A 1,138,959-nucleotide genomic window follows, 5' to 3' on the forward strand; every position below is an offset into this window, starting at 1 on the left:
ATAAACTTTTAGTAAATAATTTGATCCATTTCAATTCATGGAATTTTCTGTTTATACAAAAAATATAGTTTCTCTACATCTACGTCAGATATGATTAAAAATTTATTATTAGAAAAATTCTCTTTTCTTTTTTTTTGCGAAATATCCAGGATCGAAACTTAATTAATGTTTTTGTTTATTGCAGTGAAGCATCTTAAAAATTTACCGCGTGCTGTAAATGCCATGTTATTTGATATTATTTCACCAGTTTCACCAAAAAACGCATTTCAGAGAAATATTACATCGGCGCATTATTATATACTATTGTCGAGTATTATTGGATGCTGCACCATTTTGCAAACAACTGTGCGCGACATTTGCTCCGCGCTTCGTTATTCAAGTAACATTTAATAACGTTTGTACGCGCGAGCGATGTATGGGTGTCTAAATATATATATATATATATATATATATATATATATATATATATATATTTTAACGATCAATGGCCAATCAAATAGGAAAACATACATAGAATAACATTTCACACGAATACTTACGGAAATAATAAGCTCCTTTCGTGGCATCGCCTTTATTTCTAGTTTTGTGTGGAAAAAAGTCGCGTAGATATTCTGAAAGAACTCGCGTGACTATTTATGATAGTTGAGTACAGCGCGATTATGTTTCTGAACGAATAGAAATATTGTACGACAAAAACAGGAAGAAAAATACACGATTGTCATAGATTATTAGTTCATAATAAAAGATTTCAAAGGAGTATAGTATCTTTTATAAATATGTACATATATATTTACTTATACGCATATTGTATACATATATGTATACAATATGTATATAATATAATTTGAATCGAAGAAAGTCGCTATAAATTTCTCGTAAGTGTATGCTCGAAAGACTTTCATCGCCTTTAAGAGCGATCGCGATTCTGTTCTCAATTCTGTTACTTGCATCGTCTTGGATGTAAGTAAATATCCATAATATCACTTCAATAGTTTTCTGTCGCTTGTCGGAATGTCGTGTCGCGACACGTACAAAAGCCATGCTTCCTCTGCAATGGGAAATCTGGCAGAGAGCTTTGAACTTGTTCAGAAGCGCAAATCTGTTGCGCATGACATGATCAAATAAGGACAAAGGATTCAAAGAGCATGATCATGAAGAAAATAAGAGCGACAAACGGACATAGACACTGCTAAATATTCACTATAGAATTGATGGATACACCGGAGAGTTTAGATTAAACTTCTGATTATGAATATTTAAAATTTTTTTTATACATGGTTTGCGTTTTGTCGCCAATATCCAGGAATTTTGCACCAAAAATCGCGCAAGATCATTGAAATTCAAATTGCGCACTCGATTTTAGTCAATACGAAAGTAATGACCGGGAGGAAATTTAATTTTGTCATACATAATTTATAATTATCGCACATTCATCATGATTGGAAGGATCAATTTATGCGGATTCGAGAGGAAAATATAAACAAAGAGATATTTTCAACGTTGTTTTTTCAAGAAAAAAATTCTCTCACATTTTCATATATTCCAATTAATGGAAAAATTATGAATTTAAAATACAATGAGACGCAGAGAGTCTCGTGATTCAATTAGCAAGAATAATTAATTAATTGCAAAGCAATGTCACGCTCATTAAAGTTGGTTATTCAATAAGATGTGAGGCATAACTCGGAGAATTGCACGAAAGATCCTTAACAATATCTCAGTACGTGAGACACGCTAGTTACAGCGAAGCTGTTAATGCGATTTCCGACTGCTTTACAAGCTCGCGCCGTCGGTTTCTCGCGGTGACGACGAATCATTCCGACATGAAGCAACAATTTAAGCAGACAGCTATGTATCTCCCGTATGCACGACGGATTGCATAGACCCGGTAGACAGATGAGTCGCGCTAAAGTTCGTGGGCGTTGAAAGTTCCCGTCCTCTGCGCCCGTCCAGCGTTCGCAATCTGTCCAGCTGCGATTTCGCGCACGCAAGAAATTTGAACAGCAGATTGCAGTGGAACGGAAAGTGTAACATTCCTGCAGCATCCCTGCGGCCAGCCGGCCGCAACAACGGACCCGCCGATGTAAAACGGCACTAATGGCGCGAGAGAAATGCCAACTCTTTCTGCCCTTGTCCAGAGGTTTCGCAGAGTACAACGTGGCCATGTGCACGTCATTATTGCAATAAAATCGTTAAGTATAGAGAGTTCTTTTTATCAAAAGCGCGAGTGATCTTACATATTCCGAAGAAAACTTTGACCGCAGACTCTTCCAAGAAGATATATATATATATATATATATATATATATATATATATATAGCGTCGTTATATTAGATTAATATTGGATTAAAGTTTAGATCAAAAGTTGAATCGATCCAAAGTTTTGCGAGCGAGTGGAAGAAAAAAGGTGCGATGCGCGTTATTAAACTTATATTTAACTCTCGCTAGGAGTTTTTAATGTCTTGATATCTTGACGGTCGTTATTCTCGTCGGACACGCGTGTTTATTACGGCGATTTAGCATCGCAGCGCTATGAGAGTCGGTGACGGATGCCGCTTTCGCTGCTGTGTACCTATATATGGCTCCATTTCGGCACGAGCGAGCAATCATAAACTCTGGCGCGACGACGCTAAATCATAAAGTAAGAACGACAATGAGACTACCACATCATTCGCAGTAGTCGCGCGCTTGCATCTACACGGGCGAAACTTCGTTGTATGGGTCTGACAGATACATACGCGCAGCGACGATTCTGTGCGATTGTTTCCGGAGCATGGAGAGCGATCAATCTTATTTCGCTGATCCAGCTAATAAAGAACATATTCGGGAATCGAGCGACGCGTTAAAACTTGTGTCGTGTGATGGAATAGAAACTCGCGTCGCGATAGAAAGCTTCATAAACACGAGAATTGAAAATTCATTCATTCGGCAAACTTGCTATCACATCTCGCGCTCGTAGAATTAATATCTCTTGCGAGTTTATTATTCATCCGTTGCGCAATTCCAATCGACCATAAAGCTCGAGAATTTATATGAATATAACGGTATATGTGTATACGTTCCGTGCACTAAACTCAACTTGATCAAACAAAAATACATAGGTAGGAAGATCTCTGGGCTTATCTATGAAAGTAATATATCTTCCGCCCAAACTTCCGCCAAGAAAGTATCACGGAGAGAAACTAGCAGGATACGCGAGTTATTCGTGCAGTCATGTAGAGAACATCGGATTGATTCCGAAAACATCCGCGGCTAGTTTTCGCGTTTCGCAGTTACCTCTGCATCATACTGTAGGTCGGTCCAGAGCTGAATACGCAATGATTTTCCCTCAAAAGATCACTAGAGTTTGACGAACTCGATGCCAAGACGGATAATACAGCATTGAAAGTGGAAGAGGAAGAGAGGATGAGATGAAGGATAATAATACGGATAAAGAGAGGAAGAGTAGGGGCAGGTAAGATCAAAAAATAGAATCCTCGAGTTGAGCGACGGAATTGCCTGACGCCATCGGAATTAAAGATATAAGTGAGAGAAAAATAATTACGTTAGCGATGCTAGTGAGGACTTTTAATACCTCGGCAAGACTGAAATGCGAGTCCCGTGGTATCATCTTTCCAAGCTGCCCGCTTAGTTGATAGGACGGCAGCTAGAAAATAAAAAGGAAAGAAGGCTCGAGATAAGTATTTAAAAAGGAATTAAGTAGAATTATAAATTTTATAAAACAGAGAAAGATAATTTTATTTTAACGTTTTACGACTACCGTATAGGCTTAAAATGCTAAAAAGTGTACTTATTGTGTTAAAAAATGTTTATAAAACGTTGTTATTAAAACTATCTGAACGATTAAATATACGAATATTTCTGTATATATATTTGCGATAGATGTATTTAATTTTATGATGACGATATGCCATTCATGTCTCTTTTATCCTTTCTACGTGATGAATGACTGCACGAACAATCAACCCAGATAACTATAGTGCGCAACTTATGTCCTGTCCTTTCTTCATCTGTCAGTTTCAGCACGAAAAAATTTTAAGTTTTCTATTCACGATTTATGGTCGAATTGTATGAGAGAAAAAATTTAATGCATTTCTTTCTTGCTATTAATAGATTGTAATATTAAAAGTCGATAAAGTTCGATGTCTCTTAAATTTATATCTGTAGCAAAGTTATATGATAGAAGACAAAAATAAAAAGACGAAAAGTGACTTAAAGAGAATTATATAAGTTTCCCTATTCTTAAAAAAATTTTATGGAAATTTACTGTTGGATCTTTTTCAATAAATATTAGGGTACGTATTATATAGATAATTAAGAATAGAAAAATAAGTTTTGCTGAATAAAAATATAATTTAAAATTATTTGTAAGAATATGTGACTTATATTATGTATATACCGCTACAAAAAAAAAACACAGAAAACTACTTTTCAATTTCCATAAATTAATAAGTGCTTGCATATAATAGCTATGAGACTAGCGCAAAATCGAACACAGGATATCCTTTGCGCGGGGATACACTACATAATCCCCAGGATTATAATCCGAATGTAGGCAGACACGATATAACGATAAAAGGACTGCACCTGTCCGAAACCGAGGTTTGCGCGCTCGCAAAAGCCGTGAATTTTCGGCCAAAACCCGTGCGTTAATGAATATCCGCGAAATAATTCGCAGTTACCCGAATAATCGCGAGATGGTCTGAAATGGTATGGCCTAAATTATATATACTAGCGCACACCTGTGTGCAGCAATAATATCCGAAACATCGAACATCGTGCAGGAATGAAACATTCGCGCGCGACGAGAATCTCCGCTATCTCCGCTATTTCTATTTGACACATTCTGCGAGTATTTTATATTGTAGTTTATATCGAAATTACGCTCATATTGTCCCGTGATTTTCCTTTTCATCTTTAGTTTCTCGTGGAATTCGACGCGACAAATCTTCGACAAGTCTCAGCCGCTTATAAAACTGCAATCCATCGCGCTTGCTATGCCGCGCATCGATTATTCTTTTTATCGCGACTGAAAGTGCGATAGAAAATCGGGATAATACGAGATAAATTATCCGTGTGTTCAAAAAGAAGAAAGAAACGGGAGGCAAAAAAGAACAATATTGAATCACTGCGGATTTTCATACATTCGTTAAAAGGGAGAATATAGGCAGAAGAAATTCGATGTTTGTACCAAAACACTACGTTTCCTGGAGAATGGAAATGTAGCTCTGACTTCCGATTCATGTTTCTTTCTTTTTTTAGGAGCACTGTTCCAAATAAAGCCCGCTTTAGACTATCCATGATTCGCGATAGGATAGTAATTTATTTATAACATTTTGTTTATTGCATATAATTAACACATTTGAAAACATGAAGTAAAATATACATATATATACATATATATATAATAATGCATTTTAAGATATTTTTTTACATGTCACATAAATAATACATGGAGCAATTTAGAAGCTTAGCGAAGTTTAGCGTCAAATAAAATACAGTAAATATTACTTTCTTTGTTGTAATAAAAAAAATTATTTTTTTACTGAACTGCATTATTATCAATTTACTTTAATATGGATTTGATCAAAAATTAAACAAAACGGCAAATCTACTATGGATAGGCATAAGACACATCATATTTTTAGATAAAGTTAGCGCACACAAACTTGCTGGGGGTAATTGAGAGAATGCAATAGAGAAAGATTTTCCCTTTTTCAGTTATGCTACAATCCGCTTGCTTATTACATTATTTTGTTTGCGTTAAATAATTAAGAAATTTGCATTTATTTCTCTTTACAACACATTTGCATTGCAAGGAAATTTTGCATCGATATAAAGAGAGAACTTTATTTGAGAACGCAGTCGAGAAATAAAAACAGAGTAAAAGAAGGAAATCGACCATATATCAGGCATTTTGTGCAAAAGAAAGATAGTCATTTAGAAATTGTACAAATGAAGGAAGCTGCATAATTTCATCTCTAATAAAATAATAAAATAAGATATCTTTAGAGATATCTATGGATCTCCCGTGTAAAAATAGATTTAGAGCCCCAAGTATTTTATTTTATATGTACATGAGATGGCGGGATACATGCACATGAAGAGAGCCTCGTCCAGCTACCGCTGGTTGAAAACTACAAAAGCGGACGATGGAAACTTTAATGAAGGGCTCGGCTACTCTATGACGCGGAAACGAATGCGCACCGAAGGGAGGGAAAAAAGCACGAATTCGTGTCTGGCGTTGAAACTTCCACTTCTCTTTGCCGGAGGTGAGGACTTTACGAACTTCTGTTCGTGGTATCGCAACAATGGACGGGTGGCGCGACGGTATATTCCCGATTCCGTCTGGTATCGTATAACGAGCCTTGTACATTCCCATTTTACTCGCGCGGAGAAAGTGTAGCCTCCACTATGTCTAAAATTCGCTTACAACGTGCACAATCTTGAAAAAGAGTCTCAATTGTCCAATATGAGATATCGAAGCTGTGTACGAGATAGGCGACAATATTATCGGAAACGTCACGCGGAAAATCCTTCGAAGCCTTTAAATACAATGTAAATATTCTACGTGCGAAGCGCACATAAAATATATCCAGGATGAATCTTTAAAATAAATCGTATTCGCGACTGTTTTTTTTTTTTATTTCTTGTATTATTTAAATTCAAATACATTTTGCACACAGAGAAAGTCAAAAGAACAGTATACAAAAGGATGCGATGAGAATTATTAAAAAAGACGAATTCGCTTCTCTCCACGAGGATTCGAAAAATGGGACGGAAGTTAGAGAGATGGCGAGCGCCAGAACGGAGGACAGGACGTACAACACTTCCGTAACAATGCTGATCTCTACTACGAAATAAAACATGGTAGACGAGTTTAGGGGACGAGAATAAAGCGAAGCGCGGATAAAGGGAGAGCAGGAAAGAGAGGAAGAAAAAAGAAGCTAGCGTGCTGTTTGGCGAGGAACTAATAAGGCTCCGGGAGGCAAACGCGCCCCGGAAAATGGAAATCGATTTTCTCTCTCTCTCTCTCTCTGTCTCTCGCTTCACGGCGCTCCTCCCACGCATAGACAATTATTACGATGAGTAAGTTGCATCTCGCACGATTCCCGCTGTCGAACCTTTGATATCCTGATGTACAACATCATTAATCTACAGACAAATAGTGGCGTTTAATTTTTCGGCTACTCAATATCGGACCACGACTTCATAATCGTCGTTAAACTATACGAAGTATATTATAAGATAAGATGAAATATTTTTCACGCAAAATTGTATGAAAAAAGCCCGAAACGTAAAGAGATTAAGTCGAGAGAAGAGTTGATTCTGTTACACAAAAATGTCCGTCGAGAAGATATTAATAATTGAACGATCGGAAGTAGTAGATTCCCATCACGGATACCGTTCGCAGTCGATCGTGGAAAGGAGACGATGCTACTTGTCGATAATCTTCGTACTTTCGTACTTTGGGCAAGTAATCGTTTCTATCGCTCCGATGCTTTACGAGCTAACGGCTTTATCCGAGGTCATTGGAATCCAAGTTAGGATTAGATGCTGTTATCGACCCAAGAATACCAGTATATACGTATATACCAACCTGAATCCTCACCTTCATTATCCCTGGCGATTATATACATACACAACCTGAGCAATGTAATATCGAAATTTTTCTGTGCTTATTTCTCTGCTAAAATTGATTCTTAGAATTAAATTTTTAATTTAGAATTTCAACTTATTTAATTCTAACTTTTTGGATACTTAATTTTTTTTAATTTAAAAAAAAAATTTTTTAAGGATTATAAATCTCTCGATGTATTTTTATAAAACATATTTTCGTATTTTATGTTATCTATAATTAGCTAATTTCTAGTATTAGATAATAAATTAGCTAATCATACATAATTATGAAAGTGCAATGAATAGCAAATTTGTTGTGACTAGGTGCACTTGCTCATGAAATGAGCAAGCGCAAATAAACAACGAATACTCATGAACAGTAACATACTAAAATAGTATTTCGACTTTGTATAAACGATTATATATATATTACATTTATTATTACTCAAAAATATTCGATACCTACCTAGGTAAATAACAAGATTACCATACATAAACAACGATCTTGTTGTCGTACACGCGATCACATTCCAGCGAGCAGATCAGTGTTTACGTTTAAACACGTACACATACATTTGAGTCGGTAAAGCAATGTTATGTTCTTGGATATTATATTTTGCAAATATTTAATTTATCTTTAATTTTATCTCCAAATTTTACTTGTGTATTTATTGACTTATATGTCTATATAAAAATTCGTTAGTAACAGAAATGGCATTATGCAAAGTCGACCACTTGATTTTTCAGTGTTAACTGATTTATAATTTCGTGCAATAGTAAGTTTTGTATTTTCTCGTCGTAATTTAGAATTTCATGTATGTCGTGTATGATTAACGTCAGGAGTGCTATGTAAAAACTTGAATAATCGTCGTATTTTGGTAAATGGTGCGCGCGCGATCGTAATTAACGTTTTCGCGAGTAAGTGTCGTGTGAGTGCCATGATGGAATAGCAAGAAGCGTACATCAGAGATGGAGGAGGTTCGAAGACATCGAGTAATAGCGAAGTAAATAAATATAATTACGTTAATTTATTATTTGTTATTTATAAAATTAATTGTTCGCTTATCTTTGCGACTCACTTTACATCATTATGAATTATGACGCATATAAAATATTTTATTTTTTTATTAAAAAATGTTTATTTTAATATTTAATAAAATATCTATAAGTATCTATATAATATTTTAATAATTTTTTATATACATATATATTATGTGTATTTTATTACATATATATATAATATTTCATTCTTGTTTAAAAGATTTATAACTTTTTAGATTATTTATATACAAACTAAATTTCCATTTATTATAGAACAATAAATTAACATTTAATTATGTCAAATATTCGAATTTTATTTCTCATGATAGGGGAAAGAATGATAATTAATGAAGACCTTTATCCTTGTTTTTAATATTATTTCTTGTTCGCAACGTGAAGTTTATAAGTAACACGAATTTATAACATTAATCATGCGTGTGTTGTACATTTGCTAAGAATATAATGCAAAGTCAGTTATTGGTTTGGAAAAATACGAGTCATAAATAAGAGTCGCCGCAAGAGTTTACTTCCGCAGGCAAATGTATAGCGCAGTTAGTTTCCTGTAGATAAGTAGATACGCGGCGCACAAAATTGTGCGAGTGCAAAATAATATTCTAAAAACCAGTTAAAAAGTAAATGTTTTTAACAATTATATAATGTATATATATTTTTTTTTAATTTTGTATTTTATGTATTACTTTTAAATATTTTAATAGCATATAACACAACATATATCGCTTGCGTAATTTATGATTGTTTTAACATCTGATATTTACATATAAATTATTATATTGATTATGAACTCGGCAAGTTCAATCGATAATTGTTATACTTGTGCAGTAATTTTTTACATGCTCATTATTCTCTCAGCAGCTTCGTAAACTGCGAAAAAATTTAAAGGATATTTTTGTAGAGAGTAAATCTGTTTTTGATCAAGTACTGTAATAATGATTCATCGATATGCAACTCATTAATCATCCGATGTAAAATGCAGAAGACCGAATGCGCTTTAATGTTCGAGAATATTGCAAATTACATTTTATTATCTAATATTTCAAGTCATATTAGTCATATTTATATGAAGATTAATATGATGCCAAATAAATTTGTGTATATAGGTTGCTCGCATAAATATTAACATAATCTCTTCTGCAAGATATTATTCCTCGAATAACATTATTGCGCGATATATTTTGATAATGTATTATTGTACGAGAGATATATTTTCAGAATAAATAGATTGTGTGTATGTGTGTGTAATTAATTCACATCGTTTATGAAGCTTCTGAAAAACGTAGACAAAAATTAAAAGAGCGGTAAAGGGCTGCTGGCAAAGCTCGCTCCGGCGTGCTTCCTTAGGTTATCTAAAACGTCTCCGTGCGGCAGGAAAAAGGACGGGGCATATCCTTAAAACGCGTCTATTAAAGTTTCTCCTCCCTTATTACAGCGCGGTGGCTTAAAGTTTCACGTTAAAATGAATAGCTTCCTTACGTAGTAGAGACGGTAGAGGTACTAGCTAGGTGGTCCCAACGACTGAGACCTCGAGGTGCAACGACGTGGCAGACATTATATTATTATATCCACGAGAATAAAAGGAAACAATCTCTTCCTTTCTCTTCCTCTCTCTCTCTCTCTCCCCCCCCCCTCTCTCTTTCTTTATTTCTCGGGCCCATTATCACTCCGGCATAAAAGCGTAGCTTAACATTTTCCGCGGAAGAGTCTGCTCGTCCTAGTCGTCCTACAACAGCGAAATATGCCCGAGCTCGCTACGAAGTCAGTCTAAGCCGTCTTAAACTGCCCGAGTGCGCTGGGAAATGTATCCCTTAACTTAAGCGCGATGAATCTTTGATCGTAGAATGATGTCCCTCCTCTCTGCTCTTGCCCTCGCGCTGACAGGATCCGCGCGTAAATGCCAGTTATTAATTATTAAAGGTAGAGAAAATTTGTCGGCAAGAAATGTCGGTTTAGAATAATCTCGCGAGCTTTCGAGGAAGTCCGAGGAAGATTATCGCGTATATATTCCGAGTCGGTGTTAACGGACACGTGTATAAACTATGCGAATAAGTAACTAGATATCCAAGTATTCCAACGCATATTCTCCTGGCTATATTTTTATTTTCCACGTAACTTTGCAACGCTCATCTTCCATGGCAGGCTCTGCGCGAACTAATTATGATTCGCTATCGTGTACTTATGCAACTCATTTATATATTCTTCTTACGGAGAAAGAGAGAAAAAGAGAGAGAGAGGGGTAGAGAACGCAAGAGAGAGAAGATGACTACCATACGAATTAATATGAATGATGTTTAATACTTGGCATAATTTTTCTATTTCTTTCTCAAACATTAGTGAGACTGAAAGAGTTATTTTTGCAAATAATCTTTAATTGTTCTTTAATTATAATAACACGTCGTTAATAAGCTTTCTCGATTCTAGCAAAGCTTTATCGATGTTTGGCAATGAACAAGTTGTATCTATATATCTCAATATTTGATCTATGAGCATTCACGCGTATTCACGAAATTGCCAGACGGTCACGTTGTAAACAGCAATACGGCCGATCGAATTTTCGATGCCCGTTGTATTGCGCGATTATACAAACGGATTTAATGAATTCGCAAATGCACCCGCCGTCCATCGTGATTTCGAACTGTTTATTAACGGTACGGCGTGATGATTTTGTCGTTATTATTTTAATGACGAAAGTAGATATCAGCGATTATTATTAATGAACAAAACAGCCGACTATATAGATTATTCATTACGCAATTATGGAATCCGCGAATTAATTGCCACATAATTAAACTGAAATCCGATCTTTGATTTTCGACAAAATTGCTCCCTTTTCGATTCGAATGATTTTGATCATCGTAATCCCCGTTTCTTCCTCCGATTGATCCGCAAAACTCGAATTTACGCAGAATCGAACGCACACTGTCTCTGTCAGTCAGGTTACCGTACCGAGGTTCCGCTTGGACAAAGGTAAAATGCTTCAAAAGGAACCGTTTTGTCGGTCGCCTTGCATGGGGCGCTCACGTTAGAATCCTAAAATTTTCCTCAAAGGGATCGCCCATGGCCGGGAATTTCCGACGAGTTTCTCTACCCGTAGAGCAATTACGCTGATCGTACTGTTTCAACGAAGAGAATACGTCGTGAACTACTACCGATTTCTATCGTAGTATACAACAGAGAGCGGTAATAAGCTTCTTTCCCGATCGTAGCGAACCTTTGTCGATATTGTTCGGCAATGAACGATGAAATCTCGAGAGTATGAAACTGCCAGAAACTCTCTCTTTCTCTCTCTCTCTCTCTATTGGGAATTTTCATATAAAATTCGAAAGTTTTCCGAGAACCTTTGAAATATATAAGAGAATAATTATTGTCCATAAGGATCAAATCAAGTTGAAATTGATTGAGTATCGAAAAATGTCGGAAATAGTAACCGCTTCGAAGTTCACTTCGCAGCGATACATCAATTGATTAAAATTGTTTTGGTGAACTTAATACAGTCGTGGCATTATAGAAAGTTAACTTCGAAGCTACGTATCGTATTTCAAAACTGTTCATTTTTATGCTTGTAGTAATAACGAGCACGAAATACATGTACTTGTCAGAAAATCTTACGTAAATTTATTCTTTATTGGAGATTTAGACGATACGATATACATATATATATATATATATAGCGATCGAGAAGTCTCGTGATTTCAATTTACTCGGCGCAAAGAAGTTTGATAAAGTAGCTTAACTGACTTAAATGATGTCCTACTTGAATAAAACTTCAATCGTAACTAGGTTCACCTTATTATGGATTACGGTGATTCATTATTTGGGATTTAAATTTACAAGACATGAAAGTCGTTCTTCATGGAAGTCCGACACGGGATCGTCAATATATCAAGTATTTAGATAAATAATAAAGATATCAACTTAAACCAGTTTAAAAATACACCGTGTATGATATATCTAATACGTACATAACTTAATTTTGAAATGGCGTACAGCCACGAATGGGTTCGAATGAAAGTACGACATTAATTAATTCCTATTACACATGTCCATTAATTTTCTGCAATCAATTTCACAAATTGCTATCAACGTAACCACGAATACACCATCGTCCGTTTCCAAATTTATTCACTGGAATTGTATATTTTATAAATTTACTGCGTATATATACAATTGAATGATAAATACGCTTTGAATTAATGAAATAAATGTGTTTTCCATAGGAATGTAAGCTTAAATATATACTAGCAGTTGTTATAGCAAATGGAATTTATATATATCTTTTTACAATTAATAGATTTATACATATATTATGTACATATATATATATATATATATATATATATATATATATTAAAATTTGTATAATTTGATAATGTGTGTAAAATTCGATAAGTCATTACTGTAGATTTATGCGCTGTAATACTCATCCTCAAGCCGCAGGGATTACATGAACAAAAGCGAGTATTACGACACATGGATATTACGCATTGTTACTTCAAAATTCATATGGTCAGAAGGGTGATCCGATTAATAATTTCGTTGACGTTGTACGGCGCCGGCAAATTGCATTGCGAATTACGTGACATTTATGAGCATGTCCACTTACAATAATAATCCCGTTTCCGCGTTTAATAGTCATACATTTTATGCGATGCATCCGTTAACGTTGGTGCGAACATTGCAGACTACAATAAATATCGATCCGCGATGAACGCAGATAGAAAATCGGTCAAATTTCGCGTTTATGATATCTGGCAGTATCACTTTCACCCGCGATTGTCACGCGCATACAAGCACCCAAGCACATATATATATATATATATATATATATATATATATATATATATATGCAATTTTAAAATTGGCAATAAAGAGTAAAGAGTAAAGTTAAAAAAAAAATTTAGAAATAAACAGGAGCGACGTGTGTACTGATACGTAATGAATTATATCTGTATGCCTCCACGTGTATCATGCGTCATGTAAATCCTTCTTAATCGCGTATCATGTCGGTATAACGGACGCTCGACTCTATTTCGCTGATCCGTTTATCCGTCCTAGCGGGAGTTCGCCGGGAGGATGGAATTGTCACGCTCGCGATCTCCCGTAAAAGTTGAATTAACATCGTAAACCTGCGGATTTACGCGCAACGGGGTGAAATCGTCGCCGATAAAGCGCTATACGTGCCCGGTCCGTATGCTTTGAGCCTCGGGCCGAGATGGCCAGTTTTGCGACCGTTAACAGGGTAGTAGTTCGCAGAATACGGAATGCGGCCACGCATTTCTGCCAGTGCCGCGAGATTCGACGCTTCGGATTCTGGTTTACCGCGAACTTACGTGCGGCATATAATCGGTCGTACGTTCGCTCCGCGCGCGTACTAAGTGCTCTTGCTACCCTAAATGAGTCACATTTCCGCCTTAGACGAAATGCATTCCATAATTGTGGTACAAAAGCGGAAAGATGATGATTCCTTTCTATGCGAAAATAGAGAATGAATTTTATAGAAATAATTAAATTTCTTTCTTATAGGAGAAAGAGTTACGATATTGTAACAAAAGTAAAATTTAAAGGTTGAAAATTTAGTATTTTCTAAGCCTGTAGCATATATCGTCAAACTTATATATTTTGACGGCTATTATAAATTACATATTAATTTATAAATATGTATAATACAATTTTTTAACTTAAAGCTTTATACATATAACTAAAATATATAGGTAAAATTTGATATAATTTAAGTTGTCGGCAAAGTTATGTGCAAATTATCAACATTATTTCTGTAATAGAATATTATATCTTGTTATATAATTTTGACCGCTAGCATCGAGATAAATTTGATAATATATATAATGTCAGATCGTTTTCGTTTAAAATAGTAAAAGTATATTATTTCTTTAATTAATTTTGTAGAAAAAGAAGCTAGGCAAAAAAAAATCTTCTATTTTCTGACGCGCATTTTATGTTGCCACATAAATTTTGTTGATAATTATTATTAATTGCTTAAAAAACATATACAATTTTTGTCACATGCATAGTTTACTTTATATATTTAAAAAGCGATTAACTCAGAAATTAAACAAAAAGAATTTTGATTTCGATTACATTAAGAGTACTTTAATTGATATTATCCTGACACATTATCAGCCTCACACCTTATTAGAATGCGACGTGAGTTTCTTGTACGCCAAATCAAAGCAATTGTGATCGTTTAGAGTGGGTGAGCGTGTTTGCGAAACAGAAACGGTCGGGAATAGAACAATGCTGGCGGTAATTGGTATCACGGGTCTATTAAGTCGGAATCGCGTTAATTTGCATAAGACGTCGGGGCTGATCTTCCCCGAAACATAAAATTTGTACCGAAACAGCAGGCAGGAACGCGATTGTTATCATAACAATTATCGTAAAAGCGCTCCGCGTAAGCGATGCACGTTAATCGTTGCGGTCGTATTTGGCGAATGAGAAATATACGCTCTGTCTCTCTCTTTCTCTCTCTCTCTCTCTCTCGTCATATACATATATCCCGCAGCCCGAAGAAAATTATACAGCCACTGTATAAATACGTTGTAATACCGCTGCACACCAATGTCGTTCATTCTATCATGAATGTGATTACTATAAAAGAGCTTAAGCGGACATATATATATAGGCTTGAAGAATTATGCGTGTGCCATAAATCCTGGATCAATTAAATCGAGGGGATCACCGTATATCGCATAATCCAGTCAAACCAGTCGTATTGGACGGAAGGAGGGGAAAAAATGAGTGCGCCTCTATCTTGCGATCGGCCGCGTAGATCGCATCCGTGCGCGCGTCTTTCTTAAAGGGAAATCCCGCATACTTCGCTGAATTTCTCTTCGACAAGTTTTTAGACCAACGTTAGACCAATGACTTTGCTGAGGCGGACCAAAAACGAACGTGAAGTGGAAAACGCCTTGATCTTCTCATTCCGCGTATTCTGTGAGAACCATTATGTGTATCCAAGCGAGAATAAATTCGCAAAACATCGAGAAGAGAGACATTGAAATCGTATTCTCACCCCTGCAGGCATGCGTATACTTATTATTATAAAATTTCTGCGAAAGAGAAAAGAGATTCTCTCATTCTTTAGAAAAGAATCGATAAATCGATTTCTCTCCGTCACACAACCTATCTATGTGATATACTTTATATGTATTATAATGCATATTAATATTGTAATATAAAGTAATCTGCAAAAGGAGTAAAACCTCGAAGGAATCTTGCTTCTTTTATATTACTAGTATTAAAATCAGGTTTTATAAATCTCATAAATCATACACTATATAATTTATTACACTAATTCGAAAGATAAATATTATCTGACAATGAAATAATATCGCTTCCTCGAGGACTCTTATCTGCGAGATATTACCAATGATGAATGCATACACACAAATTTCTATCCATCATCGATCACAGCTGATTTATATACTGGACTATCACGCGTGTGTCAATCTACATGATACGATAAATGTATAGCACGTTACGTATATACGTTTCGCGACTCTCTGGCTCTTCGAAACACGGGGAGAAAAAGGAGCGTGAAACGCGATGGGCCTCGAACAAACATTCGATCATCCTTGGAAATTAGAAAAACTTGTTTTCAATTGATCCGCGTAAGCGGAAAGATCTCGTTCGTTCGATCTTCGGGTGGAGAAGAAAAAAAAAAACAAGAGAGAAAAATTTAATTGGACTGAAAACTTTCAACGTCCCGCCTCTTTCGAGTCGTTCCAATCGCTCGGTTCGTTCGCGAACTTCGTCGATATAACGTTATCTTTTCCACTTTGAGAGAGAGGAAAGCAGAACGCTAACTCTCGGCTGCGATATCGCCGAATGAAAAATTTCGAGCTTTTAGTGTCGTCATCGCTCTATTCGATTTCGCAGCTTTTCGCACAGGATTGATAAAAATTTTGTAAGATAAATTCTGTAACATTACAGGGGGCTTCTCTCTGTGTCCTATCAGGCAACAAATGCCTTTTATCCATCCTTCCCTCTCTTTCTCTTGTAGATTTGCAATTCGCGGCTTTATGACGTCAGATTTATACCAGATTTATTTAGCCTCTCGAACGCATTTTCCATTTCGCAAATCCGTGGGAATCCAATTTTGCCGTGGTTAATGGAAAATCTCGGAGTCGAGAACACGGTCCGCACATCCGGACACGCGGAAAAATTTGTTTTCCCGAGTCTCTCTCTCATATGTACGATATTAGCATATCGCATTTTGAGCGCAATGAATCTATCTGTGTTTGTAGAGAATTAACGAGACAAAAAAATATAAAATATATCCATCATTCAAGTAATCCAACACTTGTTGAAAATCTGTCCGATATTAACCAATCTGTATAATGAAAATATATATGATTTTAATTTGTACATTTATATTCTCCGCGGAAAGCGGAGCTCTTTATTTAAAAAGAAAACGTCTCTCTCTCTCTTTCTTTTTCCTCGTCTATAAAAGAAAGCAATTTTTTAATTCAAACATTGACCTCATAGCACGAACGTTTGCGGGTTAAAAGTCGCAAGATCGCTCGGTCTTCACCAATACGCGCGAAATGGAACGGTTCGCGAGGAGGAAGAAACTTGTGAACCTTAAACGGCGGGCCATAAATCTTCGCCCCGTCGTCCGGCTTCTTATTTCCGACGAAAACGAAGTGGCGAATTATCTTTCCCTATGTGTATCGCGTTTCACGAACGCGGCTCAGTCGTTCGAAGCTCGATAAGAGCGGTACACGATGTGTTTAATAAACGCTCCCGCGCGACACACGCGCGGGTCGATAGAGAGATAGCCAACCATTCGATAAATGCGTTCCCGTGCAATACGCATGGGAACAGAATTCGCAACATGCGACAGACCAACGAGAGAGATTTTGCCGAGATATTAGAAACACCGCGAATATCGATTTCCCATGAACTTATTAGAAATAGGATCGATACACACACACACACACACACACATATATATATATATATATATATATATATATATATATATGCATATTCCATAAATATTACAATACAGCCGAAAATAATAATTTTACACGAAACAATCAATGGAAAATATAAGATAAACTTTTTTCATGCAAATCTTCTTTTCGAGAGCAACTATATAAATCTAAAAATACAACATATATATTCCATTTATTAAAATAATTTAAAATAATTTCAGTTTTACTGATGAAAAATTGTATACATATAAAAGTATCCGAATAAATTTTATTTTTTTTTTAATAAAAAAATTTCAATTAAATGTAAAATTTTTATACATATTTTAATAGATGCAAAATAAACTCGATAATGTATATAACGCAAGATCGTTAGGAGTCATTTAAATTTGAAAAAATGTTTTAATTTCGCAATTTTCTCAGTAAATTTTTTCGAAAACTATTGTAAAAAAAATATGCTTTTTAATTTATTTTTTTTTTTGTATAGAATCATTACTTTTTTGATTGTATCAATTACGTGACACATTCGATTTAACATACTAAGCGCACGCGTAAATATACAGTGTGATTACGATTAATGAATAAATTTTGCATTATTTTATGAATAGAGACTAACGCGCGCGCGGAAAATAGGAATAGATTCTGTTAAAAGAATTCACTTTGCATATAATCAATTCGCTTGTACAAAAGCAAGATTATTCATTTTTTTTTTACAAACTGATAGAGTTACGAAAATCAAACAAGTTTCCCGTGTAATGTATGCGTGACTGTGTTTGAATGTTCAACCACCGAGCCAGCTTACTCGATAAACATCACGTCATTTGCAGTGATAGAGAAAATTGAGTTTTCACAGGGTGAAATACAGAATCATATAACGGGCTTTTAAAATCCATATGTTTCTTTTGGATTTTGGAAACCACGCTCTAACGAAAATTCCATTTTTCATGTTCCGCCTTAACGAGCGTTTTCACAGGATAGCTCGCTGATTGGAATTTCGCATGTAGATGCAAAAAGTAATTATCGCTGCGGTGGATTGGTGGGAACGTTGTAACCTGGATCGCATGGTGCTTTGCAATCAGGACTAACATGCCGCGAAGAGGTTAGCGTTGTCAGTTACTAGTAAACACGTTGTTTAGCCGGCCAGCCAAACGTGGCTACATCGGATATCCGGTCTTCGGAAGCGAATGTGTTCCCGATCGCAGTTGGATAATCTTGACATTCGTCGAGGTAAATTTCTGTTAAATTGTTTCGAAATCTATTCGAGATGATTGAAAGAATGTAGCGTGTAGCATTATAGAAAAATATATTTGTAAATATCACGGCAAATTGTTTCCGCGGATTCGCAAGTAATTTTCGCGCGCGTATTAAAATCGTCGCGTGTTGAGAGAGAAGGATTCTTTTCGAGCACACTCGAATTAATATTTTTCATGGAAGCTCGCGTGTGCATAACTCTTCAAGTCACTTAATTTGAAAGCGATCGATCCCGTCGTATCAAGAGCGCGATTATTTGCGTAAAAAGTAAACTATGATGCGCGCTCTCGATAACGCTAATAACGCATATTTTGTCATTGCTGAAACGGGCATTCTAGTCAAAACTTGGCGATGCGCCAAGTGGGCGGCGTTAGTGGGATTCGTGGCTTGAGCTAGACGCCAAATACATCGGGCCGCAAAAACGGTTGATTTATTATGACCAGTAGTAGTTCGGGGACGCGCGCGGTTTTGCAGGACCATCTCTCTCTCTCTCACGTAGAGAATCGCATTCGGCCCGATAATTTGCCTGCGGCGGAATATTTCGCGGTAACGAAAATGCGAACTAAATAAATAAAGAGGGATATTATTCTAACAGAGAGATATTAAAGCTTCATTCCATTCAAATCGTTTTTCCTCTAGAAATTCTCGACCTTCTCGTCGATTTGTCTGCGTGCTACTCAAAACGGATAATACTTGTAAATGGCTTAAACTTCTCTTGCTTTCATTTAAGAAAACACCGTAGGGACAATAAGTTAAACTTATATAGCGAGATAGTGAAGATCGCGTATGTTAGTTTGCCGGAAGCTCTTAGAATCTGCTATTACTCCTCCGGCTTGGAAGATACACCGAACTTGTCGAGCTTGTACCTACACCGGGTCTACCACGTTACCTCATTTGCATAATAGAGGTGCCCTATCGAAGGGATCGCCAGATTTGCGTAGACAACGCGCAACAAACGGAAACTGGATCCATTAAGAGATCCATCGAGTCCTGACACAATCCTCTGCCAGAGAGATCCAGTTCTGTCGACGTCTTTATTCGATGACGGCGTTTCGTCGCCCTCTTATGCCGTTCGACAGCTACCGAATATTCAAGGATGCCATTTTGCAAGGATGCCGACATATTGCGGTGTGATTTATGGCCGAGCTAGAAGGAGAGAAGGTGGCGATCGATTCGCTGCGAGTTTGGCCGGACCAGCTATACCGTGGAATCTCTCCACACTGTATCCCTCCGCGCGATACGGCCTTACTTCTTTCTTTTTCACATTCTTTCGCTCGTTATTCCACAACACAAGACATCCATTTACGACCGACATCTTTTCTGATCTCGGTCTGCCCGTCGTTCGCCCGTCCAGTAAGTAGCTCCGGCGATATTAAATCGTTCGTCATTATATTGTAACCTTGGCTATAAGACCTTGGATATAAGACGGATATTCGCCTTCGTGCGAATAAAGTTTCGATTCTTTTCAATCGAAGCAACTTCTTAATAACGATACTTCGTCTATATATACTTTTCTTATAATTCGACTGTTTATTTTTGAGATATATTTCATATTTTTTTTTTTTTTTTTTTGTATCCGCGTTTTAAGAGATTTAAGAGTATTAAAGAGATTTTCCTTTAGATTCTCTTGAAGAAGATTCTCTTTAAGATAAAAAGAAGAGATCGTAAGCTCAAGAATCACGTAAAGACGAACCTTTGAGCGGCGTTAATCCTTCGCAAATTAATGAATACACGACACTTCCGAAGCCCTTATCGGTCCGATCGCCGAAGCGTACTATCAAGTTATGCGAAATGGAACTAACGTCGTTGCACCGAGTAGAAGTACGGATAACGAGATTCGAAGATGCGCAGCATCGTCTCTCGTATAGTCGCATAGTTGAGGACAACTTTGGCATAACTGTGAAAGCATTCGTAAGGGAAGAACCCAAAGGTCATGCAATACAGTACATTCCCTCACGTTGAATACCGGTTTCTTCATATATAAGAAAAAGACATAATGTTCTCAATATTATGCGCGTAAAAAGAAATCGCAAAATCTCTTTAAATATGTATATCTATTTGTATATCATTTACGTATACTTATATATCATTTTAGTGTATTTATATAATATAAAATATACTGTGAGAAAAATATTTTATTATCGAGTATCCCAATGAAAAATTCGTGATAAATTTTGTACGCAAGAGTACGTAAGCGCTCTGATTGCACTTGCGCGTGCAACGATTGATGTGTAAATCTACCTTCTTTAACCGTTGAAAGCTATATAATATCGTCCTCGAGACAAGAGGTTGCTATTATTCTACGATGGTTTCATAGGCGTCCTTCATACGTGTTTGGTTCTGACACCGGTGACATAGCGCGAGGAAATTCCGTCTCTCTATACGTCATATGAATCTAGTCGCATGTGCACATATGTGCTATGCGAAATATACAAAAGACCGGAGACATAGCTTGAAAGAAATCAAGTTGGAGACGAAACAGTATAATATCTAAAGAAATATGCGGATGTAGTTTGTAGTTTACGATCGCGCTGACAAATATGTCGTGTGTCGAAAAATATTCATAATATATATATATTGTATAGATGTGAATATACATCATTTATTTTATACGTATATATAATATATAGGTTGCTTAGATCATAAACGTAGTAATATTCTCTTATAGCTTAAAATGTAGTTACATGTATGGCACGATAATTTCATGTACGTGTTTTGGGCATGTTAGTTTTGGCAGCAAGTGTAGCTTAGTGTAAGGAGATTTCACGCCGCTCCATAACGTTCCATATGCATACACGCGTCTTGAGGAAGGGTACATATACAGAGTCTGAGGATAGACTCTTGTAGCTCCTACCGTGTAATCTATACCGCTCTCACGAGCTATTGAGTGGAACGCTCGTATCTGTGATTCAAATGGAATAATCGCGGGGGGAAAATCACGACAGCGTAGAGATCGTATTCAAGGAGATCACATACAAAACCTTAATAGCTAATGAACGTACCCGTCCATATCACATATGTTACGCGTATAAAAGATATCAGATTAAAGAATCGTTTATATAATCATCATATATATTTTTATACACATCATATTTAACTCTGCGCTCGGTTACAATGGGTTAACTCTCGTAATTCGTACAATCGTAAGACGATTTATATTTGACTGAAATTGGCGGCTAATAATTTTTATATGACAAGACATTAATAAGTAATTTAAAAAATAAAGAAAATATTTTACGCGTATATGAAACGGCGACATCGTAAATTAAATAAATTCGAGATCGGAGCCGAATTTTCTTCTCTGCAATAGCATGATTCATCGGATTTTTATTGTTGCATAAAACATTGAACGATCGAACGGCCGGAAATAGCAACAGTGCAAATGCGTGACGTTACGAGCGTCGTATGCGAATTTAATGGATACTTGCGTGTATTATGCGAGCGTTTCTATGCATCTAAAAGAATATAGCGAGAGACTCTCCTTAAATCTTGCATGTACACCGTGTATGCGCTATTTTTTTCTCTCGTAAAAATATCTTTTGATGACTTCGTTTTGCCGAGGAAAATGTTCCGTGTAGAATAACAGCAGCGATCGCGCTTCCAGCAATAGATTGCCAATCATTTTTTAAACGAGTTAAAAGAAATATAAGATATGATATCTATATGTGTGTCTGTAAAGTCTGAAGATAATTTAGCGTCAAAGTGGAATTTTCTAGAAGCAAGTGCGTGTACAAGTCACGCCCTAGTGTCCTACATGCCAAGTCGCAATCCATATTTAGTTCAAACATAAATGTGTTTTTTTTTCGTGTTTTATGTTGCTGCTTTCTAGATACGCTGCACGCGACCGCAAAGTTCTAAAAGCATGTTTACGATCGTGAGCTTTCAGTACACGCTGACCACGACTTTTGATACGCTTTTACCGTATTAATAATATATAACCTTAACTATGAAATAAAGATAACATATGAGTACCACATAAAATGTTTTGTAGAGATGTAATTATCTTAAAATATCACGTTGTATACGGTAAAAATTATATTATTTACACTATTACAATGTTATTACATTAAAAATAATAATATTTTAAAATATACGATATCAGATTTATTTGAATTAATTAGACAAATAGAAAGCTTTTGTATATGAAAACGGAAAAGTTTCTTTTTTTCCTCACTCATGTTGACATCTCTACATATACCCGACAAATGTATTACACCACTACATATAATATACGTATAATGCTTCTTTTTACGTCCCGAGATTTACATACTAATGTAATTAAAAGTACCTCGTGCATTTTTAATTACAGACGAAATTATTCTCAAGAGAGGTGATAACATTATTAGATATCCTACAAGAATAAATATCCAATGGCACATTTACATCACAGAAAGATAGGATATGAATGATAAAAATGTCCAATGCGCACGTGAGTAGTATAGTGTCAAAAATATCGAAACATCTGTTGTCGTGAATGACATGTTGTTGTTCTGCATTCGTACGTATTACGTCAAACTGCCCCTACTCTTTCTCTTTTTCTCTCTCTTTCTCTCTCTCCAATTGTATTACATATTATTCTCATCTTCGGAACAATGTGCAATATGCACGATGCCACACGTGCGCAGAAAGTATATCGCGTTATACACGTTTTATTGGACACGAACGACATTTCGCTTCCGTCAATTATTTCACCAGTATCAATGGACTTGATGCAGTAATATCACGGATCGCCATTAAGCGGACACGGCCTCGCGAATTTACCTCACGGTTCTTGCAATTTTATACGAATTTCAAACGTACGCGTCACATATAACGTCGAGTTTTAATCGCTATCGAGTTAAAAATCGCAAGTAGCCGCAATGACGAACGAGCTCGCCGATTAAGCCGGAACGACGTGATAAGTGGAGCTAACAGCGGGCACGCACGCTCATGCACCATCTGTTAAGCTTATCGCGGCCCGTAACGCACAATTCGAAACAACACACGCGTCTTTCTTGCACGATAATTCGCAAATACGAAAAAAATAGCGCGTCCTATATCTAACACGCGTGCATGCCCGTTGGTCGTTCGGTCAACTCTCGTACAGTTTTAATTTATCGGACGCCGCCTGTAGGGGCCAAAAATTTTTTCACGTCTTGTAAGAAGTTTCGCACAACTATACGACGGCAATTTCGTTTTATTCTCTCGGTTATTTTTCTTTCAGACTCTATTCCCCGGCTTTGCCTCGGGCAGCGCGAGTTTCGCTCGTTCGCGCGCGTCCCGCATTTAGAATATAAAATCTAAGCCGTAGGGAAAGGCTGTTAGATATCGATCCTTTGGTTGTCGCGCGCTGCATTCTAGCCGTTACACCGCGGTAAATATTACATGCACCTGGGATAGTAGACGCGTTTGCTAGCGCGTATTTCCAGTATATATATATATATATATATATATATATATCCTTTGCGTCGATATAAACGGCGATTACTTTCGCGAGCTATTCATTTTCATATAGTTCGCGCAAATGGACTTTTCACATCTTTCATACTGCACTATCGAACGGGCGTTACCCGGCATTTTAACGTCTGAGTTACTGTCAGAAATCACGGAATCTTTATTGACTTCTTCCAACTTGAAAGATTATAGAATAGGTCAAAGAAGGAGATTTTAATTTCCTTTTACGTATTAAATGCTTCATTCCGCCGGACACAATCTGGATTTCGCATTGATCGAAAAAAATGTCAAGTTTTGTTTTACGATTCAAATGTCGCCGTAATGCCTGGAAGAGTCTAAATAATAAAATATTGCAGAGGCTACTTTCGATCGTCCAGCGGAAAATATCGAAGGATAACATTAACTTTATCATTCGAAGCAACAAATCGCATAATTTAAAAATTCATACTCGCCAAGAAAAATAATTTGCACTCGTAATTTCGTCGCGATGCTGATATCTTTCGTTAAATCGATATCGGAAGAATTTGATAATCTCTTCGCGTTATACACCGCTTGGGAACGACACGTCGCAATAGTTTTATCGAGAGTTCGCGCGCAAAACAAATTTAAAATATATGACTCATAAAATATCTCTCGGTGTGAATAAAAAAAAAGAAAAAACAAAAAATTCCATTCAAATCGCCGATTGGTACTCTGGCGGATATTTCACCGAGATTTTGTCATAGCGGATTGCTGGCTACGGTTAATTTACGGCTTCAAACTGAATCGCGCTAACATATGAACCAGCCGACGCTGGATTTCGAGAGTTTACCGATATGGCCTCGTGTACAACTGTGTATATCTAATTGCATAATGTCGTATCGCACGAGATATACGTGTCATCTCGGAACCTCTCTCAAGGGATCAATCGTCTAGATAGTGATCCCAAAGCAACTCGTTACCAAAACGATCCATCTTACATATAGATCCAGCTTTCAAGATATTGTTTTGCCACAATGCTAACAAAACTTAGCTCTTATAACACAATTTAACAGAAAAAAATTTTAAAAAGATTATTTTTTTTTTGCAATTTTTAGTACAATATAATTTTGGCTTCAAAAATGCTCTATTGCATTATAATTTAAAAAAAAATTAAAATTAAAATTGTAAAGAAAAACTATTTTAATATTATTCACTACTTATAGTTATAGTAAAGTTAATGGGATTTTTATAATCAAAAATATTGGACTTAATATTTTAAATACATTATAATTAATAATTTAAAGGTCATATAAAGGTCTTATATAGGATCCGTTATATTGTAACCGTTAATTTTGACATTGGATTTATATGTATCTTATTTGAGAAACTCGTACATATTTTTACAAATTTTTGCAAAAATTTAAAAATATTTGAATAATTGGACATCTCTCTGTCATATTAATCTCAATATTTAGAATTGATTTTCACACGAAAATTGTAGTCAGCATTTTGAACAATCTGTAAAGCTTAAATAAAAAAATGATAAATATTTAGTAAATTATTCATAATATTTAATATGTAATTTATAACTTTCCTCTAAAGTGGACTTTAATATTTTATTAAAAGTTTTATTGTGATTTTAATCTGTACAAATTCTTTACTAATCTTCTTCTAGAACTTTAAATTAAATTTATTAAAACTGTAACACACAATAGAGAATTTTAAAATCCAAAATTGCATTTAGCATAAAAAACATTATAAGACTTTTCTTAATCTTCTCTTTTTTTCTTGATTTAAAAACAAATTATTTTTTGTTATAAGTGTACAATTTGACAAGATGTTTCGGCAAATGCGGGAATAGATTTTTACAGCTACGAAGAGCCAACTCTCTCTCGGCTATAATTTATTTGATCTCTAACCGTGATGCTTCCTAGCTCTTCCATGTTACGCTTGCTTATTTATCGATCACTCGAAGTTCGAATTGGCAAGACGGAGAAGGTTTACGACTTCGTTCTACCTCATACGAATCAAGCTCATATCTCCGGGAAACAGTATATCCGCGAGCTCCGACGCCCGCGGCGCCTGCGACGGTCGTAAATGCACGTGCAACGTTCGGTACATGAACGCCAACGAAATCGGTTTACATGCGTCAGCGTGACTGATAATGCAATCTCTCCGTACGAGACTACGGAACCGCGCGCTCACGAAAGTGTAAATAAAATCTCGCGGTTTGTAAAAGTGACATTGCGAGTATGTCTTACTCATGCCTGTCATGCTTTTGCTCTCCTACTTTGCAAGGTCGGAGTTTGTACACATACGTATGCATTCGGATTGAAATGCGGCGGCTATGTCACACTCATGCATACATACACATATATCTAAATGAGATTAGTCGTGAGACATTTTAATGCCATTAGCTCGTAGCGGTTTATCTCGAACCGCTGCCATGCATATGCAGTACTATATGTGTATAAAGTCTAATATGTCACGTAACCTCCTCGTGGATACGAGACATTGGGGTAAATTGACACAGCTTTGCCTAACAAGCGGTTAAGATTGTTAAGCAATTTCTACACGTTTAATATTATGCTCGATCAAAAATTAAATGCATCTGTCACTAACTTTCTCTCTCTTTTCGAATCAAGAATCTTATTTGGATATTTTTTTTAAACTAATCTTCCTAAACGACACCTTGTGCGTATATAATAATGAAATATTTTAAATTTTCTATTTATAAATCTACAATCATGGAGAAATGAGCAGATTGTGAGATTAATTGAAATAAATAATTTGTAAAACTTTCAAAAAAAAAAAAAATGATTTGGATAATAGAAGCGCGCGAGAGTATATAAAGGAAAGTTATGTATCGGCAGATTATACATCTCATACTTTATACGTGCACTGTATTTAAAAAGGCAGCTGTACAACGAGTGTCGTGGCTTATGATGATCCCTGTCATGTGCTTGAACACGCATACGTTGCACGCATGTCGGATGCTGCACGAATGTCACCCGCTGTCATTCTATGAACATGGAATAAATCATTGCCGGCGAGAGATATCCTCTGTTTGCTCGACGGCCGAATCTCTTGCTTTTGAAAGCTTAAAACTTGCCGATTCAACGCCGCGTATTGCAATAAACTATGGAGAGTGACATTCCATTAAACCGTCCAGAAATAACAGAACTAAAGTAACTTTAATTATAAATTTAATTATAAGATTATAACGTGAACAGTAAAAATATCAAAGTTTTACTCTAAGAAATCATTAATTATAAATTTTCTTGCAAAGTAAAATTATTTGCTAATATAAATTTTCAAGGATCTAAGAAATTTTGTAAATAGATTGAACAAATATTGGGGAAGTAACAGTATAAATTACAATTGTAAATACAAAAAATGTGAACGTATCTCATTTATAAATAAAAAATTATTATTTTAATGTGTATTGTGTGGTTTATAAGCCCAATCGTAAATGTTAATTTTAATTCTATAATTAAAAATCTTTATGTGTATCTATAATGAAAAAATACTATTACTGTAAGCGCGATAAAATGGTTTATATGAAAGAACATAAGAATGATTATGCCATGCACGCATCACGTACGTACAATCGATCGAACAATTAGTTTGATCAGTCGACGACCGTCGGTTACTGCGTAACAATGTGTATGTAAAGTTGGAACGGAATAACATGGAATCTGAAATCGCGGGAACACTATTGTGTCGGTTATGTACATACTTAGGTATGTAGATTGCGCACCTCGACACGTGCCATTAATGGCTGATGGCTCCGAAACTCTGTCACGCCATTTTCCATCCTTCCGCGCTTCACTCCACAATGAAAGGTCAACTCCTTCGACGCGATAACAATTCCAATATTACGTAAATTGCGTACATAGCGCCTTCCTCTCTCTCTCTCTCTCTCTCTCTCTCTCGATCTATCCTCGGTTCTATCACGCGAGTTCGCACTTTGCGCAGCTTACGATTTTTCATTCGTCCGTGATCAATCCATCACGTACGCTATTCGGTATTCTTACACTTGAGAACGTTATTCATTTCGCAACAGTAACATTATTCGCAAAGCATCTAAATTATCTCGATTGTTTCAAAGCACAGGATATACCCTCTATTACGAGCGCGTTTCGATTTACGTTTATCCTGGCGGATGCCCCTTTGTTTTCACGAATTGTACGCATAACACGAGCTAATTCGAATACGGGAAATAATAGCATCGAGCTCACCATTACGTCAATGCTTTGGCGTCCCTCATGCTTTGGCGTCCGACGCGAACATTCCTTGACATACGGACGACTCGTTGTCGGTCGAATCAGCGTGCGCTCGCACGTCTCGTCGATTCATGATCGATGGATGCACTGTTCCTCTTTGGGAATACGTCACGCTTCCGCGCGGACGACCGGAAATGGGACGCGCTCGGGGATGAACGCTATTTCGACTGAATTCGCGCCCGCCAGTCACATTGAACGATTGCGTTCCTACGAAACGCGCGCGTTACGCTTGTGCACTCTCATTCGCGATCTCCCGGAAATCGATTATGCCAGTTTTCGATTGGCGAATTCCGATCAAGAAGCGTTCACCATTGTTGATCGTTTAGAACGTCGAATTGATTACGAGTTTCGCGACGCATACGTGTATTTCATATCGATGCGCGAAAAGGGTTTTTTTTTTTCCCCCGAGGAAAGAATCCCGTTGCACTAAGAAGTATAAACAACGTTTCGAGGGAGCGTTTAAGTCTCGCGCGGGATTGGCCGCGCTCCGAAAGTACTTTTTAATTCCGGTCTTAGCGTTGAGCGGCGAGATGAAACGTGGCGAAGCCACGCAAGAAAGGGGATTGTACAAGCTTGGCACAGAGAGGGTGCGATGCGCACGACTCTCCAGCGGCAGTTGACGCGACACTAGAGAAAATCCGAGTCCGCGCTTGCCGCCACAGGACTCCGGACGCCTGCGCTCTCGGCTCTCGCCGCCACGAGCCACAGAATTTCGCATAAACAGCATGTGTCCGCGACAAGCTGCTATTCCGAAAGACGAATGCATCGTCGAAAGTTCCTTACACGCTCTTCATCCCTTCATTCAGAGAGACGCAACGAATTATTTTTGTCGCCGATCGAAAGTGTTTACTCGGGTTCGTTTCTCGGGACAAACATTTTCGGAGCACACGCAGCTGTCGGACAAAAATATTCTGGCTATATACATTGGTAACTGAAAATTTATTTGTATTTCGATCGATAGAGCAAAGCAAGCAGAACGAAGGATATAGAACGAAGGATCAATGATAATATTCATATATATATGATAGCTAATACACTCCCGCGATTTCTATTACGGAAGATTATCGAGTTCTTTACCACGACGATAAAGGTAGATGCGCCTTGCTGCGTATAATGGAATCATAACATTATTCTAGATAGAGTGGTTTCGCGCCGTCGAGTGAAAATCAAGTGGGATAGATCAGATCTGATCCGCGTCGTCGTTATTAGAACTATAGTCACAATTAAATTTTAATAAACATAATAATTATTTGTAATCTTTAAATATCATTTGGCCGTCAAAAGTTTATATCGAGTACATATCATCAATACATATCGCGACATGATCATACAAACGTCTCGCATAGTTAGCAATAAAAGGAATATCCGCTTTAATACGATATAACGTCGCAGCCCATTAAACTTGGCCGTTCTTCATCATTTTATCGCCAAGAAACCTCGTGGGGACATTGGTCGCGCCGGCGAACGACGACTCCGAATGCTACTAAATAATGTCACTACGTGAACAAAATAATTGAATTCATTCGATTCACATACCGTAAAAAATATGTTTTTTTGCACGATCTTTTATAAACGTTTATTAAAAATAAAATCTCTTTTTCATATTATTTGTAATTCGCGATTAATTCAAAACAGAAATCTCTTTCTAATTTTATGTACTCTGCATATTTTTTCTATACATTTCGTATATGTGTATGTATTTCATTTCCTTATATATTTTACATAAAACATGACGTAGAATTATAAATATAATTGTATTTTGAAATTCATCACAAATTATACAATATTTAAAATATATATATATATATATATATATATATATATATATATGTTTTATTTATATATATAAATATTTATACATATTATTTACTTATATTATTTATATATAATATATATAAAAATATTAACAGGAATAAAATTTATTAACTATAATTGTATGTATATATTTATCACATAATATGTATATAATTAAATTGAAAAGCCAATTAAAAAAATATTTTCTGTTGCATGCAAACAAAAAAAGTGTATTATGCGCGAATATGACATGACTTATTTCAAGAGCCAGAGACTTTCTTCTCTTCGCGCTTTCTCCTCCAGCTGACTGTTCTAAAGTTTATTATGCGGCGTAATTCCTTTTTCTTTTCATGACAAAGTTCGTCTGACGTAACATGGAATGATGGTCTCGTTTAAGTTTGCAAAGCGCTACGCCACACAATGGTTTTAACTATAGAATTAGCTTTCCTGACGTCCGTGCGTTTAACAAAGATTGAGACGACGACCGAATGACGGGGATGAAGATAAAACAATTCCTTGATATTGAATATGCAAATCGTATCAATTGTTATAAAAATAAAAATGACAAAAATATATTTCAACAAAAATCTGACATAGTATCTTGCTTATTTTGCCGGTATGCTAATGAATATGCACCGTTGAGGAAAAACTCTCACGAAGAGGAAACGAGATGTAATAATGACGTTTGAAAAATGAGCGAAATGATATTCCTATGGAAACGCTTTTATATATCTATTTGCATCAGAAGCGTTTCTCCATCATCAATTATAACTGAAAAGCACAGATTCCAATATTTCTTTACCCATCCAATACACGTCTTAATATCAAACTATTTTGAGACTTTTGAAATTTTTTCTATTCTTGACGTAAATTACTTATCCGAGACATTTTTTACATAAAAGAATTCATTTCAATCATAATTACTGTAATAGTAGAATGATATAAATGTTCTATGTTATGTGTGAGAGGAAAAATTAGCGATAATTCATTTATCAATAAAAAAAAATAAAAACGTTGCGTATATTTTATCCATTATTTCACTTTCTCCGTTGTAATCGAACGCGAATAAAATTTTCTTCAAATGATAGAACGACACAATTCTCGAAAGATACGAGCAATCGAGAATCGTAAATAAGCTTCTGATGATTATTACCTGGCGCGATTCCAGTCTCTTATCACAGATCGTAAAGCAGATAAAGCAACGACACGCGCGTGCGAACACATCGTTTCTCACCGCATAGAGTTAAGGAATCGGCGGAAACTCGGGCAAATGATCCTTAATTTCGAATACAATCTCCAGCATTCGAGTTTTATACACGGGCATTGTCTCGCACTGATGTCGCACGATTTTCGCTCGCCCGTCACCATACAGGTTATGCTCAATTTCGTCGGCCTCGCAAAAATACCCTTCAGACAGCAGCATTACCTGAAGATTGAGCGCGGCGTAAACGAGTGCTACGTTACGCGCCTCCGCGTAACTCTCGCGAAACGCCATCCAAGGTAGATGATTGTCAATGTCGAGGCCTTCTTGTGCCAAATATTGTGCGAGCGAATCGTGATACACTTTAGCAAAAGTATCGAAATAACGATCCCTGATGGCACGATTGGTGTTGAGATATAGACAGCATGCAAAATCGATCGCTGGTGGACAATAACGGAGAAATTGCCAGTCTATAAGGTAACAGCCGTTTATATTGCCGGTCGGATCGTATCGGAACATCATATTATTCGTCCAGATGTCGCGATGACAGATGACATTTCTGTGTTTCTTGGACGGTGCCAATAATCGTGAAATCTTTCGCGACCACGCGACGAAACGGCGTTTAATGTCGTTCTTAGCATCTTCGTCGAGATCCTCGACGAAATCGAGAATCGCACAAAAACCCGTAATACTGGAAGCAAGGCTCTTCTCCGATCTGTCGTCCCCTTCGACGAAGAGAACCTCGTTCAGTAAGTGTCCGTAGAGATCGAGGATGGTCCGGCCGTTCTCTTCTCGGCGAAGTCTTTCGTCCAGTATCAGGGATCTTGAGTGGAACTTGGAAAGAGTTCTCAGTAACCAAACGTAGTGCTCCTCGTCGAACGACACGTATTTGTCCGGCGTAGCGTAACCGTCTAACGACGCGTCTTCCAAAACGATGATGACATTTCGTTTGCAGAGATAACACTTCACCATCCATCTCGGGGGTCCGCCCGCGCCCATCCGCTGCATTAGATCCGTATAAACGGCGATCTCTTTGTTGAACGAGTCGTAACGTTTCAGGAACTCGAACTGCGGACTATCGGACGGCGGTGGTGTTTTGGCGAAGAATTGCAAACTCTGCGTCCCGTCTCCGTCTGTGCCGCATCTTACCGCAATTTGCAAACGATAATATTGACCGAGGAAGCCTCCCGCGTCGCCGAGGCGCTCCAATTTCCAGTCAACGAGTCGGAAATTACCGCCGCCGAGTTTACGCTCTAATATTTTGTTAACGTCGCGATCAGTCAGGAGAGACATCTCCCGATGATCCTGCTGCGAAATCGGCAACGCGGAGCACGTCTTGTCGACGTTTATCGCCGCCATGTCGCACTGCATTAGATCGCGACGATGACGCTTACGCTAAATTTATAGGCGCCACGCGCACGTGACCGCAACAAAAAATACGATTGTTTCGATAACTTTGCCGCGAGTTTTATTTACGCAAATATTTGATACGATGAGCAGGCAGAATGTGAATAGATGGTTTGGCGAAGTGACGCGACAGTAAATATCTCGAAGCGGATTGACGTAATTTATAATCTCACCGTAAATCTATCTGATATATTTTTGCAATGTGATGAGGAAACGAATTTTGTGATATATATATATATATATATATATATATATATATATACAACATTTTCTCAGAGCAAAAAGAAAAGAAGAAAAAAGAGAAAAAAGAAAGCGTCATGTATCGCGATATCGTGTCTGCGTAACCGGAAATTTACTGGCAGAGCCGCATCGTGCGCGGTCGGCTCGAGAAAAATGTTGCGGGATGAAGCTGGAAATACTTGCGGCTTGCAGTATTTATCTTGTAGTATATATCTCGCCCCAGCGCTAGACGAACAGTTGTTGCGGCAATTATCGGTTTGCGGATTTTACGGAAATAGAATGCGCGAATCTAGAATCATCGGGAAACACTGTCGATTGCGCTCGCATCGGGTAACGAATTATAGTTGTAGTTCGATGAAACATCGGCAAACGGAACTTTAGATTCGCACACGTATATTGTTAACAATTAACCCACGCGACCATTAATTAACGTCAATGACGCGCCAACTAAATGTAGATTTAAAGGAAATAGATCGTTGACGTTAATTACTCGAGCGTGTTACGTAACGAAAGTACGCTGCTTAATAAGATCGCGCGCGCATACGTTCGTTTTCATCGTCGCGATCGCTGACGAATACTACTTGCGTGATTGCATCGGCAGACGTGAACGAAATGATATAATAATAAGCATAATCCTAGACAGAGAAACCATTAAAGCCCATCGGGTGCTGTAAAACAATTCGAGGGAGAAACTTTGCGATTCCCCTCGCAACCGCCAAAATTTATTCGCCCTCACTGCGCAAACGCATCTAACTTCTCGGGAGCAACTATTAATGGGGTCACACTCTATATGGCCCTTTCGGCTACGTTACTTTACGGTACCAAAGGTAATTCGATTAACTGCGTCCTGAAGCCGGGAACGGAGACGAGCTCGCTAATATCAATGTATACGACGTGGTAACCAATTTTAAATTATACTATAATTACTCCTAATAAGGTTTTAACCACAATGTTCATCTATTATAAAGCATTTTCCTTGGCTGTATAAAAGTAAAAAATTACCCTCATATATAATTTCAATATATATATTTAATTAGCAAACATAAAAATTATGATTTGATTTTTTTACAAGCATTCGATTACAAGCAGAGATCAAAAATTGTTGCCATGTATTTAAAAAAAAAAAAAAGAAAAAATATCAGAGTTATCTTAAAGCTTTATTTTGCAACATTTTTGTTGATGTTAAAAAAATAAAATTTAGTCTAAAAGCGAGAAAATGTGTATGCATCGTATAAATAACTAATGGCAAAAGGAAATGCGAAATTAGGAGTCCGTAATTGCTAGTCATCACGCAGTGCCAGAACCGACGAGAACATCGTCGATCTTTTCCTTTTTCTGTGCAAATGAGAAGCGGCCACGTGGAGCCCGACAAAAGTGGAATTCTCATTAATTGACGCGGTACTAATTAGACTTTTAATTAACGACTCGGAAATAAACAACAATTTGCGAACAGATGTCGCGTTTCTCGTATCTCTAATGATTTAACTACCGACAACTGGAGATAGTCATGTCAACCGCTTATTAAATGCACATAAATTTGCACACAGTCCTCAGCAGTGATTAGCAATTTGCAAAGAGCCTTGACGTTACGTGTCGCTATCATCTCCGATTTTAATAATAAATGCAAAGTACATAAGTCACATTATGATTTTTTCCCGAATGCATTGAGTAACGATATGCACACTTTCGTGGGAAAAATCTATCTCGAGACACCACGGGACTCTGCACATTCGTATTCAATTATAAATTTAAAACTCGCGTCGCGCCTCCGATTATAGTACCTCCGCCTGGATAAAGTCTCATCCTTCACTATCGGGGTCTAATAATGCAATCGTCTATTATTTATTCGATTGCGCGTCCTTCGCGTCACGTCTCCTTTTATACGTGAGCAACGTAACTCCGTTCTGTCGAAGAAACGCCTCCCTTAAAATATGCAACAACATTTCGAACGGTCGACCTACCGTCGCGATGAAACGCGATGCTAGATGGTTACGTCTTCGGGGACGTAATGCCTTTGTTTGAATGTCGAAAAGGTATGGCAACGATTATAATATCGTGGGACGCGTCATAAATCCCCGGATGTTATTTCCGTGACGTGTATATAATATCGGTGGTAAAAAGAGGAAAAAAAATAAAGAAAAAATTCCCTCTGACACAAACGTCGCCGCCTAAAGTCGGCACTTTCCGAGTCTTGAGTTTCAAGGATCTCACGTGAAACTTGATGCCGTGTTGCGAGCTGAAGGCGGAAATTCATATGTGTCTGTGTGCATACGCGCACTCTTCTTCCCTCTCTCTCTCTCTCTCTTTCTCTCTCTTTCCGTGGCATTTCCTTTTGAGTATTCGGAAGTAAAGCAATCCCGGTATCAACCTTGCTTCCGTGAAGCGGCGTAGAAGATGCCAGAGAAAATAGAAACACCTAGGGATGCGAGAGATGTCCGCGAATTGCTTTGAAAAATATGAAACAGAACTGTTTTGATCAAATACAAGAAAATTCGAATCGTTAAAAAATACTAATGCTATAAAAAGTATAATTCAAGACACGAAAATTGTTATGCATTTTGTCAAAAGCGTTTCCGATTACTTATCAATATCGATTATAATAATCGAAATGTTCATAAATTTGAAGATTTTTTTTCGCTTGTACGATTATTAAGAATGTATGATAAAAAGAGATTGCCCGTGAATAAGATAGCTAAGAATATCGAATTTAAAGCCGATCGATATGTATGCTTGAGAGTAACTGTATACGGCACTATCTACACTTCATCTTTATGTACATAAGATTCTTTCACTCTATCCGAAAGAAATAAATCCTGATAGCGAACTATACATTCAAACGCAATAATAGAGAAAGCGAAAGTTCAAAGAAGACCAGAATATCGTCTCGCGAAGGCTAAAAGTATTTTATTTTATAAGAAAGAGAGCTCTCGATATAGTAAAGATCGTTCATAACAGAACAAAATGGAGGCACGAATCGCGTACAAAATCTCATTGGATCCTAATTATAATATTATCGAACTGTCCTTTTAAATTTGCTGGCAACTCATCGAGAACAACGAGAGCGATTAAAGAGCGAGTGAAATGATATAATATCAAAAAGTTCCGAAGTCTCGGTTGCACGTATAAGTGAATCGCTTGATAAAACAAGCCTCGAGGTTCCGAGCTCACTCGAGTGGATGGGGGATACAAGGGGACACTTATCCGAGAAGAATATTTCTCTTAAAAGCGATCTTTACTATATACGAAGCGCACGAGGTATGCGCAGTGTTTAATAAGTTGCCTTATTGCAGTATCAAATTACTATATGTTACTATATGTGAGATAAAATACAGTGATAAAAAATTTCGCGGTAATTAAAGAGAAGATGAGTAATGACGATAAAAAATGTATGTAAGTTTACAAAAGGAAATTTTTGAAATTTTAATACGCATTTCCTGAAAATCATTTCCAATAAATCCATTTACGCATTGGATAATATAAAACTTGCACAACACCTCCTCCTCTTGTTGAGGTAGAAAAATATTGTGTATATATACATTTTATAGCGTGACAAAAATAATTCATTAATCAAAACCATGCGAGGCTATAAATCCAGGAGAGCGTAGTTTACGGGATATGATACTTTACCTGTTCTGCTTCTGAACAAATCCTATATATTGTCAATATTGTTACATGCTTACCCAATGTTTGAAAACACAACATGACGCATTAATATTAATTAGTAATCGCGTTGGCGTTCCCTGTCCTATATGTCAAATGTGCTCATTTATCATGTCGAAATAAATTTGTTCTATTTCTAGTCTGAAGCGCTAATAAAAATATTAATGATGGTGCATGTCACGTTTAAAAAAATTCTCACAAAAGCGACAAAATACCGAAAACAAGAAAAAAGAGTTGTATAGTTTTTGCACGAAATTAATTCAATATTATCAATTTGTGATAGCAATACTTGAATAAAATAAAAATAAAAAGTAACGTCTATAAAGCTTTTTTATAGTGTACAAATTCTAATTATCGATTTTTTGTTTTGCTTAACTGTATTTTATATCAAAATAAAAATTCAGACACGACAAAAGTCTCACTTTGAAAAGGCAACAAAAGATGTCCGAGTTAGGAAACGTTTCGTTCCGCTCTATCGGGTGTTAGATTGGGAATCCTATTCCGGCTATAGAAATCCCTGGTTTTGTTCGATCGAGCAAATCTCGGATCCGGATAATCGATTTGGTCTCTATTCGGTCGACTGTACCAGTGATTAGCAGTCATCGGCACGACGTGACGTTTGTTCTCCTCGTGTATCTCCGCCCAAATGAGACTTGGCTTGGTACGATCGCATCGCGGTTTACTCGGATCGAAGGGAGTTACATCGTGCAAACGATCGTACGCCGATCTCGCGTCAGCGATTCTCCTCTCACGTTTGCGATTGTCAAAATACGTCATCGCATATCGCTCGGCCCACGGTTCCGCCTAAAATATATCATCTCGCCGATAAATACATATGCTTATCATTTTTATTTAAAACTGTGCCTTCTTACAGTTTCGCTTATTTAATTATTTTAAACAAAATTAATAAGACTTATACTATCTTATGCAAATATGTTTTAGTATATTTAACGAAACACGAAGTGACAAATCCCAAGTAAATGTATATCTTTTTTTTTTACGATATGTAAGATTGTAATATTATAGTTTACGATGATACATTATCTTCTACGAGAATATTGGGAAAGAAATGTAACGAATAAAATTAGAGAATCGTACTCACTACACTTAAAATTTTTCTCTCGTTTCGTATATTAACTTCTTGCGCTCGCATCCGCACCCATGGCGTAAAAAATTCGATGCGTTGCATATTGTCAAATATTCATACTGTCGATTTGTTAAAATACACACAACTTACTTGTAAATAACCAAGTTTAAATAGGGTATAATTCTTGATACATACAAAATAAACGCGAAACGTGAATGGAAACGCAAGACGAAAGATACGCGCGAATTGTGCCGCGCTTTTAAAAGAAATGCGCCGAATAACAGCCAAGAAACGCCATCTCACGAAACGGGCGGCAAATGCTCGGAATGTTGGTCATTAGTTCAAAGAGTTTATGTCGCATGGCGCTGTCGGTACACTCTTGATGTAAAATCAGATGCGATATATATTAATTCGGGAATATAATAGACATATATAAGATTAATAAAAATTTATAAATTGAAATTAAATACAAATTTATTTCATATAGATATTTTACAGGACTTTATTGTTGTTCATTCATAATCAAATCTTGTGCTTATATTTGACAATAAGCGTCAGAATTAATATTTTCAATATAAATGTGTTAATTACATTATTATATGTTTAATTAATTGAAACAATATGTGTGTGCAAACGGCGATTTATTAACTGCTATTTGAGAACTGTGTCAGTTTGATGTATAAATTTTCCATGTATGTATATATTGTACATACAATATAATATTCGAATTGTAAGCTGATAAATAGCTGGCTTTTTTTTTATATTCAATAAAAAAATGTCAAACATAATTGCGATGGTAGAAATTGTACAATTAATTGTACAATAAAAATATTCAAAGAATGATTCTCAATCTAATCTTTCAATTTGATCAATATTTGATAAATAATATCAAAGAAAATTTTCGCAATCTCTTATTTCAGCGCGATTAAAATTAATTTATATAAAGTCTATGAAAATAAAGAGAAAACAATTTCCTTAAAAAATTTTTATTATTTATTTTTATACTGCAGAAATTAATAGAATTGAAATTTGTAAAAACGTGAAAAAAGTTGAAAAATAAATTTGTTCTAAATACGTTATAGAATTTCTGCTTAAATTATTATTTACGATGCATATAAAATTTGTATGATATAATCGTACTCTATTTCATCGTATTTGATCAATATTGTAAACTAGTATAACGATTGACCTAAGCAAAACAACTACGTGCAAGTGCAAGTTCGTATTATTTTTTCCCACATAAAAGAGATAGAATTTAAAAAAAATTCGACTCTCATTCAAATTTTCAAATCGAAAAAATCTATAGATGAAAACGAGAAAATTTTTTCTTATACTTTTGGCATTTTTCGTAATTTTATTTAAAAAGAAAAGACAATTATATAACTTAATATGATTTTTTTCTGCCTGAATATATAAAGTTTTATATACATGAGTCTACGATATGTTGTTTTACAGGTTAATTCCTGCGATTTAACGTAGACACATATCGTATGTTTTAAAGCCTTATCGCAAAAGGGCAGGTACTTGGGAAGTGCACAATGCACCTTTTTCGCTCGTTCTCATTTCCGAGTAAAATGGTATAACATCTATGGTAACGTCACCTGTACTTATGAATCTCACACAGTCAATTAGTTCATTTAGTTATTATTTTACTTTGTATAAAGTACTTTTTTTATAGTATTATTTTTAATTTAGCTCTCTCGTATTCAAGTCTGAGTTTTTTCAAAGAATTTTATTAAATTTCATAAATTATACACTTGTCAATTTTTTTCACAGATTTAATTTAGATGAAATAAGCGTTCAAAAAACTGCAAAAAGTAGAAAGGAATGAAACATCCGCAAAATTTTATATAAAATACTGAAGTTTTCCTTTTTTTTTTTCTAAATTCTCACGTAAGGATAGTGTTGGCGCTGCAGAAAATCAAACCAGCTTAGTTCGTCTTACGATCCTTCGAAAATATTCGCAGCTGGTGTCTCTCGCGATATTCTCTCCGACTAAATCGAATAAAAAGAATGCCCTTCCGTCCTTGACGTATTCAAAAGATGAATCGCTCGTTGCACCATATCGCGTTTCCACGAAGCAATTGCCTGGCTTCCACAGAATGCTAACCGAATAATTAACAATTGCCGTCCTTTCTACTAAAATGAAATTTCTGCTCTCGACGTCGATACGTTGAGAGCTCGAAAACTGGCCTGCTAATGAAGAACAGAAAATGATTGAATTAAAAAAAGAAAAGACTATTTTTCTCTTATTAAAATAACTAGGTGGCGAGAGTTTAAAAGCTTTTATTCAAAAGCTTTCAAAAGAAGGAACAACGCAGAAAGAGAGAGAAAGAATTTAACAATTTAGGCTTTTATAGATCATTTTATTACACGCCTTTTCTTTCTCGACAGAAATAATTGGGAAACGATCTCCTCTTACACTATTGAATAGGAATATAGCGTGTGCTCTCTTTATTGATTTTTCCATACCTTTCATTATTTCATTAACAAGAAATATATATAGTAGACGTGTAGGGAATATAGTACACAACAATCTACGTAATAGAATTGAATTTTCAAGTAAATTGTATTTTGTGGAGCTGTTAAAGCGACGCTTTGGGAAAAAATGCAATAACGTTAACGACGAAAATCGATCTCGTAAAGTCTGGGAGCGTCTGTTGTTACGTAAAAACTGCAACTACAGAAGCCTCGATTAAAGCGCATTTGCTTAATTTGCGTATACGAAGGCTGTTCTTTTTGTCACGTTCGTTACGTCGTCGACGTGCATCGGGACGAGGTAAATCTAGTCAAACCAAATTGAACGCTTGTGGTTAATTATCTAATGAAATTAGTATGAACAATCATCGGGATTGCCAGCTGAATTCCTGACATATTCACGAGTCACGTTCTGTCGTTTGCCAATTCCCGCTTTGAAGTTGATTTGTAGCATTTTTTTCTCAAAATTAATATCACATACGCGAAACTGTGCTGAAACCAGGTGACATCTGAAAAAAGTTCTTTGGATAGGGTCTCGCTTTTTAGAGAAGCTACTCATACTAGCAAAATTGGTGAAAAAAATTCTTTCCCTCTCTAAAATTGCTTCCTGCTTTATGCTACGTCCGAATTCGATTCAGACGTAGGAAAGCGTAGGAAAGAGAACGAGGGACGGCTATTTTGCATCCCCAAATCTCTCGCATTTTATCCTCGTCGTTGGAAGAGGAATCTGATCGAGGAAGCATATCGCTGCGCAAATCGCGCGATATCCCTTAAAAATTCTTGATCGAGAGACGATTTCGAACGGAGAAAGAAAGAGAGAGAGAGAGAGAGAACAAAGATATACGCTTTTATGGAATACCTGTATTCCACGCGATAAAATCCGCACGAGCCATGTTACCGTAATTCTACCAGAAAATATGCTTCAATCTAATTCCGAGATAATGAAGATCGAAAAGAAAGCTCGATAAACTTTGAAGGGAAAGAGTCCGCCGTTTCCTCGGCCGAAAGAATTGTTCGTGCTGAAAGGCGAAGGTGGGTAAGTTAAAGCGTATATACGGAGTTTATACGACACACGAGCTTAATCAGGTTCGACTAGTTGGCAGGTGCGAGCATCGCAGAAAGGAGCGACGAACTCCTGGTCTCTCTAAGAAACTGTGCGGTTTTGTTACCCGGTGCAACAAGTGTGGACCGATGTGTAACGAAATAAATGTCGCTCTGCGATAGCTCTCCGCTTTATACAATCTAGAGAGAGCTTTGTCTCCTATTTGATAAACGGAAAAACTTTTTTTAATAAACAGAACGCTTTTCCGCAGTTTCCTTGCTAGACTTCCTTTGTCCATCCATTTTGCGGTACGATCTTCCCGCGCACTCGTCTGTCATCTTCCTATTTATTAAACTTGCTAAATCAATTCCTGAGGTTGACTCTTAGTATTTCGAACTTACATGTCGGTATCCGTGCAGCTTCTCACGGAAAAATTCCGGCGACGCCCGACTAATATTCCCGACTCACGTAAGTAAACTAATCTTTTACTGTTATGCCAGACACGACAGGCATTTTTACCGCGTCTGTGCCGTGGCTGCGCCTATATTTACAGTGGTTCACGTTCCAGGGAGGCGTCTCTTTCCCACCTCTTTCTCTCTCTTTTTCTATCATGGAAAGTAGAGACGCCGCGGAATAAGCGCATAGAACTCGGATCCTCGTTACGACCGGCCTCTACACGACCGGCGTCGATTCGTCGAGGCGTTCGTGTTAATGGCAACGTGTCTCTCCGGTATACCGTTAAAGCCACCGCGATGCCCACTGAACCTAATTAATGGCGCGTTCGCGTTGCGCCGGATACACCATCGCTACGTCTATAAGTTGACCGGCCATTGAGGATGACGCTCTCGAGATGCTGCCGCTCGCGCGCACGCACGTGCTACCGCTCAACATCCGTCTTACTGGCTGTCACGCTATTACCCACCGCACTTCAACTACTTAGTAGATAGGCACGGCTGCGTGAATAGATAGACGGCAGACAGCCGGCACGTGCGAGCGCCCGTATCATATTCACACGCTCGCGTATATATATATATGTATATGTACACACGTATAATTATCTCCCCCTTTCTTACGTTATGAACCGAGATCTCGCTTCCGGATAATCGCGTTGCATTTCGCGGCGAGCCTTTTCCCGAGCAGCGTCCGATGCCTACGTAAATCAGACACCTTATGTGCCGATCGACTTGCAAATAACACGGAATAACGTGTAACCACCTGTAGTCTCTCTCACGTCGATTCCGTACTCGGGATATAAGATTAAGTATCTCCGTGTACTCGCATACTTAATTACGGGCGGAACATTGTAGCACTCATCGGTTCTGCTCAAGTAATGATTTATATTTCCCATGCATGTATACAGGATGTAATGCAAAAGTTGCTTATTACGTTCACGAAACGGAAGCGACGCATAAAAGAAAGTCGGCTAAAATCGACATACTATTCTGTTTTTCAATCTTTAATTTTCCTTCACATTTTATCATGGTTTTAATAATATTGTTTTAAAACTTTTAAGCAAATAATTTTTTTTTAAAGAGAATTAAAATCAAAATCTGAGAAAAATTGAACATAACTACCGAAAAATTATAATAAAAAAAAAAAAAAATATGTATTCTAGAAATATGCAGAATAACGTAATATTAAAGGACATTTCGCTCTATATAACCGTTATTTATATCATATAATTCACAGAAAATATATAGAAAAATCACTTTAAAATTTCAAGAACTCTCGATATAATCTGATTTAATGTAAACGACAAATATACAAACTATGGACTCGTGTTGAATAAATTAATGAAGTGGACCATGTCAGACAGCTCCGGTAAACTGCCGCACTTATCGTTATGAAACTCAAAAGATACTTATATGTATCTTTTAGTATCTTTCCTATACGCAAAAAGTACAACATGTAGTTATTCATGTAGAGAGAGCTACAGCGACACGTGTGTTGACTCTATCCAAAATACGCGCCGTAGACCTTTCAAGTACTAATTCATTTAGCACTCTATACAAAGAGCAAAGTAGATTCTGCTTGGGAGATGGTAGTCAACCAGAAGTCTGACACGGCATAATTGCCGGTGTACGTGCGCCTGAATGGCTTCTCTCGTAACGTCGAGATAATCGCGTTCTAGAGGAAACGCGGTGTCAAGGGTCCGGGTCGAGGCGTGGCACGGCGTATTCCGTGTAAGTCGCGTTGTAGAGAAGCCGTTACCTCGTCTCCTCGAGGAGACGAGGCCTTCTCCTTCGTCTTTTCTTTCGCGCAGGCTACAGCTCGCGTGACGATGATACAACAACAACGACAATCATTGGAGTCACTCACAGTTGATGCTTAGTTAAGTAATGGGCGACGCGAAAGCGGAGTCGCGAGCTGAACAAATAATAGACCAGCCACTCGACGTGATGGCAACGGCCATCGATTCGTCGTCCTTTTCTTCCTACCCACCTAGGTAACGGGGGCTACCTCGTCTCGGGACGGCTAATTCAGCTCTGCCTTGGAAATGGAGGATGCGTTTTACCCACTCGACGCCAAGTCGCGGACTACGTGTCCGCTGAATACCCCATACGGAATAGCGATCTTGTGTGTGTAGCGAAGACCCTTATTCTCTCTTTCTCTTTCTTACATCCCCGCGACGCACGCCGTTGTAAGTACGTGAAACTGCGGAAGGCAGTTTGTTCCAGGTAGCATTCAACATTGCGGATGAAAAGAAGCGCAGAATCGATGATCCTCCCGGATGGTTAACTGAAATTTGCTACTCGCCGATGTTTGCGTTCCTGTAGTAACGCATCGTGTTTTAATGATATTTTCTTAACGTAAATTATAACAAGATGTGAGAGAATGTACAAAAAGATAAACATGAAACAGGTCCTTAAACACAATTTGCGTACTTTCTCATCGCGGTATCTGTTAATAATAGTCATGAATTATTGTCATTTTTGTAGATAGGGACATCGCTCGTAAATATCTTGTTATTTAAAACGCAATTATCTGATATTTAAACCGCGGATACATGTATTCATAAACATTTATGAATATCATTAATAACACATGACATGATTATCATTCGAGTTTATTAATAGATGAAAGCGGGAAAGTAGCAATTACGAATTGTAGTACAAAATTGCTATCTTACGCATAAGAACGCGTTCAATTTACTGCACATCGTTCCACATATAGCCTTGCCAATTGCGTAGCATGCGTAGCATGCTTAACGTCCGGCTGTTCCTAAATCCTGATTTTGATTGTAAAACTATATAACGGGTACAACGCGTACATCAATCTCACTTGATTTGAGTGATTTGAGACACATGTATATCTCTTCAAAATTATTGCATCGTTTTACTAAGCTGCTTGCACGTAATATCAAATAGATTTAAAGTTGCAATCGTCCGATTTCTCTCATTTCCTTTATTGGTACACGCATGCTTTTGAAGATTTTTAAAAATATATAAAAATGGAATTAATCATAAGACAAGGACAGAAATATGTTCTCCGACAAAAATTTCTTGCGATTTACTTCGATATATTTATTTATCACGATAATGAATGTGTGTGGCTATTATCGTTTTTTACTTGGTGTAAGATTCGAGAAGGCACGACCTTGACACTGCATCTTCCGAGCAATTTCGGTCTCCTTTCTTTCCCTCTCTTTCTGTTTTTCTCGCTTTCTATCCGCCTTCGCTTCTTTTCTCGGAGCCTCGTTGATCTGCACCAATAATCGCAATATCCGTATGCGCGATATGACGCGTATCGCCGTATTCCCTCGGTTTCACCTGGAAACTAGCTAAAGAGCCCCAATACCTGAAATGAATGCAGCTCGCGTGTAAACACGTCAGCGCCGACATGAATGAACTCTGTGAGTAGTAATGACATTATTACCCTCTCCAGAGAAATATTTATACCTAACATTTTATCAATTTTTTGCAAGAGTCATTAATTGAAAGAGGATTCAACAAACTTAAGTTTTTGTCTCATCAACATTTTTATTCGTCTCAGAAGCATCGCAAAATCCATGAAGTATCAAAGTATTTACTTATCGTACGTATCTATTATAAATAGTTCTGAGAGTGTCTTAGGCTTAAACAATTAAAACTGCACGAAATTAATACTCTTTAAACGAACATCTCGGCAGAAAATTCGCTGGATATTTGCTTAAGCAAGTACCGGCGTGAGTGCCATTGCTAATCGTTTGGCTCTTCATGGACTCGACGCAAGGCAGCTCACGTCAGTCGGTAGTATCCACGACGTATATGCACCACTTTCGAACTTTTGACCTGAAAACGAAGAGTATAGTCGCATGGGGAGCACGTAGCCGTAAGTTAGCGCGAGACCTGTGGCAGAGAGATGCCACTAAATCTCGCTCAAAGTTCAAAGATACTCGCACGACCTCCGAGGCAAAGATACCGCATAAAGTATCTGCGTGTACCTGAAATTCAACGAGGTCTCTCAGCAAAACCTCGTTACTGAATTTTTTGCAAAAAATATCGCAGTATGAAGTTATTTAAATCTAAACTCAATTAAAGTTAATATTTCAACATAAAGATTTCAGAAAAGAATAGCCATGTAATTTTATTCGTGCTAATTTTGCTTTTATAAATATTCTCTATCGTTATAATTTTGAAAAGATTCAAGAAAAAGTATGTGTACCATAAATAGCTTGCATTAATTACTTGGCAAATAAAAATAAAATTATAATTAAAATAATTAAATGCATTCAAAAAAAAAAAAAAAGATTGTTCAAGAAGCTAAATGATTGTGTAATCATTAAAGCAAATGTTGATGAGACAAAAACAGTATTACAGTAAATGAACGAATAAATGCTAATAATACAGTAGTAGTAATAGAAACGTCTCTCTTCTTTTACATTCCAATTATAAATGTTTTGTACATGCTATATTTTGACATCTTTGTCGACTCATTCGCGCTGAGTTCTATCTAAGAGTGCCTGAGTAGATATTATCTCTCTTGAAATATATATATCAGACGATGACGAGTTTTTATACTCGAACAAATAGAATACTATATACTTGTCACTCCTGCAAGAAACGTCAATGAGGCCTCGATCGTTTATCGAATTGAAAATATCTAAACGTCGACACGATATTCATAGGTTCCACTGCTCTTGATCGGTATTTCGAATCGACATCAATTATAACTCAAGGCGACACCAATTATAACTAGTCGCATCTATCAGAGACATTGGAATCATGTCTACCCCTAAATACGAATAATCTAGAACAAGAAAAAACGGGACGTAAATTCTAAGCTTGGGACGTTTCAGGAATGATCGTCGGTCGCGTTGTTATTGAACGCAATTGATATACGATACGTCGCGCGACGTTAATTGCCTCGACGTTACCTCGTTACTTGATAGAACAGCTCGCCTTTTGATTGGCCGTGTTCATTGATATGCAGCCTGGCAGCCTTCGGGAGTACTCGTCGATACATGAGAACAAGACAATGGCCGGCGACGTGTGCGTATGACCCTGTTCCGCGGACGAAAATGCGCGTCACGTGCGCCCGGACGTGGTCTGTGACTACCAGCAGCGCGTCTGGAGATTCAGCGATTCGGATCAATGGTCCGCAGGATAGCAATATAAGATTGCTAAGAGAAAGGCTAAGGGCGCCCTTTTTTTGCATCAGGCCATTCCACTGCATTATTAATTGCATTATCTCGAATGATGGATGACCAAGATAAATAGATAAATTCGTGATTATACCGCGAAGAGACGAAGAGGTCTTCTCTCTTTGATGATCATTGACGCTCGTTCGATTGTTTATGCGCACCTTGCATCTCTTTAATATATTATCGATATTTATGGAGTATTTTTGTAAATAGCTGACAGTCCTGTTACATCTCGAAATAATCGATCGAATTATACCGTGTATACCTGGGACTCGCAATCGTGCGATCGCACATTGCGTGAGAGAACATCTCGCCCTGGGGCATTCTACTCCCAGAGACAAGAGTGACTAGAGATGGCAAAGAGAGAAGTGCTGCCTTTTAGGGCAGTTAGATGCACAACGACGACGATGCGACTCTTTGGCGTTTTCTCGTCTCTCCTCATCGCCTCTTCTTCGTTCGCCTTCCGTGGCCTCGCCTCAGATCGGATCGACCATCCGTCCCAGCATTCTGCTCTGCCTCTCGCACATGAACGCGTTTATGTGGACGATCCTGCGACCCCGATTTTTCTTAGAACGCGCGAAGAACTGCACCGCGAGTTTTTTAGCGCGGTCGTGAAAACGGAAATTGTTTTCCTTTTTCTTTGATCGCGAAGATGCTTGCCGTGAGTGGCGAAATAACGCTTACCAAGATAAGTTAGCTCTACTATAGGTAGTATCTTTATACATACATAACATATACATATATATAATATTTGAAAATAATATATAATCAAAAAAATATACATATATCGAACAAAAATAAAAATGAAGAAAAGTATAGAAGAATGATATTGAAGCGAACGATAATTAAAGATGAGGCGACACGATGGCTTCGATAAAGGAAAAAAATCTCTTATGAAGTGGCTTATTAAAATGTAGAAAAGTCGATTGAGAACAACAGCTGACGTCAATGATGATCTCAATTTCATAATTTCTAAATGGTCTCTACTTAAAAAAAATTTTGCTCCGAGAATATACTACATGGAAAGTCGCTTTAACGATGAAAGAATCTTTGATGGATGGTTTACTGCATCGGATGTCGAGACATATCTATATGTAAAGTTCAGATGATTCGAAATAAATTTCAATTACGGAGGATAAGTTTTTCTTCTCAGAATCTAGCAGACTCGCGAAAGAGATAACAGAAGCGAAGAGAGTAATGATAATTTTATTAAACGATAATGTATGACGAACGATGATAATTGATGCGATTTCGGCGTCTGATCCGATATTGGCGAAGGCGCGCCGTCGATCGATGAAAATTCTTGTCGGGGAGGCGATTGATCGATTTCGAAGGGATTCGAGGAATGCCGTGGAAAGGACAGTGGCGTAGTTTTCGGGTAAATGTGTCGGAGCCCGAGAGAAATGTCGTTGCCCTCTTCTTTTCGTCGTTGAGTGCCGCCGCCACCGCCGCCGCCACCACCGCCGTAGCTACCACCGTCTCTTTCTCTCTCTCTCTCTTTCTCCGTCACTTTTTCGCTCTCTTACGATACTGCCACCGCCGCCACCACCATCGTCGCCGCCGCTACCTCCACCGTTACGGAGGTACTATCCCTAGTCCCCTCCGCGGGACCATCCTCTTATTCCCACTCCTCCTGCGGAGCACCTGTCGTGCCAGGGAGTTCGGCGTGTTAGGGGCGCTCGACGGAGGTAAGTGGACGGTGGGTTATCAGTCGGCAGAACATCTTGGTCGTGAACGGAAACGCAAGTCCCGGGTCGTGGTAACGTGTAGATCGAGGAACACAGAAATCGGGAGTGAAAAAACGCTAATGTCTCTATGCTAGCTAATAGCTCACTCGCTCGCGGATCGCTTTTTCGTACAATCACCGGTAGTAGAAAGGTAAAGGAAAGTCGCGCGAAGAGGAAATAAATACGCACTCTTGAGACTTGGTGCGTTTCATCTATTTCTTTTTTATTTTTTAATCTAAAGATAATATCCGGAGGCGCACTCCGACGATACATAACATCCGCGAGACCTGGTAAGTTGCAATCGCACGATGACCGCGACCGCGCCAAGGTAAACGCCAGCAAGGAGGTCACGGCGCCGGTGAATTGTGTTAAGTGCGCCAAGGCGAACTTATCCGCCGTCGAGGTGGCCCATCTCGCGCCGTTACGGCAGTGCATTCGACGGCGAACGACGCACGCCCCGGCGGTATAGAATTTCTAACGGTCTCTCCCGATATCGAAAACCTGAGCAAGAGGAGTGCTACGAGTCCTCGTACGTCGTTAGAGTAATAAAACTTCCGAGACGAGAGAGAAAGAGAGAGGCGGGTAATAGGGCGCGATAGAAGGAGAGAACTGCCGGGATGCTGCACGAGGAGCTCCAACGGGGCTCCAGCTAACACGTGGCGATTACACACGCTACTCTGCAGTCGTGAGGTAAGTCTTACTCCTGCGAGCTGTTACTACTGCTTACTACGGGCGCGAATATGACAGAGACACTCGCTCGCATTTCTGTTCAAAGCGTCTTTAAAAGCATCTATATTTCTCTCTTCTTTTAAAAAAATAAATGTAATAATAATATATTGAAAGATATAATGACAAAATGAGTAATGCTAATCGATAATAAACTTTTAATGTATCAAAGTTAAGATGCAACATCGATTTTGGACGAAAATATATATATACCTGTGACAATTTCGAAATGTTTCTATGCGTGATGCTTCTCATTATAGATAGCGTTTCAATAACTAATTATTACATTCATCTTTATTAGTAATTTAATAAAGATAAATGTAAAAGATACTACATTCTACTGTTTAATTAATGACGCATGTAATAGACTATTAAACGAATTAAACTATTAAAATAGCCGATGTTATTCCGGGGCCTCTGCAAATGGAAGATGAACAATAGTGCATCGTAAAGACATTACGACGTCTGGCAATCCTCTAAAGGTTAATCGGGATCGGCGCTAATCTACGTCGATTGCAGAGGCGGTATTAACGTGTCGCCGATAGTACATTCCGTCTGGGATGATATAGAAGAGCGAGATATAATAAACGGGGACGAATTACGAAGCCGGCGATTCGCGCTTGCGTGATCTGCTTACCGATGTAAACGCGCGTGCGAATAGAACGTCCGCGCCGAAACAACCAGGCGGATAAGGTTCTTGTATGAGGAAATTGGGAGGGGAGGGAATGTGGTCGGTCGACAGGCAAGGAGGCCTCACCAAATTTTCGTGCCGCTGGTCCGGACGCAATGTGCCTGAGATCCCCACGTGCTTTCGGACCGCCTCTCTTTCTCTCTCTCTCTCTCTCTCTCTCTTTTTTTCTCTTTTTCTCTCTTTATTTCTCCGTCCCTCTTATGCTAACGTCTCTTCGTGTTCGTTCGTCTCTACCTCGATCATTCGTTGCATCCTTCTCTCGCACATACGGATAAAGACTTCGTTCCCGCGGATCACCGGCTTCACTCTCCTCTCTACACTCCTTTCTTTTTCCCTTTGTCTCTCCTTCTTTCTCGTCGCTCTTTATCTCTCTCCCGCTTCATCGGAGTCGAACTGATCGGCCGACCGGAGCCCCGAGACGGCGAGGAGTTAGCGCGCGCATTCCGGTTAGCGGTCCGGCGAATCGCATCGCCGTTGCTGCTTCTTTAGCTACCGCCGTCGTTGCCCTCGTGTCTGTCGCCATCGATCCACCGTGAATGTCGGTCAACCCTTACTTTCTCGGTGTGTCCAGGAAGGATGGGTCCACACAGCTGGGTTACATGTACGATTCAACAATCACATAAGAATTAGAATCGGTGAATGACATAACTTGCGATCTACCTTACCCGATCGAAGCTGATGAAAAAATTAATCGATTCTGATGAAAAGTATCACGAATTATCAATAGCTTAATGTAAACTTCCTTCTGCAATACGTGAAAGAATGCGTTTAGATTATAGCTCTCTTTTAAATCAGAAATTTTAGGAATTGGATGCTGCCCACTGTGCGGACGGATCGAAGCGAATGTTTCATTTTGCGGCATAAATGCGTGCACCGGATTCTGAATACAAGCGCGTGTGCACACGTGTATATGTCAATCCGGAAAAAAATTTTTCGGGGTGAATCACGCGCCCGTACGAAATTGTGTGCAGACTTTTTCTGCCCGCGCTACTCGCTCTTTATTCGACGCTTAGGAATAATATTCGTTTCAAAACGAACGCCGTAGCGGATCGCCCTTCATTCATCTCATTTTTATCCACACGCGAGAGATACCTGATGCGGCAAATCGTAATTTGAGTTTGCTACACACTCGCGCGTATCACGAGAACGAAGAAAGATATTAATCCACTATATCTCGTGTGCGGAAGGTTTAATATCCACAGTGATCAATCATGTCGAATCGGCGACGTGAAACGCGTCGTTACATTAGGCCGGGATCCTTCATTTCCGGGATGGATTGCACAGCGCATACCAGCCCCAATGCGCGCGCGCGGCGGGCATTCTTTCCGAAATTTGCATCGAAATAAGTCGCCGTCCGCTCGTCCTCCCCGCCTCGTCCCGCCGGGCAAAAGGAGTACGCTAACGGTTTTTCGAACAGGTGTCATCTCTTTTTTCCGCGCTTCATGAAATATTCACCAGGCATACGATTACGTTAGTACGGGGGCCGGACTAATCCGTCTGTCGACGGCGACGGCCGGGGCCATTCAACCTCCTCGCCGCAATACGTCTTGGAATCGCGCCCGACATAACTTCGTTTGCATTCGTTTGCCAATGTAATTCCTCGGTGAATTAACATTAACGTGCCGCGCGACTTTGCCTATTTGTACGGACGGTGTCGTGGGAATGACTATAGCCTAAGTATATTTCGCCGTGGCAGTAATTCTTGAAACTATCGTTCATTCACGAACGTCTTAATTCAGGGGGAGACGCGAGACGCAATTAGCGAGTCGATGATTCTCCGCATCTGTGTAAGGATCCAGCGGAGTATAGCGTTAAGTATCCTTTATCTTTTCGCATTCGCCGATTAAGGATGGACAAATTATGTAACATGATGTAATATGTAATTATGCAACTTAAGATATTCTTTTATAATTTTTATTTTAATTTGACTAGCATTATTCTGCCATTATTTGTTATTATTAGAACGACATGCTGCGACGTTGAGAATTGAATAGCAGCCTTATCTTTAGTCTTGGAAAGCTGTTGCACTTCTAATTAGGATATTATAATAATACAACTTTATGTATTAACGTATTATAACTTATAATCAATATATACGTATATACAAGCTCGTATAAATCCACGTGGCCGTAAGATATCGCAGTTACCTATTAACGGCGTATACTTTATCGCTTCCGGATGTTTACTTGAACACTATTAACGACTCAACGCATAAAAGTGTATAGATCGTATCGGTTTTCTGATTTTTTATCGTTTCACAAAATATCTTGGCGCATTTTATAATACTCGCGACTGCGGCAGTTTATAATATTTTCCGGAAATTTACAATATTTTATATACTTTATATACAAGTCGGTCGTGTGAATCGTAATCGCGCGATGAAGTTAAACCACAAATATAATTGGAATCATCACGCGCGTTCACATATATTATATTACACAACTAATCCCTCTGCATTTACTAATTGCCTACATCTGAGCCCATTAGTTGGTAACGTAAATTTGGGATAGAATATTTGGCAGTATCGAAAAAATTGCAATCAAGTGACAATAATAAGTGTACACATTTGCGAGATCGAAAACGCGCATAGCGAGAATGATTCGTGCGTTCCTCTCTTTGAGAACCGGTATCTCTAGAGAAAGAGAAAGAGAGAGACAGAAGAGAGGTCGGTATCCCATTATACATTATCTGTCGTAATATTATATTTATATTTATGCGACACGCTTATGGTATACAGTTACATATACTATTACGCTACCAAAGATACGGGTAAATTCTTAGAATACGAATAATAACCATATATACGACAATATGGTATACACACACACCCACACACACACATATATATATATATATATATATATATATATATATATATTTCTAATTATTTTTCAATTTTATATTTTTTATAAAAAGTCTTTGAAATTTTAAATTAAATAAATACTTTACAATCTATGTCCTTTTTTTATATCATTATAATAAAAAAGCTATAGTAAAAATATATGAGTATAGTTGAGTAAAAATATTACAAAATATATGTATATCAACATCGAGAGATAAAATTAAAAATGTATTTAAATTTATAGAAATAAAAAATTCTTTTTTTTTAAATTTAAGTAACTCAAATTTTTTTATTTTTTATTCTATTATATTGTATAAAATACATCAAATATTGTCGAAAAAAAATGAAATTCTGGCAAAAGCGGAAACATTAAAAAAGAGCACATCTATTCGTAAATACATAGTGTACGTACAATAATGAAACCATGTATGAGAAAAATATATCGCATTTATATAGCATAATTATCTAGATTTTTATCTAACTCACGGAAATAATGAGTATATAGTAAATTAGATAAAATATATGCAACGCACAAATAATTACGAAATCGACCGATTATGATCTTAATTAATTTCCAGTCAGTGCGAAGACGCATCTATCTCTCATCACAACCGCCATAAGATAATCGATAATGCTCGTTGATCACATAACATAGGCACAAGAGGCTTATACGAGCGGCTTTCGAAGAAACAATATTAACGAGGTCGAAGACTCGGAACTTTATAACGGGTGTCCATGCCTAAATTACATCCTGCGGAGCGTGACTCGTTAAGAATCGTGTGCTGGCGAATACACCGATTCTTCGTGCCTCTGTGCAATATGTGTTCGAGATAACTTTAGTTTTATATATAATTATTAGATTGATATATATTTATCTAACTAAGAATTTCGAACATTTGTTATTTTACCTTTAGTTATAACAAAAAAGATTAACATCATTATTTGAAAAAATAGATACATATCTGTGTATATGTTTGTATATGTTTGTATACATACAACGTATATAACGTATGACTTTCTTCTATATTTATGATAGGAAGCTCGTAGAAGAACATTTATCGCCGCGGTGTCGATAACTACACAGCTGCCAGCGACTGCAATTCTTACCCTATGTTTATCGGCATCTCGTGACGTATCGCGTATATGCGTGAGCGGGCACGCACTCTCTACAGACGCACTATTTCGGGTGGAGGACACGCGATAATTACAATCATGCCAATCGCCGCGACAAGGATTATCATCGAGACGTTAACCGTTAATGTTTACACAATCGATCTCGATCTCACAATGAATGGATCCTAAAGTCAATTACAATTGAGCGTTGCATCAACCAATTTCATTCTCCGCCTTCTTTCGCGATTTGCCGAGTAATAAATTCGCCGAGCACGGCGTGAAAGAAGAGAGGATCAAAGCGGATCGAATAATCTGAAGATTGTGCCGAGCGAATAAACGATAAATCTCGACTAATGTCTCGGTGTCATTGGCCGATCAATTGTGTCACGTTTATGTATTTCCTTATAATAATATAATTTTAATTGAATGCCACGCGCGCGCGCGCGCGCGCGCGTATGCTCGATATTATCAGAGGTTTCTATATTGTATCATCGTTACGCGCGCGAACGCTTGTACAATTTTATATAGAATGAATTCTGTAGATGAGATATAACGGTACATAGCCTAATCGAATCTTGTAAGAAATGAATTAATGATGCAATCTATTCTCATCGCGAGCGTCGATGCCGTCAATATTTTTCTTACCATCTCGGATTTATCGAGGTGCTCTGTATATATACCCTCGCATGGGATACATTATTATCCACGAGATTAATATATATATATATATATATATATATATATATATATATATATATGATTATTGCAACATCAACGTGACATGACATGCGCTTATTATATTAATTTTTACAACACGGATCGTGTCCAGATGTATTGTACCTGACTGACCGTCAGGTTCTACAATAACGATCGACAAGAGGAACATGACGATTTAATACGTAAGAATGAATACTTTGAAGGATATAGAATACCCCGAGTATTGCAAAGAAAGTATACATCAGCTGCAAGTAGTTTTCAAAGCAAGATATATACGCGATATATAAATATTTAGTATAAAATCTATTGTAGTCGAAATAAAAGAGTCTGTCTGTAAAGAGAAAGAATCTTTCTTTAATGTCGTTATCAGTCAATATATATTCTTAACAAATTTATACATTTTCCGAAACATAAAAAAACGATAAGGAGAACATTGATATACCTACTCAAGAGACTATATGAAGTTGATGTATGAAAAAAAAACCACGAATATGACAATTTCGAATAACGTGTAACGTAAATATGGTATCTTAGAAAATTTGGCAGTTGCATTTACTATATATTAATACCAGTCATTACCTCCGGCGCTAAGCGGTACGTTTGTCGGTACGTATTTTGCACGATCCGTACCCCGGGGAATTTATAAAGCTTATCTTTGCGCGGCTGTCGAGCATTAAACGGCCAGAAGAAGAGAAGCCGAAGCTGGTAACGCTATCTTGACCCGGTTCGCACCGACAAATGTTTCACCAAGTTCTTTTCGTACATGAATCCGCAATTAACACACTCTTCGCTTCGGTAATCGTTTCGATCATATCAATTTTAACAAATACCGGGATCAATCCAAAAATTATAGTCTTGCGAAAGATTTATGGCATTACATATGTTTAATACGCTATGTATCGACAAATTTGCTATAGAAACGAACATAATTGTGCGAACGCGAATGTTTCTAGTACAAATAGCGGTGAGACATTTCTATAGAGTTACCTTTCTCTTTTAGAGTTACATTTCTTTAAAATGTGTATGTGATTGCCAACTTCTTTAACAAAATTTGGCAATATAATGTATTGTATTAAAAAAAAAAAAGAAGATACGGGATATAACGCTTATGTCAGTCGCGAATAATTAGCACAATTTTGTCAGCGACGCCTGCGTTTGCGGATATGTTGCGGATAATTCTAGATAAATCGCGAAACGCATGTCGTCTGTCCGATGTATGGAATCACGATCGCCACCTCGGGGATCGACTGGAATTCCAGAACGGTCGACGCGAGACAGAGTCCTGTCGTCGCCTCGAATACCATAAACGACGCGGCAGTTGATTTGATATTGCGATGCACGTACGCGCAAAGACAAATCGCCGTATGCGCGTTCGCGCCGAGAAGAAGGTACTGTTGCCGATGCTGATGAAAGAGAGAGATAAAGAGAAAGAATGAGGGGGATTAAATTAATGCCTCTGGAAATGGTACCGTGAGAAATTAGCGTATCGAGAAACAATGAAAATACACTCGAAGAAATTTTAAATGCGCAAAGTTTCTTTATATTTTCAATTATTTATTGTTATCAGTTAACTATTTAATGTTATCAGCAACCAGAAAATTTGGATGCCCTAATGGAGATATCGTTAAAATTTTACGGCAAAAATTTTTGCTCAATAAATAGAAACGAAAAATAAAATATTCTTTAACTTTTTTCTTATCTTCTTGGGAAAATTAATAAATAGCTGCCTTAATGCTTAAAGAACCGCAATATTAAAAATAACTGTAATACAAATAACATAATTTATAATAAAAAAATTAAGGAAAAATAGTATTTAATGTATATAATAATATATATATATATTATATATTTTATATATAAAAAGACTTTCAATAATTTATCGTGCTATGACTATGATATATAGTGTGCCAAAAAAATTTTATTAAAAATTAAATATAGAAGTTAGAACTTTCAATTAAAAGGAATTTGTTATGAAGATTAAAATTAATAAGATATTTTGTGATCACACATTATATTTATTAGGAAAGTTACAATTAATTATCTAGGTATTCTGGAGCGTCATATTCGATTTATCATATACTGGAATTTTAACATTATAAAATTTGTATTTAATAACTTAAAAACATATATGAATATATATCTTAATTTATAATTATCCCATAATATATTCGATATATAATAATAAAAATTTAATTAACTTTAATCTTTATAAGAATTTTTTTTAGGAATTGAAAGATTTTTGACATTTTGCAACAAAAAATAAAATAGAATTTTTTATATTACATATATTGTTAACGTATTACATACCATAGTTATAACACGAAGAAGCATACAAATATATAAAAATAATTTTTTTTACAATATTAGTTCCGAATTTCTCACAAAATTATAATAGAATAAATGTGATAAAAAATTTCGAAAATTAGAATCGTATTCGGCATAGAAAAAAAAAAAAAACTACACGGAATGTGATTACTCTTATTCTCATATGAAAATAAGTTATTGTCTGTCGAACTGTGTAATTCGTCTTATTTGATGCACATACGACCTACGTCGTAGCTGGTCGGTCGAGAAAAGGAAAGGCGGTGAGACAACGTTGTCACATTAAAGCGTCTTGAAACGGTGCCGAGGGGAGAATTATTAGCGTGGGATCTATCGCACACACACACCGCGCGCGAACGGGAAACACCGTTACGAGACGCGCGTATAATCCAGCCGGTCCGATCGAAACATTCCAGGTATGTATTGTACGCGAGTCGTCCGCCTGCGGGCCCGTCCGTCTTTATTGGCAAGCGGAATTGGCAGGTGCGACACAATGCCTCATATCGGATCGAATATGCACTTTTCGGGTTTTTGAAGAGTCTTTGAAAAAACTGCGAAAGAATCGTAAGGGCGAAAATCTGCGCCATGCTAACAACTGCCACGAGAAAATTTCCCTTTCACAGCTATAGGAATACCTATCTTGCATATAGAGATCCTCCCGTTTGAATTACAAATTGGTTTATTACGGTCGCTTTACCTATTACACACCTTGGTTACTTGGATAATTAAGCGTGAGCGAGCGCACGTACATTAGCATCCGCGGATAAACGCGAGAAAATGATAGCGAGGCGATGAAATCCGTGTACTCGTGCGTCATGAGCGCGGCCCGGAGTCGGTTATGCGCAGCTAATTAATGCTTTCTGAGCCGGCATGCTCGAGGCGAACGAATCAAAAACACGCAAAGCATTCACGGTGCTCGTGTATCACGAAACAGCTCCTTGCTCCGATTAACCCTTCCATCATCAGGAGACCACCCGTTTCGGCCTGCTCTCTTCCTATTAACGTGTCGACCGCGTAACTTTTCGTGGAATAGCGAGCGCTTATCCTTCTTTTCTCTTTTTTGTTCTCGTTAATGATAAAGAGGGCATATCCAATGTAACTGTAAAATGAAAATGTTATATTAAATGCGAATGGTGTAATGCAAATTTTTCCCGTATGATTATTGGCATATATGACAACCCGATTGGAAATAATTAAAAATCGAGAATGCAAAAGGCGGACGTATAAGTTCAACCGTTAATAAAATCACGAATATCTATGAAAATTATGCTTGTACGCTTCGCAAAAACTTTAGATAGGATACGAATCGTAATCAGGATTGTTCATCGATAATAAAGTGTTCTAGTAAAATGCGGTAACGTTAGAATAAAATTTTACAGGATTACGAACGATAAAATTCTATACTGTTAATGCTCGATATTTAATATTGCATCAATTGCACTGTGCAAGTTACATACACAGCTAATAGCGCAGAACGGAAAGAGAGTTTCGCGAACGTGATACGTTTTTATTTGGATCAGTATCGCGTATATTGAATACGCGTCGCAATAACTTTGACTGTAGATTTCTTGGTAAAAATTTAAATATTTATTACAAATTTTTTCAAGTTATTTTAACGCCAAGTATTTTAACATTGCTTTGTTTGCATACTTGAAGAACATAATTTTATACACACAAAACATTGTATTTATTTTCTAATTATCTAATTATTTAATTATTAATAAAATCCTTATATAAAGCTTTCCTTACGGATGTTTCGATGACTTCTTTGGTGTGCTAATGTTACGATGCAATGTGAAAATACTTCTCGTACATTCTGTATATCCGGTTTCACGGTGTATGCCGATCTCGTCTAGAATCGTTCCGGTACGACAATCGCGGAATCATAACGAATCGCCGAAGGCCGCAAATCATTAAACAATCAGCGCTAATTGTTCTTCATTATAAATCAAGATTAAAGTAGATGTAGGCATTAACCTTTGCCGACGTCGGTCAACCACGATAATTATTGTGTTTATAATACAATGGCAACGGAGAACCGCAAGCAGCATCATGCACGGATATTCGTAAGCGTTTAAACATTGTCTGCAATGCACTTAAACGCGAGCAACATGCTAGTTAGATTTTAATTGAAGTTGTAACATGCCTCCTTCTTTCCGGTCGGACTTAATGACCGGCTTCTTTCTTCATCTCCCACGACCAGCGCCGGGATTACAATTGACATCGTGACAATGCGCGCTCGTTCCAAATTATGAGACTTAGGGACACGACGAACGTCCTCTTTCAAGCTCCAACGGGATTTCTCTTGGGATAGGTTCAGGTGGAATTTTTCTTAAACTCTAGTACACAATTTCTTTCTACATACGAATAGACACAGCGCATATGAAATGTCATTATCATTCATCCAATTTGAGAAGAATATTCGTTATTTAATTTTTATTTCTTTGATTTTATTGAAAATCTCAGACAGTGTGTCTACTTGAGCTGGCTGTTTCATAGTAAAACTAACATCGGAGATTGCTTGTCATTGAGATACCGGGACGCAGGAAATCATCTCTTCGAAACTACACGGGAACATTTTAATTTCAAAATTTCATTCGAAAGAGAAATATATAAATCCGCTGATCTATCCGACTGTCACGTTTGTCAGAAAGTTAACGTACAGTTTATTGCTCGAATAGTTACGGAAGCAGCCAACGGAATTCACCCAACAATCAATTTATTTATTGCAATCTGAAACTGGGAGCTGTCAACATGAGGACTGTTGGGAGCATCGGCGCGGCGATGCGTTTATAATCCGGCAAAAACGATCCGGCGGAGTTAATGGGCCGCGAACAGGCCTTGAAATTCGTATTGGATTTGTTCCCCGTCTTGTCGCACCATCACGCATGTATTTCAGTCTCAAACTCGAGTATCGATATAAATCTTTAATACGAAATATTCTTTTCTTTAGCATATCTTGAAGAGTTGATCTTAACGATTTGCAAAAACATAATAATAATAATTAACAATGAATGGAGGGGAAGGGAGAGCAAGAGAGTCGTATAAAATTCATTTTGTACTCCATTTATGGGTTAATTAATAAGTACTTGTATTATATGACATTGTTAACGAGTTTCTCATATTCGTCTTTTTCTCGCCAAAATGGGGATAAATTACACTGCAAACGAGTTACTTTATTACTAATCGGTTAGTTTATGATAATTTTTGGTCTTTTATTCTATTTCGGTCAAACGATACGGATCGTTCACCACGACATTGTTGTAAATGAAAATACTGGTTAGACTGGTCGTAAGTGTTTCTGCGCTTTCTCTCTCTCTCTCTCTCTCTCTCTCTCTCTTTCTCTCACGCGTCCGTATTATTAGAGCGACGAGGGAGTTAAGAAGCTCGGCATAGCCGGCAACATCACTCTTATAGATTCATTAGCGACTTCTCGGTGGTTCACGAAGATGATGAGTAATGGCTATCAAGTAGGTCGGAAAATGAAGGCATGACCTTATGTCTGCTTGTTTTCTTTCTATATTCTTGTCTGAGAGGAAAAAAATAAGCGTACAGAAACAAGAATATCACTCTTGTAGGCAACAGCGTTAAAAATATCGTAAAACAGTTAGCAAAATTCTTTTCTCGAAAGGACCAGTATCTTAAAATCTTCTTACGACAAATTTCTGTCTCAACATTCCTGTTACGGACGCTAATGAGGAGAAGCTAATGATCACGGAATGTAATATTTTATAATGAATTAAGATTGTTGTGTGGCAGATTAATTAACGACTGTGTATAGACGCGCGAATTGCGTGTAAAACAAGGAATTGGTATGTTACTGTCACTGCGCAAGCGACGTTTATCTTCCATTCATAACCACGGTTATCCTTAGGTCCGTTTTATATGGAAGGTGATACTCTCGATAGCGAAACACATTCACGATCTCGCGTCGTCGCATACCGCATGTCACCTGCGGGTCAATTATATAGATGTGCGATGCGGTTTTATGCTGACGCACCGTTATAACGGCTGGTATCCCTCGGTGACAACATTATTTCGATAATCGTGAAAACCGTAAAATCCCCAATAAGAAGATTTAATCACGAATGATTTATCTATCTCATTAAATATATCCAAGTACTTCGGACATAGTGACGAGCTTTTATTCTTCTCTCTATCTCTCTTCTCTTTTTATATATCAATATTTTTTTAATTTATTGTGCATATTTATGTAATAAATAAATAAATAAATAAATAAATAAGTAAATAAATAAATAAATAAATATAATGAAAAAAATAAAAAAAAATAATAAACAAATAAGGATTCTAATTTTTCCCAGAAAAAAAAAATAACAAATTGAAATGCTTGCGTAGATTTTCGAACTACAAACGTATGCGTGAGAAACGGCGGAAATTATGTCGGCGTTAACTCATGCCGGCATAATAGCGTCGCCACGGTTGTTACAGAGACGCGGCTGAGATTACAAGTTGTAAACGTTAATGAGAACAAACGCGCATGATAATAAAGTATCGTTTCGGTTTTTTACTTTCGCGTGATATCGTCGTACCTCATGCATGACGATAATTAACCGTATCGATGTAATTCTACGCACAAATGGATGCGGAAAAATCACGTTATACGATACTATATTTTATTCGCATACTATATTTTATTCCGTCATTTCCGGATTGAAAACACACGAACACTTTATATTCGTGCGGGATTAAGTTCTTCATCTTTACGAACTCATATTATGACTATCAATATCTGTTTTTACGTTTCGCGTTTCGCACGTACCGCATCATCACTATAATTATTCACTATAAATTAATCCAAAGCGAGAAAAGAGCGATAACAGACATGAAAAGCGTCGATAAAGAAAGCTTCGAGCTTGGAAGAAGGAAAGATAAGGGGACCAACAATAGAGAGAATATTTATATATATTATAATTAATATCCAATCAAAACACATCAATCTGTAAACCAATTTGAGACATTCTTTCTCAAGTTAAATACACATCTATAGATCGTTCGCTCCAATTTTTCATCGCTTCCTTACAATGCCAATTTCACGAACGCGCGTGCCATAAGTACTCGAAACTCCGTAACGATTTCTTCGCGGGCGGATCAATTTTGCGCCCGAGACCTCCTTGGGATCCGAAGCGCGACCTGCGCGAACGGCGGCCGGTTAATTTGCTCGCTAGACCATGGTGGTCGGATAAATTAAAATAGATCCGGCTTCGGGTGTGTAGCGTAAAATTTTTATGTGTGAACTCTAATGCGAAACTAATGTGTTTTTCTTTTTTTTGCAGGGCAAGACGGTGTTACGTCGTGAGAGGCTGGGACCTCCAGGATGCCAGGGGTGTGGAAGTTGCTACGTACGCTGATCTATATGGTGAGTTGCGAATGTGTAAGGCGTTGCAATTTGCAAAATTGGATATTGATGCGAATTGGGGATCAATTGCATCGATATTAATCGGGATATCCGACTCGTTAACAATTCTTGGAACCAGTCCGTATTATACACGAAACGATATTTCAATGGATTTTGAATTAGTGCCAAGCTGACGACACTTTCCCGTCTCCCTCATCCCCATTCTAGAAATTACAAGATAATTTATCGTCTAACGTTGTTCCCAAATTCTCGGAGATTAATTCTCGCATCGGAGAGATTAATGTAACGTTTAACACACTTTGAGTAAGATGTCTGTCTGCGATACCAATTTCGCGTAATTCCCATTGTTCAAGTCGGAGGTAATGCTAAATAATTACAGCGATGCTTCGTCTATGAGATATCGCCTTGTTCGTCCTCAATTAGAAAGGTTCATCAGCGCGGTGCTATCGACGTCAAGAAAATACGAGACTGTCTTAATAACGAGCGAGCGAGCTTGCGTTAAGCGGAGACGGGAGCACGGGAACAGCGGTGTATTGACTAGCGGTGGCGATGCTACAAGAACTCACACGAGAGACTCGTGACTTGCGTTACGTGCCGCGTGTGCCCGTCTTCTAGCGGTTTTCTTTTGTCGGTCAATTAGGCCCTAGAGCACGATGCACATAGTGCCCGCCGATCGACCCCACTCGCGTCCGATTCTGATAATGGATTGTAATTCCGCGTGTGTGTTTGGTCAATGGCGTGATCTACGCACTCTCTATGCCGCTTAGATCCTATATATAATTAATGAATAACGGTCCCCGTGGCGATATCTATCAGTCCTTCGTCACATAATAGTCACATTTGTGATCACCCGTAATAATAATTGCCTTTTTTGTTCCGCTGGAAATAAAAGGGGATCCCCGCGATAATTCGCGGGAATTCATCGGTCTCCGTTTAGGATGACAATGCGATGACGTGGCGGGAGCCGCCGCGACAGCTTGCAAGCGGATATTCGTGCCTACTCTAGGTACCGTTACCGCGTCTCGAGGTCCCCTTTCCCGTCGCCCCTCTACCCGCTTCCCCTCTCATTCCTTCTTCTCACGGGTTATTCAGAACTGTGCGTGCAAAAGTACGTATCGAGACGATACCGTGCGATGAAAGAAAGAAAGAGAAAGAGAGAGAGAAAAATCTATCTCTCCGCGACCTTGCTCGGGAAATAGACGCGCGTCTTGCCCATTCGATGATTATTATACACCAGACCGTTATAATTTCTTACAATGTAGACCGGGACAGACAAGACTAATATTAGAGAATATTATTGTAGTCTGAAATTCAGAGAATAGTGGTAAAATAGAATGTTAATCAGCCGTGAGTTTGAGAACGTACATTATGCCCTAACCGAGACCTCAGCTACTACCACAAACCCTCGCCCGGAGGATAACCCGATAATTTGACGCAAATTCCGTCAATGGTTATGTAATCGCGATGGGAGTTTTCAAAGGTCTAAGGAAGGTCAGTGGTAAAATCGGTATAAGCCTCTCCATATTCTCGTGTGTCGACCCCGATCCTCCCGATCGGCGCACGCGGGCCGCCGGCGAGGTGGCTATTTCCGCTGTCACGAGTACAATCGACTACCCGCAGACGGACATTAGTATTCGAACGCGAATACGATGCCGCGATGGGAAACTCGCCACCCAATGTGCCTCACGTCTCAAATAACTTGGAATACCGATGTATGCGCGAGAGGTCGTAACCAAGAGTCCCGACGAGTCGTAAAACTACAGTCTCGACGTGTATGCCAATATTACTTGTCATTTTTTGCCGCAAGAAGGAGAATATTCCAACGATGAGTCGACGTTCGCTTTTTTTAAACAGTGACGAATTCAACTGATGATAGAGAGAGAGTGCCATTCTATCGAGCACTCTTATAGGGGAAGGGTAATAGCTCTCCGAGTCAACGATCGCGCGTATATCGATACGCGGCGGCAAAAAGGGGTACGCGCGTCGGGCGTCCGCCAGGTGCGTAATCATTTCTAATGAAACGCTGTCATTTAACAGTGCGATTGTAGGAGAAACATGTTTTCACTTGCGCGAAAAACGGTGACCGTTAATGCAGCGGTAAAGACGCTTCTCCCGTTACGGTACGAGCGTGGAATACATAGGAAACACCTTGCTTGCTCCGACGACGACGCAACGCTCGCTCACTCTCGCATCTAGTATTTTCGCGGGGGCTAATACATTGCCGTATGTGCAACATCCCTTAATTTTTTTGAAAAATGTATATATAGCTAAACAGACACGCCTGATGATTTCGCGAAACTGTCAACGGTGTCCCGATCGCTACGTCCGTCTGTGTGTGATGATTTACCGTCTTTTGAGTAACGAAAATATGTGCTTGAATTTTTTTTATATAATTATATACACAGTTTAATAAAAAAAAATATTTAAAGAAAAATATAGAACTTGTTCAATTTTTAAAAGAAGGTTGCATTGAAATTAAAGTTAATAAAAACTTTTGGGCTAAAAATGTAAAATCTATTACAACGCGAGAAAAAAGTTATTTAATTTATGATTATTGTATTATACATATATTTTATATTACATATTTTTCAAATCTATTTGCTTTCAGTAATTTGGAAAAATAAGTCTGAGTATATGAATTATTGCAGAAATTCAAAAATCTTTTTTATTTGATGTGTGTATGCGTGTAATTCGACATGTTAATTTTGTTATTTATTCAACATTTTATCAATCAATACCTAATTTAAAAAAATAATTAATATTTTGCTAATGTTGCGAAAATAATTTATAGGCTAACTTGAATATAAAGCTAATATTATACTATATAATCGTAATTAAACACGTTTATTCGCATAAAGAGAGAGGTCGCATAAAATATTTCAATGCAATCATCACACAAGCGAGAGCAAAAAGTACTGAAAAGTGGAATCTAGATTGAATTTAATAGACCAGATATATCGAAGTGTTTAAAGTTTCATTGTGATGGTAATGTCATAAATGAATCTCGATAAAGCACATATAGTGCACAAAACCCAGAATGTATACATGCATCCTGCTACAGTAATATTTCCTCGCAACCAGATCGCAAACGCGTGCGGTTTTAATGGATTTATAAATCTTGCGTCTATTTTCGTCGAACGTTTTATCCTCTGCACTTTTTTTTATTATAAATTTAAAGAAAGAGCAAACGCTATGCATAAAAGAGGAAGTGATATCCATTTATCCCGGAAATATATTACCTCTTTTTTTTTATTTATCACTTTTATCTCTTCTTTATTGCAATTGTAATTCTACTTTCGAATTGAGCAAAGTTCCTTTCATCGGGAACAAACTTTCTCATAGCGTGCGGTATGTATATTGCATTATCAATCAATGCGGTATCATTACAAGAAAATAAATATCATCAATAACAGTGTCATATTATTATTAAGATAATAAATACGGCGAGATAATAAATTTAATTATCGCCGCGCCCCGGTTCGAGATTTATGATATACGTTACTGCCGTGAGAACCAGTCAAGCGAGGTATACAAAACAACATCATCGCCGTTAATACTTTTGTAATCTTGCTAACATTGCCGTAAATACACACACACACGTATACACATACACGTATATATTAATCAACAACACATTCACACACATATAGTGTGTATGGTGTGCGTATGTGTCTATATATATATATATATATATATATATATATATATATATATATATATATATATATATGACACACACACACACACACACACAGTATATATATATATATATATATATATATATATATACACTATATGTATGTGTATGTGTTGTTGATTAATTCGTGATGGACGTGTCGCGATGTGCACTTTTGTCGTGCGACTCGCGCCGTGATTATCTCACCATCAGCCTCGGTGGCGAGAAGCGAGAGAGCGAGATTGTCAGTTTCCGATTGAGCGTGAGAGGTATTTACGGTTAAATCGTATGGATTATCTTGGATCTAATGGACGGGCGGAGCGAAAACACACGGGTACTTAAGTTTTCATTACGGCCCCATCCTCGCGCGGTAGACCTTTCTAAGCGCGTCGCGCGCAAAAAAGAGGGACTCGATCCGCGAGTACGGTAATGAACTTGATTTATGGCTAATGATTTCCGACGTGGACGTATTAGGAGAGGGGAACGGATGTTTCAATTGAATTGTGAACTTTGTTTCTTGCCTTGTCGAGTGTAATTCAATTTGATACTATGTATTGCAAAATTTATTGACAATTTTACTCTGTATTTTTTAAACTCATATTACAAACAAATCAGAGAGGAAAAGAAAGAGAAAGAGAAACTCTGAGAATGTTTATTAAGTTATGATGATTGAAAATACATTTAAATTTAATACATGTAAATTTATGCGCATTATTATCTGCAACGATCGTGACTTACGCTACGTCTCGGTCGAATATTTTCGCCAGATATAGCAATCTTGGCATATGTTTCGACCCGATGACCCTTCTGTGCACCGTAGAGCAATCTTCTTACGCCGCGAGAGAAGTAGGATCGACAACCGATATTCTTACCGCTTTACGTACGTAACTTCAAAGCCGCGAGTCGTACGTGCGTGTCGGACAATAAGTTGGAAAGCGAAAGAATAAGGGAATAAAAAATGAAAAGAAGGACAAACGTATAATATTCTTTGAATGTGCAGGTGGTTGGCCTGAGGAGCGTCAGTAGCAACAGTGACATTTGGCCGCTGGAGAGACCGGAGGGGATGCCGGCCATCCAGTCCTTGGAAGTGATGTGCGGAAAAGATCACATGGACGTGCATCTCTCATTTTCGCAACCCTTCGAGGGTATCGTTTCGTCCAAGGGTCAGCACGCGGATCCGCGATGCATCTACGTTCCACCGTCTACCGGCCAGACGTTCTTCTCCTTCCGGATAGCTTATGCGAGGTAGTTTTCGATTCCATAGATAGTGCATGCGATTAGTCGAGAAAAATAATATAATCCTCTATCTCTGAGAAAATCTCAATTCAACTTTCGCGCACATTTATTATTATTTGCAATGCGACAATATAATGATAAGATGCGAGAATGTTTCGCTTTCTTGCGTCTTATTATATTTCGATGAGCCATGCTTATATATTTATCAGCCAATGCGGAGAATCTCTATTTCTTTATGTTCTTATTTTTCACTCATCAGATGCGGTACGAAACCGGATATGCACGGACAGTTTTACGAGAATACCGTGGTGGTCCAGTACGATAAGGACCTTCTCGAGGTTTGGGACGAGGCTAAACGATTACGGTGCGAATGGTTCAACGATTACGAAAAGACCGCGTCGAAACCGCCGATGGTTATCGCGGACCTTGACGTCATACAGCTGGACTTTAGAGGTACGAACACTTTTGTGAATATATTGCCATCAGATGGTTACTTCTTAATGGAGATGAATCATCGGCATACATTTCACGAGCTCTTACTGCGATCCTATCGAGTTTCACGCGACATCCGCGTGTGTGCACGAGAGAAGCATCTCGATTGCCATCTGTTGCTGTAAACATTCTTAAACAACGGAGAGGATCGCGGCTCTCTCTAAAGTTTTCTCAAGTCTTTCTAATATCGCGGTTAAATCCATTCCGTAATGCTTCACGATACGCATCCTGTATTAAAGCAGCACGGATACTCTTGCCTTTGTGCATGAGAGATAGACTATGCGTTTAATACGAGCGAATGAGATGACGAGACACACGCTGCAACTCGTGCACCCGTTCGCGGTTGACCGCAGGTGAAAACCGCAGAGTCACACATATCGGTTAATTTCAGTTTACTTTACGTATATAAATCGTAGCCGATATAAAGCGAGAGCACATTACAGTAATACGTGATATTTATATGCTAATATACACGCGCGCGCGATTTGCGTTTGGTGTTAAGTAATAATAAAATTTTCCGTGATTAAAGTATTGAATCTATCATTACATCACAGAAAGATTACAATTGATTTACTAATCATTTACTTTATCATTTACCATCATGATTTATTTTATTATTTACTAATTAAAATAATCGCTATCATATTGTTTTCGTTAATTTTAACATCGGATTCAGCAGCTTTAAAAGTTTTTTAATTTTAATATATCTATCATATTAATTTGATCATTTTTAATTTGATTGATATTGAATTTAATACGGGAAATTTTATATTTTAAGAAAAATAATTATTATTAACAATAAATATTATTATATTGTTAAAATTAAACATTTAAATTTAAATAAATATTTAAAAATATTCAATGTTTTCAGAATAATTTAATTTACAATTTTGCCTTAAACAGATTCGATATTTAATCACCCGAATCTTAATAATTTTGATCTTAAAATAAATTCTTTTCTTGAAAATCGAAAAGTCTAACGATGTATTCTATTTCAATTCAAAAGTAAAATTTCATTGACACATATGTATGCCATATGATAAGGTACATTAAAATTATCTTTTCTATAATTTTAACTTTAAATTTCTTGACATAATGATCTCATCGAGTCGAAATCATATTTAACAGCAAAAAATTACAGAAATGATTACTTTCTCGGATCTAAAAAAATTGTTTTTTTGATTTAAAGAAGATGCGTGATTATCAAATTAACTTTAATGCATATCGTTAATATTAATAATTTTACATCTTTATAAATTAAGTAACATTTAACGTGCGTAAATCTTAAATTTCCATCATGATCAACGTATCTTTTCCCATCATCTCGTTCGCAGGCGATAACGTGGACTGCTGGATGGAAATTCAGCATGGAAAGGGCCCGTGGGCGCCGCCTGTATCCGGAATTGTGCCTCTGGGCTCCACTCTCACTCTGGTCATCGCAATAAACGATTATCGAGGTAACGAGTTCTATAACAAGATGGAGCGTTTTCATAGCTCTCTCAGGTTTCACTCAGGACAAACGCTAACATAAAATTCTTTGTTATTAACCGGGTGTAGGTGAGTTCGACATGCGGGTCAAGTCGTGCGTTGCTTCGGACGGCGGCGGTCATACGATACAGCTCAGCGACGAGTTCGGCTGCGTGCTAAGACCGAAAATGATCAGCCGATTCTTGAAGGCCCGCGGCTCGGACGATCGCGCGACCGTCATCACTTATGCCTTCTTCCATGCGTTCAAGTTCCCGGACGCGTTAAGCGTTCACATCAAGTGCAAAGTATGTGTAAATATATTGCGAAAACTTGCAAGAAAAAATTTTTGTTAAAAATTCCTTCATGAAAAGATATCGCTCTTCTAATAAAATGAAAAATATTTTTTTGTAAAGGTGGAAATATGTCGACACGGTTGTCTGGATCATTGTCAATTAAGCGGTTCCGTGGCTCATTACATTCAGGAGAGGAAGGATCAGGTACGACCACAGTATGTAGACAGCACGTCGCCCTCGAACGACGATAATAGTAGCACGGATAAGGACAACCAGGACAACGCAGGTGGGGATCAGGGTGACAATTCTTTGTACGATGATGTCATACAGAACGGCGACGAGATGGCGTCGATCGGCGGGCATTTTCTGGACGTTGAGAAGTCTATTCCAACAGCTCAGGCACAGAAAAGCAATCGGTTACCACCGATTGTGACTGCCGAAACACAGCATGATGACGAGGTCTCTTTAGAGATCGATTCATCGAAGCCGCTTATGGTAAATGCTAGACAGGACACGTCGCATCCTCTTTAAAAAAAAAAAAAACACTCTCGCAAACAACCCGCTGCTTTTTTTTCCAGGAACCATCGCCGCCAGTGACCAAATATGATCAGAACGAGCAAGATCAATTCCCACACGGGCCGCGGAATCTCGAGGAGGATGGAGATGCGATATCAGCGACCCCGCTCATCGGAAGTTCTGTAACCGCTCGTCGGAAACGCTCGGTGACGGTGACGGACCGGAAGGCGCGCAGCGCTGACGTCGGTGTCAGCGGTATATACGAGGTCATCTCCGAGGCGGATCTCGCCTTCAGTCCGGATGCGCATGCCGAGGCGGTGACAGTTTTCCAGGGTAGGATACGCGAGGAGGTCGTATACGGGATCTGCTTGCCGATGCCGGGTTTCAGCGCGCTCTTCATCATCGTCGCGCTCTCGGCGGTCGTTTCCGCCCTCGTTGCCGGCGCGATGCTGCATCGGCTGCAAGTGCAGCGAGAAGCCACCGCCGGCAACAGGGAGAGCAATCAGACCGATGTGCACCCTAGCAATAACAACGGCTGGCTGTCGTACGGTCTGCTACGCGTACGTTGCACGGCGCGATCCGCTACTCCGCATAGTCCAGAGGAGCTGAAGCAGACGAACGTGGTAGCTTCGCAGGTCGTTGTTGATCAGTCGGTCGAGCGAGGCTGACGATCAGCTTTAAAGGTGCGTTTAAGGAGAGACAATGTGCAATAATACGCTGTACAAAGTATCGTAAATGAGTGCTCGATCATATTCTATCGAGCAGAACAATCGGGTGCAACATGCAGAGGTGGGGAGGAAGAAAACTATCGGCATTAATTGTTCGATTGTCTTCCTGCGATTCGCGCGATGACATCCAGCTTTCGCGAATCGCAGTCGCCGACGACCCCGTTTCTGATAAAATACGTAGCCTGATCTTAGCGAATCTATTAGTTTTTAGCATTAGCTTTCATAATATCGTGAATATCGTCTTTATTTTTTTTTTGTTTTTTTTTTTTGTTTCTTGATCATCATATTTTGAAATTTTCAATAATTAATTGAACAGTAATAATTATTGTTTATTTTGTCTAAACATTAATTAATTTTGTATTATAGTTTGTTTTATCTTTACACAAATTTATTTTTATGTAAATTTTTATTAACTTAATTATTTCAGACTATAGTATTCAAGAACAAAAGTACTCTGCTCTCTTTGAAAGATACATATATTACAGTTTATAATATATATATTAGGAAATTACATATAAAAGCAAACTAAGCATAAATAAAAACAAAAATCTAAAAAAAAAAAAATTGCATTAAACCGACGGAAAATTATAAGGGCGATTTATCATCGATACAGATGGGTTACATTCTTATAAAGATTTTTTTCGGTGCCTTGATAAATAATAAAATACCGTAGGTATATCGTGTGTGTGTGTGGAGAGAGTAAGAAAATTGAAAGTAATGATAATTATTGGAGTAAGTACATAATTATTGTATTAGTAATACATTTTTATAAAGATTAAATGTTTTGTCATACGAATAACGAAAACAATACACAGCTATGAATGCTCCGGCGCGTCAAATTGTCTTCCGGAGATGCGAATGTATTCGGGATTCTGTTGTTAACGAATGCAATGAATCACGAAGCGCATCGTTTACAGTTTAAAAAGTTTTTGTTTAGACACTATTAACACAAGTACTATTACATATATATATATATATATATATATATATATATATATATTATATATATATATATTGTTTATGAGCTGTAGGATACTAATTGTAAGTTGTCTGGTGCTACGACATTCTATTTACCTAGAGATAGAGATCGCGTTAATGATTTGCTCTAAGGAGGCTAAAAATAATATTTATCTCGGATATGGCAAATGTGTATAAAACATGCGTTAACAATTTTTGCGAAGTATGTGTGGCAGAGGAAGGAAATAAATATTTAATTTCCTAATACGCGTCCCTTCATCTTCTAAAACTTCCACGACTCTATGGACTTTTGTGCAAGAGATTTTGACGAGAGATTTTACAATTTGCTCTTTTTATTTTTTTTTTAAATTACATGTATAGATAGACTGTCGCAAATTGTAGCACATTATATAAACTGTCATCACGAACACATGATTCGTTACGACCGAGTTCTTTATACCTGAGTATACGTAAGTGAATGTATTACTAATATTCATACCGAAATGTCTTATACAAAGACAAATTTTTTAAAGATGTTTACGGTATGGACGATTTTCTTTTTTGTACGGCCCATTTCTGTTTTTATGCGAGAACAGGCCGATCCAAGCAGATTTTAATAATGGACGGATGATTTAAAGTTACATTTATTTTATTCGTCCAGATTAACTTGCGAGCTGCCAAGTATATAATATTTAAGATTAGATTCTAAGTTATTCATGCATGTATACATGTGTATAAATTCCCATATGCTTAGATTGAGCAAATTTAATTTAAGCGCGCATGATCAACATTAGGAAACTAGGTTTGAAGGCTGGCACTGCCTGACAAAGAATGGTATACCGTTTGGGCAAAAGTAAAAGGCGACAATATAATTATTTAGTTAAAAAGATTATGTTTTTATTTAATATATATATATAAATAAATAAATAATAGCAATAAATAAATATTTACAAAACTTTGAATATACACGATTGAATTTCAATTATTATTTATTTCGTATACAAAAATACATCAACTGTCCTTATTGGTTAATAAAATAACAAAATGGATGTATATGAAATTAAAAAAGAGAGAAAAATTAGATGATGCACGGAAATACACGACTCTTGAGACACCTTACATATTAATATATGTAGGTCTATCTTATACACTAGACAGATCACGCTGCAAATATAAACTAATGACTGCACAATTGCGTATATAACTTATCGAATTAATAACTTTCTTCACTTAATCGTTTTCGCATTTTTAACGCGAGTTTTCTTAGTAGTTTACTGCATTGATATTATAATAAGTAAACAGTACTCCTGATTGTAATAATAATATGTGATGCAAAAAGTATAAGTGAGAATTGAATGTCACGGTTATTTCATTAACCATATTATCTGGAGAGCATTGCTTGATATTCATACGGCACAACAAAACAAAATACTTTATCTTATAACTGGAATCGCGTAATTTATTATTTATCGATTTATATAATATTAATGTAACATTTTGGCACAACTTGTCATTTTAAGACGAGCAACTTAGGACGAGCTATTAGAGTTAACACTTAAATAATTAAATATTTTTATAATTGAAAATTTCTCATTGATGCGGTGTATTGTATATAAACGCGTTTATTGTTCATTACTTAATTTATTGTTTGCAAAGGAATGATATTGTATAACTTTTATATCTTATAACTTTATTTCATTTGTTTGCCACATATATATTAGAGTTTATTGAGAATCCTGCCTGTAAAAAATATTTTTAAGAAAAAATTTAGATAGGTAATAAATATAAATAATTATATAATATATTATTAACATTATTAACATTATTTAAACGCTGTGTTATAGGCTATTTTCGCGAAAATTCAGCCTTTTTGTTACCCAGTCACATTGTTGAGCAACGATTTATTAAATGATAGAGTCCCAAATACCGAGAAACAAAAGAAGAGACTAAATACACAAATACATACATAGGTAATAAACGCAGAAGTAGATTTGATTATCTTTGACTAAATTTTCGGCGTATATCGCCTATGTTTGCCTATATAGGCCTGAGCTTAAGTTTCATTATGACGAAGCATGACTCTACGTGGAGGCCGCGATACCGAATGATACGAGTACTTTAATGTAGCGTTATATTAAGACAATATCGTTTCTGATATCCCGTTCCGAAAAAAAAACTTCACGTAGAATCGTGCCTGCGACACTCAATAGCCTCTACGAAACCTGAAGATTCACGATTTCGAAGACCAGTTCATGCAAAGCTTTTCTTGCAGAAGAAAACCCGTTTTATTGAGAAATTCTGCGTACGAGTGTACATATGGAAAAATACTGTCAGTTAATGGCCAAAAGTATTAAAAAAAAAAAAGAGCACGAACGTGATTCTTCTACCCGTTTACCGCTAATTTATCAGCCTGGCGCGACGTGGCGACCGAGACCAATTTCCTTTTTCCTCCGCGCGACCGCATTCGTTCTACGGACGTACTGACCTCCAACGACGGTTTCAACGATATCGCGTAAACCGGTTCTTCCGAGAAGAGAGCCGTGCAATTTGACGGTCTTTCTTCCGGCGCGGATATCGGGATCGCGATAGAATTATTCAGGGTGAACACGCGGCAATTTCGTGAGGGTATCTCTATGAATAGAAGCACGTTCTCGAAGATTTCTTCGTTACGCCGTTGTTCTGCTCGGCGACGTTGGATTTCTTAGCCCTCGCTGAGAAGGGCCTGAGACGCATGAAAAGGTAGGCCGACAGCACGCACGAAGAAAGTAGAATAGCAAGTAATACGATGAGAGTAATCGCGAATCCGGGAGTGGTCATGCAGATCATGGTCGAGCTAGCTGAGTTCTCGTGAACACGTTGCGGAAATACCATCGTCGGCCCGCCGTTCAACAGCTGCTCGCCGCTGTTATTGCCCTCGTCGATGGAAAAGGTCAAGTCGCCGGTGGAGACTACCCGGATGATTCGATTCACACCGACAGCCTTCTGCGGATTATGCGAAATTTCGCGGGACTTCCTTCTTCTTTCGTCCCGAGGCTGTCCGGCCGCCGCCTGTAAATAGGCCTCCAATGGCAGCGGGATCGGAGGCGGTAAACCGTATCCAACATCGGGATGCCCGTTTATCGATGCGTGATGATGGGGATGATTCTCTAAAAGACCTTGACCGTCCAGGAACGGCGACGATTCCGAGCACTGTTCCGGGCACTGATATCGACAGATTTGTATGGTGCATTGGAAGTGAACTTCCATGGAATCCGGGAATTTAAACGCCTGAAAATGGGCATACGACAGCACCGACGCCGAGGCGCCAAAGTTCTTGATTTTGGTGAATCGGGACATAAGTTTAGGCCGCGTTATGCAACCGCGCTGATCCACTAGCTGTATCGGCGCGCGTTTACCGTCGTGCGCCATGCAGTTCCTCACGAGCATGTCAAACTTGGAATCATCGTCCTTGATCGCAAGCACCATCGTCATAGTCTGACCGATCTTGACAAGTCCCGAGACCTCAGAGGCCCACGGTCCCTTTCCCACCTGTATCTGCATCCAGCATCCCACGTTGTCACCGGCAAAGTCTGCGCGTACCACGTCCAGCATATCGACGGGGAACGGACGGAAGGTGACCGACTTCTCGTACAGATCGTGCCAGGTGCAGCGCAGCTTGCGCGCTTGATCCCAGACCTCCTGCACCTGGGGATCGTACTGCACTACTATGATGTTCTCGAAATACGTCCCGGAACCAGACTCGGCACCATATCCGTATAATCCGTTCTCCGTGTTACCGGCTGTGCCACGCGTGTATGCTGATTTCGAAGTTGACGGATGTGCGACCCAATCCTGCCGGCAGGTGAACGCAATTTACGTTGCTATAGTGACCCTTGCTGAAGACAATGCCGTAAAACGGCTTGTCGAAGCCCAAATAAACCTTCATCAGATTCTTCTCACACTTTACGTCCAGCGACACGATTTTCGGCATGTCAGGCGTTGCCACCGGCCAAGGTTCGACGCCAACCGCAGTGCTAATACCAGCGCCGGTCGTATAAATCTTATCCATTGCTTCCGGTTGCGCTTTGGAAGGTGGCAAGGGCGGCGGCGGACCGTGATAAGCAACGTTGTGATGCGGACGTGGCAGACTTAGCGCACCTCGGCCCGGTGGTAACAGAGGATGGCCCCGGAGAGCACCTGGCTTATAATGATTTCCTCCCGCATCCTTATCCGCTATCGAATCAAGTGCCAATTGATCGGAATTACTTAACTCGTTGTCCTGGCGATTCAGCGCCGAATTTTCACTCCGATTATCCTCCCCGGAAATCGCCTCAACGACCTCTACTTCTTCGGCTCGAGCCAGCTATAACAAGAATACGAGCAAGCATAATGTTGTGCGATAAATAAATTAGATCCTTATCTTTAACCCTCTAAAAAAAAGTACCGCAAGTTTAAAAAAAACGATCGAAGGAGCGGATCAATTAAAATACAACCGTGCTCAACACGAATATAAGAATTTATTAGATTCCTATAAAACTAGTCACGTATTTATGATACCACTTCTTTTCTATCTCCTCGCTTCTTTTCGTATCATTAATTATTTATATCGCATTCGATGTTTACGATCGATTCAATGAGGCTACATTATCATACCCGGGATCCATTCACGAATCTTATTTTTAGCATTAATCTCGCGCTCGTCGATGTATATTTACGGATATTGCTTTAGATATACGCTAATTTTTATACGCATATATATATATATATATATATATATATATATATATATATACCGAAAAGAAGAAGAAGAAAAAAACGACCATACAACGGTATCCGCTTCTCACGCGCTCAATGAAAGGCCTAAGTGTGTCAAGCTCGACGGAATCGCGCCGCGCGCCGAGAAATGCGGCGCGGGCTCGATTATCGGATCAGACAAATGGAGCGATCGTCGAAAGAGTTATTTCCGGTGGCGCGACAGCCGAAGGTGATACGGCGCGAGAGGACGAGGAGAAAGAAAGAAAGAAAAAAAAGCGAAAAACTTGTTCGTCGTTAGTACGAACGAATACGACATTCAATCGTGAGGAGAGAAGAAGAGATAAGAGAGGTCGGCGGTGGAGGGTAGGGGGGGCCCACGACGGAATAGGAGCAACGAGTCGGTTGCGTATAGAACTTGTGCGTTTTATAGTGGCCGATTGCGTCACGCGTGTGACCTTAGGGCATAACGGACCACCCGTGTCTTTAGCCGCGGGTCAATCGGCCAGTTCCGCGCGTGCACGTTCTTCGGTGCGGTTCACCTTCTCATCCCCCTATCCCCTTCTCCCCCTCCCCCCCAGCCGCTCGCTCTACCCTCCCGTCCACTTATCTCGTCTCATGGATTTTCAATGCGCGCGTCCCATAATTCGTGACAGAGGCCTACTGAGTCACTTGCGGCGGATCTCGACAGCGATGCCAGAGAAGCGTTACAGCTGATGGCGGTCCACCATGAATGGTGAATCACTCTACCATGTTATGTTACGTTAAATGCATTCCGATTATCTTCGTTTCGTCTCGGCAAACGTTATTCGAAATACTTTGTGTTTGACGAGTCGACACGATATTCTTTTCTATTCTGCAAATCGAAAACATTGGCAATGGCAAATGTAGATACGTTAGTATATAAATAACTATATTACATTTCCGTAGAAATTTTTTTATATAGTTTATCAGAGCGACACAATTTCTCGGGTATCCGCAATAAATTCTCAAATTCCGTCTAGAAACGTGTAATTAGATATTTCGATAAAAAAAACCGCCGTTATCTCGCACAATTCATAGAGATATCGGCGGTGGACAGATGGAAAACATGAGAAGACGGAAAGCGCGCACCGTTCACGTGGACGCGGTAACAACGCGCGCGTTTCATTCATATCCCGTTCTATCTCGCCATCATTCTCTTATAAGGCTAACGATAATCGTCGACCGTGAGGTTGAGATCGGGAAATAAAGAAGACGCGCGCCGATGAGCGCACATGTGCATCGAAAATTGTGTCGGGCCACAGGAATGCAGCAATGAAAAGGGTACACCGACCGCGCGCGCGTGCAAAGAAACCGGTCGTTCTGCGCGCGAGATTTTTGTGCACCACCTTGTAAGAGAGCGGACCCGATGAAACATTACTTGGGTCTCCTCCGCGGTAGACAGCAGCAGCGGATCAGAGCACCGCTCCGCGCACCATTTTGAGACATCGGGACAACCGAGTCGAACCGGGCAAGTTCTGCCCTTAGCTCTGGGTCAGAGCACTGGGTAACGGCATTGCCTGGTCACGTGTTTGTGTATCCGTCGCGATATGTCTGGGTTATAATGTAGTAATTACCTACGTGCAAAGGGAGAGAGAAAGAGAGAGATGCGTACCTATCCCCCCGTACCGGTCGCGTCCCCGGGTGGTCTCGCTCGAGATGAAACAGAGCCAATGGCAATATTTGCGACGTATGTGCCCGCGCGAATCTCGTTCGTCGTTTTCTTTCGCTCCCAGGAATGCGTTAGACGACGATGTTGTGCTGATCGTAATGATGATCGTACGTCTTTACGATGATCGAGCGGATGCAAGATCGTAATGATGATCGACGTCTTAACTCTCTCCGCTTAATGCGCATTTTCTCGGAAAAAGCTTTTGTGAGGAAAGTAAAAAATGTATTTTCGCTTACCCCCTTCAATAGGAGACAGGCTAGGATGTAAATGCGTAACTGCATGCCGCGTTGGCGTCCACGGTGGAACAGTATACTCGTATCACTGAAATGAGAAAATGTCATATATTGTATTGAATATTTTGACATACATTATAGTACAGAATGTATAATAACTCAATAAGAAAATTTTTTTTTTATCCAAGAAAGAGATCAATCATTTTTTAATGCTATACAAACTTTGGGAAGAAAGTATTTTATCATGTTAAGGTTAATCTGCAAGTTAATTTAATCTGCGGCATCTGTGATGCATTGAAGAAATTTTATGTTGTTCAAAATTAAGTATATAAAAGCTCTTCTCAAGAGAAATTTGTTATGAAGATTACAGGTAACAAGAAATCTGATGTCAAAATCAAGTTTAAAATGACAACATCATAAATGTTAAAATTAAGAAATTTAGATTTTTACAAAAATTCATATATGCTGGGATTTTTTAGATTATTAAATATATGTGAATCCAATATAAAATTTATAATATAATGTAGCCATTGTAAAGTAGTTGATTAATTATATTTTTTTTTTTTGCAGTACAATTGATCCAAGTTTTATTATATAAACTTAATATGTACAACAAATTACTTTCAAAACTCTAATAATATAAAAGTTCTAACACAATATACTTAATTTTTAGTAAAATAGAACTTTTCTAAACGTAAAAGCACATACTAAACTTTATTACAATGGGGTAAATTACATTAAAATAAGTGTTTTTACAAGTTTACCGCAATTATATTGTAAAATGTTAGAAAGACCAAAATTATATTAAGTCTAAAAAACTATTTTTCTTCTTGGATTTCTTTTCTCTTATTGAACTATGTAATTTCATCGTTAATTTTATGCATTAAACAAATTTTCACAAACTGAATAAATTTACGAAGAAGGAGCATTGCACGACTTCTGAAACGAACTGAACAAAAATGGCAACCAAAAAGCAGTTTAAAACTTATGTTAACCATGGAATAATTTACCTGTAATTATAATTGTGCGGCTAAATGTAGCCCTCTAAGCCGAGAGATCGTCTCTCACAGTGAATCGCAGTAAACGATCTTGAGCGATCTTTTCGTCGGCGTAACCTTCAATTGCTCGATGCAACCGCGGTCTGTAATTACAGTTTTTTAGCTAACGTAAAGAAATTCGTAATTAGGAAGATTTTGGGGAAGCGGAAAACATCGATTTTGTCAAATTATATAAATTGCTTTTTAATATCTCGAAATATAGGATAATAATTAGCAGAGTAATTAAATAAACGTAAGATATTTAAATGAAAAATATCTCAATAATTGAATTATGCTCAACACATTGACACATGTGTATTTTACTACCCAAAGCTTGTGATCGAAGCGAGCTTTAAAGCGATCGCAAAAAAGACGCCAAGATTATTGTTAATCGCTGTAGGACAGTCTGTTGTCGCTCATATTTGATCGCCAATTATCAGGCGATGTGTTCGCTTCACGAAACCACTAGGCCATCTGTCCCAAATTCCTTCCGAATGTCCTGGTTTTTGCTCCGTTATCTCGAAACCGCACTTTCTGTCTATTGGCGCGAATCAAATTTACAAGATTTGCAGAAACACGCGTAGAAACATCACTGGGAATAAGCACTGCTGTTCTCATGCGAGCTGCTAAATAAATTGTCCAACACAGATAATAGCTTGCACCTTTCAGTTCGAAATGATGATAAAATAACGGGTTACCGGAATATAATTTTGTCGCAGGTATCTTCAACAGCGGCAGTGAAAAAGAGACGCGACTAGAGTATGTCATGTGACTTGTCACACATACCGCTATTCTGCATACACATGCGGAACGGAAGTCAGATTCTTAATGCGCAACTTTCTTTTCTTTAAGCAAAGTACCTAATCAAGGCAAAAGAAGGAAGTACGTAAATGGAAAAAAGAAATGATTAATACACATAACGATGCTTGTTGAGACTTTTATTGCAGGGAGTAAATTAGAGAGACGGCAATAGAGAAGATAATCGGTCGTAAACGGTGGGTGAGTAAATTTATGTCGCGAATATAGATACTAATCTGTCTAATTGTCGCTCCCGGATTTTAACGTCGAAGAAACATTCCGCAGAGAATTCATCCGCATCCAGATATTCCTCTTTGATTTTATAATCTCGTTTTATCTATCTTTTCTAATTTTCGCTATATCTTGATCTCTCGATCGTTGAATCTTAAATTAAAAATTTGTCTATGAGAAGGAATATCAAAATCTCGTTTGTGTGTAAGACGGAGAACGACGCGACTGCTTTCGCGTGCGCGCACGAAAGAGAAAAGTCGAAGGAGAGATACGCGGAATACCTGCGCGCGTTAATGTGTGCATTCCCGATGTCCGAGTGGCATGTTTGACGCTCTATGAATGTAGGCAAGTAGGCTCCTGCCAGCCGTTCATCAACGTTCGGCCGTGCGCACGTGGAACCAAAGTCAAAAGGACCAACCGGTTAATCGGGCGCGGCCGCCGAGTGACGGCTGTTCGATCAATTTGCGAATACTCTACTGGTTTTGTACACTCTCGCGATAGATTGTAGCACGTTTAAAATTTGACCTACAAACCACACGCTTGGGTCATTCATGCCCGATCATTTCCGACTCGCCCTGATATCTTTAAACGCGTAGCTCGTTTCTAACGAGCTTAAATTGCTTAACGTATTTTTTAATTCCTATTTTATATATCACATCTTTGAATATTTATATATGTTTGTAATAAAATAGTAACAAATAAACTATTATATGTATAATAACTGTTATATTTCCGCACATATTTTTTTTTGTAAAAAAATTTTATTTCTGCATGCATAAAAAAATTTTTTAAAAGCTTTTCAGAAATTAAACTATTTTTTTTTATAAATTTTATTTCCAAGAAATAATATATTTGTTAATTATTTTTACTTGATCAATTCGTGTAAGAACTTGTGTTTCTGAAGCTACAATTATCAAAATGAGATGTAAAGAAAATTGTTTTGACACTTTTTAAAATTTTACGATTATTTTCTAGAAACGTCGTTGTTTACAAAAATTTATAGTTAATTTTTTTTATACAGATAATCATTAAAAGAAATTGTGATTATGATCAGACATGAATAACTTAAAGAGCAGAATTAAAGCAATTTTATATCGCAGTTACATTGAAATAATAATTTAATCGATTTTCATTAAAGGTTTCTTGTAATCTTTTTTCAGGCAAATTGTCACCAAAGAAGATACATAGATGCTAATATGGCTGTGTCCAATCGCAAAATCTAATCGATTCATCTAATCAGACTTATTTAACATAATAATCAATTAACAAAATATGAACAATGTCATAAATTTTAATTGTTAATGTATTTAGAACGTATGTAATTCACGAACACTCTTACAGCAAAGTTGTATATTAGCTGTTATTCTACTCTTACAATTTGTGTCACGATAACCGTGACACCTGTCCTTCCTCTTACAGGTTGTCCGCGTACTCGAATAAAAATCACCACGGTCTCGACTGTTTACACGTCTCCCGTTCCGCGTTAACCATGGTATCGGGTATGCCGAAGATGTGGCGTGGTGCCAAATACATATAACGGTTCCATCAGTGTGGTGATTCCAAAGTCGGGCGTTCGCATAATGAGCGCCTAATAGCGACCCATATAGAAAGAATGTAGCTTCTCCGTGTATTTTTTCGTCCCCTTCCCTCGTTATCTGCTCTCCCGCATAACGGACGTCACGTTATAAACAACATGTGTAACGCTAACATTCGGAAGTAAAAACGAATGCGCACACGTTCCGATAAATTTACATTATATATTAACTGCTTCCCGCTTTAATAGATTTATAAGCATCTGCCATCTAATGTATCCGTTCCACTTCTCTCCTCTTTTTTTTTTTTTTTTCAAGATTTTATCTCGGCCGGTTAACTCGCTTGAGTCTCGACAACGCTGCGCGCAATTTCTTGAGAATCACATGTTCGCGACGTAACTTAATCATCCGTTGAAGATAGTCAGTGTAATCTCGTCGATAAATTGAAATCGAACGAATCGCGCACGGTATATTCAAGTCGCGATTATTAGATGCGCCTATCAAGTATCGATAAGTGATAAATAGATGAGCGCGTGCCGTCTTTACTCGTCTTGCTTGTCCGCGATGCGGTAATTGCACGGTAATTGAGCGTAACGAAGAGTAGCCGGACGATTCGATTGCTTCTCCGTACATTTACGTTTCAAAGAAGCCGCGGCGTATCTATAAGATTACGAAGCACGTAACAAGATTTTTAATAAATATACAGAAATTTATACCAAATATAAAATAGAATTCTAACTCATGAATTTATTAATATACTCACGCGCAATTTACGAGCTTGATCATTGAATAAATCTCAGAGTTTTTAAACAACGATAGCTGCAAATTATTGTGTATGATACGTGTTTGTATTTTTAAAATAAAAAAAAACATTTATATATTTTAGAAAAATATATGTACGTCATGTATTTCATCAGCTTTTGATAAAAGTACCAGATCATAAAAAAATGCATGATCTACTTTTTTTAATATGTGCTCGACCTCATTAATTTACACACAATGGCACGCGAAATTAGACGCTTTTTAATTAACAATGCGAAATAATTAAATAGTTTTGTTATATTTTTTTCGGAAATGATTTATATCTATACGATTATGGTGATAAATAAAATAAATCACGATAATAATTTTGAAAATCTTTCAGACAATATGATAAAACAAGTTTGCACTGGGCCCATTGTACGTATGGTTCAATAAAACGGTAACGATTATCACGTGTGTGTGGCTGGCAATATCTTCTGCGGCGTGACGTATAATTTCTCTCACAAACCTTGCACTCCGGTCGTGCGTTATTAACACATTAGCGAAGTGTGAACGGTGACGTGAGATTTACTTCTAATAATTTAATCGGTGACATAGCGTTAATTGAATTACTACGTCCAATATATGATATTAACCACCGGATTTTCAAGACAAGAAATACGTTTAACAACGGCGAATTACCTATAACGATGCTCGCACACGTAGAATAGTCCGGGATTAAATCAGCGCTGTATTTCGCGCGCATTACAGTCAGCTGTCCACGTGTAGCGAAACGAACACGTGCTCGGAACGATGTGTGGATAATACTTTAGCCGTTGGTTCTCTTCATCGCAAAGAACGAATCTCTCTCTTTTTATTAATATATCGGGTGTTTATCGACGATAAGTTCTCTCTTATTGCTTGTCTAAAGCAGCTCAAAAGTGAATCGTGCAACTGAACTTATAAATAAGATAAAGAAATGATTGCATTTTCTAAATTGGCGCAATGATACCTTATTTTCTTGAGTCGATACCCAAGTGAATCCGGAAGTAGTTGTCAAGTTTACTTGGTCTTCCTTCGAGAGAGTGACAGATGAACGAAACGTTACCACATCGATCGGTCGGGATCGAACGTTTAAAGTCCCAGGCGCACAATTCCGGCCAATTCCGCGATTTGCGGACGCTGCTGTTGGCGAAGCGCCGAATTTCGCGTCCGCTCGAATGAGATTTATAAGAGCCCTCGGAAGCTTCGTGCGTGCGACTGATCACCTCTCTTCGTGGTGACGCGATACTCCGCGATGCCCGCAACAGCTAGAGAAAGAGACGCGAGCGGGGCGGCGTGTAGCCGGTCGCCGATCTCGGAGGTGCACGCGGGAATCCGAAGAGCCTCGGAATAGGGTACACCTGTCCGATATACGGAGTATACTACAAACGTAGCGGCCCGCCCCCTGACCCAGACAGCCGGTACAGTTATATAGGTCCCTCGTGCGGCGGAGCAAAGGATATCTCTCTCCACGCTACATTCGCTGTGAGTCTGCGACTCGATGAACGATGCCTCGTTTTCATGTTGTGTACGTGTTTGCGAAAAGAGAAAGAGAGAGAGAGAGAGAGAGAGAGAGAGAGAGAGAGAGAGACGCAGAGTGAAGGAGGAATCTGTGTGCATCTCACCGGGATGTCAATGATACTCTGTGCACACCGCCGAAAGCAGAAATAACGTGGGGGTGTTCGATTTAGTAATAAATTGACATCGAAGATCGAGTCCGATATCTCCCGATGATAACCAGAGGATTTCAATTAGAAACCTTGGCAACCTTTGACGACACATTCGCATGTCTTATTAATTTTTTAGTATACGTATACGTACATAGGAAAGGACTCGTTAAGGAGATTAGATTAATACGGAACATCATCGCGTTCTTTTTGCAATGTCCCGCATTTGCACGTCATCTTGTTGAATATGCGAATGTATGATAAAGCATTAATATGTTGCCGCTATACTTAAATTGATGATACTAAATATGCGATATATTACACATCGTGCACATATACCTGAATTGATATTTTAAATCTATACACTTGCCACAGCTCATCTTTGCCCTCAACTTGCCATTTATCACAGCGACTTTCGCATTCTCATAAGAATGGAGTACTCATTAAATGTTCAATGACACTTAACTGTTTTGCATTTCACCCACACTATTTGAACATGTCAGAATATATTTATTAATTAACGATTTGTGACATAGCTATGTACATAATGTCCCTAATCCGCTACATTACTACTTAACAATAGACGCTGGATATTAAAATTAGAAAAATGTATGTTTTAGAAAATATTGTTAGATTCAACAATTTTTTTGCACCGACAAATGATTATTTTTAACATGATAGATAAAACTATTATACACTATATACATAAGAATAAAGATTATATACATAATATAAATATAATAATATGTTTTTTGTTTTAATATTATTTAATTAAAAAGGAATACAAAAAGTTTTAGCTTCTTTAAAGGATTGCATATAAAGCACAATTACAAGCTCAATTTATTTATTATCAAATAATTTAATAACACTTTTTTTGTTCCATGCTAGTTAACTTATTTAATTTAAAAAAGAAACAGTTTTTATTATCAAATAATTTAATAAATTTTTTTTTTTGTTCCATGCTAGTTAACTTATTTAATTTAAAAAAGAAACAGTTTTTATTTTTAACAGTTTAACAGTTTTTATTTATAAATTATATTTAACTGAGAATGAACGAATGAATCTGATGACCAAGTAAGCTAAAATATGTTTAATTGATTATATTATATAAGTTAGCGGTCTTTGACGTTGCAGAAAACAGCAGTACACAATGAATGCTGATAATTTATCGATCAGCGGTTACGTAAGAAATACATTTATCAACTAAATTTATAATAACTTTTATTTCAAAAATATTTATTATGTATGTGCATATACTGAATGTATACATTTGAATATGCATCAAATTATTGATAAAATATTATTTGAAGATAATTCTTTCTAGAGAGAGAGACACACACAAAGGTGTGTCGATAAATTATCATGTCTATTGAATAAGTTGGAATATACTGTGAACAACCGATCGTCCATAATAAGATACGTACGAGTCTCGATTCAAATAGATTTACGCATTAAAAGTATAAATTTTTAAAAAATAGGCATATTATATCATATTAATTATTAAAAATAACAATATGTGTAAATATTACATTATTTAGATACCAAATAATGTAAAATAATATTATTGGTTACAATACCTAACATTTTTTAATATCTTCTTTGGCAATACTTATAGAAATCGATTTTTGAGATTCTATAATATGTTGATATAATATATTTCCTTGATTTTTATGTAAATAATTTTTAGAGTAAAAACACATTTTGATAATTTTAATATTTATATATTATTGTTATCTAATATTTTTTATAATAAAATAATTGAAAAAATTTTATTAAGTTAAAATAAAACAAATTTTCTTGTGGCAGCAAAGTGTATTTTTTGCGAAAGACTAATAAAATTTCTAGCAAAGATTCTTTTTCCATTTTGTTATATTACTCAATACATATTGCAAATGTTTGATAAAAATGAAAATATATGATATTATCGATATTAATGATACAATTTCTGCAATATGGATGACATAAAAAATGAGATATCTTGAAACGATGAATTTTCTCTTTTGTTATGTTAATAAGAAATACAATTATATTTATTTTTATTTTAGAAATATTCTATATATATATATATATATATATATATATATATATATAGTGTATATAAAGGGTGTGTACATATCAAATAAAAAATATCTTATTTACAATAAACTATTGCTGAAGATGTTGAAATCTCTTGAAATATTTTACAGCTTTGTGCGATAAAATTCTTGATACGTCGCTTATATGTCACATTATGATAGATTGATATGACATTTATGTAATCGTTCAGCCTTATACTCGACATTTATAATACGATTGTAGCGGAATTATGTGCTGCTATCAAACATCGAGCATAAACAGAAAATTCGTGTCTGTTGTATTAAGATTACTCTCTCAGTGATCTTAGTATTGCTTAACTAGAAACATCTTTCGAATTGGAAACTTGTTGCGCAAAAAGTATCTTGATAAAAACATGAATACTGGAAATATATTACTCGTTTTATTCGGTCTATTGCTTCTGCTAGTAAGTAATTTAAAATTATTGTGCGTAAGTAAAATATATCATATACTTGTTTTCCTACAAAATTTCTTATAAAAAAATTTTCTACTGCTGCAAACGCTTTAAATAATTTTAAAAACTGCGTTTTGGAGTACAAGAGAGACATCCAAAGTTTATATATTTTTATATTTATACGCATAATTTAATTATAGTACGGTAATAAAGAAGTCTCGATACATTATACAATATTCCGATTATTAAATCTTAAAAATATTGAACAAATAGACAAAAATTTTTCATTAATTAGCGCATTTATAAAATATTATATTCAATTTTATATGTTCGAGCACGAGCGGATATCAAACGAGAATGTCGGCAACAAACAAATGTTACTTGGGGTAATAATATTTTTTTATATTGCTCGCATATATTATTGAAAAGAATAAATTTTCTTAATTGGATTATTTAATTCAGAATCCTTAAAACGATTGAAAGCCGGCAATGTTGAGGAAAATGATATAAAATTGAAATGTTACTTGAGATGCTTTATGATAAAGAGTGGTATTCTCAACGAAAATAACAATGTAGATATTGAAAAAGCTCTGCGTCATCTTCCGCCTAGTATGCAAGAATCGTCGAGAGAAGTTCTTAATCGATGTAAATTGATTCGTAAGTCTTCTTGCTTTATCGTATAGTAAGAGTAATTTCTTTTTTTCATAATTAATATAAGTTATAAATGTACACAAGTTTGCAAATTGCATTGCATTGCATTGTTTTTTTTTTCTATATAAAATATATGGAATACGATAAGTTTGAAAAAGTAAAATTGATTATTAAATTAATTGAAAAATTAATTGAAAAATTAATTTTTAGCAGGGGAAAATGCTTGTGATAAAGCTTTTCAAATAGCCAAATGTTACGTTGAAGCACATCCGGAAGTAAGTATTATAAAATGTAAAGATTGTTTAATTAAAATATAGAATTTATAATTATAAGTTATATTTATAATTAAAATTCTTTTATATCCTGTACATTTTATTTGCAGATTTTAAATAATGTATCATTTATTTAAAAATGATTGCTTTGTGTTTAAACACATAAAGTACTGCAGGAAGATATAAATACGAATAGTAACATGAAGTAGCCCTGTTTACCTCCATATTTTATTAAAATTGTTATATTATTTAAAATATATAAAGAATTATTTTCCTATAGTTTGCAAATATATTTTTTATTGCCTTAAATGATATGTGTTTATATACAAATATACTTTCATGCATCAATAAAAATAATTCTCTTTTTAAATTTAGAAGTTCTTAATTACAATTTATTATATAATATATAAAAATATATGTACATTTATTCGAAATATTTTGAAAATAGATGCCGATAGAAATAGATGAATGACCATGGTAACGCATAATATTTATTTGTAATTCATGTAAAAATTTTTTTTTTTTTTTGCACTTAACACTACGTACTTTGCCAAAATTTCAAAATTTTTTTAGGATAAAAGAACTGATTGATTAAAACGCCCACTTTTCGTAACATCATAAAAGATCATCATGTGTGATCATTGTGCGTAAGTGATTTTTTATCCTTATATATCATATGAAACGATTTTAACCTCTCATGTCGTTCTTTGACATATAAAAGACAATAATATATATGACATTATATATGACATATATATAAGCAAAAATAAAATTAATTCTTTATTTATATATATATATGACACAATGCAAATTATCTTATGAATAATGTGATATCATTATGACTATACTTTTTGATATAACGTTACATGTATATGTATAAAATGTTAATGTGATCCTTTTTATAGCAAAGTTACTAGTCAAAAAGGATACACTGGTCAAGTGACTTGTCGATGCGACCAGTAAGTTCTCATACATATTTATGAATTTATAAATATATTTGTACAAAATTATTTTCTATAAAGCTACACATGTTGTCTGTTTGAACGATTAATACGGTTTTTTGAATGTTTATGTCTTGCTTAGCGTGTGCCGATAAAATAATTTCTTAAAAATTTAAAAACTAATATTAATTTATTCAAAATAACTCAAATTCAAAACTCTTAGTATGTATATATATATATATATATATATATATAACGCATTATGCTTGCAGGGACAAGAAAAATGATGTGGTTAAGGAGAGAGATTACGGCGGATGTTGCAGCAAAAGGTAAAGAGAATATAATAAAAACTTTAAAGTTAGAAAAAAGTCACACGTTTTTAGACACCTATATGGTCGCCTGATTACGCGATAACGGTTTCACGAACGTTGCGATGCGCAATTTCCTCTCAGGGACCTTGATAATTTAGTGATTGTAACTCGACTGAAAATGTGCAGAGAAAAAAAAGCGTACGGAGGTTGTTGCGGTGCCAAATGTTGCGCCGGTACGAAGGAAGAGCGAGGCGGATGCTGTAACGATGCCAGTACAGATCGTAAGAGCTGCTGTCCACCAGGAAAGTAATCTATCGACGGTCCTACTTGAGGTCTACAAGGTTAAAAAGGCGGCCATATATGGGCTATCGAATTAATTCGTGAATCTGCTTGTATTCATTGTTATGACTTTCGCTTAAATATTAAGCTCATCAGACACATCCGCTTTTCATCATTTTTATATATTGTATTTTATAAATCATTTAATATCTCATTATCATTATCATTTAATATTTCATTATCCTTATCACTCATTGTATTCTTTTTTCTCTTATTAGAGCGAGAGAAGTAGCCGGTGGTTGCTGCATGTCCGGATGTTGCAAACTAAACAAAGTCGAAAAGAACGAGAGAAATCCGGAATCCTCTAATTGTAATAAGCAGATGATGAAGGACGAGGGATGTTGTAACGAAAATTCTAAATAATTTTGAAAATATATTTATAAATGTATACATTCTAAAATCAATGTATACATTCTAATTCAAAAACATTTTTCTACAATTTCTGTTTTAAGTATATCTCATGAATCAATGATATATAATAAATACAAATAGTATTAAAATTTAAACTTATAATGTCGATTTATGATTTCTATATGAACGCTGCAAATTTTATAAAATATCCGAGCAATTCTGCTTTGTTTATATTTTACGCGAAATTATTGCGGAATAGCGTTGTTGCTCCGATAAATTACGTTGCAATTAATAAAACGTTCATCACATAATTACGAAATTACGATAAGATTGCCATTTTGGTTTTAAACGCGTATCGTTAACACTTGGAAATAAAAATCGAAGCGAAACGATACTTCAAATATAATAAGATTATAAATATATGCATACAATCAGGAAGTAATTAAAAACTGAGTAGGCGGGTGTGTATTATGACGTCATGTGTAAAGAAAATCCACGTCATATCCGTGTATATCCGCGACGATGACGTAAAGAAGCAGGGTGCCTTGAGCAAAAGTTGATAAGGGTAAAAATACATGTGTGTATGTCCGTGTATGTGTGTGTATCCGCGCGGGGATGATGCGGCTCGATGCGGCGCGCAAGCGCGACGAGTGCGGAGCTTTTCGAGCCACGCGATAGTAGCAGTCGGCCGTCTAAAACCGCGAAACACGTAACCCGCGTACTCGTTATAGGAAAAGTATCCCTCTCGTGAGGCTCTTCTCAGTCGAGCCACCCTTTCCCCGCTTTTAATCGCGTATGTATGTGCGGCGTTTAGAGGGAAAATTCGAGGACGTGTCACATACGTTTTTCCGTACCCTTCCTCGATCATGCTCCTTCCCGTTCGCTCGTGTCTAATACCGACATCCGACAACGCAAGCCAAATCACAGCTGATATCAACAGCATCGTCGCTGTCATCAACATCTGTGCCGCGAACATCGTGACAACGTGACATCAATCCCGGTGAATCGATTGAATCGAACCGGCGATCGAGGAAAGCCGTGACCTTGAGAATTCACGTTGCAAGCGGGACAGATTAGAGGGGGATGGAGGAGGGGGCAATTAACGTGCGTTATCCGACGATGATGCGCTAATGAAGAACAATCGCGGTACCCGCGTTATTATTCACGGAAGAAAGAACACATGATTGCTTTGCGATTCACGTAAGATACAATGGTGCGTACAATCCCTCCCCTTCACCCCTCTGCGCGCTTCTTTATTTAATAGCACTCTTTCTATCGTCTCGGAAACACTCTTTTTTAATTTAACTGATTGAATGAATCAAGTCACCGAATAAGTAGCTCTGTAATATCATTGATTGTTCAGTTCTCCACACATTTGTTGCACTAATATATGTGCGCTATCCATAAAGGATTCTATACTAGATCATACAAAAAATAGTTATAAATTCTGTGGCAGTTAGCTTTTTTTAATAATTTTTAAAAAACAATCTTCTTATGTGCGGATCAGTATTCGATTTTATTCTAATTTTTTATTATTTCTATTTCTTTTTTTTTAATTATTTTAAAAATTAAATATTTTAAAAATCTCAAAAATTAACGCAAGTACGGCTAAATATGCAAAATATTTGTTATGAAAGGTTGCATTCTAAATCCCATTTTATTGTCAATTGTTTTAAAAACTTTTAAGATTTATTATATTTGAGTAAAATAATTCGAATTTTCTTGTATAGGAAAATATTTTACATACCTGTATTTTTGAAATGAGATATATTATGCGAAGAGAATTAACACAGTTTTTATAATTTTATATATAATAGAATTAAATATTGGATAAAATTAATCTCGCTAATGAACATAACAAAGATTTCAATATTAAGGGCACTTTTACAATTATTACGTCTAATTATTAAATTTTTATTTTTCGAAGTTTTACATAATTTTTTTCAATATTCAAATAATGTTTTAACGCTTGATCAATTATTTCATTTAATACGCTCTGTATTAAATGAAATAATTGATCAAGCGTTAAAACATTATTCAAGAAAACTGCTCATTGTAATGTTCAGACGTCCAAGAGATAAAATTTACATCAAATCGTTCAACGAGAATAAGGAAAGACAGCGGCAAAAGAGATATCTACTCTATAACAAGACAGGATTACCAAAGATTGAAAACTTATCGAAAAAGTATTTGCTATTCGATCAAAGACTGCAAGGATCACTTAACATTACATGTCTCTAGATTGTTAGTCGAGCAGATTAATATTAACAAAAAATATTCTAACAATGTAAAATTTTCTGCACATATAGTGTTTTAATTTTGTGTTTATTTCTGCTTTTTTCCAAAAAATACGTTTGCATAAAAGTAAAATTATGTATTAATTAAGAATTTAGGAATTTAAAGGCCAAAAAAGAAAAGAATGATATCCAGCAGTATAGCATCAAGCTACACGTATGTAGCAGTTATACATGCTCATAAATTGCGCCGCGTAATTTCCAAGTTTAATCCTGCATCTCTAACCATGTGGAAACATTTAAAAAAAAAAAGCGGATTTAAATCATTCAATTATGTCAGCATGCAGATTCATATCTTATTATGAAATGAAACAATTAGGTAAATTTTTTGAAATATTTTTTTCTTAATTTATTACATCACATTAGTCATTCGTGTCTGATGCAAGAGTAAAAGATAAGAATCATAATTCAAAAATTATTAATGTGAAATATGAAGCTATCTTATTTAATTTGAGATCTCTCTGAAATCTGAAGAGAAAATTCGCGCGGGATATAACTGTACTTATTAATAGCGAACTATTTCGTATATCGATTCGATATTGGAGCCGTGCAGAATTCATTCTCATTCTCATTATTAAAATAATTCAGCGTTAATATAACCATTTATCTATCCATGCAAGTAGAAATTTTTTATCGAAGGCTAACTAAATCTTACACGTGTAAAATGAACAAATATGTCTGGAGAGTTACAAATGATAATAGACTATTGACACCCACTGACTTCCGGCTTACATGATTACCGTTTGGCCAATCTTATGTAATTTTGCAATTGGCCGCGACGGGTCATACAAACGGGAATGTGATATCAAGCCTTGTAAAATAGATTTCTCTTTCCTCTTTGACTTAGCAGATATTAATTTGTGCTATTGTTTCGTGTTATTTCATTTCGAGACAGAAAAGATTTTAGGAGATACAAAATTATATGATAAAGAATATTTGCCTTTAACAGTCATTACACATTCTCCATATTTTATCTTTGATTTACTTTACATGTGTAATTTTATCATATTTTGTCTGCTATAATCTTTATTATTGCTAATAAAAGAAAATATATATCTAATAATGAAAACGTTCTGCATTTAAATAATTATTTTAAACTTTATTAGATTATATAAATGATTTAGTTATTTCAAAACAATTTAAAACAATATTATATATTAACATACATATATTCTATCATGTTATACGTATTTAGTAAATTTCAAAAAATATTTATATTTTGTTCTCTCAAATTTTTTTTTCAATTTCTCGCTCCTCTACCCTTGATGTCTTTTCTTACTCTTTCTCGATCAGTTACGTAAATTTATCTCTACCTACTCTTGATCCTCCTATCGCAATTTCGTAAGTTCCTAAAGAAACAGGGGAAGAGATCGCATATAGGTATCTAACTTGATCCTTATCGAGAAACGAGCGATATAAGGATTTGTTCTTTGAAAGAAATATTTTTCATTACAAACATGGATTTAGAGTATTTCACTCCATATTTCAGATCCCAAAATTGTTTCCAAATTGTTTATGATTTATTTCAATTGTTTATAATCAATTATATATGTATATGTATGTACATATTTTGCATTTAAAAATTCGTAAATAATGTGTATATGTTTAAAAAATAATATAATTTCATAGTTATTTTGCAGATATTAAATGTTTCATGAAAAATATTAAATATATAAGCGTATTTATAATATATTTTTTTCATCATACAATGTTTGTAATGTAACCACAAATTATATTAAATATATATAGATAAACCACATATTAAAATATTTTTCTACCAGCTTAATTTGCTTTTTTATCGTATAATTTTATATAATTTTATCATCACGAGAAGCCTCTGATTCATTTTATTTTTGATAATGTCTTGCATTTAACGATAAAATTTAAAATATTATTAAAATTTAAATATAAAAATGAATTTTTAGAACATAAATTCTTGTGAAAATAGTTTAAAATTAATTTACTTTTTTGATTTGTACATGTATATTAAAAAAAAAAAGTTTTTAACACTTTCGAAGAAGCAGATATTTTTGATTATTCAGGAAAATGTGTTCTTCATTAATGAGCTGGCCGTTCTACGATAGAGAAGTTATTTTTTTATACTACTATGCATGTATATATATATATATATATATATATATCGATCGCCATTGGTACTATTCATCCGTAATGACCAAGTTCAACGGCGGCCTTCTTCAACGGCTATGTGTGTAAGATCGAGTATATATTGCATACTGTTAAAACGAGGGAGGCTACGAGGACGCGAGGGTGCGGGGTCAAAGATGATCGTGATAATCACTCAACGATGAAAATCCATAAATAGGCGTAATCGGGGAGTGGTTTATAATGCTGAAAGAGAGAGAAAGAGAATGTGCAAGCTTTTTGAAAGTGATTGTTTACATACGGCATGAATAGAATTAGTATACAAATCAGATTTGTTTGCGTGTTAATATTTATATTAAGATTAATTTAAATTAAAACAAAAAAACGAAAAAAGAATACTGATCAAAAGGAAATATATATTTTATGATTATGTAGTTATATCGATATGTATTGCATGAATCAATCCGGTATCGACAATTTTTTACCTGTAGAATATCTGCATTCGATATTCTGTGAGCGAAAACGATTTCCAGAGGAAGATCGGAGACCCATATGCAAAATAGGATGACGCGGCGCGATAGCTTTAATATCGCTTCGAAAGAGTTTGTCATGCCTCGAGGGAGATTCTTAGACGTCATGTCCCCGGCAGAAAATGGAGCCGTCAATATTGGTCAATAAAATTGTCGAGGCGAGAAGATTCACTTAAAGTTAGATTACGTTCGGATATGCGTTTGTCTTTCACTTTGATTGCTTTGCCATCAATACGTAACAACGAATGCGGTAAAACGCGTAAAAATGCTCAACTGATCTTAAAGACATTCATTAAATTGAATATTCTGTTATATATTTCTCACGAAATATATAACAGGAACAGGAATAAAGCAAAACTTGAGGAGCGAGAACATAAGCTATACGCAGATCCTGTTGATGTTTAATTTTACGAATACAACTATTTCGATTAAATATCTGTATGGATGAGAGACGAAGAAAAATAATTACGAATCTCTCTCTTCTTATCTTGCCGTATCTTACTCAACTTTGCGACTTTATTTCTCCAACTTATTGTTAGGCAAGAAGACAAAGTAAAATAAGATTTATCGTGCTCTTTTGAGCGTACAGGAAATCTCGGCTTGAAATCTGTTAGAATCAAAATGTTGATCTTGTTATGCACTAAAAACTGCTTAGTCTTTATACGTCTTATCTAAAAAATACCATCTTACGATATTTTATGCAAATTATAATTTTTCATACAGATTGCTGTTATTTGCAGAGGTGACTCGATAGTTTTGTTTCAGTAAAAATGATATTATCCTAGCCTGTTATTTTTGTACCATCGATACGACCTTTCGTGTATAGCCCGCTCAATGAATCGTAAACATAAACATATCATCGTTTTATAAAGATTCAATCAACAATAAAATATCTGGCCAAATGAGAAAATTTCAGATTAACTTTTTCTCATAGTAAGATTTATCAAGAATTTTTATAAGACTATATATAGGTTTAGAAAGAGAGACAGAGAAAAAAGGATTTGTAATGAACCTTTTTAAATAATTGATAGCGGATAAATTTGTATCCGCTATCAATTAGGAACTGCTATCAAATAGATTTCAAAAGAATGCTTATTTTATCAGAGAAAAAGGAAAGAAATTAATGTCAGATCTTTTCCAAGAAAAGAAAATATTTGCTCAATAAATTACAAGAACACTCAAGAAATAATAAAGAATAAAATCATCTGACTCGCGAGATTTTTCGTCTCATTTTCTTCTTTTTCAGAAAGCAAACTTAAACTTATTTATTTGTTTCAGGTATTCGAAAGACAGATAATTAGTAGAAGAAATCTGAACTTTTGACATCTCTCGATTATGCCATTTTGTGTGTCTATACTTAACATCTCAGTCGAAGAAATCTATCGTGCCAAACGTCATCAGACAGATACGCGACAAGTATGTTGAGATAGTCAGTCTTTATGAGGATATAATCTGATCATATATTGACAAAAGCTTGATGATCAATTGAATCAGGCTATCTCATCGGAGTGTATTTTATGTGTGATTAATTTAAATAAAAATATGTAAAAGAATATAGTAAAAAATATAGACAGTAATCTTAGAATTACAATGATTTTCCGAAGTGTCTCAATGAGGAAACAAAATGAAAAAACAAACGAGAAGGAGGGATCTCGTGAACGTAAATGCGACGCTGATACTTTGACGTTCAGCCGCCTCGAGAACGTCACGAGAATTATCATCTTGGACGATCGCATATCGGGGTGATTACGGTCGTCGTAGTGGCACGGATGCGCAAGGCAAAACATGAATGACAGCGAGATCTATTTATCGAGCTGGGAAGACGAGGCACACGCATTAAACGACAATCTGATCGGCAAGAGTTTTTACAACGCGAGCTATCCACCGCTCTTTAATAACACCTATGAGGATCTCTGGGGACTCGCCACGGATCGAATCGGTCTCGCGATAGTTCTGTTGCTCTTCTCCGTAGCTACCGTCTTCGGGAACTCGTTAGTGATTCTCGCGGTATTTCGCGAGAGGCATCTGCACACAGCGACGAATTACTTCGTGACCTCGTTGGCCTGCGCCGATTGCTTAGTAGGCCTAGTGGTGATGCCGATCAGTGCGATATACGAGGTACTAGAAAATCGTTGGCTCTTCACGACGGATTGGTGCGATGTCTGGCGATCATTGGACGTTCTCTTCTCCACGGCATCTATCCTGAATCTGTGCGTCATTAGCCTGGACCGCTACTGGGCGATCACCGATCCATTCACGTATCCGATGCGTATGAGCAGGAAACGCGCGGCGATTCTTATCGCTATTGTGTGGATCTGCTCGAGTGCTATCTCCTTCCCCGCGATAGCCTGGTGGCGCGCGGTACGGACCGAGCAAGTACCCGAAGACAAGTGTCCGTTCACGGAGAATCTCGGCTATTTGATATTTTCGTCAACAATTAGCTTTTACCTGCCGCTATTCGTGATGGTGTTCACGTATTACAGGATCTATCGCGCTGCCGTGATACAGACGAGGAGTCTGAAACTCGGCACGAAGCAAGTGATGATGGCTTCCGGTGAGCTCGAACTTACGCTTAGAATGCACCGGGGCGGTGTGTCCTCGAACACCGATGCCAGACATCTATTTCGCACCGCCTCGAGCACGCCCGAGGATCTTCAGGATCTCGAGGAACCGTTAACGGCACTCCACAATAATGGTCTTACCAGAGTGCCATCCGTGCGAATCAACAACAAGCACCATCTGGGCAAAAATTTTTCTTTGTCGCGGAAGCTTGCCAAGTTCGCCAAGGAGAAGAAAGCGGCGAAGACTCTTGGTATCGTTATGGGTGTCTTTATTATTTGTTGGCTACCGTTCTTCGTTGTGAATCTATGGTCAGGATTCTGCACGAGGTGCATATGGCAAGAGGAAATCGTGTCCGCTGCCGTCACCTGGCTCGGCTGGATTAACAGCGGAATGAATCCCGTAATCTACGCCTGCTGGAGTAGAGACTTTCGTAGGTGAGTCCTTATACGCACCGTTAATTGATTTTATCTTTTGGAAATCAGAATAACCGAAACAATTAGCCCATACATTTTACACGCTTTGTTCCATCTTTATATGTTTTGTATAATATCATATAACACACTTTTTGTACAAAAATATTATTCCCAATTGGATTCGTAGACATTTTTTTAATTGCACGAAAATAATAATTTTTATTTAATCGGTTATTATTTTGATATTTTACAAATAGATTATTAATTTATTTTACATATAGAAAAGAATGAAGAAGTAAACAATCAAGCATGAACATAAACATAAACATTTGAATGTAAATTCACTTAATACTTATATAAGTAAATTTTTAGTAAATTTTTTTACTATGTTAAGGAAGAGAGATAAAGTTGAACACTTTGAAGGCAATTCAAATATTTTATGTCTACGGGAAGAAACATCTAATTTAACACCTACTTTAAATTACTTGCATGCATAACTGTTTATTATATAAAAAGGTCTGTTGAAGAAAAATTGTTAATAAAAATTAAGAATAAGAATGTGATTATTATATACATTCTTTAAATTTTCTTAAGTATACGACTTTTGTCTAAAACATTTTTTCATATAAATTTACGAGTAATTTAAAGTGATCATAAGTTAGATGATTCATTCTATTTATGTCTAATATTATAATAATATTTTTAAATGTTTTTAAAATATTTTATATGTATTGTATAGAGAGAGAGAGAGAGAGAGAGAGAGAGAGAGAGACGAAGAGAAAATTAAACACAAAGTTTTTACGCATAAAACGCAATTATTCTACATACAAAAACCTTTATGTAATTAATACATAACTACTTTTGACATTCCTCACAACATTGTATTCTGCTTTCCACGATGTCATAAGAGAAATATTTTGCAATGATTATCAGCATTTTTAAGATTCCAGCTTTCACACAATGTCGCTACGTTAAATATATATCGTATGCGACTAGTGTTTCGCGTATGCCAGAAACATTCCGCTGCGAATAAGCAAATTCTATGACGTGTTGTACGGTACGCTTGTCTCTTTAGTAGCGAACGTTAATGTTCGGCTAGACATACACATTACCTTCATCCATACATCCCTTCCTCATATTATATGCATAATGCGAATAGTGATGCTAGAATATTAATGCGTTTATATATACATACATGTCACCAGGTGTACGAGCGCGAAATGTACATAGTTTACAATCTATCATCGTGAGTTGACATTACCCGCCTCACACCCAATTGTCAGCATTCTGCTAATGTGAATTTCAATATTATCCCCTCTCCCTTTATTCGCCAAGTAATAGTTATTGAACAGACCGAAGAAAACGATGAAGGTGGTAAACGCTTGTGGAAGAAAGGAAAAGAACCACCCGAAAAAGAATACTCGCGAGATTGTAGATCGATTTTAAACCAAAGCTCCAAGGAGCTATCCCCTTTTAAAACGTATATGCACGGTAGAAAACGCGTATATATATATATATATATATATATATATATATATATATGTTTGTGTGTGTGTGTGTGTGTATGTATATAGAGAAATACAGAGAGGAGGGGAGAGAGAGAGAGGAATAGCAGGGATTTTCCATAGACGGAAAAAGAGAATTTGGCTAGCGGGGATTGTGGGTGGATTAGGCAGAGACCCTTTAGCAAATTACTTTTATTCGTTCGCGTGAAATGAGCCCGAAGTTTCAGGACGCCCGCGCATCCGACATTTTCTTCCCTCGGAGCCTCAACGAACGCTACCGGGACGCTCAGCGTCCGTGAAAAACATTTATCATTTTAAATACCTTCTCGACTTGATAGTAGTTATGGAGAATTTTCTTTGCGCTTTTATGACGCGCGAGTTTCTATAATATATGTTTCACACGAGTTTTTAACGAAGCAAGAGATAATAATAGATCTATTAAACTGCTATTTAATTATCATTTAATCTATTTAATTATTATTTTAACGCAAATTAAATGGATTCTATAATTGCAATATGATCAAAACAGTATGATAAAGAAAGAAACAGATTGATAAATCACTGTATTATACAGAAAGTACTCAGCAATATTGTGCTAATCCCAATGTGATAATGGATGGCTAACAAAAAAAAAAGAAAAATAAATAAATAAATAAATAATTGAAAAGAAAAATGTGTATTGCGTGTGTGTGTGTAAAGTAATTTAGTTTCATGTTATTTTAGAAATAACTATTCTGGATTAATACTTCAAAATTACATTTTTGATCAATAAAAACTTCTCGCAATAATAATTGACAGCGTTTTCGAGAATCCAGCTTTCATAGTGTTATTTAATTATAAAAATATCAAGATCTCTTTATTATTTTTTAATTAAAATAATACCATAAAAGCATAGATTTTATAAGAATCACAAAGATTAGATGTAACGAGTTAAATTTAATAAAACTGTAAAAACATAAAATAAAAAATATCATATATTTAATCAAATAATTATTAACATATACATGACATTCGAATTTTCCGAATAAGAAATAAAAAATTTGAAGATAGCATTTGGTAAAACGTTGTGTGTACTTTGCTTTCACGAGCAATAAGCAATGGATCAACGCCACCGATCTGTCTCTGCCATGTGGACATGTTCGCATGTTAAATCACGAATCGCGTGGCAGAGCGAATTATGCTACATGATGGGGGGCGATGTAACGCTGACGTTGAATAGAGGAGCCGATATGGTTTGGCTGACGCCAAACGACGTTGTGTACAGCAATCCCACGTGTAACTATCACGCTTCACGGATATTTACTCCGTGCATACAGGTAAATGTAAAATCAATAGACCGCGTGCTTTCTTTATGGTATATATAGGGCTGTGAGGACCTATCTCCTAGGTTGTAAAACGTGGATAGTTCGATCGTTCCAAACGGGCGGATATTAATAAAAGGGAGGTAATTGCAACTTTGTATATGCGAAAAGAAGCCGGCGATTTGACACTATAACGAGAGAGTAGCGAAAAGAATAATTAATGCGATTCGATCGCTTATTCTCTGATAACGAGATAGCTTCGCAAGTGTAATTTTATACGAAAGAATCCGAGACACGCGAACCTTTGTATTGATCAATGTTCCAAGTTTCCTGAAACGCCTTCATGTCGAGTTAATTATAATCGAGTTGGGGTAACTGTGTAATGTAATTGGGTAATGGAATTCAGGTAATTCTTTTTTCAATATCTGATGTAAAACTTTACAAGTAAAAACAGCGCCGAGATAAAGAAAGCGGATCTTTATTAAACACGAGTTACTTATTCAGCTGATTTTATCGAAGCACAAACCAGAGACAATCATGATTGCATCTATAATAACGATTTTAATTAAATAAAGTAGTGTTAAACTCCCGATTAAATTTCGATTTTAATTGTAGAGTTGACAGCTTAAGCTTAATTATATTTGATCTAAAAGTCAAAATTAATGAATTTTACAACTTACCACGAATTTTAGAAGTTGTCGTTGTTTATATTGCGACGGAACATACGCGCGAGGGGATTCCTCACTTTACAAAGACTTTTCGAGTATGATGCAATTAAAAGTTTCTGCAAGTACAGTAGAGAACATGGATGTAGGTATGCGTTCCGTTCCGCTTCGGCTGAAATAGATGTGGATTCTTTTGAGACCCTTTTGAGATCCTTCAACATGAATGCAATGACAACGCACGAATGACAAAAAATAACGAGATAAATAAAATTAAAAGATCCTTATCGAGACGCAAATAGTGCGAGATTAATTTGTTAATGAATAAAAATAAAAATAAAATTTAAATTATGTAAAAACTTGGGAACAATTCCTCATATTGTATGTCATCTGAAATATCATAAGAACTTTGAAATATACGAATGGTATCGCACTCAAACAAAAGCCGTATTACTATAAAACCGGAAGATCTAATCTGCCTGCGCGAGTTCGTTAAAAAAAAATTTCGCATTTTAAACTTTCTACTTCATATTGCATCGCGTGGATTATTTCATCTCTCTGTCAACGTTACTTTATTCCTACACATTTTTCTGCGTATAAGCCGACATTAAAAAAAGGTCCGGTACATTTCAACAAGTAATCCATAAAACATAACAGCTACACCCACACAAAGTTATTGTACAAGTTGATAAAAATCTATTTTTGGCTGCGATATTATGTTTTAAATTACGTACTTGCTTATCTTCCCTAAAAAATTTATGCATCTCACGATTATATTTTTTTTTTCATATATAATATAGTATATATTGTTATAAGATAAATGTGCTTAATAAATTTTAACAAGAAAGCCCTCCAGCATACTATTATACTGGCATTGCTGCTATGCATTATCAAAATTACATATTTTGTGATACCTAGATTAGGGGAAAAGATATTTTTGTAATAAAAAGGAAGATACAAATCGGGATTTATATCTGAGGTTTGAAAAGAGAAAGAGGAGTGCGGACGAAGGAAGGAAAGCAGCCGATAACACTCTATTAGCTGGTGGACCGAGCAAAACCAGGTCACCGATCTCATAAAGAAACTCTGAATTCAAGGACGGCCGATTTTCCGTAGCTGTTTTGCGAATAATCACGAACACTCCGCGTTTCTCGTAAATAATATCTGTTTCGTCCCTCTTTTATCCGGCCATCTGATATGTAAATCGTGCGCGTGACAGAAATAAGATAATAGCTCGATCCTTAAACGGCAATGGGGACGATCTTGTCTCGCTGTTGATTATATTGATAACCGTGCTTCTTTGTCTTACCGGAGGGAAACGTATCACGCGGGATTCTTGCATGTTCTTAACAACAGGAAAGCAGACACGTGTTTTATGCACGTTCAGAAATGTGTAACGCACGACTCATATCAAATGAACATGACTGAGAAGAAGCAAAAACGCAACGTAGAGATCGATTTTTTTTTAAATGAATTTTTTTTTTAAATATTTTTGCTCGCGTCTTATACTTTATCGAATCTTTTACGTTATTGCTAGAAACACCATAATAACTGCATCACGATCAATAACGCGATAAAGATCTAGGTCGTTCATTAAGTTTAGCATAAGCTAAAGTGCAATTAAGAACGGAAGCATTACGTGGAGGAAAATAACGATACCACCTATGAAAACATTATAAAAAAAATAGATTAGAAAAGTGTCTAATGGTACAGACAAATCATACACACTTACATATTTTATTTTTTTAATAAATTTTTCGATACGATACTTCAATTTGAGTCCTCTGAGAGGTTCGATATTTTACTTTATCATATTTTGTACGTTTTTCCTTTTTGTTATTAATTGAATACAATGTGAATAATATCTAATTCATAAATTAAATAAAAAGATGAAACACCATGTACGATTAGTAATTTTAAATTAAATAAATACATATGAATTTCGTGTCACGTTATATTTCGATGTAGGTGCGAGGTGCAAAGTATGCCAAGGTCTGCCTAAGTAATTGACTTCCTCTAACAATTTTCTTTCGTGATCGACGATGCGGAACACACATTCATGTTGCGAGAAAAAAAAAAGAAAGATAAAAATGAAAGCGAGACCCATACGAGTGGCGCAGTGCATAGTCGCCAAAATCTGGATTCAACATCGTCGAGACGTCGCGTCGCCTTGTGTCCGGCGCCAAAACGTCTGTATGTATCTCGCTGTTACTACTCGTTACTAAAAATGTTGAAAGAGAAAGAGAAAGAGAGTGGAGGGGGGAAGGGGGGCGAGGGGGAGAGGAGTAATTCGCTTGACTAAGAGTAATAAGATGAAGAGGGAAAAAACAGAGAGAGGGTATAGAGTTAGAAGGTAAGATCGCACCAAGATCAAGCTCGGTAAGCCGTAGTCGTAAATCTACGGAGCTCTCCCTATAATATACTATGGCTCTCTCTCTCTCTTTAGTTTCTCTCTACCTTCCCCCTCTCCTTCTTAACTCTGTTATCTTTGTTTGCTCTACCATGAACTTTAGAGAGAAAAGAGAAAGGGTGAGAGAGAGAGAGAGAGAGAGAGAGAGAGAGAGAATTTAACTCTCGGATTACTTCGTCTCTGCGTAGCGCAGACCGGATTGACTTTTGGCCGCCTTTGCTAACGGATACCACAGATTGTGCCCATCCGTGCATATGTTTCGATTATATGTTTGTGAGTTAGCTTTCTTCTGTTGCTGATGCCGAATTATGCGAAATGAAATAAATCTTATCAGCTCGATTAATCTTTAAAGTTGCGCGGATAGCGCGTTGCCGTAGCTTCCGCTAGCTTTTTTCAGACTACGTTTCACTGATACTGCCTATAAATCAAATATCCTGTATGTTTTGAATTTATTATTCAAATGTCGTTTATCACGTTGTTCTATTTCCCCATTTACGTACTGTTACAAAATCGCTCTTGTAATTGTCAAAATAATACGATAGCTTTTATATGGGATATAATCGGAGTTTTCTCTAGAAGTTACCGCGTTAATGTTCATTATGATGCCGCGACATAGTCATCGATTTCCGGTTTGGTATGTCGCGCACTCCGCTCCGATTGCATTCCAGCAGAAATGCATTCGGTGCACGTTTCGTTGTCATTAGAACGTAAATTCAACGCCAATAGCTGATTACACGAGCGCCACACGCCAATTGGGACCTTACGTCCCGCAATTCGGTTCGTTTTGTCGTCAATAATTCGATGATCGGAAATCATGGCCAGATTCGTTTTGATTAACGATGTCATCTTGTTCTTTGACTTTTTCGTACTCGCACAAAAGTCCACGAAATGTGATCGTAATTCGATCGATGATGTATTGGATGTATATGATCGATCGTGTAATAATGCTACGATGCGAAAAAAGTAGAATGAACTCTTTTCCTGTGTTAATCGACAAAATTATATTTCCGTGCCATTAATCTACTAACGTATGAGAAAAGAAATAATACTTGGCTATACTTTAATCCTTTCTATTTTATTCATCAAAAATTATCAAAGTTACATATTCGTTTTTGTATACCTACTGTGTAATTTATATTAAATGTTTTATAATATTATTAATCATAAAATATAAGAAATGCAGAAAATTTTATTATATATTTAAATATGTAGTAAATATCTCAGGTTCTTAAACATGTTTTTAAAAATTATGTAAAATTGCATAAGGTTTTTCCCAATTAAAAAATTATACATATATAAGAACGACAATATATACTTATTTTGCATATGTATTTGTTTAAATATTGAATCAGCCAATAGTAAAAATATGCAATTAAAAATAAATAAATTTTTAATTTTTAAATAGAAATATATAACGTCAAAATATATAGTTAATAATTTTTAAACGATTTTGTTCCAAATATGAAATTGTAATATTAATATTTATATAATTTATACAACTTATGTTAGTAACTCAATTATCAATAAGTTGTATTGTTGCTAACATTTTTGTCAATCAAAAATGTACTTTATAAAAGTAAATATCAGAGTCCAAATATCTGGCAACGATCAATCGTGCACCAGGTTAAATAAGCTTTGCAATATCACATTCAATTTAATCAAACATGAAATTCGAGACAGCAAATAACAGAACAAAAAAAAAACGATATTGTTAAATTTTTTATGAAACATGAGCACAATTGTGAGAAAACAAATATTAAAAGAAAAACAAAACAAAACAAATAACAAGTATTGACGTTGTTATTGAGGCAGTACTAAGCGGCTATCAATGTATAGTAAAAATTTAAAACCATTATAATATATAATATAAAATATTTTTTAGCATTATAATGTAAAATATTTTTATTTTTTTTTTGTCATTTTCGTTCTTATAAACGTACATTCTTAAAAAATGATTGTAATATTTTAAATATTAAATTTCTAAGCGTTTTCTGAAATAAAATTTACTCGAAATAAAAATTTGATCTCTAACGTTTCTCAAAAAAACACATATTGCAAAATTTGATCTATAAATTACAATTATAGATATTTCTTTACAAATTATCAAAAAATGTTCAGGTTTTTTAAGCTTTTGTTTTTTTATTCAAAATTTTGGTTTTCTTTTTTATTCTTTTTTATATATTATTTATATATTTATGGCAAGAATCTAACAGTATGAGTTGGTAAAATGATTAATTATACATTAACGAAGACAGAGTAAGATAGATATATTTTATAATCATTTCATGTTTGCATGTAATATGTGTTACAAACAGATGCTTACAAAAGGCACAACGTGCGTAAATTGAATCGCAGTTAATAATATGGTATCGCAAATTTTAAAATTGGTATTTTACTGCAAGTTTTACCTCGTCCGATCGATGAGTTAAATAGAAAGGTTTAATGAAATTAGCTCTGAACTTTTCTAATTAACTCGCCATTGGACGAGTTCTCTATCTGAGAGGTGAAGTTAAATATTTCGCAGATCTTAATAGACTTATTATAAACGGTTAATGAGGCGGGATAGTTATCGCGTTGATGATTGAGAAAAATTTTTTTCACACAACAGGATATATATGACTAAGATATCTTCAAAAACTATCAAGCATCAGAGCAATATCGTCTCTTAACAATATTCAATTCAGACAAAATAAAACAGTTTTTTATTAGACATAAATGAATGAAATTGCGTTCTCTTTTTATCCTTAATTCGATCAAGGATTAATTTTTGCAGAACATTTATTGCACTTGAAACTATGTATCTGATATCAAATATTAAAATATTGAAAAATCATTTAAATAAAATTTTTATTAAAATCACTTTTTGTTTAAATAAAAGATAAATAAAAACAAGAAATATGCGCAGAGAGAGAGAGAGAGAGAAAACGACTAATAGAATACATCCAAATGTTTGGATTACAGCAAAAATTATCCATTTATATTATAATATAAAAGTGAATTTATAAGAGCAGTTTAGATGGATACAAGATAACTTCTATAATCATCAAGCAAAATCCACCGAAATATCCTATAATCAAAAGAAGAAAGGCCGGTGCAAGATCGTCTATGTCGATGTAATTATCGTCTTTGCTATCATTCATTGTGATATAACTTGTGTTCAATGCTGCCATGTTTGTCCAGAATTGAACGAGACCAGTTTGAACGAGCATTTGTATTTTAAAGTTAAATTCTTTCAAGTATGGGAATCCCTGCCAAGTGGCAATGGCTAACGGATAACTGCCCACGTTCTCTTTCATAATGTGAGCGTTTTCCAATTTGGACATACTTTGTATATCGGTCAGATTTAACATCACAAGTAGGGCTAGACTAGTATTACTTCCATCAATAATATCTGAAAACAAGTCGGTATAATCCTGCTGTGGGAAAACGATAAGATTTTCGCGAATCGTTTTTTCGATTTTGTTAATTTTGTCAGGCGTCTCCAACAATTGAGCTAATTGTCGAGTCCCACCTATCTGTAGCCCCGATTTAACTAACTCCTCCATGGTTTCTATCTGACTGTCCGACGCACTCTGGAGCTGATCGGCCAGCGATCCTAGATAAAGCTGCGTAAGAAAGAAACCGAATAGGCTGTAAGATATGAATAGAATTTTGCTGGAAATGTTGTCCGGTCGATTGGTGGACACGCCGAGAACCAGGGCCGCCATATCCAGGAATGAGATGTCATGTATTAAGAAGTGCTTTACGAGTCCGCTGAGGAACAATGTACTGATTATGGCATACCAAACGTTCGCGCTGAACGGCGTTATTAAACCACGAAAGGAAACGTTCGTTTTCATTGGTATTAACCACACAACCTGCACCATACCGTAAGAAGTCATGAAATCTATCTTTTCACTGGAATTCCACAGGCGACCACCAAATATCAAATCGTCGATTGTGTTTTTAAATCTTAGATACATCTGTGTATTGGTCGTAATGTTTTGTTGCCACGTAATCACACTTCTGTTCAATTTGAGATTCATGTTACTCGCGATCTCTTCCACCATCGAGCCCTCGATACCACCGAACCTCAAATTATTCTTGTCGCCAATCAAATACGCGTACGGAAACCTTATATATATCGCCGCGTTCACAGAGGCATTGATTGGCGATGATTTCTCGAAACGTTGCCATCGAATCGCAGTGCTACTCTGCCATTGGCATCTGCCTTGAAGCGCCGGTTCGGCAAACATATACGATTCGCCGATCCGAATCGGAATGCTACCGGCCAACAAAACTGATTCTTCAATTAACGCCAATATTGCGAGTTTGAAAATGTAGTGCAATGACATTTGTTCTATTATCTCGCCGGCCTCTATCAAGAAACTTTCTTCGTCGGCGAATAGATTCGTTAGCATTATTACAAAACTGCATTCGCGCTTGCAGTAATTGGCGAAATAGGTATAGTTTTTTTCGAGAGTGATTGCGCTCTTTGATAGAATAACGATGTTTTTAGAAACATCGTACGTTTCTAATTCGTCTGTTGGCTCTACGTATGATAGTGAATAGACAGTGCCGCTTACGGGTAATTTGGTCATCAATGGCTTTATGAGAGCGGAAGCGTCGTCTAGCAAGTCCGAGACCAAGAGCGATATTTGATCCGAATATTCGAAATATTCCTCGATAAACGGCATTGCACAGGATATTAATCTTGATGATTTTTCACGCTGATTCTGCTCTTCCACAAAATTTTTCCAGAGGATACGTTTATCGGTTGAACGTTGTAACGATGTCACAATAGCGGAAGTAGCTGATATTAATATAATAAGAAAGAAGAAACGACTTGGAAAGTTTTGTGGCTGATAAAAGTCAAATAAACCTAATCTGATATATATATTCATGTTGCCTCGATACGCTCACATCCATTTACACTATTGTCTCACGACGTTCACCGTATCTCAACTGCTTCAACGATTCTAAATGCAACAGTCGCGTAATATTCTATCCAAGTACTCGAGCCGTGAAAAGCTAAAAATATAATCTAAATGGATAATATCAAAAGAGTGTAAATATCATGTAATGTCATTCGTGCAGTTGCTAGAAAGATTATCTGTTTATCGTACATTTTGCATTGCACATTATTTGTATAATATACCGTAACAGTATGCATGTATAAACACGCGTATGTGTGTCATTTTTAAAACTATTTAATATTATCGGCGACAAACATTTATTATAAGTCAATTAGATACTAAAGAATTATTAGATTAAAAAAAATTTTCGATTCTTTGGTGATATCCAAATAATGCAATGCACGCACGTAAGCATCGATCGCGTGTCCATTTTCATTGCTGTGGCCTTTATGCAAATATTCGTACACACGATACTTGAAAAAAAAATATAACCGTCATGCAATCTTAGCGTTAAAATGTATTTGGTGTCACGATATTGCGTCGTGACATTGCACAAACGCACTTGTCTACGTCGCAATAGCGCAAATCTGATTAAAATATCAATTTATATGGTTGGGTCTCTTGGCCACATAATAAATAAAAAGGAGCCATTTTCATAGATATACAATTTTTTTTTGTTTTATGATCTCATAGTCTGACTAAGGTTGCAAGATATATTATATTTTCTTGTGTTTCAGAGCTTTTGTCAGGATTCTATGCTCCTGTTGTCCTAGAAAAATGAAACGGCGGTATCAACCGGCATTCAGATGTAAACCAAGTCAAGTAAGTTTAAATTAGGCATTATTTATCGTATCTTTCCAATAGATTTCTTTAACTTAAAACAGTATCATGATTGTTTAATAATCCCAAAACTAATTCCTGATTTTAATTCATCTTTAATTTAACATTAGAATAAATTTGCCTAAATGCATCTAGCATCTAGTGTCCCTCATAAGCTGCCCCTGTATCAAACTTTGTTTTTGTTAGAAGTAAAAGCATTTTATTCACAAAATAAAACAATGAATAAATTTATGCTGAAAAAATAGGAATCTAAATATCTTGATTTAAATAAAGAAAAAGTAAATACCTTGGATTTAAAAAGACTTTTTTTTTCTAGAAATCTAAATAATTTATGATATATGTTTAAAAGAGGAAAAGTATCAAAATCGATGTAAGTTTTTTAAATCGACATATTCAATATTTCTCAACAATTATTCAGTTTTATCAAAACTGAATTTAATCCGCTTGATTATTCATATTCATTATGATAACAATATTATCAAAACTATGATACAGTTTGATAAAAGAAGCTGTCTCCAATAAATATCAATAATATAAATCTTTATTTTAAACTTTTAGTTTGGGACAAGAGCTCAAGAGCAAAGTGGTACGTCAGTTTTGGCATTTTTCCTCGCGCTATGTTATGCGCTTGTCTTCACTAGGACGCCTTTATCGAATGTTAAACAAATGTGCACATTGAAAACTAAAAGCTCTCTTTGCTGCAATCAATACATTATTTTATCGAGAAGAAGTAGATTTGAAAGAAAGAAAAGAATTTTATATTTTGATTTAAGAGGGGATACCCTTTTGAAATCTTGATAAATGAGTACATTTTCTAGATTTTTTGTAGCGCAACTTGATAAGTTTTTAAAAATTTTTTTATAATATCAATACAATATTATTATCCACTTAAATAAAAATTTAAGCCTAAATTTCTTTTTTAAGTTATGGTAATATTTGTAGAGCTCGTCCAAATTTTAGATGGCTGCATAATGTGCATGAAAACATTCGTAGATTATATTTAAAATAAAAAATACAAATTTTTTTTATTAAACATATTAGTAGTTATCTGCTATCCAAGTGTTTTTTCAAAATTTTAAAAAATAGAAAAATGACGGCGTATTGAAAAAAATTTTGTTTTTTTAAAAAAAGTCCATTTTTTTTGTTTATAATAAAAAAATGAGGAATCAAATTTAAAAAGGCTTCATTAGCAGATACAGAACTTGCATGTAAAATTTGAAGTAAATCCGTCGCATGTAACTCAAGTTTTTGTGCACACCATGCATGAAAATATAAATTTGCAAATATTCGCATAACTTTAAAAAAAAAAAAATTGTTTTAAACTAAAAATTCTTATTTAAATACTTAATAATATTATTATAATATTGTAAAAAAAAATAAAGTTTTTATCAAGTTGTTGCGCTGCAAAAAAATTTAGAAAATGTACTCATTTTTGGAAAGTTTAAATGGTATGCCCCCTTAATAAAGGTAACAAATATTGGAATAAATAATTTATATTTTACGTGGGAAATCTAGATTAGAAAAATTTGTTAATACACACCGATAGATAGATATTTCTTTCATATAATTTTATAGAATGTTAATTAGCAATTTTTTGTTAAAATATTCAGCAGATACATGAGTCATCTTGACTATCGTCTTCAAATGTATCAATTGTATCAATAAACGCTGATGTAACGATATATCACATTTAATGAACGTGCATAAAAGGGAATACTAAAGGGAGCAATACGTTACACATATTACAATTTTATTAACAGGGTTGCTGACGCTAACTATTAGGTACGGGAACGTATCCATGTTGCTTTTTTCAGAAATTTGCATCCGGACGGTACTACTCCGCGTATTCGATTCATCACGTACGGAGAAGTCGAGAAAATTCCGGCGAGCAAACCTACATTTAACAACGGAATATCATCGCGAGCTGGCCGTCGATCGTTGATCGTAGAATTCCTCGAGACTTTTTCTTTCTCTTTCATTTACGTCGTTATTTTCTTCGTCCCTTTTTAATATAATATGAGTAAAGCAGTTTATACAGTTTAGCAATTAATTTCCAACTGTAATTCCCGTATCTATTTTCCAAACCCCATACGTATCAGAGATCGACGAACATCTCAACGAATATCGACGCATTCCCGTAGAATGTAAATTCTCGGTATGTTGACTAGTAAATGTGACACTCTCTTGATCTTAAACACGCACTTGCACATAGCACTGTGTTATTTAGTAGCACTTTCTTGATATAAATACTTGATATAATACTTGACTCATTAATTATCTTTTGATAGAATTTTTTAAAAGCCTTGACAGGTTTTCTTTTAATTAAGATATTTCCTGATTTATAAATATGTAAAATTTCATGTGTGCATATTTGTCGAGTAAATGAGCTCTAAAAGAGTTCGCGCGCCATCATGAAGTGCGCTTGAAAACATAAAAGCTTTGGTAATTCATAAAACATGAATGATTGTACAAGTGTTAGAAACAGTAATGATCTACATTAATAAAGCCTTCACATTTGGCATTTATGAGTTAGACGTATCGTATTTAAAATATATTATATTTGCGCATCATTGCTGTTAATTTTAAGAAGAGTCGACATTATCATCAAGCAGAAAATGAAAAGGATTATGTTGCGAATATGTTACGTACTCATATTAATGTAATATTTAATTCTAATAAATGAGATAAATTAAACATTAAAATTTATTTCGGAATTAACAATCATGATGTGTAATTATGTTACAAATAATATTATAATATGATAATATAAATATAATATTAATTAAGACACGATGCATCTGATCCGTGATTGTCGAATCTGGAAAAAAGGCATTATTAATGTTTTCTATACTTCTATGATGCACACACATTTTATATTTAATATTTCGTTTTTGAAATATGAAGATATTTCCGGATTTTTATATCATTTTCATGTTTTTTATCAATTTCTAATGTGCACCTAAATATTTTAGTTGCACTTTGTCAATGTTGAAAAAAAAAAGAATTCGAGTATAAAAGTGTGAAAATTAAAATTTTAAATGTTTCTGTAGAATATTTTTTATCGCAACGTGATATATCTCGCTCTAATTACGCTTATGCAAGGGGATTAATTGCGGTGATTGATACATGAGACATCGTATATAATTACACAATTTTGAAATATTAAAAGACTAGATATTATATCATAAAATAATAAATTAAACAAAATTGATAATTTAAACAAAATTGATATGTCCGTGTATGAAAAATCTAAAATAAACGCGCAATCTCTATGCTATTTTCAATAACCTAGATAGATACTTTTAGTTTCATGACCGTGTTACCAAAACGAGAGCCCCGTGAACATACGAGATGTCGGATCATAAAAGAGAGAGAGAGAGAGAGAAGACAAAAATAAGGAAAACCATTTGACCTTGGGGAATTCAACACTCGATAGGACAAACGAGAAAACTCTGATGCGGTCACTATCCCATGAGACACAGGATGACGAGAGATAAAGCGAGCGAAACTTTACGAAACTTTTCACAAGTCCTTCCTCTTGTTTCTGAGAATTATTGCACAAACTATACGTGATACTTTGAAAAATCCTTCGTCTTTCAAATCAACGTTAAATGTGAAAAAAATTTTTTTTTTTTTAAATTGTTAATTTAAAAACATATTGAGCATTAGTTACATATTGCTTTTTTTTTGTACGAGAAAGGTGAGAAATCCTTAAGCACAGGAGAACATCTGTTTTGTTCACTTTTTTGTTCGATCAGTAAACTATAGATTTGAAATCCTGACTTGTTCGCATTTGCGGTGACATTTTTTTCCACGGCCGGCCGAATATTGAATTATTTGCTTTACGGCCAGGAGCTATCGAAAAACCGTTTAACAACCTCTCCCTATTCAAGCCACGGGTTGTCTCTTCGACCGCACTGTTCGCACGATTCGGCGCAAAGCTATGTGTACATGGGATATGAGCGTGAAGTGTAAAGCTTGTCGCTGATCCGTGGCGACCTTTAAAGGGAAGGCAACAAGCGCGGAGAGACAGGTTGCGTTTGAAGCGAAACCGATGGATCGATTGTCCCTAGGACGACGACAGGAGAGCTCGACTATCGCGTCGAATAAACGTGCTCGACTTCTTTCCGAAGGAAAGCTAACACAGTTTAGCGGAAAGGCGTTTTAAGAAAACGCTCAACGTGCTGCGATCTAATAAATGATTTTGAAATTTGCGATAGAAGGAAAGCAAAATTGTACACAAAATGGAACTGTCGTCGCGGGTTGTCACGTGTTTAAAAAATAAATTAAGCAATTAAATCATTATAAATAGATCGTATTCCGGATATCATTGGTAATTCTTATCGCATTAAAAATTCGTAAAATACATTAATTCGAAAAATAAAAGACAAAAAATGTGTACTATCAGCACTATGAATATAACATAGTTGTGAGCATGCACAGATCAGAAAAGTACAAATCTATTTGTATAAATTTCTTAGTATGTTAATTACAAGCAGTTCAAGCATTAAAATACTATTTTTATCTAAACGAAAAATACGTACATGTTTCTAAAAAAAAAAAAAAAGATTGAAAGCATAGCAAGTTCATGCGCAAAATATTTGATACTACTACAATTTTTATTCTCCAACAAATTTTCTGATAATGTGAAATGCATGAGCATGAAAACAATAATCAAAATTATTCTGTTTCAGTATATTTCCGGAATGGCAACAGGAGGACAAGCGAGTAACGTAAGCTACAGTAGTGTCAGCCAAAGTAGCGATGGTGGCATATGCGCAACCGGAAGCGGTCCTTCCAGCGGCGGTATGTGACGTCACACGTCGGCCCGATCGGGGCCACGTCGAGAGCGAGCAATTCGATTCCGTGACGCGTGATTTAGTGACACGATCAAGATCGAGAAGACCTTCAAGAAACTAGAAGAATTTTTCTGTGCGATTTAATTTTATTGCGCTTGGAAAATGTCAAGAGGACGCGCTTTGGACGGTATTACAATTCATTATTGCGAGACGCCTCTGCAAAACGAAAAAATAGAAACGTGTTGTGGGTGGATGGGATAGAGACGGCTTGATGAGTGAAAATATAGACCGCGAAATACCTGAAGCTGCGAAACACGTACTTAACAATGGATCTTCAACGGCTTTCAAATTATCATGATTTAATTTAAAACGAGTCGTTGGATTTTCGCTTCTGTAATCGTATTAACGAGCGAGCAAATGCGTCGCGAATGTACTCTATCATCGTACGTGGGCTCTTGAAGGAAAGTAAAAACCAACCTGGTCAGCTCCGGGCGTAATGCGCCGCAAGAGACTAAATTTATAGATTCTCTATTCATGCTACAGAAAAAGATCTTATAAAAAAAGTATCCTTGTGGAATTTTAACACACGCTATTTCTCATCTAAGACGCTGATTGTACCAATTACCGATCAATGCTACCTCTGATTAGTCAACTTTCTGAAACTATTTGCATCGTTAATAGAATTGTAATGTGTAAAAGTGACAGTCAATATGAAAAATTGCACAATTGCTAGTCCAAGATTTAACCTAATACTATCGATGCAACCGAAGATAAGATATTGTATGAGACCAAACTATAGATATCTGTGACAATTAGATAAGCTCGCGATTACTCTCGACGGAACTTACTAACTTCGATGGCAAAAAAAAAAAAATACACGTATATAGATGCGAGTAGATGTAAATAACAAACAAAAGCAATATATACAAGTAAAAGAAGTCTCAAATAGAAAAGAAAATAAATATTTGAGCAATGTATATTTCACATCCTTTAAATATAACATACATATAAAGATAGTTTTGTAAAAAAAATTAGTCACATGTATATTGAATAGCCTTAAGGATAGAAAAAGAGTTAGAGGAAAAAATATTCTGTTCTTTTAACTTTAAATATAAATAAAAAGTAAGAATAAGTTGCGCTTTGTATGCGAGATTTTTCCGATGCAGCTGTTGAGTCTTTTTTACTTTATTAAATATTAATTCTTTTTTTATATTAGTATAATATTTTACTTATTGTATAATACTTATTCTATAATAGTTTTTGTTGCTTTCATTTTCTCGTTTGTTTTATTTGATTAAATACATGTCAATTAACGCATTATACAGTACAATGATTTTTTTTCAATAATTCTTGACAATAAAAATATCAGAAAAAAGGTTTAATACATAATAGATAAATGAAGAAGATGTAGATAAACGAAGAAAAAATCAACAAAATAAAAATATTCTGGTTACGCCTTATTACAATAAAAAAATTAATCATTCTTTATATATAATGAATACTTTAAATATTCACGTAAGTAATCAATTTTTATATATAAATAATATATACATATATTAAAGATTTTCTATAAAAATAATTTATAATTTCTTAAATTATAATTGAAAATATTTTTTGTTTAAACTTATTTTTTTAATGTATATTATAATAAATAAAATATTTCACAAATTTAAATTAAAAAATAATTTACATTTAAAAACATTTCTTTATCATCGAAAATAGCTTATTTGTCTTCTGTCTATATAGTGGTGACTATGGGACCAAAAGACATTGACCTCTAACTTTTCTTTTTTATCATTAATACTTTTCGACATACGTGACTTGTTTACTCTTTCCATGATGTCCTGTAGATATAAAATATCTCGGCAAAAATTCTGCACATGAAGCAGTGTTCATATTTACATGCGAACACTTCATGGTTGTATTGACACGATTATAAGACTCTAATAAATACCATTTAACACCTTAGCGAAACATGCTGCATTACGTTTGCATTATAGTAAATCAAATCGGATACAATTATAAGCGACGAATCGAAAAGTTTTAAACAGATATTTTAAAACGATAAAGTTTTGCGATGCGAGATTGCATCGCTATCGTCAACGAAAAGATATAGAAACAAGAATCTTTTCATTATTTTCTTGTAATGCGATCATTTCAGTGAGTCATATTAGAGACTTATTATTGAAGTCGATGATGTGATCTTACTGCAACTCTGACATATGTATTGTTTTGTCGTTTTGCTATATTTATTCAGTTGTCAAATACGAGTTATGTTATTCAAATATAACAAAAATATTAAAATTTTTTCTTTTTTGTTCTTAATATTTTTTTTATACATATCTGTTATTTTTAAAATCGTTTAATTCTGTTTTAAAATCCTTTTTAGCGTTCGGTATTTTTCAAAGAAAATTAACTAAAATTTAATGATAGAATATAACAACATAAAACGACAAATCGACACATAAAGAAATAAAATGTAAAAAAGAAGAACAAAATAACACAATCGCTCTTGTACATATACTTTTTCAGGGAACTAAAAACTCTTTCTCCTTGGCTGTAAATAATATTTAAGTATCGTAAATATAACAAATTAGAAAGAATATTACTTTTTAATGAATATAGTCTTGTATATACAGTGGTCTACAGAGTCTATTTAGAATCTTAAGACTGCACCTCTCTCAGTACTTCCAGAAACTGTGTCTATATATAACGTATTGTCCTTTATAATAAAATAATAATAATTATAAAAAAATAATATTTTTTATTACTGTATTCTTTACTTTTATCTCCCAATTTGCTTTGTTCTACTCCAAACAGAAATAAATTATTTAAAATAAATGTATGAAGGTATTTCGAAGGTATCGTTTTTTTTTTATATATATTATTCATATAATCGTAAACTAAATCTTAACAATAATTTAAAATATTAAAAACAATGATAGCTACATTGTAATAATTGCTATATCAAATGAAATAAATAATTTTATATTACTTGCGCATATATACGTAAAAATACTTCAATTTATTATTACCATCCATATACAAGAATGACAAAACATCACGCGTATCTAATAAAACATTAATTAATCCGTAATCTATTTTTCCGCACTTTTGACCCACAATTATGAATTTAGCATGGACATACACCAATCGATCGTTTTACCATGGCACTGAAAAGTAAATCTGGCCATGTAGTTCCACCAGCTCCTAAATGGATCCAGCTGACGCTATTGTATACTGCGCAACAATGATTTGCTCCAAACCTCTAGCGAGTAGGGAGATGAACGTAGGAGGGGATACTCATCGTAGGATAGATATCCCCACTCCTACATTTATTTTACTAGGGAAATGGAACAAATCATTGTCGGGCAGTGTACTAACTAGAAAAAGCGTCTTCAGAAAAAGAGCAGCGTGGCTTCTCTTAGGCTTTTCTCTGCTTAGAATTTTACCATTCATTTTCTGAAAAAAATTTATATTAAGTTGGCAAGCTTGTTGAGACTTTAGGTCACTTTCTCGGTTAAGTTAAGTTAGATTAAGTTAGGATAAGTTAGGTTTGATATGCAATCGTGCATATATTCGCATGATGCTTGTTCTGTTATTATACAAAAGTGAGATAGAAAGTGATTATCGTTGATTGATGAAAAACGGGAATTTCTGTAGTTAATCTATTTCTGTTAAACATATATCATATTTGTAAATGACACAATGTTGCAAAATTACAGAACAGTAATAAGAATGAGCGATAGATATCGTCATAAGCGGATCGCTTAAATTCCGTAATGTAAAAATGACGTATCCCGGGTTAGTACTTCTTGTTGGAGTTGGAATTGGACTAGCGACTTTCCTTTATTATGTGTTCAACGAAAATCGCGAGGAGGGACAGCATTCATATTCTAGAAATGGGAGACCACCAGAGGATCATTACGAAAATTGCTCTTGGTCGACACCGTCGCATAAAGAAAAGTATCCATCTTAATATGTACAAGCATATATCGTTACTCGTGCGCTATTATTATCTAGCTTTCTCTTAATATTTACTTTCTATTTCGTGTATACATATAATTATTTTTTGCTTGTATTGCTTTGAAATAAATTCATAAATATGAGAAAAGAATTATTATTTTTTTTTATCTATTACGAGTATTGGTAAAAGATTATGACATTAGAACATGCGTGTTACGATACATTCTTCTTTAAAATATTTATTTCTAGCACATTCAATAGAAGGAGCTCATCAAATTCTTTAAAAAGTAAAAACGGGAGGGAACCTACAACGAGTAAAGATGATATAACCTATTGTTCAATCTGCCAATATGCATTAATTGATTCGGATGTAATAAAATTGTATCCTTGTAAACATAATTTTCACAAAGATTGTATGAATGAATTGAGAAGATATGATCCTGGGGTAAAATGCTCTAACACTGGTATAATGCTTTAGAATATACACAGAGGTTTATAGTTATGTTCTTTGTTACAGGCTTCTTGTCCTAATTGCAGAAGAGAGATCAAGCAAGCAATATAAGCTCGTCACAAACGTACAATCGGCTTATATAGCCATTGCGTGATAAATATTAATTATTACATGGTTATTTTATCTTTATTATAATTATATAATATTATTGAAAATAACACATGAAATATTACACATATATTTATTTTTATTACATATCTTGATGATTTGATCAAGATACTTCCAAAATTCCAAGATTGTATATTTTACAAGAAAAAAAGTATATATAAGAGTTTTCTAAAGATTATATAATCATGTATGTAAGTGACTCCTGGTTGTAAGATTTTTAATTTATAAGCAAAGCAAGTCATCATCCGCCCAATTTTCGCCCAAAAAGCGAATAGATCTAAAGCTTTAGCTGATGCAAAAAGCCAAAGCTTCATTAGAAATCTATTGCTCTTACTCTTATCTCGTTCGATGAGCCGCTAAAGATTTATGATCTAGTTCTTTAAAAAAAAAATGCTTATGGACAAATAATTAGTCCCGAGCAACTTGTTTAAATGTATATAACCGGGAGTCTCTGATATTTTATTCAGGTTTCTTTTCTTATTAATATTATTTTACATTTATACAAAAATTGATTATATATTATTTGTCTGTTATATAAGGAACGAACAATTACAGGGTATGAACAAAAACTAGAACATTATTCTAACAGTGTCTTTCCAAAATGGAGTGTCAAATCAAACCGAAAAGTTTATTATTTTCTTCTTGATTAATAATTGAAGCTCTTTTTTAAGGTAATGATTTTTCGATAATTATTTGTTGAAGAAGAAAATGATAAAGAGATTTTAATATCAGGAATACGCTTAGAATAATGCTGCAATTTTTGTTTACATTCTGTACATAAATGCACAAATATATAGTCTACTATATAAGTAAAAGATTTGTAATTGCAAGATCTGAATATTTTCTAACAAATAACTATTTGAGTGTATTTTTTTTTCTATTTTTGTCGCTTTTAATTTAATAGAACGACCTTATTGCATTAAATTAAAATTCTTAATTATTTCTACTTAGCTTGACACTTGATGATACAAATTTCAATTACGTTTATATAAGAATCAGTAAATCATGCAAATGATATTGCAGTAGTCGGCAGCATTTTATGTGTAAGAAATTAATTTCATTTATCTTTAATAAAATAATATATATAATATAAATATATTGTACGAATATTTAAAAATGTTGTGTATGAATAATTAATATAATAATACACGCTACTCTCTCTTTCTTTTGTTCCACTTTCCCTTTCGTTTTCCATAACTTAATTTGGATCTCTCTCTTTCGTAATATTTCTCAAGCATCGCGCGCGCATTCGGTTACAAATGTGTACATCTCCTGCGATACGAGGTGGTACACTGGCGACTGTTACGTTTGTCTAGTGAGCGGCGCGGAAAACGCGAGGTAGTCGTGCTTTAGTCAGTTATCCAGGAAGTGTTTCGATGCCGAAGAGAATTACCTTTCTCCCCGCGTTATCGCTTCTCTCCGTATAGCTACTAATCGCGAATCACAGAAATGCGAAAGTAAGTGAAGAAGAACACGTGATTATGAATCGCGTTTCTTGTATCAAAATGCATCGATCGAACGAACATGACTGGATTATTGTTTGTTATACTTATCTTGACACGTGCAGTCGCAGGATTTCGACTACCCGCGGCCAATGAAAAACGAAGTATGTATTTGATTGCTTGAAATGTGCATGTATCGATATAAACTTTGAGTATATTTAAAATTTAAGCAATATTTTGTCTCTCTTTTTTTATATATATATATAAAAAATAATATATTTATTTGATAAATTTTTGTACATGTATTAAAATGTATCTTAATTGACTGAATAAATCGCGTGAATTATTAAAAATTATATAAATATCGATCTTTGATCTATTAAGTTATTTACTTCTTATAATCATATAGTATCATTAATCGCACTTGCAATTATATAAAAAGAAAAAAAAATGGCGTTCATTAAATTTATGTGAACAGCGGAAAATGTAATAATAATAATAAGTATTTGTACAATTATAATTCAGCCAGTTACAATAAAATCAGTATGAGATGTTAAATATAATATAAATTGACTATATTGTGTGCAAAGATTGCACAACACGATAAAATATAGCACGAAATTATAAACCTTTCTTGCTCAGTTAAAAGCCATTGTAATAATGAAATATGTCTGAAATTTTAAAAACGAATATGATAAACTTAATGTATAGAAAAGAGATGGTTATCTTATGCGAAACATTCACATTTGTTCCGCATACTCGAACAAACAGGTTGTACATTGTACAGAATTCAATATTGGTTGTCCCATTTCTGGACCGGTTCCACCATGGAAAGGAGCAAAATGAGTTAAAGCGAATTAAAACGGGTTGCACATTAATTTTTGATTTTGCTCGATATTTTTATAAAGATCGGCATCTCAAGAGCGCATATTAGAATGCTTAATACACTAAATAATATTTAATTAAACAGACTTGCTAATTATGTTTACGTTACCGTGATACATTTTAAGTAACTCATTAAAAGAATCTATGAAAGACTCCTCTATTTTCGTGAAACTGTCAATCATAGGCTGCCTGAGTCTGCGGTTAAATGCGATTTTATTATACATTTATTATACATTGTGCATTTCATTCATGCGTAATCTTTTTGCTTCTTCTATCTTTGTGTAAGATGAGTTATACAAGAATACATCAACGAGACTGTTTAACTGCTCTTAGAGATTCGCATAATGGGGTTACGAGAATTTCGCGCTGACCTACGTGCCCGTTTCTCGCGATATAGTGAAAATGAGTATGTAGACGAACCGAGACTCAGAGGTGCACTCGATCTCCGACATACCTATATGTGTGTGGTACATGTATACTTGCTCCAAGCAGATGATAACTGTTGTGTGTATCAGACGTATTCGGCAATAATTGATAAATATTCATAAAAGATATTTTACCAATAATCGTTATTTTAAGATATTTTGCAAAGTGGAATTCTGAATAATTTATACATGAATTTTCTGACCGATATTATATATTAAATATTTTTATCCAATAATTAAAGATTTTCTTGTTTGATCTTTTAGTGAGAAGACTGATACGTGATTGGGCGCCTCTAGTATGGCTCGCACCAGGAGAACGATTCTTACCCCTTGGTGTAACTGAATTTCTCGATAACGTACAGTCTGATCAATATTATCTTCGTACTAGAATAGACATAGGTAAATGTTCAAACTAGTTGTGACATATGGATAATGTGACGAGAAAGATATAAGATAAATAAAAACTGCTCGAATACGCATGGCATAAAGTGTAAATATATCTGAAAAAAATAGTGTTATAAAAATCGTTATTAATATTTTGAATTTTTTGATAGAATCTTTATTAAAGAATCAATCGTCTTTCTTATATGGTCGAAAACCCGCTGGAACTGTGCCCGTTTATGCTCTTGTGAAAAACTGCGTTTCCAGAGATGCCTGGTTACACATGAAGAAAACTAAACACACGTCAAAGAGCGAACGGAATATGCTGCTACAGGATTCTGGACTTTTATCTCAACGACAATCTAATGATGCCAATGATATAAGAATACATATTAAATTGCGAGAACGAATGCAACAGGTATACAATATAAGAATAAGTGCGACTTTCTTTCACATTGTCTTTTTGGAAATTTCCAAATATTAAATTTTAAATTGTATTTTTTTACCTTATAAAAAAAAAATATTCTAAAAAATTTGTTTTACCGTTTCTTATAAAGTTTTGTTCTCTTTTTCTTCCATGTAAAATTAATCTTAGATGAAATCAGAGGCGCAATTCGAAAAAGTCAGAGAGGAAAGTGGATGTCGAAAAGTGCACTTTCACGTGACCTATTGGATGTTCTATCCATTTAGCGAGGGAAAAACGATCTGCGTACTAGATCTTGGATTATTCGGCAGCTGGCCGATACCTACCATGGGTGGCGTATGCATAGGCACTCTCAAAGAATACGGCAGTCACATCGGAGATTGGGAACATATGAGTCTTTATTTTAAGGTAAACTCTACTTTTTTCAACAATTCTGCAAAACTGCAAAAGTAAACTATTCTGCTCTTTTATTTTTACCGTATAATTGAAATAAAATTTACAAAATATCCCACATATTGTGACTGTAATTTTATTGACATACTTCTGAGCTCAAATAATTCATGTGGCAAACTATAGTGATGTCAAATAAAAAATTTTAAATGTTGATATCTGATTGTTATCTAAATTTGTGTTTAAAAACAAATTAATGTACATAAAGCGTTACAATTATAAAAATATTATTAAAACTATATCTAATATAATGAGAGAAAGAAAGACAGAAATAATATCAGAATGATATCGCAAAAAAAAGTTTTAATACCGTTTATAATTATTTACCCAGATTTATATGTATGTATACATAAGTGGATATATATATATATATATATATATATATATATATATATACATTTACATATACACAAAGATATTCCATCATTTTTAGGATAACGAGTATCCTCTGGCGATGTATGTATCAGCCCATGATGCAGGTGCATTTTATCGATACGATCCACAAAATGGTACTTTTGTCTACGAACGTCAGGAGACAAGAAAAGGTCTTTTTCAGAAGCCAACGTTTCCTGAAAAAGTTTATACCGCCGATGGTACGCATCCGATTTTATTCAGTGCGCGCGGCTCTCATGGACTCTGGACAGCCCCGGGAAAGCACAAATTTGTTCGCGTACCACGTCTGTACGATGAAAGCGGATTCGGGATTGCCTGGCCGACGTGGAAAAAATTGGAATTGCTCTTGGAAGAGAACAACGAGCCTTTACCAGGCTGGATGACTTTCAAAGGCAAATGGGGTAATCCCAGCAGTAACTGTCATCCGCTAGCAAAATTAGGTTTTAATATTTGTGAATTTGTAGACGGCCCAACCGGAATCCCTATGAAAAAGTTCAATTTTCGATGTTAAGATTTAGTATCAATAAGAATACTTTTGATATATAAGAACCGACAAATCATGTTGGTTTTGTTGGATTAACTTTACAAATACGATATCGTATGTGTAAATAATAAAGTGGTGAAACTTTAACGAGGATGCCAAACGTTATTGATAAGCTACAGAAGAATTTTATCGTTTATTTATTCGAATAATTAATCTTAATTTTTATGACAAATACATTAATACAAAATAATTTAGTGTTGAACGTGTTCATTTAGCAAAAATTTCGTTGAAAATTGACAGTCGATATAAAGCGATAATAAAATATAATTTGCTCATTATAACTTGTAGATACATAATTAGCAGATGATAAGTGATATCATAGCTTTTGCAGGCATCTCGTGCATGACGTATGCTTAAGAATACCAAAAGTAGGCAGATTATTTTATCTTTTGCAACATTCCGTTGATCTTCCTATATAATTTTTACGATTGTGTTATTCGCTCTATTCTGGAATGCTATTTCTGCCGATTGTTTGTTTGTTTAAACTTTTAACATTTAACTCGGCAAAGCTCAACGCTTAAATATCTACCATCGAGAGCTCGATAGCAAGCAGATTTACTCAGAAACTTCGTCTTCGTCCGCTCCTTCTATACCAATGCTGCGTATGCCATTTCTTAACAATGGTGTACCCTTATCCTTTGCCAAAACACGTGCGTTTAATACAATTTTCAATGGCGTACCCGACGAACAACACATTATTTTGACTTCTTCCTTTAATATCTTTTCTTTGTATGCCAGCAACTCTATCTTCAATCTAATAAAAGAACCAATTATTTTAACATTTTATATATTAATTTGAAAAAAAATTAATTTAAAAATAGATATGGTGATTGCAAATGAAAAAAATACAATGTCTGAGTAATCATAAAAGAAGATATTTAAAAGCCGAATTTATGTTACTATAATCTAATAATTTATTTATAAAACACATTTAAACACATAAAATGACAATAAATAATTCATGTTAGAATCATCTTTAAGAATATTAACAGCAAAAAATAATTTGTCTCTAGTATTGCTGAAGATGAGCCTAAAGTAGATCGAAATGACAATTCATCGTCATTTTATGTGTTTAAATTTAATAAATTATATGCGACATAAATTTGCGCCTGTCTTTTATTTATTATTCATTTTAATTACTTAAATATTATCAGAGAATATTATTAGAGAATATTATCATTTCCACGCTATTAGTTTCGTTATAGTTTTGAAATTTTATTTTATGAAAAAAATATATATAACAAATTTTATACCTTAAACCGTCTTTATCTTGTGCGAGATCGATAATGTGACAATTTACATTGTGATTTTCTGCAATTATTGCTGGAGCTGTCAATTTTTTTTCCGGATGAACACATGTGTTCCACGGCACTGAGAATTCTATGTGATATCTGAAATAAATGTACATTTATATATATTCATGTTCAATATGTCGTGCATATTTATATAATTTATTTTACATATTTTTGTATATATTGATAAAAATGTTAATAAAAACTGTGCAAAATCATGAAAAATTTACTTAAAATCTCCATTCTTAGCATTCGAGATAATAAGACTGTTAGACTAAAAAAAAAAATATTAACTATAATTTATAAATTGTATACAGTAACCTATGATGCAATTGCAAGAACCCTAAGTGAGCATCAATGTGGCCATGTCTCTGTGGCTGTATCATAATATTATTATCTTTTCCGAGTCCACTTCCGCCGCTGAAGTGCACATGATGCTCTGAAAACATAAGAGCTAATTAATTACTAATAAAAAAGAAATTTTATAGACTAAATACATACATATATATATATATATATATATATATATATATATATATATATATATATGTAAAATATATGTAAAATATTAAAACTAATAACTTTTAAATAATTAGAAATTGGAAATAAACACTTTTACACAAACTAAACTTCAATATAAAAAATAAATAAAGTTAGTCAATAAAATTATTCTTTAATTAATTTCCAAACAGAGTTTACTTTTACAGAAAAATTAAATTTAAAACTTGATTTGTGTATGTGTGTATATATGTGAAAGATGTATAATTAAAAATTATAAAAAATGTTTCGAGTCACTTTCAATACAGATTGACACAAGAAAAAAATTAAAATAGAAAATTAATAACTAATATAAAAAAGAATAAAGTTATTATTAATTATTAGAGAGATTTGTTTTAACATTTTCTACATTATTATGAAATAAGAGATTATATATTCTTATTTTAAAAAATAAGATAATTTTTTCCTGTTTTTTTTTTCAAATTAGCATTCTTTAAAATTTTATTATTGAAGCTTGTGTCCATTAAAAATCATTAATTTTATAATAATAATATATATACATTTTTTTAGTTATGGTAAACTTTATCATCTACATTCAGTAATGACCAATAAATAAAAAATTAATATTTTTTATATAACATAATGTTTACGTATATGCACTACACAAGATACAATTTATTTTAAAGAAAAATATGTTAAATATATTATTAAATATGTTTTTAAATACTAAATATTTGTATATTGCTCCAAAATATTGAAAATAAAATAATATAATATTTTGTTGTGAGAAAAAAAAAACAATTAAATACCTTTATCTCCCATGTTTCATAAAATAGTCTATTAAGTTGGATAGCGGTACTTTCATACTGGTCGCGTAAACTATGTTATTAATAAAATCAACTCATAACAAATCTCAACTTAATGTTAGGTTCAAGTTTAGGTTAGACTTTGATGAGCTGATTAGAGTCTTGCGCCGATGCTCCGAATCGATTTTAAACACATCGTATGGGGTACCTATATGGTGAAACTACAAAGGCTCCGGCTTCATGGCTACCAACTCCAAGAAATAAATTCTCAGCTAATACGTGACTAAATCATAAACATAAAATATATAGACTTCTCGTAAAAGAGCTAAACACAACAAAAGAAATAGTGATATCTAGCAAGTTATAAACATAAACATTTTTTTTTCATTTTTCTTATTAGAAGTAAAGGAACAACTTCTCCCGCTGCAAAAAGAAACAAATCCTGAATTTTTGAAAATTTTTCTTGACAGCAATAATTTCGAGTAGTGAATCAATGTTAGTCAATATTTTTTAAATATTTGCATAATAAATTGCAAATATGTAATTATGCAATTCTCAAATATTTTTGCGATAATTTAATTAAAATTTATTTATTGATATTTATTTATTTATTTTCTCAATATATAAAATAAGAATTTGTAAAAGAAAACATATTTTTCCGTTGTTGGTAAAATATTTCTCTTTGTTGACAAACACGCTCACAAGTGACGGATAATGAGATATACATGCTTTATCGTTGTTATTAATATTGATAATAAAGAATAATAAAAAAATATTTAATAAAAAAAAATCTTAAATATTTACTATTCAATTAATTTCGTGATCTGACTTTAAATAACGTAATAATTATGTCAATATATTATCAAAATTATTACTTTTAAAAATCACAGAAAATTGGAAATTTAATTCAACAGGAATTCTCCAGTTTTTAATGCAACACCAAGTCATATATTACAAGAACCGACGAAAGATAACTCTCTGTCATGAAGATCTTTTCGATTCTGCAATGGTACAAACTACGCGCACATTTTCTAGCTTTTACCTGACACGAAGGACAGCGCCATAAAGATTGTTTGACAAGAAGGTAACAATTTTTAGAAATTTGTAATAACATTTAACAAATATTATTTTTAGGAGAATATAATTGATTTTTGTCATAAGTTCCGTTTAATGAATATTTAATGCAATACGGATTTCGTGAATACGTTTAATTAAAACAAATAATAAATAAATAAATAAATAAATAATGTTATTTTGCAAATCTTATTTTATTTCTAAAATGGGTCAATTATTACGCTTATGCGCAATTTATAACAACTAATATACGATTAATATATATTTTTTTAACATAAATTTAAGCTAAATATTTTCTGTTTTCTTGCATTTTAAATTAATTTTGATCATTAAGTCAACATTGTAAAATCTAATGTTTATTTAAAAATATAATTTATTTTAGTTTAATAAAAAAACAATTTGTGTTATTTAATTTATTATTATTATTCAATGCTAAATTTTTATGTTTTCAGAAAACATTTCTTTTCTTAAATATTTGAAATTTTTTAATTGCTTATTAAATAGTTTATAAAATAATATATAGCGTAAGGAAATAAATGGCGCGCGTATAGCAAATGATTTACAACATTTAGTCTCTCTACATTTAATACTATAAGTAGAAAATATTTTGTGTCTTGCTTCTATGGCAACTTAAATATTTGGGCTTATCCATACTTTGATAAACAGATATATTCATATATCTCTAGCAAAACAATTTTCGTTAATCTTCACACCTTCAATCACATCTTACCGATCAGTCAATAAGCTAAAATAGTTAAACAAATTATTTGAAAATGTAAAGCAAAGCTACGCAAATGTTACTGTTAACTTTATTATCTATTCCGGACTATAAATGGCACCTTTATGCGAAGTTCTTACATTCGGAAAATTAGATCTCATTTAGAGAAAAAATCAATATGCCCTTATGTGATAAAACTGAAAGAAGACGATGTTATAGCACTGATTACTGCGGTTAGTATATAAATCAAATATTTAAAATTATAAAAAAAATTTGGCAATATATATAAAATTACAATTTTCATTTTTTACACAAGTTATTATCGCGATAAAAATTAATTTGTAATATATGAATATATTGTACATCATTTAAAACGTGCACGTTTGCAATATTCTTTGGAGTTTCATCTTATAAGCAAATAAATATATTTGTTTTCATAATCATAAAGTACTGTAAATACTTAAAATCATTAAAAGAGTACAATTCAAATTTCTTTATCCAGAAATCTTTTAATCTTGTAAATTCGAGAAGGTGATTATCTTAGACTGCAATATTATCGCGTAGCAAACAGTCGTGCATCAGGCAGAGGCAGTTGTTCCGAGGCGCGCATACCTTCGTGTTGTCAAAGTAATGTAGGATGTCTGGATCACCGCAGTGATTGCGGTGGTTTGCGACCAAACGGGACAGCTGCGACGGGCGCGTGCCCTGGACCCTGTCAATGCGTTGAAGAGGAAATCTGGAATAGTAACGCGCCGCCTAAACCGAATTGCCAATGGCTGAGTAACTTTGCCGAGTTGCGCCGTCAATGGAGCGATTACGGTCGCCAGCAGACGTGTAAATGCTGCAACTGCAGTCGATCGTGGTAGGGTTAAATAACGATGATTAAGCAATGTCGGCGGTGTGAGAGAAAAGAAAATCAATGTCGCTTCTTGTGTACGATTTAATAGTGAAAAGTGTAAATGATGTATAATATAAATGATCTAAGTGTAAAAATATATTTTTTTTTTTCGTTTCATAGTAATAGCGACATCGATTGCTTTCGTTTCAAAGAATCGATATTCTTAAAATTCACCGTTTTTTATAAATTTATATATATATATATATATATATATATATATATATATATATATATTTGTATATTTCGAAAAAATATTATTTGTAATATTTTAGAAAAAGTATAATTGATTACTTAATTGATAAAAGAAGTTAAATTGATGTCTGATTCCATATCTGTAAAAACTATTCTATTTGAAGCACTGCTGTTTTTATAATTAAAAAAAAATCTTTGGGTGAAAAGATTTGAATGACAAGCAAATATTTTTTCGTAAAATATTGAAAGAATTATTGGATTTCCTTATTTTTCATTCCGTGTTGCGTTTTGTTCGCAGCAGAACTGTCGCTCCGGACCGACTGTGTCTTTCACCAGCACCGCCGTGTTCCGGTACCATTTTAACTGCGTCAGTCTGTCAGGTACACTGAAGCAGATTCCTTGCCAAGAATAGAAAGCGCTTGAGATTCCTCTAAGGTAGTAAATTTATATGTATTTACTATTTGAAGAAAGAGATGAAATTAAATTCCAACGCGAAGGGAGCAACGGATTTTCTTAATCCTGTGCAATTTAATTTATAAATATTTTATTCAATCTATTTTTGAGAATGTTTTAGCTCTTCTCACGTATTAATTCTAACTTTTCTTAACGTTATTATTTTTTATGAACTTTTTTACATTAAAAAATATTTATAAGAGAAATGAGAGGGAATAAATATGTGTATCTGAACGAAATTACATTAAAAGATATATATAAATGTCTATTTGAATTCAAATGCAAGATGTGTACAACGAACTAGCAGAGTAATATAAATAAGAGTAATATAGAATAAATATAATATGTACAATAAATATTTCTGACGTTTTCTACACGTTTTAATTAAATTTGATAGGAAGATTGCAACGCTTTAATTCAGGTACGATTAGTTTGTGCACTCAATTTATGTAAATTAGCATCGTATAGTTGAAAGTAAGCTAGAGAGTTCAAAGTTTCTTAATTATTCGGTAAAATCTCCGTAAAGTTGACTAAACTAATTTATATACAGACTTTAATGGCTTAGTAATTGAAATGTTTAAACCTCTAAAATGCGGTTAAAAAACTTAACTATTGTAATTTTTATGCACGGATTTTTCACATTTTTTTCGCAATACGATTTAAAGAATATTTATATATATATATCATATCATAATTTTTATAAACGGATAATATTTTAATCAATGATGAAATCTCAGCAAAAGTGATCTGAAAAATAAATCGTGTCCTATACTTTGTAACTGTCGTTAGATTTTTCTACTTTCGACAGAAATGCTGTGGGAGCCGTCGTTTAGCGGGTGGAGGAAGCAAATCGGAAATGGCATCGATAAATAAATCGACTTCGCCTGAACGACCCTTAAAACGGGAAACGGGCGGTGGTTGTCCGAGCTGTACTTATCCATCGACCTGCTGCTCTTCTAATGCAGATTGCTCGTCGACCGTTTCGTCTTGCTGCCCATCGCAATGCAGATATTCTCTTCCGTCACGACAGGCACCCGACTGTTATTCCTGCACCTCGCCTACCGCTCTGAAAACTACTTGCAAGAAGCGCACCTGCTGTCAGTATAACACGAGTTGTTGCCTGTGTCAACCGATACCACGCGACTGCAATTGCCCGCTGCCAGTCCAGGTGGATGTGCGCGCTAATGGCGAATGTTCTTGTGACTGCCCTTCCAGCCCGGAATGTGCATGTCCACCCAGCGAGCGAAGGTTTCCGAAAACGACAATCAAATGTCCCAACGCGCGTATCTGCTGTCCCTTCCCTCGATTACCACCAGCTCCCAAATGTTATTGCGCGCGATGTCAATCGTGTCTACCGCCAGTCTGCCATCCATGCTCAGCTACTAAGTGTCGGGGACCAATTCCACCGAAGAATTTTTGTTGCCCTGGCTTACCTACATCGTGCCAACCTTGTCGACCGACTTCATCTTGTCATCCTTCGACATCTCGTAAAAAATTAATGTTTTGCACCGAGCGGAATAGTCGACCCTGTACAGGAACAGGTCAGTCTTTGCATGGTTGCATAACTGCTGATAGAAACTTGGAAAATAGCGTTTATAACGAGGGAAATAACATTGACGAATGGAAAAAATATGATATAAAAGACTGCGATGATCCTTGCAATTGTTGCTGCGCGGCAGAATCCGAAAATAAATTTGAGCTTGTTGAGGAAAGTTATAATGTAGCATTGAACGAGAGATCTGAACTAAACAATTTAACTTCAAATGTGCTTATTAATTCATCGGAAATCACAAAGCCTTCGAAGTCTGTCGATCCGGATTTGCTCGACATGTCGGAAGAAAAAGATAATTCCGCTCTCAAAAATGCAACAAAATTTGTTGAAGAATATACGACCGAAAAAACTTCGAAGAATTCGTGACGTACTTTGCCCATCTACTTCGTTCCGTCCGATAACAATACAAGATCCGATTGTTACACATTCCGTTGGGGAACACGTTTGCACGTTGGTAAAAACGTCTCTGGAAATTCTGTGCTCGCGAGATTCTCGAATCACTTGAAATCACCTACTCGGATAAAAAGGCAGAATTTATCGACCTCTAATAAATTATTGTCTCGGCGAGCCGTTGCTTTTCGCGATGTTCCGCGGGCACATGTCGGGTCGTTGGTGGTTTTAGTAAGCACTTCGACAACACCAACATGCGGAATCGACAGACGACGTAGGGATGGTAAATCCTTAAAAGAAAACAATAGATTCTGGCTTTATTTCGAAAAGATCACATAATGGAAAATTTAAAAAAATATACGATTGCTTAATATCTGCTTCGATTAGAGCAGAAATGTTAATTTGTTACTTTATAAATCAAAGTCATCTTTTTCTGTTAATTTTTATAGTAATCAGAAATAATAGAAATAAGAAAATGTTTATAAAATTTATACACAAATTGATGAGAAAAGAATTAGCTCTAAATATTTGTAAAAAATCTAAATAATTAAAAAAATAATTAAAAAGTATAGATATTTTTTTTTATATTTTGATATAAATAATTTCTTTTTCTACAGATCTCTTATTTAAAAAGAATACATTTTTTCGTAGAATTATATATTCGTAGAATTAGACATAAATTATATTTTATATAAATTAGTTTACAGCTTGTTATTATATATCTTAAATATTAAAGAAATATTATATTTAAAATTATAAACATTTAGTTCTAATTCTCTATAGATGTTAAAATTTTGTACATGTTAGATGAACAGAAAAAAAATAAATTTCTGTACATGTTTAAAAATTTTAATTCAAATACTCAGACTGAAAATACTCAATTTGTTTTATCGGTTTGATTATTGCATTAGAGACTGATTGACTTTATTTGCATTCTTGTGTTATGTGTGACAAAAGGACCAATGTGACACATGGTGTGGTGCGTCCAGTAGGTGTCAGCTGTACGAAGGAAACATCAAGCACACACGCCCAAACACAAGAAGGGAATAAGGAGAGTACATGCTGCAACATGTTTTCTAATCTCGGTGGCATCGGCTATTCAATTCTCGTGCCAAGTCCATTGGCATTAATATCCTTCGCTCTACTGATCCTTATAGCCGTCACCTGGTCCTCCGGTGCAGCCTTTTATCATCGTTACTTATTACGCAAGAAAATCTGTTGGAAATATTTAAAAAGCTTATGACTATAATATAATAAAGTAAAATAAACATTGTTTAAAATTACTAAAATATACAAATACGCAGATAAATCAACATCAACTTGATAAAGACATAGTTTGTAAATTATGCATTTCAGGTACAATATTTGTAAAATGTTTTTGAAAAATAAAGCATTCACTACAAGTACATATTAAAATGTATGCAGAAATGTTAATCTCTTGGAAATATATAATAAATATATCATTTTATGTCATTATATAGTGTTTACAGTCAATTTTTATAAAATTAAAAAAGACCAGTGTTATTAAATATTGTAAAAGCATATATGGTGGTTATCTCTCTTGAGAGAATTTTTGTAATATACGCGGTGCGTGCATACGCCCCAATCTCCCTCTTCACATCGAGAGTGACATGGCGAATGACACTCGCGCTTTCTGTCAGTAGGCGAAATGACGCGCCGGAGAGCGTTTCCGTTCGCGTTTTTGTCAGCGTTGGTGTTCTGCCTGACACTTCAACAAGTCACTTCAACTGAAACTATTGAAAATAAGAGCGTTACTGAGAAAGAGCAACCACTGGGTTGCATCGAGTGTGGATATTACAGGTATAGATACAAGTATTTATATAGTTATAATTACGATCGAATATTATATCACATTATAATTTATATACAAAAAAATTTAATATTAAAAACATTTTATGTACAAAGCCTTTATTTTGTCTTAAATAGGTGTCCGGAGAACCCTGCAAAATGCTTGTTGGGATCGGTACCTGACCCTTGCGAATGCTGCCCGGATGGATTGTGCGCCCGTTTCCTTGGCGAACCATGCTGGAATTCGAGCATCCCTCTTCTGTCTCCAAAGAACCGTAACAATGGATACTGCGCAAGAAATTATCTGTGCGAGTTGCGATCTGACTTACAAGAAGAGGTACGTATGTAGTTCGTTTCCATAAGAAAGACATCTTCATACACTATTCAATGTTTAACGATTGAGAATCGAAATCTAACATGTTAAATTTAAAAAATTGTATGGATTAACATTACGATGATTTTATTGGCATTTTAAAATATCTTTAATTTTTTTATATTACATTAAAATTATTATTTACCATATTTTTTAAATCTCTTATATTCTACATATTATGCAACTTATACATTTTTGATATTCACAATAAACGATTCTTTTAAAAATTAAATATATGAATTACATGTTATTCTTACGTGTAATATTTATTGTACACTTTCGTAAGTAATAAATTCACTTTCTCAATTTAGTTCAAGGGATCACGTTCTAGATTTCTCAGTTTCAATGAGTTTAGCAATGAGATATTCCGCTTTCTGGGTTAGTTTGACACAAAAACAGGAATCATGCGTCATTGCGTAAAATTACGTCAATGCGATATCTAAAGTAGACCCGTACATTATCCACCTACTGACTTATGCTATCAATCAGATCTATCGCAATTTTAAGTTCGTAACCAATGACTTACGGTCGCTGACCCGCTCTGCTGGCCTTTTCGCATTTAATTTCATCTTGTCGTGCACTGTGGGTCGTAATCGCATTGTGAGAATATATGCGCATACACGTCATGCAATCAAACAATCAGGCAAGCCGTTTATGATATAGAGATGCGGGCTGAATAAGAATAATAATTCACTATATAATCTTAAGATAGAACCGTATTTAAATAGCCGAATCATTTTTCGAAGTTTCAATCAAATTCAATACATTAATTTTCTATATTGAATTATTTAAATTAATCACAAATTATTCGTAATTATTCGTAATTGAACAAACTAACAACACTAATACAACGATTATTAGCGTGAAGCGTTATGTTTATGTCAGTTCCGTAAAGACGCTCAGGATATAGCGAAGCCGTGTTGGCTCACAAAGTACCACATTACCAACTTTAAACAATTTAACTTCTCCAAAGTAGAAAATGACAGAATTATTTTGTCTCGGAATATATTCGTCGATAGTCACTGTGTCTATGAAGTAAAATGATAGTATCAAAATATGGACAAAACGATAAAGATGATTTAGAGTGATGATGAAGGGAGAGAAAGATCCTGTAATGTAATTAATAAATAGGATTGAACTTTTTACCCAGGATGCTCCTGAGGCAACCTGCGTCTGTATGGAACAAAGCCCTGCGTGTGGTAGCAATAACGAAACTTACGCGACGCCATGCGCGCTGCACGAGGAGGCGATGAAACTCAGAAACTCATCTTCCTTGAGGTTGCAACATCTCGGTCCTTGTGAGAGTAGACCTTGGATTCTGTCAACTCTGGAAGACGTTGCTTCGCCTTTCGGTCAACGTGTCGCACTAAATTGCGAGGCAAAGGGATTTCCAGTGCCAGATATTTTTTGGGAATTTCACTCAGCTGATGGGAGAAGAATATTGAAACTGCCGGGTAAATCGACACGATACATCAAGTATTGGGATAAAATATTTTCTGAATTCTTGCGCTCTCGAGCGAATCTCAATAATAAATACGATTGTTTTGGAACGAAGAATATAAGAAAAATATATGACTAGATAAATGATGTTATGTAAAAAAACTGATTTAACATTTTTATAATACTTAACAGCTGTCTTAATATTTGTACATGGTTTGCAAATTATACAAATGTAGAGTTCGATAAACAACTGTTTTATTCACAGGAAAGGAACATGAGGCAACGGTACATACGAGCGACGGTCCAGAACCGCTTATGCGAACATCTTGGATGCAATTGAGTCGGCTAAACAAAGAACATATTGGAATATATCATTGCATTGCTAACAATTCCATAGGCGAAGCAAGCGCGACTTCATTCGTGTCCATGTCATAAGATATTCATACGCTTGTATTTCGTGATAATGTTTTATATTGCACAGGAATATAATTTGTAAAAAAAAAAACTTACTTCTGGTATTCAGAAAGTATATTTTTTTAACAAACAGATATTTTTTTAACAAACAGATATATGAATAATTTTTTTTTATAGATAATTCTAAGATTGAATAGGTTTCATCAAAATAAACGGCAGTAGACTTTTTTAATGTAGAGAAATCTCTTTACGATAAATCAAACACAAGCAACATTTACGATTTATACTTTAAGCATTTTCAATTTTCTTGCCATATTCTTTACTATATTCTTGCCAACTTTGATGCCATATTAATATTTTTCTGCTTGCAATATGAAGTCTCGTTTTTCGTCATTATTACCAATCGCTTTGCGGCAGCGGCGGTGGACTGTAAAATATAATTTCAATTATAAATAGAATTCAATATCAATAATTTATAATCGCTTTATACACGCTTTTGATATTATATATTACAATACGTAATTTAAATATAAAATATTAAAATATATTATATATGTTTAATTATACTTACTCCGGCATTTGCCATGTTCTATCGTCATTCGTAGAGAGTTCAAGACTTACCCTAACAAAAAAGTATATTTTTATTTTTAATTTAAATCCTTTGAAATTGGATCTGAAATAATTTATAATGAGATATACTAACGATCTTGTTGGCAAGATAATATCTTCCGTGAAGTGAAATTGTTTCTTGTATAATAGTGATAAAATATGAGCTGTTGGTGTGCTGCCAATCATGACGACTGCACATACAAATATAGCGAACCAGAAACCGTTCTAAATATTAATCATATAAAAAGTTTTGTTAAACATGCGCTCAAGGTTTTATTGTAGTTGAATGTTTTATTAATTAATTATCATTTATTGTTAGATATTAGAATAGTTAATGGCTTTATTTTTAATTGTACATACGAAAGGACTTAAGATGTGACCACACAATAAGTATTTGATTCCTTCTAAAATGTCCCACAAAGGTCGACATTTAGATACTCCCGTGCCTATTTCCGAAAGAACATACATCCGCCATTGATCTAGATAACTCGCCATTCGATCTACGTACGACTTTGTCTTCTGTAAATGTAAAATTCGTTGAATTCGTATTTTTCATAATCTACGAATATTTTTTTAGCATGTTGCCCACCAATTGAGCTATCTTTTCTCCCTGATGATCTATGTAATATTGTATAGTTCTCAGATGGGAAATCGATTGATTAACTTGACGCCAAAGAGGTTGCACTTTCAACTCCAGAATTGCAAGGCGATACACTAAATCGTCTTGGAATTTCATTAGCGGCTTTACCCGTCTCAATGTCAAATCGCGCATTGTTATTCCAATGCTTTGCAGTTCCCTAGCAATACTTCGATCCTGCAGCTGACGGGATATATTGTCTAATTGATCTGACATTGTAGTCAAGTCTTTATTCAGAATTGGCCCTTGAATCTGCAAGAGAATAAAAAATATTAATAGAGATATCTGGAATTAATATTTATGGATAGTTATTTTTAACTTAGCTTTAAATTTCATTAATTAATATATTATTGCAAACTATGAAATAGCATTTATTAATTATATTTGAATGACGTATTATACATGCAAAATGAAGACATTAAAATAGATATACGCGCATTGTATATGCATTGTATACTTGATGAATTGACGTAGCTATACACGCAGCTAAATAGATTTTAATTAGCAGCGTCATTGAAGCATAATCACGGGAACAACTCGCTATGAAATGCGTGTCGTTTATCATATAATATTAGCCGTTTAGTATTATGTAGTTATACAGCTGTAATTTGTTACTTTCTTTTAATATGCTAGTGAATTTTTCCTTCAAGACAATTTTTCATAACTGTGCTGAGTAATTGCAAGCTTTAATCAAATTAGTAAAGTCCAGAAAATTTCTGCATTTATTCTTATACATAAAAACTACATATTTTGTTTTTATTTGAACAAAAATATGAAAATAAAAAATTAGAAAAATATAAATAATATAAAGTACTCTTAAATAAACGTAAGTACCATTATTCTGTGAGCTGTGAGGTTCAAACCATAAGCATATAAGAAATCCTGAAGGCTTTGCTGCAGATTCGGTGTTAATATTCGGAGACCTTTTAAATCGATTTTGATATTTGAGATTGCTCTAGACAAGCCTAGCCATGTCCAATGCGCAGTCAAACGTTCCAGTTTCATCGTGTTTTCTAGGCCGAAAGCGGGATAAGCTGCCTCGTTGTTTCGACATTTTCTGCAAATAAATATTACTGTTGAAAACTGTAACTCACATTGTGTAAATATCCGCTTTCTGTATTTGTCCCTTACAGCCTGAGGGATACCTAATAAAAAAATATAAATAAAAAATATAATTTATATATTGACTGTGTATAGTCTACAGTCAAATAACATAGAGCTACATTTATATTTAACGATGTATTAAAATATGTAATATTTTATTTTTGATAATAAAAATATGAAAAGTTTATTTTATTTTAATTACAATTAAAATGTGATTAAATTACGATATTAATTTAAAAATATTTTTTTCTTTTAATATATGTATAACGTATATTAGTATTATTATGTATGATCTCTCTATAAATTTTAGTTTAACCTACTTCTTTTAAGACGAGAGATAATATCTACGTAAAGCTTGATTGGCTTGATTAAAATAACATAGCTTACTCAAAGAGCTCCTTGAGGGGTACTGCAAGCCTTCTTCCTAAAAACGCTCGGGTTTCCAGCATGGCTTCTATAATACGATAGTCAGGATCATAGAGTGGTCGACATATCAACATTTCCGTATGGCTGGCGATGCCTAGAGCCACGATGAATACTATCCAGAGTGTAATCGAGACAAAACAACTCGTAACCACAGCACTGAAATTTGATCGACACACTCAGCTTGACGATCTGTCTTATTAAATCTAGGATTATCTACGATTAAGCTGTTTGCTATTAGATTTAATAATAATTTATAATATAAATATTTATTTATCTTCTAATATTGTCAATTTTATAATATCGATAAATGTTCTTCCTATAGTAAAATATTTATATAAAAAAACCAGAAGTTATTTTATTTATTTTAATTATATAAGTCATATTTGTAGGTATTATTTAATTAAATAAATAATTAATTATATTTAATATATTTATATTAATTTTGTTTTTTTGTTTTTTAATAGAATTATTTTAATAAATTTTGATTGAGATATATAATATTGTATACATATATATATATTTTTTTAAGACAATATTTTGTAATATTTAACATAAATATCTAATATATATATAATACAATAAACTAAACTTGATATGAATGAATCAAATAATTAAACAGATAATTAATCCCTGAATTGTGCACTACATACTATATAACAAAGTTATATACAAATTTCACATAAATTCTTATTCAATATAATACTTTATAACAATAAAAAAGAAAAAATGCAATGCAATAATATTATATAATACTTACCATAAAAGGGTTGGCCGTACTTTATTTTCGGATGATCTCCAACGACAGCACAAACCCCCAATCAATAGCAAAAAGACCAGTAGTATACATAGAATACTAGCTGCACATTTCATAAGCAAGAAAATATGTATCATTTTTCATCAATTATTTGCTCTAAATTGTAAGAGAAGCCTAATATAATAAAATTAGTATATTATAACTGATAGCAATAATTTTAATTATAAGTATAGCAGCTTTGTACTGCAATCTAACTAAATGTAAAAAGAATCAGTTAGTGGTAGTAGAGTTAATTTTTCGATCAAATTTTATTATCATTATTATAAGTAAATCATAAGACAAAAGAGTACAAAGTATGAGCACTTCCACTGAAAATCAGTGAAATACTCACTTAAATCTTATCACTGCTTTAATCAATGATATTGTCATTATACAGTTTATATAAAAAAGTATATATTAATGTTTTCTGCCATTTCTCTGTATAATAAATTTAGAATATATATATTTAATTTATCGTACATAAAAAATCTATTTTTATTTTCAACTTAAATTATTGCATAAGTAAATAATCCGTGCGCAAATAAGTATTGTATCAAAGCTTACTTAAAATTTTATTTTAATAAATGATAATGTATGCATTTATTTATGCATTTTTATAGGTATACATTTTATTACTGTTATTAAAAAAATATGAGAAAAAATTATTAGATTATTTTCTCGATTCTTAAAAGTATTATTTTAATTTACATTGAAGAAAAGAAACACAGAGAAATGTGTATAAAAATATGTCTGACTTTTGTCTAACAGAGTTATCTGCTTAAATCCTTCACTCACATGCAGATACTTGCCATGATCTCGCGACCGTTTTTTGAAATACCAGAGCGAACGCGGTGAATAACGGAAAAATATTCAATGTAATCTTGAAAAATTCTACGTACCTATACCGACAATCCACCTGATATGCTCGAAAGCGATGACACGAGGAATAGCGTAATCCGCGATGCTTCTCACAGAATCCAGCTGCTTTGAGAGTTCGAAACTATTCGTCTCTACATGGCGCGTTTGATCGACAATCCTGGCACGTGCTGCATTGATCTCGCGCCGAATCTCTACGGCAATATAGAATTTTTCTACGTTCCTGTCATCTCAATTTTTGGCTATTTGATGTTGGTCATGGGTATTTTGACAGAGAAGGAATAGAATTACAAAAAATATACATTTAATATATACTTAAAAATATACCCATAATGTTTTATTGTTTTTTTTCGGATTTCTAATGTCAATTCAATATTTAATTTTATTGTGTATATATATATATATATATATATATATATATATATATATATATATATATGTATATAGAAATATAAAATTTTCTATATATATATATTTTAATATGAATATAGCAGTTATAAATAACATGATTAACGCACCAAGATTCTTAAGATAACTCAATAATATTTAATATTTTATGAGATTATATTACACTGTTCAAACAAATCTCTCGAGTAATAATTTTTATACGTTAGCTAAAAAACAATTAAATGCAAAAGATGAATACATAAACGATGTGTAATTAACAATGTAATTAACAATGTTTTATTTTTTCTAACAAAAAGTTGCTTAAAAATGTTCAATATGGAATTTAATGCGAAAGTCAATCCTATATAACGTGCTAACAGACAGAATACTTTAACGGCAAACTTTTCTCGTAACAATCTAGTTTTCTTTGCGAACGTGCAGAAACGTTAAAACTGCTTGACAGCAATCTCCGATCGACAGACGTTGAACTTTATCACCCCGGCAATGGGGCAAACCTTTACAATTTTTTTGCGACTTTTTTTTCACAGAGTAATATTAATGTGATATGGATTTCGCATTAGATCCCGGCCGTCATCTCCCTATCGGATCTGTCTACCGATGGATGGTGCATGGACGGGCGACAAGCATTATTGGTCGATGGCGAGTTAAGAGAAGTCGACAGGAATACAAGCTCGCGTCGCTTCGGTTCATCGACATTCCCACGACATAACATCCATCATTTTTCGTTTAATCGGGGGATATTCTCAATTTTCTTTATTAATAATTTCTTTGAAATTTTTCCGTTTGATTAGCTGGAAAAGCAATATTCATTATTCAACAACAAGAATATTTTATAATGCTTATCTTAATGCTTATTTATATATCAGCACTATTATTTGAAAATATTTTTTAATATTAATTCGCAGAAGCAAATAAATTATATGCATGTTTTCTATTATATAAAATCAAAGATGTTTAATGCAGAAGCAATGATTATATATGACGATTTATAATAAAATAATTAAAGCCAGAATATTGTATACTAATAAAAACTGATTAAGACAAACAAAAATTGAACATTTAAAATAAAGAAATAAATTATTAATTTATAATTTTTGTATGCATCAAACATTGTTCTTTAAATTATTTTGGATTAGCATCTTAATATATTTCTGTAGAATTTTTTCTCATTTTATTTACTTATTAAGAATGACTTATATTTCAAATTTCAATACAAAAAACATGAAAATGAGTTGATAAATAATATTATTGTTACGTTCACAATAATGATACAATTTGTATTTCTAAATTGTTCTGCAAGCTTATCTCGTTAATGTTACAAAGCACACATATCGGTATTTAGCGAAATAGTAAGTAGAATAGGTCCGTGATATTGCCCGACACGACAGGCCGTCAAAGCGAGACTCTTCCAGCATCAATCATCGATCCCAGCGCGAAAGTTTATACGGGTGCCTTGGGAGAGATATATAACACGATCGTGGTATCTACCAAGATGTTTGCTCGAAGCATTTACCGCATTTCGTTTGTCTATTAAAGATAAAATCCCCTGACTCTCCCTTCTTCGCCGTCGATCTCGAGTTCATCGCATTTTGGGGTAGAAACGCTGACGCGTCTCCCGTGACGAAATATCGTTTATACAGTACTACATAGAAAAAGAGTAGAAAGAGTGCGCAAAAAAGCGTGCTATTGAGAAACGTGACGTTTCACGTTAAACTACTTGATCTAAAAAGTGGCAAGGAAGCAGGGAGGAATGGAGGTGTAATGGAATCCTTTTAACAAAGGGATTTAATGTGAATATCTTGTAAGCTTTTTTCCAATCGATTAATATTTTCCTCCGTGTCATTCTAAATGAATGTAATACGTGCACATAAACATATTGCATTTATAATATATGTATACATGCATAGAGAGAGATATTTGTAATCTTCAAATAAAATTATACACTATTATAATTTAAATTTATTATTTAATTTATTATTTAAAAACTTATAATATTTCTTATAAATATTAAAAAATAGAATATTTCAGTAACATGAATTCCATTTTAATTATCATTTTGATTATATGAACCTTTTTTTAAATAATTTTGCATTTGAAAATTACGCAAATATAATGTATTCGTAATATTTCACGCTGAAAATTGATATGCATTTTATATAATATCAGGAATTAATATATGCATTATATTTCTTGAAATTATATATCAATGTCCTGAAAGACTCTTACGATTTGAAAAAAAAAAATTTTTGAGATATAAAATATTATTAACAAAAGTTAGCAAAAATAGAACTGTGATCTTATTGTGATATTTTAAAGATAATTAAGAGATAATAGAAAAGAAATATCTAAAAAAGTTTAATTTTATCGTACATGTAACATTAAAGATGTAAAATTCTAAATATAATATTTAAAATTTTATTTATAAAAACATCAAAATGCATTTTTATAAAACAAATTTATATTTTTCCAGCGTTATTCATGATAAAATGTGATTTAACTTAGTCTGATTTGTTTATCTTTAAAGTTATAATATGCCTTAAACACATCACTGTTACTGAACGATATATAGATATAGATATGTAAAGTGTAAAGAGATAAGAGAAAACATGGAGAGCGAAAGAGTGAAGAAAAACACTCAGCGGAGATAATGTGCACGTTATGAATCTACAAAAAGAGTATCTTCTTCAAAACTTCACTTTTTCATTCCATCTTGCTCGATATTGGCTTTATGTCGAAATAATGTCTATGAAATATTGCATAGAGAGTCCAAAAAATTTTAAAAGTTTAATATTGTCGGCTTCTCGAAGTATGCAGCGTTCAAAACAAATTTTATATAATAGTTCTTCCTATATGATAGAAATCTATTTTTAACTCTTTCTTTATTCCCCAATTTACGGTCTAAGTCGGCTTTCTTTGATGTTCCTTCCGCAAAAGTTTTCAAGTTATAAGAAGTACTGATATCGGTGATTGTAATAGCAAGAGTTTCTTACATATTGTTAAAACAAATATATATATATATATATATATATATATATATATATATTTTGTAAATACAAGCATCGATGGAGATGGAAATTTTTTTTTCAAAATCCATATCTTTCTTTTTCAGATTAATTTTTTTTTAAATCTATAAGACTTTCTTGTGTTTGTTTACTTTAAATTAGTCAAAATATGCGGGACGTATTTGCGCAACATTAAACTACAGCTAGATTTCTCAACATTTGCTATGGTTTAATTGCGGCAAAAGTTCACCAAGGTTCAAACGTTTTTTTTATCTTTCTCTTACATTGTTTGCAGCAGTAGATTGCGTTCTTTCCGATTGCCACCTGAATTTTTGTGATGGAAATTATTTTATGAATGAGCAAACGCATCTATTCGTACAAAGCTTTGAAATTAATTAGACAAACTGTGCCAGATATTTTAGAACAACACACATACTGCGATTATTATTGCAAATGTAATTTAATTATTATCATATAATAATAAAAATATTAATATAAAAATATAATTATTTCTAAATTAATGTACAATTAAGATGAAACATTGACAAATTAGTGTCGAGTGCTCGAAAAGCTATCGATGCGCCTAAACTTTTATGGTAAAAAACTTTATCTCAGAGAGTAAATTAAACAGTACATAAATAAAAGAAGAATTAAGAAAAATCTTTGAAATGTATATACGTTGTGTATACAATTTTGTTTTTGTAAATTAGCGAGTTATATCGTGAAATGGCACTTATTCGTGTCATTTATTATTTCCCCAACAGAGCTGCATAAGCCATTTATTCAGCTTAACTCACGTCATTTTGCATAACATTTAGAGAAACCTGGCGTTGAAGGGACTAATTTAGCTTTCTTCGAGTACGCGAGATCTTTGGCGAAGTTTCTGCGCTGAAGTGTCATCGCGATCTCAACGTGTCGTCGCGCGTGCTATAACGTATCATAATACATGACATCAATGCCGGAAAGTTTTCTGACGCTATATAGCGCACATCGTTTTCTCTTCCCTTCCTGCCGCCTCCCATTTTGATTCTTCTTAGAACCAAATAGTTATACGCTCAACTAAATTCTGCAGAATCCATATTCGTGACCCTTCTCAGGCACGTTTGACTACGACTGACTTGTATTGAAAAAGGCTCCGTATTGAGAACACAGGTTTCGCGACTTTTTCCCATATAATATCAATTCGGAGAACGGAATCGTGAATTTTCTACCTACGGTTACGAGCATCCAATGTGGTCCGGGCGATGTGGTGCGGTACGTGGAGGTATTCTCCGCGAGCTCGCCGTCCTGCTTCCGTCAAATTTCCCTGACTGATGTTCCATAGACGTTGCAAACGATCGTCTTTCAATAGCTGCGACAAAAAGCATACACAGTGTCTCAAAACAAGCGAATTAAATTTCAATAGTAAAATTTTAAAAGTTTTTGATCGTTTTAACCTCTTTCCAAATCTCGAGACAATTAGTTTATATACGTATATGTGTAATTTTTCAATATTTTATTCTATAAAAAGAGATATTAACTTTTATTAATGAGATTTGATTTGTGTTTATTCAGAGTCAACCTGTACAAAGACAATATAACAATAGAACGATCATAGGAGAACGAAAAATGTATCGATACATATCAGAGATCAACAAGTTTGCTAAAATAGTAAATTTGATATTTTTTGCAAAGTAGCGATATTTTAATACACTTAATGTATGCGAGAAAATAAATTTTGAGAAAATAGAATGAAGGATAAATGAGATAGAAAAGCGGAAGTTGCGAAAGAATAATACCGCTATTATCATGTGGTTGAATTCATTCGCTAACGATGAGAAAAATGGGTGTACTTGAATCTGGAAGTGTTATGTGTATTCACATGTACATGCATGAGAGTATATGAAATTCCGTGACTGACGAAAGATAAAGAGAGATTCTTGAAAAATTTTCGCTACAGTACTCTTATGTACTGCAAAATTGTAGGTTGTCAATTTAAACAATCATTGTTTTTTATTTAAAATTTATATGAGCATTTTGAATATGAAAAGAGCAAAGTAAAACTGTTTTGCAGGAACTGTAAAAATGTAAAAGTTTTTATAATTACAATATTATGTTTTAGTAATTCAATATTATAAATAACAATAAAAATATAAAATAAATACGTGAAAAAGTGAAACATGTTATAAGACATGGATACAAAAAAAAAATACAAACATAAACATTAAGCACAATTATAATTAAAAGATAATAATAAACATTGCTATAGCTGATTCAAACAAATTTAAACTGCCATATGTAATTGTAACTACCAATTATAATTGTTAATTAAATCGACCGATTGTATTTTATCTATTTATATTTATTTAAATAAATTTTGCTGTAGATAAATAAAAATATTTACATACAAAAGCGTGATAAAAATCCGCCCGCAAATCAAATCGTTTATTCGATACGAACGCATTAGACCGAACCAACGTCAATCGTAAAGTTTATTCACCCGTTCTATCCGTAGATCCAAGCGAATCCCCGAAGAGTCAATGACAGCACAAAGAGAACGATCTGGACCCGAGCATGCTCTCACCGCACCTTCCAAGTCTCGTCGTATCTCGTCCGTTTCCCTACTCAATTCCAATCCGAGTTCGTGAGCTTTCTCACCCTCTCTGAGCAAAGATTCAGTTCTGGCAGATAACTCTTGCGTCGCTGAAACATGCGATACGATATCATTAACGGCGTATATATTCTGTATTCACTGTTCTTATGTTCGGTTACCTAACACCCTTAGAAATTGACACAGAGAAGTTACTCAAGTTTACAGTGTATAGTAAATCAAACCTACCGAAATAATATCTGCTTCTATTCAGAAGAACAGTTCTGAAGGAACATTATTAACATTGATATATGTCGAGCACACACATATAGTGTACGTTTATTAATAAAAGATAAACTTTGGATATAGATCATGAAAGTTACAAGCATGTATATCACTAATGTGAGATTTCTGTAATCTAATAACGAGCATTTATCTTTGTCCATTTGATAATAATCGAGATCCATAGCGTTAATAATTCTAGATCGAATTTTCAATATACCGTGTATTCAAATAGGTTATCAAACTATTAGCAGCAACTGAAAGTAATAACGCGCGGTGTAACGAAGCAATTTATAAGATGCTGCCACTCGCCTATTAATATATTAGACTTTGTCTACACTGATGGGAAATATAAGATAGCGATAGCGTGTCTCGTATCATGTCTTCGAACATTTGCTTCCACCGTAATAAGTTTTCATTACTTGAATTAATTCTACTACAAACATCGCACATCGTGAGAAACCCTTGAGTCATGCCCCATGGCTATGTCTCCAGACGAACTATACGGCGTGTGCTATGAATTTATTATTGCGCGCAACATAGTGTAACTAAAAAAAAATTGAACAAAAATTATATATATATATATATATATATACATATAGTGTGTGTGAAAAACGGATATAATATTTAATATTTACCATGCAAGGGTAAAATCTTTAAGAACTTCATCTCGCAGTTGAAATCTTCTCTAATTAAAACTTTCGGACGATGGTGCGCACAACTTTGCCTTTCTTATTTATGTTGGCTCAATATCGATAATCCGTTATTTACTCCGAATTTTACTTTGAGTGATTCATATATATTTCTCAAAAATTTTCTTAATTTTTTCAATCTAAATTTTCTAATGCTATATAATTTTTATATTTTCGAATAGATCGATAAAAACTATATAAGTAGAAAGCATCAATAGAAAAGAGAGGAAAAAAAGAAAAAGAGACACGTTTATTTTAAAATACAATTGCTCTATCGCTACTTTTCTTAACAATTCTTTTAAATAAATGCATTTTATGGAATAATTTTTTAGCACCCGGTAGAGAGCATCAAGCACAGCGTGTACGTATAGTACACGTGTAGTGATTACGCTAGGGGTTGCTTGAAAGGAGATAGCAAGAGGGATGTAGTTGTGGTAGTACCTGCTAATTTAGTTAGTATACTGTTAGTAACTTAGTATCCTGACTAAGTGACACTCTAGATCGAGGAGGTCATTTAACGACGGAATATTCTCTCGAAGACCGAATGATCTTAATAGAAACAACCTAAACTACCCTCGAGACATCGAATTAATTTGCGGCTCCAAAAATAGCGTTTACATATGTACAGATGTACTAATTAAACACGTTTGATTAATCAAATAATATCAGATATTTGAAATCGATAATATATGTTTATTGAAACGAAAGTTTTCGGTATGTATTTGACTTTCAAAGTAATTAAAATTAAAATAATGATTTCCATTTCTTGGACACATTCATTTATTTAATTTTATTTAGCGTTGATATAAACGAAATTATTGGCCTGCGTGACATGATGCCATACTTACTCTGTATTGAAACATTAAATCATTAGTGTTAAATGAATATTGTGGCATGATGCATCGCAGAATACAGTAAATCCACGGGAGTCATCAGATTTATTATGACCACGCGCAATTCGCGAGGCAACAACGAGTGAACGACGTGGTCGCTTCTCCATACGGAACGTGCAATTCGACGCATAAATTAATATACGTACGACGAACACGCACGTAGATATTGCAGTTATGAATATGCAAACATTCCGAAGTGCATCGCCACCTTCCGACAAACGAACTATAATATTAGCATGGAATATTCACAGTAATATCTATTGCACCAGATACATAATACTAAGAGTCACAAATATCTTAAGCTATAATTTTTTATGCTCGAAAGAGTACGTTTATCTATTTATAAATTACAGCTGTCGATTAATCGTTGTCGAAAACATAAAAATTTAATCTTGTCAGTATTTCCGATTCTACATCTCAAAATTTCAATAGAATAATTTGTGATGCAATGTATTTGGTACGATTTAGAAATTCAAGTATAGCTAGAAATTAAAAATAGCTTGAGAAATCTTGTCTGATATTACGTGATTTTACATATATATTATATATTTCTTTTTGTTGTTCTTTTATTTTTTTGTTTGTTTTGTTACAACTTACCGTTTGCCAAATCAACGAGTGCATCCAATGCCACATCCAGTCCAGTCTCGGTGGAGAGTTCCGTCTGAACAGGTTTGCCCAACAATTCCTCGACATCTGTAAAACACAAGCAAAATATTATTAAAGATACGTCTATTTTTACTTTACGGACATTTTTTATTAAACATTACATGTGCTTATACAAACACAGAGCACTTTTACTAGAGGACTTCAAATAATATATTGTCAAAGAATTGCTTGTCAATAGCACAGTTCTAAAAATTTCACAAAGAGAAATTGTTAAAATGTCATAACAATGTCAAAACAAATACAAAGAGCTGTAAAAGAGTAAAATGGGAAATAGATCTTTAAAAATTGTTAAAAATGAATCGCGATCGCCTCGGGCTATCAAATATACATACAATACATAGACGCGATATTGTAAATTCTGTCACGTCTATGCGTGACAGTAATAATTTATCCACTCTGTATCCATCAGTTATCGTTGTCTGATAGGTATCGGGTCAATGTGCAAGTGATTTGATAATGCAGATCTTTAACAGTATTACGCAAAATTCCTCTGATAACAATTAAAAATATATTTTTCATTAATACAAGGGAGTCTAGAAGTTTGTAGACAAAATAGATGATAGAAAATTTAATATAAACAATCTTATCACTATAAACATTGTGAAATACATTGAACAATACTTTGTAATCTCGAGTTTAATATCACGATATCAATTGCCGAAAATCTAATTCCTTATTATGATATATATGTTTAGTATATAGAATCCGAATGAAACGACACGTATAGTCAATTGCCGATAAACCGGTATCATTGTCGTTCCACTTGGCGCGCGGTACGTGATCTGAAATCAAGACGGGACGGCAATGTGTATACGCGCGAGCTTTGTGATAGCAAACACGCATAGTGTCCAGCAGTTGCATTGCACTAACGAGCTCAATTTGCTCAAGATTGTTAACGTGCAGGTGACAATGGACCCATTAAGTAATGATTATAGACTGTCGATAGCTTTCATTAGATGCATATGCATCTTTAGTTGAGGAAAATGTCATTAGATGATGGTGCCGGACATCTGCACTTTGCTTAGATAATTCATGTATTTGGCTGAAAATACAGACTGAACTTACTAAATTGCTTTTGCGACTATGCACAATATAGATTTATAAATATTTAAATTTATTTTTGATTTAATGTGTATGGACGAAATTAAATTTAGTATAATAATAAATTTAATACAATATTTTATTCCTGTAAAAATTAATAATTAATTTTTAAGTTTTAAATTGACATATCAATTTCTAAAAGACGGATCAAAACTTAATTATTTTAATTGTTTGTTTAACTAATTAAGAGTTTGGAGAATTTTAATTAATAATGCGTAAAAAAACAGATCAAATGTATATTTTAAAATTTTGCAAATATAAATTTTAAACTGCTATATATTTTGTATGTATACGTGTATATATAATTTTAAAATAAAATAAAATGTAAATAAATGGTAAAATAAATGGCAAAAAGAAATAGATAAACTCGTCAGGGAATTAAATATGTTCATACATAAAATGAATAAAAAATAATTGGACAAAACAAAAGTTTTTTAAAATTTAAATACTACACATAATTATAAATTTACCTTTGTTGCTAATGCATAAGACATAAATATTAAAAGTCCAGAGAGCTGATTATTGTTCTTCATTACATATATATATATATATATAATTTATTTTTTACTTCAAAAAAGTAATCATTATGTTATTTTTACTCTACGTCAGTTATTAAATAATTTTTGATTTAGTATAGTATAAGCTAAATTTAGATTTAAAATTCTTAAATTGTAATAAAATTTCTAACATTTGAATATTGACATTATAAATATTATTTTCAATGACTGCCCAGATTTCTTTTATTTATTATATTAAGCCATAAATTATTAAATCGTGCGATTTTGACTACGGTCAAGTTCATACATATGCAATAAAATTATTTAAATCTGACAAATCGTTTTAACATTAAGTTGAATTAGCCAGCTTTGTGGCTACGTTCAAGAATCAAGAACGGAGAGTTGCTTGTAACTATTAGCTTGCATCAAAGTAGCGGAGTTCTAGCAATCGAACCGCAAGCGGTTCTCCGCTTTCCACACGTAACCTCCTGCGGAAATTAGTTAATAGACCGTGAGCTGTATTTCTACTACCATTAGCAGTCACGTTACAAGCAATTATTTAATCTCTCAATAAGAGAAAAGAATTTTTTTAATTAAAAGTAAAAGAATGAAAACAACATACAAAAAGCAATTTCAAAAAATGCTCAAATAATTTTCAAAAATTTTGTTTTGCTCAATTTATTCTCTATTATGGCATATTTTTATATTTATAAGAAAATTGCGCATATTATAACATTTATATAAATAATAATTTTAATGATTCTTTTTATTTCTTAATTTCTCATACTCTATTCGATACTCTTCACATGTCATGCGTGACAAACACAAAGATAAAAAGTTTGGAAGCGCAATTAAGATAAGACGCAATTATGATAATTTGGATACATTTACGTTGATGGTATGTACATTGAATACAATAGAAGAGAATGTTCAGAGTAAACATCTCCAAAATCATTTCGCAATTCTTATTAAAAGTGATGTAGCATCTTGTTTTTATTAAGTATAATAACATATAGAGCGCATTATTTATACTCAAAATAAATTTTCCGCGACCAGTGTGTTTTGAATATCTTGAGAAAAAAAAAAATTTTACTCACTGTCCAGATCCGCAAGAATTGCTTCGCTAGCCACGTCCAAACTTCTCGTAAGGCATTTTCGTATTTGTGACGTAGTATCTGTGTGGTAGTCCTTTAAATCCTGCAACGCCGTCTCTACCGTTATAGGTAACTTCCCGATCCCAGCCGCCAACGCCTCGTTGCATATTATCATTGTCACCATGCAAGACCTGTGAATCACGCATCAAGGATTATGAATAACGTAGCGAGTGCTTGCTTTAGGTAAAAGGTTCTCCGTCATCATAGCGAAATGAATAGCTGGATATATATACTTACTTAGACCGCTCTTCCCTTTTTCCTATTTTCATTTATTTTCGTCATACTTCTTCATCTAATATTAATATAGCCACATTTTTTTTAATGTAATTATTTTATATATATATATAAGGAATAATTGGGCTATACCTTTGTATGTAAAATGTAATTATTGTGTATAAATATATATTTTATTTTTTTATCTTTACTATTAACGATTATTAAAAATAAATAATAAAAATAATTGTGCATTTATATCAAGCATAAAATAATAAAGAAATGTGTATCATTAATTCAATAAATCAATACAATCACGAGAATTTCATCGTCTTTTTAAATTTGCGACGATTACATACTCACGGAATGTAATCAAGAGGGACAGAAGAATCAGGGAACACGAGTAAGGTTGGAAGTGATGGTAATAAGTTCTCAGAGCGATATTTAAGAGCGGAGAAATCGTCATGGATCCTACCCGAGTATAAAGGCGAGAACGGCGAGGAGAAATGCGAGAACACCGGGATGCTGAGAGGGTTTATAATCCTGTCTGATTGGTCGACAGGCGAGCCAAAGTTCTGTGCCAGGAATTATGCAGGCCAGTACGCAGCACACGCCTGCTAAGCCCAGAAAAGCTGCTTCCACGTGCACAGACTGTAAAAGTTACGACAAGGCTTGTGAGAAACTTAACAGTAACGTCCGCATGACGTTAGATCGTAACGATTATGTATCGCAGACATCGCGCCGCGGAAAATTCTCTCTTTCCGAAATGAAGGAAAAAGCATCAAGAGGGCAGCGATGCTTTAATGAAGTCTTTCTTTAATGAACTACTTCATTGTTCGTCGGTAGTTAAATATCTCTAGCCTGATTTCGTCTTACCCCTGAAATCAATTTGATGGTGCTTATGCGGTTTTCCACAACGTCCGCTAGTAAATCTGTAAAGAGCGAGGAGAATTATAATTCTCTCTCTGCTAATTGGAAGGAAGGTGCTAATTGTTCGATAGTATCGAGAAATCTATTAAATTACTCGCTGAACCGAGAGCAATTAAACAGTAGGATAAAAATATTGAATGTCGCTTTCTATACAAAACAGATATCTTTTGATTATAATTCTTAATTACCTATAAAAATCAATTGATCATGAAATTAAAAACTATGAAAAATAAACGATTAAATGATAATAAATCGAGCTTTTATAACACAAGTTTGATATGTGTACATACACAAAACTTTTTTTTTATTTTTCCATTAAAATATGAATTATTGATACAACTAATATTTCACAAAGTGCTGATTATTGCTGATAATCTAAAACTCATCTGTCCAAGTATATGTATGTCTTTTAAAAGCATATACAAGCTTATTAAAATTTATAACAAGAATCATTTACGATCACCTTACCGATTGGTACGTCATAAGGTTGTACAAAGGACAGGAAGCCTCTGAGGTAATCGAAGGCGAACCATCCCTTATCGAGATGCAAATTTGCCATCTTGTAACGCTCCTCCGTGGCAAATTTCGGGAACTTTAGTTTCGGTTTCTCGTCCCAGTCTCTAGAGGAGGTCAACGTCCCCGGATGCGATATGTTCGAGTTGTTTCTCGTATCCTCAAGGAGCACGTTCGTCGCCATCGTGTCTATCTCGCTCTCCTGTGTTTCGTTTAAGGAACGAAAAATGAAGAAGCTGTCGGTGGTCGAGCAATTGTTACCACCCGGGATCGTATCAGTTGAGACTGATTCTTGAAGCGTGTATGCCCTCGAGGTAGCGATGACCAGAAGAAAGACTGTAAGTTTTAGAGAAGTGGATCTTACATGATGCTGTCGCAAATTGTTGCTTCCATGCAAATCAAAGCAATAATAATAATAATAATTTATTAAATTTTAAAAATTATAAATTATAGACATTATTTCAATAGTATTATTTAACATATAGGTATTATTTAGCATATAATTTAAAACTTTATAAGTACTTTATAAATATTTATATGTATTTATTTTTTATATTTTTTATAATTTTATAAAAGTATTTACAATATTATCTTTTTTTTACCTAGTAACAGTGAGATGTATTTTAATGCATTATATTTGATAAATATACAATATTTGTTAACAAAATTTTAACAAAGATTCATATAATTATATATATTTTATAGATACATTTATTTTAAAATATGACATTTTTTATTTATAAAAAAATAACTAAATAAAGATAATATTTACGTACATTTATAATTATTCGTGAAGCTTAACTGCTCTACTAACTATTCCTACTAGCGAGCGTAATAAGACAATGATTGTTTAATAGTATAATAATATTATTAACAATACAAAAAGTAAGTTTGTATAATGTTGAATTTGATATATGTACATATATTTTAGTTTAAACTATCTGCTAAGCTTGTCTGTTAAGAAGTAAGGAATTATAGAGAGATTATTATATCTATTCAGGATGTTAAATACGTTTCTCCACTATGACATAGACGACTTTGCCCTTTCCTCTTCCCTCTTTATTAATGTTATTCCATGATACGCGCTTGAAGTCAGATTGCACTGCTTCAACTTACGTTTAAATAGCACTGAAATTGAAATTCCAACTAATGCTCTCTGAAGATCAAACATCACAGCTTCTTAAGTCGTAAATAGGATTACATAACGTTGCAATGATATTAAAAAAATTTTCCTTTTAAAGATACTATTAAAAACTCTTTGATGCGTAACTGTTATCTTTATTTAATAATTTGACTGTTAGATTAAAATTAGTCATGTTTAAAAAGATCTCGTCAATAAATTATCCAGCAATTTCCTCATTTCAATTTTATTTTTATTTTGTGATAAATTAAATTTTCCTTTGCGTGACAATTGATTTTAACTCTCGGCAAATTCATCACAAGAAGTAATACTAAAAATTAGATAAAAAATATTATAACTACAGATTAGCACAAGTAGAAATAGATTTGCGATTTATTCAGTGTGAAATCACTTTTTGTCGGCAAAGCACTGTCAAAATAATATTATTTCTGTGTCATATCTTTTCGAGAACAACAATTTTAATACGTTTTATTAAAAGTATCTTTAGGCGGCAAAAAAAATACAAGCAATATGTAAAATGTTCATGCCTTGGATTACAATCATTTTCCAATTGAATGCCGTTTTCCGATATTTTCCTCCATACGATAATCAACACTAACAACAATTGTGTCTCTATCGACTCGCAGTTACTGGCAGACTGTCATTTACTAGTACTTGTAGAGGCTTCTATGAAATCCCGCAAGTGTCAATGTTGCCGGTTCTTAGAAGATAATGAATTAGATGAGGGTTGAACAAACGAGACCAGATGATATCGATAAAACTAAAAAATTGTATGAGAACGAGCGTAATGTAATTTAATATAATTAGTTTCGAAAATTTAGCAGAATATCAAAAATATCAAAATTAAAACGTGTTACAAAAATAAGAAATTGTAATAATATAATGTATTTAATATATATTTGATTAAATAATAGTTTTAATTTGTACGATAGATTAAACCAAGAAGATTAAATCAAGAAGATTAAATCAAATTAAGTTTTTGGCACTTTGTAATATATTATGCAAGTATTCGGATATAGATTAAAAAATGTTATACTATGTTTGAGTTTCCGTTAAATTAAGTGCATAATCGCTGACTCAGGCACCAACAGTTACTCGATAGTGATGAATACATTCCAAATAAGGTTTTTACGTAACAAACAAAAATTAGTTCTTGTTTAGTTTGTCTAACATTGACCATATAATCTTAACTTTCTAATTTGATGCAAATCGTAATTTTTGTATGATATATATTAAAGGAATGTTAATGTACTACTGGATACAATTTATATTTATATCGTTTCTAATAAAAGACAATTCTGCTCGAAAAAAGTTTGAAATGATAAATCAATTTTATCGAACAAAAATTGATGAAACTTATCAATAAAGTTTTTGCTTTAGCAATTTGTTACACAAGTTGTCTAGCAATAAAAAAATTAATGAGATCTTTATCTCTCAATTTAGAAACTTAAAACGATAAAATGCTGCACAACAATTTGTCGTTTTCATAACTAAAAAGTTTTTTTAAAAACTCTTTTATTATTTATTTATATTTATTCTAAAAATTAGGGAGAAACTCTTCCTTTCTCTTTCTTTAAAAGCTACAATCATTTTAACAAATTTTTTATTTTGTTGATTACTTTATTATTTAATCATATAAATAAATTGTTAGCAATACTTATATAAATGCTTTATATTATTTTAATAAACAATATTATTACGAATTAAAAAAACAAGCGCTAATAATAATCGTACATGGTACACTATACAGACATGTAATACATGATATACGCGGTGTGTATAGGATTTAATGCTGCAAATATTCTTATATACATGGAAGCAGGAATACCTTAACACATAAATTTAGACATGGAAAATATATATATATGCTCTAATAAATGCATAAATTCATATATTGAGGTAAACATTTCTGTTTTTATACGTACTAACATATGCAGAGCTTGCTAAATACTACTTAAATATTTCAGTCATTTTAATATTTTAAATATTAATTATTATTATTATAATTGTAATTTTATAATATTCCATATTTGAAATGTATAAATGTTATAATATTTTTTGAATAAAATAAATAAAGATATCTTGAAATTTTTAATTTATATTTTAAGTTAGAATAATAATTATTATAAAAATTTTATAATCTTAATTTTAGTTTATTTTCTCCGTAATTCTTTCCGCCTACTATATAACCAATGAGCTGCTAGGAAAAGATGAAACAATATAAATTTTAAATTTTCCGATATAAATATACATATTAGAAATATCACATCATTGTTTTAAATATAAATTTTACTTTAATTGAAATGTATGAAAGCACTTATGTAAAAGGTAAAAAGTTTAAAAGGTTGAATTTTGTTGCCCCGAGGGATTAAATATATCTTCTCAGATGTGATCCATTTACGTACATTCTTGTACGTACTGTACGTGGCTGTTCTACTGATAAGAACCTTGAGGCACGACAAAATGGTAGATATTTGCCTAAAGAAAATTCAGGAAAGAAATAAGAATAAAGTTCTTTCCATAACTTTAACATGCAAAACATGCAAAAAACTTTAAGATAATGTAAAATCGTATTGATCGTGTTGAGTAAATTTTTAGACGATTCAATGCTCTTTAATAAATATATTCTTTACAAACGCGCAAACTTTACCGCATTTTATGATCCCGACAATTTTGCTTCGCTCGCTATTTACTTGTAAAAATGAAGTGATAGATACTGGCTTATACTAAAGCGACTCTGTATAGCGATAATCCTCCGAAGATCAGTTGGAGATCAGTCGACTGTAATCTGTCTTATTGTTCACTTTTTTGTTGCAAAATCGTAGAATTGAATCTTTTCATGAATTACGAATAAACGACGGTAACTGATTTGCGAATTAAAATTTTTTTTCAAATCTCTTGCCGACGATTCGTGATCTATCAAATCTGTTCAACTATCGATGGATTTTATATTCGTGAAATATTTTCGTGGAATAACTTGGAAAGTATTCCGAGGGTACGTCAAAGAATATATTAATAGCTGGAATTTTCGTTTCCTCGCTGCCATTTTGCGCCTTATTAAATAGCGCTGATATTCACATCATGACTCTGATTCATACAATGTAGTGAAAAATATTGCAAGTATGCACTACTTAAAATGTAGTCAAAAGATGAGAAATAAATTGTTTCATTTGCATTGATGTTTCAATATTGAACGTAATTTTGCAAATCTTGTCTAGGAACTTTAGACATATTCTTATTTCAATATTTGCCCACTTATTACAAAAGTTTCTTGAACTGTGACATACTTGCAGTTACAGAAAATTGATATATATAAGATGATATAAGAAATGATTCATTATATTAATTTTAATATTTCCACATGTAAAATTTTGTGTATTTGCAAAAATTTTTTTTGTGTAATTGCAAAATTCTAATTTTTTTGTTTATTTGCTAAGTTTCGCAAATATGAACTTTAAGCGTTTTTAAATTTTTAATCTTTTTTCAATGTTGCTATCTTTTTTTATTCGAGATCACAAATTATTGTACAATGTCAAAAAAGAAAAGTAATGTATTAAAATACAAATGCGACAGATATTTGTCAAAAATTGTTATCATTGAAAATATTTAATAAACACGATTAAAGTAATTAAAAAATATTAATGCGGTAATTTAAAATATCATGCTATTGTATGCCTGCGTTCTGATATTAACCGCCAGTACTCAAAACGTTTATGTCATATAGATTTTCAGTACTGACAGTGAATATCGGAATGTAGTCTGTGTGTGCATTCAGTACTTCTATTTAAATTTTTTCCTTTCGCAAAATCTGATTCGCCGCGCAATTTGATCTTTTTTTCTTCGATCGATAGCTCCCGTTTCTGCACGGTTAGACTTGTGTGGACGAACGACGATTCTAAAGATTCGAATTCACTATAGTTGCTTCCAGTATGTGGTACTAGAATTGGGTTGGCTTCCTAACAGCGGTGCCCAACCGTGGCTAAATCATGGCGGACAAAGCGCGAGATTACTTTCGCCGATGGCAAATGACTGGGTGCTTGGCACTAGACCTCTTCCATCAGTGAATAGACTCTTTTACGGTTACATACACGAAGGTGTATACTTGGTCTCTTAATTGGCTGTACCGTAATGCGCGTTCCATTTCTCAAAGCAATTCTTTCAAAATACGGCTAATTGTATGATATGGCTGTGAGTAAATATTTTCAAACTTTAATGTTCCAATGCTGTAATATTCTGTATCAAATACGAATGCATCGTGAGGCTCAATTCAATATACGGAGAATCTTATGTAAACCAGTAAAATTAATACAGATGATGCATACATAATTTTTTTATATTCACATAATTTTTACTTATTGATATTTAAAAAAAAAAAAAAATTTTTCTCCAATTTATTATATGTATGCTCTTTAAATACTTATTAATATGTACATAATAAGGGATGGTAATAGTATTTTTTAAATATTGTACGCATCCTTTTTTTATATTCGTATTAATATCATGTCATAAATAAATAAATATAAATATTGTTCTATTATGATGATTATAGTTTGACTTTTTCTTTTTTAAGAGTTAATTTAACATTTGTAAAACAGTTTGCAAAGTGCGATATATTAAACAAAGTTTAAAATGGCTCATTTATTGCACGTAAAGTGGTCAGAAATATATCATAATGTCTACTCAGGGAAGTAAGTACTAGAGAGCAATTATTAATGTGTATGAGTATTATCATACGTTATTATAATATGTATCTCTCTGTAAACTTTATACATGTTGCAAAATTTCTATAAAATATCAGCTGTTACATATAATCTATTATTTCCACTATAAATCATTCTTTATAATTATGTAATTTTTAATAAAAATGCAGTGAAAAATGCTGGAAATTTTCGGGAATATTAAAAATAAGAAATATAAATTGCGAATATTTATGTATATGTATATCAAAAAAGAATGGACGATAGCACATGTTAATTAACTGATTGCATTATAAATTCAAAAGCAATCTAAAGCGATTAGAGTATTTTCCGGATATACGTCCAATTCCCTAAAATAAGCTTTGTTATCGCGCGTTCCGTCACCGCCGTGTTGTAATCGTCAAAAGTGTGTCGCATTTCTCTCTTGCACGTCGAAGATCGCGTGCGATCAACCGAGAACGAAGATACATAGAGGGTGTCCGCGAATGCGAGTGCGTGGGTGGATGGATTTTGGCACAGCGGGAGTGTGTCGGTACAGTTAGAAGATCGGGAGACTGGCTGCATTCTCTCGCCCTCTCTCTCTCTCTCTCTCTCTCTCTCTTTCGTTCTCTCCCTTCTCCCACCCTTCATCTCTGTCTCGTATTCTCTTTCTCTCTTACTCAGCGCGACTACTGTCGGGAGCACCCAGGCGGGCAGTCAGTGCGTCGTCAGCCTCCGCGTCGTCGCGACGCTCCTCTCTCTATTTCTCTTTCTCTCTCTTTCTCGTTCCTCTCAGCTCTTTCGGTGGCATTCGTAGCATCGCGATGCGTTCTTCCGTCGATTATTCCATCGAAAGAGAGACATCATTAATTTCCCTACGATAAATACAAACCATACGAACTTGATCATTGAAAACGACCGGCGGGTATATAACAAATAATAATAAAACAAGTTTTTATCGCCATTATTCGAAAGTGTTTCCTTCAATCTACACACCACGAGAAAAGGTATTGATAATCATAATGTCAATTTTAAAGGATAGAAAAATCTTTTATATTTTGTACTTTAATAAATTTTTTTTATCGTAGAAAAGTTTTTGTCAAAAATACATGAAAAGTTTTTAATGGTGTATAATAAATATCGGGATACTTGAAAATTTGAAATAATAATTTTTTATTTGCGATTAAATTGTTTTAAAAAATTATTATTATGCACGAGATTTTTGGAAAAGTTTTGTAGGAAAATTATAGTTTTGAGAAAATACACTGTAAATTATAATATTCACAGAAGATTGGAAGAACTATCTACTCATAAAAAATTTCTCTCTTCTTTCTTATTTTTCGTTGCATATTTTATATTGAAGGAAATGCAATTCGCAATTTATTACACCGGCAGAAAAAAAACTCTTTGTCTTAAACAAAAAGAGAAAGAGGAGAATGCGAGATTGAATGATGGTAGTACATGTATTTCCTACAGAGGAGTTATTAGAGGCGAAGGGGCGCCTTTTTTGTGTCAGAAGAGTGAAAAGGGAAACCAAATCGTGAAGTTTTACTAGACGTGATCCATCTTGGTGTTCCGATGAAGTGATCTATCGATTCTTGTCGTGGAACATATCAGTCCCTCAAGATTCTTCGCCTCTAAAAGTCACGCACGAGCGTTTTTTTTCATCCTTTGCCTTCCGAAGCGTGGCGCACTCACTCAAGCCTTATCGACATTCGTGGATTTACTACTGCCGAAGTACGTATCTAATTGCAACCATTGAAGCTGAATCCCTTTATTTTGCACACTTTTCGGAATAGGACAACAGAATAAAAGAGAGTGAAACATTTTTCTATTAGCTTTACAAAAAAAAGTAACGTCGTTTTTATTTTACCATAAAAAAATGCATTTTGTGTCCCATGATATATCGTAAAAAGAGAAAATAAATTGATTTTTGTGCCTCCTACGTATAGCCATGTATTTGTAAATATATCTAACAATCGTGTGTGCAAAAGTATCAAAAAATAAAAAAAATAAAATTGATATGTTTACAGTAAAATGCAGATGCGTTTACAGCTTATTAAGATCGAAAATTCCGGAATATAATTTCTATTAAAATTTGATATTTCTAAAACTTAATAATATCTGGTTGATATTGTTTTTAAAGCATTTATCATCATATTTTTTTATTTAATTGTAATTGTAATAGAGCGTCTTAAAATGTAATTAAAATAACAAATAACGAGCGCCGTATACATCGTTTGTAATGCATAATTTTAAGAAGAAATTACAGAAGCCAGAAATTTCTGTTTATATTCTTCTACGAGACAAGTTAATGGAGTAATTTTATATTAATATGTATTATGCTAATGGAGAAATTGTATGACTAATATATCCAAAATATTAATATAATATTAAGTTCATTGTCACTAATAAAACCTTTCTAATGATATTTAAATCAATCAGTATTTTCAATGGTTACAATAATAAGTTATATAAACTAACATTGATTTTATGCTATTTGGAAATTTCATCTATATTAGCCAATATTATTCCACTTAAAAGATATACACATGGTTTGGAAGATTGATACAACTACAGCTTGGCAGTCGAGCAATGCATTCGTATCACATTCATAATTACAAAATATGTGATTTGATTGAATAGCTACTTCATTAACCAAAACTTTCAAAACTTTAACAATAAGTTAAAATGCAGGAAATTTTTTGCTTGTTACCTTTAATGATGCATGCTTTTCATTTGATAATTGTTTAATCCCAATTATTTTTGGCAATAATTTAACAAATTAATAACTACTGTAATAACTTATATTTATCACTGTTTCATGCATAAATACTAATTACAAACGTGTAGATAAAACTTTGTACATAAAATTTTAATATAGTCTTTTCAAGACATTTTGCAGCGATTTTGATTGAAAAAAGTGAAGCAGAATTTCTGTATCAATGCGATATCGTTAGGTTGGAGTTTGCTGATCCTAAAAAGAAAATTTTACATTTATGTCGGCATTGCTAATCGAATTAGCACGGTGCGAATCTAATGACATGAGCAAATCCTTAATTGCCTTTACGACACAAAAATAAAGAAATATTTTTTTTTTAATATTTCTAACAGTGACGCGAATTATTGTCAGTATCAATAATACATATATTTTTGTATCAAATCAATTGAATTGGATAAAAAGGTCAATTCTTATGAAAAAGAATTCCCATTCTTGCTTAGTGACAAATTCAATATATGGAAATAATTGCATCCATCGAAAGCTGCACACTTCAATTTGTACTTGTAAATGCCTCACCTTAATGGTTTTTCAGCGGCATCGCTGCTGATGGCTGGTCGTTTTAAATTGATCGCAAACCCCGCGCGTGATATCCATTTTAGTGAGTCATGATGGAATTTATTACATTTTTCCAAGATCATCGATTACGATGGAGAAGTGGCTTGTCGGCAATATTAAGTATAATTTGAATGCGGAACGAAAAGAGTGGCATGAAAAAAAAATCGCTTTCTTCATTGTTTCCTTGCCAAATATATTCTGTCTTATTTTCTCTCATAGAAGCAGCGTCGTACATATGGTGACCATTTGCAAATCTTTCTATTATCACATTGCAAATGATACTTACATACGATAAATCTACTCGCATTCTCCGTTCTTCCGGGCGTTTTAATTAATGATTTTACTGTAAATGCTGGGATACATGAAATGGCTTCGCCTCTCGTCATTTCTCGGCAAAACTTGAAATGAGTCTCATTTCTCGGGATGCGAAATGTGTTTGAGTGAAACATTTCTCACTTCGTGTCTATTTCTTGAGGGAACTGCCAAGAATCTGTCTCATTGAGATTCGATAGCACATCCCTCTCCTGCTTTTGTGATATATTAGATAGAATTACAAAGAGATTCTGCATGGAAGAGACAAATTCATAAAATGACATTAACGAGAATATTATCTCAATGATGCTTTCAAAATTTCAATACAAATATATCTAACTTATATATATTTAATCAAAACATTTATCTTGTTTAATATTAGAATTATAATGTACATATATCAATAACGATTAAAATATTACAATTAAAAAATATATTTTAATTGACTAGCATGCTGAAATAATCAAACTATTAAAAAAACATTGAACAAATAATTAAAAAAATATTTTTTATTGAATTTTTAATTTACTTTAAATATAGAATAATTCTCTGAATTTTATGTAACAAGATTGTAAAAAAATATGAAAAATGATAATATTATATAGGACTTACAAAAGAGATATATAATTGTTTGCTGGTGATGCGTATGGCTTTTCCGGAATTTTCGAGTAGATATTCCACCGATAATTTTTATGACTGAACTGGCGACCAGCGCTTAAATAAAATTATTGCAATTTTTTCGGAATCATCGTGTGTGGTTGGCGATATATGACAATATAAATTGACTATGGCTTTTAATTGTGATACGCCTATTGGCGAACACTGAATGTAAATATTCAAGCTAACGACATTGTTATGTAAAACAAGGACCGCATTAATCCATTTGTTTGTCTTAAATTCTTGCTTTTGGGTATTTTCTCGCTTATCCTGCATTACAATATATGAATAGATATGAAAATGCTCCTAACACCAAGATTATACGTAATATTTCTATTGTTATCTAAAAAGATATTTATGGCTGAAAAAAATTGTTTTATTTTGCTTGTAAAATTATTTTTAAAATATTACAATATTTACATAAACAACAAGACTTTTTTACTTTTATTATAATTTTGATTTTACAAATTTAATTTTTCTTTGTACAAGAACAAGATTTTGCGATTTGCTTTATTTATATATATTATATACAAGATTATATATATATATATATATATATATATATATATATATATATTGTTCGGAAAGTCTGTTAGCGACAAGATGACTGACGTTGGAATTAAACTTTAGCTAGATATAGTTTGCAATATATCTTGCGGCACTATAACTGTAACCACGTCTTAATTTGATATCGACATTTAGACCATTTTAGGTTTCATTTGAAATTTACTATCTTGAATAATTACTTTGTAACATTAATTATTATATAAAATTGTTGCATTCAAAAGCTGCATTAATCATTCTATATATTAGTTTTTACACGATACTTATCGCTTAAATATTAAATTGATAAAAATAAAAGACAAAACTTCACTTTGCAAGCCCTCATTAATTGACTTGCTGAAAAAAAATCATCAAATTCCATATTCAATCAAACTGTAATCGTGAATTCGGCAGTTGCGTGGAAAAGAGCAAATTGCTTAATTATCGAGTACTTTGATGTTATATACGCTAGAAGGAGCGTAACTAACATAACGTAGAAAATTATGTGGTCTGCAGACATTCGTGCGATATAACTAGATAATCCGAGCTCATACACTAGAATTTCCGCTTTACATTCGACGATGCGTTCGAAACTATATAGAATTATTATTTTGTTTTTCCTGAGGAAGAAAGATTAGAATTATATTTTTAATATAGAATTATGTCTTGTAATGGTAATGCTTGTGAAAAATAATATTTTTTTTTATTATGAGTTAATAAAATTAATTAGTATTTATTTAAATACCTTATTAATTCAATAACTAAATTAAATAAAAACTGTATATAAATAATGACATTTTTATAATATAAATATAAATAGACAATATAATATAATATCTCGGGAAATGTCTAAATAAATATAATGCAAAAATATGCTTGACGGATATCCATCAAGATTACTTCAATATTTAAGAGTTTGAATAAACGACTTATTATTTCAGTGAACACTAATGAATCATAATTTGATTTCTATTGTGAATATAAAGCATTTTCTAAACTCAGAATTATTATAGACGATTATCATAGAATTTGTAATAAAAATCGTACTTTACATTCTATTTCACCACCACACCATCACTATTTAATTTTTTTTTTTTTTTTTGCAATTGAAACCTTACACGATCTTTTCCAATGAATACAAATATAAAATTGTTGTTACAACGCTACAATTTTATTTCCAATTTCCTCGTGTATGCAAACAGGATATATCCGGTGTAAATTCACTTCCGCGATAAGTTTTGCATAGTTTTGCACAAGAATATTCGTACATTTCATATTCATTGTATTCGCAGAACATTTCCTCTAAAAAAAAAATTGTATTGGGAAATGGAGAATATATCTTACGCAATAATACGCAATATCCATTTCTTCTGCAAGTTAGTATTTACGTTAATAATATCGATGATTCGTTTTAACCCATTGCTATTAACAATGATCTGAGAAATAACAAAAAAAAAACAGAGACTACATTTGGTAAAAAGAGATTGTCTATACTTTATCAGGCTCAGGATTATTCCCTTCTCTATTGTCCCCTTCGTATCCGACTAACGTTTTCTTCTTAGTCCATTTCGCGTTTTAGTATGCATGGCCGTTATCGCTACGAGAATTCTACACTTCGAGATTCCATGCTAACTAAGATAAGTGTATAAGCTAAGTGAAATTTCTTATTACAATTTCAAAATTATGTATAATAATAATTGATAACCAAAGTATTTAACAGTTTTGTTCAAATAATATAAAGCTAATGATTATTTCATCCGCTTTTTTTTAAGTTTCTATTTTTCTTTTATTTGTAACTAATAAATTTTTTTACAAATAATTATATGAATTATATTCAGAATAAGTATATTTTTAGATTAATTTTAAAGCAGTAAAACAAAAACAGTAGATGAATAAAAATGATTAATTTTTTGCTTCTTTAGGATTTATACATTTATTTGCGGTTTTCATTATTGATTAATAAGTATTTTGGCTCTAGCCAAAAGTTTAATTTAAATTATACATTAATTTTTTATTTATACAATATTACTTATGTATACATTATTCCTTCTATGCTCTATGATGATTAATCTTGTATCTATAATCTATATATTATTGATTATACTAGGATTTATTACGACATTGGATTGCTATTAAATGATATATCCATATTTCGCTCATCTCACGAAATTGCGATGGCCGCATGGTTTTTCATCATATCGGAAAATCATTACGCTATTCGATGACAGATGTTAGCAATTCGTGTATTATAGAATTGATCTGCCTTATTCGGATAAAATACTGAATGCTATCAACTCTTGTATATAATGTACAAGAATTATAGATATTCTGTTATATATAAGCTATTATATACACTTTACACGATATGTGTAATATAATACTAGATGCAAATGCTGTATCATTATTGCGCAGTAAAACATCGCTTACAATTAGGCAAGAAAAATTTCTGCTTGCAAATTTTTTTATTTTTATATCTGTGTTTTCATATTGTTGGTTTTTTGATTGCACTTGAATAAAAAGATACATAAGCACAAATAACAAATCTTTTTATAAAACTAAAAGGTAAAAAAGAATTGGCCTTGAGTGTGTTGAATCTTCGTGATACGTAGACGCCATATAGCGGAAAATTTAAAAAACATTTCAGAGTTTTACGAACTTTCTCTTTGTATCATAACGATATAAAATGTTAGAAATATCATGCCGATAGAAGAAAAATTTCTCCGATTTTTTTTTTCTCTTTGACAAAAACGATTCAGTTAAAAAAATTGTGTATCTAGCTTTATCAATATTTTAAAAATGATGTTATCGTGCAGATTTACAGTCTGCATTTTTCAATATAAAACTTTGCTAGATTGGAATCGAAGCGTAACTGTAAACCATTACATATCGCGTTTCGCTTTGCATGTGTCATATTACTCAAGTTGAAATTCAAATCTATTTTACACCTTGAATCGCACGTTGTTCTGCACAGACAATTAACAACTTACATAGACCATATTATATAAAATTTATATTTAAGGAAAGTTGCACACGCTTGAATCTCACCGGATCAACAGGTACAAGACTACTGCTATTTAGTCTGTAAGAAGAATTTAGTGCCGCCTCGCGCATATGCACGTGTAAGAAAAAAACGATAAGATTTTCAAAGTATAATGTTAGTAAAATATGTTTGTTAACATCTGGTTACAAACTCGCTTAAATTAAATAATTTATTATTTATCAAGGAAAACAAATTTTTTTAAATGTATTTAAAGTATTTATACAAGAAATTATATACACACATGAACACATTAAAAGAATTAAAGAAATGACTGTATTAAGAGAAAGTAAATATTGATATTTACATTATCACCGATCATGTCATTCAGTATACAAAAAATTAAAATCAAAATTTATTTAGAAAATTATCGACTGCATACTTTAATAATCACAAAACTGTAAATAGTGGAACGGAACAAGCGGGAAAATTATTTTGCTTCAAGTAAAATCCTATCCTTCATACAGAATGCGTGCTCATCGCCTTTCGTACTCTCACTTGCAGACTTTTTCAAGCGACCCCTACGAAAGTTTTAACATGCTCGACAACTTCGTTTCCGGCCGGAAAAAAACTTTCCTACGCATTAATTTCTACCGGGCTTATTTATATCCTTGGTTCTTCCTGCGTTACGAGGGTACAACGGAAGTCACGATGGAGAGAAACGCAGCGAATGGCGCGAGTGAAGAAGAAAAAACATAGAATTCTTTTATTCCCTTTTCGAATTCTTAACGAAAAGATGGGAAGAGAGAGAACAGAGAATAACGGCATCGCGACAAATTACATGGCGTAATCGCAATAATATCCGTTTTCGATTAAAGATATGCTTTTGTCTTGCCGTGACAAAAAGTCATAACAGTAATAGCTTTTTCAATAATAAATGGTTTCATTAATAAATCTGCTAAGTAGGTCGCGTAATTTCGGAGTTAATGGAATTAATGAGATAGAATTTATGGCGATTCCATGTTTAAAAATTCCCAAATGTAAATAATATTTTATTATTCTTTTTGCAAGATTCTCTTTGAAATTTTTGATTGCGCATATCTCTTTATTCCTTTGCCAAATATAATTTGAAGGCGAGTATCGTGGAATGATTTTTTTTATATTGTAAAAAAATTTTTGTATTATGAAATACATAAATTTATATGAAATACATATAGTTCAATAAAGGCTATTTCAAAAAGATAATAAAATTTATACATTTTATACAAACAGCAGTAATTAAACAGTTTTGCAAATTATGCAATAATGTAGAAATAATCAAACATTAATGTCTATCGTTTATAGCTTAGAAAACAATTACGCTCGTTGCTTAAAATGCAATTTTAACGTACGCTGAAACATGCGCCGAAAGCAAATCTATTTGGAATTGCGTTTTGCGTTCATTTGGAAATGGAAATAATGTCGTGGTCACTACATGCCGCTGCGATAGGTGATGCATGGTGCAATAGTTTACATAAATTTGAATCGTATATTTTCGAGCCGTAGATTCTGAATAAGATTTAGAAGTTCCTGTCATTTTTGTCGGCTTATTTGCGTTCTGAATAAAGTGCTGAAATATTGTAAATTTTAATCAATGTTAGATGTTTATCGTTACACATGGCATTGTTACATGAGCGATGCATATACGTTAGTATATTGAACATTTGCAACGTCTTTCTTTGTAAAAAAGACCTGACAAACTTTTTATTTGTCAATAGTAAATACCCTGAACAAATAGTAAGCATTAAAAGAGAAACAATTTAATTAACGCTACGATAATTGACTGACTGCATAGAAAATAAGATATGGCTTCGTTAAAACAAATGCGTTCTATAATGGCGTTCTTTGTATCACTACAAATTTATGCAACACATAAATGTAATTATTGTACAAATGAATTTATTATATGATTCAATCACGCAATACATACCAGACTGAATGATGAAATGATTGCAATAATATGCGCGATATATTTGCGTTAACTGAATACCACTAGATTCAATATCATGCATTGATCCCTTGGTGCAAACAAGGAAACATATTTCCTCTATTGATTCTCGCGTTATTATTATATCTGGATATAACATCAATATATATATTGATTATATCATGTTTTTTTTTCTATCATTTAGGAAAAAATAAAATAAATGTTATTAATTGAAATAAAACATAGCAACAATTAAGATACAAAGATTTAAAGCAGAGAATACATTCAGAAATTTGATGCCTCATAACACATTATGACTGGGATGTCAGCTCACGATTCATTCCGCTGACGTCTGTTTCATCCAAATAGCTAAAGTTGCTTGCACGAACGTATACGACAATGCGTGAACACGAGCGTGGAGAACAGTCCCATTATTTATCGGCGGAACTTCGCCCGAATACGACACCTTTGGGAAAGTCCGATCGAATCGCGTGTGCCCCATCTCTTCCTTTGAGTTTCTATTTTCCTGGCAGGATAAAAGTTGTCCGCCACAACCGTAAATTTTACACCAATGATACGACAACTTAAAATATGTTCTAATAATCTTACTGAATTGTCACATGCATCGTAAATTATTCACTTTTTATACGGCTTGCTTGTTATAGTATAAAAATATCAAATATAAATAGTATATTTTTCAAGAGAATGTAGTTCAGATAGAGACATCTCTGCCGTCACATCGTGTTTGTTATATCCGAACTTGACTTGAGTGTAGTTACGCGACTAAAATATTCCATCATTTTTTACGACTTGTACTTACGCCATAAAGATACATTGTAGAAAAGTTAGATCATTGTGCGTTTTATCGATATCATGGAAGTACGTCAGTACAACAGGAAAGCTCGAGCAAAGCTTTATACTTTTTACGAGCGACGCTTCGCTTACAGCTTCGCACCCGCGCAAACCGTCGCTTTCATTCTTTTACGTCCTTTACGATATTGCACGCACCCTCTCGTCAGCATCAGACTTTGGTCGTTACCATAGCCGCCGCTCGTCAATCCCTTCGTCGCGTATATTTCGTTTTCGTTCCGATCGTAACTGCAAGATTATATACCTACAAATTTTAGAAACAACAGCCGTTGAATACAGAAAAGAGACAGTTTCTGATAGAAATTGGTTATCCGCAAACGCGACTTATATTCGTGCGCGAGGGTTATAAAATGGAATGTTGATTTTATGCCTCGTAGGTGTTTATGGGGTGCTAAACCCTAAGAGGGATGAATCGTTTTCTATTTGAAGTTGGCCCCCAGAGCAAAACACCATTAAGTCAATCCAGTTAGCGTGCTTTCGTAACACGTATCAGGTGTGTCTGAAAGTTATGAGATACAAAGTGCTATGATATAAGTTATACTGTAGCATAGTATTATTTAGTATTATTTTTGCAATAATTCGCAATCTCAAGAAAATAAGTATGCAAAATTATATAAAATTTTATTTCAAAGCTTTTAATGGTTTTACTAAATATTTATTTGACCTGACAAAATAAAAAATCTTTAACTTCTTTCTACACAATAAACAACAAATTTTTAAGTTAATTTTTTAAAGTTATAGTTTTATAAATAATATAATGTTAAATTTATTACTTATATTATTTAAGTATTTTACTTGTCGCTGTGAATGAAAAATAAATTTTATTCAGATAGATTTTTTTATATTTTCTTAAATAAAACTGCAAATATTCTCTATTAATCCATATTATTGAGAAATGATAAAATAATAGCAAATGATGGTTTTATTAACACAATCAGTTCGGTTCTGCGTAGTGATGTATAAGAAAGAGAATTATTCATGCTTGGTTAAACTTCCGGCGGCTGACCCGAGTCATGCTTGTATTACTGCCGCTGTCGGAATATTATGACGTACTAAAAACTATTACCTTGCTTTTTTTCTTCGTTTTGTCTATTTACCTGTGCAACTTTGTTGACGCAATATCGTAATACAAGCTTATTAGATAAAGATAAAAATAAATAATAAAGAAAACAATACGAAATTGCGATAAAAATACTAAGATAAGTAATTGCATAGTTCTGCATAATTATATTTAAAGTATGCAATAAAAACAATCTTTGATTAGAATGCTTTATTCATATTTAAGTAGTCATCTAGATTTTTTATTAAAGATGAAAGAAGTCACAAAATGAAAAAAAATTAATCATGAATTGTGTGTTATTTGTACTTTTCAATCAGGATACTACTTTTATCTCGTATATGTTTGATTAATGTTTATGGCATTTGTACACAGGTTGATTCTTCGAATCGCCAAGATCAATTTACGCAATCCATTTTTCAATCGTTATAAATTTCTGTTGTCATGTTCTTGTTTTTGTATGTTGGCGAATTCACGTCGCGATTGACACGCATTCTCAATCATTTACTCTGTTTTTGCTGGCATTTTGAAATCGATTATATACCCTGTATATGTATTTCATATGCATATAATTGGCACTCTCCAGTTACCTCAGGCTAAATTGATGCTGATATTTGATACATGTAATTCCTATTTCTTTTTATAATTTTGTTTGCAACATGAATCGAAAACTGCATTAATAAGACAAGAAATACAACGCCGTCAAATATACTAGATAATACTTATTGACTGGCACACACATGAAAAACACATACATTTTATATATATATATATATATATATATATATATATATATATATATATACTAGTATATGTAAAACATATTTTTCTTAAATAATATATATTATATATAATGAAAATTATATAAAAACACTTTTATATAATTACTTTGGCGTGTTGAATTATCCATGTAATTGAACAAAACGCTCAACTTGTAATCTAGTTTAATTTATTAAGTATTCGAGTTCGATATCATAGCGCCTCGCCTGTACCATTCATCCTTGATTTATGTTCGATTCCAGGAACCCAGATACGTTTTACGGAGATAAATACGCGAGAATATAGCACACCAACGTGTTCGTCCGACATGACCTGCAAAAACTAACTCGAGTGTAATCCGCGCAGTATACACGATACAAATAATGCAAAATATTCATAGCTCCCTCTGAGCTCTCGTCGAAACATGAACGGGACAGTAATAAAATCTATGTTCCCACCAAAAAGATGCTCAACTATGGTAACCATCATTTATCGTTAACACTTCGTTAACGTGCGGCCCAATCCGTTTAGGCGCTTTTAAGCCATCAAGCGATGCATTTGCAGAACCGGCAAACGCCGGTGCACTCAAGAAAAGCAGATTGGATGTTCGTAAAATTTATGATGCTGACTCAACGTAAACGACATAAACGTTTTCCAGCGGGCTCGCTATCTCGCGATTCTACGCGGTCTCGGTTGCTCTTTCACCTTTTCACGGATGTGACGGTTCGCATCTCGTTCGCGGAAGCATCTGTGTTTCTCGAATTCAGGATATCCTGAACGCTCGCGGACTGAATAAACTTTTTTTTTTCTTCCCCCGCATATCGACAATATTAGCGCATGTCCCACTTAAATGAATATCGAACTGTATCCCTTTATTAGGAACTCCCCTTTTCATTTATAATTCACAATACTCTTTTTTTTTTTTAATATTGTAGGTCGTAATCATCAATATGTCGCAAATATCGACGTGTACCTTTCAATGATATTTTGCCAACTTGAATAAAAAGCGTGACGCAAAAACCTGTCGTAAACGCGATATGTTCGCATACGATATATATATATATATATATAAGTAATTTGCATGCGAAGCAATAGAATTCCATGGTACGTCCGCACTTTTCATAGAAAATGCGTTGGAAGAATGGAATGAGTTTGCTGAGTTAGGTCCCCGTATTGAAAGATGTTCCCAAAGCAGACGGCATGCTGCAAAATATCTCGCTATATTCTCCCTGTATTCTCCACGTAATACGATATATCCGCTTGAACTACTGAGAGAAATAGAAAATTCATCCGCTTGAAATTTGCCTGCTCTTATCTTTACATACCAGAATAAGGGTTCGTCAAATACTTCTGTTTCGTTCATCTTATTACATCTCGTAAAGTACTACACTTCGACAAAGAAGAAATTTTCTAGCCTCCTTTCCGTTTTTTTCTCGAGCGTCTTTGGGATCTAAAAGTGTGCATAAAAATGGAAATGACAAACGATCTGGACCATTTTAATTTCAGCTAACTTTTTTCAATCAATTGAAACTTTTCCCGATGCACATTGGCGACTCAAAATATTTTTTGATACCACTATTGCGTAGACGAATCGTGAATACGTGCTTTATGAAAGGATACGTTTATTCTCACTCGGTCTGAGAACTTCGCTCGTTTATCTGTCCGCTCGGCTCATTACTCAGTACGCCCGTAAATCTAGCGATTACGAATTGTCGACCGGCTTATATCATCACATGGCGCAGATTCTAAAAAATTTCGTTAGAATCGCCAGTTTACTGACAAAATTGCCCAATGCTTGTTTAATATAAGGAATATACGTACAATGTTATTTTAACAACGCACATTGTGATCATATAAGTGAAAAAGATATTTATAATGCAAACTATTCTATCCACATGTAAATTATTTGTTTTAATTGCATACGCAAGGTATTCTACAAAATCATAGACAATATTTTAGAAATAGATTTTTAGAAAGTTATTGTATTTTTCTACATAAATTTAATATATAATTTGATATAAAAAAATTCAATAAAAAATCAATAAGGCATCTTATCAATTAAAAATCGTCAAATGCATTATTCAACTAATCTGTGTGGTTAATAAAGAAGATATAAAAATTTAAAAAATAAAATTTTTTTTTCAGAAAGAGAACCACTAATAAATTATGTCAGATTATATTCATTCATCTGTATGCTCGCCTCGAATAATGGTTCTTCCCGGCAGCATGTCGAAAAATGTTTCCCGCGTTTGCGTACGTTTTAATTTAACTAGACTCAGTCAAGAGCGAACGCATACCGAAAAATTTCGACGGCGCATTCGCAGTTGGAAACAGTCTGCAATTGTATATATTATTCGTGAAAGCACAGAAACGTCAGCGTCGATTCCACGCATACGGTTTTCTGGACGCGCTGTTTAACCGCATAGCGGTAGCTGAAATTTTTCTTCCGCCACTGGTCCCTTCCGGAATAGAAGGAAGACAATTGGAAGACTGCCCTTTTTTCCCTTTCTCTCTGGCAATAAATGTTATTCTTGATCGTATGCTAGTAAAATCTATTCTTCCGACTATATAATTCTTATATGTAATTTGTACAATAATAAATTTTGATGATTGCGATTGTGCCAATATTTAATGTTACGTGATATGATACGAACGATTTAGAAAATAAGAAAAAACATAACTTATATAATGTTTTAAATTTAAATGTCAATGTAAAATAATTTATTTAATTTTTTCTTCAAATGTGTTTATTAGATAATTTTTAATAAAGACATAACTTTATTATTTGAATGATTTATTTGATTTTATAAGCAACTGATTTTTACTTCTTACATAACAACATGAAAAATTAACTCTATCCATTTTGTGGCATAATTCGAATTTTTACTTGAAGATATTTAATACAGGATAATGAAAAATAAATAATACCTTATGTATTTTTTATTATAAAATTTCTAATTTGTTTAAAGAATTTATTATACAAAATTGATATTGCGAAAGAATCTGTATTTTTTTCTGTCGAAAATAATTAATAACTATATTTTTATGTCAAAATAAAAAACCTATAAATATAAATACTAAATCTGTTATATGTTTAATTTGTTTGATTCGCTACCTGTGATACACCATTGCACAATAAAATGTATTTATCGCATGACAAAATATACGTATCAAAATATTATTCCTGTGGAAAAATCCATTTTAATGGCATTACGTTTTCAGTACACACTCTAGACAAATTTTCATTTCGCACTGAAATGCAACTATCGGGATAAATCCAATTGATGAATTATAAATAAATCATATGATCATGAAAGAAACATTTGAAACAGATCAATTACACGCTCTCATGATAACTCTCTTATGTTTTAACATCTGCAATGGATTTGATGGAGATAAATATATTTTGCGGTAGAAATGTTTAGACATGTGATAAAGATTTATACACACAGAGATTATTATAGTTGTATAAAAGAATTCTCTCTCGCGAGAGTTTACGCTAAAATGTTCCGGATCAATCGAACAATAGCTGCAGCTAGAATTATGAAAATATGCAACGGTACATGTGAAAGAGGGAGCGTAAACTATGCAATGCGCTAGTTAAAATAATGGGCTGACACAAGCACAAAGTTGAATTAATTGTGTTAGTAAGTCCCGATTTTTTCACATTAAATTATGACAAATATTTTTATTTGTACAATAATAACAGTACAGTAATAAACATTACCAGCACAATAAATATTTCATTTACGAGAGTATAGTATTTTGTCCATATAATAAAAATGCAGAGATGTTTTGCTCGTACATTATAGTGCTTCCTCTCGAATATTTTTCAAACGTTTCCAACAATACGCCATATCTAACGCAAATATTTCTCGTAGTTATATAATCCGATCCTATCATCGTCCTCGAATTCTGAAATCGTGTTGATCGTTTTCGTGAACATCATGCAGTTCGTATTTCGTTCTCCGTGTCTTCGAAGTTAATCGCAATTGTTTGTCAATTGTGTCGACATTGTATGCGTACTCAAAAATCTCTTTAAAACTTGTAGTTATAGTAACAATTGATAATCTAGCATGTTTTATTAAAATAAACTTTTACTAAAAAGTTAGAAAATTATTTAAATAGATATATTCTGTTAAAATAAGTTTTACAAATGCTATAAAAAATTTTGCACAATTATAATTCCAATTTCGATAAAAATAATGTGATACTCCAACCTCAAGAGAATATAATTCTTTCTTACACGAAGCTTTTATATAATTGAAAAGATTAATGCCTTACAATGTAATATTAGAAAAAAAATTAATTGTGCAATCTAAGTATATAATTTTCTGAATTAGAATTTAATCAAAATTATTATATAGGATTTCTCGGCATTACAGTTTGGTTTATCATCTCTGATACGATGCGGCACGGCATTTAAACTCGCTCGCGTCCCTACGAGACGACGCGCTAGTCCTTACGAACGTAAACACGTCAACAAGGAAGTCCGGATATGGTCGCGGGGCGAAACGAATGGAGATAACAAATGGTTATTTCGCACGGAACTAACGACTCTTCTTTTTGTCGCGCGGCCGCTCCTAACCGAGGATCGGCAAAAAGAAGGAGGGTGAAGCATTTTACGAAGCTGGATTCGGCGACACCACTTTTATGGATATCTCTTTTGCAGTGAGATTTTTTTTTTCCAGATTACTTCTTTTATGAAGAGAGATGTATGGGGTCAGCAAGTGCCTTACCGGCCGACAGTGACGAATTAACCGCGTGTTGTGCACAACACGTTTTTCCTTTAAAAGAAAAATTTTGCTATTAGACGAACATTTCTATTGTATCTTTACAGATGGTCACGAGATATATCTCTCACTTGAAAATGTTAGCGCATGATATTTGTCGATACGCTAGCAAAGCGTGAAAATTGATAGTTGCCGATACAATAATATTCGCGTATGATGTGCACATTTTCACGAATCTTGTTTTTTGTCTAAAAAGAGAGATGTATGTGAAACGATTTTAATTACATACGATATAAACTATCGCAATATACGGCTATCAAATGGCTGTTTGATGTATTCTGGCATCGGCTTCAGTCGCGAAATGCCATCGTGCAAAAATACGTATCGTGACGCAAATAATAGAGATGTCTTGCATCTCTATAGCAGTTGTGGGAGAAAGGTAGGATTGTACGGAAAAGATATCATCTTTCATCAGATAATTGGTACGTGCACAGAATGCTTGCGCGAATATACGAAGATTCTTTTACGATAATTAAAGCCGAGCATAATTATAAAGTCGTTTAAGATTGCAAATTAAAAGATTTGGAAATAAAACTGTAAGTGTATAAAAATTTTTTTATTTTTTTGTTAATTTCAAAATGATGACTTAGTCATGACTTCGCTGTAGTAAAACTTTAATTTAATATTAATTAGATACTTAACATATTGTTGAAAATAATTCTTAAAATATTAATCAAATTTAATTAAAATTCTATAAAAAACAAATATATTTAAATTTAGGAAAAAGCATTTTTTTTATATTTAACGAATTTGTTCAGAAAGTTCTTGAAAAGAGAGATGTCATTAAATGTGTCCATTAATTTTCTAAAATAAAGGCTTCAATATAAATTAATATAAATGTCTCATTAAGCAGAGAAGAGATGATATAATATTATGATTTATTTAATACGTCCGTGTACAATTGTATGTTTTGTCATATAAATATGCACGTAATATGTACGTTGAATGAAATAGAATTATTTCAATGAAATGTTTATCATAATTTAATAAAAAAGAGAAGAATCGTTAAAAAGCGGATAAGTTATTAATCAGCAATTAATTCCCAACATAGTTATAAATTAATAATATGATAAAAAGAATGGACGTTACGGAATACTAACGTAAAAGTATGGTCGCGAACGCGATATAATATATTCCGATTCAGTAGTTTCCCAAAAAAATGAGCGAAAGTATATATTCTTTAGAAATCCATAGACAATAATATATCCCCGGCTGTAGAAAAGCTACCACGAGAGATAGTAAAAAAAGACTTACTGCACGGTTCCGTCTTCCACCATTAGAGCTAACGACCATCGTAAGTCGTTACGAACGCCGATCGAACTATGGTAGAATGCACTTCGCGGAGCATATCCCATGTATAGCCAAACATTATTATGATTATATGGATTCAATACATGATGGACGCATTCAAGATGACATTCTGCGGATCGATAAAAGGGGAACGAGCGAGAAAAAATCTTAGCTTGGCCATTTAAATGCATCCGAAGTCGTTGAGACTAAATTATCGATACGCAATGGGTTTTATTAGGAATGGATGGTGGATTCTGACATAGTAAAGCCATTCCTGACTTAATCTTCTCACTCTCTTTCTGCATCTTACTTGTGTCGTGTTCTCGGCATTATACCTTGCTACTTGCATCGGCCAAGTGACTGCGAGAGCGAGCGTGTCTGAGTCGACAAAGTTCTTAGAGTGGAATGTCCGCGCTGTCATGCTACTGCTGCTGCTGTTCTCGCGATACGGATCGGTACAAACTTACGCGACTTATCAGTGTACGCTGCAGTTATCTGTTCCGTGTCGCTCAACTATAATGAACTTGAGTCCCGAACTCTCCAAGGAAAACGTCAAGTTACATTCCTTTTGAGATTTCTTCTCATAGCGTCAGCTGCACATGTTACATCTATATTGTGTTATCTCGTATAGGTGTAAACTTATTGCTCCTGTTGGAATTCTATACGATTGATTGCAATTCTTTTTCTGCCGTGTTTCAATAATAATATAAGAAAACAAAATATCAAAGAAAATTAAATTTTTTTTCTGGTAATGTCGATTATAATTCAGTTAGCATATTTAATTCGAATTTAAAAACATTAATATAGTAAATGTATTGAGGAATGTAAAAATAAAAATTTTTAAATCTGATGAAAGTCCAAAGCGATTAAAAAGTGGAACATAAAATTGAGCAGATTGTATTTGTTTTTGTTACAAAAATTTGTTGACAACATTAAAAAATTCATAAGTTTATACAGTGAGATGCGAATAACAGTAGAAGATTATGCCTGTGTTAGTACGTAAAGCGGAAAGCTGATATCGTTAGGAAGCTAGAACATTTTACTTTATCACTGGTGCTTAAATATTCTGTGGACTTCACGTAAGACCAATATTGTTTTCGCAAATTATATACTGTATATAATCCCACACGGAAAGAAAGAAGAACTTTTCAAAGCTTGAATGTATCTTAGAAAAGGAATGTATTACGCGCACTAAAAAACAATGAAACATTTGAGTTCATTCTGTAATAGTTTTATCTTTTCCTTTCGCGAACAGTTTATCGCATAAAGAACGCGTAATATCCGCGCTTGCCACGTTTATTGCGTTTATGGTTTCCATTATTGCGGAATAATAATAAAACGAAAAAAAGGTCGAGATCAGAAACAGATTGAAAAATAATGGCTCGTAACGAATAAAGTGAAAGACAAGTATGTATCAGATATTTCCATATCATTAATTAATCGATTTAATGACTTGTACATATTTATATGTGAACGGAAAATTTTCCACGATTTAAGCATTATCCTTGCTTACTCCGTGCATTTCTGAAATTCGCGATTATTGTGAGCTATATTGCAGATGATGCAGCACGATTCATTAAAATTTGCCGCATCATTGCGCACAAGTCTGTCAATTTAGCCAGATCGCAATCAACATATTGCAATATTGCATATATTATCGACATAAATTATTGTTACAAACGAAAAATATAAATATTATATATATTATATATATGTATGAACATTTAAACTAATGACATTGAGAAAATTAATAAATTATATAAAGCAGCTTTCTCTGCCCGGCATGTTATTTTAATAAAGTAACGATGTTTACTCGTGTAATTGCAAGAAACGAAACTGCTCACCTTTATTCGCCGATAGCTAACACGTGTGGGTAAAGTATATGACGTATCGATTGCGCGAAATCTACTTGTGGAAAATGCAAAAGCGTATGTTGTATCGGTTTATATACCTAAATGCCTATGTATGGGATACGAAACTGTTTCCATTCTATTCGCCTTTCTATTCAAGCGTGAGAATGAGACTAGCTGGTAAGTCAACATTATTTATCGATTGGACATCAAGTAAATGAAATTGAAGGCTTTAGTGCAACAACTACGCGAGCACATTTTTCTCAGTAAACGAATCAGTTGCCACATGTTTTGAATAAACAGTCTATTGTGTAAATACAAAAAAATATACATACTAACATATATATATATATATATATATATATATACATATATATATATATATATAACAAGTTGATAGCGCAGTAAAAGGAGTAGAGTAGATGAGTTTTGTGATAATCAGCGTAATTAAAAACATTTAAAACAACTGGTTTTTGTAATGATTGAGATACATTGCACAGAGATAAAGAAACATGAATTTCGCATATTTGTTTTATTTATTATTTTACTGAACTAAAGAAATATATGTGATCTTTTGAAATTTGATATTTTTGTAAAGCGCTTTATCAAACAAGCTATTATACAGAAGAGATTGTTGGCAGTGCACGTTATAAAAGCACACACGCCAGCCGCATTTTTATCTCGATAAATGCAAATCGAATAACGGGAGCAAAGCCTAAAGCGACAGTGCGAATAATAGCTATGAATACGTTCGTGAATAGAAAGGGCTATAACGGCAGAATGGTGTCTGTCGAATTATTACTGAAAAGAACGACGAGAATCCCCGCGAAGAAGCGAATGAAAGAAAGAAATATCCGAGTCGAGGATGAGTTCGAGAGACGTTTGTTTTTTAATTATATCAAATTTAATATTGCCAAAGACGCTTTCGTTGATTATCTCGTCGTTTTTTTTTTTCAACCCTCGCTATCGATTGCAGCATTTTGATAGTTTATCGGATTTTTCCATAATTTATATACCATTCAACATCGTCGATGTCATTTGTTAAGAAGTGTACTCATGAATAGATAATGAGCGCCAAAATGCATTGCCCTCTCAATTCAGAATGCAGAGAACAATAATATCGCGGGCTGTTGGCGAATTTGACTGCATTTTTTGGACTTTTTATTTTGAAAAGTGTTTTTATCAATAAAATGCTTACAGCCATATATTTGGAGAATAAATGTATTGTATAAACATATAACAGTTATTAAATATTTACATTATTGCAATATTTTTATTGCATATTATTAAAATATATATATTTTACAAATATTATATATTTAAAATTTGTATCGTAAAATACAAAAGTATTGACAAATAACAAATAAAATTTTTGTATAAATTAATGTAAATTGACTTATTCCCATAGAAAGAAAGAAAAAAACGGAATAATATTTTTTAAAATATATTATATTTTGCTTTTATAAAAAAATGTGTGTATTTTTATATAAAAGAGTTATTTTTACAAATAATATTATCCGTAATATATTCCTTCTTTACTTTTATTAGTTTTTGTATTTTAACTCTCGAATCTGAATTCTCAACATAATTATTTTTATATCTCGTGCTTTTAAAAAGTGTTATTACTGACCTGTAACTTATATCGATACGATATCATGAGATTAAGCAAATTATGTAGTTATTAATATATCGCTGATTGAAATGTTGCAAACAAGCTTCCGAACAATTAGCGCAATAGTAAATATTATAAACGATATAGTAAATGATTGATTTATTAAATCGCAACACACTGTTAAGCAAATAAAATCAAATCCGTTTAACAATTTAGGTTTTTAAACCATCTCGCTAAACCGCTTAATGCCACATTAATTTTGAATTATTTGCTCGCGGATTCGCAAGGGGCCAATACATTAATTATTATCTGAAAATCAGACGGATGATGTTAACTGGTACGGTGCTCTCTTTCAACTCGCGGTGAGCAGCAAAGCCTGATCCCTAGCTTGCTGAGATTCAATTAATTTTTCCATTTTCGCCACTTCGTACGCGTTACAAACAGATCCTTTTGAATTTTAATCAGACGCGAATGATCTGTATATCAGAGGAGAAAACGGACTTCCTACATCCAGCGGCCGTAAAGGGTTTATAATTACTTATTCACAATTTGCGAGGAGTTAAGCTTATTATACGGAAGAGCGTGATCCATATAAATTCGCAGACATCTATTCGGCGTGATATGTAACGCATCATCGATTTGTCGGCGGGAAAACGGAATTGACGCTTGCGATCGATCAACGTCGGATTCGCGGACGAACGACTCCGTTCGTTTACGCGATACAAATAAAATTTCCGGAAACGTGGCAGGATGCGCTCGTACGCTTGATTGTTGGAGATATTGCGGGTAAGAGTAAATAAAACGTTGCAAACTCGGAAACGTACGAGTTTGAAACATAGTCTGTGATTCCATAGAAAGCTCTCTACCGTATTGGATCACTGATGGGCACACAAAAGGAGTGATTAAAGGAGGATCGAACTTAGAGATTAATTATTGTTTAATGTAGACATAGAATAAAGTCGAACTTCCTTTTTTAGCTTTCGCTTACATTTTACATACGATATACCAGTAATTTACAAATTTATTACAAAATCTTTCTCTATACGTATCATTATACTGTTTATTCTAGTCCTCCTAGTTCTGAGTTAAAATGCGAAAGTATTGTTTTCTCTGCATATATGTATGCGTCACTCCCGAAAACTTCTTCCATAGCTGAGATTTACTTACTGAGAAATTTACCAGTTAGAGTACGCCTAAAATAAAGTTTCGTCTTATCTTATCATAAATTTTACTTGATATATAGACGGCAAAACAACCGCGACAGCTTGCAAACTGTCAAGTAGAACTTTTCTCCGGTTTGACTTTGTAACTTGCGCGTAGAGGAAGCGTAAATTCAGCCGGCGGCAAATTGAATTTTATAGTATTTTTATCCAGGACCGTCTCTTTTCTCTCTTTACAGAGCTTTTCGACTCGTCCGCACCTCTATATACGCAAGCTGCGATGCATCGCGCGGTAAGGGTGCATTACCAAAGGTCGAAGTCACGCATCGTTTTTCAGATGCGCATGAACGACTCGTGAGTCACGATTGGTCTTTCGAGTGCGTCATCAGACGCGCTCAAACGCTCGCAATCGTGCAGATCCTCGACGCTCTCGACGATGAAGAAGCAGTGCTTAAAAAAACTGGTTGGCCATCAGCGAGACAGGTTCTCAAAAACTCGCGATCGACAGGGATGAAAGGTTCGTTGCAATATTTGATCGTCGACGTCGGTCTCATCCCCCTTTTCTTTCCTTAAAACTCGTCAACCGTTGAATTTTATTGAGAGAAGAAATATTCGTCCTTAAAATAAGTTTGAGTTTTCTTTTTTCAATTATTTTAAGTAAAAAAACAAAATTGATAGTTTTAATATATATATATATACATAACAATTTAAAAAGAAAACTTTCTGTATATTACAATATAATTAAGTAAATATAATTAATTATAATATAATTAATTATAACTATAAATTAATATAATTAATTATAATTTTATGATAATCTGCAAAAATAATCAAATAAATATAACATTGTATTGAAAATTTATACATATGCGTCTACAATAATTAAACAAATATTAAATGTTTTTATGGGTAAATCTATAAAATGATAAATATCATAAAATTTTTTATTTGAAAGGTCATTCAGAAACCTTCAAAGTACGTGTGCCTCGAGCGAGACACGGGTGTCTCGTCTGGAGATTCAGCACCGTAGACACGAGGGGAAATAAGCGGTTAACCGATGACAATGGAACACAAACAGACAATCTTGCTGGCACCATCACTGAGCAACAGCAGCTGTTGGAGAGGCGGCACGTCCGAAGCTGCTTGGACAGGTCCAGGTCCTGGAGAACTGATACGAGCTACACTAATATTACTGCTAAGTCTTGGCATTCTGTGCGCCAATCTTCTGGTGATATGCGTTATCAATAACAGACGGTATAGCAAGTATATACATGCTCAGGTAAGTGGATTGTATTAGCACAGATTTACACGTAACTTTTTAATAATGAATGGATTAAACCCAATCCTTTTAACAAGATTTGTTGAATATGATTTAAAAGAAAATTTTAGAAATATTAATTCCAAAATATAATCTCTCAGAATCTTGTTAGAAAATATATTAGTAAAAGCAGCACAAATTTTTCTGAAAATTTTATTTTAAGAATCAATAACATTAAAGAGTATTCAATAAAATCAGCGTTTTGAAAAATAGCAAGAAATGATAACATTAATATTGTATTTATTTGGTATATATCTTATAAGAAAGATCACGGTGAGCGAAATATTATTTATGTGAATATGCGAAGATTTCGGTCAGCGCGATAATTCATAGTCCGTGATAGAAAGGTCCACAGTATTTTCTCCATTTCTCTCTTCTTGCTATGTAAATTAGTCTGAAATGGCTGCGGAAATTAGCTGCACGAAATACGGGATGGTCATGTTTCTGGATTCTAAATGAGTACCGTCGAATTGTAAAGACTAATGACAATGGTCGCAAAAAAATTAGACATTATTTGTGCGAATGTTCCGTCGACTCGATTAATTAAAGTTTTCCGATGGCCCGCGATGGTGCCGTAATATGTAAAATTGAGAATACAATTATTAGAGCAGTTTGTAATATGTTGTTCCATAGCATTTATCGCTTCTCTTCCTCATGAATATGTAAAGCTTTTTGGCGAGTTAAATATACAGACCGGTTACTTCTCGCTGTATTGTATTTGCAATATACATTTATTTCGTTGAATCTAAATGGTTTTTGAAAAATATTTATGCAGATAATTTATCAACTTTATTTTTGAAAGTTATATAATTTTCCATGCTGTAAATATAGTTGTCGATTTTTTTGCAATATTTTCTTTTTGATTACAAACTTCCCATTCATATCAGATCTATATAATTTATGCATGAATAAAAATGACATAGATTAATATGTACATGAAAGCAACTTTTGTAAATTTAAACAATTATTGGCGACAATAAAAAAAAGTGATATTGTAAAAGCTGAGTTAAAAATATATTTTTTATTTTATCTAAAAAATTAATTTTTTTATTATTACATACATATTATCCATTAAATTAGTAGAATTGAACCAAATAAAATTTAATTAATATTAATTTATACTTAAAAAGATAAATCACAAAGAATTAAATGAGTTTGGTTTTCGTTAAATCAATCAGAATTTTTTCTTATTATATGCTTTTTAATGGAGCTAATGTCGCGCGACGTTATACATCAATTTAACTGTTTATTAAAGATGTCCATTGACACTGACCAAGACGATCAACAGGTTCTCTTCAACTTTTTTTCAGCCCAGATATCTGCTGACGAGTTTAGCGAGTAATGACTTAGCGATTGGTCTTCTAGTGACGCCTTTCGGTTTCTTACCAGCTGTTTACGGATGCTGGCCATATGGCGAAGTTGTTTGTCAAATTCAGGTAATTATTATAATATATTATAGTTACATTTTTTAATGAAAATTTTATTATATATAAATCGTGTATATAATACGATTTATATATAGTACACTATTTTGTCATTGGAAATCTATAGTGTACGTGACGTAAAGTATAGATTTTTAATACTGGCAATGAATAGCGGAACGCAGCTTGCAGTCAAATAAAACAATCAATATTTGTTATTCTTGACTTTGAATATAAAAGTTTAATAGAAAATAAATATCACATAAACATAAAGTTGATAATTTATCGATTATATAGCAAGGCGGTTTACATTTTGCGGCATAATAAATAATCCCTTGATTACAATGTTAGAGTTATATCTTATAAAGTTATGCGCATTAAAAAGCCGTTCAATAACCTCGCATATCTCAACAGCTTTTCTTTGCTACAAATCGCGGAATTTATAGGAAATCTTGGAATGGTGTTCGCGATGCTTGGCAGGAAATTATTATCGTTTGAAACTCACGGTTGCGCTTCCGGCAGCCGGCACTTCTTCCGCTATTTCCTCCACCAGTCGGTGACTGCGACGTTATCGGAGTTCCTGGCGATAATCTTTACGCGTTGCACCTTCCCTCCTATCCCTTCCTCGTTCTCTACGCCATCTTCTGTGGTAACAGCCTGATTTGTGACCGTATATTTCTTCATTTCGCACGTGCTAAACTCCAAAGTGCGCCATTCCGTCCCGGTAGATCCCGAATATCATCGTATTTGCTTATCTAGCCGAAATAGGAAATTGTTGTAATGTTTCCGGAAAAAGAATTAGTGAACACAAAACTTTATGCAAATTAAAAATTAATATATATGTTAGAAAAAAGATTATTTATTTCTCTTTTCAATACTTGAAAACATATCAAATTTCGTAAAATATCCCTATCACACTCTGTTAATTATCTGAAATATAACAATAATATTTTTAATTTACTTTAAGATACACAATGAAGAAAATATTTTCATACTCCTTTGCAGAAATGTTGAGATAATTACATAAGTTTTAGCAATTAAATAATAAAATTTGGAAAAAGATTTAATGAGAAAATTATAATAGAAATTTCCGCATCATAAGCAGAAATATAGTGTAGTTTATCTTATCTATTATAATTTCATTTACATTAATTTCTTGAAAATCAATTAATTAACGTGGATTACATGTTTAATAAACATGAAACAAATATTTATGAATTCATTTGTGTTGATACAAGAGATTTATAACTAGCACTGAATGATTGAAGAAGTGATCGAAAAAATAAAAGTATATCATTGTTACTTAAGATAAAAAATAAACGATGACACTTCTACATGAATATTGTTTATAGCCGTGTCTGTAACAACATAAATGATTTTTGCCGATAAAACTACATGTAACATAAATATGTATGTCGCATTATATCGAAATACCTTTTCCATATCTAACATGTCGATGTCTTCCGATGTTTCGGCTTTGCATCTAGAGACCTGCATAATGTGCATGCTATCAAGATTCTTACGCTACGTCGCTTTCGTTAGTTATATACGTTGTAACTGCATATAAATGTAGTGTAAATAAGATATAGTTATCAACTCAAATGAGGGGAGTAAAGAAATGAGGCAATTTTCATGCAAATTGCGATTATAACGTTGTATAGAACAAGTCGATCAAGCATCTTAAAATAAGTAAAATACTATTTATGGCAAATAATTATTTTTTTAAGAGAAGACTTCCTTTCTAAAAAATATTTTAAATAAATTTTGAGAATTATAGTGGAGAATTATAGCGGATAATATATGAATATATTATATAGAATATAATGTGTGTATAATGTTATATAATATTAGAAAATAAAATCGTGGAAAACACATATTTTAATTAAAACTTATATAGATATAAATTATATAATTTGTAAATTTTTTTTCAAAATAAAAGGAATAGATGCTTTAAAACTAATAACAAGACAGTTTATTCAAAGTGTATAATAATAAATAGTTTTATTTTTAAAACATCCCTCGAAATTATTTTAATAAGCAGCATTGTATGTTTGAGGAGCAATAAAATGGTAAACAATCAAAAAGAATAAAAGTTGACGCGGTAGTAAATAGAAACTAAGCAAACAGAATTAACAAACGCGAGGAAAACAAGTTTCCCTGTAGCTGAAAATAGGTCGCAAATTCGGTGAAAATGTGGTGCAATTAATAAGATCGAGCTAAGAGGAAGCAGATGGCAGAAAATTAATAAACAGACTCGAGACGCAGATGTTGGATAATTAAGAAAAATTCTTGGATAATTAGAGAAGCAAAGTGAACATAATATCATCTAAATAACATACATTTGCAACGTGCATAAAATAATGCTTTTAATAAATATCTTAATCATCTTTATTGATACCTTTTTATACATAAAAATAATTTTTGCAATTTTTAATTAAATATATTTCAAATTATTTATATCATTGAAACATATATGTATAATAATATAAAGAAAAATAATATAAAATATAATTCTTTAAATGCATTGCTACAAACCTCCGTTTTTTACACATAAACAAAATATTCCAATATTGATAAGAGATATTTTTATTAAAGATCGTGTACGACATTGGAAACGTGTACAATGGAAATGTGTAACAGCTGCAGATTAGATTCAATTTCTTATCGGACGATCCTATAAAACTTTACGAGATCTCGGCATTTACACAACAGAAATTTCATAAAATCATAACGATGATATTCCTGTGTACTAACAGTCTCGTCTCGAAAACACACTGGTGCGCATTTATTATTTCCAGTCTTTTGAATCGTATATCTCTCAAATGGTATGGTAGAGGGTTAACATCTCTAGTTCGTAAGCGAAGTCTTTCGTGCTTTCAAATCGTTCTCACGTACAATACAGCATCCTATATGCACTATTACATCTCGACCTCTCTGCCATGTCCTTTCATATTTAATACGATAAAGTATATCTTTAAAGTCTCTTGAGAATTTCTAAATTTCTCCTCGCCCTAAAAGAGACAAATTATTGTAAATACGTGGTTATAGCCGCACGGTAATCATCATTTATTAACAATACTCGATAAACGGATGAAACGATTCGGGCACGGTAACCATTCACACAAAGAGAAGCTTGTGCGAATCTATCAAGTCTATAGAGTGCAACGATAGTATTGATGATGTGCCACGTCACTGGCAAACCAGAATGGGAACGTGCAAACAACTAAAGTTTAAAACATGTAAAACTTTACGTGATCGGCGAATAAAGGCAATACAACTAAACGGCGTGTTTGCAATTGCGGTCCCGCATCTTTTTCGTCGAATCGACGGCAGAAATTGTGAATCAGACTAAATGGAATTTACAAATGCAACCAACTAATAGCTTATATATGACCTCTGCAACGATTGGCATTCAATATTAATAGTGTTTAATATTCCATTGTGGTTGCGAGTAATCTATGATTAATTCGTTCAATTTAAATGACAAATGAGAGAGCAGCTATTTGTGGCTAACATGCAATAATTTCCGAGTTATTAAATAAAATGTCTCATTTATATCGATATTTAATTGCGTCGGCTGATGCATTTGTAATACATTATTGTTTGCACTGCTGGACTTTTTAACAAACGATAGTAAATACATATAGAGACAATACGTTACATTTATATCGTGGAAAATGTTTTAGCTCTGGTTTTATTCGGAAAATTCCAATACTTTTGGAATTAATGCTATAAAAAGTATAAAACGATTGTTTTTGATCCTACAATTAATACTTGTCATTAAATAGATGATTAATATAAACTTGTTTTTTGTAACTTTTTATAATTATCGGCAATTGTTATACACCATACATTATTATATATTATATTGATTAATTCTTAATTCTAAAATGTTAAAAATTATTAATTATTTTATGGCAAAACGTCGAGAATTTGATAAATCGAGACAATATTTTTCTTATCAAATATGTCCAAAAATAAACATAATATCCAAATATAAACATAAGCTGTTAATTGACGTTATATATTTTAGCTGCTAATTTTTTTTACCATTTCGGCTAATATTAATTATTACGTTTCTATTCATGAAATTTAATAGCTTGTTACTGCATCTTGGATATAACCCGTAGTTACAGAATTTTGAACGGATCGATTACAATGCGTTGTTCCATTGGAAAAAAGCATAAAAATGATACGCGAATCTTATTCCAGAATAGATCGTCTCTAGCCACTCGATATTCATAGAATCTATTCTTAGCGGCAACAAATATCTCATGTCTATGTGATAACCCCGGAATACAGACGGCTACGGCGGGTTTGCGTATCCGTTTGAAACCAAACCGTAAACTTCGATAAACTAACACACCGTTTGTTCTTGCTCAACCATGCACCGAGATGAGATCACTGGAGACAATCGTTACAATGTTACGATGTTATAACGTTACGATTGTTAACTCTATGCTCTTATAATACACATTTAAAATAGCCACATATATCTCTTAAATGGTATTTCAAATAAAATTAAAATGATATTTTTGTGTGTTTTATGTACGATTCTTAAAACATTTTTCGTAGTATAAAAATAAAAAACGAGCATTTTGTTTTAAAGATAATTGTCATAGAAAGTTTATATTGCTTAAATATATAAAAAAAATCCAATCTTTTCCTTTTAATATATTATCTCTAGAATAAACGATAGAATTCTGTCACAAATTCGTTCTCTAATTATAGCTTCATAAAACGAACTTTACATTCTCTATTGGTAAATTCCCGAGCGCTCGCTATCTGTATTTAGCTGCATAATGTCATTACTTGTCCGCAGAACGAACTACGATGTTGTCGAAGCTACGACGTTGCTGCTGCTCGTTTCTTCGTGGCAACACTTCCTTTTTTTTCGCGACATAAACGGACTTGAAAAATTTTTGCACCGCCGCGGCAGTAATGTAATTGCAAATTTAATATTCCACAAATCCCTTCGCATATACGCTCCACCCGCGCATTGCCAATAGTCGTTTCATTTTATTGGCGTTGAGTGTAGAAGAATTATTATTATATATATATATATATATATATATATATATATATATATATTGCATTGAGAGAAATGATCATGAATTTCTATGAGAGATACGGCACGTTTCATGCGCGTGATATGCCGATGATACATTTCAGATTCTGTTACATGCATGTACAGTAACGCAAGAGGAATAAATCTCTGAAATTTACCGTCTTCGAGCAAAAATTATCGTTGCTTGATTGTTAATTTTATTTCTCCGTTGCTCCTTGTTAACATCGTGAAATTTTTTTACAATTGAGCGCTCGCGCAAATTTTAATAGCACTGAATGTACCAAAACCAGGCTTCTCCGGATGTGCAATCAGCCCAAGATCATTCCGAGACAAATGCAATTTCGCAAAACTCCGACGTAGCGCTATCATTCCTTCGACAGTACATCTTACAAATGAAAAAAATCGAACTTGTTATACCGACGCAATTATTTTGGTCACGTTTCATTAAAGTCCCCGCTACAGGCCAACGATGACGACGACGACGGTTCCCACGATGGGTTAAGGTTGCTTGGGGGCGAAATCGGGTAAGTTAGTTTGTGGCGAAAATATTCGGTTAAGGTCTCCCGGGAGTGTTTCAAGCATGGCACGAAATGAGGCCAGGCCGATCCTGGCCTCTTCAGATAATCAGAGCTTTCTCTTGGCAGTACGCCAACAGTCACCATGACAACCATCTTAAACTATACTTGGTACATACTCGCGTATCTTTGCATTATCGTGATCATGTCTTATAGAAACACTGACATCACCGATTCATAGAATCGCACTGTCGCCTTCGGTAGATCGCGATTTGAGACTGTTTTCTTTCCCAAAGATCAAATCGTATACATCTTTCTCTATCTATCTATTTATCTCTTTCTCTCGCTTTTACCAAATAGAACGTGTTTGGAACGATAGTGTACATCTTGTTGTATCCTATCTGTTCTGCTGCTTCAAAACAGCCCGATGTATCGGGCCGGACATATCGGACCCGAAAATGACAACTGATAGGATTGATGTATATACAATAGGTAGATATGAAATTGTATTCCTCTAATATAGGATTGAACGTATATGTAAGCGGACATGTGTTGTAACGTGTGACATTTTTTTGAGAAAAAATGTATGCACTCTTTTTTCTTGCTACTAACTTTAGCGAGATCAAAATGGAAAAAGACAAATTTAGAGAACAATTTTTATACATATATTTGTATCGATTGTAACTTATATATAAATAATTCACAATAAATGAATTCTGTTAATTACTTTTTATTTATCTACGGTCTTGTTTTCAATAACCAAAAATAAACAAAGAAAATTTTTATATGCAGAAAAAAATCTAAGTTTATAAAATGTGAAAATATTTCTTGAATTATTTCAATATAACAATAAATTTAGTAGATACATGCAAAAAATAATATATATGTTCTAAATTTCTATTTATTTTATTGTTTGATTCATATTTTTCCATTTGTATTGCATTGCATATTCAAAATTATTGAACAATCTAATTATTTATAAAAAAATAATGTTTTATTAAAGAAGAAGATGATATATTTATATATTTTAAATTTCTTAGATAATACAATGTATGTTAATTCACAATTGTGTGATTATCCTGCCACAATCGCAGATGTCGATTTCAATTGGCTAGGAGAGTTGGCTATGTGCTAACCGTCAATTTGCTCACTTGACGTCTCACGGCTTGTTTCGCGTAAAGGCATAAAGCATATACGTTTGGAGCACGAATTAGCGACAGTATGAAGACCGGTTACGAGAAATTAACACAGTACGCGTTCTGTAATCGATACATTGTTACCTATATATTGATCAGCAACTTACGCAATATGAAGAAATAAATTATGTTTAATTGTTAAATAATCACATATTTTCAAGTGTTCTTTATATTCAATCTTTGATAAAAAATAATTTTTTAATACATATAAAAGGAATTTTCCTCTTTAATTTATTAAAAGAAAAAATAATTCATTATTATATCCAATTAAAATATATTTTAGTAATAAAAATTTATATATAATTTATATTTGATTTTACCTTAATTATTTTATTACATTTTATATTTTTGAGTTTTTTACAAAAACGGTAGAATTGTTATTAACGTTTGAAAGAATTTACAATTAAATTAAATAAATTAACTGTATTCTGCTGTTGATGATAATGTCTGTTATTAATTTTTGGGATCTGAGCGAGATTATGTTTCACTGATTTCGCTGCAATTAACATGCGTTAATTTAATTTTGCCTGTAGTGTCAACATGCGCGCAGGATTTAAAAAAAAAAAAAAAAAGACATCACACTGTTTAATCGTAGATTAAAATTTGCAGGCAGATGCAACGGTGCAAAAGCAACATTACGTCGTGATAAATGCGGTTCTTTTTTATTCGAGCGCGACATTTAATTACAGTACGGGAACTCTGCGCAAACTTTATATAATTCACAAACGATTTCTCATACAATTAATTGTGTAATATTTACACGAAAAGTGTAAATGTGTAATTGGTGATACTACAATGTTAATTAAATTTATTCCTCAATCGATAATTAATTAGATGATGAAATTCTACCTCTGTCTGCACTCAAATCAGAACAGTAACAACCTAGGCAAATTCTAATGGAAGCAAAATTGTACCACAAAGCGTTGCGATATCAGCGGTAGACCGCAAGCTCCCGTTCGGCATGTAACCACAAAATCCTGGTTATTTTGATAAATTCATGCAGAGAAAGGACATATGTCTCTCTTGTATAAAATAATTAATAAATAATCAACTCCAAAATTATTATCAGGAAAAATGTAGTACTATATATATATATATATATATATATATATATATATATATATATATATATAGCATTACATATATTAATAATTTTTTGTTAATAAATTAAATAAAAATATTGAAAAATATAGTAATTTGTGTAACTTCTGTTCTTGTTATTTTCTTTTTAACAAATCAAAAGAAAAAGTGTTTAATTGATTTATAATATAAATCTATAAAGAGAACATAATGAGAAATGTGTATTTTTTTATGCTTATTAATCTACAATTGATTTTCTCGATATTCTCTTGACTCATCAAAACTTGTCGTCTAACGACAATTTCTCATAACGTAACTCGTCGACCTATGCACTTTTCCAAGAAGTTATAAGTTATTTTATCTGAAAAGACTGAGAGAACGACACCCGAAGAATCTCGTTTGTTCTTTCGGAAACTTTTACTGTTCCAGGCACTTCTTAGAGGCGCTTTGACTCAACAGAGCGCTGTTATCCTCGTCTGTATGGCAATCGACCGTTACGTTTGCATGCTACATCCTCATCGCTATCACAAGCACTCTTCTAAAAGGGTGAGTTTATTATCTATATTCGCTCATCAACTCTATTAAATCAACATAATATCTCTGTTACACATTTATCTTTCGATAATATCTGTTCATATTAAGATTAATTTTTCTAAATATTTTAATATAAGTTATTTATGACTACAAATTGCTGCTATAGTAGGATCGAATGGAATTCTTTTGACTATTTCAAACAAAACTTTGTATTAAACGATATAACCTTTCAAACGTTTCTTCTGTTTAAAGAGAGATTTAGTCTCTCGATTCATCCGATCTATCGACAAATTTGCTCTTGTTAAATACGATATCTGATTGAAAGCAGATTGAACAATTGATTGTCTGCGGACAACTGTCGTTTCGCGTTAAAATAATTGCTATAAAAACGACATTTATTTGTAAAGCTTCGTTTGACGCTTTTAAATTTGCAAGAGAATAGAACTCACTTTCGATTCAGCTACAATAATTTCATATTTGATGCAGCCATTTTATTCATAAATATAATATGAAAACTTAAACGAGAAACACATGTGTATTGAATTTAAAGTTGAAAATATATTTCTTATTATTTGTTACAACCGGTTTATTCATAAAGTGGAATCTGATATCGTTTAGCGATTATATGAGAGTTTAAAAGATAAAAATGTTTCTCGTTATATGATGAAAAATTAATATCGATATAAATGAAATATTGATGATACTCTTAAGCTATGCTCGCAAAATTCATATATATCTTTGTTAATCCTACATTTATTATATATTAGGCAGTTATATGTATATAGTGCGTGTATGGTGGTATGTCAAATATATAGTGAGATACGAGCTCACGATTTATTGAAATAAAAAAAGATTGAAAGAGAGTTCAACAGAAAAGAATATGCCATTTCAAAAAATAATCTCTTAGTCTTTTTGGGATTTGGAATATCTCACGCTAGTCAACGACAAAATAAAAATAATAGATACCAACCGTTTTTGTTTTGGCAATATAACAAAAAAGTGTAAAAATTATATAAACACATACATTCGCTCTATTTCTGTTATAATAAAGAATAAAATAAAATTAAGTAGGTCGTTATTTACTTGCTTATACTAATTACATATACCATTAATCCACCCGTAACAATATTTTTTTACAGAAAATTTGAAAAAATATATTACAAGAGAGCAAGAAAGAGACAGAGAGAGAGAGAGAAACTTCGTACAAATTATAAGATATGTGGTTATATTTTTTTTCATATTTTCTTAGAATTTATTTAAAAATGAAACTCACGAAAACCAGTTTACCTGAACGTGCTGGGAAGTTCTTAATCCGTTAGATTAGCTCTGAAACTTATACTTGTCAATTACGACGGATCAAGTTATAGTCCAGTAATTGTGCATCACCTCCTGAGCGGCAACAAAAGCGATTTGGTTGGTCGCTTTAAAGGCAACTTTTGCGTCATTGCAAAGTTTGCGAACGATATTAGCGAGATCTTTTCTTGCGGCCCATAACATACCTGTGGTTTCACACTGCCGTTTGTCGAAGCTTGGATGCGCGTTGGTTTACCCTGGCTTAAGCGCCGAAATGAATTTCAGAGGAGATTTAAAAGCGCATCAGAATGCAAAGTGCCACCGCGGCCTCTCATTCACCTACGTATCTCTCTATTCCAACGTCCATAACAATGAATCACATAAATGGGATGAAATTTATGTGAGGATAGAGGTATATAAGATAATATAAAATTATCATATCACTAATATTCAACCACACAGTTAGAAATAAATAATTTAACTTAAATAATTTATCTTAAATAATTTAACTTAAATAAAGAAAGGATAAAATACAGATAAGTGTTGCTGACTCGAAATGTTTTGATTAATGAAAATATTTTGACTAATGGAGAAGCACATAAAAAATTATTTTAATTTAAAAGTAAAGATTGAATGGAAAATGATTCTGGATCATTCGATATATATATATATATTGTATTACTGACAGAATTACTGACAATATTTTAAAGACTGCGATTTGCCACACAATTTAATGATTATATCACTGTAATTTATTAAATGATCTTTTTTTTATTTTGCTGATATTTTTTTCTGTTTTTGCACATTCTGTTGATTGCCATTTTTTATACTAAAACTATAAATATCTAAAATAATATTTATCAAAAGTTTCGATTTACTTAAAATTTTACTTAAAAATTTAGAAATTTATATCAATGAAAATTTATATTGCTGCAATAAACATATGTATATTAGTTTACATTTACAAGAAAATGCATCTTTTGTAAATTATCACATTAATACTAACAGCATTGCTATGTCTCGATTTGTTCTTTTTTTCATTATAAATATATTGGACAATACAACAAAGCTGGAATAAAATTTTTATTTGCACATTCATTAAAATGAAAAACATGTAAGAATCGGAGATAAAAGGAAAAAGTACGATGAATCGCTGAATCGTATCTTCCATTCATTCTGTAATTTTCCGCCTATCGAACATTCAGTCACTCATCGAATTCTACCAGTCCTCACTTCAATCTTTTTTGCGTTTGATTGGTAGGAACTGTTGCTTCTTATCAATTTCGAGGTAGAGATTTCATGAATTTAATATTCTTTTCTTCCCTTTTTCTTTAATTATAATAGTTTTTTAATTCTTTGCCTGATTGTTTTTAATAATTTTGCAAATTAACATTGTGGCGATTTTTAAATCTTAATGTATTTTTTATTTTGACTTTTCTAAAAAAGAACCAATAATTCCTTTTTTCATTTATTAATATATTTTTAATATCTTTTATATTACATTATCATTTATATTTGCTGTTATTATACTATGTTAATTTGAAAATTGATCTCGTATTATATTAACTTTATCCATATATTTAATGCAATATTTAGTCATATTTAGTTCAATGTTTACAGCAAAACTTTGTCTTTATTTTTTTGTTATTTTTGTAATATAGCAATATATTCTGTAATACAGCAAATATCAGCTGTTATGGCATTAAAATGTGGATCGATAAGATATTCGATGATATTTTCAGAAATTTATAATTTATTGGTTAACAATTCAAAATGTATTTCATAATTCTTCTATGCATCTCATAAAATCACGATTTTGGTTTCCTTTTATAATATTAAACTGTAATTTAAATAATATTAAAGATATTCAATTCCTTGAAATAAAAATTTATTGAAATTTCCTTTTTTGAATTTTTATGCCCATGAATGAATTTTGTGTGTAATATTTCAGTAGCGTCTTTTAATAATGTTTTAATATTTTTGAGTTAACAGATCTGTTTTTTTTACATCTGACAACAAATAAAAATAGAAGATATTGAACAAGCGTCGATTTTTCCTGCTCAGGGAATAGTAGGGTCGAGTGTCATTCTCGCTGATCGTTCTTCGAGATCAGAACGAGCTTCACCTAATCTCGATAATACTTAACTGGGTTTGTGCCGTAAAAATGGACCGTCGATAAAACTGGTCTGTGGAGCTCTTTTTATTTTCTGAAAGATTTGATCAGGTGGAAAGTGAGTTCGTTAAAGATGCAATGTGTCTAAAAACATAAAGGAAATCGATATTATGCAAATCTATAATCAACTTTCAATATTAATAGAATTTTTTACAAGTTTTTTGCAAATTATTTCTACTTGGAAAAAGCAAAAAAAAAAAACTTGCAAAAATTTTAATGTTTATAACTGTATAACTTATAGTTTTTCTATTCTTCCTCTTCCGTCACTTTCTCTTTCTCTTTCATATTTTCTCTTCTCTCTCTCTCTCTCTCTCTCTTATATTTACCTTATTTTATCTTATTAAATTTATTTACTAAATAAATAAATTTAATAAGATAATCTTATAAAATATAAAAATATGTATTTTTAAACATATATTTAATTATAATAGGACGTATATACGAAGAACATGTTGAAAACTAAATTAGAATTGACAAATTTTGTAATATATTCCTTTTTTTCTTTACTTCAATATTTCCTTTACTTTATTTTAATATTTAAAATAATATATGTTTTTGAACGCAAGATTGTTTGCACACATTTTTGCTATGATCGAGAATAAAGTTGCGGCATATATTTATACGTTCGCGAGTATACATTTTGTCGTATATATTTGTTTATTTAATACGTATACTGACATTAGATTTTTGATCGAAACGTATGCCCCCGATTGGAGATTGAAATATTCGCTCTGAAAGTTTCAATAAAAATGGCAGACAGTAATCGTTTAAATAAACAGTCCACAGTATACACTATGTAGATGAAATGCGGAATGTGCTCAAACAAACTCTTGCATAAAGAGACATACAAATAGGCATATATATGTATACATTACACACACACACACACACACACACACACACACACACACACACACATGCAAATCTATAACGTGCTTGGCGTGTCGGTGAGAAAGAGTGATCGTTTTCTGTCTATGTTGACACAGTATTACATGCGGCAGGGTTGCGTGGCGGTGATGTCGACCACCTGGATAGCAAGCGTGGCGATCTTTGGGGTTCTCGTGCTCCCCAGAGGCGGTTACTACTTCAATGGGTCTGGCCTTCTTGCCTGCGATCCCTTCTTCGCTAGAGCGTCCTTTAGGTATCACCATTACGAACGCCGGTGATAAGAGTGATGTTTCACGATCTTGGCTCGTCGCGTTTGGTCGCCACACAAGTGATCAATCGCGGACAATTGCAATTTAATGTTGAGAGGATCGTCACGACTGATCGCCTTGAAGGATGCAGCCGAGGCGATCGACTGTGAAAGATAGTGATATCCGTGTCTAATAAATGTTATCTCTCTAAGCCGATTAAATTTGAAAACTCAGTCAAATCGCCGTAATTTTTATTGCACTGGTAACTTAGAAATTGCTCTCCGCTTCATATTAGTTTACATTATTCACTTATCAAAATTATTTATTTATATCACGGCTTTTTTTAAACATCGCTGTAGAAGACAAATAAGAATTCAGATGAATTCTAATGCATGTCCTACATAAATTAAAGATCAAAATATAATATTGTAAAGTATTTTAATTATATTAATTTATTAATAAGAGAGAGAGAAAGAATTGAAACAAATGCATCGCGAAATTGTTTCTATCGTATTACAGATACAAGCATTTTGATCTAGCATTAAATTTCGTGCACGTATTATCAGATTTCACGTAGTTTAGTTTTCTATGAATGTGACTTTATATTACGACTTTATATTATTCGCGTAATATTATCTTCGCTACATCATTTTATTTACTCGCGTACGCAAATTACCGCTCTTCTGAGCCGGAAAATGCTCTTTATTGTATCTCCTCTTTCAGGATCCTGGCGTGTTGCTGTTTTTATTTTCCAACGACGATGGTGCTGATGTACTGCTACGGTTCGGCCTTCCACGTTAACAAACTACGCTTGAAAAGAGTAGTCTGCGTCAACACGCCGGAAGTCGTTAGCGGCGGCCATATAGAGAGGGTAAGTCAAGTTTATTCCCTTTGTGAATAAGCTGCGAATCGACGAACAAGCTTGTTTAACAACAAAGCAGTCTCGTAAAACATCAAATAGAAATAACGTTATTATTGACAAACAATTGGATACGTATAAAAATTATTACGCAATTATACACGATTGAACTATACAAATTACGTACTGCCATTTTTATGCTTGGCAGATACAAAGAATTTAATACTGATACTAATACTATTTTTTGTTTAGCAAATGTTTTTACTTTTGCTGGATAGGAATTTCACATACATGTGCATTAAAACTTACAATTAGCGGAATAATATTAATTTTAAAATTAAATTTTAGAATTAATCTGCATTCTTACCAACGCTATCAATACCAAGTTGACTGCTGAAGAACGATAATAGAAAGATTATCTTCAGCAGGCACGTTTAAAACTTTCCACACAATTCACTATTCACTTAAAATTTGCAATTCTCCGGCGAATTATGCAATAAAATTATAAAGCTTATAAGCAAGTATACCGAACTTTACGCAAGAGTTTACGAAAGATTTCCCAGCGTGTTCTCGCGAAAAGGCAACAACTCGTAGACTACTTTCCAAATTTGTTAAATTTTGTTGAACAACACACACCTATACACATACACATACACATAAGGTTCAGATGAGAAGTATCTCGCAACAAACAAACTCGAGGATAGTTGACATAAAGAAAAATCGACTGATCGTGCCACCAGTATATATTTCTTAAAGCGAAGACGCCAAATAGCCGTTTTGAGGTCACAGAAACTGCGCTAAAGGCAATATTAGAATACCACAGGGCGATGATGTGAAAGTACTCTCAATGCTAAAAGTTGGAATACAGGCTGTTCGATTAAATTTCACGATTAATGAAAATTAGATATCTCAAGCTATCCAGTGAATATTAATCACTTTTATATACAATGAGTTATTTCATACTTTTATACAAGACATCAATTATAATATATTGACCGACACATTTTCAGCAGTAGATACATCTGTGTGATAAAATTTTTTTTTACGTGAAGAAACTTTTATATAAATTTTATATAAATTTTATATAAAGTTTAAAGTATCATATCTACATTGTAATCTTATCATTTAATATATTTAAATGTCTATTAGTCACAAAATTAGTAGTAGAATATCTAATATAAAGATATATTGCAGCCCGCAAAATATACTATTTTATTTCTCGAGTTTGATCTTTTCTATTGCGATAACTTATCATAATAATCTATCAAATTCATATCTTATCCAGTCTTATGCCTTATCGAAAGACTTGAATAAGCAAATGGTCCAATGTAATCAATCTATAATAACACTGCACTGTTAATCATTGAAGAAATGATCGTAAGTATTTGTAGTAACCGTAGAAAGACGCGCAACTTTTGTCGATAAAACCCGCATCGGTGCCTCTTTGGACCGATATCTTAGACATTACCGGGAGGACAAACGTCCGAAGCAAGATGGATGATCTGAACATGGCTAAGCCGCTTGAATTTGCTATCGCTCGATGTCGCCTGCGATGCATTGAATTCATCCACGATAACGAGCTCCTGAGGTTGTCCTCGTTGGCCTAAAGCTATGCGTCAGACATTGAGCGATCGTGGCGGCAACACTGACCCCGATCGTGGATCTGTCACTTTCCGGAAAAGTCGCGAAAGCTCAATATATATCAAATACAAACATAAAAATATTGGCTGTCTAGAGATCCCCGATAATAAATTGAATTCAAAAAACCACTGTGCTCAAAGGTGTTCGATGACGAGCAGTCACAAATATATCAAGATTAATTGCCCCGCGGTGAACATCATGAAGTAATAACGATCAGACTGCTTGCCTATTTACTTTTTTAAATTTGCATTTAACATTAACTACTGCGAGGTGAATTCAATGTTTATCAAGGATATAAAATTTTGAAAGTCGCAGCAACAAATTTTTTTCATACTTTTTACTTTCAATTTCTACTTACAATAAATAAAAAGTACTTTAAAGAATATTCTTCTGTCAGAATTATATTAGCTCGAAATTTAAAGAGAATAGTCGTACATATATATGATATTTTTCTTTGAATTCTTTATTAAATAATTGCTTTTAATTTTTATAGAAAAACAACGAGTGTGCAAACAAAATAATATTATCAATAAAATAAAAAAACAGCATACTCTTTTCTTGTAAAAATATTCGCAAATATGTACAATAGTAATGTCCGTTGTGTCCGGTGAAAATACATCGAGAAACGAATTAGAAACTATAGACTTCGCTGCGCTTTTCTTTCGAGTCATGCAAGAGAATCCTCATATGACCTGATTTAAGTAACCCTATTTTAAAAGCTTCCTCCGCTTAATTCCGCTCTAAAAACGAACCTTACGCCTTGGAAATTTTGGCAAGCTACTCCGACATGAGAGCCGATGAGCTTTTGGCTTCTTCCATCTCAACCCCCGCCACCCTGATCGAACCACTACCACAACGTCCTTCTTCAGGATGTGCGCCCCAGTTTTCGCGGCAAACAATATTTTTCTTCATGCGCCCCCACGTCGCCTCATGTGTCTTCCCCATTCCGTCTCCAGGAAATCGCATTTATCTTGACATTAGCCAGAGTCGTTCTGCAACGAGGCCAGAGAATTCCGACCTTGTTCCCACTAGGTGCACTTGCTTATTTCACTTTTTTTTTTCCATGTTATGTTCTGTCACTCGTATTTGTGTTGTATTAAGTGGTCTTATCTCATGACATCGACAAGGGGCACGGAGGAAGGATTAAAGGAGCTCTTACATACTATGTCGCAAGAGTATCTCCTTTAATATGTCTTTTATGTAAAAAGAAAAAATAGAATTTTCTTGTCTATATATTCTAAAAAAATTCTTTGCAAAAAACTACATTTGCAATAGTGGATATTATATTAATCAACTTATATTTTCATACTTATGCAAACCATTGCAATACATCTTTACAATTGAAAATCTTCTTAGAAATCATCAAAAGAAATAAAAATGAATATTCTTTAAGAGTTCCATATTAAGGTAATTCTAGTTTTGCAACTATAAGAATCTCTCGAAACTTTTCAACTAACTTCGAGTCCAATAATCCTATCTCCATCTATGTCTAAATTCTAGTTTCGACGCCGAGTAAGTCTCACCGATTCTCTAGAGTCATGAAGTCGAGCGTTTAAGATCTGAGTAAATCAAGAAAATTAAAGGCGCGCCGATTAAGTCAATCAGAACCTGATAGAAACGCTTTCCAAGAAATTCGTGCCATTCTTTCCTGACAAACGATGCGTTCATTAATAAATTTTTCTCTTAAGAATCAATTTAAAATGTGCATTTTATTTAACTAAATACAATTATTAATACATAATACTTTAAAGATTTCGAGTTTTAAAGAGATAACACAACAATTAATTGGGATTTGTCAACAATCTATTTTTCTTTTCAACTAAGATTTTATATTATTATATCACGATAATTCTACACAGATATTAAAATGTCTCGACAAATGATAATTTCCTGAAAATCTGTTTTATAAAAAATCGATTTTAAATTTATCAATCGAGATATCACGTTAGAATGAAAAGCGGCGGCAGTGTCAAGTCATCCTATAAACGTCCACACATACCACACAATTGCGCAATTTATGTCATGTCTTTAGAAATTTTAACACTTTAATGCAAGATAAAAGAAAATCAATATTAGAAATTATTGCTTCACCTAATCTATTATGCTCCAAACATTGAAAAATCACCTTCAAGTACCACAAATGCTCGCAACGGCTTAATCATTATAAATCATCTTGTCGCAATCATTAACCCAATTTAAATGATGGTCTCCGTAGCGATTGTGTCGCGCGCAATTTATGTCGCTAAGAAGATTTTTGTCGCGCGTCTCTTCCTAGGCGATTCCTCTCGCGCGCGCGAAATAATGGCCCATTAACAGCACGTCGATAAATTCCTGGCCCGTGCGACGTATCAGTATAACGAAACGATACGAGCAAGGTACTGTCCGGACCCAGGCACGTTCAAAAAAAAAAAAAATCGCCCCGATCTTCCATTCGCAGCGCATTATAACGCATATTAAAGCGCGTATCCGCTTCCGCACTCCAAAACGGTCTTTAATCGGTCGAGAGATCCGCGGATCGTTAAACTCCCCTCCGCCCGCTCGTATTTTCCAGGCAGGCAGAATCTCGAGACAAAATGGGTTAAGTGCACGATGCGAAGACAGAACAGGGAATTACAGAACAAAGGCGGGGAGTGAGAGAAACCCCCAACGACGATGTCTCGAACAGTCAGGAAATCACTTCTCGCGAGCGACGTTCATGCATTATGTCAGGGTCAATGTCCGTCGAGCTTAATCAAATGAGTTTATGATAATAATGAATCAACCCTTCATATCAATTATTTGAAGATATAATTATTAAGATAGGCCAAATGTGTTTATGCCTTTCGAATAAAGTATTACAATTTTTAACAAATATTTTAAAAACTATCGAGTAATAAGATTTATTCGACTTCTGATGAAATTTAAGAAAACACCGTGTTTATTGTATCTCGCATTGCATGTGCTGGTAAATTCGCATTACAAAGGCAGAAAGAAATTTAAAAGGATAAAGAGAAATATTACACCAGACACGTCTTTCACATAACGCACATTGTATATCAAACAGCGCAAACATTATTTTTTCTTTTTAGTTAATATTCCTAGATTTTGTTGTTATCGTGACATTGCAATAAAGTTGTTAGAAAAAAAATTTATTGCTTTGATAAATTCTGCTGTTATAAAAGAGTAAAATTAACAATGCTTTTATGTGTTCAAATTGAATGGTATATTGATTTTAATTATAGATTTGTTCAATTAAAATCTCTTTCATATATAATGTTATTTCATACAAAAAGTGCACAATGCATATTTCTGTAAAACAAATCAGATATTAAAATTTCAATTTTGTTTTATAATTTATATTTGCACACATGTAACTTTTTTTCTTATGTGTATTTAAATCTTATCTATCAATAATTTAATCTTACGTATATTATAGTTAATTATTTTCTTTGCTTTTAAAATTTTCATTAAAGTAATATAACATAATATCTAATTTGTAAATGTAAGAAACATTTCACATACAAATATTAATCAAATAAATAATTTATTTGAAATTTTGAATTTGAAATAAAAGAATATTCTAATATTTTAAAATAAAAAAATTTTATGTTAAAAAATCTATATTAAAATTTTATAAAAGCATAATATTTTTTGTGTAATTTTAAAAAAATAAACTCAAATTTTTTTTATACCACCAACGTGAATAAATCTTCATTAAAATGAAATAGAACTCGTGGCATACCCGTTTTTTTTTTTTTTTATTTTGCGCAGAACATCATTGCGACCCACTTCTCCTATGGCAACAACTTTTTAGTGGTTTTCAAACTTTTCGAATCAAGTACTTTATATCGCGACATCGTTAGGTCGCGCCATTTTATTTCACATAACTTGTTTTCTCTCGTCGATCAACCGATGGAGATGCTTGCATATAAAAAAAAAATTAGAAATCCGTTTTGCGTTTTTTAGGAAAAAACTTTCGTCGCCAATGGGCGGTATCGTTAATGGAAAACGTCGGGACCGGCTTATTTATAAGTAACTTGCCATCCGGTCGTGCTTATATCATTCTGTCTTCTTTTTTTATGGTCCGTGACCCTTATATAGGTCAATGGATGCGGTAATGACTTCTAAAGGCATCTTCCGCCAATGTGCGAGAAATCCTACACAAAAGAAAAGGAAGAAAAGCACCCTCTATTATTCGAAAAAAGCAAAAATGAAGGCCATTGTCCATTGTATTTAAATTTGTCAACAAATAAACTGAGATAAATATATGTAATCAATCAGTACGCTAATACTCTACTCTATATATACCAAATTATGTTATAATAATCTGATAATATTGGTTAAGTAAATTCATTTCTAGAAATTAACGATGTCACGTAAATTTTTTTAATTTGACATAAATATTCAAAATTTTAAAAATTGAAAGCTAGTCTTTCTAAAATGATAAAACTATTTATTGTATTTTGTTTAGCATGTTTTTTGCATATTATAACGAAATTGATGAGTGTCTGGTATTTGTCGAATATTTTGTACTATTCTTATTTGTGCGACAATAATATTTTCTGATAGGTCCTTGCGTCTTTACAATTTTCTTAGGTTCTTATATCTCAGACGTTATTGAATATTGTTCAGTTTTGAAATCCCTATTGCTTTCCTTTGGCTGCACGATAGTGGAAGGAAGAAATTTCGATAAATAAGTTACAAGCTAAAATCAAATAAAAACGTTATTGTTATGAAAACAAATTAATTTATCGCTTGTCAATGCGCTGCTGCGAAACTTTCCTCTAAATAAGATTTTCAGAAAATGCAAAAAAAAATAAAACACTCAGGAAATATCTAATTTGTTTTATAATCTATAAATAATTTACTAAATTTAATAAATTTTCAATTGTGCAGTGTTAATATATATTTTATATCTATCATATGAAATTACTGTTACTTTATAAATTTTTCTTAGAACTCTTTTAAGCACTATAGTAGGAGTAGCAATCATTTACTTCAATTGAATCATCGTGAGGCACTATGGTTGAGTGCAAAGTTACCGATCGTATATCAAAAAGAGTGTTCGATAGTTTCAAATGGCCACTTTGTTATAATAAAAACGTACACAATTGTAACAGCACACTATCATCACTACAGTGTTAAAGTAATATGATCAAGTCCACGAAGATAAACTAAAGATAAAAAACAATTTTTAATGCAAGAGATAGAATACGTGATGATGCTAATTTCGAAGTTCTGAAAAACCTAATCTGAGAATCAATATAATTTTAATATGATTTATATATGAAAAAAATTTGATCATAGAGCTAAATATAATGCTTAAATATAATTTAAACATTAATAATTAGTGTCAGTAATTGAAATCTTTGATTTTTAAACAAAAAAGTACACAAGAAATTAAAATGCGATGTTGGATAATGTCCAGGTCATGATGTCGAATCTAACAGGTCATTTGAAATTCACGGAGATATCATACGGTCACCGAGCAGCCAAAAGATTCTAAAACCGCCTTCAATTTCTTCATCCTATTTTGCTCGTTTTTCATCTCACGCTGCTCCTACTTATCACGGAATAACGAGGCAGAACGAATCAAATGAGAAATCAAATAAGTTCGAGACTTCATACTGAATTCGCGGATTTCCACATCAAGGATTATCCCGAAGATGATTCCTTCCCTCTCCGCCTGCCCTTTTACCTCATCTACTCTTTCTCGATTTTATTCATTAACGCTTCATTTTTCGTCAATACCTTTTTATCCATTTTACCTCTGTGGGTTTTCATGATATTATATATCTTACATATAAAAAGCACATCTTATATCATCAAATTCAAAAGTCAGAATAAAGAATTATATTATTATTATTTATTCTAAAAAGAAAAATGTAAAAAATGTAAAAATTAAAATTAATAAACAATTATTGTTTTTTAATTCTTTTAATTCATAATCAATTAAAAAATATTTTTTTAATTAATCATTGTTAGAACATAGATATTTAAAATAATTTTTTGTTATTAACAATATATTTCAATTACATTTTTTTGCACTTTTAAATTTTGAAAAGTATGCAATACTTTTATTCAAGATATATACGTAATTGTTTTATCCCGTGTAATATAGATAAAAGAACCGCTTAAGAGATTTCCGTTGGGAAAGAATCTATCTATGAATAAATTATGACGCCCGAAAGCACATTTTAATATACTAGAAAAAATGAGGTGCAACTTGTAACAGTAATTCAATTACATGAAACTCGAAACGCACAAGTTGAACTTATTTTTAAAAGCGCCCAATATATTGAAACTATTAATTAATTTAAATCATATATAAACGATATTAACATATATATTTTTATTTCAGAAATTATTAAAGATATAAAATACTTCTAGTAGCAGAACAACAATACAATTTTTAGTTTTGTTGAAATGAAAAATACCGAAAATCTTCTTTACATATTATGACACATATTTTTTGTGACGCAAAAAAGATAGATTTTGCAAGAAGATTACACCTGCGGGAGATGTTATAATCCTCCTTGTGACAGAAATGCCGGTTCCCGTATTCGCGGTGGAAAAGCATTTTCCACTTAAAATCTCTTTTCCTAGATGTGGTCTGCGCCGTAACTAACAGCTATGATGTCTTTCAGAGCGGCGTTTATGAAACTTTATTTATTTTTCCTCGCGAATTCAGTAAAAGGGAGAGAGAGAGAGGGGAGCCGGCGAAGAAAGGAGAGAGAGAAGGAGAAGAACTCTCAAGTAAGTTCACGTTACCACCTAGAGTCTAGTGATGCGATAAGAGCGGATGCATACGAGTCGCCGTTAGCTTACTTCCATCACAATGAAGCAAGAAAAAACGCCGGAGTGCTTTATTAATTCCATCTACTCTTCACATCACGATTCTCGTCGTTTACTTGTAATTTAAGCGCAATTTACGCGAAAGTATCTCATAAGTCTCGCCGGCACGAATATTAATCCGGAAATTTGTGGGAGATTTCAATGGAAATGCTTTTTGTCGAAAACAGGAAATAATCCATGATGTAGAGAAAAAAACTCGATAGAAGCAAATCATTCATGAAAAATTTTGAGAGAGAAAACGATATCTTGGGCAATATTTATCATATATTAATCAATTCTTTTTCAAAAATGTATCTATTATATTCACATAATTATATTATAAATATGTATGGCTGTTTAATACAAATATTTTTTTCATCAGTAAAACATTTATAATGAAGTTTTTGCTTATTTTTGCTTTTATCATTGAAATTATTTTATCAAAACAGATTTTATTTTTGCCAAAACATGTATACTTCTCCGCATAATAGAAATTCCAAATATAATAAACAGCAAAAAAAAAAAAAAGAATAAAATTGAAAAAGATAAGACAGAAATCATCGTAAATGCGTACAATCATAAGTTGTTTGCTATTGCTGAATTGTGCAAGATTAAACGCTCAAACTACTAATGATATAACCCGTTGTGGGGAGATTCACATTGAAGAGGAGATTGAATGTTACTCTCATTAAACATACGATCATCATTAACGTGAATTTAATTATCGACCATAATTATTTCCGTAGACATTCTCGATGGAACGATTGAACATCCTATATATAATGCAACTACATATAACTAAATGATACATCCGATAATTAGATTATATTTGTAAAATTTGTAAATGTATGTGATGTCAGCCTGATTAACGTAATTAAAGCTTTTTACATACAAGTATCATCTTCACTCATCAAGAATTTATTAAATAATATTTGTGTTAAAATAGATTGTTGATTTGAATTAATTGATTTGAATTAATGCTATATATATGTAGTACAATTGTATAATACACATTTTTAAAGATAATTTTTCCAGAATGGCTGTTTAAGAAATTTAGGTAATTGTGCAAATTCTTCCATATATAATCATTTTCATAGATAATCTCTTTAATGTGCATATTGTGTGAATTGCTATGAAATGGTGTAACACCATGCATAATTACGACAGAAACAATGTCCGCATTGTTGTAAATGCGCAAGTTCTGCGAATGGCACGTGGAGAGATATGTAAATTTTACGCTGCATTCTATGCCTCGCCATCTCCTGTGATAATAGGATTACTCGTAGAATCATGAACCATGTTAAAAGCTTGCTTACTTCGTAATTATTCTAGAGCTGTAAATCTTTATTACTGTTACATATGTTTCTTTATGTGCTACATTGTTGACATTGTATATAATTGATATATACATAATTACAAAAATATATAACATCTCTTATTTCTTACATAAATGTTTTAAAAAAGAATTAAAACATATTTTTATTTTCTAGAAACGTGAATTAATATATTTTATAGCATCTTCATTTGAACAACTTTGAACATTTTACGGTTTATTAATTTGAGAAAAGAAATAAAAGAATATCAATCACATTCCTTAATATCTTGTTACCTCTTTTGCATAATATCGTATTTGCATCGCTTTGAAATTGTTGCAATATATAGAAACTGTCATATTAACATAATCTTATAAATTATGTTACAGTAAACATCGTCAATTCTTTCCCTTCAATGGATTTCATTCTCTTTATATAAAATTCAAAATATCTTCCAACTTTTTTCCGGAACTGCTATGCAACGACGATAGATAATCTCAATGTCTCCAATGGAAACTCGTAAATTTAAAATTCCATAACATCGAAACACAGATCATCGATAAAGTAGCTCTACAACGATGGAATGAAAAACGCTTGATATGAAATACGCTATGTGATATTAGTATCAAGATCTTGAAATTTATGTTGTTTCGTAATCATATGTGTTCTGACGAAAATAGATGAAATCGCTCGCTTAAGTACGCGATCTAAAATAAAATTTCCAATAAAAAAGAAATATATTTTTGAAAATCTAACTTATTGAAAGTTTAACAAACTTTCAACTCGGCAAGAATAGTCTCAGCGACACATAGACGTTTAAAGAGAGCACCAGGATTTCCCACTCGCTAAAGTTAGGACGATAAATCGAACCGGAATGCTAATACTTCGATCGAATAGTTTACCTCACGCTTTGCCTTTCCGCCACCAGTATGATATGCTAATAGCTCGAACGGCATTTCCGTCTGAATTCTTGTCTTCTTCATCCCCGCCTTTCCTCCGAGATTCTGTATACCTTGTTCTCCTCTATTCTAATCCATTCAACCTTTTTCTAGATGGAGAAAACGCAGTATACTGGTAAAAAATAAGAAATTTTTCAAGCCACTTAAAATATTTCGTAATTATTATAGAATTTTTATATAATAAGCAAAATCTACATATTTAATAATATTATAATTTAATAATATTGTAAAATGTCTGCAATGAATGTGTCCAATATTATTTATACAATTTTTAAACAATTCAATATACATATACATAAGTCACATTATTATATTCTTTCAATATATAAAACATCTCGATTATGACTATTACTGATCGATTTTGCCGGAATTGGGAGAATCATATATTACTGATCTGAATCATACCTCTCTAAGCATTAACGTCATAATCCCGAAACTTGTTAAGAGAGCCAATACATAGTATCATACAGAAGGTAATGCGAAAGAGAACTGAGATGGAGAAAGCAAGAGAAAAACGAAGGAAGGAAGTGGAAATGGATGGATCCAGCTAAACGAGCAGATTCGTAATCCCTTTACTGCCGCCCGACGAGAGGCTTTGATGCTGACGAGCTTAGCGCTTAGCGACTTTCGTAATCGTGTCAAGCCGGGGCCTAAAAGACGAGTCAAGCCTGAGACGCGTTGGCAAGCCTTTTCTGCGTTAAGAGTCATCCGGATCTTTTTTGACATTACATCTGCCTTCGAGATTAATAATTCCGAGACTATGATATGACGCATTCATAACATATGTCCAAAAAGAAAATCACGCTTTATCTTAGATAATCCTCGTTATCGTCGATGCAACTTTTCAATTGTAAGTGTTCCTTCCATTCCTCAACACCTTTAACTTCTCCCTCTTTAAAAATATTATTTCATCTCATTATAAACAAAAATAATTAACCAATGACCAAAACGATCTCTTTACCTCGCATTAGAACGACACAAATTAATACAAAATTTTATTGTTTTTAAATGTTATTATCTGATTTGACTTTTATTGCAATAATCGGAGAAATTCCGCAAAAGTTTTCAAGACTAGTGTTAGCGGGCTTTTAAGAAAATATCGATAATGTCCGTCCGTTACTTTTCCGAACAATTGCATCGGGGAATATCGAAGAACAGATCGTTATAGATTTAGGACGTCGACAGTGACCGTAAAAGACGCATACTTAAAACTTATTTATGGGATGGACTTTGAACTTTAATAAGGTTATTTGCAAGGTCGTAACAATATTAAACTTCCTAATATTTTTATATTAGAAAGTAGAGGATTTAAAAGTTTTATTTTCTCATTTTCTGTGACGCTCAAAGTTTAATATGAAGAGAAAATAGTTTTGTTTAATCTTTCACTCAAATTTCGCTCACGGTATAATCATTGTAATTAAACATAAGCATCATACAAAGTCTGAAAGTTGACGGTAATCAAGTCAACGTTAAAACTCAACTTTCCGTTTTAAAATTTATTAGCCGAAAGAGTAATTAAGAAGATGAGTTCCATCATTTGAGAAGGATGTTTAATGAAGAATGAAACGGCGCTATCTCATTAAAAATAGATTTCTTCGTCTCATTTAACTTTGATATTTTATGACAAAACTTAAATCATTGTTATCATAACATAAATCAAAATTTATGTAAAATTTATTATGTTAAATGCTATTGTGTCTTCTAGATAAAAAGAAAGTAAAATAAGTTTTCTGCTCACGCAATACAAACTGCAAACAGCAGTCTCAAAGATATCTAAAGAATGTCTCGGAATCTTGGAACATATTTTAGATACTTCTTCACTTTTGCTATAGTCATTTGTATTGTCTGGGTATTCAGTACAAATAAAGAAAACGCTTGCTTATTCTCTTCTTTATCGTAAGAGTAGGTTTATCGAGAAGAGAACTGTATCTAAACGTCTATCTAAACGAGATGAGCACATTATGAAAAAAAAAAACGTCTTATATATTTCAGCTTGTTGCCCACGAAAGACGATTGTCAACTTCGGCCTCGCGAACAATGGCTGCAATGAGTTTAGGTTTCATCGTCATGGTCACACCGTGGACAATTCAGGAAGTCGTTGTAGCTTGCACCGGAAGCAAGCCACCACCGTTTCTCGACTTCTTGGCCACGTGGCTGGCTCTCTCCAACAGCTTTTGGAATCCTTTCCTCTACTGGCTGCTCAACAATCATTTCCGCCGAATTTCGCGGGAGCTTCTTTACACTAAGGTAAGCATAAACGCTTATACTTACATTATGGACCAATTATTATTATTTATAGTAATATCGTAGTATTTATTTTAATGATAAGGAAGAACACACACATAAAACAAATTTATATGTTTAAAAAAAATACAAATCTCAATAGGAAAATGAGTTAATATAGCTGTCTGATTTTAATTTTAAGAGAGGCAAAGTTTTAAATTAAATTAAATTTTAAAATTAAATTTCATTTATTTTCTAATAAAAAATAAAAATAAGCTTTATATTTCTCGTCGAATTTTAGAATAATTGAATTTATTTGGTTTCTCCTTTTTGTGCTTGTCTCGTCCTAAAAAGCTAGCTCGTCCGGTTTTTGCGAATTACACGCCAGACCATTATAGTCGTAGCAAACACTATTTTACACGTGTGAAAGTTCGCATAAATCTTGTTACAAGCGGGCGCATGTTTTCAAACATTCATTAAAAGCCAGTCCGATGCACTAGGCAAATGAGAAACAATTTTTTCTTTCTGCCTGATGCAATAAAAAATCACATCTTCAATAAAATAAATCACGAATTACAACAATAACTCAAATCTTTTTTGTACATCAAAATATATAGTTATCTTCATCGAAGATCATTAATAAACATATTATATATCATGAAAATGTAAAATTTCTTCTCATACATTCTATATTTCATAATCCAAATGAATTTGAATATATCTTAATGTGTAGTAAAAAAAAAATGCAAATATATAATGATATTCTGCTCTGTGCGAAAAACAGGAAATTTATACGATTAGGCAAGCTCGATAGATTCGCAAGGCAAACACGATATTTCCTTTTGTTTACCATTTCCTTTTCCTCCATTCGTTTTATCTTTTCATTACATCACGATTGCGCGTCTTCTCTCTTCCGATTTTACGCTCCACTCCCTTTATTCCGCGAAATCAATCGTATGCCCGGCGTTGCTACAGAATCAGTAAATTTCTCGAAGAGGATGGCGACTCTTCTCGCCGACAAACGAATGAAGACGAACGACTTAACATGATCCCTCTTAGCCTCACCGGAAAACACGGTACCTGTCGGGGAAACAAGATTTATCCGGTGCAAAACGCGTTACGCAACACGCCCGATGTTCTCTCCACGACGAATCCAGCATCGCGGTCGGCTGTCCCTTCTTCTTCGTTGAATTCTCTTTTCGGATTCAGCAAGAACGAGGAGAAAAGACCATACGTTGCGCGCACACAGCTCAGTCCGGCCACATAGATCTTGGCGTTTCGACTTTACAGGCCATGAATTTCGAAAAGCTCGTCGGCATGCAGTAAATCTTTAATCGCAGCGTGAAGTGCACCGTGGCATCCTCCCTCCTATGTTCGCCGGATGTGAAGCTACATGCTAGCAAAATGTACGCGTATAGGGTATTCCTTTACAACTGGCTCGCGCCACCATTCGATTGATAGCCGATAAACGAGTTTGAATCCGTACGAGATAAACGCTGCCACTGTTGGTGTATCAAGTGAAATAGACGTTCGCCCGCTGTTTTTGTGAAAAATGGAAACCGATTGGCGGATTATTGGAATTGCGCAATTGCGAGGTGGCAATTAAACTCATTTTCCAGTTTCAATTTTGAAATGGCTGCTTGTCAAACGCTAATTAATTTTTCGCACGTTACATTTTTTCGAATTCAACATTAAACTTTGTTAGAAATATATTCAAAATATATAGACTCGAAGTTAAGGAATTGAGTTAAGGAAAACAAAATTTAAATTCTCCGAAGAATCTATCGTTAATAATGGAAATGATTATATCAAAGAATATACGTTATAAAATAAAAATTTGCGAAGAATTCAAAGTTTACTTTTACGTCTATTTAATTTTTTAATAGCAGTTGATAATATTATGTATGCGTTAACGTTTTGATAAAGCGATGGATCAACCGGCTTATGGGAATCACTTTGCATAAATACGAATACGCTCTTAACAGCGCACTACCCCGGGGATCATATGCCGGATATTGCGCTTGAATCTTGGTTTTTACTGGTTTAGATATTGCCCATGAAATTTATATAAGACGATTTCACGTGAGGAATGTAGTCTAAAACGAATTGCGAATATCGTAAAATTTTTTACGTTGTATTTGGAATAATGGGACAAAGTCATCTTTGTTATTTGATAACTCATTTGACAATATATATAAATGCTTATAAATATACGTTAATCAATTAGCATATAGCCAATTAGACATAATAAAATGTTAAAAATGTTTTCCAATGGTTATTATAAATTTTATTGTTATTTGTAAAAATACTTTTGCTTATAGAAGAAGTTATAATGCAAACAGAATTTACGAAAAAAGATAATATTCCGTATCGTAATAAATTGAATAAAACGTAATTGTGATAATAACTGTTTAAATATAAGTTTTAAGTAAAATATTGTGATAGACATTAAATAAAGCTAAATGACTGACATTTTATTTTAATTGGCGGTACAATGTACTCTTTACTTCATGACAACTGTCTGAATAGACAAATATATATCTGGCAAATTGTATTCCTCGAGGACCGACGTTGCATTTCAAGTATTCTGTTTCGAAGCATCACATGCGCACAAAGTTTATGAAAGCGTACCGATATATACATCACTCACAATTAAAACTACTTTACATTTATATGATAAGCGAGCATATGAATATAAAGTGGTATACTGTATACTCGATTACAAGGAAGACTTCGAGATAATGTCGTGATTATTTATTACCCCGTTCTCATGGGAAATAATCTTGACTTCGTCGTATAGGTAATCAATAAAGCTTATAAAATCTGACCCTACTTGGATTGATTTATCGTTTGCAAGCTGACAGCCATTCTTCTATCATCGATGCGACGTGATCGTTATGATTGATACTTTAAACAAGTTTAACTTTCTTTTTAATATGCAGATTCTGTGCAGATCTAAGCCGTTAGGAACGAAACAACATTGCTGCGCGACCAGCACCGGTGGCTTGGATGTTTGCAGCATCGCCGGTGTCGACCTATCAGGTATGCTAAACAGATGTCATATCGCATTAAAAGCAAAGTCAGTCAATCGGGAACATTCCTCTACGTTAAATTCCGCATATATTGATATGCAGAACGAGCTCAATTGCGATTAGTATTTGAACGGCAGAGATGTATGTATTAAAGTTCAGAAACGCCTTTACGCAGCCAGAATTTCCAAATAAAGTCACAATTTACTCTCACACACATATATGATTTTTTTCTAACATGTAATCTAAATTAAAAAAATAATATATCTGAACCATATATGGATTTCCATCCATTTATTATGTTAATTATAATAAACTCAATCTATTTACATTGATTTTACACCGACAGCGATGGGATTAACGTAATCAGTATTTTGCATTAATTAAACGGAGGCAAATCAGCCTTTTGACAGCATCCATTATCAAAATTAACTGCTTTCTCGCGCTCTATGTGACATCCATAAACGGAAATTTAATGCAAGCGCTAGTAATAATCAATGTCATCACACACACGTAAATGCGAACTGTGCGTTAATCATGCTTGAAAGAGCATGTAACATAACAGATTTACAGCTGCTGCTATTGAGTACGCTATAACATTTTCCACATTTTGATCTATACGTATTGCAAAACATAGAAACTATCAATCGTTCTTTAGCATCTTTTAATTTTTATCACTACAATTAGGTAATGTTTCCGTGTATTCTTTTGCATATATATATATACACACACACATATTCTCTTTGGATGATTTAAAATTGAAAATAAATTGGTTAAAAAATCAGGAATACCAAAAATTTTATAGCCAAAAAATTAAAATCAGAATAAAAATAAAAATTAAAAGTTTTTTATCATAGTTCCGCATTTCGTAATTTTGAATATCGTAAAAGATATATTTTCAATCTTCAGCTGAGTAGAAAACAAAAAGAAAGAATAATATATTATATATATATAAAACAAATCATTTTAAAGTTCCTAATAAATTTTATTTTTTAATCAACATAAATGTATAAAATAAACACGATGTACTTTAACAAAATTTTATCTCGGAATATTTTTTCAGAATCATATCCCGACAATATTATAAAACTGTATCGGGGAATATGTCGCAATATTTAATTATCGGCCAATCAAAAGAAAATATAAAGGCCAAATAAAAAAGTAAATTAATTTATAATTACATACTTGTTTCCAAATCTATTGTTCAATGTAATGTAAACAAATGAATTTGACGCTGTGCGGAAGTAATTTAAAGTAGTTATATTTAGTAGTTAATATGTACGATCGTTAATGTTAACGTAAAAATTTTTTTCATAATTCATAAACTTATCTTTTCAGGTTTGGAGCGTTGCTCAATGGAACGATGCTCAATGGCGCGTTGTTCCTCATTATCATTAGCGAATACGCCACCGCCGCTCCCTTGGGAGACCGGACATATGGCACATAGCGACGCAGCATCCACGTGAGGTGCGCTACATAAATATATGCCTTTGTTATATTATTCATTATCGGTTTTGCTACCCTTTATTCTATATTATATGAAATCCGCCGCATTAAAATTAAAATTGAGAGACTCTGACTAATTTTTAAATAAGTTTTCATTAACGAAAATATGTGTACAAGCATCAAAAAGACATTCCTTAATAATTTAAATATGATATACTTTTGGTAAATTTTCCTATAATTCCAAAATTTTACAAGTCTTAACAAAACTGCATTTTCCTACATTTGCGAGAATTAAATCATTTATCTAATCATCTCTCATCCAATTAATTGCTGATATTAAATATCTATGGCGATTTCCAGCCAAAGATGCCGCCACGCAGACGGAGGATTACGGATCTTCAGACGACGCCAGTTAGTACAGCGTGGCGGCAAGCCGGCAACCGACTTTGCTCCAACAGTTACGGGCACAATATCAATCTTCTGTATCTCTACATCCGCGGGACAACGCTGCACCTTCGCTGGCACGAGGGAGATTTTCGCGCGTTGCGATGGTCGGGCCGGGCCAGTATCATCGATACGATCGACGGCATCATTTCGAGTACACGCGCTTCAGGAGCCTGCCAGATCTCGTTCGGGATCTAGAATCGCGGTAAAACACTAATTGCGAATCATATTATCGAATCAGGGTACTATCGCGCCGTTGTCGTATCGCGGTTCGCATAAGAAGGCTTGATCTCACCGCGCTCTCATCAGCACGTTATAATCGCGAATTCCATGCTCCGAAACGACATACGTGAGAGCATATACGTGAAGCGTGTGTCGACACACAGCGATTAGTTTTCGTCGCGCGACAAGATCGATTACGGAAATTAATTACGGCACCGACGGGGATACTAATCGCGCTGCTTTCGACGATGTACATGGAGATGTTTAATCACGGCGGAGCGCTCTGCGAGTGTTAACGTCATCCACGCCCGCATTTACCTCCTTCTCCACGATTAATTATTAACGCGTGAGTGTTTTCATACTACAAACGATGCGCTCAGGCGTATAATTGATCTTCCTTTTACGACTAACTTTTTCTTTACGATTTTTCAGAATATAAAATGATTGTTTGAAAGTACAGATCCAAAGTACTTCTTTCAGCAGTTCTTGATTAATTTAAAATTGAATCTTTCTAAAAGAAATTTTATTTTATTTTGAATATCTTATAATGCAATAGGCCTAGCGATACAGTCACAAGTTATAAATGACGTAAAATCATATGTCGAATAGATAAAATAAAATTCATGAAAAAGGAAGATATATTTTAACGTCTAATTATTTGCTCAAGAGCTCATTGGTATACGACCAATAATTCCTTACATACACATCATAGATATTGTTGTTATATATACTTCACAAAAAAAAGTCCGATAAAGGAATGCATGAAGGGAGTGCAAATATCCGAAATTACTCTTTTAATATCGCGGAGTTTTATACTATAAACGAGCAAAGGGAACGCGCAGAGAATAATGACACTGTTCCTGCATTTTCAGTAAAAATACATTTAATTCAATAATCTTACGCTTTCTGTAGAAAATCTTGTATCGCAACTAGGGACAAATTATCAATGTTTGCCAGGAAGTTCGTCCCAATAATGCTATTATAAAGCGATTTAATTACATTACTTTTGTTTAGCACAATGGAAATGAGACAATATGGAAACAGTCTGGTAATTTTAATTATGACAAACCAGAATTAATTATGATATGGCTTTCTACGCATTTGAATGGAAAATATAAGCCCCTGGGCTTTTGTTTGGATTATATAAAATATATGAAAGATATTAAGTTGATGCAAAAAGTTTGCAAAAAATTTGCGCAAAGTTTCTTTCATTTTCTTTTCACATTTTATATTAAATAAAATTCCGAGCTTCTTAAATAGAAAATCATTGAAAAATTTCTGTTGATATGAAAAAAAGTATATTAAAGCAAGTGATAACTATTTTTAAGCTTTGATTCTGTAATAGTTTTGTTTTTAACTTTGACAGATGTGACAATCCTTTTGCATCAGCGTAATATAATTGTAGAATTAAGAAATTTTTAAATACAAAAATATATAGAAGATTAATATAAAATTACATTTATAAAAAGATTCATCGGAATATCCAAGAAACGGCAATAGTATCTCTGCTTTAAACGAGAAATACAGAATCGATGCTGTACATGTTTTAGCGTTAAGCGGAATATAATCTTCTTGTATATAAGAAGAAATTATCTTCCACTGACATTTTGTCCAGAGTAAGAAAACGTCAAAAGAAACGATCAAAGTGGAACTTCTGACAAACCCAACTGACGCCGCCATACACATCATTCTTATAAGTAAAATCTGATTTCTTTCTTTTTAAATTTTAATATATGTAAAATAAAATTAAACTTTTAATTTATAATTAAAAATGTTACGCACATCTCTGATGCAAGACAATTCATATTCGTATAAAAAATATATTTTTACTAAAATTCTCAATTTTAAAACTATAAAGTATTTTAGTATTTTTTTTTTAGAAATCTTTTTTTTTTTATTTATCAGTTTTTATTCATTACTTAAATTACGTATTTGTGCCTCTATATCTCAGGAATACGTATTATATTTGCATAAATAAATTTATTTTATATGTTTTACAATGTCTTTTTTAAATACTGTAAATATTATATATAATTTTAATTTATGTTACATATTCAAATATTCTGTAATAATATGTGAATCTTTATATTAAATATGATAAATAGTAAATAAATTTTTCATAAACTTATGTGTCAAATTTTACGATACATTCTTGATAAAACAAAAATAAATGCTGTTGCTAAGCACTTATATGCATATATTCGCATATCTCTGAAATAATAAAATCTATCTTCTTTATTTGCTTAAATTAATATGTAGCTGCCTGATTCATTATTTATTTTCAAACTGTTGATAATTAAGTACATCGTGTGCCTCAGCACGGCAATACGAGACTCGTTAGAGTATTTGCTTTGAGAGTCCTACCTCGTTCAAAATCTCAATAAGATGTTTCTTATTAAGAATATTTTCTATATGTTTGTGTATGAGAAAAAATGATCGGAACATTTAATTGATTAAGGATACACATACATACACGAGCAATGAAGAAAGCGCAAGCGATATTATACTCTTTAAATGTGTCAAAAAAGAATTATGTTACCTCGTGAATAATATAATTAATATAACAAAAATAAAGTCTTGTAAAAAAAGTATTCATCTAAAAGATTATAACTCGGTATTCATCTAAAAGATTATAACTCGGGAATACTCAAATTTATTCCAAGTTCTTCCATGACTTTTTGACGGTATAAAAAAAATTAATATTTCCTCACTAACGCTTCTATAACTCTTTTCTTCACTCTTATTATGTTTATTTTATATTACATATGCAAAATTAATGCAGGAAACTTAAATTGTGTGCCAAATTAAATAAGAGAAATTAGTTTTATCGCAATAGCTATGTTTCATATAAAAGTTTTACAATCTGTAATTTGTAATATTCTTAAAATCAGAAACAAAATTCATTTTTTCATATTTTTTTTCGTTTTTAGAACTCGCTGAATTTCTTTGTGAACATTTTAATAAGTCGAAAAAAAAAACAGATTTCTAATGCAACTGTACATACATATATTTTCGAAATGTATCGTATTATTAAAATCGCACAAATTGTTTTTGCAATGTCGAGAATCGTCATTGAAATCTCTCAACGTGATAAAACTCAAATGCAAGTTTATCAATAGCGTTACAAAACGATATAAAATATTTAAGAGAAAGCATTATCTCGCTCTTCTAGGCATAGCAAGCCGATGTGAAGGCTCGATCTGAAAGGACAGTAAAAATAAAACACTGCCTGCAAATAATTCACTATTGATACAGGACGATTCATTGTCCGCGATGATGCCACGATCCACATTATTTGTATCGAATCGAATGCGAATCGTATTTGTATTCAATAATTCGATATATAGCACAATTATGCACATATAGATAGAATTTTAAAGTAAGAATATTAGTCGAAAAACGATGATTAGTTAGGTATTATTGAATAATGTCACGAGACTTTTAATAATCACACCACCGAACGAATGCCTTAATCGCGCGGGAAATCTTTTATAAATCGGCAGCATAGACTGAAAGGAAAAAGCAAATATTGTACATACTCTGCAAAAGGTAGCTAGTGTCAGTCAGTTTAATTTGGCTATTTCTTGCAGAGTAAATAGGAATTGAACGTCATAATTTATTTAAGTACAATAGTTGCACGTTTATCGGTATTTAAATTATCATTAGATCGTTTACTATTGCTATTGTAGATCATCGCAAAATAAAGTCTCAATTCTTTTTAGAGATGCGTTAAATTATTGTCCTGTAAATAATTTATTGGAAAATAGGGACATGATATATTACTCTCTATAATAAATCTTAATTACCAACTTAGCAATAATAAAAATTATTTAAAAAGATGTTTTCACAGGACAGTAATTATGATAAATTCTTTAGCGTAAAGAAACAGAAACGTGCAGGAACATGGGTATAATATATGTACATGAATGTAAATCGCACACAAAGCGATATTAGCCGTACGTATATTTGCAATAAAAATTTATTTATCTGCTATGTATTGTTTTCTATAACAATAAAATTATTGTTACTAATAAGCCAAGTGAAAATTAATCGTTGGTCGATAATTTTATTCTTAAATCAGCTAAAGTAAAAGAAAAATATTTTTTAAAATTTGATTACTTGATTAATTAATGATTTAATCAACGAAATTTTCAGATCATCGAATAAATTGTTATGTAAAAAAACAAAAACATTACGTTGCACAAATAAGAATTTTTACTTGTCGAAAATCCTTTTATTATGTGTATTTTAACAAAATTTTCCTTGGCATTTATATTAAAATATTTGATATGGTATACCTATTTCACATTATTGCAAATAATTGTAAATGTAACGCCAAATAGTGTATATATCTATAATATGACATATATTTGTCAATAAATAATTAATTCGTACGATAAAAATATCATTGTAATTTATTTTCAATGTAGTCTTGCCCGAATTGTCAAATAGAATGATTTAAATATAAACAAAAAAAGTCATAATATCAAATATATTTGCTAGTAATACACGTATGCTGCGCAATTTTCGAAATGTATTATATGTGTAATGTCGAATATTATTAAAGTTTGAAGTATTCATACAGTAAAATTTTCAAATTTGATAATGTTGAAAACTGCAGAAATGTCTATGTATGACACAATAATATTATAATATCTAAAATTTTTACGAAAAAAAAAAACAGCAATATGTGTTAAAAATAAAAATTACATTCCTCTTAAGATATGTATATTTTATGATCAAAAAATCAGATTTTAATAATTAAAATTTGAAAGGATTCTGTTCACAATATTCTTATACATGCATATATAAATTTAAAAATCTTTTACACTTGCATATTAAAAAATTCAAATACTGTAGCTTTTTTCAACATCTCTTATAAAGAAAAATATATTAAACGTATAGAGATAATTAATTTCATAAAAGTATTATATATAGCGCATAATAAATTAAATAAATTATAATAAATTTACTCACTTTCTAAGATTACCGTTGCCCGACTGAACCTCATTCTTCTCTTTTATTCATCCCTTGCTGCTTTTTGGCGCGCAATGTCCTTTGTCTGACGCTCAGGAAAACGAGATTAATTATGATCACATACGCATCAAATTAATTCGACGATTGTGCGGCATTTTAAATAGCATTCTCGACATTAATGAATAATTAATAATCATACACGATACGAGCCATTATTAATTCTAATAATCGCAGAAAAAAATAATCGCGTTTCAAAGTATAATTAATTGGAAAAGTTGCACGAATAAGATATTTCACACCATGAATCTTGTAACGCATTAAATGACACGTAACGTTCAAAACTACTTCGTAGCAGATAAACCATTGTATTGTATATTCGGTCTTCATATAGCGCGTTATTATTTACGGCCTTTTGGTATTTCGCCAAAGAATTTCGGTTAACGTGACGTATATACGCAGAAGCGCCAGCGCCGCGCCGCGGCCGTGGCCTTCAGCCCCACCGCGGGATGTCAAGGCCATAAACAATGACGTAGTATATGAAACACAAACACATAGCGTAATAGATCATTCACCCGCTATAGATGTATAATATATAGACCGCCTCTACATCTTTCGTAGTCAGAACGCGTTAAAAAATAGAAAGAGATAGCTGCTGTACGATCACTAATCTGTCTTTGTCTAACGACGTGATAGGATAAAGAAATCTTTGTTGATTGAAAAAGTAGAGGAAATAAAAAGAGAAAGATAGAATGTTGATACAAAGCATGCTATCTCTGTCTAATATTTGATTTACCGCTCACTCGCGAGAGCGCGCAACATAAAAGCGAACGATAAAATCGAATAATCGAAATAACGAAAATCGATACATGAAATTTATTAATAATTAAAAACTATACAAGTAAAGAGAGAGAATATTACACGCATAAATATATATTATATCGTAGTAAAATATTTCGTAGCGGCAATGAAAATATTCGACTGTATTCGACCTTCGCCTTGCGACGCTATTATTTACATACACGCAGGCTCATCGTGTTGTCATTCGCGCGACGAACTTCAAGCGAGTAAGTAACAGTCTATGTATCTTTCGAGAAACGCTACTTCGTTACTTAAAATAATTAAAATTAATCACAATTGTTAATTTCCGCGACTCGTAAGCATATTGAGACGACGTTATTCAATCGAGTATCACAGCAAATATTTCAAATCGAACCGAAGCGTAATAACATATATACGAATCGCAATATATTAATAATCCGTGAGATATTTAAAATAACGGCTATATTCTGTGGAAGATTTACTGTCTAATAATAATAGATATATTTCACGTTTAAAATATTTTGCGTCGTTCTTTCAATGTAATAAAGTCTACATTGCGATTAATGTCGATACATTCAATTAATATCGAGAGTGCCATTTAAATATGTTTTTGTGAGTAAGTGTCGCATAAATGCCAGTCAAAGGAAATATGAAAAGGACAAGTGATTGCTAAGAATCAGCAAACTACGACACCGTTATTGCTCATCTTGTGTACTGGTGAGTTTGACATTATTTTTTATTTTTTATTCTCTTCGTAAATAAAATATACGAAGTAAAATATGAATCTATGAGAGTTATATCACATATTAATATGTAACATCTCAAAGATTCACTGTTTTAAAATGGGCAAAAAATAAAATATATAATAGAGTTTCATATATATTACATTTTATTTCTTATATACCTCTTTAGTGGCAATTGCAATAAAATACAGATTGCTTAATGTAGTAGCCGAGGTAGTGAGCACTGTTTAATGTGTTACAATATAAAGAAGTGGCTTAAATACTTGGTGATTTAGTTTTGCATTTTTTTAGGTCAACTAATCAAAATACATTTCAATACGTAATAATTGTCTTATGTACTATTTACATTCCTTTTAATCCAACAAATAGAATCTAACATTAAAATTAATTATGTTTCATAAATTCTTCTTTGTAGCAACATTAATATTATTATGAAACGATTTTCCGTATTTCAATTATAAGCTCGTTTTTATAAAATCCGGTATATACAATGGAATGTTATTTTGAATTTTGACCAATCCAAGTGTATATTTTTATAATTAGCATTTTTAAAATCTCTAAAATTAATATTTGTAAGAAGACAAAACAAAATATTTTCTTACATTTTTTGTAGATTATAATATATAATCCATAAAAAAAAGAATTAAGTTAATCGATTTGATGACAAAAAGTCTAGCATTAAAAGCTTATTAATTATCGGTTATAATTTTTCATTATTAAACTGAAGTAGATCTATAAATTGATATATCTGCACTGTTGTATCAATACAGCAATTTGCAAAAATAATCTTACTTCTTGAATATATTCTTAGAGCTTAATAATATGTATGTAAACCTAATTTAACTATTCAATTTTTTATTAAATTTTCGCCAATATTATAATTTTATAACAATATTAATATTATTAGATTTTCGCCAATATTAATAATTTTGTCATTTCAAATAATAAAAAGATTTATTTGATTTATTATATTAAAATATATAGATCATTTTCATTCTTTATAATGACACAATTTAATTAAATGTAAAATAAAAATATTAATTATCTTCTGCTACATTATATTCATATTTCATAAGTGATTGTTTATTGAAGTTGTAATGAATATTCTATCATAATATCTATAACAAAAATAAAATAGAATTGTAAGTAATTTACCAGATTAAAATTAAATTAAAGATATATCTTTTTCTCATAAATTAAATTGAAAATATATCTTTTTCTAATATTTTATTTTTAAAAAACATAATTTTTGAAACTTATCATCATCTATTAATTTGTATATTTCTTCTAATATCTTCAAAATTTTTTATTAATTTATTACAAATATATATATATATATATATATATATATATATATATATATATATATATATTATTTGTGAAATAATATAATTCAATACTTTATATATGCGATTTTCCTGATCCGCGCAACAGTTTGATTATATAATGTAGCACTTTTATTAGTCTTAATTTTTTAAATCGTAATATATAATTTTTTCAATATCGTTATAACAAAGTGTGATACTGAAAGTTACAAGTAATTTAACAATTAAAGCATACATTCTAATAACTTTATACGAATTTCTAATCGTTCTCATAAAAATTCCACAGAACAATAACTTAGAATTTTAACAACTTAGAATTTTGAATACAATCTATGATATACATATTTAGATAGCCGCGCACATTTCTATATATACATATGTCTTCGATAAAGTCATAGATCTTTACAGCATTATTCAAATAATGTTTAACTTTTTATATTCATTTTTTGATATCTAATGCACCCATTATTAAAGTTCAATGAATGTAGCAAATAAAAAATCCATTTTAATATCAAGCATCAACATCGCAGGAATCCACGAGAAATGATCTCGAATATACATCTCAGTATTTAATGCACTACTATGATATTTTCAGTTCTTTGCAAATTATATGTTATACTAAATATTAATCATTTTGTAAAATTAGATTAAACGCTTGCATATATTTAAACTAAAATCTTTTAAATAACCAAAATTGAAATATTTATGTATAATTATATGTATATGTATTATATGTATAATTATTTATGTATAATTATAAAAATGGAATTAATATGCATTGCGTCATATGATCCATAAATATATGTCTTTAAAATATCTTATTTTGATATCAAAATTGCTATTTTCATGCAAATAATAGAGAATTATAAATATTCCATTGCTGTTTTTAGATACTTAAAAACAATTATTAAAGATTAAAACAATGTGAAGATATTGATTCATATTAAAACGATTTATTCTATTATCATCAATTTACAAATTTTAGTACAGTTACTAACTTAGTACAGTTAGTAACATGTTGTACATAAATTGTGCAGTTCATATACTTCCACATTTGCTTTTTTTCTATATAATATAATATAATAATATAATAATAATAATATTGAAAATAATATTCTATTTATGAATAACGTCAATTTTTATTTACATTCTTATTAAAACATACAAGAAATTATAAATAATGCGCACTTTAAAAAATAGTATTAAATAATACAGATACAATTATTTGTTACAAATTAAATCTTTGCAATGAAAATAGCTTTCTGTAAATATATTGAGACAATGCATATGATTCAAATAATGAAAAACTAGAAAAGTATTTTTTATAAAATATAGATAACTCAAATGCAATATATATTTATCGCATTAATATTTATCAAATAAAATTTATTAAGACATATCTGCAATTGTTAAAATTTTAATATTATGCTATGCGCAAAAGTTACCGTCGCAATTCTATTACATTATTATAGACTTCGTATTTTTCAAACTATATATACAAAGATTTATTTTCTACACCACATACATTCGCGATATTCATTCAGTTACACAACAATCGATAATTCTTGATAAACTGACTACTCGGACACGCTTTTGAATCGCTTCAGAGTTTACATACTTATTCATATATTGTTCGATATGATTTGCATATTTTCATATGAACATCTCTTTACATATATATCGCTAGGAATGTCACAGATTTATTAATAATACACAGACTGTGTGTGCCAAAGAAGGTATATATCAGCCGTTATATTATATTATATTCTTGATGAAATACAACATTTCTTAAATGTTGGACTCAAAGTTTAATTACTTATAATTTTTAATTTAAATATGATTCCGAGAGATGATTTTGAAAAGAAAAACTCGCTATACTTTGCTGACATAATTAATCGTGAATTATTATGAAGTGCAAATATTATATATATAATTTAGTGTGTATATATGTGTACAAGATTTTTTACAAATAAAAACAAAAATTCATATTGTTATCTTTAATAGTTTCTTAAAAAATGATATGTAACGCACAGTAAAACACCCTGTATATATACTTTCTTTTTCGACGGGTCTATAATATTTATCATTCATCGTCATGTCACAAAATATGTGTTTACATTGTTATTTGTCGGCAATGTATAGCGCAGTTTCTCTATTAAACTTATTAATTTTTACAACAAATTTGATATCATTTATAAAATTCTGATCTTATTCTTTACTTATTCTTTATATCGGCAGCATTTGCAGTCCATGTATGTGCATATCAGTCAAATAATGTTAGCAATTATCTATCGACCAAGGTAACTCATCTTGAATTGACCGAGATTATCTATCTAGCCTTAAACGCCTTTTTATTCAAAATACTGATCAAAACAAATTACGTCAAAGCTTATCATATATAGTACGGAATGTATACGTAATAATAAAATTAACAAGCCGGCTATAAATAACCCAAATATATGTATAATAAAATATGAGATTAGCACTAAAAATGCTTCGTCATATTATGTCTACAAATAGTTAAACCTAAACATAGTATCTATCACGCGCATAGTAAATCTGAAGCCTGATAATTTCTTTGTCCTTTGATAAAAAATCTATCATTTCTTTGTATAGATAACGAGTTTAATTACGATTGTCACCTCGGTCAATATCCATTACATTTTTATGATAGATAATAAAAACTTAAACAAATATTTTATATACTCGTGTATATATATATCACGAGAAATAAAATATTTTTAAACCGGGACTGCTGATAAATATGATACATACTTCATTAAATGATATTTATGGATCTAGATTTGGTAATGTTAAAACACATTAACTAAAGCAAACAACGTATCATCTAACAACGAAAGATAGCATTGCAATAATAAACGTTGGTACACTTAGGCCAAAACTATTTGCGGACGCACAGTAGAGAGAGTCTTTGTGATAAAATGTGGAAGGTGGATGTTCATCCCCTGGTTTGCACCATTCCCCTCGTGCTTTAAATTCCGCCTTAAAAAATAAAACAGATTTGATCATTAAATATCGTATATTTTATCGCGTTACATCTTCGCTCTATAAAATAAGTTATATATATATATATATATATATATTTATATATATATATATATATATATATATATTTATATAATATTCATACTTGACAAATATCTCGGCAGGGTGGACAGATTAGAGCACCTTTATGCAACCAACCGTTCTGCATAATTCTTATAGTAATTTCCTGTCCAGCATGGTAGCAAGTATAAGTATAATTGCCCACCTGAAAAAAGGCAAAATTTTCTCTTCATCTATTCATCACAATTACATTCGTGCCTAATTTATTCGTGTTTAATTTATATTTAATCTTTAAATATAAACGCGTTTATATCGCCACAATATAACAAACCATAATGTGCAGTCTGCCGACATCGCATTTATACAAGTAACAACCGGAGCCCCAATGTTGCCATTGTCGCGCTTGTTTGCAAGTTCTCTCTTCCCACATGTCATTAGTGTGGTCGAAACATCTCGAATGAGGGCCGTATTTTTCTAATGCAAAATTCTTGTCCGGATCTAAAAAAAGGATATATGTCAAAAGAGATCTATCATGCATTGCATGCGCGCGAAATATACATGGCATATATGGTAGGCACAACTTACGCGGATTATTCTCCTCGTAAAGACAATGAGAACCTCTGACTACTATATTCTTTGCTCTCCACGTGAATTCCTGTATATAAGGACAGTAATCTGCCAGAGATACCGAACCACCGTAATATTGTTCCTCTCCCGTTGGTACGTGAGGTATTTTATCGAAGTTCTGCAATAAAAGAAATTGTCAAATCAGATTCTTTACATATCGCAAATATTCTGTAACCATCGCTTACATAGACATTTCATTCTCTCTCTCTCTTTCTCTTATATATTTTTAAATATTCCAATAATTTATTATATATATTTTTTACTTGATATTTCTTGGGCAGCGGTTGCGGATGTTTTACTAGATTACACAAGGCCACTGAACTTCGATCGTCCGTACATTCGGTTTGCAAAGGATCCTGTTTCACTTTGTTGCAAAAAGGATGTATCGACTTTCCCCTAAAACATTGAAATGTTCTCAGATAGTCATTGCAATATACGGGGTTTTCTTTCCTGAATATGTCAGTATACATACGATAGCGGGGATGATTTGGAAGATATCCATTCCTTACAGGATCTCATAGCAAAGTTGCATCCTAGATTTCTTCCCCATCCTAGCTCTTGCGCCATCGAATAGTTGGCGCTATACCAACCAGTATCTTCCATAAGAGCGAGCGTTATTCTCGAATATACTGGATTTTGCGTGTGTGTGCCCGTCATCGCTTCGTTCTGAATAAATGGAAAAATCAATTTAGAATAGCAAACGTGTGTTGTTTATCTAAATTTTTTGTTGAAAAATATTCAAGAGCGCAAACTATAAGATATATAGATTCGCAAAAGTTTAATTTTTTTTTCAAATATTATTGTATTACATTGCAATATTGCATTACATATGAACAAAGAGTTAGATCGGGCATTCTAAGCATTAAGCACCTCAAACACACGCTTCTCCCAATGTGTGAGAGCCGTGCCATCCTCGCCTTGGTCTTCCAGTTCCGCACCCTCAAGTTCCGGGCAATTAAAGTGCGCTTGAACCTCGGCACGGACGCGAGGCGTGACTATCATTTGCATGGTCCTCTCCACGTAACCACCGTGTACTTGCCAACGAGGCCTGACCACAGTTTTGATCGTGTTCTCGCTCCATTGATGCGTTTGTAACCTATCCAAAACGAGTATCGAACATTATTAGCATATGCTGAATTCGATAATCGAAAGCTGCTATTGTTATCCAATATAATAATTTCACCGCTATCGTATGATATCGTAGATCACGCTGCGGATTATATTCGCGAATACTCAAAACTACTTCGAATTTTGAATAAACTAATATAGCTGCGATAAAATAAATAATGAAACAAAATAATCGAAATAATTTCTCATTCCATATCTGAATATTTAATTGAATCTGAATATTTATTCTACCGCTAAAATAGAAAATCAATAAAAGAAATTCTGTGCGCGAATCTTCTGTTGCGAGTCACATCAACACGTTTATTTTGACACAATTATTCATTTATTTCCATTTTTTAATTCACTTTCTCTTTATGATATTTTTTTTTCTTTATAATGTAATATCGTATGTTTTCTATATACTCTATATCTTTTTATATCTTTTTTCTCGATTTACATCGACAACATAGCGGAGGTTTTACTATAACATATTTATTATACGTCAAACATTGAATATCTCCGTAACTTCGTAAAGCTGAGCAGATAAATATAATTATATTTCAATCTCTCTTTCTCTCTCTCTCTCTCTCTCTCTTTCTCTTTCTTTCCTTCTCTCTCTCTCTCTCTCTCTGTCTATCTCTCGTATAAAATGATTGATGCGATACGTCGGCGAAACGCTGTTTTCGACAGCGAGCGGCCCCTTCTATATCCTATTTCGACATGACGGATGAATTCGCGAATGGCCATTTTGCCGGGAACGAGCACGAGGTGAAAAATATTATTACGCTTGAGCGTCAGCGCAAAATTGCTCGTCAACGTATCTCATATGCATAAATTGTTGGAAATATAATAGTGCAGAAATAGTGTATAACATGATATAAATCGATAGTATAGAAATCGAATGTACTATAATGCTGTTCGAGAGAAAAGAATTGTTTCAATTTTACGAAGCAATGAAAGTAATTAAACTCATGTAAATCTTCTCTGTTCCTGAAAACACTTTTGAATTTCATCGAAACGCTTTTTAAAGTTAATTCGAAGCAAATGAGTTATGAAAGTATATCGTCATATTCGAATATTGCTATGTTTCTTGTCAATTTGCTGTTATATAGTTTAAAACAATGATTTTACAATTAAGTTATTAAATTCGCATATTTGATTAATGCAGATAATTTACATTTATGTTAAATGATTAATTAGAATGGATACAGAGAAATACTGATGTAAAGGTGTAATTAATTGACGCTAAAAGTTTAATTAGCACTATTAATAAAAATAATTTTAGCAGCATTATTAATAAAAATAATATCGGAATGTTTATATAAAAAAATGAAGCAAACAGTTATAAAGCTAACAATTGGGAAACTAATGTATGACAGAATATAATTATTTATTCTAAAGATAAAAGTAGCTCATCATTTTACAAAGAATTACATCTAATATCATAGTATCGCATTGTAAAATATATATTTTATTAAAATCTAATATTATAAAGATCCTCCCTTTCTCTCTCTTTCTCTTTCTCTCTTCGCATGCGTTGTCGCGGATTAGCGTAAACCTTAAACGTAAAAAGATCTCCCTAGAGATATTCAGACGTGGTAGGGTGAGAACACTCGCGTTCATGAGCAAATGGATGGCAGGAAATGCAAGGAAACGCTGGAATTTGTAACGGAGAACGAAGATTGCGAAGCCGAGCGAAAACGGATGGAAAAGACGACTAGAAGTAAAACGAGGAGCAGTGAAGGGGAGGGTAAGAGGGTTTCCAGTGAGGTAGACGAAAGGAGGCAAGGAAATTAAAAGGACAAGCTGCTGCGAGGAACGAGAAGGAGAGAACGAGCAGCTATCTCCAACGAAAATCTCTCTGTCCCTCAATTTGAGTTCGGGGACATCCTTGAGAAAGAATCAGAACTTCCCGGCAAAAAGTTCGCGAAAGTTTAAGAAGTTCCGCATACATTACTAAGTGGCTTCATAATTCTCAAACCTTATGCAATGCAATGAGTGATGTTTTATTAGAGAGAGAAAATTTCTCTGTCATCATTCGAAATGTAAATCAATACGAGAATTCATGAGATAAGCTGAAAAAAACCAGTCACATTGAAATGTATTAGGAACATACTGGAAAATTATACGCCGGAATAAACTTTAAGAAGAATCAGAGAATGCCAGAGTCATTCCTGAAATCTATTATATTATATTATTATATCAATTCCCGAAACGCTATAGATCTTGTTGGAATTTCGCGATTCGAAGTCGAAAGGCGTCGATTTTCGGTACTTGGTAAAGAGGCGCGAGCAAGATAGTGAATAGAGAAAAGAACAAAGAAACAATGATAGAGAATAGAAGATGTAACTACGAGAGGAAAGCGAGAAATAAAACGGAAAGCAGATGGAAAGGCACGTGAAGAAAGATCGCGCGGAGAAGAACTTGCATCTGCCAACGCCGGAAGCCGGTTCGTTACGGTCCGTCGACTTGGATAGAACAGAGTACCAAGAATTTTCCAATTTTAAAGGCAGATGCACACCATCAGACGATTGATAAAGGAAAACGTCAATACATTCACAATAGAATAATAAATTGACAAAGAAGACAAGTTGCCAATCTCCGTCAATATACGAAAGCATTGATTGTGACAATAATGCTAGCAAAATTAAATACAAATTAGCTGGTCGAAAACTATATTATAAAAAATATCATACAAAAACTACATTATTAAATATTAAGATAAGAGGATTTGATTGATAATATTATGATATCATGTCTGTATAATCAATAATATCTGTTCAACGTTCTAATTTCGAAAAATCCTTAATGGTAACTTTATGCTAATGGTTTAAGCTTTATCTATCGATAGAAATCTACATAAAGGGAATCGATCGCAGATAGTGCGATATTTGGTATTCTAACTAGAGTATCAGACATTCCTTGAATACGTAACTGCATCGTATTTGCAATCGAATTTAAAATACATCTCTCGTGTTCAATAAACTATTAATTTTTATATATCTGATATAGATGTGATAATAATTTAATAGAGGGTAATCAATTTTGTTCTATATCTCTTTCTCCTTTCATAAAGGAACTTTAATATAAGACGTATAAGAGGCAGAACGTACTTTTCATTAAGAGGTGGTTTTCCAGTATCGCTTCTTCTGGGCGTTCTTGGCTCGCCATTCTCGTCCCTGTAGAAAGCGTATAAGCTTACAGAAAATCCTAAAGCGTGCAGGATCTCGTGTTTAACAGTGCTGAGCAACGTTTCCAACTCCTGCGGTTTCGTGCTGATGCTTCCTGGGCATAGGTTGGCATGGCCAGCTATCGGCCTGGAAGCAATTTAGTTCGCTTCAGCAGCTGCGAAATCTCCTTTCGTCTTTATTTTAATTACAGCAATGCAAATTTGTATTATCTCTTCCGATCGAAATAAATAATAATAATAACTTAAAAACTCTTCAGGATGCTTACAAAAATAGATACATATATGTAATATAAATTGAAACATGTAGAAAAAGTACAGTATAATTACCATGAAAGATACTTTAGTCGATATTAAAGGTCATACAAAACTACATATGCGTACATTATGTAAAATATATTTTTTTACATTCGAATTTTTTCAAGGATTTTCCCATAAGCATGCGGCAACGTGACGCACGCAAATATCGTCGATCTATCATGATCAGACGTCGTGCGAATAATAAAATTCGCACAACGCCATTTACATCGACGGTGGTACGACGTGCGCGAGGTATGTACCTGACAGATAAATTTAATCTACTCAATATGCGTTCACGTTTCGGCAGATTCATAAAGTTAAACGTCAAATCATACATAACGTTGAGCTATGCTTCTGCAATTTTCCATTACGCGAATTTGGCCCTATAAAAAATTTTCTAAATCACAAACTATTTTTTTCTCTCGTGCATTTTAAATAACCAATAATTTTAATAACTTAAAATTTATATACTCATAAATATAAATTATTTTTAGTCTAACATAATGATTAATACAATTGTAACAGCTATATAGCAACAAATTCAAACTAAAAATAAATTCAATAAGATCACGCTTAATGATTAGTTATTGAATAAATACTAAATAAAGATACTTTTTTTAAATTAAAGTCATTAATATGAATGTTTGTTCATTGTTGAATCGTTTGCACAAACAATTCCTCTACAAATCCTGTCAAATATTTAATCCGACGTTCTCATGAAATATATTCATGCCAGATGTTGTTTGCCTTCATTCTATCCTTGTGTTCATACAAACTGGAATTTCGCATGTTTTAATTATGTGACAGGCCACTTATTCAATATATTATTAATTATGTTCTCTCAAAATATCATGTTCTCTTAAATATAAAGTGAAAATTATATTTAATATGTAAAATTTTTATTAATAATATAAATTAATAGTTAAATTTATTATACATGTTATGGTTATATTAAATATTGCTTTCGCCGAACAACTTACCGGTCTAAAGCAGCTTCCTGTTGACAATGAGCAGCATAGGCTACTGTTAAGCCCTTGTGACATCTCTCAGTCTGCATAGCAGATACATAGAAGACAAAATCGGCACCGTCGATTCCAGGACCTGCTTTACTCCCCTCAGCAATTCCGCAATTATGTCCTGTCGCGTTACACGTTCTGCAGACCTGCATATACATACATGCGTATTCAAAAATATATGAAAGTCATTCAAGAAAACAATATTGATGTCTTATGTAATGAGATCAAACTTAATTTCGAAAAAATTATCCATTAAAGTAAAAAAAGAAAAAAATATATTTCTCACGTTTTTTTGATATTAAGAATTTTATAGCGATATTAAATGACACGGAGACAATCGTGTTCATCGCATAATAAGTGTCAGGCGCAAAGTACTGTAAAGAAGATTGTAGCCTGTAAACAACGAAGTATCCAGAAACATTAACGCTGATGAACGTGAGAGTGGAGAATCGCATTACCATCAAAACACCTTCGGTGAGGAGGTAAATAATTTTATGCCATCAGCGAATACTGTCAACAACAAGGACAATGATACCTTCGCTCTAATAAGTTATCCGACACCAATTCGCCTCTCAGGGCTACTCATCAATTAACGCCTCTCGTTTCCAGGCTGTTATCGTTAAAGCACATCCCTTCAGTACGAGCCTCGGCAATCGATCAAGATGAAGCATTAATGAAATATCGTGCCTCTTATTTCGATGAATATACGCTACATATATTATAAAATAATATGATGTACGTGAAAATATAGAGATCGTGCCATTTGTCACGATTACAAGTTATCATCTTTCATGAATGAAAAATTCTACAAGCTAAATTTTATTTTCATATATTATGAGTAATAAGCACATTTTTAAATGAAAATGTGAATAAAATTACGAAAATATATTAGATTCAATCGCGAGTAATATTTCAACTCTTAATATAAATTATTGGAAATCATAATATCTGATCATTAATTCTGTAATTATAAATTTAATAAATCGAGGTATATTCGAGAGATATATATAATAGTAAAACTTTTAATACTTTAACAATATTAGACAACATTAAAAATTCCGGACCATCATAAACGCTTATTTCGATCGAATATAAACACTTGTCGCTGTAATCATATATTCAATATCATAAAATAAAAATGTTTAATTTTCTAATCAGAATTTACTTAAGTATCGAGTAATGGACAAATTGTAATTCAATTAAAAGTTAAATTCAATAAGACAAAATATTGAAATTTTAGTTTTATCAATTTATATTTTAATTATACTCTTTTTAATATTGTAAAATATCTATAACACATAGAATTAATATATAATTTAATATATAAATTATTATTACTTTAAAAAAATAATTGCTAGAGATGCAAATAATAATAATAGTTATTCGCAACTTATATAATTTATTAATATTTATAATATATTTTATATGTTATAATATATTAATTTTTATCACGTGCTCTATATGTTAAAGTGGCATGTTAAATGGCAATTTAAAATTTATTTAAAAAAAATTCGCGTACTAAAAAAAATATGAATTTGTGATTATTATATGCTGTAACAAATAAGCAGGTTGTGAATTTCATAGTTTGCCATTACGCGAAATAGATCACTCGATCTACTCCTTTGACTAGCTTCGATATTTATTGCACGGTTTAACTCGACTTAGGCAACTTATCGGGTAATTACTTACGTCAAGATGGTCCTCTGGGACGACTACCTCGCCGCACATAGTAACAGGGCGACAAGTATCTATACAGTGTGTGTGGCGGTCCTTGACGAAAACTTGACTACTCTCGCATTTTCTGTAAGCACATAAAAACACCGGAAAATATAGATATAAGTTCATGAAAATTAGGTAGTGTAAAATATCGAATTTTCTAATAACACACCAAAACACTGAAACTGTATGGAAATAAAGTTAAAATCATAAAATTAAATTATAAAATGTCATGTTAAATTAAAGAAATTTTTTTCAATGTTATTTAATAAATTTATAATATAAATTAATATATACTTGGCTTTCCGCAGAATATTTATTCTACAGACTTATATAAATATGAAAGTTTCCCAATATGAATTCCCATAGCAATCGTGCTAAATTTTATAATAATTCAGACATTCAGCACGTTTTGTAACGTCACATAAATTTGTTGATAAATCAGCTTTTAAATAAGAAAATAAATCAAGAATCCTGCATTTTTCACTTACAAGTGAAAAATGCAGGATTCTATTTTTTTTTTTTTTTTTTATTGAACATGCACTTTGCAAGAATGTGCGGAAATACTAGTCTCACTTAAATGAAAGCACCTGAGGGAAACCCTCAGTTAAAATTACAAATATTAACAAAAAAAAACTTGAAAAAGAAGATCGCGTTAGATAGGAAAGGACATAAAATATTTACAAAGCCTTATTATATGGACGCATAGTCTTTTTTTATTTGGAAAAAACTAATGATAATATAATACCATTATAATTAAAGATGCTTCTATACATCAGACATTTTAATTTACGCTATAATATCATCGCAAATTATTCTTCAAACGTTTACTTCTAAATGAGCGATTTAATTAAATAATGTTATTGGAAATTTTCATATATGCACATATCAATTACAAGAAATTTTTTAAAACATATTAATATATTTTCCTTTTTAATAAATTTTTATGCATATCTAATATTTATCAATTTCTTATAACAGAAATATCTGGATATTTAAGTCTCGGATTAATATCTTATTATAAATTAAAATTTACTTAAAATTAATTATGTAAGTTAACGTGCTATTTAAATTAATACTGTGTCAACGATATTGACATAATATTTCAATGAAGCTGATTGTAGATTTCATACTCTCCTCTTTGCATGGAAAATGTTTTCCCAAAAAGCCACTTTCGCACGCGTTTTTGAAGAGTATTATTCACGAGTTAAAATATCGCAGCGATGCATGCTCGGTAACATCCCGATGGAACTGAAACTACTATCGCAGGACAACCATCTTCCACCGACATTGTGGACGATATCGACTCACTAGTATATACTTTTATAAGGTAAAAGTGGATACGACTATATCAGATACGATGGCGTTACCGGAAAGCAAGGATAAAGAGGACTCCAGGGAGAGGTGAGCACTAAAGAGAAGGTGCACTCCGCTAAATAAACGTCGTGACACAAGCGTGTTTGACATCCCCAACGAAGAAAATGTTTCCGCTTCATGTTGCACCAAAGTTGAAAAGAAAAACGACACACTATCTAAAGTGAAAAATCTCCACAGATATAAAAATTAATTAGTATTATATAAATCCCGGCAATATAGAAAATTGATTCTATACACAAATTAACTTGTTGTAAGCTTTATTAAAGAAAGAGTAATGCACTTTTTTTATCTAAGAGTAGAATTTTTATACGAATAATGTCATATATCTTTCAATCATTAAGTTCAATTCATCTGTTGATATGTATTACTTATATTATCTGACAACCTTATGCATGAAACATCAAAATACCGAAAATATTATCAATATTAAATTTATTCTAAATAATTATGATATATAATGTATATCTTACAAGCAATAAGAAAAATAACCAAATCGAATATTGGGTTTGTGTGTGTGTCTGTATATGTGCTGTTTGTGAACAAACCGACTAATTTTCATTGAATAATATGCGAATAATGACATTCAATATTATGCGACACTGATCATGCACATGGAAAAACTGAGCATAGCAAGGACTACCGGAATTAATTAATATCGCATCAATAATGATAATAAGAATAGATAATGAGAAAAATTTCTATTGTTTTCGTGATGTAATGTAAATTATGTATATTGATATTGAATACGTTGCACAATTCTTTACGATAACAAGGAAGGATAAATTAGTTCGTCGGCAAACCGATACGTCACATATAAATCCGAAAAAGTATAATCGTTCGCTAAATCTGACCTCTGCGGTTTCGAGAGATGTATGCCAAGTGTTTAAGTCGCTAATCGGATCACGTTCCGGTTGAGTTGATTTGCATAAAGTAGTTTTCCGGTTCCGTCGAGAAATTCTAGAACCGGATCGCCGGAAACGGACATCTGCCTATTTAAGAGATTTTCTTTCACAAAAAAGCTGCTTGCCATACTTATTCTGCGTCGTAGTGAAAATATTTCTCAACACGTCCTAAAATCCGCTAAAATCATGAAGAATAAATCTTTTAATTTCTTGGAATTTATGATTTTAATTTCGCGTAACGACGAGCTAAAAAATGCAAGTTTCGAAATCGACCATAAGAGGAAACGAAGCAGTTCGTAAATAGCGTAGCAGTTTCCAGGCAATTTACTATTCCGTTAAGAGTATCCTCCGACTTCTTCTCTTGCCTTCTTCGTTCAAAATCTTCACAAGGAGGTGCGACTTAAACCGCTTTTCCGTTGCCAACGCGAGATACATTCTTGTCAAGATAGAATCTTGCAATTTCGGTGACTTTGCGAAGTCGGCTCGATATCGCTACCGCTCTCCAAGAAAATTATGCGCATTTCCCTTTCTCAAAAGAAGCAAAATAATTTAAAGATTTTCTATCTATCTTCTTACAAATATAATGCACGTCCACGAATACATACATAATGTTAAGCTTATTTTTGTTTCTTGATTAATTTCAAATATGTTTTTTCGATTTTGAAAATCTTGAAAGATATCAGAATAATTTGTTTTAAGTAAAATAAAAAATTCGCAAATTAAATTTTAATAAAAAAATAAAAAAACAAAATTTTATTCTTTATTTAATTTTTATTCAGTTTTACTTTAACAAAATTCTAATTTGAAACTTAATTATCACACAATAATTTTGAAGATTAATAACAAAAAATAACGTACAATCAAATTTCTGCTAAAAAGATATTGATTTCAAATTAATCAAAAAATTTATAAAAATTTTCAAACATATATATATATATATATATATATATATATATATATATATATATTATATATTAGCCTATATGACCGACATTAGCTACAATAAACAAATACAAGTTGAATAAAACATAAGCATTTATAATTCAAAATGTTACAAATTGATATTGATTATATAATAATGATTTTATTTCTCGAAAGATCAAAAACGATAATAAGAAACAAAACAAACCTATCTGTTCTTCAATGATAAACATTTACTGATTATCACATGACATGAGTTAAATATTTAAAATTATTTTAATTCTTCGTATAAATGTGTATTTATTGTGTTCCCTCTCTCGTATACTCGAGACTATAGCAATTTATTTCAGAGTAATTGCTTCATATTTACTCAATGTGCAAATTTAATCCAATGCGAGAGCGCGAGCTTACAGAGTTAGCGCTTAATCCCTTTGGGATGACGATTGATCCTACCAAAATGACGTTCGATCCTATCTAAATGCACACATATGCGCAAACAATGAATAAACGAAAATCCTCTCTGTTACGGTAATCAGCGATCCCCATTGTATGGATAAATATATCAGTACATACATATATATGTACATCATAAATCATAATCGTTCTATTAAAATTCAAAATTTATATATTCTTTGTAAATATGTATATTATTAAAAATATTATATTATGTATATTATTAAAAATTTATATTAATATCGCGAATAAAATGTATGAAAATTTAAGCTACTAAAAGCACGTTAAACATACTTTTTAAAAATTTTAAATCTTTTGCACACTTTATTAGCAAGTTGAAAATTTTTTGAACTTAATTCACGATTTAAAAATATGACTTACATCGTTCATGTTTACATATTTTATAATTACCAGATTACAAGAATGTTTACAAAAATTATACACAAACGTGATCGTGAATTAAAAGCGCAAAGTCGTCCTCGAACTATCCGTAGTCTCATTGATATTGGAATTCTTGAAATTGGGAAATATTTTACAGCAAAAACGAAGATACTGATGGTGACTTCTAAAGAACTTTATCGTTCAGGTAACTTAAAAGAGTCCCGAGCACTTTGAAAGCACCACTCCGCCGCACTTACCCGGGACACGTAATGTCGGGAGTACGGATTTGTTGCAGTGACACGCTTTCTGCATTACCAAGAGCTCGTTGGGTACAGGTACCAGCCCAACATCCTTCGGTTCCTCTAAAGTCGTATAACAGCTGGTGAAAACCGCATGATTCACAGTTATCACGCAGTCGGGCAAAAAAATCCATTAAAAATGAATGTATACAAATTTTTAATGTACGGAGATGGTGTTGCTTCCATGTATACATATACATGTTAGAAAACTATTTCTAAATTTTTTTTTTTTTTTGTTTTCTTATCATTTGAAGAATTTTTCGCACAAAAATGATTTCAATATAATTAAAGATGTATTCATTTCTCAAAAGCAATATAAAAATTTCGGAAGATTATTTGACACCATTATACGATCGTAGAATTTTAGAGTATGCAAGTTATATTGTTCCTCACTTAGCTCGACTCATCTTTGCAGTGAGCATATAAAAGCAGAAGGCGTTTATATGCTTGCATATATGTAAAACTGTATATAAGCATATAACCGAGAATGCTCATTTTCCTTTGAACCTGAAATCTGTTATATTCGTCCTTTTCCTGCATCCTTTCGGCAATATTCTTGCATTTTCCTCGTTATAATAAGAAGTAATAACGCAGTTCTAAAACTAATCTGTTTTTCGTAGAAATTTAATGTATCTACGTTCGTTAAATTCATTTTACGTTATAGTGTTCTTGTATATTATTCGCATTACTATGCATCTATACATTAATTGATATAGTTATAGGATATCGGGCACGTAATAAATTTAAATGTACTTGTTTTATCGTTAGTGCAATTTTGTCTCGAGTCGTACTAAAGACTGAAATTGAAATTGGAACTTTGATCAAACTTGGAATAATATAATATAAACTATGCAGAAGAATGAATGCTTACTATAAGGCTGCTGCGTACGTATACTCGTAAATTTTGCACAGACATTAAATAAAGTAGCAAAGTAGTTAAGGACAAAAAGTATGTACACTTTAAGAAAAAACTTCTTTAGAAATGGCAGGGCAGTCACCATCGCTAAGTGACACATCTGGCACATCCGATGCATGCCTGCTACTTGCGTAGATTCTTCATTGACACTAAAGTAGATACGGCCGAGTATGCTCGGCCAAAGTCAACAGCGATGCGAACTACTGGTGGTTTACGAGTATCAAGTGGTAGATTCTTGTATGTGATCGGCCTATATCAATATTAGCAGATTCTACCGGTACTGCGGTAAGTAAATCCGCATTAAAGCATGATTATTAAAGAGTATACAGAATGAATTTATCAATAGGAATTGTAATCATGCTTATTTGAAATATATATTGCAATTAATATTTAGTAAAAGTATACTCTCTAATACCGATTGTCAAAATTTTGCTGTTTGAAAAATTAAATCGACAGCGAATGCAATTCCAAAAATGTCACAAAACTTATTTCGTTGAAAATGACTGGTGGTATAAAAGCCAATGATGATGATAAAGAATCGGGATAAATAATATAAATGCAAAGTCATCAAAACGAAGATTAATGCAATCTCGCAACTCTAATGCAACTGCCTTATACTTTTCTTCGAAACGATAGTAGTTTTCTCAATAATGAGCAAAGTTAAAAAATTAAGTTAAGATTGGGAAGAATCACGAAGAAGACAAAGAAAGAAAAGCGCAGGGACATTGTTGATTGATTTCATGCAACAGTGATAGATCTTCATATCTGCCATGTCTTTTTCTTTGTCAGCTGTATTATGTATAGAAAATAAAAAGAAGTTAATAGTGGATTGGCGTCAAGAGTTTCCTTGCTCGATGTAATTTGAATGCAATAACTATTCGCAATTTCTTTGTTGCTGGAATAAAAGAAGGACTGAAAAAAATGCACAAGAATAGTCAGTGTCTATTGTTCGCTTGAGATTTACTATCCTTTGTAATGGAGATACTAAAGCAGCGTAATAAAAAAGATCATGGATGTAACAAGCATTATGATCATGCTTATTTGAAATATCACAATTAATATTGACAAACAAAAGACTACAAGAGAATACATGATATACTCTTTGATTGAAACAAAGATAAAAATAAAAACAAAATCGATGAGAGAACGATTTGATTGTTGGATTTCTGACCTTTCTCCATCGAGAATGAGAGGTGTTAATTAAGAAGAAAGAGTATTAATTAAAAATAGAATGTTAATTAAAAACAGAATAATAGCCAATTTTGAAAGAACATCAGTAAAATCACATTTAAAGATTGCACATTTTATTTTTCAGTTATTAGATAAATCATTTCTATCTGCCATATTCATTGCAAAAATCAGAAATAAAAAATTTTTCGATTGAAAGATAACTTTAATATTTACATTGATAAATTAAGAGTTTCATATTTCTGATAGCAATTTTAAAAACCGATGAAAAAAAATTACTATTTACATTCAAATTTCATTTTATACATTCCTCTACATCATCTATTTCTGATTTTTATATATGATAAAACTTTCTTTTACATATATTTATATATCTACGAGTCGTGGTAATGTATGTACTGCGTAAAGAAACGAGATAAATAGATAATGTTAATAAGTCATCGTGGTTTGGGATTAAATTTAAAGAGCGCTGATGTTAATTAGAACAATATACGTCATTATCTCTTTTTACTAATTTGCATTTCTCGTTTCTTGCGTTCTATCACGTCGTGCTCCACATTACGAATAAGTAGAACGCTGCCAGTATATGAGATTGGAAAATAGATGAAGAGAATTGGTATCTTTTGACATAATTATATCTCTTTGATGTAATTATTTGATACATCTGGATAAGGCACATGCTTTGATTTCAGCGAAACACTTTTATCACACATTTTTAAAATTGCAGAAATTTTTCACTTTTCAGGCATAAGATTGAAAATAAAAAGCAACAAAACAAAATAAAAAAAATTTATTTTAATAATTTATTTCTTTCATTGTGAAATTTGTTTTTATTTCCAAGAGATACATTTTATAAAATTTTATATAGCAAATGGTAAATTTTTGAAAGAAATTGTTTTATTCATTCCAATCGATAAATAACGCCGATATGAATATTATTGGATAATAAAACTAAATTTTATAATTAATATACTGGGAAAAATTCATTCGCATTAATTAAAGTGCTTGAACGCTCAATATATACTTCCAATCGACGCTATAAAAATCTGCGATAAAAAGAAAATCAGCCGGTACGAATGAATAGTTAAGAAGATTCAAGCAGCGACTTGAATGCGCGGAATAACGGAGATCCAATTACAATGCGATCTGTTAACGCACTCAAAGTTCACTAATTATCCTTTGTAACCTGTAATCCTTTTGATACCGCATATTTAAAGCACAGCCAACGCTAAGAAAATTTTTCACAGCTGCCAACCGCTAATAATTAATTTTCGTGCAATGTCAGTATGGCAACGAAAAAAGCTCTTTCATGTAGCAACATGTCACAGGCACACTTTAAAAAAGACCGTGTCTTTTCTTGGATACCGAATACTCAGTATTTCGTTAATTAGCTGGTATTAAAGCGCTCCCCTTTCTTCAAGAACAATAGTATATTGTTTTCTTCGGCGTGAACATCTTATTGTAGAAGAGTTGAAAGTAAGAACGATCGTATTTACGAAGTATATAAGATGTCCTTTAGAAGCATTTTATAAAGGCTAGCTGAGCTCCATTCCTCTTCCATTCTTAATGTTTAAGCTTTTCACGACGATGTTGACAAGTCTCTTTGATTGCTTGTTAAATTTATCTTTGTCGATGTTAACTTTTGATTTTATTTGCTAAATAACTTGGATAAAACCATGCCTCGCGGTCATAATGATACATTCATTATTTGTTTGTAAATTAGTAGCAATTTCGCATCATTTTATTACTTAATATAGCGGGAATTAATTTAGCGACTTACCGCATCCGCCGTGAGAGAGAGAGAGAGAGAGAGAGAGAGAGAGAGAGAGAGAGAAAAAGAGATCCCGCGAATGAAAATATTAACTTCAACTTGCAGAACATCTTTTAATACGAATTCTACGAATGGAGAATCGGCTGCTTATGGCGCAACTTTCCAAGAGAGAGAGATAAAAACTTGTCTACCGTAACATTTTCCGGGAACTTTACTACCCTACCGAGAGGCGAAAGCAAAGTTTCCATATTACTTGCCGCTTCGAAGGGATTCTAGCAACGAAGTCGATCGATCTAAAATTTATTTGCGCCTAAGGAGCAATACACGAAAGCGTTTTACTGCCCATTTTCATTGAGTTGTATTAATGATTGCTCTCTATTACTTTACTAAAATAAAAATAAAATTAAAGTACGATCATCTATATATAATATTATGTCATATTTTATGAATTACCATAAAGAGAAATCTGAAATCAAAATTTATATTTTAAAAATTCATATTTTGTGGTTCGTATATTGGTAATATCTCTACATTGAACAATGAATGTATTTATAATTTATTTTACAATGCATTAAGACCTATCTGAATCTATAAAATTCCTAGCATATAAGTCTTTTAAATATATTATAATCAAATTAAAAACATGTATACTAAAAAAAAAAATATCCTATTCATTGATTATTTCTGCCATACAAAATTTAATATTATTTTTATTTGGTCAAGTACATGATACTATATAAAAAAAATCATTCAATCAGAAAAGATTAGATATGATTTAATATAGAATTTTGGAAAGTCAGATCGATCAAATTTGTATATCTAAACTGTTTGTTTAATATTAATTTACCTAATAATAAGCAAAATTATGACTTTACTTGGAATAGTAAAGTAAAATAATAATAGAGTAAAACAGTAAAATAAAATCGAAAATCGAAACAAAGTCGTGAGTTTATCTCGAGTACATTCACGTCTATCCCTCGTCAATTTTTTGAATGTTGTACAGAAAGAGAGATCATTGTTATCAGAACACAACGTGAAAGTAAATTTTGCGCTCGTCTGTTGCGGATAATGGATTCGCGAAAGCGGAGGGTTGCATCAACGGTGCTGGGAGCTTGTACCGATAGCGAGTATCGCGCAGATACTCACGGGAGCCTTTTCAGCGGGGTATTATAGCCGGGGGATATTTATGAATCGAAGGAAGAGGATCCTCCGGAAATCCTGCAGGAGATGCTATCCCATCCTATCCCGTGGCGCTATCCCATCCAGTCTCCCGTAATCCCTATTGAATCTGCCGAGGTTGATAAAGGAATACCGTATGGTAGAAGAGAAACCATGCCATACAGAATGCTGTCGTTCTACGTTCAAGCACTGGTTCCCTGGCCGTTTTATCGAATGCATATACTAAGCCTCTGTAAAGTTGAAGTGAAGTGTGCCTAAACGATCATCAAGAATGATCGTGAGATTTGTGATTAATCTTTAATCCGTCAAGCGTGATCGTGTAGTCAAGTAATTTTCAATAATATCTTTTGATTACATCACATGCAATATGTGTACGACTATTAAACTTATAAATCAAAAAACCTATAGATACTCTTTACTTCCATACATTGAAATATTGTTCCTATATTTCATATCTCGAATTTAATGAACATATACATTTTGCGCAACATCTGGAATATCCCTAGCACGATTATTAAAATGCAGAGCTTTAGATCGTCGAAGACGAATATTAGAAAAGAAAAAGTGCTGGAAGTAATCATTTGCCACGTGTCATTTTTTTTACAAGAACATAAAACGTCTCGTCACCACTACTCGCGCTACGGAAAATCTTCTGATAAAGGAATGCTCGATCGCAGTCGCGAAACTACGGAACGACGAATGCCAGACGCGAACATACACAGATTCGACTATACGACGCAAGCAGATTGCATGTCGATACAACGGCAAGGTTTCTCGACAATTCGTCGAGAAGCGCGCGCATTTTCTCCTTCTACGATTTCAGCCGTCGTCTCTCACGCCATTCATGCGAGAAAAGAAAGTTCGAGCACGGTTCCGTTTGACTCTGGCAAATTGGCAAGGGGACGTTCGTAGGAAAAAGCGATCCAGCGGTGAAAGGTGAGAACGGCGACGGGCAGAAACAACGGCGACGGGTGCGAGACGAGACGGGGCCGGGCCAGAGACGGAACAAAAATAAACGCCGAGAAGCGATCCGATTAAAAGTTTGAACGGGCACCCACTAGTCTTACGGCAGAACGGGACGCTTGCGCCGCGCGTTCTCGTAATGGATTTTAGAGTACCCAGCCGAGCGAACGTGGTACGAACCTTCGTGAATTTTTACGACAGTCTCCGCGTGCTCCGGATATCGTAGAAGCTACGTCTACGCGTGCGGATTCATCACGCGCGCTCTGATTTTGCAGGGAAAAGCGACGCAATATGGCCAGACATAAAAAATCTACGAATTAATACCCCTTTGCGTACGCTATAAAGATAATTACGTGTGATAAAAAAAAATACTTATATATAGTTGACTGATATTGAATTATAATTCACCATATTTTAGATAACAGTTTTTTTTTAATATTTTCAAATATATTGCATTATTATTCTTCCGATTCTGAACACTATTATCAAGAAAAATTGAAAAATCAATAGAATACAGAATATGATTCTATTTGGGATTTATTATTATGTTATTTCGGAATCAAGGGTTTGGCCAACACTGCACTGCACATCCTTCATTTTGTATCCCATTTTCCGCCTACTGTGTGGCAACGCAGCTGTTAGTTTCGCGGAACACGCCACAATTTTCAGACCCCCGCTGATTTTATTTCCGAAATGGACTAGAGCGATATGACCACGATAATGTGACCACCGCTGATGCTGCCATTAGTCTGTGGACTTTATCACTTCGTGACATCACGAGCAATGAAATTTTGTCCGTGGAGGAATAACATATAGATATCATATATCATTAATTAGGCGTGTTGACCTAATTAACATTTTTGTTATTCTCTTGTTATCACATTTTTGAAATTTAGTTCAAATTCAAAACATTGCATCCAAGATTTATACTTATCTTACCGATTTATACATATAATGCATATTATTATTTAAAAATATTTGGAGAAAAAGTTATATTAAAGTATATTTTGTTATTTTTTATGAGACGTTTAGACAATATAATTTATATTTTTTTTAATTTATCGTAAAAGATATTATAACATTTAGATAATTTAATATAATGCCTTGCTTTATTTAGAATATCTTTTAAAATTACACCGCGACACATATCATTATGTTATATACACATTGTACATATAACATAATGATTACAAGGACAATAAATTCTATGTAACAGTAACTAATCTTATACATAATTATCGAGAGTAATATATGTATGCAATATATGTAGTCGCGTTCTGTCACTATAAAATGTTTATCTGCTAAAGTACAACCACACATTTCAGGAACTCGTAAGTTATAATCTAGTAATTCTCGTTTAAATCTTCTGACTTTTGTCTGATATCTGACGTTATAATCTCCTCCATAAGAGAGATCGTAAAACTGACGGCTTGGTAATTTTTGTTATAACAGCGAACATAAAGCACAGTTTAGTGCGACGCGTTTGAAACAATCTACTACATACATCCGCGAAGCTATCAAAAATAGCTTTGCACAATACGCTTTATCTGATTACGTAATTCTGAAACACACATGCCGAGATGATGGCCCAGATCTGACATAATGCTTTATTGCTTATAATTTTATGCAAAATTGTAAAATATAAAGTCCAATAGTTACGTATCTTTTCTCACACTCTGCTATAATTTACAGTATAATTATAAATATCACTTAAATAAACATGTAGCATATATCTTTCTCGAAATTAAAATAATGCATTGCATTATGTCACAAATCTTATAACTTGACAAAAGGAATCCTCTTCCTTTCTTTGGTTCTTTTCGCTCTTAAAAAACGCAATATAATGTATAATCCCTGGCACACCGAGATAAAATTTATCAGAATTAATTTTATTTTTATAAGAATACAGTAACATCTCGGGAGTAAATAAAAGTTAGATACCTAGTGGTTTTAAATTGAAAACTTACCGATTCATTTCCGCTTACTTCAAGTTATTCAGCTAACTTTTTCGATTGCCAAAGAGTGGTAACTGTTATCCAGATATTATAATTTCCATGAATTTTAAAATTTTAAAGTGGTTTTTTCCCTCTCTCTCTCTCTCTCTCTCTCTCTCTCTCTCTCTTAATCGTATTTAACCATTATTATAATTACGCACTTTTATTTATACTCGAATCAATACGATGTTCTTATTAAATAATATTATTTGATATTCATAATGTTAAGGCTTTTATCTTTATCAAAACAGTTTTAATTTTCTTTTAATATAATAAATAATAATAAATTTCGCGAATTAAGTCTCAAATTTGCAGAATGTACAGTCCACATTGATCATCTTTTAAGAACAATGACTTTAAATCGTTATCTTTGCTCTTTCCCTTCTTTCTTGGATTTTCTTGACAAGACAATCCACGTCCATCCCTTTGTCCCGATTGGATTTTTCCTTCTTCCGGCACGCCTTGTTCCAATCTTTTTGCACCGGCACACGACCAGTATCTCTACAGTTTCTTTTTTTTTTTAAATGCGCCGTCACAACAAGCTCGTTCCTCTTCGTCATCCGGAGATGGATAGTAGTGGTGGTAACGACGGTGGTGGTTAGTCCTCGGTATACGAAAGATTCAAAAAGGAAAAGGTAAAGGATGGGTGGTGGCTGTGCAAGATCGATACCACGATACGAATTGGCGCGGGGGAAAATGTCACATCCGTTCGCTGTGCGGTAACGAATAGTCCGCACGGTCTCATAGTATCGAGATTAAGATTAATAACGGCGACCGATCCAAATGTCGGTAACTAATGTCAGGAACTGTTCGTCTCGCAGCCCAGAATTAATGCATCTCGCTGTCTCGCTCTTTCTTTCCTTCACTTCTGTCCTATCTCTACGTCTCTCTACGCTAATCTATTCGTCTTTAACAGAGATAGATCATGCTTGCCGACCGGATAACACGGAATACATATAACACGTGCCGATGTAGAATACATCGATACATCGCGCTTACCTATTTGCAAAACTGGATTAAATATTACGCATCAATGTATTTCATTAAAAGTATAATGAGAAAAAACTAAAAAATATAGATTTAAATTTTACTGAAATAAAGATTTAAAAATAATATTATTATCTATCGTTTGGATTACAACATATGTAACAGCAAATTGTATGTTGTTAAATTATTGGACAACAATAAGAGTGAAATGTCTGAATAAAATATAAATAATTAAATGTAAAAAGAAATTATATATAATAGCGCGCAATAATATTGCGTTTTATGCATTTATTATATGAATAATTGACAATATAAAAATTTAAAAGATTCCATCGCGTATAATAATTTTCACGATTAAATAAATTTATTATAATGTAATATTATTATATATATTATATAATTTATTATATAATTTATTATAATAATATAAAGAGAGAGAAATGCTGGCACTTTATTTTATATTTAACTACACACACATTAAAACGTAACTGAAAATTTTTTAATTTTATTGTCCGACTATATGATATACATTTAATAAAGTACATTGTTTGAAAAACATCTATCGTTTTAAAAATGTCTATCAATTTCGAGCATCACCATTAAATTAACGTTATTTAAAAGTTAGTTAAATATTCAATCTTAACATAAATATGACGTAGTATTTCATTATCATTATGCTTTGCTTTTCTCTTTTTATCATGTTTTCAGTAAGCTTTGATTTCTCATTTTGCATGCGTTTGATATCTCTTGTTTCCGGGAAACGCAATCCATGATGCAGAATTGAAAATACTCTTGCGCGACACGATATATGATACCTCATGTGATTTTCATACCCTTAATGTTACCTGTGATCACAGTAAAACCAGGAAGGTTGATATTCCGTGCACGCCAAGTTCGATTAAAAACGGTGGACATGGAGATGAACGACATCTGCGCACACTGTTTTTATGTCAGTTTCGAGAATGAATATTCGTGCTTTATCGGAGAAAACGATAAACATTTCTCATGCATTCATATCTTGATTTATTTTTAGTTGTTAGAAAAGAAAGAGAGGAATAATAAGTTTTAAATATATATATAATAAACCGTAAAAAAAAAGATTACACGGTTATTCAGATCATACCATAATTATAAATAATTACCACTGCTATAAAATAATTATCAGTTATATGCTTAAACAAAGTTAACAAAATTGTCAATTCAATCGCGAAAACAAATTTTCGGTATCGATATGACTAGTTTCGTTTTCAATACACCTATAGAAATGGCGTGTATTATTTTTCGATTCCATTCTATTTCTGATGTACAAGCCGGAGGCATAAAGCTTTTATTTTGACGAATTTTTAGAATGGACTTTGGAATGCTCTTCATTCCTGTTGATGAAAGTTGCAGGAAACTTGTCAATATTTTTTCACAAATTTTCATACATCGATATACATCAACATTGTCATGAAAACAATTTTTAACTTCATATTTATTAAAAATCTAATTATTTGCATTACAAAACTGTTATTTTTTTTAAATAAAATGCATTCTCGACGAAACGTTATATTTTTCATTTCGTATATTTAAAAGTGTCATTGTTAATAACATCGTGACTTTAATCAAACATTGAATATACAGTTAACTTGTAAACATTTCTCATAAAAAAACTTGAATCATATCATATATTTTCCCCCTGTTCGCGTCAACGGTCTTTTGATAGATTTAAAGCAAAGCGTTATTCGCCAATGCACGTCCCTTGCATTTTCCACTTCGCTTAATCTCTGTCGGATAGCTCGATCGATGTATACAGCCATACAGCTACACGACAAATTCGCACCGCCATGCCGGACTCCCGGGCAAGCAAAGTTTGTAAAAATAAGGAACGCTTCCCGTATCCGGTACGCTCGATATGCGCCCTTTGAATAATGCAACGGTTCTCTCTTTCGCGTCGCAAAGAGAAGGACGAGCGGTTGTCACTCGCTTCCTTCCTCGTGTCTTTTTTTTTTGTATCGCGTCAAGGATTACAGAGGAACACCAAAAGTCATGAAAGATCCCGAAAGTCTCATGCAAAATTGATTGACGCATATATATTTCGTTATAGCTCTCGGTCTGGATATTGCTCCGGTAAGCAGCAAGGGAATACATAAAAATGGAACTAAACTTGGCTTCCTCTGTCGTTGCGTCACAAGAACCGAGGAAGATGAAAAGAGGCGAGCAGGAAGAAGACGAGGCGAAGTAAATCCTATCGCGGGCGTCTCAAAAGGATCCAGGAATTATTAAATGTGTTTGAGAAGGAGTAGTTCTTGGCTGTACGCATTTTCCACGCCGTATTTATCCTTCGTTAATCGTTTTATTCGAAGGGAAAGATTATCATTAATATACTCCAATGAATAATGTGATAGTTAATAATCTGATTTGTATTTATGTATATGTATAGAGGATTCCAATATCATTGACATAGTTTTTATTAATACAAACTTTCTTTTGTTTAACATTTACGATTGCAAGTTTTTATTATCGAAATATTAGTAAAATCATCGGATAATTTTCATGCTATCATCGGATTCCACAATGACATTTAATGTCCATAAGAAATCAAGATTCGACAACTATACCTGATACCATTTGTACGATGAGACAGTATGAACCAAAATATAGATATAAAGATCACAAGCACTAGAGATAATTTTCTAGAGACATTTTTACATGTAAATCGTTAATTATATTATCCTGCGGTAGACAGTGTACGAAATTACGAATACGATATCTCTTTTCTACCAACGTTTTTTCCTTAGATTTATTGTTCCCAGAATAGCGCACGCTTTATTCTATGAAAAATTATGGACAGGTGACAGAGAAACAAATTGCGGCAACGAACCTTGAGCAAACAATTGCATCTTGAGACGTAGAGTTCCCGCTGTTATGCATTGCACAGTAGAAGATGAAGGAAAGGATAACACAGAGAATGTACTGTTTGCTCACGGCGGTACGACGGCAGCGTTTTGACACGATTCTCGTATAAAGTACGGTGGGAGAGTACGTTCAACTAGTGCCCATAACTTCATTTGCACATAAAGCAGCATTTATCAAAATCCGTGAGAGGCGACGTGTTGTAGTTTTAAAACTTTATATACACAAGATGTCATGCATTTTACAGCAAAGAGAAAAGCAACGCACAAGATTTTTATGTTGATAGGAGAATAAAAACCATAAGAAAACATTTAAACCTAAAAAATTTATTAAAGGATTATCACCGCAAATCAAAATCACTACGAAAGCGAAGATCTGTCAGAATCGGAAAAACGGCCCGACTCGAGAATCGACTATTTGCCAATTAATTAACGCGACGGCCGACGAAACTTTCGCTATTAGCCTAAATAATTGGAGCGAGATTACGAAGTTTTAACCCAAGAACCTACCCATCCCACTGAAGTATCGCCAGGCTTTCAAGTGGGAAAGCCTGCTTTCTTCCTTGCTCAAGAGAGCTTTGCCGAGCATATAGCGCCGCGCAAATTCTCGATAAAAAGTCCATTACGAATTTAGGGAAGCTGCAAGTAAGTCTTAGACTTAACCTTCGATGATTAATCCGCAGAATTACATAAATGCAATTTTTCATGTATTTAAATATAACAATATTTCTATAACATTGGTTATATTTATTACAGATCATATTCATATAAATATAAGTACTAATATACACGTATATATATATATATATATATATATATATATATATATATATATATATATGTGTGTGTGTGTATGTATGTATATATATATTAAATTTATATAATTTTTTTCTTTATTTAATGTTCTCGCAAGAGAAATATGTATACATTTAGAAATCGAGACATGGATAACTTAAAAACTTTGTATAAATTATAAATACTATAAATTATAAAATATTGGATATAATTAAAATCACTTTAAGACACGTCTGGTGCATGTCGCTCATTATTTGGCACAAATTGAATAATTGCAATCGAGTAACGAATTCATATGGAATTGCTATCTATTCCTCTTTCTCATGAAAACATATATGCATGCGATCTATACTCGGATTAAGAGTTTCATTTTGAATAATAAAGTGTCGCCAGCTGCTGGTTGATTGTACATGTATAACAGACAAAAGAATATGGAATATAGTTCAATGAAATAGGACACAGTCTCGTACATTTGACTTTTCAATGATAGTTATCCTGATTTTTCTAAGCATATATAATCGAATGTATAAAATTTCAAATGTAAAACATCAAAGTATAAAGAACTTTTGTACTTTAAGCTTACATTAGAATCATATTGCAATTGCTATCAAAATTTAAATCATAAACAAAACAATTTAAGGAATAAGTAGAATATGGCAAAAATGCAAAAAATCAAATTTCTGTATTTTAAAATTTATTCCCTTTTCTCTATTTCATAATTAATTTTATTTATCTATAAGATATTATTATTTTTTATTTATAATAAACATTATTCATACATTAAATGTACACACAAACACGCGTGTATATATGTCATTAAATAACTTCGATCCTCGATTGCTTAAAGATTTTCACTATCATGTCGGCTGAGAGAAGAATTCAGTATTCAATAATTTTGCGAACAATGTCGACTATGTTCGCAAATACCAATGTAAATCCCAACGGAGCGCTATTCGCTGTTCGTTAACGGGCAATCTAGGCAACCACATTGTGGTTATAATCCAAAATCCGCAAGATGAAATTCTATCGGAATATTTCAGTCTTTCAGGTCCCACTGATGTACAAGTTAGATATCGTTCTCTGCATACAAATCGAGATAGAAAGCAAAGTAATTTCGCTACAAAGTTCAAGATCGAGATCGAGCAAACATTTAATATATTATAAATGTAAAATAAATTGCATATATGTATTTGCTTTTAAAATAAATGTGAAAACTTTCTTGATATTTTCCTGTACAAAGTTTAGATAGAAAATACGTGCATTACGCATTATTGGACTATTAATATAAATTGTGTGAAACAATGCCTAAAATTTTTTTCAGAGAAAATACAATGGCTGTCTTTTATAAGCAAGTGATACAACGATTTACAAAATTAATTGCCCATATCCGATTTATCGTTGATGGGGGATATCTCGTATCCATTCCGTGTAACAATCGAGTTGTATAATAAATGGGCCAAATAAGCCAGAAGAGAAACATTTGCTATATGCAGCTAGTTATAACAGCGGAAACATAATTTCGAGAAACAAGCAACTAGTGCATATGATTTGCTCAGTTAAATGAATATCTCGTCAGTCTGTGATAGTTCGATGACCACTTGAATGATTTAGCATAGCTTTCACACGATAAAGCCATTGTATTATGAACGGTTAACAGAACATAACAATTATGTCAAAATCAAGTCAAGTTAATAATATAAATTCTTTCGTGTAAAATTATCTAACTTTTAATCCGCGATGTCAATCAATAGAACAATTTCAATAGAACAAAATAATTATGTGTGTATATGCTATTAGCATGCTACGTCGTATCATTTATTTTTTATACTTTTATTGCAAAGCTTTTTACATGTAAATTTTGTAGCTATTCTTATTCTCACTATGTATGTGAAAGCGGCGTGGAAAGTGATGCGCGCCAACGAAAATACACGTGAAAGACGAAAGGTTTATTATTATTCGATATATATATATATATATATATATATATATATATATATATATATATATATAGTAAATGTATGTATATAATAATCATCTGCCTATTCCTTTATCCTTATTGTTCTTGTCTATTTAAGAAAACTTTTATTGTTGAGAAGTGCTTCAATAGGGCCAGCTAAAGAAAAAAAGATCTTGAAATTCAAAGATGAAGAGAGAGAAAATAGACAGAAAGTAAGAAAAGAATGTAAGCAGTGTTCTCATTCTAGATTTGGTCAGAATATCAACGTCGAGAAAGTTTTGATGAAAAAGTTCCATCGCTCTCTTATTATGATGCGAGAACATAAATGAAATGATCGGAACGGAAAATAATGAAAACATAAAATCTACGTCACATCTAAATTAAACGGAACGTAATAAAAACTATCGGAAAATTTGTCATCGGATACGGAAATATATTAAAAGAAATTTTGTTTCAAGTTAAAAACAAAAATAACATACAAATAATTTATATTCATATTTATAAAATGTTAAATATATTTCGGGGCAACAAAGAATTCATTGTTTACCTTTGTTTTTCTTGATTTGTTGTTATTAAGATGCGCGGTTGTCTTGTCATTTGCGCGACGCGACTCGAACGGGAAGGATACAAGTGATGTCGTATGTCGTGTTATTATTTTTGGAGACGCGATCATGATGAGCATCAAGAGGAAAAATACGATTATTCTTTACAAATAGTTTTAACTCTTCGGTAAGTATTGAAGTAACGGATATTTAGCAATTATTTCGCGCAATTTCTTCATCTGTGAAACAAAAATAATGCATTGATTTTTTGGGCAAATTTATATATTCGAAATACAATACATTGAAATTACTTTTCGTATTATAAATATGAAAAAAACATAATTTTATACTTTATCAAATTTAGATTTAATATCAGATTCACCAATTCCTTTTAAGTGAAGTTATTATAATCTTACAACTATTCAATTTATATATAATTTATATGCATTAAATATACGTACAATAAATTTTTTGAAATATTAATTTTTTTGAACGCTGCTACAATTTGGATCTTTTATTTATGTTACAGATCAACATAGCTTTAATATAATCAACTCCGCTGTTGCGCATCGATCGGTGAGTGACAAAATTTTAATGATATATTTTGAGATAATGTATTTGTAGAGATTTGTAGATGTAAATCGTAGATTATAGATTGTAGATAGATCCGTTATTTAAAAATGGATGGACTAGAAAAAATTAAACTATATAATTTTTAAATCCTTCAATGTGTATTAAAGCATATTAAAAGCTAAATTAAAACATAAATATAAAAAAAAATTAATTCATATTTTATTTATTTATTTTATTTACAAAGAAAACGCCCTAATAATGTTATTAATCAAAAATTTTATTAATATTGATGTAATAATTTATTTTTATAACGCACACCAATTTTATTCTGATCTTATGTAGTCCATCCGTTTCTGAAATATCAAAAAACATTGCTTTAATTGATGTAAACCCAAGTTATCGATCATATATTCAAATATAAGAGAATGATGCAATGAAGTGAAAGTATGTATATAATATAAAATGTAATAAGTAAATGCTCCACCATTTTTATGTTATAAAAATGCTTATTATAAATATTATTATAAGTAATATTATACATATTATTATACATATTATATAAGAATATCACAAGAAACTCCATTTATTTTGATCGGTAACTTGACATTATATTAATTAAAACAAATAATGAGTATAATAAACGATCGTAACATTTTACGACGTAAATGGACATAAAATTACGTTCATATACCAGCGATAGTAATTAACTGGCAATAGAAGAAAATTCTTCCCTTCATTGATCTCTCTGATCGAGTCAGCGATAACAATTATGTCGCCGTCATTTAACGTATCCATAACATTTTTGACAAATCTGGGCTAAAATATCTTCGCGTCGCGCTCGTGAACTTTAAACAGATTACTTGGCCCTAACTTGGTCTGTGTTCACAAACAATGCTAGTTCTTATGATTGTTAGTATGTCGTATCGATTGTTAGTATTTCTGAAATCGTTATCGTAGACCTAATACGTAAATATCGCGTGTTGATTTTGTATTTAACAACATCCTGATTATCGATACATAAATTAAAACAAAACATTCATTATAATTTTTAAAGTTCGTAAATTTTTAAAGTTTGAAAAATACGCCGTGCATCTTGAAATTCAATTCGCACCTTCTTTCCGACCGAATTACAACAGGCGTGTTCTGGTACGGAGAAAACGGGGTAGATGAAAAGCATTGGGTGCCATTGTCGTGCTGGAAGATCATTAAAATTAATTACGGTCTTGCACGGCTAACTAAAGCCGGTCGTATATATGTATATATGTATATACTGACGTACACATACGCAGCGAATTTCCTGATATTAATAGATGACGTTGTGCTCATAATGTCCAAAATGTAAAAAAACATATTACATGATATACATATAATTTTTCAAAAAAAGAATATTCTTAAGTTTTTTGAGAGTTTATATTAACAAAACAACAAATGTTTTCTATTATAAAATAAAAAAGAGAAACTGAAAATATATATATTTAAGTGATTAAATTGATTAATCCTTTTAACTTTGGCATAAAAAGTTTTGAATGTATATAATTTCTGTTTATACATATTATTAATACGCACATTAAATTCAAAATATAAACGTATCAATGGACGTATCATAATAAAATTAAACACATAATTATATGGATTGAAAATGTTTGTTACAATACCTACTTTCTCCTTTATTCATATTCAGTTGAAGGAATAAAAATTATTTTATTTGATGAATATCGTAAGTAAATATAACTTGGTTAACATATGATCAGGAAATTGTACTGCCAATGTTTCCATAGAAATTTCAATGGTATATTATATCATTGAATGCGCAATTGTCAAAGCTGTTGATAATAATCGAATCAATACATATCAAAATGCATAATATCTTGTTTGCGGCGCGGCATCTGATAAACATATTTAAAAAAAAATTTCTTTACTTCTATTAAAATGCTAATATCTACATACAAAAAATGGCACATTTTTATGGATATACAGTAGTCCTAAATATATCAAATTTTGAAGCATTGCAGTGCAATATATGTATGTATATATTGATATCTTTTATTAATTATTGTACATAACAAATTCAACTATTATAATTTAATTATTAATACATTGTATAGTAAATTTTATCAATTGCACGCACATGCTATTTTAAACTGTCAGATTACATAAAACAAATAAATTATTCCCTATAAATAGTTTACTAATTATGGCTCATAATTGATTTAATTAATTAATTTATACCCGACAATATGAAAATGAAAGATAATAGATTGATTTGTCGGAATAAATACTTCCTGTAGGAAGGTGAGCAAATGATGAGGCAGTATGATAAAATAAATTATTAATTTAGTTAATAATCTACTATTATCCTTATTAGATATAATAAAGTGAGGAAATTATGATATAAGAACAGCATAATTAGTAGCAAAGGACGGTCAAAGGATAAAATGTATTTAAAAAATTGTCTTAATTGCAAGATATACAATTTGCGTTAGCGCGTATACCCGCAGAAGCATTCTAATTAATATTATTAGCGGAAACTAACACGTTTCAGCATTACTTGATATTACATCTTGCTACTAGGATTCAGTGTCTCTGGAGTCACTATTATTATCTCGAATGTGAAATTACTATCGTTGTTTTATCGTATTAGATAAACATAAATATGTGGTCAAAATCACATTTTTCTTTTTGCTTATTTCTATGAATAATTTTATGAATGTATCTATCTTATTAATGAATTAGATTTTTACATATTTATCTATAATTTATATGATTGTATTTGAATTCACACGAGTATCGATGCATCTGTAGAAATTAATAAGATTCATTATATTGCCAAATTAATTCTCAATGAAATTAATTGATACATTTTAATCAAATATCTCGTGAATCCGTACCTTAAAACAGAACATAATTTAAAAAATCAATTGACGTTGTAAAATGTGTAAACATAATTGTGTTATTTTTTATAAAATATTATATTAAAGTATCTTTGCTATTACAAAAATTCAGTATTTCTAAAAACCTACAATTAATCCACTGCATTCCAGTAATACTTTTCAATTAAGGTATTTTTTTGATGGTATGGCATTTTTTTAATTTAAAAATGTTTGAGATTTTTTAATATATCTAATATACTCTGACGCTTATTACATTTCATGTCTAGATACATAAGGTTAAATAGATACATATATGTGGAAACAATTTAGAAAAAATATGTAGATTGCATAGATACTGCGCAATGCGCAATAATAAACAAATTATTTCAAGAAACAATAAGTAATATCTATATGTTAAAAACTGTATTATGATACTCAGATTTATACGTATTGTTCAAACATGGAGGGTCGACTCCTCCTCATACAATTCAAAGCAGAATGAACACGGGCCAAACCGCTTCGTTGCGAATGGTAAGCGGCTAAAGGGGCTCTCGAAACATCTTCAATCGGTAACCCGATGCACGGGTCCCGAAGTGCATTAAAGCGTTACAGTCGTTATGCCGTAATATCGTGTTATGTAAACGACCCGCGAATCATCCCCCGCAACTCTCTTCCGCCCCTGACGTTCCTCTCGTGGCGCGCATTCGACCGATAAACGTTACACGCGTGCTCGCCCCGTTTAAACGCGGTCGGCTCTCTCTCTCAAATCGAATCTCCTTTGACGCGTGCCCGACGCAATTCTGCGCGCCTGTGCGCGGCGGCCATCCCCGCTCAGGTTTCATTTGATCCGATTTCACTCTGCATTCTGAGTGATAGACGTTACATTTACCTTTTGCAAAGACTGACGCGAATTAATGGTACCCGTTGATAATCCGGCGCGCATTGTACACGATAGTTCGCGATTAGTCCTTGAAATAAATAGGGCATACAATTTCCTTAATATCTTATGAAAAATTACGTGTCTGTTCCTATAAAAAAATATCTATTCAAAGATAATTCGTCATGAGAATCCTGCAGTGAGATGCTAGTACGAATTATTCAGATGAAATAATTAACGATGTGGTAGTTTCTCAATTAATCTTAAATCCCCATAGGGACTACTATCTTTAAAAGATTTTGTTATCAATGTGTAAAAAAATTGAAAAAAATTGACAAGACAATTTTTATCCGAAAAGAATTCTAAATCCATGGATAATAGCATCTCACTGTATGATTACAGCAAATTGTATCTTTTATGTGCAGTAGCTTATGAAAGTAAAAAAAAAAAAGAAAAAGACTTTCAAAGAATTTTCAATATTATCCACGAAAATAAAATGTTTTCAAATCCATTCTTTAATCCTCTTATCAATATACTTATCTATTATTTTGTTATACTTCTTATGGTATACAATAAGCTGCTTTTGTTATATCGAAAATCGTTATATTTTCTTGCTACAAATATATGCAAAAAACCGTTTCTCTTAGATTTTATATACACCACTACGTTCAAAATCGATATTTTCTTTTGTGACATAAAGTTAATCCAGCTTGAATAATTTTGCTCCAACTTAGTACAAATACAAAGCACTAAAACTCTCGAAGTACGCGACTAGCGTAAAATATACCTAATGATCGTTCGCACTTTCCAAAATCTGACGTCTCTATTCGCGCGAGGATTCGATCAGGTCCATTAAATATATTTTAATGGCGAACGGATACCGGCTTTATCTCCGAAGCACCGGAAAGGCTAGCGGCGCGACCGTGACGGGAAACGGTATATAATGATACATAGAAGATCGATAAATGTCGTGCAAAGTTTTTCGCCAGAAGGCAGCTGACGCGCGAAGATTACCGCCAGTTTCCCGCTTGGATTTTTATTGGCAGCGATAGGAATGAGAGCTGGCGAGAGATTGATGTATATGTCCTAGAATCGAGCCCGCGTTTCTTCTTGTTTTATTACTTCACGCGTTTCTTTATAGTATATCCTGCACTCCTTGCATCTCTACGTCTCTCTAGCTCTCCTCTTTTATCTACTGAACGCCAACATTCTATAGGCAGACGGAATATTCCCTTAAACACATTAAAGAAACTCACATTGTGCACATCCACCATGATTGATCGAATTTGCACTGACTGTGGCTTAAGCAAAGAGGGTGGTCATTTCTCGCGTAATTTTCACCCTTAACGTTCTTTGTGGCGCCCTTGCAAGAGTGGAAAATACCGGAAGCGTAGAGCTTCTTCTGTTGGGACTCGCAAACAGGGGATTTAAATAGCAGAGTAATCGTTCCATTATCAAGTATTGTGTATATAATGCGATGCCTATAGTGATATTTATGCATACGCAAGTTTTTAACTTTCTATCTTGTTACATTAAATAAGAAAATATAAAGAAAATAAAAATAGAAATGAATAGATAGACATAATAGATAGATATAATATATCTAATATAAGTGAGTAATAAGTATCAGCAAGTGCAATGGTACATGAATTTAGTATGTCGAAAATAAAATAAACGCAATAATAAATAAAGATAAAAACTATATATATATATATATATATATATATATATATATATATATATATAATCATATAAAGAAATAAGCTCTGATTTCTTGAACACAATTTTCTATCTGATCATGGCTTATAAATTGACATTATGTCTGAACAAGAAAATTATAACCTTAATTATTTTTCCAGATCGCTAAATTTAGAAAAATAATATTTTTCAAAAATTTAAGTTTTCAAAATATAAAAAACAATTAATAGATACTAATATATTATTAAAAAATATTTTGCAAGCTAAATATCTTTTCACTATTAAGTTCTAATAAAAATTGAAAAAAATCACAGAAATATAAAACTATTTCTTTTACTAATTATTATTTTTAGTTTGTGCATAATTATTATATGTACTTTATTATAGAAATGTTTGCTTGTCAAAGTGTGTGATATCTTATCAGTTTTTTGTGGAATAAAACTCGATATGTATTTCGAGTTACATCTTTGCACCAAGTCATCCTCACACATGTTGGGCTATAAATCCGTAATCACAGAAATCTCCCAGCTACATTGTTCTCGCGAATAGTTGTTCACGCAAGATAATTCACGCGTGATTTCGGAAATATAGTGCCAACGCGAGAAGTATCGCAGCGAAAAGTCATGCTCTGTTAGAAACACGGGAGGAATGTAGAGCTTGTTTACACGGTGCAGAAAGCCACATAACTATGCAGTTATGTGCACGCGGAACTTTATGTCCATGCACTTCCATGTGTTCTGTTTATCTGGTCAGCGGACACGGATGCATTAATTTAGGGTGCTAGCGTATCTGCGGCTAAACTAATGCCGGCTACTATGTCCGGAAAAAGGCCGAGAACGAACGGCGAACATTTATCTCTTCCAGATGCAACACAGCATACTAAATCCTGTGATAATTATAATAAAAAATTTCGGATAAATCAAAATTTCATATTTTCCATAAATCTTTGATACGATGAGTCTATTAATAATATGCATTGATAGCAGCATTTTTGGAGAATTAAAATCTTATTCTCGAAGTTATTTTCAAAATGTAACTGACAATAAAAACTGAATAAAAATTAATAAAAAAATTTTTGATCGCCCGATTGGCCAAATTTTCATCGCTATGTCGAACAATCTCTTCTTTAATGAACGTTAATTACAAGTAACAGCAACTATGTTATAATGCTATGTAGAATCACAACAATGCAGGTACGTGTTTCTACGACAGTAAATCAGATAAACGGCTGTGCGAATGTAAATACGTGCGATACATATTCACATGCTTTTAGCTTAGCATCTCGATCTCTATGCAAATAAACGCGACGACTGTGGCCGCATATGTACGCATGTTAAGACAGGATAATATGTGCTTTTCATGTGGATTATATTATCTAGCGTTAATATTCTCTTCCCGCATTTCTTTTCGCTGTTCCCATCTCTTAAAAAAGTTTTTTTTTTTAGTCATTAATTTCTATTGTCGACACTAAAATAAGAGACGTCTATAATTTTTGCTTGAATTTATTTGCCTAGAGTTTTTTTAAAATATATTCATAAGCTGATACGTTTTTGCAAATTGTCTCATAATGTCTAGGAGAGAAAAAAATTATTATTCTATTCTTTTTGTCTACTAGATAGATATTTCAAAAAAAGGAAAATTTGGTTTATATATATATATATATATATATATATATATATATATATATATATATGTGAATGGTTACATTGATAATTATTTATTACTATCAATTGTTTAATATCGTGTTAGAATAACACAATCATTCAAATCGGAATATCATTATAAATCGTTAAAAAATAAATCGTCTAAATTAAAGTTATCGGTCGCTAAAAAAAGGAAAGGAAAAAAATAACAAAGTAACGAATTAGATAAGCAAATCGAACGCTTACCTGTTCAACCTAATGGTACTCTTCGTCTCTCGCACCATCAACGCTCGTTCCCAAAAGTGCACGGCCTCGGGTAGAATGGTATTCTGAAATTGAATAATAGATAATTTTTTTTTTCTTTTTAATTCGATGCGAGAACACTGATCCATACGAATATGTGCGACACCTCATATGATGTTTCGCACATGCGGTGAACAGAATAATGCACAATATATTAATTGGAAATAAAAATGTATGTACGCAAATGAATTACGTGCAAGCAACCGAGTTTATTTGAAAACGCGTTTTCAAAAAATATATAGTGTAAGAAGAAAGTCCGACGATATTTAACGGGAAACATCCGTGGCGAGTCGCATTATCCCAACATAGTGAACGGAGATAATGCAATAATTACAACATTCTGCATTTAACATATTTTTCTTCTCCTCTCAGAGACATGCGCGCTACCAAGCAAGACACGGAAACATGACGCGTACGAAATCGCGTAGAGCGAATGAGCGAAGCAAAACGGACGGCGAACACCGAAAGAATGAAATAATGCAAGCTCGACAGATGGAAAAGAAAGCACTCGGTCTACTTTTATGAAGCTTCGCTGGCGTGTAACAACAAAATTACGCTCCTCTATAATGCAGCACAATCGCGATCTTGTGAAGATGCAATGCTTTTCGGGGTTAATCCTGGCTAACGGTGTTGGATTGTGTGCGATTTTTAATTCCTGTGTTCGCCGTACAATTTATATCAAACGTAAAAAGTCTAACATCATTTCCAGAAGGCCGTCTCTTTGTCCTGTGCATTTATCATGATTATGTATGCTGAGCAATCACAGTTCTTTACGTTGAATAAAATATTCAATGGAAATATCATAACGTTATTACAAGATATTTGAGGAGAAGAATATTTTTCTGTGCAAAGTATAAAAGATAAATAAAATATTAATAAAATCTGAACAATGTAAAGCGTGATTATGTAATTTTGTATAAATGTCGTTCAATAGATAAACGCAAATAGATAGACGCGACATATTTTTAATTTTTAATTTTTCAAAAATTTACACTATTCACAAAATAATAATTAAAAACATAGACACAAAGGAATTCTCTAAGAGTAGATACGAAACTAATATAAGAAAAGACAAGGAAAAATTGCCTTGCGTAATGTATTTTAAAATAATTATAAATGGCTGTGATCAACACACAAATTCTAAATACTTTTCATTGTATTTTTATTTCTTTTCGCGGTCGTTGCATAATTTTATACCTCTTGGTGAAAGAATAATAAATATCGTTATATAAAGAAAAAAATTTTAAATTAATTTCTAAAAAAAGGTCTAGATATATTTTAGTTATTATGGTTTCAAAATGTTAAAAGTAATGAAAGTCGCAGAGAATTCGCAAGTTTTGTATTTTCTCTCTTTCTCTCTCTCTCACTATATTTTCAAGTTATTTTCAAATTATATACAATATTATATATATATATATATATATATATATATATATATATGTATGTATGTATATACATATATATGTATATATGTATATAATTATAAAATAAATACATTGTGATTTTGCATTATTATTTTGCTGCCGCAAGACATAAAAGTTGCAAATTCTCTTATAAAGACAATAATGAACGTAAAAAATGCATTTTCCATGAATTGTGTAAAGGATCAGGAGATCTAGCAAACGCGAATATTCTTCTTTCTTCTCTTGGTTCCTTTTTTTATTTCACTAAACATGTCGAGAAAAAATAAAAGGAAAGAAATTGTGGGCATTACTTTTGGTTATCTTAAACAAATGATCGCTACTGGTCGAGAATGCGCTATTGAAATACGCACACAGAGAGAGAACTTTACGTTCGAACGGACGTACGTCATTAATATCGGCCTAGTGGCGAGCTCCTGATAATTAAAACGGATCCAAACGAATGGAATCTCGAACGCGCGAGCGCTTCATTTTCTTTGTCTGCAATTATTTTTCGCTGATTGCATGATGGAAGGAGGCGGCCGGCGAACGGAACCTCGCGCGCGCATTACGTTTTCTTCCTATTTACAGACATTGAAAAGAAATATAAACTGTCGCATTGTCAACAAATTATAGTTCGTGATCGATATTCCATTTGTGATAATAACCAAGACTGTTTCAGAAAATAATAGAATAATGGTATTATATAGTTACTATCGTGATGCGATCTTTTAACGCAAGAAATAGAGATCTTTATATTAAAAAATAATCATGAATAACTTTTTAATATCTTTCTTATTTATAATTAACATACAAAAAAATATGAAAAGAAAGTTTGTTTAATTAATTGCAATTCATTTAAAATTCATATTTATGTGATTTTATCGATCGTTGAAAAAATCGTGCTGTGATCTCTCTCTCTCTCTCTCTCTCTCTCTCTCTCTCTCTCTTTTCCACTGATTATTTTAAGCCTTTCAGAGAAGCTGATTTTAATAAAAAGTAAAACCTTTCGATAAATTAATTCTCGTCGCAAAGCGAGACGGTTAAATATAATTTTACGATAAATTAATCCTCGTCACGTTTATATATATATATATATATAGCAATTACGATATCCTGTTCGGGAAGCCTATTTAAACAGATAAACAACGAATGTGCAGAGAAAAGTTGAATTGTACCAAATAGATGAAACTGATGGTAACTTATTTATAAGGAAAAAGCAGGCAGAGAGGTGACCGCAAGTACGCGAAAAGGGTGGAATACAAAATTGAACGCGGACAGATACAGGGGCCAATGTTTGAAAGCATTTTGCGCCTCGTTACGCTCGATTTCCGCGATGAATAAATCGATACGCGCCGAGTAAAATATAAGAGAGGAAAACCGACCACGCTCGGTGGCATCGCTATTTTTTATATATATATTTTTTCCCTCTTTTTGCATCACATTCTCTCGTGACGCGGTTGCAGTTGCGGCTGCAGCGTGCTGCGAGAAGAGGCAGCGTGCAAGATGGAAAGAGGGATGCGCGACAACTGGCCGATTATTGTTGACAGAGACGACACGCGGGTGCTCTCGCAAAATTATTCACGAACCGTCGCGCGAGGCTGAATTCAATTTGGCGCTGCGTCAACGCTCACGAAAAAAAAAGAGAGAAAAGAGAACGACGAGAAGGACAAACGCTAAAAGGGTTGCGGAGGATGAGAGATCCAGCAGAGGGCTGATCTCTCTCTGTCTCGCTCCTCCCTTCTCTCTTTTCTTTCTCTCTCTCTCTCTCTCTCTCTCTCTTTTGATTTTTCACCAGATTTACCGGATTCCGCAGCCATGCTGGTGGATCGTAGCACCCCGATCCCTGGGAACGACCTATTTAGCGTATGCAACAGCCAGCCGGTTCCATTGTAGAATCGCGAGCGATTAATTCGGCCGCCCAAATTTTATTTTGCAAATTCCGCATGCTTAATACGGCGGATTTAAAAAAAAAATACAATTCTGAAAACGAGAACGCAGGGTCAACGACCATGATAATTATTAGCCAGCTCGCGATGCCAGTTCTCGATCTGTCTCATTTTGACGGCGGGAAAAATTTGGTCGGAAAATCCGCGCAATTTTGTACAGATGCGACGCGCGGTTATAGGTTACGGATGCACCTGAGAAGTTTCACATGCGTGGTACTGTACAGTGGTGACGGTAAGAGAGTATCTCAGAGCCAAGTGTATCAACGGATTGAAACGGAAAGAAAAATAATCCGCACTGAGATTGTATCTTCAGCAAAATCACTTGCAAGATTTTTATCCGCTATGGAACTGGATGGTAATGTAGATAAACACGGCAGGATACACCTGTCAAAACTCCCATAGATAGTAACACACAAAACACAATATTGTTTTATCCCTTAAAATACACAAAAATCTTTATCAAAATTCTATCGTCATATTCGATACTTCCAATCCGCGACTTTGTGCGCTCATAGCCGCGGCTAAAAATTTCACAATATTCTGTTGGACATATTTGTAACATGATTTGTAAAAGGGGAATCGATATATCATTGTTTTTAATAAACTTTATGTGTTCTATCTAAAGCATAAATTTAAACAAATATTTACGAAATTGCATTTAATCTAACAAGAATGACTTCGACAATTTTATGTTCGCAAAATTTCAAATTCGCGATCAATGACGTGTCATTTGTTTGAAAACTTCATTAATAAAAGTCAACGCCCTCAATTTGAAATTCCTTCCTGCCTGCTAACGAATCCACATTTTACCGGTCGCCGTGTATATATAGCACGGCGAGAACCGTAAGTCCCAACAAATTAATTTTCCGGTGGGAAAAACGTGGCGGCCGGCGGTGCCAGCGGCGGGTCCAATTTTTCTTACGGCCAGGCATGAATTTCAGCGCGCACTGTCCATTACGCCGTGCCCTTTATCCTCGTTAGTCGGCGTTCCTCTCTCCGGCGCCTCTCCATGTCCCGTCGAGTGTTCCTCGCATCGCGCAACGGGATGCTGAGGGGTCGCTTTTCCCCCGCGTCTGCCGCGCGCGTCTACGAGTTTCCGTGTCGCGTTTATCACCTCCATACAGGAGGGACGACGTTCGCCTTTATCACAATATTGCGTAACTCCCATGGCTCGCGGTTTATCAGTTCCTCGCCTTTTCTGCTATGAGGCAAAGGAGGGTAGCTTCCTGCAAGGGATACTATCTGCACTCGTAAGATTGCGACTTGCGCTATGACGGTGACGAAACGGAGTAAGATGGAATTAAACACCGCGTTCTAAAATGCTCCCTGGCACAAAATTAAGAACATTTTGCCGGTTGAAATTATCGGAGGGCAAATATGCCTAGCAGCAAGTTTAGTGATGAGTTTTTTAATCTCGTTTTAGTTAAAACTAAAAGATTAGAAGAACTGTCACATATTTTGTAGCAAAGAGAAATTTATCATGATATAGTGTAATGATCGTAACTTCATTAACATTTCTTGATAGTATCGTTTGTATTCTTCATTAATCATTAATAAAAATTTAGACAAGTTAATTTACTGTTCTGTGATATACAGTTAGAAAATATCATTTATCTTTGTCTATATATGTATTCTGTAACTGTGTGTATATACATGTATTCTGTAACCTTCTTAAATTTATTAATATCTTTGGTTCCAAAAGTTGAAGGAAATTTTCCAAGTTTTTTTTTTTATTATGTGCTATCTCTTTAAGCCACTCTAATTATAATGATAATCACTACTGATAATGCCGAATGGATGATATTAATAGATAATATAAAATTTGTAAATTTATAATTTGAAGAAAAATTTTTTTCTTTTTCTCTCTTTCTCCTTCTATAAGTAACCCTTCCTCGTTATCATGCTATCTTTTTATAAAAGATTCATATTCGTTTGATATTTTCAAAGAAAAAATAAGACCGTTATAAAAAATTATTTACATTTTTAGAACAATCTAGATATCTAAGAAAAAGTATGTTTTATAATGTTACTATAACTAATAAATTACTACATATAAGTAATAAATTTTGATAAAGATAAATGACTGTTTCACCTTTAATTTTCTAATATAATTTATTGGTAAAGCAATATAATCAACCGGGACAGTAACACACTTAATTAAATAATAAATACTTCTACTTTTGAGTTGTGTTTATTTCCTCCATAATACACGAATAAAATATTAATTAAGTTCAATCAATTGTGAAAAAAGATTATTTATATATACACACATATATGTATATAACAAATTTACATATATTAAATTATTCACTGAACTGATTACATATCATGTTGAATTATTCACTGATATCATTATTTCACAAGGGAAATATTGAGAGGAACAAAACCATACAGTGACAGTATCTCTCAAATTTTATTAGATTAAAATATTCATAGCTAAGTTATAATTTATTAAATTAAAACTATATATACGATAAATAAAGTTACACGGCATACGCCGCAATAATAAATGCATAAAAAATTACGTATACATTCGTTTAATTTTAATTAAAGAGATTTATATTTATTGTAGCAAAAAAATATATTATGCATATCTTTAAATATTCCTAGCGTTGCTAACTAATGGAGAAAATATTCTAACTTTGTTATTACCCTCGTTCTTGCATCGCGTGAGTTGGAGCAACTCTATTTTGGCGCTTTGACGCACTGTCATCGAAGCAATCAAAGTAGCCGTTCGTATTGGGACACTCGGTGACAGCTCCCGGGATAGACTCCAAAGCTATATGGAGACAGGTCAAAGTTCGATGTTACATCGTTGATGAAGTAATTCCTTTCGTGTCATGTTCAAAAGCGTATCTGTGTGCGAGCAATCAAGCGACAAGTTTCCAGTATAACCACGCTGTCCTAGACATCAACCCACATCGCAGCATGTTTAGAACTGTGCGCACGTTCACAGTTATAAATTTCACAGTAATAAATTTTCGTTCTTGATAAAAAAAAAAATTTCTCATTCTGACAAATATAAAGATCGAGTCTTTTCTTTCTGTCAAAATTGATTTTGAGATTATGCATGTTAGCAATAAATAAATGTGTAAAAATCTATTCTCATATAAATCTTCCACTATTACACGTAGATATAAAGATCTTTTTTTTTATATGCTTACAAACATCAAACTCATTAGCACAATAATCGATGTTACTATTTAGGCAAACGAAATAATAATAAAGATTGCCTTGCCAATTAACTTTACGATGTATTTTCAACGCTACCTGCAATCAGATGACACGTTACGGTATAATCGCGCAGCGAACACTTAACGGCCGCGCATCCTTACAAGAGCGTCTGTTTAAAGCGACGAATCTTGCGGCCACGTTAAGGGTGGGCGGCAGATCTTGTGGCTGGTCTCGCTTTATCGAGTTTTCGTATAGCTAGTTAGATGTCGGTATTAAATGCAAATGCCAGACGCCCATTTAAATTTTAGATGCAATTAGATTCATTTACTCTCCCCCCCTTCTGTCCCTCTCCCGCGGGAGGCGGCAATTATACGTCTTACCACGCAAAGCATCAGGAGAGAGGAGAGTCGAGAATCGTATCATGGTGAAAATTTTCTGAATAAATCAAGCGCTGGGCGATGCACGAATCTCACGGCTGACCTCGCGCGCTGTTTTCACTTGGATCTGCGGGTGAAAACGACTGCTTCTCGCGATTTATGATCTCGATAACTAGCGTTTTATTCATGGAGCGGGCGCTCGTCGCCTTTCTGGTGACTAAGTAACGGCCGGTAAAGAAAGAAAATAATGTATGTCGAAAGACGGGGGTTGTTCTGATCCATCGTCACCGACAATTGGTACGGATTCGCGAAAATGAAACGTGAAGAAAATATTAATTAAACATGGAAAGTTGTAAGCGCATTGAAACTTAAGAATAAAATTTCGTTTTACAACAATTTTTGATTTATTGCGAGAATATTTCTTATATATAAATAAATCTATTTCTCTCTCGATAAAATATGAATAATAATGTCGCTGAGAATTCTAATCTGAAGGAAATACTCGTGCATGTATATGACGAATAGTTGAATTTGGCGGAGATATTGCACGGAGAGTCGGTATATTATCGCAACTCTCTGGTCGGTGTTCCGGACTGTCACATCGTGACAGTCTGCAACCGCACATCATTAAACACATGCGAGATATTAAGATCTGGTTTCCCTCAACCGCCGATAGCTGTCCTAAGTTTTAACAGCATCATTTGTCTATCCAAGTTTCCGGGTGTACATGGATTAATAAACCTCGTATACGCAAACTTCAAGCATTATTCTATCGTGATAAATCTGTAGATTTAAATAAGACCACGCAATGTAAAATATAATTTCCGATATCGTGAAAGAAATGTTATTTTCTCAAAGACGAAAAAGAAGAATCGTGTTTTTATATAAAATATGAATATTTCTTATAAATATCGTCGCATCACCTATCGTTATTATAAGATTAATATTTAAGACAATCAAATTGAGCGTTCTAAAATAAATTACCCGATTTCTCTGTGTATGTGCATGAGTATGATCCTCTTAATAGTATCAGCTATCAAGACGGTAAAGAGCTTTAGAGAGGAGCACGACTTTGCTTGCCTTTGCGAAAACGGCTTTTCTTCCAAGATATCGGAAATTGTATTTGACGAGAAGAGCCTGCTTCTGCGGCATAGGAGTAAAGAGGTAAACGCGATCGATACTCTATACAAAGAGAATAGTGATATACATTAAATGTTTAATAAATATATTAATAAGATTATATATTATACTTTGATTATATAAAACAGTAAAAACATATTATTTAATAGTAGATATGTCCACAAATTCAATATGCATGAACAGAATGTAATTCTCTATGTGTTATAGATGAAATGAAATCGAAAAGTACGACAAAATAAGTGCATGGACAATGAAAAGACCGGATATATCCTGATTTTCATTCCTCTCCATTATCTACTTTATATATTCGTTCATTGCCATCAACAAATTGCAAACACGCAGTTGCAATCGCATCATGCAATTTACAAAATTTATTTTGGAATAAATTTATTGGCGAGTTTTCGTAAACTCAGGCAATTTACACAACGACTGGATCATCAAGTTACTGTTTTTATCCGGTTAATTATTTCCATTGATCAGACCAGTGCACGAGCAGGAGTGCACGTTTCACTCGTGTTATTTCATTCGCTACGCGTATTCTCGCAAATAAAATCATCAGGACAGGAATGAAGGTAAAAAGAGGAGTATGCACTTTTCGCGATACTGTACTATTGGGGATTTGTGAATGCGGGTATATTATATGCGATGCGCTTGCACACCGTGCACGTGCGTAACATATTCGCGACTTCGCCCGAGTTGCAAATTAATATTTAATTTTGTCTTGTTGCGGCTTAATCTATCTGCCATCATACCGAATACCGCTGCTGCGATTATATATGAAAAAGCGTCCACACATTCGCTGTCAAAACTCCCAGTCTGAATTCAATTATTGCTAGTGGGCGATGCGTGGGAGTTGAATAAAAATACAATTTTCCTCATCAATATACATATAATTAGCCTTCATTTTCCGTTACGTCTGTCATCTATTAAATGCCGTGGATAGCATGCTATTTATAGTAGATTGAAAAAAAAACACTTCAATTAATTCCAATTAATACAGGAAAAGAAATAATCAAAATATAATTTAGTTTGTCGAAATATTGACTCTGCACAAAATTCGCGTTCGTAATATATATATATATATATATATATATATATATATATATATATATATTTTGTATGAAATATATAGAATGCATGACATATGTCTCGATAGTATATGACGAATCGATACACCTGCTTGCAAATGTTTCAATTTGTTTACACGTTTCCGTTTCCGTTGGCCAAAATCCGAAACTCACTATTGTCAGCTATAAATCGCAACCGTGTGGAAATATATCATTCGCAATGTTTTGAGAGAAATTGCTTCTTCTCATAAAAATGTCTCATAATATATCTTTGATATTATATAGGGTGCATATAAAATCAGGTATTTTTTTCGACAAATATAAGAAATATATATATATATATATATATAAATACATATGTAACACAGAAAAAAATGAAAAAGTTTATTTAAAATAGAGATTTTTTTAAAATGATAACTCAGTATATTCTTTTTCAATTTTATTAGACAATACGATGAAAATATGAATTAATTTAACACCGCGCGCCACGCTTTTATCATTACATATGTATAATAAACCGAGAGATAAATGAAAACATAATCTACAAAATTTTCCACAATTTTTTTTAGAATCGTGCTACAGATGAATAACATTTCTATTAAATTTAACATCAAACTCGTACACGTGCGGCTTCATTCTGCGAATCTATTTCAAATCAAATCGAGAGACACCCACACGCTAAAAGATAAAGTGGGTGTACCAATTGCAATGTATAAAAATATTAGTTTTATACGCTTCATCACGCAAATGCAAATTAATATTTATTTTGATCCTATACCTGAAGCTTACAATAAATATCTCGTGAATGTATTGAATGTGCGACAAGAAATTGTAACGAATTGTTAAAGCAAAAATCATTTTAACATGCAAATATGCGACAGTATTTCTACAAAATGATATATGCATTTACTAGATATAAACGTATAAAAAGATATAAAAACGTAATTTACAATTTAATTTAAAAATGGATTTATTAGTTTGACAATTATGAGAAACAGCAATCCTTGCATATTAATATGAAAGTCACAATTCATTCATTTTCTTAATATTGAATAATTAAATTTGTCTTGTTAACGTAATAGTTATTTGCCATCAAATTTCTCTCCGAAATGATACCAGAAAGCGTAGTAAATCGTTCAGGAAAACAGTAGAATGTTTGATATGAAAATATAATAGCTTGCGTTATAAGCCACGTTGATGCGACACATAATACCAACGATTAACCGTTAATATCAAGACTGCGTATTATGAAAGTGTAACAATGATGCTAATTAGCATTATTGAGATGGAAGAAATATGAATATTCATCTGTCGGTGAAAACGAATATAATTCTTGCGCTAATATGAATCGCTTGAATCAGTTTTCGCTCTCAAACTTGCGAAATTTGTTTGTGTATAATTCACAGTTCTAACGTCAGAATTAAACTCGAGAAAAAGAGAGAGATAGAGAGAAAAGAGAGAAAGAGAACACAGTGCTACCTGTCGACTATATCTAACTGTACCTGACTCTACCTGACAACTGTTTTCAACACATTGTTTTGTTGTGTGGTATGTGCACGACAACGATTGCGGGGCAATAGGCGTAGAAGAACACACAAGGTGCGGTAGCCAGAAGTAGGCGGATATTTAACGCGGCGGAGGAATTAATTTAAACGGCACTATTAGAAAGTTCGTCGAGAGTTGCCGCGTTAAATGTCTCTTTTCCATCAGCAACCTCTAGAGTTAAGAAGTTTTCTGGTCCTAAATCGAATCGAAATCGAGGATGTCTACCGATGTATAAATAGATAAATTACAAATTGTATTTAAAATGTGAAATACAAAAATGTTTATAAATATATTTAATATTGAGACAACATTTAATTTATCGCGATGTGACAAGATTTTATCACATACACTTTTTATTTTTCACATAGATGAGATTTATTAAAAATTCACATACTAATAATTTTTTAATTAACTTTTAGAAAAATTAATAAATATATATTCTCATATCTCTTATATTAAAAATTAGTATACTTGCATAAAGATAATCTACTTATGTATAATATAATAATGTAATATCTTTATATCTATCTATGGCAAAACATGTCTGGGAAATGTTTGTTCCATAAAAGTTGAGCTTATTTATTGAATTTTGTTGTAAGGAAAAAACTCATGATAAATGTATCGTCGCATGTAAGTATATAACACTTGTTTGGAAAAATTTATATCACGACGAAACATATATAATAGAGCAGGCGACAAGATGATCGCGCCATCTTTCTTCATAATGTTCATCGATCTTGACGCGAAAGAAAGAACCGTAGCATTGTCTCACGAGTCGGGGGCAAAGATTCTCGTCGAGAACGGAACTTCTTCCTACTTTCTAAGAAAAAAGAAACATGCCATGAGGAAAGTATGGAACACGCCTTCTTTGTGCGCATATCCCTGGAAAAGTTTCCGTGATCAAACTCTTCGCACGAGAGGCAATCGTTATACTGGATTTTACCATTGTAAAATTCGCTATTGAATGTTCCGTCGCCATAAAGATAAACCTCCTCTTATCAGTGCGCCTCTTTGATGCCAGATAATGATTATAAATGGGTTGTCCGCTTGCCATTCATCTCCAAATAAATAACGTAATACAATGCTTTAATTTAAATTGCCTCGAGTAAATCACATTTAAGAGAGCTAAACTCATTAACAAGTTTCTCTATTCATGAAAGCTACTTTGCAAAATTGTCACCGGCAATAATAGCGATGTGAGAAGTGTTGCTATGAAATTATGTATTATTGTGTATTATAAAAAAAATAATTGAAGAAAGTTATAAGTATACATATTCGCATATGTTCGCATATGTGTGTAATCGATAGTTTCAAATTATATAATAATATATAATATTAATATTTATAACTATAATTAATTTATAATTATATAACATAATAATATAATAACTTAAAATTCACAATTATATACTTGCGTCAAATATTATAGTTTTAGAAATATAGTTTTCGTTATAAGCTCATAATATAAGTTAAATAAACATTTTCACATTAACTACAATCGTAGATACAAGAACGTCATACTTCGTGTTTAATTATATTAATATAACAATATTATTATACGTTATTGTTTATGACAAAAAAAAATTATCGCCACATTTAAAACATGTAATAATTGAAAAAATTATTCAGTTATAAAAATTGAAAAAGGCAAGGATTAAACTAAGAAACATCCATGAAAAATGCCATTTTTTCCATGAGAACAATCACGAATATCATTCTGCAATAATATGACATATGCGAAAGATTGTGTGGTGGACATTCCCTTGAGATTATCATCGCATACATTGCAAAATGATATGCAAATGAGAGGACTTGTGTTGCATGGCAGCATCTCAATGGAAAAATACATTTCATGCATTTTTAATAATAAAAATAAAGTATGTTAGTTGCTTAAATAAAATCTTACCTCTTCACCAAGAAGTGAAATCATTACAACTCTAAATTTTTCACACAAAAACATGCAGGAATCTAACATACACAGCAAAAGTGAATTGTATGATAATTACATAATAATTATTTTAAAATTATATAAGATGACTGTTAATGTATTACAAATCTGCTAACGTTGATTCGTTTGGCTCAAAAGTCGTTGAATTGCTCGAGAATTCACTTCGGTTGTTAAAGAACGTATGTCTGCTGATCAAGATAGTAAGGTTTCTGCAGAGCGAGGAGCACCCTCGGGAGATAGTGTCCGAGAAGAGAGTGCGATGAAAACAAGTGGCCGAGAAAAATCAAGAGAGCAGTTCGACAAGCGAGAGGAGAGTAGCTCGGCAATGAAACGTAAGCGGGAGATTGTGGAGTAAAGGCATTCTCTTGAGATTGCCGGTGCACATGCTCGATACTGATATCATAGAAGAGAAAGAAAGAGAAATAAAGAATATCTTGGCATCCACGAAAATTGCAAAATATGTAAATACTTTTTAGTCGATTTTTTATCATCGATTATATATTTATAAGATAATAAAAAAAAAAAAATTTTTTTTAAGAATTGTTTCTCTCTCTTTCCCTTCAAAAAATTAATTATTAATACATTAATATATTAATAATATTAATAATATATTAATTAATACATTAATTATATAGTATCTGTGTACCGTTAACATTTATATAAACAAATAATTAATTATAAAAAATAAAGAGAAATAGCTTCCGGATTTCAAAAAATTTATTTTTCACCTTTTTATAGATCACAAAATACTTGATAAAATCAAACAAAATGTTAAAACATATAATATTTTGGAGACATTTGATTTAAAGAAGGGGAGAGAGAGAGAGAGAGAGAAAGATAACACCATTTGCATACGTGTTTATACTAGAAAGCTATATATATATACAGTATCTCAACGTGGTTTGCTGAAACATTTGACCGCAGGGTAGACTTAATGAGCTGCACCCCTATCTCAAGCGAAGCGCAATTACCGCGTAGGGGTAAATGTAGGTGGTTTCACCAAATTCAAAGACGGTTGTTTTGCTACATTACACGTGAAGTATCGTAACTACCGCAATTGGAACATGTTGATAAATACATAGATGCACAATGGAGATAAATTTGCGGCATTACTACACGTATTCTATTCTGTCTAATTTAAGCGTGCAATTTCGTTTTAGTGGAACTGCATATAATACGATGTAGGATATACACAGAAAAATCATTTTCAATATATAGGATGATGATCGTATATGAAATCGTTTTTCATTGCATAAGTTTATTTCTTTTCCATTGCAATTTACACTCCATTTTATATTATTGAAGAAGACAAATTTCAAAATATTCCGCTTGTCATAATTGCAAATTCCGTAAAATTTTACCGCTAACGAAGTATTCATGCACAAATGTGTACGCCCAACATATTACATGCGTATTGATCATGAAATGTAAGAGTTAATAATAGAATTCTTCATAAGAAATTAAAATACTCTAACAATTTTCTGTTTCTGTCTAACGTTCTTGTAGCAAAAATTTAATTGGAGATCGATATTGATATACAGGATGGATCTAAAAGTAACTTGGTTCGTGATCTTTTTTTTTTTTTTTTAATACAACTTGAATTTAAAATCATTTTCTGTTATTTTGAACTTTTCGATCCACACTCGTATATGGCAGCGCTTTAAAAGTTCAACTTTAAGTATCTATTATAATCTTAATAATTATGAACATGTAAATTAATATCACTAAAAAATAAAATTAAAAAAAAAGAAAAAAGAGAAAATCGATGCCAAATTTATGAATAAATCTAATATTGGTTCTCATATTTTACGATATCTCCAGTATATATGTATATAAAAAGTATATATGTATATATGTATATAATCATATAATATACGGTATCTCCAGTATATATGTATATAATCATATAATATACACGAGTGATAAATGAGCGTCCCTTTCCATAGAATATAGAGATCATTTACTGTTTCACCGGAAAAGCGGTCCTCTAGAGAGAAACCGGCAATTCCCCGAGATTTCCCGGTTCGATTTGAGAGATTATCATACAAGCTAGGTGTCTATTTATGTGGAACAAACGATGGCCTATGCGACGGACGTTGCTGGACGGTTCTGATTGAAACGCGCCCAGTAATTTCCGGTTATTTGGCGCATATAGTTACGTTCGCGATGCGGTGCATTAGACCGCCATGACGCCGGCAACGTTTGATATGGTTCTACCATGGTTCATTTCCATCCATTGCATCCCATATATCGACGTCGATCAACGTCGACGAAATCGTACGGAGGCTTTCGCGATTACAGAGAGCTAATATCTCGCGGGGCTTTTAATCGATCCTTTAGTAAAGTGGACTAAGTTGTAAAATAATTACTTGAGAGTCAAACAATACAGGAGGCTCTCATTTTTTCTTATATATTGCCTTACAAAAATTAAATTCACATCTCTCTCTAGTGATAATAAATACCATCTATAATTAAATATTTCTATTATAATATATTTATGTTCCTTTGAAATTATATTATTTTTCTTTTAAATTTTTTTGTATTTAAAGTTAAATCACAAAATAATTAATTATTAATATCGCTCTTGCTTTTACTTGTTATTAGTTTTTGTATCATTATATATCACTATTTCTGCAATTGCATATTTTTTATCAATTTTAGAGAATTTCTCAGATAATATTCTGGATAAATATAATTTTTAATCTGTAAGTTTTTTGTAGCATTGTTATCTCATAAGCAAGACATTTAATTAAAGTTGTAGAAGATAATGCCCTATCTCGAAATTACTTACATTAATGAGATCCAGCTTCTCGTCATCTAACCTGCAACAAAAATGAAAGATAGCCCTTTAGATGGTTGTAACGGAAGGTAATAATTTCGCGACATTTCACTGACCGACGTAGAAATGCCGACTGGGATGAACTGTAATAACATTAGAACTCGACAATGTACGAGGTGACTCGTCGACGACAGAAAACTGTGCTCCTGGTCGTGCCCCAGTCCAACCTAGCAATTTCAAAAGTTCGTGGTAAACTGGTGGCCAAAACTAATTTTCCAACTAATTTCCGAAATAGGAATCCCGAACGAGAAACCGCTCTCGTAGATGACCGGGAAATTACGTTCACAGCACGTGATGCGTAGAAGTTTAGATAAAATCGTGCAAGGTGCGAAGAAGGGATGTACTCCATTCAATTGTATGCGCATTATTTTTGATGTTTTTTTACGCATCTCACAAACGCACATTTTCAATCCTTGGATTATAATGTATAACACAGGAAATATATAACAACACTATTCTCGCAATCTCATAAATTTCAAGTAATATAAAATACAAATTTTAATAATAATAAAGTTGCAACACAATTTCTCTTTCTCTCTTTCTTTTTCTTTAGTATTTAATTTATTACGATATTGCATTACATTTCGTATATAGACGTTGTATATATATTTAAAATAAAAAATAATTATTACCTCTTCATAATCATATCGAAATTTATTCCTCAGACAAGATTCTCACTAGTTCTCTTCATGCTTCGTTAATATTAAACCTGATCGAAGTTCGACTTTCGAGCTCCGTTAATCAAGACAGACGACGTGCAGGCGAAACCAAAGTATACCTCGGAACGAACCTTCTACTTAACTGGCTAATTCCTCGATTAACATTTTAATTACCCGGTGCACGAAGCGAAAGTTTGAGCGAGCTGCCCTAAGCTTCCACGAGAGAAGAAGATTAGAGTCTCGTTAGGGTGGCGCAGATCCTCTACCCTACCGTATCTACCCCCACATTTCATCCTCGAGTCTAATTTGACCCGATATGCGTTGAAGAAAATTATTCGTCAGCGTCTATCTTTTGCCCGTAACAAATTGCGAAAAATTAAGCGGAGAATAAGAAATATCAAATATTTTAGTGGACGACAGATTTTAATTTCGTGAGAGATAAAAAGATGCAATGTGTGCGATGATACGCGATTTCGCAGTGAGTATTCTCATGATGACGCTTTGTAATGAAAAGACAAACGGCCATTTTTTCTTGTCGCATATTTCGCGACTGACAGGCCTGAAAAGATTTAAAGCGTTGTAAGTAGTTTTTTATGGCAGTGCAGTTCTTATATTATTTTTATCGCTAATTCCATTTTCCGCGCGGCAAAACGAAACATCAACACAGTAAAATGTAAATCCTCATAAAAATAGGAATTAAAACAGGCAAATATGTGTATACTGTTTTAAATTTTTTTGATATTTTTTACGAAAAAAAAGTATACAGAAAAATTATGAAACTCAAACATAGTCTACAAATATAAAAAAAAATTTTTACGCTAATTATCGCGTATTTAAATTGTTATGAATAATTTTCATTTTTTCTTGCAATATTCAAAATCTCTCAAATTTATTTTGACTTTAATTCTTGGTAAATAAAAAAATATCAAATCGCTTTGTCTGTTTGTTGCATCATTTCATTGTTTACCTAGTGTTTGTAATTATCCGAACTTTGTTCATATTATTGTATCACATCTGTTTGCATATAACTTTGATTAAATTGATTTTTTTACTCGCAATGTTACTATACAAGAAATAAAACTCGATATATTATAATTCAAAATATTATTATTGTAATTATTATTTTTAATACGTCACGAGAGAATAAACAATGGAACGATTCATTGTTTCGAATGAATGAAACTGTATTATGAGAATAAATTTTACGCATTACGCATCATTGAGTGTTACGTTTCTCGCGAGAGAAGTGACATCTCTGTAAATAGGAATTTTCGTCAACACGATAATTATCAACGTTGACAATGAATGGTATATCAAGAAGTTAGTGAAAATAAAATTGTGGCCTATTTAATGAAAATGGCATGCACATCAAAATTATGAAATAAATTAATCTACTAGTGAATCAAATATATTTGCTTACTTCAATTACTTAAAATTATCCTCTTCAATTTATAAATTTATTAAAAACTCTATACAACCAAATGTAAGTTTTCAGATATATAATATTTTACGCAATGAAAAAAATAAGGAAATAAGGAAAAATAAGGAAAATACACGCAAAATTGTTTGTAACTCTCTTTCATATTTTGCTAAATAGTACTTAACATTTCTGCAAGTTTAATAAACATCAAGTTTTAAATTACAATGCTAAAATATGACTGCGGCAATAAAAGCCCGCGCTTGCAGAGAAAACGAAGTTTCCGTAGTAGAAAATTTTATTGCTAATGTAATCGCATAGTTTCGAAACAAGCTCGTTTTTAATCATAGCGCGTATGCTGCTGTTAAAACTACAGAACTGAGATTAAAACGGCGATGTATCATATCGTTGACAAAAAAAAAAAAAAAGAAAAAAAAACGAGTTCATCTGTATTCCTGCTAAGGTCGTTGTGTAGTAACTTATACCATTTCACTCGCGCAAAATGTCTCCAATTCACCAAGCATGTCTCCTGTGTCCTTTGCTCTTGGCTCTTTCTCTCTGACCATTCATCCATTTCTCTACGAGTTCCTATCTTTTCCTCGCTTATATTTCAAGTCCGTCGAACTTTTTGTTCCAAACGCGTCACACCTTCTCTTACATGCGAGCACGCGTATATTCGGTGCCGTTTTCATTTCACTCGAGTGCACAATTGCAAATTTGTAGTTTTGTTCGTAAGTGATTAAGATGCTTAATCTGTGTTGTGTGTGTGTGTGTGTGTAGGCAGTCTATTCCTTCGCTAAATCTCCCGTCCATCGCCCCTTTTCTTATACCAGCTAGTTTCAGCTAATCCATTCTCAACCCCTTCCAACCCTTCTTTTTCTTCCGTTTCTGTTCCATCGAAATCTTCCTAGTTTTTATTCTCTCATTCGCCTCGTATCGCGTTGTTCCTTTGTCTTTTTCTCCTTTCTTTTTTTCTTAATTTTCTCTCTGTTTTTATCTCTCTTTCATTTAACATATTGATTTCTATGTTTTTGGTATTTCAGCATCCTCTGATTCTTTTTTTCATTTTCTTCCTTTTACGTAGCTACATTTTTTCTCTTCCGTGTCTTTATCGTCACTATTTCCTTTACACATAGGATGCAATTTCCTATATATATATATCCCACGCTATCACATATATCCTTTACATCTCTTTCAGCTTTTACCTCTATTATATAAATTGATGTGCTGTGTAAAAGCTTCTCTTTTTTCGCATCCTCCATCACATCAGATTTTTATCATAACGTCACACAGCTATCAGCTGACAAATAATGAAAATTAACAGTATACTATACACTTGTACAAATTGTAATATTGCGCTTGTGTAATCGTTTATTCATGAGAAATATCAACTACGGTAAATTTAAGGCAAGAAGAAAGATTAATATTGCATCAAGTGCTTTTTCTCATAATCATGATTCGTTCGTATCGCGCGAATCTTCTGGCAACGATGGTCCAGAAGTTTGCATAGGAAGAGAAAAAGTTTAGACAAATGTGAAACTTGATTTAGCGAGTTACTCGAGACGAATTACGTAGCAGAATCAAACGAGATACCACTCTCGTGTTTTAGCGCCGCGGAGAACAGCGTGTTGATTTAGGACGGTAAGTTATGATCTCGTGTACGACTGCGGTGCCGTAGTAATATTGCATAGAATATGGAGGCGCCAGATAAATTTCAGTAGCAATTAGCGGCCGTCGCGATAAAATCCATAATGTCGCACCGTCGCGGAGTCACGCGCAACGCGCCGAGAAGCGCAAGTGTGTTAATTGAGTGTGAATCTGGCTATAATACCCATCCCCCCGCAATGCTTCGTAGTAGCAGAATTTTGATCAGGCTTTTACGATTAATTACTGTGTCTAGTTACATAACAGATAATGCCTACAAATATATAGTAAATCAAATTAATTATTACAATTTACGACGGAACATTGGCAAATGATGCGTTTTTATAACATAACTTTGAAACTTTTTAACTGATATTTAGAAAATGTTATGTTAAAAATTCGTAATAAATTTATTGTAAAAATAAAAAAAAACACGTTACAATAAATATTAAGTTTGAAAACTGGTATTTTTCAAATTTTACTGGTAATTTTAAATCTTGTTTTAAAAATTATTATACGGATAAAATACGATTTATGACTCAAGTTTCTATTCAAAAAATATGTTGAAGAATAATTGTAACGAAGAATACATAGGTAAAAATTTGCGATTGATCATAATTTTTAAGCTGCAAAGTTTCAATTTCTCTTGGATTCTATGAATGTTCCTCGTGACCAATTCCGAGTTAATAAAATAGAAAATGTGCGCGAAAACTCATATATCCTTTATCTTTGCGGTTAAATGTCATTTTAGATCGCGAAATCGTATTATTCGCGGTCTTACCTCTGGGCCATCTCGCAATTAAATATGAAAACCATGCACATATACTCGCTACATTAACGAAATCAGTCATCATTCGTAGCACAGAACACCGAAATCTGACCGCGGTGCTAATGTCCTGCAAATTGCAGACCGCGTTACGGTGTTGGATTATTGATGACACAGGATGACTACGACTATGCGTCTCTATTATCTTTACGATCTGCAAATGGGGCCGGCGGTCATTCGTTGCCTTGGATAAATATGGCAGTTCTACGCGATTGTTTCAAGCTTAACGCGTCCAAATATCTCTCATTTGCTACCTATTGCGAAAGATGCAAAAGCAAAATGTTGCCGACAATTAATAAATGTTGCGTTAATGAAAGATATATGAGATATTGAAAATAATGATTAGATAAAAGATACATTTTAAAATAGCGAAAGATTTAAGAGTTGATTACAAGTAAATGCATTCCTCCATTCTTACGCGTTTCATTATTGAGATATTATAAATTTTTTATTAATAACCATACTATAAAAATGATGTTATGTATGCATACGCTATTCATAATTTTTTATGCCTGTATGTTAGCTAGCATAAGTGTAGCGGAACGACTTTTAGAGAATAAAAATTCATGTTACCACTAAAAGAACGTTTCCTCGCGTAATCGCGCGCTCTATTCACGTAAATCCAAATCTGCTGAATTTCCGCCGTTATTCCCGGCATAAAATCCTTTTAAACGTACTCATTTTCCCTAAAAAACATACGCTTTATGTTGCAGTAAAAGTAGTCAGTCGTAGCAGCTTCGCACGTCGAAGAGAGAAAGAAAGAAAGAGAAAGAGAGAGAGAGAGAGAGAGAGGCAAGTCAACGTCCCGTCTAAAATCCTCATTAGAATGCAAGGAAGGTGCGTGAGATACAATACAGGAGGCTAAACGACAGTTACACTTCGCCGTCTCTTCAAAGTCTTTGAGCGCTCGTCGCTCGACAGCGCATGCACGAGTAGTAAGATTTTTCAAATGAGAGCACGTTGTCTACCCCGTTACCGTTGTCGTTACATCATAGTATCTCCGCTTTCAGACCGCCTATTGTCGCGTAAAAAACACCCTCACGTAGCGAAAGAGCTCTTTACGCGAGATAAAGTCTCCTCTGAAACACGCGACAAAATAGCAATATCAAGAATATATGAAAATATATCTAAAAGCTTCCACATTTTCACACACTTAAAAATATATTTCTTATAACATTTAGGATATGAACGGCTTACGATCAAATAATTATAAATTTGGCAAAAAAGTTCATGAAATTTTACGATAAGCTTTTATATGGATGGGGCAAGATGAGCTATTTTCTTGTCAAAGCTAATAGTAATAAAATAGAAAGGAAGAGATTTTGCTCAGCTTTTTCAAGCAACGATGCAAGTGAAAATAATTTTCGCAATTTTTTTCATAGATCGCTTCAACGCGTCCCACAGCACTACCTATTTAGAAAAATTCATCGTGAAACTTTAAAAACTTCCGTCTTAATCATTAAATTAACTGGCTTGCATTTTATCCCAAACCAATCTACGCATATTGCTAATTACCATGTATGCATAGATAAATAGTTAAATAAATACTAAAATTAAATTTTATACAATTTATACATTTTATTAATACTTATTAAGAAAAGCAAAATAAAATACTGAATTATTTTTTTTTTCATTAGACCTGTCATTTTTTTCAAACTCAGTATAATCGTTAGAAATGTGTAATTGAAGCAAAAATAATATTTTTGTATTAAAAAATATGCCATCTTTGTATGAAAAATATTGCGCTCATTATGTATTTTGTACAAATAGAATGTTTGAAATTGCATTTCTCTCTCTCTCTCTGTCTCTCTCTCTCTCTTTCAACCAACTACATACTGATACCATAGCGTGATTATTGCCAGACCACGAGTTAGAACATCCGTGGGCAAGAATTTACATACTCGGCGACATATGCGCGCGCACAATTTGCATTTATGTAAGTGCATAATTCGTTATGAAACGCGAACACAATGACTATTAGCTCCCAAGATTAGTCCACGTCGAGCGACGATGCGCAGCGCCCTGGAAATTCTATTGTTCGCAAGTGACTATTAGATTCGAGAATATAATACTATTCAGCCTTTATTCGAATTAACTCGGAGACGAATTGTATGTTGTCGTACGGTGTAGGAGCGCTCGTATAAATGCAGAATTTTCGTCATTTACATTATCGAGTTATGTGACCTACATATGCATAATATACGATCATGAAGGAAGAAAGAAATTTATGTTTAATAAAATATCTTTAAGCAATTAACAATTTTCTTGTTCAATTGTTATACCAAACTAGAGATAATATGTGATCTGTCTGATATCTGATGCAATCTATCATTCTCTAGATTTAACTACTAATTACGTATCTGTTTGGGATACTGATCTACATGACATTTACTGCCATATATCGCATTAGACAGTGCAAAGACAGATTAGATGTTTATACAGTTGCATATCGAATATCTCGGATAGATGTATCGGGAGATACATTTACAATATTAAACAGAGTGACATAACACATCGCGAATGCTTGGTCTAAGAAATAACACATTTATCGCATTTTCCTAAATTCTTAAATGCTCGTGTGACATGTATCGTTAAAATAGAATGCGATCAATTTGGGAAATCTCTCTACATTCTTCTTTGATCAAACGCATTTTTTCAGTAATAGTTGTAATAGCTTATATAAAGTAATAAAAAAAAATCAGAATTCGTGCGAACCTACCAATAGCGATGGAATAACTTTTTTACTTTCTTTCACATATCTTTTCAACATATTCTTCGTTTTGAGCGATCGTAACAGATTGCTGACTCGCGACCGTTTCATATTTAAGACGACAGCTCGCCGTGAATAAAGATCGCGAGACTTAATGCCGCGGCAGTTTAACGCGCGAAACGACATCGATCCTTTCACACTCGTTTCGCAGGCTATAAGATCGCTGATCCGCCACGCTAAACGCTTTACCACGTTGTTATCACCGTGCCGTTCCACGCGGAAGAGCACGCGCCATCTCGTCTTTTACGTTGCGGCAGCGTGACACCGTGAAAAAAAAGTCATTTCGCCGACCGTGCGTTACGGGCGTCCTGTAATCGCTTCGGCAACACTTCGCCGTTGCGAGATAACGAGTTAAATGAGATTTTCATTTCGCCAAGCAGAGACGGTGTTTCTGCCGTCGAAGAAATATCTTCCGAACTATGTCGCGGGATTGGTATTTGTCGTTAGAGGAGAAGCGTGCAATTATAATATATGCATTATGTATTTATTCGTCGGACGATTGAGCGCGCGCGTTTGATATCCGACTTTCAATCGACCTCATTAAACAAGGGCCGCTCGAGAATTTGTCGACGATGATGACGGGCCTTGCGACAGCTCATAAAAAATTCATAAGCACAGTAATTTACTTCCTTCGTCGCGCGCGACGCCGGCCCTTGATCTCTTTCACCCTTACATTTTCCACGGAAGAAAGCTCTACGTCGGATCGCGTCGACGTCGCTACGCTTTAACCTCTCTTGTCGGCGGAGATTTAGCGTCGCGATATGAGAGAGCGGGCGCTTTCCCGAGGACAGCTTAAGGAATCGGCAATGGCCGGGACGGGTTATACAGGCAGCCGAAACATCGTTTACCCGATACGAACATCATCCGTCATGGCAACGATAACGAAAACTATTTTCCACCATCCATTACCGAGATCGCTTAAGCTGCATCGCTCAAACCCAGTGTGATCTCGCTAAAGGGACTGCTCTTTTTCCATTAGAAAAAAAAAGACTCCTTTAAGATAACGACTGCGTCGTTAGCGCAGAAATCGGTTGCAAACGTGCGATAACTTCGATCGATCGCTTGTTGCTAAGGTATTTCTTTCTCGCGGCGGCCAACATAATGACGACGTTTCTTCAAAGTTTCTTTTATTGCGCGGCTGTATTATTTTCGCGTCCGTGGCGAATCGACTCGGCGAAATCACGAACTTCATTTGCTGGTGCATTAGAGCCGCCGTACCTTGATTGCATCCGCTAGACGTGTAACTCATAAGGTATTACCGCTCGACAAAACAAGCAAGTATCGTCAAACGATGCGATTTTATCTCGTATAAATAAATGCATTTGCATGTTCATAAAAGTTTAAAGCTATCCAACAAAATCGGATCATGCCGTGTAATAGAGAAAATGTGTAATAGAGTCGCGTAATTAATAAAAATAAAAACGGATTTAGACTTAAATCTTTGACTACTTTTTTATAGATTCGATCTCGATATTATATTTTCACATCACCCTTAAGCTAGTACCCCCTTTCTACAATATAATTTAACTTGCGAGTTTTGCAATCAATGTCTTTCTTATCTATGTAAAAACGGCAAAATATAAATTGTATATTAAAAAAAAAAAAAAGAGGAAAAAAAAGTAAAGATTATATCGTATGATATTGACGATATCGTATGCATGATAAACATGAGACAAAGAATATAAAATCGAGAGAAAGCACAAGCGTGCATAATAGATACCAACATGAAATTTCAGTATATGATTTTCTAGAAAGACGTAACACTATAAAAAAATAGGATTGTAAAAAAAGTCTCGTATACTAAATAATATCGTTACGTTTAACTTTATTCATAGATTATATCTCACTCGTGGCAGTGCATTTGTCGCGGTCTTAGAATATCATTCGATAGTCAATGTCTTGTAATTAAAGCTTATCATACCACGCGCGTATGAAGGAAGATAGAGCAAAAGGGTTATCAAAGTTTTTCAGTTCCAAATTCCTTTAGAGTTTCAGATTATCGCATGAAATATATATAAGCTTGAGAATCATTGACATAGAATATTATTTCGCTCACGCACTTGCGAGCTTTAAATCTTGAACAAGTATCACATTGTTACAGATACATATCCATATTACCACGAATACCTAGAGAGAGAGAGAGAGACAGAAAGAGAAAGAAGGAGAGAGAAAACATATCATGCCACCATCGATATGGAAAGTCAGCGAGTAATTTAATAATGCCTGAGGCAACGACGACTCCGTCGACCTTAACGACGAACTCTCTCTCTCTCTCTCTCTCTCTCTCTCTCTCTCTCTCTCTCTCTCTCTCTCTTTCTCTCTTTTCCGCCGGTTTAAACACGATAATAACGTGAATGGTCTCGCACCAATGCAGTCGTAACAGCCGATAACAATGACGATATGGTAACTACTCCGATGCTTTCATGAAACGATTCCGGATAGTCCGCTGGCAATACAGATCTCGTAAAACACTATGAGGCAATGAAAACGACAGCTAAATGATATCGCTTCGTCGATATTTCATATGAACATTTCATGCACTTTGCAGTAGCGAAATGTTTGTCGTCGTGCCTTATACAACACACACTTCGGTACATTGATTTGTTCGCTGTAAATAATAAATATAACAGAGTGATTTTCTCTCGTTCCTTCTCATTTGCAGTGCGAATGTATATTTTGTAATGCGTGACTTTTAGCATTAAAAAATATAACGCTAATTTTATTCTTAATTTTTTAATAGATGTTAAATCAACAGATTGAAATATATAAACTCAGATTAAAATATATAATAGCTTTAAGGTTCTATAATAACAATTTTATTTTCGTCAAAAAATATTAGACTATATATCGTTCGTACAGAGAGAAAATAAAAATTTATCGAGAAACTGTAAAAAATATCGAACTTATTCCAGTTCCTGTTGCAATGCATTATTTCACATATATTATAATATAAGTGACGGATTATAATTTTCAGCTTTATGAGTTGGCTGATCACCACATCGTTGATTCATTCTACTGAAATCGCGATTTTTATATTTTGGTTCTAATCATTGACTGATTACTTAAAAATTTTTATATGTAAAACATTCATGTAATTATTATTAGTAATTATAAAAATTTGCCTTTTTATTAATAGGTTTTAATAAAAGATAAATAAATGATATCGTATAAAATTTAAATCGTGATGTTTAGCTTTATGAATTGCCTCCGGACTACTATATCGTTGACTCATACTACTGAAATCGTGATTTTTATATTTTGGTGCGTTTTAATCATTGCTTGATTACTTAAAAATTTCTATATGTAAAACATTCATGTAATTATTATCAATAATTATAAAAATTTGCTCTTTTAAGTAAAAGATAAATAAATAATATTGTGATGTGAGATTTAAATATAGAGATGATAAAATAGATATGTTTCGATAATGCTTCAGTTACGTACGCGAATATTTATTATGCTTTGAAAACTTCATTTCTCTGATAATACATAAGCGATTTTGACAACAGTCATCCAAGCACATAAAAGTTACACTCGCGACTGTGTTTGCAGTTTCCTCTACAATGTTCCGTGGATCGCAGCTTTAAAGTAGCTTGCCGACCAGGAAGTAGAATGGTCGACGGCACGATAGTGTCACGCTTCATTCGGCTTCCCCTGGAGAGCTTCGCTTTACGCTCCGCAGTTCAATTACAATCGGAGAGTGCGTCCTGGCTCTCCTCAGGTTTTTCGATCGTTTCGCAGAGGGTCGAGAGATCCTTCCCCCGGTTCTCCGACACGCTTCGAAGACGATCGTCCGACCATTCCCGCGGTCTGACCGCATCTACCGCGCGTCGAATCGATACCCACCTACGGATGAGGTTGAGAGGCGAGCACGGAATAGGTACGTGTCGCGGACACTCGTATTTCTTTTTGCGGATATAGACGGGGTAACCCTGCGTTTTTCTGTACCGCGCGAGCGGTAAAATCGGCGGGATCGCGAGAGAATAGCGTATGTGTACACACATTCGTAGAAGCTTAGCCATGAGTAATGGCGTACGGCGCGGCGGCAGGGAGAACCCGGATGGTTGCCGGTGGTTAATTATACGGTGGGATTAGCTTGGCCGGCACCGCCGCAAACCCACCTCTATAATTTTCTCGAGGGTTCAAATTCGATCGTAAAGCGAGCTCCTCTACTCGAAGGTGGAAAACGGGGTGAGAAGGGGGATACGTAAGTGGAGGAAGCGGAGGAGGAGGCAGGGATGACCGGCGAGGCTTTGCATGAGATAGCGTATCCTGATTGCGTTCACGCTACAGCCACGTCTATGTTCTATTTACTATCTATTAGAATTCAGCTCTGGCGAATAAATATGGGTCTGTCGGAGCAAGAGAGAGAAAAAGAGATAAAAGAAAGAAAAAGAGCTTTCAATTGCAATGAATTACATGTCCGATGGTCATTCGACATAATAATTATTTTACGCATTCGGAATCAATAATGATATTAAGGATATCAAGAAAATGTAGTTTGTATATATGATATGCAATTTAGTTTATGTACAATTAAAATACAAAATATGAGAGATTTTATTATTAAAATTATATATGTATAATTTAATCGCTTAATATGAAAATGTGCATATCTCTTTTGTAAATAAAAAGAGTTATCGGATTTCTCATTCGTGTACGTTCCTTTTTTCTAAAATAATTTCGCTTATATTTAACAGAAATAAATTCATCAAATAATTATTGCGGACAAATTCTACATTTTTCTATTAACTATAGAAGAAAATTCTTTTTCTCCTCGCGCAAAAACATATAATAAAATGTATTTTTAATATACATATTTCTATATTATTAATAATATTTTAAGAACATAAAATTTCTTACATAGATATATGTATAATTATGTATGTAAAAATGTTACACATATATACACATTTGTGTATAAAAATTTTATATTTAAAAAAAAATATTATATAATTCCATATTAATATAAATATTAATTTTGATTGTACTTAGTTTACTGCAAATAATACGAAACGTATGTCTCTCGACAATCGTACAAAAAGTCGACGATTTATCGTCGCATCATCCGTTTTCTCCCTTGTACCAAAGTTTGCGACCACCTCCTACCAGCATTATCGATCGACATGCCCCCTATGCGAGGGATCAAGTTGGATAAAGAAAAAGAAAAGAGCTGTGGGAGGGCAAAAGATAGATAAACAGATATCAGGAGAAAGAAGAAAGGGGCTGTTATCGAAAATCGAGAAGGAAAGATCAAACGCAACTCGATGATAGTGATATTATCTCGAAAATCTTCCCTTGTTGATAAAGAAAAGCAAAAGGAATCATGTCGTTCGCGGATCATTAGGCTTGTCAATTACAAGTTCTTTATAACGAGCACATGAGTTATATCACTGACACAAAAATATTGCTAAAATGATTTCTTTAATTTATGATCTTAAATAATTCGCTCTCTGGTTCGATTACTAGCGACGTCAAGTATTTACAGAGTCTTTTCCGATTCACGGGTCATTTTCTTCGTCGGCGCTTTAATTCGTAAGTCTTGTGCCTAATTGTGGAAATTTTGGCGATTATGACTAAAATATAATAAAATAGCAATTTTAAAGTGAGAGGCTAGAATAAGAGCGAAAGCTAAAATAAACGGAGAGATAAGACGCTAAGATGAAATAAATCGGAAAATTTATATCATTCGATTTACTGACCGAAAATTTGATAATTTAAAGATACTATCGTTTTTTCTCATGTTATTCTCTCAATTCTCTTTTAACAAAACTTTCCCTAGCCAAGGGGATAATTAATTTATCTATACCGAATACAAATACGGAAAAATCCATTCATCAAGAAAAGTATGATAAGAATATCAATATGTTTTATGTTAATTTATGATTTCTCGTTAAGTAAAATAAATATTTCACAAAAAGCAAGGCATGTTTATTCGTGTATTTATTTCCAGCAGACAGAGATATGTGTTAGCATTTTCACAATAGGCAAATTGCGTGCAACAGATCTCATAATCAGAGGTAAAAATTATTAAAGTGATGTAGCTTTATAATTGATATTAAAGACGAGCACGCAAGCAAAATATATAAAACAAAGATAATAATAGTGAGGCTATGATAAAAAAATGCAACTGTAATACATCTAACACGAAAATACATCACAAATAGATCACAAAAACGTATATGTACATATTTTATAGTAGCACGATCACAAAATTTGATTTCTCAACCCAGAAAAATCATTTTTGATATATTTTTGTTGATATAAGATACTTTCTCAAATTCATGGTCCCTATCTTTGTGATGGGAATACGACTATTCCAATATCTAATATTTTCATATTTGCATCTTAAATCGAATAATCTTGATATTTCTGAAATATCACGAAAATATAAGCGACATGTCGCGCCAGTGTCATGCATCTTATATAAGTCAAATGCAAGAAATAACATATAGGTTTTCACGAATTTTTCGTAACGTTGAAAAAGATGTTCGATACATATCACATGAGGCTTGGCGATATATATCAAAAACTATAATGTACTGAACTAAAATTACAATTATAGAAAACAATAATATTTTTTTTTCAAAAAACCTATTATATTGACGTCTGAAAAAAATCCAATCATACATTATCATCCACGAATGTTGTCTCTTACATATGTTCGGAAATTACTGCATTACTTTATTATTGAAAGTCATAAAACTTTGCTTCGTTGCACGTAGCGCACGCTAATAATGGATTACACTTTAAATTGTTTTTCAATTGTCTGCATTCGTTTAATTCTACTTAGCCGTCATATTTAGAGACAGCTATGCGAATTAAACTCGTTTCTTCGCGCAACACATAGCGCGCGGGAGCGAAATTTGCGCAGGCGTGACGTGACGGGCAACACGTCCGAGATTGACGGTCGTACGATGAATCCGGTGGATTTGGAATAAAACCAGCGGGTTTACGAGGTCGACTCTGATTGCGCGACCGGTGCACGCTATTGCGACGCGAACGAACGAATAATCGAAGGGATTGCCAGGTGGTTGTCAGAACATTCGGCCGGGCCCCTCGACGCAGCAGCACGCCCCGGAGCGACAGATATTGCTTTTCCACGGCATCGTAAATTCACGGCAGCATGTATTAATGCCCGTCCCGTCACGGGGAGGAACGCACGAAATTTCCGTACTCCGTCTTTCTCCCACCCCGTCCGTCCTTCTTTTCGCGCCGTTATTCATCGCCATGCCGTCGCGCGTCTAGCGCCTTCGTATACTCTTACTCGTAATCGATGAGGTTGTTGCCTTGTGAAGAAGACGCTTGTAAAGTGAGTGCACGTGAGTGTACGTGACGATGGCACCATAAAAAAGACGAGACGTTACTAAAGGCGGCATCTATCGTGACGCCTTTTGCAGAGTATTTTTGCATCTGCATTTTATCACGCATAAAGAGAAAAGTGACATAGAAAATGAATTCAAAACACAAACATAAAGAAAACGCTGTACAAGAATGATAAAATTTAAAACATATATATATTTTTTTTTTAATTTCGTATTTTATTTATTAAAAAAAAAATGTATGGGGATAATTATATGATTCGCATTCTGTATCGATTTCTATTTAAAAAATTTTTCGTATATACACAAATAAGTCATATTTATCAGTTTTTAGATTATCTTGACAAAACTCTCTTTCTAAAATAAAACGCTCTTTCTAAAAATATGGCGCATAGTCTGTGTGTCATGTCTTCATCAACATAAATTTCTGACTTCTCCAAATAAAAGTTGTCAGTCTAATTCTTCTACTTCTCTTTTTTATAGACTTAATCGATTTAAGTGTTTAATTTTCTGACAAGCAAAATTAGTCAAATAACAGAGTAAATATAGAACAGAATTTGAATAACTATTTATGCATATAATATATGTTATGTGTGTATGTGTGTGTACGACTCCATTTAACATATTACATTTATAGCAAATTTTAATAAAATTTTATACCGCAGTCTAATAACATTTGACATTTGCAATATATAAATAATTGCATTACGTTTTGAAATTCTATCGCTAAATGTAGTAAGTCAAACAATTTTAAGCGTCAATTATATAAAATATAATAAAATATTCCAAAGGATTAACCAAACCGACAAAATTCCGTTCGTTGTTACAACGCAATATATCTCTCGTGTGAAGTTGATAATTTGATAAGCAACGTAGACGCGTCATATCGCGAGAGACCGAAGCAGCGAGGCAGGGGTGTCGGTAATGAGCTATCCGAGTTAATTAAGCACACCGGCGAGCGTATCTCGCGCATCTTGCGGCATCGCACAACCAGCCACTTGCGGTTGCACCTCCGGTGCAACCCTTCACGCGGAAGGATAGAAATTTGCTGTAACGTTGCTGATCGCGCTTTACATTCGTGTGAGCGAGCAACGGCGGGGTTCCTGCTTTATACTACGCGGTAAGGTATTAGCGTAGGAGCCGTGTCGCGATATAAACGGAAGAGTATGACCGGACTAACGAGCTAAGCCGGAATTTACGGTTTTGAGAAAATTGCGCGCGCGACGACATCCACGATGCGAAATTGCTACATTATAGTAGGTCGCCGTATATACGAAGGATGTCCTGGATATTCGCGTCCCAGGAGATCGTGGGAAAATACTCGTTGAAAGATATGCGACCTCCTCAAGAGTAGGATAGGTGATTTAACAAGCGCACGCATGCTCTCGTTTATTGATTTCATTATGATATTGAGATATTTGTTTGATTGGAAATTGTCGTGGATAATAATCGCGTGGCTCGCGCACGAAAATCTGATAAATACATATTTGCATAAATTCGTACGTTACATGCAGGATATTCTATATAAAGCTACCTAGTTTTATATATTGAAAGATATTAAAGAAAAAAAAAAACGTGCGAATTTTTTTTTTTCATTTTTGGCAAAATATGATCTATCTGATTCTTTATGAATAAATTATCATAGAAATATCTCAACAAAACATTTCTCAAAAAAATACCTTCAAAAATCTGGATCCTAGTAATTCCAAGCGATATCGTGACATCCTGCACATACGCGAGGGAAAAACAATATTTTCTCGCTGCGCCATACATACACATCCACGCGCATACATACTACATGCAATGACCACGTTCCGCATCATCATGAAATAACAGAATATACGAGTGCTGTGACCCGGAGAGTCGAAAAGTCACGGGATGCCGCGAGCGATTCCCAGCGGCGTCATTCCTTATGAGATACACGTATACGAAAAAATACACGCGCTCGTGGCGGAGACTCTTGCCTCGCGCGCATATCTACCCTTTTCCAATCTCGCCGATGTCACGTGTTGTTTTTGTTTCGCGACGAAAGGCTGACGCGCAAGTTGACAGATTTTCGCGGCAGGGATTGCGCCCCGGGATTACATCGAACGTGTACGGTACACCAACCCCCTCGCACTTCGCGTTCGCTCTTCGTATCCGGTATGGGGAGCAATCTCTGTGCGTCTGTCTCTCCTCTCGTTCTCCTCTCGTTCTGCGCTTATAACGCGACGGCATGCCACAGCATAGAGAGACGTCGACGATGAGAAGTTTCGGTGGCGGCAGACGTTTCAAGAACAGAATCGTAGGGAAGGAGAACGCACCGATGGCACTTGAAATACGCCCGCGAGATAACGGCTGGTCGTATAAGTTTAATCCTACGTGACGATATAACCTTCCCGAAGTTCTACCCGTATAATTCTCCTGTCTTCCGCCTTCTTATTCCCTTCTCCGAAAGAGTAAACGATAAAAGTGTAAGGATGGTATTCTTTCGCGCAATTCCGCCAATATTTTTTTTTGCAATTTATTATCCTTTAATTATTCTCATTTTAATTCCATAAATAATATAAATCGATTATGTACATAATAATCGCATCATGTAAATCTATGACTTTGCACCTATGAATCACCTCGAACACTTACAGTGTCGGGATTGGTGAGAACTAATTGAGTACGTTGCTAATCTCTGAGAGATGATTTAGGTATATATAATAACAAGAGTAGATACTTAACACTATATATACTCTCTACATAATACTGCTATTCAATTCGATTCAATATAACACTTAACCACTCAAGAGACAATAAGCTTCCATCACGATAAATTTTAAGCAATATGTTAAGTATTGAAAAATAACTAATAAGTGAAAATTATTTACAAATACTCCCAGAAATAATTTCATCAAAAATCTGATTTTAAGATTTTAAGTCAAAGAATCTATCAAAATTCTCTCCCTTGTATGTGTCAAAATATTCACTAAAGTGTAAAATTCACAAGTTTTTCGAGCAAAAAATATTCTTCGTTAAAAAACGCTCAGATAGAATTTTATTTTTCGTCAAAGATAACATTTTGAACGCGTTAGGATTATCATCGTTTTTCGATACACGACAAGTTCGCGTTGAATGCGGAAGTTGCGCGGCTCAAATGAGACGATTGCATATAGAAAGTGGTATTCAAAGTGTCCCGCTGAGCGGAAGATCGCGGCGACAAATCCATTCGGATTCGTGACACGCGCTAAACAGATATGACGGTGAACGAGAAGACGCATCGCGGGGGGTTTTCGCCACATTGGCGCCGGCACCGACTAGATGATACCTGTCCGTCGAGCGCAGCGTAATTTTGAAAAGTTACTTGGAGATACCCGCGCGCACACGCGACTTAGCCGTGTCTCTCGTCTAAACTCGTCGTAATAGTTTATCTCCAGTTTGATATTCCGCCGTCGTTTGTAATCGGTGATATAACCCGCCGCGTTATATTCGATTTAATCCTTCCCTAAATCCCATGTCTGGCTGATAGTTATAACGTCTCGGCGAAAGTCAGGAGTTTCCACCCTGACTTGTCTCGATGCGCCGCGATAGCGCATGAGATTCTTCTCGTGGTCCAATATCCAGTGTCTTTGCTCGAAACCATTATATCAGTAGATAAATGAACTCTTGGTTCTAATTTCTTTTTTCTAAATAATGTATATAATCGTAAAATAAAATCTTTTCGAACGTATCTTTCACATTATATAATTTTTTATATTAATTTATTAAAAATCATTTTTCAGAATGATAAAAATTCACGGTAAATATTTGATTGCTTCTCTCTCGCCATTATATCTCTTACAGAGAAATATCACAATGCCTATATGATTAAATTACAAAGTTCGGTCAAAGGAGAGTAACGAGAGATTCTATGATAAATAGGATTTGAACTTTCATCCTCTGAGCTTTGCATGGCTTAAGCAACGCACTAGCTATTCGAATCGTCTGAGTAGAATTTAATGTTTGGTGTGTCCGTGGCGTAACATAAATGTATCCCTTCCTCTCTAAAGTACTTACGTAGTATGCAACTTAATCCGCAGTCCCAAATCTCGTACCTCGCAATAACACCGGCACTTCGTCATAATTTCATGCTTAGTTTAACGTTGCGACTGTATTCGCGCCAGTGGTGCTGCTCTGCGCAGCGGAGACGAAATGCACTGTGATAAACAATTTGGTGCTTTCCGCTTTAACGATTCGCTGCATGATGTAGAGTAGAGGGAACGCGGGTCACATCCCCGCTATATTAAAATTTAAGACAATACAGCGAAATGCGCAAAATAATATTTTATTGTGCCTTTAATAGACAATATTTGCCTTTGCGCGCCGGCCTGCAGCATTGCACACGTTCCGCCAGGCGCAATGCAACGACAAAATCCACATTCTGAAATTCAATATTCTCTCCCGCATTACCTTTGATGTTACGCTAGGTCTCGAGACCGACTCCTTTCCGCGCATCTCATTTTTCTTCCATTTGCCGCTCAGCGAATAATACAAAATTTAATGACGCGCTCTCTAATCTTTCTGCCAGCGATTTAATCTTTTGGGATTTTTATTTATATGACAAACCTCGCGTAATATCTATGATTAAATATATAAATAAAATCGGATTTTATGAATAATAATAAATATAATCCTTTTTTATTCAAACCTTCATTAATGTACAAACATTTCTATGGAAATAAAAAAAATCCAATATCGATAAATGTGTTCAAAACCACAAAGAAATATGTGTACATTAAAAATAAGCTAATTAAAATATTATTAAATATAAATAAAGATAAAATTTAATGTAAATAAAATTATCATTATAAATTTAATTTGAAAAATATTATTTTTTTATATAAAATCAATTATTAAATAATCAATGTGTTAGAAAAAGATGATTTATTGTAAAGTAAAAACATCTCAGGGAAGATACAATTTCAACCAAACGAACATGATTTATTATTTATAATTAAAAAAAAAAAAAATAATGAAGAGAGAAAAAACACACGCGGCTTATTTAACATAATTACGAATTAAAGAGAGATATTAGTCCGGAAGGCCCCGGAAGCCGATAAAGCACGATTATAAGATTCTTTTAAAGTTGCATGCTTATTTCATTATTACTGTCCATTATCCTATAAACAATACAGTGAGACGATGTCGAAAAATCCGTAATGAAGCTAACGGGCGATAAAGCCACCCCTCTTGCGTCTCTCTCGGATCGCGCACAAATATTCAGCTTTTCTCCGCTCAGCGGCGTAGATCCGATTATAAACCGGCGAGCCTTTCCGCGGTCGTAATTTTCACATTAGCGCCGCTCGGCGGCCAACCTAATTCGATGATACTACTGTGAACCGCGGTCGCCGTTCGATCACCACAGGGCAGCAAACTCACTTTCTCGTCCCGCAACTCTTCGGAATATTTGCTGTGCCACCCATGAGGGATAACGAATATATCGTGCGTCCGTAACGACCTTTCAATAAATCGCATTCCCGTCCTCGCCCACATCAAATCAAATTTCCGGCTCGGCTCGGGGCTATCCGCCGTGTGAGAAATTCGACGATGATCCGGAACAAGGTTTACGCAGTTGGGAGATGGGTACAGGGGATGAGACGAAGCGAGGTGAAACGAGGTGAGACTCCTCGGCAGACTAGCTCTACCGACAGAAACGGATTGCTTTGCGCCGAATGAGATATGAGACGGGAACTGTCAGCTCTTCGATAGTTGTCTTCGAACAAGCAATGGTTCAACAAAATTGAATCTCGGTGTCGTGATATAGCTAGCATTTGTGAATGAGCAATCTTGCCAGCAATTTCATAAATATGTAATTATTCTAATATGCAAATCTTTTATATTGAATATATAAAATATAATAAATATATCGTTTTCTTGTTTCTTTTTTCAAAATAAATATATAAAAAAATATTGTTTTTAAAAATATTATTATTATTTTTATGATTAAATATAAATTAATATATGTTACACTTTTATTTAATCATGTATTTTTAAGAGTTGAGGCAAAACATTTAAAAAGTTTTTATATATCTTTGTCCTGGTATATGAAGGTGTAAAGGTACATGTCGACAGGTAACATAAAAGCATGACACGTACATCGAGTATCTGTGAAATTGCCGACGACATATCTTCGTGTTTTCAACGAGAATATTCAATATTTGATGTAGCACGATACGACACGCGTTAAAAGCTTCCGTACACAACGTAAGTGTAAAAGCCAAAAATATTACCAAATTTATAAGCTATTTCATGATTGTATATATAGATTTCATTTATTAGATGTTAAAACATTTTTAAATTGTATATATGTATTCAAGTTTAAAATTAATAAATGAAAAAAGGCTCAGGCCACATACAAATTTCCATACACAATTGATATCGTTTCATTTTTCACTTGTCTAGTATTTTCGTGTTAAAAGATAATCAAATTTTTCGCAATTAAAAATATTTCATGAAATTTTGATACTATATTTTCGATTATTATATCGTGGGAAACAAGGGACTACAGATTTGTTTTCACGCCCATCCAATCTCGACAGCCTCTCGCGCTCTAGTTGATCCCAAGTCGACCATCGAATATCCTTGTAATTTCCGGCGCGCAAGAATGACCACGGCGAATATATGAAACCGGAAATGAGTGTCGCTGCTGTTCGCCTCGCGACTCACTTCCGTAGAAGTTCGACCCTTTAACGACCGAGCCTTTTGTACAACGTGTGGCAAGTTTATTAGGTGACTAGGTACTCGTTATATTCGCCGACTTTGCCATTCTACCTTGACGTATATTCACACATATATATGTATCTTAAATATATATATATATATTTATATAGATAATGTCAATTAAGCGCAGTCACAATAAAACTTGAAGACGCAAATTTTGTAAGTAACTCGTCAACGGATTGTCTTGTCAACACATTGTGCTTGTACAGTTGATAAAAAAAAATTTCTATCTTTAATATTATCTAGATTACGAATTTTCAACGATTAATTTATCTCCGCATTATTTTAAGATTTAAATATAATTTATTGACGAAGCGTATCGTCATGTAATTGACATCGTGTTTTCTTCAATTAAATCACTTCGTTAATCTCAAAAAAATTTTTTAAAACTTTTGAAACATTGCAAAATCATTTGTATTAAAATGAATCGTGAAAGCAAAACTTTCATCTGCCGACGTTTCCCAATTAATGCCAGGACTACAGAAAATTGCAAATTTCTAGCTTTTCGATTAAAAATCAGAATGCAATTGTTCGAAACTCGTCTTTTAGATTTTAATTGCCAATCATGGTTTTTTTGAAAGCGTTGGTTTTGTTCTACTAGAATAATAAAAATAGAATCTTCGTCCAACATATATGTGGTTTTGTTTGGAATAAAAAAAAATAGTAGTTTTATATTTAAACGAAAAACTGAATGTTGTGACTATATTCGTGTTTTTTTTTTTTTTTATTATTTTAGAAACTATTTCATAAAAAAAAATACCAAATATAAATCTCTCACAATAGACCAAATTCAAACAAAAAAACTCCTTTTAAAATATAAACTTATTTTTACATATCCGTCTCGCACAGCTTCAAGCTTACTTGCAGTTATATTAACATTCAAATGCAGATTGGACACATGTGCGCGTATTTCCTTCCTATTTTTTGCCGAAGATAAGTTCAATTCCATAATACTTTGAAGCGATATAAACCTTATTTGCCACTGTATGGCTAGAAGCTATTTATCTGGCTGCTTCGTTTCGTAACAACAGTTGAACACAGATGAGTTTTGATGTAACTCTGCAAAGAGCATGTATAATAACAGTTCGTCTTTGCAGTCTTCTGCTTTGTAAAAAATTCCTGCAGAATCTTAGCGAAACCATAGTCCGTATCTCTGCAAAATCTACAGCTACCACGTTGACTGCATATGGAAACCGTATCAATAATATTTTCGTTCGTCGGAAAGCTGAATGTATATTTGCTGCACTGCAAATATTAAAATCGATTTGGCTGTCGAGAAACGTAGCGTGGTTACCAAACCTTATGCATATCATACGTTACTTGCAGAAACTGTGATTTAACTTAGAAACTATAACAGAAATCTTTGTATAAAGAACATGTATTAAATTTTTAAATATCACAACAATTTCAAAAAAAATAAAAATCCATAGGTAAAAAAAAAAGATATATATATATATATATATATATATATATATAAACTATAATAAAATAAATACTACAAAATAATTTTTGCTACTAGAGCACACAAAAGCTGTTTGATATAATTTCTAAACAATTTATATTTAGAAACGACATTTTATAAATTTCTCTTATGTCGTTTTGTATTTATAAAAACAAAACTTATAAATCGGAAATATGTCTTTCGCGTATGTTAAAAGTTTATCGAGTTTCTTCTATATTGGAAAAGCATCGAGATTTTTCAGCAATATGGCTTATTCGTTCGCAGATTAAAACGGTGGAAAATTGAATTGTTGTGAACCGAAGAATCTATACATTCAGTTGGAAAAATTCCAGCGGCTTTTCGAAGTCTTCGTTCGGTTGTTGAACACCATTTCATTTGCCAATGTTTTATAAGATTAGAGATATTCACTCCCGCGTATTAATTTATATTTGAATGTTTATCGTCGTCGTAAGCCGCGAAATTCGTCACTGTAACTTTCAGTAAACGCAAGCTGAACACGAAATAACTCTATCAGTGAAGAGTGATTAGTCGATGATTAAACGTACGGTAGAGAAAACGAGGCAGGCGTGCTGATCCGTCCAGACGCAAATCTAATCGCGTGCGACGCGCGACTCCTTTTTCTCTCGTCGATCGCTGAATCAGGTTCCAAACGCGATGTGGGCTTTGCAAGTCAAATACCAAGCTAGACAGCCTTACTACCTGCACCGCTAGGAAAACGTTCGATAAACGTGATTTATCGTAATAAGGTCTTTCCGCGTCGCAGGTTTTGCACAAGTTTGCGCCCCAGGAATGCACCTTTCGCCCCTTTGGATCATAGTGGTTTCCTGGGTCACGAACGGAAATTTCTCCTCACCCTACATGCTCGAACGAATGAAAAATGAAGGTTATTGAGTTATGTCTCCCCGTAGAAGGTAATAATTCGCCGACGATGATGAAGTATTAGTCTTATGCCCCGCTGGTGCTAGTTCGACGTGCCCAAGAGATAATTTTAGCGATCAGGTGACATTATTGGCAAAATTCAGTCGACCTTTAAGCCGCAAGAAAGAATGCATGGTTCAAAAAATTCCGCATGGTTCATGTGCGGACAGTTTAGAGATATTTTCGATCGATTAAACAAAACTTAAGACGCTCGTCGCAAATCTACACGTCGATAATGTGAAACTTTGCGCGAAACGTCAAACACAAAGTTTTTAATCGCGAGGTGACAGTTTCTTATAACGTTATGTCATGGTGCGGATGCATAACCGTATACTTGCCGTCGAAGTTTCTAATAAAGTTAGACAAGACACCGCAAAATAAATTCCTTGTCACGCAACTTTAATTCACTATCGACATTTGAGACGCGCGAGTTAGTGTATTTCCTACTATTTATCATGCATCGCTTCTTTATCGGTTTATAAATCTTTGAGGAGATTTCATAGATATCTTAAAATTGAATAATATTGTAATATTTTATATTTGGAAAATTAATCTCAAACTCATCTTGATAAATTAATAAAAGCTGTTCGTTTATTCCCATTTAAATATTTAGATTTAAATCAATTTCTTTTCATATGTCTGAAATTATTCAAATCGAGTAAAAAAATAAATGTCCAGATATTCATTTTCATTAAGCTGTCACATACATCACAACAAATTAAAATAAAACATATATCAAAATTAAGTGCTATTTAGATGCTAATTTGATGTTTTATTCCTGCTAAATGATTCAAGTACTAAAATCAGGAATAGAGCACCAAATCAGTACCTAAATAGCATTTAATTTTGGCATATGATTCATTAATTTATGGTGGGGGTGCTAGCTTAATAAAAGTCAGATATCCATTAAATCGCAGATTTATGGAAGGAAAGTTTTATACGTAGTTTTTTTAATTGCATCTTTATATCAGATTCAAAAAAAAAAAATGAATTTACAGAGATATCATTTAATCACATATAGATGATGGCATGGTATATTATTAGGCGAAAATACTGGCATTCTATATTTCTAAAATATTCTGTGCGAACATTATCGTATGTACATAAAAGAAAACTCTATGAATAAATTATCATAATTACAGCAGTGCGTTGATTATATCTTTATTTATATGTACATTCGCGAAATGAGATTATAATATCGTGTAATAATTTTCCACAGCGCTGACATCCCGTTATGCGAATGAAGATTATTAAGATACGTTTACGCTCTATCGGATTTTCACGCTCGATCCGATTTAATTCTGTCCATTTAGGCTCGCCAAACTAATAGCTTTCAAAGTTACTCCCCTTATGCGCTGATCGAATTTCAGAAGCGCCAGGCCGGTTCGATAAATTGGCAAATCCGTGGCAATGCTTCTGGAAGGGCGCCAATTATTGGACGGGATAACGAGGATCAGTGGCGACGAAGCGGAGCAAAGCGACGCCCGTGCTAGACCTAATTAGATAAACTGATCTTTGTGAGCGTCCAATTCCAACAAGCATATACGGCAACCCTTTAATGTATGCAACAATAAGTGTGTAAATACGTTCCGGCACGTATGATAGAGTTGCGATTAAACGGATGCTGGCTGTAATACGATTATTCGGATACCACTTATTTAAAGTATCCGAATACCGAAAACATATAATTATAGGAAGCGCATTTGGCAAAGTATGAAATTCTCTAGATATTACACGTCAATTACATATAAATTATGCAAGATCTCCGAGACGTTAAATTGTGGTTGACAAATCAAATTCTCCTCCAAGAGAAAATTTTTTTATTCTATATTAAACGTATGAACGTATTCTATCTTTCTTTGACCCGTCACTAACGTCTTTTCTGTCTCAAAAAAGTCTATTTCTTTGCAACTTTTTAGTTTAACTCGATAGCATACAGTATGAAATCATTTATTTTACGAACATTCCGGCGGGAAGTGTTCAGTGGGGCTCATGAGAAGATACGAGTTTTAATTAGTTTTAATTTCGGTTTCCTTTTTGCGCGCGCGCCGACAGAGCTTTCACACGGCTGCTGAACTGCGCGAGACGCAATTGTCCTAGGAGTTATAATAAGTGCAGGTAATCTCTCTCCAAAGAGATTTCCGCGGTTGGTAGCCAGATGGTAACAACTATAAAATTGATATACCGCGGTAAGGATCAAGTTGAAAGTACTCGGCTTGTAAGAAGATATGCTAGTGGTAAGGGGATTAAAGGAATGAAGTTTGAATAATTTACTCCATAATCGGCCCAATTCCATTTAAAATTCATGACGACATTGCTGGTCTTGCTCGCTGCATAAATCTTGCTTTAGAATTTACTATGTAATTTAATATTAAATATATATATATATATATATGCAAGTAATAATTACAAGGATACATGCTACATGAAGCTTTTAATTAACGACGTAAATATGTAAAAATGAAAAATGTCGGGCACTTTATTCTATTTAAACTTTCTGTGGTCAAATCTATAGAATTTTATAAATTAAATGAGATTAACTTTGAGAACCAGGGAATAAGATTAACTAAACGAAATTAACTGAACGAGATTAACTTTGCCACGGAAAAAAAAGAAGTAGAAATTTTAAATTGTATTAACAAGTAAAATATCAAACAGCAGTTTCGTTATACTTTCTATTAAATTTGCATTTTTCTTTCAATGTTGCGTACAGCATCGTGATAATTTTAATATAAAAGTTAAATTAAAACTGCAAAATTTAATCAAAATATTCTCACTGCTCGTTATAGTTACTTGCCTATAATATTAGGAGTAAAAATAATTAAATAATAACTCAAATTATATAAATTTCATTATTACAAGTAATTTATCCAGAATTAAAAAAGAAAAACTAATTTCGACGCGAAAAAGTATTTTGCTTCAGTTCTCAGAGATCTGTAAAAACAGGCGAGATAATCCGCATTACTAGTTGGAACTAAGTCGGAGCTGGGAATTTCAGCTGTAAAATACACGTGTGCACGCAGTCGAGTGAAAAAGAACGATATTCTACGAGAGATTTCAGCGTTATTCTGGCCGCCGTCGCCGCCGCCGTCGTCCAACGATGATAGGAACTGAACTCAAGAATCCAATAACCCGGGCAAAAATCCGTGGGACGAGGAATCACCGATGCCGTTTAACAATCGGGATTTCCCAAGCCAGATAGTATTTACCACCAACGTAGCCGCGGAATCGAAGTCAATTTAATCTGGTTGCCTGTCTGTCGAGTAAATTTATCCGCGATTTGCGGCGATTCTCTTGATTTCTACATCGTACGCCTTCCGGCGTTATTCGTCGTCCCGCGTCTTCCCTCGATTGCTATAATCCCAGAGATCGTGCGTATACATATACATACATACATACATACATATATATATATATATATATATATATATATATATATATATGTTTCACAATACATAAAATATTTCGGTAGTGAATTGTCAATAACATGATATTGTTAACTATATATATATATATATATATATATATATATATATATATATATAATAACATAGGTATTTGGCCTTGGCGTCGTAAACATTGGCCGCTATTACTTATGTCCTTCGCCTCTATTATCATTCGTGCGACAACGCTCGAGTAGGAAAGTAATCGTGCGAGACGCTCCGTCAAATTAATTCTTTAAACGCGATCGCGACTAATATTATGGAAATTATTATAATATAATTAATAATTACCTAACATTTATAAATAATATGTAACTACACACACACACACACACATACACACATATATATAATGTATGTATATATATATATATATATATATCGCGACGATAGACTTCGAATCGCATATTTCATAATTTATTCATTTAATCAAATAAAAATTAAAGTAACAGAAAACTTAACAAATTATAAATTATCGTTTTGTTGCGATTTTGACGGACCACAATTATTTCTTTAATAACACATAAAGTCAAATATATTTTGTTCACGATGTTATATCATTTAACTTTTCGACAATATAATTTGGATTAAAAAACGTTCTATAAAACAATCGAATTGCAAAATCAAATAATTAATGTAACAATAAGCTCCGTGATACATTAATCATTTAATAAATAATTGATTTATGATTTGAAATCTTTATATAATTTAATATTTCGCATATACATATATTTCATACAACGTAAAATATTTCGGCAGCGAATTAGCCTAATATGGTATTCGGCCTTGGCGGTGTAAACATTGGCGCGAAAATATATTGTTTACGAATCACGGCTTTGTTATCATTCATACGGCGACACTTGAATAGAATTGTTGTAGTGGGGCAAGACGCTCGAATTCCTTTCCTACGTGTTATCATTCGCACGACGACACTTAAACAGTAAAGTAGCGGTGCGAGACGCTCTGTTAAATTCATTTCGTAAACGCGATCGCGACAAGTATCGTGACATAATTTGATAAGATTAATAATTAGTTATCTTTTGTCTATCTTAAATAATAATTATAATTTAATATTTACTAAACGTAATTATATCGCTACGATAGATCTTTTAACGCGTATTTCGAGAGATGTATATACACATTTAATCAAGACCGGAATTAAAATTATGAATTATTGTTTTGTTGCAATTCTTATAAGCATTAATTATTTATAAATTATTTTTTCAAAAATATTTAAAGTCAAATATATTTTGTCCGATGCTTTATCCTTCGACTTTCGACGCATGATTCGGATTAAGATTATCCGCGCAATTAAACAACCGAATCAACCATAAAATGAGTAATTAACATAACGAAAGTAATTAACATCACTTCGTGATATATAAATCGTTCAATTAATAATTAATCATAATTTCAAATATATTTTATATACTTTAATATTCCGCGTATATTATAATACTTTAATATATATATATATATATATATATATATATATATATATATATATTAAATATATATTTAATATATATATATTAAAGTAATGAAGTAATGAAGTTCGAGTCGGTCCTCGATGAGGACAAGCGCGGATAAGAATTGAGCGTCGATTCCATCAATCGATTTCGTCTTCCTTTGCTCGCTTAATCTTTGTTTGAAATAATCGGTGAATTCCCGACTGTCGACTTGCAGTATGATTCTCGGGGTTCGATCGTGCCGAAATTCGAAAGTGCGGGAGTGCCGTTTAAAGTATCGCGCGCGTGATCAATTTGAGAGGAGGAGGAGGCCTAGGAGAGGTATCCTGCACCGGCGGAGCAACCCTAGGGTGAGTATTTATTATTTGCATAAATCAATCAATTTTTAAAATCACGTATCCACATTAATTCGGTCTCTTTTTAAATGAATTAAACATGAAAAAATTAGAAAAAAATATCTTTACATAAATCCTATAAAAGTTTCTATTTGAAAAAAGCCTTTATAATTTTTAAAATTGTTCCATATTTATATAGACCTTCGTATTTAATACATTTCGTACAAAATATTAATTATATTCAATTAATTCAATTCGGACGCTGCTATAATTTGAATTTTATATTTGTATATTACAGACAACGTAGCCTCAAGACCAACAACTCCGCTGTTGCGCATCAGTGCCGGTGAGTGATGAATGTGATTTTATTTTGAGGCAATGGATTCTCGTAGATGCAATTGTAGATTATAAATTAGATTCGTTGCCTCAAAATGGATGGGCTAAAATAGATTAAATTAAATTTAAATCAAATTAAATCAACTTTCAATAGATTTTTTAAATATACAGTAAAACATATAATTTAAAGTATAAATTAAAACAAAAATTTGAAAAGAAAAATTTGACAGTATTTTTTAATTAATAAATTTTATTTTATTTAATGAAAAAGACGCTAGAGTAATTTTATTAAATAAAATAGCAATAATTTATTTTATTGCGCTGATTTTATACTAATTTTGTATAGCCCATTCATCCATATTGTCCTATCAATTAAAGCTTTGCTTTAATTAATGACAAGTCAAATTATCGATCTATTAAATTATATAAAAAATAAATGTTTTATTTTTATTTTAATATAAATTACATATTATTATAAATAATATTATATTATTATAAAAATTCCCTTCAATCAGTTAATTTTAATTGATAATTTGGCATTATATTAATTAAAGTAAAATTATATTAAAACAATGCATGACAAGATCGTAATGTCCTACGACTGTGAATGAGCGTAAAATTACGCTCCTGCACCGGAGATAATCAGTCGGCAACGGAAGGAGTTTCTCTCCTTCATTGATTTCTGATAGAGATCGAAACTACTCTGTCTAAATGTAGAATGAATATATGGGCAGGATCAACGAAAGGTAGGTGCAACTGGCCCAACGGAAGCAACATACGGTGCATTCTATTTAGTTCGCACTAGTAGAATACGCGAGTAAGGCACGCGAGTAGAATACGCGTTTAGGACATACTCCTAGAAATTTCTGTGATCCAGGATTTCCGCTAGTTTAACCAGCAAAAGTAGGATTGTTAGGACTATTAAAACTGTCTGAACTTAAGATAATCATTTTTAATTCCTTAAGCATTTAATCTCTTAAGAGTCTTAAGAAATTTACTACAATTTAAATAAAAAATTAAAATTAATTATAAAAAATTTAAAAATGTATAAAGACATGGTACACCTTTTTAATAACATAAAAATTAATAATATTTTAAAAATTAATTTAATAATTCAAAACCTGTATATATATATTTATATGTATAAGAAGTGAATAGTAGGCATGCTAAAATGCAACTTTCTGCGAATAAACATGCTTTTCTATGCTCTTCGTGAATGGTTATTTGGGGTAATGTTTCGTATGATTGTTACAATTTGAGGGAGAAATTCAAGAATTTCACAACAACCCATTTCATTGAGAATACTCACGGATGCATAGAATTTTTTACTAGACGCGAAAGAAATTTTTATGTATCAACCGACGACAGAACGGAGATGAGTCACGGAAAAACTCGGAAAGAACGCGCGTAATTTACGCTCGAAAACTCGTTTACCGTTGATATTAATATTATCACGAAATGAAATCGCGCTTAAACGAGATTATTTTCGAAATTCGATAAACGCCAAAGATTTCATTTCGCGACAGCAAAGTTGCTGAGGCTACAGTTACTTTTAATGCGGTACGCCAGAAATTACATTTAAAGATAAAGTCTGGTTCCTATGAAATCGGCAGATAAAGTTAATAAATAATATATAAATTATATAAGAGAAATTTTTTTTCTGCAAATATGTACATATATATATATATATATATATATATATATATATATATATATTATATTAGACATGTATTTTATATTTCATGTTCATTAAGAAAATTACATTTTTCCAGTTTTATTAACTATTATATAAATTTTAGTATGAATATTAATATTCAAATACAAAAAATTAATTCATAATCATCAAAAACAAAATCATATTAAATTCTATGACTCGCATATATTTGTAATAATCATATAATTTTTAATAATTATATTAAATAAATAACGACGCGCGTATATACATGGACAAAATCGCTTGCTATCGACAGTCATGATATCGTTCACCATGCTCAATTAATCCGAAATAACAATGTGTCACGCGCATAAATTAACAAAGGAACAATCCCGCGAGACAACTGTTAAATTTAACAATCAAAACTGTATGACATTTTCATCGGCACATATTAAATTGACCAACTAAAGCTATTGATTTACACTTGATAATAATCATTCATCATTGTTATGTGTAATGACAATAATAATTATATTCATGAATATATTATAAACCTATATAAATCCTTAATTTAACATTACCAAAGTTTTAGGTTTTAAAGTAATCATTTTTTTTTTTTTTGTATCACAAGCACGCGTTTAAATTCTTTTTCGCAGTTTTATATACATAAGTAAAATATCAATACAATCTGTATAAAAAATATAAAAATTCTTGCATACACAAACACATTTAACTACTAAAATCAACCATTATCTCGAAATAACACGCAATAAATCGGTGTATAGATGTCTTTAAAACAAGGTAATATTTTTTAATCTGCCATTCAGAGAAGTGACGTGTATTAAGACTAAATAAACAAGCCATCTCACTTTGTTTACACACACCGCTCATGCATTATATATTTTACTAAAAGCGTCAGCGGAAAATAACGGCACCACTCTCTATGATGCATTTTCTCAATGAAGAGCATGGAAAAGCAGAAGTAGCGACAAAGAGATATACGAAAAAAGAAAGATCCCAGGGAATCCAAAGCCAGTCAAACACGATTTCGCGTTTGCATCCGCATTTGCATTGTCACTCTCGCTTTATATTTTGCATTCTCGTTAGATTCGTCTTGCAAAAGGCTCTAACTTCTTAAGTAATTTCAATTTTAGATTACTCGGAATTGTTCGAATATAGTTTTGTGTACGTTATCAGACTATGCTCTTGCATCTCCATGCTTTACATATCCAGTTCCCACATGATCGGCTATCACATCGGCTTTTTGATTGACAAGCAGGCAGCAGATACATTAATCATCTTGATGAATTGTCTGCAAATTTCCGTTTTCTATTTTAATCGATAAATCAAATAAATATACGCATAAGACATGTGCAATATTTTATATTTTCTGCACTCATGAATAATTTTGATTATATATAATATTATGGCATATTGAATTGGGAGAAGTAAAAAAACATAAAAAAGTTGGAAGCATATTTGATTATTAAATAATATATCTAAACACAAAATAAGTAAATCGCATATATCATTCGGAATTTATTTACAAAATAACATGAAAATGATTAAATTGTACATATTTACTATTGTTATCAACAATTTGCGTTTGCGTTGCTTGCCTACTTCAAATTGCAAATATCGAAAATTTTGATATTTCGGATATTTCAGTTTAGTGTATGTAGGATAATAAAAAAAAATGATGGCAATAACAGTTGCTTATAAAAATGAATAATGAGAAAATGTTCTGTAAAGGAAAATAAATAGTTAAAATTTGAATACTTCAATTATACGAAGAAATCGTGCAATTGCGTTACATTCGTGTGAGTTTATTGATATCAATGAAATTTTCATGATCATTAAATCCTGCTTCCTTTAATACCTATTTACATACAGACACGCGCGCATATATCGTCTTATCATCTATAATTCTAAACAGGCGAACCAATAGTAGAATGCTATACCGTTGGTTCTTTGCGATGCGTGATGTAGATAATTAACATTTCGGTCAATAAATTCCGCAGTTTGCACGCATCCTCACAGCTCTGTTAACCGGTTGCATTTCCGTTAACGTACGTTGGTGCTGCGGATTGCATCCCGCCATTAATTTTTCATTAATCTCTCACGCTTGGCGCCTTGTTGCTTTCCAGCGCAATCATTTCGCGGTCAAACGTTTATGATATCCGTGATGAAATGCGATTCCTGCTCTCGTCCGAGACAACGCTCTGACGGACGGGAGAGAGGAATCCGCGAATAGCAGCAATCGCGTGCAACAGGTTTATCGAGCGGAAAGAGAAGAAACGGCGCGCGCGAGCGGTGAGGAGTCATTTCCTCGATAAGTCGGAATCTCCGGTACGTCCGGAGCTCTTGAAAACTTAACGAAGAGTAATTACGCGCGCTCTTCTCGCGGAAGTTACCCGGAATGAATACCACGTCGTCGTCGTCGTCGTCGTCGTCCTCCTCCTCCTCCTCCTCCTCCTCCTCCTCCTCCTCCTCCTCCTCATTGCCGTCGTAGACGCCAGCACCGCTGCTATCGGCGAAACGATCGATCCTCGGCGAACGCAGGTACGCAACCTCGATCTGATTGCGCTCGTACGCACAGGATTTATTTTTTCAATTTATTGGACAATCGACGAGCGTGTTACTTCCGTTCCACTTCTAAATTTGCGAGTACCGGATGCTTCGTTAAAAAAGAGAATACTTTACGAGACTTTAATTGTCCGCTTATTGCAAACGTCTCAGTATCGCAGATAATATGAATAAATCTTTTATTGACCGAAATATTGCTAAAAAATTATATATCTGGAAACACAATTAAAATATATCTTTGGGTAAATTAATAAAATATTTAATAATTTCTTTTCGGTAATAGCAATATATATATATATATATATATATATATATATATATATATATATATATATAATCTAATATAGCATTATATATTCTCCAATAATATAAAATATGTAAAGTTAAGATATTCATATCATTATTATAAATAAAATATCTTAATAATTAAAAATTTGTTAAAATATTAATATCAAATATGTGTCAGATAAATCGTTTTCAATAAAAGTTATCATATATAATAATTTTAATAATAAGTAAAATAATATAACGTCATAGAGATTAAGATATATAAAATGATATAAAAGCATTGAGATCATATAATAGATGGAATAAAAAAATGTTATATATGTATATATATATATATATATATATATATATATATATATATATATCCACATTATGTCCAGTAATACAGTACCATTTATAAAAAACAAAAAATGCAAAAAAGTTTGGCATCAAACTGGCGTCAGAAGTATCGAAATAATCAAATTCGGATATTGGAAAATCATTATTTTCTTCAGCTTCATCACCAATATTCTACGCGCATGGCTTGCATGGAATAATTAAATTTGTAAACAATAATATGATAAAGTAGTTTCGCTGTTACGAAGTGTTATCGATATCCAGTACATCCAGTGCTGTTGTACATTAATGAGAAGAAAAACATTGCGACCAACGATAATGAAATTTTGCGGATTTGCCACGGTTTGCTATATGCAACAATGTTGATTCGCAATTATCGCCACCGAGAGGAACGCAGTTTAATCCATATTTGCAAAGCCGTTGATTCGCTACAACGTACGGTAGTCCTGTATTTCTGACCCGAATTAGGTTTTCCGGAAATCCTAGTTGACATCCCGCGTTTCAATGAAAGCTAGAATATCGCAGGTGGAAACGATTCGCGTATTCACAAGGTGAAATCCTCTGCGGTGATTACGTTTGCGCTCAGATCATTTTCCTACCGAAATGAGACGAGATTTGCCGCGAGAATTCGAGTTTGCGCACGCACCTATAATGAGAATGTTAATGGAAAGTTTGCCGATGTCGTAGACATCCGATAAATGTATATAATGCTTTCGTACGTTAATACAAGAATACTCACATAAAAATCTCTATAATTAATAGTTATATTGGCTTTCATTATCAACATTTAATCATAATCAAACTGATTCTTCCATCTTTATTCTCGGCGTGCATTTATCAAATGCGTATACTAGGCTCTCGTTTATGTCAACATAAACAAATGCGCACTCTTTTTATCAAACCCAAAATTCAACATTCATGTCCACATTAAGCGCTAAATGGATATACGAATGGAAAAATAATATATTTGATAGTCTCGTAATTTTTCCCATCAACTTAAATAAAAAGTTACGGTTATTTCTTTGAAACCGCTTGCTAAATTGTTTGATAGTCTTTTTATTAATAATAACAGATTTTTACATTTTTATAAAAAATATATACAATAACAAATATTATTTGACGCTGGAAAGGAAAAGATTTTGCGCAAGAGAAAAAAATCTTCGATAATAACACAATGATTACCGATATAGGAGCAATTATTCTTATATTGTATTTTGCGATAACAACATGACTCGAAGGAAACCAACGATTACTCGGGATTGCATGCAAATAAAAAAATAACAATTTTTATTTTTCCGACTCCTCGAATATGTCACTGGGTTAGTATGCGAATCGTGAAGAGCAACGCTCAACGTTCGATTCTCGAGGTCACGTGGATTCGTGGGATCCCGAGACTACGATCCGTCATTGTTCTCTCTCTCTCTCTTAGAGAGAGCATTTATGCGTGTAATTTCGCAAGTACTTAACGCTCTGTGTCGACGGTCATGAAGAGGAGAGAACAGCCTTGTAATACTTGCTGAAAGCTTACCTATTCTCATCTTCTGTTCAGCAACATGTACCACCTGTTCTATCTTCTTCTATACACTATACATGTCGAAACGCTCATTACGCACAGATGCTGTCTTTATAACGTGCTACATCATTTTCTCTATCGCGTAGGAAGGTAGATAGATTCCACATACTCAGCAATCATTTTAAAATAAAATTTCTATCGTTACGTTGTGACACAAAGAACAACGTGGGCTTAGAGCAAATAATAATACATAAAATAGTATATTTATATTAAAATATATTATATATATATTTATGTATTATATGTATTTATACAAACACATTAATTTCTTTTTCTTTAATGTGTGTAACAATATGTTACAATTGTCTCTTTAGACTGTTTCTTATTCTCTCTCTTGCATTCTTCATATTGCTTTGCCCTATGCTATATAAAACATCTCGGTGAGAAGATACCTTTCACTCTCAACCTCGTGAAGAAAATCTCTCAATTGCTGTCACGACAGCATCGATAATGAAACAGCGGCGGCGGTCGCGTGATCGCCGTTATGCTCGACTCGTAAGGCACGCGAATGCAATGTGCCCGAGAATGCATTCGCGAACGCCTTAAGGCCGCCGCACACCGGAAGCCATGCTAGCCGCGCTATGAACGCCGGTGACCTGTATTATGCGAACAGAGGATCGCATGGTGCGTGCATTCAACAGCGTTCGAGCCACCTCCCCCTCTCGTCTTGCGCATTCATTCTGAAAAAAAGTGCGACATATAAAGTTCAATCGGAATAGTTGAAGCGTTACTTAAATAAGAGAGCCAAGAGCGCAACAATTTCTTCCACTGCATACGTATTCATGAACCTGGTAAAATCCATTTGTAAGCAAATAAAATCGTCTCATTCATGTCCAATGCATACATTACGGTCGTTATCCTTCACTACCGACATGAACTCTCACCACCGAGACGTCCGCACTGAATGCTCGATTTTCCGATAATCTCCTGAACTATTTTTGAGCAAACGCAATTTTCCTTACCGTCTCTTCTGATCGTTCGCCGATCTACGGGAGCCAATATTGCAGGCCATTCGTTAAGCGTATAACTCTTTCGATGAGAATATAACGAGGAGAATTCTCTCCTTTTTATCCCGCCCCCCCCTCCTCTCGCTCTGATTGCGTTCGTCGAAGATATTAATGGATTCATAGATTGCTCGAATGTCGATAAGCGAATCAACGGTCGGACAAAATATAATTTCAAACGATGAAAAGATTTGCTAATTATTTTCTTTTAATATCCCTTGCTTTTAGAATATTCATTATTCCTCATTTTTTGCATGCATACACATATATATCTCAATCTTATTTTCTTTATATACATTACATATATATGTATACGAGAATTATATATTTAGATATTAATTAATATAGTTAATATATTATTGATTTGTTTTCTCTTTTTTCCTCGCCGTAAATGTAAAATCATAAAAAGTTCTAAAATAAAAAATATTGACGTTTTCAACTTTTGCAATCTTCTTTAATAAATATTTATTAAGATAATATAATCACAATTTTGTGATTTTATTCTTTTTATTCCTCGTTTTTTTTTTTCATTAATTAATACCGTAAATATTTACATTCTACAATCAAATCTCAATCGGCAGTATATTTTTATAACTTTATAATTATCTGTTCAACAATATAAATAAAAGATATAGAAATAAGCAAAATATTTTAAATATTTCAATTTGATGCTAACTTATAGTATAAATGCATAATGGAAGATTAAATCTAAATGTAGATCTTTTATAGAGGTAGAAATAAAAATAATGAATAGCTATTGATTGAATAATAAAAAGTTATCTTCATGGTGATAATTTATTTAATCCGTAATAGCCAGTAACCACGTGATTTAATGTACTAACGAGTCATGAGTATCGATTGGCAACAGAACGTGAATACGACATTTAATCATTTGATGTAAATATGTACGTATGTCGCGCGGCAACGTTTCATCCGTTAATGAAGCAGGTGGTCCTCGTCCTCCGTTAATACATAAATAAATTCAATTGCATAATTAATAGACCAACTTCATAAATATAGTATATTTCTTTAGCGACCGTAACTCGTCATTTAATTCAAAATATCGTCTATTAGTAATAATTAGTAATTATCTGCCATAAATAAATATATTGAAAATGTACAAACCGCGCAAATTAATGCATAAAATATTGATTATAAAATGCAATAAATAAATTATTTCAAAATGCGATTTTCCATGTGAAATCAGTAAGCATTCATTAATTATTTGGAGGACCGGGTATAAAATTCAAACGAAATGTTAAAAGCTACACAGAATATTGAACCGTAAACTCAAGCTGGTTATTAAAATTTTAATTTATTAAAAAAAATTATTTACATTACTTTTCTCGACTTTTTAACTGCACATTTGGATGTGACTCGCGTACAATAGACGTAGATCGTGAAGTGCCTCGATTACAAACGGAGACAGTGGGAATAGCCTGGGAACAGTACGCCCTTTGTACGCTAGCAACTTTTCGTGATTGTGAATCTGCTTATTCGTTTGGATTATCATTCTCAAGCAAACCAACTTACTTGGTAAAAAGATATTCAAATAATTTTAAGGCATTTTATTTGACTATCTTCTGCTCTTTAAAATGTAATAGAAATATAGCTCATACTTAAGATACACATTGATTTTTTTCTTGGAATTATGATTTAACACATATAAATTTTATTATAGAATTATATGTAAATTACAATAATTATTTAATGTGATTATTCAATGCTTATATTTTTTGTAACATTTTTTTTTCTGTCTAATTTTAAATGGTAAATCATGCCCTGCATAAAGTTAGGGCTGTCTCTTATATAACTAGAGAACGGCGTAAATTGTAGTTCCCAACGTATCTCATTATACTGGTAGCGGGAGAAAATTCGATTGCACTCCGAATGGATTAAAATTTCACAGCGTGAGGGTATGCGCGAGCATGGTAAAGTTCGAAGCCGAAAGAAATCAAAGGACGCGGAGTCTAATCGCCGGATTAAAGCGTTGGGATTCATCCAGGATTAAGGGATAACTGAGTCTTGCTGCTGACGACGAAGGGAATAACGAGTCCAGAATAACGAGTCCGATGCATGACCTATAAAGCGTGCTATCCGCGTTTGCAACTTTTAGATCCGATAAATCCGTCGCGTGAGATACCCTTTGACACACGTCGTGCACCCTCTTACTCTTTTCACGTTGTTTTCCATTGGCCTGAACATTATCGATTCCCGGCGTTAGTTGAGATTAAAGATCGTCATTCTCAAGTATTATCTTGTTTTAAAAAATATCATCCTCTGTATCGCTATCTTTAATCGTGCTACGTTTTATTTAGAAATTTAATATAAATTTATAAATCTTTTTCTCTATTTTGTCTATTTATTAATTTTCACGTCACGAAAGCAAAATGTACGGTTGTTTTGTCGTGAATAATTATGCTAATATTTTTAGATCGTAACAGTTAAAAGATTTAAATCACATTGCTCTTCATTTAGCTCAAAACAATCTCCAGTTTAAACATTTTCCTACAATTTTACTATACATTTTCGTGTAAATAAACGGCAGTATTTTTCGAGATGCACTCGTACGCATAGATATTACAAAATCTATTCTACGCATTTTCGAGTGCACATCTATGTATACATCCTAGACATACACACACCTTTGATTGCGTATGCAACAGGTTTCTCGCCAACGTGGCAAGGTCGACATCATCTTTGATACGCATAGCATCGCTAATGTCGTAAGGATTTTCGCAAAACGATCAGAGAAACAAATGTGCGGTCATCACAACGCACGATTTTAGTAAATTTATAAAGATCTTCGTGACAGAAAGCTTTGATCAGCCGCAATTATTAACGCAAACATCAAACGATACTTGAAAAAGAACGTAAATTTATGTATAAAAAATCTTCTGGAAAAAAGAGAAAAAAAAACCACAACGTTGTCCCAAGAGAGGTTCTTCGTCCGTAAGGAAGGATTAGTGTCCACGTGAGAGATAAATCGCTGGTTGGGATTTTCCGGGCTTCGTTAAAAGAGATGGAGCTATCCGACCTTGGCAAAGAGGAGGAGAAGAAGGTGGGATATAGCGTGAAATATGGGATTTTGAGTTACGCGCTGCCGGTGTGCACCGAGACGTTAAAAGAACGAGGTAGCGCAAGCATTGTCTTGCACAAGAGAAGGTATGCTAAATCTCAGATCGCACGGGTCGACAGGCATGCTTTTAATTTTGGCTTGCATCTCTCGAGAGAGCTATACATTTAATAAATTTTTTTTCAAGAGATTAGAATATATTAAACTAGAGATTATGATAAACGTAATAATGGAAAATAAGAGTAGTGATGTTTCAAAATTAATCGCATATTAAATATTAATATGCTCGTATAAATACATCCAAATACGTACATATATGTTGGATATTTGTCTAGCCATTATAAATTTATGGATGATTTATGTATCAATTGGATATTTTTACTGTACTTGTGGCACCTCTAATTGATGGTAATATAAGTGTTTTTAAAATAAATAAATTTTGTATCGTAATTATATGTACGTATATATATTCTTACGATTATTATCGTCGCTATTGCACAGTCAGAAATGTAACGTCGCGAGAAAAAGTCTTGGCAAGAAAACTCTCCTTTTTCATTTCGGTTGCGCGTAAAGCGTCGTTAATGAGGACGCGTATTTTTATGCAGACGCAAGCAATGTGCTAGTGGTTTCTGAGGAAAAGTGTACACGGAACTCTGTGGTGAAATAGCGTGTTTATCATACGCGCAGCATCATTAGTGGGACTTCAGAGTGTTCCTCAATGGGAACAAAAGGCCGCAGGAATTTTTTTACTCGCACTTTCATCATGTAATTCTTTGCGAAAAATAGCAGGACAATATTCCGCATTATCAAGATGCTCATTAAGAGTTCTTGCCATTCGGTACAGTTTAAATATGAAAACGAAAAGTGTATAAGTTTTCCTTTCATTTTCGAATGATATATTAGCATCGCATCCATCTAGATTTATTTGAAAACATTATCGCATACGTATATATATAATATATAACGTGCACTTAAAACTTATACTGTGATATCATTTAAATTGTGATATAAATATAAAATATCCACTGTCTCTCTACCTTTTTTTTATAATTATTTACCTTTTAAATTATATACTCTCTCTTTCTTAAAAAATCTATTAACAGAAATAATAATGACGAGACATTCTCTTTACGAAATGTCCAACAGGTGCCACGCATATATAATTAAAATAAACGTCATTCAATTTTCCATGTTTGTTTAATAAATACCCGCGACACAAAATTATCGACGCGCTTATTACTTCATAACCAGTGATTTTTCTTCAATAGAAAATAACGCGTTTTATTTCGTCGGTTCGTGACAACGGAGCGTGCACGAAACTCGCGGCTCGTTTTTTTCTCGTCAGTGTGTTTGCACATTGATACCGTCGATATTAATTGAACGACGTCACGTGGACGCCCGTCACGTCTGTGACGGCCGTCTCGTTGCAGCTTCACAAAAATTGGGCTGTCAAATCTACACCGACACAATGACTGAACGCGCACCCATTTTCTGCTGCAACTATGCTTCCGGTTCTCCGGATGAGAGAACTCGATCGACGTGCAATAATTATTTACGCCCAATCGTATTGCTCACATATCAACGCTTCCCGTGACTATTTTATTTCAATTATTCGAATTGATATTCACGTCATATATATATATATATATATATATATTAATAATTAATAACAAAGCATATCTACACTAGTTTCAAATATTACTATTATATAACTATTTATTATAATATAACTATTTTGTATATATGAGATTGATTCTTATAATTCGTAGGCATAGTAATGCATCAGTCGTCAAAATAATTATGCAAATTAATTCTCTCGTTAAAATAATATATGAAAGGCTCACATGTCAGGTTGGAAATTCGCATAATCAAATGTACATTTCGAAAACATGCTTCCTGTGCATAATATGACCTATAAGCGGCATTATGGCCAAATAATGTGATCCAACGCTAATTAAATAATCCATTAACGAATCATGCGTATTATTCAATATCACATATATATGCCGTCTGCGATATTCAATTTACCTTTTAATGCAATTTCTTCATAAATTTCACACACACGTCAAAGAATTTCTAATAATTGCTTATATCTCGTGAATATATCATCATTAAGATAACTTAATTATTTCATTTTTATAAACTATAAGTATTTTCATTTATAAAAGATTATAAATTTATCAAACTAAAATATCAGAGATATAGATATCTAATTTCTTATTTCGGTGTGATTGAACAAATCTAAAAACTTTTAATTTTCTTTCAAACTTGTACAAACTTTAATCCTACAATCGTCTTTTTTTGCTTCTCTAAAGTAAACACTGATCGTGAGCAATACGTCACGTCCGTAATACAGTACACTTTTTTTATATAAGTGTAACGCGCAAAAAGAAAAAAAAACGCGGTCAAAAAACGTACTCCCGGAGGATAAAGCCTGGAAAAACTATTTCAATTTAATTGATAGCTATCTCGTGAATAGACATGTACGTAATTATATTAAGAGAGCATCAAACACATAGTACAGATGTACTTTACGTATTTTTAAGAGCACTTTTTTATTTCATTCCAATTTAATCCCTACAGGCACAGGGTTGCCTTATTTAGCCATAAATCCATCACTAACTGATCCTACTCAATATTTCATGTTCCGGTACGGCGCCCGTTATTTTATACGAGTATTTTTCATGCTCACAGTCACGTCACGTGACTAAAAAAAAATCAAATTAATAGCCGAAAAACAGGCGTCCGCGATGAGATCCGTCGCCGGTTAATTGATGGCCGAGTCGTGAACGTGCGTGTACCAGACCGTTCTCGCTGTTAGCGTATAGCAGCGTGGCACAGTTGGAGTGGCCGAATCAATTTGTGCTGATGTATCATGGGGTCATTTGCTTGTACAATCGAGCGAATTACGAGCGTTTCGCCTTTGCTACTTCAACGCGGCTGCCCGATTCTGACGCACGTTTCGCCTCTCATCCTCTTCCGTTCTCTCTCTCTCTCTCTCTCTCTCTTTCTCTTTCTCTCGTGCGCTCATCTCACCTGCGCGCTTGTTATCCGGTCATCCAGTCGATGCGACGGCATTGTTTACGTTGACGCGTATAACGCATATAACGATAACGCTCGTCCGCGAACATCCAGCCCGATGTCGCTCTGAAACGTCGATAATGACGACGCGACCGTAATTCGCAGAACGGTCGATTGTTACCGCCAGCCCGGCCCGATCCGGTCTGGTCCAGACCGATCCGGGAATCATCGGACGAACCGACGTTGCATCCCGCAAGTGGACGCGATCGAGAATATGTACGATCGCTTCTATCAGCGCGCAGACACGAGCGGCGACATCAATAATCATGGTTGAAAAGTTAATTCGTATTATCATTCGCATGTAATTTGTCTATAAATTGGCGCGCATTTATTCACGCATAATAATCATTTATCTTTTGACGATATAATTAAAGTAATCGCAGTCGCATCTTTTTTTGTGATAAAGTTTGATTTTATAGTCAATTATTTTTAACGATGATACATAAATAATCATTTTATTCAATCGTTTTGAAATTTTAAAAGATATCAGTATCTTGAAAATTTTACTAAAATCGATAAAATACTGAAAATGCAATTAATATTGCCAAGGTAGTAATTCTATTATAACATCGCGTTATTTGTAACAAATCTCTTATTAAATTCCTCTTGGCTATCAATCATTTTCCTTACCAACAAAATTCACGTAGCTTACGTTACAAGCGTAATAAAATTAATGGCGGGTTCACAAACCATCCATGGCATTTATAAGGTTATTCAATAAGGCTTCATTTTCTATTTTCTTCGCTTATATTTATTAATGACTTTCCTCATTCTCTTTTTATCTCTCTATTCGTTTTTCTGAAAATTTTTACGTGAAATCGATCATAAGTTAAGAATCAATTGCACTTTTTCATTGCTACATTAAAGAATATTCTTGAATTATCAGAAATTGCTAAATAAAGCAAATAAAGTAACAGGTAGTACTTGCATACTATTCACAAGTATAATTATACATGCGCAACCTGTTATCGCATCAGGAGTACCGTCAAATAATGGATCCGTCGGCTTCTATTGTGTCGACAGTCTATTGTAATGAATTCAAATCAATAGAGAATAAAAGCTTTCCTACCAATGTCTGTACAATTTAGAGTTTCAGCATATTGTGCAAGTCAGCGTTCATAGAACTATTGATTAGTTATCCATCTAGTAAACAATAGCGTTTTACCATTAGAACATATTTACTAATTATACATATAAGACGATTTACGTGTGAATACAAAGTCACGGGATAATTTATTTAATTTAGAGAAAAAGAAAGAAATAGATGTAAATATAAATTTTAGGATTGTAAAATTTTGAAAAATTCCTTTTCCTGCGTGACACATTTGTGATATATGCAAGAAATATTGTGTAAATATTGTGTAAATAATGTATTTTAAACATTGAGAATACAGAATTACTGTTTTGACACTTTATCGATCGACCTCACGCTTAGGAAACAAATTAATGCTACGTCGCATAGATCGCTCCTAGGAGCGTTCATTTGCATGAAGCACTCAGCATTCCATCCGAGTTGGCCGACACTCGGCAACCGTTTCAAAGTCTCTAACACGAGAAAAGCTAAGCGGAATTATCTGCAAGGTCCCACGATCGACTTTTCTGTACTGGTGCTCGTATCTTTAAGTTTCGTCAGTAACTTTGCGTAAAGCGGCTACAGTCTGCAGTACGCTGAAAGACATCATAAAGCCTCTCGTCGAAAGCCACGTAATATATTCATATATTATACCGGAAAGATATAAAAATTATAATCTAACCGGAATTTTTGTAATGCGCAATAAATGGCATTAGTAAAATTAAAGTAAATAATTAAAATAGAAAAAGAATTTTTTTATAATGAGACAAGAGATTCAATAAACAATAGAAATAAGAAAATAATATCACTTAACGATTTAGTACAGCATGATGAACTAAAGTATATATAGCATAAATATAAATGAGAAATGTCACAGCTGTCTATTTTATTCGCAAAATAGCTACTGTCTCCGTGTTGGACGTAACTACAATTTCGCTCACGAACTTACGGAACAAGTTTATGATGCTTTGCTTTTTGTATGAATTTTCTTATTCAGCGATCGAGCATAATGCAATAGCAAAACGAATAGAACTACGAGAACCTTCTCGTTTTTGTCATGCATAAAGTGAGCGTACAGTCGTCTGACGCAAATACCTATCGATTATGTAGATATAGCGACAGAAAATGTCTTTCTCCATCCAGTATTTTTCATTTCGAAGCTTGAGAATATTCAATTGCATTTCCTAGAATAATTAATTTGTATAATATATTTTTCTCTATTTTAATATAGATTCATGAAAAATACAGATATTATGCGTTGAAATAATTTTAAGGATATAAGAAGAACTTTCTCCAATATATGTATATTAAAATATTAGTATGTAAGATATTATGTTATGCTCAGTAAAAAAATAGAAAATTTTGACCTTCAATTTTCAATGCAATCAGCTTTTATATAGTATTATATTATATTATTATATTACTATATTTGTTAATGTTAGCATTCCATCATATATAAAATGTAATAAAAATATAATGTCATATACATAGAATAAATTTTAAATATTGAAAAGAAGTGAATCAGCGATATATATCCATTACAAAAAATAATTTGTCATTTGCCCCGTAAAGCATTGTCAGATCTATAATTTCTGTTACAGCTCTATCATTAAATCTAAAGAAGTAGCATCGGGTAGATAGGAAGAGCTGCGCTTCTTAATTATACACGCTAATTATATACGCTATTAATTATACATGAATATCAATTCGATTTCATTTCAGATGCAATTCGAACTATGTAATTACGGCTATTTGCAAAGATAATGAGTAAGACATTTGTGCCGCGAGAATGCCGCTAGATCCTGCCAAATCGATCGTATAAGCAGTTTATGCTATTCCGATCGAAAATCCATATAGAGGGAATATCCAATGAATCAAGCATCCGGTAGTGATTTACAACCTTACGAGAATGGGGGGCGACGCGCGCTTCTCCCGTGAGGCTAAAAGGGGAGACCGTAAACCTTGCACTATACTGGAACTTTATGGACGTTATACGCAAATCTATCACGATCAACGGATTTCCGGAGACGTTTAGGAGCGATCACTGCCCTACGCTAAGCTCGACATGCGTTACAACTGGAGTATATATATGTGCTAGGAAGCTTTAGTTCAGGAGAGCCGTGAGCGTTTTCCTTATATCAAGAGTCCATTGAATTTCGACAACAATGACTCTTAGTAACATTATTCCATACGTCCAACAATGCAATTTGAAATAGAAATTCGATAACGCAGTACAACTTGTTGATATGATATGCGAGTAAAGAGACGAATAAAGAGGTGAGCAAAGAGAGAGAAAGAGAAAGAAAGAAGGCATTATCATTTAAAGAAATTTATATAATCACATATTTTAAATCTTTTTAAAACAAATGTGCGGAAATGTTAATTATGAAAATTAATAAAATTATACATTATATATATATATATATATATATATATATACTTATTTATTTTATGTTAAACATTTTGCAATTGCTTATATATTCTAAAGCTTGTAAAATTATGAGATAATTCTTATATTCATTTACATATTATTTTTTGGAGGAAAAAAATGTCTGTATATATAGTACATGTGCATAAATAAGAAGTTCTTATTTCAAAAAACAATTATGCAGGCATTTATGTGATTCTGCATTTCTTGAATGATCAATTAAGAAATTGATAAATATTAATCATTGATAAGAGAGTGCGAATATAAAATGATTAATTTACAATTTTTTTAAACTATATATTTGCACTCGTTATTAAAACAAGATTTTACCGCAAAGGAAATTTAAATCTGGATATACAGGAGCGAAGATTGGTATATTCAGACCTTACCTAAAGGAAGGAAAACGGAAGCTAAGAGGGAACACATGGATAAGCGCAAAGCCGGCAACTAAGCTGGAATATACAAGACATGTGGCGAGTATGTTCAAACATGATAATAATCATAATGTCTCTATTATCCTAGAAGATGAAGCTCCATATTGTCCATTGTAGCTTTACGAGGAAGCATTTATCGCTCATGGTAATAATATTATCACGTCGAGAACAGACATAACATGATTAACCGCATTGATAGAGTAGGTTATTCCAATTTCATACGCGAAATCTGTGGTACAAAATTTTCACACAATCTGTCAGTGAAATTAAAAAATCAGTAAATATATAATACAATAATCAAATAAATTAAACTATTAATTTCTCTAATTTATATTTTTCTCCTCTACTTTTGATGCAAGTATGAAACTTCACATTTTCACTCAAATTAAAAAAATAAATGAAGAATTGTCCGGCGGTTGGCGGGAGGTACTGTAAAGGCGTACTAAGGCGAAGATAGGAAAAACCAAGAGATAAAAAGCATGCCTGAGGATGTGCGGAAATACACGGCAATCAAGCTACAGCCTCGTCCCTTCCGCGTCGTTGAATTCGACTGCAGGTGTAGCTGCAGACACTTTAATTCTGGAGAGTGCATCATTTGCATCCTAGCCATGCGACCGTTACGCGCGAGTGAGCCCGGGATCAAATGGGCACCGGCGCGTTTCCCAACCGTCAGACAGATGCGGACAGCGTGCTCTGTCGTGCCCCTTTTTTCCTCCTTTTTCTCGCGTCGTCGCACGGCAGATACGGATAAAGGGAGAGAAAATCCGTGAGCAGATTCCGAAAACGGACGGTGAAAGATCAAAATCCTATGTTTCCCTTGCTACGAGACGCTTTTGCTGTCTGGGGTGAGTTTATTCACATGAAAAGGAAATAATGTCCTTCAAACAATGCTCGTTCGAGCGAAAGCTCGAACGTGCAATTCCCTTGTCGAAAGAAACGTATATGTATATAATAAAAATAAAACGCCGGTCAGTGTTTTGAGAATGATTCTAGTATAGTCTCAAGAGAATACGAATCATATAATAAAATGATGCATAACAAAAATTGTATACTTTTGATTCCCTTTACTTTCACTTTTTGAAAATGAAAACCGTTATCCTCGTAATATATTTATGAATTGATTGTTCATTTGGTAAAGAATTCTAAAATCTATTTTAAGCGCGATATAATTCTTTTTCGACAAAATTTATTCCGATGTCGCAAACGAATAATTGAGCGTGATAAAAAGCGGTAGAGACCAAGGCTACTTCATTATCGGGGAGGGAAAAGACGATGGTCGGGGCTTCACCGCAGATCCGGATATCGTTGCGATAAAAGGGAGATGGTTACGTATACTTGGCACTTGAGAGTCGGTATTAAGCGGGACGCGATGGTGGTGATGGGAAACGCGGTGAAATGGTTGCGCCAAGCTGCACACACACACAATCGTGGCTTCGAAACCGGTGGCGTTGTCGGGCGTGCGACCACGCTTTTATTGTCGGCATTCTAGACGAACAATAAAGCTCCTGTTCCACATTTCGCGCTTATCGTCACATTCATATCGACCCAGGGCGCCTCGTTTGTCGCTAATGGAGCGGCACGTCAACTCCCCCGGACTCACCGAATCCCACCGAAAACGGAGCAACTTAACGTTCTCGAGACGTTACCGCTCGTTATCGTTCGCCCGATGATACCGAGAAAAGCGGAATTCGAAGCTTTGACCTCTTTCGCGTCTCCCACGTCGTCGTTTCGCCGATCTCCCCACAGTCATTTAGCGGGTTCGAGTTACTTAATATGAAGGGCGATTCATTCCTTGATCAACGATTGCCCATCTAACCGGATGACGTACTTTAATGGCACATGCTAGATCGAGACGGGAGATAAAATGGAAATTTAACCCTCTCATGTGAGGTATCTTATACGTTTGCGGTTCTGCTTACATAATAAAAATGTATATAATGGATATAACATAGTTTGTGTAACAACAAAAATTGACACATATTTTTGTCGAAATGTTATAAACAAGTATAAAATTTTTAAAATATTTTTTATAAAAATATAATTTTTTCCTCGTAGGAAAAAGAAGATTTGTGTATGTACATATGATGAAGAAATAAAAGGAAAAGCAAGTCTATCTTTTTTTCTACCATTTTATGTCTCAAAATTATATCTATCTAACACACGCGCGCGCATTCATATTCTAGTCTAAATGGTTTTAGATGACTCAGTATTTTTAAAAAATAACTAATATTGATGATAAAGATAAAACTTTAGATAAAACTCACGCTTTTTTAACTTTTTTTTTTTTAAATAACAGCAGATAACATTTGCTAAATAATATTGTAATCTTTATCGAAATGATTTTTTAAACAATGAACAAACATTTGACTTCGTCAAATTCTGCATGTTATTTTAATACTTTTAAGTACGCATAACATTTACATTTTAATATAATAAAAAATTTTAATATACTAAAAATTTATTGAATTTAAATGTTTTGTATCTTCTAGAGATTTTATTTATCATATACATTCCTCTTAGATAGAGATCTTTCTAATTACACCGAGTCGCTTTAGCAGCATTTTTCTAGTCCGGATTAAGAATTATAAAAGCCGATGCTTCCGAGAAAGCACAGACTAATCACGTTGTAATATGAGATAAATTATTATTGATTTCGAGAATATATATTCCGTTATATCCTCTTCTCTTTATTCTGTTCCTATAAAGCAATACCTCAATATCGCTCGAATATATATATATATATATATATATATATATATATATATATATATATATATATATATACGCTTTTATCGACTACGTTTCCAATTTTATAATACAGTTTATTGCGAAATACGATACGCGCTCTTTAGCACATTTGAAAAAAAAAAGAGCGAATACTTTCTGCTACTTTATGTCGTCAGTGACGTATTCTCATTAACTTATATTTTTCGTATTACGGAAACGAAACGCCACAGCTTTGATTACGAATGAAAATATAGAAATTTCTGCACTTATTCGAAGAAACATGAAAAACGATTCAGCACGATGGACGTAATAACAGAGCGTACGCGAGACCGCTGTTTCTCATAAATATTAATTTCACGAAATGATCGTAGGAGTAAAATAACCGTCACATTATACGATACATGTACATACGTACGCCGGGTGTATATGTGCTCTTTCCGGGCTTTTAATTAGTTAATTAATTACGGGTGAAAAACTGTTTCGACGGGAATTAAAAATTCGGGCGCCCACGCAATAATTCATAACAGAGCGTACATCTCGCGACAGGTGGTAAAAACTCACGGGAATATAATGATATTCTCTCGATTTGTTTGACAATAAAAAGAAAATAGGATAAATATAACAACAGCCGAGAGAATTATCGTGCGGCCATCGCGCGCAAAAGTACGGTGAACCGAATGAACGGGCTAGGAATCTGCATTTTAATATTTTCCACGAGATCCCCGTTATAAATCAACGTACTAATTTATTCCTTTAATTAACCGCATTAATCGGGCTGGCGCGCGTTATTTAGCGCTCTGATTCCCCCGGTTAGATCCGCGCTGCATCACAAAGAATCGCGTAAAAGCACCGGAAACGCTACTAACGCAAACTTCATTCTTGCCCGCGTATAATAAAGAACAAATGTACAAAGAAAATGCACGCGATAAAAACAATTACCTTTGTGAAACGCCACTGCTGGCCGCTGCCACTCGCGCGCATTTTCAGGCCAGACGAGAAAAATCAAAGAAGCGAAGGTAAATTCAGCTTATCTCGAGCGAGCGATTACGCTGATGTCGGAAATATGACAAACGTAAACGATAAGAAATCTCTTCCACATTGTTCTTTTGTTCTATTATGCAGCTTAAAATGTCTTAAAATAAAGAAAGTTGTGTAAAAAAAGAAGATTGCAAAAGTACATATAGGAAGTGATACGTCACAGAATATTCGTTGAAAAAGAAGCTAGTTCAATTTCATCGATGAATCGCTGATTAAAAAATTGTTCTGTGTAAAGCTGTTAATACTTTCAATATCTGGACTCGATGTAACGAGTATCAATAATGAAAAACTGGATACACGTCGACGACGACGACACACGTACATGCGAAAAATTCAAATTAATCGAAGAGAATAGTCTAAATTATGGTCCATCGCATTAATAAATGAAAGAATTAGACGACATACTTAATTAATTAAATATGAGATAACGCGCTGTCCTCATCACCGCTAGATAATCTTTACACAGCAAGTATGATTCGTTTGCCGTACAGATTGGTGTCGATCGATCGTCATCTTCGAGCTCTTGGCGCGCGAATTCCGCATTCACCGCCGCAATCTTCCAAAATGATCGCGTTAATCGCAACGACTATTAATTACGGATCCCTGCTTGGAGAGCCGAGTAATCACGTTCTCGCTTTGTGCCGCACCGTTTGGCGTTCCGTCGGTGAGCTTAATTTCTTCGATGCTATCCCGAGTACGGACAGGATCTCCGACATCGAAACTACTGATCCGTTCCACAATTCCGTCATTATCGCTCGCTACTAATAGCCCCCGTTACGCTAATTGGACCTTCGGCGCGTCGACCGTGTTAATCGCCCCGGTAATGCCGTCATTAAAACAACGCGCTCGATGAAACGCAAATGTTTGAAAAATCAAAAGAAAACTCGTTTATTTTCCGCTTCTTATAGTTTGTGAGCGTTATCATCAAGTGAATTTATTAAATGTACATACTGACAATATGAATAAGATTATTCTATTTTCTATTGAAAATCCAAGAATACGATTAAGTGATTACATCGTGGCAATATTTATTTCATCATTAATGAAATTATAACTTAATCAGCCTGAATAAGACTGCTTACAAATGTGTAGAAAAAGAGATAACAAAGATGTAATTTATCTGCTTTTTATCGCGATATTGTAGTCATTAGATATACATCGTAATTATCTTTATGTCGTCCATGAAAATCTTCATGATGTAATACTGACGAATTTAAATGATTCTCTCTATTACGATATGCGTGTAAAAAAAAAGGAAAAGAAATACCAGCCACTTTGTTTCGATGCATTGCGCTTATAATTATTGCATAAAAAAATTCTAATTTTGCGAGAAAAGAAAAAGAAGACGATAGAAAATTTTGTGATCATACCAAGAATAAATATTATTATATGGAATATATCCGAACATAATGCAATTATTTGTGTATTATATATTGCATCCAACTCACCTTTATTAAATAAATAAATTAGCATCGTATGCAGGTCATGTAAGAATTTAGTTTTTATAATCTAAAGAAAAAATACTATTAAAATAACATTTTATATATTCATTGCATGAGTACTCGGGAATTTCTTCAGTATCGATTGACAGTTGCAATTAAAATTATCGAAAAGGATTAAGCAAAAGCTCCGAAGCGTAGTGGACGGAAGATGAGAATAAGATTTTGATCGATTCAGCGACGAGATTCGGGAACATCTAGAGACGGATTCAACTGTGAGGCTTTACCTCATCGCTTATCTTGCTAAATCTCCCAGGAAACTTTATCATTCCTAAGGCAACGTAATCTCTCTTTTTCTCATTCCCCGTCTTCCTCTTGATCGATCAGACACTGTGGCGATTTTCCACACGCCGGCACATTCAGCACATTCTCATTCTCATGATCATTTTTATTCGCCGGATTAAAGATTGCTAATGATTACTTATCGCGCGAAATTAAAGTGCAATCGATTGGAAATCGCGCAAAAAATTTTTAAAGAATAGTCATTTTTATAAAAAAACTTTTATTTATATTTTGTAAGTGTAATAAGGCAAATAAAAAAAATATATATATATATATTATTTACATTGCCTCTTTGCACTAGGATATTATATATATATATATATATATATATATATATATATATATATATTAAATCTGTACCTAAAAATTTCAGAAAAATGAATAATAAAAAATAATTCTAAATCTGGAATGCTACCCCTTTGCGATAAATTTAATTTTTAATCAAGTTATTCAATAGTAAAAAGTAGAACGTAACAAAAACTTCAAAATATTCCCTCTTGATGTACTGAAAATTCCCGGATTGACAGGACCTAATTAAAGATCTGCCATATTGCACAGAATTTTAACGATTTACATATCCAGGAATTTCTACATAATATATATAGTAGCCATAGTGATTAAATTAGTATCTGGACAGATATGTTAAACTTGATGAGCGCAAAACTTTCGCCGGTTTCGATGGCGTTAATGCAACTTTGCAGTACCGCGGATAAGTTCTGACCGATATAATCGAAAGTAAATCCCATTACGAAGCCTTCGGCGTCTCGTCGCCGCCGCGTTCATTCGGAATTCCGAACGGGGAAACCAGTTCGTTGACTTATTTAAATGTCTCTAGTAAAGTTTCGAACGGGGGATAAATGCCGCGGGATGAATATTCAAGAGCGGCTATGTATATCCGCGAGCGTTCGCCGCAGGTGTCTCCAGCTGTTCGTTGACGACTAGCTGTCCGCGATCGTATCCGTCTGCTACAACTTCCGCGATTTTTGCGAGCGTATATAAATCACGACGCGCATCCACGTTAATTTCTCCAACTGGCAACGCGCGTATATGCACCGGCCGCGCCGATATTTCACATCAGTTGTTACAGGGGTCAGCAATGTTAAAGAGAGGATCCGCGCCCGGCATTGATCGACGCTCGTCCATTATCGACGTTTACCGTACTTCCGCTGCGGAACTCGCCGTGCGTCGCCGGATATCGATGATGGAATACAGTAGCTTGTTTCAAAAATATTTTCGCTATTGTCGATAGCGAGAGAGCGGCATGTAATTCTAGGACGGATCGACAGTTTTGCTCTGTAAACAGAGTACGGCGCGGTAACTCGTTACGCAGTTTTTTCAACTATTCCGCGCATAGTAGCCGCTGTATCGTAGCACTAGGATCAAACGTCGAGCGGTAACGGGAGAATCGCGAAAAACCAATGACACGGATGTCCGATAAAATAACGCTGTTTATTAAAGAGAAGTGATCGATCTTATGCAAGCGCTGATCAAGCGCTTCGATATATACATTGCGAATTTTTTTTATTAAGAAGATTTAAATGCCAGTTTCTGCATGCTCATATCAATTTTTTAAAAGATTTTTTATGTAGAGTAACTTTACGCTTGATATTTAAAAGGCACATGACAATATATCGAAAATGACACAAAAATTATTTCAGCATTTCTTTCTAACTGCACGATAACGCTGTCAGTATTATATTTTATTTGAATAGTAATCTCGTGATTCTTTCTTTCTCTCTTTCTCTCTCTTTATTTCATGTAAAAAATAACATATTGGATGAACCTATTTAATAAAAATAAAATTTAATCAAAAGAGGCCATTTATTAATATCATGCATCTAAAATAACTGTAGACTTTCCATTTAATGATTATTAATAATTCCAACAGATAAAATTGTACGACGCATGTGATACTATTCAGGGCAACAAACATTTTTAACTTAGTAAACAAATGCAAGAAATTATAATAATCAGGTTGTCAATCATGGAAATATCAAATTCAGATTTATTTTATTGGCTAATTAAAGCTTTGTCGTATAAAATAAATTAAGATAAATTGCAATTTTATTATTTTCTATTTATTGATAAAATCCAATCGTGTAATTATTTATTAATATATAATTCGAAACTAACTTTTTTCATTTTGAAAATACGACGCTCAGCTTTGTTCAATCGATGATGACAGATTAGCAAAATTTATTTTTACTCATTGTCAGGATAAAATCTTTAGATAATAATAATCAAAAAAAATACCTCCTTCACTGAAACCTACAGCTTTGCAAGACGCGAGTTCGTCAGAAAAAAAACTACATCGAATGTGAGTATAAATAATCTGTTGGAGATTGTGACTGTACGTTCCCGTCTCTTTTTCTCTCACTTTGAAATTCCAATTCCCACGTGCAAACTTTTCGACATGTAACATCCCGTCTCGCATTTATCCGTCAGTCTGCTCTGACACGGGACAAGCGGACGGTAGTAACGGGGCCGTTGCGCCTGAAAGTTTTACGCGTAACGAAGCAACGCGGGATAGAGCTCTATGGAAAAAAATTGTTTTACACTCTCGCAGAGGCGCGCGAGCACAGAAGCACCCGCCATCGATTGTCGCGCGTTCCATCGTCGAGTAATTAATCCGTCCCGGCCGTGTGAAAGTTTGATAAAGCTCGCAAGGCGGCTTCACTGGCCGCGCCGTTAGCGAGCGCAAATCGCGAATAAATCGACGGTGCGAAATTAATGCAAAATGGAGCGGCGCTTGCGTGTTACAGGATATTAAATGCGCGCGACGAGATTTACGCGGCGTATCCGACCGAAACGCGTATTACAAAAAAGAGAGATAGAGAGAGAGAGAGAGAGAGAGAGAAAAGTACGCATGAGGCCCGCTCTTTTTTCACGTACTCGCCCGTCGTGCGTTTTCGCGGCTCGTTGTAACTCGCCGCGTGGATTCTGCCTGTTTGGCAAAACCGAGCGTGGCACGCGCGTGGTTACGGCTTTGCGAACTGTCACGAACGGTTGAATATAAATGCAAAATCGGGTCGTTGTCCCGTCGGACACAATGCGGCGAAAGGGAGAAGGCAGAGAGCGTAAAACGCCGGTATATACGTCGAGAGCGCGGGCCGGAACCGACGGCGGCGACGACGGCGAGAGGGAAGAAGAATGCGGTAGATTATGGATATATGTGGGGGAGAGAAGGATCGTCATTATCATAAATTTATATACGGACTCGTGTTCGAGCGATGATACTCCTCGTGTGTCGCGTGATCGCGCGGGCGTGGAGCGGGGGGGGGGCCGCTAACCTGGCATCGAGCCATCGCGATTCCCACGATTAAATAAACAACGGCCCGGAGGAGCACGCACTGAATGCAAAACATCGCTCGTAAAAACGTTTCAACTCTCTTATGCGCGTGCTATCGATCTATTCCAGGCTTTTTCGCTCGCGCCGATACTTGGCCCATTTGCCAAAATATATATAAGTGACTGGAACGTATGTAAATCGATGGACGCGATATTATAATTCAAAGGGGATATCTCTCACCAAAGGCAACTTATCCCTTCGGGTGTGCTTAACGTCGCAAAAGCGCAAGGCAATACCGTCATTCAAAATGTGTTCGATTTTTTCCATGTACGTATATACATTTGTAATATACATTGACTAGTTGTAAGAGAAGAGAAAAAGAGATTTCGAATTAAAATAATTAGAATTTATTCGTCGATTTAAGGAAATTATATCGCTGCGTTTTTGATACATTGATATAAGATTATTTCGATACAAATTATAAAAATATAGCAAAACAAAAAAGATAAAATACAAAAATTAATGAAACATTTCAACTATACATTAGCATGGACAAAGACAGCTTATAAATAAAAAAGCCACGTCGACATAATGATAATGCCTAAAACATAGCATATTCCAATTACAAGTTAATTAAATTGCAAAAAGCTTATTAATCTTGTGATTGAAGTACCGTCGTTCGTAAGTAACAGAGAACTTGGTATTACGCTGTATCCAAGTAGATATCCAATTACCCGAAACTTTCGGTTATCTCAGGATCGCAGCAATTCGTTATCGGATATCCTGCTTTTACGAGTTTGTAATCCGGTTATCGATCGTAGGCAGTTAATCTCGAAATATTAAGGACGCAAACCATTACGATATTATTCTGTGTACGTATGTACGCGTGTATCTCGCAATATTATTCATACAACTATCTGCGCAAGAAGCATTTCTCTCCAATTACCTTAATAGGTAGTTATATCGATTACATATGAAATAAAGTGGTTATATTTTTTTCCAAAATTTTCACAAATGATAAAATTTATGTCTGATACGTAAAATTGAAATTAAATAAAGTAATTTCTTTTAGCAAAATATAATCTCAGCTTATTCAATTTTTGCAGAAGTTTAATAAATATATACAATTTATTGAAGTTTAATTTTCTTTAAATGATTGAGATGATTGATATGCGTAACACAGAAATATAAATTACTATATATTATATTATATCAGTATATTTGTGTATTCAATATTCTCTCTTTAATATAATTATTTCGTACAAAAACGATATAAATCGAATATTTGTCGAGCAAAGATTATTTTGGAATTGCCTTAATTTTTTTTCAGTATAATATCACGATTCACTTAGCTAATTAATTTCTACGACAATACATTTATTTTCATTAAAATCGAATTAATGAGAGATATAACGATCCTTTAATACACATTCCGATCACCTGTTCATCGTCAAGTGTATCGATGCAAATAATTCGAGAATAAAATTGTTATCCAAATGTGCGTGGCCGAATAATTCGATACAGAAAATGAGAAATCAACGATATAATTGAAATATCATCATCACTCTCCATATTGATTTTAGCCATATTTTATGAATTTAAAATAAAAAGAATAAGGAACAATGATTGATTGAGATTATATGTATAATGAATTTTGTAGAAATGAGATCAATCTAAGTGATTCCATACTTTAAATTATATCGCACCTGGAATATAACAAATATTTAATAAAAATGTGACATAAAATTACATGTTTCTTTCAAATCATGGTTTTTCCGAGTAATATCTTCTCTTCGAAAGTCAACGGTAAGGATCTATAAACTTGCAAACGCGCAACATATTATTGCGTCCATACACGCTACCCTATAAGCGTGTACACACATCCTTTCAGCAACCTTACATTCCATTCTTTATTCTATCCTCTTGGTACGGTTTCTCTTTCCCCATTTCTTCTGCGCTTCATCGAGTTTTCCTTTCTCACCGATCTCTCTCCCATCATGGCCCGTTTTTCTTTTTTTTATGCGACCACCCTCACCGTTATACACGCCGGTATGCATATATTTTACAGCTCGTCGTAAAACACCGTGTCCCCTGCCCCTTCCCCTCTCTCTCTTCGGGGGACGACTACCACCCCCTTTGGGTATGAACGTTATCACGACCCCTGAGCCGGTCGTAGCCTGTACCGGCTGGCTATAAACCGTCGAAAGATAACGCGATAGAATCGCGATAGAAAATGCGTGTCCGCGCGTAAAAGTTGCGTACGAACGCGCTGGCACCTACGTATCGCGAGATTTATGTAATCGAGGTCCTTTTGTGTAAAATTCGCGCGGCCGAGCGCGACATGATATCGCTGAACCAATTGCTAGTGGAAGAAATGATTATTTCAATTCGAAATTGCATAATGTATATGAGAGAAATGTATAAGAGAGAAAAAGAGAGAGACAGAGATGGAGCAATTAAAATAACGAAATGCAAAATACGAATCAAAACGGAAATTAAAAAGAAAAGTTATATTAAAATTTATAGTCGTCTGTAATACAAATCTATGCGATGTGAGAGACACAAATATATATATATATATATATATATATATATATATATATATATATAAAACAAATCTCACAAGTTTAGGTACACCAGATAGATTTAAGAAATGCTAACTCAATATAGAGGAAAAGAATTTCTCAGTCCTCTTTTAAGTATAATAATAAAAAGATAAATTGGAAAAATAAATTAAAGAAATAAAAGTTTTAAGAAATAAAAATACAACTAAATAATATGCAAAAGATTTAAATAGTTTGATAATAAATTGTAACATATAAATGCATAAAAGAAAAAAAGAAGCGAGAAAAAATATCATTACTGTATGAATTGTCATTTTGGAAAATATTTGTCCACACATTTTTATCTTAAAAACATTTTCCAATTTCTTGAAGAATATTTTTCAATTTCTAATGTATCTTATGAAGGATAGAAGGGTATACTTTCCCTTTAAAGCCTCTCCTCTTTATGATTCCGCTGGGAGCCAGCAAAAATGATTAATTTCAGGCTTCGAAACCACATCACTAGTCACTTTTGCCACAAAGAATTTCGTTCGGACAAAGATGGAATTTTCGGATATAATTAATGTTTTTCTTCTGAAGACTGTAGTATAAATAAGATCTTCGCCATCTCTTTGCAACGTTATATCTTGCTTTGCTATGCGTAAATATTATAAGGGCCCTGGTTGGCTTCACGGCGCTTTAGGCGCAAAGGGCGAAAGTACTTCGCGCGGAAACAGGGCTCAGTCTTGCAGAAGCCAAAAGCTATGCGGTGATGGTCGTTGTCGTTGCGGAATTATACATCGCCGGCGCGAGAATGGGAAATCTCTCGAAATACGGTTCCACCAGAGCGAGGAATAATGGGTGGAGGAGGGTGTCACGGATTTCGCGCTGGGCGAAAGAGAAATTCTGGTGGAGAATAACGACGGGGTCGATAAGAGTAATAAGAAGAGTTGGTGTCTGCTCGAGACAAGGTTAATGACAGGCTCAGCTGACGAGCGATGCAATCTCGCGAGTGAAAGAGAAGTGTCGTCATTGCGTAGATAGAATGATATTTTTTTCCCACTGACGTTCAAATCTTTCAATCGCGCAACATGTTGATATATAGATGCATTAAGCAAGAATAATAAAAAAAATATATTCTTTTTGTTATTCATGAAAAGCGACGATAATAAAAATCTGGTATAGAACGAAATTAACATGTTAGCTGTACGAATAAAATTTTAAACTATTTTTTACAGAATGCAGCAATTACATACATTATCCGCGTGACTAAAATATTTTCTTCGATTATGAGTTTCCATAGATATGTATTGGAAATTATTCAGTATGCTATAAACAGTCTCCATATGAATAAACATATTTTAATGTCAGTGTGTCTAGTCGATCAAATTTTCATATCAAATCTACTTTACTAAAATCGCGCGTAGACGAAAATTGAAAATAAATTATTACAATCAAATTTACCCAGGTGTTATATTTATGTCGTGATTTAACAATTCGACCTGCTCGTTAACAAAACTCAAAACAATTGTTGATAAGTTGAACAGATTACTTGTGTTTAATATCGCGCTTCGACGTGTTAACTATGCGTTGAACGACTGCAAAATAAAAGCGTAATGCACATCAAACTGTCTATTGTCCGGCGGCCTGACGGTTCTGGGAGCTACGATTAATAATTCCATTCGATAATTTTGACAGCTCGCACGATTCGCATCGTTCGTTATGCATGCCGGCGATGGGCGATCGCGTCCGTACTTGCGTAAATCGTCGACGAGGGAATCACAGCGCGCCATTTATCACGCGTCGCTACGATTAACACCGTCGCGTATGACGCCAACGAATTGCAGATGACGGTATTATCTTTGGACGTCCGACAAACTGGCGCGGGGTGTTGAATAAAATTGTCTGTCAGATTAAACGAAACGAATGTCTGTTAGACCGCGCCTGCCGCTTGCTAAAAAATAATGTCGCTGCATATTTTAAGCAACAATGTCCCAAGGTGAATTTTTGTCGAAAACATCGCGTTTACGATTATTTCATACCTATTCTTTTAACCTATTCTTTAAATATATGAGTTCCAATATCTGATCTATATATATATATATATATAGCTTCGTATAAAATTCTTGCAATCGATTTTCATCCACATATCTTTCATTTTTTATACTTCTATCTATGCATATTAGAATTTTCGTATTCGCATTCCTTCCACATTTTCGATATTTTTTTTGTGAAGTATCCCGAAGGCTCGATAGACAAACATCGTGGAGTCACGCATGACTTTGAAGACGAGTTCGTCGATTTAGGTCAAACGTGACGGTACTTTAAGAACGATCGACGATTTAAGGAATGATGTTGAATATAGACGCTTGTCGTTCCATCTTTTTGAACGCAGGTGAAAAAAAATATTCTCATACTAGTATAACAAAAATATCGCAAAATATTTATCGATATTTATTTTATACACACACGAGTGTAATTCTGACACTATAATAAATATAATTGATCACATCAATTAATTTTAATTTACTTATTGGATATATAACTGTTATTAGATTTTCGTTATTAAACACTGTTCGATTAATAATACTTATCCAATATATTTATTTCTATGTTATAATTTGAATTGTTTATATTAAATAAGATCAAAAATATGATTGCAAGTTTACAATCAGAATTACGATGAAAATCTATGTATATCAAAAATCATTCTTGTAAAGAAGTTTGTTCATAAATAATGTGACAATGCAAGTAAAAAGATAATTATTTGCATCTTTCTTTTACAATTCTACCTAATCCCTCTGTTTACTCGGAAAATACTAGCATATTTTTACCGTCCTTCGTTATCCGAATAGCAGTCGCCAGTAATACAAGAACATGGAGCTTATTGCAGATTGCTTTACAGTCTCGTTAAAACAGTGAGCAGCATTATTATACTGCGTTAAAAGGGGAAAATGCTCGTCCCGATTCTTTTGTACCATTATGAAGGCAAATGAACTATGTGGAAAAGAGATGGAAGAAAGAACGGGAATGCAACAGAGTCGCGGAAAATCGGCAAAATCGTTCAAAAAACAAAGGCGACAGTAAAGTGTTTTTAAAACGTGTCTTCCGTCGCGCGAATTATTCTCTCCCTTTTTATCGTCGTGTCTCTTGCTGGCTGGCAATCGTATTAAGAACACGTTAACGAAACAGAACCTCATTTACCGCTCGATCAACCGCGGTTAAAGCTGCGAAAAATATTTCCACCTAGTATACCATTTCTCTCTCGGCCACGTGGAGTCGAAGTCCTTAGTCGGCGGTTTTTCCTAGATTTCTCTTTTGCGCGAGAGTGCTTCAGAAGGGGCGAAGAGAGCGAGCGCGCAGAAAGTTTTTCCGCTCAATTACTTTTCGGCGGGAGTCTCTAGTAGTTGGCTCTCTCGGAGAAGTTTGCTCTCCCATTCGTGAACAGACTACATATGATGAACGATTAAAAAAGGTATCGAAAGTATGAAAGTGCTCTTTCAGCCAGGTATACGTGCGCCAACAAAAAGTTTCGTCCGCCAACCGTTCGCCGTTTGATATCAATTCGGTACTTTGCGGTAAGATAATATTGAGCTCGTGGGAAAATGAGTCTCGTAAAAAATCCTTAAAAGAAAATAGAAAAAAAACGAGATTACCAATAATTGCGTATTGTTATATACGTAGATATTTTTATAGTTACACGGAATATAGATTCGCTTTTTTATTAAAAAAAAGAAAAAAAGAGAGTTAGAGATTATATGAGAGATATTCAAATTTAACAAATATTAAATTATATCTCTTTTACACATATGAATCATACATTTTATATGGAAAAAAAAAACTTTAACCGTTTAAATTAAATTAAGCAAAAAGTTGTAATTAATCGAAAAATTGACAAAGAAATTAATTTGAGTAACATTGATATGTATTATTAAATATTCATACAGCAAATTACGATATATATGTAAGTTTCCATAATACTTTTATATTTGTCGTGTGTTTATAAGATTGTTGATTTTTAAAATAACGTAGATACTGCGTTATACTAGCATGTAACGTACGCATAATAAAAATATTGTAATTGACATTATATAATTTTATATATAAAATGCAGCAGTCATATAACGCATATAAAATGCAATCTTTATATTCTTTATAATTCGCTCCTATCATAATAATTAATAATTATATAAAAAAAATAATGTAAAATCTCAGAAATACTTTTCAATTTGTGACAAGATTCTTGAGAATATATTTATTATTTTATCGTAGAATACACAAAAAAATGCAACAAACATGAACTTATTTACAAAACAGCTTTTGATATTTCTATCTATGTATTTTACATTATTTCAAAGTATAAATTCAAGGGTAAACACGAATTCAGTCCTGCATTTAAAATACCCGCTACAATATCCCAGAACCCGTATACCAATATTTCTGCGTGTCATTATTTCAATTATATTCTTCCTCAGTATCAATCATCAATTTTACATATTTACTGCACGAATCGCGGTTTCGGAGGATATATTTCTCGCATAGAACATCTTCCGCGGAAGGATACGAGCTTCCTCGTTATTCGCTCAATAGTGCTTTGCGGTTGGCAGCACATAAATAGCGACATGATTAACGACCATCGAGATCTGTATGAAGAACTTTTCGAGAGCGACAAAATGTGATCCGGTTGTCTCTCCAAAGGCAAGTAAGTAATTTCGTGCATCGCGCACGACTTCTGTACTTTCCTTCAAAGCTTCCCGGCTGCTTTAAAGATCGACGATGATTTCCTTCCGCGTTTATGGTGCCTGGCGACTTACAAGTTTTTCCCATTATGTTAATATTCCGCTCAGACGCGTCGTTCAACAATATAAAGAGGGTTCGAAGTTTCAAGTGGCTTCTACATCGCAAAGTCAAAATCGATAAGAACACCTTCCCTCTCGACGTGCAAATCAGATTTGTTCTCGGTATACTTTTCCTAAAGATATCTATGTAGCATATCATATTCTTAGCATGATGTATCTATTAACCTATTTTTTATCGAGATTTATATTTTTAATATAAATTTCAACTCCGTTTTTATCTTGAATGCTCCTCCTTTTGTATAATTCTTTCAACTTGTTCTTTTTTGATTATATCTACTTAATGGGCCATCAAAAATGTATTCGCAAAGTATTTTTAAAAAAGCCATTTACTTGATATTAAATTTCCACATTAATTTGTAACTTGTAATTATAAAGTATAATTTCATGTTCTAGAATTCGATATAATGTTTTCTTAAATAAACAAATAATCCTTAAAATATTTGACTTGAATAAATTAAAAAATATTAATATCTTAAAATATAATATATAAAAATAATCTGCCACATTCTCTTACACACATCATTTATTGTTATTTAATTTTAACTTATTGTGTAAATTAAAATTGTCAATATAAAAATTAAAAGTCCTATTTTTTTTTATAAATTCTTTGAACAAAATAGACCAGAACATTTAGATATCCATCTACTGATAAAAATAGATCAATTTTTCTTTTAACGATTGACATGAAGATTAAATGCCTTAACAGCAAACGTATCGATCATGGTTGTGCCGGTAAAAAATGGAACTGTCAAACACGCGCGTAAAATCCATGTCGCTGAATATTTCAAGGACATTCGCGATATGGAAAGGCATTTTTTTACGATCAGGACTCAGCTGCACGAGCAATCCGACATGTTCCGCGTGAAAATACCGGGAATACATCCTTCATCGGTTCGGCAGCACTATCTGTTTTGTCATTTGGTAACACACGCGTGCGGCACAGCTGCGGCTGCGGCTCGTTCACGAGCGTGATCCGCCTGCTTAAAACACGGCACTTGACAACGCGAACGCCCGTTTACATGGTCGTTAAGCCCCGGACGTGTCGCCGCGCCATTATCGTGACGATTAGAGACCGGATCGTTACGGGCTAAAGTTATTGTGTAACCACGGGATGCAGTTACGAGGTTCGAGGTTTCGCGCACGGCGCTATCCGAGCGGCCGCACTCGCGTATCTTCACCCATCGTTTTTCCATCACAAATCAGTATCGAATATTATTCTTTCTACATATATAATTAATATTGCAAATGCATTGTTAAAAGTCTGTTCGAAACGAATCAAAAGTTATTATTCTAACATTGTATGTGAGCCACGAAAAGATTAAATATTATCTATTACAAAATAAAAATATAAAAATTGAAATTTTTATAAAATCTTTATTTTTCTATTTACAGAATATTATATTTTTTTCCAACATACATTAATGCTAACAAAATTTTACTATATGTATTATCAAATAAATTATTTTCGGGACAAATATGTGTTTACCGATATTTAAATTATGGACTATGTAAAATATATGCGTAAATAAATCCGCTTACAATTTTAAAATAGAAATTTAAAAAATAAAAAAAATATTCATTATTAAATCGTGAAAAATGACTTTAAAAAAGTCTGACAAAAAAAAGTATCTTCGTTCGATATAATTAGACAACCAATGGAATGGCGATAAAGAGAGAGTTCATGATCTTGGATATAATTTTTATAATATAACAATGTGAAAGATTACATAAAGTACATTAGCTACATTCCTTATAGGAATGTCAACCTTGGTACTACCAACGTGAGCGCATGGTGACGGTGCAGAACAATTTAATCTGTTCCACAGAAAACAACTTGTCGCTTTGGAACGCTTCGCAAGAAAATATAGGCGAAAGAAAAAGAGAGCTTGCCGGGAACGTGTAAACCCAAGATAGAGTTTACGTATTTTCACGGACGAAACCAAGTTGCTTGGTAGATTTTCCCGTAACGCATTCCACCAAACTTTCCACTCGCTTCTCTCCCTTATCAAATTTTTTTCTTATTCCATTCCTTTTCAATAGAAAAACCTTATCGGCGTAAATCTATGTTTATTCGCACATTTGTACTTTTTGTACAAGATCAGTCATTAATTGTATTTTTTTTTATTTATTATAATTTTAACGAGAAAATACGATAGATTTGCATATAAATATCACGATTTTTCCTCAACTATGTATTTTAAAAAATTGCGCATTTGGCATTACATCATGGGTAGATCTTGGAAACTAGATATTGAAAAATGTTTAAATGCATGACGAGGGACGCATAACACGACAAACTGACGGCGGCCGAGATCGAATGAAATCAGTGTCAGGAGGATTTCCATGCAAATTCAATGGAAAAGTCTAACAGGATGTGCCTCGAGGGATTGAAAATAAAATCCGACTTACGACTAACTAAATTTGAATTTTTATGAATAGACATTAAAAAAGTAGAAATTTAAAACAATAGACAACTAAAATTTTAGTAAATCAAAAAATATTCTCAAAAATATATTTTCTCTATAAAGTCGAAAATGTTCCATTAATATAAATAATGCTAATTAATTCTAGTCATGACGTACAAAAATAAAAATATCTTTTGATTTTTTGAGCAATATTTTTTTTTTTCATATAAAATAAAAAGCAATTTTAAACCATAGTAGATGGGGCTCATGTTATGACATGGTCCTGTTTAATTCTGACCTGATACATAATGATTAAAATAAAAAAGTGACTAAAAATTTTACGAATGTGTCATTCGCCAGTTAAGTAGTGTGTAACAATAAATGTATGGCTTTTTTTTTAATCAAGATCATGTTTGTCACGAGATCAGCTACGTCGTATTCTCAACAATTTTGCGTCCAATTACTTCCCGCAGCTTTGTTGCACCCTGTCATTTGAGTACCCTTCTATTTTCGGGAAAAGGGTATCGTGTTGCAAAGCTGGGCTAGTTTCAACCACGCGATCTACGCCATCATTCGTATATTGATACTTTATAGAAGTAGCAATTTTCTCAATAGTCGCGAGAGATAGATAAAACGAGTGATATGAATGGAGAAAATATAAATAATTTCAAAATATTATATTATGCAATAAAGATAATAATTATTGTAAATAAAAGATAGACATATTATTCGAGTGTATCGAACAGAGAAAGAGTTTTTATTTTCTTAATCGTAAATAAAGCATATTCTCTAAATTTGATGGATTGAGCCATTGTAGAGCTTTGTATAACACGCATTTCGTGTGTTATTTATAAATATTACTCATAAATGTATTAGATAGGTTATAATTATCATTTTCATGAAAACACGGCATATATATATATATATAAACATATAATCCCGATGCACAACCTGTGATTATGAAATATTCATACAAAATTCAATCGTGCGCCAATATTAACGATCATATATAAGGTTGTTCCATTAGTGTTAAAACTCGTGCGTTAAAAAGTTACACGTTTAATATTTTAAATGATGAGCCATTATTTAGTTGCAATGATATACAATATTAAATTCATCGATCTACGCAATATAATTAATTGCACATTCAATGATTCCGTTATCTACTTCGTTTAATGTTTGGAGTAAATAAAGCGCAAGAGTGCGCGTTACAAACCGAATTAAAATTATTTATCCGCAGCGCGTACAAAAGTGCTCCATTTCGACGTCCGTAATTATATATCCATGAAAGAAGAAACGTATAATTTTCGCTAAAATGTTGATGAGGAGAAATTCACACAAATTAAAATAATGAAACCAGGGATTTAATATCCTTATTTATTTACATTTTTCATCGCGTTTAATCGTTTTACATACAGGAAGAACATATGAATAAGTGAATCGATTAATGTTAGCTCATTTACAAGATAAAAAATGTGTGTTTTAAGTTAAAAATACATATTTAATTATATAATAAAAATCTCGGGGAGCGTGCAATGTTATTATTTCGAAAATATCGCGGCGCGATTGTTCGTCGATTAAAACCATAAACGCGAAGGCATTTTAAATAATTTCCGTTTATCGCGCTAGGCTTTGTGCGTGCTGCATTCACGCATGCGATACCAAGTGCACTATTGATGATCCCCACTTTCATAATAGTTCCGTATAGTTGTGCTGCGTTTTCTGAGCGCTCTCCGTTTTAACGCGGTGAAAGTGCCTCGTAAACGGCAAAAGTCAAGTTGAATGGCATGAGAATCAAGCGCACCAACAAACGCAGTAACACCTACCACACAATCGTCAATGTTTCGCAAAAAAAAATTTTTCATCATCATGCGGAATAATTAACTACACTAGCAAACTACATATGTATCGTACTGCAAATTACGCATAAAACAGACCTCGCGAAATCAGATAAAACATATTATTTGTCTCCTTAGATCGCAATTGTAGAAATTATCTTTTTGTATACAATATAATGCATATTTAAAGCCTTAAATAGCCAAATGATATATTTTAATTTAAATGTAAAAAAGACTTGTTCTGTAATATTATTAATCATTAAAATTAATTTTTTTACGTAGATATTTAATATTCTTTGAAGTATTTTCTGATTTCGCGTATATCTATGTAATGTAATGTAATAAAGAAAGAATTCAAACGAAAGTTCATTGTTAAATTTTCTCCACTTTTGAACGACGAAATTTCAAAGCACGTTTATGACGATGACGCACCGGCTGGGGCGAATGGTTGCGTGCATAGGGCGAAAGGACCAGATTAATCAGACGCAGCTGGAAATGAATCGAATTAATTATTGCAATTACGGCAATTAACGAATGCCGACGGCGGCCGTACGTGATTCCCTCGCTAACTAGATATACGAATACGAAGAGCTTTATAATGCAGGGGCCATGAGCAGATTCAAGTCAAGTTTGCGGAGATTTTTAGAGAAAAGTATTCAGAAAATAATAATAGTAATTTTTGCTAATCTAATTTTGTTTTAGAGAGAGTTTTATTTTTTTATTTTTAAGAAAGTTTTTTGTAGATTTTGGATTATATTTTTCTTACAAAAGTTGAATTAATATTGACCGACGATAAGATTATTTTTATCGAAATCAAACAATTATATGCAATTATACGTTATTCTCTGCATTTATTTAATTATAATTTTTATAATATTTTAATGCGCATAATGTGCGCAAAGAAAATATAAGTAATAATATTTTACTCGATTTTAGAATCAGTATTTAAAAGATACTCGTGTAACATCGCAAAACTATAAAAAAAATTTCAAATGTAAATATGTTAAAAAACAAAATAAAAAGTGAGCTTCGAAGAATAGATAGTACAAAATGAATCTTATAACAATTCAAACCGATAGAAAATGCAGATATCTTCAAGCTGACGAACCGAAATAAAGATTTCATTGGTTCTCACTAATCAAAATGCAAAGGACAATATTGATTCATGAAATTGATCGATTACGAAAGAGGTCGGTTTATTTGTTTCTGAAAAGACAATCTAGAAAGCGGATCATCATCTTTAACACTGCGAAATCGTTTTAATTACACACAAATATTTGCATATCATAATAGATTAATAAGAGTTTCAATAATAGTTTCATGGCAGATTGAAATAAACTTTGACGAGAAGAAATTCGATCTTACAAATGTATCAGAAATATCACTCTGAGTTTTACGATTGCATATTTTAAATATCTCAAAGACAAAAAATATTAATTTAAAAAAGAATACTAGAGAGTTGGAGGGCTGTCGAATATAGAAACATTCACACAAACGTGAGCAGTAATTAATTAGGATTATTAATTGCGAGCAATCTATGTACCTATTCGTCTTGAATCACGTTCATTCACGAACATATAAGCCTGGTATAGACTTTTATCCAATTCCTTTCCAGATCTGTACCGTTTCCTCGATGTTCGAAAGGTACGTTTCCGTCTGCGCGCGTATCCTTGCCGTGAACTCTCCGCCACATCCCTTCGGTACTCGGGAAAGTCTTTTAATACATCGCCACCCTAGCTACGGGATAAAGCGATTGCCGAAGTTCGTTAGAAAGTTTAACGGCGAGGAGAGTATTGTTTAAAAAAGCAATAGGAAAGTTTCGTTCATTAGCAGCGTAGAAGGCGTAAGAGCTGGCCCTGCGATAGATAGGGGCTGCACCGTAGTTACTCGGAGAGCTGAGAAAGTAACGTAATTTCTACCAATTTTAAGTGTATGTGTGTGTGTGTGTGTGTGTGTGGGTGGGTGTATATTACTATCCGACTCTTCTCATGAGAAATTGTACATCACGATTGCATTACGCGAAAGTCTGAGACGTCGATGCGGATTCAAGGCGATCGGTTTCTCCCGATTAATAAAATAAACTGGTGGTCAGAAGCTTATCCAGAGATTTGTCTGATCGTTGTTACCCCACAATTCCAACTAATCGCTTATAATTTCAAGATCGCAAAGAAAGTAAAAGACTATACCGATACTATTATTTTTCTGGTTTCTATAATTAATTTCGCGTAACTTATGGTCGACAATTCTTAATTTAATATGTACTTAAAATTTTTTTTTAATCGTATTTACATGTATCATTTTACAAATGTTTGCAAAAATTATCCGTAATTCGTTTTCGTGAAATTCTTGCGGAAAATATACACTCGAGTCGTATATTGCATATAACAGTGTGCGCGTAAAGGGAAGTATATTTCGCTATTATTATATATTAATACTGTCAAAATTAATGCTCAAAATTTCGATTGAACTTAGATATAGTCTTTTAATATTAAGATTCAATATTTTAATCGTATACGAATATGTACTAGGTTATCTATATATTTTTAAAGAACCTATCGCTATCTTACAAACATCAAACATGTCAAAGAGCATATTTAGATTATGCTTAATTTAATCGGTAAATAAAACTGGCAAATTTACGAAAGTTGTTCGAGAGTATTTCGACCTGTTACCGCAATACACAAAGCCAGTAAAGGTAATCATTTATCAGAAAAAAAAGATAGTAGATATGTCAACGAAAAGGGAAAAGGAAGGAAGAGTGAAAGAAAAAAAGAGAAAATAAGAGAAAGAAAAAGAAAGAGAGAAATAGCGACGTATAATTTACGCGTGCAAATGCAAACAACCAATTAGGGAGAGACCTTTGACGTAGAAACGAGCACACGCGCCGCACATGAACTCGGTTTCCTTTGAAAAACGCCAGCTCGCTAATATTTTATAAATGGCCGTTGGCATTGGTCTCTGTCGTACGTGGCTATACGTAGACATACAAGTGGCAAACACAGTACGGGCAGAAAATTACCAGCTTTTCACGGTTTACGATGTTTTTGACACTATCGTGAAAAGGTGACTTGTGAAATGTGAAACTGACGCGCTTCACTAAACGAATGTTTATTAACAATTTAATCGATTTCAATTTGTACAAATTTTATAAATATATATTATAACGAAGATAAAAAAAAAGGCTGAGGTAAAATTGTAATTATCAACGAAAAAAATTATTTCAGTTTTCAGAAATAAATTAACAAAATTTTTTATCTTTTACATTCTCACGTACACTGTTGTGTTAAAACATAAAAAATATTTAGCTAAAAATTCCGTATAATTGATTATCATTCCATATTTTATAATAGCATTTTATATACATATGATACATACATATAATGAATAGCCAAATATTAATAAAAAAAAAAAAATAAATTTTATTTTATGAACCTATTTTAAATTGTAATTTTATTTGATTTCAATATTAATGCATAAGCATAGATTTTACATAAAAGACATTTTTGCAAAAAAAATAAAGTTTTTTTTATCGTTGCAAGCCGAAAGAATAATGTCTTATAAATTATATTAAACAATAAGCCATTAACACCTAACATAAAAAAAGTTTTCTCTTTTAAACCTCACGAATAATTTTATAATAGAAAGTTTTTCTCTGAAAAAAATTTCGCCTTTAAGGAAAGTTTCTCAACTATAGATTTTTCTTGAGAAATATTATCAGAAACTTTTCCATATATATATATAATGTATTTCTTTTTTTATATGGCCATACAGAGTGTAAATTTGCACTCTCGTTTAACGAGCCAATTATTTTCTTTTATACGAATAATATATACCCTGCACACGATGTACAAATTATTATATATACAAATGTTATATAAATGAGATATAGAAATATGGCAAATACAAATATATACAATATTAACTTTTTAAAATATTTTCTGTATCTTTAAATATAGATTCTATAAACATACTATATAAATATAAATAATTCGAATTATCGCATTATTATATTTAATAAAAATTATTGTACTTTACATAAATATGATTCATTAATAGAAAAAATTCTATTAAGAATCATAACTTTCTTGCTCTCTTAGGGGATCTTTCTTTTTCTCTTATAATTCAAATCAAATTATTTTATTAAATATAATATATATTTAAAATATCGTATATACAAAGATATTTTAATATACTTTAAATAAAATATGTATGTGTGGAAATAAATTTATTTTAATTATGTTTAATATATTCATGAAAGAGAGAGAGAGAGAGAGAGAGAGAGAGAGAGGAGGGGGAGAGAGAGCGTACACATTTATATGCTATTCTCTTTACTCTTTTACTCCGTTTTTATGCATGAATTAGAGCTGAACACGCGGATAAAGGACCATGCAGCAAACATACTATCAGAATCACAGTGCTTGTTTTCGTATGCAGAGGCAAGGATGTTAACGTTTTAGAAATTGTTGCTAACTAGGGCCTGTTGATGAAACGCCACTTGGGTCAGGAGCACATAAATATGCACATGGGAACGAGCACAAAGGGCACAAAATTACCAGACTCTTTCCCTTTACCGTGTTTTCTACACTTTCATTGTGAATAACCGCGCTCGTGAGAACTGACTGTGTGCTACGTCGTGAATTCATTTTAACAAATGAACAAACGTTTTCTGTGCTTCGTGCACCGATTAGAGTTTCTACATTAATAATAATATCATATCTGAAATTATTTTCTATCCAAAACTATTTAGATAATGTGCTTTTTAACAAAAAGGAAATACGCCTTCATCGATAACTGTTATATTGATATTAACAATATGCATTTAATTTCTTTGTTCGCGTATGAGAATATGAATTTATATTTAATCAAAAACAATTTTATCTAAATTTAAAAAAAAAAAGAGAAAGAGAGAGAAAGAAAATAATATATAAATCTATATATTATGGAGTGGGTTTCACGACAGGTATATAACAAACTTCTCCGTTTAAAACGAAATATAGTAGTCCAATAACAACGTTAGAAAACTTTCTTGTAAACTTGTCCAAGAAAATTGCGCTCTGGTGCGCTCGTGTTGTTCGAAAAAGCTTATATTTTATAAACAGCTGCTAGCATCGAATATATACACACGTGGAGTCCCAGGAAAAACATGGGGCCTCATTCTTTTTTCACGCTTACAATATTCCCGACTACCTTGCTGAAAGCGGAGCAGGTAATATGTGCACTCGTAAAATCCAAATGGTTACATCCCATACCGCAGTCATGCCAACGAGTGTGCAAACATGGTAGTCGAGTCCCATGAGTCGGTTTTAATTTTGAAAGTAACATCGATATCAATCTAGAACTTCCTACTTATTTAAATGCAACGCTTCAAAGAGCGCAGATACCTTCAACGGATTTATGATTCCCCGAATTTCGAGATGATCAATATCATGGATATTATGCACTATCCGTTAATCAAGGCAAGGAAGTCAATTCAAAAGTCAAATCAAGAACTATTCGAATAGTTCATTCGTACAATCTTCGAAAACAAGTAAGTCTACGGTTTCCGCTTCGTTATATTCGAGAACTTATCTCCCTCAACAAATTCAAGTTCCCGTAAACTGTAAACTTGATTCAATCCAATTATTAGATTGCTATTGCATGCAAGAGAGACGAGAAACATAAATTCTAATGTTATGGTTCAATGGGGCTGAGAGACCCAAACTAAAAGATTGATAGCTATTGAAATAATAATATAGCAAGTTGAGTAGTAAAAGAATATGTGCTAAGTAGGAAGAATAAAGACAGGAGGTCTTTTGAGACACAAATATAATATATCGTATGTAGACACGGAATATTCTAACTTTCAAGCTTGAGATATCATCCGTTTACGCTTAACGAACTGCCAAGGCTAATGCGTCACGTTCTCTCTGTAGAGAGAAGAGCGCTGCGGAATTCCAACATGCGCAATTATATTGAAGACTGTGCATCCTGCGCACACCAATATTAACGCAGAAGTTTGTAAGTAGCAATATCTTATCTGAATTAAGCACCCTGCTGTATCTCATATATTACTAATAATCAACGTAAATGATAAGCTTTAAGCCCCGCAATTAATATGATACGTTTGAAAATTGCGGGCGTGTACGTGTGAATTTATCCTGATCTAAATTGTATTACCTCTCGATTCTTCACTTTTAGCAGCTTCAGATTTTCCACAATTTAAACATGAAAATATTTATGCTGCAAAATTCAATGACTATATCTATAAAGTATAGAGCACACATGTGCAGTTATGGATAAACCCCTAGATTGAGAGCTCCATTTCCAGCGCCGATACCGATGCCGAAATTCAATAAGGCCGTATAACTGCGAACGAGCTTTTATACAACGTCACTGCGGTTTCTCTGGCACGCGGCCAAATTTTGGACGCTACACAGCGAAAATTTCGCCGTTTTCTGTCGGACGGTTATCGCCAACTATACGATCCTCCCGAGAGAAATCGCCCCACGGTCGAATAGCGACAATATCGATGGATCTCTCCTCGCCGGTTAATTCGAGCTTTTTTTTTCATTTCGCCGCGTACGGCCGACACGGGATTAATTATCGGTAACGAGGAAACGCGATTAATTACAAGGGACAAGGTAGTCTCTAGGTAGGGACGGCAGAAATTCGGATGTGTCACAATTTACCGAAAATTGAGCGCATTTCGCTCAATTAAGTAGCTTGTATAATTACATTTTTACTTGAGTCAATAGAAAATTTGAAATAACAAAGACAAAGTACAGACACATTGCTTTTATACCAAGAGTTCGTAAAAAATTTTGAGAACTTAAATAAAATAAAAGTTCATTAAATAAAAATCTTTGTATTATCTTTACTTGCACATTAAATAGATGTGAATGCGTTATACGAGATCTAAATACATGAGAGAATTAATTTCTCAAGCATACATTTCCCATCTGTCCACGGAGCTATTTATATAAAGCAAATGTAACAGAAATTGATCGGATCAATTCGTGTACATCCGGTCGAAACGTATCCGGAAACATAAAACGCACGTGCACACACATACAATTGGAAATTTCAGCTATTTGCGGATAGTCTATGCCCGCAGCGAGAAACGCGCAATACTCACAAGTGCTTTATCAATATAACATGACCATATCGTTCTACGAAAAATATTGCCGATTGTAATCACCGCGGATATCGTTTCGTAAATAACAAGCGTGATCGAATATGAAAAACAGGCGAGGAATTAATAATCGAGATTATTAAGTGAAACTGAGAAAAAGGTATGGATCGCCATCGTATAATAATATGACGATTCGTTGAAAATGAAGTCGATATTTGAGTCGACGGTACATCATTTCAATGAATAAAATGTTTCGACATACACGACATACACGTGCTAATGTATCTATTATCCAACTAAATGGAGTAGTTATTGCTTCCTAAATTCATCCTCATGTTGTGCATTTGAAAGTAGAATTACATTTTTCCTTTTTTTTTTTTTAATCCATCCGTTTCGTCATATTTTAACTTTTGACTCAGTCGTTAATTAATTTGCTGTTTGCGCTGCGCGTTATTATTCCACGCTGCTCGTATAATTTGTATCCGTCCGCGAATGAATCTGCTAATAGTACAGCATCGAGCAACAGGATAACAGAAATGTCATGGTGGCAAATGAGAGTTTTCAATCTGTATGATAATTCTATGTGATAGGGAACTGTTCTCGTTGTTTACGTATGCGTATAAATATATATGTAAACAGTTTTTAAAACTAACTTCTCACTTCAGCGACATGTCTAACAGTTTTACATTATATATACATACTTTGCTTGCTGTATAGATATGCGAAATGCATGAAAATAATATCGCATTTATTCCGGAAAAGTGAAAATGTGACAATTGAAATGTTACCTCTCGCTTGGTCTTTTTTGAAAAACCGTTACATGTGATACTACGAATGATACATGATGTGGTTGTATAATCGATTTTAGCAAAAAAAAAAAAAAAAATACATAAAATTCAGAAAAACTACAGCAATTTATTTAAACTACAAATAACAAAACAAGTTTCGCTAATGTACTTTATTTTTCCATCATTTTGATGACTTCATATTTCTTGATATAAATTTTAAATTTGCAACTAAAAACTTTTTTTACTCAGATTAATGTCAATTGCAATATTTAATTGTTTAATGCAATTTTTAGTCAAAAGAAAAATATAAATTTTGTAAAGGTTTTCATATTTTGAGCATAACAAATACATTTGGAAATTGCACGTTTTATGATACGGATATCACTGTCATATCGTGATAATACGTAACGCGCAATTCATTGTTCATAATATTCGAGTATCGCACATAAAAAAGTGAAGTCGAAGAGATATTCTATTACGGGTCAACGCTCCTCCGCGCGTGCATGGATAAGACGATTCCGGCGCGACATAAGTATTAATAATGGTGCACAGGAAACGGTGCATAATGACACGCTGTTGCGCACCTGTACAACGCGACGTGATCTTATTTCGCGAGAACTAGACGACCCACGACCCACTAGAGTCCACGACTTTCATGCACACGGCGAGTGGTGCATCACAATGCGATGGTGTCAGTCCGACTTTTAAAGTTGTTCACGTATGCAGCAAATATATGACTTCTACATACATCAAAAAGACTGAATAAATATGAAAAGATATTAAATAAACAGGCTAAATATTATTAAAATCAGCTGATCCGAAAACGCTTTGAGTGTCTGTTGTAACCGTCACATTCAGCGACGTTGCTGAAATTATATTACAATATTTACGCTGAAAAGCCTCCTTTGAGCATAGCCAAAATCTTGTTTACAGATGAATACATGTCTAAAGAACAAGATGCGCGGTTAATGCAACGTAGAAACTTACAGGGGGCCGACACTCGAAAAGTTTCAGCAAGTGCCACAGAGGCATTTAACAACTGCTGTGAACTTTTGCTCTCAAAAGTTAAAAGTTGCTTCGTCGCCTCCCGGTCGACGCTTTAAACTAAGTCCTATGCAAACCGCGTCATCGCCATACGAAATGACATTTCGGGTGTTCACTCTCGGTTTCCAACCGAGTAACATCTTAGTTATCTTTGTCTGAGTTCGAATTCTTTCATTTTTTTTTTTTGGATTATTACGCTTATATCTGCAGTCATATTTTTCGATTATCCCTCGATTATCGCAAATAAAAATTTATATGCCGTATCTTATTTCTGCGAAGCTCTTCATTATAATCCTTCTATTGCTCAAGGCAATAATGAAAATTTGTTCTCTCCCGAATTCGGAATAACGAGACTCGCCAACTCACGCGTGCGCATACTTATTCGGATTGCGCTTCCAATCCAAGTAATGCAAGTACGCGTATAGCGCGCACAATACATATACAGGGTGTAAAAACTACGCTAAGAAGTCTTGGCAAACTCAGGGAAAGCGATGGAGATCCTTCCTTGTTACAACCGACATAATGTGACGGTGTTTCCAGCCGAGCTACCACGGAGCCGAGCTATCGCGTATCGTTAATATATGCGTCAGACTGAAAACATAATTATACATTTGCGACGACAAAATAAGGAAAGAGAGAAAGAACATACCGCCTATATACATGCCACATCAAACTTGGGGGAACAGGGTCAATGGTCTGTGAATCGCCGGCAAGATAGGAGTTCGCAATAGTCGTTTCGTAACGGTTTACGTCGCCGCGTTGCACTCCATGACACGTCGGTACATCGACTTATCTGACGATCGCGAGAACGAAAACGTTTCCGAGATTGTACGAGATCGAAGCTGTGAGATGCTACTCGAATTCACGCGCAAGCGAGATTATTTCAAAAATTAATAGCATCGAGGCGACTGGTAAGAACAACGTGACAGTGACGCAGGATTACCTCCTTCGCAATAGTAAACGAGCGCGACAATAAAATTAATTGTTTTATGAGACTCTAAGAGCGTGCGCTGTTTATGTAACGATTATTCTGAATCGAAGGGAATTACTCGTGATAAAATCGCACGGAAATGAAAAACAAAGTAAACTTTTATTCGCTAATAATAAATTTTTGTTAACAAAAAAATACGAATAAATTTTTATTTATAGATAAAATCTCAAGTGTTTATCTTTAAAAAATACGTAATATCATGTAAGTTGCAATCCAAGTAAAGTAGTCGTTTATTAATGCATAAGCATCGTTATGAAGTGCTAATGGTAATATCATATACTATCCTGATATTATCTCACACCAGCCACTACGGAATCGTCGTTTAGCACAGTAACCGTATCTTTGCTTATCATGTTTCCAGCTATTACGGCCTTAACGCATTACCTTCCACAGGAACTGCGGGAGAAGACGCTAAGAGATGCGGTGAAGATTATCCACAATGTATCTAAATTTCTAGAGTGCTATCTGAGAAATAACCGAGGCAAAAATATCAGAACTTTGCACAGAAAATAATACAAATAATAATAACTTAAAATACGCCGTTCCGGTGTTCCATTATCGTAGCTCTTCAAGACGCTGCTAAGCAATATTGAAACTCACGATGAAATTTTTTCACGCTAGACATCTCTTGATTCAAGCAAGATTCCTCAGAAACAGCAAATGCGATAAAATAAATATTCGCGAAATAAACATTTAAGAAGCTGCTAACAACATTACGGTAATCTTTTTTCGCGCACATTAGAAATAATGTCACCGGCACCAATTAAGGATAGAAATTACCTTCGCGAAAGAGAAAGAGACGATGAATCGTATTGTTTTTTTTTTCACGACGCGAGTAAGCGACAGGTAACCCGAGAATGTCGTACGGTAATGAAAGTATTACGTGATATGGTCGAGCTAATTTCTGCTAGCATTTTAAAATTAAGCAAGAAAGAAAATATTTATGGGCACTTTACTAAATTACTTTTGCGCCCGAAAAAGATTCTACTGTATTTTATATAAAATGCGTAGCGGATTAGACACACCCGCTGCAAGCGGGTGATGACAAGATGACGTCGACAAAAAATTTAGTTATTCGAGTGAACTGCGAGTGTAGGCGGATGTAGAAAATTAATTACTACGAGGTAAAGAAATTACGAAGCGTATAAACTCATTGCATGAAAATATACTTTTCGGAGCGGAAAAATTATTTCTCCAAGTTTTTAATCGTTCTGTACATACATTATAACTCAAGAAATTGAAAAACTATTTTAAAGCTTAAACGTACTTGAAAAGTTTGCAGATGGTTTTCTTGAATATTATCGACATTTGTTACAAGAATGTAATTTAAAAAAATTAGAATAAGAAAAGAAATTGTAAAGTTTTTTCTCATTTTGACAAAAAAAAGAAATAATTGTGAAGTTTTTTCTCACTTTAATATCTTATATTTTACGCCATGCTGAGCAGAAATATGCAAATTTGCATATAAATAAAATTAAAACTAATATTAAATAAATATCCCTCTATTTTCAATTGTTCGTTAAGGAGAATATCACTTAAGATAATTAACGCAGTTGTCATGTTTGCAAGGTAAACTCGATTTGTACGCTAATGAATAATCGATTCTAACTCTTTGTAATTTCATGCCGTCGACAAATCTCGTTGAATCTTGTAGACACAAATGTGTACTGACTCACCTAAAGACGCTCTCGTCGTAAGATAGTAGGATGCGAACTGGTTGACTGATGCTACGTTTCTTTACTTCATGTGCCGGCTCGATGTGCACGCCATGGATTACCTGGAAACAAAGACGTAATTTGATTAGATTCTACGTAGAATGCTAAACTACAACTCAAGAGCTGTACGTATATTAACAAATTTGTAGATCCTAAAATAATGCAAAGTGTAGTTAAAATAGCGCGACAGTGTCTGCCTCATAAATTGCGTCTCTGCCATTTGCATAAATAGCAGATTAAATTAAGCACAATGAGCTGAATATGTCATTATATCTAAAATTAAATATATAGTTGTCTTCATGAGTAGCTGCAATAAAAAATACGTCGTGAAGTATTATTATCAATTTAATTTTTATTATTTTCATTCAATAATTATCTTTATAGATATCTTCGTACATCGTTAATTTATTTTTTAACATATCCCTATTACTTTACAAACAATCTCTGTATTTATATAAAAATATATAAAATCTATATAATATTTAATACCTACTCATCACTAATATATTTGAGTTATGCAACGTTTTTCTATTAGCTTCTATTTCTATTTCAATTAAAAGGTATAAATGTTTTTTTTTTTTACTTTTTTAACAATAAGCAAATATATTATATAAATTTCACAAGTTCATGGATTTTTAAAATTCTATAATTAATTATAATGAGATAGAAGAACAAATTGGTTTGATATATATATATATATATATATAATTTTTTTTTACTGTTTGTGAAATGTAAATAAAACCAATTAAGTTTCTGTAAAAGCGCATAAAGACGCGATATCTTGCATTCAAGAAACTCGAGTTTAGTATGGTCACGAATGCTCACGCTAAAGTCTATTCGCGTCTATTCTAATTGGTCGTCGAAAGTTGAGCTCGTTACCGACAGATCTTAGGAGAAGATGCGCTAACTATGAACTATTGAATCTAGCTTGGTATTATGATGCTAGCGGTGCGTAAACCTGATATGCTCCTCGATGCTTCAGGTTGCGAATTCTACAACGCAGCAGCGGCTGCAATCTCGCGCTCGCAGGGATAGCAGTTTGCGGCAAAGGTGCCGTAGCCGCGTTTACAGAGATTATAAGAGGGAAGAGACAGGTGCATAAACTAGATATAAGTTTTGGTTAACTTCACCACCGCCGAGCTTCAGTCAGAAGTTAGCGAGCGATAGATTCGCGGAACCGAACGGAGATAATGAATAGGAGAAGCGTGAAGGGAATTTGAGCAGTGCCAGTGGCATAAGAGCAGCGAAACTATATTCTGCGCAACAAATTCATAAATAAATCGACATTTTCATTGTAAATATACACAAGAATAAATAAATAAAAATAACCACAAGCAAATATATTACATAAATCTCACAAGTTCATTGATTTTTTTAATTCTAAAATTGATTATAATGAGATAGAAGAACAGATGTATATCGATTTGATATATATCAATTTAATTTAAATATCATTAATTTATATAGCGGATTCGTGTCACTCTGTAATGAGCTTTTGCCGCAATAAGGATCTGGCTTGCGTCCGACACTTCGTTTAATAGAACTTCGTGTAATCGAGAAAGGTCGCCGTTCGCTGCTTCGTCGCAATGGGCAGTGTGCTTGTTAGAAATGCAATTATGCGAAGATCCACGTTAAGTTTTAATCCGATCTCCACTTTTATACTTGTAGAGAGTTCCTCGTCTTGCGCGGAAAGCTCCTTAGTGATAATGCGATATCTTAAGAGGATAGTAGTGGCATTAACTACATCAGCCAAGGAGCACGGAAAGGACCACGAAGACCGGATCGAAGGTCGAAGTTAACGTGCAGTGCGCCAAGATATCATCACGTATATAGAAGATAACGATAGCTAAACCATGCGCGCACTCTGTCGTAATTTACAAACCACTCTAGCGAATAGTGCTCTCTTAATTATCAAACTTTAGACCGTTCCTAATTTCCATCCTTTCCTACCCACGGTCTCATCCGTTATAATACGCGAAAGGACGCGCGTGCCAGCGTGTACTTTTCAATCCGACGAAGTATCTTTACCTTAGATTTTCTAAAATTCTATGTTGAAACGTTTAATTGGATATAATGTGTATTTGTTTGCTATCATTTTATTTTACGGAAAAACATAAAATATGATAGCGCATAATAAAATATAGAATTAATTATTAATAGTGAAAATTTAATGAAATTTTTATCGAGCGATTCTAATATATACGTATTGTGTCATTTAGGTAATAAATCAAAGAAAAATTTTATAGATATATTTAGATATATAATTATCTATCTATCTATCTATCTATCTATCTATCTATCTAATATTTAATCGTCTGACGACTAATGAAAAGAAAAAAATAACCTGATTAAGAAAGTGAACAGTATTGATGAAAAAAAAAAAGAAAATGGATATCTATGAATATCCCGTAGAAAAATTCCATATAAATGTCACATCCATCTCGAATATTGACCTTAATTCAACAGCCAGCCAGAATAGTCGACATTAAGATGATTTCCACAGAGAATCGATATCTCTTGCACAACTATGTCCACTGGCCGCATAGGGATAGTAATGATAAAGATAGGTACTAGAAACTGAGGCAATATTAAAGTGGCTACAGTTGTACACATACAACAGTCTGAAAGATATCATTTCTAAATATTCAGAAAATATTCAGAAAAGTAATGCCAATATAAAATTAAAAAAAATATATATAATCTATGTAGTAAATAATTATAATATGTTTTTCAAGAAGATTTACGTTTTCATATAATAATGAAAAAATCGGAGAAATGTTTACGATATCCAAACTATTGTAAACGTAGTATTTATCATCTGATTAATAAATCTATTAGGAGCCTTCTTTTTGATGCGATAATATATCGATCATGAAGACATTAAAAGAATTGAATCATCAATTTTATATAATTCACTTCTCAAAGAAAAAAAACTTGTATACTTATTACATTTGCAAGGATAGAAAAACATCTATTCCATATGTATTTATTTATTCAAATTTTCTCTAATTAACTTGAATACTTTTCACATTTCCTTATATTTATAATAAATTTTGCTTTAATGTATTATTTTAATAGTAATTGCTAATTTTTGCATAAAGTTTTGCATAAACATAACAAAGGACATAAAATTTCCAATACACATATCTTCTTTTCTGGACGAGAAAGTATCTCGATGCACTTTGATCTATCATATATCTACGCGTCGAAATAGGGACCGGGGAATGAAAAGATCGTGGAAACTGGGCAGGTGGCAATTTCCGTGGTAGCCGTCTACCGTGATATACCCATCTCTTTCCGGTCGTACCGCATTTACACGCGGCACGATGGAAATTTTGTGTTTCCTACACGTCCCTGCACTTTTGTAACATTTTTATGCTTGTCCTACGCAAGCGGAGATGGAAACGTAAATAGCCTAAAATCGATCGCTCGTATATGCTCTACCTCGAGGCTTAAAATTCTGACATGTGGCAAGGAATAAATTGTTAATTATTACCATTTGTGAATATACCGACCTGAATCCGCATAATTGTTCCATTTTGATGCATAATTTAGCTTTGCCCATCCATTCTCTCTAATTTTTACTTAATGCCTTTATCGTTCCAAAATTTATTTTTTACGTATGATGACATATGTAGAGAGATCACGCTATGTGATATCAATATAAGACAAGAAAAAAAAAATCGATTACAAATTGTAAATTACAAATTCGTATTGTATAAGAAATCTTATATTAGATTGATATGAAAGCGCAATCTATGATTTTATTAATGAGATATAGTATTTAATACTCGATGTTTTTAATAAGTTTAAACATTATTGCTTGAAAAGATCTCAACCATGAATTGAGGTCGTCAATTATGGACTGTGAATATATTTGGCGAATTTTCGAAACAATCTGTTTCCGAAAACTGGCGTTAATGTAATGCAGTTTCTCAAAGTAGTGCGAGTCGCCCATCCAACCAGCGGGGTTAGAGAATCAAGGAGATTGATCTACGGCGGAAGTTGCGCGCGTGAATTTGAGGACATTATCTGATCGCATGGAGAAAGTAATTTATGGAAGTAGTTTAGCCGCTCACGATAAAACAAATTCCTCGTGGAAGAATGAACCGGAAGAACGCAAGCAAATTCTCGAGATTCCCGGGATCCTTTATTCCGAGTCTTAGGTTCGAATAGCTTTAATTAACTGAATGTAGTCTTCAAGAAATAATGATTGATCGCATTGTTTCTACAAATGGATCATGCCTAATTAAATTCTTTGCCGTTTTAGCGATATATTTGAAGAGGCAGTTGCAGAATAATAAAAATAGATAAAGCTTTTGTTAAGTTAACAACATATTTTTTTTAGAAATTTGATGTAATTCATAAAGTTTTGACTTCTGCCTCGAAAAGTTTTAATATTTGTTTTAATATTTGTTCTAAAAAGAGTTCTGGTGTAAAAAAAATAAGCATCCGAAGATATAGAACGCCAGTTTTTATATATGAAAAAAAGTTACAACTTTTTTCAATTAACTTTATTTCAATTAAAATCAATAAATTTTAATAACTTTCGATAGAACTTTTAAGATGTATCCGAGATTTCCAAAAAAATCCTAGATATCTTGTAGAAACATAGAAAATATTGAAAATCCATTACAATTCAAATATGAATTAAATAGTAATAAAGGTGCAAAATCGACACGATTTTGCGAAACGATTCGCGGAAATGCACGATTTGTTTTTCCTGACAAGCGCGAAGGGAGAAAGGAAAATAGCCAAAGTTTGCCTACCAAGAAACACAATGCTGGCTCTCGTCAATTAACGGAACGCGCGAGTGAGAGATTAAATGAGCTCTGTTATTTTATCATTTGTAACTAGTTGTTCTCAAACTGCCAAGGTCCTTGCCGGTCGCACCAACTTCCTCTTCCGTTTATTCTGATTGTCAGAAGACAGTCCCTGAACTTTGAAAACACGTTGGAGAATAGCTTTTGTGCTCTGCAGCGCCGTCGACAGCGAGATAAACTTCGTCGCCTACATCTCAATGTGCGTCCTTTAAACGATAAAATTCCATCCTGCTTAAATTCATTATCGCTGACAAGAAATTAACATCGCAGATGCTTTATGCTTCGAATTAATTGATATCGGCGCTAAAGCGTAGGAAGCTAAACATTTTTTAACGAAGCTATTCGCGCAAATTCAGCTAACGAGATGGCGATAAAAATCCTGACTCAACATCGAGACGAGTTAATGCCCTTGCTAGAGAAAACTCCTTTCGACAGGGTTGGGACACTGAAAATAGGGGAAAAGACACGTCCGTTCGAAATGAGATTTAAGGGAGAGGCGGAAAATCCTATTTCTCTGCCGCGCGCAGGCTCGGCAAAAGGTTCCTCGTACAATGGAGAACGGTTACGGCGACAGAGAGTTTGAAACCGGACTAATTGTTGTCCGAGACGAGGTAATTCCCCCGCTTGACGCCACGGCAGAAATCCCGTAATTCCACCCGATCCACTTCACTTTTTCACCCTCTCCTCCCCTCCACACCCGTGACGACAAATCGAATAAGCCGACTTCCATCAGTCATCATCAGGCGTGTCCGATACCGGATAATACTAGACGCTAGACAAGACGCGCAAGTACGCGGAATTATCCGCTCTCGAGTTTCTGTCATGATCATAATGCTGTGCAGTGGGAGCTGTCCGAAACACCGCAAGCATTATTGCGGTCACGATGCGAATCGGAACATGATAGTCGGCGTAATACATCAATTTCGCTTTTACATTGCGAACAGCACTTAAGTAGAGAAAATATATACGATATCGCGGCCGCGTTGAAATACGTGTTCAATAGTTTCGAATGTCACTTGATACGGCATATCTGAAAACGAATCTCTAGAGTTTATTGTTGTGAAATACGGTTGACGTATTGTGTTACCTATTTTAATCATGCATTTTGCAGAATGCAGTAAAAGCATTTACGTTCGATGTGTTTGGTTTCCCTCATTGAAAAGAAATAGTATATTCGGGAAATCGGCGGGAAAAAAAAAAATACATGGAGCACATTGCGATTTACGCGGTATAATTATCGACCATTCCGAGTTTTCCAACTGCAAAATGTAATTCTGATAAAAGACAGACGTCTTTGGGAAACTTTAGCACGGTTTAAGATTAAAAGTTCTATTCTTTCAAATGAAAAGACGGGCGCACAAAGTGCAATTATCTCATTGAAATAAAGTCAAGCTAAAGGAAAACGGAAGAAAAAGTATTACAAAACATGTTATTTGTAGAATTTCCTTTAAAGTAAAGAATAAACTTGATAGAAAAATTGAAATATTTTAAATTTCGTAATTTAATAGTAATATAAATATGATCGATTTTTTGACATTGTAAAAAAAAAAAATAATAAAAATAACTCATATTTTCTATAAAAAAGATCTTTTATCCCGCCTTAAATTTTTTAAAATTGTGCTGTACAATAATGGCTACAAGCTCATGAAGTTTATGAACATAATCAAAATTTATGCTTTTAACATCAAAGAAATTAAGAAAAAAATCTATTACAACATGTCAACAAGTATGCCAAATTAAAACGAATCAAACGTAAAATTTCGCCCTAAGTTTAGCAAAATGTTTTCGATCTCTCGTTTCCGCATAAGCTCGATAAAAATTTGAGCACGCATTTGGGGGAAGTGTAAGCACTTTTAGGTACTACGTGTACGTAGAAACGATTGCTTGTACGTGGAATCTTTTACTATTGGGAATACGGAAGGGAAGATGTCGTTTCGAAGTCCCCCTTGTGCCGCTGCCTGCAAAACGTGGGTATCATGTAAAAGGCATTTCCAGCGAGACCAGACACTCCCTAGTCGTAGCTTATTTAAGAATCGCGACGTTGCGCGATTGAATATTTCGTATGAAAAAAAAAAAAAGTGCGCCGCGAATATCTTATAAATTTCACACGAGTAATTAAGTTTTTGAAATCAGCAAACCGCACGCATTACTGTTGCGGCGCGGTTACATTCACGATTTTTGGATTTGCGAGGATTGGGAATACTGGATTCCCATATAACCACAGATAAATGGCTATTGCATTTTGTACAGCTCCTTCATGAATATGCAACTGCATTGTGTTATCTGCAAAATTATAGCTAGCAATTTCTATAGCCATGCAAAATGCGTTATCTCTTGATAGAATATCGCTTGCCAAAGATATCGGTAAGTAAATATATTTAAACATAATACGCACTCGCTATTTATATGAACTTATTAGTTGTTGTATTATTACACAAAAATAATAAGAAAAACTACAAAATACATTTATTGTATAAATTATTAAATAAACGTACATGATTTTATTCAAATATTTTTTAATTGTGACAACTCTAATAGCCACAAAAAATATAATGTGTAAAATAAGCTAAGTATATTTCTCTTTCTATTGCATAAAATTATTTGTATTATGAAAGTTATTAGCATATGTGTATGAGAGGCATCAATGTTCGAGCTACCATTGCGCAAAATATTAAACTTTTCGGCGAAATTACGCGTACATAATCTACCCGAAACGGTACGTTTGAACAATTGAAATGCCACTTAAGGAACCATTACCGCAAACTTGTTTCTACCATCTCGTTTAAATGCAAAATCATTAGAGCAGGTTTTCAGCTTTTGCCCGAGCGACAGGAGTTACAAAACAATGTACGAGCAGTTAAAGGTTTATTTCTGTATGTTATACAACTTTCGCTTGAAAATGTCACTACGGTGACGATATTTAAAACTCTCTTTTGTATATATTTTGATTGCCTAAAATTTTAACATTTAAATAAATTAAAAAGTAAAAATTTAATTAAATGTCTAGACTGTAAATATATTTTTCTCCAAACGATTTAATTTCGAATAAATATATATATATTTTATATATTAAGATTTATATATACAATAGATATGTAATTTTAATTTTTAAAACATATATCTATATATTTAGAAAATACATAGAAAAAGTATTAAATGAATAACAAGACACTTCTTTTGTTTGAAATAAATTTTATATTTTAAATAAATAATTTAAATAAATATATTTTTTTTTGTGTTTTAATAAAGTTATTTCTCTCGTAAATAATGCTTATGTGTGGATACGGGATAAAAAGAATATCCGGAAGTTTCAACAGAAACTGAATTACATATACCATCGCCTGACATTAACATGATTTCGATATCCATTATAGTAGCGTGTAAGGGAAAAAAGGGTAGCTCGCTTTCGCGATAATATCGTAGCGCGTACATGACTAGGGTTCGTTGCACTCACATGTCTCATATTTCCTGTCGTACAGAGTTTTTTTTAACACATCGCTAAAAAATCGCATAGTTAAGTAATCGCATAGTTAAAGTAATGGGAAACTGTATATATTTGCTTCTTTTTTACATTCTCGCTTTTTAATGTTATCGTTTTGTGACATGCGTAGCGTGTAATGTGTAGCAGTTTTTAAACAAGCACTAACAATAGACTAAATGTAATAACAATACACATGCTCTAAAGTTAATTCCGGAAAAATTGCGCTTTAGTCATAATAAGCAAAATGTATGCATTTAGTCGTAGTAATACTATAATCTTGCCATTTAAAAAAGCTCTTTTCTGTAGAAAAGCATAAGCGAAGCAAAAAAATGGGAAAAAATCTAATTAAAGTACGGGAAATCAAATATACCAGCGGAGAAATGGTTAACGAGCATTTCGCCTCGCCGTGTGTTCCCAGATTTCACATTTAACATACTGACACAAAGCATGGTCCGAGGTTAAATGCAAGATCTCACGTACGCATACACGAATGCGAGATGCAAATGCTACGCTCATCGAAATGATATCGGTTTCGGAATTGATGCGCCGAACATACACGCGACCGAATGCTCGAATTACATCCAGAAAGATCGAATGACATTTCGTAGGGCGATGACAACCGCTAATAGCGTATTCGCCATGCGAATTCGCTCTGACGTATTTACTATCGTTGATGTTCGCCGATGAATTCAAGACGCCGCTCTCTCTCTCTCTCTCTGGGTCTTATGCGAATTGATTCCGCAGGCACTTCGGTTACGTTTATTACCCTCGATAGTACTGAATGCGGACATCTCTCGCATTCGTGATTAGATACGCGCACGATGCCTTATCTAACACAAAGCACATGAGTACGGAGCGCGACTGTTAAACGCCTGTACGCCGTAGTGTGATCAACCGTGTTTTCGACCTTACTGCAAACATGCATAATGCACGAATGGCATGAACGTGCGATGAATAATACGATGTGAAAGAGAAGCACGAGCTTAAGAGTGAGTCAGCCCGATTTTTGTAAAACTCATTGCATCTTCAATCAAAGCGCGAATCTTTTTCCAGGGTTAAATTTAATATTATATTTATATAATGCGTAATTACGTAAGACGGTAATACGTTTTCTGCGAGTTTGCAAGAGGCATGTAATTTTTGCGCTAGGATTACAATAAAATCGAATAGATAAGGCAAGATAACAAACATAAATATCTACTTCTCGCGATCGCATACAGGAAACTTTCATTTCATATCTTATATTATATATATTTGTATTATAAAAATGACGTAAAACATGAACAAATATTTCGAAATAAAAGGGAGTAATGCAACAAAATATATTCATATGAAAAATGAGTCTTGTTTTATAAAAGACAAAAAATAATAATGCAAAAATAAAATCTTATCAAGAAGAGCTTTGACAGAACAACTGCTTTATATCACCTTTCGCGCTCAATTTGCAGTTTCGTAAAAGCAAGCATAAAGACAGCAAGCGAGAGTTCTTTATGCTCGATCAGCTCGATATTGCACGATTGTTTCTGTAAATAATATGTGCAATAGCATTTCTACGTCAAGGCAAGCTAATTAGTCGAGCAGAGAGCTGAATCGACTATAGACACGAAGGGATCTTGCTCATGTCGGGAATCCATTATGCAAGACATTGCAACCGGTACTAACGAACTAATTTGCTGCGCGTCACATAAAATGGAAGAGACATAAAGATAGGATAAAGCAGGATACAAACGCGCATATATCCCTATAAGTGCGCAGTTATTAGACTTCGCGTGACAGGGTAGACTAAAATAAAGTTAATTGGATTGGTAGGAGAAGACATCCATTTTGGAAACTATTATTAAGAAACGCGTTAATGTCTACGTGAACAATCCTGAAATACGTTTTTAAATGCCAGAAAATATATATAAATGATTTGTATAATTTATATCTCGATAAAACTATTTTAGTTTGACGAAGCAGACTTATAACTGCATCATAAACTTTAAAAAATAATTGTCTAAAAATACACAATAAGATACAATAATTAAATGCAATTTAAAAAATTTTTCTACTCTTTCTTTTTTTTTTAAAAAAAGATCAGATATAAAGATATTGTTATTTTGTCTTGGTACGTAAAAATTATATATTTTTATCAAAAAAGCATTTAATATCTATCTGCAATGTATCAGATAACGAAAAATAATTTTAGTAACGTAAACATCTTAATTATTTTGAGAAATTTAAATTTGATAATTGGTAATAATTTAAGATATTTTTCGAATCATGATAATATAATTAGTTTATCTTCAAACCTTCATATTTTTATCGTTGAAAAATTTTTGTTATCTGATTAATCTCACTCATCTTATTGCTTAGAGGCTAAATTTCCAGACGTGCACGTCGAGGCGAATTCGTAGCAAATTGTGCAGCGTGAGCCCTAAATAAATTTCGCATCCTGGGGCTTTGTGCTCTAACACGACAGGGAATTCCCGCGTACATGTGAGGATATAAGTGTATATATGCTCCTAGAGAATGTTATAAGGTATTTCGAGCAGATGCTCTTTCAGTCTAGCTGCGTTCTCCGCGCGAGCTTTAAAGTCAAACGAAATGATCTTTAATAAATCGAGATATATACACATTCATTCAATTTGCAAAAATCAAGTCAATTTGATAGCTCAATGATTCGATGTTTATTTAAGGTATTTTCTTATATATTGTTGAACATAATTTTCTCTATAAATATAAATGTTGCCAATTAATTTGAAAATTAAAAACAATAAAAGAGTCTTAAAAAATCTGATTATATATATATATATATATATATATATATATATATATATATATATAAACAGATATACACACCCTGTGTCGTTTATAGCATATATTAAACCACTACTCGACAATCTAGTCACCACCTCCGCCTCCTCCAAGTTGGCACGATGTGATCTACACGTAGCAATATTGCACCACATGCCGTGAATTCTCTCAGAGCCGTTTCGCTTAATCGAGACGGTGGTACCATGCGCCGCTCGTGCTTGCGATCGCCGAAGTAGCCCCGCAGCTAGCTAGTGACCATTAAAAGGTAGACGACGGGATGAAGGGTGTTTGGACAGGCAACGTTGCCGCCGCAAGTAAATGAAATCGGCAAGGGAGAAATCATTTACCCAAAAGACAGTTGTCAATAAGGATTTTATATATATATATATATATATATATATATATATATATATATATAAACAAATTCAATGACCTCTCGTTTTCTCTTTCCATAAAGAACGCACGTTTATTATAAGAAGATCCTTAAATGTCGTAACATGGTCACAAAATTTATTCGGCCAATTTAGTTTCAATATTCTGAAAATAGAACACGTATTGGAACAAAAATTTAGTTCATATAATAAATGTTATTTCTATATTACAAACACACGTCTTTGTATTTCGAAAATCTCGTAGTTTCACCATATATACATGCCGAATCATTTTCATTGATGTTTCATTAACTTTAATTTGCTTCAAGTCAAGAAAAATAAACACAAATAAATGTATTTAAAGTAAAATCTTTAGTGAAAATTCAATATTCTAACAACGTAAATAGATATAAATAATATAATATTTTAATATTTGACAAATAACTTAAAATAGTTTTTCCATTTATTTACATGCGTTTTATTTTAATCATATCTGCGTATTATGAGCTACAAATCAAAAGACTTAAAATAAAAATGTCATAAAATTTTAATACATAATTCTATTATTATTAAATGTAAGAACGTTAAATGTGAAAAATGGTATAGTTCATCATTTCTTTATCAGATATGCGCGCATAAAAATTTAATCTTCTAGATACGCATTCGGAGCAAGATATACTACGAAAAGCGCTTGTTATATTGATCATGTCTTTTCGAGCTTGGCCAATTCTATAATTCATCGATTGTGTACGACCATAATCCTCTTACTAATTCACCGCATATATTACATATTAGAATCGCACAGTCTACGTCAATCCACAGCCCTCGAATTGACGAAGATTATGTAAGCGCATACAAATATTTTTAGGTCGGTAATAGGTGTCGGCTCAATTAGTGCGGGATAACAGATTATTCGATAATTGATAGGCGACGTTACTCATAGGATATGTCACATATATCAATGGTTATTTTTTTTAACGAATATAACAAATATGTATGTACATGTAATATAAAAATTGATAAATTAGTATTGTCGACGACAATGATCGATGTTATGATGTTATATAAAATCATTCATTAAAATTAACAAAACTGTAGAAAAGTTGATTTAACGAACAATAGCATGACAGTCGCAGGTCAATAAGCCTGACGATGCATTCTATGTTAAGTTAGAGAGTTAATCAAACGTTAGGCTATAGTACCATAAATTTCTCTCTCTGGCCAGCGTGGAAAACAAAATTTATGACCTCACGTAGATCGATCGCCTGTCTCGAGACCAAATGGAGTCTGAAATTCTTCCGCAGCCGACTGAAAAAACAAGATTTACGATAATTGGATTTTGTAATTCCATCGCTCTTGATTCTAAACTGAAATCCAAAATTTCTTCCAAGCCAGACAAATCCGATCTGCGGTAATTAAGTCCCGCAATTCAGGGATTTTAAAATAGAATCCGATAAATTTATCTAAATATATGCTATTCAAAAATATATACATTATAATAGTTAATTTTTTAAATAAAGTAAAGGAGAAATGAAAGCGGCAGAAAAAATGAAATAAAATATTCACTACAAATGTTAACTTTCGAATCAAAATAAATAGAAACATAAAACATATAAAAAAAAAAATCGATACTATTTCTCATGCAATAAATACACTTCTTTAGCAATAGATATTATTCTCTGACAATCGGAAAAAATTGATAAGGATCTAGGATGGCGAAGAGAGAACGTGCTTCGAAAAGCTTAGGCAATTTTTTGAAAATTATGAAACGAGTCAGTGGCAAATAATCTGTGACACATTCGACAATAAACTTGAAATCCACATATAAAATTGCGCATATCAAGAGTCGGGAAAGTATTGACGACCACCAGCAACACGAACGCCTCGGTCAATCCCTCAAAACCGTGGCAATTCTCCTTCTCAAAGTCGATTCTCAACGTCGAGCAACCTATCGCCTATCTTTTTGAGCATGCGATGCATCTCCGATATTACGAGTTCTTGCTCGTCCGGTTTGCGGCGTTGTTTATACTATGAATTATGTAAAAGCAATTGATAGTTTCCTCTCTCTCTCTCTTTCACACATACCTAGCACATCAAACGGTAAAAAGCTCTACGACCGTATTATTTCAGGATCTGCTGCAGGATGCACTTTCGCGAAGCAGTTTTGCATCATACTGAACGGTTAAAACCCACCTGGGTCCCGAAATGCAGTTATCAAGGTAGATGCGATATCTCCTCCCGGAAGGATAGAAGTAACTGACAAATTTAAACGATTCTCTTTGAACTCTCCGTTATTGGATTTTGCCAATCAGTTCGTTAACTCTTACAAAAGTTATAATTCTTTAATGTAATTTCAGTGAATATTGAGGCTAATAACTCTTTTACAAGCTTCACTAAACTTTAAAATTTATATACATAATAAAAGTTCCTAATAATCAATCCATTTCTGTTGCAAATAGGTCAAAATGTAATAATTATTAGGAAGCATTTTCTTGATTTTAATAATGTATGCGTTGATCACAAAAATGGCATGCTGCTGAACTTTTTATCATGACAGTTAATCTCTAAAGGTTAATGTTCCTTGAGGGTATCATTCTAGTGAAATAACCATAGCATCTGCATTATTAACTATTCCCCCCCTCTCTTTCTCTCTCTCTCTGTCAGTTATTTTCATAAAAAGCTCATCATAAAATATCAAAATTTGTTATTTAATTCTTCTTAATCTTATACATTGATTTGTGAAAAAATAATTTGTCTATGTATTGTTAATATATTACATATGTATATCGAATTAGTTATGTTAATCTGTATTATAGTTTGAAACAATTTTGTTTGTCATTGTAAGTACAAAACATAACATCACAGAGCAAAGAAGACAATACTAATAAATCAAACGTCACTCGAAGTTTAACATCATTCGTATTTATTGGATGAATGTCAGTACATCGAAAACCTTTTATCTCCATTATCGCGATGGTTGACGTTTCTATAGGATATCGATCTAAGTGAGAATCGATGTGGTTATAAGGTCACTAAACTCGAAATTTGTACAGGTACCTAACACTCTCGTTCGGTTGATCGTGGTCGATTACAACCACGGGAGCGAAAACATCACACGCAATGTCGTCCGCGTGTCTAACATGCACGCACCTTTGCGTGTGTAAATTTACACGCGAATCATACATCTATATTGGCAATTGTTCTTACGTAATAGGATATACAAGAATTTCTACATATACATAATATTAAAAAAAAAAAAAAATATTTTATCAAGTCAAAGTATTATTATATCATATTTTCATAAATTTTAATATAAATATTAATATTAATAGTGATGTGATATAAATTGTAAGAGAGAACTGAGAGAAGCAATGTTTTTCATCGCTCACTGATTATCTCGATAAACAAAAATAATATAGCAAATTACAATGTAAAACAAATTCTTGCGATTTTATTCCAATTGAAGTGCAATTTGCAAAAGAACTTGGACAAAATGCCCATACGTTGCGATTTCAGACAAAGTATAATTGTTTCGCACGTTTTTTAAATGCTTATTTATTTTACGAAGTAGTGAAAGGAAAGATTTTATGTCGTTAGATTATAAGACAATGACAGAGCAAATATATTTTACAAATAGCGCCTTATTCCTGTTTGTCTTCCACTATTCCGCGATTTTTGATCCTATTGCGATTCCTTCAAGTGATAGAATACGACTTGTATGGTGCGAAGCGTGGCAATCGATGCTCAGGCACGTCCGCCGGACCCAAACCACCTCAATCTGGCTGGCAGTCGCCAACCTGACCAAACAACAGTGTCTCCAGGTCCCGTATAAATTAAAGCAATTTGCATGTCACGCGCGCTCACGGGTTCCAGACACGAATTTTGGCGCGGTAGAAACGGCCAAGACCGAATGTCGTTAGTCGAACAATCTAGCCATTTCTGCCGTCTGGTCCCGCGCGCACGCACAACGATATTGCTCGAAATTTCCAGGCCACGAATAGGATATGAAAATAGAAATTAAATGCATGTGATGCATCGTATAATAAATTCCTTTACTTATAAATCCATCACAGTTAAACAATTTGCATAAAACAATCTCTCTGCTAGCTTTAATTGCTGCTATCCAATTATAATCGCAGAAACATGAGATTGCATTATAATTGTTATATATATATATATGTTATATTCTACAATTATATTGCATACCCGACATAAATAGTAAAAGATGAGCAAAGTCAGATATGATCAATATTGCATTTGTGCTAGAATCTCGTTAAATGATGCATCTGTTTAAAATATTTTTTAAATAATACATAATTTGTGATAAAATTCTAATTTTATACATTGTATAAAATAAATATTAGAAATATAAAATATGCAACGTACACATTATATATTATATAAAATTACAAATAAATCTAAACTTAAATTTTCTCGCCAATTGTAGATCGTCTAAGATGGATTTGAAGTAAAAAATTCGAAAAATCATGTGTATAACATAAAAATAATTTCATATATTTTCGTGACATTTGAGAATGCCTTCATTTTAAGCGACATCCCTTCCCTAACATTCCACCATCTCATTTTACCCTCATTCCATCCATCCCATTGTACGTTAACTCTCCGCGTCCATGCACGTCGTATCTGTTAATAATGTCACAGGCCGACCTCTGAGCTCTCTCCCTCTCGCGCCCCCGGCACCTGACACCGACGGCGCTCGCAGAACGGCCCGAAACAACCCTGCGGACCTCGCACGGACTACGTTACAGTTCCATTATGCACGCCGGTCGATTCTGCTTGAGCGATTTAACATGCATTAACTTGTAAACTCGCGACTTGCCGTGTACTCGATAATGCAGCCGCCACCGAAGCCGTCACCCGCGCGGCGACAGAATGCCTTTTACGAGAGGCATCGACGTCCCTTCTCTTCCCCTCCCCTCCTGCCGCTTCTCGACCCCGACAAGTCCCAACATCGATATCCCACGTTCCATCTGCCACCACCCAGAAGACTCTTGGAGCTTTTGATAATACATTATTAATGAGCCAAGCGAAGAACCGCGAATCTCTCGATTCTTCCGAATTCGGAATTCCGATTCTCCGACAAGGAATAGGAATAATATTTAAATAATTATCGGGTGCACATGAATTGTCCGCGGCTGAAGAAACTCGCGATGTGTTCTCTCGATTGCGTATTCATGATAAATATTTGTAGTGATTAAAATATGCCATTTAATGAAAAAAGATTATATACATAAAACATTCCTCTTCTCTATATTTAATACTTTTCCACTAAATATTATTATTAATAGTTCAAAAAATATACATAAAAAAAACAGCAACTCAATATATTAAAAATATATTAAAAACCGATCCTACATGTGTAAAATAAAAAATCTATTAAAAGTTGATTTGTGTGTAATATATCCGATTTTTTTGTTTTTAATATATAATGCATATATAGTACAATGCGCTTATGTATCATAATTCTTTTGCACTCTAAAATGAAAATGAGACATAAATTTACGATAAACAGTAAATTATTTGAATTTATGTAAAAATTTGATGTTTTAGAAGAATGCATTGTAAAATTCATCAATTATCAGTTTTCTCTTTTCAAGTAGACCAATAATCTATTCTTTATTATCAATTTTCTAAGCAAACTATATCAAATAATGTTTAATTCCACGCTTTGAGAAAATATAAATACGTTTGGCGTATAATATAATTGAATCCTTTATAAATCTCTCTTGCGATATTATAAACTAGATTTTTTTACGAACACAGCGATCTTTTCACAAGCACAAAGAGACAGATGTACAAATCACATAAAATCTATTCAGTTAAATTTCAAGCCGCACAACTATGTTAACGACTCTTGTCCTTGCTCACGATGAGATTGAAAAAGTTACTGCGTCCCCTTGGGCGTCGAACGACAGAGTGGTCGAGAGGGATGTTAATCGACGGCTCGGACAGGACGCAATTCGAACATTTGGAAAGTAGATGAGGAAGGAAGCCGGAGGAGGAGGATGGCAAAGGGTGAACAACGTACGCGGTGAAAGAGAGCGCGGATGTCTACGGGGACGAAAGAGAGACGAGGCGGTGCAATGGCCGTATAAGTGAACGTTGGTGTGGGTGACCATTCAAATGGAAGCCTCTCGCCGTCCCATCTCTCGTTTCCCCTCTTTTCCCTTCCCGTTTCAAGTGGTCAGCCCTCGGCAATCGTCGGGCGCGGCGGGCGAGCTCGCGAGTCGCAATCTGTCCCTCGTCGAAAATCACCGCGGAAACAAAGTAGAAGCTCCCTCCGGAACCTCGCACCACGGAATTCCTAATCGAAACTACGATGCCATAGCCCGCGGACTACGTGCACGGAGAATCGAGCGGATAATCGATAGCCCGATGCTACGCAAAATCGAAAAGCGTAAGGTGCGATAATTGCAGATGCGGACGCAAATGTCGGTAATTACGACCCGCACGCGAAAGCTGTTTAAATTGCATTTTAACAAAAAAATACATCGAAGATTTTTCTCAACATTCAAAAATAATTATCTGAGAGATTTCCCTCTTGATTTGACTGATTGAGTTAACAAGAGGCGTCATCTCGAAAGAGATCTCGTTTCATTTTAACAGAATTCTAAATTCTGTTTATGATTCAAAGATCGAGAGAAAAAATAGCTACAGGAGTTGCTCGAGAAATTACTCCCGCAAGATAACCGCCGTAGTTCGAGCGCTCTCAACGAAGACCAGACCATCGTGGTTCACAGCCGCAAAACTATTTTCCGATAACGACCGACACTCGCTTGGTGGGGTATATTTGTTCCAGACTCGCACCCTGATTGCGCGGGATACCCGTTTTCCCCGGATGCATATTTTATCCCACTGACAGATTTATTGTCGGCATGGTTATCCGGCCGCTCCAGCTTCTTCCTCAATTTTATTGTTTTTATTTAGTGTATCTGTAGGAATCACGTCTCTTCGATTGTCACTGCGATGCTGTGCGACATACAAATAGGTACATTATCAACTGTTCGATGATGAACAGTTGAGTGGCATTACGCTTTACAAAATGAGAGATTAACTTCATAGAAAAATAGAATAATATAGATAATATAAATAATATAGATTTATAGAATAAAATAGATTTAAAATCGCAAAGATTTTAAATCTAAAAATAAAAATTAAATATAACAAGAGAACTTGTTGCAGAGTTTTGAGCATAAAACAAAACTGGCTTATATATTATATAAAATATAAAAATTATAAATCTACTACACTAAAAAGAATACTTAATTAAGGCAGTTAAAATTTAGGCAGCGTAATCATATTTTTATTTAAATCCGTAAATATATTTATGTATTTATATCTATGATGTCTACTAAATGAGAAGATACGAGAAAGAGACTTTTCATCTTAATTGAGAGTCTGATAATATAAACTCTGGGTTTATTCTTAAATGCCAGAACTCTATAATTTATTGTTACGAACTGTCCCGAGAATTATGATGCATGGTTGTACAAAAGTTTCATACGTTCCGATGTTTTTCCCAACTTTTCTGCCACTCGTCAACATAGATATATTATTTCGTAACAGAAATATTCCTCGCGCTATTTTTTTTTCTCACTCCAAATCAATGAAGTTACATTTCGGCGCAAGAATTATTTCACATATCAACAAATATAAGTATAATTGCCCAAATGAAATATTACTCAGCCAATTTAAATTTTTTTTCGGGCGATCACTTATACCATATGACCTAAATTTCAATACGTTCGCATGTTACCTATCTACAGGCGGTCGCAGTTTCATAACGTTGGCTATTGTGAAAAGTACATAGATGTGTGTGTATTATGTTTACACCGATAAAATTCTAAATTCCAACCAAACTGCCAAACCAATATTTTAACGGAATTTCAATAGAAATTCAATAGAAGAAAAAATAGTTCTCGGTTTAATTATTATGTGCATAAAATCATCAATGTGTTCAAGAATTATAAAATTAGTTAACACATTGAGCTTGTAAAAAAATCTCGTAAACAATGCTGTTTTTTGTGATAAATAAATTACTTTATATTATTCCGTACAATTCCGTACATACACACATCGTAATAAATGCTATTATTATTTTCAAGATATCTATTGTAAGTAGAATAATATAATGAAAAAAATAATATACATACATATACACAAAATTGAAATGTTTACTCTTATTTTACAAAACGCACTGCTGATTTTACTTTTATAAAATTACTTAAAATTATATTCTATATTATTAAATTATATTATATATTTTGGAAACACACTTCCCTATAATATAGATATGTAAGAAATAACAAAGTATTCTCTTGTTCCTAAACTTGTGTGTAGTTTCAACTTTTGGCGAACGAAAGTAGGCAAGTAGTAATGCTTGCACGTATGTCTCCTTATTGCAGAGCTTCTTTCCAATCACTCGGACAGCACCACATACGATTCTTACGTGCAGCGATCTACCAACATGCCTCGCGCACGTGCAAACAACCTCATGGTGTCTCGGTTCATCGAACGTGGATGGGATAAAATCACGTAAAATCACAAAATTATGTGTCCAATAATAGACACGGATATTTTCCGCAGAAGAATCCGCGTATAATCCAAATATGTGATGGGAAAAAGTTATAAAAATAAATTTTTATAACTTTTACACAATTACTGTGGAAAAATATATAAGAATCTTCATAAAAGAGGAAAAAATATATTTTTATTCAAAATAGCAAAAATTTTACGCGAGCAAAGTTGCAATTAAATTCGAAAAAGATCGATAATATGGTATGCACAAGAAACATCTCGAGTAAATTACTTCTTGAATGACAAAAAACGTAATTCAACGCAACCTCCCTCCAAGAATACTACGTTCTCGTACAGTTTAAAATAGTTTCCAAATTCCACAAGATATTTCGAGCACAGCGCTTGGCACATCCTAAATTAGATTCCGCTCGTTCACGCACGCAAGTATTGATTATAGAGGCAACTCCGCACGCTCAAGCCCACTTCGGTTTGCCCAAACACACCCTTCGCGTTACAATGTTCCGGCCACTCCCGATCACAGGAACCATTCCCACAAAGCATTGTGATTTGCTCTATATGTTGTGTTTGCCTCGCTTATCATGTGAAATTATTTATTAGAAGTTACTAGTCCATTTTTTTCAAGTCTCGTTGTGTTTTTCTTATGGATAACGGTTATATTTCTTACATTCATGGCTTAACTCAAACAGCTTCACCATATATATTTCGGTAAAAAATACAATCTGCTGAAGAATCATAAATATGTGAATCATATGCGAGACGATGATAAATGTTACGCTCGAGTTTCAATACATTGCCGAGCTCAATATTTCATTGTACTCTTGCTCCTTGAAGGATTATCAGATCTTGGGATAGGATATTGATATCGGTTTTATCGTGAATCTTTCATTTCTTTTGTATTCGACAGGTAAAAACATTGTTGACAAAAATATTCAAGCGTATCTTAAAAATATAGATACATAAATCTAAATTTCTTATTAATTTTAATCCAGATAATGAAATATAATAAAAAAATCGGCATCGAGCGAAATAACGAATTCACATTTTTGTCTAATATCGACCACGAAACATATTTACAGTATAGTCTAAAAATTAACTTTTTTTCGTTTTTACAATCTTCATATATTTACGAAAAAGAAAAGCCGCGAGGGAATTGGAAAGATCGACGGAGATGTATAAACGTGATTGGCGAGAAAGTGAATTACGTACATTTGTAGAGAGGCATGTTTTATCGCTATGTCGGATCGAGGAATTGGGATACGGCATAAATTCACATTCGATGGCGGCATTATTTGACATCGGCGTAATATGTGGGAATATGGCGGCGAACCGCAAAGTACGGAATGACATCGAGGAGGAGGAAAAAGTTCGGTATGAGAACGCGAAGGGCGGGTTTTTCTCCGTTCGTGTTACGACGCTCGGAGGAAACGGTGGATAAATCGAATCTCGGCCCTCCTCTTCCCGTCCTCCACTCGGTCTTTGCAGCAACGCGCCAACGAGGAGAGAAACGGCAAAACCGGCTTTAATTACTTTTCGCAAAACAAAGAAAAAAAAAAAACATCTACACGGGGTGCACTGTAGGCCGGGAAAGATTGAATTTTAACGCGGCAAGAAAGTCCGCAAATCTCAGAATTTCAGACCGTGATAGAATACTTTATCGCACATGAAGAGACACAAACCGCGCAATGTGGTTTAGTATAAAAATTTTTAAAGAAAAATTTTTCTTTCTCTTTTATACATAAAACATGTACAAGCCGTGTATAATCACGCCGTAGATCTTAAAAAAAAAAACACTATACATAAATTATTAAGCGCATATGCGTACTTGAATGTATGAATTCACTCGTTTTAAATATGCTGAGCGATGATAAATCGATTGAGCGTTAACTGAGTGATTTGTTCGCTGCATCAGCATCGGGCGAATTTATACAGTCGAATGTACAACAGAGTGTTTGAAACGTAATCGTTATTGAAAATATATCCGACGCTAAATAAAGCGAAATATCGCGTGTTTGTTTGAAGAAATTAAAATTTTTAATTTACTTCGGGAGAAAAAAAAACAAAGATAAAAAACCAGCGATATGTTTGTTTATTTTCCTGTATTTCTGATGCAAAGACGATAGTTTAGTTTAGTCACGTGTAATTCTATTCTCTAACGATGTAACATCGTCATAGAAAAAGATAAACATCAAACGGGATGAAAAAGAAGGAGGAGAGGGAAGGACGTTTTTATATATTCTCCTCTCGCACATTGTTGTTTAGTTCATCGATGTAAGTGCAGTGAAAGATTCGCCCCGCATCATCCCAACAGACAAATGTAACGCATGAATGACACCGCTGAGAACTAGTGGCTCGTAAAGTATCTACGTCACAGGACGTATACGTGACGTGCGAGGTAAACGTTTCTAGGTCCCGTGAGGTCTGCCCAGATCGAAACTCGGGAGTGGCGCAGCTACTCCGCGCCATCGAGGGACTGTTTATCAATCAAGTTACGCAAATACCGTACACGTATCGTACCGTATTGCGGGGCGCTGTTACGTCTGCCACATCTGTATGTGTTCGCATCCCATCAGTCCATGGAGCGCAAAATACACGGCGGATATCTTGAGCATCATTTTGCGGCGAACAGAATATATCGAATCGATTAAGTAAATTATTAAGGAACCGTAATTTGTGCAACATTTACGACAAGCACTGACGGAAATTTATGTTTTTTATTATGGTAAATTTTTTAAATAATAAAATTAATATATAAAATATATGAAATTGACGGTTTATATGTTCATTCGTATACATATAATTCAAGAAAGTATATATATATAATCGAGATTTCCTTTTCCATAAATCGTATCGGTAAATTCATATATAGCTTGATCAAATGTTCTTAGCCACATAAAATTTGTGTTCCTCATGTTTAGAACGCGTATTGAATAAAAGATGGGCCACTTTACTGCACTTGCATATTTCGAGAATACAGACTTGCTCTTGATATATCTCACGATGCATTTTTAACAGTGGACTATTTCCAAATGTATCAAAGTAATAAATCTATAACCGTACACTAATTTTAAAATATTTATCTCAATTATTTCCCTACGAGTAAATATCAATATTATATATCATAATTAATGCTGGTATTGTTAAATTCTGCTCCAAAAATAATATTGATAATACAAGATGAAAACCCCGTGAAGCGTGAAATTATAATAATTATAATTTATCATAATATACAAATTATTGGAAAAGAATTTAAATACATATAAGGTATTGATGATGCTTCGACAATATTTACAATAATTTAACATCATTAAAATTTTCTCCGTCAAAGATTTTTCGATAATGCACAAATAAAGGAAGCCGTTATTTAACGGACTAAAATTATATACAAGACTATGCTTATGAAATATTCTCTTTCCAATTCTATGTCTTTCGTCTTTCCTTTTTTCTACACCAAATTTCTTCTCCTTTTCCTTTTCCCGGAACTCTGCAGTATTCATGATAAACGAGCACATGCAAACGGTACATTTGGATGAAATGCGTCAAATATGATTTGGAAACAGCAACCATTTCACTTTACGAAGACGCATAAATATATACGCAGGTTTATAGGCACAGACGAAGAAGCAAATCCATGTAATCGCTAGTCGTAGCACGATACATTCGCGATAATCAAAAGAAAAAATCACTTGGAAGAAAATAAAGTCGGACGAGATAGAATAAAAGCGAGATAAATACGAGATAAATACATTTGCCATAGTAAATCTTATCCCAAATGAGTTATTGCTTCTTTAATTAGTACGTCGTCCCATAAATCTCTCCGCTTAACTTCGCAACTTAAGGGTCCTTAACCACATTGTTAATAAAAGCTTCCTTAACGATGACGCGTATATATAAGTTCCTATCGGTGATGCAAATAAGTTTACATAAATATGTAAATATATTCTGACCCGTGAAACGTATTTGCACAGCGTGCGACGAAAAGTTTTGACCGCGATATATATATATATTCGCCTGACCTGACTAAATCGGTGAGAATTCCTCAATAAAAGTATTAAAATTATTCATCTTCGGAAGAATAAAATTATAGCGTGTCAACGAATATATCGCGCAAAGGAACTCTAGATAAAGGCGGACTTGATGCACGTCCGCGGCCAGCAGTGATATATGATTCTGGCAATGTTGCCGTGAAAGATGCCAAGTTACAGGTTCCCTGTGGTTGGCGAGCTTTACGACTTTCTGGAACGTTTCACCGAAATCGTTCCTTTCTAAGGGATTCCTGAATTGCCCGGTCGTCTTGTATTCGCCAAATAAATTCGTCCGATGCGAGCAACAAACTTCTCTCGTCTTCCTCACATTTTCGCTAATTAACTTGACATTCGCGTCACGATCTCTCCCGTTGACCTTTTTTAACAATAGACGCGTGTTCGACTGTGTAGTTGTGAAATACTGGAGATTACTAAAACGCGGAAAAAAAAAAACGAAAAGTCGGAAGGTCTGAACGAGTTTTAGAGAAATCAAGAAAGAAGATCGGGAAGAAAGAAGGAATAGATACTTGCGAATGTTTCGCAAGGCTTATCGGTTTCAAGTACTTTCAAAGAAAGTACGCCCCTCGTCGATACAAGATCAGATACGCCCCTTCGATTCCGAATATCTCATCTAATTCGCTCTTAAACTTCGAAACCACGAATCCTTTTCTCACTAGCTACTAAAGTAACTTGTATCGTTGGGATCGGAAATAGGCTTTTTTAATCGCAAAATTCCATTTTCTTTTTCTTAAAAAAGTTCTGTTCAAACTTTTTCCTTTTAGGAAGAGCAAAGTTCAATTGAAGGGCTCATGTCTTTGTAGTTGTTACTCGAATTTCGTCTCAAAAGCGTAGGTGAAATACTCGAAAAGTTTCATTTTTTATGACTATATATAATTGATTATAATACATATTATATAGAGACATTATAATGAGTTATATCTTAATGTTGTATGTATAAATTAAAAAAGAAAATTATAAGACGTAAAGCTTTTACGATTAATTCTGCATGTTTGCAGAACACAAATAACCACCCAAATTCCACGAATTAAATAACATAAAAATGTGTAAAAAAGCTAATTCGGCAAGTGCATACTGTCGTACTTAGACATACAACCGTAAAAATCGCTCGCCTAAACAGACGAATGCATCTTGTTGTATTTTAAAATTTCAAATAATAATCTAGATAAACGTGCGCTAAAGTGCTGGCTTGCACATCAGTAATTTTCATCTAGCGAACGAAGAACTTGGACACTTTGTACGTGACTAGATACAGTTTTCAGCTTCGGTCTTCCGTCATTTTGCAGTTGCAAAAAAAAAGAAGAAAAAAAAACAGAAAAGAGAAAGAAGTCAACATCGCGTAGTGAAATAAATATTACTGAATTCAATAAAATAGAAAACTAAATTTTACGTGTATCAGCAAATTTATATATTACATAAATTATATAAGATGACAAACATCGAAATCATATAATAAGTTCGAAAGATGTAAGATTTAATTAGATGAAAAATCGGACAGAAATATCACTTTATATTTCTATCTTTTCTATCGAGTAACATTAATATTTATTATGCCATGTTTCTGATAAAATAAAAAACAAAAATCCAGAAAAATGTTCCTAGTGATGCTCGTAGGTACGTAGATAGCGACAATATCATTTCCGTGCAAATTCAACATGCGCGTGCAAATTTAACACTCGCACATAGATAAAATAAAAACATATTTGAACAATATGACGGAATATCGGAATAATAAATCGAGCATTGCAAAGTCGAAAAGTGCTTCCTGTCCATTTCGCTGAATAAAATTTATATTCTTATAAAATAAAAAAAGCATGTCAACAAATAAATATTTATTAATGATATTTTCCCAGAAGCATGATTTTTCATTTATACATACATATATAAATGACAGTTTCGATTCTAATAGCAACTATATAGGTCCGAAGATTGTCAATTGCAATATTGATGAAGGTAACTGATGAACTATCATTGCAAGTGTCAAAGCAAGAAGTTCAATGCATCGCATGGCCAAAGTATGTGTATATCTGTGTAAGAATGTCTGTGTATGTGGGAATGCAAGGAGGGAAAGCTTGATAGTTGACACAAGACTTTGTTGCGAATATCCTGTCCCTTCTCGTGACGCATGGTGGCGGAAACAAACAGATTTCGCACGACTGACACATCCTACGAGGGTCGAAGACGACAAGAGGAAAAGACAGAAATTGAAAACGTAAACCGAGGCGTTCTGCAGTTGCACGCTTTGGTGCAAGGATTTGCCGGAAAATGGAAAAGGTCCAAAAACTCGAATCTCTCCTCGATTCGCGAAAAAGTTTCAGCGACAGAGGAAAATGAATATATTACTGATGTAAACAGTAGACTTATCTAATAATTTGTTCCATTGTGAAAATGCTGCAAAATTGTGAAGATAATAGAACACAAAAATAATGCGGAAATAACTTGCTCGCCTATCGTTCCAAGATAAAATTGAGCCACGAGCATGCAAAGTTAATGATGCTTACGCAAATTTTATTTCTTCGAAATACGTAAACCTTTTAGCATAATAAATCTATTAATTTTGTATAATTTTGTCATTATTCACGCAACTTATGGATATTAACTTATTGAGATTTTTTTTATAACAAAAAAATAGCATTATATGTATATAAATTTCAACTTTCAATTACAATTTTAATTTTTATCAACAAAAATAAATTGTACATGAAAAAATTTGAAAAAATCTCTATATAAATCGTAATAGATAAAATACTAATGACTTTTTTGTATAATATCTAAATAAAATCGTATTTTATTTTCTTTTTTTCATTATTAGCTGATAATTTCAGATTTTGATATCTGACGTTCTTCACAAAAGAATAGCTTCAAGTATGAGTAATGATCATGTTAAATTAATAAATGGCAAGATGCCAGGCACACGAAAGAAATGCGAAAGTTGCAGAACAGATAGAGGTTTTCTTTGTAAAGCGTCACTAATACTTACAAGGATTTAAAAGACAAAAAAATGAAGAAAAAATGAGAAGAAAAAGAGAAAGAATGATATAAAAATTGGAAAAATAACAAATCGCGGTATTAACAACATTTAAATTTATTGCTTTTAGTATATTATGTATCTTCCTCTCTATATAATTTACAGGCGATCTTATCTCTCATGGTTATCTCAAGTACTCGTACATCGATAAAATACATTCCTCGTTTCATTTGAATTATATTATCACGTATAGTAAACATTATTTGCAATCCGTCATACATTTTACATAATAAACGGTGATATTTTCCATTTCTTGGTTAACTTTTTATTTACATAAATGTATGCATCACGCTTGTGCGAATCCAATTTACATTACTAATATGGTAACGCGTAAGTACTAAATACGCTTATGAAAATTAATAAGGTGTATATACAATAATATATACATATATGCATCTTAATTCCACTCTAGATTTGTGTATTCAAAATTTACAACACGTAATTACACTTATATATTACATGGTATTCAAAGCAAATTCTATCAATTCTCTTGGAAGAATAGAATATATTGCGGAAAAGCGAGGAGATGCATGATCACATCTCACGACTTGTTTTATTATTATAGAAAATGAGTTTCCGTTACGTGCCAGGAGTGGATAATTACAACAATGTAATAATGTCAAACGTTCTTTCATTTCTTGCTGTTACATTACTTTCGCCATTCGTCATAGATGAAAATGCATAACAACAACTATGACGTTGTATTATATACATCGGTGACTCCAAAATCTAATTTTATCCGTACAAAGACATGTACGAACATATAGAGAGTATTGCTCCAGATGGCAAATCATTGTGAGCACCACTGTTTCTTTTGAAATTAATCTCTCAAACGAGTAAACGATTCACCAGAGGGGTAAACGTGCTTTCCATCGTTTTAATAAAAGCGCCGATGCGCGCCGTCGGCCGGTGCAAGGAAGCTACCTCTCGCTATGTTAAGCTGCTTGTAATATATGACTCAGCTTTGCGACGTTAAAAGCCCACTTAAATCGTACCGTGAAGATTATATTTTGTCATCGACGAGCACGTTTTTAATGTTGTTAAAAAAAAGCGGCTTTACTTTGAGATGATAGTAATTATAATTAGTTAGTAATAAATAATTATAATTAAACATAAATATAATTAGATAATAATAATTGTAATTATAATTAAAAATTTACGTCACCTATTCATACACATATTTGCATTTATTGCAAAGATGAAATAACTGATAATAATTGAAAATACTAATAATACTAAACTTAAATTGTCTTCTGCTTGAAAATTCATACAGAAGATTCATCACGGAGCTCAAGTTCTGTCGGAAGAAAATTATCGATAAATCAATTAGGAACAATGTCAGTAACTATCTATTTTAATTTCTATTAAATTTCAGGGCGAATCATATTATTAAAATTTCGGATTAGACATTCAAATTTTCATGAAATCAATCAATTTGATAAAGTAAAACTGATATGAATCATAAAATATGTAATATTTTTGATCATACATATTAGAACGCGTCTGAAGAGAAACATCATCTGAATAATTTCCGTAAATAATATCTTTTAGATCCGCGACAAGCAACGTTTCCCTTGCTTAACGCGTTATAAGTGATACCATCGTTACGGTATAGTTGTGCGTCTCGCTTCCTAAGCAGTAAACAGTACCCGTTGGATATTTGTCGAATTTCGCAGCCGGAAGTTTAATCGTCGGTCTGGCCAGATAGTTACAATGCGCTTCCACTCCCAGGTGAAGCAAACGTTTCTGAAAACAGTCGGTGGTCGGACTCTACGGGGGATCTCCTAGTACCACTGGCACACCGCAAACATTTACCACGGTAGCGTTCAGTTCAGTCACAAACATTACTGACAATTAGTCCGTATCTTTGAGTCTTTGCTTGCTACTATCAGGGAGATTCTCTCTCCGAGTTACGTGACAAACTTTCCTCTACAGTCTACGATCTTGCCAAGCGGTCAACTTTCGCGATGTATAAAGAACTAGGTAAATAAGTTATCGTCATTTCAAACACATCGAGAGATAATATGATTCGATGAAGAGATATAATGCATTTCTCGCATACGTTCGTTAAGCATGTAGGTATATTATATTAATATAATGTTGTATGTGTATACGCATAATTTTTTAATCATCTCTCATGTAACTTGATTTATCATCTTAAAACGTACAACGTGCGTTATGCATACTTACGTTGTGCATTATAAGGCTTTAGAGTGTACTCTCTATAGGGTAATATAATCTGCATTGTAATGCATCTTCCTTACGAGTGTTATTTATTACTATCTACGGAGATTTATCGGTTTTCTAACGTCGCACGCTTTTCTCTACAAGAGCTACGCGAAACGAGCTTTTCCGAAATTCATGTCAAAATAAAACGATGACGGATGGAGATGCATATCGAACGATAAAAAAGAGAAAAAAAAAAGGAGATATACTCGCTTCCGTGTGAGAGGAACGCATCGTGCATTCGGGCAAACTCACGATCTTCGTCGGCTTCTTGTAAACATGTACCTGTCTCAGCAAGAACGTTCGCATAATCTGAGAGAATTTCGCCCGCGTTGCAGTTTCATACATTTGCATAAACTTCGCCAAACCTTGCCTCATGTGGAAGGTGAGAAAAGATAAATGAATATAAGTATCGACGTATAAAAAGGGAAAAGAGAGAGAGGGGGATGAGAGAAAAAGTAGATTACAAATATATTTATTGAAATAATATATTTGAATGAATTTAATTGGTTAAAAAAACATATAAAATCAAATTTATTTGAAGAACTAATTTTAGCTCCAAAATTTCATTTATGTCTTTATGTAATAAAATTAATTTTGATTGAGACATTTCCGATATCTTTCCGATATTCATATGAACCAAAAATTCGCAAAAATTAAAAGTAATATGAAATTATGAGTTGAATGATGGCATGTTTATGAAAATTATAAAGAAAAAATTTACAAAGAATATAAGAAACTCTCAAATACATTAAATGTAAAAATATTATCGAGAATAAACAGATTGCAATTTATTCGCAAAATATAGATTAGTTGATTTTGTGTCTGTGAAGAATTTCGTAATAAAAATAATAAAGATAATATAAATAAAAATATTAAAATTCATTTCTGCCTTTATTTTTTGCTCCATTAATTTTAGTAATATTTTTATTCAAAAAGAACAATTGCATTGCGAGATGTAATGTTGAATCATTGATTAAACTGATGATTACCGGAGAGATGAAACATCATTCCAATATCATAGCAAATGTAAAAAAGACAATGACAAAAATTAAAAATGGAATAAATGAGACACAATTTTGCCGGAATTATGCTTTTCTCAGTTGATGTCCTCTCAGAATATAGTATCGTATTTTCGCTATTGATATCCGGCAAAGATTCTTAATTCCCTCTCTCCCTTACCAAAATAAAAGGATAATTGTTAGTATAGAAAAAATAAAGTACGCTTCATTATGTATGGTAAAAAAATGGTACATGATTTGTTAATTTCAAAAAAAGCGAGTGTTTTAAAAAAATAAAAATTTTTAATGTTATCAGACATAAAGTCGACATATTAGTTTAGTAATAAATTTTTAGTAATTTAGTAATATTAATTTAATCATAAATATTTAAAGATACAAAAACAACACAGATACAAAGTAGTATTTCTTGAGTTTATTTCATTAAATCGTCAAACGCAACAAAATTTTTTGCGCAGCGCAATAAAGTCGTTCTTACCTTTAAAACGAGGCGTGGGATAGATAAGACGATGATGTCGCTGGGAGATTCGCGACGCGTCCTCGTGAAATCGAGGAGGAGGAAGAAGAGAAACGGGCGGAAGGACGATACCACCGATGGTGGTCGAGGCTAGAATTTTAAGAGGCACGAGATCTATCGTTCTCGCGACTGAAAAGCCGCTGATCTTTGGACAGGACGCCTTAAGCGAATAGAAGAGATATTGTACTTGGGATTCAGAATGGCACCAGCGTTATCTAACCTGGTGATACTAACACCGTTGCGCCAAGGGTTCGCAAAATACCTCCAGGGGTGCAAGTGAAGAAAGAAAAAAAATTCGAAGAAAACGCATGAGCGAAGAAGGAGCGCCGTTGGTGATGCGTGCTCGGCATCTTAACTAAACCTTGCTAACGAGATTTCGCATTAAACTTGATGCAATCGATAAAGATGGAACAATGAGGACATTAAATTAGAAGTGAGAATTTAATCAAATGATGTAATTTTTGTTAAAATATTACAATACCAATTTTGTACAGTAGCAGCGCAATCGAGAGTTTATGAAACGATTGCGATGACATTAGCATATTTATTTTAATAATCGCAGTTTCATATGTGTATGTGTATGTGAATCTATAATTATGTATAATAATTCTATATGTATATAAGCAAACTCTCTATGAAAACTTATAATTTCCCTAAAATGATAAATTATTTATTACTAATTTTGTCAATTAAATATTGATGTCCGATAGCATTATAAATGCAAAATATTTGACAACAATGTAATATAATATGATCAAAAAAAAAAAAAAAGAGAAAATCATAAGCTGAAGACAATGTTCTGCATTAACTGAGATATCATCCACGCTGACACTGCGATCGACAATCTGATAAAGATAATAACTTTATAGAAACGGGCGGCTATATAGAGACTTATCGGGCTTTGCATATCAACGTCAGTTTGCGCGTGTTGACACGAAAGAGGAAAGTAAAAGCGACTTTATGAGCGAGTACCCAACTGGTCGTTTCGCTAAAATCGTAAATCAAGAGAATCGCGCGGGTGGTGTTTAGGTCGTTATGCATGAGCGCAATTTTCGAACATTCGTGAAATTATAGCGTCTTCAAACTTAGACGGAGTACTTAGACATTCAATGTATAATTCTTTGACTTTAGATATAGAAAATATAAAAATGGTAATTAATAATTCTTCGCCATTAATAATTTTATGTATTAAAATCTGTTCTGTAAGAAAAAAAAAAATCTGTTTTCAGAGAAACATAATTATGTACATAGAGATATCTAAGATATTTTATAAAAACGTCACGACAGATATTTATTATAGAACAAAGTTGATTAATAATAAATATGTTCTTGATACTGATTTAAAATATTCAGCTATATCAAGCTTTCCTAAATTTTCAATTTTATTAAAGACAGAAATTTCAAATCTGTGGAATTTCTTCATTAATTTATAATACGACTAAAATATTGAAATCATACAAATTAGATTGCTGATTTGAAATAAGAGATAATATCTCTCCTTATGATAATATAATCCTCGAATTTCCACAAAATTAATTGATTACCTTAAATTAATGTACAGCTGCTGTTAATTAAACCAAACAGTATCAGTTGGCATGGAACAAGCTATTTACAGAATTTACATACTATCTCGTGTATCGTATCAATATCTAATTCAGCACAATTTCGAGCGTATATAGCATTTTAACCGAAATGCGATATATCGAGTAACAAAATATCGAATCGATCATTTTAATTTGTTTCGAGTTGTTCCGTTACGTTACACACGGTTCGGAGCCTAAATCTAGAAACGTCAGAGCCATGTCAGAGCTACGTGACATATTTCGACCGATAGTACGATTACAATATATGACGTTAGAACGCAATAACCTCAGCGTCGAAGACCGATTTCTATAATACTCCGGAGAGAAATTGCATCGTGAGTTGCGGTCGATCGTTTGTGGTTTTACTGTATAAATACAACTATATTTCCTTTGACGTCCTCCTGACAGTCTAGAACAAAACGCGTGCTGGTCGCGAACCAGTTGCAAGGTAACCGCGTACGCGTGGCGATGCAACAATGATTTCGAAAGCGGACGAACGGCGGAAACGAAAACGACAGCGTTACGTTCGACAAATGTCGAGCGAAGATAGAATCCGAGCAACTTGCAGTGCCAGCAGCTTTTGTCGAGCATTCGAATACGATGCCATAAAATCGGCGGTCGCGCTATGCGGAACGACGGCAAATTCATTTACGAGTTCGTGTGATTTCGTACAATGTTTTCGGTGCGGTGTGTAGACACGTTTCGACCCGTGTGTAGATATTTCGGAGCGTGTCCAGATAGGAGTTTTATAGACTTTAATTCGTCGTTGTGTGCCGTAAGCAAACGCTTTCAATGCCTGCGATAAATGCGATCCGACGTGGCGGAAACCGACGTTTACGACAATAGATTTTATGGTGTATTTACACGTCGACTAAACGAAAAAAAAAAACGCACTAAGATATTACATATTACATATTTTTCTTTCTTTATTGTATATAAATTATGTATAAATATAAATTGTTTATAAATTTTTTTTCTATTTTAAATCTCAGATAAATCTCCGTTATCAAAATATCGTGAGATGAATGCTTTCAATACCTTTTAGATATCATCGTTTATGCGGCTTTATGTTGCATTTCATTTCGTTCCTGATATGTTTGTTTGATTCATATTAATTCATGTTATGACCGCGCATCTCTATTAAAACGCATGCCGCGTATATCAAAATAAACATATGCTATATATACGTGATGTAGTCGCGAAATAATAAAAATTCGTAAATCAACTATAGCTTTGTATGAAAACAAGACTCATAAGATTAGACCGTAAATTAAATTAAAGCGATAATAATACGTATGATCGTTTGTTGAATATTATATTTATGAATCGTTTAACCTGTGACTAATTAATGCGGATCCGTCAGCTCTTATTCAATTATTCGCTCGCGTAATAATTGATGAAAATGTCGAGCTGTTTTCTGTTTTATGCGTAATGATCCCTGTGGTGCTCGTTCAGCCGATTAAGTAAAATTGTATCAAAATTCCGTGCCACATGCGGCTGATTAACTAATCGAATTCCAGCTTGACGCGTTAACTCGCAAATGTCGGTGGATATCGCGTCGGTCAATATACGACAATAATACGCGTTTTAAAACGAGCTATTGCCTCGCTATAGATTTTTTTCAGACGATCATGCGTAAGAATTTGAAAAAAAAAAAAAATACACAATTTTACTGAGCGATTAATCTCATTATGGCGAGCACGTAGATGATACTTTTTATGGCATTTCTCAGTGAAGTTATTCGATAAATAATAAAAACGATAAACAATAAATTATATAAAACTGCTATCGACTAAAGCAACCGCCTTTTTTCCTCTGAGAAACGATAGAGGAGTAAAGGAGCAGAGGTAAAAGAATGAAAAATTTGCGAGCATTCCGGCAATGTCGCGGACAGCCAATCGACGGCAGAAGATTAATACGATTTCAGAATTGTCCTCGGTCCTCGCCGTACTTGACTTTTGCAAACGAGACGAATAATTTCCGCAGAAGCGCAGAGCGTCGTACATTGACCTTTGATAAAATGCCTTTTTGAATTCTCTCACACAATATGACTCGCTCCGCGAATAATTTCTTCACAAAAAGTAAACAGTATGAAATAGATGAGAAAATGGAACAAGGCACGTTAATTATTTTGTGACAAAAGACTATCGCTGTTTCAAAATATTTAATTTAACATTTTGTAAAACTGTTAATTCTAATATTTTATAAAAATGTTAATTCTAACATTTTGTAAAAAATATTAAGTGTAATTTTGTAAAAAAAATTGCATAACTAATAGATATTAAATTTTAGGATATTTGATCAATAATACATCACTACATGAAAGTGTGATGCCTTTTAAATTCTATTGCTTGCTTCTCGACTTACAAGCGAGAAATCGAACATAAGATTAAATGGAAAAGCATCGTAAAATTGAATTTCATTTTCTTATTTGGGCCGAAGGATAATCGGCGTTAGAGGATATATTCGATGGCGCAGACACGAGAAGACTGAGCGTTAGCCGATAAACGTTTTCGGATTTTAGAAGGAGCGCAGTGTATACTTGTCTCGCGCCGTAATGGACCTTACAAGTGACTTCGATCGCTACCATTTGTCAACTTCTTTCACCTCCAATGCCGATAAAATCCGAGAGATCCGTGGATACAGTGAGAAAAAGTAGAATATCGACGACATTCACCAAGGTAAAAAGTAGTATAAACACTCTGGATACAAACATATATATATATATATCTATTTCAATCTATCGACATTAAAACTTCTATTAGTCTAAATCCGAGAATTTTTTAGCAAGATGTGCTCTTGCAATTAATTTCTTCTCTCTTTCTGAATATTATTACGTTAGAATGATTTTGTTCGATTTTGACACACATTATATAAGTTTATTATAAAACTAACTGTGGATTTAATTATGAAACATTATAGATTTCGTGATTTGATGATTTGATTTAATGTTTTGTAATAATACAATTAATATATATTTATTATTATATCCATATTTAATCTCATATCTAGAAATATTATATACGTTCCAATATTAGATATAAAATTTAGTAAAAGATCGATGACCTCAAATAATTAAAAATACTTGAGTATGAATAAAATCCGACAAAATTGTAAAATTTTCATTAATAATAGCGTATAAATGTATGAAAAAGAAAAATTGTATTGACTGTAGAGCGCCGTTTATAGCGGAGAACGAAGATAAATGTGCGACTGCCAGGATGTAGAGCTGCCTCTGTTTCAATTCAATATCTATCTTAATTATCGAGAAAACACATTATTTCTCAGTATGATGATACAGTAACATAAAGCTACGGTTGTCTTATTCCTATATCATTAGTGGATATAAATCTATCTACTCTAAAGTATTTTATTGACTATATTATCCTAAACATTCGTCATAGTTTTTTAAAAAACAGAACTGTGTAAACTAGAATATCATTCAAGTTAGTACGACATTTAGCGTGATAATATGAAACGGTTAGCGTAATAAATTATTCATATGAAGTATTATCATAGAAATAAATGACACTTTGTTTTACAAACACAGGGACTATGTCCATTCAATCAGCTGACGGATACAAACATATCAAAAATATAATAAGAAAAAATACTTTTTCTATTACGGCGTTGATAAATTTAATACAAAATTCGTGTAAAATAGAATTTGTGACTTAGACTGCATTATCATAAAGGTAAACGTGCAAACGAGGAATAACATATGCGACAATAATGGACGCAAGAATAATAGCATAGTGAACCATATTACGAGCAATGGACAAAGCGTATATCTAAGTCTCGCGTATAGCGACATTGCGGATAGGATACATTCCACTATGGGATGAAGAGCGTATGTATGTTCATAGGTAGAGGGACAGAGAGAGAGCTGATGCAAAATTTTGAATGAAAGCCTCGCATCCCGGACACCAGAACGCTTCTGGTATGCGGTGCACCCAGAGACAATAATCGTACTGATCGGATTGCGCGACAGCGGATTGCGCGACCGCGTATTTTCGCATTCAACGTTGACCTCGACATATACGGGCGCCGCGCGAATAAGCGCTCACGACTATGAAGGCACGTTCGCAGATTTTTGGTTGGCAAGCACGTTAAGCTTCTGTCAATTTCAAATCTATATGTACATCTTTGTTTCACGACGATCTCATCATACGACGCAAGAATCGATACGGATCTGACTGAGCTGCATAAAAATGTCAACTGAACCGCTTGTCTGCCTCAGCACAATTCGCATCGAAACATATGATCCATTAAAAAAATTCTACATTTTGAGTTCCGTGTTTATGTTAATTGCTTTATGCAAATAGCCATTAAAAAGTAGTATCTGCGTAATTAAAACACTTTCAAAAGAAAAAAATTAAAAAGTAGTTATATTAATAAAACTGAATAAAGATGCTATTTTTGTATTGTTAAGAATCTCTACAAAATCTCCTGCATTGATTAAAACATTAAAATATTATTTGCTACAATACTGCAATAATTAAAAATGTAATATGTAATGTATAATACAATGTAAAGCGACAATAAAAGAGATTACGTATATGCAATAGCCTAATACTTATAAATATATATCCTGATAAAATTTATATTTATTTGCTCTCGTAAAATTCTATATTTAATGTAATTCTGAATTTAATTTCAGTCGGACAATATTCTGCCTTGGTTCTGTGAAATATTTTCTTTTATAACTGTAAAATATTGCGCTCTTGAATTCATTCAAGAAGAGAAATTCGTAGTGTTGCATTCTAACTCGTTTTACAAAGCATCATTCAAAGAAGATGCAGAAGGAAATACATGTACATGTATATAACATATTCGCAATAACTGAAAAGTGTATTATGGGGTTGTAGATATTACGTCATGCACGTTACGTCATATTACACCTGAAAAGAGATTGCACGCATATGTCTTATATGACGTAAAATGACGGTAAATAGTAAGAACTAAGAACTAAGAATAAGATAAAAATTTTTCTTGATTTCTTTCTTCTCTTTCAAAGATAGAATTTATTGATATGAAAATTTCCACTTTAATACACATAAACGCAAAATTATTCGAGAAATATCAAGTTTATTGCTCTTTTCGTTATTTGATATGCCTCTTAAGAAGTATCATGAGTAACTAATCTATTAATGGATACATCAAAGAATCCATTATATTAATTAAAGTGCCACTTGCGAGACAGATATAAACGACTTTTGTGCATAAAGTCCCAGGATACAACAAAAAACCCAGCATAAAATTCATAAAGCGCAAAACATCGATCCTAATAATATTTACATAAAAACAAAATCGAAATATATTATATAATTATTACCAAAATTATGCTGGAATAAATTTTCTCTTGTTACGAGAAAGGAAAGGAAAGAGAAAAAAGCTTTCTCTCTTTTTTACTTTTTAAAAACATAAACTTTCAAGATATAAAATTATAATTATATAAAAATTACAATTTTATATTTTGCAAACTTGCGTCTTATAAAATTAAAATAGCAAGCAATGCTTATCGTGCATAAACAAAGCCATTTAAATAAAAAAGGATTGTGTCATACATACGCGCTTAAAAATGTATCACAATCATTAATCTTCCACATAATATGAATATATCTCAAAAGCAATATTTTCATCCTTCCTGCCTTACCGTAGAGATTTATGCACCTTGATACTTCTTCGTGATTTCTGTCGAAGCAATCAGCGATGCGATCCCATGAATATGTCATCAGGTATCAGAAATCGACCGGAAGGGACCTGATGGCATCTATATTTCCGTCGTACTGCCATCACGTGCCGCACTTCGTACGTGCCTCATCAGCACGTCAGAACAGCAATAATCCGCCTTCGTAAAGCGACGCCCAGCTTCACGACGTTACTAACGTAACGATTGCGCTCAACGCGGTTGAACTCTCGGCGCGCTCCAACAGCGTCGTCCATCGGCTTTTATTGTCGCCCAAGGTAAAGTACGTACCTGGCGAGTAGAAGACGGCTTCGACCGGCTGAAGTGGTAAGACTCAACGTCGGGCCGGGCGCACGTAGGACCGCAGGCATAAAAATAAGGCACTCCAGCGTTTCTCACGTGCCAAGAATATCGTCATGGTGAGCATGCCATCGCGGTATAGCTCGTGATGTTTTTCGAACGTATGCGTGTGGTAAAAGTGAAAAATGGGGACTTTTAGTAGCTGCACCGGTGTATCAAATTGATCGTGTGAAAGCAATCTAGCAAAGTACGCTTTCTCGAAGATTTATAGAACATTCTTCTATTTACGCCATTTCACTGTGATAATATAAACGGAGTGTAGGTATTTTAATAATACAATTTTTTTTTGTATCTATCGAATGATTCCGATCAATTATTTTGTAAAGCATTAAAAATATTATAAAGCAATAATAGATATTTTCTACTTTTATAGCTATTGTCTACATAATATAATATAAAATTTTCTCTTATCATTTTATTAACGCCACAAATCTAAATCACTCCAATCAATGATTTTTATATCAAACAATATTTGTTTTTCATTTTTTTTGTTTTCTAATTTTTTTTTAATAAAAAAATGTTTTCTTGTTAAACAAGAAATGCGTAAATATATGGTAATTGAGATTTAAATCATAATTTTTCAGTTGTTACATTTCCCGGTTTTCGTAGAAAAAGCTAGAGACACAGCTATTTGTTCCATATCCTTCAGTTATATATGGTGAAGTTAAGTCAAAATGAGAGTGCGTGTGAAAAAAGAAGATATATGTGTATCCGTTGTTAACTATAAAGAATAGTTATCGTTGTTGAGATTTATGATCAGACGGAGAGACCATATTTTTCGTTCGCGTTGCTAATCATGAGTAAGTACACTCATCTCGTTCCTCAAAAGTGGATGTGTGTTCGAACGTAAAAGCGGTTGCTACGATAATATCCCATTACATTCTTTCAAAAACCGACAATTTCGCGTATGAAAAAAAAAAATATAGATGAGGAAATTCACTTATCTATATACCCGAAAAATACCTGTATCCGTTCGCGGTTAAAAAAGCATGGAAACAACGGAACAATTGGTTGTATAATTCCGCATGGCGCGAGATTATTTTATTTGATAGAATTATTCGCGCAGTTTTTTCGCGCGATAGACGACTCGTCGTCATCGACGAGCTGTTGTCGTCACAATATGCGCAGGTATATCCTCATACATAGATGCATACGTGCCTCTGCATATGCATATGCATGCGATACTCGTATACGGGATACTCGCGAAATATCAGCCGCACTGAAAGAAATCACGGGTAATCCACACTGAAATTCACTGGAAAAGGAGAGAGAAGGAAAAAGAGAGAGGGAAAAATAGTGAGAAAGATAAAGGATGGAGATAAAGAAACGAGTCAATGTACAAACGCATCTAAAAGGCGAGGGGAATTTTTCCAGCCTGACCGCATTGGAAATTCACGCTCCCATTCGCGAAGCTCTTTATTCACGGGTACTTTTAAAATATCCTGCGAATACGCATCCGCACACGCTCTGTATCATTCTTCCCCATGCGCGAATGATAACGTAGCCGTATATTTCTCCACTGCGAGCGACCATTTCGACGTACCCGTGATTGATGCGCCTTCTCCGACTCTTCGTGAGGATCATATTAATCAACGGTCGCGCCGCAGCATCATTCGCAAGCCCGGGGCTAGCAGGAGCCGGCCGATGCTGCTCCTGCTCGAGCCCCACGATAAATCGGATTCGCGACCGACAACTCACGTATCGAGGAGAGAGCCCACGAAATGTATCTGCCTATACCCTTAGCCGCATTCACATGCACTCTATGCAGCGCCGTTTACATAGAAGCGGCTGCCATATTCGCTGCGAGACCATGGCTGGCCGTTTCGAGATAACGTAATGTGCCTCCGCACATAGTCGAGAATTTTCTCTCCTTCGGATTAAAATGGTTGCTACGTGGCAATACATAAAACTACGGTGTGAGATAACGCCAATATCGACGGAAACTCTTGAAGAACAGAGGGAGAAATTTTTTTTTTAATTTTGCACCTCCTAAAAAGAATGATAGATTTTTTTTTTTTAATTTTGCATCTTCTAATAGTAAAAGAATGCGTATTAAAAATGTGGATATTAATAAATTTTCTTTTAAATTAAAAATTCTGTGACACATCATGCGCCAGAGTGTGCAACATCTAAAAACAAAATACTTTTCATAAAATAACAAAACCGATGAACGCAATATTTATATTACACATTGTTTTCGTTATGTTTTTTAAGCGTCCTAGTTTACCGTTTGAGATCAATCTTTGTGTTATGTTATGTCACGTTGTAAACTGTACGCTCTTTTCTACGATAACCCGTTATGAAAATCTCGTACACATACCCGTATGTGTATGTATATATTATAATCGCGTATGTATGTGTGTATATATGTATATAAATATTTTTCTTTGTTAAAGAATAAAGTACATATATCGCATCTATTTTACTATCTAGTGTAAGCACTTTATCTTAATCTCTATTATGTGAAAATGAGATTATCTCATTTTATACCATCAAGTACTATAGTAAGAGTCTGATTTTTAGTCCATTAAAATCTCGAAAAATATCAACTATACATATATATAAAAAAAAATGCTTTGATTAATAAGTAACGAAAAAAAAATAACGAAAAAAAATAAATCAAATATTCCTTGATACCCGTGAAACATTAAAGCGATACGAAATATAGTGCGGAAAAATTTAGGCAATTAAAAATATCTTTTTAAAAAATTTATCTCTTAAATTGATTATTTTATCTATGTGGAAAATTAATTTGAATTATATAAGAAAACAAATAATAATTGTCTTTCTTTTGGAAAACATAAAATTTTTATTAAACTATCGTTTAAAATGGGCGACGATTAACATAATATATCATTATGATAAATATTTACGCGTGTATCTTTATCAACGCGAGTGATCTTATTAACAAATAAAATATCTTTATTTTACATTAAAAATTAATCTCGTAAAAAAGTGAATAAACATACGTGTTGTAAATAAATTATGTGAGAAACTAAATCCTAACGGAAGATGTTATGGTGATGTATTCATAAGTTTCTGTTTAGCCAAAGTTAATCACCAGTTCGGCTGACGAAATACTTAGATACGCCGACGGCTACATGTAATCGATCTAAACAACGAGATTATCCCACTAATTGGTGCGCACATTCTAGGCATCCGGAATGGTGCGACACGATATTCAGGGAAGGATGCCCGCGATCTGTCGAACATGCTTCAACTTGATGATCCTCAGTGCAGGTCATCCAGTTGAGTCACCTATTCATCAGGCCGTCTATATCGCACTTCAAGATTATCTTCCCACAAGCCACTTGCTAGTATATCCAGTATAATAATATCAATACAATATCGGAGTGTATACGATACCTATTATATAATCTGTCAAACAAATGTTGGTACAAGAACCCCATTGCACTATTGATATAAACAATTTAATAATTTCAGAAAGAACTCCTTACATATCCAAAAAATCATTTGTCGAAAATAATTTTTTACTGTTTTCGTTTCTTTCAAAATAAAAATTTCATAATAATCTCCCTTCTCTCTAAATTAATAACTTAATGTTACAATTAATCCAATATAAATGCAGAAATAAATTTACCGAATATTTATTTTATAATTGATAGTTTAGTTTCGCAGTTTTTTATTTATATTTTCCAAGGCTCACATATCGAGTCTTATTCATTATCCTAATCTAATCCTAACGTATTATTACATTGCGTGCTTCCGTACGGAAGGCACAATAAAAATACATTAAGATAATTTAATTGTTTCTAGGAAACGTAAGCCGCATGGAATAACGCCAATGGATAAAAGTATCGCTGATTGAGAAAAACTTTCGCCAAGAACTAGTCCACCTATCCACGATGCTTAGCTTTCTCTCTCTCTCTCTCTCTCTATAAATATATATATATATATATATATTGCTCGCCGCGCAATGTGCCGCGCCTGTATCGCTTTCCGAAGTCTTTTATCCTATTGCATCGCCATCGTAAGAAACTTCGTCTTGCACTTTACGAGCGCCGTTGCGGATAACGCGCCTGATTCCCCATTTGGAAAGTGGAACTTGGAACTAATTCCCTTCGATTCCCGCTCCAAGTCGCCCCCCATATCGAAAGCTCCAAGGATGTTACCATGATAGCTATAGACACCTCATGACATACGCAGAGTTCACGCGTGCTCGTGCGAAATTTGTTGCGCACGACTGGGCTTCGTTATCACGTATCGCGCTTCGGCGCCTAGTGAGCATTCTCAAAGCCAACTATTACGAAATTACAATTTGCTATTATAATGAAACCGTTTAAAACAGTTTTGCGTTTTAGTAGAGCAAGAAATCGAATTTACGAAAAATACAAAAAAAGTGCAAGTACAAATTGAAAATTTATTTCGTACAATATTACAGTAATTTTGTCTTTAAAATGAAGAGAGAAACTAAATTTATATTATACATATCTCTACATTTCGCTTTTTTATTTGACAAATATCTGGACGAAATAATCAATACATGCAATCTCTATTCCAGAAAGTAGAAAATGCACGTAATCATGATCAGTTCTAATCTTGCTGAAACACCTGCCTTCGTTCGATCGATGTCTTCAACTTCCTTTTCACGAAGATACAAGGTTTATCGTTTAAATCGATGCAACTATTTCTATGTAGTTGTACATAGTTTGCCTTGCTTATCGATAATCCATCAGGGATTCCCAAAGCTTTCAATCTCATGTTTCATTTTATTTCAGAAACTTATGTTTTCTCACAGTGTTCGACGAAAGATCAACATAAAATTAACAATAAATTAACAGTTTATAGTGTAAAATCTCAAAATTGATCTTCAAACAAGAGAATTTCTCTTCTACAAGTTACGTATCTCCTCAGGTACATCAGTTGAGAACCAACAATGTAGATAAACATCGTGTAAATTTATTGATCCTATCTACATTAGCACGAACTTACATTGCAAAATCAGAAGAAACTCGGTGCATCTTCGTGATCACAATTTTTCGTTGCATGTTCTTGTTGCTTGATAAATTTCGTGCGCGTACATATTTGAGTTTGATAAAATAATAATTTAAATATACACGATATCCACAAATTTTATTAAGCAATCTCATATCTTTGGTAGCACTAATTTGATTATAATTGCACAGTTTGCAGTAAAAACTATTAGAGATGAATATGCGGTGCATTTAGTTGTACAAATTTATGTTACGTGCATGCAACAGTGCATTATATGACAATGTAATAGAGATTCATTAACTCCGTCATAATATCTAATTTGTAACATATAAGCTTTGTGATATAAATTATCGCGTAATTGTGATATACAATATGAAATTATACATACATATATATGTGTTTATAAAATATTACATTTGATATGTACTAATATATCTACTCACATTTGACGCGTATAAAAGAAAAATCTTGTAACAATAAGTGATATGTATATTAAATGAAATGAAAGAATTAAAAATTCAAGAGCCTTTGAAGATCTTGGCAGCCTTCCTACATTTACATCTTCCGCTGTACTGATCCAAATTTTACCCTCCCGGTGCTATCATCTGACGAATAGTATGTCGCAGTGCTGAGAATACTTACATTTTCGGCACGAACCAAGTCAATGTCATTGCCTAAGGCGAATTGAAACCAATTATAATTAGCACTGAATATTGAATGCTGCTATATTGATCGAGCGATGTTAACGGGTACATTGACCAGTAAATCTGGATTAGGATTACATATACTGTGTATACGCATTAGTCTGCGTGCTTAGCTGATTTCAAAAAGATTCCAATAATTATGTCATAATTAGTCTTTGCTAAAGGACACGCACGCTGTATATACACATAAATAAAATTCTTTACTATAAAATAAACTTTTCTCTTAATACAGGCTATAATTAGTGAATACAACATACATATACATACAAAAATATCAAAGAGAAAATGATAATATCTAAATACTAGAACTCCAGGCTTCTGAAAAAATAAATGACAACTAACATGCAAACATTTCAAAATGAGCCTTCCTAAGTGAAACTAATCTTTCCGGATAAAACTAAAAAATAAGAAATTGAAAATAAAAATATAATAAAAAGATAAAAATAAAAAATATAATTTATCTTTATTTTGATGTAAGAACAAAATGCAATTTCATTATTAATCTAGATCAAGAAGAAACACTGACTTTTAAACCATTTGACGCAATTGGACTGCATCTACACTTTATTGCAAGTGCTATTTACGAATAAAAAGATAATAATGGTTTCGCTTGGGAATAAGGAATTATTCCCAAGCGAAACTATCCTAATATTTTTTTTCTTTCAAAGTTATTTCTGGCACGCATGTGTACATCCATGCCAAAAACTATATCGAATGTCCTCGATCAATAGTATTTTCTTTTAGTGATGAATCTTGCATGAGTATCTAAAACCATATACATAGAAAATTTAATAACGTTTAAATGTTTAAAGAAAAGTTATATAAGAGAAAAAATGTCTATTAACTTGACTATAAGTTATAACAGTAAATAGATATTATAACTATTATTTAATGCCTATGAAAAAAATTATGCATTGATTCTAATTACAATATTACGAAATCCATTTTTATTAAATAATTCCAAACTTCTTTATTATTTTGATAAAAAATTACTATCAAACTAATACAATTTAATTTTATGATTTAGTTGGAAGTAAATTCAATGTGTGTACCTGTTAATGTAAGAATAGCATATTTAAATAAATAAAATGACGAAAAAAATTCCTGTCGATATCCAGATTCTACTTCAATAAAAAGTAAAACAAGCATTTTATTGTTGCGATTATCAAACTAATTAAAGGAAAGAGCCATCGTATATTATGTACAAGGGGTATACAGTAATCTCGAATGATGGAGAAGTTAAGTTGCGTAGACAATCATTATCCTCGAAGAAAAGAATATGAAAAAATGACAGCCTGATAAGATTACAAGTCGTACTAGACAAGCGAACTGACGCTCGATATTTTTCATTCTTTTGGTTGGAAATAAAAAAAAAAATGAAAAACGAAGAAAGACGAGCGAGGATCATCGCTCCCCAGTTGAATACGGTATTAACCAAACAATATCGTTTAGCAAAAAAAAATGCTTTTTCGACCGTGGAATCGCAATTTTGCCAGGGCAAAAGATTTTCACGACCACGTAACTTTGCCGTGACACGTTATGTCCGCCATGTATCTCTCACAACGGCGACAGAAAAATTTCACGAACGCGTGCACAGCATAGGACGATATACATATATGTTTAAGCGGAGCTTGTTATCGCGATGATTTAACCCCATGCGATATATCGTTGCGACGAAGAATGCGCGTATATTCGATGTTCCCTGGGGAATATCAGATGAGAATATTACAACGCGTCGCTTTGTATGCGTATGGTTTAATGCGCAAGCATATTTCAATGCCTAACATATATGCAATATAAAAAAAAATAGTATATAAAGCATAAACTCTCTAGCGTGTATATGTCCGAGAATAATAAAAGATGATTTCTTTTAGTAATTATACGTATAACATGTTCGTGACATATTTACTATAATATAATTTTTTAAAGCACAATCTTTTCTTCATTTTATTTCTGATCTCGCGCAAAAATTCTGATCTCGTATTTTTTCTGTGTTGCGAGATATAATATCGTCGCTATAAAGTGCATCAAGGTAGCTATCAGTTTTGCTAACTGTTTTATTTTACGTTGATATTCTTTTAATGAATTATCTTTTATCGCCGAAATATACATTCCACATGGAAGTCAAATGCTATAAATTCCCGTCGATAGTGTATATATAAAATAACGCCAGGATACCGCTTTCGCTTTGCCGTTCGATCGCAAAAAAATGTGTGCGCAGTCCTCGCCTATGTATTACGAGCCAATTAATTATCGAGTCGTCACGCAAGTACACCACACACGACCCTATCGATTAACACCCGACCAATCTCACCTCTCCTACCTCTCCTACACGACAGTTTTTGCGTTACGCCCGTAGGGTGAAGCTGCAAGAGGACTTAATAAAGCCAACTCGACAGCTATCGATCTCTCCCGCTCGTTCGCAAAAGTACTAAATTTCACCCATCGAAATCGCCGGCCAAATGGCTTTACGTTTTTTACAAAGCTTTATCTTCGTTGCGCTACCCAGATCGCGGCTATACTTCCCCTTTTGAATCACTCGGCTCTTTCGAATTTGAATCATGAAGAATTTGTTATTATTTCGCTACGTTCGTATATCCACACACATATCCAAACAGAATTCTTTTAACAAAAGCTAAGCATTCTTCTTATTTGCATCAGCACATCGCTGACACAGACAAAATTTAAATCCTCCTTTCTGTCACTAGCTTTGGCATTAATAGCACAAGCCTACTTTCATGAATTTTTTATAAAGCATAAAATAGTATTTATTATACAACTTTTAAATATAGCATTTGCTCATGTGTAAGACTTCGTTCCATATAATTTTTTATGGCATTCGCATATGCTTTACATTAATTTCTTCATATATTCCCAGTATATCTACATCATAAATTGCATAAATATTATATATTAAAATATATCTCACTTGTAGATTTTTGTTATTTAGTATATGTTAATTATGTTTCTTATATAATAAGTCTAACCGGAATAAATAAAGAATAGAAGTTCACTAGAGTCTCTTTAATAAATCTATCTTGACAATCTATCACTCTCTAACATGATATGCTGGAAAAGTATTGTACAAAATGTCTATAGACTCATTGGGACTGAGTAAACAACTGTTTCTTTCGTAGCGAGCTCATTCTCTTCGGTTTTTTTTTTTTTCTCGTCGTTTCCTGTTTATTATGCACATTTGTCATTGTCTCTTGTTCAATACAAATAATCTTTTTATAATTATCTATCTGTGAATAAATAATCGTACAGTAAGAGCAATGCATTAGAAATTTGTTTTTAAAAATATCTAATAAATTAAACAAAGTTACAAATATTCACAAAGATAAAAAAAAGTTTACTCACAGACTTATTTTTAATGTTTCTCGTTAAATTTAAAGCTGAAAAGAGCTTTTAAGCTTATAAAATAAAACTTTTAAAGTAGCAAAGAAAATCTCGATCGGATTGTTTCGCTCAATACATTTTTTAATCGCATCATGAAAAAATAAAACAATAAAAAATTCATTTTACGATACAAATATAAGATGATTTTTCGATAAAACTATAAAGTGAATCGGTACTTCGACCACAAAGCACAATATATCGGCAATCCGAGCATAAATAGCAAAAATATTATTCTGACATTTCGTTGTAATTAAAGGAAAACCAATTCGCGGCTCAAATAAGTATTACCGGAGGAGATTCGCGGAATGGAATCAGACGCAGCTGCAAACTACGTTGATCGAAAATGATCGTGAAACTTGGCGATATTTGAAACTCGACGAAATGAAGCGGAATGCCCCCACGGCTGGACCCGACCCGGTCAGAAGGAACGGGAAGTTAATCCGCGGAATCATTGAGAACTCACGAATCTATTTGCCGCTCTGGAGAATCTCCTCCGTAAAGTTCTTCTGAACGGGGTTAAGAGATCGGCCATCGGAAGAGCGTCGCGATTCAGCAGTCCCACGGTATTTACGGTTTGTCCCGTGTCGCAACATTTTGCGGGTTTCGAGTGTCCGAAGTTTCCAGAGAGAAGTTTCCCTCTGTGTTGCAATTAAGGGGCCTCTCAAACGGCGGTTTCAACTCGCGACCAATCCTCTCTACCCCTCTCCTCTCTCCTTACGCGATCGGTACAACTCCAGAGCCGAGCCTGTCCGAAGCGAATTGCATTCGATATAGGTATGGTTTTCTCCGCGGCTCCATCGCTTTACAATCGGTGTTGTTTGAGACTTCAATTGAGATTCAACCCGCATCCTCCTTCCCTCAAAGTTACAGGCAGTAAATTTCTCAAATATCGGAATTCGTTAATATTTTGTACCAAAAATATTTCATTTTTCACTGATATATGCAGTGTCATTGCATTGGCTAATGTCTGATTTATTAATTTATGTATGAGCAATAAAACGTATCCATAAAACAAATCTGATAATATATTATGTGAAAAATCTCGCTAAAAGCGAGATTTAAATGTAACTATGTCGTTTATAATCTTTCGTTAATCTCATCCGCTTCTGTCATCTAGCTGTAATCAACGGTGATCTATACGTAATATTAAATAATTCCCTTTGCATTGAATATCGCAATGAAAATTTAGTGGATATAAAAGCTATGTTTCCTCCAACTGTAATTCCTATTAATGTGCTGTTACATAATTGAATCAATCGTAAAAGTATATAAGTAATTCAAACTTACAGAATTTAGTATATTTAATATTCTATGACGTGTATTTATAATTTATTTATTTTATATATACGGCATACTTTCCAACTGTAAAACTTTAAAATTAATAAAAATCCAATTTAAATAATATTTTATACAATTATATCATTTGTAAAGTAATTATTAATTAATTAAAGTTCTAAATAAATTTGAATTACTATATTCATTGTAGCAAAAATAAGATATTTTATAATAATTAGTTATTTGCCTCAAAATAGATTCGTGATAAAAATAGGTCTGCATATTATGTAAAAATTAGATAATTAATCTTAAAAAAAAAAAAACTATTTGCGCTACGACATATATACAAACATACATAAATTTCGCATCTCAGAAAACGGATAGAAGAAAAAGAGAATATACGGTGACCTTGATAAATGATTACTTCTTTAAGTTATTGCTGCGCGTAAACTTTGCGGACACGCACAAAGAAATTTCCAATTAAGGTTGCCATAGTAACGGCGATTGCACGCGCGTAGACGAAGGATCAGAAAAGCGATGGAACTGCGTAAAACATCGTACGGCATAGTAGGAAGAGCTTGAGATGATATACAAGTGCTTTGCGGTCGGTGCAGTTTGTGGTATAAAAAGAATAAAAAGAGAGTGGAAAAAAAGAGGGAGAAAGAGAAAAAGGAGAAAAAGAAGCGTTAAGGTCGCGCGCGTCTAATTTCAATTTCCGCGAGCATGCTACCATATCGCGCGCGTCTCCGGTTTAATTAAATTTGTTTAGAGATCAAGCAAAATGGCCGGTGAGAAAGCACAGCGTGGCACAGCTTGTGAAGACGCCGTAGGGCCACAGGTCCTTCGTCCTCGCACGTGTCTCAAAGACGCTATATATATATACTTCCGACACCCTTATCCAGTTACAACGCTCAATCCGATTGACTTTCACAGAGACCACGTTTCGAAGATCAGAACTTCCGACGGAAAAGCTTTTTCTCTCTCGGCCCGATATTTCGTTCTGCAGAATGGAAGGATTTTTCTTAGGGTTTGCAATTTCTCGCAAGGACGTATTTTCAGGATCTTTCACGCGATGCCTCGTGACCGTCGTAAACGTTGAAAATGTAAAGGAAGATCCCATGCGGTCATACGAGGAAATGTTGGAGAGTAATGATCAATCCCGAAACGTGAACGCTTTTCAGTAATTTTATTTCGGGTCTGCGTAAGATAAAGGCAAAATAAAATACGTGATGCGCGACTTATATCGGTTGGTCGTAAGAAAAACTGTAATGCATTGTCAACAATTAATAAATCTCAAGCATAAAGTTTTTGGTTCAAAATACAAACAAATTATTCAATTTTATTCCACGGTTATATTATGTTTCAAAAACAGTTTATTTGTTCTATTTAATTTATTTACTTAATTTTTCTCAATTTATCCTATTCCTATGGTATAACATTTATTTTTTCATTTAGTATCAATGATAACAATGAACAACGATACATGAACATTGCTCGAATAAAATCTTTTTCAACTTATGCCTAATATATGAAATTATGAAACTCGATGAAAATATAATTGATAAATATTTTCAGCAGTAAATTTCACATATTTTTTTAATCATTGATATTGCAACTGATACATGCGTATTTTTAAATTGTTATAAAAAAATAAGCTATTGAGTTAACAATACATGAGTAATGAAAATTGTTATTTAAATAAAAAGGCAAATTCGTAAAAAAACATATATAAATAATTCTTTTTTGATTAGCTTTTGTATGAGAAATATCAGGTAATATATACAAGCACATAAAAAATAAACTTCCACTTTATAAAATATACAGATGTAAAATTTACTCTAATTATAAGTCTTAATTTCTTTAACAAATAAGCCATTAAATAAATAAATAAATTCATAATTGTATTATTAATTAATTTTAGTAATATTTATTAATAATACATATATATATATATATATATATATATATATATATATTTATATTTATATAAGAAAAAAGTTTGTTTGCCTATTGTATGCGTTGTTTAAAAATGATGAATATTATAAAGTGCTTTAAAATAAATATTTTCAAATTGTAATGCTGGACAAGATGTTTCAATTTGAAGCTGTCGTTTAAGCCCATTGATATAAAAGCCATTCAGTTACGTTTAATTCAACATGATGATATAAATATTTCCTTCCTCTATTATATGCTTTATGCTTCTAGATAAATGCGGCATAAACGAGACATGAAATTTTGCGCGGTAAAGAATGTTATAGCCAGCAGACCGCAATTCATTGGAAATTCTGCGAATTTCTGCTATAAGCCACCTGCTTTCGCTAGTGGGCATTCCATTCGACAAAATAACGCATGCTCCGCAGTCCTCATGACGCGTCATTCTATTCATATCAAGTACTGCTCGATGTAGTCACATTAAATACCAAAATAATTGCTTCCTTTTCATATGCGTCTCTATATAATATGATTTACATCGAATTGAAACTTTTGCCTTAGGGTTGAAAAGAGTTCTGAAGGGGATATAAAAAAAAAATCGATAAAATTCTCCATGAATTTTTTGCTGAACTTTTACATGTGCTATAATTGTTCAATAAGTGCTTAATATAGCTGACTACAATTACTTCATAAGAGAGAACGTTCTAGCTCTCTTCGTTTCTCTCTCTCTCTCTCTCTCTCTCTCTTTCTCTTAGCGGACCTCACTAAAGCGAGATCAGACTCATTAGCAAGCTCTCCTTTTTACTCACCCTTCTACTCTATAAACCCTCTCGAAACCCTTGCATCTCGCTGTGAGTGTATATGTGCGATGCGTGAGATGCAAATTGCGATAATTCAGCGCGATTGTAACACGTTGCGAATCTATATGTGAATCCATATGTAGATACGCTGGAATCAGCAAGGTTGAACAAGATCGATCGACAGAAGCGTGCAGGTTTACGCATAATACAAAGGATATTGTGTAAGCATTAGTACGGTTCTATTCCGGAACGATATCAGCTGAACGCGCGCTCGCATTCGAGACACGAAGCATCCTGCTGTTTGATTCTGCCATACTAGTAGCGGCTAAATTGTAGGTCTTTAAAGTACAAATAGATTTCTAGCGCAGTTTTCTGATTAAATTGAAAATATACAAATATTGCCTTTTCTCGATTGTATTATAATATGAAAAACATGTCTTCGACATAAATGATCTCAAATGTAACAAATACTTTTTCCATAAATGTCGATCATCTTTATTTTTCAAAATATTAATAAATTGCCGTTAATCTTATATTTCAAAATTAAATCCTTATTAAGTGAGACAAAATATCACACGCCAAGAGTATAATCCTATGTTATTTTTTTTTTTTTTTATATTTAACAAACGTGACAAATCGTACAGACGAAAATAAATTAATACACGTTTCTCTAAATATAAATAGCGCAAGTAATTCTTAAAACGTAATATAATCACGTTCTCTAACTTAAAAGTGTATCATGAAAACTTCGCAATGTAGTCATCTGCCATGTTAATGCAATAATTTAACCGCTCAATACACGATTAGCGTTCCAAATTGGATCAATATCAAAGCAGACACTGATGGAGGACATTCGGAAATTGGGTATCGAACATTACCAAGCAACCGGTGTGAGTCAAATTACGTACCGACATCAATCGGTGTAACGGACATGTTCCCAGAATATCATTAAAGAGCAGCAACCATCGTGGAGAATGCTACGAGAAGGTAAACGTATCTGTGTACGTATGGAATAAACTATATATACGTACAAACATACATACATATTTACATACAGATGTATAGCTTATTATATGTATGTATCACATATACATCTCGTATTTGGCCTATTTTGTACTAGAAAATATTACTTATAAATATGTATTACGCGTTTAAAACGAAATACGCGACGGGAATAAAAAGTTTCCGCGGTAAAAGTTTCGACACGGTCGGTACGACAAAAGAGTAATTGTAGAACCAAGATAAAGCAATCAGCTCGTAATTTTTGCATTTCATCTCTTTCTTATCTTGAAGTTAAAAACTCTTATAATAAATCCATTTTCTATTACTATTATTTTTGTATGAAAAAAAATTTCCTATACCGCTCTATTATAGATTTTTTTAAGTACAATTTCGTATTATTTAAATCTTTCTCAATCGATTATAATTCTTATTAGAAAGACTATTACATTTTTTCTTTTTCCTAAGAAACTTATTTGGACTTATAAAACAGGTACATCTAGACCTTCAATTTTTAACAGGAAAATTGACGGTGAAGTTAACGTTACCTAGCGCATGACTTTCATGGTGGAATAGTTAAATAAACGCACCCATACTTACAGGTGCACGGCAAAATTTGGCCGTAGAAGACGAACTTGCAAGCTCTCTACATCAACATTCGGTAGAAGTCGAGTGAAACATAGAAATGAGAAGCAGACGGCAGCTAACTCGCGCCGCCTTTCATTCAACGGTTGCGCCTGAGATCCTTACTCTACCATGAAATTAGAACGACTGCACCCAATTTTCGTTACTTCGCCCGACTATAGTAAATAATTCCCCGTCATTTTAAGCCATTTTGGATAAGTGCCTCCCCGTGAAATTGGCACCGAGCGAGAACCTTACGCAGGTTTCCCTCCCAGCATCTGCGTAACTCTGCGACTTTCGTCTCAAACAATTTCTTATGCCAAAGATATCATTCATAATTATATCTTTTTGCTATTTTATAAAGCAGAAAATAATTATAGCGTACAATATAAACTGAAAGAAATATATTTAGATAGATTTTTAAAATAATTAAAGAGTGAAGGATCGCATTATAAAATAAGCTTCTAAAAAATATCTCTAATTGTAAGAAAATGTTCTATAGACATTATGTTGCACTATATAGCAAAAATCTTGCACGTTACTGACAAAAAGATTAGTGGCGTGCACTTACGTTAGCCATAAATTAAAATGCCTGATATTTATTTATTTTTATCTCTGATATTTTCTTAATGCTTTCTACGATAATTCGGATTCTATCTGATCCATTAACTCCTCGAATACCAGAAAAAGAGTGATACGTGGTACTCTAAAAGAAAACAGCAGTGTAAAAATTATTTTTAGTCATTCTATTTATTCGCTCAATTTGTCTCTTGCCTAGCATGTTTCCAATATTATATTTATAGTGATCTTTTTTTATAATTTAAAATAATAAGTTATTCATTGACAGGTATATAAGATAAAGCGAGATACGACAGATGAGTATTGTGAGTAGTATCATATTCAAAATTCAAGAGATTATTTTAAAAATAGCTATTGATTGATAAATATGGAGATAGCGTGCACTGTCGTTGAAGTAATCCCGATACTTTCAGAGAAAGGATTTAATTTATGCCTGAGGGAGTACAAGGGTCGTAGAAACCAATTTTTATAGCAATTCGCGGAACGTAGCTTAATGCATTTCCAGATATACGAAGGATAATGCGTTCCGTTTGAAGAGCCGAGAGCACGGAAATCGAGATGGAATCCCTTTGAAGCTCGTGCCAGAATACGACTCACACTTCAAACGTATCGATCGTTAATCCTCGACTGGACTTTTACAGTTAACGGCAAGAAAGAGAAAATCGCGATGTAACCTCCGAGCCGTCGTCGTCGTTCTAGGGATAAATCATTGTGAATAATGCGACGAGCAGTTTCGTCGGTTCGCGTTTCTCACGCGAGCGTTACTGAAATGCCACCGATACCGCGAGCGCGCCAATCGCGAATCACAATACGAAATTAAGATCACTCGATAACATGCGTGTGCACGTGAACTCCGGACACGACCAGAAACACGATTTGCACGTAGAACAACAAAGGAGAATAAAGTACGAAGGAAATGTTTCAGCGCGCTTAAAAAAGTCATTTCGAGCATGATTGCCCCCCAATTACTTCAAAATTGTAAGTACAAGCATGCTAGTCTTTTAAGCGACGGAAAATATGTTGAACAAGAATATTAAAAACATATTTAAAAATTTTTTATAACATAAAAAGAATTCTACTTTCTCTTCTCTCTCTCTCTCTCTCTCTCTCTCTCTCTTTTATCGTCATACATCCACGATTATACGACATTTCGCATCGGTTAAAATCAGAAGGAATAATTCAAAGAGTCTTAACGAAGGCGCTTATACAGTGGCACGGTGAATTTAGATTTTGAAATTCACCCTGCAGAATATCCATCACGTCTAGCAGCCACTCTGCATAGCAAATAGAGCGTATACGCGAAGCCCGATTGGGCGGGGATTTCAGAGGCAAGTGGGCCGCCATCTTAATAGAATTAGGATTATGTTCGGATTATCTAAGCAGCGATTCCGACTGTCTAAACAGTGCATCACGGTACCGGCATCCTGATTGTTGTTGGTTTACGAGACTTCTGAGAATACCATCAGTCCGCCTTCGTGATTAATTTGCGATGCAATTATTATGCATATACGCATCTTCCTCTCCAGGACCACCAATCATCAAGCGATACTGTTCTTCGTACTTCAACCTTCCCCTCTCGATTACTTTCGCTCGCCCGCGATTCATTTCCGCATCGAACATCACCATTCGACCTCTCATTTACTTTACTTCGATATTTTAATATTCGCGACGAGAGATGAAATCCTACCCACCTCGCCTTTTATTCCTACCAGCGCCATGATTTTCGTGAAATATTCATGACGATTTCGCGCGTTCTACAGCAGAAAGCGCACTCATCAGCTGATAATAAGAAGAAATATTCTAATAAAGTTTAGAATGTGACAGATAAAGAGAGGATCTCAAAAAAACGTAAGAAAAATAAGATTGCATCATCGTATCATGTTGATTATAATTTCAAATTGATATTTGTTTTTACATATATTACATTAAAAATTTATAAAAAAAAATTGTTTACAGTATAAAAATTATGCACTTAAAGAAATGACTCTTACAAATGATAAAAATTCTATTAATCCACATACAATCACGCGAAGAAATATGTATTATAAATAATACATTTATAGTATATTTACTAATTAATATTTAAAAATATTTCAATTAGATTTAATAATATGATCTTTTTTCATAAAAAAATCCGAGGTGTTTATTATTCATTAATCCGGTATGTCTCATAGCAGTTGTAAAGTATTCATGTTCTCAAGATAATTTCTTGTGTCCAGTGTGAGAGTGTCCTCTGATAATTGACGCAATAAAAGGCCAATCTAACAAGACAGTAGGATATAACTTATGATTTATTGTTTTAATAAAAAAGATGAAGATAATCACGTATCAATCATTTCTGATTTTTTAAGATTTACTATTGAATTTTTCATTAAAAATATCAAATCATATCTTTTATCAGAATTCTATTCTCGTGCAATTATTCATAATCTTTATAGTTTCATCGGAAGAGATTAATTAATTTCTCATGAAATTTTAATATAATCGAATTAAATCTCTTAAGGCTTTTAAACGTCAAAGATTCATATGTACACATTTTAAAAATTAAATTTACAATTTTCAAGTTCTCATCATTTTCTCAACTTTTTAACATTAAATCAGACTAAAAGAAACTAATAAAAAAATAATAGAAATTAATCTGCTCTTTTAAAAATATATCCCTAAAGAGAGAAGATTACTGACGCATGTATGTGTGTGTCATATCGATGTTAAAAATTTCAAAAAGGACATAGAACGAAGACGCGCTGTTAATTAACAGCAAATTAAGAGAGTGCTGGAAAGCCTCAGTGGACCGCAGAACCTGACGCCACATCCCAACGATATATTAATTCCACGGGATGCAAAGATCCCTTCAACGTGGCGTACGTGGTCGAGTATATACTCGACCAAAGCTCTTTCGGATGTTAAACATACCGGATGCACCCTTGGCTTCTTCCGCGGAGAGAAAGAGGAAGAGAAAGAGAGAAAGAGAGAGAGAGTCCGCAGGCCCCACCACCTTCATAACTCATCCCCGGCCTTTGCCGGCCTCCGGTCCGCGAGAGCGCATACATCACATCGTTACATTATAGAAACGGGTCGCGTAGAGAAGTTGCACCGTGGAAGCGGCGAGTCGGACTTAGCGCGGTCATAATTTCACTTTTACCATCCTCTCTGTTCTCTTCGTTCGTCGCGATAATGTCCGACATTTCCTCTCTCGCCTTATCCCGCCGTTTCGTTTCCACCGCGTGCTCTCGCACGTCGTAAGAAACGCGCGATGATAAATTCGGGTGAATATATTCGCGTACAAAAGAACCAAAGGTCGCGACAAAATTGCGCTAAACGAAGCAAAAGACGTGCTGCCCTGGTAAAGAGGGAGAAAGGTAGGTAGACGATGACAGTTGAATATGATGTATCGCCGTGTCCCGTATACTGCATCTTAAATTTACTGAAAAATTACGCCGCTGTAGAGCCACGCGAGAAAGTCGATTACGGCAGGTGTTAAGAGCATGTCGTCGCTGCGCCCCGAGGAAAATGTCCTTTTTGGCAAATGGGCCATTACGAGGGCAAGTAGGAAGGTATATTGGCTTTGAGTGGCATTAGGAGAGTGGAAAAAGAACCGATAAGAGAGACGGCGACGGTGGCGGTGGTCGACGGGATGAGAGATGAAAGGAAAAATTTGATATTATATAACATAAAACTGCTAGATTGTGCCGGAAGTAAGAATCAAAAGTGAAGAAAAAAAAGGAAAAATAATAGATTTATTATGTGCCAATAGACAGCGAACATTGAAGTTTAATATTAAAAGATAATAATCAAGATGGAGTGTATTTAAATAATATCGACAGATATAAACTCGTTTGATAAAAAAAAGAATAATGACAAATTTTAAAAATGCACAGATTTGAAGAAAAAGAAGCATAAAATTAAAAAAGATGAATATATTATTAGTAACAGATGGTGTCAACTGCCGTTAATTGTCATTGTCAAGTAAAAATAAAAATAAAATAATGTATCAAAGATCCCCTCCAAAAATAAACCATGTAAATAGACGACGAGACATGTGGATACGTTTAAGTAATCAATGCCACTTGACAGTTGAAATGAGACGTTATATTATCAGATAAGAATTTATCCTCTGGATAATTATATTCTTCTCTTTTAGAATGCTATTATATTTATACAGATGCATTCATGCAAATTACGCGTACGATATAATACGCGCGCAAGTGAAAGCGTATCTTGGCACACGCAGTAAGGTAGAGATCCGGCCTTGTCTCGCGACGAGAGATTAAACTCAAGTAGAGTATCCGCGATGTTTACACGCGTAGCAATTAAGATTAGCATTTAGAGAAGCTCTCTAGACTTAGTAGCGCGCTTGATGCTACACATCAAAAGATCGCGCGATGATTATGTTTAAACAACGAACATAATATGAGGCGAAGATTAAACGTAGCCTGAAAACAACAAATGCCGAAAGTCAGATGATCGAATACTAGAGACTCATAATCAAGGGTAATGGATATCGTCGGTAAATTATCCCTCTCTATTCGGAGTAATACAAGCGTCTTTTCCTCTTAGCCCTCCTTCCTATCGTAGGGTTCATCGAACCGCGTCGAGAACAGGCGGCGCACCTCAATTGCGAAAGAATTCTCTCCGCGACGTCAAGAATGCCGCCGATAAGGCGCACGCAGATTCTGGAATTGCACGCCCTTCTAGAACTGCTCCCGAGCTTATTGCGCCGCCGGGTGGATATTGAATTTTGTATAGAAGAGGATTTTCCTCACAAAGGTATCGCGAGGTGAGCCGTGTGAATCGGGTAACAAGGTGGGCGCCAGTCGCTTTGACGCGTTGCGGGGGCGACTTGCATGCCGTGGCAACACCCAAGGTGCGAACGCAATCAATGAAATTTCTGCGTTCCTTTTTCTCGGGAAAAGCGGCGCGACTTGATTGTCTCCTCTCTCTCTCCTCCCCACTTTCCCTCCTCCACCCTTCTCTGCGACGACTGGTAGCTATCAGTCGTCGCGTCAACCAGAAAAGGTGAATTTTCGTCGCGTATACACGAGAGAAAACAAACAATCGTGAGGAAGCAAACAACAAAAATTCTTTCGTCGTCACTTCACAACGACGGATCTTTCATCCGTGTGCAATTCGCAGGCAGTGAATTCTTTTTGAACTTATTATCTCCTCCGTTATACAGGAAAAATATAACGTTGAAAATAAAACCAATGAAAATAAAATTAATTATTCGAAGCGAGCTTTTCCAATCTGAAAATATTGTATTTTTTAATGTGACTGAATCAAAGCAGAGTTACTTTTAATTATGGATATACGCAGAACGAGAGATATATGAAGATTAAATCCTATATAACGAGCACCTTGTGTATTGTAATTATAAAGAAATGAAAGATAAAAAGTCGAAACGTATAGAAAAGCAGCACGCAAAGCGCTCGGAGCAATCAATTTTACAATAAATATAAATAAAAATATGTAAAAGCTTTCGTAAAACTGAGCAGTGAAAATAATCAAGCATCGTTATCCCGCTATCGACCGATACGAATGCAATAGACGTTAGTTACTTCTCCGTTACGTTGTGTAGAAACGTATTTATTTGTATTTACGCAGTAGATGAGGATATGTATATGCAAGAGTAGTATCGCGGTATCATCGTTAAGCGGATTCAACGCTTCATTCCGCCGAGTCGTGTTCATTAACGAGAAAACAATTCCAATATTCTCTCAGGTTCGCATCTTTTCCACCCGCAAAATGTTCTGTTGCGTGCACATCGGCAAGAGATAAGCGATAAAGCGCGTAAAATACGAGACGCGAATTAAGACAAGGATTCTTAATTCGCTCATTTCTTCGTTTATTATATATATAAATTTTAAACAAATATAATTACAGCTGCGCTCAGTACGTAAAATTATGTTTAATAAAAATAAAACTTCATTTATAAATAATAAAACTAAATTTATAAGATTTACTCAAGATCGGTGTATATTTCCTCCATCAAAGATATATCAAGATTTATAAAAAAAAAACAAGAGTAAGACATCATGATCGCTTGTATGTGGAAATTCTCATAAACATTTTTTACTTTAATAGAAAATCAAATCCGTTAAACTTATACTCGATACACTATACGAGTATTTCGATAATTATATAATTTCCGACAATTTTTACTATTTCCGACAATGAGAAATCGTTCAGATATCAGTAAAGAAAATTTTGTAGCTCTATATGAAATAATTATCAAAATATAAGCATGATCTGTTTATTATTCAATAAATTTTTTTTGTCGAAAAATAGAAAAGTTGTCTATTAAAAACCGAGAAGATGTGAACGATTGCTTTATTGATCAATTTTACCGTCCATTCTATCGTATTGGGCCATTGCATTTATATGTGGCTATATTATATGTGTAGTCACAGTTAATATTTTTGAGAATTAGTGAAAATTAATATTGGATTCTCGCATGATAATTCTTTTTTATTGCCGTATATATATATTCTGTAACGAGTTTGCTCGTTTCCATAAAGTCGATAATATATTAGTAAGCGCATTACGCGTAGCGTTTATTTATTTAAGCATTTTCTATCGTGATTTTTATAATAAATAATTATTATATAATACTAATAACAGATTTAATATAAAGTACGTAGATTGATATTATAAAGAGGATATTATCTATCAAAGGAATTCAACAAATGCGAAAGACATCGAGCATCTAAAAAAGTATTACGTATGTTCGCGACGTCGACGGATGGTGATGCAGACGGGAACTCGCCGGTTGTCCGGACCGAAAAACGAACATCAAAGACTCCCGTAGACAACCAACTTTGTGCATGCGAAATCTCGAAGTTAGAGACCGACGACTGCGATGTCGTTTTTCTCGCTTTGCCCAGCCCCGCGGAAATAATTCCGACGAAGGCAAACGCAGAACGTCGATCGCGTCGTGTCGACCATGCGAACGGGACACACGGATGGAAAATGGTTGTGCGTCGAAGCTTGCTGGTAGAGCAAACGCATTGTATGAGACACAGAATGGATTTATCGATCACTAACGCAAAACCGATTCTCTCTCGTTCCCGCGTTCCTATTTTGCATACAGAGCGCGTATTTGAGAGACCGGTGCGCGAAAATGCATTCGTCGAATGTTAAAATCGGAACAAGCTCAGACGTTGCCGTCTTTCGAGCAGAAGAAAGCAGGAAATGCAATCTGCTAGTCGCGCGAGAGTGCAGATTGCCGAGACTGTGCTCGTTTCGACAGCAATCCCCCGGTGTTGCGTTTGCGCAACATGAAAAAAGACTCTGTTGCGTGTGTGAAGATAATAAAAATCTTATTGTTGCATTAAGGAAACTTATGTCGTTCGCGCAGTATACCGACAATACAGATTTCTTAATCACTCTTTCTTAGTTGCAAGTTGAAAAAGTGAATTATTTTTTGTTTATTACATTAATAATATAAATTTAATAAATGAAAAAATATAATATAAATAAGATTTTTTAACGTTTTTAACGTATTTTTTTAAAGAAATATTAAAAAAAAAAAATTTCATTTTACCATTAGAAACAATCTGTTAAAGTAAAGCAACATACGTATCTATGTCTCATTGTTGTATCTCGAAAGAATTAAACAAATATTCAATGCCATACTTATATTGTTAATATTCAAATTAAAATTATTTTCTGATATTGGAACTAGCACAATGCTATGCATGAATGTTGAAGAGACTTTATAACCATAAGAAACATTCTTTTATCGCCTTCGCTGAATACCAGTTGATAATTTGCTCTTTTCAACTTTCCCCGACATATATAATACGAGACATTACGTGTCCTCATTGCAATCGCGTGATCTATTCATGCAGGTTGCGTGATCTCCTGTAGAACAAAATATTATCATCGCTTGAATTTGCCATAATTAAATAAAAAAATATATGCAGAAAGTATACTTGATGATCTTATCGATATGTCGGCTTAGAAACATATGTAAATCAAATTCTACAAGTAAAACGCGTTTCATAGGGGAGCAATAATCACGGATAAAATAGCATTACACGCCAGTATATACGTATATTTACACCGCATATTACTCTTAATTTAAAATGTCAATGTGCGTGCATCTTATTTATGTATGCAATACATTACGTATATATTATAATTAATAATTATTTATTCATTGATTTACCTTGCTAATTAGAAATCTGTTAATAGGTCAATGCCTCTTCTGTAAACAGTAATCGAATTTTATGAGTGAATATCAATGAAGAAAATTATGCAAGTTAATCACAGACACAGCGAAAATTTTTACAAGAATATCTTTGTGTAATCGAAACAAGAATATTCTGTAACTCTCAAATATTGAATGTTAAAGCGATGTGAGACAATTGAATGGAGTAAAAGTGATTCTAACGATTGGATGTTTCCATCGAAATATCGTCCAGTATCGCGACATAATAAATCAATATGCCGATAATTCATAAGAGCGGCAAATTGCGGTCAAACGAATTTTTACCGTCCATATCGAGAGAAAGTTATTGGCGTCCGCTATACCTGAAAGCCTAATGGAAAATGGCCGTCTGCTCTCGCGGTTACATCGAGAAAGAGGGAGATAAAGAGAATTCTGATTATTTCCCTCCTACGCTTCGCACCCTGAAGTTACCTCTCTTGGGAAACGTAACGAGCCCGGAGCCTTTTTTTACCGGTCCGTTGAATCCGCGTAGGGTAGATATACGTAGCACCAGCCTCTCGCCAGGGCAAATTGCTTTCGAAACGGAAGACTGCCCCGGGGTAAAAGGGAGTTTTAAGGGAAAATGATTCGCGTTGTCGCTCGGCCGTGAAGAAACGGTCCTTCTCCGTTCCTCCTTCTTACTCTTTCTCTATTTCTTTCTCCCTCTCTTACCATCCTCATCTTTCGTTTTCTTCGTCTCTAGTTCTCCTTCGCTCTAATCCGCCTCTTGAGCTTTCTCCTCTCTATTCTTCTTCTTTCTTACCTGGTATTCTCTTTTTGACTTTCGCCATATCTCACTTTCTCTCTAGCCCTTCGATTACGAGTTCGCGCAAGCGCTCCTTATATTCGGAGTTCCTCTTTCCAGCAAAGCCCCGAAGCCGACAGTTATACTCTCGAAACCATCCATCACCGAAATGCATTTAAACAAAAAAGACAGCGACAGACGGCAGCTCGATGAAACGTTAGATAACGTCAACGTTGCTTGATATTGGATAAATGACATATGCCTTGTTATGAACGCGATTTATGAATATATTGCAAATATGCAGATTGATACGATAACACATTCTGTTACATACCTTGTTTTCAAAGACATACATTTTCAGGGAATAAATCAACTCGCAATTCTCTTGTTTTTTTTTTTTTTATTTCCGTTTATCTACAATTAATTAAATTATTCTCGCAAATATCGGATATATTTCTAATCATCCGTAAGTTTCGATAAAGTTTGTTACAGATCTTGAATCACTGTGTAAAAAACCAAAAAATTCTGTTTTTGCTCGCGTAGCGTGTTTTAAATTAAAATGCGCTGCGTGCAACGTATGCAAAATGGGCTTCTCGCACCGTGTCTCTCGTTTATCGGCTACTTTGGCTATCTGCTCGATGCAGATTACAATTTACACGTCGCATGGTACTGTGTATATGCATAAACGGGCGAATGTGCAAAATGCATTTTGTTTCTTTTCTTTTGTCAAAATAAAACATTTGCGAGTGCGTAGATCAACTCTTTGCGCGAAGCACCTCACGCTCTTCAAAGCGCTGTGATAAAACAAGGCAAACGGCCACTGATAACGAGCGAAAAACGCGACGCTTCCGTGCGCTTCGCTTCCCGTATTTCTTGTAATACGCAGCGAAAGTATTGTCGAAAATCGATTAATCCGAACGTATCGCGTGATTAATGACGGAAGGCGATATTCGTCGAAATGAATTGCGATTCCCCGCGAAGCACACGTAACGAGAAATATCATGTGTCAATTAACACATCTCACGTGACCATCAGATTATGATGAAGTAGAACGTAGTATGAAGTAGAAATTTCCTTCCTTCTCACGCGAAATGTGTATGTGTGTGTGTGTGTGTACATAAATGTTGAAAGTAATTTTCAGCACAAAAAAAAAAAAAAAACACCACAACGCTACAAAACGTACAACTCATGCTGCCCCCGATTTCATGTTAGTTCGCTGCATGTGTGTTCGCTGTTAAACGCTTCATACCTGTAATGGACGCTCATGGTATATCAACATTTTTGAAGCTCGTGCGCATTACTGGGTTACATTTTATTGCAACGTAAAGTTCCGTGTATAGCATTGTCCCGTCGTTTCCCGGATACTTTTAATGCCCGCACAAAGCGAGTTACATTTTTCACTGCGTGAAAAAATTATTAACACGCGTAAACAGACAAATGGACGCGAGAGGCGCGATTTTTATTGCTAAGTATTCGCATAATTGACACGTCGCGTCGCCGTCTCTTTACCAGTGTCGAAACGATAAAACAAAAGCTATGTTCTGCGGCAAGCTCTGTATACAGTATTGTGGTTAGAAATAATTTAAGAGACGCGGCATATATAAATTCTTTAAATAAGTTTTCCGTATTAAGCATTCGGTATATATAACACTAAATAAAAGCACAGTGAGAACATTATAATAAATTCAACTATATACTTGACATATTTTAAACTGCAGTTCAAAGTCGTCGTCACTTTACAAACTGTTTAATTCCATTTAAACTTCTTAAATTACGTTAAAGAGAAATGACATTTATCATAATTCAAATATGATTCAGCTCGTAATGTAAATTTCATTTCGTTTGGTTGATGTTTATTTTACTTATCTTTCGTAATCGAGATTGAACGCCTGTTTGAAATGTCACATAAATGTTAGTGTTCTCAACTTAATAAGATGCTTTTGTAATTTTAATAGCTACGAGGTATTTCTAGTAAAATATGTACGCGTAAATGTTATTCAATACTCAGAGCATGAACAATTCGATATAAATCCTCTCTTCATCAAAGCAAAAAAATATTCTGTAAATTAAACAATAATGAAAATCAGAAAGTAAAAAACAAGAAAATTTAATTTGCATTAAATACAAAATCTAACAAAATATTTATAAAATTTGGCATATATTTCAACGTGGCTTTTTTGCTTCTATTAATGAGAATATTTCCACAAATTAATACTATAAAATAATACTCTCACGTATCATAACAAAAATCCATAAATTTTATAAATGCATTGTACTATAGATAAAAATAATAAAATAAAAATAAAGTTGTTTAACATTTATATACGATGTTGCAATTGCAAAAGCGCTATCAATAGTAGCGGTAAACAATTATGCACTTTGCACACGACGATATAAATCATTAGCACAATATAGTTTTTTTCTAAATAAACATATATTCTCAATATATGTATACAATATCATAAAGAGATACACAACAGACTAATAATATTAAAAAATAGAAATAAAGCAAAAATTAAAAAAGGAGAAAGCATAATCTGCGAGATATTCGTCTACTATTTCTATTTATTTTCTTCATTAAAATGTGTTTATATGGTAAATTTATGTACGTGATTTAAATGCGATCTGAATGCATTATTTTAAATTCCGAGAAAAAGTAACCTCCAGCTGCGCTACTGATTAAATTAATACGTTACTTTTCACACATTTTCTTCTGGCAATAAATTAACAAACAAGAATGAACTCACAGTACAAAATAAAAAATTGTATGTCTACAAGGTGATTTTGAAAACAATAAAGCAAAATGAGAAAAACATCCAACTATATTAAATTGTTAACAAAATATTCTGAGATTGCATCGTTGATCTACGCTCTACAGTTGCTGTCGCCAGAATATTTCGCTACTAAATTCTTTTACTACAGTTACGAATTCCATTTGTTCCTGTGCAAAAATATGACGACCGCTTTTTTTTACTGTCTATTTTTTTTCAGTCCCGTTATACTCACTGTCGCGAGGAAATACAGTCGGGAATATTGTACATATACGTAGAAAACTACATGTATATATACGAACAACTCGTGTAAACATTTAGAGCCAGCATTGGTACTACTGCAGCAGCTTGCAATGTGCACTAGAAGCGACAGACGGTATCGATTATTTTTAAAAATAACGCGTGTCCAAATGAGTTCCGACGGTACGAAAACAATACGATGCACGACGGGGGATGACAGACCCTTCCGCGTTCACTCCGCAAAAAAGTATAAAAATCTACTTTATTATAAATTCCATATAATGATCGTCGCAACATTAATAAAAAATGATCGAGGTAAAGCTGTGCATCACGGTATATCGTTTATATATATAGAACAATTCTAAAAATCATAAAGCTTTTTTATAATGGTTTTCTACAATTATTTTAATTTTTTTTTTGGTAGCAAAAATATCGAAATTTTCATATAATTCTATAATTCGATAATTTTCATATTAAGGACAATAAAAATATTTATAAGTTTAAATAGATAATAGAACATTTTAATTTTTCAAATCGTCTTATATTTTAATAAAGTTTTAATTGAAAAAAGTGTAGTTAACAAAACACGTATTTAATATTAGAAATTAGGAATCTATAAATAAATACATTGATAAATTCTCGTCACATTTTTTTAGAATCGTTCTATATATATTTTTCATCTTGATGAGAGAGAACTTCAGCGACGATAACGAAAGCAACGACGCCAATACGACGTTTAAACTTGCTTTATCGATGAAAAGGATGAAGACAGGTGGAAGTTGGCGCGTGAACTACGCCGATAAAGTGGTTCGATAAAAACGCATCGAAAAGGTTTGGCCTGAAAGTGAAGGGAGAAGAGTGCAGAAGACATCTCTCTTTTGTGTAAGATGGAAGATTAACGTTGACTCAAATAAAGCAGAATAGACGGGAAGTGCATCCCCAACGCGTTGAGGGTAGAACGCGTAGCGCTATTTCTCGCAGAACGATACCGCCGCAAGATATAAAAGCAACTAGCGACTAAAGCTCCAATTTCAATGGCTTCGATCGCGATTATTCACAGCGTTACCCCGATTTCTCCGCGTGAAAAACGTTTACTTTAAATTAAAATGGTTCTCCTATATAAACGCAAACATTTGTACGTTGTTGGGCGCTGATTGCACAGATTGCTGCGTGATATTTCGCGTAAAATTTGCATTCTCCGTCTCCGCATTATATCAAAAATAAAATAATTAGAAAAAAATTAGAAAAAAATTAGAAATGTAAAAATGTAAAAAATGTAAAAAAAATTATAATAAAATTTTTTTTTTTTGAAAATTGACATATTCTTTATCATTGTAATATTCAGAGAATAAAAATTTCTTGCATTCTGTATGTGGTAAAAAATACTCAACATCAAACTTTTTTTTTTAAGTATCTTACGGTAACATACAAACGAGTAAAATCACGGTTACCGCATTTTTGAATGCGAGAACTGTGACATGGATGCACAGGAACGGCGCGTACGTAAATTCACAGACCGCTTACTTTCAGAGAACTTTCTGCCACGACGTTGACGGATGCTCGGCGATGGAGAAGAACGCAAGCAAAAGAAGAAGACGTACAAGAGAGGTTGGGATTTCGGTGAATCTTTCGTCGAGAGAAATCGGGTTTCGAGTGGAAGCGAGTAATAGAACGGCGAGAAGACCGTAAGACCGACTCTCCGTCAGAGAGACAGAGAGAGAAAAGTAAAAAGAGAAAGAGAGAGAGAGAGAGAGAGACAAGAGGTTTTATATTCACTTTAAAAGCGGATGGGAATAATGTGCATGAACTAGTCAAGCCGCTATTTGACGTCAAGAAAAGAAAAAAAATTGCTTGCAATTTCATGGCGATTTGCTACATTTTAAGTTAGTAGCTCTAATTCTAATGATCGTTCTCGTCCGATTTATTTGCCCCCTTCGCGGAATGTGAAGAAATAAAATTCGATGCTGTAAGCTCCTTGCGTAGTCAGGATCTTACCTTGAGAGAGTCCCTCTAGAGAGACTCTCCAGATTCAAGTCAGGGAAAAACTGCTAATTGTAAGACTCCTTATGAGAGTGCATAAACAGAGTAGATTTCCCTAATTGGGTAATTTCAGCTCGAAGCAGCTTACGAAATTGCACGGTCATTCACGAGATATAAGAAATCTGAATCGCCTCTTTCACGTTTTCTGTATTCTATTCGCGTAACGATCTTAGAATGGCTTCTCTACGAAAATGTGCATTCGACAAAAACAATTTTTTATTTTTGACGTATCTAAAAATTGAAAAGGATACAAATGATACACTCCATAAATGGAGGTACAAAAAAGAAAATGTTCAAGCGGGCAGTAGATAAACATGATGGATCAACGTAAAGCTAATATAAAAGATAAGGGAGAAAGAAAGAGGAAAATAAACGCCGTTTATAATTTCATGCAGGTTTGTTCCGCCGTTCGTGATTTTAACGAGTACTATCCGTTTGCTATTCTTCTCTTTCTTTCTTACTATGAGGTACGTCGTATCTACGGAAAAAGGCAGAAATAAACGCGGTTTAAGATCCTCGTCGAGCCAAGCTCTTATCTTAAAAAGACTCTCCGGATGATTTTAAAGCCCATTTAACGTAAGAAAATTCTTTGTAGAATCAATCATCAACGCGACAAGCTAATATCTCGAAATGAAGTGTCTCTCGAGATTCAAATAAAAAATGCAATCGTGTGGGTATTAATTATTCAAAATTATGAGAATCATCGAAATGATAAGAACAATCGTTTATTTTACAAATTTTTTTTGCCGATAAATGACAACTATTTATTGTACTCTATTTAATTTAGATCAAGCATTATTTTTACAAACGGCAAAAATGTCCGACGATATATTAATCTCGACGATAATAGATATTGCTACGAGAATGATAAATATTGTACGGTTCCAATATTCTCGCGTTTATGACTAATTCAATAAATACAATAGGTGTAATTAAAGAATATCGTATCATTTCGTGGTAAATTCATGTCTATTATGCGTAATGAACGATGTATAACATAGCCGTTATGGGAAAAACGAAAGACCTTGCCCTAACGTCAATGATAACATGCGCGAGGAACCTAATACTTGTTGACAGTTAACGACCGAGAACGTAAACAAGCGATCGGCCGGGCCAACGTGCTTTGCTAGTATATCGAATAGCGATTTCGACCACCGTAGAGAGTGACATATGCTTTTAATGCCAGCCATGCACAGCGGCGGTGCGTATCTGACTTATTGAATTCGGGAATGCCACAGAAGCCAAATGGAAACGCTAGTGACACAGCGATATGATAATTAAATCGTTCATTCAGTTATTGAAAATTAATTAATCATCCCAGCTCCCAGAAGGTTATACCGGTGTGATTGAGCTGTATGCGCTTTTCACAAAATATACATATATCGTAGACAATCTTTTTATAGTCAATGAAATAAATTATTAACTAATAATATGTTTCATTGTGTGTGTCTTTGTTAACTGCAATATTGCTTTAAAATTCTACGTCTTCAATTCTCTTAAATAAATTTATTATTGAATATAAAATATTTGTGACGCAAAAAAAATGATAAAATTAAGAATTAGAAAGCTCATTTTTTTCAACAAAAATATAGTAACAAATCAGCAAAAGAAAAAGTTCTTATATAAAGATAATTGAGCTTAATGAATCTAATAAAAATAATTTTCAAAAGTATATATATCAATATATATCGTTACATGTCACCACCATCTGATTGTCAACGATGTAACTTTATTTTTTATTTGCTCCTCTCTTTCTCGATGCCTTCCTTCCCCTTTGTTCTTTTTTTTTTTGTCTTTCTTTTTTGTGTCCATCCGAGCACAATTCCAAACGCGCCGCGCGAGGATGGTAAATAAAAAGTTAAGTAGCGGAAAGAGTAGGGTGGAGAAAAATCACGCGCGAGAATGAGATAGATTTCGACAAAGAGGGACAAAGAAAGAGAAGGGATGGGGAAAAAACGAAGAAAACTCGCGTTCACTTTATAGTACGTTAACACGTCTCTCTTGTATCTCGTATCGAACAAGCTTTGCGGAAGCCATGCATACGTGCACATTGCTTGCTCGATACTTCCACGTTATGGTAAATAAAGAGCATCCAAGAACGAGTCTGAAACGAAATATTACACATTTATTTTCTGCAGATAAACCTGCTAAATACAAACTCGATATAATGGGCATCTTTCAATCATCTAATAAGGCAGAGAGCGAAAGAGAAAATAAACATCGATATAAAATATTATATTTAAGGAAGAAAGCATCGATATTTTCATTTCATTTGCTGACCGTATGAAATAATCTTGAATATTTTAAAAGATTTTTACGCGCTGTTTCTTGTAGAAATAAAAAAATATTTATATTTAGCACAGTCGGAAAACATTGATCGATACGTCGCAAAGCGTGTGGTTTATCTTTTGGAGGGAAACATAAACATAGCCGTCATTTAATATGCAATGAATGACTACGCAATTACAACCGAGAGGAATATCCACAAATTGCGCCCCACGGTGTCATGAACACATTCCGCGAAATGCACGGCATTGCTGTATATAGGGAGCGATGATTAATTAAATACTTTCGAGATTCGACCGCGAAGCACGTGGAATTCTACCGCCTAATACGAAATGGTCTGAGCGAGAAAATACAAGACGGCGGCGTTACGAAGACGGATGATTAGATGTATACACATTTATATGCGCCTTTATTTTATCGAGGAAAAGCACGCGCGGGAATGGGAGAATTATGTAATATTACAACAACCAAGATCTATATTAAGATAGTGTGAAATAATTAAGCAGCATCACGATAAATCAGGATTGACACTGATTGATAGAGCGACAAATGGCGTTCTGAAAACAACGCGTATAACAAGTGTAATAAAATAAAACTTATTATTAGATTTCTTTAACATTAACTTCCTTTAACACTCACGCTCCATTCTTTTTAATGAATCGCACAGCTGTTTCGAAACTTACTCACGCAGTTTCGAATATACTTATCATCGTTCACCAACCGAAACTGAGTGATCGAGCTTAATGCATGGCAACGTAAACAAAGTCGCGACATCAAAGTGCATCTCGTAGAGATGGGTAATCTTCGTCTAACCGACGTGCACGCTTTCCTGCACACGCGCGGAGGCATTGTTTAAGGTACGGTGACACGCGACACGACAGCCACGACCGCGGGCAGGATGAGGGCTGACAGCGGAGCGGTTACCTTCCGGAGCATTTAAATGGCGTCTTGTCGGTGGTCGCGCATAATGCATTGCTAAGCCGGTAGGTTGCTCGAGCTGTGTGGCGGACAATGAATCTCAGGATACAAAGTGCCCTTGCATTTCCACCGCTAAAGGCTCTCTACCCTCCTCCCCTCCCCTCCCCCCCGCCCATGTCACGCTCGTGGTGCTCACCATCCTCTGTCGTTTCTCCCCGCATCCACCTCTCGTCGCCATGTATAACTGGAGACGACAATTCGCGCTCGACGACGAGAGGCAATCCCACCCTTACCTACCCAGGAATAGTTACCGCGAAACAAACGAGAACATGAATTGCTGGAAATGCCTGTCGCTTGATCAGCGCAGCAATAAGGGCGTATGAATACACCAAGTAATAATTTCGAGCTGCCGTAATGCATTGGTTCCATATCTCAATAATAAGAACAGAAAAACAATATTTTCTATTGAAGCAACACAAATATTATACGTTAACACAAGCAAATGTATAAATAATGTGCGAAAAAAAAAAAAAAAAATTTTAATATAGCAAACTAGCATATCAACATTAGAATAAACACTAGAATAAACGTATATCTATTCTTATCACCGATACGGGAAACATTAATTATATATTGCAGAGCTCTGAAATATTCAGATTCACGTATCTCGCAGCCGAGAACGGTCGATTTAACCGTCGTCGGCGCAGGAAAGATACGGTATAAAATACTGCCATTATCTCCGCGGCTGGAACCACGGCCGTTGAATGGTCTTGTTAAAATGTACCTCGCGAATAAGACGCTCTTCTGGCTCAACTAGCGAACGATTCAGCGGAGCATGTATAGAGACTCCCAAGACAAATCTTCAAGAATCGCGGTAGACGTTTCTCGCGCGCGTAAAATGCCTCGATAATACAAGGTAAAAAGAAATTAAAATCCTACTTCTCTTCCTGAGAACGGTGCTAAAAATAATATCCGTTAAGCTGGCATTGTCATCGCAAAAAAAAAAAAATAAAATTCGGTTATATGACGACAGAAATTGCGGGCACAAGATAGGAAAAAAGAAGAAGGTCGATTCGCGACGACAGGAAAGAACCAGGTGCATCGGTATCTCGAAGCGAACTCTTAATTACGTTATCTCGGTTCGGCGCGCGTCTCCATTTTCCCGGCCATATCGCGAATCCCAGTTGATTTTGGCCGACTGCCAGAAATCGTCACTGCCAGAGATTGTAACGTTGGAAAGAGACGACTTCGAATAGTTGGAACCGTACAGATTGCCAGACTCGTGAAGGAGGATTTTAATTAAACCGACTGCGCTAAGGACTTTTGTAGTTTACAGTTTCACGTAAGGAGACAACGAGACAATAGTAAAGATAGTGGAAGAAACCATTTCTCTCGTCTTCCCAAGACAACTCTAATGTATTAATATATTTAAGTTCGCGCGGAAATAGTTGAAAATTAGTTCAATGATATCAGAGTACTTTCTTGGCTGACATGCGGTGTTCGAGATATCGGAAAGAAATATTCTTTAATAAAGTAAGATAACGCGAAACATTTCTCACTCTCCTTTTCTTTCTATTAAATATATAATAAATACTTCTTCGATAAATTTAGTTAATTTTAAATAGATCTTAAATAAAGCCAGAATTTTCATCGATTATCTATTATTATTAGTATAAAAAAGTAATAGATCTGTAGAAATAAATGTTGCATATTTGTGAGCATGAAAAAAATTTTTCTTTTTGAATTTTAATTTTCGTTTCGTAGCAAGTTGTATGTAGAAACCAATTTGCCGGAAGAAGCGACGGAGCGGTGTATAATGTGATGTCGGATCTGCCAGACATATCCCACGAAGCAAGGATGCTCATAGATAGATAGAGAAATGAATTACGGAAGATGGATGGAAGTGAGCGAGAAACTCGACGTTATATTACCTCAAGCACGATAAACGTCATTTCTTAAAGCCGATGTATCTGTATCTTTGCTGTATATAAGCATCTGCGATTGCGCGGTGTTAAAGCGATCGAAACAACACAGACATGAAAAATATAACATTTCTATGATATTCCTTCAATATTTGACATATGCTTCCAAGAGAAATAGACTAATATAAAAAAAACCATCCGTGCTCCACCAATATTTATTAAATGTACCAAAAATCAACAAAATTATTTTCGCTCGTATATATATTTTGTCATTCGGGATAATAAAAATAATTCTCTTTTCTCTATTATTAAACTATTAAACTTTGTAAAGATTATCTCTGACGGTTTTTAACAAAACAAAATCGATTAAGATAAACGTAGAAATAACTTGATTTAAATTATAATCAAATTTTTATCAGTTTTTTCATAAAAACGTTTTGTTGCGCCTTTACAAACATGGTATATTTCAGAACTTCAATTTAACAACTTTAAAAATATATTTTAAATATCATTATCGTTATCAATAATATATACTTTAACATGTATAAAAATGATCAATGAATAAATGTCAGTAACAATTATATTTGATCATATTTCAATGTTTACAAATATTTTTTCAATCCGGTCAACAGGGGAAAAAAGCAAAAGAATTATTTTCATTATATAAATATTTTTAAAAAAATAATTTTCCAATTACTCAGAAGGTGCACAAGATACGGCTCGAATTTCCAAAGTATTGAGATAAATTTCCAAAATTAAATATTAATAATTTACAATTTTTCCTTTTTTATATACATGTATTATTAATCTCGCACACACAGAGATATTGTTTTGATTAAAATACTTATATCGGTGAATAAAACATTCATAATTGCTTATTTAACTTTCAACTAAAAGTTAAAGATACAATTAATGTAATATATACATAATGGCAAAGCCGTATTATTAATGAAGATGTATCATGCCGCTTTTTTATCACTAATTAAGAATCCGCCTTTACACTCGCGATCGTGTTTTTCACGCAGACGTGCGAATGCCAGGGCGGATGAATCGTCGGATTATTATACCGCTGGCTTGCGAGCACGCGATTCCACAGGCTTTCAACGATAATTAGAACGACCCAATTAAAATCCTCTGTAACGAAGTACAGACTCCATCATTGGAGTCCTATGTTTTCCTTTCGTTTGTTACACCTATCGAACAGAGACACGTCGCCCTTTACATCAACGTGCTCTTTACGCGTTTCCCCGTTTTGCAAAGCGGAGGCACTGAATTAATCAGTAAACCATGGCGCGATTAATTAAAGCGCTTTCGCCAAAGTAGACTGTTTTCAAACGAATGCTCACGCTCGAGAATTTGTTATAAAGAGCAAAAGACCGTCCTTTCAAAATGAAAAACGTTTGCATTTAATCTGTCTATATACAATTAAGCTTTTCAAGTATCGCTATTTCAAATGTCGACTTTTTGTCAAAGGGGAAAATAGTTAACCAACTATTCTGACAGATATTATCTACATTATTATTCTTCATTATCGTCACTTTCGCATCAGCATTTTCAACATGCTGATACAAAACTATGTGCTTTTCAGAAACGATCGATTTACAGCACCTACACAAGTGTTTGTAATTCAATCTTCATAATTAACCATGCATCATTTAATATGCTGCCAATCTCAGCGTAATTAGTGACACAACGGTTACCATCGAAGTCTATGTTAATACTCAAATGCAAATATTAATTAATCTAGTATTTGCCTCTTGCTAATTTTGCATACAACTGCTGAATAATTAAACTGAAAATTAATTATATTAAATGAAAATTAAATATATAACGATGTTATAACCATGTTCTATAATAAGAGTACAAAAAGTGTCAATGTATTTTTTTGTGAGATCGACTAGGTATCAATAATTACCGATGTAAACCAACGAGATTGCAGTCATAAAGATGATCCTACACGATTTTATGATGCTCATAAAGATGCGGTATTGCAATCACAGACGAGATTCTAAAGAATCTTGAGAGAATATTGGAAAACTCGGTGTTGATTCAAGTGAATTCTGTGAGAGATCTTACTCGATTCTATTTTTCAAATAAAAATTTAAACTATTAAAAATTGCTGTTGAAAAATTTACATGCGTGTATGAGATAATAAATTTAAAAGCGCATATACGTTAGTCAACTTAATTCGATTATTAACAAGCTTTCATCAATGTATGCAAATATATAAGAAATTGTGAAAATATTATTTTATTAATTAAAACAAATACGAGAGCACCAATCAAATATTATTACAATAATAAATTGTATATTTGAAGAAGCGAAATCGCCGATCAAACTTTAATTTATTAAAATAAAATTGATAGACATTCATAAACGTAAATCGCTGATATTCTCTTCAATCAAATTGCTCTTGATTTAAATTAACAAACGTAATTATCCTGACGTAATTATCCTAATCGAGGATACAAGATGAGTGAATAAAGAAAATATCTCTGTATTGTGGCAATGATTAAAACTAATCAAATAAATTATCGGCAAATATATGTGGTGCAGCTAATTAAACGCATACAACGTACCATAATTCATCAAATTATTAAGAGCACTTTTCGCCGAAGAGCGCAGACTGAATTGCCATATATATTCGTTTATTCCCAAGTAGCAGATGCTTAGTTAACTCAAACTTCGATGATTTTATAAGCAAATGAATCACGCTCTCGCTAGTTCGGCAATGCGCTTAGCTACCCCGTGATGTCTTATATAGTCCCAACTTTACTATACTTCACAGTAAATGGCTAAATGAGAGAGCCAGTCGCGGGAAGATAACCAAATATACAGAGTAACTAGTTCTTCGACCGGGAAGTTGCGCGGTACAGGAGCTGAGAGAAAGGGCCCGTCGCGAGTTGTATAGCTCATATAAACTGCTGATATTCCACGTCTCCAACCTGCTACGTTCTTACGTGAGCGTATTACGCTTAGGTAACTTGCATACACATCTCCACTCCCACCATCCTCTCGTAAGTGGCATCCGGAGCGGCGGATTCGGCGGAACAGAACGGTAGAACGGGTACCGAAACCAGATGGGGAACGAGAATTCAGACTCTAAGTTTTGATTTATGTCGCTAATGCGCGGTTAAAGGCGAGCAAAACGTGATGCGAGGGCGGTAACAGCATGACGAGGGCGGTTTGCTCCGGACCATATGCGGGTAAACACGATACGTCGGGATTAAGTGTGTTGATAGCCAAGCTAGTTGACAATACGCTACTACTATTACTCTAAAAAGAGAGAGAAAAATTTTATCCGTAACTTTGTCGATATTTCTACCCTCCATTCTAATCGAATAAAAGGGGATTTTGCTTATATTATATTGTAAATTGACAATACAAGATAAATAAACTATATTTCATATTCAATTAAGACAAATACATATGCAGTTATATCAGATGTAAGACAAATTAATATTGTCACAATTTAAACGTTTTTGTAATTTGACAAAATTCTTTTTTATAGAGACATAAATTATATAATATAAATGTAGCATAGAAGCGACAAAGTCTCGAAATAAACTATAAAATTTTCTTAGAAGTTTATAAAAAAAGTCGATATAATCAACATGAAATATTGATTAATTAATATCCCACATTACAAATTAACGACATACATTTCTACCCTAACGGAATTAGGTTAGTCTATTCGCCCTCTAGGAAAAGCATCTTAATTACTTAATGCCTCATCCGTCAAAATTTATCAAGCTTCATTCGATTGCTGCTTTGGCGTAGAGCAAAATAAAAAAAAAATATATATATATATATATTTAATAGTACATTTTAATAATCATGGATAAAACATATCATTAGAATTTGCATTGGATTTATGCTCAACAAATCTTTATATTGTAAATGCAAACAACATACACACACACACATTCGTTCTGATTTATCAAGAAAGCTATTAAATGATATTTAGTAAGAGATACAACTATAATAAATATTGAGTACATCAAATTATGAAATAATAATAGAGGGCATATGAGTCAATATTATGGTAAGGATAAAACGTTTATTATATAATGTTTTCACATTTAAATATCAGAATTAATTGCAATGTTTTCTCCGTTATGTATTAACACAGATTTTATATAAACTATCATTCATCACTTCTCTTCCCTTTCATACCAAAAATGTATGTATGATAATTGAAATTTAGATTTGTATATATTCAATAATCAAAAAAAAAATATATTTTTTTACATTAGAAGAGATTTTATGTGCACACACTGAATATGACATGTTGTAACGTCAAGCATTCAAACATTGTTATGTATATACAGTTCGCAAAACGATATTATCTGTCAAATGCTAACAAATGAGCCATAGATAGAAATTATGTGAGAAAGTTTTTCAGCGTTATATTGGATTTTGAATCATAAAAGATGGCATAAAACATGGTCTAACCATTGAAACGTACATTGCCAAGACTTATATGAGTGTCCCCCGACCTTTCTTTACTTTCAATATACATGAACTCCTTTTTGATATATTCACGTACGTATATATAAAATGAAAATCTACCATGCTTATGACTATTTTCTTTTAACGATGCCGTATAAATATTTAACCTTGATGATCCGTTCATTTTACTCAAAATATATTCAGATTTAGATAAACTTTCATATAGTTTAATAGCTAGTTTTTTCATATATTCATATTTATAAATACTATGTATAAAAAAAATATTAAATTGTTGAAAAAATTGTATTTTTTTTATTATAAATTTACTGCATTTTAAAATATAAAAATGAATCTAAATGTATCCCAACGGATCATCAATAAAACTTAACTTTTTAATTAAAAAGTGCGCTTTTAGTTGTAGGTTTATTTTTCATTTGCAAATATGGCAAATTCTCCTAATAAATTCTCCCGATGGACACAGTGTAATGTGAATAGTGTACTCTGAATAGGTATCCACTTGAGCGTTTTTATCCTTGCAAACAACTCTTGTTAATAAAACTGTCAAATTTGGAACTTACATGGGAATCCAACTTTAATCGCCAAAGGCGAACTATTTGTCAACATATTCGCATACTCGCGCGTAATGCAAATGTAACACACAGACAATGTTAAATCGAGAATATTCAAAAGCCACTGTGTATCGCACTGTGCTTTGTACACAGGAAACAAAGCGCAAAGCATACTGCATTACGAAATAATGTACAGATGAAAAGCTATTGCGCACACATATCGCGTAATGCGAATGCAAAGAGCAGCGATGGCAACGCGCACCTCTTTACCGATATACGGTTGATTTTCGTAAAAAAGATGACGATGAATATATTTGTTGAACGAAAGAATTGCTACTTAAAAATCGATCAGCTATTCATCGATTCGCATTAATATTCGCCTTTCTCCCTTTATCCCTATTATCGCGTGCGTGCAATTGGCAGAATCACTCGTAAATGCTTTGCGACAGAACTACCGTAATCACGCTAATGACAAAATCTTCGCGCCACGCGGAAACTTTGCAAGTTCTACAATGGCCTCGCGATGGAGGTGCGACAATTCCAGAGAGTGTATTGAGTTTAATAGCAACACGCCATGACTCTACTACCGGGAAAATCGTATGCAAGTGGTAATTTGCATGCTACTTCCCCATGCTACACGTCATTAGTCGGCCTGTCATTCTATATAGCGGGCTATTATGCGTGCATTTCTTTGCGCCGTGAATTAATAAGCATGCAAACATCCATAAATGTGCAGTTTATGTTATGCTAAGTTATATTTTAAAAATATATTCATTGTAATCACACAATATATATACATATATATAGCATAACATAAACTGCACATTTATGGATATATATACATGATGAGGTAAAGCACTCAAATATAGGACAGAGTATTTACAGAAATACATATGCAGAATTAAATATAACATATAAGAACAATTTGAAAAAGAACACACACGCAAGCACGTATGCAAATAAATGGTCTGTTAAAAATCTTTAATTTCTATTTAAAAATGGTTAAGCAACACCATGATAAAACACGGCTATAATTTATACGAGATATGTTATTTTCTAATTCGTGTGCTCGATGAAATCTAACTTCTTGTGTCTCAAAGTGCCGAATATATCGGTCTGTATTAAAGCTCACGAAAGCCGAGTCATAAAGCCCTCGTAAAGCTCGGAGAAAGCTCAGTGAGTTCGCACCGTAAAATGTTCCAAGACATAACGTTGACGCGTTTGACACTGATCGTATATTCGCTCGATGCACACGCACTTCCTCTTGATTCGCAAACGTAAAAGTATGGATATGCTGCAACTATATAGATTGCAGTAATGAAATAATTTCAGATAACTACAAAGTCATGCGAAACCGAGAATCCTATTCGTTAACGTATTTGAAATCTGAACAGCTGATCAATTTTAATTTTTATCTTTCAGATTAACAGCAATTTATTAATTATAAAATAAACATAATTATAATTGCAAAACTATTTATATGTAAATTTCAAGATACATATCATGGTAAATTAAAAAGTAGTAATGTGTTTAAAATACTATAAAAAATAATTACACATTGTTATAGTATAGTACATACATTAGAACGACTTATGAAACGAGAAGCTATATGCGTGATCCAAGTGAAAAGAGGAGAAACCGGTTTATGCGCGCGATTGACCTCGTAATTTTTTCCACCTATCCGACGTGTTGAAATACGTAAGACATTGATCTAGAAATGCATCGTAATACATACCCGTTACAAACCGTAAGAAACGCGAATAGAATATAAATAAAGAAACGATGTGAACTTGACTTTCCAATCATAAGCATATTTTTAAGAGATAGCCTGTAAAAAAAGATACAATTTTTCGGTTGAAAAAACTTATATGTTCGACATACAACGTGTTCGTTACGAAATGTATTTGCTCTTGTCATCTGCATGACATCGGCGTACGTTCAAGATTTTTACGTACGCTCGTCATGCGCAAAAGTTCTTGGCATAGATCATACTTTATGCAACGACGAAATATTCCCGGATTCCTTTCTCCGATGCAGATTGTTATGTAGGAGCGATCTCTGCAGCTTACTCTACGCTCTATATATATATTTACACGCATAATTCGCAACAGATTACTTTCCTCTCCTTTTAAACAGGAACTGCCGCATCGGGGAAATACACGTTATCATGCACGCCAGAAGCGAAAAATATGTCACAGTGTGTATTTACGTTTAGTGAAATCAATTTATATATAAGACGTGCGCACAACATAATCTCTCGTTGCTATATTCTCTAAAATTTCGTGTTATAAAAGAATTGTAATATTTCTTAAGAAATTTTTCTAAAAAATTCTCTTTTAACATATTTTTCAAATGGATCTTTTATCTTGAGTGTATTATATTTAAATGCATAAATAATTAAACACAGGTAAGCTACGATATAATTATATAAAAACGTCCTATGCAAAAGTATTGTTAAGTAGGTATCTATAAAGTCCGCTGAATTGATCCTGGAAAATTATGTCGAGGTCGCGTTATGTAATAAATAGGAAGATAATATGTAAGCATGTATAGTGGAAATCATATATTATACGAAAGAGGCGATTAAATAAAAAAAAAAAAAAAAAAGAATACGTGAGGAGACAAATGAGAGAAGCGTAAATCTAAAAACTTGGAAAGATGAAAAAAAAAGAGATAGATAAAAGGAGAGAAAGCCTTCAAAGAAGGGTAAGTGGCCGAGCAAGTTGACGTGACATGGCAAAGGAGCCGTAATCCAGTTTATCAGGGCGAAGTGCATAAGATTATGCTAACCCCCCCTCCATCCCCTAAGAGTTCCGTCGGATAAACGATATTGCAGGTTACGTCAGCTCTTCCTACCTTACGCTCTTATGGCTCCTGTAACGTCTTCATAAGAGAATTTTATGAGGAATCGCAGCGTTTCATGGACGCAAATTCTGTGTGATGTCGCACAACGCTATTTATCTAAAGTCCCGCAGGTTCAATATTTGACTTCACCTTAACACGTGAAAGATAATGTGTATTATTAAATAAGTTCGCACAAGAATCAGAAAAAAATGTTTAATTGCGTTTGAAACTATTTTAGATCATCACAAATATTTCGTTATTATTTGTTTCCTATACAACTGCAAACATTTTAATTATATCTCTCGTTGCAAAATGTTGCTTCCAAAGTATTGTAAGAGAACAATAACCACAAAGAAACAGCGGAGTCTTGCAAAGAAGTATTGTCCATTAGTAAAGCTAGAAAGCTGCTCCATGAACTTTAAAGGTATGCCCCGGTCTCGAGGAAGATAAAGTTTGTGGTATGCGAATACTGAGAATCACAGTTATCTAAAGCATCCTTCTTCCTACGCAAATCTGCAATAGTAAAGTACATCACAAGACGTGTTGTGAGCGTGTCGTAGAATAAAATGCAGATCGTTGTGTATCTACTGTTGCCGCGCGAATATCGATCCGTCTAGCAGCACACGATGAATGCATTCCGGACGAATGATATCGGAAAGAGAAGATAGGTGAAAGCGCAGATAACGCTTAGCATCGCGACGTGAATGAGACTTGTATAGAGCGATGTATGTATATCGCTCTTGATTTAACGCGGAAAATGAATGTCCCGGTAAAACTATCTTTAACGATAGCGTTTTGTCGCATTGTCATATTTAATATAATTTTGATATTACTTGAAATATGCAATTTTTAAGTCAGATAAGAGAAAAAAATATACATATAAATCGTGGCATCTCGTAAGATATCTGATAAATATGATTTTCTCTATTTGTTGTGAATAATATTCACATAATCACTCTTTATAAAAAATTTATACAATATTAAAAATTATAAATCAAAAAAAGCTATGTGATGCAATATAAAGATGAAGTTATTTCATGCATAATCACCGACAGTTTCATTTACACGTGATCGATCTATTCGATAATATCATAAAAATGTCTGTAGTTACGTAAAAGTGATTCGTGAAAAATTCGAAATTACACTGAATAAATAAAGATTCGGTATCCAAAGGTTAAGCACACGATAGAGGCAACGACCGGTTGGTCAAGGAGAACTCGATAGATGGCTGAGACACCCATGGGACACCGCAGGAGCCTTGCGTGATCTTCAAGAAGACACATGCGCGCGATTTTCCGGCTATATCTGCCGCACGTACGTTACCGTTGCGCGAATATAGATCGCCAAGTGGAATCGAATGGTCTCCCGTCGCGATGGAAATCGAAATTTATGGTCGGGCCGACGGTACTCGCCTCGCCGCTCATGGAATTCAAGGATGTCGGTATCTACCCACGGAAATGTATCGCAGTGAGTTTGAGCCACGTGTACGATCCTTTTGCACACGATATTGCTTACATGTATGTATTCGTGTGTTTCGATGCGTGCGACGATCGCACACGTACGTATATTCACGATGGAATCGAGCAGAAATGACTTTTTTTCATTGCTTATTATATACGCGATACGGAAATCGCGTAGACTGAGAGAACAACGCATAATGTATACACAGAGTCTAAGGATGTCGCATGGAAAATTGGATCGTCGAATCGTATAATTTCATTCGATTCGACAAGTCCCCCGCGGCTGCCGATACCGTTCGCTGATCGTTCCGTTTCTCGATATTGATTCGAACATTTCCGCGAGCGTAGCCGCGATAAAAAGAATATCAAATTTTCGTGCAGGATCCGGCGAACAAGTGTCGGAGAATTCTACTGCTATTCACTTTGTAAATAAGACACCGCAGCGCGTACGTGCTCGTTTCGCAAATTGAATCTTTTCGATTTATCCGACTATCTCGCCTCTCTCTCTCTCTGCAGGCAGCATCTGCGCGCGCCAGCTGATCGTGCGTCGCAACGGGATGCAACCCGAACGAGAATGTAATTATTTCCTCTCGGACGCGAGAAGGGAAGTCGTCGGGAGATCATTACCCGCATTTAACGCCCCGGAACAACGACTTTCGGAAGTGCCATTAACTCGTACGCGCCCGATCCACAGTGGTGCAAGCAAATGCGCGCGCAAACGCGAGTCGCACAAGAATTTGCCTACCACCAGTATATATCTCCAGAAGGAGCATCGCATGGAGATACGGCCAAACCAGGACAATGAGGTTTCGACTGTGCCGCTACTGCGAAGGCAACAGCATTGGCAAAGATTTCATTACAGATACGGGAAAATGAGACTGACATCGCACAATGGCAATAATACTCCGATGCGCTACAACCAAGGATAGAATGTATCGCACGAAGCCCGTACATCTCGGTGCAATACCCCCCGTTCGAGAGAAACGTGTCGTACAACGCATCCGATAAGGTCATGTTATCCTTTCTTTTGAAACATGTAATATAAGAGGATTATGTTCAGAGCGTTTCGGAAAAAGGCTGCGCGAGAATCATATTTCCAAATTTTATTAAGATCATTATGCAAACGAAGCAAATACAGTGGAGTTAAATTCTAAATCTACATAAGTGATGAAAAGAATTGAAAAAAAAATTACGCAATGTGCGAGTCATTTAAAATGAAACATTGTACAACACTTTCAACTGCAAAGAAGAATGCTATTTTACTGTTGCGATTATACATATAATTAAATCTAAATAAATTATAGCGATTGCAAGAACACTCTCACAACACGATGAGTCAATCAATCTTTTACAATGCGGCACTCTTAAGCTATACGTTTCGCATCTTTATACGCATCATATGATTACGCAGCAATCGTGACGTACCGGAATACGGCTCGTTAACTTTCTCGGGCAACGCTTTCACGTGTACAATCGTTCGAATGGCAGCCACGTTATCGTTTGATTATGGTCGGAAAGTCTTTCGTACACAGAAGTCGTTCACCCCTTCAGCTAAAACGCACTAACCTTATTAAAGTGGTGGCTTACATTTCATTCGAAAAGGCTTCCTCACCCTCGCGAGCCGCTCTTGCATAGCAGCCGACCATAAAAGATCCCTTTACCTTGCTATGCGCGCACGCGTATGTGGCTTTTTAAATTCATTGAAGGAGTAAATGTTCACGCGAAATTTTAATAAAAATATTACGAGTACCTCTAAACGAATCATAAAAGTTAATGAAATTACATAAACATACTTTACTTTACTTCGAAATTATTAGTCTGATTCTACTATTTTATAGAAAATGTAAATTAGTGTGTAAAAAATTATATATATATATATTCTAAGTTTTTTAAATATAATTTACAAAGTTACATTTTACATAAAAAAATAGTTTAGAGAAAAATGCTTATAAAAAAATATAAAAACTTCATTTTTCTACAGTTATTATTTATATTTTTATAAATCAACTCAGATTAAAGAGATTTTTATAGAATTTCTACACGTATAAGTAATGATGAATTGAAAGAATGTGAGGGTATAATTTACTCTCAAACGACGTGATATACGATGGCAAAGTTGTGGAGATGACATATACACGGCACACGTCGTCTGATCCCGACGTTAATACGAATACTTTACACCGCATGTGTAATACGTCAAAAAACGTGTCAGACAAATATTTACGTACTTGAACATCGGACAGTAATTACCCGTTTTAATACTCACTCTCTCAGTCTCTCTCTTTACGCAACAAAACAATAATTTATGATACTACCACGCCATAAGCAAGTAATATATTATTCCATATTATATAAATCACGAAATATTTTCTGTGCCAAACATCACATTTATATTTAAAAACAAAAAAAAATATATATATATATATATATATTATACTAAAAATATATAAATATTCCTAATTAAAAAAAAATTTATTTTTAATGTAATAATTTGCTGTTATAATCAATTTTAGAATGGAATGAAACACAGAATTAATAAAATAGCATATTTCCAATTACACTTTTTTAAAAATAACTGTATATCCTATATAAAATAAAATAAAAGAAGAAACAGAAATACATTTACAAATATATAAATTTTTTTATTCACTCAAAACTTTATTCCCCCGTTATATTATATATCTGTTGCGCTGTATAATTCATGTTTTATTTTTCTCCTGCACCCAAAGTCCTGAAAATGACTTTACACCATACTTGCATCGGGTCGTACCTACCATACGCTGCAGTCTATGGCATCTCATAAAAGCTTGCGAAAAAGATAATCGTATATTTTATCACATTTTAGAGGCAATTAACATCAAACGAGAATCTACTATAGCGTAGACGACACTTAACTATACCTCGAAGATTATTTCTGTATAAACACATTTATCGAACTCGTCCGTCAGTACAATGTCAAATAAAAATTGACAAACACGAGAGCTATTACACGTGTCATTTCATGCAATTTGCGCGATGGTTGATATCCTTATAATGAGTTACCCACATCATAAAGTTTATAGACATTACTATAATTACAGATATAACACGACTCTATAATGAAATATTGTTTGTACAACATAAATATTATACCAACATTATCGTGACTCTTCATAAGTATATGTATGTGTACCATAAGTCATATTCTTCCTTTAATAGAATTTTATAATTCGAGTATATCCAAGATTGAAATTACTTAAAAATAAATGATTTTTAAAGAATTTATAGAGAATCGTTAAACAAAGGAATAAAAAGCATGGTCTTCTAATTAAAAAATTGAAAACAAAACAAAATTATTAGAAAGAAATAAGTAAATGCACAAAAAGAAAAAAAAACATAAGAGAGAAAAATTTCGATAATAATTTTCTTCGCGAGCTGTTACGAATTGCAGTCAGTATGCAAACAATAACTGCTTTAAATAAAACATTTCATATTAGAAAGTAGAAATTAAATTCGCTTTTTAAATTGGAAATCGGAATGCAAGTAAGTATTTTATTAAAAAAAACATAAGGTATAAAAATAAATAAATATTTATAACATTAATCAAACTTATATTTTCTGACAGTTTAAGCATCAAGTTCTCTTTTCTAATTAATATCTCGCATGAAAGATATTATTTCATTATGTTCTTTATTCACAAAAAAATAAACAATAGATGTATTCTTATTCTATCCTGTTCCACTAGAAAAAAATATTGCACGAATCTTATCTTAATATATTGTACGTCACACAAAGATGGTACATAACCATGTAAATTGACATTTCCAACAACCATCTATCATCGCCCCAAAACAGTGACACCTTAATTCATCGGAGGAACGGAGAAAAGGCGCAACTAAGAACGATAGATGCGTCGTTAAGATTAATCCTCTCAATTCTTGCGATCGATGGTTTTCGTGGGCAAAATGGATTCCTTCGTCACTCTAATCTTGACTGTCGAGGGAAAGAAAGAACGGTGAAAAACGAAAGGGTCTCGAATGGTCATTTCGCCTGGGCAAGGAAGCAAAATTGCTAAATTGAAAGCATAAGAGAGATCGTTCTCAAACGTAGAAAGTGAGCAGATAGAATCTGTACGCGATCGTTATCATAAATCTATTTTACTGAAAATTCAATTGCTGTAAATTCGAATTGATGTTTTCAGTCATTAATATCAATTCGACTACTTTTAGTGAAACCATGTCGTTTCTACAATCGTCAATTAATAAAATATGTCACTCTATAGAAAACAGCTCAATTTACACCTGTCGATTCCTATAACCGCAAACCAATCACTATTGATATCATAACAATAACTTTAAGGTTCGTGATTGCTTTGCATGTTCATTTTTTGTCTTCATTTTTTTAAATATCGTATTTGTGTAACACCTTTTATCACACCTACATCATTATGATCCATATACAAGTTTATATTGATCAAAAATTTATATAAAGCGTGAATACTTTCGTTATAAAAAAGCTTTATGTAAAAAAAAAATTAAACTTTATTTTCGTATTAATAATAATGCAATAAAAAAATAAAATCAATATGCAAATATGAATTTATATAGAATTAGCAATTTTAAAAAAAAAAAAAAAAAAATTAGAAAAAAATTCAAGATTGGAAAAATATCAAATATTCTAAAGTTTCTTAGCAGTATTGTTGAGTAATTGAATGTAATATGCTACTTTCTATTTGCGACATTTCATTCTTGCTTGTTATCGACGAAATCGGCGATTGGTACACAAAAAGAAAAATAATACGAGAGAAAGAGTGAGAAGAAGATTTCTGAAAAGTACGGTACAATATTCATGACTTTTGTGGCGTGGAACGAGGAAATCTTCTCGTACATTAGGAAATCAATAGCGTTGAGCAACTTTAATCTCTCATCATGTTGTTACTTTTTCAAGATTTAACTCTTGTACGCGTGCTTCAGGGTTTAGTTTCACAAAGATCTTTCATAATGCTTCATCCCGTACTTATTATTATTGCATATAAGATATGCAGCCAAGTTATCTTAAGTTGTATTAATAAAACATTTTAACGCCGAAAGTTTTAATTCGCAAAACTTGCGGAATTATACTGATATTAAACCAATCTTACGTAATATAATTCATCTCTAATCTCTATTTATCATTCTTATCTTCTTAATTAACGTATCTATTTTTCTTTACTGTAATATTCTGCGAAAATCAGCATTCGTTTGTTTGCTCTAAAGAGAGTAAAAAATTACCTTTTGTATTAATAATAGTTGTGTTCATTATTTTAAAGACTCTAAAAGACATTTTGTCGACTATACCATTAAACACCTGCATTTAGTGTCCTCTACCATAGCAAATATCTGCATTTACCATTCGCGCATCCGCTAATTTCCGAACATCGCATACCGTTTGGTTTACAGTTCGACACGTAACATTATTACCACATTTGCGTAATTATTATGCACGTGGATGTAAAGTACCTGCAATCTGCACACGATTCTGCATACACGCATGTCGTAAACTCTTTAATGTTTACAGTAACTGAACAATTTATCGACTCAACACGCGGTTTACGTTACGGTTGGGTTATTGATACTTCAGTAACAATGCTATATGTACCATGTCAATAAATTCCCGTGCATTCGTATCTATCTCCTATTGTTATGTACTTATCCGGTATTATGAATGGATTTAAATAAGTCCGAAAACAATGTAATGTGTTATATATCTTGCAATAATTTTCAACATAAAAGAGAATTGATTAATGAAACGACTCCGATAGTTTTCGTGATGTATAAAAGATTTACGTTTGATTACGATGACGTTTAAAGAGTTGTAAGGAATTTATATTTAAACTTTGATATAATAAACGGAGAGAATAAATGGGACGTTATAAGAAACGAAATAGAATAGTATTTAATTATATATGCAACAAACAAATTACCATAAAAATTTACGATAAAAATTACGATAAAAATTCGTTACAAATATTTTTTTATGACGGTTGTTTAAAAGAGAATTATTCTTATATAAATCTATTTGATTATATTCTTTTGTGTCGAAATAGACTGAAACAAATCAATGAAATTTCATCTACATTATTTATTTAATCGAATTCGAGTATCGCATATTTCGAGGATGGTAATGGTGTGTGTAAATGAAACGCAATACACGCTTCGCAAGGAGGATACCAATCGATTTTCCGCTTTCTCTCTTCCAGAAGCGGCAGATGGGAATTTAAAAATAGTGGAGTAAGCAACATGGTTCTTTCACGCGCTTTCATTGATATCGAATATCATCCAAGGAAGTAGGATGAAAGCTGGATAGGACAGAATCCATAGCCGTTTCGAGACATAGTAAAGGGTTCTCATTCGCTTTACGACCAATCTTTCGAAACAATAAAATCAATAGCAGAAATTGTCTTGCGTCGGCCGCGATAATATAACGAGTTTTTCGATTACGTTGGAGCAAAGCCAACCCAAGCTAAGCTCTTAGAATAGGCGGGCGCGATCGGATTCACGCTGAATCTCATGTGCGTAATAAAATTCTAGAGAGTAAAATCACAATCGAGTGATTGTAATTCGCAAAGAAACCGCGTAGAGCGGTCTATACCAAGTGCGTTTCTTGCCGCAATATGTAAGCCACTGGGTTGTCGGGCTATCGGGTGTGCAGTACCGAATTCAAAATGATCTGATAGCATAGCCGGCTCGAGATTCTCGGCACGAACGAGGCTCGCAGCCTTCCCACTTAGGAATACTTAAACGACGGCCTAATATACGGCACCAAAGATCGATTCGCGATCGCGACGATAGTTAATATTCTCCTGGATGCCTTCAGTATATCCTCAAAAACGCACAATCGAAATAAAATATCACAATCGCAATCATCGCAATTTAAACATACATTATATAAAAGATTTTCAATGCACATATTTTCACAACGAACAGAACAAAAAAATGTTTGCTATACGAATGTATCTCATTCGGTGATAAATTTTTTTTTGCGAAATACGATCATCAATTACTCATGGTCAAACAATTAACGCGCGTTGAAATTCGGAATCGTTCGTCCGCATGGCAGATTTCGCCTGGCACACAGTCAATCATCGATGACGTTGAAAAACTTTGCTTTCACTAGTCTCCCAGCATCATTATATTACGTTGAAATTATTAACGATGAATTGCGACATTCCCAACATCAAATAACAAAAATATGCACAAACTTACGCGAGATAAAAACATTGTTTACATAATAAAATCAATGATACTTTCACGCAAAGAATTGTTACAATTGTGATATATTTCGTAAAGGCAATATTTTATCGCAAAAAAATGATTGCGTGTTTATTTTCATTGTTTTTAATTATTTTTAATGGAAGCTTAAAAGACGATAACCATTTTATATATATATATATATATATATATATATATATATATATATATATATATATATAATAAAAACAACAATAAAACTCTAAAGTCAGACTTCATTGTATAAGTCATATGTTCGGTCGCGATATACCGTGCTTATTCCTTCTCTGATTTTATTTTTTCTTCTAGTATTAGAAGATCGCTTTGTATCATAAACTATATTAAATAACTTAAAATCAAATAGAAAAACACATCACGATATTTTTTCTAATTTTATTTTTTTCCTCTGCAATATTATTAGATCGCTAAATACGTAATGAATTTATTATTAATACGTGGCTTATAATATACATAACGTTTACAAATTCCGTCAAATAACTGAGAGTCAAATTAAAAAAAAAAAAAAAAAAATCGGATTGCGATATTTTCAGCATGGCGGTATTTTACGGATGTCCAAACAGAGCGAATGGAATATTCTTTACGCAAGTATTTCTCGATAAATATGTAAAGCTTAAAAATATATTTATACAGCTCGCGGCTCTTGCCTCGGGGCAGATCGATATTACATGGCGAGTTGATATCGTGAATCCGATCGGAACTTATTTTAGCGCTTCCCGTACGCGAAAAAATCTCACTCAACGTCCACCGAAAAAAGAGCAACTTCTAGTCAATCCACATCCATGATAGTTACAGGCGAGCTTTTGTTCCGATAGTGTAGCCCAGGTCACCGGATTTCTCTCTCTCTCTCTGCACCCTCGATTTTCCAGCCCGTGGAGGTCTCTCGGTTCGTGCCCCGCCTACAAACCCGATCTGATTAGACGAACAAGCGGCCAACCAAGGGAACCAACCAGTCGATTCGAATTCAGGATCTCAAATTCGCGCCGATTACGTGCTGTCGATCGTTACTTGTGTACACTATATGCTTTGTGTATGTGTGTGTGTGTGTGTGTATCACAGCATACTACATCACTCTACCTAGCATCATCTCCATGCATTCTGAGATAGAGGCTCACCTAGATCACGGGTGGTGAGCCTGTTGTTGCGCCGAGACTGATGGCGCGGGGATATCAGGCGTACGTCCTTTGAGACATATCAAGATTCGGCTATCATTTAGCGTGGCTCTAAGTCGCTGTTAAGGCGCGCGCACATTGGCAACTGCATGCATTGTGTGTACATACCGCATACGCCCGGCTGCCTTCCGTACATGTGCATTGTATTACCTGACGAGCCGAGTCGCTTCCTCGGGACAAATCACGCTTGTCGACGTAAATGCGTCGCGTGTACGCGGATACAGCTAGACTGGTTACGCGTGTGCGATCAATATACGTTAAATTTGCGTCTTACATGAAATCTCGCCGGATGCGCCGCGTATGCAAGGGCATCCTGTTATCACATAATTTTTAAAATGCAACATATGATGTTTGCCATTGCGTAATATTATCATGAATTTTTGATATTTAAGCAAGTTTCATTAGAGTCGAATATGTGCTGATTTTTGCATGTGCATTATAAATTTTACATAAAGTGTACACACATCGTGAATTTTCTCTTTGTAAGAGCTCTAGTATACTAAATGACTGACAGAAATTTATTTTAAAACAAAGCGAATGAAAATTCGCAAGCGATCATGGATTCGATTGAAAAGTTCGATAAACTTCAGGTGCAAGAAGTATAGTTTATTGAAGTACATATCATTTAACGTAGTTCACGGAATTTTTATTGACACGAAACAGTTTAAATTTTATGATGGAAAAACGGTAACGGAAATGCACTCAATATCGTATTTTTCTATTTGCACTTGGAGATATCTTCAGAAAGTAACCAGCTGTGCGTTCGTGGCGACCATAAGTTATAGTTGCGAAAATCCAGCGTGATTTATAACCAACTTGATCGTATATTTTTCTTGCTCCCATTACCTTATCATTCGTTCCATGAACACTGTACAGTGATTTGCATTGTAATTACATAACGTCATTTTTTATTTCAAATATGAATAGAAATATTATTATATGACAAAAATATACTTGATAATTAAGAATTTTATAATTTTATATTATTAAATCTTTTTTTTTCAAACCGTCAATAATAAATTTTAGAAATATTTTTAAAGTGTTAAAACATCACGCGAATATTGTATTTTTAAATATTCATGTAATGGCTCAAATATAATGCATAATTGCTAAAAATAAAAAAAAAAAAGTTACTAGAAAAGTTAAAAACTAGGCGTCGTGATATTTCCTAAGAACAATATTTATATTACAAGAAATTTCAATTGTGACACAGTTAATCTATTATATTTCATAGTCATGCAAGCCTTGCTGAGATATTTAAAGTCATAAATTTAACAGTAAAAAAATTTTGTTATATCGTAGAATTAAAAGAAATTCACTAACAATTGGCAATTTAATCGTAACTAAATGCTTGATGAAATGAAACAATCTTATAATAATAAAAAGTTTAAAAACCATGAAAAATATAAATTAATTAATTAAAAATCTTATCGTTTAATATTTATTTGATTCATGCGAACAGTTAAAGATTAGTCGATTTTGACGCCTTTATATTCAGTTTCGTTAATAAGGTAGTACATAATAGAAATCAAATCAATTGAGCCGGATGTTGCGGACCAAATAATTGCGCTTTAACATACATATTCTGTAGAGAATAATCAATATTTGTTGCTATGATTCATGCATCTCTTCTCTCCTATTATCTGAATGATATATGAATATCATGTTAACGATCTATGATTTGTATCAATTCCCAAGTTTAACACTTTCGATTTAAGCGCATTAATTTTTTTCACATTATGAAAAATATTATATTCATACAGCTTTGATTTAATTAAAGAGAATCTTGCGTTCGTCGCCAAATTCTTATGACTACTCTAAAATTTTAATTGGAAAAGTTTCAGCGTACAGCAGGATACAAGTTGCAGAAACTAACCTTTTAATTAATGCCGCATTGTGAATGCATTTAGTAATAACGAGGCGGCTAGGAAAAAGCGACACAAGAGGAGCACTTTTGTTTGCGCGATATACTTTGCGGTTGTAATTGGAACAACTCACGTTCGTTACTGAAACGCGGCATTTAAAGGAATCACCAACACTGTCGGCGTTGTTGCAAGAGAAACAGTTTTTATATAGAAGGCATACAGCTCCTATGTAATTGTCGTTCGTGCTTACGAGTTAATATGCCTGACGCAATATCGCGTTTGTGTTTAGAATTCAAGGCAATTATTCAATACCCGTTATAAGTAATGCGGGAAATGAATGTGCGATAAACTTTAAAAATTTTTTTTGTCACGCATTTTTCTCTAAACTTGTGAAGTAAAGAAAAACGATAAAATATTTTTCAAAGTTATTCTCTAACAAAAAAAAGTCAAGGATCTAATTCATCTTCTTTCTGGAAGTTTGGAAAGAGATTTTAATTCAGTATGGTTCAACAAGTTTTTAATAATAAATAAATAAGTAAATAATATATTATGTTAATATCGTAAATGATTACGTTAAAAATTATATCTGATTCGGAATTTTAATTCAGATGTTGAAAATTTTAAGCATTCAATATTATCACATAGGCTTAAAATTGACTGCATATTTAAGTTTAGTAATGCTGAATTATTTTGCTCTATACACATTCTTTTAATAAATTATAAAATACTTGCGCAATTCTTAAAATAATTCAAAATAAATTATATATAAAATAAAATATACTAATAAACAAAAAAAAACATAAAATTATATTTAACGTTAAATAAAAATAATTTTTTGTGATTTTTATTAAAGAAAAGCGCGCATTTTATTTAAATTAAATTCGCTCCTTGTGTCACGCAATATGAAACATCGGATGTGTATATCTGATGCGAGTGTGAAAATGCCTTATATTATATCAAAAGAGAATAGACGGTAGAAAAGGCAAAACTTTCACCCGCGTGCGCAAAAGCGGACGGCGTCCTACCTCGCGAAATAAGTTTAGCGTACGAAACGTTATTTGCACAAGAAGCGGTAAACTCCAAACTCTTCAGTGGAAAGTTTCGCGGACAACTTCTCAAGTTGTAAAATCAAGCGGCGTGTCCCTCTCCGCGGTAGTCCTGCGCAGATATCAGAGATTGCTCTTCGACCTCGTCCGAGAGAACGTGCTGTGAAACGCATCTCGAGTGAATCTCATCGAATTGACAGTGTCGGTTGTATTCTAATCTCACTACTTGTCATTCGCCAGGATTCCAACGGAACATAATGAGCTTCTGACATGATTTTCTCTACAGCTGACAGCAAAACTAATATATTCGTGATCAAAAATGCAATCATCGACATAGCATGAAATGTTTTACAGGAAATTCTTCGAGAAAAGAGAAAAAAAACTCTCTCTTTCAAATATAATAGTTCAACTCACTTAAGATGCACTTCATTGCATTACGTTTTTATTGAATTGTATATCGTTTACAATTATAGTCTTTCGTCCTTCTTCAAAACCGTGAAATTATTCCTGTATAATTTTCAACGCAATTTCGCATATAACAACGGATACTATTGTGCGATTCGTTCATAATCCCATCAATTTTCTGGTTGTAATCTTACGGACAATTATCCACATATTATAGTGCTCAACGAATTTCGCGCTTTCGACAATGGACAAGCTCCAATAAATACTATGTTAAACGTATATATGATGTATAGTATAATAAAAGTTTTTTTTTAAATAACGCTAAAATATGTAAACTATAAGAAATTTTAATTTAATTTATATGCATGAGTAAAAATACGCGGTCAAAACTAAATTTTTTTGATAAACAAATCCATGTCAACTTCTTGAATAAATGTCAAACTCAGCATGTATGCCTCATTTCGCAAAAAAAAAAATGAGATCCCTTCAATCAAAGGTTTAATTGTCGGTGATACGATTCATTAATATCATTGCTTCTATTTTGGACTTTGTAAGAGATCTACAATTCTATAAGGTATAATGTATGTATCATTACATAATATTAATGAATCATATTATTGATGTATTCATGGAATGAAATAAGTAAATTAAAATAACAATCGCAAACACATACATATACACACAAAATATAATTTATTTCCTGACAAACAATCACTAGTAAATCAAATGAGTAATTTCATCGAAAATGTAACCGTATAACCTAACCGCATTTATAGAATTTATACTAAACGTCATCGTTCATAAACGTCAAACGATTGAATAATTAAAAGTTTAATCTAAGTTCTCGTGGCTCGTGGTACGATTGAAAATATTTGCATTAAAGCAACCACATCACATAATGACATGGCAGCTTCTGATTTCGTTTTGAACCGATCATTTATTATTAGACAAATTAATAAGGCACTGGAATCACGATGAAAACTGATCATTATTGTCATCTCGCACAAATCCGCTTCATCGTACAAACATTCGCTTTCCCCTAACTGTTGAGCCATTTGTTCATAAATATTGATACGTTTAAGCCAAATGAGGCAATTCGAGTTTTAATTCCCCAATGAACACGTCTACCTGATATTGTAAAACTACCTGGCAATTCGCTACCATCGCAATTAAACATGGATTATTACCATTGTAATAATCCATGTTTAATTAAAGGGCACCTAATATTTTCGACCAGTTAATCTTTTATATAGGCAGAATTATTAACGCGCAATTGAAATATTTGTTGCTCTAAATAATTTATTCAAAAAATATGAAATACTAAATGTAAATATATATTTATCTAAATTTAAAAAAAAAATAACATATTTATAGATACAGAAAATTGCAAGAAAGCAAAAACTAGTTAAATCAAAAATAACATTACGACTTTAATATCGACGATCTATATCTATATAAAAATATTGACAAAAAAAAAAGAACATTTTTCCGCGTCTAATACGTTGTTTAACCATCTATCGATTCGAAAATCTCCAATTTTCAGAATAATAAAAAGTACATACGTCTCCTTGAATTCTGATTTACGTCACGATTAACAAGAGAGAAGAAATCCTGTTTTGTTCGGTCGAGGCTTAAGTTTTCTTATACGAGATACGCGTATTTGCACTGAACGAATTGGGCGATGGACGCAACTCAGCCAGTCTTTTCATTCATCCCACCTTCGACCATCAACGAACACTATTCGCTTACACCAGCGTCCTCGCGTACACGAAACTATCCATGGTATGAAAAAGCCGAAGAACGAAAGCGACGTAAAGCTCCGACCAGATTGGTTTACTTCTGAGGCCACTTCGCTCCGGATTTTCGTTGGACGTGCTGGATCTACCGTCGGAAATCTCTCGCGTTTCGCTCGCGAAAAATACCTACGTACTCTTTTCTATCCATTTCTCTTCCTCCAATGCGCCCATTCTCAACAAACACTTCCTTTCCAAACTTCGTCAAGAACGCCAAAATTACAGCAGTTGTGAGGAGGGACATGACGTTGTCTAAGGATTCATAGTTGGTGCACTGCCAAGAAATTGTGTATCGCAAAGATGTCGACACGCAAATGCTTCCAAGAGAATACTATTTTATAGGGCAGGATGACGGATGATATAAATAATGAGAGTGGAAATCGTATATGTGTAGCGCATAATAAATTCCACAATTTCCGCGAGTTAAGCATCAATCATAAAATTTAATTAAAAATAAAAATATCACAAAATATCTCACATGATTTATAAAAATAAATAAAAATTTATTTAGAATTAAATTCCTCAAATATCACACAATATAAATTTGTCAGCTTCAGAAAAGTACTAGAAAAATATTTATAATTCTAGATTGCAACTCTCAACTCTATTTTGTTGGAATTTTATTTAAATTACAGGAATAAATATTACATTCTTCAGATGTTTCGAAGAAGAATTATTTACGTTCTTATATCGGTTCAAACATTCAAAAGCACCAAAGCGGATCACAAATCTTTCATTTTTTGACGGTACGTCGCACCATGAAATACGTGGAAATATTATTCTGTCATAGTCCGTCGCCAAAGTTTACAAGAATGGTGTAATTTTTCGCAATCAAGACCGCGTTGTTGGAAAAGCGGGCAGATTCAACAATGGACCGGCGAACTCTCGGCGAAGAAAAGCAACAAGCGCAACGCGATATCCTGCGCAGCAGAAAATGCAAATGCAATGCGCAGTTGTCTCTTTGCGGAAATGGAATATTAAACTCATCTGCGGATGGTCCACTAATTAGCACAACGGCGATGTTCCTGAAATGTTTCGTACCCTGCCGCTTTGAACCCTATTCACCCTTGCCTCGAGTTTACCGTCACTGCCATTGTCTATTCAAACAATCCGCCGTGATTAATCCAGAACGTTTCCTGCTAAAACTGTGACCCTAATGGACAGACGGAGCCGACCATCCGTCCACATTTACGCGGTCTGATTGCGGGATTTATGCCAATAAAGTTTCTATCATAACATAAGATAAGAGTTGTTTCATTATGCAAATCGAAGGATTCTAAATATGATAAATAATAAAAAAATAAAAGGCATAAGCAATCTTGAAGATCGGTTCTGAATTGTCAAATAAAGTTGCGCATGAGCAGAATAAAGATTTTTTTACCAGATTTTATAAGGCAAGACACGTGGATACAAGAAATGCTGTGAATCTATAAAATCTAACAATTTCTTATTTTACTATACGAATATGAGGCAAATGTTTTCCTTAAAATAAACATTTTTTTTTTTAAAGTATTATTATGTCCAATCGTAAGACGCGTCTTAAATAGATAAACTCTCTTTCTCCTAGTTGAAAAAAAAAAATAAAGCAAAGAAATTGACAGTAATTGAAATTCATAAAATATGCGTTCAATTATCGCGTAATTAAGCGCGCGTGTAGACGTATTTAAAGTAATTAAGAGTGGAACGCACATTAGACTCGCGCTAAATATCGGTTTTACCAGAAAATCAATTGTTATATCGATAAGCTCGCGCATCGCGTTGCAGTCTACATAAAATATTATCTAACGAATAAATCGCACCCAGCTCTTTTTACTCAAATATATAAACAAGTCATAGCGGATTCTGATATGCCTATGCGAGAAATTACTTGGCGTTTTTTACCATAGAATCGACGTCCCAAACGGGCCGTTCTTTATTAACGAAAGGACGAGCCGAAGGTGCCGCGCCGGCAGAAAGTTCCGAATATGCATGGCTATGCAATTTGCGCGATCCCTAGAGGCGCAAAAGTTGGTCGGGCAAAAAAGGACGAAAAAATGAGTCGTAAAAGGACGAGAACAAGCGCAGCAACGGTAGAAAAGAGGGAAAAAAAAAGAGCACGTCGCGTTGCACGAAGCGGCGGTCATCCATTTTCATTCGAAGCGTGCGATGCCCCGAAACTTTCAAAGCGGCCGCAAAGGCAGTACGTAATCTGGCTCCGGTGACGCGCGACTCCGCCAATTTCACGTCCCACTATTTTGATCGAGGTTAAGGTTACACCGTTATACCATTCCCGAGTGAGCGATTCGTTTTATTAAATTCTCAAGGATCTATCAGAGAGAAAGTTTGCATTTCCCAGCAACAGCGAACGTGAAAAGCGACTCTAGAAGCATTTTAATTTGCTTTTGTTCGTACACACGTTTTGCTGCTGATAACCATCAAGACACGTATAGAATACTATTCTATATTTGCTGTACAAGGTGAATATCAATTCCCGAAAATTGATTTTGATAATGTAGTTTTTTAATGAATTTATACTTTAATGTCTCCTATCGTGTTTGGAATTTCGAAAATATTTGCAAGTAAATTAGAAAAGTAAGTTCTAAGGATCAGAAAAAAAGATTTATACATTTATGTAAAATGTTAATTTATATTTCGCAATTACGTAATCGTTCCGCTTATCATTCGAGATCAATCGATATTCTGCGCAAATACAAAGAGTTAAATCTCAGCCTGCAGTCACTCTAGATTAAACAAATTCGACTTGATTGCAAGATCGATTAATGGAGGAACGTTTCATCGAAGTTATTTACCGGAACATGTTCATTCAATCATGATTCTAACCGTCGAGTTTAAAATTGGATTTATTTCGACATTCGTTAACAATCCAGCATGCCCATCGACCATCATCATCACGATACTTTGCTTCAGACATATAGAGAGATATGGACATTTTTATCAAATTATAAATCAAACAACAGAATTCTAGTATATTTAATTCATGGCATATAATGTAAACGTTATTATTTTATACGTTTCATTTGCTCGTCACAATTGTATCATTAATTTTTATTGTTAAACAATATAGAGATAAATGTGTCATTATTATTATATTATCTATATCAAATTACGTCATATAAAATATGTTAAAAAACATGTTATATTATATAGTGATAGATATGCAGAATAATTTCAAAAGGAAGCTAATTTAAATTAAAGCAAAATAATTAAAGATTTTCCATAAATGATGCACAGTTTTATCATACATAATATTATGCATCATAATTTCAATATGCTATGGAGATCTTTATTAATATATAAAAGATATCTCATCGTAGAATTTTCCCATAATATATATATATATATATATATATATATATATATATATATATATATATATATATCATCAATCCCGTTGCTGATAGCGAGAATATGTAAATACCAATAATGTGAACAGATTTGTCGCACAAATGCATCACGTATCGCGAATATTTTGATGAAATGGTCAGAGTGAACGACAAAGATACAGCGCGTATTGAGAGCGACATACAGCTGACGCGAAACTACGCGAGTAATAAGCATTATCTATTGATAAGGGGTGAAGGGTGGGGGATGTGATGGAAGCTGCGGCGTTAGCAGATCACCGTAATATTACAAACGGTATAGAGACAAAATTTAATTTGCACGTTCAGCACGCCCCCGTTACTATAACATAACGCACCGCACGAATATAATGCATAGCCTTGGTTATATACGGCGCTATACGTTGGCGTGATACGTTTGTTACTAAATCCTCCCTGACACCACCGTTCGCAAAAGTGATACAATATTCAAACAACAATTTAGAAAGCTTTGTTGCGCACTGATTTAAGTAGCCCGCGTAATCAGAAGCTACTAATGAGGAGTGCTGTATGCCTGACCTAATTAACAGTTAATACGGGTACGTTAAAATGGGTCGGTGCAAATATTTCGAAGCGCACTATTTGCACGTGTTTTTATATTTGCTCGAAATAAAACGCGACATCGCATGCCTCGAGTTTTAAAATTGTTCTCGATTTATTTTCGATCTTTATTATAATTGTTCTAGATCTATGTTCGCAAAAAATCTCAATCTATGTATATCTGCTCCTTACTTTAATATATTATAATATATTGCCTAATTTAAATAAATGGAACTTAATATATGATAAATTACGAATAGTTTATTATTTTTATATTTATGTGATAAATAATTATATTATTGTAATAGTAGTATAATTTAAATTATTATTAAAAATTTTGAGCAAAATTTATGTTTGAGCTGGAAACTCTAATTTGGATTTAATTTTAATTTGTATGATATATGTATATTCTATAATAGTATATTCTAATATTAAAATATAACATAAAAAAATATAAAAAATAATAACAAAAGTGAAAAACTAATATTTGATTTTTATTATTATTCATTATTAAATATTAAATATTATTTATTGCTACATCTTGAAAAGTATATTAAATTATTATGTTAAACATGATCTGCGTACTCTGTATATTGAAATATTTTATCTAATATTTACTTAAAAAATATGTTATTTGTGTATTAAAAAAATTACACATATTTAATAAAACTGAATTAATTTATTTTTATCATCGTTACGTTTGTATCAAATATGTTTGTATGTATGTGTGCACATCATATTGCTGTTTTACTTTTCACAGTTCAACAAGTTCGCGATTATGAGAGATATTTTTTTAGTTATGACTTTGTTTGCAATATTATTTCTAATCGAATGTAACGTGGCTTACGTAAAAATATTTCATTAATTTATCGCATTTATCAGCAAATTTCTCAATATTCTTGACGATTTATATTACATTTAACATAAAATTTTGCAATGTAATTATTCGCTTTCAAACGATTGCAACGATAAAGCTCAGAGAATAACGTAATTGCATTTATGCTCCGTCTAGTATATTTTTGTTACTCAATTTAATATCATCTTATCGATTTCGTTATGAAATTAAATCAACTCAGATTTATCAATATCAAGAAAGACAAATCTTTACAAAAATAATTATTTAAAATTTATACACATTTCGTGTATAACATTAAATTTTATATAATAATTTTGTAATGTATGTAACCAATAAATTTAATGCTGCGTTAAAATAGTAAACCATTTCATAGTTTCCAAAAAAAAATTTCTATATATAATATGTGTGAGACAGCATTAAATATTTTATTCAAAGAAAAACTGGAGAAGTAAATTTGTAAACGATATCAACGGTATTTTTTAAAACAGAATTATTATGAAACAAGACTCTCTTTTAAGTAATAAATATTAATTCCTACAAATACTTCCACAAAATTGCCTTTTACGATCGGAATTAAATAAATATGCATTTTTTTATCTCTAAATTTAATCGCACTGAGGATTTCGTTCAATATTCCATTGTAGAAAATGTGTGCTTGCGAAAGGAAATTTCTTCGAACGAGACATACATAAATTTCGATTGGATAAGAATGTATCAATGTCGACAACCCATCACTCGGTTTCTGTATACGCGGCATCTATAATTTGTCACCGAGACGAATCTTAACACTCTCGATTGATTGATCCGAACCAAAGGATCGTCGGAAAAAAAATCAATACATAGAACTCGCGTGTCCGGTTTCTACGATGTCCTCTCTCTCCAACCCCTCTCGCCGTCGCGTATATCACTGCACGTCTCACGAAGCCCATAAACTTTGATGGGAATCGAGTTTCTTAATAACCTCCCTGCACACGAGATTTCAGCCGACCGTCTCGTAAATAAATCAGTGCTAGAGGAAAAACACCGAGTTGCGAACGCGCGTGTATATATGTACGCCGGCAAAATTCCATTCCCGTACACTTTCATTGAAGCGCTAGTAGGAAAGTTTTTCCTACGGAATCGTGCGACCTACGTTTTACTTTTATTCTCGACACGACTGCAAGAGAGCACGAAGTACTTCCGATAATCGTAATGAAAACTTGACACTTGCGCGTCGCACGTTCTTCTTGCCGGAGAAAATTACGAGGATAATAGTAATGAAAACTCGACACTTCTCCCGGTGAAAACGGAAGATATTACGCGAGTAATTATCTCTTTTATAGATATTACGACTGCAATTCTATCACGAGAAATAGATCTATATCGTGACATGATCTCATACGTTCGTTTTAATCCCATGTGATTAATTTTCGTCGTGCAAAAAATTAGTCTCGCGATTTTCAAAAAAAATCTTATAATTATAAATTATGTAATTTATGCAAAGAAGAAAGGACATAATTAGATAATTAATTACGTGCGTGATATCTCATCACCCGTTTTCATCGCGAGAAATGTCGAGTTTTCATTACGATTATCCTCGTAATTTTCTCCAGTAGCAAGAAAAAAGCTATTTTTCCTGCAGAAAAAGATTTACGGAAACATAAATTCACACTGCATATAATATCGATTTGCACAAAATATGCCCCGACTTTCGTGTATTATTAGATTGGTGAAAAAGAAAAAGTAAGCAGTAAACAGCTGGCTAGTCGCCAGGTGGATGAACGTAACTCAACCTTCTTTATCGCCGGGCTCCTTACGGAATAAAAGGACGACCGTATTGAAATGTGAATTATATCTTTAAAAGAATGCGAAATTGGTACGCTACGACGACGAGATTGCCGGATAGAAAAGTTTTGCAAACCTGGTACAAGATATCATAAGACGACAAGCACGAATAGTAACACGAGCCGGATGCGGAAACTTTTATTGGCATTCAAATTTTCTTTGAAAGGGTTCTTAAAATTGATACGTTCACGTAAAACGCGCTATCATTTATTTCGACTAGATGCAATAACTCATTTACTTAGAAAATTTGTATAGTGTGGGACACAGGTTACATTGCAAATTCTAAACGGGCGGAGGGGGGGATTAATTTATTGACTGTGATTGTTTATTTAATGTATCATTATAAGAATTTCAGAATTAAAATAAACAATATAATACATATAACATGTACAACAAGTTATTTCGTTTCCAGTTCGCCTTCTTTTCCAATTAAAAAACTAAATGTTAAATTTTTTTATTTGAATAATATTTAAATTTTTATATAATACATATTATATAAAATCATCGGAGCGCTAAAATATTAAAGCTGCCAGAAGCACAACATTGTGCCATCAGAATATTCTGATTTTTTTACCTAAATTTATATAAATATGTATATACTATTTTTTAATATGAAAAAAAAACTAATCCCCCCAAAATTTTTATAAGTAATATTAAATTATTCTTATGTTATGGATTAAAAAAGTAATTGCCATATGTTAAATGTTTAACGAAAAATATATCACACTAACCATAAACATAAAAACTAGCTTCAAAATCTTTGATATTGTAGATAATATTTGACGGTTTAAAAAAATCTATTTCTGTGTGAGAGAAAGTCTATTTCAACTTCATCACGAATTGCTTGATTGTAAGACTAAGATATTCAGTACGCTTAATTTCTAAAGACATTTTTAGTTATATCAACGTTTAGTTATATCCACGAACGAAAAATTGTTAAATATAACCAAGTGAAAAGTCAATCAAGTTACTTCGTTCCATGAATAGAGAATCATCTGCACACTAGCTATTCTAATCCTGCAAATTGGTTCTATTTTTTTGAAAATAAAAAAAAAGATCAAAATGGAAATGACAGCTTTTCTGTTCACCGGCAATTTTGAAACTTGTGCCGTCTGTCGATTATTTTCTGTCATGCAAAAAATAGTTCACGTTAAAAAAAAATTAAATTAAAATTGACACAAATTTACAGTTTCCAGTAAACAATACAATCGTTCGATATAGCATTTTTCAGGTTTGGTTTTTTTTTTTCTTTCATCTGTAGAATTTTTGATCAAAACAAAATTATTTTTTCTTTAACAAAAGTTTAATCAGAAATTTTTTCAATATTATCCAAAATTATTATTATGTAATACAAAGCTTCTCTAATTAAAATCCATAATTAAAATAGAATGTACTTCTTAAAATTGACTAGAGGATTCAGTTTGACAACTAAATTAAATGCCAGAATGCAGAAAATTTTTCATTTTTAAATATTTATAATACAAAAACTATTACTGCCTTGATAATTTTATTCAGTAGCAATAAATTATGACGTTAAATAATGTGATACTTTATAAATCAATAGACATTCATGATGTCACTTAAATGACAATTAATATTTGCTACTATAATAATTAATATTCATCAATGGCATAATTGTTACATTATTCATTAAGCATCAAATGTCAATAAAATTCAAAATGTACGAAAACATTTAACGAGAAATTTTTTAAAATTATTTTTTATCTCTTACACAATAAATCTGATTTAAATATAATTCCATTTCCCCTTGAAATGACAATACAGACAACTGATATACAAAATACATAAACCAGTGACAAACATACAAGTGCATTGAGAGATCTCTCTCTTATAATATATATTTATTATAATTACCTCATCCCTGCAACGATGTAATTTAATCTATAATGATAACCCGCTGAAACGTTTGTTTCAGTGAATATTGTTCGTAAATTAATTCTTTATGCGCTTTTATCTTCTCTTCGATATTACATATTAATAATTTTATATCTCGTTCGTACGCGCGATATATTTTTTTAAATCTTTTATCACATATCAATTGCAACGCAGAATTAAACAAAATAAAGATCAAAGAAAAAATATAATTCATGAATCTATTTTAATAATTGTGTAAAATATACATATTCCAAATATTAAATATAAATGTAAACATTAACAAGATCGCGCGCGATTGTCCGTAACGTGACGCGCGAACTATTAGAGATCAGACGGCGAGACATTCCACAGCAGCACGTGTCTGCCGCGAAAACACGTGTTTCTCCCTCCTCCTACCGCGCATGAAAACATTCGTCTGTAAAAGGTGAGAGTATCGCAAAAATTTATGAGAATAAAATATATACACAACTTAATATTACAAGCACTAGTAAACACATGGCGATTCTATGTCTCGAAAACTCATAAGTACGAGAATTAATAAATCATAATAAGTCTACACAACATTGGATATACCCTGGATTTATTTATTTAGATTATTATTAATATCAAAATATTACGAGATTCCATAAAGGATAGTAGAGAAAACGCGTTGAGTTGACATTAATCCATATGAGGACATGGAGACACGTGCGAATGTATTTGATCTGGCACGCGATGTAAGCGAACATAGTCGTTTTGTTTTTCTCGCGCATATTTACATAGTGGTCGCTTGCACGCTTTCCACACGAATATCATCGCAAATGATAGCAACTCACCTCGTCGCGTTCAGTAAATATTTCCTTCGACGAGATTAAAAACTCGTTTAGAAAAGATAAAAGAAAAAAAAAACAAACGATGACAAACATGAGAATATTAATAAGTATCTGACAAACGAGAAACGATCGCGAAATATCACATTCATGGAATACATTGACACACATATTTGCGCGAAGGAAGAAAAAACAGCGGCGATGATCAGAGTCGATGTATTAAGGGAAGAGAGGTTAGAATCGCCCTTCGCAATGCTCGTGAATGAACTTACCTCGTGCGCTCGTGGATGCTGATGATCGCAATGTCGATGCTCGAACATCCCACTCACAAGACTCGACACAGCGCACACAGCAAGCAGAGCGACGATCGGTGACACGCCGATGCCGCGACGAATCTTCAACCGCACTCTAGCCGCCATCACGGGCGATGTTCGCACTCGCAATGCATGACACATACTGAGCGCGCCTGCCGGCGCCGCGCATTTATATAGCGACGGCAGGCAGCAGCGCCGCGCGACTCACGTTCGATACCACGAGCGCGACGACGGCGGCGGCGGCCGCGACGGAGGCTGCACTCCGACGACGACGACGATGATGATGCTGGGATAAACCCTTCGTCGTGAAAAACCTGAGAAGAAATCGAAAGATTCTTATACGGTGTGCCGAGAGAAAAGCTTCAATCTAGCAATCAGCAATTTAATGCGGGTTTATTGACTTTTGCTAAATAAATAGTGAACAAATAAATATGAGGAAAATATAGAGCAAATATCCTTTAAAACTGTTTCAATTGTAAATGAGATATAATAAAATATTTGCAAAATTATAAGTATTTTCTATGAGTATTTATGTTAAGGGTATAAAATTATCGAGCTTATATGTAAAATGCGCAATAACTGTTTTTCTATAGCAATAGATGCGGTCTCTACGGTCTGATTGCCGTGAAATTATTTCAAGTAAAAGCTACCAAGGCTAAGTTTAACATCAAAATCGTCGATGCATTTAATGTAATCGAAATATTTTAACGAACACTTTTAGCAATTAAATACATTTAAATAAATGACTTTTCATTAACAGAATTACTTTAATAATTAAATTTTTAACTTTAGATTGTTAAGGGAGTTTACAAAGGTTTTACAACAAAATATAAGGAATATTATGTGATTTAATTAATATTATTTATATATATATATATATATATATATATATATACACAGCATTTATATATACAAAATATATATAAATATACAAATATATGTATAGTTATCTTATGTTCACTTTTTCATACAATTATCAATAAACATATTCTTTTATGTAACATGTAACATATTATTTTATATATGTATATATTTGTAGCAGATCGTATAAATAATTGTATCTTTAATCAAACAATTAAAATTTAATGCTTTAAAAAAAAGATAATATTTATATGTATAATTTCAATTTCATTTCGCAATTATAAAATTTTACATCTTTTTACATATCTTAGTATACCAAATTTTACTAGCATCACAATTTAAATTTACGCAATGCGGACATCGCGTTAAAAATTTAGGATTTACAGGCTGTTGCGATTTAAGATGAGATGTAACAATGTCCGTCAAAGCGTCGATGAAAACAGGGTGATCATTAGGAGCTGCAACCCTTCGTATCTCCTCGATACCAAGCTAAAAAAATTAAATATAAAATATTCTTGTTCGTTATACAAAATAAACAATAAAATATGAGAGCGCTTCTTACTTCCTGGGCAAGTTCTTGACAGTATTCTATATCCAATTCGTGGAGAGTTTCAATATGTTCGTTTACAAATGCAATAGGTACCAAAATAAAATTTTTTTTGCCTTGTTTAACATAGCCTTTTAACGCTTCATCGGTAAAAGGCCCCAGCCACGCCGTCGGTCCAACCTAAATAAATATATTTTATAATATATAATGCATCCAACAAAATATTTCTTTTAAGCTTCATTAAATTTAAAACATATTACATATACAACATATATATTTATATGTATATACCTTCGATTGCCATACCAAATTGTATGGATTGCAATAATTTAGTTCTTGCATGACTAATGCTACTGTAGCTCCAACTTCCGCAGGATAAGAATCCCCTCTATTTACAACCTAGTGATTATTTAAAAAAACACTAATCAGGACTAATTTCTACATGATCACAAAAGTTAATATATTATGTTAAAAATGGTTAAAACCTGCAATGGCAATGAATGAGCTGAAAATAAAATTATAACATCGTCCCTTTTTTCGCTAGGAAATTGTGCAAGCTCATGTTTAATCCTTTCAGCAAAAGTTTTTATAAGAAGTGGATGTGTTGCCCATCTATCTATTATACTCCACTTCATCTCACTTGGTAACTCTCTGCAAAGATGTAATTTCTATCTGTTTTACATACATCTATTTTTGTGCATTCTATCTTCTATCTCATTTATTTCTATTTCTATATAACTATATATATATATATATGTATGCATATATGTATATATACACACACACACACACATACACACACATATATATAATACATATTTCAAATCATACATCTCAACTATCATACAGAATAAATATAGATATACAATAAAACACAATATGTGCTGCATTTCTGATTGTGCATCAAGTTTTCTTATCTAAAAATAAATGAAAAATAACAATCACCTAGTTTTATAATAATTATATATAGCATTAAAACTGGAACCTGAAGTTGAACAACTATATTGAGGATACTGAGAAAAAATAACAGTATGCTGTAGTCCATCACTGAAAAAATAAATATAAAAAATACATAATTAATTCAATTCATCTTCTAATATAATATTTTTAGATTATACATGTTACATCATTAAATTTAAGAAAATATGATGAAATCATACTTGCGTATCCTCTCAAGAGCATCTTCTGTGAGAGGATCTGCATATCGAAAAGCAACATAATATTTATGGGGTGCAGTTTCAGGCGAAATTTTATTTAATTTTTTACATAAAAGTTCGCCCTGCTTATTTGTCCACTGCAGAATTGGTGATCCACCACCAATCTCAGAATATTTTTTTTGTACTTCTGGAGTACGACGTTTAGCTATCCATGGTCCTAATTTACTGTAAAATGATTCTGTAAGATATCTCTTTTATACAATACCCGCTACTGTATCACATATATGTAAAAAACCTTTGTATTGGTAACTGAATCATATCACGGTCAGTCATTATTCTTAATAAATATTCATGGACCTGATCAATATTGGCAGGACCACCCATGTTCAACATTAATATACCAGTTTTTGGGTTTATATTGTCATCATTTGCTAGATTTGCAGCAAAGGAAGCATAGCGTCGTGTTACAGTAGAGAGTTTTGAACATTGTTGTCCTATAAAATACCATATTATTATTATTATATAGAATTCTCTCTCATTTAATTATTCTATTTATTTCTTATTTATTAAATCATCTTAAGGATCAATAAAAACAAGAATAAATTTGAAGCACAAAATTATTCCATCTGTAGTCACAGACCGCGGAACTTCTGTAGCTTGGTATGTAGCGATATTGTTTCATAGACTTATAGATCTTATAAAATTAAAATTTACAATGTTAAAAAAAATATAGATTAAAAAATTAGTATTACTTGTGTTATTTTAAGCAAAAAATACTTTGACTTTAATATCAATACACATTGCAGTTAACAATTTTGTGTCATTAAAAAATAGAGATACTTATACGATGTCTACTGTTATTTATATGATATTTACTATTGATATTCTCTTATTATTATGTCGATGTTAATATTAATATTCTCTTGTTATTATTCAATATTATAATTAGATGATTGTTGTTATAGGATATACAAATTAAGTCAGTTTATTTACTTACCAAAACACAAATTTATTAACAGCTTGTTGACACTCATGTCTCAATGAATAGCACTTGACAATCTAAACCAAAAAGTTTAAAATTGTGAAGTGTTAACAAAAAACGTGCACTATCACGATGACAGCGATGAGTTGATGAATGACCGTTAGATGAATCCAGTTGCATCGATAAGGTTAGGTTCGACACACACACACACACACACACACACACACACAACACGACACACACACAACACACACACACACACACACACACACACACACACACACACACACACCACACACACACGCACGCACACACCACACACACACACACACACACGCACGCACGCACGCACGCACGCACGCACGCAAATAAATTCGCGCATGCAATCTTATATAAATAGAAGCGGTGTAAATGTGTCAGTTGGAATTAAAATTGCCAATTCTACAAAAAATATTTCCCTGTATTGGTAAAAATAATTACAATAAGAAAAACATGAATATTTTATCGAATAAAAGATAACAGATTAAAAATATATATATTTATATTTTTTTTTTATTTTCATATATTAATCATTATAAAACTCTTTAGATACCACTGCCATCTAACCATGAAATTCTGAAACAATGAAAAATGTTTTGCTTCCACGTTGAAATTTGTTGGACCGATCCACGACTGAATAAATAAATATTATCTATTAGATTTTTGTATACATCTGAGTCTGAATCAATTCATTTCTTTGCTTATAACAACGTAATTAAGCAGTTGATGACAATTGAATTCTGACGTGACGAGATTTGATCGTATTGGAACCATCGTTCGACAATCAGACCAAGAGAATCGCAATAAAATTATGACAGAGCAAGAAAACGAGGAATTGGCACCATCGAATCTGGGCACTCTCGAATTGTAAGTAATACCTACCGTGATCGTGCAACGCTCATTGTGCATTACTCGTAGCTTTTGCTTGACGTTTCTCCCTATCTCTTGCAGCTGGGAGAACACGTATGCCCAGGAACTCGACAACTTCCGCGATCACGGCGACGTGGGCGAGATATGGTTCGGCACAGCCAACTCGCGCAAGGTTATACGGTAAGCGAATTAGGTGAACTAACCGCGAACACGCGCCTTACACACCGCGAGTAAACAACACAATGAAAAATCGATAGACTTTCGCGCGAAAATGTAAACACGACGCGATCGAGGTAGTTTCTCGCGCGTTACTCGTAACGCCATCTACGAAACTATCTTCTCTGACTGTATTCCGTTGATATTAGCAACAATGGCTTTTTCTACTGTAGATATTGTAAAAATGTGCCGCCTTTTAAAAATGTATATAATTTTATATTTCCTGTGTATGTGAAAAATGATCTCTTAAAAATATAATCAAGAAATATATCTATGTATTTAAATGCATTAGCTATTTAAGGGATTTAAACTGCACTAAGATCATTCTTTTTTCTATTTGCTTTATTGTCAGTGCAGCTCAAAAGTGTTAAAATGATAAAGCATAATTATATAAAATTGTAACCTGCATATCTTATTAATATAATAATTTTATATACAAAAAGGCAAGACAAAATTTCTTATATTATTTTACAAGATATATAACACATAATTTTTGACTACTGGCGGTGATACCTAGCTTTATTATAAATGAATGGTAACAATTAATATAATATGTATGGATATGGAGAAAGATAATTAAAATTTAATTTTTTGTTGAAATAATGAAACTATATTGTTTATATATATATACCACACTTTTTCTAAAAATATTAAAAATGAATAAAAAGGTAGAAATGTGAATGGAAAAAAGAATATTACATATATGCGAAAATTTTGAATTTAACAAACGAGATCGTTTTCTAGATGGATCATTACGAAATCAGATATAAACAGAGAAAGCGATAAGATAATCGACGTAGGATGCGGTAATGCAATGACCTTGGTGGAACTCGCAAAACAAGGATTCGCGAACTTGACGGGAGTGGATTATTCACAAAAAGCGGTAGATCTCGCTCGTATGGTGTTGAACGATAACAATTTACCAAATGTGAAATTGGAAGTTTGCGACATTCTGAATAATACATTATCGCACGACTTTAAAGTTGTTCACGATAAAGGCACTTATGATGCTATTAGTTTAAATCCGGAAAATCCAACAGCGAAGCGACAGAAATACGTAGAAAATATACACCGTATCCTTTTGCCAGAAGGATATTTAGTATTGACTTCCTGCAATTGGACCAAGGAAGAATTATTGAAACACTTCACGAGTCGTTAGTACAATTTATAATGAAATTTTAATAATTTTGCTTATTATTTTTCTAATAATTATATTTTTTTTGGTGAGAAATTTGTTGCGAAGACGATTTCTTAAGATACATATGTTTTGTGACAATATAATTATCCTTTACAGATTTTGAACTTGAAAGTCAACTTCCTACAGATACATTTCAGTTTGGTGGGCAGACAGGAAACATTGTAACACAATTGGTATTTAGGAAAAAGTGACAATGAAAAAATATTTTATATATCGCAGTGCATTACATCGAAATAAATGAGATATTTATGTATAATCTGTATAAAAATTTTGGTAATCACCTTCCACAGGAGAATAAATAAATATTTTGAAAAGATTCAAGATTTTATTTGTGCACAAAATATTTAAGTACATAACATGATATTAGAGTGAGACTAATTAATTAGTTCTACATTTTCTTTTAACTCTATCATTACATTATAAAGTTTACAAAAGATACTTATACTATAATAAATTAAAGTTTGCAATAAATCTCTGTGAGATTAATAAATATTCTAAATATATGAAAGAGTACAGAGAGGAATAAATATATTTTATCGAGTGCATTTATATTAGTAGTACTTAAGGCATTATTGGCAAAAGTTCATATTTCTCAAAAAGACTTACTTCAATGATCATATTTAAATCGATTTACAGAATTAAGATGAAAATTTTTGTGTTATTTTGTACGGTAAAGAAAATATAATACATGTATTGTATAATTAACATTAAAGAATAAATTATATTAAATATATTAATATGTACATCTAAAATGAATGTCTTTTAATGCTCTTAACATGAAATTTAATCATATACACACTATAAAAATATGCATATTACTAAAACATTAATCTTTTATTTAGACTTCTAAAGATAGTTAAATTCAACAATCTAATTAATCAATCTAATAATAAATTTAATCTGAATTATAAATATTTTATACTTTTTTTATAATTTTTTCACTTGTATTGTAATTATTATAAAACAGAATATGAAAATTAAGATATAGCAATAGTAATTAAATGACAGACATTTTCTCCATAATCATTATCAATACAATGACATAAGACAAAATTGATAATGATACTTATTTGAATAAAAATTATTTAAAAATGGCAAGAGCAAAATTGTTTATTCGTATGGATTCAAAATTAAGATTGAATAAAAATTCATATTATTCATTGTCTTATAGAATAATAAATGCAAAGATATTTAAATTTTTCTTTGCAATTTAAATATAGTCTTATGCATCTTATCGCTAATTATAGAATTTCAATATATGTATCGGTATATGTATATATATATATTAGTTATAAAACGATAGAATATAGATATAATTTTCCAACGAATTTTAAAACGAATTAGAGAAATAGAATTAAAAAATATAAAACTTTACGTTATGTTTGCAACATAATGCATTTCATATAGTATGGCAGGCTGTTCCAGAAACTGTACATTTTTTTTCGGAATTATTTAAATAAAGTAAGAATGATGACAGTTATTTTAACATCAAAAGAAAAATCAGCTAGTAAATAATTGTAAATCTACGAAATATGAAAATATGAATGTCTTATTATTTTATATGAATTCTTGTTAAAAATTTGCGGAAGAAGAGATGATTATCATATTTCTTCTCGCTAAACAAAAAAATCAATTTTTCCAATAAGTCCATTATCATAAAAAAGTGCGTGATTACTGGAACAGTCTACATAAATTTGAACATATTCATACATATATCATATTTAAATGCTTTGTTAAAATTAACGAGATTGATGATACTATTATAAATAAGTAAATTCTAGCAAGTATATTTTCACGCAATATCGAATTCATTAATTCGAAGAATTATTATTTCTTTACTGGTTATCATACAAGTTCGGGAATTGACAAGATAATTTTTGAAAGCTTCAAGATTTAGACGTAGTTTAGTCTTCCGAGAACAAGCGACACAGCCAGAAAGATCATCGTATGCAACGTGAAGATGGATGAACAACCTACGAAGGATGTAAATAACATTTTAAACTGATAATACATTTTTAATATCAGCACATCATACGCGCGATATTCTTTCAGTTATCTCATAGTTTTAATACTCAAACTTCCGTTATTACAACACATTTTTCGAGACTCATATAGACAAAAAAATTTTAAAACAGTTAAACTATATATATTACATTATTTAATATTCCCTACTATATGCAGATGATAAGCAATATTTAATACACAAATTATTATCATATTTTTTAAAAATTTAACTACATATATAGATTAAAATCAAGCATCGTGCTTTTTTTCTGGAGAAGCAAAACAGATGTTAAATATTTATTTTAAATAAAAATATTATTAATAAACTAATTAAATATAGAAATAATCAACATATTAATTATTACTAAAACTAATAGAATATTTTTTTCTGTTTAAGAAAATATTTTGTATTGCTTATATAAAGTTTAAAAAAAAAAAGAAAACCTATCATAATATTAATACATATCTTTTATAAGGCATAAAAAATTTAATAAATTTATTAATGATAATTATTAAGTTATATTTAAATTTTTAGAAACTTAGGTTTTGTATAATATTATTAAAATTGCAATAATAAATATTATTTTTGCATAATCTATAGCGCAATCAATCTAATATATTGTCCCCACTGTAACAAGAATTTTTTAAGATGACAGTAAATGAAGCTTACCGTTACAAGATAATGGAAATTGTTCTAAAAATCCATCTTGACAATAACATCGTTTCTCCAAAGAAGAGTTGCGTACAACGCAATGGGCATTTTCTATGCACTCTCCGTCGTTATTGCAGGATGCATGAAGCGCTAAAAGAAAATGCAAATTTTTAAGATGTCCTAACAATTTGCATCAAAAACTGACCCAAAGAGCAAGCTTCATCACAAGATATACTTCAAAATTATTTTTTGTCTTTCAAGATTTGATTTCTACAAAAATTTTAAACATTTTTTAAATGTGTAATATATGTGAGTTCGTGCAATTCTAATTAATTGCTGTATAAATGAAAACTCCATTTAATTTCTCAAGCTTGAACATAATGTCGACAGAACTTTGAGCAGTGATCGATTTGTAACTGCAGTTAATTGCGCTTAAATGTCCGAGGTAATCATTGGCAACTTCGCCTAATATCAAATAGGAAACGTGCATAGTGATCATCTAATCAAATAAAATTGCCGGGTTTCCGGGTCGTTTCACGAACCTCTAATATTACGTATCGAACTACAAATCATTTGATTATATAGTTATACAGTTACTTTATGCAGTCACCAAAGTTTTAAGATTTAGTAGTTCAATTTTATTCCACTGTGCCAGGTACGATTATTACTATCATTTCTATCAATCATTTATCGTCATTTGATGTAATTTAATATAACCGTTATGCAGACGTCCTTACTTATACAAGGATGTTTTATAACTTGTGAAATATTGTAATACAATATTTTTTCACAACATAATTTGTAAAAAAATAACGATTAAATATGTTTATATTAATTAAATTTTTTTTTGTTCTCTATTATTATACTTTCTCCTACCATGCAGAGAACACTGCAGAAAAACGGGTATAACTATTGAAGGTAGGTCGGGGTGGTACTCTTTATCGTACCAATTTGCATAGATAACCATAGAGCAACTGCAAACATATCATGTATTATGTCATATGTTCATATATTGCGATAGAACACGTAAGTATATGCAAATCTTGATACCGGCTTCCAGCTATAATCATCTCATCCAAAGTTTGACTATCTCAACGAAATGAAAATAATAGACATGGCAAATAACATGCGAAACATCGGAAATACTTTATCGTACATAATTTGAAGAAAAATTTGAACAAGAAAAATTATGTTACATGTTAGAATACGGCATGCCTAAATCCTATCGAAAAATCTTTTAGTGGAGGATTTTTCGATGAATTTAAAATTAATTTTCTATCCATACAATTTTCTCGAAGAATACGCCGTTAAAATACTTATCGATTGTTGTGAGAAATTTCTTATATATATATATCTTATATTAAAGTCGATCTTGGATAAAAACTCTGATCTTACCTTACTACTTTCATCTGTTACATAACGAGTAATTAAAAGTAATCGTAATATAGAACAAACATTATAAAAATTTACTACCTACCTTTGAATTTATTAGTGCAGACACCATTAAGTGGTGCTGTGTAATCACCGCAGAGGCATCGTGTTTTTCCATCTCGAGGATCTGCCATGCATGTTGTATTTTGAATTCCATCACAATCATTTTTTATCTTGCATTCGCGAGCTTTACCAACTGTAATTGTAGGTATTATTCTATATAAATAACTGTAATCTTTTAAATTAAAAAATAAAATAAACAAAAATAATTTCTATGAAATAAAAAGTTAATAATTGAGTTTGACGAGCAAATAGAGGATGTTCGTGTAATATATTAAAGGCATAAAATCATACAATTCGCAAATATCTAATGGATAAACTTTTGTAAAAAATATTCTTATATAAATAACGATGACAAAAATCTTGAATTACAAAAAATAAATAATATAAATAATAAATGCAAAAAATAAATAACATAAATAATAAAACGTTTCTGTCTCTTTTGTATTTATAAAGTCCGTTATAATTTTTAATAATTTTCTCGCTATGCTATTTTTATTTAATATTCAAAATATTTATTCAAAGAACTTCTCTATTTTTATGAAGTAAAATCTAGAAATACAATTTCATTTCGATTGTACAAAGAATAGTATGAAGAACTTGGATGGTGATCGTCAAAAAGTCATATGAACTAGCACTCTGACATTCAGCAGAGCATTAGTATTCATCTGCATTTCAATTTAACCTTGATTCTCGAGAATATTAGATTTTTATTTTTACGCAATTTTGAATAAAGTTTTAAATATAATTACGTCTGATTATTAGATACTAATTTGCATATACATATTTAAAAATACCGATATTAAAGAAACTTATAGTATACATTTTTTATAATATCTATAATGTAATTAAATTTGATATGTATATATCAAAGTAACAGTATATGTACGTAAAATAAAATATTATTTCCACACAATTTTATAAAGAGTGTAAGAGTTAAACAGAAATTTTTGAACATTATATATATATATACATAAAAATCTAAAGAAATAAAGAATCTATCTCTATAATTATGGTTTTAAAATAAATTAGAATTTTTGTTTAATCTGAAATCATAGACAAAGATGAAATAAAATTATGCATTAAAATATTTATCTATTATAAATATGCTTTGATAAATATGCGTTCTCTCTTTCTCTTTTTCTATTAGGATATACTTCAAAATTATTAATTGTAATTAAATTATTTAAACATATACCATTATTACATAAATACAAATTAATAATTTATTTGTATAAAAAGTTTGTATAAAAGCTAATATATCAAAAATTTTTTAAAACAAGTACTTTTTCCAGAATTATAATGATAATAGAATATAATTATATAATTTTAAGATAACTAAAACATTGTAAAAAAATTATGAATTATTATATAATTATTTTAAAAATACATTTATTTAGATATACATGCTAATCGCATTATTAAATTTAAATTTTTATGATTTAATTTATATACGTACTTGGTGTTGGTGGCGGTGGTGGATTCGTATTTTGATTCGGATTGGTCTTCCCAAAAGTAGTAAGGGCATCGGACATTGGCGGCAAAAATATTGATACAACCAACAGAATTGATATAATTATTCGGAAACACATTCCGTCTTTCATTGCTTCTCGATAGATTGTTTTGTGCAAATAATTAAATTATTATCACTTATATGATATCACAAATCACAAATGAAGACTCTAACAAAAAGACAACTCACGAGGAGAAAAGGTCACCTTCTTTTTTACATAAATTTTTATTTCACTCGACTTTATTCTTTCGTTTGATTTCTTAACGAATTGATCTTGACTATACACAAGATCACTCTGATGAAAGTCTGACGCGGAACCAACAATAGCTAACTTAAGTGAGAATACTCTTCGCACTTTCGATCCACTTACACGGGATACAAGTATGTTTGATTCCAAGACTGCGTGTTACAAGGACGTCAGAAGGCCTTTTAAGCCTTCGAAGCACCCCCACTACGAAACACCCTCCGTGCTGCCACCACTAAAGCAGAAAGTGCTCTACCATAAGGTGGTTACCTTACTGCCTTCTTTGAGAATCTGAATACGAAGCTAGCCGGTTGAACTTCGATCGCTACGAAAGGCGCGATTAGATGTGGCTACGTTCTATTGCCAAGTCGTTACTGAACATTACCAACAAAATTTATGAGAATCCAACACATAAAGCTAGCTTTACTCCTTTTCAGAACGTTACCACCAGGGAACAACCCTTCAAAGTTTTGCTCTGCATCGTTATCATTTGGCATCTATTCCCAATATAGATTCTCATATATCAGTGGTTAATTTTAGCAATTCTTACTAAATTATATATCAAATTAAAAAGTCTATAAAAACGTATATAATAATAACATTTTAATTTTCAAGAAAGTCACTTATCTTAGGCAAACTTTCATAATTACTATTTGATTGTATTAACAATTTAAGTGTTTCTAATTGAATCAAAGAAATTTGGTCTAATCTTTCTATATATATATTTTGTATTTACACAAAATCAAACTTTAAATAAAAAATACATCTCATACTGACGCCTCATATAAGTTACATAAAATATAAAAATGCCGCAATTATTTTAATCAATCTAAACGATACGTCGAATCACATAATTGATCTTTTATTGCTCATATTAATCAATAAAAAAAATTTATTTGTATATCAAAAACATTAAATAATATCTAAAAATTGCTTACCTATATATTGTTTTTTTTTAATTACTTTTTAAAAAAAAAATATTTTTTTTTTAAAGCTTACATTATTTTCTTTTATATCTGCAATAAGTAATTTGCAAAAATGATCTATGTTGCAATTATAAAGGCACTCATTAAAATTTGAAATATCTAATAGATATAAAAATATATTAATTATATCTTCTTTTTTCATGATTTTTATAAGTATCATAAAATAGAAACAGAATCATAAAAACTGAGCACAATTTTTTTAGCAAAGTTTATTATTCCTTAAAACTTGTAGCGCATTTTTTATAAGAATTTATCTGAGTATCTAGCATAGTTTCTCCGTTATCATTTTAAATGTACCCGTTATCACGTCTCTTCGTCAGTGAATACGAAATGTTAACTTTACAGATTACAAAGGAGGCTCATCCGGCAGCGTGCGCACGAAAGCGACCGAAAATTTATTGTTATGTTACCAGTATTTTATGGCCAGATTATCGTAGGAATGTGTTCGTCTACACGCCAAGTGCATCGCGCTTTACCACGTCTGTTTATAGTAGCAATAAGGCGCGTATGGAGTTATGTCGTTTTAACAACAATCGCTTCGCCTTTTGTTTCGATAGGACAAGGTTTGCGTCGATCATCGATCACGAAGGTTTGCGTGTAGTTCATAAATTTAACAAGACGCGTGCAGGACGTGCCATGATTTACAAGGCAATTTAACAAAATGCTCATCCGGCGATCGAAATACTGATCGAACTGTCGTGGTCAATCTTGCATGTTTCACGAAACTGGTAAGGTGTAAGGTCAGAGCGCGATTAAATCGTGATTGGCTGGGTGCTGACATTAATAAAGAAGTGCAACGCTATATCAAATCAATAACAAACTTGATAAGATCAGCTATCATACTTTATTAAACATTCCATTTTATATTTTAATTGGACTGATATACGATGTTGTGAAATTTTCAAAAATATATGTTTTATATACTTTTAATAAACGATATATTGATACGTCAACTCGAAATATAATAAATATCTTCGTCAAATAAAACGAAACACAATTGAATCAATAATTAATGACATAGGTAGCAATTTCATTGCCATGTATAAGTACTAAAGAAGATATTTGTAATGTATAACAAGATAGAATTATAATCTAGAATTTATTTTAAAATAAAAGTAACTCTTAAAAGATTATGCACAATCAAGAACTATTCTAAGGATTTACGAGCCTGACCTACTTTGCCAGTTTTATAATCATCGAACGACCAATTGTAATCGTCATTCAACTAACGCATGGGAACGTTATCGGATTAACGCAGCTACATATAAATCGTAACAAATTAGCATGAATAAGTTCAAGGCCTATGCGCAGGCATATGAGCAACGCACTAATTATACCATGGCATGCTTTTGTCAAATATACACAGGTTTTACGAACAAATTTCGTGTGAGAAAAAATATTACATAAATTATATTACATAATTAAGTATATATATTAAGTATAATAACATATGCGGTAAAAAAATAATTGAAATGTTTATATATATATATATATATATATATATATATATATATATATATGTACGTATCTATTATTTCTTCTTCTCTTTTTGATTATAATAATGTAGTTATAACAATATAATAGATGTGTGAATGTGTAATCGACATAAATATTTTTATAAATCAATTATGAAGTAAATAAAAAATTAACATAATATACAAAAATAGAAGGATTTATATATATTATACATTTTTCATTTACCTTTCATAGGTTCATGTTTGATTCTTGATGTTCATTAGTTTCCATCGAAAATTCATTCGAAACATAATCATCATCCAGTTTATTATTAAGAAAATGAAAACGTTCGTGAAGTCTATCAATGCAAGCTGCAAAAACTTCCATTTTTTGAAAAAGTTTCTTCAAATTTTGTGATACATTTACATTTTTATTAATTTCTTCCAATGTATTAGATACTTGTTCTGTAATAATAAAAAACATAATTTTGATACACACACACGTATTCCATTTAAATAAATAGAAGCTTAAAAATATTTCTAGTTACAGTGTAATTATTTGCATTTATTAATAAATTTGTCACATGAAAAGTGATATTATATTTTAAACAGCTATCAGTAATGTCAGTATTATATCTCTTATCTAGAGAAAATATATAATTTTTTAAAGTTATTCTATACATAATATTTTTATAAATAAAAATTTCTTTTTTTAATATAATAATTAACTTACCGTATTTTTCCGTTAAGTCATCAGCCATTCGTTTCTTCCTGTAATTGTAGTCGTCCCCTATATCAGATGGATTATTATGATTACGTATATGTTCCAAGAATTTTTTTAAATCGCCATATTGCTGCTGCCGTTTTTGAAAATTTGAAAATAAGGAACAGAAATAAGGAGAAGTGCTGCAAATATCTGAGTAATCATCTTCAAAAGAACTTTTTGATGGATATAGTTGCTTTATAATATTTAACATTTCATCATTAAATATAGAAGTTAGTTTCTTTTCCAAGTCATAAACGCGTTCGTTACTTTTCAAAAAAGTTTCAACATTTTTAGAATTTAAAAGATCTTGTTCTTCTGTAACTTTTAATTGTTTTTGTTGTTGCGTATCGGAAACCTCCAGCAATGGATTCCACTCCTTATTTAAATCGACGGAATCAGATTCACTTGTAAAGGAAGCTGTCGTTGTAGAAGAAGAGGATATTTCTTGTTTTATTTTTTCTTTATCGGGATTATTAATTTCATCGTGTTTATCTACTTCTGTTTTATCAAAAGAATTTCTTTCGAAAAGAAAATCAAATGTGTTTTTTAATCTTCTTACATCTGGCATGTTTCCTTGTAATTCAACTGCGTCAGTTACTTTAGGTACACTATGCTGCAAGCTTCCAATCTTTTCATCAAAATTTTCATTAGAAGTTGATTCATCCTTCAATTGTTTGCTTTCATCTTTATTATCGTAATCATCATTATAATAATCCATGTAGAGATCGAAATTGTCTTTGAAATTAATAACATTTGAAAAGTCCTCTGTATGTGCATCAGAAGAAGCAAAATTCCATTCTTCGTCAATCATTATTTCAGAACATTTAATTCTGAAAACATTTGTTTCGACTTCGGTCTGGCAATGAATGTGGGATTTATCTTTTTCTGGAATCAAAGTATTAGTCTCCGTGTTCTCAATAATATTCTCTAAAGATGAATTTTGTATCTTGCTCGATTCTGATATATCTTTCAATCCAACTTGTAGATCGTTTGCAAAAGTAGGAAGCGCATTAAACCACTGAAATTTAACATTTGGTGTGGAAGATTCTGCAATGTCTTGTATTTTTGATTGCAAAAGCCCAAAATTAGGTTCAATATTCTTCATTAATTTATATTTTGCTTCTTCTTCTTTTGTGTTTGCAATAATTTCTGACGAATGTTGATCTTGTACATTTTGTTCGATAGGTATCTGTGTATCAAACGAAAAATGCTCATTGTTTCCGGACGCAAATGTATCAAATAATTCTGAGATCAGTATATTGTTATCATCTGCATCATGTTTATCTTTATTTTTTATATCGTTACTTAAATTATTTTTTATTTTTTCTAATAATTCTGGTACTGGTACAGATTGAGAAATCAAAGAACTTTTAATCAAATGTTCTGAAGATATACCAGAAGATTCAGATAACTGATAAGGTGGACATATAATAAGACTTGATTCTAAAGATGTATCTACTTGTTCGTCAGCCCAAGGTTTCCACAAACTTTTATCATTCTCACTAAAATCATAACTGTTTTCAAACTGTTTTAAATCATTAATTGTTACTGATTTAGCTATATTTTGCAGTTTCTCAAGAAATTGTTTATAAATAACAGAATCTTCGTTGTTATTAATAATAATTTTATCTGTATATCCGTTCGAAGAACTTTTCCATGGCATCAAATTCTTTATAAATTCTTCGTCATATACTAAATCTCCAGAAGGTGATATCATCGGTGAATTATTGATATCACTTGGTTCCAACATGCTAATAGAATTCTGCGTACTCGTTTGCACTATGTTATCTACATCTGTTACAATTGTCTTGCCCTGTTCCTTAGTCAATTTTATGTCTCCTAGAAAATTATTTAGCTTATCTGTGATGATTTCCGGTTTTACAAATGTCACAGACATTTTTGTAGTTAGATCTAATTTCTGTACTTCAGACACTGATTGGAACACTGGTAAATATCTCTCACGAGTGAGCATATCCGCAATCTCCTCATTTTCCATTACTCGGGAATGATAACTCTGTAAGATCATGTAACAACCCCATCCAAAAAATAACGTCAGTTCTAATAAAAATATTAATCTGATGCATCGTATCCATTGCTTGCAACAATTGGTATTATTGTTGACTTTGCTTATATATTCCTGTTTCTCCTGTTGTAATCCTCCTTCTAAAGTTGCTGCGTCTCTTTCTGCATAAATGTAAATTTTTATTTCTTTATCTTTTTATTTTTTTATAAATATAAATTTTTATTTCTTAGATTATATATGTTTATTTAAATACAATTGCCATTTTACTAATAAAATGACAATTGTATAGAAATAAATATACATAGTTCAAGATAAAATCACATATTAGAAAAAAAATATAAATTTTATTATATATATATATATATATATATATATATATATATATATATATTTATAATAAATTAGAAAAATATATATATCCATGGTAACAATTTTTATTTATTACAAAGCATGATCATTGTATAATAAATAAATGTGTAAATAAAATGTAAAAATAAAAATATGCAAATTATATTAAAAATAAAAATGATTAAATAACATTTTTATATTTAACATAAAAAGAAAGAAAACAGGAAAAATATATATTAATATTTATTCTTACCACTTTTCAACTGTACCTTCATGATGAACGAGTAATCATAAACTGAACATCTCTTACTGAGACGAGTCTGTTAAATGTTCAGCGCGCAGTATGTAGTATGAGAGAATTCTCGACCAAGCAAAGTAGCATATAGATGTGAAAGGTCGCGATAAAAGCTGTTCCCCTCCACATCTTCAAGTACGAGGAAGACATTCTTTGGGTCGTCGTTTATCTTTCGTGGGTCAGTCACGTCGATGCAAGCCTCGTTGTCAACAGAAACTCATCAATTTATCTCGCTGCTTGCTTTAAACTATATTTAACATGAGAGGCAAAAAAGATTTAAAGAAAAAAATGTAATCTAAATTTATATATTACATAATATTTACAAAGCTTATTATAATTATGTTACGATAAAGCAAATACAATAAATTTTGTAAATTATTGTCTGCATCGGATCAATTTCGTGTTATTTTTTTGTTTCTTTAATTATCAATCTATGCAACCTATGAGATTTAGATTATATATATATATATATATATAATATATAATATATATATATATATATATAATCATATGTTTATTCAATTAATCTCGCTCGATTAAAAAGCGTATCATTCGTGGAACGGATGATCGACATTAGGATATGTGTATACTAGGAAAAGAAAATATTTTTATCTTTGTATATTTTTATCTACAAATATTTCGTCTTATTTACGTTTCATATTTCCACTTCTTACTATAAATCTATCTAAAATAAGTTTATACATTTATATTATATTTTTATACCATAGATTATTTTCTTTCAATAACAAATTAAATCTGGAAAATATCATAATATCGATCAAATAGTCTGAAGAGCTGGCTAAAACTTTTCTATGTTTATTAAATAAACAAGGAATAATTTTTATGACAAATTTTGAATTTTTTATTGAAATATATTATTCGTGTAATTGCGTGTAATACAAAATATAAACAAAAGTATTTGTTTAGATTCAGTATGAGAAATATCAAAATATTTTTTGAAATTTATGATAAAATAAAGGTAACGTACAAAACAAAGAAAATATTTATTTAAATATAAATTTAAATAGTGGTTTATAGATTAAAAAAATTAAAATAATCAAAACTAAAAAAAAATTATAAAATAAATTTTAAAAATGCAAAAACAATGCACAGAATGTTATGTTCGCATAATCGACCGACGTATTTTGCTCATACTTCTAGTCTATTTTAATCGGGTCGCAGCAATTCCTGGCTAGGCAGCATATTAAGTCTATTACCGATTGCGATATGATTAGCGCGATATGAACAGACGAAAAATGAGATTATATATGGGCAGGGTGTGATTTGAATACTGCCATTTCCGCCAATGAGATTGATTAAAGAAAAACTGCGTACTTAGGGTTCCGTCGGATGTGATAAGGGAACCAAATAGCCGGCACGCGAGCCGCGCCGGCTGTACTCATTAAGACCGTTTTTACTGAGCGAACAATGCTCTTGAGGTAAGCTTTCTATGACGTCACTGGTGAATTCAAGACACAGTGACGTTGTAAAACGAATAGAAAAGAGAGGTCAAGGCGTATTATTCAAGTATATATCCTTCGTGCGATCGACCAGATGTTAGAGCGCTCCTATCAAACTGGTAACGTAGATCCCGTATCATATGAGAAAAGAGTTATTGCGAGAGTAATTTATAATATCAATAAACGCCTTGAAATAATGATAATCTTTCAGAATCTTTCTTTTTCAAGAAAGAATAAGGACATATATAATACGATATTATGACTTTAGAGAGTCAAATTTAACAGCATATTATCTTTAAAAATCTTATCAAGCAACATAAAAATAACAAAATTGTTAGTAGATATTTAAATAATGTATCTATAAAATTAAAATATTTTTTATAAATATTAATGTTTTGAGCATATGTTCTGTTTGGATGTTATTGATGTCTTCATCGCTTGATCAAATCCTTAAAATTGATCTAATCATTTTACATTTTTAAGCATCAAGATTGGCATCAAATACGGTCCGCATGTAATTTGCCCAATTAATCTTAATTTATAGTTCCGTCTACGTGTCGCTGAGCACTGACAATGAATCATCGGGTGGTCATATTGTGGCCATGTATAGTTCACATCTCGGAGCTTTTGTTCCTTATGACTTGTACCATAGGCTATTCAGTGCCTATTCAATGCTGCGATACGTGGTTGACGAACATTATGCGTCTCGCCAATGCAGATATAAGGGCTCATTACATTGACCTTATTAGAAATTAACTTTTCTTTATCAAAGATCTCAAGATCGACGAGACAAGGCACAGTTTTCGCCACGGATTGTTATCGAGCTTAATGCTTTTCTTGCTCGACAAAAATCAATTGAAAAAGAAGAAAAATTATGCACAGAATATTTTAAAATTTAGCACATTCTTTGTCACATATATTATTTTAAATATATTTTATTATAATGATACTATAAAAAGTGCTGATAAAGAAAAAAAGATTTTACAATTTCGCTTTATTGTGCTTGCGTTTATAGTTGAAATAACCATTTGAATAATGTTTTACAAGCAACCTCGTGATCTTTTGTAATCCTTCTATATCTATATAATCTCTATTTGTATGACCTAAGCGGAATTACTATTTATACTATGTGACACAGATACGAAAAATCAGATTAAAGAAAATTCTTCTCCTAACAATCATAGTAATGAAATACTAATCTTATCATAATGTATGATGACAATTAGTTGCTTAAGTAGATAACTATATTTTAATTTAATTATATGGTTAAAAATAATAGAGACGTTTTCTTTTTTCTAGACATAAAAGCAATTAATTATTTTATTGTTTTTGAGTAATTAATGCAAATTTTGTGTGATTATATATATATATATATATATATATATATATATATATATAATAAAATTGCATATTATATATTAACCAGTTACATATCTTTAAAAGATTCAATATTTTGAATAATTTTATAAGCATTTTTTAATCAATATTTGGCATTATTGTTGTCACAATTCTAAAGTCAAGTTTCAGAAAACATTTTTATGACTCACTTACGACTAAATTCATTACATATTTACTATACATATTATTAAACGCAGTTTGTCTTAATTTTATCTCATACTGAAAGTAGTCAGCTTGTTTTATGAGATAAGGTAAGCACTGATGAATTTGTCATAAACAAATATATAAATTAAAAAGAGGTAGAAACTTGGACTTTATCTGTACTTTTATTGTACAAATGAATCCAAGAAACTCAAATTCGTTTATTCGTTATTCGCACCAGGTAACGAAGGGATGCGAAAGGTCACACGCCAACCAAGATGGACAACCGATAGAGGCCCGACCTGGCTTCTTTCTTCGCGAAATGGGTCAGAACTCGCTCACGCGGATAGGAAGTGACGCTACCACAAAGATCGCGGACATGAAATTCGAAGTTTAAGCACACGGTTAGATCGTCAAATCAATCTTCTTGCACTTTTCAATATTGTAAATTGCTATAATATAATTTTATTCAAACTTAAACAGTATAGTAACATAAAACTAAAAAATTAAAAACTTTAAATTATTGGTGATATATTATTATTTCTTCTTTGACAGCAATTGTTTCTTTTGATTTATTATTTTATATTGTAAGCAATATTATTATTAAGAAAATGTGTATCTTGATATCTGTTGAGAGTAATAATACTATACGGGTTATAAAACTATATCAATAATTTTTTTACGCAACAGAGACAAATTTAATATTATTAGCCTTGAAAAATATATCATAAAAAATTTAATAATCCGATAAAATATTTTTAATATGTGTAAGTTTTAGTAATAATACATAACAAGTGTGTTATATTTCTTTGCTCACGATTTCTTTAAAAAACAGTTAAAAGGCGTAACCAACCATTGCAATTATACATACACAAAGTCATCTTGATATTATCTATAAATTGCAAAGAAAACGTAAGAAATAACTTGTGGCTTATGGTTAATAACTTTAGTTTTTAATTTCTTGCACTGCATAGTATTCCGGCTGTGCACGGATGTGTGATTATTGTAGCGCAACAACAAAAAAAATTATAAACGAAAATAAAGATCTGATACTGCGACTGGTCACACCATAATTTTCCGTGTAATAATTTTGTGTAATTTTAGACCAAGCTTACACAGGAACCGATCTAGGACGTTATAGAGTATTCGTGTTTGATATCATGTTCTCTGCGTGCCCGTAACGAAAATCATTATTAAGAAAGACGTACGTAGAGAAATTTAAAAGTTAGTCCGCGATCTGTACGTGAAAATTGCAAACATTGTGCTGACCACCGTGGGTGAGTATAAATTCTCACTCACCCTGTACTTATAAAACGGCAACGCGGAACGGACGTCGTGGATTGTGTCGCAGCTATTTTCTTGCACCTCGCGTATACATATCGGATCGCGTGTTCAACATTACCCGCCCTTATGTGTCATGCGTTATATTATACAGTGTCAACTGTATGTACTGGAGGCCAAGGTCGCAAAACCGACCAGATCTGAGACTACGCAAAACGATCTATTGGACAGAAAATTGGTTTCAATCAAATTGAAAAATGTCCATCAAAAAAAAACATCTCGCATTGTATACATGTATCAATTTCTAAAAATCATTTTTCGTTGAAAAAGGCCCATGGTCAATAACTATATAAATCGAAAATAAAAAACAATTTTTTGTACATTTTTCATATACGTAATATTACTAAGAAATAAGTAATATTATTAAGACTTTGTTTTGAGATTTTTACGCGATTATGATATTTTGTATCAAATCTTTTGTGAAGGATTATATTTAATATACGGAACTTAATTTTGTTGGGATACAATAAAATTACATCAAATTATAATAAAATTTTAAAAACATGTTTTTTTATGAATCTAATTTTATAGATATTACTTTAGACGATTTTATAACATAAATTGAATTTTATATAAAGATACGCTAATAGCATATTATGCGATGGAAAGTGAACGTTGGAAAAGACGATTACGTTTAGGTGTTCGTTAAACCTGAGCACATTTTTTATCAGATTCCGACGGGGTTGCCGCAAAATGTGACGTCCGATCGTATCTGAAAAATAAGTGTTTTTTAACGCGCATGCCCAACATTATTCTATATTCATACATATATGACTATTGTATACCTTATTTTTACGTTTCATGAAATGCCGTTCGTTGCCAACAATTGTTATTTAAATGAATTTCGCATATCAAGCACGCAGCGTGACGTGGCGTTCTTGTGAATTTATTAACATCTGCTTATGACGAAAAAAATTACACGTAACAAAGACACGAAAGGAATAAGGCTTCGTTCTCGATTTATGTTCAAGTTATATGACGACTTCGTCATATTGCCTGCTCGATTTGCCATAATTTATCACTTTGCTCGAAATTAGCAATTTTTTATTCCTGTCCATGTAGCTTGTAAAGCATGAAAATAATATCAAATTGCAATGAAAAATAAATTGTTTGAATAATATTGCAACAAAAAACAAATTGTTTGGATAGTATAAAATTTCAGTAAAATAAATTGCTTATATATGACTATTCCATTTTTTAGGATATTGTAAATTTGCGCATTTATATTCAACGCTGTTTAAATCATTGAGTTACCGATACATACGTATGCACGATTTATTTCGCAAAAGTATGCGAGAAAGAAGTTTGTGTTGCCATCTACCAAAGGAATCATAAACTTACTGTTTCACATAGTGATTTATGTCAGTATAAATTCAATTTTTAAAATAATAAATCATAGAATTATTCGTTATAAATAATTGTATATAAATATATATATATATATATATATATATATATATATATATATATATATATATAATCTAAAATATATCTAAAATATATCTAAAATATATATATTTATAATATATATATTATAAATATATTGTAATAAATATTATCATCACCAATAACTTTTATAAAATATATTTTATTCCATACTTAAAAAATTTTATGAGCGCTAATTAAAATTATATTATTATAAAATGTAAAAAAATTCATTATTAATATAAATAATTTCTTTGTTCACATATCAAATTTAATTACATATTCAATAGTAATCGATAGCAATATATATTCTGTAGGAGTTCTAATTAATATTATAAATTTTATTTGATTATTTTGTATTATTTTAATCTGACATGAATTTTGCTTATATCAAAATATATTGCATCTTTAAATGTTCTGCCTATGCAAGAGATTAAAGTATTCAAAACTCTCTGCACATTATATCTTACTTTACAAGATGCAACATATGGAGAATCCAATTTGGACAGTAGCCAGATATTTTCCGTTTAAAAGCTCAAATACATATTCATTCGGAAATGCAATTATCATTAGTTGATATCTAAACTGATCTGCTTGAAAACGAATGAAAAGTTCGCTGTAACTTCCGCGAAATTCGCTGATGAAAACGGATCTTTTTTTTTCTTCCAATATTTTGTATCAATATTTCATTATTAATTGTAAGTTTACCTATTTTATATTTCTGATTTATATAAGTTTCAAAAATCGTTTTTTCAAAAATATTAAAACGCGAAATAAATATAATATCTATTAGATACAAAAAAATATGTCATTTAATATGCCATTACATTATTCTACAAGTATCATTCCGAATGTTTTATTTTTGCAAAATAAGAGATTAATATATGAATTTCAAATACTTATCATTAAATTAAAAAATCATTATATTAAGTTAAATAAATTATACATATTTTTTTATGATACTATAATGCTGTGTAAAAAAATTCTCTTATAAAATTATATTATTACGTTCTCTTGTTATTGCTTGTTAATGAACAAGTATATATTCTCTCTCTTTGTGCTGACTAACGTTTAATGAAAATGCTCTAAGCGAAGAATATATTTTCTGCACTTTACTGTATTAACCAAAGGTAGCTCTAACCAAACGGCAGATTGGGACTGAAGGGCGCGATACGTTCGAGGGGTTGATGCGTAAAGGAGGAATATATGGCTTACCACCTAGCGACGCGAGTATCGATTAGTCCTACACACGTACATTCTAACTGCGTCGGGATATTTGGCGACGAATATCTCTATAATTATCCATTCAGATCAGATTGTATTTCTCTTTAAAAAGGGGAAAATTATCAACTGTAATCGACAATACATATCTAATTAATGAACACGAGCCTTTTTCAAGATTCAAGATATCCTGGAGGTTCATTTACATATCAAATACAAAAAAAAAAAAATAATTAATAAATATAATTTTAAAATTTAAACATGATTAAAATATAATTTAAAACTTTAAAATAATTATTTAGTTTATTAAAGTTATAAACAGTATTATACTGTACATGATATTTATATGTATATATATTTTTATATTATATTAAATAATATTACGTCTGTAATACATATATACTTATAGTTTATATAAATCAAAATGATAGAAGGAAAATATACATCGTAGAGAAACTTTATTTTATAATTAAAATTCTTTATGCTAAAAAAGTTGTTTTACAATAAAGCAAATGGTGATGTCGACCAGTCGCGTTTCCTTCTATACATGTGTTTTTAAATAGACTATTTTTTCATGAATATATTAATATGTATTAGTCTTTTAATACATTTTTCTACTTTCACAATTAGAACGCATTTTACAATACTTTATCTACAATTTTTTTATGATCACACACACACACACACACACACACACACACACACACACACACACACACACACACACACACATATATATATATATCATTTGTTACAATGCCGCATTGATAAAAAAGCACTGTTTCTTCATGCTGTAAGCTCATAATAGACTTGTGATATGCATTTCACACACACAAGAAATATTACTAATATTTAATAAAGAAATTAGTCAATTTTAAGTCCACTATTAATGCAGACAACGATCAGCCGAAAAATTGATTGAATAGTCAAATCGCATTTTTCGTATTTCAGTCGTAATTTTATCGGTAAACGGACGTCAATCACTCATGACATTTTGACATGTACATATATGCACCGTTGAAAGGTCATACGCGAATGACGGTCTACATTCGCTATTATTATGTTAGTAAAATTAGAGCGTGCTAGAAACGATTGTGAGAGAAAAAAGCCAAGCGAAGAAAATGGCTGAGGCGTGCGTGTGGTGTGTGTGAATTGCTACGAAAAAAAGAAAAATTCTCGCACCGCTGAGCTGCAATGTGCATGATTATTAGGTTCAAAAGACTTAATGCACAAAGGCCGCTCAAGGCTACAGGCTGCAGGAAAAATGAATGTCGCGGGAAAAAAAGAAAAAAAGGAACTTGTGTTTTTGAAATAAAAGACGTGTGTATTAATTCTTGAACCAGACTAGAATTTAATATAGCTCAAAAACAATAAAAGTACGTTCTTACAAGAAGATCGATCGCCGGAAGTGCTGAAAGTGTCTTTACGATAAACTCGGTTTATCATCTCAGTGTATCAATGCAGCTGATATTAAGTTTACAATACTTTAATTATACTTTACATATAATTAAAAATACACTTAAATTGATTTTAAATAACATACATTTCCTAATATCACATTTTTTCCCCGCATCAAACATGTTTTCATCTATTTGCAGTGCGGTCATGCCCGTTTCAGGTGGGTTGGACATAGATTATGGTATTTCTCTTGGGGTTTGCGAATTCCCAAATGTAATTCTTGGTACTTTTAGAATAAAAAAAAAATATCATAAACGAATACAAAGTAGCTTATTTCTAAATGGAAGTTATGTTTTTTTAAAAAATGTATAATGATACATATATATAATTTATATTAATACAGATTAAGAGACAATGGAATTTCATTTTTTTTTTATCATGTAATCTTTATTTTAATTGTAAAATGTATGAAATATATACATAATACAGTTTTTTATATAAACTTATTGTTATAATACTTATATTTCTTTTTGAAATTATTTATGAATAAATTAATTGTTTATTTTAAAAATTTGTTTATCGTTGATTCTTCATCAAATTTGTTAAGAGTTTGATACTTTATTCTTAACCCAGTTCTTTTGTCATCTAAAAAAAAAACAAAGATATTTAATTAATCAAGATATTTAATTTTCTTAAATTATATACATATAATCTAATAATATACATATAATCCAATAAATTTATCAGTAAACTATGCAGTAATTATCATTTCAATTTATTAATACAAAGATTGAAAAATTAATATAAACAAATAAATTTAGACAAATCAACGAAAATTCTATGATATGCATGCGTATATATTTACAGTTATTATTGATAACGGATTTTTTGTTAAAGATTATAAAATACTCACATTTTTGTCATTTTTCTTTATTTATCATGCATTTCTTCGTTTTAATGATGATCATGATGATCATCTTGCGGATCTTTCGGTTCATACATATTAAAGAATCCTATGCACCAAATGCAGAAAAATAATAATAGCACTAACCAAGTTATAGAATTAAATCTGTCCCATCCGAAAATAATATGACGGACTGAATTAAGTTGACGTATACGTTCATTTGATTCCGAGCAACAAATTGCTGCATTACTTTGATTGTCCGACATCGTGTCAAATATTGTTGTGTTATTCGACGACTGACGAAATATTCGAAATTAGTGACAGCTTTATCAAGACACCAATAATAAACGGATATCATAAGGAATAAATTAGATTAGATTAGATAACATTTATTGATAATTTCCAATTAATTGCGATTGTAAAATGTCGTTCATCTCGTGGATATGTACTTATCTATTAAGGAAAAAAAATTAATTAAATTAGTATCAAGATATAATTGTTATTTCCTGAATTTGTTACTATATATATTAATACTAAGATTTTTAACTCGATATACTACTCTATCTTTTTGTTAATCAAATAAAAAACTATTATATTGACCAATATCTCAAAAGATATAATTCATAAAGATATACATATGTACAAAAGTATATATAAGATATTTTATAATATTATATATTATTAGTCGACTTCTTATAAAAAGGAATATATTAATTGTGATTTATCAAAAAAAATTATTAAATTTTGATTTTTAAAAATATAATTACGAGCAACAATCTGTATTGTCATTATTAGTTTTTTCCCATGCAAATAACCAATATCCGACAGCTGTTCCAACTCCAATGGCGATGCAGAGCCAATAGTTGTACGTCATAAAAATAAACATAATAAAATATCCAAGCACTACCTGTATTACATGCAAAAACGTTTGCAAAAAATGCACTCTGGAGAACAACAATGCGCTGTAATAAACATGCAATAAATATTGTGCTAAAACTATAACATTTTGCGAAAATAATAAAAAAAAAGATTTCATGCAAACACATACTTCCTAGATCTTCTTTGCTTCTTCTTAAGAAATGTTGTGCGCGCGAAAAGAAACTCGCTGTAATGCACGCATACATATGATTGATTGTTCGTATTTTTATGCGTAGTCAATATTTTACTCACCGATAAGATTTTAGTCCTTCGTATAATGCAGTTAGCAGAATAATGCCAATGACGGAACTAATCATTCCTGACACATCATTTATGTGCCAGCCGTTAAACAGAATTGTCACCTCAACGCCGCCGTGGAATGTCATCTGCAAGATGCATACTCACAATAATATTGTAATTACGATAATTATAAATAAAACGAGTACATAAGTACAAAATAAAAATTCCAACACTTACATCATGCATCTTGCCTTAGAATATTACTGAGGTAAAAGCTAGCACGCATTATTATGAAATTGTCGCGCGAGAAACATCACTTTATCAAATCATAGATATCATATCATGTATTTATCATGTGGAGTTAAAATGCTTATCGAAGGAAACATTTTAATGCGTATAATGTGTGTATTGTCCTTCTCATTATTTTTATTTATAAATTCTGTTGGTTTATGGTCGATCTTAGCTCAAACATTTATTACTAAACTCTAGGTGTGTGAGACAATTTCTAATTAATTATTGTTAAACATAAGTAAGGATATATACATAGTAATAATAAAACTTATAATTGTATATAGTCAAATATTGAGTTAAAACAATATACAAGCAATATCCAATCTTATAAAAAAATTATTCAAAAAAAAAAAGATTGTTTACTTTATGTATAATAAGTTATTATCTCTTTTTTATTTTTTATCACAAGAGAAAAATTATACTGTTTTTTCTTTCGTAAAAAAAATTCTTCCTCTCTTTCACCAAAATACTCGATCCAAATATTTTACATCAATTTTATTTTAGAAATTTTAGAATATGTATGGTCACCAGCTATGCGTTGTATAACTTTTAACTAAAAAAAAAAACATTTGAAATTGTAGCAAAACATTGAAGAGATATATTAATTTTTATTTTATAAAAGTTTTTTCTAAAGTTTTCATATATATTCAAAAACTAATATAAAAAAATTATCTTTGAAATGATATTTATTATGGAAGCCTAGGTTCTCACGATGAATAGCAGTCGCAAGTGGCCCAAAGTGCATGTTGTCATACCTCATACAATATGTTCCTAAAGAATTTTCAAAATGTGCAATTTTATTTTGCATTAATAGTAAATTTGAGCGTAAAAAGCAATTTAATTATTAACAAATTTTCATTTCTAATTGATTTTTCTATACTAATTAATTTTTACGAACATTTTCTCGACTAAAATTCAAGTTTTAAATTGCAACATAATCATGATGCATGTTGACATTGCTCGCGGTTATATACGCCGGACAAAATCGACGAATGGATTCGGTTCGTGACGCGACTACATATGATATCGCCGGCGAGCTAAAATCCCTCCTGACTCCCGGTAGTGAAGGGCCAAAGAGTTCTGGATGTTAAGTAAATCGATTTCTCCCCTTTCTCTCCCTCTATCTCTCCGGTTTTCTCCCCCAAGTGCATACGCCGCTACCATCGTCACCCCTTACCGCCCGACGATCAGCCAAGATGCCTGCCCTGCGTGAACGAGACGAGCGCAACCTGTGGCTGATCCTGACCGGCGCGCCTCTCCGCGTCCGGAAATTCAGCCACGCTCGATCCTCAAAGCGCTTCCACTTCTCAGTGCCATTCCTACCGCGTGGCCGTTTGCGTCGTCAGCTTCTTGCCGAGAAAAACCCCGGCTCGCCGACGTGCGAATCATCCGTCGACGACGACGGCGATGCGCGTCGGATGCGGGTGCATCATCACCGTAGCGAGAGACAGATCGCGCGCGGAGCGTCGCGACGCAGCCTCTGGGGATGATTTTAAGGGATGCCGGCATTTCGGAAGTTGTCGCGGTGAAACTTTAATATTGACAATGCAACGATTGCAAGCTTAATGAGTTGAACGCATATGGCAACAGAGTGTCAAAAATGTGTCGATAAAAGTGCAACGGCTAGGACGCGAGTGAGAAAGAACTGCGTTAGTTCAAGTAAAGAATGTGTAATTAGCGATGTTTTGTGATTGGCCGCGATGAACATCGACATTGGCGAGAAATTTCCTCTCAAACCCCATGTCGAATATTGCTCTGATCGATTTTGGATGTAAGAGAAAAGTAAGTTCTTTTTCTTTTTTTCTTGTAATTTACATCAATTTAATGTTAGAGATAAAGCTAATAATTATTTAGTCATAATTATATGCGAGTGGTAATATGTGCAAAATAAAAAATTTATATTGCGATATGTTATGCAAAATCAATAAACCCATAAATAAGATAGAATAACTAGTTAGTAAAATATTTTCATGGACTTTGAATTGCTGATATGTAACACTTACTCGTACGAGATAGCGTTACGAATTTATTAGCATACTTATTCAAACGTATCTCTTACTAAAGAGTCAATATTCTACGACGAGATATACGCTTACTGTTCAAAGAGATCGCATTTTCTTAAATGTATACATGCTCTTGCTTGCATTTGTATATGCGTAATATCTAATAAAATATAATTTCGGTTTATTTTTATTCGCTGATAATTTGTTTCTTGGATCTTTGTTAAAAAATTTATGATAAAAGAATAAGAATATAAATCTCTAGATGAAGCATTTATTGCTCAGGTGTGCGTATACACATAAATGCAATTTGAAAAAACAATAAGTTTATACAAATAAAAAATACAAATTAATATAATTGAAATATTCTATAGACATTTCAATAAAGTTATTAGATAATATATTCTATAATAATATTTAGTTAATTTATTAATGTATATTAGGCATACATGTAAAAAATATTGAAATAAGTATATTTATTTCTTAAAATATTAATTTTCTAATTCTCAAAAATAATCATAATATTGGAAAAATTATAACATAAACTTTTTAATCATCTAATATTGCAGTAATAATTTTAATCCTATTATAATTTTATTTATTATTTTAATTTAAAAATTTATAAATACATTTTTATAAAAAAGATTCGAAAAACTTCTACACTTGTTAATTATATATCATCCTAGAATATATTATATCTTTGTATATTTCTTGAATAAAGTCTAAAACATAATATTTTATATACAATGCATTATATTTGAAACAAAACAATTTTCTAACGCAAAACCGTTTACGTAACAAATCGAATGAAAACATTGTTGCATACGCGTCTATAATAATTATCATAAGTCGTAGCATAATTGCATTTAAGTTTCGCCTAGACCTTGGCATAGTATTATACGTCTATTTACGATAACCATTAACAACTGTAGCACTAGTTCTGACAATCTCGTTCATTATTTGCATAACTGTTCGAGCAAAAATGAGCGTCACTTGTATATTATATTATATCATATTTATAGAAATTCTGCATTGAAGAAATCATCGAAGCACAAGTAATCATAAAAAATATATTTAAGTCAAATATATTTTTTTGATATTAACTATGTGTGAAAATTCGACAAGTCATCATCCATATACTTTTACAGTTTCTCTTTTGTATTCTCAGTATTAAAATATATACATATGTATATAATTTTATATGATTATTATTTTTCTTGAAATATTTCTGAAAAAAAGATTGATTTCCAAATTTGTCGCACTAACGTAATAATAAATCGCGCAAAAAATCAGATTTATAATAAACAGTTTCAAACAATTGCAGTTATTACAACTCAAATGTTAAAATCAAATTTTAAGCTTTTAATAATTCAATATAAATAATATCTGAAACCTGAAATTGTGAAAATTGTGCTTCGATATTTATGCAAAGAAGAATATAATTAATAAAAAATAACAAGAATAACACGAATTATTTTACTATGATTTAAAAAGCTATAGTAAAGCCAATATATAAATGTGCAAAATTTATTAAAATTACAAAGACAGACTCTAAAATGTTTTATCGTAAATATTCTTTTTACTTCTTCTATGATTCTTGTTATGAAAAGATATTTATTCTGAAAGTATTGATCCAACGATGAAGCTTGACAAGAATAACTCTTTTGCCTCTGTTACAATATCTTTTTTGAAATAGCTTTATTAAACTTACGAGCAAAGAAATTATAATCAAATACAGTACTCAATTATGTTGCAGATTTAAATTTGATTCGACGTGGAGCGACCTTTCACAAAGAGAAATATACTAGCATCGTGTTCAAAGCGACAACAGATATGGAATAGAAGACTGATTAATTACTGTTTTTAATTTATAAAAAAAATACATCCATATTGCGAGCTTCTTAACGTATAATTATTACGTGGCATTGCATGAAGACATATAAGTATTTGATTCAGGAAAAACAAAACTTCCGGAGAGCGACGTCGTAATAGATATTTTTACTTTAAATCAACATAGGATCACATATAAAAAAAGTTGGAGTTAATTTTTATTAGCTAATGCACTACCTCAATGACGGCAGGTATATTTGATTGCACTTGTCAGACCATATTCGTCGACCATTTTTATACGAAACCTCTTACAGTGACGAAGTAAAGTTGGTTGTTGATGCCGGCAAACGCAACATATCGCAATATTGCGGGACCAATGCTATTGATATAAAACGAAATTGTGTATATACAGACATAAATGTGCCGATAAGCCTTAATTATAAAAGCTATGACTAGCAAAAATAGCTCGATATAATTTTTGACATGAGCCCTACATCCAGCACAAGAAAAGAGCGATCGATACCGTCGTAAAGGGGATTATCTAAAAATGGCAGGAAAGGTCCACGGTTTCTATGTTTATTTTCTTAAGTGTACGATGTAAAGATAATTGCAAGGCGCCAATCTTAAGACATGTTACTTGATAAAAGTATTTTGAGAAAAAGAAGGAGAAGCTTCTTTCGCGTGTAGTTCCACCTTTGCCGAACGAAGAGTCGGCCGGAAATTGAAAAGAAGGTAGAAAAGTAAAAATAAAATGCCGAAAGGAAGTTCAGGAAAGGATAGCAGTGAGAATATCCAACTGGAGCCTCTATCTAGAGCCTCTAGGCAAAACGAATCTGCCGTCACCACAGAAGACGTAAAAGCACCGCTAAGGCATACAAGAAAAACATGTGATTTAGGTATGTATAACATAGGTTATTTTATCAAGTCTTGTTAAGCTTTTATGTATGAATATTTTAAAGTATGTATATGTTTACATCGAGAGTTTACTTAAAATGTATTATATATAACAAAAATTTTGTGCGCTGTCTCCATCAAGACACAATTGACGAAAAAACTGATTTTTAATGAAAAAAATAAAAAGCATAGAATAAACTTTATCGATAAATTGCACAATTTTTGAAAAAAAAAAATATTAATTAAAAAATTATGTGTCTATATGTGTTGTATATTTGATTAATACAGAATATATATAGCTTTGCACGATTTGCTGTACTTACTTATGTAAATCGTATTTTCCGCTCACGTGACTTCAGTGACTGTATTATTCAAATTTGATAAATTCTGAATATATATGAATATTGCTTAGAAAGATCTTTGAGATAATTTTCTTTTGATGCTCCTGCGTGTTCATTTAGACTTATATATTTAAATTCTCAAATTGATGTTCTTCGTGTTTTGCTTTCGCTATGCAAAACTTCTGAAATCTAACTCTAATTAACTTCCGGAAATCTAAAAATAGATATTAGCTTAAGCGAAAAATTGATATTGGTTTTGCGATCTTTTCATAATATAATTTAGTACATCTTAATTTCTTCTTTTACTTATTCACTGCGTACTTAATTTATTACCTGAAGATGAGCTGTCAATAGTACATGCTACAAAATTAAGGGGATTTAGAAAAACGTCAATGTTTATATAAAACGCCGATCCCTTCGGGGCACGTAACTTTGACGAATATATTCTAACCGGAAAGTTCATGAATGTTTCAATATATTTCGTCTACCGTCGCGAATTGATTTGATACAACCCATTGATTTGATGAACCCATTTGATACAAAATATATTTTAAAGTAGTGCGAGAGAGAGACTTGTTGGATAATTTATTATTTAAATAATTTATTTTGTACAATGCCTATTTTTTTGCAATCAAAAAATCTAATCTATTGGAAGGAATCAATAAGGGTAAAAGCACAAGGGGTCACAAGTTCAAAAGTTCAGTTGTTTATAGACTCTTTCCCCGTCAATACTCATCAATCTTTAAAAATTCTGCATATTATTAGATTGTAAACTCTGGCAGAGATATTTTCGTGAATGTATAGTTTTAGAAATGTTATTCATAAACTTGAATTTATCAAGAATAATTCTCTCATATTTTAATCACATTGATAAATTTTTACCATGTCGTGTTATAAAAGTTTAAGAATTTATATTTTGTTGTTCTTTTTTATTGGTTATTCTTGGTACAAATCTAAGAATTCTACAATAAAGTTTAGAATTTATGAGACTTTTAAAGGAGATAGGGAAATCAAATGCAGAATCTATTTTTGTCTATAGCTTTGATATTATAGTTCGTATTAGTAATCTATTTTATGCGATACAGTTTATCTTATTTAAGTTAATGCAATCAAAAAATATTCTCGCGTTTGCGTCTTTTTATAACTAATTCAACTTTATTTTGGTGAAAGGCACATTATTTACTTTATATGTATATTGCTTTAAAAAATTGGTTTTTTTTTTCTAAAAATGAATTATCTTTTTTTCTATAAATAAAAAAAAATACATTTTTATCAAAATTAAATCGTCATAGAACTCACCAAAAATGCTTTTTTCTCCAAATAAAAAGTACAAATGTTATTTCAATAGACTGAATATAATGTGATTATGAGAGGGATTGCGTAGAGAAAAGAAAATCGATACGATATCCCTCTAACAAATTCTGATCTATTCGTAACTGGCTTTCGAGTTTGATCTCAAAAGAGTCAGATTTCATATATAATATAGTTACATATATTACAATAGTTTTCTTTTTATATTAACATTTAAAACTTTTTATACATTTTCTCTATTATTATAACTTAAAACGAGAGATAAAAAAATTAAGTACATCTATTTGTACAATATTATTACGTAACTCGCACAACATTTCAACACGTGTAAATTAAAAAAAAAATTGCTATTCCATAAAAATAAATGCTTCTATTTGAAAAATTACGTTCTTTTAAAATTAAAATATTAATAATTATGGAATTACAAATAATTGTTTAAAAAATTTTGTTGCATAATTTGTAGAATTTCCGTATGCATGTCGTAATTTTATAGGTATATGTTTCTTTTGATCTGGGACAAGATAAAAAAGCAATTTTTGTATCCACTGTCACGAACCATAAAACTGAGTTACCCTAATTAATTTTTTCCAAGACTTTAAAAAAGAAAACAAAACGGAAAGAAATAGAGTAGGAGCAATCTCTTGCTCTTTGAATATGGAACTTTTGTGCCGTGATATTTTAACGTAATTTTATTTTACTCAAGTATCAATCGAATATTTATATTACTCTTGTAAATTCAGCATCGAATTTATTAAATCGATGAAGTAGTCCTTGTTTTCAAAGGAACTCTAGAAGAAGATTATTAGATCAGCATATATCAATGCATATTCATAATATCAAGCAAATGGAAATAAAAAACCACGAATGCACGCGTCGATCACGATTAACTTCCGCGACTGATATCAGTATCAGTGGACCATAGAAGGGTTGCAGAGGGTGAATCACGGATGGCGCCACCGTGATGCCAATCCACCCCCGACTGACGAGGATCAGCAAAACCACCCCCGCCACCAAAGCAATCCGCCACCAGGGGGTTTGGAAAGTCGCCATTTCTGCCTAACTCTGCAGTAACTATATCCCACGCTTTAATGCCAATGAAATGTCAAAGAATGTCGCGCGTTATAGACTCGCCGATGTTGTCGGGGTACTTGGTTCGAGTTTTGTAAGCTCGCGGACCGGCAGTTTCTCGCGGTAGGATTGATCGCAATTACATTGCCGGCGATAGTGTTGCACGGAGTCCTGATTCCGGTCGTGTTCGGTCATCAGAAACGCCTGCGTTACGCACGAGTCAGTGCGTCCATGCCAATAAAGTCCCTTACGCGGTTCGCACGCCGCTGTGTTTTGCTCTTTGGTGCTGCCTTGGATCTCGCGCGCGTTATCGATGAACCATCGATAAATCGGATTAAGATCATCATTGCGATCTGTTAAAAGTTGCACTTAAAAGAAAAGTGAACGCGGCCAAATTTGATCACGCTGTTCCGCTTTATTGATACGACAATCGGATTTTCCGATGGTAAACTTGATAAGTTTTGAGTCGATCATAATTTATGTACTTTGAACAAGCATTACAGCGTATGCCAACCGAGTTATTCACAGTGAATCAAATTTTTAACACCGTCTATCAAAATCGAAATTCTCGGTTGTCGAGCCATTAGGCAACGGTTTAGTGGCGAGAGCCCAATTAAGAGAAAAGCTGGACGATTAATCGTCCACACGAATACTGGCTGAACAGAGAGAGCCACTCATAAAAGTCGCCTATGCCTCGAAAGACGGTCAGATAAAAGAACACGTTCATCGGAGGCCGCCGTTGAATCGGTTCGCCATGAGCGAGCAAGATGTGGATGATGTTGCCTTTCTGACAGGTGAGATCTCTCTATCCAAATGGCTAGCTGAGAATTACAATCGCGTGCCTTTTAACATATCCGCCGTCGACACTCTCTGTTAACGCGTGTCTGTGTTATTCAGACAATTCTATTTCCATGGCTCGACTAGATGGCCGACTTACAACCCTCCGGGCTGCGAATAGACTATACGAGAAACACGTGCGTACGATCAATAAGAGGGAAGCTTGCTATGATCTCTCGAATTAAAGCGCGCCCACCTCGTTCTCGTTCATGCGCTTGTATCGCTACTTTCCGCTGACGGGTTTCGTTATTCAGATCCGTTTATTGACAGCAAAGATAGATATAATGTGCAAAATATTAATAATATTGTTTGATATGGTATGCATATATGTACATATGTATACATGTGTGCTATATACATATGTATACATGTGCGACTACTATAATAAAATATTGCAAAAATGTATACATATATAAATTATATATATAAGTTTCTATTTTAAATGATTTATTTTTCTTTTAAGTAAGTTTATTTTTAAAGTACTACAACTTTTATTGTAACATACATAACTAAATTATTACATATAAAATAATATAAAAGAAACTAGAGAGTATCTGTATCAATGTCTGTCGGAATATTCAAAAGTACGCTTGTGCAAATATATAATATAATACAATATATAGAATATTAAAAAATGTATACATAAGAAATTATTTTTCTTTATTCTTAAGATTTACATAATAAATAAATTAAAAATATTTTTAAAATAATTATCTATATAAGGGCAAATCTTTATACGAGTTTATATATATTTTCTTTTAATTTTTTGCGATACATAAAAAATTAATGTAAGTAATTAAATGTTTCTAAGAATTTGCAGAAAATATAATGAAATAAGTTACTTTCTTACACCTAAAGCATGATGAAATATAGATGTAATATAGATATATAATGAATTATTTATACATGCATTTACTAAATTTTAATTACTTTTAATAAGTACTTAAATAGTCTCTTTTAAATTATATTTTAAATAAAAATAACAATATAATAATATAAAATATATTGAAAATATTGTTGATCCAGTTCTTGTAGAAATCAAGCCAAGTACACTAGCTTTATTATGCATAGCCGTGTTGTAACTTGAAATTCAGGTCAAGACTGTAGCTGTGAGAAAACTGAATTTATGTACACGCGTCAAAGTATCAGATATTTTAGAGTTTGCGATAACTTTGATTATAATTTGTAAATTAATTTGAGCCGAATTCAATGCAGATGAAAGTAATTATTGTCTAAATATGCAGTAATAATATGAAACAATAAAAATTAAAAATATATTAAATTATTTATCTCTATCTCTCTTATATTTTTATCTTATATTATTATCTTGATTTATGCAGAAATAAAATGCTAATAAATAAAAAACAATTCTAATAAACAGAAATTATTAGATTATATATATCAGCTATTCGTAAAATGTATTCTCAAATTTATCCAATTATTTATCTAATTAAATAAATCACTATAAGCAACATAACGAACATAGGATACTGTTAGAATGTTGATCCTTATCTTAGGAGATCTTTTTGTTTCAGAAGATAGCAACGCAGGATTGCACAGACGTAATTTTTACGAGCGCGCGAATGAAGTCGTTAGGTGTTCTGAGAGAAAGACTTATTGTGTACTTTGTATCTGCTGCTTGGTACTTCTCATTACGTCACTCATCATCGCCTTGGCACCTTTACGAAATGGTATTTAAACTTTTATTTTAACATATACTCACACATATGTTATCTATGAATTTATTTTATAAAAATTGCATTTGTCACGTTCGTATATGTTTCTAACTTTATACATACACTAATCATTAATTTTTTTAGGCTGCACTTGTCCCGAAGAAGAGTCCAATAAAACTGTAGATGATGAAAAAGACACCGTGCCTCGAATGGAGAATGGAGAGGTATGCACGTTTTTTATCGCACAAAAACATTGATAATTACACTATTAAAAACTCAAAGAATTACATAAATTTTGTTTTATTTATACATTTTAGTAAAATTTCTTCTTAAATCAAATGAGAAATTTTGCAGGTGTTTCCATGGGATAACATAAGGTTACCTTTATTCGCACATCCTACTAGGTACAATATTACAATGCATCCAAATCTTACCACCTTAGAATTTAGAGGTAAATATAAACAGCTTTATGTGCAAAGTAAAGCTTTTAAAGTAAAACATTTTTTCTTGTTTTCTTAATTTAATAAATTTATTGTTTGCTTTTATTTGTAGGACGAGTCACAATCGAATTTTATGTCGATGAAGAGACCAAATTTATTGTCTTCCATTGTAAAAACTTGACAATAAAAGAACAAGTATGTCATAATTGAGAATCATATAATGTTTTACGTCAATGTCTGCTCTTGTTTTAATTTTTGAGAATTGACTTTCAGATAGTCAAAGATGGCCAGGAAGAAATGAAAATTGCGAAATTACTCGAGTACCCGAAACGTGAACAGCTGTATCTGGAATTAGAGGACAAATTTCGAAAAAAAACCAATTACACACTATTTATGAGTTTCAATTCGACGCTGAATTCCACTGAATTTAAAGGGTTCTACGTCAGCAGCTATGTTACTCCCGAGAAAGAACAAAGGTAATTGCAAAATTAATTATTTTTCTTTCTCAAATGCTGCGTAGACACATTATTCATATTTGGCAAAACTAAACTCTTGAATATTTTTTTCAATCTTCAGATATCTGGCCACAACTTATTTCGTACCAACATACGCGCGCATGGCCTTTCCATGTTTCGACGAGCCACAATTTAAGGCCAAATTTAAGATATCGATATACAGAGATAGATTCCATATTTCGTTATGCAACATGCCAGTGATCAATACTGAGGAAGCCGGATTTTACTTGGGCACAAATCTTGTAAATATGCCTTTTTGTATAAAGATGTATTTTAAGGCACAAGCCACGTAACCAGCAATTTAAATGTGTTATCTTTTTTTTTTACTGCTGATCATAAATATGACAATTCACGTATTGCAATTATAATATTGCCTGCGAGCGACTGCATTTGCATCAACCTGATCTAGAATAATACTATTTCTCAGTTACGCGACGACTTTCAAGAATCTGTGGAGATGTCAACGTACTTGGTGGCCTTTGTGGTATGCGACTTTGAAAGAGCTTTCGAATTAACCAAGAGAAATACGTCTGTGAGCGTGTATGCCGCAGCGCACATGCTTCCGCAAACGAAATATGCCATGATTACTGCCGCTCGTATTATGGATTACTTTGAATCCTTCTTCGGCATACCTTATCCTCTGCCAAAACAAGGTATACCGTCTTTATGGAAAATATAAAATTATTTAAAAATTATTTATATTACTTTTTTCGAATATGTCGCATTTAACGAGATTACATATTTTCCTGCACTTTATTTTCTTCTTGATTTATTATTATTATGAATATTATTATTTTTATTATTATTATTATTATCTCATTATTATTTTATATAATTAGATCTAATAGCAATTCCCGACTTTGTGCCTATTGCTATGGAAAATTGGGGCCTAATCATGTTCCGAGAATCGTTCTTGATGTTTGATCCACAAGAAACATCTACCGAAGTACAAGAACGTATGACCGTTCTTATGGCTCACGAATTAGCTCACCAATGGTTTGGCAATCTCGTCACGATGAAATGGTGGAATGATATCTGGTTGAACGAAGGAGCAGCGACCTTCCTTGAATATAAAGGCGTAAATCACATTTTGCCCGAGTGGGGCATGATGGATTTACTTATTTTATACAAAACTCAACGAGCACTCGAACTCGATGCTCTGGCCAACAGTCATCCAATAAGCGTACCCGTTGAAAATCCTATCGATATAGAAAGCATATTCGATGCAGTTAGCTATTATAAAGGCGCTTCAATCCTTTACATGCTGGAAGGAGTTTTATGTGAGAGCGTTTTCAAACGCGGATTAAATGATTATCTAAATTTACACGCATACGGAAATACAGAGACCAACGATCTGTGGGCAGTTTTCACAAAGCATACAAAGAATTCATCTGCCAGTACTGAGCTCGATATAAAAGTAAGTACATAAGTGAGAAATATTACGTCGTACACGATTTTATTGCACGTTTGATAAAATTGAAAAAAATATTGGCAGACAATAATGAATACTTGGACTCAGCAAATGGGCTTTCCACTTGTAAATATCATCCGTGATGGCGATATTATCACGGCAACTCAGAAAAGATTTCTCACTTCGCCACGAGATAACAAAACAAACATTTTGCAGCCCAAGTCACCTTTTGACTATAAATGGTATGTTCCGTTAAATTGCTACACAAATAAAGAGCCTCCGGATCATTTAGAAGCGTGGATGAATATGACCAATGGTAATACATACAAGATGATTATGTGAAAATTATGTATTGTACATCTATTCATTGTCAGTGTCATAATATTTATTCTTTAATATATATTTATTCAGTGTAAAATATATTATTTTTCTACACCTTCTTTTAACAAAAAAAAAATTAAGACATATATATTTTACTTAGCGTCTTTCGAAATACCGAGCGACGTCGATTACATCAAATGCAACATCAACCAAACCGGCTTTTATCGAATTAATTATCCGAAGGAGATGTGGGTGTCAATCATTAAGACTTTATTGAAAAATCATACCAAGTTCAGTCCGGCAGATAGGGCGAGTCTCATCGACGACGCGTTTGCGCTTTGCGATGCGGGCGAGCTGGATGCGTCAATTCCGCTAGAACTTTCACTTTATCTTGTCAATGAAACAGATTACGCACCGTGGGAGACAGCGCTTCGATATCTAAATTTTTGGAAGAAAAGATTAGGGGAGAGCGAAGCATACAAGAGATATATATTATTCTTCAAACGACTACTGGGTCCGATCACAAGATATATCGGTTGGAAAGATGAAGGATCTCATTTAAAAAAGTTAGTATAGCTTTTAAGCATATTTTGCTTACATATATATGTCTAATATAGCAAACAAAATATAATTTTACATTATTTTATTATTAATGAAGATTATTAAGAATCACAATAATGAAATCCGCGGTCGAACTACAAATGGATGATGTTGTGAAATCTGCAAAGATTCTTTTTAAAGACTGGATATCAAAAGGCAAATCCATCGCACCTAATATACGAAATATCGTTTATATCGCAGGTAAAAAATACGATGTTTGTAAGAAATATTTGTAACATTATGATTATGGAAACATGAAATGATGAAAATGTGTTTTTATAGGTGTTAAATTCGGAGAGGAGGCTGATTGGCGATATTGCTGGCAAGTTTATCTTCAAACAAAAATTCAAAGTGAAAAACTAATGATGTTGCAAGCTTTAGGTACTGCGATGGATCCTTGGTTACTTAAACTTTATCTTCGCCTTTCACTGAATCGAACACTAATTAAGGCACAAGATGTTAATACTATCCTAGCTTCTGTTGCTGGCAATCCACAAGGACATTATCTCGCTTGGCGTCATATTAAAGCTTACTGGTCGCAAATAGAAGATTTATACGTGAATGAATCGCTCTCGATAAGCGATCTCATACGTAGCATTGTTCCTGATTACTTTATCACGGAATACGATTATCGCGAAGTAAGAGAGTAGAAATCATTTTTCTAAAAATAAACATAGAAACAAACGTGCTTGAATTTTTTAAAATTATATTATTAAAAATATCTTATAATTATTTCTCAGGTCTCGGACTTCTTCAAACAACACAACGTTCGCAGCGGTAAGCGCGTACTTCAACAGAGCTTAGAAATGATAAAGTTTAACATCCACTGGGTGAAAATAAATGCGAAAAGTGTGAATGATTGGCTCGTTAAATACTTCACTGAATCGAATCTTGTGAGTTAACCTTTGCTCGTCGGAAATGGAATAAGAATGGTCCGCAACGAGCAATCAATCGTTATGCCACTATGGCTAATTTTTCTACTCGTTCTTATTGACGCGAGATACCCCTAAGATATACGTGATACAGCCTATGAAAAATGAGACTCTTGATATTTAGGAGATAAAAAGAATCTCAATCATTATCTTAGATATAAATTTGCAGATCAAAAGCCAACCATTTCCGTCAGTTTTGTTAGGGGATCATCTTCGTCAGGCAAAGCATAGAATTTAAAGGGCGACAATTCTTAGACAAGGACAAAGTATTTTCCTTGAAAAGATACTTTCGCTACTGTACAAAACTCATTATCATAATTTGCCTGTTCTGAGAAAGGATCCCTTAACAAGCATAAATAAAACCGAATTGTTTATATGTAATACATTATACACCGATTTATATATACGCACTTTCGAAAGTATTTATTTACCGTGCACGCAGCGCGTGCCGATCGGATCACTAATAATAAGTATAAAACGAGATAATGAGAACAGAAACATCGTTGTTCCTAGGGTAGTCGTTGACCTAACGTTCGGCAAATAAGAGCTAACGACATACATACGTTTACTGGACATCATAAACTTTAGTCTCCCAACTTTACTATATTTTATTATAACAAAGAGCAAACAAATGGAGTAATATTATCTCCATGTGATGTCTAAACTCCATTCCTATATAAACCATCCAATAAATTATTACTTTAACAGGGAGAGTTGAGCTTGCGACAAATTTGTCGAAGAAAACGCTAATTATACGGCTTTATTTACGGCCCATAGATAAGTAAAGTTGCGTGTAAAACTTGCAGTATTGCAAGCGCGTTTAGAAATAATAGAATTATCATGAGTGTACGAGCGATCGTTTCACATGTCTAAGTAGCATATCAATGTACGGCAAAGAGGCGTGATGCGCTAAATTGCTCGGGTCTGTGCCTGTGTCTCACAAGCACCGTCCAAAGAAAATTTAGACAAGACGATGTTAAAGGAAAATTCGGCCGCGAGTCATATGATTGTATGTCAAATTAAATGTAAAAAAAAAAAAAGAGATTGATGTACCCCGTGCGTGTCGCGTATTCATGTTTGTTAGAGATTGCTGGAGGCGCAGGATACGTCTCGTGTGGAGTTGATTGTTCTCCATGCGAAATAGCATAAAAAATAGAAAATTGGATATTTTATTATGAGAAAGTAAATAAATTTGTATAATCTAAACAACGCTTTATACATGTATGATGTGCACATATTACTATAAGAGACAGACGTGTTTGATGGACTACTTGTAAAGTAGTATGCTGATGCAAAACTTATCTAGGAACTTTTGATCGTTTTTGGCATTTAATATTAAAAAATATTTATTAGTTAACAATCGTATATCTTAATTTGAATCAAATCGTGTATGAATTGCAAAATGCGACTGGTGCCCGAAGCAATTAAATTTCCGTCATATTTCAATCCGCTCGATCGTACTATTAACTGCTTGGACAATAAACGCCGGAAAATAGTGAGATATATTAATGAGTATTTAACTATAGTTAATTGCTTTAATGATGTAAATTGATTTAACATTTTAAGGCTTAGAAATCTAGGTGTCTATTGTATAAAACTAAACGCATATACGAATACACAAAGACGCGAGGAGACTACAAAGTATAATAACAGAGTTATACAGAGAGAGCAAAGCCGAAACAAATTTCTGCTCCAATCGAATAATGTAAAATTACCCACGAATACTCTCATATATGATATCCATTTTATTTTTCTATTATTTCTCATTCCTGTTACAAAAATAAATTTTGAATTTTAAATTTGCATGTTCCCGTGAACATGTAGTTAAAAACTGAAGCATTTTTTGTTAGTTAACTGAAACACATTTTATTATTCATCGTCACGTTGGGAACATATAGGACACGTCGTATTTTTTTATCACGAGTCTTTACTGCCATTCGTGCTTGCCATTATTATATCCACTACAAAAAAAAAAATGACATTCTCTCAATATTCAATATTTATAATTAATATTTTTTCTTATTAGATCAAATCTACTAAACGGCATGTAATTTTCCGCATTTGCAAGATTTACGATTCCATGAGCTAACTGAGGGCACGCATACATATACGTATCAATACATATACACAACTTTCCAGCACATGGAACAAAAATCTGTAAATAACGACAACATGAATCATTTCATCGTCCCATTAAGTAGATTTTGATACACTCCAAACGGCGAATTAATGAATCGACGCACAATTAGATATCTTACGTGTAAATAGCGTATTTTTTCACCAACGAATATTCTCTCTTGTTAAAGAGTTAACAAATGATAGCATCAGGATTTTTAAGAAAGCGTCCGCTCGCCGATTTGCGCGAGATACAAACCGATTGGCCTATTTTAACATTCGAAAGTACTCGTGTAAGTGTATACGTAATTTATTCGTTACTTACATAATTACGGATCAAAATTACAACAATTTCTTAGTTCTAAATTATTTAGATAGAATAACAATATCGAACGATTCAAATATTATATAAATATGTATTTTGCAGTTTGTTAGTTTGCATTGTCTTCAATTATTTAATTACTTAAAATTCAAGAAATTATATTTCATTTCTTTCTTTCATTTACATTTTAGCCCTATTATTAATTTATATTTAAATATGTGTTCATGTTTTTTGCATTTTTTCTTGTGGGTAAATGAATATTCATGTAAATTTCTACTATTTTTATCTAAATAGAGTTAATTTTTTTAATATTTTTATTCTTTACATCTTGTTTGTTAGCACGCATCTCCTCATTATTTGTTATAGATTTTGGATTGATTTTGACATAATAGCAATTTAAATTTTAATTTCTACGATTCCACCCATGTATTGACTAATATTTTATGAAAGATTGATGTTGAAGATTTTTGATTGAATTTGACTCAATATCAACTCTTTTAAATTTTGATTCTAAAGATAACTTGACTATAAGCATTGACCAATACTTTATAAAAATAGACACTCGTGTAGGTGAATGACATGTTATGAACAACGGAGAAAATGACATTATTTAGTATCATTTCGTTCAAATTTTTTTTCTTCGGGAGATGTATAACAAATTTCTATTTAGTTTTTATATAAACATTTAGCCTCTTGTAAACTTATATTTTATTCAGTTTTTTCATCAGTTTTATTTAAATTTTCGGCTTTCTACAATGTTTACACATGGCTGAAAATTAATAAGCAAACATTCCGTTAAATGTGTTTATTATTAAATATATTATTTATACATTTGATTAATCTGTCATGATTCATTAGTCTTACGTGAGTGAGTGATTTATCAAAACGCCCATAGACATACACATAATGTCGATATTTTATTTCGCATTAAAAAAAAATTCCATTAAATCAGATCCATTGTATGTGAGATAAAACAAAGAAAAAGTGTTATATCGAAAGACTGTATGTATAATCAAGAGTACACTTATGTATTTTACGAAATTATGACACGATCTTAAGAAAACGAGGCTGTCTTATTCTCGTATTTATGAATGAATTAACATAACAGTATATATTGTATACCGTTCTCAACTGTACATTGTTGTCATAGATATTTTGTTGTATAAAAAAAACATATATATATGTACAAGCATATAAATGAATATATTATATGTTTAACGTACAGCAAATGTATGCGATATGTATTTTAGAGCCCAATTTATGAAGAAAAATCAAAGCATGATAGATCTTTGAGAACAGACTGGCATAGATAACGAACGTAAAAACATATCTTTTTATTTAAAGATAGATAACATAAATATCATAATATTATATTAAATAATTAAATGTTCAAATGCACCAGGATCCAGTTTATTGACAAGTACCAAATTATTCATGCTTGATAAGCACAGTAAAAATTTATATTAAATTTATTATATATTTGCGTTTATATTATAATAATATAAAAAAAATGAATCGCATTCAATAATCGATTGTTAAAAATAGAGTCTCGTTTGACAGATTTAGAAACATATATCTATAAAGAATAATTGTTACTCAATTATTGCGTTCACTAAACAGAGTCAATACCATGTGTTTATTGGAGAACGGAAATGAAATTGACGATTGTCGCGTCGTCACTAACAAATTTATGCACGTGTCATTGGAATACGTGTAGCATCTACTGTGCAAAGATCAAAGATAATTTTTTAATTTTCAACAATCTCTCTGTGCGCGATATATACGATAAAAGAAAACAACGGCGTTTTTTTAAGAAGAATTAGATGTCTACATTAAAGAACAAATAATAAAAACAAAGATTCATCAATGTTGACAATGTTGCGTAGTATATTGTATCATATTGTATCGTATCCTATAACACAATCGCGGTGCGAAATTTATTTACATCATATCAACATTTAATATATATTTTCTGTAATCTTTTTGTAATTGTGTTATACAAACACAAATATTAATCAGAATTAATCGTATCAGTCCATATTCAGATTGCGTTTTATCGATATGAAACATTTAATATAATAGAATGTTACAAAATGATAAAACTATGTCGAAGCGACATCACGTAAGATTTTCTTAAAGTCGATAGTCAAGATTGAGATTCATCTCAGAAAGGTACAGGAGAGAGTATTGTGATGGTGAACGGCGTGATGAAAGTATCAATCGTGACGTGCACGACATATATGTACTGTAACGATACGTATTTCCTCGCATGTGAGTAGTGAGACAGAGCTGATCTCGTGACGGAGAAGCAAATTCATGATAACACGTGTGCAAAACAAGACAATAACAAATATCGATGTCGTTTCATAAGAGAAGGAGGCATGTTGCTATCGGAGAAGCTACCGCGGTTACGATCGTCGCCGAGCAACGAAATGTCATCAATGAAGGCCGCATGTCAGGTAAGAGCGAAACGCGCGTGCGTGTGCAAAATCTTGCTCAGGCGTTAAAACTCCTTTGTGGACAAACGTGGCAACCACGCCATGCGTACACGTGAACGAACGCGTGACACGGGTTAAAGTTCGTTATCGTAAATACGGTCGCGGATGTTGTAACTTCGACAAATCAAAAGGCGATAGAATACGTTGTTGAGTCGTCATTAAATATCGAATAAATTAAATTAAACTTCTCTCTCTCTCTCTCTCTCTCTCTCTCTCTCTAATAGCTTTGAGAATATATACTTTAACAATATATGATTCCAACATTTCCAACTTAATAAATTATTGCGAGAAATCGATGAAACGTTATATCATAATAAGATATGCAGATTCTATTTGCACACATCGTTTTATTGTATTATTTCATTTGAATCAAGCAAATATTGCGTAGAACTTTGTTAAATATGACAATTATCTTTGAAAGAATGACATGTACATATTATTTAAAGACAGCCGCGGGAAGAGAAAGTAAATTGTTCTGCGAAAGATGAAAATTACATCGTAGAGAATATGTTACGCACATTTACTTAGAGCTGACTAATATTATCAGTGAGACAACTTTCAATCCTTGATATTAAAATTGGATACATCATGTTCAAAATTAGATGGCGTATTCAGTACTAAATAAGATGTAAATATATGTGAGCCGACTATAAGAAAATAAAACAAGTTACAGCTGACTTTTTTAATTATATATATATATATATATAAAGGATGATGAAACTCGCGTTGTATTGCGATAGATATATACTTGCGTGTAATTACAAAGAGATTGAGCTTTGCACCAGCTTTGCTTTATGACTTGTAATCAGGCCAACGGATGACCTCTCGCTGTGATTTCAAAGTGTAGGAACATATATAAACAGTGCACGTGTAACTTAATTGTTGAAGCTAGTCGTGTGTTCAACATCGCAATACATTGTCTATAGCAAATAAATATATTTTAATTTAGTCTACAAGTAAAATTGCACGTGCATGATAAACGAGTGACAAAATTTGCTTGAAGGATCGTATTACTTAACAAGTTTTTTTCCTTCGATTTTTAAAGAAACGCGGCATCTTCTCTTATATTTTAAAAATTAGGTTTTAAATTATAGACTTTCTGTTAAAATGAAAAATTCATTAAAAATTGATGGTAGAATAAAGTACACATTATAATTTTCTGTAATTTTCAATAATTAATCATTAAGAAATATCCCGATTTTTAAATTTCTGATATAAAAAAGTCTCTCTCTTTCTTTGAAATATATATTCTAACAAACTATATACACAATGCACATTTCTCACACAGTTGCTAGACAGTTGCTACAAGTACAAACTATATAATAATATATAATGTTTTTTGTTAACAAAACATATTAATATATAATAAAAATCATGTTATATAAACGTAGGCATAAATGTCGCGACGCAATATTAATCATTATTCGCTACCGGGACTCATTATCAACGCGATGATTTTGCATTTTTATGCGATCTACGTCTACTTATATTGCAATGGATCAAAAACAAATAATAGATACTTAAAATTTTACTAGTCGAGAAGAGAGTATTTATAAAATTGTATTTATTTTCGCAATTCTTTGCATTGCGAGTTTGATGTCAACAAACGTACATTGATGTATTTGATTTTCGAAATCTCTTTTTTATTTTTTTGCACTTTAAGACTAAGTTATTGCAAAAGCTATCGTTATCGAAGTCGCGGGAAAATGATAACGAAATAAATCACTTACTTCTGTTCCGCTAAATGATTGAAGAGATCGCAAAACAATAATTATTATCGGACGCGAGCGATTCGCGCGAATTCGGAAACGCACGGGGAAATTCACGCCATTGACACGGCCCTGACAAGTGCGCGACGTCGCATCGGAGCGCGATTGCTGAGTCACATATCGCGAACGATCTCTCCCAGCAAGGTGTACAACATTCATTCGGTCGGTTTCTCCGCGTATAACGTGTATACGATCGCGTCGCGCGTTCGCGAAAAAGTGTCTCGTAACGTCAAAAATGTTTCTTCGTCCCCGCGCGAAATCATCAGTTGTGACATAAAGAACGAATCTCGTGGTGCATAATTCGCGGGCTACTCGCCTGCTCGCGCATCCGTTTCGCGATTATTCGATTATTTTTTTGCGTGTGTGCCGATGTTTATACGCATGTACATGCACACATATATAACGGAGTGTCATTATAGGAACCTGTCAAATTCTTTGTTCCCCCCGCTCATGTCAAATTGCAGCTGATCCGCGTGTGTGATGTGTCACACTTGTCTTTGACGCATCTCGCGCCGCATGCATCGGCAGAACGACTCGATAGTGTCCGAGTGTACATCGTCGACGATCAGGAGGTGCTGAGCCACTTGTCAAAGGAATATTCATGAGGCATGTGTGTGCGACGCGCGCGACTGCACCGCAGTTTGTGATGTGACTTGTGCGTTTTGAGGTTATTTTGGTCTCGTGTAACTGACCTAAGATACTTGCTTCGGAAAAGCGCGGACCTTTTATTTTCACTCTGGCGCTACGAGCGACAAGTCGACTTTCCAACGGCTCTTTCCTCCGGATTTCCAAAAATTGAAAACAACAGATGAGCGCACGGTAGTGACTAGTGCGTTCTAACCTTAAAAACAGAAACACAAGAATCATTGAAATGTATTTCATCGCGTGAACGGTGCACCGTCGTCGTTCTACGAGAAGATTCTTTGTTTTCGTGGGAATAGCTTCGCATTACTTGCGTATAGTGTCAATGAATATCTTATGAAATCACGTTATTTATTCATGATGTCAAATCTATTATTTGTACTTAACAAGGACAACAAACCACTGTGACAATACTTCAAGATATATAGAACTTTGTTTTTGTCTGTGCTAATTTAATCGGAGCAAGTTAGCAAAATGTTGTGCATGAAGAAACTGTATCGGGAGGAGCTGCTCCAATTGGCATTGCTGCTCTCCTTGCTACGCGTAGATCCAGAGTCTTATTTGGGTCTAGACATTCAAACCATCAATGTAGGATCTTTAGATCTCAATAATGGATCAGGATGGCACACGGATCACACAATTATCCATCGTCCAATGTTTGTACATCCAAAGAATCCAGATTCCATGCTTCTAAATTATCAGAGAGATCTATTCGAAGAGCTCAATTCATTAGGAAGATATAATAGAATGAATTCTGGTCTCAATGCTATACATGCTTATTTATTAAATATCGATGAATCTAATAGAGATGCAGCATTGGCAGGTCCCAGCATATCTGTTTCAACAAATACAGCAAGAAACATGACATCTCCTGACCCACCAACCTCTACGCAAAGTCCTGCAGAACCAATTGGTGCAACAGAACTTACTCAAGAGGTACATCTTTTAATTGATTATAATCATAGAGATTTATAATATATGAAGATACGACAAGGATTAGTATATATCAATATATATTGTAGGAATTGTCTCTCTCTCTCTCTCTCTCTCTCTCTCTTACTTTATGTTATTAATACTATTATTTGATATTCTAATTATTATATATAAATAAACTATTTTTCTTACATTGCAAGGTAATGCTAATCCTTGTTTATTTTGTTTTGTTCTTATTTTATATAAATACAATGAAAGACGTGGGGCCACATTTTAACATTTATTTATAATAAAACAAAGTACTTAAATTCTATATATTTAGACATTTCTAAAAAAAAAAATATTCTAGATATTTTTAGTATGAGTAAAACATTTCTTTGTTTAATTTATTTTTTATTTTAAAATATATGTTTTTATAATTATTAATATTTTTTTTATGATGGAGAGTATATAATATTGAGTTATCAATTTCACACAATAGCATTAATATTTTATATTATAGTTACATATAATATTTTATATTATTTATTATATTTTTCAAACAATAACATAAATAAACGGTCTCATGACGTAAAATCTGATCGCGTCAAACTGCACCAATCAGATTTAAAAATAATATTTGGCAGTGTATCTGGAATATTATTTTTCTTTGCTAGAAGTCATCGTGTTAAAAAAGTCAAAAATAGCCATATGTCGTCGCGGTCACGTTGAAAGAGATACCTGTTGAAAAGAGAACGCAATCGCTCTTTACAACAATATAATCATGTCATGTAGATGACTTCGCGAATTTTGTAAGCGATTTTGGTCTTTGCTTTCTTACTTATTTTTTTTTTACTTTCTCTATATTTCTCGTCAAAGCATTAAATTGACTATAATTTCGATAATTTCATTAATATTAACTTAAATTGCCGTACGAAATCTTATGCGCTATTTATTTAATAGTGATTATATTATACCTAGTTTGATAGGATGTTCTTGTTATAATATTTTATATACACTTATTATAGGAAGCTACATAAAAAGAGAGAGAAAGAGAGAGAGAGAGAAATTAAATAAATTTAGAAAATTATGTTTGAATTACATATATAAAATTAAAATAAAAATTATAATAGATTAGGTTATTTATTAATGTATTATTAATGTATATATATATATATATATATATATATATATATATATATATATATATATATATATATTGTCTTCAATTTCGCAAAATGCACATATAACAGTATACTTCCATATTTTATGCAATGCGAAAGAACGCACATTACAAGCTATTTATAATGTCTTAAAGGAAAAAAAAGTTTATTAACTGATACCATAAAATCCATAAATAGAAGCGCGAGGAGAAAAATACATAATTGATGACTCACAAACTCGCTTTTCTTTGTTATCTCGAAAGCGTGACTGCATTCGGGCCTTTTTCCGAAATTTCTTTATATTTTTGTTTATATTTTTGCCAAGTTTACATACACCAAGATCAATTCTGTCCTTCGCAGGACAATGTCCTTGTTACCTATATTAGCTAATCTGGGTTAACTAATTGCAAATCTGTATTCCCGCTGCGTGATGGCCTTTTTAGCACATTTAAGATTTTTTGAATGCATTGATCGCGCAATAACACATTAAGACGAACAACTGAACACTTCATATGATAAAAAGCACGTTATCGTAATTTATATCATCTGCAATAAATGATAATTGATTAACTTTTCACGACGAATGATGCAATTTACACAACAATGCATATCATCATGTTTTAATAAAATTATTTACTATTTTTGGCTATTCCTGGATTTTTTTCACACAAAATTCATATTTACCTAGAGCATTCATTTTTTAAATTTTGAATTAGATTGTGAAACTTGAAATACTCAGACATTTTAAATAATATTTATAACATTCTTTTTTGATATATCTTCGTGTTGAGTCTATAATTTAAATCTATAATCTACTTATCTTTTTCAAAATAATTCATGAAACTATTATATACAAGGCTATTATATAAAATAACGATTAAAATTTTCTCGAAAAAAAACATATTAAGTAATAAATGATATTTCTTAGGTTGAATGAGTATATGTAAAAAAAAACAAGTATATATTTAATGCGTGTCAATCTATCAATTAAAATTACATTTAGAATCATACATCCAAGAAAGGTTTGATGTTTCTTGTAACCTTAGCAAGTACAAGCATTAGATATGCAATTGATTCGTCCAGAATGGAATAGTATCAACTAAATTTGGTTACTGATAGAATTCTGCAATCTTTAGTAAGCTGAGACCAAGTTAAACTATGATATCATGCATACGTATATAAGCATTCTTTTCTGCATTATCGTACTACTTATAGTAAAAGCCTCTATATGAAATTTGATGCTTGCATTTGAATTATTTATTTGAGTTATTAAGGATGACTGTCGATTTACGACAATATGAAATGTAAAATTTTCTACATATTTTAACGCATCAGATGTAGAAATATTTAATGGTATTGTAATTATTGAGAAACTGAATTTAAATTTAATAACGTATTGATAATAGATTGTTAACAAACATCTTTGCGTCTACTTATCTCTTTAAAGCTGATTATATATGTATATTATACAGACACGCAAATATGATGCTCATTAAACAAGACAGTATTCTGAGTGTTTTACGGAGCAATTTTGATATATCTCTCTAATTTTTGGATTTTTATTTTTGTAATATTAAATTCAATTTATATAAATCTGAAAAGATATTAAAATATTAATAAATTTTTTCTTTTTAATTTTGAGAAGTTGTAAATTGCTCAATATGTTTAAAAATATATTGTTTTCAAATGACAATAATTATCATAGCGTATAATGCACGATATATTTGAAATACACATACATGATATATTTGTGTGTGTGCGTGTGTGTAATAAATCAGAATAAAGGCGTTATATCTTAATAATAGTGATTCTTATATCAAACTGTCTCAGTTTTAGGTGGAGTATCATTTCGCGAAACGTGCTTATACATCAAATGCGATTGTGCATCGTGATAAGTAAGCATTCTTGTGTCGAAAATATTTCTGAAACGATATAATATAATACATTGTGCTGAAAAGAGTCACGATTAATATGATGCAAAGGAAAGACATCAGGAAATATGTATCTTTAACATATACTTTGCATATCAATATCTCACGTTCTTTATTCTTGTCATTTATTAATTTGCATAATAATATATGTACATTATCTTTTAGAAAATTTTTTAGATTTTTTATATTTACGACAAGCTTCTAATTGAAACAAAATATGAAAACTTAAAAAAATATGTACATGTAAATTAGAATCGGTCAAAAGAATTATAACGATAATTTTATGTAATTATTTTCGAATAGTGTTAACTAAATGCGACGAAAAATATACGTCAATGTATTTCCCGTACATTACCGAGAATCGTCTTGTTCCAAATTAAACATCTGGCCTTGTTCCAGCACGCGGATGACATCAAATGAATTTATTGCATTTCGAAAAGCGCTTGACAGAATTTATCTCAATTTATTTCGCGAGGGGATTATTAGTCATTTTTTTCGATCGTGATTATAAATTAACCGCTGCTTTATTCAAGCGCAACATTTCGACAAAATATTGCCAAAAGTTTTTCATGTGATATTTGTACGATGGCCTCGATTATAAAAATAATTGTCTGCAAACGCGTAGGTATATGTATGTTAAAAACAACTTTGTGAAAAAAAAGAACACATAAAAATCAGATGCATCCCCGATTTCGCGAGAGTTGAAACCTGTGCAAATCTCTTTCAGAGCAATGTATCCAGAATTAGAAATCGGTCGAGGATTTTTGGGGCGATTATTAACGTATTCATGGAAAGAGTTTCGCCTTTCTGTTTCCAATTTAAAATGTTAAAAACGCATTGAATGATTGATGCAATGCAAAATCTCAAGGTTTACATTTTATAATTTCGCAAAGCTTTTCATTGCACGCAACTTCTTTTAGCCGATATTCTAAAGCCATATTTTTGTTAAATGTAACATTTATATAGATAAAATTCAGGCAGAATGATGACTCAAAATACCGCAATAAATACTGATATTTTTATTGCTGTTATACGTTGAAAATTACTATACAGAGATATTATTAAGTATAGATATTATATGATACGATGTTGTGTTAGGTATACAAACTTTGCCTATACTCATGATAAGTTAATCTACAAGTCTTCGATGTTTACTTGAGCATCGATAAGTCGTGATCATTTGTGTCAATATTTTAATAATATCATAACATCAATTAATTTAATAATTTAATAACATCAATATTATTATTTTTTCAAGAAAATTTTAATAAGATGACTTATTTTTTGTGATAATTCTCATTAGTTTCTTGAAAACTATTGCATGCAAATTATAATTCTCTTCTTCAATTAAATTTTTTAAATATTTGGAATTATTTTTGTGGATGAAAATCGTGTGCGCGCGAGGATGAAAAAGTGTAGGTGTCGGACTTTCCCTGGTCATAGAAAGGCAGGTGCAACCAAGCGTGTCTCGAGAGAAATGTACGCATTTCAGTAGCAATGAATGCAGATGGTCTTTGACGAATCGAGATTGGCAAACTGCCCTACTGTAATAGAAATGCATCTCTTACACGTTCTTTGTAGTGATTAAAGAACACAATTTGAAACTGCATGATAAAATGCTTTATTGGATTTTCGACGCTGAGAGTTTTCTTTACTTTATTATAGTTTTTAGTTATAATTCTCTTTGAGCATTTTTTTTATTTTCTAAAGAGTTTCTAATTATTAAAATTAATTAACAAATTAATTTTGTCATTAATAAATTTTATCCGAGGAAGGCACTCTAGAAGATTCTTGGGAGCGCATTCAGAACTTTAATAAAAAATTTTAAAAGAGGTGAATGTGTCTACTTCATAGATGTATTTATGGGACGTTTTTCGATATTCAAGAATTCCATTAATTTTAAAACAATTTTTACATAGACCTTTTTTTAGAGTTTTATGTGTATTTATGTTTTTTAAAGAATTTTAACGATACACAAAATTAAAAATTTTTTAAAGTAATTTTCTAAAATTATTTATCTTTATAAATATTATTACTAAATTTTAAATTTTAAAAATTAAATTTTATTATTAATAAATATTATTTTTATATTTTATATATATATATATACATACGATTATATACTTTATGAGCTTTTTTTCTACAATGAAAAATTGGAAACAAATTTAATTCATTGTCTTTCCTGTTTACATAGCAATACATTTTACTTCGAGTCACGCTGGCCTATTACAAAATCGTTGCATGGTTTTAAAACTTGGCAAGCTAATAGCTGACGTAAAACAGTTTCCGTTACTTTAATCATAAAAGTGATTGACATAAATAAAATTAATAAAACAATGCGACGAATTGAATATAAGTTAACATAATTATGTTTCAAAAATTTGAAATATGTCAATTTTCTGTCCTATTAGAATTTGCTCCCTCACTATTAGATTAGTATTGATAGTAAAATATAAAATTTGCAAATTGCTATGGCGCGGATGTAAATAATTATAGTTAAATATATAATTATATATATATAAAACATATTTGCACAATAAATATTTTTAAAGATGATTCATTCTATTATATTATACATTCTATATGTATGTGTGTGTTAAAAAAATCTTTATCAAAAAATAATATGAGATAATGCGTATCGTGTGTGTCTGTGTATATATGGCAAATGCAGAGAGCTGACGAATACGCATAATTGGCACATTTAAATATTGGATGCTACGTACGAATAGTTAAAAGATAAACGGAAAGCAAAGCGAGCAAATATAGAGATAGTAAAATGTTTGACCTCGACGCGTTATGTTGACTTTCGTTTTATAGTTACCAGAGCTCGAATTGTGCCGACAGTCTTTTTCTGCTAATTTCTAGCAGTTGCATTTTACGTTCAAGTATTTTATATCCAAAGAATTTTGGTAGAATATGAAATAAAAATACATATTATAAAATATCTCTATAAACTTTAATATCATTATTAATTATTTAAATCGTAAACCGTAAATGATAAATTTACGTGAAATTTTGCCTAATGTTTTTATTACTTTGACTAATTGTAATTGTCATGTCTATTAGATTTAGTTCGTCTTATTGATCGTATGCATAAAAAATTTAATTTAATTTTTAAATTTAATTTAATTTAATTTTTTTTAATACGTGATAAAAAACATTAAAAAATTTGCGAATATAAATTTTTTAAAGATATATTTTAAATCGAATAACTTCTAAAACATTCCGCTAGTTCATGATCTAGTACCATCAATTTGATTTTCATTAACGGATTCATTAATTTACATCATCTAGCAAATTTATATGTTTTTATCTTTGTTTTGTAGCGTATACCTGTCTACGTTACTCATTTTTCTATTTTACACGATAGTGCAAAGGTTGAGAATCTTTAGCCTTTTAGTATAGTAAATGTGAAGCGATTAAACATACAAAATGAAATCTATTTAGAAATTTGACGAAGACGAAGCGTCTCCTAGAGAGACAACGTAATAATGATTACCTTGAACGAAATGAACTATCATTCACTACCTCTGAACTAAAATTTTTTATCAAATCAAAATTTACATATTTTTTATAAACGGTTATATGTCATTATTATATGCATCATTTATATGTCTATGAATTATGGCATTTGTTATTTTAAATCGCAAAAGACCTTGATTCAATATAATAAAAAATTATTTACAAACGCATTTTTGTTTACCATTATGATTTTCCACTTATACATTAATCTATTTCATTCTATATTACAGATGGTATATTATTAATCTCCAATTTATTATGAACTTAATATATATTAAATTCCTATGAATCATTAACTTGTTTCGTGTCGGTAAACAGTGTGTAATAATTGTATCAATATATATACATTCGTGCAAGCTGAATATTTAGTTAGCTAATATTACTATTAACACATTGTTTAAAGTAATTCTTTGCTCGCGATATTGAGTATTGCACAATTATATTGAATAATTTTGGATAGTCGTTTAAAGTATCAACATATTTAAATACAATATTTCACTCTAACAAAGTGTAATATATCAAAGAGATAGAGATGTATAAAAAATGTTATGGCATTAACTTTAATAGTAATAATTTTTTTATAAACTTATAAATTTAAATTTGATTTTAGAGATTTGCATGTTATATACACATAAAAAATTCAGACCTTATATAAATTTATATTTTTTTCTCTTATGCGTTTTTCAAATAATATTTCAGTTTATATACAAATTAGATTACAATAAAATAAATATATAGTGAATATAAGAATGTAGTTCGAGTATGCATTAATGACACTGTATAATTTGAAAATATTTGAAAAATAAATTGAAAAAATATTTACATAAACTGCGTATCATAAAATTTTTATGTGACATTTTTACAAAATCTCAAAATGCTAGAGTTGAAATCGATTATTCGATACTTGGGATTGTTGCTCATTCAACTCTTATGTAATTAGATATCTTTATAAATCATAATTTCGCTAAGGACGAAAAATCGAAATTCCTTCCATTCAACGAGTTTTTATTATTCGATAACAAACGCTCCACCATCATCGCGTCATATGTTCATCGAGCGTTCCATAAATTTTCATAAATTAGCATCGTGAGCGTATGCAAACGATGACCCTGACGACCCGTGTCCGCGGTTGACGGACGAAAGGCGCCTCTTCGCAACCGAGGTGTAAGCCTCGATAGTCCGGCAACACGTCGCGCAAGACAGAGTTCACGTTAGAGACTGCGTGTCACGCACTGATCGCGCGTGTAATTAATCGAAACGCAGAGATTGCCATCGTTTATTCGCACGTGTCAGATGGCGCGCAGGAAGAGGAAGCAACCGAGGATGATCACTGTGTTTGTGCCGGACGATGTATGTTTTTTATTGAACTTTAGCGGATTAATTTTTCGTTGAAAAGCATTGCCGCTTACGCGTGTGATGAAACATGTATGCAATATCGATCGCGACGCGAATGCATTAAGGCTTCAGGGTAACCAAATATTTAAATTGCAAAAGAGGGGACTTAGGAATAGTTTCAGTTTTCCTCATATGAAAGATATTGTCACGACATTTGTTAAAATTGATAATGTAATACGAAATGATATTTTTGTTTAAAATTGAGTATTAGATAATTTATTACGATCTGCAATATACGTGATAAATGACAGGAAAATATTTATAAGCCTAAAATCCTCATTAAACATGTTTGCAATTTGCCTGTGTGTATTGAGAATACAATCTAGAGAATATTTAAACTATTTCAATGTACTATTCTTACCTTTCGCTACCGATTATAATCTAAATTAAAACGATATTATTTTTGTTTGTTTCAGGTATGTATCAAATCACATCTTAAACTTTTCGAAGATATTTCAAACTTTAATAAAACTTGCGGTTGTTTATGCGCGTCAATACATTTATTTGCTACGCAGCATATTCTGTCTTGTACGGAATATAATATACACTCCATTACTTTGGTAAGTTTTTGGCAACAAAATAAAATTTTCTGTGCACTTTCCTGTTTTATCTGTTGTCACATGTGTATCCGCATTTGTATCATTAAGTCTCATTTTTTTTTTAATTTTTTTTTTTTAATTTTTTTAATCGATACATTAAGTGTGTTTTGCATAATGTTAAAATGTAATGAAATTCTGTCGAACTTATGAAGCAAGAAATATATTTCTTTATACCGTATGTTATCTATCAGTTTAAAATTCACGATAAAAAGAATATTATAGTTAAATATCTCTAAGAAGGTAAGATAAAAATAAAAATTTTGTTACGATGATTTTATGGTGAATGTGTTCCAATCGACGAGAAATTCCATGAATCAGAATAATCTACGATGAAACCTCGCATATTCATACATAAACTAGCGCGAAAACCGTCTTTGTCGCAGTATTTTGCATCGCAAAAGTAAACAGCTTTGCACTATTTTTGTCTTGCGCCTAATAAAATTAGTCAGATAACTATGTATATGTAAACCGATGGCCAGGAAAAAATGCGATTTTCTCGCGTATTGCAGAATTATTCGCGATGAGTTTTTATTAGAAAAGATGATCGCCAAGGTTAGCGAGGTCGAAAAAGCTTTTGCAAAAATAACCGTGCCTATTCTGTAACGTTCGTTCCTTCATGAGAAAGTGCAGCGCACTTGTAACCTTCGCGGGTTAAGCCCACGCGTCTTCACGCACGCATTTGGCAATCGAATTGGTCTTTGTTTGCACTCTTGAAATTTTGCTTTTTTTGGACAGTTAATTGTGCCGATAAAATACGATAAATTATTCAACAAATGCATATACAGTTTTATGTTTTAATACAACGATGCTTAATTTATCGCTCATACATATCATATATGTATAAAGCATATTAATAGCGTTATACTTTTTTTAGTTAAATAATTAATTATAATTATAATTTGACAAAACTTGGAGTTTGTATAATTATCATTTTAACGACAATATAAGGCTCTTAAAAGCTACATAAAATAATTGTCATAAAATATTAAATATTTCTGCGATCTCTAAATTATTTTTTTTTTTTTTTTTGTTGAAGCAAAATTAATATAATATTGGGAATTTGAATATTTTTACATTCTTAGATATTAATTTGCCACAATTCGTGTTTTCTTAGTTTATAAATGAAAAGATATTGTTTATTGGGCGTGAAACATAAAAACAAGTATTTTTAATTTTTATCATGAGTTCATATAATTAAATTTAATTAAATCTGAGATATGTAAGCGAATAGCTGTAGCAAGCCATCCAACATATGATTCTTGTATTTTCCATTGGTAAAACAGTTTGACAGAGCAAACTCTCTTGGTTTACATTATCAAAATTTCAGTTATCGATTGCTAACAATACAATTCTCTGCATTGTTGGTTATGATTAAAAAAAACGGCGCTGTTGATTTCGTTTAAAGAAAAACGCAAAATGCTGATATCAATGTAATTTTCTTGCACGAGTTGAAATATTTTTTCTCAGTTATATCATATTTTATTAAGATAAAAAACAGCTCGCACGATATGATATGATGCGCGTGTAATTACCCGTATGTTAGGACCGGTTTAGCATGTTATCTCTGATAACGAAGCTTGCGCGTTATCGTACTTTATAAAAGTTCTAAAGATAAGATGTGTCTCACTAACTTTTGCAATAATCTATGCGCTTGTATTTTTGTAGAAAAATTAAAATAAATGTCGCTCGAACAATACGGCAACTGACGAGGTCAGCGCGACGGTTAATTGAGAGTAATAATTTTTCTTAGAACGTTAATCGAACCAATTTACACTATCTTGAATGGACGGTTTATGAAAAGAGAGAACTTATTTAATCTCTATATAAGCAAAACAGAACGTTTATTATTTATTATAGATACGAAATTCATTGTATCAAATAATTTATATTTTATTTAGCCTACTAATTTCATGATTAATCTTAATAGATCTATAAATCATTAATTAATAAATATGAAAAATAAAAATTAAAAAAAACAATAGATTTATTAAAATATATCATTTTATTATTAACTGTCTTATTGACATATAATACATACCCAGTGATAAATTCACGTTTTAGTTGTACTAATCCATTTACTATTTATTATTTAATAAATTAAAAATATTATATTATATGTCTCGAAATGAACTAAAAAATAAAAATATTTTTTTAATGTAGAAAATTAACTTAAAAAATGTACGTATACATACATTATTAAAAAATGTACGTATACATACGTATACATACATTATAAAATATATAAAATTTTGTGGTGATGAAGCATTATTAAAAAATACATATTATTCAATAATGCTTAAATAATTTTTTTTTTCAAAAAATATATACAATTCGATAATTTTTTGTCATTAAAAAAATTAATTTGTTTAGAGATTGTTAAGAATACACAATATGATTTGCTTTTATAAATATAGCTTATAAAAGCAATTATGACTTAAGGTGAAATAATCGTTTATACACTATTGCGCAAACACATGTGTCTAATGCTCCCTAATTTTTCTACACTTTCTGTGTGATAATATTTCGAATTACATGTTTTAAACGATTGTTAAAACGAAATAATTCAAACGATTCTGTCCGAAGTCGGAATTATATTTTTCAATAATTATTGTTAATAATCATTTGCAATAATTACACGATTCGTGTTCTATGTACGGTTCTATTATCTAAAACGATTGACCTTGATTTTCCATGCATGCGTTGTCAGCCGTGTATGCACATTGTGATCAATATCTCGTCGATCCTGCTTTTTTTAACATTTTTTTTAAACAATTGCATATAACACCATTTTTTATTTTGCTAATTCATTAAATATTTGTTATTAATTAATACTTAACAAAACGCTAAATGATGCCCAAAATATCGTGAAATTATTGTTACGCCACCATGAAACTACTCTTTTGCCATATATGAAATATATATATTTATACCAAAAGATAAGAATAATCGACAAAACAAATAACGCAAAAGAATAAACGATGTTATTTTGGAAGCTGAAAAAGTAAAGACAGTTTATCTCAATGAAAGAAAAGATATATTGTATTTTTTAATACAATTTCGAAATTGAGAAAGATTTTATATGACCAATTTTGTGTGTAACAAATACTAATTGTACAAGAATTTGTAGGATTTTTATGTTATTTTATTTTGTTAAAATATGTTTGTGTAAAAAAAGGAGATTTTGAGTATATTCTTCTATAATGAGGAAGAATTATTTTAAGCAAGCATTATATTTTATTTTAGATACATGCGTTATTGTTTTTTTTTTTTTTTATACTTTTGACAAATATACGTGATCGATAATACTTTTATCCTATCTTATCTTTATCTCGATAAATTTTAATAATATGTAGTATTTTTCATTGTATCTTTGCGTTCTCTCGCAATTTATTCCTTTGCCAAATGGCGTACGCACTAATATTATGAGAATGACAGAGAATGATGAAGTGAAGTTTTGTGAAAATTGATTGCGAAGATTTTGTAAGGATTGTGAATACATTTTATATATCAAGTTCACGCGGTATTGATTTATAAAAAGGTCATAATTATCATAAACAAAAATATGATTCTTCAAATAAGTCTCATCTCACTATCTTTTTTCGTGAAATATGTTCAGATAAATAGAAGGTTACGTTTAAATTTACACTAATGTATATCTGATCATATCTTATCCGGTTTGGCCCTGACCATTGGTAACGAATTAAGATTCATCTTCAATGTCAATTCACTCATTATAAGAGATAGTATTCAACTGCAAGCAAAATTAATAGACAGATGAAATTGGGCTTAAATAATTCTATTGGTATAGAACAATCTATGGGTTTGTGGAAATTGCTCTTACTTTTGTGTTATCCCTTTAAATTATTACCTAATTATGTTTACCGTTTTTTGCAAATGCGATTCTAAGATAATTTTAACCTCGAACGAGATTAGAAGCGTCTTCGAGAACTCTCAACATTGCGGGACGCGCGTGGAGGCAGAATCTGTTGGCGTTGAAATTTTTTATGATTCGCGACACGAGTAGTAGAAATCAGTTGCTTACAACGTACTCATCGTTATCATCGTGACGCGCGCGTAGAGCAATCTGTCTTCGTTGGACGTCGCTGCCACCGTCGAACTCGCTGTTTATTACATTGTCGCGCAATCGTCAGTCTCGCGATCGCGAGTGTATAAATCGCAACGAGTGTGTAACGGTGTGAAAATCATTTGGCGATTTTACTTTCATTCAGTGAGTCTCTTTCCAACGTGCTACTGAAAAGCGAATATCGTCAAAATTACGCTTTTCTTTTTTAATACGGTGAATGTTAAAAATCCGATTTATTGCGAATTAACAATCTTAATAATCTTCATGATTTTGAATGTACGTTCCCATACAACGTATACGTGATTTCATCATCGTTTGCACATCCGTATCCGAAACCGCGGTAAAACGCAGATACTCCTGTGCAGAGGATATCATCGAGCCCGCCAAAAATAACCGTGACGTATTGCATTGGCGGAAGAACATTTGCAGACAGTGATTTCTCTTGGCCGAGCTTATTCGAAGATCGTAGCAATATGAGTCTGGAAGTGATGTCGAATGCAGTAGGTTTCAATGATAATGCTATTTGTGAATCGTAAATAGTATTTGTATTAGTAAATGGAAAAGAGAGAAAATATATTTTACGTGTTTGTTTTCCATGGTATGAAGCGGATAGTAATATCTAAGTAATAAAAAAGGCGTTAAATTGTGATGATATGCAAGTATAATAATGGTTTTCGTTATTATTAAAAATATTTGTCAAATATTAAAAAATATTTGTTTTCAAAATTATTCCTTTTTATTATAAAACATGCGCAAAGTAACATTATTTTAAAATAAACTATTTTGTATAAACGCGCATTATACATTATATATACATTACACTATTTTATTATTTTTATTATACTTCACCTGCTTTCGATGTAAAGAGGAATCTTATATTCAGAGAGAGAAAGACATACATATACACGTGGGTAATCCAAATGATTCCTCTTATACTTACGATGACGTTGATATAACCGGTCAGACGTGTTCTCATAAACGATTCGAATTGTCAATTCGCGGCAACACGGATATTCCGCGTCACATCACGATTTCCACGAAAAAACTCAAGATTTTTTAGCTTCCGTTCAGACGCACAAAAAGCTTTTCTATTTTCTGACGCGCATACATTATTATGTGTTATGTATTAGCCATCGAAAATGATCGACAATTGAATATGATAATTTATTCCAACAAAACATTATTTGGCTGATTAAAATTTTGAAACGCATGTTAATCGCTTAGATAAAATTAATGCGCAAATTCTTCTTGATAAATGAAATTTTAAATTCTGTCACTATTTCATAATAGGATCTCTTTCTCTTTTATCTCTATTATTATACTCAACATTAATATATAAAAAAGACGGATGAAACTTATCTATATATAATATATAGATAATTTTTCCATTCAAGATATATATCTCTTAAACTTTAAATTAACAAGTTATTTTTCTATTCTATTAGGGTTCTATTTTTCAAATATGATTAATATTTGAAAAAATAAGTATTAAACAAAAATATTTAGTTTTGGATTTTTTTTAAATATTTTGTCAACTTAAAACATTGCAGCTTTTTTTAATAAATTTTTATTTAATTAACGAAATTTTTTGACATTTAAAAAATAATTAATTGTTTGTAATTGATTTTATAATTTTTTTTATTGTTATAATATTTTCATGCCTATTAATATGTTAATATAATATTATATAAGGATATAATATTTAAATTAAATGATGATAAAAGTTTTATCAATAATATTGATATATTAGTTAGACACATTCGTAGGCTACTAATTGATAAATGTATAGTTTCGGCACACCATTGGAATTTCATTGACATTGAAATGCACACAATCTCACTAGGCGTCAAAGCCATAATACTTTCTATGATGGATAAAGTCTCGTCACGATTTAATGATAAGTTCTTGATACCCAATAGATAACACATTTCACGATCACATTGTGATGCAAGTCAACCAATTATTTCCGTGAAGTCTATATGTGAAGTCTATCATTTAATAATCAAAAATTATGTAATGATTGATACAGAAATTGTAGTCCCGTTTACTTTGCACGTCTATATCTCATATAGATAATCGAGAAACTTTAATCATATCAAACGAACTCACTGCAAATGATACAATAGAATTTATACAATATTACAAGCGTACAATGTGCATATCTTATTGTTTCATATATCAAGCGCGATGATGACTTATCTGGCATGATGCCGAATATAGAATTTTTCAGAATAACAATGCATTTACAATTTTGTGCAATAAGTTACGTATAGTATTTCAATAAAAGACGAGTTTTTACTCGTTTATGCTAGATACGAATTATTTTTATAACGTGAAATTATATTGAAATAGCTATTGTCGTAAATACTCAAGTTTATTTACGCATTTATATATAGTTATATTATATCGTTACTATATGTATAAGATTCATAGTTGAAAATATATTGACAGAATATTTATATTTGCTGATCGCGAATCCTATACAAAAATAAAATAAAATTATTACTAAACTTTTAAATCTTACATATGTATTATAATTCACATATGCATATTTTGAATAGATGAATGTATATCTTGAATAGATTAATCTATATTTTTATTATTTTTTCCACGTTAAAATTTATCACCATATATAATGTAAGGTTTTACTAATTGGATATACATAAGGAAACTAATCGATGATTCATTAAATTCATTAGATGTATATTTATCTCGAGAACAAATCACTATATTCATCCTTTTAATCACATTTCTCCATTGCCAGTAAAATTTTTTTATTATAATATATTATATTATAAATAAATAATTTGAGAAGAGGAGTTTCATTGTCTAATTAAATAGAATAATTGAGAAAAGGAAAAATCACAAAGGATAAAACAAATTCACAATATCACGATCGACTTTAAATGTATCGATGGTTTAAAAATTTAAAAAAGAAATATAAATATTTGAATAAATATAATAAATCGCAATAAACAAAACGGAATTCAACAATTATATCAGATTAAGATATGTTAATATTGCGATGTTTTGTATTATTTCTCGTAGGAAATAATTTCTCATTCGGATATTTAAAAAAATACAAGATAATTATGCTAATTTGTATCTGTAGCATAGTCCTTTTCGTGTCAATTATGAACATGTGTTATAAGTCATAAATAATGACTTTGTAGTATATGAAATTTTTTATATCTAATATTAATTTCCTAGATTTATCATGTGTCTACTACATACAATCTAGACTTGTGTGAAAAATGTTATCACAGAAATTGATAGATGAATATATGCTGTGCAGTTGTTACATTGGCGTCATACATTTTTATTAATTTCTGTTTATATAGAATATGTCTCTTGCAACATGGTGCAATCTTTATTTGCATATCAAATATACCATAACATTCATTTTTTTTTTGTATTTTTAAAAGATTTTTTTTTTTGTTAATTTTTATTAACCATTTTACTTTTTTATGCTGCTAGCGCTCTCAATTCAATTGATGTGAGACACATTTCTATTATTAGCATTTTATACTAATTAGCAATGCGGCTGAGAAACTGTTTTCTTATCTTTCGAGATTGTTTTTAGTAGCGCTATCTTTCAAAACGCTACTCTCTGATTTGTGAATAGTCGGTATCACGCGTAGCTTTCATTCAACTACGCGTATTTACTCTTCACTCATATGGTTCTAGATGGCGCCATAATGTAAATGTAATACAGATTTCTTCATTGATTAGCATATTTTCTTACAATGCAATGATTGCAGTAAACTCCACTATAATTCAGCGCTTGATCATTGTTCTCGATCAAATTTCTCGATCAAAAAAATGAAATATATTTGTTGGATAAAAAAGGCTCCCTTTGCTAAAGAATCAAGAATGTCGCTTGTCTATCGATCGAGCTCTTCCTTTCAGATCAATCTGATTTGTCTTGACAAATTGTGGTAGCCAGATAACAAACAAGATATACATCTCGGTTGTAACGGAGGTGGTCTCGTGTCACGTACTTGTCAATGTGTCAAGTCTCGTTCCCCACATGGACGTTGAAAACTACGATACTTTTGCACACGTACATCATCACAGCATTGATCTGTGTAACAATCTTATTTATATACACGGGGTCAATAACGCTATTTTTCATGTAATATATCACAGTGTCAAACAATCATTGCGAAACCTATTAAAAACATTATGAAAATAAATACCTGTCATTTAAAATCCCTCATTTAAAATCAAAATGAAAAACATTTACTGCATTAAATCGTATATTTAATTAGATTTTTATTATAGTTTTTATTTTCTATTATTGTTAATTATATTTATTTTTTTTTTTATTCTTACATTAAAGAAAACTTAATATAGCTAGACAATTTTTCATTAATTTTGCATCATAATAACAATATTTTTTTTTATACAAGATTTCTAAATTGTAAATCTCATAAGCTTTATGATCCATTTATATTTTAAAAAATAATATAGTTTATAGTTGCTTTTTTTGACAATTGAAAAAATTTACTGAAAAAAAGCTGTATTTTCTTACTAATTTCTTGTTGATTCAAGCATATAGGTTGTAGCGAACACTTACATTGTTAGATTGTATCACAAAGGATTAAGAAATCGATCGGTCATCTTTTTGAAGATTCTAGCTAGAGATATTGAAGTAACTGAAAAATAGTCGTAACGACGGGACACCTTGGGAAGCTCGCTAAGATTACCATAAACACCTTTACCGCCGTTTTCTGTGCGGAACAAGTGGGTAGAATAGTTTTGCGTCCCCTTTCAAGTCTCCGGAGAAATGTTGTCGCGGTGACTAATGACACTAGGTGGAGGTCCACGTGAAAGCATCGTGCGGAGAAAGGCAGGGGCGTAGTAGGAGGGTGCAATCGAATCATGATATTTATCTCTCATGTTAATCTTGTCAGAAACGAATATAAATCGCTTCCTAATATTCGAAAGAATCTTTGGTTCTTTTGTTTTTTTTTTTTTTTTTTTTCAATTTGTATTTAGCTTAAAAAATTTCAAAAATTTAAGATTAAATACTTAAAAAATTCGAGATAAATTACTTTCAGTTAAATTTTTTCCAAATTTCGATCCCATAAATTTGTAACATGTGTTACTGACTTCTAAACCTCAATATGTACTTTCGATAAACATTGTATGTTTTATTCTTTATAATTGCAAACATCTCCGCTACGTACAGATGACGGATGCCTTTAAAAGCCCTACATGAAAGCATGAACGACGTGCATAAGACAGCGGTGTCTTTATCGACTCATTAACGGTAGAGACACTGGCAATGATCATCACCGGTAATTATCGTGACAGCCGCAAAGACAGTGCGAGACGCAAAAGTAAGTTTGTGCGCCGCGTAATGATGCACGCCGCCAATATTCGAGATTTTATCAGGCTGACACAGCAATGTCTCTTTCCGTTGATCAACCGTCCGTCTTCTCTTCGCGTCCGATTCTTCGATAGGTTCTGTCGACCTATCGAGCTCTCGGCCGGATTCTGTTCGCCTTAACCTTCCTATCGGCCGCATCCGGCTCGTTAACATTTTTTTTTTTCTTTCTTTTTCATAATCGACACTATGAGGTATGTACTAAACAAAGTATATGTTACCACTGCGTTGCTTAGTCGATTCGGCATCGGACGCTTTTTTACACAGCTGTCGGATTCAAAGAGATGCCGTCCTCTTCATTTGTCAAGCCGCCTCTTCAGCCCTTTCTCGAGCTCTATACCTTTTCTATGTACCCCCGCACGAGATTAAAAAAGGTGCATCTTTCAGGTGCATTCTCAATAAACTCCGTGTCCGTGTTGCGAAGAGAACGAAATTCCCTCGGTGGAGGCGGTTTAATTCCTTCTGAAGTCATCCGACGATACAGTCTGAGAGATATTTATGAAGACTGTATATCTTTTACATTTTGTATTACATTATACATATTATATTTTTATATATTAAGAAGTTTTGCTGTGAGCAGTTTAATCAAATAGTTGAATACATACAACAATCTATAATTATGTATGCATGCAATCTCAATGTTTTATTTCAAATTCAACTCGTCGATCGAATTTTCTTTACATTTATTGTATCTTTCTTCAATTATAAATTTTTATCATTGCCAAAGAAATGTGATGTTTGCAGTTTCGGTACGATAACAGTAACTAATGAAGTTTTTTTCCATTTTATAAAATTCCACTTTATATATTTCATATTATATGTGTTATGAACATACATTGAGAATAATATCTGTCTCGCCGAGAAAGGCTTTCTTTAATTTTTCCCGCGAATCTCCCTTCAAAGAGATAAATTTTAAGGTTTAAAACACAATTTTCGTTGGATCGAACGATCTTCAGACTATCCCGTCGTGCGGACTGTCTTTGAAAATATTTTGACGTCGGGGAAGATCACCGTGTGATCGATGCCCGTTCCCTAGAGATTACATCATGAATTGCATTTTCTTCATACGAACGCGCATCACATAGACTGCAATTCTAGGTACAAACGATTCTCACAGAAATCATGGCATGCGGTTGATCGAAAGACCATACCATCTGCTCTACCGATTTTACAATTTCGTAAATATTTCCTAGAAAATTCTATAACCAGAAAAATATAAGATAACGTGTTAAACGATTATAATAATCGTTTAATAAAAAACTAAAAAAAAATAAAAAATAAAAAGAGTAAACAAGATAATTTATAAAAGGCTTGAAAGAATTGTTTTTCTCCTAGATGATGGACGTTAAACCTTAATATCTGTAACGTAAATGAAAATCATGAAACGTTTTAATAATCATGAGAAATAAATAACTAGTAAATCTTAACGATTTGTATACTGCTTGTAGAAAAAAATTTTCAAGGTTGAATCCAATGATTAGTTTTGATCGTGTCTCTCTAAGATCTTATTTGCATTAATAGCGACTATACTTGAACGAAAACACGTTCGTCGTGAAATCACCAAGCTCAAGACCGGTTTTCTTCTCCGAACGTAATTATAAGGTTCGAACCAATCGTGCGGTATCTCGAAAAAATTCAGGGCCCATCGCCATCATCGGCTTAACCGCAGTCGCCATTTTTCTTTGATCTTTACATATCATCAACGAATATGTCTTTCACGAAAAAATGTCTATCTTTATGTCACATTAGAGTGAGAGAATTATTATCACAAGACCAAAGAAATTTGGTATAAATAAATCCTAAGGCGCATTTTATCAATTGCTATCAGATTATTGGAAGATACTCGGAATGAGGAAGATGGTATTTGATAATGCGTTTAATTGATCACCATTTATGAGATACGCTCGAAGGCGCACTGAGAAAAAAAAATTGTTGATTTGATTAAATGTATTCAACTAATTATTATTTCTTTAATTGAAATACTTAAGTATTTAAGTTAAATACGACATATTAAATTTAATATGACATATTTGACTTAAATACTTAAATATTTCAATTAAAAAAATAATAATCAGTTGAAAACATTTAGTCAAATCAACAACTTTTTTTTCTCAGTACGTTTAATTTTTTCATTTTCATTACGGTGAACCATAAATATATTCGCAAAAATTGCACCGTAATCTCACTATAGAGTAGTTCGATACATGATTTCTTGCTCACGTTCTTCCGACGTAATTAAGCAATTTTATTTATATTTGTTACGTTGTTATAAATTGGAACAGCACATTTTACTGCGTCGTTCACCGCTTTAGAAATAACTATCGATGAAAATAAAAAGAAAAACATACGACTTCGTATCAGTCTTCAAGTTTGTATTGTAAAATTTTTTCCAGATTACTCGGTGATTGGTCTCACCGATTTGGGTTAATAAACGATTTCGATTCACACGCAACGATAATACTAATTGTCAGTCGGAAAACGAATCTAATGCGCAAAAATAAATAAAGAAGTACATGTTGATTCAATGGCCGCGGTGGAACGAAAGTGGCAGGCGGGCAAGAAGAAAATGGTTCAGTTCATGTTCTTGCAACGATGACTGAGATTGGTTTCGCACTTCTTCAGCTTATGTCGCGCATGGCAGATAAGGCACGCGTACGGAAAAGCCACGGGGATGAAGATAAGAATTTTTCTAGTAAAACGGAAGCTCTCTCGTCTGGATCGTGAAAAAGAGAACATGCATGTGATAAATGATCTTCTTCAAATTAGCCTAGACTAGGCAGCCTTCCTCTTAGATTGTCCTCGAATTCTGTTCTCATCGATATAAAACTTCGATGAAAGAGAGGAAACAGGTCGCCGATAATATGGCGGATTGAAATACTTTATAATACTGTATGCAAAAGTACTAGCCACTTGTATACTTCTTTCTCATAGACTGATAACAATTTCATATTTTTTTTACATGACAATTATTTTTTTAATTATACATAAATATCAATATGTACAAGGCAATTTAGCATGATTTTTTGCAGAAATTATTTTTTTTATGTAGTAGTTTCTGTAAGAGTGTCCATAATTAAAAATTAATATCTAATATTTACTTACATTTTTTATCAAAATATCTGATTTATCGATGATGAATCTGAAAACGATTATGAAACTAATATTTATTCACTTTTAATGAGTGATGATTAATTAATTTCTAATTAACATAAAATATTAACGTAAAAAGTCCCTCTTATAGATTGAAAAAAATTGCATTAAACATTGATAAGCGGTTATATTTTATATCGACATTTTCTTGCTAATTATATACACGTTCTGAAAATGTGTTTGAAACGTGTAAAATTTTTTTTATTTCATATGAATAAATTATAAGTTAATGGGCCAGAATGGGATATAATTTAACATACGATCGGTTATTATCTACAATGTGTAAAAATAATATTCTTACTTGACAACATAATAAGAAATATTGTGCAACATTTTATAATTGATCTTGTCTTATTATTGTACGATACACCCGATAGACAACTTACACATAAGATACATAACAAGTTTCCTTATTAATTCTAGAAGACTATTTGTCTTTACTTATCTTTGACAAATGATGTTTTTCCAATTTAGTTTAGTGATCAATCGTGTTTATAAGTTTTGTTTGTACCTATTAATTTTATCACATATACAAATCGATATACATATATTTCTTCATATTTTCATATACGCCAAAAAAATTTTTCTTACTTCTTATTTGGAATATATCGATTAAATTGATCGATAGCCACATAGTACATTATTTTCTTAATGTACGATTATTATTATAATATAACTCGTTTGTATTACATCGTTGAATTCGTATTCGTAAAATGTCGGTAAACTTGCAAAGACTTTGTAAAACCTCGTAAAATTTTTTCAAGATAAACTTTTTTTTTGGAACGCACACGTAACATATTTAACAGAGAGTTTTTGCGCTAATCACGAGATAGGAATGTCAATTCTAATCTGTCTAGAGGATTTTACTCTTTATTTTTTGAAGTTTTAAGTTCTTTTACGGCATTCGTGTCTTGCCGAAAATCACGACTGGTACTCGAGTTGTGTACTGCCGCACTCTCTTTTTGGAGTACGCGCAAAAAGCGGCGAATGCAAAATACATGGGCTTGGCATCGCACCGCAGTGATCGCGGTTGCGGGATTGAGGAGGGAGAGTATACGCCCCTGTCGGGGTGAACGATCGTGAGGGCACCGTCGGCGTTCCCTTTGTGCACGCACCATCTCTCCCTCCCTTTTCCATCTCCTTCTCCTTTCCCTTCCGACGACTGGTACCTCCGCGATATATCCCACAACATAAATACGCGTCTCTCCCTCCGCAATTCCCCATCCCTCCCTCCTTCCTTCCTTCGCAACCCTGCTGGTCGGAGTTGCGTGGATACATTATACGAATTACATTGATGATACGTCGATGGGACACGAGATAGGGGGGCGCTTTGGCTGCACCGATAGCGCCGGAACTATTTTTCATGCTGTCCCCTCTCGTCTTGCCCGCCCTCCATCTCAAGTCTTACATCCGCAAGAACGTTCGTTTCTTTTTTTCCGCTTCGCGCGAACGAAGAAAATAATGTAGCTCCGGCGGTCTTGATTATGATGCAAATGATCGCATTTCAGTACTCACGCGAGCGTTAAAGTCGCGGTGCACCAGGGCATAATTTGTTATTCGCTAGTTCGCTTAAGGCGTTGTGATAATGGGTGGTAGTCGCACATACTAGTAATGTCTGAGCCGCAAAAATCTGATGATATTTTTGTTATAAATTACAATGATCTATATCGAAAATTGCCATCGTAATTTACTTTGACTTAATTAAAAAATTATTTTTACATCAAAATCAGATAGGAAATAATTACATAAATTGAGCCGTAATATTCGCTTGTGAAGTTGTATAGCCGATTTGTCATTAAACTTTTTAAATCAGCTCGTGCAATAAGCATTTTTTTTCACAGTTTAATTATTCTCTCCCTGTGCATGAATAACTTTTATTATAGATAAAATTTGAAAGTATTATCAAAAACTTTTGGATTTTTTCAAGCTATTACAATTCGCCGATCAACTACAAGCAAATACGTACTTTTGATTGATGTTTTAATATTTCAAACTATTCTTGTTTTATTCCACATATTTCATCTTGGTCCTTTCTTTTTGATTAGAAATAGAAAAAATTTGTTTTGCATGAATCGAGTATATCGCGATTTGAGAATACATTTTTGTATTATTTATTTAGTTAAATAAATGCCTGCTTTTACATGTCGCCATTACACGTTGTAGAAGTCATTATCGCCGGATAATGACTTTTCTGGAGTAACTCCAATTCTCTCTTTTGAAAGGTCTTTCAAGAATTACTCGGCGACTGATGTTAAATTTTACCCTTGCTTCAAAAAACTTTGGTCATAATTAAATCTCCCCCTTTTTCAAATTTTTTTCTTTACTTGTTTATTTACTCGTTTATTTACGTTACATTTACTCGCAACATTATATTTGATACATCGTACAAATTTAATATAATAAAATTTACAAAATCATAATTGTAGATTAACTTTATATTATAATTATATTGTACTTTTATAATTTTATTTTAATTAATAAGAGCTAAACGTCTTCTTCAACAATCTTTCTTCAACAAGAAATAAAAAAGCAATTATTAGCCATCGAGGCTTTATATCCGAAAATATTGCTTGTATATTCGAGTTACGTTTCGGCCCGATCGTTGCTTCATGGCAAGACAGGCGTCCCCTAGGATACGCTTCCTCCCTCTCCTTCCATTTCAGAGATCCCACAGGATCATTAATCAAATTCCCCTTTAGCCTCGCCTCTCCCTTTATCCCCGCCTTGACCGAAGGCTCGGCCGCCATTACAGTGCGGCTGCATGCACAACGCACTAATTAAAACCAGGAAATTAATGTTTTATCCCTTTGCGCCTACTCTCTCGATACGACGCATCGTGCCACGTGGAAAACTTTATAATTCAAAATAAGGATTAAACATTTTGTTTATCCACTCGGGATTTATGCCTTAATTAATACAAAAGCTTTATGACATCAACGGATCTAAGATTTTTCATATAACATTTTTGAAATACATCATTAATGTATTTACATATGTAATAAATTTGAGAATGTATATTTAAATAATTTACTTGACTTTTTATTTTTTTTTTAAATAGAATAGAAATATTTTGCTATACACTTTTAATTCGAAACAATTGAATAAGATGGTACTATCTCGTACTAATTTGCTTCTATCTATCTTAATTGGTCCAATTGTTAAAAATATATATTATTTTTGCCATGAACATTGCATTTGAAAATTTGATATAAGAAAAGTCTAATAAATAATAATTTTACAATACACACAAATTACTTTCTTAAGTAATATTTATCTTCTTCGACAAAATATAAGAGAGATTTATTTTACACTTATTTTATATTTGATAAACAATTTTAATTAAAAATAATGTAATTAAATATTTGTATATCTTTTTTTTATAATTTTTTAAATATAAATAAAATTTATTTTACAATCGCTTACATATTTTATTAAATAAGATAACGAAATCGCAAAGATAAAAGTTTCCGCGTAAATTCTTTTAACCAATGATTTTTAGCAGAGAATGTATAGACATCCATTAGGAATCCATTAACGATTTGTGTTCTCGCGGTCTACCACAAAGTCTCCAAAGTCATTTGAAAATATACGAATACTAATTTATCAGCACTGCAGGATTCGTGATTCCCTATAGGGTTTTCTGCTTTTCAAACGTCGGAGAACTATTTGTTTACATATAGAAAGATCCTTACGAAGAAAGCTTTTCATCTTTCGCCATGGATTTACCGCCCATATTCTGTCAAAGGTTCCCACACACATCTTATGGAAAATTGTTTCCCAATGGATTTCAAACTTTAAAATTTTGTAGTTTATATGCTGAGCAAAAGAATTACAAAATTTTTTAATTTGTTTATAACAATTCCACGAAAACAATTTTCCATAAAGTGCGTGTAGCGTCTTTTCGAATTATTTTATTAACTTCAATCAAGATTGCGCGAAATTTATAAATATTATGAATACATGAGATATATTTTAAAAGTTATTGCATATTTTTGCGATTAATTATTCAAAAAATTTAAATTTAGAATTTTAATGTCAAATTTTGCAAACGTTCAATTTTTGTTAAAGCAAAATTCACCTGATATTATGTGCAAAAAAATTATTATTTTTTATTTTATACTTGTAATGTTTGTTCTCCACTTGTCATCCTCTCTCTCCCCTCCCCCCATCCTCTTTCTCTCTAATAAAAACAGTATTATAGCGATAATAGAATAATATAAAATTATTTTCGTATTAAATATACAATTATACATTTATATATCTGAAAGCACGGCCAATACATAGAGTATTCTTCATCTATAGCAAAAAGGTAGCAACGTGTCGGTACGTCGTTCCGCAGAAGCGAAAGGGTGGCGTGAAAATTGCGGATAATACCTGGTCAACCTAACGGTAGAATCACCATTAGTCCTATTAGTCCATAGTCAGGTACATTCTGACAGATACACTACCCATGAATACTATAAAAGATACACAGTGTATACAAATGCGCCATTAAAGGGAAACCAAAGATGGAGTTAGGCTATAATGAGATTACTTACAAATTTATAAAGATTTTTCGACCTCCCGCATGTTAAAAGGATTAACTTCTTAAGGTGCGTTGATAAGGCAACTGACTGCATTTTTTCACTGCTTATAATTCACAAAATTATGTTAGTATAACAATTATTTAAATGTCGCAATAAGACGGATCGTATTCTTGCATATACTTAATTATTTTTATTTTGACAATTTATTTTATTTTAATGGCAAACAATTTTTTTAAATAATACAATTTACGTGAGATCTTGTCAAGTTTTACCTGTTTTCAAAGTCAGGAATGAAAAGTCTTTATTTTTTTTCAACTTTACGTGATGCAATTATATTTACAGTTACAATTGAACATAATGCTCGATTGTAATGTACTCGATACTTGCGAGCAAAGATTCGCCTTCGCAGTGAAGAAAATGACGGAAATAACGGGAGCGTTGCACCTGTTATAGCCGTACGCAAAAACACTCGCTTTTTCCGAGATAATTCGCGTAGATACAATTGGTTAGTGTATCGAAACCGTTTCATCGGCATAACTTCTCAAAACTCTATCCGCGATACATCGGATTCAGTCGGAGAGACGGTCGATGTTAGATAAACGGTGGTCGACCATTACCAGTCTACTTCGTGTAATTACTGATCCTCAGATACATTTATCTCTGCGTTTTGCACCGACTCAATCTCACCAAGTTTCTCTGATCGGATCGACTTATTGTATCGTTCGGAATTTCAGAATATTAATTATTTTTCATCAAGCAATTTTCTATTAGAAATTATTTAATTACTAGTATATCAAAGTAATTTAAATTTTCTAACTGTATATGTAAAACATAAATTTTTAAGTACAGTTAAATAAAATCTAAATTATTTGAATACCTTAGTAATTATTCTTTTGCAATAATAAAAATTGCATAATTTTGCAATTAATTAAAATATAATTATATAATTTTTTGCTACATTAAAAATTATATAAGCTTAATTAACGACTTTTAATATATCAAAGATGGATGGATATTATTTATAAATCACCAGCTAATTATCGCATCTTATTTTGCGTATAAATTTTTCATTTCCAATATAAAATCACAATAGTTGATGATCATTTTGATCGTGCAGTCTCCGGCAAGATTTTTTTCGGGACTTAAATCCAACCCGCCATGAAATCGTATAGAAATCGGGGGCATCGATATCGGCCTGAACCACGGCGAGTGACTAAAAGCAGCGTGCGCGTATGCATCCCAGCGCAGTACATAAAACGTAAGCCGAGCGAGAGAGATAACTCTCCGGCGTCGCCGCCGCCGCGGAGGATCAGCTGTGGGCGCGGCGGATATCCCGCTGTGTCTCTCCAGCATGGCCGACGTCATATGCACACCCACGCCGGTCATATCTCTCCCCGTGCTTCCCGCTAACCGCCGCCCGTTTCCCCTTTCTCGATTCTCGCCGCATCGAATTACACGGTCGGCGAAGTAATTTACAAAGCTATGCCCGCGAGAGCGCGAGCGCGCCTCATATCCGTTACATCCCTCAGCAGCGGTGGTGGCGGCGGCATGCGCGCAAATTCGCGATCGCCGATAACGATACCGAGAGATTAATGGCGTTGCCCCACGGCGTCTTTGTCTTTAACTGGCTGGGGGCACGTCAACAAAAGTAGTCGCGAGGTCCCTGATTAATTAGGAACGCGGGCGTGGTAATGGATTGGGTGTGGAGGCGAATATTTCGCGATCGAGAAAATCACATCGCTGCTTTCTCCACTTGTCATTTGCGAAAGCGTGAATAATGTGATTTACAAGGTAAATCATAAGTTTTTATATGTTATATACAGTACGTAAAAGTATGTTATTGCAGATTTATAAAGTATAATACAAATATGCAATGTCAAAAAGAGATTTTAGTTGGACTTTAGATACTGTGAAAATCTATATTGTCCTATAAAATCGATCTTATATCACTTTCGATATAAATGCATGTATATTTATTTTGCAATGTATTAAAGAACGATCATTGATTACAGCAAAAAAAAAATATTTATATAATGTTGTATTTTTACCTTTAGCATTTGATTGTATCTCATTGTATGTATCTTTTATATAGTCTCTCGAAATCATAATTTTGTGCATCGGGAGAAATGTAAAAAAAAAATAGGAAAAACGATTTTGAATAATGAAGGAATTATATTTCAAGGCATCAAAATTGGTCACGATCGAGTTGTTACGCTTGTCCATCGCGAGGGAATAAGATCTATAAACGCTTCCTGATTCAATTGTCTATTCAGACATTAACGCGAAGAGCCTCGTTTCTTCTTTTAACGTTTTTGACAAGAGTCACGGCTTCTTCCTCGTGGACACGTCTTCACTTATGTACTTCTCGTATGAATAGCGAGATTTCCTGTCTCGACGATGCTTCGACAAGTATCAAGCCGTTTAATCTACGCGCATGTCACTGACGAAGCGAAAACTATTGCTACAGTTTCAAGTATCGGTGCATCCATGCGATAATAATATAACAAGTCATGAATATAATAGAAGTATGCAATTGGGCCCTAAACACGTGTTCGCGAACTTTAATTGACGCGGAAGGACCGCGCAAGGTCTACCGTTCGCCCAGAGAGATGCAGAACTCACATGTATCCCGCTAGTCATTTAATTCGCAAATGTGGCGGTTCGAGAAGCGTTACGCTTCGACGTCAGTTTATCGGTAAATAGGGAAACAGCAAACGATGAATAGGCACTGAACATTAAGGCAATGCTGGTACCTTTTCGAAGCTGATTTCGAAGACGCAATATAAAAAAAGCGACATATAAATAGAAGCAATTTTTGTTTGTACTAAATTAATAATTTATAATGCAATATTATCATATATCTCTTATTATTATATTAATTGTAATGTCTATATATTAATATTTAATAATTTATATATATATATATATATATATATATATGTAATAAAAATTAATTCTTTTATTATATAATATTCTCGAAAAGTATTTTTTAGTATTTGTCACCTAAAAAAAAAAAATAAGTTACGCTTGCTTCATTATTAAGAATTGTAACCGAAACTTTTAAGGACACAAAAATTTTTTTCTCATATGGTACTTATACATAAACTGATGCACGCAAGTCGGTCTTTCCTCTCTGAACATGTTAATCATTTCATATAGCGCCACAAGTACGGAGAGGATTTTAGATTGGCGAGGAAAATCCGTAGATTGGTTAACGAGGCTCAGTACGAACTCGGCGAAATTGGCTCGATTAAAACCTACGGGGCAGCTGCCCCGAGGATTGTGCTCCGTCATGTGATTGGTCCCTTCTCCCAGGTCCTTTCTTCGATCTCCTCCATTTCGAGATGCATCGATACTCGGCCATCATTAATCATGCACTTTTGTACACACTCGTCGATGGGACTCCCTGCGAGGGACATCCGAGACGCAACAAAAATGAATCTCGAAGATCGGGATTGGGCTTGAACGCAACGATCGAGGCCAGATGTTATTAACTTATGTAAAATAAACATAAACGAAAAAGCTGCACTCCATTATGGAGGTATCGGAACATTGTGGCTTTTAGTAGCAATATTATAATTATTTGTTGCAAAAATTTTCATTTTAATTGTAAATGCTAGTCGCACGACCACATCGTAAAATTAAAAAACGAATCGTACATGTTAAACAGTAAAATTAATTTTGGATTATTATGATTTTTCTGCCTCAAGTCTTTGATGTATATTAATAGATTTTATATACTTTGTAAAAGCGTACATCTTTATACGTATACTTGATAGAGACATTAAAACACTTGTTATTTTATAGCCAAATATATACGAACAGATATAAAAGGTGATATAAATTTAATTTCCGAGAAACACAATTTCTAAGATGAGATGAGTATGGAGAAAAATTAACCACATAAAACGAAACGTCCACCCGTATACATTCGCATCTACTTGATTTGCATTTAAAGTATAACCCGCATATTTTCTACCTGTAGATAATGAATCAAAAGAACTTTACAGTGCACAAATTTACCTCTAAGGAATAACGTATGGTATTTTAATTAAATAATATATTATTATTATGTATTATTTATATTAAAAATGCCGTCGTACTAAAGAATCACAAACTTAAATTAAAATTAATTAAATTAATACGAGGATTATTAATTTTTTACATAATAATATCATGGCAATGGATTGGCATTTGATTTCAGGATATGGACCTAATTGAGGTTCTTTGGAAGCAGGATGTGGATCTGGGATTCACGCTTGTGGAACCTGGCACGACGCCTGCCAAAAAATCATCTACATCAGAAAAAGAATCAGCGGACGAAATCGAAAAACTGAAAGCTTTGGAAGCAATTAATGCCACGAATCAAAAGGTATGAAGAAATTTTTTAATTAATATTTTGCTGTGGATTTTCCGAATTTACTTATTCTCCGAAATTACAAGGTGAGACGACTTCGTTGTTTCGATCTTTCAATCGCAATGGCTAATGAGCAATTGTTTCTCGAGAACGCGCCGCTTTCTGCTTTCTCGCACGTAAAAGGAAGCATTTACTTCCTTGGACTCAATTTAAACATTCGTTTCTCCATATGCCAACGGGTCCATTGATGTCTTCCTGTGTCCCCCGGGTGATTATCGGAGATAGAAAGCTATAGACGCGCGCATACACATCTGTACGTCAAAGAATGGCTCGCGATGTCGCGCATTTTTCGTTCTGCCTCTCGGCAATCATCGACCGATTGCATCGCGCGAACAGGAAGCGACATTTCCTGCGACGCTTCAGAAGAAAAAGATTTCCAGATTTAGCTTCCGGGTATTTATACATTCATCGCAGAACATTTCAGGATATTATTCTTCGTTTTTTTTTTTTGTTCCTATCTATCATTAAGAATCAATTTGGTGACTTGATTTGAGAAAAGTGCCGTATGCTGGCATTCATTTCAATTTATATTAGTTAATTGATGTGTTGAAAAAAACATAAACATAGCAAAGCGTTACGTGTATAGATAGATTTGTCGAATGGTGAAATTGACCACAAGACGCCGCTTGTTCGATTAACAGTGGAATTCGGCGCTTAGGATGGTTATCTCTTTTTATCATCTCTAGCATCTGTGCATTTTAAATAAAACTTATTCGGACACACGTTCGTCCTGAAAAATCAATATTCGGCACATTTCTTATAAAACATACTTTATTTTTATTTAAAGAAATTTTATTATGCAATCTTATCCTAGTTAGCACGTGACTTCCGCGCTCGTAATCACTTGTAGATGATCGATCTTGATCAGAGACACTAAGCCGGTCCATAGCGGCCATTTTTGGTAGACCGAAAAAGAAATTAGGAGTCCACGCGTCCTCGGATATAATCTCGGTCGATATTCCAATCCCTGCATATATCGATCTTGTCTTTCTCGAGTTATAAGCATACCCGAATCGAGATAGTGAACGTTTTGTCTCACGATGTATTCACGATAATATCAATGTTCCACGAAGAGACACGTCTTTATACAGCATCAGAGATGCTGCAGTGCTTTTCTAATTTAGTCTAAACATGTTTTTCTTTAGTGCAGAAGATCGATTGGCCGCGATATTTTTTATTATAATTTATAATAATATTGTTATAATCTAATATTATTGTTTAAATATATTGTTACAGATAGAAATCGCGAACTACATTTTCGCATTTTTTTTATACTCTATTTTTATAAAGTTATTTTTTTATTTTTGCTAAAATAATTTTTATTATCTAATATATTATAATATAATATATTGTGTTGATAAATATCGTGTGAATAGAATATCATTTCTTCTATAGAGCAAGAATTACATAACTTAAATTTTAATAGAGTTTCTTTCATCATTCTTGCTAACATAACAAGACGAATTTTTTAATTCTCTACTACTCGGCTATCATCTATGATAATATATCGAAATAATGTTGATTTTAATTTATCAATCATTCGAACGTAAACTAGAACTGATTTATGAAGAATAATTTTCTATTGATTAAATTTGATTGATTTTTCTCGTACAATGTAAATTTAATTTCAATAGCGACGACTTTTCTCCGCTTGGCGCGTTTCGGTGGATGGACACGAGGTGCATTTAAGTATCCAGCAGATTCGAACCTACGAGAGCTCATCCATACGATGGTCACCGACAATGACGGTGCATCGACGTTCTGGGCGGGTAACCCATCAGACTCCTCGACGTTCTTCGTCTGCCTCTCTGTCTCATCCTCTCTTCATCCTCGCTTCTTTCGCTTCTCTCTTCTTCTCACGACCTTCGGTAGTCGGCGCTCTCTTTCTTTCTTTATTTCTTTCCCGGCGTCGCTATGCGCCGCTTCGTCTCCATCGACCTCTTCCTCTACGAAGATCGCATTGTTCCAGCGGGTTCCACCTTTGTGGGGGCTCACCGCCGTCTTCGAGAGCCCAATAATACGGGGAAGATCCTCGATCCCGATCGAAAGCCGACATATCGATCCGAGACACGGTCCGCGAACAGCTGAGAACAAAGAAGAGCTCAGTCTCTCGACTTCTCCTTCTCTGTCTTGCATCGCGACAGATTATTGACATGCATTGTTCCAACGTCTGGCCAGAATTGTTTCAACTAAAGACAAGCAAAAATGATATGGTGTTAGAAGTGGTAATGAGAAGATTTTATTGCGCGATTTTTTTAAATTAAATATCATTTTTTGCGGATTAAAAATCCGTATAATCTTGATGAATTTAATCTTCGATATATTACGAACGCGATATCTATATTATCCTAGATCTTTCTTTCGACAGATATGAATAATTCGCTAAAATTGAAATCGAAATTTATTGAAAGACAACTTTACAGAATTATCACCCTCAAAGCTAAAGTCAAGGTGTATAGAGCAATGAAAGTATTTTATAAATGATCTTGCAAGGTAGAATATTTGTCAACATGTTATGCTATTCGAGAACGACATTGATGTCACTAGGAAGAAGCTATAGGCAAGTGAATTACTGTAAAGCACGCGTTGCATGTTGCTGTTGTACAATTATCTCAAGCCGCCATGACTGGTAGAAATTTTTAATCCAGAGCCAAAAGATTTAAATGATCGGTGCACGTCGCGGCGACAGGCTCCATTAGAGCGACTCCGTCTCGCTGCGAAACGGGAATGAATTATGGAGGCGTTTAGAGGAACGTCAATCTAGAAAGTAGGAAAAAGGAAGTTTGATCGAACGATTCAGAATGGAAAGCATTCGTCGCGAAGACAACAAATTTTCTCGTGCTTAGCAAACGTGGTCACGCTTTTCTTTGTGTACTTATCTATTTATTGATTTTTTACATACTTCTTCAATTGATTGATATATGTAAATATAAAAATATTATCAATAGCATTGTAGCGATTAGAGACGCGCAATTATGTTTAAAAATGTAACAATAGATAAGGCTATTCTTATCAATGTTTCTCTATAGATATTTTTAATACTCGTTGCGAATCATTAGATCGCGTATATCTTACGTGTTTTATCAATTGGCAATGATTCATACTTATTTATTGTCTGGAAGAAATGTAATGCAAAACCCGATCAATTCCACTTAGAGATCCTTGCTTCGTTTTAACACGAATGCGTATCGCGCAAGATGAATCGCTGCAAGACATCTTACTTCCGATTATAGAAGATCGCTTCCTCGAGCTATCGTGACTGACGCGAATTTTTAATTCACCGACGCGATTCAAATGAAGCGAGCTCTCCTAGGCGACGGGCTCCATTAGGGCGACTCCGTCTCTCGATGCCAGAAGAATGAAGAGGGAGACTCGTCGGGAGGATCGCAGCAAGAAGAGCATGGGTCGATCCGTGCAATATAGGAGGAGGATGTCGAAAACAACGGATCCTCTCGCCCCGTCCTCTCGCTCCATCCTCACCGAGGGTATTCATAAAACCATCAAAATGGCTAGCGTTCATTTGTTCCTGCGATGTATCCGTGAAGCCGGCAGGGTTTGGTAAAATGATAGATGTACGCAGCATCCCCTTCGGTACGAGGGGCGCCATCGATGGACCTATCGGAACGGAAGAGAAACGAGAGAGAGAGAGAGAGAGAGAGAGAGAGAAAGAGAGAAAAAGCATTTGTCGATCCGAAGCGTTTCTCGCGAAAGAGAAAGAGAGATAGTGAATGAAGAGAGAGAGAGAGAGAGAGAGAGAGAGGGGGCTTTGGGAGTCAGAGAGATTGGAACACTCTGGGAGGGATATTCCGAGGGACGTATTGATGGTCCTGGAAATTGAAAACGCCCGGTGAGCCGAAGTGGGTTTGGCTTTCTTCTCTTGTCCCGATTGTTTCCGTCGGCTGGAATTTCGGAACAAAATGGCGCGCACGCGGTGATACCGATGATCGAGATTATCGCGTTTTTTGCAGCCATCTCTTCCGGTAGAGCTATTTTTTGGCAATTTACTCATCTCTTTTCTCATAGAATGATTTTTTATTGGTATTATAAAATTATGCTTTTTTGTTTCATTTTTTATATCTAGCAATCAATACGTTATTTTCTTTTGCATTATAAAAATTTTTGTAATATTTAATCATTATTTATTGAAAAAACTTTCTGGTCATTGAAATGAAATATTCAGAAGGAGCCACGAAATGTGAAACGTATTGCGAGTTACGTACGATTCGAAGCAGCGTGACTCGCGCCGTATCTTTGGCGGCCGCGATATTGTATTGAATTCGTATTTACTCGCGCCGATCAAGGTTGATTTGAATTATGCTTTCTATCCGCGCTAGGCCTTGTAAAGCGGCTGATCGGGGCAGACAGTTGTAACAGTTCGTAAACCTTAATTGAGAGCTATGCCGGCTATGCGAGTCCGTATCGCTGACAGGACCCCCATTGTCGCATCGAGGGCTACGTCGTCGAGCAGGACCGACGTTACCTTCGAGAGTCGAAGAAGATGACGTTGTGGGCCCAAAATAAAGCGGCTATACGCCATCCATGACTCTTCAAAAATATTTTAGGACCATTTTTAAGATGCAGAAACTTTTCAAGCGGGCAGTTTCCATTGTTATACGTGTTTTTTTTTTTATTCTTATTTTATTTTTAGACACTAAAGAACATATATTAAAAAAATTACATTTATCCGATAACATCGTTGTAATATTATTCGTTATAGATAAAAAATATTTTTGGATCCAAGATAATTTTAATAGTGCGTAGCGAAGTGCTCGATTTTAACGTGAGTTTCGATTTTAGAGATAGATTGAATTTCGTATTCATAACGTCGAGCGTAACGCACCACTCAACAATGATATATCATACCGTCGAATGAAAAAATGATCGAAGCGTAGGTAGACGGGGATGAAAGATTCGAGAGGGATCGACGAGGAAGAGCAATGAAAAAAGGGAAAGAGAGAGAGGGGCGGATTTTTAAAGGGGGAAAGGGATAGATAGAGGAGCCTCCTGTGGTCGTGGATGGTCGCTATCAGGGACTCGCTATGATTAATGATCGAGTACAATACTGTTTTCATTAAACTCATTTCACTGCAGCTCGCTTGCATACTGCCACGCTACGGGCGACCTATGGCCCAGGACATACGCGCGCCCTTGGGCCCTTTTTCACGTCGGCGGTAGGGTCGCTCGGCCGCTTGATTATGACGTCTCCATAAGAATCGACCTTGGCCGACTCGAATGGCGTTTGACTGAATTCGGCCATTGTTGCCGAACTTGTTGACGAGCTTCATCTTAAATTCGTCGGCTTCGTAATCATCTTTGTTGAAATTACGTTTTATGATCGGACTCCGGTACCGATCACATCTCTCTTCGAGAGCGAGGCTCCTTCACCCTGCTTAACACCTTTCAGATGCCGCAACGTCGTTAATTACGGTCAACGCTCGTTATATCTCTTTCAATCTAATTTTCCAGCTAATTTACTCTTTGTTACGATTTATGCAGCGTTATTAATTGATTAATTATAATTAGCAGATAAATATTTATAATATTATATAATTAATACAGTTTGATAATTTATTTGTGATGTCGAGTTGTGTTTGTTTGAATATTTTATGGCATTTCAGAACGAAAGGGGACCCTTTCGTTCGATTGGACTTATCACTTATCGGAAAAAGTTATTTTCAGGATGATGCCAAAGAACCCGAACCGCAAGAAGATGATCCTTGGGCAGGGCTTCCTTACACTGTGGATCTTGAAACCGGTAAGCTTATTTGCGATATTTTTTTATCTCTGTGTCATTTCTTACATTTACATAATAATTCAGTTTAAAAAAAAACGCATTTAATTGGTTAAAGACAATAATATTATGACAAATGCTATTTTAATCGGAATTGTTATTTTATAAATATTTCTTTACGTTGCTAAAGTATCGTTCTCAGTTTGTATTTTGTCACATGTTTATCAGAGATGATCGAAATTTTGTTTTCAAATACTAATTAAAGAATTAGTCAGCATATAGGTTGCGTGCATGTTTTATGTTTAACACATTAGTTCGTGTGCTAGCAAGAACAACTAAATACATCTGGCGTTCTTGCTGCTCTTTATGTCCAGAGCGTATCGAATTAACGCGGCAATTTGTAAGATCCAATCCGAACATTCGCTATAGTCCGAGCCTGCCGCACCTGGCCGCACCTTTGCGCGGCTAATTAGCATAAACACGCCGACCGAATGCACTTCGCCGATCATTCCTTTGGAAATGTACCGTACATCGTGAAACACTTTGTCACCATACATAGTGAAAGAACACATTATCAAAAACGTGTAATCTTAAATTTAAAAAATGTTATTAGTTTCAAATTAAAAGTGCAAAAAATATTTCGTGCCACTCTTAATAAAATATCAAAAATATTAGAGCAATTAAATTAAGTTAATTATAATTTCCCATAAATAGTGATGACGGATATGGTCAAATACTTAAATAACTGGTTCGTCGAAATTAAAAACTCTAAGCGTAATATAAAATAACAGAATTATAATATTTTGTATAAATGGAATCCGTGTATCATGTATATTAGTATTTTTTTTTTTTTCATTTTGCATTTTCGTCGCGCGCATTTTCTGTTGCAAATAAAAAGAGAAATAAATACGTTACCAGCGAGAAATGTTATGCGACACGAGCTGTGAGAGAACGATCGAAGATACTTGCACGAATGTCGGGAGCGAGAGAGAAATGGAAGGAGACTGTAACGAGCGTGCATGTAACACACGCGGCGTCTACCTGCATGCCAAGGTGCACTTTATTCAGGTATATAACTACGGGTTTCCAAGCAGGCAGGTTCCAGTTCCGGAGGACTCGAGGTTGGGGAGTGGCTTCAGGAACGCCCTCGCTACCTTCCTCCCTACCTTCTCGTCTTTTCAACCCCACCAACCTGTCCAGCCCTTCGGTCGGGTTCGGTTCCCCTCTCCTTCTCTGCATTTAATTACTTTGCGCCCGACAGAATATACGCCTAGCTATGAGACACTCTACGTCGAGCATGCTATCGACGGTTGACGAAGGTTCGCTTGTTAAATTCTCCTTAGAAATCCATATATATATGTAGAGATACTATATATATCGACGTTTCAGTCATACATGTGACTGTCTCAAGAATCATTTTAAAGCAATCGACAACCTAAGAATATTAGAAAACCGGGGAAAATTTTATTGAATATTATCTTTATATCTGCTTGTACTCGCAAATTTTCAACATTAAATATTCCATTAATAAAATATTCGAAATAATTTCATTAAATTTGTGCTTTTATATATTTTTTTTAATCTTTCACAGATTAAAAAAGAGAGATTGTCTTTCTCTCTCTCTCTACGTATATTTTATAAAGATTATATGCGCGGTTTATAAAAATTATTTTGAGATATTGATGTCTCTTTTTTGTTCAACCATGTACAGTTTCTAGTTTATCTGTCAAAAGTAATATTGAAAAATTATTGACAGCTTAAGGAGAGCTCTATGAATTGAAGTATTTCTCCGCTTAGGAGGACGATACGCGGAAACAAATTAATCCGTTAGTGCGGTAATAACTTTTTGAGCGGAGAATGGACCAAGAAGAGCAGCAGAGCTCATTACGCGGTTATCTCGTCGTCGATCAATCGAGATATTCGGCGCATGGCGTATATGATTAATGAGTTACTAGACTAATACATAAGAAATCCTTCCATCATCCTTATTTCGTAGGGCTTGATGGGAGAAAATGGTGGCCCGTTGTAATATAAAGCAAGAATGTGATGCGTGCGTTGAAAAAGAAATAACGATCGAATTGATCGAAAATTAATTGTAAAACTGTTTAAAGAAAGTCAATACATTATGATATTTCATCTGTCTATGAATCGTGACGCGAACCATTAAAGCTCGTATATTTATGCGAAATCGGAAAATCTTGATATGCGTGTAGTCATAATTATATGTATATTAATTTATGTGTGTGTTATATATATACAATAGTTAACGTGCCAATTCTTCTCTTCCTACAATGTGTACAACACATTTTGTAATCTCTAGATTTGTTTGTTTTGATGCTTTTGTAACGAACTTACATAAACAAAGTCTTATTTTTAATCAATATAATAAAAACGATTTTTAATACGAATTGAAATTAAAGCTTGATTTAAAGCTAAAGAATTGCATTATTAAATATTTCAAGATTGCTGAAGACATTGGTTTTTTTGTCATCATTTTTTGCTAAGAAAAGACTTTGAATCTATCATAAAATTTGTCATTAAAAACTGATATATATATATATATATATATATATATATATATATATATATATGACACAAGCTATATTGATACTGGGTTGTGATACCAGAACAATCGTTATATAATATATTTACAGATTATACTTTGTATCAATTGCTATATCCGCGCGCGAGGTATTAGTGTAGTTTTGAAATGAAAAGAAGAAATCAAGAAGAGAGAATGTGAACGGAAAGAGGCAGTATATACGTTACCTGCAATGCAAGGTGCTTGTATCAATTTGACGAAGCATGATGGATTATACGGCGGCTCGTGTAAAAAATTTACATTCACAGAATAAATTATCATAACATTGTCTCGAAAGTATGCACGCGTATTAGGTGCGCTTTTGGCACATTTTATTACATCAACGTATCCGTCAATCAGTGTCGAAATAAATGGATTCTTAGGACCGCGATGCATTTTATTCGTGACGTGTATTTTTTATTTGTATCATATGTTTTATTCATTTTATGAAAATACTCGATTCTCGGAAATAGTCCCGTACAGAATACACGTGATTTAGTCGAGAAACTTATTTGAACGTCGAGATTCTTATCAAAAATATCTGGTGGCTTAGTGTTTGTGTGATTGGAAACTAATAACATAACCCGATCTATGGCATACTCGTGATACTTTTATATTTATTATTACGATATGTCTGTGCGAACGGAAAGGTACGAATAATCGTTTAGCCGACTATTAACACCTTCTATACTGAATAACTTGTATCGAGATCGATGTTGCGCTAAGAGATATATCGGTTTTCGTTACGCCTCGTAAGATTCAAGTCATGTAATAGGCGTTCAGCCTTTATGACTCCACCTTTTCCATATGTGCCTGTGACATTATCTCTAGCTTAGATTATGCAGAGAAAGAGATTAGATCATATAAAATTATTGCACAGAAATTTTATAATATTCTACATAAAAGTGAAACAAATGTTGAACAAATTGTAGGTTGTACTACTTAATGTTACGCAATAAAAACCAATTCAAAAAATGAAAATTGATGCGGAAAATATAATGTGATCTTTTAATTATATATTGAAAGATTATTTTACTTCTTTTTTTTTGTTCCTTTGATGAAATTTCGGCATTAAGTTAACTATTATTGTCGACAAAAAAATATATAATTTTTAAAGTTAAATATTTATTTTATCATGACAAAAATTTGGTAGTTTCGTATGCGGAAAACATTACGGGCGAATAATTAAATGTTAAAAATAAATTTTTCTATTTTTATTTTAAAAATATATTTTTATCGTTTATTACTTCATAAGCAACACATATTGTATTTTATTCTAAATGTTGCTTAATACATAAATAACTATAATTTCTATTTGCAATTTTACTTCTACGCGATATAGATATATACACGTGTCTTATTCTCACGGTAATCGCATACCGATGACAGTTCCAACATTCATTCCACGTGATTTCTTTGCGTAAAATACGGGCGTCCTTTGCTTTCATATCAATGGATGTAATGATTATCGCGAAAAATGATTTTTGAAATGATGATTATTACAGATATTCACTTGTGCTGGAATAATGTATTATTACGCGAAGTACCAAACGTTATGATTAATTAAGATTGCAGATATGAAGAATTAAAATTTATTCTATTCTTTCAAAAATAATTGTGTTTGAAAATATTTAAGAATGTGTACATATTTTAATTTCTTTTAGCTAAAATTAATCGACTAAAAATTTACATTGAGCTTTGAAAAATATATAATTTTAGCATATTTTAAGTATTTAACCAATAATTTTCTATAATGCAACATTTACGTAACATCTTCTTACGTTTGGAACATAGATCTGACTAATAACAATATAAAATTACGTATTAAAACGGAATTGAATAAATAATTTGCAATTTTTTTCGTCAAGCACTAATAAAAAAGCATCTATCTCTCGTAATTTAAAAACTACCGCAATTTCTTCGATATTTTAGTAAATTGACGAAACACCGTATATCGATACAAGACGAAATGTAGGATAGGAAAATTGAGATTGGTGGGGGGACCTCTCGATAGAGAGACGCATGCGTCAGCGCATAAAACCGAACATCTGCCACGTGCGCGGGCGGCGCATAGTGCGTAGATCCGTTACGTGGACTGAAATCTCGAGGGGGAATATTGTGAAAAGTATGGCCGCATCCGCCATGCGCAGCCGCCTGAGGGTTGATTATTTTTTTGTCCATTTTCAGCTTTAATATATCGAAATATTAATTAACGGATAGGCGTAGAAGCCATACATGTATATGTATAAATAATGTCTTATCGAACTTCATTACATTATATTTATGAAATCCATAGGTGAAAGAGATCCATAGGTGATGGAGAATCAATCTTTTTTACGGTGATAAAATTGAGGTTTTTTTTTAGTATATAGCTACATTCATTAAAGATAGTGCTCCGACTATTTATTCAAGAGTTTTTTATACTATATATGATGAAGGAATTTTATTTCACGAACATATTAATATAAAAATTTTCTAGTTTTTTGCGGAGTTATATAGAATGTAATACTCTCATATAATCACAAATGAATAAGAAAGAGTTTAAAATATTTTTGAATTTTTCAATTTTAACCGTAAATTACATTGCGATTTATAAGATTATAATCACGACGTTTTTACAACGGCGGATATATTCATTTACAGACTTTACAGATTAATAATTAGCATATAACTTTTCGACAAATATAGAAGGATGATGTGAAAATAATAGAAATGAGAAAATGCAGTTGGCAAAAGAATGATAGGTATAATCGATAGAACGCGTTGCGTTAATTTCCTCTTCGATTCGTCAAGGATTGCCTCGAGGGGAAAAAAATAATATCCGACTATCTCCACGCTTGGCAATAACCGTGACCAATTTCTCCCGAAGTGGATTTGGAATTAGACGCGGGCAGCCCACTTCGGATCGTTCCGGATCGAGCGCTCCGCGATTCTCGAAAACTCCTCGTCATTCCTCTTTTCGAGAATAACTGCAAAAAATCAGCTTGAATTATAATTTCCTTCCCTTTGCGCCCTTCTTAATTTCGTTAGAAAAACTGGGCATTTCGAGGATTGTAACAGGGAACGAATGCGCGAAGGCTCAAAGGATTTAATAATAATAAATTCCGCAAGAGAAATTATGCCCTGGATTTTCTCGCCCTGAATTCGCCATTCATTGTAGAATTTTTGTGGACGCCATTCGACTCCTCAGTACGTCCCAAGAGGGAATCAATATTTGGAGCTGTGCGTGTTCCGCCATGTTAGTCCAGCTATGCCCAGCCAGCAGCGGCCCCCATGAGGGATGTGTCTGTGAGGGCAGCTGGCGAAGCGTGTATGGGGTTACAGGGATACTCGGGGCCATGACTTGCCACATCCACCCCTGTAACACGAGCACGCACCATTACTCATATCGCGGCTCGTTGCACGCCACGGATTCGGGACGAATCCAGGAGGGCACTTTCAGGAAGCTTCGGGATGAAAATAGACGCTAACAATAGCCGCGACGTCGTGTCTAGCTTCTTCGTGCCGGTACAATACGTAATGCAAATATATAATCGCGCCAGTATAAAGTATGTAATACAAAAATATATATACTCAATGAAATTAAAACATTTTGCGAACATGCGGAGTTTGTTACATGTGGAGAAATTACATTGTAATATCGTAACGATCCGATATATCTGTAATTGAGAGCTTAATATATACAAGATAAAATTATCATAAAATGATATTATAATTTTTAGGAAAGATATTTAAACGATATAAAAGGCTGCATGACAAATAACGAAAACTTTAAGAACCTTGAATGAAAACAAAGACGATTATTTGTAATAAAAACACTTTTTTTTACAAGAGATTATTTATACATATACATGTTTGCAATACAAAATTGTAAGGACGGGAGAAAGTATTCGACTTTTGAGATAATCTATATGCATATATTGCACTTTTACACATTTGTTAAATACGCAGATGCCCAAGAAACTAATTAGCTAATTGGATTCCAATGTCCATCTTCGTAAAATATGCATTGGTCATGCAACATGCAAAATGATAATACTTGAAATTATCTTGCGAATATCTCGCTAGCACACAACAAACGAGCATTATCTATAATGAATACTGACATTGATAAATATAATTATAATAATGTATTATGTGTTTCTCTCGCATAGTACTTGCAAATCGAGTAGCGATTCGAATACCGATCGCAACATCCGGCATAATTATATTTATCCAGATTGGCAAGCCGGCTCCTCTCCTTCGTTCGAGGGTTTTAATTAATCCCTCCGCTAATCCCTCACATTAATAAAATGGAATACAATGTTGCTATAGAGCGCCCGTTTTAAAGCCACGACGTCGACGTGCTCGACAAAAGGGCTGGATTCCTTCTCGACGAGCACGAGCGACTGCTCATCTGCTTCTTCGCCATGTCCTTCATATATCTCAAACGTTTCAATCCTATCGGCGGATTAAAACATTAACATAAAACTCGTATTAGAGTCGAGCTGCACAGTATGTCGGAGATGACGACAGTCGCCAGTAACGATGAAAAATTAAGTTTGTAGCGTCTTCTTCTCTCTCTTTTCCTTCTTTTCCTTTTAGCTTTTCGAACTTCTCGCCGCCGTACAATAGAGCTTGTCTACAGTCTGTAGAAGTCGTTACCTGGTTGAGATCGCCTCTACGATTTTGTGAGGTTTTTTGCAAATCATGCTAGTTCTATAAGCGATCGACGTGCCTCCTCGCCGCTCGTCGAAACCTCACCGAATTCGACTTTCGACTTCTGCTACCGGATAATAATATAATATGGTCGCTCTTTTCAAGAAGAAACTTTTTTTCATCAGCTGCGCAGTATTTATGATGGTAACGACACTTTCCAAGTCTCTGTTGTTATCTAAAAAAAAGTTATAAATTACTAGAAATATCAGTTTTTCAATCATGTTTTCTTTTTTAAATAAATACATGTCTTATTTATTTTTTTCTGTTATTGATAAATTATTGATATTGAAATGTAAAATATTCTCTAAGCCGGATAAAACACAAATTCAAGTGTGGAAAAGAATGCAAAGCTAAACATTAAATAAACAAAAGACTACTAGGACAGAAGTAAGGCGCGTTCTTGTGGTGGAATCGTGTTGATTTAGGATAGATATGTATCAGACCGCGTGGTTAAGGTCAGCCTGTCACCTCAAGTACCATTAGCCCTTTCTAGACACCCTCTCTCTGTTCTACCTCCAACCTGTCATTAATGCATCAAGGTATTTTTTGTCGATGGACTTTCTTGGGAATTTCTCGCGAACAATAAAAGTAACAACTATTTTGTATCAATCAGATATCGAAATAGACTGACAATGAATAGGATGATAGAAGAAATGAGGGCATACGTACATACTTACTCAAAAAAATAATTGCATTTATTCGCGATATTATTACATGATTTATTACAATTATTCTGAGAGTCATTATTTTTTAGAAATCCGAAAAGAAGAGTATGTAATTTAGAAAATATATTTAAAACCTCGCATTTATTCTAGCATTGTTGCCGAAAGAGTTATTTCGAAATAGACAAAATGAATAAGGAAAAAAAAAAGATAGAGTCATGAGAGCATTTATTGGGAGGGTGCTGTTCAAATCATATATTAAATATACAAAGTATAAATAAATATAAAAATATAAATATTTCAAAAGATATGAAGTTTGTTAAAACCGATTATAAAATAATTTTATACTGTGAATATGTATACGGCGCTATATTAATTAGACAAATTTCTCGTGAAAAATGATCCATGTTTTAATCAATAGAAATATATATAAATTTCTCCGTTTATTCAAAGGAAACGAAAGTTCTTTCACATAAAATGAAAAAGGTGATATTAGTTAGAGATCGACCGATTTAAAATCTGTTTTGTCATGTGGGTTACTATGTCTCGCAGAAGAATTTGTGCATCACGACAACTTGCAACAAAGAACTTTGGAAGTCAGACCTGTTATAAATCAGCACTTACGAATTAGATTAATATAAGAGAATCAACGATAACTAAAACCTGCTGCATTAATATGATTCACGTAACATAAGCAAAATGTTGGAAGCAATTTTCATGGAAATTTATGTTTTTAACAAAAACATTGAAGAATCTGCCGAATTTATATGTATATAAATTTGTGTTTTTGAATTATTTCTTATTTAAATGTTATTAAAAATTAACTGCTAAAAAAATTACTTTAGAAAATTACACAGAGCTCAAGTTTTATTTAAAAAAAGTCAGTCTGCGAATGTATAAATCTTCCTACGCATAGAGCGTATTATTCTGGATATAAAATAATGATAGCATCTCTGTCTCACGGAGAATGTTTCCCACAGGCCGACACTTGACTTTTGCAAAGTACCCAATAAATCATGAACTTTATTGGACAGGTAAAGTATTATAATAAAATATTTCTTACGAGCTACCACAGTTTGTTCAGCGTAGTTTATATATACGGTAAAGAGCATACCTGAAGGAAACACCGTCGCATCGCGTCTGACCGGCTAGCTCTGATATGACGGAGGACGACAAGCCGGAAGGAGATACGTAACGGGAGACGAAGTTTTCGGAAGTTGAAATGAGAAAAATGCACCATCTAAGCATGACTTGACTAGCGCTCTCGTGGTGGACGCGTGGCCATCGAAAAGTGCAAGCTAGACACGAAGAGAGAACGTCATACTATGAGGTGGCAACAATACTCATTGACGGGCACCACCAGATCGAGAATGACTTGTACGTACGAGGTGTTAGCAAGGTTTCTGACCTCGTTTTCAGAATTCCTCCTTGCATATCAATGTCATTTAGACTACCTTGCTCTCTCGTGACATCTTGATGAAGCGGAAAAATTCGAACCTAATTTTGTATATTTTTTTCAACCCCGCTCATCTTATTGTTTGAATGAAATAATCGCGGGTATCCATTAAAATTATACAATTTTCTATCATCTAACAAATTACAGAGATTCACTCTGATTTGCATAATTATGCTTTCTTAATTTTAAATTATATATTTTTACTTAAAAAAATGAGTCTTAATTAATTGTAAAGATATCTATTTTATGTTGTTTGATATAGACCTTCGTATTTACTTTCACGATTACCGAACCGTGTCGTGACTTATTCACGGATCTGCAAACTGTTTACTCGAAAAGAGAGGTGTGACATCGTTTTTGTAAACGTATTCGATTACGGTGGAACATCCGTTGTCTGAGCGATGACCAACGTTTTTTAGTTGCCATTATTCCCTTAATTATGTTACCTTACCTTACCGTGAATTTCGACGCTCGAGTTCGTTTGACAATTGCCGGTGCAACTCACGTCTCATTGTTGATCAAAATGGCTATCGATGTCCGTAACTTTTAGAATGTCCACAACGTAATCGTGAAACACTTCAATTGTAAAATTCGATTACTTTATTATACTATTTTTTCTCTTACACCAGAAACAGAAAGAACTATGAGAAAAATATTCTTTTTAGACAATATCAGAATAAATAGCGTTATACTTTTTGAAACATATGTCATATTAATATTAATACATACATCATTATTTCGCTCAATAGCTCATGTATTAATTTCTGATGATAAAAATGATAAAAAATGTATTGCTTTGCGACGTTTTATTAAGTATATGACAAAGAGAACAATGAACGGGTTCAAGCCATTTTCCGTCGGCATATTGCTTTTGAGTACGTTATTGAATAATTCTTATTACGCTTTTGATGAGGAAACGAACAGAAAAAGTCAAAGGGAGCGCGTTGGTGTCAGCCGGTGTTCCGGAACGAGTCGAAAATATTGGCGGAATATTGGAAAATACAAGTTCATGCAGCCACTATTATTTATCGGCTGCATAAGGTGTTTCAGGCTGCGTTCTTCAGGACAGTTCTACAGGATTGACTGCGTATTGTTACGTTACAGTTTTGTCGATAGCCCTATAGTTCGTTCGCGTTGGCGTATTGGCAGATACAATGATTTGCACTTATTGGTTAATAAATCAGCGCTACATTTGCCATTAGATGGCAATATTCTTCGACACATTCATGATGAAGTGACGTTGGCATGGTAAATTGAAATAGCGTCATATTCTTCTGGGTGGTTTAAATCGATTCGCGCGTAATTGCCTATAGAAAACGATGCAGCATTTTTCGAATCTTGATGTAAGCTGCGACAATTATTTGCGTTGAACTCATTTTGTGTTTTACAATAAGACATCGATCGCGCCGAGTGATTATTTTGAATTAGTTTAAATTTTGAATTAATTTATAAAACCGCGCGCGCGTACATATTTTCTAAATATTATTTATATAAAGAATATATTTTTGAAAATAAAAGATTTAGAGGAAAGTGACGCCATTTATCTATTGATTTACAGACTTTTTTCTAATTTTACTTTTTTGATTGCTTAAAAATTGTTATAATCACAAAATATACACATTTATCGAATATCTGGTGTCACTGTCAAGCAATGTAGAGTATAATAAATATACTGACCGTATCGGTGGCAATTATAAAATTATTCCAATACATGCGAACTGATCTCGAACCTCGTTCGAATGAAAGTGACGACACAAGAATAAAGGGTATCAATGGAGCGAGCATTTGACAGGATTTAGATAGCATCTTAACAGCGGTGATTTACAAGCTTTATCAGCCGGCGGTTTTAACCTAGTGACTGGCTCTTAGAACGGCTAGTCACTGCAAGGGCTAAATAGACATGTTTATACAAACGTACAAAAACAATAATATTAAATCATACCAGTAACGGATTTCGATTTTTACAGATTGCCTCTGTGGTTTTTATGCAATTTTTGCCTTTTTTCTATTGATATTTATTATGTAAAATACCGCGTTAAAATTTAAATTATTCTACAAACGCATATAATACATTATCATTCAAGATACAATATATAATTTAGTAATTGATGCTAAATCGAAAAATAAAATTCTTCATGACAATCAGTCTTCATATATAATAATTTAATAGGTTTATTATTATACGTTTTCAGAAACAGTCTTTAAATTAAAATTTAATTAATTAAAAGATAAGATTTTATTAAAGTCACTTGATTGTTAATATTTTAGTAACTTCAAAAGAGAGCACTTCTTTTAATTATATTTTTCAATTCCGATATCAATATAAATAAAACTCTTCTTTCGTAGTTACGTTTTTAAACTTTCGCATAACGTATGTAATTATCTCAATGCCGAAGCAAAAAAAGAAGAAAAGAATGAAAAATGGTATCTCGTAAGACCGATTCCCATTGCGACCGATATTACGACAAACGCTATTGGAGCAATTGGCGCGGTGTTCAGAGCGAGAGGGAGGGTTGCTAAGTCGGGGGATGACTCGGGGCTATACCAAGGCGAGATGCACCCCTGACTAAGCCCGTGGCACGGCAACGTCGAGCGGATCAAGCCCGGGTATACGTTCCCGGGTCGCAGTGGGGAGCCGGAGAATGGCATTACGGGTAGAGAGACCTTCCCTCCCTTCCCATCTCCTCTCAGAGCCGCGCATTGTCTGGCAGCCATATTGGAGTAACAGCCAACCCCGTCGTGATTGGTCCGTTTTTTAACGGAGAACCCGTGGCTTGGCACAATACCCGACCAGCCCGTGGTTAGGCAATGCCTGGCTATACGATAGTCTATCAGTCGACTCCATGCTGCGCCCGTTTCGAACTCGTCTGTTGTCGGCGATGTCCGAGTATCATGATTCTCTTCAAGATCGGATTGTATAACACAGAGGTGATCCGCGCCACGACGTGATAAAGGGAATGCCCTGTTCAATCCTCAGTATAATCCATGTGCTTCGAGTTTTTGCAATTTCTCTTCGTTGAAAGTCTCCTGCCAGAAGTTCTTGGTCGACAACGATGATGATGATGATGATCTAAGATCATTCATGCGATATCTACATACAAGATCAGTGTAAAAGTCTGAAAGCGTTAAAAGGACGCGCTAAGGATTAACCCTGTATCTTCGGAGTTTTGGGTACGGACAAGTTATTCGCATAGTATAGAGAGAGAGACATTCTGTTCTCCATTGAAATATTTGCTATGAAAGTTTATAACTTTACAGCAAAAAACGATACTATTATTCGAGACGCGGATTCTATAAATGAAACTAAGTGCATAGTGCAAGGGCATAAGTACTCTGATAATTGCCCTTGATTATAAAATGTTTTAGTGACTGGAACACTATCGCTGTAGTTGTGTTTGTTGTTGTGAAACAGCATTTTGGATTACTTGCCAGATTCTTCAACGATATTGGGATTTAGTAGATAAGGTATGTAGTAGATAAAGATAAAGAAGCGTCAGACCGTTGTGTTTATATCATATGAAAGCACGACTTGACCGAAGCATTGCATAACGCGGGCACGTGTAGTTGCTTTAACGACAATTTATCTTAACCATCAGAGCACGCGACATATCATTGACAATACTTACGATAGAGCCTAGTTTACATGTCGAATCGATTAATTTGATCATATATTTGTCTTTGGATATTTTGCATTTTTGCATTATTATATTTTAATTATGTTCTAATCATTATTGAAGAATTAATATTTTTCATTGCATATGTACACTGATAATTATAATTGATCATGATTTATATATGTATATAAATACATATTTTCTAAATATGTCTGATTTAAGCATGGTCATCAGAATCATAATCAAATGTTTAGAAAAAATCGCAAATAAAATTATTTTCCCTGTAGAAAGTTTCATGTAAATCTGAGCGACGGCAAACTGACAGTCATAATTCTAAACGATCAGCTTACTATTATCTCAAATATATTTTTAAATTAACTTATATAAAATTCTATATATTATACTATATATTATACTTGTCTCTGATTAATAAAATTATAAATATTGTTAAGATCTCTGTATTATTACTGCAGCAGTTAATTCTATCAAAGAATTCTTCAAAATAAACTGTTGAAACTATTAATTATTTTACCGTTACAAGATTTACATGGATCACGTTAAATTTCTAATAAACTTCCGTATTCAGTTAAAAAGATCAACTAGAAGAAACTTTTAAGAGACTTGAGATATGATAAGACACATCTAGGACGCGTCCATCCAATTGATCGACCGGTTTGCACACTCGTCCGACGAAATAAGAGTCGACGAAACGGCCGACAGTTCGGCATCGATCAGGATTGATGATCGCAATTACAATTTATCGTTCACGGCAGGTGACGCGCGATGATTCGCGCGCTTCTTTGGCTCCAAATGAGACGTCAAATTCCGTTCCGGAGTTAACATCGTAAACCGGTATCGGGAACGTCACCTATTGTCGAGGGGTGCGAATGAGATCGTCGCAACACATACACGTATATTTGTTATCCCCAGGAATAGGACAATCGTGCCGGCGCATTCGAGTTCGAGGATTCTCTTCCGGCAACGCGTCGGATACGCTGTCTACGAGCGAATAGGAAGCGGACGAGAAAGCGCGCGTTCCTGCTACTCGGCACGGGAGGATCGCCGGCACCGAAAATTTTGTCGAGTAATGCAAGAATTATTATCCAACGCGGCGGATCGTCGGGACGAAGGGAAAGAAAAAGAGAGGGAGGGCGGAAGAAAATGGTCGTTAAGCGTGCGCGCGAAATGTGAGAAATGATCTGTCGACGTTCCCGTGGCCGTGGAAAAAGCGAACGCGGGCTTCAAAGAAGCCGTGGAATTGAAAAAGCCGGAGGGCCGCGCCATTAGATGCACCGTGATAGGGCGAATTCCCCGACGGGCTTAGTCGGAGAAAAATCTATTCCGACGGTAGAATCTCGAACGTTGAGGAAAACTGAGAATTTACTCTTTCAAACGAACAATCGCATTAGTAATTGCAACACGCTTAAGACAATCAGAAAACGAACTAATGGTTTAACACAGTTTGAAAAAAAAAAAAAAAAAAACATCGTATTTTTATCTTTGAATGTGATAAATAGCAAATATTTTTCCCGAAGAGAAAAATATTTTATATATATGTAAGATAAAAAATATTATGTCCGCGTTTCTCTGAAGTACATAAAAAATGAAATCCAATGAGAAATATCTGACATATTAATTCTACACTTTGTAGTGAGAGATCCAATTTCTAACTTTATATAAAAAAAAAAAAAAATTATATTTTTTTGTTTATTTAAGTCCAATCTATTTAAAATATTGTAATTTATATTTCTTTGAATATTTGTATTACATTTATTTAAAATTACTTTTTTTAATTGGAGATTGGAGAATAAAGAGAAATCGCATTGAAAGGCACTTGTTGTCTTCACTATATCCACATGTACAATAAATCTCTATTGTGAGAGAATAAGAGCGTAACAAAAATCCATTTTATAAATATCTGTTTATAGCAGAAGGAGAACGATAATAAAAATTGCCAAAAATTATATTGCACTAGTTAAAAATTATACTTGTACCAATTATGCATGGCGTACACTTCGATGTATGTGGCTGAAATTTCACCTCGTAATTCCCCGAGCTTTAAATAGGCTTTAACATCGAACGGGAAGGGGCTGTTCCGACTTCCCTCAAATTATAGGCAGCCATTATCGCGCGGTCGGCTTCGCATTTGGGCCAGACAATGGCCGCTACCACTCGTTAATGTAATAGGCATCCAAAAGGTGCGATCTCCCTCTTTACCTCGTACCGGCACCGGCACTAACCGGCAGAAGCCGGCGCAGGACGAAAATCCTCCTCTTCTACGGCCAACCTGTCCGTCGTTTCGTCGGACGGACCTGCCTGGATCCCAGACAGTGCCCGAAAGAGGAATTATTATTTTATGAGATTATTATCTTTAATAACATCGCGCGCGCTTTGGCTGCGGGGAGAAAAAGGAATACGCTTTTGTGTTCGATGGAAATGTTCACACGTAGAAGTAACTCGCTCGAGCTGCTCGATATTATCGACATTTTGTCAAGAGACCAGGTAGAAATTTTAAAAGCTTTTTTACCTGTGTGCTCTGTAGTCACGTGTGAAATAATATCATAAATATGAAAATAAAGCATGTAAAGTTCGAGTTAAATATATCGTTATATATCTATTCAGTTATGACACATTTAAATTTACAGTTTTTTTTTAAGAATTTATACTATTCATTATACTATTATGTAGTTATCAAAATTTATAACGTGAGCCAGAATATATACTCAATTGTATAATTAATATTATGTTACTAAATAGTAAATTATTGGCATCGACGATATTCAAATTAAATTTTTCTAATCCGTATATGTTAAATAAAAAACAATAATTTTTTCGTATACTAATTTTTTTGTAATGTGTAAAATTATTTTGCAATTACAGATAACAATAGCATTTTTATTCAGACATATTTTAACGATTTAAATTATCGAAAAAGAGACAAATAATTTTTTAACACAAAATTTTCACTATTTGGATATGAAAATGTATATTTGTTCGAAATGTATGAAAGTATAATACATATGGCTTTAATTATTCGTTACGAATTCTAGAAACCATTCTAGAAACATTCTAGAAGTAAATAATTCGAATAGCCTCATCCATGTCATCTTTTAAGCGTATGCAAGGGATGAGATGATGACGGGAACACATATGAGGGGTTGTTTAAACCAGCAGGTGGATCTTCAACAACATCCCTTTATGCTTCAATTAATTCCTCTCCTTTTCTTCCCAAAAAATTTTACCTGCCTGTTGCTAGATGTCAGTTTTCAAACGTCGCACTTTGTAACGAACTATTTCTGTCGAGTCAAAAGTTTATGATATAATAAAATATTATAGATATAATAAAATATTATGAATTTATTTTTTTCACGATAACTTCCGTACATATAGTAAAATAACAATTAATTACTGAACGCTTCATATATATTAATAGATATAAGAAAACTAAAGATATATTTTAGACTAATAATAATTTTAGTGCAATAAATGTGATGGTTTGAAAGATAAATAGCTCTTTAAATACGTGGTGAAATTATTTTCTTGAAATGAAGAATCACGGATTATTCTCACAATACCGCAAATGGTTAGATAAAAACATATTAAGTAATTATTTCATGTGAATGTACTATAATTAATATATCCATGAGTATGCATTACTTCTTAACTAATAAATATCACATGTTACATAAACATAAACGCAATTAAAATGCAAACGCAATGATTATTATTCGCTTTGACTCTTAACGATGTAAGTACGGAGAGATACGCAAAGAAATGATTTTTATCATCAATTAATACAAATGCACAGAAATACCTATACGATTGCGTTAACAGACTTTTAAATAATAATAATATAAACATACATATATCGCAGCAGTCGTGGTAATGTTTCTATGACGGCTACCTTATCGCAAATGAAAATTATGGAATGCATGCAAGGAAATCTATAATAACACTTGTCAATGACATGTCAGAATAAAATTGCACAATAGAGCGAATGAGAAACATTCCTGAGTAATATACTATGCAATCAGACGACTAATTAAATATTCTTAAGATTGAAATGATCTCTGCGTGAACCTTGCAAATGCACGCGAACTTGTTTACGCTCGCTTATATTTAATTATCTCATCGTTTCGAGGAACGCGTATTTTTTGCATTAAACCGTATAGCATTGGAAACGCTTTGTCTTCTACTCGTTCGATTCGTGAATCTTTCGACGATCGATTTAGTCAAGTATCGATTAATTTACCTTCTACGAACATCTACCTTGCAGGTGAATATATTCTCAGCTCCGGCAGTCAGAACGGAAGTGGAAGTAGCATCATCGAAGAAGACGATCCGCTTCTCAACCAAGCATCGTTGGCTTTAGACAATCATCCCTTGGCTGACTTAACCGATGATTCTCTGGGTCTAAACGACACTCTAGGACTTGAGCATGACTTTACATCAGAATTACTCGGAAGTAGTCTCTTGGAAAACGCTGGCGTAGAGGGCCTGCTCAGCAACGATACTCTAGGCTTGCCCGACGAATTTAATCTTGAGGAGGCGCTTCAGCTCGTTGGCCTCGATGAGGCTCAACCAGAGGTTTGTGAGATATCTTCGTATCTTCTACTTAAGAAAGTAATGTTAATAATTATATTCGTAAAAAATCAGTGATATTAATAGTCTGTTTGTTTTTAAGTTCCAAATAATTCGCTTTGTAATAACGTGAAATATCATTCGCTTTTATTTCTGCAAATAATTTTCATAATGTTATTATTTCTGTGATTAGTTGTCATCTTTTATTCTTTATATTCAATCAAGATCAGCGAAAATTATTTTCGTTTTGATTTCGATGATGATACTTGAAACTTTTTCATTCTCACTTCTTATTTTTATTTAAATTACATAATAATATAATAATAATAATAATAATAATAATAATAATAATAATAATAATAATATAATAATAATAAAATTATATTGGGGTCGGCTAGAATTTGTGTGTTAGCCAAACATATAAGGTATAAGATACTTTCCCTTGCAGGTATAAAGTTATAATTTTCTGTAACAAACTCTTATTCAACTGAATCTCTTGTCAAGAAAAAAGCGCGTTAATGTACATTGAATAAAGCACGCTGGTTTTTTTTTTATCTTGCGTTATCAATGTCGTGTTCTTGGCGATGTCGGGATTACTATGTAAAGATTGATTATTAGGAAACAAAGTCAGAAGTGAAAAAGAAGAAGAAGAAGAAAGCGGCTACTGCCGTAGACTCCGCAAGTGCAGAGGACGACGCGTCCATCACCACCTCGAGTAACGGCGAGGTCGCGAAGTCATCCAGGTGCGAGGATCCCGAGACCGGCGACATGATTCACACACCGCAATTTCATCATCCCCATCATCCACACCACCGCTCCTTCCAGGTACGTGCGACTCTGATTTCATTGCCCCTGTAGATTAGAATGTTTACCGGCGCCTCTCATTACTACATACACAATGTCATCATGATTACGACAATATAATGATTTATGTACAAAGTACACATAGGCTTCCTATTAAACATATACATATACAATGTCGCGTGAATAAATCAATGAAAGACTATCTTGTCTAATGAGCTGTCTCGTTTTCTGAATGAGTGGATGTTGAATTATCATCTTCTTAATAATAATTCTCCGATGTCGCTTAATACATTTTTAAATATTTTTCATATTGTGTAAATAACATTTATAGAATTTTAATTTTATTCTAAGTCGTTCTGCAACGTACACATTTATGTTTGTACGTTTAAATATGATCGCAGTTTATCTGAAAAATTGCTCAGGTGATAACATGTTTAGCTAAATTAACTTTTATATCATCTTATAAACGTTGTTAACGCAATATATGCGTTTGGAGGAACGATGAAAGCCGCGGTATAATCGCCGAGAGTGGCCACGGCATTTGTGATTTTTCGACATTCCGTTAATGAGAGGCTCACGGTGTGATACCGCGAGGGGCAGCGGTGATATACGAAGTAGGAAACAAACGTCGAGAAGATAAGAACGACGCGTAAAGCCGCGCAGTTGGAGCGGCGTTTACGGTCCATAAACGGGGACAATCTTTACAGCGTCGACCACAAAAACTCTCGTGCGGCTCCATTCCTGTGGTTCCACACCCCCTTTCGGAGGCCAGATAATTACATATCATAAATTAGTACGCATTTTAATGTAACGAGATGATGGATATATTAAAAATGGATCTCGTTTTCGCAATTTATACTTTTTAGAGAAAAATTTTGTGTAAACTTTAATTTTTCTTACATTTGTTATTATTATATTACGGTGATGCGACTGAAAAATAAGCAAAATATAAACAAACAAGTATATAAACAAAGGTCTTGTTTCAAGAAAAACATTTAAAATTATTCTCACAGTATATTTGACCAGCATGTTTGTCTTTCAATGGCAGTTGTTTTCGCAGATTCGCGCGATATATTTTTACACTTCGCAAAAGGCTTGATTACAATTATCACTTTTGGTCTTTACTTTATATTTTACGCAGCCTGATTGCCGCGATATCATTTTTCTTGAGACAGTTCATCGATGACTTACCATCAATAACACTTTACTCACTGTATAGTGTTATAACAAACAAGTAATTATTATTTATTTATCGTTTAATGACAGTTAGCAATGATAATCATATTCTTGAGAAATAACTTACCGTCTGCCATGATCGGTTATTAACCATAAAACATTTTTTTAATAAATAGATATGTTTTGATAAAGAGATACTCTTTGTATCTCTTTCTCAAAGAATTAAATTTTTTTAAAATTTTCTTCCATGCTTGTTATTACTCGGACTTATTATCATTTGCAACACTTTATTTATGAAACATATTACTTGACATGTTTAATATTAAGATTATTTCTTGCTCATTATATCGCTTTATAGCGTTATAGAATTTTATTGCACTCGCGGGGAACAAGTTCTACTATTTGAATAGATCGCGGTTATTAGAATGCGCGTGAACTCGGTGCTTTGTAAGTCGTCTGTTTTGTTTGGCATTTTATAAACTATAAAGTATAAATCATGTTTTATCACACAGTATCTTGGCAATGCTGTGAGTATAATGCTCGAAAGGAACCTTTCAAACGCAATAGATATTAAATTCGATATCGTACTTCCTACGTAACAAGAATATTATTTTTTGATACAATCTCAAAATCTACGTATTTGCATATTTGTAAAAACATTAAATATAATAAAAAGAATATGTAATAATATACGGAAAATTTATATATAAAATTAAAGGAAGATTTGAAAGTAGAAAGAATTGGAAAGTTCCACGTTATATAAAACAGAGATAATAATAGTTTATGAAAATATGCTATTCGTTTTTTTACACTTTAGCACAAATACTTTTATATTTTATAATCGACAATTATTAATTATAATGATACAATAACGTCATTATTATTTAATTATTTTTGTATATACAGAAACTAATATCTTGCAGAAATACGTAATTATTGCAGAAGTATATAATTATTGCATCACACTTGACAGATCAATTGCGTAGCAATCTAAAGATATCACTGCTGATACAAATATTGCATAGAGCTGTATATTACGTGATAATCATCTTGATATTTTTTTTCAATAATCCAGAATTTTAAAAACAGGAATAGTGTAGTGAAAAATAAGCTTATCTTTGCCTTTGCTTTTAAAATTATTTGTACATAGAGAAAGACGAATATTTTAATATATTCATTGATTTGATACATTCATATATTTGTACATACATAAATAAAATTTAATAGTATGCAAAAAACGAAGTAATTAAATTGTGCCTCGGATCACGAAAATCGTCAGCGGGTGCGTTAGCGAGTTAACAAAGTACATATGAAGTATAACTTTTCGAAAGAAAAAACTGATGATACGGGATACAAAAACGCAGAAATCACGGAAACTTCTGAGAAAGTAGACAATTCCCCGGATTTGATTTCCGATGCTCTTACCGGGGGCATGCAATCAATGCATTCCGTCGGGAAATCACATCGTTGTAGAAGGAGCTGATCGTGACAATGACCTATCCGAATAGTCCGCGGCGAATTCATCCAGCAAGGAAACGTGACGCAACGCGTACATATGTACAGGACTTCTTCGCGTACACGTGGAGGAACACATCTGAAAAGACCCGCCAATGGGAGAGATAGCATGAGCCCCTACTACCATGGACTGCAGTAGACGCGATCGCAATGTTTGTGATCCTGGCCGTCGGCGCTGACACTCGACGGACGACACGCGGTTGGAAGTGAACGCGAACCTAGCGGAAAAGGCAGGTACACGCGCGCCCGAGAAGAGGCGATTTCATCGGTGAATATCCGTTTCACAGACAGGCGCGATAAGCGGTTCCGAAAGATTCCTTCCGAACTAAGTGCGATTTTACCGCGATAGTGTGGTGTCGGAATTGTTCTTCCAGTTAAGAAGAAGTAGACGCTAGGATCACGCCTTCTTGAAGATACCAAGTTTCTCGCCCACATACTATCACCGGAAGAACACTCGTATAGTCAATGGAAAACTGGTTACAAAATGAGAACGTTGAACTACCGCGATCAGTTCGTCCCGGCTTTCTTTGCTTGATGAGATAGTTACTCTTTTACAAAGTTTGTGATTTTACAAATTTCAGCGTTACATGAATACTAAACTGATGAGTAAGATATCGAATTTAAGATTAAACTACATGCGATGAGAGTGATAAAGCTAATATAATGACAATCTCTATAAAACGCACCGCTTATATGAAATTCGAACTGATTTGAACGAGACCAAGACACCCTTCTCACGATCACTCCATGAGGCCGCCCACGTTGAATACACAAATCTTAGCTTCATGCTTTTCAAGATGATATGTTGTACATCACAGAATTGCTGGAATAAGATTTTCGCCTCAATGCAAAAATAATACCTTCTGTAATAACACAACACAGTGTGTTAGTAAAAATCATAACTGATTGAAATTAATTAAATTTTACGACGATTAGTTGTGCAATTTTTACCAAAAGGTGGAAATTCATTAAGAAAAAGAAAATTGTTATAATATTTAGTTAATTTAATGTCAATACGAAGACTGCGTATTCTCGTGTCTAATTCATAATTTCGAGTGAAGAAGATACACATGAATGACGTGCAGCAAGTCTTCGTTAAATCACATCCGCAAACCAGCGAGTACTCGTGCCAAGGGAATACAGAATGTTGGAGTCTGATATTGGACGAAGGTCTTTTTCAGGTAGATTACACTAATTGCACAATACTTATCATGATAACCAAATAAAAATATATAATGCGATAACAGATACGATACATACACTCGTGCGCTAAGTTAGTGAAGTAGTAGGAGACAAAGATTAGCGCAAGGTCTTGCGAACAAGGTTTTATGGGAAAAAAAAAGACATTAGATTATAATAATTGAAAATATTTAACGAGGCGGACTGTGTTCGCAATTAATTCTAGAATCATAATGTATGTTTTTTCTACAATAAAATGTATATTTATATATCAAAAAATTCTATTAAACGGGGTGAGAAAAATTGCATCAAAAGAATAAAACGCATTTTGGACATAAAATTTATAGCGATAATAAGGCAAGTTATATTTTATGTAAAGAGATCTTTCGACTTTTTTTTTTTTAATAAAAGTAGTAAAAACTCGTTACCACTATATAATAGCTACATTGATTGCAAATCTCTTGACTTTTCTTTTTAAAGTAAAAACTTGGGTTACAATAGCTAGAGGCAAATCTCTCAATTTTTTTTAAATAAAAGTAGTAAAAACTTGTCACATCTATACACATTACAAAAAATTATGTTAGGTGCAAATCTGTGATCAAAATTTAAAGGATCAATATTGCTGTTCAGAATGGCGTATTTTTTTTTTCTTAATGAACTTCAATTATTTATAATTCTAATGATTTCACAGTGGATATCAAAAAATTATTCAACATCCCGCTGAAACTGGTTTTCGGAATAACTTTTACATGCGCGCGCGCAAACACATATGTACACTTAGATATATGCATATATATCAGTCTCGTGCGACCTTGCATCCCGCATACGCGCGTGTAGAACTGTCATTACAACGCAACCGCCGCCGGAGGAGTATTACTCGGCGCGGGTCTCTTTCAATACGTAATGAGTACACTAAATTAATATATTCCTATGCCCGGGACCTTTGCCTACGGGGAAGGATGTGTCGTGCGTATTATGTGGAAGGCTTACGCAAGAAAACCGCGCCGTCGCCGCTCGCGAGCCATATCATTTTTGGAGCTCCTCTCTCACGCGACCGTCGTATTAACACTGACCTCAGTCACCTATAATTGCTACATGTTACCGTATACATCGAGATACAAACGACGAACACGTAATGCGACTCACTACAGTTGGATGACACACGTTCCGACATCATATCATCGTCGGTTCCTTTTATTTTCGAGGAGAACGGCGTGCTTGTTCTACAAAAACTAGTGCCTTAGGTATGTGCGATATCGCTTCAACTTGGCGCAAGTTTTTTTTTTTTGTGCGATCTGCTTCTGTCGAAGGCAGTTCATAGTACAGTACACGTGTAGAAACTACAGGTTATTTGCATTTCAAGGTCTAGAAAACTTGCAACTTTAAATATACTTGTGCATATGTAAGAACTCTGTATTGTATAAAGGAGACTTGACATTTAATTGAACTTTATTACATATATTCTTTATACATTATGCAATAATTTTTTTTTCTTATACAAGTTTTGTAGATCGAATAGATTTTGAAAGATGTTTGAATATACAATAGTTGATTAAATCACAGATCTCTCTCTGTTTTTTTTTCTTACAAAATGAAAAAAAAAAACAAACATTTTGCTTAAATTGAGAAAACATAAAGATGAAAATCATATCTATTTGTGATGAATAGACAATTAATAATTCCATTTACTATATCCGATAAAATAAATGCTTCAAAAAATTCCGAACCAAAACTCTCTCTAGAAAGCAGGTGGTAAAGAAATAGGAATTCGACAGGTACCTTCTGCCTTTTCATTCGAAATCTTACGATCTCAGAGTCTGAAGAGGCTGAAAGCTCCAAGTGGTCAAAGCCGCAGTTTTGACAACAGTAGGACCTCCCGGTGTTTTAAGTCGTAATTAAGCGGACCGACCCGCTTTTAGCGGATTATCTCTTATGGATTACAGTGGCGACTTTCTATTTAAACCGCGACCAAGATCAATATCAATCTGTCGTCATCAAGTCACCGCTCCAAAAATTTTTTTTTATTTTGCTAAACATTGCGCTCTGAGAAAAAAATCACGATAGATTTCACAGTAAAGTTTTTCATGCAAAATTGAAATTTAGAAAGATATAACTAAGTTACACTGTGTCTCTTTTAAATGTGCCACGAAACTGTTTTTGTGATTAGTTTCCAAGTATAAATTATATAACTGCGAAGAAATACACCCGCTTTTTTACAATTGCTACTTATCTTATTTAATTATTTGATATGCAAAACTTAAAATATATTTATCCATTGCTACAAGTCGACGGAAAAAACATTTAAATTGCGCAGTGCAGTAGAAGAATAAATTATAAAAAAGTAATTAGTAATTAAGCACACAAAGGCATACAGAAGGTAAATGTTCGCCTGCGGGTAACATAGAACGTCTTAGTTCCATATAAATAATGAGAGAATGAACTCGAATATGTCAAGATGTGATAATAATTACCGTTACCATGCACCTGCAGGGCCTGACAAATACAGAAAAAATAGCAATATGAAAAATAATTAAAATATCTTGGCAACAAAAAGTCGTTAAGAATGAAAATGGTATACATATTTTATTTTCGTGGAATGGAATATGTTGATATTATCTCATTTTCTGATCTTTTTCTCTAACTTAATCTTTATAAATATTTTGTTAAAATAAATCCATTAATTATTCAGTTATATTGGAAAGACTATGAATTATGCTATCAATGCATATAATATAGCGTTATTAAGAAAATTACCTCGGGCGTTTTTTATTAGAATTTAATCGCAATAAATTTCTGTAAAATTATTCAGTAATAAATCGTTTTATCCATTTGAAGCGACAAAATGGAAATCGATAAAATGTTTTGTTTTTTTTCTTATTATAGTATGAAACTGGAAATTATAAAAAAAATAAGTGCTTCTATGAAGATATGCATAAATCATAATATATAATGAGCATAAATAATTTATTACCTTATATTCACACAAACATGATCTAAAGGATATGGATTATATAGCTTCTTTAGATTAGATTATTTAAATAGATTATTTAGATTCGAAAGAAACTCGATAATGAAGCATGATCGCTAACGTAGATAATGATATGGAATGTAGTCAGTCAAGCAATATCGGCGAATTATCATTATCAGTGTTCGTCGGAACTGTTGGATAATGATCATATTGCAGAGTCGCAAGGTTCGATCTTGTAATCGAAGAAGTGAAAAACTAGCGGATGACCTTTGACCGTGATTGACCGTGGTCTTCTTCGTCGTATATATCTTTGCACAAAGATTTGCTAGGCCTCATGAGCGGGCCGGTAGCGCGTTATTTGCCGTAGTACTTGAATATTTGCTTAGAACCTCGAGCGCCGAAGGAGAGCCCTCCAAGTATCCTTGGACCGCCGAACAATATTTACGCATAACACCGAGTTACGAATCGAGAGGGAAGAAAGTCGGCAGACAGAGGATCGGGGAGGAGAGAAGGGGGCGAACGCGAAGATAAAGGAGTAAGAGAAAGAAGATCGTGAGAGAAGGCAATACGCGAGATAGAAACGAAGGAGACGAAGAAACGAGCCGGTGGTGGATTGCGAAGTCGGAGAGGAGCCGTAAGATGAAATTAATAAGAGAAACGGGATGCGCGATATGGAAATGAGAAGGACGAAGGGAGAATGCAGATGCTGCTCGGACATTAGGATACACTTGTGGCGATAGCTGGAGAACTTGGCGCGAGCGCAAACCCATGGTATAACCCACGCCAGTATGCATTAATCCGATGACTATGAATCCGAATGAATCATAATTAATATCTTTGTCCATTAGTCGTAAGATTACATTGGCGATCATGGGTAATGTGCACGTCTTTCTCGCGTATCTTTAATTACTTATGTTTTGCCGGTGACGCATTACGGAGGTAGTCGTTTCCGGTCATCCGCCGGTATGTTTCAACAAAATGGTACACGTAACATCCGGCATTTATTGAATACGCGATATAATTAAACAGAAGAAATTGTCTACGTGTTCACACATGTCTGTACAATATTTTTCTTTCTTCACTTTTAACATCGGTTTCTTCAAAATATTAAGTTTGATAGTTTGAATTATTTAATGACTTTTTAATACTTTCTTATTTATTTTTTAAATGAAAGTATCAACGTGTTTATATTATTGCTCTATTAAACAAATTTATTATTATTTATTTATTATTTATTATTAAATTATTAAATTTATTGATTTAGATAATTTGAAGATAATTGCAATCATATCTCGAGTTATTCAGTTAAATCGCTATAATGCAAATATTCTCCATCTATAAAATTTTATTGCGATGCAAACGTATGTTCGCGTAAAATCCTTGATGCGCGTCAATTTTAGAAGTCTCGCGAGAAAGTTAAGTTTTTAGCGCACTTCTGTCGCCCATAAATTCCTACATACGCGCACCCCGACCGGGCAATTTTCACCAAGAACCAAGAAACGCGACGGGGCGTCGCAGTCCGTTCCGTTCGCCAAGATTCCAAGCAGCTGCTGGACTTATGCGCTGTGAAATGCATAATGCGCCTCCGTACCAGGTCTATCTAGGATGTGTGAAACGAATTTCTGTCTTCGTATGGTCATTGAGGCCACATGCATGGATGCAACAAAGACAACAGACGCGACAAGATATCGGCGCTTGAATACAGTGCTCCGATGCAATTTTCAATGTTTCGCGCGGTTTTTTTTTTTTATTTACTTAATTAAAAAATATCTTATCATACACAATCACTATACATATTCTTAAATAAGATCGAACGGGCGTTACAGATATTCGTATATGATCGTCGAAGGCCTGGGAAAATTTTTCGACTTATTGTTAGCGAACAAATCGAAAGATAGATAAAATATTTTCCACATACCACGATGTACATAAAGGGTGAGGGTTGTGAATCCGTATCCATCAATATTTTCATTCACAACCTTCGTGACAGAAACGAGCTTTGCCAGCAGTCACGTACGAAAACACATGCGACGTGTTGAGGTGAAAAGTAGGTAACTCGGAGTAACTGATCGAGGACCGTAGAGAGACCGGTAGGTTAACGATGGCGATGGCAGGTGTCAAGCGGTTAGTTGATCACTGTCAAATAGATCGAAATAGCTTCGTTGCCGCTCGTGCACATCGTGATGTTATAGGCGGAATAAAAACAAAATTGCAGACGCGCGATTCTAAAGGAAGAGACTGATCGCATTTTATAGCACTTTAAACAGAAAAAGAAAGGAAGCAGATATTTCTCGAAAGCAGATCTAACGATAAACGAAAAATACGATAAACCTGCTAATTCAAATATTTGCATGGCTTGTTTTATTAACAGTTGTCGGTAATTAAAGTGGTTATTTCAAATATCTAATATAATCATTACAGTATTAATACAACCTCATACCAATAGTATTTTCATTGGAAACATATCTCAAGATTATAGTACGATAAATGATAATATAAAAATATACGATAAATATGCTTTTTAATGAATCGAAGTAAAATCAATTTCGTACGAACCTTGTATCTGTTTCTGAATTCCTCTAATGGATTTGATGAAATATATTGCGATATTAATGAGTAGAAGTAGAAAAAGAGCACATAGCTGCAGAGGGGTAAAAGGGGATAAAGAGAGGGAGAGAGATCTCGGAAGAAATCTAGCGAGTCCTCGACAGCGCGTTTCAAACATCTGCCAGCGCACAGATATCTTTCCTCGCAGCCTCTCGCAGATTCATACGATTCTACACCGTGAAGCGAGATCGTGTATACAGACGCGAGGTACGCACATGTACCTGTGTTGTATACGAGACACTATGTGTACTGTGTTGTGGTACATAAATCATAAGCGCCAGTAGCTATGGAGGAATGCGACACAACGTTCGTTTACCGCACTCGTATAGATACCAATTCAAGACGTGAATTCATCAAAGCAAACGCTATGTCGAGCAGTCCTAACGGCTGTTCGATAAATCATGCTTCGTGAAATCGCGAAATTAATAGTCTACATTATGATTTTATATTTTATCACGCAAGATATATGTATATGAATAAATAACGATATATTGCCTTAAAATAAAAGAGACATAAAAGATTGATGATAATAAACTGCTAATTAAAGATTTCTCCAATCTTTATGTGCTCAAATTAGTGTAACATCCGCGAGAACTCCAATTCCTCGTAACGCGGACAGCATCCGTTAACCACTCCGTCATGGATTAATCCGCCGCGAGCTATAACGAATTCCGTGTATTCCCGGCGATGATTGAAAACTGGAAGTCGCGTCCGGCAATGACGGCGGAAAGCCGTCGCACGACGTCGTTCGCGTCGTGGACGGTAATCGTCGCCTCTTTACCGAGACGAAAAGAGAAAGAGAGACAGGCTTAAACGCGGCGCACGCATTTTTTTTCCTATAACTCAATCACGGCCGTTACGTCGAACCAGGATGAGCCGTAAAGTCCGGTCATTAGAAACGCGCGGTGCGCGCCGGCGTCGCGCCGTACGACAAATCGCCGTGGAACAAAAGTCCTCTTCTCCGTCCTACATTTCTGCGCGGCCTACACAGGCCGGCAGATGCGCTGACAAGCGAGAATCACCTTAAAGGCGTCGCGCTCGACAGATTGCACCGGCTCGACTCTGATTGATGCGCCCGCGAACAACAATCCAACAGGCCCAGCGCGCACAGCCAGCCAACGGCAGCGCTCTTCCCTATTCATCTTCTTCTTGCGCTCCAGCGCATTAGCGACAATACCTGTGTGCATTAAGGCGCTGGTTGTTGGGTACGTACCCTCGGCAGCAGCACTACCGTACTTACGCCGCGAGACGCAACTTCTGAATCTTTTCTCCTTCTCCTCCGATTTGCTGTTGCGAACGGAAAGAAATTTTCGTGAAAGTATACACGCGTTCGCGTGAGACTTCTCTTACAATTAACGGACAAATCGGGATTCTCTTCGTATATCGAGATTTCTTATTCTTGAATCATATGTGAAGTTTGTAGATTTTCTTTTCTCGATAGAATAAACACGCGTCTCTAGAGAGAGAGAGAGAGAAAGAGAAAAATAGTAGGTAATTCCGTATTTCCTGTTATGCCGTGCTCTTAACAAGCGTACAAGAAACAAAAAATGCTAATGAGATGCTTATTATTCATCTGTAATAAGAGATTGATGTATTAATTTATACGTTTTTTACCATGCTTTTGTATAATTTTGCACATATTGATAGAATGTACATGAAAAGGGAATATTGTAACTCTACATTTTTGGAAAAGTCTATTATATTATTTTATTAACAAATGAAATTTTAATAATCCGGCCAATAATGTGTTATTATTGGCTACCTATAAAACGTAGTCCCGCGTTTTTAAATCATTAATTTCGCCCATCATAATTCCTATATCAATTGACACGCGATCACGATTGACGCACGCCCTTACAAGAGGAAAAGGATACTTTTTGACACGTAGTACCGCTATTATTAATATCCTTTACCAATCCTACCTGCAACCAACACCTACGCGATCAGCGGGGTTCCTGTCTCCTTGGAATTCTCTGATGTCTACCTGGTTGACATTTGACAGGCACGACGGCTACGAAGTTCTTCTTGCGTGACATCCAATCGATGGATGTTCGATTCTATTATAGTAAGATTTACAAAATAAGATAATTGATACGAGGTTCAAAAATCATGCGTACAATTTTATAGATATTGATTAAATACGAATGAAATTTATCAATTTTTATCAATAATTTAATGAAATTGCAATTAATTGCATATAGTCGTGATAAGATTTCTGAAACGATTTCAAAATTGTAAAGCTTTAATTCTTGTAAGAGAATAAAAATAACAGATGTTATATTACATATCACATTATATAAAATTTCAATAATATTAATACAGGCAAAATATATATGCTAAAACAAATTTTTTTTTTTAAATATTTAAATAATTATCAATAATATACTTATTGTAAAAAAAGAGAAGCATTACAATTATTTATTTTTTATGAATGTTTTTTTTTTAATCCCAAATTTATTCATTCCAGGGTCGCATGCCATTTATGCGAGCGATGAGCATGGAACAGCGGTGGCAAGATCTCGCATCTTTGTTATCCCTACCGGGAGCACCGGATCATTTCGCACATCCAGCTCATTCTGGATATCCAGGACACGGCATAAGTCACAGTCATTACGAGGCGCAACGTAACGTATTGCTCCACAATCCTACCTTAGCACCTCCGGTTGGAGATTTAAATTCGACCGGACCTTATCACAATGTGGGTGAGTATTGTTAAGGTTGTACAAAAGTTTCATTTCTAATTTATATTAAATGTGCTATTCTCTCTCTCTCTTTCTCTCTATTATCTCTAATGTAACAGCAAAGTTCTGCAATATAAATTAAAATTAAGCTAATATATGATGTGTGTACATCAGAAACGTAAAATTATTTTTAGTCAAAACATTTCCTCTGTCAGCGCAAAATCTAATGTGCAAACTTTTATTATCTTTAAAATATGTGATTCAAAATCGTTTACATATATTTATATATTCATATTACACACCTTAGTTATGTACATATGTATATATATATATACATATGTATAAAATGTATATATAAATATTAGTCGATCATCAATTTTATAACAAAGAAAATAGTGAATGCGATAATCTAAAATGTCATCTAAGAAATTTCTTTGTCTGAACTAAACTGCTCACTGTTACAGGTGGGTCATCGAACCTGGGATCAGCTGTGGCAACATCAATGAATTTGACAAATAGTAGCGAACCAATGGGTGCTGAGAATGGCGCGACTTATAAATCTGAACCTAGCGATATGATGTATTATCATACACCGACAACAGATTCTATCAACCAAACTACTGACGGATTTCTTTCATCTTTACTCAACGATGAGGATTTGCACCTGATGGATATGGCCATGAATGATGGTAAGTACTATAACCATTTATATATCATTATCTTAATTTAAAGAAATTAAAAAAAATAAAATCTCACTTTTTTAATAATGTAAAATTTAAAGAACAGAGAGAACTTGAAAATTCTTAAATATGTTATTCACACATAATAGCATATTTTTAATTATACAATTTGGAAAACCGCAATTTAATAATTAATAAATTGGATCGAATTGAAACTTAAAACATGTTTATAACCGTTTTTTAACACAATTTTCATTTACATCTCTTGCTCAGCAAAGTATATTCGCGCTCGCTATGTACATTAAAGCATTATATAATTAATAATAATAATATATTAATTTCTATTACTATATAGAACCTAAAAATAAATATATTGAAATTTATTGAAAAATATTTCCATAGAAAGTGTTTTATTATTAAAGTATAAAGTTTGTATAAGATCATATTTTTATTATAATGTATAAAAATATAATAACATCAAAAGAAAACATAATCACATTGTTTCGTAAACTATCATTATAATTACTTATCACAAAGATAAATAATTAACCTTACAATATCACATGGACTATTTTGGTTATGATTAAAGAAAAAAAAAGAAACATAATTTTGTCCTATTCAGTAATATACATTTTTTTCGTATAATATATTACATTATTTATTTATATTACTTGAAAAGTAATATAAATAAATAATATAATATATTAATATAAGTAAATGCATGTAATCTAACATTTTTCACATATCTTTAGTATGTAATTTAAAATTTAGCTATTGGAAATAACTATGAACATACATATATATATATATATATATATATATATATATATATATATATATATATAATATATAGTTAAATTTATGTCTGTGTGAAACACTGAGGTAGTAATATAAAAATCTGAATGAGTTTTAAATTCTTTCTCCCTTTAAGAAACATAATACGAATATAACGAAATAATATAGTAAACTAAAAAAATGGAAAATAATTATCATCAGTCTAATATGTTTTTGTCTACATATTCTTTGTAGAATCTATCATATTTTTTGAAATTAAAGAAAATGGGTAGTAATTTATATAAAATAGGAGACATGTACGACTCTACCATACTTCTTCTGGTTCAGCTGGTATAGGAGGTGCATAACCAACGTCATCTCCATATGTATCATTGTTCTGTAAAAAATTAGTAAATCCTATTTATATATATCTAATTATATCTAATATTTATTACAATTTCCAATTTGATCCAATTGCATTCTTCTTTTGTAATCAAGTATTTTCACTATTCAGTAGCAAAGTTATCGAGTATAACAAAATCAAATTGCTTTATCGACATTCAATCAGAAATCTACATTGCAAATAATATTACTTACGCCTCTGATATCCTCCCCGCCGAACCTTCTTCCTGATCCTCTTCCTGGCGCAAAGGTTCTGCTACCGCCACCACCACCAGATTCTAACCAGCCAGGTATCGCTTGATCAGCTTGTTTCAAAATTTTAATCAAATCACCAGTGAGTGGCATATCCTGATTTGGGTCGAAGAATGAAGTCGCTTTGCCGCGGTTTCCCACACGTCCAGTTCGTCCAATTCTATGAACATATTCGTCGATTGTCTTCGGTAAGTCAAAGTTAATTACATGAGCGACATTTTTAATGTCCAAGCCTCGCGCAGCAACCGCCGTAGCTACCAAAATCGACATTTTTCCTCGTTTAAAATCGGATAGAGCTTCTTCTCGTTCTCTCTGCAATCTATCGCCATGTATACTAGTCGTCGGAAAATTGCTCTCCGACAAGAAAGCAGCGATGAAATCTGTGTGTCTCTTTTGCTCAACAAATACTAAAGTACCTTTTAAACTTCCCATCTGACTTTGTTTCTCTAGAATCTCTTTCAGTAATTTTCGTTTCTCGGGTTGACCAGATGCTTGATAAAAATTCTGTTCTACATCAGCACAAGCACCACCTACGATTCCAACGGCAAGGAATAAATAATTCTTCAAAAATCGACTTGCAAGCTCTTGTATCTCATTCGGGAAGGTAGCAGAAAACATAAGAGTCTGTCTTTCCTCTGCAGGCACCATTGTCTCATGATCCACTATTTTTTCGATATCGGGTAGAAAGCCCATATCCAGCATTCGATCAGCCTCATCCAATACAAAAAAACGTAAAGAAGAAAGTTTAATTCTGCCTTTTCCAATGAAATCCAATAATCTACCTGGTGTCGCGACTAAAATGTTACAACCGGCAAATAATTTATCTCTCTGATGAATAACTGATGTTCCTCCGTAAGCAACCTCAGAGCGTAAGATAGAGCTCAAGGAAAATTTCTTGACCTGTTGATAAATCTGCAAAGTAAGCTCGCGTGTGGGTGATATAATAATTACTTGTGGTTCGCAGGAAGTGCCTGATGTAATTAAATCTCTTGGATTTTCCAACAGAGTGTGTAGAATAGGAAGTACAAATGCCGCAGTTTTGCCTGAACCTGTTTGCGCACAAGCCATCAAATCACGGCCGCTCATTATAATCGGAATGGCATACTTTTGAACAGGAGTAGGTTTTGTATAACCAGATTTCTTAATATTATCCAACAAGATAGATCTCAAGCCAGACTGATTAAAGGATTGCATCGGTCGCGGTGCGTTCTCACCGGATACTTTTACTTCAATGTCATCGTATTTATCAAAATTTATTCCTACTGACACGTCATTTCCAAATAAACTGTCGTCATTAGGTTGCTCTGGTGGAATATAAATTTCCCTTTTTTTTGGTTCATCTTCATTATTCCCTTCTTTATTATCGTTTCCTCTGCGCCCTCTGTTTTGCCTATCATTGTTTTCTTCATCACCATCTCTATTCCTACTATAACCGCCACTTCTTCCACCTCTATTATCATCTCTATCTCTTCTTGGTCTGTCCTTTCTATCGTTCTGATAATTTCCATCATACCTATTACCCTCAGTTTCGCCATTGTTATCTCTATTTTGCCTACTATTGTTTCTATCTCTATTGCCTTGCCACCTACGATCATTTCCATCGTTGCTGTCACCTCTATTATTTCCATAACGTGGTCTATCGTTGTCTTGTCGTCTGTTGCCTCCTCCAAATCTTTTGCTATCATTACCTTCAAATCCATTATTTTCATTAAAAGTATTATCACCATAACTTTCCTGATAGTCATCTGTTTTTCCATTATAGGAATTATGCCTTCCTACAGAGCCATTTGTATCATTGTTGTTGTATGGAATTGTGCCACGTCCTTTACCATGAGAAGGAGCACGTCCTTCATCAAACTATATATAAACAGGATGTTAACATTAATGATTAATTAATTTATTTTTTATCAATTTTTATTTATATAATTAACATATATCTCAATTGTATGTAAAAATTATTTAAAATCATATTCTTACCGAGGACGTGTTCACTGGTGGCTGCGAAAAGTCCATATCATTAATTCCCCACTGTTCTTCAGTCATCTTGTTGCCTATTGTCATAATTACAAATACATTTAGCATGTAAATATATTTAACATGCATAAATAAAATGTAGTTAATATATAACTCTAAAATATTTTAATTTAATAATACATATATAATTACTAAATATATTAGATTGTTTTTTAACACGTTTTTTAATATGAAAAATATAAAAAAATTTTATTTCCTATAAATTGTACTACAAAACAATTGGGTATAAAGTAATAAAATAATTTAATATAATAATAATTTGACATAAATTATGAAAAAGTAAAATGATAATTACAATATCATATTCAATCTAAATTATATAACAAATAATAGTATTTTACTTTATCTATGTTTGCTAATAAATAAATGTAAATAAATCAATTTAGATTTATATTATTTCTAAAAAATTACACAGTAATATTTTGCAATTGTGTGTACATATATTTATATGTAAACATTTTATTAATATTTCATAACCATTTTTCATTTTATTAAATGCACGAATATTACACAAAATAATGTATGAAAATATAGAAAGACTATTTAAATAATTTTTATTATTTATAGTAAAAATTATAAGATTGCCTTATAAAAAATCAAGATATTTTAGAGTCAACACTTAACACAAATTTACTAAATCACTAATATCACATATTTTCTATTATAACTTGGTAATGCCTAAAAAGTTGCACTAGTTCTTTGTATTTTTGTACACAGAGTTTTTGCTTAGAAATATGCGTTGAAGAAACAAAAATATGAAAAAAAAAAATATATCGCGAACTAGCAAAGTATAATCGCGAGCAAGATATCAACCGCAGCAATTTCCGCTTCAATTTTATAACATTATATTCTATATACTTGTATATATAATATAGATATCTTTTAAATAAAATACGAATATAAATGTATTATTTCTCTAACGATTAGATCATTTTATATTTCGACAGTATCATTTTATTTTCGATCTTTTAATATTAAAAAATTTCTGATTTTTTTGCTCTGCCGTAAAATATCAAAATTTATCTTCTTAGTTGCTCCAGACTGCTTATAGCAGAATAACTGAGAAAAAAAGGCTGGAATCGAGCAAAAACATTTTCAAATAACTATATGGATTGCTCCCCATATAAATAAGTCGATATATCAATGGATTGGAATGTAGAAATGTGGCGCGCGTTACTCCTAGCTAGGATTCTACGATTTAGAATTTAGACAAAGAACAATGCAAGTATCGGCTTGCTTTTGTAACCGACAACGCCGGTATTATTTTACGACTAATTTAGTATCGTGTACTTTATACTGAATCGCGAGAAAATTGCATTCGCAATTAGTTTAAAACGTCTCAAACATCTCATCATCGGCAAATATTACGCGTTGACGCTATTTTAATGCGTAATTAATGTACCACGTGATAAAGGATCGATTACAAAGCATTCCGGCTAACATGGCCGAGATGAGACGCAGCATTGCTTTCCCGCTCACTTACGTACCTTGTCCGTCTCCGTTGATACTGGTCAGGATATTCTCCGTGTCTTTTCTCACGAATCAATCAATGATTAATCGTGTAGAGATCAAAATAGCACAGTTGAATATACGAAAACTACAACAAAGCACTACTGCCGCGAACTGCGTACTGCCGTTGTGTGGCGCTTCTCGAGAGATCAGCTATCAGCTGCAGAGAGAACCGGCATGCGCATGCGCCTTACGCGGCTCATCCCTTCCTTCTCTTTACTTGATCGTACAGACACAAAGCAAGATCTGTTATCTGTTCCGGGTTCCAAGCGTATGTTTATCAATATCGTAACTCATAACGGCGCCTTTGATCGATACTGTCCAGAGAGAGAGAGTGAGCAATAAAAAAATCTTTGACTTTTTTAATAAATAAATCTACAAAAATCAAAATATGTTATGAAAAATTTTTAATAATTTATCAATTCGATACTATCTCATCTGAAAGAAACATTTATCATTAATTTTTTGCAAGCTTTTCTATTAAAATTTTTTAAAATGCGGTTATAATCTTTTATAATAACGGATATTAAATTTATAAAATGAAATAATTTATTCGTGTATTTTACTATGAATCTAAGAATTATAAGAAAGTGAATAACAACATTCATGATATGTCGGTATCGTGAAGGACACAAGCGAAAATCAGATAGAGTAGAAAAAGTTTTATATTTTTTTCTCATAATGTCGTAAAATAATCCGTATTCTATTACTAATCCTCATGTGTATATATACAATGTGTTCGTAATAACGCTTTTACGAACGCTTTTTAGTAAAACAAAAAAAAAAAATGATATTTATAAATATTATTTATTATTATATTTCTCATGTTTTACATATATGTATGTTTTATATACATGTTTATATAAAATATTAATACATTTTTGTATTATTTCGAGACAGTAATTTGAAGACATTTATAATTCACTATGTCGTGTACCACTTTAAAGTATTAAAACAAATTAAGACTAAATATTCTTCTGTCATTAATTTAATTTTGCATCATATTTACGAGTTTGTTATCGCACACGCGCAGTTGTCACTTAATATATAAACGCTGAGTCATTTCCTATCGCACCTTCGAGTCTCGTATTGTTCTTCTCAAAGCACCTTTGTCCAGAACGTGAATATAAGCACGATAAAAGCAACTAGTATCAAACTGGTGATCTGCAAAATTGCCCATTGTGCTTATAACTGAAAAAAATGCCACATTAAAATTTATGTAAACATGTAAGGCAAATCTAATAGAAAGTCTATCGTTGCGATATCCGTGAAAAGTTTATTGTACCTTCATGTGATAATAATTTATATTTATTTTCATAATTATAAAAAAGTTATTTTCTTCGTGTGGTTATATATATAAAATAAATTTTAATAAATTTCGACTATCACATACATTTAAAATATTGCGCCGTTTTTTTTCAGAATTTAATATATATGATTTGAGACAAGCAAGGTACACACATATTATATTTCGAATAGCAAATGTGTCTAATGGAATAGAATTTCTCTTTGTATAATTAAATATTAATTTTAGTTTATACGAGCAAAGACTATATAAAAGACACATTTAATTAATATCTGAAAACGCTATTATGTCGTGATGAATAATTTAACGTATATAATATAAATGAGCAATATATATATCTTTCGACAGTCATATATATTAATTTGTTGAATGTGTGTTGATAATGACGCAATCATTGTGGCATCGATTTCCTAAATTTCCATACAATAACGGTCAAATTTGTAACAGGCGCCTTCATTATTTTCCTTTTCAGTAGTAATATTCTCATAGTGAAATTTATGTCTGTTATTCTCGAACGATTACTACATGTAATATATAACGGTCTCTCATATTTCATAGATTATTTTACGCGTATTGAATTACACACTCTTGAATATTATAAATCAGTTTTAATGATTTACTTATCACATCAATAGATTGTTAATATTGACGTTAATCATTCGAAATTTCTTAATTGCCTTATCGAAAATATTCTCTTTGATGCGGATAATGAAGACAAAAATAAATAAATAATTATAATGACACATACGTCATTAGCAAATAAACCATAATCATATTTTCGTGTTATCAGACGTATACGTCACTCGCAACAAGGATGTATATATAAACATGTGATGCGGGTGATATATGTAGCCATGCAATGCACGCGTGAGATACTATAAGTGTAGGTGTCTCACAGTGTAAGAGACGAAGGAAAGAGGAAGAACATCATGTCGCTATGCGGAGTGATAGGGAGCCCAGTTTCCAGTAACGTACCGTCATCCGAAGTTTTGCGACACGCGCGCGACTCGCTACTGAGACACGAAATATCCGATATCCGATATGCTTATTATATTGTCGTGATATTCTCGTTATCACCGGATCCTCATAGTTGAAACATTTGGATTAGAATGCGGCCAGTGCAACATGTGTGATTTAACTTTACTATATTCTAAAAATTTTGCAATATTAAATTTATAGTATTGATATATAATATTCGATAAATTATAAGATTAAAGAAATTCATTGAAATTTCATTTTATAACTGAGAATGATGGATTAGTTAAATCTTGATTCGAGCATCTTTATTTTGCAGTAAACTACAGTCATCACGCTTTCGAAAATGTCAAATTACATGTCACCGTGATTTCCTATACTATGTGTTTTTTCGCAAAAAAGACACGTGTTGTGAAAATCGAGGTCGCGCTTCGTGCAGCCAAATACATTCGCGAAAACCGTAGAATTTTCAATCGGCACATCTCATTTTAAACCATTATAAATATGCACTCGATTATCGATATCCGATCCATTCGGAATTTGAATCATCGCGAGTGTTCGTGCTCGGAACGAGTCAGTAATGATTTTTATAGATATTAAGGAACGCGACAGATGATAGTATATTGCCTTAACATAATTTTTGCTTGACGTAATTTATCGCTATTTTAAACTTCGAGGCACATTCCACGTGCGTCTCTACAATCCAGGTGTTGCGCAGTATAACCATGTGATCGCGATGCTTCAACTGTACCTAGATGCAATAAATTTTGCGACCTTCAGGTGCATGTTTTTCTTAGAACATTTGCACGACGGTGCAATAGAGCATATCAAAAATAAGATTAAAATATCTTGTATACGAGGAAGGAAATTGCAGATATGATTTCGGAAACAGTTACCTTTTGAAATTATGTTCTTTTTTGATAAATAAAAATTCTCCAAAAATCTATAATCTTCTGCTCACGACTCAAAAATCGTTCGCATTTTGACATTGAACAGATTTTTTTATTCTCCGAATTTTTAGCTTCTAGTAAAGAAAAACGCGCGGAATCTCTCTCTCTCTCTCTAATTCTCTCTTTTTTCGGAGTACACTTCGTGTAATATTAATTATAACTGATCGTAGTAATCACACGAGTCAGGCGATTATACGGTCGGTGTTTGCGCATTTCTCCACGCTCGATAAATATGAATGCCGAGATCTTTTCGGCACGGTGACTAAAGCATGCGAGAATATAATTATGTGCACCATTCGAGGACAATTAGTATCCTGTGCGCAACCGCGTCCTCGACAATTAATACAATGCTCGTTCCCGTGAGTGCGGTCACATTCGTTTCGAACGATTCCATTAAACGGGTCAACGCAATAAAACTATAAGCCGCCATAGTTCAATGAATGACGCCGCTTGTAAATACATATTCATGACACGTGAATCGGCAACTTCGAAAGAATGTCACAAAGTGTCAATCGATCAACTTTGAAACTTCTACGCATTTCTCACAATATCTATACTCGCACATAATAAAGGCAATCAACAATTTTTGAATAGTGAAAAAGAAGACTAATATATATATTTTGAGAGTCATCATAAAAAGAAGAAATTATTGTGCTAAATAAATAAATTACAGAGCACTTTCATAAGTACAAAAGAAATTGAAATAATTATTATATTTTAAAATTAGATAAAAAAAATTTTCTTTCTTTTATATGGAACTACATCAAAATTAAGTATGCAATTTGATATTATTATTTAAAAGAGGAATATTTAGGAACAAGATCACTGGAATTGTAAAAATAGAAGAATGGAAGATATCCAAGAAAATTAAAAATTTGTCGCATATAGTTATAGCCCGTGAAGTTTTGAATATAACTTTATTTCTCTCCATGTGTCCATTGATTCACAAAGGATAAGTTTGAATATTTTTACAGCATTAAATCGTCATTGTAAGGTTGGCTATTATTGGGATCTTTAGCTTGTTTAGTTTGTTTAGCTTATCGGCAGTTTATAAGAGCATGCCCGCCTTATAAACATTTTCGAGACATTCGACGCTGTTACGTATATTTTTCGTTGACAAGCGAGAAACCTAATACGAGATTTGATTTCGGAGAAGAGATTGAAACGATAAATTTTCAAGAGTATTCGAAATACAAAATAGAAAAACATGTTAATCATATTTTTTAAACATCTAATTATGCGCATATTTTGAGCCGTATGCAACGTGAAATTAAGAATTATGTCCAAGGCTAAATACAGAATAAAAAATAAAAGATAAATAATATGATTCTACACACATCCGCTCTGCATAATGTATTGTCGATTATCGTTTTTCAAGCATTGAGGCAGTCAATGCATTTAATTAGCGTGTTAATGTGAGTGAAAAAGAAAAGACGATGATACTTCATCGAAATGATTATGCGTGTCAGCTGATCTAGAGAGACAGTTACGATGCATGTTATGCAAGTCCCCCTACGCCAGCGATTCTCAACCTGTGATATGCAAAAGTGCAAATAAGTGTTTCACATTTGATACTCACCAGCAATTACAATACACAGTAAAGTATCCAACTATTTTACAACAGTAATTAATAATTAATGAATTGCTTTCATATATAATACTTATATAAACATTATATGAACTTTATTTTGAGATATTAATTTCTATAAAATAGGGATATCGAGTGACATAAATACCGGCAACATTTTCGAAAAACTAGTGTCATCCCACTTTTAACATAGAATTTTTTTCATCGTCACAAATATTGCGTGAAAGAAATTGCGAATTGAAACCGAGTTGAAATTGAAAGAATTGGGAACCGCTGCCCTGCCGCCAACGCGAGAAAAAAAAAGAGCAATCCATATACGTTAAGGTAAACGCGTATAACTTCTCTGGCGCGTGCATGTGAATACGACTGTTTGTCCGGAACATGATTTGCATCATTCACTTAGGCGATGAGTAATGAAGGAGAAATGAGAGGCGATTGCAGGCGGTGATCGTTGCAGCGGCGGGACGACTCACCTCTTCTCGCGCGCGTAACCAATGTACGTCGCGTATAAACATACACATATATATGTACACACGTATTTACAGATGTATGTACGTATGTACGAATATGTGTATGTATATATGTCACACCGGCCAAGTGAGTCATCTGCCTTCTTTCGCTGTTGCATCTCGTCAGCTCGCTATCGTAATAATAGAACGAAATTGATTCACCCGAGGAGCGCCAACGAGCGACAATGCGTTCGGTCTCGTTTTCACAGGTTGACATTCGGCGGTGAAGCGTATCGTGATATTAATTTGCACGCATTAATGCACGCGTTGCGATAAGAGGGAGGGGAATTTATAATGATGATAATATCGGCAATGACCACAATTTTTTTTTTTTTCAATTATCTTTTAAGTTAAAACATTCTTTAAAAATTATCTGTGATATTGCATCTGATTTGTTTTATTTCAAACAGGAAAATCCAATTGAAAATAATAATTACGATTCATGTCATGTAAAAAATGTGGCGAAATAAAAAAAATCTTGATCGATTCTTTCTATAAGATTAAAAAGCAATGCGATAGAAATAATGTGAAATGAAGCAAACACTTTAAATTCGTTAATTAAAATAGTATATGACAGTTAATTTTCATTATCATTAGCAAATCATTGTAATGCAACGTAAAGTATTCCCGAAATCGTTTTATTAGCTACTGAATATTCGATAGATAATTTAAAAAAAAAACTAATATAAAAATTTAACGTAAAAAACTTTCGGTGCATTAAAAAACGGACAAAAAAATATGCAACGTTGTCTCATGCGGCGTTATCTTACAGTAGAAATTGCAACTGCTCACATTACAACTACGAAATCGCGTGGTCAAGAATTCGCCTACCTCGGCATGAGATTTGAACTTAATAAGAAGCCGTCATAAGAAAGCCGTTGTAGCAATTCTAAATAATTTTTTTTGTGCCAAATGTATATTTGTACTTATGTAATTAATTTATGATATTTCATATATTAAGTATAATTCATAAACAATAGATGAACAATATTTTAAATTTATTGTGATAAAATCGATGTCGAATGATTATTATTTACAATATATATAGTGTTCTCTGTCATGGTACACTAAAAAGTAATTTATCTTACTCAATCTTAAATAAGAATGTGACATATCTTTACATCACATTGTGTTGTCGATACGCGCTTATGCGATTTGTGAGTTCATCTCGGCTTGGCGAACGAGCGAACGAGCGAATGAGCTGGTTTAGAACCGGCTTGAGAGGATTTCGAATCCGTCGATTCTCTAAGGTATACATACGAGATACGTGCGTGTGTTTAAATTTCATTTGCCAGGCCGATTCAGCCGTGTGAGTCCAAGAGAGCTTAGAACTCAATTGGAATAATAATCGGACCGAATTTGAATATCGGCTTACCGCATCCGTTGTTGTGTTATTTCCGTAATGATTTTTCACAATGCGATTTTTAGAACGTGTATCACGAAACTGATATTAGCGAACCCGCGTATTATCACCGACGTATTTCTACGCTTTGATAACTACCGTTTCCCGACGACGACGGTCTAGCGCGATACGCTAACGCCGCATTTATCGTCAGCTTTAGATCCAGTGACACGTGAGCCGACACCGACATTGATCTACCTTTGTGCTCGCTTATACTCGCCGACCCTGACCGAAGATACTGCTCTCGCAACCGGCTTAAGACTTGCTTCCCCGTGCGCACATTTGTGATTTTTAAAGTTTTTTTATTGCTCTCGGATTTGCAACGATGGTTCTGCAAATCCGCTCACCTGCCTGTTATTGCTCTTATTTGTGACATAAAATCACGCCCAGAAGCGAATCGTGATCGCAATAATGTTATGTTGTATCGCATTCTTATAGATCTGATTGGACGTTTTGAATATTTATAAATTATTTCGAGCAAGAAGATTGCAAATATATAATTTTATAGGCATTGCGATATTTAGAGTTTATAAGAAAAGAAGAGGAATAGTGTCCGTGAATTTTCTGATCACGGGCATAAAAAATATTCTTTCTATAATAAAGATGTTAATCTTTTTAATGAGAAATATATATAAATTCATACAAGCAAAATAAAGAATTGATGACTACATTTAATTAGTAATTTAAAATATTCATAACGACGCAGTATTTGTTAATTTACATGCATTTATGTGACTAACATTTATCTAACGAAGGAAAATGAATAGCCAGTAATAAAATTTAAAAAATTTTTTTACCTCTAATATGTAAAAAGACTAAATATTAAAATAGAAATTGTTTCAAAAACATCTCTCTCTCTTATGTTAATATTTGTATCAATGGTAGCAATTAGAACATGTTTATTTAATTTTTTTAATGATTGATATTTATTGAGTAATATCTTTTACCTTTTTTAGTATCAAATTAATTGGCATTGATAAGTAATTTTGTTACGTACATATTTTTTTCATTTTATTATATGTTATAAAAATTGTGGAGTTGTGCAGAGTCACTAAGATGGAATGTCGAAAAACTACTTTGGAAAATTTTATATGCACAGTGTCTTAAACACGGCGCAATTGATCGTCGTGCACAAACATGAGATTATCTCATTCGCATAAAAGACTAGATAATAATTTATATGCAAAAAAGAACTGTGGCTATCTACGTGCGGCCCAGCAAACGCGAACTTTATCACTGTCGACGATATTGCGGTATCGTTTCTTTATACAACATGATAACATGTACTCTTTTCTTTGGCTTCGAGTCACGTCGTGACGAACAAAATCACTAATTTGTCATTTGACAGTTCAAGTTATGAGCAGACAATTATCAGTGCTTTTTTAGGACGATACTCTATCATGCGGGGATGCTGCACCGTTCCACTTTCGTAACCTTTTTTTTTATATTCGCGCTTACATACGACGTATACATTCTTCGCAATCAAATGTTCGACGTAAACGTTCTTTTAAATATTGACTTTATCCGTCATAAGTATCGAGTGTTCTGCTTCATTCCATCATACGTTACACAAATGTTCCGTAATATTTTATTCGATTATATAATTTTAAATCAGTAGTTACCGATTCGAACAAGTAAAATTTTTTTTCATATATTTTTTTCGCAAATAGTTTTAAAAACCGCGTGTAATTTTTCTGTAACTATGCATAAGTGTCATTCATTTTTTCGAGAGTTGAGAAAAAAAAGCACGGATATAATCCTGTATTATTTCTCTCCTTATTATATTTCTCAATATGCGATTGTTTTCCATAGAAATACGAAAAATTTTTATTCCAAAACAAAATCCTAGATGAAAACATTGCGTCGACACTCCGACTTAACTCGGAAACCACACACGGTTATAAATAGTTACGTGCACGACCGCATGCTCTTTATTATCACTCGGCGAGCTTGGCGAACAGATATCGCGTCCATATTTGAATCGCTTAGTCACGCGACCTCGGTGACTTGAAAGGCTCTTCTACTAGTTCTCCAATTAACTTCGGAAAAAAAAAAAACATTGCTCGAGATGCCCGATCTTCGGTTTTTAAAATCTTCATGTGCTATGTACACATAATGATAAAAAAAGAACTTTCGCGATCTTTAGATCTGAAATGTTTTACATGATTCGCCTATCTATCATTTCGAAAATATTTGATATCTAAATAAGTTTTCCGCTCTAGTACACGCAAATGTGAATTTTTTTAAAGTTTTTTTTAAAGTACTTTTACATCATGGCTCGTACACAATAAGATCTGCAATTTTTTTTGCAAGTATGCTTATTCTAAAAAAAAAAAAGAAAAATACGCGTTTCTGTTCTTTAACTAGGCAATAGATTTTAGTCCTTGAATATTTAATGTTATAATATATATTCTTTTTCTGTGATAAACAAGTGTCATTAAAAATAATAAAGATGCAAGAAATATGAATTTCGATAAAAGTATCTATATCGTTATTTCGATCATTATTAATAATAACTAGAATATAATTTATATTACATAAAATAAGTAGAAAGAATTATTAAAATGTTCATTAAAATTAAAACTATTGTTTAAAAGTATGATTTTCTATCTCTATCTATAAAGCATCGTAACAAAGTCAATTAAATCTCACTTGACTTTAACTTAATAAAGTTTATGAGAATGACTCGTAATATCCGCAAACATACACTCACACACACCGCTTTCGGAATAAACCACTTATTGCATCACTTGCGTTGCAATGACCATTACGAAAGAGGGAACCGTATTCTTATAAATAGATAATCGTTAAAAAAAATCATTCTAATTAGTATTTTTAATTCGCCTTACGAATCGAATATTTTTCAGGCTATAATTCTGTGGATTAATAATGTAGTGAAGGTTTAATGCGCTCCACCCATTCGTCGCGCAACATTGCGAGATATAATTACACGCAGGCACACGAAACAACTTTGCAATTTACACCCACGAGAAACGGTGAAAGTACAAATGACCGTTGCCTGCATACTTGCAGTTACGTTCTCTGAGCTCTTACGTCGCGCGATTATCGTGCCGAACTCTCTCATATTACATTCGCGCAATGTTGCATATGTTAAATTAAATCCAGCACGGGGGAACATGCATGGAGACGCACCACATTTTTTTGCCGAGTATTGTGCAATCGTATGATCAAATTGCCAGGTATATCGGAACAATTTTCCCTTCCTCCCTTTTTTTCTCTTTTCTCTTTTCAAGAAAATATTAATATACACTCTTTGTGGACAAATTGTACGTAAAATTTTACGAAATGGCGTTATTTCATATCAAACTTATTTATTAATTCAGGAATTAATTAATTATTATTATTTCAGAATTCTATTAATAAGACATTAAATAAACAATAATAATGAAACGAGACATCAATTACATGATAAAACATGAGCGATACTAAATTATTTTCACGTTTTCAAAAAATGATATTGTGTATTTTAATTTTAAAATTATGAATGGATTATTATGCCACGACGAATTATATTAATATTATTTTGTGTATATCGCGTAAAAGTTTTTCGCATATATACTCTACTTATTTATCAGAAAAGACTCATGTTTGTAGGAGTGACCATTTTCAGCCTTGTCAATTTACTGATAAAAGGAAGGCTCGATATTACTGATTGCAGATTGATCGATTTTGTAGATTTAAAGATAAAGATTTATTATTGTTATTGCTTTTTATTGATTAAATAACATTCTCAACTGATTATTCCATAATAGTTTTCCATAATAATATAATTTATATGCATCTTATATGCGTAAAAATTATATGTTTTACATAATTCTACTGCCAAGATTTATTTTAACAGTTTGGAATTTATATAATACACAACAAAATTTAAGGAATACAAAAAATTATATGCCGGGAAAACAACGTTATATCAAAGCCGGACAGAAAAGTATGGAATAGATTCCGAGAAATCATATCGATAATCATATCGATAATCAACGTGATAATCGAATGTTTCGTCACGCAAAATTGCGCTCAATAGCAATTCCGATTTCAAGTACGTTACGATTCATGAAAAACCGTAGTATACGGCGTGACGAAATTATAATGCGAATACTATAATTATAACGCGCAGTCAGCAACATTGCTCCCACCGCATGGTCGGGTGCCGTCCAATGCCGCAGTGAAAAGTAAAGCTAGTCGCCAGCCTCTCCATACGAGTGGTTACGCCCCGTGCAGGGTCAGACTCGTGGATCCGCGCCGCGAGTATCTAGTTATGTTTACGCGGCGTTCGTGTCAGATCGAGCGAGTATCGTCGCGTTCGTTTCCTCGCGGAATCAATCGCTGCGAAGAGGTCTTACCCGGTCTTATCAGTACGCGACGAATACTTAACGACGCTCGTATGAACGGCACGGTTCGCCGCGTGTGATTTCTACGTCGTGTTATGTGATCTTCGCACGTATGTCTCGATCATGAATACAATAAAGAAAAAAACGTGAAATATAAATGATAAAGTTGACAATATTGTTAATCAAGAATTAATTCAGTGATATTTTTATGCACTTTTGTAATTCGTCCTGTGATTCATCAAATTATTTTTGCCTCGTTAACATTAGCTCGTAATCGTTCGCGAAAACGCGAACATGCCGACTATCAACAGATATATTCTTCGCAATGTGACACGATCTGTGCAGGAATTTTCCGAGTTTGAACGTGCTATTGTGGAAACGTAATATTCAATAGTGATACTATCAGTCGTGGATTCGACATCCATATCAACGCACGAGATCGCGATAGTGCTTCTGATGCGTGTTAACGCCAACTCTTTTCATCGTTCTGATATGTGCAGTGAATAATATTGTCAAATATTTCGACAAGAGATAGACTGTTCCACCTTTAGCTACGTTACAGAGCCACTCTCGTGAGCGATAGCGCGTACGACGGTACTTATGTCGAGGAATGTGCGCGGTCGCGTTTCTGCGGTATGCTCGCAGTTCTGCGAATGTTGATTTTGTTAACCGAGACGCGTTGAGCATGTTAGCTTCCATTAGCTGGCCGTAATTAATACGCACCAGCGCGAGAGGTAAAGCCGACGTACTCTCCATGACTATTGTGAAAGAGAGAAAGGAGCATCACTGGCGAAGCAAAGGTGCTAAACACTTCGTCGTTCATTCTAACAGCAGATTCTGCAATCCCGTATGCTACGATCTTTATCAAGTTGTGAAGATTCTGGACTTTTAAACCTCGCTAGAAACGATTTGCGCACGGCAGCAAGAAATTTTGCTGTTTAATGCTCTATTAAATGAGAATAGGAATAATACGTAATCATTTGCATAATTGTTTTAATGCTGTAAGCCTATAAGCTGTAAGCGAAGAAGTTTAAATCAAGACGCTTCACGAAATCGTCAAGCTCTTCGATGAGCTTGAATGGCGACGATGGGAGTTATCGTATATATTCCAAGTAGGTAATTGCGTTTATTTCAAATTCTTTATAACAAATAATTCCTATCATTTAATTTGATTTATAAAATGTAAACTGGATTTGTTTAATATTATATCAGTATAATCTTTCACAGTAACGCAAGTTTGTTAGATTAAAAATATAAGAAACCAAATATATATTCTCTCTTGCGATAAAGGAGGATTAAAAAAAAAATATTCGCAATACTTTTTTTGAAGCATATTGAGCATATTGCACTGCTTATTTGTTTCAGAACGCAATGTTCTCACTGATATCAGTAAAAATAAACCGTGAAAATTGCAATGTCATTCAAATTTCCATATCGCGACGCGTCACATGTTTATCGACCCTGACTCGTACGACAGGAAGTCAGAAAAATGTGAACATTTTCAATCATCTTTATGAAAGAGATAGTACATATATACATTTATATATTTATATTATTCGATCATATGATCTCTGCGTCATCGGCATGATGTGTCGTTACCGACCCATATGACTGTTCGATTGGATCACACGCCCCGCTAATGAAATCATCTTGGCTATAATGAGATTAGAATGAGAGTCGAATGTTTTACTTGAGTAAAAATAAGCGTTACATAACGCGATGTTGAATTAAACGCTCGGCTGATCTTTGAGAAGTAAGCTTGACAACGTGATAACATTATCGTCTGTTTCATGTTGAGTCATGATAATTCGGTACCTGATGCATGTGCGATTATATTAGCGTGTTGTAGAAATTGAATAAAATTTATTTAAGAACATTTTGTACATAATATATAACGAATTTATATACAATATATATATATATATGTAAAAATATAGAATAAATATAGGAAAAGAATGGAATATTTCTTTTTTGATGCGATAGAATAGAAATGGTCTCATAAGCATTAAAAACTATAAGATACTAATTTTAATAAATATATTCAATATATAATATAATAATAAAAAATTGTGTAACCATGCAGTGCATTGCGAGTTATAATGAATAAAAACATAAATGTATCCAAAGAAAAAAATACGAAAGAAAAGAATAAAGAAAGAAGGCAGAGGAAGAAAAGAAATTGTAAAAATCGATAAATTCGCAGTTGTATGTTGCGCGAATATAATTCTAAGAAATGGCTTATCATCTTATTTACAAAAAACGGAAATGAAAATAATATCTTTTGTTAACATTTATCTTCGCAGATTCAACTTGAAAGCATGATAAGGACAGACCTACTATATGTAGCATTTGGTAATCGATGGTAGATAAACATTTTATACACGCATGTGTGCTATAAAGTTTCGTTATAATTTTATTAGGATCATATATGTATATTTTATCTTAATGTATTTTATAAGATTCAATAAAAAAAGAAATTTTGAATATTTTTTGATATATATATATATATATATATATATATATATATAGTATATAATATATCATGTATAATCTGTGATAAATATACATGTGCCCGCATTTGCTACACATATGTCGCAAAGTTGCATAAATATCAATTTTTTTATTTGCATAAATTTAATTGAAGTCCAATAGAGGGGATAAATAGATGATTAACTGTGCAACATTAAAAAGCGAGTTAAAAAAAATGCACAGCGCATTCTCCTTTCTCGAAACTAGTTAATAACGAGCAAAAGCATAGAGAACCAGTCACGTACGATTTGAAGGCATTCGGATATGCAGACCGCTTCTAAGAATGTTATATCAGCGCGTCGTTGCACTGCGGACGCGATATCCTGTGTCGATTTAAGAAGATGCATATTTATGAATACGCGTGGAAATGAATTTCTCGGATATCTCTGTCTGTTTCTTTTTTTTTATTTTTACGAAAATTACTACTCTAATATAAATAAATAACAGTCTAAATTTATCTGACTTTGTATCAATTTTTTTCACGATTTATATAAAAATTTTCGAAATAGCTTTTTCAATGCTAATAGTTATTACTGTGATTACTGTGCTTCCACACAGACTAAATACTTCTATTTTATTTATTCAAAATCGTGTAATTGACAATGATTTATGGCTATAAGCATTAAATTGTAAAAGCGATCGATTAACAATCGATAAATATCAATTTTATGTTTATTTTATAAAATCGTTATCTTTTTATAAATAACTGTAAGTGTATATTAATATATAATTAACACTTGGTAAATGGAGATATTTAAAATTTATCTCTAAAGTATATATAATTTATCTCTAAAAATATCTGATATATATCCCATTTCTTTCTTTAAAAAAATAGAAATAAGAATATTTATATGTAATACATATGTATTATATGTATATATATTTGTTTAATCGATTTTACTACTAATATATTACAAATTATATAAATGAAAAATTGGTTTCTAAGAGAACTCTATTTCTTTTATTCATTTATATTATTTATGTAATAAGACAGATCGACTGTTTCAAAATAACTATAAAGTTTATAGGTCAAGTCAAAAATATGCAGTAACTTTCTTGAAATCAGTCGTTATTGGTTACAACAATGATAATCTACTGATAACGGGATTTATATGCTAGCGTATTTTTCCCATATATTTGCACGTTTTTCTTGCGGATTTTATCTTGTACAATCGGTGGACTTTAAATCCGATTGATATTAATAGGCATGTTTGATTAATGATATATTTGATTATATTTTTAATAGACATATTTAATTAATTATATGTACTGACTATATTGATATATTTGATTATTTTTGATTATCTTGAATATTATCTCAAGCTTTTTTGATATATATATATATATATATATATATATATATATATATTTTAATATTTTATTATATATTATTATATATTTTAATATTTATATTAATAATAGATGTATAAAAATCTTTTGAAATCGATAAATTAAAATTTCATTTGTATGTAAAATACATAAGTTACATCAAAAAAGAATTTTTTTAAGTCAATAACTAAATAATCTGTTAAATGATAATTTCCATTTTTTTATATTTTTGCGAGAAATATTTTGCAAATTATAGAGAGACAGAGAGAGGAAGAGTTTACTAGTTATGATACTTACACACGTTTTAAATAGTCATCTGCGCAAAAACCGGTTGTAATAAATGTCATGTTTGCAAATAAGTATGCTATCGAAAGGCTTGAATATATCAGAAATTTAACGCATACACACACACACATTCTATTCTCTGCAAAATGTTTTTTTTTGCAATCGCGTTAAACTTTCCGCAAGCATGATATTTGCGAAACAACATTACGTCCTCGAAAAATTTTCATGCACGAGATGTAGGCGACGACCTACTTCGACATGTGTATTCTGCAAATATGATTTTAGGGTTGTAGATATACGAGATAAGGAGTGTGATTATATCAAGTAAAAGAACCTAAACACTTGCACTGTGTTCAAAAATATCGTGTTATTCATATGCGTAATAATGTTACCCCGAGCGTTTTTGAACTAAATATTTTTTAAATATACATATACATTTAGCTTCTTTAATTATTCGTGTAAAGTAATTATATAATAAAATTATATAATTTATATAATTATATTTCATTATTTTTCAGGTATGTACACCATGCGCATGTTGGACAACGGTAGCAACAATGCAACCGGACCCACCGGTGCAGCGGCTTTACCGAATGTGCAAACGGCTGGTGGCACGACTTCGACGGCTACGGGTGTCACGACTCTACCTGGTGTAGCCGACGAGAGGATGGACGCTTCGAGTGATAGCGCTGTTAGTAGTATGGGTAGCGAACGCGTACCATCTCTTTCGGACGGCGAGTGGATGGAAACTGGATCAAATTCCAGCCATACACAGGCTGATTCTCATTACACCATGGATTACGCAAGGTAATTAATATACTTAATCTTTGGTAAAAAATAAAAAAAAACGACAATTAATTTCCTTTTTGATTAATCATAAATAATTGTGTCTCGAGATATAAACTATAAAGATAAAATGTCATGTTCAATGAAAACAATAGATTTGATAGTTTCTTTATCTTTAAGCTATAGAATTTGGATAATTTCAAGATTTAATGATTATAAATAGATAGAATTTAATATGCAATATATGTATAAAATGTTTATCAAAATGAATTTTTGATTCTATTATAGCAAATATCGCATGTCATACGACTGCAGTTATTCGGTATCCGGAAGAAATGCCGGCTCTCCAAGATGTCAAACAGAACGGACTGTACCACCGGTCGCACAAAAGAAACATCAAATGTTCGCCAAGCGATATTTCCAAGAACAAGGCACTTGTTAGTATTTAGAAATAATCTCATACAGTCTTCTCGAGTATAAAATGATGATGCAGAGAATTTTCATCATGAAATTATTTTTTTAGGCTCACCTTTAGGAGCTACTGCACATCCGACTACTCCAATGAAATATGAATATGATACACATACAGTTGGTGCAGGAGCGCCAGGGAACACGTATTCTGGCCCAATCGAAGGTGCAGCCGGGCCACAACCTGAAATTAAATATAGTTGTAGTGTGGATTTCAGTCGTCATCAATCTGGTAAGAAAAGTTTATATACAAAAAAAAAACTTATCTAACTTATTAAAGAAATATTGTTATAAACAATGAATATATTGTTTATGCATATTCATATTTCATATACTGTATGTAAAATATAATAATTTCACTTAAATTTAAAAAATAATTTTATTATTTTTAGGACGATCTGCAATAGAACATGTTCATCATAATCACACTTATCATTTGCCTGCTGAGAGTTCAGGATCTCTTCAACGTCCAATTTCTCGCGATAAAAAAAGTAACTATGTTTATAATATTTTTAATATTTTATTTCATTTGTTAACTGTTAATAATTGATTAAATAATATTAGAGAGGGAGGAAGAGTGTATCAAATGTCCGTTTTTATAATTTTAGCCCGCAAAAATGACAATGATGAGCATTTAACGAGAGACGAGAAGAGAGCAAGAGCATTGAATGTGCCGATTGCAGTCAATGATATCATCAACCTTCCTATGGACGAGTTTAACGAACGTCTCAGTAAATATGATCTCAGTGAGGCCCAACTATCCTTAATACGCGACATTAGAAGACGAGGCAAAAACAAGGTTGCCGCACAGAATTGTCGCAAACGAAAATTGGATCAAATTATAAGTTTAGCTGATGAAGTAAAAGAAATGCGAGATCGTAAGTTAAGGCTTGTTCGCGAGCGTGAGTTTATGCTCATTGAGAGACAGCGAGTGAAAGACAAATTCAGTCAACTTTATCGTCATGTTTTTCAGGTTGGTATTACTCTCAATTTCACTTTTTTTGTATTAAATATATAATCATTTTTAAAGTAAAAAAATTTAAATAAATAATTATTTTATTACTTATTATTTTTGCTTAAAATCTTATTAAAGATTATAAGAAAAAGTATAACATTTAATTACTTATAATTATATTTATATTTCAGTCTTTACGAGATCCAGATGGTAATCAATACCATCCATACGAATACAGTCTTCAACAATCTGCAGATGGAAACGTTTTATTAGTTCCCAGAAATCATACAAATCCGCACCAATCACGGCAGTCTTCAATGGAACCGAAGACCAAACCCGATCCTGAGCACAAGGAATGAAATTCTTAAAGGATTGTATTGTGATTGATTATTGAAGAACTCCTGTTCTCCTTGAACAGAGCACGTGCGTCCAAAGCGTAGTAAAGACGAATACGGTATCGGGGAATGAAGATCGTACACGTTATTAGAATTACTGCGCATTATTCTTGTCAAACAAAATTTATGATTTTACATGCAGTACGTACTCCAAACAACGAAATTTATCAAAGCTACCAGATTACGAATCGCAACTGTGCGATTATTGACAACTCAATATATTTAGAGAAATATAAGAGGAAAGATAGGATTTAATCCTAGATTTATTCATCCTAGCGATGGTTTTTGTGTGCAAAAGTGATACTACAGTTTTCAGTTACTTTGACTTAGCTATATTAACACATTTTCACTTCCAAAGATCACTTGGTACATTTTTTTCACTCATTCTCACAATCAAAGATTTTTATATTACAGCATTGGATGATTATGTTTGTTCCTACATGTATTTCGTTTGTTGACTATTTTAAATGAGAAAAATAATGAATAATGAAATAAAATTGAAAACTATAAATATTTTCTAATATTGTTTTTACTTAAGCCAGAGTAATAGAAAAACTATTTCAAGAATTTATATTGGCTTTATAATGACATATAATATTATATATGTTTGAAAAGCTAATGAAATGAGTTACGAATTTTTTTGCCTAAATAAATCATGGTATCTCTCTCTCTCTCTCTCTCTCTCTCTCTCTCTTTAAAGTGTTAAAGAAAGATTATAATACGTAAATAATAAGAAACTAGTGAAAAATACATATAATAAAATATTATTATATTGTGAAATCACGAGAACTGTTGTGTCATAATTCAAACAATTCTAAATTTATATTTTATTCGAATTACTATTCTTCCTGCTTTATGCGTAAAATATGCTTGTTAACTTCTTAAAGTGCATATACGTAAACATGTAACTGACACAAATGCAGTGATACAGTATACATTAAAAAAGCACATTTTTTTTTACATTTATAAAAAAATTTTTATTGCGTTTTGATGTAATTGTTGTTTCTATGAGCATGATATATATAAATTAAGTTTATATATTTTCATACATACATATATATATACACACACACACACACACACACATACGCACATATATATAAAATTCTCATAGAAATATAGGAGTGCGACGATTATGTTAAAACGTAATCTATCCAGTGATTTCGATTGAATGTGATTATTGTTAATAGTATACTTAATTGCCAAAATTATGACCCATCCTTATAATTTGCTACGAGCAAAATGCTGCGATGTTGAATACATTGTGCGCATATCAATATGAATAAAATGAACATTAATCATGCGCAATATGTATACTATTAAATAAATTTTGTTGTGTTATGAATTTAGAGAATACACATCGATTTATGAAACGCTTACAATACCGAAGCGCTAACGCATTACGGACGGTAACGCATCATGAATGTATAATGCAAAACTAGAACTGCATTTTATTGCGGATTACAAAATAGAGTGAAGCGATAAAAGGCAAATGATTGAGGCATTGGCAAATTTGTAGTAACTAATCTCTGAACCATTTTGTGTTCCATGTAGAAAGCAGCTTAAACATATTTCTTAAATTTCACTCCAGTCAGACAGATCACAAGCAAAACATACATACTCTGTAATATATATATTACAAATAATATAGTGAATATGAATACACAAGTATGTGAATTTACTGCGATGCATTGTAATGCTATATTATTAATAGCATTCCTTGAAATATGAACAAACATGATAAAAACACATATTTTTATAAAATAAAAAGATGAAAAATGTTCAGGTATTTCACATTTGCCTTTTTATGTATATATTAATGTAGTTAGTATAATTTTCTATAAATATTATATAAATATATATATATATATATATAAATATATGAAATATATATGAATGTATGTATTTATGTATATGTATCTGTATATATAAATACATATACGCAGAGTAATAATAAAATATATGTTATAATGTTAAAAAACGAACGAAGATACAATTTATGTCAGCAATTATTAATAATCAGCTCCTTATTAACATTTACATATGCAATTGTATTCATATTATGGGGTGTAGGATGCCTTTTACATATTGTACTTACAATTAGCGAGCGGAGATCTCATTATTGGCAAATCTTTGTAAAAGACTAATTTATAAGACTCTGTTCATCTATTGTACAAATAATTTGAATTTGCACAAATATTGTGCAAATCTAATGCAATGAAGATCTCCTGTCATTAAATTTCTATATTATATAAATAAAGCTGAATAAACCTCTGGGGAAAGTATCGTATTGGTTTGTACTTGTCTAATAAATACCTAATCTATAAATATTTATTTTAGATAAGACTCCTATATCAAATAGTAATTTTAGCAGATGCCAAATGCAGTACAAACATTTTTCTAGATTTTCTAGATTATTTTCATTGTCTATATAAAATTCATTATAGTTCTAAAAAAATATATTAAAAAGTGATATTACTACATTTATATATAATATTATCGAGAAAATATTGACATTTTCCTTTACTTACAAATAATATATAATCATAAATATGTATATGATATATATATATATATATATATATATATATATATATATATGTATATATATGTGTATATATATATGTATATATATATAGTATATATATATATATATATATATATATATATATATATATATAATATATTTTGTCAAATTACACACGTTTTCATTAGATATATATATGAGAAATATGAAATATAAAGTGTGTTAAAAATAAATATCACTCATAAATATATACAGATCGAGAATATTAATAAAAAATATTGTTTTGCATTTTTTTACTTAATATTAGTTATAAATATGTACTGATTAAAATAATTATGAAATATATTTGACTCGAAATATGATCAGGTGTATTCAAATTAGCAAATGCTTTAAAGCAATTGATCAATGCAAAATCTTTTCTTTTTTATCCTGATTGAATTCTAGGCTGTTCTAGACTAAGTTTAAATCCATGAGCCATACACAATCATTAAACAGCTGTTTCGTATGTGATGTAGTAAAAATATACACCAATCACGAATAGTCATTCGCATAGCGAAAAGTGTATAATATAGTAACACTCATTCAGCAGTTCAGCAGTATAGTACGTCGTCACCACGTGTTGTATGTTCTGCTTGGATAGATTCCTTTATGTGTTTCTGATCTTCACAATAAAAATTAATATTCTCTATTTATTCATTGTTCATTCGTCTACTCGTCTACTCATCTACTCTAACTTATCTTGACATGTCTGATTCTAGTTGCTAAGAAACGCCTACAGATTTCTTCTTTGCAGAGTAAAATGACGCCTGAATCATGGTTAAAGAATATTCAAAATGCCAAGATAACTGTTCTTATTCAGGATGGTAAGAATAATTAAATAGAGTCACGATTATTATCAGATTTAAAAATCTTCTGTTTTGGCTGCTTGTTTTGCTTTTAGATTTATAAGATATTTATATATAACCTCCAAATGTTTAATCAATATAGTAGGTACATGTATGAGATTCATAAAAGCTTTATATTAGGTGTAGTAGGAATATTTTTTCTTATTATGCAGCTATGAGAGTGCTACTAAATTTTCAAAACAATTCTATTGCTTCATTAATAAATTTCTTTTTCAAATTAATATTTTTTCATTAAAATTTATATCAAATCATATTGCATATGATATTTTTTGTAATATATTATATTTGTATTTTTGATGAAATAAAAGATGTCTCAATGTTGAAATATTAAAAATTAAATTTTACACAATGTTTAATAAATACAATATACATGTTCAATAAATGCAAACAACTTATTGATTTTTCATTATGTTTGATATAGGAAGAAGAAAAGTTCATTTTTTATTAGAAAATGGCGAGGAAATGGTAGAAGAATATAACATGGATACAAATGTAGTAGTACGAAGAATATGGAAAAAGAAAAATAGTTTTGGTACAGATCAGGGGTGGATCGTAGAAATTGGGGATCCTGAACCTAAAGAAAATAATATTGAAAAAGAGGGGATACAAGAAAGTTCAAATACTGTATGTTATTTACATGCTATAAAAAAATATAAGCTATTTAAATATAATTTAATTAATTAAAACTTAAAATGTGCGTGATAGCTATAATTTTTAGCAGATAATCTGCATAATGTATTTTCTAAGTTTATTTTTTAATTGTTCCAGCCATTTGTTACACAGAGAATTACAAAAACATCCCTGGAGTGGCGAATTAGAAATTTACCATATCCTAGTAATGTATACTCTATTACTGCAGAGAAAGATAATACTATAACTGTACGTACAAGTAACAAAAAGTACTTCAAAAAGTTAAGGGCTCTAGATCTCGAGCGAATTGGGCTAAAGCCAGAGCAGGAACGGATATCATTTAAGCATCAGTATAATACTTTAATTATTATGGTATGAGAAATGCTCCTTTATATGTAATGGTGATATTTTGCTATATATTATTTAATATCATTTTTTTATTTTTCTTTATTTTAGTATAAAAAGCCTCCTGAACTTTTTGATGTGGAAAAAAAAATATTATCCAAGATTCTACAGATTAAAGCTACAGAATCTCCAAATCAATGTCCAGTCAGTTAACAAAAAGTATTACAATTAAATTCCTTACTTTTGGTTAAATTATGGATTAAGATTTGTGATAATTTTATTTTTAATATTCTGAAATTAAAAATTTTCGTTGCTTCTTTTGCACATAACAATTTATGAATTAATATTATGTATTTAAAATTTGTGATAATTATTTCTATAATTTGAATTTCGCGTCTTAAAAAATAATACTAAATATTTACATCATTCATTAATAGAAGCTAAAAAGAAAGAATATTAAATTAGTAAATAATACAAGGACTATTGCACAAATATTTTTTTTAAACTCACGTTTTATTTAAATGCATAGAAATTAAATTGCTTGAAAAATTTATCGCTTTTATCTCGTTTTTATAATCATGTACTTAAACGTAATGATCATAAGTTCATAAGTTCTAAAGCGGAAAATAATTTGTGTTATATGTTAATAAAGTAATAAGTTTTTGATTTATGAAAATTTCCAAAAGGGCTCCTATGTAAAATATTTATTTGGTTAGTGATACTTGAACTACTTACTTTAACGATGCTTTGAGCCTGTGATCGCGCAGAGTTTTTACCCTTTATAAGACTGTCACACGTTTGCACCGACGCGATATACTAAATTTACGCATAATAAAATCGCCCGATACTTTTCTCGCACTCCCGATAACACGCGTTTATTTGCAGACAATATTTATTCTCACAATCAGCAGATTCGGTATATCCGATGACTCGGATGATATGATGAGATAAAAGATTCTTACGTTTGTAATATTTTACCGTAATATATCTGTAGCGATCACAGTATTAATAATAACAATGATATTAATTACAGCGACTTATTTCAACACTCATGTTGCTCGAACGCAATTTTTGCATCACAAACGTCTCGACGCGACCGTTATATGGCGCGTAATCTCCAATTTTCAATTCCGTTAAAACTGGTCCGATTCCGAGATTCCAATCAATTCCAATGTCACAGAGTTATATTCAATCCGTACATACAAATTCGGAATCTCCGAATCGGACTACGGTTTTCTAGCGGAATTGAAAATTAAGTATCGCGCATAATCATTTGTTGGGATGTTTGATATAATCGCGATTGAATATCGTGAATATCGAAAGAATAATTAATTGACATTGTAATTAATCGAGTTGCTGATATCGTGCGCGAAAATCGAGAAGTCGATATATCGAACCGCATTGTCGAACGTCTGCACATCTGCTGCTGCTGCTACTGCGATGTGTGTACGCGCGCATTCCGTGTATGCGTCGTGTCCGTGTGTGTACTGTGTGATGGCGGTATTGCGTTTCAGTGTTATGCCATTTCTTTTGTGGGAAGATTTTTGAGTGAACGGCAAATATGTCGAATTCGGTGCCGGACAGGTAAGCGATTTTCTATTCGCTGTACAAAAAAGATAGCCGAATGTTTCGCAATAATTAAAATGCTTGCTTGTATACGCGATCTTAAGTGTAGTCACATTGTCGTAAGGTTATGCTTGCCGACTTTTCTTTATGTCTCAAGTATATCCCGTGATAATATCGCTGACAAAATAATGTACGCGATCGTTAATCCAAGAATTAAAGTGTACTGATAATGTGTAACACGCTAATAGAACCGATAGTGAGGTTTTGTTAAAATTCTGAAAGCATTCCGACGCTATCTTCGAGAAAACTAACTAACCGATCGAGTATGAGTGTCTTGTATTTAATTTTCCGCCGTTTCTGGCAGATGGCATTTTATATTCCAGAAATATCGTTGAATTTTGAAATATTATTATTAATCGTTTGGATAGCGCGCGCGAATGTTGATCCTTAATCGAATATCGCGAATTTTGATATGTTTAATTATATCGTATCGAGTATCTTATTGTAATGAGATATCATTAAAGAAGCTGAATTAGAATCAATTGAAGGTCTTGCGTTTCTGTGAAATTAGAGTATGTAATTATAGTAGAAATTGGATTTAAATCGATTTAAATTTGGTTAAAGAATGATATACGAATATTAGCAGAAATATATGCATGAACACACTAAAAAATGCCTTAATCAAAACTTAAAGGCATTAATAATGCAGTATATATTCATGTTTGTTATAAAATATTTAATGTGAAAAAACAATGATCTGATTTAGTATAATGTATTTATCCATGTTTTATTGGAATCAAATTATTTTTCTGCTATCGAATTTTTTGCAAAAATACATTTATTATTAATTTTATAATTAATATAATTTCTGTGTTTACAGATGGTTAGAGTACAAACCTTTTGGTAATGTGATCGAGGGCACCAATCTTTTAGCATTCAAAGTTCCATTGAAAGACGTGAGTATCTCTGTTAATAATTTACTCTATGCAACGTTACTTATATACTTTTTAATAAATTGTACATAATGATATTACATTAGAATTAAAATTGTTGAATATTTTGAAGAAATAATAAAATTTACAATTTTTACTTAGATTTATATACTTTAACATACGAATATAAAAAGAAAGCAAAACATTCTTCTTTGAAATTAAAAAAAAAAATGTAAATTTAAAAAATTGCAAATTTGATATAAATATTGAATATTTTTTACATGCTGAGAATATTGATGTGAAATCTCATGTGTGGTTAATGTAAAATTGAAATATGTTCATAACTGAATTAATCTTTGTTATCATTGTAATCCATATATGTTGAAAAGATATTGTAGTGTTTAAAGATGAGAAATATCTGATATCTTTCTTTCTTTCTCTTTCTCGCGATTTCTTTCTATTATATGTTACACAATTTGTGTTATATATTATTTAGGCGTTTTATTTTACTAACAAAGTTTACAAACGCGCAGTCTCGAATTCACGTTCAGCTGAAACAGGATGCCCTTTTTGTCTACCGCTCCTTTCCCCCTTATTCCCTGATTCTCCTCTCTCATCCTTCCCTTTGCACTAAATCAAAGATTCTCTTCGCGGGGGTCGGGGCGGTCGCATGGCAGATAAGATCGCGTTGGATTCCCGAAATGAACGACGGGCGGCAGGTACACGCGTCGTCGTTATGGTACGTGCACGCGTGTATAGGTGCGTTCACGCACGCAAACTCGTGGGATCGTGGCACGGGTCTCCGTTAAATCGATGCGGCGTCAGTGAGCCGGAGGAAAAGAGAAGTAAAAGCGGGAGAGCCGCGCGCGTTTATCCGTTTACTCCGGGCTGCAAGGAGGATGGGAAAGCAACTTCGTCGTCGTCATCATCGTCGTCGTGAGAGCTCGTATCGGTCGCGGCCAAATTGCCGTATTGTTGCGCGCCCGATGATCCCCCCCCCCTCCCTCCCTCTATAGATATAAACAAACATGATGTATGCGCGTTGCTCCTTTTCTCGCGTGCAGACCGTCTCACCGATTCTCTTCTTCGTCTAGTTTCTGACTAGTAAGTGAAACATATATTTTAACGCCAGCCTCTATGCATTATAACACGCGCTGATTGACATATAGCTATTCACGTTACGATTCAGTGGACAAAACGAACAGTTGATTAAAGATGGAACGTATAATATTGAAATTCTTCATTCATCACAAATGACGGAATAACTATGGCTGATATCTCACTTTGCCGCTGTATCTAATGTTCTTTTCAGTACATATATGCTCTTTTTTTTAATCTTTATTGGAGATTATAAAATGCTTATCATAATAATTAATTATAAACTGATGTACAAAAATATAATAAAAAATAGCTAGCTTATTAAATTTTTTTCATATTGTCTTTGCATATGTAGCATATAAATTTCCGAGTCATTGTCTTTGAATATTGTGAATATTTTATTTATTTTGACATTACTTGAGAAATTATTTTAATATAATTATATCAATATTATTTTCTTTTGATTTATATGATGATGTTATTTGCGAGAGGATACAATCTATAAGCGTTTCACGTGGCAAATTCGTCTTGGAAAAAAAAAAAATAAAAATACATTTTGCATAAATATGAAAATGTTTTTGGTGTCTGACAAGCGTGCGGTGGCATTTTTATTACCAAAATAATAAGTCGGGATCAGTCGTTTCCTGGTTATCGACCTAAGGGCCGCGTATACGCCACGTTGCATATGCTGATTATAGGCGGCACATGGTCTCTTAATTGACGGCACAACGGTGCCCAGGTTTCACAGGATATAAAACACTTTTATATACCTTTGGCTCCGCGTTGAGATCTCATTAAAACACGTAACTATAGTCCGTCTAATTGACCGCTTCGTGTTTGTTACAACAGCGCACTTTTGATCGGCACATTCGTCGCATTTCTTCGCTTATAACATAATTTCGTGTCGTTGAGACTCTCGTTATCTCACTGAAGATACGATTAGATGGATTATTTTTTATGACAATTATAATTAATGACAATTTGTATGTTAATCAACATTGATTGATCAACATACCGAAACTGATGATGATAGTTGAATAGCGCGATAGTAGTTTCTGATAATATTTTTTTTCTGAAAAAAGAAACGGTTGGCTTTTTATTTTATTTCTTTGCCGATAATATTATCGCAATTCATTTTACATATGCATACGTACTATGCAATACGATGTTCTTAAATAAAAATTTATGTATAAATGTATGTTTTAAGTCTAAAAAAATATTTTTATTATATTCTTAAAGATAAATTTCAGATATGCACCATTCCGTTGACGTTAAATAATTTTAATCATTTGCCTAAATACTTGAAAGAGGATTTTGGCGCCATCCAACATTCGTCGAGTCTTTATAAGTCGGTCGTGTCAAAAATCCGCGGGATCTGAGCAGAAGAATTAGCGGTCCTAATTCGCCTCACGGTCGGAGGCAAGCAGCAACGTTCTGTGATCCTCGTTTGTCCCGAGCTATTTAATTTCCGCCTAATTCGTGGTCGGAACCGGTTTTTTCCTCGTCCATTGGCCGTTTTAACGCGCGCAAGACAGTTGCAAATAAGTTTCGGCTCGTCGGGATCGCTTGCTATGCATATACGTTTCGTATGCATACGCAAAATAGGAGAGTGCCGTGGCTAATTGATTCTGGCATCGCGTACATTACATAAAACAAGTCGAAGTTAGGGCTCCGAATTGGACTCACAACTGATTGGGTCTGTTGCGGCGGCGGCAGCGACCGCGGGGGGCCACTTGTTAATAGGGCCCTCAAAGGGCCAGCACCCATTCTTGGGCTGCCTGGACTCGCGCACGGCGAACGCTTCTTCATCATTTATAAGAACTTGTAACAAATATCGGCTCACACGAAACGTGATACGCTCTTCGCCGACGCTTCACAGTAGGTTTTCTATCTTTCCTTCTTTTTGGGGGGACGATGCTGACCCGATGAATTTAACATTGTATTAGTCATATACTTTCGACGCGATGCATTTCTTAGCAAAATTTTATTTGTCGACAATGAATTATAATAAGTAGAAATGACGCAAAATACTTTTATATTAGATATATTCTATTTGAAACTTAATGTTTTTATAATAAAAATTTTGCAAATTACTATTTATATATTGTGTGCATCTGTTTTTTCTTGCATAATATAATTAATATATTATTAAAAATAAAAATTAAATTGATAAAGAATAATTGAATATTTGTTTTTTTTTTCTTTTAATATGACGTTTGTAAATTTTTCTAATTTTTTAATACACATACGTAATTAAATCTCTACAAACATTTATTTGCAAACAATATTTGCGAGTGATATTTGCTCTTTGTTGCGACAATATGTAAAGATATATACATATATACATATATTTTTTTACGCATATACTTTCATTAAATAGTCAGGATACGGGATAAATAGATAGCTATCAAGTTTCTTCTTGAGCGATAGGAACGTCAAATATGGAATTCGACCGCCTATCTCGACAGACCGTTTTTTTCTTTTTTATCTTCCTTTTTGAAACTGCTGCGGCAATGTGGGCGATTTCTGCACGGTGGTAGAATATTAATTCGTGTCCAGAAGTTAGGATAGGGCTCGCTAGATAATGTCTCTCGTCGTGGGTGATATCTATATTTCAGCCCTCAAAAATCCCGAATATTGAGATTGTTATCTCGTGAACTTCTCAGTTACACATAGGTTACTCACTCTCATAGTAACAAACATATAAGCAGCTGTTTCCTTGAGAATAAGATGAATGGAAAGATTGATCATTTTCTATTTTAAATTTGCCTAAAACTTTTTGGAGGAATGTCCTTCCAATTATGTATTGTAATAAAATGTAACATTTCAATTCGCGTAGTAAAATTTATTCTCATTTTATCTTCTTTAATTTAAATTAGCAAACTTCTGATATGTATTTTGTAATATTGTGATATCGAAATTTATCTATAAAATTTTTATATAATATTGCATAAAATGCAAATTATTTATATCGTAAAATATAAATTCAATTTTATTTTGAGTAAGATAATTAGCAGAATTAAATATAAAATATTTTTTTAAAGATATGTTCTGTTTTTATTTGATTCAAAAAAGAGATAAGACGAAAAATTCTATTTTTTAACATGAAAAATTACGAGATCTTTTACAGTTCATCTGATTAATTCCGTTATAACTTAAGAATGTAGAATATCTTTTTCCGGACAATCCTCTTATTTCTAATTTTTACCTGCATCGGGAAAAGCGGCGGCTGCGCAAATGAGGAAAAGAATCTTCTGTGATTTTCGAAATATAATGTTTTGCGTTATACATCTCGCGAGGTATCGTATCGATTGTATCGATTCGTTATCCGCTATACGGCAATCATTCACGGCTGCCATACGTGACGTTTTTGCTAGCATTCCACGTGTAGGATTAGTCGCAAACATTTTTTTACATATGATTTATGAACGAAATCCTCGCGAACTTCATCGCTCGTGCAACATATTCGTGTCACGGCTCGGGCTCCGCGTCCTTCTGACTGATTTTCTCATCTCCTTTTTTTCACGACGAAACGTAATGGCGATAGCAATCGGTTTGGTCACTGTCGGAAATAATAAACGGCGCTATTGTGCCTTGTCGCAAACGCTAATCTCTCGAGTAAATAGCCGACTTCGTAATAGGCGATTCTTATAATTTCGCACGAATTTTACTGCGAATTTATGAAATCGTGTGTAGTTTTTTTTTTTTTTTGTGATCGTTGGACCATTTCAGATTTATGTGACAGACTTGCGCATAATATAGTATGTGTATATGTCATTATCGCAAAACTTTTGAACATTCACAACCTGCATGCTAATGTGTTTGTATTTTAACTCAAGGCAAATAAAATATCTTTTATAGCCTTTCATTTCCATTATTTTTTTCGGTATTCTTGATAATTTTATTTACTGATGTCAAATTACAATCGAATTAATTTAAATTTAAGTTTACAAAATATGGAATAATTTTTTTAAATTTTAATTAGTTGGGAACAATAATTCAGTTTTATATATTTTTTTCGTAGCTTGATATATAAGATTGTCCAGTTAAATGATATCTAAACATGGATTGATTCGACATAGAGGTGTTGGCTTAAGATTACGTTGACGTTTAATGATCCTTCTCACGAATTTCTCGTGCTGGAAGATTACGGTGATTAATTCAGGACACGTCCTCGCGTCATTATCACGTTCCCATAGCAATCGGCCGTGCACGGTCGTTAGATAAGCGGATTTATTGGCTCACTGCGAAGCGAACGCGTGTTCTATGTTATTAGCAATGGTAAGTGTTTGTTTAACACTCACCAGAGAGGGAGGGAGAGGTGGGTCCGCGAGTGCCTCCTCATCTTCCCATAACCGTAGAGCATTTCATGGAGGAGGATGAGCAGTATGACGGGAGAGAGGAGAGAGGAGGTAAACGATGGAGAGAGAAAGAAAGACAGCGATTGTAATTTATGCCGAAGTTAGCGAGCAACTTCGATGACTTTGTAAAATATTACTGATCCCCGTTTTGGAGATCTTATCTGGATCCGACACTGCGCCCCGTTTCGTCGGAACGCCTTCCTTCTTCTCTTCTTCCTCCGCTCTTTCTCTCCCATCTTCTTCTTTACCATCCTCCTCTTTTTATGTTCGTCTTCTCCTTCGTTGTCGTCTTGTTCCTGCTTTTCCCTTAGCAGCCTGGCGCCTCTAAAGGGGGTCGTCGTGCGTCACGCCGAGACCCACTGCGCTAGAACGACTTTGCTTTCGAAGTTCCGCCGATCGACACCGAAGAAAGCATATAAACATGTCATTTGTTGATGAAACTAGTTTTTATCTATGTCCGAAAGAGAGAGAGAGAGAGAGAGAGAGAGAGAGAGAGAGAGAGAGAAGAGCGTTGTGGAAGTGTTGAACATTTACTAAATTGGACGCTGCCGGTTATTTTATTTGTTATTGACACTGCGTCTTACGATCTGCGTCGTCAATTCGATTTTAAAATGGGAAGCGGCGTAATACAGAATTTGCGATGACAATTCATGTATCGATCTCTCTCTGTTAAGTTTTGTTTAATATTATAAATTAAATATTTTTTTAAATTCTTAATTTTTGAATTTTATTTACTTGCACAAGGATTTATTAGGCATGGATTTATTAGACATTAAAAATTAACAATATAGAAGCGTATGTTATCAACAGAATTGAAATGCAAATTGAAATGGCAGCGAATAGGAAAAGTTTTTGTCATGGTAGAACCGCGCGAGTACAGGTGAGGGAGTTCTTGCAAATGTAGATGAGCACCGAAAGGGATGGTTATAGCAAAGGGGAGCTCGACCTAGGGGAGCTATAGGACACCTCTGTCTCGTACTTTAGTGTCACGCTGCCTCCTATCCATCGCGTCTCATCAGATATGGTAGCTGGACCGCGGCCTATCTCCGCTAGATAAGATGGCGAGTGTCCATCTCGGGGGTTCTCTCTCATTCCGAGAAGCCCGCGTAATAAAGGAGATCTCGCAGTAGCCAGTCTTATCTTCTTACCCGATCGTGTTTCGCTGTTCTTCTCATTTTGCCAGGCTTCGTTACGCGTAGATATTGTCCGCTTATACATGTACGTGCACAGTAAGGCGGTATCATGCGTAGTCATAAAGAATCTGGAGTATATATTCACAGCCAGTTAAGATATCTAGTATGATTCGAAGATTTATGCTGCTCACGACACAGCTTGACATAAATTCGCACTATCATTTTTTACTGTCGTCTTATGGTGTGCTTTATTGATAAATAATGTTATTAATTCATGGTACCACATTTAGTGAGACTACACTCTTTCTCTTTCTCTCTTTCTCTCTCTCTCTCTCTCTTTCTTCATAAATATTCAATTTATATAATTTCAAAAAAAATTATTTAAATTTGTTCTCCTTTCTTAAGTCTAATATTATACGCAAAAGATCTAGTATTGTATATATTACATGAAAAAATGTATATTAAAAAAATATCTGTTATTAATTATTATTATTCTTTATTTTATTTTTACAGTATAATATTATATTAAATACTTTTATGTGTGTCAAATTATCGTTTGTGCATTTAATTTGTTTTACTTTTTTTTTTTAGCATTCTATTATTTTGTTCCAGTATTAAAACTCACTATCCTCTCATGTGTGTAGATTTATGGAACATGGAAATAGGTCTTTTGATTATTTTTTAGATAATGCTTCTATCGCGCATTGATTGTAAAGAGTTAAATATTTCTATCTATAAAATTGAGTATACATTTTGCTGTAGTCATCTAATGTTATAAATATATGAAATAATGGATGAACTATTATACGAAAAACAATTAATCTTTTAAATAATATACAATAACACTTTTTTTATTAAAAAGAAAAATACATCGCTCTTTCAGATAAAGAAAAAAAATTGTCGAACAGATGAATATATCTGTATTCATACTTTTATGTGGTCTTATCCAAATGAATCTGAAATATCAAAGGATTCTTTATAAAAATCACACGTGCTAGTTTTTCGCATTTTATCTAATAAGATTCGAAATGATTAAAAATATCAAATTATTAAATCTAGATTTTTATAACATATTTTCTATAATTCTCTACATTCATAAAAACTTGTAGAATATTATTTATTTGATATACAATGCACAATTTCTAAAATATTTCATATATATAAAGAAAGATAAAGGCTATTTATTTTTTAAATATTAAATAATATTTTGCATGTAGCGATGAAGTCGAAATTGTATATAAAGTTGCGAATTGAAGGCGATCGCAATCTTTTTTTTTTTTTCTTTAAGAAACTAACTGTAGCGCAAAACCATTTCTTCGTTATATGCACCGGCCAACCCTCTTACGAGGAAATAATGGCCCGCAAATGTTCTGCGGCAAGTTCTCACAGAGCGACAAGAATCGTTGAGAAGGAGGCAATAGTATTACTTTTCTTTTATTTCTCGACCAATATCTCCTTCCTTGCGCTCGTCCTTATATTCTTTCTTCACCATAGATTTCTCCCATCCCGTTTCCAGCATCATTATACGTGACGGAGTGCAGTATTCGTCTGAATTGTATCGCGCAAGCGGGAGAAGGAGAGAGAGAAACAGAAAGAGAGTAAAAAGGGGGACCAGATGAAAAAAGAGAGATTGGGGGATGAAAGGAAGAAACGATTGTAGATTCGCCGGTGGTTTTGGATGCCCGAGAGACGCGACACTGCGGCTTTATGCTTCTGATACATAAATTTTCCGAATGGTGCGCATATGAGCGGGCACCGTTCTTATACCCTAACTTATCCCCGCTATCGTCACCCTGCCCCGTGTCGAAATTTCTCCGATCTTCTGCCGTTGCTCGTGTTTCTTTCCTTCATCCCCTTTTCCCCTCGATTTCCGTATTCCTTCGGATTTTTATTCTATCCTGGTGGTCGGATTCTCCTGCGAGATCGCTCGTATGTTTTTACAAGAGTGTCATCGGGCACGGGGGTGACACACGAAGAAATTTTCGAATTTATTGATCCTACGGCCGCCTTCTATCGGCTGTGTTGCATCGTCGATTAGTTCCGACGTTCTCGAGAAAAAGGCATGGTACGGCGGCAGGCGGTACCCTCTATCCTATAAATCTTCGCGTGGCCGGCGCATCGCTTTTATCGAGGGAAACCGCGCGATTGGTTACCGCGTACATTATAGAGCAATATCAGAGGAATTATTTGTTTAGCTGGCGATATCTGTCGGTCGATCTGTTTCCGTCACGCGCACGAATGAACATCGGCATAATGCGCGATTTGACGGAAAGTATCGTGGACGAGGCACGATGAATAAAAAGGAGAGAAATAGAATCAGTCAACTGCGAATGGGCGTGCTCTCGGGGGGGGAGGGAGGGGGGGGGGCATCAACGGCGCCATGAGCAGCAGATGCTGCGGATCTTTAAGATCTTGGGGAAATCTTCTTACCTTTCCTTTCCTTTTCTGGAAAAACTGACGAGGCGGGGTCGCGCCGAGGCAAGAAACAAACATTTGTTTAAACGATCCCGACAAGTCACGGCTATAAATACCTGCGGGTCGTTAATCTTGTCTTCGGTCGCGTTGGTTGTTCGTTAATGTATAATGTATTCTCACCCCCGTAGCTAAAACAATCAATTCCTTGGAACCTCCGGTACGCCGACACGCTGTTCTTCAGGGCATGGAAAAAAATGAAAAGAATATACCGTCTGGTGTCGATAGAAATAAAGGGCTGCTAGGATTTTTCTTGTTTCGACAATAGCGGTATCATCGGCGGGCGACTTAATGCGATTCCGCGGACCTCGTTACGACCTTACAGTACTCGTCTGTAAGAATTTTGTAATAAAAACGGCATTCGATCCTTGATTGAGAAATGCCAATGCCGATATAAGTCATTTCGGTCGTTTGCTGCAATTACATTGAATACCGAAAGCTCGACGCCGCAAAGTGATGGCACGCAACTATGGCTTTAGAATAGAGTTCAGAGCTCCATTTGCTAGCCACACGAAAGTGTTATAATTTCCTTTTATAATGCCCACTCATAATATTGTTTAATACATTGGCGACGTCGCGATTGTTGCAAAAGGGAATACATCGTATCGATATTGCAACACTGTTACTGTGAAAAATGAGATTATATCTATTTTTACTAATTATTATTACGATTATTGTTATTATCACGATATCTTCGGCTGATTTCTTCATTTTTAATTATTATGTATTTTTTAATGGATTTAAATAATTATCAAATATTATTCATAATCTCTTTGTAAATTTTCACTTGTATTATACTCTATTATACTTCGAATGTGAAATAACATAAAAATTCAGTAAATTAATTTTACTCTAAAGAGTTGTACATAATAAAAGTTCATTTTATAACATAATTTTAATTTACATTAAAAAATCAGTGAACTAAAAAAGAAACAAGAAAATTTAAATTTACCTGAAATTATTGTCTGTTAAGATTTTTAAGTGGTAGCATAAGTTTTCAGTTTTATGTTGTTCAATATAAAACAAATGATGATAAGTCGTATTCATTATTTTTTTTTGCCGAACATCACATAAATAGATCATTATTAATTCGCGGTTTGTCGTAATTAGTTGTCTAGCGTCTAGTATCGCTCCGATCATCTGGCGTATAAATATTTTGGTCTCGCGATATCGTTTTGCATTCCCCCGTATGTCATAACCGTCAACGGACCACCGGCGACAACGAGAAACAAATTCGGGGAACAAATTCATGGTGTCGGCGAACGTGGAGGATCGCGATCTTCGTCTGCCGGACATGAGAAAGGAGACCCCTGTGGCGCGGGGACCGCCCCAAAAATATTTTTAATTTTATTACAGCCTGTAATATGGAAATTCTATGGTCGCGGTTATCAGGTGTGAATTGAATTATAGCGACTGCCGATGCGGCCCTATTATTTATACATGTTCGAGAAACACGTTCTCGCTTTCGCCGTGATCGTTGACGATAGTCGGTGATAGGGAACACGCGGCTGGCAATGGTAGTCTATAAAGCCTCGTGTCGGAACGGTACTAATTCGTTATTCACACAAAATGGCGAGGCTGTGATGTATCGCAGTACACGATACCTGTAATCAATTCCTAAATGCTTGTAGTATCCTGTCCATGTTGAAATAAACCTTGATGTATTACTGATACAGACGATTTAATTTCTCTTTCCGTTTTTTATTGCTTCTCTCTTAATCTTGAAAAATTTTGACACCTGTCTGTCATTTTATTGATTTCTTCTCACACATGAATCGGTACGCAGTGATTTTATAATGATTTCTCAAGTTATTATCCGTGCGTAAATTTTTTACGTAAAACTTTGCACAAAGAACTACTTTCAACATGTCTTGTATTTCACTGTCATATAATGGTCGATGATACGTCTTGGAATCCCGCTAATGGTCAATTCGTCAGTTACAATGGGGTTCGACGAGTGGTCGCTAATCGACATTGTATCGATCGGCTTTGTGTTCTTTCGGTAAAATGTGAAATTATAAAAACGCCGCGGAATACATTAAATTGATACGTGATTATTGGATTAGTCAGAAAATCAATTTTCTACACACTCTCTCGCGAAGATATTCTATTTCCGAAATAGTGCACGGAAATTGATGAATTGGCGTTTAATTTATTATTCAAAATGTTTTGTTATCCATCTCTAAAAGCTATCTTTTCTCGAAAAAATTATGAAATCAAGAAATATGTTATACAATTAATTGAAATACTTTGTAATATTATTTTAATATCAGAAAAAAAAATCGGGTGGCGTAATAAATTAGCAATTAAGTACCCAATTAATTAATTAATTAAATCAAATAATTAGATTGAATGCTAATTAATTGCTATAAATTTGAATTATAATTTCTTAATGGTAAGAGTGTCAGATTAACGGATTCTTTATTTTTAAACAGAGGCTTGAATGTTTTTTCGTGATCGTAATCGATAATGCATTATTTAGTCAAATTAAAGTTTTAAAGTCTTTGATAATGACTAGTGAATGACGCGTTGTCATATTGTCATACATGTCTTTTTTCCGCATAGGTGACCCATTTTAGATAGCTTCGAATTTTCTGCCAAATCAAGAAGTAAGTGTATGAATAACGTCGCGCATGTATCAGCTCGAGATGATCATATAACAATCTATATGATTTTTCTCCACTCTATAACTAATAGAAATATTCCTCGTTCTTTTATGCAATAAAATGTTTATCTCCCAAGTCACTGGTCCCTTTTTTCGCATTTCTTTCTTGGCTTGTTCTCATATGTTTCGGGCATGATTCCGTACTCGGCAAATCTGTGAAATTGTTTGTATTTTTATAGATAATTTTTTTCAAATCCTGATAACATAAAATTTGAAGTTTAGAATAAATGTTATATTACGTAGAGAGACGGAAAAAATTGACGGAAATTGATTTCTTTCTTTTTTTTTTTTTTATAATTTAAGTTAATCTCTGTTATAAAAAGACTCTATTCTAATTTAATTAATGAGAATTAATTAATGTAATCTTTACATATAAAATGAAAGAAATTTATAATTTTAGATGATTTCATGAAATAGTTTCTTTAATATCATAAAATTATTTAATTTTAATTATTGATCATTACTTTGAAATTGCATGTGATTAATCAATAATAAGCCTGATAACACTTATTTATAAAGACAATCTCTATAGATAATTTTGCTAAATAAAAAAGACAGTGAGCGTGTAAAATGAAATAATAATTTTTCGGACAAAGAGCAATTTTACTGGTCGTTCTCCACGCTTGTCTATTCGAGAGAACAGAAGTTATGAGCAATTCATGGGAAATACGGTAAGCTAGTGACATAGAATTTGATGAGATTTAGCTTATTTCTAGTACGAAAGCACCTCTGTTTGCTTGCCATTGTTTGCTTCGCCTTTCAAATTACTGTGCCGCCCTAGTTTGCATTACACAAATTTTGCTTCGCTAAATTACCGCATATTGTGCGTATTAAAAAGATACTTATAAGAGCTATTCCGTGCTACATAAATCAATTTGCTACAAAAACTACAAAAATGTGATCGTATAAGATAATAAAACGCAATAAGATATAATAAAAAAATTATTTGGATAGGTTATATAATTTATTTGCACATAATTTTTAATTATATATAACCTCGTTGTATTTTAATTATAATTAATGTTATTATAATTAGTATTTATAATTATGATTTTTTTTATATAAATTTTTGAAAACTCAAACTTAGATATAGAAAGAAATATTTGAACATTTGTAGAACTTCTCACATTTTTGTAGAAAATAGATACGTGTTGTTGCGGATAATTGTAAGCAATAATTATTTCTAACATTTTATTAAAAACAATTAATTGTTTTTATTTTTCGGAAAATTTAAATCGTATTATCAATACGTCGTATTTGAATTCTTGATTTCTCCTCTTCTTCTTCCTCTTGAAATAGGCTTAGAGCCTGTTTTCCGATCATTTCTCCTCGTTCTCATCAAAGTTCTCACGCCAGTTTTGCAGAGATTACGCCGTCGATTCCAAATGACCAGGCGAGAACCTTGGGAATATTATGATCCACTCGATACAAAGGCATGAAAGCTCACCCCTCTCGTAAATATTTCCAATAAATATCGCCAATGTTAACCGTTGGTTAACGCCTACGTCATATAAAGGCAATACTTTTTCGATAGCTTTTTATCGCGTTATGTTTCATCAATACTCACTTTTATAAATGTTTATAACGTATGCAAATTTTCCGGCACAGATGTATATTTATGTCACATATATATATATATATTGATATGTTGGAGACATGGATGTCAAAATGTTGTTTGGTAAATGCAACGTTTTCTTATCTATTTCAATTGATGAGTCTCTCTATAATTTTTTTGTTACATTAAAATTTTTTGTTTAAGACAAGATACACACATATGTTTGGCACACAGCTGTAACCAATATGAGATACGTTGTTGGCACGAAACAAAATATATTTTAACATCTTTCTCCTTGTTGTTTTTCGATTAGCCAAATTTGTCGGCGTGCAAGTTTTGTTTTGGATTCCCATTGTGCGTCTTTTTAAATACTATTCAGATATAAAGTCATATTAAGTCTAAATATTAAAAGGTTTAAATAAAAAATGAATGAGTTTTGTGAAAATTGCTATTGACATTTAATTTTTGTAAATTAAACTTTTTATTTATTTAATTTTTATTGAAAATTTTTATTTAAGAAGATTTGTTTTGGTATTATTTCTCTTAAAAAATTTAGCTGTTACAAAAAAATGTTATTCAATTCTTTGAAATCGAAATAATTTATAATTTTTTACTATTTTTTTAATTTACATTAAAATATTATACATACTAATGAATATGGGTAGGAATGTAAGTGAAAATTGAAAGATACAACGTGCGGAAAAGCGACAGACGAGGGATGCTGCACGAACTCGTGCGGATTGTTAGGAAGATTCACAATGCAGGCGCGGCCGATAATCCTGATTTAGACGGGCCCATATATTAGACTAAAGATCGTGAAATTGAATGGTGGAATCAGCGGAGAGAGCGATCCGGCTGTCAACCGCGAAGAACGGAATATATTATGTGAAAAATAAACTGCCTCTCATGCGCGAACGGGGTTACTAAATTTCGCAGGTGGGCAAAAGCTACCTGCAATCTTCTCTCTCTCTCTCTCTTTCTCGCTGCCGATCTCGGTCTTTCCGTCGAGGAGTGCCGCGAATCTCCTGTCTCCAGAAGACTCGTAAATCCTTGCATTTACTTTGGTCGTCCTATCCTTACTTGGAGCGTAAATATGTGAATCTTGTCAAAGGTGAGGCGCATACTGGCATTCGCGTCAGTACGATTGCATCGTAGCATTATAGCATTGTTCTCTATGAATTTCTTATATTTCTTACATCATGTGGCAATAATATTAATAATGAAATAATTGCAGTACTGCATGTAATTATTACATTATTAATATCACTTCTCGTGGCAATTTAAAAATTGTGTCACGTTAAAGTGTGAAATAGGAATGTTTATTAAATTGCACTTGTTTAAAGTTATTAATGTATTAAAAAATGTATTTTTATAGTACATTTTTAGCGAATGTATCTTTTACATTGTGTAATGTTTGCGCACATTTTATAAATTATCTCCATTAGTTGTGAAACACACTGCGAAATTACATCTCAAAACGTGAAACATACGACAGGATCGGCTATCAAAAAGATTGAAAATAGTCTCACGCCTAGTCAATGTCGGATTATTACGTTCGGATACGAGAGCTATACTCCGTTATTATTAATGCGACCGATACTCATTCCATACTCATCTGTAGATACGATCTCTCCGCCCAACCAATCGGATAGCTAACGTCTAAACCCGTAATTACCATTAGCCCACCCATAGCGGGTGCGATGCTACAAGTCGACTAACGAAAGTTTCAATTTACCTTCTGTCGTATCCTATGCAACTTGTTATCTTAAAATATGAACATATATACATTATGCGCTATAATATAATGCCGTATTCTTAATTCAATTTTGTATTATTAGGATTTTTTTTTATACATATATGTATGTTTTGATTTTCTACGATTTAATCGTTAAAAAAAAATAAAATAAAAAAAGAAATAGTTTTTACACATCTTCACAGAGCTACGTGTCATACAATATGTATGTAAGATAAAATTAGCAGATTGCATGTTCGATACATCAAGGAGTGTTGGTATTATAACCGAATCATCGTGCCCGTGGCTGAAGCGTGTCTTTAAGCCTTTTCCCCTGGGTGTTGATCGACGTCCGTATATATCGTTATCTGACATAAGATTTGAGTCAATCAATCATTCGTTAGCTATATGCGATTACGGCGCGCGATCGTCTCGTGCGGCCTATTAAGCACGCGCTATTTAATTAATTTTGTTTAATTAACGAGAAATTGAAGATGACTTGTGTATCGTGCCGATCCTATGAAACATAGATATGCGGCGATAGTTAACGGATTGTGGAGATGAAGTCGTTCATAGATGCTATTTAAAGTTTCTTCCGAAGCACTATGTAGTTGCGGTTACTAAGTTTGCTATTAATTATTTCTTGTGGCGTTTCCTCGGTGATGAGTGTTGTTTTCTTTTTGTTTCAGGCTATAGCGAAGAATCTACAGCCACAGCAACGGTAAGTATCGGCATGACTTGTCATTCGGATAAGACAGACCTCGTCTAAACACCATGACCGCTTGCCTCTCTTTTATTCCGCAAATATCTGCACTTGCGTTTATATCACGGTGCAGAATTTCTCTCCTGGCAGACAGGGGATGATGCATGAACGTACTAAAGCACATTAGCGAGATGGACGGAGCTATGTCGCGCCGTGGTAACTCGATGCGCGAAAAGAAAGAAAGAAGAAAAAAATAGTTTTACACCCGTTCGTTGATAAATCGTGTCATTCATAAAAATTATAGCAATGATTATAGTGGTGCGCTCTCGAAGACGCGATACTTCTCACTTGGTCAGTTACATAAATCTAAAGGATCACATTAGCTCGCCGTTAATAGCTTTTAAATCGACTCGTATCCCAATAAATTTCACCAGGAGCTTTTTTTAATAACATCTCAGCGCGCGTACACGAGAGTTGTTTATTTATGGGGAATCGTTGGTTCGAAACAGGCCCATGCTCGTTTCCGTATCTACTCATGCTCGCACGCACGTATGCATGCACCTGGTACGTCTCTCAGGTTTTGATATATCGAAAGGGATGGTGAAACTATTTGGGCCGACACCCCCGCCTAATCCGATCCCTTTTGCTTGGAATCTCAGATTCTTCGCTTCCCTTAATATATCATCCAGTCATATAGATCGCGCCCCTCGAAAAGCATCTCCCTGTATACGCCATCTCTGTCGATTAGATCTTCCCATCTTCTCTCATCTACGAGCGAAGGAAGATGTCATGTTTATATTTTACGATTCAAGTAGCGCAACGATTTTACGAACGATCGATAAATTGAAATACCATTCAGCACGCATTATAATCCGGCCATATTCATTGTTGCAGATTTACGACGACAATATTGCTGGAATCGTTTCCCCGTCTCAAATATATCATCGATCTGACAAACACGTGTCGCTACTATGATAAAAAGGTAAGTAAAAAAGCCGAAATTTTGTAAAATTATTTATTGGATATTTTTTTAAAAATAGTTGTGTATAAAAACCAAACGTTTATCCACTTGTGAGCAGTAGCGACATTTTTATATTTTTAGTAATTAATCTATTGATAATTGCATTACTTTTAAAATAAATATTTTTGGATAATGCATAACATATGTAACATGTAACGTAAATAAATTGGTTTGAGATTGTTGTATGCGATTAAAAAGGGGCGATATGCAGGCAATATTGTCTGATGAAATAATATACTGATATTGCCACGCAAAATTAATGCGAAAATATATTGCGTACCGTTCGAATTTCAAGTCGTAATTCGCTATGTTTATGCACGTACTTCCTTACCTTTCAGTAACTCGAGACAAAAAACATCTTCTCTTTTCACTCTCTCGCAAGCTGTCACCTGCTGCATTCCTTGATCGAGCTGATATACAGATTCTTTTCTCTCTCTTCCTCGAACTTTACGGTTTAACTGTCTGCATTATCTCCATTTGTCTATCATATTTTTTTTTTTCCTCCTTCGCTTCACCTGCCCTTCTTTACTCTCGCTCCGACTTATTAATATCGCATCGGGATCAGTTTCTTGATTTAAGAATACTCGACCCAACTAATTTGTAGCGAGAGTGGAGGCGCCGCGAGCTAATGAACTTATTATTAGATTTTTGGAATAATCGGCTGCCAGCGACTCTCGATTGACTGACTGATCGCTGGTTCGAGCCGGCGGCGTGTCGAGCAAGCGAGAATATGCCCGCGATGTTTTCTGGGTCAGAGCTGTCAGGGCCGAAGACCGATCAATTATATTAATAAGTCGTAGAGTCGGTTCGGTCGCTCCATCTTCTGCTTTTTGTCCCGACTTCACCGACGTTTGGACAGCCATTTGCCACGCGAGGAATCTCACTAAGGGGATATATGTTTTAAAAACATTACACACAAACGCCGCAAACATCAATAGCGCTGCGAGGCAACGATAATTAACAGAGAGATCTTTCGGTGTCGCCCACGCCTAATTAGAGCGCATTATACATATATAATGAAGCGGTTAGCCGATCTTTTAATTTTCCTGTTCGTTGTAGATATCATAAGAGAAAACAAGATTATGAGACAATGGATCTTGCATATCTCGATTCGTGAAGATTTTATCATCGGTATCAGATATGGCTCTAATTCTCTAATTCGCTTTTGTATATGGTGCACGCTGATTTTCATTACCTTATTTTTTTAGATGTGCTATAGAATATATAAACTACATTATGTGATTAAGATTTTTTCTACATAAAGATATCAAAGAATGTATAAATAAAATTTTCATCGCATAATATCGTGATACATATATTTTCAAGATTAAATATATATTATATCTTCTTTAAATTGTTAATGACTTAACTTTGCTTTTGTTGAGATTAAAAACTAGAGATGCTCCTGAGCGTGAAAGAATTTCTTGTGCATTATTGACGGCAGGAGAAGAGAAAAGAGCTTCGAGATAACCATTAAGAGCAATACTGCACGATCACGAGGATTGAGTTTCTAATATTTCGCTAAAAGCAAAGTCAAAAAGATTGATTATTATGACGTGATCTGTCATCAGGGTGAAGAAACTAGTGATAATTGTTATCTGATATCGTTCATAACAAGTTAGAACTATACATAGTCGTTGCTCTTGTTAAGCGATATTTTTTTTAATAATTAAAAATAACAATAAATGTCAATGCATTATATAATTCGCGTACATTTTTTTAATTCCTTAATTTTTATATTATTATTTGATTTCGATTATTTAGATGTTATTTGTATATTTTTTGCGATAATTTATTTTTTATTCTAGTTTGTTTCTCGTTTAAATTTATGAATAGTGCGTTTGAAATTTAAGAACACTGATTAGGGATATATAGTAGAGAGATTTATGAATATGCTGCCTCCAGGCACTGAATACACTTGTGCCAAGGAGTGTTTTCCGAGATGCGAATGACTGTGAATCTTGCTTTCATTCGTGTCGATTAGTGTCGTATATTTCTTTTCCGCCCTTGCAAGCTTCGTAACGATCGATTGTTTCGGTTTACCAACGTTCGGTTTACATCACACTCAGACGACGCGCTCGCATTCAGAAACGTATGATTACTCGCATTGTTTGTAATTGACGGTTTTACGTGTGATAATTAGTGATGCTAATGAGAGCTCCGGGGCGGTTTAACATGACAATAGCTTGGCCGATCAAATTATAGTTCTCTCGTACTCAATTAATGCATCTTCGTTTCATGCAACGGCGAACATTCTGCTTTTGTTACGTAACAATATGCATGCGGTTGTTTATGCTGTTGACATCTCTGTTTTAGGAATTTACAAATGCTGGTGTTAAATACGAGAAGATTGCTATACCGGGAAGAAAAGTGCCGCCTATGGATCTAATTAAAAAGTAAGTAGAATTGTCCATTATTTAAAATACTGGGTGCCTTTATAATCAATACAGCATATGTTATTTTATTCATTCTTTCAATGAGACATTTATATTGGCTTAAAGAATATATAATTCAGTTGCGCAAAATCACTATTTAGAATATTTGAATTTTTAGAATTTTTGAAAACATTGTAAATTTTGTAAATTTTTTGCGATAGTTTAGTCTCAGAATTTTTTATATTTGCAGTATATTTTAACCTGATTAAAATCTAGAGATATCATTTTTTTCCTATAAGAAATAATTTTTATACGTATAATAATATTATAAGTATATTTTTACACAATAATTTTCCATCAAACTGTGATGGGTTTCGTAAACAATTTAATCAATTTACAGGCAATATATATAAACTTTTTTAGTATGGCTTAAATTAATCATTAACTTAATGCCGATTGTATTTCACGTTTATTAACTCTATCTCATAGCAATCGGCGATTGATCATGAGATGAGATTCATATAGATGAGATGAGATCCATATAGCGCAAGTGACAGCCGATTAATCATTCCGTCTGCAAATCACGTGTTAATTTAACAAGAAAGTTCAGTGTATACTGTTTTTTATCTCCGAACATTCGAGAAATCAGGAGCGAGTCAGAAATTTATCGCTTACCGTCCTTTCTCTCTCTCTCTCTCTCTCTCTCTCTCTCTCTCTCTCTCTTTCCCTCGATTTTTTCGTCCACTAATTTAAGTCGTAAAATACGCGCTATATAGCGAATCGTGTTACAGTGTCAGGAATATTTTAGTTCATATTGCATCGAGTAATGAGTTTAGTTACGATCTACCTTGCACGATGAGACTGATATCGCGACAATTTTTGTTTTGTTCGACTAATCATTGCCAAACGATGCAACTTCCGCGTTTAATATGCTGCGTAGACGCGGTTTCTTATCCAATGGAATTATTTTCAATCGTACATTTTTGCATCTTTAAAAGTTTATCGGATAAATATATGCGATATAAGAAAATATATATGATGACATTAAGCATTTTTTCAAAAATCCTATTTATTATTAAAAAAACGAGTTTTTATTATAACTTTTAATAATACATGTTTATGATAGTGAATTTAAATTCCAGAGTTTTATATTTAGGTTTATAACAAGATATTACATTCTTAAAATATATTTATTTTTTATTTAAAAAATTTAAAAAGGGAGTAGAGATAGAGAAAGAAAGAGAAAAGTTATATTTTATTTTATAAAATTGTTTTCTTATGTTTAATAAAAAATACATGTAAATATAATTATAATGACAATATTAATAGATATATATTATATCATATATTAATCTTATTTTTTTACTTAATTGGTCACATAAGATTTTACGATATAAAAGGAAAAGTCGCAATTATTAAAATCCTCGCATAATGATCGTGAGGTAGTCGGGAGAGGCTTAATAAAATTCTCGAAATTTCCACGATGTTTAAGATAACATCCAATACTTTGCTCGTGCGGGATGAGGATGCATATTAACCTTTGCACGGCGCCATCATACGCACGCGTGTGGCTTTTCTCCAAAAAAACGATATATGCAAAACCGCTTGATGGGGCCGGTCAGTCGACTAATTAACTGCAATAAACGTTCAATGATTTACCGAATATCGTGCGCTGTACTCTTACTCGTTTCTCCTGCCTCCTTATTTTTTCTTTCTCTCATTCTTTCTCTTTCTCTCTCCATTATCATGCGCATACAAAAGATATCTCTAAATACTATATAATCGGTTAATGTGTAAGAACTGCATTATACGATCAGAAAAAAGCAATGCTCGAGTGCTGCAATTAACGCGATGATTTCTTATGAGATATAAAAATTATTTATTATTACGGTAATAAGATATTAATTATCATGTCTCCCAAGTGTTGGGAAGCGTTTGCGTTCGCGAAGAAATATAAAGACATTTTACGGCGATATTCGACGCGATTATTTCTCGGGGCAAGAGCGCTACTAAAAACATTCTCGTAAGTGCAGCGCGTGAAAAACGTGACACGCGCGCGCTCTTAACAACGTCGCGTCGCATTAAATACTATTTACTTGTTCGACTGCACAGGAGACGTAATAAACATACGAGATTTTCTTAATAAAGAGAAACAATGTTGACCGGTTCATTCGGCCGAGCGGGTCAAAGCACGACCTTCCGCGATCACCCGGCTTCTTTCGCTCTTCTTTCTCGACGATCGGCCCGCACAAAGGACGCGGCTCGATTTGTATAATTCGAGGATAAAACGGTGATTCGCATCAACGGTTAATAGCCGGGCAGGTATGCGAATAGCCTATCGCCCGTCTGGTCCCGGCATACTCTTTTGTTGATCTCTTTGAGCGTGTCCTGATGGCTTTGTGGCTCGGCTGTTGCGCGACGTGTAATTAACTGCATCCTTGATAGGATCGGTTCGGTTACCGGCGCTGCCGCAGCCAAAATGAGGGAGAAAGAGAAAAAGAGAGAAATGAAGAAAAGGGAAGAAGGGGGTACGGAGTAGGTGAAAACTAGGCGCCACTTAATATCCTAGATATCCTTGAACTTTGACGAAAGCGCGGAGGTAGACTGGACGACGAAATGGGACAAGCGAACTAAACTAAACCGACTTGTACGCAAATCAGGAAGGTGGAGATTTTCTATCTTTCATCTCTGATCTGTATTCTACTTACAAAGCTTTAACCCTTCGGAGGTCACAATCGTATCGACGAAATTTATCAGGCAGTAACGTTGACTTATGCCGAACGGAATCTCTCGTTTTTCGCGTGTCCGGAAGATCAAAGATGTTGATCCTTTGCTTCAAGGATGTCCTTGCGAACGTGTCTACGAAATGCCACGAGCATGCTAAAAATATCTTTATAGCAGGCACCGATGCTCGCTGCCGTTCGAAAATGGTATTTGGAAGGTAAACGACGTTTCCTTATTTCGCAGCGCTGTGCCTGTAGGATTAACAGTTGGCAATTAAAGGAGAAATCGTGAGAAAAAGACGAACCAACACATGATTACGCTCGCTCGTGACGGAGTTTTAAATTTGACGTAGCTAATTGCGCATCTCGAGTGGTCGGGCTAACTGGATACATGATAACAAATGCGTTTATTCAATAATTGATTTATCTGATTGGACAATTAATAAAATGAATAAAAACAGATAACATCAATAGAAACATCAATTATATACGTGTATCATTCTTTATAAATTAATTTTATATCATTGATTGCAAATATTATTCCATTGAGAATTATTGAGTCATTTTATTGTATAATTATTAAATTACGCATGTATATAAATGATTAATAGATGTATAGTTTTCATCAAAAATTAAATAATATAAATTAAATAATATAACTTTATAATTAAGTATACGTGTATAAATAGAGTGCGTTAACGTTATTATTTAAAAAAAAACTAATTGGGCACCTACGGACAACAACACGCGTTTTTGACGCGTGTTTGTTTTGTAAACGTGAACTAGTTACCGACGATAAACACGTTGATAACGGCTCGTTAGCCGCATGCGCGCCGGATTAAGTAATTTCACAAGAAACGCGATATTAATTGAAACATAAGCGCATGCAACGCGAATCTGATGCGACTTCCGAGCTGCAGCACTGGCTCGGGTTCCTTGTATTCACGATGCATAAGATCGTGTACAGGCCACCGATTTATGCTGCACTCGACTATATTCATCAACGTTGTCAACTCTCTACCTTCGCGTCCAACGCGCGCCATCCCACTGTTATTTTCTTGATGATTCTAGACTCTCTCTCTCTCTCTATGTTTCGGCATATCCTCATATCTATATTTTGTCATGTATATTCACGAGATAGATATTGATTCTTTCTATAGATACTTATTTTGATACAAATGAGATTCCATTTAACATTTATTAAATGCGCCATAATATTCTATTTGAAAAACGTAAACGATCAAAAGTTAATTTATTCTGCAATTTATGTGCTCAACTAATTGAAAATAAAACAAGATGTTTACATGATATTACAAAATAATATTTGATATTATTAGAAAATATTGAATTAATAATAGAAAGTTTTTGATTGAAAACATTTAAAATTATATCTATTAAACTTTTTTAAATAAAAGTTGTTTGTGTAATATGAAATTGTTAATTTTATATATATTTTAATTTAAAGAAAATTATATATACTTTAAAATAAAAATTAGAAGAATACTTACGAGAGATAGTAGGTTCATATATTATAATATTTGTATTGTGATGTGTGCCAGTGATCTGATTAAATGCGATCGAAGAATGTACTATGAGCTTAAAACGAGTACACGCGAATGTGCAAGAAACGTGGGTGTACAACAGACGTCTTTATTCGCAAGGACATCGAACATAAGTTTCCACATGTTCTCTGTCTTGTATTGCAGGATGTTGCGTATATATTTTGCGAGCGTGATAAGATATTCATTTGCGATACTCGTGGATTACAAGAGAAACCATTAAAAAAACTGAAACTTTTTATGAGCGAACTATTATCATAGAAAATATATTCAGTTTCAGGGGATATATGTGTCTACAATATATATTATTAAATTGTATTTGATTATCGATTGAGAATTATATAGTTGACACTTTTAAAATATTACATACATCCCTGCACTATCTCTCAAATTAATAAGAAAAATATCTTTAAACTTTCTGCAAGATTCCAACACAGGAAATCTATATCTCGCTAAAAAGGAAAGAGGTAATCTGTAAAGATCGCGCGAACATAAATGCTGACGACGTTTCTCTGAAAGATCGTCGATTGGTTCCTTTAGCGCCCGGGGCGAACCCATCTCAAATATTCTGACGTGCGGCGTCTCGGGGGACCGGTGCCTCTAACGGAGTGCCGAGATCACGGGAGAGGCATGCTTTGGCAAGTGATTGTGGGTGGTAAAATCGTGCGCGAGCGTTTCTCTCCCATCCGTATAATGCGTCCAAGCGCGTGCACGTTGCTTCATATTTCCGGTGCCGTTAATTCGGCTCGCGGCGACCCGACGAGCACGACGACGCCGGAGCTACAAGTCGTCCTCGAGGAGCAAGAGAGATTTCTACTCTCTCTTTGTTCTTTCCTTGGCAAGCGTCTCGTGTCTCGAGACGGCAAAGAAACGTGCGTACGCGCGTCTCACGCTCGGGACCACCCGGGCGATCGCTTCATTACGTAAATTCGCCACCACTCGCGTCCTCCGCGTCTTCGCGTGCACGCGCCTCCTCTTTCGTCGTTCTCCGTGCGATATGAGGTAATGGTGCAAAAGCGATTTCGCATAAAATACCGAGTAAGCTTCTTGAGGATTCAATGAATCGATTAACCATTCTCGATTAGTATAGGTTTGCATGCATTATTAATTTTCTCCTCAACGAAAACTCAAACTTAGTCATTGAGTTATTTAATATTCAATATTATTGGCTATTTATCATCGATCTTCGAGTATAAAAATGACGAAATCTTATTTTTTCTAATTAAATTTGATCATATTTTATTTTCAAAATTTTATTTTCTATTTTATTTTATTTGCATCTAGATATATGTTTAGAAACCAATTTAAAAGATGCGATATCAAAGTTGTATAAAAGTACATACAAACTCGGTTTCTTTTTTTTCCTATTTTTTTTTAAATATTATATGTATATGATAGATTTTCAATTCTCCGAGTCATTGTCAAAATATATTTCTGATTGTAAATTCTATGATAAATGTTATCTTTGATAAATTTCTGCAATTATTAACTGAATACATTTGGCTCGAAATGGAGCTATATAATTGCATGTTTAACATTGAATGCATTCAAAAGATATATGCTTTATATGATGACAAATTGCGCACTTGCAAAAGATGGAATGACCGTGAAAACAAGCGTGTACCGAGTGTTGCTATAACCGTGCGCCTTCCGTACGCGACTCTGATTGAGAAACAGTCAGTCAGAGTGTTTGCGCAGTACTTCTACGATATCTTCGGGGTTCCGGGATCCGTGCTGGGAGTATAGCCATACAAACATCGGATAACCGTTCATCTACCTACCTAAGACCGCGCGTGGTACATGCATTAAACATTCTCAAACACGATCTCGTGTCCAACGATAGGCCACCTTCGCTGAGTCCATGTATACTTGTGTAAAAACAATTCGCGGTCATGAATTTCGACGATCGCGAAACAAGACGCTCATTTCATTATAATTAAACGTAGCATTCTTCTCTTCAAGGATTTTCTCTTCCTTTTGCGCGTATCGTGCGTATGTTGCTATACCTGAATAATAATGATGCGCTTATTCGCGATAATATTTACAAATAAATGAAGTATGCTGTGTGTAAAGTATAAAAATGCAAAGAAATATGGATGTACATACTTGTGCAAAGCTGTCGATTGCATTTTATTGTTACTTCAATGTCTTTACATCTGTTAAGGAAATAAGATTTGTGCATTAGTAATTTTACAGTTGAATATTACTAATCATTGAATATCTATATATAATAATTTATAGATATTTTAATAAGATTTTTAAATAGTTGCATTTATAATAGATTTAATCGTTACCATTAGCTGAAAATTTTCTACGTCTCTCTTTTTTTTTTTTTTTTAATGTACAGCAACGAAAGAAAAATTGATGCGAAATGTAGACATGAATAAAAATCAGAGAAAACGAATTTATGAGCGGAAGAAAGGGGAGCCAAAACCGCTTGGAACCGATAGGAAACCTAGCTCTAGGTCAACTCTAATCGTGAGATGGCTACATACTTCATTTCCAAGAAACTTGTTTAGTAACATTCTCAGAATACGGAATTTTATAAATCAAATTCAAAAATATATTTCTGTTTCTCTTATTTGATCGAGACGTATCAAATTTATAGATAGTTTTGTATATCGCAAATAGAAAGATACGGCAAGTCGCTTACTCTTAAACATTTTGCACAAGGTGTAACTCTTGTCATTCTCGGTGGTTGTCTTCTATATTCCATTGGATATTGCGTCGCTCTTGTGCGTCTCACTCTATACGTTCCAGGAGCAACAGTCGATTCTGGAACGTAAGTTGAATGCTGTGCCGCGCTTCTCAATCGTTCTAACGTTTCTCTTGCCAGCTCTAGAAAAGGGGCAACGATATTGAACGAATTACTTGAACGTTTCAATGTAACACGCATAAATCGTAACGCAATCGTGGCGCAACTTACGTCCCAAATCTTCTTCGTCGTCAAAATCCTCGACGTCTGACGCGTCAACTAAATAGAAAGATGTGATTGAATTAGATAATTATCTTATAGCATGTTTAATTAAATAGTTTGAAGCATGCGAGTTTACAGCAGCTTTATAATCAAAAATAAAGATAAGCATATAAGCAGCAACTATGCATTAAAATATCCCATAAGATATAATAGTTTTATACAAATTACTGTAATAAATATGATGGTTTGTGTCATTGAAAAAACTTGTTCGTAGACTGATAGCGCTACTTTAGTGAATTTTAACGCAATATATAGAATAAAAAAGGTGTAAAAATAATAAGTTAGAAAAAATATTATATCCATTAGTTTTATTTTAGACTAATCTTCCATCAGATTTTATCTACTCAATCATATTTTGCATATTATATATCTTGTTATATTTATACAACGAATCATAAAGAGAAAGAGAGAGAGAGAGAGAGAGAGAATGCGTGCTATTCGTCTGATTACACGCGAGTTTTGTGCTTACAATCGATTCGTCGTGGAAGAACGGCCACTCCAGTTGTGAGATCCATTTCACGTGTACTTCTCATATAATTTCGTGGAATAGGAGTGAATGTAAAATCTCGTCGTGGAATTCTCCGTGATGGAGTCGGCATGTATTCTGGTGTAATATCTCCCTCATAATATCGTGTCGACGTACGCCACTCTTCTGGCGTTGATCTGAAGTTTATAAAATTTCCAATGTATCCTTAATAAGTTGAGGCAATCTTTCGCTTTTATCGTAAAAACATTGATAATTTAGGTTATATACGTCTCAAAATCGGAAAATGCAGTATGATATTCTTCCGTAAGAGGATTACTCCGATCGCAAGTACACATAGTTGTTTATCCTGCGCGATTCTCAACAAGCACGTTATATTATAATTTTGAAAATATTGCCAAAAAAATTTTTTTTACCCAATTTAAAGATTTATAGGCTTACATGGTAGCGGCTGTCGACTATCGACTATCTTTCTCATCATTCTTCACGATATAGAGCAATGTCTATATGTATGTGTACAGACACACACATTTTTAATTATAAAGTTTGAGCAAAAAATTTGCTTTTAAAATTATCAATACATAACAGAATGAAATAACGAGGCAAAAGATTTTAATTATGTTGAGATTGTACGGAAAAGCGAGAATAATAAACTAAAAATATATTGCTTGGCTGAATAAGATGAATAATTAAAAGATCTGAGGCCAAGATATGCGTATGTTAAATAAAACTTCTCGTTTACTTACTGTTGGCGTGAAGTACGAATCGCCCGAAGAATAAAGCTGTTTAACACTGTTGAATAATTGTCTTCGACTTGATCATCTATAATGATTTCTTTTTTACATTTCGATCATCTTTTGGAATTTGCTAGACGAAATCAGCTGGAAAAAATCATTTGCGGAAGTTTTATATAAATCTTCGTGGATGATAATCAAGGTGCGTCTGCATGCTGAAGAAATTTATAAGCGCCATGATATATTTATTTATCATTGTCTCGTTGAATGGCATTTGTAACATGATATCTATTTAGATTTTTTAAGCGATGCGGACGACGATGAAGTTTAGATAGCGCATTGTATTACGCAATCGCATCGTCTTCACGTCATATCCCGATCGTGATCTCACGGTAAAGTTACGTACACGCACGCACGCACGCACGCACGCACGCAACGAGCGCGAACACGTAGTATGGTGGGCGCGTGCGAAGGACCACACACCGTGCGATATTCAAATGAACACCGCTTATGACCGACAATTGCGCTACCATAAATGTCATTTCGCGGTTTCACGGACGCTTCACTTTATTCCAGTTGAATGTCTCCGACGCGTCCATCACGCGTGATTTTCATGGTTTATATATAAAACCGGCCGGAGTTATCGGCAACATAATCTCGATATAGGCTCTGCAGTTAATTAGCGAAGTCACTTAGACTTGAGAAGATTGTAAGACCCCATGTTCCATTAACACCTTGGTTATGGATATCATGATTTTCACGGTGAGCGCTAATAATTGCCATAAACATCGCGTATATCTATATAACATGATATGATACTATATAACATGTTATTTATAAATTGGAAATTATTCAAAATATATATCATAATTGCGCGACGCATATATAATAAAATAAATTTAAAAATTAGTAAGTTTGTCAAAAAATATAAGAAAATCAAACGGTTACGCTTTTCGTGTTTGCATTAATTAGTAGAAGAATCCATCTTTTTGCATCAATTTTTTTAATTATTAAAGATTGTAAAGCACATGAAATTAAGAACACAAAATTATATAATTAATGAGACGGAACTATACTGAGCGGAGATATTTACTAGTAATCGAATTAATCAATTTGGTTAGTCAACATTGGAAAGAGATAAATGATATTTCGCGACGTTGTATAAAAAGATAAACACGCGATATATATGTAGGTGTGTATGTGTGTGTGTGTATGTGTGCGGTAAACTATGCATTCGTAGTGGGTAACGCGGTAAAATATTTCTGGAGTAGAGTTTGTCACTGATGGATGACTAGTTTTATAAATATTGATGGCCATTCATCTCACATAGCGGGTCAAATCTTTTGATTTTGATTTTCCGAAGAAGACGGCATAGAAAATGTGGTCATCGCTCTGATGACGCTGATGATGATGATGATGACGATCATCATCATCATCATCATCATGCTAGAGCTGGTTTTCGATATTGGGTTCTTCAAGAGGAATTTCTATTTGTGAGTGGAGTGCGAAACGCCGTGTACAACGACACCTCCGTGTTCGCCTCGAATCTGTAATTCAAATCCGAAAGTCAAATTAATTTAACACTCGTCATTTTTCACGTTTCGGCGGCGCCGCGAGCCCCGGCAGCTATCTTTCAATATTTCATCTTGGAGAAGGCCGTGCCCACTCCGCCTTCATCCCCTGTGATAGATGCATTTCTTCGTGATTGTGCTGTCACGTTCTTGAAACGAGGAAGACGCACCACGAATATTTCAAGTATTATAAATGCGCGGCGGTGTGAGCGAATGACAGTCGACGTTGTGCGTTATTTTGCTACTGATATGTATACGAGAAATTTATTTTATTTCCTGCACTTGCCGACTTGTGCTGTAAACTACGAGCCGTAAATAAGTTTCTCTTACATATGCGTTAATTATGATGTACAATAAATTTTTTGCCAGTTTGTTATAATTTGCTATGATATATGTATATATATTTGACAACTTTTTAATAAGAAGACAGTTTACGATTCGATCTTAGTTAAATGCGTTCACACTTCTCCTTCCTTCTTCTCCAAGTAACGAGACGCTCCTATTTCAAGAGTCATTATGAGTTAAGGTATCGCAGGTTATAAATATTTCTCACCTCGTAACCCATCGATATTGAACAGTGGTCGAAACCAGTCGGCAAGTCGTGAATGACTTAGTGCTTATAATCGCGTTAGCCTAATCGGCGGTATAGGGAGTCCGTTTCGGAGTTGAAAGGGACCAAAGGCACTAAAACGGTCCTATTAAGCCTCTATAGACCGCCACAATTGGGCCACCCAATCCCCATACAATGATGAACGTAGTAACTTTTCGGAGAACTAAGTCTATCGTAGCCGCGCTCGACGATTGAAACGATTTTATGCTTGTCACCACTATTCTCATTTCCTTGGAAATTAAATGTTAGCACATTTATGAAACTTATCCGAAGAAGAATATTCTGTGTATTATATATAACAATATCTCTTAGATGATTAATTAATTCTAAGATATCAAATTTGGATGCAAAATTTTTGATAATTATGAATTATCTTCTCTCTCTTTCTTTCTACATAGTAATATATTTACTTATTACATCGGTAAAATATCTAAAAAATTGATAATTGTTATATACGCGTTATGTAATAAAACTGTTATATAACATTTTTTTAATATAATATTTGATAAATCAATATTACATTATTGATATCAATCTTTATTAAAACGTGACGCGACATTCGGCGATATTTTCGGAATTCTTTTAGAAATGCAAGAAGGATATGTGTGTATGTATGTTAACATCTTCCTATATGTAATTTATCGAGCAGTCAAAGCAGGCTTAATTCGTTAATAAATTCGTTTCTCTCTCTCTCTCTTTCCTCTTGTTCTCGGCTACGGTGATGAAGGAGAGCCGACGTGAGATGCATAGCTGCATCCCCGTACACTATTATATAAGCGCCACCCTATCTCTCTGAATCTGCGAAGTTTCAAAGATATCTTTCTCTTGTCTCTCCATTTCTCCTTGCCTTTCATCCCATAGATCACAAAGAAGCCGCCTCAGTAAGTTCACGGTAAAGTTTATAGAAGACAAAAGGGGAAATGTGCTGCCCGTTGAAAAATCGCCGCCGCTGCAGCTATTATTAATCCACGTCGAGGACGCGTGAGCGCCGTGTTTTCATGACATAATTCGGAATCGATTTAACTTCTTAGCGCCCTTACGTGACGTGTGTAAAGGACTCGTACTCGCTGTACTCGCTGCCCGTAACTCAGGATGTGCAACGTCCCGACTCTTAAGTCTCATTACCATACCCCCTTCGTTTGCCGCTCGGCTTCTGCATACCTATTACATACACCTATTACACTGCCGGTTTGCTCGACCGGTTACCGGCATCTGAATATTTATTTAGCCGATTACTTTTTTCATCGGCTCCATGGAAATTCGATCGCCGTTGCGCTGGCTGCTTCGTAAAATTATAGACAGCAAATAAAGGAGGTATGAGAAATTTCTATCTCCTCAAAGGCGGTGCTATTATTATGCATGCCTGTAACATTATATATCAGATATATTTAAGATATTAATTATGTTATTTAGTCAAGATAAAAATAATTATTCCCCCGTGTAAATAATTAGATAGCAAGAATGTTGATGCTCGTTAGTAATAAGCTATCTTATGAACTGATTATTATTATAAAAAACATATGTGAAACGCTTTCAAAACACACATATACCAATGATACATAATATTCACATTTTTTGCAGGAGAATTTCTTTAGCTGGCTCCGGTCACGTAACATTTTATGAATTTAAATTGATTGTTGAAAAGTGAATTCTTTTCTCTCGCGATGTCAAATATCTCTTGGAAAAATAGAATCACAAAAGGTAAAGATTGCTTTGTTAAAAGTAAAAATTTTTGCTCTCTTTCCTTGCAGATTCTTTAAAGTGATGGACGATTTCATGGCAACATGCGGTGAAGGTGAGTTTGCATTACATCAAAAATATTATATTCACCGACTTTTTATTATAAATTATATACAAATCTCCATCTCTTTACAACAAAATTTTTTGATTCGGCGATTAAAGTAACTTTCTTAGAATCTCGAACAAGTATATAATGATTTATACATTGATCGAGAATAATTGAATCATTGAAATGACTAATGAAAGTTGCAAGACTCATATTTGATCGGCGCCAACTAAAATGCATCAGGTTCAACAACACACTCAGAAATAATTGTTGAAAAATTTTGTATTAATGATCTTTGAAAGAAAAAAGAATGGGAAACACGAATACTCGTGTTTTTGGCGTGGAATAATTGATAGGAATCGTCGTAGGTATCTCGTATTCTCGCTTGTGAACGAAACTGTTGATCGCGACTGTACGAGCGTATCCTATCCTAATTTACTCCCTCGATTACGGTTCGATCGTGTTGTACGTTGCGAAAACGAATGTAGAATAGCCGGTGGTTGTTTTACTCGCACAGTTGTACGATATTCGTCCAGCTTCTGTGCTTCGGATGAGAAGAACAATTCGACAAGGATGACGACAACAGCGACCGATCCCAACGAATCCGATCAGAATTCGAGGACGCCCACGCATGAAATACACATATACCGGGGCGTTGTTAATTATCTGCCGCCGTTTATCAACCAGTAGAGAAGAAAGTTCCCTTGAGCATTTCTTTTTCTCTTCGTATTCTCGTTTCTCTTTCTTCACATCCGCGTCGTCGTTTTCTTTCTTTTCTTCTCTTCCTCGCGTATCTGTCTCTGTTCTTCCATTTTTTCTCGTGCCAAACGACCAGTCATATCTATATATATGAGGTTGCATCGGAATTTATTGTACGCATTTATTTAATCGAGGTTTGATTTTCGAGCTATGTTTATGTGTGCACTTTATATCTTAAATCTACGTATCTAAGATTTAAAATTTTTTTTTCCCCGCTGTCGTATAACAGATAATATGCCCGAAATTAAAAAAAAAATTTAGTAGAATATTTTTTAGGTTTTAAGCACAAAATCTAAAACTGTTGAAATTTTCACAATTTTCTTGGAAACTTTGTAAAATATGAAATGGACGTAATTGTCCCAGATTTCCCGATGAAATCGCATAAGCGCGTTCTGTTATGTTATCGCGATTTACAGAATTATCAGATTTATACGTGAGAAACTCACGAATCGACTAACTTGAGCTGGGAGGTGGAGCAGCGATCCGTCGAAAAACGAGTTGAGATGCATTCCAAGGCAAAAGAAGCCGCTTCGTTGCCCATTCGTTGCCCACCACTTAGCATTTATCAATACCGTGTATCCAATGCCCAATGTCGAGACGCCAGCTGATCACGTAGAAATGACTCACGTACAAATCACTCTTATCTCTTCGATAATTTGTTAAATTTCTGATGCATATAAAAATTAAACTTGTGTGATAGACTTGTGTGTTTCGATGTTTCTTACTTATTTAAATTTTTTTTTAAGATATTTAATTTTATAATATATACACACAAGAATTATTTCGATATAGATTTAATTATTTCTGAAATCTGAAATTTAAATCGTTGGACTTGGAAAAAGTCAAACAATTATATTTTGTATAATAATTGTATTTGTTACATGAGTCCGGATTAATATTTACTTTCGTTAAGTCGCAAAACCCTTCGTTTCGCGACACGCTCCGTATACGATGCGCGTTGCGACCGAACTTGGAGCGCTCGATTGATTTAAGACGGCAGTAATCGGCGGCCCGAAAAGACTTTGCAGTAACATGCCAGCGATATTTTCATGTTTATGTACGCCGGACGTTAACGTCGTTCCCTGGTTTCAGCAGCTCTTACATATATCTCCGACGAGCTTTTAGATCGCTCTCGTGCTACTAGGATCTCTTTCTCATGTTTTCGGCACGAGGCGACCAGGATTTCGCATCCACCAGGGGCTATTTGAACCGACGTACCTTACTCACATGTATATCATATTGCCACATTTACCGCATCGTTTCGGGTAGTCGTACTTCACGACTACTCCAGTAGCTCGAAAACCAATCTTCACATCGTATTGAAAGTGCGTCCAATTCCGGGTGCATTGTCTTGTCTTTTATTTCTTCGTCGGCAATATCTTGAGGGCACGGACGAAAACAATATTTGCATGCCCACCTTTAGCATACACTTGAGCTTGAGCTTGATAATTTCCTGTTTTTCCATCGTTTTACGTTGTTTTAAACATGATGGATTAAAGATCATATTACTGAAACTGAATTAAACTTCTACTTTGTTCGAAAAATTATTTAAGGAAACATGCCTTTTTTACACCGTTGATCTGAATTTGAAAAACGAATCACATTTTTCTTGTATATGAAAGGAACTCTTGTTGAAGTATAATATATAAGATAATATATAACTGAAATCTTTCTCGTGATATTGAATAATCATATTTAAAAAATTTATCTTTCTTTAAAAATATTTTTAAATAAGAAACAATACTTATAAACAATATTTTCTACAATTTTTAACAGAACGCGGGACAAATTTAATAAACGAAATTTCCTCGACTTCTCGATATTTAAAGATCTCGCAAATTTTCGATATTAGAAAATAAATAATTTTATAATTCAATATAATGCACGAATCCGCTATTTCTTCTCAAGCTCCCTTGTTTTTTTTTTATTTTTGATATTAATTATGTCTGACGTAGGAGACTAGAAGGAGAATAGAAATTTGTAGGCGAGAATTTTATCTTTATATTATATTATAACGTAGATCTGGAAAGATTGTATCTCTGCAAATGACCGTAAAATTATAAAGCAGATATCCCGAATTAATCGCAGGCTTATACCTAATTAATGATATTGCTGAGTCTACAAGGCTGATTTTCGACCGATGAGCATAATTATTATCGTTGTGCTGTGGCTCCCGTTGAGCAACGTTTGATTTTAACTGTTAAGCGGCAGGGTGCCCTGAGAGACCTTCGTAATATCTCTCCGGTCGTTGTAATTTCATACTAAACGGATATGTACATACGTATGAGTCAAGTGCGAATACGTGAGTTTTACGTTCTCAAATGTCGAAGATTTCCGATAATAAAATTCTGCATGGAAAATTTCTTTATGTTTTTATTTTGTTTAATATCAATACGTGTGTTTTATGATAAAATATAATTGTACGGTAAAAATATTTATTTGTGTTAAAAAAAATGATTTATTATATAAATTAAAGATTAATGTATGTTATAAGATTCACTTAAATTAAATATAAAACTCGTAATTCTTTTTTATAAAAACATAGAAAGGGGATTCAGCAATTGAGAGAAATGATATGAATATATATCAAAATAGTTGTATATATTATTCGACAATTTATAGCTGAAGATCGGTTTATTTGTTGATATAAAGGCTACTGCGCCACGGGGGTGCCGGCTCTAGATTCACATTAGATGCCGACGTGTTCTGAGATTCTTGTCCGCTAAAAGATGTAAATTTCTGGCTTATGCAAACCTGAGATGACCTCGTGATAGATACGGACGTGAAACGAATTTACTTTATTATGTATACACACATATATGTATAAATACTTATGTTAGAATATCAAATTATATGCGATTTATGTATTATCTTTAGATTATTTAGATTGTTATTATATTGTAATACGTGCAATATTATTTTCCAATTTACTAAAATCTAGTGAATGTCGAAATACTAAAATAATCTAAATAAGTGCAAATTCAAAAAAAAAAAAAACTTTCATCACATACTACAATTATATACATGTGTGTGTGTGTATATATATATATATATATATATGTAAACTAGAAAAATTATTTAAATTATTTAGCAGTAATTAAATAAAGAAATGATAAAATATTTTTTACCAGAGAGATTATAATTTTGCTCGTAAAATAAATTTACAGAAATATCTCTCTATAATCTTTTCTATTTTAAATTTTAATGAGTTCTTCAATTTATGTTCTATTTATGTTAAGCATTCACAACGATCTCTATTATTTTCACATTGTTATATTTTCATATGATTTTCATATATGATAATTCATGGTCCCTTTACGAAGAAATAGCATTTACGCTCGAGTAACATGTTTCGCATACTTTTATCTCGATACTCTTTTCTGGAATGCTACATGTTGTTAGATGGAAGATAGCTCTGGTCAGTTTTATTAGACTGTTTATCATAATTTTTTCACGGAAAATCTTATCGCGTCGCCATTTCGAATCACCATATATTTGCATTATTGTCCTTCGCGAATACAGTATCGCGTTTATCCCAGAAAGAGAGGGACATAACTCGCGCAGTGTATCGTTGTAAGAGATACACCGATGTACTCTTTGTTCGGTCAAGCGGAGGTCAAACGGCGTATCGCATGACCCGCGATGGGCCACTTAATTCACACTGAGAGCCGTAAGGAGGTACGAAGTGCCTCTAAAGTACTTGATACTTATCCTTCGCTTGTTCACGCTTCGCTGAAAGCAAGAAGACGCCGAAGTTAAAGGAAAAGGGTGATCGTAGAGGGAATACAAGAAGAAGAGATAGGCGGTGGTACGACGCGTTTGTTCGATCGTTATGCTGGTTAACTACTCTTATTAAAATTGCGGCTCTTACGAAAATGCCGCCGCGATCGATCGGCTGGCTGTAGCCACGAAGTCACGAATCGTCGTGAATTCGTCGCAGTTTTTGCCGGTAATTTGCGATAATATTATAATCAGCCCCTTGCTGAGCTCGGAGAGGTGCCGACCCCACGCCCTAGGCCGAATTGATGACCCGTGGAATCGTATGTCGGTGCGTCCTTATTGCACGCCTTTTTCGTAAGCGAATATCTCTTCGGTTTCTGCGCGTCCTTTTCGCCGCCGTTCGATGTCTCGAAAGTACTTTCGAGATACCGATCGCGTGTCTCGCCGATCGGACTCTCATCTGCATTGCCGCATAATTACTTTATCGAGATTATTGTGTTATACTCCATTACTTACGAAATATATTTTAAAAAGAAGATACGCGAAATGCAATGTCCAGATACTTGAAATTATAAAACTGTGATTTCTCTTTTTTTTTATTATATTAAAATGTAATTAAGATGTCATTTGTAATAATGCTATTGCTTAAAAGCTGATATTGTTGCTTGTGTAATCAGATTTGGAATTACAAAACTGGTATAATTTTCTTGTTACAGGTGAACTTATAGGAGTCCATTGCACACACGGTGTGAATCGTACTGGTTATCTAATTTGTAGGTAAGTATTATTTAACTTCATATCTCGCGTGCTTTTAATCAATTAAAAATTATTAATAAACAAGTTTTATACGACCAAACTGGCAAAGTAGAAAGAGAAAAATCGAAATGTCAAACTGACATTGTGTCAACCACTATGTTTGGAATACTGAGATCAACTAAACGACCTTTATTAATTTATCGTATATGTTGTTTAAATTCTCTGTCAACATATACGATAAATTAATAAAGGTCGTTTAGTTGATCTCAGTATTCCAAACATAGTGGTTGATACAATGTCAGTTTGACATTTCGATTTTTCTCTTTCTACTTTTTAATTATAAACGTAAGTTGCCTAATTCTATTTATTTCATTGTAACATGACTATCATTATTTATTGTATTGTTATTTTAGTTTCACTCGATAAGGACCAAAACCATATGGTCGAAACGTCGTGATATAATAATCAAACAATAAATTGCCAGTTTGGTCGTATAAACACTTGTTTATTAATTTAATTACTGGCGACATTTTTAAAATTAAACATAATAAAAATTATTAATTAATATTATTACTGCTACTAAATATCCAAATATATCTCAAAATTTTTGGATTTTCAAATCTTGAGTATTTGCCATACACTTGCTTAATTTGTATCTGAATATCTGGAAACTTCGGAATTTAAATTGAAATCTCGTGTAAATAATATCGAGATAATTTATATTTACGACATTTATATATTTGTTATGTATCATCAGATAAAAGTCGTATTGAAACGTGTGCCAATTTTTATAGGTACCTCATTCAACAGCTAGGCTGGGTAATTCAAGATTCTTTAAAAGGTATGTTATTTGAAAAATGCATGTTGTACTTTATCTTATGCATTATATTACGTTACATTATGTTAAATTTACCTGCCATATTATTTTATTATTATTGGATTTCATGGATAAGAGGTATAATTATAATTTTAATCAAATGTTTTATTAATAACTGTTATTAACTGTTTGTTATTAACTGCCAAAAGCTATTAAAGGAAACTTAATTATTTATGAATTATAAGCAAATATTATTTTACATACATATATTCGCCTGTGAAAAAAAAATAGTATGTACATAATAGGCATATGATTTCACATACTTAACTTGTCTTTCTTTTGCAATGTTATACAAATAATCATAATTAATTTGTCTTTTGTATTATTTAAATTTGGTTTTTATAACTTGCGAAAACTTATTTTCTTCTATAATAATTTTTCTTGTTTATCACTATAAGTCTCTCATTCAGAAGTATGATAATTAAAGATACATTGAACATTAAGATAGGTTAGTTGACAGTGACAATCAATAAGTTTATATTTTGCATAAAAATATGCATCGTTCTATATAAGCTTATTGTGCAAACGAAAACTCTCTCTGTCTAGCTTTTGGAGACGCACGCGGATATCCCATCGAACGCGACATTTATCTCGCCGCATTGAAAGAGCTTCAATGCGGTGAGAGGATCGATACGAGCAATGTCATTTTGAGGTCGAAGAGTCCTATCGCAGTTCCAACCAAGAGGAATTCGTTGAAAGCACGCTCGTCATTAAAAAACTTGACAAGTCGATCGATGGGACCGTCGGGATTCGCGATGTCGCGCCGAAGTTTCGCGAACGGCGGTCCGTTTTCACCTCAGAGATTCGCGGGCCCACCACCGGGATTTGGACCGATGCCTCCTCCTCCGCTTGGTATGCCTCCTATCCCGCCGCCCATGTGTCCACCGCTTTACGGGCCTAGACCGTTCAGGTATGGGCCGCCGCCGATGCGCCCGGCAATGCCGCCGACCCCGCCCGGACCCGGTTTCCCGCATCCTGGTTTTCCGCCGCGTATGCCAGGTCTGCCGAGAATGGCGGGTCCACCACGATTGCCGGTCGGTCCAGTTGCACGATTACCGCCGCCGAAGATGCCGCCGCCAAAAATGCCGCCGCCACCACCGCCACCCCTGCCTTCCAGAACGGCAGTGGCTAAGCAACTTCAAGGGCAGAAGAAAAAACAGCAAATTAGAAATGGTATCATGGAGCGCGCAATAAACATTCGTTTAAGACGAAACGGACCGGCCAGCAGAATCATGCCTAAAGTACATAAAGAACAAGACTTCACCGTGGATACGTTTGAGGAAAATTTACTTACAACTTCAGTTGCCACGCAATCACGACGACAAACAAAGGGACGATTTAATCAACCCAAGTGACCATGTATTCGCTAGGAATACGATGATACTTAAACGTACGACTTTCTGTGTAACATTAACGCTGAGATTGACAAGCGAGGAACTCTATGACGAGCAGTAAGGCTGTCTTTTGTGACAAGTACGATATGACAGAGTCGGTTCAATCTGCACGACGGGTTGATTGTTGTTTAATTTGGACGATAAAGTTCGAACAGATCCGAATTGTGCGTGAATTGTAACATGCCACATCTATTCGATATCACTAACACATACTTCTTGTTAAGATTTTTTATTTTACTTTGTATTTTATATGGGTCATTGATGAGTGAACACACTTGAAAATCTTATGACTAGTAGTATTAGTTTATTTTATGATTTATGTACATATATATACATGTATACTTATCACGCGCGGACGCGTTTATGTATATATGAATGCATATGTATGTATGTTGTGTGTAAACTTTTGTAAAATCAATGTTCCCAAAAAAAAGTATCTTTGTAGATCAGTGTTTTATAAAAGCATTATTCTAAAGATAATAAATATTAGTATACGCATATATATATATATGCATATACTATATACAGATTGTCTGATAATAATTGCCCCACCCGTAATGGGTGCAGGTAGAGTGGGTTAAACCGACTAGGAAAGTCCTCTACTGTTTTGCGATCTTTGCAATAATTATTGAGAAATCAATTAAAAAAGATTGGTCAATTTGTGCGAGTATTAGCACGGCCCCATTGATATGTGGTTGCTAGATCACGAGAATCCAGCATTATATACCGCTCGTCGTAACTGTTGTAATTTGCAGAGCGCGCCTACCGACTGCATATTTTTTTGAGTTGTCTCTCTTTGCTGTGCGCTTATACTAACGCAAATTGATCTTATATTTTTTAATGAATTTCTCATTAATTATTGCAAAGATCCCAAAATGATAGAGAGGACTTTTCTATTCGATTTAACTCGCTTTACCTGCACATTATGGCTGAGGCGATTATTATTAGATACTTTATATAAACGATGTTATTAATCATTTAACAAATGAATTTGCACGCATATCGACACATTCAATAAAAAAAGCGCGTAAATTTTATGTGTAAGTTATTAATAACTGTGTTTATATTTAATTTTTATTTTAATAACTGATTAAATTACATACTCTCAATTATTTTAAAATTAATTAGAATTATTTGTTAGAGAGAGAGAGAGACATTCAGTATCATGAGATTGCAACAAAAATTCTGGGAAAATTTGTTATCTTGTTTATATGCAATCTTTGTTCTCAATGGGAAAGTGAAATATTATTATAGAAAGAGTTTATGTCTCACTGCTTATGACTTACTTTAAAGTTACTATACTATAAATATTATATTATCTATAAATTAAGTATCATTTTATGTATTTAATTTTTTATGAGATATGACGTTCTTAAGAATATTCAGTTTAAATGTTTGATATTTTTCGTTTATATTATGCAAATTGCAAATCCGCAACATCATTATTTAAATCAACTAATGAATTGTCTAAAAATCAAAAGATTTTATGGAAATAGAATGGACAGAGTAAAACAGACAGTAACTCTATGTACAATTTTAAATAAAATATGTGCATTTAGATATAAGAGATATGCACTATTATAATTAAATTTATGAAAGTTTCTTTATATCCTCGTATTTCAAAAAAATATATTATTTTCATAAATATATTAACTCGAGTATAATTTTAAAATTAATGCTTAGAGTAAGATTTATTTGTTGAATTTGGAGCATTTTGGCAACAAGGAACGAAAATAAAAAATTCCTTAATACGGTACTTTGCTGAATAAACATAATTGCGAAATTTTGCTACATATAAATTGATAAAATTGATGAATTGAAAATCACGAATTGATGGAAAAATAATTTGCTAATAATTAAAATCGGGAAATGATTATTTATAAATAAATTCGTGCACGTTTACATATGAAAATTTCGATTTATAACGAGTTCTTTTCAGCCCTGATTCTTATAAAAACTATTTTTTTTTCTCTGTGGAACATCGAAGAGAATGCCACACTTGCATTCTTAATACAAAAACAGGTATGCTAATAATTTTTCACATATATACGCATATACGAGAGAAAATTTTAAATTATAAAATATTATATTTACTCATAAAATATTTTTAATTAATTTTGACTTAAATTTTTAATTTTTGTAATAAATTGATTATTAATTTATATTTTTTATATATATATTTATAAAAATGTTTGAATATATCGAGAAGTTTATAAGAAAATAAGTAATATAATTCAAGTTTTTATGTATTGATAAGGAAAGGCTTTAATTTTTTTATTCTTTCAATATCTTTTATACACATTATGAATAATTTCATCAGCATAATGTGCAATGACGGAGTTGTTGTGCTATATATATTATGCTGATCTGTAAAATACAAATATATTGAAATTAAAACAGAGTCCAAAATAATTTTAAGAAATAATTTTGTACAATTTTTTTTAATTGTGTTTTAAATAAATATTCAATAAAAAGATTCTTTTTGAAAAAAATTTGTTAAACAAAAACTTAAAAAAAATACTATATAATAAAAATATAAAATATAAGATTTATATAAATAATCTAAGCAATTGTAACATTATTAATATATACATTGTGCATTACGAATAATTTAAATAAATTTTAAATAAAATTTAAAATATTTTATATATATTATATTTTACATTATATTAAAATAATCTAAAATGGATTATTATTGTGGAGATAAAAAAACGAGCATCTAATTTTAATAATAAATAAATTATGAGAAATATTCATTCTTAACGGTTGCTCAGCCGTTGCCCGATGCTTCTTTCTCCTCATCTTATCTTTTGCTGTTTCTTTATGGCACTTACAAGACAATCACTCGCGAAAACATAAAATTAATTACACGCACATGATCATAATTATAGACAGAATATGTCGATCATGTTGGACATTACATCACATTCTCGATCGAATGCGACGCACACTTTATTGCGATGAGAGAACAAGATAAAAATTAGGATTTCATTCGAAAATCGGATAGTCAAATTCACAGTTTGCTATGGCAAAATAGAAATTTAATATTATTTTACACATGCAATATTATATATAATAATATTATATATATAACAATATTATATATATTATATTTTTTAAATGTGTAAATTTTGCGGAATATTATTAACTTTGATTCGTACTTTAGTATTATATAAAAAATCGTATGAAATATCTATTGAATCTTTACTGAGCGTTAAATATTTCATAATGATAAAATATTAAGAGTTATACTACGTTTAGTATTCAAGGCTAAAACACGTAAACACAGCGCGTTGTGTTTACATTCCGCGCGATGGCCTTGTCATTCGCGCGACGAGACTCGAGCAGGAAAGCCACGGCGCGTCGCGCTCCGTGTGTCGCATTAAATTTTGAAAAGTAATCATTTCCTATTACACAATTAATGATTATCAACTCGGGCAATTAATTAATTGTTGCGATTAATGACTCTTAAATGTGTCGAGACGGCTATTCATTAAAGAGCAGGTATTTCACGCGACTTATATTCAAATATGAAACGATGCGTAGTATTAGACGAATCGCGAGATGGAGTGATCGAAATAATGAATAGTCGTGATATATTGAGCATTAGTAATATATTTCGCGAGATTTATTCGTATGAAATATATTGCGCGTGTAATATTGAATTACAATTGTGCATTTTTTGATATTTCATCGCGCGTTTTAATTAACGCTTAAGTATTGTATCATATACAATATTAGCGTGAAATAGTCGCTATTATTTTCAAATTTTTATAGAAAAAATGTTGCAAAAACATAATAGATTGAATTTTATCGAGTGTCGAAACGTATTTACATCGTTGTAATTGATCAAAATATATTATTCACTTATGTTATAATATGAACGTATATTATTCGTTAATTTATGGTTCTGTAGCGAAGTGAATTTGGCTACACGATATTTAATATAAATGATAGTTTTTTCATTCTATTCTCTCGTCGCAATTCGCGATGTGAAGTATGCGTCCTTCGAGTAACGTCGAAAGAGTTCCGCGCAATTGAGACATTTTGTTGATAATCACGATCATGTGCGTGTAATCGTAATTAACAGTATTTTCGCGAGTGATTATCTTGTGAATGCTACGACGGAGCAAAAAGAGATAAGAGAGGAGGAGGAGGAGGAGGCCTGGGTGGCATCGGGCGACAGCGGAGCAACCATTGAGTGAGTATATTTCATAACTTATTTATTATTTATTATTAAAATTAATTGCGTGTTTTTATTTTTGGTGGCGGTGTAGTAATTCATTTTAATTATTCTGTAATTCCTTAAAAATATTTTAGATTTACAAACAATATTTAAAAAATATATTTAAAATATTTTATAAAAAAATATTTATATATTTTACACGTATATATATTTTATTTATTTAAAATTTATAATTAATCAGATTATCTATATAAAAATTAGATATTTATCTGTTATATATGTTTTAAAAGTTTAAAATAATATTTTTAAAAAATTATGGTTTTTATTAAATATTTATTTAAAAGACGATTAAAAAAGTAATTGTGCATAATTATAATTCTTTAAAGTTTAAGTATTTTGGACACTGTATATAATCTGGATATATATTTGTGTATTTTACAGATACAACATAATGTACTACAGATCCGCTGTTGCGCATCGTAACGGTGAGTGATAATTATTATATATAGATTGTTTTTAATTTGTTTTCGAGGGAATTACTTCCTGTTTACTAGAACGAATGTCCGATAAAAGTTTTACAAAGATACTGGGTGATAAAGTAGCTTTGATAGTTTGAGAGATAGTTGCTAAGATTACATAGACAGATACGCACGTGGCACGAACGTAATTGAACGTACGTTTGGATGATTGGGACGAACCATGATTGGTCGTGCGCATCGTGTATCTCGTTCCAAGTATTAAAGTGATTCAATATTCGGACTGGAGTCAGGGGTCACGTGTGTAGGAGGGACACGTCTCGCGCGCGTTTGGCCATATATCACGAACTGCCGTTGGCATGCGTGGAATTATTCCACGAGAAATTGCACGCGTCACACGTGAGTAACGCCTTAGAGCTTGAGAATTTTACCCGGCGGTCTTAAAAGTGAGGCTTGATGATAGAAAAGGCATAAATTAAGCTTATTTAATTGGCGTATCACTTCTCTCTCAATCACAGATGCACGTTATCATACTTGTAATGATGATGATATTTTGGCATATTACCAAAAATCGTAAACGGAATATCTTGTTTAATTGATGCATATTGAAATATAATTTTTAAATAATTAATATATCTTGATGGATAGATAAAGAGATTAATAAATTTAGATCTGAACTATTATATATATTTGATATATCCGAATATTATTAAAAAGACGAACTTTATTTAATTTTAATTAAAATTATATTTTAAAATTATATTTTTCCGGTCTCGGAAAATTATTTATTTGCATTCGGGATAATAAAATAAAATACAACTCGTGAATGATTAGCTTTCGTCATAGTCAAATCAATACCGTAGCCTCAGTTATACTCATAATCTTAATGTAGGCACACTTTGAATGTAAATGTCGAGAAGTAAGAAGAGGGAAAGAGAGAGGGGAGGGGGGAGGGAGGGAGAGGGAACGATGATGACGACGAAAAGAGGTCGTCGTGGATAGAAGGAATTCGAAAACTTTCTCAGAGGTGGAAAGATCGTCGCCCTTCTCGCCACGATTCCTGCTCTCACGGGAGACAATCCGAAAGTAACTTCTGGTGCGGGCTACTGGCGCCACGAGAAATAATCGTCCATCTCGATCGTTGAATGCAGCAGCGCGCGCGAGACAATTATTTTCCCGGTGCTCAATACCTATCTCAGTTAGACATTAGATTTATCGACATATTTTCTCAGTCTTTTGAGAGACTTTATTTACTTTTGTACAACGTCGTCTACCTCGCCCTCGTGCTGCTCGCGCGACTACCCGCCTTGTTTCGGCCCGCGCCGGACGTTGATCGATCAGATCGGAGGGGGATAGCAGAAGCAGAGTTTAACCGGGAAGCACAGAGATCGGTATTTGTATAAACTCTATTTTAAGCAGAAGAGAGGCGATTTGTGACATGAGAATTGGTAAGAATTGGATAAGAAAGAAGGTTTGAAAGCAAAACAGCATATGAATCCATGAGGAACAAATTTATCTGAGTTAATAATAAAAAAATGAGTTATTATTATTTATGTCATAATTGTTTGTAAAAAATGTGAAAGTTTTCGATAAACCTATAAATATATTGTTTAATTATAAATTTTTAAAATTTTGACAAATATAACATAATATAATCGATTATGATTTAATTAGATGATCGTTAAATAAGTGTTGAATTGAATCAAGATAAAAAATATTTACGGAAATTTCCATTATACTAGGATCGTAAGCGATGCACGGTTACTGGAAATGAGGAGATTGCATGATCTAACTACCGTGTGATTGTCCGAAACGATCTTTCGGATGCGTCTCGACGGAACTTCTCAAATAATTCGTAAAAATCCGCAGAGGACAAACAAGTCCATAAAGACTTCTCTGTTTCTCTTTCCTTACGTTTAGTTTTCTCGTTTGAGCAGTTCTTTTACATTTCATTAAAAGTTGCAATCTGTCAAAAATTCTAAAATCAAATCATATCTGGTAGCATCGATAATGAATAGCAAAATAAAAAAATTAAAAAAAGTAGATAGATAAAAAGAAATTTGCAATAATCTTGCAAAAATGAATCTTTATTTTATGATAAGAAAAATTTAAAATTTTTGATATCCTATATTCTTTACAAATAATTAGTTCAAAAATTGTTTAATAAATATAGCTATAAATTGTATAAATAATCAAAAGACTAACATTCATATGTATATCAATTTTTAATTAATAAATTGTTTATTATTTCATAATTATTACAATCCAGACAGATAGAAATAAAGTAAAAGAAAATATCGATCTTATTTTTGGAGATAAATTCATAATTTTGCAAAATGAATTTCTACGAATTTCTTTTAAATCACCTATTTTACTTAGAGATTAAATACTATAATTCACTGGCGAAGGGACCGACAGAATGAATTCCCTCTCGTCTCCGACGTGGTAATTAGTCTCGATTAATTCCTCAAAAATGAGAAGGAACGCGCGCGTGCTATGCGGTAGGTAGATAGGTACAGATCTTTTAAGGTAGGGATCTTCCGAAGTCGAATAATAGGAGGTTGAAAACTAATTCGCACACGAGACTTGTGTGAGCTCGAGCTTAGCTTCTCTCTCTGTCCATCTTTCCCTGTGTCCTCCTCTCTCTTACCCCTAATTTCGTCTCCTCTAGCCTATGTACCGCGCTTGATGCGCTTGATACATATATGTATGCGTGTCTCGTTGGCACGCCAATACGATGCGTGGCAGTGCACTTTAATGCTGCGGCGCGGCCTACTTAGCGGCCGGCTTGATTAACATGGAGTGATTAATAGTCGCTCCCTCCGTTCGTAACCAACCCCAACAGCGGCAGCATCGGAGATCTAATCGCATGATATTTATTGCCTTGCGCGCGTCGTCCACTTCGGAGCCCACAGCGATTTTGCGAACCTTCTCTCTCTTTCTTTCTCTTCCCCTGCTCTCTTCCGCGTACTCGTCCTTTTCCATTTCGTTTATTTTGGTTTTTATTTTCGTCTTCACACACACACACACACACACACACACACACACACACACACAGACACACACACATCGTTTTACTTGGAGCCGGTCCGCGAGCTCGGCTTTCTCAGTATCGGTCTTCCAACATTGCCTGAATTCCTCTCGGTTCCTGTTTCAATGAAAGAGGAAGTCGCTATTTAATAAAGCGATTTAAAAATATTTATGCATTGCAAATTATAACATACATATATAGCAACTATGATATCAATTGAAAATGAGATATATTAAAATGTTTGATTCATTGCTTTGCTTCAAAATTATTTTTTTTTCTTTTAAATAACAATAAATATTGTTTAAGAACATTTTCGTATATTATAAATATCGATAATATTTCGATGATTTTAATCGGTTTGAATCAAAAGAATTTGTCCATGTTTGCAATAAAGATCGAGATGATACGATGTTCGATTTTGCGCGCACGAGACATATCCACCTCGTTTATTACCCCTTTACATGTTGCGTCAGCGTTACGGTGGCGCCGCATTCGTCTGCTTAATCTGTAGTCATGTTTACACAATCTCGGCTTCGACGGCTTACGATTGTTGTGATCAGAAATACTACCTAATACATAACTTTACACCCCTAAGAGTATCGATTGTTTTTAAAATCAAAATTGTTATTAAACAAATATCAATACCAGATTTAAAAAAAATATCGGAAATTAAAAATTATATAAAAATAATTATTTTTTTTTTAAAACTATTTTTATTATAAATTGTAAAAATATAACGTATTCTTTAAAGTGCGTACATATCTTTCCGATGTATTGTATAGAAAATTATATATTACATTTATAAACGCACTTAAAAAAAATATGTACTTAAAATTATATCAAATTACATTATATTATTGAGTTTATAATAAATAGAAAAATAAATATATAATCAAAACTTATTAAAATAAAAAAGATAATTTACATAAAATTTCTGTACAATTTTAATAAATGGTATAAAATTTGCATGAAGAAAGAATATAAAAGATAAATAGAGTATATATTCTCCATCGCACAATCAGAACGTCCAGGAATGTTGCACTGCGATAAATATTTACATTTGATAGATTATAAAAAACATTGTATTAACGTATTTTCTTTAATACCTACGCAATAGATACACTAATATTTATTTATGTTAGAAGGCCAAATATAAATCATATAATTTAAACGTAAATAAATCCTATCCTTAACAATAACAGTTTAGCGGTCGAAGCCTCGGTATCGGTAGATAGACTTCGTCGTCGCACGTCAATGCGCTCACCCGCTTTCCGCGATAGCTATTTATACGCCCGTTGCGAACAACGAGCCGATAATTAAGACGATGTGTAATTAGTGATTAACGCGCGTTATTAACAGCGCAAACAGTCTGCCCTCGGCGAGTCGGCGCGCCATATGGGGATCCGTAGTATAATGGGCGGATACTGCGAAACAGATATCACCGATACGTTTCGACGTACGTACGAAAGAAGCATACCAATTTTTTGCGCGGGCCATCGCGTTTGGTATTTGCCGCTTACGAAGCATTGCATCGCCAACGGACGTTTGGATATACGTGGTACGTCGTGTATGCGATACAAGACTCGTAGCTCAAATGCATCGCAAAATGCATCGTACGCGAAAATTAAATTCACTGGGAATCCGACAAACGTGATCAGTGGCATGGTAAAAACGGAATTTTTTTCGACGGCCACATCATTTTTGAAGAGAATTTATCATTTGGTAAGCACATCTTACTTTTTCAATTTTAAAAGAGCATATCGTCATGTATTAAGATGAGTGATAAGATGTAAAGCTATAATGCAGAAAAATATTTTCCGTCTTACGTATACAATATATCCTTGTACAGTAATGTAGAAATTATTAAGCATTTAAACTTATTTCACATTTGCGAATATAATTATACTCAATACTTTTTAATATCCAATTAATTAATTAATGCTTTTACTAATTATTATCCAATTTAAATGACAATGAAGGAATGATAATTCCAGAGATATATAATAATAATTGCACGCAACCATGACATACTTATTATTCCCGATTTGAAGTTAACCGGCGAGTCGAAAACTAATATTACTTGCGCGCAAACTAACTTTTCTCTATTATACGAATCTCATTGTCGGCAATAAATATTCGTCTGCATATCTCAGCGGGGACGATCAAAGGTACATGTCTCGCGTAAATACGAGGAAGCGATAGCCACAATTGTGATCGGGAGAAGCGACATTGTCTCGATGGTCCCGATACTCGCCTCCCACGACATTGTTGGACGGTCTTATTATCCCCGAGCCCTTTGATCGATACGGACAGATATCGATAACGGTGCGATGTTTATCGTGCGGGTAGGCTCGGATAAACGCGTACGGTGTAGCGTTACACAAAGAGCATGATGCATGGCCAATGATGGTGTTGGTGTGTGGAACGGGGAGGGGAGGGAGGGGGAGAAAGAGAAAGGGCGAAGAGAACACCTTGTCTCTTCGTAGGTGTAGCCTCAAAAGGGCTACGAAGAAACTTTCTCGCGTTTGTACACGGCGCTCACACAACATTACAATTTGTAGAATCTTCAGATGTAATCGCATATTATTATTAGTAAGAGCAACACGCACGAGATATAATTATGAATTTATTGTAAAAAATTTTAATATATTTATTAAAAAAGATAAGGAAATATTTTTATGGCTAACTATAAATTTTTCTATTTAGCAAATATAATTTTTTATATTCTTCACATGCCACACTTAACAGATTAATTTTTTAAGGATGTCTATCTTATATAATCTATTTTCGTTTAGTATTTTCATGTCACGATTCGATAAAAAAAAATTGCTGATTGTATTCATAGTTTTATCTATAAACGGATTGCGAGAACATCTTATCGCTTTGATAAATTTTCGCAAGCGATTTAAAACGAATTCTAATATTATCAAAATAGCTATTATATTTTTGCACTTATCATCAGTATATTCTAAGATACAAAGAGATATAAATCATTTTGCCCAGCTCACTTAAAGATATTTCCATAGTTAGAGAGTTAATAGAAAAGAAATTTTTTTTTCTTTTAACCAATCCGTGCGAACACGAAGCTGAGGGCAAGAGAACTGGAGAATAGGATATTGGTGGAAGTATTGCGAGATGGAAGAGGGATGCGTCACAGGTTTGGTGTGTACGTCGATATCAGATCCAGTGAACAAGCGGCGGCTGGCCGAATGCGTAATTGAAATGATTCCTCGGCGCCAAAAGAGTAGCGGCCGATGGCAATGAGATACGATCTTGCCTCACGCACACGCGTGGAATGCCGCATTAACAGCCGGAACTGTTATCGACGTCTCTATTAGGGAGCTCTGTCGATGAGGGGAATTCACCTACCACTTCGACCAGCACTGTCGGTTCCGTTTCCGAATTTAATATTTCGCATCATCAATACGGAATTCGTCGCGCCAACTTCGATCCGATAATCGATATGCGTTTATCTGGAGGCGGCGACCGAACGGATGAAGAATTTGCTTTCCGTTGTGAAATTCGCTGGAAATTGCCGCGACATATAAAAATGGTGGAGATTATTCCATTTATTTAATTATAGTTTATTTTTATTTTATTAAAAGTAGAAATTTAAAAAAAGAGTCAAGTTTGAGGAAGTTTATTTTAATCTAATATTTTTATTTAATATTTTTACGTGAAAATAAACTTGGTGTATCAAAAGTTATCACTAACTATTAATTCGATCAAGAATAAATAATTTCGTAAAATGCACAGTACGTTCGTTACGTTAATTGACGCAGAGAAATCTCTCGATCGGTTGACAGGAGCGGCATATCAGAGAGATCAGCAGAGAGCTCCCATTCGAGAAAAGAGAAACGAAGTGGCAGGCGAGAGAGGATAATAACTTAGGTAGCCTGCGGCATCGGATGATTAATAAATCAGGTATGCCGTTGAGAGAACAGTTTAACCTCTGACCCTCGACGCGATGCATCGCGCTCCTTTTCATTTTTCCTCGTGGCCCATCTATTCGCATCTGCTCTCACGCGGCGCGTGAATCCTCTTCGCGAGGGCCAAAACGGACTTGTTCGTGTTGAACAGCGCGGCGCTTCTCTCTGCGTTCACGGCGTTACAGATACGCATAGCTAATGGCCCTTTCCCACAAGCCTTAACTCTGAATGTTAATTGTTGCTTAAATTTATGACAGCCCGTCCTTCTCCTCTTTTTCTTTCCCGATCCCTTTGGTCTTCTCGCCCGTCGACCGGCTCCTCTCCATTCCACCCCATTCCAACCCGAATAATCACGGCTATCCATTGCGAATGACGAAGCCGCGAAGCAAACCCGATGATTAGCAATTCGGGGGGATTGGTATGAAGTACTGTTCGTGTAACGAGTATTATTGCCGAGAACATCTGTCTATATTATCATCGCTGTCGCGGAACTTTGAACTTGTAGTGCGCTGGAATTTGCGATAACACCGATAATGACCAATATGTGCGATTACAGAGAGAAGAGACAGAATGATATTTACAACGCTTAATTAAAGCGACACTATTGAATCGATATTACTGTTTATTATGCGAAACATATGATGCGAGATATTTTACTATATAAAGAGAGAATGTTTTTAACAATTTATTGGGAATAAAATTATATTAATGAAAAAAAGAAGGAAAGATAAAAGATACAAAAAAAAAAAAAACAAACGATTTATATAGAGACTGGAATGCTATATTGAAAAATACTGTCCAATTTTTCAATATTCCTGTTAAAGGTCAATCGGATTGTTTATTGAAATATCGCGCGTTTATTTGTTCCGGAAAATGCCGCGTATGTGTCGATCGTTTTGTACAGTAGGTCAGATTTTTCATTTAGAAATGTCGTGGGAGTTTATATTACGTTTATATTCTCTTGCGTAAGCTTTCGCATATTCGCGCAATGTCGTTCAAATATTTGTGAAGTGCTTGGAATTTCTGGAGATATAAGTCATTAAATCCATGATATTTCTCTATGAAACTAACGCCATTTGTTATATAGAACATAACGTACGACGTTTTATTGAACAAACAGTACTAGGATTTATAACGTTGGCCGATTTTCTATGGACCATTGGTTTATTATTTTCCACGGTAACGAGAACTACGAAAAAACTCGGGCTAATAGAATGTTGGAGTCATAAAAATATAATAACATTAAATAATCATTGTCGAGCGTATATTTATACTATATTCTTAATAAATTAAATTATTTTATTATGTTGCAATGAGACATGACAAAAAATATTACTATTGCTATTAAAGTTATAATGTTATTTATTAGATGCTAAATTATAATTTTTTTAAATGATTGAAAAGTATTTGATTTTAAAAGAACGTTACATTTTCTCCGCAAAAGATTTGACTCTTGACAGATTTTTTTTTTCAAATAAACGTTCACAAAGTAATCCGGATATCCGGATAAAGTAGGGTTCTTCTCGAGTTCCCCTACGTGTTCCTTGGTCATCGTCGGCGGACTTTCGAAGAAAGACGATAAGGGGAGGCACACTTGTAAAATCTACCGAGATGGAGGAGCGCATTAGGTGCGTGGTACGGGCACCGGATGACTCAGAAAAATTCCTGGAGCCGCACTGACAAGCGAAATGGATCAGATGCGGTGCACTTAATAAAGACGAGATAGAGGACAGCGGACCCGCGCGATTATCATATGAATCGGTTAGACGTTGTCCGAAAAGGAACACAGTTCTTTCGTTGCGTAGTCGCGAGGATTCGTTCGCGCGCATGGCTATTGTGTGTGGTCTCAGACGTGTGCGTGCGTGCCTGTCATCAGCTGTCAGCGGCAGCTAGCTTGACAAGCCATCGCTCACCATACTGTCAACGGGTTTCACGCACACGCGCTGGCACGACGACCGCACGCCAGCGTGCGCGTGCGTTTACGCACGTTCCACGCAACCGGTTTCACGGCCGCGACATCACCCTATTGAGGCTCTGCTTGCACGTCGCGTCGCATTGTTTTATCGTTTGCCGCTAATTTGATTCCGGACTCGATCCTTCGAAGGATAGGCAAATTAGGCGGCTAGGAATTGAGAGATGTCCTATGGTCGGATTGATAACTTCATCTTTTTACAAAGAATTACGCTATCGCAAAGAATGACATTTTTTATTCTGTTGGCTGACATATCTTTTATTCGGTTATTTTTTATTAGCAATATTTTTAGTTTCATATATTTTTTAGATAGAAAGTAATTATGTGTGTCTATTGTCTATCGAATTATATTTGAAATAATATGTTTAATTAATTCAATGTGTGGATACATTTTTTTGTTAGGTGTGATATTGCTGGCTTTAGGTCACGCGACTTTCGCGCGACTCGCTACATGTGTAGTCATATTTAAGACTGGAAAGCTGAAACGCTGAATATGCCAAATTACCTTGACATCAATCATTCGTCGCATATTGTTAAAAGAGAAAACCATTATGGAATTACACGGTGTTAATTTAATTATTCGCTTCGATATCAATGTTAATTGTATCTCCCGATACTCTTCGTTTCGCGAAGAGACCGCATTGAATTGCGTACGCTAACAATCTCAATGAGACAAATAAAGAAATACCAACGGCGAGGCTATAAATATTCGATGGCGTTTGTGCGCGAAAGGGTTAAAGTTGCTGCAACCGCTCTTGCGAGGCGAGCGAGATCGTAATTTGACACGGACTTGCACACAACGATGTCGCCGACGTCCGTCGACGATCGCTTTAACGGCTTAACAGATGTTCGGTATAAGACGTGGTTACCGATTTCCTGGACGAGCTCGCTCTCGTCCCTCTCGAACACGTCCTCGAGATGCTTCGAATGGCGTAGTAATGTCATTATTAACATCAGAGGATTTTACGACGCGTTAATTTGCGCCGTTCTATCTCTTTTTCTCCCTCTTGTGTCTTGCGCATTGGCATTAAGTTTGTTTAATTGGAAAAGAAATCACGCGATTACGCGGTACCGAAGCAAATCGTCGCGTCATAAACAAATGCGCGAAGTTCGGTGCGTACTTCGAAGAGCGGAGAACCGAGGTCCTTTGGAAAACCGAAAATTCCACCTGTCGCCTGTCATATATACTCGTGCAAATAGTCTGTATCTTTCGTCTTTAACGTGTTTTGCTCCGTTTCAGAATCTATATTTGTTTCTGATGATTGTGATACTTCGCAGGCTCGTAAGAACTGCGAATGAATTGCCGAAGGATTCTTCGCGCATCGAACGATGAATAAGACGGTACACACCCTCTTATATGTGCCAAGAGGGATGTGATACCGAGAAATCGGCTTAGGCAGAACAATAGAGTTAACACACAGTTGCGAAAGGAAGATACGCCTTCGCTTGGCGGAGGAGTTAGTGTTTGCTTGAATTTTTATAAAGTATGTTCCTTTACCAAGTACGCATCTCTTCGAATGAATTTAACTAAGGATATGTATATAAATACAATATATCAGAATATAAAATTTTTATTAAATTTCTCTAAAATATTTATGCAATTTAAAGCAGCAATAGTAGATATATAAACTATGTGTTAACTCTATCTTTATGGTAAATTAAATATCATAATAAAATAAAATTTAAAATATTAGAATTAATTTTTAAAATAAATTATTAAAGTTTTTGTCGATAAATTGTGTGTTTCTTCGTAAAGAACATACAATGCATCGATTACTATTTATGCCATTACTTCGATTCTTTAATGTTACACGCGTTAAAGATACATTTGGATTGAAATATAATCACACTGATGTATTTGAGACGTCATATGGAATATAGCACATGGATGGAATTCGAGTATATGAAATTTTGACGTAAGAATCGCTATATGTGTGTATGTCCGCGGACGCCGGGTTCGCCAAAAATAACACTCATTGATTTAATGTTTTGAATGAACGAGCTCGCGACGGAGAATGAGACAGCAAGCCCGTTGAAGAGAAGGGGTCGCAGTTATGTACGACTATCGAAGAGAATGGCACAATATATCCAAGAACGTAGAAGCTCTCTTCTTTCTCTTCGGATACGTTTCACAACGATATAGATATACGTTGTAGAATAGATGGCGAACGAATAGAGTTATGCGTCGCGTTACGCCGCCTACGTACCGCGGTAATATCACCCTCGGCTTTCCCGCATTCGATTTTGATCATAAATATCCTGAATATTCCGCGAGACCGCAACGCGACCGATAGAGCCAGCTTCTGCTTTATTATTCGTTCGCCTGAGAAAGCGAAATAGCTCTGTGTATAGCTTTAATCGACAATAGATGCTGTGCTCGACTAGATCTCTTTCTTCTCGTATCGTTATTTGCCGGGGGAGAATGCTAAATAAAGATTTTCACGCAACGTGTCCCATGATCGCAGATAACTTTGCGAATAAAGGCGAAGCCAACGCGCTTTTATTTTCTCGCGTCTTTCGCGTCGTGTTGACGCCACCGTCTGAGGTTTGACGATCGTTGCGCATCGCGATGATGGATTGCATTCCCCTTTTATTGCTCATTTGCACATAAAGAGTCTTTCGTCTCTGTAATTCGCGATGAATAACTTTGACATTGACGCCGGTTTCGACCAGATAGCGAGTTTGTGTCTAGAGGCGAGTGCAAAGTTAAAGAATTTTCCGGCTATTGTTTGCTTTTCCGCTATGCCTCGATCGTTCATTTGTAAAGCTCGCACTTGACATTCCATCTGGAATACAACGGTTAGAAATGCCGTCGCGTAATCGTCTTGAAAATAACACCGTTGCGTTGCTGTCGTACCATGACATTATATAGGATTTTCCAAATATGGTTTTATACATCGCGTATTGTTTCGTTGCAAAAATAATCCGATCTGTTTTTATGATTTATTAATAATTTAATATGATGTACGAAGAAATGACAACAGAGAAATAAGATATTAATTTAAATATGATCTGCTCTGTCACAATTAGTTTTATGATTGAACATACGTTCCATGATGAAAATATTCTCGAAGCAAAAATGTATCTAACAAGAGACATAATGTTACGAACAGCTTAAAAACTATTTTATTCTTGAATAGGAAATGACACTTGGAACGTGCTGTACAATCACTATTATTATTTGCAGCTACATACCTTTCACGTTGTACGTGCGTGAGGCAAACGCAGAACCCCATGCGTCTCCGAGTTTATTTTATGCTTACTACGATTGTGGGGGCCTGTGCCTCAACTCTCTACCTTTCCCCTCGCGCGTTGTTCCTATACCTCTCTTTGCCACCCGTATAATGAAACGGTAATTCCTCGTCGCACGTGGCTGATTTCTTTACGAAGACGACATTAGTAGTTCTTCTAGAGAGTGTCGTTTAAACCGCCGAGAAATGTGCGCGCGACACTTTCACTTACTTATTTATTACTTATATTTATTATTTATTAATATAATTAATTAATTACTAATATACCTCGTGTTGATAATTATCTGATTACATAATCGATTTGTGAAATGAAACTACACAACAGCAAGTATCACACAAACTTTATCTTAACGTGAAGTAACTTTTAAGACCATTTTTACATCAATTACGATTACAATTTTATGTCATTTTATTAATTTTTATGTTTGACATTGTCAAAACTATCCGCACACCTACTAACATTTGCTAACATTTACTCTTGTATCTCATACGCGGAATATACGACGATAAAAATGCGTCGACGAAAATGATATCGATCAGTGACATTTACCGCGGTCCAAGGTTAAAAGGCCATCGCAAAAATGCCAGTATCGATGAAGGAAGCATTAACGAAAAACGACGGATTAATCGCAGACGAGAGAGAGAGAGAAAGAGAGAACTAACATCGCACGGTATCTTGCTCATGAAATTTCCTTTTATATTTTTCGGCACTCGGTCGAAGTTAATGGGAGCTTGGGATACAGGGACACCGTTGACGTCATTGAGTGCTACGCTCACCACTACAACGCTAATCGGACCGCATCTCGCGATGCACTACGACGACTTTTCTCGGATTTAGTCGATAGCTTCCCCTCCAACAGCATCAAAACAGAGAACGGGAAATTAGCTGCGGTTTCTAATTTCTACTTGACACACGTTACGGACCATCGAGAATGTCGATAGTGCGCGTAGGTCGAGATGCTGACGAAATCTATCGCGCGTTCGTAACGAGAATGCGAAAAGCTTGGCGCATAATGACGCGGATAGATCGAGGTCTTTCGAAATAGCATCAAAAGAACATAAATTTCGCGTGCGCGACTACATAAATTAAAAATTTCTTGTAACCAAATATTTTATTGTCACGCGAAAATAGAATTTACGCTCTTACGACTAAGAACGCTATTTATTTTTGCCTGCCCCATCGAGTTCATCGCAATTTTATTTGCGATGCAATGCTTTATTATGCCCTTGAGAGAGAACGCAAATCATACAGATGTAACACGATTCGTCAACAATTATCGATCGCGATCGACGGATTGGGCATCAAATAATGCCTGATAATAAATGTGTGTACGCAAGATGTGACGTGGCGGTTAATAGCGGCTCTGTTGTGGCAACGATACGACGATTTTGTTTTTCCGCCGAAACGGAACGATTGTGAAAATGGATTTTTGCGTGGTCGCGTCCTAGACTAGCGTCTACTTACGTGGGTAGATATAGAGTCAGCAACGCCCACGTCGTCGCCGTCGGGCTGCTGCTGCTGCTGTCGCTGCCACTGCTACCGGCAAGGGTGGCTGCCGCTACCGCCGTTGCGCGAAAATGTCAGACTAGCCGACTGATACGTTACACCCACGTGCCGAAAAGTGGGGCAAAGTCGATTCATTCATCCACTGATTCATAAGTGTGGGCGTAAGAGCGTAAGGGTTGCCGCTGACGCGTTCCCGCGTCTTCTCTTTTTCTCTCTCTCTCTCTCTCTCTCCCTCTCACTGTCTGTCTCCTTTTGTGTACGGAGATCCTTCCCCCTATCACGGATAGGATAAAACGTTAAAACTCCTTTGGGATCTCCCCTCACCCGCGGTCCACCACCGTCACGAACAATGTTACTCGCGACTTCCTTAGCGAGCTTTCGAGCTCTTCCCGGCGTATGTCCTCGGGAGTGAAAACGCGTCGCGTCGTGCATTGCAACGAGTTTATTCGCGCGAGAATATTGTTGTGTGTTCAGAGGATTACATCAATTTTTGTGAAAGGAATACGCCGAACTACGTGATAGACCGGGGATACAGAATGTCGACCTTACTATATCTATTATTATATAGGTAAGCATCTGAAAGATTTTGTTTGTAAAAGCAAAAGCTCTATGTTTGCTGCTTACTTAATATAAACGGGGCTGCAATTGCATCACTATACGCAATTTTGGAATAGAGTAGAGAGTAGATTTTTTTCTTAAATCATATTGAAAATATATATAAAAAAATTACTTACAATAATGAGAATTTTGTAAACATTAGTACTTGTGAGTTACTAAGTAGTTTTGAAAACTTTCTTTTGAAATTTTTAATTTTTCAAAATTAATTGTTTTGATATGAAATTTTATTTTATATATTAGCGTATTTTGATTTAATTTGCATTGTGCAATACTATGTAAAATTTAATTTTAATGTAATACTATCTATAATCTTAAATTATCTATAATCCTAAATTATTATCTATAATCCTATATTATTGGCTCGTGGTATATTCGGACACTACGAAATGAAACCCGCGTCGAAATGTCTGGGAAGAGTTTCTCTGACGTAAGTCCTCTACACATGGCGATTTATCACACACTCACACACACACACACACACACACACACACATATATATATATATATATATATGCTTTCTTATAATTCTCCGTATTAAAGTAAATATACGCGATTTTTACGAATAATATAAATGTTTTCTATCAAAATTGATAATGACAATTTATCGAAATGCCAATCATCATAATTGTATAAAATGTAAAATTTCTGCAACTATTGTTTGCTAAGAATCAACAACGATCGGCGATGAAAGAAATCACGTTTAAACAAGAACTCTGTAAACTGGGACTGGCTTTTCGATTGTATAGTTAAAAACGGTTGTTTAGGCCTCAAAAATTTCTAGATTAAAATCACAAAATGATGCAAGTGAGTACCTGATTATTATGATTATTTATCCCTTCTCCGAAGCTCCCACCCACCAACTGATCTTCCACCTCTAAAACTCGAATCGTCCGGATATCCTATACACTACTAAACACAATACACTGTCTGCTATTTCTGGCTGTATGCCATTGCCGATAACCTTTGCATTGTCGAGCCGATGATGGGAGTATCGCGATAGGAATACCGTCTGCGGAGTAGTATCAGTATCCGCCGTCTGTCGCTGGCGATTCGTGAAATTGGTTGAATCTCGTTGGTCTTTCGGCAATGCTGAAGGTCAGAGATCACTCGAGGAAGGTTACAGCACACAGTGATTATTGGACACTGGGCATTATGAACACAAACTTACGTCAGTAAATAATATCTGATGATCACATTTGATCTCGCTTATTATCTGTATCGTAATATCCGTTTTGACAAGAGTTAATTTCGTAGATTGAACAAAGTTTATGAGAATTTTAAAAAGATATTTTTTACGATATTTTTCCATTTCTGTACGCAACATCAGGTATAGATATTTAAGGAAAAAAAATTTATATGCGGTTTTGCAAATTAAAATATGAGGATCAGTAGACATTTAAATTTCAAGGGAAAATAATGCGAACGTTGAAATAAACGTGTGATCTAAAAAAAAAAAAAAATAGTATCGTAATAATTGCAAGAATTCTGCTAAATAAACTACGCAATGGCGCCGTATAAATTTTACGGATGCTTAAAAGCTCTGTGTGTGTCAACAAATTGATCTTGCGTAAAGTTCGAAGAACAGGGGATGCTAGACTTCATCGTGATCCTCTTTTACGTCGTTATTCATACGCACAGCCTAAAATCTTCAAGGAAGAGCAAAATAGAACGACACGATGAAACGAATGAACCGTCCGCCTACGCTTTTCTCTTCATAGTTTTTTGTTCCCAACTGGCGCCCTCGCAAAATTAGAATTCGACGGCCAGAAATAGAATGCTGATCACAATAGTGTGCCTCGGCCAAAAATAAGAAAAATTGACGAAGAGGGTTTCGCGAGCTCTTGAATATATCGCGCATTCTTCATGCAAAACCAACCGAGTGCCATTTAATAAAGAAGAAATGCGATCACAGGGAGATATAAGTATAACGCTATGACGAATTTTATTGATTTGCAACATATATGTAGACGTATAAATTCATATACGCAAAAATATATTATTTTTATTGATTTTTATTGATTTTGTGAATTTTTTGATATACGGCTTGAAATATCAGATTTAATTTATTGATATTTTTTTATATTAATGTAAAGTATATTTTTCGGTTTATTATTAATTAATTAATTAACTTTTTACGTAAAGGTAAACAGCTCTAAATAATTCGTTATTGACAAAATAAATACAGACGAAACGGGGAAATAAAATTTCGATAACAAAAGAAAGTTGTAATGTCTATGTAAATTAAATATAAAATGTCCGTAAAATTTTATTTGAGAAGCCTATTGCAGCGACTGCGTTTGTTACAAAATCATTTATGCATTTATAACATGCCGTTGTGTTTCGTACAATACGTTACATGTCGTCTTATGTTGTAAATTTTTCTATTTTTTTGTCGTAGTGACGAACGCGAAGCAATTTAAGTTCATATTATGCATGATATTTTGACTTCATCTTGAGCCTTAAGAGTCCTCAAGCTTTAATCAATGTTTGAACATATTAATCAACTCATAAATCATTCGCGGTGATTGCAAATATTCACTTCGCGGAATAACAACGATGTAAGGTACAATTTCGATCGGAGGCGCGAGACGCGTATCGTGTGTGGTCCCCGACGCTCGATCCAGTTTATCGATTAAATCATCCGCTTTATCATCAATTTGCATAATTTATGTGATGGGCAGTGACTGTTTATTATACAATCGGTAGATACAAGCTGCAACTGCAGCCGAATAACAGATGATATTAAGAATGCCCAATATGATATTTTTATTGACATTAGTTGATTTAAATGATGAAATGTTTATTTCATATGTAAAATTATGGATTTTATTTGTTGCCGTAATGTTTCTGATATTAGAAAGTTAGAAATTTAAAATTTGTTCTGTCAAAAAATTGGAATAAGCCAATGAACAAATAAGCTATGCTGCTGGCATTACACATTATTTCTACAAATATCTCGGTGGAATTAAAGACATAAATCAAACGCGATATTCACGTACAGGTATTATCCTAAATAACTCTAACGTATATAAGTGTAAAGTAATAACGTAGTTGTCTTTCGGACTAACTCCTGTAAATTTTGTGGCACAGTGACCCGTACATATGTACAGATACACGTGCAGAGTATGTCAATATCTTTTTGTCCGTGAAAGATAAAGATACGTTTTGGCCAATTCCTTAAACCTATCGAGTTTACTTCAAACGTACATTGCGCCGTCTTGCGGATCTTGACCCTCGATATCGACAATCGAGTTTGGCGATTGCCCAAATCGATCTACGGATATGGAGCACGCCCGCCTAGCGAGCCGCAGGCATAGAAAGAAAGGATGTTAACCGAGAAGAATGAACGATTATATAATTTACGAATTTGCGGATAATGATTCAAAGCGAGATATATTTACATGCCTTCATGAATATTATATTGAATAATCAAGTTAATAATAATCTATAATTTTTTCTACCGTCATATATTTATATGAGAGAAATAAATATTAAAATTGCATTTTATTGGTGAAAATAAAATATCAAAATTATATCCTTATAAAGATCGCTCAACGTTTATCTCTTTTTTTTTTTTTTTCATTTTCCGAGATTAGTTTTATCGCGCGTACGGTTCTATTTCAAACTCGCGCGAGAAGTTTTTCGCTACCGAAGTGTTGGATCATCGCAAGTTGTAAAACTACAAGACGACACCGAAAGGCGCATCCCGCGGCGTCGCACGCGTGAGATATGTAATGTGATAATGTAACGCGATAATATGAGTTTCGGAGTAATTGTTTACGCGTGCCAAGTGAGTTATTTGGCACGTGGCCACATGGGGGGTAACGGTGACGGCACCCACGTGGTCGGCCGACTGCCCGCGGGATTTTTGCCCTCTCTTGCTTCCCATCATACTTCTTCGATGGTTTTTCCTTCTTCGTTCCGCGCTCTTGCGCGATTTGCGTGCACGTAATGCACACGCAACAAAAAATCTTCTCCGAAGTGACACAAAGGGTGGCTTCTTGCCGCGTCCCTTTGGCTTTATGGCTCTATTTCGCGGAAATATTATTACTACTCGAGTGAAGGGATGGAAAAGCAGGTCCGATCATTTTCATAAAATATCATTTTATAGCAATATAACTTATAGATTCACATATCTTACATCGATATGTCAAAGTTGCATGATAGGATCTATTAATATTTTGTATGTGACATTAAACGACAATTAATATTATTATTAATATTTTTATTATAATGAAATGCATTGGAAAAAATGTTCAGTATCATATACAGTCTTGTTTCTGTAAGCACACGTTTCATATTCTTATGTTTTTTTAACTCAATCGTAAACATCAATTTAACATTCAGTGAATACTCATGGGATACCAATTGTATAAGAATGAAACTAGCGATAATCGTTTAAATGAAAACTGCTTTCTGTTTTTGTTACATTTTTACGGATCAAATGGCGCAACGAAGGCATTAAGGATAAAACGAGTTGAAACGTCTTTTTCTTCAAACTCGTTATCGCGCATGATGCAAGACCGTAACAAAGTCGCGATTCTAGAATGTGTTGTAGACGTTGTCGGAATTTCATCTCACTCTTCGGTGTCGAACGCGATCGAATCGTAGTCATTCCGAAATATCGAGAAAAGGAAGAAGGATAGATGAGAAAAGAGAAAAGGAGAAATTGTCGGTAGATGCCTTGTCCGCGTGGAAAAGTCGGAATCGTCCTTCGGATGGCGGCGACGTCGACGACGACGACGACGAGGACAACGACGACGACGACGACGAGGACAACGACGACGACGATGACGACGACGATGACGACGACGACGACGACGACGACGACGACGACGGCGGCGACGCTGACGGCAGTAGTGGTGGCAGTGTTGCAAGTGGGGGACCGAAATAAGGGTAGTTTGCGGGGGCGGAGGCGGTGGTTCGTCAGTTTCCGGGTTGTTCCGGAGTGAGTGAGGGCGTCGTGGGGCGCTACGGGGATCGGGCGGGCAGGAGCCGCGGGCCACGACACGACGAGGCGTCGCGACGTCAGTAGAGCGCCGCGCTATCGACCACCGCCACGAGACACTGTCGTCGTCGTCGTCATCATCTTCGTTTTCGTCATCATTGTCGTCATCGTCATCTTCGTTGTCTTCCAACGTCGTCCTCCGATACTTTCCGATAGTTTCTTCACGAGACAGTTTATTTTATCGGTAATACGCGGCGCGAAAGGAAACGATTGCGCACAAACTGTATCCCAAACGAAGATAAAGACTAAGAAGGAAGAAGAGACAAAGGGAAAAGTTATATCGGCGTGAAACACGAAGAGATCACGAAATTGTGAGATATCGCGAAATCGTAAAGTATCGCGGAATCGTGAGATCGATTCAGGTTTTTGGTGGAAGATCGCCAGACCGGACGCCACGAGGATCGTACGACGGCACGGCGCACGCACGCGTGTACTCCGCACGCGTGACCGTCGCGAGATAACCGCGTCAGGATCGTGCAAAAACGTTGCGTACGTGCGTGGATACATATTCGAAGCTTCGTCGTCTGAGTACTGCGAGCCACCCCGTGTGAGACCCAATGACTGTCCATCCAGGGACCACGGGACACACATGTTCGTTATAAGGTCAGTGTACGAGCCGCGCTATCTGCCTTGCTGCCATCCCCTCTTCGTAACGCGCTTTTTTCTTTTTTTTTTTTTTCTACGAAGGAAGATCGCGAAAGAATCGCGAGGGAGTTTTGGATCGTGCGAAGAATCCACGAATCATTTGCGTTTTAATTCGATTTCAGTTATGGGTAAACTTACATAATTGGAAGCTCGTCGCTCAAAATTTCGTTTGCGTTCTAATTCGATAGCTTGGCCAAAAAATTACGTAGAGATGATATTCTCAAAGAAATTTCTCATGGCCGAGGAAAAATAAAGCCGGAAATTCGCTCGTTTTTCTCCGTGCGTGATAATATTCTGAATTTATGGTGGCGTCTATACGAATGCACAGACTCATTTCAGCTGACCTTTAGAATTTCCGAATAAGTGCGTTAAAGCGAGCGGATATGTCGATAAATCGACGCGTCTCGCCCGCCCCCGCAATCGCTTCGAATTTTCGCAATTCGCGAGGAGGAAATCGCAGAAGCGATATCGCGCGCGCAGATTTATCGTCTTTGGTTTCGTTTCGCTACGTTCTTGAAATCGCGACAATGAAATCCATTCTAATCGACGCAACCATCTCCTTTTCGTGTTCCATTTCGAGAGTCGGCGACTGCAGAGGGGACGCGAAGAGGGCGAAAATTTACTCATGGTTAAACGGACACGATCACTTGGTCCAAGGCTGGATTAAAGGGATAGATTCGTTTCGTTCTTTGCGAACAAGTTTATTCTCGGATGTTTCGCGTATCTTCCTTCCACATATTTTGGCAATCTCTTTATTTTCCGCACAACTAGCTGCTCGAATTGTTAACGAATCGCGCGAAATGCACAGCATTTACGACGCCGAAATATTGCTTGACCTCCTATTTAGCTCAAGCTGCATAGAGAGATGCATTAATGCAATTGAGCATGAACTGTTCGAGCGCCGAAAATACAAAAAATAAATGCGAGCTTCGAGGTAGATCGCACGAAGCGATGTGGATATATCAAAGGGACCATATTATTAATGATATAGTTGTATATTTAATTCCTCTGGTATTTTTTATTTTTCAATCGCTACGTATGTGATATAATGTGATATTACTGATATGATGACTTTGGAATAAAGGAAATTTTAAATCTTGCTGACATTCCATTTTACAAAACTAATTATATAATATGTTTTCCAAGCATATTTTTCGTAATATTATCTGTCTTTGCTTCTGCATAATTTGCTTCAACTTTTTGATATAAACTCAAATTTGGAAAAATAAAAATGGAAATAATATTACATAATTTTTAATATATTCTTAAATTTATAATATATTATTCGCACATCTATATCGCATGCATATGTAATATAAACCACACGTCAAATTTATTACATATTGCACAATTTATTACATATTATTTAAAATTGATATTTTTTAAAGTATTACGTAATATAGTGTAGTATAGTATATATTTTTAATGATTGCAGATTATAAATTTTATTATCATGCGCTCGAACAACTCGTGTGATTCTTTTTGTATTAATTTTATATATTTTTATTAAAAAAAGAATTAGATGGAAGATACAGAGGCATACAATGAGTTATTGTTAATAAAGGAATTTGTGATTCCAACTTAACTTATAATGTATTAATTAAATTATATTTTTATACTTAATTTACATGAAATATGCAAGGCTTTTAAAAACTTATGTATACCAAATGTCAGGCTGTATAATGTATAGTTCGCGTGTGCATTATTCCCGTGTACCGTCCGGGATGAATTTTGTCCAGGATCACCGGAAGAATCCGGAACCCTCGCGATCCGCATTCGTACTCGCAGTGATGATCCTTACGCGAGGCCTTGTCAAAAGCGAAACCCTCCGCGATATTTCCGCGTCAACTACGTCCTCGCTTGCCCCTTCACATAGTGTCCCCCCGATAGTACAAAGGTCCGTGACTGAACTCGACATTCGAGGGGACGATTTCCAAAGGAATTCGCGATTAACGCGTCATCGCCCCATTGCGCATCAATCTGCTTCCGTTTGTCGACCCGCGGGCGATTCTCGCGTTCGGTAGTAGTGGAAACAAACATCCGTACCCCACGGGCTGTCTGCGATTTCTTCCGGTCGTGTATCTTCCGGAGAAAATGGCTCCGGATCGATCGGGTTTATCGCGATTTCTCTAGAAACTAAGTTATAAATCAACGTTTCGTTTTTTGAAGATTTTTTTCAATGCTGATTCACTTACATCGTAAAGAAAAGTTAATTGCAATTATTTTAACGAAATTACAAACTGTTTATTATAAAGATAATTAGAAATTTTGGTATATCGTAACAAGACTTTAATCTTGTTTTCGGAATTATTATATAAAATTGCATTTTATTAAAGAATTGCGTATATTTTGACATAAATGTTTAAACAATTGATCTTTAATTGTTTGTATAAATCAAATGAATGTAAGACAATTTCGAAGAAACAAAGATTAAAAATTGTTATAATTGTATGGATTATTGACTAACAAATAAATTTTAAATGCAACAATTATTTCTTAGAATTATTAGTATAACAAAAAGATAAAAACAAGGATGGAGAAAAAAATAAAAGATTTTTCTTTTTTTTTCATGAATTAAAAATTCGCTGATCGTCTTATTCCGGTGTTAATGAAATTTGATAAAAAATATTACTTTTACTCCGATTGAAAGCTAAAGTTAAATTAAACGGATACCGAACCTGCCAAACTTGAAATGGTGCCAGTGCTTACAGGCCAGTCTCTGGGTTAGCGAACTGGGATATATACCTTGGCCCTCGCGTATATTACAGGGTCGAACTAGTTTAGCGAGTTAGATACGGCCGAAAGCGCGCGAGGGAGGTGAACCTTTCATCGCGTTGAATTTTAAATTCACGTATCCCACGGGAGGAATTGGCGTCGTTCCAATCGCGATTCGACGCTTACCTGCTCGTACTTCTTCATCCATTCTTTCTTGTCGCATTAACATTTTGTCGTGACTAAGCAATGGACAAAAGCGAATCGTGGAGCTTTGCTGATTGAATTAGAAAAGCATGTGTGATATGATTTTATTACAAATTTCACTCTAAAATTTTATTCAGCTTTTGTAAAAAAAATTATTGTAGCTCTGAAAATTAAAAAACTATGGAAAAATGTTGAAAATGGAGATGATCTTTCGTGATCAAACAATTTAAAGATTGATATTTTATTTCTGTCGTCAACTCGGGTTTCCAAATTCACATTATGAATTATGAGTCGTCTTTTTGTTAGTGGCGGTGAGACTCTTACAGTGCGAGGGGTTTCGAAAGGCTCCTGGCGCTGAAGTGCCAGGAGCCTTGACTCAGTCACCCTGAAGTTTCAAGTGTCACTGAGTCCGTGCCTCCGCATACGATTCACCGCTTATCTGCGTCGCGAACGGCATGGCCCTCATGCGTACGGATATACGCCATATTCTCGTACGTACCAAGACAGAAAGACAGGTTGTATTGTCGCGGCTATTGTCGCCATGATGGTAGAACCTTGCGGGTCTCCTTACTTACTCCACCTATCGCCGTAAATACCCGATACGGCCGCGTATAAAGGCCGCTTGCCGAAATGTTGGCCGTTGTTGCGGCACTCCGGCTGACAAGGTGCATTTTTTTACGGAGATTGACGTTTACGGGACGTCGTGGCCGTACGTTATTTATTCACAGAGTACCAGAGTGAGTGCGTATATGCGTGGCTCCTTAAGGCGGTGAATTTGACCCTAGTTTAGCGAGGTTTACGCTCGTGCTGAGAATAATTTGCATAACGGCCGGCCGACGCAACTCGCGGAACGATTGCGGATGAATTTACGCTTTTCCTTACGATCCGCGTATCTGCGACTATTAATAGTGCGAAATGCTTTCGCTGGCTTGCGCATTCGGACCTCAATTAAAGATCTCGAGAACAAACGGCATCGCAAATGGCGTCGCATGGAATTTACTTCGGCGTAAATAAACACACGCCGTTCCGGAACGTAAAAAATTGGTACCTTGTTTTCCACGGGTATTTTATCGGCAATAATATAACGAAATAGTAATATAGAGAAAACGGAAAGTTGCTCGGTCCCCGGATACAGACTGCTGTTGCGAGAGAATCTATAGCTCCTATCCGCCGCATGCGAATCCCCCTTATTGATTTTTACAACACGCGGTGTGTCGTCGTAAAAATCGACGGGGAATGTAAAATAATGTGACGTTCACTCCTTGCGTGCGAACGCAATGCCTGACGTCGCAGCGCGTCACTCATGATGGTGAATTCACCGAATTTAAATTTAATCTTGCCGGTCAGAATTACAATCCACGATGCAAATATGGTAGCACGTCTCTGTGAATTCTTGCAATCGATTTCGATGCAACTAATATTTTTGTAGGTAATATTTTTGTAGCTAAAAGATTTTGAACACTTTTAAGATTAACTTGCGATATGAGTGTAAAAAAATAAATTGCAAAAATATAAATTATTCATCTGATATAATTTTTATTTAAGATGCATGTGCCAAAATATTAATTGAATACATATGTATATAACAAACATTGACAACAACGCTCTCACTTACCTTTCTCGACGATATTATAAAATTTTATAAATATTTCATAATTTTCTATCAATAAATTTGACTATTAATTGATAAATTATTATTAATATTTAAAAGATTGTTTGCTATAAATCGTAATAAATAACAATGTGCAGTCGGTATGAATCGCAAATCACAAAAATCGTTTTTTGTATTTTACACATAAAGTTGTCATCCCAGATATTGTAGCTTATTGATAGCGGCGATCGATAAATACTATATATCGCGCGAGTTTACTCCAGTTAGAAAATTCTCCTATATATCATCGCTGCCGAATGTGGTGTGTTCTACTGTTACGTCGCGCGCGAGAAACTTTGCGAAAAATTCGCACCGAAATTGACAAACGTTATTGTACTCGCGCACGTATAATTCGTAGAGCGCGTTGAACAGGCCGTCGCCGAATTGCACAACTGCCCATTACCATTTTCGTTCGAAAACTTACGACGTCTCACGATTTATATATCGACAAGCTCGCTCGCGCGCCGGTACCTGTTTACGTTGGCGTCGTGGTAGCGTGTTGTAAATCAGATTCCGGCGACGCGTGGTCCAGCATTATTCGGCTCCGTCGATTCGAGGTATACCCCCCCCGAGGTGGAGGAGAGCCGCAGGTGCTGTTATACGAGAGACGCATTCGCACTTCCTCGAGTAGACATTCTACTCCGTACTCTCTCTCTCTCCCCAATAAAGTCGGTTTATTGCCGCTCTTTCAGACGGCTATCATCTTCCGATTGTTGATCCGTGTTCATCGGAGCTCGTAAAACCTCGATCCTCGTCGCGATCCTCATCCTCTTTTCTTATCTGGATACTTGTCTCACTGTGAAGTTACGCGTTAGAAGTTCGATAATAATCACCTTTCTCTGATGTGGACCAGCATCATATGTAATATAGAGCACGTAAAAGCGAGTAAAAAGAATGAACGTGAAGAAGGCACGTGCCATTTTATAGACTCTTAAACAATATGAACAATTACATAAATTACAAAAATGTTTTATTAAACCTAAAGGAAAAGATCTATATGAATTTAATTTTTTTATAATGTACGCGTATGACCATTCCATCGACATCGTGTAATATTACTTGAAAGAAGAAAAAAATCATAATCAATATTTTTTAGAGAAATTAGATAAAAAAGCTAAATGTTATCAATTTCTGTGAAATATACATCATATCGTATACTTACTTTTTATTTTAATTCCCATTTTAATTTTAGCTTCGAGTTTAAAATTTTATGAAAGTCTTTATAAAGTCATAAAATTAATTTAATACGAATAAGAAAAAGTGATTGCTCGTTATCTGTTGTGTGTCAAAAATTATTTATTAGTTAATTTGTTTTTCTTAATCGATATAATATTTACGTTCATGTATGATGGGAAGATAACGCGTTACATAAAAGTAATGTTGTATGAACTTGCCACCAGGCAATCCTTGCTAATGGCCGTCGAGCTGTAAACACGTCGCGAAGTGAAAAAGATGCTTAAAGCCGTGCTCGGAGTCGACGGGGCGAAAATCGGCGGATTTACGAAAGCGCCTCAAGGCGCATCCTTTTAATACCAGCGTAAAATATCTTCTTCCACAGATATAAATGCCGGTGTGTGATAAAACTTGAAGGACGCGCGCGTATACGACTGCCTCTTCGAGATACTAACTTTTCGGCTAATAATGGCAGTATTTTGAGAATGCAACTTTATTCAGAGTATATAATAGAAATAAAGAAACTTTTATTGAGATGTATTTTCTAAAAGCAATAGCTATCTTATTCTTCTAACCTGGACATTTTTCAACGAACCACGTTGTAGGTGAAAGGAAACTTTTCGGAAGGGTGGCGTTTCCAGATTACAGGCAGTTTTACGCGACTTGGCAGGTAGAGAGCGGCTCGAAGATTGTAGTCTTAAAGGGACCAGAATATAGAGAGGGATTCACCTTCGGCGGCAATATAGCGTTAGAAAGTTCGCCTTGGTCGGTGTTTGCTCTAACGCCTTGGCGACTGGTCTGCGGTTATCCAAACGGACGGAAACCCGCTCACAAGAGCACCTGTGGAGCCTGTGACTCCGCTGCTGCTTTTGTTCTTCCATTCGTTCCCTCTTTCTCGCTTCTACCCGTGCGCGTTGCCGGTGGCCTCCGCCGTTCTACCTACCTACCTACCTGTTGTGTTACTTACGCCTCGCCGGCCGATCACACTTCTCGAGACGCGGGCGGGGGTCGTTTTTAAAGGGATTAGCACAATTTTCGACCGCGACGCCGGACGCTCCGAAGCCTCTGAATGACTCGTAGCCGTGTGAAAATTACAATACGCGTCGTAGTCCTTTCGTCATGCGGAGGTGAAAAAATTACAGGTCTGTCTCTTTTACCCCGCACCTCAGAGTCTATAACCTGGGAATTTCGGAGCAGTATTTCATTGACTCATTCTTCACGGAAATTCTTCTAAAGTATACTAGTTTGAATACGTCTAGAGTTTCGTCCATTCGATCCGTGATTTTTATTAGTTTTTAGCAAAGTGCGTTTTAATTAAATGACAGAAGGCTTACTAAATTTTGAGTTATTAAATTTGACTTGTTAAATTTTAATGGCTTGTTAAATGACAGAGAATTTCATATATAAGTGTATATAAGAGTTACGACATTGATTTATTTAACACGTATACATTATTATATTGTATGTTTAAACATTGCTTATAATTTTTATTGCACTAAATAAATAGCTGGATGGTTCGTAAATAGTGCTACTTAATATCTATTTCATATTTATTCTACGAAAAAACAGCTCAAGAATTTATATAATATTCAAATTTATGTCTCTCGAATTGTCACGGTATGTGAACGGTTTATCACGTGGAATTTGAAGCTGACATAAATATATCACACGTTTGAAATTAAAACAACCGTAATTCTTAATGAACGAAAGGCAAGGCGCGACAAGACGAGCGCTATACATTATCCTGTATGTCAACCTAGATTTTTTTTCATCCGTCTTCGATATTCTTAGATAATCAGAAAGTTCTCCAAATTTACATGCGTATTTTATCGCATCGCGTATATTTGGATTTAATTAAAATCTTTATGAAACCAAATTTAAAACATTATGTGTGAGGAAACCTCTGCTTATTAAATAAAAAAGTACGTGCCAAGCTGCAAAAAATGAAGCTTATTCTGAAATACGAAAGTTTTTTTTATATTTTCCAAACTATTTTTATTTTAGAGCTAGTTTCTCCGCATTCTCTCACGTTCGCTTTGCAATTGTTGGTCGGTGAAAATATATAAGATACTATTAAATGAGCATACTAAAAATAAATCCCGCGTTGTAAAAAAAACATCTCTCGATTCGGAACAACGGCGCTCGTTACGCGGTACTCTCTCGTCGTCTTTCACGGCGGGAGCTTGGTTCGCGGTTGGAAGCCTCCGATACTCCGGATACGAGAAACTTGGTCAAGATCCTTGCACAAAGTAGGTCGAGTCGAGAGCGGGAATCGGACGATCCGCGCTAATTGAGCGATTATATATCCCACGGGATTTCGGACGACGACCGCTAAAGTGACGGAAATATCGATACGAAATATCGCATCGAGACTTTTGATTTTGATCTCTCAAACTTGCCGTGCAAGAGACGCGGTGATAAATTTGTCCCTCGAGAAAACAACTGGCAGCAACTTGGCTGCGAGAGATCACGTTTTATCTCTCTTTCTTTTCCCTTCTTTCCTCTTACCGTCTCACTCTCACTCTCTCACCCATGCGACTCCGCATGCCACTACGTTCTCATCTCTCATCCCTCGTTCCTCGTCTTCTTTTCGAATTTCGTTTGCTACGGATCTGACTTTGTAAATGCATACATGAATTTTACGGTCAGCTCTCTGTTGGTGGTGCGCGTAGCACTATTACCGAGGACGCGCGACGGAGATATTTTTGCAGGATAGATTCTTTTTGAAAATACTTGAAACTTGGACGATTTGTCGTCTGTACTCGAATCGAACTCGATAAAGCCCTCATATCCATTGCGTCGCATCCGACTGACTTAGGAAGCGGCGCGCGCCTAAAAGATAGTAGAGGGAGTGCAATCGATGCAAGCGTATACGAATTGTGGAAAAAGTCATGCGAAGGAAATGCGGGTTGAGGCAAAAAGGGAAAGGGATTGCAGTGGAAGAATCGTGCGTTTTCAAGGAACGAAAATAGAGAGAGGGAGGGCGAAGAGGATAAAAGCCGGGGAGAGTAACGGCGGAGAACTTAATCACATAAAATCCTTAAAGTTCGCCTCGATACGACGCGATGCACTTTGATCGCGAAATTTATGTCCGGGTGCAACGTACCCGCCATTAAATCCCGTGCTCGTCGGTGCGTGCCGCGGAAAAATTCATCGCGGAGACTCGCGGGCGGATTCACTTCTTCCACCATTGATCGGCGCGGTGGCTCAAGAGAAGGAGAGAAGTGTTTTCCTCCTTTCTCTCCTTGTCGTAAGAAAATATTATTCTTCCAAGAAAAAGTCGGCGTTCGTCGTAGCCGGATTTCAAACTCCCTGCGGTGTCTTTCAGCCTTCGAAAATCTTGCTGTCGAGAGGAGTTCACTAAACTCGCCCTTGATTCTCGCTGGTGTGATTCTTGCTCACAATTAGAACTTTGATTCGTAATTAAATATCGAAAATCACGATCCAATAAATCGATATTTTTATTATTATTTTTATTATTCGTGTTGAATATAATTTATCTAATATTTAAAATTTAATATGTAAATTCTAATATAATTTTTAATATGTAAAATTTTTTATTGATATTCCATTGAACTGAACATTCCGAAAACGTAAAGCGCGAGGACGATTTGTCGATTCTTAACGGAGCTTGTAATACGATTGCAATCGGGTATAAAGTTGTTGGTTAAAGAAAGCTTTTAAGAAGAAAGTGGCATTTCGAAAGCGAAGCGTCTCGTCGATGCGTGTTGGAGAATCAGATTGCTTTCTTATAAGAAACACATTGACGCCCAGATACAGATAAATCGCGCGGAAAGAGAAGTTAGCCCGAGGATCTTTATGGTCCGCTGCTAAAGTCAGCAAAGACAATGAAAACATCTCGGTAAATCAGGAGAGACGACCGGTAAGCAGATTAGTAGAGCTTACAAGGCATTACCATGGGAGTGAGACGGAAGGAGACAAGCCGCAGTCATCTCAACTTGGGAGCTGGCTGATCTTTCTCTCCGTTTCTCTCCCTTTTTCCTTTTTCATTCATTCATTCTCCGCGACTTCCTCTCGTTTCTCTTTCCTCTCTTACTCATTTCTCGCCTTTCGCTATTTCCTCGCTCTACTCCCACTCTCTGTGTCTTCAGCGGCAGCACTGTACAGATTGCCTCTCGTTCTCTCTTGGGAACCGTTCGCGCCGAGTTAACCACCCGTGAAGCGGCACAATATATCTCGGAGATAATTCGCTTGTTAGGGTCGTGCGCCTTTACATTAATCCATCTGCTCGCGGTTTGTCTCGTAACTGCCTCTTTGCACACAGGAACAACAGGTCCTTTTGCGGCATCGTGCTTCGAAACGAATAACTGCCGTCTCAATTTACCGCGCTTAATATGTATTATCTTTATATTTTTTTCGGCGTTTCAACAAACAAAGAATTTTTTTCTCCATGCATCGAAACAGTTTCTGAAGATTTCACGTACAATATTTTTCTTACGCGATTTGACTTTAACGAATGCACATATTGTTTCTAATATACGCTATGTATATAAGATATTGTTTTGACGAACAGATAGATAACTTTTTTTTAAAGCATAAGTATATTACGACATCTAACATAATTATAATTATAATTTTGAGCTCGATTGCGTCGATCGCTCCATATAATGAAATTTAACTTAACCGTAGAATATATTTTTAAACTAAAACTTTTTTTTTAAGTGTAGTAATTTATTATATAAATAAAAAAAAAAATGATATGCCATAAAATAAAAGGATTAAAATCTTATTTCGCTTGGATTCGGTGTCGACACGATGGAGAGCCATGCGATATAAAGTTGTCATCGTTCATAAGATTATAATGCGTGCATCTTGCATCTTGTGACTAAAGCTACGTCATCGGGACAAAGATCCTTCGAGGCACATAGGTAAAACTGAGAACGCGGTGTGCGAGGCACTTGTCGTCATGTCGATGCCCGCGATACCACCGGTTACCTGTCACTCGGCCTCGATTGATCGATTCTCGCTTCTTCACTCGAGAACCTCACCCTCCTCCGCGTCCCCCTTTCTCCGTGTTCTGTCTAGCCATATCTCGCACGGATGCTTTCTCCTCGTCTTCGACCCTCTTGTTCCCTTTATCATCGTTTCGCTTACACGCGTACGCTTCTCGCATCCTACGTAGTCTCACTAATTTGATATACGAACGGCAGAGACTGACTAAAGATGTGTACTTGATGAATCGATACACCCGAAACCGAACCAACGGGATCGCGGTTCATTGTAACAGCTTGTAACGAGCTATATTCACGAGCTACATTCAATCTTACGTTTGAACGGCAACAAATTAATGATACGATGATAATAAATTTTTACATATTTTCTTTTCATATCAGTATTTTACTCGCTGAAATTATATAATGTATTTGAACAAATTTAGAGAATAAATTACTTGGAAAGAAGTTTCTAAAAAGATATTAAATTTTATATTAATGAATAATTTTTTTAATTATTCAAATTTTTCATATATTCATTTTACGAGGCTATTAAAATTTATAAATTATTAATCATAAGTTACGTTGTCTACTGAAAATTAAGACATATATCGAGATATATAATTTATATCGCAACAAGCTACAGTAATCTTGTAAAAGCAACACGCTTGAAAAAATATGCATGTGCTAGAAAATTAAAAAATTAAAATTTTAAATTCCAATTAATGCGCTAGCGAGATAAAAGCTTATGAGATATAAAATCACTTAATCATAAATATTTACGAGATACGCATTGGCTTAGGAAATGATCTTAGTAAGAAAGAACTAATATAATAATGATCGCGGCTTTTCAAGAAAGTTTATTTCAATCAAACATTGTGTTAACTCTAAATTATCGCGCCGTAAAATTCTGTTGGTGACGAAATCCGTGATGTACGAGACAAAGTTTATTCTAGAATGGTCTTAAATCGCGATAAATACTACGCACTATTTTCCCTCGAAATATCGTCATCGAGATCATGCCGAAGCACCTGTGTAATACCGATCGGGGTGTCGCGCTTACGGGAGCGTAGGTACGACAACGCGCGAGGATTATCGGGAATTACGATGCGTTACCGGCATAACAGGGCCGTAAACTAACGAGGAAGCGAGACCCGCTTTATGGTGGTCCGTGGAGCAGCGAGGCGCCGAGATAATCCCTATGATCGCGCCGGATGTCAGGACGCTAATGCGTTAAAATGCTCTTAAATCCGGCCAAGTTCCGTAGGCGCGCGCGCGATTGCAGCTTACTGGCGAGGACAGGTAGTCTATTAATTTGTCATAAACGTAGCGCATAGATACGAGCTACCTGCCGATAATCGAGTTAGATTTATGGACTCACCTCTCTTTGCAACTTGCCTTTCTGTATTATCAGTAAGTGTCTGTCGTTAAATAGAGCCTGACAATCATAGATGTGTCGTTATGATTTAAGACTTTAGGATATCCATCAAATTACATCAGACCTATCGTATTTATTTCCAAATACTATCTTTAAAATTATGTAAGTTTTAAGAGCAAAGATTGATAACGAAAACAGCTCGATAAAGAAATGTTACAAAGTATTTCTTTTCCATATATTTTCAACAATAAAATCTATTAAAAGAAAAGAAAAAATAAAATATATATAGTATCTTATTGTTACGAGATATCGTCTTTTTCTACATTTTTAAATATAATCTTCATATACGTGAGAGATGAAATACTTTGCATAAAATTCGTTGAGCATCACTGCGCGATGACATGTGGCATGTTGATATTCAAGACGCCAAATAATAAAATCATCCAGATAGGCGCCATATCCGATAAAATATTTAGGATAAAGCTTGCGTCTCGCAAAGAGTGTCGAAATTGGCTAATCAGACGAGTCACAACCAAACAGGCTGCCAGCATCCTCGCCAGGACAGCTTCTATAATCTGATTGAAGTCTCTCAATGGCTAATGAGCAACGTCCCCGCATTCCGTTCTCACCTTTTCAAATCTTTTACGCGTGCCATTTAAACGTACACGCGTTTCGAAAGTTTCCGAATGAGACTCACCTTTTGTGTTTTTCCTTTTATTGAGTCACAGTAGAGTTGAGTCGGTGTCATCAACATTATAATATGGATGCGTGCACGAACAAAATATTTGTTATGTAAATTAAGATACTTAGTAAACGTCAACAACGCAAAGATTGCGAGTGCTCAATATTTTTATGAGGAAAAAAATTAACGACGGACGTTAAATTTTTTATTGGCTTTATAATTGCATACAGAAGAATTAATTGCGTATAGAAGAATGCAAGATATGTACGCGTTTTTAATGATTTTTAATCTAGAGATAGAGATATGTCCTTTTGAAATGTGAGTTATAATATTTTAACGGTTTTTATTCAACAAAAAAGATTCAACTTTTTTACGAGAGTATAATATGTAAATATTTTTGAGCGATAATTTGAAGTAGTTTATACATTATATGCTCTTTATCTTAAAAACATAAAACATTCAAATTGAAGTTATTTTGCATGATGTATTTTAAATTTTTATAAGAAAGACACGCCATTGATAAAGCGAGTCTTACCCGAAGTAGCCTCGTTAAAATTTCTTCCGCGTTAAAAAGAGATATCATTCGTTGTTACGACTCGTGCAGCTCCTAACAGAATTACATGTCAGTAATAACACGACACCTATCGATAGTAGCAGTACACAACCAGGAGCATCTGTTTTACAATCGCGACAGTAGAAGCAGTGTAGCGGCATTCGATAAGATCTGCGAGGCGGCAACCGGTACTCCAGTCTCACAAGTTTCAGCGCGAGAAGAGGTAGCCCGTGATCGAAGTCGGGTGATTGAACAGCACAAAGTACCATTCATACATATATATGATACATTGGGTGAGAATTTTCAAGTAATGTAATTCTATCGTCGTCCATCGGGAAACTCGATGAACCGGAGAGGCGCAAACTATGTACGTTGCCAACTACGTTGCGAATATTTTCTAGTGAAGACGGGTCGCGCCGCGACTTCAGTAAATAATGTTAGTGATAAAATTCACGCATTCGGAACGCTTTAGGTAATGTCGCTGCGAGTCATCCTATTACGGATAATAATAACAGTAACACTTATTCCACGCCATGCCTGCTTGACTAATGATGTTTATTATAATCACACTATAACGTATCTTTATAAGTGTCTTCTGCTAATGGAATTAGGACTGCAGTCCTGTCTAGTCTCATTCGTTCATCCCGATGCTTTCTTATGTCGCCGATCTTATTATCTCCGATCTTATCTCTCCTCTGCGCGCGCGATTATCCTTTACACGCGCGTTAAATTCCCGTTACTAAGTAATAATGACGATGACGACATCTCTTCATTACTCCACTGTGTGGTAATAGCTCGAGAGCTCTTCGTTTCTACCTTTGCGATCATTTTAATAAATTTGATATAATCATTCGTAGCAGTGCAATTATGCGACCCAACAACCGGATTCCGCGATGCATACAGAAGTTTACGTGTACATTTAAGATATAATTATCTGAGATGTGTTCTATACTCATTTCGCATACTCGTGTTCGTAATTACGTGAGAAAAAATGATAACTGAGTTGTCGAGTTTATTGTACAGAGAAGGAGAAAGAGATATTTGAATCAATTCCTCGCGCTGCGAATGAAATTCAATTAGTAACTTTAACGCTTCGGTCTAATTATGAGCCTGAGGTAGCTTTGAATATGAATTGAAAATTGCATTAGCGAGTTGACTTAAGCTTAAGTGAGTTTGTTACTTTTGTTTTCACTCATCATGCATCATGTAGCGAATCGTGCATTGCACCTCTCTACACATTACTGTGATCTTTAATATAATCTAAATTTTAATTTCTAACGATCATTAGATATATTGTTTATAAATTAAAATTTAATGTACTGAGAAATTATTATATAATATTTTTGATTTTTTATATACATTTTATAGTTTGGCTATACCTACATCGTATCTAGTAAGCGGTATATATATATATATATATATATATATATATATATATTATGTCTATAGCTTTGAATAACAGCGATATTTAAATTAATAAACTTGATTAAATAGGATGGAGTCATTTTCACAAGCTCTAATTTAGCACAGTTTTTAAAAATTGAATTTACCTAACGGCCGCGGTCTGTCTTTTTCGGTAACGACTCTTGAAGCTAGAGCGCGGATCAATGTTTGCGAGGACGTCCGACGATTTGTAACAATTACGGGCTGATGCCCGAGAGCAGATAGTAGCCAGTGCGGCAATAACCCTATGTCATCCTGTGCCTCTCTCGGACACGGGCTCGCAAAGGGTGTTGTAGGCGAGTCGCGCCTCGGGAACGTTCGGTATCCGGTAATCGTGTTAGCGTGTAACGGTGTCATCCTATTCTCGGTCTCTTCTATCACGATCTCCTCCATTAAAGCTGGCCGTATGCAGCAGACTACTGCAGCTACCTATCACGTAATCGTTGAAACTGCTTATGCGGAAATAATCAGATCAATCGCGACTCGATGCGCGACAGAAAAGGATCTCGATGAATGCGATGCAAAGTCATATCCCTTTATTATTATCCATTTTGCTATATTTTTCTATATATATAGGGGGATCATAAAACTCGATTACCGGCGAAAAATAATTTCGAAGCTCGTTATCCTTGCTGCCGAACGTAAAATGGGCGCGAAACAATCCCGAGTTTACTCCTGGCTGGAAAATGACATTTTGCGCGTTAAACCAACAGACATGGGAGGAGAAAAGGACAAGAGAGAAGATGTGAGAATGGCGACATGAGATGGAGACGCGGCGGAAAGAGTAGACATGCGTTTACAAAGTTGTTTCACGTATTTGTCCGCCAAGTTTTTTTGTCTGATTGGACGATAGGTAGCCAAACTGGTCATGCACTCCGAAGACGGGTCTTCGACATGTCCTTCGCGATTCTCTCGATCGTCTTGCCTTTAATCCTTTTCGAGGAAAACGAGAATCCCTCATCGTGAATTTGGCGTGGATTTGCGTGCGCGTACGATCATCGATGTTCAACGAGTTTTCTCCGCGACACGCCCGATAATTTTATCGATAAAAGCAATCATGTATTTTGGACTGATAACCGCGACGCGTTAATAACAGGATATTATGATTCGCGATAGATATCCGTGACGAGGGGACCGTTCTTCTCCTCCTATCGCGCCTCCTTCTCAGTTCTCTTCGTCTTCTCTGGCCCTATGTATTTCTCCTTTTATGTCCCCCGGGATCTTTTCGGGCAAGAGTATTTTTTTGGACGAGAGTATTTTTTTGAATGCGCGAGCATTTTGAGATGAAAGAAAGAGAGTGGGAGAGCACTGGATTTCGTGAGTATAATGGGCTGAAACACGAAACGTATGCAAACCTGAAATAATACGACACTCGGGACCTTTCGATGTGAGATCCTCCTTCTCCTTTCTCCCCTGCCTCTCTCTTCATATCGCGGTCCCGGTGGTATCTTACGTACCCGCTTGCCCTCATCATATTTGCCGCGGGCCTAATTTTAAAAGGTCCTCGCGAAACTTGAAACTTAAGACAATGCCGAAAAAGCCCTCACGGTTCTGCGATCCGAGATAGTCTCTTATTTTCGTTGTGATTTAGCGACAAATAAATTTACATCGCAGTCCGTCTGCGCGGTCAAAAAATATCGAGAAATTTTATTTAAAATGATTTTCGTATATATTTGGCTATATTTACATATATTTCATAAATTTCAAATTATAATTAATCAATATAAAAATTGCAATAGCGTCACAATTTATAAGAAAAATGATGACGTCTAGTTTACAAAGCTGACATTTGTTCATGAGCTGTGAAATTTAATTCGTAGCTCCGTGCGAGACTCTTATGCCTGCCAGCCGATGGGACATGGGTTATGGGTTAACATGCGTGCATGCACGCACACATATAAAATCGTTATCGTATGTATCCGTGTCTGTCGTAGGGGTTGCTTGTCTAAAGGAGTGACAGCTTGTACCCCAGAGCAACGTTCAGACAGTCGGTTCCTCTCTTACAGCACTTCCGAAATTATAAATTAAATTTCATACTCTTTTTCGTGAGAGTCGGCGCCTTGCGAGAATCGTCTATCTTTCTACTTTATCTTTTTTTACTCTCGACGCGGAACGTAACAAAGGCGACCGTGAGATTGTTACAAATTACATTGTAAATTCTTATAAAATTGTGATAATTATTATATGAAAGTATCTTTCGCTGTTTTCATACTTGATGTATATTTCGATGAAATTTTAATAATTCGCCGAGTACGAAGCGACGATATATTTTATGCATTTATTTTTGATAGTACTAATAATATTCAGCAATATAATCGACTGATAGAAAGTGAAGTCAGCATTGACGTGTAATTGATGCTTGTTGGTCGATGTCATTCACATTGACATTAAAGGAGATACAATTTTCAATTGGATAATCTGTCTCATTATATCAATTTTCGATCGTACCTCGACACCTTGTCCCGTGAGAAACCCCATGGCGGTAGCGCCGTCCAATCAAAGGGGACCCGAAGTAGTCCCAAGTCTAGATAACAGAATGCGGGCTACGAAATGCAAGTTCGATGAATCGAACTCGTGAGAAACCGAGCAAGTACCCGTCATCGAGCGGTGATTAATAGAGAGCAGTCGCGATACCGGCTGTCCGTAAAAAACAGGACTCCCTGGTCCCGTTCCTATACTCTTTCTCTCGTAGGCCTACATGATGTCCCATAATCGCTTGACAACCTGACGCTCTCCTAGAAGCATTCAATGACGAAGCATCGATCATCGAAAGTATTTCAGGCGCGTCTTATATTGGATTCACTCTCGGTTGAATGATATCTGCTTTGAGATCTTGGTCCGAATCGTATATATGTTTGTTTTAAAGAATTTTTCTCGTATTTATATATATATATATATATATATATATATATATATATATATTTATTCTTAATCTTATTGTAGCTACTTTTCACATAATTAATATTGTTATTCTTCACACATGAAAAGATAAATATCTATAATACTTATAATTTTTGAATTATCTGAAAAGTTTGCACAAATTGCAATCGATAAGAGATTAATATAATTAAAGAAATTAGATAAACGGAACTTTGAAATAGGTAAATCTGTATTATGTGATTGCAATTTCTTATATAATTATCATTACGCAAACGTATTGCTAAATCTACTAATTTATTATATTGTTTAATTGAAGAATAGTGCAATTTATCTCAACTCTTACGGAGATTGAGTAAGACTTATGTGTGTGAGAATATCAATAGTATTGTGGGCAAACCGCTATTCGAGATCGACAAATTACTCTGAGACGAATGCCAGACAATGACAAGACGAAATCGTAAACTCGTCTTCCATGCTATTGCTTTTTGTCTTGCCTTTCAAAGCTTTTTCTTCTCAATTCTCCCTTAGACACATCGATCGTGATGCATTGCACGACATGGAAACTTCACAACACATTGGTTAGATAAGAATATTAAACGTGGGCGCGTTCTATTATTTACATATTTTATATATTAAATTTTCTTAATTATGTCTACATATACTGCAATATAAACTTCACGAAAAATAGAAATTATTAAAATTAAAAATTATATAAAATATATTCTTTTCTCTTCTTTCGATTTTTTTTGCATTTAACAATACGTAAAATAATATTGAAAATAATTGCAGATAATTATTAATGATAATGATTAATGATTATGTTTGAGATAGTGAAATAAAATTCGTATCTCATTGTAGGAGGAAATTAAATTAATTGAAAAATCAATTATGTGTGTAAAAAATGTCGATTCTGTTCATACAATATAAAAATCTGAAAATAAAATTAAATTCTCGAAACTATCCAACTCGTGCGCTGATTCAGAATTTACTGGGTTTTTCCCGTAATAGTAGCCGACGTTGCTGTCGAGATGAATGCCCCGCTTCCTTCATCGCGTACATGTCTGTGGCATTTGTCCAGAAGATCTTGACCTCTCTCAATTCGACCCTACCGCAGCGGGGTCAAGTTGTCAGCTCACATATCCTCACGGGCATATATCGATCTCAATCAGCGTTTCATCGGCGCTATCGGCCATCTCGACGAAATTATAGGCCGCAACCATAGTCTTAGTGACTCGAGACAATAGTACCCATCACCTGCTTGGCTCTTTCAAAGCGGATCCTCCCACTCATTGGATCGTATCTCTTATATCGAATCGAGTCGGCACTTCTTAATTGGTTGGTGTTGACTTAATGTATTTCAATACGTCGCTAACGTAAGCCGAGACTAAGCTAGTATTTCTTTACGCGATTATTATTTTTGATATTTTATACTTTTGTTATTAATTTTTTTATTACTAATAAGAAGAACATAATTAGTTAATTCTAATTATTATTAATTGATGTCGTTCAATGTAATTGGATTAGAAACTTGAATAAGGAAAAGATATGAAGGTAAATTAAGTATAACTTGCTATAACTACTTTATAACTTGCGTAGATTTTTCATTTTACATGAGATATTGTTTTCTTCGGGGGACAAGAAGCATGAAATGTTATCGACTATATCTGCTTCAGTAAACCGATATTGAATGTATTCTTGTTTATCGCGTCAACGAGATTGATATCGTAATCATCGCCGAGAGGAAAGTCGCGAGAGACGCAAAATAGAGCAACTTTGAATCCCATTATATGCACCTGCCAAGCAACATTCGTCACTATCGCGAGGAGGTCGAATCGGAGCAACTATCGGATAGAGATATAAATTATTTGCTTGCGAAGTCGTAAAAAATGCACGAAGGTCATATTGAAAAACGTCAAGACACCCCGGAGCGTTTGGATGTGTGAAAAAAAATTGTATTTTTATATATTGTCATATAAACTTAACACCACATCTATATCTATCAAAAATTTTAATAAATAGAAGAATAGACATATTGTATATATTGTAATAATATATCTATTATTTATATTTTTGCAATTTTAATATTATATACACAAATAGAAGTTGGATTTACAATCGAGCAAATAGTTTTTATTCCGTCAATTAAAATATATTTTTAAATGCAATGAAATGTATTATATAAGAGTTCATAAGAACAGCGGAGATTACCATTATCATTTTAATCTCTCAAAAAATGCCGAAGTTCACTCGGTGTAAGTTGAACTCGTGACACACTCGTAACTTTTATGGATGTATCAAAAACACCTCTAGAGAGCGTTGTTCCCAATCGAAACAAGGTGAACGAAAACATATGGAGTCAAAAGGGAAAAGGGGTAAAGGGGACGCATTCGGCGAAAAGAGAAATCAACAAAGAGGGGTGACTAAGGAGATCAACGAGCGGGACGAAGACGAGGTATTCGAATGTCTCAGTGGGACATATGTGGGTTCCCCGGGGGCTGATCCGCTCGGCGGGATCCTTGATATACGCCATCGTAAACCGCATGAAATTGTGCCGCAAGTATCGGCTGATGCCTCCATTAAGACCCGCTGATGTTATTACAGTGGAGCTTGCTCTCCATAATTTTTGTTTTTCCTTTTCGCTCTCTTCTCGGTATTCTTCTTCTTCACCTTGCCGCATTCCCGAGAAACACGTGTCCTAGTTTCCGCTGTATATCTCGTGTCCCGATGCGCACCCTTTCTTTTTTCATCTCAGAAGATACGCAGATACGCGCGCGTTCGAAATTCCCGATTACCCTTTTACTTTCCCTTTCTATCCTCCACCTATTCTCTCCTGCCGTTTCGCGTTGGGCCAACCCTTTCACGGTTTAAATCAATCACGCATTCCTGAGAAATGATTACGGTCATGCCTCAACTATGGGAAACACAGCTGCCCGCGTGTATAATTTATGGCGAAATATAAAACGATAAAAATTGACGGAATTTTCGTTGATATCTTTAGTGCTTTACAGTGTATTTTATTACGAGTTATTGAACTAACGATGACAACTTCCAATTACGAACGCATTCTTTCGCTTGTTCTTTTAACCGAAAGGTGCATCGTGCCATTAATCACATTTTAATGCTTGTTAAGCTAATTAACAAAATGTGTTTATTCAAAGAATATCTTGATTTATATTTTATAGTATGTGCGTCATTTTTTCGATAATATTTTTAACTATAATTTTTTCTGCGCGCTATATGGCAGAATAATAATTGAGCAAGGTAATTATTCGAAAGAAGATCTGTTTCTAAATTCTCAAAGAGTTTACAGAGGAGCGGAAAACATGTAACGATAGGCGATATCTAATTATGCCAATTAAGACGACCTTGACTCATGATAGATAACGGAACGGCCGGTTTTATGCTATGACTATCTAAATAAACTTTTTGAATGAATTGATTAGATGTCTATTACGACACGCGCCACGAGTTCATTGCCTGCAATATACATATATACACATATATTTTGCTTTTCTATAAACTATTAACGTCAAACATAAATCACTTTCACGCACTAAAAGTTAATGAATTATTTACATATAGTGTCTTTAATAAGAATGATTGACGTGTATTTAGATAAGATAATTTAGATAATTTAAATCACTCTCACATACGCACTGTGAATTTTATTACTAATTAGTCACGGATTTTCAAAACGGCAAAAATTAGCGTAGATTTAAATGCGAAATATTTTATTCTCAATGCGATTGGCGCGGAACCGTGAATTCGGAGTCGTTCGCACAATCCTCATAACGAGGTCGTGGGGTGAGCTTCTACCCTTTTTTTGCGGGAACGTTAACACCCTTCGGCATCGACGGACTTATTATACGAAACCGATCCGTCGTGGCGCCCCTCTTTCAAAGCTATTTCTTTTTATTGGTCGTGTTTCGTACCTCGCAGCGCGTTTCACCACCCCGGTATTCATATGCTAACACAGGGTTGTCCGTGAGTCTCGTTACGTTGTCAATGGTGTTCAAACTTCGTCGAGACCTTTTAATGATGCCGTAAAATTCGGTAGGACCGTCGCGGTTTGAGCACCACTGACCCGCTAAGCGTATGCCAACAACCCTATAAAAATTCAATCCACGCAGTCTTAAAAATTATAACGCATCGCTAGCCTATACGGGGTCCCATAATGCGCAGACATATGGATACGCGCATATACCTGCCTACCTACCTGCATCGGGCCTGCGGTTCTACCAGACGTTTTGCTTTCTCGTCGTCACCGTTCCCTTTGCGGTCCCGAGGATCGTAAGCGGTTTTGTTGTGCGCAATTAACAGAAAATCACTTATTTCTTTCTAGTGTTAATTAAATTGGGAGCAGTACCTTACTGCTATACAAAAAATCGTATTTTAATCTAACTTCGAGGTTATTATTTTTAATCTTTATTCATTTGCAATAATTATAACACAATAATGGATTTATATTTAACATACATACCTATATAAAATGACATTTTATACAGATATTAATGTGTTATTTGTGTGTGTATGTAATATTTTAGGACACTTTGTTATATTAGAATTTTGAAACTTTTGGAAAATAGCATCAGCTCTAAGTTTTTCACTTTGATCTCGTATTGTAACATTTAAATCTTATTCATAATGTTTACTTTAATGTTTATCTCTAGAATTATGATAGAACAGATATGTATTAATTCATATACTTTTCTCTCTCATAGGACAGCATTAGATAAATATATTATAATCTACAATTATTCATACTTAATTATGACAAAAACAATCAAAAATTTTTTATTGCTCTATTAATTATTAATATAAAATAAAATTTTCAAGAAACAATAAGTCAAAGGAAAATTAAAGGGAACCAGCGATATTTCTCTGATGATTCTCATCTGTTAAGATTTAAATACGCAATTCGGGCATTTCTCTTGCGAAGCGATTATTATAATTTCACCACCCTTGTGTTTTACGGAGGGCCACGTGCTGTACACTCACGCATCCTCTCGTGATTTACTGCTAATTATCGTCCTGCCCGAATAGCCTTACGCCTTCCCGGTGAGAATCGGCCAGTCAACGACCTTTTGGTGGCCGGGGACGCGCCGTTTCGCAAAAATCGACAACTTTCAACATCGTGTGGCACGCAGGTTTCGCGGCGCGTTACAAGCACCCCGACGTATATCCGTAATCGGTCGTCGTGCCGGTAAAAAAGATGCAGTCGCAACGAGCAAACCCATGAGCCCCATGAGTCTACTAAATTATTATTCTTGCATCGCGGTGCCAAAATGTTTACAGCCTTAGCACGGTGAGGGTATGAGCACCGAGAAGGTGGAGAAGGAGCTGGAGGAGGCAATGCTCATCCACGGTTAGTTATGACTGAGCTAAGAAGAGCCGCCTTCTTCGAAGAAAGCCACGTCTGTGTGCCTCGTGGCTACTTTTTACCTACCTATCTACCTATATCAGATTTTATTCCCCGGCATGATGGCACTTGGCGCGCACCTTGTATAAGATAAACGCGTTATTGAACCGCGAGCGAATAATAAAGGTGAAATGGGTTATGCAATAAAATCAATACCGGCCATAATAATCGATACTCGGTTCATACTCTCGGAGATTATCCCTTAGACGTGTTGATCATAATAATGATTTAATGGATACCTTTTACATTATATAACAGTAGTACATAATGATATATGTGACTAGATAAAAATAATATTTTAAAATCGTGTATTATTTTGATCACAGACAAATTATATCATGTGTTGCACTTAATAACGTTTCACAATATAATCTGTCTATTTGAAAATATTTGAGTAGCGCAACAAAATTACGTGAGGAAAACCAGCAGAGATATAATCCCACATTCTCTTAACTTATTTCATAGTCTTTGCCATCGTCGTTTGCTCCTACAATTTCTGACATCTTATCGATTGTAAACTCGCGAGATTACTGTCAGATCTAACCGAAAAGAAAAGTAGTGAAAAAGTCATTGGTACAGTAATGTTAGCGTATATCCCTATCTATACTGCGGCGTAGTTTCCTTTATATTGCTTTTCCCACGTTACGAGTAGCGCGCAATAAACATCGTTTGCTCTCATTCGCGGATACGGTAGAGTCATTTCGGTATCACCGCAGTTGTCCCTTATAATATCTTTCTCTCTTTTTCTCTCTGTAAATTCTCGATATTATAGACAGACTTACTCTCGGAGAAAATTCAGCACGTATCGTTGATGTCAGTGGTATGTTATCTGAATTGGAATTCTTCCCAGTTCCCCCTGAACTTTACTTCCTCGTATTTTAATCTCCGATATTCTGCTTGGCAAGGGTTGTTACTCGGTTATTGTGCCTCCAAATTCCACTTGATTTTTTTTCCTCTGTTATGTTGCCTTTTATCTTATATTGCTTGCTGGCATAATATACAGAGTGTCCCAAAACTATCTGTTCAGTTATGAATTCTTCGAACAATATGATGTCAATTTTTCTTAAAAAAAATTTAATTATATATAGGCTGTTAGATTTTTTTATATAATATTTTAATTTTTAATAATTAAATATCTTTGTATTTTTTAAATAAAAACTTTGTTGAAGTAAAATTGATATTTAAAATTTTGATGAAGAAATTTTGTCATCTCTTTTTCTTAAATTTTAATAGTAAAAATTTCTCCATTTTTTTGACATTTTTTTATATTTGGCATTAGATAAATTAAACATATTTGCGTGTTTAGGCGAGTCTTTGCATGCACGTAAACGCGGTGAATCACTACACGTGATTATTTACTCGAAAGTACGTATTCATTCTCGTTAGAGACACGCGAGCTAGGTTGGTTCTTTTAGAAGGGCGGACAAGAAAAGGGGACTTCGATCCACGTTCAACTGATCCCGCGATTATGGTCTCTCAAGGGAAAAAAGGCGCCGACGCGTCACTATAAAATAAGCTCCATGTACATATCTTTCGTAATATATGTATATGCACACGGACATATCTATAAAAAAATCATAAAGTTTCATGTCGTATATTATACGATATGCTCTCTTGACGAAAGTTTTGAACGTATTGATATTCGGTTTCTTATCGACGTCATTTTCTAGTATTCGAAGAATCTATGATGCAAAGTTTTATATGTTTGCATATCGCATATATAGTGTATGGAAAAAAAATTGATAATTTTCCTGTTGCAGTATCGCATTTTGACAGTTATGAAAATCGCATTAAAAAATCGCGATTTAAGCAGAGAAGAGAAATCAAGGAAGAGGAAGATGATTGTAGAATGATTATTATAGGCGCCAAAATGTTGAGCCACTATCGGCGAACGTCTTCTTATTATTCGCTCATAATTGAGGTGTTTTGGCAATTTATATAGTAATTACGACAGCATCCAGGGCTCATCGGCCTGGTAATGCACTCCTAAACATCTCCCCATTATGTCGCGAATTAAGCCCAGATAATCACAACGTTCGAAACACCACTATAGTTTCGTTGGTAATGATCGGTCAGTAGGAGAGAAACGGAAAGCTTAATAGACTTTCTTGGTTCGAAGATATTACTTGGTAACTGCAACAATATCTTATTATGCCTGTGTAACAGGAAAGCAATTGTTGAAGCGAGCACTATATTTTTTAACGTTAAAGTATCCTAGGTAAAATCATAAATAAAAGAGGATATTAGTTACTTTTTATTATTGGAAATAATGTTATATTTTAATGTGAAAACAACATAATAATATTCGATAAAATGAGATAAATTAACCCAATATAATGAGGAGGTATAAAAATGAGGATTAAACATATGGATTTTGAAGTCTCCTTACATACATGTATAATTTCATTATACTCGAAGCAAACTGCGGCCATATTCGGATACATTCGATTAACGAAATCATTGCGCTATTCGATGATATAGCGAACCGGATATTCAGCGCATTTAGCAAATGCATTTTGGAGTGCGATAATTTCGACAGTTACTTGGCGCGCACGTCAGGTACATACGGTTCTACTGCGAGAGTAAAAAGGAAAGCAGAAATATTCTTCTTTTTCTATACCAAGATAATTAAATCCTCCTACAGGGGCGGGGGATTCACTCGCGCGGCGCTCGACGATATTTTGTGGAATGCGGCCAGAAAGAGGCGCCTCGTGATATTGACGAAAAAGGCGACTGAGATTGATGGATGGAGATTCTTCCGGATCTCGGGAATTTGTACGTCGGAACGAACTCACGCAAACGAGCGCGTACAAAATGCCTCGTTAACGCTTATTAGCGCGAACGGATCAAAATTTAAGGAACGAGATCGAACGAGTGTTTTCGCGCGATGAAGGTTTGCCAGTGGACGAAATTCCGAGAAGAGGCGGGGGTGGGAGGGGGTCTCGTAGTCGACGGTGCATGCAAATTTCGCTTTCGATCCGATGAACAAAGGCGCACCTTCTGGTTGCTGCGTATTGCAGACTGCATTGAGACTCGTCAGACCAGAAACAATTAAGCTCTGTCAGTTATCTTCCGCGACCACGCGGCCCATGGAGTCGCGCAGTGGTTTTCATCCGATTTCAACGCTCCGGATATCGATGAGAAAAACTTTGATACATGTAAAATATAAACGTCAAATCGAATCTAAAGTCTGAGTGAGATTCTATTTTAAGATATACTAGGTTCTAAAATATACGTGCTATTAACTTTTATCGTTATCGCTATCTTTATCATCGTAAACCATCAACATAGATTCATTTAGATATCAGAGGCAATCAATCGAATGTAAAACTTCTTCAATCACATTGTTAGCAGGATTACGAGCACACAAAAAATATATATATATATATACTATGTTTTCTTGTTTATACATTTATTTATAATCTTATGCTGGTTATATTTATCAAATATTTATTTAGGAGGAAAATATATGTATATATATATAAAATATATGCTTTTATAATAAAGGAACAAATAGGACGAGTGTGAGAATAAAATACCGTATTTATTGGGTACAGTGATCGATATACGACTCGTCCTGCTGCAAGAGACATGGCCACAAAGACCTTAACCCTTTCTGCTTGATATACGCGCGCATTCGTACATATTTATGAGGTTGCCATGCAGCATGGAGCTCCTTTGCTTACCAAGAACCCTCATAGAAATACTACGGTGTCCTGTCAAACTGTTTACCCTCCAAAGCCTTGCACGTCAACGCCCTCCTGATTCCCGAAGCTGCTGATCCTTCCGCCACGGATTAGATTATTTTCCCGATGCTCGGATGCAACCCCTGTGACATTCAATAATAAACTGAGGGAGGAAGCCCGGTTGAGGCTAGCGAGGGGAGCGAATTAACTTGTCGTAATTATCAGTTGCATTCATGCATTTGTATATCACCATGATGCATAACAATGAATGAAATTTGCAGTGGAAAATACATCACGCGTTAAAATACAAAAAAATTCTCTTAGTAAGCAAAATGATATAAACAACTTAACTATAATAGTATCTAGAAATAATATAAAATGTATAGATCTACAAAAATCTATAGATTTTTTTTCAAATTTAAAATAAATTTTAATAAATTAATAAATTTATTTTAATAAATTGTAGAATAAATTTTATAAATATTGATGTATGTTTTTTATCGTTATTAGCTCACAAGCACAATTCCAATTATAAAGGACTATTAATTTTTTATCAAAATTATATTTGCGTCCTATTGCCTGTCTCTTTGAACCAGCGTTCTATCCCAAAAATTCAGTTGGCGAGCATAGAGACGATTGATGCGTAATCGAGACGCGGATTCATTCGAGGCACCGTGCTCCTCGTGCAGGGAACGAGTGGCGCGTGGCGAGGGCCCGAGGCCGATGCAAACCTCGCGTGCCACAAATTGCTCCGGCTCGGTGAGGTACGGCAACCCGCGCGTTCGCACACTCTCACTCATTTGCTCGCTCGTGCCGCGTACGTACGGTAAACGCGCTAGAATCTACATATTTATGCCGTTTACCAACACATGGACGAATGCTGCTATTATCCGCGTAACCGTATAGTAACGGCGCAAAACGCGATGCTACTCTTCCCGTCACTAAATTTACCATCCCCACTATCCGCTTCTGCTACTCCCTCGCTTCATTCCCTCGTTTGTCTTCTCGGTTATATACAGGACGGACAATAACATCTTTGTTACGCGCCGGTCGTTATCCCATTTTTCGCTATGAGATGAAAAAGAATCATATTTTATCAGTGTGTGTTATTTTCGAGGAATTTTTTTACGTTTATAAAGAGCGTGTCTTCGCTCTTGTAATATTTTCCGACAATTCACGGGCAAAGTCTGGTTACACGCGAGAATAATGCCTGTGACGCACGTTGCAAAATTTGAAAATCTTGTTCGTCACTCCCAGCGAAATAAAAACACGGTACGTTTTATGATGTAACACTTCCGAGGTAATGTATTATGATTTCACACTGCGCATATGGTACATGATTTCGATCGCATGCGTTTTACATCGACGGCGTACACGCCGATATATTGTCATTCCGTGTCATAAGTTCTGTGCACGTTTCCGCACCGTTTCATTTTATTTCCGCCGCGTCTCCTTTCTCTGGAAAAAAGACGCCGAAGCTCTTCTCGCGGTAGCCTAATGAGTCAAATGCGATCCTTGTTCTCCATCGTCAGATCCGCCGATCGTCGCCTCTAAGAGACGACGACCCGACTGGTCTCGCGTCCTAAATTAGGCAATTTACGCGTTCAACGATTCAGCCGCGTTGCTGCCGCTTTTCACTTTGCAAAACCTGTGCCGGTCATTAGTCGTACTGTGGGAGGGAAGGGGAATGAGGGAACTGAACGCACACGGCATGGCCGACAGGTTTTATATTCGTCGCCTCAGTTCGCTGCTTATATTAGGGAATGCAGAAGGGGGCGGCATATACGCTCGCTAATATCTTTCGACGTCCCCCTCGACGGCCCGACAAAAATGGTATTTTCGTACCGACGAGGCACGATGGGGCGTTTGCGGATTTCTGTACAAGGAGTAATTACAGTTCCCCGGCGTGGTATTTATTTTCGGCTAAGTAAGGTGGAAGGAGAGATTATCGGAACGCGATAATAGGACGAGATTCTCATTTAATTACGACGCACTGGCGTAGGTGTGTCGCGACGCCGCCTCGTTCCGCGAACTACGGCTCTTAAGATTTTTGTTTTTTGTCCTACGTGGCTTTTTGCGATGCGGAATCGGGAACTGTGCGTGTTTCTTCGCATCGGTGAATGTAGACAGACGAATGTCCATCCATTTTTCGCGGTTGCTCCCGCCCCGACGCATAAATTCGTGCTGACCCTTCGTTAGCGAGGTAACAGCAAATTCTCGTAGAGGAACTACCTTGTAGCAGGGCTCAAGGTCGAAAGATTTGATTGTTTCGTTGACCTTGGTCATCGTCGACCATTTCCTAAGTTAGTTTACGTGAAAAGAACGCATTTCTCCGGATTTTACAGGATTTTACCAAACGTGATATTTTCAAATTTTTTAGTCATGCGACAATAAATTTTGTGAGAGACATAACGTTACTCTGTAACTGTATAGATTTAGAATTATTTTACATTTTATCTCTAAAATGCTTGAGAATATATCTCCGTCTTGGACACGGAATGTGTATGAAACAATAATTAAAGAAATTGGAAAAAAAATATCATATATAACAGAGATAATTCTTATTCTTTATAAATTAATATCTTATAATTTATTAAAGAGTGCATACACATATTTTATGAAAAAAAAAATATTTTTCTTTGAAAGCAAAAATAATTACTATGTAGATTCTTTCAACAAACAAGGTTGTTACGAAAATCTGTGCTATAATTTAACGATGCACTTATCCACTGCAAGGAGTCTTGAAGCACTTAGGAAATTTTAGAGAGTACATTGAGTGTGAATGACCTCGACGGCACGCTAGGAGCTTTCGGCGATTTGGTTATGCAACGCGTAAGAGAGTCGTCATTGTCGCTTAGCTCGTTCTATTATCTCGTAACATTATTCGGGAACGTTTCGTAAGAAGTATGTACCTTTCCATAATTTCATCTCCATCACGAACAGTCAGAAAAGAATGATGCGTATTATTGAACATGCTTTGTCTCTCGCTTGTCCGACACATTATGCGTGCTCGCATCGTAAACTTACGACAATAATGGCTCGTAATCATAGTCTACGCAAGCTGCCATATTCAAATAGATTTGCTTTCAGACGTAAAATAAGAAAAAATAGACAAAATAAAAGTATGGCATTTTATTTCAATGACAAACATTCCGTATTAGATTACGATATTATATATATATATATATACATTTAAATAGAACGATTAGACTAAGCGAGATCGTACAGCTGAGCAAACTGATCACCGAAGGATCGGTTCTTTATGTCGGCACAGTATTCTCATAGAGTCTCAATCGGCTAAACGGTGGTCGAGTTAATCAGCTTACGTCGACAAAATCTCTTCTTTCCTTTTCTGTTCTCGCACTTCACCCTGACTGGACGCTTCCAGAACCATTGACAAGCGTAACAAAGATTATTTGTTGAAAGTTCAATATTAATAGGCATTAGACTGTCAAAATCACATATGCTATGTATATATATATATATATATATGTATTTATTCTTTGCGAGGAAAGGCTTATAATAAATAAAACAATAAATAAGATTATATGAATTATATTACCGGAAAATGTTTGCTCAATGTGAAATCAATATGTGATCGATATGTGATCATTTTGTATTATATAAAAATTGAAACACGCAAGCATTTTTAAAATTAAAAAAAAAAATAATAGATGTTATATACATTATTTAATATTAGCTACTTTATAATGTTTATTAATCTCTGTTAAAAAATTGAAAAAATTGTTTGCAACACTTGTTTCCAGAAAGTTCTTTATTTATTCATTTCGTAAAGTTTTGTCAAGAAATCTAAGTCAGCTTTGTGTCAGCTCGCGTGCGTTTCGAGACATTCACGCAGCAGAGGTCGAGCGGATTTTGATGCATTACGCACAATGGTAAGCGAAAAGAGCGACGACCATGTCTTTGCTCTCTTCCCGCGTCTCCTCACACAAACCGTCAGGAAGAGATGAGCAAACGTTAATCCGATTTGTGCGACCAACGGCCATCACACTCTGATATAAGCCGAATAGAAAACAAACGTCAAAGCCTTACGATTGTAGGTCTCATTTGAATAGTCATTTAGACATTGTCCCATTGAAGAGAAAAGAGAAGGCGGCGAAGGGGAGGGGGGAGAAGGTATTTTGGTCCCTCGGACTGCGAGAATGGCTCAATTTTCAAAGAGAGCGAAAGTGAGCGGTAGGGCCTCGAATGCATCACAATGTACCCCACGCTGCGCCAAAGGATGCAACGACCGCGAAGGGGAGTGTTGCTCGGTGCTCGATCTTGTATCATTTGTGTGCGCTCGAGGCTTTAGACTACCTGAATACAATGATTTACTGTGCAACTGTAATCGTTATTAATGCGATAGCTACATGTTACGAAACGCGTGGTCGAAAACATTTATGATTCTATAAACTGGTACTGCTCGCACATTCTGTACGACAGTCAACTAAAGATAAAAATGATTAAATAATCGGTCGTCAAGTCAGATTAAGGATGCTTGAGGCATCTGAAAAACGTTCGATCGGTCATTCGTTAGCGCGCATGTATATGATGATTATTCGTTAGTGAGATTTCGCAATTATATGTCTCGCTCTAATCGGTGGCATATCCTTATCTGGTTTATCCTAGTTGGAACAAATGGCGAATCTGATACCGCGCCTTCGTCTAGACGATTAAGATACACCGAGCTTCTCTCGGCGTGAGGTCTTTAATACAGTGGCACATTCTCCTTGTCCAATCCGATTTCGATTACACGGTAGTTGAATGTATTCTGTTTCACGTTTTAGATTTTTTTTAAGAAAGCCAAATAAGAGATTCGAAAATGAAGCATATATTTAAGCATCAAATTAGATGATAATAATCGCAAAATTGCAATAATCATGAATTAATAATTATATATATATATATATTTATTTATTTACTTATTTATTTATTTAAGAAATTAATTTGTTCATGATTATTGCGATTATTATCATCTGATAGTGCTCAAATATATATACATATATATATTAAAAATAAATTCTATTATATATATGTATATATATATATATATATATATATATATATATATATATATATATATAATAGAATTTATTTTTTAATAAATCTCTATCTTTTCTCTCTGTAAAACTTTAACTCGTCTACTATGACACAGAGCATTGGTTGAATCATAGTAAGTTATATTTTTGCGTCGGAAACATCAGAAAAGATATCTTATCTAGCGCAGTTCCAGTAATAGCACAATCAATATAGAGAACAACAGATATTCTAGATAACTCACGTTATATTAAATTTACAATATAAATTCAACGAGACGTCACGTACTTACCGTCAAGCGGGATCACGTATCTTAAAGCTGTCTGATTTATGATGTCACACGAATGACATTAGGAGTGCTCGCGAATATCTAGTTAAACAATTTTATTGTGCGTGTATATTAATAAGATTTTATTTCACGATACAATAATTTAACAATAATCAATATCAAATCGATGTCGTATTTTTATTTTTCCCTTGTCGTTGCTCCTGTTATATTCGAAAGAATTCACGCGCATCTCCGTTGACGTCGCGCCGGTTTACGATCGCGGCCTCTCATCCCTCATCCTTCCGTCCCTCTTCGTCCTCGTCACATTTGCATTTTTATACTTATCGCAAACGAATACGACACGTTTGTTTTGTATCTTGTGCGTCATCGACGAATAGTTTGTTCTTTTTGATTTTAATCAAAAAATTCTTGCTCGTTAGTTTTCTTCTTTTTCTTTTTTTTCTCTTCTTCATACTGCGAGAAACTGATCGAAAAGAAAATTGGAGAATAATAAAAAAAAAAAAAAAATAAGAAGAAAAGTACAAAATGTAATGTAATGCAATTTTGATAATCGCATCCTTTTGTAAATCCTGCATTAAGTTAATTTTATTTTTTGAAAAAATTCTATATTGAAAACATGTATCTTTTTGCCATTGAGATAATCTCAATTATACTGTCGGATTTTTATTTCTTGCAAACTTTTTAATTTAGATTAAAGAATCAAAAAAGTTTGAATCTTTATTTTATTTATAACAAAAATTCTTTAAATAAATTTGTCGTTAAGTTTCTCGCTCATGTCGAAAAGCACCTCAAGAATCAATACTCGAAAAGAGAAAGAGACAAAAATATGATGGAAGAGAAATAAAGAAAGGAGGACAACTTGTATAGTATAGCCAAAATAGTCGAAATGCTAATAGCCAGGTCTTTACGAGCATGTTTTGGGCACGGTGAGGAAAATATCGTAACAAAAATCCTGTATGAACAGTTCGGCAAGGATCGCTTACGTCACTCACTTTGGAGAGTCAATGGACCAATCTGAAATCGTTAAAATATTTTAAAACACGGAAATATAAATCGAAAAAAATATAAAAGCGATTACGAGAAACTTAAACAAAACGAAAATGTCTGCGTAAAATATAAATATTAATTTCGCATCAAAGATAAATCTTTTGGTATATTGATCATTATCACGAGAACTGATACGACTCGCGACCATAGTAAAAATTCTTTTTTAATATAACGTACTAGATCAAATAAAAAATTACGGGAAACGATTATCCGAAAATATCAGGCGACATTCGCGCGCGGATAAAATTTTGCAAAGTCGATCCGATGATACAGTGTAACGTATGGAATACGAAATCGTTCACTTTCGAAATTCTCTACGAGTCGAATTTTCCTCGAGACGATCTTGGGAGAGACACCCGTTAGAAGCAGCGTCGCCGATCGTATTATTCACGGCGGCGACGTGTACATCGCGCGGCCGCGTCGGTGTGCTGCCGAGGTCCCTGCACCCAGAGCGCCGATCGATAATCGATGGAACAAAAAGTTAGAATTTGTTTACAGTTTAGTAACCCAAATCAGGGCGGCGGTCCGCCATCCTCGGCCAACCCTCTCCAATCCCTCCTCTCTCCCCGTCGGCCGTACCACTACCATTGCCGTCGACGTCTCCGATCAACACGAGCCAACGTTCCTCTTCCGACCAGCACACCAGCATCGTCGGCGAACGTACCTCGTCACGACGCGTGCGATACCAACACCAGCAAAGAAATAGAGAGGGAGATAGATAGATGGAAAGAGGGAGAGAGAGAGAGAGAGAAAGAAAAGCGGCGCTACCAAAGCGCCGGCGGCAGTTACACAGGCAGAGGCCACCTATACCCAGTCGCCATCACTGACACGTCGACCGTATACCCACCGCTCGTATCACTTTATTTTTCCCCACTTTTCCCTGCCCCTCCGCGTGCGCCGTTTCGTTCCGTCAGACGCGTAGTTTGCCGAACTACTTGCCCGTCCTGGCCCCGAATGCATTTGTCAAACGGTGAAACAAATTGGTAGACAGCTCACAAATACTAGCGCGTCGCTCGTCGCCGTGCACTCGTCGACCACGTAAACTGCCTTTGACTAATGTGTTGTTCATCCCCCGACACGGCTCATGTACTCCACATTCGACGAATTTTATAACTCGCGTTTTCCTCTTTTGCTTCTACACTTGTCGCTCTTCTCTTTCTCTTTTTCGCTCTATACGCGATCGCTCTCCTGATACGGCATTTTCGCTCGAAGGAGAACGATACTCGACTCTCTTGCGAATATACGGAGGATTAACATCTCGAAGAAAGAGTAGCGTAGAGATACTTTTTCTACAACGAATGAATTATTTCGCTGTCTTTTGCCTCGCGCCTCATATATGTGCCCCTACGTTCTTAGAGTCGCCGTTCACGGAGTGACGCTCATATTCGATATTGATCTGAAAGAATTTGCTACAGTCGCGGAGATGCGAAGGGAGCCTCGGATAGCCGGATGTTTTTGCTTCGAGTCGAATAGTACGATCGTAATAATTCATCCATATGAATTTAGTTCCTGATATTTTTAGACGATGCTGGATATTTTGCTACACGATCGTTCAATTTTGATAAAAAAGGGATTTAATGATATTTTTTTTTTTTTAAGAAAATAATTACATTGTCTATTTCTCTCATGGTATATCGATAATTCTTTGAGAAAGAATTTGGAAATTTTTTGAAGAAAGGCAGGCAGAGCACCACGTGAGAAATGAGTTTGCTCCTTTTCCTTCAAGTATCTTCGTTCAAGAGGTCTTAACTGAAATAACATACAGAATGAAAAGAAAGCTAAATATTTCCTTGGGCAAGATATGAGCCAATTTCGTGTGTTCATTTTGCGTGTGGGCTCCATTGTATGAATGTCTTATTTTCTCAATGATTAAACATCATGACTCTACCGTTTATCGCGCTTCTACTTTTCAGCAAAAATAATTTTTTCATATTTTATCTACCAATGTATTATAAAAATAACTATTTCTCTTTCGACATATAAAACTTCTAGCCAGTCGAAGAAGCATAAACTTTATAGTAATAGCCTTGAGTTCCACTTGTGTTATGAAATGTCAGAGTTTTAAAAACCGAGAAAGAACAAGCATTGTAATTTTTTAGACAGTCGTATATAAAATCGAGCAAAACAGGGAAACGTGTTATAATGGCAGAGCAATTCACGAGTATACCCAGTCGTTATTCTGTCCGACGATATTGTATAGCCGCGTCGTTGAATGTTCATTGTCATTCATGTTTCCTCCATCCAGCAATATAACGCCATCGCCTTCAAACCTCGCAAAAAGAGAAAAAATCTTTTCAAGTGTTCCGGGAATCTGATGTCAATTGATCACGTAACTGGTCAATATACTCCTCCGCGAGAAAAGGAGAGGGAGAGAAGGAGAGGGAGCGACTGTGTTCCCCCGCGCCGTAGATACATAGATATGCTCTCACGAGTAACTGGAATCGATCCGCGAGCCTCGTGGCGAAGCGCAGATACGCGAATGGCTGATGCCTAGGTGTTGGATTTTATGACTTATTGACTCTCGTCCATGTTTACCGGACTCGGTGCGACGGGTATGCGGCGCCAAGCGTCGGGAATGCGGCCACCTTTGCGAGTGAGCGACCGTCAGACACATCGGATCGATCCATCTCTTTCCCTTCATCCTGCTGTTTTTTGGCCGTTCTCCTTTTTTCTTCTTTCTTTTTTTACCGCGCTCAGCTGGATCGTCGTCGATGCAGCGATGACGATCGTTATCGTCGATCGACGTTAATATCTTGCTTTATCCGTGTCGTGTGCTCGGATGTTAATCCCAATTGCGATGGCATGAATGAATGATTGCCGCGAAGCATTTCGCGGACTTTAACCCGGCGATCTTATAGGGATCGCGATGCTGATGTTACTCTCTGCGCGTGCATAATAAGTCCTCGTATTCGGAAACAACAATATATACCAAAAGTCACGTTATCTCATCGTGATTAACGATCGTTCGAGTATGATTCGTCATATATGTCACATGTAGATGATACGAGTAACGTCTTTATACGGCGTTGACGTGTAGTGTTGCATTCCTTACATTCGCGGTGGCGAATCCGTCGTGCAAATAGATGCGAAGGCGCCACTTGTGAACGACGAACGCGAGGATTTCGCATAATCCTCATCCAACCAGCCTACAAAACGTCGTGAAATCTTTCCCGCACAAATATTGAATTTACTTGATACCGGGCTCCGCCGCTCGGTGATAAAAGATGAGCGATGAAAACATAATCGAGCGTCTTGTAAATTGACACCGGGGAAGGTAGACTCGCATGCATAAATGATACATGCTAAAACTAATTTTTAATTTTAACTCGTAATAATTAGTACATTCACTCTGTTATCTTGATCGTTGAAAAAAAAGATTTATATTTATATAAAATCTTGATTGATTTTATATAATTGAATGATTTCCTTGAATACTATGAGAGAAGCAGAATTGAAGAAAGAATTCAAAAGAGAAAATGTTTAATTGAGCTATCGAAAAATTTGCGTCGATAGATATATTGCATCTGGATATTTTTACGCTCGGTATCTTGCCTTTCCTTCTCTAGCGTTATCCGATTATTGATATAAAATTCTCATTGCAATAATAGAACTTTTATTTTTCAAGAGCAAAAAATTTCCGCCAAGACTAATTCTTTCACGAAAGACGTCGAGAAAGACCTCGAACATTGCGACGTGAGAAATGCGTCTCGATATAGCATTTAAGGGGAGGCGGGACGTATTTATCTGCTATTTATCGAGAATAGCTACGGGATTAATCTCTTATTGGACGATTGCACGTCGTTCGAGTTATCTGTCGTCAATAAATACAAATACATTTTTTTCCTCGTAAACGCGAAAGAATGGAATGTCGATTGGTGTCACCGGAAGTTTGGTGACCAATGACTAGTCTTGTACAGCAGCATGCGCGTATGCAGGTGTCTACACGCTGTTATTACGCCATGTGAAAGTATAGAGTCGCCGCAGGAGAATAAATATAGGCATACCTTTGATATAGGACACAGACATAATTTATTTACGGCTGTGACATTTTTTTTGCACTATATATTCGTTCGTACAGTATCGTTATCGAAGCTTTCCAAGAAATTTTGCCGGCTCCGGAAATCCCATATTACTCATGAATAATGCATGGGGATTTCACCTAAGAAACGTTTCGCTTAACTGAACGCGCGTTTACGTACGAGACGTAGAGGTCCAATCGCCTAAATGCGAATAGCTAGAATATGAGATATATATTTTATCTAATTATTTTATCGAATAAATAAATAAATAAATAAAGAAAAAGTTTTTATATTTTTAAATATCGAGAATTTAATTAGTAAAATTATCTAGGTTTGGGATCAATTGTAATTTAAAAAACTATCAATGTTACGATATACATACAATTATCAAAAATATGGATAAAAGGAAATACAATACGAAAAGAAGAAATAGATAAAAAAAGATTTGAAACATTTTGTACAAATTTCAAAAATTGATAAAGGATAATGTGTTATGTGGTGTGCATAATGCATCGATGTATGTTTGCGTATCAATTATAGATTAATTTAGTGACCTCTCGCATCGATAATGCGCGCAATTTGATTTCACATTCATGACAATAAGTAAGATTGATTCCGCGAAAATGGCGAGGAATATTATTCACCAGTGCTCCCGGTACCAACGAATGGCGACTATATCGCCGAAGAAGTCGGACAATGTGCTTATGCAAACACTTTTAACCGAACGTTCCGCGGCCGGTCGTGTCGACTCGCGTCGAGCTGTATCTCTGTGAAGAGAGAACTCCTTTTCCCCAGCCTCTTCGTATTGTAGCCTCCTTGTGTTTGTCTACGCTCGTATTTGCCCGACGCATTCCACTGTCGCTCGCGTTGCACCGGGCGCAATAATCAGTAAGCGGCTGTGGCGAATCGTTGCGCTTTGTAGATTATCGTTGTCTCCAAGATACCTTGTTTTAGTCGCATCAAAACCTCTATTTGTTTTAGTTGATTAATTTTGCTACTGTGTTTTTTGCGTAATATAAATTATTGAATTCTAATAATTTAAATAATTAGAAATAAAAAATATTATAATCACTATGTCGTATATCTTTTTACACACGGTTATATATAATAATATATCGCAAAAGAGAGAATTATTTAGTTTATTTATATTTATATGCGTATGTAGATACTCGTGCGGAACATGTGTCAAGTTGAATTAAAACAGCGATGAAACACGAGGAAGCTTGTAGTTGACAAAGGGTGCAAAAAATAAAAATCCGCCTTTACCAAACACGTAGATCGCAACACGTTGTCCAGCAAACGCTTGCTGGACATCGTCGCATTGCGTGTGCGTGAATATGCGTGAGAGAACCAACCGGGGATGTCCTAAGATTTGTCACTGTCGCGTTTGGCAGCGATAATGTTCGCAAGACGGATCGATCTCAGTTTGCTGAACCCCTAACCATCTATATATTTGATGTCTACATATTTGGTGACAAGATCAGATCCACCCGATACTCTTTAACTGACCGCCAATTTTTGCCGCCAATCTGGCCAACTTTGCGAACGATACATTCCTTCGTTAATCACGGACAATTTGGCAAGAAACTCGAGCTTCTTAAATATTTATAACTCATAATTCGGATTTTGATGGCACATTTTTTTCCCGTTTATTTTTATTTCTAATTCGAGACAAATTATCAACTTACATTATTAAAACATATGTGATATTCGCGTTATATACGTGTTTTATTTTTCTAGTCATAGAGCATACGTTTCTAAAAGAATTAAAAAGGGAGAAAGAGAGAGAAAGTATATTTTAAAGAAACAGATATTTAAGAAAAGCTTTCTATATATATATATATATAAGAGCAAAATAGATTTTATATAAGACATATGCTATGTAGAAAGCTTCTATTCGCGTCAGTTCTCTGTACTTTTAATATCTTGGAACAGCTATCGAATATGAGTGGCGATTGTATTTCTGATACCGGCTCTTTTCAATATGACGGAGGTCAGGAAAATTGGGGCGTTAGAAAACGTAATATCGGCGTATGTGAACAATCGTGTACTTATTGATTTGTTGCACAAAACCTCTGTTATACCGCCGCGGTTGACACTACTTTATATCGAGGATTAATTCAGAATAACATCAGCGATAACAGCTTTAATCTTAGCCGTGGCCGATATTGGCTGAGTGTTGGTTTATCGATATGAAACGGTTGGGTGGCGCTTGATATTACGAGAATCGTTCTGGTGAATATTATTTATTCGTTGAATGGATTTCGAAAAGTTTATCAACGAATAACGAGAAAAATTTATTGCCATTCGAAATGGAATATAATGATCACACATCATATCTTGCCAAAAATACAATATGCACGAATATATACATTGTGTTATTTTAAAAACATTATCTATGAGATTATCAATGATTTTGATAAGATCGATTAGTATCGATTTCGTGGAATTAAGTCAGTCAATCCCAGAAATTTACGTAATAAAGAATCGTTTTAACATATGCGGGAATGGCTTTATCAGAGAATCGAATATTTATCTTTGAAATATTTTCTATCCAAATCAAAAATAAGATAATCGTGAATTAAAAATGTGTCAAGGGTAATGATCACATAAATGTTGCTTTACCGTGCGTGATTTATTATGTATGTATGTGTATGTATATGTGTATGTACAACATATCTGCAATAGTAAATCCAGCGAATATAAATTAATAACTATTGTATGATAGCAGGAAATTAGTACTTCCATTATAATACGCAGAAATCCTTCACGGTTGATAGAAGATTTGATTAACATTTAATAGCTTAGAGCTATTTATTGCGTTATATCTTACGTGGTGTCATCGTGGAGATCTTGATTTATTTCTATCAACCGATCTATTATTATACATAGAGCAGTAACAAAGAATTTTTAAACGTATATATAAAGAATTTATGAAATATTATAAGATAATTATTGATACTTGAAATAATCGATGAGATCATTTTTTTATGTTATAAGTTCATCTCGAACTTGAATAATTCTCTAAATGTGCAGAATTCTGAAGAAGTATGATTTTTGTGAAAGAATGGCAATACTATCCTGTCAGTTTTTTATCAATACAAGAGATTATTTCGATTATTGATCAAATATCTATTTTAATGTTTATATATACAATGCGATCTTATTTATTAATTAAATTAATAGCTTTTCTGTTTCTTTTTCTTCTCTCTATATAATAAAAAATCATATTTCTAAACATCTAAAATATATTGTATTAATCAATTAATTAGCAAAATTTTTGTTTTATTTGAAAAACTTAAAAAATTATTATAATTTTATTGGAAATTTTTAACGATTATTTCTTTGATTTCGCAATGTCATCATTAATTTACTTAATCCAGTTAATAAGATTGGAATGCTCATCAATTAAAAGAATCTTAATCTTTTTCTGTCTTTCTCTCATTTACACACACACTGCCAACACTAGATAAGTCGGTCTCATGCCAAAGAGATATCTGGCGCTTGCGTAAAACGGAATGGTGTGTGTGAGTATGTGTGTATATATTAAAGTCTTTCCGTTAACCACGCACGCATCTTCGCGCGGAGCTTTAGTCGCTTTGTCGACACGTGGGATACCGCACTTCGACACGTGGACTTTTTAACCTTCGCGCGACTGACCACGTGGACGAATGTGATGAATCAAATCCGCGACAAAACGGCGCTTGCTCGCAAGAGTGCCATCGGTCAAGCACGTACTTTTTTGATAGAGACAATACGTGTTGACAAATGATTGTCATTGTATTATTTTAATTAATGATTACACGCAACACAACCACAAACATTGCGTTCCGCAATTAATTAACAATAAAAAGGCATAAAATATATGTAATAATGAATGAAGAGAAGAAAAAGAGAGAAAGAAACACATATCTACTGTCATTATGATATTTTTTATTATATTTTTTCATGTGATAATCTGTAGCAACATTTGTTAATAGATTTAGATATATTTTGCGATATATATATATATATATATATATATATATATATATATATATGTATATTTTATACACATATTATTAATACGCGTAAAAATATTATATTTCTATTCTTGATACGATAAAAGAATTAATATCTTTGTTAAATATTGATAATGAATATAATGCGAGCATACGTCACTAATGTTATTTCTATCTTCAATTCTTCTCATCGTTGAAAGATGAATTTCATCGTGCGATATAGAATGATTGCAGTTTCTTGCATCATGCACGATATTTATTTTTATTTTATTCATCAAATAAACATCTCCATCCAGTTTCTCGATACGATTTTCGATACGATTCAATTTCTAGAGCTTTTCCCATACTCAAAAGTACATACGGCAAAAGAGAGAAAGGAAAGCAATTGCTAATGCATGTATTGCGAATGTCATGTACCATATATGCGTAGCGAATGCACTAGCTCGATACACATTGCACGAGTGTTCCGCCAATCGCGATACTAACATGGGGGTATTCAAAGTCATTATATAAAGTGCATATGATAACGAAACAGAGGTTAGCGGACACGGAGTAAAGCACAATCTTATCGTGGCGTGCAGATGTCTCGAATTATTTATATTCTTCAATCAACGACGAAGTTTTTATTATAAATATCAGATTACACGTGCATATCTATGCACGTTCAAATATACCATGTGTCCTTTTCTACGTACAATATAGACTCCTTATAAATATGATTTAGAAGTCACTACGGTCTCTCTTGTGTAATTAATAATTGTTTGGCAGCTGACGTACTATATAATAAAGGATCGTATGTTATTTGGATGCGATTTGGATTGGACACGATTTTATGCGAATTTAATCTGAAATAATGTATTCATATTATATCGAAATTCTTAAGCAACACTTCAATTTTTTAAAGATTAATATGTAAAAAAAATAATCACACGCGTAATTTGCGTATTTTTTCTAATTTAATGCTTTAATTTTAAATGTCAGGCAGGCAGTCTGAATTAAAGATTGCAAAATGATACTTTCATCAGGATTGTGTAATTATTCGAGTGAAGACAGTTCTAAATCTCGTGGATATTTCGGGTTTATAGTTTACGCTTTGGTGATTGACGAAAGAGTTTAAGGTGGACGTAAATGGAAATCTCGTAGAGTTCGCCGTGCTTTCTGCGAACAGAAAATCCATTCGCATGTTTGCGATCATTTAAACAAGAAGAGGACAATCCGCCACTTGTCAAGACGCCGTTCTAACGCGTCTATTATCCGTTTGCGGATATTACCTTCGTAAGTTAGAACTTGGTTTTCTTGGCGACGATCCCGTGACATTTTACGCCATTCGCGCTTATTTTCTACTTTTCGCGGAATTCCTCATCTTTGCGCATATTCATAGAGAAGGCAATCTTTAGAGAAAGATTGATCCATAGTGAAAACGAGAGAGACACAGAAATGATTTAAATCAACAATAATATTTCGCTACGTACTTGTCATCGAATATATGATGTTTGTATATAGCATTGTATATACCATTGTATTGAAATATAAAAATCGTCGCTCGTTTCTCTCGGTTACAAATTTTTACTTTGCATGTATAAGTAACGCTTAAGAATGCGAAAAGCCTGAGCACCACTGTTCGGGGCCACACATGCAGTATTATTGTTGCAGAGTGGATCTCTCGTCTCTCTCATGAGACGCGCTGTTGTTGTAGAGGCGTGAATGTTATTGCAGCGGAAAGTTGTGGTGTCACAAAGCTGCGGTGGGTCCGCGCGCGGCGTGGCGTTACGATCGTCATGCCTAAAAACGCGTCGAATATTCGGTAAAACGTGCCTTTCTCATATTACCGTAGAGAAGGCGGCGTTATCAATCCCGATCGCGCCGCGTAAATTCGCCGCAAGAACATCGTAACGCGCGAAGTAGCCGCGAGAGCTACGAGATACATCGACCGGCTACGCTGTTAGAGGAGCTCGAGTTTCTGGCCCCGGGGCAGTACATAAAAAGAATTATTAAGCACTGAAAACCGCGCCGTTTTACCCGCTTCACGTTCTTTTATGTTTATAGCTACGTCTTCATTCGCTTCTCTCGTGCGGCTCCATCCAGCCGGCCGAGAGCGCGCTCTTTCACTAGCTTTGTCCGTTTCTCGGAAGAATAGGGTCGTTCATAGAGACTAAAAGAGCGAAGATTTATTGCACGCTGGAAGATTCAATCATGAGACATGTCGTAAGATATAAAGGAATAACGTTCATCCGCGTTATATAATTAATAAGAAATATTTCTTATCGTTCATATAAGATAGTATGAGTATTGATTAAATTTTCTCTACGTTATATTCTAAAGTTTAAAAGAGGAAGACATTTTGTTTTCAATTTAAGCTTTTGTTATTTATGTTATTCAATATATAATGCTTTATTAAATTAGAAAATTAATTACTTAAAAAAATAGTTATATGTAGTAATAAAACAATATGAAAACTCGCAAGTAAATTAATGAAGATGTCTTGATCACGAAATTGGAATTAATGCACTGGTCATTAAGATTTATAAACTTTGTATAATTTATGAAAATATATTTTGCTTCTGTCTGGTTAATTTTATGTCGATTGAGAGTCGGCACGAGAGAATTTTCATCCTCAGCGCCGCTTATTAATTCTCAAGCGATGTTTAAGTCAACGCGAATACGCATATGGCGTTGGCAGCAGCGGGAATCCTTGACAAATTTTAAGATTGACGAAGGAATCTCAGGGAGATTGTTGGTAATAATTTGAGGAACCGCGATAGACCACACAGGACCAGGGGGGGTGTATCCTCGGGAGGGTCCTGACTTGTGAGACGTAGGTATGTGTAAACTTTCTGGCACGTTACGATGAAATAAAACGTTGAGCTTACCTGGCATGCCTCCATCCACTTCCAGGTCCTCTCTCACGAATCCCGCGAGACACCGTCGACCGTGCGTCGTTACGTTAATGGGACGGGCGCTATTATTTAATTCCACTAAATTGCCAGTCGACCCACTGAAACAAGCGTAAAACCTTCTAAAAACCTCCGCTCTTGTACTCCCGAATTCTTTTCGGCAGGGAAGGAAACGAAACTCTTAACAGGCAAATAAAATCCAAGAAAATCAAACTTGGTTCTCATCCCCTGTGCGATCCTGCCATAATTTACATTTGTTTGCGATCCAATATTATATTCATACAAGATTTAATAATTTTTTTCGTCATTGTTAATGTTTTTATTAATTTATTACGATCAAATGGAACGGAAATAACGAACATACCACTAAATTTATATATGGCAAGAAAATAATATTTTTTATTGATTTTTTCTTTTTTTCTTCCACTCATATGCTTCTCGCGCGAGGATACCGTCCGTCCTTGATTTTCAAAGAACTTTTAATCGAATCATTCTATCGCCTTGTCAGCTTTACTTTCTACGAGGATATACAAAAGGATCAGAGAGACGATCTCACCAGCTAGTAACACCTCGTCGCGTCCATCTGGAGAAAGGAGTGGATCGTTCCCGTCGGTATTGCGCAGCGAACGCGGGAGTTGAGTTACGTCGCGGTGTCGCACGCGAGAGCAAAGGGAACGGAGACGGAAGAGAGGAGAAAACGTATTAAAAGGGCATAAGAGAGCGGGCCGCGACCGCAAACTGATTAAATGCGGTCTGCGCAGGCCGCGCCGCGGGACTTGATACGAGCCGTCATGTAAGCTACACGGGTCCCGATGGGGACCCGTATGACGCGCGCGCGCCTTACTACACAAGACACTCCACGTGGTCTCTCCGCTTCTCCGCTCCTCCGGCCTCTTTGAACCAGTTTCTCTCCCTTCGTGTTTAACACGCGCGTTTTGCGGCCGCCGCCAGCGAGTCGGAAAGAAATTGTTTCTCGCATCTATTACCTTATTGAAAACGAACGGTTTCGTAATCCGCGAAAAGCGCCGGTCTCGCCAATCTTATATAAACGTGTACGCAGAAATCATTATCGCGCGCGATGTATGGAAACTATTATAATAATTGTCGCGTGTGTAGGATTCTCTTTTTCATGCACGTGTTTCTATGACTTGATACGTATGACATTTGTTCGTATCGATGTAGAAATATGGCACGCATGCATTTAGTCTTGTAACATTTTCTTCTTATTATACGTTAAGAGAGTTTGCAATGCTTTTATGTCTCGCGTTTTTGCACCATGATCGATAGCAGTGTTATATAATTTTTTTTTATTAAGCAATTTGCGCGATAAGATATAATAATATCTCTAAAATAAATATATAATATTTTCTAAATATATTTGTAAGTATATATTACATCAAAAAGAGACTCGAATATTTATCAAAAGATGTAGATTGCGTTTCAGATACGTGTGACAAAATAACAATTGAGAATTTTTAATTTATTTACGTTCTATCTGTTGACAACTGAGATGTCTGTCGAATATCAAGCGAAGATAAATGTATTAAAGTTAGAACGTATGATTGGCACGCAGTCTACAATCTGTGATAGCGATGACTCATAATAACATTTCATAGATCGCTGTGTAGGCACAGTTTGGAAGATAAACGGTGTTTTGGTTGGAAGTATGTCCGTCGACGGATAGATATTCACACATCATTCCGGATATATAATTTTACATTAGCATATTGTTTAGTCTGCTATTCCATCATAAAAAATGCATTTGGTCGTATTTTTTTTTAACACGGTTTAATTTTTTCAACCAACAATTTACATTCATTAAATAAATTTTTTACTGATTATACAAATTTACAGTTATAAAACACAAGAGATAAAATATCATGCATTGTCTCTAAAAAGAAAGAGAAGAGAATATTTCTTTGATATTTCGTTCACAGTTGATGCCGAGCGAAATAAATCGCGATTTGTTACGTTCTAAAACTGGTCGCAGGTTGCAAGCAGGTAGCAGATTGCCACGAGTGAGAGACTAATTGCCACGCACAGACTGCAATCTGCAGCCTGGTAAGTTTGTGACAAATAGAGGTAGAGGAAAGCGCAACGTTTGTGACATAACGAACCGCTTAAAATGTTTTCTGTCTACATAAGATTTATCGTATCAATTATTCACCGATGTAATAAATACAACGCACATTTTAGAACATCGGTGATGTTTATGGATGTAGACATTATTACATTGGCCGTTTCATCAATCATTTGTATCTGTAGTGAAGTATTTCCATTTTTTACATAAATTATTAGATTGTGAGATAAGAGAAGTGAGTGACACTAGTCAAAAAATTTATAGATAAAAGAAAATGTGTGTGTGAAATGGATACTTTAACAATAAGAAGATATTCTATTATAATCAATATTCAACATAAGCAAATATATATATATTTTTTTTTCTTTTTTTAATTTGTATTATGTATGTATATAAATTTTGTGTGACAATAATGTGTCTTATTAATTATATCAAATATTTTTGAATGCCAATAGTTAGTCATAATGTTGAACTCTGGACCCAATTGAATCTTTTTTCCAGTGCAGATCTTCCAAAAATACACAGCGAGCAAGTCGCAATCACAGTCCGACTGATTATCATATATATATATATATATAGTAAAAAAAAAACATTGCTCCGACATGGTCGATAAAGCGGTACGCGAGACACATTATTTTTTTATACGCATAGGAAAGCATTACTCGCGATATTATCGTGATACGAATTCCATGAGATTATAACGTTAATTAGCAACGATTAATCGTCGACTACCTGCAAACGATCTCGTGGAATTCGGGACGTTTGATCTTTTTTAAAGCACACGCCGTTCATCGCAGTCAGGTCTAATAAAGACTTCGTGTATGCGGACTCATTCGTTTCGGAGCCGGCTAAAAATAGAAGAAAAGTGGCGGAAGGGAAGGGGGGAGGGGGATATTTCAATCCGTGACCGTGTCATCGGTTACTCAGCGTGGAAGAGTTCGAGGATGTGGGCAGCTCCTGCGGACGATTCGTCATTCGAGCAGACCGTAAGTGACGATTATCAATCTAGTTTACATTTGCGTGAGTTTCGTTTTAAATAAGAAGAAAGATTCTTTCGACGCGTCGTGCCTAATCAACAATCTTGCTCCGCGAGGGCTTCAAGCTTTAACCCGATCAGTTTATCAAAGATTGACACGCGACTATTGTATTTCTCTCGCTTCGTGATTCGATCGATTCGTTGTCAAGCGAAGGTCAAGCAGATATTGAAGCGCACATCGTGATAAGTCTTGGCTCGTATAATACGTAGCTTTTACGTTGAAATCGAGGATCTTACATTGACTGACGCGACGTAATCTTCTCTCAAAAACGTGGACCGTAAAAGTGAAGGCACCTTCTCGGCCTCTCAGGGAGATTTCCGCCCCGACCAACGAACAAAGGTCGTATCCTATTGTTCTATGATTTACGTCAGCGACGGCCTCAGGTATCTTGAACCAGGTTTCTAGTGAATTTTGTCCGTACCACCGGCAACCGACATTTGTCGCCTTTGATAATTAAGCGAACATCCTGATTCACCCTCGCCTCTATCTTCTCCTTCTTTTTCTTTCTCAATATATCGTCAATAGATCGTCACTCGTTTCTCTTTCTGTTAATATATATGTGAAGCGAATTCCTTTAGAATAACTTCTCTAAAGGATGCAACGTATAAGGGTAGGTAACCCTACACAGATGGTACAGATTAATTCAGAGGTAGAAGCGCTTTGTACAGATCAAATCTACCGACAATCAGGACCGTATACATCAGTGTTATCACTAATTAGAATTCTTGTTATTATCGGAATAAATTAATAATTCTTCCTCAGAATAAATTTGATTTTAGTTTGAAAGAAAACACACTATATTTCAATTTTTTACATCAGATTATATATACTTTAATATAATTATAAAAAAAAAATTTTTATTTATTTATCTTTGTTATAAAATATGAATAATGGAACGACAAAATACAAAATCGTATTTTATTGTTTTAAGTAAAAAAATCATGGAAAGAGATTTACGCAAAATATTAAAGGTCTTGTTATGCAAGATTATAAGTTATGAGTGCAAAATAAAATTTTATTTTTCATGTAAATCGAAGGGCCACTGTTCACAAGATACAGTCCTAAAAGGACGCCTATTCTCCCACGCGACGCCTCGTCGACGTTCAATGAATTAGGCCACTTGGAGTAAAATTTGGCGACATGTAGTCGGAACTTTAGGAATAGCCGAAAAAGGACGGCGGACTGAATCTCGTAAAATGACGAGACCCTAATGCTCACTTATCGGTTAATCGTCTAGCGCGAGCGAAAGGAATTAAAGTAACAACTTTAAAATTAATTGTCGCCTTTTAAAATGACGTTAGTCATATGATGTATCACTTATCTCTCTCTCTCTCTCTCTCTCTCTCTCTCTCAATCAATATATTTCTAAAATGTTTGAATTCAGAAAAATATATTAATATTTTTTCATCAATTTCTAAGTTTTAATATTAAATATTTTAATAAAAATAAGCTTGAAATTAAATATGATCTTCCTTGAAAGGCTATTGAAATTAATAGGAAAACACGACTTTATCGCTTGCATCCCTACGCCGACACTTTAATATTTTTACCATGACACTATTAAAAAAGGTACATGTTATACAAAACGTTCTACAATGCGAACATTATCATTGGCTATTACACGCCGGCGGGCATCATCTCGGATGTTGAAACCTTGTTGAACATGCATTTAATTGTGCATCGTAAGCAGAGCGCAGGAAGGCGCGTACTTAGTTGGCAGTTGATTCTTTGCCGCTATCAAGGCAAAACGAGCGAGCCAATGCGATGACAATGGAGGCGATCGCACGCGCGTCAGGAATAATCGGCGCGCGGCTCGATTGATAATTAATTATCTCTCTCGTTGTGTCGGGCCACCGGGCGCTCGCGACACTGCCACGCTCCGTCATCAGTGTCTCATTCTCTCTCGCGCCGCAGAGATGAGCCGTGCATCGCGAATTTTTTTTCTTCTTTTCCCCTCTTTCTCCCCCATTCTCCGCGCGCCGCTGGTATCTTCGTTCATCTTATTGCGGACGCGAACGACGCGAAATGCGTGCGTGAATTCCGCGAAAAAATCCTTGAGTGCCTCGTGAATGGTGCGACATTCGACATTCATCAAAATATATTAAAATAATCGTGCGGTCGAACTCGCTTAGAAAAACAAAACTCTCGGATTCTCGGCTCTCTCGCGTGGATTACGCAATCGAATCGCTCGTGTCACCGCGTCAACGGACATGTACTACGAGTCAGTGCGACGGAATACCACACGCAGCACCGATACACGCCTTGTACCGTAATTTATATACCGCCTGGACGTCACACATCCCGGCGGCGAAATGAAAGTAATAAAAAGAGATAAATAAATCGCGTCGACGCTATCGCGCGAGCGCGCGCCCGCACTTTCCATCCGCGGATTGTCTGTCTGTTATAAAGTGACCTTTAAGTTTATTGTGCGTCGAGTGTATTGCGTGATGGTTTAAAAATGCGAGTGTGCGAAACGGTGTTCGGACGACGCCGATGGCAGTTGCGGAGAAACCGAACATACGACAGGAAGAATATTCCGCGAGAGATAACGAGGAGTATCTTGAGAAACTTGGAACCATTCGCGAGAAATATTTCGAGAATAAAAATGTGTGGTACCAGCAACGTTCGCGTTTATATACGCACAGAGGATGCAATAACTACGTCTTTCGGTACTATGTTATCAAGAGTATCAAGAAGATAATAACCTGCCAGAAATATATTCTGATAACAGTTTAAAAGAATAATTTGCAAATTAGAACATCGAATTGGAGCTATTGAATGGTCGAATGAATAGATGGTCAAATGACGATGGTGAATAGGAAATCAAGGAGAATACAATTTTATCGGAATTTGTATGTCTGAGAATGAAAGAATTTTTCAAGTAACAACATATATTAAATGTACCATCTTCATTACTGCAAAATATATCTTTGAAATTTTTTTCTCGTGTCAGAGATGAATAAAATATCTGGAAATATATTCAAATAATTATTCGAATATATACGGGCTAAAATGTCATAAATAATTATCTCTCTATTCACAATGCTATTTCTGCAACCGGCAAAACGCGCAAAGATCGCTGCCACGTGTTGCTACGAAATCGCCGCAATCTTTTCACCGGCTTGGCTAACAATATAACGTCTTTCCATATCATTTCACTGTATAAAAGAGAGTACGGGGGACGCGTAAGGTGAGGTAGAAAAGTGCGTAAAGGTAGAAAAGTAGGGTTGTGCGGGCACAGGCAGGGGAGGGGGGTATTCTCGTCACGAGGAGTGCACGGCGTGAGAGAGAGAGAGAGACAAAAGAAGAGGGGTAGGGAAAAGAGCACGTCGAGATGGAGGGGCAGCCTCGTGTACCATACGAGTGGAGGGGTGGCGCGAGAGGGGTGGGGGTACACTCTAGGCGAGCGGCGGCGGCGGCAAGGCAGCGGCCAGGTAAGCTGACGAGCCGACACTAGTGGGGCTGACTTGCGCGTCTTCGAGCCGTCGAGATACACGACGAGCAGCCACAGCGGCATTGTTGTTGTATTATTTCGTCGTGCTACGCGTGTTACGGTCGCGTCCGTCGCATTGTCGTCGTCGCTACGTTGTTGTGTGCCATCGTTATCGGAGCAATCTGGATGCATCTTTATCGCCGGCTGTATTTCGCGATCTCTCGCCAGTCTCTCCTGTCGTCCCTTTCTCCCTCGCGCGAAGAAGGGCGCGATCGCTTCATCGGAGGGTTGATCGCGCATCGCGCTGAGAAGAGCGCCTCCTTCCCACGCGTTTTCCAGAATATCGCGAGCTACGCTTTGCACGCGTAAACGCGCCACCTCCGTCAACGTGCACGCTGCTTACGAAGCCGACTATTCCTCGTGACGATAAAACGCTGGCGCACTTCCAAGGCCGCGAAGCGATTTTGACGTACTGGCCACGTTGTCGTCGACTATCGCTAATCTCGAGAACACGCTCTCGCACGTTGCCGTCACTCATTCCCAATCACCGTTCAGTCACCGGGGTGGAATCGCGGTGATAATGAATGAGAGATTTCGCGCGAATCGCGCATTCAACCGGATTCGCTTGGATATATAGGATTGTGTCTCGCAAGACGTGTCGCGCGCATACGTGTAACTATCATTCATGCGATTCGCTGGCTAATAGCATCCGGTGCCTGTGTGTAATATAAGCAGTGCCGCAGACGCAATAAGTGACGCGACGGTGAACGCCTAGCTTTGGAGAGCCGCTCGGAATTGATTCATTACTCCTGATATCAAGCCAAATCGACGTAGTGTGTATAACAACTCCTGTGTGTAAACAATCAAGTGTTGTCGATCGGAGGGATCGCAGTGTGTGATTCGAGCCACGAGGAGACAAAGTGACAAAGAGGGACAGCGGCGTCGTTAGATGCGAGGATTTTAAAAGCAGCTTCCGGAGGCCAGCCCGACGCAATGCGTCGACGCTGCTGACGCAATCGCGCCTGGATGCGTCTCACTCTTAGCACGTGAGTGTTTTTTTTTTTTTTCTTTTTTTTTAATAATATGAAAAAGACGGAGAGATAAAACGAACAGGGCTATTAGCGTGCAATCTTTCCGACAACGGATTACTCGCGAGAGGAGGCGCGTGCCTCGCATATATATCTCTCTCGATCGAGTCGTTTGCGAATCGATCGAGTTAAGATGATTCCGAGGGGATCAGATGAAAGGACGATCTCAGCATTCCCGCCACACTACACCGACACTTGAATCATCTTCCTCTCGTACGCGATCCTCGAGGATCGTACACGCGCGTGTATCCACTTGCGACGAAAATCCGCGACAAAGAAAAAAAAAGAAAATTTATTCCCCTTGTGTATTTGGCGCGGTGAAGCCTGCGTGCTGGTGCTGCGTGCGGTGTTATTGTTGTTGTTATTGTTGTTATCGGTGGTAGTAGTAGTAGTAGTGGTCGCGCAAGTGCGCACGCGACAACGACGGTGGGTGAATGATCCTGGCTCCGAGCTGACAAAGGTACTCGTACACGAATACTGGGATGACGTCCGCTTCGGATCACGCGGTTCCTTCACGATCTCGTCAATTCACGTCGTCTAACGCGGAACCAAATGTAAGTTGTTTATATACGCAGGATCGTGTCACGATACGCGGCGGATTTGCCTGTGTAAATTTACGTACCGTAAACCCTTTAGCGACGGATAAACGACGAGATGTGCGAGCTGTGAAAACGGTAGAGGCTTGTGTGAGAAAATTGTAGCATACGCGATTCAGTAATTGAATAAGCGATTTTAATAATTGACACAAAGGCAAGTGTGCATATATATATATATATATATATATATATATATATATATATATATATATATATAACGCGACTTATATGATATTGAATATTGATTGTAATGTGCTTATTACTTGCGCATTCATTAAATTATTATACGTTTACATTATGATACGTTTTAATTTTCTTTAAAGAAGATAAGCTTCTCCCTCTGTTCTTTACGGCTCGCAGCTTATCGTTTGCGACGTTACGCACGTGTTCCTCACGTAAACTCTGTCGCAATAATCACAATTTGGTTTTAAGATTTCATTTAGATTATATATAAACATATCGATATGCGAGTTTGCTTGAGATCGTTCATCGATTGAATTTCTCTTGAATTCTCTTGTGATAATATTAATGTACATAAAAAAAAAAGGATTTTGCGTATCGAAAAATGTGCTTGTGTGATTTCAAAATAAAAAGTTAGATGCATAAACGCGACGCAGTCTGAAAAAATAGCTTGTCCAATGAAATAGGTTTTGTCCAAAAAAAAAAAAGTCCATTGTTAGACACAAATTTTTCGTGGAATTTTTCATCATCAGACAGTAAAGCGAGACGAGTGGGCCCAAAAAATCGTGTCGATTTTAAAGCGCAGTTATGTTCAAATACGGTAAGAGACAAGTCGTACCTCGGACAGGTATGACAACGCTTGTATAACGGTATCCGTTGCGAGCGCAGTGTATGCGCTACTGGAATAGTTTAAGGGAGAAGATCGACTCTCCTCTTTGCAGTCCCTTCTTCCCTGTTGTAGGTACAAAAATAGCCGTTCTTCCGATAGTAATTTGCATTGTAATTATATCGATATCTTTTGAATGAGATTATATTTCAATTTGCATGAAATGTTTGAAGGAGGAAAATCGAGCTCTTTCATCGTTTCTCTGAAAGTATCACTTTTAATTTATTTGCACTGCTGAATAACGGTCTCAAACAGCGGTACTCAACCAACCCTTTGTCACGTCGAAGCCAGTAACCCTTGCAGATGAGCGTAACCGACAGGACCTTGACACGATTTGCAGTCAGCTAACGAAAAGCTATACCCTTTCAAGCCAACGGTTATTCATGCTAGGTAGGGGAATTCACGCGTGATTTCACGGTACTGCATACACGCCATTTGCGGCTTGTGTATGCGTTCAATTCGGTACTTTATTCTTTTCATTGATCTTTATTTCTCAATCTCCTATTCCTAAATTCTATTCTGCATATGTAATTATATATTTTATTATAACGTGATATCAACATTTTATTGCTATATATTTTTTTATTAATGACTTTCGTGTAATTAATCGTCTTCGTAAAAATTTAGTAATTATTTTAACACGAATTAAAAATATACACTAATTAAATAATATTCAATTTAAATAATAATAAATACTGCTACCGCTAATATTTTTCGCGCAGCAAAGTTTTCCAGTGATCCTCAACTTCCATTTTAAATCACGAGAGATATATACATCGAGATATTAATCTAAACACTTTGCGTATTCACCTAAATGTACGAATTAAAAAATATCAACTGGACTTTCGAATCGTTAAGTGGGACACTTCGACTTATCAGAGATCTGCGCGAATAGGTTTCGATTTCAGGCGACACACTGTCGCAACAAATCGCGTTCTGTTCTCCAGATTGAAACTGATCAGTGTAGGAAGACCGAGAGATCGTTTGCTTTTTATCGAATAAACACTCGATCATTCAGAATTCCGCCACTTTGACGATTATCGGGAGGCGGCAAGTTGTCAGCGAGAAAATCAGACAACATGTCTGCGATAACGAAGCATATTTTAGATAAGAAAAACGCACATTTTAGATAAGAAAAACGCACAATTAAAATACTTTTTGAATGAGCTCCACATGATTAGGCAACGTTACTCGATTTCACGCTCTTTTTCTCTCCTCTCATTGATCTTTTCCCCTTACTTTCTTCTCTTCTTCTTTCTTTTCTTTTCTCCCTATTCAAACAAATCCCTATATTTTATATTTGATCGTCGTTACAAATCGATTTAAGGCTTTTTCTATCAATGATAAATTGATGATTGTCAATCATGTGCGCCGATATGATCATACGCCTTGCTGGAATCCTTTCATGAAAGAGACTCGTTGGCTTTTATCATATTTCCCAGTAATGGATGGGTGATTTGTCTGCGCACATCTTACATCCATCGAGTACAATGAGTTTTGAACAAATTAACAAGGATAGTTACATTTATTTGCTCCGCGATTTTCGCTTTTTTCTTTGCACTAACAAGCTTGATATCGGATTTGATTGCCTATGTTAATAATGCACCGTTAAAATTAGACATTTTATATCTTTTTTGCGAGTGAAAAGACATAACAATGGCCGGGTTTTATCGCCGAAAATTTGCATTAACGTCTCATGAGAAATCCTTGCAAATTTTTCTTCGTGGAGTAGCAGACCATTAGTGCCCATCGCGAATGGAGCACGACGCCGTGTAACAAAGCTCGACCTACGTTACGACGCGCAAACATTGTAAATCCCCGACGAAGCGTGTGCTAACATGAATAATAAGCGAACATAGGAAAGATTTTAGCGGGGCCGATGACTGCATATAATGCATTTTGATCCATTCTCAGATCTCATTAAAGAAATCCGTGACACGGACATTTTAGGTCCAGTCGTACCAGTTTATTTTTAAGCATCTTTAAGACATATTCGCAAGCTAAAGCATCTCGTATTTCGACAACATACATAAATAAATTCTTTAAAACAAACATGGATATCGTGATATGTTTATGTTGCGGGGAAAAAAACAAATCTGCATAATTTTGCTAATTATGTTATAAATCATTCTTAATCGTTTAATAAATTTTTTAGCGTTCGCGAAAATTATTATTCATAATTTATATAACAAAAAAGAAATGTTTAAAAAAAAAACATTAAAAATATCTGAAAATATTTTTGTGAACATCTTAACTCGGCGAAATTTGTACTCGTAGAGTATTCCTTATTAATGGTTAAAGAACAACTAGTAGAATGTAAAAATGACAGAATATTCTCATTTTGATTACTGTTATGCATGTTAATAGCAATGATATACTGAATAGCATTTATATACAACATATAGGCGCGGATACAATCCATTCAGGAAAAAAAAGTCGCGGTAATGATATTATCTATCTTGTGTCACACAGTTTGATATCGAATATTATTGCGACAGGTTTTCATCGAACAAATGTATGAACAGATATATCTATAGACATTAAATGTTTCAGCCTTTTAATGCTAAAATCGAATTTGCACAGAAAATGGTTTTAAATGGCTTATTATCAATTAATGCATGTTACATTATATTTTCACACATTAATTAATATTATAATTAATTATTAATTAATGCCATCATAATTATTAATTAATGCTGTAATTGATTAATAATCCATTAATGTTTATATATATATATATATAATTTTATGAATAATTAATTCTTTTTATTCTGCCTTGTTTATAAAGCATTTTTTGAATACAAAATTACATTTACTTGTCATAAAAGAAATATCCTTTTAAAAGAAAATATTCATGTTTGATATTATCGTATCCAAATGAAAGATATTCTAACATTTGAACATTCTAACGCGTCTAACATAAGTAGGCTACTTAACGGCCAAGAGAGCGAACGTGATTTTCCTAGCAGCCCCTTATCGGTAATTTAGTCAATTACTAGGCACGATAACGTGTTAAGTAGAGACATTCGTTTACAAGCAGAACTGCCCTGCGATTATGGCAGGTGCAACATACAGTACCTTCGATTCGTTCAACTACTTTGATTTCAATAAATTTGTAAGAATACTTATACAGATTATGGTTCTTCGCTTGATAATGACATTATAAATGCAATCGCATTATTTTTAAAAAGAGGCATCGTTGTTTTTTTTTTTTTGGAAAAGACGATTTTTACATATTATTGTTTTTATCTAAAAATTTTTTCTTGATTTTTAAATGTAAAAGATTTTTTATTTTTTTTTTTTTTATTCAAAGCTTAAGATTTTGATTGATACATATTAGATTTTTATTCATATTTAAATCTTTTATGTATTATAATTTATATAAAATATAAAAGAGATATTGCGATTTAGACTCAGTTCACTTTCTTTTACGTTAATACAGTAATTTAACCTTGCTATCTTTTGATGATGAAAGTCCAAACAGCGGCTTAACGACGTGGAAATTACCCGCAATCTTGAACTGGCAGGTCCGACCGCACGACAAATACAGCATGAAAGTAATATAACGCCCCGCGTACCCTGTGCGTACACAAGTCCGGTACACACACACTGTCTCTCTCTCTCTCTCTCTGTCTCTCTGTACACGCAGAAGTACTCATTCTTTCGGTTCGTACGAAGAATTGCTTGGAGGCCTAGCAGAATCGAATACATACGTACAATCCGCTGTGTATAACCTGCGATAACATATGTTATGGCTTGCATCGAAATCGATATTTAAAAGAAATTGCAATCGCGAACACAGTCATATGTGAAGCCGCCTTTTTATACAATAGACAGACGAGAAATATTATTATTGTATTTGTATATATGTATCGAGACATTCATCGTATAATCTACGCAGGTATTGACAGTTTAATTGACCCGAATGATTGTAGGCAATGTTTTTTTGTAATCGGCAATAAATATATTTAAAATAGTCAGCCTCTCTACACGATTTCAAATTTAAAATTTTTTGTTAGTCTTAAAAATTATTAGTTTATTCTAATAATAAGTATAAAAATTCTTAATAAGTATAAAAATCCCGTGTAAAATTAACAGAAAATTAATAATTTGACATTTAAATGATAAACGTGTTAAAAACATTATTTTTATTTAGCATAAAATTTTAAAAAATATTTGCTAATTGTTGATGTGTTTTATCGTGTGCAAAAATACATACTGTATGGTATTTTAATAAGAACTATACGCGATCACGCGTGCCAGTTAATTTGTTCGTTCTTCGTGCGTAATAGTCGGCGGCTAGGCTCTTCTCACCTCACGATCGGATTGAGTTCTAAGCTCGAGGCAAAGATCTCAAGAGCGCTCTGCCTGCCATGACATATGAGGCGAAGGCGACCGAACGAACGTTACCACTGCTATTAGGTAGCTGCGGGTAAAAGCAATGCGCTGGCTCAGGACATTTCTACATCCGGTGTACGTTACGGGGCATAAGCCGAACGGTTATCAAGTGACGTCTAATCCCCTGGAATTGCGTATATTCTCCCCGTTCTCGCGGAAGGAGAGACGAGAGTTTTGCTTATAGGAACGCGAGTGTTCCTGTCTTCTTCTCTCTCTCTCTGAACTAGCTGCATTACCAGACTATCTGAACGATATACATTTTTATATTCTATAATATTCATATATGTAAAGATGCTCCATGTATATATCCGCAGTAAGAATTTGTTTTGTAAATTTATATGAAATCTGTTTATAATATTTATAATTAATAAAAAGAACCCAATAAGTAGAACCCAATTAATTAGGACAATTAAATAAATAGTAAATATCTGAAATAATATTTCTAGTATATTATATTTATAGTTACGATTTTTATAACATTGAGCTTTATGTAATAATTATAAACATCGCGACCTCATTTTTCCAAGAAAATATTATAGGAAAATCGGTTATTTCCGTTTATTAATATATCTGTTCTAAATGTATTGGAGGATCGATAAGCATAATACGAATATCGTGAATAATCTCTTTTGTCCCTTTTGAATATTTCGTTCTGCGAATCTGCTTTTTATTTTACTATCTTCCGAGCGACTTGGTAAATCGATCGCGGTCATGACGTATTTATTCGGAGCATTCAACCGCAATTGAATTTGCAACCGGTGACAAAGTATAAAGTCCACCATTATCGAAGGAGGAAGTAAATCGGGTGGACCGAAATCCATAAAGTCGTAAGAATGATCGATGATCGTGGCCGAATCGACGCGACGGTCCGTACCTTTCGCGGCAGAGGCAAAAGTCGGCATGCTTCGATTGCGACGCGTTCAATGTGCTTTTCTCAGTGCGCAATAATTGTGACGACAGAATCGTTTTCTCATATGGCATATGTCATGTACGAAGAGTACACGCTACTCCGCGCTTTTTTTTATTTTATTTTACTATCTCTCGCATAAAATTCAATTTAAAAGATAACCATTGATGATCGTTGACCGAACGAGCGAATCGCGTATCAAGACTGAGTTATTGCGCCTTTAATATCACTTTTCTGGGAAATATCCAAGATTTGACCGCAGAAGAAATGTATCGTTAACCATGCGCGTATTCATTCACCGCGTGCGTTTCTGTCTGTTAATATGCGAAAGAGGTCGTATGCATATTTCATTTTTATCCTCGCGAAATATATGAAGATTAATGAAAATTGTTCGTCTTCTGCCTACGCGCTTGCGTGGCAGAAAATTTGCGCTCATTGTTCTTCGATACAGAGTGACAGAGAAACACTTAAAGCGTAATCGATTATTCGCTCCACGTGTCGTGGTAGAACCACCCGGCGATTCACGCATTGTACTATATAAGCGGGGTAATGCTTATTAAAAAACTTTTGCTCTCTTTGACGAAGTATTTTTTATTATCAAATTTTTTTATTTCCCTTTTTCAGCTCGTTTCTGTAGAAGTATATTTTATTTCTTTAAATCTATATTCTCTTTCTCTTTCGTAAGAATTAAATATACATAAGCGACGTATTTCATTTTCATATGATTTGGGCGTGATTCTTTAGCATTTAATTTAAATAATATATTTTTTATCGCCAAAGAAAATTCAATGACTACATTTTTTTCGTTTCCACAGAATGTGTTACGCACGAAAATTATTGCACCAATAATGAATTTCTTCATCAAAATGCGGCATAATTTTTAGTAGCGTTTGTCTCGCGATCTCTTTTATTAAGTGTTTTCGCCGGCTCGTCACGGTGTGAGAAACTGCTTACACGCGTACTTATCGCATCTTCGTCTAATAAGCTTTGGAAAGTTTGTAGCGTATACGGCAATTACGCGAAATCCTCGCTTACACGATAATTTTAATGCGATCACGTATATGCGACGATACTCGATGTCGAAACGGAGCTACGGAGATGAGCGGGTGTCTGAATCAAGAATCCGGTTGATCAAGAAGATGAGCGGCGTAATGAGGCTCATTTCGTCGCTCTAATAAATCAACTCTTTCGTTTCGCATTGCAAGCATGTACGGGGACCTCGGAAACTTAATCGCTCGCACGCGAAGGATGAATAGGGATACTTACGATATCTTGATACTACATCGATCCCATATTACGTGGAAGGTTTAATTATGAAGTTATTTTACATTGATAATTAAAGGGTTTTGTGGGGCGAATTGAGTATCGATTGGATAGATAAAAAAATATTATGCAGTTAATTTTGGATAGGCCTTTTAGCTAAAATTTAATTTGATACTTTCTTATACGTCAAAATGTTTGTCGTATAAAATTAAAAGATTGCGTGGGAAAAAATGATAATCTTAAATTAGATTTTATATTGAAAAAAAATACTTTTTTGGAATCAAGTTTAAGAATCCTTAAGGAATGAGTCGTGTCATTTGTAAGAAGGATCGAAATTTTGCCTCGAAAATTTTGAGCTCTTTATAATTACACGCTGCCGATCGGCTTGTCATACGCGTAATCATCCGTGCAGTATGCTCGAGTTTTTTTTTTTTTTTAGTCCTTTACGTCTCTGTTTTCGTCCACCTGCTCCGCGCGTTCGTATCAAGTCGAGTTCATCTCGCTGGCTGAAACCAACACAGTAGTGACAAGGCGGGATAAAAGCGACGTGGTTGAGCATCGTTCGTCACGGACCAAAGTAAATGATGTCAGGCGACGTGGACGTGCATGCACGACGATTTCCAGTTTGCGTATTATCGAACTGGCATGGACGTCTGCTCGCGCTCGCTTACGCCAAGTACGAGGACTAGGGATAAGAGGTTCCACGGTTGTAATTACCGGGCGTGGTGCTCCAATTAAAAAGTTAATCAGCCCGTTTCTTGGATATGGTGATCCGTTAGACAAACGAGAGGGAAAGAGAGAGAGAGAGAAAAACATCGTGTCGCGATGCGTAAGAATGAGAAATATTTATGGAAATTCTCAATGATATTTTGTCATGTAATTTAAATTATTTTAATATTATTTTCAATAATTTTAATGTGTATCAACTAAAAAAATGGTTTTAGATTATGTCAGTTAAATAATTTTTTTACATTTCTTTATATTAATTGATAGTTGACTACATATGAAGCCCTCGCAGCAAAACAATCTGCGTTGTACAATTTAATATTTGCATGGATGATTTATGGCTGCGCCTATAAATTCTTCTTGTTTTACTAATTGGCTACGATTAACTGGCCGAGCAATTCGTCGGTGAGTTTGAATTCCATTTTGGTTCGTCGCAATAACGAGCTAGAGTGCTCGTAAAATTTCGTTCTTGGATAGGTCGCGTACCCTCCATGAAGCGGGCGATAGGAAGGAACAGCTGTCTCCTTCATAAAACGGCGTAAATCTCTCTCTTGCTCTCTCTTTGTCTCTCTTAATTCCTGTCTTCTTGTATTTGGTCGGTATCGTTAATGATCGTGTAAATCACAATGTAGCCAAGTAGCGTGTAGCAAAACGGAAAGCTATGGATCGTCCTGGATGAATCGACTGCCACCATGCGCGCGGATATAAGGGTAGACGACATAGGAATCATCGGCCCCCATATCCTTGTTAACTGAGGTCTGACGTCATTGGGTCTCTGGAGCTACCTAATGAGTGTCTTGGCGTAGGGGCTTGCTTCGGCGGCAATTAACTTTTCTATCGTGGCTACGTAATAGCGCATCACGGTTGATGACAGGTACGCTGAGAATGAAATAGAGAGGCTGGACGAGTTGAGATTAGCGGTTAATTTGATGACGTTGAATGCTATAAAACTATCATCGCCTTACTCTCACCGGAGATGTTTGAGCGTTTTCTATTTTTTTTTTTAACAGCGTCCATTTCGTAATTGAAAGGGCAAGTGGACGAGAGTAGGTTGATCTATAAATTACTAATTTGGAAGTTGAATCTCTATTATGGTAATACGATTTATTATCACTTATAGATTAACTAAAAATTAATATACTATTTAATTAAAATATTACTGGAGAACTGAAATAGAAAACGATAAAAATGCAATATCTTAAAAAGCAGCTCTTCCTTAAATTATTAAATATTTCTTTTACTCGTTTGGTTTTTTATTAATATAAAAACTTTTTTGTTAATACGAGTTCTTTATGCTGTTTGATATAAAACGATCGAATTATACGTGCGTATCACTAGATAGCACATGATGCTGATGACGAATTTAGCCAATAACTTTTGTCGAGCGGTACTTTTCGCAGTTAAAGACTACTCTATTCGCTAGCATCATCCGGCGTTAAAGTTCGCTCACCAGTATTCCTCCATTTCTCTTGCTTCTCTTTATTCGAGGAACACGCAGTGGAGACTGTCCCGGGTCGGGTTATAACAATCTTCCATTATTGAGAGCCCTGTTTACAAATCGAACTCAGCGAGTTGATCGTGCGCGCCCAACCCACCCACAATTCCCGAAAGAGCGGCGGCCATCGACTTTAGTTTAGAGTATTGCCACCACTGACGTCCGCCCCTTCGTATCACCGTCGTCGTGCTTAAACCTCTCCCTGCCCTCCCCCTCGAAACGGGTCCAGAGAAGACTTTGAGTTTTCCCAAGATTTCGGGCGCCGCAACCACCACCGCCGCCACCGGGCAAACTTTATTCCGCTGACTTGTCGTGAGACCAGCGCGTCTTGTTTTGTCCGCGTTTCCACTAGCTCGCTCCTGGCCGGGCATCGAACTCGGTACCCTGTCACGTAACTTTTGAAGGGGGATGGTGCTGGGGTTGAAGAAGCTAGTCTTTGCAGTTACCGTTAGGGTAAGAGGGGGGAGAGGGAGGAATGCGCCTTAATACACGCTCAGATCTTACGCTCGGACAATTTTATTCATCCATGTAAATGTCGGCATTACGTACCGTGTTCACCTCGCGAAAGCAACATATGTGTTTCCAGGTCGAAAACATACGTTACGAAAGTCGCCAAGAATGTTAACGCATATAAAGTTCTATTTATAGAATAAGGTCAAATATTTTTGCGATATTACAGCCGGTGATATATTGAAGCGAAAAAAATTGATAAATGTGTAATAATAATGATAAAATATATATTTTTACCTAATTCTCCCTCTCATTATTTTTCGATTATATATAAACTTTTTTTTTTTAATATAAACCTTATGACGTGAAAACATTTTATTACAAAAAATATGTTACATATTTATTTATGTAAATATAAAATTTGATGACTCAAGTATTTTCTAAGTATAATAAAGTTACGATACTTTCAAAGCCCATAAATGCTTCAATATCCTTCGATATTTTCTGTGCACATGTATTCCCGCGATTTCGCTATCGCTAGCTATCATAGACGGATAATAAGCATACCAACTTAGATAGGGTTTGTATACGCATTGCGCGCTACTGCATCGAACGTGGAAGCAGTAAAGCCCGCTGAATAAAAGGGCGAGGGGATATACAATGACTCGGACACGCGTCTGCGTCACGAATCGTCTCAGCTTGTAACACGATACGAGAGCGATAATACGGTCTCAATGCGTTATCGTCCTTTCTCGACGGTGTATGCGCGTATTGCATCGGTCAAGCTATCGCTATCGCACACACATCGCGTAGGATCTCTTGTCCTCAGCATACCATGTGATTAAGACAGGATGATATGCTGAGATGGTTGGGACAGGTCAATGATCGTGAGACTAAATATTTAGAAGATGATCGATACGTGTCATTGCTCTTCCGCTATATTATCGAGAATCGTATATCAGCTGAGAGAGAGAGGTGTGGTTAGTCTTTATAGATTATTTCATTGAAATATTAATACTAGAAGAGAGAGAGAGAGAGAGAGAGCTGACTTGTTCGATGTACTTGCACCATAGTGATGCTTTCACATAAAATATTTTATATATAGGATCTTATCATTGCAAAAATTAAAAGCATGAAAAATCGTAAAAGTAAACTGGATAGGAGGTAATAAAAGAGATGCGAATATAACTCATTATCGATCAAGATAGTTGCCAGCGCTTAATTTTTTTATGAAATATTTATAGTAATGAAAAAGTCGTACATGTTTACCGCGTCAATTTTTACGATTAATTAGATCTATAAATATTAATTATTTGAAATTATCACGAATATTAATTTAATTTTTATATATTATATTAACATTTTTACATTTTTTCTCTAATAATTCTATTCAGACTTAAATTACTATTGTGCTATCTTTTAATCTATTTTTTTTTGTTAGATTATTTAATGTCTGTGGATATCTCACATAAAATATTATATACGGTAATATATATGAAAATATTGCATTTTATATTCTATATATAAAATGTTATAATTGATTGGTAACTTTGTACATAGTATTACGATTATTTCTTTATTAAACGAGAAAAAGGCGCTATTAAATATCAACGACTCATCATTATATCCCTTTGATTTTTATCCGTTTCTTGTTTTATATAATCGACGATTGTAACGTACGGAAAAGAGTTTACCTAAGTTTTTACTTGTGTTATTGAGTTAACCAGTACACACTAAATATAGTTTATGTGAGATAAAGGTTTATTCTCTCTCTCACTCTCTCTCTCTGCATGGGAGAATCTACATGTAGTTACATCATGGCTTTACATTCTTTAAGACGGATAGAGAGATCGGGACAGAGACCAAACACAGTGGCATTTCTGCCGCAGATATCGACTTTTAGTGACGACGACCCCGTAGAGACTCCTGAAAAATTCATGAACTCACGTCTGTTCGATTGTGCCCGGCTCTTTCCACAATTTCCTACCCGTTCTCGAGAGAATGTCTTGTTCCTGATATTGTTCCGAGGTTGACTACTTTTATAAGGCGATATCGAATAGAGAATTAAAATAATCAAATGTTTCATGTACACACATTAGGTGCGTGGTCGCGCTGTCTGCTCCATTTTATGAATCGTGCGATGATGAAACAGATAGATATAGAGAAAACGCTTGCTTTTGCATAACAACTTCTTTAATGCAGCGATAGCGCGTCGACAAATATTACAATCAAAAAACAGATAACACATACTAGAACGGCGTACAATTTTTTACGCCGTTAATATTTTGCGAATGGAATGATGATATTATAGAGATTATTGAATCGCTTTCTTATAGCGATTTAATAATTTTTATAATGTTATCACTCGTAAAATATTTTTCTTTAAATGCATCTTGCAGGAAAAAGATTTATACATGTTGTTTGATTTATATAAAAAATTATATAGTAGTCGATCTTTCTCTGATATATAGGCTTACATGAAACGAATTACACTTCCATTTTATTTCTATAAATACTTGGTGTGAACAGACTATAATATACGGTGGGGGAAACACGTAATGTGCGCGTAAAGTCGGTTTTTCCTCGAAGTTCAGGTATATGCTCTTCGGCGGGGTTGTATGTACAACTCCGCTCTGTCTAGTATAATGCTCGCCTAGTATAACGTGCTTTGGGGACGACGCGATCGAAGAGTCGGGTCTTGGAAACACGCGGACACTCGACGTGCACGGTCGCCTCTTTCGAGAGTACTTCATGGCATTCTTCGTGGGAAAACCAAACAAACATCTTCAGTTCACGACGCGGGCGGCCTGGATGTTTAGCCACGGAGTGCCCGGCAAGTATCTACCGCGCATCATTGACGTATAGTATATATAGTATGAACGAGATGCGCGCGGAGGCTTTGTTGACGACGTTTTGCGTAGCGAGAAAATCGTGAAATGGCCGAATTTTGTCGATATATTCGCCGGGAGAATTTGATTAGCTTCCTTCTATAAATGAGCAATGAAAGTATTATGTAAGAATCTCGCCATATCTAATCAATACGTTAATAGCTGTATACGATTCAGGAAAGAAAAAGGTGAAGGCAACGAAAAAGGCATTATCAGTTGAGTCTATCGTAGGACAAACATAAATATTACAATTATTTTGCCTTTCAATTTCTTTGCTGTTTGTTTTATCGCCAAGACTTGATTTATCATCACAATAAAATGCAAGTAATCGGAAATTGATATAAAAAGAATGTTTTTTTAATTTTTCTCAAGTAAGTACATCCGTAAAAAAACAATCGTTGAAGTTCAAACACTTTAGATAATAATTCTGCCCGATGTATTGATATCTTTTGATTGCGTAAACGATTACATTTTTTACATCTTTAATCGGTATTATTGTGGAGAAATTATTTGAGAAATAACTGCTGGTATTAATATTAATTTTATTATATTGTTGTTTTAATGCACATTTTTTTCTAGTAGTTTTCTATTTTGATTTAGAGATTACCAAATTTGTTTTATTTTTTAATCTACTTATTGTTACATTTAATATGTAGCTTGTGAATATTATATTATACTACGCGAGATGATTACTTTATTTTAATATTTGATTATCACAGAATAGTGCGACGTGTAAATTCTCGTTCAATACGACTTATAATTCTTCGTCAGAACGTCATGGAGTGTAATTTCACTTATAGTCGCATGCATATTACGTTGATGAGATAGTTAATAATCACGCTTGATCGATGTAAAATTAGCGAGAAGAGCTGGCTAATCGTTCCATTAATAGACGAATGTACTGCGGCAAGTGGGAAAAAGGAAAATAAAACGTTAGGACATTAGCTAGTTAAGTCGTTGAGTCGCGAAGAATCGTCGGGAAGAAGGGGAAAGAGAGTACAGGCCTTTAAACTTTACACTACCTATAGTAGTCATCTGTATGTCTCTATACAACATCTAATACATCGTTATGAAGACCACCTACTACGAGATCTTCCTCGTCGTAGGTTTCGCGCGTCCGTGCACATACGTGCCCCTCAAATTCGAGGTTGCGTTCGGGACCCCTGTTCGCGATCCTGCTGTTTGACAGGCCTTAAAAGCCCGATCGATTAGGCTCGAGAAAAAGAGCTCGCGCGCCGAATCACGCCTGATGCGCTGTTATTTCGTGCTGACCGCGACGCAATTACGCATTCAATCGGAGAATCATTATTTCTGAACCTATATATCAGCACTGTAATCGGTAATTACGGCATTGCATCGTCGGCAAAAATTATTATAGCAGCGCGGCAGTATAATTTGTTACAGACGCCACGCGTATCGGACATTGATTAAACTTCAGATATAATGCTCTGGTAAGGGCAAGGCGTTAGTTCGAATGCATTTCTTTTATATCATTCAGTCTTAATTTTTTTTTTATATTTTTTTGAAGAACTAAATAAATTTGTATAATCTATTGTATTACCATCAAAAATAATAAATTAACGATTCATAACGCGATTTAGGGTTTGTGGGTCAACGCGAGTGCACTCCTGCACATATCGTTTTGTGGTAATGAACTTGTTTGAGAATCGCTAAGGCGTATGACTAATATTTGCACGTCAATTTGTACGTCGTTTCGTGGTCGAGATGCATTTTCGATCCTCACTTTTGAGTGAGCGCGGCGTTTTCACGCCGATGTACGTATGCATCGTGAGCTATCCGGGGCAAAATAAAACTGACAAATCGGGGTTGACGGTCCGAAATGAGTAAAGAGGCAATAAACACGTTGGAGAATATATGACGGCGATTAAATATGTTAATAACATAACGGTGCATTGTACACAAAGGCGCTTCCGTAACGCGTAACGCCGTCTATTTTGTCGTAAGATTTATTATGCTTCTCAACATGGTTTTTACTTGTAAAATGTCAGAGTTACTTGAACTTATTGTTAATAATATAGTGAGCGAATGTGAGCAGCTTATACTTATCATAATAATAGTCACGGAACATAGCGGGTGCACCAATGTTATGGCTGGACGGTTTATAGTCTTAATCTGGGTCAGATACCGTGCCTTTGTTGTTTGTTACAAAACAACCCTTCGGATCGTACGCATTGTTTTTGTAGGGCTCTCAAAGTTAATTGATACATCAGATAATTGCAAATTTTCTTTGGAAAATAATACTTTTAAACATTTGCATAATTTATCTAGTGGCGATTATCGAAAATTAGTTATTATTTTGTTTTATGAAATTAAAATATATATATATATATATATATATATATATATATAGTGTCACATAAATTTAAATAAAAGCGATAAGAAAAAAGGAAAACGAAAGGAGGAAGATCGATATTTTTAGTGTAATTTATAATATAAATGTCTCGAAGTTTAGTTTGCAATAAATTACCCTTCTGTGTAATTTTTAGTTGTATATCAAAGATATCGTTATTAGATGTAATTTATACATTTAAATTACTGGAAAGTAAATGCGACTTGATGATTGGTGACACGTTGCCAGGTGACATAGTAGGTATTACCGATACTCTGTTTACGGTTGCGACTGGATGAATGTAACCCGATCAATCAACTCGGATTATCGCGTACTTATCTCACCTGTATAGTCTATAAAATAATAAAATGCATATAAATATACAGCATCTTAGATAGTATGGGACGAAAGTTAAGCCGATTTTATATTTGACAGAAATTTTTATGACACTCGTTACGCAGTTGTTTATGATTCTTGGATCGTTATGTAACCATCATAATATAGTTTTTATATTAATGTGAATACTGACATATACAATTTTGATATCTCGATTGTAATTGTATCCATGATAATGTTTGATGCACGATAATCTTCAAACGACGAAACGATATGTATTGCATTAATCGTCTCGTAAATACACAAGCCGACGTGCAAAGTGATTATAATTGTTGGATATTTTCTGGTGATTGTACTTTGACATATCTTACGAGTCGATATTTATGTCTGGAATGAATGTTAATGTCATCGATTCTTATCCTTTTTGTCTCCTTGGTTGCCGACCGAATTTCGAAAACACGAGCGGAAATCAATATCTTTAATCTCTCGTACCACGTACGCCTTGTACGCGAGTGAGTACCGCTCAAGGTATATGAGCAGTTCCATTATCATAAAGAGTGTCGAACGTCGATATCGTAACTAAACTCGACGGCAGTTTGTAAAATTTGTCTCAATGCGCTTTCAACGGTAATATTAAGTACCGAGCATAAATCTCGATTAATGATAGCGTGGATAGCGACGGCGGTTATTTGCGCAAGAGACGCACTTCTTTCGCGTCGGCTATGCGTCCCGATACGTTTTGTCGACCTTGCGGTCGCGCACTCAGATTTCCCGACGAAACCACCGAGCCATTTTTGTCCTTAGCGTCAAGCTGGTTCCCTTGGCAGAGAAACTTAATGTCTCCTTAATGGCTGCGATAAAGCGGAGTTATATACGTTTGCTGCCAGTATAACGTACTACACGTATGCATGGCGGTACATTGGTACGTGTACGTGTGCACGCACATAATGTGCGCTTGATAGCGTCCAAGTAGATTCATCTGCCGACCGAAAGGCAAAGGACGCGGTTGACAATAATTGCCGTTCAAGATAGAGAGGTAATGGTGGATATACGAGCGATTAAATTCCGAATATCAAGGAGCACTTCCTTCAGGCTTTTCGTTCGAGACTTCTTGGCCTGATTTATTCCTCCTAGCCTCTATCTTTCTTCGATATATCTGGCAAGAGTTTTCATCTATCGATAGAAATAAATTTCGATATTCTCAATCTTTTCTTTGAAACTGTAATTTCTCTTTAATCTCAGAAGAATATTTCTTTTCCACACACTGTCTTACCTCATCAAATAAATTATCCATACCTTTACTTACAGATTAAAAGTTGCTATATATTTTTTTTATCATATTTTAATAATTTTTGATAATTGATTGCGAAATCTGCTTAAATACTGAATATAGGCATTGATAATAAAATCCTGTTTTTATCATTTTATAAAAATATCAAATTACGGATCTTTAGTGACATCGCATGGAGAAATCGTGCCGGTGAAAATCGTCTCGAAATAATTTGAGCTACATAGTACATCTACTTTGCATCAGATATTCAAATATTATTTTACTGCTTAGAGAATTAATGATGCTTATTTGAAAGATCAATGCCCGGATGAAGACGTTTAGTTGTAAACAACATCGCGAGATAAGAATCTTTATTTATGTTTTATTTTGTTCCAAATTGAACTACTGAGCCAAATTGAGAGAAGATTTTTTTCATTCATCATCCACAATTTAGCGTGAAATGATAATAATATTAATATGGCGGATGTAAAAGCCTATTACATTAACAATAGGATTCTACGATTGCGGATGTAATCGTAAGGTAATCTTACGATATAAATAGATTATATGTATTGCGCTGATATAATAAATAATCTGAAATCGTGTCCAAAATGTTAAGCTTTCATGTTTTTTTTTTTTTGCGCATACCTTTTACAAATATCGCGCTTATGCAACTGATTTTTAATATAATTAGCTATCTATGCGCGAGTATGCGAATTTTTCCAAAGTCCACGTGATGAGATACACAATACAAACGTACATCGATACATTATCACGAGATTAGATTATAACCAATATAGCATGGCGCCAATGTGTTGGATAGCAAAACTTGAAATTGACACAAGTAAAAAGATAAAGGCGGGAGGATTCTTACAGGCATTTGTGAAGTTATAATCAGCTTGTTTCGCAGAACTTCTCTATATCTACGCTGGCTTTATATTTTTGCAATTACGTTGAAAATTTATCGAAAGCGATGCAACTAATGTAACTGATGGATACAAAAATAGTAGCAAATGTAATTTAATAATAAAATGTAAAAATTAATAATAAAATGCAATGTGTGACATGTACCAATGAAGATGATAAATAAACATTTTGTTTTCTTAAACTTTTAGTAATATTTATAAATATTTAATATTCTGAAAGTAAATTTATTATCTTTAATGTGATATGATGGTTTAAATCGCGCTAAAAATATATGTTTATTTATACACATTTTTTGTTTATAATTTTCTGCTCTAATGGAACGAATATAACTTGATTATCTCACAATCAATTGAGAAGCGATAAGCAATATAGATTTAGATAAAAGATTTAAGCAGATTGCCGAGAGATTACCTTCGAAGGTGTAATATAAAAACAGAATTTTGGAAATCTACCAATTCTACAGAGCACAGAAAGAAGTACGTATTCGACTTTGCTCGATTAACCGAAAAAGAATATTGAATTACATTATACCGTTATCATCGCCATTCTTTTAATTTCCCATTACATCGAGCTTAGACTCGCGGATTTTTCAAATAACAATTATTTTGTTTTTAAATTCTTAAATTTTATAGTAAAGAAGATTACGAGAAATTACAAAAAAGATTTTCTTTTAAAAAGATATTTGATAATTCTTGTTATATATACCAAATTGCGATTTATTTATCAATATAACATATAAATATCGATAATAATCGACAAACATTTTTGCGAACAATACGCAGAGATCAATATTTTTCGATTTTCTTTACCGTTCCAATTCATAAGTATTAATGAGGCCGAGGGAAATCTCAACTGGATAAAGAATCCTAATAAGTTGGACTGGCAAAAAAGAAAAGAAACGACGATATATACGGCGGCGGCTTCCTATCGGTAGAGTGCTCTCATGTATAGCCGTCGTCGGACGGCAAATATTTTTGGCGCCAACTCTTTTTTCCGCAAAGGCTTGTTAGCATTGCGCGAAGGCCTGCGAGGCTAGCCGCGTGCGTGCGTGCCGCATATGATTATTGGCCGAAGGCATTATCAGCGAGAGCGTGGCGCGGTGCGACTAGCGAGCGAGCGAGCGACCGACCGACCGACCGACCGATCGGCTCCATTCATGTGGAAGACGCTCGGCCCGGCCCTCCGGGCTAAGTAATCGGCGACGACTTTGCCTTTGAAGCCGGCACCGATTCATGCCGCCTGCACGCGCGAATAAATTTGTATGTAAATGGACAAGAAGCACACCGAGAGGGGCGAGACCGGTTCACACGCGCGGTCGTCAATCTGTGCCGTCAGAAATTACAAAAGATTTTTACTCTATCGCGATCTTCTTCAACGTATTAAGACTTAAATTTTTAGAGATGTATTGGTATATAATTGTGCAAAATTGTTTTATAGATGTGACCAAGAAAAAGAAAATATTAAAGTCTGGTTGTTTCTAATGATGTCACGAAATCGGTGAAAGGTATGCATGCGACAAATTTCGAATTATTCATATTGTCACACTCTGCGTGCGCAAAACGTACCTACCGCCGCGCACTTACACACAGTTTCTCGAGATAAAAAGTCGGCAGTATGTATTTTCTCTTTGTTATCGTTACCAGTGATTTTTATCACGAGCGAGAGATGTCGGTTCGCACGTTTGCGACCGCCGTTTTATCGTTTTATCGCGCGGTGGTAGATGGTGCGTTTCGCGCGATGGAATTAATAATAGTTGCGATAATAATAATAATATAAAATACGACTTTATGGCTCGAACAAACGAGATAGTGCGCAAATAGATTACGGATAAAAGCGCATTTATCCATACACAACTCACAGTCCTTTAAAATTAATTGTATATATTGTCTTACTCTGAAATGATAACAGAGCGGTATCTTATATCTAAAATTTTTTGCATTTGTTATACGATAAAATCAAATTTGAAATCTTTAAGTTTTTAAAACGATTATGAAATTAAGATTTTCTTTCTAGAGTAGTATTCTCAAGTATAATTTTTTTACTTTCTACTCAATTTTTTATGACTTATTCGTTCGTTATTCTCGCTCCATTGCCTTATAATGCTGATCGATATCGTTAATTATTCCAATAAGCGACGCTATAAAATTATTTCTTCTTTATGTAATAAGCTTTCTCAATTTTCAAAATCCGACAAACTACTGTTTATTTGACGCTTCGTTATTCCAGACTCGTTTTCTCTACCATTGCATTTTTATTGGTTCGCGAAGCGTCGGTAAATCTATCGGCGATTAAGTAGTGATTTACAATTTAATCGTCATTCGATTTCTATGGCGTACTAGGAATGCTAGGTTCGATTTCCCGCGACGATGAACTTTGTTAAAGTTGTAATAACCGCTGTGTGTGTCTAAAATGATATTTTATTGCAAGTTTTAGTATTTAATTAACGCGATCGCGAAAACACGACTTTGCATAATCATCAAATATATACAGTTGATCTCAGTATTCCAAACATAGTGGTTGACACAATGTCAGTTTGACATTTCGATTTTTCTCTTTCTACTTTTTAATTATAACTTTCACTTGATAAGGACCAAAACCATATGGTCGAAACGTCGTGATATAATAATCAAACAATAAATTGCCAGTTTGGTCGTATAAACACTTGTTTATTAATTTATTTACTGGCGACATTTTTAAAATTAAACATAATATCATCAAATATGTATCACATTATATATGCACATTGATGAAACTACGCTGGTGGTTAATCGATCAGCAGTGCGGTTAATCGATATATACCGAGGGGGAGCTTGTGATCGTGCGCGTTGATCATGTCTCGCGCTACGCGATAAAGGATTCATCAGCGCGATCTTTCCATCTTATTGTTAGAAAACGATGGAATTTTCATCAACCTGTTATCAGTATGCTTGCGCAACAGTTAAGATTACGTTGGTAATTAAAACAATAATTATCGGTGTCTTATATTTAAGATGTGGAGTATCTGGATATTAGATTGGAAATATTCGCAGACGGTATAAAGAATAATATTGTACAATTCTGTAACACTTTCCATGCGAATAGTTATAGCTATGCATATAGTTTTATGACAGATGTAAAATATTCGCGCGTTAAGACACATAATTGTAAAAAAATATTTTTCTATTTCAAAATATTAAAAATATTAAAAATATACAATAATGCTCTGTGATAAATAATAATAATAAATATATTCTATATATGGTATATAAATTACAAGATAATGAAATTTATTCTAATAATTATGAAAATCTTTCAGTATTTGAGAATTGGAAATCAATATATAAATAAAAATGTTTGTCAAATTTTCGTAATATAATTAAAATGTTAATTATTATGAACGACCGACGATGACAGAATTTCGTAAGCAATTGTAGTATTTCGAAAGTTCTACACGTCCAAAATTTATCGCACGGCCCTTGGAGAAAACCGATCGAAACAGAGGGAGAGTCGCATTCCACCGGTACAAGCCGCCAAGTACAAGTGCTCCGCAAACAAGGTAAATGTATTTATAGAGGGAACGACGCGTACGACATCTCTCTTGCCCGTTCTCTTTGCTTCCCCTCTCGTTGAAGTATAGACTCGCGATCATCGAGTTCAGGACGCTGGTCATTCACGGATTCAAGCGGCTATTTGAACTTACGAGGCGGCTTTCGCTCTTGTCCTTCCTTTCAATTGCGTTTTCTACGAACTATCGCATTGCTGAATCGGTATGTGGAATTTATATTCAATTATTGTATACAGTTCTGCTCGAATAGTTAGTCTCACATTTTTTTAAAATAAAAAATAAAATTATTAGATATTGAGAGATCTGAACTTGTCAATTTTAAATACAGTTCTGTCATTTAAGAAGATTAGGTAGCACTTCGCGAATTATAACGATCATCCTCAGATTTAATAAAACAGTAGGAAGATGTATAGAATCGAAAGAATAAATTGAATTTTAAATTAGAAACTTGTCCGCTTATTTTTTTCCACTCGTTGCTACTTGCCTACTTTTACCTTAACTTACTTGGTTGCAATACCGGGAAGCAGTTACTCCTATGCCCAGCCGTTATACTTTTTCTGAATTTCTAACTTTAATTCGATTCCTTCTTTATTCTTGTTTTACAGCCGTTTTAGTGCTCACATATCAATATGATTATCTTGAATAGATTTAGATAATTTTTAAAATATTTTAATTTTTCCATCGCTCTATTCCAAGATAGATATATGTGTGTGAATCACGAAGATAAAAAAAATAAATATGCGAATTAATACAGAAATCTGAAGGTAATGCTTTGCCTTATAATTGGAAATTTCCTTTCGCCGTCCGTGAAATTCCATTGAAGTAGTAAACACCGTCGAGCGATGGATTGCATAATTTTCCCACGACGCATCATATATCTACCGCGCATAGCGCATGCGTATAAACTCCACGGTTTGCGTGCACGCGTATGACACGCGACGTATGGCACGAGAAGAATTGGTCTATGCTTCCGTATACTATACGCACACATTTTGCACTTTCTCTTAATTTGCATTTCGATATCTATTTTGCGATTGCCACCGATATTTACCGAGTTTTGATTCGAGCGTGATTTTATATTGCAAATATATCGTAGAGATTCCAGACATTTAAAAAAACACGTCGAGATATCGGATCGTCTTGTCGCATCAGCTTTAACGTTGCGATGACGCGCGTGCTAGTAGATTACTTATAGCATATGTTTATCACAATCATTAACATAAGTTACTGCCGTTCGGAGAAATACAATTTTGTATGGGGTATCAAATTGTTTTTATATCTAATTATGTTGTCATACATAAAACATGTCAATATATTGATGCCATAAACATAATAAGTATTAGAAAAAAAAGTTTTATATTTACAAATTAAATTTTTATACCTAAAAAATCTGTTTTATTTGTATAATTTTTAATACATCTGATATGTAATCAATAAGTCTCAATATCTTTTGAACGGACTTGTACACGTTAGATTTGTCTGAAGATCAATATCGATGTAAGCATTGATTTGAGAGATCCCATCGCTATCTTTCTATAGATTAGCGAGTTCTCCGTGATGATATAGCAGATCATAATAGCAGAAGAACCAAGGAGACTGATTATGCGGGTGTCATGTATAATAAATTTCGTAATAATGTCTCGGTCGATGCGCGTTAATTGTTGGCTGCTAGACACGAGCGGATACTTTATCCTAAAATTTAATTTATTATTCTTTTAGAAGATGCTTTCTACTGCGAGCCATAAATCACAGTGACGTAATTTTGACTGTATATATACCTCATTGTAAATTGACATTTTTCATCTAGCGACTTTAGCGCAATTTATCGAGTTCTACGTTTCAATTTTAGTGGAAATGTCCGTACTAGCATTTTATTAATTCTGATTGACGAAAATTTAAAATATTTTTTTCTAGTGTCGCATAACAATAATTAATCTTCGTACGTTATTTTTGTTTATCCTATATAAGCGCTTTAGTAATCAATAGTATTAAAAAAGTGCGCTAAAATTTTTATCGCATGAGCAGAAATTATTATATTTGTTTTCATAACAATACGAATAACATTTCAGTTATTAATATTTTATTTCGGTGTAATACAAATTATAATAAGCTTTAATTTTTTACTCGCTTTATTCGGCAGATGATTCAGCTAAAATTAAGCTGACGGTTATTCGAATAATAATCTTCTGCTAAAAAGAGAATATTGCCCTTGACACTATATGCAAGAGACTACTTACGTCTCTTGTTCGAGACAGTTGTGTCTAGTCGACGAGGAGTCGACCCGAGAGTCTCAAATCGGTATCTACAGAAGCGCATGTCCGCGCGAAGCTATCTCGTCGTGCGTGCACCGTGTATTTTCTCACTATCTGCGAGGGCAAAAAGATGCCGTCGGTGGTTGCTGACGAGAAGAAAGCGGCGGCAACGAGCGGGGAGGGCAGTGCAGAACGCAGGCGTCGAGAGAAGATCTCGCGAGATGAGCTGGGCGGAGCGGTGCGCTCCAAACAAATAATCTAGAACATCTCAATCCTGTCAAGCGGCGGACATCGCCTCCTCCTTCTTTATCTCGTTCCTCTTCACAACGCGACCTCTTCTACCGGCGAGATGACCTAGCCGGTTCTCGTGAAACGTCATGACGTTCGCGAAAGAGAGGATCGACGAAAGCCCGAAATCGTCGTAAATTATTATGCCGCGGACATGTGGCGTTTAGCCCCGGTGTAATTGATTGCCCGTACCTAGGGGGGCCCCGAGGGACCGGGAAGCTTCGGGGGGTATAGCCTCGAGGCATAAATTATAATTGAATTAGCCTGAGTTCTTAATTAGACCGCTCGAGAGAGGACCCTCGACCCCGTTCTCTCTCTTTACAATACGATGCCGTGCGCGCGGCTCCTTTCTCTCGCCGCATCCTCTCCTCTCCGCTTTTTTGTCTCGCCGCGGCTCTCCGTTCCTCGCGCTTTGTCCATGTCGTCGTCCCTCTGTCTCACCCGCGAGATAATTTACAATGGGGGCGTCGCTATTGCATGTCTGATGCGCGCGCGTCTCTTTCTCCGCGTTTTTGTTTCTCTCGGTTCTTTCCACGGCGCCGGGAGACCGGCATCGGTGGCAGCGCGAGAATCCTTTGTGCAAGATGGTCGCCGAGGATACCCGTGCGTCGCATTGCGCTATTCGATCCCAGGATCTCGTCCTGGTGCACACGCCGGTTCCCGCTTCTCTAAACGTCCGACACGCTAAGGTAGAAGGCGGCGGCGGCTGCTGCTGAGGAGATTGTTATTCCGGCTATTGTTTTCCTTCTCGCCGAGAGCTCCGCTCGTTCGTGCTTTACGAGCAGAACTCACTCACGTCGGACTGTAATAAATTACGAGCGATATCTGGGAAAGGGAGAAAGCTAAGGTTGAAGTAAGAAGTTTGGTGACACTCAAGAGAGGCCGCGACAGTTAATGAAGAAGAGAAGGATATATTATAATTCAAGGAGTTAGATGGGAAAAGAATTTCCGAATAAAATTAAATTTCTGCGGTACAAATTATATAATAGATTAAATATTCCCCCCAAAATTAATAAGATTTGGGAATAAGAAAATTCTAAATTTTAATATATAATAATTTATCTTAAATCTTTATTCTGATTTTTAATATCTAATAATAATATTTTTATAATACATCTGTTTATTATCTGATACTCATATAACGCTTAAGAAGAAAACTGTACGAAAAAATATGTGCGTATTAAGAGTTTACGTTAGAATTATTACGGGATGAAGTTAAAGGAGAGAGAGAGAGAGAGCGAATGCTGCGCGCGTCGTCGACGGCAAGAGATCGCTGCCTCTACAACCGCGAGTGCACACAATCGCGAAGGCATGCAATTAACGTGATATCGATCCGAATGCGAGTGCTCCCGTACACCAGCAATCTCTCGCGCAGCTCGATCGTAATTCTAGCTTTTATCGTGGAAGATTCGTTTCCGCCGGCGCGTGCAAAACAAACGGCGAGACGCTCGCTTGGTATACGCGAGGCGCATTCGCAACCCCGGTTCTTCCTTTGCGCTTTACTCCTTTCCACACCCACTCTTTTCCGCGCGTTCTATGCGTATCTACGCTTTCCGCGCTCGTAAAGGGGAAGTTTATTATCGCGCGTGTCCCACGATAAGCATCCTGTCCAGACACGACGTTTCTGCTTCGTCCTGTTGTTGTTGGAGAGCGCGCGACGTCGGGACAAGGAATCTCATTCTTGGATTTCTGAATCGTTCGTCTGTGCACGGCGAGCATGAATTCGAAGAAATCATTCAAAGGACTCTTGTGAATTATGCAAACTCTTTGTATCCTTCGCACATTCACGGCAAGTAATCTTGCAACGGTTAATAAGCGTTCAAAAAAAGTAAGATTAATATTCACTTGTACAAAAAATTAAGGAAATGATATTCTTCTCCGTTGAAAAGATGTTTTAATAGAATGGTTCATCAATTTTTTATATAAACGGATAATTATTTTTTTCCGCCTATCTAAATAACTTTATAAAATGTTTTGTCTGTAACGAGTGCGGATCGTTAGTTGCGACCAGTGGATACGCGATCGTTGATAATTAATTTCTAGTTCAACGAAAGATTGCATCGACCGCACGTAGCGCCAGGCGCGTATAGTCATACAGCTAGACACGTCGGCGCATTCTAAGGTCGTACATCTTCTTCCTTCTTTTTTGGCCGGCAAACGGAGGGAGAATCGGGGAAAGGGGTGAAACGAAAGAAAGAGAGAGAGAGAGAGGATGCCCCCGCGGTTAAGAATAGCGGGCGGTAGCCGTTCAGGCGATGCAAATTCGAGACCAAAAACATTCGCGATGTATAATTCATCGCGCTGGCCCGCCCGGCAGGTCCGCCTACGCGCGTTACTACGCGTGCTCTCGTGACAATGACACAATGTTTGTGGTCACACAGGGGATATGTCGTCGCATGCGTGAGTCGTAATCGCGTGCAAAGTGTGGTCAAAGCGCGCCTCGTGATGCTGAGAACGGGTATGAAATCTTCGCGAATTGCGCGCGCGCGCGCACGTCAAGAGAGATTTAGTGCTAGCGAGAAAGATAAATGTTTCGGTAGACACTTTTACAAATTGTTGAATAATTAAGGCGTGAGAATATATGCACGTAAGAGGGGGAAGATGCAAGGGAAGAATGCGCGTTTTTAAAATAATAATATGCCTTGAAAAATATCATAAATAGAAAGATTACATAAGGGCTTTGAAAAGTTTAAGGATGGTAAATAAAAAAAAAAAATGATAAAACTAAAAATTATTTTATTTTAAAAATGTACGTGCAAATTTGTTCGATTGTGAAGGAAAAGAGTTTGCATAAATGTGACTAAGCAAATCGCAAACTCTAATGACTTTTCGATTTTTTACCACTCGAAGAAGAAAAAGGAGGGAGATAGAAGGCGGAAAGGGAATATTGCATCGAAAGCAAAAACGAGACTGTACTTAGAGGAGCTCGGGGATGATGACCGAATCGCCACTGGAATCCGGGTGCTGATCGTTGAACCTGAATAAACGGAGCAATCGGCGATACGGCTCGTAAAGCCGTAAAAACAAAAGTATCTCGACTCGACGGCTCCCGATATACGTGTAGGTGTTCACGTCGCCGTCGGACGTCATCATGAATTGGATGGTGGATGGGATATGTGCGCTCTCTCACCGAGAGAGACGCATACAGAGACACGCGCGTGTACGGTGGCGCGTGACGAACGCGCTGGGGAGAAGAAACGTGCGTATGCACCGTGTGAGTGGAAAGATGCTTCTGCTTTCTCCGACTCTTACGTGACAAACTTGCGCTATAAAAACGCCCTGACGAACGATACGTTCCGGGATACGTCCGCTTTGCAGACGAATTTTGTCGAGATGTTCGTCTCGAGTATTTTTTTATATCTGTTTGCGGCGGATTTACTTTACGTTGAATGGCTTAGAAACTTGCGCCGCGAGTTGAAGAGCCGCATAGTTTCTTAATTAATTTTCATTTTACAAAAGAAATATTTTATGCAGGAGAAACTGTTGTTGGTGGTACACCGTTTACACAATGCCTTTTATTAAACAAAAAAGGTTGGGCAAGACGTGCTACAATATACATTTTTCTTTCACAGCTAAAGTTTGCTATTTTATTCGCAAAATACATTTTAATAAACTTAATGGTTTAAACTTTATTATTCATGTTCTTTGACCGATTTAATATAAGGCATTTAATTTGATGAAAGCAGTTGCGCGAAGTGTCTGTGTCTGACTAGTGCGGGCGCTATCTACTTGTGCTCTCATCTGTCAAGTCCGTTTCGTGTGTAATTCCAAGCACTCTGCAGCAAAAATTCTGAAAAAGGGAAAAAATATCATCGAGGTATGCAGTTGCTTTTCACGAGCACGCGTAAATTTCAGCAAATGCATGCGCGCATAAAGTTTTAGTTAATTAAGTTTGCCAGGCGGGAATGGTGCAGCGATATATTTCTGACGATACGATTCGCAGACTTACTATTTTTGGTATTCCATTGGGAAATGTACTTGTTTGCCGTCCATTGGACTACCATTACCCGATGATGTTGAATCCTCTTCCCATATTTATTGCAATTAACACGATTTCGAGGTTCCTCTTTTATGACCGAGGGGAACGGCGTCGTTTACTTCTGGCGTGTAATCGCTGCCGTGATTTAACAACATGCGCGTAGCGCCAGGTATTTTAGCACTTGTTCCGGAAAGCCGAGTGCAAACAGAACTCGGCGGAATTGACGAGTAGGGGCGTGTGTTCGCCGCGACAAGAGAGAAAAGATACGAGCCTGAATGTCGGCGAGTCAAGCGATCCGTAAGCGATTCGGCCGCTCCGGCGAATGTTCGCTTGTTAATGATACGGGAGGATCCTGTCGAGATCCCGCTAAAGAGTAGCGGTGTTAGAGCTTGTCGATAAAAAAGGAGCAACAAGAATATTTCCTCGTTTGCCGTTCCTCGCGCGCCCTCGAGCTAGTAAAGCTAATTAAGAAATAAGTCGGACCACCAACGTCGCTAGATAATTTGCATCCTGCGCGGTACGAGAAGATCGAATGACGCGATATGAAATATTACTAATCGTATCGCGTAGATTCCGAGGCACCGTAACATCTTGCGACCGGCTTTTTTAAGAAGACAGACGGGAATTGGCGATCTTGCTAAAATATTATTCTATCGGAAATCAAAAGGAGCTAACAGAGAATACAAAATAAATCAAATCCGACATAACGAAATGAATGAAGCGAAAAAAAAATTGTTTTATACAGTCGTTTATAAACGCATATATAGATAAATTATTCTTTACATTCCATATTGATGGAATTATATATCTGAACGACGCGAAACAAACGATTTAAAATTTTATATATCTTGTGGATTTAATTTAATTTTAACAATCATACACATTTTTTGTTTATGATATTGGCATACAGAATACAGAATTACGTTGCGGCGACATGTTCAAAACGTCAAAATTATCGCCGATACTATCCGATATGGCATCGATGTTATTCCAGCACGGCAGACCACCTGATCGCGGTTAGATGATTGTCCGTGAGTATCGGGGTCAATTAGTAGCAATATCTCCGATTGGATACCACGTTCTCGCTAACTATATTCCCGATTGGATATCACTCGGCCATGACAAAGTCCCTCCCGCGAGCGGAGAAATAGCCGTGTGGTACGTCCGCCTCGGACTGGTTCTACTCTGAAAGCAGGAAGGCCCCTTCTCTTTCTCTTTCTCTCCCTCTCTCTCTCTCTCTCTCTCTCTCTCTCTCTCTTGCACGCGCTTGTTCATGTCTCTTTTATTCTCTCCAACTTGCCGCTATCGTCAATCGGTGCAAATCACTCACTAATTACATCTAAAACGACTCATGCATATATGAGACAGCTGGAGAGTAGGAGAACTTCGCATCTTGTCATGCCGCACCAACGGTTACACGCGCACACACATACGCAGACGCGGCTAATGGCGCTCGTACGATTATGCATACTGATGGATTCGCGGTATATACAGGCGATTGATTTCATCGCTAATTGTGCCCAACCGCGTTACTCGTTATCGGGAAAGGGGCTCCTCTCGATGATGTTCGTTTTATCCGCCCGTATTCGTAAGCGCGCCATCACAGACGCCGCGGTGTAACATTTATAGCGACGTTTTAATTAGGTCGGCTAATGGCTCGAAAGCGGCTCGTTCACGAAGACAATAAGTGTATCGCGAATTTGAAGATTATCGACACGGCGCGCTGGCGGCCGAGTACGTCGAGTTATTAAACCGGAGCGATTCTGGTCAGTTATTTCACGGCGGCTTAAAATCGTTTCTTAACTCAATATATCTTTAGACCGCTTCTCGTCCGTAAAGATCGCCACAAATGCTTCTTTTTGCAGGTATCGATAAGCTCCTATTAACTGTGTAATTATCTACGCTTCGGATAATTAGACGTAAATTAACTTTCTATCGTTGAAACCGTTTAAAGAGAGTGTTATCGTAAGAGAGAAATTATCATAACTCAATATAATGAAATACCTACCGATCAAGGCGTTGACATATCTTTTGGATACATCTGCTTTAATTTTTATCTCTTAAAAAAAGAATAATAAATTTAATTTTTATCTCTTAAAAAAAGGAATTGTTTATTAAATTAATATTTTATTAGATAATTACAACATTATTTTTTCTAATTATTTGACATTATATTTCATTTTTTACTTTTAATTATTGTTTCTATTAAAATTTTAAAATAGACAGGCTTGTAATATGTACGTAACAATTTTAATTATTTGTGAAATTTTTTTAGTTTGCGTATCCATCAATGTGTTTTAATGCCGTAAATGATACTCGTCGGCTAAAAAGATCGCTAACAAACATGACGTTGCTCATCATTGGCGATGTCTTCGGATACTTTTGATAAAGATTCGATATCATATCCCTTTTCTGGGGTAAGTAAACATTCGATTGTTCAATCATTGTTGATCGCGAAGAATGACATCGGTCTTAGATATCTCGTACGTTAAGCCATTGACACGTAACACACTTATTTCGGACTTGTGCCGCATAAGCGCTTCCACGAAATACCCGAGAACGATTACACGAATTCCATCGCCGACTTCGCAAGTCTTATCTCCCACGTACTCCCACGCTTTCGTTATCAGCGCGATTCCGAAGAATTGCTTTAGTATTAAGAATATTTTTCCTCGCACGTTATTATTATACACGCGCGATATTCTATAATTATTTGCTTAACTAAATTTTTAATTAGATGAGAAATGTTAAATGTTTCGTTGCATTATTGTTGGGAAAGTCTAAATAATTTAATTTGTAGTTTTCCAATGTATTTATACTTTGTATCTATAGCGAAATTATTTTCTTTTTTTAGTCCAGTAATTTTTTCAGTCATTTCTACTTCTCCAACTCGCACGTCACTATATCTCGGACTATTCCGAGTCTGATCAAGAGCGAAGTTGAATTCTTTACGACTATTGGCTTGACCATTAAACGCGAGTCATAAAATTTCCGCGTACGTTCCAGCGATTCGATGTAATCTTCCTTCTTGAGAACATTTTTCCGTTCTCATGAATACTGACGGAATTTCGCGCGGCATTGACTTATTCCCGCGACGCGAGCGATCCGCAATAAATATAAATTTAATCGGTGGATCGTTGCCCGAATCGATCGAACGCGACGTATACTGTCGTTCTCAGCGTGTGGCTCGGGTTGCTGGGAGAGCGCCCTAAAAGTGCGTCTTTGCTCTTGTGTGGATTCGTCGACTAACCAAGTTTCGTATGACTAACCACCGTTGTGACTCATCCTCCGGTTCGCAATCGCACCGCGAACGAGAAAGATCCGTCGTAGACTGATTTTGGCAGAGCTATTTTCATCCAACGTCGTACATTTTCATCTCGATAATGCAACATTACTAGAAACATTTGATTTTGTGATTTCTCATCCTGGCATTCCGTAACATTCGCGTCTTTCGATCGAAATCTTCTGACGATACAGGGATACGACTCTTGGATGATACTTTCACACAGCATTGACGAAATAACAACGAGTTTTTTCGATCAGCTGTAACGTTAAAAAATGGAAAGCCAAAGGACATTTGTTTTTCTTCGAGCTTGCGCCTTTGATAGCACCAATGGTTCCGAGAAAAGAAAGGTAGAAGGACGCAAAGACAGAGAAAACATGGAGAGAGTTAAGTGATGGTGGGTGGGCGAGATGGTTATTTAAATGCCTATAGGAACCATTAAAGATTACGGTTCAACAAATGCCAGTGTGGATGAGCCAAATCGAACGGCGATACGTGTTGCTTTTTGAAACAAGACTCTCTACAACCACTATATTTTTTTCTTTCCCTCTTTACTCGCATGAGACGGCATGGATTCAAATGATTTCGCATGAAACGTCACGAGCAATGTGCGTATACATATATATAGTACGCGTCAGCTCATCCTTGACTGTTTCTATTTAAAAATACATAAACGAATTACGACAATTATGTCCGTAAAATGATATAGACACACGTTCACACACACACACATATATATATATATATATATATATATATATATATATATATATATATATATATATATACTGCTGCGTCTTTATCATTGCTCTTATAGCGATGCTTTATTACAATGATGAATTCGTAGATGAATCATATTCTCGGTATTATGATAACCATTGTCGAAATGATACGCGAATCATTCTTCAGTTCTCGCATTTAATATTGGATCATATAAAATTAAAAAGATTACATATCTTTGTGTATACATAAATTGATTACACTTACAAATTATTTGCATATTTTACAATTTTATTTTATTTTAATTGTTTCGAAACTTAATGATAAAACATTAATAGAATGCATGAAAAAGTATCCAAGTAGAAGACAATCAATAAAATGCAAAGTTTGATTAAAAATATAATTTTATTGTATAATTGTAAATAATAGCCAATTGTAAATAACAATCTAATAATAACAATCGATATAAATTGAAATATATACTGCACGTGAAACCTTTTCGATGCATCTCGTGTGATTTACACTGAAATACGTTCTTGATTATCGCGATCACCCACATTGAATCGTAAGACACGAAAGTATGTGCGACGATATACATAGCGGCTCTCCTTTTCAGAGATATCGTCACGTTCGAAATTCTTGGGTCAGACGTCGGTCACAACAGGCACGGTACGTTCAGGAGAGTACCATGGGTACTTATCGGCGACGAAATGAATTCCTAAAACTCAATTAACCGTGGCCTCTTTAACGGCCACGGCTTAACGAACGACGAGATGAGACGAGTAATGAATGGTCGTGCGGGATGCGCTGGGTTTCAAACCGTGTTAAGCTATCCGTAGACGTTCATCTGAAACCGATACCCGCCCTAAGAGCATCGAATGCGATCCAACCCTTTTAAGTAGGTCTAAGTAAAACGCTAGGAATGCAAGGGATAGCTTGATGGTACTTCATGGGTGGGGGTACGGGATCAATTTCGATGTGAGTCATCGTGTCTCTGATGACATCGTTTCAACATCAACGCGTTTTACGATCATGTAAAGAGCGCCGATTGAATTTTAGTTTAAAATATTTTCGAATTATCACAACTTAAATTTAATATCAGAATTGAAAATCTCTTATAAATTGTTGATAATTTAACAATAATTAACAATAATTGTAGTTATCGAATTATTAATATTACAAAATTTAACATTTGTTTGCTGTTTGAGGAAAATATTTTTACAAATCAAAAATATTATGTGTCAGCATTACACAAAATATTACACAACATTACATATTATTAATGAAAACTGATTGGCATTTTTTTTTTCATTTATATTTCTGAGCTCGTTGCTCATATGCGATTTACAAAAATTAACAGATCATTGTGGATGATTTTTCTTTCGCAACGATGATATTTGTTCATCCACCTCTCGTGCGCGTGCGCTCTCTCGTCCCGCTACTCTCTAACCGTTTTTTCTTAGCGGGCACGAAGGGGAATGACGAGGAGCGTGTCAGAATGAATGTGACGCCGGCGGAACGTCGCGGCTTTCGAGCAAAAACCACGTCGCGTACTCCTCTCGCGTGGCTCCTCTTCTTGTTTGTGCTCTTCTCTTCTTTCCTTTCTTATATTCCTCATCTCTCTTCCTTTTTCTCCCCTTTGCACTTGCATGCCGTTCGCCGCGGGTATACTTGACGCACGACAGTTCTCTATGTAACGTTAGGACGCGCTTAGTCGCTCGTCGTCTCCTTATCCGTTCTCCATAAACGCGCGACGTCGACGGCTATCCACTACTTCACGTGGCACCAGCCTGGAGACACGAGTATGCTCGTGCCAGAAGGAAGAAAAAGTCAGGCTCAATCAATGAGATAATTTACGGGCTGTACCCTGGCCTGCCGGCATAATTCCGATACCACAGGACGATACGCATTGTTTTCGCAAGTGTGTCTTTGTATCTTGAGCATTTACATACAGATTACAATTAATCGTGTTATCGCTATAACAATTTTTTTTTTTTATTACAAAAGCGAATGAAGCTACATAGAAAATATGTACTTTATAATTCTAGTTTATATATGCTTATTATATTCGAACATGACACTCGAAGCGTGTGAAAATATTTTAATCAACCAAATTAAATAGTATGTGTATAATTATATAGAAATCGGAACAGTTAAATTTTTCTCGGAAAAATTTAAATGTTATGGTCAAAGTAATGATCTGACGCATCAAATATATGGAAGACAACCGTAATATTGTGGCATAGTAAATGTGACAATGACGAATTTGATGATAATGCGGGTAATCTCCTGGAACTCAGAGGTAGCTGGATTAAGAGATGCTTTTCATGGAAACGGTGCGAATGACTAGCTCACGTAAATCCCGCTAGCGCTAGATGTGTATAGTCGCGACTATTTCCGATTACTCATTGATCAGCGAAACACGCACATGGGTGAGCCGAAATTTAATTTGTGATGCGCGTGAGAGATTTATAATATATTCATAATATATTAGATATTAAATATTATCTAAAAAATTTGTAATATTGCCCTGTTTTATAATTGAAAGAAATGTAATGATAACAGATTTTTTTGAAGAAAGAAAAATAAATGAATTTTTTATTTATATTAACAATAAATAGTATTTGTGAAGAAAATGAATCGATCAATTATAAAATGAAAAAGATTAAGTTTTTTTTACGATGACGACGAAAAATTGCTATGCTAACTTACAAAGAATTTTTAACGTAATGTAAATAATTAATTAAAATATTTAATATAATTAATTATTTTATATATTTTATATATGATTATTTCAAACATTTTTATATTTTTAAGAAACGCATTAATTTTTATTTATTTTGTGTTATAATAAAAAAATATATAAATATATTTTATCGATTAGCAGATGCGACGGTAGCATGTTATCATGGTTACAATGATTGTATATTCTGTCCATTATTATCCGATTAGATCCGGTCAGTTAGCGATCGAATTTACGGGTTCTAAATCAAATCGTGACCCGCGCGTTGATCTTGATCGCGATGTGCTGGCGATGCGATGCATTGCCACGACGATTCGTCACGACAATTTACTGTAACCGTCTGGGAATCCATTGACACGCGTGATTTGTCGCAATTTGCCACGGCTATATAGGAAACATTTTGGAGCTAGCTTTTGTGACGCGATGCCAGGTGACTTTTCCCTTCGGGGCGTTTACGTAGATCGGCTCGTGCTGCAAAAGCATTACAAAGGTAGTAAATCTCGTGGTTATTCTGAATGGAGACGTCGTCGTTTATCTCCCATATAACGCCCCCTCCCATAATGCTGGAAACTTCGAGAACAGTTTATCAAATATTATTTCTATTTCTTGCTTATTTTAGCTTTTTAGCAAGTAATTTCATATACTAAGCTTATAATAATAATAAATGTAAATTTTTATGATTGAGACTATATGGAATATGTTAAATAATTTTTTGTTTCAAAAGAAAATGGTGTTATTTGAATTTATCAATCGACACGGTTTCATAACTTTGTTATGTCTCTGCCAATATATACACACTGTAGTGTGGAGCGATATGTCAAATCGTTCGATAGTAATTCATTTAGTTGGCGACGCAAACAAGTTCTGATGTACGCGTCGGGCAGTTTTATGGACGGTGATCTAGGTGATCGATTAGGTTGCTCATTAAACGACATTGACGATGAGCGTGATCCTTCAGCATGACTCCTCAGGATTGTGGTGTAGTCATGCACGAAATCTGCGTACCCCGCCTAGACGACAGGCGGTGTCCAGCTGAGAGTCATCGGCGTCGGGTCGGTAGTCGCGTTTTTCATCATCGTGTCGGAGCCTATTCAAGTGTTGGCAGTTTTTCACGCGGCAGGCGACAAATATCCCCACCAAAATCCTCTTTGGATGAGTCCCCACGTGGTCCGGGATGCCGCATCCTCGCCGGCATTCACCGTACTGATCCCGTCTAAGTCGCGCGTACTCGCAGAGTGATTTTTCGGGTCTATTATCGCGATCGAGCGGATCGTCCTTTCAAGTAAATTACTCTCAAGTGATTTCGCGCACCAACGAATCTATCGTAATTTCCATCGCGCATCAGAATAATCTAATTTTTCATTCGCGGTTTATGGGCAACATGTCGTTGATAGTGGATTGATTGTGATATCTCATTAAAATCCAATGCTTTTATCAGGAATTAATAATACAATTAACGATACAAAAAGCGACACTCGTCATTTTAACAATGCCTGGATAATCGGTTGGGAAATCCCATCGTTCTGGTAACCACAGAGATTCGCGAATTACGTCAGCGTTACGATTCATGATATCTACTTAAATCCAGATTAAACTCCGATTTGAAAGCTCACAACTTTGATAAGTGTGCGACGCGAATTCACCGCTTATATACATAACGTATATAGGCTTGGTGCTTGGGGATTTTTCGCAAAGTCGATCTCGCTGAGATGTGAGTGTGACGCACTGTCACGTTGAAATCGACACGATTTTCTCGCTGAACTTTGACGATGATATAACACTGCTTTCGAAATTGAACTTGTTGTTCGCATTTATCGAAACTGAAGTGCAATCGAACGGAATTGTGAAAGTGTTATCGATTTGTCGAATAAATTCTTCGCGGTACATATATATATTCGTAGATCGTATATTATTGTCGCAACTACACGAAAACAGCGAGAATCTGTGGCGAAACGAAATGTTAAATCGCCATTGCGGCTAACTGGTCGTAATTCGTACGGTTTACAATGTATGGATTGAGATGACACACCGAAGTGGAGATTCGCAGCTATGTCTATGACGATTATTAGGTGAGTTATGACCTCGTTTGTCATATCTAGCGTTGTTCTACGATATTTGGACTCCGATTTACAATCGGCCGATTGAAAATGAAAAAACATTCGAAATTTTCCGTTATTTTTATTCTTCATTATAATTCCTTTTATTATGCATTGTATTACGTATCGTGTGAGATCTGTAATGATAATGAGAAAACTTTAAAAAATTATAGAATTCTATTTTAAGAACTTTATGAATCTCTATCATGAATCACGCATACCATTTATTATATTTTCTTTGAAAAAAAAAAAAAACGACAGATTTTCTTTGTAACGGTATTTTTTTTTTAGACTCAATCAGCTATTGACAGTTATTATCAGCACAAGACGTAAGTAACGAACATTGACTGGAAACTGCGTCACGGAAACGTGCGTGACGTGCGCAGACCGTGCTTGCGTGTTGGAATTTTGTCACGGTCGGATTTCACGACGTCCTGGAATTTCGCGACTCTACGGAATTCCATGACGCGGTTATGTGTACCGGCAAACACGCAGGGTTCCGACTGGCACGTGAGCGCGTGCGTTCACGCGACAGTATCGCAGCATCCCGTCTCGTGGTACCGATCACATGTATCGATATCGATACACGCGATAATAATTTTGCGAAATAGATAAAATTATTTTAACATATTTTATTCAAATCTCTTGAAATTTTGAAATCTACAAATTCGATAATATGATAACAATTAAAAATGATGATTATATAATAAATTGATAGGCAAAATAATTTGCGAGAGATGAACAAAAAATATCGCTCGATGTTTATATCGCGACTAATGTCGTATGGTCTAATGCTGTGGAATTCTTTGTCTCTTCGGCACTCTTTCCATCCCGATGACACGTCTCCACCCGTCCGTGAAACACTCTCACGGACATCTCGCTCTTGGACATTTTTCCTCTTTACGTCAGACGTCCCGGGAGATCCAAATGTTAATGTATCCCGTGCCTTTCGACGCGTCGCCGCGCTTACCTTCGTCGCCATACATCGCGTGTATTATCGGGTCCGAGGTGATCCACGGCCGTTAATGAAACGGCTAGTAAGTAGTTGTCAGCGGGACGTCGATGTGACTAAGTTTGCAATTATGTAAACCAGCATCCCGGCGAGTGGAATACTCGTACACCTTGGTTTAGTAGAGGCGGCGATCTTCGTCGATGTGAAAATTAAAAAATTGATATTGACGCTGCTGACGTAAATTAGATACTTTGGAATGTGACATGGTATATTGTACAAGTGATTCTCAATATACAAGGAATAGAAGCGTCACATTGAACAGCAATAGAACATAAATGTGATTTACTCATATAGATTCTGTCTTATTTTGTATTGTAGAAAAATATCATTATTATATATTTCCCAAAAGTAAGAAGAATTTTTTAAAAATTATAATTATATTTATCATTACGTCGAAAAGATTGGATGATAATTTGGATGATCGATCAAAGTACATGATTAAATCAATTTTCCCTGTGTAGTCCTTATCTTTCAAATTTCTTTTAAAGAATGTTTTTTGCGCGCGAGGCCTTTTGATTTAATAAAGCATAAATCGTTTCTTCACACGTCCGGCAGCAAATTTCGAATACAGTTGTGTATTTGCAATCGAGTCGCCGCGCCGCTGCTGCAGTCGCGCCAGTGCAATTAAACCTCGAAACCTGAGTCGACTGCGTACGCCGTATCGTGCTCCACGTTACGACCCGATGTATATAACGCGGAGAGTGTGATGATGAATGCATGGCAAAGACCTGAGGCGAAATCTGTATCACGTGAACTTACTGTGTCTTCCTCCTATAAAGAAGGAATAATTCTTATGAAGATTGTACCAATATTCCGTCCGAAAAATTGAATCCAATTACATTGGCTTTTAATACAATAATCAGAATCTCATGACGCGAATCTCGCGAAAAAAAGAGAGAAAACTGGAAGGAACGATAAAAATCTGATAGGTCAGAAATGAACGCTGTAGTTCTCCGCGAGAAGATTCCGAACAGAGACGAAATGAAGCGAATATATTTTAAGAAGATTGGGGACGCCAAGAGAGAGAATGGCTCGGTGCATCGAATGCATTGAAACGGAGTAGGCGGGATGAGGCGAAAGAAAGGCATGTTTGGTCCAGCCCGCGATATCACGAGTATGGGGCGAGCCAATAATCCAGCGGAATTAAAGCGGACGGATAACGAGAGTTTCTACCAGCACGGCCACATTGACGTTGTTCACCTGCGTTCTATAACACATGAGATGCATTCGCATTACGCAACCGCTCTTGCGGCGGCTTGCCGCATGTAGAAAGCTCGCGTGTCTAACTGGGTTATTTACTATCGGCGGTGTACATTATATTCTTGATTATCTATGATTCTCTCCGATATCTCTTTGCCACACGCCTTGATCTTACATGAGACAATACGTGGTTCACGCTTTATTACAACGCTGGAAATTATATATATATATATATCTAATTATATACAAAATTAATATATTTTTTTTACATTTTATATAATCATAAATATAATGAAGATTATTGACATTATTAATTAAGGAATTTGCGAAAAGAGCAATTATTTGTAATAAAATATTTTTTGAAAATATATTGAAAGTTATTTGTGTTACGGATGTTTAAGCTTGATATTAATTTCTCTATATAATTAAAAAAAAAAATCAAAATATACAAAATTTGAACCTAAGTATAAATGATTAATGGCTAGCATATTTTATAAAATGTGTAAGAATTTAACATGCAAAAATATAGACGTTATTTCAAAAAGATATTCTAAATAATTTAATATGCGCACAAGTTAGAGAGTGAAACTTAATATGCGGCATACAGTTTATTGGCAGTAATGCTTTTTTTTTAACATTGATTATCTCAGTCATTTTCTGTTATCGATTACAATCGATCAAATGCATCCTATACTTTCAATGTGTAGTTGGCAATAGTAATGACTGTACTGTGCAAGTTTACTATATAATCATGTGAAATTTATTTGCATACGAAATCACTTAGAATCGTTGCAAATTGGAATGTACTCGATAAAACGGTCTTATCATATATTCCAGTCCATATTCCCGGTCGGACATTTTTAACTAATGAATGTATTTTTGTTGTTTCTAGGTTACCACAGCTTGCCGTTTTAGCGAAGATTTTGTGCCTCCTGATGGTGAGTAGTTTCGTAATTTGTTGGAATTATTTAATGCTAACAGAAATTATAGTTTTCCTGAAATAAGTATAGATAATGAAGTAAATATAATTTTTTATATTATTTTTATACTGTAATTAAACTATTAGAAAAAAAGAAACTAAATGAGACTATAATATATTTTTAGTTATACATCGTTATTTAAAACTCTTATGAAAAAAAGAGAGAAATATTTATATTATAAAAATCGAGAAATGAAATGTACAGACAGCTCAAGACCGATGCATTCATCGCGCTGTAATTGGTTTGTAATCTTATCTCTGAATGTGTCCGACATTTGTAGCACGAACCAATTGCATAAAGGTAATCTGATGATCAGCCGGCCTAGTTTTCGCGAACGGTAACGAGCGGCACGATGTTTGTATCCCGAGAATTCCAGCCACAATTCCGCTGAAGCCGCAAAATCACTTACTTTGTAGCTCGCGAATATATGTAAAGATATACGACACAGGCTGCAATCTCGCGAGGGTGACTAGGTCAGATCTGAGATATCTCGTGCAGGAAGAAGAGGTCGAGACCTATGTGAGGATCGCGTGCTCGGAAACTCGTGCCAAGACTTAAGTAAATCGGCGATTACGTCGGCACGCACCTTACCTGCCATAGATTAATGATCGGGGCGCTTCCACTCCTACGCGGTTTACAACACTGACAATTTATATAGCCGAGGCGGTGCTCTCGCTGCCGGCTTTGAACTCATCTTAACTCATTGCGGCGTACGTTTAATTCCCCGCTGTGGGCGCCGCGAAGCGCTATAAGTTTTGACGTTGAATTTTTAAGTACTCGGCGTTCATTGCGGTACCGCTAGCTTGCCATCGCACTTTGATTAACTGCGTACACGATATATCAAGAGTTTTTTTTTTTAAGAGTCTCTGTCGTCTTCAAACTATTTTTCTGAGTGTTACAACATGTGTACGGCTTTTTAATTTTTTATCTTTTAAATTTTTAACAATTGAAATTATTTGTCAATTTTGTCAATTAATGCATTTAAAGAATAATTATTTATTTATACAATTTTGATTTGTCTGTGTTCTATATATGGACATGATTTTTATTATTAATAAGATAGTTTTTCAAGTTTGAAGATGATACTAAATTGTTTAGTACCATCTCAGATTTGGCTTGTATGTGACATTCATTACTTATTATACCTTTGAAATTAATGGAGATCTATGGGTTCGGCTTCTTAATATGATAAGGACAATTTACGCGACAGTCCCATCGTGCAAAGACTTGAATCGTATTTAAATAAGATTTATATATCCTCGATACCGGTCTCGAGCGGTGCAATAAACGATTCGCCGATCCAATAAATAATTAAATGGGTGGTCGGCTGAATCGCGAGCGATAAATTTAGATGTCGCCGATACGAGTAACTGTCTGGTAAATAGCACGACGAGCATATTCGAGACTATCATGCTTTGACGATACGCGTTCGATACGCGAGAATTTAATGAATGGCCGATACATAAAATTGCTAAGCTATTCACTGACGATTGTCATTATCCTTCTCGCTTCTTTTTACGATCTAAAAGTCCTGTCGATTAAAAATGATAATGTGAATATCGCGGTGATGACGCGGAATCAATTAGCGTGCCGAGTTTTTATCGATGCGTGTAAGGACAAACATGATTATGATGATGCGCATAGTATCGCGATGACACTTTTTGCAGAATTTGTGGCATACGATGCTCGTCACGTCGTAAAAAGTTTTGGCGAGTATTTATAGTCGTTACTTAACTTTGTATGTTAAACGATAGAGAGAAGAAGCGCTCTACTTGTCGTTTTAACTATATACGCATGTACGATGGACCATTTCAAACATATTAAATGGTTGATGTTACGGGATTATGGAATTGCAATAAAATCCTGCAATGTGAATTTAATTGCTCTCTGTAATCGATAAGCGCAACTCGATTATTCGCATATATATTTGTTCGTTACTGTGCGTTTATTACACAATAGTATTATTCAACAGTATTCGCTTGTGATAAATCCTGAGATAATCGTATCAAAAATAGCGATGTAATAATAAACAATTTGATGCTATTAACATTTAACTGTAAAGACGTTTGTAATATTTAAATTATACATACTGACGAATCTGATAATATTGTTTAAAGGACACATGTCATATATGTGATATCTTTTTTTGAAAATTATTTTTGTCAGTTTATTATATGTAGAATTATATTGAATGATATTCGAGTGTTGTGGTTTTAAGCTTTCTTTTTTTTTTTTATGTACATTTTGACGTTTTTTTGACTAGCACACATCGAACAATAAAATATATTGTCGGCTTTTGATATAAACGAAACGCCGGTTTCAGTGACTATTAACGTGTAACTCGTGTCCGCTCGTTAACGAGATTTCCATCATCAACGTGTATGCTATTTCCGAGTAGCATGATGACGTTTCGTCTTTCTCCGACACGACGCACTTTTATCGCACGTTATCCGCCGTCCGAGCGAATCAACGAATGACTCGATGTCGTGATATGTGAACCGATCGTAAAAGCGTTCTTCTTAGGCGGTCGTGAAAGAATTTTGGCATCCTTAACGATTCTCAGATCGGTCGTTGTTCTGAAAACACGGCACGCGAATTCTTATCTCTCGCCAAGCTCGAGCCTTCTATTTAATCGAGAAATCAGCATAATACGCGAAGGATAATGTATAAAACGCGATTCTTTAATTTTGATCGGAATTGCTTTCTCTCGTTGATTCACGATTTCTTGATGTTTAACTACTTTTATATTTACCTTTTTCCTTTAATATACGATCGCGCTTGCGTATGAATTTTTACCGGCATTTGAATAATTCATTAAATTATCGGAAATAAAACTACGCTCCTGACTGAAGTAATCATCATAAAACAGGCATCTTGAATACGATTCCTTTACAGATAAAATACAATCACAGAATTCATATTAAAAGTGCCTGCGCATCCAGAGCATTCGCGATTATGTAATTAATTTCCGAAACGTCACTGTTTGCGATTCGTTGAGAATTCATTCATTTTATGAATACGGCTCTCGCGGAACAAAGTATCGCTAAAACAATTTCTCGAATAACTTGGCTAAGGAATTTCGAATACACGAGTGGGTTCTTGTAATTGCAGGTGGTGATGTGCGGGGCGGTGCCGGCGATGGTGCGCTCCGTGAGTCTCTACTCGACTTGCAGCAGCGGCAATGTTACCGTAATAGGCCGCTCGATCAAAGCCATGGGCCGCGACGATCACAATGCACCCTACCGTAAGTAAGACCGCAATGATTCGCTATATCTGTTATTGCTAATATTATCTAAACATGATGAATAAAACATTTTTTAAATGAAGAAAATTATTTTACACACATATATACACACACTGTTGCACATATTCATGTACACACATACAATTCTCTCAAATATATTTTGTTATTTTTATTAAAATATTTTCAATTTTGCAAAAAATCTTTTGTCCATCATGTTTTTATAGTTTTTATAAAAAAAAATACCTTCATAATAATTCATTAAGATAAACTTTTTTTTCTCTTTCATGAAAAATATTTTTTTTTCAATATATACTGGCTTTTTGAATTTTAATTGTATTGATTAATATTATTTAATATTAATCGATAGGTTTTTTTATTTGTAATATAATATTTGATACCGATTATATATAACTTTAAAGTGAAGGAAATCCTGTTATATGTTATGTGCATGTAATGTAATTATCTAAAATGAGTTAATCCAATCCGTTAATTAAATTGATCCCAGTCATCATCTCAGCATCTCATTATCGCTTCGATTGTGCATAAAAAGAAGATTTTGTGACTCTGTAATATCCATGCAACTAAAAAACTTAATTTATTATGATTCTTATCAGTCGACTTCCGTCGACGATTTTATATCTCTCGGGGACCTTTATCTCTCTCATTTTCACTAGCGAATGCATCTATGGTGGAGTCTTTCCAGATGAATCTTCATTTTTACGAACTAATAACTGCAGTTCTATTTTCGCGAATGGAGCATTAAGTGCACAAACGGGAAAGAGGCGAAAGGAGTAAAAGAGGACGGCCATTCTTAGAAGCCTCGATGAATTACGACGTAATTCTGCTTCGTCTCGATTGTTTTCGGCTAGACACTGTTTATCTCTTGCCGTTTGCTTTATCGTGCATCGAACTCGCGCTTTTTCTCCTTTCTTTATTTATTGGAATCCTTGTCGCGAGCAGGATACAAGGAGTTTAGTTTTATTCTTTTAAAAACTAGGAGGAGATATTTGATAGAAATACATAAAATTTTTATACATGTGATTGTTCTCTCTTTTATTTTCCACTTGTATTTTATTGTCTTGACATACATTCACCATGATTGCAGCAACATTTGTTTATGTATCACGATGCATTTACCAGACATTTGTCAGACATTTCACATCCTTGACTGATTCACTTAAATCGAGCGGATTGTTAGCATGGGATTATGATGGATAACGCTTCTCATGTTCGCTTTACATAACACTCGCTCGTTTACGATAATTTGTCGATGATCTTAATGTCGGTGATCTAAATTTAAGTCTTGATATAGATGCAAATTGCGACATATTTAAGCTTTAAATTAATAATTTTTGAAGAGAATAAAAAAATTTCTATGCTCTCTATATAATAATATACATTTATATCATTATTATTTTTCGTGTATATATAAAACTATATTAGAACAAATTTAGAATAATTAGAACATGGATCATTCATTCGTCTCATGTAAGAGGGTATGATAATTTTATTTTCTCTCAAATTTTATCAGTCTGACATGCTATTAATCTAATAAAAAATTCTATATTGTAAGCTTAAATTTTATGAACTCACATATAAAATCGATTGTCAAAACGCTCTCCCAATCGCGATCTATTTTCGGACTTTCGCGAGTTTTTCCACGGAAATTTCGCGCGCGATATCCCAGACGAAACGAGCGGACCCGGCCTGTCCGCCCTACGTACGGCGCGAGTACGAGGCGGTTCCTCTCGAGACGATTGCTGTCGAGGTAGGGGACGAAAGGAAGGTTCGAAAGGAGGGAAGAAGGCTCGCTTGTGCAAACAGAGGAGCCAGTTTTCGCGCCGGATGCTGCGCGCCGCGTCTGCACCTCCCCGAGATCCATCACCTTCGCGTACCTTCTCCTTCCTCCTTCATCTCCTGCCCCTTTTTACCTCCTCCTGCCTTGTTGCGCACGTTTCCCTCTACCTTTTCCCTCTATTACTCTGCTCTCTCACCTCTCACGACACTCAACTGCCGACAACGAGTCTCTTCTGACCGGCGATTACTTAAGTCTCTCTCGCGAAGCAGAACGGCGTATGTTGCTGAACGAGGGATTGAGACACTGTGAGAGCGTCCTTGAAGAGTCGTATATCAGGCTTTGAAAAAGAATGCGATACGACAAATCTTCGGGAATTTGAAATTTCATTGCCGTGCTATATAATTATAGATGAATGCCAATTAACGTGACTCTCAGTGTTTTCTATCAAATAGCAAAAACCCTTCTATCTTGATAATTTATTAAATGATTTACTAAAAGTACATTGACTTAATAAATGAGTTATGTAATATGTGAACATATCGTGCCATATCATGCAGTCGTGAAAATAACGCAATAACTGTCCGTTGAATCACTTTTATATACTGATAAATAGATAAAAAGATTGTGTAAATGTGCATTATTATTTTTTTTCTATTAATTCTTCGCATTAGATATACTTAATGTATTGAGATGTGATTTAACTGTAATTCATATTATTAGATACATATAAGAAAACATAGAAGCTCTGAACGCTAGAGAGGGAATATAGCCAGGAATGATAAGTCATAATTCGAGTGTGTCAGAAATAACACGATAATAACTATCATCTACAATCAAGGTAAATAATAATTATCGACTTTTCGTAAACACAGATATGATCGACGTGACACGCTTATAATTACCATGACGCGACATACTTACCGCACATTTAAATGATCTTGCAGCGTCTCGCGAAGCGCCTCGTTTGACGTTTAATGCTCCAAAATCGGATATCCTTCGCGCTGATACTCGCGCGAAAGGGAAATTTCACGAAAGGGGGAAAAAGAAAGAAAGGATAGAGGTCTGTATACAAAAGGAAAAGGGTAGGCATGCGAGCGGTGCGTCAGCAGCACCGATCGTCCAGATTGGAATTTAATTATTCGAGTCGCGGCGGACTGTGATTACGGCGTCAGCCCGATAAACCAGGCTCTTCACCTGTCGCACCTTTGATCTCGCGATACCTCGGCATTGCATTCCCGTTCGTCTTGATGTGCCGGCATTCGTCTACTGTACATCGTCGAAGAGTGGATGTTCCCGGTGCGTTCGCATCGGCCAATCGTGCGTTTAGGTGTTAATGACAGGGTCGCTATTATACGCGCGCGCTCATAACGAGTGAGCTGCGTCTCTCCTTCTCCTCCTGCCTTTCCCTTTTGACTTTTTCTTGCGCTTTACACGGTCGGTACCGACCATCTCTCCCTCGCGCGTTGTATTATAGCTTTCATAACGCCGACGCCGCGAAATTGTAGCGCCCCAGTGGTTCTCGATCCGGCGCGTCGTCTCAATTTCGCACCAAGGCCAGTATTATGCCAGCATCGACACCTCTTGCGTGGAATCTCATGCGTGCACGAATAACTTTTTTTCGTTCGTTTTTCAAACAAGATACAGCGTAGATTCTAAATCTTTTCAATTTCTTAGGTTGTGTCGTAGCTTAATTGCGAGATAAAATCGTTTGCACAGTTTGCTTCGGTATGATAGAAAAATGTAGGTAGTTGCGAACCTGTAAGAAGCGGCGAATTGGTTCCTATATCGCGAGGAGCACGTAGAAGTAATATATGGGATCCATTCTTCTCTCCCTCTATCTTGCTCTTTTCCTCTTACGCGCGCAGGCCCATCCTACTAGTTATTATCCGGGGTAATCGTGCCTAAAAGCCGGTGCCTGCTTTTGATTAAAATTGGCTTTTAATTCATTTGGCAGCCTCTAATCTCGCGGCGGCTCCGATCAGAGGGAACCAGAGCGAGGGCGACGGAATCCGGTGGGGAGCGAAAGGGAATAGGACGAAGGAAAGGAGGGTTGAGGGAGAGAAGACAGAGGTTTGAAGCGAAAAATTTAGTGGCTTCCTCTCTTCATTCTCATACGCGCCGCCGAGCTCGCGAGTGCGCCATGAATAAATTCCAATGTGGCATCTTTCGCCAAGATATATTACATCGATCGATTGCGGATAGGTCTTGCGAAGGAATGCAGCTCTGCTTCTTACACGCTCTGAATTTTATATTTTGCGAATAGCATTCGATGCATCATAGATGGTTATGAGAAAATACATGATTATGAATTTGATATAAAATAATCGTATTTTATATTTTTCGTTTTTATAGTTTTAATTTATAGTTTTTAGAATAATTATTTTTATAATTATTGATATTTTATTCTATATATTTATTTTTATTTTATCTGTTTAATTTTTAATATCATAGAGCTTGAGAATTTTATCACACAATATGATTCTGCATATTCGCATTTTTACTTATATAATTATATTTTTCAACACATTTCCTAATTGAAATCCTATTTTCAATATCAAGATTAATATCAAGATTTTGTTTATCGCGTTCGATTTACATCTTGAAATTTCGAGAAAAGGATTTATTATTCGAGGAAAGATCCATCAAATAGAAGATTGAAATCAATGCGCCGTAGACGCTCTGTCTCCGCACGTCTAGCAACTTACTAACAAACGCGTCAGCACTCGAATGGCGCGACAGTCTCACTTCCTTTCTTTGATAACGATAACCATCGCATCGAGAACGAAGCGACAGAGTTTCGCTGCGATTGCTTCGGTCGCCGACGACGATGTCGACGGCGACAAGGTACCGGAAATGTGAAAGTTCGGTAATGGGTAACTGGAGCGAGCAAATACGTACAGCGGACTTTGTGAAACGCGGTAATGTCGTTGCCATCGTTGTTATCATCGTATCTTTTTCCATCGTTGTACCGCAGATATTGCGCGACGCATATCTAAAATTCCAGTGCCCTGAACCGGAAGGAAGAGAGAGAGAGAGGGAATCAGATCATATAGTTTTGACCTGTTTGCAACCATTATACTTATATTATTATGTAACGCATATTCTGTATTGACTTGCTAGTTTCGCTATGCACGAATTTTTATAGCTGCATAATTTACGCAATTGCTCCGATAAGCGTATTAAAGTAGCGCAGTTAGATGTTTCAAACTTTTATCACATAGTATCGATCGCCCCTCATAAAAATTTGTTACCGTTTATTGATTAATAAACTGTTTTAGAAATAGAGAAGTAAAAGAATAGAGAAAGTATTTAACATTTATTATTAATTTTAACATTTATTATTAATTTTATCGATATTTGCATTAATAATATTTATTTTTATAATAATAATAAAAATGAAGATCTTATTTTTTTGCTAATTAATTACCATTTAATTGATCACGATCAATCGGTTGAAAAGGTAAAAATTTTTTGTTGTATATACCTATCTATTTAAATTGTAAAATAATTGCATATCGTGATTAATCAATTAGTTGCAAGTTCTTTCGAAATATATCTCTCGATTATAGCATCTATTAATCGGCATTAATATTCAAATAACTTATCGGTCGCCGTTTTTAACATAATCATATAGATATTTCTCACGTAGAGTATCTCAAGCGATGGACAGAAGAGACAATTATTTGTCCTCTTTAATGATACTATCGGAATTGACGCTCCATTGCGAGGTAAACCTAATTAATTAGCGTAAGTGGTGCAATTAATTGGCGCAGACTGCACACTCTAAGCGGCTAGCGAGACAGCAGTTTGAGATTAAGTCCTCTCTCTCTCGCTTCTTTCGTCTACGAAGAGCAGTGAAAAGCGGATAAGAGAAAGAGGTATAAGCGAGAGGGAAGATACAGAAAGAGAAAGAGATGGGGATAGAGAGAAAAAAGAATTGACTGAGCCGAAGAAGGGCTTTACGAGGCAGTTCGGGGACATTCTTGATTTCGATGTTGGGAGGGCATTCGACGAGAACCACTTGAATTTAACGAGGCTCCGGCAAATGGGCCACCCTGCAGACTCACCTTCTTTATTCTCTCTATACTACTGAAGCTCATGCCGCACTATTAACCCACGGACAAACACTTGATTTCAAGATTGTGCCTTCCGTCACAAAGCTTCCGAGAAACGTTGCGATCAGCTGTAGACAAACCTATCAGCGAAAGAATAAAACTTTTGCCTTCCTAGTTTGATTCTTTTCTCATTATGATTCTTTTATGTGATAATATATGTAAGAAATAGATTCTTTAAATCATTACAAACTATACAGACTTTTCATTTTAACTGAAGAATAAATTTTTTTCACGAAAATACTTGTAGTATAAAACGCAGATTCATCTTATATGTGCGAAATAAAGGATATAAAAATATTATATCTTTTACATTCTCGTTTATGTAAATGGCGAGAATAAGAAAGGAATCGAATTTCCCCATCGCTTCTGACCCAGTTCTGACGTTACAGTAATATGTGAGCATATTGAATTAGATGTTTCTCGCACTAGAAATAAGAAGGAAAAGAAGAAGAAAAAAAAAACATTCGATGCGCACCTGTACCCGGCCGGTCCCTTTTTTTTTCTCCATCCGGCAGACAAAGGGTGCCTGCTTCTCGCTCGACAAAATTTCGTAACACCAGGTAGGAAGGGTGGTGGAAAAGAGACACGAAGACGCGGAGCGAGAAGGAAAGACGGCGCTGGCTACGGTGCAACGTGCACTTCGGGGTCGAGGCACGACAGGATCCGCTAAGTGGCAAAGCACACACCGGACGGTCTGTGCCTCCTTCATTAGCACCAACTAGCCTCGGCGGCGCTGGCTTAGCCGAGTCTTTTCTTCTTTTCTCGATGCCGAAGAACGCCTCGGTAGAGGGGCCCGGCGTCGTTGTAGGTACAACTCGCGCCATAAACCCCGACGAGGTCTCTCTTCTCGGAAATATGCCAGCGTGCATACCGAAGCACAAAACGGTTCGCTTTGTGCATCCTGTCGCGCTTGTCCTGCGAGATCGAAGCTGGTAGAAATTGCAAGGGTTTTTCAAAGTCTCTCGGGCTCTTCCGAGTTATTCTTATTCTCGAGTTATTTACAATGCTTATTGCTTTATGCCTTAAGTTTCCCGTTATTTTCCTTTTCATGGAGAGAGAATAATTTTGAAAAGGACTTTTAAGCTCGCGTATATATAATATTATATTTTTACTTAAATATAATAGTTTGTTACGATGTTTCACGCTTCTTTCTCTTTTTGCATGTTACAGAGAAACTCACCACACAATCGGAAGATTTCAGTAGGAAGCTGTACATCTTTGCGGAGAAGAGCCAACGATACATTTGCTTCAATAAGCGGTGGAAACTTGTCGGCCTGGTAATTACTCGCCTACCAATTAGTAGACATACTTCATCATCTCGAGTGAGCGAGTAGATTTACACGCACTGGTAACACGCCTCGCATTGCACTGTTCGTAAATTTCTATTCATCACTTATATGCGAGGCTGTAATTTAGAAATTGGATTATTAACAGTTTGATGATTTAAGGCTTCAACGTTTACGACATGTATTACAAGCTTTAATCTTACTTGATTCATCGTGCGTTAAATTTACCGCTCAATTTCCTGAATCCATCTTGAGAGGAGTTGTCGAATAATTATTGTTTACTTTTGTGTGCTACAAATGAAAATCACACGCAAACCATCTATCATCCTCATATTTCATTTTCAATTTCGATCGATTTATTAGAAAAAAATTTGTATATTCTAAAAAAAATGTAACTCTATCGATTCGTATATACTATAAGATTTGCATAAACATTTTTTATATTTTTATCACTCTTATATTTTATATCATAATAAAAGTTAAAAATTTATACAAGTTTTTAAATGAAGCGATTAGATAACATATTTTTTACGACAGAATAAAGATATTTAATATTCATCTAAATTATTTCGAAGGCAAAAAGATTGAAAACCAACAGGTAGTATATCACGAATCGTTAACCGTTTACTTTCAGCCTAAGAAGCAAAAGGGAGCGATGTGTCAGTTTTACGAAGTATACAACGGCTCGTATCTGAGGTACAGGAGCGTGATCGATGGTTCGCGGTATGTCGGCTTCAACAAGTTCGGTAAGCCGATGAAAAATCCCCACGGTAGACAGGAGTGCTTCAACTTCATCAAGTACAACCCCCATGCCGACATAAACCACCACAACAGCCTAGTGAACGCGGAGATGGGCGGTATGGAGCCGCGAGAGCCGTTCGTCGTCTCGAGGAAGCCATCGCCGGTGATGAGGGCCACGAAGAATTCCCTGTTGCAGGCCGATAGTGCGAGGGAGCACGTGCAGCATACGTCCACGCATCGCCATCGGCATTCGAATCGCTGGAAGATGCGGCAGGACGGGACGGACTCGGGGCCTCGGAGACGGCACGAGAGTCGCCTTCTCGTCGAGGCCAGCAAGTATTGAGCCGCGTGCGAGCTCGCCGATCAAGACTGCCTCCTCCATTACCCCGTGAGAACCTGAGATCAGACTGCCAAATACGCTGGTGGACCGCTCGTGGTCGGGATGTCAGGAGCCCACTTAACGGCGCCTCGTGAGTCGCGACTCGAAGCACCACGTATTCGTTCGAATTCGGTCGGCGAATCGAGGGCGTGGACGCGGCTCGCAAACACACACACACACACACACACACACACACACACACACACACGCCTTATAGCTGCGCCCGTTCAGTTTCCGTTACCGCCCGGGAACGTTTCCGCGGCGGGAACGGGTGTCGTCGTCGAGATAGCGTCCGCTAAGATCTCGGGAGAGACGCGAGACGACGTGGAGACCCGCCCGACGAAGCTATCTCAATTTCACGCGGTTAAGTTCGATTTACACTTGCCCCGACTGACCCCTTCAGGCAAGTATGTACCTCGTAACAATAAGAGCGTTTTTTTTTTTTTTCTAATCATTGATTCCTCGTGAGTTTAGTTTGCGCGATGAATCGTTCGTTATCTCTCTGTTCTTATCTCTTTTTTACACTCACACTCACTTTCTCTTTCTTTCTCGCTCTATCTATTTATCTATCTAGTTATCTAATTTCTCCTTCTTTTTTTTCTTAATCTTATGACAAAGCGTGGCCAATTAGTAATATTTTTTTTTCTCACTCGATGCTGCGCGTCGCGATAAAATGTGCGATACCAGTCATGTAAATTCGTTTGAGCTATTATTACCCAATCGATCGTTTAATGCGAATGGAAGGAATTCACGTCGTATAGAAACGCAACCGAACGGCTGCTGTGCTTCGAGCGCGGTCACTGGCCCGCGATGGTAGCGCAAAAAGACGCGCGGACGACGCACGCCGATGGACATGTCTTCTCGACTTGCCCGACAAAGGTAATCCGTCTTTCGGATATCGTGAAATATTAAACTAATACACACACACATATATTTTTTTTTCAAAATATTAATATAATTCTCGCGAATTTGATTCGCTCAAATATGTGATATTGATATAAAAAATTTGATATTCACGGATGAAATTTAACATTTCAATATATTGAACGTTGTATCGAGAAAGCGGAAAAGAAATAGAGACTTTTGTTTATATTACATCGATGCATCAATTCGACTTAATTCGACTCTTTTTCCGTAACTGAAATTCATATGTCGATGTGCGTAAAAGGATCACGATCTCCGGTTCATTCTTTCGCGAATTAAAACGGGAAACGTTGTCGGCGCTGGTCCAGCGAAGAAATATTTGTCACGTTGCGGACGCTCGTACGTCGTCGTTCTTACGCCCTCCTGCGCAGTTAGAGCTCACGCCGCGCAAGACTCTCTCGCTCGCTGTGCTAATTACGCCGCCTAACGTAGCGTGCGTGCGTGCCTGCCCGCGTGTATGAATAATGTGTGCGTGCCTGCCTGCGTGTTCGCGACGCAGGCCTTACCGCCGCCGACGCACAAACTCGTGTGGCACGATCGATTACGAACGTGCCGAGTATATGACGACCGACGACAGTTCTCCGAGTTTTTCTTTAATAATCCAAGTTTATTTTTTTTTTTTCCCTCTTACTTGGGTCGTCGATATTTCAGTCAGGCGACGATCAGTTTTATATCGGGATTCAATCAATATCTTTCAAGATCAATAACGATGTCATTGCGTAACTTTTTGAAATAGAAGGAACACAATGTTTCAGATGCGGGACATTTGAAGGCTTAACAAGATTCATGTTTTCAAAAAATTACTTTTATATTTATATAAGAGCTCTCTATACTAATATATTACAGCAGAAAGCTGTATGCGTAATTTTTGAGAATTCATATGAGATACGCAATGAAAAGATAAAAGAGTATATTTCTATAAAATGACATCGATTCAACTATCGACATATATTTCCTAAATAATTTCACGTGAAACCTATCTCGAAACACTTTTCCTTTCGAGCATTCGGACAACGGCGATCGGTTGGAAATTGCATGTTTGTGCGCGAGCATATATTATATTTGTGTGCATTTTGCGTGCATACGTATTTCGCCTCCGGAACGCGTGTGAATGCGTGTAATATATTAATGCATTACCGTTAATGAGAACTTAATATTTAGAATGCTATCGCAGACTGTATTATTAGGCTAGGTACATGAATATATGACGCGGTGGCGACTCGACGAAGGGAACCAGGGATGCTGAGTTCTTTGCGCGAGAACGTCTTGTGTGATCTTATTTTTCGCTTCTATTTTCCGACTGGACGCCTCGCGCGTTGCGCCGTTTCGTCTTTTACAGACACAAGAGAAGCACCCTGGAGTGATCCATTTTCGCAGATTCGCCACATAAGGAGCGCCTGTTTCCTCTCCCCTTCGAAAAACAAAAGAGATCACTCCCTATAGGTAGCTTATTTATTGAAATCATGTTTAGGTATTACGAAAGCCGAAACGCCCGAGAGACTCTTCGTTGTCCTTGTACGTATATATACATATATATATATATATACGTATATATATATGTATGTATGTATGTATGTATGTATGTATGTATGCATGTATGTATGTATATGAAAATATGCGCTGCTCTCTTTTTATCGTTTTCACCGTTTTCCCGTTTCTTTCCATTCTCCTCTTTTCTCTTAGTCACATTCCTTAATTACCATTTCGCGCAATATTATGAATTGTTCAATTGTCACAATTATAAATTGTTTGACACGATATCACTAATTATTTACTCGAGAGTATTTCATCGATCTTATTTATACTTCTTTCTCGGAAAGATATTTTTGTATTGCAAATTCTCTCCATATGTAAAAAAAATAAACAATAATTGTACATTTATACCTTCCAATAAGTTCTAATAAGGAATAATATTTCAATTATAGATATATTTTAATTAATTTTTTTTTGGATAACTAAATTTATTTAATGACAACATATTTTCTTTTCTCTGCGTTCCTTTACTCGTTTTGATTATTAAAACATGTTTTTTTTACAAAGTCTGAAAAATACTCAATATCTGATTAATTTAATTGCATATGAGTGGCAGTGCATAGAAAAGCTTATTCCTACGGATGTTTGTATGCGTGTTAAAAAAAAAGTAGGGAGCAATATGCACGTAGTAACGCCACGTTTCGTACAACGAATCAAAGATTTATTTTTGCAACGTATTTCTTAATAAATTAGGTATTTATTTCTTTTGAGGACAACAATTTTCACATTTTGACAATTCATGGTTGTCTTTTTTTTTATCACCCGACTGTTTTTAATTGTATTTAAAAGTCTTATACCTTTCGGGCTGATTCGTTATCGGCACGTGGCGAGTGCAAGTTAAGCACGATAAGATGTCGCGTGTAAACAGAAATTAAATGCCAGCAGCTGACCATGAGAAAGGCATAAAATCCGACGCTTATAATTTAATAACAGATAACTAATCTAAAAAACGTATATGTATTGTATTCTAATATGGGTATTGTAACTCCACCTCTAAAAATTAACCAACTCGTTTTGTATGTGTAAGCCTAGCGTCACGTAGCGACGTGCAGAGAATCACCGCGGCGTTCATGGCGATGTGTAAAAAAAAAAAAATGATAGAATAATTTTTATGGAGTTTGCGAGTCTCTTTGAAAGCGAGATATGTCACTGTCATTCTTCATATATATATATATATATATATATATATATATATATATATATAAAGAAGACAAAAAAAGTGATTATTGACTAGCGTCATTCTCGCGATCTCATCGAACTATTCGTAATCGAGTCTCGTTATTAATTTTTTGGGATTGAGAAAAAAAATTTTATTCAAATTCTTCGTTTGACATTTGCTTGTTTATATTACATTCCTACATATTAGCAAAAATTTTTTTTTGAATTGTCTTTAAATTGTGTTAATACTTTATGATTACTGCGATCGTTTTATCATTCACCTGACTCGATTGCGAGCAGATCATCATCACCTATCCCAAATCCCCTCCTTTTTTTTACATCCTCACCATTGACGAACCAGAAAACGGTATGAAACGAACAAAACACAAAAGATGAATCTGACTCTACCCCTCCCTATAGATAGATAGTATACATAACAAATAAAAATAAAAAAAGAAAAAGGTAAAATATAAATATTATATATATATATATAAATAAAAATATATATATGAAAGATGATGTGTATTGTAAGATATTTAATACCGACTTGTCTTAGGCACACCCGATGACGATCGATAACAATGAAACGATGATAATAATTATTACGATGATTGTTGTATAACGAACGACGACGATGATGATATTCTACACTATAATTCGCGTTGTAATATAGAGGCCCACCCGTTACCCATTAAATCGATGTATCGATGTACCCCGGCTGTGCTGTGCTCACGTGCACGTGTCTCGAGGGGATGACCGATCGAGAAGGGGAGGATTTGCAGATGCTTCGCGCTTTGGACGATGGCCAATTAGCCGAACTGAGATTTTTCTACGAGAAGTATCGGGAGCCACTTTCGTAACTGGCCGACGTTCAACGAGCGTTGCATCCAGGGTTGGAGAAATTAGATCGATTTTGATTGCGCCTTCACGCTGCTCGGCGTTAATCATCTTGGCTGTAGCATGAAAGACACACACATATATACACGTACACATGTTTTATTTACGATGCGCAACAGTCTATTACGAACGAGCACAGCACGTCCGGCAGCAACTAGCAATAATATAACATTCCAACTTAAATCGCATACGTACTGCGAATTCTAATAATGTGTGCCGCCGTACGAGAGAGAAAAACACTGTCAAATACACGCTCATACACTGCTATTTGTCGTATTTATTATCATACCGACTTCTTATCCCTCTAATGGCTGTAATCCTTAGTCCATGCGCAAAACGACAATATGAAGGAATGGTAGCTAAACCAGTCTCCAGAGCGATAAAGTAGCGGACATACGATTTGGTTCAATGAGTTATGCAAACTGCAGAAATTTTTGCAAAAAAAAAAAAAAAAGAAAAACGAACGAGACGGGTTTGTCATGCGCGTAATGTTATTACGCCCGTGACGTAGTTAATCTCACATTTCTCTCCCCGAAGTGTTTAAGAATCAAGTAATGATAGCCGTGGGATAATTTGTTTCTCTTTCTCAGGGAAGGGAAAAGCATTACTATGTATTGATTTTTAATAATTTTATAAAAGCGCGTGTTATATACATATAGATTCCAAATTCGTTGTATATTAACATAGTAAACTATTCTTATAGATCCTTTCATGACAGCATTGAAAAAGTGGGATATACCAGCATCGTGAAAGAAATTCAAGTTTACAGGGAAGGCCGAATTTTTACCGGTGATGGATTTGTGAGGCTCTCAATACACTTATCCATCCACTCGAGCCGTCTCGAGACGGAAAGCTAAAATCAAACACATCAAACACGTTTTGACGGCGGCGGCAACACGATCCGACTGAGAGGTTCTCTATTTGCAGCGATGGTTGAGAAAGAATCAGAATTTTTTTACAGAGAAAAAGGAGAAGACGTAAAAAGTAAAGTATGTTCGTGAATCTTGTCTGCCCAAATCTCGAGCTATTTCCCATAAATCTCGCGCTACGTCTCACTATCTCTCATTCAAGTGTTTAACTTAAAATCGGCCCATCGAAACCGTTATAAGTTGCACCCTCCTTATTCTTTCACAAGGTTTACCGACCGTTTCGTTCTCCTCTCACTCGTCGAATCTCTCGCATACCCCTTTTCCTTCCTCCGGATCCTCTATATCAACGTACATTCACGCGTCACCGGGTAGGTTGACAATGTTCTATGGTGCGTAAGTTCCCGCATCTAGATCCCAAGATTATCTTCTTCGGCGTGCGGCTTTCGTGCTCCCCCATCGGAAACTCTATCTTACCGGATAATGCTTGCAATCCGCTTTCGTCCGGGCGCGGCGGATTGTCCCAAGATTTCACACGAAATGCACGCAGTCGACAGTACAATAAATGAATCGTTTAAAGTCTACATTATGAGATTCGTGTGACTGAATATAAAATCTATGTATTTTTTATTTGAGATTTCAATTTTTGTCTAACTATTGTTTTATTCACTCAGTCGATTATGGCTTTTATTCTGAGCTCACATTTATCGGCACATTTATAGCGCTACATTTAGAGGCGCAGATAAATTGTACTAGTAACTCGACTAAAGTCAGTCGTATTCTCATCGCACATTTATAGCGCTTTTAACTTACAATTAGAGGTACATTTATGACTACCGTTTGTTGTATATCATGCTTCAAAAGCGTTTATTCTATTTCGAAATATTTACGGGCTACGATCACGCACTGCTTTCACTTCCCAAACTTCCATTATTCTTTTCACGTGCTCCATTTGAAGCTAGTTTTTTTTTTTATTTTTGCTTTGAAGTACAAGATTTTTTGTTTTAATTAATCCTTTGAAATGAAAACATGTCAAATTAAATGCACTCTTCATTGCACTTTTATATACTACTATACTTTAAAAAAAAAATTTAATATTGACTAAATATCATTAATATTATTATGTAGAAAATTTCTATTATTTATAGAAACTTAATTTGTAATAATTTAATTTAATGAAATCAATTATACAGCTCGCTACTATTTCGTATAAATGTACGTCTAAATGTGCCCTCGGGTACATTTATTGGTACATTTAATCGAAAATGATATAAATGTTCTATAAACGTTCAGAATAGGATTTTCATTATAAAGTTGTGCATTTAGGCTAAAAGTGGCGATCTGCCTTTAAATGTGCCGTTAAATGCTCAGAATACCGTCACATTTATCGTGTCATCTAACGCACATTTAGAGGCACATTTAGCGATAAATGTGAGCTCAGAATACGGACTTGTGCGTCTATATATAAATGCCTGCTGTAAATTTATATACTTTTCTGTGTAATTACGTATTTCACAGATGGAGAGATACAGGTGCTGCACTAACAAATATTTTGCACATTAATATTTTAATATGCGTAAGAAATTATCATATACCTATAATAATATTATTATATTTATTTAACTTGAACAGAATAAGTTTATTTAATTTGTATAGAAATTTTTTTATAAACTAAAAAATATTAATGTACTTTAATATTAAAATATACGATATTTTTGGTTAGCTTGGTCTTGTTATCTGCGGTTTCGGGATGCACAGTATTTTTTTATAATATTTGTTCACGATGTGAAAACGAGTCAAGCATGAGCAGCGTGGATTCACAAATGCGGCGAAGCGACGGCGTGCCATTGGCGATATGCCCGCGCGAGAAGAGGGTCCAGCGCGCAGCTTCCAATTAAGATCTCTCAATTAGCGTATCTTATCGCGCAGTTGCTTATCTGCCCGGCCTGTTCTGGACAGGTTCCTGTGCGTTTCTTTGAGTAGGGACGGCGCGTTTCTCCGGTCCTTGGACCAGTCCCTGGATCGGTCGGTCTATTTCCCGGCAGTTGCTTCACCTGCTTGCACGCGTGCGTTCTGTGGCCTGCAGCGATGCCGCCCTCGTTAAATCGAATACCGACGCACCGGGAGAATATTAAGTCAGCGATCGTTAGAAGAGATCCTATCCGTGATCATCCTCTTGTTCAGCCGCTACCAGCTGCGATCCCTATTTCGTAAAAGATTTCACAAGAGAGCCAGATGCGCCGCCGCGCTCTCGCGTATCTCCGCAATTAGACGCGCGTGTACGCTTAATTATCCTGCGTGTCGAGCTTTTATTAGGCTTTGAAACGGTTATTCTTAGTCGAATTAACAGACGTAACTTGGCGCGCACAACTTGACACATTATTAGCCGTTGCGGCTACAGAAATAAGATTCTAATATCTGAATATATAAATGCAATATACATAATTATCATATAAGCGTAATCGCTACTCTATTTGCCATGTAAATTATATTAAATATTATCTTTTAGTATTTATCGCGTGATGTATAATATAAATTTATTAAAAATTTAGAATAATATTGATGTATGTTCGATTTTTTTTTATTGAATATCGACATTGTTAAAAATTCATTGAATGACTTTGATTTATATCCTTTTTGCATACACTGCTTTCTTCTGAGAAGCCTCCATTTAAAAAAGCTTTAAAAAGCGGTTGTTCTGATCTTTCTAAGAGGAGTGACTTAAAGACGTCCATTCAGTAAATTGACCGCTAGGGCAACAATGAGGTCTGAAAGAACAGTGACAATCTAAGAATAGGGGATGAATGTATGTGTATGTGTGTGTGAGAAAAAAGATCAAACTCCTGGAAAAGAGACTGGATAGAGGAAAGAGAAAGGATTCTGTTTTCCATACTTGGGCGATCTAGCAGTTTCTTGCAAAGAGTATCTCGTATAATCAAAGCACCCGAACATCTACATCCGCGCAAACTTTTGACTTAGACAAACTCTGCAGAAAAGTTTAATACTTTTTACAAATATTTAATCATATATGATCGTAACTATATGAATTTTATATTCTATTATATTTTCACGTAAATTCATGTATGAATTTATATCCATGGATATCATTATTGAATTTAAATATCTCACGCATTGATTATTTAAAATCCTTGAATTACTTTTCATATAAAATTGTTAACTTATTTTACGTTTCTCATATATTTTTTTATATCCTGTGTTCTCGCACACAGGAAGTCAAATACTAAAAAATGCGAGGAGCCAAAGGAGAAGAGCTGCTATTGCTCTAACAATGGAGAGCTGATCTCGGTAAATATTCGACAGACAGCCTCTCGTATTGTGTCACCTCGACCTCTTTAATCGCTGCGCTTTCCGTCATGGCTGAATTTATGGTGCGGACATGCCGGGTGGTCACGCAACGCCCTTCGAAGAAAATCGAGGAAATTCCATGTCGATTTTTCGCGCGTTTACGCCCCTCCGTTTCGCTCACATGAGCAACGGAAGCACCAGGTGGACTTTCACTCGGTTTTTCACCCTTGTGTAGGCCGATTCTCATCCGGGTAAATGCGACCAGTATTCGATTCTTTAGATGATCCGAATAAACGGTTGCCCGTGCCTGTGCGAGATTCTTTGTTGTACGCTTTGCCATAGACACCGTTCTCAAATATGTTTCAAATTTCATTTACAAAGGAGATTTTGAATACATATTGCAAATGTTTTTTTTTCTTGCTTAGCGCCGCTGTAAAACGCAATAGTATTACATAAATGCGATAATGCATTGTGGAATATGAACATTTTAGCGTAATAGAAAAATCTTTACTAACTATATTATATTATTTTTCTCTCTCCACTGCATTATTTATTAAATCATCATTAATATTTTTTTGTAATTACAATTTTTACATATTTTATTTGGATAAAGTCATATATATATATATATAGTTATATATATCGGCATGTATTATAATAGAACACTATTATAATAGAAGCAATTAATGTATCAATAATTGACATATTCAAGAATGACAATGAATGAACGTGCTCAAATACATTCGAGTGCGTTTTAAATTGTTTTCATTCCATCATTAAATACCATGAGATGCAAAACACATCATCCATTACAGTATTCACATTTTGCCTGAAATATCGAACACGTCCGCATGCGAATAGAGTTTGCCTCATCAACTTGTTATTGATTTGATGTGTGACCATCAACTGACTGCGGATAAATCTTCGGAAATCGTTGGAATCTTGTGATCGTGTTGCTACCGGTTCGTCTTAATTGGACCAAGCATGGGTACCAAGCATGGGTACACATATAAATGTGTACCGACCGCTTTTTCGGCGATTGGTCTTATCGGCTCATTATCCGTAACGGCGGCTACTCCCGTAATCGGAAATATCGTCGATCCTAAATGATTATACGAGAGGTAAAGATTGGTAAGAGGTAAAAGATGGAGAGGAAGAAAAATAGAAAATGAAAAAACAGAAGACTCGTAATTTTGAACAAAGCCCACCGACAAGATCGTTAAAGGTTGATCCGTTAAATCGATAACGTGAAAAAGATATGCTTTCTAAATGTCTGAATGATTCTCAAAGGATTCTAATGACGGTTTAGATTTGGAATTAGAAAGACAAAAATTTATTGTACATGAGTGACATAGCTGTTTGTATCGATTATTACATAATCATCATTTGCAACCTAAAATAGAATTGCATAATATAATTGAAGATCGATTGTTTAACTAAAAAAATTTATATTCCCAAAAAATTTCATATAATCTCGCATTATAATAATGATATGAATTATTATTATTTATGATATCAATGATGATAATGGATTTCTGATGATTCGCGTTGATTTATGACATTTGTTCACGCGATGCGAGAAATTTGGCACCAATAAAATTCGATTTTTTATTAGCCATCATATAAGGTGAGTATGACGAAGTGGTTTATTGATTGTTTATTACATGAGTTATTTGAAATGTTTACGATAGTTGAAAATTTGACATAATAATTCATAAATAAGTAAATTGTCGATCCACATTATTTATTCAGTAATTTGTGACAAAGAACCTTATTTGAACTGTCAGAGATAATATGTTTGTTTTGACTTGTACCTTGTTTTGGCAGTAACGTTTTCTTTGATATATTCGCTAGTGAAATGTTTTTAATTTGCCCTTAAAAAAAAAAAAAAAGAAAATATTATCAATGATTAACTGTTACGATACTAAAGCTAAAACCGTATCCTACGCGTAAGTATATGTCTGATTTCCTCAAGTGAATCTTTTTCCTGATTCCCGCAATTTATCTTATCGTCGTTTTATGGCGAATGTAATTTCACGGAGAAACACTCTCGGAAGTGATATGAGAGAGAGGTTGTCATGAGCTTCTGCGTTGGCATTCGCACAGTAGAGACAGGTAATTGTGCGCTACTTTACGAGGACGATAAGTTAAACCGATGCAAAAACTAATACCTGGCAAATAACAGGCATTACTTATACTTACACCGGTATATAGCCAGGACCCTATATAGTCAGACCCCTGGGCCAAAGGGCCCCGGCTGATATTGCATTACACCTGCATGATATATGCATTCGCGCCTTTTACAACTTTTGCACACGTGACAGCTACCATGCATAAAAGTATATGCAGAGAGGTATTCGCTATATTGATGGTATGCGTTCTCGTGTTACAGAGTTCACGATGACGACAGAAAATATAAAGGGACGAGAAAGCTATCGATTTTTATCTCTCACTTCCTGTCAACTGAGAATTGGGCTACTTTAACATTTCCTCCTTATGGTCAAATTACGTTATTGTTTAACTTTTATACTAAACTTGTATAATTAAATAATATCTTAGTTTGAAAAATGTATGGAAATTTATTTGTGACACTTGTATAGAAAGATGTGAAAATTTATAAATTTATATTAATTATTTGTTACTTGTGAGAATATATCATCATAAATCAAAGATCAGAAAAATTAAGACTGATTTAAAAAACACTATGTTGAAACATGAGATAAATTTTAAAAGAAGTCAACAGAGTCGACTTTATGGAGTTCCAAAGGCGGAACCGCAACAGACTCGGAAATTCAATGAGTATTACGAAATTTCCTGCTGGCGTCAGACGATTTTGTCGATATTTCGCCAGTCACCCTGAACCGGATAAAGAACTCCACGTGAAAAGGTTCTTTCTCCTAGCTAATAATAAAGCAATCTGTGATTTTTATCTTGGATCATTTTCTTCTGCTTTAAAAGAATGCTCAGAAAGTCAACATTATTTTTGAAATGCAGTATTTTTTTACATTATATCAGAGATTCATTAATCAACAAAGTATTCTGCAATGTTATAAATCATTGTTCTAACACAATTTCCAATGTTTTGATATGATTAGAGATTAATAAAAGATGCAAATATTTACATAACAATTAAGCAGGAGATCACAAAATTCTAATAAATATCTATTTATTCAATCAATCGTAAGAATAGAAGATATACGATAATACCTATGACGTTCCGATATCAGCGGGCAGTTGGTCAAAAGTATTGTTCCACGATAACGCTATCGACAGCATGATCAATGGAATGGAGATGCGAAATCGTAAAATAAACGAAACTCGATTATATAGCGAGATCGTAAAACAGACATAAATTTTTCCGTGTTCGTATCGTTCGTGCTTCGTGATAGGGTATTCTTTTTTTGAATATATTTACTCGTGTTATGCACCTCTCTCTCTCTCTCTCCTGCTTTCTTTTTTTTTTTTTAAACGTGTCCTCGATGTACCGACACGATGCACGTGCGGGATTTCCTCGCGAGTGGAGCAATTGAGAGCGATGCCATAAATATTCATCCCCCTCGTTATATTTACCCTTTCGTCATTTTTGAGCCGTACACAATACCGACCAAGCGTGCCGGACGGTTTCCCTTCGCAGGAATATCATTCATAAGCTTTGGAACTCCCTCGAACTCACGTAGAGAATCTGAGTTACGTAACAGAGCGTACACTAGGTTTCAGTAGGTGTATTGAAGCCACAGGCTAATTTTAATGTACATATTTTTCATGTAGCAAAAACTACGATTTATTGTGAGAATAATTTAAAATAGGACATCATATTATTTTATTAATCCATGTATATTTCAGTAAAAATTAAAACAGAAAAAATATGATTAACATTTCTAACTTTTGTATATTAATTTATAAATTCGTGACTATATATTCAAGATAAATAAAACGAGAATGATACAGCTTTAGCAATATTACTCGGCAGAGCTATAATATTTGCAATGCAACGATTTTATCGTTTTCAATGATATGAAGTCAATTGCACTGGTAAAATATACGATTCACTATGTCAAATAAATCTATAGATAGCATAATCTATCGTCCAGCAGTCTGAATAGCTGTTATCTCTTATCCTTTATGCTAGTTTCGATTCACAAGTATCGTAAATGTTATTCGTGTCGTTTCAGAAGTAGATTATTTTTCGTGCGAGACCTCCGTGATCGTGGAAGTTGCTTGACGATCTTGCAAGATTTATGGAAAACGATAGAGCGCCGATTAAGATCAATCGGTCTGGTGATTAAGACGTAAACTTGTATTGATACCAATACACGCGCGCGCGCGCACACAGGCACATATAAAAAGAATATAAATTTGCATGGTTACTTTAATCCTATCATGTTCCACGTCCCTGGTCGCTGTATTATATTCGTTTTCGTTCGACGATATCTAGTAGGAAGGGGATTGGCGGCGAATAATATATTAGCATTCCACTCGAGCGCGAAGTTTATTGGCGGCTTTAATGCATTTTGCTTACCGTTTATCTCCTGCCTACCTTTTAAGCACATAGTTTTTTGATGAATAATTCAAGCGCAGACTTTACTCTCATTTTCCGTTAATATACACAAGCCATTCCTTCTTCTATCTATCACTTTATCCAACTCTTATTCTTTTTTCAAACCTGTACTTATATCACAGCTGCTTGGATTTCTGACTGTTTTGAGTACAGGCTTCATTGGCGAGAAATCAGGATAAAGATTAAAAGTAAGCTTATTATATCGATAGATAAATTAGATAGTGTGTCGATAAGGATAATGCGTGCACGCACCTTGATGTTTAATGTCGCGCATGCACCTTGGCGGTACCAGTTAATCTATTCTACGATACTAAAGCGATAACATATCACATAGTAAGAGACTTATCCTAAATTGCATCTGATAGATGTTAGAGAGTAAGATATTTTTGCTAATCAATAGTTTAATACGTCAATCGATTATTGTTGAACACGCGCGATAAATATTGCTATTTGTAGGATGAATTTATATTGTAAATTTTATAATTGTAGACCAACCTTATAAACAATCTAATCACAAAGAGAGTAATCGTTAAAAAAATGAGAGGGATGTTATATCTCGCGAAGAAAAGCATCGGCTACCGCTACTTCCGCGCGTACCAAGTTTTACGTCATCGACGTAAAACATGCATGCACGATGGGTTTACAAGTGGGTTGACTATCGATGTCATTAGCAAGGCGCCGTGTTCTTTTTACTTGTTGTTCGTGAAAGAGAGGCTCTCCATTCCGGATTGCACAACGGCGTGACACGGGTCTCGTTAACGCCCAGCACGGCGCCCTATTTGGTACCGATTTTATAAATAATCGCGGCCACGTGGGCCGTTGGACTGGGGCCAGAACACGCCTAGAAAGATAAATAACAATGGTTCTCCATTGAATTCGATTCCTCTCTCTCTCTCTCTCTCTCTCCTCTCCCGAAGCGGTACGAGCTGCCCGGTCCAGCAGCTTGTCCACTCGGTCGTGGGTGTGGACGCATCCGAAGGTGCATTGGCAACGGATTCTTTCGCCGAGAGAATTCTCCGTCTTTCTTTGTCTCTTTTTGTCTGTGCCGTTGCCGCGTGATTTCCGGTGAAAACTGCCTCTCTTTTCCTCGTTAGGTTAATTTGCTTCTGGCCGACGGCCAACTGGACAAGGATCCTTGGGCAGGAAGCGCTCAACGAGATGTCGGAGTTTCTCGAATTAACTTTCGCGTAGAAGAATTTCATTCAACGCTCTTGACCTCTTGCGAATAGAGCAGAATCTTTGCTCCAGTAGCAGGTGTATATTTTTATACAAGTTTTTGACTTATACTTTTCAAGAAAACAATCTCTACACGTTTCTAGTAACGGCTTCATCATTTCGAATACTGGGAATATATAAGTTCAATTATTATTCGACGAGTTTATTTTTGCGAAAATAATTAGCGTAAGAAATCATTACAAGAGCGCGAAGCGATTTTGTGTTATCATTATTTTTTAATTTTATACGTATAATGAAATAAAAGAATCAAAATGTCTTATTATAATTACATTTTTATAATTATAAAAATTATGTAATTATATACAGGATTATAATTTAATATAATTATATTTTTTTTTGGAATGTGTAAGTCAATAAACACGCTGATTTTATATTATCTGACAATAATTTTACTCGTATCGATTAGTGATTTTGTCTGTTTCATTTTGCGAAATTGTTACTGATAACAAGACATATGTATATGTGTATGATGTGTGCTGAAATAAATGTGTGGTGAAATAAATTTGCTCTTTAGCGTAAGACGAATAGTCACAGCTGCGAGTACCGAGAATTCAATTACCGTTCCGGATGTGATGGCGGGGCGCACGACGTGGCGGCCCGGAATTCGCGATAAGAGACGCACAGGAGGAGACATACAGAAAGAGTCCTCTTTCTAAGCCGAGCGCACTCTCGTCGGAGACGCGAATACAGGTAGATTGCATATCTGCATTCACCTGCGGAGGGAGTCTGGCCAGACTGGCGCTTGATAAGCGGTCGTCGCGCGATAAGAGCGCGCAATGCGCGAGGGTAACGCACTCACCTCCAGCGGCGCACTATAGCATGTTCGGCGGTTGTCTGACGATAGATACTTTCGCATAGGTGCAACATATGTGCTATCGTTTGTGCGATAAGCCGAGAGGGGAATTCCACAATTTGCTCAATAACTAGGTGGGGCGTTAATGCGTAGCAGATTTTTCCTCATTATCTTTCACTGTCCGTTAGATATCGTAATCATGAAATAATCCAAAGATTGCTGTTAGCGCTAATTGTTGAATTCTAACGAATAAAGTTACGAGATCTACAATCTTGACATAATGCAATAAATTTGAAGAAATAATACAATCAAACATATTTAAAATTGATATTAGATTTTTTTTTTATTAAATGCTTTGATAGCGGTATAAAAAAAATTTAGTGTATAAAATTCTAACATTATACTATATTATGTATATCATTTAAATGAATTGTATATATATCATTTTTTATCTCTGTCACACAGAGCTGATGAAATTGTGTGATATCTCTCATTGACGAAGTACAATTCGTTCCGTATATCATTTAAAGCGGAAAATTTTGAGAGCCGGTTCGAGACTGGCTTAAGAAAGAGAACGAACGAGGCCGGCGAAAGGATGAAACTCGAAGTCGTTGCAATGAAATGCGCCCGTGGTCCAGTGGTATATCTGTACCCATGTCGGTTAGTAAGCGTAGGTGTAGATGTGGCGAGATTAAGCCTGGGCCCCGAGAGTCGCGTGGCTTTCCCCCTTCTCGTACCCCGTCGATTCCCCTACCAATTGTATTCCCCTTCCCCTTCCTTTACCGTGGGCTTTCTCTGTTTCTTTCTTTCTCATCTCGTTCCAGCTTCTCACCGTGCCTGCTCGCGAGATGGTGCCCACCGTCTCGCGCGCATAAAATACAGCCAGGAATTTTAATAAGCCTGCCATTGTGCCGCGCGGTCCTGGTTCCCACACATTGATTTCGACCTGGCTTAAGACCACTCGCGTTTCGGGTGTCGGTGTAAACGGGACTTTACGGTACACCGCAATGCCACCCGTGGTTTTACGCGCGCTCAGGAGTTAGTTAGATCGTCGCGGAATTTTACGACGAGCCGGAAATTCCATCCTTTGCATGGTTTTCCTAATGGGTGGTGTACAATGGGCAAGAAAATTAGCACTCGTCGCGCTCGGGCATTACATTTTCTCGCGAAAGCTGAGACAAAGCTTATTAATAATAATTAAACTATTTAGTCAATCGGATAAAGATTTTTGATTTTTACTTTTTTATTCAGACCTACTTTATTATTAATTAAAATTATATAAATTAATATATGCGTTAGATGTGTATACATGTGTTAATTAAACATAATGAAACAAAATCATGATTTAAAAATCGTAGATTTACATGTCACAATATCATGTCTCAAATATCGTGCATCCATGTCTTTATCATTCATATTTATATCGTTTCGATGCGCAGACTGTCACTTGAGATTGCATGAGCAATCGGCTGTGCTTGAATCTCCTTTCCTGTTAATATGGAGCCGCGTTAATGCGAGGTTGGATCCGATGAGAGGCGGTATGCCATTCCGGAAATGCTGGAATGCCAACTGTGGCGCCAGGACCGTACATCGGACATATGACTGGCCGCAAATCAATTTGCACGTTCCCCGCCATTTCTCGCATCACATTCGAAACACAGGATCCCTCTCGCAAGATTGAAACCGATGATTTTGAAACGGAACTGCCACGTAGCCTTGTCATCTCAATCGTGATGACGGCGATCGATAGAACGGCGACAGCACGTCACGAATTCGGGGACTTTGTTCCTAGAATCATGCGGCACGCTTGGAAAAGGAATGGTGTCGATCCTATTGGAACGTTAGTTAGCACCTTACACTGATCTATGAAAATTACACTAAGTTCCGCGACACGTGTGATGAAACCGAAAAATACGTGTTTTTTGCTTGCCGCTATATTAAGCCGGATACGTCTGTCATTTACGTAACTCGAATACAAATAGGAAATTTTACTTAATAATTTGAGCTAAGAAGGGCTCGTTTACTTTTGTTATTTTAAGAAAAAAGTACGAGAAAATATAATTATGAAAGTCAACACAAAGAGAATTGCATAGAAAAAAAATTTATTCTCTAAACAATATTTTGTAATCTAAAAAGAAATTTATGCGCGTGCCCAAAAAATTGGGCGGTTCATGTGGCGAATGAAATGAGAAGAATTTTAGCTTTCCATATTAAATTCGTAGTGATACATTAAAACACAGAAGGCTGCTTTATAAATGTGTTGTAAGATGCTATATTCGCAGCGCCTCCACTGTATATATTTTATATATTTTTATTTTTAATTATTTATATATCGGTTTTTATATCCAATTACTGATGTGTATCGTGTTCCACGATTAGTAAACAAGGCAGCGGGGAGTGCGCGATCCGGTAATCGATTTTTTTTCCGCCGATGATTGTGATTTACGAAAACGAGATTGGGCCCGTAGGAGGTGGTCCACGTAGAGGAAGCGTACATTGGCCCTGGGGCTTCTCCGAAGTAGCGGCGCTACTTGAAATCCGAAAGAAGCTGCATTGAATCAGAGAAGACAGTAGCGATCGGTAGGAACCGTCGCGGGAAGACGAATCGAGGATCCACTCGGTGAAAGATTCGCAACCGGGGGACTGTAGGAGCGAGAGGAAGATTCAGATGATTAACCTGTGGCGCCGTGTAAGATCGTAAAGCTCCCGAGGCCACGATGGACCCGTCTACATGGGCGAGCACCTCGCTTCGCGCGACCGACGCTTTGCGGGGCCTTCTCGTTTCGAACTCGTAATTGACTTGCCGTTTCGGATGAGAGCTACTGCCGGTGTGTATCGTATTAGTAGCAGTAATTACAAATCATTGAACGAAGTGGAACCGACGAGACGGTCTCTGCGATCGGATGATTTCGAGAGAACGACCGCATACACGAAATATGTGTCTTCTCGCCCTTCGTCTTCCGATGATCATCGATCGGCGAAACAAGTAATTTAAAGTAATGTCTTTTAGTTAGGTTGTTAAGAAGAAATTATTATACTTTAACAGGATTATATTCTGGAGATTATTTAACATGTGTGTTTCTTATTGTTGACAGTGATATATTTCACAAATATTTTACATGACGGCGGATTTTAAACAATTTGCATAATTTTTGCATAATTATATGCAATGTAATTATATTTGCAATATTATGATAAAGTATTTTAATCTTGAAAATATTAATAATATTGAAATATGCATTTTATCTATATTATGAAAATATTTATCAATGTTTAGACATAAAGTTTTAGATTATTATTTAATATATCAGCCAACAAAGTTACGTGAATACGTTCTACGTATACTATGTACGAGAACGCGTTTAATAAAGACAGTCTTCTCAAATACACAGTGCAAGCATGCAATGACAGCGGTAATGGCTTTGGCTGCAATAAACCGCAGTGGTAAGATATGCACATTATTCAAGAAGGAAAAGGTATTGCCGGAGTAGGGAGGAAAAATGAATAATCGCATCTGTTCGCTGGAAGTTCCGTGCTGCAATATCTGGAATTGGCTACAGTATGTAGTAAGCGAATCGGTGTAAAAACCATCAAGAAAAATTGTAATTTTAATAAAACAAAGAAGAAAAGTACACTGTCGAGTTATTCGATGTCAAATTTTATTGTATTAATTTATCAAAATCAAGAGAAAAACTCTTGATTTTTAAACGTCAAGTAAAATCATTTCTTTTGGAAATTGAAAATTTGGTAAAGCCTAAAATGATAATACTAAATTAATTTATGCGTGTCTTAATCAAAATAAAATAGATTTTTTTCTTTGAAAAAACATTTGATTTTATTTGCGATGATAGTTTATTTATCATATTTGGAAATACAAGGTACAGAATATTTAGCGTTAATTTACATTATAAAATAATGTATAAGACTTTAAATATTTTAAGGTGGCAGCAAATTAACTATAATATATATGATATGTCTTTACAGTGCATAGTGTGTTATTGTTATCATAGGCGCTCAGCGTGTTGTCATTCGCGCGGCAACAGTGTTTGAGTAAGGTAGTTGTACGAGAGACAATCTGTATTTCATCAAATTTCTTTTTGACATGCGATTACGATAAATATCCGGAAATAATTTGTTATAATTATTATAATTGATGATTAATTAATAAATTAAATTGTAAATTAACTAATGTTATTACTTAACAAATTAACTTTCGATAAACGACTTTAACTGACAATAATAGATCTTTGTCGAAAATAAAAATCAAAATAACCGTGATCAAAATCATAAATTATTGTTTTGTTGCGATTCTTACTATTTATTAGTAAAATTATTTTTCTAACAATGTTTTAAGAAAGTCAAATATATTTTGTTCGATTTATCGTTCAGTTTTTTGACGATCTAAATACAATTCGGATTGAGAACACTCAATAAAATACAAATTGCAAGATCAAGTAATTAACATAACGAAAAGTTTCATAATATAATAATATTGTTTAACAATCTATAATAATCAATTATTTAATAATTTTTAAATTTAAAAAACAATATTTTGCGTATGTATTATATGTATATCGCGTAAAATATTTTCGGCGATGAGAATTAATAATAATACGATCTTTGGCCTTAGCAGTATATATAGCGCGCTATTGTTTACATGTCACGGTCTTGTTATCATTCGCACGGAAACATTTGAGTAGTAAAATAATAGTGCAAGACGCTGCGTATATTATCAAATTCTTTATTAAAACGCGATCGCGTCAAGTATCGGGCAATAATTTGCTATGATTTTAATTAATAATTAATTAACTTTTATAAATAAATAACACGAGATTGCGACAATAGATCCTTATCAATAGTGCGTATTATTAATTATTTTAAATAAAATTCTAAGCGGCAGAGATAAAAAGTTATAACAAATTATAATATTTTGTAATATAAAAATTATATATTTAAAATTAAAAAAAGATTAAAGTATAATCCTTGCACTAAATGGCATATTGCTTTGCAACTGTGGAATTCGGGAGTGCCGTGCAAAGTGTCGCGTGTTAAGTGCGGGAGTGCCATTTAAAGTGTCGCGCGTCTAAGTGCTTGATCTCTTTCTTGATGACCCTGATAACTTGAGAGGAAGAACAGGTCTAAGAGAGGCATTAGGCGCCGACGAAGCAACGCGAGATAAGTATTTATTATTTTATATATTAGTTGTTACATAAATCACATACACGCGAGTGAATTACATTAATCGTGTAATTTGGTTTATTTATTTAAATAATTTAAACAAGAGAAATTAGAAAAAAATCTTTGATAAGCTATAATTTTATAAAAATTTCTACTTATATTTTATACACTTATATTTTTATTATATATATTTTTACTTATATAATTAATAACAAATAGTTTTTTTCAGAATTTATAAAATTAGTTTATTAAATATCTATTTATTATATTGTAATATAAAATATTTAAAAAATTTAATGCGTAGTTAATTTTGGTATCGGAGATATTTAAGTATTTTAAGAAAAATAGTCATATTGTATCCTTAATACGTCTGGACATAAATCTATCTTGAAAGGAACTGTTTACATACGTATCTTTTTCACTTTTTTTCTTTTTTGATTTTATACGCGTTATATAAGTGGGATATAAACTCGGTAGATTATAATAATAAGAAGATATTTATAATTGTTTAGGAGTGTGGCTTTCAATTAACACCCGTTGTAGGCAGTTACAACTGGTACCCGCGGCAGCACACAAATTCCTTACCGGTTCGGTGAGGCATAATTTGTCCCGCGTCATAAATTACCCCTGCGACTCTCGGCGTATGTGAGATCCTGCCTTATAAGGGCGGCCCATATTTTTTTATTTCCGCGTCTTAAAACTTTATCACTGCCCAATGACGCCACCGTCCTGTATCGCGATATGCATGAACATTTTTGTCTTCTTAATCTTGATATTTATACATGACTGTCGAAGTGTATTCAAATATAAAAGTATGAATACTTGGTTGAAATTAAATGCAAATTGATTTTGCGGCAGATAATAATGCTTTTTTTTTTGTCAATTAGCATTATAAGAAAAATATTTTAATTATATATAATGTTAGAAATATGAAAAAAAATTTGGAAACGATAGGAATGTTGGAGTTGAAGCTAAATTTAGAATTTACATGCGCTCGAGATCCCATAAAGCTTTACATTCTCCCGAAAGAAAAACAGCAACGATGTCACATACGTCTTCGCGCGTTCCGCCGAATCTTAGGGTCCAATTATTCCGCTTGTTTTCTCGAAACCCACATGACTCTTGCATTCCCTGCAAAGAGAAACACGGCCTACAGTGTTATGTTCGCTCGACGATCGCAATGATAAAAACTTGCCACGATGCATTTCTTTCTTTTTTGCGGAACATTATTACGACAACAGTTGCTGTTACATTTCACTTACAGTCGACTTCAAATAGTATATTATGTAATGTTTGTGGGTACACACAAACGCATACATACGTGGTATGGGCATTAATATAAAAAGATGTAAAATTACAATAACTGCAATATACAATATTTGCAATAGTGTTGCGTTCAATATCTCTATGAAAATTATTCAATGAATATTTCGATCAGGATAGTAGCGCGAACGGTTTCTCGATATTGATGGAACGAAACGATTCGTTTCTTAACGACCGTGACAAATGCGCTCTATTTGCATCAATGAGTTTTACAACAGCGGGAAAAGAAAGGGGAGGGATTGATTTAACGCATCGTGTCAAGCCCGCGGCGACGCGTGATTTTTCGTATCTGTAACCGTATTTATGAGACGATAACGCACCGATTGTAGTATTAATAGGCGCGAGCGTATGGTACATCGCGGGGCGAATCAAAGCCGCGATCTTGTCTTAAATCTCGATGTATCAATATGTTCCAATTCTACCTGCGACGCCACCTTCCCACGCGCGTACATAATATATCTCGCAGACATACGTCGTACGTGTATTTTATCGCTTCGGCGTTATTTTATAGCGGGCGGCACACACAGTATCCTTGTGATGCCTACGCCAAGAGAAGAATGCAAAATCTGAATATGTTTAATTATAATGTAAATTTCAAATTTTTATTTTCCAACGCAAGTTTAAATGAGAGAAAATTTTCGTGGAAAACGAAACAGAATTATGTGTAAAAGGAGATTGAATGAGGCTTTATCGATGATGAGCTACGGCTTATGTGTGTTTTTATACATATACATACACACACTTGTCATACGGGTTTCTCCATTAGATGATTCTTTGAGGAACGACCGGCGGTTAGACACAGTGTCAAACGCAAACGAAAGTGGCATCGTGCCACTTCGAAGGTGGTCGTTACCAAATTCCGTATAACGAGGTCCATCTTATAGGAGATGGAACACGCAGCATCATAAATGTTCCGTGTGACATTATTTCACATAAACATTATTTCAAGCTATTGTGTTTTACATAAAATGTGATTGCGATATCAAGAAAATATACTTTTTATTTTATTTTATATTAAAATAAAAAAAAGTTACATATATTCGTATATATATATATATATATATATATATATATATATATATATATATATATATATATATCTTTAGATGTTTATATGTACATGTATAAAATAATAATAATTATTATTTGATACGTTTATAATCATAAAATCGTTGAGCTAGTTGATTAATATTATCGTGCATGTCGTGTACATGAATTATTGCGAAATGGTTATCAACATGCAGTAATCTTTCTGTAAATATTCTATTGCGAGATCCTTATTGATTAGAATTCATAAGTCATACGCGGCACGTCGGTGTATATTGATTTTAGTTAGTAACACCTTTTATCGAAGGAATGTTTTATGTTATAATGCTGTGGTAACACTGTTGAAGCATTTCTCACTTTAATGCATGCACGCTGGACACATATTATGAATTTACAGGAAGTCAGAGAGGAAGTGTATGTGGAATTTTAAGCTTCTTCTGCAATAGGAAGCCATGAGGATGTATTATAAATTCCATTGCGCATTTTATCATGGTTGCAATAGCGGCAATCTCAATTTTAATCGGTGATAGCAATACAATTTCGGATTACGTCGTAAAGCGGCTTACGAGCCATTTGAGACCTGCCGTCGTGAGGATGGTCGATTAATGTGGGAGTTTGCCCTTCGGGACGGAGTCATGCTGGCGCTAATTTACCGTTGTGTTTGAACGTACTATTAGACGCGTGCGTGAAGTACTCGGAATTCACGTCGACCCACACCTCGACGACGCACGTGAAACGTGCGTACGGGCACTTGAACCTCGAACCCTGAACCTCTTTACGTCTTACATACCTACCTACGTGGAATCTATACTGTACTCGTTAAATTCGTCATTACCTGTTATTCGCGTGCGACGAGAGATTTCTCCGTATTGTAAGTTATTATTGGAATGCCGCCGTGCTCATGTACTATTTTCATATTTCCGATTCACTGAATAAATTGCGTAATATGTTTATTTCGATTTGCAAGTATATGACATTTATTACATTGATATACTTATTTACAAAGAGACGTAATTTGGCAAAATATATTACTGCGTGGAAAAAGTAAGAATATTAAGATAATGTAAGAAATTATTTCTAAGCTCATATAAAGTGACCAGATCTTTAAATTGCAAAAATAACATGTTAACATCTTTTATAAGTGCAAAAGGATCAATTGTCGGGTTTGTCGACAACATCCGAAATTTATTTAAAAAAGTTATTTTTTTTTTTTTATTAGTGATAATTTTCAAAGTTTGCAAATTTTTTCATAATCGAATTGACACGTAAAATATGTTTAGATTATCAATTCTTCCACGAACACTTTCCACATCCACGAAACTTACCGTTGGGAAGGCACGCTTTCAGGAGACTCTGAAATTCAGAGAAGAGCGAGAATAATCGATTTCTGATTCAAGGTAGTCGAAGAGGTCACGCGTAAGTGGCTTGACATAATTATACCATATCCCTCTGATCTCTAGCCCGTAACGTTTCATCCATCGCAATCGCGCGGGAGAACGGAGAGCTCACTTATGGAACAATGTGTGCGGTCCCACACACGGTTGCACACCTACATATGCTCTTTCTCTTTCTTTCCCTCTTTTGTCGAAACGTTTGCTTTGTTTCGGATTAAGGTGCCGTGTCCGCATTGCGTTACCCCGTTGCCTTCGGGATACGTATAATCATTCTGTAACGTAAAACCAAATTAGCGCGGATCCCGGTCTGAGAGCTCGCTGCCGGTGTAAGCTTGAATATACACTTACGTCGAGTGTTTACGACGCGGACCAGTTTCCCTCGTTAATATCTCGTAATTTCTTGTCATATTTCCCATACATATTCAGCGATCCCGAAAATGCGCGGCGATCATTGACGCGAATCCCCGCGAATATTCGCTATACGTACGGTGATTTTATGACTGCGGCGCGGCCGATGCTTTGCACGATAATGTTATACCGGAGTTTCATCGTTTTCTAATGTAAGAGCGTGCTGTTCTTTTACGGCCAATACTCGTGTCGCTGTATTCGCTTCGTCGTGTTGCGTCTCGCTTGACACGCGAGGCCGCTCGAAAGAGACGCGGAAACTTGGACCAAGGCGGTTTTACGACCGCTTTACGTTGTTTCGTTTAATGATCTTTCAAAATTTGATCGCCGAATAATGTAGAAATGTTATTAAAGCGTTGTCGATTGCTACTGCATCGATGTAAGATCCTTGACGAGATGTAAGAATTACAGAGGAAACGTTTGCGAGCGAATGCTCTATGAAATATTTCATTGCTGAAATAATTTTCTGATAAAAAATAATTAAATGAATTAATTTATCTAAATTAGTTAATAACCATAAAAAAATTAAATATAAAAGACTCTATAATTAAATTGTTTATTGAAATTATGTATTTAATTACTGTAGTTTTGCATTACGTTTATAATTCAAATTATAAATGTTTATAAAAGAATATACATTTATCATTAAAAAATAGGATGTAAGAATGATGAGTAAGTGTATAGGATTATCTTGCTGAAAGCGAGATCATCTCATACGAGGAACTTCTTATTGTGTTAATCTCTAATTATATTTTTATATAGCGTATTATATTAATTTGTTTGAAATTTGATTGAATTAATTTTTTGAAAAACCAGGGAGTAATTTTTTGTTTCTTTTTTATATTTGAATATTTTTTCATTGACTTCATAATGTTACATACATGTTTATCAATTTTACTGTTACATTTTACGTTAAAGAATTAATTACATAAAGAATTAATTTAACAATTAATTAATATATTAACAATTGCTATAGTCATCTTCATAATATGAACGGTGTTTTTTAAAATTAATTGATCATAATTAGTAGATAAAAAATGTGACAATTTGTGAGCAGAATTGTTGATTAAAAATTTTTTTTAGAGAGTATACTATGCTTTTATAAATTTAATATGTGTATTGTTTTTTCTTTTTATTACTATTTCTCACATAGAGAATTTCGTCGTTTTTAAAGCTTATATTAATTTGTATGTGCTTATATTAATTTATTAATATTATTATTTTACAAAAAAGAAAATTGTCACGAAATGAAATGTCGAAATAATGATTTGTAAATCTTTTTATGTTTGTTGTATACAAATCAAAATTTATATATTTATTAATTAAATGTAGTTTACTTAAAGACAGCAAAATAATTAATAGAAATTTAATAATTTTGATATAATCAATATCAGTTTAACTGGAAATGGAGGTAACTGACATCTAGTACTGCAAGAATTCACTTTATATTCAGGATAAGGAAACTTGTGAGTTCATCTGAAGAGAATATCTGAAATATCTAGAGGTAACAAGGTAAAATAAGCATGCAGATGTCTATATTGCCGATGTAAAACTGTTTCTACTAATATAGTACTTCTAAGATAGATGGTACTTTATGTTATTTTTATTATCTAATTCTTTTTATTAATTTTTATTTATCACTTATAATACATTATAAGATGTATTAAAATTGGATAATTTTAAATTATAAAATAGTTCTGTATATGAAATAAAGAAAGATGCTAAAAATATAATAAAAATAAAATATTTTTAAAGGACAATACACACATACACATATTTTTAAAGAAAATGCTCAAATTTGATAACACATTAATTTCGCATTATTAATGTGTTATACAAAAAATTCAAATTCTTAAAAATATATTGATGAATGAGAAAATATAAGATTTTAAATATAAGATAAAACGTGAAAAATCTAAAAATTTTTGAAAATAAAAATTATTATAATGATTTAATTAATTATAATGTCTTAGGATTTAATTATTTTATGATAAAGTTGGTAACAGTTTTATTCATTTCCAAATGTTCTACAGCAAAAAAATTTGCCAGGTGTGGGGTTCGAACCCACGCTCCCAGACGGGAACCAGAACTTAAGTCTGGCGCCTTAGACCGCTCGGCCAACCTAGCTTGACGTGTTATTTACTCTTTCACATCGTATTATAATGAAGTGGAATGTATATATTGTATATATATATGTTAAGTGTCATGGGATAAATTATTTAGAATATAATATTTATTTTTTAATAATTATACAGTTTTACGTAATTATACAGTTAAAACTCTATTACGTTTTTTATATTGTTTAATGAAACTAGAACAAAATTGCGCCCGCTTTTATTATAATAAATAATTTAATAAATAATTATAAAATTTAAATAAAATTTAAATATGATCATCATCATCAATTGATTAATTTATTAATTTTATTATAATTTTATTAATTATTAATTAAATAATTATAAACATAATTGTTCATTTATTAATAAAAAAGTATATTATTAATAATATTAATACAATAATATTAATATAATAATTAATTAATAATATTAATTATATTAAACAAAATTATTATTTAATATTATATAAGCTCTTATAAGTCTGTAACATAATATTTAAATAAAATAAAATAATGTTAAAAAAATTTATATTTAATAATAATTATTGATAATATTTAACAAATACTTAAAAATTGAACAATATTATTATTTAATATTTTTTCTTTTTTCTTTTTCTCTTTTCCTATTTTTTGATTATTTTTCTTTTATTTTAAATAAAGGTTCCTTTTTTTTTTTACTTTTTTCTTTCTTTCTCTTCTTTTTTCCATCTCCTTTTTGTCTATTTTTTGTATATTTTGTTTTTAATTTTTAAATTTAATATATTATTTAATAATATTTAATATTATAATTAAATTTAATAATATTAAAATATAACATTAATAATATATCAAATAATATTATTAAAATTAAATAACATAAATAAAATAATATTTAATAATATTTATTAATAATAATAAATTTAACAATATATTTAATAATGTTAAACAATATTATTACCTGATATTATATTCCTTCTGTTTTTCTTTTTCTTCTTAATTGATCTATAATTCAAAATACTTATACACTTATAATTTAATATGTCGCATATATATTTTATAGTACGTAAAATATTTCGACAGCAAATTAATAATACCTAACAAGGTATTTGGCCTTGGCAACGTAAACATTGGCGCGCTATTGTTTATTTTTATAGCTTTGTTATTATTCATATGGAGACACTTGAATAGAACTGTAGTAGGGCGAGACACCAAAATTCCTTTCCTATGTGTTATTATTTATCATTTTCACGGCGACACTCGAGCAATAAAGTAGTAGAGCGCGAAACATTCCGTCAAATTCTCTTTCTAAATGCGATTGCGACAAGTATCGTGAAATAATTTAACATGATAAATAATTATAATTTCTTACATAACTTAAATAATATTTCGCGTAATATATACACATTTAATGAAGAATTGAAGTGACAGAAATCAAAATTATAAATTATTGATTTGTTGCGATCTTTCTCTTTCTTTATAAGCAATAATTATTTCTTTTTTAATATTTTTAAAAAAATATTTAAAGTCTAACTATATCTCGTCCAATGCTTTATCGTTTCTTTTCGACAATTTAAATATGATTCGAATAAAGAACGCGTAATAAAATAGTTGAATCGCAGGTCCGAGTATTTAACATAAATTCCGCGATATATTAATCGTTTATTAAATAATTTATAATTTATAATAGTTGTATAATTTAATAGTCTGCTTGTATAATATAATACGTCATAATACGCAAAATAATTTTGTCTGTGAATTATTAATAACATAGTTGGATCTTGCGACATAAACAATAACACGCTAATGTTTACGTTTGTCATTGTTCGCATGACAAAAATGCGGGAGTGCCGTTTAAAATATCGCGCGTGTGAATCAACTTGAGAGGAGGAAGAGGCCTAGGAAAGGTATCGAGCATCGGTGGAGCAACCCTGTGGCAAGTAATTTGTTATTTATATATTAATTATTTATTAATTAAATGCAATTTAAATTGAGCAATCAATTTAAATAATTTAGTTTTTTATTTGTATGATTTAAGCAAAAGAAAATTAGAGAAAAAGATTTTTATATAAAATCTATAATCTTGTAAAAGTTTCTACTTTTAGATTGATTTTATATAAAACTATTAGAGTTATTAGTAATATTTTTTTCAAAATTGATACAATTATTTTGTTAATTCACTTATTATATGCATTTAATATAAAATTCAATGTGTATAATAATTATTTCTTAATATTTATTTTGAGCGCTGCTGCAATTTGAATTTTCTATTTATATGTTACAGATCAACATAACACCTGACATCCTGAGAGGAGGAGGAGGCCTAGGAAAGGCATCCTGCACCAGCGGAGCAACCCTAGGGTGAGTATTTATTATTTGTATATCAATTGTTAAAAATCACGTACGTGTGTTAAATCAGTCTCTTTATTGGAATAAATTAAAGAAAAATTTTTACATAAATTCTATAAAAGTCTTTATTTGAAAAAAAATTTTTTTTATAATTTATAAAATTATTCTATATTTATAGAGAGCTTCTTAGTATTGTACGCATTAGGTATAAGATATTCCGCATAAAATTTTAATTATATGTTGTTGCTATAATTTGGATTGTATATTGTTACAGACAACGCAGCCTCAAGTCCAACAACTCCGCTGTTGCGCATCAGTGCCGGTGAGTGATAAATATTTTTTTTTTTTAAGTAACGGATTTTTAGAGATTGTAGATGTACATTGTAGATTATAAATAGTAGATAAATCCGTTGCTTTAAAATGGATGAGCTAAAACGGATTAAGTTGAATAACTTTGAATCTTTTAATATACATCTATTACAGCTGTTACATCTATTGCAAAATTAAAGTCAAAACGAAAAAAAGAAGATTATAGAGAACATTTTTTTTCTAATTTGTCATTTGTTTTACTTGATTTATTGAATAAAAAATGCTAGTAATTTTATCAATTATATACATGATAGTAATTTATTCTTATAACGCGCGCAGATCTTATCTTAATTTCTTATACCTCATCCATAGAATTTGTTTGTAGATTGTTCTTAAATTTTGTTTTAATTGATATAAGACCAAATGCTCAATCAATTAAATTACCTTAATAATAAATGGCGTAAATGTTGTGTAATTTTATTTTATTTTATTATGAATTATTATACATTATTTTATTTATAAATTATTATAAATTATACATTGTTATATAAATTAATTTTATATACTATTATATTATTATAAAAATTTTATATTAATATATCAATTTTAATCCAATTTATCATAATTTATCATAATTTTTTAATCAAAATTTTGATTGATAATTTGACTTTGTCTCAGTTAAAATAAATTATATATTAAAATGAATATCCAACAAACGATCATAAAATCATATGATCGTCAACGAGTGAAATATTTGTGCTTGTCTACTGGCGACATAATTAGCCGCCAAAAGAAGGAGTTTATTTCCTTACAAGCACAAGAAAAATCTTGCGATTATTCGCCGGTTAATAAATAGCCAGCGATAAAAGGAGTATGTATCTCCTTTTTCGATCTCTGGTTAGAGATCAATTCAAAAAGTGACCAGGAGCAACGAAAGGTAGGTCCAACTGGTCTGAAGAATGGATATATGCAAAATAGGCAGCCAATACTGGTCAAGTTTAAGGTACGCCATTAGGGCACGCGATTAGGGCACGCGGTTAGGGCACGCGGTTAAGGCACTCGAATAGGGCCCGCGAATAGGGTACATGGATAGGACGCGCAATTAGGAATATGTTTTCCAAATCTCAGATTTCCGCTGGTTCAGTTAGCAAGTAGGATTGTTAGAGCTATAGGGACTATTAGGGCATTAAGAAAACAGCTAAAAATAAATATATAATAAAATATATTTAAATATATAATAAAATATAAGATTTAATATAAAATTTAAAATCTTGTGCTTTTTAGTTTAAAAAAATGCTAAAAATGGAATCAAAAACGGAGTATGATATTTATTTATTATTATTTACATTATTATTAATGTGTGTGTGTGTGTATTATATATTCATATTAATTAGATTCTCTTAAAATCTATTTTTAATTAACCATATATTCGTAGTAAATTGGTTTAATCCTTTTTAAAGCGATAAAACTTGCTTTACACGAAAACGCTATAATAATACCGGTAGGGTCATCCGTGCCGGACAGGTCGAAGAGGAAGAGTCAGACTAAGAGAGATACCTAAGAGAGATAATTATTATATATTTGTTATATCAATATTTAAAAAAAAATTAAATTTTGATCACAAAAATCTTCTAGTAACATAATTGATGTTTTATCATTATTTCCTAACAGAGATTTAAATAATTTATTATAAAGTCTAGATGCTCAGGGCGAGCCAAAAATTCTTTAGTTTTGAATTTTTCTCTTTCCATACGATGTATTCTCCACCAAGTAGAGTTTTTATAACTAATAATATATATAAGGATTAGAGATTAATTTTAAATTATTAAAATATGTTCATTTTTTTTTTCATCACGTCAAAAGTCTACAAATATTTTTTTGCAAACTTTTGCATAAATCATTTATTAAGTTGTACTTGGAAAGGCGAACAAAATATATACACTTCGTATTGTTGGCTGATGAGAGAGATCGCTATTCCGACAAGATCAAAGAAATTCGATACTATTGAATGAAGATTATCGGTAATATAAGCAGATGGTAATATTCTTTCACGTCACATCGGAAGTACAATGCGACGTCGTAGGATCCAGAAAGCAAACAGAATACGAATGGAGCCGACTCGTTGCACGAGTAGATCTTATCGCGATGAACTGTCAGGGGTGGATCACAGGATTGCTCTTATCCCAGCTTGTCTGAATGTTCATCCCTTTTGACACGCAACCTGAGCTCAGCCTCGATAACATAATGATGATAACGACAATGCATGGTGAGGCTGTGATAAACCATAAACAGTTTGACAATAAATGTAAAAGTTTAGAATTTCTAGAAAAAATTCAGGATTTTTTATGTAGATAAATTGTTTATGAATCTTTTTTAATTCAAAATGAAATAAATAATTAATAATGCAAAATTTGCATATAATATAATATTGCATATTTGTGGGAATTAGAGAGAGAGAGAGAGAAAGAAAAAAAGAGATCTTTAAAAAATTATATAGGTTTCTTTGTAGACTTTCGATACACACACACACACACACACACACACACACACAACTACACATTTTGTATTCTTTTCATAGATTCCAATTAGATTGTGGTAGGTTGCATAAGGTTGCATAAGGTTGCATAAAAGAGCACGTGCCAAAAAACTAAGCTGACAGATCGCGGTGGGTTAAAAACGCCGACGTGTGTGTGTGTGTGTGTATGTTTATAAGCTAGGGACTGAAACAACAAAGGGATTAAAATGGAAAATTGCAAAATTTATAAATCTATATCTTTTATTAAATTAATTGACAATCAGTTGTTATATAACAAAAATCATACAAAAAACTGGAAAATTATAGAAAGAAATATTACAGAATATTATAGATAAATGAATTTCATATAATGTATAGAGATCTATTTTTTATTCCGTTTAATTTCTCAAGCATCTCTCTAAAAATGCATAAAATATTTATAAGAGTTAAGAGATAGAAAGAGGAAAAAAAAGTAATTTTATTGTAATAGAATTTTATTTTCTCCTTTTTTTAGATAATAAAAAGACTCTTAATTTATATCTATATACAGTTAATACAAATACAGAAAAAAAGTATGTGTTTCTTAAATAAATTATATATCAGAAAAATTAGCGCGTTTTTGTAACAGCGTGTTGACCGTGCGCAAGTGAAAATCGATACCCTTCTATGGGAAGCCAAAGAAACCAGTATTTGAAGAAAAACGATTTTGTATTGTACCCACGTTGTAACGTTTGCAATGTGGCACGCGCCACCCCTGCCACGTGCCGGCCAATCTAAATCTAATAACACAAACAGCCCCACAATAACGTACATCATACACGCCATCGTTCGGCAGTAGGAGGTAATGGGATACCATGTGAACTAATCGCTTCAGAGTGGTCTTCCAGATCTTGTTTCGCTATTTGTTGATTCCGGCTTGCTTTCTTCTAGGATAAATAGGCTTCCAACTGAGTTGGACGATTAATATATTACGCAAAACGTAATGTTCTGTTCTTCCTATCGTAGGTTCGTATCTTATGATACTGTAATTTTCCTCTGATATATTTGGACAGATATGTATTAAAATTATTTTTTCACATATGAGAAAATTATGATAACATAAATCTAATAATGTAAAAATAAATTTCAAGTTTTATAGTAATGTAAATAAATTTTTAATATTTTTTGCTATTTTTTGTGATTTAAATATGAATAAATAATATATATATTTTATACATATATATTTTATTTTAAATTTTTGATATAATATTTAAAAATATGTATAATAGTATCATAATTTTTGTGTAATAGAAATCATAATTACAAGTTTTTTCTTTAAAACAATACTGATAACTTAATATCGATATAATTCGAAAGCAATTACGATTTAATATTTGCCACATCATATTTGCATACGACTGCTATTAAAATCAGGGATAATGTGAGTAAAGGATGACACATATAATAGAAAACCTTTTCTTTAAGATCATTTAGTTCTCAAAAATTAAGTTTAATTTATTTCAATATACACCGAGAGAGACGAGTGTCTCCATACGCGCGAGCGTGCGGATCGTGTTTTTTGCGTGCGTACAAGAACAACGCGTCTCGTAAAAGATGACGTGACGTGATGTTTGAACTAAGGTGACAATCAATATACATGTATATAATCAACATCACAAGATCACAGAGCGATCAGGCTCTGGGACGAAGAATGCGCTCTTCTTAGAAGAAAAGTACATGCCAAGTCGATATGCAAAAAGGAACTCTTCATAATAATAATTTTTAACATTTTCGCAAACGATATGAACTACACTCGTAAACTGCTGTAAAACTGCTTTTGGGGATTAACTGGGGGATTTCAATCTGATATATGTTTCGTATACTTTCGTGAGTTGTATGAGATTTTTTTTTAAGTTTCGGACCGGCTCTTATCAAGTCTCTTATCAAACGATCAAAATCAACTATGTATATACGTTTTTATACAGATCGCGTTCGATCCAACTTTTTAACGTTTTCGTCAACCTGATTTCGTTTCCAGATATTGGCCATTTATCTAGCTTTTGCTTTAAAGCGAAAAATATGGAGCGGATTACAACAAATTTAATTGGTTCGTTTGCGAAATATATACGGAGACGTATGACTCGTGTGATTGGAATTACGTTAAAAAATTGGATGACGCTGATACAATAATACGGATGCGCTACGTACGCTCTACATTTATTTACACCTATGTATAATAATTTTCACTCTAGAGAATGACGTTAATGTCATTTCGTTGAATTCCTGGAAATAGTTTTCTTTTTGTACACGTTGCAACAATATTTACAGATATTTTACAAATTATAAGTTACACGTTACGTTAACTAGGCGATATTGATTAATTATTAATCGTAGGGGTACGAAGTTAAAATTTTGAAGTCGAAAATGCTCTCTAAAACTATGGTATCTGTTATTCACTGATAAGCGATATGTCCGTCGAGCGGTGTCAGTTTCTTCACATCAGAATTTGTATATAGTTTGAATGATATAAAACATTTGATACCATTTCAGCTTTTTCACTTGATTCATGCGAATGGTTCTCAAATTTATAATTTATTTAATCCATTTTGCTTGAAATATAGAAATAAAATATTTTATAATAGAGACAATTATATATTAAAGACATTGTTTATCAGCAATATTAAATATAGCAAGTATATTTTTATTATATAATAACAATGTCATAATTAATGAAGAATATCTTTCATCATTAATATTTTTCAAAATAATTTTACATTAATAGAGATCATAATTAATGAATCGCCGCAAGAACAATAGAATCAAATAATGTATATAAGATGAAGGGAAAATAGGAATGCAAATATGCAAGTAAGTTGCATTATAAGTATATTTTCGAATATCGATCGAATTCATTTTTTGTGTAAATATTTAACATTAACTATTAATTGCTAGAACATTGTTATGAAAAACAAAAGAAGATATTTTTCTTAAGAACAATTATTTGAGAACTATCGCATGACCGAGCTATTAGGTTTATAAAAAGACACCTTCTCGTTGTTCGATATGTATCGTTTCTTAATTAGTGCGATCATTAGTGATCGATGTAAGATAGTTGTTATAGATTTTTGCACTGATTTGCACGATTTTTTACGAGCTTGTTGACTTTAACTCCGACGAAAATGTTGATGGAAAACGAGTATGAGGCTTTTTTCTCTTTTTATCATAAAAGAAATAAAAAAAGAGAATAAAAGTCTCATATACAAGTATATAATTCAAATTCGCGAAGGCAAAATACGAGCGTCGATGAGAAAATTACGCAGATAGTTTATAAAGATTATCTGAATAATTATCTAGATACGGTCGCACGTATTAATTCATTAGCTCGCGTATAATGTCTCCGCGAATATTGCCGTTCATCACATTTTCGTCGGAGCTTACATCTCGTAACACTATTTGCCGTTTGACGAAAGCAACGGACTGGCAGCGGCTGAATATCCTTGGTTGCATGTAGGCAACATAAACGGGTTCATGTTGAAAGGTGATCCAACCACTTCTCCTAGTCCTGCAACATACCCACTGTCAGTTATACATTAGTAGTGCATTATTGTTTAAATGCTATAGCACGATCAATAGGTAACAAACAAGCGGCAAAAAGCATATAATAATTTTATATTTATAATGCTAAAATTGTTCGAATAAAAATATGAGGAGAATGTCCATGAATCAATGATAAAATATTCGTGCAAAAAATAATTGCTTAGTCTATAAATATTGCAGGTAATCAAAAAGTTTGCGCTTGTTGTCTTTTTTTCCGGAATTATTTTTCTGTGCATATTTATTTTATATTTTTACTTGAAGCTTTTAATTCTTAAGCTAAATATATATATATATATTACGACAAAAATTCATGGAGTTTTATATAACATATGTGTTTAAATACAATAGGATAGTAGATATATCAAAAATATGCGGATGCATTGTTCCAGATATAAATTGGAAAATTAAACATCATAACAATTATACCATTTCATAGATATTTTGTATGTATATCATTATAATTTAATTCCAACAAAATTAATTTTTCTTATCTTAAAATTTATTTGTTTATTTAATATAATTTTGTCAAAAAAAAATACATAAAAATAAAAATTAATAAAAAAACATTTTTAATTAATTATAAAAAGCTTCATAACAGATTAGCGTGAAAGGATAATAAGAAAGAAAGCTGACACTTAATCTTAACAAAATAATCATCAACGTTTCCTGCAATTAAATCAATAATATTATCGCGTCGTAAATGAGCTTACATACATTCTCAAATGTCGTCTCTCATAATTCTTTAATCGCAGTGCATAAGGTGATGGTTGTGATGATGGTGGTGTTGGTGGTGATGGTGGACGGTTAGCGGTTACTGGGCGACTGTGGCGAGGTGGTGCTGTGTGGACCAGTGCGGTGGGACTGAGGTGGTCGGTGGTCGTACTACGGGGGCGAACGCACTCCCGTCCCCGGATGTATAGAATATGCCATATTGTTCGTGCGCTAAAACGAAATTTCCACATAAGGAAAAATCATAAGTGCATGCATTGAAAAGTAACGCTAAAGTAGAAGAAGAGCATGCGTGCTGGATACGTGGAGACGTGGCGTTAGGTTCTCTTTGAGTTGTGCCAAAGATATCGATATTACGAATAAACGATTTTTTTATATTTAATATAATTTAATACGTGTGAGATTGTTTAGACTAATTATTATTAATTATATTCTTTGATAATTATATAATACAGCTGCTATTTGTCCATGAAGAAAAAAATGTAAGATTAGAAATAATTGTGGACAAAATTAAAAAAAAAAAAAATTATTTAGTATATATATTATACAAATTTATTATTCTTATGCATGTTGAACTTTGGCAAAATCTGCATTATTAAATATTTGCAGCAGTGTTTTTATTGTAATACAAAATTATCTGCGCATTGTCGTCATCTTAATCGGTCTTATAGTACGTGAAGTGTATTTAGAGGAAAAATGACTCTATAAAACTGGGATTTTATCCTGGCACAACTCAAATTTCGTAGATATCACCGCAATTTCGCAAAGACAAGACTGTCTGTATGAAAAGAGAAAAAGTAAGAGACTTACGCGACGTGTAGAGAGTCGGACTGCCGGTGTAGGGATTGGCGACAGAGTAACTTCCATTGGTACTGTGACTATGTGGTGTGCTGGCCGAACTACCGCAATAACCACCGCCAGTTACGACACCACGTGGACTGGCACTGCTACTTTGTCTATAGGCGTCGGTGCTACTACCGACGTTGGCACCGACGCTGCCACCGCTGCCGCCGCCGCCGCCGCCGCCGCCGCCACCACCTCCATCGGCAGCAGCTCCTGTCGTCACGGAACTACCGTCTAGAAATAGAAACCTGCCCGTCAGACGAACTCGTCAGTATTTGATCGCTTAGGTCGTGATTGGTTGCCTAGCAAATTTAATTGCTTCGTCTTGATTGATGTGATGCAAGTCTTTATCAAAAAAATTTTAAAGCATCATTAAAATTTATAATAAGTATTTGTCTGTATGTGCGAAAGGATGGAGCGTTGGTGAAGAAATTTTCGAAGGGAAGATACGTACCGTCCGTCCATTTCGCCGCGCTACCGTTCTCCTGCACCGTCACCGCGAGCTGCCCTGTATACGAGTTAAAGGCCGTTGCCGAACTTGATGTAGGAGGCGCGGGAGCATGTACCGAACCGGGACTTCTGGGTGCCCCCGTGATCCCCATATTTCCGCCCTTGGGCATACTATAAATGGCTTCTGCTAGATCCGCCGCCCGTTTTAGTACTATTTCCTTGGGAAGTTTCTCGGGGTCACCCGGATGCCGCGGAACGAGTTTCTGTAACCTTTGGAAGCCGTAGTCGATCGTTGGTTCGTTCACCGCTGAAAAAAAATCAGCTAAAATGCGTTGGCTCTTATTGTTAACCAGATGCAGTTCTTTTTTGCTATAATAATCATTCGCATATAGATTCTCCTGCGAGGAGTATCGCGGACGTTCTTTATACTTACAGACATAAACGAATCTACCGGGCGCTCCTTTACAAAATTGCTTGCTTTTATAATGTAACGTGACGTCAACGACGCCGGGTATTTGTCGTGCCGGTGCCTGTACTTTGATTGCATGTGCAGTGATAAACTGTAATAAAAGCATGAATATTTTTACATTTTCTTGCTTGCTCCAAAAATAATTATAGATTAGAGATTTCTAGAAATACTGCGAATTACACTGACCTCGCTCCAAACTAGCATTGATCCGAAAACTACTTGTAATCCATCAAAGAAATTTTCACCGATGATTATGACGGTAGATCCACCCGACGTCCAACCTTCATTAGGCGATATCGCTTTTATGCACGGTGTTTGAAGAGGTATTGGCGGATATAAACCTAATTGTAACACAAAAATAATACTGACTTAGATAATTACATTTATATTTGCGTTAAATGCATGGCGAGTTGAAATTTATTATTGACATAAAAAATGATCACATTAAAAACGCTACAGAATTTTAAAGTATCCTTTTTCTAATAAATAAAAAATAAAAACAATAAAAAAAAATTATATGCTATAAATTAGATGAAAAGTGATATCATGGTTTTCCTCTTGAAAATGGTTCGCGATTGACAAGAGGATATGGAAAATTATCTGAATATTCTGTTTATTCGGTTGAGGCCGAGTGGCAGATATATTTTCTGGCGTGGCAGGCAAGTTTTCGAGGTCGTGGAGTTTGTGAAGGTGAGAAAGAGGTGGAAAATGAAAGAGAAACTATGAAGGAGAGCGATAGAAAGAGGATGAGACGGAAAGAGAAAGAGAGAGTACGAGGAAGAGACTGAGGGTTGGAGTGCTCGGAGAAGGGTTGTAACAAGAAGGAAGGGGAGGGGGCGATCGGGCCGCCGGTGTCTCTGCTTGGAATTTATAACCCAATGATATCATTTTGTACCCCGGCGAAGCCAAGCCACCCCCGGCACCGACCCTGGGCGAAGCGGAGCCACGGCAGAGTGGCTGACATCATGGTATATTGCTCCCAGTGATGCTCAAACACTTTCCACTTCGAGTGCTTACGTGCCGGCACGCCGATAAATCTCGGCAGCTTAAAAGATTCCGACGTTGTCTGTAGCTGGATGTGTTTAAAGAATATCCTCCAGATATTGTCGACACAAAATAATAATTCTTTAAAATTAACGTGATCCACGATTAATTTTTATTCTAATTACTTTCAAGATAATAATAAAATAATTGTCTCATTAATAATATACAAGATTGATAAACAATTTACTTCGAGCACAAAGTGTGTAAAAGATAATAAATAATTCACAATAGAATTATGTTACGTGTGTATAGTATATTTGCCCATCAGAAAAAATTATATACTATGCACAATATATGCACAACTTTCTCTTAAAAAAAAAAAAAAATTAAATCAACAAGTGACGATCGCGCAGCGGAAGCGCGAAAAAGTCGCGAGAGTGCGGTCTCTATGCAAATGGGAATTTTCCTCAATGGGGCATTGGTATTTATTGCGTTCAATGTACGAGAAAGTCGTTAAAGAGAGTCGGCCGTGTTGGCAACCACCCTGGTAGAGAGAATTGTCGAGCAGCGTGGCATGGGTCGTCGCGGTGGTAGAGAGGGAAAGAAGAGGCGGAGGGTTGAAAAGAGGAATTCAGTAGAGGAGACCAAGGAACAAGCGTACCAACCCGGAATAAATAAAATCCCCCGCGCCATTGAATGGTAAGGGGTGTTACTTCCAACCCTCCCGGGCCCCTCTTTTGCCACCGAACTATCGTCGAAGTCGAAGAGCCGTTGTACTCCGACACGTTCGGCCCGATTCTCTTTGATCACTGCGAGATCGCGCGATAACTTCGTTCACAGTGGTAAAGACTTGAGAAATTTACCAGAAAAACCGGATTTTATCACGACGCAAGCAAGCGTCATTACAATGATGTGTTCGCGCAATAATATTTCTTTTTATTAGATTAGAACCGCTAATCTTCTTTTATATCATTTCATGACAGAAATTTAGCGATTAAAGTTTAACTTATTCTATTTTAATCTATTATAAATAAAAATATTAAATATTCTCTTTATTTTACGAAGCAATCTTAAAGTTTATTTTTATAATCTTTTCTTGTGTCGTAAATCAAATCTAAAAGAGAGGCAAATTCTGAAAATAAGAAGTTGCAACCGTACTTTGTCAAATAAGAAAATGTGTTATAAAACAATGCATCGAAGAAGATAGGTGGTAAACAAGCGTTTCAGATTTCATAGACAATCAAGATTTGATTTGTACAGCAACCGGGAGAATTCGTTCGCAGTGACAGCAAAATCCACGAGATACCGGCGTTCTTCCCCTTTCTCTTCGCGTTTGCTACCTCATTGGTATGCTCGTTTCGGCGTTTGGGGTGGGACATCTCGCGGAAGAGGAGGTGGGGAAGGATTTGGAAAGAGTGGATGTGTTGGTACCTTCATTGGCGTCGCAGGGTGGATGGCATGAGATAGCTTAAACTTAGCATTCACAAACCAACGCGCCGCGGCAACCACGGCGAGAAGAAGAGCGCGAGAACGTTCAGGAGGAGGAGAAGGAAACTGTACGAGAGAGGTGGAGAGACCGAGATGAGAGAAGCGGTCCAATTCCGTTCTCTTTCTTTTCGTGTCTTTGCCGCTCCGCGGCAGCCAACCGGGCAAAAAGAAGAAAACGGCACGGCGGATAGAGAAGAGAACCCGCGGCGAAAAGAAGGGGAGAGAGAACCAGGCACTCTAGCGAAATTCGAGTGAGCGGAGTGGAAGGGAAAAATAAAGCCGAGGAACAAGGAGCGCGGAACGGAGCGCCGGATCCTTCGTTTTCTCGCATCCCATTGATTTACATCTTGTCTTGGCATAGGAAGAAAAGATGGAGGAAGAAGGCTTGCGCGAGAGGAGCGAGCAGTCGAGGGGGTGGCCGCGCGATATCAGCCGTTTGTATGCGCGGCCGACGCCAAACTTTGCTGAATTGCCCTATGACTCCATATATCCCATTCTACCGGCGCGTACCCTCCTGCACCCTCTTACGATTCCGTTCCGCCGCAGCTCCTCGAGTCGTTATACCGATCTCGAAGAAAACTGACCCCACTCCACGACGGAAGGCGCGCTGCATGAGGGAAACAACACGCCACGAGCATTCGAATTGCGATACCTCGAACGCGAATCGCTCGGAGAGTCGATTTTGATTGGCAAACGGCTGAAAGCTCTCGGGCGCGTGAATCATATTAGCCGTGAAAAGTCGACGCGTTGAATAAATGAGGGCGTTTAATGCACATTGGGCTTTTTAATTATCCGCCCATTAATTAATTATTATACTTTCTGCGAGTGCTTTGTTAGCACGGTGAAGGTTGGTTGCATTTATCGCCGGGGAGTACAATAGCTAACTGCAAAATTAAATAACGAAAAACTGAGCGATGGGCTAATTGTGTTTACGGGCAAATCGAATTATCGTGTAAACGCACGTGCAGCTACGCGATTAAATATGCAGACGATATCGATGTTCTGTTCCGCATATATTATCTCTCTCTTTAACGATATTAATTAACTGATAGTATTTATCGATTATACTTACTATTATATTCGCCAGGATCACTGGGATCCAAACGTTTCGCCCTGCGTCCGTGCTTGCTGTTATTGTGAACGAACATGTTGTCCGAGACCGCTAGTAATGGTCCCTCCACTCCCACTTGTGTAGAAATGACCACCTGTTAAACGAAATAGAAATTTGTTGATAAGATAATAAGATTAATGTAAAAATATATAAGAAATAGTATATATAATATTATAATAAAATTATTCTATTTAAACATAATCAAAGTTTAAAATCGTATATATATTTGTGTAAATATTTTTATGGAAATTATTAACTGAACGCACGCGATCTCAGTTTGGACATTTCTCAAGGAACATAATTATGTAATATTTTTGATGGGAACATAATTATGATATTTTGAAAAGAGATTAAAAAATTAAAATATTATATTTTCATAAAATTTGTGTAATGTATTGTTTATGTCTAACTTAATAGAGTGTAAGGAGATATACACGTTAGAGCGATAGACGTTACCGTGAATCATATTGCATTTCTCTCATGCGCATCATATACTCAGCAAAGTTCATCATATTTCTTGTGAAGGAGCATAGACAACTCGATTTGCCGCACCGAGTATCACGGCATGCAATTGTGACTTGCACTGTATGACACAGATATAATCGCGCGGATATAAGATCTAATAGGATATATCATATTTAATATGTATATATATAAAATCTCTTTATAAATAATGATATAATTATAGAGATAATGATATAACAAGAAATGCAACAAAGTATTACTCATGAGATTTTTAACAACTTGAAGAAAATTATTCGCTTCAACATTTATGCCATTCTCCGTATGGTTTGAGATGTTGAAAAGATTTTCAAGATGCGGCAGGAAGAACGTTTATAAAATCAAGCGAACGGCTGGAAAATGCCCAAAAGTTTTGTCCTTTGCAACTTTCTCGCATGCTAGTGATATTACTCGACGAGTAACACCGCCACCAACTTAGAGTAAAGCGACGATAACTCTGTTTCTCCCGCGGTGGGAGAAATTTTCGTAAGGGCTGCACTAAAATTTTAATTCGCAACTTTGGGCAATAAGCAATTCTGAAGCAAATCCGAAAGTGCGATGAGTATTCTAATTTCAGTTCGTTGTCGCGCCGACGCACGAAAAGAGAGAACTAAAAGTCGAACAATGTAAAGAGAGATAAGTCAGGGGAAAAAAGGAATTGTTGGGATCACTACGGTTTTTGGTAATTTACTTTTTAATTTTGTCTTTTATTTCGATGAGAATTGAGGAGGTAAGATAGCAAGATATGATTATCGCTAAATGAGAGCAGTAAAATATAAAGGATGAACGAATGCGGGAGTGAATCGGGGATGATACTGCACCGAGAGTTTGATAATCTTTCAAATTACGTTTGCTTGAGAGAAATCTTAATTTTTGTCACGGTCGACATGTCGACAAAATAATTATTTAATCAATATCGGCATCTTTATTTCGTTTATTTCAATAGATTTACTTGTATTTAATTCAGTATTAGATCATAATAATGATATTTTGCAATAATACACGGAAATTGTGCAAAAAAACAATGCTTTTGGCAACGTACACGTCACGCGATGTTGCGGAGGAATTTCGGCATTCTCGTCTCTGTCTGGCCGCCCCTATAATTTCGTGGATCGTGACTTGAATGACACAAGTGTCTCGTGTAATGTACATTTCAGCATCGCGATACGATCTAGAATGTCTTTGAATTAAGTGGGAGAAAAGTCGAAAACGATTAAAGCTTTAAATCGCGTTTGATGAATTAAAAATTATTATCTAAATGCAAGTAAAAATTATTTTATTCAGATTATATTTCCTTATTTATTATAATAAAAAATTTTTTGCAATTATTTTAACAAACGAACAAATCTATTAGTTCTGAAATAATGTATATTCATTTTTATTAATTTTAGAAAAAAAAAAATTTAAGAATTTTATGAAAATTTTTGATACATTATGAAATAAAATTCAATTTATTAATGATATAAAAGAATTGCAAGTTTATATTTAAATTAAATTGAAAGTAAATAACTCTCTTACCTGAAAGCGTCTCATGTCGCGTGGATTGCCAGCGTTCTTGAGGCAGTTTTGGTTACACTTGAGAAAGAACTTGAGGAAGAATCTGCAAGCACAGAGGGGACCAGAGTTAAACGGTTGACAAGATGCTTAACGCTCTTCAACGCCGGGAACTTAATTAGAACGCGAACTTGGACGGAAAGCAAGGCTGAATATTGTATAAACCAATCGCGAGCCCCGTTCCACTGCCTTCTATTATTCAGTATTTCTCTAGATTAAACCTCCGACTACGTGCTTCTCGACCTTTAGGCCTGCGTGCGGCATTGTATACTGTACGAAATACACGTGGCTACTTTATTGTTCCACTACTATGTCAAAAAACATTTTCCTGACTACATTTCTATAATAAATAGATATGATGTATATTTGCATTACAATTATAAATTTATATCTGTTTTTATTTTTTATTTTTTAAAATTATTTTTTTTTATAAAAAATCAGTAATTTGTGAGAAATATTATCACTATTATTTCAATATTATATCAAGTTAAAATATATTAATTATTGTGATTTATATATGCATAATATATTATTTATTATTAATTATTTGCGAAGGAAATAATATAACACAATTAATAAACACACATGTTAAAAATTAAAATATATTAGATATTTAAAAAATATCTTTACTATACGAACAAAAATCACGTGCGACAGAATTTCGTGACACAAAGATGTGTGCGTAGAATTCTGCCAAAAAGCCGCTGGCTCAATTTTCATGAATTATGTAAAACGTCGGGGATATTGAATTTCAGAAAATTTTTTGAGATGTAGAGTATCCCCGTTTGCGCCTATAAGAATGGAAGGGGTTGACTGAGAGACGAGTTTGAAGATCAGGTAGCTGAACGTCAGACCGAGAAGGATCGAGAAAGCGAAGGAAACGCGTAGGAAACAATCAGGAGGGCCGAGACGACGCCGACGACGATGCTGGTAAGAGGGAGGGGTAGTTTTCTGCCTGGTAGGCTTTTTCTCCCGTGGGACGCCATTGTCATTTTCCCTGAAGAGTGCGTCCATGGGAACCGGGACTTTATGGAAAAATCAAACGCATACCTTTTTTGCACTATTGCTTTTGTCTCTTACGCATATATGCTAAAAATTTTACGAAAAGACCATAATTGATACTTTTTGGTATAGAGAATATTTTTAATTTCTATCTAGTTTAATTTTCATATTACATGCATGATTGGCCTACTTGAAACGTAAAATATTAAATAAATTTTTGAAAATGTTAGATTTATTTTTTGGTCACATGTAGTTTATGAAAACTTGAACCAAAACAATATTTCTGTTACTATATCCGCGATGATTTGGTCGAAAGACTCCAACTCGCTTATCGGGAAATCCATAAAGCTGAAAAGTGAAAGGTAAAAACGAAATGCATCCGCCACGGGGGCGCGAGAGGGAATGCTGACTGAGTGAAGCGAGGGATGAGAAGCGAGACGGCATGTAGGGAATGGGAATCCGCTGATATGGAAAGAGAAAGGGAAAGAAACGTATCGATCTTGCGTTACACGCATTTTCGCATCCAGCCGTGGACCTCGAGTATCTTAGCGCGAGAGTTGGGGCTAATGTCACGTGCGTTTCGCCTGCGTTGAGCGAATTTAATTTCGTTTACTCTTAGAGAACGTTAAGATGTTATCGCGATGCTGGATGGGTATTCAAAGCATTGTAGCTTGGCTTATCGCGGCCGTGGATCTTGCTCTAAACACGATATCTTCGTCGTGCCTGAGGCGTTGCCCGACGACGTTGGCTCTAGTCGGTTCTAGATAGGAATACCATCGACCGTACTTGCATCTACGCTATTGCGAGAACGGCGCGAAACCACCCCTTTAACGACATCGACGACAACAGAAACGAGTCGGTAACCGCCTTCGAATCGAGAACGTTTCACTTTGTATCTATATTGAAATCGTGTATCACCATTATTTAAAAAAAAAAACACTTTTCCAGCGGAGGGATATTTATGCGTTGCCCTTATTTTGATTATTTCTATGTAAACTATATATTTATATTTATACTGTTTAAGAAAAAGAAGAGGAAAGAATTTAATTATAAATTTGTTCATTTTTGACATTTTACATAACTGTTAATCCAATACATGTCAAACGTAAAAAAAATAAATAAACAAAGAAAAAAGAAAGAAAAACATTTTAAAATGAAATTAGCAATAAAAAAATTAAATATCTAATTAAAAAGAGAAAGAAAATCCGAGATAATTGAAATATTCAGACTAGTAAACCGCGCTTGGCGCTTCCAGTAAAGAACTCGGACGATCCGCTTTCAGAATTTGACGCTAACAAAATGACTCTACTTACGCAGGAAGTTCTATGGAAAGGGAGAAAGAGAGAGCGCCGCGCTTGCCAGAATCGGCAATGGAAAGATAGGTGGGCTATAGATCTTCGCCTTTTTTTTTTATGGGATTCGTTCATCGGCAACACTAATCATTTACGACACTCCCGTCGCGCCGCTGCCGTATCACTTTATTCCTCTTTCTTTTTCCCTTACACGAGGTCGTTTCCTTCCGCGCGTCCTCGAAGTATTGGCTGTTAGGGGCTAATGGATTGCGTTATCGACTGATTCAAATGCGAACTGGATTTCATTCGAGTTCGATGGGGCGGCAGTATCGATGGTGTTGTAGCGCGAACGCGTGCAAGAAGGGCTAGTTTCTTACAGGGGATCAAATTCGATTCCGATAGTCTATTAGATTTTTCTCTTCCATTGGCAACCTTCGCGAGCTCGCGTCAACTTCCTCGGAAAAATTTATTCTGAATCGCCATTCAAACATCCGATAGATATACTTTACGTTATTGAAACATTAATTCAAGTTATATGTCTTTTCCAAATATTAGTTGTAAAATATTTTGCACATATAAATCTATGATAATTTACACAAACATACACAAACATACGTATATATACGAATGTACGAATATATTCTTCTGATATATTTTAATAAAACAATTTATTTTATTAATTACAGCAGTCATTAATTGCATTAGTATGAGAAAAATAAGATTTTATTTTTTAAATTTAGATTAATAGATGCTATATATTATGCACCTACATATCACAAATTTAATCAATAATGTTATTAACATCACTTCCATCCACACGTGTCAGTAGTTAAAAATATATTTTATATAATTAGATATATGATTAGTAATTTAAAGTTGTATGTATAATTTGACGTGTTATTTATTCATAGAAAAAAAATTATTTTTCATTTTGTTTTAATATATCGACATTATTATAATTTAAAGTCATTTTTAAAGCAGCATATTTGAAGTCTTCCGGTTATTCGGGTTCGTTAACGAATTGATACGAAGAAAAATATACAGAGGCGATTCGATTGCAAAATCATACCTTTGGAGCTTTCATACCTCTTTCCATTCCTTCGGATCAAATAGAAGAAAACGAAGCAATAGGCGGCGAAGTGAAGGTTGGGGACTGCAACGGTATGACAGGGAAGGGTGACGGGTTGTAGCAGGAAGCGTTCGTATCGTTCGCTGTTCCCAGTTTTACAACGAGCAACTTTGCAGCACGTTGGAACGGATGAGCGAGTGAGGAAAAAAAATCAACGATATAAATGAAAAAAAAGGCTAAACATCGGAGGCTCACGAAGGGTGAGAGTTGTACGAGCAGCAAGCGGGTAAACAGAGTCGAATGAATTCAATCAAACCTTGCAGTAAATCATCGGTATTCGCACGGCAGTTTTGTTTATATTTTCCGTGTACCAATTAGCGATTTTTCTCGCCGTACCGCGACGCCGATGTTCTTTTCTCCGCGGAAACCATTGACGGCGAACAAAAAAAATTTCACGCTCTACGTGACGAACGTGATTTATAGGTACAGTTGCCTCGTTGATTTTATGTATTGATAAAATATATATAGATATATGAGAAATATACAAACTATATTTAAAGTAATATAAATCTTTATGTGTACATTAAAACAATTATTAACATAAGCATTATTATATGTGACACCTCGGTATATATTTTTCGCGTATATATTAGTAATATATAAATTATAAATATATAAATTTATTTGTGAAATATATAATTTAATTTCTGTCATTTCGATACACGAAGTACATTAAAGTTCGCAGACTTAGCGCAAATAATCTGAGAGAAAATAAGGGAATTATAAAGGTTCTCCCTTCTCCTTGTTTACATGCCACCCGGTAAGGCATGCGCGGGTGCCAAGTCGCAAGTAAGTACCTTCTGATCTAGTAAATATATTTCCAGCAGGGGCTGAATGGATATAGGGGGCTTACCCGGGGACTCACGCGTAATAGTTCCAAATAGGGTGGCATTACGCGTATCAGAAATCCATTTTCTCCCACATCGGAGAATCTTTAATCATGTTTTCAGTTCTCTCGTTGTACACCCCTCTTCTTTGCCACTATAAAAGAGAGGATATAACGTGGCGAAAACTCGATGAAGAGATCCGTGATGCACGCTTTTCTTGTTCTGTTCGTTATATTTTTATCATTTCTTTTTTATATCGTGTTACATAAACGATCAGAAATTATTCTCGGTAAGTTTCATTGTTCGCAATTGTCTAATATATACTTAATTTTTTGTACGCGTGATCAGAAAAAGATCACTTATAAAAAAGATTCTGCTTACACTACAGAATTTTGCCGAACAGGCGTGTCTAATAGTGTCCTAATCACATACTAATGTAAATCATGGGCTATTCTACTAATATTATGTCTTCAAGTAATGCCTAGAAATAGCCTCATTACGATTTTTTGGTCTCTAGTCTTGATGACCTCAAAGTTAATTCGTTATATATTTTTACTTAAATTTAAGAATGTAATTATTAAAAAACAATGAAAAAATTATTAATATAAATAATGATAAAAATAATGATTTTTTTTTGGAATGTTAAACAATTAATTAGAAATCATTAGAAAGAACAGAATATTTCCAGCGTAATAAGCGAAAACTTACATTTGAAAGTAACTTTTGTAAGTAATACCGATAACTTCCACTCGATCGGATATATTTAAGCAAGAAACACTCGGGAGTAATCACGAGTGCATAATGCAGACGAGCAAGACGTCAATTAGTAAGAATGTGTACAAAGGACTGTAAGGTATAGGAAACCACCTAGAGCTGTATACCTTGCATACACCTTAACCGGGGTTAGTAAGGGGTTAGCAAGGTATCAGGGGATGCTTAATGTTTAACTAGCCTCCATTACGCCCACTGCCTCCCCAGCATCCCACCCTCTTCCTTTCTACACTGCCGTCATCTAGCATCTACCGACTCGTTCCTTCGGATTCTCTCCACAGGAAGTATTATAGAGACCGTTAAGAAGGATCGCGCATAACTATCGGTTAATACAGGAAATCATTTTCCAAGAATAAAGTCACCCTATGTAACAAGAGATTAACTCATCGCTTCGACGTGATTTGAGGAAGTAATTACGATGATAATGTTACAAGCTGAATAATGTACAAATACGATCAAGCCAAAAAGTCTTTCTTTCATTCAAAAAATGACAAAATTAATTAAGTCAAGAACTAAATTAAAAAAATTTAACTTTAATTATACGTAATTAAATTTTGAGAATTATATTCTATGAAATGGAATGTTTCCACAATAAGAGCACCGATTAAACATGGGTAAATTTAATTTATGCAGGAAGTAGCGGGTCAGGAAAGCTGAGAAAATACAACCGCCGTTAGAAAGAGAGACATCATTGTTTAACATCCTCTTACAAGAATGTCAACGTAAATAGTTGTTCGGCAGTAGGATAAATTTACGTGTAAATGTGCGCAAAGAACGAGTTAATGTTTACGGTTTCATAATTTTATATGGTTAAGTAAAATTAATTTTTTCAGGAAATTTTGCGGCGAATAATTTTTACGAGTCATTTGCATAAAAGCGTAGTATCCCACATTTTTTATTCTAATCGCGAGACATTAAACGAACGTTTTATATGCTTGATAATTCTTGTTTACGTCTGCTGTAATCGGAAATTGATAACAATCGATAACCAATGGCGACATTACATCGTTATGTAATGTTGCATTTATTCTTATCCATTTCGAGACTATCTTCTTGTCTGTGAATGCATGTCACAGTGTTTACGAAAAGGAAATCAGGCGATCGACTACGTGTGTAAAGACGGATACCTTAATCAAATTCCTGCCGATAGAGAGAGGATACCGTTTGCTCAAGTTCTAAGACGGTTGGAACTAAGGCTATTCAGGGGGCGCATTGCCGAGGTACTGCATAATTCATATCTAAGTAATACGTCTTACTAGGTAGCATGGCCCCGGACTAACGTACTCTGTCGTAACCCCCCGCTTCACGTAGCCGCTCACCCCCGCTCCCACCCTATGTCAGAGCCGACCCTCGCCACGACAGCAAGATACCCCTAATGGCAGTCTATCACATTAGCCGCAAGACGGCTTGAGAGGCCGGCTACCATAACTAGATTTGCCTTGCACGTACGGCGCATCAACCGACGATTTACCACGTATCGCATAGTTGGTCGTAGCTATTAACTGGCGTAAGCTCCGACTTATCGTTAGCTTATGTCGACAACGTGACTGTGCTTATGCACCGGTCCAAGGAAGGATAAATCACGCGGCGAATCCGAGATAAGCAGAAGGAAAGCCCACAGATCTCTTACTCTTATTCAATTTTTTGATTACACTATTTAAAATTGCTATGCGTTCTAAAGATTTAGTCTAAATTAGTAAGAATTACGTGAAAATTATCGTAAATTGTCGCAAAAACTACTATAAATTGCTTGTTAAATATTCTGTTACACTTTTATATAGAAATTAAAACTGGTATAATTTTTCGAGACAGTAAAAAATATATTTTTTAACGATGGAGATTGGCAGCTTCTATATTTTCTTTTGTATCTGCAAAAATTAAACTTGCCGTATAATATCAATATCAATTTTTGCCTGTTTATTAATCTAATAAGAATAAAAGGAAATTTATGAAGATCGTCACGAACGCACATGCATGAATTAATTCAAATATTATTTTTGCTACAAATGTCTCGGACAGCTTCAAGGTTATTTCTAGAGTGATCATGTTGAATTTTCACCGTGTCCGACGCGGATATCTGGCCCGAAATATCATACATGTGACGTGCGAATTGCGAAAATTGCTGAATTATCTCTCTGTGCCTTGGGCATACAGCGCTTGGACAAGGAATGGGGCATTTCCATAAATGCATTAGAACCTCCAACCGCGTAAACTAACTTAACGCCGACGACGATTCTCACGCCGGTATACGAATGTACACGCGATTTATTAATGCCTGAATTTAGATACGAGGCTCTCTGAAAACGCAGTAGGGGCAGTTAAAAGTCTCTCAAGTTACCGCTGTCGAATATCGACAAAAACGAGCGTAAGTCGCGCATGCTCTCGTACATCATGTGGCTGCTGGAGACAGAGAGGCAACACGCGTATCACAACATTCTGCTACATGATATGTTGAAGAAACGTGTAAGGCGTACATATATTTATCTTCTCTTTAACAGAGGAAAAATACAATGTGCCTTTTGCAATCGCTTCTCTGCTTTAAGAGTGTCAATGTTCTATATGCAAAACAGTAAATATAATTTTTTTATTAGATACTATTACACTATTGTTTTATAAAGCAGCAGTAGGATAACTCAATTAAGCGGCATTTTAATCAGCGGTGAATAAAATTTCATGTGCGGTAATTTAATAGCGGAACAAAGTTAGTAGTGTATTCTAAATTTGCAAACGGTAATTTAAAATTCAATAATAATGAACAGTTTTAATTCATATTAATAGAGTTATAAAAAACATGTGATCGACTTTTGCGTGAGAATTTGTCGTGTGCAGACAGTTTAGAGTGACGCGTGTCAGTGTACACGGTAATAACGCACCGTAAGTTTGTCAACGGAAGCTCGCTTAATCCCGACTAATCTCGTTGCCCGCTCGCGGAGTTTGTTGTCAAACTAGGGGAGCTAAAATGTGATTTTAATATTCGCGGCTCCTTTGAGGAAACTCGCGAATCCTTCCTTAACAGGCTTACTGAGGGAGCGTCCATCCCCTCCCACGAGGTCTGCAACCTGCTTTGAGAAGTGCACTTACTTCAAAACTCGGCACAATCTCTCATTCCTCCGCTAACTTTCAAGCGTTTCTTTCTTATTTCGACTATTATTGATAGGTCTTTTTTTTCAATATTGTACATATATTTATATATTTTCTCTCTAGTAAATATTTATAGTATATATTTCTCATTAAAACTTTTGTGAGTTTTATTTCATCTATTGCATTTATATATGGCGATTTTTTTGTCTTTAATAGAATCGGAACGCTGTATTTTTTTTTTTGTATAAAACGCGTTTAGAACCTTATATAAATTTTACTTTGATTTTTTTTTCATGTGAGAGTACTCTTTCATAATCCCGCAAAAATTTTTCGGTTAACGTAATTACCTTGGTGGAATTCGCACTTACCAGGAGAAAAAAGTCACCTCAATGAGCGTGATCTCTATCGGGCTTTATTAAAAAATATGTCTTAATTCCGCCCGGGGCCACGTTTTTAATTTCTCCCTATGGACGCTCCTCCATGCCGATGAACGCCGGTATAAAGAATCGCTGAACGAGTGGACTTGGCAAGCGAAGCTAATTACTTTTGCAATGGACAATTGTCACCCTAATAAATTTGTGAATATAGAAAAAAAGCATCCATTGATCTAAAAAAAGACTTTTGCAAATATTTTTTAAATCAGATATACAGAAATAAATATATATATATATATATATATATATATATATATATATATATATATATATCTTTTCTACCTATTAAGGAAAAATTTTTAAATTTCTGTTTTTTAAATTATAGCTATTTAAAGTAATAGTTTTAATTTACACACATCTCTCTCAGTCTCTCTCTAATATTTATAATTAAATAATGCTTTTTTTATAATTAAATTTTTAATTACTCTTTTATAATTTCTACATTCACATATATCATATAAATTGCCCTGTATATAAGATGTAATTTTAAAAATATAAATGCATATAATTTTTTGAAGTATTTTTTGGCAAACTACTAATATCGAGAATTTGCTAGTTATCCTACCTCTTCATGAATGTAGATGCACGTGCTTGTGATTGCCGATGCAAGTTGTGATGACAAGAAAAACGTGTATATTATCGTTCTTTACTTGAGGACTTTAGAAGGTTAGCAGTCGCCATGCTGGCAGGACATGGAAGCACGCAGGACACGACGCCGTGGCAGGCCGTGTAGGGGTTGCCATGGTGATCTCATGGGGAGGGCATTCGCCCTCTCTCACCCTCACTGAGAAGATAATGCTGCCTGCCTGCCTGCCTTTCTACCGATGTTGCTACCAACCGCCGCGATATCAGAAGCTCTGGCAATAAAGCAAACGTTCATGCTTGCACGAAAGTTTATGAGACAGACCTGGTTTTCGAGTCGTGCGATTACGAGGCGACAAGCTACGATACCTCTCACGTATTCCCTTCTCATTACCACATATCTCTGGAAAATTATTTTACAACGAGATTAAAAGATACTAGTAATTTTCTTAATTTTTATGCGTAAATACGTAATATAAATCAAAAATTTTTCAAATATATTTTTTATAAATTCCCTTCTTTTAAAACACAGAAACTATTACAGGTTCAATTTGGCTTACAATTTTCTTACTTGCTTGCAATATGTGAAATAATTAACATCTATCTTTTCTTTTTCTTGAAATTGATTTCAAATCTAAATGGAATTTAGATAATAATATTACTATATATTTTTTTCGAAACACAAATATTTATTTTTCTATACTAATGTATCCAATATATGCGTGTGCTGTAAATGATTGAAATTTCTTATTTGATGCGTCAAATTTGACATTTACTGTATATATTGGAATGTTTTATCAAGCAATCATATATACGGAAAAATTTAATTCACATAAATGTCACATGGCGAAACTGTGAGTGAATAATTCACTTTGACGTTTCGATTGAAAAAGAAGAATCGGAAGAAAAATGATGCTTAATACTTTTTGCAAGAGAGCGTTTTCCTACTTAACTACGAGACTCAATGCGATATGTCGCGAGATTAAATGACCTTAAACCACGAAGACGATATCAGTATATCCGAGACTTAAAGGCTTTAGCTGCGGACGCGACGCGCGCCTGACTAACGACTCTTTGCTATCACCGTGCTTCCTTTTTAGAGAAGTCAAGACGGACGAGACGCGAACGCTTCGACAAAGTGTCGTCGTATTTTTGGTTTACGGCGTCTGAGGGTTTCCGACACGAGGGAACGGACGATGAGAGAGAAAGAGAGAGGGAGAGAGTGAGAGAGTAGACGAGAGAGGACGGGTGGGCGGTCGCCCGAGCGCTTCAACGATCATGAGGGTGGAAAGTGGGTGGTTTGGTGGGTATACGGGGAGTGATACCGGTCCCAAAGGTGTCGTTACAATTAGACAGCGCTGCCGACTGCTACGACCTCAACCGCTAAATAACTTACTGGTGCTGACAACCCGACCGCCACACCGTTACCGCTCATCGTGCCGCATGTAACCCAACCATGGGTCTACGCGTCAGCCGGTGAAAGTGCTTTGCGTATAATTCCGTCGTCTCGCTTGCCAAGCGTCTTGCAAGGGGATGCATTTCCACTTTTATGCGTGCCGTTTTACTTCAACTTGCGAGCTTGCGTAACGTTCAACATCTTGAAAATGGAAAAAAAATATGTAGAAACACTTCTGTTTAGCAAAGAGTTAGTTCGAAATAAAACTTCTATCTCATTACTGATTGAAAATTACATGGAAGCTTTTTCTTGCAAGAGATTTATCTTTTTGGAAAGCATATCTTTATACTAAGTATCTCATATTTTTCCATGTATATACGTTTTTCTTTTTTTTACTTTATCGATCTATTAAAATTTGAGATTAAATCTTTCTTACATATTTTGATTAAACGCTTTATATTTTTAGTAAAAAATAAAATTTGATAACTTCTGTTCTAAAAGTTTAAATTGTGATCTTTTGATCTGTTAATAATTTGTAATTAAAATACAAAAGTTTTTGCTTAGTATATTTTTATTTAGTAAAAAAATTAAATAAAACTTTATTCCAAATTGATTAAACAGTTTATATACAAGAAGAAATAGGCAACCTGAAGACGTCTTATATATATATATATATATATATATATATATATATATATGTATGTATATGTATATATATAGGATGTTCGCGTCGAGACGAAGTATAAAGAGCGAAGCCAATGTCGAGGACGTCGCGCTGTCTTGCGCTTGCGCCGAGTGTTTAGAACTCGAATGCTGGTAGAAAGAGGTGACGAGGAGGTGAGGAGAAAGAGGGTGTACCTTCGAAGGAAGAGGACAGGGGTGTCCCTGGAGTATCGACTTGCCCCACGGGACTCGGCAGTCGATAGTCCCGTGGGATTCGCTGTCTCTTTCCCGAAGTCGCCGTTCTCGATGGTCTTTCCTCGTCTCTTCCTCTATTTTCCATTTCTCTCCCTCTTTTCTTCAAGCGTCTCCTTGTCCCGCTTGTGCACTATCGTGGGTCACGAAAGCAGAATGGCCGAACAGGTGAAGGGAGTTCTGCAGAGACGACTTTGGACGATGAGACGAGATGAGATTTTGTTTTAGAAATTGTTGAATCGAAATATAGGTGCGTGCATATGTAAAAAAATTATTGTGATATAATCGGTTAAGAAATTTCGAATTAAAATCTCTCTCAATTATCGAATTGCAACATTATTTGTATTAAAATACAAATGATAAAGCTTTGTTACTTATGTATCTCGTTCTGAAACAGTTCACGGAAACCGTTAATGTTTATTCCGGGCCGTAGCCAAAATGGAATTACGCACCGTAACGCGAAACTTGGTTGAGTGATAATAAGAAAATGCGCGCGGCGTAGTGATTAAATTGCGAACAAAACGGGCCGGATAAATACAGTCGCAGGGTGAAGTGAAACGCTTCGCGAAGGAAGGAAGAGAGTTCCTCCAAGTTTATATGAAATTCCACGCCTTGTACAAGCGGCACTCCGTCGTCTCCCTTCGCGCTCTTCCATGATCGGGGATCCTCTTGCCTGCCTACCAACCCTCGTACAAAAGAGCTATCTGTCCGTCCTTTCTCGACCTCCGCCGAGAATTATCCGCGCAACTTACACTCCCCATTTTTTTTTCAGCTCACCGTGAGCATTCTCTCCTCCACTACTTACACGCGCCAAATATCGAATCCCGCATACTGAGGGGGAAAATGAAAGTGAATCTTGAAGCGTTATTATTCGACATTGTACCTGTATCTCGTCCCCGGCATTTTGTGCGACGCGACTTTTTAAATAATCGAATTGGCCTCACCGGAGGTCGCACGACGCGTGCTTTCGCGTTTCTCACGCGCGACCGCCTTGTACTTGACACTTTATGGCCGTCGAGAAAGTTATAGACCTATGGTTTCCGCAAAAAAATATCTATATATTTAAATCACTTATGTAGTTTTCGCCGTGAACATTGAAATGTGTCATGAATTCTTATTTTTTAATAACAACGATGTTTAAGAATGATATATTTAACAATCAATTTCTTAATAAGTCTGATAATATTTATTTAAAATTATTTTTACAGAATAAAATTTTTTTGGATTTTTTAATTTTGTATTATATCAAACGTCGTATATTATTTAGCGAAGAATTCACTTTCTGATCCATATACTAATATTCCGTTCTCTGGTCTACAATCTACGGCAATGAAGATGCGTAGACACGTGTGTTCTCGTCGAGCGGGCAAAAATCGAAAGCCATCACCGGATATAGTATCTGCGCGCGTGTAACGGGTCGTAGAGGTATTGACACGTATGTACGCGTGCGGTCGTCGAAAAGAAAAGGGAAGAAAGGCCACGCGGAGGGTCTTTCTTGCTCTTCTTCGTTTTCTCGAGGGAGGATCCGAAGGGTGCGCGGCGCGTCCTTCGCGAACCCTCGCGCGTCCCCTTGTTCCGCGACCCTCCGCGCGAGAGCCGGGCTACCGAAATGCGCCGAGTGTCCTCCCCGTTCAGTAATACGTTACGCGACTGCGAAAGTATCGTCCGCAACCACCCTCGGTCCGGCCTAACCTGGAGCTGGTGCGACGAAACTTCCACCGTTCCCTCGAAGGAAGAGGGGGGTCTCCGGAGACTACCATTTTGACTCTAGGGATTAGACGTGACCCCGCCCATTCCTGGGCAAAGTTTTGTCCCTTTCGATGGCCAGGAACGAAAAGCCGTCGCTATATTGATGACTTCTTTCCACATAGGGAGAGAGAGAAAGAAAGAAAGAGAGAGAGAGAGAACGAGATGGGTAGCAAGTAGAAAATCGAGATGCGGGAAGCCGCGAAGGGAAGGATGCTGAAGAAAGTGCTAGCACAATTCCTGGTAGTTGCAGGTTGGCTCGCTAATGCTGACTAGACGTGTTTCGGAGTATGATTTTAGTACGCTTATTGCCATCATTTGAAAGGATTTTGAAGATTTTCTTTATTAAGTGTTGTTTGTCGTTGATTATAATTATTAATGTTTTCTATGTTTTTTCGTTCATAATTGCTAATAAAAAAAAAGAAATAATTGAAGAATATTATAACATAAGAAATCTCTAAATTAAAGATGAACACTCTGCTTTATCGTTTTTAATATTGATATAGTTATCTATATAGATGTCACGATAAATATAATCGAGCATTTATATAAATATATTTCTATTACAATATGTATACATACATATATTTAATTCATATTTCTAAAGTTTCTCTTTAATAACGTATTATATTTTTAGAATTATTCCAAACTTTTAATTCATAAAGCAATTTGTTCTGATAGATTTATGTATTCTTCTAAATTGAATGATTGCAGTTAATATTTACCTGAAAAAATTTGCAAATTAAAGAGAAAAAAATTTAAAGAATTACGAATATAATATGCAACGATTAGAGTCATGTACGTTAACATAAAATTTATCAGAGTTTCGCACAACACAATTGGCTTAGTAGCGGACACATGCTTTCTTTATTCACAAGAGCTTTGTGTTGTAAACCTTGCACAAGGAGTGGCATGAGGTTTAGGGGTTGGTCGGACAACGGCATCATAAGTCGGGAGTGGTTTGAGGGTTGGGTGGGTTGTTGGGGTGGCGAGGGTCCCTGGAGGCGGCGGGCTAAATATATCCACCCCCGACAACCCTCGAGGGAGAATGTCAAGACAACATGGCCGACGCCCGTCATCCCGTTGGCTCTATGTATACAATAGTTCGTGTTCGGCTATGCTGGCAGAGCATTCAAGAACATCGGAAGATTATAACGTCATACTGTTAAATGTATACAAATTAAACAAGTACAAATGTATGCTCATAAACTCACGCGTTTGACGCAACATTTCCTAGTATATTTTTTTCTTCCTCTTTTTTATTATAAATCAGAACGCGCATTTATTTTTGATCGATGGCGAGCATTTTATTCGCAAGCGGTGTTAAACGCTTTTTCTTTCTTGCCGGCAGCTCCGCGAGATTATGTTCTCGAGTCACGGATGAAGTGCAATCGCGAGGCGGAGCCCGTAAAAAAACCCCGTCGGCAAAATTTACATTATTGCCCCCGAGACCATTTAGGTAATCTCGGAATTCATCGCTCGCAATCGGATTTCAAAATAAAAAGAGAGGCAGAAGCGAGAGAGAACGGGATGGGAGAGAAGCCCGCCAACAAAGTTACGTTTCACCTTTTCGGGAACGCACCTGCTGCTCGATTGCCCGTTGTCGTCGTCGTCGTCATACATACTGCGCATATCGCGAACCGTCCTTGTCCTTCGTCCTCGCACGAACGTACGGTGGACGCGGGACCAAGAGAGGACAGAGAAATATAGCACAGATTAAAAGTCATAGTAGAAGAGTCTACTGTTGTGGAGCTCGGCGAGAAAGATCGAGGAGAGCATCGCCGCCGCGGCGAGAGAAGGATGCCGAGGTCGAAATTAGCCACCCTCAGGATTACCCTGAATTAACAAATTGAAAAAAGTCACCTTCCCCTCGAGCATGGCTCTTAAAGGTGCCCGTCTCGGTGTTCGCGACATCGACCGTCGCTCCCGAATCTCGCTCCTTCGGCTTAAAGCACGATCTCTTCGCCTGGGATATCGGACCAACAAATTCATGCAAATGCTACTTGCCTCTGCCGCGGTCGCGATACGTACGTCCTGTGTATATATATCTGTGTTAGTATAGCCGCTGGTACAGCGATAACGCCACGTATACAGAGCGGCATTATACACGATACCTACGCGGCGATGCGCTTAAGCACGAGCGACACGAACAAATTCCCCATGACGATTTTGATAGGAGACTTCTCGCGTTATTGAAACGCGTTAAATTTTACAGTTTACGCGGTCGTGCAAAATGCTTTATGCTAAAACAATATTTAATCCCGTAAACGTTAAACAACGCTTAAAAAAGATTATAATTAATATAAACGAAGAAAATCAAAAACTTATTTAAAAAAAAAAAGAGTAAACTCTATTTTTTTTATTGATTTTTGTACTATGATAGTCTTAATTTTTTTTTGTAAATAATTTTTAAGATTATTCTAAACTATTTAAGCAATAAATTGAATGCCTTTAGTACTGTTTGAAAGTAATAAGAAAATAAAAATGGTATTCATGATAATTGTCACAATGATCGTTTTATTATAATTGATATTTAAAAGTTTATTCTGTGCACAGAACAGAAAAAATTCGCATGCTATCATGAATATTATAGTGAGAACATATCTTACATGGTGCGGTCACATTTTGCTCAATATATTACAAAGACATATGTACAAGACTATGAATGAGTACCTACAATGCAGACATACATATATATCTTCCTGCAATAATCTGTGTTTCGGAGCCACTTAACGTTTTACTGCCTTCTCTTCTCTATCGTTATCACCATAGAATACTGTATATGAAAATATTAACAAATAAACGTTTAGTAAATTATGAAAAATAGTGCATCTTTTATCAATCTTTAAACAAGGTAATTGCCAATTGTTGTCAATAATTTGTTTTATGAAGTAGTACGTACTTTTCGTGCTTCGATAAAATGTTGAAAACATTATCAAATCGTTTTTAAGAAAATAAGCTGTTCCTGGATTTTATTTAACTTTGTTTCGGCTCCTTTATGTACAAGTATAAAGCAACAAACGATTCGCGGTACAACGTCGTGCGCGGGGCCTTTTCGCGATACGTGCCGCGACTGCGGAATCTTTTTCGTGGGGCCGGCATGAAATAACTGCATCGGCGAATTGTCTGCATTAAATATTCAAAGGGAGGTGAGGGACCAACGAGATGGCTACGCGTGCGTATATATTACGTACACCCTAAGCCGTTATCCGTTCCAGAAAGTGGCGAGAGGCCGGGTTTTGTTCCCTCTCGATTTCCTCTCGTTTCGTAGTCACTCGAGCCACCGATACCAGTCGATCGATTCTAGCCGGACAGAGACAAATGCCGGATCTAAAATTCGATGGGCCGGCACACTTTGGAAACTGAATTTCCATGCAAGCGAATTTCGTTGCGTGCATGTGCATTCATAGTATTTTAATCGGTCGAGTTTTGCATGCTTGCTGGAAACTTGATGGATTGGAGATATATATATAATATATTTAATTAAAATTATATTCATATATTGATTATTAAAATATATTTTTTATAATTAAAAATATATTTAAGATATATTAATAATTAAAAATGTTAAATAAAATGCTGAAAAAAAAATATTAAGAATTGTTGCATTATTTATTTTTGTAAAGGCAAAGCCTTGTTTTTAGTTACAATTAATTAATTATGACATTACATAACTGACGCGTCAAAAATTTTCTTTTATATAATTTTGATCTGTAAAAGAGTGAAGTAGCCGGGTTCGTGAGGAGTGTTGAAGTATATGTGAAATCGTGCAACGTATCGTAAGAGAAACGGAGAAACGAACGATGGAGGTGGAAAACGAGTGAGTGGCCATAAACTCGGGTGTCGTTTGCGTTTTCTATTTAGCCATTTCAGTTCACCCCATCTACTGTTCTTTTTACAGTCCCTTTCCGTTGCTCTCTTGGTGTCGTCCCAACAGACGAGCGACTCGAATTGAATTCCATACGATTCGGATAGTTGGATTTACGTTGATACTGAACGCGCACGCCATTTCCCATCGTTCAACTCATCTGGCATAAGCCGACGGAAGATGTGACGATGCATCGATTGATGTCAGTCGATGCGATATAAATGAGTCAGAGAGAATTGTACGTTTCGACGTGCGTTTCATTGCCGCCTTGCAGCAACACGATTTGTAAAGAAATATTTAATGCTCGACAACGTCGTTTCACTCGACTAAACTATAGAAATTTTTCATCCATTTATTTTCAATTCTATCGCAAAATTGTAGGTGGCATAGTCGGATGATAAAAAAGCCGACATAGTCGACGATTTTTGATTATTCCTTCTTGAGGCGTGCATGTAAGTGCGATGGTAGAATCTTCGATTGGTACCTATTTTCGTGGAACGAGCATGTACGCAAGGGTGTCTATTGGGGAAGCGCCGTTTGCCGTACATTTATTGCCTCCACCACCCCTTCGCGCTTTCTCGGTGTTACGACGTTATATTTGATATTGGATAGACTCCGTATCATTGGCATCGTAAAAGTTGCTATAAATAATATTAAATAAATGTAATACGCCCAGTAAAATGCCTCTTAACCGGTGGACGACTCGTGGATGTCGTCGTACGATGCGACGTATCTCGCATATGGAAAGTTTAATATTCCCATTTTAAGGAGAAAGTAAGGAGAAAGTTTTATTATATCGTATAAAAAAACCTAGTGGGCTACGTTTTACGCACGAACAACATGGGTCCTGAGCAGTCTCATCCGCGCGATGCGCGATGCCTGCGTGTTTCATGCGCGGATCTAAAAAATACTCTTGTCCCGCTTCTACCGCCATACAAGTCTGTTTTCATTTCGAGGTAGAAGATAGATAACAAGTACAGAATACGGCTGCATTATTCCTTGCATATTTATTACAATGAACATATGGTACATTTGTTTTATGGTATTGCAAAGTCTCTGACTAAAATTACATTAGCAATTTTAATGTTTAATAAAAATATAAATCGCGAAAATTGTATGTAAAAAATTAGTTTTTAGAATAGTTTTTAACTTTCTAATTGAATAAAAAACTTGTTGTATGTTAATATAATAAAAAAAGAATATATCGAATATATATTTTGTGAGGAAAAATATGAATTAAAGATCTATACTGCGGATAGGCGATGTGGAAAGTCACGATCTCGGAAGATAAACGAGATGAAATATGGACATATTTACAGCCATCGTAAAACTTGTCAGTTAATTGAATGTTGTAGCAAATTTGATATGATAGCATAGAAAAAAATTTAAGTACGAGAGATTATAATACGTATTCTTTATCTAGAATTATTCTATTTTTTACGATTACATAATACGACGATTACATAATATACATTATGATAAATAAAAAACAATGCATATATATATATATATAGTCTTTTACAAGTAAAAATATTCTAAATATTGTCTATCTTGATTGCTATTTAATTTCAGAAAAAAAGACAGCTAGTCATTCATGTTCATAGACTTTTTACAGAACGTAGACTCGTTGTAATTTTCAAGACACAATTGCGTACATTTCCATTTTCCATGAGATCCCTCGTTGCCGACGTACATCAACTTGTACAGTTCGTAGGTCGGCGGGAAGAGTTACGTTCCTCGCTATGAGATAGCGTACGTTTAAGGGCACGTACTACCATAGCGGTAGTGGAGCCGCGAAAAAAATCATGTATCCTCAAAACGGACCGCATCGGAGAAGTCCGCACTGCTAAGTTTTCTTGTACATACGAATGCCGACGAGAATACGGGTATTAGCCACAGATACTTCGTCGCTCGCTTCGCCGTGGAAGGATCGTACAAGCCTCGAGCTCGTCGTTAATTGCTAGTATAATTTGTAATTCGAGAAGTAGCGAGAGAAAGAGAGAGAAAGAGAATACGCATACGAATAGAGAGAAGAGCGCAAATAGAGAGAAGCATAACCGAGAGGCAGAGACGTTTTTTTTCTTGCGAAAGGAAACGAGCGTCTTCCACGGTCTTCAAAAGGAAATGCCTTTTGAGTTCGGAACGAGAACCAGATCATGAAGAGCAGGGCGCCTGGCGTTTGCCTGACCCGTTGACCCGTCAGAGGATTGTGTTTTACTGGCAGCCGCATTTGTCAGGAGGCGTCAAAACCTCGTGACAACTGAACGTTCTGTCGGCACTCTCGCTTCGCACTAAACCTGGCGGATCCCTGCGTATATGAGGGCGACATCGTCACCCGCTGGGAAATTAGCCGTTAAGTGTTTTATGTATCCGGCGACGAGCCACGCACGGGACTGGTGTCACGTGGCTGGTTTTGTGTAAAGCACGCAGGATGTACTGCGTCGAGTGCGAGAGAAAAGCTTTTCGAGTTGTCGTTGCTTTTTTTCTCTCTTTCTCTTTCTCTGTTCTTTTCTCTTTACTTTTATAATATTTTTCTACTAAAAAAATTATAATTTGTAATAAAATAATAATTTAATCAAAAATAAGAAAGAATTTTTTGCATCATTATTATATTGATTGCAAAATTTTAGGAAACGCAAAATATTTTTTGCTTTGTATGTACTATCAATTTAGCTATCACATAATAATATTGCCATGTTACACTATTTTATGATTCTCCGACGCTGATTTCTTTTCTTTCTTCTTCGTTCTGCAATGTGTGTCTGGCAGCGACGAGCGACCAGATCACGTCACCAGATGCCATCTGAATCGCCCACCTCGATAACGGGCGATGGTTAAATGCCTCATAACTAACTCAATCTGGGGCTTCCTAATTAAATATCTATCGTTTAATTAAGAATGATTTACGGACGGCAGTCAGTCATCCAGTCAGCGAGTCGACCAACCAGCCGGCCGGACTGCTAGTCGGACAAGCACTGCTTGTATCATTCCATGTGCCTCGGCAATCAATGCAGGAATTATCCTCATTAGGTCGATCCGCGGTTCTCCGGGTTGACTTCTACTCGCGAGGGCCGGAGACGAAGAGGAGCTCGAAAGAAAGAGGAAAGGAGGTAAAGAAGACGGAGGAGAAAAGGCGAAGAGAAGAGTCAGAGATGAGGAAGAGGACGGGACAAGCTATTAGATCGAGAGTTGGTTGCGTGCAACTCGAAGAAAAACTGGAAATCTGTAGCTCTTGACGGGTCGGAGGATCTCAGAAGGGGAGGACCGAGGGAAGGCAGCTCTGGGGTATCGTAGGGCTCTCCTCGTCCTTCCCTCTTCTACCCTTCTCTCGTCCCGCTTTATCTCCTGTTTCTCTTCATTCTATCCGACAAAAAGGAGTCGCTGACTGCGAGTGACAACTTAGCGAGCCGGAGCTCACCTCGCCATCCAGTTGCTCGGCCACACACAGACTGTCCTGGCGTTATGACACGTCCTTTCCTGCGAAAGAATTCCGCGAAGGGCTATTCGAGACAAGGATCTCTTTCGTTGAAACCGCTATACGCATTCCGTTTATTAGCGCGATACGATTTACTTGGACAGGGTCATATAGGAAAAGTGATTTAATACGTATTTTCAGAGAGTTAATATATCATGATAAAATTCGAGAGGGAGAGGAAGAAAAAGGAGAAAGATAGAGAACGTGAAATTATAAAACTTTACACTTTTAAAACACTTGCCAGAATCAAGCTTAAAAAAGACTTGTAATCATCAATAATTCCAAAATTAAATAAAGAGCGAAATGATCAAGACTGAATCAAAATTGATAGTTGCTTCTTTATTGACGATGAGCGAATACTCGATCTACGCGCCTTTATCATATGGTCGTACAAAAATATAGGTAAGAAACAACTAACACGGCCATATGTCGGGCACGAAGCTTCCGTATACTGTATGACATACAGTCGCCCTGGGCGACAGGGGTTTAAATGCGCTTTATACCCTCCGAATTTCGCTCTCTAGCACTCTCTCTTTCTCTCTTTCATCTTCTCTTCTGCTCTGCAGACGAATATGTGCGCGAGCAAGCAATGCGTATATATATGTAGCCTCGTTATATGCGTATACATATATATATATATATATATATATTTATATGTATATATGTATGTTGATTCGTCTATCTCTCTCTTTCTCTCTTTCTCTCTTTTTCTCTGCGCACTTTTGTCCCGCTACCGCCGCAAGAGCAATGGATAATGTTATTTTGATTTACATATATGCGTCCGACCGTCCCCAGTTCTCGATACGGTGTTAGCGATATCGTGCGACATTTTGGCATCGCTTCACAAATTTGTTCTACTGGCTCATGTTTATTCGATAAGATAATCGTACTATGATATTTCGGTGAATTCAATACAGTTTCTTGGCGGGACTCGAGGCACAAATGCGCGTTTCGTTTTCACGCAAAATTCCGAAATTCCGATACTGACAAATAAATGAAGATAAGAATACACAATGCAAGATAGTGTAACGTGACATATAAAATTCTGCTCGTTCCATTCTTCGTAACTAAACTCAATACCACGATAACTTATTCAATATCTGTACTTTTCTTTAACAAAAAATTGAACAATTTTTATCGATTTAGTTTACGGGCTTTCTCGAACGACGATGTCTACGGGATTGAGTGGTTACTGCGGTGCGTAAATGGACGTAACGCAAAAGTTTACCAGATGGGATTCTGGTTAGTCTGATCCGTCTAAGTCCGTCTAGAGGGGTTCTCGCGCGGAATGTCGTGTAATTGATAGCGAGCACACTGGGTTCGATGAGCCGTAGGAAAATAATAAGCCGTCGTAGTAGCTCGCTAGTACGTGGTATTATTGGCCCTTTCAGGGGGGTGTTACTTGGGCGTCGTTGCGTCGGGAGGGGTGGCACAATGTATGCACCCTCGTATGCATCGCCGTGCTCGGATATCTCGGTCTTAGGGTGTGTCGGATGTCTATATTCGCACAAGTACAACATCTCGGTTCGATAAAGTCTCTTCTATTCTCTCTCTCTCTCTCTTTCTCTCTCCAAGCAAATAACCAATCGACGGAATATTAGCGTCAGCGATTTTATAGTTATTGCGAATGTGTATATAAAATTTGCATTGTCAGCGTCTTGCAATCCATTTTCAAATAATTTCGCGATTATATATGAGTATTATAAGAATTGCATAAGAATTACATATAATATAATTCGTGCAAGAAAAAAAGAGTAGGTATTGATTATTATTAAAATTATATTTTAATAAAATTATTAGAAAAGGTAAAATTTCACGAATCTTTGTATTTTAAAAGAATATTAATTGCACATCTCCAGCTTTAATATCAAGAAAACGTCAGTTATCCTAAATGTAGCATGGATACAGAGACTCTAGGGAGAAATCTCGTACAAGCGGAATCAGGAGTAAATTGCTCGACGAGGCGTGATTTGATAATGACGTGACTATATTGTGCGTTGCATATCCGTATGTGCCGGAATCGATTAATCGAAATACGTAGCGCGATTGCGATCTGAAAAGGATGATTTCAATCGTTTGAAAGAGAATTAATGACGTTTCCTAGTCGGCTCGTCGTGAAAGCGAAATCGAGAATAATTTATTCGCGCAGCGTATACACGGTGCTTCAATATTTTCCAACTTAGGACTGTTGGACCAAATATAAGCGATCGAAAGTCCCGATGCAATAGAAAACCGGTTTCGTGTAGCACATTATTTTTTCGGCCCTCGCATCACGGATGCGTCTCATCACTATGAATTGACTGATTGGTCGCGGCGTGCCTCGTTTAAGACGCTACGTTGAGATTATCGATTCGTAGCGAGCAGAATAACAAATCATTTTTTAATAATTAATTATGCTATTTTTAAAAATATCTTTAGTTACAATCATATAAAGATAAGCATAAACAAATAAAATGTCAATTTATTAGTGACAAAATCCTATCTTGAAATATTGCAGATTTATTACTAATAAAACGTATATATTAAAATATAAAAAAATTTATTAACATATATACATATATTGACGCAATTCTTTTAGGATAATACAACTTATGACAAGGCGATCATAAGATTCTGCCTTGTAATTGAATCCTGCTGGGTCCGAATGAGAGAATAGAAACGTTCCATGGATTGTAGGGACGAGGCGCGCTCGATTAGATTTGGGCGGATTAGCCAATCAAAAACTCCAATACGACAATCCCTCCACAACTAGCAGTGACATTTGATGCTGCAGGCACTCTATTAGATTTGCGCCGTCGCTAACGCGATACGGAATCGAATGATCCGTGCTCTTTCGAAACGATTGTCGGTACTAGCACAATCCGGCATTCTCCAATAAGTTTTCGATTTAATCGCACAAATTTTAAAAGTAATACGGTAAAAAGTTTGAAAAAAATTATAAACATTAAACATTAAACAATTTAACAAAGTATATTTGATAGCAATTAATACTGTTTATAATTTTTTCTTATCACTTATAAGATCCTGTAATAATATTGCTATTTCTGTTAATTTAATATTATGTAATATTTCTATATTATTAATTATTAATGTAATGAAAATAAATTCTTAATATAATATCCACTATCAAAGTTTTCATAATCAAAAACTCAAGAAGAGAGGAATTGCATGACATGATGTAACTTCGCTTTTCCATTAATTGATTCATATCCATGTGTAACCTGCATTATTAAATTTGTTTGCATGTTATAAAATAAACTTACCATAGACACGTACGAATACACTAATAATAATCGAATCTTTCGCATCATATCATCGAGATTTAAACATGTTATTATATTCTTAATGAAAACGTATATGCTACAATTGGCGGCGAATACAATTGACGAATCTAATTTCAGGTTTGATGTTACATATTCGTAGGTACACGTGCGTCGCGCGACTATCAAAAGGAAGGTGCGTGAAAGCGCGCGCGTCACGCGAGGTGCACGTTCGTTTACACGGGTGTGGCGAGAATGAGTGGTCGTGCGCAATTAGCTTCTTATCTTCCTCTCGGGGGTGAATGTAGGGGTGCATGAGCCGCCACGGGTCATCGTGGTGTGGCTCGAGCGACTCGTTTACGCCTCTGTTTTCTTTTCTTTCTTTCTTTCTTTTCTTTTTTTTACGGGCAATGCGTACTCTCGGTCCGCGGCGCTTAACGGCGCGGACCACCGTCGAAACTTTGGCTGGCTTTCCGATTAACATGCTAATTGGCTTGGCAACCCTTTAAATGGCCATTTAAAAAATTAGGGGCTAGATCGCGTCCGCCACTGCTCCGTGCAATGAGCGTCGATGCGGTTGCGGCTGATTTTAATTGGCGGATGCTTCCGATTCGCTTGTTCTTAATTGGCCTAATTAGTTGCAGATATAAAAAAAAAGCAATAATTGCAGTATTTAATTGCTAACGGATATATGTTATTAAGAAGATTTTGATGAATTATATGTGTAAATATTATTTTATATTTTATGCAGAGAGTAAATATTTAAATTGATTTTTTTAATGTTGATCTTATATCTGATTATATAGAACAAATTTCTTTAAATATCTATTTTATCATCACATTATATAATTGTGACATTTTAATAAATAAATAAATGTAAACTCTATATGATTAGTTTTTTGTGTTGAGTTATTAACTTTTCTCAATTAAAAATGTCAAAAGTATTAAATAAATAAGCTATATATATATTTGCTTTATGCACGAATTAGTACTAGACGGAATGTCAAATAAATCCATGCCATCTGCTATAAGTACGCGGTGCGCTTCATTGTCAGTCGCGTTCATCGTTCGTCAGTACCACATGTACAAGGAAACTCGATCTTGCAGTAAGATATCCAACACCAACCCCCGTCGTAGCATCCGCCCCGTGGGCAACAAAAGAGCAAAAAGCGAGTTCTACTGGTCCCTTTCGATTTCTCCCTGTCTTCTTCCTCGAGAGGAACAATTAACCGAATTTGCATTATATCTCTATCGTATTACCAGATCCGTATTATCGATAAAATTGGCAATTTGGGATAGAGCCCTGCGCGAGATCTAAAATCAGAGATGCTTGTTCATTTCATGTCGATATATTACTCCCTTCATCCTCTTTCACCCTTTTCAACAATCGTCGTGGTTCCTTTGTCACCCTATTCATGTTTCTGCATATAATAAAATAATTGCTAATTATTTATATTATTATTTTTTATTTTAACGTGTAAAATTATTTTGCAATTATTTTATATAAATTTTATTTCTATATCTTTACAAAAAAATTGATATTAATATGAGGCTAAATTGTAATCAGCTCAATATGCTTATCTTTTTGCATATTATTAATGTTGCCAAGTATTGGTTAAAATTTTCAAAATTATATACATGTTGGAGAAAACTTTCAAAAAAGTTTCAAAAAATTATTCCACCTTTTTTTCATACGTACAGGCAGTCTTGTACAAGTCGGAGAGTAGGGTCTCGATAACGATAACCGACAGCACTGACGATGCGAGAGGGACTCAGCCGAGGGTGACAGAACGATTGTAGCGTCACCAAGCCGTAGTGGTGTAACTTGACACCCGGGGTATACGCCCCTCTCGCCGGACAAGCGTGGCGCTATCGCGGACGAGCAACGATCGTTGGGCACCGCGTGCTCGTGCACGAGTTAGTCATGGCCAGGCTATTATAGATAATAATGTAAGAGAGACACGTATATAAACGACCATCGCCGTAACTAGCGTCGCGAAATTATCGTAGCCGGCCTGGTCGCGGCTTATCGGACTAATCGGGACGATTACTCGCGATTCTTCCTGCCATTGTTTTGCCGCGTGACAGGACGTCGATCGATATCGTCGGTTAATTAGTCACGATTGGTGTCCATGTAAGTTACAACGTGACGGCGTGTAGATAAAGATCGCCGCTCCTCCCCGCCAGTTGGACGACGAGTTTTCGCGGTTGGAACGAGGAATTGAGTCTGAATAATGTAATACTTCTGAATACACAGTGGCGATGCTTAAGACAAGTAAGGCTCATATGTTCGATAAGAAATATGTATAAAAAAATATAAATTAAAATTATATATCATGTGTAATAATAAAGATAACAATATAGTAGTAGCATTGATGACCCATGCTACCGCGCAGAAATAACATCATAATAACAAACGTTCTAACGAATACAGCCGACTTTCACAAGCGCAAATAATTTCCGATTCCCCTAATTTCGTTTCTTTTGTTCGAATCGATGCCTATTTGCCCGTTTACATCTTTCTGCTAAAGACGCCGCGTGCTCGGTCTAGCCCGACACATTAGCGATAATGTATGCGCGTAGCTGCAACAAATGCCGCATAAACGGTAGCGCAATCCACGTGGCAGCGTAGGCGCAGAAGGGCACAGATGGTCGCCCCAGGCACTTACCAGTTACCACCCCGGCACACTGCCCCCTCCGGTCAAAGGGATCTAAGGGGCCTTGGCTGGCCGCTAACCGTATTTATTCACGGGGATGGCTGAATTTACCGAGCTACTGCTGGATAAGTCGTTGCCCTAGGCTTCGGGACTTAGTCTTACAATTAGTAGCGTGAATGCTTTTAGCAGTCCGAGAAGAATGCCTATCGATTCGCAAACGGCAGTCTATTGGCATCTTCGAAGAAGTGAGATATTTAATAAATTATTTAAAAAAAGTCACTTTATTCTGAGTTATAAAACATTTTTTAAGATTGGTCTCTTTTATTCTGACGTTGCTATCCAGTTTTTAATAAAAAGAGCGATAAAAGTAGAAAGAAAAACTTTAAAATCTTTGTTTTCTATTTTGTCGAATTTCGTTGGCAAAATATCAAGTATTTGAAAATTTGGAAGCGATGTAGTTGTGACAAAGTCATTATTTACTAATGCTAGGACATCTAAGAGAAATACTGAAGAAAATATCTATATACCGATGCGGTCTCTATCGCGTGCTGTTTAGTCTCATACGTTACACTCGTTGTACGAATGTATATGGAAACGTATACGAACACAAGGGGTTTCATAGACCAGGTCGTATACGCATACACGCATACACGCGCCAGATCACCGGCAAGTGGCCCGAGCAACAGATAAGTTTGATTTATTTTAATTTCTCAACGCGCACGGGGCTGTTGGTGTGGATTCTCTGCGCTCGGATGAATTATTGCGAAGTTATTTTCGAGTTCGTATTGATTTACGAGCGGCTTTTGGGAGCATCGTGTGCACTTTATCGTTGTTATAAAGGCGGAGCGGATAGGTACGTGGAAATGCGAAAGGATTCGTCAAAATTTCGTACCTTGGATGATCGAGTTTTTTTTTTTTTTCGCGAATTCTTAACAAATACTTTCTGTTGTAAGAGAGCAATTTATGTTATCGCGTTTATATACAATCTATGTTATTTTATATGAATATTTTATTTTTCGTACCCGCAAAATGTCACAAAGTTGTCGCGGTTAACTTGGAGGCACATATAACGCGAGAAGTTAACTTATTCGAACCAACAAGGCCGGGAACGAGCAGCTTCGGAAGCTTGGCTGGCGTGTTAGTTGTATCGTTGTTTGTAACATTAATCATGGAATCACCCCTTGCCGGCGGTCCATGGCTTCGGTCGACGAATGAGGCTGCGTTGCTATCGTTTACTACAGGTTTAGCCGCCGGCCGTGCTCGTGCAACTAAACTTGGTAAATACTTGATTCGCATACTTTGCGCGATAAAAATGAGCATTCTATAGATCACATACAGTATCCTGGTAAACAAGTATAGCCTTTCTAAAAAATTATATCACGAGATAATTTTTTATTTATGTATAATGATACAATGTTTTTTTTTTCGATTTTGGATTTGATGAAATCTCACATCAAGCAGTAATTTATATATTTCACTTGAGAGGAATTAAATAATAAATTCTTTCTAATATAAATTTTTTTCTCTTTTTTAATTATGCTTGCTCACTTTTTATCAAATTATTGGATATGAATATAAATAAGGTTTTGTCACCTTTTAAAGAGAGAATCTCGATCGAGTAATTCGTACATTCTTGTTTATGATCCATAGTTGGATTGATTGTGTGCACTTGTATAAGACAACAGAGCATCCGACCGCGAATATTATTACGGCTCAACGACTTAGTTATGTCCCTCGCGTACTCAGCAGCGATTCCGTCAGAATATGATCAATCTCTCGAGAGGTTCTCAATCGGTCTCGTTGTTGGCAACTTTTCTTTTCCGTCTTGCGACTTTAATTTCCTTCGCAGCCGGCTTGTCTCGCGCCATTTGGCAGACAAAGTAAGCGGAGAATTAATCGGGACTTAATTACCAGGTTACGCGGGTACTTGTTGCAGTGAAGCGAAAGCGCCTACTGTAGGAGGCGCGTAAGGGTGCCGTAGCGTAATAAGATTCTCTTTAATGGCATTATACGCCTCATTGGGACTTGCCAAGTCCGAAGTTCGCGCGACTTTACGCCGTGTTTGACTTAACCGGAAGTTACAGTCTGCTCTTCCAACTGTACGGTGGAACAAAGTCGCACATCGGTTTCAAGACTCTCGAAGGACCAAGAATTATGGCGAAAATAAGTCGCTAAAATGACTTTTACAGTTTCTTTTAATTATGTCACTCTTTCTTTTGTTCATAATGGATATATAGTATTTTAAAAATTTCTTATAATTATAGTCAGAGTATTTATTCATTTTGTATTTTGTTGCGCGCGTTATATTTACCATATAATGTCTTGATCGTATTTTTTTTATAATTTCAATTTTTATATTTTTGTATTTTTTTTCTAAAGAAATGTTATCTTTTTTAAATGTTTAATTATATATATATATATATATAATTAGAAATTTTAAGAAGATAATTATTATAATTAAGAAGATAATTATATTATTTTTTTATATATAGTTATGATTTTTTATTAGCGTCAATTTTTTTATTCATTTGCTGGAACAATACGTTACTGAAATTTTTTTTCAAGTTAAAGTTTTAAACATTTGGACGTTCAAAAATAACAAATCTCTCGGAACCGTCTGTTTTGTCCGACGAGAAAAAATAAACAAAAATTACTTTCATATAATTGGGCGAAAAAGAAATGTCGATGTTTTGATTAATTACACTATCGGAACATCTTAGGATAACCAGCGACACTTGCAAGAAGTGGTCGCTTTTTTATTGATTAGTCATTAATTATGGCATTAGTCACTTGAATTTCCACGATCGCGTATCTACCAGGGAAGGAAATCCAACACTCATCCCGACATCGCAATCCTCCGAGTGATTGTCGGCGCGAAGAAATTCTGCATGATATTGAGTCTTCTCCGTTGAGTAGTGATGCAAAAAGGCGCTTTGAAGGAAATTCAGGTGTCGGATTGAATAATCAGACGTTCGATCCATAAGACTCGCGAATGAATTTTAAACGGTCCATTTCTGAAATCAGCGATTGTCTCTGAAATTTCCATGAGAAGTCCCGCAAGAAACGTCCAACGCACATTTAATAGCTTAATTTATAATTCTTATGGCAAAAAGAAATCTAATAAAAGGTTTTGCGAGCAGAACAAAATGCACGAAAGAGAAGGGAGGGGAAGACTTGAACGGGAGATAAACGAGCATAATGAAGGAAGAAACGCGGATAAGTGGGGAACAAAAGAAGAAGCGGAAGGTAGGAGACAGCGAAAAACGTCGACGGGGAAGGAAGATCGGAGGATCGCAGATGGATAAAGGAAGAAAGGCGGATGGACGGATACCGAGATCGCGCGCGTTTAAGAAGAAAAAGAGGGAGGAATAAGGAGCCAGCGGAAAAAAGTTAAAACGGAAGGAATGCCGATGCCGCCTGCGCCGATGGCAATGATTCGACAATGCGGTGCGACGTTCGCGGGGACGCTTTATATGGAGCGTTGTCCCCGTGGGTGGTCCCCCGTAGGATGTCTCGCCAGGCGTCATCCCGGATTCTCTCGGTTGATCGGCGGCCGTGTTGAGAACCGCCGTAGCTTTAACCCAGAAGACGGCGGAGAGTGAGATCGAGCCGCGACGCACGCTGAATCACTCATCGCGCTTATAGTTCCTGTAGTCGTTGTTGTCGTTGTCGTCGACGTGCGGCGTGTGCGAGCTTCTCCAGAGGCCAGCTATTAACTCACCAGCACCGATACATTCCGTCGTTACATTATTTACTACAACGTTGTTCTAGACCGAGTCATTGTTACAGACCATACACTTGTAGGATTTGAAGCATCACTTTCGCTAATACATCGTCGGGTGATTTTTCCTGCACGATAGATATACGCGCACTTTTCCTTTTCATCTTGTTAAATCATCGATGAGATTTCACGTAATAATCAACCGATAACAAATAATAATTTGATAAAAATGTCTGATGACATCTTAACATTGTTTCGAATAATTAATTAGAATTTGTCTAAACTTTTATCGACAGAATTCCATTTATATCGACATTTTTGATATTTTCTCATTGTTGAATGATATGATAAATAAACAAATAACGAATATTTTTCGCGAGAGATAAGCAATCGGAATGAACAATTATTATGTGATGTAAATTTCGATCCGAATTCTCTGAATTTCCTCAGACATTTTTTTTCCTGAGAGGGTATGAGATGTGCGGAGACCTAAGGAAGGAGGAAAGAACGAAGGAAGGAGGAACGGAAAGAAACCCAACGAGCGCTGGCCGAAGCTATTCTCTGAAATCCGGCGATTCTTTCGGGCGTCTTCGGAGATGATATTTGCTCGGATCAATCCATAAGGTCGCCATGGCAACCGGTCAGCCTGGTTTGTCCACCCTCGACGGCCGAAGTCTGGAAAGCCAGTCGGCCCAACGAATGGGCGAATGTACTCGGGGGTGAGGTACTGATGGCTGGTTGTCCGAGCGAACCCGCGAAGGACGAACAGTAGGTCCCGGTATACTTTCCTTTCTCACCGATAGAGCTGTTTTGTTTGTATCGCCAATCCCAAACGAGAAAATAAGATCTGCTTTGCAATCTTCCTACATACAATTTACAGTTCTCACGCAGTATTTGCATATTCGAATCACAACATTTCGGCGCAGACAATATATTCATGAATTTTGCTCACAAAACTGTCCACGCAGCATCCCTCTCCTTAGTTTGTAAGTTTTCTTTTTCTCGTGGTTATCTTTCGTTTTATTCTCCGTTTAAAAAGTCAACAGATCTTTTTATATTTCACTGGCGATTTAGTTTGTATTAGAAAAAAATTTACTGTTTGAAGCATGCAGCATATTTTCAAATTTTTGTGTATGTTAATACATATCATATGTAAGTCAATTTGTGTGTAATACGTGCGAAAGTACTGAGATGGACGAGAGGCAAATGGCTCGTTCATTTCCGTAGCTACTCGAATTTCGTGTAAAGTGACGGCTTCTGGGTCTTGTCAAAATGAAATTAGGCGATGCAGTTGTCCTAGAAGAAGCGGTAGCGCTCACGTAACGCGCGACGACAGATGCGACAGGCTATCCTCCGCACCTACCGCTCGTGAGAATATCCGCAAGTATTCTACATGCAAATTTATAGAGATCCTTCGGACACCGGCGCTTCGAAGGGAGATGTATTCCCGAAGGAGCGGAGACACCAGGACTAAGAGCGCTTCCTTGTACCGTCACTCCGCTCCGTTCGAATCAATCGCATAAATCTCGACGCATCGATCGTCCCTTTCGGTAACACGGTTGGACGCCCACGAAAAATTTTCTCGCCCCAGCTTTCTCGCGCCGGCAAAATGATATCGTTCTAGTTTTGTCACTCTGTATTTGAGTGCAAAATCCGATGCAAAGGAAAAAATGATAAATTTATTGGTGAAAGTGTTTTTGAAATATGTTTGCGTGAGTATTTCTTCAAAATGTTAAAAATAACAAATTTTATATAATAGAACACAAAATAGAATATTTAATTTTTATAGGAAATATTGAATATTCTAATACATAGAAAGCTGATTCGAAAATACGAAAGCAACGCATTTTGTCATTGCTTTAAATATTCAATTATCAATCATAATTTCTGAAAGTGGGCTGTTAATATTTACACAAGAATATTAACTAGTAACAGAATGTTTTTTATCGATATCTAAAATATATTATTTAGAGATAACATGAATTAATTAGCAATTTAATAATTGATTATCTCAATCAATTTTTAAAAAATCCGCGTTATAAATTCGTCAATATCTTTGTCCATTCAATGCATCGTGCATTAAACATCAATGCGTAATGGATCGATAGTAGATGATGGCGATTTGAAAAAAGTTCTCGAGGCCATCCGGGAGATTCTAGCAATTCAAAGTTCCGCGATATACGTTCCACCGCAACGATCGCGCTTACTATTTTCATCGCGCCGTGTTAGGCCGACCGAGAAGAATGGCAGACGTTCGCGAGATAGAGCAGTGGATCATCATTAACCAGATGGTCGCAAAACCGCGGACGTCTGATTGACAGGAGCGCAAAGACTTTCCGTTTTTCTCAAACCCGTCATTTAATTCCCGGTACGACTGGGCCCTTTTGCGTTGCCGAAGAACGATATACAACGGGCGACGAGCAAGCGGAAGAAAGGCGTGGATGGGGAAAGAGGGGACGGGGGTGAGAATGGACGAAGACAGGGTGAGGACAGGATGCTCCAGCAAGGAGAAAGGGTACTCGGTGGTTCTTCGGATCTGATGGATAGCCGAGAGGCGCCAAGCTATGCCAACTATTTGGCTCTTGTGTCATGCTACCTGCTCGTATATGTCGATGTAGCTTTAGCGAGCGTGTACAAAAGGGAACGAGTGTACGAGTGTGCGTGCGACGTCTGCGTGCTACCGATAAACCGAGTCGAATTCCAAGATGTCAATCTACTATTCCGGTGTGTTTGCCATGTAGGATTTTCAGATTCTTTCACTTCTGCACTCAGACCACTTGCGGTGAAGAAGAGGACATATAATTCCCCTTTTTACGAAGAGATCCGCCTCCTGGAATATTTATTAACCGGATGACGGGGAAGCGGTCTTGATTTCTGCGGAAAGCTTCTAGGCAAAAGGATCTAACACGAATTGATGCGGTCACAAGACTGAGGAGCTTTGTAATCGTCTACCCGCAATCCCTTACAGCGGTCGCACACAAGTCACCTACTGATCGATACTGAGGTTATCGTAAACCGCGAAATTCTTCTTCCTACTTCCTGTTTCTAATGCTAATTCGATCTATTTAATTACAAACAGATATTTTATTTGTTATTTTAGAGAGAAGCAATGTTTAATATATTTAATTAAAATATATTTTCTAATACATATTTTCAACACGTGATTAGTTTTTTCTATAATAATTATTTTTCCAAAAAAGCATTCATCATATTAAAAATAAAATAAATTTTAATAAATAATTAAATTTTCCAAAATAAATTATTAAATATAATATCAAAAATACATTTAATTATTATTTAAATATTAGAAAAGATATAAATACATGATCATAATTTTGTGAATTATAAATGGCGACATTATTGGTTGTCACGCAGATTGGAAGAACAGGAGGTGTTGTTCCACTTTGCCTTATTGCAGCGTGCGCGAGCGTGCCCGCAGCAATCCGAGTATTGGTACGTGCCCGATGTTTAGAGGCCCTAGAAAGTAATTGAGTGGCCACGCGACTCTTCAAGTGGCCTCCGTGCGGTCCCTCCTAGTTTTTTCTCTTTCTCGCTGGTAACCACCTGTTTTGAGTGGGAAAACCTGGTTCCCTTTCTCTCTCGTTTCTCTCTTTCTCATTCACGCACGTTACCACCGCCGTTCTAAATTTGCGTCGCGCGCCCGATTTGCTAAGGGATTGACATACGGTGAATGGGCGCCACCGTTTTTAAAGCCTTTGAAAAGAACCTACCGCCGTCATTGATCGCCACTACTGCTAACGCTGTCATTCTACGATCCCGTCTATATGGATGCGCCCTTCGGATCTGTTTGCTCATGTCCTTCATCGAGACAAACGAGTTCTTCCTTACGCTCGTGCAATTCTCTCGATGAATCGTAATCCATTAACAAAGGTGTTACGATTACTTAATCATCTATTGTATCTGAGAAATTTTTTTATTTGAATAACATATAAAAGTTTTTAACGCTATTTTGTATATTTGACATATAATAATTTTGCAATCGGAATAAATACAGTGTAAAAGATGAAAAAGAACACAGTAATATGAAATAGATTGTTTCTTGCTGAGAAAATCAGAATGCCCTCCCTTCGCCATGCAAAGTGTCGTCGTGTCGCAAACTCTGGCTAAGAATAATATGTGGTAGAAGGAGGTAAAGGCAGAGATCGATTTCGTGAAACACAAGAGAGTGCGAGCAAGAGAGGTCTTAGGAGGGAGAGAGAAAATGCAGAGGACCGAATGCCATTTAGAGTCATCCACCGTGTCTCAATCTAAGGGCACCCTTCCAGCCATCGGCGAGCCGTGACGGTTGGCATCTGTTCCGCGGGCCGGGACCCCAACAAGGCCGCTAGAAGCAGCACCGGTGTAAGCATATAACGTCGCGTCGGTGCCGCTACAAAATGCCAAGGGTCTATTATCAGGACGCCTATACGATATACCGTCGAAAACAAGTTCGCGCGAATCGGGCCACGGGCCGCTTTTCGAACAGTTTCATTCTCCAATTGGCTGGAAATAATCGTGCTTACGTGCATGAAATTGTAGAAAGTAATAAGTAATGGCATTTTCTTAAACCGCGTTGAATTAATTAAACATTTGAATTATATATATTCAATTTTACAATTCAATTTTTAAAAAATCTGTATACATACACACAGACACAATATAATATTTTTAAAATAAAATTATATAAATTTATTTAATTTAATTAAGAGAAATAAGATAAACATTAAATTAAAAAATAGAGAGTAAAAGTTAATTTATTTTTATAAATTAGATATAAAAAATTTTATGGATATAAACAACATACAAAATTGGGAAATTCCGAGTTGTACGCGAATTAAAATGTGCAAATACGTAGGTTGATTCGTTTGGCATTGGAAACGGAAAGAGAAGACGAAATAAGCTCAGCTTTGTCGACGAGAAAGTAGATAGAAAGCCGCCGGTGAAAGAAAGAGAATGCTTCTATCTTCCTGGAAGCTAGATCGATGGCGATTTTTCACTCACTTAGCTCGGCGCGCATCAATATGCATTAAGCTGATCGGTTCTCCCTATTGGCTTCTTCTTCTTGGGAGTAAGAGAGACAGGATTCGACCGGAAGAAAGGTGGCTATATCGAAAGAGCGGCGTGGAAACGTGGCTGGAGCGCATCGCGCTTTTCCACTCTCCCATTCTACCCCTTTTCTCGGCAATGTAAGGAGAGAATAGCAGACGCTGTGCGGGAAGCTGTTAAGATATTCTTCGAAAATAAGGATACCGTATCGGGGTAATTCTCGGCAGGTGGAATAACCGTAAGGGAATCGAGCCGAAGTCCGGAGTACGGCCAAGATTCCATGGCGTCACGAGACTCTAGGGTACATTTTGGTATCTGACTAGGCTCTCGCATCGCCACGGTGGAGCTGCACTTACTACTTTTTGTATAGAGGGTTGGCCAATCAGCGTCCACTTGCTAGACGACTTCTGAAAAGTCTTGAGCTTTCGTTATCGTATGCGACGCATACAACCGCGCAGCTTGTATTCATTTCAAGCGAAGTTAATATCAAGTTAGCTTATCCATACATTTCTTGAATAAAACAATACTGAGCAGCATATATTTTGATTATACATATAACTGTGATTCTATATAACACCTATATTATTATAATTATAATTTAAATATTAAAATAAGAGTGCAAATGATTTTTCTATGTAGGCTTACGAAAAAATGATATGCTCGAACAATTCTAAAATCGATTCCGTTAATACATAATGGAACAACGGATTTAGCTTAGCATAAGTTTTCCATTAGTTAACTGAATAAATCGAGATATCGATAATATCCAATATAGATTCCAGACAGTATTTCGCGACTGAAACGAATATTTCAGGCGCATTCTGTCCATTGTGGCTTGCCAGAAATTCTGTCTTCAGTCCCTCTCCGTATATTTGTTCGACAGAGAGATAATAAGTTTTTTTGTGAATCGGCTAATTGGACAAATTTACGATTAAAAAAAAAAAAGTTAATGATTTCAAATGTGGGACATTTTAGCTCTGAGATATTTCTTTTTTTTTAAACATTCAAGATTTTATATTTTATAGAAAAGAACATATCGACGAAATAAATACAATTAATTAAACTAACTTTATATAAAGCTAATTATTCTTATTTTACAATAAAAATGCACTTTGGAACATTTATAAATTTTTTCCTTGGTCTCTCTGCTCCAGTTTTTTTTGCAATTAATTTTTAAAAACGCCGACTTGTTTACGTGCTCACCAATTTTTTACCTGATTTGCCAAAATATAATTAGCAGCGCAAATATCGGGATATTTAATCGGCGATTTCGCGCTCGAACGATCAGCCGCTTTCGTTTTAATACAAGAGCGTGCACGCGCACTCTTGTCCATTTATTTTAGGGGTACCTACGTCGAGAATGGAGGGTGTGATATCCCTCCATCTATAGGGACCCATATGCTTCGCATACAAGAGAACGAAAGAGAGAAAGAGAGAGAGAGAAAAGGGAGAGAGACAGAGAGAGAAAACTCGTGCGTTACCACTTCAGTATGTTTTGATTTCCTTAATAGTCACGTCAGAAAATAGTCTTTTCCGAAAGCAATTGAACCGAAAATACTATCGTTGTCTAATTTTGCTTGAAATTATTGTCATCAAGAAAGAAGAAAAACATTCTTTCCGCAAAAAATGATACATGAAATATATTTTATAATTTTTATAAGTGCTACAAATTAATAAATTAATTTACTTAATATTAATTTTATCGATAATATTGAGCTATAAGCAGCAAACAATAAATTGAACATTGTGTCATATTGAAGCAAAACAATTTCGCGATATAAACTGACGTTTGGTGTATAGTGAGTCCCGCGTGGAAAAGTTAAAAAAATAAAGGCGATTCTAAAATTAATTATGATTGTCGGGCGAGATTTCCCACCGGATCGCTTGGCTCGACCAATGAATGGGCAGCTTATTTCAGTATGCATCGCGTCGTTCACTTAATAAGTTTTCCTTATCAATGTATGTCATCTACGGCGAGTAGCCGAGACCTGTCATTATCGGTTTTATCTTGGTCGATCGTTCTCAATTATTTTCGTGAAAAGTTGTCCGATACTCACGTGCGTACTTGTTACGTGAAGTAGAATTAATGCAATGTGGTCTGACATGTGTTGCTTATTGGTCGCGCTTTCACCTGATTAGGTTTTATCAGACCACCAAACTATTTCCGCTTACTACAACGCTTGTTACATAAAACTGGCATTTTGCAGTGCTGCTTTTGGAAAGCGTAAACATCATATTATAATTATCCCGTTGAGCATATGTAGGAGAGAACGAGAACAAATATATAACATTTTCCAACATATCGTTTCTTATAACATCGGAAATATATATTTAATGATATATGTATATATATCTGTCATTATATAAAATAAATATTTTAATATACATGCATGTACAAATATTGTAACGTATTAAAAAATACGTAATAAAAAAAGCAATATTAATTGTTTTCATAGTTTCCTGTCACTGTGTATTATGACTGTGCGAACGTCAATGAGTGTCAATTTTTGACGTTTAAACAAAAATACAGAGATGAGAGAATGCATTGGCGAAATAGAGAAACGGACAATTACAGTTGAATAAAATATTTCGACGTGCGGCGTAGAAAGACTTTTCAGCGCGTAGAAAACAGCTTGCCCGGCCTTGATATCGAATCCATATTGATGGAGATTCGCTGGAAGGGTGTGAGACAACGTGCCACGATTCGGCCAGATTTGCATGCATTAACGCCACAAGCGAGACTGATTGACAATCCGTATGTCATTGTGATGTCAGTCAAATCGGCCGAGCGTCTTCCATCAATCGCAATCAATTAAGGTAACGATTGATTGTTACGCGTTTGGCCTCGGAGAAGAGAATATCGTGAACCGATATTTATGTGGAGCATAACGGAACATTGTAAGAGCTGTAATATCGAAAGAGTGAAAGAGACGATGAAAAATACGTAGAATGCACGTTGCACGTCATTTATTTTTTGCATATTATTATTTTATATTATTTTTTTTTTTTTAGTTTTGTTGAAAAATTTTACACACACAGTAGTGATGAAGATACATTTAATTATAAAATTTACTATTTAAATATGTTAAAATATATATTGTTACTTTAGATATAAAATTAGGCGTGTAAATAATTGTAAATACTTGTTCTTTATATTTCTTTTTTATACTAATTTTTTTATACTTGAAAGAAAAAAAAAATATCGATGTTTGTACATCTCGCAGTATGTTATTAAATTACAAATCATATTTAATTTTTATATGGTTATTTCACGTTTGTCAGAATATCGACAATGAATATCGTTAGTTGTCTCAATAATTTCTGAATATTTTTTTATGCTCAATTGAACATTTAACGTAATGTTTCCATGCGTGAGCGAGTAGAGCGATTTGAAATCTGCCCAGCTCTTCACCAGAAGAGGATTAACTTTTATCACGTTGCTGACCAGCCTTGGAGCATTTTCATTTTTTTTGTGCAAAATTTTCCCCTCGGAAAGGCAAGGGTAGAAGCGAAACGATCGCGTGAGATCCGAAATGGAATCCATCAAATTGACGAAGGGAATAGCGGAGAGATGGTGCGTCACGGTACTGACGGTCATCGCAGCCGGTATGGACGCATAGAGGAGGATGAGAGGAGGTGATGTAGGAAGAGGAAAACCGCCGGTTGCAGCGCGCGCGGAGGGCGCATACGAGGGCTATGATCGATGCCCCGAAATTAAGGGCTTGCCCACTGAGCGAAATAAAGTTAGCCAATCGTGCTGGCAACCGGCCTGTTCGAACGTTATTGGTTGTGGCAGCGTCAGGGTGCGTTATTCGTCGCAACCGACCCGATGCCCGATTTTTTTCACGCATTCTCCCATCCTCCGTTTCTCTGTTTTCGGAGGGAGAGTTTCTGGGATACCGGCAATTGGAGAAAGAGAGTGACACCGGAACGCGTGAGCGGAGGAGGCGGGTGGATTTTCGTAATTATGAAACGCCGTTAGCCCCCGGGGATCCGTCAGTCGGCGGGGGAGAGCCCGTGGCGCTGTCCATGGCTACGACAATGCCATTTTAATTATGCATGTTAATTGGTTTCCGAGTCCGGCGTAATACCAGCTTCTCTAGGACTGTTCTCGCAATCCGCCTATCGTCGATCGATGCCATCGCGCTTCGATCAATCGATGGACCGATTATATCAAACTGTGCTGTTCCCTAATAGAAGGAGTTTAAAATCTCTACAATTTTTATGAATCTGCATTTATATTTGTCGGTTGACAGAATATATCCGTATTAAAAAAAAAAAAAAAAAAAAATGCTATCGTAATAAGAAGAACATATCACATGTATAAAGCGTGTAAATCCAATCTACTGTATATCGAGTACCAGTAGTATTAGTTTAAATAGTGAAAATTGCGATCGAATATTGCATAGAAAGTGGCGCGAAGGGATGACAAAACGATCACGTTTAGGAATACGGATGCTTTGTTTTCCTCTTTAGTCAAATATATACCGAATTGATGGGGAGCGCGTTGTACTTTCTGCACAGCTGAGTGAGCATGTCACAATCGACCAGGACCGCCTCAATCAAAGTGGCATTGATACCCTTTGCCCACTCTCTCAATCCGGCTTTCGCATTCTCCATTGTGGTTTTGTGCGAGACCAAAAATCTATTAGCTTTGATATCTATATATATATATATTTTTTCCCTTGAATAACGAATAAAGACGCATCACTTATATATTTATAAGAAAGAGTGAAGAGACATTTTGAATATGTATGCGTATATATTCATTTGTAAAGATATAAGATTAAAAATTAAGGATAAACAAAAACGTGATGCGTTTTTTGAATTTGCGTAATATTATATAAGATTTTATCTAATCAAATTTAATAAATTAATTATTTTTGCATTGCCATAATTGGGTATCAGTATATAATCAAAATATATTATACATATATGTCTAATTAACATGTATAATGTCATACATATTATATATAGTAAGATTATTACTAAATGATAAAAATAATTATAATGACGATTTAATTCTATAATTTTGCGGAAGTAGCCCATTTATTTTACTCTCGTTATACGATCCATTGTATTTATAAAACGAACTCGAGGGTGGCGTTCGTCACGACACGCGACCGCATCGCGGTTGCATTCACGTTACAACGCGGTTGTTACGACATTATTCGAGTGCGTGCGTGTCGTGTGCCAAACGAGCATTTTCGAGATTAATTCTTCTATCGTTTCACCGATCAGACCAACCTACGAGATTGCATAATCTTTACAGAACGGTATATAACTATTATTTTCTCAACTCTCCTGCAATACGCATCGGAATCGTTGACGTTAATCCACATGAAATATCGCGAGAATATTAAAAATGTTGTCTCTGTTATTAAAAATTTTTAACATTTTGTTTGATAAATATTTAAAAAATTTTAAAAATATTATATTGCATCTTTAGATTTACTATTCAATTATGTTATATTTGCTATATTTGCTACCAAGTTAGTTTCAAATATTGAAGAATAAAACACGACTGTCACACATGGCATCTGGGTTAAAACCCAACAGGTGCAGACGTCGGGAGATTCAAAGGCGTAGAAAAATAGTTAGGCGCGAGGCCTATCGGGCTTTTGCCTGTCACCGGCGTGTAACACATATCCCTTCGAATACGGATGAAAGCTCGAAGCCGCCGACGTATCGAGGCCCGAGGGTTGAGCACCCCTGAGCACAAGATGTCCTCCTGAAGACTATCTCGGTCCGGGTCCCGCGGGAAACCTCTTCCTTCCTGCCGTTCCTATCTCAGGACACTCTATAGCCTATTCAGATACCGGGCTCACCCTGCATCTCTCGTGTTAGCCGCGCCGGGAGAGACAGAGCGAGTACACGCGAGAGAAAGAGCGAACAAGCGAGGTAGATATATAAGGGAAGTCTATGTTACCATGGACGAGCAGCACCATGCACAAGGTAGAGAATGTATAAGTACGCCCGAGTATTCGAGTACTCTTCTACACGGCAGTCCCGTCGTATCTCGCAGAAAACGTATTTTGCAAGCCTAAATGTCCTAGGAGCCTGGTCACGACGGTACACGGGACCCTATCTTATACAGGCGAATCTCCTTCGAGAAGGAGTTATCTAGACCTTTATTTCGTAGATCGTTGAAAACGATGATAGTGTGAACGACAAGCTGATACGAGAGGCGTTTCTACGGAATCTATGTCTACTGTTGTTTGCTGTTCGCTGTCGTCGAGTCGAGATTTCGTCATGTGCGCTTTTGTATCGTATAAAACTCGGTTGTTACGTAATGCACGCGAGATAAATGCGCGCGTTTAAGCAGATTACGGCAGCCGCGATATCGGAGCACGTTTGCTCCGCGAATGTTAGATAACAGATTCCACTCACCGGTCGATGATGACAGGATCGCTGGGCGTTTCGTTCCTGTTGCCGCAGCTTTTCTTATCGCAGCATCGACTGTAAGCAGAAAGCGCATTTTTCATCTAATTATTCGTACGTGGCAAAATTTATTTTTATAAAAAGGATAGGAATAAAAGCTCTAGAAGAGTAAGAAATTTCGAGTCTGCCTAAAAAATAGCGAGACCCTTGGGATTCGGGAAGTAGGTAGCGCAAACTAGTGGTAGTGCGCTCCCGAAGTCCCATGGGTCACAATGAGTCAGCCACCCCCGGAGAACGACTACATCCCCGTATGCCTCGTTATGTTTATGCCACGAGGGTGGCTGCCTATACAGAAGAGGGATATTTTTCTAAACGCAAATAACGTAAGTCAAAGTGTGAAACAATTTTACACTATAAAAAAATGTTAGTAAAAATTCTTTAATGACTCAAAAATAATTATATATATATATATATATATATATATATATATATATATATATAAAGACTTTTTTAAAATTTCTGTAAAGGAATGAGTGAATCCTTCTATTATTAAAATGATTTGTAAAAAGTAAATCTTCTCTTTTTAACATACCTGCACATAACTTCATGCGTTAAAAGAACACGGCACATTTCCGGATTCTTATCTTGTCCCTCGTACATGATTGCCTATAACAGAAAAAGAGCGTGATGTATGAGTCATAAATATTTTTTTTATGTTCTCCATAAGTAACTAGTAAATCATTAATAACTTTTGATACGTGCAAAAAGGCTGCATTTTTATTAATTATTTTTATGAGATTTATTCTGTTAACTTTAAAATATTCATAAACATATAACTTTAGCCCTTGCTTATTTGTTGATTTTTTTTTTGCATAATAATGTCGTTAATTCTGTTTGTTTTCAATATACACGAAAAGATTTCTCTCACATTTTATTTTGAAGAGAAAAGTGCTAATTAGCGTGGACGCAGACTACCGGTGGAAGTAATTCAGTTCAGCAGATAATTCAACCATCGACGGGAAATATGTAACGTATTAAGCAAGCTCGTATGCGGACGCGAGATGAGAAGAGGGGCTACTTTCCCCGCAGGACTACTAAGCCATGGGCGGCGCAAGCAAATCCGTTAAGCCTCCTTCACGACCACGCGATTGATTTTTATTTAATGACAACACGTCGTTATCCGGTATTCGTGCACTTACCAGTGAGGACCTTCGTGCGGATTAACTGTAGAATAACAAAGCGCGAATAGATAGGCTCGCGCGCTTTGATCTCATGTAAATAGTTCTTCGAAATAGGAGATTTGCTCATTTCTTAAACGCAATCGTTATGAAGAAATTATTCACGTATAAAATTAAATTTATATGTGATGTTTTAATGTAACATGTTTTGTTTAGTTCAAATTCAAGGTATAAATTCAAAATATATTACGATAACGATCCGTTATTACTCTGATTTGAGGAAATTTAATTTTTATTATTATTTACTTGTTTATTTTCTCATTTCAAAAATTTCTTTATAGAGTGAGATCAAAGTATTTGATGACGCAAAACTTCAAAGAACGAACATGTACAATCGCATCGATTGTGTGCACGATTTCTACGCAATTTCGTGGTTTGCATAACAACCTGAATCGCTAGAGTTCACGGAGAAGAGCGATAAAATGTAAATATTGTGAAATACAGTGTCCCAGGGAATTCGTCGAGTTGATGGTACCACCATCGCACTTGGCCGGTTAAACGTCGGTGTATGACGGTAATGGTATCAGACACAGTTGCGACGTATAGGTGCGACTTTCAGAATGGCATCAAATATTTATGCGAGCGAAATAACCGAATTGCAAGGTAAACGAACCGCGGTGGCTGCATATATCGCAATAGATAAATCAGAGAGGGATCCGGCGTCGAAACGGAGACGTCAAGATGGAAAATAGAGGGGTAGGAATAAACATGGCGGAAGAGCGAGGGCTTGGGGTATCGCGCACGATGGCAGGGGAAAAGTACGTTTCTTGGTAAGTGCAAAGGAAGAAGTCATAGAACGTTACGTGCCGTGCGGCTATTTCGAATCTTAATAGTAAAGGGACATGCAAACTTATTTGTACCAGGAATAATTAACATAAGTATGTACTTTGTACGTATTAACCTCTGTCGCGAGATAAAGCTAGTGTTTACTTACACCTTAAACAATTACAATTAAGTTTTGTGTGAGAAATGTCGTTTATGTGAATCAAGATTTTTCGTTATACTTAGAAAGACAACGAATAACGTGATATTATTGTTACGTTTGATTTCACACAAAAATGTGTGATATTTATTAAAAATAAAACTTTTGAAAAATTAGTATATTTAAAAATATAAAAATTTGACTTTTACAAATAGCTATTTGCTTGTAATTATAAAAATATATAAGATATATACAAATGTGAAAAAATCTTTCCAAATTATATAACATTAGTTGCACATTTTATATATTTTTTTATTATAAAGAGAATTATGTAAACATTGGTAATAAAATTAGTAAATTTTTTTTAGAACATTATATGTGTTAATACAATATTAACGAGACTTGTAATTTCTTCGTTATTTTCAAAATCAGCTTGTAACAATTAAGGATATCTATATCTATGCCGAGTTGTAACATCAAGCTAAGGATATCTGAATTTCTAAAATCTAAAAAATTGTAATCATTTTTTTGTTTATGAATTTACATGCGGGTGTACAATAATGGCTGGTTAAATGTAACGATGGTCAGGTAGGTCATATATAGCACGTGCGACGTGACATGCAATATTATTTGCTTAGCGACTATTACCTGAGCTAGAATGGTTTTGTTTATTCTGTGCACACCCGCAATATGTGCGAACAATTTGTAAGCAATTACTTTTATCACACCTGCGCTCTCTCTCTCTCTCTCTCTCTCTCTCTCTCTCTCTCTTTCGGAAATTAATCTGTTTGATTTCTTCACTAAAAAAAAAAAGAAAACAGCCAAATAAATAGACAGTCGAATAAATAAACAGCCGAATAAATAGATAAAAACCATGTTTATCTTTTTTGATTAATGTAAAACACAAATTACGATTAATAAATGAAATATTACACAAACGCAAAATTTCCATTAGAAGCTGTATCTCATAAAGACTTGAATCATTACAGCTGTACGTTTGGTTTATATTTTTACATGTGCCAGTCCCAAAAGAGGCGCCACAGTCTTTCTTCGCTCTTCAGTTTATTGGATATGGCGGGGTTATGTCGCAAGATGTCTCAAGGGTGAATGGCTAAAGTAGGCGAAGGGTGGTCGGAGGCAACGACATCAAACGGAGGATCCTGGGGGTGCGACCAGTCAGTATGATCCCCTCGGGGGCCTTTCTTCCATTGCCTTTTGGTCCCACCAGGAGAATGTTTGGGCCCTCGTCGCAGCTTAATTCCCACGGGAATTACTTACTGAGGACTTATAGCGGAACATCCTTCGAAATATCTGATTATAATCAATTCATATTGTGCGATATTGTAATCTAATGCATTAAAATAACTTTTTTTTTTAGAATTATGATACTGTTGAACTTTTTCATATTGCGCTATCAAGTGTAACAGCTAAGAAATCTTTAGCTGTTACCTCTAAAAATACTTGCAGATTTGGAAATGATAATCATATCACTATGATTAGTAATGACTAATTTTATCAATTTTAATAATTCAACAATAACTAGACATAATCAAAGCTATCAAAGCCAGTGAAAATGTTATTATCGATATTTCATCTTATATTTATTTTTGAATATTATATTATCGAAAACAGTAGGCAACGAACTGGTATCTCTTGGCAGTAGAAAAAGAATCGGCATATATGGTAATAAAATGACGTAACGTCGTTCTCTCGAAGATGGCGGGAAGCAAAGAGGGAAGGATGCAGATAAATTCGAAGATAGTCATTCAAATCTGCCGTAATGATTTCCATCCCGAATCGATTCCAAAAGTCCCCTGGGAATCCCCCTCTATATCGGCTGGGCAACCTCCCGTACATACGCCGAACAACATGTATACAACGTTACCCTCGCCCCTGAAAGACTGTCCACCGCCTGAGGGGAACGGTCGGCCTCTCTTTCTCTCCTTATCTGCCTGGGATTAACTTATCTCGAACTTATTATTTCCTTAATCTATGGTTAAATACTCATATTTCAGTATTAGCTACAGGCACTTTATGCTCGAGAGACTGATGTTGGTTCAATTTGATAACTTAAGCTGTGGCTTCGCAAATGTCACGACGATTACACAGACGAAAAAATGCAAAGAAATCTTCAATGAAACGGTGGAAGGACGATTTTCGTATAATCCGATTAAATATCGAGCATTTTTTTTCGCAATAATAAAATTCTTGCAAATACTATAGAATCGTTCACACTCATGATGAAAAATATTGACGACTGGACCATCTCCAAACTTGTGCGGATGGAGTTTAAAAAGATTAAATACAATTTCCTGTTGTTCATTCATTTAGAATAACGGCGCCGCGCGGTCTCTGCTTCCTCCCATACACACGTCCTGTAAATGCTTTTTTATTCCTGGAACTAATTACCATTTAGCATTTTTAATCCCGCGAAAAAGCGCATTCTGGCTCTCGTTCGTCCCCCCTCTCGCTGGCCGGAAGTTCGTTCCCGAGCGCTTAAAAGCGTACGTTGTTAGCGCCATTCAGCCACGCTGCACGAAACTCGTTTCTTTCTCGGGAAGCAGCTCGTATTTTTCTGGAAATTTCACCGAGAAACGCACGGTTCTCAACATCCTGTGCCCTTTTTTTTTCTTCCCTACTTTCTCCATCTCTTTTTCTCTTTCTCTCTCTCTCTCTCTCTCTCTCACTCTAGCTCTTTCTTTTTCGTTTGCGTCTCGTTGCACAGGTACTTCGCTCGCTAGAATTCCAGGAAGCGAACGTTGATATAGATATCTACCTTGGTGAGGAGCGAAGAAATTGAAGAAAAGCTTAAGGGTTGGGGGGTTTCACTAGGAGCTCAGCGGCCGACTCGGTGTAGCCAATTATTGCGGATTTATAACCGAGCACCTGATTCGGTCTCGAGAAAAGTTGGCGCGTTTCCGAATCGCAATTTGCAAGCCGTAACTCGGCTTCGCGTTTGCGAGGGACTTGTCGGGAAAGTGAAACGAGCTTGCACAGATACTCGTGAATTTTCCATGTGAAAATAATGACAATAATTTTAACAAATATTTACTATTACACGCATTTATTTTAATGAAAAATCAAATTTTATAACCATCTTCAATCTATGAACATAAGGTAAAAAAAGTTTGTGAATGCTTTGTTATGAAATTAATTTACACAATTTCTTTTGAGTTTATAAAAAATTATAAATGTATCGGATAATTAATTATAAGAATAAAATTCATTATATTTTTACGTCATTATTGCAGCAAATTTGTGTGAAATTTAAGAGTTTCAATATAGATTTTAAGCGATTTTTATCTTCCATGTTTTAATCATGGGTAGCCTTACATTTGTCAATTTTCTAGAGAACAATGAACAGAGAGATACATCGACCTGGATTTACTAAATACTTCGCGCATTTTGTTGCATGTAACGGCTCACACGGACGCGGCAAATATACATCGATTCTCCTGTCTATATCTCTTCCTCTCGTTCTGGCAGGGTGGCGGAGACGCGTTCAATCGAAGCTTTGATGTATAAATTGCAGCTTTCTCGTTTTCGATTCTCCCCCCCCCCTCCCCCAGCTTTCTGCTCCTTTTACCAGCATGATTCTTCTATGGAATCGAGAAGGGTGTCTCGGCATCTATCTATCACTTCCGCTTTTCTTTTCTTTATGGACAATCGTCCTCGAACACTTTCTCGATCTCTTTTTCTTTTTCATGTTCTCAACTTATTTTTCTGTCTGTCTCTCTCTCTCTCTCTCTCTCTCTCTCTCTCTCTCTCTAGCATATAATTTCTTTTTACATAAATTATATAATATTATATATATATATATATATATGCAAAATTTATATTAGATATACATACATATACATGTATGTTTTCTTTTTATATTTATATATCATGTTATTATTAGATATAACAATTCTCGTTTCTTTTCTAGTTTATAAATGTTATATATTTTATACATGGATATCGAAAATATTATGTTTAAGTTGATGGACGGTTTAATATTTTAAAATTAAATATATCCGTGTTCAAAACTTTTTTTATTCATTTACTTTTTATTTTGCCATTTGCTTTGAAAGTTAATGCATATATCGATTACCCTCCATACTAACCATTCAACCCTATGACGTTCCGGATCCGATTAATAAAAGGAATGGATCGCGAATTGAGGACCGGTCTCTGCCGGTGCAAGGCCACCGCGGCTTAGTAATTTAATCAGCTAAAACTAACATCAGCTCTGTTTCCCCAACCCTCCTCCCATTCCTCCTACCTCTCTCCACTTCCTTCTTCTCTCTACTACTACCCTCTTCTTACCTCGGTAACCGACCAACCCCAAGATGATTTAATTTGCTAAAATGGTGCGCATATCTATAGGAACTTGTTAGAAGCTCGGGTCGACACGAAACAAAATAATTTTAAGAAATTCATATTTCTTCTTTGTATTCGTATTTCTTCTTTGTAATATAATTTATAACTTTTACTTATATATATATATATATATATATATATATATATATATATATTAATAATAATATATTTTTTTCATTTAAATAATTTTTAAACATTTTTTTGAGAAATTATTTTTTTTTTTTAAATCAATAAAGTATATATGGAAGAACTAAATAGAATATATCTTATTTTTTAAGTCATGACTCATGTATATTCATGTATATGAATATGCTTCATAAATACATTTAAACGATGAAAATTGCTCGCACATCCTTCCTTATTTTATTTACATACTCTCTTTAATTTGCACGGTATAGTCTCGTTTCTCTACGTGTCGTGTGACATCTCGTAGGTGTGAAGCATACTTTTCACAAAGTGTTCTTGCTTAAAAAGTACCCCCGGATGAATATAAAAGGACTTATCGCGACCATGATCGCGCCCGTGTATTTGCGTTTGCACGAAGGTTGTGATCCTTCTTTGCACCCTTATCGGAGCGCGGGGATCTACGTCCCTGGATGCGGGATCACAACACGTGGTTCGCGGGCCGCGCGCAGAGTTCGCCACGTGGCGCAGATAACAGGATGGGACAGCCGCGCGCAGCGATGTGCCTGCTTTCCCCGGAGGGGTAAGAATCAACCCCCCGGAAAATTAAGTGCTTGTAGCCGAGATGATAACACCCCCGTTCACGTGCGCGCATCGCTACGACGATTTCGCACGAGTCTTGTTGCGTAAAAATGGCAAAAGAGAGTGATGCAAAAGGTGCTTGCGTAAAAAGAGAGATGATTGGTATATTCTCTCTTGAATTGCTGTCTGACGTAATATACGAGGTACCTCTCACATTATATTGTTACCAAATATTATATATTTAAAAATTGAACTATATATATATATATATATATATATATATATATATATATATATATATATATATATATAATATATATATACTATATATATATATATATATATATATATATATTGAAATTTATATTATGAAAATGAAAAAAGATAATTTGTTTCTTTTTTACAATATGATAATAATCATATTAAAATTATTATTATTATTAAAAAATAATTATCAGAAGCAATTATTAAGAAATTGTACCAAAATATTTAATAGCAATATTTTTTAATGACATTTTAAAAAAATTTTTTTAAATCATGATAATTTAAACATAAATTAATTCTAAAGAAAATATATTTGTACAATAAAAATCGTAGAATAAGATTCAAATTAGAAATTAGAAATAAAGACATTAGTACTTACTTGTTTTGTCGCGGAGTCTATAAGCCTGACGTAAATATCCTGCACCTGCCTGGCACCTAAGAAAATAGATAAAATAATGTTAGTTCAAACATATCAATAACATGTTAAGATAATATTATTATTGTACAATTTTGCTTCACGCATCTTAATGTGCTATTAAGCAACGAAGCGTTTTGCGCTGGAATTTATGACGAATTCATGGTTACGAAAGGAATACGACGAAACGTGCCCAAATTTTGTCAAGTTTATCATCTCTAAAAGCATGTCTCTCAGAAAAAGTTGCAGATTAAAGTATTTAAAGTCGACGGTGATGGCTCGTTCTTGTCCTTCGATACGTATGCACAATCTTTTTCCTTGTTTGTATCGATATTCTGATTGCTTTGAAACGTCGAACACTGACATCACCGCGCATATCTCACAGAAAACAAAACGCACGTATTCGTTAATTATTGTTGTGTTCTTGCATGTTTTTTCAAGCTACAAATTTGAACTTGAAGAATTCGATGATATTCACGTATGTGAGATACGCTTTAAGGTAAACGCGATTTTCAATTAAGGAAGATCCAATACATCTTGATGTCGTATGCAAATAAAAAAATTTTCAGATCTGTAATTTTTATTTCTTTTGTTTTAATTATAGCCATCGCGCAAAATAAAATATATACCGCGGAAAAAATGTTGCGAAGAAAATTGTGAAATACTAGTATTGGCAGGCTATTATCGCGCGTTATCAGGATCGTAATTACAGTTCGCTTACAATGTGCGTCTCGGTGTTGCAAGTTTTCGAAACAGTTCCTTCCTTCCTGGGGGAGTCCCGGGTAATCCCGGGGTGTATTTCGGACAGACACCCCCGTGGCTTCCGGCTTCGCGTGCCCGGTAAGCCAAGTAATCCCGACATAAGACTCCCAGACCCGGCGGGCGCCCAGGTCCAGGCTCACCGCCGCATAACGTTATTGCGGATTACGATACTCTGCTCGAAACTAGCTCACAAATTACCTCGAGAAACCGTCGCGGCTTTACCGGAAGTTACGTACGCAGTCGACCGGTTTACCGTATCCGTGGCCATGTCAGGATTTGCAAATACGGGTCGACGCTAAACTGACCGAATAACTGCTGCGAGAGCTTGCGCCGGAATATCTGGCTTTCTCTGCTACAAGTGTTCTAATCAGTAACGATCCAACATGGACAAATATAAATTAGATATTTTTTGCAGACATAAAGATATACGGATAAAATAGTTAAGTAAATATGATAAGGGAATTTTATAAATATTATATGATATTGATGTCTCACGATGTGATATTTTTAAAAAATCTAGAATATTTCTTTCAATCATAAAATATTCTATACATTAAAATACAATGCAATTTTACTTAAAAAAAAAAAAAACGTCAAATGTCATTCAATTTTCTACTCATTAGGATTGACTATCAAAATTTGGCGTATTAATTTTTAGGAAACTTTAAATAATGAATGTTATAAAAATGCAGAAAAAAGAATAACGTTTTTTCTTTATAATCTGATTTATTTTATATCGATTAAAAAACTTGGAATGTAATTATAAGTGTGCAGAATGCCGCGCGTCAATCTTATCACCAACGGTGCGGCTTCTCGATTCGCAGCGACGATAAAGGTAAGCGATGAAAAACACGCTGAATAAGAAAGATGACTCGCGTGCCATGTCCCGCTGAGTGGAGGCAAATAAGTCTAGGTCGGCTGGCATTAGCATAACTAGGCGACCAGGTTTAAAGGGGGAGCAAGAACGATCTCTCGAAAAAGCAGACACCGCCCATTCTATCGTTCTGATCAGCAATCCTTGATCAGCGGCGCTTTTATTATGCACCGCGTTATATTCCGCCGGGTACAATCTCGTGTATTTCGTCTTTGTCTCTATTCTCCGAATACGTGTTGTATGTTTCTTATCGCTCGTGTGTGCAACGATGGCACGAGAAGCATGCAAGAAAAAAGTAGACGATGTAGACAAGGAAGAGAAGGATGAGGAGAAAATGGAGCGCGCAGGAGAAATGAGCAATGATAAAAAGGAGTAGGACCCGATATGGGCGAGAGCCCGTCGTCACTCGAACCGTAAGGAACGCTCCTTATTTATTATTTAATTATAGATTTATTGCCTGGTCGCGCGCGAAGCGATCGGAGGATGCCGTGACGTGCACGGGAACACCTGATGCGGATCTGCCAATGTAACGGTGGACTTGGAGAGACGAGGCATGTCCGCGATCCAATTTGTCTCCAGGGCATAACATTCGTTCGCGCGTGCACGTGGCAAAGTATTTCGTGCATGAAACTTTTATAAACGACACGATAGTCCGATCTACGGCGCATAAATCAGAGCCGCACAGATGTATCGATCGACTGTAAAAAGCATGGCTAGTAATGTACTACTCGCGTGCGATAATGTATAAATTTCGTTACATCATTGTGTTCTCGATAAAAGCGAGTAATTTTTTAAACATGTTTTTTTAAAGATTTCTCATAAGTAGTACTAATAATTATATTCCAATGTTTGATTATGCGTTGACTATTTTTTTATCTTTTAGATATATTATTATTATCCAATAAACTTTTATTTTTTAAATGAAAATTAATCGGATAATTTATTTATTAAATATTTTTTAATAATTTATTAAAATATTTTTTAATAATTTTTTGCCAACAGAAAAAGCAACACAAAATCATCTAGACTTATATTTTTAAGAAACAACATAGCAAAAGAATATATTTTTTTAGATTAGATTTGAAAGCAGTACACACGGTTTATTAAATTTAAATGTTCCTTCAATTGCTTCTGTTTCGATAGATGAACGTTTTTCATGTTTGTCGATCAGGATTCTGATACGCAAAGCCGGCCGCTGACAAGACACAGATACGTATGGCATCGCGTTTGAGAGAAAGCAGAAACAAAATTGCATAATGATAAGGAGAAGCAAGGACGCAAGCAGATGAGAGAGCACGTATTTTCTTGTAGAGAATACAGGCGAATAAGCGAGATAGAGAAGCGGTAACCGGAATACGATGAAGAAACGCACGAGAGAGACGAAAAAGTCGGCTGAGAGATGTGCGTTGGCATTTCTTAGTTTGCAACAGTTAGTTGTTTCTTGTTCGCGATGTTGACGACACGTTTTAGTGCCCATAGATGGGAGCGCGGTCCCTCAGTCAAGCCTCGGTCAACGCAAAAATCTTGCATTGATTGATCGGGCCCCCGGCAATAGGGGAGAGGGAGTAAGGGCACGCTAGTATAAATCCCGGAAAAAGGAAAAACGGAAAGGGCAGAAGAAAGGTGGACGAAGGGTGATTTCATAACGGTGACAAAGTGAGACGACGGCAAAAGAACAAGGGATAGAGAGATGACCGCGGCTTGTTGACGTTACTCGTGGCGTATATGGAGCGAAAAACTGTAGGGCTGAGGACCTGCGTACAGCGTCTTGCGGCTTTTTAATATGTTCGTAATACGAGGACGTTTTTCGGGGGTCTGCTGGTCGGACCACCTTCAAACTACTTCGCTTCTTCTGCTCTCTTTCTCGCGCGCACATTCGTGTGCTTCTTCGAGACGGAAGCTGGACCTTTTTTGCCACGTTTGGGCCAGTGACGTAAAATATGTCTGTGTTGCGGCCGGGCTTTAAAAGTCTCTGAGCTTTTTAGCGGTCTTGAGAGACCGGGTGTCCGTATGGAATGTCGATGGCCCGTCATCATCGCTGTGAATGGGATTATTACATATCCTATCCCTCCTCGCCAACAAATACGCAGTTGCTGATATTGATTCAAGGCCGTGATACCTTTCCGAGTGAATGCGAAATTTCTAAATATTTATTTGTATGCGTACTTTATTTTACTCATTGATTATTTTATCAAAAATGCAAATATTAATATCTAGTATAAACATGCGGCGCATTAATTACTAAATAATCCCATATATGGAAAAAAAATTAAATTTACTTTGTTGATAATTAAAATTAAAAAAAAAAACAAATGGGCACGTTTAAACAATCAATAAACTATTTTAACGATTAAAATTCTAAAGAATCTTATTGCTACTCACCATTGGAGTAGAGTAGATGTAGACTGTATTGGATACCGTTGTTCGTTTTTTGACCTTCGGACTCCTGTAAAAAGAGACACATAATACATATAAATAATTATACAAATTATTATAATCGTCTATATTTTCAAATTATGTACCCACACATTCTTTTCTAACGTACAAAGCTCAGAATGGTTATCGGTCTCGCGTTCTTCGCGCTCTGTTCTATTTTAATTAAGTGCATCGTGACGCAACGCTTGTGTGTGCCCAGCCTGCTCCACCTCACGCTAATTATTAATTTCTTGATGCGCCGGTAAGAGCCATGCCATTACGTATGGCGTGCGATGCATAATTATCATCCTGCCCCGTTGACGAGTCATGCGTGCATCGTGCCATATGCCGCGACCGCGGTAATGCATTTTCAACTACCAACCCCCGGAACATCATGGTCGCCGGTACACCCACGACTGTGCCCCTCTCCTTTTCACCCTTCCCCTCCCCCTCCCCCCTTCACCGTGCCGCAACCACGACTTTTAGTCGTGCATACGACCTTTCGCCTCGAGGATAAACGTTGGCAGCTCGATCGATTCTACGTCAAATTAACGTAATTACGCGCATAAAGATGTGTGTAGTAAAATTTTGTCTCGCTGTGTTATTCTACTGTCCACGCAGACGCGATGTTAAGCAATTATCTAGAATATTCTTCTAATAGATTGCATTAACTTTTTATAAATTTTTTATAATTTTCGTAACATGAATTAATTAATATCATATAATGACTGCCAGTTTTATGGACGGGCGTATTTGACAAATGTTAGCAGAAGAGATTTTTAATTTAATATTGTATTTAAATATATTATTTTGAAGCAAGAAAATTATAATTATCTAATCACGGATAGTAAAAAATTGTAGATAATTAATATATGTATATTCATAAATTTGTATATACATATACATATGTGTAATAATCTTTTAAATATATTGTTATAAAATTTATATAAAATGTGTGTATAAAAAAAAAGAAAAAAATTGTAAAAGATGTAAAGAAACTGAAGAAATTTTTTAGGTTTGTCAATTTTATATTTCCTAGCTCTCTTATATTCTTAACCTGACTTTATCGGTTACTCCATTTCGATGAGTTCCGCAGGAGATATCAAGATTATAGCTTATCAGCTTAAGTTCGAGAATAGTCGACGCGAATAAGAACACCGCATAAATCCATCGCGAGATTTCTCGACGAACGAACGAGAAGTGATCATTTTTCTAACGAAATATTCCCTACACCACTCATATCCGCGTCCGCTTCATCGGATAATCGGCCCTACTTCGGCCGATCGGCGTCTGACCGGCGACGTCTTTCTTCTCTTTTTTCCGTCGCGCGTATGGCACAGTCCGAGCGCACGCATTAAGCTCTTTCCTGTCATCGGCGTTCGTCGCGACCATTAATCTCTAAATTCGTTCTGGCGCACACGACGGACGTTAATCAGATATACACGCGGATAGGTCGAGCTATTCTCTCTCTTCGTCTGCCGACTACTTTTTAATTAAATACGAGCAAAAAGCGAATGGAACGGGAAATACTATTTATCTAGAATCTTTTTTTCATTGCGGTGCGCACGAGTATTGTAACTGTTGCTTGTCGAGTTTATCGAGATCTCAATTCGCATATTTGTATATTGTCCGTGACAAGCGATTGTCATTTTAATGTCATTTACACAAAAATTTCATATGTCGATTGCGATGTACATTTGTATTCTAATTCTTATAGAAAATAAAAATAATTTTTAAAATTTTCATGAGTAATATTCTAGAATGCTATTAATAATCATTAATATATATATATATATATATATATATATATATATATATATATATATATCTTTAGCATCATAATTTTAAATATGTGTGATAATTTTGTTTACATACTTTAGAATATTGTCCTTTTTCTTTGATTGTTAAAAAAAATCGCATTAAGATGTACACGGTAACTCTTGACAGAAATACTTTTACACTATAACTATAATAAACACACAATTCCGATTAAGACTGGCAATAGGCCGAAGGTGTATGATTCGAGATACAAACTCGGCACGGGGTTGATGCATGTCCGCGGTGCATGACCCTAATTAATAGGGAGGCCACGCGATGCAACTGTCCCGACAACATAAATTATGCACGTATTATAAGGTCAGGATGGGAGAAGAGAGAGAGAGGAATGAGCGAGGATGTTATAGATTTATTGAAAGATGAAATGACAGATGCTGAAAAAAACAACGCCAAGAATAAAAGAAGTTAGCGATTAATATTAATAAATTGTTTCATATTAATTTTTGCAAATCTGGTGTTGGAGTAATATAAGTTACGTTATGTTATAGGAATATAATTTCAGTGTAAGTAAAATGTATCATCAAATTGGCTGCAAGAAACTTATTGAGCCAGAAGTATTAGAAGTCACATTAATATACATAGAATTTAATTTTCTAATTATTTTATCACATTACATATGATATTAAAGAGACACTAAGTATTTTGTCTTTTCAGGTACGCTACAGATTGATGAAGCGTACATTCCAACTCGATTTGCTCAATCTTCCGAATCGAAAATCGCGCTCTGTTACATTCTTAAATCCACATCCAAGAACGCAATCTATACGCCTCCCTGTCGAATTAGCCGACGATTTATGGCGGATAGATTTATTAGGGGGTGTACCTCGTTACCCCAGGGTACAGAGGAATAGAAAGAGAAAGATTCAGAGAAAGACACGAGAGAGATAGAGGAACTTTCGACAGAGCATCGTCGTTATACGTACGGGACTTGCCAGAATTCCAGAGGTTACGGTCGAGATTAAGTTTCGATAATTTATACGCGCGTGGACCTTGCCTCGTCCTCATGTTGTGCATCTGGATTTCCGTCGGTTGTTCGATATATACGACGGTGGGCTTTGCACTACACTACATCGCTATTGCATTTAATGTTAGATCTGATCGATCGATCTACCGATGTAATACCATAAAGCGCATGATGTATGCTGCTTGTTTTGCGCGTACATGCCGGAGATGTGTATACCTGTGCAAATCCGCGCGTCTCTCCCTCGTTTGTCAGCGCGATCTCTCAACATAACGATTTCTCTTGCGCAAGAATGGATGCTGCGTCGCGCGGCGGCAGTTAACTTCTCCTTAAACAGCTATACTAATTGACCAATAGAAAGTGGAGCTCTAACGATGACTGAACGCTGACAATCGCGTCCCGTTTGAGAGCATTCTTTCGGGGTTGCGATAGATCCCCGCGATAACTCTGCAAGCGAAATTTTGGATTCACAGCTGTTTGACGGTTTCCAGTGTGATAGATTATAGCGTTATTCATTGCCGATTCGGGAAGTGTATAATTATTCAGCAGCTGTCATTTAATTTTCGTATAGAGTCACAATTTGTGTGTTTTAATTATTATTCAAAATCTATGTTATTTATACATAATCTGGTATAATTATAATTGTATTATAATTTATAAAATTAATATTTAATGAACACAAAATGATTATTTTAAATGCTATTAATTTTTCTATAACAGCACTGTTTCCGAGCTGCCGTTATGACTAACTTGTGGTATCTAGGACAGCGAAATTGAGCGTAAAAAATAGCTTCGTCACATTTCACAACCACGTCATGAAAGGTCTTAAAGATATACGAGCAAAATGCCCTTTCGTTATATATATATATATATATATATATATATATATATATATATATATATATAACGTACCGCGTCATAAAATATATAAGCGTATGATAGAAAAAATTCATTGTATTTCGCTATATAATTAGCTGCAGACTGTATCGTCGGCAATTACGGTAATTTCTCGTAAAGGCCGATATTTCTCGCGCGCGCGGGTGCGCTTGGTTAACAAACGCTTCACAAAGCGTAATCTCCGATCGAAGGTACGACGAGAGAGCGGTGAGGGAAGGTGCTCGAGAAGCGCTCTTTATTATTCGTAGGTCATTTGCGCCTCGCGTGACCATTCGCGGACGATCCTGCGTCGCGACCGTCCATTTCTCACGTGGCCGATGGATTTTCACCTGTCCGGTTAATTGCCGGAAAAGAGACGCCGGTATGGATTTTACAGACTATCGATACGCGTACACGCGTAGGCTGTTTAATATTTGACGCCGGCCCCGATGGAAACGGCAATTATCGAGATAAGCGCGCGCTCGCACGATATTCCCCGGCGTCATAAAGGGCCTCCTCTCTCCTTTTTTTCATCCGGCCTCCCAGGAGAGCGGCGGTTAGGGCGAAGCATTGAAATTCCGAACTTATCACTCGCTATCGTCGCTCTATCGTCATTTCCATCGGTACTCACAAACTCGACGCGTTTTTTCGAAAAAAAAAAAATGCCTTGACGCGATCGCGTTCTCCAAACTTTTTAGGCAGCGTGCGGATCATTTTTTTGCAATATTATGATTTAGGACAGTGGTTCGTATCGCGGTTAGGTGATGAATCTTGTGGATCTAATTGGTGCAAGTTTTAAGATCGTGCAAAGGATGCGATAGCAGAAATCATTACCTGATCTTTTTCGACGAAGCCCATGAACGACGTCCTCTCGATCTCGATAGGTTGGCCGTGTCGATCGTAAAGAGCGATTACGAAATGGAAAAAATTGCTCTTCCTCAGATTACTCGGTGGTTGTTTTTCAAAATGCGCTCGGCCCACGCCAACCCTGTCCAATTAATCAGATATAACACATTTTAGAATGTCATATATAAAAATATCTTTCTTTTGCATTAGATTATAAATATTTGGCATAAAAAAAACATTATAATAATTTAAAGTGCAAAAAAATTTTTTATTTTTATGGAATTAATTGTATTGCGTAATTTATAACAGATTTTGTTTTTATGCACATGCAAATATGATTTATACTATCTATTGATTTAGTGAATCTCTTTCACATGAATCAATGAGGTAAAGATAATATTAATTTTTATTTTAACAAGCGTACAAATAATCTTTAAAATTTAGCAGCCTTTAAAGTCAAAACGTTATGCTCTCTACCGTGGAATTGAAGAGCTGCATCAGTCTTTGAGCGCAATAAGAATGTCTAAATCGGCAGAGAAGAAAGACAAACGAGGTGGACTGTGGGGAAGCGCGCAGGTGGCCTCGACGCCTTAAAATCCCATTAAGGTCTCATGTGCCGAGATTAGGCCGCTGGACTCCAATGCCATCTTTGAGTAATGGCACGGAAAGTCCCCTTTTCAAGTACGCTTTGCATAGTCCGCGTGTGGAAATCAGATTCGATATCGATAATTCTTGAAGGCCTTTATCATCATTTTATCATTATTCTTTTATATATACTTTCTGATGATAATAATTAAAACTTGCAATAAAATAATTACTATATTATTTAAATTTATTCTAAATTTCTTAGCAGTTCTTTCTGTTTTATTTTGTCAATTTTGTTTCAATAACGGAATGTAGAATTTGTCGAACTTTTTACAGATTGCAGCGATGAATCGTTGTCAATTCAGTAAATATGATTGCGGATTTAAAGGATTTTTTGACTTTTCCGTAAAACGTATATTGCACTCGGCGGTTAAAAATCACCGCCGAGAAATCGCATTATCGGCGCTGGTCTGTGTGTGATCGTGCCATCGCGAAACGATAAAACCATCGCACGACTGCACAGAGCCGCGCGCACGGCCATCAGGGCGGACCCTCGGAGCGGAAAACTGAATCGACTGGACCGAAAATGAATAGCGGCAGTTTTGCAGCACATTTGCGAAATAAATGATGGTATCGGCGGTGCGTTTGTCACGCCAGGTGGTGGGACGCCGAGCCGCCGGCAGGTTGGGGGTGGAAATGCGGAGGACGACGGCAAGGGGGCATTCGGTTGCAACGCGGGGCTTTTCGGATACGAGCGGCGGGTGGATCACGGCAGGGGTGGACGCGTTGGTTGGAGGAAGGGGAGTGATGTACTGCTCGTGTCGATAATTATCGGTGGCTGATTAACCGGTCGCCGGTTCGCGCCCCATAACTCTCGACGTCCGATTATTTTGCCCCGTTTGCCATGCACCAATTCCTATATAACGTGTAGGCACGTTCCGCCGTACCGTTATATTATCGCCCGCACCGATGCACCACCACTCCTTTTCGGACGACTATCGAGGATTGCGGAAAACCGCGCATACGCGTGCAGTTTGTATCGCTAATATGACAATAATGCATATGCGGTTATCGGTGTGTGTGCAAACTTACACGTAAATTATTTTAGAGAGGAATAAATTTCCAAATTTAAATCACACTTCAATATTGATTAAAAAAAAATGCCACGTTCAAGTTTTTAAAAAATTTTAAAATTTTGATGAGTAGGTTTGTGTATCTTAAAATATGAATTGGAATGCTTTATAAAATATGTGTCCTGATAAAATTCTTCTTTTTATTAATCTTCAAGAAAACAAGTTTGAGGAATATGATACATAAACTTGGAGTAGAGACATACAAATTTATAATTTGTTAATTATGTCATAATTTTAAACATATATTATAGCAAATAAATTTATACATGTTTTTCACGATATTCATCTCTCAAGCGGCTATTTTTTGGACTCTTTTTCCTACTGAGACTGTCACAGGACGCTCAAACGTTTATGAGTTACGTTGCACAATTACGCGGGGGTAACGCGCGCTTCATGCGCTTATATCGGCGCGCGTGTTGCTCGTTCTACCGACCGACACCGAGGTGATAATTACGGGCTGCATTCACGTTTACTGTATTTGTGCGTGCAATTTGCCACCCGCGCACTTTCGGTTTGCAGATAACGCTCCGGTGCTCGTTCCGGCACCTGCGAATCATTCGAACCCCCGCCGCTATTCCATCACGATGATCATTTTTTTAATTCTAACGTCATGCAATTCGATTTGTAGATTCCGGAACGATAGCCTACATTGCGATATATATTCAAATACGCAAATAAAGAAATATAAAGTGCGCTGAAAGATATAATTCGTTCTTCGAATTTCAACTTGCAACTTCTCGATCGCGAGAAGAGCTGCGCGAACTTATTATACGTGTATCGCACGATTATGCGAATACCGGCGAATAAAAACGGCACATACACTCGGTTTACGAACCGTGGGGATGTGAAGTTATGAGAAGAATTGCACTTTATATCGCGTTAGGAAATTACGACGGAACTTGTTCACCTTCCGTGAAATCCGTAGTATCATCCACGTACCAACCAGATAACGACGTAATCGACATTTAAGCGATGAAAAAGCGTAATCTGCAGTGCATTCGAAATAGGATTGTCAGATAAACGATCGATATTGCTTATACTTTATACACGAAATTGCGACCTATGCTATTTGTGCGCCGTACATTATGAATGAAATATGCGGATAATATGAACCCACCGATATGGTTACGAATTCACGGATAAAGCAATCGTAGAGAATTACAATAAATCCGCGGGTAATACGCACCGTCGGGCATTAGTTATTGCGAGTTACACGAAGCACACTCTGTTTACGCTCACACCCAACGCGATTCATAATGCGCACGGAGATAATGAGCAATTTGTAATATATCCGAATGTAATTTGCTATGAGCACGCGTTACCGCGAGCGTTGTTCAATTTAGCATGTTTCATCGTGTTTTCTGCACATAAAAATCTATTAGTTATTAAAGACCCACGAAGCGTAGGTATATATATTTTACAAATATTTGGCATGAGAATTTTCGCGGTGTAATAAATAATTTTCGTATATATTTTAATTAAGCTAAAATAATTATAAATGAAAGTATACAAATCAATTGGCTAGTATATAAATTAATACTACTTAGATTTACAATTATCTTTAAATTACAAAATATAAAATTTAATTTATTATAAATACAAATACTATTTGTTTTTTATTACAAATAAGCTTTTGCATTATGATTCTCTGCAATATACGTACTATGATACGTCTTTTTCTAGATTTGTCAGACGACTAACCGTTTCGAAGATTGATTGCAATTTTTCTCCCGCTCGTTTTTTCTTCCTTTATCTCTGATTCATATGCGAAATCATCGTTTTTTGCTGTGCGACAGTCCCTTCCGTCGAGTGCGATAGTTTATTGCTTAATTAGGTGGATAACTTTTTTAGGAGTTTTTAAAAAGCGTCAGAGTTTATATGCCTCTGTTTCGTGAGAGTTTTAAAACAATTTCGCAAACCTTTCTACTCTCTCTTTCTCTCTTTCTTTCTTTCTAGTTGATTTCGATGTAACGCAGTTGTGTGGTACAACCGTTCTTCGTAGCAGGAAACGAAACTTTCCAGCTTGAGTTTCCGTGAAGGCGAAAGTTGACGCTTAACATTTTGCGACTCTTAAACTTTTGTAAGACAATTTATCTAGATTGCCGCAACATTGATTTAATTAAGTTTGATAAAAAGAAAAATTATGCTTTGAAATTTTCATGTTAATTGTTACCTCTTAATATTATATATAATATTATTATAATCGGTATCTTTTAATAATTTGAATTATTTACAATATTCATCACTTTCATGATACAATGATTATCAAATTATGTAATTTAATTATAAATAATCCATTTTATAAGTTCTTTAAGGTGGTTAAATTTATAAATTATATACATGCAAATATAACTAATTAAAAAATATAATTATATAATTTGCATTAAAAATTTCTGTGAATATTTTTATGTATTTTTATTTTTTGTCAGAATCTTGTAACATTTCTTGCGCAAGCAGCTTTAATAAAATTATTCGTGTTTTAGTTTCGCCGATGCGGGACGATATAAGTTGCCTTTCCTTCTCAAAGAGGCTCCGATAGCCTGCAGGAAGAACGATTGGATAAACGAGGGGGAAAGTACGGTGAAAGTCCGGGATGAAGCGATGAGCAAAAGGCGCTAAAATTCTCAATTACATTAACTCGATTCCGGTCGGTCCTCGTGTCATGGTACTTAGAGGAAGGGATTAGTTAGAGAACCGCTATTGGATTAGCGAATCCGCCAGCTCGCCCGGTTTACCTTGCCGAATAGTCGTAGATATTTGTGCCTTCGTCGTTTGCACGTCGTACAAATCCTTTAAGCAAGGCTGCAATAAAGCACGCTTTATCGTTTGTCAAACGCAGGAACGTGTGCATTGCGATTTGAAACGATATGCTCGTAAAAATAAAGAGACTATCTATTTTCATAGCACGGAACAGTAGCTACACTGTCAATTTTCAATTATTATCTATGGAGCGATGTGACAATGGCAAAGAAAAAGATATAAAATGATTATGTAAATTTACTTTGTTCTATGATAAGATAAAAAGAGAAAAATTACATTTTACTGATTTTTTGAAAAGTGAGCTTTATATTCTTGTGATGAAAAAGCCATGTCTCTAAATTATTTTTTGTTTGTTTTTTTTTATAAATTTATTAATTAAATATCTGTGTAAAATTATTTTTTGATTGTGTATTTACGGTAAATGTATTTAAAATTGTCGCAATTTTAGTGAATATCGAGTTTTAGGGACTGCGTAGGGATATAGCTCACCGTGCGATCCGACGGCAAATAGTCCTAACAGAAATACGAATATATTCTCACAATTTATATTAAAAATGAATAGATTTTTATAGTTTATATTATCATATGTTGTGATTAATTATTATAATAAGCTAAAATTTTTAAGCAGAGCAATTTTAATGTCATACAATATGGATTTTGTTTTCTCTCGACAAGCAAATAATGAAGTAATATAATATATATAATATATCTTTAAATATAGTTTAGGTACTGTTTTAAAATATAAATATTACACTTTAGAAATTGATAACAATAAAAATTTATTGCGTGATGTAATTTTGCTTCTTGTTAAAATTAGTAGAAACGATATTGTGTATAAAACTTTTTTCTTTTTTTGAGTTGTTTATTAAATGATTAATTATGTAATACTGTTATGTCAGACGCGCATATATTTAAATTATATAATTTATTAAAAAAGAGCCAATTTATTCATTCGTATCACACAAAAAACTTTACAATAAGACAGTTATAGACATATCTTTGATGAAATTGATCATTGTAATAAAATCGAATAAAGGGAATAATTAATACAAAATATTTTTTCAACAATAAACATTAATTTCTTCCAATAATATATCTCCGCCAATAAGTATATCTAATTTGACACATATCTCGATTATTCTTTGTCAAATATAAAGATTACATTTTTATGTACTTACGTTCCATTGTCGGCAAGCGCGGGCTGCGGCCAAGCACGTGGTACAGGTTCCTCCTTCAATATTTGCCTCATATCTTGAGGCGCGAAAACCAACGGCGCTCGTGGATGATGATGAGGCGGCGGGGGCGGCGGGGCCACACTCGCGCCGTATAGCTTACGTCCCCAGTGACCCTCGAGCTCGACGGGACTTCCGCCTCCCGTGGTGGCCCCGGTACCACCCCCGGCGCCGAGTCCGAGCCATGCCGACCCCCCAGCACCCACGATCGTGGAGCTGGGCAGGAGACTGCTCCACTCGTCGGACCGCGTGGTGAGGCCGTAGGGATTCTCTTGGGGCAACAGGCTTCCTCCTTCGCGTTGCCACTCTTTGCAGAAACCTTCGTCGCCCCCTCGTTCACCACCCCTTCGCGCTTCCGCGAGAGACTCCACTGGTTGTCTCTCCGTCAGAGCGAATACGTTCGGTGCCACGTTTCTTTAAATGCGTGCATGAATCGTTATCACTTGAACGCCAGCGGCCGGTAGCCCGTGGCGGTACATGAATGTCCGCTTACCACTGACGGTGTCGCGTCGTTCCGGGTTGCATCGTCAAAGCGGGCGCACCGACCGCGTGTCAATGCACATGCGTCCGAAACGTGCGTGCCACGAGTTCGAAATACAAGCGCGCACTAAAGGATTGTGTCTCACAATGCACTGTTCTCACTAGATGACAGTTCTCATTCGCTCGCGCAGAATCGTGTCTTTTTCTTTACCTATCGTTTCGCGTTGGTTTCTATCACTGGTTGTATCACTTTCTACACGATGTACCGCATGTTCGCAAATCTTGGGCGTCTTTGACGTGTTGTCTTTTTAATTGTCTTTATGATGCTTCCTTTGAAATTTCCTTGATCTTTATACCAAATGGGGTGATATACGTCGGGACACGAACGTATACAGCGGTAATAATCTGAGCACTCGTCGCCGGCACCCTGTGGCACGTATTATTCGTTGTCGCCGAGCGTCTCAAGCGTGTCTCCTGATCAGCGGAGAGGTCTTTCGAGGTCCCCAGTCGCACGTTGTTTCCCGTTACGGAGCCGCTTGTCGAATGTGTCAGGGCCGGCTCTAGCGGCGTGCCAGCAGGTCCCAGTGGGGTCGGGCTTTGAGGATAGTGGTGGGCGCGGCCAGAAACGACACCGCGCAACGACCGTACCGTTGGGGTGGTTTTACCCATTTGGGTTACCGTGCACCAATCCACTGCGAGTTTCACGACCAATGGATGAAGCTGCCTGTACCCATCTCGACGCCCATTCCAGATACCAAGGATTGTGGCGCCGCTACGGCAACGTCATGAGACTGTCACTCTGGTGCGAGCCGCACTACCCTCAAGGTCGATACTGTGACGCTCCGTTCCTTGGAATAAAAATGTAGAAGTTGAACCCCCTAAAAATAATGAAAAATTGCTTAAATAAATTTTTTATAAATTTTTATAATTTTCTAGATGAAGAAAATTTACATCTTTTTTATTAATTTTTTTTATGAGATAAGTAAAGTATTTTTCAGCAAGAATATTGTACGCAAAATATATTTTTTCGCGTTATCAATTTCTTTAATTATTTTCTTTTTAATAATAAACTTGAGTTGTGTAAATCTGAACAATTTTTATTTGAAATTTTGTTATTATAGGACATTTTTGAGAAATAAGTTTTCGTAGTTACATAACACTTTCTTAAGAAAGTATAATTTTTGTAGAAATAACTTTTATTTGTAAAATAATTTAAATACATTGTGCAGCAGAAAATCAGATTGCTTTGAAAGTAGTTCATAGCTATATTTTATCGGAGCCTTATTTTAACGCGATGACATTTAGATGTATCGTATATTGCGAAAATACTTTTTATTCTGCTCTGAATGTTATTTTGCGCCAGTATAACTGGCCAGTTTTTGTCGAGATATAATTAGAATACAAAGAGACCTGTGATCTCCCTCAAGAATTTATCGACTCGCCAACTGACATACCATTTCTATTGGCGTTAAACTCACTCTCTTTTCGCCGCGTCCTAGATTACCCGTTCTACTCGCTGATGAACTAGTATACATCAATTTGCGTAGCTAATCAAATAGTGAGAATAATATTTTTTTCATTTGTGCATTTTTATCGAATTTTCTTTCTTGCCTTGATATTTATATTTTCTCCAGTAATGTAGAGAGCTGCGTATTAAGTTTGTTATAATTTATATTTAAAAAATTAATTTTATTTTGAAAAGATTAAACTTAAAAAAACGCAAAATTCTAGTATACATTTTACGTAAACGACAGAAACATTAAGCGTCACTATGTAATCGAGTATATAAATCTTAAGTCGAGTGGCAGTTGGGTCGAAAAAGTAATTATAGAATTTGTTTGAATAAATTTATGTGATGGAGGGAAAGGCAATCGCGAAGTTAGAAGGGAAAGAAGAAAGAAAAGACTTGCAGTGTTTCGCAATCCTCTTACTAGTGTAAAGCCTGAAGAAAATCTATTCTTTTCTCAAGATCTTGTTTGAACAATTTACATCGGAGAACCACTGCTTCGTGGGTATGGGGCCTATCAAGTGGAGATAATGTGTTCTGTGCCGGGTAATTTGGCTCTCTTCCCTTCTTTCCACTTTAACCGTGAATCTACATCTTTGACTGTTTTGCATTTGCAAACATTTCTGAATATTCTGTTGTATTTATCTGTTGTACTATCGATTAAACTTAATCGTATATAACTCAAAAATAATATTAATCGCCTATTGCGCTTATATTGATTAGAAAAAGGACCAGCACTCAAATAAGAATAAAATATTTATCTACTTGCTAGTAATATACTAGTTATAAAATCAAGCTTAATAGTGAGTAATCGCTGAAACTATTTAACGCTCACCATATACGTAAAGTCAGAAGTCACCGATTAATGTTTATCACATGGCAAGATAATGAAGCTTAATGAGGGTCTGCAGGCGTCATTACGAAACACTCGACATGCGCGCGTGCCAAACCGGTTTCAATCTCCTTTTTTCTGAAGCTCGTCTTCTCTTTCACTGCCATGATTCATGAGATCCCTCTTGGCTGCCCAACAGCCTGTAACATTGCCACCTTATGTCAATGACACAACTTCGGGGTATGAGAAGCTATTTAGAAATGCCTTTTGCTCCGTTATGCCTCGGTTCTTAAAAAAAAGATTGTTTCAATTTGCAAAAACGAAATGTTTTGCAAGATTACTCTGTTGCAGTTGAGTCATTATTTTTTAATAGATAACAATAAAGTCTTGTAGAAGAAAGTTTTTTTATGTTTTATAAAAATTTTTATTTTTTTTTTTTTTTTGTAACAAGTTGATTTATTTAATAGAATTATCGATGGCATTGATATAGAAAAGATATATATATGAAATAGTAAATATAGATTTTATGCGTAGACACTTCTCAAACATTCTAATCCAATAGCAAGCGGTATCGACGTTCCTAAATGTCTCCATGATGTCAAATGAACATCATCGCATTGGCCAAATCCAATTATCAGTTGGAAGGGTCGTACGATTCTCAATTGCTACAATGTGCATAGATATACAGATATCCTGCATTAGTCAACTTATCTTTTAAGCCTATTATATGGCTATGATAATATTTTGATTCTGGTTTTTTTGTTTGTTCCACATGGAACTCGTCCCTACATATGTTGTTGGAGGCGCGTAAAGAGACGCGTTTGCGGATGAAACTGTCAACCACATTTTCGATTTAGCTCAATAGCTGGCGTATCAATAATTAAGAAAATTTTTTACTGAGACATTTAAGTTTGAATATGCAGAAAGAAATATTGTATAATTGATAAAAAAGACTGAGAACTAATAAGAAATACAAATATATATAAAAATATAAAAATTTAAAATATTTCGATTGAAGCAATTTATTCAAGATTCATTTTCTTATTACTTATTTTATATACATAACACATAATTTTCTTCATTAATGCAATTATACAAATATTACTTCTGCAAAATTAAAACGATAATAAATGTCATTAAGATTTTCGCAATAATTTTAAGAATATAAAGTATTACTGTTTAATTTTTTTCTATTGTGAATGTAAGGCAAAAACAGCTACACGCATGGCAAGGGTCGATGATTCTGCAAAATCTAAAATAGACGGGCGTGTTGCCGTAGCGAACCGCACTTGTCCCACCGTAATAGTATCCGGAGGTGCACCCTACAGCCATCGAAGCATCAAGGCAAGGTACTACCAGTACGCAATGGTACATCATGGGTCGGCAAGAAGGGTCCTGCCGAAGAGACCTCGACATATGTGACGCTCATGTGGGGTGGCATCCCTCAGGCTCGCGAATTCGGAACATGTGCGCGGGATAGAAGTGTCCAGAATTCTATGATAGAGTTTGTTTGCACTTGCACTTGCGACTCGTGAAGTGGTCTTCTGATTATTTTCGTTTATATTAAATCGAGACGTACCCTCACCTGTCAACCATTTTAATTGTAAGCATTCGTAAAGACGAGAGATTGAATTCGGTTGACAAATGAAAAGGAATGAGAGCTCTTCTGTAATACTTTTTTGTGATATTATTTAAACATTTTGCTGCTTAAAGTGATTATTTTATTTTACAGTTTCTAATGTAATTATCTATTTACCTATTATAAAATAAGAAGATAAAATAACTGCGCGTATTGCTAAACGTTTCAAATTTTAGATGCATAATTAACAATCTTGGAAAATATCTTTTAAGTTTGCAGAAACTCTGTCGGGATCGCGAATTTCACAAAAAGACGGCGTTAAAAACCACACATTTCATCCGCATTGTATTTGCCCATGCTGTCTCGCGTTCAGCATTTGGTATGACAATACCGCTGATCAGCGCATTGATGCATGATTATAATGATAATGCCGCCTCCTGTTTCTCAGGGGGGTGAGCGCGGGTGCGCGCGCGGCAACCCCTAAGGGGCGCTCGAGTTTTTCGGGTAAAGTTTTTCCTACGCAGATGCGCCACCGGACGGGGCTATTTATTAGCACGGCCATCCTGTCCGTGCACTCCCATTCAAAAGGGCCGGACAACAGGTTGCCGCGTCAACGTCATTAGCTGTTGCGTTTTTGTTCCTTGCCCGTTGGGGGTTTACCTCTATGCCGATAAGAGACACGTTGGTCGTTAATCCTTTTCTCGACAAGATAAGCTGTAAGGCGTGATTTCCAACCGTGGAACAAATTTTCAGACAGACCCGCAAGACTTTTATTACACTTTCATTCCGCGTAGAAAATTGCTCACGTCATGAAATCGCATCCAACGTAAGATTAATGAAAAATAAGAATTGCCTGTATTGCAGAAATTTTTTATATCTTAGGAAAACTTCCGTATACTATAGGCGAAACTTGGAGAGATCGCTTCATGATTTATTCCGTAGGCTCGCATGGTCATAGTAGCCGTAACCACTACTAAACTCCGTCTACCCGAATCGAGGACGCGTCTGTTTCCATAAACCAAATTATTTTTATATCCAGGGATATCTACGTTCTCCTGAATTAGTGATAAGCAAGGACGGCTACTCGATATGTCGCTGACCGCTCATACAACCCCTATGATATATCTAGCTGATGAAACCTAGTGAATCGCAATAGCGATTTCTCCGTCGGTTGTCCATAATACGAGGGATTTGTTTTCACTTTTCAGTCCCACAACAAATTACGCTTCTCACATTAAGTAATGCTGACGCATCTTGGCAAAAGTTCGTATGGGTGTGAGGAAGAAAAAAATTATACAAGTTTTTCTTTTCTTCTAAATATTATTCAAAATTTTGTTCAAATTATTTCACATAATTGTTGCAGGTAATTGTTAACTTTGCAAAAGTTTCCGCACACATCGTAAAGCTTATGTCTCATTGGAGATTCTACGAGAGGGCAATCAACATCACCGCTAAGTACTACGAATTACCGCCGACCCTGTATATCGTCGGTTTCATCGGTGATTCGCGGGAGGGTCGACAATGTTCATGCGCGCGGTCGTTAGTCGATCGTTTTGGGGATGGACATGGGAAATTCGGCCAGTTAACCAAAGTGTAACGATGCATCCAAGTCGAGAAATCGTTCCGGCGAGAGGCGATAGCGCGGTTCGTGGAGGGTGCGCCGTCGAAGATAGGATACCCTCGAGAGCTGTAGGAGTACACGACTTCGACCTGTGCGTGCTCAAAGGTTACCGTATCCGAAAATGTAACTTATTTTGCGGAGACTACCTATTGGAATAATTTTTCGTTGCATCTAAAGTTCTCTTTTTTTCTTAAATGAGAAGCAAATTTTTAATAACATTATTTAAATATGAACTGAAAATATACGTTGCTATTATTACAATACAATTATGCATTAATTATGATATAAAATGCATATATGCTTTCATATATGTTTCAGGTTATTTTAAATTTAGTCATATTACAAAAAATTTATACTTTTTCAAAAAGCTGTTGCGTAAAGACTTTACGCTTTATAAAAAGGAAACTAATTTTATAAAAAATCTGCAATATATATATAACAATAGTAATTATTAAGAAAGAAAATTGTTATATTTATGAACTTATTACATCACATATTACTGTGAATTGGGAGCGATATCGGCTCAATTCTCATTATTAGAGTAGGAATGGCCGTATGTTTCCGTTAATTAATTTCGACACGCTACGTGCGCCTCGATTTCCCGCTAATGACTTAAATAGATTACCAGCTAATATCCGCGGACGGCTACCACTCTGATCTGTAGGATTGGCTTGCGTGCACGCGTGCATCGCATAAACTTTTCAGACCTGTGCGTCAGTCTATAGAGGGAGAAAATTTTGCGGGAGACACGGAGGCTATGCTGCCAAACGTAGCTAAGCCACGCACGAAGTGGACAAGGAGAACGGGACGAATTCGCGGAAAGGAGAATGAGGAGGAAACGTAGAAGCGAAAAACGGAGGTTGCCAGCGTCGTCGACGGGACGTGTATTCGCTGGATTGCGGCCTCGTTCGAGAATTCTCGTGGGAAGCTGCCATCTTGTTCTTCCTACGTAGGTATCCGCTGCCCGCCAGCTTCCTCGATGTCCTGCCACCCCTTTGCATAAACTTAGGAACGGACGATGACATCAGGGGGCAAAGGCATTCGTGTCCTGGCCATTTTATCGATTTGTTATATGCATCGTAGAAAGCGAATTTAATGAAACGCCGGATTATACTACGCCCCCAAAGATGTTTTTGAGAGAAAATATATACTTTTTTTTTGTTTATTATATATATTATTTTTTGTTTATTATATATTAAATTTTCAAGGTGCAATGACGGATATAGTCGGTTGAAAAATATATTTATGTTCTTCTCATGTTAATAAGATTAATAATGTAAACCAATTCTTATTTCTTAATAAGAAAATACAATTGCACGTAGCAAACAAATACATCGCAGTAAGAAAGAAAAAAAAAAAAGAGAAAATCGATCATTATAAATAATGCGATGCATGAGTTTGTCCTATTTTTCCACAGCGAAGAATTGCAACAACCAAATTATGTTTATTGTATACACGATATTTTATGTATAAGGGTAAATGAGGTTCTTTCCGTTCATTGCGCCATACAATGTATACATTTTATCGGCTTTAATTGGATGCTATCGCATATATATTCCCAGTTAATTAATACGAAAAATTGGCAATGTTAATAACGCATGCATTACCTGTTTGGTACGGTCTGTTGCATCGACACACGGACCGATGCACCGCGTAGGGTCACTTGACCCGGGGTTCATATAGAGTGGGTGATATTAGCGTATTTTGTTGTAATTACCGAGCACAGTCATTCACTCTAACTATGCGCTGCGATTCTCATCCGAAGGCTTTATCATACGGACAAATTTTCGCCCCTCCACTTTGAAACATTTATCGCGTCACTGCAACGAAATTTATGATTATTGTGGCGGTTTTTGGCAATTTTTCGTTACACAGGCGAAAACTTTTATTCCCGCGATAACACTCTCTTTTCATGATATTCGTTTCGGCTTCACGGCCAGTTAACCGATACTCGAATCAACGCGATTCGATTAAACTGCGCAGAATCACTTCTTTCATTTGAGAACCCCGCCGAGAGCAGATAAATAACGAATTGAAAATCAATGGTATTACGAGATTATGCGTTTATTGGTAAAGAGCTAGCAGAGTTACCGATGCCCAGAGCAGTAATATCGAGTAATTGCGTAAACGCACCCGTATCCCACTGCGTAACCTCTCCCTCCCTAACAAAATCTCGCGAATGCATCCACCCTTTTGCGTGCTCGGTTATCCATGCTGCTAACGATGGTGTTTAAAATAATTATTGCAACTCATTTTTTTTGCCACACTTCCAATGACTGCTTATTATCGAATATTGATTTAAAAGAAATGGCACAAAATAAATTTAAATAGATTTAAATATTCTTAATTGGATATAATTAGAATATTAAATAAATATATGTTATTTGTATACACATTTATTAGAGCGTTATAATCAGATGTATATATAAAAAATATAAAATTCTTTATTATTAAAATTATAGATTATTTTATGTTCTATCAATATCATCAAATCATCGTTTATAAAATGACAATTATTATTGTGCGCTATAAATTATGTAGGAGCAGAAATGTAATATCTTATTGTTAGTGCAGGCCTAATCTTAATGAAACTATCATTTCCTATGGCGAAGATACGCGTGTCAGGATCTTGTTCAACGGTGTCCTCGCAATATTAGCCGCAGCAGGATGTGTGTATTTCGCACATTAACGTGTTTGCAGAGGACTGATTCTGAACCCAGGCGCGACACATTGCGTGCAATATCCATTGTTTGTTTCACGCTGGCTTGATTCGGCCAGTCACGCTTCCATGTTTTCTCTGTAAATCCATTATTATACCGGCGGCCTTCGAAATGTCACGTTAATATTGCTGTCATTTATTTAAAATTATTCATTTATTCCGCGTGGTTATATTCTTGATATAAATTTCTCCTAGTGTTAAATGTATATTGTTTTGTCTTTATCAAACACATATTAAACATCTCTTTTATATCATAAGAAAAATCGATTAGTTTTTACATAACGATATCACTTATATTTGTAGCGGCATAATTGTAAGATAAATGTTAACGAAGAGCTAGATGATAAACTATTATATCCGTGCTGTTAAATCTGTAATTGCATAATCTCGTTTGCGGCTTAATTATACGCTTAGGAAAAAGGGTGAAATCAGTGGCAAGGGTAGAAACGTCGGCTGATCGTCGCTGCTTCGTTCGACGGATAGTGGTAATTCCGTCACATCGTAAAGGTTGCTTTTTATCGTTCCTGTGCTGTACATCCATCCAAGATCCTTCGGTTCTAGCTAGACGCGCAGGTATTCTGTGTTTTCTCGCGTATCCTCGCGTTCACTTTTACCAGCCCGCGTCTTACACGCGCCGCTTGATTGTTCAGGTTTTATTATCACTCGGTGCTCCCTGAGTCCTCGTTCATCCGAACTATGTACATCACCCGCAACGGAAACGACTTGCTATCGTCGAACACGATGCCAAAAGTTAATTGACCGGCGGTTTATCTTTTTTTTTTTCACAGTATCCATGTACTGTATCTTCGACATTGGCAATCTAAAAATAAAATTAAAAAAATATTAATATAATGGACTTTATGCACTGAATAATATTTTATTGCTTTAAAAATATTTTTTAAGTATCTTTGATAATTTTTTGAGCATTTTCAAAAAATAATTTTATCAAGAAAAATATCTTTGTTGGAAAAATTATGTATTCTTGCGCATATCTTTTATTTGATTAAAAATTTACATTGTGCAGGATTGTAAGGTACATATTTATGAACGTGCGACATCGCACGTTTGCATCGCGGATGCATACGCACGCCATTTTCGCCCTATAGCAAATGGAATTAGCGGACGGTTTAGTTCGGCGGAATCGCGAAATAGAGGTTGCATTTTTACGGTCATATTAATACAGCCGGAAACGTACTATGATCGGGCTTGTAATGCAGCCCTGGGGGCCCGTGTGATATGATACATTTGCTTCGCGTACAGGACAGCGAGCGAGCGAGCGAGCGCGTCGGAAGAGGAGAGAACGAATGGTTGGCAAAGAGGGGTAAAACGAGAGGGATCGAGAGGAATGGAACAGTGGTGTGCCTCGCGTACAAGCGTGCTTGCATTTCATAACAAGATACAAACACGCGAGCAACAGCGTTACGGGAGTATTCGCCGATAGTACTTGTCTCTATCTATCGAGGTGGTATTCAACCAATTATGTCTGTTCATTGTCAAACGCCTAGTATGTTTGCGTACCTGCAGTGTCAGAGCTTGCTACGTTAACAATATTGCCGTCCATTTCGAAAGATTTAGTTACACATGTTGGGATACTGTTTTGATATAGTTACGTATCTCACAAAAATAATTAAAAATATAATTAAATATGACAAATAATATAAATTTAATTAATTTTTTTTGTCATTAAAATAACATACTATTATATATGAAACAAGTCTTACTTTCTGAAGATATATCAATTTTTTAATTCTGGGCTTGTTTATCACTTTTGCAAATGCCTGTCAAACAATCTTCGATTCGAATCATGGTATAGGCAATATAACGCGGTGCTGGTGTTTTCAAACAAACATACAATCGGATCAATTACAGAAATTGTTCACTGAACGTTTCTTCCGCCAGGTGCTACATTTAATGTCGCGCTCGAGAGGAGTACAATGGCCGTGCGATCGAGTTGGCCAGAACAATAGTACTTGATGCGAAGGCAACGAGATGTCACCGACCATGAATTAGCGCCGCGGTCAAACTCGATCAGAGGGGTTCAAGGGTACCGAAAAGGGTTTCGGAAAGGGGTGACAGGGCGGAGAAACGGAATTCTTTTTGCGCGGTCGGCTGCAAATGCATTCTTTGAAACACATGGTATGCAGCTCGTGATATCGCGCAGTTCGACTCAAGATTTATGTGCTGTCAAACTGGCATTATGACTGCTCGGCGACGAGTACATCAAAGTGGTAAATCATTCTTCTCGGAAGCAGCTAAAAGCAACCTGAGACATCTGACAAGGGTTTTCTGCCAGAAATATGATGAACCATAAAGTTCGTTCTCTAATTATGCGTGCTGACTAGTGTAAAAGTCACTTTGGTCAATACAAAATTAGAGCTGTCATTATTCAATTTTAATTGAAATTAATGCGTAGCATAATAGATTTTGATCAGGTCAATACAAAATTTCTATTAATATAAAAATTTTAAATTTAATTATAGAAATAGAATTAATCAAAGATTTTTAAAAATTTATATACTTTTATAATGACATATATAGAAAAATTAAATATTGTATATCTCATTTAAGTCATTGATGGTTATATAGAAAGAAAATTTAGCCATATTTATTCCAATGCTCTAATACAAATTATTAAATAATAAACAAGGTATAAAAGACAAATTTAATTTTCTATCTTTCTCTTTACTTTTCTATAAATATATTTTTAATTTATATATAATATTTTAAATATTTCTGATATATTTATTTTGTGAAATATTTCGGACATATTTCATACTAATGTTTTTCGAAAAAAGATGAATCTCGGAAAATCTGCACTTTTCGCTGACGGGCGGTTACCCGAATACCAGGAAAATAGCTATCCGCAGACGAGCACATGGCCAATGGTTACGGTGAGTGAATACGGCACCCTCTGTTTGGATTATGGACTCGTAGCTGCGTTGGTGTCTATAAACACAGAGAAGCGGGAGAGAAGAGGAATGGTACGTAGAGACACAAGCTCTGCGACCGCTATGACAGATTGAGAGAGAAAGAAAGAGAGAGACAGAGAGGCATTATCCTTTGGTGACCAACGAGGCGTTTCGACGCCTATACCCCATACAGAGGACAAAGGCTCTTTCCCTCGTTCTCTCGACTGTGTGTGTCGTATCTCTCTTATTCTGTAGCGCATTACCTCAATACTACGCGAGGTGGACGTCTTTATCATTTATGTAAACCTCTTCTCGATAACAGAGACAGCGTTGCACAGCGAGACACCTGTCACAAAAGCAAAAGCTATAAATGTTCTTTATGCAACGTCGTAACAATCTTAGTTCAATTTTTAGTATATTACATGTTTTTTTTTAAGTTAATTTTGATTATGATCAATAAACTTTAGTGAAATATAAATATTAATAATGATAAAAAATTTTGCTATTGTAACGCAATTAATATTTAGATTTATGTATGTGGAATGCAATAAAGAATAGTTGAAAAATTTGAAATATAGCATATATATATATATATATATATATATATATATATATATATAATTTGTTATTAATATAAAAAATTAATAGAAAAATAGGAATATTTTTTTACTTTTATGTTATAGAATTGTAAATACAACTGATAACAAGCTATTTTGCGAAATATAATAAAAAATATGGTTATATACTTTCATATCGCGTATGCATAAAAGTAAAAGGTATTTGCGGTCGAACGACGGTCGTTCAGATACGGAATGACAATGCCTTGAGACCAAAATGCACGTTAGAGACACCTAACTGCCGTCTCTTATTGAAACATCATATCTGCTTACTTGTATGGAAACGACCAATAACATTTATCTATAAAGAGAATGATCCTAACATAGAAACGTATGTTCTCTCTCATTTTCAACACATCGAAATACAATTTTATCTTTTAATTTATTCTCTCAATGATCCATCTACGTCGAGCGATTATTTTCAAATTCCGAATTCATTCATAGCGGTAGTTGGCGATTTTTTTTCTGGCTCTATTGATTTTTTTTCTTTTTCAATTTAAAAATTATAATTAAATAATATTAATATATTGAAATAAAGTGTAATGTGCATTTTATTTGATAAGATGTAATTTTTTAGAATTATTACATATTATTCGAGAGATAGCAATAATCACAGCGACTGTTTTTATCAACTTTCAATATAATCAAAAAGTAAACAAAATTTTATTGTATACAATTGATTGAGACGTTAATCGGTGAATCTCTACAACTACGAAAATCAAGCCACTTACTACAATTGCAAACAGATGTGGTCATCTCATCTCGCGAAACTATACCCTCTTCTTCCGGAGTACATTCACCCTTCTCTGTCATTTTCGCGGGTATCTCTCAAACTTGTTTAACAGAGATCCACTTTGAGGGGTAACGGGACCGTCGGCGAGGGTGCTACCGGTATCCGCAGGGAGCATCAGATTTTAGACCGCAGCAGAACGGACAAGTGCATGCTCTCTCCATTATAAACGTGCCTCCCGGCTTTACTTTCGAGTGCAACGAGCCATGAAGACCGCGTCATATGTGCATTTCCTATTACTGCTTTTGATCGGCACATCGATCTCTCTGGCACCTTACTTTTGCACATAACAATATATAGCATTTGTGTCTTTATCGTACATACAATTTTTTTTTACTTTTTTTTTATCAGTCTTCTTGTCTCGTATCTATCATCTGTTAACCATTATTCATGTATTTTTAAAAGAATTTATATTATGTTACAGCAATTAATATGCTTAATATGTCTGACAATTAATATGTGTCTTTGCAAATTATAAATTATCTATGCATCGGAAATTGTTAATTCACATAATTAGCTTATTGCTCTCGCGGGAGCTTTATTAGTACGAAAATGTTTAATGTCTGTTATTAATAACGATATGTAATGGAATTAAGTCAAATGCATTAATGACTTAATTTTTTTCATAGAGATAAAAAACAAAATCGCATTTATTTTGCGTTTTTCGCTGAGATTATTCACTCGAAGCTGTGAAGAATCGAGATGTAATCGCGGCTGGATTTATATCAAGCTTAAAGCGCCGTAAAGCAGATAATTCTGGTAAAAAAATTCCGCGCGAAAGTCCAGTTACGTTTTGTTTAGTGCTTGTTTTCGGATAATCTTTCGTAATTCTTATAAAAAAGAAATACAATCAAACAAGAAAAAGGAAAGCAACGCAAGATCTATGCAACGATAAGATTTTGTGAAATTTATTACTGCTCACAACAAGGAGAATATGAAAGTGAATACAAATGACACTTGGGTCACCTGCACCGTAATTGAATGTTCCTCTACTCTGAGGATTATTCGCCGTTGAACGGCCTGGAATTTCACCTTCGCCCGCACCCGCCCATCGTTGACTTTTCTGCAGATAAAGAAGTTTCGGTCCAGAACAAGCTGTCAGACACGCTAAATAAAGAAAAGGGTTTCTTTCTTTTAAAGGATTGAGAAACATCATAAATCTTGCATACTACATTTTTTTGACCGCCAAATGACGGGTAATATTCAGACGTGACGTTCACTATAATTTCTTAAACAAATCTTTTTTTGATTTCATAATTCATGTCTTAAACCAGCTTAGCCGTTTTGACAAAAGGAAAATCACACGCCCATAAAAAAATGTCAATGGAATACCTTCCGTTTGGATTTTTTACATTTTTCTTTATTTTATCGGTTCCATTGAGGTTGAATAAGAACTTTATTCAGAGAAATTCCTTGTGTTTGATAAATTTGTTATTATAAAATTGTATTTTCTATTCACTTGATTGTGAAACATAGTCCGTTTTTTACTGTAATATTTTAAATTTGTAATTTACTCATAGAATAATTATATATTAAAAATGCATATAAATGGTAGCCTCGACAGATGATAATTTTTTCTGTAGAATAGTCTCTCGAGTTCTGATAAATTTTTAGGCTTGCTTGGTTTGGATGATTGGGGGAGAAGCATATAAATAAATCTTATCGTGAACTCGACTTTTAGCATACTTTGCCAATTAAAATACCCGGCGACGTTTTACGAGCTGGCATAAGTCAGTCTTCCACTTCGTTTGGGTTCCCAATGGTGTCCTTGTTTCGTGCTACGCGAGATGAATTTACCTCGTTGTTTAAATGCAAATCTGACATTGGTAGAGAAATCTACCTTGAGCGATGCCCAATGGTAATAATCAGACGTCTTTATTGTTGTCGATTTCGATAAAGAATTATTAAACACTGAAATGTAAATATAATGTTTATCATTCTAACATGATAGTGAAATAATAGATTATTATTATTTGTATAGTTACTATAACAAAGAAGGTAAACATTGAAGTGAAAAGAGTTTAAAAAAAAAGATGCGTTTACTTAAACAAATAAATTTTATTAAGTATTTTAATAAGTTTAGTAAGTATCTGAAAATAGGCAGAAATCCTCGAGAGACGCTGAATATAATTAAAAATGAATTGCTTGACACAGAAAATTATATCATCGCAGGTAACTATATTCATCGAGAGAGAAATTGCGCTTTTACCCGCGAGCAAAATATGACACTCTTCTTATTTTTATTAAATTTTATCAATGCTACAATTTTAGATGTTATCAATCTTTTAAATTATTTTGTTTGTGAATAATTCTTTTTATCGCAATCTTATCTTGTATATCTTGTTTTAAATATATAAAAGATTCTATCGCACACATACTTACGCAAGTATATATAGTTTTATCGAAAAAAATATTGTGTCTGCTTTTCATAAAAAGAAAGCAGCTTAAAAAAGATACATTGTATAAACTTGCTCAAATGACGCAGGCACGCGGATCAAACTTAAAACATTGCCGGGAGGCATTCGGCATATCGTCATCGGTATTAAGCAGGACACAGAGAGAAGTAAAGAGAGAAGACCGTCTTCAAAAGTCGGATCCAAGCCACGGCGGTGGTGATGCGACCTATCTGTAGGAGGGTGGAAAGACGCTTCCAGAGCGTGGTTTAGGGTAGATAGGGGCGAAAGTCACTGCACAGCCCCTATGGGGGCCACTAGCCAGCTTCGTGCCTTCGTCGCGACTTCAGGAACTCCTGTTGCCGAGTCTGCTGAAAGCTGTACATCCGAAGAACTGGCGGGGCAGAAAAGTGGACAATGTTCTGCGAAAAGATAGAATGCTGCGACTATCCAACGTAAATCTTAACTTTTCATGGAATATCTCTAAGAATTTGTACATTCAATGTATAACTTAAGCATATGTATTATTTTCTGAGACAATAATCTGTGTAATTTTTATGAGATGCTAGAAATAGAAAAAGAATGTATATTATAAAAAAATATAAAAATTTTTTTTGCAGCGATCGCACTTATGCTGTAATATATATAAGCAAAGTTATAAATTTCTAAGACATCTGAACTTTCTTCTCTCTCTCTCTTCTCTTTCTCTGTCTCTTTGTTTATGAATGCATCTATTATGAATGTTGTCCTATCTTCCTCTTTGTGCGGTTGTTGGTACCGTGGATGTTAAACTTTATTAATATCCTTATCAAAAACAGCGACGTGGATAACTGCGCTAGTTGCAGTTCGTAGGATTCGGAAGTTCTGTTCCTGTGTGTTTGAGGATAGTTCCTGGGGTTTCTCCCGTGGGCGCCGTGGCCAGCCGTTGGGTTTGCGAGCCCTGAAGGACTCGTCCGTATCTCTGGCAAACTATCGTTCGGGACGTGTACAAGAGGCGGGATAGCGGTCGACGTAGTTATATACTACTTCGTGCGTGTACTCTCGTTGAGATGTGAAACGAATTAAAGTTTCGCGAAGAAATCTGTGAGTGTGCCGGATGGCAATTTTAAAATTTCAAACGGTAAGCTGAAATAATTTTCCGCTTAAGAAATTACATGATATACATCTACAACTATTTAATATGACATAAATAAATCATTACGTATATATCTATCTTATATTTATAGTATTTCTCAGTTCTTTAATTAAATAATCAATATTAAGGCAATAATCAAGTATGATTTTTAATGTGCTGTTTTATTTAATGCCCTTTTAATATTCTGGAATCTTTGAAAGCTATCTCTCCACGGGAAAAGGTAAAGTATTCTGCAATTTAAATCTGTAATCGTGTAGCATGGGAAAAAGAATTAAAAGAATAAAACTTTATTATACCGTACATGTAGAATTCTTGTAATATAAAAAAGTATGTTTGCATATTTCAAAGCAATCTTTGTGAACCATGAAGCAAATCCGTGACATTTAAAAAGAGTTAATTATTTACATTCAATTGCATATTATCTTGGATGTACGGTAGTCTCTGTGGACGTCTGGAACAAATCTTATTATACACATAAAAGAAAAACACTCAACTGAATCGATAAAAATATAAAACGGAGAAATCTGGTAAGCCGATATAAGAAAACGTTTTATACAATTGCTATAATTCTCTACATGATTTTTATAATTTGCTTACTTATTTTTACGTAATTAGCAATCATATGTGTATGCGCAATGAGATATTTTATCTTATTTATATAATCATCTCAACTAATACGAAATAATATTTTTTTTATTTTACATAAGAAAAAATAGCTTTTTTAAAGATATTTATTATTTTCTAAAGAAATATATGTGTGATGAATCATGGTTGACCACTTCAGTTAATTTTAATCATCCATTTGCGACGAAAGACCAGTGCGTTTTGCATGATGGTAGGGAATAGGTAACGAGGATCGCGCTGTAACCCACGCCAGTAAAGTTATGATGGTTTATGAATACTAGCGTAACGAATGCTACGGTAGCCCCACGCACCCTACTGAATGGCACGCCGTTATGCTATAATACGAAACTATAACGCGTGATTTTCTATGCTGGAAATTGTTTTACGCCTATAAATAGAACCTGCTGTGCAGCGACAGTTGGCGCATGAAGCTATAATGATTATCGATATACCGTTATTTTTTTTTTCGCACAATCAGAGCGAATGTAGACAAAATTTAAGTAACTTGGAATTATTAAAGTACTTTATGAAACTTAAAATAATTTTTTTTTTGTTTTGCTAGAAGTTGAAATATATAAATGAAAGGAAGAATTTGTACGACATGACTTGATAAAATTGTGATAACGTGCTTTGATATTATAAAGAATATTTCAAATATATTTTTTGAAGATATTTTGCTATCTTGGAATAATACTTAATAATTTACATATTTAACTACATTATTATGCAAACTATTTATTGTACTTGACAATAGGCGATTGTTTTGCCATTTTGATTTTTTAGATTTACCAATAATACTGATTTTTTTGCCGTTCGATTGACAACTGTTGTTGCAGACAAACAGATGAGCATCAAATATAATGTATGAGATTGAGCAGGTACGGCAGCACAATGCGCTCTAATGCTGAATTCGACAGTCAGACATTTAGAGACATGACGTATCGTTGACACAGCTATAGGGGGGCACGATAGCTAGTAATTTGTAAGAGGGACCCCCGTGGAGGGGATGTTACAGAGTCGCATTTAGCTTAGGGCGCAATATGCTATGGCACTTGATTAAAACACCATGGTGCAGCCTTTGCAGCATAAAACACTTCTAAATGACGATGCAAAGGGATGACTCCACAGAGGTTAATTTATCCTATGAATAGAAAGATGAAAAATATTAAAACTGTGATATGTTGCTCGTGTTAAAAATTATTTTCTGTATGTAAATATTATCTCAAATAACGTAGTTTTTTTGATAAAAAATAAAAGCCATTAATATTTTAGAAATTTATAAATATTAAAAGACAAAAAAGAAGAAAATAAATTTATATAAAATAGAAATAAAGATAAAAAATATATTTAGAAAAGCTAAATCTTGCTTTATTTTTATTATATTAATATTTTCCTTAAATAATGAGAGAAAGAGAATAAAACTTTTATTTGCCATACGGTCTATCATAGCATATACTCTGATGTAGCAATGCATTGTACAGAGTTCTACACTGACGAGAGGGTTCTGGCAAGATGTACCGACAGATGGAGGTGTTAATAATTGATGATTGCTTCCCTCGCTGATGATTGGTGAGTTGTATTATTAAAGCGGATAACTTTTTGTAAAAGAAAGAATGTATGTATAATACACTTAATTATTTTAGTTGTCATGCTTTCTTGTATTTGTATTTGTTGAAATTTATCAGGAATAAATTCCGGACACAAAATGAATGAACAACATGAAATTTTTGGAAGCCATTTTAACAAAAGACACAAAGACATTTCAATCTGTCAGTAAATTTGTGCTTTAGATATTTGTGGTTTTCCACAAAACAGAGTTACCTCGAAGGATACTAAAGATGGTATAGGAAAGGATTAGGCCTGCTTTGACTATGCAGGGTGCCTAACATTTCTGTTGTATTGTGGTCAGAAGAAAGGCGGAGAATGAGCGAAACCGCGAGAGGTAACGAAGGAGCAGGAAGGATGAGAGAAGGATTTGAGGGTCCGGTGCGAAGCTGGGCCGAGGGCAGGACGACATAATGGACACATTAGTGCCTGGCCTCCAGTTTAATTAGTTTACATTACCGTGGCATCGTCACCACCGCGAAGGGGTTGGCCGCGAACGGGAAGGAGAGAACAAGAGCGAAAGCGGGGGCGAGAGCGCACACCGTAGGGGCAGGCCAGGTTGATTAATCGGGAAAGTTTGATGCGAGTTGACGGAGATGCTAATCACGCCTCGTAACCGAATAATACTGCGCGTTCTAGCTTGCAATATTCATGAACCGCTCGACATACATGTAGCAAACGGAATTCATTATCAATGACACTCGTTAAATATCGTTGCTCGAGAGAAGAGAACTGCGGATTGTCTTTCTATCAATTCTACATTCCTACAAAAAGTTATAACTTTTTTAAAAGAATAAAAAAGTCTATTTATATCAAGAATAAGAATCTCATGTTTGCTCTTTATTTTTTTTTATGTATAATAATAGACTGTTAATCGGTTATATTTTCTGTATAATAAATAATGTAAAAAGATATTTGTATTTTTTTTTTTTAACTATTGCCTTGTTGAAAGTGCACAGAAATCTCTTTGGGCATATCGCAGTTCTCGAAAGCGCGTTGACCCAGTTTGCGTCGCTCGCGACGCTGGCCAAACGGATTGCATTGTGTCGTTTTGCAACATTGCGCGGAGATTGAAAGGATTACAACGTTCGGGCGAGGCGGAAAGAGGTGCGGATTCGCGTGCACACGCGAGCGAGCGAGACGAGAAAGAGGCGCGGCATAGCTCATTTAATTACAAATTCCATTAAAATGAATGCCAGTTCAGAAACAAACTCCACATATCTGCATTAAGCCGCAGGGTAACATGTCTTAATCAGGTTAATATAAATATGAAATATGCAGTAAAAGAGAGAATGAGAGAGAGAGAGAGAGAGAGAGAGTCCTGTGGGTTGTGCTTGCGAGTAAAGGGTTGCGTGGACCGGCATACGTGTGCCACCACCTTACGACTCCTGGGGGGCGCCTTCATATTAACCCTTGCATATTAAGCGCGCGATAACCGGATTCTCTAATATTAACGTTGTCACTCGGCGCTTGCCGTCAACTTACTCGACGGTCCTTACCAAATGCCATTTGCCCGAAGACGGATCCATCTCGTCGACGAAATAATGCACGAGCCGCGTGCCGTTGCTCGCCCGCGGGTGAATCTTGACGGGCTGCGGTCGCATTTGGCACGAGGTTAAAGCGAAGAACACTGAAATAAAACCATGTCGATGCGGAAGGTAAATTGTATGTTTACGCAATATTCTCAAAACACAAAGATACTAGACAAATAAGAAAATATGTTGTTAAACGCAACAAATATAATGTATAATATAACGCAATTCTTAATCTTACAGATGTCTTGAATTTAATCATTTCCGAAGAAAGCATTAACGCGCAGTAAAATTACGCGCGTGGCGAGATATTTGTCGAGGCACGCAGAGTAAACTTTAATCAAACCATTCGTGGGTCGGAGAGTAAAAAAAAAAAATGCCCGAGAGAAAGAGCACGCGGGAGTGAAAAACCAAAGGAATGCAAACATTTCGTTCGACTCGATATTTTTCAATATAACCGCGGTGCCGTCGGTCTCTGACCACCAGGGGAAATCTGGCACGGTCTCTGAGACTGGACGATATTATAAATATTAGATCAATTAAGAATTAACAGAACGTCCATCGTCCTCTGAGTAGAGAAAAGTAACGACTTTATAAGTCACACATATGGATTCGTATGTTTGAATGTGCGAGTCAACCATCGCGACACGTACAAGAGAGAGAAAGAGAAAGAGAAAGGAAAAGAGGAAGAAGACCACTGCCAGAAAAAGAGGGTGACACGGAAGAACGACAAAATGCGACAGAGAGAAAGAGAGAACGGGGAACGAGAGAAGGAACACTCGTGCGTGGTCCCAAAGTCCCAGAGCCGATCCTGCCAAGTTATTTAAATTCAAATTCGAAATATCGTCGGGGGTTGCTAACATATTGTTTGTTTCGTTTGGACCGCGGCGATAGTGAGAGAGGGTGAAGGCTATCTCGCGGTCGAAAACTTCCCCCTCTTCGAGCCTTGTATGTCCGATCGTCACACATACGAATTCTGTACCGATAAAAACAACTTTCCAATGATTTATATTCATCTCATTATAATTCGCCCGTAGCGAATTTCAGTCTCGTCCAATAAACAACAAAAAAAGCGAAGAAGAAAAAGAAAAGAATAGAAGCTATTCCGTCAAAATTCACATATATGCACAGAATTATCCTAAAAGCGGATACGCGTTTCTTTTTAATCTGACGTTCGTAAGTACATTTCATGTCTTCTACGCGTTTCATATGTCTTTCGCGCCTATTCAGACCTTATTTGCATACGCGAATAAGCGCAATACGCTACGTACGTTGTCGGAGTGCGAGCACGGCACCGATGTCATGTTCGCGTACATGGTATTCCCTATCCCTTAACAATTTGCTGCTAACATGCCGAGGAAGCCCGCTCGCGACCATTCTACGACCCTGTCAGATCTACAGCTCTCTTCAAAGTTTCAGATCCTCCCGTACTCACCGGACAGCGAACGTAGATTATCGTGCAGTATGCAGGATTCCATATTCGTACCTTGTTCTGGTCGCGCGTGACCTTTATTACCGCGGTATATAGACTGCAATATTTTTGAAATACACAAAACAAAGATGCAAACAACGGCTCAATGATTAAACTATCACGCATTGTTCATTCAAAGAAAAAAAAAAAAAGAATGAACGTGCTATGCTCTCCCTTAATATTGTCAAGTATTAGACGGGAAGGAAAGCTGATATAGTCGCATTGGCGAGATAGAAGTCCAGAGGCTTTTTAAGCTTTCGTTGCCACTTGTGCGGGTCAGTCTGCAAAAAGACTTAATTAATGACTAGCCTTTCCCTAAGGGCGTCCATGGGACAGCGCAGAGGAGAGACGAGGTGAGCGAGAAGCAGTGAGATGACGGAGTGCCCTCCGAGGAACGACCCTCGATGCAAACTCCTCGTATGAATATGTCTCTGCTAATTTCAAACTTCGTCCCAGAGGTAGATGCTGCCTGTTTACGGGGAATATTAAAAACTTTAACGTCGTCTGCTTGACCGGGTTCGTCGAAAGCGCCGTCGCGATATGTACACCTGTACCTATGGATAACGCATAATTCTCTATGTGTTGTGTTGTATATATTATATTTGGAAGTAGATCATTGTCGAAGAATGCTCGACTTATCGCGAAATCTTCGTCCGACTTTCGCAGAGATCTCATCTTCTGAGTTTGGAAAGCGTTTGAAGACAAAGTTTCTCCGCTGACGGCTCTATCGCAATTTAACGCGGTCATTCCGTACTTTCTTTCCGCGTTTATTGCTACTCGGTAATTTTACGAGCCGTCTTTTTTTTCCGCCAAGATGCGATCGTATAAGGGTGCCGTCGAGACATGTACAATTCAGTTAGAAGTGCCGTAAGGGCGGTTTTACGTCATATCATACCACCCCGGTCCTCTCTTTCCGCCGCTCTCTCCGACCGATATTTTATTTAGGCGATAATTGAAAATTCCACGGAATACGACCGATGGATTTGTCACCAAGGAAGGTTTTACACCTTTCGTGAATTTCCCATAGCACCTCCTTCCGTCGTGTCGAAGCGTCGCTTCTTCCCTTCGTCGTGCTGCTATGTTGTAACGGTAGAAAGTGAGAAGGAACGCCCGAGGAGATGGCGATATCACGGCTTTATTGACCGCCCCACGATGCTGTTTCGGTAATCATGCATCTATGTCGAAAATCTGTTTCGTAAAGTATTATCTTTTATTTACATGTCCGCACTTTTTATAAACATGACGATAGTATACAGAGAAAAAAATACTCACAATCAGTTTAAATGAATTCTAATATTGTATATATAATATAATTTTTTAAAAGAAAATATAAAAAGATGGTACACAATTTTTTATTACTTGCTTTTCTCTCAATTTTATATAAGATTTTTCCCCTCTCCATAAATCAAAATGCGCAAACATGTATTTTCTAATTTTTATTAAATAGCTTTTATTTGCAAATAGCTCTTATTCATCATATCCTGCGCAAAATAAAATAGACTTGATATCTTGAGTAAATCGAAAACCGTTTCCAATCGTTTACTTTGGGATCGAATTTGTCTTTCCATGAGCTAGGGGCGTTTCTTTGCTCAGAGAACGATACATCTTAGCGGATGGTCCACTACGCATGGTGGGAGCGACGAAAATTTGGCGGTACGAAGAGAGACGCACCGCACTTACCACGGCGAACGTGAGCGGGTATGTGGAAACGTGAAAACGTGTGTGGAAAAGCGCGTGGAGGTTGGAACGAGCGTGAGGTCAGGGGGTGAGGGCGAGTGTGGATTGAGGGGACCCCATGGAGTCGTGAAATCCATCAGACCAGGCCTCGAGCCCCGTTTGCTGGCGCTACTTACGGCGGTGCGGCGAGAACGGCATCAACGGGACTGAGGAGACCTGGAAGATATCGGGGCGACGGGAGGGGTTCGAGGGCCAAGAATAAAATATCATCCACGGTATGTCCCCTTTGAGAACGCAACATCTTTCTCCATCCTCTCTCTCTCTCTCTCTCTCTCCATTTTTTTGCTCCTTCGCATCTCGAAGGCCTCTCTACGGATCTCTCACCTATTCACCTTCCGTTATGTTCTTAACGCGAGTCTGCGGGTGAGTGCACACGCTTGTCATTCGCATTCTCAAATTCGACGGCTTCAGTGCGATATATTCGCATTTGCGCGCCGTCGGGCTTTCAAAGAATTCTTGATGGAGTGCATCGACGCATTGGAAATGCAGAGTCGTCGCGAGCGATCTGAAATTTGCATGACGTTTCATTAGATATTTAAGAATGCTGACTATAAATATCGCAATAAGACAGAATGTCTTAAATTAAATTTTGAGCTATGTATATTATTATTTGATTGAGAACAATCAATGTGAGTCGCAAATAAATATTAAAATCGATATTTATTCGATAGACTGATAGATCAGCTGACAAACGATAGATTAAATGTTTGTTATATCAGTAAAAAAGTGCATTTGTTCTTCTGTTTTTTCTCGCCATTTCAGACCAATCCGGAATCCATAAAATCTATGTTCCGGGCTTTTCTGGCGAAATTCTTTGCCTGGGGGATCGCGAAGACAAGGACGCGAAAAAGAAGAGGTGGTCCTTAAATCTGAAAAATTAAATTATATCGCCGTAAAGAACGATGCCCGAGGGTTTAGTGTCTCGTAGATGGGGCCGACTGACGTGTATATGACGCGGAGATCGTTGAATAAAAACAGCATTAGTCCGTGCATAATGTATGGATGATGGCGACGTGTCCTGTGTCAGCGTTCTCGCACGCGCGGGAGAGGAAGTCGGGAAGCTCAGACCAAGTAGCCGACTAGCTAAGGGAGCTATATGAGAATGCTGGGAGTCGTAAAGCTCGCGACTACTCGCACCTCGCCCGTTATAATAATTTAGTTTATGAAATTCGTCCTCGTATCTGTCTAGTACTATCGTGTTGTCGCATTATTCATAGAAAACGCAATAGTGTTTCAATTATGTTTAATGAAGCGATGCAAAAAAATTAAGAGTTTATAATAAAAAATAAAAATGTATAATAAAAGATGATCATTTAAAATGTTCACAGACGAACATAGGCGTGCAACTGATTGAATTCTCTCTCGCGTAAATTCGGTGGAGAGTTCAACTCCAGCTTTGAAGAAATTTTTGCGCGGTGAAAAAATCTTTCAAATAAGTGACTGTAAAAAAAAGTCAGACGTCTGCCACATGGAATGACGTGAAAGACATTATCGACGAAGAATTTAGATATAAAATCGGCGAGAAAAACGGACGAGCGCGATGGTGGGGCGCCGACTGATGGGGCGTAGAAAAAAATGTATTATTACAGTGTGGCAACGAAATATACCGATTTGATTTATCAAACGGGAAATCCTATCATCTCCATACTACAGGACTTTTCACTTCGAGTCTTTGATTAAAATGCGAGCTTAATCATCGCACTCCGCCGCCACCTGGGGACTTCGCTTATCCCCTGCTACCTCCCCGCGTCTTTCATCTTGTGGTATATAGGACCTCGCTGTCTTTTCTTTTTCTACCACGCGCGTCTCAACGAAAGCTGGAAAACCAGAAGGATAATGCATGACGTGGTCTTTTGTTGCTTCGCGATGACAGAGAGGCGAGATATGATGAGGAAAAATAAGCAGAGAAAGAAAGTTTTCCTGCCTTCCTGTTTTAAGATATTAAAATGTGTCATCAGCTGATGCCTTCGTTACTGCATTGTGATGGATCCTGTTCGTTGTCTCTTTCTTATCACATGTTTCTGCGTCCTCACTCCTGCTCCTGTATACTTCTACTTTAATTACGAGAACGCTACTCAGTTTTGATAGAAGCAGTGAATATTGTCTTGCATATTTTTGCAGACTGAGTCATTCTAATATCTTTGACACATGAATGTAATTAATATGTTTTATCGTATTATATATATTAATTTAATGAATATAAATAATTAATATTTTATGTCAGCTCAGTTTTTTTTCCTAATAACTTTTCATATAATTTATTTTATAATATATGTACTTTTTTTCGTTAAATATAAATATTGTTTTTGTTGCAAAATGTAAAATTCTAATTATTATTATTAAATTTTGCATTTATTTAATATATTCATTGCCATAATGACATTGAACAAAATAGGCTGGTGAGGGTCAGAGTTGTAAGAGAATGTGAAGACACAAGTCTTATGATTGCTATGTGGAAGAAGGGGTGACGATCGACAATCGTCAGCTTTCCAATTTTCGATAAATCATCTCGAGACGACTGCGCAAGGCATCAATAGATCCGCGACGATATCATGGGTGTAAGGTGTCGGCAAGAATGTAGGGTGAGGAAGAGGTAGGGGGAAGTTGGTGGCGAAGGTAGAGGGTGGAAGACGAAGAGAAGGGAAGGGGTGGTTCTCGGGGCTTTGTGAGAGGGTGGGTAGGCGAAGTAGTAAGGGAAGGGGATGGGAAGGGGGTGCAATTTCCGCGGCTCGTGATTGGGGCAGCCTCCTCGGGGAGCAAAAACTCCATCTACAAATGAACAGCCGTGACAAGAGCCATAATTTCTCGGGGCTGAGCCGCAGCTACCGTGGCTTTTGCCAGCCGCAACCTTCCTTTTCGTTTCTGACATGATCTTATATATAGAATATAGCACACATGGTCATATCGAAGAACTTAAGAATTCAGATTCTAAAGAATCGCTTGTTGTCGAAATATAAATTATCTGTAACAGACTTTTTACAGTATCTGTGATTATGTTAATGTCATTAAATAAAATATAACGGATGCTGTATTATTTTACGAAAGAGAATATCTTTAACATTAATATTAATGTCAAAGACATTATTTATATCTAAAAAATAATGAAATAATTTAAATTCATATTTCTCTCTTTTGTAAGATTTTTCAGATTTTAAAATCATTTTAATATAAAAAATTTTAGATATATTATTTGTCCTGCAATGGACAATTTTGCGTATCCGTGTCGAGTGTTATTTCAATTCGCAGCAGTCGAACTCGATTGGGAGATATTGATATCGTGAGACACGTCAGACTAGATAGAAACGACTTTCTGAAAAGTTTCTTTCGACGATACCTCTCGTGTCGATCTTGGCATCGAGGTTTACTTATATTTCAGGAGTATTCCGAGCTATCCTCTCGCTCGATTTAAAACTGCACGATATTATACGTACCGACCTCGGCACCACAGTTTCGTCGAGCGACTGGCCTCGGTCGATCTATCAGTGGCAATTCCAGGCTGCAACCGAGAACACGGTTATTCGTACGAGAGGGAGGGAAAGGGAAGGACGAGACGCCATTTTCCGGTGAATTTCTCGGCTGGTAATCCTGCCACGTCTGTGGAAGCGAGCCCGACCCTCCGATCCTAACCGGATCACGCCTCGAGGATGATGTATGATTGTGCCCACGAAAAAATTAAACGTACATTTGATAAATAGAGTTGGCAGCAGTGACTGCGCCCGCGGAAGGGCGAAGGGAAGGAAGTGAAAAGGTCGGTTAGCTACAACTGTGCGCCGTCAGCTATATAGCGTTAACTCGACCTACCGCGCCTTTCGCTTTTCCTCCGAAATTCAACGTCCCGCGGGACGGCCCGCATTCGGTAGTTCCGCGCTGGAGATCGCGTTCGTTCGATCACACTTTTCGTAAATCATTAAAGTCTTTTAGCACGTTTAGCTCCGCCGAGGAGACCGTGTCGTTGAGTTTTTCCGATCAAAGCAGCGCAAAAGGGGCGCTTATACAGAAATTTATATATAACCCAGCAAGCCTCCTTGAACGAAATATTTGTGATGCAAAAGATATTGCATTACTATAAAATCTAAACATGTTATTATATTATGTGCTAAAATTATTATCATATTTAAAATATTCTTATTTGTGTAATATTGCGAATAAAAATTTAATTTATTTATTGTGATTTAATATATAAATGATTTATGGTAATATTTTTTAAACATTTTTTTAAAATAACTTAGCTTTTACCAAATCACAAAGCGACAATCTATAGCAAAACGATTCGAAGCTGATGCGAACTCTTCTGAGAGGGTAGACCAGTTTCCAAAGTCCAAGTTTGGCCCCGAAGGAACTGACCTCTATTACGCGGGGTTAACCGCTTGGCATTCTCACTTCCTGGCAAGACTTTGATTGGTCTCCGAATCCTATTAGTCCTAGATACCAAACCCTTATGACATTTTGCTACAATCAGAAAATTTTCGTTATTCAAAAATGTTGATCAAAAAACCTTTTATAAAGCAATAACAAAACAATCAAAATAGCTCTTACCTATTTCGTAGTATTATGTAATATAAAACAAAAGAAAATTATTTTATGTAAATTATTTTCTATATTCTTTCAAGACGAAATCTTTTTCAAAACGAATGTAACTATTCTATAAGAGAAACTGTCGTATTCGTATGCGTTATTTGTAAAATATTCGTCGCTATTCGAGATATTTTTCATCGCGTACCGATTTTCACGCTTACCCGATTTCGAGGTAGGAAAGCGTATAGATCAGATCCATGTAGAGTACCATCTTCTTCGTGCATTCCACGTTTCAAAGCGTATGCAGATGGATAGATGGAAACCTGTGACGTCGGTTCCTGCCTTACCGTGGAGAGTCTCCGGAGACGTCGTGCGTCGCGACCCTAAATAATACACGAGCATATTTTTCTATCGCATATACGATGTCGTTGGCACCGCTGAAAATACACGATTGTCAACGTCCCAATTTATTTTCAAGTTTCAGAAGACAAAAAACGTCTTATAAGTTTGAATTATTACGAGAAATGAAAGTTCGATGGAAAAATATTTCAAATCTTTTAAAATTGTGCAAAGTTCTACGAAAATGTTATGAATTTACATATGATGTTATTTCTACAAATATAATTCTATAAATATTGAATTCTATATAATACAGTTTATATGTTGTTTAACAAAAAAAAAAAAAATAATGTGATAATGATAAGAAAGAAATATTCGCAAATTCTTTGGTTTTGATAAAAATTACAATTTATTTAAGAAATAATAAAAAGTATGCTTCTGCCAATTTACTATAATGGATTTTTTATGTCAAGATATATTTTTTACATTATACACGACACATCGAGGACAAAGTTTAGATTTAGAAGTTTTAGACAATTTTAAGAACAAACTTTATTTTACAGAGGTCCTATGCTGTAAAGTTAAAATAGAAGACATGGCGATTTTCGCATTTATGAAAGAAAGCGATGAACAGTGAACGGCGGTTTTTGCAGACAATATTAAAACTGTATGAAGATAAATATCGTCCTGGCTGAAAACTTGAAAACTAAGTATTAAGTTATGAATCATGAATGTGTCGTTGAAATATGATCGCACACGATAAGTAAAAATTTACAGAGTTACTTATTTTATATTAATTTTGTTTAAAATATTATATAATTTTTAATGGCTCAAATTTTATTAATTAAAATTTTGTATCGACAAGATATCGTACCAACGATGCAGATAATAGGTAATCTCCTAAATGATTAATACCGATAACAAAGTCTCACCCATGTTATGCTTTTTGTTATGCATTTTTACATTTTCTAAAGTAAATTGCATAAAGCTCTTCGCCTTGCAAAATTAATCCGAAAGCGATTGGGGTTTGTTTAACGCGACGTTAAGGAAAGTCGATGGTCTTACGGATGGCCGCAGCCACGTATTCTCATCGCGCAGGTGCAGGGGGTCGGAGCAGTGGTCCGCAATTAAGAGCGAGGTCTCTGCAAATTAAGAGTTAAGGTGCATAGGTGGCCCCGTCAGAGTGGGGGTCCAAAGGCTGGCGGATTTCACGGGGGTTGCTAGCTGTGAAGGCGGTACCGGACACGCCCCTGGTGACCGTACGCGCAACCCCTGTGCGCCTTTCCTTGCGATATTCCACCTATATACCTCTGAAAACCCTAGTACACCTCGGCTATCTCTCTATTCCCACTCACCCCCCACCCTCCTCGCGCTCGGCAAGACGGCCGGGCTATGCACAGGGCTCGGCGCAGAGGGCGCGAACCCTCGGTGTACCGCGCGTGCACCGCGCATCTTTCAATATCTTTTTATTATTGTACCGAAAGTACGGCCGCCATTAATCCTTGTACTCCCGATGCTCTCAAATCGAAGCTGTAGTCGGGGTGAAGTAGATGCGCACCCTTGCTCTCTTCCTTTCTCTCTTTTTATCATAGTACATATATTGCAGGCGTTACCAACGATTGGATGATTTCAAGATGTTTTTGTGATGGTTTTGTCCGGTTCACATCTTGTTTTTTTCGATTTTGCGTCATTTATATTAATTCAAATTTTTATTAATGGTCCCCGGCATTTATGTTGACATAATGTGCAAATTTAAAAATCGGACGAGAAACTTGTTTAGAGATTTTACCATTTCTTAAAAAATTATTCGTAACAATTAAGAATTCCCTTCGACTTTTATAATTTTTTGAAAAAAAAAAACATTTTTGTTATCATTAATTTATCGTTGATAAAACATTATTGTAGATGAGAATTCGCGTAACTTGTTAAGATTCGTGTCTTAATCATTAAGCTTAATTGAGTTACATGACGGAATTGTCAGCGATACCGTCGATGGATCGACGATATAGATTAGCTGTCAATCTCTATACTATATTTTGGAAATGATGTCTACGTGCACGCGCGCGAGGTTTCCCAATACTTTTGGGACGAATTCGGGAGGGCTACGAGCGTAGAACGATAATTACGGGAGTCGGAAAGTCGTCAGCCTCGGTCATAACTTCGTAGGATTCCCAGGAGGGTCCGAGTGCAATTTGTCGGTAGGCTCGGTAGCACGGCAAGAGAAAAGGACCGGTCGCGCGCGATTATTTGGGGCGCTGGATGCAGGATGCAAACAACGACGAGGGACGTCGAACAAATGACGTGCGTCTGTTTGTGCATTCGTCTCATTCCGCCGATCGTATGTCCCCGTCTGTTCCGGATTTGCTCGGTGTACAAAATCGCGGCTGGGTTACGGTAAAAGTGCCGCTTGTAATTATAAGACATGTCAATTTGTTATACGTACGGTAGAGATACAATTTATTTCGAAACTTTACTATGTCCAACGTTACCATTAGTTTATATTTTTCTTTAAATATATTAATACGTGATATATATATATATTTTACACACACAAAGATAATTGTAAATATTCATACATGCAATGTTAATAGAAAATTTTTATTATTTTATATGTAATTTAATATTATCCGTAAATGTAACTTATTACTTACATATTAGTGCGGTCTGTTTATTTCTCGAAATTGTGAAACACTTTTTGGAAGAATGCCATTCAGGAACTATCCTGAAAATATCATTTATATGTTAGTTATGCATTTCTGCAAATTGATAAATTTTATAATATTTACAAAAATATTTTTCAATGCAAAAGATGTAATATTAGAACGAGTGATGATTCGCGGTGTGAAAAATCGCAGTCGTCGCCTTCGGTACTTGTAACCCGCGCATCCCGAGTGCTACGGCATCGGCCGCGCGGCGGTTTATCAATGATTCAAGCGCAATCTCATTTCGTATGATAATCCGCGGACCCTGAGAAATATTCATCGTGGCGGTTTGGCGGTCATGAAATTCCGTGGCTCTTGCGGTTTGTGTGAGCGTCTTAGGAAGCCCGTTCGGGGCTCCGTTGCTACTTTGCGGGATTTTCGTATTCTCCGGCGAGACGATGCAATGTTGCTCGAGCCGCGCACGGGACACAGTGATACATGCAAGAACATTCCGGCGGCTTTTTTTTCCGTCGGGGCGAAAAGAAATAGCGATGGACCAGAAATGGTCGGATGTCCGCAACCGAGCGGGAAAGCGAGAATTTCTAAGTAGAACTGGAGAAAAAAAGAAGAAACTGCGTGGAGTTGTTCGCGAAAGTTTGGCGCTAACGCCGAGGTATGGGAAGCTGCTGGGATTACCGCCGATAGGGGATGATACTTTTGTGAGTCGGACACGGGTAAATGATGGATCGTCCTGGCCGTGTCGAGGAATGTAAAACTCGCGTAAATCTCGAGCTCTTGTGCGGCAAACTGACGCGCGACGTAGCTCACGTACTTTGCACTTCGTTCAGCTGCGAGTTTTCGCCGCTATCTATTTCGTGACAGTCATGCTGATGAGAAGTGACGCGTGTTTCTTGCGAGTTTTGAACGAATCGTTGCATGTCATACGCGCACAAGCGATTGTGTCTCTGAAACAACAACGTAAAAATGCATGCTTAAAATAAAATTATATTGTCATGAAATGTAAGAGTTTTCTCGTCGTCAAATAAATATTGTACAGATTGTTATTGGACGCGATTACAAAGATTTATTCTAATCATTTCAAAAGTGTTTTGAAAAATATCAAAATAATGTGCATGCAGACAAAATAGAGTTTACACCACAGATCACAATAATCTGAGCTCTCTGGAGAATTTCAACGAACGTGTACCTGGTCAAAATCCAACCCGATCTACTCCCTTCTGGGAACTCGGAAAGTCAAATATTTGGACGGATTGCCGAGTCATCGGAGGCCTCACGCGCGTGGCTTTCTACGTGAAAATCGGCGGTTTTCACGCGATTCACTAGCAGCTACGCAGTTCGAAGGAAAGAAACATTGTGCGAGTTTCGTTGTATCCTCAGGGATATGCTCTCCTCCACCTCTCCAACAGCTGATTAATCGTTCTGCTTTGTCCCAGGAGACCAGGGAGACGCATCGAGCGGCTTCTTTCCTTGTGAATGGCGTTTCGTACTGACTAGTTTTCGTTTACCGTTATAAGAAGCAGACCGTCTTAACAAACACAGCGTTTCTTATAACACGCCTTCTCCTCTTGTATGTTTCTACTGCGCTAGATGATTTTTGAAAAGGCGCAAATTTTGTTTTGTGTATCCATGTCACTTATCGATTGTATCGTTTTAAACTTTCAAACTATTTCTTCTCTCAAACTTTTCTAATATTGAAGAAATAAAATTAATAAAAATTTATTTATGCAAATGTTTATGGAGGTAAAATTTTAACATCAAATTGCAGTATTCTTTAAATATACAAACGGCTACCGACAATCTAATCTAAGAAGTAAAATAGCAATTGTTCGAAGAGTGAAAAGTGCTGGTTACGAAGAGGACATGCGGGACAGTTTGTTAAGCGACGAAGTCACCCCTGCAGTGCGGTACATCCGGTGCAGTTTAATTTGTTTATTTGTAGGTGGAGGAGGAGGAGGAGGAACGTGGTAGGAGATATTCGTTGGGTAAGAGAGGGTGAATTGCAGCACGATACAATGTTTTATTTAAATACGTCGCTCGCGCCCCATGGGTGTCCTGGACGCTAGCTGCCTACACTTAATATGGGAAGCGACAGACTCATTTTTATTTCTCAGTCCCATAGAAACCGACGTGAAGGACCTCTTTCGTTTTCCGCCCGTCGCGATTTTATGAGTTTCGTATACGTTTGCATCATAAACCAGTATTCTGCATTTCGTAGCTGATATTTTGTCTCTGACGTTTATGGTCAGAAAAATCGACATATTATTATGGTGATCAATTTACTTATCTTCTATTAATATTTTAACATGTGTCAATCATAAATATTAAAAATGTATAAAGTTTTCATTATCAATAATTTTTGTATTAAGCAAAAAAGAAAGTTTGTTAACATCTCTTTTTATTTTTTTAAAATAAATTTAGTTTTCATAATTAAAATAAAGAACAATTATTTAATAAAGACAATTTTTTTTTTTCAAATAAAAGTTACAAGAGTTTTGAAGTTATTTTTTTTAATGTTAATTAATACACAATTGTGAAAAAAACATTGAACCTAATAAATGAAATAAGTGTGACAAAGAAAATCTTTTGAAACATTGATACCGTATTGTTATATATATTTATATTAGTATTATATTAGTCATTATAATACTCTTACACCATTTACAATAAAGATTTTTTGAAAAGATTTCATAAATTTTAAATCAATATTGAGAAACAGAAAGAGAGAACGCGCCGTGCATAATTTGAGTTAATTCTGCTGCAGGGAACAGAAGACACAATTAAAAATCTCCGCTCATTGTCTTCTGTTTGCTCCTGGTGCAGATTCGACACTGGCTAATTTCCTTGCATCCTTCTCAGCAAGACTATAAAAGCGAACAAAGAATTTCTATAGATTATTTATTCTCGCTTACTTAATAATTTTTAGTTGATAATTTATGTGTGTGATAAAAATGCACTTTGTGTGGCAACACGTATCTAAAGACATGTACATGTATATATCTTTAGATAAGGTTCTGATCACTTGACTACGAAATTACCGCATTACCGAAGCCAAAAGCACTCGACCATCGAAGATTCTCTGTGAAGATAATTATGAATTCTCTTTCAAGATTACGTTGAAATCCCTATGGGTTATCAGAGTCAATGAAAGACGGTCTAAAGTTAAGCATGAGTCACGTTGAACGATCGTGCCATGAACAGAAAGTTTTGTCCCTAGTAGTAGTTAAGTAACGATTATAAAAATAGTTGAAATTGTGCAATTTTGTATCAAAATTAGTCAAGAATTTTCATCGGCGTTTTTCGCGGAATAAAAATCAAAAAGTTAAATTTTTTTCCTACACGTAAACATGAAATTTTAATATCTTTCGAGAAACGAGCAAAGACATTAGATCGCCAAGGACGTAGGCAAATACGGTTAACGCTGTTTGTTCTGGTTTCAATGGTAGTTACATGTGTGGAACCTGTGCACCGCGAGTGAGATCTACCTACCCTGTGACCTTCCTCGGCTCAGTGCGTAGCGGTCCCTCAAGTTAAATAGTATAATGGCCAATTTAAAATGTCCTGGAGTATCTAAGATTTGTATTTGCCCATGGTCGAGATGTGTTTGAACGACATCTCGTCTCTGAGAACCGAGAATGGAGAAAGAACATAGTTACAACCGCGGAAAACCCCATGAGCCTCGGACAGGTGTATCTTGGAATTACCTACATATGAAATGCAAGATTAACCATAAAATTAATGAAATATTTAAATCAGATTATGTAATATATTTGTAACAAACGATTCTGCAGATATCGATAAAAAGAATATTTTGTTATATAAAAAAAATACTTTAAATGTAAATATTATACTTTTATACAACAGTAAAAAATCGGCGTATATAAAATATTGAAAGAATCGAAAAATATGTTTTCGGTGTTGCCTTTTGCGTCTGTCAATTCAGTATCGTAGAACTAAACGTATCACACGCTTTTGCCGAACACGATCCCGCGGGATGGAGCACCCAACACGCCTATTTTTCACGTGGTAACTGTAGGTCGGTGGAAGGGGAGCGACGCATTATTGCATTGTCCAGTTTGATAGAATCCCAAAATCCTTCAGGTTCTGCGACGCGGCCACGCGAGGTGCCTAGCAATGCGCCTTGCGGCCATTTTCCCCAGGGCACGCGGTAACCCATCAAACTTTTAGCTGGACATTCCCCCACTTCCCGGCTTCCCGGCAGTTCTTCTTCTTTTGCTGGAACGTGCCAGCAGCCGGCACCACGGCGGGGTTATGCGGGGGATCTTCTCGTGATGAATATTGCAGGGGGTGCTTATTGTTTCCACTCACAAATCATTCGCCGATGTCTCGCGGGGGGTGCGCCGCAATGTTTTATTCTTCTTCGGTCGACAGGGTCGACACTAGAAGATTCAATCTGCTTGTGTGCGCAAGAAGCAATGTCCTCTCCGGCAAGACCAGCTTCTTTCCGATGGCAAGACATATCACTGCTATTACGTACTGCAAATCTTGTTTGATCGAACCAAATGGTCGTTGTAAAGGATTCTCTGTAAAGATCGTAAATGTCGCAGCAATACGTGATAAAATAAATCAATTACACACATATATAGACAACACATATACATAAATTATAATATTTTTATCTTTCATCTAAGAAAGTTAATTTGCTTTTACTGTATTTTTCAATATTTTAATATACATACTTTGCCATATAAGTGTGTTATAAAAAACAAAATATATGTATGACTAAATTTTTTAATATAAATAAATTTTTATATGATTACTTATTATGTAATAATAATTATAAAAATCAAAAATTCAAATAAATCATATATTAAATTCTATTATACTTTTTTTGCAACAACTATTTCACGATATCCACAGTTCTGTGAAAGAAATACGCATTGCTAGGAGTATATGTTCCAGTTTTTTACGAGGGAAGCTAAATGGAGGTTGGGAAAAGAACGTGAACTCGTTTCTTTCGGTGGCTCGAACGCCACCCTCGTCCCAATTCCGTAACAATAATTTTGCAAATAGCCGACGGAAGCCGCTGCTAAATAATGAAATATTCTGTCGTCCGGCAAGATTCAATTTGTGGCATCAACATATTGGATGAATCAAGATCTATACGAGAAAAAAAAAATAATATAATAAACTTACTACATTTTTAAAAATATTTTTAGTCTACTTTAAAAAAAAAATTTGCTTTTTTATATAAATATATTACATATACAATTTTTTGCTTTGCACAAGAATTTCGATACTTTTATACGATTTTTTTTAAGCCAACAAATATTTCACTGTTGTATAAATAATATATATTACATTATAACAAACGAATGTTATTATTGTTGTATGGAAAAGTTTAAGCTGCTATTTGCTGTGTCTAAAATTCGCCACGAGTCCATGTCATATTTTAAGCGAAACTGACGGTTGTAGTATAAAATATTCAAATACAATATTCAAATGTCGACCGCAAACCGCAAACTTGATTTTCGACACATATAAATCAACGTCAATACGTTTTCTTTAGATGCTGATTCTTGGATATGGACAGAAACTGTATTAGGGTCTGGCAAGGTCTTTGAGACACATATAAAATTCATGATCTATAAGTAGAGCCTATGCATTTATACATTTAATAATAAGATGCAATTGGGTGTTAATAATTGAAAAATTTACAAATTGTTGAAAAAATATATTATTTATATATATATATATATATATATATATATATATATATATTTTATAATAAACAAATAAATCAATAAATGAAGGAAACGTTTGTACGTAATATAAAGAAAAAAAATTTATATTACATTAAAATAAATTAAAGAAATTATACGTATGAGATACAATAGAAATAAAATTTATCTTATTAATTTATTTTTCTTTTTTTTATTGTCATCGTGTTATTTACAACAGATTTTAATGTAAATATTAAACAGTTTGCATGAGATATAAAACAAATTTAAAAAAAAATAGAAGAAAACGATCAAAATAAAAAAGATTAACATTATTTTTTTAACAATGCATATCAATTGCATTGTAAAATTTTACAGGCTTCCGATCATTTGCAGGTAGGGCGAGAAGTTGCGGATTTTTGCATGTCGAGAAGGGGACAGCTCACCAGAACGTGTTTACTCCCAGCGAAACTAATTGCGCGTGCACGATTTTATTAAATTTGTCCACAACGTTACCTCGTTTGCATTCGTTAATGAGTTTTCGGTCTGGCGGTCCGAACCAGGGACGTAACGAGGTTTGGACGGATGGAAGGGGGCGGGTGTACTCGAGCAAGCGGGATGAGGTCGAGTGGAGTGTGTCGGTTCGGTTTTTGTCCCGAATTTGCATACTTTTCGCGGTGGTTTAATTTCTACGGGCCGCAAAATCGGACCCCTTCCCCCCCCCCCTCGTTTTCACCTTCACGCCATGAAACGCCGTCGGGCTCTGACCAGGCACACTCCGATACGGTATAAGTACACGGAGGATGTGTGATAGGCCATCGTAGATCACTCTGCGGTCTGGCATCTCAAGGGTCGCATTATCCCCGCCTCAGCCCCTTTTCGGAGAGCAACCCTTTTTGGTGTCGGTCCTTCTTCTACAAATTACACTCGACCTTCTATTGCACCGACCGCGAAAGAGTTTAATCGACCCCGCGGAAAAAAGATGGGCAACTAAGCGTTCCTCGTCCGCTTGAAGGAGGAAGTTTTTCCCTCTATCGCATGTTTGAAAAAATACGGCTACGTGCAATTTGTCGATAGCGTTCTCTCAACTTCATTCGGTCAAATGCATTAGCTTATCACACGATATTTCGCGTGTCAACGCGTCTAAAAATATGCTATACGCGGTTGAGAAATTTACGACATTTTTCGAATGACTCTAGTATTTGAACGTATCCCCCTTAAAAGACATTAAAAACTTTTCCGAAGCATGTTTCTTATAACGTCGGTTCTACGACGACGATATGGACTCCCATGGGGATTAAGCCACTTGGAATATTTACGATAAATATTTACACAAACATACTTTTGCGACTAGCGTGTAGATAACAAGGGGTGCGGACCGATAAGAATATTATTCAAACTTGTTATATAAGTAATCGGGCTTTCTGATATGACAAGCTAAAAGCGAAAAAAATTAAAATTAATTGTTGTTTTATTTTAATTATAAGTAACGTATAATTAAAAATGTATAAAGATTATAATGAGACTAAAACTTAAGCGTATATTGAATTATATTATATATACTTTGTAACATAATATTGTCATTGATTTTTTTTTTTTTTTAAATAACGTATTAAAATAATGTAATGTATTACACTTTGATTATAATAAATATGTATATTAATTTATGTCTTTGTGTAAACTCTAAATATAGTATATTATTAATACATTTGTTATACGATTTTGCCTTAAGTTATTAATGAAAAAAAAATCTGCAACAGAAAAGTATAATACATATCTGTAGTTTGAGCAGAGCTACGGAGATGTGATGATAGCTTGATGTCTGAGCAATATCACGGGGACATGGTCATCTTAATAGACTCGTCGGTCGCTCGGCGCGAAGCCTGGAAACCGAAAAGCACGCACCAATGATTTTAATGAGATTCACAAGTCGGAAAGCCCGTCTGAAGTTATGACGCTCATAGTGCTGGACTTTGTGGCGGAGCAAGTTTGCGTCACTCCACCCTCGTCGTATGCAACACGGCGGAACAAGAAATCCAATGCATGATTCGATGATGAGATGAACGAGATGAACTTATAATATTTTTCGCTCCCCGAGGATCGTCCTCTGAAGATGTTGCCAAGAGAGGAGCCGTTGTACGAGAAATTACGAGCAAGACTAGAATCGCTAGAGTTGATGAAAAATTGACACATTTATATTCGTGGACCGTTTTGTAAGTTTTTTCAACGCGCGGTTACGTACAACGGCGCATGATGAGAACGAAGTGGAAGAGGTTGAATTTCAGTTTCGCTTTACCGAATGGCCCGTTGTGCCGAGAGGGTGGATGGGGAAAAGCACGAAGGGGTGAGAATGAGCGGAGAAACTGGCGGGATTGCGTTCACGTTGGTCGTGAGTTTCGGACTTGGGAATTTCGGCCGGTGGCTCGTTCGCGGGGCACAAAGCGGTCTGACGGACTTAACGTGATTAGCAGAGATACCCCGGCAGTTTCCTATTATCCGCGGTCCAGACGCCGCCGCACAACCGAGCGGTCCTCTCCTCCTTTTTCGACCCCCGTCAACCCCTTCGGCTTCATTCCATTCTATAACTGAAGTGCGCTGATTATCAATGTCCTTAATTCATTTTATAACCGTTGATTATTCGAATAAACACGAGAAGAAAATTGCTTTCATAATATTTATGATATGATTTTTACATCTAATATAAATAATAATTAGTATTTTATAAAATTCTGTTTATAAAAATTATTTTTCTGTAAATTAACAGAAGAGAATATATTATATAAATGCAGAAAATTGTTTCTCAGTATTGGATTAATAATTTATTATTCTATACTATGGTAATCACAGGAATTAGATTTATCTAGTTTACGAGCGTTTCAGCAAGTTTCTGTTCTGATTTCGATTTCGTAAGATCGACACGATTATCAACATTAAAATACAGAGTGGAAAGAATCGGACGTCTGAAAGCGGCCGATACTAAAATCAGAAGTGCGGAGCGATACGGGAACGTGTATCTCGGACGTACGAGCTTACGGACAGTACACAGGGTGAGAGTCCCTGCGAGTATGAAACTCAATTTGATTCCTGCTTCCCCTCGACCCCCGTCGTCGGAAGCGGAGGTGGATGGAACGAGAGAGAGAGACCCGGGGGGTGGCGCCACCCCAGAAAAGGGGGTGCTCCCAGGGGCGCGCGACTGACCCGACATCCTGCAGGATCCAGCCACTCATATTGCCAATTACCAACTCTACGACCCTCTCGCTCTTCGCTCGCTTTGGACTTTGGATGATTCCAGCCACTTCCAGACTGTTCCAGTTACATCGGCGCGGTATACGTTCTCATTGCCGTCACGGCCGGGAAAGGCCGTTGGCTAGACGCACGCCAAGTAAGCGTAATCTCTGGCGAATATTAAAAGATTTATGTTTCCTCTTACTGTTGTTGTGTACCGAATGCACTTTGCGTGTGATTATTTCAGGAACAGAGCGGATGAGTTAATGATGATTGATCGTTTATCTTATTTCACGCAAATGATCTTTTCAAGTTTAGAACTAAAGAAGAAAGTCCATATATTTCTGTATATATTTTAATATTTGTCAAATCATTTAACGCAATTTTCACGCTGTGATCTCAAACTAAATTATCAACGATAATGTATATTATTTTGAAAACAAAATATTTGTTTCTTTAAATCATAATTATGAAAAAATTTATATTATGAAAGAATATCCGTGATTTTTCATATCTACCACATTTTTAATACGCATAAAAACATTTTTAATATCCGTAGGGATTTATTTATTTATCGCGTGCATTTAAAGCAATCACCGCAATGAAATAAAATAAGCTCGAATTAAATAAGATAGTAAATATTTCTTTTAACATATAAAAATCTCTAGGGTATACCGGAATTTTATAGTCGTGACACAATCGAAATGAAAACCACAAAAATATGATCGCAAAATCACTTAGGTTTATTGGACCAGATGAGAAGCTGCGGTGCATTTTAAGGTAATAGTATATAAAATCTATATGTGTGTCACACGTATATACGTATATGACGTATACGATACGTCTCTATATTCCAAAGTTTATACGTTATAAAAGAGAGGTTGCTCCGTAACATGCGAATAGAGGAAAAGCGTGCGAGGGGATAGCGGCATCGAAAGGTGGAAGGACATTGGGAGGAGCGGGACGGCGCGAGTTTAACAAATATTGAAGTCTCGGAGAGACGTCAGCTCGCCCGCAGGCTTCCTTCGTCGCGGTCCAAGGAAAGAAAGTTCTGAGTTTAACTTGTCTAAATGTTTATACTTTTTCCTCGCCTCGATATTTCTACGAGACCCTCCTCGGTCGAGTCCTCCCGGCTGTGCTCCTGACGCCGCTATCTTCCTGAGAAGTGTCCCGAGAACGACATCCGCGTCCATTCACCTTTCAATATTTTTCGCGTTGCTTCTCCGACACCTCCGTTCTGCTCTCGTCTTCTACGCTCCGGCACGTTGGCTTTGTACATTTCTTATATGTCAGGTGTAGCTCGGACTCGCGTTCTCTGCTTCTCCGGCAACTTCGCAATGCGTGCCCGTCTTCGATGTACTCGCGCTCGCTTGAGTTTCGCGTCACGAAAACACCGCGGCTATTATGCATGTATGCCGGGATTCGATGTCGCGGAGGGATGGGGTATTTTCTTTTTCACTTGAATCCCCCGTGGTACTGCCCTGGCGTCCTTGAATACGGAGCATCTCGCATTTTTCTTTAAATTATATAACAGCCCCATGCTTTTTTGCGGAGTATTCGTAACCGCGAGACTCTCCGAAGACACCGAATGCACCGATTTCATCAACATTGTAATATATAGTAAAATATTTTTAAAAAAATTTTATCCTTCCTCTCCACCCGACAAAGATAATCTTGAGACTTAGTAATAGCTTGAATTATCTTTTTATTCTGTGGAACGTGTTATCAAAATAAGGATGTAAACTCGACGATAATAAAAACGAAGTAAATCACAATTTCCTCTGGTAGATTTTAAGCCGCTCAATGTATAACTGTGTGCTTCCGATGGTATGCGTATCGCTGAAAGCACTCCGGAAGCAGGCGAAGAGGGGCAGGGGAGGGGGGAGGGCAACGTCGATGTCGAGAAAGTGGGCATATCGTATAATATCTCGATGCATCGAGAAACGATTGTGGCCGATTATAAACGCATCGCGGCGATGCTCGCAGATAACGCGGAGAGGGCTGATTCGCGAAGGGCGGGCGCTAGTGGGTGTACGGCAGAGTAAGATGTAATTTTCAATACTCCGGTCCGGGGTCTCTGGAGGCGCAAGGGGAGCCACAATTCCGGGGGTTTACCGTGCGCTGTCGACGTAAACTCTCCTCAGTCGCACCCCCGTCGGCCGAAGTCAGCCACGGAGAGCACCACTTATTCGAACCCCCAGTGACTGTCAATACCGGCTCATATATACTGTCTCTGCCTGCGTATGAAGCGGATGAATAAATCTCGTTGTACGCTTGGTCCGTCAAGATCCGCGTGATGATTGATTTGCGATTGATTGCATTAAAAGCATATTTGATATTTTTTATACAAGGTTGAAGGAGATGTCGAAATAAATTAGTACTGATAATGAGAGGAATCATCACTTTCGTGAAACAATCTTTAAATCAGCGTTAGTACAAATATTGTACAAAAAGAAAAAAAAAATTTAATTATAATTAATAATTCAATATAATAAGATAAATTTAAAATATGAGAACTCTTTTAATTTTCTTCTTTCTATTGAATTTTAATTATCATAAATGCATAAAATGTAGATATATACTAATTTATCTCATAAATATTTTTTAAATATTTTAATTGATATTTAATAATTGTTTTATTAATTTCTCAATATTAACAGTAATAAAATTTATATTTTTATGAAATATATTTTGTCCTCTTTTTCCTTCACTTTTTCTCTGTCGTATGCATGCAAGGCTGCACAGTATGAAAAGCCAAAATATTTCTATGCAAAATATACATACAGCATAGAAACTATCAAATGTTTTGCATCGTTGGCAGCTATCAACTATATTATGAAGAAGGTGAAGTATGAGGTTCTATCCGGATCCTTTCTCTCAATGATTAACCTCGTTTTGAAGTTACAACCATGACGTTCGAGAAGGAGGAAGGTGAGAACCACATGTGAGAACCTTGTTCGCAGCCCAGGGGAGAGCTGAGAGTCACACTGATCTTGCTCTTTGTCGCGGGACCCATTGGAGTGCATCCTCCACCTTCGTAGCACGCTTCCCCACTGCATTGCCTTTCTCTCTGCCTCGCCATGGTCTTCCCGGCGTCCTCTGGTGCCACCCCCTTCACGAGGTACACACCGTGGCTTTTGAAACCTCTCGAGAGGGTACGTTGACTTCGATATTCCGTATCGAGTTACGCTCGTTTCGTGTACCAAACAGTAGGTGAGACTGCACGGGTGTAAAAGAAAATATAGCATACAAGGAGACAAGATACGCGTCGCATATTAACTTCAAATTAAAATTATCTTTTTATTCGTATCACATATATAATAAATTTTTTGTCATCATATCAAAATTAACAAGATTAAAATTTTTTTTTAAATACAAGTTATACATAATAAATATAAATAGAATCGTGGTTTAACGTTTAAAAATATAACTTTATACTTAAAATAGTATAGAAATTATAAAATGTGACAGAATTATCAGCGACAAAAGAATCGAGCGCCAATCAGCATAAAACATTGTGACGATTGCGACATCCGCACTGATAACGATCATGGAGTCAGAAAAATCCCCCAAACGCTGTGAATTAGTGTTCGTTTGATTTACCCATGGGAGGATAAGGTAAGTCAGCAATCGACCGTTCGTCTCAGGTACACGCAAAAACGTCTTCTGACTCTGCTACTGGAAATGCGATCGTCATCTAATTGGAACTCGATACCCAGTAACGAGGGTTACAAACTTTTCCGTTTTCTGTCTGGCTCAGCTCTCTCTCCCTACTGCGCGTCCTCCCTCTTGTTCGTTCACCTCCGTTTTCTCGTGGGCGCGTCCCCGCAAGTAGCAACGGTAGAAGGGGATGAAAAATTGTTATCTTATTTATGGGCACGAGATTAGACCGGCGGTAGAGCGTTTCGCGCCACTAACAGGCGTCGGAATGATGAATGTCCCTTGAATCGAGGCATGTGCTTCCGCTTGCTCTCCGAGTCGCGCTGTCCATTTAAAAGGGCGACATTAATTAACTAATTAAGTCAATGCATTTCAACGCTTACGGATTGTCCGCGCGTCACGCCACGGTAGCTGTAAAAAGATTAGAATATGTGCAAAATTGTGGAGAATCGACACGAAATACTAACAAGGCATTTCACATATATATATATATATATATTGCGTGTATATTAAAAACTAATGAAATATTTCTTTCTTTTTTCTCTTCAAAACCGCGATTTAAACCGAGATTTCAAGAAAATTGTATTTAAAATTTTGTTTATCCATGGAAAAACTCACACTTAACATCGCGTAAATCATAACTGTACCGATTATTATGTTTGACTTAAAAGCTTTTTATACTTTTTATTCTATTAATTTTAGATAATGTATGGTAGATTATAAATATATATGGAAGGCGTGAAATAAAGAATATCTAGAAGTGTCTTGCATGAAAGTCTTCTTTTCGTGAACGAATCTTGAATTTCTCACGGAACAGCGTTGAATACGCGGAATTACTCCTGCGCCATTACGAGCTGTGGTTCGTTTGCAGAGCTTCTCAACGATGCAGACGATGCATTCGGCTGCAACCGGCCACGAGTCCCCAGGAGAGATGCAACACCAGCTTATCTACGCGCCAGTTTGGAAATCTCAGCATGGAGATGCGATACGTCTGGAGGGAAGGTTGGTAGACGTCATGTGAGGAAAGAGTAAGCGAGAGAGACGGACGAGGCGCGAGAAACAGGGATACACGAGTTGAGGAGAGGCAAAAGGACGGAAGAGTAAGAGAGAGAGATAGAGAAAGCAGGAGAGAAAGAGAGAAGGAGAGAGAGAGAGAGGGTAAGGTCGCTTCAACCTCTCGGTATCCCACGAGGCCTCCGGTGTAATTAAGCGAGTGCACCCTCACATGTCTACGTACGTTCGCATCATGTCTATCCATCTAACCGTAGCAGGGTTGTTCTCTTCGTCGACTTGTCGTCCCTTATGCCAAGGGTCGAGAGATAAGGCTGCAAAAACGTTTGAAATCTCAGTACGTTCTCCGTGGATATATCTAGTACATTCATATCGGCGAATTTAAAAATGTATGTGTTGAGAAACACAACGTATCCACGGGGAGTTGACGTCCGCTTCCGTTATATTGTTAGATTGCGTATTATAGTGCTTCCTTGTTTCGAAGTAATTACGTGTGAGACCACGTGATTTGCGGACATAAATTTGCTATTGAAATTTCGCACATTATTGATAAAATTATTAATTGATAAGTCTTCAAAGATCGTAATAAATCTTTACAGCATAATAAAAATTAATTTAATAATATTCGCGTTAAATGTCGCCTTCAAGTATCTTTCGTCTGAAGACGTCTAAAGACACTTTTCTTTCTTTCGCGTTCTGCAACTGAGACAAAGATAGTAGCCGAATATTATAGAGGATCATGTATATAGGTTCGTATGTACGTTATATGGTAATGGAGGGCCAATCATGCGGTAACTAGCCACCCTGGGGAGACGGTCGAAGCTGCCAACCAGCGGTCAGCTCCCGTCAATGTGTCACTTATGTAGGAATAGCGAACCCTCCCGATAGAGCATTACCGCTGAATGTGTTTTCCCCTCGATTGCAAGTACTGTCAGTTTCCTGTCTAGAACATTCTGTCCACGCGTTTCAAAAACCTGATAGATCATATCTCAAGCTGTTATAAATTCAACTTTTTACCTTATCGTTTATAATTTTGAAATTATGGATATAGTTTTCGAAATAATATCTTTTAATAATATAAGAGACTTTATAATTATGATGTATATAAGAAATATATAAATGTCAATATAAAAAAAATTTATTATATATATTTAATAACTTTAGACATCTAAAAACAAAAAAATAATTTAATTTATATTGTTAAATTAAAATAGATTGTGGAAAGATATGTATACATATATTAGAACAGTAAAAATTTTTAAATTTATTTACATTTTATCATCAAGAATTACGTGAGTGCGAGCAATTTTTCGAGAAATGCTATTATGATTCATGAGAAGAAATTGCTAAAAATTTTATCGAAAAGCAACTTACGTTGTCCAGCAGGTTTCGCTCGATCGAGCGGATGAGAAGTTCGTCGAGGCGCAAAACTGCGTTAGAAGTCGCATTAAAAGTTGGCGGATAGAAAGGAGGAGAGTCGAATGATTCGAAGGGTCGTGGAAGCGCAAAGCGTGGTGGCCAATTCTTGATTCGGGAATCAAGCGACTTGACGAAGGTATGTGCAAAACTGCCGCAATCACTTCCAACACCACCACCATCACAACAACAACAACAACAACAACAATAGCAACGTAAACGTATCGCGTTCTATCACCGATGATACCGACGAGCAATACCCACCTTCGCCATCCAAGGGTGTATGGAGCCGCGAGCGAGCGAGCGAGCGAGAGAGACCAGAGGAAACAGGGCGATAAATAACTACAGGATGAAAAAGGGGGCGCGGTACCCTCCCGGGGCCCCTAAACCTAGACTACACACCCCTCACCGTCCCTTGCCCGTCCCGCAACGCGCCAGCACCGTATAAGCCGCGCGCACGGGCCCGACCCCGACAATTATACCCTCGCACGCGAAATGTTTTATTACCCTGACATAGAATGCTTGCGTACGACGAGAGTGGTTGGTCAGCCGACTCTGTATTTGTGCGTGTATCGCTGCATCATCTCTGTGTAAGTGCGCGCGTGGCTATTCCCCGATGCAGTATGGAAACCTTTGACAATACGTGGCCTACTTTTTTCCGATTTTTTTAAATCTCTGCTGAATATAAAACGACATATTGTTATAAAAATTTAAACTCAATCTATTTACAAAATCTGTTCCATCTAAAATAAATATTACCTGTACGCGTTATCACGTATAGTATGCACCGTATAAATATTTCAGCGAAGCGCATTCATGCGCTAATAGCGAAATAATGTAGCCTGCGTTGGGACTCTTGGGGAGACATGTCGAGCCTTTGAGAGTGAAACTGGCTAATTACGGAGCAAGCACCCGGTAAAGTCTTCCACCTTGGACTACGGCCTCAGAGGGATATACGAGGTAGGCAGCACTTGAGGGGATCCACTACTCCCAAAACGTACAGCGGATGACGCTTGGTCTTTCGGCTAATTCTGTAATCCGGGCTCGCACTACCTGCTAACTGCTCACTAAATCGAGGATCCAATCTTCTCCGCTATCTTTACTCTTTACCGCGATAAACGGTCACCGGTATCTAAAATGATATACTTTGAATGTGCCTTTTCTCTCTCTTAGTGATATTAAAATCACTATTGCTATCCCATAATGCGCAAATGATAAAAATATTTTTCTACCTTTTAAATAAAATTTTTCCGAACATATGAGAACATCTATAAATAAAAATTAAAGCAAATGTAGCTTTTTGATCGTAATAATTACAATATTTTTAGAAAATTATATCTTTATGTTTTCCCATTAAAATGTGCCTTGTGTTTATGCAATATAAAAGATTTTATTATAAAATTAAAAATATGAATTATTTTTGTAAGTATATATAAATATAACAGCTTGATGTTACTATAAAATTTTATAGACACGTTTTGCGTACAAATTGACCGTTAATTACTGAAAAATGAGCAAGCTGACAGCGCAGATATTTACCTCCCCTGCCTGCATTCATCCTACGAACCAAGTCAGCCCTTAGTCTTCAGTTAATCAGGTTAGATTAAGTTGGTTAGCGCACGGTTGTTATGCCTTCCTAGTTAGCGACTTGTTATCCTGAATCAGGCTTCTCGTCATCAACGTTCACGTAAAGCTGCGTTATGATGTGATGTCATTTATAAGATATAAAAGGAATTATATCAAAATATATTTGTAAATTTTAAATAAATATTTTGCATAAATTTATTTATTACATTTCATCAAATAATTATCAAAACGTTTAATCTTATTTATATCTTAATCCTAGTAATATGAAGTGCTGATAATAAAAATTATATACTTGCAAACTTGCAAGTTTATAAATAAAAAAATATATATATATATATATATATATATATATATATACTTGAAAAATAATTAAAAATCTAACAAATAATTTAAAATTACGATATAGCAAAACTTTGCCGCTGCTCATTTATTGGTTCGAATCGCAGCATCGATTTTTAAATTGCGTAATAAATAAAATTAGCAGCGAGGGTGACTTCTTTGGTGGGTAAAGGGGCCGTAATTGTAACTTCATCAGAGCAACTTCTCTCAACTTAATAAAGCTGTCTCAATTTTCGCCTCATTACCGAAACTCGTGCGAAAATATCTCGTTCAATTTGTGTATACTATACCATAAATACAATACGATTAATTATTATTTTTTATAAATAAATATAGACTTTTGTGTGTAAATTTATATCTCTGCTACAATATTATAAAATATTATTTTCAATTCACTACCGTGTTTCACGTTCCAATTTTTTTTATTTCAAACGTTTCATTATTTCATGAAAAATTATGACTACACTGCGTTATTACGACCAGTACATCACGCAACTTGAAAACGCGCGAAAAAATACCATTGGTCGTCGAGATTTATGGGCTTTGCCAATGTATGGTATAAACATTGATCTCGAAAAAATATTTTGAATCTTTTAATACTCTCTCTATTTTTTTTTTTTTTGGAATTCTGGAAAACAACAGAATATGTTATTATCTTATTATGCATTATATTATTTTAGAGAAAAATCATATAATTTATATAAATGTTTATATTAACATTTTTTTTTTATATTTTTAATGATGCAATTATTGTCTGAACTCTTTTTATTCTCGATAATTATAAAAAGTTTTAATGTATTAAATATAAAAGTGTAAAAAAGATATAAAAATTTAAATGCACTCAAAATGTTATAATGCACGAAATGCTCTAGCATTATTGGTGTATGCCTTGCATTAAACTTAAACACATTCCCATAAACCGCAAACAGCGTCACGCATAATGTACATGATTGCGTTGTGTACGTTTAGACATACCATTAGCATGGCAATTGACGTATGCATCCCATTGACGACACTTAGGTTCGAGGTGGACGTACTCGTGCATCATCGCACAGGTAGAAGAGAGGGCAGAATAGTGGTATCCACTCTCATGTAACTAATCAACCGCCTGTCGAGCCAAATCGTCCCCTACTGGATCCCTCGCAGACCCTCTGCGATAGGGAAATCCGGACGTGCCGGCACAAGCGAAACGGCAAAGAAGTCGCGCGTTTACCCAAACGCGCATGGTACAATAGCTTTATTACGTAAGAACTAAGAAGGAGAATTTTTCGTTCGGTGTATTCAAAAGCGACGATGAAAAGAGAGTACAAAAATGAAAATAAGAGAATTGTGTCGAACAAAGTAATTATGGAGCACACTTGCGTAGGAAGAGGAAACGCTTGGTCGCACTGCCGAGCATTCCGCGAGGCGAAGGTAGAGAAGCCGAGGGTCGGAGTTGATAAAGAAATAAAGAATCGTGAAAGTTCGCGTCGAACCCCGCGTTCCCCTGGGGCCTTATGACTTAAAGTCTCCTTACTCCGTTAATTCCGAACATTAACAAAAGTCTCGCTAAAACTCGCCGCCAACTTTCCCGATCTCCAGGGAACGAGCCGGACTTGTTAATGAAAAAAATACAATAAAACTCTTTCACGACGAAACTCGTCTCGAATTCTCGAGACTAGCCTGCTCGCGTTCTGCAAAGAGGACTCATTCCTTCTTCTATGCTTCTTCGGACAAAATAATCGGTATAGCCATAATCGAATAATGTAGTCATTTAGAAGTAATTTCTATAAATTTTATCAATAATTTATCCTTTAACATACATGGTAACTAATTAATCAAAAATTTATCTAAAAAAATGATTAAAAAATTACAAATTATATTAAAATAAAAAAAGTATAATTTTCTTAAAAGTTATATGTGTAACTTATATACAAATATTTATATAAAAATAAGAAAATACGTACTAGATTATTGTGTGTATGTATATGCGTGTTTTCCTCAATAAAATATAAATATGCTCCAAAGGCCATCTTTTCAAAAAATCTTTTTCACTGTGTGTTCTGCGAGTAGATTTAAACTGCATATTCTTTCCGAAGGGCGCCAGGCTTAATACCGAAGTGTCGGTGTAAACCGTTTTATGCCGTCGCTTTATACCAGCCGACCCCTTCGTTTCGCCACGAACGAGATCTCTTACTTATTCATTTATTCTGGTGAGATGAACTTTACGGAGATTTTAATGGCACTCCGGCTTTCTTGATATTCGCACGCAGGCGAATCTTTTAAATTTCATTGCGGGCGAATGATGTATGCGGCGTGAAACAGTCGCTATGCTCGAAGATTTCGCGCCATTCAGTATACATGTGGTTGTGTAACAGATTCGGTAACATTTCGTGATCCCCGAAACTGATTTCTCTAATGAAAATTGGATCGTATTTTGCATTTGTCGTGAGAAATACGAAGGCGAATGTCTCACCGCCTGACATATGTGTTTAATTATCGACTGTTGTAATTATTCTCATAGAATGGTTCGCAGGAGAAACAGAATCGATGGGAGAAATCTTTATAACTTATATGAGATTGTTAATTTGCTTTCAACTGATTACTATATCTATACCAATATTAATGCGCTAAGAAAATATTTAATAGTGATGTATCAAATTTTTGAAGATTTTGAAAAAATCGATAAAAATATCTCGATACATAACAATATGTAACAATATCTCGTTACTATTATTTTATAAAAAGTGTCATGCAGCATTCTAGAAATCCATAATCATAAATTATCGTTCTCAACCTCCTGTCATCGTTGGGATTTGATGATGAATGGTTCTTTAGGTCATTAATCGTGGATCACCAGCTATTCATTTTTCATAATTCATCGAATTATTTGTTCGGAAATTTGTTAAAACATTCGAAAAATCACATATATGGTAAAAATAATTTACCTTTAATAACATGCTATTATATTTACTTTTATATTTACTAATTATAATATAATATTATACTGTAATTATAATATACAATTATAATATATTATAATTATATTATATAATATATAATATATATTATATAATATTAATGTATAAAAAATAAATAAAATAGAAAAAAAATGATAACTATATGTTATAATAAAATTTCTCTGAAAAATTAACAATATGTTATTACAATTTTCTTTAGAAGAAACATTTTAAATTTTTTGCACAGAGATTTTTCTGCAAGCTTTTTCTGTATTTCTTGCTTGCCCTTCGTAAATTGCTCTTTGCAGCCACTCGCCTATTCTGCCAATCTCGCTTACCGATCGAGATTCGATCTTTCTCCTCCGGGACGCGGAACGTGGCTTCGGAACGCGCGGATAGACCTGGCCCAGGGGTGATGGCACACACCTAGTTTTGATTCACCTCATGGTATCCTGCCGGTCACGGGGCTGACGGCGCGTAATTGTTCTCTTGTCTGGTTCTCGCACAGCATCCAACACTCGCCATCCCCGCGATTGCCTTCGCGCCAAGAATGCATAAGCAGCCTCCTTTACAGATCCGCAATGCTGTAAACCTTCGTCCGCTTACAATGCCTCTCCATTCCTGATACCCGTCGCTTTCTCAAAGATTTGTCGAAAATGCAAACAAACCGATTGGTTTTCTCGCTTTGTTAATGTCGCAATTATTCAGATTCATTGTCGTATTAATATTGCAACGTTCAGCGTTATATTCGATCGTATATCCATTTAGTCGAACGTGTACATTCAGAATCAGTTAAAATTAAATTAGCGTCGTTTCCAAAGTTTCCTGTAACTTTTACATTAATGATGAGTTTGACGACAGGTGAACAAAATCTGTTGCAAGTATCTTTTTTCGATACTATAAAATTCGCAATCTCCGGATCGTTACTTCCATATTTAATATCGCATCGCTCTCGTCTCTCTTTCTCTCTCTCTCTCCTCCTTTGGAGTTTTATACGCATAAAATATGGACGTAGCATGATATGGCTCAGGAACCAATCAGTAGCGATCCGGAAAATTGACAAACGATCTCCTTTTTTTCTCCCCCATCGCTCGGTTGTGTCGTTATCGAGTATTCCCATAAATCGAAACGTCCAATACCGTTAATGGATTATTAATGATCGGCAGAAATGTCGCAGCTTCCTGATGAATCTGACGAACTGCCTGTAGTTATGATTCGCGCCGGTGCGTATGTATCGGCCAGGATTCGGCATCGTTCGGTCGCATAATTTCCCGCGCTGGCAATCATATCGCGCGAGGATAATTGGCACACGACCCGACAATCGTCGTAATTTCGCGTTCCCGCTGCGCAAATTCTGACGTGTGACACGCGACGGATCGGCGCTCCTGGGAGGCACCTCATTCAATTAACCACTCAGTTACTCGCATCACATCGCATTTACCCATCAGACTCCCGCCCGGGTGAACTCTCTGACGACCCTCTCCGAAATCCACGTCTGTACGCCGTGGGGGCCGGCGTTCTCTCCGCGAATTTGTGATTTAACTTTTCGAGAATGACGACGCGAGGGGGTGCCTTCCTTCTCTAGATGCACGTACCAAGGATCTCACGAAGCTGTCACACGGCAAAACGGCTTTAGTTTGCGCGTCAGGTTGCGCTTGCTTCTCTGCCATGCTTCCTCTGCAAAACTTTGTTAGATTTCCTATCGCTCTTTCAGCGACGCTTTATCAAGTAATATCAAGTCATTTGTTAAATTGGCGAGAGAAATCACTTTCATAACTGCAAACAGGTTTTCAACCTATAGGAGAGTCAAATAATTATATTTTTGACATGATATTGATTTTATTATCAGTAGATATATTAATTACAATTTATTGGTTACATAATTTACATATATAAATTTATTTTTTTTTAAATAAATACAGACAGATTGAATAAATGGTAAAATGTTGTCTTTTTAATCTTTTGTCGAGAACAACATAGATAATAACATTTTCTCAGGGTCAAAGTAGATGATCGTCAAGCTATCGGCGAAGGTGGCGGAAGTCGCGCCGTGAAGCCGCAAAAGTTTCTACGAATCCGCGGCTGGTTGCAAACTCGCCGAAGGGTCGAAACCACCAGCGCCGTGAAATTACTCGACGGGTACCTCCCGCGGGGCCCAACTTGTCCGCGACAATTTCAAACTTATTTTAACATTCATATAAGCCCCGCGCCCTCGCTCGTGTGCGAGAATCCCTGAACCGTCATCTACGCATCCCTTTCGCTGCGTAACCCGACCCATGTACGACGCTCTTCCTCGATGTAAGGACGTGCAAGCATAAGGGTGGCTTGGGATTTACATAAGATTATGCGTAAACCTTCGTATGCCTCGCGGAAAGGGGATCGACGAAATGATGTCGTGGCAAAACAACGCTCCGGGGTGCGCTCATCTCGCACTGATAATTATAATAAAGTGGTATTATATGACATACGAGCGACGCGATAAGCGTCATTGTCGATTCCAATAGAGTACGAGCGATCAGATGTGATTTAAAATTTTTTTATCAGTTTTGTAATGCGATCTGACTTCAAATTTTATAAAAAGTTATATAGCGATATTATCCCAAATATATATAAGAAAAGAAACTTTATTGATTAATTGTTCTTGTTTGCAATTTTATGATTTTATTATAATTAATTATATATATATATATATATATATATATATATATATATATATATATATATATTAAACTTTCTTTATATTTTATTTTTGATTTGTTATTTCTTATTCATTTGTTAATTTTAAAATTTGTTTATACACATATATTTATACACATTCATATATATTTAAATAATTTTTTTTACTTGCATATAATATATAGTCTAATTTTTACTAAATATTTATATAGATAAAATTGTAATGTATAAAAAATAAATAATTATAAATAAAATAAATAATTATAAATAATTATAATAAATTATAATGTATAAGAAATAAATAGAATGACGTAAAATTTATGTAATGTTAGAATGCAAATATTTTAAAAATTGAATTAATAAATTATGTGTCATGCATACATCACAAGTGATTGATTCATGTAAATAAAATATATTACGCTTTTTTCCTGTGCGCAACGGTGAAATCATTTTTTATATAGATACAAAAATCAATTTTTACTTGATCTGCAAACTACTTTATATTTCAATAAGCCAACAGGATTTATTATCACGCGCATAGCTGTTCTTTGCCTCGTGGCGTTGTTAAATCTTACTTCCCATCCCACAGTATGTTTTGTATTCATAGTCTGAGCAAAAATTGCTCCTAGAGCACAATAAAGATTATTTACGAACCATAAAGTAAGTTTAGTTTAACTTGTCAATGTTTATTTAAGCGTGTGAGATATATTACAAGAGCCTTTTCTTTAATTTTATCTCTATGCGTGTGCTCATCCCTTATATATCTTTACATTTTTTTTTTTTTATATTAATCTCTTTTTCGGCTCTTTTGTGGCTCTCGTGAAACTCAGGTGAGCCAAACCGACCGTGGTTACTGCGAAAGCATCGTCGGTGTGTATATCGACAGAGTGGGAGATTTTCTCCGTTGGACATTGAGAGCAGTGACTGGAATTCCGAATGAATCTGCACTCTTACGAAAATGTCTGGAACTACGCGAGCAATCGTTCTGAAGTACGATTAACAAGGAAGATTGCATCTTTTCTGTGAAGTACGATAGAAACAAATTAAAATCGCAGTCTTGCAAATTAAGAAATGGTGAAAAATAATCTTGCAAAAATCATTGATCGATATTAGGTGCATGTTAGTGTTTAATTAATAAATTTAAAATCTCCTTCCATTCTTTTTTTTTTTTTTATACGGAAAAGAATGTTGCGAACACAAATTGTGTCTGTCTTGCGACATGACACTTCTATTTTTATACCTATGTTTTTTAATAACCTTCATACATCGCACATTGGAAAAAGCGCATCAAAAAAAAATAAAAATTGTGGAGACGCTATACCTATAGCCGTGGTAAGTATTATATTGCGATTTGCTTTCTATAACAAAAAAAAAAAAAAAATTTATATGATAAACAAAAATATAGTTCAAAAATATTTGCGCAAAATTTATAGAAACAATTTATGCACAAATGTCAACTAAACTATTACATAAATTATTCTTACTTATATACGTTTATTTTATTTAAATTATTTCATCAAATAAAATATATTTTGATACTCACTATATTAATTTTCAAACACATACGGCATCTTGAATAGAATATTGTTAATTTAAATATATTATTTCTCATATATAAACGTTTCAATATATAATACTAAATAATACTAATACTATAATAAAAATAATACTAAAAAAATATAAAATGTGGCATGTACGAGTCTTTAAAAAGATTTCAAATAATGATTAATAATAATTAATCAAATAATAATTTTTTATATAGCTATTTGAATTGTCCAGAATTTTTGACGGCGGAATTTTACGGCAAATGTGATTATGTTTAATATATAAAACTCTTTTATACAATACTATGTTTTGTTGTAGGTTTTATGCGGATGCGGTCGATTAGATGGTACCGAAATTTCAGAAGCTATTTCGGCGGCCATACACTTACGGCAGAAAGATATGAAGCCAGTCTTTTATGCTCCTGACATTGAGATTTGTGGTTTAGTCGATCATTTTACTAGGGAGATTGATACTAGCTGCCCTCCTAGAAATGCCCTCGTGGAAGCTGCCAGATTAGCAAGAGCATGTATAAGACCTCTGACCGAATGCGAAGCTTGTACACATGGTGGTCTTATTATACCCGGAGGATTTGGTGCCGCACGTACTTTGTACGTATATATAACAATTTGATAGTAAAATATCGTAGAAAAATAATAAAATATAAGACAAAATAAATTATATTAAAACAATATTATAATAGTATAATATAAAAATTGTGGATGTATTTGAAGTTAAAGCATTCAATAATAATTTTCACAAATATTCAACAATTATTTTATATTTGTAAAGGAGTAATTTTGTCGAAAAAGGTGCAAATTGCACCGTCTTACCCGACTTAGAGAAGCTTATCGAAGACTTTTACTGCGAGAAAAAACCGATCGGGACTATGTGCATAGCTAGTGCGCTTATCGCTAGAGTGCTGAAAGGCGTGAGAGTTACACTTGGCAAAGAATGTGAGAATAACTGATCATCCTCCTTTATTGATATTCTTCTTTTTTTTTTAATATCCTCTAATCTTTAATTTTGCAGCACCTAAAGAATGTTGGCCATACGCTGATGCTATCAAGAGGGTCAAAGAGATGGGCGCTAAAGTAGAAATGAAAGATGTCAAAGGGGTAACACGATGCAAGAAGTACAACGTTGTCAGTACACCAGCCTGGTTGTATGAGCCCGCTACTTATGCAGAGATTCACGAAGGTATCGGTAAACTCGTCATGATGCTAAAGAAATGCATGAATAAGTAATATTTATTTATGAATATGTCTTTTGAAATCATATCTTATAACATTTTCATATTTTAATGATGTTTTTTACTATATAATTTATTACATCTACCATTTTTATATGCCTTTGTATTTTCGATAGATGAGAGTTTTCTATTAAATTGTATGCTTTAATAATTTTGTAATTAAAATTGTAAATTACCAATTTTGTTTTTGAAAATATTAAAATTAACGTCATCCAACTGTTGCATGCAAGAATACGCATTTTTCTAAAATAGGACAGGATTCTATGGGTCAGGAATCTTATTTTCAAAAAATATACTTTATTCAATTTTTTTTACTATGCCCCTTCGGAATGAAATGAGATGAATGAGGCACACTTTTTAGATATATTGTTAGCGCAGGTCAGTAAGCCTAAAAATACAGTTAAAATAATCAACAACAAGTAAAATAACAATAAGTCGAGATCTACGGTAACGAATCTCCATTAATTTAAAATCGCATTTTTATTCGCTAAATAATGCGGTAATCTTCACCGCAAATTTCGTCTGAAGTAAAAATCATCTTGGAATTGTACAGAAATTCCAGCGCAAATATTCAAGTGTTTTTTATTTCATAGTGATTACGAATGGCAAAAATGCTTAGAAATTTTCTTATTAATTATAAGTAACGATTTCTTTATAAATTTCGAGATCGATTGGCAATCTCGTTAAACCTGCAAACACTGAGAGAAATATTTATATGTATTTTTATAATTAGTAACAAATACAAAATAGACAGTCTTTATTAGTTTAATAAATGTATGCGGATCCTCACTTAAAATATATAATTAAAATTAATTTTGTGCGTTGATAGACACAGTTATAAATCCCGTGTTTAATATTATTTTAATAAACGCAATATTATCATCCTGTTTTCGCATTAGCTAAAATATTATAGACATAAGCACCACATATAATCGATATAATATAAATTATATAATAACGCAATTTTTGCAAGTCAATTTGAGCAGAAATTTTTGTATGAATATTTTTACAGGTTTGTTTTTTTATACATATTTTTGCATTTTTAGCATCTAATATGAAACTAAGTCACGTTTATTTTGAAAATAAAATAAAAACAAACACAAAACTATAACTAGAAGAACCAGATCTCATGCATATTTTGAAATATAATATAGTCTATATGTTGTGTTTCGCATAATGACAGGATAACGAGGCCGCACGAATCTCATGGAATTCAGGTTTAGCCCGAACACAAGTGCCGTTGGTTAACGATTCCAGAATTGAAGCTTATTCGAGCGTAACATTTACGTGTAAGCGATGAATTCAATCAACGTAAAAGATCTCCGTGCATAATAGTTAGCTTTGCAAGCGTTTTGCCAAAACGGGAACAGTTCTTCAGAAAGTGTCTACATGGTCGGCATAACATAGTGTCACATGGAATTTTTTAATCGACGCATTGTAGACTTGAAAAATCTTATAATTAGAATCTCTCAAATTTACGCGATTATCACCTAACATACAGAATAGTTTATTCATTGAAGTCAGTTTCTAATGTAATACCTTCGCACATAAATGCATTTTTATCCTATAATATCTTATAATCTAATTAATTATCTCGAATTCTCGTTTAGGAAATGTTAGAAAGTTTGTACATTAAAGACTACAAACTGTTTTCGTCGCTCATTTTATCCATACTTACAGACCACCGTCGGAGTTCCAACGTTAGGAATTAAATACCTTCTAAATCCCTCGTCGTTAATTTCAAAATACGATTTTTAAGTCGCCAGCTTTGCGAATTAATCGAAAAAGTTTGGTACGCGCACACAGTATCGTACGTAAAGATGCGAGTCTTTTCTGTCTCTGACGCACGTTTTCAAAACATTCTTCTCCAATGATAAAGAGACGACTCTTTTCAGAGATACTTTGGTTCTGATCTCGAGGCCAGATTTCGCGTTTGGAAGAAATCCCGAAGTTAGCGTCCGCGTTAACGTACACTTTAAGAGATGTTCGCGATCTCTCAGCTGAGAGCGAGTAGTGGTTCGACGGACATGCGGGATCTTCTAGCCTTGTCCTCTTCGTATTGTTTGATCTTCATAAGCTTCCACTTGCCTTTACTCTGTTTCTTTTTCGGTGTTTCCGTGGTGGTCATTTCCTCTATATCAGATCGCTCCTCTTCCTCCAACATTCTAAGTGTCTCGATGATGTTTCTGGGTTCCGTGATACGTCCAGTGGCGCTGCCATTCTTGTTGGCGTACACTACGGAGAGGTGTGAGAAACTGGATTTTGGCGGAGCCGTAATATCGGCGAAATCGCGGAAATTTGCGAAAAAGTCTCCGCCACGGATTGGCTGGGGTTTAGGATTCCTGTAATACTGCGCGCGGCCACGACTATGGTAGTACGGATTATAGAGGCTTTCGTCTACTGAATATTCGTCGTTCTCCTTATCTTCCGGATAATAAGTACCACCGCGAATCACGCCGAAGTTACCCGAACCTAATAAGGAATGCTGATCTTTGTTCGTAGCGCTTGGATAATTACGTTCGCGTTGGAAATATCCTAAAAATCTATTAGGACGATATCGTTGCTGTTGTTCCGTCAATGGAAGTCGGTGGTTCGTAAAGAGTTCTGCGAAAGACGGAAAGAAATTTTGACTCTGCGTCTCCAAGCTTCTATCTCCCACATCGGTAAATTGTTCGATGGCGATATGTCGTGTGTTTTTTGTCTCTTGATCCTTAGAAGCGTCAACTTCTTCAGCTTTGGACGATTTCTCTTCGCTCTTGTCGGTAGTATTATTAGACGCTTTATCTTGGCTATTATTTTGCGTGCTATTTTCTACGCGATCAGATTGCAAAGTTCCGGATTCATCCGGCTCCATATACATGTCGGAATCGTCGTATTCTTCGCCTACTTCTGACGCTGACGCCACGGAATCCTACAACAGAGAAAGAAAATTTGCACAATTATATTATATTGTGAATTGTGACGCCGCTTTCCGAACAATAAATACGAAATGCGAGCGAGAGAAAGCTTATCGGTATGAGTAAAGAAATGTTTTACGAGCCACGAGTTACGGAAACGTGCTCTTTTAAATTCAATAATTTTGTAATGCACGAACTTTTTTGCACTTCTATATGCGCACCGATGATTTGTGTAACAAGCGTAACGATTGGTATAGGCTTTAATATTAAAAAATTGATTGTAAACTATCGAAATTATCATTACACTAATCGATTATAATAAAATAACTTGATAGAAGGATACTAAGTTTTCTATTACGTAATATTCTGCAGTCTAATATTTCTAAAAAGCGAATGATACTTTCATTTAACACTAATTCAATGTTACATAATAATTGTGGATTATGCGATAACGGATAATAAAAATTCTAGAAACTCAACATGATTATTTCTTATAATTCTTCATTTTTTTCATTGCGGTTTCCTTGTTCTAGTCTGTTTCCCTATTCAAGAAATTAACAAGAAAAATATAAATATCCACTACCGGAACATTACACTTTCTATACCGTTCTTCTCAGAATTATTTTTCAGTATCCAATATGACAGTTGTAATGATTAAAGATCGTTCAAGCATAACAGGAAATATTTCAATAAGTCCAACAGTTTCTTTCGCGGAGTGCATCGACCGAAGAGGGATGGTACGCGTTCAAGCCCATCGTGTTCTCGCCTTGACATTTAAGACATCTTCGTGCACCGTTTGTGCTCAAGACTAGTCACCATAGGTCATACGTAACCCGTACATTGTACGGTGTACCATTCACGCATACTATAATATCGCATTGTATAAGAGCGCGGTACGATTGTACCGACCACGTGCACACGCGTCGTGACGGTAATGCGTACGAAGCGCGTAGATGGTCGTTGAAATTGATTGCAACACATCAGCGAGACACGCCTAGCATTGTTATGAATATGTCAGGTCAACACTCGTCCGATATAGCTGTATCTGCCTTCTCCAAGTTAATACAATACCTTACTCCCGTATCGGAGTTGTTCCTACAAATGCAATATTAAGCTTACATATGAATCTATATAATGCAATGTGTACACTGGAAATATGGATCCCTTTCTTCCCCAGAAACTAAAATAATTAACTCCACGTTTTTTAGATCCGAATTTTAAAGCACTAATTGTATATTTTGATAGTAAAATTAAATAAATTATATAATTAATAAAGAAAAAAATGTATAAAAAGTAAAGTTGAGTGTATATAATACTATTCAAACAAAAAAAAAACTATTATGAAAGATTTTGTAACAAAACGATTATAAATCAATGGTCACGAGAAAGAATAACTTTGACGAAGAAGGATTGTGGTAGCCGTTCCGAATGTTATACGGGCGTGTAGACAATAAATTCTACACGCACCGGCGAATGAACTTGATGGATGCGTCTTTGCAGCCTGTAATGAGAAATGAATGATAGACTTTACGAGCAAGATTCTATGCACGGTTTGATCGTATCAGAAAGAAAATAATGTGTCGCAGTTAATCACTTCAGTGTAATTATTCGCCTGCTTCCACTAATGTAATTAGGCGGCACTACAAAGCTTACAGGTGAGACAAATTGAAACACTACTTTTGCGACATCATATTATACAGAAAAATTTAAATTTGAATGTTTATTTCGATTAGTCATAATGGCAATAATCATGCAGTTTTAATTAAAAAATAAATTATTTGTGCGTACTATAATTTATTGCCATGTGTATATGATAATAGTATAAATCTTTCAAAATTGCGTTGCAGGCACAGATACAAGATAGATGATCTTTGATTAATAATAATTATATCATGTACGTTATTAAGTAATATTGTTAAAAGAAAAGATACAAGTCTCAAATTCGGAATAAATATATTAATGTACCAGAAACATACTTGATGAGAGATAATGATAAGAAAGTAAAAAAATAGAAAAAGACGATAATTGTTATACATAATTACAGAACGCAATTAGTTCCGCGATTTGCACTTGATAAATACACTAAGTACTTATTAATTTAAGAATTATAGTGTAACTGATAAAATAGCAAACGTTTGATCGGAAAGTTCTTATGGCCGCTTGACTGATCTCACACACAAACGTATTATCTCCTTCGCTACTTATCTCCAGACTTTTTTACATGTAATATTCAAACAGGATGTAAACTAGTGAAAGATTTAATAGTCTCTATAACGATCAAAATTGACGAAGATTGAGAAAGAGAAGAAAGCTGAAAGGAAAAGAAGAACACGCTATTATTACGCGATTACAAGACGCAAATTAGTCTCGCAATGCGTTTTTTTACCAGGGTAAAATATATGATGTGCATCTGAAGATTATTATATTATCTCGATGAGTGCATGTGCGCATCCAATTAACTATCCCTGTCGGTTGATATGAATTATATGTGAATTAGGGGCAATCACACAGCACGAGCAGCCACGGGCTATGCGATGGATGATCCGCGGTTCTTAGAGCAACGCGAATTGTCTTAGAGAAAACTTATAAACTGCATTAGCGAAGCACATGTGTTGTGACACGCGAAATTGCGGCAGAAATCCTGGAGCGAAATCGACATAAGTTGATCGGCTGATCGATCGTCAAATGCAAACTTATAACTTTATAAAACCTATTAATAATTTTATAATATGATATTTTTCCATAAAATCAAAAGAGCTTAAATAAGATTAATTGCATGTAAAAAATCCATATATTAGAGAAATTTAAAGCATTATAATATCATGTTAATTGTTTTATATCTTGTTATATTTTATTGATTTTAAAAAGAAATTACAATGTATGAATAAATAATGGCATAAAGACAAAAATTATTTCCAGAAGTAAAAGGATTTATAATTTTATCTTTTCCTTTTTCTTTGAAATAGAGTTGTTACAAAAATAACATATTGCAACATAAGAAAGTGATTTTTATCAAAAGAATTCTCGTTGAATTTACACATGACAAATATTATATACGGCATATTTATGTGTGAATTATATAAAATTGTTTTTCTATGCAGTTTTTGACGTTCATTGCCGATTAGCATTTTGTTATAATACAAAGCATCGTCTATAATAGGAATAAGAGTAGAAATAAAAAGGCTATTTCCGATTTAAGAGGACTGAAGTAAGGGCGAATAAATTATTTTTATTTCCTACTCCTACTCTCTTATTTCTACTCTTACTCCTATTTTAGACGACTCTTTATATGTTTCTTTGTCAATGATTGCTCGTTTGCGTCGTCATAAATGTAATTTACAGCATGCTGTCAATACAATCTGTGGGTGAAATAATCGTACATCTGATTTATTACGTGTTATCCATGAGCGTTCAGACAGCGTTACATTGCGGACATTGAACTAGGAATATACTACTTGTATTTATTGCGACAAATGCAATTATACTTTAGTGATGGAGTTATAGGTGTGACGGTCAAGAGCAGGAATAAAAATAGATGCAAATATATTTGCATTTTTCAGATGTATTTATATTTAATTATATTGATATAAGCAAAAAAGGAGTATAAAATAACAATATAAAAAAGCATGCATATATATATATATATATATATATATATATATATATATACTTGCGTATATAAATAAAAAATAAGGTAACATAAATTAAATAATGATATAATTTATTTTATATAATAGTGATAATTTATTTATTAATAACATAATATCTTTGCAACTATAAAATTAATATATTTCTGACTACGTTATAAGTTACAAAAACATTTCGTAATAGATCAAATTGATTAGAAGATCTTATCTTTGTTCAAGTATAAGTCGTACAATGGTTGGCGTTAATAATCGTGCGGATAATTATCTTCATATAAACTAACTTAATATAATATGCGAAAGGAGAACACGAGATGTTTTGAAAACGATTTTGAAAACGAGATGATATCTGCATGAATCTGATGATAATCCGCGTAAAATATGTAAGCGACTACTGAGGCAATCCTTTCGCCTTACATATATATCGCGATTTCCGATTTAAATCAGGCTTTAACCATTCGAATTATAGCACAGCGTGGCGATACTATATATGCATTCTCTTTCTTTTTGTTATTTAAAAAATTTTTTTCTTACCTCGTGTTCGACAGCGTCCTCGGGAACCGGCGCTCCATCTGAAACAAAGAACAGATCTTTGTGAGAAAGGTTGCATCCTACTGGTAGATGTGTATGCGACACACACACAACACCGTTAAATTGAAGGTACCGATATTTACGATCCAGTTATGCACCGTAAGCAAAGAGCGAGATGTTTTTTTTTTTTGAGACAAACATGCATCCACGAATCACGGTGAAACGACTTTGATTGTCGATATCGAAACTTGACAAAATATGTTGCAGTCCGTTAATGACCATCCTCGCTTAGCGCGTAGACCATTGAATCGATCGCTTCACTCGCGAGCAATAGCTAATTGCATCGTGATTTTCAAGGAGCTTTATGGAACACCTTGAAAACGCTATATAGATTACATACATAATATCGGCAACTGCAAGAGATCGAATATATCGTGAAAGTCGATAATTTATGGTTCCATATATCATCGGATTAAGAGTTACTTGAAAATTGTGTGATATTGATTTTTATTTTTTAAAATAAGCGGATTCAGATATTTTGCAACAATACACCTGAATTATGATGTAGTAATTTAAGTTATTTTTATGCTACATAAATTAGTATACGTGTCTTCGTAAAATACATTTTAATACTACAATGATAAAAGAATTCCTTTCTGTGGAATACGATTTTTCGTCTGCAAAACCGGCTACTCTTGTTTATGTCTTTGAAATAAATTCGATTGTATTTGTCGCTTTTCATGAATGCACTTTTAAACGTTAGTTTATATCTACGTTCCTTTTGTAAAAGTATTGATCGCGCACAGTGAGATTCATTTAAAAATACAAAAACATGTAGAAGAAGAGAGAAAAATAATCGCACGTTGTTCCGTAGCATCCAATCAAGCCGTTATTAATTAGCTCGCAGACATTATCGGACATCCTTAATTAGTTCCTACCTTACTGACGGACGATCTTGCCGGATTTCTTTCATTCTTTCGACACGAGAGAAAGTCAATTACGTCGATGACAAGTCGTAGACGCTTACCGAGGATTTAGTATGTCTCCAGAGATACCTGTATAAAGTCAAGACCCCTCACTCCCTCGGCACTGCTTGTCAACTGTGTTTCTGAGATACACGGTACTAGGCTGACAATGTTTCCGACATTTCCGTCTGTTTTTTATTCCATCATAAATCTCGGGAGTTTTAGCGTTATAAATGAATTTACTAACTTTTAATGAGATATATGATATTTATGTAATACTTGGATTAAAATAACAATTGCGAACAAAAAATAGCTAACATGTTTTTGATTAATTTTACAAAGGGGCGCAAGTTTATTTTTTCGCGAGATGATTTGCAATATTTTTTTTCAAAGCGTCATTTTTCGATTTATCGAGCTCGCGGCACCATCCGATTTTCGGATCGCATCAAAAGAAATTAGCTCAATGGACTTGTTAAATCGCGATCTGTCAGTGGTATTTCATCACGCCAATTATGGCTCGCCGCAATGTAATGAGGCAGCAGCCGCCCGCCAATTTGTTGGTGCGATTCCGCGGGATTCTGGTAATTTATCGTGCCGCGTATCGCGATCAAGAATCACGAGTCTTGATCACCTTCCTTAAATTGTCAGATACGGCATCTCTTTGAAACATATTAACAAAGGGAAAAGTATATATTTTTATTTATTCTGATATACAGCGCGCGCTATTCATATATTAATAGTCACTAATGGTCTATGTCTATACATTCACTCTCAGTTTCATTTGTCACATTTGTTATCATAGAAGCGCTTCGCATTGAATTCAGAGAGGAAACGTTACACGATGACACGACAATCGGTCTTCCTTAAACATGCACGACGTACTTTACTTTCTAGCGACGAACCGCGAGCGCTTTCTGCATAATAGAACAATCAAGTCCAAGTGACGAAAGACACGCTGGCTACGTGTTTCGTACGGAATGTAAATCTTGAGTAATAATACAGTCTGCTAGACTCTTACTTTCGACAATATTGCCATGCATTGGCAGATCTAAAAAAATTATTATTTTGCTCATATATAGAGAATGCATTGTAAGACTGATTTACGTACTGTAATTATATATTAATAATTCCATTTATTGTGCTGATAAAAATTGATACAGTAAATAATTTTTTTCTATTTATTTAGCATGTACATATATATGCGCTGTAAAATTTTAAAAATATATCGTTTTATCAAAAAAATATGACAAAATATAAACAATAATATTTTATATAAATAAAAAATGTATAATTAATTGTATAAGTAATATTATAAATCCTTTCAAAGAGGGAGAGGAAAGGTAATGCATATTGCTACTCAACTAACTACTTATTAAGCATCAATTTACTTGCATGGCCCCATTTTTCAATGACATTCTACGTATCCTGCAACAATGGAGATGACACCAATGCGGGAATTCCGCTTCCTCGCGTGCGGCGTCGTCACACTCTCAACATTGTCCCAGCGACACTATTTGCGACACAACCGGAGATGACGCTTTACCGTCGCGCTCGTCTCGCGTGAAAAGAACATTGCGCGATCATTATAGCTTAATGAAAGTTGATAAACTTTGCCGATTTATGTCACCGCTTCGTGACATGCGGTGATTATCTCATCTATCGAGATTTTTAATCGGAATTTACGTTGCATATTTAAAAGAACATTATTTTGCGAAAAATTAAACGGTTGTCAAAACACTATTCATGCAAAGTAACATAATATTTAAAGTGAGTGTTTACGTAATTAATATTTTAATAATTTTATATGTATTTAATTCTTCTTGTATAAATTTTACAATAATTTTAATAAAGAGATCTTAATGTACATTTGGCAAACAATAATAATGCAAATTTACAGAAAGTAAAAAAATTATATCTCTCTCGTGCAATATTCGTGAAAATACACGCTAGACGAATAGACGATACACTGATATTAATGGAGGAACGAGACGTGTGTTTCGCCATGTTACAGCTTGCAGTTTCCCATTTCAACATAGCTGCACACTACTTAGAAATTGTAATGAATACGCGAACGACATAATCAAATCGCAAATCAGGTTGGATTTTTATGAGCGCTCCGCACAACGACGAGGAAGTGATTACCATTAACTGAAGTGCGCTGCCCCTTTTGTTTTTTTTTTCGCCCTAAGTCACGAAGGGAAAAGACGCGAACTATTACGTTCCGTAGAACGAGAAATTTTGTACTGATTGAATTGAAATCGAGGAATGTGTGCTTCCTGCTTTCGCAAACTTTCTGAAAAATTAGTGACGTCGGTGCCGCTGGCATCGGCACGTAACCAGATATACCATAAGATATGCAAGACGCGTTCTTGTCAGTTTATCAATCTTCCGGATAAATTACTAAACATCCAAATAAAGTGTTCAATTCTTTAATATCGAACAAAATAGATTTTAAATGATATTAGTATCTCTTTCTTTAAATATTTTATTAAATAATTACATAAAATAATAATTTGTAAATATTAATATAAAAATATAATTTAATTGTATAATGTGTGAAATAAATACTTACATACTTCCATGCTAATAAATATTTAATAAAAGCAAAATTATAAGATTGTAATAAGTGATCATTGCATCAATTAATCGTTGATGAGACAAGGGCTTAATTTTATATTATTATAAATGTCTTGATGATTTCAACACAAGGATTATTCTTGATTTTCTTTCTCGCATATAACAAAAAACAACTTTACTTAGTTAATCGATCTCATGATCACGAGTCTTGAATCTACATCTTGAATCACCGTCAACAATCTCAATAATTCAATGAATGGGTGGAACAAAGCTATATATTTTCCTGGTTATTTTCCGTCCGAAATATTGTGATTTTATGTATAGTATTTGAATAATTTAATAATTTTTAGAAACTTAATAGTTTATTTAATATTGTAATTTTACGTAAATTTTTTTATTGTTCTTCTCTAATTTAAAAAAAAAACTAAAATATTTATAGAAATAAATATATCATATTTAATGTTTTTGCACTATTTATATTAACAGGATTTTGCCATTTTGTTATAATCATTACAGATTAGGAATTCGACGATAAAACAAGTCTAAGAATGTTTTGATTTATTTTATTGAAGGCATGTTATTGATTTAGAAAAATCAGATAGCGCAACTTGCATTGGGATGCATCGTTAATAATCGATAATATTATGGGAATCTCGCAGTATAGAACGTGGGAGTTGGCCACACCTTTATCTTTGAAAGATTATGTTGAAAAGGACTGCAGAGAAGAAACCAGGAGAAAAAGAGATAGAGAAAAAAAAAATACGCGGCTCGTCTCTCGAAAATATTTCTTGAGAGTGAAAGCATCCGGTTTTCGCTATATAATACACCATCCGAGCTCCACACGGTCTGCACTGCACGTTATACGTATTATAGTAGCGATAACCTCGTAGAGAACGTGATGACTTTAAACTTTCGTTTAATTTATCACAGCGTTGGCGAGAATTCAATCACAAACTTTCTCCCGAAAGGAAGTCGCGATGAGATTGGTAAACTACCTCTATTGCGATATTTGGTTTAAAAACCTTCTTCTTTTGTATTATTATTTATCTATCATTGAGTGACAAAACATCTTTCGCTACAATACTTTTCGATGATATAAATAGAAAATAAATAGCATGTGTAAAAAGTTGCACAAATATTTTTAGTAATTGTTATATAGTTGGATGATAATGATGATTGGTATAAATAATAATTAAGTAATTAATTTTTTGCATCTATTTGTTCTTGTTTCATATTCTTTGATCAAGATACATGCAGACGGGCTTATGCAAAGTAGTTGGAATGATAAAAAACTTTTCTTTATCCGGATGACATCGAGATGTTGCTAAAGTAATACCGATGTCGAATTGAGTAATAACAATTTTATATAAACACAATGCATAATTAAAAACCGTTGCGCTGTTCAACTGATAATATTTAGCCAATGTTTTATAGTTATAAATTAACGTTCTGCAATAGTTCATGGAGATTAAATCAAATGTCTTTTTGCGATTTATCGACAAATAAGAATTTTGAGATTCGATGTTTTAAGGAAAAAAAAAAATTTTAAACCTTTTTCGTTTGCGTTTAAATCTCCATTCTTCTCTCGAAGTATTAATCTCCTTTCACAGTTGCATTATGTTGAAAGTATATTATGAATATGGCGCTCTCTTTTCTTCTATCAATTTTGTTAACATTTATATACTAACATTTAAAACATGAAATATATATAAAGAAAAGAAGAAAAATTTTTAATTTTTTAAATAATATTAACTTAATGGTACGATGTTGGAATGATGGTTAAAAAAAATGCATGATATATTATCAAGAATAATATATATTTTTATTCGCGTCTCAGCATGGGAAACAAATCGTGAAAGTTGCTGAGAAATCTAGGTTTGCAACTTGTGCTATTATATATGTTAAGATTCATAAATATATTCCATGAGAACGTTATAAATAGTGAGGAACAAAGCGTAATGGATAGGATTAATTAAGAATTAGCTGCGATTTGCACAATTCTCTGATGTAAGAACTTAATTTCTAATTAAATTTTTAATTAAATATAATTATACAAATATTTTTTAAAGAGTTATTAAACAGGTTACTCAATTCTCAATAAATGTTACAAATAAATTTTTATAGCATTATTTACATATATTATAAAGTACGCACACAAAAATAATAAAAAATATATTAAATAAAAGTTGCAATTTAATTAATTTAAGTATATATAAAATGCAAATCGAATATTTCTCAAATATATTCATATAATTTACAAAATTTTAAATATTATATTTAATATTAAATATTAGAAAAGAGATATATCTCTAAAATAATAGAATGACGATAAGAGTTAACAATGCCATATCCCATTTTTGACTGTGTGAATGTCAACCCACTGACAACTAGTTAGATGAGATTGACCTTGACAGTACAATCAACCTATTCAGCTAATGCTCTAGCGACCACTGGCATAGGTCGATGCCACTTTCACGATCAGAACTATATAATTATCTCGCTACGAGGGTTCCTGTGAAACTTGTTTTCAGAACTCGGATATACAAAAAAGTGGGACATCCTACCGCTTGATCATAGAAATTATATATAAACTAGACTAAAATTATTTTAAATGTTAAAGTTAGAACATAGTTATTAAGATCATTATATATTATATTAAAATAAAATCTAAAAATTTACGAACAAAAATAAATTATATAAACTCTATTTTTCTCTCAATCATGATTTGATTAATTTTGATTATTTTATCAAATCAAATCATACAATCACGTTATTATGAACATTTATTTCTATACTCTATAATCGTTATATAGCAATACAAAATAAAATAAATAAAATAATAATTGCAAAGATTTTTATTGCAAAGATAATAAAATAAATTTTACTGTCTATAAATAGTTCAAAATTATTTAAAAAAGAAAATGTCTTATCTTTGGTTGGAAATTTAATAATTAATCTCTAAAATTCTTCCAAAAGAGAAATTTAATAGTCGTTGACTTTCTCTTTGTTTAAATCACATATAAGTGCCTTAAAGCGACACTATTAATTGATATTTCATCTTCTATCAACTAGTATTGATCTCGGCATATCACTTTCAAAGTGGAATTAATCATGATTTAACATAATCAACTTTATTTTTTCTTTCAGATTGTATTTATGGATTTACTCTCTGACAACCAATTTTACAATCAAAATTCTCATACATATTATTGATGATGATTGATCATCAATTTCAGTATAAACTTTTTTATGGATTAATTAAATCTTATGAGACACTAAAAAATTTATATATATCAAGACTAATATATATATATAATTGAAAGGATTGACGTTAGATGCAGTTTTGGCGTAGATCACTGAAATTCTCAACTTTCTCTTTTTCTTTATATCTTCGTTGAGGCGTACTTAATTTCCGGGTGTCACGAAGTATATAAATATATATAAGTATATAAATATATATTGAGCACGATGACGAGAATTCTCGATGTTCTCTGTAGCATAATTTTTCTTTCAGGTACCGGTAGATGAGTTAACGACACGGTTTAGGACGTAACTCTTCGGGAATCGTGATTCCCGTTGGGCACGATCGTTGTAGATCGTTGCGATCTTTTCGACGGCTGCTGGAGAGGAAAGTGACTACCGATTATCCCTCATCTTGCCAATTCCATGGCATAAGATATGTATAATACCTTAATCATTCGATCGTCGTTCCCTGCAGCAGGTTCTTTTCTCGCGATCAGGCACGAATGCTTCTACGTAAATTGCAATGCTTCACTTAAAAACGCAAAGTTTGCTTTCATAATCTCCCTAAGGCTAGCCGTAGAGATTCATATTATTATATTTTTCTTCTTGGTTCTATCTAGAAAAATTTCTGTATTGAAAAGGATAGTCTTCTTCCTTCGATTTTATGTAACTTTATTTTTATAAGAATTTTTTATGGGATTATACAAAACTATATAAGCTTTACGAAAAAAACTTGTATTCTAGGACATTCCGTCGTAGTTTCGAAATAAATCGATAGTTCCTCGCTGTCATTAAACCTTCATGTGATGCGTATCGATGGCAAGTATGAAAGTACATGGAAAAAAACAAGTGTCTAAGAAGGACATGGCATCCTTGTTACCGTTTTCTTCCTGCATATCTAATTACCGGTGGGATCTAGAGCGCTTCGATCATTGGCACAAGGACGAATTGATCATTAAGATTCTGCGGTAACCAATTAGCTCCGAGACGAATATGTTCGCGAGCTCCGATATGTATTTCTATTTCTCCCGTTACACTTCATTAATCAAAGTCATCCTAACAAAGATGATGATTTTCAAGATAATATGTTTTTCACTGTACATGCAGTTGTCATCCTTAATGTTGTGTAATACTGTTGTGAGAGGAAAATCGATGAGTACAAGTTTACACTTGTTAAATCGAATTTATGTTAACGAAAGGTCAATAATGCGTTAAAAAGGCTTTTCATCGCGTCGTGATTTATGTATTCGTCATAATTAGAATATCATAGGTAGTTGTGAAAATATTATAATTGAAAATGTTCAGGTAAATTCAGATTAAAATCGTGTTCTGTCATTTTTCAATATTAATTAAATCATAATAAAATGTGTACTCAATATAAGCATCTCAATAAATAAATATAAACATATATAAATATATTATACATTTAAAAATTAAACTATTTTTTCGTTGCAATTATAAGATAAAATATTATAAAAAAACACAATTTATATTAGATTATTATAATATTATATATATATATATATATATATATATATATATAAATTCTTTTTTAAGTAAATATAAGATTACAAAAATAGACAATTGACAAAAAATAAGAGAAGTTGGATCGTACAAGATTATTCTCTTTCTCTCCATGTCTACGATCTTTGACAATGCAAAATTGCTACTTGAATTGCGGATGCTATTTGAATAATTTAGATGTGTAGCGAAATGATTTAATTATTATTCAAGTCAGTGTTCGTTTTATTGCACCAATCTGTGCCAACGCAGTCATCGATTAACAAACACGGCGACGTTCTAAGGCAATACTGATTCCTCGTTTAGAAGTTCAATGATCACCGTGCATTAAAGGGTATTGTCCGGAATTAATGCGCTCCAGTTCTACAGAGTGAGACGCGAACGGAACTAAGCATCCTACATGGTCGACCGACAGATAATTAGTCATTTTCTTTATTGCGCTACACACAGAGGCGTAAATGTCAGCTGATCTTGATTGAAATTATGCTTGAAAGCTTGGTAGGCAGAACCGGTAAAAGTATCGATAGGAGGCTATTACAATGCTGTGCACAATCAAAAGGCGCGATGTAACATTGCGAATTACATTAGCCAAATGCGCCCCGGTGACAATTAAAACAAATTTTATTGAATGTGTTTCGAAATACTCGCATACCTCATATCCAAACATATCTCGGCGTATAAGCAGATAAAAATGTCTTGGCTGCTTTGCAACGACAATCGTTCTATTTTTAGCGCGACGAGGTTCGGTCAAGAAAGTATCGCGCATTGTGCGCTTCGTTAACCCCTGTGTAGGTGTAACCCGCAAATACATTACTCGCTCAAGTTGAATGATCCGGATTGCGTAGGTGGTGCGTTGTCTGTGCGTGGCTACCGCATATGATAGGCGACCGACAGTTGCTCGGGAATGTACCCGGCGCATTTACAACGCGTGAATGTTTCGCCTATCGATTGTGCGCGCAGGATAATAGGCATAATATGCGTGCCAAGGCTCACGAGTCACGCATGATCCCGGGGTTCACGTGATCCGCGCGATAGCGATCCCCCACTTTACGTCATACACGTGCAGAGACTGTCACGCAAGAGTGATGCACGCACGTATCGGTCACCGCCGAGAAGAGCATGTACTTTCACACGCGATCTTGCCATCTTCGGTGTCCTTGTCAATTTTTGCTGCGCGGTTAATGGATAATAAGCAGTAAATTTACGCCGTTCGCGGATCCCCATGCACTTTCGCGCGACCCGCGATACATCACTTTAGAGATAAATCTACCGGTGCGTTATGTCGAGAATATGTATGTACATATTTTGGGATATGATTTTGGACATCGTGATACACATCCTCGGTGGCAGAGTGTTATTTATTTACTTTCAACATCACCAATTTGATAAATTTTATTGTAGCAAAAATATACGTATAGCTTTACCAAAACAAAAACAAAAAAAGAAAAAAAAATTAAAAAATATTATTATGTTTTTTAAGTAAAATTGCTGTAAAAATATAAGTAAATATATTATGTAATTTTTTCATATGTAATAAATTTTGTATATATTATTTTACATAATTGGTAAAGATATTACAACTGTGCAACATATGTATTAATAGTCGCTATATTTCAAATATAAAAACAATTGTTTTAGATAACAATATATGCATATTTACGCAAGTCAGACATAAATTGTCGAGTTTTGCTTAACGTTTTACCTTCAAAAACAAGATTTTGCTTTTTTCGCGTGGAAATCTGTGGTGAGCACAGTTTGTTACACATCAATCACTTTACTTGGTGAAACTGTTTCAGTAATATCTTCTCAGCAGGTCGCCGCGTACTGTTCCGAGTAGCGTGTAATGTACGTTTCAGATTTTACTGTGCGATATATATGTAAATTTGTAGTAACTCGGTCGTCGTTTTTATAACGCAGTCGGCTAACAATTTTGCGGAGAATAAAGAGCGTCAAGATTTTGTTCTGCTTTCGAATCTTATGTTACGATGTCGCTCATTACTATTTACTGTTCATTCATCCTGTCAGCGTAATTGATTATTTCTTGCAAAAACTATTTGTCAGCAGAATTAATGATTAGAAAGCGCGTACAAATCAAAGCAATATTAGAATACAATCAATTATATGGAACCTACCTAAAGAAATCTTTATTGACAGTTGCTAATTTGTACTTTATTGTACTGCTATTAACACGCCATTATCTTCGTCGCAGACGGCAAGAAATAAACAAAACGCACTTTCACGCAGATCCGAAACTTTCGCGAATGTGTAGAAAGCCGATGCAATCGATTGATAGCATGACATCGGGTTATCGTACATCGGCAACGAGTTATAAGCGTGCGGGAGGATAAACGTTTGCTCGAAGATCCGGTGAAAGTAAACGAAAAATCATCTGGTTATCACAAGAAAGAACTCTCTCATGCACGCCAAACTTTCTTTTGCATTATAGTGTTGACACCATCTACATTATTCGAGTTATAAAATGATGATCGAAAAAGTAGGTTTTCTTTCAGCCTAATAATGAATCGCGACTCTAATTAGTTTACGTTAACATGTCTGACAGAAATCCGCGGACCAAATCGGCCATATAAATTATTTTTTATCAACAAATTTTTTCCTTGTCCCGATTTATTATTATTATAATAAATTTTTTGTAACTCGGTTATATGATTCTCAACAGGTTTTCTATTTCAACTTTTTTTAAGCTCGTCTCGTATTCATATCTTGACGCATCGTCATAATAATTTTTGAGATAATTATCCGACAGTCTAATGAAATGGTTAGATATATTTCATAAAATATGTTAGCATGTTGGATTAATAGTTGAGAATTGTAATATAAGAAACAATTATGAAATATAAGAAGCAATTATGATTTTATCTAATTTCTCTTGGTGTCTCTCAAATTAAATGCTAGTATTTAAAAAATATATATATAAATATAAAATAAAATTGCATCTAAAATATAATTAGTTAATAATAATTTGACAGTTAAATAATTTAATAGATCCAAAATCCTACAAAATTCTAAAAAGTATTGTTTGCGGCCAAGGTAACTTAAAAATATCATAGTCTCTTCGATTCTTGTTCTTTTTTGCTCCTTCGAAATAAACTAATCTCAATATGCTATGTGCGTACATCTTTGTTATTATGGAATCACTTTCACGCAACATTCAGAGAGAGAATCTCCAATCTCCGGCAATGCGTCGTCACGATATCTCTCTCGGCTATGACCAAAGAACATCTCGCAAAAACGTGCCGAGACGCGAGCTATCGCTTCCTGTTTAATGTAACTTTCTTGACTCATTCCGCCATAGATTCTTACCGATCTAATGACTTCCTTGAAATTCGCTTGAAGAAATCTCATTCGCCTAACGTTGCAGTGCATCGAAGTCCATCCATATACGATAATAAATTAAGAATCAACATAATCGGTGTCAAAAAAACATAGAAAGCATAATAAGAAGAACGTAATATATATTCGATATTATATCAAAAAATTATTTGAGGATAGAGGCTAAAATTTATAGCAGTTCTTGATCAGCGTCATTTCAGTTACAATCAATCTCGGACAGTGACATCACCGAGCCATCGAAACACACATTTCTCGTATTCTTTTTTTTTGTGCCATGACATAAATATCGCGGGTACACAAGAATACGGATAAATAATCTCACAACTCGGCGAGTGAAAGATATTCCGGTCTGACTGAAGCACCGGAGAAAGTGGCCGATCTTCGTACGAAGGTTCCCGCTGTTTCTCGAGCTCATCCTGTCGTTCATGAATCGTTATCGCAAATCAAACACATGATCGACTGTTGGATCGCCTACACACGATGATTTACGATCGGGCGTTTAAGGATCGCGAGCACGATGAATGAACGTGCTCGCACATCCATCGCTCTTTCGCCGGATAACAAATTGCCACTCGTTTGTCTAGGAGAGCAAATTCTGGATCGTCGATCGCAGACCAGAATGCATCCTTGCTCTATAAAACGTCGTGGGTCTCCATTTTTTTCGAAACCATTATAGGAGGTTAATATATCGTTAATACGAGGCAATTTGTCAAGAAACGCGTTAAATCTCAACGGTGGTACTTGATTGTCGAGAGAGATACGAGAAAGTGGAAGATTAGGATCACTCTACTACGTATCTCTAAGTAGTTGATAGCTTAGCTTATTTTCAGATGTCTACTATAGTTCCATAATCGGAAAATCAGTATTTCTTGCACACCAATCCGTTGTCTAACAATATGATTTTTGCCGGTGATTATCTAATAATACTTTCAAATTGCAATGAGAAATGCCGGTATAAAAAAGGTACATAACAACGTGATGCAAGAGTATGAGTTTGATCGTGTACTTCTGTTCGTATTCTCACAACTTCCCGTTTATATCAGCTTTCTCTCGTAATAATTAAATTTATAAAGAGCCTCATCCTAATTTGCGAAACAAATTAAAATTTGCCACGCTTGCCAATCGCGAATTTAATATATTATTGCAATTTGATATATTGTTTTTTCGCTTTAAAGAATTTTAATGTAATATAGTTTAATTTTTCGATCATTTTATAATTATATATACGAATAATAAAACGATATAGATGTAATTGAGATCTTTGAAGAAAGCTAAGATATATTAAAATAAAATATCTATTCGTATTTTTGATAGATTTCCTGATGACTGTGTGGCAAGCTCGTTCTGCTATTGCAATAAATTATCAAGTCGCTATTACAAATTATGTATCCTTATATAGCCAAGAAACTGAATAGTATCTTGTTCGCCATTTTTGTCAGCTATTACGTTAGTATAAAAAAACACGCGGATGTTATGCTCCCAAGATAGAACGCCCCGAAGTCCATGACAAGGCTAATAAGTACATTAGACAAGACTTAATGGAGTTCCGGTATCGCGGGTCAAATTCTTTGACATTATATTGTTAATTTTATAAGTAAGTCTAATGTAAATTTTATAAGTACTTTAATACAAATCATTTAATATATGCATCGCATTTTTTAAAATAGTTATAAATATTAGTAATATTTAATTAAATCGCATTATAGAAATATGATACGCTTTTTATGATACGTTTCTGATACGCTTGTAAAATGTAATATTCGATATACACTTAAGTTTATTTTTAAAATTAAATAATTATTTTAGATGAACGTATTTTAGATCATTTAAATTTTAAATTAACAAATCGTACATAAATCTTATCAATTTTTTCAGTTTCTTAATCTTTCGCGATCGATTTTGATTTTGTATCGAAACGAAAATCGATGTTGACCGATACATGACAAAGTAAACGTTACAAATAGCACGTCCTTATTTATGTGAGTTGACCGGACGAAGAATGTGTTTCTTGACTATACCATTTTCGTCTGTCAATCAGGCAACCGTGCATTTGATCCTGATAGAAGTGGGACAGCCAGGAGACCAGAAAAACTCAAGCGCCATTACTTCACCGGGCCGGATATCTTAAAAGGCACGAGGGTCTAGCTTTTCGCGATTTCCATACAAATGACGCCAAATAATTTTCGCTCCGTGTTCTGATCTTCGGGCAGATCTTTTTTGGAGCATCACATTAAAAGAAATCTATTCATAGAATCACAGTCGAGAATACAGAGTTCAGATTTGTGCTTGCGAATTTATAAGATTACAGAACGACTGAAGCGTGTATCGAATCAAATAGCCGACGATTCACCAATACCTACGATATTCGCGCTTGCTCGTGTTTAAGCTCGTTAGCTCGGCATTCGAGCGAGTATTGAAATCGACTGGCAATGAGGTGTCGTGCATTTCGAAAGAATTAACCGATACGGAGAGAACCGGAAAAACGAGAGGAACCGCTAGCGGGAAGGCATTTCTAGAACGCGATTTGTTACATACTTTTTTCGAGCGGCTCTTTAAGGAAGACATATTATTAGGAAATTTCGCGCGGCAACCGCATTCAATTTCCTTTTACGTTCAGGAAGGGCCTTGGTGAACGTTAACAGCGCGGACACAGCATTATCTGTGCTCTGCTTTCGGAACATAAAATAATTCTTTTTGCGCTACGTTGAAATAAGCAAGGAATGTTGGAGTGTGTAACTCGTGAAGTAATAAATCATTATCGAACATTTGTTGGAGTGTCATTCACGCGTGTTTATTAACGTGTCGATATCGGGATTATTAATTTATTCAATAATCTTGTTAATGATCACGAGCTTACGTAAAACAAAAATTAAATATATTATACGTAAATGAATTTCAAAGAAATATTTATCCATGTCTAACTATTTCTAGATAAAAGTAAATATATGAGCTACAGCAAAACCGCAAATTAAAATTATCAAATATTACGAAATAAAGCAAATGATCTGACTGCATCCACATCACCGCGCACATCGTTACATATAATTATTTCAAATTATCAAGCAAAGAATTATGCGAGAATGAAAAAAGTATTGAGAACGGATATCAAAGCTGATATTGATAAATCAGACAGTGCTATAATTTTTCTTTTTTCTATATGTAAAAAATATATTCTTCTTGCAACGACTATAAAAAAGCGTTAATATTATATAAATGTTGCAACATGCATATGATATATATATATATACATCTAGAAGTTAACATGCATTCCTTTCTAAAATATTAGAAATTTTTTTAGAAACGATTAATTGTTGTTATCGGTTCGATATTGTTTTAGACAAAAATTTAATTTGCTGATAGTAATGAATGCACAGCGATAGATTACAGAGGAAGAAATACAATATAAAAAACAGAAAATTTATCTGCAAAGACCATATATCTTATAAATCCGTAATGAATAGAAAAGCAAGGATAAATCGGCGAAGCTAAGCCGAGCACCGGCCCGAATCGAATTATATGAGATCGCATGAAAGAACTGATCGAAATAGCAGATTACATAGATCAGCGATGTTTTACAAACGTAATTAGTTTCTTAATACTAGTTTCTCGTATACTATAATTTTGAATCAGATACAGATATAGTTTAAATCAAAGCGGTGCTAAGATTACATGCCGACGAGTTCTGGTCGCCCTACACACCGTCAATTATCGCGAAGTATTCGGAGAAAGTAATATTTTTGCATTCTATTCTCGACCAGTTAGAAATGAAATTATAACTTTCTTAAGCGGAAGTAACATCAAAAATTCCGTATCATACTTTCGTGCCTTTGCAAAATTAATGATAGTCATTGAATTAAATTAAACTTGATTAAAATAAAATAAAATTACATTTTAAGAAAGTTAGAAACTTTCATTCAATAATACGAAAAAAAAAAAAATTTTAAATAATAGGTATTTAAACGAGGTGCTTTCACTTGATTTTATATAGCACGGTTAATATTAAGAATAACACCGTAATAAAATTGAGATTTAAAAAATGCTGTTTGCGCGGGACATCTCGTGAAGGAGATTTCTCACCAGATTTGTTTTTTTCGACTCTCAGATGTGTGACGCTCATTCTCATTATTTTAATGACTGCTGTGAATTTTTTTACACATCTCGATCTATTTGCGATTTTTTTTATCGTTTCGCACTGCGAATTTATATATCTGTGTTCGTGGACCTTCAATTACGCGCCGACAATAACTAACGATCGCTCTCATCGAGCAGTCCGATGAATCTAAGTTGTTACAATACGTAATGATCATATTAATCATGCGTGTAGGTAACGATATGCGATAAATATACACGATACAGTGATTTCTCGTGCACCGATTACGAAAGATTTGCACAAGTATTAAGTAATGCGTAGAACAGTAAATCAATTGTGTAAAAGATGATAATCGCGTATATCTTTTTTATGCCGTTCCGCATATGATAATGCGTGAGTAATCAAGAATGCTTTTCCATGTATTTTTAGCGCATAAACACATGTAGCAATTATAATTAGTCATATAATGTCCATCCATTCAAAGCTAACATATATGTCGATTATATGTAACATCGACCATAAGAAATCCGACAAAAGACTGAGTCAATTCATTGATTTTTTTGATAAGTAAAATGTAAGAAAATTATAATTGGAATTAATATTAAAATTATTATTAAAATTATTAAATAGTAAATATCTAATAATATACTCGCAAGGTATGTTTGTGCCGATTGACAAAGAATCCATTGAACCTTGAGAATCAAATATGATAATTGATCACCGATCGATGATTTCAAATTGCAAATTAATTAATACACGTTAATACATATGTTTGTTTAGTTATCTCTATTTTTTTTTGTAAATAAATACTTTAAATATTTTCATTTTGTTTTGCTATTGTGTAGCAAATCGCGCTTGTGCGGTTCCGAATGCGAGGATTCACTTTCTAATTTGGACGTCGGTCCCGCGTATAAATTAAGATTCTCGTTACGGGCTTTGTAATTTTTACGCGCACTTACTGCTTCGCACGAGCGTCATAGTCTGATTAGCCTGTCGACCTCTCTTCATGCTCTGAGATAACACGAATAAGCCGACATGCGTGTCATATGTAACACGCATATATATGTATATATGCGATTTACCGAAACGGATGCGTGAATGATCACCATAGGTTGTATCAGTAGACATATTAAGCTTAGCATGTAATGCGTGAAGAGAGAAGAAGAAAAAGAGAAAAAGAAAGAAAGAGAGAGAGAGAGCGATGTACGTAATTGTATTAAATGTATTGGAATGGAATCTCAAAGTAGTCGCGTGCATCGCTAGTGTTGGCAATCGTCCAGAAATTGTGTAACGCTACTACATCAAAAAATACGGCTGGCGCCGAAGGAGATATTCTCCCTCCGATGCGCAATAAATAGTTTGATATACGTCGATTTCCAGCCATTGCGCTTTGCTAAAGAGAAGCAAAAGGAGAGAAGCAGCTGCATATATTTGCATGTGATACTATACATCAAATATCTAGACAAATAATATTTTTTGCCATCCACGAAACAAAATAAAAAAAATATATATTATTACTTGAAGTTTTGCAATTATTGGAAGTAAATGATAACCGAAGATCGCTTTGATACAAAAGTTCATATTACATTGTAACGTCGAAAATAATCATCAAAATTTCAGCACGCTATTAATAATTGTCAATAGATTTAAAACAAACATGTTCTTTGAAGATAATGAAAAATGCTGTGGAGTTAGTTGAATGCCATCATTACAAGTCGCATACATTTGCAATTGTTTTCACAGGTCATTTGTCGGGATGGCCGCGATTTACATACGCAAGTGGCAATGCCGCAGCGGAACGTTTCCACGGCCGTTACTGCGAGACATTGCAACCTTAGTGATCAGCTCTCGATCGTATGCAACTCTCGCGGCGCAATAGCTGGCGCTTTTCTACGGCACGAGAGGATCTTATGCGAACCGCGAGCGTGATGACGGTGTTCGTGTCGCAAGAGAGCGCCTACCTCCCGTACTTCTAACGTTCGACTTAACTATGAATAACATCGGTACAATCTCTGGATATATATATTTAAATATACATCCATTAATTATAGGATTAAATGCGGATATAAAGAGAAAACCATATGTGCTTATAAAATATATATGCGTATATAAAATATATTTGCATGCTATACGTTATATAATACAAATGATAAAATAAGCAAATGTCAAAATAGAAAATATAAATTTTCAAAATGAAAAGTAATACTAATCATTGCTCGAGATGAATCAATTATTGTCATATTAATTCACATTCCATTATACGTGATTTTTCCTAAAACTCTCTAATATATTCAGAAGTTCTCAGATATTTTAGTCAAGCCGGTTAATAGTGTCAATAAACTGCATATTAAATTGGTTCTCGCGTCTTTCTAGGTACAAATATCCACGTTTGTCAAGGATAACGAGTTACGATAACTGGTTTAGCAAGATAATATCTCAGAGGCCAACATACTAAAAATATTTCCAATGTTTTGTATTGTGGCGAGAAAGCCTTTCCTTGAAGTCGTAATGAAACATGACGGCAATACGATAGAAAATACCATGGCGATGACGATTCGTGAATGGAATCCTGGATTGAAAATTTTATCGCCCGATGTGGGGGGACTCGCGCGTGTATGTATATAAGAATAAGATTCCATAAATCTAATCCTAATTGGAATAGTCCAAGATCGACACATGCCATTTCTCTAATGAAACTCCAAAGGTCACTCTTTATGCAACAATAAGATAGATAATGACTTGCGAAAGAAGCGTGCAATCTTGGTATAGAGAGTTCATGATTGTTAAGTTTATTTCTAAACCATTCTTCGAACGGAGGCAGTCAACCCAATGCCGCGGCAAACCACGTTAATTGTGTAGTCGCCTAAAGGCAAACCGCAATTGCAAATTACTATTTTTTGTTTCAAGCTTAAATATATGCGTAATCTATCTATCTTAATTGCACATTTATACATATTAATAACAATTTATACATTATACTTAAAATGATTTTCTAATAAACTGCCATATACCCGATCTGTAATTATCCAATGCCCAAGTAATATTTTTCAACAGGTTTTCTCCATTCCGGAAAAATATATTCAAACTATTACTTTCAAAAAAAGTAATATTCCGCCTTTATTTCTTTGACGTAGTAATTTAACGGGTATCATGAAACACGTCGTGCTGGCCTTCGTCTATTCGTTCGCAATCGACAGGGACAGTGTCTTTATCTTACAAATGAGTCGCACCTGTTGCGTGTTGCAATATCGTTGCGGCAGGTCACGGTTATCGGTGACGATAATGGTAATTCGCCTCATATTTTATTGCCTAGGCGGTTCCGCAAACGAACACCATATATATATATAACCAAATGCACCTCAATAGACGATACACGAAATGAAATCGTTATGATAGAAAGTTCATACAGCACCGATATGTGATAGCATATTAATTACGTAGCTGCGCTTGGACGCGTGCGTTATTTCTTATCGGCGCATCGTTTTCTCCTGTACTCGTTACGGTAATATTTTCTTTATGATTTCCCAGTCTCTCTTTTCCTCTTCTTCTTTCATATAATAAATTTGAACAAGTAAATACTTTTATGTTATAAGCCTTTGCTCATGCCGTTATCCATCTCTGACAGCTGCTAGTTTCAAATAACTGTATACAAAATCAGTCTTGCCAGATGCAAAGCGAGATGCGTGTTTTATAATTAATCGATGAGTCAATACACATTGTAGCACTTAAATATTTCTTGGACTTGGATAGAGACTTATTGACATAATGATTAATAATTAACGTAATGGAGATTAAATCATTATCTAAAATTTAAATAATAATATTTTGAGATAAAAAAACGTATTTATAATGAAATACATATAATTTTTTTATCAAATTAAAAAATTTACTTAAAAGATTAAAATTAAATTTTTTAATAATTTTGAATCTTATACGAGCAAACGCTATGCAACTACACTTTTAATACTCGTTAATATACTCTTTCAATTAGCAATTTAGTGGAAATCGATTACTGGTCGATCTTTAGAGGAACACTTTCTCGCGCATCAAAGAAACGTTTTCTAATGACGAAAGACCTGTGCGCGTTAATAATGTTCCATGCCATCCTGTCGCGATCTCGTCATTAATGCATCTTAAAAATTTTTCTCCGATGACCGCAATCTCCGAAGATTCGGACCGTTTCAAAGCAGCCATGTCACGAGCGTTTTTGCAATCTTTGGATGCGTGAAACGATCAACGTGCACTATATTGCTTCCTCAATAAATTATCACGTCGAATGTGAAAATAATATTGACTACGTAAATTGCTACGTAAGCTATGATTGCAACAATTCATTACCTATATAAATCAATCAAAACACCATGCATTATACAAATATTTTCTTTTACTGCCATATAAAATTAGATAAGTCATTTAATTTTTCTCAGATTTTCTTGATTTTACCGAAAAGAGATCTTAGCAATAAATATTAATAAATATTTTTTTTTTATTTTCCTTAAGTAACAGATTTATAATTATATAAAATAAATAAGAATAATAAATATAATTTTATTTTACTTATATCAAGGATATAATTTTTAATCTTTGACCATATATTCTTTTCCCGTTTCACAACTTTTATCTACTATTGTTTAATTTGATTGCAGAGTGCATTTGCTTGTAATAATCATAGTGCACGTATGAAGTTTGATAAATCGGTAAAAATATATTTGACAGAGATTGAGGCGGTTGCGCATAATAATTTTGCGGCAAACTTTCGTCAGCAGCGCGTTGCAAAATTTCGTAGTAGACGCGTTTCGTAGTACCGCTATTAGATATGCGTCTCCATAAATACGCAAAGTACTATTTTATATAAAACGCACAAGAAGAATGCACACAAACTCATAAAATATTTAAACGCGCACATTTCAAGCTAAACGAAATTCTTTTGAAGAAAAGGGAGAGGATTAATATTCTTATCAAATTATTATTTTTTTATATAAAGGGTCTTGGAATGATACATTTTTTGAAACGCAGGAGCAATAATTGTTCTCCAAAAAGTTTCAATTTTTAGATGCTTATCTTATATACATATTGTACATTATATATATACGTAATAAAATTTTTGTCCATTTCTCTCTTTTTTTTTCTTATCACTTTAAAAAAAAATTGATATAAAAAATAATTTTATATACAATACTTACCGGCATGACGTACAATGGCAGAATTGTAATATACTATGTTGATCTGTAAAACACAAATATATCAAAAAATTATATAGCATAATAATTAATATTTCAAGAATAATTATTCCACGCACGTAATTAAATTTTTTATTTATTTTTGAAAATATTTTATAGAAAATTATGTAACTTTTTTTGAAAAAGTTTTTTTTATAATGTTATATTACTATAAACCTGATAAAGAAAATCTTTTTTTACATAAATAATTTTAGACCTTAAGTACAATGTTCAAATGATTATGTTCCATAAAATAAATTAAAATGTATTATTAATGCAAAAATAAACAAAAAAAACAACGTTACAAGTAATAAATAATAAATAAATTATATATAAAAAGCTTGAGATTACTTTACCGTTGCCCGATACTTTCCTGCACTTTCTTCTCCTCTCCTGTTCATTCTTTACTGCTTTGTGACACACACTCTCGAAAACATGGCTAATTATAATTGCGCATGCATTAATCAACGGAATAAAATGATTCTTTGCACGGCACATCCGAACGTGATATATATATGTCATTACATTGCGACAAAAAACGCAACGCGCGGAAACTGCAAGACTATAATTTGTTTGATATTCAAAAATTATATAGTCACACTTTATTTATTATAGCAAACTATCTCTGATTCCAATAAATAATTTTTTTACATTTTAATATAAGCTAATAAATTAGATATAGAATTAAAATAAATATTGCGAAGTGGCAAACAATCTGCTTTAACGAGTAGCCATTGTCTCTATGCATTTACGAGTTGTCAATCGAAAGAATTAAATAACTTTGCGAAAATTGTTAATTATAATGAAAAATGATTACTTTTCAAAATATAATACGAAGCTGTAGCGACGCAGGAATGTCAAGGTTACAGCGCGACGCGCTGTAGCCTTGGCATTCACGCGTCGCCGCGTACTCGATAAGACGTAAACAATACGCGCTAGGGAGCAATAGTAACAATAAATAGTTATTCTCTGTGTTCAACCTTCAACCTAGCCCGCTATGATGTACGTCTTATCATTCGCATGACGACTCTCATACGGGAAAGTCACTGCACGTCGCGCTCCGTATATCGTCATATATTTCGGAAAACGATAACTCTTCATTTCAATTGACGATTTTCAATTTGTGCAGTTAATTAATTCTTGCAATTTACGACTCGTAAATATATACAGACAATGGTTATTCGTCAAAGTAGATTATTTATCGGTTTATTCAAGTATGAATGAAACGTAGTAATATACGAATCACAGAAATGAGTAATATAATAATAACGTGATACAAAAAGCGTTTAATAAAATAGGTGCTTTTCGTGACATTTGTACGTTTAAAATATATGTAATACTAAATTACGATTATGTATGTTTTTTTTTATTCTTATCGCGTATTTGAATTAATCATTGACTCGGCTCGAGTCATATCGCCTACGGCATTTGGTTAAAAGTTAAGTTGCTACTAATTATTATTTAATCTTTTGGTCATTGACTGAATGTTGTAAGAATACAAAATAAATTTATTTTATTAAAATTTTATCGTAGTAGGTTTAATTAACAATAAAGACATAAATTTAACGTTCGCAAATTACTGTAATTTGTAAAAATGTATTTCATGAGATTTATTAAGTTGTAATATCAACAAAATATATCGTGCAAATAATCGGCAAATTAAATCAATTTTTATTATTGCAATAAACATAAATTTAGAGTTGTATAATTTTTAAATATCAAACAAATCGTCGTTTTATGTGACCATAGTTTCCGCATTATGCTTCATAATGTTAATATGCATGTCATATCCGGGAGTGATGTGCGAAGTGTCGCGTGATTAAAATTAACTGTGTTCTCGCGAGTGAGTGCCACAAAACACCGAAGGATGAATATAAGAAAAGAGGAGGAGGTCCAGGGAGGCATCGGGCGACGGCGGAGCAACCGTGAGGTAAGATATTTATAATATATATATATATATATATATATATATATATATATATATTTATTTATAATTACTTATATAAAAATAAGATTTTTATTTTATCACATATTATATAAAATTTTATTTCATCTACTATAATAAAAAAAACTTTTCTCGAAAAATTATGTAATCTTTTACAAAATATGTTCAAAAATGTATAAACAATACAATTGCGTGAATAATTATATTTTGAAATATTAATTATTTTAGATATTGTTTTACATTGTTTCGATATATTTGTTTTACAGATCAACGCAGTATTCTACAACTCCGCTGTTGCGCATCGTATTGGTGAGTCTGAAATTGTTTTTTTATATATATTTTAATTTCTAGAAGATTTCAATAAGATAAAATAATTCCTATATTTATTCGCAATAAGAGAAATTGACAGTTAGGATGTTCTCCTATTTATAGTATCAGAGAAAAAATGATTTTACACATATTATACTAATTTAAATTTTTACTATAAATATACGCAATTAAAATATTATACAAAAATGCATTTATTTTATTATTATTTTATTAATTGCCATTAATAATTACTGTTTGTGATAATATAATGAAAAATAATCACTTAAAATTTAATTCTTCACCTAAAGGAGAAAGTGAGAATGATGTTCTTTCTTTGCTTGAGAGAGTATCACATTTCATAATTTGAAAGTAAAAGAATCACTTTTTTTACTTTATTTGTAAATTATTGTACTTTACACTAATTTAGATCACTTTATCTTATTTCACTTACTTTACATATAATCACTCGTAGAGAGGAAATAAATTGCGTTCGATATTGCTTCATGATCTCTTCATCAAGTATTCAGAATTATATAAATGAGGACTCTATTTTTGCCGACATTTAATGATATTTATTACGGAAACGCGTAACGCGTAAAGAAAGAGTAATGTGGAGTACAGTATAAGAATTTCATGATTAGACGTGACTGAAATCGCGAAGACGGATGAGTTGGTTCATTAAACGCGTCTCCCGATATCGCTCGCATACCCGACATAATATATAGCTCGAGTTTCCGTGCCGCTAATTATACCCTTGTCAATCAATCGGCAGCAAGGTACGATCGTGATTAAGAGATCAAATGATGCGCAAGCGATTTCATTTGATATCGATTTTAGAAAAGATCATTCGCTACTTTGAAGTACATTAAGAGCTCAAGATGTGTTAAATTATTTTTATTGCTTTGAAAGAAGAAAGACAAAAATCAACGTGATTGATTCTTTAATACTGATATCAGTTTTTTAAATAACAAATTCTAAAAATTGTGTATATTAGATATAAATAGTATGTTGAAAAAAAATATAATATTATATGAGAACAATATATTCAAAATCCTTTATATAATATTTGATAATTAATAATATATAAAACAATAAAGAATTTTTGTTTTAACATAATAAGCTTATATTTTACAATGATTTTAAGAAATATAGTTGCGTATAAGTAAATAATATTTGACTATTACATAACTATAAAATTATACATTTTTTTTAGTTATTTAAAAATACATACAACTTTATAGATTTTAGTTTTGCGTAATATAAAACTGTTTACGATTTATATAAATTATCCATCTTTCCCTTTTAAAGTATAAAAAATACCGCAATTTTCAAGATATTAGTCAGTCAATCAATTAGTCAACAACTACTCTATGAAATGATTTATTTCTGCTAATGTAAAAACACGAAATAAAATTTATATGCTAAGATTAGATAACATACTTATTAAATTGCATATATCACAATAAATAATAAATAATTATCTCTGATCTATCGATTGATGGTTGCACGTGGACTGCTGGTCACTGTTACGTACATTTCTTATCTATTGATGTTAATTGTCACACTAAATCGATATTCTATTACCATTTACATTGTTTTATAATTATGATCAGATATGCGCAATATCTCTCGATTGATTTGATAAACTAAATCAAGATGTTATATGGAATAGCATTTGACATCTATTTATTATCTTTGATGCTTTATTTTTTTGTACTGTATATAATTGTTTGGAAATTAAAGCGCAAGCATTTCGATTAAATTAAGGAGTTAAAAGAGAGCGATGTATCTCAGTATTGTGTGTAATTAAATGCAACAGTGAAAAGAAATTCATTTCAACACATTGGTTTTACGCTCACTGGACCACATCGATCTCCTGTAATATGTTGTCCCTCACCGATCGCGATAATGATCAGTGTCTTTTCGCGATCGAAGCAAATTTTTCGCTTCTAATTGCGTCAAGACAACGTTGGGCATCGGTAATAATTTTTCGTCAGTCTTAGGAGAATGTGGCAATGACGTCGATGTCATAAAGAACATTACAATTACACAAGTTGTAATTATATATATTGCCGCAATTTAACGAAGCACAAATATACTTTTTATCACAAATCCACAACCTGAACTAAATTTTTAACTTGTAATCGTATGTAAACTTGTAATCTTAGATGTGAAAAGGAAGATCGATAATCAGAATCGCGCATATTAGCTTTAACATTTGCAATTTTTTTATTTTTTTATTAAATTGTAGGCACAAGAAAAAAATCTTCACTTATTATTATATATTATTATTATATACTTATACTTATTATTATATACTTATATTATATACTTATTATTATATATTATTATTATATAAGAAAACTTACAGCAAGAATAAACAGGTAGATGAAATTTCACAGCGACACAATTGAATTGTATAAAAAATTGAAATTGTTAGGTATTTTGATCAAATTTGTTACTCAGTCGTTCGAAAAATAGAAGTGAAACTTAGCTCGCGGCCGGAGCTCTTCTCTCTGCACGGATAATTGATGTAATTATCGCACAAGCCATTGGCACATATTCATCGAGTAGGAAAAACCTCTCGCAGCCGGCTTCGGAGGAAATATACAAGCGTGTAATCGCACACGTACAAAGTGTTATCTTTCGTGTTTCAATAATAATTATTTACGTGTATGCAACAACCGGTCTTAAACCTGTCGTTACATATTATTAGCCAAAATTTCGCGGACGTATAGCTATGCGTAATTTATTGTTGCACAATTAAAAAAAAGAATTAAACATTTTATTAATACTTTTTTAGCGTGTAAAATTAATTTTTTAGAGATGTGTTGTTGCTAAATAATTATTTTGCTTAATTTGCAACTTCCATCGAATAGTTAACGAAACCTTCGATTAATTAAAATACCTGAATTCAACAAAATAGATATTATACAAAATCTTTTTGTTATTTTTCCAAACAAATTGTTATTGCAAATTAATATATGCAATATTATTATTTTATTTTAAATAATAAAATACATTTATAAGATGCTTATTTTTTATATATTTATCATTATAAAATATTCCAAATAAAATATGTAATCTGAGTTTTAAATCTCTTGTTTCAAACATTTAAACTTTCAGTGGAGATTTTTTTGGTGTATCTTATTTGTATTTTGAAGCAACAGTCCGGTAATAAAGTAGATACTTTTGAATGATATGGATAATATATAAAAAACACTCATTATATGAGATTAAATCGCGAGGACGATATAAAATAGAAAGCGCGAGCTCAATCTTGTTTAATTCTCAAAGTTTTATAATAGCAGATTCTGGTGGCTTGCTAGAAGCTGAATAATAAATAAAATTTTTTATTACGATAAAATTATCCGTGGATAATATAATTGTTTAATTTAATTTCATAACTTGAAGTACTACTGTCAATAAATCGGAAAGATAAAAAATTTCTCAAGTTGCTTCTTCGCTCGTCAAGAAATTGACTTTTATATTATCTTTATCCAGATGCGCAATTTTGTTCTGTCTTTCTTTTTTTTCTCTTATGTTAATTGATCTCTAGCAATATATGAAAAGATCGATTCTTATCTTAAAGCCGTCTTATTTCCGCGATTGCGATAGGCAAATTGAAATTCTCGCTTATGATTCGCGTTGCGCGATTTCCATCTGGCTTCGCTCTTAAGTATCATTCCGTCGCGTACATTTCCCTTTTTAGAGTTTAATGATTCTTTGCGGTAAAGTTCGTTATCTAATCCCGATGTCATAATGTCGCCGTTTCGTTTACAGTTTTGTATCACAGATTTGTTTATATAATAATGTCTAAAAAATAAACTTTATATCATTTAAATATCACGTAAGATCAATATTTTGATATGTTTATCAATATTAAATTAATATGTAATTAGAATTATTATGGCATTAAACTTGTAGCGAAACATTTATATATCTAACGGGTATTTATCGTACGAAATTAACTAGAGAAGGAAGAAAGAGAGACGCGTCTTTTTATAATCGCGCTATATAAGTTTTCCTCCTCAAAGCATAGCATAAAGATCATGCACGAGATTACATTCGAGTTTCTAATTTTTTGCGACAGCATAATTATTCAGCATAAGCCATAGAAAGTTACACATGGCAAAAATCTAACAATATTTAAAATATTCTTCGATGAACGCGATACCTCGTTTAATATGTGGTAAAAACATTGTCTTATGCAAATACTATGAATTCATTGCCTGAATTGCTTTGTTTGCATAGAATAAAACGTTTATTTCAGAGTAAAAAGTTTATTTCAAATCCAGTAAAAAAAAAAAGATATCTATGCCGTTTGAGCAAATCACAATTCATTAATAATCTGCAGAATGATCATCTTAATATATATACAATTATACTTGGCTATAAATACTTAAATTATACATATTGGTAAAAAAAATATAAAAAATAAAGATTAATTCTTTTTATTGCTTAATAAAGTAAAAACAGTTAAATTTTCCTGAATTGGCTAAATGCATATAAAAAAATGTGGATTTTAAAATTTCATACTTTTTATTACATAAAATTTTTTTTTTGCAATTTTATACAACTCTATCATTAATTGTTACGTAAACAATTTTTAATTCTATCATTTTTTTTCTTATTCTTCAATTATGTATTAAATATTATTATTGTTTAATTTTTTTACAAAAAAAGAAGAAATATGCTGCTATGTAAAAAGAAATAAAATTTCTTTAAGAATTCTTTAAGAAATGCATGACACGTGCAAGCGTCAACTGTCCAGAACGCGACTTCATAGCAAAGCGCAGAAGGAAGACCATTGCATTGTACATTTCGTAACGCGATTTGCCGTGCTTATCGCGCGATTCTTGAGGGTCGAGTATTTTGATAGGATCGAATCGAGAAAGTGTTTAATGTGAAACTCAGACGATAGTTGACAGTACATAAGTCACTGTCAAATAAAACGCGACTGGCACGCCATCGACAGTTCTCTATTAGGTTCCCTGAAACATGCACTCGACATGTTAGAGGACGATCACGAAATCTGCGGTATGTTTTGTACGTTTCGTGACTTCATGTGCACCGTAATGTACACCCGGAAATCGAAAGTACTCGTATAATCGCACGGTGAAACCACGTAGCCTATTCCTCACGGATTCGCCCGAATGATAATCTGAGCGGTGCAGAATTTTTTTTCCGACTAAACACAACGCGCTAACACGTTAGGCGTTGATATAACCCGTCAAATTAAGCATCAACATAACGATCTCGAGTGTTAAGAGACTACAAATCATTTTATCATTTTACGATCACACATGTGTATACACACTTGTATTATTGAAGAAGTTAAAAATATGAAACATAAAAAAAAGACGAAACAATTTTCGAAAATGAGATATACCTAACTTTGACATTATTTTTAAATATAAAAATGTTGAACGCATCATTAATTTACTGTAACGCGGATGAATAGCGAGAAAACGATATGGAATCAGCGTCCGTTTCACGTGCGAGATTGCCTTCTGATACACCGATGACGTTGATCTCGTTGAGCTTAAATGCATTCCAAATATAAATGCTGTCATGCTCTTGTCGAGAATATAAAGGGCCGTCTCATTAAGCCGTGCTCGCGAGCGCAATGTGAGAAGAGTTATGAGACTGGTTGTGTAAGAGTATTACTCATTAATTCCGCTTTATGGCGTAAAGGATAGGCACGATATCTTCCGCTTGCACAAAACACTCTCTTTAAGAATAACAAATCTAGGCACTAACTAATATTTAAATATTGGTCTTTTCTTATTCTAATAGTATCACGTATGTAAATCAAAATAATTAAAAGCTTTTTTATTATTAGTATTTTATATATCTTTTTTGTTGCAATCATTATTACGTTTATTATGATAAAAACAATCAATATAAAAAAGGTGTCGATTTTATTTTTGTCATTTTGTGACATCATAGATGAAATATGATCTTGCTTATAAATAATGTTGCGCAAATATAAAAATTAATATTAAAATATTATTATGCATTAATTGATGGTGAATGCTTGTTTTTCGGGAGATACAGTGAACCATATCCACAAATTTTATAAAATCACGGGCTAATCATCAATCATTCTCGTGTAATATATTTTTGTAAACACATGATAACGCTATGATTATTTATGCAAATGTGATTCGATATGTTTGTTTCACTTTTAGACGTATGAGTAGCATTTCAATACAAAATATTCTGGTTGCCTATGCGCCGCCTATAATTACATGGTAATCGCGATCAACACATTGACAGCGCGTGCTTTATCGAAACTAATGCTTGGTTTAGTTATACGAAAATTATATTGCTTACTACCTCTGATCAAACTCTGTATCGATCGTCATTGATTGCATCGTCGTCGTTGATTGCTTAAACCCTTCACTGAACATGTCGGTCACACTGACATGAGTGCACGCCACGTGCTCATCCGTGCACGTGTCGCCTGTCAGCGAACGCTCTGAATCGTGACATAATCAGTTCTGCTTCTATAACTGCCTAGTCAAATTGTAATTTGAAGTCTTTAAAGATGCAAGTCACGGATTTGCGGTGATTATCTAAAAATATTTTTTATTGAATGTTTAAATCGAGTTTTTCGTAACTATGACATTAATTAAGTTTATTTCTATTTGCTACGTTAAAAAGATTTTTTAAATATTTAATGATAAAAATTAAACAAATTAATTTTTACTTTATTAATATTAATATTTTACATTTTAGAAAAATATTTTAAAAATACATTATAAAAAAATATTATATATTGAGTCTAGAAAATTATTACAATAATTATATAGATATGTTTCTTTTTTCTATAAGATTTGACCTAAAGCATTTTAAGTATTCATATATTTGCAAAATATTTATACTTTTCAAAATATTCCATTTCGCCTAATTATCGTGTTATAAATTCATCCATCGTACAACATACAAGAAAAAGAGAAATTGTACTTAAAGTAACTAAATATTTTATACTACTTCACGATTAGAAACGTAGAATTTTACGAGTACATTGAGCTGTCCGATAGAGCTACGCGCTGTTAATGTCACTTCTCTAACTTGTTTTATCGACTAAACTTTATGGTATAGTTTTTTGCTCTTGAAAAAATCAAGGTCGCGCATAAGAAAGCCGTGTTATTAATAATTAGTACAACAAAATTAGCGAAATTTTTATAGTCGCGTTATTACGAATGTTTATAGAGAGAAAAGGAGCAGAAACAGATTGTTCTATGTATGGGCATAGCGTGTCGAAATGGCTGATATATGTTGTTTGATATACAAAGAATTATCCGCCGAGCATTGCCAAAGCGAAACTTTACTTTATCAAAAAATATGCTTTATTTCTTTTTCGAAAAAATTGCGTTTGAATGTTGCAATGAATAATTTTTATAACCTTTGTACAATGTAAAATGGAACAGATCGTATATGTGATTTTTGTAGCGTAAAAGAGGTGGCGTATTACGGTCTTAATACTTTAGAGTCACGCGCGAATAAATCGCGTTTAAAAGAGCGACAAGTACTTGTGAGAAGCACAAGATTGAACGGATGATCGAATTTATCGATTACAACGAAGGCGACGTCAGCTTCCGATCCTGAGACAGTGAACGCTTCATTGTTCCTTCGCGTTCTGATTGAGAGTCCACGGCAAAGATTAAATTCATTGAAAAGCCATGTTGCAATCACGGTTGTATTTCGCATTGCGGCAATAAGCCTGGCGCGTCACGAAATCGCCGAGAGAAGAGTCACAGTTCTCGTTCTTCGACAAATTGCAGACGATGCAGCGAGAAGTCTTATCTCGACTCGCGGGAAACTTGTTGTGCAAGGAATTGCACAGCAAAGTTTAGATCTCAGAGGTTTTCACTATTTCAAGTACCGAGGCTGACTCAGAAAAAGTAAATATTTGCTTTAATTCGCTTTACAATTTTGTCTGTTAAATTCGTTCTATTTTGTTTAACATTGCATTATAACATTTCTAGTAATGATTATACTGTAATGTATGCAGTAGATGGGAGAGAAGGCAAGTATATAAATTTCCATAATTTTTATTTTCCTGCAAAAGTCACGAACAATGAACAATGAATTGCATTCCAAAGACTCGATTCAAGGACTGCAACGCGAAAGTATAGAATTAATTTTTAGAATTCTGCATAGATCTTATAATCAAGAGAATGACGCGATAATTAATAATTGTATGACAAAGAATGCGAGATATCATTTTAGTGTCACAAATATATCGACAAGATATGCATACGTGATATGCACATTGTAATTTATTATTTGCAAATTATATGTTCTAATAATAAATCCTAATCTGATTCATTTGGAAAGTAAGACGGTTCTGCATCTTATTATTACGATTGTTACGTGTTTAATAAGTGACAGTATTAATGGATTGCATTCTCATATCAAAGAACATCTTTGTCGCATAATTATACGTAAGTACTGACATCAATTAAGCAAATGATGTATTATGTGTTAATCTGAAGAAAGGAAAGTTAATACTATATTAAAAAAGTTAGTACTTTATTATTAATAAACATGCATTTATAAGAAAAGTGAAATTATAATTATAAGAACAGTTGTGTGTAAAAATTAGTTTCTTTTTTTTTATAACAGCGCGATTTTATATAAAAAAAGTAAAATATATCAAGCGTATATATGTAAGAAATAATATGGAATAAGATATTGAAAGAAAATATTTTAAAGTATAGCAAAGCAAATTTATGTTGCTACGTAAGACTGATTTCAGTATTCAAATTCAGGCAGAAGCATTATTAGAAACGTTCATAAATCAGTAAAAGACTTCGTCACGACTCGCTCGGATTTATTTCTCGAGATCGACAGGCATGACGAGAAGAGATTATACAAAGTCGTGTATCGCGCGAGGCAGCGTAGCTGACAGATGAGAAGAACTAGTATCGTGGATCGCGATGACTTTTGCCGGCGGTCATCGTGACGAGATCGTCACGAATCGCGATACACACGCTCGTGCATTACGCCTCGTTGCATCGGGATTGCGTCGAAGGAAGCTTGATTCAAGGACTGCCTGATGTTAAAGTTCACGAGTCTTGAAGTTCCTCGGAGATGGAACGTTTCTCGCATGTCGTGCATCCTGGACTCGAGTAACGTTAGAGATTGGCACACGCAAACGCTGTTCGTTGCGAATCTCACTGTTCGAACCAATTAAAGTCATTGAAAGAAAAAGAAGTAAAGGAGTAAATAGAAGCTACTGCTGCACAACGTGCTTCTTTAATCATTTGCATTTCTCGATCCCCGTAATGAGCAAAGCTTGCGACTTGATTTACAAATTGATTGACAAATTAGTTAGCATTCGGTGAAACATGTAATTAAAATAATTGTTTCTAACATGTTGATGCGATCTGTAAAACAGAATGATGGATTATTACTCTGTCCGTGTTGTGCAAGTAGCCGAGAATTTTATTTTTAAAAGCGTTAACTTATCAAAAGAGAGATTACGATTTGGAATTATTTCATATCAAAGCAATTGATTAGTAAGATATATTTCTTTCTATAAATAAATAATTTATATTAATTATTAACGAGCATATTTCCGTATTTTTTCAATCATTACGTGTTATATATCCTATCGTATTAAAATATTCGCAGTATAGCTTGGAAATAAAAATGCAACTTACTCTATTACCATATAAAAATATATTATTACGTAATTGTCACAAAGATTACATGCTACTAATAGTTAATATCTATACAAACAAAGAGACTCGTCGTGCTGCAACTTAAATATTTAAAATGCTGCTAATCTGTGATTACCAATTAACAAAGCTGATTGACAGCTGAATGACATCTGAATATATAAATTCACGTAACAAACACAAGTGAGATAACGGCAGGCTTATAACTGCGCATGAAAGAATAATGCGAGATGAATACGTTTGCGGATTACATAAATGCCTAATCGCCCAATTTTACGATGCGTCAGTACTTGCACGCCTGTCGCGAGTATTGAGATTGTTCGTTTTGCAACGCGTTATAAATCCTCGAAGATATTTTATTGCACACAGCATGACACACACTGGGCGCCGAGACGCGAAAGAGCGGTCCGCCTATCACTGTGTAATTACCAGACACTATATGTAGCAATGTTTGTCAGGATTTCCTAACTACCGCTAGTTCGCTCTGATCCTCCAACAGTTGTATTGTATCTCTTTTAGCCTTTTCTCTCCTTTTCTATCTTCGTCTCGATTTCTCAAGTGTAAATGACCAACAATTTTGTCGCGGAAAATAGCTGGACGAATGCAATGCTTTCGAAAGCACAATCGGTATCGGTTAAGTAAGTTAGCGGAATCAGAACTCGTCTTCTTTAAATTCATAAAAGAGAAATAACTAATATTATAGTGCTGAAGACGATACATGTTCAGAAAGAAATGTCGTTTAGGAAAGGATTTGTTTGGTCGAGCTAATTGCACGAGATATAAAGGATCGAAGAGTGAGAATGATTTAAATTCTTCTCGTACACAGTTGCAGTTTTTAGCCAGGACTCGCAGCCGCGCCACAAGATTTATAGCCGTGCGGTTCGCCAGGATGCAGTTCGACGGAGAAATGCGGTAACAGCGCAAACGAAAGATAATTTTCGCGTCATTAAGTTGGAACGCGTAAGAGTCTCCCGAGATGTTCCGCGTTTCGAGATAAAGCGAGTCGTGCTCTCTTGATGCCGCTTTTAACCGTATTTACGATCGATTAAAGAGACCGCCGTGATGCAAATAGCTAAACTTGTAAAGAGAAAATCTCGCGGTGTACGCTACGAATGCAGGTCGCCAATAAATAATCTGGAAGAAAAAAAAGTAGTATATAAAACTTAAGCTTCGTGATTTAAACGGTCGTAATTGTGCTTACTAGGAAACTCACGCCTCTAGTATATCTCTTCGGGATAACGCTTTGAATCTCAACGAAATAACTCAGCGCTGTTAATCGGAAATTTTTCTTTCGATTGCGCGCGTATCAGATACGAGTGATATGTGAATCGAGCATAGGATTTCGAATTGGCGCATTTGCAATCTCACAATAAAATCTGACTGGATTTAATTTTTTTACATATTAATTGAACCGTTATATTGCAAGTTATAAATGCACATGGTGATTCAATTTGAACAAAACGATTAGTTTCACTTTTTTACGATACTATTCATGGCATATATATATATATATATATATATATATATATATATATATATATAGTATATACAATATAAATATATGTGAATGTCAGCTAAATTCGATTTGCTCGATTGATTTACGCTTCATTTGCCTGCTGGCTTAGTAATCGTTTTAAAGGTCTAGCATTGTCTAGAGAAATCTGTTAGTTTTTTTTTAGACAAATGCAAGACGGAAGGACTAATTATAGCACCGTAATCTTTTCCAAGAAGGTCATTAGATGTGCAATCAGTGTACCAGAAACAAAACTGAATTAAAATTAAAGCTGGAAAATAATTTATATGAGTTGATTCGAAATACAGAATGCTAATGACTGCGATAACGAGACACGAATCGCATTAAAGGTGACGGTTTTAATTACCATATCGGCCTTAACTTTGTAATGTCCTATAAATCGACAAGTGCGTTAATCATTTATCTTTGTATACATATACGATAAAAAATTAAACAATTTTTCACGCGAAGAGAAAGAATGGCGCTAAGAGAAAGAATGATTCGTACAATGCAGACTCTTTGTAGGATAAGAGCCGATAACGCGAGTGTGAAATGCAATGTCGTTAATCAAAGTGACAGAGCTATTTGAAAGTACGCTAATAATTCCAGTCTTCAAATTTTTACTGAAACTCTGATGAATTCTTTGAAAATAATTCATATATTTGAGCTATCCAGAGATAGATATATTTTGGTAAACTGGCGCCTGTTGATAATAATGATGAATAGAAAATAAAATAAATTGTAATAGAAACCTTTTCTCTAATCTTTACAAGCTTCGAGATAATACAGTAACGATAAACCTGAAGTGTTCTTATGGTCGCGACACTTTGAGTAACTCAGCTGCGTGTGGCTCATGGCAAAATAATTCTCGCGCCGCGCAAGATCAAGGGAATCTGGTTTCTCGACTCGGGTGTAATCTTGGCGCGCTTATCTCGACTCGCTCGTATTTGCATGAAATAGACGGCGGCGAGTCTCGTCAGCCTCGTCTCGTGACGAGAAGCATGAGGGGAACGGCCGGTAGTCATTGTACCCCGCCGTTGCTCAGAACGCGCCATAGCAGATCTTATCCTTCAATCACGAACGACCCATATAAGCGGATTCTTAGATCCTAATCGACGACGGATGAGCCGCATGTTCGACGGCTATTATGCACCGCCAACAGTCGCGTTTATAAACGGAGGCGTTGATACGCGCAAAATCAAATGATTTATTGCGAAATGATACAGTTTATCTAGACGATATAGGTGTTATATTTTCAATAAAATGATTAAATTGTATTATTTTTTAATTATATAACAGCCAGACGTTTATTAGAGCTAGAAAGCAAACGTCGGCGAAACATGCTTATTTGAATAAACCATTAATTAGACATAACAAAATTCTTCTGTGTATTATTAATTGAACGTTTATTCTTGCTGCGATTTGATTATCGAGGATAAGGATATCGTGTGTGTGCTTTTTAGCTATGTGAAAAAAAATATTTATTTTTCTCAAATCGATTGGAAAGTCTTGAACGCATTTATAGAGCTAAAGATGTTGTTATAAAACATGACTAGCTGTATTTATTTCAATCAGTTTTGCTTTTTATGAGCGGTTTGTTCGGCGGAATGCATAGCTTTTCATTTATTTGCCAATATAATTTATTGCGCATTCATCACCCCTCATTCTCTTTCCTATCCCGTAATAAAATAAAAGGATACTTTCTCCCTCTCCTTCGTTTATCCAATCTCTATTAGCCGCAAAAAGTGATCAAACGGTACGGCACACTTCAAAGTGCTTAATTAAGAAATAAAAGACAATTTTCCACCTAGGAAAAGCAAGGCAAATATTCGCCTTCGTTCGTCGCAAAGAATGCGACTCTTGCGTCAAAAGAAGCGGGTGGCCCCAATTTCTGTAAATGATCTCTCTCTTGACTTATAGAATATATAATACTTTATTTTAGCATTTAAATTAAAAAATTATTTGAGATAATTTTATACACTTATGTGTATTGTATATGTTCGTGGATGAAGTAGCGATATCTTTTTTTAAAAGTAATCATCTCTATATTTAAAGATTTTAATGAGATATTTACCTATTTCTTTTGCACAGCTCGAGATCATTTATTCACATATGCAATCATAATATATCTTTATTTTATTTTATTTCACAAAAGGTTCGATCGTTTTATTATCTGTAGTGACTTAAATGTTAAACGCTCTTTTATATCGTAAAAGATTCATGTGTTATGATCATATAATAGCGAGTTAAAATGAATAAAGATAATTTTTAACGAAAGCTAACGCATACAATGACAAACAACGGAAAGGTTTTGCAATAATTTCGATGCTAATTTAGAGGAATCTTTGAAAGACAAATAATAGCGCGACGAGAATAATAAGGTACGTAGGTGCCAATTTTTCGCATACTCAAGAGATTGCTCATTAACACGCCCTCTTTGTTTGCCTAATAAGGCAAGCATAACTGCATCTTTACGTTCAAGGATGATAGGGACATAGAAACTTGACACACATGATCGTTGTTCGCTCGATCCGTAATCTTGACGAATCGGTTCTATTCAATATCACTTCAATATGATGAATCGAGAGAAGATCATTATATTGACACAAGATCAATTTAAATATTTTATAGAAATAACGCGGAAAAGCATGCACTTTCAATCAAAGTGCAAAGAAGTTGCAAGCAATAGAGAGCAAGATCGATTAACAAATTTTGTTTAATGTAAAACTTCTTATTTATAGTGTATAAAATTTATTTAGATCAATACATATACGAGAGCTATTAAAATCAGATTATTATAGGTGTCCAGATTATCAATAAATAACAATTATTTTAATTAATACATATAATTATAGATACATATAATTATGTTGATTTTAGTTGGATTAATTAACACGTCTTATCAGTGGCTCGTGGTAACGAAAAAAAAAAATAATGTTGCAAATAAAGTAATGATTTGATTTACGTTATTTACGTATTTAAGGTCGAAAAGAGTTAGCGACTGAAATTTACAATCTTGTTATTATGTAAAAAATTTTAAAATAAATTTTATTATTTAAAAAATTGTATAGATCAACGATCGATTTTTCTTAAATGGTATATATGCAGAAAGTTGATGTTTTACATAGATCTCTGCAAAAACGAACAAGGAGATGCACGTAATCTGTCAATTTCACCCGGAGATTACGTTTTTGCTTTTTTGCAGACGTATCGATACATTTCCATTGCTTAAAATGGTGAATGACGACGAAACTAGTCTATTGGCATCCCATTGCCTTCGCATTTGTGTGAACTACACGTTTCATTTATTTACTGAAACGCATAAATAAACTGCGATTGCATTCTATATAGTAAACACAAATATAGATATATCGATACATATGTAGCATAAATAAACGATAATGTCTATCTTCTCGAGAGATTTTTATCTCTAAGTCTTCCTAAATATTTTGTCTATTGCAATTTGCGCATTGTTTTTAATGGATAACGGTTTGTTTTAAACAAAAATAATAAGTATAGCATATATAAAAAAATTTCTACATATAATAATAGTAAAATATATATTAATAATGATTTAAAATTATTATTAAAATTTATAATATTATATCATATCATTCGTGAGTACTAATATCACACTTGTTACTGATTAATCAATCAACGATAAAAATGTAGAAATCGCGAGAGCAATTTAGAATTGCATTTCAGCTTATACGCATGCGGTCAAAAGTCGGTTATAATAGCGTTCACGAGCGTAATTACTTATTAGGCGCAATGTAAGCCCGACCTAGAAAACCGGCGGGACTGACAAGCGATATTGGTCGCGATAGAGCCTTAATCGTTGCCACATATCCAATAGATATACACATATTAATGAATAAAACGTGCAAGAATTCGCTACCAGCAAATGCGTGTTTCTCTTTAACACTGAGTATTTATTTAATTAACGTGGAAATGCAAAGAAAGACAGTCACAGTGTCGTACAGTATAATCTACATCGAGTAAGTTATATCTTGTTTAGGAATGAAGATTATTAACAGTGCTTTAATTTCGAAAAGATCTTTATTGCGGCAAATAGTGTCCAATTATATTTGCTGCGGCAAAGGAATTAAGCGACCGAGAGAGCAGAGATATGTTGTCCTTTCTTCGCAGTTATTTTTTTATCTTACTTTTAATGTTACATGCTACGATACGCGCAAAAAAACTTTATTGTCATCGCGATTGAGATACGGTGTAACAAAATAAAATATATGAATAATAAAATAAATTGTAATAAATTTGTAATTTTAATCGTAAATAAAAAAATTATGTGTGCTAGATCAATTACTATCGTGATAAATAATTACTACAATATTACATTGAAACATTATTGAACAAAATTGCAATAAAATAATATTATTATATTAGTATTAAGATACCGTAATAATTTATTTATTCTTGACTGTCTCAATTAAAACATACTTAAAAGAATCAGAAAGTATTTACTTAATTAAATAAGCAATTTTACGATATTGCATCGCTCATAATGAAACATTACATGTACGATAAAAAATAATGATAATAAGCGAAGATTTTTATATATTATACGTATTTATATACTTGACGTATATTTTACCGAGAGCCGCGAATCTCAAGCAACTTTTTATTAGCTTATCGTAGTGCGACGGCAACGCGCGGTTGATGCACGTGACCACGTGCAGCGTATTGCACCGCTTGTCACGTGCATCGGACAGTGCGCCGACCGCCACGCTCTCGTGCACGTGAATTCTGCATAAAGGGGAACAAGAATAAACGTGCTTATATTGCGGAAATTTCTATTACAACTTGGCTGGATTTTATAGTCTGCAAGAAGTATATATAGGGATATATATATATATATATATATATATATATATATATATATATATATAGTGATTTTACGAGTAAATTAAAATTAGTTTCACATATTATATATGTTTAGAAAATCATCTGCATATAATACACGTCTAAATTTTAATATGTAAATTTTAGTTTTTACTACAGAAATCCAAAAGTATAAATATATTGATATCTTATTCTTAATTACTTTTATAAATACAAACAAAAGAAGAAACAATAAAAAATAATTATTTTATTTTTTATTAATAATATAAAATAATTATTGATACAATATTATATTTGAAATTTGATTAAAAAAATAAAAGTGTATGACAAATAAAAGAAACTGAAATAATAATCTCTATATAAAAAATAAATCTCATTAATATGTGTAACGATTTTTGTAGAATTCCTACATATTGCGAATTATACATTACAATGTATGCAAAAGGAAATATTTTTGCAGTTCCCAAGTTTACTCCAATTCTCTTTACATGAAATAAACTTTCCATTAGACTTTCTCGTACCGATTTCACAAATATATAATGAAAAAAAGAAAGAGGGTTAGCTTGCGGTGCAATTGGTAACAATGGATCAATCGCGACTTAATAATTTCTGAGATAGAATTTGCTGTTCTTACGATAAAACAAAAAAAAAACTATAACAGCAAAGGAACGAGACGGAGGTCTCCACCTAAAAAAGCGCTATCAATCACTGTGAAGCAATGACAATTTAGCAATGTTAATTGCTCGAATTAAGTTGAATCATGTGATCCTTTGGGAGTCTTTTCTGTGCCGGCTTAATTAACATATTCGTATTGCCGTAAATCTATTTGACAGCGGGCTCATATTACATCGATACTAATAACATTGATTATGGTCAAACTGCCGTAGAAAGTTGACGTTTAAATTCACATACTTGTCGTCGCCAATGAAAGAACGGTAGTTAGCAGGTGCCTTAAAAATCCCATGGGTATCAAATCATGATCATGAATCGTGGAAAGTTGAACTAAGAAAGAACCGCAATCGCAATGAATTTACCTGGCTATTATTAGCAGAGACGGTAGATGTAAGCAATTTAATAAATCCGTCGATCATAGCCATTACTCGTTCTTGTACACGTCCACTAAAGTGTCACTAAAGCCGTAACTTTTTCTTGTATCAGAAATCTGATCACTAATAGTAAATCTAATACTGTTCAATTAATATTTTAAGATTAATTATATTTTTTGTCGATTTATTATGGCAATATAAAAAAATAGAAAATATAAGAAATATATCATTTAAAAAATAATTGAATACAACTTATTAAAAATATATAAAAATATATTTGACAGGTATGTAAAAAAAATACAGAAATATTTTATTTTTATTTCCATACACATACACATAGCATTATCTGTTTAAAATATATATAGAAATGTATTGATAAATTACGTGATTTATATATATAGAAAATTAGTTTTATTTTAAAAAATTTTTATAACTTTTCTATCAGCCAGAAAAAAAAAATCTTACATAAAAAGACAAATAGAAGGTCAATTTAATAATAATCTACGAGCTTATCTTTATCGAGTGTACGCACATTTCTTACGGAATTTACTTTTGCGGTGTAACATATGTTTTATATGTATTTATTATTTATTAGACATATCTAATTGCATCTTGCAGTAATGACACTAATTACTGACACGTCAATCACTTTTGTATGGAGTAAAATCGAGGAGCTCTAACGCGTAACAAATTAGCGGTTTTGTTAATAGCTCATTTGCAAATACTTATTGTTAATTAATAGTGCAGCAACATATAATGAAAAAAGAATATTAATAAAAATTAGAATCTTTAAATATGCTCAAACCAAAATATCTTGTTGTTTCATATTTGGTCAACGGAGAAAGTGCAGAGAAATGACTATATCACTCGAAACTGCAATCATCGAGATACGATCATTCAATATCTTGCTCTCTTTAAATATTCATATTATTCATACACTCTAAGTCTTTATAAAAAATATTATAAATAACTTGTTTCTTTAGCGTGTTCGATACGGAGGAATTGAATAAGTGTCAATGATAGATATATCGTCTTCCTGTCATTTTTGCTGCAAGAATATCATTATTCGATATACATTCTGCAATCTCACTTAAATTTCTCACACTTTCTCCATCTCTAGCAACTAGCAAACAGGTAATTTAACGAGGTGCGACTGTATCATTTTTTCAACTACTACTCATTAGTCGCTTATACAAGGCTAATTTAAGATACACAATGTCAATGTCGGAACTCAGAATTTTATTTTCTCTACGAGAATTACTTTCATTTGCACTTTCTCGCACATTATAATAAATAAATCGTCAAAAAGAAAAAGATGCAGTCTTTTTTAGATTTCTCTGCAAATAAAATTTTGAAATAATGATATGCTATTTGCAATTCTTTAACAGCAGTTTGAACGAGTAATTAAATCAATATAATACTATCATAAACTCTCGTTTTAGAGAGTTGATAAAAATATCACGCAGTGGGAAATCGAAATAAACGAGTTTTATCGCGACCTTGTTATAAACCGGTGGTACACAAACGCTGAGAAGATACCGCGCGATCATTAATTGACAGAATGGATGGTCGCGTGATTCGAGGTGAGCGGCTTGGTGCATGCACGTGACTCGATCAGACTTTTCTCTCGATGGCATTAATTCGTATGAGGAAAGACATACAAGCGTGACTCTCTTTCTCTTTCTCGCGTGACTCTCTCTCTCTCTCTCTCTCTCTCTCTCTCTCTCTCTCTCTCTCTCTCTCTCTCTCTTTTGCGTTCGCACCAATCGGCAATAACCGGCACGTGCAAAAGCATTTGCAATCACGTGCGGCACGTGATATATTCTTATGCGTCGATATAGGAATTGCTATTATCGTCCATGTCCTGATGTTTATGCAAAATCATTAATTCTTTAACATGTGATACATATGTAGGTGAAACATTGAATGCTTTAATAATTAAATGGTTGCGTGATGTCCTTATCTTATATTTGCAACATGACACTAAAAAAAGTTAATCTCGTTGTAAAATCATTTTGCAAAAATATAAATGCAAACGTACAGATTATTTCAAATTTTGTACAGCTGTGTTTGTCTATAAAATTTTTTAATTACAAGAATTATTAAATTTTTTTCTTAACAAACACAACAAAGTGTTAATTATTTTTAAATTATAAACAGTCAAAATTTTGAAAAAGTTTACAAATTAAAAATTATTTTAAATTTGTTTTAAACTTTCAATTTCTAAAAAAATCATAGATAAAAAAAGTGTATAAAATCTGAAACAGTCAAACAATGAATATTTAATGCATAATTGATTTTATAAGTAAACGCCTATTGAACTCATTAAGTTTGACATTCTTTTGTCATATTTCTTTTAATATTCAATATATATGCAAAAAGTATTTTTAATCTTCGCATTATTATCATTTGAGAGATTAGTTATGTATTTCTAATATTTGATTATAACAAATCGAAAAATTTATATTTTAATGAAATGATTTTTCTCTAGAAAACATGCTTCGATTATAAAACGGTACTCTTCGAACACAGTGTGATTCCCGCTATACTTGACGACCCTGCTTTTATGTCAATTTAAAAAAAAAATGCAGTAAAGTTGTAGTCCTTGCAGGCCATCGTACTCGCATATAACGACGATGACGAACATACACGCGTAGGCAGCGAATCTCGTGAGCGTAGTTCACGACGATCCCGACTCACGTGCTTATTCAGATAGCCGTTTACAGGTCTTTTCGCGGCTCTCATACGTTTAAATGACACGTATTGTAATACCTATTTTACCGATTTAATCGACAAATGTTAGAGTCCTAAATGCGAAGCAATATGAGAATGATATTAAAAAGATCGCTCATAGAATTGTGACAGAAGAGCGAGAAATCTAAACTACAGCAATTTTGAGTACTGTCACGTTCCAGAGAGACGTCACACTCTCCGAGGTTATCAGGATTAGCATCTGTAGAAGGAAGTGTTCCACTTTCGCAAACGAAGGATAGAGAGAGGGTGGAGACATAATTGTACGGGATAGAGTCAGACGTAACGACTATGATAGAACAAAATAAAAAAAAGAGAGAACAGCAGCTAGAATAATCAAGATCGCGTCGTTTTCGAAAAATTATTGTGCTTAAAATTGTAGAATTTTCTCATCTTCAACTGAATGGACTTGATGTATACTAGTCACATGAAAAAAAAAAATCACAGTAATTATCTCAGAGTGCTAACGTATCAGTCAGTACTATATGTATAAAAAAATATACATATATACGTATGTACATTGTTTAATATAATTTTCTAGATTAATGCGAATTAAACATAAATTTTAATATTAAATAATATATAAAAGATGATTTTAAAAACTTATTTAACTTTTATTTTTTTTAATACAAATAATTTAATGAGAGTAAAATATGTTTATCAGATGAGAGAAGATTAATTGTATATGTAAATAATTTATTCTTTATTATTAAGTAAATACATATAGGAATATAACTATATACTGTACGCAAAAAGGCGAATAATATTTTCGAACACGGCTCATTGCGAGCTGTTATTAATACTGTTTTATTGTGTAAGATTCAACCATGAACTTTAAATTGATATATACATAAAAATACTTAAGATCACTGTATTTTTGTCGCTTAATCATTAATAATCTAATAGCCAAGATAAAGATGTAACACTTTTTTCTGATAACTTGTATTTTTATAGTACATATTAATAATTTTTATTCATGTAACAGAAATGTATGTTTATTAAACTAACTTTTCATAAAACATATTAGAGGACACATATCGACTTATTCATAAGATACTACATACTCATGTTATGCTTCATATACATATATTATTATTTTAAATTTATATTACATGTGGTATGTATTACTTAAAATAATTTTTAAAGCAAAATATCAGAATGCAAAATATAAAACTCATTTAAATACAAAAAAAAAAAAAAATTAAAAATTATGCGCATGCAGTACATGCAAATTTTGTGCATATCAAAAACATTAAATACCTGGCATTAACCTTTCTTGTGAAGGATGTCCTAAAATCTCGGTATCGACGATTAACAATATAGTCAAAATTCCAACGAGGTGCATCTTCATAGTCACTTCCGATCTAAGCTATCCTGATCACAAATCGTAAAAAACGACGGAAATTCGTGAACACGTAAATAGTTAAGCACACGACGGATAATTGTTTAAATTGTCTTACTTCAATGTGCAAATTTATGTAAGAGATTCTCAGGTGTTAATCTAGGTGCGCCCTACGTTGGCAGAGCTCCTACCTCTATCGGACTGTGCGCTAGTCTGGAGGGCCGCCTGGCGCTTTCACTGGCTTTATACGTGCGCATGAAAGCACTTCTTCTGAAAGAGGGGATTACTATATGATTCTCATGTACGCCACTGGATATATCATGAAGTATTGCGGACAATCGTAAAATGATATAAACACATATACGTGATATTTATTATTTTTAGTTTTGAAGTAATAGAGAATATATTATTTTTAATTGTGCACTTCAAAATTAAAGAATTAAAATATGCAACATGATATATCATAAATTTTGCGATAGAAAACGTATCGTACTTTTTAAAAATCATATAGAAATCATTAAGAAATCATATAATTAAAATTTATTGACAAATTTTGTTGCTTATAAATAGCATTAAAAAAAGAATAATTAAAATAAAATAAAATAATTACGAGAATACACAATACATTAATTCTATTAAAAAAAAGAAAAAAAATTAAAAAGTTAATAAATTTCAAAAATCGTTATGCTCGCATTTTATTGTAAATTTTTGTTGTAGTTATTAATTTATAATAATAAATACATACGGTAAAACTTCTCAATAGTTCGACAACAACAAGATTGCCCACTTCACTGCTAAACCTTAAAATTCAGGGTCATATAAAAAGAATTTTGTGCGTTATTCGAGATTTCACTGTATTGTGAAAGATTTTTATTTATTTTTATAATTTTTATTTTATTTTATTTGATAAAATAGAAATGTTTCATGATACTGTTTGAAAACCATTATTAATTGTTATTATAAATATAATTGAAACAATTTCGAACAGCTTAATTAAATATGTTGTTTGATTAAGCATAAAGAGATATTACGATAAAGAAAACTAATTTTATTCATAGAAAGAGATGTGCAGATAATAAATAATTAGTCTACTTGGTAAAGTCTTTAAATATTAGAGTTTATGTTTGATTGCTATTGATTTAATAATTTAATTCTATATAATATAATATATAATATTTTATATAATATTTCTATATAATATTTCTATATAATATTTCTATATAATATTTTATATATTATTTGTAATTTCTTTTTCAATTTATTATAAATTATATAGTAATTATCAATTTATTAGATTTAGAAACAGATCTCGTATTATATGCGTATACTTTTGCGATATCAACAATTCGATCATTGGAAATTATGTTAACCCTTAAACTTTTAATAAATTTTATAGTTTTCAAATATTGACTTGATATAGTATATATATATCAGTATCAATAAGTAGATATTTTGCACTGTCTTATATGATTGCTTCCGATTAATGGTGATTGGCGGAACATCAATCAAAAAGCCTATATACGGAAATATAATTACGAGCGCAGAATTACAGACATACGTTCCGCACTATCGATTGCATGGATGAGCTGCCGATCGTATAGTTAGCCACAATGCTGGTGTCATTACTAAAGCAAACATTCATTATTTGAGATTGTTCCATGATTAATTGTCGATACGTAATCGAGAAATGCGTGATAATCGATAGATAGATTAAAATTTTTACAAGTTCTCTTACCTATGATATAAATTAATATTATTTTCATTTAAACGCGCAATACACATAATGACCTCAATGACCATGACTTTCTCACGCTGAAGAAACAAATCTGATTTAATAGATTTTTCTTAGGAAACATACTTGTATAATAGGTAGTTTGTGGAATAAACCTGCAGTTTGATTCATTGTCTACTGCACCTTGCCGGTCAGTCGCTATTCTAGATGAATCATTACTGCACTCGGGATCATTATCCTTGGTCGTTGAACATAATTTGTTCGCACGTTTCGAAAGCTTTGATAATCCTTCCGAGTTGTACGTTTTATATTGCTTAACATACCGAGAGCACCGTCTAACTCATAAGCTTGAAGTACTCGGGTCACTTTCGTGATCGTGTATCAACGTCATAGAGTAGGTATGTGTACTACTGAATGACCTTAACGACTGTCTATTGTTAGATATAATTATATTTTGCTAAAAAAGGATAATTCTCATCATATGTATATATATATTTTTTTTATATACATACATACTTATTTTTGAGTCAATTAAAATCTAAATTTTTGAAGAAAAAAAGTAAAAATGTTTAAACTACTATGTATGTAAAGTAATCGTCATTTGATGCAAATTCGTGCTAAAACAGGTAAGGGAAGTATCAGCAAACTGCCTATCATCCAAATAAACCGGTTTCTGCACTTCCGCGATTTAGCAAGCCTCATTATTTTGAAGCCGAGCTGATTTTATTTTGAATATCGTTAATCATTCTTGACTGCGAGAAGAGAGATCTCCAGATGATTTTCGTCAAATTACGAGAGGTTACCAGCACGTTATTTATCACTAGAAATTCACATGTCTTAATTTATATTCTTATTACGCGTAGAGACATCGGAAATGAAATGCAAGATATATTAGATTTATTATTGCATCAAAAAGTGACGATAAAAATTTATAAATTTTTTTCGGTATTGCATAGCTGTTCTCTCATATTAATACTATGTAAAAAATTGTCTTGGACAAAAATACTGAATGCTTTTTTTAGAAGTAAAATTCTGCAAATAATGTTATACTTTATAAAATAACAATCGATAGAAAAGTATAAACGTTATTCTAAATTGTACATGTAAAAATTAATATGAATATACATTATAGATTACATCAACACTTTACATCTGTCACTTTACATACTGTCAACACACATATAATAATAAGCCGCTGTTGCAACTTCAGCTATGCATATTGAACTGTAGATTGATCTTGAATTGATGTAAATTTTATATTATCTTTAATTAACGCAATGATCTCATATTTACAATGTTCGAGTTTAATAATCTGTTATTATTAATATAACAGAAGATTTGTATCTTATGTCATCTCGGACTAACAAGTTTGTGTTTCTGATGGCAATGTGATGACATTTATATTATCGTCTTTATTACGGTCTCTTAGCTCTATTGTAATTGCTTTCTGTATTACGCTGGCACCATAAAAAGGTTTATGCCAATGAGAAATAAATAAAGCTACTTCATAATATGTACATATCTCAAACGTGTATTTATATGTAATATTTTACACAAAAAATATAAATGGTTAGGTTATATTATTTTTACAATGTAATTATATTTTAATAAACTTTTAAAACATAATGGCAAATCGATAATAATTGCAATCGAGAATCATTAACATTTTTGATTATTTTTGATTTAATTTAAACAGTATTTTGCAGTAACCTCCTTTTCCTCGAACCGATAATGTCTCAGCGAAACTATAGATACCTAATACATTAATCTCGGGTGGTGCAAACATCCTTAATAATTAGCCACGCTAAGGGAAGTGTCGACATTCACTCGGCACTGTTGTTGCTCTGCGCCTCTCTCGTTTTAATATTTTTCCATTTAATGGTATATCGCCATCTTTTCGCAATAGTTCTAGTATTAAAGTCACTTGACCGTGATCTTAATTAATGCAAGAATTGGAACCGACGCACAACAACAAAATAAAAACAAAAAATATTTGTTTAGAAATCTTTTTCTTTTAGTTTTAAATATATGTAACATGTGGTTTTTACCCTGGAAAATTTATAAGCATATTCAAGATAAGCCAATTCGGGCATTCGTTTACTCGGACGAATAAGTATTCGTTTCACCAAACGTCTATCATTAATCAGAGTTTATAAAAATTTTCATCAGCTCTTAATGACTTCTACAGTTTGAAGTCTGGCGAAATTTAGGTTGATGCAATATCGGCGCAGCCACGTGGCTAAGAGTTTTGCTTCTGTGCCGCGTTCATTTCGTTTTAATCCTCAGTTGCGATTCATTCAATTCAAATTATGCAACGGTAAGGAATAAGTCGTTAATACAATTAATGTGCGACTGTCATTGACTAGTAGATAAGTTATGAATCTCTCACAAAATTCATATTAATTATCGTATTTTTAAAATTGTGCTATGCACAAAAGTTTCTTTGATATAAAAATTTAAAAATTTTTGTATACATTAAATGTGCTAAATTAACATACAACATTTTATTGTACATTACACGTGGGCAAGTCAAATATAAATCAGATGTTTTCCAAAATTCCATTTTATTTGATCAAAATATTTTTAGCGCATCCCCAAGTATTTTTTCTATATAATTTTCATTAAAATTTAAGCATTTCGCCATCAAATTGACAGTTTTTTTATTTCCATGTAAAAAAAGTAGTGGAACGTGTCCAAAACGAATTCTTCCATGCGTGATTAGCTTTAAATATATTTCACTACTTTTTATGACATAAAAATAAAAAAACTCCGGTGACAAAAATGATTAAATTTTAGTGAAAATTATTAAATTAATTTATTGAGTTGGGGCTTTGCTAGTCGTTCATATCACTGAAACGATCGGCCGGTCGACTTCCCTTGAAAGTCCACCGGATGTTTCTCAATCTTTAGAAATAATAAATAAAAAAAATTACAACATCTAAAATATAAATTTAGTGCAAACACACTTTTTATTTTTATTTTTTTTATAATCTGTATGAATAATTTTCTACGCCTGTAGTATGACAGTCATAGCATTTAATTAAATCTCAGTATTCTCTCTCTTTTTCTCGTAATCACTACAATACTATCTCTCTGCTAATAAGTATAATTGAATAACAAATATCATTTTCTCAAAGAGAAAGTTTGCGGAAATAAAATCTCAGATATGATATTATTTTGTTCATTATTTTTTTAATAATAATAAATAAATTTATAGTAAATTATACATATATATTAAATTTAGTTTTGTTAATACTCTTATCTTATATAATCCTGCTATATAAATCAATGATAATATTAAAATAACAATTAAGCGTTCTTTGATCCGCCGTCGATCATCGATTCGGAAGATCGATTTTATAATATTCTTAATATTCCAAATTCATTGAACAACACGTTAAATATTCATGAAGCCTTATCATACACGACAATATCACATCTTTAAATATATAATCGAATATTCTCCACTGTTTCAATTGCTTGCGGATATTTATGGGCATGCGATATCTTTAAATAAATATTAATTAGCATGTATAGACGATTGTTGATTATGAAACTTTACGCAAAAAGTACATGTATAGTTTGCGACAAATTTATTGATCAACTTGCTATTAATATTACTTTAGCAGCAAGTCAATGATAACATAAAGTGATTCGATTACTGACTTTATATAATCGCTTTATGAGATTAATAAATATTTATCTACAATAAATTAGAGCCATCTCAGATAATTTTTATGACATGTTAAGTTAAAAGATTATAAAGTTCTTAAAATAATTTAGAAAGTCGACTTACTAAGAACTGTCATCTGATTGTCTGATGATTAAAAGACTTGCTAAAAATGCAGATTGCATGAGTATGTTATTAATAATCGGATCGATACATATAGATCCGATACATTATAGATCGTAAATTGTTCATGCAATCGTCAGATTGCCTTAACGCATATCAATATTTCTACGCAATATTATGCAAGATTCACAAATAAAATATTGTTGACTGAAAATTTTAGACTGAAAATTTACGATGATATTTTGATGCGATAACTGATAAACAAGGCTGGCAATGCATTTTTGCAACTTTTGCTGATATTGTGTCGGAATTTGATTAATTAGCTAAAACAATTATTAGGACTTTGCAAATTAATTGTAATTATTGTTAATAAACTCTTAACAATAATTTTTTCGTTATTAACTCTTAATATTAATCGCCAAGATAAAATAGAATTCCCTACGATAACTGCGCGATTTCAAAATTTGTATGTACATATGTCCACAAATGGCGAGTGAGAAACTTTATTATCGTGGGCTAAACGCAGATCAATGAGCTATCGCGATAATGATCTGAGGACATACATTTTCTCCCTCTCTCTCTCTCTCTTTTGCTCTTTCGGTATCTTGTCGAAAGGCTATGATAAAAATGGAAAATCTTATAGGACTTGAGATACGTGACTACAAACAAGGCGCAATTTCTATGTATCGCTGTCTGTGCTCAGATTGATCTGTGATTGATATATTCACCACCATATATTTTTTTGCCGTTTTCAAAGACAGACATTCCGAATGCTCGATCTACCGTGATCGATCATTATTTCACCTATTAATCCTTCGTGTAATGCAGTCTCGATTTCGTTTCCCCGAAGGAAAGTAATCGCCAGAGTAAACTAATGAATTTTGATACGGCGACCAGCCATATCTAGAGTAGCCGAATGCGGACACTGAATAATGTTACCATAATATTTATTTCATCATTTACGTGTTATTAATGATCGCGAAAATTATCGCTACAACTATTATACGGTTATACCTTATGAGAGGCTTTTAACGAGAGGACTTTAATTACATCTTTTACTTTATAGCTTTTGCTTTAAAATTGCACACATTTTGGGAAATTTCAATAATTTTACGTTCTATTCAACTCTGTCTCTTTTTACATATTTTGTACGATTCTGAGGCTTACATCCTGCTATTGTGTATGCATACTTAATTTTAATTAAAACCTTGTGATTCTTTGTTCTAATTATATGTCCTTCGTCGCTCTAGCGCTCTTGTGCGTGTAATTTCAACGAATGTCATTGTCATTTTAAAAATTGCCATAATGAAGATAATAAGAAGTGGATGTGACTTTAATGCGGAAGTTTCTTCTAAAATATGTGCTTTGCGTTGCGTATCTTTCTTGTAGTTATAACTTAACAGTTATAATTTAATGAAATAAAAAGTTTTCTCTAAATAAAATACGTTTTCGAAATCTGTTACATTAATATGATAGAAACTCGAAAACAAGTTTACGGGTTATTGATTTCATTAAGCGAATTAAATTAAATATAACTCGGTATATATAAATATAAAATATTGTGGATAATATTTTCTTTACATATATGTATAGATATATTAACATTATGATTGCCTGATTTATTGTTAGATAAAAATAAAATTAAAGAACATATATATAATAGAGTCGGCAAAAAAAAATGAAAAATATTTTGGCTAATGCAATCAACGTATTATATCTGTGACCTAGATCTTTTAGTATTGAGGCCGGCCTCCTGTTGTTACAAAAATGAGAGTAAAAGTGTAGTTCTGCGCGCACTGTGTTAGTGAATTGTCGAAATGACAAATTGATTATTACAAGATTTTATGTATACAGTTGTCAATGTTTTTTTGTTATTATTATTGATGTATATGGCCCCATAAACAATAAACAATAATCTTTAGAATTGATCGAACTGATAAATTTTGCATTAGTTTTTCATGTATAAAACTCAAAAATTTGCATTTAAATTTCACTTAAAAATCCAAAACTATTATTTAAAGTTATTAATTTAATTTATATTATTAATTACAAAAAACATATTATATAAAATATATAGCAATTAAGTTAGTATCCTTGTGCGAAAATCTCGTACAAATTAAAAAAAAATGCTTAAAAACTTTTAATGTAAAGTAATTAATAAATAGATAAGTACATAAGCTAATATTGCATAAGAAATATTTATATCATATTATAAATATCAAAATATCTTGATGTCTATCTGAACAGATTACATGTCGAACTATAAGAAAGATATTTGTCAAAGTTCACGTCTTTTAAAATGCTGATACAGATAATGATACAACGAATATTCGTGTAAGCCGATGAATATTAAACGCGACTGATCAAGTGAATGCGCTTATATTGCGCAAAGACTTTGTCATAGTTAACACTTTTTATTTTTTACACTTTTAGACTTTACATTTTTATTTACATTAGACTAGTTCGTTGATGATGATCAAATCATCTCGCTCTCCAATTGTCAAATTAATAATTGTTAATAATGGTTTTAAACATCATGTGGATAAATCATATATAACAATCCAATTTAAATTTTGATGTTGAATACACATGAATCCTTGATATATTTGTACCAAATTTTTACTATATAACCTTGAAAGTTACAACACTCACCGTTATGGACGCAATAACGGCACAGTGATCTGATTAAAACTAGGTCTATAAATTCTTAGTGGCGTCAATGGGCTTCCTATGGATAGTAGATTGACCTTGCATGTATTCTCTTTGATCTGACTCAGTTCGATATCGTTACCTGTCTATCAAAACAGCACTCAATACATGAATTACTTTACGGAATAATAATCCGGAATAAAAGTGACAGTATCGTAAGACAGTTACAAGAACAAACATTGCCTGACAAGATGCCCTATTGTAATCATATTGATGACAAGACAGCAAAACTAATCTTAGTCGCCTGTTTAAAATATTATCGTATATTTCGTCTATCATATAAATTTTTACCAATAGGATATCGTACTTATCTTTTTACATATATTATAAATTAATTATGATTTAATTATACAATACATTTCATGAATATGTTTGTTAATATCTGTTTATTAATTGTGTTATTTTTGAAATGCATATCTTCCAAAATTACAGGTAACATAAATTTCATCACTCGTTATTATTGCATCCTTTTTTAATAATTAATAACACTTTTAATTAATGAAATTGTATCAGCGAAATCGTAAATATCAAATCAATCAACAGTAGCAGATTCGAATGTCATTACCATTCATGCCTTATTTAGTAGTCTGATATCGATGAATCTTGCCAGTTGCGCAATTATGTTTCCGGAGTTTATATAATGCACGCGCGCACAAGTGCGTGCTTACCTGCCTATTAAGAATTATCTGACATCTAGTGCGACAATGATTTTGCCTACGCAATCTGATCTATTGTGTGCGGATGATCTTATGTAATTCCTCGATCCTCTTAAGTCGTTCCACCGCTTGGAATATATGAACAGGTTAAAGTTCTTGAATGAATTAGAATTTTCTATATGTAAGATTATATAAAAAAATTCTTTTTTACTTTCTAAAAAAAAATATAATAATTTTACATATTATTATAAATATATCTGTATATCTGATATTATAGAGAACAAATTCTCTACTAATATTTTTCACATCAAATATGATAAATAATAATTATGGAAATAATAAAATATAATAACGTATAAAGAATATTATAATAAAAAAGATGTATGATGAGCAAGAGAGAATCATACCTATAAAAATAATTGTTCAATTGGGGAAATAGCTAAAGTTTCACTTATTCATGTGTTTACAATATACAATATATGTACATATATAGAGTATATTTTTTTAAACTATGGAGGAGATTACGAATAATAATAACAGCCTATCTTCAAGTTGAAGCCGAGCACGTTTGTAGTGTAATTGCGCAATAGAATTTTTATCCGATTGGGAATTGCGTTGCGTCGTGCAGCAAAAGCGGATTGTCATTATAGGAAAGCGCCGTTTCCTGAGCATATGTATGTTGTATGGCGTAAAGTACGTGAATATAATGCTTTCACTGACCGCTGATTACTTCCATTGCAGAGAACGATCGACGGGTCAAAGATGCCACGTTCTCGACAAGGTAAAGCATAACTTTCTTCTCACAAGAAATGATGATGACTGCTTTTCGGTCGCATCTGACTAAGCAGTGTCTAAGCGATCTTCTTAAAAGCGATCATATTTAGAAAGGAATATAGCACAACAACATTCATTTTTCAGTCAAGGATTCTCTTTTTGTTATATGACAGGCGGGCGGAAATCTTGTTGAAATCTCGTTTACATATCAAAAGAATGATTGAAAAGCCGAGAGAGTAAAAGAATATTAAAATATTTATTGATGAAATTACTAATTTATCCGTAGTCTACAGTGAAGTTAAAAATTAAAATATTTAGAATAATTTAACGTGCTTAATAATGCTAGATAAGCTATATTCGCCTATCGAGCATTTTATTTATTAAAATCTTGATGTGATTTAATGAAGCAATAACAGCGATTACATAATCACAATCGGATTTGTTGAATTGATGCGTTTAAAATATAATGCTTCTTTAACTCAAAGGTTTAATTATGCAATTCATATATGAACATTGGCACTTCCAAAATTTTACCTAGATGATTTATGATCATATTGCTATTATTAGTGTTATCTACATAAAACGTTTTGATTAGTTTTCAAAAGATTCTAAAAGTATTATGCTGTAAATTAAACAGTATAGAAAACTTTACGATGTGTGACTAACTTTACAAAATTTTATAAAATTTGATTTGACGCAATAAAACTGCAAATTATAATAATTATATGTACATATATATATATATATATATATATATATATATATATATTTTATTATATATATATATATATATATATATATATATATATAATAAAAATTATAAATATGTATATAACTATCTAATAATACTTAACATAATTAAATTTTTAGAATTGACATAATGCAAAATAAAGTATTAAGTAAAATATACATTTTTACTAATATTTAACTAGATCATATTTCTACCTGTATCTTTGACATATAAGTTCACTAGAGATTCCTGACTTATACTCACGTGAGATAAACCGACTTGCACGAGAGAAGGTGCACGAGTCTTTATCGACTTGCCATTAAAACAGCCATGGTGAATCCGGTGCTGAATAGGTCAATGCACATCTCTCACCATTGTATATTTTACTTAACAGCCACGCGTGAGCTGCTTGAGTCGTGTATTAATGGCATATCAAATGCTCAAATGCTCAAAGGCACCTGTGTATTTAACATTCCCAGGCGCATCTCATACGCAGAATTCTTGTCGCATGAACTTTCCAGGATCTTTCCGAAGTAAGAGAAAAGAAGATGGCAATATAATTATTATGTAGCTATCTTTCAATATTTAGTTTTTAATATCAGAAAAATAAATTGAGCTAGTTGACTAACCAACTTATTATAAAAATTTATTAGTTTTTGTAGGCGATAGTGAATAATATTTCATGATTTACTTTTTATTTTAACATTTGTTTATTTTACATATTGTAAATTAATGTACAGTTATTGTATTTAACTAGAAGCATTTTTGAGTACAATATTTATGCATTGATAAATTTTTGCCACAATATATTTTAATAAAAATGTCAAAAATAAATTTTGGCAATACAATGAAATTTGATAGAAATATCTTTAAATATGATATCTATCAGTGAAAACTGCAGCATTAAATCTGCAAAAAAATGGCGCGGAAACTATTTAAGGAATAACAATAGTAACAATATTGCACATGATTTATCTTTGAACACAATCATATAAATTATGACATAAATATGATATAAAACGTCGAACGAATCACACACGCAACATAAAGCGCAAAGGGATATCAGAAAGCGCAGGTCGCGTTCCATGCAAGACATAATTAGCAATTGCACGGTATGGAAATACTTGCAGGATAGTCATAAAGAGCCGCTAAACTGCGCCTGAGCAATAATTTCTGTCTTCGATGAAAGATTAATTTAAACTGGCCAATGACGTTTACATCTCGTGTTGCTGCTCGTTACGCGCTTATTATTCCAGCATATGAATGTGTGTCTTTGCTCACGAGTCATCTGGCGATACGACAAATATAAAAATTAACTGTAAATTTAAAAACGCAATGTTTAAAGCGATACAATCAAAGACAATATTTTCATCTCTAGCAGAATTAAGAGATACCAGATATATATATTTTGTTTTAAACCATGATACTTTAGTAAATTTACTTTAGTAAATTTAGATTCCAATTGATTTTTAAGCGCAAACAAAAAAGCTTCTTGGCAGATAAATTTAGTAAAACAAATTATGAATAAATATAATTACGAGATAAATTTTAATACACAATTATATTGTTTTAGAAACAAGAATTCTAATATGCATCAGTGAACTGAGTGAAAGTGAAAGTACGATTAATGAGACAAATTCATCTTACTGTACCGAGTAAATTTCGTTTATTACCAGCGAGAAAGATATAATCACACAGAATGATACACGATGCCTCAAATTGCCAGACGATCCGCGTATTTTCCTCACCAAACGTAACAGCTTCCTTCATTAGCCCGACTTTCACACACAGGCAACGCAAAGCGCCTTTTCTTCATCTTTTTCATTTTGTTCTCGCGTGCACCATCCAATTGACAAAATTATCGCTAGTAAATCATCGCAACTACTGATAATACAACTTCATCGATCGCTGTCGTTGAGCAAAAAAAAAAAGACTCGACTTGCTTCCTAGTTTCTCCTTGAAAACGGAAGAGGTCGATGCCTCTAAGAGATCATGCCTACCCGCGAGTGTCTTATTATCATAATGACGATATTATATCGCCACCGCAAAGGACAAGAAAGGCACGAAACAGATATCAAAGTTAACTCGCATATCCCTGCATTCCCAACAATCGCCGTCCCAAATGCCAGGACGCTCCCTCTTTCATTTGTCTTTCACCCGCGTGCCAAAGACTTAAGTGCCAAAGTATAAATACAGTTTTAGCTACGATGCTCGATTCCGATCGTCGACCTGAACGCCAAGACACGGGCAATCTTTTGTTTATTATATGGTTCCCCGATAAGTTCGCATAATTGTGCTCACGTGCGGGAACGTATTTCCCTCTCGGCACTGCGTTAACGCACGAAGCATACTAATCGCCTGACGTACTTATATATTTATCCAGAGAGAAAAATAATTTCTTCATGAATTCCTAACTTAAGCTTTCAACTTAAACGCTCAATCATGTCATAATCGTGCTGTGGATGCGATCAACAATTATCACACGCAAGTATTTTAATTATTTTTTAACAAGATAATCTTCAATCGAATGAACAAATCATTCGCGAGATGATACGTGACTAAACAGGATTTTGCTATTCATGATCATTCTACGTAATTATCGTGATTCATATACATTCCTATACATTGTAGATGCGAGACGTATACATTCAAGCACAATTAATTTTGTTAGCAAAAGCATGTGTATTTTTGAGTATAAAAATATTATGATATTACTTTTAAATTTTTGCTTTTTTTATTAAAATCAATTAACAATATACTTTTAAATTTGTTATTCTTGACGTCGAAATTTTAATTTTTTTGCAAAATAATTTTTTTTACTACATGAAAGTCGGGATATCTTTCTTTTATAATAATTGTCACATTAGTATATAGCAATTATTTATAGAAATATCATTATTTCTCATAATTGATCTTGCGAATTTAATGAGCAAAATATCTTTCGTAATGTTTTTAATATGCAGAATAGAATAAGAATGATCAGATGATTAAGAATTGATAGGAGCATCAGCGTAATGTGACTGCCAAAAATAATATTGCTAGACGATATTGTTAGACAATATTGTGATTACAGCTGATCGATTAGCAAGATAATACAATACACCGGCTCGCTATGCGTATGAGTAATCCGTAATGAGTGATCACGTTTAATGGCTGTACGTGAATCGCGTGCAAATGATATCCATGCGGCGCTATCGATGCACTACCCCGAATTTCTTATCCGGTCGCGCAATAAATCGCATTAACAAGAGGAAAAAGCTAAAAATCAGAGAAATTGATGACAGGAAAGGGAATACGTGAGGAGGCATGCCGATAGAGGTGAGAATCTGGCATTGCATGTGAATCTCAGTTGTATCGAACCGGCATTTAGAAGGAAACCTTTTCAGTCGGCACTCCCTCGATCTTTCTCGACGCGTCTATCATTTTGTATATCTCATGACTTCTCTTATTTTCATTTACTTTGTAATCTATTAATAGATCAAGGAAAATAAGAGTTATTAATAAGGTTGTATCAGTTAGTTATTGTACGGTCAGCCAAATTATAGTTGTAATGATTATTAGACATTCTGGCAGTTATAATGTTAAGAAAAAGAATTCGATTGTCAAAAAAAAAAACGTATTACTAGCATTGCTTTGTCGATAAACATCGAGCGTGATAATGATAAGACTAATTCTTTTACGATGAAGGATTAACAATCGATGGATTCTGTTGGTAGTATAATTGCTCTGTAACTCAAAGTTTAATATACTCCGATTTATCTGAATTATAGATATCGTGCATTTAATTTTATATCCCGCATATCTGTTGCAAATAAATAATAATAAAACACAATTAAAATTGCAAAATAGTTGCAGAGAAAGTTGATTATTTTCTTTAATTTTTTTATAAAAGGAAAAATAGAGGAGAAGTAATTAATTTTATTAAAATATGTAACTAAGTTTATTAAAATATGTGTTAAAATTTTTCAGATTGTAATTCATTTTTTTTATATCACAAAATATTGTCTTGTTTCAATATTGCAATTTTATTAATATATAAATATTATTCCGTAACATCTGATAAATATATGTAAACGTGGGCGGACATATAAGAATAATAAAAAACCTGAATGAAAAAGAGGATCCCACAGTAGGCAGATTGCGCCACCGTAATTAATTGATATAGTAATTATAATTAGGAGAAATTTTTATATTATTTAGGAGAATTTTTATTGAGATTCTTGACCTACAGGTTATACTGTCGGCCACTTTATCGAGTCGGAACTCGACTCACCGACTACCGGTTGCGTTTTCTCAGTTTCTGGATTCCAGAGTTGTCGACAAACAGCGACACACATTTTTCTTATTTGCAAAATGGCAGCACCATTACGAAATCGGTCAATGACATAAGTATAATATCCGAGAAGTATAATATTCCCGATGTCTGATCAAATACATATTTTATCCCACAGATGAGAAGGTGATCGATTATTATTTATTGAATATTTATAATGTCAGAATGAATTGCTACAATTATATATTACTAAATTCATTAAAAACAAGATGCAATAATTTTGCAGATAATTGCTGAAAATGCAACGAGAGTTGAGATCAGTAAAACTAATTGAATTTGAATTGAGTTTGTGTTGAGCAAGATTTATGCGAATATGTTTGACAGAACGATATCTATCTACCTATGTGACGACACGATATAGGCGCAATCACGGACCTGCTTTCTCATTCTTAAGTATAGGGATCTCTTGAAGATTGCATCTCGAAACGTTTCCGTACAACTGACAGATGTAACCATATGATGGAATGATTGTACAGGCGACATAGTCGAGGAATACATAGATGATGTTTGAACTTTGTATTTTTAAATTCGTTTATGATTCAACAATCGAGTGAAAGATAAAAAACTTTAGTTGTATATCTTTTATTTAAAAGCTTTTTAATTACGGAAATTATAAGAAATGTTTATTTAGACATTAGTTTAGATTAAATACTAATGTTCAGGGACAATGCTCGGAATAGCGTGCATTGTGCTTGCATTTTTATCTAAACTTTAAACGCCACAAAAAGACGTAAATATATTTAAATACATCCTGAAAAATATTGTAATAATTAATAAAAAAAGTGATCACATTTAATTTATACAGCATGTTTAATTATTTCTAATAAGTATTTTTTATTATCAATATAAGCCGATTTATGTCACTATATGTAATGATATTTATTTTTGATCAGAGAAAAAATTTCGTAAAAATTGATTGAACATCTCGTTACAATAAAATTTAACATTAGAACAAAGTTTGCGTTTCTTCCATATATGTGACGAACATACGGGTAATTCCACAGGCGTGATTCACGTTAAGTGAAGGTAAGAACCTTCCGGCAATTTCGCACGGTGTGAACGTCGAGATTATTGCGTGATTCCGTGACGCCAGGCTGTCTTTATGGGCGGTACTACGAATTATAATGACAAAGATCACCCTGCACGTCCTTTTCTTGAGGCAACATGTTGGCAACGACGTCAACATCAGCGTGACCATTGTTGTGATTGACGACGTGTCATCCTAAATAGCTCGCTTTTCAGACATAAGATCAGTCGAATAGAGGCCATGGTCATTCGATATTATTGATACTTGTTACGGGAGATTTCTACAACATTAATACACAATCTTTACATAACTTGGTATTGACGATTGCGATTCTTTAATTAAGGACGCGAGATATAAAGACGTTTCTTAGTTTAGTCTTTAGTTTTAACATTTATAAGATTATTATCTCTTCAAAGTGCATACGTGCTAAGTGATCGATGATAGAAAAAGATGTCTCTGTTTCAATGTGTCATCAATATGTCCTTTTTAGTTCATAATTTTCTTCACACAGCTGTTGATAAATCACAACAACAGGTAATGACTATCGACTACTAAGTGATTCTGCTGACACTAAGCATATTGCGCTGTGTTTAATTATTGCGGTTCGTGTAGACGCGAGATGCAAGAATAGTGTTTTTGCAGATGTGCACCGCTAACCATCTGCAGGAGTGTAATACTCGATGTAGAAACCTGCAAACAAAGAGAGCTGGCATTTGAATGCCAGCGATTACGGTTTGCATCTGGTATGATCGGACACGGATTTCGTGATCCTAGAGAATCTAGGCTTTTCTGTTTTAAATTTCCGCTTCCAATCTTTAATTATCAGAGTTAAAATATTCAGTTGACTATCATTGTATTTCATACGGTGAAAGAAATAACATACAATTTTTATGCGGTACGAGATTTTTGTCAATTCTTTCCATTTTTCATTAAAATATGTAAATATAATGTAAATAAAATCTTACACAATCAAAAAACAAAATAAAATATTTTCTAATAAAAATTGGCTGAAAAAGATTTTGACAAATAGATCGCGCTTTTCTGAATAATAATACATATTCTGAATAATAAAAGTTTGTTATATATTAAAATAAAGCATGATATATATATATATATATATATATATATATATATATATAATTCTTTTTATTAATAACATTATAATGTTTTAAAATATAATAATTCTTTTTAATAATTTTTTTACAGTCAAATAATTAAATATAAAATATTAATAGTAATTTGGATGCAAAATAATTTATTCTGTTCTTTTGAAAGCTAGGATATTTTCTTTTATAATAATTACATTTATAAATTGTTACATCAGTATTCAGTAATATTTCGTAGGATTATTATTCACATAATTTGCGAATTTATTGAGCAAAATATATCCCGTGATGTCTTTAATATGCAGAATAAAATATGAATAATTAAATGAATAAAAAAACACTTGTGAAACATATATATGAAAAATACAAAATCATTGCAGTGAGAGTGACTACGTAATGTGTTTCTTTTCATCAAATCTTTTCACATTTATTTCAATTTCCTCGTCATTTTCACTTTTACCACCCACATGCATACTCATTTGCTTGTATAACAGTGAATAATTTCGTGATGACTTGACCGGCGACCTAACACACATTCTCTTACCAGAGCATTTTCACTAGAAATTGAAATGTGACTTGAAAATTGAAAAATGAATCTTTCTTTACGAATCTTATTTATATTTTGCTTTTTGTAAAAGATTAATAGCATTTATATTTTGTTGAAAAATGCATACTTCTGATAACTGCAACTTATATAACTATTTATTATTAATTTATCTGATTATTGTTAGTGATGTTTATTTATTTAAAAAATATTGCAAATAAAAATGTATGACTATATTATTTTACATTTATACAAAAAATGGAATATTTTTTGTACCATATATATTTAATAATTAACAAAATGTTGATTATACTGTGTGATTAGAAAATGCTGATTATAATGTGTGATAGCGTTTGTCGGATACGTTTTTCGGTTTTTACTCGTCGATGCATTATTTGCTATCGATAAAGTACCTTCAGTTGGAAATTAGATATCTACTGTAGAGATTGTTATACTCATGGAATTTCTTGTAAGTTCTAATTTCTACATTGTGCTATTTACGGTTTTCTAAAAATAAAAAACGTATATTATTTTTAATTTTTTAGTATCTTAAATATAATCAATATTTCTTTAAACGGCGAGATTTAATAATACAAATGTAAAGAATAATTTTTACAATAATTTTTAAATACCTTTTAACATATAATTAATTATCAATCTTGTGTTTTGCATATTATTGCAAGTTCGAATAATTATCGCAGTATCGAATAATTAATATCGCAGTATCGAATAATTAATATAACGATAAGATCCGTGCTACATCAATTATTTAATAAATAATTGATCCATAATTTAAAATTACTTATATAACTTTTATATTTTGTATATATGTATATTTCATAGTTCGTAACAGATTTCGACAGCAAAACAGAACCATACCTAACATGGTATTTGGCCTTGGCGATGTAAACATTGACGCGCGTTGTTTAACATGGCGTTGTTATTGACGAAGACATTGAATTGTAGTGGGGTAAGACACTCAACGTCCTTTCCTATATGTTATCATTCGCACGGCGATACTCGAGCAATAAAGTAACATTGTAAAACGCTCCGCAAAATTCCTTTTCTAAACGCGATCTCGTGTATCGAGAAATATAATAATTTGATAAGATTAATAATTAATTATCTTTTACATACTTTAAATAATACATAAGTCGCAATCGATAAATCTCGAGACGCGTATTTCGTCTGATGTATATATATTTAATCAAGAGTCAAAGTGACAAAAATCAAAATTGCAAATTATTGTTTTGTCGCAATCTTACTCTCTCTCTCTCTCTCTCCTCTCTCTCTCTCCTCTCTCTCTCTCTCTCTCTCTCTCTCTCTCTCTCTTTTTGTAAACAATAATTATTTCTTTAACAATACTTGAAGTTTAATTATATTTCGTCCGATTTATTGTTTGATTTTTCGACGATTTAAATATGATTTGGATTGAAAACGCGCAATAAAATAATCGAACCGCAGGTAATTAACCAAATAATTAATATAACAATAAGCTTCATAATATATCAATCATTTATTAAATAAATGATCTATAATTTAAAATACTTGTATAATTTAATATTCCGCTTATGTATATACGTCATAGTACGCAAAATATTTTCGACTGCAAATTATCAATAATATAATATTCGGTCTTGGCGACGTAAACATTAGCGCCCTATTGTTAACCTGTTACAATTTACGGTCTTGTAATCATTTATACATCGATGCTCGAGTAGTAAAGTAGTGGTGCGAGATATATTCCGTCAAATTCCTTTTTTAAATGCGATCGCGACACGTATTAAAATATAATTTGCTATGATTATTATAATTAAAGATTAATTAACTTTTAAAATAAGAAATAAAAAATAATAATTTAACAATAGAGATAGCATTGTTCTTACGAATGGCGCATCATTCTGACATCGTGTAAACATTAAACAAATCTTGTTTTTCGTATTCTCTTTTGCGATATAATAAAGTGTATGTTTCGTAATTGTTCCGCGATCGCGAGTGCCAGTGTAAAATATGCGATTGTCATATTCGACTGATCGTAATTAACTGTGTTTTCGCGAGTGAATGTGAAAACAACAAGGGATGAACAAGAGAAGAAAAGGAGGTCCTAGAAAGCATTCTACAATGGATGGAGCAGAGGTATGTGTGATAAATAATTTCTATTTACTATCTATATTAATTTCAAAATATATACATTACACAGTTTTTTTTTTCGTTTCTTTAATGTATGAGATTCAATCTAAATTATCGTATAATTTAACTCATATATCATTTGTTTTTTTAAAACATACATCGCATCTCTTTTAATCGAGAGAAAAGAGGGATGCAATATAGATAATTTATTCTCAAATATAATCTCACGTTATATGTATATAATTTTATAATTATATATATATATATATATATATATATATATATTACAAAAATTATATACGTATAATACCCTCCTAGGGTGTAACCTTGCCGCGGTGGGAGGGCTTAGTACCTGGACGGTGCCTTAAGGACCTTAAGGTCTCTAAAGGTTTACTGAGAAGGGGAAAACCAAGCACCCAACGTCGCCGTTGCTGTCATCGCGCCGCGGACGGCTCGTCGTACCGTTGATGCTGTCATCGTGCCGCGGATAGCTTATCGCGGCGTCGGTCCCGTCATCGTGTCGCGGACGGTTTTCGCGTCGCGTGTCAACATAACATTTTGCCACGAGTCGCACAATGGCTCGCATTCTGCCTTTGCTCGCTTAATCTTTGCTCGGAGTAATCGGTGAATTCCCGACTTGTCGACTCACAGTATAATACTCGTGTGAAACGGGGTTCGATCGTATCGAAATTCGAAAGTGCGGGAGTGTCATTTAAAGTATCGCGCGTACAAGTGCGGAAGTATTTTTTAATAAAAGTGCGGGAGTGCCGTTTAAAGTATCGCGCGTGTGAATCAATCTGAGAGGAGGAGGCGGCCTAGGAGAGGCATCAGGCATCGGTGGATCAACCCTATGGTAAGTAATTTGTTATTTGAATAATATTATTTAAAAATAAAAATAAAATGCTTATTAATAGATAATTATTTATTAATTGCGTATGTGCAATTTAAATTAAGCAATTAATTGCGTAATTAGATGTTTTATTTATGATTTTATTTATGATTAAACAAAAAAAAATTAGAAAAAGATTTTTACATAAAAACTATAATCTTATAAAAGCTTCTTTTATTTGATGACTTTTAGATGATTGCTTTTGGATAGGATTATTAAAGTTATTGGTAGTATTTTTTATTTTTTTAAATGTGCAAAATTATTTTATTAATCTGCTTATATGCATTAAATATAAAATTCAATGCGTACAATAATTTATTTGAATTAGTAATTATTTTGAGTGTTGCTATAATTTGAATCTTTTATTTATATGTTACAGATCAACGCAGCAACCCTAATAATCTGAGAGGAGGAGGAGGCCTAGGAAAGGCATCCTGCATCGGCGGAGCAACCGAAGGGTGAGTATTATTATTATTATTTGTATATTAATTGTTATAAATAGCATACCCGAATTGAATAATTTTATTATTCAAATAAATTAAACAAAAGAAAATTAGAGAGAAAATACTTTTATATAAATTCTATAAATATTTCTATTATAAAAAGAAAAATTTTGTTTAGAATTTATAAAAGTTTCATATTTATGTATCTGCATATTATTATATGGATATCAAGTTAATTCAGATATCAAAAATTTTGCATGAAATATTAATTATATTTTGAACGTTACCATAATTTAGATTTTATATTTGTATGTTGCAGACAACGTAGCCTCAAGACCAACAACTCCGCTGTTGCGCATCAGTGTCGGTGAGTGATAAACTTTTATTTAATTTTAAGGTAACGGATTTATAGATTGTAGTTAGTAATTTATAAATTGTAGATGGATGCATTACCTTAAAATGGATGGACTATAATAAATGAGATCATAACATATTTTTTTAATACAGGCTTTGCATTAAAGCATATTATGATGCAAGTTAAAACATAAATAAAAAATAGAAAAAGATTTCAATTTTTTATCAATTTATTTTTTATTATCTTATAATCAATTATCTATCAATTATTTCATTTAATAAAAAATGTATCATTAATTTTATTAATATTGTATATGATAATTTATTCTTATAATGTCGGCTTTTTTATTGCTGATTTACTTTTTATTGCTGATTAATTTTAATATTTTGTAGTCCATTCATCTATATAATGTAGCATTTTAGAAAACTTTGTTTTGACTGATATAAATTCAAGTTATTGATCTATCAAATCATGTAAAATGTTTAAAAAAATAAATTAATCTATTATTAAAAATGTCTCATATCTATTATTAAAAATATAATGAAAAATATAAAAGTAAATGTTTACTTAATTTTATTATAAAAAATTTATTATAAAAAATTTATTATAAATTTGATTATTAGTAATATTATATATTATAACAATTTAAATTAATCAAAATTGTGATTGATAACTTGACATTGTAGTAGTTAAAGCAAAGTTATATTTTGACGACGTATAACAAACGATCATTATATATATTACTCTTCAATAAGTGTAAAATTACGATCATGCACCGATGAAAATAATTAATCGACAATAGGAGTTTTTCTCCTTTAATCTCTGATAGAAATATTTTATTTTTGGCTAAAAATAGCCAGATTGAGTGGCCAGGATCAACGAAAGGTAGGTCCACTGGCCTGAAGAATGGTTTATCCAAGATAAATAAGTGACCATTATTGATTAAAAGGCATATATGATATGAAAAAAATACATGTATTTTCGCGCTTCTACGTGCAATGGCACTTAATCTACATACGATAAACGTTTAAAACAAATAAAATAAACGGGTACGCGCAAAATAAACAATAATAAAAAATAAATGAAAACGCGAAAAATAAAGACTGAAATGAGATAGAAAAATGCTACTGGCGCGTTCGTAAATTTAATGCTGATTAGGACACATTCCCCAAAAATCCCGAAATTATTAAAAATCCGAGAAAATCGCGAGTTTCTGCTAGCTTAGAAAAGCAAATAGGGTGGTTAATTAGAATTATTAAAGTTGCTAGAGCTCTTAGGATTGCTAGGGTTGCTAAGACTGTTAGGATTGTTAGGGCTGTTAAGATTCGAGCGCTGTTAGGACTTTTACTATCACATAGTTTATAAGATGTAACAAGATTATAATTTTAGATTGTAAAATTAAAAATAATTTCAAAAAATTACATACAATCAAGAATGATGTATAATGCTATATACTATCACATTTTTGAATTTTCTTTTAAATATTCATAGTATATGTATTATAAATTATATGTAATGTGAATGTTTAATTCATTTTATTGTATTATAAATTATATTATTAATTATGTTGTACATAAATTATGTTATACAAATTTTACATAATGTTAAATTTAAATGTAAATGCTGTCAATAATTTCGGTAATAAATTATATTAGAACATAATTTCTTAGATTTTTAAAAATTTTTAGAGAATTTTTATTTTAATTGAAATATCATTCATCAATTTAAGCAAATGAACCTAAGAGCTCTATGCTGAAGGTAATGTAATTACCGATAGGGTTATTACCCATGCTAGATAGGACAAGAGGGAAGAGTCAAAAGAGAGATACCACAATTATACTTATTATATTAATATTTTTAAATAAAATGGGAGAAAGTAAAAGAGGTAATAATTGAAGGAATAAAAAAAAAGAACTTCAGTTTAAACATCTTTTGATAACGTTATCTCTAGGCCCATTGAGCTCATTTGAACCTGACAAAAATAATTATGATAAACCGTTTTTAAAGATACCTTGTCGGTGATATTAGCAATTCTTAATTGTTAAAGGAAAAAACTTTGATTGAAAAAAAAATATTTCAATACATATTGTATGCAGTTTGTAAAATCTAAAGTACTTACCATGCGATATAAGATTTTGTTGAAAATATAAGTACATTATATCAATCTTTTCTATAGATTATATTGTTTCATACTTCCTTAAAAACACATATTTTTAATATTTACATAAAATGTATTTTTTTTTTTAAGAATGATTGATATATAAATTTTCTATAAGAAAAGCATGGTAGAGACATCTCTTTTATATACTATTAAATCCTTGAGAGCTGGATGGATATTTGGATACTAACATACAATAAAAAAGATATAGACATAAATATATTAAATAATTTATTGTTTTCGTTGAAAATTTTTGTATAAAATAGTTTATAAATAAATTATTAGATATACATTTTATATATATAATTACATTTTGTGCTAAAATTATAAATACATATAATACTGCATGAAATATAGAGATTGAGATTTTTCTACAAATAATGTTTTTCATAAATAATTCTATCGCTATTAGCAATCATTTGTCACAAAAGTACAATAAAATATGATTGTCGCTGTGTGACTGATTATCACAAAATGCAACCGAATATTTGATGATATTGGTTGCATAACATTACAATTAATAAAGGTACTGTCATTTGAATAAATAATTAATAAATATTTCGTTACATCTAAGAATAAATATTATGTTCTCTCTCTAGATGTTCAGTATGAGATATGATAATAAATAAATAACTTTAATAAATAATTTAAAAAATTTCTATGATAATGACTAAAGCAAAGTCGTAATTTCTAATTTTGTAATAGCCTCTACGTGACCAACGATTATTGTCAATAGCATTAACGTTTATTGCACGATCATGCAGATAGTGACGTCCTTTTATGACTCTAGTCGCGGCAGGTGTTAAGTCAATTTGCATCGGTCGTATATACTTTCTGATAGCTCGATGCATCTCCTCGTACGTCATCTCCGGATGAGATTGATCGCTGACTCGTGTTCTAATACTTGTTTTTTCTCATCTCTAATAATTGAATACATGCCTCCAAGCGTGTAGATAGTCTCGGTATTTAAGAAGTACGCCCCAGTCCCTGACGAGTCTCCTCGTATCATCAACGGGGTTTCTCTCGATACTGCTCATGATGCTTCGTTCGACGCGTGTCGGTAGTTGTAAGGACGACAGAGCGATAATGTGACTTTCAACTTCGCATAGCATCATCATCAAATATGATTGAGTCGTTCTAAGAGCATTCTGAATATCAGAGTTAGGCTCATCCTCGATCAGTTCTTCGAACGCCACGGCAAACTTTTGAAGATCCATGTGCAATTTCGGGAAATGGTTAACAATCTGCAAAAAATTATTACAAAATTATCGTTCTACTTTAGACATATTTAAGTATCGCGAAAACCGTTTATTTAAAATTTGTCTCTTTTATAAAGTAATGTGAGTGATGAAATAGTTAATATTAATTGTTAATATTTTGCTTTCTGTCCACGTTGAAAATTATTCCATCATATCAACATTTATAAATATTTGATTTAGTGTTATTTTAATTTTAAAGAAAAAAATGTGGAAAAGTTGAGATTAATTAAATACTTAAATCTGGCGACTGTCTTTTGTATTTTATATGTAATATTCCTTTCATCATTGTATTTATTACATAACAATTATTTATTTATATGCAATAATTTATTTAAAAAGATTTGTTGCGTTGGCAAAAAACAGTAAGTGATTAACATAATTTAAAAGGTTCCTTCTCTATTTTTTTAAACATATAGATAGTATGCAAAGATAAAATACGCAAATAATCGCGAGTCAAAGGATAATGACGCGATCGATAAAATGTAATTTCTAATTGTATTATCAACTTTGTTGCGAAGCACCTAAAATCACCGCGAACCTCCAGTCTTTCGAAGAAACGTACAATTAAAGTTACGACAAAATGCAACAGCGCGAATCAATGTTTTTGCATTCCGGTGATCGGGGCGTGGCAGAGAGTGGGAAGGAGACTGTGCGCCGGGCATCTGGGGAGTACCCGCGGGTCGCGATATCAGTCTGCGTTATCAGCGTGCTCGCATCGAGGAGGCAGACAAGCGCGATTACGCAGCCGCGCGACCCGGCAAACATGAGTGCATATGTACGACCGCGTTGCGCGCGCACTGCACGAAAGACCGCGCTCGCTCCTGTTTGCCTGCTACTTTATAATAATTACCGTCTCATTAAAATTTGTTATTTAACGTTGCGTTAATCAATTGCAACCGGGTGGTCAGCGGGCCGGCTGGTTGAAAACGCGCGACGGTGGTCTGCAACATTGCTCTCTCTTTCCCGCGCACTCGCTATTTATCTTTTACTTGCACGCAATACAGCACTCTGCTCGGGTTGCTCTTTCATTTCTGCTACACGGTAATGACGGTTATGAACGATGAATATTAATGTTCGAGAAGAAACTAACGACCTGAGATATAATGTTGCACGAAAGTTGAACGATGATGAGGAAACGCGTGACGAGAACAAAAATATAGCCGAAAATATAGTAATGAAAAATCTTAAAGATGTTGACTAGAAACGAAAGAAGTCCAATTTAGAAAAGATAGGTCTATGCAATAATTTTCAACGACATTTTCACAATTACAACGCTTCTTTAATTATAAAATAGATAATTTATACTATGTGTTGATGTTAAGAGTTCTTGATAACTCGATAATTGCTGTTTAACATTCTTAACGACAGAAAGCCTAAATCGCGATTCGAAACATGTATATTTTGAAAAAAACAAAAATTATTTCAATGATCACACTTACCGTTTGAGAATCAGCATCGGCCAATCTTCTTACAAGATTCGTATCCTTTTTGCCGGGCACCCAGTTGGGTATGTATTGGTGATCGCGTATGCCGATTCTAACTCTCTCGTACAAGTACTCATAGTCTCGATTCAAATAGTCACTCATTGTCAGCTGATGCTGCAATCTAAGAATCTCGAAGTTGGACTTTATGTCTTCCTCGAAATGCTCCGATGAAGTAATTTCCAGATCGGAACCTTCGCCGCATGGCATATGCCAAATTGGTACCGTTGACCTGGATGTCCTTTTTGGAGCGGCCGAAGTGAGAGCGAAGATAGCTGAGATGAAGCAAACTTTTTTGATAAACATGTTTGAATTTATTATCGCGAATTTCTTGCGGTTAATTTTCGAAGTTCAATGACGATCTCGATTCAATCGACTTGCAGAAAATGCACGATAAGGCACTGAACAATGTTCTCGATTGATGTGAGATCGTGAACTGAGATTGTCAAACTCTCGTGCTTCCTCCTTATATCCTGGGATTATGTAAACAATCAAATGTACGCACGCATGTTCGACGTCTAGTACGGAGAGACGGTGGGGTTGCGGCAAAGATTTTGTCAACAATTTTTTACTGTTTAGCCGGTGAAACCCCAGAAAATCATAGGCAAGTCTTTTACGCTAAAACGGAAATTTTTCAAATTTTTTCAAATATTTTCAAATCATAATCCCGATACGCGATATGATTTTCAAACTTTCTAATGCCTAACAATAGATATAGTAATCTTCATACAATTTTCTTTTTTACTTAATAATAAAACAATTATATTTTTAATATATTTAATATACTTGATATTTTAATTTTTTATTAAAGTAAATTTGAAACAAAATTAGAATCTTGTAATTATTATATCTCATCTTGATCAATAGCGTAGTGTGTATTATTATATGAATATATTTATTTTAATCAATGTATTAGTTAGATATTCTGTACGTAGCTATCCAAATTTATCTAAATGACGTGTTCATTTAGACAGTAATGATATCTATTGACTATGCTTCGCGGATCTCGCCCACATCTATAGATATTCCGATTTTCTTCGAAACATGAATGGTAATCGTCACGCATTTATGGCGTTTGCATAACGTATCGGAAGTACGTAAATTCCATCAGAAATCTCTCGAATGCCGCGCGCGCTATTCAGATGCAAACACCGTTGTATTTGCATTATGAATCAAAGGGGAAAGCCAAGTGTCGTCAAACAAATCGCTAGAAATCCATAATCTCTCTCTTTTTTCTAACAGTTAGAACAATTATTTCTATTCGAAGCTTAATAATTCGCGCAGACATACTTGGAATCGAGAGAGAAGAATAAGACTGAAAAATATTTATTATAAAAGGTATCGCTTCTTTCAGCGTCTATTGCATTTATTATAATCCTCTGACGTCAAGCTATTTCGAGATATAATCTTGAAAAATTTAATACATTTATTATATATGAATATATGTATAATAACTGGTAGAATTGTTAAATAATATATATAGAATGTGTAGAAAATTTTATAGAATTATATATTAGAAAATTATATAAAAAATTATATAGAAAGCTTATATAGAAAATTTTTATTTTTGTTATATTGGTATATTGGTGCATTTTTCTTATTTTATATGAATTGTGAATTTATTATAAATATAAGAAGCATAAAAAATTTATTAAAAAATCCGAAGTGTACCGCTGCATACTTTTTTTTGCTAAATAAATGATATTATATTTCACTAAATTATAAAAAATAAAATAATTTTCTTGCACATTTTTTATCATACGCGTGCAATCAATATCTAACTCCGATTATGGCAAACAAGATTCTTGACGTCAGAGGGTCAATTCTTTCCCATCGAAACACAAAGATGATGACAAAAAACTTTTGAATGAAGTAGACGTAACATCTCAAACGTACGTTGATGCGTAAAGGATACGCCATAAAAGGCGATATTATAATTAGATCGTTCGTATATTGGCCGAGCTAAGATTAGAAATTTTCTCACGCCGGATTAAGTTGCGACGCGTCGTGACGTGTTATTTCGCAAGTGTACATCACGATCAAAGGAAAACAAATAGCGGACCGATTCAAACGCAAAAGCGCGTTATATGTAACGGTATGCATATTACACAGAATTTGGTAGTATACTTTTAATACGCCCGAATATATTGGCCGAATATATTCGTGCGCCTTATTTATATAATAATAATATTTAATAAAATTACAATTAAAAAAAGAAAATATTAAAGTAAACGTATTCATTTCTAATAAAAACAATATGTAAATATATTAAATATAATAAAAGATAATTTCTAAAAATAATCATATTCAAAATTATGTTGTAAATTAAAAATTTATAATTTATTATAATAATTACCTGGATATGTATTTAAATAAATAAAATAGATTGTGTGAACAGCGCTATTTTGGCGATTTTATGCATTTTATGTAATGAGCAATTTATTAATACAGCCTCACAATTAAATTACAGTTGATATATTTAATTTTTACAAGCACAAAGTGCAATGAGGAGAGATTACAACCTATTCACTCTTCGTGCACTCCTATTACAATATTTGATGCGTCTGGGAAATCTTTCCATAGATAATGAAGCTGTGTTATGATGTTGACCTGATCACTCTTATTTACAGAAACGTAATAATTTAATATAGCACATATATTATATTATTATATGATTTTAAAGCTTTCGACAGTTATGTTAGAAGTTCACAATAGATGCAGTTGTTATTCTTATAATTACTGTTTTATTATCCTTAAAATAAAATACGGCTGATTTTATCTTGAATTAAACGTGTTATAAAAATGAGGATAATTGTATGTCTGTACTATAAAAACAGTAATAAAATTGTATTGCAGTATTTCAATATTTATGGCTGCGCACACACAAAAAGTCTAAATGGCAGTTATAAAAAAATTAGCGTCACTATACATATTACTTATTTAATCAACTGCTTAAAATATTATTTGAGTATCGCTTTATTGCGATGAAAGATAGAGAGAATATCATATTTACCATATTAATTTAATTCTTATTTATACATATTATTTTTATTTGCATTTTATACATTATATAGATATAGATAATGATCGAATGCTAAGAGAAATGGGGATCCTTCATATACTCCTGATACTTCCGGTCAAATGTTCGCTTTTGCACATTCATGCAATACGAGCATTTTACGATATGTAGCTGAATTAAATTATTATGTGAGTTATTAAGGTCATTCAAACTTCAATTTGATACAAAACATTGGGATTTATTCGAGGCGATTACATAAAAGTAAAAGAATGACAATAAATAGTATATGCAATGGTAACGTGGTGTACAATAAATAGAACAGAACGCTGTATGTATAAGTATGCATATACAATCGAATAAATATACTACATATCTATACTGGATAAAATGCATAAGAATGTATACTTAAGAGAACAAATGCACTACGAGTAATTTGAGTCGCAGCACGTCTGCATATGTAATACAAAATTATGTGTAACGTTAAGACACTAACGTAAATTTAAGTATCATATATTTCAGTATAAAAAACATCAGATTTACACAAATATATTTAAATCGACCGTAAAGGATCTTGTCGCGCACATGCTGGTGCTCAGGAAAAATTAAATCAAATGAATTTTCTTAAAATTCCTAATAATCCTTTGTTTTCTCGCATGCGTACGATCAACGGATTAATTATAAAAGATAAAATTGTCATGTGTTCGCATGACAAGGCGAGATTCTATAGACACACCGGAAAAGAGGAGAGAATCTCATTTAAATATCGGTACATATCAATGCATGATACCGATATTTATATATGTATATACATATATATGTATATATGTACATATATATGTATATTTGCCTATGTATAAACGTAGGAACTCTGTATGTCCGTGTACACTCGGGATATCACAGCTAAACAATATTAAGCTCGTCATCCGCTTAAGTAGTGCTAGGTAAAGCTAGAATAAATAGGTTTTACGAACAGCCTAAAAATTCGTCGTTGATCCTTTCACATGCTATCGATACCTGCATGTCGCGTAGATTTCGTCGATTTAATCGAGCCTCGTGTCTAACAAACCGTTTTGATCGTAAGCCTTAATAATCTATGTTAATATATCGATATAAATATATCGTGCACAAGACGGCCGATCGGACATGCGAAATGCGTCTATAAACTTATCCTTTTTCTTGTACTTTCCTTTCTTTTCGATACACATTTCCATAACATATTTTTCGTTGTCTTCGGATAGCTGAGTGCCTGAGAATGGGCTTTTGATATGCCTTTTGCACGCATACGCACGATACGATTGCGAATTTCAGATGCACTTAGCCGCGGTTGTAATTTATTGAACTGATATTTCACGAATCTAAAATATGCACCGGGTATTTCAAAATATTTTTATCAATGTTATCGATCATGTCGGCATTCTGTATGTTATTGAATATATATATAATACTGTTCTGAAGTAGATCTCTTAATACTGTAGTCTCTAGTATGCCGTGTTATCGATAAACAACTTGTATTACCATAATCAAAACCTGATTCGCGATATTAGGTACTGGAAAGATATTTATCAAATTAAGCGAATGTTTTTCATGGCTGTTAAGATATCTAATCTTAATACAATATCAGGCACGGTTCTTTATTGACAAACTTACGAAAAATATTAAACGAGTAAAACTATCTGAATGAATGATCGCGACGATGGAATAAATATCGAAGTTATGTTAGTATGATATAAGTACATGATTGATACTGTAAGGAGCGGTATGTCTTTAAATGATCAGCAGATCTTGTCGATATCAAACGCAAAAAAAAAAAAAAAATATAAAAATGGCTCTACGTATAAAAATAAAGGCTTATCTTAGCTTCCTATTCCCTAAAATTCCCTTATTTTTAAACGCAAAGATTTCTTAGATCGAAACGTAATGTATACCCGTTAGTACAAATTTCTTTTAATTATTCCAATTTAATCTTCTCCTCGATATTCGATTCGAGGAATTATGTCGACCACACGGAAACTGTTTCTTTATTGATTTGATCCTTTTTTTCATTTTCAATTTTTGATGCCTCTTTCTCAAAATACATCGTCTTCGAAAATTTTTGTTTTGTGATTTAATTTGGCAAGCAACGGGTAGCGTGTTATTTAAAGCGTTGCGTATTGTTGCTAACCAATCTTTCAAAGAATCCTTATACATTTTTAACACTCCCCAGTCTTGAACCAACATTTGAGTTACGCCGCCCTCTTTAGACCAAAATTCGGATGTTATTATCGTTACATTGTTCGGAGGAGGAAGATGGATTTGCAACTTATACATAGCGGTCTGAACTTCGCACATCATCTGCAATGATACAAACAACATGTTAATTTTATACATTTGTACTTCTTCTCGTAAAAGATCGATATTGCCTGACATTATTACATATTTTACAAGATTTGTAATAAATTCAATATATATGATCGGAATAATAAAATTTATATTTTATGTTTCTTAAATTAGAAATTTTAACGCGCGATGCAAATTTTAATTAATAGCGAAGGTGACATAGATCTTGTTAGAGCAAATAATATGCTACAGCTTTACCTGAAGAATCTGATTTAATATTACTTCAATTATCCTGTTCCGAGACTGTATGATTTCAGTAGTTTCGACATTTGAATTGAGACGAAATTTTTTAAGTTCATGAAACGTAATGGCGTATTTTTGAAGACTATCGTATAAATATGGAAATAGATGCTGAGCTTTTTGATCCTTTCCCAGGCACAAAAGTTCTCTACAATACCGTTTGAGTAGCCCCTTGGGCAACCAATCAAATTTGTACTGCTGACTTGGCATATATTCTGTAAAATTCTGGTGTATGTCCTGTAAAAAAAAAAGAATGAGATAATATTTAATTTCGTGGTTACATCACACCGGATATCTGTTAATGTAATGAATGATGTTTTTTTAAATTTGTATATACTCTTATGTAAAAATACATTTTATCGATTATTTACAACTGTGTCATAAGCGTAAATTATTTGCACTTGGTTTTATCGTAAGGTATCATTTATAACTTTGCAGATATATATTTTCTCGCAACCACATCATGACGTCATTATATTCCATAAATTCAATATATTACAATTGTTACAAATATAAATTATTTAATGAATATCCGGATGGATAACACAATCCTTGATTCTAGAATTAGTTCCGTGACATAGGAGATATGGTGAAATTTATATATTTATACTGCTCTAGTTCTACTCGCTATATGTATCAGAAATCATGGTATCACAAATCTGTTTTGGAATGCGATCATGCGTATCTTAATATAAGCTTTAAAATGACAAACAAAATATATTGCTCTATAGCCAAGCTGCAAATGAACTCATATAAACGCTCTCTAATAAACCAAATAAAGATATCTATCATCTCATTAAAACGACGTGTCATGAATAAGTACAGCATCTTATATAAATGCATGCATTTCTATGGAATTTATTAGAATAATTACAAATATATTTAATAACATCCACATAATGTGCATATTTTTATCGAATGCGTTTGCACGTTTTGTAACACAATGAAAGCAATTTGTCAACAAATATAAATGATGTCAGAAACAGACACAGAGAGCGCGGGACTCTAGAAAAAGTAATTATGCTGGATGTGCGTGGCACACCGTAACCAATGCAAATTGCCGACGGAAAGTAGGATTGTGCACACCGGAGATGTTGCATTGTGAGCACGTGCGAGTCCCCTCGAGCGACTGCCCACGCGGCTTTACCCCGACACCGCGCTGCAATTAATTGCGGAATCGCGGTCGCGAGCAGAGCGCTCTCTTGTGTCTTTCACCTGCGGATCTCTCACCTGCATCTCCTTTTTGAAACATGTAAAGTAGGTGTGATTTGCGACTCGCATCGACGTTCGCACTGTATGCAAGGATTTGTGCGTTTTGTGCCGTTGCTGCCAATCCGTCGTATTTTCGGTCACACTTGTCAGTATGATACCACAGGGTTGTAACCAGGGTTCTGCAATATTACTCTCTACGCGGATAGGTGGATCGCAAATTCCTGAAGCCGAGTACAGTTGAAATTCCGAGTTCAGAATGAAGAGGAAAATTATCCATGCCACCGAAACTGTAATCGAAAATAGAAATTTTCATCAAAAATGTTAGAAGATACAATAAACCTGAAATTATTGAAGTTATGAGATTGGGAAAGTTTTCTCCTTTTTTTGATATTAAAAACCAATTTAATATTTCTTTTTTTTCTCTTTTCCTTTGTGCACTATATATATATATATATATATATATATTTTTTTTTTTTTCATATAGAAATATTATACACATGGTATTGTATTTATTTCAATTTAAAAACATTCCATTCTCAGCAAATTGAGAGAGTGCATTAAACAGACATATAACTTGATATATATGTATATATATATATATATTTAGATATAATTTATATTATGGTATAATATCAAAATTCACACACTCGATCCATTGTAAAATAATTCGTTAAAGCCAATAAAGTCAACGGATCAAGAAAGGTCGCGCGCTGTTTTGCATGTAAGAATAGCAAATATGAATGAAGAGAAGAGAGAAAGGAAAGGATGGGGAGATCCTTCCGACTTTCACACTCGGCATACCTATATGAATATACGTAGGTATCTATCATCGCACCTACGCGTTAATTTAACAGCGACCAATTGTCGCCCCCGCAATAGGAAATAGATTGCAAATCAAGATTTATTATACAATTAAATGTCACAACTTGCAACTTTTATCATAATTTGACACGCTGCAAATTTACTCCAAAATGACTTTTTTAAATTTTTTCGCACACAATTTGTAATGCTTGTGTATCGATAACAAGAGAAAACAATATATGATAACGATAGATTAATTTTTCATTTTTATTAACTTATGTATTGTCATATTTGCTTTTTAACTTCAATAACGGCGCAACTTTGCATTACATTAGTAGATTAATTCTCTTTTTTGTTTCCTTCTCTCCATAAGCGCATATTGAATAAGAAAATGTTGCATTAAAGAGTTTTTATTTTTCTCTCAGCTATTATAGTTAAATTTCTTATAAATTTAAGACAAGAAAAGCTTTTTTAAAAAAAATGAGGAGTTGAAAGAGGAGAAGAATTAATTTATAATCTGTCACAAGAGAGGAGAGCAGGAGCTCATAGAAAAATATATCATATTTTATTTTCCCATATGCAACCACGTGTGTCGTTAAGTTCCAAATGAAATCTGTATTGTATAATATTTAGCATCAACGCATTTACTGAATCAATTCTCGATCAAGCATTTAACACATACGAAATCTAAGATTAGTACTATAGTAATGCTGTAAAGACCGACAAAGACTTTATGGACCACTGTATGGGCAATTAACGCACGTTGATAGTTCGTGCGTGCCCGCAGAAAATCACGTGTAAATCCAGTGATGATATGGGCACTCTCTCAGGTGCGAGTGTGATGGCAATTCGATACGATAGTTCGTACAATTCGCACGTCGGTCACGCGTGAACTAACGTGCGTGGCACAATCATCGCGCAGCGAAAGCGCACACGCGTGTTTGCGTCTGTGTACCACGTGTCTTAATAATTAACATTTCAACGATTTGGGATAGTATCACACTCGTGGGACTCGAAGTGAGTCAAAACACACACTTAACAATTTCAATAAAAATTATATAATTATAAATTAAATATTTTTACACCTCAGGTACCGCATCCGGGCTCCCATTGGCTTTTCTTAATTTTGTTATTTTTTACTTTTTTGGAATGAATTTAATTCAAAATTTTAATGTTTGCGAATTTATCCAACACCAGTTACCAATGTAACGAGAATATTTATTTGATAATTAATTCGATAATTTAGTCATCTCGTTTTTGCATATGACGCGATATCAATTTGCGCGCGGACGATAACAACAAGTTCCAATTCGATTAGCCCGTTAGCGCGAAATACTGTAGGAAGCAAGCCGTATGGTTGTGCATCTTATCGTGTAACTCACGCCTTTTCTTCCGGAATCGCCCCAAGCAGTTTCAAGCATCCTGTATTGTCGGCTACACACATCGCGTGGGTGTACGTTAAAGGTGCACCCAATACTATATACACTCCTAACGATCATCGCTTCCAACTATATCAATTTACATTCTTATTTAGCAGTTACAATTTTTTGCGTGTATTATCTCGTCTCTGAGGGGGTGGACAACTACAAAGCTCTTTCTGCCAAATTATTTGTTCTTGACAGGCTACGATTTCACTATAGCGCAGTATATCGACAAAATATATAATTTTAAGAATTAAATATCACAAACGAGATATATAATTAATTAAAACTTAATCTAAAAATTATGACATACAATTGTTATGTAAAAAGTAATAATTATGTAAAATTGTCTAAATAATCCTTCTGCATATATAATAGTTGGCAGATTTTAATTTATATAAAATTAATGCATTGCAAAAAAAAAAAAAAATAGTGAAACTCCGCAAGAAGTGGTGCCATGCATTATTTTCTGGTATAACATCCCTGTAATCTACCTATGAACCACTAAATCGCACGCAATAATTACGTTATTCCTCTATAGGATTTCATCACGTGCAATTATTCGAGCAGGTGTCTCATCCTGTTTTTACTGTACACTCTCATTACATACGATAATATCGATTCAAAACACGTTTCGGAACAAAACGTCCATCATTCGTACGGTGAAATTATCCTAAAATATACTTCTTTTCAACCATTCGCATTCCGGGCAGTGTCGTGTCGACATGGGGTAGTTGCCTCCGCGCATTTAATGCATGCTTTCCTCGTCCCTCGATAGGGCTCCGCCAAGGTGGAATCGCGGCTATTCTCCGCGATGGATTCCCCGGATGCCAGTAGTCGGACGATCGGTCGGCCCTCCGGTGATTTGGCGAAAAGGGGGCGGGAAACGGGTGAGAGCGGTGCTCTTTTTTTCTGCGGCACACAAGACGAAGATTGTTGGTTTTGTAGCACCGGCACCGCGGTGGTGAATGCCCCAGGGCGGCAAAAGGCGGTTGCTGGCTTTCTGGGAACGGGTCGGAGTCCCGGCCGTACTGGGAGCGATGATTGCGTGGTGATTAGCCTCCTCCACCTTCGCCTCTTTGGACCGACGAACGGAGGACGGTACAGAGGAAAGGAGCGCGAAGGAGAGCATACCGCACGGGCGGAAAGAGACGCGAAGTGAGGTATCGGGAGATATATAGCACAATATTCATCGTCGTGGAGACGAGTGTGGGAGCGAAGTGCCCGATACGAGGCCCCATTCGGGCTGGCTTCGCGGATTCCGTATCGCGGAGAGCGAGAGTGCCGACGTGCGTTGAAAAGTGTACGGAGATAAGTATGTAATGAGAGAAGAATAAAGAGAATAGAAAATCGCAATATGCGCCTGTCATTGCATATATGTTACAGAGAAGTGTCTGATTTTTCGAAAAAAAGAGTAGTCAAAGTAATACTTGAATATTAAATAATATTTTATTGATTGCACCCAGGCGGAGCGTGTGATATATTGAAATGAATACTAGTGAGGAAAATGTTTGAAAAGATTTTATATTGCCGACAAATCCCATTTATGCGAGCTACAAGCGAAATTAGATTAGAGATGATAAATCGTAAGAGAAAAATTATTAGCGATGACGCATCTTGATAGATATCTTACGTCTTTATCGTGAAAAACGCGTGCCTTTCGTTACCGCAACGTCATTCATAGAGGTATGTGGGACGCGTAATCGCGTCTCTGTCTACATTTCTCCTCGAGTGCTACACGCTTATGTACATACGCGTAAAAAAATAAATTTATATGCCGAAAGAACCACCACACTCAAATTGAGTCTATAGCGAGAATATCGCACGACGGGTGAACGCACGGCGAGTACCATAGAAAAGACAGATTATACGTAGCTCGCAACATTTGATACGGTATGCGCATCGGGGATCGTTGGGAGAAGTCTACAGAGGCGTCGGGTTTCTCCCTCGCTCGAGTTCTGAATCGAGCGATGATTAAAAAGTCGACGAGAGAAATAAGAAACGATCCGAGCAGCAAAGAAAGCGAGATTGAGCTATAACGCATCGTGCTATTAATCGCAGCACGCGATAAATACGTACGCAAATTACGTTAATTATTTCATTCAATAATAAACATGACATATGTAAGAGAGAAGTGACATTTGATGTTGTTTTCGCAGACAAATATTAAACGAATGAAAATGCAATTGAATCATTTGTGATGTGACTCTCTGACGCATTGTCTTCAAAACTTTTAATCTCCGCTTAGACCGGTTTTTCTGTCCGCGACGGTCACCGCAGCTTCCCGCGTGTATTCAGCTTTCGTTGAATATGAATCAGGCAGGGTGCGTCAGGGCGACGCTCGCCAAACGGACGGATATCCTCCGGACTTTCTTCCTCAGCCGGCCGCACAATCATTTCTGCGGACGACTTTGATTTACGAGGTACGCGGGAAAACTCGAGAGACTAGAGCCCGCGCGAGAGAGTTTGCAGTCTCCGCCAATGGGTCCCGACCTCACGGATGCAGCGAACAGATTAGCGGGCCGCGCGCAGATTTGCATTTTGTCTGGCCGGACTACCACGCACGGCCGGGGGAGGGGAAGGGGGGGTAGGATAGTCGGAGGAGGGCGACCCCGTCCATAAAATGCCGCTCTGAGGGGTTTTAAGTTGCCAGAGTTTGCGCGTCAATCTCCATCCTTTACCTCCTCCCACCAATTCCGTCTTCGCATGCTCCTTTTTTTTGTTTTCTACCTCGGCCTCCTAGCCCCGCCGTTTCTCCCTCGCATCTTCTTTAGTCTACCTGCTGAGCGTCGCCGACGCATCGAATTATCAAAGGTGTCTCTATGCTGACGCGTCGTAAAACGTCTGTAATACGCGAGCGAGGCGTCTCGGTGTTACGACGATATGGATCACTGATGTCATACTTGACGTCACCCGCCGTTTATATCCAGAGGTGACAACCTACCGTTGGCATCGGTGCGAGAATCGATCTTAAACGATGCTCCGCAACATGGGAAAGATGAGAGGGAGGGAAAGACGCGCGGCGCGCAGGAATGCACGCGGTCGGTTACTATACGGCGTTCAATGTCATCGTCGATTACGTTATCTCGATTCCTCTCGGCCGGCGACAGGCCTCACACGCGTGCGCACACGTGAATAGAAAGCTCCCGCGAAGGCTGATTGTATATTATACGTTTAATCGCGGTTGAATGGTAGCGCGATAGATTGTGGTATCTTTCCTTCTTTCCCTCTTTCTCTCTTTATCTCTCTTTTTCCTCTCGTACTTTTTCCTCTCCTTCGATTCCTTTTGATGGCAAAGATTATTACGTAAGTCAGCCGGCTTTTTTTGCCACGTCAAAGAGAACAGAATACACGCCGTTAAATGATTTCTTATGCGTTGATTCGCTGCAGGTAAAGGAATATCCGATTTGCAAAGTATACGGGACGCATTTTATACCATGACGCCTTGTTTAATCTCATGAATATTTTCTCTGATAAGATGTAAAAGAATACGACGATCTAATCTGACACTGATATAGACGCAATAGTATATATGATAGTTATTAATATACAATTTATCTTAAGATTATTATTTGAATTGAGATACTTTTCTTTTCACAAATCTATAAAAAAAAAAATGAGATAGGAATAAGTTTCTTTGAATCTTTTTAATCTTATCGTGCAGTCATATCAAAATTATATGTTCTTTTTTTGTTTTTGGAACGGAAGCGGATCGGATTAATTATCTTATCATATTTGCGTTATATTCCGCCAGATCCATACGCGTTTATTATGAAGATAAATCATATTAATTTTGCCTTAATAATGGTTTGTAACACATGCGTGAACATATAAGAGAAAGCTTGTGCTGAATTATATTGTTAACTGAGACGGTAGGATCTCGCGTGGAAGAAATCACGTTGTAAGTACATAATTGCGTTATTACTCCGGATCCATTGATGTCCGAGAAGCAGATAATTACGATAGAATTATTCGACAATATAATATACAGTATGTCCCAGAATTTCCAACCTCATTTTTAATGATAAATTTTTTTTGGCACTTTAATTTTTTATAATAATAATTTCTAAAAAAGAATAATCACGATGAACAAAAAAATTTAGAATTAAATTCCTTAAGAAAATTTCAACATAAAACATATATTTTAATATAATATATAATTTTCTAGCTTTTAGAAAAGGAGAGAAGCTATTTATTTTAATAAACTGATGAGCAAGAGAATCAGAGACACATTAATAACAATAGATAAGATATATTATCTTAAAAATTGAGATAATCACTTTAATGCAAATACTATAATGCGATAAAATCAATAAAATAATTTATATTATTATATTTAATAATTTATTAATTTAAATATTCAATAATTAATGGCACACGTTATGCCTTCTCCCACCCCTCTCATTTTAATATGGATTTCTGTTGATCTGGGTCATGATGTAATTAAAAAATATATATATCGAAAAACGTATAAAATTTAAATTGCATGTACGTTACCGTTCTTTTTTTTAATACCATCGTTTATCATCTTTCTCTGTGCTTTAATTTTAATGAGTTTAATTACTTACACGTTACATTTACAATAAAAATTTTTGTGGAAAGAGCTATTGACAGATCAGTATATTTCAAATTATATTTTGTATAATTTATGCATTGATACATGTAAAATAAGATGGCAATATATAAGGATGCGTCTTAGCGCTGTCTTCAAACTTCCGTTTATCCATAAGATTCGTAGGAAGGGTGCACACAATAGGTAAGAAACTGGTCGCTTGGTCTCGTCGCAGCCGAGAATAATTCGCCATTTGTCGCGCAGTCGATTTCGCGATGTATCTTTTACGAGCGACGGGATAAGGATGCATTCACAATGCAATGCTTCGAGTTACATCCGTGTTTTCTCTTCGGTTTGCACCGTCGACTTTGAGATCCGCGAGAATGATGGCTTTGATAACGGCAAGTACACGCATACATATACGAAATCAAGATGACAATGTTTCGCCGCAAAACGAGACCGTCGTTCGCGACTACGGGACTATAAAAATACGTGCGTACAGCACGTATGCCCCGTCTTAAAGAAAGCAGAAACTATCGTGTGACTAACGACGGGCGGTCTCGGACCGGGACGGACATAAAATCGAACTCTCACGCCGCAGCCTATAGAGGCCCCTTTACGATGATCTCGCGTACCGTGAATATACAGAGACGTCAGCGGAGCCTTCAGATGGAACTAGGTACGTATACCACGCCCTTCTGTCGACCCTTTGGGCCCTTTACGATTTTCTTGCATGGTGAAACACACAGATAACGGCCTCGACCTCAGATCGTAAAAACGGTAGATTCTGTCATCGCGCGCCCAAGTGACCAAGCATATTATATTGACAACAAATATCCTCAGATCTTAATATACTACGAATGATATATCGTATTATATATCACTTTGAGAGTGTCGATCGACTTCCCGCTAATATACGCGATTAATAATATACGCCAATAATACGTGATAAATGCCATCAACGTGTCGGGTGAAAAATATCGTATACTGTGAACAATGGAAAAAATATGTAATATCTTTTCTCTGCATTACATGTATAAATATTTATATTTAACTAATTGAAATTCTATTGCGTAAAAAAACAAGCATGCTGCTATCAATGTACTATCAGATATATAGTAGTAAAGATTAAGCTTTCGATAGTAATTTCATCTCACGTATATGCGAGAAGAGCGAAATTTGCTACTCTGGTCAATCAGCGTCAGAGACGCAACGTACATAAGTCAGGAGCGCGATCGAGTGAGCCGTGAGCACGTGATGCCCGTGTGTAAGCCGTGATGCACGTGACTCGTTCGGCCGACTAGTGAATTGCGACGCGTGTCGTACGTGCGTTCTGTATGCGCGAGTATGGTACAGGCTCGTGTGGTCGCGCCGATCATTGAACCGGCTTTCAACACAATCTCAGTGAATCAAAGTTGTCGGTGGTCAGGCACGGGGATCCGGCCCCCCCCCCCGCTCTCCACCCACGACATTTGCGCGGAATACGCGAGGCCCGTTCGATACGTAACCGATTTTACGAAGCGTCCGCGAAATAAATTTTTTGCCGATTCGCAGACGATCGCTGCCTACGCAGCTCTCGGCGAGGCTTATTCGTATTGTCTCTGTTTTAACGGCGCGGCAGTGTAGTCAGTTACGAAACCTTGTTGCGTTGATAGGTTTAGTCCGAAAGTGTAGGTATACCTAACACAATCAATTTGTTTTCGAAGTGACGAACGGTCGAGACAGATTATAAAAAGAACGAATTAACACGTAACTGAATATGTCGGATTAACCCATTTGCGGACAGATATGACAACTTGTCTGACCCCGAAAGCTATCAAAAATTTGATCGCCTTGTCTGACATTATTTAAAATTATATAATTTTTACTTATGAAAAAAAAGACGAAGTCAGATATTATGAAAAGAGATCAAAGATCTATTAAAAGAAACCTCGACTACAAACTAATCGAAGAATATCGCTACGTAAGGCATTGACACAGGAACTTTCGCCTATCCTGTATATACAATACTGAATCGGTCCCTTGTCACATTTCATCGCGTGTTTTCTTCACCTTCCACCCACAACAACGTTTTAAGTATCATGACACCGGGACAATAAGTATCCTCTTCTCTCGCTTGGAATAATAAACCAGTCGGTCGCAGATCGCAGTATCGGTGAATTCACACCCGGTATTCTTCAAACGAAGAACGCGAGCGTTTTTGCCAATCTCATCTCGGATCGATCGTCATATCGTGTACCTTCGCCTGTGTCATGGCAAGCGCATTCAACCCGTATGACACTTCGCGTAACGTCATGAATGAATCGCTCATTGCTCATTGCGCGCGCGACCTCAAGGTAAAGAATAGCAATCAGTCGCGCGATGGATGATGTCAGGTGGCAAGAGATCGCAAACGGGGATTTGTCTTCGGCTATTGCTTAGCGAGTGTTTCGCAATCGACCAGACTTGTCGAAAAACCAATATGCACAGCGACTCTCCTCGTATTTATACAACTAATTAGCTTAATTTTTTTCCGATTGTGATTGAGAAAATATTGCCAAAATCAATCAAACTTTTTAAGACTAACAGATATATATATATTTATATATATATATATATATATATATATATATATATATATATTTATATATATATAGATATAGATATATATGAAATTTACAACAAAATAAAGATAAATGCTAGAATATGATGAATTGTACGATTAAAACATACGGAAATAATTGAATTGGAAATAAAGCGCGCGGTGAGTGTTTGATACACCCACTTCTAAAGCACACTCTACTTTTAAAGCGGTCGATGCATTTAAAGTCTTGCTTCAAAGACGACTGGTTCAAAGAATGAAAGATACGCGTTATAATTTCTACGTGTCGTGCATAGCTGCGGAAGTGAGCACACATTATTGTGGCGTGCCAGCGGCAAGCTTCGGTCTCCGTAATTGCTATCGTAGGTGGTGGAATGGTTCACGGTGGAGCCTCGTAAAGCTCGGCTCACTATGCAGCGTGTAATTTAAACATTGCCTCATTTCTGTACCACTCGCATTGCGAACTTCTAGGTTCTGCGCAACAAACGAAAGTGCGGTCAACATAATAGTCTGTTAATGACAATAATTGAGAGTTGATCAAACACAATAGAACGCTCGCGCGTGTTGACGGGATCGGGTTTAAAAAAGTTTCACGAAAAATATGGAGCGCGCGTTATCCAATTTGGGATGTTAGGATTCGTTATTAAGCATCGACCGGCTTCAAGCTGGTTATTAAGCAATCGGTTAGTATGTGATTTACTATAATATCGGAGAAATAGTATCGTTAAATTAAAATCCGTCGTTATTTAAACGATCGGTCAAACACGGCAATCAAGTAAAGACTGATCCCGCCTAATGTACTCCTTTAAAAATATGTCGGTAAAATGAAGCGTAAAAAGATGTTAAGAAAATGCCGCAGGATATATTAAGAGTCAGAAGAGTCACCTTGAGAAAACAACGAGAATGATCCGCCGACGCCTTAAATGCTGCATAGAAAAGTTGTCGATACTTAATACGCTCATAAATCCAAGTAATTAGCGACTCTTTACGGATAACGAAACGGCGAGCAATCCTAAATTACAATGCAGGGAATATTATCTCTTTCAAATTAAGAATTGAATTAATTGTCGAGAATTCGTTATGCGATTGTAATAAATCTACCCACCAATATCTTGAATGTATATAGAAGCAGCTAAATAAACGTGCAGTTTAGCTAATATATCTGAGAGTAATCACATATATTATGTTTCTCAAATCTGCTACCAAGGTAATTGCATAATAATTTCATTTATCATGTTTTCCATATGCTAATCTAGATACTTATACAAATACTGTATATGTATTCAATATTGTAACTTTGTAAGATAGACGGAGAAATATTTTCCAAAAAAAACATGCGCGCGTATTTTTTATCTTATACAACAAAGATGACTCAAGGATACATTGCATTTCATTACATCATGTGCATATAATTAGTTCTAACTAACACATAAAATCAGTATAGATATGTGCATCTTTACTTCACTCTTATGCATTAGCTCTTTGATTAATATATCTAGCAATAATAGCATTATTTGTCAATAATTAGACTCATTAAGTATTATTTTCCCGCTCACGTCACAATGTAATTGCCAATCTACTTTCTTTTTGTTCGCCACATGAAGCGTCTACGTGCGTTTTTTTTTTTCTCAAGTGTTGCAACAAAAAAAATGTTTAATGTTTTTCGTGGTGTTGTACAAATCAGTGCAAATGATAAAGTGCAAGAGTTACGGAAATATCGCATGAAAGTGTTATCGTAAAAATTCCCAATCGCAATCAAATTGTTTATAAATCGTAAACAACGCGAGAACATACGAGAATCGTAATTTTGTGTACGGCGTATTGCGTATCGAAAATACCGAGCACGAAATTGTTTTTAATTAGCATACAGCATGTTGATAGAGAGCAAGAGAATCTGTCAGAAAACTGAATAAGAAGGTTAAAAACCAAAATTTTATTTCGAGAGCCTGATTTATTCCTAAATGATTCTGTTTTGTCTCTCTTTTTTGTTCTGCACATTGGCCTGCGCATTTTTCGAATCGCTACTTCGGTTGTAACCAACTACGATTAACAAATTGCCGCAAAAAATAACCCCGAGATCTCGGCCAGATCGTTCGATGCTTCATCGCAGATATATGGTATCTCAATTAAATGCAAGCTATCTTGTCTGCGACTTAATTATATTATTAATTATATTAATTAAAAGAATTCTAAATCAATTGTTTAATCTAATTTCAAAAGTGAAATATAATTCAAGATTGGAAATTAGAAATAGTACTAAATAGAAGATCTAACTATTTTCCCTCTCCTTTTTTTTACACAATTAAATATTTTAATTAGTAAAAATTTACAAAATCTTAATCGATATGATTTTTTTTACTATTTAATCATAATGGATGAATAAAAGAAGACCAAGATTGTAAATCAAGACGTCAAATCAACATTTAATGTTATAGAGAAATATTACTCTATTGTCTGATTTCTATCTTAGATCGGATCTTAATAGCAGGCATCACTTAACTGAAAGTCAGCGTGATCTTTTTATAAAAGACAATTCGCGGTAGAAAAATCATTCCATTGCGAGATATACGGTGAATCTTCGACTTTTATATGCATATAGTAATTCTTCGATGTGTCACGCGTGGTCTGAGCGTTGGCATAATATTTTCATTTCACGCTGGAGTGCTTGTCTGTCCCATAATATGTCCAGTGAACCCTGGTGAACTCAAAACCACAACCCAGTACGCGTCCAAGTCGCTCTCGGGATCTTACGTTTCTTTTATTTCCTTTACAGGACGTAAGTCACTCGGTGACACTAAGGGACGCACAAAAATTTCACGATGTAATTCGTGTCAAAATTTCATGCTGTATAAGGTACCGCAAAAAAATATTGGTTTAAAAAAAATGTTATATGTCACAAAAAGTATTAATTATTTAGATGGTAGTCAAAAAACTGCATCAATTATTTCTATATTGAATTCAATGATTGAAAGAAAGAAAACATTGAAGTGCATCGGCGGTATTAATATCTCAATGATTATAAGAGGATTAAAATTAAAAATCATGAAATTGTCAGAATTTAAAGCCGACGGCTCGGCTCGACCTGGCAAAAGAGAAAAACGTTCGCCTGAGAGTTGTTTGATTCCTCCTTTGTTCGTTCTTTCCCACCTCCGTGAGGAATTGCTTTCGTCCCGCGAAAATAGTCAACTTCCTTTCGGCGAGGGGATACCGTAAGAAAGACGCACGACGTACTCGCGACGCGATATAGTCCTGGAAGACGACCAAGCAGCGTCGACGTCGTCGTCGTCCTCGTCCGCTAGTCCGCATTGTCGTCACTATCAGCAACGATGGGGACCACCTCCGGGGCGCGCACGAGTGTTTAATAAACCGGTTAAGGCCCGTCTCCGGATCTGTTTGCCTTCGGCTTTTGTAACTTTACTAGTGTTGTGACTCGAGTCCGCGGAACCTACATGAAAAAAAAAGGGGTCCGCGATGGTACCCGAGCAAACAGTCCGTGTGTGTCTCGTATCAACACGACGCGCGTCTCTATCGGCGGCTGTACCTTCTACAGAGTGACGGGGAACGTGGAGGTGGAAAACAGACAGCTCTCGGTGACGAATTCAAATTTGTCGTCCCGGAGTTGTAATCACCCTTCGACGGAGAAGTTTTATTGCGTAAGAATGCGATTGCATTTCGGATTTGTATGCTATTATTGATATTTCAGATCAATATCTCTTTAAATACTGCTGAGATTATTAGACAACGAGATTAAAATCTATCTTGATGACTTTAAATATAAAAGAACGGAGATCATTTACATATTTTTCTTATCTCATGCACCGCTATTTGATATGAGCGTAGTAAATTCTATTTTTAATTCCAATTATACATTACAAGTTATTATTGAAGCGTTTGACTGATTATATACAGCAAATTAATTGTGAATTAATTCAAGCAATTATTTATAGTAAATTGGAACTCTTTAAATAAGTATGAGAGATTAAATAGATAGCAATGAGTAAGACTAGTTCGGAGGTGGCAGTGACGCGGAACAACGGGCTATCGCGGTTGACAGAACCGCTTTTAATCCGTAGAAAATAGAAATAAATAGATATGATTGAATATAAATTATTCATTGCGGTTAACATTATGTGTACCAAGATAACGTTAAAAATATAATTGAACTAGTCAATGATATAAATTCTTAGAATTTTTGTTAACAGATACATTTATGCCAAATAAAATAAATAATTAATTTGTTATTCGCTCAAGAGTTTGATTTTATATAAGCGAAAATCTATATCTTAAAACTATGTTTATGATATTGGCAATATTGTACTTTATCATATATATATATATATATAAAATGTTGTATTATATTTTTGTAATAAAGATTTATTTGTTAAAAAAGTCAAATAGTTAAAGAAATGTTAATGTAAATGTGCAAATAGAGTGCTTACGATGTAGAGATCATAAGTGAATTAAACTATTGATATCTATCTTCTTGAGTGCCGAACTTACTGAAGCCAAATAAACACACTAGTAACCTAATCTCATGTACTGACTCATTTCAATGCTTAGTCATTAATTAACGAAAGAAAAATTTTTTAAGCGCGCATGAAATCATAAACATTGCAAAGCAAAGTTAATTGATATTAAACGATAATAAATAAAAATACAATTTTTTATTAATTATAAATAAATAATGTGTAAATAAATAAATATTAATATAAAAATTTTCTGAAAGATGGGCACATTACAATTAAGAATAAAACAAAATATATGCACGAATGTTGTATCATTTCCGCAAACAATGACACTATAAATCTTGCGCCTATCAGTTTTTCAGCGTTATATGAGAAATGTTTGTATTGTTATCGCAAGAAAATAAAGCTTAAATGTAGTCGCTTGAGATTAGCTTGAGATTAAATTAGCAAGAGTTCGTATAGTTGCTATGTCTTTAATTTTTATTTTTTCCGGAAGTAGTATTTTCATACACACATTATCTGCTGTTGTTAATATTATAGTTTAAACTCTTAAAATTATCTGTATTAATGTGAAATTAATTAATATGAAATTAATTTTTGAAATTAAGTTTTAAAACTATGTGATGTAAATATTATGTTTTTATATTTATAATATTTGTTTATTAAAAAATTATTGAAAATTTATTCTCACAGAGATTCTTTATGTATGAAAATTATGCAAATAATACACATCTCTGAATAATATTAAAAAAATATATAGATTAAATTTTTTAATAATAATTAATAGTCTTAATAATGTCACAAACATTATTTAATTATATAATATAAGAAAACAATCTTGTATTCTTTTTTTTTTAGGCATTACGGGAGGATAAATAAGAGATAAATATTTTCTGACAAAAATGATATTGAATAAAGCAAAAAAGAAATCGCGCATTAAGCATAAAACTCAAGCAAAGATTCTGAAGACATGCATTTTTGGTTATAATTATTATAAGCAAATTTTAGAAATTTAAATAACTTCATGTTAATGAGCTAAATTATAAATGCGCATTTGCGCTAAATTGTTTTGAACGTCCGTTTGTTATAAAACGCGGCTCGATTATCTTTTATCTTTTTCTTTCCTAATCATCCGTCTTCTTCAAGCAAGATCACTAACCCCCCCGGTTGAGCGCAATCGATAACGATGATAAAAACAGCGCATCGTGCGAATTAAGAGAAACGGTATCTTAAACGTTGCGGATTCCTCACGTGTCATTGCATCATTATACGTGTTTCAGTTAAAACTTGTTGTTGGTCTGACGATCATTTTCTTTCATTTAGTTCTGCGAACTCGGCGTGACAGAAATGCGTAGCGATTTTCATTCTCCTGAAAGCGCAATGCGATCTCGCGGAGACGTCAACGCCAGGAGCGAAGTAACGTTGTAATATATGCCGGCGAAAGAGGAACGCGACACGCGCCAACGCAACGTAATATCCGCGAAATGTTTTCGTCTATTGTTGGCAAATGTTTGCGCGCGGATACCTCATCTCCGCGAGACGATGCGAAAGCGAAATATATATATGCGCATTAGAGAAAGTGCATAGAATTCAACAATGTACACACACCGCCTTAGTGTGGCGAGGGCAAAGGCTCCGGCCACCAGCAGATCGAAGATCATCTCTTCCTTGTCCTCCTGCAGGAAAGTGCTCGGCTGCTCCGGGCGATAGATTCCGCTCGCATCCACTTGCGCACTCCGCGATCTCTCCGCGAATCGGTGTTTGGAATTGCTCCGAAAATAATGTTGTTATTGTTCGCTATCGTCCACCGTCGCCGGACGACAAACTGTCACGCGAGGATATCGTAGTCTCGCGATACTCAGGAGTTGAGATCGCGAAAGATGCACCAAAGTTATTGTGCGTCAGATGGATGTCAAGGTGACATAACAGCGCACTAGAAATCTCCACATCGTCGGAGTTTTTGCAAAATAATTTTCGTATTTGGTCGGCTTGTTTTACGTCAGGATGCAATTGACGCAACACAACCGGCTGTCCACCTGCGCCACGATAAGATCCTGGTAGGTCCTGCGAATGGTCCCACCCGTTGACATTCGAAAGGATGATGCGGGCCTAATTTAGAATTCCTGTTGGAGCTCCCATTGACTCTTCGCAAACTTTCCAGAAGAACCACCGGCGCGGTAGACCATTCGGCTTGCCGATCTCGTGGTGACTGAGTGGGTCCCCCGGTTGCGACTTCCAGTTACTCACTCGAGCTCACGGACTCACTATTCACCTCGTCCTCTCGCTCTCGCGCGCTCACCGGCACTCGGTCCCACCTCTCTCCCTCTTGCCACTGCCTCCAGCCCCCTTCTGTAGTCCCACCATAGTCCTCGGCTTGTCAGTACGTCCTCCCTGTCCTCCCACCTGCACGCACGCCACCCTTGTTGCACGATCTCCGCGTGGGGAGACATACTGTACGATGAACTATGCATTGGACCCCCGGGGGCCACCTTGCTCTCATTGCACAAACGAAACGTCATTAGACTCACCAATTGCTTTGCGGACCCATGTGATAGATATTTTGAGATAATTAATAAAAAATGTATGATATAAATGACAGCTAAACGCATAGTTTTGGGGAATTATAAAAAAAAGCATTTTAATTAAGCATCAAGATAATTAGTAATAATATACAATAATGGAGTGAAGAAAAAATAGTATCGAGACAAGATTTTTCAAATAAAATGCATTGACAATTGATGGCGTAAATTAAAGATTGAAACGTCAAAATAATTTAATAATTATTTAAATTATCTGAATTATTTTATAACTCTCATTGCAATGTATATAGTTAATACGCATGAAATTTTCAAATTGGTAATACTAAAATCTTTATTTATTAGATGCTATTGTTTTGAATTTGCCGAAGGCATTGTCACACGTTAATTAAATGAAGATGTAGTCATATAGGGAAATAACCGCATCAATATAAATATAGAAACCAGAAAAGTAAGTTTCTATGCCGGGCACGTGGCTCATAAATCAGTATTCGCGAAGAAGATGTATATTCTTGACACAAAATTGATGACTAAGACTTGTTGCGTATATATGTCTGCTAAAATGCTTAACATACAGTCTGTCTAGTCGGTGTTTATATTTAGCTTTACATCCCCTTCTCTCATTACTTAAACAAGATAATTTTGTCATGTTGAAATTAAAATACTTTGCGCACATAAATCTTGCAAGCACTTTATAATAAAACTTCTGTATTTTGTATATTGATCAAAGTATCTATCACAATACACATAAAAAGCATCGTTATTGTCAACCATCATTAAAATTATTCACACACAATTCCAAATAATTATTTAAAAATAGGATTCGCATTCCAATCACATGATTTTGTAAAAGTTTGCAAGTAACGTTCCGATTGAAAGATATCGCGCAAGACGTGTGATATTTTTATTCTGTTGCTAAGTATGAGGGAGAAGTAACGATTCGCGTATGATACGTCATCGATAAGATATTCGCGATTAGATGATTGATTTCGATCTCATTAATACAATTATAACAGTATTGCATAAAGTGTTATAAATAAAACTACATTTTAAATACGGTTATGTGCTTAAGATATCGTATTCGTGTTTTCTCGCTACGATTTCCGGTGATTTCGTCCGACACCTATCGGGTTGAATCACTTTTATTGCACGCAAATATTTGCAAGGTGATTCCGTGCGCCGTAGCCGGCGAGAAACCTACGGCCGGTTCCATTAACGCGTGCAAATTATTCGAATATTATGCGCTACAAATTAGACGGCAGCGCCGGGATGGTCTGCTGCGGGCCACGTCACGTCGTTGCCGGCGAATGCCTCGGGATTTTAATTTAACGATGTGCGCGCGGTCGCTTAACTCGGGGGGTCCAGAAATGCGCGGGCTACCTCGGAAGATCCAACCGTAAGAGAGGATCGAATTACCGTGCCAATTATAGTGTCACGTCGTTAATTGACCGGTAATCCGTCCTACGACAAAAAGATGTCTGCACGCGAAAAAAGGACTTTGAAATGCGCTTTACCTCGTTAAAATCAGATAACGATACGATAACTATTGCACAATAAAATTATAAAGTATGAATATAATGAAGAAGACATTTTTGAACATTATATACTTTTTAAAATATATATAATATAAAATAGATATGTATAATAAGAAATATGTTATATGTTTTATGTTATTTGTAGTAAGTTAGCATATGTGACGCATCATACATGATTTATATTTAAAGATACAGGGCATTTTTCAGAGACATAAGAGAAGAAAAGTATAAGCAATAAAAATATTGAAAATAATTAAAATTTGTTAATGCATCTTGTTATAAGCTATTCTTGTAGTTAAAATTTTAATAATATCTTATTAAATTAATTTGTTTAATTTTGTTAACTTGTTGACATTTATCACAGCATTTATATATAAATGCTAAATCTCGTCATATATCTTTATTACAGATTTATGTGTCTGAAATACCCGTTTACATTTTCGCGCCTTATCGAAACGGCATCAAAAACGGCTAGATTGACATTATAAAATTTTCTGATAAGAATCGATGGCGTCAGGGAAAAATTGCGGTGGGCTTCCCCGAGTTTCTCGGTTTCTGTGTATTACACATTTTTAACGTTTCCATTATGTAACGCATAACCGACAAAGCTGCAGGCTATTTCCGAGCAAACGGCGCTCTTTTTTTCTTTTAATAGGAGAAAATGGAAAATTTTTGCTACGCTCGACTAACTCTTGAAATCAGCCAATCTGTCGACATGAGGTACGAGCTTAATCCTACTGTCGATAGTAGGTAATGTCAAGTTTTTGCTAGTGTTGTGTATGCCAGAACGGAAATGCCTTCCACTCTTGCGCTACCTGGTCCTTGGCTCGGTTCACTTATAATATTTTTTTCTAAATGCTGTTCCACCATCTTTAGAATAATTCTCCATCTGATTGGTTAAATCTCATTGCTGATTATTAATGATTGATTTTGATCGGCATTGGATATTATAATGTTTATGTACGCGCAAATAATTTGCGAGAGGAAAGTAGATTGCGAATGCTGCGAGAAATTGTTTTATAGATATATTACCTGTATTTTTAATTGCCATTTTTTTAATAAAAGAAACTTTTTTGTTAGCTTCTTAAAAGACATTTATAATTGACATTTGTTCAAGATTTGTATCTCATAAACAATATTGTAGTATAAAGTAATTATTATGGCATAAGATTCTGACTTCATTAATTAATGTATTTTTTTCATACATGTTAATAATTGCAATGCGCAGCTTTGTAAAAATGCTGACAGAAGACTAAACAGGATTATGTGTCAGTACAAAGGGGCCTTTTTGTTTAATCGTTACTTCCTGCCTCTGTGATTATATTGATTGCGACTTTATTTATCCGGCCTACAATGCGATAAGATTAAGATAAATTTGATCAGTAATTCGATTCAAATTTATGCGTACGTGTATTTTGCTCGTATACTTTGTAGCGCGTTCATGTAAATATGGCAAATGCCACGTCAGGAGTAACATCAGGAATCATGCGACTCGCATCGCGATAAAGACGATAGTCGACAGGTAGAGCCGTCAAGATGAAACGGGCGCCAGAAAATGATTCACAGAGATAAGTGCGGCACGTGCAAGTTTGTTTATTTATTGTGTTATTGTCAATTTATTCACGTGTGGTGACGCTTCGTCTATTCCGTCGCGGTAAACGATTACGTTACGTCGTGTAAACTATTTCGTAAAATGACAAAAGTGAAATTGCATATCACGATTACGTGAAATTGATTGCCATAAGCGACGCGACAGAAAAGTGAGCGTTCTCAGAGAAACGCTATTGAATGTGAGTACATTATACGGTTTCTCCTCTTGTACAAAATCATTCGACAGCATAGTTGCTGTCGGTCGATTTCTTGATTGCGGCTTACCGTGGCTTATTACAGAGAAAAACGAGATGAAGCGCCGCTTCTTTTGCCGTTGTCGCTTTTTAGAATCAATGCGAGAGAATAAAGGAACGGCGAGAGATCGCGGTTCCCGCTGGATAACATTAGTGCCGTGCCTCGAACGAATGCCATCACCGAAGCATCATGGCGTGAGCAATTTGTCGCAGACGTATTTGCGTCAGTTTGATATAAGATGAGCATAAAATTCATCCGTTCCATTAAAAACAGAGAATTTTTTTAGAAACGCTATCTAGACAGTGCCGCTATTAATGGAGAGAAACATGCAATTTGCACTGAATTATCTGCACCGAAATCAGATTGTTACAAAGATGCAATATATCGCGATTTAAATAAAAACCGAAACGTTATAAGGAAGCTTGTATTTATAATTATAGTAGATTATAATTCTTTTTATCTTGATAGCTTTTATCATCAATATTATATAAAGAAGCAAAAACGCGCTGATGATATCGTGCGATTATCAATTATGATTATCGGTAAATGAATTATTCACATACATGAAATAATTGATCACTCACATAAATATCACATATCACATATTAAATAAATAAATAAATAAATATATATATTTTTTTTTAAACAAAAGCGTTCCATAACTCTATCATCTTTAATTAATATTTAAGAACAATATCACGTTGAAAAAGAAAAACTTTAACAAAAATAATAAATAGAAATTTTTGATTATTAATAAAAAATATTATTTAACGTATTTAATATTTGGTATATTTATAAATAAAATACAATTTTTTATTTTGCGTATAAAATGCTTATTCTGATGAGACAAGTTCCGTTTCTCACAATGTTCGTCTGAAAGCGAGTATAATATAATCATGCGTCATTCTTACCTAGCCGCATTTTCCTTTCTCGATGTTAATTCACCTTGTTGACTACTTTGTACTTCTTGATCTCACGTGTGTCGTAGGACGAGTCGCATGCACACACGCGGGCGAGTTTAAAGCGGGTCACTCGAGTGATCGAGAGTTGCGATCAGCGCACTCTCCGTAAGGACACTCCCGTCGTATCGGGTTAATGAATGACTAGGCTGGAGTGGAACTATGAATGAACTCCGCGTAGCACTAGAGTACTATATAAGTGCGCACCTTGTGGGCGTTTTCTGCTCTCGGCCAATAAGAATAAGACCTCCTGTGGAAACTTGCAGGTATGAGATGCTTTTGTCCAATTGTTTTTTTTCCTTGGAAAATTATTCAAAACTGAAGGAAAAAGAAAGAAAGGGAAAGAAGAGAGAATTCAGGGGAATTCTTGTATCTTTGTCATTGAACATCTCACTTTAAGGATGTTCTCTCCTATTTGAAGCAACTAACTTTAGAAAACGAAATTGCTAACAGAATTACACTTTCCAGTCAAATAATATTCATAACTTATATTTTATTTTCTTTCTTTTCCCGACTGCTGCTTACGATTGTTATATTTAAATTTTTTAATTTATAGCATTTTTATTATAAATTTTATTATAAACTTCTCCTATATTAACTTTGATTCATTCTTCTGTTATTTTTTTTTCTGTAACTATCGTACCCCTGTTTTCCTCTTGAGAATATTTTTGTCTTTATCTCGATTATTTTATTCATTTTTTAATCATGCATGTATAGATATGTTTGTGTTTGTGTGTGTGTGTGTGTGTGTGTGTATGTGTGCATATATATGCATGTTTCACTGTTTTCTGAAATCTATAATTAAATATTTTAATTCTGCAGATCATCAGAATAAGAGTGAAAAAAAAATAATAATAGAATTACAATGAGAATTAAAAATACTATTTAAAAAAAGCTCAACTATACATATCTTAAACTATGCAGTTAGATAGTACAATAGATTTAGTTAAAAATTGTAAATAATGATTAAATAAGAATGTATGGCTTGATATAAAAAGATTGCGGTTCAAATTTGTATGCGCGTTATTAAAAGTAATTTAAATTGATATATTTTTACACACACACAGATATAGTTCTATGAAATATTGTCGCAATAAGTTTATGTATTTGTATATATAGATATCAATTCATTTTTCTTGCAGAAACTATGAAGTTAATGTTTAGTTTTGTATGAATCATGTTTAACACGTATCTTCGCAAAGTTTCAGCAGCGTGATGATATCTTGTTATCAATTATATCATTGCTCATGTACATGGATCAACTTCTTAGCAGCGAATGCATGATAAACATTTTGTCATAGCATCATATGCAGAATTTATCTTAGAATAAATTAACGTTTCATTATGTAAAGTTTACATAATTATACACAACTTTGATGATTGCAAATGATCGTGTTATAACGTTATTGTTACGACGCTTGCATAATGAATTATCAGAGAAGTACACTTATATGAAAATAACTCTATGAACATGACAAGCCGTACGAGCGATTATGTATTGTGGATATTGCAGTAAACTGTCGGCATTTGTATCGCAACAAAATTTTCTATTTACTGAGATCTTCTACCAAGTAATTAAATAAGGGATAAAAATTTGTAATATTTAGAAAAATATAATACAATTTGCAAACATAATTTCCGGTATAGTAAGTCAAGGAGATAATAGTTTGGGCGTAGAAAGTAATTAGAAAAGTAATTCTCAAAATCTAATTTAGCTTAAAATAGTCAGAGTTTTCAAATATTTGATTTCTTATAATAAGCTTTTCTCATTTTGAGATTTAAACAAATCGCAGAGCTACAATTAAATACTTTATCTTTTTCGATTCTTTATTAAAACAATTAGATATCCAACCATATATATATATATATTAGCAAGGATGAAAAGAAAATAGATGTCAATGCAGCACATCGAAGTAGTTTGATTCTAAGTCGATCCTTAAAATGCATCTTTGATTTTCTATCTCTACGACATATCATATTATATGAGAGGGACGCTAGGGACTGCATTATATAAATAAATCTGTCGTGCAAATTATTTTGTCTTCGAATGACCTCTCAAGGATTCCCCTGTGGCGAAATTCTTCCGGTTTTTTTTTGTATTTTCTTCAAAGTTTTACGGAAAGAACAGGGATTGTTCCGGTGCTTATTAATGAATGAAAGAAAAATTTCCCCTTCGGCTTTATCTTTCTATTGTCATATGTTATGGTGCCAAAGTCGCACTTCAAGCTGTTATATCCGAATATTTTTTTTGAGATAAATGAATGAAAAACAAAGGAAATACAATAAAAAAAAAAGATTTAAATATTTGAACCAGACAAAAGCATTAGCAACAGTTGCAATCCTATTTTTTAGAAAACGTGTTTGTCTTCTAAAAAATTGTTTAAAAAATGCAAAAATATATCTTTGTAAAAAATATTTGCACATAGAATAATATATCCTACAAATACCAATGTAGCCATAGTATCTATAGATTATTGATGATAACATTAATGAAACGAAAAATAGTAAGAAGTGTTGTGCATAAAGTTGATATATTGCATGTTATATATGTCGTAGACAAATAGTTATTTCAAGAAAATAACTTTTGACTAGACAAATGCTATCTTCCTGGTTTTCGCCCATTTATTTTTGTGTTGAGATGCCATTTTCTTATGCAAATGCTATTTTCCTAAGCAAATGTTATTTGAGTAAACCGCTATTAGGCAAATGGTATTCGTTATAATTATTAATAAGGTAATTTAGTTTAATTCTTTCACCGCAAATATAGATAGAAAAGTGTATGCGTGAAGACAGTGTGTTCCGTCCTCCCCCATGCGTTGAATCTCGCTTTGCGTGAAAAGTTGTACACCCATGTGAAACGATTTTATATGGGTTTACAACTTTCCACGCAAAGCGAAAATCAAGGCAAATCTATGTGTCTAATTTGAATGGTAGCGGAGCCTCGCGTAGGGGTGGGGGCGGAATACACTGTTTCCATGCATACACTTTTTGTAAAGTAAAGTTCCACATGAGTTTATAAGTTTTCACGCGAAGCGAGGTTCTATCCAGACCAATGTGTCTAATTTTAATGGTAGTTTGGCCCTCACTATCTCCATGCATACACTTTCTTATCTACACAACAATTAAATATGCGCATGTGATCATAGAATACGCGCTATAATCATGTACCTATCCTATAAATATAAACAATTTTTATTTTTCTGAAAGAGGCGTTTGGGCAAATGCTATTTGCCTAGAAAAATAGCATTTGAACACGAATAAATGAGTGAAAGGCATTTGATCAGGCAGAGCATTTGTCTAGTCAAGAGCTATTTTCCTAAAATAACTATTTGCCTACGACACATATACATTTCTAAATGCAACGCGCTCGGAATAGTAAATTACGCGCGTCCTGCTGATAAAAATTATACTTGATCATCGACACATTAACTTGAAATGACGCACGGTTTTAGATCCTGTCGTGATCGCGATTGACTAGGATTCAATTGCTGAGGAAGGCGCAAGATCGCGGCACGTAATAGATTCCACGAACGGATACGGATGATAGGGATACTGAGATAGTTTGCGAAAATGCGTGCGTCCCTCACGCACATATACCGACTGTTCGGTTAAGACATCGTCCGGCAGCTAGACAGATTGACAGCAGCTGAACCAATTACACGGAATATTATCCCGCCGACGATTTGCACTCCCCTGCAATCACCGTGATTAGTGTTGCGCCGACACTCGTGTACACGCATCTCGTAACGATGTCTAATTTGTAAACCCTCGTACATATTACATGCACATATACACATATATGCGTAAGTTAGGAATAACTTACATAATTAGATAGGATCATTAGTTTAGTCGGATGCGAAAGAGTTGTCGCGGCCCGAATGTGATCGCTGTATAATGTAACTGTACGCTGCAACAATCATTCGTAAGTGTAAACCTTGAGTACGAAATCTCTCTCATTTATTTGACTTTGATTGAGCCTTAATAATTGAACAACGTGAGCTGCAATATGTATACGATTATGTTTTCTAAATCACCGCACATATTCGAATCTGTAGAATAAAATTTAAAGAATGCGATTTTTGTGTAAATAAGCGATCTTTTCTTCTATCTTATTTTAATCATAAAACATTAATTTTTTTTATTAATAAAATTATTATTTTATAATAATATATAATTCTTAATTGTAATTAATAATTATATTAATAATTATTTATTTTAATAATATAATTTATATTAATAATATAATTATTAATGTCAATTAATAATTATATTAATAATTGCTTACTTACACAAAAATTAATATAATTATTAATTTTAAATAAAATTTATTTAATGTTTGCTCATTTCAGAAGTCTAATATGTGTGCCTACATAGATCAAATAATTAAGTGCAAAAAATTCTTTAAAAATCAAAATTTTCTTTAAAACATTACATCTATATACGTTTGCTTTATCATTGCTCGACGCTTACAGAATTCCACACATAGCAAAAACGACGAAGTCGTATCGCAAAATCATAGTCGTAATAATGTGCAATTGCATCGTCTCTCAGCTGGCGATGTTCCACGATAGGCAAGCGAGCAGGTACATACCTGGAAACAGGTAACTACTTATTGTCACCTCTAACGAGGCCGCGACAAAAACGCTATTCGCAGGTGGAAATTCTGCTAGATTATGAAAGTATCAATTACCTTCCACGTCCAGTTCCCTAATGAGGGGAACAGAACTACGAAGATTACGAGAGTCTTAGTGAATCGCGCCGCAGTCTTTAGATCCGTTTTGATTTCTTTGTCGAAATCAGATTTACAATCATCGAGAAGCTTGAAACTTTATTATGACTTTTTTAACTTGCGTATTTTGCAATTTTTACCCGTGATATCTAACTTACATTAGCCATCTGGGAGAGAAATACGTATTTTATCTCATATTAATGTTATATTACATTGTTATTTTCTCTCTCTCTCTCTCTGTACTATATAAATATAAACATTTAGATACATGTATGTGCAGAAATAAAATCTGCTATATTTGCCAATATGTCTTTATGATATAATAATATATAATTGAATAATATATGATTATATTTTATTAAATGATTTTTGATTGTGAATTGATTGTCATGACATTTTTGTGATTTAAATTTTACGAAATCTTTTTCGTAAAATTATATAAATACTGTTTTAACGTATAGATATAGCTTGAACTTTTAAGATTGAAAACCATAGAAGGCAGGATTCGATGCTATATTCAGTGACGTCATTCACTTTTCTGGTGTCCCATTGTTCCCAGACAAACGTATATCGCTAGAAGAAGAAGGCGAGCAAGAGTCATTGCACAGTTCGAACTGCAAACCGGTAGGTCCTTGCGAAGGAAGGTGGTAGGTTGAAACACACGATCTTTGCGTTGGTCGCATAAACTAATCAGTCAATAAAATACTATAAGAATCTAGCGAGAGGAACTCTCACTGAAAAGTAAAAGCATATATTGAAAATAAATTATAAAATATGTTTTATCAAATGCTTTATTTATATATTTACAATATTTTTAAAGAGAGACAAGATGGAAAAACTAACTTTAATAACGAATATTTATCTCAGAGTTAAACTTTCATTTAAAGATTATTGGAATGTTTATGGATTTGATACGCGTCTTTGATCTAGAATCAGTAAAGACCATGACCATGGTAGCGATGATATCATCTTCGGGAGGGCAAGAGGGAGAGGGGAAACTTTCTCTTCCGCGAACTTTTGTACGCGGGCGGTATCTGTCTCTCTGTGAGCATGGAGATGTATATAGTGGCACGGAAACCTTTCCATTCATGAATTCAGTCTGTCCTCGCGATGGTGGGTATAGTTCGATAGCGCGTAAGAGATAAGAACGTCTCGCATGAATACGCGAGATTGCGCTTAGACCGAGAATATGAAACATTTCGCGCGCAAAATATATAATTTATGACAACGCTAATTCTGATATTCTTCCGTAACATCGTTGTTGTGCGTGTGACAACTGTGTATGCGATCGAACGCGGAATCATTTCGCGAGATCGAATTGCTTTATTATATTGCTTATTGACACGTCGATTAATGTGCTAAAGAGGTGAGTCAGTGTACTTGCGCGAGACTTTACGATGTCTAGCAGATAAGAGTTGGTGCATTGGCAAATAACAAATGAATCAGCCTTTTCACATTGCTGATGACATTTACGATCTAGTCGCGCGACGACTTTAGTAGCCAAATTACGAGAGGCTAAAGTAATTTCCTGCCTTTATAGCCTTTCGTTTCCGGCTGAGGCATTTTGGGGTCATAGACATAGCGCGCATCTATAAATATTCGGTATCGGAGAAAAGAATATTATGATCAAATAGTTTGACATCTGTTTGAATATTAAAATTAAATTAAATTAATAAAAATAGAAATAGATGTTATAAAGAAAGTGCCAATAATTTCTTCGAATTAGGCATTTTCAGCTGATTCTTTCTAAGAATCAATAATCATGATGCGCGAATATTTGTACGTGATATGTCAGACTCGGAAATGACTAACAGAAGTGAAAGATATTAATGACGCGTCTTTAATATATTACGTCTTGTTAACCTTATATTTAATCTTAAGATCATATAAATGATCAAATTGTTCGGTGATAACATTATTGATTTCTCTCATTGTTAGAAGCCAGTAGTCATAATACGCAAATGTTTAAACATGATACATTAGAAAATTTGTAAGTGCAAAGCATTATTAATACTTTTTGTGATTTTAATTTTAATGTACGCCATTAATTTTCGCTTTGCGAACGTTATTGATTTATTGCAAGGAAATTTATTGCATTCTTCATAGACTTTCATTCTTCTCTTATTCTCACATTTTTTATAAATTAAAAGATTCCTTTTCTTTCGAATAAATTTTTGAAAATACTCACGGATCTATGTAATCGTAAGTGAAAAACCGGTTGGATAATGCGGACCGCAGCAATAACGTTTCGAGGTATATGGAACATGGGTCCCATTGAGTGCGACTTAAAGTAAGAAATAATTCTCAGTGTTTCGGTCACTGCACAAATATCTCCGATACATTCTTCATTCGCGACATACGGAGATGAATGGTAGTTTTATGCTGACAGAATGATGCTATCGATGCAAGAGCATGGTGGTCGAACGCCGTTTCGAACGCCTCAAGTCATTTCATTCTTTTCGATTATATCAAATGTCAACCGCTATCAGCTGTCATCCAACATTCTCAATATCTAATGGATCGTATTAATCGGTACAGCGATTATCTGCAACACTGGTCGAAAGTTGACCAAGGTACCGATTACGTGACTGAATTGGGTCGCTCGTGGCTGCAATTAATAATGGGATGACATGTCCATTAGCTCAGAGCCGGTGCAAATCTGTCAAAATGCCCCGTTGACAAACTTTTATCTCAGATGCATATGCATGCATCTTTATAAATGTTCTACAGTTTTATTTTATATATATATATATATATATATATATATATATATATATATATATATTAGGGGCACACACATGAGGTGAAAAATGTCTCGAACATACTATCACAATATCTGCTTTGCTATCAAATAATCTTTGAAAAAATATATGTAGAATATTTTACAATATTTTGATAATTGTAAGAAACATTTAAACACGAATATGTGTTTGAATTTTTTGATTATAATCAAGTATATTTTTGTTTACATAAACTGTAACGCAATTACGCAATAACTCCTCCATTCTCATTGACGATAGTCGTTTCCTTATTGCGATAGTAAATCTTGCAATATTATTGCAATTGAGTGGTACTTTTAATTGGTACCAAGAAGGATTCCGGTCTACGTAACATTAATTAACGTAAATGTATTCTCCACCTCGCAACGGTAAAACATGATTGTACGGTAATTGGTTTGTTATGATCAAAAACATATTGTCACAGGATTCATTTGAAAAATACAACTGTGTTGGCGGACTTTCTTCTGTCTGTCGGAACGCCAGTAATTTCGCCACTTCACGCTTTCTCGTTGTAATACGCGAGGCGTGCCGAAGCGCTAAAAATAGATGAAAATTAAACGCCTGCAGGCGTTCCTCGTTGTATACTTCGAATTGCTTGCATGAACGAACGGCTCATCACATCTCATTGGAAGCGTCCCTGCGTCATCGTCGATACGACGTCACTATGTGACGTCGTGACGACGTTGTATGATCGTGTATAAATATTTGCTCGCGATCGAATCAGATCTCTTCCGGGAAGAGACCCGCGCACACCCATTTCACATCACCATAATTGGAAGAAAATCAATCGGAAGTAAAGTATGACACACTCATCCACCTATCATTTCCGACTTTTCACGTAAGACGCAAATTATCGTCTATCTGATAATCTTAAGATATACTCGTAGGAAATCCCCGACTTTGTGCATCGCGAAAGAATCTATCGGCTGTATTACTATGTAATTTTGTTAGATTCGTACTTCATGTTATTTTTAACTTCAAACAGCAATTCTCAGCATCAATATATACGATACTCTGTTATATAAGAATAATAATTATGATACTTAATTTTACAGTATGCGCTCTTTATTTCTGATCTAAAGAAATATATTTTCTAAAAATTGTATCCATTAGATAATTATATTTTTTGCACAATTTTTTGCACATGAAGCATTGTAACGTAACGTAAAATTCATAAACAATTATATATTTGCGCGATATTTTCTTCCGACTTAACTTCACGATTACGACATGATCCTATCACCTTTGCATGATAATATATTTAAAACGCGTTGGCGAAAGTCCGCAATCAAGATTGTAATGATTGTGTTTAAATGCATAAGTCACTCGTAAAACTAACCGGCACTGTATCGTCGCCGACTGATTACGTAACGAATCCCATGATAATGTCTCCGTAAAGCACATGTTTAAAGCCTTTTACGAGGATGATAAACGGATAGATGCAACGCGTGCGAGCGCGCGCGCACTCACGCGGTGGAACGAATTAATTCTAGTCGCGCCGCAGACTGGTTACGATATACTAGCGATCTTGGTAATACACTTGACAGTAGCCGCGATCCTTCACGATCTTCACAATTGATCGAAGAGCTTCCGTGAGACTCCTCTTCAATACAACAGGTCGATTCTCCGCATGGCAGAATACGAGTCATGGGCACAGGGGCGGATTCATATTTTCAGGCGCAGATAATATTTCAGGATTTCAACCGGATATGAATCAAATATACATTCATTGCTCAAGTTTTTGCAATAAAATTGGGATATTGATATAATTTTTTGGCATATTTTTTCACGCAAATTAATAATAATCAGTTTTATTCATGTAATAAAATGATAAGGTATAAAAAATATCTTGTAATATTAAATATTAGATAAGAGAAAAATGATAAATAATCTGTCACTAATAGTATTCATATATTTAAGTTAACATTTGATAACACTAAATGACGGAAATAAAGTAAAAATTTAATTATGCTAATGTTGTTATTAAAAATCATGGTATAATGTTTACAGATCATTCTGCAGTAATATTTGTGATTTTCGGATGCGGGAATTTTGATTGTCTTATATGACTTTAAATGGAAAGTTATTTTGAAGATTTTTGCAGAAACTGATGATACATGTATCTGTACCGACCGGTGTGACTGGATCATCGGCATTTTCGGGTCAAATGCATTATGATAATTGTAAAATAACGAATTTATAATTTGTGTAAATGATACATGATGGATGCGGCCCTGCAAATTATACGGCATGGCAAAACAATTTCTGTCTGTCATTTTCTCGCGCTCACCGCTCCGCGCGCAGTGGACCCCGTTTTTTGCGCTAATCGTCGAAATTATCCTCGTGAGAAAATCGCGAAAAACGCTACGCTCTCGCCCTTCTCTCCCTGTTCAGGTCTCTTTCTTTCTCCTCGATTCCTTTTCATCCTTTCCTCAGTGCCGCCGCTATGAGAACGAATACGCATAATGATACATCATTTTGCGGGGATTCCTGCTCGTCTTGTTACTCATCGTTTATTGGTGCAAATATTGCGGACACCGGATACAAAAGCGACCGTAATGACTTTGGTCAAGAATGTTGATGACACGAAGATAAAGTTTGTCTTCACACAAGATGCTGCGTCTCTCCCTGATATTATCTTGGCAATCTGTTCTTTTGTCTCTATCTTAATTGCACGATCGCTGGACGATTGTCGTCTCTATCGCGGAACTTGGACGATCGGATTTCACGTCACTTGGATTGACTGACAACATGAAACAACCGAGTTTGTTTTATATAGATTCCGTACGAGAGTAAGATGGCACTAAACGTCAAAGTCTGACGTTAACTTTGTTACTTTTATTTTCGGGGCCTTCTCTCGTACTTGTGCTTGTTTTTTCGTTTCCTTCGCGGATGTGGGCCGGTTGTAATTACATAGGGCCCGTCGGCCGACGCGAGAGCAACTCCCACTTAAACACACTGCGAGTATTAAATATTAATATGTATTTAAATAAACCTGTGCAATGGAACGGAGGCGCACCTCCAACGGGCCTAATCTCCGGCCGCCGGAGCTTCGTCGCATCGTCGAGTTCGTTCGGAGAGTTCGTATAAACACACATGCTTAGACGCGCTATTTGAACTTTTCTCGTTGATCTTTGCACCGTTGCTTGCGGAAACGACGTTTAGAAGGATATTAGAGATTTGCACGTCCTTTCTCGTCGGGAATTTTATATTTTTATTACACGGGACGGGGTTTTACGCGGTAGGCATGTTAAGTAACGGCGATGAAAGACGCGTGCATGTTCTTGAAAACCTCAAGGTAGACGAACATATACCAGACATACTTAATATATACGAACAAATAAACTGAAGATATATATGCCGTGGACAAAAAGAAAATAATGCGTATTTGCGTTTGCGACATATTCTTTTCGAATTCGAAAGTATACGTTTTATGTGAAAAATCGACTAGTCATCCTTCGACAGGACGATTGCACGCGATGTGGGGCACGCAAATTGCGCCCGCTGGTGACGTTTTAGGAAAGACCCTGATGGTCTCACGGAATAACGTGCAATTGTGAACAATAAGCAAAATAATTGCATTATGCAATTAATTCGAGATCCCATCTAAGGATTTCCCCTAAGCAAGATTCACGCTGCTTAGTGTTGGATATAAACAACATTGTTTAATTTTTAATTCTTTGACGTCAATAACGATTTATTGAATCTTATTAAATCCCGTAATATGTATTTTCCTAAAACTTCCCGCAATTATATTAATTTAAATCTTGTGTATGTGTAATCATTCTTTATTGCAATCGTTACCTTACGATGATTTAATATGTTTGACATAATATTATACGCGCGATTATAAAATTTGCGTACTTAAATAATAAAATAAATCAAAAAATAATTAATATAGGCAATATATAAATTAATAATTAATTAATTAGTTAATTAAGAATTTTACTGTTTTGTCACTGAAGACTTATCAAATGATAGCTATAATTATCAACGAGGCGTCAAGATTTATCTCCAGGCGTATCAAGTCACGATTAAATCCATGTGATGTCAGCACTTAGATCCCTCTCATTTATTCCTGTATGAAGTTGTATCTGACCCTGTCTAATCCCAAATCTGATGTCAAAAATGAAAAATAATAATTAATGTAAATAATCGCATTCAACGCTAAATATATAGGGGAAGTGTAGAACTCAGTATTTAGTTGCAGTACGTGATTAATAATGTAAGATTTCTCTTAGTCAACGTTTGTATTGCGAGGGAGAAACGGAAACGTGAAGCTGGTCGTCAGCTGGCAGATAATCGGAGAAAGTCGATTGGGAAATTTGCTGCAATAATAGTTGGTATTTTACTTTTTATTCTGCATATCCGTAAGCACGATCAGCAACAAGAATATATGTAAAAACAGTAATTGATAGCAAATGACACATTGCCAATTCGATTCGTAATTATTGATTTTCTATCTAGATGCAATCGGCATATTTCGGCATAATGCTTGATATAGAATCTGTCAGACTATCGCATCAATGTATTTGTTAATCATATTCTAGATTGAACACTCTGATTATTTTGTAAATACGGAGCACGGTAATGATTTTCAAGATATTCTTTTGTTTATTGAATAAAAATTTAAACTAGTAAATATTTTGTTATAAAGATAAATCAAATAAATTATTTAATTTTATATAGCTCTATAAGCCTCGATCTTTATATTAACTTTTCAAAAAAAAAAAATTTGTTTTTTATTAATCAAAATTAATAATTTAAATATATGATACAGATATGTTTAAACGTATTATTTTAATTCAAATGTCACATAATTCTTTAATATATATATATGTTTATATTAAACAATTTTTTTCTATTTTTTGTTAAAATTATTTACTTTATACGTGTGTAGATTGCTCATTTTTATCTGCCATTCGGAATAAATTTTTTACAGTAGACGAAACAGGAATGTGGTTATAACTTCTGTGACATCTGGCAAACATATTCAATATTTATGAGCGGCTACCACGATATTCTAAGTACCCTTATGTCGAAGATGACGATCGTAGATGACATTGATAGGCATACCTTGCGGTGCGCATAAATGAATCCGGCTAAGCTGGTGGCCAACAAAAGCGAAAATCTGGAGTCACCTACAATTCCAGTAACCTTCTTGCCCATTGCAATAATCTATAGTGCCGAACGATCGTGAAATGTGAACCAACCGCTGCGTGTCGTTGAAAGTATGCGCCCGGTAAAGCAAGGTAGTAGCATTGATACAGAGATATGTAAATTAAGGCCGGCGCACCGGAGTATATAACAGAATAAAAGAAAAGGATGCGAGAGAGAAAGAGAGATAGAGAGAGAGAGAAAGAGAGAGAAGGCCTCGCTAGATGCCTTCCTGGCGCGAGCAAGGACCATAGGATGAACTCGGATAAGAGCGCACTTTATTGCCAGGACGCGCCCACGCAAGCTTATTAACCTGCTAACCGTGACGTTATGTGATTAAAATATTTTTCGCTTTGCTAGCCGATTTCATTCCACGATCTATGATCGCCGGCAGCAATGATAATGTATTCATTTAGTTCCCTGGAGATATTTTGAATGTAAGAAATTTAGTATTAAAAAGATTAATATAATTATTTCAATATTTTAAAAATAATTTTTTTATATATAAATTTTAAAAGTAATGTCTTATAAATATTTTTTTTTTTAATTTAACAATCTCCATAGTTTATTAAAAAAAAATGTATCTCTTATTGTTAAAAAATGATTAAAAAATGCCCAATCCAAAAGTCATTCCATCATTTATCATGTCGTTACGTGAAGCTTGAACAGCGTGAGTGTCGATCAATTAAACCAGCGTCCAATACGTCAGGTCCATTGGCGGTGCGTAACAAAAAGAGCACGCGTGCCGAGCCGATACGCGCTGTCGCCGGCGTGAAATATCGTGGCGGCCGATTTTTACGCGTCGATGGAGTTTTATTTTTGCTGCCGGCACGGCAACCTCGAGAGAACGGAGAGACGGCAACGGCGAATCTCATTCTTATAACGAGGCAACCTCGACCATCGCCAATTGCCGCTGGTGGAATAGGTGTTGCGCTCCTTCCTCTCGAGTGTCTCGTAGCGGGAGTTTACGGGCCGACAGTTATTTGTGCGCGGCCCTTGGGGCGAGAGGGACGATCGGCGATCGAGAAGGCAGAGAAGACGAAGGGAGAAGGGTAACTGCAGCACGCGTGTGCACACACCCCCTTACGGTATAGCCCCGTCCGCATTCTAGAGATTCTTCAAAGAGTAAATACAGACGCGTGTGCGCGCGGGTCCATGCAAGCACATTGTACTCGTCGCCGCCGGCCGATTTCTTCCTTCTCTTCCTTCGTTCATCTCTCGCGATATGTCTCTCTTCATCTCGCCTCCTGCTTCCTTCCTGCGTCGTCGCGATTCTCCTCTGAGTACGCTGTTCCACGGCTTTCTTTTCCCCTTCATCGCCCTCATCGCGATTACACGCGAAGGCAAACACGACGCTGATTTATCTGCCGGTCTCAGCGGGGACGCGCGAGTAATTTACTGCGACTTAATTGCATTTAATTCAAGCGCCGCAACTGTAAATCACAGAGCATCGCGCATTGCGCGGGTCAGGAACGCCTGCTGTCGATACGATGTAATTACGTCCATCTGCGAGTTCGCGAGGATGCGAGCGACGATAGCAATGCCACGCGGGTGCTCGTTAACGGGAATATTTTTCTTTTCCTGTTTTTGATGCATCGATTGGTCGACTCGCGCAGCATCGTCTTGCAAGCGATTATAATCTTCAGAAATTATGCGAGTTACATTTGTATTCTACAGATAACTTGATATATAATAGTGTAAATTATTAAATTTATATTGAGAGATATACAAAAATATTAGACAATTTTTTTTCTAATGATTGTGCGTTCTCTATTTTCACATTTTATATTATATTTTATATAATCAATTATATATTTATACATATATATTTTTTCAAAAGGTATATAAGATTTGAATGGTAAAATCGAAAAAATGCGAGATGGGAAATAAAACAAAAGAGTCATCGGTTATATAATTGTAATTATTAAAATTAAAATTTAAAATTTAAAATTTAAAAAAATTAGAATTTAAAAAAACCGTTAATTAAATAAAGTTTTAATCCTCCAACGATATAGAATTAAACAAAAATTCGATCTTAATATTTTTGCTTTATAGAACAAAAAATAAAATAAAAATATTTTATGTTATCTTGTAATATATTTTCAAACAGACATGTTTTTGATTATTTTATATTAATATACAACTCTATTTTATAAATCTCACGCGTGTGTTATGCATCAATACCATTCGTTTGCAAGTAGAGCTTCAGGAATCGCGCAATGAAGATTCGCGCGATGAGCAACGACGTAGTTCAACGCGCTTATTAAATTTGCATACTGCAATTTATAGCATGATGCACATCTACCTCCGATCTACTATAGTATTGTCCTATCACCCTGAAAAGAACCACGCGCCGTCGTGCACATTCGGCGCCGAGCCTCAATAAAAGCTTATCATCAAAAAAATGTGACAAGCTCTGGTTCCCGGGCGGGTTTTCTTCGTGAATTTTGAGCGTCTTATCGTTTGTTCGTGTCAACGAATCGTGGCGAACGGGCGACAATAATTTTAAGGCAGTCTCCTCGTAAATCTAGTCAGAGAGAGAACTGGTACCATACCTCCATTATGCGCCAATTTCTCTTATGGGTAAAAAATGTTGGGATTGGCAACCAATAAGCGACCTCACGGGCGTTACCAAGCTCGAACGCATACATATATATATATATATACGCGGACAGTCACGCATATGCATTTATTCGTCGTATGCACGCACATATACATCTCGATTTGAGATCAGTTGATGTTCGTGTGTATATGACGCAAACGTCGCCTATGCCCGCAAGGGTTTCTAAACTAATTCCATATCGCCGCCGAACGTGGCACGATGTCGCTTTAGATGGCGAGACTGACGGCATGCCGGAACTATGGGTGGCTTTCAATATGTTTTAACGAACCTCCACAATTTTTTAGAGAATCTAAAATCAGATTGCACTTTCAAGAAAGATACATGCACACGCTTGAAAGCGTAATGGCACATTTTCGTATAATAATTTTACTTGTTAAATGGATCCAACAAATATTAAATCATTATACACCTTCTGTGTAGCATTATATATAACGTATTTAATTGTCTTTAATTTAACTTTTTCAAGATTTTTAGTACGTGCCAATGAATGTTGTTAGAAAAATGATAATGAAAGATAGCTTATAAACTGATATCTGTGTATGTATCATAAAGTTCTTTGTGCTTGTACAATATATATACTACATAATATTAATTATGGCCTATACCACGTCATACAATTAATATTTGACAATGTCGAAATATAATAAAAAAGTACTCATATTAAATAATTAGCTAAATACTGCAGCAAAAGAATTGTTAATATTTATGTTAATATTTATGATTAATCGAGATTGTCGACAAATATGAAAATTATTATTCTATAATATATATATTTTTACATGGACAAATATATTTGTCATAAATGTTATACGGAATTATTGATATCGTAACGAGTGTGCAAAAGTCGCAAAATATCATTAGCGCGTGCAGTAGCGTAGAACGAAAAGAAGCGGCGGATAATTCGTTGGATGCTAAAGGGCACGTAGGCGGCCTCCGGTACCATTTATTTTGCTCGAATACTATGCGCGCGATAGAACGAGTACTATTCATCTTATCTTTTTCCATCTCATCGTTTATTCCTTAAGAAGACAGAAACGAGATATAGCCGTCGGCGTGTGGCAATGCCGTGGTGAGGTACATATCACAAAGAGCGAAAAGTCAATCGCTAACGGCACGAGCTTTTCTTTGTACGCACGCAATGAATCGCTTGAGAAATCTTTAGCATCTACGAACGATTTAAAAATACAAACACACACACACACACATATCCGCTTTGTGGTGGAAAGTCGATGTATCCCGATGTTATCAGAAATGAAATGCAATAAGATAATAAATACGACTGATATGATTGCAGTAATGTTAATCCCATGTGTGATTGTTTCAGCATGCTTACTTTTAATATGATATGAGACGCAAATTTATACTGCCCAATAATTTTCTTATAATGCATGTAGTTATCTGTTGAGAGATATTATTACGACAAAGGAGTTGTTCTTTGCCATAACAAAGAAAATCTTTCAGTAAATCTAGATAGTAGAGACCATTAAATGACTTTATCTTACTTTCGCACCTGTCCGATAACCGGATGTCGGGCAGACGACAGTAAAGATACTGAAATAAAAAAAAGATCTGTCACAGATTTTATATGAGTCGAGGAGGGGAGAAAATTATTAATAGGAAAACGAGAAAGACTCGCAGATTTCTTTTTAGTATTTTATATATATGTTATATATTGCGTTCTTAAATTATCGATTGCCATCTTTAATAAATAAATATAAAATTGAATAAACAAATACAATTGCGATAGATGTGATAGTTGATCGATAGATGAACTCGTAAAAAAAAAAAATAAATTAGGTCATCGAACGACACCTTTCACAGCGATAGAGATAGATAGCATTCTCGCGCAGTGACCTCGCTCGAACTTTAAACCTTGGGCCAGATATTACCCTCCAGGATCTCACGATCGATCCCTCCGACAGATGCGACCTTGTTCGTAGGTGCTCCACAGAGGTGTAAGGCGGCTCGAGCTAAAAGGGTCGATGACGAGAGAGTTTGGAAATGCGCGTCCCACGTAGGTGAGTTAGTGCAAAGCCATCTTTCCTCGGCGAGAGTGCGGTCCTCGCTCCAAACGCCGGAGGGACTCGGTGAGATTCGATAGGTGTCCTCGGATGACGAGGGGGACCGGGGGAGGGAGGGGGGGGGGTAAAAGAAGAAGCGCCGGCAAAGGGGTGAAGGAGAGGAAGGGTCACAGGCTGGGACACAGGACGAAAGCTCAGGTGTTCCGTTTCTCGTGCCCGACTACTCATCCGCGCGACGCACAGTTTGGTGAACTCGTTGTCGGTGAACCAGCGGTCGGCACAGTACCCGTCCTCATCTTTTGCCCCTCTGCTGCATCTCGCGTCCGTCTGCACGCCCACGCCCTAGGAGAAGTCCCTAAGGTCTTTCTCACAGTCGTACGTTGAACTGTCTTCGCTCTGTATCGTACGTGTCATTAGAATTTTTAAGCGTGTAGAAGCGATCTCGATCTCACAAAGACTTTGCATCTCAATCATAAAGTAAAAATGTTTATCTTCCTTGATTTTATATAATTTTGTTTAAGCGTACTGTTTAATCTCTTGATTTGCATATATTGAAATAAATGTATGTATGTAGATACACAAAGTGAGTATATATCAAGGCTAAATGATTTTGTAATTTTTATCATGTACAATTAAAATCTCACGAGAATCAAGGTTTAAATAATACATTGTGGTCGTCAATCGCATAAGGCTTTATTACAATCGACTACGGTCTCGCACATATAAGTTCTCTGCGAAATAAGGAGTGCAAAACCAGTATGACAAAAACTACCGACTGTGACCGGAATAAATGGGAATAAATAGCGAACATGCCCTCCAACCAGTTCTTGCAGAATCAATGCAATAAGTAAAGTCGCAGTGGGATTTATTAGATTTCAATCTTTCCATCGCTGGCATGCAGTCTTTCTCATTGATATGGGCAGCCATATTTCTACCTTGACAAACGATTCTGATGGACGTACTAATTACTTCCCGCCATCAATAAAGTCTTCGATTGTGCGCTCTAAACCGGATATAAGAAGAAACGACTTCCTCGTTGAATAACTTTTCCTTTGTTCGTGTCCGCCGCTCATTAATGCTTGGCGAGCTTTTCCGCGTGTGTAACGTAACAAAATATATACCTCGTAATGTCGATAGGACTTTAAGCCTCCAACAAATCGTACATACGCCAACGTCGTCAACACAAACGCGTGTACGCGATCATGGTGTGCGGATTCACCGCGCGTCGTGCGATTCAATGCGGCCACGAGATATACCCGAGAGAAAGAATAAGAGAGAAAAAGAGAGCGAGGAAAGGAGACATGAGCAATTACAATAATGACTGCTCTACATCATCCAACTAGTAATTGTACCCTCTCACGTGATACGACGTAGTGCTGTACTAATACATTGGGGGGACATGTATCGATAATATACATATCTTTTGGCAAAGCCGGCTGCTTTCGTACGCGTAACTTATTGCCGCGCGTTTCTACGATGACAGATCCGCTAACGCGAACGCAGTCAGTTTATATATTGTATGAACAAGATATGAAATATTAGTGAATAGGTGCTTAATGTTAACAAGGTGGCAAACGAGATTGAACTGCTCCATATACGTTGAAACTTTATAAAGTAAATATGTCATTTCAACGCACGTCACGACTGGCGCGATTTCTGATACAATGAAAGCGAAAGCACCGTTAATTTGTTTTATCCTGAATAATTATTTGCATTACTATTTCTATCAACAATCAGTTCTCTTTATGCTATTTACGCTAGGCCACATTTTCCTAGATACATTATACATACAATTCTTTAATTTATAATTTAGAAAAAACAGTATCCGAGAAGTTTTTCCTTAAAAGACCTTAGAATATTTATGAATATATTAGTTCCTTGCATAATTTTTTTTTTTTTATTTTAACGATTTGGATTTTAAATAAATCATATTTGTAAATTTATCGACATTTATATAAATCACATATAAAATAATTATTTATAATATGTGTTACGTGTAGCTTTGAAAATTCTCAAGCAAAACAGCGATTTTTTTCACAATAACATCTCTCAAAGAGCAAAGAATTTGATTTCGCGTGGCTCAGTGTCGTATCCTTCCACCAATTTTTATGAATAATCTTACATATATATATATCGCACACTGTCAAACACGTTTCGGACCATTGCAATCGTCTCTTTGTGCATACGTGCAATCATTACGCGTCGAAATTGTCGGTAGGTGTTTATCCTTGTAAATTGTAATACACACAAAAGTTTCGAGACGGATCTCTCGAGTGTAACCCGAAACCGCGCGCATCGAGAACGCTTAGAAGGCGTCCGTGAGTTGTTCGCATTTACGAGTCGTATGAATATAGATGGTCGGGGCAGTTTGCTTGATGCATGCGACGAGGTATAATCTTTGTCCTGCACGCAAAGGGGGCTTTTGATGAAACGAAAAGCGCAAGAGAGAGTCTGATGAGAATCAAGGCTGGCATATCTCGTCGTAAATTTTTATAATCGATTTTAGATTACGTTTATAGTGATATACAATTCGAAGATACATGCATGTATAACTTGTGTCAAACATATACTTGATTTTTATAATATACTGTCAATAAAAAAGTGACAATTTTTTTTTATTATGAATAGATCCGTGAAAGAACTGAATTTTTATGCACCTTCTGGTTATTGTTATTTTTTGCAAGTTTAATTTATTGGATTTTTCTTTATATCGATAAGTTCATATATATCCGTAGTTGATATTTTTATAGCCCTTTTATGATTTTGACTGACGGCGATAACGTTCACCTAAGGCAGATGAGCCATATATCACTAGTGTCCGAAAGAAAATATCTTGCACAGGTTTATGTCCGATTTTAACCTACGTTTATCATTTGGCGCGTATTTTCTGACGGTCAATACATACCCCCACGTACGCTCACTTTTGGTTTTACGATCAATCGAGAGTTTATGTCGCTATTACAACGATCATATTACAGACGTGTACACGCGTCTCGATATACGGTTGCAGCCCGCTGAATCATGTGTCTTACTAGCCCACGTGGTCGCCGCCGCCGCCGGAAAAAGATTTGACGTTTCTTTGATACAGAGACACTTTTGCAATCATGATTGGCGGGCCAATTTTAATGCATCGGGGACGTTATGAAGATGTCGATCGCCAATGCGGATATTCCTCTTACGGAATAAGGCGCAGGTTGCGCCTGCAATCCGCTGTCCGTTATGGTGCTCATAAGAATGACAAAACTAACACGGCTTCTCCGTGGTGCTGAAGACTGAAGGCGGACGTAGATGTATCGCTAGTCGATGAAGATTGCCAACGTGCTCTTTGTGAATATTTCCCGCAAAAATGCATCAAGAAGTGAGAGAAAGTTGGTGAATTAATAAAATTCTGGCTATGGAAATTTCTAATAACAATATAAAACAGAGCAAATTAATATAATTTTATACATGTCGAATAATTGGAGAATACAATAACGTTAACTTGTTATCAAAACAATTAAGATCTATAAACATTGCTGATTTCACCACTTATTTGTGAATGGAACGAACGACAAAATAAAAAGAAAGAGGAAACTGCAAGAGAAGCAGCAAAAGGGGAGGAATGAAAGAAAGAGAGAGGTTTAATCCCCGCGAAAGTTGCGACGTCACAAAGATACATGATATCATGTGAAGAAATAATAATATTCTCGTTTAATGCAGATACTTTCTACGGTCGACAACGCATTCGAGAGACAGAAATCGCAGTTACGTTACGTGTGCATTAATAACAGAAACGTCGTGAAAGTCGGCTGAATTGCCGGCTTTTTCCGAATAACGAGACCGTCGACGCGCGTCTCTCAATAAGCATCTCGGGATGATCATTCGTCGTTATTAAGACGAACTTCCGCGCGACTGGTCCATATCTTCGGAGCGCCCACACGCCGAGGCCTCGCTCCGCGAGTTTTACGCCTGGCCATTAACACTTCCATGACAAATGAAAGCTCCTTCTCTTCCTGCTCTTGTGACGCGCACACCATGCACCGGCACCAGATGCGGGCGAGCCGCGGCGGAGGTGCCCATAATGTGACGCCCCCGGAACGAGCAATTACGAGGACGCACGCACACGCGCACGCATCTTGCCGCGCGGCGAAAATTATATCGCGGCGGCGCGAATACGTCACGCACGAAATTCGCCGCGATAATGAGTGGCTGGGCCGCGCGATAACTGCATCTTACATGTACCTTATGACCCGATTTTACGATACCCGAGAAGCGACGCCGCTCGTAGGTGGCGGTCTCGCACTATTGTATGCTTAAATGATGCTTAAAATTCCAGGTGGTTTGCCATACGCCAAATTCATTCGTCGCTTGGAACGATCCATACAGATATAATAATGTGCATACAGTTTCAGGATATGAAATTTATGTCTACAGATATTTCCATAAATTTGTATAATATTTCTACAGAGAAGATTATTTAACTTTTAATTAACTTTAAAGTTTTAATTAAATTTGATGATTATTAAAAATTTATAATTTATTGAAATTTAAAAATATTTTATATGTATATTATATATATGTTCTCTAATATAATTCCAACTTGATTTTATCTCAACACTTGTGATTAGATGTCATGCCTTGCACCACATATAAATATGTAAAATATATATTCCAGTTAAACCAAGATTATAGTAATTAGGCACATCATCGTTCGATAATGGCCGGACTTCGGTATATGAGATATTTCTCAGCACGATGGGTACGGTTAAATTAGAACTTCTTGTCAAGATATCGATAGTATTATTACAAGCGGCACGACTTGGCTGATGACATTATCCCCTAAGTAGTTTATTGATGGCGTTTATAAATAGAAGACTTGGATTGCGAAGAGATTCCTTTCGTAATCTAGCTGGAAAAATAGCTACTGCAATGCTGTTAGAAAAGTTTGCCGCTATCATGATTATGAATCAATAAAACGAAGAATAGCGATATTTTTTCCGTTCGCGGATAATGGTTAAATCTATTAATCGATTGTCTGAACTACTGCTCTTTGCACGTTTCATCCTACACATTTTGCGACTTCAATAAGTCGTCGGTGATATTTTTACTGAATGATCGAAATAAAAAAAAAGGAGAAAGCGAGAAGAAAGCGCGTCGAGTCTTGATTTAAAAATATCTATGCTATTTATTAATTTTAGTAATTTCTAACGATAATGATGTTTTAACGAAGTGCCGGAGAAATTAAAAAAAAAATGTGATTACACTGTTAATGATCATTACACATCATAGAATCTGGTTGAATCTTTTGCAAAATTTATTACAGATGATATTTTTATTGCTAAGGAAAATGTTATTTTTGGCTTATCTCTTTGATGTCGCATATAAAAAATTAGTACAAGTTCCTTCTCCTGCATTTTTATTTTTTAACTGCATTTGAAAGCAAGAGAAAGCACTATTTATTTCTTTCGAAATTCGTAAAATAAAAATACTCATTTGTATGCATCACGCCGGAGCAAAGACTCATTCCGCTGCGGTATGTTATAGCGCTTTCTGAAAGCTGAAGAAAATAAATACTTTCATCGGGTTTGTCGATAGTTGTGTAATGACAAGGCACTCTTGGATGCTGCAGTTGTTGCATACCTGCGTAATAAGTAACAAGTGATCCGTGCACATTTTCTGCGCCGGAGAAACGTTAATAACGCAATGTAAGAGGGACCACCACGCCTTCACTCTCTGCGACGTAGTTGCTAACTAGCGAACAACTTCGAGGGAATAAAGCAATGAAATTTGTGTAATTTCACATTTAAATAAATATATAAAATGAATTTTTAAATATTAATCTTAAATAAAGTATTTAATAATAGCAAATTTTGAAATAAATATTATATTCATATTTACCATTAAAATATATGCTGTTATGTTTAAAACAACCTTTTACAATGCTGTCATATCATTCAAATGAGAAATAGAATTAACTTATTGCTATTACGCAACATTCATTACAACTTTCACTTATTAGTTAATAATCGCTCATATATTAGTTAATATATTACAATCAAGCTTAGAAGAATTATGTGCGGTGGGGGAGTTTAGTTTTTATTAATAATTATTTATAGGCGATTTAAATTATATGTGCGTTTAGTTATTTCCATGGCAATTTGATCTTTGCTCCAGAAGGTATAATATTACAGAATGTACTTTTTCAAGTATGACTTGATTTATGTCAGGATATTGCAAAATCGCAAAAGTTAATAATAATCAAAAATCGTGATTTTGATAAAAATTTGCAAATTCTATTACGATTGCAATCGATAATTACAATTATGAATGTCTATCTGTGCTACGTTTGTGTATAGAAAGTGTCAATTATCTGAAACAATGGCTTATAAAATCTATATCCACGCCTGATAGGATCATAGAATGGTTTTTCATTATCGAAAGGATCACGAGACCGAGACGATCCGGCCAGACAGGCTGGCAACACATGTCTCCCTGGGCAAGTGACGTCACTCCTTGTAAACACACATTTTGAATTCTGCTTTCCTACGGCGGTCAATCTCGGCAACGACCACGCACCGCATCGGCGATCTTTGAACATCGTATATCCATTAGATCCTTCGATAATGAAAGGCCACAGATTAATTTGGAAATAAGATATGATTTGCATGGTTATCCCTCGTGATAATTTATTTTTTGGCCAGGGTTAATAGCTGCGACCAGAGCATCGAAATGAGAAGTTTCACGAAAAATAAACGTAGTAAAGAAAAAACTTGTCAAAATGTTTCATTATCGCGAGCTTGTAAAATGAAATTGGCGACAAATAATGTTTTATTTACTGCAACAGTGTGCAGAATGATTATTACGATTTATTTCAGGAAGAAGATTGAAAAGTAAAATTAATAAATTAGATAAAAAGAGAAAAATATGATAAAAAGCCAAAGGTACAATTTTAAATATTTTTTTCTTTATGGAACAAAAATATTCTGATTAACATGATTAAAAAGCAGGATTTTGTATATTACTTATTAGGTATTGCAAGTAACGCGTTCTGCAAATACTTATATCATTTTATAATCTGATAATTTTTTATCATTATTTATTGATATAATTTACCATCACGATTGAAGAACAAAAATCAGTGTGTACATTTAATATAGCTCTTATACTGTTTCGAAAATTCGAAAAGTCTAGAAGTAGTTTGATATATGTTGATTTAATTGACTCTCTCTCTCTCTCTCTCGGTGATTTTTTGATTAAGACATAATAATAATTACTTAGGAGGACTAATTTAGCAACATGTCGGAATGCGATATAACAAGTTGACAAATGGAAATGAATCGCGCGAACACATCGCGCGTGTTTGTCGATCACCTCATAAAATTAGAGCTGATCTAACCGGATAGGATCCCAGTGGCTCCCGGCATGCCTACGCACAACAGAATCGCGGCCGTTCGTAACACAGTATCGTAAGTATTGAGTATCAATGATTCACTCTCGGAATCTTCGGCGCGATGGTCTCTGGTAGATCTGGTGAATGAATCAGCTGGTTGCAAAACTAATTTACATGTTCCCCAAAATGCGGTCGATAAACCAATATTAGATCGTATTGTGTGATCCAATTCTGTTCGAATGGCGCTATTTCCTAATCGCTTTTATAAAGATATATTTCGTGGATCTATTTTAAAATAATATACTTTTTATGCGATCAGGTAGTAATTTACTTCTCTTTGATCCCGCCGTCGATGCATACATTGATGCAACCTGACTCAACAATGTGCAGATTGTGTCAGTTTATTTTGTTTCTACGTCTGAGAAAAGATTAATTTGAGACAGAACTTGAATCGCAAGGAGATTTGGATCCTAAAAAACTGACAATTTAAATGCCGAGAATACAAGATTGAAAGTATCTAGAGAACTCAATTAAGATATGGGTATTATTATATAAGCATCTTTTAAACACAGAAAAATTAAAAAAAAAAAAAAAATTGATTACTAAAATTATACATATATATATTTTATATCTTTATAATTTTCTTAAAAAAAATTAATGTTAATTATATTTCAATGCATACTTTTATTATTTTTAAAAATATAAAAGTATTGTTTCGCAGAGACAATAAAATTTTGTTTCGTTTAAAATAAATAAATCGTTTTTAAAATATTCGCAAATTTTCCAGTGTTTACATGCAATAATCGCACGCCATAATCGTACGCCCACGCGTCATGAATCAGCTGATTGTAATTATTGCGGCAAGATCAGATACGGCTTTTTGCATCGTTGTTTATCTACGAAAATAAGACTCTGGTGCAATGTGTGTTTACGAGCCACAAACGCTTATATAGCCTACATAGCAGCGTATATTGCAGCCTATATTGTCTGCGTTTTCGGCGTTGACAGGTTACTGATAGGGGGGAAATATCTAAGTGATATCCAATGACGTGTGATGTGCTCAGCACGGCGAGAAATGAAAAGCTTTAGCCGGGTATTCCTGCCCGTTATTACTTGGAAAAGGGTCAACTTTTTGCCGTGCATGCATTTGCGATGATAATGATCGTGCAGGTGACATAGTTCGGACGTGCCGCGATTATGTCATCGCTCCAGGAACGTTAACTGCTACGGTTATACCGCATCAGACTTCCCGTGGATCAGCATCGAAACACCTGCACAAACGTTATCGGCTCAGTTTACCCTCTTCTCGCTTCTTCCCACCCTTTGTGTATGAGCCCTTATCGGCGATGTTTATTTTAACTGCGTCATTCATAGCGATGCACCTTAAGCGCTTGCGAATAATCTCGTTAATGGAAATACTACATTCTCATCGTATATAACATTACTGTGAAATCGATCTAATAATATATAAAAAAGATTATCGTTATTAAAATATTGCTAAAAGATAATTATATATTTCACAAGAAGATTGATGTAATTTCTTGACAAGAACATTGTGATGAAAATAAATCTCTGCTTGAATGATAAAACTGCAGGAATAAACTTATGATTCAATACTGTCTGATTATTCCAAGATTGACGTAATAATAGAACGAAATGCTAGTGAAAATAGAATTGATTAGTCACATGGTCATGTAATAGTATTTCTTATAATATATTGAATTGTACGGGATTCCTGTGAATTTTATTTGCAACATTTCATTGGATTAGATAAAAACTCATATTATATGGCTTATTTTATTGATTCATAAATCAACGCAAAAGTATATAAATTTAATTATTTAAGGTTTATAAGAGAGAAGCTTATAAGAAAGAAATATAACATTAAAAAATTAATTTTTTGATAAAAAATATGAGTGTATTTGTATATATAATTTTTTGTATTATTTTACATCTTTTTACAGCTTTTGCTCTAATAGCCATCTACGTTTAATGGCATTCAATTTGTTGCAGAGTTTATCTATGATCAATATATTTCGTTGACATACGAAATATATATATATATTAATGAGCCCTTTATATCACAACTTGCATAATGCATAGACTATTAGAAGTAAATATTAATTCTTACGCGAAACTTTCCGCACACTTTACGTGAGTATTAAATCGGTATTTTATCTGTGTATATTATTTTATAAAATACACAACGTAGCTATATATATTATACAATTACAAGCTGATACCGTCACAATATAACTCAAAGCATTCCAAAGCACTAAGATCATTGCTACATCGAATCTGTTAATCGATCTTATCAATATCTCGTATCAATGATTATTATATAGGTATTGTGCGAGCGTTATAAATCAAGACAGTTGCAATCTTTAGTCTGGTAAGCGTCTATTGACGGTGGAAAATTTTATTTACACATAGCAATATTTGTAAACTCATTATTTGAATTATCCTCGTAACATTCATGTTTGCAAGCAAAGTTTGATGATAATCAGCGATTTCTTTTTCTCGAATTTATCATAATAACGTGAAATCGTCCAGACAGCAAAATCGCGAATTAATGAATTTATTAGCTCGTATCGAGAATTGATAGAAACGTAAAGGAGGAAATTTCTCTCTCTTTCATCTGGCAAGTTGACACGAGGACACACTGTAGACGATTCACCAAAAGCCACCTGACATGGTGCTAGCATGACGAACTGGTTATATACTCACGAAGCGATACTCGATGTCATTCTTTGTTTACTCTCCAAACATCTTAATATCGTGCATAGATGTTCCGTCATCTCCATACGTCAGTTGTCTCTCTCACGCTTGTAGACAGAAATCTTATGATAATAATTGGAATATTCTCCTTGCACCAGTGGTTTTGGGAAAAGTGTCAGAGTAAATTATTCAATATATATGTTTTATATATAAAACGCAAATTCAATAAATTTATCTAAATTAAGATATATTAAACACATAATCTTATTAACTGGGTAAAAGTTTAATTAAATTAAAACAAAGAATACTTGACTTTACAAAAGGAATAAAATTTTTTATTTATTCATCTGTGACGTTATTGTCGTGACTGCACTCACCATCTCACATTCCTCATGCTTCTCCTCCCCTTCCGAGTTCTCTCGTGAGTGATTATCAATATAAAAATGCGAGCCGAATTTTGTACGATAAATCTGGGGGGAAAGTGAGGAGCCGCTTGTGCCGTCAGGAATACCAATCAGCCTGTCGGACTAGATGTTTGCTCCCGATCTGCATAAAGATCGAGAGGCACGTCGAAAATTATGCCGAAACGCGCTGGTTACGATGCTCTCGTTGCTGCCTCGCGATTCATCTCGGTTCCTTCGTCTTTTTCTTTGTTAACGCTCAAAGTTTCGCCATCTATACTTCTTGTTAGAAAAAAATTTACATTTTTTTTTTATAGTTAAATGCATTTTTTAGTTTTTATTATTTCTAGATGAGATGTATAGCGGCGTTATTTAATAAGAAGGTATCGTGAGATTTGCATAATTAAAAATCGCAAAGTAATACTACTGTGATTATTTGTATCTAAGGAAATCTTTTAGAGAGTTTTATGTAATGACAATGCTTATATGTTATATAATTGTTTAGTACTTTTACGCATGTCCGACTATTCGCATTAACGTGCGCATTCATGGGGCGGTGCATGCAAGGCAGGCGACTGTAACCGCAAGTATTCGAAGGCGGTACCAGCTAGTTTGAAATCGTACTTATATCCATCGATGTACAATTATCCAACAGCCATAGCATGCTGCCGAAGGCGAACATCTGGAGTTAGTTGGTCGGGTCTATTTGTCACTGAACGATCATTAAGCAATGTCGCAGACGGGAGGCCGATTGGTAAGCAAAGTGGAAATAATTCTTAGTCCCAGATAGGCGTGCCAGAGGAAAAGAACAAATAAACTGTCATAAAAACATAAATCTTGTTTTAGAAAACACATTTGCCCAGCAGAGAGAAATCATGAGATGTTACTTTTCATTATAGATATTTTTCATCTCATAATCTTTCGTCAATGATATAGGCAGATGACACTTAGATAAACAATCCAAATTATTTAAAAATACTTTGCGAGATATTTTTTATTAAAGCAAAGAATATCAGTTAATTATCTAATCTATTAATAACTCTCGAGAAAAATGGTAGGCCGAAGGCAAAAGTCATTAAAATGTATCAGATCGATATTATCGGATTGGAAAGGAGCTTGTTGTAGGTGGAAAATTATCCTCTATGCACGATACACGCTATAATATAAAATATAATTTATCTGGTTGACAAGAATTATTAACGTCTTATATTTGTGAGATCTAGGACAGATTCGACGTAATGAAACGGAATATATCAAATGCACTTTTCCTACTTTTTATGCTACACATACTTTGGCATTAATCCCCTTCTCCCCCAATAGAGATAATTTAATAATATTTCGATCACATGTGGCTTATAACTGTTTAAAATTGTTTTAACATATTCGATTAATATCTAATAATTGTGAAACATTTTATAATTTTATAATATTTTTCTTTTTATAATATTTTATAATATTTTTCTTTTTATAATATTTTATAATATTTTATAATATTTTTCTTTTTATAATATTTTATTTTTTTCTAAATTTTACAAAAAAAAAATTATTAATTCAAATTTATAATTTTTAAAATTAATTTATTTTGATGCGCATTTGTGCGCATTGTATGAATAATGCGCGCGTCTCCGTTATGGAATTCGAAAAGTGCAATGTAAAGACGTCGATTTAGAATCTTCATAAATCATGTGATACGTAAAGAAGTGATATTTTTATAACCCACTTGAGGAGACCATCGTTATTAACGTTTGAACGGATTAACTTCACCATCAGAATTCATCTACCTGAGGTTTCTGAAAGTCGAAGCGGCCATATGCTAAATCCTGGCGATCGACGTAACTGTCAAGATATTTTTTCAGTAATGCGAATGTTCAACGTGCAACGAGTCAGACGAAAAGTTATCAAGCGTAAAATGCAAACGCCGGTAACCGTTTGCTAGGATATCGGCGCATTGCGCACCATTTTTGGTAACAAGTATCATTTAAATACCATGTGTGTTGCAATGAAAGTGGATTAGCATTACGTGCACATTGTCATGTTGAAAAACGCGCCACCGTACATTGGACTTTTCGACGCGTAAGAGATCGAGATCGACTCAATGGCTCGCTGATTTTACTCTAATCTCTCTTTACGAAGTTCACTATTTTACTCTTTGCATTATTTGAATAACTTTAGAGGATCGTCTCCTTTATAAAGTACTTTTCCTTGTGCGCAATTCATAAAGAATTCAGTCGTTTTATAATAACATAAAGAGTTGCAAAAGTAAATGAATAGAATTCACGAAAATAATAAATATTGCAATATTATAAAAATTTTTTATTTTTTTATTCAATTTTTTTTTAGCATTTTAAGAAATTTAATTAGTTTATTTTGATATTTTTCTTATAAATTTATTGACAAATAGGAGAGAATATTATATTATTTTCTTGTTTTTTAATTTTTTAATAATTTATTTTAAATATAATAATCAATAATAATTGATTATATTTCTATTCTATTGCCCTATTGAAACTAAAGAACTCAATAATGATCTTTGCTGCATTCTTAAAACTTGAGCACGATAATCCGATTGGAAGCTCATATAAGTGTGTTAGTAACTAGCAGAAGCTAAAGAAACGGCACAGATCTGGTTCTGGGGTAAAATTCGCGAAGCGGTAAAAAGTTGTTGATTAGAAAGCGGTGTCTTAAAGCCAATTCCGGCCGGTGAGATCTCGTTCCAATACGGGGAAGAGTCTTAGTTCCGCGAGAGACCAACCGCAAAGGAAGACAGGACCGACGACTAAAGGACCAAGGACATGGCGTAGACGGCCACCCATGCCGATTGATCCATGGCCTGGGTTATGTTCCCACGTACAGCGCCTCAGGCAGCGGGTTCTGGCAAAACTTCCAGAGACCCAAATTAAAGCCATTGGCTGCCTCCTATGAATTGTTCGTGGCCGGTTTATCGCATTTGCTGCATAATTAAAGGAACGTCATGCAATTGGAAGCTATCTTTGTTTTTATTCTGTCTCTCTCTTTTTTTTGTCATTACACTCTTTTTTTTCAATTATCGACAGCGATTTATCAACACACAATGAATTTTAGCAGCGTGATTTTACGCAAATTATTAAAATAAAATTAGTTAAACAAGGTGAATTAAAATAGCACGCTATAAAAAGATGGGTTGACAAAATAGCGAATTTATTTAGAAGTTTAGCTAAAGTTACAACTGTCTGATCTTGCCCGTCTAATCTCTCTTCTCAAACATGGATTCTTTCGTGACTTTACAAGGTGGACGTAGTCATCGCGTGTTCCAACGATTAAAAAAAAACGATCGAGCGAGAACATTCTACAAATCATAAAATATGAAATATATCGTTAAAAGATCGTTGAGTTAGGAATCTATTTTGTTGCGGACCGCTGTAGAGAATCATGGAAGAATTCGTGTCCCTTTGAGGGGGTTAATATTACTAGAAGCAGCACAAAACGATGAGCGGCTAGCAAAGAAAGATCATCTACTAATGTTTTTATTGCCCGTAAAAATCGCGCTGTAACCGAACATCGACCGCGCCGTGAAACGGGATTGAAAATGGAGATCTCGATCGTTATCCGTGACAAAGAAGATCGCTGAGAAGTCGATGATCCCCTTATCGGCGAAGCGTAAGAGTCAAGGTTAGAAGCTATTGAGTTGTTGACTGGTCATCCATTAAATATATATACAATTTAATATCTATATGTCGCAATTTATAATCGATTGCATTTTAATTAAAATATTAAAATCATTTTCCAAAAATCTTTGGATTAAGACAGTAAAATCTTGCACGATACAATTTTAAAAGATGCCGAAAGATTAGTACCGTCTTATTATTTAAGCAAAGAAAAAAATTTTAATCATGCATGCAAGCTTTGATGTGTAAACCAACATTTCACTTTTAACTTTTAATAAACGAAAAAAAATTCTCATTTCTGGAACGTAATAAAAAAATTTCTAATTAATATGATTAATTTATTGATCAATCAATCTTAATACTGTTCAGATTTACCGTTGACGTTTAATCATCAAACTAAATATGTGAGTTAAACCTCCCCGATGACTTGATGTTAATTGACATATTTAACTATATACATATATTACACGTTGTATATACGCTGTCAACGCCAGCTGTTAAGCAACTGAGCACATTGAATCCATGTATTAGTATGTAAATTATGCAGATCCATGAGACTGCATTAATCTTCAATGCATTCCTTGGGGGATTTATCTTATTTTATTTTTGTTAAACTTACATAATGAAACAGAATTTCGCTTCCTTATTCGTGCATTCCACTTTGCCTTGCGCACTAATCACGTAGTAGATTGTCAAATTCATTTATTATTTAAATATTGTCTATTTAAGAGCATAAAAATTTTTATTATAAACACCACAATTCAATATCTATATATTTATACATGTACAAATTTTATTTATGAAATATTAATTTTATATAAATACAAATCATCTCTTTGTGTACTTAAGAAATCTTTAAATCGAGATAAATATTAAAACAAAAAAAATAATTGAGAATAGAAATATATAACGATTAATACAACAGTTACATTGCAATATATACATATTAATTTATAATCTCTAACCATCTTGTCTACATTTTATAGGAGAGAAATCCAAATGTATACAATAAATGTTAACGAAGAAATTTCACACACACTTTTGCTAAATTTTACAACATCGCGGAAAGTCAGTAGGCGGAATGAATGCAATAAACACTCACTTAGTGATTACTTTTCATGGAAGAGAGTCGGCAAGGATCATCGACTCGTGACTCTTTAGTAGCGCGAGGAAATGATCGCCCATAAAAAGTTCTACGCAAAACAGTCTCCTCTGACAATTTATTTAGATGCTTCAATCAGTATTGCAACCCCGCGTCGTAGAGAAGAGTTATATATATTGTGCGATTTTCCAACATTAGTTCGCGCGTTCTTTTTTTATGAAATTTTAAATTATTCAATTCTGGAATCACGCGTTATTTATTACCCATTGGGATGCGTTAGGTGACGTGTCCTATAGAAGATCGCGCCTACTCAGCCAGTACAAAACGATGTAAAATATCGTCTTTGCAGAAAAAGGCGAGACGTTTACATTCAACGCAATTTATTATATTATATTTGTGAAATCTAATTTATATATCTGGTTCGGTAATGTACTGCGACAATCTGACTGGAAGTGGGCTTTCATGTGTGCAATCATAATAAGCATACAGAGTGTGTATATATTATTTATTTTTTATTGACGAAATCTATCGATTCATAGATTGTTGTTAAATATTTATTAAATATTTACATTATATTATTTTTTTTAATTATTTTAAACTTATTATATTAGAAAGTTTTTGTTTTCTACTTTATAAATTATATTAGAAAGATTGTCTCTTTATCAATGAAAACAATGGCTAATATCTTATCATTAATAAATAAATTTTAAAATACAAAAATCTGAGAACGTAGAAATCGTTATTATCGGTTAAGTATATTGCACGATAGTTTCGATGCTTGTCACGATGGAGACTCTTCCTTGTATGTACGTACAAGAAATTTATATTATATGTCTCTCGTAAATTAAAAAAAAAAAAATAAAATACTTAAATCCTCATTAATGCTTTTAATTTTTTATTAAATATAGTTGTTTTAAATATGTAATTAAAAGTAAAAAATTTTAAAATCTGCTTATATATTGCAATTAATGCTTTACATTAATCATATTAAATCGTTTTGTTTCAGTTATTTAATTAATTGTATAAATTACCATTAGGTATCATTGATATATTTCACTGTTGGGTTACACGCTTTGTATCCAGGTATCTATATATTAGAATCTGACAGAGACTTCTCACATCTTTATGTTAGATATAAAATGGTATTTTGATAAATATAAAAAAATAAAACAAGCAATTAAGAAATAAATAATAGTTATATAATATTAAATTAATTAATAAAGATAGCTTTAAAATTTTCAAATAAAAGTTATGATAAATAATGATATGTATGATAGACGATAATTCAATCTGATTCAAAAATTTTTAGCCTCCTTCTCAATTCTTAAATGCAAGATGTTAATGATATCTATAATTATATATATATTAGATATATTTACATTATGTTACAATGTATGACGCCTGTGACACATGCAACCAGATACTCAAAACTGTTTATCAGAAAACAAGTTGTGAGGAGGCTTATTTTATTGCAATTGTTAACAATTTATAAAATTTATTATGTATGAAGAGAAGTTATTAAAATTTAAATATACTTATATCACATTTAAATATTACATTTTAAATTTTACATATATATTGACAAAATTAATTAAATACATTATATTACAGAAACATTATCAAAAATTGATATTTGTTGAAAAATTTTGAAAAGTATAATATATCTCTTTGCATTATTTTTCACTATCAAAGCGATTAAAGCACAGTAATTACTATTTAAGTCTCTTTAATTCTCACTTTTTTTATGACGATACATAAATATGACAGCAATTATCAGTTTGAAATTTCTCACCGGTTACTACTGTAAATCTGATTGATCGCGTCAAGCGTCTTGGGAAAGTATGCCTTATCTACGTTCTTATTTGGTGTCCAGTGTACGCTCTGAATGCAAAGCTGCCGCTGCCGCTGCCGCTCTGTTATCATCGCATCTGCCGCGATGCAGTTTGTTTTATACGCAATTACTTGATGAGTCATTTCTGTAATTGGGGCATATTTTTCCGAAATTTATTGACGACAGGGATCCCAGCAACAGGCAGGATTAGCATAAACCGAGGATGACTTACTCGGCCCGTCTACCAGCAACATTTTAACGAGCGTAAACTCGCTCGGCTTTATTTATCATGCGTGTTATCAGTCTTTTCTACCTCGCATTTCGCCTTGTGCTCCCACAAGCCTTTGTGACCAGGAGAGAACGCGGCGGCGCCTTCGTTTGACATTTGATCGTACCTTTAACCGACCGGCAAGCTTATATCGTAATCTCCCTTTTATGTGTGTGTATAGCGATCCTAGAAATTCTAATGTATAATTTACAAATTATGTAAAATATCTTTTTCTCAGAAATATAAAAATTGGTGCGCAAATGATTATTATAATTGTATATGCACATAAATTTCTTCAAGTTTATGAATTTCGAGGATACTAGTGTCTAAAAGTTATACATAAAACTGTGATAACAATGATAACATATTCTTGAATCAGTTTTTTATAATCATTGAGGCGAACAATGCATTAACGGCGACAGGCTAAATACGGAAATTTATTAGAAAAAAGAATGTAAGGGAAGAACTTGATTTATTCGAAAAGATTTCAACCGTGGGATATTCGTTCATAATAGCGACCGGCATTTAAGCACAGCACTTTTTCTTTAGTAAAAGTGCTCATCGAATCCGGAGAGATAAATATTCATATCCTGAAGTTATTTTCCGCTCATTTTTTGCGAGGCATGCATTAGTGAATGGTCCATCTAGCTTTAAATCGAGCGATATGGCGTATGAGCGCCTAAAATGCGTACAAGGTCGTTATCTTAACGCGGCACTACTAAAAACGGGAAGAAACAGCAAAAGAGAAAAGGGAGATAAAGAGAGAGAGAGAGAGAGAGAGAAAGAGGAAGGAGAGAAGAGATAGGCAAATAAGAGAATTGGAAGTTGTCGCATTGGAGAGAAGGGAGAGAGAGAGAGAGAGGACTTGGGATTGAGTTGTCTCAAGGTGCCGGATGAGTCTTCTGTGAGCTCCTCCAGGTAGGTTAGGTATGTTAACAAGTTAGGCGATACTAAGATAAGAATCATCCGCGATCCTTTGTGGTCTCCACACGGTAACGCGACACCAGAACAACCTGGACCAAAATCAGACCATCGCGCTGGCTTCTCTCTCCGGCTTCGCTCTCTTCCATCTTTGTTTTTCCACTTTGCTGCCGGTTTCTCTCTCTTTCCTTTCTCTTCTCTCTCTCTCTCTCTCTCTCTCTCTCTCTCTCTTTCTTCCGACAATCCTGAAAGAGCGGAACGATGTAAGAGCTCAATGAACACGATGCTGGTAGCCGTAGGCAAGCGCCATTCCTCTCATTCATCCCAACGAAATCGCGATTCATAAAATCTGACCTCCATTTTTTCGCCGCTCTGCTTTCTCACCATATTAAAGTTTTATCTCCAACTTTATCTTTATCTGTCATAGCAATAATGATAATTGTGTCTATTTTTTATGTCATGTATCGTAACTTTTTTGTAAAGCCAAGCCTTTTAAAACGTCTTTAAAATGATTATAATTCTTTGAACATGGATATATTTGCTTAAATGTTTAAAGAATATAAGAGAGATAAATTATTAACAATAATGCGACACATAATTTAAGTACGTTATATATAATTTACTTAAGAAATAATTATCTTCAAAAGCTTTAGTATTTATTCAATCCATACATTTCGGTCTTAAGTTGGATCATCTCCGCAAGTAAAAAATTAAAAAAATAAATTATATATTTTGATCTTAAAGAATTCTCAGAAATTTTTACCAAATATAAAAAATATAAAAAATTTTCGGTTATATTTATTATATAAATCATCAATTATATAAATAAATCATTCGTTATATAAATCATTGATACATATAACTGTTAGGAAAAATAGAAAGTAATGATATGAAAACATTGAATGCTAAATCACATAGAAAGGTTTTCATGAAAAACGAAATCATCAAAGACCAAAAAAGTCATTCAGAAGATCATCTTGTTTAATCTTTTTTCCTATTATTCAGTTTGTGACAGTTCTATTTTTGTGGCATTTTCGAAAAAGCAAACGGACAGCAAACTATAATTGTTGTAACAGCTTTTCTTACGGTATTTGTGAAATTTGTTTCACTGCTAGTGACAAAAGAAAAAATATTATAGTGCCATTATGGATCCTCTTCATTCTATCATGAACTGTGTAAATTTACAGTCAGAGAAAATGCATCCTATTGTACAGAGAAAATAGATCCTATTGTTGGTATCGGCTAACAATAAAAGTGAGTAACTGCGGAGTTGTCAATAGAAGTATAAAAAATATCAGCCTTGGAATGATTTCTTTATTAGTTTTCAAAAGAACTCCTGCAGTTTTGGAAAATTTTAACTTTCATTTTCTTTTTGGAGAGCACAAAGCCATCTTTTGAAACTCCTTTTGAAACCGACAACGTATCATAACTTTAATCTTAATTATATATTTACATCTTTATTTTTGTTTTTCTTTTTTTCTCAAATTATAAAAAATTTATACATAAGTATCGTCTCATTTAGTATAAAATTGAATAAAAAGATGAGAATCAAACGGTTTGTTGGTTTAAATGCATTTTATTAAACGTATTTGTTTGGGCGGTAAAATTCAGACGAGAGCATTGAAGAAAGGTGAGATGGTGGGAAGCCGAAGAAGGCACCTACCCTCGCGGAAAGATGACATAGCTTCACGTCCCACCCTTAACCCACGAGAGATCGTATGGGATGCTTTAGCTCTAAACCGGATCGAGATTATGAGGTTCGATATCATTCACGACCGCGATGGAACGCGGCCTATTCTTCAGGAGTTAACTGGTTTTGACATCCGCTAGAATTATCACGCTTTTATACATACCGCTCCGTCATCGTCGCTTCTGCTTTCTCAGGCACTTCTTTATTTAGGCATTAAAATGACACCAAACAGTTTGCGTGCAATCGGCGCGATCAATTTCTCAACACGATGTGAGAATTAATCGAATATTTTTAATATTTTTTTCATAAAAGACACAAACATTGCAAACAATTAATATAAAAAAAAATTAATATTAATATATATAAATCTACAGGATTAAGAAAGTTACTTTATAAAAGTAATTCGCTACCGTTACCGTTTTTTTTTTTTTTTCTAAAAAAAAATTCGTTATCGTTACTCAAAAAGTAATGAGTCGTTACAATTTTTGTTACTTTTTTTATATATAATACAAACTTTTTTGTACAAACTTTTTTTTTAATACAAGATCAAGTTACAAATTTACACTAACTTCTACTAAAAATTTTTAAACATTATTTTATATTAAAGTAACAAAAACAATATAATTTTGATAATGATACCGCTATTGATAATGCTACACTCCAACTCTCTTATTATCAATATGTCTCTTTGTATGAAAATTATCTCAAGTAAATTCGAAAAAAGTAATGATAAAAGTAATTATTAAATTTGTTACTTGTTATCAAAAAATGTAACAAAGGTAGTTTTTTCGTTATAAACAAAATTTGTAATGCCGTTACCGTTACATTTACCAGAAAAAAAGTAACTTTAACGATAACTTTACAAGTAACGCATTACTTTCTAACCCTGTAAATACATATATATAATATATTATTACGTAAATATATGTGAACAAAATTGAAGGTAAATTATTGCAATTATTTATTCAAAGAAGTAGATAGAAAAGATGCAAAAAGGTAGAAACACAAGCGAGGATGGAGGAAGAAACAGAGAAGAAAAGAAATTAATCGAAATTCTGCCGCCTATAAAAGAAACCTAGTTATGTTCGTGTGCATCCGTGTCTGATTCTATTTCACGAGATATGCGTTCCACACATATGTGTCTCGGGCGCGAGCCCGACAACTCAATAGCCGTATACAAGAGGAACGAGGCTCCGATCCCGATGAGACGGGACTACTCAGGTAGGCACCGATGAAAGAACAAGGATACCCTGCGAGGATGTTCTTCGTCTTTCTGTGGCCGCCGCGTCTCACCCACAAGAGTTAAAATCTTTTACCCCCTAAACTCACTAGCAGTCGACATTCTCACGCTAATTGGCCGGCAGCGCCCTCCCTGTAATTTCATTAAGGGGTCTCGTGCCCATAGTGAGTTTAAAGCCCCGCCAACGCGCCTACCTTCTTGCCCTTATCTCTCTTTTTCCTCTCCACAAATATTTGCCAGCTTTGATGGCTTTACAAAGTTCAATAGAGTGAACTGAAGAATTGGAAGCTGGTATATACTTTACGAGACGAATCATACTTCGTGTTAATCCTTCGAAGCATTTCCGCTGCTTATTTTTGTCTTGACCTTTCACACGCGTGCAGATAAATCGATGAATAACGCGATAATCCGCCAAATATTTTGGGCACGTATTTAAAAAAAAAAAAAAGAAAAAAAGGTTTAAACTACGATATTGTTGGTTTAATCCTCTGTCTATCTTATGGCACAATAGGTTTGCAAATTTCCAAATTTGGTAAAAAGCACTTATCTTTAAATTCGGCACACTGTCGACATCCATTGTTCCGTCGGATAAAACAAAAAAAAAATAGATGCTATTTTATGTTTTTGTTCCACGATATTTGTATTAAACGAATGAATCTTTTTTCGTGATTTTGTCCTATGAGGAGTCCAATACATTTTTCGGCGGCGTCCATTCAATTTTTCGATGGTGCCATGAATGGCGCTAAGATGACAGGAAGTGTATCGGAAGAATGACGAATCTTCTTATATCGTATTCTTTAAGACTCATTAATTACAAATTAATTACAAATCTCTAATTGTTTTTTCTAATTTTTTGTCCTTTTTGCTTGATTCTTTGCGCATCTTTGGCGGCGCTTAACTTTTGATTGTTCTATTATAATGCGCATTTGTCAACAATACGATTTATTGGCTTTCATGTCAAGAACCGAGAGACTTTTTATGTGCGAACAAACGATAAACGTAAATGTTGGTCGCCACGAAAGGTCTCGCGAATGGGCGATATATGACTTCCTATCGACTTGAGTTTGCCAAGAGTCAGCGTCATCTCCACTCTCACGAACCTGTTTATGATTCCTCAAGAGGAGAACCACCAGCAAGATCTCATGGGCGGTCGTTTCGAATGCCTCTTGGTGAACAATGTGCCAGGGTGTGCATACAATTAACCGGCGCGTTGTTGTCGACTTTGCACGTCGTGTAATTGCATCATGTTTTGCTACGTTGTATGGGCCTGCTCGACGTTCTTTTTCACGGTCTATGTGGCCCAAACGTGCCTGAGCATACGATCTGCTTGCTAGCAGAATCGCGAGTGACCATATTCACATCTCACGACGACCGGCGAATGCGCGTGGATAAGAATTCTACGCTTAATCATTGCGTTTCCTCTTGCAAATGATAGAATTATAAATAATCCTGTATATCATTGCGTATAATTCATTTATATTACCACGTGTCGCTGCGTAATTTTATATATAATGCATAAAATAAAATATTTTATTTTAATTTTTTATACACACATTTTACAGATTTTATTCAAATCAAATTGAAAAGTGTATTATTTTAAAACTTATATAAACGGTATTGTGTATATTTTTTAGAAAGACAGTTTTAAGAAAGACGATATGCACAGATTTAGTTATCATTTATATCATCTTATTCTCACTCTATTTTCCTAAAATATGTAAAAGATAAATTCATATGTTGTACGATAGTTAAACAAATCTTTTGTTTTTGTATCTTATTATACAGATTCAAACATCCTTCGAGAAACCATCGCATTAGGATGCCTCTTTAAAAACATTTATTAATAATAAATCTATTATGAACCGGAGATAGCAAATTATTTTGATGATACGCGGAGGAAATCTTTTCGGGTATTAATTTCGTCCCATATAATTTCATAAGTGGTTGGCGCCAGTGGATTAAAGTCTTCTCGAATGACCGGTCGGCGTTCTTTTTCAAAAAACCAGCAGGTTAAAAATCGGACACGATCGTGTAGATCTCGGGAGAAGCAACTGGCGAGCCATGAAATCACAATTTGCTCGCAGATTATGTTCGCAGATTGCCGAAGTTTGAGAAGCGTGAAACTGAGAGGGTGGAGCGTGACGCCACTTGATGCCGCTACTTAAACAGCACGAGCATTTCACGCCATTATGTGAGAACGTCATGTATAAATTAAAGTTTTGTTTTTCTCTTTTAATCATCCAAATATAATTATCAATCAAAGACTTGCTATTTTTATTTATGAAAATTTCACAATTATAAATCTTGAATTACATACAATTATACATATAATTATATATGCAATGCATTTGTTTATGATTATTCACAATTAAATAAAATTCGCGAAAAAATAAAGATAAACTAGTCCACGAGAATTTATCTTTACAAAAAGCCGATTAAAGTACAATAGAAAATAGTTTCAATGTTTCCGATGGATCGAAAATAAATGACGGGTAAGACAAACGAAGGGAAAGAATAGAGGATTTGTTAAAGCTTGAAGAAGCGACAAAGCATGATCATCTTTCTTTAAAGATTGAAGAAGTAACAGTTGATCTCTTTAAGTCTATTGTGTTTATTGTTGTCACAAATGTATATACTAAAAAATAAATAAGTGAGTAGAGACAGAATGAATAAAGAAAAATACAAGTGTGGGAAAAAGACTTGGACTGACTTGTGAAATGGCTGCAGATTGTCGCGCGCATTTTTATTCTTTTCTTGTGGATTTTATTAATTTGTTAATTACATTAATATGGAATAATTTGAAAATTTTGAACAATAAGACAGATTGATCTTCATATCCCAAATTGTCATAAGTGCTTCTCATTTGTGTATGAAAAAAAAAATTGATCAGCCGTTACTATGCTATATATTTACCATATTAAATAATTAAAAATACACAAAGGGAATAGATGTGCTATGCATGATAATAATAAATAGCCACAAAAGCTAAAGTTACAATTTTCAAAATTGTTTTTTCGAGAAAAGTGACAATGATAGGTCTTCGTGCGTTAGTTTTGAATGTGTGATAAATTCTTCATTCAAATCTCTAGATTATTAAAAAAAAGGAAGAAGCTTTAATTCCTTCTACGAGTCGTTTTATATTTTACTGCTCGGACCGCTAATATATTATCGCCGCAACCGTGATATATTTGATATGAGTGTCGGGAAAATTAAAGCAATCCTTTTCTGCTGGTATCGCCGGTGGTCCAAAATCGCGAACTGAAAGCAGACCTCGTTCATGGTAATCGGAGATGTTTGGATATAAATATGTGCACATTAATAGAGAGCAGCTTCCCCATAACCACTGCTTCACAAGAAGCACGTCCCAGATCAATGTAGGAAAAAAAGTATCAATTTGCACGAATTTAATCTGTTTCACACACCTATGTATGTACAATATAAATTAAAACTTTGCTCAATTAGATCAGATTCTAATTAATTTAATGCTATAAAAATCATCTATATCCTCTAAATTATGAATATATCGGTACAAATAGAGAGCGATAACTAGATTAGCATTTTTTTTTGAATTTATACATAATGACTCAATTTTTTTTTTTTAATATAAGATTAAAGATACTATTTTCATAACTATTTCTTGACGAAATTCGATTGTATAATATTGAAGATTTTTATATCCTTCAAATTGTATATTAAAGATTTAATTTATTTCTTATAAATAATGTTATCAATCAAATGATCAAAATAAAAACAGAATACATAACAAATGATGTTTCTCAAGATCATTAAATTATCATATGGCTAAATGGGGACGTACCATATCCTATTTCATTCATGAAGGATTTTCTCTTTTCTTAATGTCCGGTATTATATATTTTATTGTTGTGAAAGAAATACACACACATACAATTCCGTATTGCAGATACAGTTAGATTTTGCAACGAACAGGAGAAACAAAAAAGAGAAAATAGGATAAGACTGACCTCCGGCATCGGGTCAAATCACACTTTCCCATGATTCATACTGCAGACACGAGTTTTTCTCGGTTACATATAGGATGTCTAATAATAATTACAATATCAACTTTCGTGAGCAGGTAGAGAAGGTTAAATCGAATGGGAAAGTTCTCTACCGTTTTGCAATTTTTACAATAATTAATTTAATTAAATTAAAAGAGAAATTAAATTAAAAATTAATTTCTCATTAATTTGCCTTGTTTAATTCTGTTTAAATTGTTTTATCTGCACAAGAGAGGTGATGATACCAGTGATGATAAAAGATGATATTACTGGACATATGTATATTTTACCATGCTACCTACCAAGAAAAATGATAAAAAATAAGATAGCCAATATGATGCAAAAACTGAATTTTCGACGAAATAAAGTTTTTATTATTCAACTGTATATCTATTCGACAAAGGTACAAGTAATATATCTTATTTATATGTCGGTTTGTACCGGAAAGTTTTCAGAATAGAGAAAAAAGTAATTTTTTTTTTTATAAAAAATAAAATTTTTTATTACAGAATTTTTTTGTCTACTTTCTCGGTTCAAACCGAAATTTATTCTATTTTTTGTTAGTTTGATGCATATTTGAACATTTACAGAGTCTTTTATTATTTTGCAAGTTCTCTTTTTTATTATTGTTTTATTTCTTCTATATTTTTGTCATAAATGAATGAAGGAACTCGTTCACGTAGAAGAAAGAAACTAAATCAAAATTATCAACAGCCTCAAAATGTTTAATTCACGATATAATATCAAACGCTCGATGATTCGTATAAATCTATGCAAAAGTGGTCTAGAGCAGTTTAGAATCTCAATCGAACTTCACAGACATGCGTGTTTGCCCGAAACAGCTTTCTCCTTTCGGCTGGATCTAATGTAACAGGCTCTTTGGGATTCCCGACGGTCGTTTCGCGGATGTTAACAAGGCATCAACATGAGTCTCGTGCCTGACTGCGGTCGACAAGTGAAACGATCGAGAGGGGTGCGGCAACCAGCCCGACCACGAATGAATAGAGTAACATCGATACCGAAATGCTGAATTCGCGTCACATGTTCATTTAGATTTTTTTGTATATTTTCTGTGAAGTGTGTTTTGCCTGCTACTAGTCGCTATTTTTGACACGTAACGCGTTTTATGATACATCAATCGAATGTTCGTATTTGTTTTTTTCTGAGAAGTATCGTTTAAAGATCATCTTTTTAGGGGCTACCGCAGCAAAAATATATAAAAATATATTCAAGTTATGAGAAACATTTCCGCCACAAGCATGCCCAAAGAAATTGAGTGGATCGCTTCCTCTTTCAGAATTTAATTGGACATATAATTATATATCCATATATAACATGTGATAAATTATTATTGATGAAATACACACACATACACACAGCAATTTATGCATTGACATAATTATTATTTATACATAACAAGATATAATGTACTGCTAATATTATATGACAATAAGAAAATATATAAGATTTTCTATTGTAACAAAAAGTCGGAAATATTTTAAATGGATGAATTTCATGGCTTATTGTCAAAATCGTAAAACGTCAAACGAAGATAAGTTATTAATGCGTATTTACCTGCGTCTATTCAAGATAACTGTACGCTTTTGTCGATAACCTTCACCATTGTTACTTTATTATTTTTCAGTCATAAACATATAATATTATATATAGACCGCGCGTTTACATCTCCCGCAGTCATACGCGTCAATAGAAAGAGATAGCTGCTGCATCGCCGATCATCAATCTGTCTTTGTTAACGACAGGTAGTAGAGTAAAAAAGTTTTCGTTGACTGGGAAATAGAAAAATAGAGGGGATGAAAAGATGAAAATAGAATGGTGATACAAAGCTATCTCTGTTTAATATTTGACGACTCCCACTCTTTAACTCAATCTAAACATACTATGTCTATGTTTTCAATAATATAGTTACTAAGAATGGTTATAATTATAATTTATTTTAAAGACTTTGATACTGCCATCAATATAAATGTGTCATTAAATAAATTTTTTTGTATATATTTATATCAGTTTTACAAAATTACTGCAAAGATTAAAATCAAGATTTCAAATCAAATACAGAAAACTCTTGCTTCTTTTTCTTTTCTTATTTTGAATCTTATTATGTTTGTATTATTTTTCGTGCACTTTCTACGATATAATTTTTCTAAAGCCGTTATTGCAAAGAATCAGTCGCTCGTATCAAGAGAAACATTCTAATCAGAGAAGAATCGTGGTTGCACGTACGCTGCATGTACGAAAGAACATCAGTAAGGGTGTCGCCGTTCGAAAAATGAGAATGCATTACCCCGACGCCTTCTCTCAGAGTTCTCGGCGAGATCGACGTTGGTGGTTCGGCGGATAGCACTGGCGTCTGGATCTGGACGCTATTACTAACGTAGAAGCGAGCAAGAGAGCGTACCGGGCAACGGAGAAAGAGAATTCCTCTCCTCGCTCTCAGCATAGGCATTCCAAAACAAAGAGCCCGCGATGCTGGTTCAGCGGTGGACAATATGTAAATCAGTGGCTGGCGGTGGTCACGATGTCGCGACCTCGTCGTTCCGCTTCGGGCTACCTTCTCAAACCTTCGCCATCGCCGCCACCAAAAACTCGCTACTAGACTATTTCCCATAGAGATATAAAAGTTGTGGTGTGATCATACATTATAGTCGCCTATGCGAAAAATTTTGCAGAGATAATTGAATGGAAAAGAAGACAATGAGAAATTATCTCAATTGTTTGAGAATTATTTCATCGAGTCTGCAGATTTACTAACAATGAGATCTTAATTATTACACAACTTGATCAATAATTTTATGTAAATATTTGATATATTTTGATTATATGCATATATATTTTTTAATAAATTTTATATTTTACGACTGAGTTAAAAAGGAAAAACATTTTTTAAAATCAAGATTTCTCAGTACAAACTATTTGTTCCGCAAACTTTTTTTTATTGGAAATGAATAAGGCATTAAACAAAGCTGTTGTTATAATGTAATATTATACACGAAAAGTCACTTTTTCGTAATGCATTTTACATCGGTGACTCAAAAACGACCATGTTCAATCAATCTTGATGCATCAACTGTAAATTCAGACCGTCTCGTACATTCATACGGATACCAACGATGACGCATGCGTCGGTCAGAATGGTTTCGGTTCCCATGCATTTCGCGAGAACGGTTCACGATATAACAGCTCCATGGTCAACTTCTCGGCCGTCCCTATCTAGGCAATTAGCTGTTAAAAGTGTTCGTGTGTTTCACCAGTTATCGCCGACCCACCCGATGTGCCCGAATCGCGCGTTATCTCGCGACAAAATGCATCTCGTTGGACCGAAACAGCTGGTCGAAAACGAGCTCAGAGTTGCCGCAGTAAAAACGTGTCCGCGTACAAGGACAATTACCAATATTGCGAAAGAACGGCATTTCCATAATGTCGATCGTTCTCTCTTCATTCGGTCCTTCACTCTTTCTTTTTTTTTCTGACCGATATCATGATTCTAGGAAGTGATCTCAGGGTTCCCATGAACGGCACCTTTTTTCTTTGAAGTCATCTTACCGCTAACCAGAAGAAACCGCGACGTAATCACTAACACGAAATGCAGCTCTAGACATATGTGTCTTAATGCGAAAGGATATTCATACGATTTATTTTTGATTTTTTTTTAACAAAATATTTGTTTTTTCAGTGTTTTTTTTTCTTGTTTTAGTTAAAGTTAAGTTTTCTTATTTTTTTATAAATAAATTTATTTTTTAAATTTATTTTTTAATATTTTTAGTGTTGTATACAGAATTTTATTGTAATTTATTTTTAATGAAAAATTTTGAAATAATTATATATGCATACATTTTTTATATGATATTTATTTGACATACAACGAAGCGCATTGTACTTTACATATACATATAATGTCATATAATTTCAGGTATGTTATAAACATAATTATAGACAAACACGCGAAATACATCTTCAAAAAAACATCAAATAATTTAATGTAAGGGATTGCTGTTAATATTTATTAAATTCTGATGAAGGATATGCACGCATTTCGTTAACACATAAATAGAGAACCACTTATACTAGTCTGTCGGCTAACAAGGCAAAATTAGTCGTGAAATAAATCTAGACTATTTTAGAACCGCGCGGTATCCATGACAGGATGGCGAGGAATGGAATCTATTAGTACGGTACCGCCTCTCAATTAGCAGCAGTTAAAGATAACCATGTGCCATTCTCATTTTCTTCAGATTGTTCAAATTAACGATTACTATGAAATTTCACGCCCTAGACATTTTACCTTTCGTGGTCAACAAAAGAAAAATCAAAATTCAATATAATTACAAGAAAAATATTTTTATTAAGAATTATTGTTGATTATACATTTCTATTTATGAAAATTTTAAAAGTTTTAAAATAATAAAAAGACACACACATACACACACATAATATTTTCATATAATAATTTTATAAAACGCCGTTGTAATAACTCTATATAACTTATAATCACAAATGAATGAAATTTTTGCTCAAGCGAAACTTTATCAATATAGTGAATTAACAAAATATTTTTCAAGGATACAGCGTCAGATGTCTTGGAAGAACTACTCAACTTTGAAAGTCTTTTGTCTCGACATTATTGAAAGTTGTTTTAAGGATCACTAGGAATGTAGCGGCAGGACGCCTTCGGGTATTTGAGAATAGCGATGAGGCGAGGACGAAGAAGAATATAGCGAGTGATGAAGAAGAATGAAAATAGTGAGTGGCGATTCCCTCTAGCAATCCATGCGGGCGCACTGTCCTAATTACAACGGGGCCTTTTATTTTGTTTTTTTTTGTTTTTTTTTTTTTTTAACTGAAAGAGACCGAAATATTTGCCTGCGGCAATGGCGGGAGCTAAACGATATTTCGGAGCGCTCTCAGGACTCATTTAAAGCGAAGTGCAAAAGAATCGTCGTCGATGATAGAACAAACTTGAAGAGACGCCGAAGAATGGTAGAGAGGGAAAGAACAAAAGCGTATCTTGCAGGGAAAAAAAAAACGTCGCAGTTTTCCAAGCCATTCATAGCGCCGACCGATCTTCTTGTTGTTGTAGCCTCTTCTCACTATTCATTCATACCTCCCATGAGATTCGATCGTCGATCTTTACCTGCGCCACCGATGACGCCCTGCGCCATGTTTCCTTTATACCTTAGACAGTCTGAAGATCCGGCTCTTCAGTCTGCCTACCGGTAATAAGCGTCGGACTTTCGAATTCCATTGAAAAAGATTAATCAATCACTACTTATTAATCGTTTAATTTGACAAATATTTTTAAAGATTTTGACGTAACTATTATTAAATACATTTATTACAACACAATTATATTTCCGAAAGAATTATTTGATATTATTGATAAGATGATAGATATTATTGTATAATATAAATTTAATTTTTATTATTTTAATGATTTATATGAAATAGTACTATATAAAATACAAAAGGCATCCACAAACAAACACAACGCACACGATATTACAAGCAATAAAAAATATTTTAATAGAATAATTTTACAGCAAAAATTTTTCCTTGATATTATATACTATTACACTGCAAAGAAATTATCTGTTTTTACTTGACGCAATTATCTCATCTTATATAGAATTCGAGAATCGTATCGCTCTTGAGCGGTCAAAGGCAGCGTAGGAAGATGGGCTAACGATCTTAATGGCTAGGCAAAACATTGACACCTTGGCGGCGCTCAGGAGACCACCTGGAGGAGGATACTAAAGAGAAGGCGGGCAGAGATCGTTAAACACAGGGTCAGCACGAGAGAAGTGGAAATCCTTATGAGAAAGTAAGTTGGGCGAATGATGACAACGAGCTAACAGCGTGTGCAAACACGGCGGCTTGAGACAGAGCCGTACCCGGTCCGATGATCATGTACTTACGCGTTTCCTCTCAAACACCGACTACGTCGACAGCTCCAGAGACACGGCATCGGACACTGATCATGGGAAAAGATAGATTCCGCTTGTTCAAGTTGGAATGTTCGAGCCGAATGCTCGAGCAACATGTACCGATGATCGGAGAATTGTCTCGTTAATATCCAAAAGTAAATAGTGAAATGTGCGCAAAGTACATTTACAATTGTATCTTTGGAGCAAGCAAGATTTATTAAGTGCATGAATATATTGAGTCGATCGTTTTTTTAACACGTTTATTTAATATGCTAATCTATTTATGTCTATTTTTTAAACGTATACAAATATTTTAGATACTTGTTTTTCTTTTTTTTTTTTGAGGAAATTGCGTTGAGGAAAATGGAAAGAGTTGTGGCATTAAAGAAGCAACGATAAAATGTTGAACGGTCTTTGGTTTATGATATAATATGATACAACGTAGCAGAGAATTGTGAGCACAAAAGAACCCACATCCATATTGCATATTCACAATAATAATTCGTAGTTTATTACTATTATTATAAAATATTATCAGATCTATTTATATACAATATACATATATGTGAAGCGACCATTCAATTTTACAATAAATTAGAATATTTACGATCGTATATGGTTTTTTATTTATGCGTTCCATACATGTTTCTACAATTGTTCGACTTGTAATTAAAAAAGACAGAGAGACCGATTAAAGGACATATTCGTATTAATCAACGCTAAAATTCACTGCGCTGTTACATTACTTTAAAAAAGATGTGTTCATAAAAATGTATACAACAAATTTTGTGATTTTAAATAAAAAATAATACTTCTACAAAATATAAATTGACCTGTCATGATATGAAAAATATTAGTACTTTATAGTAGAAATAGTAAAATATTAAAAAAAATATTTTAAAATAACAATCAGTTATTTTAAATTAATAATAAAACAAGTAATAAAATCAGATTACAAACATTGAATTAAAATTCGAGACAGTGTCATGTCATGTCTATTCTTGTTTTTTTCTCTCTGTCTTTTTTTTTTTTCATTGAAACGGAAGCAAAATGGATTCGGTAATGAATAATATATTAGTCGCTTGAAGGATATTCTAGGATGCATATATCACAGACGCAATGGAAATAAAAATACACTTTATACGATGCGTATGTGCGTACAAATAATGATTTAATGACGAACGCATTAAAATTGTGTCGATGACAATGATGAATCTCGTACGCACATTACATGAAATTTATGATAAACTTACGAGTTTCTATTAATGTGAAAATTAAGTATGATTAAGGATGTAGGATAATATATACATTTTTTTGTAGGCAATCGCACAGTAACTTTTTCTTGTGGCCGCACTTCGGCGAAACATAGCCACGTGACTTCGAGTCGTAAGTACCAAAAAAATTCTTCTGACATTAATTTTGAAGATTATCAGCATAGGACGTATCAAAATATGACTTTTTTTATTTGAAATTATATAAATGATAATATATTAGACAAATACAAAAATATATGTTGTATGAATCTATAAAATAGATGTTGATAATTATACATATAAAATACACATAAAACGGCAAAATATTGATCTATGTATGAATGAAATTATAAATTTATATTGATGACAAATCATATTATATTGACGACAAATTCTCTTCTGATACGTTGTGTTGCTAATAGTCTTCAACAGCCTCATGTTTTATTAAAATAAAAACAAAAAAATCAATGTTGATATAAAAAAGATCATGTAAAAGTATTATACATAAAGTATATACTTTTTAAATAGGATAGTATAAAATAAAACGTAATACTAGAAGGATCTTATTGTGAGTGAAATAATTGCGAAATGTAATCAAAAATGCAAAATTAACGAGCCTCATTTCTTTGAGAGAGTCCTTATAATCTGCAAAGATATATCGATAAAAGGAAGCAATAGCAACAGCGCGACAAATAGTGTAGCCTTTGTCGAGTCGATGCATTTTTTTCCTTTTGCACTATGATAGTGATATCATGATAATAAAACTCCGTGCACACGCGGAGGGCAAAATGTGTGCGCACAGAATTTTAATTGTGATATATCCTTCTTTCTTTTATACACTAGGCACTTTTAAGCTCAACTAGATACTTTAAATACAATTAATCAAAGTGTGTAAAATCTTTATAAAAATAAAATAAATAATCTGAATAAATATAGATATACTAATATTATAGTTAATCAATAAATTATTATATAAGATTATGAGGCACGAATTGCTGCAAAGAAATCTTTCTAATAATGTAAAATTATTGTCGCGTGCACAGTACAATTTATACACGCAATTTTCTATGTTCGTTGATCACACGAGAGATCGAAAATACTGTGTTTGATTATAAACCTACAGCGCATATGAATTTTTTTCTACTAAACTAATTTTCTCTGCTCATTTCACTTGTTGCTTTTAAGCATTGAGCATAGATAGTGTCCACATCTTCAAACTGACATTCTCTAAATAAAACATCACACAAATAATTATACTAGATAAATCGACTTGAGATTGTTTCATAATATTTTTCGTGATTTTTTCGAGTGTTTTTATCTTATGTATATCGTGTGTAGAATAGGTAAAGGCAGGTAATTTTTGCAATATTGTTCGTATAGAGATGTATCGTGAGGAGTCTCAAATCTTTAAGTATTTAAAAACTAAAATTAAACTGTGATCGTGTTCAACGTTATTAAAATAATAAGAAAATGTATTGAGCATAGAGATATCACGTTAAAATATTAGATAATTGTGATATGTAGTAATCTCAAGATACATTTGTGTTAAACGTTGCACGATCGAATTGTTGGACTTATCACATCTAATTTCTTTTTTGCGCGTGAAATCAAATATACAAATGCATTGTGGTGTATTTTCGCACAAAACGATATATGTGTAATTATGTATATGCATGCATGTGATGGTGAACTGTGAAAGCAATAGACCAATAATCACGCAATTTAAAATTTTTTTTTTCTTTTTTCCTTCATGCTATTCTATCTGATGCATATTATGCCATACCGTTAGGGAGAAAATGGATGGTGAACATATATATATATATATATATATTGACTGTGTCAATCGTATGGGATATCCCGCGACAATATCAATCGATTCTGCCATCCTCTTTCTTTCTTAGAATAACAAAATATCCAATCACCGTTGCATCAATTTTCCAAGATAAGAGATGAGGAATCGTCGTCTGATAACCCTTTTCCAATTTTTTCATCATTTTCAGAAATAAGTTTATATTGCAAGCGCAGATGATAAAATATTTGCTCCATATATTCGAGACAGTTCATATAGTCACGATAGCATACCCAGTCCCGTACGTTACGTGCTGTTTCGTTTCTTCTGAAAGATTCTACTCGATAAGCGTCAGGCATTTCTGATCGCTGGACAGGTTTCGGTGTCGTTAATGGGCGCACCGTTATAGCATTATGCAACTCACAAAGAATCTGTAAAAAAAGTATTAAGATATTAGAGATGTTTGAAATATTTAGACAATATATGCAGCATAAGGGAATATATGACAAGTTGTTTAATAAACGAGCAAGATCTAATATTGCAAGAAGATTGCATTTCAAAAATATTTATAGGACTTCAATTTTTTTGAGTTTATTCTCATAAACTTGAAAGGTAATGCTAATAATTTTCAATTAGTAGTGAATATATTCCGCGGCGATCTTTTAGATCGTCTATTAAAGCTGATGCATATCGAGAATAAATAAAAACCTCAGAGAATTCCAATGTAGGATAGCAAAATTAATGTCAAAAATCATTTATGGTAGATCAAACAGTTCTTTCAGCGATAATCTTTAACGACTCAACTTTTACGTAAAATATTCACAAAACTTGACAAAATGTTTCTTATCGCGCTTGTAATAATAGAAGGGAGAACAATTTATCTCGTTAATTGCATTGATAGCACAAAGCAATTTCTTTTTTATACTGCAAGCCGCGAAAGAACGGCGAATGAAAAACTTATGGTTCTAACTTAATTACTTATGAAAATAACGGATTTGTGTATGATCTCAAAAATAAACTCACATTTCGGATATTGAATTCGCTTCTCCTGAATTCATCATAAAAACCGAGGTGCAAGCTTTCCTGGTCCCAAACCGTCTGTTCCAGAGCCATCGCATATTTTTGCATATAATTATACGATTCAATGATAGCCTTATCAAACTGAAAATGTACCAATTTTGTTATCAATCAATTATTTAAAGGTTTATTTATTTGTATTTCTATGTCGCGCACATTATATGTTTCATAAAAATATACATTTTCCAAAGATTATTCTTGTACATTATTATCAATGTTATGCCTTGCTAGCAACAAAAAGGAAGCAACATAAAATAACGTCATTGATAACATACGTTTATAGTGTTGAGATACTCGTCACTTAATTTTTCTCCAATTTCCTTAGGTATTTTAGGCAGCCAGTGGTATTTCCAGGTGTCAAGCGGTAAATTAGTGGGATCGTACTTTTTCATTAAATTCTCTTCGATCTGCAAAATTAAAAAAGAATGGGCGCAATTAGATGCATTGTTTTACACAAAAATAAAGCCGCAATATTAAAGAAAGAAATGCCGAACTCAAGTTTCCTTCATCGTTATGCTTTAAGCGCGTAATTCCGCGGAAATTTAAGAAAAATTATTTTGCGTAGGCGTAGCGCGCTACATCGTTCTGCATTTCTCTTATATTCATTACATAAACAGGAGTTGATTCAATTGTACATAAAACATACGAAATGTGCATATATATATCCTCGTGATAGAATGATACATATAATTGCTATTCTATTGTATCAGGGGCCATTCGCATTTATTATATACAAGAACGAGTCATTTATTCAATTATTTTATTTTCTTATTTTTATATCGCACTTAATTTTATGAAATCTCAATTTTATTTTATTGATAAAAATTTGGAAAAAAAAAAAAAAAAAAAAAACAGAAATACACGATTTCACAAAAACGCAAACTTTGACGCAAACTTTATCTTGAATACAGCGGTGTATCTCGTCGCTTGATATCGTCACTTTATAAGAGGATCGTAAATTGAGTAGCGCATCGCGCTACTCTTATTGTATTTCCAGGTATCCGTCAATTATGTCAGCACTGATGCGAGCACCGGATTCGCTCTAATTTCTCTGCGGTAGCTTAGCGTAACTCGACGCCACTGAATGTCAGCGTGTCGTTTAGTCACCGATTACACGTCGTGTAACACCTTTTACACGATCAGTCTGCCGATATCCCTCGTTCCTGGTACAATGAAAAACAGGCAACAGACTGTGCGAAACGGGCGCTGCCGAGTGAATAACACTTGGCAGTTTGCGCCGGTTCTCGATGCGAGAATGCGCGCGTGCCAGAAGCGGCGGCACACTGACTTTTCGGGAATACCGGGATGGGTCAGCTAACAAAAGCCAGCTTAGTCCTTTACTCAGAAATTACTTGGAAATCCGGCCGAGACACGCTAATTATCCCATCAGGGATCCCTTACATCGAACGAATCATTATGAATCATCCACTGAGCTGAGAAGTGCCGGAAAAGTTGAGAAAAACATGCTACCGTTTGCGTATATTGAAAGTCGTTTCTCTGTTTTGTTATTGTGATGTGATTTTATGTAGAAGATTTCAGTATATTTACTTTAACTACGAAGCTTTAGAAAATTTATAAACGCTACTGTAATAATTATTATGTAAAATAAAATTTTATATTTATTATATATAATAATTATGTACTGTGTAGCATTTTAGCAATTATGTTTCGGGCTCTGTGCGTTCTTTCCTGCGAGTCTTTAAGTCGTAGATAGGTCATTCACCTCTTATTATGATAAACAGTTGTGATATGGTTTGAAGAATCAAACAACCGTCTTAAAAGAATCACGCCGTTAATATTCTGGCTTAATAAACGGTATCTAACGAAATAGTGTTTATATACAAAGAATAATGATTTAGCATCATTGATCTCGTATCTTGAAATAATTGTTCTCGGGGCAGATAACGCATTGCATGTGCACTATTATCTCGGACAGGAATGGAAATAATGATCGTACGATATTATTCTCATGACCTGCAATGCGATAGTACCTTCGATCGCAAACAACATTCCTGAGAATCAACACTGTCCAAGAACCACGTGTTGCGTAGCCTGATAATTCATATGTCTTCAATGTCTGTACTCTATCTGTGCATATGATGTCACGACGGAAAAACAAGTTTATGATCTCGCACGTAGGTTGATGAACGCAAACAGCGGCACGCCCGTGAAAAATAAGTATTTGTGACATACGGATTTTGAAGGTACGATAACGGCGTGTCAGGGTAGCTCATAGAAAGGCGGCATCGCGGTAGTCATTCATTAAATTCATTCCCTCGTTATGGCATGTTCGATCTCGTGTACCTGCGGGCACTCGTGCGCCGATCGATGATCGGCCCTTCTCACGCCCCGATCGTTACGAAAGCATCCAGAAGGATACAAAGATATCTTTTCGGCCCATCACTTTGTATCAAAAAATATTAAATACGCACGGTGGTCTGCCACCGATTGCGTCATCAGTCGTTATTGCCAATAATACCAATAACGATATCTCGACCATCAAGTTTTCTAGGCATATTGACGTATACATGAGGTAATGAGGGATTTGATGGGTAATTAAATGAAATTTTACGATAATTTTGTGCAAGCAATCCTCTAATAAATACATTAGCGAGATCTACCCGTCTACCTAATAGAACTTTCTGCTAAGCCTAGGTCTGCCTTTCCTTCTTTCAGGTGCCGAAAAGAACTCGTTTTCATCGTCACGTTTTATAATGTGTTGGTTACATTCACACGTTATGACTCTCATTCCGCTCGAGTATCGATATTTTGACAATTCTTATTTTGATACGAGATCAAGATTGACGCGTAAAGTTGCAAAGACAAATGCCGTGATCATTGTTTCACGCGCCGAGGCGTTTAAATTTTCTTTCCTTGCACTTTTTTCTGCTACGGGACATATAAACATGAAGAAATTGCAAGAGCAGGAATGGGCAAAGGGAAAGATGATAAAAACAAGACAAAAAGGAAAGAATGAGAAGAATTGTCGCTAACAACCACTGGCGGCGGGCAAATCTGTGGCGCGGGTCTTTTGTGCCTCGTAAAAGTCTCGTCGGCCACACTGGGGCACGAATAACCGTAAAACCGAGCTGGAAGCTGGCAGGAAGTAGGCTGGCAAGAATAGGTATGGTCTCCGCGCGCGGCGCTGCCAGGACCCGTCAAAATCAATTAGCCTTTCAGTCTTTCTTCTAGCGCGGCTTCACCGCTGCACCGCTTATTAGAAGTTATAAAATTTCGGTGTGACGACGATTTCAAGAGTCGATCGAATGGCTCGCAAGTTCGCATTCTACGAGCAAGATGTAAAGAGAAAGAGAGAAACGATTAAAAATGGAAATGAACTTTTTATGCGATCTAAATAAAGTCCTCACAATTTCGAAATTTTATGAATAATTTTTCTAACATTGCATCAATTGCATAAATCGTTAGATTTTTTCTGATATATAAAAATCATATTGTGTTAATCTCCATAATATTCAATTAAGTTTTTTTTTTTTGTAAAATTGAGATAAAAAATTTGCGATCGCGTGACGGTCATGTGAGTTTGAAAAATATGTTATTGCTCAAAGCAACGACAGACGAGTAGAGATCGAAAGGCAGTAATATACCATGGTAGAAGAAATGTGTCGTATCGAGACGAGTACATGCACTGGCAGGTTGTATATCCGGTCTGGGTTTTAGTATGCAGGCGATGTGCCGATGTGGCGTGCCCGTCAGAGGAACAGGAGAGGGGCAGCTTCCGATTCTGATTTATTGGAATCCTTCGCTTCCGATATTTTATCCGATTCTTTCACGTACGAAGATGCAGACACCGTCCCCGTCGCGATCACGACGGATTGCAGACAGCCGAATTCGACTTATAAGTTGTTTACAGGCTATATGCAAGGACGTACGATGAACCGTCATGACGACGAAACAATGAAAGTTTCACGATAAAGCGAATAAACGTACAGTAGAAGAATGAAATATATAGATTCACAACTGTGTGGGTCTTGTCCATGTAGTAGATCAATTATAAATAATGTGCTCTAATGATTCTCAATCATCCCGGAAGCTTTACGGAAAATTCTTTCTCCAATTGCGAGAGACCGTGACATATTTTTGCAAATTTTTTTCGCGTTCGCGCCATGAGATACATCGATTTTTTCTGCCGTTTTCTCGGTGTCCTTGACTAATCTAATTCTTCCTCAGTCAGTAAACTGTCTATGCTGAACCGATAACGAGTCGGAAGATGAAGTCATACTGGACCACTAGACAGTGTGTCGCCGCGAGTCGATATCAAGTGAGGAAGAAGGCCCCCTTGAAGCTTTTCAGCCTCGATGTTCACGACAAGGAGAGGAACCTGACTCTTGTCTGCTCGACTATGACTTCACTCTTTTTCCATGCTATCCTTTCTATGTCGCAAGTAGCGAGGCATTTACACGTGCGCAATTTATTGTCTTTTCTGCCAAGGGTAAAAGCGAGTCGCGGATCCATGCAATATCGTATTATACGCTGACTTGGAAAACATCGGTATCCGGTATCGCCGTGCGATGATGTAACGGGAACGTTTTCTAGAAGTCTTCGGCCGGACCCTTAGGGCAAGACGGACCCCATAACGTGGAGAGACATAAATACCCTTTTCCGATACACGCGACGAATGTTAATTTACTCGGTCATATATTCGCTTAGTAAATACCGTTTGCGCGAGTGGAGGAAGATTTTTGTGCGATTGTAACTGATGTTCAACAATCAGTCGTAGGTATTTATTTTTGGATACTATTTTTTGGAAAAACGTAGCTTATTATGAATTAATAATTATTTTTTCGCGTTTCGTTTTTCGGAAGTTTAAAACAATAAAAAAGCGGTATTGTGGCACAATTAGACAGCATATAAAATAATTTTGAATAATCTTTCTTGAAAAAACAAATAAAATTTTGCATGCGAAACATTATCTTTGCTTTCGCGGTTTTCCAATCGATCTCTTTTTTTTGAATTGCCTCTAGAGAGAAACCTTGAGGAACTGCTTGGGTCTGGTGCGTGATTTATTGTCCTTGGCCAGAAATAATAAGGTACGATTGGTTGGGAAGATTCTTTCGAAACAAAAATTTCTCGTGATCATATGTATCTATCTGTCTCATAAAATCGATTACATATTACTTTTGAAATCTAAAGTTAATATTTTTGAAATCTAACTTTCCCCTCGAAGATAATAACTATAATACAGAGTTAAATCTCGCATTTTAATAAATATAATATAATAAATGAAGAAACAAAAATTTATTTTTTTATATTTAGTATATTTTATCTAAATGTCAATTTTTATATTGTAATTTTTGAAGCATAAATTGTATTAAAAAATCTCTTTCTACGAATTTATCTCACACAAATTTTGGATAATCTATTTTATTAATTCTTATTTTTATATTTTTTTTGATAAGAAGAAAAACGGGACCAAGTTAATGACGCGCTTTCGATCAATATAAAGACGTGATAAAATTCACAAAGATTGAGATCTTTTTCGAAGGTCTATGCGACTCGTGGAACTACGATCAATGTCCGAACGACCGGAAATACTACCATAACCATCTTCCGTTTGAAGTTCTCTCACTCTACCTGTTCTTCTCCCCCCCCCCTTTCTAGAAGGCACATTAGTAATTATCTAAGCATTGATGAGTTTAATATTAAAATCTTTGATATATATATATATATATATGTAATTCTAATCCGCATCAAAATGAATATGATAATGATAGCGCACAAATAGCTAAAATTCTCAAAGAGAATGATAAAAAACAATAAGCAAAACATAAATTCTATTACTTACAAAACGCTGCCGAAACATGGTTGCATGGGTCAATGCATTGCGCGTTACGATGATTATACCGTCTATGAGTTGTGCGATAATTACACTCTCTGCCTGGCTATCAATGTTTTGGCTATCAGTATTTTGGATATCAGTGTTATGGACAACAGTATTGCCACAAGGGTCCTCCCATTTCCTAGGCGTCTTCAATTTTGCGAGAATATATTCAGTTATTACGTTCCCATCCTTACAGCAATCATCCATTGTTGAATTATTGTGCACTGGTGCCGCTAGTACAACCGCAAATATGCTTAACCAGAAGTAGAAGCCTGAAAACAAAAATAATCGTATTAGATTTGTTAGCCAAACAATTTTTAAGCATACTATACATTTTAAGTCACAATATGGCTTTCAAACAATGCCATTAAATATTATATCAATAAAAAATTAAAATATATCTTTAGTTTTTTTTTTTTTTTTTAAGTAAGATTATGATTTAATATCATATAACATATAATGAAAATATTCTCTCTTTTATTTGTGCATGTATGCAATAATTGCAACAGAGTGAGATCGATGAAAAGTATTTCCTTCTTCGTTGTTTTCATATTGCTGACGCGATATTTTAATATATGTCATATGGGATATACAATAAAAAAGCCTGCAGAGATTGCCAAAACAGTTACATGAATGCAGGCGTGGTGAATGAACGTCGCAAGTTTGAAGCCATATTTCGCAATAAAAATTTAACTTACGGGTATCATTAACGGAATTGTCTGTGTATTTAAAAATAAAAGACGGAGATATAGTTCAATATTCGACGATAATCAACGATTTGACGAAAGAGTCGCGACGATGCCTGCGTGAAATTATCATTGAGCTTCCGGCTCATCGGGCCCTCTACTCCCGTCTGTTTCCACCCTCGGGGATTCACTCGTCGATAGTAAGCGCCTAAATGGTAGATTTCGATCGAGACCGTCTTATGATCATCCGGCAATTTCAGAATCACCGCTCATCGAATTATGTGCCCGTGAATTCGTCGTCGCATTATTACGCGAGTTACGACCCTTGATGAGGGGCCTCAGATCACGTGCAACGATATGACGACAAACCATCAACAGTTTCGTACGCATTTGGACGATGTATAACGACGAGAGGCCACCGCATACGACGTGTGTTGTCTGTATTTAATCCGTGCCTCCCTCTCAACCGCTATCTCAAAGAGGTCTCAAAAATCAAGCAATGTATAAGTCGAACAGATATTGTTGCGGAATATAACTTTGATTTAAAGTTAAACCGTTTCTCGATGTGATTCATTTTATACTTATTAATATATTCTATCTAAATTGTACATATTTTATATAATTGTCGAATTTTTCACATTAAAATCTGTCTTTAAATCAAATCATAATCTTAAAAAATTATACATATACGATCACCACATACTGTCATCATAAATTTATATCATAAAAAAATATTTTTTTTTTGTTAATTTTATCATCGTTATTTAACAAAATTTGTCAAAATATTTAATAAAGTATCACATCTTGCAAAAAGTTATGATTAGATATGAATAATAATATTTCTCAAACAAGTGAAAACTATTGTACCAAAATAGAAGTGTCAAAGAATCGAATGATTCGAATGTCAGATTGACTTATCGCTCTCGACGAGATGAATAGTCACGCGATCAAGAACCGGAGGTGCGCCGTGCCACTCATAGACGCTAACGAATTTAATTTTAATGTGCGTGAATGCGCGTATGATGCAGCGTATGGCCAGCGGACGCGACAGAACAGAGAGAGAGAGAGAGAGAGAGAGAAAGACAAAAATGCAGACGGAGAAAGAGCAAGATGCGGCGAAAATGAAGAGTGGGGTAGAGTGTAGGGAGACGCCTCGGACACTTAACGCATATTAATGAGCGGCTCTTAAGTGCGTTCTACGTTGCGATGAGAGAACAATTTGCCGTAGGGAAGTTTGCGCCCTAAAGTGACAACGCAAAACCGTGTCGACCAACGGGGGCGACACGTTGTCGTAACTTTGGACGTAAACATGTCACGAAACTTTCGATACATTTGAGAAGAATTTGACGAAGCGTTATTAGTTTACAAAAATAATCGCAAGCATGTGATAAGCATTAATTGCGCGTTTAATCGTTTTATTTGTTTTTAAATTCGTGTGAAAAAATAGATTGCACAATCAGCTATGACATGCGAAATAAAAAATATACAGAAGACGAAGTCAATCTATATCAATATATATGATACGAAGAATTAAGAAAAAAAGTATTTTGCTAAGTTGCCATGTATGAACACACATTGCTTCTACTAATTGCAGAAAGAGAAACAAATATTTATTATTTCTGTTTCTGCAATTAGTTGTACACAACTACGATAGTATATTGATAAAAATATCTATCTTTATGTTTTATTTTCACGAAAAGGGGGAGAGGGGGGAATCTTCGAAGGAACGACAATTCTAACGGAAAGCGTCCAATTAATGATGTTCGCTAATGATGTTAGGAGAAACACGTACTTACAATGTACTTTTAGTCCATATTTAGCTCGAAAAGGCTTTGTATCTCGAGAAACTGTCATTCACACTGCAAATATTTTATCGTGATCTACGTAAATGATTTTAGTGTCCGATTGTATCTCCTTACTCGTCGTTCAAAAACGTCGTTTACTTTCTCTTATTTCTTTAATTACTTCTTCTTTTTTTCTCTTCTCCTTAGACATTTAATAGCTATGCAATTAGTCTTCCATGATCGGTTAAATTTGTCCATAGAGAAAGAGATACAAAGTGAAATAGACGTACTTTCAGACAAGTTCTTATTATTGAGAAAAAAGAAAGTCAAACGGCAGCCAGCTGCTTAGAATTTACTCTCTACTATCTATTCACCTAATTCAGATAAACATTGTAGATTTACTGCGCAAAATCATATCAATATGCGGTATGGCGCAAAACTTCTTGATATGTACTAATGCTGCATTTCCTTGCAATATAAATTACTACTAAATACAAACGACAGTTTATATTGAATATTTTTGAATGAATTTTTATGCATAAAACTGAATATTTTTTTTACATATCTATAAGACAAAATATGCAACACGCAGTTTATAAACGTTTCAAAATTCTTTGACTCCATTTATTATTATTCGTGTCATACTTTCTTACGAGTTTGACGTCATTTTCGAGTAAGCTGATGAAAGTATTAGTCATCCGTCTTGTAACGGTCCTCCTTATCGATTCTTCAGTTTACAGGTTTGCGGATCTCGAATTTACACACGCCTTATTCATCATCTTTATCTGCTTTTTTCAAATTTCCGATTCAATTTAAGAAAAATCTCTAAGATCTAATCGGAGCTCTAGAATTTCCTAAAATAAATTTAAAATACGTGCCACGAGTAAACAGTTCTATTTGCTTTTGTCACCCTACCTGTTGAACTCAGTGAGATTCCTCCACAGGTGGTTTAATCCCAGCTTCCGTAAACTATTATAGGTTTAACCACCTGCTAAACCATTTTTCTCATTATTATAAGGTAAGAGATATTCGGCGCCCCGTAGATACGCAAAGATACGCTTATTATGAGGTATAAATGTAGCCAAATTTTTTGCAATAAATCATATATATGTTAGTGAGAACTTAGCGTGTCATCATCTTATGATGATGAGAAATTGACAAAGAATAATTTATAATAAATTGATGTGCAGACACATACGCGCGTATCGCGACCTACCGCAACGCGCTTCGATCCGTGGATGTGAACGGAAGAAAAGGGAGTAGCGGGTCGGGTGTAATGGGGTATAATTGTCACGAGCAATGTATATGTGTGTGCATGCGCGAGGACAGTGCGTCATTACCGCATTTTTCATCGTCTTTCTTGCTGGCCGACAGCAAAGATACGCTTTGCACTGGTGTTCACCGGCTTTGCGAGCCATACTTTTTTCAACGCGGTCGCGAGCTCTTAGGAATTTTCGATGGAACGCCGTCGTTTAGCGTCGTCGTTGAGGTAGGCCCTTGTAATATCGGCGATGCACAGACAGTATCCGAGGAAAAGTATAAAAGAGGTAAAATGAATACACGAGTCTATCACCTGCTGAATATTTCAGTGGCTCAACATTTGTTGATTGATAAGATGAATGGAAATAATAACGAAAAAAAGACTATATTTAATATAGTAATACTTATACAAATAACTGTGTAAGTTGAGAAAATATTCGATACAAATTATTATATAAGAAGAAGTTTTCTGTCATAATATATATTGAAATAATTTATGTAATAAAATTCACAATGTTCCTAGATTAAGTGGATAAGAGAGTAAGCACATATATAAATGACTGTCGTTTAAATATCTCTCTTTTCAAGAATGACAACTCTGAAAAGACTATTCATCTTTCCAATCTCTTTCTTTGCCGAATTTAATCGATCATGAAAAACTTATTTATTTTAAAACATTATTTGATTAAAATTGAAAAACAATTATAAAAAAAATAATTTATGCGATATAAATTACATATAAAATAATTTTGATTAGAAATATTATAATAAATTTTATCATTATTGACAAATGCAACAATAGATTAAATAGAATGTCAAAAAATGCACACAAAGAATGATATGTTATTATAAAGAAAAGTTGTAAAAATTACAATTTTTATAAGCTAACATAAAAAAAAGTATGAAATCAACAATTGAAGAAAATCGAGCCAAGTATATATTTGTAGATCAGTAAATATATTCTTGAAGCCCGGCATCTTGCAAAGATACTCATCAGGGAACGTTCAATGATTAATGTTGAAACACGTGGGTTTTACCCTATCGTCAAGTCATAAGTTGCTTCAGATACAGATTTACGAGTCCCTATCGAACTTTTAGCTTATCGATATCAATCGAGTAAAATTTTTTAGTTCTATTTTCATTTATATTTCCATAATTCTAGATAGAATCTTCTAATAATTCGGATTATTTGTGTAAAAGGATTGCTGAAAAGTTTCGTTGAGTTCTGTAGTATATAATTGTAATATATAATTCTATTTTATATTAGAAATTCCTAAAAGGTATTATATATATTTTTTTTTGCATTTTTCTTTCTCTTTCGCTTTCTCTTTCTCTTTCTCTCACTTGATGTTACAAAAAATTAATAATAAATAAGGGGTATAAATGGCAAGCTTGATGCAAATAAAACAAATTCTGATATGATTTCTAAATCAATTCGTAGAAAGCCTTGCACCGGAAAGAGGATGCAACTTTTATATTGACAACGACCACGCTGCGCGAAGATAGAATAGTATATTGTAACAGCCAAAATATTGTTAAAATAATTACATAATGCTATCATGTTGCATTATTATGACCTCAAATTAATGCATGTATATAGAGTATAAAAATATAATAAAATTATTTATTTTATTTGTCTCAATTATATTGCTCAAATCATATCTTGTTTTACATTATTGAAGTATTTTAATACATGATGCTTCTATACAAAATCATTATTTGACAATTTTTTAAATATAAATCTCAAATCAGTTATTGCTCATTAATTAATAGAAAAAATTAAATTTTAATTAGATTTGCAGCAGCGATATTTTTTTACAAGTATCATTATAAATGTCAAATGTTTGTTCTGTGATCAACACAGTTGATAATAAGTTTTGACTTACATAGCCACGTGGGTACCATTAATCGTATCACGGATGTGCTACGAAGCCGTACTCTTCGGTTGTTGCAAGACACCGTCATGTAACACAAATCGCATGGCAAGCATTTTTTAGCACAATTAGTCGTTGTTGCTCCGATGGAACGACTATTCGCAACGATGTCGTCCTGGCATTTAGGCGGCAATGTTGAGTTTAGTGCGTAGCTCTGCGTGGCACGGTCAAGGACCCGATGGGACGTAGTCCTCTGATCACGGCTGAGTATGGTTTCCATTATTGTCGATCAATTGATGATCACGTTTTCCACAATTATCGCGATCGTATAACACTTTATCACTCCAGGCACCCGCCTCTCTCGCGTCAACGATGTATGTATATGAGTGATAGATATACACGTGCGTTATGTATGCATGTATATGTACAGATGCAACGAATGGTGCGTGTGTATGGATGGATGTGTTTGTGTTCTAATGTCCTGTCGTCACCGATTCTGTCACTTCGCCGAAGGGTTGTCACACTTAAAAAACTGTGCGCACAGAATCACAATCCGTTTGGCACTGGTCCCAGACACGCGATGCACTCATTCTTATACAACAGGGGGGAAGGGGGGTTGTGGGATCCCGAGAGAGAGAAAGAGGAGGGGGTGGGTGCTTGACAAGGTGGCGGGGGTACTCAAGAAGAAGAGGAAGAATCAGAAGGGTACACCGTTAAGGGTGGCCCACGTGGGTTCTCTTCTTTTTTTTTCTGTCCCGCTTTTGATTATCCTTCTATACCGCTAGTTTTTCTCTCGATTTCTCTTATCTTTCGTTTTGTTGTCACGCCCTTGTAGCGCTATTGGCTGATCGGAATAATTATTTTGTTTCCAATAAAGGTCAAAGGTCGGTTAAGTTTTCTCATCCGAGAGAGGATAAAGAGCGATCAATCGGACGAATAAATCGACAGGCTAAACGGACAAGATGTGCGAGCGAATAGAGGCAAGTTATTCATTCGTCGTTGGCGTATGTGTAAGGAGGAGTAAGCCTATGTAATGGAATAGAAGTGGAGGACTTCTTCCTTAGTTGTCCCGCGTTGTGCTTTTTTATTCTCTTTTATTTTTCTTGTTTCCTTCTTTTTCTTTCTTTCTTTTTCTTTTTGTTCACGAACGCAACTCTCTTTCACTCTTTCTATCACCTTGTGCGCCAATGTACTGTTAGTGTATGGTATTATACTGGCCACACTCAGCCGATCGGTGCCTATATACGATTGTAAAGCCGCCGAAGCACGTGGCCCGCACCCCGCTTTCGGCCAATCCTCCCACCATTCTCGCCCTTCCTCGATCACCCGCGCTTCGTTACTTTTTCCCATCTTCTATTCTTCCTCCTTCTCTTCATCATCAGACTCACCGCCACCGCCACCTCCTTCGCGTCCATTATTTCTTTTCCCTCCTCCTGCCTGCTGCTTCTTCAGCGCGGCTCCTTGCCCCCCACCGTCGCGATCTACGTTCAGGACTTCGCGACTCATTCATAACTCCCCGCGACCCACTCGCTACCCCCACTCAAACAGCTCCCACCACGCGTACGTAGTAGGCACTAGTCATCCAACCAAGTGATTCTAACGTCGACTCACAGTCGATCTGCCGCCACATTGTAGTTTCATCTCTCGAACTGGCAATCTTGAGTATTACGAATAGATATCAAAGTTTCCTTCTACTTGTCACTTGATATTCGCTAGAGTGACTCGTAGCCCTTCAATCTTCCAGTTTAAATATTGTCGATAATTGCGATTTTATCTATTATAATTGTCTAACAATAAACTATTTTTTTTTTAATTTTACATAATGCTTTGATCTTATGTAATTTTATTTTTAATTTTTGCATTGCATCCAAGATATATAAAAGCAAAAATTTTATCTCTAAAAAAAGAAGTTTAGATCACAATTCGAGAAACATAAAAACTAATTGAAAGAGCGAATAAAAGATTTTTAATTTATCTAATTTTTCTTATTTATTACTTATTTATTATTTTAATAATTTGATAATTTTTATGATATGCGTACAGTAGATAATGTATAATAATTTGTTCTCGAGAAGATAAAATCTTTTACTCTCTCTCTCTCTCTCTCTACAATATCGCTAATTTAATCAATGCATTTTTTACAACAGACAATATCATGCTTAAACTAATATCAGTATTATTCTAAGTCACATATGCAATCAAACTTTTTATATTGAAATCATATATATAATTATGCAAAGCATCATTGTTGGCACGTGAGAATTTTTTATTACAGAAATGTAGTTGATCGATTCATATTCTTCATAAAAATCATATTAATACATTGTTATAGATAAAATAAATCTGTCGATAAAACTAATTATAGTATAAGACACTCCACTTATAAAGATGTGCGTCAATAGCTCAGTCGTACGCGTGATTCCACTAATTGTTGTCGTCGACGAAGGCGTGACACCATTCGTTATCCACGGTATGTCGTCGAGAATCTCATACGTCCGTAGCTTCTTCGTAATATCGAGTTTCGTGATCATTGCGAAGAGTTCATAGCATTAATAAACGGTGCTAACGATGATGAGCTACGATTCTTCACGATAGCTCTACGTCAGAATGTGGGCATATAAATTTCCGTAAATATGTATAATAACGATACTGACAGTACCATGATGACGTTGATAGTAATTATTACGTTGTTCTAATCATTGTTCTTGCGTAATGGGTGTTGTTAGTGTTAATGGGTGGTATTGAAAGCGGAATCTGTTTTCAAGTTTGCAGATATTACTTTTTTTCTCAATTTATTGAGCACATATATATTTTTTTATTGCATGCATATTTATTTCTTCTTTATTTTGCATAAAGTGATATTTTATATTAGAAATATTTGTATATATATAAAATTTTTCCCAATACCTAAAATTTCTTTCGGTATAATTATCTCGTAAGTTTTTTTATATCTAATTTTTTTTTTTTTCATAATTCATATTTGTATTAATTTATCATAATTGATATCATATTACTATCAAGTACATTCGATGCCGATGGAACTTTTTCGTAGAACCGCGGGAAGATTCGTATCTAATCAAGTGATCCAGGTTTCTTCTCTTGCGCTTTGAAATTTCCCACTATGGCGCCTGCATTCCCTATTTAAGACAGCGTTCATATCCTCTTTTACCTCCCACTTGATGTCAGTGATGACGTTTCCTTTCACTAGCTCCCGATTGCTTACGCACGTTGCCGTATATTGAATTGAAGTTGGAAGCATCCGCATATGTGACAAATCCATTTGTACTTCAAAAAGGATTTTCTTAGAATAATCGAGTCCAAGAAAAGATAGGATTCGAACTGACAAATATTTTCGGGGAATCTAGTTTAACGATCCGGATGCGATCATTTGAAGTTAGATAAAAAAATTTTGGAAAGATTTTTAATTAATTATTGTAATATAATTAATTCCATTTAATATAAAAATATTAAACATGTTTAAATCAATCATTAAATGTTTAAAAAAAATTTATTTTGATGACATAATGTAATTTAAAAAAATTTAATTACCCTATATTAAATAATAATTAGATATTATATGAATAAATAATATCTATGAATAAGTACAACACATAATTTTTTGAAAATCAGGCAATGAGTGGATCACTTAGGAATGAACATTTGCAGTTTTTATCATTGATTGCATCAGATGATGTAATCTCTCTTATATTCTATTCATTTTCAACTGATGAGTTTTATTTAATCAAACTTTAATGTCAATCATCTGTGACACGTATTTTTTCACCGTTTTATTCAAAAATCGTTAAAATGATAACAGCGTGATTTTCACCACAGTTATATGAATCATGACGAGAGTTACGAAGAGAGAGATTTCAAGACTGTTAAAAAGTACTTAACAGGTCATGTTCAATTCTCGGGTTAAATGTGCCGGATATCGTGTCAAGCGTATCAGGAAGTTCTACACGTAAGAATCGAATACAGATTAATACAGATGAGATAATACTTTTATAGAATTATTATGTAAAACCATTATATAATAATCAATTATATTAAAGATTAATAATTAGATATAAATTTTATAGATTATTGAAAGGATTATATATTGTATAAATTTTTATCTAAACATTTAACGTATCCTATAGCAATAGACATTATACAAATCTTTTATTTTATTCAGATTATATATAGGATATATAGGATATATATCTCCTATATATCTACGGAAAAGTATATAATATATAAAAAAAGATATACGCATCAAATATGTATAGAAGAATTAACAATCCCCTCTGAATAAAGATATGGACTGAAGGGAGGAAGAGATATGAAATAATCTTTATATACCGTATTACATTTATTTATTGAAAAGAAAAGAATCCTGCGGAGGAATTTCAAAACTGTATTTCAATAATACCAAAATTTCGGTTTTCTTTTAAATTATTAATCGTCTAAAAGTCAAATTTTAGAATAACATTGCCCAAGAATTTTCATTGCTTTGACGATTTTGAATGCGTTATTATTCAAGTAAGAAGAAAGCATTTCGATAATCTTTTGTTTATGGAAAGCATATTGATGTGCAAGTGCTTATATGATATCCTTATCCTACAGAATGCAATTTCGCTACGTGACAATCGGTAAGAAACGACCGTGTCGATACAACTTATTTAATATTTGCGGGTATAATCAGTAAAAATCACGTGACGTTATTGATAAAGCACGCAATATGGAGGCGTGCCTACCGGAAGAGTTCATCAATAAATGACCTAGGTTAATAAGAATATGGTACCATTTAATGTCAAACAATGAATGGAATTTATTGATACAAATTTGCTATGCGCGATGAATATTACCTACCATTTAAATGTTTGTTTTACATAAAAAAAGCAAGATTGTAATATCTTTTTTACAACTTTTTACTTACGTTTATAATACACAAACTATATCAAAACTAAATAAAGTTAACAATTCTGATAATAAAAGAAATATGTAATGCATTTTATTACATTTTTTATCAGATATTATATTGCAAATTTCATTAATTAAAAATGCTTATATTTTTCTAAAGCAAATAAGCAAATAATGTAAAATATAAATACTTATATATATATTTAAAACGCGATTATATTTCTCGATAATTTTTATTAATATTCCTGTTATAGATATATTGAGATTATGTGTATAGAACCGATTTACAAGAACTTCATTTACTTGCACATTGCTTTGCATATTAGATTAATAAAGAAGTATGAGCGACTGACACATTATATTGGGAGACATATTTTAATTTGAAGAATACTCTACGTGACCGCCTTCTTATGATTTGTCCGTCAACTTTTGGCATAAGATCAAATGTTACGAAAGCACTGCGTGATTGTAATACAATGTGATGAAACGGTATATGGAAAAATGACAAAGTGATTAAACATTAGGTGTATATTACATAAAAAGACGCAAACATGTTTAAATATTTAAAAAAAAACACTAAAAAAATTTATTCTTCATATTTCATTATTTTTTTTTGTCCAGTAGACTCAAATAGCTTTTATCATTTAAAGATTTTAAGCATTATTTTGCCGAATTTTATTAATTTTTTGTAAACATCTGCGGTCAAAGAATATAAATCAGGCTGTAAATTTAATAAATTTCAAGTATACATACATTGAATCCAAAATATTTTGTTTTATATTTTATTCGTGTACGATTTCCTTCAGTACTTTGCTTTGCCATTTTCATTTATCACGCCTTATACGACAGCGATGCATTTTCTTCTCTGAACGTACGTGATTTTCTAATGAGAATGCAAAAATAACAGCGTATATCAAAAATGTATAGAATGTTTAAGGAATTTTCAGATAAAAACATTTTTCGCAAAAGATGATATCGCTTGAATTTTAATACATTATTATCCTGAGAAATTGCAATATTTAAACAATAATACTTTTTCTGCATTCTCAGTAATTATTTTTATCATAAATTTTTTATTGTTGTATATATGCACGATATGTTTATATCTCATTCAATTTCTAGAAATGATACAGCAAATATTTTTGCTATCTGCTATGGCAACGTATTATACCGAGATTTATTGTAGGCAAATAATACAAAATGATATAAAAATGATAAATAATTAGAAATTTTATTATTCATATGTTTTTTCTTTGCAATATTTGTTCCAGATGACATTTTTAAAAATAATAAGATTAAATTTTTAAAAGTAATTCTGGTGACAGAAAATAAATAAATAAAATATCGGTTATATAATTTATTACATCAATGCTATAATCCCTCTCATTAATATGCACGTGTTTTCTTCCATTTACAGTTTTCGACAGCAGTGTTAAGTGATGACTAGACCGAGTTTACGTAGAAAATATAGTCGTGTGGTCCAGAAAAAAAATGCGAGCGAGAGCCAAGCGGAATGTTTTGCTTAATTAATGAGTCAATGCTATCATCGCTTCGCTGAAAACGCACGTGATTTCCACCGAAAATGAAATGCGCACGGAGGCTGCGTTGACAAATCTATCCTTGCTAACTTCTACAAGATTGACACATAGGTCTCGTTACTTATGGAAATTAGTCTAATTTCGTATCGCGGTTGACCATTATGCTCATAGTCACGCATCAACGCGTAATGCCCATCATCATAACCGATAATCACTTCGATGGAAATACAAGAGGAGAATCGCGGGAATTGCGCGCAACGAACGTGTACGCACAGCGCCGTAGAAAACGAGATATTGTTTCTCAAGGCAAGAGATTCAAAATGGTATAATGCAAATATGTATTGAATATATCTATCTATCCACACTATCTATCATATACTTTGTTGCGTATTTTATGTATTTTAAATATTTCAATATTTGGAAAAAAGATTTAACATAATTAAAGCTTGCTTAACTAACAATGATCATGTGATCATTATTGCAATTATATGTCATATATGCATATACTCATATCCACAACATTATAGCATGAATTATAGTTATAACATGCAGTCAATACTGCATATGTTCTCATATATACATATACGTAAAATATCCATTAAGCTTTACATACAAATAAACAGATGTTTAATATAATAGTATATAGAATATAATAATAATAATGTAAAATAATGATTTAATACATTTGAAAAATTTTACGATCTTATAGAATTGGTGAGTTTTTTAAATACATTTTGTTGCTTTGACTCAAATCATTTGTTTAGAGAGCCATTAGTGAGCCAAACCTTTTTACAGATGTTTGTATAATTTGTGGAATTATACTGCAATAATACTGTAATATATAAATTAAACATACAGGATTAGTATAATACTAGAGATAATTTTCCTTGAGGCGTCATACCGACCGAAAATAATTTTGAGTGTTAGAGTCCTGCAATAGATTAAGAAACAATATTAAGAGTCTTTTCTTGAGAAAATGTGCTTTCAAAAATACAACGATAAATTTTTCTAATGTATTGTACGAAGTAGACACTTCTTACTGTATCGAATTGCTTTGAAAAACTTCAGTCATATACACAGCATGAAATCTTCTCATCTTCATCTCTTGGATTAATTTTGTCACTTTTAACGACCGGAGCCAAGAAAAAATGGTGACAAAGGGAAAAAAGGGATGAAAATGGTTTAAATGGGTTTTTGATCGGGTGAATTTTGTTTTTGTCATTGTTGAGAATGGTCCAAAGAAAGAAACGATCGGTATAATTGAAGAAGATTCCTACATATAACTTATTAGTACACTTTCTCCATTGAAATTTTTCATATTTAAAATATCAGAGCCTTTCAGTTTTGTATCGTGTTATATCAATATTAGATTAGATCGATCCGAGCGTTGGCAATGTGGAGTTCATTGTACTCAATCCAATACGATAATCTTGTTGCGAAGTCGCAACCGAAATCTCAAGTGGCAACCGGTTAGGATTTTGCGCGCGACATTATTGCGAGGAAGCGCATTCGAGGCGCGTACAAATGAACACGCTAAAAAGCGGCATTTAACCATCCGAAGTGGAAAAGGCGGTAGGTAATTTTTCGAAAGAGGCAATTATCGATTCGTGTGGTCTTCGCGATGGCGGCGGTTGCAAGAAGCGGATAGAGACATCGGCCACATTCCACCGGTACAAAAGGCACGTCGGGACACCGATAGGAGGGACCGCGGTCTTCTGTCTCGCTCTTTTATCTTGCTCTTTCTGCTTAATATTTCGGCCGCACGAGGGGACCACCCATGGACGCTCCCCTCACGCTGGGCGCAATATTCAATGCGGTTATATCCGTAAAGCAAAAACCAAAAAAATATATCGGGTCAACCTTCGAATATCGCGGCGATCTACGACTTTTGGCAAGTCCGTTGAACAATCAAAAATATGTGTGCACGGTCCTGAGAACGCAACTGAAACCTGACAGCGCCAAAAGAGAAAGTTATGGTGAAGGATGTAAAATAAGATTTAAGGTGGTGGCATAAGAAAAATGCACGTAAATCTAACGTTCAAGATACTTCACAAAAAAAAACAAAAAAAAGAAAACAGTCAAACGGCATATTTACACTAACACAGCAATGTTGACGCGTTTTTCTTGTGACATGCTCTTTCTCTATTTCTTTGTGCTATTACTAATGCTAAACTTACAATTTATAATATTTATAATATATGATGCGACATTTGATGTGCAGTCGGCAATTTTGAAGTATGACGTTGGGAATAAAAAATGAGGCAATGAAAAACAACATCTATTTATGACATTTTTTACCGAATATATCGAAAGGAAAGCTTGCTTACCATTCTGAAGAAAGCAAAATTTGAAAATTTCTCGACACTTGATATCAGCAGTCATTTACCTCGGTGTTCATGGCAATGTATTCTCTCATCTCAGAAGAAGTATTAATTGATGAAAGAAGCTCTCGATGTGTCTCGATAAAAGATAATAGGCTAAGAGATAAATGACACGCAACTTCATCGTGAATTTTGTGGCAATATAGTAGCGCTGTTGGAAAATCCAAGGTGTGAAGGTTGGCAAGATTCGTTTTCTTTCATAAGTCAACGATGTTATGATACATGACGAAAAAAACAAAAGGGGCGTCACGTGACGATACATTGGGGAATACAAACTCTTATCGATATTTTATATTGTAATTGCCGGGAAAACCAAATTTATATTATGATTAGCGGGCAAACAAATTGCTCATTACGGTGTAATTATTTTCTATAGTCTTTAGAAAGATGTCTGATATGACGAAGCAAATTTGTGCATATTTATACACATTATTGCATAATCTGGAATATATGCATCATTCGATATAAACTAACTTACGTTGTGGCTTATATTTTGCGATCAAGATTATTTAATAAGTTTTATAAGTACGCTCAATTAATAAAATTAATACATGGACTTACATTAATTAATTCCATTGGTCAATTGAAACATCATCTTTAAAATATCTACGTAAATCGACTATATATGTAATATATGTGATATTGTTTGTTGACATCTGGTATGTGTTGAATAACAAAAACTCTGCGCATATACATACAACATTATCAAATTTCCACGAATATAAATAATCGGAGAATTTATCCTTCTGATATTACAAGCATTATCATTAAATAAGTGCGCTTTTAATAATATTTTGAAATCACGACGATATCAGTGGGCGCCTAATATTAATTGCGAACTTCTTTTGCTATGAAAGCCACAACAATGGATATAGAATCATTCATTTTAAAAATGCCGATATTTGATCATTTGAAATTTAGGATTGGTTTATTCTCAACATATTATATCTTTTAATTATTCTCAATATTTAATATTTAATCATCTAATATATTTTAAAAATGTTATTTTAATGCTATTTTATTTATGCAAATATCATTCATTTAAAAAATAAAACTATAAAAATCAATGTTAAGTAATCAATATTAAGGAAAAATTATTAATAGTTTTTATCAAGACTCTTTTAGTTTTGCTGATAAAACAGAAAAAAATTATATTTGAAATGCAACATATCGAAATCGTCAGTATAATAATTAATATTGGCCCTCCCTGTATACTGTACAGCAGAACTTTGTTTGATCGATTCTTATCTTATTCTGGTTATTGAATCGGACATGACGAAATCATCTGACTTTTGAATTGAACTTCGACACTCGAAACTGTACTATCGATTTGACAACAAACTGGTGCCTTATGTGCTATTTTAGTTGATTTCAAGTATACACCATGGTAGAAGGGGCGCAAATCTTATACTAAAGTGCATCCGCTGCCACGATTGCCAGACATTGAATTAAGGAAAAATGTTTGCATATAGTTAAATATAATCGATAAAGAAACATTAGATTTAAATAAAAATATTTTAATAATTGTTTCATTATTCGTATATATTATTCGATACTTGAAAGGCTCAATACGCAAAAAAAGTCTATATTGCATAATTAGCATCAAGCATAATCAATTCTCAAAAATTACATTGCATGAAAAATAAATGGAACATACAAGAGGATGATATTATGATTCTCTTGTATATAAAAAAGAATTGAATTAATTTATATAGTTCAAATATATACGAATAATTTTATAGAAATTTATTCCAGTAAATTAAAGTGTGAATCAATCCTTAATTCATATAGTGTGAATCAACCCTTAACCTCATATTTCCTCCAATCTTTGATTCGCTCTCGCCTTCGTCTTGTCTGGTTGTAACCGTCTGCTATTATTTTTAGCGCATGATCACAACGCCGCGCAAAGACGAGGGGAGAAAGGAAGGAAGCGTTTGTAAGACGGCTCTAATGCCGACCGAGTATATTAGGTCATCCCGCGGGCTTGGCTTGCATAATTATCGGCTCCTCTGTCACCAAAGACCGACTTGCGTATAACGTTGTTACGTTGCTTTTACCGCACCCTCAGCCGCGGCGCTCATCAAGATGGTATGCGTAAAAATGAGCAACATGTGTATGATTTATAAGATCGTATATCAATAATTTGAGAGTTTCTGTTCTGTTAAGTAATCAGGCATTTTAATGAAATCTATTATGTATAACTATAATTATATTATAATAGATTATGAATTATGCAAATTCTCTTTTTATAAAATATTTTCATAAAATTATTATTCTTTTTATAAAGTTTAAATACATATATTAATACATATTAAATATTTAAAAAAATAATTTTTTAATGCATAGCACATAATCGTTGAATACTCTCTCGAGTCTTATTAATATGTTACGAGAAAAGGTGCTTCGATATTCTATGCGAATAATTGTAATGTAAGAAAGTCTTGCTAGGCTTTTCCAATTATGTCACACGAGGCAGCTGTATTTTTGTATCAATAAGTGTGAAAAAGTCCGGTGCATCAAATAAAAAATATAATGTAAAAAATTAATTATAATTAATAAATCAATACTTTGTCGATAAAAAAGAATCGATTATTAACGATAAAATTTTTGTCTACATTGCAAAACATTTCTTCTACACATATGGTTCAGAAGATATATGTATATGTGTAGTTGAGTTTATTTATCAATGCCTAAGGAAGAAATTTTTTATATAAATTAATATTTACTGATAATATGACAATGTATTAAACCGTTTTATCATCAATCTGAGAAAATTTTGTAAGTTAAAATAAATATAATATTTTTATCTCTATTTTTAGTGAACACTGAGAGAGATAACATCACTTTGCATGTTATAAAGCAATGAATAACTAAATAATATATGGTTATGCATAATATCATGAATTGAGTTTCTCATTAAGCTCTCTTTGAAACGCGGAAAAAGCACGGAAAACTAACTGAATATTGGTACGTTAGACTTTCAAAAACTTTCTATCCAGTGGACAATGAACTACTGTCCATCCTTGTAGTATCCTTTTGTACGCCGCAGACAAATATGATTTTTGGTATTGTTACATCTTTCTTTAAAATAAAAATTTCTTTTTCTTTCCAATTATGGTGTAATCTAAATATAGATATACACAAGAAATTTGATTTATCTCTATAAATTGTCAATTTTAATAGCGAATTTTAATTGATATTGTGCGATAGTAATTTCTAGTGTTCCAAATAAAAAAAAACAAAAATCTTTCTATTCAATATATTAAATAACATAAGTTGATAGTTATAAAGTACGTATAGTAAGAATTCATGCAAAAAAGAGGAAAAAGATTCTTGAATGTTATAATGATAATAATTTTAATTGCAAAAATAGAGCATAAAAATGAGCTAATGAAAATATATAATATATGTAATTTCGTTTTTTCATGGCTTTCACATAACTGAATAATGATATCAAAGGCTTATTTTTTAATTTTAGTAGAGTTTTTATTAATAAATTTAAATTTATTCTACATAACGAAAAACATGTAAGAAAGAGAGAAATAGCTGAAATGTTTTTTATTAAAAAATTTGACAACACTATTAATTCCCAAAAAGATACAGAGAATTTAAACAACATATACGATAAATTAATAAAGGTCGTTTAGTTGATCTCAGTATTCCAAACATAGTGGTTGACACAATGTCAGTTTGACATTTCGATTTTTCTCTTTCTACTTTTTAATTATAACGTAAGTTGCTTAATTCTATTTATTTCATTGTAACATGACTATCATTATTTATTGTATTGTTATTTTAGTTTCACTTGATAAGGACCAAAACCATATGGTCGAAACGTCGTGATATAATAATCAAACAATAAATTGCCAGTTTGGTCGTATAAACACTTGTTTATTAATAAATTTAAAGTAAATTTTTATTGAGTAATAAATTATTATAAATATAAACTAATTGCTGCTAGAGCGCATGAAGAATCAGATATCTATTATATTCAAATTTATATTACTCAAATTTTTGTTAATTAATTATTCAAATTTGTATAAATGTTACTTAGATATTATTTGAATATTTAAATATGGATAATATGAAATATACAAAAATATATTGTAAGTAACATGGTTTTCTCACATGTTAAGTGAAGCGGAGTGTGCGCAATGCAAATATATAAATTTTTCTGTCATCATTTATTCCCAATTGATTATTATAAACAAATTATTATGCATTTTTGTTATTCAACAGACACATTTAATCTCAAGTAATATATATAAGTAAATGATTGTGATGATATCATTGTGATGGAATCAATAATTTATACTCAATTATACGCGAAAGATACATGATATTAACTCATTGTTGTGGGTCAATACAAATGATACTGTCGATGCCTTCGTCTAGACGATATCCTTATTTCTAAACTTTTTTCTGGGAAAATGATCTTAGAAGTCAATTTTGTGTGACTGGCGTCTGGCCGCTTCCGGACGTATAACATCCGTTTATTAGCGAAATTATTCATAAAGATTCTCTGAAGAAACAAATGGTCAATCGAGGAATCAGATATTTTGAAGGAAATTCAATGTTCATTACAACAAAAAAGATTGTCTATCTTAGTGCTATTATATACATATGTAAAATTTTCTTAATTACTCTTTCAAATAAGTAATAAAATATCATCATCTAATACAAACAAATATTTAAAATTTATTGCGTTATTGTAGACAATTATATTATTTAATCGTTTTATAGATTGTGTTTGTTTATTTATTTTTGTGTCTTTTGCGCCGAGGGTGGTTCAAGAAAGGGACCGAAACGTTCGTGAATTTTATAAGATTTAATAAACAAAATTTGTACCTGAATACTGTGCCGGTTCCTTCGCCTATTTCTCTTTAATTTTTTAAATATTTAAAAAATTGAAACTTTATTTTTAAGATGGAAAGTTTCTCTTGGATTAATTATATATTACAAATATTACCGAATATATTATATTGCATAATGTATAAATTTATAGTACAACAACCTGTCATGATAAGTGTGTATTTTTCTATCTATGGGACGCTGTAAGACGATGAAAGGCCATCGATTACCGTATGTGCTAATGAATATCGCATTTGCATCTGCGCTATACTGTTGTTTCGCGCAATGCTTCGACGAAGAAATCATCGGCATCAAGGCAAACAACTCGCGAGAAAAATTAAATGAACAATACGCGACTGCCTAATCGTCGAAGCTTGACTCCTATGTCACGGATGTCATAATAATACATATGCGTAGCACGTTTTGTGCGCTTTGCGGATTTTTTTTTTATATCGAGTGTTTCTGTCTCTCATGCCTGTCATTTGGCACGCTCCTAATTAATATCACAGTACGCGTCAAACACACTGTTAAATCAACATCACTCGCGTTAGGCGAGAAGATATTATTTTTCTCCTAAATAACGCATGACTCATTAAAATGCTATTAAATAATAAAGCAGATTGCGACTGATTACGTTGCGCGATGCTATCACGTAAATGACCTTTCCGCAATATTTGACGTCAGTGCGGTACTTCTGACGGATGTTGCGTGATAGATATATTACACCACAAAGAGTCCTCGTAGAGAGTGTCGCTGTTAATTCGATCCCGATTCGATTTTCACGCAATGGAATTCAGATAAAATACGATTAATCGATTTCTCCGTGGGTGTAAATGTAGGAGCAAAGTTTCATATTGGTGACGACTGCCGCCCACGCTAATCAAACGTCACAAATGCTACGTCATATATTTCTCGGACTTCAACAAGTATTTCGAGCACGTTATCCTTATCGCGTAACAGTTTCTCATCGCAAGAATGTCATCAGTTAGTAATTCGGTAACGGATGTAAGAGCAACTTTGTTGAAACAGGATGTATCAATGTGTCGCAGAAATTTAATATCGGAGATAAGGCACAATATTAAAAGGAGAATTATTGTACACTCGACTGGGATCAGTTACACGTAGCGTCTATCGCAAGGTAATACATCTCGCAGGGAGAATAAGTTTAAATACCTACGCATATTCAATTTTGATAAGTATCCGTGAGAACATAAATGAGTGAAGTTGGAACAAATATAATTGTTTTTCAAAATTATATATTATAAATTACTGTGTTTTTGGAAAAAAAAAAAGGCTAACAATGAATCGTATTTTTTGCGTGCGTATTACATCTGCGCTCTAGACACAAATGTTAAAGTATAATATCAAAATATTCGATTGACTCACCTTATCCTAAGAGGAAATTTCTCAACGGAAAAGCTCGATCTGCAACAAAGAAGATAAAAATTGATCATTAATTTCACACAATAAGTTTTCTTGTAATTTACATATACGTCATCGAGTTTCTCGAGTTGCATGAAATTTTGACGTCTTTCGTCTTGCGAGGATAAACACACGGGAATGCAAAGTCCGAGATATTTTAAAGCTTTATGCAACGATTACGTTACACGTCGAGCAGGATATTCTCTTGGAATATCCCCCGTGTATTTATCCTGCGGTCACTTCGTAAGTCCGTAAGTCAGATTTACCGCTGCTGTAATAGTTGCTTGGCGGAAGAAAAAAAAAGTAGTCATCCTTCAAGTATGCGGGTATTGTTTCTTAATAATATGCTTTGAATCATGCTCAGTTGGTAGACGGGTCTTCGAGATACATCGCAATTCGATTGTTGTGTCGTGCAATGTATTTATTGATGTCGTAGTAAAGGTCAGCTTGCTTTTATACATTTTTATGATTTTTTTGAAAAAAATATCTATCTATTTATATATGTGTATATTAAATATATATAAAGTATATTCTTCTACCTACATTATTAGGCATATTTTTAAAAAAATGTATATTACAATATATATATTGTAATCTTATATTAAAGAAAATATTGAATGCAATAAATTTATTTATATAACTAAATAGACTAAAAAAAAATTAAATTTAAATATTTTTACACAGTTTAAATAACAAATATAATGACAGAATAAAAATTGGAACATATTAAGAGGAATATAAAAATTTTATAATACATATTATTTTGCTTTTTACCCAAGACCGGAAGATATTAATTACATCGCTTCTTGTCACATTAATTTTTCTCACGCAGGCAAGACCAGGTGGACCGATAAGGATACTGTAACGGACTCCATCACATGCCATCAGCATCGTAGATGCGTTGCACCTGTTATAGCGACTTCTTCGTAATCACTATAGATTTCTTCAGAATAAAAGCCAGTTGTGCTAGGTTTAGGATACCAGTGCAAGAGCAGCGAGTGTAAATCATTCGTACTTTCCTGACACTGCATACCAAGAAGTTCGTTCTTGTCAGACCATCCGTCTTGATATTCTAACTTACGGTGTGTCTCGAATATCTCAATATTTTGATATCTATTTTAATTGCAGTTTTATATAATAAAATAATTCTGCTTCGTACTATGCATTTATTCTTTTGGCGCGCATGTGCATGTAATTTATTGTATATAAAATATAATTCAAAAAATATATCCTTCTTTTGTATAATATTTTATAATTCTTAATTAATATATTATAAAAATATTATATACATTTTATAATATATTATATATATCATTATATAAATATTAATTGATATATATTTATATATACTAAAAATATATATAAATTTTCGTTAGTAATGTATTTAAATCGGACTTTTCTGTGTGTAAATCCTAAAGATTAAAAGATTTTTTAGAAATACACAGGACACCCTGTGCATACACACGTTGCGATCGCACGATGGCACGTGGTCGGGGCAGCCGGTGCACGCTCAAGTATACACTTGTCGCTGGCAGAGCGCTGGTATGTATAGATCATTTCTTCTGAATGAATCATCGCCAAGCCGGTGCCCTTCAGATTCAAGACGGTGGATTTTCACTTGGGGTCAGAAGATTGCACGATATCGTATTACTCTCTCAGGATGCACCTGTGCAACTTTCCATCTCTTTCCAACTATTATTGTATATATTATATTGCGCTTTATTTAGGATGCACTCCAGCGGATCATTTCATCCTATTTAGTGGTCATTTTTATTTTTTATTTTCTTCGCATATTTGTCTCGATAAGATTACTAGCAAGATTTATGAAGCTTGTGCCGCTGTCAACTAGGCTTTTGTCTTTCCTACGTTCATTCTACTTTTATTTAGAGTAGCTATATCGACTAATTTAATGATTTAGACATGTGTATCTACAATTGTACTAATTGTATTAATTTTTTTAATTAATTTAGCTATATATCTGCGCTTGTGTTTTAAAGAGAATCTTATAATCTTATTCAATTATATACAGTTTAGTCTCTTAGAAATCTGTTTAAATGAAATTTATCACTTTCGTTATACGATAAATATAGTTACGTTTTGTATTACTATTTCATTAATAAAAAGAACTTGTATTACAATCTTAGTGGCTAGTATTTAATCTTTAATTACATTACCGATATATACTCTGGCCATAGTTTGTTATCATCAAAGATCGTTTTACTCGGTCGTCTGTTAGCTATCCATTTCGATACAAAGTGCAAACAGAACTAACAAGAAGGTTGCATACCATCGATAGTCGTACGATGTGTTCATTCATGTGTGCATTCATGCAACCTTTCTTGCATAAGCACACACACACACATTTTGTCATAATCTAAATAAACATTATTTAAATATACATTCTCAGAGAAATGCAAATAGCCTTTTTTGATCTATCTGCTAATTAACAATTCTTGTGATAAAATAATTTACTACACTTTAGAGTAAAAATAATCATAAAAAATGGAGCGGATTTTTAAAAAAATGTTAAACTAATATAAAATGAAAAAAATTTATTTCTTAAATTTTTTGATGAATAACGCTGCTAATATTTTTGTCTGTTGTCTGAAGAAAAATATTAAAACAACATTTAAGATTTTAAAAATATGGAAAGCGTTTAAAAAAAATTAATTCTAACTGTTTCTAAGCTCTAGGATCTATTAAGTAAACATATTTAAAGTTAATATTGTGCATTTATTAGAGAGCTGTGCTATTTCCGGAATGTATACCGGATGGGTGCAATTTTTGTGAGGCGCCGGTTGCTTTGTCATACACGCGAGCTTCGAGGGCATGCTTATAAGAGGATTGAACGCGCATAGGATCGCCGAGACCGTTTGTTGAATCATCGCTACTCGATTCCAGGAATGCTCCATTCATCTCGGAGCAATGTCTTCGTAAAGGACGCATACACCGATGGTCTTGCAAAATCAATCTGCTTACGGAAGAGACATTCCGATCTCATTCTGCGGGCGGTTGTGGTTTTAAGGACACGTCTTTCCTAATAACAGTGCGATCAATTTTAAGAATATTACGCTTAAATTGCCGTATCAAAGAAATATCAAATCGTTTCTTATGTCATAGTACACTCCTTTTTACGTTTCAATTTATTAATTACTAATGTAATTACTAATGTTGTAATTAATTTTAAATAACATAAATAATACAAACATTTTTTTTATTTACCGAAGATATAATTTACAAAAAAAATTGTGTTATCTTTAATAGTTATTAAACTAAAAATATATTTTTTTGTGTAATTTGATTGTAATATATAAATTATTTTGATTTATTTACATAAATCTTTAAAAAATTAAGATTTTAATACAATTATCATTCGATGCATTATTGCCTGTTTCTAATATTGTATGTATGTTTGTAGATTACATAACGAAGATATGGATTTCCCCTGTTTTATATCTTCAAATACATGAACTCATTCACGCTTGTGAGTGACGTGATATACTATTTTTGCGAGTTAGTGACTACTCATTCATAGTATCACAGATTTTCAGTCCATTCAATGGAGCTTAAATAAACTTTCGATTATTCTTGTCAAGGTGTCTTCCGTTATAAAAACATGTTTAAGAGGAAATTATTGCCTGCAATATTTCTGCGAATTTTCACCTATATCATTGGTTTTAGCCTATATTAGAGCGTTTTCAATGATCCAGCATATTATGCGGTGTGCTTAAATAAACATATATAATGTAAAATGTGCTGAAAAATTCGATCGGGACTATTTGGGTAATTTTGTAGGCCGGAGACGCGGCACGCTTTGAATGTTCTGAATCATTGCGAATGAATTCCCTTGACGATGGGCGGTGTGGACCATCTTACTTCTGATCGTCTAGTCACGAGAGGGTCTTTTTAGGATCTTACGCAAGGCCGAATCTCGTTACACGCTTCGCTTCTTGATCTTTGCGCTCATATGCAAATCTCTTTCTCATTCATGCAACCGTCATTCCATAGATATACGGACATATCAGAACAGCACATTGCAAAATATTGTGTAAGTTGTAATATATATTATTTTTTACACTTTTTTACACTTTTTATTATATATTAGCACACATACATAATGCACATTACATGCACGCTATTCATTGTAATTATAAAAAAAATTATATATATATATATATATATATATATATAATTTATTACATAACAATTATTAATAAAGCAACATTTTTAATTAAATTTTATTTAATTTTTAAACTTTATTTTGAAGTAATTTTTATTAAATAAATTTTTAAAATAAATTTTATTTATCTAAATGTAGTAAATAAAAATTTTTAATATTTTAATATTTTCTTTTTATTTTTCTTCAAATCTTTGCCAAGTTTTTATCTGCAAACATCTCTAATAGATATTTATTTTATTTTTCTTTGCTGTTATCAATTATAATATCGATTTTATTCACGTGGTATTTTAGTTTTTAAAAAATGCTATTTTTTATATTTATTTGGGGAATTTTTGTGTTTAATATCCCATCGATGGCGAAAGTAACACGTCGCCAGACGATTTCGACTTAAAGCACCAGTTAGTGAAAGCAAGAGGCCATAAGCCGACTTTGATTTGTATTTGGACTCGACATTAAAGAAGCTGTCAAAAGACGCAATCTCTCCAATATTGTTGCAAACTCGAGAACGCATTACAATATTTTTTGTTCTTTAAAAACAATGGTATTATAAACTCGTATCAAATAAATAAAATTATGTACTTATTAATTTTTTAAATATTTAAACTGTTAAATATTTTTTTAAAATAGATTCGATAGATACAAAAATAAAGAATAAATAGGTACTTTAAATAAATAAGCTATACATTTTTTATCATAGATACACATTAGTGTTGCAATAGATTGAAAAATATTAGAAGAAGGTTACATATACATACATATTTCACTTATATATATATTAATATTAATTTTTAAATATATGTTTAATACCATTAAATTTCAAAGAACATAATTTGTAATCACATAATCTCGCAAAATTATTTATCTGTATCGTTATAGTGCATCGCAAGGTTTCTTTTTGTATTATTCATTGAGGGGAAGCACATACATAATATATACATAGATGCCAGGCGATCGGTCTTTGCGTAAGACATCCAGACGATACTGAGATATAATTATCATTCACTTGATTCACCTCTCGACATTGCGTCGCCGCAAGTACGTCGTTTGTTGCGTCTCAATCCGAGTACTGAGGATCAATTTCGCGGAACTTGTCTTCGACTTTTGATCGAGGCCATTAGAGATTTTATAACAAGTCGTTTGTAATTTCTGGATTAATTATTGCTTCCAAGGTAAAACAGACGCCGTATAAGGATTGTTTGCGTTGCCTTGCAAGGGATAAGATCTTTTTTCTTTCCCAATCAACGTCATGGACGACATAGATCACCAGCGGATAATTTTCAATTTTCAACATTCGATATGTCAACGCGGATCGTCGCCTTTCAAATCTGGACCGATAGAAACGAATCGAACGGTCAATGATGCATGACGATACCAACTTTAGAGTATCGGCGAATTTGCATATCCGTATCATTATTCTCACGCGATTGTAACGTTCGTCGCGAACGTGCGCAGGGGGGAGACCTTGTTCCGCTTAAGGGGGAAACCTGAATTACTAAATCTTTTTTTTTATTATCTTAATTGATAGTAATATTATTCAAGTATATAATCCTAAAGTTACAGAGAGAAATTTGAAGTATTTCATTAGATAATAAGCTATTGGAGCGCGCGCGTCTCGAGCGCAGATAATATAGCCGGGCTTACATAATTGTATTCTTTTCTATGTGAACCTAACAAATTTAAAAAAAGATTGAATTTAACATTTTTTATAAAACAATTAAGTTGAAAATTTTTTGCGAAAAGTGTAACTTTTTTTTTAAAGTCTCACAATTTGTTTAATTTTTGATATTTAACAAATTTTTTTAGTTTCAAGTAGAATTACATAAAAATTAAAATTAAAAAATTTTTTTTTTTTATTACTGACAAAAATTACGCACGCTAAATTGTATGAGAACGAACAACTTGGCGTCGAGGCGTTGTAAACATTGCTGAATATTATGGACTAAAAATCAATATTTTTGTATAAAGAAAAAAATTTGTTAATGTCAAAATGTGTAATAAAACATCCCAAAAGTTTTGAAAGGATTCGTTTTATTGAAACCGAGAAAAAAATCGCAATTTATGTTACGCTTTTCTTAGCGTTCTAATTCAGGTTCTCTCCTTAAGGACGTGTTGTAAAAATATTTTAAGGAAGAATAAATTACTAATAATTGATTTCTCTGACAACGTTAAATTGTCTTACAGTAAAAAAAATTGTGTCTTTCTAAAAAAATTTTGCCGAAAGTTACATTTTTAATCGATTAAATAAAAATTTGAAAAAAAAATACTTAATGTAAATAAAGAAAGAAATATTTCTGCACGAGCTATATGAAGCCGAATAATTTTGCTTATCGTCGTTAATGTTGTAACTAGCTGAATTGATTAGAATAAATATAGTTGAATTAATTAGAATAGATAAGCTGAATATAATATAAGCCATAAAAAAGCACAAGTTGAACTTTATATTATTTATTCAATGATATTAAAATTATTAATAATTAACATTAATTATCTTAACTTTTTTATTATCATAATTTTATCATCATTGATTATAAAGTTTGTGATTGTACGATTTACTAGCTGCAATGGTAGAGCAGGAGGGTCGTAGGTAAACCCATGCACGATTAGCTGAATCATTCCCGTACAACTCCGAGAAATGAACGAGAGAAGTTTCCCAGTAACCAGATCATCCGCCTTTTAAATCGAAAATATTAAATGCAATCAAGTGATTGTGGCTTATCATGGTCGTCATTATGTTATCATCGTACGAAAGATCGAGCAGAAAATATAATTTCGCGGGAATAAATAGAAACACCGTTTATATGTAACATGTTAATGATGTACCGGTTTCGGTTCCTGTTGGTACACGCATCTATATAGATTTAGTCTAGTCGTCTTGCGTAATTCAATTTATTTAACATTAACGTTTCACATATTTCAGTGAAAGGTAAAAAAGTTTTAATCGTTCTTTCTTTCCACTCAATATTTAAAATTCTTTATCCAATAATCACTCTATCAATCAGATTGCGCTTCTTTATTATTTTCATGCTCGCTCTAAATGTCATTATATTTATACATAATTTTGAAAATAATAGTTATTCAGAGTAGATACACACTTGGATTCTGTAATTAAAACAGATATACTATACTTTATTGTTGTAATATAATTGAGTCATAAGATTAGAACAAATTATTTCTTTAGTTTTTACATTAAAAATTGAAACAAATATCTCTGCGCAAAAATGTGAAAAGAAAAAGAGAATGTGTGAGTATATATATATGAGTGTGATAATTAAAGAAACATAACTCAATGATTGCAATTGAGTAAAAGTGATGATATGTGATTACCTCAGACATTATTTCTATCTATGACCTGTGATCCTTTGCGCAAAGTACAGATGGAACAATACTCACACAATTCGTCGATCTATCGTTTAAATCTAAAGGATTGCACGTCGCTATAAATCTACGACCTTGCAGCTTGCGCGCACACGGCGCAAAAGTTAAATAACACGTTGGCTAAATCGTTACGTTAACGGCGTCTGTGATGTGCAGCACGTTATCTCACAACACTGATCTGTTTTTTGTAACGATCCATCCGAGAAGGTATTCACGTTTGTTAGTCTTGTCTACGGATTTATCGCTCGATTTTGTTTCATTCCATCACGAATATGCTGAGGGAAGTTCTATCAGTGCATGTGAATGCACTTAGATAACTATGATTATTCGGGTAAGAAGTGAGAGGTGCAGCTAATATAACTGTGTATAAGTATTATCAGATTGTGAACAATCGTGCTATTCCGACATTTCGATCTAATCACTATCTTTGGTCTACAGAAAAAGATCGTACAAAATTAAAGTTGAAAATTTAAATTATTTAAACAGAAAATTAAGAATTTTTAATTATTTTTCTTGGGGATAGATTTTAAATTAATAATTATAAAAGATATAAATAATTATAAAAAATAAAAAAGTATGTACGTATATGTATTAACAATTATTTAATAGAAAAAAATTATTTTTAAAAGTAATATTTTGTATAAAACTTTAATTAAAAATAAACTAAGATATGTATTATTAAGTATTTATTAATTACTGTGTGAATGCAACATTACATTGGCATTTTTGTTTTTATTAAAATAGCATAATCATTGTTGGGGGTTCTTAATGTGGTTAATGCGATAAATATATTGTAGATTTATTTCACAGAATTTAATTTAAATTAAATTAAATTGCTAATGAATAGAAACGTTTTCCTGCGTGATACTCGAACGACAAGCAAAGAGAATACCAAGCGGCGCTTAAGCTTGTGAGGTGTATGAATCAGTAAGCAAGTGTAACGACCCAATGACGTCAAGAAGATTGCACAAGAAAACGTACGCTGGTAATCCCGATTCTTCGATCTCATATAAGAGCGATCGGGAACGCAATATTTAAAATTCAAAATGCATCGTCTGGACCCATCATGCCCTTGGGGCATCTTCAACGACTGACATAAAAACGCTAGATATACATTTGTTAGTTCAATCTACAACTCATTTATCAAAATTTGCAAATGTGTTAAAATAATATATTTAATGTATTATATTTTAATTTTCCGTTACATGTATTATATAGTTGTACTTGAAGTAAAATAACAAACAAGCGATGAATCTCGGATGTCTCTTCATTAAAGCGATATTATAGTTAAAAATATCATCTTTAATGTTTGACAAAAAATTTCAAAAATACATAAGTGATTAAATCAAAATATTATTTTTAATAAAATTATATATATTTAGCAGTAATATGGTTTAAGTACAGATTTCTTTGAGAATGCTAAATATGTTTCTCGGAGTAAAAATAGTTTAGAATTCATTACAAATGAAAAATGTCCATTAGGCATAACAAAGTGAAGTCATTGGATTATTTTAGCTCTAGGTTTTGTAATTTAAAAACTGTATTGCGTAAAATTTATAGTAAATTAGTAAATTAGTAAAGGCGGCAAGGCGTTTCTAGGAACTGCTTTCTAATTCCAATAAATAAGCGTCAAATTCTGATATCAATTTTTCCTGCTCGCAATATTGAAAGATTTCCATTGGAATTATAAAACATTCACACGTATTAGCCATAAATTATCGCTTCCCACGTTTCCCTAGTAAAACTCAAATGTAAAATTTCCAGCTCTCGTTCCAGAATCTCCTTTTTCCGCAAGAGATATCGTACTGAACGATAAGAAAATTGTTCTGACGTCACAAGATCCGCCTTCGTAGATGTTGATTGCATCTTGTACTTGGTTCATTCGACGAGAAAGCGAACAGAGACGGTCACGAAACAAGTGAAAGTATAATGAAATCATTATAAATTTCCCCCAAAAAACCCGGTTTTACAATCGAATTGAAACACTTCGGATGTCAAATTTAAGAATATGTTTAATTTTTATTGTTAAATTAAAATATTATATTATAAGAATTCATTTTAATAAATTAAAATAAATTAAATTAGTCAGTTCATAAATTTAAAAAAAACTTTTAAATTTTATATCACTTTTTATGCTCACTTTTATATTAAATTTTAACAGATTTTTATGTGATTATTAAATATAGTTTACATATGTTTATATTATCTAAAATATTTATATATTATATGACTTGATTTGTGTGCGGACATTGATAAGTTTAATTTACCGCAATTTGATAAATATTAAAAAAAAAAAATTGTACACGAGTAAAATAATATTGTGCATAGTGGATTATTAACATTCTTTGCAGAAACAAGAAACGGAAGTTTGCATGCGAACACAATATCAAGATTCTTATGACGCGTTAGAAGATAATAACACAAAGTTGTGTCACTTCCGCAAATGTTCGAAGAACTTTGGAAGATTTCGCATTGCGATGTGTCACACGTCAAAAAATTCCTTTAACTTGTCTGGATGTATGTATAGTGGCTCTGCACGATGGAATAGAACAACATTATTCATCCATTTACGTAATTAAAATTATCCGTACATATATAACACGGAATCATTCAACAATCTTAATTGATTTTATTAATCCAGCGGCGATTAAATAGCTGTAATATTAACGTGTTACATAACGATTGAAACCTCTGACCGAGAAACGGAAAATCACAATATTTCTATTTTATTCACTTTTAATTATTCAAGAAAGTCCAATATTCAGACTGTTATTTTCTTAGGCAACCTTTATTATCTCGACCTTTAATATCTCGATCCGCCTACAAATATTAACGTCATATATAACATATTAGCAATGTAATAGCCAGATCATTGCTACGTTACTAACGTCACATTATTGATTAATTTACTCCTATAATTTTTTTAAAACTAAAATTTCCTCCTCTTACATTTACGTCATTGATCAGTATCATAAGTGGATATAAAACAGATTTTCTTGTTAATTATGCCTGGATTATACCTGTGTAAAATATGTTTTATTATAAAAAATTGAAATTATGAACTTCAAAAGATGACAGCATTTGTAAATAGAAATAATTAAACTTTATTATCTTAAGCATCCTAATTTTCCAGAAAATTGTGAAATCCTTTTATGGCAATGTGAGAAAATTTGAAACACAAAAGATAGTAATTGACAGTTCTTTATTAAGATTTTAGTTATTCTTTAAATTAATTCTTTTGCCGAATTTTTAATTTAGATTATAAAAATAATGAAAAATAAAATGTATTTACATTAGAATAATAGTATTAATATTCTAGCGAAGAAATATTACTTACAATTAACAATTTTACAAAAAGTTTTTTTTTTATAAACAAAACAATAAAATCGTTTTATAAAAAATTTTAAAAAGTTATTAATTAATTATTAATTAAGCTCATATCTTTTCACGCGTGTCTGCAGTCGTTTGTGTTCATTTGCTCGGACCGATTACGCAATCGTGCGTATCCACGCGTAACGCATAAGCGCAACGAATGTGCATATAAGATAGTTAAAGGTTGCGGTTGAACGCGAGTGTGTCGTGCGCGTACTCGATGCCGGGCACGCTCTGCACGTGTGCGCTTTCTCGCACACGTGCGTCGCACGCGTTTCATAGCTGTGTATGCGCGGCTCGCGCGCGCGCTTGCAGATCGCTCGCTCTTTTCTTCTGTTAGCGAAGACCGGCGACCTTGGCCTCGTGACCATGAGCACTGTTGATTCGTTATATTAACGAGAGAGCGCTATAGTATTTCATACTTCCTATATATATATTCGTATTTGTGAGACTTTCTCCATACATATGACGAAAAATTGACAAGATGAGTGAGATTATCAAAGAGATCGAGTTGGATCGAAGAAGCCCTTGAAAGCCCCTGATGACTAAATTTCTCGTTCATTTGTTATTAATTAATTCATTAAAATATAAATGAGATAGAAAAATTTAAAAAAATTATTAATTAATATATATAAGAGAGAAACTTTATATTCTTAATATGCTGACTTTTGTCTATGCGCTTCACTTAAATATGTGAGATATTCATACAAGAAAGAAAAAATGCAATAAATAGCTTGTCTGCAATATGTAAATGATTTTCTTATAACGGATAATTATATGATAATAAATTATTTACAAGTCTAGTTAAAATCAGCGACCATTAGAATTAAGTCAATTAATCGCGTATAATAGAAATTAATATACTAGATTTTCCATCAGAATTTCCCTTAAAATGTGTTCTAAGAATAGAATATTAATTATGGAAATCGTTTAATTTATTAAAGATAGTTGTCAAGTATTCAAAAAAATATTATATAAAAATATTAATTAGTATTAATAAAGTTATACATATTAATTGGTTATATGTATATAAAATTTGCAAATTTAAATTAATGGGGATATAACTTCTCCAATTTTGATAATATTAAAAATAAATCCAATAGCAACAGCGGAATGTGATGATTGTGAGAAAAGAGACGATCCGTCATATACGTAGGTGGCGATTAGCATGATCGCGGGATCGTAATATCAGGCCGCACATTAAATTAGGATGAAGCAGGTACAAACTGAGAATGGCTGGAACTTGAACGCTACTGCATGAATCACACTCATGAGTCGTGACTCATGAGAAAATCGTCGATGGAATCGGTGAAAACGTAAAACTAATCGCGCATCCAACATATGATAATATGTATAAAGTATATAAGAAATTTTTATTGCAAACATATCTCTTCTCCCCCCTTTTTCTTTTTCTCTCTCTCTCGTAGCGATGCATATTAATGAACTGATAACGCCTATGCTGAATAAGTAATCAATTTATAATGAATTGACGCGGCGAATGTTTCAGATGGAAACGAGAAAATTTTTAGATCACACAAGACATTTAGATATTATCGAGAAAAAATATGAAAAAAATGTGAAAAATTGTCTGTATATATAAAAATACTTTGCTATGATGTCACAATCAATTTCATTAAATAATGACATACTGTTACATGAATTATTTTTCTGGTGTAAAGTCTTAGGCAATTGCTATTAATATTTTTAATATTTATTTTATAATGGTTTGCAAATATTTTCGGAAAAATCGGAAAAAAATGTTATAGCTATTTATATTTTATAATGATTTGCAAGCGTTTTATCGGAAAAGAAATTGTTATCAGAGATTATAATAATTTGTTTCACATTTTATATATATAAACGGGATTATACAAACGTAAGTTAAAGTTAAAATTTTAATTGCAC

General features: G+C 34.2%; 33 protein-coding genes and 1 non-coding gene across 74 annotated transcripts in view; 15 read left to right on the forward strand and 19 right to left on the reverse strand.

Annotated features, from left to right (window-relative positions):
* LOC126850257 (suppressor of lurcher protein 1) overlaps positions 1 to 29,377 on the reverse strand; it is a 256,983-nt gene extending 227,606 nt beyond the window's left edge. The window contains exons 1-2 of one of the 3 annotated variants that reach the window (XM_050593072.1): positions 28,517 to 29,377; positions 3,575 to 3,646 (exon numbers count right to left, since the gene is read on the reverse strand). In XM_050593072.1, the coding sequence (XP_050449029.1) occupies positions 3,575 to 3,646; positions 28,517 to 28,519 (75 nt within the window). In that variant the 5' untranslated portion in view covers positions 28,520 to 29,377. Of the gene's footprint in view, positions 1 to 3,544; positions 3,647 to 28,516 lie in introns of all 3 variants that reach the window. The other 2 variants (XM_050593071.1, XM_050593074.1) reach the window with 2 other exon arrangements.
* Positions 29,378 to 30,502: 1,125 nt separating this feature from the next.
* Positions 30,503 to 32,915, reverse strand: LOC126850295 (uncharacterized). The gene has a single exon (XM_050593146.1). The coding sequence runs from the start codon at positions 32,913 to 32,915 to the stop codon at positions 31,599 to 31,601; it is 1,317 nt and encodes a 438-aa protein (XP_050449103.1). The 3' UTR covers positions 30,503 to 31,598.
* A 4,398-nt stretch (positions 32,916 to 37,313) lies between these two features.
* On the reverse strand, positions 37,314 to 38,052 carry LOC126850580 (uncharacterized). The gene is made up of 2 exons (XM_050593723.1): positions 37,966 to 38,052; positions 37,314 to 37,667 (listed from the first exon to the last, which is right to left on the reverse strand). Exons 1-2 carry the CDS (start codon positions 38,050 to 38,052, stop codon positions 37,314 to 37,316), a joined length of 441 nt encoding a protein of 146 aa, XP_050449680.1.
* A 10,689-nt stretch (positions 38,053 to 48,741) lies between these two features.
* On the forward strand, positions 48,742 to 71,319 carry LOC126850267 (uncharacterized). 2 transcript variants are annotated; one of them, XM_050593091.1, is made up of 9 exons: positions 48,793 to 48,971; positions 49,062 to 49,510; positions 62,526 to 62,608; positions 67,285 to 67,529; positions 67,780 to 67,973; positions 69,347 to 69,469; positions 69,570 to 69,784; positions 69,893 to 70,267; positions 70,351 to 71,318. In XM_050593091.1, exons 3-9 carry the CDS (start codon positions 62,567 to 62,569, stop codon positions 70,954 to 70,956), a joined length of 1,800 nt encoding a protein of 599 aa, XP_050449048.1. In that variant the 5' UTR covers positions 48,793 to 48,971; positions 49,062 to 49,510; positions 62,526 to 62,566; the 3' UTR covers positions 70,957 to 71,318. The 2 variants fall into 2 exon arrangements, with proteins under 2 accessions (XP_050449049.1, XP_050449048.1); XM_050593092.1 differs by lacking the exons at positions 48,793 to 48,971; positions 49,062 to 49,510 and adding an exon at positions 48,742 to 48,781 and having other exon boundaries at positions 70,351 to 71,319.
* Positions 71,320 to 73,800: 2,481 nt separating this feature from the next.
* On the reverse strand, positions 73,801 to 84,341 carry LOC126850271 (uncharacterized). Its single transcript, XM_050593095.1, is given in 5 exon segments — positions 73,801 to 75,760; positions 75,762 to 76,315; positions 78,634 to 78,718; positions 79,641 to 79,771; positions 83,982 to 84,341. Coding segments are annotated over 3 exon segments (1,755 nt in total). The 5' UTR covers positions 78,679 to 78,718; positions 79,641 to 79,771; positions 83,982 to 84,341; the 3' UTR covers positions 73,801 to 74,604.
* A 3,129-nt stretch (positions 84,342 to 87,470) lies between these two features.
* Positions 87,471 to 88,226, forward strand: LOC126850378 (general odorant-binding protein 83a-like; the record flags this gene model as incomplete). The annotated part of the gene is made up of 4 exons (XM_050593296.1): positions 87,471 to 87,552; positions 87,629 to 87,823; positions 88,028 to 88,092; positions 88,200 to 88,226. Coding segments are annotated over 4 exons (369 nt in total), but the record flags the coding sequence as incomplete, so codon positions are not given.
* Positions 88,227 to 90,724: 2,498 nt separating this feature from the next.
* On the forward strand, positions 90,725 to 115,700 carry LOC126850285 (dopamine receptor 2). Of its 2 annotated transcripts, XR_007687530.1 has the most exons (5): positions 90,725 to 91,244; positions 96,237 to 97,954; positions 109,444 to 109,528; positions 111,361 to 111,701; positions 114,241 to 114,368. XR_007687530.1 is itself a non-coding variant. In XM_050593124.1 (4 exons), exons 2-4 carry the CDS (start codon positions 96,744 to 96,746, stop codon positions 114,358 to 114,360), a joined length of 1,416 nt encoding a protein of 471 aa, XP_050449081.1. In that variant the 5' UTR covers positions 90,725 to 91,244; positions 96,237 to 96,743; the 3' UTR covers positions 114,361 to 115,700. The 2 variants fall into 2 exon arrangements, 1 of the variants encoding a protein (XP_050449081.1); XM_050593124.1 differs by lacking the exon at positions 111,361 to 111,701 and having other exon boundaries at positions 114,241 to 115,700.
* LOC126850261 (uncharacterized) lies at positions 106,811 to 108,694 on the reverse strand. The gene has a single exon (XM_050593078.1). The coding sequence runs from the start codon at positions 108,692 to 108,694 to the stop codon at positions 106,811 to 106,813; it is 1,884 nt and encodes a 627-aa protein (XP_050449035.1).
* A 2,115-nt stretch (positions 115,701 to 117,815) lies between the features above and the next one.
* LOC126850371 (uncharacterized) lies at positions 117,816 to 120,084 on the forward strand. 2 transcript variants are annotated; one of them, XM_050593283.1, is made up of 4 exons: positions 117,816 to 117,968; positions 118,071 to 118,311; positions 118,561 to 118,756; positions 118,829 to 120,084. In XM_050593283.1, the coding sequence occupies exons 2-4, from the start codon at positions 118,136 to 118,138 to the stop codon at positions 118,871 to 118,873; spliced, it is 417 nt and encodes a 138-aa protein (XP_050449240.1). In that variant the 5' UTR covers positions 117,816 to 117,968; positions 118,071 to 118,135; the 3' UTR covers positions 118,874 to 120,084. The 2 variants fall into 2 exon arrangements, with proteins under 2 accessions (XP_050449240.1, XP_050449239.1); XM_050593282.1 differs by having other exon boundaries at positions 117,846 to 118,311.
* Positions 120,085 to 120,220: 136 nt separating this feature from the next.
* Positions 120,221 to 123,841, forward strand: LOC126850317 (uncharacterized). The gene is made up of 5 exons (XM_050593186.1): positions 120,221 to 120,536; positions 121,947 to 122,081; positions 122,237 to 122,481; positions 122,659 to 122,895; positions 123,371 to 123,841. The coding sequence occupies exons 1-5, from the start codon at positions 120,455 to 120,457 to the stop codon at positions 123,839 to 123,841; spliced, it is 1,170 nt and encodes a 389-aa protein (XP_050449143.1). The 5' UTR covers positions 120,221 to 120,454.
* Positions 123,842 to 123,988: 147 nt separating this feature from the next.
* On the reverse strand, positions 123,989 to 126,673 carry LOC126850366 (UPF0687 protein C20orf27 homolog). Its single transcript, XM_050593273.1, has 4 exons — positions 126,474 to 126,673; positions 125,488 to 125,605; positions 125,128 to 125,265; positions 123,989 to 124,628 (listed from the first exon to the last, which is right to left on the reverse strand). The coding sequence occupies exons 1-4, from the start codon at positions 126,484 to 126,486 to the stop codon at positions 124,430 to 124,432; spliced, it is 468 nt and encodes a 155-aa protein (XP_050449230.1). The 5' UTR covers positions 126,487 to 126,673; the 3' UTR covers positions 123,989 to 124,429.
* A 2,216-nt stretch (positions 126,674 to 128,889) lies between these two features.
* LOC126850334 (keratin-associated protein 9-1-like) lies at positions 128,890 to 133,184 on the forward strand. Of its 2 annotated transcripts, none has more exons than XM_050593213.1 (4): positions 128,890 to 129,124; positions 129,651 to 129,787; positions 130,614 to 131,346; positions 132,740 to 133,184. In XM_050593213.1, exons 3-4 carry the CDS (start codon positions 130,662 to 130,664, stop codon positions 132,988 to 132,990), a joined length of 936 nt encoding a protein of 311 aa, XP_050449170.1. In that variant the 5' UTR covers positions 128,890 to 129,124; positions 129,651 to 129,787; positions 130,614 to 130,661; the 3' UTR covers positions 132,991 to 133,184. The 2 variants fall into 2 exon arrangements, with proteins under 2 accessions (XP_050449170.1, XP_050449171.1); XM_050593214.1 differs by having other exon boundaries at positions 132,705 to 132,873.
* Positions 133,185 to 133,377: 193 nt separating this feature from the next.
* LOC126850346 (insulin-like growth factor-binding protein-related protein 1) lies at positions 133,378 to 136,010 on the forward strand. Its single transcript, XM_050593228.1, has 4 exons — positions 133,378 to 133,568; positions 133,695 to 133,893; positions 135,080 to 135,383; positions 135,635 to 136,010. Exons 1-4 carry the CDS (start codon positions 133,417 to 133,419, stop codon positions 135,802 to 135,804), a joined length of 825 nt encoding a protein of 274 aa, XP_050449185.1. The 5' UTR covers positions 133,378 to 133,416; the 3' UTR covers positions 135,805 to 136,010.
* Positions 136,011 to 136,069: 59 nt separating this feature from the next.
* On the reverse strand, positions 136,070 to 154,909 carry LOC126850243 (prominin-1-A). 6 transcript variants are annotated; one of them, XM_050593029.1, is made up of 17 exons: positions 154,817 to 154,909; positions 153,104 to 153,484; positions 152,582 to 152,637; positions 152,181 to 152,356; positions 151,436 to 151,623; positions 148,672 to 148,767; positions 146,118 to 146,320; positions 144,854 to 144,989; positions 140,252 to 140,422; positions 139,317 to 139,416; positions 138,521 to 138,715; positions 137,864 to 138,086; positions 136,982 to 137,281; positions 136,753 to 136,911; positions 136,487 to 136,617; positions 136,355 to 136,405; positions 136,070 to 136,210 (listed from the first exon to the last, which is right to left on the reverse strand). In XM_050593029.1, exons 1-17 carry the CDS (start codon positions 154,830 to 154,832, stop codon positions 136,180 to 136,182), a joined length of 2,613 nt encoding a protein of 870 aa, XP_050448986.1. In that variant the 5' UTR covers positions 154,833 to 154,909; the 3' UTR covers positions 136,070 to 136,179. The 6 variants fall into 6 exon arrangements, with proteins under 6 accessions (XP_050448986.1, XP_050448985.1, XP_050448984.1 ...); XM_050593028.1 differs by having other exon boundaries at positions 140,252 to 140,443; XM_050593027.1 differs by having other exon boundaries at positions 136,355 to 136,617.
* A 4,793-nt stretch (positions 154,910 to 159,702) lies between these two features.
* Positions 159,703 to 217,470, forward strand: LOC126850309 (trace amine-associated receptor 9). Of its 4 annotated transcripts, none has more exons than XM_050593173.1 (12): positions 159,703 to 159,972; positions 160,424 to 160,702; positions 182,388 to 182,665; positions 183,104 to 183,427; positions 184,777 to 184,902; positions 193,176 to 193,292; positions 197,733 to 197,887; positions 198,606 to 198,753; positions 211,460 to 211,714; positions 214,633 to 214,732; positions 216,058 to 216,186; positions 216,526 to 217,470. In XM_050593173.1, exons 4-11 carry the CDS (start codon positions 183,206 to 183,208, stop codon positions 216,183 to 216,185), a joined length of 1,251 nt encoding a protein of 416 aa, XP_050449130.1. In that variant the 5' UTR covers positions 159,703 to 159,972; positions 160,424 to 160,702; positions 182,388 to 182,665; positions 183,104 to 183,205; the 3' UTR covers position 216,186; positions 216,526 to 217,470. The 4 variants fall into 4 exon arrangements, with proteins under 4 accessions (XP_050449130.1, XP_050449129.1, XP_050449132.1 ...); XM_050593172.1 differs by having other exon boundaries at positions 160,442 to 160,702; XM_050593175.1 differs by having other exon boundaries at positions 160,442 to 160,702; positions 197,748 to 197,887.
* Positions 217,471 to 222,858: 5,388 nt separating this feature from the next.
* LOC126850238 (endoplasmic reticulum aminopeptidase 1-like) lies at positions 222,859 to 509,403 on the forward strand. Of its 7 annotated transcripts, XM_050593010.1 has the most exons (18): positions 222,859 to 222,872; positions 223,249 to 223,344; positions 251,132 to 251,339; positions 255,269 to 255,420; positions 255,763 to 255,809; positions 501,202 to 501,357; positions 501,487 to 501,566; positions 501,697 to 501,793; positions 501,895 to 501,977; positions 502,056 to 502,258; positions 502,359 to 502,539; positions 502,725 to 502,950; positions 503,137 to 503,714; positions 503,793 to 504,024; positions 504,190 to 504,595; positions 504,688 to 504,830; positions 504,912 to 505,267; positions 505,370 to 509,403. In XM_050593010.1, exons 7-18 carry the CDS (start codon positions 501,552 to 501,554, stop codon positions 505,529 to 505,531), a joined length of 2,682 nt encoding a protein of 893 aa, XP_050448967.1. In that variant the 5' UTR covers positions 222,859 to 222,872; positions 223,249 to 223,344; positions 251,132 to 251,339; positions 255,269 to 255,420; positions 255,763 to 255,809; positions 501,202 to 501,357; positions 501,487 to 501,551; the 3' UTR covers positions 505,532 to 509,403. The 7 variants fall into 7 exon arrangements, with proteins under 7 accessions (XP_050448967.1, XP_050448968.1, XP_050448963.1 ...); XM_050593011.1 differs by lacking the exon at positions 251,132 to 251,339; XM_050593006.1 differs by lacking the exons at positions 222,859 to 222,872; positions 223,249 to 223,344; positions 251,132 to 251,339; positions 255,269 to 255,420; positions 255,763 to 255,809 and adding exons at positions 492,721 to 493,167; positions 495,124 to 496,111.
* LOC126850251 (leishmanolysin-like peptidase) lies at positions 225,455 to 467,594 on the reverse strand. Its single transcript, XM_050593060.1, has 15 exons — positions 467,471 to 467,594; positions 462,961 to 463,316; positions 357,586 to 357,686; positions 278,589 to 278,619; positions 263,141 to 263,223; positions 235,688 to 235,799; positions 233,963 to 234,144; positions 232,609 to 232,812; positions 229,259 to 229,484; positions 228,861 to 229,054; positions 228,652 to 228,784; positions 228,347 to 228,506; positions 228,093 to 228,259; positions 227,847 to 227,966; positions 225,455 to 227,698 (listed from the first exon to the last, which is right to left on the reverse strand). The coding sequence occupies exons 2-15, from the start codon at positions 463,141 to 463,143 to the stop codon at positions 227,540 to 227,542; spliced, it is 2,055 nt and encodes a 684-aa protein (XP_050449017.1). The 5' UTR covers positions 463,144 to 463,316; positions 467,471 to 467,594; the 3' UTR covers positions 225,455 to 227,539.
* Positions 463,900 to 467,613, reverse strand: LOC126850315 (ferrochelatase, mitochondrial). 2 transcript variants are annotated; one of them, XM_050593182.1, is made up of 9 exons: positions 467,471 to 467,613; positions 466,565 to 466,626; positions 465,863 to 466,061; positions 465,571 to 465,792; positions 465,356 to 465,457; positions 464,896 to 465,061; positions 464,702 to 464,809; positions 464,426 to 464,590; positions 463,900 to 464,352 (listed from the first exon to the last, which is right to left on the reverse strand). In XM_050593182.1, exons 2-9 carry the CDS (start codon positions 466,599 to 466,601, stop codon positions 464,152 to 464,154), a joined length of 1,200 nt encoding a protein of 399 aa, XP_050449139.1. In that variant the 5' UTR covers positions 466,602 to 466,626; positions 467,471 to 467,613; the 3' UTR covers positions 463,900 to 464,151. The 2 variants fall into 2 exon arrangements, with proteins under 2 accessions (XP_050449139.1, XP_050449138.1); XM_050593181.1 differs by lacking the exon at positions 467,471 to 467,613 and having other exon boundaries at positions 466,565 to 466,757.
* LOC126850359 (EEF1A lysine methyltransferase 2) lies at positions 467,132 to 469,779 on the forward strand. The gene is made up of 4 exons (XM_050593260.1): positions 467,132 to 467,455; positions 467,540 to 467,638; positions 468,419 to 468,828; positions 468,969 to 469,779. Exons 1-4 carry the CDS (start codon positions 467,400 to 467,402, stop codon positions 469,061 to 469,063), a joined length of 660 nt encoding a protein of 219 aa, XP_050449217.1. The 5' UTR covers positions 467,132 to 467,399; the 3' UTR covers positions 469,064 to 469,779.
* Positions 469,950 to 475,389, reverse strand: LOC126850365 (uncharacterized). 2 transcript variants are annotated; one of them, XM_050593272.1, is made up of 5 exons: positions 474,722 to 475,389; positions 474,479 to 474,625; positions 473,006 to 473,155; positions 471,547 to 471,678; positions 469,950 to 470,845 (listed from the first exon to the last, which is right to left on the reverse strand). In XM_050593272.1, exons 2-5 carry the CDS (start codon positions 474,621 to 474,623, stop codon positions 470,766 to 470,768), a joined length of 507 nt encoding a protein of 168 aa, XP_050449229.1. In that variant the 5' UTR covers positions 474,624 to 474,625; positions 474,722 to 475,389; the 3' UTR covers positions 469,950 to 470,765. The 2 variants fall into 2 exon arrangements, with proteins under 2 accessions (XP_050449229.1, XP_050449228.1); XM_050593271.1 differs by having other exon boundaries at positions 474,479 to 475,389.
* Positions 476,588 to 480,752, reverse strand: LOC126850247 (uncharacterized). The gene is made up of 3 exons (XM_050593057.1): positions 480,607 to 480,752; positions 477,950 to 480,166; positions 476,588 to 477,681 (listed from the first exon to the last, which is right to left on the reverse strand). Exons 1-3 carry the CDS (start codon positions 480,626 to 480,628, stop codon positions 477,467 to 477,469), a joined length of 2,454 nt encoding a protein of 817 aa, XP_050449014.1. The 5' UTR covers positions 480,629 to 480,752; the 3' UTR covers positions 476,588 to 477,466.
* On the reverse strand, positions 489,474 to 491,400 carry LOC126850374 (high affinity copper uptake protein 1-like). 2 transcript variants are annotated; one of them, XM_050593293.1, is made up of 6 exons: positions 491,332 to 491,400; positions 491,107 to 491,240; positions 490,985 to 491,041; positions 490,704 to 490,898; positions 489,946 to 490,389; positions 489,474 to 489,677 (listed from the first exon to the last, which is right to left on the reverse strand). In XM_050593293.1, the coding sequence occupies exons 1-5, from the start codon at positions 491,338 to 491,340 to the stop codon at positions 490,386 to 490,388; spliced, it is 399 nt and encodes a 132-aa protein (XP_050449250.1). In that variant the 5' UTR covers positions 491,341 to 491,400; the 3' UTR covers positions 489,474 to 489,677; positions 489,946 to 490,385. The 2 variants fall into 2 exon arrangements, with proteins under 2 accessions (XP_050449250.1, XP_050449249.1); XM_050593292.1 differs by having other exon boundaries at positions 489,946 to 490,898.
* A 782-nt stretch (positions 509,404 to 510,185) lies between the features above and the next one.
* LOC126850239 (segmentation protein cap'n'collar) lies at positions 510,186 to 606,021 on the forward strand. 6 transcript variants are annotated; one of them, XM_050593014.1, is made up of 14 exons: positions 521,628 to 521,785; positions 522,247 to 522,390; positions 543,786 to 543,953; positions 549,678 to 549,753; positions 567,017 to 567,327; positions 567,940 to 568,146; positions 580,038 to 580,272; positions 580,716 to 580,940; positions 601,646 to 601,934; positions 602,202 to 602,350; positions 602,437 to 602,613; positions 602,774 to 602,872; positions 602,990 to 603,354; positions 603,528 to 606,021. In XM_050593014.1, the coding sequence occupies exons 1-14, from the start codon at positions 521,729 to 521,731 to the stop codon at positions 603,693 to 603,695; spliced, it is 2,670 nt and encodes an 889-aa protein (XP_050448971.1). In that variant the 5' UTR covers positions 521,628 to 521,728; the 3' UTR covers positions 603,696 to 606,021. The 6 variants fall into 6 exon arrangements, with proteins under 6 accessions (XP_050448972.1, XP_050448969.1, XP_050448970.1 ...); XM_050593015.1 differs by lacking the exons at positions 521,628 to 521,785; positions 522,247 to 522,390 and adding an exon at positions 510,186 to 510,457; XM_050593012.1 differs by lacking the exons at positions 521,628 to 521,785; positions 522,247 to 522,390 and adding an exon at positions 512,368 to 513,843.
* LOC126850253 (ATP-dependent RNA helicase vasa) lies at positions 581,772 to 586,067 on the reverse strand. Its single transcript, XM_050593066.1, has 4 exons — positions 585,881 to 586,067; positions 584,337 to 584,410; positions 582,303 to 584,216; positions 581,772 to 582,102 (listed from the first exon to the last, which is right to left on the reverse strand). The coding sequence occupies exons 2-4, from the start codon at positions 584,400 to 584,402 to the stop codon at positions 582,031 to 582,033; spliced, it is 2,052 nt and encodes a 683-aa protein (XP_050449023.1). The 5' UTR covers positions 584,403 to 584,410; positions 585,881 to 586,067; the 3' UTR covers positions 581,772 to 582,030.
* A 772-nt stretch (positions 606,022 to 606,793) lies between the features above and the next one.
* On the forward strand, positions 606,794 to 609,200 carry LOC126850363 (protein DPCD-like). Of its 2 annotated transcripts, none has more exons than XM_050593269.1 (5): positions 606,794 to 606,879; positions 607,052 to 607,121; positions 607,585 to 607,787; positions 607,932 to 608,165; positions 608,250 to 609,200. In XM_050593269.1, exons 2-5 carry the CDS (start codon positions 607,058 to 607,060, stop codon positions 608,349 to 608,351), a joined length of 603 nt encoding a protein of 200 aa, XP_050449226.1. In that variant the 5' UTR covers positions 606,794 to 606,879; positions 607,052 to 607,057; the 3' UTR covers positions 608,352 to 609,200. The 2 variants fall into 2 exon arrangements, with proteins under 2 accessions (XP_050449226.1, XP_050449225.1); XM_050593268.1 differs by having other exon boundaries at positions 607,017 to 607,121; positions 608,250 to 608,947.
* A 363-nt stretch (positions 609,201 to 609,563) lies between these two features.
* Positions 609,564 to 651,290, forward strand: LOC126850306 (RNA/RNP complex-1-interacting phosphatase). The gene is made up of 9 exons (XM_050593168.1): positions 609,564 to 609,722; positions 610,585 to 610,660; positions 626,342 to 626,373; positions 627,250 to 627,337; positions 629,693 to 629,772; positions 642,161 to 642,204; positions 647,391 to 647,451; positions 648,225 to 648,271; positions 648,854 to 651,290. The coding sequence occupies exons 1-9, from the start codon at positions 609,700 to 609,702 to the stop codon at positions 649,660 to 649,662; spliced, it is 1,260 nt and encodes a 419-aa protein (XP_050449125.1). The 5' UTR covers positions 609,564 to 609,699; the 3' UTR covers positions 649,663 to 651,290.
* Positions 651,291 to 653,051: 1,761 nt separating this feature from the next.
* On the forward strand, positions 653,052 to 782,880 carry LOC126850352 (fibroblast growth factor 18). 7 transcript variants are annotated; one of them, XM_050593249.1, is made up of 7 exons: positions 653,052 to 653,205; positions 653,618 to 653,902; positions 654,329 to 654,372; positions 766,451 to 766,496; positions 769,650 to 769,782; positions 776,866 to 776,972; positions 777,616 to 782,880. In XM_050593249.1, the coding sequence occupies exons 4-7, from the start codon at positions 766,494 to 766,496 to the stop codon at positions 778,063 to 778,065; spliced, it is 693 nt and encodes a 230-aa protein (XP_050449206.1). In that variant the 5' UTR covers positions 653,052 to 653,205; positions 653,618 to 653,902; positions 654,329 to 654,372; positions 766,451 to 766,493; the 3' UTR covers positions 778,066 to 782,880. The 7 variants fall into 7 exon arrangements, with proteins under 7 accessions (XP_050449206.1, XP_050449208.1, XP_050449205.1 ...); XM_050593251.1 differs by having other exon boundaries at positions 653,659 to 653,902; XM_050593248.1 differs by having other exon boundaries at positions 653,052 to 653,902.
* Positions 782,881 to 804,762: 21,882 nt separating this feature from the next.
* Trnal-uaa (transfer RNA leucine (anticodon UAA)) lies at positions 804,763 to 804,846 on the reverse strand. Its single transcript has one exon. It is a non-coding gene; the product is annotated as a tRNA-Leu (tRNA).
* Positions 804,847 to 811,452: 6,606 nt separating this feature from the next.
* LOC126850274 (transcription factor collier) lies at positions 811,453 to 886,456 on the reverse strand. Of its 4 annotated transcripts, none has more exons than XR_007687527.1 (14): positions 885,405 to 886,456; positions 879,737 to 879,890; positions 875,197 to 875,260; positions 871,143 to 871,198; positions 863,865 to 863,938; positions 863,282 to 863,350; positions 821,654 to 821,735; positions 819,596 to 819,728; positions 816,238 to 816,392; positions 816,016 to 816,142; positions 815,587 to 815,889; positions 815,100 to 815,366; positions 814,275 to 814,502; positions 813,390 to 813,525 (listed from the first exon to the last, which is right to left on the reverse strand). XR_007687527.1 is itself a non-coding variant. In XM_050593099.1 (13 exons), the coding sequence occupies exons 1-13, from the start codon at positions 885,473 to 885,475 to the stop codon at positions 813,413 to 813,415; spliced, it is 1,668 nt and encodes a 555-aa protein (XP_050449056.1). In that variant the 5' UTR covers positions 885,476 to 886,456; the 3' UTR covers positions 811,453 to 813,412. The 4 variants fall into 4 exon arrangements, 1 of the variants encoding a protein (XP_050449056.1); XR_007687528.1 differs by having other exon boundaries at positions 813,404 to 813,539; XM_050593099.1 differs by lacking the exon at positions 814,275 to 814,502 and having other exon boundaries at positions 811,453 to 813,525.
* A 48,333-nt stretch (positions 886,457 to 934,789) lies between these two features.
* LOC126850581 (glutamine amidotransferase-like class 1 domain-containing protein 3, mitochondrial) lies at positions 934,790 to 941,846 on the forward strand. The gene is made up of 4 exons (XM_050593725.1): positions 934,790 to 934,855; positions 940,921 to 941,210; positions 941,392 to 941,555; positions 941,632 to 941,846. The coding sequence occupies exons 1-4, from the start codon at positions 934,790 to 934,792 to the stop codon at positions 941,844 to 941,846; spliced, it is 735 nt and encodes a 244-aa protein (XP_050449682.1).
* Positions 941,847 to 942,128: 282 nt separating this feature from the next.
* LOC126850323 (uncharacterized) lies at positions 942,129 to 993,546 on the reverse strand. The gene is made up of 3 exons (XM_050593194.1): positions 993,269 to 993,546; positions 948,927 to 948,964; positions 942,129 to 944,762 (listed from the first exon to the last, which is right to left on the reverse strand). The coding sequence occupies exons 1-3, from the start codon at positions 993,357 to 993,359 to the stop codon at positions 943,848 to 943,850; spliced, it is 1,044 nt and encodes a 347-aa protein (XP_050449151.1). The 5' UTR covers positions 993,360 to 993,546; the 3' UTR covers positions 942,129 to 943,847.
* Positions 993,547 to 1,016,943: 23,397 nt separating this feature from the next.
* Positions 1,016,944 to 1,019,921, reverse strand: LOC126850357 (uncharacterized). The gene is made up of 2 exons (XM_050593257.1): positions 1,019,428 to 1,019,921; positions 1,016,944 to 1,017,973 (listed from the first exon to the last, which is right to left on the reverse strand). The coding sequence occupies exons 1-2, from the start codon at positions 1,019,773 to 1,019,775 to the stop codon at positions 1,017,650 to 1,017,652; spliced, it is 672 nt and encodes a 223-aa protein (XP_050449214.1). The 5' UTR covers positions 1,019,776 to 1,019,921; the 3' UTR covers positions 1,016,944 to 1,017,649.
* A 2,747-nt stretch (positions 1,019,922 to 1,022,668) lies between these two features.
* Positions 1,022,669 to 1,047,143, reverse strand: LOC126850329 (uncharacterized). Of its 2 annotated transcripts, none has more exons than XM_050593203.1 (4): positions 1,046,966 to 1,047,143; positions 1,026,335 to 1,026,603; positions 1,025,063 to 1,025,341; positions 1,022,669 to 1,024,819 (listed from the first exon to the last, which is right to left on the reverse strand). In XM_050593203.1, exons 1-4 carry the CDS (start codon positions 1,046,973 to 1,046,975, stop codon positions 1,024,433 to 1,024,435), a joined length of 945 nt encoding a protein of 314 aa, XP_050449160.1. In that variant the 5' UTR covers positions 1,046,976 to 1,047,143; the 3' UTR covers positions 1,022,669 to 1,024,432. The 2 variants fall into 2 exon arrangements, with proteins under 2 accessions (XP_050449160.1, XP_050449159.1); XM_050593202.1 differs by lacking the exon at positions 1,046,966 to 1,047,143 and adding an exon at positions 1,041,744 to 1,042,386.
* Positions 1,047,144 to 1,096,853: 49,710 nt separating this feature from the next.
* Positions 1,096,854 to 1,119,870, reverse strand: LOC126850319 (uncharacterized). Of its 2 annotated transcripts, none has more exons than XM_050593189.1 (5): positions 1,119,801 to 1,119,870; positions 1,105,391 to 1,105,698; positions 1,099,863 to 1,099,994; positions 1,099,534 to 1,099,671; positions 1,096,854 to 1,098,941 (listed from the first exon to the last, which is right to left on the reverse strand). In XM_050593189.1, the coding sequence occupies exons 1-5, from the start codon at positions 1,119,853 to 1,119,855 to the stop codon at positions 1,098,651 to 1,098,653; spliced, it is 924 nt and encodes a 307-aa protein (XP_050449146.1). In that variant the 5' UTR covers positions 1,119,856 to 1,119,870; the 3' UTR covers positions 1,096,854 to 1,098,650. The 2 variants fall into 2 exon arrangements, with proteins under 2 accessions (XP_050449146.1, XP_050449145.1); XM_050593188.1 differs by lacking the exon at positions 1,119,801 to 1,119,870 and adding an exon at positions 1,111,043 to 1,111,325.
* Positions 1,119,871 to 1,138,959: the final 19,089 nt, after the last annotated feature.

The sequence above is a fragment of the Cataglyphis hispanica genome, chromosome 6 (assembly GCF_021464435.1).
Source record: "Cataglyphis hispanica isolate Lineage 1 chromosome 6, ULB_Chis1_1.0, whole genome shotgun sequence".
NCBI lineage: Eukaryota > Metazoa > Arthropoda > Insecta > Hymenoptera > Formicidae > Cataglyphis > Cataglyphis hispanica.

Bases quoted from the DNA above. Each gene is read 5' to 3' on its own strand.
- LOC126850357 (XM_050593257.1), bottom strand. From the start codon at position 1,019,775: ATGTTTATCAAAAAAGTTTGCTTCATCTCAGCTATCTTCGCTCTCACT. The intron at 1,017,974-1,019,427 runs GTAAGTGTGATC...AATTTTTTGCAG, and splicing joins CCGATGCTGATTCTCAAACG to ATTGTTAACCATTTCCCGAA.
- LOC126850581 (XM_050593725.1), top strand. From the start codon at position 934,790: ATGGAGCACACTTGCGTAGGAAGAGGAAACGCTTGGTCGCACTGCCGA. The intron at 941,211-941,391 runs GTACGTATATAT...ATATTTGTAAAG, and splicing joins TTTGGTGCCGCACGTACTTT to GAGTAATTTTGTCGAAAAAG. The intron at 941,556-941,631 runs GTGAGAATAACT...TTAATTTTGCAG, and splicing joins AGTTACACTTGGCAAAGAAT to CACCTAAAGAATGTTGGCCA.
- LOC126850238 (XM_050593006.1), top strand. From the start codon at position 495,967: ATGCCGAAAGGAAGTTCAGGAAAGGATAGCAGTGAGAATATCCAACTG. The intron at 503,715-503,792 runs GTAAGTACATAA...AAATATTGGCAG, and splicing joins GTACTGAGCTCGATATAAAA to ACAATAATGAATACTTGGAC. The intron at 505,268-505,369 runs GTAAGAGAGTAG...ATTATTTCTCAG, and splicing joins CGGAATACGATTATCGCGAA to GTCTCGGACTTCTTCAAACA.
- LOC126850334 (XM_050593213.1), top strand. From the start codon at position 130,662: ATGGCATCGATAAATAAATCGACTTCGCCTGAACGACCCTTAAAACGG. The intron at 131,347-132,739 runs GTCAGTCTTTGC...TGCGTCCAGTAG, and splicing joins TCGACCCTGTACAGGAACAG to GTGTCAGCTGTACGAAGGAA.
- LOC126850315 (XM_050593182.1), bottom strand. From the start codon at position 466,601: ATGAGTGTCAACAAGCTGTTAATAAATTTGTGTTTTG. The intron at 465,458-465,570 runs GTATGATTTCAT...TTATTTTTTCAG, and splicing joins GCTCTTGAGAGGATACGCAA to TGATGGACTACAGCATACTG. The intron at 465,062-465,355 runs GTGATTGTTATT...ACATCTTTGCAG, and splicing joins TATAATTATTATAAAACTAG to AGAGTTACCAAGTGAGATGA.
- LOC126850306 (XM_050593168.1), top strand. From the start codon at position 609,700: ATGTCGAATTCGGTGCCGGACAG. The intron at 626,374-627,249 runs GTAAGTATCGGC...TCATTGTTGCAG, and splicing joins AATCTACAGCCACAGCAACG to ATTTACGACGACAATATTGC. The intron at 647,452-648,224 runs GTAAGTATTATT...CAATTTTTATAG, and splicing joins ACTGGTTATCTAATTTGTAG to GTACCTCATTCAACAGCTAG.
- LOC126850371 (XM_050593283.1), top strand. From the start codon at position 118,136: ATGACGTATCCCGGGTTAGTACTTCTTGTTGGAGTTGGAATTGGACTA. The intron at 118,312-118,560 runs GTATCCATCTTA...ATTTATTTCTAG, and splicing joins ACACCGTCGCATAAAGAAAA to CACATTCAATAGAAGGAGCT. The intron at 118,757-118,828 runs GTAAAATGCTCT...TCTTTGTTACAG, and splicing joins TGAGAAGATATGATCCTGGG to GCTTCTTGTCCTAATTGCAG.
- LOC126850317 (XM_050593186.1), top strand. From the start codon at position 120,455: ATGACTGGATTATTGTTTGTTATACTTATCTTGACACGTGCAGTCGCA. The intron at 120,537-121,946 runs GTATGTATTTGA...TTGATCTTTTAG, and splicing joins CGCGGCCAATGAAAAACGAA to TGAGAAGACTGATACGTGAT. The intron at 122,896-123,370 runs GTAAACTCTACT...CATCATTTTTAG, and splicing joins ATATGAGTCTTTATTTTAAG to GATAACGAGTATCCTCTGGC.
- LOC126850247 (XM_050593057.1), bottom strand. From the start codon at position 480,628: ATGAAGGTACAGTTGAAAAGTG. The intron at 480,167-480,606 runs GTAAGAATAAAT...ACATTTATGCAG, and splicing joins GAAGGTACAGTTGAAAAGTG to AAAGAGACGCAGCAACTTTA. The intron at 477,682-477,949 runs GTAAGTTAATTA...TTATTATTACAG, and splicing joins TGACTTAACGGAAAAATACG to AACAAGTATCTAATACATTG.
- LOC126850359 (XM_050593260.1), top strand. From the start codon at position 467,400: ATGACAGAGCAAGAAAACGAGGAATTGGCACCATCGAATCTGGGCACT. The intron at 467,456-467,539 runs GTAAGTAATACC...TATCTCTTGCAG, and splicing joins AATCTGGGCACTCTCGAATT to CTGGGAGAACACGTATGCCC. The intron at 467,639-468,418 runs GTAAGCGAATTA...ATCGTTTTCTAG, and splicing joins AACTCGCGCAAGGTTATACG to ATGGATCATTACGAAATCAG.
- LOC126850580 (XM_050593723.1), bottom strand. From the start codon at position 38,052: ATGCAACGCATCGAATTTTTTACGCCATGGGTGCGGATGCGAGCGCAA. The intron at 37,668-37,965 runs GTGAGTACGATT...GATATATTTTAG, and splicing joins AGAGAAAAATTTTAAGTGTA to GCGGAACCGTGGGCCGAGCG.
- LOC126850274 (XM_050593099.1), bottom strand. From the start codon at position 885,475: ATGAGGCAAATATTGAAGGAGGAACCTGTACCACGTGCTTGGCCGCAG. The intron at 875,261-879,736 runs GTAATGATTTCT...CTCTTTTTACAG, and splicing joins GCTTCGTCGAAAAAGATCAG to GAGTCCGAAGGTCAAAAAAC. The intron at 816,393-819,595 runs GTAAGTATAATC...TGTTACAATTAG, and splicing joins TGATCCTGGCGAATATAATA to GTTTATATCCGCCAATACCT.
- LOC126850374 (XM_050593293.1), bottom strand. The intron at 491,042-491,106 runs GTGAGTAAAATA...CGTGCATTACAG, and splicing joins GAAGGACTAAAATCTTATCG to CGAGTTTCTTTTCGCGCGCA. The intron at 490,899-490,984 runs GTATGTGTTTGC...TGTTTATTACAG, and splicing joins AAGCAAAGAAGATCTAGGAA to CGCATTGTTGTTCTCCAGAG.
- LOC126850253 (XM_050593066.1), bottom strand. From the start codon at position 584,402: ATGACTGAAGAACAGTGGGGAATTAATGATATGGACTTTTCGCAGCCA. The intron at 584,217-584,336 runs GTAAGAATATGA...GTTTATATATAG, and splicing joins CACCAGTGAACACGTCCTCG to TTTGATGAAGGACGTGCTCC. The intron at 582,103-582,302 runs GTAAGTAATATT...AATTTTTTACAG, and splicing joins GCGGGGAGGATATCAGAGGC to AACAATGATACATATGGAGA.
- LOC126850319 (XM_050593188.1), bottom strand. From the start codon at position 1,111,310: ATGGAAACCATACTCAGCCGTGATCAGAGGACTACGTCCCATCGGGTC. The intron at 1,099,672-1,099,862 runs GTATGTTATCAA...GTACATTTTCAG, and splicing joins AGTATCTCAACACTATAAAC to TTTGATAAGGCTATCATTGA. The intron at 1,098,942-1,099,533 runs GTGAGTTTATTT...CTTTTTTTACAG, and splicing joins GCGAATTCAATATCCGAAAT to ATTCTTTGTGAGTTGCATAA.
- LOC126850285 (XM_050593124.1), top strand. From the start codon at position 96,744: ATGAATGACAGCGAGATCTATTTATCGAGCTGGGAAGACGAGGCACAC. The intron at 97,955-109,443 runs GTGAGTCCTTAT...CTTGTGTTTCAG, and splicing joins TGGAGTAGAGACTTTCGTAG to AGCTTTTGTCAGGATTCTAT. The intron at 109,529-114,240 runs GTAAGTTTAAAT...ATTCTGTTTCAG, and splicing joins TCAGATGTAAACCAAGTCAA to TATATTTCCGGAATGGCAAC.
- LOC126850309 (XM_050593173.1), top strand. From the start codon at position 183,206: ATGACAATGGAACACAAACAGACAATCTTGCTGGCACCATCACTGAGC. The intron at 193,293-197,732 runs GTGAGTTTATTA...ATGTTGACACAG, and splicing joins ACAAGCACTCTTCTAAAAGG to TATTACATGCGGCAGGGTTG. The intron at 198,754-211,459 runs GTAAGTCAAGTT...TATATATTTCAG, and splicing joins GCGGCGGCCATATAGAGAGG to CTTGTTGCCCACGAAAGACG.
- LOC126850243 (XM_050593026.1), bottom strand. The intron at 152,638-153,103 runs GTAAGGTGATCG...CGCTCTTTACAG, and splicing joins ACCTTATGACGTACCAATCG to ATTTACTAGCGGACGTTGTG. The intron at 136,912-136,981 runs GTGGGCAACATG...TTACATTTACAG, and splicing joins GAGAAAAGATAGCTCAATTG to AAGACAAAGTCGTACGTAGA.
- LOC126850239 (XM_050593012.1), top strand. From the start codon at position 513,382: ATGTTGTGCATGAAGAAACTGTATCGGGAGGAGCTGCTCCAATTGGCA. The intron at 549,754-567,016 runs GTAAGCTTATTT...TCTACCTTGCAG, and splicing joins CACTGTGGATCTTGAAACCG to GTGAATATATTCTCAGCTCC. The intron at 580,273-580,715 runs GTGAGTATTGTT...TCACTGTTACAG, and splicing joins CGGACCTTATCACAATGTGG to GTGGGTCATCGAACCTGGGA.
- LOC126850261 (XM_050593078.1), bottom strand. From the start codon at position 108,694: ATGAATATATATATCAGATTAGGTTTATTTGACTTTTATCAGCCACAA.
- LOC126850363 (XM_050593269.1), top strand. From the start codon at position 607,058: ATGACGCCTGAATCATGGTTAAAGAATATTCAAAATGCCAAGATAACT. The intron at 607,788-607,931 runs GTATGTTATTTA...TAATTGTTCCAG, and splicing joins TACAAGAAAGTTCAAATACT to CCATTTGTTACACAGAGAAT. The intron at 608,166-608,249 runs GTATGAGAAATG...TCTTTATTTTAG, and splicing joins ATAATACTTTAATTATTATG to TATAAAAAGCCTCCTGAACT.
- LOC126850365 (XM_050593272.1), bottom strand. From the start codon at position 474,623: ATGAAAGACGGAATGTGTTTCCGAATAATTATATCAATTCTGTTGGTT. The intron at 473,156-474,478 runs GTACGTATATAA...CTACAATTACAG, and splicing joins ACCACCGCCACCAACACCAA to TTGGTAAAGCTCGCGAATGC. The intron at 470,846-471,546 runs GTAAGCTTCATT...CATCCTTCGTAG, and splicing joins ATTTCCATTATCTTGTAACG to GTTGTTCATCCATCTTCACG.
- LOC126850346 (XM_050593228.1), top strand. From the start codon at position 133,417: ATGACGCGCCGGAGAGCGTTTCCGTTCGCGTTTTTGTCAGCGTTGGTG. The intron at 133,894-135,079 runs GTACGTATGTAG...CTTTTTACCCAG, and splicing joins GATCTGACTTACAAGAAGAG to GATGCTCCTGAGGCAACCTG. The intron at 135,384-135,634 runs GTAAATCGACAC...TTTTATTCACAG, and splicing joins AAGAATATTGAAACTGCCGG to GAAAGGAACATGAGGCAACG.
- LOC126850295 (XM_050593146.1), bottom strand. From the start codon at position 32,915: ATGGCGGCGATAAACGTCGACAAGACGTGCTCCGCGTTGCCGATTTCG.
- LOC126850251 (XM_050593060.1), bottom strand. From the start codon at position 463,143: ATGTGTCATGCATTGCGAGTGCGAACATCGCCCGTGATGGCGGCTAGA. The intron at 234,145-235,687 runs GTAAGTAATTAC...ATGTATATGCAG, and splicing joins TCCCAGAGGACCATCTTGAC to GTCTGCAGAACGTGTAACGC. The intron at 228,785-228,860 runs GTATGTATACTG...TCAATGTTTTAG, and splicing joins TCCAAATCATCCCCGCTATC to GGGAAAGTCGATACATCCTT.
- LOC126850267 (XM_050593092.1), top strand. From the start codon at position 62,567: ATGCCAGGGGTGTGGAAGTTGCTACGTACGCTGATCTATATG. The intron at 62,609-67,284 runs GTGAGTTGCGAA...TTGAATGTGCAG, and splicing joins TACGTACGCTGATCTATATG to GTGGTTGGCCTGAGGAGCGT. The intron at 69,785-69,892 runs GTATGTGTAAAT...TTTTTTGTAAAG, and splicing joins GCGTTCACATCAAGTGCAAA to GTGGAAATATGTCGACACGG.
- LOC126850323 (XM_050593194.1), bottom strand. From the start codon at position 993,359: ATGAAGATGCACCTCGTTGGAATTTTGACTATATTGTTAATCGTCGAT. The intron at 948,965-993,268 runs GTATTTAATGTT...TCTTTGTTTCAG, and splicing joins ACAAGAAAGGTTAATGCCAG to ATGGAGCGCCGGTTCCCGAG. The intron at 944,763-948,926 runs GTAAGAAAAAAA...TCTCTGTTGTAG, and splicing joins AGGACGCTGTCGAACACGAG to GATTCCGTGGCGTCAGCGTC.
- LOC126850352 (XM_050593245.1), top strand. From the start codon at position 725,927: ATGCGTCTCACTCTTAGCAC. The intron at 725,947-766,450 runs GTGAGTGTTTTT...TGTTGTTTCTAG, and splicing joins ATGCGTCTCACTCTTAGCAC to GTTACCACAGCTTGCCGTTT. The intron at 766,497-769,649 runs GTGAGTAGTTTC...TTGTAATTGCAG, and splicing joins AGATTTTGTGCCTCCTGATG to GTGGTGATGTGCGGGGCGGT.
- LOC126850329 (XM_050593202.1), bottom strand. From the start codon at position 1,041,798: ATGATCTTCGATCTGCTGGTGGCCGGAGCCTTTGCCCTCGCCACACTA. The intron at 1,025,342-1,026,334 runs GTGAGAGATCCG...TTTTTTTTACAG, and splicing joins GTTTCAAAAAGGAGATGCAG to GACATACACCAGAATTTTAC. The intron at 1,024,820-1,025,062 runs GTAAAGCTGTAG...GTATCATTGCAG, and splicing joins TATTAAATCAGATTCTTCAG to ATGATGTGCGAAGTTCAGAC.
- LOC126850366 (XM_050593273.1), bottom strand. The intron at 125,266-125,487 runs GTTACTGTATAC...CATTTATTTCAG, and splicing joins TTCTTGCAATTGCATCATAG to ATATCACATAGAATTCTCAG. The intron at 124,629-125,127 runs GTATAAAATTTG...TTCTTTTATTAG, and splicing joins CAAGATAAAGACGGTTTAAG to ATTGAAGATAGAGTTGCTGG.